Source organism: Chelmon rostratus, chromosome 11, assembly GCF_017976325.1.
Source record: "Chelmon rostratus isolate fCheRos1 chromosome 11, fCheRos1.pri, whole genome shotgun sequence".
Lineage (NCBI taxonomy): Eukaryota > Metazoa > Chordata > Actinopteri > Chaetodontiformes > Chaetodontidae > Chelmon > Chelmon rostratus.
Window position 1 is genome coordinate 17,353,303 of NC_055668.1, and position 1,082,004 is coordinate 18,435,306.

A 1,082,004-nucleotide genomic window follows, 5' to 3' on the forward strand; every position below is an offset into this window, starting at 1 on the left:
AATTACTTTTGTGCCAATAATACAAATAACTGATGAACTGGTTATTATAGTTTACAGTGGAGAATCCAAGGAGACATTTTCAAGTAACTTATTTTGTCTAATGAACTGTCCAAAATCCAAAAAAATCTAAGATGGAGCTGCAAAGTATTTTACAGTTTTGACAGATAAGCGGAGTGTCCAAATGGATTATTTTTCTGTCCATCGCATGTTTGATTCGGTACTGTCTTCAAAGCAAAGAAGAGAAAATTCAGCACCACCATCGTCATCATTTTGCTGCTCTACATGAACACACTGCGTGTTTTCTGGAATAATCTTATTTGTTTCTTGAGCACACACAATGTCATGCTGTGATTTTATTGTGCCTCACACACTGGACAAAATGAAAAGGAACTAACAGCAACATTTCAGTGGAAGACAAATGCATTAGAGGGACAAATGGGTGAAAATGAATGCATCTCTAGTGATTGTTTACCTGGGGTGAATGTCCACAAGCAGCACCAACGTCTGCATAGTGATCACGTCGATGCGTTTACAGTGAAACCTCGCAACTTTTAGCACTTTCAGATACGTTACACACAACACGATCAGCGTGAGGAGGAAAGTGAGAGCGTGCAGTGCCACGGTGAAAATGACAAACTGCGTCCCGGCTCCCTTCGCCCTGACACTGCAGAGAGTGCACGATGCGTAAAGGTGGTGGTAGCCGACCCAGGAGCGGCAGGTGGCCACTGTGGAGAAGCAAAGTGAGTGTATCCACGTGTATCCTAGCGCTATCACTGCGTCCCGGTGCCGTATTCTTGAGTGGTAGCTCAGCGGGAACACCACCGCCACCCATCTATCGATGCTGAGAGCTGCCATGCTGAGCATTGAGTTTGTGGTGAGAAAAGTATCGAGGAAGCCCACAATCTGACAGAAGCCGCTGCCCCCGGGGTGGCCCGTGGTGATGAGCCCGACCAGAGTTAGGGGCATGTTGGACACGCTTAGCAACAGGTTGCAAAACGTCAAGTTGAGAATGAAAAGACCAGGTACCTGTTTGCGGATCTCCGGGTTGTACAGAAAGCAGATCAGCACCACAACGTTGGACAGCAGCGACACGATTATAATCCCCAAAACCAACACGGAAGCAACTACATCCGCTGCGTCCATGGTGCTTCTCTCAGATATCCAGACTTTTGATGAGCGCATCCACAGTCCTGATGCAGACTGTCATCGTGAGTTGCAGTCACATCATATCCAATACACTGCCATGCTTACCCTCCCCTAGCGCCAAATGCCTTCAGTAAAGGAAGCGGTCCCTCCACCAGCGTCCATACAGAAAAAGCTCACCTGATTATTGCGAGGGATTCTGAAATTCCGTGTCATGGGAATGGGGTCACAGCAGGAGGCTGGTTCTGGTGAGGCGCTGCGGTAGTTCTCAAGCACCCTTGTCATGCCACTGGTCTCACCGCTCAGGGTTTCCTGGCTGCGCAATTGCGCATTGAAGCGATGGCAGCTTTGAAAATGACAGAGGAGTACTCGAGGCTGTTGCTGTCTCCAGCTCCTTATATTGGCTCCTCTGGCAGAGTCTAAAGCAGGTTGGTGCACCCTTGTTCAAAAATAGCCTTTTAGTGTATAAATAGAAGCACGACGCACAATTGCGTGGCTGGTGGTAAGGCTGATGTCATGAGCATCACGTTGCACATCAGTTTTGGTAATGAGCTGTATTACAAAATAAAAGCCTAGGCTGCGTACGTAGATCTATCAAGTTCGTGAATATGAACATTGTACTGTGCAATTTGTTGCTGATTTTTTTTCCTGCTCTCATTGTCAGACTAGACTGAATCACATTCCCATCGTGACTTAATTAAAATTTCTGAGGAGCAAACACAGATTAACCCACAGCTCAGATAGAGGGGGACCCAGATGAGCCTCAGTGCGGCGTTCAGAGCCTTATATGGAGCTTTAGATGAAGGCAGTGGGGCTGAACTGCTCCATTCTGCATCCAGATTGTTAGTCTACAGTACAGCAGAACCACTTCCTCTAGCATACAGCTTTGCAAGAGGTCATACTGTGTTTTCACACTTCTACCCCGAGATTTGTCTCTGCTTCATTCACGTAAATATTACGTAAACATATTGATTGCATTTCTTCACATCGCGTCTGTATCGCACTAAAGCATGCTGCTGCTCATTTCACTAGATGAGCTGAGTTATTTTCTGTGATTCACATTTTTTCCCCGTCATTGAATGAATCGGGGCTAGTTTGACCACTGACTGATAAGGAGACTCTCTATTTTCTCCCCTTTTCTTTGCTTTTTCATATTGTGAAATTCAGCAAGTCCAGGTTAAATTGTCAAATAATTACAGTTTTGATTAAATTGGGTTTGAGTAGCTCTGTGAGTAACGTAGTAATGCTTCCACTCAGATTGTGCCAACAAATATTGTTTCAGTGCTTTCCTCTCTCACACACTCCGTCAGGACATGATGACAGGGACGCCTTCAAAGACTTTCCTGTTGGAGACCTTCAGTCTTCAGGAGGATGAGGCCCCTATCCTGCCTCTCTTCACCTGCACCGATCAGAAGCTGGGACCTTCTTGGAGGACAGTGTCGTCATGGTTGAACTGGAGAGCCCACCACAGGCCATTGGCCTCATGCCCAATTTATGAACTCCGCTTCATTAAACTGAACTGGATTTTAACTTTATTCATCAGGTGTTGCTGAACCTGCAGGTGAGCTGACACTCAAAATTCAAAATCTAAAAAAATCAGCTTCCAAGTGTAGGGCTGGGCTAAATATACAGAACATTTTTTCTTTACTAATAGAAATGGCACATCCAATAATTTGTAAGTATATGTCAACAACAAACAATGTATGTTTTATTGTTATGTTAATTTAAATACAATTTTTGTTAAACACACTGCTGTACACTCCACTGTAAACCTGGAGGAGATCTGTACTCGAGTGCACATTTCTAGGTATGGTTGCATTAATATCTGAGCAGCATTTTAATGCTCTAGCTGATGGAGGCAGAGCTAACTTTAATTACTTTATATACTGCTGGGTAATGTTTCGTATTTTATAAACTGGTCATATATTTTGTATGTACAATCTTAAATCTGCAAAATAACTAGTGATTAAAGCCGTATGAAGGAGTGGAGTAAAAATTACAATATTTCTCTCCGTAAAGTAGCATAAAATGTAAATACTCAAGCAAAGTCTAAGTACCTCAAAACTGCTCTTAAGTACATTACTTGGCTAAATGTATTTAGGCTCTGTGGCTGTCATTTCAGATCAATACCCACACACCCTTCACAGCAACCTTGCTTGTAACTAAATAACTTGTTCTGGTTCTAGCATGGTGCTACAAGCATAGTTCTTCATACAACTCTGCTTCAAAACATGAAACCCCCATTTGAATGACATGCTCTGTGTGCAAAAGCACATACAGCAGGAGAATTACATATTGAAATTGTGTTTCAGTTCAGTTAACAACCAACTGAAATAACATTTCAAATGAAAAACAGATTAGACTGCAATAGTCTGTGTATGAAGTTGGTGGCTCTGCAGATCTTGCAGTTCAAGTTCTATTTTCCACGTCTACTGTCAGGCAGCAGATGTTATGACTGCACTGTACTTGTTTTTCTGGAAGACATGATGCATACAAATGAGTTAGAGCATTGCAAGATCTACACTTTTTGCTTTAAGGTTCATACACTGTCAAACAATCAGTGGCTAGTGTAATATATTTTTCCTAATTTCCCCCAGTCTAGATCATCTCTATGCAGTAAACTCCACGGATCTGGTGCTCCATATTAGAACAAATTGTTTCAGTGATTTCATGTCAGAGACAGAGTCTCTGCAAGTCTGCTGATCGCGCTGCTGATGGGAGAAGACGTCAGTGATTCTGTCATCGTGTAGTCACTGTAATGTGTTGTGGTAGTGGGTGGTGTGAGCTACAGTGTAAACAAAACAGAACCTACAGAATTAACTTACAGAGTGAGCCTTTTCATGTGAAGACTGTGATACGCATGCGATCATATTAGTCATATCTACTTTCACCTGTTCTTTGAATGCAGAATCGACTCATTTACCACTGTCACACACCACCATACATCTGAGCTCGTTGAAAATTTAAATTAACATGTTCACTGAGACCCCCCACTAAGGATGAAAGTTTAAATTACTCATTCGCAAAAAAAAAAGAAAAGAAAAAAGAAAAAGATTTTCCTCACATTAGTTCCAGGAGCAGAATTAAAAAGTGTGGATGTGATCTATAGTGTTTAATTGAAAGAGATTTCTCCACTGTTCGGTCACGAGGATACGAGAAAGCAGTGGTCACATGTGTGGCTGTCTAGCCAACCTATAAATTATCTGTAATGACAAATTGACAGTAGTGGCTGGACAGATTTTTTAATTAATTCCACTGAGAGATAAGTTTTTCACTTCTGCCCTTTCCACATAATGAAGGAACAGGTGGTGACACTACATTAGATTTTTTTTTCACACAGCATTGAGTCTCTGCAGTGCTTCCCTAAATAGGGTAAAGCTCAACTTCATTTGCTTGCAGACTTTGAGTTAATAAGGTGAAAGGTTACAGCTACGCATGGTCATTTATAAAATCCTTCATAAGTCTCTGCAGACACCTTTAAGTTTTTCATCTTTCACATTTCAAGCAGGTTTATTTTTTTACCTCAGTAAACCCAGACGTGATTGCAAATGCACTCCAAACCCACTCTTGTTCTTTACACTTCAGTGAAAAACTTTCACTGTTTTTTATGGCAGATCAAACATTTAACTAGCGACCATCTGAAGCTCTAAAGCAAGAGATGGTTGAATTAAATGTTCTACTTTTTTAAAACAACAAACAAAAAAAGCCTCTGTGAAAATGTTTCTTCAGCACAATCCAGCGATAGGATGAAAAAGACACATGGCACTGGCAACACTGGACGTAAGATGAACGTTCCTAAAGCAACACAGAGGTTGCATCAGTTTTCCTGTTCACACCCACAGCATGGAGAGAACTCTGTTGTGTGTGGACGACACCACCATCAGCAGCAGGATTTCAAACAATGGTGAGAATTCATCATCATAATCTTGCAGAGTGGTGCACAGGGAACAACCTACTGCTGAGCGACAACAAAACCAAGGACATGATTGTTGATCTCAGACAAAAGAACGCAAAGACACACTCACACAGACACACACACACACACGCACACATCTGTCTGTAGAGGACCTGAGGTGAGCCGTTTTAGGTTCCTGGGAATCAGCAGCTCAGAGAACCTGTCATGCACATCACACATCTCCACCCTGGTTCAGAAAGCTCAGAAACAACTAGATTTCTTAAGGAAACTGAAGAAGGCAAAAAATTCCTGTATGAAGTTATCGTTAACTTTTACAGAGGAGCATCAAAAACACACACACACACACACATATACATATATATATATATACGTGTATATATATAGTGAGCAGCATAAGGGTTGTAGAACGATAAATAGCCTTCTACCTTTTCCCCTCTTTATTCTGCTTATTACAATTATGTTAAACTTGGACTTTTTGGACGACTTTAAGAAAAAGCAATTCATCAGCTGCTCGCTGTTCACGGTGGACAGCTGGCTGGCAAACAGCTGTCGAGTCAGAGGCCAGGATGCTATCTCTTTTTTTGTCCTAGGATGGCGAAGGCAGGCGAAGGCGCTGCTCCTGCTTTGCTTTCCGCGGTAACCAGTCTCACGCCTCACACCTAAACCTAACCAACCCAATCAACCAGGGCAACAATACGAGCCAATCAGAGGAAGAGTTGGGCGGGTCATGACTTCCCCATCCTAGGAAGGAAACGAGTGCTGCCATGACGGAAGCTAAGTTGCTCGTGTTTGCAGACTGTGACCACTTCGTCAGGGGCCCATTCACCGGATTTCAACTCAGGTTCACGTTTCTCTTCTGCTTGCACTGTCACTCACAGATATTGACATGGTGTATTTTGGTCAGTTCAGGTTGTGCTTGCGTGGCATTGCCAGCAAGCAAGCAGTGGCTGCACTGTTGTTTGCGATTTCTTCATTCAACTTTGCTGCTGGTGGTCAGGTTCAGTTTGCGTGCTTGAAGTTTTGGCACTTTAGGCGTCCGGATGGCTGCAGGCGATACACGGCTGGCCGTGCAGTTTGCTGTGCTGCTGACACTCCGTGCCTCATTGGAAATCTCTGTGCACTCATGTGGAATGTGTGTATATTCATTTGCATTGGTATTTATCAAAAAGTTTAGTTCATGCATGTTCCCTTACGTATCAAGATCCAACTAGTATGAATCTTGCCGTAGGTGCGAGAGGTTGAGAGTAATCAATATTATTGAGTTACATCTCAGACTAGAAAGGCTTGCTTGCATTCGAGTGAAATCGCAGCAGCTGTTGCTGGACACAGGTCAAGTACATCCCACTTACAATGCATAGATTTAAGATGGCAGATCACAGTGGCTCTGTTGTTTTCGGTATATAGTGCACCATACTAATATTTATTAAGCAGTGAGCAATACTTTGTTTTGGCGGATCAGATCTCTCAGCAGAATCCTTGTTGCTGCTCAGATTCCCTCTAAAAGTAGTAGTGTTGGCAAAAAAGTTGCCTATTTACCCATCCAGCAGAGAGGAAGCAACACTCTCATTCATTCATGTGTCTCAGGCCGCCTGATGAATGTAAATCCAATACTCACTCTCCTTTCAGCTCTAGCTCTAGTTCTAGCTTTGTCAGTGTGGCTGCATGAATTAGCGAATCAAAAATGGCCATGATATTGCTTTGTCTGCTCAGGTGGAAACTTCCTGCGTCATCAACCTTCACTTTCTCCGCCATGCCTTGATTTGAAAGGGAGTTACATGCATGTCAGGGCTGGAGCAAAGCTTGTGGCTTCAGGTCTGGTTATTCAGTCATAGGATGATGACGATTCCTGTTTGGCTCTGACAAATGAATAATAAAGTTTGTATCTTTATCTGCATTTTTCTTCCTCTAGCAGCATCACTCTTGTATAAAGAGAGCTCACTGGATTCACTCCATCACTTTCATCTTGATTGTGCTGTAGGTCCAAAGGCTGTGGTTTTTTTTAAATGACTGGCTTCATCTTGGCTGTACATAAATTCTCGCAGCCATTCCAGACTCAGTTAATCGTGCTCGCCCGTCTGCTTTGATGTCCTTTCTCTGGTAATGAGTGTGACATCGCTGTGCGCGAGCATGACAGTAAGCAGCTCCCAGTAGTTTTTTTTTTTTTTTTAACGAAGCGGGGAGTATGAGTCTTAATGAGGAATCGTGATCGTACACGTCAGGACCTCCATACACTGTGTCTTCGGATGTGTGTCTATGTGATGCATGTTCCTGTTATCTGGCTTCTGCTTCTGCTGGTATACACAAATATCTCTCTCTCTCTCTCTCTCTCTCTCTCTGTCTCTGTCTCTGTCTCTGTCTCGCTCTCTCTCTCTCTCTCTCTCTCTCTCTCTCTCTCTCTGTGTGTGTGTGTGTGTGTGTGTGTGTGTGTGTGTGTGTGTGTGTGTGTGTGTGTGTGTGTGTGTGTGTGTATGCCTAACCTGCAGTTCTCATGAGAATTAGAGGTTTCTACAATGACGGAAATCATATGAATTTGCTTCATCGAAGATATCTGTCAGATCTTGATTTAAGAAATTAACAAAAACAAACATGAGCATATAGCAGATGCTATACACTACGTATGATGCAGAGCAGTGCTTTGGCTTGAGCCTGTGGCTGAATAAACACACGCCTGGCTGCAGCCCCAACTGGCTCGTGCACAATTTCAGAGGCTGTCTTTTCATATTATTCTTTCTTTCTTTGTGCATGGACAGCCGTCTCCATTCTGTAGACTGAGATTCACATCCACATACATGGCCAGTGTGCTTGTCCATGTCATGACTCATATTTTCATAAGTTGGTTCGGTGACTCAGAGAAGCAATGGCTAAATCTTAAGCATGTTGATATGTTGCTGCATTTTAATCTTTTGAGGGCATATCTGGTCATAACTGCAGTCAGTGAAGGTCAAATACTAATACTAGCACACAAAGCACTTGCAATAACCAGTTAAATTAATTATATTTGACTTTAAATGACTTTGAGTACTTTGAAAAAAATATCAAGGGCTCTCTGCAGGTACCTCTTTTGTAGTAGCATAACTATCGATAAATGACAAAGACATGATGCTTCCCTAATGTGCAGAGAAATAGTTCTCAAAATATGGTTTTATTCTAAGTAACAATTAAGCTTGTCCAAGCCTGATTTGATTATTTCATCGTTTCTTTCTTTTATGCTCCTCAGCTGTTATAATGTTAAGGTAGTATCATGAATTTCACACTTGTTATATAAAATAAAACACCTCTGAAGTGCAGGACTGGCAGGCTTGCTAGCCTTAAATTAAAACAACCTTTCTTTCCCTGGCTGTGGTAGCTGCCCTCCCCGCAGGAGGTGAGATATCTGATTACAAGGTGTTGTCGTTGATATGCTAAACTCATTTTTAGCTATCAGAAAAATGACTGACTCCTGACTTGTAGCAACTGCCTGTCATTTGTCGTGACCGTACTTCTGGAGCCCTGAAAGGATCTTTTCCCTTCCTCTCGGCAGGAACATGCAGTCTTATGAGAGGAGAATAGTCTGTGTTACAGCTTTGTTTTGGCTTGGTTCTGCAGTTTTCTACAATTGTCTACACTCTCCAATTAGGATGTGGGGCGATGGTTTCAAGTGTACACAGCATTAGAAGTAATGGGTTGGAAATAGGAGTCGTTTTTTCCAGAAACCTAATGCAATATGTCCATTCAGAGATGTACAGCTTGTACAGACGGAATGAAAACTTGCATGCTGTCGAGACAGTCCGTACAGTACATTGTAACTCAGTGTCTTCGCTGACCATTAAAGCTTTACCGTAGAGCAGCGAAGGAAGTGAGAGACTACACGTTATTGAATGGTTGAATGCTGCTGCTTCACTGACTCGGCTCAGTGAAAAGCTCTGTCAAAGGCCCCAGAGTGATGTGTGGAGGAAGTCACTGCATCCCCTCGTCGGGAATGAGGAAAGTGGGATCTGTCCTGTTTCTTTGTCTACTCGCTGTGATAAGAAGCCTCTCTTGTCACGCAGCAGTGGCACCAATCATTACACCCACCCTGTCTGGGTGTGGGTGGATGGATGTGCTGATCTGTCTGTCCCCAGCTCCTCCCTGACAGTTGGGACTGCTGCTGCTACAATTCATTACACTCACAGCTGTTTGAGCACACACTGATGGCAGGGAGAAAGAACTTTAAATGATTTTGACATCTTTCCAATATTTCTCCAAGCAATGGTTCACAGAATTCATGATTCTGTGGAGACAAAAATACAGACAACCCTATCACAGGTATATTATTTTGTTAATTAAGCATTTGCACTTGTTATGTCTTTTTCACCTTCATGAATTATTGTTTGGCATATCATTGTGCAGCAACACTTTTGATACAGTGCTTCCCTCTAGTGGACAGGAAATGACATGAAAGTAATGGTTTCTTTTAAATAGTAAAAATATGACATAATATAAGAGAATATAGATATATGATTATGAAAAATAATTTCATTTCTAGATTGTTAATAATTAGGTAAATAACGTGTTCAATACTATTGTATCCCACCTATTAAGGCTATTGCCATGCTTAGCTGTTGCTATAGTTCTGAAAATGATTTCCATATGTGATCATACACATGCAATGTTACTTTATTTTTAAATCCTCATATTATCAGGTAATAGAGACAGGAAATGACGGGGGGAATCTATTTGCTGCAGCAGCTCTGGGCCTGGTGGTGGTCATTTCCTGTTTTGACCAAAGGAGGGCACTCTCTGCTCTCTGTACGCTCCACCTGCTGAACCTGGCAGAGGTGAGCTGATGCAGTGGTGTGCAGTTCGAGCTGTCAGCACTCATTAGTGCCATCTCATTAAAGTGATGTCATTGGCGCCCCATTAGCAGCAAAATGAGCAGCTGCCCTGCCTCGGGGCCAAGTCAACGACTGAACTTTGCTGGTGAGAGAGGGCTGCAGGTTAACCTGCTGTAAGCAGTAACACAGAGCAAACTCTTGTCTGGACTTGTTTTTCTCAAATGGTCTGCAAAGATGTTCTAGGTGGCATTATACAGTATGGTCTTGGATTAAGATAATCTATAATCCAGATTTAAGTAAATTTACTATTAAATTAAAGCAAGATTTGACAGGATATACTGACAAACTCAGTAACATTTAAGATGCCATGTTTTTTTTCCTGCTTTAAACTTTACATCCAATCAGCATAGCGTTTTTCCTCACAGGATGACATAATATACAGGGGGTTATATGACACAGCATGTAAAGTTCCAAGCAACAACATCCCCTGTGAAGTAAATACATATTATCAGCTTAAAGGCTGTAACAGAGAAGATCATCCCATCCCTCTTAATATCATTATGTATTTTCAATATCCTTGCTAAGATGTATTAAGTGTAGAAATATTGTAAGATAGGATGTTGACATTGTGTGAGAATGTAAGATAAATTCTTCTGAGCAGCAACCTAAGAATTTCAGTCTAGAGAGAGATGCATTCACCAATATTTGATGTTATTCTTTCCTTTTTATTTGTAGAAATAAACCACAGATGAACCATAGGTGTCATTTGCAGCTTACTCACATTAGTTCTCATGAATTCTGGATGTTGATGTTAAAATTGTTCAGTTTCCACTCTCTGCCATGTGGGGGCACAAGTGTGTAAAGTCGGCCCATTTGGCTTTGACATGTAGGATGTTAGTGTAAGTAAAAATGTACTGCAATGATTTCCTCAGTTTGAAACCTGGCATTATATGTGCTTTTAACAAACCCCACACAATTGACAGAGGAAACATTTGATCTTTCGAAATGTCTCAAACTCTGAAGGCCAACCACACTTTAGCTCTTGTACCGCCACCCTCTTCCTCTCCCTCAGCTCTTTGCAACCCAACACACCTCAGACAGCCACTCAGATAGACCAGGATCTGAGTGGTATTTGGGGTCAAAACCACGATATCCCCCATTTGCCTTCCTCCATTAATGGCCTATTTAGCGTACTGCCGATGGCAGTAAAGAGATAGCTGGGCTTTTATACCTTCTGACTGGATATATTAGCAGGTAATGTCCTTAAAGAGGATTAGCGGATGGAGAGAGAGGAAAGGAGAAAGAGAAAGAGAGTGGCTGAAAGCGCCGTAGGGATGGCATGGCAGTAAATAGGCAGGTGATAGCAGGGAGGACAGGAGAGCTTATGCTGCCTTGTGCTGCCTCTGGCTATGGACGGGGGATTAGCAGCCATTGTGGATTCTGTGGTATCCTGAAGCATGTTGAGTCACAGCTGTCTGATCTTTGCATATCAGAATATATGTCGAAAATAAACCTGCCTTCTGCATATGAGCAATGGAGAAGTTGTTGCGTCATATAATAAAAATCCTCTCTTTTAAACGCTCACAATTAGGAAAATCAGTTGTTAAGGCCAATAAGTGGTTTACAAAACACAGGTCTGCCTGTGGTTAACTCCTGGGTCAGTCAGTCAAGAATGTGCCAGTGCGGTTGAGGTCAAGAGTCCCAACACACTAAGCAAATCATCTTGTTTACTGTTTTCAGCAATTAACCTGCTTTCTACTCAAATCCATACTTAAACAGGCATTGTGACCTTTAAGAGTGACCTTTAAGGAAGTTAAGGAAGTGTGTGCATGTGATGTAGGATGACGAGATGAAGTAAGCGTCACTCAGAGCATAACATAACACATTCTCTCACAAGGCCGTAGGGGTATTGGAGTATAGGAGATACTAATTTATCTATTGTATTTATCTGATGTTATTTCTAAACAAACACATATTTTTAATTCGTATGAACACAGTTTTTTTTCTGGTATCTGACCAGTGGAATTTTCCATCCCAGTATCACTAGGAATTAGGTCTATATTGGACAATTTCTCACCTTATTATGCCCTATTAATGAAAATGTTGAGAGCCAACGCAAGAAGTCGCCCTTTATGTAGCGAGGTGGAAAGTCAGGACATGGAGGGAGGGGTAGATGGACGTGTAGTGTCCAGCATGTTTAACTTTCAAACCTTAACCATGTGTTTTTGTTGACCAGCCCTATTCTGTATTTGCCATGACCACTATCTGTCTCTCACCTTAACCAGACCATAGTTTCTATGCAAAGGTATTGTAGAAAGAGTGAAGTTCCCAAACAGTGGCATTGCACATAAAAAACATCAGCACTAAACATGTGAAAAGACAATATATGTTAGTATTTTAACAAGATGGTTTGATTTAGGCACTACTGGAGTTTGTGTCCTGGCATTTTGAAGGCTGGTCGTAGACCATGGTGTTCTCGAGCACATGGTAATTTCAGCGTGCACCAAGCCGTACTGTGTGATTTCACTTGGTTACTAGAGAAATGTACAGGGTTTGCATTATTGTTTTGGCTCTGTTTTAAGGTAATTAACCGTGTGTGGAGTAGTGCAATCTCCGGGAAGTCCCACGTGCGTTAGTGAAGCTTGTTGGAATGTAAGTGTCCTTTACAAAATATGTTGTACATTTCTTGGCTGTTTTGTACAGATACAGTTGTGGTTAATGGTGTAAAATATGTATTTAACAAATGTTATTTCATATGTTCTGTAATTAGCCAGTCCACTGCCGTATTTTATTTTTTTTATTTTTTATTATCTCATTCTTTCTCTTCATTTTATTTTCAGTCAGCCACAAAAGAGCTGTTTGCTTCCCTGGACTGAGAAATTGAAACACTCTGTTAAAAAATAACCTGTTGTGGTCGAAATAAATGTGGCGCTCAAAGAACCCTTGAAGTAAATGTGTCCTGTGTGGCATCTAATTCCACGGGCTACAATACATTTTATTTAGAAGCGCCTTTCAGAACACTCAAGGACACTTTACAGAGCGGGTACTCAGTGGACAAGAACATCAAATTCACTCGAGAGGATGTCAAGGACATGAGTTTGCCTTTTTTGGACTGTGATGTCCACATTGGAGAGAACAGGCGCCTCCATATTGGGGTTTACAGAAAACCTACTCACACAGACCAGTACCTCCTTTTTGACTCACATCACCCACTGGAACACAAACTAGGTGTTATCAGAACTCTACAACATAGAGTTGATAATGTTCCAACCAGCCAACAGGCAAGGGACAAGGAACACAAACACCTGAGGGGGGCCCTCAAAACCTGTGGTTATCCCAGCTGGTCTTTTGTGAAAAGTTCAGCTGCTTCCAGAAAGAACAGGGTGACAGAGGAAGAAAAGAGGGACAGACGACATAACATCGTCATTCCATATGTGTCTGGTGTATCAGAGAAGCTCAGGCGTATCTTTAACAAACACAACATCCCGGTACATTTCAAACCTGGGAACACTCTCAGACAAAGGCTGGTGCACCCCAAAGACCGGACACCTCACACTCAGAAAAACAATCTGGTGTATGCAGTCCAGTGCAGTGAGGAATGCACAGACTTGTATATTGGGGAAACCAAACAGCCACTGAGCAGACGCATGGCACAACACAGAAGGGCTAACTCTTCAGGTCTAGACTCGGCTGTCCACCTGCATCTCAAGGAGAAAGCACACTCCTTTGAGGATAAAAATGTGCATATTCTGGACAGAGAAGACAGATGGTTTGAAAGAGGGGTAAGAGAAGCCATCTATGTCAAGGTTGAAAAACCATCTCTGAACAGAGAGGGAGGTCTGAGACACCACCTATCTCCCACATACAATGCTGTCCTTTCATCTCTCCCGAAGAGATTCAAAGATTTAGCCTCTGAAAACAAACAACAAAGCCATTCACACATGGCTCCAGGAGCCTCCCAATGACAACAATGGGACACTAATGAGGCTAACGACTGTCGTTGACACCAAAGGGTTGCACCCCACCCTGCCTTAATGGGGGGATCGTTTGCCTCACAATAGAGTGATACCATTCTTGTTTTTGTGGGTTGGTCTCACTCAGGGGATAAATACTTGAACCTAACACCATTGCCTTGGACTAGAGCTGTCCTGTCTAGTCTGGTTGCGTACGAACTGATGAAGCCTGCTCGGATGAGAGGCGAAACGTCTTCTAAGACAAACTGACGAGGATTGTCCAATGCTGACGTTCTTTGCAGTCAGTTAGACTTTTCCCAGATGAAAATATAAGGTGCTGAATCTTAGCTGATGAAGGTTTAGTGAACCAAGTGTTATATTGAGATAAATTGAGTTCAAGCGACCATTTCAGACCTTACGGTTGAAAAACACTTTTGAATGAGCCTCCCAGTCTAATCTGCCACTCCCCTCCTTCCACCATCCTAACTGCCATATGACTAATGCACTAGACCCGAGGCCTCGGCTAAGCTGTTTTCGGGGGATTTGATCATGCATAGATGACATTGAGTTAGAATGGGTCACTGCAGAATCTGCTTTAGCCACAGTCTGCTGGAAAGGAGTCAAGTGGAGGGCAAGCACCTGGGCTAGCTGACCTTTACCTGGGGAGAGGAAACAGAGAGGGATCGGGGGGGGGGGGGGGGGGGGGGGGGGGAGGCTGCAGAGTCCCAGTTTGTCAAGAGTCAGTTTCTAAATTTCAGGGATGAGTAAGTGAAGCATTTAGCATCGCGTGAAACCCTGTCATCAAAACCATAATGGTGTCATCCCTAATCACTCTGTCCATTTCCTTTTCCACTTTTACTTCTCTGGGTGTGTGCGGGTGTCACACATCAATACTTCCTCGTGCTCACTCAAGTTTCCAAATCTTGAAAAAGTGTGAGACTGTACTCCCTCCCGGGAGAGGTATGTACGAAATCATGTGTGTGCCAAGACATCCCTTTGACCATCTCTGCTCTCAGCAGCACCAAGGATATGAAAGGAGCATTGTGTGCAGCTTCACGCTCCATGGCCAATTGACTTCTTTTCCCATTAATCAAATGCGCTGTTTACCTAATCTTTCATAGCATTTCAAAACCATTAAAACCAAGAGGATTATCCTAGTATTTCTGACGGTGTTTCTTTACCTCAGGAACAGGTGCCCCGATAACACTCTCCCTCTCTTGCTCCCTCTCTCTCTCCTTCTTTCTCCTTTCCTCTCCTCAGTCTTTCCTCCTTCATCACTGTCTGTTTCCTATTTTGACTTTCCTTCCCTATCTCAGCTTTCCTTTCTATCCAAGGATTACTTTGAGCATTATCTAACTTCTTAAAAGTGCAATGTCTCCATCTCACCGCTGGACAACTCGACCCCTGCTCTAAATAAATAAAGTATTATTGTCCGATTAAAGCAGATTAAGCCGATGGAAAGTGAGTCAATCTGAAATTGAGTTTAATTCTGCACTTATCTGAATTCTTGACTGCTTTCATAGTGTACACTTTTGTGTCTTTGAGCAGGAAGCTGGTGTGGGTTAGAAGGGCTACATTTCGGAGAGTGTATCTTACTGTAGAGCTAAAAGAGGAAATTGTGAATTGAATTGCACTTAAAACCCCTCTTTGTAAAACTAGACGAAGCGCAAAGCAAACCCGCATGCCAGAACAGTTGGCCAGGATATGTGGGTAGGTGTATAGGTTATAGCCAAGCTGCACTGCAGTGCGTTATGCCCTGAAGCTGTGGGAGCATGCTTTTCCTTGATCCAAGCAGCAGACGACCAACTGGGGTCAGAACTTTGGAGGTCAAAAACAACAAATTCTGGTTATGAGATTCAATTAAAATAGTGGAAATCTAAAATTTTGCATAAAAGAGATATTAAGGGAAAGGTGTTGTATGTGGGGGAGACTTTGCTGGTATATAGTAATTTTATTGCACAAGGAATTACATCTAAATTGGGCAGATTTGCACCTCAGGAATGACATCAAATGTCACTATGGGGTTGGGTGATGTGCATGTCACACGTCTAAATTTGATGTAGGAGGTCAGAGTTTGAGTACCATTACAGTCCTGCAAATGAACTTTCTTGTTTTCATTAAGTGATCTTTCCCTATTCCTACACCTGTGTACAGCAACTACAGTCGTAGTTGCACGGATGTAGGAAGCATGGTCCTTGAATGTAAAGCAGGGTTTCACAGAATTGTCCAACGTTGGTCTTCCTGTCAGGTGATTTATTGGAGTGTTGGAGTTCTTCGGCATCTCATATATTATCTGATTGTATCTATCCATTACTGTAAGTAAAATATAAATGTAGCTTGATAATTAACTCTAAAAATGTAGCTGCGAATTATTATGTAAATCAGAAACTCTTCTTTAGATAACTTCCAGCAGACTGTTGAGTTCTTAAACTAAAACATCCTGCAAACACGTTGAAAAAATAAGACCATATGATTTATTTCACTGAAACACATAGGAAATCTCTTTAAAATATCAGTATTTACCACAGCTTAATATAGTCTTATGAAGTGCAAGTTGTGTGGAAGTACTTGCATACACACACACACACACACACACACACACGCATGAGTGAATCAGTCATGTTGATTGAGTGGCTACTGATGATGCAGAGGGTTAATCTGTATTTAGTTGGTCCATCCGGATGCCTTAGAGGCCATCTTATTAAAGGAAATGAGACGTTGTGAGGCCTTTTTCAACAGACAGTTACTGAGCTCTGCGTGCATTCCTTCATGTCTCCTGCATAGTGGATAGTAACAGCCCTGTCCGCAGTGGGACCCGACAGAACAAAGCTAGACAAAAAGGCCCTTGTGCTGGTACACATGTTTGAGAGGACATGCCGGTGTGTCAATCTGATGCAATTTTGAAAGTTTATCTCGAAACAGAACGTGACCACCGCAGACGGCAGAAGTTCTGAGCTATTTGCATCGAGACAGCTGAAGAATCTAGAACCGTAATGCTTTAAAAGATTGCCCAACCCCTCCAGTTACGGGGCGGAGGTTGAAAAAATGGAGACCTGTTGAAATCGACTAATAACGTCTTATTTGGGTCATTTTTTGGCTTGCCAAGGAGTTGACTGTACGTTTAGATGAAAGGGTTTAATTGGAAATGATAACCTGCTGACAGAGGGGATCTATCAGCCCACAAGCCCTGGCTGTCTGTCTGCCAGTACTGCAACAATATCCACAGGGAGATTGGCAGATAGAAGCTGCTGTCAACGCCCTCAAGCTCAGGTTTGTTCCAGCATAAGCCCTGCACTTGTGTTTGCTTTAGTTAGGGTACGCGGCACTATAACTTGCCGTGCACAAGTGGCTAAACCTGCACACACAACAAACAAGACGCACATGTACACACACAAACAATTTCCGATCATTTACATGCTCAGGATGAAAGGATAAAGACACAAGGGAGATGGGCATCGAGGAAAGCAGGACTCAAATGCTTTCAGACCATCAGAGCAGTTCAACAAGATCCAGGACATCAAAGCCACTTAAATATTTTTCATTCTTGGGGCCACAAAATGCAGGAGGATATGACAGACACACAATAGGCCCACAGTTTCCTCTTGGCCCCTGCAGTAGTGTTGACATGAGTAGAAATTAAGTTATCACCCCTTTTTAAAGTCCAGACGGCTGTCAGACAAGGCCCAGTGGCACGGGGGAAGACTTGATGGTTCCAGCAGCGGGCTACTTTACATGGAAAGCTCTGTCTCATGTCTCATTTTCCACTGGTGCTGTGCTGCATCTCATGCCTGCTTCCTACACGTGTAGCAGGAATGTTTTTATAGCTGATTTCAGTGAACCTTGTGGTGAAATTTTTTGGAAGAATATTTAGTTGCTGCATGAATTCACAATACTGTATATATGGCCACCATTTATTAATTGTTTTCCAATACATTTACATAAAAAATATTTGTATCTGATATGTATTATGCCGAAGCCAACATCTTCCCTCTTCCTCTTACTTCTCCTGCAGTCTGAGTGTGCTTTGGAGTTTTCCAGCTGTGTGTCTGCATTTGAGTCATGCTTCTTGTTGCTGGTTACCAGTGTGGTTATAGTATAATTGGCCTGAAAATAGACTCAGCAGAGCCTTTAGTTTGCATTGATATGGTAACTGAGTTGAATCCAAGTAGCCTTCTCAAACCTCACTCCATGTCTGTAAGTGCTAACATCTGATTCCCTCATTTCTTGCTGCCATGTTGCTACTGGAGCTTTCTCCGAGTGTCCCATCACTTTCCCAGAGCAGCTGGGGGGGTTCACCCGCCCGCCAGTGTCCTTGTATCCCAATTCTACTCAGCTTCTTCTGATGCCTGAGCTCAGCCTTCAGACCCACCGTGCTTATCACTAAGCCACCTTGTTTTAATTCAAGTCCATGTTGTCCCTGAACCCCCAGATCTAAGCGTGTCATATTGCAGGGACCAGGTCTGACCAGTTTTCTGAGCCCTGGATATGCATATTTCAGTTTTCACTGCCCAGTGAACCAGCCTTCACAGTCACTCTCAGTGTTTTCTGCCTGTCTCCAGCACCCAAGTGATCCATCTGACCAGATCCACCACTCTCCCTCGCCACCTAGTCTCCTTCTCAAGTGGTTCCCCCAGGTGCTCCAGTCCCAGGACAGCCTGCTGAAGCTGGTTTTTCTGTGTCTCCTGACTACATTCACCTTACCTCCTTGGGTAATGGGTTGGGTTGTCAACCAGTAATTGGCTTCTTCAGAAGCAATCTGTTTGTGGGCCTCCTCACCATTGCTAATACCAGCGACCCGGATACTGTGCACCTGTGTTTATCCAGACATATTGGTCGGATCCAGGAGGATTTCTGGTACTGTCTGTACTGTCCACAGGCTTCTACCCTGTGGTTCCTTTAAAAAGCACTGACACAAAACTGACCAACTTTAAACTTTTGAAAGGGCTATACTCTGCCAACAAGGCAGAGTGCTTTTTCAAAAGCAGCCACCAATCATATTATGTATTAGTGACACAACCCTAATAAAAAATCCTGTATCCTGCATACCTCATGAGAAGGTTCATGAGGATATATAAGTATAGAAATTGACCGCATTTATATAGCGCTTTTGCAGTCTACCGACCATTCAAAGCACTTTACAACACATACCGCACACGCCGAGTAATTTGGGGTTCAATATCTTGCCTGAGGACATACACATTACATGCAGATTGGAATAGCTGGGGATCGAACCAACAAACGCCTGATCTGTGAATGACCTGCTCTACCTCCTGAGGCACAGCCTGCACTAAAGGTAGTGGCTGTAGCTAGCAAACCAGTGCATCATGACCATGATTGCCGTGCCTTTTTCTAAACAATCTGGCCTTTAAATTAAATTTGGTAAATTGGTGCAACTGGCATTTAAATATTGTGCAAGAGTTTTTGCTGAAATCCACACAGCTGCTAACACAAAGTCCTGATAGTGCGAGAACTCTCAAGTGCTTTAATATTACTGTGTGTGGAATTCCTGGAGAAACTTAATATGAGCAGATGTTACTATTGCAGTACCACCCCACCCATTAATGATGAGTCAGTTTCTTTATCCGGAGAACTACCGGCAAAGAGTCAATCATATGAGATTGATTGAGAAAATTTAAAATAAGCCAAGAGTAATAGAATAATATTACTATTATACTGATACCAACCAACCTAAACAAGTAACAAAGGCACAGAAATTAGCAATGACCTAGCTCTGTTTAAGGTTTTTGGTCACATGTATAAAACTTTCATCACGTTGACCCCATCAAAGGTTTGCCCCACCCTGAATCATCCCCAGAGAAGCAAAAGTTAAGCGGTTGCTGCTTTAAAAGGGGAGTCGCTCGCCATCAGAGAGCCACCATTTAATTACGACACACAGGAAATTATCCCCTAGAATGGGCCCAGCGCTGATAAGAAGTCCAAGCCCACTGGATGACAGCTCTAGAAACCTGAGAGAACTTATCACCAAAGTGGGGGTGGGGGCCCTCGACTGGGCGCCTGACAATCTGATTGGACTGTCATCCCCAGGTCATAATTAATATATTTATCAAATTAATAACTGAAAAGAAAATCTCAGCGTCATCAGCGCTATTGTAAAAAGAGGCTTGCCCTGGCCCCAGAGGTGAACAGTGGCCAAATTCATGTGGCGGCCGGTTTCCCTTGTGGCTAATAAGGCTGCTGTCAGTATAATGGGACAGAGGGGGGCAAAGTGAGCTGCCTCTTTTGGAAGCCATGACAGATAAATTGCCTCCCCTCTGCACAGAATGAAACTGAATTTAGAGGAAGAAAAGAAATATGTTCCTGTCTGCTGACAACCACAACCACAGCCTTTGCATATGAATACTTGTTATTGTATAGATAGCAACACAAAACATGTACTAGACAGCACAACATGCTGATTTATTCTGTAGAACATTCCTAACAGACATCAGCACACATTGTTTTATTAATTTATTTCAAAATTCTACGATTTAGTTTGAAAGCACACTTCATTGGCATAAGCATGCTGTGATGGCTGCAACTGCTGCCACACAGCTTGCATGAATGTTGGTATCCCTCCTACACTCACCTCAGTTTCCTTTACATTTAATTATTCATTTAGTTGACCTTTTGACCTCATGACATCCACAATGCACATGCAGACAGCAAACACATAAAGGATGTCACATTTTTGACATGCTTTTGTTTTTATACAACATGTTCATACAGTATTTATTATAGATAGTAATTTAGGCCGAGAATCCAATATCATCCAATATCAGCACAGACCATTTCCACACATTCACAACAGTTCATATATACTGTAACTGTTTTGTAGAAATATTTGTTTCTGTTTATGCCAGTAACATTTCACACAAATCCTGCTTCATAAAACACCTGAAATAGTTAGAAGCAGTCAAGTGGCTTCATTTTCAAGAGTTAGTTGCACTTCCATAATTAAGACTACAGATCTGTTGATCATCATAAAGCTCTGGCAGCTCTGAGTAACTAATGCTACTTCTACCTGACAGAAAACAGTATATAGATCTTTCTTTTCAGTTTGATTCTTTTCATGCATACATATCCCCTGCTTTTCTACATGATTAAGTGTTATTGCCATTTATCAGTGTTCTAAAACATAGAATCAACTTGGGAAGGGTCGTTGTGATAATGTGACAGAGGGTGCTTTGCTGTCATTCTTTTTAACACCAGCCTCATAAACATATGTGTACTTTTGCAGCATTGAGCTGCACTTTCCTCCAGTGCCTTTCTCCTCATAATTCGCTGCCTCTCTCCCCACCTACACTGTCCAGTTTTTTCTCCACATTGCTGCACACTGCACGCATTCATTGAACAGTGTGTTGATCCATATGTTCGTGCGATTATCACATTTTTGGCTTAACTGGTGAACATGTTAGCAAACAGTTGCCTATTTACAAATCTGGCGAATGTTGCGCAACTTAAGCATTTATTTAGAGTCATTTAGTTTAACATTGCCGCCACTTTTAGGTCTGTTTTTTGTCTTCCCCACTATGTTCACCAGGTAGTCACTAATTTTGTGAGTCGCTCTTTAAAGCTTTGCCTGTTGCATCTGAACATGATGCAATGAGAGTGGTGAGAATGAACCAAAACAGTAAATTCACTTGCTGGAAAACAAGTTCTGTCGACCTGAAGGGAACTCTTGCTAACCCTAACCCCCTCACTACCAGCAATCCCTTGCACATACAAGTACTCATGTGAAGTATTGCTAATATGAAATGTTGATTATAGCCTATTTTGGAAGTGATTAACCACTAACGATATTAAATAATTTAAGTCATTTTTTTAAATTTCATTATTATTACCTCCTAACCTTTGTTAGAGGCTAATATTGTTGTAGATTCCCAATGGGGCTGCATATTAATTCTGACCCCAGACCACGCCATATCCTCTCCTGTGCAGGTGGAAAGCCACAGTGGGGATACTTTTATCGGGCATTCCAAGGGTACAAAACAGGAAGGAGGGGAAGCCGAATTGTAAAGGTAACACAATCAGCCGCTAAAGTAGTCACAGGAGTATCAGTTTCTTTAAGCTGCGCTGAGCGCGGCACAAGATTAAGATGTGGATTACTGAACATTTACTTCATGTCACACAGACGGAGGCATGTGGTTTGTTCTATAAAGTGATACGGCACCCTGACCTTCTTGCAATCCTATCACGTGATATAATTTTTTGAGGGGATGTAAGTGTGCATTTGATTGTTACTGGAGATTGTATTGAATAGATGTGGGTTTTCCTGTTATCTACTAAATAGATCAAAACCAAAAAAGATAGAAAACATATTTTGATTATGAATGTCAATGTATGATTCATTAACTCAACAGCTCAATAAGAGATAGCATATAGCTTGGGATTTAGCAGTATTCAGCTAAAAGTCACTTCTGGGATCGTTAAAAGACTACTCCTGCCCACACACATTCAGTATATTTTTCCTCAGTGTTTCCCCACACACTGGAATCTAATCCGGAGGGGCAGAGTTCACCTTTGACTCTTGTACTTGACCCCATACCTTGGGAATGAGTTTGTGGAAGTCAGACATGCTCAGACTCTGTTATGCATCTCCGCTTGACCAATCTCAGGTTGATCTGGGAGACCCGTCTGGAGAGAGACATGTAACAAAAGTGTGTGTGTGTGTGTGTGTGTGTGTGTGTGTGTGTGTGTGTGAGAGAGAGAGAGAGAGAGACAGAGAGATTTTAATAACTGACTGGTGACACACCTTTACAGTACACATGATATGACACACTGAATAACTGACTGCTGACACACCTTTACAGCACACATGATATGACACACTCAAACCTGAGCAGTGCGTTTGATTCTGCCCTTGAAAGTGAAACATTTACCTCCAGTGGGCCGTCTCTGATCACAGCATCGGAATTTAAAGGAATCACAGAACTCGCACACGACTACCATCAAAAATCAGTGTGTAACTTAAACCTGCTATGTGTCAGATGTCAATCACCTTTTGTTCTGTGTCCTCAGGGGCTCAACCCACTCTTCTCTGGACCCTGCATCCACTGCTGCTCGGTGCAGTGTGTGGCACAGGTGCGCAGTGGCGCACAGTTACATAGACCCCTCCCTCATGTCCTGTGTGTATTGTGTCCATTTAGGTCCATGTTCCATAGGGGCAACAGAACTGTATGTGTGTTTCCTGCTTTCAAAAAGGCCTTTGAGATCCTACCCAGTACCCACCTGCCCTAGTCCTTGTTGCGAACAAATGCACAGCTTTCTGCTAACCTGGGGAAAATTTGGGTGAAGACAGAGAGTGAGGGTGAGTAGGGGTTGGGCTACCCCCCTCTCCTCACCAACCCACCCTACAGACTTTCTTTCAGGTTCTTGGTGTAGAGAGAGCTGGCCGACTGTCCCAAAGCGTTTCGCCTCTGTGAGCATGCACAAAATGTCTATTCATGCCCCATGGTCCTACAACTTCACCACTCTTTCCCCGCCTCCCCCCGCCTCTCCCTTCAACTCCAGCTGAGGCAATTCAGCTCCGACCAGAAGCAGGGACCTTTAATCTAACAGAATGTAGCAGGCACCTGAACTACTTAACCGCTGTGCTTGTTCAAGGGGGTGGGCACGGAGGCTAGGGTAACTGGTGTGTAACAAAAAGCCCCGAACTTTATCCCCGGCCAGGATGAGTACATTTCCTTTCTGTTGTTCCCAACAAAGGCCAGCAGGCACAAATGGTCTACTATCTGTGTCACCGGGAAGTGGAGAGCAATTTGTTTCTATTAAACAGGACTGTCCTCATCTTCCCCAACCGACCCCCCTCCCTCCCCATCCATATTGATTCGGATGGCCTTTGTGCTGCAGGTAAAACCCTGCCAGTCAGTGGGTTTCATTTGAGCTCACCTTGACCAGGTGGAGACTTTGTTGTCTTTACTAGGGGCCCCATGGAAGAGCAAAAGAGTACCTCCTCATTTCATATGCAGGTTAATGTGAGTACTTATTGGGGGACGCATGAAGCTTCTGGTACCATGAAGGCTGAAGGTTGGAGGGGAACGAAAACTTGGCCGCAGCTTTCAGGGAAATGTTGTACTGCTGTTGATCTGTCCTTTCCAGTTCATGGCTGCAGGTCTCAGTGACGAGAGGCAATTCGGCCCTTGTGCACACACACACACACACACATACACTCCGCAGCATGACCCATCCCTACTACATCATATCAGTGGCAGCTTGACCTCTTTGATTTATCCGGATTCCTGTAGAGGGCAGAAATACAACTGTGAGCCACTGTATTTCACCTGCATTGGTTCCAATACCGCGCAGACCCATTCCCCGACTCTGACAGTGGCAAGATGGCTGCTTTCATAAGAGGGTGTTTCTCTTTTTTATTTAAACCCCAGTCTCAGCCCATTCGTTTACTCCCTGCTACAGATATGAAACCCTTTGAGTACGATTGTAGATCAGTCATGATACCACAAATCAAGCCACAGGAAACCTTGCTATTATTTTTGTGCAGTGTAAATGTGTATACTGCTTCTGAAACAAAGCAACATGGTTATAGGTGGATGCCTACAAGAAATCACATTGAACAGTGGTGTTCCCTCCATTATTGTTGCTGAGTTTTCTCTTTGACTGTGCTTCTTGTGTATTTCTACGGTTTGCACAATTACTGCTTAATGAAATAAACATGACGAGTGCTCTGAAAGAGATCCAAATTTCAAAATTACCAAGAAATGCAGCCAAGAAATATTGATTGATCAGATTGAGACTGATATGTCTAACAATCATAGAAATATAAAGTGTGCTCAATTTGTTCCTTTCCTTTCCTTTCCTTTCCTTTCCTTTCCTTTCCTTTCCTTTCCTTTCCTTTCCTTTCCTTTCCTTTCCAGTTCCTTTCCTTTCCAGTTCCTTTCTTTTCCTTTCATCCAGTTAATTAGGAATTGGACACATATGGTTCAATTCATTTACCTAATGAGCACCTCTAAATGGTTAAGGCGAGACACCATCCCTCCTCAGTTTTTCTTCATCTGTCTTTCTATTTCTTCACATTACCCTCCCTCGTCCCTTGTTTTTTCCTGCACCCCTCCCTTCCTTCGTATTGACGCCCTGGGACCCCATCTGGGCCCTTTGGAGGCGTGAAATGCACAGTAATTATTAGTAATCATCACACACCATCAGAAACGGATCCTAGTGCTGTAATTACATGATAAATGTCTGCCTAACACATGCCCTCTATTTAGCAGCCCCCTGGAGACCGCGGATAATAGACAGCTAACAGGGATCCGCAGAATGGGCCTTTCAGCGCTGGCCGGGGCTCATTGTCTACGCGCCAATACACCCTCACCCCCCGTTTGGCAACAATGCAGACCCCGATCAATCCCCTGCACTGCCCCCCCACCAGCCCACTGACCCCTCCCCATACACACACACATCCCTTGTCACTGCTAAGTGGACAGCAGCGTCAATCATTGGCATTACACTGCATTGCTAATGGCTGCCAAACAATTTCACACTACAGAAAAGAGTTTTGTTCAGCCATTTATCAGGTAATGGTGACTTAGTTTAATGCTGCTGCCTCTGACCCCTGAGCAAAATGTGATAATTGGCATTATTATCATCAGCGTGTCTTTTGTTGCTTTTCCATGTATCGTTCTGATCAGAATGCAGCCGACGTCTAGCAGTTTTTGATTGTGTTTGCGTGTGATTGTGTAGGTTTTGTCACCTACCTGAGTGTTTCTACACTTCAGGCTGAGGCCCAAGGAGTGCAACATGCTTTGTCTGCATGGTTTGTCAGCATGCCAAGGATCGCATAGCTATCTATCTATAATCTTCAAACATCTGTCTTTTACGGGCAGATTTACTTTGCATTGCAACCAAAACATGATGGGACTTGATTTAACCTCACACACTCACTCCTGTACCTGCATCACTTACTGCAAAGGCAAGTAAAAGTGTCAAATGTCACTTTTGCAGTCATAGGTGTGTATTGCAGATTTTTATAATTGAGTAAATAATGAATTTATATACAGCAGCATCATCATAACACGAGTAACAACCACCACAATGCAGAAGAAGAAGCACTTGATACTACATGCAACACATAAACCATAGTCCCAATTTAAGGCCATTGTTTTGTGTACTTTCTCATGAGTCTTAATCGCTCAGCAAATCTTACACAAGGTCTCACAGCCTGAGTTCAAAACATGCAAAGTCTCCAACAAGTTGGATGTGACACTGAAAGCAGCAGTCAGAGCTGACAGTGGCATGTACTGTAGAAGAATGAAAGGGTGTCAACTCAGGCCACCGAGCCCAAATGACTCTCTATCTCTATGCAGTTTTTAATGCAAATAAGGCCTCGGTGGGTAAATAGACATGTGCACAGCTACTTTCATTCAGCGCTTTTATATTATTTTTTCATCGAGTACCTGCGTCCTTGTGTTGCAACAGAGACGGAGGTCATCGCAGTTCGAATCTACATACAAAATAATCAGATATGCATGCAAAGAAGCATGCTCTTGAATTTAATACAGAGTGAAATGAGGAATCATGCTTGTGAACAACAAGGGGAATTTGCCTGAGATTTGCCTAGCTGGCTCTAAACAACGGTTGCCTATTTGAGGGTGTCTTATACATTAGCCAGGCGAGGCCACAAGGATGGTGGCTGTTAAACAAATTTTATATATACTGTATTACACATTGTCAGAATTTTAACAGTAATTGCTTTATATTTTGGCATACTTGCTGTTTATTTCTTGTTCCTGTTAAATCATGAATACATCGTATAACTGCTTTACTGGCAGAGGGATGTCAGTTGGAACCATGGAAAGCCCAATTTACCTGTTTAACTCAAATGACAGTTGACACAGGCGCTTACAGGGAAATTGTATTTTTAAAAGGCAGTTTGACTTTAAAACAGCTGCAGCCATAGCTTGTCTGCATCAGCAGAGGCCCAGGGTTTGCTATGATGCCCAAGGCTTTTATCAACACAGATTCTGACAATACTTCATTTTACCTCCAGATGGCAACAATTTCCCCTTTCCCTGTGTTTGAGAGGATGATTTCAGAAACCAAAACAAATAAGATAAACACAGTTTCATTGCTTTTCTTTTCATTTATTTAGATTTTATCCATGCTGCAATGATCTTAATTTGTTGTAATCTGCTAATCAATATTTATCCTTTCATCGGTCAACTCTTTATCACCATTGCCCACCATTGTCATGTGAAGACCACACACACACACACACACACACACACACACACACACACACACACACACACACACACACACACACAAACTACAAATGTAACAGCTCTGCTTCAGCACAAAGCCAAAGGCAGACAATGAATGAAAAGCAGTGCAATCTCAAACAGAGTCTGACAATAACAGACATATCAACTATCCCCTAATTGATACAGCTAGGCGGTCAGTCAGTCACTTAATGAATTGCTAATAGCCCTCAGCAATGCTATGAGTGACAGGGGCCAAGCATTCCACCTGGTGGAGGCTGCCTGGGGACTGCGGTGGATGGGGATGCTTCTCATTAATGGAGGCGGGATGCCTGGCGACTGTTCAGTCTTGTGTGGAGAGGCCTCTTGTGCACGGAGGCCACGCTTCTCCCTCAGCTAGCCCCCTTCGCCTCAGACAGCCAAGCGTCCCAGAGTCACCGATAATGAAGACTTGATCAAAGAGACGTAGCATTCCACCAGGCCTGGCTGAGCAACCAAACAGCATGAGGGAGCAGGCCGGAGAGGAGGACTGAAAGAAAAACGAAGAGAGAAAGGAATAGACGGAATGATGAGGAGAAAGGGGTTATTCTCCACTCTGCATAGTAATGCTGCAATTAGAGAGTTTGCAAAGCATACTTTTGCTGGCAAACAAAAATGCATTGATCTGGAAGTCTGGCCATCAAGATTCGGGAAGTGCTGGACAAAATGGGTTGGTGTGTGATGGTCAATAGATTAGTTTTAATTAACTGGCAAAGAGTGAATGCAGAATACATCTCTCTCTCTCTCTCTCTCTCTCTACATATATATATATATATATATATATGCCTTCATTCATTCTATATATTTATATATATAGATACTGTTTTGAAATAAATGGCTGCAGTGAGTACGTCTTCAGGTTTTTTTCAGCTAATTGCAACCAGTCAACCAGTCATGCATTTAAACTGGAGAATAAAAGTCATTATATGTATTATGGGTAGAAGTAGAGGTACATATGCTACTCATTCATTTGCTGTACTTGCCACAAGCAGCAGTGTTATTTATCTTAATGCATATAACTGCTAGCCCTTCAACTGACCCATAATTTGCTACTAATAACTGCTGTGGGTGGAGTGATTATAGCTTTTCATTAGTGCCGGCAGCTTTTACTAGTGCTATCCCAGCTAAAGGGCCCTTGCTATAATTGTTAGCCATTATAAATATAGTGCGTTGAAAGTATGGTGGTGGGGGTGGGGGGGTAGTGACGCCTCTTTGTTAACTGCTGATCATTGAGCAATTAAACTTTGGCAACTTAATTACCTCTCCATAACAACATGGCCATGAGGCATTAAGACTGGCATTATGGTAAACATTGTATTCAGCGACGGCCTTGAACTGGATGATGTATGAGTCTTTGTTTATCACCAGCTGCTAGCAGAAGTAAACAATATTGTCAGGTGAAAACAAACAAAGTAATGTTGTTTTTTTAAGTAGATAAAAAATATTTAAAAAAATGGTCTTATTATTGTTACATTTATGATAGTAATTATAAGTTACAGTAGTAAAATGGGAGGAGTGGCGTTTGTATTTGTATTAGCACTGCAATCACCATATTTTTTCACATCTGACCACCAGCCTATCAATTAATTGCCTTCTTAATGTGACTTATTGTCGAATACACTGAGAGAAAAATCAGGACCTACAAGCACTGCTTCAGCTAGCTCTTTACATGGAAAGGCTGACAGATGTTGTATGGAGCCAAACAAAAAACACCAGAATAAAAACCAACATCCATCCGTCAGCCCAAGCAGGAATCACACTATGCAAGCTCCTCATTAAGTGGCATTAAAACTGTGAAGGTCTATAATTATCGAATAAATCCTTTCCCACATGAATGAATTCATCTGCGTGCCATAATTCTTCCCCACACAGAGCAGCTCTGGTGGTGAATGAGTCTTTTGTGCACCACTGTGGGAAGGCTTTTGTGAAATTACACTACTGCATAATGATGCTAATCATAAATTAGCATTTCAAGATGGAGCAGCATGCTTTGTGTGCGTGAGCATATGAGTGTGTGTACGTATATACATCTGACAAAGAAAATTTAAGCAATCTAATTTCAATTTTCATCACCAGTTCATTCAATTTCAGAGTATCAGAAGACAAATATTCATATTAGTTTTGTTTTTTCTCCATTTTTTTCTGATTGGGCCAGGCTCTCACAGTTATATACTACAATCTAGCATACAAAGTAAGAATGTGTCTGATATACAATCTAAAATTAAACTGGTATAGCTTGTTTCAAGTCTTGGTTAATGTTGTCTTTTCTCAGGCAGCTGCAGGCCAGAGGGGATGCACTGCAGACTGTGAGTGATCTCTCTGCCTGAATGTAAGTTTGCTCCCTTCATCTCTCTCTTTCCCCTTTCTCCCTCCTCTCTCTCACTATCTCTCGCTCTCTTTTTTCTCTTAAAGCTGCAACACATATACAAGCACAAGCGTGCACAGTGCAACACAGACAAATGCAGAATCAACAGAAAAAAACCACAGGCATTATAAACACTAATGGGAGCCACATGACTGTGATATTCGATTCAGGTTTCTATTCAGTGCCTGAGAGTAGCAGGTGTGTGTTTCATTACCCACCAAAGAAAACACGACTCCGGTGTGGGCTTCTTAATGTAGGGGCTTGACCAACTCATGAAAGCAGACAAAAAGACCGATTTAGAGGCAGCGCCCACTCCTTGTCCACTTAGCACCAAGCTGGAACCTTTGCCAATTAGGACCTGTTTGTTTGATCTGACAATTAACAACGAGGTGTTTGGTCATTTATTCCAATATGGTTTCACTCCACACACTATTAAGATGTCCATCTTTGTAACAATCACCCAGGGTGGGGTATGTTTAGCAAGGAGGCAAAAATGAACGCACATATCCATTATTAAACTCCAGATTTCCAGGCCTTGTGGTAGAATTTGTGTTTATGACTATTTCGATTATGTATTTGGATTTGTTTACTGCCTCAAAATGTAAAAATAAGTCTATTGAATATTGGTCCTACATAGATATGTAAATAGACCTGTTAGCCTTGTATAGATGCACACTCATCAGCTCAAGGTGGACATAACTTTGTGATATTTACTCACAGACTCAGAAGCATTGTTTTCAATTACTCGAACAATGACTGCAGATATGTGTCAGTGTTATACAGAACTCATTTGCATGAAAAATATATTTGTGGCCTCAGAATGAGGAGAGCATGTAAATGATAACTGATGCCGCGTGTGACATAACAAAAGGATAGTGACAGACATTTAAATTTCACTAACATTTACCTAATCTTTTTCTGAGGAAGGGAGCCATTTCAAAACACATTGTTGTACATTTACAGTAAGTCATTGGGTGGCCTTTGTTGTTTTCCAGTGGCCTTATTCCGGGTCAGCGTGACTGCGGTGCTTTGCATCTTTCTTAGCTTTGCCAAACAAATGGAGTTTGTATATGCAAAGCATGTGGCTTTTCAAAGACAGAGCTTCATTCACACAAAGACACCAGACATGTTCCTTAACATTACCGCTACTACTACAGCGTTTTCACTTCTGATTCTTCAACAGAGTTTGAAATCCCTGCCATGTTTTTGCCAAGATGGTGTTCGTGAAAGCATTTTCACCACTCTTGGATGAGAGGGGGAGATGGAGAAGTAGCTCAATTTGGAGGGTTTGCTGCTTAATGCAGATGTTCAACACCCACTCCATCGTCTATACCACAGCCACGGCAGACCAGGGCATGCTTCAGCTTTCATCAGCAGTGAGGCAAAGGCAAGGGGCTTCAAAAAGGACACTTTACTGCAGGTGTGAGAAGTGACCGCTGACGTTGTTGCAGGTATCTACATGTATGTTGAATGTACCGCGTGTTAAAAGTTAATCACTGATAAAGGTTTCAGAGGAAGGAGGGACATGTCAACGCTGTGGCAGTGACTGTGCACTAGGTGGTGCCCCATCTCTTCACCAAGACAAAATCACACAGTGGTGTTTTTCTGCTAAACCCCACACTAAACCTGTAATGACCGCGCTGTGCACGCGAGCAGGGCGATGAAGCTTTACTCACGAGTGGCAGGATATCAGGTGACCAACAGTGATAGATGATGTCTGTCAATTGTTTTTTTTTTTTGTATTTTCAGACTTTACAATTACTTAAGTTCTAGTATAAGAAAACAGCGTGTGCTATATCTGCTGGTGCATGAGCACATATGCACACGTTCGTACACAGACACACACGCTTTTATAACTCTTTTATACGTGCACACGCTTTCACATTAACGCACATACAGCTGTGAACACTCTCCCCGCCACCACACCCGACGCCCCCTCTCTCTCTCAATAACTCATAATAATGTGATCTAAAGAGAGAAAACTAATGCTGGTTGATTAAAAGGGATTCAGGTGATGAAGGCTCCAGTCTCGGTGCTGAGGGCCTATAGTTTCAGCCCGGCCCAAGGCAGCAGCTGGAAGCGTAATTACACAGGCTGATTTATACATCATTAAGGCCTCCATATAAGTCACCCCTTTTGAAAAGAGCAGTTAAGCTACTTATACTTTTCACAAAACAGCGGCAATTCTGTATAAAATGAATGTATGTCGTTCCTCTGAAAGCATATGGTATATTTCTCACCTATTAATAATTCAAGTTGAATGAGCAAAAATTAGTTGGCTCGGTTACCGCCGCGTTTGTCCCACATTAATTTCACCGACATTTTGTAAATGGGGCTATTACGCTAAAAACAAAGCAGAGTGAATGACCACGGTTTGCCGTACTTAGGAAAAGAGAGGGCCTCATTCGTACACCTGTCATTTTCAAACAAGGCACCATTATGGTTTGCAGAGAGGGGATATCACACCTTTCGCTGTGGCTGTGTCCCTTCCGTGGAAAAGCAGCAGCCTTGAAATTGTTACCTGCGAGAGAAAGCCGTTTGTAATCTGAAAATCCAGACATTTGCTTTTCACTTCAGCGCCTGTAAAATGACTGCGTTTCGGTCGGCATTTCAAAATGAAAGAGGCAAATAATTAGCATTTCCACTGAGGCAATTACGAAGCCCGTGTGTGCTTTACTCTTCACGTTCTTTCATTCTACACAATGAACACAGTGAGTTTCTCCTAAACTCTTAAACTCATAACTGAGGTTTGATTGAAATCAAATGAGGCCCTCATTATTTGGTTAGCTGTAGAATACACGAGCGAACAGGTGTTCTTTTGGATATATCAGAGCATATACATTTTAACAACCCTTGACACCGTATATACACACTGATTTGAGATATGCACACACACACACATGCACATTCACCATCAACACAGAAGGAGCAGCTCAATGGGGCTGAGCACATTGTTGCTTTAACCTTCTGCGCCAGTTATCCCTCTCAGAGTTCCAAGCCTTGGCAGCTAACTCTATTGGCTTTTTGTCATGGAGCCTTGGCTTGTACAGTGGCTGGGGGTGGATAGCAGAGGGGGAGAGATCGGGGGAGAACAAAATGGCAAGAAAAAAAAAAGATTCTTTCTTTCACATTATTCCTGAAGTGAAGTGCGTGCGAGCAGGGGCTAGAGGAGGCCGAGACTAGGCTTGTGGGGGCCCCGTCGTCTTGGCGTCATTATGCTCAGCAGATCATTAGGCTCTGAAGAGGAGGCACACGACACAGCACCCACAACCTCTCAGCTGTGCTGCCACACCCCCTCCTGACCTCTCCACTCCTCACCAAGGCCGAACAGTGAGTAAATGACCTGACCTCTACCAGCCCCTCTGCTAAATACTTGTATTACTGCATCTGTGGCTGCTGCATGCTGAGATGGATGAATGGGTGCGGCAGACTTCCTCTCCAGCCCCCAGGACGGCGTGGGGATTTTGCACCACGGAGCAGAGAAGTGGGTGCCACATTTCCCTGTGCCCTTTGTCATCGCCACCTGATGACCTTCCACACCTTGTGCTTGGAGTGAGTTGTGTGTTGCGGGTCAGTGTTCCCTAGCCAGGTCAAGTGAGTTAACATGGAAATAGCTAAATCTGTAATTCAGTGCTCACATGCGCACACTGAAATGTGTTTGCGTCATTATGATGTTTTGCATGATGAATTCTGTCCTTAATGGACCCATTAGCGTGCAGGAAGAAACCAGTCATGCAGAGGTCATGTCTCAAATGGTTCGGCGTCATAAATAAAGGGCCAGTGACAAGTGAGGAACTGTTAGATTCGTATTGGCTGATACCTTTATAAACTTGGCCCTCTCTCTCTCTCTCTCTCTCTCTCTCTCTCTGTCGCTCTCCTCCTTCCTTCCTCGCTATCTCTTCCTCCTTCGCTTGAATGTCACCACTCTGTGGGAGGATTTAACGTTGCTTTTAACCCTCACTGTCTCATAATTACCTTGACATTTACCCTGCATTCAATCAAGTTTTTAACAGCAGATTTATTGCACTGACTTTTTTGTATTGCAGAAGGCAGCAGTAATTATGCAGGTTATTAAGAGTCGTCACGTTAATGCAGTTTTACATCGATAATATTCGCCGTACTCTGTTTTCCTGTATGGAAGAGCGCAGTGTCAGCTGCCTTAAGACAGAGTGACACAGGAAAGGACAGAAATACTATTAGATGAAGTATCAGATGACTTGGGGTATGAGAAGTGGAACAGGGTAGCACTGCCTCTCCCTCCTTTATTGCTCAGGTTATTATCACAACTGCTGGGGAATTGTCGAGACGGGGAGATAGGAGTGGCAACGATCCATCCGGGACTCGTTCATCACCACGCGCCTCAGCCCCCCGAATAGAAATTACATCTGCATCTGAATTAGTAACATTATTCGCCAATTTGGCTCAGAGTGAACATTGTTCCATTGAAGGTGGAATTAAATTAGAAAATGAGTGAGTCTTTAATTTTCAGATTATAAATCAGGGAATATAATTCACCTCCTTGTACCTTAAGGGCAATCACATTATCCTAAGCGACATTTTATCCTCAGCCCCGCCAAGTGATCTCGTCACGACGCGCAGTCACACACCAATCATGCTTCCTGGGGAAGCAGGAAATACATCTTCTCCTCCAGAATTAGACATAAAATATGACTGTCTTCTCCAGCATGAGAGCTTATTTTACATGAAATTTGATGGTCCTTCTGAACTCATAAACACAATAGAGAATTACTCGGTTCAAGTGATATAGCTTCCCTTTTCAGCACTGGAAAGGCATAATTTTGTTGGTTGAATATCAGGTGAATATATAGAATATATATAATTCATAGCAGCATAGAGGATATGACACTTGGAGAGTTTTACGAATGGGAAACACACACAGCAACCACTAGGGTTCTTCAAAAGTGTTGACCTCCACATTATGGATTTGAAACCACTCAAAAACACCATTGTGCTTTTTGTTGTAGTATTCCATCTTTTTAACGTGGTGCAACCTATTGAAAGTTCCTACCAGGAGAAAAAAAAATTCTGCAAGAGCAACTGAGCTTTACGCCTTTTCTAAACAGTTCTGCAACATTATAGTGAAAATGCTGCTTGCCTGTAATAAACAACTTAGCAACTTATAGTCGCACATAACCTGGTCAAATTAGAAAGAATGGATCGACCTTTTACTGCCAGTCGTTGCTGTACTGTGGCCCAAAACTCTCTGCCTGTTCATTTCATTCTGGCCAATGCCCAGACCTCATTAAAAATGAATGCACTCCTTAAACCCCAACACTAGGCCTTTTCCATTAGGGAGAGAGATATGAGGGTGATAAACATTATTTGTGATCGGATATGAATCGTGCGAGGATTGGCTGCAATATTGGAAGCCACATTGAAAAGTGATTGTGCTTGAATTCCCCCATGCAGTTTCATGCCATATCACAGCTCTCGTAATTTGATTCCTATTCATTTTGGCCTTTGTTGTGTATTACATTGAAAGCCCTATCAAGCTGATCTAGACCAACCAATTTGGATTTTTGTTATTCTGTCGCACTTGGTTGATTTTAAGCTGATCAGGATATTTGCCTGGCACAGTCTTGGGCATTCTGAATGGCCTTATCTTACATTTAATTACCATACTGCTTTTGTTGAAGCAAAATTCATCTATTTTGGTGTGCAGCGGTGGGGTGTGTTTCTGTCTGCGTGCATGAAAGAGAGGGTGGAAGGAGAAAGAGATGGAGAGTGTTTGGTTGTCTTCACTTTCTGTCTGTAGCTCTGATGTCACAGCCTCTTTGATATACTGTACAGGTGTATTTTCATGGAAACAGTGCATTGGTGGATCCCCCATAAAAGGCAATAAACCTTGACAGGCTATTGGAGATTCACCCCTGAGCGCTCCACTGGCAACCTGCCAGACATATACATTTAATATTCCATTGATTGATTGATTTTATGGGACATGGTTAACATTATCATCAATACTGCCCTCTGGACCACGACACCAACTTAGTTTGGACAGAATAGTACTTGGCATAGATTATACATGTTAAGGTGCCTGATAAACATCAGTATAAAGGTATTTTCTTTTACAGTACACCTTCTTATGTTAGTGTGTGTATATGAGGGAAAGTATGCATATTTATAAGCAAGTGTATGTTTGTGAATGTGTGTATCACGTGTCTATAAGGGGGTGCATTTCATATGGAAATGCAGTACAAGTAGATGCACGTCATCCAAGCACACTTTACAGTATCATCCACACTGCTGGTGGTTTGCGTTGTATTAGCCTGACTGTTTGACCCCGGCGCAGTAGTCAAGGTGCCTATCTTACTTTCCTCCAGGTTCACTGACAGTCGGAACAGGATGATAATGGCCGCCCTTGGACACTCTGCACCAAGGGGCAGGGATGTGATGGGCTGCAGCTCAGGCACATATTAATATTAATACGTATAAAAGCCGTCCGGCTGGCACAGAGTCGTCAGCCGCAGACGCACGCAGACACACACAGGAATGCATAAGTGTGCACATGCAGATACACACACTCTCTCAAACGCACATCTGCATGCTTGCGGACACTCACACACGAAAACAAGTAAAAGGCCCATTATGGATGTAACTGCGTAGCGTTTGCAGATGGACCGTTTCCCAAGGTCAGTTTGAAACATTTGCCAGCAGGAAACCTACACAGAGTGCCGGTTGTTCACACCGTTTGGGGAAAACACACATTATGTAAATGATTCTTCTTTTGGAATGGAACGCACACAACTAGAGACAGTGTGCTAATGGCTATCGTGTCAGCCAAAGCTAATGGTTGTTGTGTGTGTTTGCTTATGTGTGCGCTGTACTGCATGTGGAGGCTATGTGTTTTATACTGCATTGTACATGTCCGTGCATGCAAGATTTGTTTCAGTCGGAACCACCTTCTCCATGAATGCATGGAGGAATTCAAATGCAAAAAGGATTGAAAAGCAGATAACAAGGAAGAGGTTTGCCTCGCTTTACAGATTTTAGTTAATTCACAAAAGTGGTTTGTTAAGCGTTGCAATAATGTGGATGAAACATGCTGAGAGAGCTGGCGCTTCTCCAGGGGCAGTAACACAGCTTTATTCAGGGACTAGGAAGGCTAATGCAGGTACAAAATGTCACCCCTGTCTCTGAACCAAGAGAAGGCAGTGTTTCTAATCAAATTCTATTTGCATATTTTTATATCGGTTGATAGTTTGCTATCAGCAGCATCTACAAACAGTCTAAAGTAATGTATAATTCATTCATTTGGCATGAATTCATGGAAATGTCTGAATTTAAAGAGCGGGGATTATACCTTTTCTGTGTTTGGGTAGAGGCCATGACGTTCAAACACAAGGGCGGCAAGGAAATAAAACTGATATCATTTGGAAATGAAGTTACTGAGGGGTGTCTGAGTAGCTGACATGTACAGTGAACTGAAAAGCAGATTTCAATGTCAATAAGCAAATCGACGAGCCAGGTTCTTGTTTTCCTCTACATTTCAGACATAGGAGATGTAGTCGCTGAGAAGGAAAATTAAATAGCAAATGAAATAGCATTCTGCATGGCATCTGTCAGGGATAAGTGTGCAGGGGCATAATGTTCATCATATGTCGCTGAACAGCATGCTTGAACTTAAATCACTTACTTCTTAAATGGTAATCCATAGGCTGCTCAAACGAAAATGAATGCTTTGGAAATCTTTAGCAAGGTGTTGTTAAATCACATAATGCTGCAAAAGGATTAGCAACAAATGGATGCCCTCGAGATTAGAAACAGAAATAGAAGTGCATCCTCAAGAGCAGAGGGGCCTTTGAATTTGACCCCCCCTCCCTGGATGTTCTAGCATGCAGCTGGCCATTTGTGACTTCTTAGGATCAATATGAGGTGTTAAGAAAGGGCGAACACTGTTATTATCTTAATACCTAGCCTATACAGAAGCACAATAAGCTCATATTCGAGTAAAGCCGACCTAAATAGCACTTTTTATTGGAGGACATTAAAACATGGCTCCCTGCGGCTTCCTTCATGAGAATACTTGACACTGTCACCCACTTTAAGACCTGCAATGGCTCCCCATGACAGTACACGTGAAAACCATACAACAATGGTGAAGATAAAGAAGAGGAAACTCTGAAAACAAGATAAAAACTCCCTGTCGTGCAAATACGTAAAACCTAATTTTCATTTGCCTTGAATCTGATATAATGAGACAAAGAAGTGGAACAACAGATCTATACAGTTGTTTTTGGTTTTACCTCTAGACTAAAGAAAAACTCTGGTCTTCTCCAGAGCGGGGGTTGGGCTGGGACGGCTCATATTTCACCGTCAGCCTGACTTGCCCCAACAATGTGACAGCAGGTGACAAATAACCTGGCTCATGATTGAAATCTGACAAAATAACACTGTGTTTTATAATAGCGTCCCCAAGCAGAAATATGGCAGCCGCAAACTAAACAGTGCTTCATCACCTCCATGCCAGTCCCAGCGGTTCTCCATTAAGGGCCAGATCATTGTGTTTTGCCTCCCCCCGTCCCAGCTGACCGCCGAAGTGACAGCCCCGGCTTGCTGCTGTGACATTGAAAAATATTTGTACTGACAAGGCCACAAATCACACGCCGACAAGTTTTAAAACTCAATATTCACTCAATGTGCATCTGCTATATTCTTGTTAAAAGTGTAATATGGTAGTCTCTCCCCTGCGCGTTCTTTTATTATTATGGTATTGACAGCGACTATAATAAAGTTGTGCTGTTTTGATGCCAGGGAGGGAAGCGCGGGAGACGGCGGGATTGAAAGAAAGGGCGTGCGGGGGTGAGAGACAGAGAGAATAGCTGGGATGGTTGAACGCTCGCACAGCGCTGTAACAAAAGTGCTCCATTTTCATGACAGAACTTCATCTGACATGTTTAGTTTGATGGTCTACCTGCGGGTTTCTCAGTAAATCCAAGCCTACACCTTACTCTACACCCAAACATAACTTTTGAAGCAACAAATGTTATACCTTGCCTAATATTCACATCTAAAACTCTGTTTAACCCAACACTGCTGTCTTTCATTCTACGTACTAAGGCTCATTGGAGTATAATCAATACACCCTTTGCCTGCTCTAGACCCCTATGCTCTACTATACTAGTGGCATCGAGCCAATGGTTACTCTAATATCCCCTTAGTTTGAAGCCTTGTCGACCATGTAGGCCCTAATGTGTGCCCAGTGCGCACGAGTAAGTGTGCTTTAGGCTCATTGTTAACATAAGGCCAAATCTGTAATATAGCACAGACAATTAAGTGCACAATTTTTGTATAAATGCAAAATCCCTCACTGTGAATTATTTAATTCCCTCTCTACAGTTCATTTAATAGAGCCCTTTTGGCGGGCGGTTTGAGTCACAGAAAACTAATTTGATTCTGCTCCTTGATTTAATTAGATTTTATGATGTATGGTATTGCTAATTCGGTGGCTCACCATGCGTTGTCGGCGCCTGTCCCTTGCACTGGCGGTGAGCTGTCAGAGCCCCATTTTTAACAGTATTGAAAAATTCAAGCTTTATTATTGCCCCCTCACTCATTTTCTCCCATCAGGGGGAAAGTAATGAGCTTTTAGTCTCTCCTCTTTTACTCGTCTCCCTGTCCTCTCTCGTATACCAGCTCTTTTTTCTTTCCTCTATCTTCATCTCTCTTGAGCTCTTTCTTTTTCCTACACACTTTTTTCCCCCCTCCTTTCTTTTTCACCCTCTTTGAAAACAATAAGAGAGGATAAAGAGTTAGGGAGAGCTCAGGGAAAGAACTGTAGGAGCAGGGAGGCAGAAAATAGAAATGATGGCACCGATGAGTGCAATTCAATAGGGGATCACAGAATGAAATGAACAAAGAATGAAATGAACAAATAAGATAGCAGGACAGGGGAAGGATGATCGAGTAAAAGAGCGAGAGAAAAGAATAAATGTGTCAGAGAGAAGTGGAATGTGAACGTAGCGGTGATGGTGAATATGAGAGATAAGTAGCAGTTAGAGAGGCAAAAGGAGAGAGTGGGAGAAAAAAAGGGAGTCACTGAGGAAAATGAAGGAGATCAAGGAAGCAGGAGGGAGCGAGAGAGAGTGAAGGGGGGCGATGAAGATTGTGCCATACGCTTACAGCGCTCCAGGCTTGCTGCTCTGGCATTAGCGCACTGATTCATGAGTTAAGTTTCCCCAACTGCCCACGGCTATTAGCTTTCAGTTCCTTCGGCTGTCATTTAGACTCCAAAGAGTCTTTTGGTTAATGCACTGTTTTAATGAGAGTGCACCACTCGCTAATATATTTGACTGTATGAAAGGTCACAACAGGAAGCTAAACAGATTGAGAGAGAGGGAGCACAATGGCGGCGGCGCTGTCAAGATGCGAGACAGGTTCTCGAGCAAAACGGATTGGAGCGGGGGGGCGTCAGGGGTGGGCGGCGGGGTTAGCGTTAACCCACGAGGCAGCCCGCTATGGTGTCAATGTTCCACGGCTCGTACCCCCTTTACCCAGCATCCAACTGTGCATAATAGGCCTCAGAACTGATGGGTTACTGCTCCCTCTAATAGTTACGCCCCATCCATCACGGGCTTTAACCAGAGAGAGAAAGAAAAGTTAGAGAAAAGAGATGGAAAGAGACAGGCAATGGAAGGGGCAGACACCGGGAGGAGGCACATGTTTCATTACCCATATAATCACCAGTCTGATTGCCACACAAGCAATATAAGAGCGTCTTCCAGCAGCCACAGGAAATTTATAGCTGTCGACGATGAGATTCCCACCAACCCGTTAAATATCCCTGGAATGCTGAGCCGATATGAGAGCAATGGAACACGCATGGTTCCAGATATATGGAATAAGACTCTATAAAAGTTTGCAGATTGAAAAATTTAAAGCATATATGTCTTTCTTTTTCTTTTTTTGTCTTTCTATACTGTGTCAACTCTAACGCGATACTTCAGCCCTTTACTTCCACATCCAAGGTATGCCAGAAATTGAAGTTCTAACAAGGGTGAGCAACAGCATTATCAAACATTTTGACAACTCTGCATAAACAAGCATGGCCTCCGCCCTCCTCCCTTCTCGCTCTTCGTCAACACGCAGCCACCGGTCTGTCACGGGACACCCGTAAGGAACTGTCTCAGAGTAGCAGAGCCGTGTCTAGGTTTGGGCCCCAAACCCGATAATCTAACAGTAATCCATTCAAAACTAATCAAACATTTACAAAGGTGCCATGATGGGGAGAGAGCTCTATTCATCAGCGTCCTCCATCACCAACACGCAGGCCGACCTCGTTACGCTTGCGGCGTCTCAATCTACCTATGCAAATGAGACAGCAGCACGCAGGGTGAGCAGGGGACTGACAACCAGACTTGTGTACAGAAATTATAAACAAATATTCATCCATTATGGGCGGAGTAGTGTGCGTCGGGAAGTGCCTGGCAGTGAGGCTGCATACAAACTCTTCTTCTGTTGGACAATTATTCACTGAGCAGGAAGTGACAGTGTTGTCAAGGTGAATTAGCAGCATATGTCAAGCTTTTGTTATAAATCCTGGCCTACTGTAACCCTTATTTCCCCCCTCTGCGATGTGTGTACACGGTTGATGATATATCAACATTGCTCAGTGATTAATAATTCAGCGAGGGTGATTCCACAGGGGAAGTTGTGGTGAGACGTGGGACAGGCCTTGCAGTGAGGGTTGAGGGGGTTTTGGGGGTGAAAAGTGGGCTCCTTTCCCCTGTAATCCTCTCCCAGTGCCTGTAGGCCCTGGACCTTTTTCCCCCCATTACCCAAACCATTTGTTTATTGTGCAGTAATTACAAACCTTCAAGCCTAAAGGCAAACAGGCAGAGAGGCTCTGTAATGATGGAGACATTTATAACAATATATCATAACAGCAGTGGAATCAAACAATGAATTTATGTCACAGGATATCAACGAGCAGCAAAACAACCAGGTGGTTATTACTCCACAGTGAGTCAAGGCTTGTTGGAAACGGGAATATGCACTTGTTAAGGCGGACTATTATTGATTTGCAATGAACTTCATTCCCCCTAAAAAGCTGGAGTGTTAGCAGGGTAATATGTTGCATTTTATTTAGCAATTTCATGCATGTTTGCTTCACAAGGTTAAAAACCACAATCTGTTCTGAGACAAAAAAAGAAATTTTTCTCATTTTCGGCACTCCAGAAGCCATTTAATGCTCCCTGTGTAAGAGTGGCAATCCCTATTACCGCTGGATAAAGTGTACCCTTTTTTATTTGAAATGAAAATGTCAGTAATTTCTTTTGAGATTGATGACTCCTTACACGCGGGCCCAATAAATGAAAAATTGATGAGGCTCAGTCCTCTCTTTTAATATTTAAGGCAATATTAAAGTCTCTCTTACATCTCATGGAAATAGTTTTATTTAAAAGGAATAAGACCATTGGGCATTGTTTACTGAACACCTCATGCATGTTTTATAAACCCGGTGGCTCTTGAAGGAATTCAAAGGCCCTTGAAATCGTTACTGTTTTGCAGTAAGTATAAAACGACTTAAGAGGAAGTCGAATGGCACCAGCATTGTTGTGTAGCTGCTCTCTTGTTGTTGGATGTGGGCTGCTTTGATGAGGGTGCCAGTGGTGGATAGCGGTGCCAAAAAAGGGAGGAGGGAGTTGCACAATAAATGGCTGAGATTTTATTTCTTCTATTGGGTCGTAATGTGTGCTCGGTGAGGAAATTGATGTTTAATGTGGCTGAGCGGACGAATGGGATGAATTGCCATTTAAAACAAAGACCCATGGGTTGAAAGCAAGGGAGGAGGGAGAAGAGGGGAAGTTAGAAGTAGGACATGGATAGGAAGCTACTGGATTGTAGTGATAGATACAAGCCAGAGGCAGGGAGAGTCCCATGCAAAGGCAGAAAATGATACCCAGGTATTATCAGCTAAATTGTCTTGGTTCAAATAGTTCTTCAAATGGGCTGAAACTGGGAGCTCATAGGTTTGAAAGTACACAATGGACCAAATTGAGCAAAAGGAGTTCATACTTCACAACAAAGCCTGACCTGTGATGACTTTCGTGGCTTTTATATACATAGAAAGCTAAATAATGCGGAATAAAGCTTTTGGCCTCCAGTTAAATTACTGACCCCAAAATATTTTAAAGGCAGATGGTGGGAACTGCGAGGAAACAAAGCCCCGCCGGGATCATTTATGGCACATTTATGACGTTGCGCTATTCTTATGGCTATGCATTTGTTGTGCAGCGAAACATTTGACAGAGGGGTTAGTTATCAGTTTTTTTTATCACCAAAATTGTCTGTGGGCACACAGCCACAGACACAGAGGCATGCACGCAGCATGCTCGCACATGTATACACACAGCCAGAAAACAGCATATAGTGGAAAACCTCCTATACCAGCAGGACACAATCAGCAGCTCCAAGTTGAGGAGCCCATTACATTGTAGTGGTGGTTAACAGGGACATTCGAACTGAGAACCAAGATACTCCAGCTCCCATTTAGACAAATTAAATCAAGTCCCATAATGCTTTATGTATCTGTTGCCTGGGTTACACATCCTAGCTCACCAGGCCCCTTGATGGAGGGTGGAATGAAGCCCTTTATATCAGATGCTTCGACAACAGGGGGTGACTACTACCTGCCAACTATTATCAAAGGCACTGGTTTCATAGCCCTGCCATATTTTTTGATTGATCTAAATTACACGTCAGTGAGTGCTGCAGTAACATGATCTATAAAGAGATAGCGACTACTTGTACATTATTAAACTCCCCGAGCGGCTGCTCTGCTTTTGGATTGCTGTAATTATCTGTGCTGGAGGCACAACAAGTGGCCCAAACACAGCTGTTAGCCTGCCTGCGCACCCCAACGCTGGCTGGCATTAATTGTTTCTGAACAGAAGCTGCATTTGGCAGAGGTTAACATTAAGAGGAGCGGCGGAAACATGCCTTTATGTCTGTAGCTGAAAATGAAGAACACATGCAGATTTTCACTTTTTTATGCTTTTATTTAAATGTTGGGAAAAAATGAGAATATTATCAGAGTGCCAACAAAAAATCTTAGCATTATTTGGAGAAAAGCATGGGTTGCAGCACTGTGGTCCCAAGGTGAAATCCAAAACACAATTTGCTAGAGTGAGCACAGGATGTGCAGCTCAACTAATATTCCTCTTTACATCTTCTCTCCAATATACCACGAACAGAGATTAATCAGCCATTGGTGCTTTAAATCTTTTTAAAGCAGAAATTCCAGTAAATCCTCTGGCTTTAACAGTAGCTGCCTGTGGCCTTCTGACATCCCATATATCCCATCCTGTGTGAGAGAGTGAGAGAGAGTCAACCAGAGAGGAGGGCATTCTGGGATACCTGAGGGACCACTGTGGGACTCCAGTATGGGTCATGTGACCCACGGTGTCCGACACCGTGGCACCAGCCAGGGTTTGTGGCCAAGTGCTGGTGTTGTGGTGACAGAGACGGTAAACAGGACGTATCGGTTTTACCGCAGCGCCTTTCCTTACCCCCGAAGAGATCCCACTCTCCGCACATTGCTCTGCAAATACAGCTAAGAAAGAGCATGAAAAAGTGACAACTTATTGGTGGGCTTGGAGGTAATAATAGTTCTATTAAGGACCATGGAAATCACGCAGTCACTTTGGTATAAGGTTGTTCCGTTGCAGTTTTATGTAAAAGCAGAACAACAGATTTTTTACACCAAAGGAAATCCATATACAAGCCGCCATAACGCGTTTGTCTTAGTTTACATCATCGCACACCTCAATGTCTTTTGCTCGCGAGCCTTATTCCATGTTTCACCTTTTACGAGGACTGCTTGGGAGTGGAACAGCAGATGCAGACATTGAATTCGAATTCATACAAGGCAGACATAATATCAGGCAATATAGAGGCAGACAGAGAGGCTATTGAAATGCAAATAGACTGCTGGGGCCGCGGCAGCAGGGAAAAGAAATTGGCCAGGATGACAATGCAAGTAAACCACTCCAGTTTGTCAAGAAGGCCACGCTTTGTCACAAAACTGGGAATGGATTTCAGCACAAGTGCTGCTACAGCACTAAAAAGAATAATATTCAAAAATAGGAGGAAAGGAGAAATAAAATAGTTGCCCACTGCACAACTCTCATGTTAAGATTGAGAAATGCCTGTAAAGTTAGCACTTTTCAGTTTATTGCTGTGTGTTTTCTAAGGGACCCTCTTACGTGTGCTGGTTTATGGTGGACCATGAATGTGAGCGATGTTGAAGGTGAGACCGAAAGGGGCACGGTGTGCATGCATGTGCGAGCCGCTGCTAGGGTACATACACACTTTCTTCATGCTTCATTCTCCCCGTGAGTGGCCTTTCAGTGCACGGCGTGTTTTGTTAGTCAGGTTGGCACGCTCCATCAGGAGGAGGGACACAGAACCGGGAGGCCTCACCGGACCCTCAGCCATAATAAATTACCTACAAGTGCTGCAGAACAATAACACAAAAAAGTGTGAGCCATCCATTTCGCCACCATTTACAAGAAATCAATATCAATACTTAATGCAATGCGGATGAAAAATGAGCAGAGATACGGGGGCATAATACAAGCTCAAATGAAAGACCTTGGAGTGCTGCTTCCCAAGGGTTCGGGGGATGTGGAGGGAGGCAAGATGTGAAAAAAAAAACTGAAGTATAAGAAAGATTGCATTATGCCTTTTGTTTTTGTCCCTCATCTACTTCTGTAGTTTAAGTTTCATAATAATCTCTTTTCTCGGCTCAGTTGTTTAATTGTTAATCAATGCGCAATTTTGGCTCGACAACAACTCAGAGAACATGTACAAACATCTATTTAAAATATTCCAGCATCAGAAAAAAAAAAAAGTTTAATGCCGAATTTCATACTTTTTTTTAAACTTACTGTAGCAGCGATGGCGGCGACCGTCCAACGGCCTCTGGCTAAGCCGATCAGTTGGACATTTCCTTAGCAGTCGGTGGAGATCTCCTTACCATGTCGCAAATGAATTATCTGCTGAAGATAAACATGATCTATATTTGTCCTCGAGGCCTGCTGCATGATGTCATCACAGCCTTAACGTCCCATTTCATTGTGGTGGTCGGTGATGAATTGCAGATCTGTGCATGCTGTGTAGAAAACTCTCGAGCCTTTTTGACCGCAGGACGATAAAGATACTCAAGTAACACTGCAGTAAAAAAAAGCATATAAATAGAGCAAACGCAGAACCACGGTGTCATCAGTCTTTTTATGAAGCCAAATGTGTGCATGTGTGTTTTTTTTTTCTTCCAAATTCATCTGATATTGGCAGATACATGTTGTGTTACGCATGCACAGAGCATGAATTGTGTCTGTGGGGCTGTCACATGACTGAAGGGCTACTTTTTACTGCCAGGTGCATCACCGGCCTCAATTAGACTTGTCATCTGCAGTGAAAAGCCTTTTTAAATGATGCTTTTGTGTTGAAGTTCCCCATGTCTTGTGCTTTGGTGAAGTTTAAACTTCTCTGGTTCCCTGGAGGGTTCGCTAGCAGTTAAGTCAAAGTTTATATCCTTTTGTTGGTCTCTTGCCCTCCACCGCAACCCCTCCCTTCCAGCCCCTGATGGCATATGTAGTGTTTCTGCACATGAAGATATGGCCTTCTCCCACACAAGTCTAAAATAAAATACATGATTTTTGCTTTTGAATTGCATATGCAGGTTGACAAAAATAGACAGATATTGACATTGTAAAATCTAAAAACCTGTTCAGATTACACTAAATATTAACCCTTTTACCCTATTCTACTGTTATTTCCATCCACCTCCTGCCTCCCGAGCGAGGTAGTCTCAGCCCTGGTGTCTGTCACCAGTAGATGGCACTGCAGCCAAGTTGTCAGGCTACACAGCCACCAATTTCACCTGCCAGCTCCAGCTGCCAAAGAAAAAAGTGCAAATGTATTTGTTTCACCCTGGCTCGGAGGGCTTTTTCAGCCGTTGTGTTCGGAGGCCAGATGCAGTGTGTGTGACACAGAGAGAGAATATCAATAACCAATATGCTCACAGGCCAGTGGCCGACGGTTCCAAGTCCTCTAAGCACACAGCGGCGATTCCCCTTTTAAAGTCTGCCCCTATTCAGATTACACTCTTGTTGCCCTGAAAACACAAATGATCATGGCTTTGGTGATAAGCAACCAAAAACTGAGCATTTTTGTTGTCTCTCCCTCTTTGTGCTCCAGTTACTCAGGTTACGGGCCATCAAAAGCAGTGCGTATATTCTTTACTATTACGTCTGCCTACCGCTGACTTATCAAAAGGCGAATAACATCAATTAGTCTTTGGAGGATAGAGTATTTTTGTATTGTTAAAGGTCTGGTGTCGAGTTCTGAAGGGAGCCATTGTCCCTTCTTGAGCTTGAGTCCTTTAGAGTGCATAAGTGTTTATTGAACTCAATAGAAAGCACAGGGACAAAGGGACCTGATATTCTTTACTCGCTGCATAGTTTGTATCATAATTTCACTATAAGCTGCTGCAATCGGCGCGGTGTGGGGAATTCTGGCAGCCATTCAGTGTGGCTCTTTGAACCCTATAGCTGGCCCGCTTGTATTTTGGGTTCCACCTGGGTTCCCTCGAAGACTAATATTAATCCAAACAATGGTCTTGACTTTGAGGGTATTTGGGATTTCACATGTGGAATTAGGAGGTTATGTGGCAGCGTTGTGACGTGGTTGACAGAGTGAGGTGAGCGTTGAAAGGACTGTGGTTTGACATGACATGTGAAGGCTCTTGTCTATTGTTGTGATGTGGAGCTGCGGGCGAAGAACTGGAGAGAGAGTGCTTGGATGTCTGGGCCAAAAATGCTCTTCTGTATATAGATTTTATGCCTGAAATATTGGAGACATTAATGCATTTCTCCTGTTGGAGTATTGTTATACAATTTAAGCATTCAAACAAGTAAAATTATTCTAGACCAGGGCAATAGAATACAATAGACCAGGCTACTCATTTCCATTCTAGTACAAATCTTCAGGTGTGTATGTTGTACCTGAATCATCAGGGTTTTGACTAGGAATACACCTGAATTCTCTCCCAGTCAGTTAAGTAAGTGATATCGCAGACTAGAGTGTGACAAAGTTCACTCCCTTGTCCCCCCTGTTGCCCCAGGCCAGATGAGCTCATGGCTGTGCCGGCTCGAATCAAAGAAAAATGTTTGGCTTAAATGATCACATCAGTAAAACACACACACACACACACACACACACACACACACACACACACACACACACACACAAAATGCAGTATTGCAGATATCTCTGTCACTTAGATTCTTAGAGGAATAGTTTAATATTTTAGACAAACATGCATATCATTTTTTTGCTGAGAGTTAGATGGGAGCATTGATGCAACTCTTATATATTATTCTCTTAAATATAAAGCTGGGGTCAGAAAACGGTTAGTTTAGCTCAGCATAAAGACTGAAATCAGGGGGAACAGCTAGCCTGGAACGGTCCAAAGGTTAAAAAACATTTACCTCCTCTACCACCTCTAAAGCTCACTAATGAACTTATTATATCATGTTTTTTTAATCTGTATAAAAAAACAAAAATGTTTAAACCACAAGCTGGAGTTCTTAGAACAACCCTGTCTCCTAGCATCAGATATGTTTTGAAGGAAACATAATGCTGGGTGGATTACCCTTTCTATTAACATAATGAGGAAAAGTTAATTTACATATCTGGCAAGTAGCAAAAATGTTGATGCTGAACATATGACTTAGTTAAGGTTATGGAAGGTTAGGTCTGGTTTAATATGGGAAAGGTCCACAGTGATTTGAAACACGTCTGTTAACATTAAACTGAAACTACAATCTTTTCCTTAACCAAAGTGCTTTTGTTGCCTGAACCTGATCAAACATGCAAGTCTGCATGCGGTTGCCTCTGTACAACAATCCAGGCACTGATTACGTGTTTATTGTCACCGCAACATAATTGGGAAACACAACTTAGGAATATATAAATGTAATTTCTAGGAACAAAGTTGCACCACATGAAAGCAAATGGGAGTGTTCCCCAAAATGTTGAGCTATTCTTCTGAGGAGCAGACTAAAGCAGGTCAAGTCTTCCTCTCAGATCATTACTTCTTTTATTTTCAGCACTTTGTACTCATACAGCGAGATCACCACTGCACACACAAAAGTGTGTTTGTTTGTGCAGCAGTTTGAGATGAAGTGTTCAGGTTCAGGCTCGTTCTGAAGTAGTTGGTGCAGCGTGTTACAACTTAATTGCAAAAATGTAGCTTCACGTGGAGTGATGGTAATTTCAGTGGTGTTGAAATTTGGGGTCATCAAACCAAAAAATTCAACCTCTTAACTATTTCATAATCCCCCTTTCCATTAATATCCTAAATTCTGAAGCTTCCTTTCTGCCTCACTTTTCCTGATCTGTCCCTCCTTTCCTTTCCTCCCTCCTTCCCTCCCTCCTGCTCTCTCTGGTGATGATTTCACTTCCATTAACACCGGCATGCTGAGCTCTAATTACTCACTCACCGCATTCTGGGCTGCCCGCCGCTCGTTTTGGTAAGCAATGTGGACCGTTAGCAAGATGCTCGTTAACTGAATGCACTTAATTATATAAGAAGATAATTACACGTAAACGTTGCATCTAAAAGCAGCCATCCAGCCCCGCTTGCTGATTTAATAGGCGCATGTTTAGGATCCCTGTTTTGTTTATTTTAGAGTGAGGTGATTAATTGCCTGCTCTGATGAATCTGCTGGATATTGTCTCCCTGGCGACGTGGACCCAATTGCACAAGGTTTATGAATAAATGTTTATTTGCCTTTGTGGACTTGTGCATGGAAATGTCATTAATGTAATGAACATAGCCCACAATTTCAACTGATATTGAAGTCTTTTGAGATGGTGACGTCTAATGCAAATACTACAGTACAACCAAGAATGCTGAAAAAAACAGAATAATAAATGTTAAATAATTGCATGATCTGCCCAGAACAACCTGCATCTCCCGCCTTCTATCTGGAAAAAAAGGGGGGGGAAAATCCAGCATGACAATGATTCATTTATCAATATTCTATGGTCCAGGGCAAATGATGCGGCTCTAAGCCGAATTTCATTCAAGCCCCTGTCAAATCAAAGATTATTTAGTATGTTTTAAGAAGGTGGAGTGCAGGGTGGAGATAGAGGTCAGAGTTGGAGGGCTCCCCAGGGAGGTCCTGAGGGTCTTGGGGACATCAGTCGTCCATTATGAGCTAATCAGGAGGGGGAGTGTGTGGCTGTGTGTGTGGGACCATGTGTGTCCATGTATGTGTTGAGAAGAGGGAGGAAAAGGATGGAAAGAAAGAGAGCCGTCACGTGGTGTGTGTGTAATGGTTGGGTATGCTTGAGCCCATGTAGTGGCAGGTGTGTGTGTGTTTGTGCATGTGTGTGTGTGAGAGAGAGAGTGTGTTGGGGGGAGAAAAGGCATCCCTTAATCTCTTAAAGCAGCAGAAGGCAGGATCCCCCAGGACGTTATCCATGGAGGCTCCCTGCCCTCATGAACATGGGACAGACACCTCCAGCTTCCAGATGCTTGCAGTTCAATACAGGCCCCGAGACTGACATCCACCCATACTCTCACAGGGCTCTTTGCACAGCCCAGGGGACCCGCTGTGTTAAGAACATGATATGTTATTTACAAAAAAATATTTGTAAATGGAGGCCGTTTGGCTGTCCGTAATGGGCCTGTCCATGCTGCTGCTTCCCACTCTGCCATCTTTGGGAGGAGGGCTGAAAATGCAAACCAGGGGGGGGATAAATGACAGGAGATGTATGCCCCAGACGCCTGGCCTGGACTGCTACTGTCTCATCCAGTCAGCCAACACGTCCACCGCGCGCCTTTAAATTACTCAACTATAGACAAGCTAACAGCTCCTTCACTTACCGCCACAGAAATGAAATCCCCGAGAACTTTGATGACTGAAAGTGCATCGAAAACATTAAGTCATATTTCATTTCAGGCAGCTTGTTGGAGCAACGCCGCAGCGGATGTGAGGCTGTGAAATTTCCAGTAAAAAATGTAACCTTTTTTTTTTTTTTTTTTTCCCAACGAGCACTTTCAGATAATAAATTGATGTTTCGATTAGATGGGCTTTATTCGTGACCACTCAGGAAACAAATACACCACAAGAAACAAAATATTGAAAGGGGAAACTCAACAGAAAACCTCCATTGATTTTCTTTTTTTTTTTCTCTCATAGAATGAGGGGAAAAAGCCCATAGCTATGATGCACTAAAAGGACTAGTAGAGCTGCATATGATAAACTGATATGCCCTGTTTGTGTTACTGCTGCAGCGGAAAGTTAAAAATGTCATAGCTGGTAAACCCGGAAATGTTCCAGGTTCAGTCGATTATTATTTTGCAATATTCAGGCTTCAGTTAAGATTTTAATAAGACAGGAATGCAACTTCTTCCAACACACAGACTATCTAGTTATGATGACAGGGAAGCCATTTTTAAGATAACTTGAAAAGATAACAGGCTTTATTCCTGAGGACACTTAATTATACTGCTTGTTTGCAGTGTTCATTTGGAGGATACATGGATTGGTAGCCTGTAAGTAGAGGCTGCTCAGGGAGGATTGGATGTATCAGAGACACCTGATCCATCCCCAGGCGCACTTTTACAGCCTCTGAAATGAGACGCATCTTTGATTTGCTTGCCCTGTAAACAGACAGAGACATGAAGGAGCTTTGGTCTCAGACTCGCTCCAAGCTGCCAGAGATTCACCGGTGGAAAAAAGGACGCAGTCACCCTCTGGACTCTGACACATTTTTGTTGTTTTACGCTACGCCACCATATTACACAGATAACAGATATATTGACAGATAACGAAACGGTGGTTTTGCCAGTGTCGTTGACACTTGTTATTATGGAGGGAATCTATTCATAACCGACAACTGGGATCAGGACTAACAACTTCTCAACGATGTTCAGATGCTCTTAACTAGTTTCTCTGTCACGATGACAAGCCTGTTTTTGTCCTCATACATTTAAACACACACACACACACACACACACACACACACACACACTGAGACACCATAGATTCTTGTTGTTTGGGTTCCCTCATCCCCTGGGGCCTCCTCTTGGCCTGTCAACATGAGGGCCACGAAAGGTCCACAAGCAGGCTGACGGTCTATTGCTGGGTGGCCGCCCGGCCACTGGTGGAGGTCTGATTAGACTGTGCAGCATATTCAGAGGAAAGATAAAACCACTATGGGAAAATAGTTAGCTTTAGATGTGGCGATAGGGAAGTGTAGAGGTTATGTTGTAATCTAAAGGTCACAGATTTGTTGTCTGATTGCAGAGATCTAATAACTTCTGTTACAGTCGGTGCCTTGAGCAGAGTAAACAGGTTCTGCAGTGTGCATGAGATGTCATGTACAATACAGCTTTGTCAGGACGACTTACTATTGTTATTGTGTGTTAACAACTTTCAAAAATGTAAGAAAATACTTGAAACTCCCATCTGCTTTTGCATTGATTACTCCAAGTGTATAGGAGTTACGTTATATTGTGTATTAATTTACTGACCACTAATGTAATGTTACCCCACTGATAATACATAGCAATGTATAAGTAGAGTTTAAAGAGATTAATATTGCAGTTGATTAATAAGAAAGAAGTAGGCTAGCTGCAGTTAATTAATATTAATTAACATAATTAATATTAATTAAAGAATTAACTATATTTAAGGATACCTCTTTCAGCCACACTTAGAACAAGTACTGTTCAAAAATGTACTGTAATATGTGAATATTAATTCACTGTAGCTACTGATAAAAGACATTACACTGTTTACTTCTTGATTTCAAAAACACTTGTACAGTGTAACTCATGCATAATTATAGTACTGAGGTTTGAAACAAAATGTCTAAAGGTGATAATAAAAAGAGTTTCACAGGTAAAATGGCGATAGCTGGCATTGGTACTCATAAGCATGAGTTACATAGACGTTTTGCAGAGGCTGTAAAAGATATCAACCCAACAGAGCAGACATATGAATGAAGCAGTTAATGATTTTGACAATTTGCTTAAAAGTGCCAACATGACAATCCTTTATGCATTGTGTTCATGTAGCTGCCTGTTTTACATAATGTGTGTGTCTGTTCCTGTGTGCATGTGTGCTAACACGTGTGCAGTCTAAACAGACTGCTTATCGCATTAATGCCATGCCACCGCTTGTTTATCTAGACGGATGAATCATGACTTAATTGGCTCTAATGAGCTCAGTTGTTTTTAATAAACTACCCCTGGCAACGTGAACGAGTGGAGTGGAGGGAGGTGCAGGACGGAGTGGTCCGAGTTGAAAAATCCTGTTGATGTTTTAATTGAAACGCTGCGTGATCTTTCACCGCGCAGAAGGTCGGCTGTGCATCTCCCTCCTTAAATCTGTACAGTAAGATTTTACGCCTTTATACATGAATTTGACAATCTGCCATATAAACCGGGAGTGAAATGTCAATTCGGCCCCATGATTTTGGTCTGCTTTGACCTTTCCTGTTGTCCCTGCTGCTGCTGTGGGCTGAGAGTCAGAGGAGCAGTGATGAGTCAGGAAGGAGGATGGAGGGACGGTGAGTGTTGCTCCTCCTCCAGACAGTCTGCCTCCACTCCGTGAACATGAAGCGGTGCGGTTGGCTAATGTGGCCGGGGAGAGAGCAGCGGAGCTAAGATGTCATGTCTGTCTGTTGGCTAACAATTAAATGTGGCACCTCAAGCAGATCAATTTGACTTTGAGGCTTCAGGTTTTAACTCCTCACTCATCTCCATCTTACTTTTTTTCTCTCTCGCTCACCGGCTCTTCCTCTCCCCTGCAGTTTTTTTTTCCTTCTCCCTTTTGCCACATTAACACCTCTAATTTCTTCTAATGCAATGCATGCTTAACCACCTTTTCCCCTTTGTTCTTTCCTCCTCGTCTTCTCCCTTTAGTATCTCTCTGCTTTTTAAAAATGAGATGAAGACTCAGAACTTAACAGCAAAATATAGTAACAGATTCTTAGAAAAGCTGAAAACGGCACACGCGCCAGACAGACTCCTACTCCAGGACGGAGACGAGCGACGCTGCGGAGAAACACAACACCAGCACAAACCAGCACTTGAAATATCAACGCTCCAGCCTTCTAATTAAAGCCAAGACTAATGGGCCCTAATTGCACCGCTAAAATGTACCAGTTCTCTTCTCTCTAGTGTAACTTGACTACACTTCTCCCCATATGGATTAATGGGGACCGGAGCTGCAAACTAAAAAGCAGTTAATTTATCGGAAGATCTGTTAGGGAGGATGAAAAGGGGGGAAGGAGGAGAAAAACAGCAGGGGAGGAGGGGGGGAGTTGGCAGAGAAAGAGAAGTACATTATCAGCCTCTTGTTATTGAAAATGCATTTCATATCTGTCTCCAGAGGTTTGCATTTGGATTCAGCTTGTTAATTTTACCAGCCAGTGACATGCTTCAGATTGGCCAGTGCCCAAACCAGTTTATGCTGCTGTAAAGGAAGACGGTCTTACAGGACAACAGCGGCATTAACTACTTGTGCTTTTAATTATATAACAAGGGTGGTTACTTAGTGCAGAGAAAGGGGAGACAAAAGGCTGGGGAAATGGAGGGGAGAAAGAGGGGCATCATTTTGAGCTTGTTGATGGTGTCTTTGGTAGATATGATGCCAGGCTTTAAAATGTTTCTGTTCCTTTGTGCGGCGTCTTTTGTTCATCAAGGTAAAAAAAGAAGGCATGAGCCATTTTCTGTGGTGAGCGAGACAAAATGTACTCAATAAGAGTACAATATACGTGTTTAAATTACTCTTCCCCCCAGGTGGAAAACCATTAAGCTTGGTGCACCAATCTGTTTTTTTTCTCTCCGTCTCTCCACCATCCTGATCTTTCTTTGTTGTTGGTTTACGCTTCATAATAGCTTTTTATCAAATCTTGCTATTAATCCATTAGAGGGTGATATTCGTTTGGGGTAATTTCTATGCACATTTCAGGCATAGGAGGCATGAGCAAGAAGCTTCTGCACTGCATTTAAACTAATGCGCCTTCAATTCTGATGTGATACCCATTACAATGCTATGCACAGCCTGGCGTATTGAGAAATGTGTTTTTAATATTGACCTCGTTAACATGCCAGTTGACTGAATAAAAAAAAAAGAGAGAAAAAGGATGGTGAAAGCACTCTTTGCATGTATCTTCCACATTCGCACTTCATTACTTTTGTCCAAGCAGAGAAAAATAAGTCCAAATTGAGAGTGGGCTTTGGATTGGAAAGTAATTTGCTTGCAGTTGTACAAGATCCGTACTTTAGGAGTCCTTCTGCTTGTGTGGAGTATTATCTGGTCACTTATTTTGGATTACACATTTCGGTGTTTCCAATAAGTCCTCCATGTTGAATGACAATATACATTGTAACTGCCTCTGGAATGACACGTTTTCTGACCTGATGACCCTATCAGCAGGACTACATAATATGTCAGCGCCTTAAAAAGACCTGGTTAAGGATAAGAAAACACTTTGGTAACTGAGTTAAAGTTAGTTTGTTAGTATTGCTAAGAAAAAAAACAACTTTTCGTAGGAAACATGCAGTGAAAATCACAGCCTCTGCAGGCCTTGTGGCTCTATAACAACGTGCTACTACCACGTCCTCTCGAAACTTCTAAAAATAAAGACGTGTCAAATGTAATGTGCACTGTTACAGAAACCTGTCCATCAAGCAGAAACAGAAAGTTGCTACATTTATGCTCTTTTGCATATAAGCATGAGTGGTTTGCATATCCAAATGTGTGCTGAGGGAAGAATTTGTGAGGAGATGCCAATGAAAGTTAGCCTTTCTAAATATAGTCAAACCATTTACAACATTTACAATGAAGTTTAAATGGTCTCAAGTTAGATAAGATACTGTCGATGAAACCAAAGGAGTTTCTGCTTGTGATTGGCAGGCAGGAATGCTGGCCTGCACATGCGTAGTTCATCCACGTGTTGGTGTGGCTGCTGCGCCGTGCTGTACGTGCCCTCGCTCACTGAAATATCAGCCACAGCGAGCAGGAAGAGCTGCAGATTTACAGAGCAACAGTGGAGACTGTCTTCAAGGGAAACCAGTTAATGTAACTGAATCTGCAGTCAGTAAAGGTCTTAGGAGTCCCCAAATTGAGTAACAAAGCCGCATTTTTGGCAAGGCTGCAAATAAAAATATTGTTAACAACTGGTTTAATGGTTTTGGAAAGCATTCTGTTTATTGGGGTTTTCAAGCATTTTCCCAAACTAGTAGACAAAAAGCCATTACATCAGTTGGGTAGCAGGTCGCTGTTTAACCTATTTAATCCATTTATTTAAAGTGTACCTCCTAGGTTGTGACAAAGTCCCTAACAAGCACTTGAATGCTCCTTCAGGCTTGAGCAAGTTCTTCAAATCAATCCACACATTCAATTACATTACCATGCAAAGCGTATCTTGTTGACAAGAAGTAAAATTAAGCTCAAAGTTCACTGTGACACCTGTCTCACACATCTCTCAAGTCAAGTTGACACAAGTGCAGCAAGTGCTGCGACAAAAGGCTGTCCAATAAGACTGTCATGTGGAAGAAAGCAGGAGGTAGAAAGAGATGTTCTGTCGGCAGAAATTAAATAAGGAAAAATTACTGTAGACTCAATATTCTGCAGAAATTGTATTGTATTTATGTATTTGTATTTTTAAATGTATTTAAAAATATGTCTTGAACCAAAAAAATGGTAATATTTCTTTTAAAAGTTTAATTCTCTTATAGCGCCCCCACTCAACATCTACATTCAGAAAATGGAAATGATATCTAAAGATGTACTTTATAACTTTATGCACATTTAGACTGCAGCAAAGATTGCAGAGCATGTGGTATCATACTGGTGAATTCCAGCTTAAAGCTATAGTTTTGCTGCTGGTACTGCACTATAGCATTAGCATCAGTAGCAACAAAGCATTTAATTTTCACTGTCTTCTGAGCTGTAACCTCCTCTTCTTTTAATTCAGATTGAAATTCTTTAATGAAATGCATACTTTAGTTTCACAATGGCTCAGTCCTAGTATCTCCAGCTGTGATTCTAGTCAATTGACAGTTTGACTCTGCCCTTCTGCCTGATCAAACCTTTTATCTTTAATTGTGCTCACATTGGACTTCCAATCAGAACCGTTTTGCCTTTAGCAATAGCTCAATCTGGCTAATTGGTTTCAGCATTTTTTTAATTGTGAGGTATTGATTACACAAGGTCATCTCTGTTTCACAAATAGGAGCGCCTGCCTTTCTTTTGTTTGGAAACTTGTACAGCTTTCACCCCTTCAGACTGAAGAGACAGAAACGGTAGTTCTACTCATTAGCCCACAAACCAGCTGGGTTGTGATTTGCAGCCGCACACATGCACGCAAACAAGAGCGTGACCGACACAAACTTGCAAACACACACGATGTGTTCTGCTGCATGTGCTCAGAGCTATCGTCTCTTGGTTTTTTAATTAAACAGTCCAGCACAATGTACAACCTGGATGGGAAGAGCTGCACTTTTAACTTCCATTTATTTCAGGCCTGTGGATGTTATACGGAGACCAATAGCAAATAAAGGGAGAATCAATGGGGCTTCATTAAAAGCAGCAGGCAGTCTTTTGCCTGGACACGGCTTAATTACAGTTTCACTGGCGTTTGCTTTAATTGAGGGAAATAAAGGAAGTGAAGTGGAGTGAGTGGAGGATATTAGCATATCTATCACTGGGAGAGGCCACAAGGTCCTGTCCAACCTGCGGCTGTGCACCTCACCTCTAACCCGTCAGATCCACACACACACAAGCACGCACAGTATTTTGTCAGTTTGTGCCTTTTTCTGTCTCTTTCTCTGTTTTTTTTTTTTTTTTTTTATACAGTAAATACACACAGCTGTGAATGCACTTTTTACTGGTGTCTGGTACAAGCTTATTGGAATAAGGTAGCATTAAAGAAAGCAGAGAGAGACACATTAATTTAAAAGGCATTTCCAGGCAACTGGTACATCATGAAAATAGATTTTTTTTTTCATCTTTTTTGATGCATCTTTGATTTGTACAGTTTTTTGCATCATGGAGACATTTAGGAGTTAGGAGTAAGGTGCCAAAATATCAACAAAACTGATTTCTTGTTTAGTATTTTAAGGAAACAGTTGGTTTTGATTCACTCTTTCACAGTAAAATCTCATCTCCGGCGGTGAAAACCTTCAAACGACACAGCTGCATGGTGTTTAATGGCCTAAAGTCATCCAGTAGATCACAGTGTAGCTCCCTAAAGTTTGTCCATGAAGGCAAGATTGCTAAAGTCATAGCTAACCGTGTCAGATTAGCATGAAGTACATACAGCACAGCATACAGCATGACACTACAGCCACAGGCCATGCAACGCGTGAACAAGCAGTTACACAACAGGAAAATCTTGTTTCCCTCGCTACTACTCGGGCACAGCCTTAGGGATCACAGGTAATGTTAATAAGCAGTAGAAGCCAAGTAAATGCTGACAAGACATCTAAGATTTATTTGACAGTTAGTCTGTTAGAGTCCCAGCAAGGACATAGTCCCGGATATAACTCCCATAAGTAACGTGAGTTATTGTGAGCTGCAGAGGTGCTGGTAGGTGGATCTTGTTACTGTCAGACAGAGCCAGGCTAGCTCTTAGCCCCTGTTCCAATCTTTGTGCTAAGCTAAGCTAACCGGCTACATATTTAGAGTACAGATGTGAGAGTGGTGTTGATCTTCTCATCTAATTCTTTCTAATCTAATTCGCTCCCCATATTTCTTCCTTTATTTCCTGTAATCTCAGTCAAATTATCTAATAAAGGCATAAAATTAAAAAAAAAATGCTCCAAAAATAATTTAAAAAAATCATCTGAGCTTTTCTTTTTGGACTTTTGGATATAAATATCTATGAAATGTTCACTTATGAATCTGAGACATTGAGGGTGGCAGTCTTTTGCACAGTTTCCAACAGTCTAACATAAATATAGAACAGAAGCAGGATGGTAGTATTAATTTTATACAAATTTCAATTCAAAACAAATTAAAGACTTTATTCTGCCCAGCAACAAGCGTTTCTTTCCTTTTGCTGGTGAACCAAATTGGCAAGCAAGAATCCATGTTTCCTATTGCATAGATTTATTTCACCTACACCATTTGTAAAATGCCAAGCATCCATTTTTGGAGTCTAGTTGAGCACAGAAGGGAGATTGATGGATCTATATCATACTGTAGCATTAAGAGTACTGCCAGAGTTCAGAGGACAAGAGTAAGTCAATATAGCACTTGATGGGAATCATATCAACTGGAGCATTTTGATGTGGCAAAATATGAGACACTTTTGGTTTCACCAAAACAAACAGTTAAAAGGATTCATCAGGGTCCCGTCTGTGTATGGATGTGATCCTTCTCCATCCTGCTCTGTGTTTGACAGTGACTGATAGCCAGCCAGGATCAAACCATCCTCAGCGGGGCTTTGGTGACAGGTGAGCGGAGACAGTTTGAGTCCCATTCTCTCCCTCAGCAGTTAATAACAATTTGAAAAAGGGTTCAGGGTTAATAACACAATCATTACCTGGATGAGGATGGGAGACAGCTGTAAGCATGTATGCAGATGGACGGCCGTCATTAGTCCTTGTCAAACAAGCTGAATAGGCATGGTCTAAGAGAGCACTTGAGGTTTTAGTCACGAATGAATAACAGCTGAGAGAGGTCCAGCATTTAGCTTGTGTTGAGATCAGCTTGATCACAGGATAGAGGCTGCTGTTGTTGTTCGTATCTGCACAAAGTCAAACCAGGATCTGTTTTTATGACGTGTTTCATCCATCAGTGAGAGTTCAGGTAAAAATGGTTTAGTACAAACTGTACATGTTGTGTCGCTTCATGTGACAATAGATGTGACCGAGCGAGCACACTGTGAGGTCCTTCATTATTGAAAAGATTGATTTGTAATTTGCAGTGTTCCCATCTGTCCTGGTTACGCAAAATTATGGCTAAACCAGTTAGTAAACACTTTGCCCCATTGTCTGTTGTTTTGATAATCACCCATAATAGCATCCAGCATCAGTATGGTCTTTAAACCTGATTTAGGAGTTAATGGAATAAGAGGGAGAGGCAGTCAGTATATGCACTGGGCCTAATGTCATTAGAAATGTTTGCGGAGGCTAAATTAAATCAGTCGTAAATTGTGCTCTCAAGTAAGCCAGAAAAACCCTGCCTCGTTGAGGAGAGGAGGGGGCGGCGGGGATTCATATTTTAACCTTGCGTAGAAAATGCACTTAAACAGATTAAAATAAAATAGGGACCGTGTGGATGGATGGGAATGGTAATTGCTGGTGCTTTAATGGTTTCCTGTTAGCCAAGTCGGACTGAAGGCAGAGCTATTTTAAAGTTGGAAACGGTGATTGAGGTCATAACTTTGCAAATCTGGTGATTAAGCCAAAGGGTGCATGTCACCAAACAGCACGTAAGCCATCTAATGGGGCTTTTGCTGAAAACAGATGTTTGTAGAGAGACTTTAGTGCTCTGCATGCTAAATCGTGTTGCATGGCAGGTGCGCGTTGGACAGGATGACTTTTGACCAAACAGTGCATTCGAATGTGGACTGTGAGTTATACAGCCTGCCAAAATGTAGAAATCTGCGTGTGTGTGTGTGTGTGTGTGTGTGTGTGTGTGCCTCATTCAGTTTCTTTAATGCTGTCAGTGCAGGCATACTGTTTGTCAGGTTGCATCAGGTAGCTCATCACACAACGCAGCCCAGACGGTAATGATAGCCATAAATACTCTGGGAATTCCCAAACCCGGATTAAATTAAGACGGTGTCTTTCCCAAAATCTGACGAAAGACTGGGAAAAACACAGTGTCCGTATCACGCAGTCTAATATGGTTATATATCATACATGATTATACTGATAAAGCACTGTGGGTAAATGATGCACATTTCTGGGCACTGCTGTGTGACGTGTCTCCCTTTTCTGTAACATCATCTGCACATTTCTATCCTGATGCACTGATTATTGCACTTTAATGTGACACCACATACCTTAGATACTATAAAACACTGACTTCACACACGGGAACATATTTCCTTCCTTGAACTCTCTGCTTCTAAGACCTTGCTGTTGTGGCTTTACCTTTCTATCCTGGGTTCACTTGTAACTCAGCACTGTTGGCTCCAGGTAAAACTGCGGCCCCATGCGTGCTCATGTTCAGCCATTGTGTAAATTAACAAGGAAAAGGCTGTGCGGATTGAATGGCAAACATGCAGGTGATGACACATCCCCCTGCACACACAAAGTATGTGTCATTACTCAATGCCAGTTAAATTGTCAGTCGAACAACCGCCTGTGATATTGCACTCCAATCTGTGCATAGCTTTCTTTCTTTCCTCCTCATTCATTCACAGTTTGACTGCGACGCTCTCATTACATGCATAGCTTTTAACAGGCAATCAAAGCAGGAAAAGAGCTGCAAAGAACCGTTTTAGGCATTAAGTCAACAATCAGAGAAATTAATTTATTTAGGTGTGTAGGATGAAAATAATGTGAAGATTACTAACACCTGAAACTCTATGCTCATGGGTCCAGTTTCAGGTCCTGACCTCTTATCGCCACATCTCCGGAGACCATTGTATTGTCCATTGGTACAATTGAAACTAAATTCAGAGAAGAAGAAAGTAACACCGCCGTCCAAAAATTCCCCTTGAATCGAGAAGCATCCTTCTTTCAGCTAAATGTCTTCTTCACTGATTGGGACAGAGCTGTTCAGAACACTTTCTGTTTCCTATAACAAACACTATGATGAATCTTGCTAATCAAAACTTGTGAAAGACGGACTCTTTACAGAGAGTTAAAAAGACCTCTTGGATGTTCACTGTCGCTCTGTAAATTGAAACCAGGCCTCGGTTGTCAGTGTGCCAAAGGTTGATGTCACTAAGTAGCATGGGGTGACAGAGACAGAGAGTACAAGTGTTGAAAAAGCAGGACGGGAGCATGTGTAGAATCACCTGTGTTGTTCCCTTTGTGTTTCACGCTGCAGGGCTCATGGCTCACTGGGTCACAAGTGTGAGCTAAAACTCTTTTGTCCGCTGTCTGTGCCCCGAGGGCCCTGATCTCCTGGCAGGGAAAGATATCTGAATGTGCTTTTTTTTCTTTTAACACTTTGCTCTGCCTCCTCATTGCCTGTGGCCGGGGTGCAACACACTGGAGCGATCTTTGTAATCCTTTATACTTAGAGGATGATTCCGACGATAGTGTATGCTTTTCTTACTGCTGACCAGTCCCATAAAAAGACCAAAGCCAACAATCAAGTGATCCCGCTGACAGACTTTTAAAATGCATCAGTGAGCCACACTGAGTGACTGGTGCCTTTGTCTCTATAAAAAAGTTTATTTCGTTTAGTAAATAGTCCCCATTAAATACTCTATTTAGAGTAATGTTTTCCAAAAACTACAATGGCCAGCTGTTTTGTTTTTTGTTTTTTTTTAACAGTGGAAATATATATTCATGATCAACTGTTAAAGATTTACATCTTAGGGCTGACAGTGACAGACAGGCTGGAGATTTTGGAAAGATTAAATAAAAACATGATTGGTTGTGGTCTTTACATGTAATTCGTTGACAATAACAAAAGTATAGAATAGCACCCATCCGATCCTTTAATTTAGTCTTTTTTGATGATACTGGGATTTAGTCTGTGGTGAACAAAGCATGATGTAAGTTAGCAGTAGTTATTAAATCAGTGACTACGAAGCATTTGTTTGCAAGATTTGCAACTGATCAGCAAATAAGAAAAAAGAAACTGTAACAAAAAAATCTAATATAAAGACATCACTGTGCTGCTTATTTGGAAATTCATCTGCAAGTAATGCATTGCAATAAAAATTAGAAGTGTTAATTCATGAAAACTACAAAAACCTAAAATGTGGAAAACTCAAGAAAGTTTACATGAGGAACACAAAAAGTCTTGTCCTGGAGAAAAGTTTTTAAACAGAGCAGAACAGGGGAAATTTGACTCCACAGTCTGCATACATCTGTCTGCATCTAGACTCCTGGCGATGAAGAAGCAGATGTTACTTTCTAAAGAATGCCTACGCCATTAGTTGACCGGCGCTACTGAGTGGCATTCTGCTTTCACCTTTTACACAGTGCTGTACTTGGTGTTTATGAGTCAAAAATCTCTCTCAGGTGACTCTCGCTTCACAAACACCTTATTCAATAACAACAGCCCGGGCTGTGATTGAAGGCATGGGGAAATCCACAGGTAAGAGTAGTCAGCCATCTAGTTCATGTCCCTTGGAACCGACCCAGACAATGTTTAGGCACACAGTCAACAACTCCTGTCCTTGCTTATCTTAAGAATGTAAACCTCTATAAGCAAGTGCTTCATCTGTAATTCTATTGTGAGTTGGCCGGTTGTCTCAAAGTGTCTGATTAATCTAATGTAATGCAAAACCAGCTTTGTCTGCGACACTGAATACTTGCGTTAACGCAGGCGTCTCGACTGTTGGCCTGCACTGCGCGGAATTTGCTTGGCAGACAGGATGGCGAGACCACACCAAAACCTGCCAGTTGCATTCTTTGCGTGATTCAGACGTATCTCTTTCCACCATTGGGACCGACTTGAGAGGTCTGATCAAAAGGCCCGTCATCCTGGGGAGCTGAGATTTGGATGTGAGGTTGGAGAAAGGAGGGACAGCGAACTGTTGGTTGTTGTGTTGTTGTGTGTTATTATTTCCATTTGTTGGGGAAAAGAGAGATGAATGGAGGGATAAATGGATGATGTGGAGGAGGAAATTCCCTTGTCTGGGTGGAATTGGATGGTGAGCTTGTAAGGAGGGATGGGGGCACCTGATGTAGAGGGTGCTGTCAGGCCCAAGACAGCGAGGTCTTTGTCTTCTCAATAATCACTTGCTGTACCTCTTTTTTTTTCATTCCTTCTCTCCCCACTAACAGTACCATTCTGCCTTTACTTTTCCAATTCTCTCTGCAACTTTGGCTCATAGGTCAATTGTCTTCAGGCTACAAAAATAGAAAAAAAAAGTAAGAGTAAAGCTTAAAATGTCGTCTTAACTCAACATGCAATGAAGGCCCTTTTGCACATGCACCCTTTTACATTATTCTGGTGGCAATTTAACACTCAGGTCTCGTGACTGAATAAGCGCCCTGCTCACTTTCATGTAAAGCACAGCAAAAGTCTGAACTGAATCCATCAGATTAATGTAAAGGCTTCATAAAGTGAGAGAGATGTGATGTGCATCACCATTTCAGGCATTATCTCAGTCTTCATCTCTTAGAAAGTGAAATCAGTTGGATTAACTATGAAACAAACTGAAAGAGATGATCTTTAAGTTGAGGAGGAGTTTCTTCTAATCTGAACAGTTGACTTTCCCAATATTTTCAGTTCTCATTCATGCCACCTGGAAAAATGTATATCTACCACAACTCTTTACAAACACCAAATAACTAAACAGGAGACAAGAGTCCCAACTTAACATCGTGTCACATAATGTTGTCCACAGTCAGATATCACAAGACAGGCAGCAGAATTCCCTCTCTAATAAGTATTAATGACAATGTCGTTGTGGAATTGCCATTAGAAGTGGGGGTGATCTTCGCTAAAGCTCACGACGGTCATTAATTACAGCTTCAACGGCAAAGAAAGCAAGTTGCTCTTTAGTAACTGTCTTTTTCTGTAGCTGTGCTGTCATGAGGAATATTAACATAAGACACCTATGTCTGAGTAAAAAGCCATCCCTTTAACACATGAAGGCAGCAGTGTTGCTATTATAAAGTAATAATAACACTCACAGGGACAGTTAGAGCTCTCCTGGTTGTAAAATAACCTAAACATGCCAGCATGATGTTTGTTACAGAGAAGGTGAAAGACACAAATCAAAAAGATGACAGTTAAAATGTTGCTACACTGAAAGTCTGAGTACTATTTTAGACATGATTTTGTATCAATATTAAAAATAATGTTACTTTGGCCTTTGAAGGCAAAGATGATACATCCTGTATCAGGTCACTTTATCCTGGTGAGTTCATAGCTGGAAGACTTGGTTACTTTATACTGTACTTTCCATTGCAGACATGCCCTGTACCCCCAGACACAACATAACTATACCTGTTCATTCACACTTGCCAAGGATGTGACCAAAAGATCAAAGTCTTTTGTTAAATAGAGCAGAAATGTGAGCGTTTGCATATGAATGCACGTGTGTGGTTGCTTTATACAATTTTAGCTTCACGTACTCACTCTGGACGAGGGATAAATAGGCTCTAAAGGCATGAATGTTCTGTCATGTACCGTCACCGTACCGACGGTACATTTACAAGCTATTCAGAGAAGCTGTGGCACATCTACTGCACAGATATTTCTGGAATGTGAGTTTATCCTCCTCAGGTGAGGCGATCGGTGGACAGCAGTAGTTAAGATAATCAGGCTCCCATTATCGCGCAACCCACAGGAGCCGAGACATAATTCATAGCTCACACGAGCCGGGGAGATGACAGGTGCCTCTCCGTCGTGAATGAGAGGACTTGTGTTTGATTGAGAAATTCTTTGGGGTTTTGTTTGCCAAATTACAAGAACTTCATTTCTGAGACGGCTTTTTTCTCTGTGGCTGATGGCTGTGGTTAGTAGATGTTCTTGTTAAAGGATTCAGAGTAGGGCAAGCAGGTAGGTGCAATACCTGGGATGTTAGCATGCATTATTTTTCCCTTTTGTTTATTGTATCCTCGTGCTGCCAGCTTTTGACAAATTTTCACATTTTGTCACGTAATATGATGAAAGGTTCATCTCCTGTTCTTTCGTACATTCCAGCTCTTTCTAAAAGCAGCTCCTGAGCCTCTTTCTTAAATTCACCTGACCCAATCAATTCACCTCAAGCCTCTCAGAGCCAATCGTAAATCATGAAAAAAATGGGCGAAAAAGTGACAACAGCGACAGTAAATAAATGTTTGTTGTTTCTTTCCCTTCCTTGTTTCCCACCCTCTTTCTTTCTCTGCTCTTTGTAATGGATGGGGTATTGTTGGTGCTGCCCTCTGGGCAGGGAGAGTTGTTTACTTGGGTGTAAAGTCCCCCATTCACCAAGGGTCTCTGTAGGGGATGTTCCTGTAGCAGGCTCACTCCTAACCTCCCTATAGCTCCAAAAGTTAATAGCATGGAGGAGATGTGATTTATATCAGCCTTGGCACCACCACCAACAGACTGACTTCTTTGTGCTCATGGCCTGCTCAACCAGCCCCTTTCATCAATAAAGATCACATTTAGAATTCACTCCAAACTCAGTAGATGGTGATTTGATTTTTCTAAATAAATAGTCACCCATGTTTCGGGAGTAACCTCAGGCGACACGACTGAATTTTCACGGTTCCTGGTGTAAAAGTTTCACAAGAGGGGATGCAACACGGTGGTGTAAAATCTCAATATGGTGGATGTGTTGAGATAAAACTCAGTTCTGTCACTTCTGGCTTTAGAATTTGAAAATTCATGCATAAAGAGAAAGAGAACATTGAGAGGAATTATGCACAGTCGCCATTTGTTGTAGGCCCTGTGACCAACAATACAATAAGGTAGTTCAACTGCCCATTCGCACAAAAGGTCATTTTCATGTTGACTTCAGCTGAGGTATTCCTCGATTTGTTCATCTTTAGAAAGATTTTTTAAAAGCTTTTTTCTTTTAATTCCCTTCAGACTTTGAACACATATGACATGTTTTGCTTAAAATTGCCCTTTTATCACAAAACTAAGATTAATTTCTGTAAAAATCCACAAAAAAAACATACTCATACATCCACATGGCATATTCTGTAGTTTAAAGGTAACACTTTTTGTAAGTCATACTCTCACACTCTGTAATTATTGAGTACATGTATGAACAATGAGACATTTTTCACTTTGTAATCTGTCATGTAAACATAACCCCTGACTAAGATAAACAAATTAGCACATCACAAGCAGCTTGCGTAAAGGTGTTATTTGGTTATTTATTATGACTGTATCGCACTTGTTCCAACAGGCCTTTAAACTGGATATCTGGCGTTGAGATTACAAGGTGTCTTGTTTAGGAATGAAAAATGAGGAGTTCGTACATCTTGGCACTAGCAGTTTTCATATTAGGTTTTTTTGAAAGAGAAATCTCGGCACTGACACTAATCCCTGTTGTGTCAGCCTGTGGTTGCCAAATGATAGTATATCATCTCCCTGTACGTGTGTGTGTCTGTGTGCGAGTATGTGAGCGCATTCTTCTCATTTTGGAGCACATTTTGTCACTGTAACATAAGCTTTACCATAGAGAAGCATGGCACGGCTGCAAGATTCAATTTAACCACAACTGTTTACAGCTGTCAATATAGGGACCAACACCACAATAAATGCATTAAATTGCATCTGGCCTCATGTCACGGAAAATAAGGTGAGTGGACGGGCTGTGTAGGTGATGCTGGCTCTCACTATTATTACATGGCTGTGTCTTAAGGGTTGTCTGGGCTGCTGTCCATTGGATTTAATCAGCCTCTATTACCTGCTACCCTTTTCACAGTTAAAATAATCACCCACAATTACTGACATAAAGGGGAGAGCTGACATGAGAGTCAGAGGCAGAGAAATCACACACAAGTAATTTCTCTCCACCTTGGTTGCTTACGTGGCTTTTGATGTTTTGTGGTGTGTAATAAAAGGATTGAGGGGTGTCTGGCATGACCCCCCTCTGCTGCAGTGTGAACAGTAGATATGGAAATGCCCTTTAAAACACACACACACAAGTAAATGGACAAGATGCAGACACAAAACACACGGTGTGAACACAAACATATAGTACACAGGCGCATAAGAAAACACATATTTACACCATATGTAGTACATAAAGATGCACAAAATGCACAAATGCAGACACACAAGTATGCACGTTAGCACACATGCATGCAGTGCACATAGGTGTGCACACACACACACATGGACTCCCACTGCCACCGCCATTACTAACTAAAGAGGTCGGTACACTTTATTGTACGTTGCAGATGAAAGAAAAAGTGAAAATAATTTAATAATTGACCACCTCTAAAATTAAGAAAATAGAACCATAAGAAAAGGGGCATTGTGATCTATTTTAATCCTCAGCATGCTGCTGAAAAATAAGAGACACCATTAACTGTACCTTTGAAATAAATGGGCCCAATTACCAAGATGGCTGGGAGTCTCTGATGAAGCTTTTGTCAAGGCAGACAAACACGGTGGAGGGACACTCAAAAAGGGGGTGAACAGCGGGAGGAAGATACGGGCGAAATCATTCAAAAGCTATCTCTTGCATGAAAGGTAAATTCACATAAATGTTAGTGGGAGCGGAGTTGTGATGCAGGGTCCAGAGAAAACACTGGAGCTGAAATTTGTCTATTTGGAGAGATAAAGAGCGAATGATAGCAGTCATAGCCACATAAGAGCGGTGACTAAAAAATGACCCACACAATTAAAAAAAAAACATGCTAAATGTAGACAATATGAACATTAGTAGCAATCATTACCAAGAGGGTTGCTCAGTTACATTAGCTGTTATGTGTTCAGGAAATAAGTCATGTTGAATGGGTTTAGGAGAGTTGTTTTGATAATGGCGTTTTGTTGAATCTCTCCTTTTTAATTATCGGGTCAGAGGGTAGCAGCTCAAACTCCCTCTCTTTCATCCCTCTTCACAACAGTGAGTGCTGCCGACCCTTCCCACAGCAATACAGAACGCTCTGTACCGCCGGTGTAAAACATAGCCTCAATTACTTTTGTTGAAGCTCTTTTCTGAGAGCAGTTTGAACAAAGAAATGCAGTGATAGCATGAAAGGCATATAAATCAGGTGTTACTTGCTGTGAGTGTCTGTTTCTCATCCAACAACTTGCCTTTTTTAGAATTCAAAAACAAGCATTTTTTTGAAGGGTGAGCAAATCTCCAAATAAGAAACTGAGACCCTCGACCCGACCTTGTCGCCTGACGACCTCTATATGCCGATGACCTTGTTCTTTCCTTGCAAAAGTTCATTCCTTGTGTTTGATCGATCCAGGAAAGGACCAGACCTCAGACAGGGATGGTTTTGGACACAACAGCTTGGGAAAGGGTAAAGGTTAAGGCCACGAGTGTCTGTCGAGGCCCAGACACAGGTCAGAAGGTCTCAGTCAGGGTCAGGACCCCGGGTGACCCTGAGTCTGCGCTCACAGTTGCTTGCTGCATTCATGTTTCTGTGGCCCACGCGTAACTGTCACTGAGGCTTCCTGGCTTTGTTGAAGGGCAGGGCTAATTTTATGATACTGCTTATAAACACGATTTTTGATTGATGCGTTACTTCTGTGGTGAGATCCCATCTGTAAACATACAATGGATGTTCATATGGTATTAATCTATGTTTGGTTTTGACTGCAATTTTTACACACCTACATTTCTTATAAGTCTGTTTGGATTTCTGAAATCAGAGTTTGTTGATTAATACTTCTAACAGGGAGTTAGGCCTCTCTGGTAACAACAAGTAACATTACTTTCCATTTTCTCTTCTTTTGTAAGGTTGTGAATGACTTTTGACAACAAAAGTAATATTTGTTCATATACAGCCCTTAGATTTAAGAAAACATAAATTATCTCCTCATCTGATGTAATGACAAAGTTTTATATAAGCCCAATTGGGGCATAGGGAAAGGTTGTAGCATCAATACTTTCAGATTTGAATAAGAAGAAAAGAAAAAATACTTTGACGAAGATGAGGATGATGACATACTGAGACAACAGTGATGAAGTCAAGCCAATGTCTAAAACATAATGGGTAAGATAATTTAATAAAATCAATACATTAGCTTTGCAGATCACTTAAAGAGCATCCAACAGGTTAACAATGAAATGTAAGCTGAACGCATCATCTGCAAAGCAGCCATTTCAGTCTCAGCTGGTGCGTTAAACATAACAGAGCATAATGTGTACTGCCACCCTACTGTACTATTCATTCCTTCATTACTATTTTATATATGCGTATGATTAACACTCATTGCGTGGCTCGGCTCCCAGTCTCTCTGTCGGGGGGCCTCCACTAAAGACAGCTCAAGCTTGAGAGTTTTTTTTTTTTTTTTCAGTCATTTAAATTTTTGCACTTCCATTTACCCGCCTTTTAATTTAGCGTATAATGATGCCATTAGAACAAAATCCATCTGGAAGTTCTGTTGGGAGCGGTTAATGTTCCATGGCTTTTTGCTGCTAATGCCATTGCGCCTGCATTGGCAACAGATGCTCTGAAAGCAACGGATACATTCTCTCCCAACATCATTACAATCATGCCCATGTCCAGGATAAATGTTGCTGCTTGTTCAGGACTATCATACCTGCGATGGGACTGTAAAACACAAAGACTATACAGCAGACTGTATCACTGCCAATGAATTCCAATTTTTCAAGCCATTTATTCATGAACCAGGGGTGTAAAAAAAAACGTGTCTCTTACCACGCACAAAGGTGACAGGCAGTAACTCTTCAGGAAGTGAAGATGAGGGAAATGAATGAGGAAAGTAAGCCCAGTGTTAAGCATGAACAATGTGAAAATCTGAACTCAGATCCTTTTTGCTCCCATTGCAGTCATTTAAGTGACCCCTCTCCCACCACCAACGAACAATGTTGGACAGTTCATCGCCTGTGATATGAAAGCCAGAGAAAAAGGCAAAAAATTTAAAAAAAATGTTTTCAGTTGCAATTTAGGTGATTAAGTACAGTGGATAATTAATTGGAATAACAAACAATTTCCTCCATGGAGGATTACTGATTAGTTGTGCTCCCCAGCACTGCCATGGCCTTTTTATCCTCTCTGCTTCAATTATGTTAATGCTAACTTTCTCTCCCAGAAATTATTGTGATTAATTTTCTCTTGTTTTGAATTACAATTGCACTGGCTGCTAGCACTTTAAAGCATTCATTAATTCCCAATTAGATTGGTGGGCTCATTTGCTCCAGTATTGCTCGGTTCTGTAGCACTTTGTTTAATGTGCTAATTGGGCGAGATTAAAAACAGCTAACCTCTTATGAGAGGAGAAAAGTTATTCAACGGCTACATTAGCATAATTTATCCCAGGATGCTTAATTAGACATTGCCACAATATCCATGATAACTGACTAATGTTGTCAACAGTTGGATACTAGAGCTAAAGTTAGTTCAGGGTTCAGTCATTATAGATGTAGTGCATGTTGGCTTTCTTCAGTTCTGAGCATCTTGCAAATGTGTTGTCTGTGCTTATCTCCTATCATCCAACATGTCTAAGACAGTATGGTGTTTTTTTCGATTTCTGCATTTTATGTCTCTTCAGTGCTTTGTTACAACCACTCGAGCAGCATTAACAGCTCGCTACTCCATTAACCCAAGACTTGGATTGTCTCTAACTCATTTACCACCATCAGAGGATCGACGCTTCAGGCAAACATGAGTGGGGTTGGATATAAGGAGAAAAAAAAAGAATGCTTTCATGTCCCGATGTGATCTGTTCAAATGGGACCTGGAACCTGGGAGCGAAATATTGTTTAGCCGTGTGTACCGCACAAGCTTTTTCATCACAAGATGAGAGATGCTGGTGTGTGTAAGCTCGGAAACTAGTCTTGAGAGGTTTGGTAAAGAACTGGGATTGTCCAGATCAAAGGAATATAAACCTTGATCATTGCATCTATCACAGCTCCCCTATAGGTCTCCAAGGACTGAATTTTTCTGATTAAATAGGCCTCTGAATTCTGTCCTCTGGATTTAGTATAGTCATCATCAAAATTTACACCAAGATGTTTATTTAAGTGCTTATTTGGTTAAAGTGTCGCCTTCTTGCATATTTCCAGCTTTCCCCCCTACTCAGACTTCATACAACCCTGGTCATACTGAACAACCCTAATGTTCACCACTTTGAGAAAAACTGCGTGGGCAAATAGTCCAACAATTTAAAAAATGCTCCTCAACACACAGTTTGAAGGAATTTAAGGATTTCACCATCTACAATCCATAATTTCATCAAAAGATTCAGAGAATCCAGGAACCAGCCTGAAAACCAACACTGAATGCCCTAAGTTGGCCTCCGATCCTAAGACGACACTGCAATAACAATCAACATGATTGTATAAAGGATGTTACTACATGGTTTCAGGAACATTTCAGAAAACCGCTGTTGGTAAACACAGTTTGTTCCTGCATCTAAAAAATGAAAGTTAAGACTCTATCATGCAAAGGGAACAACCATATAGCAACAACATCCGAGCTCATCTGAGATGGACTGAAGCAAAGTGGAAAAGTGTGCTGTGGTGTGACGAGTCCACATTTAAGTTTGTTTTTGGAAACGAGAGGAAAAGGACATGTCAGATTCACATTTGAAATTGACACCTGAATCTGACATCCAGATTGTTTTCGGAGCAACAAAAGCTGGGATCAAAAGACATCTTTTTCAGGGACGAACCTGCTTATTCCAGTAAGACAATGCCAAGACACATTATGCACGTACCATGGCTTCATGGTAAAACAGTGCAGGTACATTCAGAATGAGGGTATATTTCGTCAGTTCGAATATTAAATATATTGTCTTTGTACTGTATGGGTTGAAAAGTACTTGCAAATCATTGCATTCTGTTTTTAATAATGTTTTACACCACAGCCCAATCAGGGTTGTACTACTGCATAAGGATATCAGGAGATACAGTATGTCTCGACCAACAAGTCCTCAAATTATACACCAAAGTACATTAAATAAAAGCATTTTCCGATCTGGTGCCTCTAGAGGGCTTTGCTACTTGTGCGTAAATGTGCCGTTTTGGGCCATTTCCTTAAATGACTGATGCTGTCAGTTATCTTGGGCGAATAGCCTCATCTCAGCAGAGAATATTGTGCAATTTCCAATATCCCTCAAACTGAACTTTATAGATGCTGCATGTGTGTCAGGTAGGGTGTACAATACAAACTATTAGTTGTTTGTTGAAGTTTCCACCACGATAAAAGGCTACCATCTGTCATACAGACATTATGAATGCTCATTGAGTATAAACAGTCCATTCAGTGTTATAATTTGCTCATCATGGGTTGTACAAGACCCAAAAAGAAGTGGATGTGGTCACAAGTGTGGGTAAGTGAGTATAATGACATCTGGTGTGAATAAGACCAAAGAGGGATACTATCATCTCAGTTCCCATGTTGCTTTAACCTCTTTTATGTCTCAAGTGCTCGGACACTGGCAAAATCTATTAGTACCCTTTTAGAATTACAATGCAGTGAATATCCTCCTATCTAGTGTTTTGTTCAGGTAATTCGTAGAGCACTTCGAACAAAACTGAAGCATCAAGATGAAAACCATTGTGCTTTGTGTACAAATGGACACTTGTTTATTTCATTGCACACTTTTCATCTATATGGAAATGAAATGATGCGCTCTCAAGCCTTGTTTGCTTGTTTGTCTTGTCCAGCAGGGACAATGAAAGGAAAACAAGAATTGGCTGTGTGCGGGGAACTTTTGTAGAGGCGGCGCTCATGGTATTATTTCAGGGCAAGAGGGAAGGAGGGCTGGATGAAAGAGATGTCCAGTGTCACAGCCAGCCTAAATTCTCATTTTGGTGAATAGTACACAGCTTTTCGAGAGTATGATTGCGCTGTTTGTGCTCACAGATACCTTAAAGATAAAATAATAATTGGCTGTACAGCTTCGCTCGGTTGTTAAAATATCTTGCTTTGCTTCTATTCAGGGGAAAATAAACTGAGCAAATCATACATTTCTCTTTAGTGAGGACATTTTAAAAGGGAATTTGTTTTAATTTTGATGTGTCCCAACATGTACCAGACAAGAGACCTGCTGGATACACCAAAATTTTGCTGCAGATATTTTAGTATAGTTATGATTTCAGTGTCAAGTAAACTAGGTCAAAAGCAAAATTCACTTGTGCATGTGTGTGAGTGTGTGTGTGAGTACGTGCGTGCCAGCTTGTGTGTATGGAATGAGGTGGGGCCTTTGCCCAATGACAAGAAGTAATAACTTGTAAAGGCAGAAAATATAGAAAACAGCAAGAGGGGACTATATATTCTTTTAGATTTTAAGTCAGGAGCTCAGACAAACAGGCAGAGTGGATGGACATATGAGGCAAAATATGTAGTTATTATCAATGAAGAGGGCAATGAATAAGCACAGAATTGACATCAGAGTTATGATTAGACAAAGAAAACATGGTATCTAAAGAGACCATCATCTGAAGTATCTGAATAATCGTGCTTTGGCGATTCCTAGCCGTTTGCAGCTTCAGTCAAACACAGATGAAGCAACACTTCACATGCATTTTCAAAATGAACATATACAATGGTATTCCTTTACATGTCACATATTATGTGTTATTTTTAATTCTACAGGTGCATGCTGTTGACAGGGGACGAGAAGCATCTTCAGACCTTCAGATCTCCTCCATTTCCTGCCTCAAACAGGGGACAAAGAGTCCCTTGTCTGCCGGTCGTGCCCAGTGCCATTGGGAAGTTAAGGCGGGGAGAATTAGGAAGGGGCAGGAACAGGGCTCCCAACTACAAGGTAACAAGGGAAAACCAATCCCTCCTGGAATTATCCTGATACTGGAGACACAGAGCTCACCAGACATCGGATCAATGGGTCTCTCTGGGGAGGAGAAGGAAGGAGGAGGGGTGCAGAGCAGGATATTGCACCAAAGAAAGTGTGCCATGCTGTGTCCAAATTACCCCCAAAGTTGTGGGGGATCCTGTTACCTGTTCAGATGTTTTAGTTTGAATGTTCACTTGCTGGTTTTGGCTGAGTGCCCATGCCACACCTACCAAGGATCTGGCTTTGGAACTAGTATTACAGATTACAATGACACAGATTTGTCCAACAAGCTTCCTTCTGTTGAGGTCGACCACATAACCGTGTAAAGCACATGACAAAAAGCTGCACACTGTTCTCAAACAACATAAATAATATTGATGTTGGGACAGTTTAACTGTAGTGAGGTTCAAATATAAGGTTAAAGTGCCAAAAACTCAAAGTCATTGGGAGGCCATCTGCACATTTGGAAAGCAAGCAGGTACATTGTGACAAACAAGCTGAACAGCCAATCAAGCATCTTCAGGTTGGGCCTGAATGGAAGCTATTTTTGGTATGTTTATACATGTACAGAGCCTGGGCTGCAAATAAAGGTCCCTAATTGTGAGAACTCAGAACTCTTTTTATCTGGTCTGCCAACTTGTTAGTTTCCATCGACAGAAACGCCAAAACTTCCTCTTTGCTTGTGTTAAAATCGCTGTTGTGATTTGCTACATTTTGTAAAATCGTCTGAAAAATACAAAGTTAAAAATCAAAGAGATGCCTCAGAATAGTCAGTAACATTCAGAACAATTCAAGAACTGATAGAAAAATACTGATCGCCCTGCTTGGATCGCAGGGTCCTCATTCATTTCAATTTGGTCACACAAAAAAAGCGCACTTATCAAAGAAGTTCAACCTAGCCCAACTTTTGCCTCAATAAAATTCATCTGACAATACACTGTGTTGCCCAATCGAATTCATGCATTGTTGGTGGATTTCATTGTAACTTGAAGCAGCAGCCCCTCTTTTTTTATAGCTGTTTGCATGCAGTTTCCTGTCTGAAGCCTGACAAGAGCCATCTTCCGGGGTCAACTAGTTATATTTTCATGAAGCATTTACGAATACACTGTAGCTGATGAAAAATGGTGATTCTGCTCCTAACCTGAGCTAACAAAGTTTGCTTCACCAGTTTTTCCACCACTTTCCTCTCCAGAGGCTACCTGTTAACCCTCCAGCACAACCAGTTTCAATAAGACCGAGACTCTCTTGTTTTCCTTTATTCACCGCCACACATTGCTCTTCCTCTCGCCTGTTGTCTGTCTTTATGAAAGCATTAGATATCCTCTTTGAGCCGACACGCATTGGAAATGAAAGAGCAGAACACTCCTGGTCCTCGCCCTCCCCGTCCCCCACCACCATCCCACCCCTACAATGCACTCTTGTCTAGTGCCATGTTTCGAGCGAATGTCATCATCCAGCATCTATGAATGAGCGGAGCACGCCACGTCACATATTGATCCACTCCCTTTGTGAGGCCTTCCAAGCTTGCGATAATTAGCATCATCCATTAGCGACTTTGCAGCGCTAACGTGCCCATTAAGAGTCAAAGCTTCTGTTCTTTTCTGTGAACATTCATTTGGCCCGGATTTTCTTCTTTATAAAGCATAATAAGGGAATGGTAAAAATATGTTGTGGACAGATGAAAAGTGGACAACATAAAGTGGGTGTTTAAATGCATTAAAAGGCATCTAGATTTAATTAACACTCTAGATAGCTGGCAGCTTTGTTCATGTGTTGTAAATGATCATCTTAGCAAAGAACAGAGCTATAATTTTGAGTATGTTTTTAAAAGGTGCTTTGCAGAGACATTGCAGAGGCCTTTATCCTTTCACAACCCAAATGCATAACTTCTCTTCACTCACTTTGATGCCAAAAGTAACCTATTAGAGTCCAACGCACCACAGCACGTCTTTATTCATCCTCTTCTTTTTTTTGCAATTTGCCTTCATTTGATGAAGGACGTGTGTGGTCATCGGGGGCTTGTGAGCAACAAGCGCGCAACTTCCTGACTGGAGCTAAAAATATTAATTTCACAAAAGTGCACAGCAACAAATACAACAGGAGATAGCTAAGTTTGCTGATGCCACTGCACTACTTTGGCAAGAATAAGGTGTTTAGAGATCCAACTATGCAGAACATGAAAAACTAGAATCAAACAGAATATGTTGACACTTCATGGAATTGTTCCTTCGGTGGTCCAGACCTGAGTATTGATTGCAGCACAAGAGGTTCACATCTACCTGTTTACTTTCTCTGTTTACTGTTTGCATTCCTCTGGCAGGCAAAGATATTATTTCTCTGTTGAGGACCCTAGAAAAGCGGCCACCCCGCGCTCAGTGTTCGACCCCAGCACCCGCTGTAGCACTACTGATATAATGAGAGACTGTGGAGGGAAACTACTGGTGCCAGTAGAGGCTCTTGGTGAGGCGTCCAAACAGCGGCTTCCACTCTCGCCCCTGTGGATGCCGGTTCGGGATGCATGCATGTCACGTTGACCTTACTGACCATCGGCTGGCTAAGAGGGGAAATGAGTGCAGGGTATGAGAAGGAGGGAGCACCAAAGTAAAGTGCTCACCCTGAGCCATTATGATTAACCATCAGCAGTTTTTGTGTAATCATCGGCAATGTGCACACAACAGAATCCCGTATGGAAAGAGCTGCAGAGGAAAATCAATCACATTATATTACTGTGGACATGCTTTATTGACCTCTGTTGGTGTTCACACATTTCATACTTGATTTGTATCTACTGGCGGGCGTTTAGAACAATGTGGGCAATTTGGGCAATGAGGAAAAACAGGGCAGCATTTTCAAGCCCGAAGCCCATGCTTATGGATTGAGTGCTACTTTGCGAAAAAGAGCAACCTATTTAGATGCACTTCCTGCATACATTTTATGAAATAACCAGAAGCGTTGGATGGAGCTGTGCCCTCGTTCAGGCCCATCAGAGAATATTTGTAGTTCGGACTGACTTGCTGAATATATATATATATATGGATATGGCTGCATAGGAGCCAGACTTGCAGTGCAATGTCTAAAAACCTGTGTAGCGCAGGCACACAACAGTAAATAAGAGTTGGATGTCTCATTATCTGAACACCAAGCCGTGACAGCTGCATTCATCCAAAATGCATTGTATTTAAAGGTTAAGAGTAGTTATGAGAAAAGTAATGTATTATTAAAATACCTTTCGGAGTGAAGTACCTTCAGATATATTTTCCTTGGTAATGAAAGCAGGATTCGGTGGAAATGTAGTAATTTGGAGGCCCATTTCTTCAAGCCTTTATTCCCCCTCTCTCTCTTCAACAATTTATCTGGGGAGAGTGAAGAGCTCACAGCTAGCGAACAGACAGTAAACATTTTGTTATAGTCAGAACCATCTCTTATTACTGGTTTTTCATTAAAAAAAGAAAGCCTTTCGAAGCATTCAAAGCATTTCGGCGGATGAAGATGCTTCACAATTTTCTCCCTCTCACCCTCTTTCTCTCCTCACTATACCTGAATCCTTTCTCTTTTTGATGCTGTTAAGGGAGTAATTGAGTGCAGAAAATGGCTTGGCTTATTTGGACTGAGCCTGATCCAGAAATGATTAAAGCTAAAGGGGTTTGAGGTATTCAAAGAGAGAGAACGGCAGAAAGAATATGGTTAATGCTTTTTTCTTTTTCCATTTTGTGAGGCGAGAAGGAGACGGGAGGGGTGGTCAGGCTGAGCAGCCAGACAGGTTGGTGTTTGAGGGGACTCATGGAGGGCGGGGGGGAGTGTGGGTGCACAGAATAGCCCCTCATACCCCTATTAAAAGCATTGGGATTGTCAGAGACGGTAAAAAGACAGGAAATCACTGTAAGAAATGAAGCTTCTTTTACCAATTACTGAATACCGAGTGCACACCTTGGAGCTCTTTGTCCTCTGTAGCACCAGTTCCCTGTCTCTCTAACCTTTTCTCTCCCTTTCTCTTTCTTTTTTTCTTTTCTTCCCGCCTCTCTCTCTCTTGCTGGCTTACAGCCTTTGAGTCAGATGCATTAGCACCAAGGCCCAGAGAAGAGGCAGCGTTTTCAAAGCCCAGTTGGACTCACTTCTAGCCTGTCGTTGTGGCTCCTTTTCAGGCTTTTATTCGCAGACAGTAGGGGCAGGTCTGAAAGAGACGCCCTCAACCTCTCCACTCAAACATTTATCTCTCCCTTTTTTCACTTGCTACAGCAGAGATGATTAGCGAAGGGAGCCATTTACTGATCCGCGGCGCCTTTCCGCGCGCCGTGTTAAAAAATAAAAAGCACATTCAGCTTGTCTGATTAACACACACCTACACAGTTTGTGCACATGTGCTCTCAAACAAACATGTAGCATGCATGGACACAGGATGGCACTCAAACAGACACAAATCTGTGGCATTCAAATTGTGCTGCAGCTCTATGTGTTGTTATGGGCGAGAGCAGTATTTTTAAAAATAAAGTCTCTTTTATCTTATCTATAATTGATATGAGTGTGAGCCTTTAGTGGAGGATCTGTCAGGTCATTGAGTTTGGATAGATGGGCTCTGTCATGCCCTCTTACCCCAGCCATGACTCTTGGGACCTATAAACACCTCACAGACTAGCTCTCCATCCCACCTATTGACCACGTCAGTTAATTACTTCCCAGTTAAAACAATACCGGATAGCTAATGTAGTCAGTAGAGACAATTCAGTGCCTGTGGTCGTGTGGGTTTGTAGCCTGTTCATGTGTGTAACGCCACAGCAGCACTCCGATATGAGTCCACGGGAGCCATCTTAATGTGGTTTCACATTATGGGTTTTGTGAGGATTGTTGCTGTGGATGCGGTTATGGTGATAGCCACTGGTAATGGTGTCGTTAAAGAAGATATAGCTGCCAAATTAGAGGTTCACAGAGCATATTTGCCAGGGCAATAGCTGCCTTCAGGATCCATAATGTTGTTAGTGGGTTTTCATAGACCGTGCTGACGGATGCTGTCGGCTTGTTCCGGGTTTGCTCTTATCAAGACACATGAGGATATTATTATGTAAGATTACTCATTTTCAAGAGATTTAACTCGGGGTCTGTTCCTCCGCAGCCGCTCCCAACACCCCAACCCCACCTCTGCTCCACACCAATCCTTTTACATCGTCCTCACCTCATCTGTCATCCCCACTGGCAGACAGCAGGGGACACTTTTCAAATCACCCAGTGTTTTGCCACGAGCGCTGTTGTGATGCTAACAAGATTTTCATTTATTTGGAAATATATTACTTCATTTTAGCTCCCTGCGTGAGTACAGGTATTTTTAATGTTTTTAGATTTTTGGCTTGGTGTTAATGTCAACCATCAGGAAGTTGCCAGAGTTGACAGCAAGGGTGTGTGTGTGTGTGTGTGTGTGTGTGTGTGTGTGTGTGTGTGTGTGGCATGAGGCATCGCTGCTCTCAAGCAGCCATTTGCAAGGTTAATGTTGTAGAAAACAACATCCATCTCTCCGTTCCCCCCTCTCAAAACAGTTTCATTAGTCCTAGCGCTCTGACCCCTCTTCTTATAGGGTTGTCAAATGTGACGTGCATCATATTACCTGCGAGTGATGCAATCAATAAAGTTTTAAAGTCTGTGCTGCTACCCGGCTTGGTGTTCACAATGTGCATATTTTGAAATGCAGGGTCAAATTGGCATCATATGTGCCGCCCGGCTGTCTCCCATTCCTTCCCAGTTGGCTAATAAATAAGACCGGCTGAAGGCACTGACTATCAATAATAATAACAGAGTGAGTTTAGTTTGGGACCCTATGATGAATGGATGCATTTGTACAGCTCTGTTTGGTGCTGACACATTGGTGTTTTGAGCAAGTGAGTCTCAGACAAACACTCAGATTCAGGGATTACATTAGTTAAACAAATATCCACCTGAATCAGGGCCGCGGTGCTCCCTCTTACTCCATCTGTAATGTTCAGTCTTTATATTAAAATCTTGTTTAAGTCAAATGATGTACAGCCACATATAGTCGTTTTCACCATCCCTTAAAATATTTATCTGATTTATCCTCTCATTCTAAGTAAAAATCTCCTAATTGTGAGGTAGTAACATGACATCAGATACATCGTGCATAAATTCAAAGCTGTGTCAACACTAAAGCATTCAATCACTGGAAAATGTGGAAAAGAGCAACTGCTTGTTTTCATAACATTCATCATTTGATGCAATGTAATGTGCCTCACATCTGTAAAACCTATCAATAGAAACACAATCAATACCATTGATAGTAAAAGAGATACAGACAATAACATACCAATGAGGTTTTATGTAATTATACAAGAAAAGAAATTCTTGTTAGACAAAATATAAATCATTAAAACACAGATTATCAGAGCAGTTTGTGTTAGTGGTTGCAATAACCTGCCGTAAATTCAAGAAAGTAACTCTTGATAATAAATAAATAAACAAAACAATGAGAAGAAAATGTAAAAATATACACAAAGATGTGCGTACATGCAGTAACCAAGGCCTTCATCATTTAACTGAGCGCTGATGGGCTTCGGTATGCTGCCAGCTGGTCATTTTTATTTCCAGCGGAGATGCTGTCACAATATCGATGCTGCTGTTTTCTGAGTGCGTGCGTACGTGCATGTGTCAAACGTGTTTTTAAAATGGACAAAACAACGTAGCGGAGGTCTCACGTTCGAACAAAGTTAGAGTCTGACACATTTATAAAAATGACCTGTGGGTAATCAGCAGGTAAAATATGCTTAAGCCTGAGCCAACAGAAATGGACAAAAAAGCACTGATAAATTGCTGTGCTCATTGTGAATTCCATACTCAATTGTGGCATTTTCCAAGGGTAAATGGAATTGTACATTAAAGTCTGAATACGTCTGACTTTGGGGGAGTGATACATTTTATTTCCCCTCTTTCTCCCACAGATGTGGCCCATGGAAGCCACAGTATTGCGCTGCTTTCAGGGAAAAGGCCATCTTTAGGACCTCTTGATCAATCTGTGACCTTTAAGTACACAGCCATCTCGTAAATAGGAGGGTGCGCTTACAGAGACTTCAAAAGCAAGGGGACCCGATAATTTCAAAATGGAGCGGTGTGGAGTGGCGCTGGTGGGGAGTCCATAAAAGCCTGCCTTGTTCTCTACACACCTCCTCTTTGCTCCACAACAGCCAGTTAGGGTAATAGCTCAAGGGAGAAAGGGGAAGAGAGAGAGCAGGAGGGAGGGATGGATGGATGGATGGATGGAGAGAAAAACAGGTAATTACTAGTAATCATTGGTCGAGGAAGAGCTGATGATCACTACAGTATAAGAGATTGTACTGTTCCCTGTTGAAAAACACTGAGGAGACCGGATGTGGCGCTGTCGGCAGGTAACGACTGGGAAATTAGTCGGTAACCTTAAACCCCCCTCGCAATCATAGAGAAACTCTCTTTCCCTCTTTCTCTCCTTCTCTCTCATTGAGAGGAGTTATATAAATCTCAATGTCCCACTCAATAAGTACTGCATAAGTAGGGACTGTGGGTCCTTTATTATATTACAATCTTTTTTATTTAGATTGGACATCAAGTAGAGGCAAGTAGCTGCGGTTCAACGAGGAGACGGGGTGATACAAACAGAAATATTAGAGTGAGATACAGAAGCACTTGGAGTTGCACCTCAGTCTTGATTTTTAAGCTGAAATATATTCAGGAAATACTTCCGTCTAATACCTGTCAACAATGTCTGTTTAGTTAAGACAATTCAGTTTGGCTTTGATTTAAACAAAAGCGCCAAGTCAAATTCAAACTGTGTCCACTAGGCAATAAAAGCCCTTTATCCATACGCTGCAATGAGATTTCCCTGCAATTCCCCTGCAAATGGCTTCAGTTTTCTGCGCCTGGCTATCCGGCAACATTATCAATTTTCTGCTAAAACCATGTACGTTAAACACAGACATACAACATTAATTAAATGAGAGTGCCCCTAACCATTTGGTTGAATGTGCCTCAACCTGAAACCAGAAATTACCGTGCATTGATTGCAGCCACTGTTACTTTTTCTTTTGAAACCCGAACAGCAAATTGTAGTCCCTTACAATAATAGATGGGAGAACTGCGATGCAGCGTAGAAAGGCCAAGCAGCAGACGTATTTGTGAAAAAGTCTGACCTTTGTTTGGCCACGAAAAATAAATGTTACATGCAAAAGAGTTAAAAATCAAGTATTATAAAGCCTGTTTTTCAGACTGCGCTCAAACTGTATTTACAGCAGTTAAGTTTCAAATCTCAAACAACTTGTGCAGTTAGAATCATCAGTGCAGCTGAGTATCACTTCTATTTCACTGATTTCTCACACTGCCTCTCACACTCCCATTGATGAGCTATGAGAAGCGTGAACTTCAGCAGAGCCAGTGTCACAGGAAGACTTATTGATTTTGAGCAGCGTCTCGCTTGGGCTCTGTGTGACTAGACAGTGGCCTCATCTCGGTGGGAGTCTTTAGCGGATCAATTGGGAGCACTTGCGCCGCTTGTACCTGTTTGTAACTGATAAGACAACACTTCAGAGAACTGATAGTGATTAACTTAGGATAAACAGCAAATCAACGTACTGAGAAGGATGGAAAGAAGAAAAATATTAAAGCAAATTAGCTTGGAACATTGATCGTCCATTGTTTTTATGAGACAAAAAAAAACTGCAGAACTATTTCACTAACTTATTCACTATCATTAATCCAATTAGACATTTAGTGTTTTTAATTGCAGGCAAAGAATAACAATCACCAACAAGAACCTAAATCCTGGAGACACTTCCGCGGAACTGCATGAGAAGGTCTGCTAGGTGGCCGTGTTGTTGTGTCACTTAAGACTCATGAGATCATTGCAGTTTCATCCACAGCCCATAATGGCGACACGTTGAGCCCACATCCTGATCCTGCCCCAGATGAAAAGGAGCTCATGAGATCATTCAGTCTTGACCTAGATGCTGAAGAACATACCGGAGATGACCCTGCCAGACACAAAAGTTCTATTTAAAATGGATGCAGAGAATGAATGGAGACGATCTTTTATTGGTTGTAATTTAAAAAAAAAAAAGAAATGTTGTAGAAGGAAGAGCCATAAAATATGACTGCAGTCAACGAGGGAGTGACATTTGAAGGGCGGATGCCTTTTGTTTTGACATGTGACAGCGCTAACTGTCGTCATGGGAAGCCTGTCGCTTAAAGCAGGTCAGATCAAAAAGTGCCGCTGGGACTTACGCCTTCCGTCAGTGCCGCCAAACAATGCCACGCCAATGGAGGCGTAATTCTCGCTCTCAGTTTGTTTTCAAAATTACAGTATCACTAGCACATTACCCACACCCATGCGTTATCCTGTTTTTTTTGAAGTCCACCTTAGCCAGTGCATCGTTTTTTGTCGTGGCCATTCAAAAGGAATTACCAATAACACTGCTAATAATAAAAGGCTTGTAATGGATACACACAGGGGTTTGTCATCTCGCTACAGTTTAATCTGGCCTGCAGCTCCTCCGGCAGTGGAGGACAGGTAACGTGAGACTCAAAGATTCGCTGCATTAGTTCTGCTTAGCTAACCGTGAATGCTAATTGCAGGAAGAACAAACTACTACTCTCCCCTCCTTTTCCTCTCTCCTCCCCCTTGGCCGACAGCAGAGCCGCTGAGAGGCACAGACAGTGTCATACAGGCTCGCTTGTAGCGGGAACAAAGAAGGTTGTTCTGCAAGCGAGATTCAATATGTGGAGGGAAAACACAGTTGAACATGCAGCCGCTGATTTCCACAAAGCCATCGCGCTGTCCTCTAATGGGCACTGTGAAAGTGTGCAGGTTGAGGGGTCACTCAGCTGTCTAACTGTGCACCGACTCAGATTCAAATCAATGGAAATCTTCCCTTTTTTGAAGCTAAAGCATCAGGTTTGAAGGAATATGGTTTTAACTTTACCACATACAGGAACAGAATATTTTAGGATTTAAGAATTCAGGTGTAATAAGGCTAAATATCTGCTAAGCATTTGACAGCAGCAATTATGACTGTGCAGATGAAATTGCCAGGAATGACAGCTGTCACCCAGCACTAATACTGTGTGACCAACTCTAATGCAAACACTTTGAAATAACCAAAGTATTTCGGCATGACCAAAGAGATCTGAGGGCAAAATTATACTAGTCACAATGGTTCTTAAAAGAGCGCTATAATCTCAATTAAAAGAGCATGCTCCATTCAGGGGAACCCAGCCCTGACACGCCTTTGTGAGAAAACAAGACAATGAAAGAAAGAGGGCAAAGAATGGAAGAGTTAAATCCAGTACTAATACTGATACTGATACTAATCTGTGGGCAAGGTCAAAGACCCGGTTACACACCAGAGGCTATAAAGGCTCAGAGGTGCTGGTCAGCCTGAGCCGCTGAAGCTGTGATCACTCTCTGAGGTTCTGACCTGGGCAAATGAGAGGCCACTACCCTAGTGGCAACCACTATCTCCTATCAGTCTCCTATCCAGACATCTATAGGCTACCTGCAGGCCCTCAGGCGAGGGCTATCATATAGCCACTGTACCGAGCACTCCTGTCTTTAGCTTGCTGTGGAGATTTATTGTAATTAGAAGATTCCTTTACAAAAGCTTGGGATCAGCGTTTCTTCAAGGATCTCTGTGCAGTCCCATGGGGGACACCCTTTGATCCCGACCTTCAGACCCTAAGGGTTAAGCCTTCCCTTTGCAAATGAGTTTGACATGATGGACCACTTCCTAATTGGCCAATTGCTCAGTGCCTCATTTCTGGGTCCTGCTGGTTTAACAAGCGTATGCTTTCCTTCACACACTCCAGTGTCTTACCACATCAGTGCTGATACATTCATTCATTCATACGATAAAGATGTCTGCCGGGTCATCATGCATGGAACAGGTTCATGTGGCAGAGCTTTTACAAGCTGTACATGTAATCTTAGGTGACAACAGAAAGAAATTCCCTTAAACATGTACAATCTCACCACTCCAGACTTTAAAATCAGTGTTTTTGTTGTATTCCATCTGGATCCCCTCATCTATTCTCTCTTTTCTCTTTTGTCTCTTTCACTCTACCTCCCACTGTGTGTTAGCCTGACAATGCTGAAGGCTATAGTAGCTCTTAAACCATCAGAGACATTGGAAGAGAGTACTGGCGGTGTCGAGTCCCACCCTGCAGCATGTGGTTTGTAAGTTTCTGCCCCTCCCCACCTCCATCTTTTTCCCAATCAGATTAGTTTGTCTAATAGTGAGAGGAAAGGTTGTTGCCAGTGGGCCCTGCAGGCTCGGAGGAACAGGTGGCCAAGTGCTGAAATGGTTTCTCTGCATTGATCTGCAAGAACAATGTGGCGGTCTGCATCCATGCTTGACTCCTACATCACAAAACATGCTAGCGCAGCTATATAAGATCAGAGTACCTAAAATTTCGGAGTAAAACTGTCATTTTTGACAAAACTCTTATTGAGTCAGTCATTACAAATTAATTGAAGCATTGTAATTTATATGGTAACCATGATCCTACAGCAGGATAAATGATCTGTCCTGTTCCCGTATATCACGACTACAGTTGCCTGCACCTGTATTGTGAGATCTTTTAAATCTACCTGCAGACCGTTACTCAGATGGATTACCCAGTCACCTTTCCCGATGACCTCTGTAGGGTTTGTTCACCTGCAGGACCATGGGAATCTCCCCAGCCAAAATACCTCCTCCCCAGTACACCGAGAACGTGCCTCACCAGCCGCCTAGCACCAAGACGGATTGTTTAGGGGTGCAGAATTAGTCAGGTCAGGGAATCCTTGGCCTCGGGCCTCGCTAATTACTTTCTAATGTGACGACGATTCTTTTGAAGAGCTGTTTTCTCGCTGACCAAATCCCTTTAAAAGCATCTTGGGGGTGCAAAGGGGACCGAGCTGTGGCAGGCCACACCAGGGCCAGAGGGGGGGCTCAGGTTACAGGCTGCCTGCCGTGATGCATTGTTGGTGGGACGCCTAGGCTCCAGTGCTCCCCCTCCTCCTCCTAAACCACCACTACCTCCTCCTCCTCCTCTCAGCACTGTCCCTCCAAGAGAGGCTGCGGCAGAGCCTCTCCGAAACTCTGACAGTCCAGAGGATGCACATGAAACCTTACACTCAACTAATGGTTACAAATGTGTTTTCAAAGAAATCCCAGGTCTCCCGTATAAACCATAGACACACTGCTGGATGAGCATTTATGTACACACACACACAGCGCACACACACGGGCACATTGACACCCACTGTTGGGAACAATTGATGTTGCTGAACTGTGAGATTTAAAAAGGACTGCATGGATGTTGAGATATGAGGTTCTTATTTTCAGTGCTCTGCGTGAACGGGCTAAAAGAGCGCATTCATTGAGCGTGCTCATGTTTTTGGTGAACGGCTGAAGGTATCCGTTTGCAACTAATGAATGTCGATGTGGACGACGCTTATGCACTGGCAACTGGCAGCTGCAACTGGCAGTTCACACACAGCTATGAATATTTGAACAAATCAGTACAGATTCCAGTGGAATATGCAAACTGCGGCCGCCGCGTCAGAAAAAGCAAGCACGAATTTCAGCCACATCTGCAATGGCTTCGAAACGACACATCGTGCTGAGGCGTCAGACCAGTCTTGGGAAATAATCTGTGATTGAATGTTGTTGTTGTTGTTGTTGAATGTCAAACAAAGAGTAAGAGCACAAACCAACAGCTGCAAAGTTCCTCCACCCAAGTCAAACTCAAGTCAAATTTTGTAAAGGACCAGTTAAGTTCATCTCCCAACAAGTAGACTAATAACTTACTACACCACCCTGCAGGAGATCTGCAGCTTTTGCAGCTCATTAAAAAAAAAAAAAAAAAAAAAACGTAAGAAATGAACGTGAACTTAGGTCGGAATCAATATTGCAAACTGTGCATGAACTAGTTCATGTTAATCCGTGTGAACTGAACCTTGAGCTAGTTCTTGTGAAGTGTGAACTTGCTCAATACTTACTTTTGTTGTTGTGAAAGAAGAGACAGAAGAGCCGAAGCCCTTCATATTTTAACTGCTGCCAGGTCATTTGATTTTCACCACTATAACAAAACAATATTAACAACTTACTACGATGCTAACCAAACATGTCAGCAAGTCTACTCTTCGGGGAATTGCCTTTGGAAATTGCAGGTGGTTTGTGGCTTTGACTGACGCATCACACGGATTTCAGCGACCTCTTGCTTTCTTTCCCTCATTCCCTCAAAGAGAATGTCTTCCCTTCCAGGGGAGTGATCCCTAATTAGCTGTCAGTTGATAGTGTGCTGCTTTCATTGTGCTCCCTGCTGCTGCGCTGCAGGCTATGTGGTCAGCAGTCAGTCTCACACTGAAGTGACAGATCATCTCTCTTTACACCCGACCACTGCAGCTGAAAGGGGCCACTTGGTCCTTACAAAGAGATCCAAACTCTCCATATTACAACAAACTCAATATCACATCTCATAACAAACAGCTCACTGACCCAGCAAAGACAAGAGAATCACTTGAGAATCTGTCTGTGCTCTCACAAATAAAAACAACAGCCAGTGATATGTTTGTCTCCCACCAATAGATGACTGATGACTGGATTTGGACATGAATTATTTAGTGTCCCTTTGTGTTTGTCAGTTTGTTCAATGTAGGTGATTTTAATGGGGAAAAGATACTTCTTATATCATGTTCCGACATTCAGTGAAACTGACAAAAGCTTTTGGAAAATCACAATCACATTTTGCCATTTAGGTGCGAAAAATAACTACCCTTTCCTGTATTTCCCAATAAAAGCCATATCTTCTAACTTCACAGGATATGGCAGACAGGTAATTCCTGATATAAAAGATATGATTTCTTCCTGTCTGTCTGTTAGTTTCACTGCAGGTCTCCTCCAGACAGTTCTAGTATCCACCCAGGCAGCAGAGGGACCTTGTTTGAAGGTCATGTCAGCACCGGGGCGTAAACGTTAGACCTTTTTGTGGTCAGGGTAAATGTACAAGGCCGCCCTGCGGGAGCACTCCTTCCCTCTCTTTAATCGGCGTATAACAGGCCCTTGTAGAGCCAAACTGTCTGCGACACATCAGCACTTAGAAATAAAAAACCCTCAGCCAACCCTGCGACGGCTGCGGTTGGAGTACGGCAGCTGGATCGTTTCAGAGGGACAACACAGACGGGTCTGCTGGCTGGAAGGAAACGGGAAAGGGAAAATCCATTCTAAGATTGAGTACTTGCATTTATGTTTCAAAATCTTGAGGGTTCAAAATATAAAAAATGTATCTGTTTATTTATAGCCCATAAGGTTTTTTTAAAAGGCAGGTCTCTCTTGACGATATTATCAAGATGGAAATTATGGAACTGCTCCAGTGACTCTGTTGACAGAGGTGCAGGTGTATTTTATGGCCCTATCGTTAGCTCTCCAATAACTGAACCTGAATAACTGAATAACTGTATGTATGATTCCTGTGTTCAGTTATTTGCAAATTAATATTGAGGTTTGGCCCTAAATGGCATTACATTACAGTTTCAGCTTTCTGCTTTTAAGCTTTTGTCTTTATGAGCTCTGTAAAATCATAACAACATATCATTTAAGATAAAAGATGCATTTTATGAATCTTTAAGAGGCAGATTATCAATCTGTATATGTTTTTGCTGCTCTGTGATCTTGAAACCATGTCCCAATAATTTCAAAACAAAAGTGTTCCCTCAACTCGGCGCAGTTAACCCTCGAACATTCAGCTCCCCTAATATTAGCTGTACACTTTGTCTAAATAGGCAGTCTACAACGTAAATAAGACAAAACACAGAATATACAGCCATCTCTCTGTCCGTGAGGCCAATAATTTGAAGGAGCCGAGAAAGCAAACTTAACAGTTCTAATGCTCCAGCCAAGAAACTTAATTTACCAATTTGCAGGAAGACAAGATGGCAGGAAACAAGCCAATTTGCCACGTGTGCAGCGCACAACAAACCCCAGCCTTGCTCCCCGGCCTCATGAGAGGTAATTATCCCTAAAAACGAATGCCATGCTGTATTAAGATGTAGCCGCATCAAAACGAGGGAGGCAGCCTCATTACAAGTAATTATGAGGGAATTAGAAACATCATTTAACTAAACGAGCAAATAATGTCCAGGATATTGAAGAAGCTGCCTGCACTTCTGCCGACCGCTGCAAGTCCCATTACAAAAATTGTGGGTCTTTAATAGAATAATGACATGCTTTATCTTCCCTGCCTCTCTCTGAGAGGGTCTTGGAGCAGAGGGAAGGGCTGAGGGAGCGAGGGGAGGATGTGAAAACAACTGTTGCAGAGCTCTCTGTCCTCAGTGTGGTCTCACTCTTGAGTGTGTAGCATAGGGCCTTCAAGATAATCCCCCTATTATCCTTACAAATACAAAATGGAGAGCAGACAATTCTATCTCACAGCCATTATTGTGTCAAAGGTAATGCTAATAGACTTATCTCTGGAGTAATAGCCGAGTTCTCTGCTGTAGCCTATAATAGTTTGATGCGTACTGGACAGCGAATGGCACTTCAGAACAGGCAGTTCAAGAAATGGTTGGTAATTTAACAATGAAACATAATGCATTTTGCCATTAAAGCCCCAATCCAGATTTTGGGTTAAATATTGTTCTTGGGGAGTTTAACTTGGAGATGGAAAGGCTTTCAATGAAATAACAGACCTGCGCTGTGTTTGACCTTCAGGTATAAACATCTAAAAATGTTTGTCGTAGGATTATGAGCTTAAACAAATTGATTTTAAGGCTGAAACCAATTAAGCCAAACGACAAACGTAAAACCTATTTTAGTTCAAAGCTGTGTTTTTTTCAAAGCTGAGCTGCATCAGGATTTACACCCCAAAAATGTTCCAAAGCTGCAACTTCACCATATTTGACTCAACACAGTAAATCCATATGTTGCATCTCCCATTTCCCTTTGCCTTGTGCAGTAGCATATTCCTCTCCTGTTAAGGAGAACTGGTAGGGGGGGTGGGGAGGAGGAGAGGGGGACAAACACAATTTCCCTTCAGCTCCTTCATTTCCAGTTGATATAAAACAGAATCATGAAAAATCACTTCTGGTCCAAGCTCTCCTTTTTAACCATTAACCCATAAATACAGAAGCTGGTTAAAGCCAGCGGATGACAGGGCCTGCCTCAAAAACCTTGTTACGCTCCCCTCAAATTCATTTAGGGAGCAAACAGGTCTTGAGAGTTGTCTGGCTTAATGCATTGCGATCGCTTTTAAAACTCCTGTCTTGAGGCAGACCCGGGGCTCTGCATCTGCTCGTGGTGTTATACTTCATAACCTTCCACTCTAATATGAAGCCACACATACCCCCTTTAAATCAAATGGCTGTAAATAAGCTGGGAGGTGATTGAAAAGCCTGCATCCAAACGCATGATGAAGGGATGGAATGTGAAAAAAAGAGCTCTTCAGATATTAGAAGAGAACATTATAAATAAAAGGTAATGTTGTCGCAGCCTGTTTAAATTTAATGGGGTCTCTATTAAGTTAGTTTTGATCTACATCATTTTATCTCAAGACGTAAAAGAGGCGATATCCGGAGGTTTTAGTATAATTCATTATGATCCTGTAAATATGCTCTAAAAACTATCCTGAGAATCAATTTGCCCGGTGCTCTCTGTCTTTGCCTCTCCCTCTCCACACTGTGTGTAGCCCACAGTTTCCATTACTCCCATCATAAATTATACCACAGAGTGAATTACACTTGCTTTTCACCTTACCAGGCAGGTTTGATGAATCCTAAGGCACAACACATCATCTCAACAAATCTTCATCACCATGCCAGTCGCTGTCTCTTTGCAGTTTAAACCACTTCAAATCATTTTCATTGCCCTGCTATTAAAATTTGTAATTCACACCTGCCATTGCAGTGATACATAGTTACATTGAACCCCCTCCTCTCTACCCCCACCTATTCCTCTCCTTCACATCCTCTCTGGTCTCTCTTATCCTCTCCTTTGCTCGTCACTGCCGCGCCACACATCTCTCTCCCTCTCCCTGTCTTGTAAATCAAACAACCTCAGGTGACAGGTCATGCAGATTTCCCACAAGTCACTGGGGCGCAAACATCCATCCAAAAGAGCGGCGCATTGCCGTCACACCTGATGACATAATGACCACTTGGAAACTAATAAACAGCTTCATTCAACCAAAGCTATTGCTCCTTTTCATAAGCGTTACGGCCCCCCATCCCTCTCTCTATCTCTCTTTTCTCTCCCTCTCCTATCTGTCACAAATTCATCCTCCTGCACCTCACCTCTTCGCTGGTGCTGGAGTTACCCATAAATCACTGCTGTTGTCTAACGCTATCCATTTTCCCAGAAACACAGGGCGGCTGTTGCAGAAATTGGGTCAGGCATAATCTGCAGGGCAGCAGAGCCTGGCTAGTCATGATTCTGCTAGGTAATGTAACCATTAGCACACAGTGAGAGATTGGTAGGATGGGTAGAAGGGGTTGGGTGTGTGGCGGTGGGGGTCCCTTGTACATGATGTGACACCCAAGAAAAGCTGGCAAATGACACGGTTTTATAGCTCCCCATCAACAACGGGACATTTCTGTGTGTGTGTGTGTGAGTGAGTGACTAAGTGTGTGTGATTCTGTGCAGGCTCATGTTTAGTATTTGCACGCGTTAAATTGTCATGAAGCAAATTCAACTTTGACAACGCGAGCCGACTTGGTGTGCCGGACCTCTTGAAAATCTAAACTAGCTTCTGAATTGACAAGACATGCCGTGTGCCTGCAGAGTCCAGAACTCAAAGTGTAACCGATACAGTGATTCATTAAGCAGATGGAGAAAAGAGAGCAGCTTCGATTAATGAGAGTCTTGAACTTTCACAATATGTCTCTTTATTATGTTTCCCCTTACAAGGCCTGATGCTGGAAGGCAGGCTTTAGATGAGGGGGGGATCGGCCCAGAGGCGTGATTAACTTGTGATAGCATGCATCTCTTTCCCACCCTGCAAATATCTACTTCTTAGTTACCTCTGCATGTATTACCTTTATAAGGCAGCTTGCTCAGAGCATACATCTGCAATTTTTACATCTAAAACATCTGTAGTTTTAGACGCAGTTTGATATTTTTTTCTGCCTGTGAGGCTAATCTATTTAGGAATCAAACAAATATGGCAGCTACAGTGTGAGTCTTGCAGAGGGCTAAATGCATGCATGTATTCCTGCAAACGTTTAGTCTCTCCACATACTGTACAAGCTGCAATTTAAATGCGCCTGTCAAGAAGCTTGTGTTATATAGCTAATATTTGAGTGTGAGCCAACAGCAATGTAAAGTACAGTTTGAACAATAATGTCATATATGTTAATTAGCACTTGTGTCTTCCAGGTTTTGTTCTTTGCTTTAGTCGTGGTTAAAGCACAGGTGCTCTTAGTTTAAATCACCTCTAATAAACTTTACTGCAGCTCAACAACCAAAATTCAATGTTCATTTCTGATGCGTGAGCCTTTAACATGTACAGATCATCACACTGGATTATTAGTATAGAATGTCCTGTCATAAAATGTGTCTGTGTACTCTTTGCTCTTCAGGGGAGAGGAAGTTTTAACACAATAGGTAGAATTTGGCCCTTTTTACAACTGCTTTAAGTGTTTGCCTTCTGTGTCGAAAATTAAACTGTCGGTATTTAAGTTTACAGATGTAAGTACACAAAAACAGTCAAATAAAACCAAACAAGCCAATTTTTCACTGAAATAGAAAATTTATTGAATGAGAAGGTTATTATTGAAGATCTAAATTACAATAGAAACAATGATATTTCTTCCTTAAATGGAATAATTCTGTTTTTTTCCTGCCTGGTGAGATAAAATGACTGATGCTTTGCCGTATATTTGACAAACCAATTATCAATGAAAACAGTGTGAAAGCAGCTCGTGTGGAATCCATTTTTCTTGAATGTGAATGCTCAACTCCGTTATTTTATCAGAAAGGGAAGGGGAGGGGCAATAAAATAAAAGTACAAAAATTATTAGAATTAATTATACACACGGTGTATTTTATACATGGAGGGAAGCTTGATTGCTTTCTTGTAAGACGCACAGTTGCTGCATAATAAGAACTTCCTCAGCAAATTAAGTGGTACAATTAATATACAGCGGTTATGTGGAGACACTTATGAGAATGTTGTTTTGTACTGCGTTTTTTTTTTCTTTTTTTTTTACGTGGACTGCAGGTGAACATACAGCAGAGTCAATCAGTACTCGATCTTGTTATACAGGTTGTATAAAGGTAACGCTGGCAGGTTGCTCCCCGGGTAATACAGGGGCGTCGGAAAGGCGATAGACCGGGGAACCGGGACGCGCAGTAAGGAGTTATCTCTGAAAACCAGCGGCATCCCCACTAGTGTCTGTGCCGAGGCGTGGGCCATGTTGGCCGCCTCCAGTTCAGCTGATAGCTGCCGTTTCCATTTGTTCCTCCTGTTCTGAAACCACGTCTTGACCTGAGTCTCCGTCAGCTGCAGGCTGGAGGCTAAGCAGGCCCGCTCCGAGCTGCTCAGGTACCGCTTCATGTCGAAGGTGGACTCCAGCTGGTACACCTGACTCCGGGAGAAAACCGTGCGCGTCTTCTTCTTGGCTGAGTTGCCCTGCTTGTCCGCGGCACCGTCCGTCTGTCTCTCCTCGGACAGCGGTGACATTTGATGGCACGGTCTCTCCCGCTCCTCCTTATAATCCTGCAGCAGCGGCTGCGGCAGGTGCGGCCGCCGCCCGAGCGCGTCGCTTCCAGACAGAAGTCCTTTAGCGGGACCTAAAACGCGAGCAGGAGGAGAAGGAGGTGGTGAAAATCCAACCGGAAAATGCATCTGTTTTTTGAGCGTGCCTTTTAAACATGCGGCCGAGTTAAAAAAAAAAAAAAAAAAAAAAAAAAAATCCTTTCACGAGTTTTCGACACACTCAGTTTGAGAGTTCGTCAAGTGTGAACTCTGACTCCCTAAATCGACTGCTGCTGAAAGCCGGTGACTTTTTAAATAAACAATTCAGCATGAGTATGCCCGGTGTACAGTAAGCTATTAATTAAATCCCGCTCTATTTAACGCTCAATTGACGACGTGTAGTGCAGCCATTTTAGCAACATGTTTCATCAATTAGCAGGCTCAATTAAATTTGAAATGAGAGGAAAGACAGGGGGCTAATTATTCGACCTTCCGCTATTCCGCCGCTGCTGCGGTGATAGTCTGCACATGACAAACAAATGGAAGTGGGAGAGCTGCGTGTGCGTGTTACAGTCACAAACACAAGCTAGTGAAATGTGAGCTCAAGTGCAAACAAAAACACAAAACTGGAGATCTGCTTATTTAAAAAAATGAAACTAACAGGGACTACTTTCATGTAATCTTATAGAGGAAATTAAAAAAAAAAAACGTCTAAATATGTGCAGAAGATTTTCATTTAATTCTGCTTATGTACAGCTTTGACAATTGGTTCCGTTCCCTTTTCTACAATAATGATGATAATAATAATAATAATAATAGCGGTAATAACAAACAGTCCTCACCTAAACACGAGAAGTTATGGGCTTGGTGCTGGGAGCATGGCTCGCTGTGACCCGTGTCGGAGCAGAAGCAGTCTGCCGAGTCCTCCCCGCCGCTGCACTCCTCCTCGGAGGACACCGACAGTGAGCGCCTCCGCGGCGGCGGTGGCGGCGGCCCCTTGGAGAGCTCTTTGGTCCCGGAGCGCGGCGCATCGGACGGCGTGCCCAAAATAGACTGGATGGTGAAGCTGGAAATCGGGCCCGACGAGCACTTGCTCCCGCTGTCTTCTGCGCTACTCATTCTCGCTTCATAACAGTATTGAAGTATTGACTGAATCTGTCTGTCCCCTTGTATTCCGTTATTGGTTTCTACACGATTGGTGCGTAAAAATTACGAAAGCGGCTTCTGTCTCCCTTTTTGTCCCCCCCTTGCCTGTTTAATTGTGGAGTTTTAACATTGAACGAGTTGAAGGTGTTTTTTCTAGCGCTCGGGGAACATGAGTGTATTCCTGGTCCTCCTCCTCATGCTCTGGATCACCGGCAGCGAGGCTGCGTTGCTTCATTTGCATGTAGGTAAGCTCCTCCTGGACCAATCGCAGCCGCCAACAGAAGCCCGGAAATTTCAAACTCCTGTCAGGGCTTTGAGATGGGATGAGGCGAGCGAGGGAGTCGAACAAGACCAGCAGAGCTCAAATCTGCATCCAGTTTCACTCAGAAAACTTAAAGTAAATGTTTCAACCATGCTTTTTATTACTATTTTACTTTTAAAAGTCATGCAATATTGGTTGTCGTTGACTAATATGGTTTTAAGTAAATTAAAAATGGTTATGAATAAAAAAACACTGAATTCCCATATGTCATATTTTATGAAAATATATACATATATACTATATTTGCAATATCTGTCTTTCAGGGCGTTTTGTGGCCTAAACCCGCCTCATTCATAAACACAAACTAAAGTCAACGTGCTTCTAACCCTCCATGCAACCCACAGAAGCAAGAACGGGCTCAGTCAACTGAGGATGACCTCATACAAGAACTGTCATGTCGCCTTTTCTCCCTTATCCTTTGCATGCTAAATTGGCCGGGGTGACGGGAACACGCATACGGCCTTGGAACCAATGCGGAGGCCCTAACTCATTTTTCCTGAAAATAATAAACTCATTCCGCGTCCATTATCTGCGATTAAGAATTAATTTGATCATTACTGAGCTAATCTGCCTCGTGATGACCGCGCGTGGAGTGGAGGCCGGCTAATTGATTGACTAATTGATTGGAGGTGGTGGGGGCTGAGGGCGTGCACGCGTGTGTGTGTGTTTGTGTGTGTGTGTGTGTGTGTGTGTGTGTGTGTGTGTGTGTGCGGTGTCAGAGGAGGGGGGGCGCTTCCCACCACCGCCCTCCTCCCCACCTTCACCACCCATGCTCTGTGTGTGTGTGTGTGTGTCTGGTTGTGTCTGGCTGCGGGACAGCTGCGGGGCTTGAGCTGGCGGTTCGGGCACATTATCCCTCTTTTACTGCTTTGTGAGGGAGCCCCAGACACATTACAAATGGTCAGCTTTAATCATCATGTCAGTGCCCTTCCCGGTAGCCACACAACCGGCATTCGGTGTTAAGACATGGTGGAAGAGGCAGAAGACGGCGACGGACGCTGCTGCTGCTGGTGATGATGATGATGATGATGGTGACGACAGAAGCCGCTGCCAGCATCATCATCATCATCATAGCAGCCAGACAGAAGCATCTGGATCCACGCGTAAATATCGTCAACCGGCAGCGGGGCCAGCAGCTGCTTAACGATCTTAACAAAACGCTTACGCAGGGGAGGCTTTACCGAAGGGGGGGCAAATATATGAGGGCAGTCAGGGCGGATGCTGGATTTATGGTGGTTACACATAAGGCGTGAAATCTGCAATGACAGTTAAATGGGTTTGTTTTATATGCCGCTCTTTTCAAACAAAGACCTTTGTCAGTGTGGCCGCCTTCATCACTTTCAGACGACTTTTGCAAAGTGAGATTAGTTCATCACGGAGATAGTGGACATAACGGGCCGCGACTGCGCCGCAGCGAATGAATTACGCACGCTGCTTTTTTTTTATGTCAGAGCTGGCGTTTATAGGCCAGTCGTACAGGCCGATAGGTGTAGCTCCCCGTTATTAGTATGGAAATGTCCATCCCTTACCCATGTTTCTGCGTTCCGCCTTCATCTGGCGAGGCCCAAACAGCGAGGAGCGGGCCTAAGTCCGTGCTCTATCACTGTGATGGGTGGCGCGCCGCCGCCCTACCGCAATAACAGAACAAGATCTTTAGCAGGAGAGAAAGGTCTGAGAAAGACAGATGAAGTTATGAGGCGCTTTGATCTGGGAATCAAGCTTCGATAAATATTAAACAAAGACCCTTTACACGTGTGTATTATGATGTATGGCGTGTCCAACTCTAGAATAAGGAAATTACCAGAGAAAATGATATCAATAAATTTTCTAAGTATAAACGTTGATTATGTTTCGATTTTCATTCAAGAAAGCGGGGCCTGCTCTTTTTTCAGGAGGCGTTTGTGTGTGTGTGTGTGTGTGTGTGTGAGAGAGAGAGAGAGAGAGAGAGAGAGAGAGAGAGAGAGAGAGAGAGAGAGTTGTAAACGCAGGCAGAGCGCCCGAGCCCTGGAGGTGTACAATTTATGTAATCTGAGTGTGGAAATGAACTGGGTAATTTATTGGAAAACACAAAGTCAGGAAGATTGGATCAGTACAGCCTATCCACAGGCTCCTATCCATCAAGTTCCAATTAACAACCTAACCATTGAGTTTTAATGGCTTTCCAATCTACTGCCCTGATAGACTCATCAATTCCTCGGGGAGAAATTAAGAAAATCGACCGCCCCTCGGCGTTTCAGTGTCATTCTTCACAGCAACTATATGTCAAATTAAAAACACAATTAAAATTTAAACTGTTCCAATCAGACGGTGCCCCGCAACCTATGTTTCACTTAATAGAACTTTGATGAAAATCTGATGCTCGCGTTCAATCAGCAAAGCAAATGGGATGGGTTTAAAACAAGATTTCCTCTTGGAGAAGTGTCAAAGAGTTGCGGGCTTTGACGCGTCACGGCGGGGACGTGGGGTGCTCGGGTCGCTTGTGTTTGCTCTCTGATGGTGGAAGCCGCGCAGGTCTAATCTGTATCTATAACAGGATGCAGGACCAACGTGAAAGGTGCTTTTCAGGTGAACTTCTCCATGCACACGTTTACTTTTGGCCCATTTTGCCCGAAGGAGCCATCAAGGAGGATGTTTGTTGTTTGATATGCTTTAGAAAGACATGGAAACTTTATAGGCTATCATGCTCTCACTGCTCCATCTAAAATATTCACATGGTTCCTGTCTTAGCGAATCATCTGCTAACCCCTAATTTCATAAAGTCACGTTATAACCAACATGTGAGCAGATGCCAGTGGCTTCAGAGAAGAGGCTAGCGTTGCGCAAGGTGGTCGGGCCACTTGTATGTTTCCAAACTGGCACTAAAGCCTATGATAGGGCTTGAAATTACCCATTCAGCTCTCCATTTTAATGTAATACACTGAGCGCAGTCGCCGGTCACGTCCGTTTGCCCCCGTTCCTGCAAATGTAGGCTACTTTATCTGATTTTGGCCCCCGCTGCCTTTCCTCTTTTACATAAAGATGTCGCGCAAATGGAAATTATCGAGTGGTAATTTTTTCAATTTATGCGCGCAAATCAAGGTCACACGCTGAGCCGAAGCGGCGCGTGAACGTTGCTCTTACTTGACGCAATATGATGCAGACGTTTGCAGATCGATATGTGCCAGAGGAATAATGCCATACCAATCTATTAATTTGCAGTAATGGGGCCGTGTTGAGTGTGCATGGTAGGTACACGTCAATAATTGGGTGATCTGACGATATTTGAATGGACCCTTTGTCTCTTGATGAGGTCATCATATAGAGTTTATTGCTGACGGATTCATTTCCAATAACTGCATTAGCCTAGAGATGAAAACAGAAAATTGCCTTTGAGGCAAAGCCTGATGTGCCTAATAGTTGATTTATCCTCGTAATCTCATTTTTTTTATTTTTGAATTTTCACAATTTTCTTCTGGGTGATATTTCTCTTGTTTGGGCCATCCTAGTGCAATATTGTGTAGTCCGTTTTTATGCGGTAAACTGCAGGCAGACTGAGCGTTCAGATACTCTTCAAACTGTCCTCAAACTGTGAAGCCATAAATAGAGGGTCTGCATGCGCGTCAGACGCACGAGGAGAGAGTCGACTGTTGGTGTTTTAATTAAAGGGACCACGCGGAAGCAGCTCGGAGCCTCTCTGCAGGTGTCTACAAGTGTCCACCTAGTCTCTGTCACCTGACCACAGCCTGGAGGTGGATTCTACTCAGACTCCAGAGCGGAAAATACGTAAAAACCTTTATTTACATAAAACGTTACATCACTGTGATTATTAAACGGTGTTTCTTACTGATCACCGATCATCGCGAGTTATTGTGCTCGGGCCCAGCTCAGCAGAGGATAGAGGAGTGCTCCCTCCCTCCCCTCACAGCCTCCTCCCCTCGGACCTGCATTGCTCCCTTGTAACTTTATACAGGATTTGTTAAAAAATTAAGAAAAATAAAAAGCAAAATAAAATGAAAACAATCATACTATATGCAGCAAAATGACAAGCTCGGGTTCAGCTTGGGCATCTAGCCTGGATCCTGTTAAAATACCTACCTACCTATCGAAATGTGATTCTGAGACTTCTTTTCTCGCCCATAAGATTGAAAAGTAATAGCATCACCACGGGTGGGACGCCTGTATCACATCTTTAGCGCACTTATATTAACTTCCATTGATTTTTCTCAAATTAAGCATCTTGAACCAAACAATTCAAACCTCTCCACATTCGTTTAGAAGTTTTGTTGCCTTGTTCAAGAAAATGGCAAAGTGGGTTAATTTGCATGAAAAGAAGCGATCACCTCATCGCATTTTTAAGCCTTTTTATACCTTTAACAGTATTATTTATTTAAGTTTCATACATGTCGTCTTCGTGATAGTCGCACCGAGTGTCCAGTGACACCTGTAAAGTCGTAAGCTGTGTTACAAAGTACTAGTTTAATAATTTATCTCTATTTTGAAAATGTACACCTTTTTAACTGTTTTTTTTTTTCATAAAAAAGATTATTTTGGCTTCAGGTGCAATATACTGTGGAGACATACAGGGACGTTATTGCAGAGGTTTAAAAAAAAAACCATAAGGATATGATTATCACATAAAGTGTTTTTTATATCCTAAAACAAGTGTCCTACTTCACCACTTAAATATTAAGTGGCATCCCAAGTGATCCTTGTAAAAAGAGACGCTTTCTCATAAAGTAGTCAAAAAAATAAAATTACGTTCAGAAATAAAAAAAAGGTGCATAAAATACTAAAAAAAAAAAAAGAAAAGAAAAATAAAATAAGAATGTCTTACACCAAAATAGTGATGTGGAGATACATGCCATCCTGACATCCCTCCAACTCACAATGACAATACAACACACACACACACACACACACACACACACACACACACACACACACACACACACAAGAAGCTAAAAGACAGCAGCTCATACTCAGGGAGTAATGTCCTCTTCTGAATACATTACCCATAATTTTGGCAAGATGGTGGCAATTACGCATCTAATTGACCGAGCCACTTTTTATGTAAAATAACGTTTTTAAAGTGCATAACACTAAGATGAAACCCACCTGCCCAAGCCACAAGTGTGTGTGTGTGTGTGTGTGTGTGTGTGTGTGTGTGTGTGTGTGTGCTGAAAAGGGGTTCAATGTGTAAAATATCTATTATCAGAATAGAGATTCATTTGGGATATTAAATTCTTCTACGCAAATATTTTATGCACCAAATTGTCTTTGGTGCATAAAATATTTGCGTAAAAATGTTGATGCTGTAGTGACACAAAGTAGAACAATGAATAAAATGAAATAATTACATATATGTTCATTAGAAACTGCCTCCATTTGACCTCCTCTGTGATCATCTAATCCATAACTGGACGCAAGAGTCATAGAAAAAAAAATATCCTAAAAGGAATAAGGAATATTCTCCATTTATTTCACAACATGGTTCAGCAATACAATATCAAAACGTTGTTTTTACTGTACAAAGGAGCAGCCGCAAGTGGCCGCTCCTCTCCCCGTGCCTCATTAAATATATACATTTACTTTTTTCTTGTTTTTTACACCAGTGTAGTCGATATTTTTGCCGCTCCTATTCAAAAACACAAAGTCGAGTAAGAGACATTGGAGCTCTCACTTGTGCTTGAGGGACGCGTCCATGTGGAGGGAACGAGGGTGAGAGTCACTAAAACTAAACAGAAAGCTACGTGGGTATCTTACAATTGAGAGTGTCTTGATTGTCCGCCGTCAAGCGCTTAAAAAAGGGGGGACAAAATGAAAGAAGTACAACAAAATTCTCATTAACATCGAGCCGTGAATGGCTGATAAACATACACGATGTTTCCCGGACTCATTCACTCACAGCACACCGTCAGTGTATTGCACATCATCGTGTAGCTTCGTCAGTTCTGGAAATGAAAGTGAAATCAGATAATTGGTTGTTGGGTGAGAAGCAGGCCCGCGCCTTCACGCCGCCAATGTTTGTAAACAAGGTGAAGTTTTTGTTTGTTTGTTTGTGTTTTTTGCAGGCCTACGTCACACAGAGTCAGCCTGTCCAGCAACAGTCGAGGTGTAAAAGGAGGGAAAAATAAAAGACACTCATCAGGCAGTGTAAGCAGGTGGACTCCTGAGGTGATTAATAATAATAATAATAATAATAATAATAATAATAATAATAATAAACGTTGGATTTGAATTGTCGGATCACGTGTAAACGGCACCCTTATGGAAAATGACACAATATATTTGCCAAAATAGGTCCATGTAGGCCTGACTGTGTCTCTTTTCTTTATTTTTTTTTTTTCTTCATTCAGTCAGTTGTACAAAAATATTAAGTCTTTTTTTATTTTTATTTTTTTCTGGTGAGTTGATTTGTGAAAATAAACACCAACTTGTGCCGCCGGACTGAGCTCTTTTCAAACCGGTCTGAGCAGCGGCACGGATGTGACGATGGGATGGGAGTAGTAGACTCCCGGGTGCGGGAAGGTGAGCAGCGGCTGGCTGGCGGGCACGTTGGCAGCGGCGCCCCCGCTCTCAGAGGCCGAGTTCTCGTGGTAGAGGATGGGCACCCGGACTATCCTCTGCGCCGCGGCGTGGCTCAGGTTGGCGGCCTCCAGCTCCGCGGCCAGCTGCCTTTTCCACTTGTTCCTCCTGTTCTGGAACCAGATCTTCACCTGAGTCTCCGTCAGGTGCAGGGACGCGGCCAGGCCGGCCCGCTCCGAGCTGCTCAGGTACCGCTTCATGTCGAAGGTGGACTCCAACTGGAACACTTGGCTCCGGGAAAAAACCGTGCGCGTCTTCTTCTTGCGGCACGGCTTCTTGTCGTCGTCCCTCTTCTTCCACTCCTCCAGCTCGTCTTTCTTGGCTTCTTCCGTGTCGCTCTCCTCCAGGATAATCTCGTCGCCGCTTTTGTTGTTTTGCTCATCGTCCTCGTCCTCGTCTTTGGCGTCTGGCTCGGATTTGAGTACCAGATCCGGTGAGTCTCTGTCTGTGCCCGAGGTTGGAGAGGAGTCTCTGGCTCCCGGTTTCTCGGTGACTGAAATGGGGGCACAGGGAGACGTGGTCATAAACACTGAGTTCGGGATTTTATTGACAGCCTGTTGATACTGGTCGCCCTTTGCGCTTTGAGGAAACTAAATGGTTACAAATAATGCCAGAAAATGAAATAAGCATTTAGAGCTAGACAACAACGTGTTCAAATATATTCAAATTATTATTCTACCTAAAAAGAACATTTTAATCCACCAAAGAATTAAACAGTCAAAACAGGCCTGCTTTCCTTATTAGTTTTAGCTAACAAATCAGGCACGTTCACTCTAATTGGACAAGCTTTTCAAAAAGTCCTCTTGTTTGCATGAACGCATGATAGTGCCATTCATATCAGCGCGTTTTAAAACCCCGCATGAATAAATCACAGAAGCAGGCAGGCAGGAGCGCTGTCAGTGACCGAGCCTCTGGGGTAAGATGTTCACACCGAGCGCCAGCAGACAAATCAAAAGCACGCTGCGCATCGTCACCCTCATCCGATGATTTGACGATGTCTACTTCATTTTATGCTCAGTGTGTCACTTTATTGATCCATTATCCCGCGTCGTGGCATAACAAAATAGGCCTTGAGAGGACAAGGCGTCAAATCACCGTGTACTCTGTGGCGTGGTAAAAACAAAGCATGTCACACTATTCCCCATCGCCAAAACGCACAAAATCCGCTTTTATTCAGCAGCTTCCTGAGGAGGAAGCGCACTGACTGCTTGCTGTTCAGATATTATTAATGTCGCAAAAGGCACAGAGGACATGGTCCTGAAAGGTCCCGTGAGGAGTTTCTTTTTGAAAAGTCTCTATTTATGGACTAAGAGGAATAAACTCTCAACATCAAAATGGAATTCAAACGCTAAAATTGGACAATTGCTTGCTCATAAATGTAATGATAATATACAATAACTGTTGTTATTTTCTGTCAGCCTTACCTTCGGTTCTGTGTAGGTGGGCGGATGAGCTGAAGGCGTAGGGGTACCACCACGCCGAGGTGCGCTCCAAGTAGTGAGCCGGTAAACTGAACCTCTGCGCGGGCAGGTCAAAGCGTGGAAAGTTGAAGTCCCCGACCTGGGAAAGGGAAAATCCTCCCTCCAAGGCCGCCTTGGTGGAAGTCAGTACGGGCTTGGGTTTGGATGGTTTGCTATCACAGTTCAGCAGGTTCTTAATGAAGAAAGGAGAGTCCTTGGCCGAAGCGCACGTCTCTTGAGTTGTCTCTGGCATCGCTGTGGCTGTGGTCTGAACGCAGAGGACCACGGAAGCGGGGATTCAAAGAGGGGGGGAAAAGCGAGGCTGACTTACAGACTGTCGATATCCTGGCCGCGCAAAGTCGCTGCTTTATTCTTCTCAGTGATTTAACGCGGAGGCTCGATTTCACACCCGGAGAGCGCGTCAAAACGCACGTCCGTCTAGGCTAGAAAAATAATAAAATAAAATGTGCGAGAGGCAAAACAAACATGTGCAGACGCGGAGATGTCTCATCCCGGGCTCTTTCATCAAAACGCAAAACTGGGTCCACCGTGTCAGTCAGTCTGGCGTCTGATGCTAATGATGAAATAAAAATGTCATCCAAGTTAAATGCGGAAAGTATAGGCGATTGGGCATGTACAATGGCAAATGGGATTAAGGGAGAGACGGCGAGAGAGAGAGAGAGAGAGAGAGAGAGAGAGAGAGAGACCATCCTCCCCTCTCCGTGCGCTCTGGCTGCAGGCTGTGTGTGCTCGCCTGTTATTGGTCTCATATAGTCCAATTAGGCAGCAAATGAACACACGGCTGTTAGCGCCAAAAAGGAAGGTTTGGGATAAGCGCCGTCAGAACAAGCGATTCATCACGCAGCTGACATTACAGTCACACTGCACGAGGTTACTCATAATGCACTGTTTTTATAGATACACTGATACGTGTTTGACGCACTTTCACTCACGCTGCAGGTTAAAAATTGGACTATTTGTGAATATTTTTGGGAGGTTTTAGACAACATTGAACAACTGGAAATCATCAGGAAAAGCTATGTATTTCAAAGAATTCGTTCTGAGAAGCCTGTTAAGCCTGAGGCCCGTGCGTAAAGCTTGCACTGATTATCCGAGGCCTAAATGTGATGCTTTCGTATAGTGAGTCCAAAACAGATGACATTACATAAAAATACGTTAATATAGAAATAAATGCATGTGTTTGCATGTGAACAAGCCAGCATCTGACAAGTAACACCCCTAATATCATGTACACACGAAAAATAACAGTAAAAGCAACTTGAATTGTGCCGAATCACGTGATTTATTTTCTTTCTTGTGCAGAATCGTGGAAATTGTCATCCTGACTGGTCAAAGCAAAATGACGACGGCTTTTCTGATCGTCATTTAGTCCCGAGATTTTTGCGTCTCTGCCTCTCAGACAAAACGTAAACCAGGTCTGAGATCAGGCTGCAGCTACTCAGCGTGTCACCGACAGGCGATTAGATTCATATTTCTAATGCATTGATTTTCAGCGAGGGCCACTTCCGCAAAGTCTGCGGGTCGCACAGTCATTTATTCCCCCCCCCTCTAATCGATTTTGTTAATTCATCCCTCAGATTGCACTCTTTGTAAATGTGCTATGTATATTCGCTCATTGATATTAATTGACTTGTTTAAAAAAGCAGCCCACTGGTTGGAGGCTGGTGGAGAAGAACGAGGAGACAGCGCCCTCTGTGGGCCACGAGGAGGAAATGCAAGTGTGTGCACTGTGTGGAGGGAGTGCGTTGGAGCAGGTATTAATGACGTTGTGGGGACAAAAATCTCGTCACATTGTCACATTGTGGGGACTCACCTGCAATTTGGGGGCAAAAAGCGCCAAAAGGCGAACTAAATCTCTGGTTATGGTTTGGTTAAATTTAGCGATTATTAATGTTAAAATAAGTCTCCAGGGATGAATGCAAGTCAATGTGCGAGACCAAGACAGTTCTCTCCTAAGTAAAGCATATTTGTCTAATAAAACAGTTAGTTGTGACCTAGCTGAGATGCAGTCATTTCAGCTAGGTCACAACTAACTAAATCATCATCATCATCATCATCATCATCAACTGTTCCCTGAAGACATTCATTAGCCATGTGATATGCAGCCCTAATAAAGGGTGTCAGTTACAAGGCAAAGCTTGCACTGGGTGCCACAGTGCTTCTTCCCCCTCGTCATCTGCAGAGTTCTAACATGCACCGGCATGTTCGTGTAATTAACACGTGTTATTCATTTAGTGAGCTGCTCATGTGGAGATATCCTGTTACTGTGATGTGATTACCGCCTCTCCTTACGTGGTCTTCATCACAGGTACGCTCATCATCACGCTCTCAGACTGGGGTGCAAAATGTGTGCATCTGGTTGGGAGCAAAATCCAGAAGAAGATCCAGAATAATTCACACACGGAGGCTAAGCTTGACAATCCCAGATATGACTCCATAGTTACTGTCGTGTTTAGGGTATTAAAAGTTAAAAAAATACACACATTTGTTTATCACATGATAGCTGACATGCAAAATGAGAAATTCTTGTACAGAATGATAAACCAGCACAATGCAACAACAAATAAAGTGGCATTTGTGCAGCCTCCTCTGGTTTTTGAGTATTTATTTACAAACAGGCATGATGATTTGTCTGTAAAGCAGCACCATTCTTATATGATCTTACATCATTTTGACAAAATCCATTGTCTAGTTGCCACAATTAGAAAACAAACTTGAACAAGATTATTGTGAATAATCTGAATCATTTAACTCACAGCCTTACGGACTGAAAGATGGAGGAAGGATGGGGGAACTTTAATGATCAAGGTTCATCTGAGCAAAATGGTGAAATAAATAAATAAATCATTTGGGAGCTGTTCAGTGTGCAGATATCCTCCTCTCTGCATTATTATTTTAATCCTCATATAGACGTGTCATATTGGCCTGACTCCCAGCTGAACAGAGGCTGTTAAAAGATCTCAGTAATATTTACACCACTTTGGTATGAAGCTCTACCACTATGGCAATCCAACGTGCTTACTGTACCCGAGGATAGAAAGAACACAACAGATGTGAAACCAGACAATAAACAGTACAAACTAAGATCCTGTACTCTGTACTGTAAAAAATGCAGTTCATATTATGCATTGATTACAAACATGGAGTAGACATTGCCCTGAGGCCATATAGGCCTTCTGAACGCTCCATAAGTCTATTTTTGTTGCTCCTCGGGTAGGTTACTATGACTTTCATATTATTTATTTCAAAGCGCCCAGATATTGATTATTTCACAAGGAAAAATGACAAATGGCAGGAGGGAATGACACGGTCAGCAGGTTCTATTAGAGAAATGATAGTGTTGCTCGTGGTTTGTTAAAAGGTCCAGTTTAGATACTTTATAGGTTTACATCCATCATCGTCTAATGACCTATTTGATGAAAAACACGCGCTCTGGTGACAACGGCCCTGTGCAGCCAACTTCGCTTTGTAATTGCTCCCATATTAAATATAGATTTTTGTTTTGATATCTTGTGAGAATTCCTTTCTGTGGGTCAAAATTGTGATAAAAGACATGGATGCTACGGCAAAAGCTCTGAGGGAGAAGACTGGAAGGAAAATGGGAAAAATAGGTGGGTATGAGGTGTCGACGGTGGAACTGTGACTTTGGGATTTTGAGTCCCGAGCAAGAAGTATTCAGATCTTCCACTGAAGTAAAAGAGGCAATACTGCAATACGAAAATAACAATTTTTGCAAGTATTATTGCAAGATGTTTAAAGGACTCCTAATGTAAAAAAAAAAGGGCCTGTGAGTTATACCATAACAGTATCATTACATTATTATATGGGATTATTATTTTCGGATGCATTCATGTGAAAGTGGCATTTTACTGTTGTAGACTGTCAAGGTGGAGCTAATTTCAACAGCATTTTTAAACTGTTTTGTAGTTCACAAAAATGCATCATGTTTTATGAATTGATTACATTTTTTTTGTAAAATTTAAAATCTTCAAAGCAGCTTGTTCCTGTAGCTGTGAGACAAATGTAGTCAGAGGTGGAGGAAGTATTCAGATTCTTTACCACACTGTAAAAACACTCCATTACAAGTAAACGTATTAAACGGGATACTTAAAAACATCTATTAGAAAAATGTGCTCAAAATATCAAAACTAAAGGTACTCAATGCATAATAATGGTCCCTGTGAGTAATATATATGATATCAGTAGGAAATTATTGCTCATGCATTGAGTGATTTACTGTTAACAGTAGTTTTACCAATAACAGTGCATAGTATTATATTAAAATTCTTATGTCTTGTATGCAGTGGAGTAAAATGGATTGGAGTAGAAGCGAAGTGGCATGAAATGGAAATGCCTGAAATCGTACATAAGTACTGTACTTGTTCAAGAATCAGTGAAACTAAAGGAAACTCAAGTTAAGCCTATTTGGACAGTAATGTTGATCACATTCTGCTGTATCACGAGCCTCTGTTATGACAGACTTAACACAGTGTCGCACACCGACTGACACCAACACAAACTGACCCTGGCTCAGGCAAACGTGGGCGTCAGATGAGGAAACACTATGCTACGCAGCTTTCATAACGTATTGTTCTCATCTGGTATGAGGAATTAAAACAGAGTTTGCAGAGAATCCCGTCGGACGACATGATCTTGGTGTCAAACGGCATCGACGCAGGCAGCAGCAGCACATATCACTGCAACCTGTCCGCCCTGTGTCCTTCTACCACTTTTAACTGGACACTCTTGTTGGGACGAGCCATTAAACCAATGAAGGCCACACGGAGATTGCTTAGATTTAAGTATTGCTTTTAACTTGAAAGGGAATTGGTGGCCCTCCACTGACCCGGCAAGCTTTAATTGGGATTGTGCAAGTATTGATTGTAAGTGGCCAGGCGAATCTTGAATTACAGCCTGATTAGCTTTTACTCGGCTCCTCGCACCAGCCAGTCGAAGGAGCTCAATGTCATCCAGGTTGGAACACTTCAGAGGCCACTTGACTAGAGGGAGTCTTGTTGCTTCCTCTGTAAACAGGAAACAACATGTATTTAAGGAGGGGAATGACAGTTCTGGCAAATGTACTTTCGTCACAGGAGGCTGTAATCTTCCCATAGATCACTCCCTTCTGGAAATAATTTGAAAATATGTCGCTTAGCATGTGCCTCATGAGTAGATATGGGCACACAGATGGTGTATTCTCCTTTTTATCTCTCCTGCTCCCATTTTATCCACATTTTATGACCCCTTCTCTTCCTTTATTGTTTCTCAGCAGAGATGATGACCTCTGTAAGGTTTGGATGGAAACAGTCATAGGAGCGATGTAGCCCTTTTTCTCTATTATGAGCAGCTTCGTCCGAGCCCTCCAGGCAGCCTGCCTCAATATCCACCCTCTGTACAGCCGAAAACTCTGCCCTCGGATCGGCAGCTTTTACCCAGCCTGCCTGTCTGTGTCATTACAACTCGATAATCTGGAGAGGGCAACAGAAAAGTTCTCATCAGTGTCAGCCTGAGATATAGATATGGGCCGGGTAACAAATGGCCAAATGCACAGGCAGCAGAGCAGACCATCAATAAAGCAATTTCTTGTGTCATAACAGCCGCGCTTTTCCTAAAGCCAACCTTTCAAAACTTTTCCCTCTGCAAATCGCTGCAGCCCCACCATTAGAGTCCTGCCTTGTGAATTTAATGGATTCCGTACAAACAATATTCCACCATAATGGAAAAGGTTGAAGTCACTGAAGACAGATGAAGCCATAAACACGTATAATTGAGAATCAAAGACCGATAAATTTTAAACTGCTATCCATTTTCTCTTTTTAGATGATGATCTATGTCAGCGAGGCTGCAGGAAAATGGAAGAGATTATGGGGGAAAATTATAACAATAAATTTTCTAAACATACACCTTGATTATGCTTCGATTTTTTGGAGGGGTAGAGGGCGAGGGAGGGGGTTAGAAAGAAGGCTGGGATTGCTGAAAGCTTGCTGGCTAAATGGCACCATAAAATAGGTTCCCTGCTCTTTTGCCTGCAGAGCGTAGGCATGCCTCGAGGTGTGATCCCCCCCCCTCTAAATGGGGGAAATGAATTGTGTAATTTATTGCAAACGTGCACACAGTGAGATTAGATCAGCATATCCCATCAAAGGAACAACAATCAATCAGCCTCTAGTTAACAGCTTGAAACACATAAACCAGGGCACCTAATGGCTTTCCAATTTAACAGATTGATAGACTTATCCGGTCCTAAGGGATGAATTAAGAAAACCGGGTACTTTCACACAGGCAGTGGCACTTTTGACAGGACCTTTTCCCCCTCTAGCTTACTTACCATCTTTACTCCTGAATATAGAGATAAGGTTAACCTGAAAATAAAGAGAAAGTCAGTTTCCCCTCTTTTCTCTTCTTTTTTTTTTCTTTCTGTTTGAGAAAGCACTCCAGAGCTGATTTGTTATTCAGATGAGGCGGGAGTGGAAGTGTGTCAGATGTGGAGAATGGGCTCATTTTAATGACCTGATTATCGCGGGTCATTTGGAACTGTGAAATCAAGGGAGCTATTCAAAGCCACTTAACAATATCTAAATGTGACCCGGGCGACCCATTCAACCAAGAATGTAGTCTTAAAAAAGGAACTTGTTTATTTCATATCTTATTACCCACATCATTGACTCATGTAAACTCATCAGTGAAAAAAATATTAAAGAAATAGTTTGATATTTTGGTAAATACACTTCTCTTCTTCTTCTCTCAAGCTTTATCAAGGGTGCTAGCTTTTTCAGGGGTCCGGCTACATTCATCCATGACAAAACCGAGAGAAAACAGAAGTTAAAATCAGAACATGCTATCTTGCGTTTTTCCAAAAGTATCGTTGATCTCCATTTTTTAAATGCTCACACCAGAGACAAAGGAGACGGCATCATTTCCTGTAATTCATCACATGAGCTACACGAGACGCAGCATTGGCTGGCTTACTGCCCCGGCTTAGAAGACGATGCCACAGCGCGAGCCATGTATCATAACATAGACCAGATTAATCGATAATGAAATTAGTTGCCAATTATTTCTATAATCGATTTGAATCAAACTTAACATTTTAAACAGGAAAAACACTAAACGTACTACTGAAGGGTGATCCAATCGCTTTGGTTAAAAAACAATTGAAAGAACGACATAGTGAGTGACGAATCTTTGCACAGAAATGAACAAAATGATTTGAAACACCAAAGTGATCTGAAATTTCTACGAAAGGCACCAAATACCAGCTGCAAAGAAACACCTTCAAATAAGGTTAACTGGCTGTACTGTCCCCTAAAGAGCTTGGCTTCAAACCCAGAGCCTTGACCCACAGAACAGGCGTAATGCACACTCGGTGTCACCGTATTATCTTGTCTACATCCACAGAGACAGCTGATCTCTCTGTGTCACTGCATAATTGAGGAGCTGTTGGTATCAAGGATGTGGCCCCTGAGAGGGATGAGAAAGTGTCACCCTAGACCTCCCGGCAAGCAGACCAGAGGAACCGACTCGAGTGGGACCAGAACCACAGACGGAGTGCATCCACAGGCCAGAGACGGCAGCTTCGATCTCTCAGACAGCCTCTGAAACCAGTGGCCCGTAACATATACACGTGACTGGTGTGTGCTCCACTGTAATGTGACAGAACTACACCTCGTAGAGGAACCAGATCTTCTCGTCAGAATCAGGCATGTGAGGGGCTGGCCTCGATTGTGTCTCGTCTTAGATGCTTCAGGAAATGGATTGAGATTCAGCTGATGTGTTTGGGAATGAGCCAAAATTGATTACTGATGCATCAATAGATTGACTAACGAATAAAAGCCCATTACCAACCAATCAAAACTTATAGTACCTTAGCTGCCTCTTTGTTTCTGCTTTTCCATCGGTTTAGCAGAAAACCTGCAGCTATCTGACACGTGGGGTGATGAATGCTCCAAAACTGAAGAGGACAACAAAGGAAATACACACACAAAACAGGAAAAGGACTATTAAACTCAACAAGAGTCTCACTCTCTGGCTCCGAGAAGAAAAATTGTGTTTCCCTACTTGACACTAATACTTGTATCCTCGCTGTGGACACAACTCCGCTGACCCTCCTGTTCGGTCTGTGAGTGTAGCTGTCGTGACGGACAGTAATTGGTGTTTGTTTACTCTCTTTTCTCCCTCTCTTGTGTCGCGGGGTGGTAAAGAGTGCTATTACTGTCAGCTGACTAGTAATGCTCCTCTGCCTCTTCCAGCAGCTGTCAGGACTGCCTAATGAGAGGAAATTTGAGTAGAGACGAGAGAGGCCTGCACACACACACAAAGACAGACACACACGTGCAGTACATGAATTTAAACTTAGGCGATTGGGAAAGAGACATCCCTGTTTTTTGTACAAAACCAAGTTTGTTGCAGCAATCTTGGGAAAGCCTTTCCTTTTTCAGCATGATAACGCCCTCATGCATAAAGCAAGGTCCATAAATAAATAGTTTGGTGTGGTAGAACTTGACTGGCCTGCACCCCCATTCAGCACCTTTAGGATGGACTGGAACACCAACTGCAAACCAGTCTTTGCTGCCCGGTGGCAGTGCCCAACCTTGCTGATGCTCCTGTCGGTGAATGGGAGCTAATCCCTGCAGCCACTTCCAAATATCTTGTGGAAAGACTTCCCAGAAGAGTGAAGGCTGTTAAAGCTGCAGATTAATGCCCAAGCTTTAGGAATGAGATGTTAAGCAATCACATATGGGTGTAATGTTCAGGGCCCGTATTGATCAAACTCTTATGAATTAGCCAACTTAGCAGTAAAACAGTTCTTTGCCGACTGTGAGGAATGAGACAATTTTCACGCAACGCTCTCCTCCTTACAGGGAAGTCACATGACTATTACGCATAGAGCAGGAATAGACTGAACCTACGTCTGTCCTGCTGTCCGTACTTCAGACGAAATCCTTATATTTTACTGAGTGATATGTTATTTGGCCAAAACATGCCATTTTTTCCACTTTAGGTGAAATAGCTGTTGACACGTGAAATAAACAACAACCTAACAGCCCACATTTAGAAAGTAAAGTAAACGGGCTGAAATTGAGACAAAAGGAAAACTGAAGCAGGAAATAAATTCTGCTGCCGGCAGATGAGTTGCAGCAGACTAAAACTAAACTATTTTGAATGATATTCTGTGCACTCAGTCCAGAACGTGTCTCAGAAGATGCGTGCTTACCTGTTTCTGTGCTGCACTATTTTTACTTTCATCTTTCACTAAAGTCCAAAACGTTTAGGTAGATAAATAAGCCTGAATTTTCATATGCATATAGAGAAAAATATGAATCTACACATACATCCAGATGTGGAACCTACATCAAGTACTTCCAAAATATAAACTTAAATAAAAATTGTCTGAGTCATGTAATAATTTTCCTTCTGTTTAAGTAAAAATGGGAAACATACAAGAAATACATCAAACATTCACACCAGCCCTTGACAACTCTATCTTCCTCACATCTTAATGCACCCCGAAGTCCTCAGGGCACCCAGGAAAATTAACCATTTAATGGCAATAAATAACAGATTCTGACTCAAGGGGACTTCAAATCACACACACACACACACACACACACACACACACACACACAAAGAGTACAGCGTCACATAGCTGGATTAACACCAAAGAGCCAGAGTTTTCCAGGTAAGACAGCAGCACGCCATAAAGCCACAGAGCCATGTTTGTCTAAATACAGGACATCTACTCATGCACTGTACTCAAGCACAAATTTGATGCACTTGTATTTTACCTGAGTATTCCCATTTCATGTCCACCACATTTGTTTTTCAAACTTTACTTCCTTTTTACAGATTAAGCTTTTAGATACCATAAATATGATGAGTTATGGATTAGACTATGCAAACATCATATAAAAAAGACCAACTACAGCAGTAAAATGCTTCTTGCACATTGCTGCATGAGTAATAACGATCAGATGATATAATAGTATGACACAGAGGCTATTTTTATATTGCAGTATTGCAATATCTGACCTGAGTGCTTCCTCCACTGATTACCATTAGGGATTTGTAACACAACTAAGATGATTTTGTGTGTGTGTATTTTTTTTCCAGGCTAAAAACCACATAGCACTGTTACATCTTGCCATTTATCCTTTCTGTCAATAGCATTCCCATTAACGACTCTTACTTTCTGTGTTTCTCTGCTTTTCGCTCTCTGACAGTGTACACTGTTAGAGGCCCTTGTATTAGTCAAAATGGAGCATTGATTATTTGTAAAAACATAAGTGCAAATCAAATCAACATTGTACAGGGACAGATGAGAGCTGCCTACCTGTGCGCACGCAGGAAAAGGGGGCAGTTATTGACCAATTGATTTGATGTGAAGGAGGGGCATTCTTTTTCCCGCAGTGGAAAGACCTTGACTGTAAGGCTAGCAATCACTCCACCACCTTACCTCCAACTACAACTACCTCTAACACCCAACTGTGTCCTCAATCTCCACTCCAACGGGCCCAGGTATGCAACTTTTCCGTCAGCACCGTTGTGTATTTGGCTTTCTATTTCACTTTAATAGGGGAGAAATTGGCAACATATTCTTTTTACAGCCCCCTGGCACCATTAGAAAGCCTGCTGTCATTTGGATTATTTATGAAAAACTATTTCATGCTTACTTACATTTGCCGCTTATTTTCCCCCAGTGTGACCTGCAGCAGATTTAGTTCCATTTCGAAAGCCTTAAAGCCAATTCTTTATGTCGGCAGGTCAGCCTTCTCGATTGAGTCGAGATTGAAATACCAGTGTGTAGTGGGAAAGGTATGGCAAGAGGAAACCAATGATCTTTTATTGTGTAGAGGGCTGTGGTAAAGAGAAAAGGAAGGGGGATGCTGAAAGGGGAGAAACGATACAGGGGTGAAGGCAGGGGAAAGGGGGTGATTTTGAGGTGGATGCAGAAATAAGAGGCAATGCAAAGGCAGCAACAAAAGTTGAGGAATGAATGGGCCACAAACATCCAGCTGCTCGGGAGCAGCAAAGACAACAAAGACCAGCCAAGAGCTGAGTCAGCAAATTGGCATAGAAAGTAAATACAGAAAAGACATAAAAAGAAAGTGGTCTTAAATCTGCAAGATTTTATATTTCATCCAAAAACATGTCATATGCCATTGCTTGCGAGGTGTTTTACAAGGACTACAATGATAAACTTTGCCGAGGGTTTTGTTTTGGATTTTTTTTCCCACTGTGTTTCCAGAATCTATACTCATATTCTTGTCTGTACAAGAAAATTGGCAATCTTTGTCTTTCAACATATCAAATAAATCAAAATAAACTTCCCCACTAAGCAGCTCGACAGGCCAGGACAAAGCAGTCACACTCGTGCATCTATACTCATAATCCCATACTGTATGAGATGGGGACTTTCACTCCCCATTGCACACACACGCATGCACACACACACACACACACTCACACACTTTTGATCTGGGTTTGGCCTGGGCTTTATACAGTGACCCTAATAAACTGCGGCGTGGCCGGGCATGTTTGTCACTGTCACAGGTAAATGATGTAATTAATGACTGTGTAGCCGAGTGGATGGGAGCCGGGGTGCTAGCTTTTAAACACCTCTCCAGCTGACTGGGTTTGGGGAGGCCCAGCTGGACACAGGCAGCGGATCGATACGGGGTCAGGGGTCAGTCAACCCTCCCATTATGGCCTAGGTAGCTCCCATCATCGTCTGGCTAACGATGCCTGCAGGAGGGCCGGAGATGGAGCTGCTGCAGGGAGTGGAAGCAGCTCCTTGAGCGTCAAACTGAGACTGGTGTGGTTTTATGGGGTTGAAGCCTAAAACTATTCATGTAAATGAGTATATGATGGAGCATTCAACCGGCTTTACCGTGGTTGGAGACTCTCCACGTTCTGTTTTTGAGAAATGTTGGTCAGCTACTTGCATCACACCTGGTTGATAATGCCTATAAAGTGACATATTTACATTTTCACATACTGAAATCAGCATAAACTCTGCTTGATTTGAGATTATTTTTTATAAATAAATTTGGATTGGAAACAGGTGAAATAATGTCACCCTAGTGGCAGATTATTTAACCTATATTAAGAAAATATTGTTTGTTTGTTTGTAAAGAGCAAGATAAATGACGATTTCTTGCAGTGTAGATTGCACAGAGCTGTTGGAGGTCCAGATCTCCAGCTCACAGACCAACAGTGCAAATGGTTTCTGTCATTAAACTACAACAACCTAACTGTACTGTAAAATAATCCAACATGACAACTCAACTGCATCTGCAGCGCTTGCCTCTGACTGATCTAGTGACTCACAACAAAAGGAGAAAGAGAACAGCAGGGGAGCATGGGAAACTGGTTTAATTAGTAATTGTGAGTCTATTGATAGAGAGCTTTTCTGCATTCCAGATGTCATTTCTATGAATTAAAACTAAAACAAACTGCATACAAAATGTTCAAAATGCAGTCGGTCACTCTCTCACCAGAGTTCTTCACTTTTTGTTGAACTATATAGCGAAACTACCCTTAAATTGGCTAATTTCACAAACAAAGGCTATTTTTTTTCTGAGATGCGTCACTGAAATGTTATAATTTTGGGCCAATGTATTAGCACTGTAACCCCAAAATAATTTGATAGTGTAATGTATATAATTCCCAAAAATGTTATATGTTATTTGTAATACTGAATCACCCTCTCAATATTTTTTCTTTGCTCGTTCTTTTAAATGGCGCCTCAGTAAGTAAAACATGTTGTTGGTTTTGTTTTAATCAAATCCCACAATATCTTTGGAAGGGTTTGTCTCAGATATTCAATGGAAAAACAGTTTCTGCTGCCATAAAATAGTTATAAGCAAATGTAGAGAGGTTTGTTCAAGCTTCTCTTATTTGCAGAAATTACAAAAAGACACAAAAGTTATTGACTGTTGCTCTGTCTGAGGTTTTTATGCTGCAGTTGTGTGGAAATTGTCTTTATTTATAATGCCGTTTTCTGGTAAGACTTCTCCTGATTTACTTATTGTAAACTGTGTTATTTTCCATGACTGCAGGAATGAGCCGTTCTGATGTCTGGAAATCAAAACAAAAACAATATCACTTTCTGTCGTCTTGGTAAAAGTAAAAACCCCAGCTAAAAACCAGCTTCTCCTATTTGAATTGATTTAAAATGATATTTCTAAGATGTTCAGTAACTCCAAAATAAAACGAGCCGTTTTTGTTCTCCTTTATAAAGACATTTTGTTTCTGTGTTGACAGTGTGACCATATAATTCATGGTTTATTTACACCAAAGGAAATGAAAATTTGAAAGAATTTAGGAGTCTGTCCGTGAAGAGCCGAAACCTCATTAATCTAAAACTTCCCTCACATTAGCGACACTGTCTGTTTCAGACCCCTCCTCACTCAGACTCAATAGCCATTCCAGCAGATCCATACAAAGATCAAAACAACAGCTAATTCTGAGTGTGCCTCTCATTTATTGGAGCTTTGAGGGGTTTTTTAATCCTGTCGGCACCCCGAAGATCACTGTGGCCAGTTTTGTTCTTGATCTTGATACATTATTAATATTACAGCAGAGGATCATGGGAAATCATTCCTGGCCAGATTGGATTTGATCAATAATAACAAAGGACAGAAGCCTAATCTGAAATTTCTTTCACATTAGCAGAACTGTCCAAATCGGAGCCCGTTTTACTCAGACTCAACGGCCACTCGGGCAGATCCATATAGACATCAAAACTCAACAGCTAATTTACAGTGTGCCACAGTTTTTAATGTTGTGAGCTCCCAGAGGAACACTGGGACCAGTTTTGTTCATGATGTTGATACATTATTAATATCATAGCAGGGGAGCAAATCGTTCCTGGCCAGATTGGGTTTGATCAATACCCTCAAAGGGCAGAAGCCTCATTAATCTAAAACTTCCTTCGCATTAGCAGGACTGTCCAATTCAGAGCACTCTTTACTCCAGCGGATCCATACAGGGATCGAACCTCAACAGCTAATTGAGAGTGCACTGGAGGTTTTAACGCTGTGAGCTCCCCTATGAACAAAACCGGTATTCCTCCCTATGATCGTGTTTTACTTAAAAGTACGGTTAAGTCCAGTCAATAGCTTCTGAAAAATTTTCATGAACATGAAAGGGGTGGAAATGTTTTATTACCTTTAGAGGTCTGTTACTCTGCAAGTTCAAATCACACACAAAAAAAAGTTGTTGTCAGCCAGGCGTAAAGGGATCATGCATGTGGTCATGTGTGTGTCTTGTTTCCTGCTGGACCCATCAGCCAAATATTTTTTGTGCATATTTATGACTGTATGCTCAAGGACCTCTTGTGGTTGAGGTGATTCACTTTTCTTATTGACTGCTCTGTTATACTGCAATTTACGGCTGACCCCTCACTCCTCTTAAACAGCCGGCAGGGGCCGCAAGTGATCAACAACTGCTTCACCCACATACTATCCCCAGCCTCACATAGTGGAGATCTGCACTCTACTAAGTGCACAATCTTATATCGCCATGAGACATTAATTAATGTTCGTCCAAGACCGTTACTGCAACTGACTAATCATGTTTTTTTGTGAACTCTTAGCTTTGCAATGTGGGAAAAAAATCAGAAAATACGCACATGGGCGATATTAACCAACAACAACAAGGCGATATGAGATAAAAATAGATAAAAATAAGATCAAATTAAATTAAGCATCACTGATTTACTCACTGATTTACTTTTTACTGATCACACTTTCAGTGATTTCCAGCAAAATTACAAGAGATAAACAATAAGTCAATTAATCCATTAGACGATCAACAGATAATTATTATTATTTAGAATTACATTTTTCTTTTTTGAAGAAAAACATGTCAAACTTTGCTGCTTGTCTTATGACAGTCCGGTTTTGTACATTTTTAACAATTTTCTGGACATTTCATAGACCAAACAAGTTGCCGACTGACCACTAAATCCAGAAACTAAGCAGCACACTAATCGATTCAAATAATTGTCAGTTGTGTGTTTGAGAAAATCTTTATTTTGTTTCAGCCAGAACAACAAAGATGATAATCAGTCCTAAATGTGAGCAGTGTGGGACACATGCTGAGAGTTGATACTCTACCTGTGACCCATTTGGTGTGCCGGTGGACACACTATATTATCTGCCTATGGACAGGCTAATCAATTACCAGCCTTCTCGTGGTGCGAGTGAAATACTCGTATTAGAGCAACTGTGCGTTCAGAGGCATCATTCAGGACAATGAGCTATGGCCAGAGAGTGACAAGCTAGAAAAATGTCCCCACTTTTCAGGCTGTACAAATGACGTTTGGCCACGATAACTCACAACTGGACACTTCATTTCAAGTCGGGAGCTAGCTGGCCAGTCAAAAGCTATTATACCATCTTCTTTATTTGTGGCCCATGGTTTTGGTAGTGGGACCATCAAATAAATACTGCTAAAATGCCACTTCAGTCAAAAATATTGGCCAATTCTTTCTCTGCCGTGACTGGGTCCGGATGGCAACCTGTTTCTGATGGTATAAACCTTTAAGAGTCAGGTGGTCGGGCAGCCGGCATCCATCAGGCCTGACTGGACCATGAGGTAGTGTTGGATACATATGCAAGTGAGGAAGAGTGACCAAAGCCGCTGATCCCCTGGGGCCTTTCTCAAAGCATAATAGTCAAATGAATTGATTACCAATTTATCACTGGGGAATTGCTTGCTTAGAGGAATAATCACTCACGGATAAAGAAGAAATGGCTATGAATACATTTCAAGGATGACAACCTTTGAGGAGTAATAGTATAATTTGTCACTTGTGACAGTCTATTTGATCGTTCTCGATATTTCAGCCTGGTGGGAATATTGGACAGAGTCAGGCCTGGTTGTCGGAGCCGGGCTGAGGTGTGTGCGAATTTGTCGAGTGGTGCTTTAATACGGCAATAAGATAGTCAGAAGAACACTTAGACTTCCTAAGGTGACAGCAGCTTTATCGCGCATCGCCTCATAAAGTCCCATCATATCTGTTTGCCACTATCGTCAAATGGCTGTTTAGCGTGCCGCTGCGTGTCCGTGTGTGGGTGTGTGAAAGAGAGGGCGAGTGATCAGCCCGTGTTTCTGTGATGACACAAGAGCGCAGGACGACAGCGCGAAAAGTGAGCCGATCCTGGCCGAGGGCAGGAGAGTACTGCAAGGGGCCACGAGGATTTGGAGCTTTTTATAAGAAAAATAAGCCCATCCTCCCACGCTGAAGTGAATCATTTCTCTTTCTGCTCCCAGTCCCTCCTGAAGCCCAGGCAGCTGTGGTCAAACTTAGGTCAATAAAATGTCTGTCTGTGCATTGAGTTGCCACATCTATCAAAAGATGAAAGTTTGTCTTTAAAGGAGAGATAGGATTCACTGGGGAGAGAGCGGGCCCGTTCTGTGAGGATGCAGGAAATTAATCAAGGACATGGGGTTTTTGGTGCGCCTATATCACATTTAATCTATCCTTTGTCCACATGTAGCCGGCTCCGAGCCTCACCAATCAAGAGCGACACGCTGGCTTTATGAAAAGCCACTTGTTCCCTGCATAATTGGGGGGTCTCATTGCTGAGTTAAATGGGAGGTGGAGGTGGAGGGAGGGGCAGTCTTGTTTGCCCATGTAAAGTGTGATCCAGATAATAGCATTCTCATCAAAGGCGGCAATTACATTCATTACAACGGCGCAAGGCGCGCCTGCAAGGAAATTAAGTGGTGAGAGGAAAGAAAAGCTTAATATATACCTCCTTTATCCTATCCCCCACCTCTCAGTTCTTTTTCAAATGCTCCTTGTGGAGCGGGAGACCTCAAGAAAGAAACAGTCACAGTAAGAGAAGAATAAATCTTGTCAAAGTCCCCCTTCACCTTTCTGCCTCCAAGAGGCTCCTGTCTACCGTTACTATGGCTGCACTTGTCTAGGATTAAAAAGCTTTTCCAGGAGGGTAATCTTGAATGCAGCTTTTACACAAGCCCAACAAATGACCCCAAGTCTTTAAAAACTGCTAAAGACCTTCTCTAAATTAAATTCCAATTTCTTTCAGGAAAGTAGGTGCAAATCAATTGTCTTGTGTGGCGTTAAACCACGAACAGCCTGTAAATCAAGCGGTTAAGAGGAGAAGGGAACCTTTTCATTCAGGCCTGTTAAATGTGAATCAGAGCAAGTGGATAACACTGCAACCTTCTCAAAGACAGGTGTCCCAGAGCCCATTCTGCATGTGGCAGTGTGTATAATCAAACGCGCTCCTATAATTTTGATTAGTCTTCTAAAGATTTTGAGTTCAAGTCAGACCTTTAGAAAATGTTAAGTATATGAGTAATTATATCGAAACATCACACATTCTGGATTAGTGTGTTTGATTTATATTACATTAGATATTATGTAATTGGATCCATCCAACATCCAACGCAGTTTTTCAACAGCACTCAAGTTACTGTTAGAAGTCATTTCTGTGCAAGTTCCCGTCAGTGTGACCACGACATTATTGGGTGTAAATGCCAGCCCTAGTATGGCCTATCAGAGCATTACCTGCTCGGTCTCATTAATACATGCTCACTGCCCTTTAAAAGAGCAGCTTAATATATCGTGCGGTGGACATATCATTAATGCAAAATTAAGTTTGACCAGACCAATTATTCCCCTTAAGTATTTTTAGACTTAATAAATATGTCCTTCAAACCAAAGGCTGCATGTTGTAGTTGTAGGAAATGCTTAGTTGGATACAGAGCGTGAGATTATTGTTTTAAAGATTTATATCGTAGGAATTAAAAACAAAACTACTGAAACAAATGAGCGCACCAAGAAGCACCCACTTTGTCTTTTTCGTGCCGACAAATCATTGTGGCTGTGTGTAAATTATTCAACAGGATCTGGCCCCAGTGGAAACCTGAGCATAATTAAATTGCAATAAAATAACATTAGTGTGGACAGGCTGTTAGAGGGTGATGTAATTGGCCGCTCCGGCGGTCATGGTTCAACTGATGAGGTCGACTGTCACGTCTTGCCCCTGCCCTGTACATGCTGTTCCTGGGGACTGGCAGCTGACAGGACTCAGGAGCAGGACTGTATACTGAGCTTCCATTGTCTGTACAGTGATAGCCATGATCTGTGTAATCCTGCTGAGTGGAGCCCTTTCTGTAAGGTTAGCACTAATAAACAATACCAGCCTACGTGTGTTAGCTTTGTTTCTTGTGTCATGTGGAGTACTTGTGTCTCAAAAGTGTGGGGTAGAATGGGACGCACCTGTTTCACCACTGAGACATGTGCGCCATCTAGTGTCCAGATGTTGAACTGCACTCACATGTAATCAGGCGACAGCAGGTGTACATGCAGGGCCAAATGCACCTGTCAAAAACAGAATGGTTTGTTAAAAATTACCCTTTTAATTCTCTAAAGTGACACACAAACACATCAGGCAAGTCCAGTCACTGTACAGAATGTACTGCAGACGGGTAGATACATTTTCAACACCAAACGAGTGTTACTCATGTTACAAAGTAAAGAATTCAGTGGTGGCAGGTTTACGTTACTGCTGTAATTCTATTGCTCAGACAGTTGCAGTTGGAATGTGGTAAAAGGATACAGCCGCCTCACTCGACTTGGTCGTTTATCATCTTCTCCTCAGTGGTTTTCCTACAACTTTGACACAAATGGGGCAACGCGATCTTCACCAAGCGCTTACTGGTAAATTATTGATTGTGATAAAACATGAATGAGTCAATATCTTTTGAAAGTAATGCAATTGTTGTGCCTCATTTGCCACTTGTGTATAATTGCAAGCCGTAGATCTGAAAGTGTGTCATGTCAGGGATGTGAGTGGATATGCTATCAGCTAATTTCACCAGGTGGTGGCGAAAAATGAGTGTCTCAAATCCACTTATCTGTGGGGAAAAAAGCCTCTGTGCTTGGATGACAAAGTGCATTTTCTCAGGTGTATATGGTACGTTTCAATCCTGACACCTTTTCTTTTTTTTTACAAATAATGAAACAGTGACAGCATAATTTTTTTTAAATTACTAATAGCAAGATGCTTTCTTAGAAGAGGTTTAGAAAACAAGGTCCTTCAAGCATAAGCCTGTACTTTACCAGTTAAATGCTGATACTAGAAAACAACCCACTGCTAGGGCCTCCAACATTATGAACTAATCAGACTTTAAGAGACCATGTTTGTTGTCTTAATAATCATAATGTAAATAATCAGAAAACATTATATCAAAGAGTCAATAACACATTGTGACATCAGGTTTAAGGCTGTTAAAATCATCTCTGTCCAAAGTGCGTTTTACCTAGTTGGACAGTTTGTTTGTAGATGTTTGGAAAGCTGTTTCACGCATTTATTTTAAAAACGTGCATTTTAAATGAGTAATTTACCGCGCCTAACTATACATCAGAAACTGGAGTAGATCTATTTATTTGTATATAACACATTATTTAAGATAAACTGTATCTTACCCAATCCTTTGCAGCACGTTTTTAGGCCTTGTCAAAATGGATATCTTCGGTCCTCAGGCCCAGAAAGATGGTTGTGCTTTACAAACGTTGAGTAATAATGTCGATGAAATAAAATGTGGACAAAAGTGTCACAGTTTTAGTTGTAGGAACCTTTCTCCACGGGTACACGGAGCTTGTGGCGGGACGATTTTCAGTGGTGCACGCACAGTGAACTTTCACCCCTCAAACTGCCTTATTGTTTTGATTTAGCAGATTGTGATTTCGTGTGAATTGTAGCAAGTGGATTGACCGAAAGAATTTTTGAACTTGTAGTTTTGCTGAGGATTTACTAAAACACGTACAGACGATGTAAATAATTGCAGTGTCGATCAGATACGCGGCGTTTCTGTTGACTAAGATGCTTTCTCCACGATAAGGTAACGTTAGCTTTGTGGCTAACGTAGCGTACGTAGCTTTGGTAACAACATGACGACGATGAGGAGCGGTGTGTAGGAGCGACCGACCAGACATCGGATCGCGCCGATTCTCTGCTCGTCGATCGCATATTCCTAGGGTTATCCTGTCTTTGTGTCTGAATAGCTACAAAACGGCTTTTCCAACCCAAAAAACTATATTGGTCATATTTAACTAACAAGTTATATTCGCAGAGGTATGTGTGCATCTCTGAAAATAAGCTAGCTAACAGTGATGATGGTGCTCCTTTGAGTTTTTCAAATCTGGTTGTGTGTATTTAGAGTATTTTGGTAAACGCAGTACATTGCCTGACCTCGTACCGATTCATCTGTGCTCTTTAGTATTTGTAGGTTGGACCTTTGCATCACTTTCTTTCAATGGGTGAGGAAAAGCCGGACACGCTTGACTTTGTGAAGGATTTCCAGGAGTATCTGAGCCAGCAGACTCAGCATGTCAACATGATATCAGGCTCTGTCAGCGGCGTCAAGGAGGCAGACGAGCTGCCACCAGGTAAGTACGACGTGTCATTTACTCGCTACAAGCTTTCTATGTATATTCAGCAGTGTTTAGGCGTTTGGGTTTGACCTTTTTAGGCAAATAGCTGACAGATTCACCTGTATGCCTTAACTGATATCTGACTTCAAATATTTAACACAATTTGCAATTGTTATCACAGAGATGAACTGCTTAAGTAATCATGCATGGTCAGCTATATCCATGTGATCCTTCCTAAATGTAATTGTATGCAGTTCAACACAAATAACCAAAGTGTTGGGCTACACACAGCTACAGTGTTCATGAAAAGAATCATTTGTTTTCCTAGAAAAAGTATAATCACAGTTTGTATGGTTGTGTTAATGTCCCTGTGTGCAGACTGCAGTCAGAATGGACTGGATCACCCCTCAGTGGACATGTCCCTGGAGGACAGCTCAGGGATCCTGGTGGATGGTTTTGAGAGGACATATGACGGGAAGCTCAAGTGCCGCTACTGCAACTATGCCACTAGAGGCACAGCAAGACTCATTGAACACATTCGAATTCACACAGGTAAGTGTTAATAGTTCATTGTCAGGGAATAACATCAACAAGGTTTTGGTACTTAGCCTGTTGTTCTAATTTAACAGGAGAGAAACCTCACCGCTGCCACCTGTGCCCATTTGCTTCGGCCTACGAGCGCCACCTGGAGGCCCACATGCGATCACACACAGGTGAGAAGCCTTACAAGTGTGAGCTGTGCTCCTTCCGCTGCAGTGATCGTAGCAACTTGTCGCACCATCGCCGTCGACGCCACAAACTCCTGCCAATGAAAGGTGCTCGCTCCCTTTCCCATAAGAAGATGCTTAGCGTTTTACAGAAGAAGGCCAGCTCACTGGGCTATGGCCGCCGACTCCTCATCAACTTCAGCCCCCCTTCTATGGTGGTGCACAAGGCTGACAATGTGAACGACTTCTCCCATGAGCTGCCCCACTTGCGTCAGGAGACCTATGATAATCAGAATCGAGCAATCGAGGACGGGCACTCCACGAGTCAAAATCACCATCACCATGATATGGTTATGGATAACCCCCTGAACCAGCTGTCCACCCTGGCAGGCCAGTTGGCCAGCCTCCCTTCAGAGTCTCAGCCCCAGACTCAACCTCCCATGTCTCCAGGAGCAGAGTCTATCGTCGATGAGAAGCCGTTCCTCATCCAACAGCCCCACCCTGCCACAGCTCCTGTGGCAGTGACAGCCAGCATGGCCCATGCCTCCTCCTCTTCCCCAATCACCCCGGAGCCTCGGGCTCCTCCCCACAGCAATTGCAGCCCTGTAGGTGGACCCTGCAGCGAGCACAGTGGGCGCACCAGTACCCCTAGTATCTCAAACAGCCAACCTAGTACGCCGGCCCCAGGCCTGTCCGCCCCCCTCCAGGACCCCCACATGCTGCATCACTGCCAGCACTGTGACATCTACTTCCCAGACAACATCCTTTACACCATCCACATGGGCTGCCATGGCTACGAGAACCCATTCCAGTGCAACATCTGCGGCCACAAGTGCAAGAGCAAGTATGACTTTGCCTGCCACTTTGCCCGTGGGCAGCACAAGTGATGGATGAACGAGGAAATGTTTGACAAAACTTTTAACGGACAGCTTTGTTTTATTAATTCCATAGTAATTTTATTTATTGGTCTTTTACTTGGCCTTGATGTAGCCTAGCCTTTGAAGGTTGTACTTATAGAGGAAAATGTCAACATTGAGATGGTTTCATTTTGTATGGTGCCCATTCAAGTGTATTACAAAGGGATGATCAGTGTTTTCAACAGGTTGAGAATTTATTTATGGTGGTGGAGTTACGCTCGCATGCCGCCAAGTTCCCTGCTCACTCACACAAAATGTAATGCTGTTGTTGTGTTGGCGCTTCCCTTAAGTACATGAACTTAACTGATTGGCAAAACTTTCAGAGCTATCTTTCAGTGCAATATCACACTACACTAAGGTAACTGTGACAACAATGGCTTTTTTTTTGCTTTTGTTTAAATGGCTTCACATCAGACTGAGGTGAATGAAAAGGAATGGAAGGAATTTATTCAGCAATCTAAAACCATCTTATGAATATATTAAATGATAACGGCCATACTAGAATACTGAATGTCGCTCACCTGAGCCTTACAAGGGAGTTATGTGTGGGGCAAAAAGCGGAGGAAACTTGTTTTTTTGCAGGGCAATTCTGAATGGGCCACCCAAATAAATTCTCAACACTCCTGGAACTATATCTGAAGATTGCTCTTAAGATACTAACACAGGAGTGCAACTGTTAGCCGAGAGAGATCTTACTTAAGCCTTGTTGAAATTATTTCAGTGCTTGGTGCATTAGTGCTATTTATTTGCAGTGCCTGACATAGTCACTTTCTTGTGTGTCCAAGATAGAGAGGACTGTTATTTTGAAGATTAGTGGATATTTTCACAATATCCTCCTCTTACTGTAATGAATAGGCACAGAACCTTAAAAAAATCAAGTTTAGTCATTCTAGTTTTCTATAGTAGCAATGATTTTTTTTTATTTATTTGTTTGTTTGTTTGTTTCTGTTTTTGTTTTTGTTTTTTTGCCAAAATTCTGCTCCATGATTGCTGCTAAGAAACGTTGGGATCAAAACTATGTGGATGGCATCCACAGTTCAACCTGGCCAGACCTTCTGTCACTGGTTTTTGGTCAGCCAGCCAAGTTGTTAAACTAGATTTTGTAGAAGTCGTGTTGTTTTGAAGTCCCTCCGCACAGTGCCCTTCTTTGACCAGCATCATGGTAACTTCACTCCTTTTGTTAAAAGGGTTTTGCATAATCTTTTCAATGCATCATGTCTCATTCTGATCTTTTGATATTATATGAAGTCACTTTGATATCCAGTGTCTCCATGTTTAGGACAGAATCTCCAAGTCTTGTGTCTCATGTGAACACTTTCAGAATTGCCACGTAGCACTGGGGATGCCACGTTTTAGCCTCTGTGACAACAAACGCTGAGATTCCCCATTTATCATATGGATCCCAGTGCTTTTCTGAATATTAACTGAGTATTGTATTGAGTGGTTGGATAGATGTTCAGTGTCAAAAAAGCAAAATCATGTTGCAGTAAGACTGCTACTTTAGCAAGATTGTTCTTTGTCTTGGGTACTGTTGTCTGTTGCTTAGCAACATGCGTGGAGAACATAGTTACTGTTTTTAGGACCACTTCTTTGTCACCATGCTTACCAGTAATAGGGGCATCCAGTAATGACTGCCTTACGTTCTGTCATTGTGTCGTAGGTTCAGGTAATGGTGAATGTTGAAGCCTTTTGGAGATCACTCTCTCCCTCTGGGGTGGCAAATCATTTTATTGTGACATGGATTCATCTGACTAATTTATAAGTAAAGTGTTTTCTAACTGAGCTGCACTTTGTCTTTTGTTTTTCTTTTGTCCATCTTCTTTTTATTCAATGACGACATTAATATTATAGGAGGTTGATATTTAATGTTCATTTAAGAGTATAACATAATGAAATGCACAAACGTAGATTGTCTTTTGATAATGCTTTTAATCAGGTAGTGTGATAAAGAGAAAAGAAATGGAGAGTATAATTCAGTGTCACAGTGAACAGAATTATGAGGAACTTAATGATTGGTAAAGATGACTGAAGCAGTATCAAGTCAAGCCTTGTCCTGCTCATGGGTCCCTTCTTCCTTTTTCTCAGGGTCGGCTGAAGAGAAAAAGTGAAATGTCTTTAATTATAATGTTTTCTTGAGATCATGAGAACACAATGACTTTTCTTACTAGTAACCTAATTTAATTCTTGAATTCATCCACTGTTGGTCCCAGAACCAGGCAGAAATGGTTACAGACCTTTGAGTTTGATGGGACCCAGAACCAGAGTTTGGCTCTCGTGTTTTGACCCCGTGTCTCTGGCTGTACGTGTTCTGCAGCCTTGGTGACAGCGGGAGTTGTAGTTAGAGGATGGGCATATCAGGACCTTGCACTGGATGTACACCGACTCTGTGGCTCGCAGGAACTGGAAGGCCTTAAATGTGAAACGGGCAAAGGGATGGGTGCCACTGTTGTAAACCTGGTAGGTGTTGTCCATAGCACATCTACAGGTGAAACATTAACAGCGTTAGTGGACAGTCCAACAGAACAGAAGAGAGAAGAGGTCCTATATCCAGGCTCACATTCAAAATCCTGCTTAACTAAAAGTACAAAAGTATCATCATCAAGGTCTTCTTCAGTAGCAAAATTTAAATTACTGGTTCTGCAGAAAAATGGCCCTCGACTGACATATTTTCAAATAGCACAATATCAGATTGTTAATACTGATGCTGGTGCATCTAGTTTTAACTGCTTTTACAGTTGGGTCGTTTAGTCCAGTGCAATGTGAGGAGCCAGCCTCCTCCGAAGAGTCACCAGATAAATCTGAGAGGTTGTGAGGTGGTTATTGGGCTTGGGGGGAAAAAAAAGTTCTGTGACACAAATTTCTTTCTCAAATATTTCCTTTTTTGATGAAATAATTGATAATTCTGTATCTAAATGAAACCAACAGAGACATTTACTGGGGAAATGTCCCCTTGATTGAACTGCTAACAGCTCATAGACATCTTGACAAGAGGCCCCAAGCTGCTCTTTTTGTTTGGCATCACAAACCAAAAGGTGCTCCTGTATCTTTCACAATACGATTCATAAGTAATCAACTGTATTTTAATGTAAAATCTGAATCTGTAAAGTAACTTGTAAATGTTCTGGAGTAAAACATACAATATATCTGTCTGTAATGTGGTGGAGTGGGAGTAGCAGAAAACGGAGATATTCAAGTACCTCAAAACTGTATTTGAGTACAGTACTTTAGTAAATGTATTTTTCCACCACTGATGCTTGACGGCAGTCACCAGATGTTTCAGCATTAACTGCCTGTTCATACTTCGAAAACAGGCACGGGAACCCAGTCAGGTTCCTGACTTAATCTGCGCTGTTTGTGGGGAGCAATGAAGCAAGGCGCACTCTCATCTTACCCGTTACGGACCAGGTAGTGAACTCTGTTGTGGAAATTATAGGGTGATGGTGAGGCCACACAGGTGTCAAGAAACACGACCAGGCTGTTGTCACGCATCCACTGGTCCACTTGGACGTACAAGTTCTGATTGAGTGTCACCTCGTATGGAAATTGATTCACCTGAGAGTGTAAAAGCAAAATGTCAGCATGGTGTGGAAGGATTTACAAAAGGAATTTTCTGTACAGTGGTCCCTTTACTACCCAAGCACACCGTATAGTAGAAGCTGCTGGATGTGTAGAACTTCATGGTGGTGTTGATTTTGCCTGTGCCTATAATGCTGCTGTTCCCGCGATGATAGGCAAGGAACATAATCTGGGACACAGAGTCTTGATCCATTCGACAGCTCACGTTCAGTTTAAAGGGAGACTGGCGTGTGATCTCTCCGTAACTGGAGGCGTAGCCACGTATACTGTTGGTGTACACAATTCTGTCGTTCTCATACTGTTCAAGGTAGAAGATAGTAAAAAATAGTCACACTCAAGAGTCCACTGACATGTAATTCTCTGTTGATTTGTGGGAGAATTATTTGGAAGCACTGTATACAGTTTTCCAGAGGGTGATGATTTGCCTACCTTTTGAATGCTGCCACAAGCACCAAGGGCAAAATGGAAGACCACCTGATATGAGGAAACCTGGGGTCTGCAGTACGGGTTGTTCAGGTACAGACTGTGGCCATCATAGCCGAGAGAGTTCAGGTAGGACCTCTTAATCACAATTTTCATGTTTTCTGAGGAACATTCCACTCGACCTGACAAAAGAACGTGTTCACAAGATTTTCTCAATAGCTTGAATTACTTTCAGGATAAAGGAGTAAGATTACACAGTGTTTCAGTTTTTTGCCATGCTCGGTCACTTGGTTGGTTGGGCTGTCCATCACACTGGTCCAGAAATCTTATCAACTATTGAAAGAAATGGCATGAAATTCTATCCGGTCGTTCATGGTCCCCAGAGGATGAAACCTAATAATTGAGATGACGAACGCGGTAAACATTACGTGCTTAAACATCGCGAGCATGTTAGCGTCACAAAGCTGCTAATGTGGCTCTAAGTAATGCTGAGTTTTGCTCTGTTTGACTGACCACCTCACAGAAGAGGACATAGACATGCTAATTCATAGTATTCTGGCTGATTTTAGGATGTACAATTAGAAAGGAGGTCAAAGTGGAAGTGATTGTTTTGCACCTGAGTAAAGTTGGAGGAATCAAAAAAAGATTCAAATAGAGCATTACCAAAAGTGAAGCAGTAGAGGTAACAATATCCTGACTTTTAGTCCCGAGTTTGTAAGTCAAGCTGAATCCTACATTACCCACAATGCAACAAATGGCTTTTTTTTTTAGACCCTCCCTTTACAAGCCACAGCAGACATTATGCATTGTTTCAACAGTAGAGTCCACAATGAACATCTAGCACATATTTAAGAACAAAATCTAAACTAGACATGTTACCCACATCATTAATTTACCTGAGCTTGGTTTCAGGGAGCTTGCAAACATAGCCTTGAACCCTCGACCAACCACAGACACATCAGTCCGGAAGACAACATACATGTAGTTGGAGGTGGAATAGAACGAACTCAGACTGTCGTTGTAGCACAATTTGCCCAGAAATGGGTATCTATCAGATGGCCCATCGTAGACTGAAATGTAGTCACAGGAGCAGCAGTTCTCCAATCTGTTTAGCAAAAAGGATGATAAAACCACAAATTATTCATTTACTGAAGCAAAATTCCCCAAAGTACTTCCCTTGTGTCTATGATGATTATCAGTTGAGAGCCTAATTCTATTGGTAGGTATTCACATACTAATGCTGCTCATTTACTGTGTGATACTGATCTCCAAAAAGCAGTCTGTTCCTCACTTACTGTAGGAATGTGAAATCCAGGAAGATTCTTTGGCCAGACGCAGCTCTGAGCTGCCACCCACAGTTCATGTTGTCGAGGTAGTAGTTGGGGTGGTTTGGGCTAGAGAAGGTGCCAGAACCAAACAGAAAGTCTCCACAGTGGATTTCTAAAGGTGGACAAGATAACAGGAGTGTCACTGCGGTGAATCAGATTTGCAGGAGGCTCATTTTGCACACTGAGGATCTTTCCAAACCTCGAATGAATGATTAGCTAAAAGACAAGGGAGAGTAATAAGACATTTCAGACATATTTCCTGCAAGCAGAATAACAGTTTATTCCAATATACTGTAGGTTGTTGAGAGGTTTTCATACCTGGGGTTGGAGTTGTAAAGTAGCAGTAACCTACACAACAAAGAGAGGAGAATGGAATGGTTACAACCTTTGACGTCTCTTCTTACTGTGTAAACACATTCTGATGCATTCAACAGCATTTTATCGTCAGCATCAGCACATTAAGCTTTCTGGCCTGTTTGTTTCACAACGACTCACTTTTCACAGTGAGCGCAACAATCTGAATGTCTTCCGAGACTTCCATTTTCCACGTTTTTAAATGCTGATGGCTGGACTTCATTCCGCCTTTAGGTGAGGTCATTGAGAACAGCTGTGAACACTTTTGCCTCTCTACATGGCCAAACAACACGTCGTATGAACGAGTTTGTTTCTGGACAGCCGTAACAGAACTGGCTCTGAGAAATTCTGCCCGTCTTTCCTTCATATCAAACCGAACACTTTTCTCTTCCTTAACTAATATCCTTTTTTATTTAGCATTTAGAATGAGTTCTGGCCAGCCCGGGCATCCTGTTGCTACAGTAAACATGTCAGATTAAGAGAAAAAGATGCCAGTTCAAATCACTGAACTCCTGATTTCTGTGGAAACTTTACAAAGTAATCCAGTCAATTCCTTCATGAGGAATAAAGTTGGACTCATGCATTTAAGTGTGATGTGAGATGCTAGTTGGTTAACATTGTGATCACAGTGTGCAGCTGCTTCTCTGCCCAGCTTTGATGAAGCTGACACTTACTGTAGTAATCATGACAACAGTTCCCATAGTATTCGCAAGAGCTTGAGCAGGAGCAGTGGCCCAGGTGACTCCCGCAGTTGTACCGACATGATGCAGCTGAGAGACACAGGAGAGTATTAAAACATTTCAGTAATTCTATATTTCAATCTTTCATTCTTTTAAATATGGTCATTTGAGAGGTTTTCATACCTGGGGTTGGAGTGGCTGACTGGCAGTAATCTGCATGACAAAGAGAGGAGAATGAAATGATTACAACCTTTGACATCTCTCTTTACAGTGTAAAACACATTCTGATGCACCTGCTGTTTATTCTACAACATATTATATTATCATCAGCATCAGCAAATACAGCTTTCTGGCCTGTGTGGTACTTTCTGCAGACAGTTGCAGGACCATATTGGCACAGAGGTAAAGGTACCAGTATGCCTCAACAGAACTGCTTTAGAGATGGTTGAAAAGCTGCAAAAACCCGCTCCAACCACACCTTTCCAACATCAGAATGGGGAAGGACTCTTTCAGACTATTACTATATGTAATGCATTTCAGCATGATGTGGGATGCTAGTTGGTTAACATTGTGATCACAGTGTGCAGCTGCTTCTCTGCCCAGCTTTGATGAATATGGTACTTACAGTAGTAATCATGACAACAGTTTCCATAGTATCTGCAAGAGCTTGAGCAGGAACAGTTGCCCAGGTAACTGCCGCAGTTGTATCGACAGGAGGTTGGAGCTGAGAGACACAGGAGAGTATTAAAACATTTCAGTAATTCTATACTTCAATGTTTCATTCTTTCAAATATCGACAGTTGAGAGGTTTTCATACCTGGGGTTGAAGTGGCTGACTGGCAGTAGTCTGCATGACAAAGAGAGGAGAATGAAACGATTACAACCTTTGACATCTCTCTTTACAGTGTAAAACACATTCTGATGCACCTGCTGTTTATTCTACAGCATATTATCATCAGCATCAGCAAATACAGCTTTCTGGCCTGTGTGGTATTTTCTGCAGACAGTTGCAGGACCATATTGGCACAGATGTAAAGGTACCAGTATGCTTGATCAGAACTGCTTTAGGGATGGTTAAAATGCTAGTCTGTTAACATTATGATCACAGTGTGCAGCTGCTTCTCTGCCCAGCTTTGATAGATATGATACTCACAGGAGTAATCATGACAACAGTTTCCATAGTATCTGCAAGAGCTTGAGCAGGAGCAGTGGCCCAGGTGACTCCCGCAGTTGTATCGACATGATGCAGCTGAGAGACATAGGAGAGTATTAAAACATTTCAGTAATTTTATACTTCAATGTTTCATTCTTTCAAATATGGACATTTGAGAGGTTTTCATACCTGGGGTTGGAGTGGCTGACTGGCAGTAATCTGCATGACAAAGAGAGGAGAATGAAATGATTACAACCTTTGACATCTCTCTTTACAGTGTAAAACACATTCTGATGCACCTGCTGTTTATTCTACAACATATTATATTATCATCAGCATCAGCAAATACAGCTTTCTGGCCTGTGTGGTACTTTCTGCAGACAGTTGCAGGACCATATTGGCACAGAGGTAAAGGTACCAGTATGCCTCAACAGAACTGCTTTAGAGATGGTTGAAAAGCTGCAAAAACCCGCTCCAACCACACCTTTCCAACATCAGAATGGGGAAGGACTCTTTCAGACTATTACTATATGTAATGCATTTCAGCATGATGTGGGATCCTAGTTGGTTAACATTATGATCACAGTGTGCAGCTGCTTCTCTGCCCAGCTTTGATGGATATGATACTTACAGGAGTAATCATGACAACAGTTTCCATAGTATCTGCAAGAGCTTGAGCAGGAGCAGTGGCCCAGGTGACTCCCGCAGTTGTATCGACATGATGCAGCTGAGAGACATAGGAGAGTATTAAAACATTTCAGTAATTTTATACTTCAATGTTTCATTCTTTCAAATATGGACATTTGAGAGGTTTTCATACCTGGGGTTGGAGTGGTTGACTGGCAGTAATCTGCATGACAAAGAGAGGAGAATGAAATGATTACAACCTTTGACATCTCTCTTTACAGTGTAAAACACATTCTGATGCACCTGCTGTTTATTCTACAACATATTATATTATCATCAGCATCAGCAAATACAGCTTTCTGGCCTGTGTGGTACTTTCTGCAGACAGTTGCAGGACCATATTGGCACAGAGGTAAAGGTACCAGTATGCCTCAACAGAACTGCTTTAGAGATGGTTGAAAAGCTGCAAAAACCCGCTCCAACCACACCTTTCCAACATCAGAATGGGGAAGGACTCTTTCAGACTATTACTATATGTAATGCATTTCAGCATGATGTGGGATCCTAGTTGGTTAACATTATGATCACAGTGTGCAGCTGCTTCTCTGCCCAGCTTTGATGGATATGATACTTACAGGAGTAATCATGACAACAGTTTCCATAGTATCTGCAAGAGCTTGAGCAGGAGCAGTTGCCCAGGTGACTGCCGCAGTTGTATCGACATGATGCAGCTGAGAGACACAGGAGAGTATTAAAACATTTCAGTAATTCTATATTTCAATGTTTCATTCTTTCAAATATCGACAGTTGAGAGGTCTTCATACCTGGGGTTGGAGTGGTTGACTGACAGTAATCTGCATGAAAGAGAGGAGAATGAAACAATGACAACCTTTGACATCTCTCTTTACAGTGTAAAACACATTCTGATGCACCTGTTGTTTATTCTACAACATATTACCATCAGCATCAGCAAATACAGCTTTCTGGCCTGTGTGGTATTTTCTGCAGACAGTTGCAGGACCATATTGGCACAGAGGTAAAGGTACCAGTATGCCTCATCAGAACTGCTTTAGAGATGGTTGAAAAGCTGCAGAAACCCGCTCCACCCACACCTTTCCAACATCAGAATGGGGAAGGACTCTTTCAGACTATTACTATATGTAATGCATTTCAGCATGATGTGGGATGCTAGTTGGTTAACATTGTGATCACAGTGTGCAGCTGCTTCTCTGCCCAGCTTTGATGAATATGATACTTACAGTAGTAATCATGACAACAGTTTCCATAGTATCTGCAAGAGCTTGAGCAGGAACAGTTGCCCAGGTAACTGCCGCAGTTGTATCGACAGGAGGTTGGAGCTGAGAGACACAGGAGAGTATTAAAACATTTCAGTAATTCTATATTTCAATGTTTCATTCTTTCAAATATCGACAGTTGAGAGGTTTTCATACCTGGGGTTGAAGTGGCTGACTGGCAGTAGTCTGCATGACAAAGAGAGGAGAATGAAACGATTACAACCTTTGACATCTCTCTTTACAGTGTAAAACACATTCTGATGCACCTGCTGTTTATTCTACAGCATATTATCATCAGCATCAGCAAATACAGCTTTCTGGCCTGTGTGGTACTTTCTGCAGACAGTTGCAGGACCATATTGGCACAGATGTAAAGGTACCAGTATGCTTGATCAGAACTGCTTTAGGGATGGTTAAAATGCTAGTCTGTTAACATTATGATCACAGTGTGCAGCTGCTTCTCTGCCCAGCTTTGATGGATATGATACTTACAGGAGTAATCATGACAACAGTTTCCATAGTATCTGCAAGAGCTTGAGCAGGAGCAGTGGCCCAGGTGACTCCCGCAGTTGTATCGACATGATGCAGCTGAGAGACACAGGAGAGTATTAAAACATTTCAGTAATTCTATATTTCAATGTTTCATTCTTTCAAATATGGACATTTGAGAGGTTTTCATACCTGGGGTTGGAGTGGCTGACTGGCAGTAATCTGCATGACAAAGAGAGGAGAATGAAATGATTACAACCTTTGACATCTCTCTTTACAGTGTAAAACACATTCTGATGCACCTGCTGTTTATTCTACAACATATTATCATCAGCATGATCAAATACAGCTTTCTGGCCTGTGTGGTATTTTCTGCAGACAGTTGCAGGACCATATTGGCACAGATGTAAAGGTACCAGTATGCCTCAACAGAACTGCTTTAGGGATGGTTGAAAAGCTGCAGAAACCCGCTCCACCCACACCTTTCCAACATCAGAATGGGGAAGGACTCTTTCAGACTATTACTATATGTAATGCATTTCAGCATGATGTGGGATGCTAGTTGGTTAACATTGTGATCACAGTGTGCAGCTGCTTCTCTGCCCAGCTTTGATGGATATGGTACTTACAGTAGTAATCATCACAACAGTTTCCATAGTATCTGCAAGAGCTTGAGCAGGAGCAGTTGCCCAGGTAACTGCCGCAGTTGTATCGACAGGAGGTTGGAGCTGAGAGACACAGGAGAGTATTAAAACATTTCAGTAATTCTATATTTCAGTGTTTCATTCTTTCAAACATCGACAGCTGAGAGGTCTTCATACCTGGAGTGGTTGGCGGGCAATAATCTGCATGACAAAGAGAGGAGAATGAAATGATTACAACCTTTGACGTCTCTCTTTACAGTGTAAAACACATTCTGATGCACCTGTTGTTTATTCTACAACATATTATCGTCAGCATGATCAAATACAGCTTTCTGGCCTGGGTGGCTTCTGCAGACAGTTGCAGGACCATATTGGCACAGAGGTAAAGGTACCAGTATGCTTGATCAGAACTGCTTTAGGGATGGTTGAAAAGCTGCAGAAACCTGCTTCACCCACACCTTTCCAACATCAGAATGGGGAAGGACTCTTTCAGACTATTACTATATGTAATGCATTTCAGCATGATGTGGGATCCTAGTTGGTTAACATTATGATCACAGTGTGCAGCTGCTTCTCTGCCCAGGTTTGATGGATATGGTACTTACAGTAGTAATCATCACAACAGTTTCCATAGTATCTGCAAGAGCTTGAGCAGGAGCAGGTGCCCAGGTGACTGCCGCAGTTGTATCGACAGGAGTTCGGAGCTGAGAGACACAGGAGAGTATTAAAACATTTCAGTAACTATATTTCAGTGCTTTAGTCTTTCAAATAGCAACAGTTGAGAGGTTTCATACCTGAAGTGGTTGACTGGCAGTAATCTGCATGACAAAGAGAGGAAAATAAAATGATTTCTGTCTTTATCACCTCATCTTACCGTGCACAACAAACTTTCTGATGCACCTGTTGTTTACTTGAGTGTGAACAACAAAAGATTTATCCCGTAATGTCTGTAAAAGCACTGAGGAATTTGACAGACTGACTTCCTCAACACGAGAGGGATGCAGAACCTGGTAATACTGTTGATTTGTTAGAGGTGGCACTTACAGTTGTAGTCATAGCAACAGTTGCCGTAGTATCGACATGAGCTATGGCAGGAGCAGCTTCCCATGTGCATGCCGCAGTTGTAACGACATGAGCCCCTATCTGAGAGACACAGGAGAATGAGTCTTAACAAAGCGTTTTCAGTTCTCTGTCAGGCTGTAATTGATTGTTCATGTTGAACGGGGGGGGGGTGCCCTGACTCTAGCCCACCTTTATACTACCCACTAACCTTGTAGCCACTAAACATGTTTTCTTGCAGGGGTGGCTTGGTCTCGGGCTGTATTTACAGCAGCATAGATGCTATTGAATGATCATGGAAATATTATATGAATACTACAGACAGCAGTGTGTCTCTGTGATCCTCTCACTCTTTCTCCGGTCTGGTATGGCATCTCCCCTCAGCCCTCCTAAAATCGCCTGCTACTGTCATGATAACTGAATCTGATGATGTTTCATTCTAAAATGTTTTGTTGCTCAGATTTGGAAATACCTGTGGTGTGTGGTGGTTGCGTCATCATTTGGCAGTAATCTGAAAGAAAGATGAGAACAACTGTGAAGTGAATCCTGCAGCTTTCTCTTGACCTCTTCTAGTTAACAAGAGGGTTCGATAATAGTGAGACAGTGAGGCTGTTGAAGCCTGAGAGCTGCTGGACATGTACAGTGGTAGTCATAGCAGCAGTTGCCGTAGCGCTGACAGGATGATGAGCAGGAACAGTTTCCCATGTGTGCACCATAGTTGTAAAGACAGGAGGGCTGTACATTGCATGTTGTTTAATGTAAAATCTACATCTCAAAAGTAACTAGTAACTCACCTCTCCTCAAAACATACTTAATTAAATGTATTTAATAACGTTCCGCCGCTGCTTACCTGTATAGTCTGAACAACAGTCCCCTCTGTATTGACAGCTTGAAGAGCAAGAGCAGTTTCCAACCTGGTGGCCACAGTTGTATCTGCAGGAACCTCCAGCTGCAGAAAAAACAAACAAAACAGTTCCCATCACTGAAATCAACCAGTTCAGGCTCATCTCTACGTGGCTGTAATGAGACTTTTCTGTGTTTTTAATGTTGCTTAAATCCTGGGTGTCACTGAAATGGGGACACATCTTCATCATAATCATTGTGACTTACCCACAACTCGGTAGTAAGCACGAAATCCTGAGTGGCTAACAACGTTGTCACTCTTGAAGCGCACCGTCAAATAAGAGCCAGTGGAGTGAAAGGTGGAACCGTTCCTGCCACACACCACCCCCAGAAGCCTGCTACTTGTGCTGTACCCATCATGGACGTAAATGGCATCAAAAGCACAATTCAAGTGATTCTCAATGCTGTGAAAAGAGAACAAAGGTTTGAATTAAAAGCTACAGCTAATACAGCAACAGTAGTTAGTGACCACAGCGTTCTCCTGGACATGCAGAGCATTACTCACTCCATAACAGGGAACTCCAGCTGCACGACTCGTCTTCCTGGTGTGATGTACCACGTACAGTTTATGTGAGTCGGGTACGGGTTTGGGTAGTTGGGGCTGTGGAAAGTACCACTGTTGCCAGACAGGAAGCCACCACACGGCCCATTTGAGGTAGGTAGAGATCCTGAAAATTAGAAAAGAAATTACTCATGAAGAACAGAAAAGTAACACATGAAAAGAATGCAAGTGAGAAACATAAACAACATAATGTTAGATAAATCACAGATAAATAGATAATTCAGTTCTTGGGTGACACAGAGAATATGAACAAAGCAAGATGTACCACTACACTGTAGTTTGCATTAAAAACTGATGGGTTTTAGTAAGAAGAGACAGAAAGAACACTCGAAGGCAAGTAGCAACACATTCTGTGACTCAGATCAAAAACAAGTGTTAGTTATCTCGGTAATGAGATCTTTACATTTTTAACACGCTCAGTAAATGGCTGTGGTTTAGCTGAAACTGCTGGTTAAACCAATCTGAAAGCAACAACACATCAGTGAAGCCGTACAGAAAGAGCCAGGACAAGACAAACAATGGCTTGGATCTATGTAGGACAATTAAATTTATTCTTTTTATCCTAGCGTGAGTTTTTGTACCTAAAGTTTCTGTTGTTGGTGGTGATGAATTCATGTAATCAGTTGTGTAGTAGCGTTCATCACCTGGTGGATTAAGAGAAAAGCAAACAAACAAGACAAAGTGTCAGCGTACATAAGCTACTCTAAGACCAGTGACAGCATGGGTAACAACAGCCAACACTCCTGTCATGAAGACTAAATTTAAAAACACACTGTCTCTCCAACCAGTGCTCAGTCTAATGCTGCCCCTTACTACCCTTAAAAATAATAATAATGATCTAAAACCAAAGATGCAAACATTACAATAACAAAGTACCTTGCACTCCATGTGAGGCGATCGCGCTGCAAAGAACCAGAAGAGTCCACATGGTGAATTTCTTCACCTTCCAGCCTGCTTCAGACGCTGGACAGGGCAGCTTATATAGCCAGGAGCCAAGTTAGACACTTTGATCCAGCACCCATAAAATGCGCCACGATGCCGATGGATTAATTGTGCATGAGAAACAGACACTTGTTAACTATCATAAATCTTACGCAAAGATTGTTCACCTTTAGCTTCAGGATGTGTTTTAAGATATTTGCTCAAGACACACAAGGGCAGAACTTCACGAAGGTTCTTGGGCTTGAAAATGAGCAGCTAGTAAATTATCCATGATAATAATCGTACATGCGTCACATCTGCAACAGTAATTGGGACTGACTATTGTCACGACGGGAATCCTGCTGCATCAGTTGCATCCTGTTACAGTGAAATAGCGTGAACGTCAAAAATTTGTACATTTCTATTTCCAAACTAATAGAAAAACTAGAATCAGAAACAGGGTAATTGCCAAGAAGGCTTTAACATGCAAGGAACATTTATTGGTAACTTGTTGCGTAGCTTTCACAATTCATATTGTAAGAGAAAAGAAAAAAGCTTTAATAACTTAGAATAAAATGTCTGTTTTGTAGTTGAAAAGAAGAGTTTAAAAGGTTTAAAAATAAGTTTAAAAAGAAGAGACTGGAACGTGCAACATATTGACTGATATTGCATTTACATTTACTTTAAAGCCTGGAAAATTTCAAATCAAACCTCACCATATAGTAGCTTATAGTTGTCCCATAAACATACACAAATATCATATAGATTAGATGAAATGATCCTTTCAGAGGCTGAAAAAAAACATCTTTTTTTGCATCTGAAGATTCACATATTCTTAAAAATACAGGTGTACCAGGTGTTCACATTTCTTAATAAATAATGTCACAGTTATCAGCAGTCAAATGACAAAATTCTATACATTAAATTCTTTACATTTTAGCCACACTAATCGTGAGCAGTGGCTCTAGAGATGGCCAGATCGCTGACTCGGTCAGTCTGCCTGTTTGGTCCTGATGCTGCTGTTGGATTGGTTACCATGAAATCCTCCTCATGAGCCCAAGAGGACGAATCCTACTGACTTCAGTGATTCTGATCATCTGACTTCTCATCGAGTGCCACCATGAGGTCAACACTTGTGGTGTTAAACTAAATATGTCCATAATCTTTGAATGTGTTGCAATGAGCTTTCATACACCAATCATGTACATACGGGGGGCTGTATGTGATTTACAACAACTTTGGTAGCCCCCTGACTCTTCATCTCGCGCCATCATCATATCAGATGACCAAATTCCTGAAAAGCAAATGAAATTCAGCCTCAGCTGCGCTCTGTGTTTAGTGCTAATAAAAAAAAACTGTTAGCATGCTAACTCAGTAAACTAAGATTTTGAGAAATCATCGAAAACATATTTGTATTTTTGTGTATTTGTATTTTTTGTCTACAAAATTTACCATCCTCTTATATATCACCCTTCAACTAGGATTGTAAATTTTTTGTGCAAATGATGAGTGATGTGTTGCCTGAGCAAATAACATATATAATAATACCAACTCTTTGAAAACAAAAAAAAGTTTGTTAATGTTAAGTTATTCTGTCAAACTATCAGCGTTACATAAAGTCATTTGCACTTTTGCTAAACTTCCCGTTATTGATTATTATCACTATAACAATGTTTATAAAAGATAAAACCAGGGCTGTAAAACACTTGACATGACACCGTGTTTCTCTTTCTGATGAGAAAATTTAGTGCACCCTGCCCTGTTGAATCAGGTGTGCGTAAAGGATTTACATCATTATGTTCAAGGATGTTGCCTTTGACAGGAAATATGAACCACATTGCTTAATCAACCTATTTGCCCTGCCTGCCTTCACAAAAACATGTGATATATATATATATATATTTATATATGTATATACGTATATATGTATTTGTGTGTATGTATGTATATACTGTGTGTGTGTATATATATATATACACACACATATGCATATACATAATTATATATACATATACATACATACATATATACACACACCACACATATATATGTATATGCGTGTATATATATATATATGTGTGTGTGTGTGTATATACATATGTATATATACATATACATACACACACATATTTACACACACACACACACACACACATATATATATATATATATATATATATATATATATATATATAGAGAGAGAGAGAGAGAGAGAGAGGAGACCGCCATTTCTTAAGGTAATGATGGCCACTTGTTTTTCTTTAGTTAGCTGCTTGTTTCTTGCCATAATATGAATTTTAACAGTTGTCCAATAGGGCTGTCAGCTGTGTATTAACCTGATTTCTGCACAACAATACTGATGGTCCCAAACCCATTGATAAAGCAAGAAATTCCACTATTAACCTTGATAAGGCACACCTGTGAAGTGAAAATCATTTTAGGTGACTACCTCTTGAAGCTCATCAAGAGAATGCCAAGAATGTGCAAAGCAGTAATCAGAGCAAAGGGTGGCTATTTTGATGAAACTAGAATATAAAACATGTTTTCAGGTATTTCACCTTTTGTTGTTATAAGTCAAACATTAAATATATTGTCTTTGTACTGCTTTCAGTTTAGTATGTGTCAAAAAGGATTTGAAAATGATTCATTCTGTTTTATTCATGTTTTTTGGTTGCAGTAAATTGTAGATTTGCACGACATGGAATGGATAATGTGAATAATGATTCATATGGCTTCTATCAGAAAGAGTAAGTAAATAAGTTAATACAGATTATGAGAGGATAACAGAACTAACATGAGAACAATAGTAGCAGAATATCACAACATGCAAATCTCATTGCTAGAGTCATATCTTGACTTTTTTCTTGATTTTGCCTTCCCTCCTGTCCGTCTCGCTTCTTATTTTTCTTACGTGGATGGAAGTGATTCAGGTATGAGATTTGTTAACTTAACACTTGTCTGACCCAAGGTTGAGCAAAATTTCAAAGAACATGTGCAATTATTCAAGAGTACTATTCCCTTTTCACAAATAAACATCTCCACAATGTGGTGACATTTCAGTGCGTCACTCTCAAACTCAAACAAGCCTCTGCTTCCCACTCCTCCTTTGTGGAAGTTGAGCTCTCCTTTCACCCCCTCCAGGAAGCGCTTGCACCATCCTCCTAAAGTCAACATGTAGAGGGACATTGGGTGGTCTCTTTCTTCTCTCTGTCAGACCTATTTATCTATAGCAGTAGCACGTCAGTACAAAGCGGGCTGTGAGTCATGGCGGCAGAGCCCCTGACTCAATGCTGCTTTGGTTAATCAGTAACAATAGTGGGAGCACTGCGGCTGGCTGGCTGGGTTAAAGCAGGGGAGCAGAGGAGCCAGGACCTCACTCAGTACCTCACTCAGCAGCAGCACACACACGGTAAGAGCAAACTTTGACTTTATCTCTGCCTTTTGAGTGTCTTGTAACTGATGGGACAAGTCTGTTATATTATTAAAAAACAAAAAAACGATCTTCTAAATGCCTGAAAGTGTGTTCAAGAAAGCACCTCTGTCAAACTGTCTCTTTAACTTTTAGTGTAAAGACAAATCGTGCAACTAATTTCTGTAAAGTTGCTCCTAGCAGACGAGTTTATGATGGATCAGATCATATCAAAAATGTTCGCCAAGTTCCACACCTTGACAGAAAACATCAGTGATAATGAATCGTCCATGTTTTTTTGACCTCTGTCATGGAGTCCTCTGGTACACAGGTGGGTTGGTTGTGTATAAGAACATTTGAGTGCGCCAGATTTATTGATAAGCGGCCAAGGCCGTGTCCTGTGGTACATGTCCAAATAGACTAAAATCTAGTGTTTGCTCATCTCTTCCAAGAGTCCATCAGTCCACTCCATTTCTGCACATTCAACTCAAAGGATAAAGTCCTATTTTTGCATAAGAGCATATTGTTCATGTAGGAGTGAAAGTTGTCAGTTCAGCTTTAAACTGTGTTCACCCTGCATCCATGAAGAGCTCCAGAAACACAAGTAAAATGGGCAGTTGAGCAAATGTGAAATATATCAATGAACTTGACAGTAACCAGGCAAAATATTTATTTTTATTATCTACATCTAGTTTGTTTTGTAACTTATATGGATTCATTATTTCCAGGTTAATCCAGATATTACAACATAAATACAGCCATATTTGTCCAAAGTATCATATGTACCAACCGCAGTGTCCAGACCGATTGTTTTGTCTTAACGTGCGTCAACGATTTGAGCATGTAGATTTGTTTGGTGACTGCCTCGGCTCGGTCTGAAGGCCGCTTCAACAATGTCCAAATGAGACATCCATCTTATTTTAGTCCGTGAGCACGAACAAATTCACGCTCGTAGATGCGTCTTCATTATCTATGCGACCTCTGTTGCAGAGGGTAATGCCTGCTCTCATTCACTGACCAGCAGGAGAGAAGACACACAAAGAGCAATCAATCCATCACTGACATGCCGCTCTATGTCCAATGTTCCTGCCAGCCAATCCTGTCAGAGACGGAAAACCAGATCTAGCCAGATTCTGACGAAAGCCCCGCTATTAGTGATGTATCATTCACAGGCCGCCCAACACTGAGTGCTCAGTAAGACTCGTGAGGCAGTTGAAGGGTTGGTATTCTCAAGGTGTTTCATTGTTAACTAAAAAATATCTGTCTTCCTCCGTAGAAGGAATCGTCTCAAGGTGACCACCGATAAAAGGTAAAAATGCAGATTCTGCAGTTGCCTCTTCTAGCCCTCCTACTCTGCTGCTGCCTCTCAGGAAGCCAAGCCAACCGCGTCTACGTTCACCCCTTTCACCTCTTTGCCGCTGAGAATGTCAGCTGTGAGACCCTGCAGGCCCAAACGTCCAAGCCACTGGAGACGCTTCCTGTGGCCGCCCTTGACATTGAGGTCCTGGCGGCAGACCGCAGGGACCCATCCAAAGTGGACGCGCAGAGGCAGAACATCACAGAGAGGACGGCGGTTCTGGCAGAGCTGTTGAACTCTCTGGGCCTGAGGATGTACCAGGCGCTCAGCAGCGAGCAGCACAGCACCAACACCCTCTTTTCTCCGGTCAACACCTTCGGATCCCTCGTCACCTTCTACCTGGGAGCCTCCAAGAAGACAGCAAGATCGTTCCAGGTCTTTGATTTTGATTTGTTCTCATTGTAGAGAGAAAAAACAGTCCTGAATGAGGGGATGATTGATCCGATCCTGTGTGATTATCAGGGCTTGTACTTTCACTCAAAGAAGTAACTTTGTCCCAATTCGCTCCTTTCCCTCCAGCTTCTACTGGGCCTGAGCAGTGGCACCGACCGAGAGGACTGCGTGTCCTTGATGGACGGACACAAGGTTCTCAAGACCCTGCAGAGCATTAACTCTCTGGTGGACGACGGACCGAAAGATGAAATCACAACACAAGTGTGGACCTTCACTCCCCAGGATGCCCAGCTATCCGAGGACTTCATTCAAGGCACGCAGGACTTCTCAGACGCATCATTCATCCGCGGCGTGGACTTCTCCAAACCGGAGGAGGCTGAGCGGCTGGTGAACAGCTTCGTGGAGAGGACATCTGACGGGAAGGTGCAGAACGTCTTCAAAGATCTGAACTCCAGCAGCGACCTTCTGTTTCTTACTTCCTTCAACTTCCAAGGTCTGTCGCTCCCTCTCTTTTGTTTTCGCCCTCAGTTAAATTGGTTTTACCGAATACGCAGATTGAGACTCATGGTTTAAAAGTGAAGCTTTGTATTTTCGGAGTGTGATGTGAACAGATCACAACGCCAGGATGATAGTAACATTTTGCAGATCTGTATTGCAGTTGTCTAATTTATGATCACAGTCAGCTTTTCAGGGCATTTACCATGCAGTCTGCATGTGCCACACACAATCACACATAGATTTGGTGAACCAGAGGCTGATATACCAAACCGAAAACCACCACCATGGTGCTTGACTGTGTTCTTGGCTTGTGTTTGTTTAGGCAACTGGAGGACAGCCTTCCAACCAGAGAAGACCTCCTTGCAGGAGTTTCATGTGGATGAAACAACCACAGTGATGGCTCCACTGATGACCCACACGGGTCAGTACCACTACCTGAATGATAAGGTAAATCATGGTCCAGGCGATTTGTTTTCTAATGTTGATTTGTTGAATCATTTGTGTATTTCTGTTGCATGCATAACATATTTGCAGCTGTAAGGTATGAAATGTAGTCATCTGTAATATTTTTCTTTTGTTACCACGAAGGTACGGCAGTGCACAGTTGTGAAGCTGTCTCTGAGCAAACGGTCCTACATGCTGCTGGTCCTGCCGCATGAAGGGGCCAACCTCCAGGACATAGAGTCCAAGCTGCGCACTGATGTCATGTCTGACTGGCACCGGAGCCTCCAGGAAGGGTGAGTATTGTGCTGTTTTAAAACCCTAAATCCAAACTTAGTATCGCCTTCGATGAATGATACCGTTCACAAATACTACAAGTTGGGGGACCAGAAATCTGAAGCATCTTTTGTCTTTTATTATCATGGTACAACCCTGATTCCAATGAAGTTGGGACACTGCAAATCATTAATAAAACAGAACGTGATCACTTGCAAACCTTTTTTTTGACTTATACTCAGTTTACTTAATTTTTGTAAATATCTGCTCATTCTGAATTTGATGCTACACATTTCAAACAAGTTGGGACAGGAGCATCAAAACACTTGGAAATTTGTGGAATGCTCCAAAAACACCTGTTTGGATCATTCCACAGGTAAACAGGTTGATTGGTAACAGGTGATAGTATCATGATTGGGTATGAAAGGAGCATCCTGGAATGGCTCAGTCACTAACAAGCAAGGATGGAGCGAGGTTCACAACTATGTGAACACATGATTGTATAAAGGATGTTAGTACATGGGCTCAGGAACACACACACAGTGTCCCAAATGTTCGGAATAAGGGTTGTATGTGCCTGTTGTGCATCCAGTTTTAAAAATGAGTGCAAATCATGTAATTGTTATGACCGCAGTTTGGATTACTAGTAATAATTTAAATCTGAAATACCTTCGCTCGGTTCAGGAAATCAATAATGTGCCATCTTATCAGTGCAGGGTAAATAAGGCTATAGATTTTAAAGGGATAACATTTAAGTTACATTTAAGTTCCACATGTTTTTCATGTTAAAACTTTAAATCCCCTTCTCTCCATCCACCCAGTCTGTTGGAGCTGTCCCTCCCAAAGTTCTCCATGTCTTCTGTGACTGATCTACGTGACCTGCTGACCAACATGGATCCAGAAATTGAAGCCATGCTGTTGGGCTCACAGGCTGAGTTCAGCCAACTCAGCAACACCAAACCCTTCACTATAGATAAGGTGAAGCAGATGAGTGGTCACCCTGTCAAATTCTAAAACCCACTATATGTGTGCATCATTAACAGATTTGTCTCCTCTCAGGCGGTCAACAAGGTGATGTTTGAGATGTCAGAGGAAGGAGCGGAACCTCAGGACAAGATCCAGGAAGCAGGCGTCCCTCTGAAACTGTCCATCAACCGGCCGTTCTTCTTTTCTGTCATAGAGGGAGATTCTAACGCCATCCTCATGCTGGGAAAGATCACCAACCCCACACTCTAAAGTTATATAGGGCTTGAAACCAACAAAAACCTCCGACATGGAAAATTATCCAACATACCAAGGCCCATTTCTTCACCGCGTACTTCACAGCTTACGTTTCTGCAGGTGCTGATATCAATCATTCAACAGACATTTCATTTAGATCTTATCTTTGTTTCTCAGCTGACATAATGGCCACATGCAGGGAGGAACGAAGCTAAACCTCTCCCACATCATTCAACAGTGTTGTAGTTATCATTCACCTACGAGCTGATTTATGAAAACAGTATTTATGAAAACCTGTTACCTTGAGATGTTTTCAAGTAGCCTGTTAAAATTGATTATGGCAGAGTTCTGTACAGTCTGTTTCAGTAGAGTAGGTACAGTAACCGCAATTCTCTACAATGACTGACGTTAATGATAATGACGTTGTACTGTATATTGTAACTAAGAGTTTATTTTTGTTTTGTTACGATTTGTGATTACTGTAATAAAACATTTGTATCCCGACACAGTTAAAATGTCTTTTTTCCCCTCTGCAATCTTAATGACTAATAATAGAATTGATTATCACCAACTAACATATTACAATTTAGTGTATACTGGATTCTAAAAAAAAGTTGGGACACTGTATAAAAATTAAAAACAGGACACAATCATTTGCAAACAAACTGTGTTTACCGACAAAGGTTTTATCAAGTGATCCTGAGCTCATGTACTAACATCCTTTATGCAATCCTGTGTTCACAAAGTGGTGAACTTCACTCCATTCTTAGTTGTGAACGACTGAGCCTTTCCAGGATGCTCCTTTCATACCCAATCATGATATTATCACCTGTTACCAAGCAACCTATTTACCTGTGGAATGATCCAAACAGGTGTTTCTGGAGCGTTCCACAACTTTCCCAGTCTTTGTTGCTCCTGTCCCAACTTATTTGAAACATGCTGCTGCATCAAATTCAGAATAAGCAGATATTTAGAAAACTCAATTAAGGTGATGAGGTCAAATATTACATATGTTGTCTTTGTGTTGTTTTCATGTGAATATATATAACAAATTATGACATTGTTTTGGTTTTCACAGTGTCCCAACTTTATCGGAATCAGGGTTGTAGCATAACGATAAAAGAGAAAAGTTGTTGCAGGAAATGTATTAGGGTTTGGAATTGTGGATATTAAGAGCAATGCACTACCTTACCCCAAATCTATATTATTATTTTTTTATTTATTTTTTTGAAGTAGCTATTTGTAAATCACATATATTACAATAACTGGAAGGAAAAAAAATGGTAACTTTTTTCTTCCAGTTATTGGTAATAATTTTAGAGGCATGATATACTGTATATTACAACTTATTCATACACATTAGAAGATAAATGAATAAAAATACGATGTAACATTGAAATAATTTGTCTGCATATCTGTATTATTGGATGGTAACTGGTATCAGTGGTTTCTTGTTCTTGAAAATCTAAAACCAGTTGCTTGTGGCCAAATTTTAGTTTTGACAGCACCACAGTTTGCTTTAAATGTTGTGTATTTGTGGTTTACTAATCCATAGAATTTCATGATTAATAATGACCTGTTCAAAGCTCGGAGTCGAGCAGCTTTCATGGTAGACTTGAGGGGAAAGATATAAATAATATAATGTACTACCACTTGTAGCGAACTAATGATCTTTATATTAAAACACACAAATTCAATAGTGTATCCAAAGTTCTTTATTTTATTCTCCAGTTATGTTATTATATTATATAACTTTGATTTGAACAAAAATGTACATGTCCCACACTAACCGAGTTCTCTATTTGAGATGAATCCTTCACCAAGTAGCAGAAATTTGACAAATATTGTTTAACTGACGTTCTCTCTTTAGAACTCAGACTTCAGACTCTTACAATCAGTACACTTGTCCACAGAGCAGTCCATAAACATACCTTGAACGCAGTACCAGGTAGCCCCTTTTGTTCAGTTTGCAGAACCAATGACGACCCAGTCTCACTCGCAGACAGCAGTTTCTCTGCTGCTTCCATCAATAATTTAGACCTTGATCAGACGCAACTCCAGCAGGTTGAAAGGTTTGTGCACTGTGGCTATAAAATCTGCATTAAGTAGAGATGTTTTTGTACAAAAGGTTGAAGTGTCAGTCGTGTCAGTTCTTGTCTTACATTCCTTCTGTTCTGATCATTCTAAGCTGTTACCGGACCATGACTGTGACCAGGACAAACGTTTATTTTCCTTCACAAGTCTCCAGAAAATGCAGGGTTGCGTGAAGCATGTTGACAGGTGTCAGTTAAAGATGGAGTCAACATTTTACTGGTTCTGTTCTGGGAGCTCTCGGGCCTCATTCACAAGGTCCATCAGAGTGGAGAACATGGAGATGTCACTTGGCTGAAGACCCATCTTCTGGATCTGAGATACACAACAGTCCAGAGCAGTGTAAGAATAATCTTCAGTATTTCAGATTCAGATAGAAGTGAAGTTTGTAACATGACATAGCAGCTGTTTGACTGCATGTGCTTGTGTCTAAACACCACCTACCTGTTCTCCCAGGTATTCCACATCCAGTGCTAGCTGGAGCCGGATCTTGCTGTCGTCTGTGGGTCCACCGTTTGCTCCTGCCGTTGTTGTGGCGGTCGCACCCTTTCTGGCTTGCTTCAGTCGCTTCAGACTCTCCTCCATCTTTTTCACTGAGCTCAGCACCTCTGAGATGGTTTCATAGTACCTGAACACAAAAAATGAAAATCTCTGTGGGAGACAGCTGAAATTATTTCTTAGAAAATTAAAGAAATGAGGCTTTCAGAGAAGAGACACAGCTTTTCTGGTACATTAAACGGAATAGTTGATTCTGGTAATATCAAAGCACAGGCCATACTTTTTAATTCTTCAGCACTGCTACTGTATTCCAGGTCTAGTTATGTTTACAGGTGTGTGTGTGTGTAAGTGTCAGCTTACCTCTGCGTGCACTCAGACAGTGCAACTCGCAGCCACTCTTGTGCTGTGGAGGGGTTGACCAGCCCCGTTGAGTCGGTCAGCAGCTGATGCAAGGGGCGTAAGGCGTTGTCCATGTAGGCTGATGCACGCACCGGCACATCCTGTTTGGGGAGGAAGAAGAATGTTGTTTGGCCAGCGAGGTACGAGGATATGCATTTCACTATTTGCTTGTGGTCAGGATTAAGATTAGGAGAAAACTGCATCTGAAGTTTAACAACTCTATGATTGTGTTACTTTCTGGAACTGCTTCACATCTCTCAAAAGTGTGCCAAGCCTTATACTGAAACATTCGATTCATTAATATGCAGTGTTAGTGTGAATACTAATGTATTCATGTAGTAACATGCATAATCAAGTTGACCAGTCAATGCATTTCAAAATGTGAAATTCTGACCTTTAATTATAGCATTTCCATCAGAAAAAAAAGTAAATGTCACAACACAGCTCCAAGTGTGTTAGCCCTCCAGGTTTTGTCTATATCAGACAAACAGTGCTCCCAACAAGATATGTTACAGGATTTGATGAACTACAGGAAAGACATTTGCATGTTTGCAGCGTCACTGACCTTATTAGTCCTGCGGTAGAGTCGTGGTACCTCAGAGGCACTCTTCAGGAAGCGGCAACAGCGTTCAGTGAGATGCTGGGTCATCCTGGTGTTCAGAGTGGGAATGCTACTTGACAGGCAAGCCTCGGAGTCTGACAGAGCATCTGACATAGAACGGACACCAGTAAATGCAAAAGTGCGCACACGCGGTCTGAGTTGCCTTTGTGCTAAAGACAGGGACTGTGAGCAAGGATTCAATTTCGTGACTGAGGCATTGTCTTTGAAGATGTCACGCTGAAAAGCCTGCTGGGGATCGAATGGTTACATTTTTAAATGTCAGTGAACGCTAGATTTAGGTTTGCACTGACATGTCTCTTGGTTTGTTTTCCTTAGAAGCAAGACTACAGCAGAAAGACTGCAGTAAACCCTACCAGTTACGAAAAGATCTGCCAGAAAGATCTGACATTCCACTCTTATTAACAGTTTCTATTTAGATGAACATTGTAAATCAGTCTATGCTAGTGTCATAAAATCTCCCTGCACATCTCTTCCTCATTTCCTGACAAAAAAGAGTAAGCCAGCAAACACAATGCAAAGTAAGCAAAAGTTAAAATCACCTCCATATGCACTGTGTACGTAACTTACCTTCCACAATAGCAAAGTTTTTGAATCCAATGGCTTCTAACCGCTGTCTGACCATCTCTGACAACTCTGGTATCTAAGAGAAAGACAAGCAAGTGATCAGTGTGGAAACAATTAAAGAGGAAACCATTAGAAAATTCTCCAAAAGGCACAGTTTGTCACGTTTGTGAAATTTAGAAGCTTAACACTGTAAGTCTAAAACGTAGCCTATGTAAGTAAATTGTAATTACATATGCAGATACATGTAATTAGCTTGCGTGCGAGCACCTGTTCCTGTAGCTTTTGGATATCAGCTGCGATGTAGACCAGCTGCTTGGTGGACAGGGAGGCGGGACTGCCGCTCTCACTGCCGCCCTCATCCATTGATGTTCGGCTGGAGGTGGAGGAGGCTGAGCTCGGCAGAGGCCTGGTTGGCTCTTTAGTCACCTCAGGGGCTGGAGACTTAGTAAGCACCTGTGCGAACATCAATCAAGATGAGGAACAACAGCAGGCAACAGCAACTTTTCATCTGCATAGTGCTTTGCTTGAATTACTGCTCTTAAAACTCTTCTTTAAATCATTTTCGACCTCTTCTGGTTTACCTCGTCAAGAAACTTGGCATATCGTGCGTAGAGCTGCAGCGTGAGCTTCCAAAATCGGTGTGCCAGAGGTGACAAGTAGACTTTGTCTGACCAACATCTAACAAGACAGGACCACAACACCTCAGATACCTGCAGGTGGTATGCACTGCCAGCTGGACATGAACAGACACAGACACACAGTTACTGCAGGTAAAGTACTTTGTACACGCTGGCATTCATAGCAGAGAATAAATTCCTACCCGGTGCTGCCTCTAGTCCATCACTTATGGCGTTCTCCAGACTTCCTGCTATTTCCTTGTACCTGAAGAACAAGGAGAGACACACAGAAAGGGGAATAACAAAACAATCAATATGTAATCAGCTTTCTTCTTGCATCAGCTCTGATATGCACATGCTCATGACGTGCAACAACACTGTGTTTGCTGGACATTATGGACTTTCCAAACACAGCTGAATTGTGCAGGTTTGTGAGGAAATGAGGACACAAGCCCTAATCTCTACTGTGAGTGTGTCTTTGTGGGGGCGGGAGGAGGCTGACTAACAGTAAACAACTCCTCTGCTTTTTCACACTGATCAATGGCCATTCAGTCAAGGACCAGTATCATGTTTATGGGCTATGTTTAGTAATACACGGACACACATCCTTAATTTACATTTTGCTTCTGGTCATCATTCAGCATGAAAGTCACACCCATAAGCAATTTTCCAGATTCTTTGTTCAACTTGTGATCGTGTGCCAACTTGTCTTTTTAGCCTCAAAAAACGCTGACAGGCTATAATTTTAATCAAAGCTTTTCTCTTGAGTCATTAAAGCAAGACCAGACAATTATTCAAAATGCATGCGGCATAGAAATTCCACCTTAACCAGCGTCAGCCCATGTTCATTTAAGATGAGAGGTCAAAAGACTAAAATACACCTATTACCCACTGCGTGCAGGTGAAAATGATGTCGTGATGTTCTTATCAATGTGAACATTAGGCTGCCAATTTGCCTCATGAGAAGTGCTTGTCAGACAGTTCTATAGCTTTGGAAACCCCTTCCCTCCAAGCTTTCTGCAGTCTCATTATGGGGGATTGTGTGCTACCATTTCTATAACTCTCCCAAACTGACAATCTGGCATTCACAATCACTTTGCCTTAGAGTGTGGCCACTGAAAACAGCTATTAACACTTGTATCTGCCCACTTAGCCAGACAACACATCACCAGTATAATGTACATAGTGTAATCTACAGGCTGTCGTATGACGAACATAGATTGTATTGAGGTAATATGCACCGTAGCTGAAAGTAGACGGGCAGGTTCCATTTGTTGTGGAAGCTGGTATACGAGGGGTGCATTCTCAGTCTCTTCACACTGGCCTGCGAGCTGCACTGACGCTCAAACTTCCGCACAAACTCCATACTCGCGCTGTAGCGCTAGAAAAGATGATTAAGAGTCAACAGAAAACACAAACACAGGTGAAACTACTGAATCTAAACACTCAATTATGTGACAGTATACGGTAAACAAACCTTTTACAAAGTGAATGCATACTGTGGCTGTACCTCATAGAATATGTCGGGGTTTCCAGGGTTGAAGAGGTAGGCCAACCTCTCCTCTACCCCTCTGATCATCTCCGGCCACACAGAGTTCACCAAGAAATCATAACCTGGCACCGTGTCAGCTTTGTCACTGAGTGGAGAGGCAGCAGCACATAACAAATATAACATATCACCTACGTTGGTCACTACTTCAGCCACCAATTCATTTTATGCACATAACCTAGGACTACTTTATGAGTCATTGGTCATTATGAGCCACCATGGCAACAACAATGATTGTGCTCGGGTTCAGTTTAGTTCACAGTCAAGTAAGGGAACGTGCTTAATGTCTGATCTGTTTCTGTGGTGTTGATTCTTAATAAACCAGTGGTTATTTTAAGACTGTGACTCACTCACTCACACATAAAGGAACTCATTTCTACAATTTTGATCCTGCAAAAATCCTGCAGTTTATTCTCTGACTGCCCACTACTCCCAGCAGCAAAGTTTAAACCACCCACTACTGCAAATTTTGTGTTGGGTCCCACTTTATGTCAGAACCCAACAAGGAACTCCTTGATCTATGCATACTATAAAGTTATTTGCATCAATACCTGGATATGGCTCCTCCAGTCACCTCTCTAAGCAGTCTACAATGATGAGGAACAAACTCCAACAGTCTTGAGTACATTAACTGAAGACCATTCGAACTGGACTTCACCACCTCTTCTACTATCACCTAAAAGAAGTAGAGAAGAGGGTGTTATGGCAACAGTTCTAAATTCATGTCTCAATTAAAAAGAAATGCCCTTTGATCAAATGTATGTTTACCTGGTCCATGTATGGTTTCACCAGCACCTGTCCTACCAGGGCCTCAGCATCTCGAGTCTTGTCTATGGTGGCATACGTTCTCAGGCAGTGACGCACCATGTCCACATTGGATGTTTGCAGACCCTCGATCAGCAGGCCCTCCAAAGACTGCTGCAGCATGGAGGTGATCCCTGCGATACGCTGTCACATACGCAGTTGAAAAACAAGTATTGAAAACATTTCCAACAGAGTTTACTCTACAAAAAACACATAAAAGAATCATGAATCAATGTAGAACTAGGATCACATATTTTTGAGGGACTTTCCTGTATACTCAGTGCAGATGGTAGTATTGACAATTTCTTTTTCCAGTAAACGGAAAGTACTTACCAGAGGGCCTGCACAGAAACTGATTATCTTGTCAAACAATTACAGGACTGATGGATTGGCAGAAGAGAAGCCAGACAGACAAGCTGATTGACTAACTGTGTGGCTATCGGTTTACGAGCTGTCTCACTGATCGACCCGTTAACACTTACAGGTCTGACTTTGTCCAGTAGGGGCATGCCTTTGCTCTGTACAGCGTGGAACTGCAGCTGGTTGAATTCTGTAGCAATCCTCTCTAGGATCTGACCTGCTAACAAGGGACTGTACATACACAGACAGACATGAAGTAAGACACAAAAGCTTAGTACCACATCCCTGCAGTGATCTCAAGTATTGTTTCCAAAGATTTTTCAATGCTTTGTGTCAGCAATTTGGATATGACAGACATGCACAGTTATAACCAGGACCTTTTTTTAGCTCACTGAAATTGTCCATTGATTGACCTTGATTGATCCTACTCATGACTCCTGGTCAGCCGAATATAAATACTGAAATTGCACTTCCTTGGTAAATAACCTGCCTCATTCAAAAACAGGTTCTGTCAGGTGATGCCAGTGGATTTGTTAGTGTGTCAGTTTCTCACCTGCTGATTTCCAGAGAACTGGACTCCTTGGAATTCTGTGAGTGGAGGATCTTCTCAATCTTCTCCACAGAGCGCACCACCTGAATCAACCTCAATACACACACCTGATGGATGGGATGATAAAAATGAAGATGATAATTAATTGAGATCATCCCAAGAGACAACTGTCTACTATTGCACATGTTATGTTCTAAATTCTAGACAAATTCTAAATTTGGAAAACTAGCATTGCTATAAAAAAATTCACAAATACGTTCATCTGTATGGCACCAAATATAGCATGTTGAAACAACATCAAGTTCACAATTTGTCATGGGCACGAGCATTGTAAGGTGATCATAAAATAGATTTAATTATGACTACAAAATATGATGAAGTGATGAAGTCTGACAGGAGGGTGAGGAGCCAAACCTTTTTTTTCTGCAGATCTTCTTGTTTGGACAGCTGACTGTCTATAGCCTGAATAACCTCACTCACACAGGACCGCAGACTCTGCACGACATAACAGCAAGAAACATCCATGAACACACAGTGGCAGGAATTCACAAAGCTCACGGCAGTATATTCAAACAGAACACATACCATCACCTCCTCTCGTAACTGTCCCAATGGCACAGAAAGCTGATTGAGGGCTTTGTCCATCCCCACCTGAGATGAGGGAGGACAACTGTGACATCAAAAACAGTCTTCACACTATCAGATTTACTTAAAAAAAAAAAAGTATTGTGTGCTGAATTTTCATTTTTCAACAGCATACTGTACTGTGTACCCAACAGTACTAAACTTATTCAGCTGATATTGATATTGATACTTAAATACAAATTAGATAACAATAGACGCATATTCTTCTTTTTTACGCTACCAAAGATTACTGTAAAAGTAAGATAATTGCTCATTTTAAACAATTAACATCATTGACATTTGAACTGTTTCAAACAACGATAAATACAAACATAATACAACACAATATTTTAAATAATTTCTGAGAAAAAAGCAGTTTACATATCTCCCAACATACACACCAATGCCAAAATATCTGTGATAATATCAACTAAAAGCAATGGCTTGACAATGTATAAGTCAGACTTGAGAGCAAATAACAAAATATTTTAGCCAATATTAACATGACAGTTTACAATAAATGTCAAGCTTGCCCTGCAGATAGGTCAAAAAAAAAGGTCAAAAGACCTGGACAGTGATTTCTAGAATCCCTCCCTGTCTCCTGTGGACTATGTTAATGGATGTTAATTTTACACTGTATGAACACAGTGGCTGACTGACAACATTAACAACGACTGACCAGGTTGGTGGAGAGGTTAACAAAGTCGGCGTAGTCCTTGTTGATGAGCTCCACCATGGCCGTTTTCAGCAGCTTATAGTAGAGCTCCAGGTCCTCTCTCATCTCCTCCAGCTGGACCTGCTTCCGACACTCCGCCACAAACTGGTCGACGTCAAAGTCATCCTGCCGACAGAGAGGCAGCACAAATCAAGATCAGACTGACTCAGAACCGATATAGCTAACATAACACACACAGGCAGACCAAAAAGACAAATTCAGGCACTTAAAAGAATGACCACATTTAATTGCTGACGCCGTTTGCTAATAGGAATTATGGTATAGAAGTTTAAAGGCGTATTAACTGGATTTATCTACATTCAATAACAAACAAAAAAAGGTTTAACAAACAGGAGCGTTCAGTGTGAACATGTAATAAATTAACTAGCTAATGCTAGCTAGTTAACAGCATAAGCTATCGTTAGCGAGTTACAAAACGTAGCATTATGTTCACGGATTCTTACCTTCATAAAAACGTCCTTGTCGAAACACAAAGAATCTGGTCCCTTTGGTAGATTCATCTTGAATTCTAAAACACAGCTAAGACATGCACAAAAAAGTCACTAGCCGCCAGCCAGCTGCTGTAACCAAGCTTCCGCAAACATGGCAAGCTTACCAACGAGGAAGAAGAGGTAGCCAGGTTATAATAGTAGTACAGCGCCCCCCAGAGCCGGCAAGAGGTAAATGTGCTGGGTTGAGGTTTCTCAGTTGAGTAATGAACATGTGACTCCATCAAACGGAGTGAGTTCATTGCAGGATTACATGCTGCTGTCGTAGGCTGTTATTTGGGACAGGTCAAAATATTTAGGTTCACCTCAGGCCTTCAGTGCAAAAAAAATGAAACAATCCCCCCCAAAAAAATCAGAGTTTTGAAGTGCAGCCTTTTGAATGAAAGAAAAACATGTCATGGTCTCTGTTTTGACACAGACCAGAGCTCATTATTAAATATGTTTGATAATGTAGATTGTCAGCAGCCAACAATGTCAAATTAATGTGGGCGCACGAATGCCTCACAGCACGGCAACAAGGCTCCATGAAGACTTGACCAACCAGCAAAATTAGAAAATGTATCCTGTACTTGAATAGCTTTTAAACTCAAACTGCTGCTGCATTACATTTAAAATGTGAAAATTAGATTAGAGATTAGATTAAACTCCATTTAGTACAAGTACTGAGACAGCAAGATTGCATCACCCTGAACATACAAATGTTAATTATCCACTAGACTCTCTTTTCAGGTCTATTTTTAGCTGCTTTTTGTTTTTCTTTGATTAAAACCTTGATTGGACTATATCAGCTGCTTTATTTTTTGGGACAGAAGTTTGAGGGGTTGTTTAAAACCTCCAACATGCATGTTAATCCCTGTCCCCAAGATAAAGGTAAACATTAGAAAAAAAATATGCAATATGTAACGTTGTTGTAAGGTTTGTTCTCAACGTTGGATAGTTGACAAAACAACCCCACCAGAAGGCCCATTCAGGTGCTCCTCTGGAGCTCTGTGTCAAATCACACGACTTTCACCTGCACACTGACTTTGCAGTTGTCAGATTTAAACTTTTCTAAGTACTTTAAGGACTTCTTACCTCTGAAGGCTTAAAAGTGAATTCTCGACCTTTGAAAATGTAGTTAATAAAGGCATATCACCTGAGTCTAAAAAATAGTCCTAAAAACTGAACCTTTTGCATTTCCATGACAACTGAAACTCCATCTCAGAATCTTTTGATATCAAACAGCTTCTATCTTTTGCAGTAATTTTGTTGCTTTTCAGGGCGGCTTCCGTGTTGTCAGGGCACCAGTAATTGGATATTCATTACTTCTATCCATGCTGTCCTTTTCTATATCTGTGCATCTTACATTATCATTGATCATCATGATTTTTCCACACTGTAGCTCCAGCAGCTCCTGGCAGCCGCTCCTCTCTGGGTTTGGATGAGAAAACGTTTCTAATTGGATGACAGGGTAGGGCTTTGGCGTCAGGTGATGCAGCGGCAGCCACTACTCTCTCTCTCTCCTCTCTGTGTGCAGAAATCACTGCTCTCTCAACCCGGATGCTGTGCCACAACTATCGATAATTGTGCCCATGCCCAGTGCGCTGCGCTGTAGTCAGAGCAAGGGGGCGGATATACAGTATTTCAGTACCCTTGAGGCGGACAGCTCTCCCCGGATCCACACGCGTCCGACCACCGGGCTCCGCATCCGAGCCTGGAGGGCAGGGGGGGAATCATAATTCACACCGAAGATTGGGGAGGGTGTAGCCGCCTCATTACAGGCGAAAACATCGTGACTACTTGCACGCTGCTGAAGCCGTAGTGGAAGAGGGAGGAAGAAAGAGACAAGGGGGGGAGCAGAGCAGCATCACCACAGAGAGAGATGGCGGAGTGCGGGCGGAAGGCGCTGTCTCTCCTGGAAGCGGCCCGCTCCCGGTACGAGAGCCTGCAGATATCCGACGACGTGTTCGGCGAGTCCGGGGACGACAGCAGCGACAATCCCTTCTACAGCACCTCCGGAGACTCCGACTCCGACAACTACATAGCCGAGGTAGGCGAGGAGGAGCAGCCGAAGCACCACCATCACCAAAAACGGAGCGATAAGGAGAGCGGGCAGAGCTGGGGAGCAGGAGGCGGCAGCGGCGGGAGCAGCGGAGCCGGTCCCCCGGGCTCTCTGTCCCGTAGTCAGGCGGAGGAGGAGGGCTGGACGGAGACTCTGCAGGATGTCACGGTGCCGCCGTACAAAGAGACATATGGTGAGACGTGATGCACGACAAGATGAATAAGGTCATTTGCGCAACGGGGAATGATTGGGTGGGTGCGAGGTGACGGATGGAGTGGATGGAGACAGGCAGGAACAGCGTGGTCCACGTTCGTGTATTTGAGGTCAGGCAGGCCATTTCTGTGGCTCTCTATGTGGTGCCAAAGCAGCACACAAAGGGCTATTGCTCTGGGACAACTGGAGGCTTGTTTCATTTTCGTTTGCGCGCGCGCGCGCGCGTGTGTGCATCCTCCTTGTGCGCGGGTGCGCGTGTGTAGTGAGTGAAGCATGATAGGGCATCGTTAATTGCTGAATTAAGGTAATGGCAAACGCTTAGCCTTTGATACTTCTCCCCTTGGTGCTGTAGTACACATGCTGTCGTGTGTGTGTGTTCATGTTTCAGGGCAGTGCTGGGAGACATGCTGTTTAATTTAGAGATACAGCATGTGGTCTCTCCTGGCTCTACACACATGTCCACACACATATTACATACAGAACGCATGCACACATGCTGGCCAATGTCCTCCTGCACCAGTTGACAGGACTCATAATTGTATTAGCATGAGACAAAAGCCAAATGTTGGTTGCACACTTGCTCCTCTAATGTGTGTGTGCAAACAGGAGACTTGTGTGTGTGCGTGTGTGTGTGAATCGTGACAGTTAAGCAGCACCCTCACTGCTCTGTCTTCCTCTTCGCCTCAGTCTGTCTTTGTGATAAATGCCCGAAAGCAACACCTCACAGGTTGTTCTCACACTGTTTAAAACCAACTGCTTGTTGCAGTATGTAACTACAGTCACTACTGTTTCCACGCTCTGATTGAGTTTGAGTTTTTATCCACATATATCACTGAGTACAGCATGCATCGGAGAGTGGGGTTTGGGTTTATGGTGCAGCTCCTTCTGTCAGGCTTCCTTTATTTATTTATTTTTTTGTCCTCCTCTCCCATCTCTCCTGCCTCCAGCAGAAGCAAAGGCGATTGGTGGAAATGCCATCCTGAATCCGCTGTTACATGTCACACTCAGGCACCCTTGGAGGTGAACCAGCATATGGCTGTAGCAGATATGCACCAAGCCCCAGTCTGCTCATGCATCCAAAACAAGCACGAAGCACACACTAATATCCAAATGTACAAAAGCGCAAAATTGACTATATGCAAGGTGCCAGGAAACCATTGGAAATGAAGCAAACTACTGCGCTGGTTGTATGAAAAGGGGATTTGCTCTGCTTCAGAATTCAAAATTAAAGAGCAGATATGATTCTTCAGTTTTTAATGACTGTGTCTGCTGTCGGAGCTCTGTGGTGCTCAAATTGAAGGTGGTTGCACTGGCCTGCTGTCTCAGACAGCAGGATTACTTAGCAGGACATCAAACAAAACCGCACACAGCTCTGTTTACGTCTGTCCGTGTTCCAGATTTGATTTCCGCTCAGTCCACTTATCCAGCTAACTTCAGTAATCCTGCGTTGCGCGACAGGGCCCAGATATGGGAGTGGAGCCTATTTCACTTATCCAAAATAATCTGAACTGTACTCCACTATAAAATCTTTCTTTTTTGGCGATGCAAAGGTTACAGGATGTTCTGTCGTGCAGATCCTGCTCTGTCCTGCTCTATTTGACTGCTTCGGCTCTGTTGACTTAAGCTCAGAAGGCAGCAGGTGTGTCTGTCTGCTTTTTATAATCTGGAGCGGTTTGCAGTGATACAGTTAGTGATTGTTTGCACAAGCGCAGCCGTTGTGGGTGTAGTCCCGCCATCCTGCATCATGGTTGGGATGATTAACTGACTGGATGGTGCAGGACTCCCAGGGAGCACAATCACACTCCAGACCTCAAGTGGCCGAGAGCGCACTCATGATGTAATCGGCCTAAAGTCAGCATATCTACATAAATGATTCTGTGCTGAGTTTAATGGCATGGGACGGGAAGCTGCTTAAACTAGATGAGGTTTCCACTAAGTCGGCCAATGTGTGGAAATATGAGCGATATTTTTACCATGTCTGGATTTCTCTGTCTATCTGCCTGTCTGTCTTCCCGTCTGTCTGCGGCTCGCTGTCGAGCAGTGGCAGTGCTGGCACAGACGCCGTGTTGACGTGACAGCTCCCCTCCATGGAGACCGTGCACCCCGTACATAAATCATCAGCTACCGTCATGAAGCATCGGCTCAACCCCACACAAGCTCCTTCAAGCTGGTTTGCGTTTCGGGTTTGTTTACATTCACACCAGCGACGTCTCCTCCGTTTCGAACAAGCAGCAGAAGTTTGAAACTACGCTGAGTTTTTAGCTCGCACAAGACTGCGGTTTGCCCATCGTGGTTCATAGGTGGCATGTCATCTCAGCGTGAGAGTATTTCCCCTGCAGTGCAAGAGAGGTGGCAGAGGACCGAGCCAAGGATTATGAAGCATACATCCACATCTCAGATTATGTAACCACCTTGTCATGATGTTGGAGGGAATTAAAGCGCTATTTATTCTTTGACTTTGCTGAGCATGTCTGATAGATTACTGGTACTCTCCATATGTCAGTTTATCTGCCTGACCCATGTTTTTCTGACCTATCTGTCCGGTCTGCATGTTGTTTCTTACCATTACAGAGCCATTAGAAAAAGAACATACACTTCCACAGACACGTTTGATCATATTCTCATTTAAGAATTTATGCATATAGAAGGCTGCTGCTATTAGGTCTGTTTCCTGGCTGACTGACAAGCAGAGATGCACGTCTGCCTTTTATTTAAAACTCAAACTTGTCCATACATTCACAAAACAAAAAAGGAGAAAACAAAAACAAAAGACATGATTTCAGTTCAAATCCAAGGCAGGAGCTGGATGTGGAGAGGATGAAATGAAATGAAACAACAATCCTAACATGGTGACACAGGAAAAAAATCATAATATTCTAACTTATTTTCATATTGGTCTATTGACTTTCACTGGAGATATGTTATGGATGAATGAACCATATAAATCTGATCCAGATCCCTGCATATGCATTTTAAAAATTCTACAAAACATCCAAAAATAAAGGAAACCAATTGTCACCATCTGATTTTCAGGTTTTCATCGTCTGATACAACATTCACATATCACTGACAAAGCCTGTCAACTGGAGGAATCAGAATAAACGCTACTTAAAAAAGCCTTCTTTTCTAGGCCTAGTGTACAATCGCCTGTACACCAGAATACTTCAAGGTTTTGTTGAGCTCTTTCGTGGAAAATGGACCCACTGAAATCATCACAGTCCTGCATACGCAATCCAAAAGAAATCTGGACTGATATAACCACATTGTGTGATTCTTGCAAGCAAGCTATAATTGAAAAACTAACTAAATGTGTTGCGAAAGTCTTTTTTTATGCTTGATGTGATGCGTAGAAGTAGAACACCGATCATTTTATATGTGATTTAGCATCAGAAAATTATTCTCATCGATATTGTGGTATTAATTTAAATATATTGCCCAGCCACAGCTGCACTTTGTCTGAGAAAATAGACGTAAATGGCTCTGAATCTTGTGCTCTTCGTGTAGTGTCTGTGAAAAACTGAGCATGTTTCATCTTCATGAAAGGGTTTATCCTCCCGTAGACACGGTAATCTCTCATTCTTAAATCCATAGCCATAACAGCTCTACCAGGCATGTGTTTGTCCCTCGCCAATAGAAATACTACAACAGCAGATAATCGTGGGGGATTATACATCTGTCTGTATGCGCATTGTAGGTGGTGTTTTGTAATGAGTAATGTGGGAAATTCATATTTCAAAGCTTCCCTTGTAGACAAACCAGCTGATATCAATCACGTGAAAGAATTACTGCATGTAAATGTTTGATCCAGTTTCATCAGAGTGATGTAGGCCGCACTGAAGATCAGCTGGCAGGGATGCAAGAAGAAAAATCTATGGAGGAAGTTCTCAGCGACACAGAAGCAATATCCATTATCCATAAAAATGATGAGCTCTTCCTCAGCTTGTGTCTTTGGCTGACTCCCGAGACGAGCTGAGGTGAGTCATTTTTGCCTCGGCGGGCCTTCCATCCGAATGTCTGATGTTTTTATCGAGGAGTGGCTCGCTCCGGAGAAGTCGGGCTGGATTTTACATTCGGCTTTCAAGCCTAATGGAATGCAAATGAGCGGATTTCGAGCTCCTTCTGCTGTCTTGGCCGCAAGCGTCAGCTTTGTGGGCGCGCTTGTTCTCCACTTGGTCTTTTTTCCTCTCCTCGTCCACCTCCACATGTTGCTTCAGCAGTTTAGGTTAAAGCCTCGTACGTTACGTTGCGTGTAGCTCAACATTAAAAGGCCGAATCAAACGTCCTTCATTGTTTTGCTTGCAGCGAAAAAGGATAGAGAGAGAGTGAAAACCTTGTTCTGCACTGTTCAGAGATAATGAGATCGTGCTGTTCAATCGAGCCTGAAGTTGTTCTGCTCAACGTCCAGATTCCCTCTCACGCATCCAACAATCTTTGAGAAAATCTCCAAATTAGAGCAAACACATTAAGCCATTGTGTATTGACTGTGGGACTTCAGAGCAGCACCACGAAGCTTACAATCAGAGAACTTTTAAATGGGAGGTAAATTTACCCTCAGTAAACTAGCAAATGACTGCAGCGTGTCTCTGCGATCTGTCTCTCACTTGTATCATGAAGGTGACTCCACTCTATAAGGTACACAGGCTACAATATAGTACAGAATTGAGTATGTAGTAGCACAGTATTAGGCTGGTGATATTTCTGGACCACAGAGTCTAACTTGCACAAATCTCAGTCAAACAAAGGATCAATGAGTCAGGCAGACTAGATTAACATATTCAACTTAACAACCCCTCTAAAGCATAGAGGGGGGTGGCAGGTTAACAAGGGGGATGCATTTTGGTCATTTTGCTAACAAGAAGGATTGAATCTCCCCTCAAATCGCCTTCTGCTGACCGTCACTATAATATTATCCTGCTATCGTGTGTCAAAGATATAAACTCAGCCTCAGTAGCTGCAAAAGAATCTGAATCAGAATCTGAATCAGCTTTATTGTCCAAGTATGCAAGACCAGCTCAACAAGGACGAAAGACAGAAACCCCCCCCCAAAAAAAACAGCCGACCGCCCTACCCCTTTAAGATAACTCTTTTAACTGTTAATTATATTAAGATAATTATTTAAACAGTGAATTTCTTTGAGATAGCCATTGGACTGTTAGTTAACCTACTTTAAGGTTACTATAAGATAACTATTTGAACACTTTATTATTTTGATTCAACTTCAAGTATTTTAACTGTAATTAACATTAGTTACTTTTAAGCTATTGTAATTACCTTAAGACAACCAATTACTTTACGATAACTATTTTATTGTTATTCCATTGCATATGTGTAATGTGTTCAGGTCTATTTTTGAAATCAACTTGTAATTTATATATTTATTTTAGTTAAGCTACTCGACAATCTTTCTTTGTACCCCCAAACAACTGAAGTACCCCCTGAGGTACCAGAAGCGCACACAGGATAACAGGTTTGTTATATTACATCTGCATACTATGTGTGTTTGGCGCACAGGTTTAGGCACATCCATTTTTTGGAAGTTCTGCTGTTTAAACACCGCCATCGCTCATCAGCAGATGCCTCACTGAGAGACACCTTTCATTCATGGCTCCCTCCTGTCTTGACTATCAGATCAGAACATGTTTCTCACTCAATGGCTGCCATAACGCTAAATGAACGAGACAGTGAAAACTTCCGCAAGCATAGAAACAGCACGCCGTCACGAGGGTGGCAGTGTGGTGGCTGTCATGTTGCATAAAGTGTCTAACCGCTGCCCTCGGCTTGTGACATTCACACCAAAAGCTGCAGTGGTTGATTCATGGAAAAGCAGCGGTGTGAATGTCCTTAATACAATTTAAGACAATTTTAGTTAATGTGTTCTCTCTGTTACTGTTTCCTCTCTTCTTAATAATAGGGAGAAACAATAGAGTTTATGTAAGCAAGAAACAGTTTGTATGCATCCCACACAGCCGTTACAGTGACAGCTCAACAAAATCCAATTTTATCGTGTCTTGCAGTGTCAAAACAGAAATCTTTGTTTCTGTGAAGTCAATCAAATTGAAGGCCTGCTTCCAGAGTTTAAAAACTGGGATGAAGTGACTGTGAGTTAGCTGTCAATCTGTCCGTCTTCCTCCTCCTGTCATTGTTTTTCACACTTTTTCCTTTCCTTCCAGGCCCTGCTCAGAAGATGCCGGCCACTGCCACAGCCTTGGACTTCTTCCAGCTCTTCGTCCCAGACAACTGCATCCAGAACATGGTGAACCAGACTAACATGTATGCCAAGAAGTTCCAGGAGCGCTTTGGCTCGGACGAAGGCTGGCGTCCCGTCACGGCCCAGGAGATAAAGGCCTTCCTGGGCTTTGTCACCTCCACCAGCGTGCACCGCTGTGAGTCCGTGCTCAGCATCTGGAGCTCGGGCTTCTTCAGCAACCGGAGCATCGCCTTGAAGATGAGCCAGGCGCGCTTCGAGAAGATCCTCAAGTACTTCCACATCGTGGCTTTCCGGCCGTCGCAGGGAAGCAACCAGGGCCTGTACAAGATCCAGCCCTTCCTGGACTCGCTGCAGCAGTCCTTCAGCTGCACCTTCAGACCCTCTCAGACACAGGTGTGTGCACTTTGCTCCAGGTCTCCAGGTCTCCTTAAAGCATCTTATATATTTTTGGATAGCTAGGTGCTACATTCTGCTTCACTTACTTACAAAGGTTGCCAAACTAGCTGCAACGTCAGGGGTGTTTATGTTTTGAGCATGATGCTTTTTTATTAGCTGACACCCAGAGCAACAAGATTTAAAAGCACAGCTGACATCAGTTGGCAAACAGCAGACAAAATTTCAGAAGCTTTTTAGATTTAAATATACGTGATTTGTTGTTGTTATCTGTTATCTGGTCAGCAGTATAGGCACTGTTACTCTATAAGGTGCATTTATATACTGTATACACACTTTTCATGCAGTAGCTAAGCTAGTTATTTGCTCTTGAATTAACCAACTAAATCTATCCCACCAGGAGCCTCTGGTCGAAAACCGTTTACACATCAAGTATTTCGGTGAAGCACTCCTTTTTAACAGACTTACACTGTATGCATTAGATCTACATTTATGCAACTGGGGCAGTGGAGCGCCAGCCTCGCCACTCTATTTTGGGTGGGCTGGAGTTCATTCAACTCCTGCTTCACTCTTTAGATGAACAGCAGCGCAGCAGATTTTAAAGAAGGAATGAATAAACAACACGTCTGAAGCAGAATCCATTAAATCCAATGCTCATCTGAGCTCTCGTCCAACTTGATCACTGTATCGTCTGTATGTGACAGCAAAGAGAACAATGGAAGGAAATTTTGCTCAGCCTTGTTTATCGTTTGCTCCTGATATTCTTCCATGTTTTATTTTTGCTGACTCGTGAAAATGGTTTCCATAAAAGTAGCACAGAAACAGCATTTCAATTCAAACCGTTTGGTTTGTTATCAGAGGACAAAGTGCTGCTTTAACGTCATTTTGGGGCTTTTCACCTTCGGCTATAAAATCATATGCATATTCAGAGTGTGGTTAGGAGGAGGGCACCAGGGGTGGCTAATCATATTCCAACGGGATCTGGTGCCACCCCTGCGGCCATAGTCGAGCTCTTAAAAATTAATGAATTTCTGGGAAGTCGTTGATTAAATTGCTTTTGGTCTTCCTGCAGTAAGAGTGCTGTAACATCACCTTGATTGTGAAGGATGATGTCAGTGCTGCGATGCATTTAGGGAATAAATGCTCTTAACAGCAACCCCTTCCTCACATCACATCCACGTCTCGTTCAGCCATGCAATTCCCCCGTCGAAACAACTTCAATGTGAATGTTGGTGAGTACGTTTCATTGTGCAGTTAGAAAGGGTGTGGTGAATTACGGTTTCACGTTAGTGCTCTCGGATCTAAAAATGACGAAATTCTAACATTGAGGGCAGCCCGGCTTTCAGACACTGTGTGTGTGTGTGTGTCATTCACAGTGACGGGGTTTGTGTGTATCTAGGCCAGTTTGTTTTATCTGTTCGTTTCTGTGCCAGGGGCAGAGAGTGGGCCCAGATAGTGAGAGTGGCTCAGGCTGAAACTGTTGCTCCACAGACAGCGGAAAGTAATCTACCCATTTAATGACTGACGCAGAGGGAAGGAAAGAAGGTGGTGTACTGGTTTGAGTTTAGGCTGCAACTAACGATTGCTTTCATTATCAATAAATCTGTCGCCATCAGGTGAAAAGTGGCCACAAGATTTTCAAAACGTTCACACATTTTGCACCAACAATCCAAAACCTACAATATTAAGTTTGACATCATGGAAGAAATCAAGCAAATATTCACAATTTTGGGCATTTTTGCTTTAAAAAGTGGCCATTTTAGTTATCAAACTAGTGGCTGATTAATTTTCTGCTGGTCAGTTAATCAACAAATCATTTCAGCTGTATCTTTAATTGTGAAGAAATGAACAAAGGGAGGGAACGGGGTCATACAAAATGCTTGTTCAAACACAGGATATTTGTCTACGTGTGAGTCTGTATGACCTGGATTTATCTGCCAACGGTATCATCCAACATGAGGCGTGCGTGCGATTATGAACGCTAACGCGTGAATCAAATCAGAGCGGATTATTAGCATGTTATGTCAGCTCAGCGATTCTGACACATTCTCTGTGTCAGTCTCGCAGCTTTGCAGTCACTACCGTGATTCGTCGACGCTGCTTTGTATTGATTTGCAAGTGTTAAATCGTTGAGAGCATTTGTCGCAGTTGTCACCGAGCATCCACTGCGAGACAGCAGGTGAGCGGACGGATGGATTTTCTTCCTCCCTCTGTTCAGTACAGGATAAGTGAGCCCATGCAAATGATTTACTCGAAGCATCCGTCTGCAAATGTGACCACCTTGTTTTCAGCTGTTCGGAGAGACGCGTGCTGCAGGAGCTGTGCTAATGTGGCAGCTGCAGGATGAAATATGTCTTAAAAAGGCCATTGTGGTTTGGGTGATGTCATCCATCCCAAGGATAGATAGCCTTGTTAATTTTCCACCTGTTTAATCCATAACCCTCATACTTGACTTGGAAATTACTTGTTGCTCTCTGTCCTGGAGCGGGAGGGAGCCGTTGGTCGCCGCTCATTTTAGTTTTAGTCAAATCAGGATGGAGCAGGAGGAGGAGGCGGGGAAGACACCGGAGGAAGCGAGAGCCGAGAGAAATTTGAAATGCAAATATTTGTTTGCGTGGTTGAAAGCATCTCTGGGAAATATTTGGCCAGGTTTTAGGTGCATTGTTCATTGTCCAAGAAAGAAAGGGTTAGAAAATATTTGTGCTCTGTTAATGCCTCTGGTTGTGCGTGTTTGGATATGTGAATATGTGCCAGTTTTTAATACTTTCTTTAATCCCCATTGGGAAATTCATCCGCAGCGTCTGATCTGACCCATTACAACTATTTAGAGACCAGGAAAAAAAAAACATACAAGAGGAAGAAGGCACAGCACAGTAGTGTTGAAATATACTTTATTTCTTGCATGATGGTCATACATTTGATGGTTAGAGTGGCATGTCCACATTAAGCCCTGTTTGATGCCTCCTGACCAGCAAGTGACCTCTAAAGACACTCGGTTTGGCATCATGGGAAACAAATGAAAGCAGTTTTTTTTTTAATTTGAAAAGTACATTTTTGCTTAAAAAAATTGACTTAGAATGACTCAATTCTAAAAATTGTTCACCTAGTTGATTAATCGACAAATCACTTCAGCTTTAATCTGAAGTGCTTGTTTTAAAGGAGGACAATCATGAAAGTGTGAAGATAACCTGAAACTTTTATGTATTTCTTTTCGATCATATTCAAATTTTAATAAACTTGCTCAGCAGACAGCAGGACCACTGTTTTTATGACAACTTCTTTGCCACAAAGCCTTTATGCCCGATGACTTTCCGATCGGGCAGAATTAAACACCACTTTTCTCTGTTTTGGCTTCTCACAGTCACGCCTTGTGTGTTGTTTTAGATGTATTTTTCATTTTGTTTATTTTTCGTGAAGCACAGATCTGTCTTTACTTTGTTCATTTTGTTTTCCAGTGGTTGCAGAGAGAGATGCAGACAGACAGACAGACAGACGGAGGGAAAGAAGGGGATAACCTATACATGCAGCAGTGAAGGACAAAGCAAAAACTGAGACTGTAGAAGAAGTGAAAGTGACGAGGGAGAAGTTATTTTTGCGTAGGGTTTTGCAGACAGCTGCACAGTTGAGAGCGTGCCTCTGCTGAGAACAGTGTTTTTTTTCTCTCTACAGTATCACACTCACAACACATACAACACTTGTGAGGATCTTCGATTGGCTTCCTTCTCTCTCTAACTCTTTGCTCTCATGTTACATAATACGCAGCCTCACTCCTATCCCTCACATGAAGATCCTTTGTTTTCTCCCTTGTTAAGGCCGGCTATTTTTCCAGTAACACATTGTGTACTTGTGACGCGGTTATATAAGAATCCACTAAGACGAGCTGTGCGGTAACATCTCTTGTGTATTTCTAGGTTCTTCATGAGCCCTTAATAGACGAGGATCCAGTGTTCATCACCACCTGTACGGAAAGGGAGCTGAGGAAGAGGAAGAAGAGGAAGTTCAGCCTCTGGGTTCGACAGTGCACCTCCACCGGGTTCATCTGTCAGGTAGCAGCACGCAACACTTAGTGTGTGCGTGTGTATGTGTGTGTGTGTGGGATCATCAATCTGCAGCAATCAGAAATCACAGTAGTTTTAGGTCAGAGAACAACGAGATGAGAGAGAAAGAGCACAAGTTTATTTGTTTGCTTTGAGGGTATTTTAATCTGCTGCTTTCAAACTTCGTGGCAGAAATCTAATATTTTTCATCAAAAATGCAAGAAAAAGCCTTCAGTCCGCCTTAAGTCAGAAAGACTTTTGTGAAAGTTTGATGTTCAACAAACTTCCAAAAATCTCATTCTCAGGTTGTCGATGTTCATTTTGAAATCAGCCAATTACTTGCCAGTGCTGCAGAGAGTACAATCACTTTTCATAAATTCTCTGTGAACATTTTCCGACTTTACATGCAGAAAATGCTGTGATCAGACTCATCTTTAAATGACAGAATACCTGCTGGGCAGAAACATTGATTGTCAGGTTTTTCTTTTGATGTTGTTTCAGAGCGGAGTAGCTGCCGGCTCGGGTTTAGATCTGTGCCGTCACATCTCAGGCAGACCCGCTCTGCTCGCTAACAACCTTGCCCTCGCTGCAACCTTCCACACCTTCGTCATTTGCTTATGTAACACCAGCATTTAACTGGGGCCCGGCACTTCAGGGGAGCTGACGGACCTCTCCGACTCTGACCATTACAGAGGACGGAGGAGAAAACATTAGAAACCGCAACTGCAGGATGCTTTGTTTTGTATTGTTTAATTAGTGAAAAGCGGTCGAGGCAAACTCTGAACCACATCTACCCAGTGTTTGTGGTTCAGGACGCTGAGTCAAACTGGGAGTGAGAGCACACCAGAATGCAGCTTGTCAAAGTCATTTTTTTATATTGTTGCATAAACATTGTGTAGGATTTCCATCCAGTCACCTGCGCACACACACACACACACACACACACACACACACACACACACACAAACGTTTGCACTGCTGTACTGAAGAGGACCTTCATTGACTTAATACATTTACCTCCAGTGGCATCTATCTATGCAGCTACACTGTTTTCCACCTTTACCCCATTTCCCAATACAATGGATGTTTGAGGTGCTCACAGCAATGAAAAAAGTCAGCATTAACATTTCTTTGCAGCTGCCTTCCAGTCCCTGTTGCCCAGAGACGCCACTGTTTCAGAAGGACTATGGGATAGGTTCACAATTTTTTTTTTTTTTTTTAAAACAATATTCTGGTGCCCGTATGAACATGGCAACAGGTTTTTACTCGCTGTAATTGTCCCCTCCGCTCATTCTGGCCATTGAAAGATCACTTCCAGCTATGCTTTTAATGACATTAATTAATGTTTTACAGTAATTGTAGGGGCATTGTATGCCTTTATGAGAGCATCATGAGGGGAGGGAGAGAGAGAGTGCATCAAAGATCCCCGTCTGGACTCAAACTGGGGTCACTGCAGTTCATGGTCGGTGCCTTAAAGGAGAAGTCTGGTCACTGAATGGAGGAAAGGGCTTTTCACTGCACCGAACCCATAAATAGATGGATCTCAGGCATGAGACTCCACTGCAGGCAGAGTGTTTCCTTCTTTAGCCTGGATGCGGTCCAGAATTACATTAGTGGAAAGAGGACCAACCACGATCAGAATTTTAATTTGCTTATTTCGTTTCTTTTCGGTTTACATTAAATAAAATAACTGATAAATCTAACTATTCATCATTTTGCCCGTCATCCCAAATCTCCCTTCTAAAACGAGTTAGAAGCATCACACTCTGTCATTTAAAGCCTTATTCCATTACCCCATCCATTTAACAAATAAGCATTATCGCTCATACTGACTGTGGCCATTTGGCAGTCACTCAGTCTTTACAAGTCCGCTGTAGGCTGATGTGCCTGCACTGAGATCTCGTCTCTCTCTCCAAATTAATTGTGTCGAGGGAGAGAAAAAAAATCTGAGAAATAAAACGAGTTAATGGAGTGAATCAATGAGATTCCATTAGCCAGTGCACCACACAGGGACACACACACACACACACACAGCCATGGACTGACCACTTAGTGTAATAGCTAAAGGCTTGACGTAGATCCTGGCTAATCAGGATGATGCTGTTCAGCTCGTGAACAGCACAGAAATGTAAGTGAAGAACGACGCTGAGCTGTTTGTGAGTGGACATTTCTACATTTGATAACGGCGTTCTTTAGAGGACAAGCTCTTCCTCGTGTTCCTTTTGAGACCTGCATCTTCAAGGGCATCATGTACCCGTGAGATCAGCTAAGAAGCACAGCACAGTCCACCCTGATCCAGAGCAACACGGCCCCCAGTCTGCGCTCATAACATTTCTGTCATCCCCTAAAAATTTGGAGATTATTGATATTTTGGGGAGTTTTGAAAAGTCGGGGCCAAACTTGAAATATCAAAATTTATTTGGCAGATTACCATGAAATTTATAAGCACATTCATGTTCTCCAGAGACTATTTTAGACACTTTATGGGCGTTATTCTTGCACAGGCTTAAGTGTATTTTACAAACGTTTACAAGACCATGACCACAGAGATTACTGGAAATGAGGGGAGAAGTTGGGGGGAATGACACGCATCACAGGTCCCCATCCGGACCTGCAGTTCATGGTCAGTGCCACAAAGGAAATTCTGGTGTATCTCAACCTGCTATATCTGTAAATGTGGCCATTGTGACTCTATAGAAACAACATAGAGTGAATCAGCAGAAGCTTTGTGAGCCTCCTACAGCTTTCCAAGTAAACATAATTTTTATGTGAATCATTTGAAACAGTTCTGTTTGAGAAAGAAGCACAGAAAGTAGACCCCCCTGTGAAATGACCATTTTGGCTTTTACAGGGATTTTACATCCGGGTCTGCTTGCAGGCTGAGTCCTCATTTCCCCAAATCTCTTCCATGGAGGTTGCAAGTGCAAAGTTAGCACGACCCATAGAGTGACATGAATGGGAAGTACACCAGTTTGTTAACACCTTTCCTATTAGCCATCAGATTATGACGCTGGCCAAAGCTCAAGGTTCTGGACTCAAATGCACGACTCAGACACTTCTCTCAAAACAAAAGGCAAACAAAAGGTAGAAACTAAGAATGCTCAAAAATGCAAAGTACAACAAAAACCACTAAGGATATTCTCACAAACAAAAGACTCTACTCACTAGGCAAGGTTCACTGGGACAAACCACTGGACTGATGTGTAACACAGGGTAGGCACAAGACAAGGGAAACACAGACAATATATACACGAGTAACAAGGAACAGGTGGAGACAATCAGGGCGGGGCGGGAAACACCAGGAAGTCAAGGGCATGAAACGAGAGGAGAGTTTTCACAATAAAACAGGAAGTGCGAGACACAGACCAGACAGCAGTGAACAACACCTCAACAGACCCGACGAGACATAACACAGATATTTAGTCTAATCGTCATGTTGCAATGAAATCTCGGCATTCATGAGTCTTTAAGGAAAGCAAAATCATAAACACGTTTGTTCTATCTCCCAATTTTGTTAAATGAACATTGCAGGGTTTAGACTTATACAATAGCTGCAAGATTTTTTTTGCCATAGAAGACAATAAAATGGTACTGAAAACTGAAGTAAAGCTTGTGAGTGCTATATCTGTTTTATGGACATGTCCTTTTCCTCCCACTCTGCAGATCTCAGTCCATCTGAAGGAGGGCCAGGGTACAGACGGTCTGGCCACCTTGAAGAACAAGCCTCAGCTCCACAGCCTCGTGGCCAAGCAGCTCTGCCAGAACATCTCTGGCAAGAACACTATCATCTTCACCGGGCCGTCCATCACGAGCCTCAGCCTCTTCTCTGAATTCAGCAAACAAGGTGCACAGACAAGTGGCAACAGCAGATATTTGTATCCATTGGTCCGTCTCGACAGCGCTGCCCTAATAATACACCTTTTCTCTTTCTGTCTGCCAGCCAGCCTCCTCCTCTGTCATCTCGTGTCCTCGTTTTCTGCTTTGATGTGCAGATTGTAATCTCTCTACTCATCTCTCGTCTCCCTCCATTTTTGCATTTTTCATTTGTTTATTTATTTTTCATCACGGTGTGATGATAGCGTCCCCGGGCTTCGCAGCGCAGAGGAAGCCTGTCTGTCGCATTTCACCTTCGAGTGAGGCTTTGCGGCACGACGGAGTGATTCATTTCCTTATCTTCATTTGTCCTTACACCCCAAGTGAAACATCTTTAGCCACATGGGAATGCGCGAAAGCACAAATGCGCGTCTGTCGGCACAGGCTGATAGACTGCACTTGTATTTGTGTGACATGTAGTAACATCCAGCTTGCCTGTTTTCTCAGCCAGGAGCTCAGGTGTAATATGTATACTAATGCACAAAGCTGCCTGCATTCAGTCAGGTTTCCAAATATTCACGCTCACAACAAAAGAAGCAGAATTGCATCCTTAAAATTCCTTTAATTAAAATGCATCTTGACTACAAAATCTCACACTAGGTGGCTTGTTAAGACAGATGGGTTGTTGTTGCTGTTCAACAAACACGGACCACAAAAGCCCCACGCTTCAGCATTGCACTTCAATAGACTGTTGCACAATAAATCATGGAGGACTCTGCAGGGAGTGCTTAGCCCTGTCACGGCTGAAGAAATCAATAGGTGAAGTGGACACTGTGGTGGACACTTGAGTAAAACACCACTCAACATCTGACAATTTTCTCTCTGAATTCTGCATCCAAACATGTTTGTTTTTTTTGTCTCACTGTTGCAAACACCCCAAATTCTCAGTATTTCATATTTTATCAGAACGTGTTGCAAAAGATTCTTCCACTTAATTTGGAACAAGCTGTGATATTTTATGCTGATAATCCAACAGTTTTCCACGGAGCTCTGATTTCCCTGCTCATTATACCAAAGGCATCTTTTCATTATGAAACCATAATCCTATTTTGGTAGACCGAGTCACATTTGGATTCTCTTCTCTGACCTGTTTTTCGTCTTTCGCGATAATAATTGCAGATGTGGGACAATCTCATGAAGCCCTCAAAGGGCTAAAAATGAGTGAATCAGTGAGAGCAGGGAACAAATTTTCAGCCAAGCAGATCAGACCTCTTTGACGATATCATCAGCACAACTTGAAAAGTTTTTACATTCTCACAAACGCTTTTTCGCTAAACAATGAGAGAGGAGCAAATTTAAACTCAAGCGAGCTGAGCTGCTGTATGCCAAGCAAAGAAAAACAAGTCCAGAGATATAATCAATATTTTGTCGTACTAATTGGACGAAGCTACCACAAGGCATTCAACTAGAAAAACAAATCTGTTTTGAGCTTGTTAAGGCATTGTCCAAAATTTTCTCTCAGATTTATCATGCTGGACTAATTAACAGAGTTAATTACCTTGTGCTACTCTCAGCACTTACTGTGGACACACACACACACACACACACACGAGTGTGTACAATACAGATAGAAATCATTGTTCAAATTGAGAATGATTGTTAAGCTGCTGCTCGTCTGTGTAAGAAATAAAGAAATGAAATGGATGAAAAGACAGAAAAAGCAGAAAGGTGGAGAGGAAGTGATGCAGCAGCCTGCAGCGGTTTGCTCTGTGAGGCCACATCAGAAAGCAGAATGCATGAAAATCACAATAAATGCACGTCACTGCAGGCGCAGCTGAAAGTAGGGCTGCAACTTATTTTTTCCTGAAGCCCAAGGTCATGTCATAGCTGTCCAATCAACAGTCTGAAACTCCCAAAGTCTTAGCAACGAATACTCACATCTGAGAAGCTGGAGCCAGAGAATTTTTGGCATTTTTGCTTAAAAAAATCACCTTGACAATTAAACAAGTGACATAAGTAAATACAGATCAACTAATTGATTAATCAAGTAATAATTTCAGCTCTAGATAAACAAGATAAATGCATATCTTTATTTCCTGTATTTCAGTAAATCTGGTGGTTATTTTCCTCAATGGATAAATGCCCAAATTGACATATGTAAATGTATTTTTTTTTGTCCAGCCAACAGTGCAAAACAGAAAAAATATGTGAAATTGAAGAAAATTGAGAGGCTGCAACCAGAAATTCTTTGCAACTTTTTAATTCAGGAATGCATTGAATGATTAACCAATTATCAAAATACTTTGTACCATCTGGTTTTCTAATTGTCGTAGAGAAGCCCCTCTACAGTATATTCCTCACGCCTGTGTCTATCCTTGCAGAATGTCCCTCGGTTGCAGAGTTATTTCTGAAAATGTTAACGTGTCTTTGTGTTTGTGCTTCCTCAGATATCTACTGCTGTGGTCTGCTGAGCACCAGGAAGAGCGACTGCACGGGTTTACCACAGAACATGCTGGTCTGCGGCTCCACGCCAGCGCAGCGCGGCCAATCACGAGTAATGATGAAAGGCAGCATGTCGCTCATCAGCTGGTACAACAAGGGACACTTCAGGTTCCTCACCAACAGTTATTCACCAACAAAACAAGGTACACGTTGCTCCGGCACACCCAGAACTAAAACTCCACAAGTTTTTGGATTATAAATATTGTAAGATTTTTAGTACAGACGGGAGATTTTTAGTTGTAGGAAACTGCAAGTGGGCCATTTTATTTGACGAGCCATTAACCTGAGAGTTTTTCAGTGAAAATAAGATAAACTGTGCTGTCGTTTCTGGATGCAAGTTACCATCTTTAAGCATTCATGTCAGAGAAAATCAATGAGGGCTTGTAATCCATGATAATCCATTTCCAGGAGGCGACAGGATCGTGATATTCTGCTCCTCTTATAGTGTAATCCACTCGATCAAACCGTTTTGTTTAAGGGCTGCAGTGTGTTTGAGCTCTTTGAATGAGGTGTGTGGAAGCGAAGCCCCAGATCAGTTAAAAAAATACTATCCAGTATTGATTTTGCTTCCCCTGTAGAGTGAGTAGGTGTGTGTGTGCAAGTGTTTTTCACTCTGCATAAAAAACGAGCACGAGCATGAGCATGTTTTTGTTATTAGGACATATTAAACAAAGCATATGGGGATTAGTGATCGTGAAGTGGGCTTCACCCATGGTGCATGATGCATTTCTGGTCTCAAATGTACTCAGTAAGTGGCAGACTGTTATGGAGCAATTTGAGGAGGATTTTTTTTGGTTAAAAATCTGAAGCAAAAACAGTGCAGAAAGTGGAGCATTCAACCCCTCACGTAGGAAATGTTATTACTGACACACGTGGAGCTAATAACTTAACGGCTGCATTCCATCCACATGGACCAGCGTGAGGACCAGGACATTGTGCATGCTGGCTCATTGTCACTGCTCGCCGCGACATAAAGGGAATCTTGCCACTGTTAATGTCATTAGTTACACCTCCTGCTGCGACGAGCGTTAAACACTGCTTTGACCATTAAAGGACCATTAAACGGCGCAGCCCTCTGGGGACCAAAGAACGAAGAGACCAGCTAAAAACAAAAATAGTCACGAGCCGCATCTGGGCAGCCTCCCTCGCGTAAAGGAGCACTCCTTTTCCTCCCCATTGTCTCTTTTGTTGTTGGCCACAGAGCCCGGAGAAAACAAGTCCCGTCATGGGGGGGTGCTTGTCTCTCACTCTCAGTCTGTGGTCTGTGTGTTTGTGGCAGGTATGATCATTAAGAGGAAAAGTGGGGAGATCCCGTGTCCCCTAGCCGTTGAGGCCTTTGCGGCGCACCTGAGCTACATCTGCAAATATGATGACAAGTACAGCAAGTATGTACCAACTTTTTCATGTCTTGTGGTGGAGTCATGGCGACTAGAAACCTGAATTTTACACATCACATGACACATTCTGCCCTTAGACAAAGACTGTGTATTGTTTGAAAAAAGAATTACACCCTCAGGTTTTGCAGATACGTCCTCACTTGGTCTGGAATGAGCACTGGCTAATGGTGACTAATGTTTTTGAACCACAGCTTTTGGGCACAGTTCCCTCCTTTTGTTCATTTCTTCACCATTCAGACTTAAATGATTAGCTGATTAATCAATTAGTTGAGAAAACTGCTCACTTTAGTCTCACTTTAAGGCATATTATTTATAGTGGAGTGGTAACGCCATACATTAATTTAATAGAAAGTCTATGAATAGAAACCCTGGAGTAAGGAGCTGTTTTTCTTCCCACAGGTACTTTATCTTCCACAAGCCCAACAAGACCTGGCAGCAGGTGTTCTGGTTGAGCATCAGCATCGCCATCAACAACGCGTACATCCTCTACAAGATGTCTGACGCCTACACGGTTAAACGCTACAGCCGAGCGCAGTTCGGAGAAAGACTGGTCAAAGAGCTGCTGGATTTAGACGACTGCTCCCCCACGCAGTGAGGAGGAGGAGGAGGACAGCAGGAGCGCACGACTACCACACACACACACACACGCACACACAAACACAATCCCCACACGTACATTCACACTCCTCATTACGGCTGTACAGACTGTGCAGTCTGTGTCTATGTGATGATACTGAAGCAGTGCCAAGCCTGTGTCTCTCTTCCTCTAGTTGTTTTCTGTGCTACTGTAAATAGTCATTCACACACGACTGCACACCACACAGTAGAGAATCATGAGCCATGGGACAGTTCGCATCCCTCCACTGTAACTTTAAACGCAGATTTACTAAGGATGTGCCAGCAGGAGCTATTTCACAAGCAGAGATGCAGGCGGGAACCATGAAACCAGGACGAATTCACCCGTAAATGATGTCAGCTTCAAGTTTTAACTCTCGAGAAAGAGTTAAATCATTGATATGAGCCTGGGTCTCCCGTGTGACTGTTCAAACGTGTGCCCGTCAGGCTGAGAGGCTACATGTAGCTCCATATTTACACTCTGCAAAGACACCTGTGACCCTGCAACAAAAGCTTAGTAAACCAGGACTACGGTGTGTTCACACGCTGCATGCATAAAGAATCTGGATTGTGATGTTCTCTTGTTCAGTGTGAAAATGATTTCTGCTCCAGGTGGGTTTTGAAGCGTTTTTTTTTTGTGTGTGTGTGTGTGTGTATGTAAGTATTTAGCAAGTGGAACTGCCGTTTGTGTGCGCGACGTTGAGCCCGAGGATGTAAATGTACGGCTATTGTGACCCAGATGTGTCGTGTTGCTGAGTGCGTTGCTCGCTAAAGGAAGACTGTCAGGTGACATGAAGATACACCCAGCAGCGTGGCACCAATTCTCAGCCTCCCACTCCAAAACAGCCCAGAAAAAATTTTAAAGGTGTTGTACAGCCCCTGAAAACAGCAGTAATGAGTGAAAAGGCAAAAAGTTCTTAGGTTTGAGCTCGAAAAACTCATTTTATCTGCTTCATCATGGCTATGTGGGTGTGTTTTGATCAGATTTGATCGACAGCATAAAGTAGCAGCCCCACACCTGTCGTCAGATTTGAATTCAAATAATGCTAAATCCTCACCGGTTTGGTGAGAAGAGCACAGACAAAAACACAAGTCCATAAATTTCTCTCGTGGAATGACCCAACTGCTCCGATTTTGCAAGAAAATGTGCTCATGTAGGCTCACGTGGCTCATGGTGTGATCTGCAAACTAGTGTATCTGCAGCCTATTTAACCACACTTTTAATAGCAGAAAAACTCTCATAATTTGACTTTTTTATTACTCATGTAGTTAACTGTACTGTGGCCTTGCAGTGCAAAATGTCCTTCAGTAAGCCAGAGTTGCTAAGCAACAAGTAGAGTCTTGGCTAGTGAGCAGGAGTTTGGATAATATTGCTTGGCAAGACTGAAGTCCAGGAAGTAAAAACCGACTCACTGGTGCCTTATAAGGCGTCCCCGAAGACCAAGTGTTGCAACAAATCTTAATGTAGATGAAAGGCTTTGGAGCCGTGACTTGTTTTCTCAATTTGTGCCCAAATCCCATGAGGAGAAGTAAACTGACACCAGTTAGCTGTGAAATTATTTGCCGAAAAAAAAACAACATGATTTTATAATTAGAAAGTTACCGTTTATGAGAACATTTCCAAGTAATAAGACCTGTGGATATACTGTCTGTCTGTTTTTAGGAAAACCTGTTGACTTCTTCCAGTGGCACATTTCTTGCCAAGCAGCTGATTGAGAGCTACTGTCCTCAGACCACGTACCACACTGCTGTCTGTAGCTTTAATGAGGACTCCACAGTCCGCTTTGCTTCGCTTTGTTACGCAGCCAGCATGTGCATCGCCATGCTGGCTTCATGCTTTGAAGATTGTAAGTGAAAGGTTTTGACGTGTGCTTGCTCAGTCAGCATGGCTTGACGTGTGAATACATATTACAGTGAGATGACGGTCTTCGCGCTGGTAGAGGAGGGCTGTCGAGCTGGCGGGACTCACGCACTTTCCCCCATCACAATCTAGCACTTTGAGGAGCGTTGTAAAGTTAGCGACATGTTTGTTAGATAATCCTTTTAGTTTTGAACCCACTGCTCTCAAAAAAATAAGGAAAATATGAATAGATAAGTTCTGTAAATATACGTAGATGAATGAAATGGACTATATAAAAAAACACCAATGAAATAAGACTGAAAATTAATGACTATAACCAAAACAGAAAAGATTTCCTCTGTAGATTTAGAGTCAAAGGTACAGTACGTATGTGTATATTTTGTTTACAAATAACTGTGAGTGTATGTCCATAATCGCTCTGTCACTGAGACTCAAGATTGTGATTTTTTTAACTTTTTCACTAATCCAAAGCATCGTTGTCGCTCTTGTGTGTGTGTGTGTGTGAACCACTGAATGTTGTCGTCATGTGTTCACCTTGAAGTAACACTGATAATCTTAGCAGGCACCCCTGTCATGTCATGTAGTTGTCAGCTCATGATTTTAATACAATATTTGATATCGACAAATTCCACACACGCTCACTATGAACTGATTGAGTCTGCAGATGTCCTGCGATGGCGATTGAAGGAAAAGTCCACACCACTGAAAAACTCTTCGATCAGCTTAAGGAGAAACTTAATACTCTCTACGGTTGAAGTGTTCAAGTCTGTTGCAACTCTGATGCTCAGTTGCCTGTTTAAACACACCCACCCTGTGATGTCACAGTGTACTGACACACCCCGGAGTACGCCTCTACATCACTGCAGCACGAAGCCACCGCTTCACACAATATTTCAGCACAGTGAGACCAGTTTCTCCAACGCGAGTAACCTCAGATGGCCTCAGTGCATGCGTGTGGCCCTGCGAGGCCATGGACGCAATCATCACAGACTGAAGAAGAAATAGACGAGGCAGGTTGAGGGACGGTGAATACACCAGAACAGGAAAATCCAGCTCTTCAAAGCAAAATAGCCTTCACAGTGTGTCACACGTGTGTAGAAATGGTGGCTGCGTTTGTGAATGGCCGTTTAATCTGCAGCTCATGGTGGACTGAATCAGGTGGCGCTCGCCAAGGATGTGTGTGACATCCGCAGAGGCTTTCTGTACTGCTTATATTGCTCGGCTCAGGCCTCAAATGAGAAGAAATTATGCGCCAGGGACTCTGCAAGGCCGCGGTTACTTGGCAACAAATTATATATGAGAGAGGGAGAGAGGGAAAGGGGTAGTATTTGAAGTTTTTCTGCCCATATGGTAATGCTGTTATCACCACAACTGCAGATTGAGAGGCGAGCGGCTCCGTGTCGTCTCCTTTTTATCATCTATCAGAGGAGAGGGGCCGCGGATCCTTTTGTTCACTTAGTTCAGTAGAGGCTTTAGTCCATCAAAAGCATGGCTTCATTTTAAATTCTCAGGTCGATCTCTGAAGTGATTATAGACAAGAACAACAAATAATTACAATTATTCTGTCCAGGCGGCTCTATTGATCAGCCACGAATCAAGATATTTCTATAGTGCCTTTTCCAGCTCATTTTTTCCTCTCATCAGTGGTTTAGTGTTCTTGTCCTGAAATGGAGTGGATGTGAACGACTAGAACAGATTAGATTTTAGGTTCTAACTAAATACATAATGAAAAATCCTGCATGATGTGAATAATAGACTAGAGAAATAAATCTATCGGCTCTGAAAATGTTTTATGCAGCCCTATGCCCTTGTACCATTGCTGTAATGACTCACCTCAAGTAATTTTTTTAACACTTAGAAACATTCATAGGTCCAAATAAAACTCCGTTCTATGTTGGCTTATTTAATCTGTTGATAAGAAGCGATAAGGACAGCAGATCCCAGTGATGGATGTCAGTCTTGTTTATGTTTACATGGGTAAACTACGATGTATGAGCCTAGTTTGCATGTTGAAGGAAAGGGTGAGGATGGGTGAGCCCCACTCAAGTCAGAAAGTGTCAACATCCCATCGCCAAATATAGCCTTAAAATACACTGTAACCACCAATATGAAAAGCCGAAATGTCACTTTGATGTGTCGGCGTCTGCGTTTTGTTCTCCAGTTTCTACGTTGACAGATATTATTCATTTATGCTCATGCATTTATGTCAGATGTGCAAATGGGAGTAAACAAAGGCAGATGGGAAGGAACAAGAAACTGAAATATTTGTCTTTCATCCAACTTTGTCAGACAAATGATGATCCATAAATTGATTGTTGCAAAAAAACAAACAAAAAAAAGCCATGATATAAATCACCCTCACTGTCGGCTGTTTTGTGGTAATGAAGCGCAGTGGTGTGTCAGATGACGTCCATGTCTGTGGTGTGCTGTATGTGCCGGTGTGCCATCTCTGTGCAGCGCTTCACTGATGTCTATGTTTCCATCCGGTGAGTGCGACAGCTGTCAGAAGAGCGAGTAAAGATATTAAAGTGATTAGCTGTGGATGAGATAGAGAATTAAAATGTCTGACCTCAGGGCTTCATAACTAACTGCTGTACATTATATTCACTTATTGAAATAATATAAATACACTAAATGGACTTCTATAATGTTATCCGGTGCTATCAAACCACTCTACAAATAATAGTAGAATTAGATTTGTTGTTGTTGTTGTTGTTGTTGGGGACTCAGCAACCAAATAGTGAACACCAGAGTCATATACTGCAGTTTTACCACTGAAAACACCAGAAGTTCACATTTTCAAGATAAAGCGTCAGAAATATTAATGTCACCATGCACCAAAAGCAGCTTTAACTTTAACTGTGTGGTCGCTTCATATGATTCTGGCTCGTAATGGCTGCAGGATGTTGACTAACCGACCACTTTGGGCTGAAGTGTTATCGGGCCAGAAGGATGTGTGTATGTGCATGTAATGTGGAATTATATGTGCAAAATAACTGGTGTATGCTGGACCAAAAATGTGTCTAAAATGTGTGTGGTGATGAGTTGTACAAGGTTGTCGTGTAAATGTGTCTTCATTAAAAACTGGCCACATGTGGGTGCCCCGTGGAGGCTTGTGACTCTGCAGCGAGTGATTGGAAACCGGGAGGAAAGGCACGTGATTTGATAGTCACGTCATTTTCTTTGCAAAGCTTTTATGATCAGAGGAAGTTTCTTTGCGATGTTTGATCTTTCCACATTAGCTTTCATTACATTTGGAGAATTTTTCTGAAACATTTAACTATTTATGATGAAGCCTCTCAGAGCAGAGCGGTAACCTTGAATCAACCGCGCTCTCCCGTTCATAGTTAGGGACTGTATGCAAACCTGCTGTGTGGAATGAGTGTTCTGTATTCAGCTGGCATTAAAAAAGCTGCCCAAACAAAACAAATAATCTTCCTCCTTTGTGATCTGCTGGGGGCTCTCTGCACAGTCTCGACTGTGTGTTGTTTAACCAGGAATGCAGTTTATGACAGCTTGGCAAAGAGCCTATCTGATATTTTCCAAGCCTCTGACAGCGCTGAGAAATTGCCTTCAGTGTTCAAAGAGACAAACCTGTAAGTTAACTTAAGATAAGATAAGATCATCCTTATAAGAAATGAGTAAAGAAACTTAAATAAAAGTAAGCTTATCTTATCTTATCCACTCTTCCTGTCCAGGACTGATGTTGTTGTGAACTGTGTAAATACACTCGACCTCCCTCTGAGTACCTTTCTTTTGCTTTTAAAAGCTGTCAAAGCTGCAATTGAGTAAAAATTTATGTGTAAATCTTTTCACCAGCTAACGCTCACTGGGTTCTGTCTGGACTCTCGCCCCTCTCTACTTAAAGCGCTGCAGATTCGCCACCATTTTGCACATTCAGTATCTAATAAATGTTCCTGGTTTATTACACCTGTCCTGTTGAGAGATGTATTTTGATTATGGAAAGTATTTCAAATGTCGGGCCGACTGTCCACGGAGAAACAGCAGGGGAATATTCCATTGTTGCTGCAAACATGGGCAGTACTACGTCACATACATACAGAGAGGCCTCACACACCACACAATGGTTTTATTTCTGCCTCTATTCTATTCTCTTTAATATTATTAGCACAAGTATTTAACTGAAATCCTTCATTTAAATGCTATTTTAACATGTAAGAAAGTTCAGTCATGTAAGAAATCAAATATTTCTGTTTTTCAGTTAGTTCAATTCACTATCAGCGCTCAGGCTTGCAAAAGATCTTTCTTCTCCGCCTCGCTCTGACGTTTACAAAACCTGACTGGAATTCATGCAGAAAATGCTCACAGGAGGTCACAGAGTGCTACATGAAACCCATGAACCCACCAGCTTTTAAAAACGCGAAGAGGCAGGAAGTATGACAAACTGGTCCTGCGCTGGATTCAGTCCCCGCAGCAGCCTCGGGCCTTCTGCAGAGCGTGCAGAAAATGCCAAGAAGAAGAAACCAGCAAACACTGTGTCCTACTGCTCATAATGACGTCAAAAACAACTTTATTTAAACAGCATGTTCTCAGTTGCTCTGTTACATTTCTCCAATCATCTTTAACGTTTACAGACTGGTAAGTGCAGGTCTCAAAATGAGTCATACAAACAGCGCAACACAATGGATTACCTGCAAAAGCCTGTAACTTCATCAAAATCCAGAGTTTGTCTCTCAAACACATTTATATCAATGACCATGATAGTGCCATCAGAATCACAAGACCTTTTGTCATTGATTACAAAAATGTAAAGAAAATATACTTCACAGATTATGACTGTCATGACTGGTTATGTCTTCCAGCAGGTTTTTTACATGAGTTGAGGGGGCCTGACTGCAAAGGCCTCATCCTGGTTTCTAGCCATGACCTGGACATTATGAGAGACCTACCAGAGGTTACAAGGCCACACTAAGCCTGAGATATATTCAGGAGCCACACAAGCGTGAATGTCTAAAGGGACAATTAGTAATTTAGGGCTTTGTGTCCATCAGCAACTTAATGACAAGGTTTGTGACTCAACAAACAGAAAACAGTGACATATTGCTGTGATCCAGATATACTGTATTTCACTCTGCAGTTTCATAAAAGCATCATAAAAAAGGATAAAACATAAAACCGGCAGCATGAATAAAACAGTAACAAATAACCAAATCTAGGCCACAATGCTCATTTGCACTTCTGTTTTTTTGACTGCAGGGAAACCAGTTGCAGGAGCTCTTTAAGACACATTTTACCTTCTCACTGCGGGTTTCTTCACTTGTTTCACATTTTCAAGATAAAGTGTCAGAAATGTTAATGGTCAGACTTGTTTGGGTTTTGACACAAAAATGAGCCATTTTTACCATAATTTTTTAGATTATTATATATACATAAAAAGCTGGCTAACACTGTCGGAAATAACGTGATGAGTTGGGGAAGTTGTTAGGGTATAAAAGCCATTAGTGAGCACATTAATGTTGTAGCTGATGGCTCCATACTGTAACCACAGAGAAGGGCTCCTCTGTACAGACTGCTGTGTGTTACAGATGAGAAATTAAAGTGAAAGATATGTAGATGTAATGTGAGATAAAAGCAGTAGAGGGCAGCAAATCACAATTCTCCCAGACAGTCTCAAGCCAGTCTGACCTTCAACTTATTGATCATCCGCCGAGGGTAAATGGATTATAATTGGTCGGAGCACCAAAGTGAGACTGCGTAATTGAATTATTTTTGCACCTTATTGATGATATGCTCCATAACAGACTGACTGACCGACCTCCTCGAACTTCAACAGCAACCTCCAGGAAGAGGCGGTTTAGCCAAAGTAGCTGCATGTTATCCCATCTGCAGAGCTGAAGAAGCTTTCAGTAAAAATATTATTTCTGCCTCTGACTGTGTGTGCTGGAGCATGTGTGTGTAATGTGTGTGAGAGAAAGTAAGTGATGGAGGATGAAGGAGGCCTGACAACAGCTCCCTTCTCTCCCATGCCTCAAAGTCGAATCCCATAGTGATTTTTTTTTCTGCAGAACAGAGAGACCTGTGGAGACGTTACACAACAGAAAAGATCAGTCGAGCTGAGCGCTGAGCTGCAGCTTGTCTTCAGGGCTCACACAACCACCGACAGCTCCCAGGGGCGGATGAACACATGAGGAGCCCTGAACATGAGGAGCCCTGAACGGTGCAGAGGCAGACGTATCGAGTGTCGAGTGGGCTGCGATACTGGCTGAAAATGTAAATAGTTAATCAGTTCTCATTTGATTGTAATTGTCTGTAGAGAGTGAATTGATTTTGTCACCACCTGCCTTTGCACTGCTGCATCCTGCCAATAGAGCAGCTGCTCAACTCAATGGAGACAGACAAAGAAAACAACTGACTGAAAGATGAAGTGCAAAATACTTGTCGGCTCATTTGGGATATCAGCAAATCCCGGAATTGATGTTTTTTTAACAGTAATACAAGCAAAAACAATCAGAGGTCTTCTCACCCGTTCACAGTACAAATAATCAGTGGAAGGACTCTTAGGTACTTCGCTTAAATGTGTCCAGTGTAAAAATACTCTCTTACAAATAAAAGTCCTCCATTCAAAAATATAAGCATCAAAATATACTCAAAATACATGAAGTAGTTATTATGCAGAATGACCCGCTTCAGTATCGTATATATATTATAGGATAACTATGGCTGCATTAGTGTGTTCGTCACTTTAATGTTGCAGCTGCTAAAGGTGGAGCTAATGCTTCATATATAGCCAGGAGTCTTAATCCACAATATGACATGATAATGTATGAGTTGATTGTATTTGGCATCAATCATTTGGATCTGACAGGCAGCTAAAGCTGTCAGATAAATGATGTGGAGTAAAAGTACAATATCTGCCTCCAGAATAGAGGTTATGAATCTGTAATCTATTTATTTCGTTTTGTTTCGAGGTCCAGACACTCTAAAATTCCCTAAACTAAAGAAACTGCACCAAGAACAACAGAAATATTTCAACCAACCAGCAGATTTTTTTCTTCTTTTGATGTGAGAAAAATATTTTGTTGCCTCATCAGATTGATCCAGGTACTTTAGGGACACAGGTGCCCGGAGAAGGTAACAGATTCGCTGTAAAAGGTCACAACTCCAGCAGCGCTTGTCGGATTAAAAAACAACTTAACCATGTTGTGTGTCCAACGTGTTTCAGCTTGTAGCTGGAAGGTCATGTAAAGGTCATCTATCATCTAAATATGAAGGCAGGGGAACATTTTATGCTGCGGTTTAGTCAGACACTCAACTAAAATATGCAAAAAAAAAAATCTTCTCTGACGATTTCAAACTTTAAAAAAGAAAGTATTTTTGATATTTTACACTGCTACACTCAGTTCGACTGGAATGTGAATCCTATAAATATCACCCAAAAGTGCACCACCACCTCGCACACTCAGCCATGCAAGCAACACTCAGATGTACGTTTTTCACATCTGTATGGTAAAACATTACTCATCTGAAATATACAATAAAAGTGGACTAACAATGGAGCTCCGTCAGAAATGTCTTTGCCAAGTTTATAACCTCTGTCTCCACAATGTCTGCAGTCTCCACCCATCCTACAGTATGTGTGCAAGGTTATGACATTCTCAGCCCACACTCTTTCAATCAAGCTCTTAACCCTGCACTCACACACACACACACACACACACACACACACACACACCTCTGCCGTGTGTCATTATGTTGTAATCAGTGGTCTAAGCGACACCAGGGTAATGATTATATTTATGGTTTTCTTTTGATATCGTGCCTCGGGAGGTCAGTGTCGGGTCATGAGGTGCCACCTGTGGGAACATGCACCTCTGTTGTATCACCTATTTTCTGAACAAGTGAAATCACATTGAATATTCCGTGAGGGTTTGGGTTTTTTTTTTTTTGTTTGTTTTCTTTGGGTGGTTTTGTGTTCATGTATCAAAGAAAGGAGCTGATTCTTGACGATGTGCAATGATTAACCAGTCTGTGCGTTTCTTTTCACTGGCTGCTGCCCTATTGCAACACCGACACATGTGCCTCAAGAGGAACTGTTTGGAAAACGACCCTCATTTTGACATGAAATATTTTTCGCTTTAAGAAACGTGTCTAGATAAGGCTGCGGGTGGACTTCGACACAGGCGTGGATAATGCTCATTAGTCCTCGACAGTAATGAGCTCTTCTTTGCACAAAGGTGTCGAGACGCTCTCTGCAGACCGCATGCAGTCCTTTTCCAGTCAGGTGACATGGTGTGAGGGGATCTAACATCTCTCTGTCATGTTTCCTGGTGGTTGCTCACCCATGACTCACCATCCTTTCTCTGCATTGGGTAGTTTTTACAGACAGATAGATAAATAGACAGATAGCCATCCTCATTCTGGCAAATGGTAGTCCACCTAATGGCACCTATAAAGCTCACCAATTACAGTTTTTCTCAATCGCTTTGGTGCTTTTCTCACATCACTCTTAAAATTTGCACAATAGTTAGTGCATTTCTCAGAAAACCAAGTATTTATATCAATGAAACTCAGTGTCATCAAAATGAGAAGTCTTGACACCATCGTGTATGAACAAGATAGTCAAATTGCTTAGTCATGTTTTCATTATGACAGTTTAATCTCTGTGTTTTCCAAAAAAGGTCAGAACTCGGTGACGCTACCTGAAAATGCTCAAGACAGCACTACTTGTACAACCATTGAAAACAACAGCAAAGTTACACATGGCTGTAGTTAGAGGAGTAAGTGAGAACAAGACACTGAATACGTACATTTCACATTTTTACTGTATATGTGCTTTGCAATTCTACAGCATTGTGCAAAAGAAAAATACAGTGCAGTCACTTATTTAGAACAAACATGAGAAACACCCTTTGGGTAGAGCTGTGCACAAATGTGAACAATCGAACAGTACATATTGTAACTGAGGTAAATCATTCTGGCACATCCTGACGTTCCTGTCTGTCTGGCCACATAATTGTAAATTCAGGAGACATTTCCAGGAAAAATGATAGAGTTATAATTTGCTTGACAAAATTTGATAACTAGTTCATCAATTTTGTATGTAATGACTCAAGCAATAAAATGAAGACTATTAGTTTTATTGGGAATGACTATTCAGCATCCATGAGTATAGTTCATTTTGACTGACATGACATAAGCAAATGATAATGTTTAAAACAGCAGAGAATTGTATGAAAGCAACTGATACATGTCCAAAAACATTTGCAACTGCTTTAGAGGAAGGAGAAATTGCTACTATGATGTGCACAAATGACTAAATGTTGTGGAGGTTGAACTAAGAGTTATGAGAATTTTCATTCTGATCTGAGAAAAGCACCAAAGCGATTGAGAAAAACTGTAATATCTCCAATCTCATTTGCTTAATCTGCACAAAAACGCAAATGCAAAAGCATCAATTTGTGGTTTTACAGGAGATTATGTGTGGGACTATTTCTTGGCCTGGTGCATGAACTTTTGTACAGATTAAGCAAACAAGGGGTTCAACTAACTGACATGAAAGTGTCGAGCGCATTTACCAAAATGTCAATATACTGCTTGAAAGTATGAAAAATAAAAGTAGTGTAAGTAGTGTATACTGGCACTAACGCAATTACATCAGGCAGTATTTTAATACTGTATAATTATTGTTATTATCATTATAACAATGCATCATAAATTGTAAGATTAATACTTACTTTGTAATTACAGGTGAGTAACTGCAGCTACCAAGTAAACACAGTGTAGTGAAAAGTGTGTTTTTTGTGTCTGAAACGCAGGAAAGTAGAATTATAAAGTAAGAGAAAATAAAAATAATAAAGTGAAGTTCAAGGAGAAAGACAGCACAATATCTAGCTGGACAGATAACCAGCTGCTGGTTGGTGGAAAAGTAGAGAAGTATTCTCAGAATAATGTATTTAAAGTTTTGTTTGCATCAAAGCAGCCCCTATCAGTGTTATATTATTCTTTACTATACCAAAAGATAATGCATTAACATGTAAACAGCATTTAAACATGTCGCTGGTTGAGTTGCTGCCTATTTCACCTACTTTACGTGTTGTTCAGTAGTTTAATCCCTAATAATGCATCAGCATTTTTAAAATGAACGTGTTTTTATGTAAAATCTTATTCTAATCTGTTATTAAGGAACTAGTAGCTGTAAAAAGTGGAAAGCGTACAAAATATGAGTTATTTAGCAGGCTACTATTATCAGCAAAATGTTTATATTGATAACTATGCAGCAGAACAGACTCCACCAGCCTTACTGTCTAATTGATGTTATTGATTATGGGCCATGTATAGAAAATATGAAGAGTTCCCACATGTTACAAGAAGTATTTCTGTATCCGCTGCTCTTAAATCTACTTTGAATGAATTCAATTCATTCATACTCTGACACAGCGCGTGGCTCGAGTGCCCACTTCAAATATGATGATGTTAGCTGTCATTCTGTGACAAATGGCAGCGACATAGATAGATAGATAGATAGATAGATAGATAGATAGATAGATAGATAGATAGATAGATAGATAGATAGATAGATAGATAGATAGATAGATGAGTTATGAACGTCTACAAGGACTCAAACTGACCATTGCTTTCTCATGGAGACAATGACTCCCAGCTGTAGTGTGTGTGTGTGTGTGTGTGTGTGTGTGTGTGTGTGCGTGTGTGTGTGTGTTAAGGGAGCCTCTTTTCTCCCACTCAGGTCACATCTAAACAACAGGACCGGGTCAAGACCATGCAGATTAAACTATTACCATTATGATGTTAGTAGGACTCGAGGGTGGAATCATGACCAGCAGTTATGAATACCAGGTTTCATAGAAAACAGTTAAAATGACGCACAGCTGCCAAAGAAGAAAGCAGAGAGAGGAGGAGGGAGGAGGGGGCGGAGAGGTAGGGGATGTGTGAGTCTTTGCCTCCTTGCATATGTGTGTGTGTGTGTGTGTGCACCTAAGCCATGTGTTCAGTGACTGTGTGTAGGTGTTAGGGGATATTTTGGCTGCAGCAGGGGGATTCAGGCATGAGAGAGGCCTTCGTCATATAATAAGGACAATGTTTTATCTCAGGAAGAAAGGAGGAGGAAAAGGGGGAGCAATGAGAAGGGGAAGAGGAAGATTGATTATTTTCATAGAGCAGATCTGGCATTGCTGTCCGCCCACAAAACTGTACAACCTGTTTGACGTGTGGAGGACTCATGAACACACACACAAACACACACATGTTAGTATCTGGTCAGACAGGTTAGGACAAGCAATGCGAACTTCTTTTCATTATATAACGTCTCTTCACGTACAGAATTATGAGCTTATTCTTTAGCTGCAAGAGACTGCATGTCTGCGTGTGTGTGTGTGTGTGTATGTGTGATTGTGTGTGTGTGTGTGTGCCTGCTGTCAGTCAGACACTTCCTATAGATTTATGCTTTTCTTTTACTGATAAAAGTGAAGTAAGACTTTAGCGTACAGTGTCCCGGCCTCGGTAGTAAGACCCTTCAGGTCCTGGATCACCGTCTGTGAATGTGTGCATCTCTCCCTCCCACTTCAAACACTCCTCCGGGCCAGAGCTGAAAATAACAGCCTGTTCTCAGTCAACTCGCCTGGTTAAGTAGGCGTTTTTAAAAGGAATGAGGTTGATGTGATAGGAATGTTATTAATTTAGTGCTTTTCTTCAGTCACTGTGGAAACTTTCTTCCAACATTTTTGGTCCCTTAAAGCGAATGTTTACCTGCGAGCCCTGCAGAGACTGTACTGTATACTGTGCCCGTCTGCGGGTGTTGCATCTAATCTTAATCTTCTCCCCTCAAATAAACACACACAAACACATACAATATTTACATTAAAATTATATAAGATCATAAAAGAGGCCACAAATGAACAAGAGAAGAGGACTTGGTAAACTGGTAATACATATAACACCAGTAACAACTAACATCAACATTTCCATCACATCTGTCATCACCATTACTGGACATTGCTGTTTTTTTATATATAGCTTACGTATTAAGTATCAGTACAAATTAATAAATAAATGATGATGATAATGATAATCATCACAATGAGCTCTTCACAGCTAGTACCCAGCACAGGTAACTCAGCTTTGGGACCATCATCACCACTTTGACTGAAACCTTCACTTCTCTGTTACTGTTAATGCCATTTTTTTCCCGTGTTGCATGTTTACCTTGGCTACACACACCTGCTACTACTTGTCCGGATTCACCAGCACAATGCCTTTATCGTTGCTCATCATGGGGTTTACACACAGACAGACGCACTAACTCCTGCGAGTGGTTTTGATTCTAATCCACGCAACCTGCCTTTGGAATGAAACTGGAGAAAAGTCGACACAAACCTCTTGTGTGTTTCTGTGATTAAATTTCCTTTCGGATGACAATAAAGCGGAAAACGTTCGAGTCCCAGTTACTTTGAGTTAGTGACATGTAGATTTTACATTCAAAGCAAATCCACGGTAAGAGACACCTGTGTAAGTTCCCCCAAGCTTTTCATTTCCTTGTGTTCTTTGTGCATCAAAATGTCATTAGTTTCTACTTCCTGTGAAACAATGGATCACTCCTGCTGAGAATTAAAATCTTCCAGCAACAAAACCATCACATTTTCACAAGTCCTGACCCTCCACCTCTCCCATAACATACAACTACCTCAGCTTTCCCTCTGATGACTCTTTAATACACAATTGTGTCTAAAGTCTGACTTATGTCCTGTCTGAGAGTAATGTTTCACGAGAAATACACCAAATTATGAATGTCAGTTCTCAACAGTGTAGTCTCACTGGGACTTTAAATTTTGGAGTTTGTCTTCCAAAGGATGAGTGATCATTGTTAAAAAAAAACACCTAACAATGACACTGTTGTATTTGGTCTGCACTGAGGGTTTTTGTTATGACAAGAGCTAAAGATTTCCCCATGAAGACTTAAATTGAAACTGCATAAATTGATTCCTCAAACTGAAACAATAACACGTGACAGCCCAATCAGGAACTTAGCTCCCAAGTTTAAGTCATCAGCATCGCACTGAGTGACAAATCATTGACCCTCTACTGGAAATAATTTCCCTCAGTCAACAGAAAGTCATTTTGGCCTTCGCACCTCCCATTTATAAATATCTGATGCTTTACGCGTTGCAATATCTGATGACATGTTCATGATCAATCAGATGAGGAGCTGAAGTGGCTATAATGTTACATCTTGCAGTCGCAACACCCTTCAGCACTAAGCAGAGCCGCAGTGTGAATGAAAAGGTCGAGATGAATTTGATTAACACTTTTAAATCAAGACAACATGTTAAATAAAACAGAAGGTGATCATTTGCAAACCTTTTTTGGACATATACTCAATTCAAAACAATACAAAGACAATATACTTAATGTTTAACTCATCAGCTTCATTGAGTTTTGTGAATATCTGCTTATTCTAAATTTGATGCAGCAGCACGTTTCAAACAAGTTGGGACAGGAGCAACAAAAGACTGGGAACGCTGTGGAACGCTCCAAAAACACCTGTTTGGAACATTCCACAGGTAAACAGGTTGATTGGTAACAGCTGATAGTATCATGATTGGGTATGAAAGGAGCATCCTGGAAAGGCTCAGTCATGCACAAGCAAGGATGGAGCGAGGTTCACCACTTTGTGAACACATAATTGTATAAAGGTCTTGCTTATGTTTCACACAGCGTCCCAACTTTTTATTAAAGCAGGACTGTAGAGATATATATATATATATGATCTGATCTATATATATATATATATATATATATATATATATATATATATATATATATATATATATATTACTGTGATTTTCCATTTGTTGCCTCAGTGCAGTGGTGTACACTTACTTAATAGGACAATACCAAAGATGGAGATGTACTATTATGTAAACTGATCACCCTGCTCAGTGTTTTTTTATCTCCTACTCCTCACTGGTGTCATCCAGGGTGGACTAGGATAGAAGTAAGGAACAGGAGAGAATATCATTCATCACAAAAGCAGCTGCTTACTGAGGTTCAACCTGGAATCTGAAACCACAACATGAATCCTGTGGTTCATAAGATAAACTGAATCATTAAAAGAAACTAGGTACCATGCAGCACGTATATTCTAGTACGAGCTTGTTTTTATTTTCAGAGTGTTCCTCATAAAACACATGATTCATGCTGCAGAGAGTTACAGCCTAGATTCATAACTGGTGAGTTGAGTGACTGAGCGGAGGCCTCACATATTCAGCTGACTGTCATGTTCGGAAGAACCTGCAAGCTTCCAGTTACAAGACAGCATGACTAACCGATCAGCGACCACATGTGCTTCATCGCCTCTAATCTACCAAACCATAAACCACGTCAGAAGACAAGAGGAAACTGTAAGCTGTTTGGTCAGGGAGGCGTTCAGCGCAGTCCGATAGTCGAGGTGTTAATGGTGAGCAAATGTGTATTTATGCGGACGATATGTAGCCTACAGACCCTTTTCTCTTTTCACAGATCGAGATAAGAAGTCACAAAAAGGCCTCCATTTCCACACTTCAGGCACGAAAGCAAAAGGGTTTTGTTGTATCCTCTGGAGGCCCACTCAGGGCGCCACCCTCAGTGTTTAGCAGGTGTAGAGATATTGGCCTGATATGGAGGGAAGCCTAATGGGTTTGTCCTCTGAACTCATTTTCCATGCAGAGGAACCTCCCCGGGGAATAACCACACTGTATCTCAGTGTGACTCAAGGCTATCATAAAAGATTTCTGCAAGAGCTGGACTAAATAGTTCAATTATTACCAGAATGTTTCTCTGATTAGCGTTTTATCAGGAACAGCGTCGATCTGAGACTAGTAGGCCAGCTTATGGATTGTAGGGTTTGTCATCTTTTTCTTATGAGTCATTGCAGAGTGATGTTAAAACTCCTGGACAACTGATACGACGTTGCTATGTTTCACATGCTGAGGCAGCGACAAAAGGATTTGCAACAAAATTACTAGAACAACTTGTGATTGAGGAGAAAACAGGACTTCACCCTTCAGAGCAGCAGCTGAAACTACTTATGAATATTTTGCTGGCCATTTTTTCAAGTATTTCATTTCAAAATGACAGATTATTAAATCACTACAGCTATAAAAAAGAAAACAAAAACAAAAAAACCTCCTCCGCTTTGCAGAGTGCATCTCAGCAGAGGCGCTGCCTGCTGACCCTTCTGATGTACTGAACGATCGGTGAAGCAGTGCCGATTCTGTATTGATTAGCAGCTGTCACCAACAGGTGATGCTGTTGATGTCAGAGGCGGGTCAACCTGTTAAGGGCCTCATTAGATTGTTGGAAAACAACCTGACAGCCACTTAGTTTGTGGCGATTTCAAGGCAAATGTAGGAAATATAAATCTTGTAAGCATGATATGAACTAGAAAAATAAATGCAGTAAGTAGCTTTAATGTATGAAAAGTCCCCTTATTTCACCCTGTGAGACTGTATTACATACAATATATATGATTTTTACACTCAAGTAAAAATACTCAAGCCTGAGACTTAAAATTCATCCTGATATATTTGGTACCTATGAAAGCTTTGGGATCTCCACTAGAATTTTAAATAAAGTTCTGGGGTTTGAATCAGACAAAGCATCAGTTTGTAATGACTGATCCAACAGCTGGACGCTCCTTGTGAAGGAGTTTAAGTAAAACCCGCCTCAAGGCCTTTGTCATTACTGTATATTTGGTTTATTGGAGCCAAACTTCCAAACAAAATTGCAATTAATCAATCGAGAAGCGAAATGATCCTGGGGCCTCTGGGCTGATATCAGTTGCCTGATTTGTCCTGTTAATAATTCATCTTCAGCTTCTGTTGAGTTGAGTGAAATGGTAAAATAGGCTGCACTGATGCATAACTTTTTTATATTTTACTATTTGCCTTTAATTCACCCAATCACACTCACAGATGGGTGCAAGCAGGCAAGAGGAACACAAGAGATCGAACCACTAACTGGCCACAGCCACCCAAAATGTGGTTCAGATGGTGCTCGGGGTGCACCTCCACAGTGAAGAGTAACAACCATGAAGAGAACTTCAGATCTCATCTCACCCCTCCGGGGCTCGTGTTTGTCCACGCAGCTACTCCCCTACAGCAGCTCTGCACAGAGGACCTGAAGGTGCAGTCCCCTGCAGAGATCCGCTACGGATCGTCTCAGCAGACGCGATGAGGCTCTGATATTTGTTTTCAAACCTCTAACGTTTTTAACTTCTGAGCAGATCACCTGAGGCAACATTTTTAAAAATGGACGTAGCGTCTCGGAATAAAGCCCTCCTCGATTTCTGATATTATCTTTAACTTTGTGATAGCATGTCAGCTGTTCTGGTATCGCTTCAATCTCTGATAACAACATGTTCTATTCTGAGAATATTGGGAAGGGTTGACTTTGGAGGGAGTTTCGTGTGTGTGTGTCTGTGTCTATCCGGGCTCCCCGTGGTCGTTCTATTGGTCTTCTGAGTGGGTGGTCTGTTCCAAGAGAGGAGCACTGGAAACATTACACCTACATACACACACACACATGCATAAAGGGAAACTGGGAATCACACCAACGCAGCACAGCAGAGGGTGGAGCAGGCAGGAGCCGTCTTCCAGATGTGTGACATTAATTTAGTTGATCCAAAACATGAACCGGTAGCTCCCACTCACTCATCACTGCAGTATGTGTGTGTGTGTGTGTGTGTGTGAAGCATTCATCCTAGCTTTTTAATACTCACACACTCAGATATACACCTGCAAGCCTACATTCTCATATATTGTGTATACTTTGGAGGAAAGGAATCAAGATAAGAAAAGAAAGTTTTGGGTGGGGGGAAAGATGGAGCGGAGAGGACTACAGGGAGACAAGGTGGATGATTAAAGAAGGGGAAAAGATGAGGAGCGGAGCAGGTTATGAGAACAGTCTCCTCTCTGACCCGTGGAGCAGAGCCCCTGGACTTTCATACAATACTTTCCACCGGGGAGGAGAGGGGGATACGGTGCATGGAAAGACAAAGAGACGGAGAGAGAGAGAAAATGAAATTAAATAAGAGGAGCGGAGGAGGAGAGCGAGAGGAGCTGTAGGAGGACGGAAGTGGTTGATTGGGTCCCCCCAGAGATTCTTTTGTTTAGATTGTTCTGCATTTCACTTCTTTCACTCTCTCCCTTCCACCTCCCTCTTTTCTGACATCTGAGGTAGATTACAGCAGAGACCCTGGGTCACATTTATGACTTAAATCAAGAACATATGGTGTGTGTGCATGTGTGCGCACATGTTTGTACGTCCATTTCCATGCGGTGGGATTCCCCTCCGGTCCCCGAGTGGTGGTCAGATTTATTTTCTTGTCCATTGTCTCTCGCTGGGACATCAAAGGACTATTGTTTGTTGATCAGCAAGGGTGCTGCAGGTTACTTGCAGGTCCCGGACGAGAGCGCTTCGCCTCTCCTCCTCATCTTCCCTTCTTATCTCCTCACGCCGAAGCTGAACTTTTAAGTGTGCAGGAAAATCCACAGGATCAGCACTTCCACGGAAACCATGTTTGGATTTTAAAAGATTAAGTGCGGTTGTGCCTCATTTGTTTCATTTAGGCCTTGACAAGGCTTGTTTTAAGGTCCCACAGACATCACACTCTCTCTATCCGCACAGCCCACTCTTAAAAAAAAAACTGCTTTAATATAAACCTCATGGACGAGAAAAACTAAATGTACCACATACTTCTATTGCTGCCACTCCTGAGCCCTGACATTCAGTCACTGCTAGCAGGTAAAAGAAGAAATCTCCCCATTAATTCCAGCACAAGAGCACATCTGTAAAAGTGTCAGTTGACTTTATTAGGATCGGCTTCACTCAGTTGAAGAAAAACAACTTTTGTCTTTGGAACGTTTACCTAGGAAGAAAACAAATCTACAAAATAAGTTGTTGGAAGGACAATATATAAAACAATGGCATCAAAATATCTTTGACAAGGAAACAAAACCAAAGGAAAAAAAAAAGGCTCAAATATTTTTTGGATGCAGGGCATTTTCCTCTTTTTGCCCTTTTGTTTACAAAATAATAACAAAAGAGGAAAAAAATTAATAGTTATTTACAGTGCATATATTTACATTAAGGCATTTTGCTGGGGAGAAAGACGGTTGATCTGATACAACCCCCACTTCTACACAACCAAATAAATAGTCAGATTTACCATGATACATTACAGTGCTATATTATCTTTATGCTACCTGCAGTGAATGAACAAATACAGTTATAGGCGCAGGCTAAATCACACCATCAACATGGACATTCAACTCTTTTTAAAGGAGAGGTCCACTTGTTTCCAGGTCTGTCTTAAAGCAATGCTCTCACGTCCGTTTGTGCATTAGCAGAGTTTTTGATCAAGTGTTCCTCTTGATGCCGACTGTGATTATTTGGATGCAGGCGACGGGGGACAAAATCTTTGTTCTGTGCAAAAATGACGTCTAAAGTTCAACTAAAGTTGCTATAAGCTAATAATGGAATCAAACGGGTGTATTCCAAAGTCTTCATAGCCCACAGGCCAACAAGGAAACACTGAGAGGGCTGCACTGGTAAGACTAACCTTGAAAGATCCCCAAACCACATTATTTTCAGCTGAACTTCACAATGCATTTTATATTTCATTGTTGATTTTGTCTTATATCACTTGCACTAAAAATGTCAGGGATCTCTTCAGGGCCAGTTTGTAAAAAGGAACACTTGCACCAACCCATAATTTTTGCACATGTGATCACACGCAAACCTCTCCTTTAACAGATCATGCATCCACGTTCGATTGACTGATACAGCTGAGCTGCATGTTAGTTGTGTACAGAGTCCGAGAGTGGGAAAGGACTGACTGTCAGTTTGACGAAAAAGTTCCTCATCGTGTCAGGATGTCCGTGAAGTGGCCTGAGCCGAGCTGTTAAATCACGATGAGCGATGGGTAAACTCGCAATTTAAAAAGAAAAGGACCCCCCCCCAAGCTGAGTCTAGACATCCAGTAGATTAAGAACTAAAAACAGCACCATGTGTATTTAAAAGGACTGTCCACGATGATCACAGCTCTGCTACCACTGAACGAACACACATAAACCAGAGAAGGAGGCACTTAATAAGGTGTCGATGATGATGAAGATGACACTTTGGTTAAAACGTTTGAAAGAAGTAAAACGCTGGATGAGACGGATGGACGCTAACTGTAGTCTGAAGACACTTCATTCAAGCTTGTGCATCAAACACAGTCCATTCTATTTTAACTGAGCGAATAAGGGTTCTGCTTATATTTCTCTGGTTGGAAATCCGTCGAAAGACAACGTGAATAATTCATTGGCTAATTGCTTCTCTTCAGCAACCGTCCACCTCCCTCTGTTCCTCAGCTGTCCTCAGATCTCCTTTCTCTAAAATCAAAAATCTCTCTCTCCAGCTCCACCCCTCCCTCGTTTTTTTCCCTGCACTATCTTCCCTCTCTCCGGAGTACAAATGCCTTCAATTTTTAATATCTGAACAGCAATGATTTGTGTGGCGTTCACAGAGATTCAGTCTAGCAGTGATAATGATCGTTCCAGTGGTGAATTAGACGCCTGGGCCCAAAAAGGCTCAGGCTTAGATTACCAATTCTAGTGCAAACTGAAAGATTTGGTTAAAAAAAAAAAAAATCTAATCTGGATATTCCAGTTATATAAACAAACTAACAAACCAAGAAGTAAACAAAGATTTGGCTTGACTAGTTTTGCAAACATAAACTTCTCCTTTATAAAAAAAAAAATATGAAGTCAGCTCTATATTAGAACAGAGACAAAAGATGTACAAGTTTTGAGTGATAAGTGCTTTCTTTCCAATCACACACAAGAGTCCAAATGGACAGGAGACACATTTTGGAGCTACCATTTTCTTTTTGTTGTCATTTTTCTTCTATGTATTTGTTCACAGAAATCTATACCAAGTATATCTGGAGGTTAAGAGACCAAGAGCTTCATCTGGCCATTATCTTTCTATTATACAACCTCCAAAGTGTCTCACTCTGGGTTAAGAGCAACACATTTTTTAGGCTATCGTACCGTTTTAGCACATGATAGCAGCACCGGGAGGAGCTGTGGCGTCAGTTGGAGTCGCTCTGCTTCAGGCAGCTTGTAGCAGTGTAGTTGTGGGAGACGGAGTGAGTGCTTTACGTGTGCCAAGACAGTGTTTGTGTATCTGCAGCGCGTGTGCAGACGCCGCTAGTTCTGGTGCCTCTTCATGTGCAGGGCGAGGTGGTCGGACCGGGAGAAGGAGCGCGAGCACACGGCGCACTGGAAGGGTTTGGCGCCCGTGTGCTTCCGGTAATGGCGCGTCAGCTCGTCCGAACGGGCGAAACGCCAGTCGCAGCAGTCCCACGTGCACCTGTAGGGCTTCTCACCTGTGGGACGGGAGAAAAGAGGAGAGTCTGAGGGGTGCAGCTCTGAAAAAGTGAGCAAGCAGCAGGAATGGGCTTCATTTCTGGCTCCATCTTGTTACCTCCAGCAGGCTATGACAGAGCAGAGATGTGCCAATATGTGATTATAAGTGCTCATAGTGAGGATGACGCTGATTAGCATTAAAACAGACTCTAATTCCCTGAGTTTCATGATTCATACGGTTGGGTGGAGGAACTGGGAAAACAGGCTTTACTGGAAAGTCCAGCTGTCTAACAACATATACAGCCACAGGCATTCATCAAGCGCTCAGAAACTGAAGTTTCCCACGGACGACTCATCAGCATTGTCTGCCTTCACCTCTGTGCATTTTTCTTTGATGGTTGCAGTTTGCTTCCGTGTCGCCCTGCCATTCCAATGATCTTTCTGCTGCAGCCTCAGGTGCTTCGCAAAAAAAACTGGTGTGACCTGTCTCCTTCAGCCCCAGCTCCATCTTAACCACGCAACCCAACCGCACGGGTTCACCGCTTAAAGGGTTTGTTCACCCCCTAAAAAATAACACTATCCATCCATGCAGATAATTTTAGATTATATTAGTCCAGGTTGATCTGCCTCTGACAGTTCTGCTTCCACCCAAATACAAAGGAGGTGAATGGAATTTGTGGCACATTTAGTTAGTTTTGTCTGGTAACAATGGCTACTTCAGAAATATGGCCAGATGGGAAGGAACTGGATACTAGGTCCTACTAGGTCAGCTAGGTCCCTCTGTTTCTTCTTTCTCTGGTTTGTCTCCTTTTCTCTGGCCACTTTTTTTGATTTGCATTTTAAAAGTTAGGCGAGATAACGGCCTATTTAAGTTTTCTGCCTCTCCGTGTAATTGATTAAAGAGTGCCTCAAGTGTCAGCCACAGTGCTGTAAGAGCAAATTAAAGTGGAATTTAATGGAATCTGTGCTGTCTGGTTGGAAGCCCTAGTTTTAAACATCTATTCACGTATTTATAATGATCAAAAACAGGGCAAGGAATATGCAGACTATCTGTAATCCTCCTGCAAATGTCAAATAATAACTCAACAGCGGCGTGTCTGTCCAGAAACAATGTCCCCATTACTCCGGAGAGTCCACAGACCTCGCTGTGAGCAGTTTCCATTGGAGCTACTTCAATGGAAGAAAAATAGTGAAAACTGTTGACAGTGTGTTCTGTGGCTTGTTCAGACTAATAAGACAACGGTTCCGGAAAAAACAGTTAAACAGCTTAAATGTAATTTTTCAAAGCTCTCTGAACCATAAACATAATTCCATTCACATCCATTAAAACGGGGTGGAGGCAGAAATCTGGACAAAATAAAGACTATGCATGCTGGATACCACAAGAGGTAAGTATGAAAATATGTTTTGTTTTGTTTTTTTGTCATCTGTGTGAACCAACTCTTTTAAACAAGCGAAGCGAGATCTGGTCACTAAACAAACAAGCAAAGTAAACCCGTTTGGAAACTAACCAGAGCGTCACCAACTTGGAAACACACACCTGAAAGTGAACACAATGCGGAGAGACAGTGAAAAAACAGACAAAAAAAGAGTGAACTGGGAGGAGTGTTTTCACAAGACACTCACACATGCACCCTTGCGCACATGCGCGCACACACACACGCAAACAATCAGCGTAATGGATGTTGATGGAGATTAGAGTGGGAACTCCCACGAGGACCCAAACGCATTAGGAATCATCTCATACAGATTACTGACAGGTGTGTGTGTGTGTGTGTGTGTGTGTGTGTGTGCATATGAGTGTGTAAGTGTGCATTCAAGCAGCTGAATAAGAGAAGTAGAATGAGTAACAGACAAAGACAGAAATGAGGGGGGAGGGTTGAAGGTGGGCGGATGGCACAAAGCAGACAAGAGGGCGATTAAATGAATGAAAGCGATAGAGAAAAGGGGGAGAAAATAACTAAGCGTGACTGACACAGGCGGAGAGGATATGGAAGCTGCTGCTACATCCCTCCGTACGTGTCATGTTCTCATCTTGCGGTCTGTAATAACTGCAAAAACCACAATCAGCCTGCAGCATGAATGACGCCAGATCTAATTGTCGTGTCAAGTTCCCAATACTGAAATGCAATGCACGCACACCCACAACCATGTTCTGAGCAAGTAGCACAGATTCATTAGTGGAGCAGATTCTGGATCGCACGCCGCTAAGAGTGACTTCTGATTGTGTGTGTGTGAGTGTGTGTGTGTGTGTGTGTGCCGATGAGCGAGGAACGCGCAGATATCAACAGAAGCTTTGTTTTGTTAGCTGGAGCGAGGTGGAGCCCGACACCTTAGTGCTTGTTTGTTGACTTTGCTCGCGCAGAACTAACAGTTCAAATCTGAATGCGAAAAGAGACAGATTGAAAGAAAGAAGGAAGGGGAGAGGAAAGACAAAGGAAAATGGACGACGACCTAACGCGTTTTAGCGTCTGCACAAACAGATCTTGAATGTATTTATAACGGCAAAGCATTCACGCATCGATGTCTGGACAGAAACCTGGATCCTAAGAGAGATGGCACCGTACTACGTCTCGCGCTGGCCACATAGTCTGAGAGTCATCCCCTGGCAGAAGTGTGTCACTTCCACCTGTTTTGATGGAATAGTATATTGGGCAGAGGATGGGAATGGGGTAGGATACATTTACACACACATGCCAGGAACACAACACTCTGCCTGGCAACACGGTGCCAGTGCAGATACCGAAATAAGAGTCACTCTTTTTGACGGGTCCCGTTTCAAAAAGCTGCATTAATTGGAGGAATGTCTTACCCGTGTGAGTCCTGAGGTGGGCTTTCAGATGGGACGACTTGGTGTAGACCTTCTTGCAGCCTGACGACACACAGGGAGATAAACACAAACAGGAGGCTTAATCCAAAACCCAAATAATTCATGTGTCAGATATGCATTTACCCAATGAACTGAGCTGTGGTATGCCAGAAATGTGAACTAATGAAGAACAGAGGCTGCTTGGAATGAGACATAGTAAAAGGCGGTTTGTTTTTGTTCACAAAGTACATGTGACTGTGTTAAAAAAGTGGTCCACACAGTCTTATTCGGTATTGATCTGCTTAAATTTGGTGTATTTGCAGAGAAATTCAATCAGCTGCATGCCGATAACAACACTGAACACTGCTTTGTTGGAAACATCTGTTCACCCCACCTGTTAGTTTGACATCAAAGTCGAGATATTTTAAGTTCTGGATTACAAAACCTTTTGCACATTGTTACACACACTACGTAGATTACAATGTCAAAAGGTCATTAAGATTTTGAATGATTTACAAAGATATTCTTTAGATTTATTATGACTTTAAATAAAGAAATGATAGCGTTTCGTGTATTGCAAAGACTAAACAGTGAGCAGCTGCAGCAGCGTGACTAACACACACTTGGATAAAGTGTGGATCTGTCCTTGTGTGGATATGATGAATCTGCTTCATCTGACTTTAAAGAAGTTAGACATGTGCAAACATGCTGCAGGAGGCTCCGCTTAAGCCTATTTTGCACGCTGCCATAGGCTAGTTGACACTACATGTCCTACAAGTAGCTGCACATCGTACAGCACACACACAGTGTGTGTGCGTGTGTGTGTGTTTGAATCTGTGCAAGCAAGTGTGACTGTATGTAAATGTGTGTGGGTAAAAAGATCAAATGACTTAAGGAGAACATCTATCTAGTTAAGACACCCACACACAATTATACCAGCGATGACTTCAATCCCACAACAATGTGTGAGGGCTCACGGATGAGAGTGCTAGAGCCGTCTGAGGTGTGATAATAAACGCGGAGCAGTTTTTAAACTAGGCAGTTAATTGAGAGGTAGTGACTGACGATCTCCGTTGCCAAAATATTTTAATTCCAGTGCAGCGTGTCCTCTGCTGTGGCTGTGGTACATATCGTGACTCATAGGCCTGGGAAAGTCATCCGAAACACAACATATAATTTGCAAAAAATGCATGCTGACCTTTGTGAGTGATCAGACGTTCACCTGACCACAGCACAGTAAAAAAAAATAAACACTTACACACAACAGGGACAAGAACCAGCATGCATGCAGAGCTGTGCTATCGTTCTAACCTGGGTAATCACAGTGGTGGATCCGACGTTTCTCCAAGTCCGGGTTGTTCCTCCGGTTGTAGCGGGCAGGCACGGTGGTCTGAGCTGGGGTTGGGGCTGGGGTTGCTGCAGGGGCTTGGGGAAGGCCTGCTGCTTGGCCCGGGACCGGCGTAGGACCTGTAGTTAGGGGCAGGGCCAGGCCGCCCGGTCCCGGCCCGGGGCCGAGTCCAGGGGTGCCACCTGCCAACTTGGAGGCGATGGTGGCTGCATATGAGGGAGGAGGGGACATAGTGTGGAGCAGCTCCTTCTGCCTGTCAGGGCTGCCGGGCTCCGAGCTCGGCGGCGAGGGCGGCAGGTAGGGCACCTGCTGCTGGAGGAAATGGGGGTGCGCCTGAGCATGAGGATGAGTGTATGCCCCGCCACCCAGGCCGCAGTAGACGGGCTTGGCGGTCTCCTCTTGTTGAGATGCAGAAGAAGCTACCGGCAAATCATGGAAAGGTGCGTGGATTGTGGAAGTGGGGGTGTGTTGTATCTGCTGCTGCTGATGATGATGATGATGATGGCGCTGATGCTGAGCCTCCATACCGCTGCCATGGTGATGGTCCAAGCCGGAGTTTAGTAGCTGAAACAGCGAGCCGCCGTTGTCGTGGTGGTGGAGAGCGTGCTGCTCGAACTGTGACGACATTTCCTGTTTGACAAACACTTCCTGCACCGAATCGACACCGCGGGCGCCTCCCGACTGGTTGAAAACACTGGTGAAGTCTGGTAACCCCGTTAGCGTCATGTTTATGGCTGATGTCTCCATGGCAACGCTCCCGGGGCCATGCCCAGCTGTGCCGCAGCTCCCAGCGGGCGCAGTGTTGGGGCAGTGCAGCTGCAGGCTGGGGGAGAAACACGGGGAGGCAGCTTCTGTTTTGATCTGGGTAAGACCTGTGTGGTTCTGGTGCTGAGGGGGCCGCACCTGCTGACACAAGCCCATCCTCACGTAGGCGGCGTCGGGGAGGTAAAGATTCATGTTGAGGGTGTAGGGAGCCCCAGCGTGCTCGTCAGTGAAGAAGTGATCCACCACAGACGCACCGTCTCTCTGCGGCTTCTGCTGGCTGTCTGCGGCAGGTGGAAGGGGAAGAGACTGAGGGGAGAGATATCTGTCCATCTCACACTTTTCCTGTCGCCAAAAAAGACAAAACACACACACAAAAAAATCAGGTTTAGAAACATCTCACCTCATGATTTCAGAGTAAACTTTGCTTAAATGATTGCGTACCGAGCTCTGATTTCAGCAAGTGCTTCTCATGAGCCACTACGAAAGTATTCTGAGGCGCTATTTTGAGAAGACAAAGGTTTGATAGGACAGTCACCGCGAAAACATTTATCATGTAGTCATCAATAGGCGGTTGCCACATTCCCTCTCTGCCTGCAAGGCTGAACTCAAAAACCCACCGGCCGTGGGGGCCAGCAGTTGAGGATCAGGCTACGTTCTGGTGCAAGTAAAGAATCAGATCTAACACCGCTCATCTGAAGCATTAGGAAAATCTGCAGTTATGATAACAGAGCAGAGAAGCAGCAGCTTGTCACTGATCAAACTGGCACTGCAGGTGAACAACTTTACACCAGACTTCAGATGCGTGCATATTCTGCTTTGTGGTCTAATTCCTGCGAATCTGAAGCATCTAGCTGGTGTAAAAGTTAGAGAAGCCCTGCAGCAGAGGATGAAACAGCAACATGAAAGGGAATGGGGAAACACCCATGCCTCCCTGTCCGCTGCAGCAGCAGCAGCAGCAGCAGTCTGGGGATGGGCTGCTATTTCTAGGCTCCTGATCCCACCAGCTGTTACACACAACTCTCCCCACTGCTGCACAAGTTCCCTGCTAACTGCGGGACAGAGTTTCCGGGACCTTTCCGTCCGAAAGCTCGAGTCAGTTGTTGTCAGCGTGGTATGATGGTGCGAGGGGGGCGCCAAGAAGAGCCCAACAACTGGTGACCAACTGGCTGGCGGAGAAAACATGCGGTGAATGCGCTCGCAGGCGGAGCAGCTCGGCGTCGCGTCCAGCTGGCCGCAGCCTGTTCGCTTATCTCCGCAAATAGTGCAAAGCAAAGTGCTCGTTAACATCACGCAGCAAGGCCGGCTGACATTTAGAGGCCAGCGGAGTGAAAAAAAAGCAAACAAACAAACAAACAACCTGGATGTACGCGCGATCTGCCACGCCCATTCAAAGCAATACATCACCAGCGTGTAAAGTCGGTGGGATTTCTGGCCGGTTTACCTGAGTGTAGTCGTTTTGCCCGGGCTTGTCCGTGATCTTGCAATCCAAGCCGAACAACGCCGAGTCCTCCAGAGGGAATCCGGCGGGCAGAGTCGCCTTCTGCAGCGGATAGAAGGGATCCTCCTGCCCGCCGCCGCCGCTCATCGCGAGTGTCGCGGCCATGAAGCTCCGATGCAGCACCGCAAAACGATCGCTCGCCCTGTTATGCAAAAGGGAGGATGCGAGCGCGCACCGGGAGAGAGCGAGTGGAGCCGACGGGGTGTAGTGCGTGTGTCGGGGTTGTTAATGCGCGCCCGTCTGCTACATCTCCTTCCACTTGTTTCATCCCTCCACCGGCCCACAGACAGTTTTCTATCTCCTGTCTTTGGGCGGAGCGGCCCAGTGTAAATACAGCACACGCACCGCCCACCAAACCTTTAAAAAGGCTTTGATCATTCATTCACTGGCCACCGCCCTACGCTCCATCCAAATACATTACCAACGCTGTCGTGAAGCGCACACACATCCACAGAGGTGGTGGAGGCTCATGCACCAGCCTTTTCTTAGAAAAAAAATCTTTTTCCTCCTTTCAGTTTTAAATCTGGAATTGATTCATAGATTTTATACAAGAGATTCCCATCATAAAATTCTGGGGAAAATTTGTTTTTGCCTTACTGATATTTGATCGAATATAACTGCAAATTTACAGTATATTGTACCACATTAAAGTCATATTCCAGAGATTTCTGTCATTTTCAATGAGTTGTGCGTCTCAAAAAGAGGCCCATTAAAACAAGAATGGCCAAAATAGGACCAGAAGCTGAGACTTCCTGACTCTGTAGTCCCTAATTTGGATCAAGATCCAAAAACATCCTGCATTTCCCCTAATACACATCTCTCAAAGCCTCTTAAATGTCCAGTTCTTTCAAACCCCACAGTCCCAGTTTGTAACACAAGCTTTCTGTCAAAATTTCAAGCCCAAACTGAGATCATTTATTTTTTCAAACTTTGGAGAGCTCCTTTAGACGCTATTCAACAATTTTCACAGGTTGAACAGCGCTTCTAGTGACAAGTAATGTGAACTTCATATGCAAAATTGGTGGTCGCCCTTTAATGCGTGATTGTAAGGGATAATGAAATCCTGCCAATATTATTTACATGTACAGTATCGCACATGTATCATAGTTTATTATGGAAAATACCTTCTGCAACTCTGAAATAAAAGGGACATATTGCAGTGAATATGGAAAGTGTATAGTCATACAAGTGATTCTAATGTATTTTATGATCTAGCTGTTTCATAAAACATGGAACGCTTGTGCATTGTGAAGGACTTATAGGCTAACTAAGAAAAGTGTTAGAAAAGCATAAAAACCTGATGAAAAGGACAAATCAGCTTTAAAGCAGTTCTCTGGCTGAGTTTAATATGACACCGATAAGAACACGGTCTGAAATGATAAAGGTATGCCTACTATGTCTATATTTAAAGCCAAAGGAGCCTCAGCTTGTGCAAATCAGAGGCTAAGGTTCCTGCAATGGTGTTTGTCTGTAGCCACCAGTATCTGCAAACCTGGAAAAGATGAGGAAATAATGATAGACAGACCTAATAAAATAGACCACTGCCAAGAAAGAGGAATTTTTGGGCAGTCAGTTAGCTAGGAATGTGTACCCCGTGGAAGGTAATACCTCTGGTTTTGGACCAGTTCGCGGGGAATTTATCCTCTCTGAACAATATGTAACCAAGGATAAAATCAACAAAACACTCGGACACCAGCAACAATTTCTGCTTTTGTATTTCCAAACTTGTTGAAATTAGAAAAGGAGTGTAATTTACACGTTTGAAGTACAAAAGCCTTGATAAAACATGAGGTTGTTAAAGCCCTGAGTGACAATTAAAAGTACCAGCAATAGCACACGATAGTTCATTTGGGTGTCTGCCTCAGCTTTTGGTACCAATCAGGAACTTCTTTATTGGTCTGCAAAAGAAGGAGACAGAGAGGAAGAACGACGGTTAGAAAAGCAGCGAGTGCCTGACAGCAGCAGCTCTTCAGATATTCTCACCTATTTGACTTTCTCATAAATCAAAGATGAACTACAGCATATCTTTGCTCAGCTGACCGCAGTGAAAAGCTCCAATGAAACTAAATGTCATTTCCTGTCAACCTCCTGCCCGTTCGTCCGAACGTGCGTCCGGGCAGGTTAAAGCGGTGTGACTCATTCGAGGGTGTTGCCAAGTCAAGACACTTACAAACACAGTGGGTTTGGGCTTGTTTGGCGACTCTTCTTCTGTGGTCCTGCTAATGCGTTTGGACTGGTGTTTCCCCGCACCAGATGTCCTAATTCCGGCTTTATTTGTTTCCAACAGGTTGAGAGCGTCTCCCTGTCTGGACCGCATGCTGATCAGGACCTGCTTCATCACCGCCAACTCCTGGAGAATCGCATGGTTCATAAAAAAGGGATGTGATAAACAAGGGTAAAACAATAAAGGGGAATCTTTATGAGAAATAAGTGGGAGTGTAGTGTTCAAAAGGTCAGAGATCTCAACTAAATCACCAGGTATGACTGAAATACCACAATGAAAAAATTAATGTTTCAGCAGTTTGCTTTAAAATGTATGTTTTGAAGAATTTTTACTGCTGCTTTCTGCGTTTGTCCTGAACCGCAGGCCGACACGGCTGAACTCTTGAAGTCCAACATTGGGACGACTTGCAATAAGCTCGACAAGCTCAAGGGTCTGCAAGGGTGGCAGCAGGGCAGGAGGGGAGGACTCTGGGCCATTTCACGGTTCTATTTATCACCCCTGAGGACATGAGCCCTGGCATGTCACACACACGCACCAACACACACACATACGCAAAAACACACACGCACACAAACACACGCGCACCCTGGTGGCATCCCAAACAGCCAGCCTGAGGAACAGCTGTCTATGACAGGGCACATACTTCATACAGCAAACGGCTGGCTGGGGGTGACACACTCACACACGCAACACACACACACACATCTTGAAGGAAGCGTCTTGTGTGAGTATCAAAAGATTTAATAGAGGAAGCAGAGCTGCAGCGATTGGTTGATTTATCATTTAGATGACTAACAGAAAGCTGATCAGCAGCTTTTTTAATAAGAATTTAATTGTTTGTCACTCGTCAAGTAAAAAAAAAAGGTTTCAGGTTTTCAAAGTGAGATTAGTTGGATTTTCATTTTCTGAAATTATAATGAACTATCTTAAGGTTTTGGAGTGTTTGGACAAAAGAAGACTGCTGCAGGAAATTGTGATGGACTTTTTTTTTTTTTTTTTGGTACAAATTTTTGATGTTTTATAGACCAAACAATTAACTGTAAGATTAATGAAATAAACTATAGCTGCAGCTGCAATAAAAAAATATTTCATATTTATGTCTGTCTGTGTCAAATGCAGACAATGGCCAGTGTGCTGCAGCACAGCGGTTTTACTAATAAATCTTTAATTTCAATCTTTATTTGCTCCTTTTTCTTACCATTTCGAAAAAGCCTAGTATACTAGAATAGAATGAGAGACATTGAATGCAGACGCCGCAAGAAAAACATCAAATTTCGAACATAACAAACACCTAGCACCCCACAGCGACACACCATCGTTGTGTGTACCTCTCGGTGGTTGAGGAGTCTCTCCAGATCGGCGGCCATGTTGTTTTTCACCTGCTGCAGAGCTGTCCGTTCTTTCCTCAGAGAACTGGGGTCACATCCAAAAACAGGCAGAGAGAGCAGATCTTGAGCTAATAGTAGAAAACACTACTATACTTCCTGTAAGCTATGAATACAATGTCATAGCTACAGGGTCATGTGACACCTCTTGAACAATTTAGTCCTGTGAATCACTGAACAAACGCTTATGTGAATCTTGAAGGCAGGACACTGCAAGATTAGAAATAGTGTAATATACTGTGTACAGTAGATGTCCTTTGGTCGGGCTGGGGTCAACACAGGGTCAGGTGTCAGGTGTGGTGTTTACCTAATTTCCCCTCAGAGATCAATAAAGAATTCTGATCATACATTTGTGATTTGAACACTGCTTAATGTCTGACTGTGCACTCGGTGTGATTAAAGGGAAAAAACAACAAAATAAAGTGCTGGACTATAAATCAGTCTATGTGGCAGGTTTACTAGCGCTGTCAGTGTAGATCACTGGCATCCACCTCCAAACAATAAGTTAAACATGCAAGTCATGAATTTCTAAAATTTACCAAATAATCAATTGCTTTTATTTCATTTTTTTTTTACCACTTTGTTAGGCTTACATCTTGTGAGAAAACTCCGGCTCTCTACAGTACTGTTCCAGTGTTTTTTCCTGGGGCTGTGAAACATACAAGCAGGAGCTTGTAATGGGGGTGCTTTAAAGCAAATCAGCTTGCAAATCTTGAAACAACAGCTTGGTAGCTTCACCACTGAGAGCCCTGGTAAGAAAAGATTTAAACTTGTGGGTCTTACTGCCGGAGTTGTTAGCTGATCTGAGCAGAGTGGATTTGGAACATCACCAAACAAACTGAATACAATTTATGCTTAAGACAGAGAGACTGGTAGCACATCAAGTGAGAATCTCCCGCGAGCTGTCTTTCTGCTGTTAAACAGAGAGCACTGAGTAGCCACAGGAAAACTTCAATATCTCTGTCAGATGGGGAGGTTTGAGAAGCTTGAGAGCATTTTAATGCTTTTTTTTTCCACTCTCCAGCTTGCCCCAGGTGAATGCTCAGCGAGCAGCAAGAGAAAACCTGCAGTCTGTCAATTTGCATGTTTCTCAGGTTAAAATACAGTGGGAGGCCAAGGGGGGTTTAGGTCAGCGGCAGGTTCTGCTGATGTAGAACATCATGCATACTGGGCACAGACAAACCCATGCACACATGCAGGTTTGCGCAAAGACAGAACAAGGTAGGTGTGAGAGGGCCAAAAGAGGACAAAGGCGGATACTTGTAAAGCAGAGACGCCTCAGGGCGGGGAGGCGCTGGATGGTGTACTACCACGATGAGAAAATTACAAGATACAAAATGTAAAGAATTTCACTAACACAGAGACGGTTTGGCAAGCAACACAGAAGACTTGATGGCCTTCAATTAATAAAAAATTTTCGTCTGTGAATGTGTGTTCTGTACCTGACATTGTCCTCAAGTGATGTAATCGACTCCTTCATGGTGCGGATCTGTGCATCCCTTTGTCTCACCGTCTCAATCAGGTAGCTATAGGGCTGCTGCGTCTGCTGTAAGAGCTGATTGGCTGCCGACAACTGAGGAACATAATTATGCATAATTGAGCATTTAAACAAACAATTATTTCACTTATACTAAGTCACGGGCAACTTGGGTCACTCACAATTTACGATGCAACAAGAGTCTAAACATCTGTCAACACGATGTTCATTATGTAGGACATGACTTTAGCATTCACTCGTAATCGCTGATGTTAGCAGTGAAGGAACATTCCCACTTTAAAATTGACATCATGTGTGGCTAATAACATTAAATAATACAATTCTGTCGAAACTTGTGAATGACTCTTGAAGCAACAACCACAACAAAGATTTTATCTTAACTCTGATGTCATCAGGAGTGGCTTACGTGCCTGTAAATGTGAGGTTTTATGAAGGTGGATCCGACTTGTATCCTTTTTATTAATAGGAGTAGCACACTTTAACTAAAGATGAAGCCATAAAGTTGGAACACAATGAAAATTCACAATCTTAACAACCTCTTTCTTGCAATTACTGTCAGAAAAAGCACCTTTGCATGCACTGTACATAATCCAATATTGTCCAGGCAGTATCATGCTTAATCTGCTAAACAATAGATAAAGTTAGGCTGTTACTCATTAAACCACTTTTACAGTCAGCCAGTAGTGAGTAAATCTGGGTGGGAGGGTAAGGACAATAGCTAGTTAGTCAGGGCATCTGTGTGGGTGGTTAAGTGGTTAACACCCTGCTCTGTGTAGTGACTAAAAAGTATAGTATTTCACCCTTTCCTTTCATACTCGAGGAATTATGAGGTATTCCAGATGAGTGCCAGTCAATCACAGCTGACAGTTGAATGGCCAGTTTATTTAGTCTGAAATCTGCCCAGCCTGGCTTGCACAAGCTTTCCTCTTATTGACAACACAATAAGGGGTGGGGGGTGGGGGAGGCAAGCGCACTGGCTACCACAGCTGTCATTCACATAGTTTCAAACCATACTGGATGACTTTTAGCATCAGAGGACGAGCAGCAGACTTGTGAAGTTCACACACCCAAAAATTAAAGTCTCAGCGTTGCACACACACGCACGCACGTGGTGTGCCAAACACAACAAAAGCCTTAATGATTGGTGTGGTGAGCTGTTGGGAGATTGAAGAGCGTGGCCGTCACAGCTTTTGGCACTGTTTCTCACTGTGTCAACAAGTGTGACGGGTACTGAGGCTCGAACTTCTCGCTCGTCTGTGTCCGCTCTTAAACAACCTGTCATTTCCCAGGCACGGCTTGAGAGGACGATCCAGAGTCTTCACGCGACTGTTGTTAAAGTTTCGGGATAAAAATAAGCAGAAGAGGCTCTCGTCAATGAGTCCTGAAGTGTGTTTGATTGCATACTGTATGTGGCGCCTCACAAGCTGTCAGCCGTTTTTTTTCCCCCCGTCAGAGAGAAAAGTTACTCTAAACGTGGTTGATGTCACCGCTGTCTTCAAGAGAGCAATTAGACGTGCTGCCGACACTCACTTTCATAGCAGAGTGTCGTGCAATGTAGCGAGGAGATAGACGGCGGGTGATGAGAGAGGAGCTATCGAGCTTGGCTCTTAGATAATCACTGTTATGTCATCAGAGAGAGGTAAAAGCCAGTTAAAATAAATCAGCATGGCTTTGATAGAAGCTGTGGAATAAGCATAAACTGAGCTGCTGTGGGAGATTTGTGATGATGGGAAAACAAGTGTGCGTTGCAGGTACCGGCTTGCAGAGCTTTGAGTTGTTGCTGTTTTTTCCCCCCCTTTCTTTCTTTTTTAAATTACGCTAAATTAGATGTAATTCCATTAATGACCGTCCCCAGGCAGGCACGCATCTCATTACTGTGCGCGTGCATTTGTGTGTGTGTGGTTACCTCTTCAGATATCCGTCCTGTCTGTGACTTGTGGCTGTCCAGCTCTCTCCTCAGTGATGTGTTCTGCCTCTCGAGCTGCAGCACCCTGCGGGCCAGGTGAACGCTGCAAAACAGCCACACAAACACACTTTTGGAAATCCCAAAACACGACAACGCCAACAAGTTTACACTAGCGTGCACCTCCACGTTGTTTACCCTCCACGATATGTGACCAACGGCTGGGAGAATTTTGAGCTTTTGGCTGTGCATGCATGTTTCAAACCAAAGACAAAGCGTGGAGTCTGAAGTTCAACCAAGTAATTGTTGCAAGCCAGACCCAGACTGCTGGAGATGCCAGAACGGGGAAGGTACCTTAACTCACATGCTGTGGAGCTGTCAAAAAATTCAAAACTTTTGGTTTGAAATTCACAGTAATGTAACAAAGATTATAGGACGTGACATCCCTTTCTCCCAGAGTCTGTAAATTCTGGTGGACCCGTCCCTACTCGATGACCTCCCACCCACACAGCATGGAATACCTCAATCTGAAATGGGAACGACACCTACTGTTGCTGAGCACGTAATCATGGGAGCTGTTGGTATTTCTTGCCCCCCCCCTTTCTTTTTTTTTTTTTCCTCTTTCTCATTGTCCTTGTGCTGTTTTGTCCTGTTTCTTGTTGGGTTGCTTTTGTCTTATTGTTGCTTTTCTTTGTTATATACTAGAGCACAAACACTGTACAGTTTTTGCTTACTTTTTATATCCAATTCTCAACATTGCTGTATTGTCGGCATTTACAACATGTATACATGTATACCTGTTCAGTGTGAAAAACCAATAAATTGTGAATCATAAAAAAAAAAAAAAGTATTTGTTGCCATTTTAAGATGTAAATCTAGACTGAACATGCACATTGAAGCGACTGTGGAAAGGACTTAGAATTGTTTTCCCTTTGGTGGCTTCTAGATGATATATGAAAGGAGAAGAGGCTACTATTGAATATTATAAATTCAATTATAATTCAATCATATAATCAAATTGTCAAAAAAAAAACGGCCCAACACTGTACACAATTCATCCTACTGCAGAGGATGGAAACCGTGGTAACAGTGTGTGGTTTAACACTACAGCAAACAGGAGTAGAGCAGAATACAACAGGAGAGCAACTGGTCTATTTGTCGAGTGTTGTTTTTATAAAGAAGTCAGCCGATAACAACTGCAACTGTGATCATATTTCATGTTGCACACAGTGCATGGAGTTTTCCACACAACACCAGGCAGCGGTAAAGTGGATTACCCCGCTGCAGGTGTGCAGCCTGTCATCTGCAACTCTTCACTGAGCAGCTCGCTGAGGCTGCTCCTTATTGTTCCAGTACTCCCTTGCAAAAACACATACAGGAATGATCCTGGTGGAAAACTGCCAAAAATGACCGTTGTTGTGTTTTGTAGATGCATTTTTGATGAACTATCATGGTCAACCCTAACCTCAGTGACAAACACGTGGCACTTTCTGTGGCTGCTACATAATTAAAGACGATTACTTAATACTTACTCATTTTGATGGCAACAAACAAATATGAAAACAGCATCGTTTCATTTCAAATATTAAAATATTTTTGGTTTACATGAGTGACTGTGTTCACAAAACACAAGATTATGTTGAAAATCAGCATTTTTCCAGGAGTATATTCGAAGTCAAGCATATTCTTGACCTTAAAAACATAATGGTTAAAATTAAGAGAACATGCATTCATAATATTTGTCACACCTTACAGATAGACAGACTGCATTTTGGTGACATAAAATGTATGTTTGCTGTGGTCAGGAAGGGCCATCTGAGATTTTATGAAGTCCTGATATATCAGCATGCTACTATATGAGCATACATACAATATATTTAGAAAAAAGCACACACAGTGGTAATATGAGCAAATTCCAGTTTGTATTCCAGTTTTGTTTCCAGTGTATCGTGTCCTGTACCTCTGTTTCAGTCTTCTTTTGGCCGTTGTGGGGACGTTGGCTCCGTAGCCGTATGAGAACAGAACCCTCTCTGCCTCCTCTTCATCCTCAACTGGCAACAGATAAATAAAATGCAACACATTAATGCTGTCTATACCTCTCCAGGACCCTTATGAAAACAATATGGAAGACTGTGGTTGTTTTTAATTTGTCCTGCTTGCAGTTAAATTCTGTCATCCTTCTATTCTTCTAAACTTCTGTCCCATCTATCATTACAACTGCACAATAGCAATTACATATTTTTCCATTATTGTTCCTCATGTCTTAATCCAATGCGATGTTATCTGCCCATTTAATTATACACATTCTCTGATGCCAGACCAAGACATCTGAAGGAATCAGTGCTTTTCTTTTTCTGACTTCACAGTAATGTGAGTAATGTAATGGGTACTACGGGGCCAATGCTATGTTCTTACTTTCAGCAGCCTGCATGGTGACTTGGTCCAACTCCTGCTCGAGTTTTTCATAGGTCTCCAGCCGAGACGCCTGCTCGGCATTCTGAGCTCGCAGCTCCGCCGACCGCTTCTCTGATGACGTCTGCAGTCTGTAAAACTCTTGGGTCAGGAGCTGAGGCACAGGAGGAGAGGAGGGAGAGAAAGATAGGAGCAGGAGAGGAGCAGGGGGAGGCAGAGAGCAAATAACACAACTTTCAGCACGGTTTTCTGTGGTGGCCTTTTGAAAAATCATTTCTTTTGAATGTTAATGCAAATTTTACATTCTGTCAAGTGTAACAAAAACAACAGCTTCATATCTCCAGACTGGTTGTGTGTGTTTTTCCCTGATTATATATATTAATACATATTATTACACACACACACAACAAACCTTTTTCTGGTGTTGTTCCTATTGTTGTGTTATGTTGTTTAAACAAAAAGGAAAAAAACTGTTGAAGCACTATCAGTCAGTTAAAATGATGTGCCTTCATACTTTTTATTGCAATTTGTATGATTAAAATATTTAATTCAAACTAAATATGAATCTGAAGCTCAACAAAACTCTTGCTGTTAGTCCTTCAGAGTTGCTACCATAGTAAATGCGAAAGTTATGCATGTAGATTTACTACATTGTCCACATCTACTACAAATGTTTACAAAATAAATAAAACATTCACAAAGAGATTTAGAGAGATTTTACAGAGAAGACACAAGTAAAAGAAACAAGGAGAAATTAATGAAAGGGCTTTTATCCCAGACTGGCTTTAAACCTCACTATTATAAAGAACCGGAACAAAACCAAAGCTAAACAACAAAACCTAATGTAGCTCCTCATTCACAGAGAAGAAGAAAAGATCGTCTTCCTTCCGTCTTCCTTGCACGATCACGTGCGATGCATGATTACACCATGCATGCCCCTCTGGCAAGCAGGACAGGGTTAAAGACAGGTGAAGACGTGAACCTCCGCTAAGTGCATTCAGACATCAAGAACAATGTGCACTCAATTAACTTCTTGTATAAATGGGTGTGCTACAGTGGACGGAGATAAGAATGGAGCCACTGGACTGACATACAAAGACTGAAGAGACATTTTCCTGAGAGTAGACCGTTTATCTTTCAGTACTGTGGGTGGACGCTTCCCTAAGTGATCACAGCACTGATTTTAAGCCGTTGTGAATTCTTGGTTGTATTAATTCGTGTGATTTTTGCAGCAAGTGAGTAAGTTTACCGCCGTCTTTCCTGGCTTCCACATTGTTAATGAGTGGTGGCATTTAATGCTGACACTCTGATTTCAGTAAGTCGAAGTGTAATAAATGAATGTTACATCAACAACACGCTGACTGAACGTGACTGAAGACCTACGTTACAAGCAAACGCTGAAAGTGAGTTTCTATGTCTTTTCCAGTTATACTGATGAGGGCTTACTGTTGAGAATGCTGATAATGAGGCAAAGTGGGATTTCTGATTTTCCCCTTTACGTTCAGAGTACCTCCAGTTTCTTCTGCTGCTTCTCACACTCCACCTGGCTCTGGGCCAGGGCCTTAGCCGTCTCTTCCTTGACCATCTGAGCGCGCTCGGCTTCGAAGGCGTGCAGCTTGGCCTGGCCGGACAGTTCTGCCACACGGCTGTCGGTGCCCAGCTGGAGCTGGCGAAACCTGCATGGATGCACACACACACCTCGCTGACGGTGAATGTACAAGTAGGTGCATTAAAAAAAAAGTACAGTTCTTTTTGTGCAAACAGATCACGTGAACACATCTAGATAGTTAAGCAACTGCAACTCACACTGAGGGTAAACTCAGCTCTGAGCTCAGGCATGTTCGGTGGTTTCAAACAAATGTTGCAATGTCTTCCTTCATTTAGATACAATTACATTTGCTGATAATTTGCATGATAACATGTTTGTTTGGAAACTGGCAAGGAAGTGGATTTGGTGTGCCTTGCGCAATGAACACTTCTTATGTTGAGCTTTTATGTTCATAGTGTTCTGCAACACCTAACAGCTTGGCAACTGCAGCGTTACAATAAGTCACCAAGCAGGAAAGCCAAGTCTTAAATCATTTGGTTATAGATGAGCATTTCTCAATGGCGCTCGCAGCAACGTTTGGCTCTTGATCTTGATCTGTCATGAATGTAGTTGGCAGCTGGAGAAAGGTGTTCCGACTTAAGTGTTCAGTAATTAGGAGAGAAGAACATACTCTACGGTTTCTGTTGTCAGGTGACACAGAGAAACATCGCGTCAAAGCCTTGTGGAAGGGCAAGTTTGGGCACACAGCGCGGAAACAGTTAAAAGCGCCTTAGCGTTAAAAAGTACTGACGACACATCCTAACGTGCACAAATTAACAAAACACAACCGAGCACAGGATGAACATAAGCGGTTGATCATTTGATAATATTAATCTATTATATAATTATATATAATGATTACCTTTTTTTATTATCATTCAGGCATTTATCTGCTTTCAAAGTATGATTTTCTGCTTTGCTGTATTTGAAGCTACACTGAACTGAGTATCATCATGATAAAAAAGCAATTTGAAGACTTCACTTGATGCTCTAGAAAATTATGAATGCTATTTTGGATTATTCACCGATATTTTATGGACTAAACAATTACCTGATTAATTGAAACATATCAACAGAAAATGAAAATTATTTTTTGCTGCGCCCCTTAAAGTAAAACACAGACGGGCAGCGAAGTCCAGCTCTTCCTCAGGAAGCTCTCGAGCACACACACACAGACTCTTAAACCGTGGAGGTTGGTTGGATAATATTAATAACTCTCGATTACAGCTGACCTGATAGGATTTCATCATCCATCGAGCGCGGGCCTGTGCTGTGTGCTCACGGTGACAGACATGTACACTTGGTCGACATTTTATGCCTTCTTTTTTTTTTATTGGCGGCTGCAATCCAGACGCAAAGTAGGAAAATGTTCCTAAAAGAAATGTAACTTTCTCTTCCTGAGGATTCTACTCAGCCACGGTCCTTCTCTGTCCTTTCAAAGGCCATTTTTAACAGCATATTTATGGCTACAGTAAGTAAGAGCGCCTGACTCGGGGGTTCCCGGAGGTACTTTCAATATAACAAGTTTAAGTCTGCTGGAGAGGTGAAAATGGATAACCGTTCTCAACATTTTGTCTTTTTTTTTGTCAGATTGCCGTAGCCGGCCCGTTAGCCAGCGCTCTGCTACAGATCGCTGAGATTCAAGCCTCTATGCTACAATCATCCGACGCCATTTCAAGCTTCTCCGCCTCATTCTTTGCCCCAAAAATAGGGGCATGCGTGGGGTTAGGGGTTAAGGGCTTGTGGCTAGCATCTGTCGTTGCTGGCTTGTGATGCGACACAGAGAGGGAATGTGATCACAGCAGAGACAGAGTGCAAGGGAGAGTGAAGTGTGTGTGTGTGCGTGTGCGTGTGTGTATGGAAAGACCAACAGCTGGTGGTTTGGATCTAGAGAAATGACTGGCATGTAGTAGTAACCCAGGACATGGACACTACTGCTGCTGCTGCTGTTTGTGTGTCTGGGTCTCTGTCCGTCTGTTGCAGATACAATAATGTAAAACAAAAAGCTTACAAGTGTTGAAACAATGTAACTAAGACATGTTTTGGAAACATATTTCTCTACATACTTCCTTTCAAAAATGCGTGTGTGACTGCAAAAATCAGGTGCAAAGACACATTGTTTGTTCATGTATGACAGATGTATATTTATGTAGCTGAAGAACAGGATAAGTGGTTCAGGAGGCGGACTGAAAACCTCCTCCAATAAGAAAATGCAGGCTTAAAGTATGTGTGTGCATGTGTGTACGTGCGAAGGAGGGCTCACAATATATCTGTTGCAATTCCCAAGCAAGATGTGAAACTTCCTACAAGGCCACGACCCAGAGGCACCTTTCGAGGCTATACTGAGATGGGCCCCGTTGCCTTGAGCAGAGATAGGGACGAGCAGGTTGGACACAAATCACTATGGGTAAGTTTGGAAAAGGGAAATAAATAAAAAGCGACTAGAATTTAATAGGATAAAACCAGAAACAAAACTGGGACAGTGCACTCAGTGAAGTGCAAGTCTCTGCCAGGCGTGCAAATCTGGACAAGAACAAATCCAAAACACGGTGATGTGCATGCTCATACCTCAGCTGCGTCTTACAGGCACAACTGTGCCCTGAAGCATTTATTTAAGGAGGTTGATGCCCAATAAAAAGGCACTGAATAAATATATTTATCTACATTTTGCAAAACAGGTGTTAGTAATCCAAAAGACCCTCAGCATCAATCGGCCCATTTGATTATTGTCAATAATAGATATAATTTTCACTCATCGTTTTTTGGTTAAAAACAGTAGCCTATTATGTCGGTCCTTTCCTTTCATCTTCTGGCCTGTCTCAAACTTCATCAGAGCTGTTAGGATTGTGAGGGGGAAACATTATTCAGAGTAAAATCATCATCTAGCTGTCAAAAATTTAAGGCCCACTGGTTTGGCCTCAGAAAAAGCTGCATCCCAGCACACACACAAAACTATGAATGACTTAAGAGTCAACTATAGCAGAAACAAGTGCAGCTCCTGTCGAAGGGTAAAAAGGAGTGAGGAGTCAGCCATCAATGACGGTTTACAGTCAAACTATGCAGTAAATAAAAAAAAGTTTTTCAAAAATTGTGAATCACTGTGAGCGTACAGTCATAAATGTGCACAAAAAGTATTAGGCTGAATGGTCCAGTGCTATTTGATATTAGCTGCAGACATAGATATAGGCGCAGATATACGATTGCACACACAACCAAACGCATGATCCCCTCCAGGCTCACGCCTGGCAGCGATAACAAAAAAGGCCAAACATTAGAAACAACACAAAACTCACAGTTAAGCTCACTTTGTCTAATGCTAACAAGAAAAGAGCTGCAGAAAGTAAAGATGCTGTTGAAAACCAGTTCAAGGACATTTCTTCAGCGTTTAAATAGTCTTCAGAACTACCCAGTATCCTCTCTCTTACTTTGCATTCAGCCTGGACTGAAGGTATTTCACTCCCGAGAGACAGGCAGCCAGGCCAGTGTCATCAGCTCGTACGAAACAGACCTTCTGAACTCTGAATTCCCATGTGACCTTCTGACTCTCAGTTACAGTAAAGCGTTCGTGTGATCTTTAGCAAGAGACAGACTGCAGCCACCAAAGTCTTACAGCACCCACAACATGCACGAACGACGGACTGCCAATGGCTCACGCATCTGCATCAGAGCAAGAACACGCTTTCAGGGAAATCCAGAGGATTTCATGCTGCATATATAGCATATGTTAACAAAACACACACACTTAGAAACAAGTTGTTAATAAGCACGGCAATGGCGCCTGCTTTATCGATCACGCCCACATAAACAACATGCTAACACACTGTTGATTGCCCTACAAAGATGAAGAATGAATTCGAAATATGATGTGGTTAACCTTGATGACAAAAAAACTGTACCAACTGGACCGAGTTTCATGACTGTTGAACAATGGCCCTCAGGTAAAGATCCTGATCCCTGATACTTGCTTATTAACAAGGCATCCAGGAAGTACAGCAGTCATAGTTGTGCGTAGTAGAGTTCAACCCATGAACAGCCACCGCAGCTGTCTGACATGCTGATGTCTGCTTACGTTGTGCCACGCACTACCAATGATGCAATCCTTTCTGGAGAAATGGTGAATACTGACAGGTAGAACAAGATCAAGAACATTTTGTGAAGTGAAGAGATTTCATTAAAAAAATAGAATTGTACGGTGGTCAAAAAAGCAGCTTTTACTGTGTGTAATTTACTGGCTCCCACTTTACGCCATGTTGGAGGGTTAGTTTACTGAACTACAGAAAAACATACTCTTGTCCTTTAGTGGTTTCTATTTATGCAGATAGGTTTGGTTTTATTTTTGTTTATGCTTGGTGAGGGATGATAAAACTCACTGTTCCAGCAGCTGGTCATATCTGGACTGAGTGTCTCTCTCAGCAGCCGCTGCTCTGTCCTTCTCCAGCACCGCATTGTCTCTGGCCTCACGCAAGTTCCTGGTGACACACAGACACACAGACACACGGTGAACTGATCCTTTCCAGGATGCCCCTTTCATACCCAGTCATGACACTATCACCTGTCATCAATCAACCTGTTTACCTGTGGAATGATCCAAACAGGTGTTTTTGGAGCATTCCACATCTTTCCCAGTATTTTGTTGCTCCTGTCCCAATTTGTTTGAAACGTGCTGCTGCATCAAATTCAGAATGAGCAAATATTTATAAGAATCAATGAAACTGATGAGTTGAAACGTTAAATAATTGACTTTGTAGTGCTTTCAACTGACTATATGTCAGAAAGGGTTAGCAAGTTATCACATTCTGTTTTATTTATGCTTTGCACAGCGTCCCAACTTTTTGTAATTGGGGTTGTATCTGCAGTGATAGCTCTTCCTCTCTTTACGATTGGCTAGCTAAATAGTAATTGCTATGACGCGTAAACAAAATGTGTGACCTTTGCTGGTTTTAATAGCACCCCTTGATATTTTTCATTGTTTTTACCAACATACTGTTTCTTATGTGTTAAATAAAGAAAGACTGATACCTGTTCTCCCTCTCATACATCTCCCTGGAGGTTCTCTGCAAGTTGTCTATCTCCTGACTGGTTTTCAACCTGATGTTCTCCAACTCCTCTCTCAACTTGGTCTCATACTCTGACTTATAGTGGTCTCTGCAGTGGAAGGAGGAGGAAGACAAACATGAACAGAGTTATGGCAGATGAGACCATCAATGCCAACATTTGGTGGTTTCTACTGGCAACAGTTTGCAGTGAGACTAATATTCTCTGGCACAGAGCCTAACCTGGATGCTACATATTTTTCATAGGCGTCCTCCCTTGCCTTCTTAGTGTCTTCTAATTGTACCTGGACCACAGAAACAAGAAGTGAATGCATGTTAGATGAGGCCTTCCTGTTTTTGAATGCACTTTGTATTTGATGAGCCTCGTGGCGGATCAACCGGACCTGCAGCCTCTCCAGCCGGTCTTCTTCGTGGGCACAGCGGACACTGAGCTCCATGTTCTGCCTGTGTAGGTACTCCTTGTCCTTCTGCAGGAGAGTCACTGACTGCTGCAATGTCGCCACCTGGAGGCCAAGATGGGAAAAACAAAAAATTATTACAGAGCACATTTCACCCAGAAAGACTTTAAAATATTGTGTGTGCATGCAAGTGTTTGTGTGTTTGGTTGTGTGTGAAGCACCTCTTTGCTGAGTGTGTTCCTTTCTCTGGTCAGTGCAGTGTGAGTCAAGTCTAGTGTCTCAAATCTCCTCGTTAACTCCTTCAGTTCTGCTTCGAAGTTGTCACGCTCACTATAACCACAGTGTAAAAGGTTAACACTCATTTGAATTTACATATCTAGAAGTTAAATGTAGGGGAAACTAGAATTAATTATATTACATTTCTTCATAAAAAATGATTTAAGTGAAAATCATTTCTGAAATTATTACAACAACAAAAAAACAAACAAACCTACATGATGGCTATGTAATATAACAGTCATGTAGCTCAATTAAGCTACTCAATGCACCAAGTAGCACATAGTTCTGTGTCTGGTCTTCAAATGAAATAAGGTAGACTCCCTATCTGAAGCTGGTCTCAGGTGTAGGAGAGAGAAACCTGTGGGGTGAGTATGTTTTTTCCATGTATCGTTCTCTCAGTGTCAACTGGGTCCCATTTCAAGAACACAGTCCACAAAACTGTACTGCAGCTTTCAGTGGAGTCAAAGGTGGGCTGACCCCTCCTCGTCACATGAGCGGGTCTACAGAGGAGTCAGGCAAACACTCACCGCTTGATGTTTGGGTAGTTGTCTCTGCGATAGTCTCCTTCTTGGATCTGCTGTTTGGTATCGGCCAGTTCGAGGGTCAGCCTCTGGCTCCTCAGCTCCAGCTCAGTGCGTAGGCGCCGCTCCTCCTCGTAGCTCTGCGGATACACAGAACAGACAACATTTACATTGCATAACGCATTCATATTATTATATACGCAGGGCAGGATTTTACCTCCTGAACACCTTTTTTTCTAAAATGTCCATAAGCATGTTGCTCCATGCTGTCTTAACAGTGTCATGACTGCAAATTGTCTGATAGCAAATTCATGCAGTAATCATCACACGCTTTTCCTGGAAGCATCTTGAGCTGATGAATATTTAACCTGCTGGATGAATCAAAGAAAAAAAGAAAAAAAACAAAACAAAAGCAAACACCTGCTCAGCAACAATGTCTGGACACTCTGTGGTATTCAAATTATGCTCATTTAGTCTCAAATGGTCCCACGTTCACCAAGAAAATATCGCCATTATGCTTCAAGCAGTCCGTGCCTGGATTCTACTATTTTCTGCCAGACTCTGACCCTGCCTTCAGCATGCTGTATCATTATCTCATCAGTGCGTCGTTTATGCCTACAGGGCCTCTGTAGGACTAGATTAACTGGATGGATTATTTTGTGAACTACACCACTCTCATTCTGAACACTGCAGGCTGTGAAAAAGACTATTCTGAGTGAGCTGTAACTGATACATCCAGTGTAAACAGAACACATTTCAGGTGGCTCAGACCACGTGCACATGTCTTCCCCATTTTCACACTTAGCTGTTTAAAGCTAACTGAACCTCTTGACCCTTTCTGCGTTCTTCATGTGTACGCTTTCTAAATACGTGACTCAAAGCCTGGAGGAGTGAGTGTTTGCTTAAAGTGAGTTTAACATCTGCATGCATCTGAACACATTATAGTTGTGCTCACAAACACATAAAGAGCACCTTGTTGATGTGCTGCACTAACAAGTTCAACACTTGTGTTTGTTTGAACTTAGCACTGTTCACAGTATTTGATTCAGTCAGAGAAGAAAAATCATCAAAAAATATAAACATGTAGAATACAATCATGCATAGGTGAGATAAAATGCTAAAGGTATAGCAACATAGAAGTATAGTACAAGCTTGTGTGTGTGGTACCTCCATCAAAGCCTTCATCTGGGTTCTGTGTGTATCCAGGTCTTCAGTCAAACTGCCTCTCTTCACACTGAGCTCAGCCAGCTGAGCCCGCAGAGGAGTCACCACCTCATAGAAACGCATCTAAAAAGGACAGCATGTCAGGAAACTCCCTGACAGCCTCATCATGTGCAGCATCACATCTCGTCTCTCAGCATGGTGGCGCAGAGTTTAGGGAGAGCTCCCCGGTACTCACAGCGACGTATTCCTGTATGGAGATTTTGTCGTCAGGGAGGTCGCGGAGCTCCTGGTACCTGTCCTGGGAGATGTCTAGATCCCTGAGAGACCTCCGCAGCTCTCCAGCCTTCTCACACAGCTGTCGGTTGGTCTCCTCCAGCTGCTGCTGCCTGAGCAGAATGGCCTCCATCTCTTGCTTACGCAGAGCCTGCTGCTTCCTGGTGATGACGATCAGTTTTACGTTAACCAGATAAATGATTCGGTGGAACACGGGTCATGCTGGTTAAGCGGTTTTCATGCAACCAATACATATCCCTTTTCAAGTTTTCGTAATGTCTGGCTCTGCCTTCCTCAGCGTGGGGTTTTAGCTGGATTTTACTTGATATTCAGAGACATGTATTAAATGTGGCTGGGCAAGATGACTTTTATAACTCTAAATGACTGCATGGCTAAATAAAACTGTTGAAAAAAAAGGGAAAATAAATGTAAAAGGGTTATTTAATATTATTTAATAATATTTAATATTTATATACATTTCATAACGATACAAAAACAAGATCAGATACCGGGATATCTGCATGGAAGTACCGGCTTTCTAAAAGACAACACATGTGAGCTTAATCGATTAATCAATTAGTTGTCAATTATTAAATTAATTGGCAATTATTTTGATAACTGATGAATCAGTTTGAGAAATTTTTGTTCGATCTGCTGAAATATGGATGTTTTCTGGTTTCTTTACTCCCCTATGACAATCCATGACATTTGAAGATGTCCTCTTCTCATCTTGGGCTTTTGGAAACACTGATCAATACTTTTTATACTATTTTTTGACATTTCATCGACCAAACAACTAATTGATTAATCAAGAAAATAATCTACACATTAATGGACAACGAAAAAATGCTAGTTGCACCCCTACAATAGAGACATCAACAATTACACTGGCATGACCGTTTTTACTGTCCACTTTCCTCACCTGTTCTCCTCTTGACCTAGTTTTAGCTGGCTGTCCAGTCTCAGGGCAAACACTTGTTTCTGATGTAGAGCGTCATTCAGCCTCTCCTCCAGATCCTCAATCTGACATTTAAGAACAAATGCACGGAAACAATCACAGGTGACTAACTGTACACGAGATGCACAGTGTTTATGTTGCTATGTTACTAACACTGCCCATCTCATCTCTGACTTCGCAGCATTCCTGCACCTCTACCTTGGACATATGGTCGGCCTTCATGTTGTCTATGATCAGGCTTTTCTGAGAAAGCTCGATTTTCAGCAGCTGTACGCTGTGCAGCAGCTCCTTCCTCTCGATCAGCTGGCGGGTCACCCTCTGGGAGCCGTCCCGCTGCTCATCGGACGAGGAGACATCCTCGGTGGTAGGCACGGTGGTCTCCAGGCTGATGTCCTCCGACTCCAGGTCCAAGGAGCTGGAGACGTTGGCTGCTGTCGGCTTCAGCTGTTGCTTCTTAGGGGGCATTTTGTATTGTTTCGGTCCTGAGTTTGTGTTCTCTTTTTTACTAGCGAACGTTGACTACCAAGGCGAGTTAATCTTAGCTAGCTAGCTCGAGGCAGTCACTGTAGCAGAGATTACGTGAGATTAGAAAGTTATCTAGTCAATTCAGAGTTCACGGACATCGCGATATGTGATACTTTAACGTTAGTGTGCAACAACTGAAAATAAATACCGACACAGCATCAGTCTAACTATATAGTTTTAAACAAAAACGCGATGTAGCCATACTCAAGAAAGTATCACGTAGAGCCTAATATAGCGTCAAAGTGGCATCCCGGAGCGGACGAGATCACTGGGAGCTCTTTTTATTTTCAAGGGTCCCGCTCCTAGCCGCCTGCTAACCGCCAACTGTTCGACTGTGGAGTGGCCTTGACCACAGCGCCCTCTATGGTAACGAACGTGTAATACAACCAACGCCCACTCGTTTGCAATTCGTTGCAATGCACCGATCATGCAGTACCTCATCCTAACCACGTTGGCCGCTGTAAAATGAACTACTTCTCATGAAACCAGCCATCAAGTCCGTCTTCTGCCTTCTTCTGCTTTGTTGTCATTGAACAAGCATTAGATGGCCAACCAAAATTAAACATGGACTTTTAAAGTGTTTCACACAAAAACAGTAAAATCTCTTCTTGTCCTTTTGCGCAACTTGCGTTTTTATCTTCAGCCATAGTTTCTAAATTGCGCTTAATATAAATGAAAAACATACGGTTTAAAACGAACTCCTGAAATCCGACTTCACGAGTATATCAGAACTCTGGGAAAGATTTTGTCGGCCAAGAGAGTTAGTTTACACATGGGTAGCTAACCGGTTGTTATCAACTTGGAGGATAAAAACATCGGGATTTAAGCTTTTAGGCTTTTATCTTCATCATGCTGAAATCTAAAACCTTCGTTAAGAAGACCCGGTCGGGTGGGGTGATGAAGATAGTGCGCGAACATTATCTGAGAGATGATATTTGGTGCGGAAGCGAAGGTTGCACTGAATGCAAACAAGAGTCCACGGTGCTGCAGAGAGACGCGTGTATTGAGAGCAATCTGTGCAATTATCCACATTATCTGATTCCTGACACGAATGTGGTGCTGCATCAGGTAAAAAGAGTGTCCCACTTCCACTGGATACGTAACATCATTCGTGTACTTTAACAAGAAGGCCTTTTGGATCACCAAGCAGTCTAATAAATCTAATTTTTACACGTCTTGAGATAATTTTCCATACAATACTCCCTATAACACTAATTTTGTATCTTATGTAACGTTATAACTGGGGCTAACCACCTTTATGATATGTCTTTATGAATGAATAGCGTCTTCTGATTATTGCAACGATAATATATTATTTTCCCCACAGCTATGTTTTTCTTCTTTATATTTCTTTTCATGACTACAATATTAGTATGTTAACCAACTACAGTGGAGGTCTAACCTAGAATTATGTGATGGTGAATCCTTGATTCTAGGCTATTATTATAACCCATTTTTTATTCAACCCATATAACCCTTTCTCCTGATTCAATTTCTGTATCCTGCAGATTGACGTGTTGGAAGATCCTGTGATTCGTAATGTGATTATCCTTCAGACTGTGCTGCAGGAGGTACGCCACCGCAGTGCACCAGTCTACAAACGCCTGAAGGACATCATACATGAGAAAGAGAAGTGCTTCTACACCTTTACCAACGAACACCACAAGTACAAAGACACCACTGCCTTTTTTACTTCATTGCATTGTCTTAATTGCATGATAGTAATAAAAAGTAAAAGCACTTGAAAGAAAATCAGTGCCAAAATACATTGGCCAATTGCGTGTGAAGTTACATTCCCCTTCACGTAAAGATCTCCTTATTAGACCCCCTTTCCCTTCATCTTTGTCAAGCATTCACCCTTAAAATGTGTATTCTTCCAGAGAGACATTCATTGAACGTGAACAGGGGGAGAGCGCCAATGACCGTAACGACCGTGCAATTCGTGTGGCGGCAAAATGGTACAGCCAGCACCTGAAGACATCTGAGTCCGACGCAGATGGGCTCAAGGTGGTCCTCCTCACCAATGACCAAGGGAACAAGCAGAAGGCCGAGGAGAGCGGCCTGCTGGTGTACAAATGTTAGTGCTGCTTTCTTCAGAGAAAGAAAATATCATGGGTCATATAGAAATTTGTCGTGTGTAATCACTATAAAGAACGAGGCCTCCTTACTAAGTGGGATACAAGTAACATGTTATAGGGCATCAGTTGTATTTGTCCCTTTGTCACAACCATCACTCCCTTCCATTCTAGGTGAAGAGTACGTCAAGAGTCTGATCGCGAATCCTGAGCTTGTGGATCGTCTGGCTTTGTCCAATGATGACATGGTAAACACTTGTACAATACTGAACTATTTACATAAAGAGACACAAGGTAATTCTGAGATTGTATGCAGAATTTGTATCTGTATGTCTGGTTCACACCGCTGCCATTACTTTGTGGCCAAACTCTATTGGACATCGTTCTCTTTATTTTCTCTTTCCATTGATTTCTGTTTCCTTTCCTCTCTCAGAATGAAATCACAAGCAGTAAGGTGTTATTCCCAGAGCACCTTCCTTTGTCCAAGATCCAAGCAGGACTTAAGAGTGGCTCCTTCCTCCAGGGCACCTTTAGGGCCAGCAGGGACAACTATCTGGAGGCCACAGTCTTTGTCCAGGGAGAGGAGGAAGACAGCACAGAGGTGTGTGTGTACATTTGTTTGCAAATGTGCAGTGTTTCAACAGTTATCCAAAATCTGGAAATGAAAGAATCTTCCAGACCTCATCTGGGTTTGGGTCATAATTTATCATGTTGTTTGTTGAGTTTTATGTTTCCAGTTAGAGGAATTACTGTAAGTTCAGTGACTGTCAGCAACAGTAAAGTGCCTGCATTCGTTAAAATTTCCCTTTGGCTCGCTATCAGGTTATCATCCAGGGTCTTCAGAACCTCAACAGAGCTGTGCACCAGGACGTGGTTGCCGTGCAGCTTTTGCCACGGAATCAGTGGGTGGCGCCCTCCTCAGTCGTGCTGCACGATGAAGGCTCAGCAAAGGATGATAATGCTGATGAAGAGGACGAGGAGAAAGCGGTGAATTTGGGTTTTGGATTTTGACCAGACTGGCTTTGTCTCTGCTTAGAGATTGAGGAGGTGTTTGTTGTTTCCCCTCTTGAAGTAGGAATGATGAATTCAGGGTGTTTATTGGTCTGGATAGACAGTATCTGACTGCTGTACTACACAGAATGAAGAGGCTGTACTTTTTTTAAAACTTTGCAATCAAATGACAACCCCCCTTCGGCCTTTGTAGTTACAGTATTTTAATGACCTCCGTGTTCCTGTGTGTCTGAGCAGTTGAGGACACTGGCAGCTGAAGCATCCCGGAAGCCCACAGGCAAAATAGTGGGAATCATCAAAAGGAGCTGGAGGCCATTCTGTGGGATGCTCAATGCCTCCCAGATTAAAGAGGTAAATCTAGACTGCTCTGTAATACTGTATGTCATATACAGTTTAATTTAGCTTGGTTTGAAAATTTGAAGCTGTCCTCAAAATTGGGATGCATGTTAACAGAAATGAATAAATCTCTCTATGTACTAAATCTGTACGAACACGTCCGTATCTGACCACCCCTTTTCTTTCCTTTTTCATTCAGTCAACCCGGCATCTTTTCACCCCAGCAGACCGCCGAATCCCTCGCATTCGCATTGAAACACGTCAAGCATCCACACTGGCGGGCCAGAGGATCATCGTGACCATTGATGGATGGCCCAGACACTCCAGATATCCTAATGTGAGTGAACCTCTTCAGAATGTCAGATCTTTGGAACTGCGATGAGTGGACCCATCTCCAGTTGCTAAAATGTGACAGGAAATTGATGATGATTTACATGACATGTAATAAGCAGCCAGTCTGTGCTTGGAGAGAAACCTCTTTTTTTTCCTCTTTGATAGGGTCATTTTGTGCGTAGTCTGGGAGCTGCAGGGGAGAAGGACACAGAGCAGGAGGTGCTGCTACTGGAGCATGACGTCCCCCACCAGGCCTTCTCTCAGGCTGTGCTCAGTTTCCTTCCCAAGATGCCGTGGGCCATCACACCAGAGGTAATAGCAGCGATTCTGGAGACTCACTGCAGTATTTTTGCTCATGGTTTATAAGTCGAGTCTACAACCCCATCATGTGAAAGCACACATGTAAAGGCCTGTGTATATATTAATGTGGTAAAGGACATGGTGAAGAGAGAGGACCTGAGGAATCTGACAGTGTGCAGTGTGGACCCTCCAGGATGTACAGACATAGACGATGCCCTGCACTGTAGAGAGCTGGACAATGGAAACCTTGAGGTACACATATTGTACACACACTGTAAAGTAATAGGAGTAAGTTATTTTTGTCTATATTTTACAGTGTGTTATTTGTTTGCTCTAGGTGGGCGTCCACATCGCTGATGTCAGTCACTTCATCAGACCCGGCAACGCTTTGGACAAAGAGGCTGCGAATCGCGGCACCACGGTCTACCTGTGTGGCAAAGTAAGGAAAAGCACACACACACTGTGCAGTGTTTTCATAACGTCAGTACCAACCTAAAATGCTAGAAATAAACAAAAGACTCCAGAAGCATCATGATTTTACATTTGGAAAAGGCTGTTTACAGCTCAAGTGAACAAAGTAAAGTGAGACCGTGTTTACAATTTCATAGACTGTTTGACACCTTTGCCATGTTTTCAGACATTGATGACAGTACTGAATCTTTAGAAAATCTACTATTGAATTCAGACCAGTTTTTTGGGAGGGACATTTGGATTGTATTGAAATGTTGCATATTTTGACAACTAATATGCTTTGGCTGAGTTTATATTTAGTTGAGTTGAAGTCACATGCTGTGTTTGGTTTTGTCTCCATCAGAGGATAGATATGGTTCCTGAGCTGCTCAGCTCCAATCTTTGTTCTCTGCGCTCCAATGTGGAGAGGTGAGGCCTAGAGATACATACATACATATACAGTACCTGCACTCACACAGTAATCAGTGTCATCAGTGCTTGTAGATGTATGCCATTCCAGCTGATTTTTAGTTATTTATTTTTACCAGGCTGGCTTTCTCGTGTATCTGGGAGATGAACCACAAGGCTGAAATTCTGAAGACCCGATTCACAAAGAGCGTCATTAACTCCAAGGTATAGTGCCAACACACAAAGTATGACACTAGAAAGTGTAGATCTGTTTGTAAGACAGGGTCAAGCATGCTTGTTTATTTATGTTTCCTTGTTTTCCCCTCTCTTGTTTGGTTCAGGCATCTTTGACCTATGCTGAGGCCCAGATGAGGATTGATGACACCACCAAGAATGATGATATCACCAAGAGCCTACGAGGTCTCAACAGACTAGCCAAAATCCTCAAGAGGCAGAGGATAGAGAAAGGGTAAGGACTTGGAGTTTGGAGCAGTAGAGGCAGAAGGATGTATTCACAAAATGCAGGATGGAATGATATTCCAATGCTATGGGCGGAAAATGCAGTTGGCTTGAATTTTTATTGATCTATGGCTCAGTTGCCCTCAAAAACAGGAAACATGCCTTCTAGTTGACAACTTAAAATACGAAGAGAGATGAGGAAAGAATCAGGAACATTAATTGAGTTGATCATAACTCCTGTAACCGCTTGTGTTGCATTTGATGTCCTTCAGGGCATTGACGCTGTCATCCTTAGAGGTCCGTTTCCACATCGACAGTGAAACCCATGACCCCATTGACCTCCAGACCAAAGAACTCATGTAGGTAACCTTTTCTCCACTTCTTTTTTTCAGTGTGTCATTGTGTGTCATGCTGTGTTTCTGATGTGTGTAAATAAACTGATGTCTTGTTTATTAGGGAGACAAACTCCATGGTAGAGGAGTTCATGTTGCTGGCCAATATTTCCGTTGCCCAGAAGATTTATGATGAGTTTTCAGACTGTGCTATGCTGAGGAAACATCCAGCACCGCCTCCATCGAACTACGACATCCTGCTAAAGGCTGCAAAGTCCAAGGTGAGTGGGGGAGGGATGGTCATACAGAAACAGTGCTTTGATTTTCAAGTTATAGCTCGCTGTTTCAACCATTCATCCATTATTTTTAGCTATTTCAACCATTTATCCATACTTTTATCTGACTTTTCCATCACGTGACCTGCGGTGGATACAAGGTATCAATGCTTTGTTTCCTTTTTCTCATCAGGGTGTGGAGATCCACACGGATTCGGCCAAAGCCCTGGCGGACTCCCTCGACGTGGCGAAAGTGGATGGCTTCCAGTATTTTAACACGCTGCTGCGCATCCTGGCCACTCGCTGCATGATGCAGGCTGTGTATTTCTGTTCTGGCATGGACAGCGACTTTCACCACTACGGCCTTGCTTCACCCATTTATACACACTTCACATCACCTATTAGGAGGTATGAAAACACATTTTGACTAAATGTCTTGGGTTTGGCCTTTTTAGCAAAGAAACTGACAACTTATCACAACACAGTTCTTTCTAACCTCCTTGTGTCATCTATTTTCTTCAATTCCCTTTAATGTAAACCCCCCCGGCTTACCTGCTCTTCTACACAGGTATGCTGATATTATAGTACACCGTTTGCTTGCAGTGGCCATAGGAGCAGACACCACCTACCCAGATTTAATGGACAAACATAAGCAGTCAGCCCTCAGCAACAACCTCAACTACAGACACAAAATGTCTCAGTATGCACAGAGGGCATCTGTGGCCTTCCACACACAGGTAAACACATGTGGACACACTGGTTTGAATTTCTGTGAACTTGTTTGGGACTTACACATACAAAAAATACAAAAAAAAAACCTATCCTGAACCATCATGATAAAAACTTTGACTGAGCGAAAGTGAGAATCAGCACTGTGTCCACGTATAAACCCCATGAACCACTGCATTAAGTAAAAATGGAGGGGACTACATCAAAACTGCGTAATTTAATGCAAAATCACGCTTTTAATACAAACGATCTCTTTCCAGTTGTTCTTCAAGAGCCGAGGCATACTGAATGAAGAGGGATTTGTTCTCTTTGTGAGGAAGAACGCAATCACTGTGCTCATCCCCAAGTTCGGCCTGGAGGGAATGGTCTTCTTTGACACAAAAGACAAGGCAGCCCCAAGCCTTGTTTTTGATGAGGAGGTATAAACTATAAAATATTCATTATAATAACTCTATTAAAAAAAGTTATTTTTTTTATAGATTGGCACTGCTAAGCTAAAACATCATGAAATGTGCTTAAAAGATCTTGTGTGTGTGTGTGTGTGTGTAGGGTCCCACTCTGAAGGTAGAGCAGCACACCTTCTCCATATTTGACAGGGTGAAGGTCACCATCAGCCTGGACGCCTCCAATATTCAGCACCAGAAGATCCGCATGGCTCTGATCGACCCTGTGGTAAGGACTGGCTAAATGGAACCTGGGTTTCACTGTCAAACAAAAATACATCATGGCTACCTTATGTCGAAATCCATAAATAAATGTTGTGTAATATTTAATGTTATAGCCCCACATGTGGGCCTTTTTTGCTGTGAAATGAGTAATGTGGCTAAATTAGGGGCTCCAATGTGCAGACGAGCTCGATAGACAGACGGATAGAATACATCACTTAGTTGGGGTTCTTAGCCTGTCCTTTTTGTGGCTGTAAATAGAATTTTCTGCCCCAATCCCATTTTCCTCCTATTAGCAATCCACAGACAGAAGGGAAATGAAGTCAATAAGACACTGTAAGCAGCTGTTTCCTGGCACCTGCTCCTGCTGATTATGAGTGGTTATGAATGCCCTGATTAATAAATGCAAATAAATAATGCTTTGTTTGGGATGAGGTTTGTTTTGTTTTAACAGCACTGAGGTGTTGTCCAGTGTCCTCCAGGTACTGCAGGATTTTTGATGCAAGTTTTCTTTATTTTAGATCCCGGGTGTGAGTGTTCCAGCCCCAGATGTTGAACCACAGGCCAAGAAACCCAAACTGGACTGCTGACACAGAAAGCAGTTTTTTCCTAAACCTTCTGCTCAACTTCCAGTTCGAGAAATTGTAAAAGTCTGTTAAAGAACCAGTTTGGACTGTTTGGTGCATCGACACAACTGACTGTTCAACTTTAAACAAATCTATTTTAAGAAATGTACCACAGCAAGGCTACACTGAACCAGCCTCACATGTACTACGCTTCTTGTATAATCATTTTTTACTACATGAAACACTTGTTGGTACATAGTCAACGATAACTGCAAGGGACTGGAAGTCAGTAATACAGTGAACCTGACAAATAACAGTGCAGTAGTCGACTCAGTCATTAAAGTGTTCTTTTTCTTAACCCATCTGGTTCTGTGTGTTTTTGTAGACCCACTATGAATCTTCATCTGTAAAATTGAAATACCTAAAAGTGTTATATAAAAGTGTTCATAATGCTGATGGAAACACATTGTGACTGTGTACAGCCTTGTTTGCCAATAGGAATATGTATAAAATTAATATCACAGCATTCATTCAGTAAAAGTGTGGAAAATATTTAGCAAAATCCTGCATTAAATGATTTAATCTTACTTGATTTAAAACCCAATCATTTTGAAAAATTCTATACTGTATATTCTTCACTAAAATCTCACAGTGACATGTTTTGGTCAAAGGTAATTTAATCTGTCACAATGCAATTACACAGTGATAATAAATCTTATTGAATTATTTGGAGCTCGACCCTCAATAATCATGTCTTATTTCATTAAGGCAAAATACTCAGTGCTGAAAATAAACATCATAGAAACACCCAACTCAAAAATAACTGTCTTCTCAAGCCAGACAAAGAATTCAAGTTAATTTAATGTGACAATCCAGCCCATGCCTTCAAGTATATTAAAAAATTAATAACAAATGGCTCAATTTCAGTGGCATTATTCAGTGTCTCTTAGCCAGGAATAAATATTCAACCAATCCAAATAAGATCCACAGGTAACCTGAATTCTGGCAATTCTTGCTCATAATAAAAGAAAAAAAATCTCATATAAAAACATCATGATAAACGGTTTTATAAAAACATAAATACAGTACAAATCTGATGTCATCCAAAAGTCAGGATCTATTTTGTTGATCACATCAGCACCGAATAAAATTGAAATAATGGCATTAGCATCAATACAGCATTCAGGCTTACTGTTGTCCATGTTTAATACAGGATTGACTTTTTTTCTCCCCTCTTATCACACCAGTATGCTGGAACCAAAAGAACTGTTAACTTGGATTATAGCTTCTCAGTGTCTTACAGTGGGACTATAGATTAGTCTTCTCCCTTCTTACTGGTGATAAAACACACTATGGTAGAGCATTTGCTTCTAGTCGCACAGTTTGAACTTTGAACCTTAAAAGAACCAATAACCAGTAGAGCTGCAAAAATTAGTCGATTAATCAATTAGCAAATTCAAATAAAATGAATTGCCAACTATTTTGATAATCGTTTCATTTTTCAAACAAAAATGTCAAAACATTTGCTCTTTCCACCTTCAATTAATAATAAAAATAAATGAAAATAAGTTAGTTGCAGCCCTTATAACCACTTGTGAAACCCTTCAGCTCTGTTCCTATTTCATTTAACAGTCAACCACATTCACCCAAACCAAATTCATTCCACGTAAATGCTTCAAACTTAGTGTAAACTTTGTATTTGATTGCGAAATAATCATTTCCAGCTTCCACTGGAAGAGGCGTCCCTTTAAATGCATCAATCAGATGTCTCAGTGGTGAGGATAAAATACCTGCAACACAGGAAACTCACTTTTAACAAGATGAAAAGGAAAAAGCAACTAAGTTGCTAAAATAAACTGATGCAGACTGGCAGCATGCACAATACTGTCATAAAGTCTGCAATATACTGTCAGTTATGTACAGGTATTTAAATAGATGCTGAAGCTGTATTAAATCTTAAGACACAAACTCATATACACAACCCTGTACTTGTGTGTGAAGGGTTAACATTACCTTTACTTTAGTGTGTCGAGCGACCTGGGAGGCTTCTTCTAGTGGGTTTGAACTGAAGGACTCTTTGCTGTGACAGTCTGAGCCGAGGCCATCTATAAGACTGCCGGTGCCTGCTGAGGTAGTGTTGTACCCGCTGTCCACCTGAACACACACAAAAAGCAGTCCATTGCAAATATTCCATTCGACAACTCATTCATACAAGAGTAAGTTAAATATGCAGTGAAATACAAAAATAACAAAGTCGCTCTTAGTTCTCACACAAACCTGCATGCTGGAGTCGTAGCGTATGCTGCTTCCCTCTGCCAGAAGAGATACAAACATCTGAGAGCTTTCTGTTGCTGACACATTGCCCATACGAGAGCTGGTCAGCTGTCCCAAAGGCCTTCCATCTTCCTCCTCTTCATCCTCCTCATCCTCAAGCCTCCGTTCAATCCCCGTCTCCTTGTCATCCTCCATGTTCACAGGTTCCGTAGGATCCAGGCTAACTCGCTCAGTGTCAGCAGGGTGAGCGTCACGGACTATGGGTGAAGATGGATCTAGCTCCATAAGAGGGAGAGAAGAAGAGTAGGAGGAGGAGGAGGAAGAGGTGGAGCAGGGGAGTTGTTCCTCGCCTTCCTGATTGTCTTGGAGTTTTGGGTTGAGGATCGGGGAGATGAGGGGAGGGGAAGCCCAGCAGCGGACTGCAGGCCGGGGCCTGGGTCTGCTGTTGTGCTGGGGCTCATTGAGGCAGCGGAGCTGGTGCGGGGAGCAGCTACGAATGGGAGAACAGCCCTCGACAAATGGGCTCTCATTGGTGGAAGTGACATCTGTGTCACGGGGGACACCATGTGGTGTCAGATTGTTCAGCTGCCTCCTCTCAGCTAAAGAAAGAACACAGATTCAGTGAAGAAAAACTTAGTTAACATCACCGCAGCTTATTAAAGTAAATAAATAAATCTCAAATAGGAAAACCCTGTCATTTTTTTTTTTTTTTTTTTTTTTTTTTTGCTTTCTTCAAAATGAATAGCCTACCTGAGCCCATGGGTGTGCGTGCTGCATTCGCGACAACAGGAGATATTGATGGGGAGACAAGGCCAGCAGGAGACGACCTATCAGGGAACAGAGGACTGGTGATGCTGCCAAGGCTGCAGTCCCGGAAGCAGCCGTGCTGAATGGGACTGGATGAAAACTGACCCTGTAGTTAAGGCAATGCCAGTACATTTTTGGTTAACAGTGTAAGTTAGATTATGGATTTCAGGTAAAAACAACAAAAAGTTGCTGATAATAGATTCACAAATATCTCACAATTACAAATAAATCACTTGCTAAATTAAAAGGTGCATTACGTGAGAAAAAGCTCATGAATGAAAAATTCCACAACATCAAAATTAAAGATACATCCACACAGATATTGTGGTGTGAAACTGACAAACCAAAAGTGTGGCCAAGTAATCATCATTTGCATCACTACACTTCTCTCACCGTAGAAGGAGTCGGAGCCGACACGCCGCAGGACAAAGGGGAGCAAAATATAGACGATATAGCTTCAAGCCCTCCTACAGCTCCCTCTCCTCGGTTTAGGGAAGGTCTCTCCTGCCTGGCGTGGCTTCTGTCTGGGCTTGGTGGGCTGGAGCTGTCAGAGCCACTGTAACTGCCCCGGCCATCGAGGAAGAGCTTTCGTCTTAAGGAGGAAGAGCTGAGGCTCTCCTGCACAGCTTCACACGCCTCCTCGTGCCGGTAATAATCCCCTGAGGACAGGGAAGAAACAGACAAACAAAACAAAACATGGTGACTCGATGGGAGAATACTCTTTCATAACATACGCTGTGATTTAATTGTGCTGGCGTTTTATTTATTAGAGGCTTACCTAGGACTTTCTCCAAATCAAAAGCCAAAGGTAACGAAAGAGTTGTCTGGCAAGCAACTAGAAAACAAGAGATAAAAAACAAATTAGTAGATTGTGATGGAGGAAAGGCGTCATGGGACACCGTTTGTAGAAAGTGCTTTCAAACCCACTGAAGGAACACACCAACCTGAGATTTTCTCTGGCTCCTCTTCAATCATTGCAGACATGCAACCTACAAGCCAAAGACACAATACAGTAACATGAACACATATTACATTTAAAAGGCAAAATACAGGGAAGAACGTGTGACTGTAAAAGACTTTGAGGAGTTCAAAAGTAATATAACTGACTTTTCATATAGATCTGAGGGCCTTTACGGGTGTCTGTTGCTGCCCAGGGGGAAGGCACAATGGTTCCTTTGGTGAAAAACTTTATTGGGGGACAGACAAACAACATAATTACATAATGAATCTAAAAAAATGCATTTCTCCATCATTATACAATATGATTAGATTTAATTTGAATTCCATACCTGCTCAATCGCGCTCTGGCGTTTTTCCTCGATGTCAGAATCCATCCTAGATGTTTTAATAGAATACAGTTTTGTCACTCAAACTTTCTTTTTAATTTGCTCTCTCAATTATTTCCTGCGTCTCCTGTGTTTCAGTACATACCTCGTCTGGCTGAGGTAGAAGGACTGTCTCTGGATTTCCTCCGGGTCAATGTGCACTGGGAGAAGACTGGCCATTTCATCAATAGACCAGTTAAACTTAGGAGGAGTCTGCAGGAAATACAGATGAGGAAATAAATAAAAGACTACACATGCCATTCAGTTAGATATTTGCAATAAGAGATGTGTCACATCAAAGTAGGTTTAAAAGACTGGAGATGATTGGTGTGGGGTGTGTTTTAACTTACAGCTTTACAAGGCTTGGACCTGAAGACAGATGGGCTTGGCACCAGGGCCTCGCGGAGGTGGTGGTAGTCATTGGGACTTTCAAAGGGATTTCTAATGGAAGGCCTGCCTGGGGTCTCTGGAGTGATCTGTACCTCAACTCGGTCCCCCATTTTAACTGACAACAAACAATATCCCAGTCAGCAAAACGGAAAATAAAATTCCAGAAATAAAATTACCAAGGAATAGCCCACACAAACGGCAGCCTCCGCCTATTTATACAGCGAGTCGATGTTTTAGTTGGTACGTTAACTACATTACTTCCCAGTTTCTATAGCATTAACTTAACCGGCCATCGAAGGAACCAATTGGTGTAGAAGGAATTTGGTTACAGCGAAACGTTACACTTCCTCCTGCCGTCTTTCTTAACGCACCACTTTACTTATAAATAAAATGTCCACTTAAATATTAGCTATAAACGTTTTGCCGTTGGTACTTACAACTGTTAATGAGCCAGGACTTTGAACACACAGCTAAAACCAATCTTCATTGAGCAGTCGGCAAAGAAACAACAGTGAGAACGTCCAAACGTTTATTTCAATTTCGGCCCCACGGCCCTCTAGCCAATAGAAATGTTGCAGGAAGTTATTGGGACCAATCAGTGACAAAATTCATGTCGTCACTTCCTCCTCCAGTTTCTCACGGAAAGGTAGTGATAGTTTAGCATGCAAGGTTGCTAGCTGCTAATATTGCCCCTTAAAGATTTTTTGGAGCTCATATCTAAAATGAATACGAAACGTTTAAAGTCTGGACGAACTGTTGCAATAATTTAATCTTGTATCGCGTCAGAGACCTCTTCAAGTCTTGTTTGTTAGCCACCTGCTAGCAAGCGTTGGCTAACTGTATTCAGTCTGTTTTACGACATGGCAAGCGCAGCGAATGCAAACCTAAACGCAGTCCGGGAGACAATGGACGGTAAATATATATATATATATATATATATATATATATATATATATATATATATATATATATATATATATATATATATATATATATATATATATATGTATATAGATATTTGTGAAATGACTTAGATTTTGTCGCAGATAAACTGGCTTTTTTGCTAACCCCCAGCTGGTTTGTAATCATATTGCTAACAAATCGCATAGGACGTGCAGCAGTCAAATGTCTTGTTGTTACCAGAAAATCTAAATCTAACTATCATAACCTGTCATCCTAATCCAACAGTGCTGCTGGAGATCTCCAGGCTGCTGAACACAGGTTTGGACATGGAGTCTCTGTCCATATGTGTGAGACTGTGTGAGCAGGGCATCAACCCAGAAGCTTTGTCTGCAGTCATCAAAGAACTGCGTAAAGCTTCCGAATCCCTCAAGGTACAGGAACAGGCTCTCAAAGAGATAACTTTCTCATATTGTTGTGGAGAATGTTTTTGGAGGTGGACATTGATGTAGTTTAAGTCCCAACCCCATTGCAGACATTCATAACTGATGGTCGATCAGTGTAGTGTTTTAAGAAATCATGTCAAACGGCAATCCAGATTACCAGACCTCTATGTGCAGTCTTAAAATTTCTGACATGCTCTCATCAACAGTCCAGAGAAAAAGATTGTCAATTTGCAATTATTTAACAGGGAGAAAGGCAGAAAAAAAAACTCACATTTTAGAAGCTGTATCCAGTAGCTGTATTCACGTGTCGTTATTCTATCCATTAACAATTTTCTGATTTTCCAGAAAACGTATTATGAGTCATCATAAAATTGCACATTATACATTATAGTAGCCTATCCATATCTCCCTCTCTTAACATCGTATCATATTTCTCAAGTTTCCTCTCTTTGGACTCTTGAATCTGGCCACCTTTTTTATGTCACCATACCTTGAATGGTTTCATTCAGCATATGCACTCGTGAACCATGATATCTGTTTTTGGCATGATCATGTTTGTGATATGTGACTCACATCTTCTAAACGAGCGGATGATGAGGGGGACATTTCAATCACTACGGAGACAATTGTTAATAGAAAAGAATTTGTCCTGTGCATGGTTGTACCCCACCCATGAAGCAGCTGTAATTTGATTCTAATAAATTGGTGCGACCGCATTATAACTCATGATGATGTAACACGGCTGTATATTTATTTTCTTTTTCAGGCCTCTGAAAACTGCACTAACTGATGCTGCAGCCTGATCACCTCACTTTGGGATTTCTGGGATCATGCCCCAGTCCTGGATCTGAACCTGCCCGGGGCTCTCCAGCCAATCAGATTTGTCTGTGTGTTGGCACTCTCTCCTCTGTGTTTCCTTGGTGACTAACTGCTCCTGGTCTGTGCTTTGACTTGTGTCTGAGGTTCTGAGTAGAGGTCCCAACCTCAGTCTTCTTCCTAAACACAAGTCTTCTCCCAACACGAAGACATGCTCAGCCATTCTGCCTCAAATCTCTCACAAATTTGTGAAGGTCAGAGTGGTATTAGCATTGACAGTTTGCCTTAATTTAAGAGCCTGTTCCTAATTTCTGGTAGTCAGTTTATGTTGCACTATCGTCATGGGGAAATGTTTATTAAAATATTTTGGAATGTCTGTAATTTGTTCTAAGTTGTTTTTAATTTTTTGTTAGCATTTTGTTTTTTTCAACTTAATCCTTTTGCAATTTCCGTTGTCCATGTAATAGTCAGTGATGGATCAAAGTCTAAATTAAAATGTTACAGTCGACGGCCACAAGGTGGTGTTGTGTCATTCTTCTTCTAATCTGGGGTACAGTTATTCACTGAGTGGTGGGTTCTAACTATGCGAGTTTCCTGTCATGAGTTTTCCTGATGTTTAAGACCAAGCAGATGCTATGATTTTATCAGGTACTTTTTAAAAATCACACTTTCCCTATTTATTTACCATTGAATTGCTGTCTTTTTCTGTGTTGTCTCGATCCCATTGTAGAACTTAGGAAAGCATTTTTCCCCAGTGATATCATTCTTACAGGCATGAGATTTTACAAAGGAAATGATCTTTCCTGTCACACTAGGTGAAAGGGACAAAGACTGTGTTAGAACATTTCACAATAATACAAACGCATACCATGCAGGGGTGATCACATCCACGTGTACAAAAGAGAAGACATTAACAAGGGTCATTCTGTACAGCAGGATGTCCTGTTGGACAGAAATCTTACCCCCTTTTATATCCGTACTCTACCCACAAAAAGTGTTTGAGATGTATTGCAAACTAGACAAAAAAAAAAAAAAAACATGTCTTTGATCAACCAGAAATGAAGCTCCTACATCATGTGTCCAAGCACACAGAGCATTGTGTTGTTTCTCCACTGTCTGTAAAATGGCTCTATTCATCTTCGAGATGAGGGAAAATGCTGAGAGCACAGAACATTCCTCCACAGGCCAGTCTGCAGCCTGGAAGCGACCTCTCCTCCGCAAGGGCTCGAATCAGTATCTTTCGAATGTACGTGTGTGCCCCTCCAAGTGTGTGTGCGTCGGTTTAGTTCACGCAGCACTGTAGATGTCTACAAATGAGTAGCCCCTAAGCCATCTGACAGTAACGCCTCACCCCTCACAGGCGCAGCACGGAGACAGCCAGCGAGTGAGCAGGAGAGTGTGTGTAAGCATTTCTGTCTTCCCCTGCTTTGTCTCGCCATCTTGACTGACGGGGCTGTGAGTATAAATCTCTGTACTGCTGCTTTGATCTCTTAACACAGTATCTCCTCTGTTCCTCAATACCAGCATCGTGTTAGCCAAGTATGAGAGGCATACAGATACGGTGCAGTGGCTCTCCTTGATGGCCCGTCAGGCCTGGCCTCTGTGGGGGGTGACCTGCATGAGATGTTGATGGAGGGAGACCCACATTGAGAATATTTTTTTTTTTTTTTTTTTTTACAAAGAAAAAGAGTTATGCATGGCTTGATTGGCTACTGTGGGCGTGGGATTCAGGATGCATTGCTCTCTGTTTGATGTGTTTGAAGGGTTTCTCCTGATCTTAGCCAGCTACTTTGATCTCTGTAAAACAAAATATTCACAAATCCCATAGTCCTCACTGAGAGATTAGCGTCCATATATGCATAAACATCTAAGAGGTGTTCAACTAGGGCACTGGTCAGGTCACATGACTGTATAAACTCAAGAGGCTAGCAGGTCCTCACATCAGAACTTCTAAAGGTGTTTATGTTTGTACGTCTGATAATTATCCAGGCTGAGGATTATTTTTCTGATAAATGAGGGCAGTCTCATTTAAAAGTGAAAGATCTATGTGTTGCAATTATGGTCCAGGTGTTTGCACTGGATATTACAAAAATAATTAGACTGGACTGATTAGAAGTTCCTTATGCATAAGGAACGATGGTCTGTTGATGTTTGTAAAAACCTAAATTACAAACATATTGAAAACAACTTGCCTTGTGTGAAGCAGAGTTTAACCGAAAGTCGAAGATCTCTATGTGCTCAGTTATGTCTAGGTTACTAATTACCATTAGCCATAAACAGGTAGCTTTAATGGTCTCCCTGCAGAGACAAGGCTTTGTTTGTGTCCATTTTTTCATTATATGATGATTTCAGGGCAAGAATTTTTAGTCAAAAGACTTTTATTTCTGATGAGTTCTTTTAGGAACTTTTTTGTTGCGACGTTGCAGAGCTCAGGCTGAGAGACCAAGTTCTTTGTAATTCAACCTTCCTTCTAAGAAGTTATATCCTCGTTTGACAAATGTGTCACTACTGCTACTGTATTTTTGTTGTCTTATAAATCCATGTGTGTTGGGTACTGGGAAAGTTACAAATATTTGCTCTTGTGCTCAGTACAGTTCAGCATTTAGTACTCCAGCTATAGTTTTTTTGATGATTAAGACTTTAAAAACCAGTAACATACATATAAAATATGTGTAATAATTCATTACACTAGATTTAACCACCCAGCTGTCGCTATAGGTTGAATTAGCTCCACAGCAGCCAGCTATGACATTAAAATGCTGCTCACATATTGATGCATCAGCAATAATAATCCAATAATATATATACTGTATAATAATGCAACACTGTCAGTGGCCATTTTGACTGCATAACGACTCCCTCTAATGTCTCTGAATCTTAATGCTGACATACTGTAAGACTGTCACTCTTGTTAAACGGTGGCCATCATCAGACGACCTGAGTGAGCGCTAATGGAATGGGACCAGAAGCACAAAACAACATAAATATCCCGTTTATTTATGGTCTGTTTACAGCTTGTTTTAAAATGTTTATCCTTTATATACAACTCTGATTCCAAAAGGTTTGGACTCTGTGTAAAACAGAATGTGATAACTTGCTAATCCTTTTTGACATACACCCAACTGAAAACAGCACAAAGTCAGTATATTTAACGTTTCACCTCATCAACCTCATTGATATTTGTTATTCTGAATCTAATGGCAGTAACATGTTTCAAACAAGTTGGGACAGGAGCATCAAAAGACTGGGAAAGATGTGGAACGCTCCAAAAACACCTGTTTGGAACATACCACAGGTAAACAGGTTCACTGAAAACTGTGATAGTATCATGATTGGGTGTGAAAAGGGGCATCCTGGAAAGGCTCAGTCACTCACAAGCGAGGATGGAGCGAGGTTCACCACTTTGTGAACACGTGATCATATAAAGGATGTTACTACATGAGCTCAGGAACACACTTTTCTAATGGTTGCATTCTGTTACAACCAAGCATCCCAACACTTTAGAATCAGGGCCACCATAAACTACAGGTTATACTAAACCAATTAAGACTGTAGCAGCAAAACCCCTGCAGTCTCTAACAGACCATGCAGCTCTGATTTGTAAGAGGAAGACTGTCTTATTTCTTCTGTCAGAAGTTCCACTGTATTGCTTTAAGTAAATTTTTGAATACATAACCTTTACTTCTACTGGACCATATTTACATGTGTTAGATAAAGAATCTGAATACTTCCTCTACCACTGATGATAAATGACATAACTAAGACAGAGCAGCACATTCTTTTCCCAATTTATTTATAGAGCAGAGCATATCCTAAAGAGATCATACAAGTCTGTATTCTGGCACTAAAATGACTGATTTATTAATGTTTCTGTAACTGATTGAGCCTGTCTGGCCCTCATCTCTCCATCCTTCAGCAGTATGAAGCTTCACTGACTGTATTTGCCCTAAGAGGAGTTCTGTGACCTTGTTAGAGCTGACTCCAATACACCACCCTTGATTAAATACAGGCCACACTTTTACACTGTAAGATTATATTATTTAGATCCCAATTAAATTCATGGCAAGGAAATTGGATCATAAACTCTTTAAAGGATCGTTAACAATCATTAGACAGGATAATGGCATGGCAATCAAAATATGTTAAAAAAAAACAAAAAACTTCCAAAGTCTTTTAGTGACTTTGTTGTTTTTGGACATTTTCCAAGCTGATTAATGTAGAATTGATTGATTTACAGTTGTAATTAGCTGTCTTCTGCATAGATGCATAATAATTGTATATCTCCCTGCTTGTTTTTAAGTATTAATTGGTTTCATTAACAAAAGCAGTTAATTGAATAACAATTAGCAAAGTTGGCGATGGCATCGACGAAGCGCGTGCAAACTCCCTTGTGTTTTCCCTATGATGATAATGAAACCACCTTTTTATCAGATTGGAATTTTGTGTGTTGGACTATGTAATGACTAATATGATATTGGGCTTATTAGTTTATTTGAGTGGCTCACTGAGGCGTTAAGCTGGTATTGAACATGTTGTGTTTAACAGGTAGGCACCATATGCTGCCTTAATCAGACACTGGAATCACATTTGGTTGTCAAATTGTCTTCTAATAAAAGCAGGTAGTAAAACAACTTGAGCTAATTCAATTTCAGGCGAGTTTGGGTGAAGTGAACAGCTGTTCGTATTTGTTGAAATGTTTTCACATTCTCTCCTTTTGTTTTTTCTTCGTTTTTCTTTGTTTTTTAAGGTTTAACTCCAACAGCCTGTTTGTTCTCCAACTTCTCTTGTAGAAAATAGAGATGGAGGGTGGACTAGCTGTCCACTCTCCTTAAAAGAAGACAATACCAGGCATATTGTAGTGACAGCTTGCATTGTGTGTGTGTGTGTGTGTGTGTGTGTGTGTGTGTGTGTGCGTGTGTGTGTGTGCGTGTGTGTGTGTGTGTATGCGCACGTGCATGTGTGTGTGCCAGAGAAAGAGAGAAAGAAGACAGGAGAGTGAGCATGTGTGTGTATGCTAGAAAAACAGAAAAATAGGGAGTGTGTTGTGTGTGTGTGTGCGTGTGTGCGTGTGTGTGTGTGTGTATGTGTGTTACAGTGACAGCTTGTATTCTCCGTGATTAATGATGTGCTGTGTGACTTGATAAGTGCTTCGGAGGACCAACGCTTGTTTCAATTAGACCTTGTGAAGGTCGCGACGCCGCGCCGGCCTCTCATTATCATATCCATAATCAATCCACATTATCATGGGGGAATGTGGAATGGATGTGTGATATCTTGGTCATACACACACACACACAGACACCTAATCACATACCAAAACACAATGACATACTCTCTCACTCACAAGAGCACGCGCGCGCACACACACACACACGCACACACACACACACACACACACACACACACACACACCCTTCACTCCAAGTTGATTTGAATCATAACAGTGGCTGTCGGAACGGATTGTCTGTTCAGATTAAGAGTGTGTTTCTGAGAATTAAGCAGCGCTGATGGTGGTGGCATTTCAGATCCCCTCTGCAGACATAAATGCCAAAACATCATTCTGTCACCCCCCCCCCCCCCCCCCCCCCCCCCCCCTTCTCGCTCACACAACCACGTATAGGCTGCGACCGAATGCACACACACACTCGCGCACTTAACCAGGACCCTGGGGCATTTTTAATAGAGGCGAAGTGATTCGTATGTTTTTACTGCTCTAATGAGAACAGATTGAGTGGTATTTACACTTCATCGGCTGATCTAACCACCTACACATTTCCCTCATGCTTCTGCTGCTCACTGGCCAAAACAGACATGTGGAAAGGACCAGAGCTTGGCTTGCAAGCAGCGACACAACATGAACATTATCTTTGTCCCTGTGGCTCACGATGGCACTATGGCAAGATAAATATGAATTATTAAAACAGGAAAACTGTAGCCAGATTTAGTCTCTTTTATTTGTCTCAGACAGTAAAAACTGTCAGGAAAGGGTGCCTTAAACCAGATTCAGATCTCCGGTAGGCACACTGGTCCTGGAACTGACTGCTGTTGCCCAGCGAATCTTAAGTTTAATCAGTAAGTCTACCTGAGATTGAAACAGGTAAAAATGAGCTCACCTATTTCCTCCAAAAACATTTTAACAACAAACTAACGTGCACTGAACAATGCAACGACATGAGTCAAGGCAAATGCGGGAGGTTAGGACTTAAGACTCACACTGTACTGCAGCAATTATGGGAATTAAAGAAGATATAAAAAATTAATTAACTCAGTAATATTAAATGAAGGGAGAATCTTCTGAGTCGGTCAAGATAGAGGAAGAGAAATTTAAACTAGTTTAACAAGTACTCCACTAATTTAGCATTGAACTACAGTGTCAGACTCTAAAAAAGCATCAAAATCAATGCAGCACAAGCAGTGATGCAGTAGAAAAATAAACTGGCGCCTACATTATCCACAATGCAACACAACCACAGACAGTTAGGAGATTCGGGTGTCTTCCGCGAGTGGCACATAACGTAGCTTCAAGCAGAGATGAGGAGTGGGTTGCAGAGGTCTGCTGAGCTCACTTCTAACTCCACACCCCCCCCCCCCAGATTCTTTTCATTTTTGGACTTGCAGGAGCGCTCCCGAAGACCTGGGACCAGGCTTTGATGTGTAAAATCCACAGAGTTCCCCTTTAATACTGCTCAGCTGAAGTGTGACGTTGTTTCTTTTCTGTTATAGTACACCATATTTTTATACTTCAACAACTGGGAAGATTTTGCAGCAAGTTTCATTGTTTCATTTCATGGCAGTTTAAGCACAATAGCGGCTGTAGGAATTAAACCTGTGACCTTCCTGTTGTGAGACAAAGTCACTTCCCACCAGAGCATCCTGCAACCTACTGGTTACAGGGTTCTCTTAAGCACTGTGGTTGCTTACTAGACCATGGCTGGATGAAAAATGAAACAAAACCTCGCATCTAAGGTTATAATCATTTCATTAGGCTGACATATTACTCATCAGGTCCTTGTTTACACCACTTTCTTGTGGGCAGACTGGCTTCATACTCCCATATGGCCTCATACTCTATTATTAGATGATGCCACAAGCCTAAAAAGTTGCAAAGCACTGGCCTGGGAGGTTAAAACCCAACATTTTAGTACTCATTAAACACTTAAAGGTGGGAATTTACGACATGAATCAGTTCTGCTTAACACTGATGGCTTTATCTGTGTGTTTTCTACAGATGGAGAAAGAGAGTCGTGACATTTCTTTTTGGCAAGGAAAAGGCCAGACTCAGCAGGAGTTATCAAAGGCAAAAAGTAAAAAGTTCGAGTTAGCTATCTCTCTCTCTCTCCCTCTCTCTCTCTCTCTCTTCCCCTGGAGATACTCATGTTAAGCATAATTAAGCAGATTTGATTAGCATCAAGCCTGGCTTCCTCTCTTGACTTTTAATGAATGTAAATCTACCATCTACATCCTAAAGATTAATTTCTGCCAATTAAAAAACACAAGAGGGCTTATTGGAGGGGGGAGGGGGGCTGTGAGGAAAAGAGTGTTAAAGTCCTTTGAGTTGGAGTACAGTCGGAGTTTTATCCTCTTCCCCCTTGTCTTATGGTGAGATGGTCTCTGGAGATCTGTGTCTCTCTCTCCCTCACGACCGAGATCATTATCAGCACAATGTTCCGTGAAAGCCACTTTGAAAGGACTGCGAGCTCCATATGTAAATGATGGGAGTGTGTGTGCGCGAGTGTGTGTGTGTGTGTGTGTGGACTGGATGAGGAAGCAGTACAGGGAACAGGTAAAGGGATCAATTTGTCAAGCCAAGGTTATTGCCCCCCCACCTCCCCCTCATCAGATTTTTTCTCATCGCTCTCCAGTTTGACTCTTTCTGGATCCTTTTGATTGAGAGTCTGTTTCAGATTTTTTGTTGATTCAAGACCATGACGGTATGGAGCACAAACAACATTACAACAATGACAGAACAATGGCACCCAGGAGGAATAAGTGCGAAATAAATGACTTGAACAGAGGTCGAACACCCTTGAAGAGGGCACGTGATTTACTTTTTTTGTGCGGGCTTATCCAGCTATAGTGACAAAATTAAATTAAGCATGGATGCACTAGTAATTTGGCAGGTGCTTTTGCCTCTGTAAGCCGTTACAGTATATCAGTGTTTGTCCCATTTAAACTCCCATATTAAGATCACATGTTGACGCACCTCAGACTTCACTGCAACACCTCTGTTATTTGATATTTGAGAGTCGGAAAAAATTGAAATGTCAAGTATCTACTGTTTTTTTCATTTTATTCCAAAGCACTCTGCTATAATCAGATTTAACGCAGTCTCTGTGATGGTATCCATATTAACTAGTATTTAGACATGCAGAATGTTTGCTCTCAAGACAAATAAGCACAGTAATTAGATCATAATATCTTCAAGGATAACTATTAGTCCCCACACGGTAATGTGGGAAGATTACAGTGGTTCTATCATTTAAAATTGTTCTAAAGAAGACAGATTGAGTGCCACAGACACACTAAGCCCCATCAGAAGCATTAATATCAAAGTGTCTTCGTTAGGCGTTCACAAATAGGCTTATCCAAAGTTTATGTAGGCTAATCTTTGCTCTCTCCCCCCTCTCTCTCCCTCTCTCTCTCCCTCTCTGTGAATGTGTCTCTCACTCTCGAAGAAACATGGCCAGGCTCCTCCTCTTTATGATAATGTGACAGTAGCATCTCCAGCTCGGAGACGAGCCTCCTCTCAGTCTGACTCAACTATGTGATGTGTTTTTCCGCACACGGACCCTGTCTCCTCTCCTCCTCTCTCATCCCCCTCTCCTCTTCCTCGGCACGCTCAATGCGCACGTCCCCCCTCTCGCAGAACAACCGCTTTCGCTCGGCGAAGTTACTTTCTGAGATAGTTGACTCTGAACTTTACTTTTGTTCTTAATTTTTCGGACATGACCACCATGGCAACTCCGGCTGCTCCGGCTCTGCTCCCCGCCGCTCCGCTCGGGCACCACCCGGCGCAGAGTTCCGTCTCTCCGGCCACCAACTCTCCGCCACCTGCGGCCACCTCCGCCGCTTCTTCCCCGGCCACTCCGGTGGCGCACCCGGCGCTGCTGCACCAGTTCAGGGCGGACCTCTTACTATCGAACGGGACCCCGTTAAAGACCGGAGGAGCCCCGGTGTCCAGCAGCGCTAAGCCCGTGTACGCCACCCCGTCGCCCGTGGAGAGCACGCCGCAAAACAACGAGTGCAAACTGGTGGAGGTGAAAGGTGCCAAGCTGGCCTCGTTCACGGTGAAAGACACGGAGCTCATCTGCCTGCCGCAGGCTTTCGACGTGTTTCTCAAGCACCTGGTCGGCGGGCTCCACACCGTCTACACCAAGCTGAAACGGCTGGACATTGCGCCGGTGGTGTGCAACGTGGAGCAGGTCCGGGTGCTGCGAGGGCTGGGGGCCATCCAGCCCGGGGTGAACCGGTGCAAACTCATCTCCAGGCAGGACTTCGAGACGCTCTACAACGACTGTACCAACGCAAGGTGAGTCTGTAGAGGCGGGGAGAGAGGGGTCACCTGGACCTCTACTCACCTTATACTGTGTCACATCAGTCTGCAGGTCACACAACTTCCATGATGCGTCATAAAAATCCAAATAGTAAATTTCATATCAGTTGATATTGATTAGTGTGCAACCTTGTATATAATAGTATCTCTGTAATATTTCAGGCCTTTACTCTGATAGCTGCATGAGATTAAGGCTAATAGTGTTCTACCTGTTAAACAACTTAACTACACTGAAAGTATGATTTGGTTTTGTTTGTATTGGAGGTTTTAAACCATCTGATGCTGACTGAGTGGAGGTCCAGTGCGCCCCTCTTTATTTGGCACATTAGTGCTGCTAGGCCTGTCACTAATTACCATTTTAACGCATGATAAACACTGATGGTGATGATGGTGTTGACGATAATGAATTTTAGTAATCTCAATAAAGAAAAACACTCTTAAAAGTTTGTCATGTTATCATGGGCGATGATCTCTCGCTCTCTCCAACATGCACACACTCACACAGACACACACACTGTCGCCCTGTCTCTCTGACACACACACACACACACGCATTGAATCTGACACTGTCATTCTGAGAAATTGATTCTTCACAGAAATTAATTAATTTTCATTTGGCCCCAAGCGGCAGCTTAAATCAGGACAAGCTCACTCACTCACTCACTGATCCCTTTGCTCTCTCTCCTTCTCTCTGCCTCCCTCTCTCTCCTTCCTTAATAACTCGCTGTCTTATCATATCAACACTCTTTAGCCCTGAGCATCAGAACAGAGGAGATGATTAAATGAATTCTCGGTATTTATGATGCGATTATGTAAATGAGCTGTTTTGCAGAACTCCGATGGTGACCAACTACACGGGTCATCAATCCAATGCACCACAGAGATGTTTGGATAAAAGGGCTAAATTGGCGGGGACTCGTGGTTTCCTGGTGCCTCGGTCTGCTGTGGTGCGGACCACATGCTCATAACAGCATGGGTTTCAATCCAGAGGAGTGTGGATTAGCCTTAGTTTGGGGAATTTATATTGTTTGATAGTTAATCCCTGCTCCTTGGAGCACGAATGATCCCATTTACACCTGTCATTAAATTCAGATAGAGCACGTGTCAAGATGTGTGCAGATAGGCACCAAAAACTGACTTTGCAATGTATAAACTACTTCTTTTCCACTTCTTTATGTTTCCTTGGGGTAGGTCAAATCATTCAGGCGCTCTTTATTTTATCTTTGAGCTGGATTTTGATTTTAATACCAGGTGTTTGCTTTTGATACAAGCTTTGACTTGTTGAGCAAAACCAGAAACAAACTATTGTGAGTATCCGCTCCTAGCTCCACGTGCGTGGATGAACACCTGCGCTGAAGCGTTTGAGGCCCTCCAACCAAGACGAAATCCAGATGCATCTTCTGGCTGCTTTGAGATTTCTCCCATGTCAGGTGTTAATGGGAAGTTGTTCTACAACCGCTGAAAATACACAGCCTCCGCCGTCTCTAATTATCCACACAACACTCAAACAGCCTTTAGTTAATGAGATCTGGAAACATCACTCGTCTGAAATCTTCAAACGGCTTCCGTGATTCTTTGTCTGAAAGCTTCAAATGTGCTGTGGTAGCCATTAGTACGTATCACCGCCCTGCTTAGGAAGTTTCTAAGTAATCCCTCGTGTAGGGATGGAGCAGCATACAGTAGCAGGTAAAAAGCGGGATTTGCGAGGGTTAGAGCAGTAAGGCTGGCCGACTGCACCTAAAAGTTTAAAGAACATCTTCACGAATATGATGTTCGGGTCTCTGACAGCGTCAGGGCTCAGTGAGGTTTTCGTTACTGATTAAGACAGCCATCACTTATTATTTTCCAGTCCAGTACAGTCAGACAGGCTGGAGGAGAAATAACAGCCCTGTCTGATCAGTCAGTTTAACATGACGAACAGAGCGCTTTACATGGATCCCTGCTGTTTATTCTTCCGGCCGTTTGCTCCATCGTTCTTTTTTAAGATTAAAATGAAGCAAAGGTTACACAAATGTCCTCTGTTTATCATCGTCTTTCCTTCTCCTCTTTGTTTCACTCTTTTACTCCTGCTGTGCACAAACACACATGCACACACACACACACACACACCCCCTGACCACTGACTCATCAAACCATGAAGAGGAGCCGACTGCACCCTTAGTCAAAGCCTAGTTATAATTCATGCATAGGTGGCGCACAGATGCACACACACACACGCACACACACACACACACTCTCTGTCATCTCCTAACACACACAAGCTCACATGGTCACGCCTGCGTGTTTGCTGGCTTTGCTGCTAAATGACATTAGTTCCACAGAGAGAACATGGCGTGTAGGAGGCAACCTGATCCTCCGTCCTTTTCTTTCTCCCTCACAAAGGAACAGTTTCATTCTCCGTGAGGAACACACATCAAACAGCTCGCTCAGGTCGAACTGTGCGTGTGTGCGCGTTGTGTGTGAATGTGCGCGTATTCTGCATATGCAGTATGTGTATGCTTTTGTGTGGCGTACACAAACGCCACCCCACACATGTTACATAAAAGAAGCGTAATGTGGCGAGGTATAAGATCTCTGGTTACTTTGTAACAAAGCACGAGTTAATAACAACACATGGTTTCTGCATTTGTGCACATGAACATCTTTTGCACACAAAAACACACCTGAAAAGCAGCACAAGATATGTTTCATAAGCAGTGCTACCTCAAAGGCTTAGATAATCTAAGTGATAAAAAGAGTATTTTATCATAAGATATCTGTCTCTAAGATTCACGCCTACAGCCCAGTAACATGGAGGAAATTTATTTGTGGTGTTAAAAGCGTTGAAAAAAATTACTTTTAAATTAAAGTTCTTTTCCAAAAACTGGGTCCATGTTACTCTGGAGGACTGATAACAAACAGGCAGGTCACAGTTTTCAGAGGGCCTGCTTCTGAAAGAAAGGTCCCCATAAAAGCTGTGTTGTCTATCCACTGTTTCTGGAAGGACATGTTACTTTACAATGGTGCAGCAAAAACAAAATTCCATTCACCTCCATTCTATTTAGGTGGAAGGAGGAAACTCAAAACTTCTGCACCTCAAAGCCGATGGCTACCAGAAGTATGTTTTTTTTTTTTTTTTTGTATTTTGGGTCAACTGACCCTTTAAGGCTTATAATGACCCGAGTTCACATGTGCTTCTTTGCTGTAACGCTGTTTACAAAAGCGGAGTCAAATACGAAGCAGGTGCAGAATAAATATTAAAAAAGAAGTTGGTTAAATCAAACGATGAATGATAAATGAGATGAAGCGGCCTGCGGTGTACAACAAAAACCTGCTCTTTGTGCTTCTCTGTGGCGAACCTCGGCCGTGCAACTTGGCAGCGGTGAGCCGCGTGTGTGTCTGTGTTTCTGTGTGTGTGCGTGTGTGTGTGTGTGTGTGTGTGTGTGGGAAGGTGGACTCCTCAAAGCCGAGCCCCACTGCCATGCCATAACTCACTGTCAAAGTCAGCAGCGTTAAGATGAAGGGAGGAGGACCGTGTGTGTGTGTGTGTGTGTGTGTGTGTGTGTGTGTGTGTGTGTGTGTGTGTGTGTGTTAGCGTGGTGTGATTAGCTCAACTTTAACCTCCGCACTCTTTTGATGTTTTATAGAGAAAAGCACGATGAGATAGAGAGGGCCTCCACGTCTTCCACTATGACAGGTTTTAAGGGAGTACACACAAGCGCACACACGCTTTTCAAAACACACACACACATACACACACACACACACACACACAGTCTTGACATCGTCTTGACCCTGGAATGTGGGAGAGGAATGCAAGGCGGTATCAGTTTAGGAGATCAGATTCTTGCCATGATCAAACGTCCTGTGTGTGTGTGACTGTGTGTGTGTGTGTGTGTGTTGTCCTGCCTGCTTCGTTCATGACATCATCACCCAGGCTTTCCTATTAACAATGGTGCATAAAGCTTTTTCAGCCCTCGATTTGAGAGGAAGATCACAACATCAATCTTTCCCTGCCTTCTCTAACCAGCAGCATAAGTCTTCCTGCGCACGGCGGCGACGATATGATTTATCAAACCGGACCGTGACGGCGAATACAAACCCGTGTGATAAACACAGATTGAAAGGATGGGAGCATGGGAGCTGTAAACCGCCGCTAATATATTCCAAACAAAATCTTGTTTGAGCTAGTTCCCTTTTTTCCCCCTCTCCTACACACACTCGCATAAACACACACAAACACACACACACACACACAGCTGCTACCTATCAGCACCTCAGTCCCTTCAAGCCAGTAGCTGTTCCACTGTTTTGACTGTAACACTTCCTCTTCTTTCATTACTTTTCTCTTTCCCGTGTGTGTGTGTGTGTGTGTGTGTTAGCGAGGAAGAGAGAGATCTGTCATCTTTGTTATGTTTTGTTTCTGTTCCACCTGTGCTAAGCTCCAGCTGCCATGTTTGGCGTTTCATGTTTCAGGTAACACACACGCTAAGCTTGGAGGGCAGAACTCAATGTACAGAGTACCCTTTAAAAAAAAAGTGTGTGTGTGTGTGTGTGTGTGTGTGTGTGTGTGGCCAGAGCGTTGGCATGAGGGAGGACGTCTGGGTGAGATTTTAATTAAAGTTTGAGACAAAGAGGTCATAAGCCATACACCCCCTCCTCTACACATGCACACACACCTTGTACACACACTCGCACACACATACACACACAATGCACTGTTTTCTCTCTTCCCCCTCCTCTCTCTCATTCCATCCCCTCAGCTTGATGACTTTTCCATGAAAGGCTTTTTCATTAATCCTACCTCAGGGAACCGGTGCTCTCCAACCTCACACACACACACACACACACACACACACACACACACACACACACACACACATTCACAGAACACTTGCACAACACACACATAGACCTCCCTCTACGGGTCACTTTGATGTATCAACGCACTTGCAGACTAAACACAAAATTAGGTTCCAGTTCTTTATTCCTCCTAAAATGCAACATATACAAAGACACACACAACACACCCAGCCACGACACATTCACACACACATGCACACACACACATAGAGGCCATTAATTAGTGTGTGCAAATAAACAGTAGTAAGGGAAAGGGAAGTGGCTGCAGTAAAAACCAACCACAGTCTTTGGTCTCTGTGTATTTTATTTCCCCCCACTGGTGTTTGCTCCTGTGTTTGTGTGTATGTGTGTGTGTGTGTGTGCATGCATGTGTTCATTTAAGGTGTTTCAACACACTTGCAGTGGAATTGTGTTGCTTTAACTTCAAACTTGAGACCTAAAAATACATTTCCTGCTTTTGTTAAGCACAGTATGCTGCTCTATATGCACTGCAGAAAAATATTGTGTGTGATGTGAATGCACCCCCGCCTCCAAAAAAACACACACACCCACGCACGTGCACACACACTCACGCATTCACAACTTCATCTGCACATTCCTGCTGTCTGTGCGTGCGAATATATGGAGTATGTCTACCTGAGCGTGTGTCTCTGAATGTCTACATGCCTGTGTGTGTGTGTGTGTGTGTGTGCACGTGCGCGCGTGTGCGTGTGTGTGTGTGATATCTGATGTCAGCTGTCACATCCCAGTCGGTCTGGGCCCATAATAAGAGACAATAATAACAACTCATTAAAACCGAGGGCAGGAACTGTGGAGCTCATCGGCTCATCAAATTAACCTTTGAACACTTCATACATACACACATGCCAGACACACACACACACACACACACACACACATATACCGGTATGCGCTCACATACACGCGCACCAGCTACCTGTTTTTCTCCCACAGTGACTACACAATCTTTCTCTCTGTCTTTTTGTCTCTCTCCATCTTCCCCCCCTTTCTTAGCCAGTGGGTGTGTCAACAGGGGATTGGTCCTTTCTGCTGGGTAATTGATGAATTATATGCAATATGCAAATGAGGCGCCATTAATCTCCTGACTGACAGCTTCGTTTATGGGGCCTTAATGACGGCTGGATTAGATTCTAATTAAAATCTGCTCAAAGACACCCCACGCTAGGAAGCTGCTGCTGCTGCTAGTCTATCTCGCCCTCTTTTTTTTTTTTTTTTACTCTTTCCCACCTTTTTCCCTCTCTTGGTCTCACCCATGTCTCTCTTTACATCTCTTCACCTTTCCCTTCATTTCCCTTTTCATCTTGATTGCTCTCTCTGTTTCTTTTTCCTCTGTCACACCTTCTGCATTTCCTCTTTCCTCTGTTTCACCCCCTCTTTCGCTCACTCTATCTTTTAACATCACACACACACACTTGACAGATACGTGTGCACACTTGCCCACAGACTCATGTTATCCAATGTCAGGCTGGTACGAACGGAGATGAGCTGCGCTGGTTGTCATTAAGCCTGATGTGGCCCGTGTCATTTCCCCTGTCAGGACATTCACACCGTTTAGTCAGAGCCAAAGTGATGTCTGACAGCTTTTCACATACTTCCTCCAGGATTGATTGAGCATGCCTGGCTCAATCAAACCATGTGAATCTGCTTGTAGTCACAGCTTTTATTGAGGGAATTTGCGACATGGCGGGAAAACAGGAATGAATGACCAAATGGGGAATGGGTGGAAGGGGAAGGAGGCGAACAAACACATTTAATAAGCAAACAAATGAATGAGTAAGCTGAACAGTAATGAGGTGCTTTATTGATGCCACAGGGAAACTCCTTTTTTGCTTGCTCGTATCCACAGGGAGGTCAGATTTGCTGTACAACAGCCTTCCTGGAACCGGTCAGATTTCAGTGTTTTGCTTGTTGACACTTCAGCAGGATCAGAGGTTTAAAGACTGAAGGGCAGCCTCTCTAACCAGGCCACCCATCTCTGTCTCAGCATGAAAAACTGACTGACTGAGGGAGTAACGTATTAAACTGCCTAATGACTAATGTTAACTTGTGTTTTCCGCCTGCAGTTCGAGGCCCGGCCGACCGCCCAAGAGGCTGCAGAGTGTGACAGAGGGCGGGACTCACCACATGCTGTCCCACAGCGGTCTGATGCACGCTGGGATCATGCCTCCTGCAGGTGACCACCCAGGCCTCACCACGCACAAACAGTACACATGTACCCATGTGCTGTCGAAACAACATCACACAGGCAGGCACACAGACATACTAAGCTCGCACTGTTGAGAGGAATCATTTCTGACACCATATAATTATGATTGTCCACTGTGCATGTTAAATTGACGAGTCTGCCGTCATGTTCAATGCATATGGAAACAGAAAATAAGTGTACTTACTTGCTACTTACTTTTTTTTTGTTTTAATTCTGTTTTTATTGTAATTTAATTATTGTGTGATGCCTTCATGGGCAAATCTATAACTTTCAATTTCGGCAAATTCTTGTTTGCTTCCTGTATTTTTCTTATTTTCTCCACGTTTTTTTGCTCAACAATAATCACAGGAAACACTCCTCAGTGGGATCTCGTACAGTCCGTTCAGTAGCTTCAGAGGGAGGATCTGTGCACCAGGAGTATAGATGTCAGTGTTCTGAGTCACACAAGTTTATCCGCTGAACTGAAGTTGCAGCAAAACAATTTTTTCCTTTATATCGCCAAGTAAACCAATCAAACAATCTGCCCACTTTTATAGTCAAATCCTCATCAATGATGATGATCAGCCAGCAACACACTAGAGCTTGTGGCTCAACCAGGTAGCATTTTAAGATCATGAAACTGTAATGAGATGAATAAGGAAAATAGAGTTTTAAAAAAATGTAGTTAAGTACATTATTTCTATGCAAATATTAAAAATGTGGACATATTAAAATTAACTGATCAGTATAAATTAAGGAATAAAATCATAAAAAAGTAAAATAAGTACAACAAAAAATATATTTTACACCTTTTAATAAAATGTTTGACTTTATATTTTAAATGATGTGTAATTGATCTGAGAGACTACATTCAGAATTTGATGATGTTGTAAAAGACTTTGGGTTCTGCCAATTTCTGAAGCTTTTTGTCAGTTACTGTCACTAAATTGTCTTTTGACATTAATTACTGTACACATTTATGCTATTAATACCGCTGTGCTACAACTCCTGCCGCTACTACTACTTACTGTAATGCTAAAATAAAAGTGTAGCCCAGTGAAATACACAGTGCTATTTTCACATAGCTCAGTAAAGTACAATTATGATAGAATAATTTTTCAATTAAAAGTTAGAGTTTAATCTCAAAGATAAAGCTTGAACAAAAATCACATGGCCAAATCTGTTCAGTACACCCGCCAGTGTATTCTGTATCAAAGATTCATTAAAAGAAAGCCTCCCTGATTCTCTAAATCCCCCTTTTTCACAAGCTTTTCATAAGGTCAAGGTTTGTAATTCTGCAGAACTGTATAGAAGTCACAGTAGAAATCCCCGTTTTGGCTCTGGGAGTGAATTAGTGTCATATTGTTGCTTCAGTCCTCAAGAGGAGCTGTTCGTAAAGTTCAAATGTTGCTCTCCTCTCAGCTGTCGGAAAGTGAAAGCAATGACCTGGCAACCAGCTGCGTTATCCCATCAGTTTAAAGAAAGAAGAGGTTGCTTAGGCGGAATAGGTACATGGTGGCGCGGCTGTCTACTTTCCCCTGCAGACCCTCACATGATGACACATTTTACCCATCATCGATAGTGTGGGGAGGCGGGGTTCAGGGAGGCGACCTGTGTGCTGATTAATGAAATTACCATACACACTGCTGACATATGGGAAACAACTCATAAGTTGCAAGTTGGTCTTTTTTCTTGAATTATAAGTACACAAAGTCCTCTGATAAGCTGAGTGAGATTCATCTTTAGGCCTTTGATCAGTTTTATGATCCTTAAAAATTTGTTTTAAAGCTCATGCAGGTTTGCAAGTACGTTTGATTTGTTGTGACTGTTAAATTTCTTCTTTTGTAAATGACCCATTAATCGTCTCTTCAGGTATGAAATTCATTTTTATTATAATTGAACTGTGGTTTTTGCTGCAGTAGGTGAAAACATGAGCGTAAATGTTAATATGTCTGAAGGAAAATCTGTTATTTGTAATGTCAGAATCTGTCTTAGTCAACTGCCTGCTAAAGGCCACAGTGCTGCTTGTTCTTGTCACAAACAGTTGTGTGTTTGAGTCCCTATTGTGATGTGTGTGTGTGTGCGTGTGTGCGTGTGTGTGTGTGTGTGCATGCAGAAAAAGGGAGAAAAGTAATTGTTGGCACCTCGCCGCTCTCAAAGTTGCCCTTGGCTTTGTGCTCTTCACTGCAACCTGATCTTTTCATTCCCCGCCTCAAAAGAAGCCATTTTCTGTTAGCGCCGCTTCCTCTCACTGTTCAAAGGTGCTTGAGTGTGTGTGTGTGTGTGTGTGTGTGTGTTGTGTATGCGTTGAGTGTTCAAGAGCATCTTTCTCAGTGGGAAAAGAGTCTTTTTCCACCAAAGGAGAGGGCACGGCGGCAATGTCAGCGCTACTGATTAGAACTGGCCACATGAGAGGGGAGAAAGAGACAGAGAGAGGGAGGACATTTGAGCGTAAAAGGCAGGGGAAATCTTTGATGTGATCCTCCTTAGTCTCTTTTTCTCGCCCTCTTGCACTCGCACACACACACGCGCAACACGGTGGCTTATGTCCCGCTGTGATGCTGACATTTGAAAAGGTAAAGTAAGGAGAGGGGATGGGAGGAGAGCGGGAAAGAGGGCAGGAAAGAGAAGGAGAGAAGATGAGAAGAAAAGGAACAATTTGTTGTGGTTGTCTTGGGCAGACGAAGCGTTCGCCTCAGACAGCCATTGTGCAAGAAAAAAAAACACTCAGCAGCTCAGTTCGTTGCAAATGTTTCGACGTATCCAAGATCAGGAAATTAAGACTTATGGTTTGTTTGCATTTCCTCGGTGTTGTTTGCACAGTTGCGTGGTTTGTCCGACTTTAATAATTCACTGTGTTTGTCTGTATTAGTGCAAGAGATATTTAATTTTCTGTGGCATAAGATAGAGTTTTAAAGGTTGCTCTGTGGGTCAAGCTACCTTCTGAGGTTCAAGACACAAATTAAAACATGCTCAGCCCTCCTGCCACGTTTTGTCACTCTCCATTTCATATCATCCAAAAGTGCACAACCCCTATTAAAAGTATCGCCGCTTTCTCTTTCTATTTCTTCTCATTTATACTGATAAAGAAGCATTTCTGGCTACAAGGTGGAGCTGCTGCCACCGCAGAGTGTCGCCCTGTGTGCTGTGCTGTGGGATGTGATGTCCCTGTGTGGGAGAGATGGATGTCTTGGCTTGTTCCTATCACTGCTGATTCCCTGGCAGACTAAATGGCCAGTGCAGCGGTGCAGTCAGAATGAATGGCTGGCCTCTGTCTTCCCATGACAACCTCCTGCCTACCCACAGCTCTAATCCTCCACCGGGGGCCATTGATCTGGCTCTTATTGATTCTTTCTCTTTCTTTCTCTCCTTCTTTTTCTTCCTCTCTACATCTGTCTGTCTCTCAGATCTGTCTGCCCTGGCCAAGAAGATCAAGCTGGAGACGATGGCCGGTTACCACAGCAACCAGCAACATGGCGGGCCAAACGGAGAGAACGGTGACCACAACCCCGGACTGGGTGAGTCCCGTTCCGCACGCGGCCGCGCGTGCGACGCGCCGCGACGTTGTTGTCTGTGCACATCTGCGACGCCGAGTCGATGCGGCTCGAGCAGCTGTGTTTACGTGCGGCCGCTGAACCGAGCTGATTAAAGCCAGGATGTGACATCACCTCTGCTGCCTGAACGTTTCCTTTGAGAGACGCTGAGCGAAAAACAAACTACAGCAGCAGTGAGTCAGTTCTTCAGATGGAATTACAAATAGACATCTGGGTCAGGTAATCCAAACATGAGGGCCAGATTTTAGTACATATCTTTTGTGAACAATTTTTTTGCCCCTGTTTTTTTTGTGTGTGTGTGTTTTTTTCAGGTTGTGATAAATTCCTTTACGGCTGAATATTTATTGCAGCTTAGATTTGTTTTCAAAGAGATTCAGGAAACGCATCCTGAAAAACACAGTTGGTCATCCGCTCTGTGGCCTCAAAATGTTGCCGTCTAATCATTAGTATATATTAGTCATCACATCAGGAGAGCGTAGACCAAAACCAGCTCTGTTACTCATGCACAACATGGCCTTGGTCTGTCATACTGAGTAACATTACCTCAGGATTTACTGAAGAAGCCTTTTCAGAGCTCAAGTAAGCCGTGTGTGCTCATTTACAGTCACTTTGTCCCTGGAAAGCACAAAATCGCCTCATTTTGGAATTGAGTCCCTTTGGCCGCTCTTTACATGTGCAGGTATAATTTTTAGACATATGTTATTAAAAACTGTTCCCTTTCCTGCGACCGATCCCTGGCAGCGCAGTGGCGGGGAGCCGCCAGCGAAAGTGGAGCACCGGCGGACGAGAGCGAGCGCGTCGGGATGATAGAGAGATGAATAAGATGAGAGGCTGAAGCCAAATCAATAGTCTTCTCTCTAATTCACTATCCTGAATGCAAACGACAAATGCCGGACAATCGATGGCGGAACGGACGCACGCATGCACGCGCACGCACGCAAACAGGAAGACACACACACACACAAACAAATGGGACGCACCGCCCCCACTGTTATCGACAGGTTAAAGTGGCATCAGTGTGTTTAGACAGATGACAGGGCTTATGGAGGCCTGTGTGGAATACACTATCAACCTGGGACACACACACACACACTCATGTGGCGTGCACTGCAAGGCTTTAGGACAGAACTGAAAAAGAAGAATTCGTCCTTGTGTTTTCCCGAAATTTAAAGGAGACAAAGGCAAAATCGCCACATGTTTAATCCCGCTACTTTTGTTTTTAACTCTGACTGTTTGTGTGTCTGCGTGTAGTGAATTTTTTTTCCTGACCCATGTCTGTAAACACTCCCAGTCTTAAGCATTGTTTACCATTGTATACACTGGCTGCCAGCATCTGCGCGCAGTTAGATGGCATGGTTACCACCAGCCATTATAAACCTGTAAAGCTTAATCACTGTTAATGATAGAGTCAAGTGGAAACACACAAACACGCGCGCGCGCACACACAGCGCGGGCATACATACACACATAAGCACGATGTGTTTTTCCATACCGCCACCCACGGCCTTATGGGAAGGATGGGCCCCTACCAGAGCTTTAACCACTACAAAGGCAATCTCAGATTACACACACGCACACACTCACAAATGCTGAGTGTGACACCTTATGGGCCGGGGAAGAGCAGGGAGCAGCCATTTCTGCATTTAACAAGATCTTCTGGGAAATTTACAGTAACTGTTTGTTTACAGTAATGGTTTGTTTGGATAAACATAAGAGAGGCACTTTGACTTTTGATGTTTTTTAATGAAACATAAGAGAGAGTGATGGGAGGGCAGAGAAAGTGAAGAGAGGGGAAAAACAGAGTTAAGGAGAGAATGAGAGTGAAAATGAAATATGGAAAGGGGGTTGGGGTTTGGAGGGGGGTGGGGGGTTGACAGAAAGTGGAGCGCTGGTTTCTCACCAAGGCTTAATATTTGGAGTTGGCTGCTAGTTGATTGTCGGAGCATCTGGTTATTTAGCTCCATTCAGACAGATCTTTTGTTTGGATTGGTTTCTGCTCTGGGCAAGTGAGAGACTAATCTGCCAAATGCACAAAGCACTGCACATATGTCCAGCGAGCCCGACTCATAAAGTCAACGCCTCACTCTTTATTTCTTAGTTGGCCTTTTATTTTTCTTTCTCTCCTCCTTTTTCTCTTTCTTTCTCCCTCCCCCCCCTTTCTTTCCTTTCCCTCCGTTATTTGTTCTGTTTCATCTCTCTTCTTTGGATAGCCCTTTTTTTGTTTCCATGCACTCGTTCTATTATTTGTGACAATTGTGTGGAATAGAGTCCAAGATTTTTTCCTTTGTGTTTATAATTACCCAGCGTGCATTGCTGGCCCAGCACCAGGACTGCCATCAGCTTCTTTTGTTCCACTTCCTCCCTGTGTTTCTTTTGTTTTTGTTTTTCCTTTTATTAAATGATAAATATTTATGTCATTTTCTACCCCCCCAACAGGATTGTTTGTTTCATGAATAGAGAGACTGCAACAACCCACTAGGGTGCTGTTGAGAGGAAGGATTTTCTTTAAAGATAGTGGATGCTTGTCTTAAAGAGAGAAGCGCGAACAACAGATTGGCCGAGATAATAAGACTTTGGTTTGAACGAGTGAAAACGTGTTGGATTATCATCAAGAACACCGGGGCATTGATAGAAAAGTTAGCCAGTTTGTCTTAATTCCAGAGAGGCGGAATTGTGTTTTTGCATGTGATGCTCATGAAAAACATTTAAAGCGTCACAACAACATATTCAGGCCATCACCGTCTCTGTTACGAGCAGTGTCTCTCAGTCACGTCTTCCTCCACGTTTCCTCCCTTGTTCCTCTGCTCTCACTCATGTTTTTCCACGCTCGACACCCCCTAACACGCGCATGCACACGTTTCCGAGTCGTGGTTCAGAAGCAGAGCAGCCATCCAGGTAATATTGACATCAGAGAGGGATGATATTGGTGTCCAGTTTCAGTGCTGTCATCAGAGAACCAGAGACGCTGCGGGTTTGCAGTTCAGTACACACTACAAGACCCAGAGGAAGGCCTTTAAGTTGGGAGGGGTAAATACAACTGAGGCAAAAATGAAAGAAGAAAGAGACGAGACCTGTTTCATGTCGGGTGCAATGTATGGTGAAGCTTTGATGGCCTTTAAACAGAGCTGCTGGTCTGACCTTTGCCATATATGAGCAGCAACAGAATCATACTGTACTCTACTTTGCTCTCTCTCCTTCTATACTACTCTATTTGATTCTATTTTATTCTGTTCTCCCCCACCAGTTCTGGATCAGTTGCCCTTCATGATGATGTCACATCCTCTGATCCCTGCCAGCCTGGCGCCGGCCTCCGTTTCCATGGCGATGGGCCAGATGAACCGACTGAGCACACTGGCCAGCATGGCCAACGTGGCGCATCTCCACGCCAAGCCCCCTGCCAGGGCTCCCACCTCCGTCATTAAGGTGAACTCAGAGGCCCATCAGCCCGGTGGACCTGGCCACCAGCCAGTTTACTTCCAAGTCCATGTGACACTCGGGAGCTCATGACATGAAAAATAGAGTTTTGATTGCATAGAAATATTGTTTAGAAATGGGATATTTAGAAAAATAAAAGACCACTAAATTAAAGAACCCTCCAACTTGCTTTTAACAGCCAAAGGTTTACATTTCAAATTATTTAATATTTTGATCATTTGCGTGCAGAGCTTAGAATCTCTACCCCTCTTCCATTCAATAGTTATGGCTAAAAACCGGTAATTGTCCACTGATGGATATCCAGTTCTGGATCACTACCAGAATGTAATCAGTTGTTCCTTGGCTTAAGGCCACTCCCATATCTATTTATATATATTTTTTTAGATATCCTGCATACAGGCAGAAACCTTCTCAGCCAAGTTTGTCACTTTGCTTTTAACAGGCATTAACAGTCTTTTAACATGTTTCAGCGCTTTCACTCCTAAAGCTGAGTAAAGAATTGGCAAAAATGTTCACATTGTGTCAGTCCTCACAAAGTATTCACCGTGTCCTCATCAGTAGCAGGATGTACCTTCTCCGGTCATAATTTTAACCAAGTTGTTTTCAAGCACTGGGCCGGGTCCCAAAGATAGTTTTCCAGGCTTATTGAAATGAGCACCAGGTTATCCTGTAAACACCAAGTAATACCATGTTATGTGTTAGTCTTCGTGTTCTTTTGACTGTAGATGATTTAAGTCTCTTCTGCCCTACAAAGCCAAAACACATATTTGGTCAAAGTTTAGTTAAATCCAGAAATATTTTGACATTTGTTTTCACATATACTATTGTTAGATAGTAACACTCACACACAAGGAAACAAATGCTTTTTTATTTATATGTTTTCTACTTTGTAACTATAATCTTCACCTGATTTTGTTACGATAATCATTTTTTGTTATTTGGCAGGAACGAGTGCGTGATAGCCCCTCCCCTTCTCCCTCATTGGAGGAAGCTCAGATGTCATCCAATCACAGCAGCAGCGTGTCAAGTTCCCCATCTCACACAGAACGCACTGCGGAAACCACACGTACGTACTAACCTGCTCGATCTGCCCAGGTAGCGGAAGGATGCTTTAGCTATAACAGTACTTGTGAGGAATTTATGAGTTAGGATCTTTGGAACTTTTTATATTTTCCTTCCAGACCCACTCGACAACGGGCTGCCATCAAGTCAAAGTGTGTTGGGACATTCCCCTGGTGTGGTGCAGGGGGCCAGAGAGACGGATGTGACTTCAGTGGAGCACAGCAAGGAGAAGAGGGGCCAGACTGACAGAGGTAAGATACACTGTTATGTTTGTAGAGCATTGCATCTGGTTTAGCAGAGCTTTTTAAAACAGATGATGTACGTAGATGTATTTAGATGTCTTTTGTCTTATTTCAGATGTGATATGACTTGTCTCACATTGCACAAATTTATTGAACAACAATGTCTGCCTCACAGCAAAGGTCAAGTTCTTTGCTGTTCGTACTTGCTGATTATTTCTTGGACAATTCAACTCCCTTTAAACAAAGTCTGTCATTACAGCACGACAACAGTGTGGCAACAGTGTGATGGTTTATTTAACGTTATTTTAAAAGAGAAAGGGTTTCTAACACTTTGACAGGAAAGAAATATCTCAGTAACAGGTCGATATGGATTCGCAGTCTCACCACTTCTCTCCTCCTCTTCTCCTCTGCGCTGTCGGTGGCCCCCCGGCTTCCCGCGGAGAGCAAAGACAAATAATTCTGCAAAACAGGGCTCCATTAGACCAGGAAGCAGTGTTACATTAGCGAGCCATTTGCCGGGCCGCGGCCTAACGAGCCAGGCGGCCTCCCGCGCTCTCAGCTGGACCTCATCTGCATAACGACCGCCTCCCTGTCGTTAGGGTCCGCGTTGCCACGGCGCTGCAACGTCAGTTGTTTGGTTCTCTCTGTCAGGGAGGTTTGCATTAGCTTAATGAGGACTGCTCAAGGACAAACAGTCAGCAGAAATCCACAGCGAGCAAGGGAGAGAGAGCGAGAGAAACTGGGAGTTTGTATGTGTGTGCACGCGCCTGTGTAAATGTATTCTAATACCGAATCACATTATTCAGTAATCGAATCTAAAAATCACAAAGGCCTCCGATGTAAGGGTTCAGATGCTGTCAGGTATCTGTGAACATATTGACAAAGCAGTGATGGCACCAACAACGTGAATGCCATGCATCACACATCGCATTTATGCAATTGATTTCCAATTGGTTTTGCTGCATGCAAATGAAACACTTGTACATTTGCTGGATCGCAGGTTTTTGTATTTGACCTACAACATCACAGGAAAGGTTTATCATGGATTTAACGTAGTTTCAAAGAGCAGTACAGCGCTGTCACTCCATCAATCTATTGTATGATAATCTCTGAGTGTGTGTGTGCTTGTGTGAGTGTGTGTGTGTGTGTGTGAGCCAGTTTTGGCTGTGTGTGCTGTTTCAGTGGTCTTTGAACAACGTATCCATGCAGCAAAGATCAGAGGCCATCCCTGACACCTCACTCCCATTAACCAAACATCAGCAGAATTTTATTCTCTCTCTGTCTCTCTCTTTCTCTTCCTCCCTCCCTCCCTCCCTCCCTCCCGTTCTCTTCCGCTGACTGGCAGTCTTCACGTGGTGAAGTTCATTAGCCCTGGGGACGGCTGGGAGAGGAATAAGAGAGATGAAGTTGGGAGAAAAGAGAAAAACAGACAGTGACCTTGGTTAGGGAGATGGGTAAATGATCAAACGAGCTGGCAGCTGTGTGTGTGTGTGTGTGTGTGTATTTATGCCAAACGTGTGTGTGAGTGTGAGGTAAAGTAGGCGTAAAACAGTAACTCAATAAAGGATCAGTCACATCCAAGGAGCCTGGGGAGCCCACGCTGCTGACTGCGCACTTCAGCGGCTACGAATGTGTGTGTGTGTGTGTGTGTGTGTGTGTGTGTGTCTGTATGTGAGCCACGGGAGTGTAGTTGGATGCCCTCCGCTGAGCTCGCCAGCACCTGCTAATTACCTTTCTCTACAGAGCAATGCTTTTAGCAAGAAAGAGGGAGAAAGAGGAGGGGGGCATTGCTTCTCATCTGTGAAACACCTTGAATGTGACAGTTGCCAAGACATGAGGCCGAGGCGGAGTAGGGGAGGTGGGTGGATTTGGAGCAGAAGATGCTGTGGTCAGCTAAGTGGAGAAAACACTGTCATTTGTCACAGACAGAGAAAAGTGCCAGATATCACATCGCACGTTCGCACTCGTCTCTGCTCCAATAACCGGCGGACTCCCAGGACGTCTTCGTCCTCAGCGGCTCGGATGACAGTCGACGCATGAAGTGAGCAACTGCCTGATGTGTGGGGGGAAAAAAATGCAGAAAATGGCTAATCTTCATCTCTCCCACTGTCACGAATCGGGAACATGCAGTCCTCAGGTTTACAAACAGATGGTCATCCATAATGCAGCTTCTTAGCTGTTTTTATGGGAGATGTCAAGCTGTGATGCATTATCAATAGGCACAGTGCCATCTAATAAAGGGTAACCACATTTTCAAATCCCCCAACCAGGACTTCTGCGTATGTGTACACACACACTGTAATTAGTGTAAACACCTATTTACTGTTGGGCTTGATATCTTTACAAGAAATTAAGTCAATGTATTAGTAAGCTACAAATGATAGAAATTTGCATTCAACCTTGTTTGCATATTGTTGCTGAAACTACGGTCTGTTTGCAGGTGCAAATGTCACCTGAATTCTTGGAAACAAAAAATAAAAACAGGAAAGGCCCAGTATGTTGGTGGTAGCGGTGGAGGAGGCTGCTCACATTAGTCAGTGGCACAAGGACAGACAGGAAGTAAACTTCATTTACATAGCTCTTTTCAAAACAGTGCTTTCAAAGTCCTTTACAGGAGGGAGCACAGAAGAGTAGAAATGTAAGCTGCTTCAGACAAAAGCATCTGCCAGAAGAATGTAATGTAACATAAAGATGTCTTATAAAGACGTAAGAGCAAGGAAAAGACAGGGAAAACAGGTGACTTTTAAGATGCTTTTAAAATGTTCATATTAAAGGTGTCTTCATTTCAGAAAAGAAAGCAAACCACCTACTGTATATCACTGCTTAAAGGATAATGCTGGGGGCTATCATATATTTTTCTGATTGCTAACAAAACCTAACTAAAGGACCAAAACAAACAATACATAAGCCCTGTACCTTCTGATTTCCCTAGCCTGTCTGTGGCACCCATCTGTTCCTACATGCATCTTTAAAAACAGGTCACGAATATAAACTTTCATGTTTTATTTCCCTAAAACAGCTGGGAAGTTTTTATCAGACGTTACTCAAACCAGAGTGTAAGAGCATAATGGTGTATGTGGGGGAAAAACTACAACGCCCATGTTCAGAGTAATGAAGTGCAACAAAGTGGCTCATTGATGTGTTTTTAATAGTAATTTGATATTTTCGGGACAGCCGTGGCTCTGTGGCGCCTTTAGCTTTGGCTAAAGGATCTATTCATTTGTTGGTTTTGAGATTTTCATGAGAAAAATATAGAAAATGTCTGCAAATGTGAACGAAAAGCCTCCTGCGTTCAACTGATTCAACCAGACGAATTCTGACCTTACTGACGAGACATCAAAATGTCTCTCTGCCCTCCAGATAACAGCTCCTTGGCAACTCACACGACCAGGGAGAGCTGTGATAGACAAGTCTACCAGAAACCCCCGTCAGGCAGGGAGAGCTGTGAGAGGGTATCTTACCCTGCAGGACAGAAGCTCCCAGCAGGTCTCCACCACACTCCCTTCATCTTCCCGGAAGGCTTGTCCTCCATAGAGACCCTGCTCACGAACATCCAGGTGAGGCTCTGGCGGGGCTTTATTATTATTATGCTCTGAGATGAATAGGAAGGGAGATGAGCCACTCTTTGGGATTTCCTGAAATGGTAAATGGCAGACGAGGCAGACATTTAGGATATGCTGTAATTGGGGTGGGCGTGTGCTGACCTGCTTCTCAGATTTTACATGTCTTTGTTATAGCAGAATCACAATGGAAGAAAGAAAGCTCTCACCCACTGGGTTTTCACACGGGTAAAAAAAACAAACATGTTTTTAACCACATCTGACCTTGATGTGATGGCAAAAATCACTTTTTTTCTGAGTAAATTATAGGAATTATACACCTGAGTTGTATATTAGACTACCTTGAAAATTTAGAAACACACTTCCTTTGTTAAAATTCCAGACATACAGAAATATTAAGTAAGGATTAGGTGACCAGGTGGAGTAAGGGATCTCTCAGAGACGTCTCTCCTGGCCTTTGTTCAGCGTGTAACCTGTTGATGTGTGACTGTGTGTCTCCAAGCAGGGTCTGCTGAGGGTTGCCATAGAGAACGCCCGGGCGCAGGAGAAGCAGGACCAGCTGGAGAGGACGGAGCTGAAGATGGAGCTGGTCCGAGAGAGGGAGCTCAGGGAGACCTTGGAGAGACAGCTTAGCATGGAGCAGAAAAACAGAGGTGGGCGGGCAGCAGCACATCAAGCGTCACAATGCAATGTCTTGGGGAGAAAAAGTTGCGGTGGCATCTGCAGAAACAGCAGAATAAACCCTCAGTCAGTGATAGCCTTCTTAACCACAGGACATTTTCACTCCTGTCACTATGGGCTTGTTTTCAACTAAAATACATAAGTCCTGCACTTCTTTTGAAACATCACAAGTATGGCAAGAAGTAAGCAGAACTCTTGTCTTTTGTGTAGTATAATGCCATAAATCCTAAAAAAGGAAACACACAAGTTGTATTTCAGTGGCCACAAGTGTCGCCAACATTGGGGAAAAAAAACATCGGGGGCTCCACATGCTACACATACTGAAATATTTTTATAATTACAACCTGTACGAATGTCATCATGTCATCTCCTGGCTGCTGCTCCTCCTCCCTCAGTTCATCCACTTTTTGCTGAATTGTTGTCGCGTGACTGCTGGTCTCCGTGAAGTCGTTCAAGGCTTCACAGTTTGGCTGAAAAGTGCAGAATTTTTATGTTTACAGGATTAGATTTGAATGTTCTTCCCTAACGGAAGTGTTCATAGAACACGATTCATTTATAGACTTTCAGAAATTTGAAAATCTGATGATAATTTCTGTTTTTGCAGGTCTGGCGATCATAAATAGTGTCATTTTGGCATTTTTTGAAAATAAAATATGCCTCTAAAACCTACCAGCGGGTTGTAGAGTTCATTAGGTTAATTTCTGTTTATATTTTTTCCCTGGAAATTATTCTAGTTGGCAAGTGTTGATTATTTAAAACTATCAGAGTGTTAAATTTCCCCTCATGTATCTATAAACACTGGCATGGTGTTGACTTTTACACCTAAACCCTGGTGGTCTGATCCACTTCTAAGCTGACGGGATGTCCAATCCCTTGAAAAGCAGACAAGGAAGCGAGGACACCGACGGTATGTTACCCCTCAAAACATCTACAGAGATGAATTAGACTGATTTTGGCAGTAAACTACCAACTAAATCAAGTCTGGCATGTTCACAAAAGCTGTCGTGTCCATCGCCGTGAGAGCAAATGCCAATCAAGGATGGTTTGTCTGACGAGGTCACAGATAGGAGACGTTTGTAGCTGGGAAGTGACAGTAAAACAGAGCCAGACCAGCCAGTTACATGATGTTGTTAACCTGCTGCAGGTGACTGTGTGTGGGGGAAGTAAAGCAGGATTTTTCATCATGTAGAGCAGCCGTCATGCCTCTAAACCCTGAATTGATATCAACACAACAAACGCTCCAAGCTCACAATACCTTCAAAGTCCCTCAAACGTCTTGATGTAAAGATCCAGGAAGGGTCAGGAAACCGGGAGGATAAACAAATTCCTGCAACAATAGATTCAAACGAAGTTTAAATATATTAGAAGCATCTGAATAATTTGACTGTAGCCTTTCTTCTTCCTCTTCTTCTCTGTCCAGTTCTGATCCAGAAGCGCCTGAAGAAGGAAAAGAGGAATAAGAGGCGACTACAGGAGGCCTTGGAGGAGGAGGTCAAACTCCGCGATCAGGCCGAGCACACCCTGCTGCACACTGCCAGCACACACACAGGTGCACACACACGAACAGAACATATCACGTTCCCGCTTTGGCTCAGAGCGGAGCTTAAAGCTATCACAGCCGGCGCAATTCTCATTTTCATGTTGAATGTCACCGAGCCTTCAGTGCGACGTGTCTTTGGCCGTTCATTTGCCTCTAATTCAGTGTCCTTATTAATTAATGTCCAAACTACAGGCCATCAATCATCAGCAGCCCCTCCTCACACAGAATCCGTGACCCAGGACGTGGACGGGAGCAACCACGATGACAACAGGCTGGACACCAAGGCGACAGTACAAGGTACAGGTGTCCAGACAGCAAATACTGCGTCTTCAGTGTGTAGATATGAAAACGGCCTCATCGTCCCATCAGTGGGAATGTTGTGGCTATTAGACAGAAAAACTGCCGCCACTGCGGAAACGTTCTGTCGTCAAATGACAACTCAAAGGGAATTAAGACAAATAACCTTATTATAGAGCTTTTAAGTACCTTTTTTCTTATTTGTGTGCCATGCTCTGTAATAGAAAACATAAATGTTCACGTTAGGCAAAAACGTGAAACTTTCTAAAGCTGTTCTCCATGAAATGAGCCTGTGATCTTTTAAGTTTGAGTCTAAAAACATTTGTGAGGACACTGCACCAAGTTCGTGGGCACATTTTCCTCATTAGCAGTGGTAAATTCACTGTTATGCTTGCTTTACATTGCCATTTCATTGCAAGGATTGTGAAATAAACAGTGATATATACCTGCTGCTGGGGGTTTATTTAGCTCCTTTAAACTGAGCTAGGACAAAAGATTTCATTAATTCACCTACTCACTGCTTTTGATGCTTAACTGACCAGTCTCCTGGAAGGGTTTTCAAAGATTTCACAGGGAGACCGCTCCTGAGAAATTGAACAAAACTAAATGAAGCGTGAGGCAGTTCACCGGGGCTACCGTTTTAATGGAGACCGGCGTTTAATATATTTATTTTGCCAACATTATTGTCCACACAGGGATAGATTAATGAGAAAAAGCGCACACCTAACATCTTAAACAGACAGAAAAAGAAATGGCCGTGATCTGTAGCCCGGCCTCATCAAATGGGTGCATGGTTCCAGCCCACCTCTGCTCCGCGTCGTGCCAGGCCCGCCGTACCAGACAGCGCTCTTGTTCAAAGGCAATTTTTAATTGAATGTCAGTGAAGCAAGAAGAGAACTGGCCACTAATTAACGGCTGTCTTAATTGTCCTCGTGACGAGTTTGTTTGGACATCATTTGCATAATTAACACCCAGTAATAAATCATTTAAAGGGGAATTGTCTGTCAGACAGTAGGGCAGGATGTGGTCCCTTTGTGCCAGGAAGTTTTATCGCCAAAAACAGGGATCAGGGGCCAAAAAACAGTTTCAACTGAGCCTTACTTAATAATGATCTTTTATTAATGAATGGGTCAAGGTTGTAGGAGAACTTGTTCAATATTTATATGAATACATGAATAGCATGCAGCATTTTTTTCTCCTACTGCTACAGTCACTGTGGTCTGCCACAAAGAATCTGTCTAAATGTATTTAAATAAAGACGTTAGATGTTCAGAATTTTCCTTTTGTTTTATTAATCTGTATTTCTGTGTGGGTTTCAGAGGGCAGAGTGTTTCTGCAGACCACTGGGATGTACTGAGGGCGAGGTGGAAGGACGGATGGATGAATGGATAGATGAGATAGAGCGATGAAGATCCCTCCTTTTATGAGAAACACAATCGACAGGCATGCTCAGTCGCGCTGTGGCATCTGAGATCTCCACCTCGTCGAGAGGACCCCGCCACGTTTCAAGGGTGACATTTGAACTTTCCCATTGTTCTCCTGTTTAATTTATTGCATTTATCACCGAATCCCGCCCGTAGTGGGTACAGTACTTTCTGCTGATGATGTGTTTGACTGTGTTTCTTTCAATCAAGGTTTTTAGATTTCTAGATGAAGATGACCATAGTTGTTTTGTTTTTTTTGTCAGTGCTGTTTATCTGGACACAAGTGATGAATATAACTTGTAACAGAGTTGTGTACATATATATAGTCATCATTTTTGTTATCATTATCAGAAAAACGTAATGGCATGTTGTACAGTCAGTAAATGGCTTGTATTGTGTATGTTATGCAGTAGTGCAGTTTGACAATACAAACAATACAAATCCTTTTTATTAAATTGTGTCTCTTTCTTTATTTCACAACCGAATGCATCATTCATTTAATTGTTTTCCATGCGAAGAGATAGTTTTATTGATTTCTCTCAAATACACTGCACCTTTCTGAAATGTGGATTGATATTATAGTCTTCGTGGGTTTTCTTTTTTGTGAGGAACAAAGCAGTTCTGCGTTCAGTAAACCCTTGAGATTTATTGTGTGAGTGTGGAGGAGAGAAAGGTGCAGGTGCTTGGCTGTGAGGCTGTGGGGTGTGATGCACCATTGATTCTTGCTCCATCTCCAAAAACATACACGTAAGTATTGACAGACAGACAGAAAGGTGGCGAGCGGGGTCACGTGTAAGCTGTCCTTTAGTGAAACATGATGACGATGCACTCTCTTCCTGTGGTTGCACTCATTTTTTACTATTATTACCCCCCCCCCTTCTCAGGATGCACAGTGAGGGACTTTAAAAGCTTAACTTGTGTCGATAAATGGTTCAGAGTGCATTTTGGGTAAATTTGTAGAAAGACAAGAAATAGACAAAGAATGATGTTGAAAAAAAAAAGAACCGTCATTCTTGCTGTGTGAAAATTTGTGGCTATTTTATTATCTTTGCCTGCCAAATGTTAGCATTGCAGGATCTAATTAAACTAATGAATAACATTTTCTGACTCGTTCTGGATTGAAGCCCTGCAAATGTCTGGTGATATAAATCAATTGTGGCTCAACTTGTAATTTGGAATTTGAAAAAGATATTTCTGCACACGTGTAAGAGATATTTGAAAGCATCATAAATTGAAGTCAGGACTGTTCTGGGCCTTTGACAGCAAGGAGTGTGTGGCTGGAGACATGCAAAACCACACCAAGTGTTCCTCGACTGATGCAGAGAGTTACGGGATAAACGTGTTATAAATTATGTAAGGACTCACGGATCACAAATCCTGCTGAACATTGATTGTTTGGAAATGTTTGAAGCTGATAATTTCTTCTAGGACATGCAGTAGATGCTCACGATCCAAGCTGGCAAGCAATAACGAGTCTTCAAGTCCTAAGTAATATATTTCACATTGTTCTGAACCTATTTGCTGTGCCAAAAAAAAAAAACCTTTGCAATGTAGGCCAGATTTTTCTCATGCAACCTTGTCTAAATGTGCAGTGTGCCATTTCCTGGACAGAGGCAGATAAGCTGTGATGCAGGACTAAAACAATACCTCTGTTACAAGCAATTCTTCCTGAATACAGAGTGGCTGACAAGTGAATAGCAATGATTCACAGAAATGAATGTGTGAATGAGTCATCAGCTTTTCAGATGACCACCTCAGAGGCTTGTCTTGACTAAAAAGGTTTGTGACTTCATTCAGCACCGCTCTACTCTTTCACGCTCACTTGTATCTCTCTCTCTCTCTCTCACACACACACACACACACCAATCCCTCACAATTCACCGAGTAGCATTGTCCTGCCGAGAGATGTGTAATGGAAAAGATAAATGGAGGATAAAGCTAAGGTGACAGGATCGAGCATGTGTGTATGTGTATTTGCGCGCGTGTGTGTGTGTGGACCCGCATGTGTGTACTGCACAACAGACCAGCAAACCATCTGCTCATCTCCTCTTAATGAACAAAGCAAACAGCAGGAGTCAAGGCTGTCTCCAAATCTGGAGTCTCTTTATTGGTAAGCACACACAAACACACACGCAGACACATACACACATCTCTGCACTGTTTAATCTGATTATCTTTGATTGAGAACAGGGGCAAAGCAACCTTTTTAGACCTCGCTCCTACATCAGTGACAGAGAAGGTCTGAAACACAATTAGCAAGCTGTTCCTGAGCTCTGCTTTGCAGTCACATCTGACCACAGGCAGCCAAATAGACCTAATGGGTGGGAACTAACCAATGGGAACTAACACGCAACTGCATCTGCGGATGATGGGGAAATGCAACACTATTAGACAGCTGTTCGCCATATCTTTTCAAATGTACTTGGACGTAACATAAGCATTGGATCAATTGGCTCAGGCGCAGTCACAGCCAGGGATGAAGGTATACACACGGTTTGATGTGAATAAAACTGGCAGCCTGTAGTGTAAGACAAAGCAGGGCCCCTGCAAAGGAAGTCTGGACCTTGACAAGATATGACACTGTGTGCATGAGGCCAGAGGACCATAAGAAAAAGTCATTAATCTGGACTTTGTGCAGCCACATCCTGCTCAAGGCCCCAAGCATAATTAACACTGTTACCACTCTGTCAGAAAGCTGACCACATGGCTTTCAAGACATGAAACACTCCCTGTCTACCGCTTCTATGCATATCCAACCCATAAACACATACTGAGCAAATGGTCATATGTGGAAGCAAAGGCTAAGGATCAAACAGCATTAGACCAGTGCTTCAGGGCCTGGGAGTGCCCCATCTGAGGTACATAAGAGAACAGCGGGGTGGCATCGTGGGTAAGGAGACTGACCTTCATCTGGAGGATCATCTGGCTACAGCATCCCTGCTGAAATGTCTGTGAGCAAGACACTAAATCCCAGCTGCAGGGGTAGATCAGTGGTTCGAACCTGGGGGTGCGGACTGCTTAGTGGTCACTCAGCACTCAGAGTCTACAGATGGAGATGCTCCTGCTCATGCACTGTGGTGTGGACCACGGGGCGGCGATCTGTCATTAAACATTTTCACAGGTTTGCTTAAAATAATTTGCTCTCCTCAGCTCTCCCGTGGTTTCATTTTTACCGTAATAACACATTTTTAGTTTTTTTTATGACCACGGTATCTTATATGAATGTTTTATTATTTTACTGTGACTTTACTTTTTCATTTACATTGTGTTTTTGTTTCCTTTCCTTTTTGTTATTATTCATTTTAATATTATTATTATTATTATTAGCAGAAGCAGCAGTAGTAGCATTAATTTTCCTTTTTTGTTTTTATCAATAAAGCACTTTACAAGTATTTTTGTTTGTAAGATAATTTGCTGATCTAAACTCTTAAAAACAAGCAATGATTTTTTTATTATTCAGTCACATGTCGAAGTAATTTATTGATATTCTACATTTTTAGTCTTTTCCTCGGTATTAAAGACCCTCCATGGAAACACGTCGTGCAGGTAAGGTAATCTGTGAAACGTCTGTGAGCCTCATCTCGTCCCCACATGGCGCAATGGCGCCCTCAACAGGCCAGTTTCGGCCTAGTTTCGGCTGACTGAGAAGGAACACCTTTTGGGCTTCTCGGGCTCCTGTAGGAGATTCCCCTTACCCCCGTCTCTTTCTCCGTATCTGCCCAGCATGGATCCTCTCTCCAACTTTATTTCGGTGTTTTAGTGTTACTTTCGCGCTGCCTTGGCGTCGTCGGCCTTCGTCTGGATCCCATAACTCACCGATACACCATGTTTACCACCACCGGCTCTCGGGGCCTTTGTAAGTATCGCGGATGTACCGTTTAACGACAGCCGTGCATTCGCAGCCCTCTCGCCGCCTCCCCCGTTAGCTTCAACGGTAACAGCTAGCTTACAGCTACTAGCATTCGACTGTCATTCATTTACTCGAGCCAGTATCTACCAGTCACAGCTGTGTTTAACTGGAGTAATTAACAACCTAACATTTCATTTTGCCCTTTCGTTTAGACGGTTGATTCGACTTTGGGGTCATCGTTAAAAATAACCCAAGTTTGATGAAAGGGCATCGTCTGAGCAACTAGCTAAACTTGTGTTAACGTTACAACGGAATGACATGTCTCCTCTGCCTCTATATACGTACACATTAGCCGCTTCTCCCAACAACACACCTCTTTCTTAATATACCTGAAAATATGCGAAGCTGCTCATTGGAAAAGGCGATCGTGTCACTTTCTTGTTGTGATCTATATATATATATATATATATATATATGTATGTGTATGTGTGTGTGTGTGTGTGTGTGTGTGTGTGTGTGTGCAGACAAGGCTCCTCTGTCTAAAGGCCTCCTGCTGGTTCTCAATGGGCTGACTGTGATGTTCACCCTGCTGCCACAGTACCAGGAACTGTTCGTGTACAACCTCCAGGCTGTCACACAGCAGCACCAGGTATGCCTCCCATCTGTCTGTTTGTCAGTGAGTGGGACGCAGAGGTGAGGGGCTAAATCCAACGCCCAGTATCCCCAGGCAGTGTGTATATGTGTCTCTGGGTGCCATGTTTTTGTTGTAGACACACATTGTTTCCTTTGGAGAGAATAAGCACATTAATTAATTAACCCATTCAAGTGGGTTTTGTATGAGGTACTTATCAATAGTCAGTGTATTACCTTCAATAGAAGGAGGTTGGCACACCCCTGGTTTGGAGAAGCAGCAGACCAAACCAGACTCCTGTGACAGAAACAGTCGTTTTACCTTCCAGAACATGTGAGTTGCTGTTCTACCGCTGCCTTGACCGGTTAGTTTGTTTGTGTTATTGTGTGCCTTCAGTGAATCCTAACTAAGCCTTTAAAACGCAGAAATCCTACAATAACACAAACAAACTAACCGATCAATGCAGCCGTAGTCCAGCAACTCCCATGTTCTGCAAGGTAAAAATGACTGTTTTTGTCAAAGCACTCGGTTTGGACTGTGGCTTTGGAGAGAGCGATGTTTGAGAGCTTCAGCTTCCGTCAGAAAGGTCTGTCTGACGGAAGCTGAAGCTTCGAAGCAATGAAAATATTCCAAACATACCGTATGCTTAAACTGATGTTGATATTTTAGGAGGGCTCTTTTTAGGTGGGTAAAATACATTTTGTGGCTGCCCCAGTCTACAGCAGTACATTGCTTAGCTTTGTACACCGGTACTCCTGCTGCTCCTCCAAACTGGAGGCATGTCGACGTCTGCTGTAAGTTATATTATGTATTTATAAGTACCTCATACAACCATACTTCAGATTATCCAAACTATCCCTCTAACCATCATAAGGACCAGAGTTTATAAAAACACAGTGATACACTGTGGCTTAGCCCCAGTCCAACAAGAGGCAATGATTTCAGAAAAGTAAGTGTTTAAAGCAGAGGGATAATCTGCTGTGTTTTATGACTGGTATATTGTATTAACAATGAGCCTGAAAGTTCATTCTTGACCATGGGAATAGCTTGACAACATCATTTTGACTCAAAGTCCACTAGCTACCTCTTAGCTGAGCTTTCAGAGTGATTGCCATACTCAGGTCACATGATCAAGTGTGAGCCAGTTCCATTCGCTGATGAAGACCATGAGATGCAGTTTAAAAGATGCTAAGGGGATGTAGACTGATCTGTTTTTGAAAATGATTTGGCATTGCAATTCTGTACATCTTCATGGGTCTGATGTGAGATGGGGCACAACATTTGGGTTGCATATGCTGTTATTTCACAAAGTCATAGAGTCGTCTATCTTCTGCTGTGCATTAAGTGTACGTGTGGTTGTATAACTTTGCTCCCCCCTGTGCTGCAGGTGTGGAGGTTTTTGTGTGGCCGGCTGGTCTGTCTAGACGTGAAGGACGCCTTCTGTAGCAGCCTGCTCATCTACAACTTCCGGATCTTCGAGAGGAGGTTTGGCTCCAGGAAGTTTGCTGTAAGTACCAAAACCAAAAGGAGATGGACACACAGAGTGCAAATTTAAATTTAGAAACTCACTGAAATTCTTAGCTGAGCTAGATTGGCCAAAAACCTAGAATGGAAAGATTCAGCATGATAAATTGCCACTGTGTCACACATCTGACATGTTCTGTAACACCAAGTTTTTCTTTGTTGATTATTTAATCTCCAGTTACTTTTATAAACAAAATGTTACATTCTTTTTGTTAAAGCTTTAAAAGTATGATCATTGATTTTGACTGATGATCAGATCATTGTTTCAGTTGTGCAGCAGATACATCTTTTAGGGAAGAAGAGACACAACTTCCTCATCTGTCACGAAGCAGTACCTCGCTGTGTAATCAACATTTGGCACTGACTTTGTGTTCGTGAAATGTTTGATGTTTGGTTTTCTTGGTGTGTGTAGTTCTAACCATCATATATGGTTCTCTTCTTCATTTCAGTCCTTCCTGTTAGGTACTTGGTATCTGTCTGCGCTGATGGACTTCCTGCTGGCCCAGGCTTTTCAGTTTCTGGTTGAATATGAGGTGGAGGAACTGCCTGCAGGACTGTGAGTAGCTTGGTCATTGTGGCTCACTAATGCATGTGCTGCACCTCTGAAAAGGGAACAGCTGTTTTGACAGCTTTACAGCCACGAGGATGCTGCAATTAAAATATGAATACCCTGGTATTTAGTTAGGTTTATGATGTGTTGAAGCAAAGTTCAAATCAAGCATCACTGAAGTGGAAAATCTCCATTTTTCATCCCACATATCACCATGTAAGCCTTAAACTGTATTAATTTTTTAATTTCTTAATCCCTTCCCTGCATTATACTAGAGTGTATGGTATTTAGATAGTGGTGGACTGTGACAGCAGTGTTCAATCCACCTCCACAAAAGGAAGGAAATAAAAATGGCCTGACAGTTTTGAAATAGTAACTTATCATTGAGAAAGAGTTAGATGGTAAAGTAAGTAGTTCCAAAAGCCCATGTTATTGTCTGGTTGTATTGAGATGCATAGAGCAAAATCTACTAATTACACTGACAAGTTAGCCTCTGTGTCTTTTCCTGTCATCTCATCATCTTCTTCTCCCGCAGGCTCGCTCCAGTCTTCTCTCTGTTTGTGCCTTTCTACCTGTTGATCCCCAGCATGCCAGTCACCCAGGTCCTGGGCCACATCCACATCACCAACAAGTCTCTGGTCTACATAGTAGGCTTGCAGGTAAGCCTGTGTTCTGTTAGTGTGGGTGTGTATGTATGTATAATTTTGCTCTTGCTTTAACTGTTTCTGAATTCTTCAGGATACTTGCTTTCCAACTAGCCTGATCTTCACTGTTTCTGTCTCCCTCTCTCCTCCTTCTGTGCTACAGCTGTTGACTTCCAGCCCCTTCATGTGGCTCCTTGCACTGAGTGGACTGGTGAGTAGCCAAATTCATTCAAGTCTCATTGATCTTTCATTCTTACTCCATTACTAACTGTCTTTTGACAATAAATAAATGATTAGAGATAACTTAAAGTTGAGCAAGGACAAAACTGAAATCCTAGTAGTCAGCCCTAACACAAAAAGAGATATAATGGTTGATAATTTGGGGAAATGGATTAAATCTGAGGTTGCAAGTCTTGTTGTTGTCCTAGACTCAGATCAAAGCTTAAGTCCCACATCAACAAGTTGACTTGAACTTCATTTTTCCAACATAGCTAAAGTATGACCATTTATGAATCAAAAAGATGCTGAAAAACTGATTCATGCCTTTATTTCAATCCAGTTCGATTACTGTACGGCCTCACAAAAAACACAGACTGACTTCAGCTGATTTAAAACTCTGCAGCTCAGCTATTAAGCAGAACCGAGAGGAGAGAGCACACGAGTCCAGTTTCAGCTGCTCTGCACTGGTCTAGTTTAAGGTCCTCCTCTTTGTATACAAAGCCCTAAATTGGCAGGGACCAAGCTACATTGTTAAATTACTTGTTCACTATTTGCCTTCAAGAACACTGTGATGGTGTTCTGCTGGTTTATTGGAGGTTCCCAGCAGCAGCTGAAAGAAAACTTATAGAGATCAGGGAAACTGTCATTTTCCATCTTATTTCACTTGGTGCAAGTAATTTCTGTGCTGTAAAGCACAAGGTGCTATCCAAATACATTTTTATTATTGTTGTTAATACATTGTTTGTGACTTCAAAATATATATTTTTCCCTTTTTTTTGTCTCTGTCAGATCTCAGGCGGACTGTACCACTCCAATGTTCTCTGGTTACAGAAGCTCCTCTTTGTACCCACCTGGGTGTCGCGTATTGGACGTTATATTCTGGAGCCGCTGTTTTCAAGTAAGTCCAACAGTTAGTAACCACTTACACAAGTCTTGTTCAGATCCTTTGCACAGTGAGCAGTGTTGCAGTGCCTGACAGGTAGTTGTTCTCTTTCTGTCTAGTTGAGGAACAATAATATGTGTACATTTTAGGCATTTGAACAGTGCTGTGATGCAGAATGACTTCCAACATTCACATCTACTAAATTCTCCTTCATATTTTTTCACTTTCCTTCATCGGCCTGGAGGAGAAGTAAAACTAAGGTCTGTTACACTTTGCCTATTAATGTGTCATTAACATCTGTGGTCATCAAGGCTCCCAGCCAAGCAGTGAGACCCCACTGGGGATGGGTGCCACTCTGGACATCCAGCGGCAGCAAAGGATGGACCTGCTCGACCAACAGCTGCTGTTGGCCCAATACAACGAGGCCAGGAGGAACGCCAGACACCAGCCACAGGTAGATGGGCGCAGACAAAGACTTATTGCTGCACTACAGCACAGACTGACCCCCATAAACACACACTCACACAAACTCACACACAGTGTCAGAACGGAATTCACTTTGAGCATCAGTAATTGCACTTGTATTAACTGTATGATCTCTAAACATGTACAAAGTACGTGATTCTGCCTCTGTGTGTGTGTGTTTGTGTATAGTCTGGGTTGTTACAGTGGACCAGGTTGTTCCCCTCCCTGAGACAAAGAGGTCAGAACCGACCTCCAATGCAGCCCCGGCCCCAGGCTCAGACACCCCCATCCACACAGCAGCCACTGTTGGACAACTCTCCAGTCGCAGAGGAGCAGGTGGGTATTGGCCTCTGTGTTTCTGAATGTGTATATATATACACACACGTGCCCTTATTCTGTGGTCCTTTGCAGTGTTTTCATGCTGTCTTAGCTGATGTCTCCAACTGATGTTTTTGTTTGTTTGTTTTTTCCCCCACAGGTTGCAAGGTTAGTGGAGATGGGCTTTTCCAGGATTGATGCCCTCGAGGCCCTCAGAGCTTCAAATAACGATATCAACATGGCAACCAACTTCCTCTTGCAACACTGAGAGAGAGAGCTCAGCGAGAGAAAAAGTGAAGGAAGGAGGGCCGAGAGAGGAGCAACCAAAGCAGAGGAGCAAAGAGCAAAACAGAGAGAAAATGTTAGAGGCAACAAAAGACGATGAATGATGGAGACAAACGATATTTGTACAGATAATCTGAAGGCTGCGTCACTGCTCCCTGAAGCGCTGTTGGGCTGACCCAACCTGAACTGAGCCCGATAGCAGGCTGATTAATGGAGAGGTGTGAAGCACAAAGTGGGAGACATTTGCGTCATTGCTTTCCTGATGGCCGTCGTCGTGTGAAACAGGCGTCATCGCTCAAGGCAGATGAGTTAGACCTTTAACTCTGAGGGGGTTCCCTTTGAAAACCAAACAGGTCAGAGCTTTCCTCGCAGTACATCTTAAAAACACCAGAGTCTTCAGTCCAGTGGAGGACAGATAAAGTGGATTATTTCTTTGAAACAGAACCGCACCCTCTCCACATGGATATCATCTTATTGCTGTGTGAAAAAGTTTTATACCCATGTACTGCCACTCTACATCTGAAATGGCTACAGTGTAACCAGCAGCTTAGACTCTAGTAACTGGTGAGAGATGATACGTATGACATGGAAAAACAGATAACAGAGAACATCCACTCCGGTTTTTCACTGGCAACAATAGGAGTAAAAACAGGAATACAGCACCTGCTGGACGGTTGTATTTAACTCCTCAAGGAGGTGCAAAGGTCATGATTACAACTTCAGAATGTATGACTAAAGAATCCATAAACAAGATAACCTTCTTTACCATGATTTTATGACACAGTTGTTATTGCTTAATGTTGGCAGTGTTTAATTGAAGTAGCAGGGCTCAACCCTTTCCTGCCTCAGATGTTTTAACAAAGCAGTTAGCCTGACTGACAGATACTATACAGCCAAATTTCTTGCGAGCTGGTTGGTTTGGCCCGTTTGAGACTCTGCATGTACACTGTTGGTGACAGACGCGGCTGTTTGGCAGGATACGGGTTAGATCTCAGGGTCTGTTAATGGCTTAATCACATTACAGACACGAGTGCACGCACACAGATGCACAGTAGCCCTTCGAGGAGGTCATCTCTTACACCCGTTTGTTTCTTTCATCATTTCATGCGCTCACATGCACATGCACGCACTCTTCCAGGTTTTTCTTATTTGTTTTTAGCTGAGTTTGAGTCTTTTCTCTGGCAGCACATGTGTCCGAATCATAACAAGTCTTAAAAGACCGATTATATTTATTATGCAATATCATGATGGGAAGAATTTATTGAAACTATGCACTGCATAGTAACCACTTTGTGTGTATAAATGTGTAAATCTTTTGTCCAAGAGAAGTAATATTGCAGCCACTATGTATTGATGTCAAAGACAGATGCTAGTTTTATATTTTGTGCATAATAATATTGATAATATATGACCACTGAGATGAGTCTGTCCTTTGTGTGTATGTATTTTCTAGAGTGATATAATAGTATATGGGTGTGATGAGGGAGTTGTTGCATGGACAACTTGCTAATGAAATGTAATGAATCATATTTGGTCTGTTGAATAAATCAACTTGCTGACTGAATTATTTATGTCACAAAGGAGGTATGCATGCAACAGTTTGCATTGTTCTCTATATTACAAATTTTGTCATATAATCCTTATATATTATCTCTAATTACGACTATCACACTCCAATACCATTCATGCTAATAATGAGTTTGCTTTAACCAGCTACAACCACCCCCAACTTCCCATGCAGCCAGTGCCAAATGTGATCATTCATAGAGATGACCCTGTTATGTGAAAACTTTAAACAAATACAAATGTGCAATCTGAGTAATTTCTTGTAATGGCTTTAATGGAATAATAAATCAGATGCTGTCACCTGGCATCATCGTCACACGTTTGCAGGGAATCACCACCCTGTTGTAGTACTACTTTTTCACCACATGATGACACTCTTGTGCTAAGGTTAGCCACATTCGTATTATAGATATTAGGGAAAAACCTTAAAAATCAGCCAAATCTTAGTATGGGTCTGATGGGTGTTTAAAGGTTGCATTATCTCAGTGAGAAGTGTACATTTCTCCACCTATAGAAGATATAGAAGAACTGAAATTAGACAATACAAGAAAAAACTGTGCTTGGGAAATACCTTTTAAAGCAACGTGACCATGACTGCTTCATAATGTGAAAAAAATCTACCTGTTATTGTTAAATTTCCTTTAATCACTAGATGGAGACATTGAGCCAGGTCTGCGGTCTTGTTATTGCCAGTTAGCCCTCTGCCACACCCACCCGCTCCGATTATCCCACTGAGCAGACAGCTCCAGCAGACAGTCTCGCTCCGGGGTGGCTGAATATCAATGTAGGGAAATTATGCACATCTTCAAGTCAAAGGATTTCAAAAGCATATGGTTTGCCAACTATTCCATGAAACACAAAGGACAAATTTATACTTTGAGCAGCCTGGATTTTTCATTCTGCATATGTTGCACTTAAAATCTCATCTGAGCTCCCACAGACACTCAAGAAACTTTTTTTTTTTTTTTTGACTACAAGGTCTCCTGAGTTCACAGTGACACAGTTCCTTCCACCCTCAGCTGACGTCGAACCCAGTCAAGCGGTGCAACTTTTAATGGCTGCTGAATTGAAAAGCAGCTTAAACCAGAGTGATTAATATCTGTGTGTCTCTTTGTGTTTCAGTGTTTAATTAAAGCACTGATTAAAGGAAAAAAAAAAGTCACTGACAACCAACCTCATTAGACAGATTCTTCTCTGGAATGCCCACTTGATGTGCAGCATTATCACGCCTCATTTGTGGGCAATGATTTTGATTTTTGGAGCTTTGGGAGGACGTTTACTTGTTTTTATTTAAAAATTATGGTAAATTCTTTATCTCGATGGGTGTCCATAGGTGATGAAACTTGTCTTGAATGGTACATTTAAACCACTGTGAGAAAATGTAGTTGCAATGTCCCTGTGTTAAACCAGGAGCGTCAGCAGCAGTAACAGAATGATGATGTATGTTCTGGGGGTTTCTCCTTGTCTGGCAGGGAAACCATTATCGTTTACAGTACAGCCGACTGTGGCCTTGAAGCATCAGCAGTTGTGTTGGGCTATTTGTCATTCCAGGTGAGCCGTCTGTGGCTCTATTAGCCAAGGCCTACTGCACTGTATGTAATGACATACCTCCACTGTATAGGAACAGAGTGATGGCTGTGTGTTTCTGCTCCTGCACTACTGTCCTTTGGAGAATGGCCAAATGAAGCCTGGTCACTGGAACCTAGCAGCTAGCTGCCAATCAAAGAGGCTCATGCATAACTTTAAGACTTAATATAATTTAACCCCCTGTAAAATGTGTGCATCCTTGTCTAAATGTAAGGGGTATGTGGACAGTGGTAAGGGTGGTGGAACAGCTCAGGATGGGACAGGTTTGCCCCTGTTTCAACCAACTCTTTATGCTAAGCTTATCAGTTGCTGGCTGTAGCTTCTTATTAGTATGAAACTACAGTATGGGAGTATGGGAGTTGCCTCAATCTTCTCATCTGACTCTCCACCAGAAAGCGATTAAGCTTGTTTCACAAAATGTCAAAAAATGAAATATTATCACGTATGCAGTTATGGTGAACATGTGAGCAAACAGTTTTATCCAGCTAACATCATCATTCATTTTGAATCATGTTTCTGACAGCTGAGCAAATGCTAGTCCAATATTCCCTCTCCTTTTAGATAGATATACTTTATTTATCCCAAGCTGTCCCACCAACTCCTAAGGACATAAATGAGCCTCTTTTGCTGCTAAATGCTCAATTTTGTTTGGTCGTTGCTAATTTTATGTCCCTCTACCATTCGGTGCTGGGCAGGCAGTGTACAGTGAGTTTTTAGAGATTTTTGTTTTGTTTTGCTGGAAACAGCTGTCTCGTGCAGCTGGAAACAAGGTTGATGAGGCTTTGCGAGTGACCCAGAACAGTAAAGAAGAACCAAAACAAAGCTGAAAGATGCTAAAATGCACCATAGAGCTCAGAGGACCTGCAGAGCTGGGTGTTACTTTCTCTACAAGTGACATAGTCATTTGATCCATGGTTAATATGAAAATATTGGTTAACGCAGCTTAAGTTTCAAGGTCCTCGATAGAATAATTTTCCATGTTTTGAAATGCGCACTGTCGATGTCAGTGCCGGTATTTATTCACACAAGTAATATGTTAGTGTTTATGTTTCAGTGTGAGTGAATAACTCGCTGATGCTGTGCTGCTGGCGCGCATGTCTCACTTCAAACAGCCAGAGGCCAGCACCAGCTCCAACGCTGTCTCCGCTATATTCCCTCGCCAGCTCTGTTGCCATGGTGAGTGCATGCCGTTTTGTGTGGTTGCCATGGGGACCCCGTATTACAGCCTTCCTCCTGCTCTCATCATGTTTCTGCATGATCATTTGTATGCCTCCTGTACACTAATGCTTTAAAAAAAAAAAAAAACATTAGCGGCACAGAGGAGTGCCCTCAGGGATTGCCTTCGCTAGAAAAACACAGAGGTATTCCTGACGCTGCTTCACGACGAAAATACCTAAACAGTGTGAATGACTTTCTTACTGTGACTTTGCATGTGTGACAGCGAAAATGTCAGCTGTATGAGAATAACAATGGCGTCTCTTTTTCTTTCTCACTTGTGAGCCCATAGCTACGAAAGGCAAGAATGCCAACTGCCTCCCACTGATATGGTAATAATATTCAAGCTAGTGTGCTTTGAGATAATGACATCATTTGTTTGCTTGATTCCTTCTAACAATTACAGTCTGTCCATGTCTTGCGCACTCACAGGTCTTTTTCCACATGCACTGCAGGCATGTGTGCACGCATGTATGTGTGCACACACGTCCACTTGTATGTGTGACATGTGTGAGCATTTGCATCCCGTTCTCAAGGCGAGGAGAGAGCCGACGGCAAAGCCACTGATGTTTCGCCCTAGTCGTTTGAAGGGGAACTTCATAGTTAATGGGGCACAAAAATGTACCTGCCTTCAGGCCATTCAGAGGTTTGGCATTTCACGTTGCATTGCTCGGCCCTGTATGCCACTTGTGATCTGTTTCGTCTGTGCTTGCTTCGGTTACGTCAAAAGGAGCGCAGTCTCCTTTAATCATTTGGGCTGGGCTGTGTTCACTTTAGGCTTCGCGGCTTTGTTCAACCTGTTTTTCATCTTCCAGTAATGATGACAGCTTGTGGATGGGCAGCTTGTTTTTCTTTTTGTTTGTTGACAGCTCTCACCAGGTCTGCGCCTAGACCTGCCTGAGACCAATTATAAGAAACCCACAATACCTACAAGTCTGGAAAACAGTCATTTGCAGCCCCAGCATCTCCAAAAAAGTGCTCTCTGCTCGAGCTCTCTAATCAGCATGACTGCGAGCTAAGCAGCCATCACTCTCAACCATCAACTGTCACTGACCCCAAGAATGTGCCCAGCTTTGTGCCTGCAAATTCTGAAAGGAGTAGTTGTCCTCCCATCACCGGGACCACATAAACAGCATTTGGATGTTATGACAAAGATGCGATGACCATCTCTGTTTGTGCTGAGGTGACCAGGAGGAGATTTATGTGAGCTTTAAAGACCACAGCAAAACAAAATTATTAGCTGTTGGTTTTGGGGGGAGATGAAAAACTAGTCACCAGTGTCAGTGTCATATGGGAAAATCTGAGCTTACAGTGGCTGTGGTCATTTCCTGCTCACTCACACACACCACTGAAGCTCTGATGCACCACAGACCCTCACAGTTATACTTAAAAGTCCAGAATGTTGACAGGAGTGGAAAACAGCCTCCTTTGGTCTCTCCCTCTATACACTGTGGCCCTGCGTTGCATTCAGCACACTCCCAGGAATCTCTCTGTGTCCTCTGACCTTTAATGAGGTCCACTTCCTCTGTAATTGTACACACACGCGGTATGGCATGAACGCATGCTTCGTGCGCGGGTGCGTTTATTTTTATGCATCTGTGTACTGTATGCATGCTTGTGTGTGTGTGTGTCTATAAATGTGATGAACACAGAGTACCCATTCAGACTTCTAGTTAAGGTGAAGGTGTTAAGCTGATGAAAGCTTTCTCTTCCGTTGCTCCTCTCTGTGAACTTCACAACACACACACACACACACACACACGCACACAAGCGCTCCAGCAGATCCATTGCATCCGGTCTGAAACCAACTTCGCTAAACACTTCCGACATTGTCCTGACTGTGGAAGCGTCCAGCTGTTAGTGCATTTATCATGGAGGCTTAGAGCTGATTCTGGATGTCTTTCTGCAGCCCTGACACACAGCAGGAAGACATTTCCTTGACTCAACAACCGAGAGAGAGGCATTTTTAGCAGACCCATCTTCTTTCTGCACTCTCCTTTGCTCTCTGCCTACTCATGACCTTACCCTACCTGTTTTTCTGCTCCATCTCTCTTTCTAAGTAGTGCTAATTGGGCATCCTGTTTCTAAAATTCACGGACTCGCCATCCTCTTCCATCATTGCAGCCTCTGAGCACATCAGCAATCAGCAGCATCTTCTTGTGGATTTTGCTTTGAGAAATGGAGCTCACAAATGAAGGGGTCATAATGTCTGCTGTCCTTAGAAATGCTCAATGCTTTTGAAGGGGTTGTTGTATTATGTTGTGGGGAGTAAAGGTGTAAGATGTAGTTAAGTGCTACAGGTAAAAGACTAAGAAGAAGAAGAAAGTCTAAAATCAGCAAGGCAAACCAATATCACTCAATGGGTCATTATTTGAATGCAGAATATGTGCAGCATTTGATATTTGGTGTATAGGCTCATTGCTTCCCACGAGGACTAAGCTCAGCATAGGCAGCGATCAGGCAGTGATGATAACAACTACCCCCAAGGGGACCATAGACTCAGACCCTACAGGTGGACGCTGGAGTGGAGGAGAGGCCTGTGAAATGCTATTAGAACAAAGATGACAACATTGTCAGATACATAACAAAAACAAAGCACACATAAAAAATAGAAAGATTCAACTAAACAAGACAGCATTTTCACAAACGGAAATTTGTACCACAATAAAATATTGAAAATGTAGTGAAACAATAGTGAATATATTTCAGAGTGAGGGTGAGATATTTCAGTCTGGACCAAAGCAGCCGACTGACACAAAGACCGATGTTGCCATTCCTGTTGTTTTTAATGGGAAGTCCATGGAAGCCTTTCAAGCCCTTAGTCCCACAGTGAAGAAAAACAGCAGACGCAAGCAAGCTGCTGACTTTGACGTCATGAAAACATGTCAAGGTTATTTGATAGAGTTGTGAAATAGGTAAAATGCAGAAATCCAGTTAATAAAACCATGCAGAATGTTGTGCTGGAGGTCAATCATGTCAACAAAACCAGTAAAACATGATCACCTACTGCATTTTACGGTGTTGTCTCATATGTTTGGGTGAATGAAATAAAGAGGAAACTACTATTTACTGTGCATGAAAATAAACAAAGGGAAAACCCACTAGCAGATCAAAGTCATATTATGTGGCTATCATAATGGTAGCTGAAGAGAAGCTGTGCAAAGACTCTTGATTACACTGACGGCAACACAAATGTCAAATTTACACATCTTTATCAGAATATTCCCGGATCATTTTCACATCTGCATGCAGATGTGAAAATGATCTTGATCACCTCAGTATGGGGACTAAGATAACACGGAGCTCACAGTGTTCTTTTAGTCATGTTTAAACACAAAGAGACCCCCCCCCCCCCCTTCCCTTTTTAGTCTGTGCTGATTCACAACGGTCTGGAACCAGCCAGCTCTGGAAGCTTGTCTCCATGGAGACAAGGGTGGGAAGGAGAGTGATGATGTTGCTGGCAGAACAGCAGTCCCGAATCAGCCATGTGTTTCAGCGTGTGTTTGTGTGGGTATACAGGAGACAAACAGAGAGAGATGATACTTTCCCTCTAAAAAGAAGGGTCATTTCGTTGCCTTTGCACTGGGTAGCTTTTATCCGGTGGGGGGAAATACGTGACCTGTCAGATCCAGGGAGAAAAACAAACAGCTTGTATCGATAAGTCACGCCACGCTGGACAGTGATTGACGGTGCAGGTTGTGACAAGCAGAGAGTGCGACCAATTTCTTGTGACACGCATATTCTCACAGATTATAGATAGCAACACAGAAAAACAAAGCAACATCCAGCAACCGGCTCTCAAGCTGAAATGCCATTAGGAAGGCTTGGCACCATCTTTCACCCTCTTCCAATGTCCAGTTTAAAAGGGATATTGGAAGAGGTGAGGAGTCCGAGGGGTATTACCTCTAAATTAAACAACTAAACCATTCAATCTGGGGAAGTAAGGTTTAACAATTAATAATAGTGTTTGTCTCAGCCACTTAAATACTGTTTCAGAAACACGATTTTTACATGCCTATAGAACTGGAATTTCCACAAGTAGTTAAGATGTGGCATGCTGGATTTGCTTAACAATTTTAGTGCATATTTGTGAGAGTATGACATACGGTCACAGTAATTTATCAGTGAAATTCTAAACCACCAATTACTCTAAATATCAAAATGCCACGAGTTAGCAATTGCAGACAGAGTTGCAGCGCTGGCTGTGATGATGATGATGATGCAGCGGTACTATAATGCTGGTACACAACTCTTGAAACAGCCACTGAAAGCATCTTTGTTTTGTTGACCTGCTATGACCCATTTTGCTAAAATTAAACTCAGAGCTATGGATACCATGGTGATGGAGAGGCGTTAATGGCAATTTTAGAGGCGAGGAGGGGAGGTGGAAAGGAAGGTAAGTCATTATTATGGCTGAAGTGTGTGTGTTCATGAGACATGAGGGAATGACAATCAGTTGGCTATCAAGATGGAGAGACCGATCGCAAGGTGCTGTGGCAAAGTAGCCTGTGCCACAAAGACTTTATCAGTGTAACATTACTGTCGTACATTACACAAAGATTTTCAGAAAGCAAAAGAAGGGTTCTCCCTACTGAGTCCTTGTTTTTGTGTATCTGGTCTAACTTAAGCCATCAGTTATGATATTTAGTGGTTGATTTTGGTGGTTTTGCAGCATTTATATTTGTGAGCCTTCAGGAGCCTCTGTTTGTTAAAAAACAGGAAAAAGAAGCTGGACTAGCTTACACATGAACTCCAGAGGCTGTTTGAAAGAAAACAAGACTGCCTGCTTGACCCAGCTAGTTGTGTTTAACAGAGTCACACAACAAAAAGAGGGTAACCGGCGGGCTGGTTAATATTTACATGCCAGCTAGCTAGGTTAGCTGTTCACTTATTAGCTGTTACAGGGGAATGTTAATTATTAGCTATTACAGGATTAGCTCATTTATTAGCTATAAGTTAGCTTACTAGCAGTTACAGCGTTAGCTCAATTATTAGCTGTCACAGGGTCAGCTAACTTGCTAGCTGTTACAGGGTTATATACCTCAATTATTAGCTGTCATAGGGTTAGCTTTCGTATTAGCTGTTACGGGGTTAGCTCACTAGCTGTTACAGCGTTAGCTCAATTATCTGCTGTCATAGGGTTAGCTCACGTATTAGCTGTTACAGGGTTAGCTCAATTATTAGCTGTTACAGAGTTATCTTATTCATTAGCTGTTAGTGTTTTAGCTAACTTATTAACTGTTACAGCTTTAGCTCAATTATTTGCTGTCATAGGGTTAGCTCACGTATTAGCTGTTCCAGGGTTAGCTCAATTATTAGCTGTTACAGAGTTATCTTATTTATTAACTGTTAGAGGGTTTGCTTACTTATTAACTGTTACAGGGTTAGCTGTTACCTGTTCCCACCATGAGATGGAACAACTAATAATTTTGTTTTGCTAATGTTCATTTGCGGACAAGCTAAATGTTCAGTTAAGCTGTGTCCCAATTGCATACTAGTAGAACTAAGTCTTGACATGTTTCACAATTTGGAGTGAGTGTTCATGCTGCAAAAGTGATTTTGAAAAAGTAGTTAGGTATGAAGAAAGGCATGTGTACATAAAAAGTACATTTTTCACAGCAGACATGTTGCTTTTTCAGACCATGAAAACCCCAGGTGTAGTCAGTCATTAATGCCATTAACCACACCTGTGCTTTTCTTGCTTTGACAAGTCAAAAATGTCTGCTGCAGGTCCAATATTTGAAAAAGCAATACAGAAATGGCAGCGGTAAAACAAAGAAAGGACGGTGGTGAGACAGCTGCAGGATATGAAAAGCACACAAAAAAAGGGAAACGGTTGGAAAAACAGTTCCTTTTTTCTTTTATTTTTTCTGGAAGTACAAATTGTTTAAATGAAGCGTTCACTTCATATCATTTCACCCATAATTATGAGCAGCCAAGTGGGAAAAAATGTTCACGTCAGCTTTCAACTTACTGAGATATTGGGAATTTTGCTGCATTCACACAATGCTGGCAAATTGTAAGAACAGGAAAAACAGTCCTTATTCTGAATTGTGAGTGTTCACACATTTTCCCTCGTTAGTCATAGTGCTCACCTTGCATTACCACTGGATAAATAGCCTAAACTAGCTACATTTGTCAGGTTATGTATTTGTAGCAATTCGTTTCCAAGTGAATTACTTGGTGAACTGTTTTCTTCAAGCGGGAGATATTGCTTGTGTTAGAACCTCCCAATATTTCTGACTTGGATGACAAGTTGGAGGCTGACATGAACCTTTTTCTCCTGTCGGCTGCTTGTAGTTGTGGTGAAACAATTTGACTTAAACATGGCATTTCTGACACACCTTGTGAAAAATGGATCACCAGCTTACTTGGTAATGGATTGCTAGAAATACGTAACAGAAGTAGCTAATTTATGCTATTTTCTGGTGTGATTCCATGGTTAGCACAAGGGAAAACCACCTTGGAGTACTACCAAACAGTATACTAATAATCAACCAGAATAACTGGAAACACCTGTTAAAGTGTGTGCAGGGCCTTCGTCGGCGGTTAACCGTTGTTTTGTTTCCTGCTGGGAAATGACTGTGATTTTCCAAACCGTCAAAAGAGTTGAAAAAAACAGAACAGCAGCTTAATTGGTGTCCATCAAATGGGCAAGTAGTCACGTCACTTTGTCTCCTGGTTGTCCACAGGGACTAAATATTGCTCACATTTGCAATATAAAGAGCATCAATAGACTTTGCACCATGGATTGGATCATTGCTCCTTTTGACTGAAATCAATGCACTTTGGAGGTTTATGGGCATTATTGCGACACAAGGAACCTCGAATTATACTGATGTTTTTCCTCTAAACCATGTTAATCACAATCTTTAAATATTTTTAGCAGATAACTAAAGTGATGTGTTCATACAAAAGCAATGACTTTGATTTGTGTTGTGCCTTCCTGTCCCTATTTGCCAGAGTGAGCATGTATAAAGGGCTTAGCACAGCAAAAGAACTCCTTTGCCGAAGGGCCACTAAAGGAGATAACATAGCAGAGTACATTATGATGATATTAACCAAGACAACAATGACTGACGTTAAGAGCTGGAGGGGTAACAGACTTTCCAGCATAATCACATTTCTCAACATATTTCAACATGCAGACATAGAGATGTAGTAGCAGGGCCTCGGGGGAAAACAGATGACAGTTTAATGATTATTTGAAATTAGGCACGTGTCATATTTACAATATCCAAACAGGAGTTATTCAAAGGGACATGGGTTAATGATTGTTTTTCCCTAAAAACAACCTCTCCAATTCAAAAACGATACATGTTGAATCTTTATTTTGCCATTAGGGTTTAATCTTTTTGTATCAGGCCAATTTCGGTCCCAAATGACAAAGGCTGCCTCACATTTTCCCTCTCATCACCTCACTCAGGAGTGCTGCCTTTGGTCTCGCTCCCTCTGCCCTCTGTGGAACAAAAGAGCTCTCTCGCGCCGGCTCTCAATCTTCTGGGAATGCCATCCTGACATTAATGGCCCATTTAAGCAGGTAAATGTGATTTCATGCTATTTCAAACAAAGTTATGTCAAGCTGTAATGGTAGGTAATGGTGCTGTGTGCTGAGTCACTGGAATACGTTATCATCTGATTCCCAGGATAGAATGGCACGACCCAGAAGCTCTCTGGGTCGTGCCATCTCATTCAGTCATTCCGTGACTCAACAATTATAATTATAGAGAACGAACAGTGTTGATCGTCAACACCAGCACATGAAGTATTCATATAAGTGTAGAGCTGTAAGTTATTGTAATTTTGTTGCAGAAAACTTGCTGAGATTTTTGAATGATTTTTTTTTTCTCCTTCTTTGTGCAAATATTTTCTGCCATCCATGGGTTTCCTGTCTTTGCCCTCTCAGTTTAATTACATGGGAATGCGGGATATTTTATATGAAGCATACTACACACTGCCAATTAATCAAAGATAAAGTAATTCTGGAATAAAACAGATATAAATCCCAAAACAAACTTCATAGTGTCAGCTTAACATTTCTTTTATTTGTAAAGGATCATGTGTAATATGTAAATTAAATTACTCATTCTGATGGTAAATATCAACTTTTGAAATATGTAAACTTTTTGTTGTAAACAATTATGAACTATTTTGAGCCACAGTAAAATAATGTTCATGATTTTGAACTGTTGTGGAGTTTCATAACATTACATGTAATTTTTTGAGCCTCAAAAGTTAAAATTAAATTAGGATTTATAATCATTAAGACTAATTAATCCTGTGATGCCCTATAACTAATTTGTTTTGTTTTGTTTTTTTTTTAGCCCAGTGTAGATACAGGTGTCTAAATGAAGCAAGAACTCAAAGAACAGATTGATCTAAACATGTCAGAGCTGTTTTGCTTTGTCGGATAGGAAACAAAGATGAGCAACTGGGAAACTGGGGCAGAGAAGAGAGGTCATATGGAACAATAGGAATGAACCAAATTCAAACTCACACCATTACTATCATGTAATGGTCTGCACCTAAACCCAGTGGTGAATTGGTTCACAAGCTGAGGAAAAGGAGACGTGACACTTTGAATTTTAGTTGCATTTGTATAAACATGTCAGAATACCTGAAGTGAGCGGTTACATTACTGCACTACACTTTGAGACTGAAGTGAACCTGACTTCCATAACAGAGGCCTCAATGGTTTTTCTTCACTACAACAGTTGACTGAGCCAGATCATCAATCATACGGGAGCACAGACTGATCACAAAGGCACTTGTTTCTTGTCAAAGCCCTCCAGCCGTATTTAACATTTCAATAATCTGTGGCTGTCTGAGGTGAATCCTGACCTGAAGTACAAGTTTCATCAGGTTTCATCATCTGTGCCAGAAATCAAAGCAAAAACAAAAAGTGTATCTTTTCAGGTCGATTCTTTCATTACTTTTTCAGACATGTCTCGTCACATGGCACAGGGAAATCCTTTTCTCTCCATTTAATTTAAAGGCACTAAACCTCACTTACTTTCTGTTTACTGTAAATTTCAGGATGATATGGGTTTTTATGTCCTATCTCATCATCATTGTTATTACCTTGCTTTGGGAGTGGTAATCTTTTCATAAAAGTAGTTATTTCATGAAATAAGAGTTATCAGAAAGGGCTTTTTTGGTGCACCATCATGACTGAGGAAGTCTGCTGTTTGCCTGTTCTGATACTTTAAGTATCTTCCTTCCTCTGCTTCCCTGGCAGCTCAAACACCGCAAGACTGGATTGACTGGAGAGATCAGGCAGCCTCTGGACATTGCAGTGTCAGCAACAGCAAGGCAAGTGCAAGACTCTTCAGCACATCTACCATTTATACTGTGCTCACTAGATACAAGCCAATGTTAAGACTAATCACATGCACACATCTGTCTCTTAAAGCCCATCTTTCACTGACACACAAAACAGATATTTGCATGTTCATGTACTGTACATATGTGCAGAGAAGTCAAAAGGCTCTGCATCACACGCCACAAAACTGCAAGATGCTTCAAGAGGAAAATCAAAATGCAAAAATCAATAGTCGCTCAATAGGCTCTCTGTCATGTTTGCATTGCATGCAGCATTAATTTTCACAATAAGCAGCTAGCTGTGATAGGAGTGCTTTGCACCAGGAACCGAACACTGAATAATACAATACAACAGTATTGATTTTTAAGAACACTGCACCCTGGCAAGCAGAATATGCCTCTGCCAATTATAAGATGACATGTTTATTTTCTCTAGCCTGATGTTTGTAAAGGCTTTACAATATTTGCAGAGTGGATTAACTGACCGCGAGGAAGTGAGTCAGTGTGATACGTTTCCGCAAATGGGGAAACTAGCAAAAAGAATTTTGTGGGAGGATGGAAATGATTTAGGCTGAAGGTGAATATGTGAAGAAAATAATTTTCCTGCGTTTCTGTCTGTGTTACTGCATGTTTGATTTGGAAAAACAGCAGCATCAGTCACTTCAGCAAATCCCCTCAAAACAACATTTGTTTACACTCAGGTGTCAAATACCTCTAACTGCCCAAGGAGGCGGAGGAGGAAGTGGGAGAAGGTCAAGGATAAAAAAAAAAGTCCTGTTGTGGATCGTGCCATATAAGAAAATACTTACATATTTCTGTCTGGAGGGAATGAACAAAGGACATGTTTGTTGTTTCATTTGGAGTTGGGCTTGAAGATTTTCTCTGCATGGATAAAATATTATTATTTCAACAAGCTATGTACAATTAATTGTGCAGCACCATTTAATTCTTATTATTATCTTAATAATTGCACAAGCTTTGCAAATGTAAAGAAGACTGTAAGGCTTTCTGGTTTGCTTGTTTATATAATAAAGTCCTTAAAAGGGAAACAATAAGGAGGACAATAAGGATGCTAGTGTTTGACTAAATTTCCAAAAGTTGACTGGATTCCTCCTCCTCCTCTCCTCTCCTCTCCTCTCCTCTCCTCTCCTCTCCTCTCCTCTCCTCTCCTCTCCTCTCTTCACCGCAAATCTAAATACTATAAATCCCAATTGATTGATTCATTGTGTTACAGCCCCTCTGAAGAGAATCAGGTTACTTGCTATGCTCATTTGTGTGTTAATATTGGCTAGTAATACAAATGACTCCCTAAACGTTAGAATAAAACTGTCAGTAAAAATAGAGCCCTCCATCCTCACAGCTTATCAGTCAGGGAGCACCTGTCCAGACCTGACCTGATTACTGTGAAAAGTAGGTCTGGAACCCTCATTGTTGTCACACTACCTGAAAGCACACAGCAGCAAATGAATCCCTCACTCTTCTCTGTACAGACTGAGCATGTGCATCCCAGTGGTCTTGTGTTTCTGTCTTTTAGAGATTCGGCATGTGGACAGCTTTGCGAATTTGAGTGGATATTTTGATCCGGGCTCAGTTCTTTCCAGGGCCTTTAATGGCTAGGTGCTTGGCTGGAGTTAGTGTACGGTCCTCATAAGGATAGAAGTCCAAGATGCATTTGCATGTAGGTGTGTCTGAACTTTTCCCAAATTGTCTATTGTGGATCTTTGTTTAATTATCTCTCCAACGCTGCTGTTATATGTGGTAGCTGAGTTTTCATGTTTTGACTTTGGACACAGTGGGGACACATGGGTCCACCATCCTAAACCTTAACCACAAATTTACTGCTGCGCCATATCAGAGTCTGCATGCAATTACGGACAACAGCACTTTTTCCCCTCCCCAATTTCTAGATCAGTGTGCATCAAATTTTGTGGTGATGCTCCATTTTAGTCAGAATATGGTTCACCTGTCCTGGCCCAGAGGCCTACTTCTCACCACATCAGCACAGAAAATTACACGGTGTCACCCATTTAATCAGACCATGCAGCCACTACCAACTAAAAAGGCGGCTAAGATAACCAAGCAGAGTGCGGTTGGGATGCTGCTATGACTAAACATATTACTCTTTAATTGAAAATGTAGTTTTACAAACTGATGGGTGTTGACAATACATTTTCATAGTGTACAGCTTGACTTGGCATATTACCTATATGACTTCAATAGCAAGAGCTGCTGCCACAGAGAAGCTGATTGGGGCAATAACAACCTTGCTTGCATTTATTGATTGCAGATAAACATACCAGTCGATCTTAAAATGTGAATTGAAATGAGACAGAAGTTGCATCCGCTGTTACTGTGTGCACTCAGGCTGTCGTGGGATTGATACTTGGTATGATTCATTGGAGGGTTGTTTTCACGGAGGGAGCAGCATTCATCTTATGTAATGATTGATTTCTAGTGAAGGGGGCGCTTGATTTGTATGGCGCCCCTCCCATCATGAGGCAAGGATGGGAACCCCCTGTAGAGCTGTCTGTCAGGCCCTATCTGCCCTCTGCATACAGCACATTGATCAGAGACTTTCGATCCCGAGCATGATGGATGTGAGAAGACACCTCACTGTGGAGGCTTATAGGGTGGCTTTAGTCACAGCCTGCGTGACATGTCTGAGTTACAGTTGTGGCAGATTTCGTCCCAGATTTACATGCACATTAGCAAAGCCTAAGCCATTGCAGTGGAGGCTTTCTGTTAGTGTTGCTTCTTGGATTAATGTGGACAAGTGACATCTGCACCATATTCCTGAAAGGACACATGCAGGCTGCACAATCAGTTTACCTTTCAATATTTTTAATCTTGCTAGTGTCCAAGCTCAGTGGATGGGAGTGTCAATCAGTCCACCATTTTGATCCGGTTTAAATATCTCAACAGCTACTGATAGATTATATAGACAGTAATTGTCCCCAGAGGATTGGAACAATTTTAGCAACTTTAGCTCTAGCTCCATCAGCAGGTTAACAGTTTTGGATTTTAGCTGAAGTGTCTCGACAACTATTGGATGGATTGCCATGAAATTTACATACTTATTCTCCCTTCAAGATTAATTGATGGTCCCTTAAATTTTCCTTTGGCGCCATAATCAGATTTAAATTAAAATTAATTCAAACTTTCTCTTGACCACATACCTGAAAGCTAATGACATTGCCGTTAGCCTCAGCTGTACTTTGCATTTAGCCCTAATTATCAAATGATAGCATGCTAAGATGTTGAACATGTTATATCTGCTTAGCATTAGCATTTTAATGACGACATTTTGCATATGTTAGAATGCTAACATTTAGCTCAAAACACCGCTGTGCCTACTTGGACACTCTCACAGAGCTGCTAGCATGGCTGTAGACTGTTACGATAGAGAAACACTGAATACACCGGACCACTGAGAACTCCGGCTGGAAGGTGACGTCCTGCAAGTTGGTTGGTATTTGGTTTTGGCTCGTCTGTTTTCCAACATGGTTGCTGGATTGCAAACTTTCTCATACTGCACCTAAACAGTACACCAAAATGTGTTTCTGGAAACATTTTAGGTGAGAGATCAGCAAGGCAGTAACAGAATCTTGATTCATGTTTTAGCAGCACTACCTCATTTGACAGTTTGATCTGATTTTCATGCACTGGATGGACACATTTGCATAAAGTTGAGGACAAGTCTTGATTATGGAAATTCAGATACAGGCATCTTGAGAAGAGCTCAACTCTTTGTTGACCACTTCCATCTCGTGTTTTAGAGGGCTGAAAGCAATGTGAGCAAAATTAGATTTCTGTGCATCTCTTCATGTGTCTGACTGTGTTTGGATGATCAAAGTCACACTAATAGCAAATGTAACTGCAGCCAAAAGATCACAGTCTGATCCCATGACATTGTCTGGTCCTTGCCACAAGGACAAGACTGGTATAATGATAGATCTGGAGACTGTTTTTAGTTGCTTAATGTCTGCCTCTGTCCGTTCCTTAGCAAATACTGCTGAACCACAGTCATTAAATGCCCACATTCTATTTCCTATACATCTTAAAATCTATCCACAAACACATAAACTTTGTTTATTCAGACCTGGAACAGTATTATTCCCTTATTATCACTTACGCCATTAAATCAATTTTATAGTCACGATTTTCTATATAACTTACTATCCTAAATTATATTTGTATGATTATCAGTGCTATCTGTACTATTATTGGTGTATTCATCCAATTTTTCTTAAATTCTAGTGAGTGACTGGAACTGTAAGTTACTAAAAATTACAGTCACTGTAAACCTTTTAATATGGATTGGTAATCATGGATGACCACAGTGACTGATAGCCTCACAGATAACCTATTGTACTAGAGTGTCTCCTTACAATGAGATGCAATCTACCCCTGCCCGCCCACCCACCTCACACTGCAGGCAAGAGTATACACAGCACACACTCAGCTACTAAGGATGTCAATGTAACATATTCTGTCAATCTTACATTCAGAATATGGGGCTTGTTTGCTGGCACATGTCATAATTAAAGGGAAAAAGATAGAGAGACATTTTTCATTTGGTGTGTTTTTGCCAGAGAAAATGCAAAACCAGTGTGGGCTAAATATAAAACTGTTTCAGCAGAGGGTTCAGTGATTATCTAAACAAGATGACACCACAGCTGATTGTACATCTTTGGTCTCTTTCTTTCTGTTTATTTTACTGTATCCATTACTCTCTCATACACCTTCTACCTCTCTTTACCTCACTTTACTCTTTACCACACTATCAGGGATGTTGCATACCCCCACCCAGACGGCTGGTTCGGGAACGCTACGCCTGCCTCTTTAGCGGATTACTGCGATGAGAGAAATGCTCCTTTTGATATGGAAATCCCACATCCCCACCAAATATAACTCCCCCTCTCAAAAGTATAGCACAGGAATAAGTGTGCGCACATGTTTGGAAGTTAGGTCAACAGCTATAGCCACTAAATAAGCCAAGTCAAGTGTGTCCAAAGATAAATAAAGCTGAAAGTAGTAGCTCTATTTAGTGGGTAATGCAGCATGCAAACTCTTAAGAATGGACACAACACAGGTATGTAACAGCCAACATTTTGCAAAAACTAAAGTAATTCTAACAGTTTTTAATATTTACATGACAACTGTTTTCCATAATGCTTACATTAATGCAACAGCAAGGTCTTCGTGACAGAACACATCCTGCATGAATAGTATAGTGACAAACAAGATCTTCTTACAACAAGGGTCTGTCTTGACATAACACATTTTTCACATTCCATCTTATGTTATAATTGGCATTTTCATTGTAGCACAATTTCTTTCATCTGAAATGATCTTGAAAGTATCTTCCTATCATGAGAAACTAAGTAGATTTATTACATGGTGACAGTAATAAAGTATATTGCCATAAACGGTAAAATGGTTTTAAATTCTGTATGACTTTGCTGTGTGTGTGAGATGTGAGGCTTATAATTCCCAATAAGTGGCTTGCTGATGGAGCTGCCTCCTGGCACAATCAATAATAACCACTGCTGGCACCGAGTCAGAGGAACCACACCCTGAAACAGACACACACACACACTAGCACACACACTGTGCACAGTGTGCATCAGCTGTAAGCACCCACAGAATCAAACACATGCACGCATCTCCATCAGCCGTACTGTACATCCACACGTACTGTCACACAAAATGGAGTGACGAGAACATTTCCAGCTGCAGATTAATGTGCGAAGCCGTGTGTAATCCTTCTCTTCCCCTCACTCTGAGGACTTGGTGTTGTTGATGTGGGAAGGTGGAGTGAAGAGGAGATGACAGAGAGGAGGATGGTGGTCTCGACTGGAAGACATCATATGTCACTGCAGGTGCTAAAGCTAGTCATCTGTCATGAGCTTTCACTCGGGTAGAGCACAGCATTAAGGTTAGGAAACCTTTATAGAAGGCAAATCCTGCTTCCGAAGTCTGTCCTCTTGTTAAAGAGTCAAGCAGATTGATAGCTTTGACAGCTTTGGTACAATATTTTGATTTAATGTGTGCATATACTGTATAACACTTCATAGTGCAATTTATTCCATATCTGTGGCAGAGCCATACCAATAGTTGGTGTGGTGACGTGTAAATACATGCAATTACATGCACTCTAATAGTTTGATTATCATCAAATTCAGGCAATGCCTCTATATGGTCATTGTCATCTGTCCTGTTTTGTTTTGTCTTAACTGCATTAAGCAGTGAATACTCAGCGCAAATAAAACCCTAATCAAACCGGCTTAACTAGTTTTATTTATGCATTAGTTGGATTTATTTATTATGGAATCAGCCTGATTTCCTTAGGTGGTTTGAAAAGATTTGTGTGTCAGAGCGACTGCAGAGTAACGGAAACAGGACAGTGTTTCAGTACACAAACAGCTGCGAAGCCACTGGTGATGGGAAAGTAAACTAAATTGAAGTAAATTCATCACGCTCCCTGCATTTTCCTTCTCTAATGATACGCTTCCTGTTTGCTACTAGACAAACTTACAAACATTTACCCAGTTACCACGTTATTGTTTCTGGTTGTGTGTCTTGGCCGGGGCTTTGTTGAAAAGGAAATGAATATCTCAGTGGATCTCGCCTATCTATATAAGGAGACGATAGAGTGATAAATATTTCAACATGTAAATCCTTCTTCAGTGGCATTATGGGGGGGTGTGGTAGCATCCTGTAATCTTTATTTGAGCATGTCTCTGATTTCATTTCATTTGGAAACTGCCCTGCCAGGAATGTTTTCCGACTGTGCAGGCTGTCAGTAAAATAACCCAGTTGAGCTGATTTCCAGTGAAACTAGATCCATTCAGATTAATGTCACCAAGCTTGTTGCCAAACAGTACAGTGAGTTCCTTTGCACACTATTCTTTACTTTCACATTATAACATATGTGTAGGTCAGGTTTTGTTGTTAAAGGGACATTTTATAGTTGAAATATAACCTTGTCACTGCTCCCTGCTGGACAAACTGTGTAATGGAGACACAGTTTTAGGATTATCTAAACATATTCCTGGCATTCCTGTACTGCAATTTCTTGGTATTTATGGGCTGATATATTTGCTGATAATATATCTGCAACAAGCTAATATTTGCTGATTTATCAGCCGGCCTGATTGATCAGTCTAGCTCTAGTTGTCATTGCTCAAGTCAGTCAGTGTTAGCTGCAGGACTTTACATGCTTTTAGATTGAAAGTGAAGCAGTCTTTTATTTATTTTTTATAAATAAGTTTTATTGTTCATAGCCAGCAGATTGACGTGATACAGATGCTTGCTCTTGCTAGCTAACAACACATACCAACTCTGTGTGTGTGTGTGTGTGTGTGTGTGTGTGTGTGTGTGTGTGTTTGTGCATGGTGATACAGCTCAGCAATTACTAATTAGTTTCATTTCTCTTCTTCAGTTCGCCCCTTGTTTCATGACGTGGCGTTCCAACATTACAGCTTCAGGATGAGGCCACATATTTAGCTCAAGCTGAAACATGCATCCGTTCCTGTCCATTGGAAAACTGTTTTTTCTAGATACTTCTGGAGAACGCTGATCTTAATCCCTCTGTTGGGACCTAATTGACATCGCACAGCATGGTGGTGATGGCATACAGCTCGTCAGGAGCCGGAGCGAGGGAGAGATGGTTAACCCCTCAGTATAAAGAACCTGTTGTTTGGCGACCAATCACAACAAACCCTGCCTCTCTGTGCGTCTGCCGGCTCCCCGTTTTTCATTTGTTCTTTCATCCTCTCCATGCCTCCTTGGTTTGTCTGTTTCACTGATATCACATTGTTTTTTTTACCCTCCTCATCTCCCACTGTCATTTTCTGTCTCCTGTCTGTTTCTCGCCCTCCACTCACCCCACCCCTCCCTCATATCTCTCCCTCTGTGTCACCCAGGGCTTTTTGTTCCCATCCCCCCCCCCCCCCCCCCCCTCTCTGATTCTCTTGCTGTCCTCCTGCCTCATTAGCTTGATGTTTGATTGGTGGAGAGCTGTAGCTTGTTGAAGCTGGGAAGGCGTGGTCTCTCTGTATGTTCAAATCCTCTCTCTGCCTGTTGAGTCGTCACACAGGCATTTTAATGGTTATTGGTTGGATATTGTTTGGATATTATCAACCTTGTTTACACGTCTCGCTTCCTTCTTTACCCTAAGCCTGTCTCTGTCTCTCTCTCTCACACACACACACACCTTGATCAGCCCAGTCAGTCAGTCAGCCAGCCAGTGCCGGGTGCAGTTCTGTTCTGTTCCAGTTTCCAGTAAGCTGATCCTGCTGGCAGAGGCTAGTGGGGAGACTTCCTTTTCTGGAAGGACCTGATGCATCGTGTTAATGATCCTCCCTCTCTCTCCCTCTCTCTCTGTCTCTCTACTGGCCTGTCAGAGGAGTGAAGAGTCTCATTTCATATCACGTCTGTGCAGGGAGCAACAGCAGAAATCATCCAGCCGGCAGAGTGAAGAGACTGTGTGGATCACGCCCCCCTCTTCTGTCTCAGGCTTGCACTCTTTCTGTCTTTCACTAACACCAGTAACACCATTTCACACTCTTTTCACTCATTTTCTCTTGCTTTCTTTCTTTCTCTCTGACCCACCTGTTTCTCTGTCTTTTCTTACTCCACCTCTCCTTGTTTCAGTCTCCCTCTGTACAATTTTTTTTTTGTGTGTGTGTGTGTGTGTCTTTGTCGCTTTCTCTTTTGGGAGAGTATCTCCAGTCTCCAGCCTCAGGTAGGCAGCAGCCCATCTAGCCAGGAATACACCACTTCAGTCTCTATTTTTTCTTCCTGCCTTCAACATACATACACATCCTCCTCCTCCTCATCTTCCTCCTCCGCCTCTATCTCTCTACTCTCCTCCTGCCTCCACGCCCTGCCTCCGAGTGCGCCGGAGAGTGTCGCCAGTTGCGCACGGCAAATTCACCAAGTGGGAGTGGACCTTCGGCGGGCGTGCTCGCAAGTGTGTGTGAGCGTGTGTGTTTTGTGAAGGTGGAGAGGAAGAGGAGAGGAGGAGGAGGAGGAGGGAGAGAGCATCAGCACAGTCCTCCCAGTCTCTCCTCTCTTCACGCGCACTCCCACTCTGCATGGAACAATCCTTCCTTCACTGCTTCTAAATGGACATTTCTGTGGCAGCGTTTCACCAGTGAAGACAGCAGCTGCTGCCGCTCCACTCCACAAGCTCCTACATGCTGGATTTTAAAAAAAAGTGAGGAGAGGAGTGGAACAGGGGGAGATCTCTGAACATGAGCGAGGAAGCTAAGGAGAAAGCAGGCGGCGGGAAAGCAGCCCATCGCAAGAAGAAAGGCAAAAAGGTATGAGAGAGGAAGAGCTTTCTTTGTCTTGGTGTGTTTCATTTTGCTCAGTTGTTGCTCAGGCTCAGTGAAAGATCTCTGATGTGGTTGCATGGGAAGTAAGAGCTTCTTGGCTGAGATGAAATCAATGGGTGAGGTTGATAACCCCCATTAGAAAGTGACCGAAGGTGTGTTGGATCATGTTTTTATTCGTTTTTAACAAATTTCGATCATTTATTCCGATCAAGTCTCCATTTATCAACACGTTTCAGATGCTTAAGACTGAGTTGGTTTGTGTTATGTAAGAACCAGTTTATTTTAAGTACAGCCTACATACCTGGTTGTTTTTCTGTCAAGCAATTTCAGATTTTTTTCTGTCTTCCCGAGCTCGCATGTGGCTCTGACAAGAAGGATAAATATTTGTTTAACCTCACCTGAAATGCTACCAAAGCCCATTGAAATGCCGCCTGTCAGTCACCAGCTCTTATAATCCTGCTGCTGCGACTGGTCGGTCTGGTTGTTGTGCTCTGGGTGATTGGCTGGGGGAACAGTGGTATGTAAAGTGGAGAGAGAGAGAGAGGGAGAGAGAGAGCATAATGGGAGGCATGGGGATGTCCTCAGGGGTTGGGGTGGGGGCAGCAGAACACACGCACCGCACAGGCATCTGTTGTACTGTCAAACTCTGCTACAGCTCTGTGTGTGTGTGTGTGTGTGCATGTCTGAGACACATGCACTGTATGGAATGGATGCATAGCTGTCCTGTTGTTTTCTTCAGGAGCTGTTATTGTGGCTTTTAATTGAAGGTATTTTGAGCCACAGAAACATGTTTTGACTTATGAAGTGGAATGTAGGTTTGTGAGTTTGTGTGTGTGTGCGTGCCTGTGCTCACATGTGTATACTTAAATGTGATTTTCAGGTTGTGGTCCACACCTTGAGCGTGTCTGTCTGTCTCTGGTATAAGTATTACTAAAACACGTCTGCTGTGCTTCCCATGCTGTTGTGTCAGTGTGGCTAGCCTATGATAAATGTGTTTTGGTACTGAAAGCCACTGATCACACGCAGACAGTGTCACAAAATACACACGCTCACACACACACACAAGAGTATTTTCCAGACCATTCGAAGCGGCCCTTGAGATTAGGGAATTGTAGGACAGGGGAAGACCAAAGCAAAGCAGAAAAGCACAGTTACAGCAGCCACTATAAGTCTTACGAGGCTGAGTGAATCTGTTATTGAGAAGGAAATAAATTCTTTAAATAATTTATAGCTCCAGTGATGTGCCACCCTCAGTGCTAAAGCTGTCAGTCTGGGTCGTCAATAACAGCAAGAGACAAGATGTTCAAACTACTGTCTTCAGTAATGAAATGTTGACACAAAGGAACATCACACATTTTGTGTTGTAAGGGCTGTTCAGAACTGATAAATGTGAGCAAACTGATCCTTGTTTACCTCAAGACCAAACTGGTACAAAATCACCGTTGAACAGAACAGTCAAACACTATGAATAAAAAAACTAGAAGGGCACTCAAAGAGTGCAGACCTCCGTCAAGGCCAACAGTCCACTCTTCTATGATATGCAAATCTGCAAAGCGTAAACACTATGAATTAGTTGCATGATATGTGTGTATATATGATTCCATAGCCACAGCTGAGCTTTAGAATAAAGCGAAATTGTGGCGATAAAATTGAACCAGTTGTGCTCCATAACAACTGCTTCCTGTATGAAGTTCGAGCGACTACATGTGTCCGCTACCCGAGGGGATTACTGGTACCCGTGAGTGTGGACTGTGATACGGAGTCATCGCGTTTCTATTGGCTGTTTTGTCACTGTTGAATTTTGCTACCATCTATTGGATTTTAAGATGTATGGCATTTATTCCGCTCGCAAAAATATAACGAAAGGGAAAAACAATTCATATATCTGCCCCTTGATTCAGATCCAAATTGCCCATGCCAATGGCCCATGCTACAACTTTCCACCAAGTTTTTGCGAGAATCGGGCCAGTGGTTTTCTGTAATCCTGCTGACGAACAGACGAACACTCAGTGGCCCACTCACTACATACAGAAGTCACAGTTTAAGTGATTTTAATCAAAATGTTTATTTATGTCATGTAAGACTATTGACAAATGTAACGTCCTCAGATTGTTTTACTCTTACTGTAAATGTCGATATCAGTATCAGCTGCAGAATTCCTGTATTGGTCAGGCTGCTCGTCATTATATAGAAGCAGAATGTTTAAATATCACTTTGGAACATCCCAAAACTATGAGCATTCAATTTTTCTCCACATCAGCTCCATTTCCCTACAGATTAAGATGAAGGAGGGTTGGGTTAAATTCACCAATAGGATTATCACTGAAGCCCAAAGTTCTCAGTTGATTTTCCCCAACCAGCCTCAGCCGTTATCTCATCCACACAAGCTCCAGACTGCAGCCATGACACAGTGCAGCAAGATGATGCATATTAATGCTTTTTACATATGTATGTTTTTTGTCTTGTGTGCGTGTACGTGTGCAAATGTGTCCATGCATGTCTGTGCTTCACTCCGTGCGCATGTGCGTGCCAGATGACTGTGCCAGATGTGTTAATGATTGTAGCCATGGCAACTAGTTTCTGTTCTGAGCGAAAGGTGTCGAGGGTGAGAGCAGGCGGGGGGAGAGAGTGAGGAGGGGGTGGACCGGTGAACTTAGTGGCCAGAACAGAAATATATTTTTCATGAGGCAGCTGCTGTGACGGGGCGGAAGCTCAAGGATGCAATCACACATCTTTTGACTCAAGGTCCCAGACTTATCCCGATTAAGACGGGGGTCATAAATCAACACCAAACACAGTATTGTGTTTGCCTTTTTGTGGATTTTGCTTATCAGTGTGTGTGTGTGTGCGCGTGCGTGTGTCTGCTGCGTGCCTGCTGTGTGTGCATTTGTGAGTGTCTGAGTTTGTGTAGCACTTTGATGTTTCTCCAAATGCTCTATGATCTCGGAGAGGCTTAATGATAAGAATTTGATTAAGTGATAGAGATAATGAGGTTTACATAACACGCAGACACACAAACACACACCCACAGTATTAACGGGGCTTCAGCTGCATGTAGTCCCACCACACAGAAGCTGCTGTGGGGTCAAGTGAAACCCTTTTATGGAATATTTGTACATGTGTATTTATATGCGTGTGTGTGCGCGTGTGCATGAAGTACACACTTGTCAACGGACATCAGGTTTGCTGTGATAGTGCTTGCTCTGATGGGTGTTGGTGTAGTTAGTTTAGCTGCTGAAACTGGACATAGAACAGCTTTCTTGCGGAAAAGAAGACAGCAATAAGGGAGAAAAATGCGGCTGCAAGATAAAAAGACCCCAGGGGACTTATATAGAAACATCTCACTTCCAGAATCCTGATAACTATAACTAAGCTAAAAAAAAATCAGCTGCTTGACTAAAGGAGGAAATAACGTGCTTGTATTATCAAAACAGCAGAGATACATTTTATTTACTCTGATCTTGAGACTTACATAAGTGTTATGTCCAGTTATGTAAACATATATCATATGTTTATATACAATAGCCTATTCCCAATGAGGAGCAGACACAACGTAAACTAAGAAGAAGGAGGTTGTGGATTACCAAAGGATCTGGTGTGAGCTTGTAAATTAAAGTGAAATTCAAACTTCTATGATGGACAGAAAGGTTTTTTTGCCCACATCAATGGCTTTTCCAAAGAAATATCCCAAGCAAAGTAAACACATTGTTACATAAGAGATGCTTACATAGCTGGAGAAACACCATCGTTTTACCACGTTTATATCCTCCAAAAATAAACTGCCCTTAACTGCAAGATGTGCTGTATGTTTACACTTCAGATGGTTGTGTAAGGATTGTGTGAGGGATGATGGTGATTCTGTCAGAAAAAACCTAAGCAGAGCTGCGTTTTTTTAGTGTTTTTGTCAAACAAGCTGATGGATGGAGACATGTGAGAAATGTGGTATTACTGAAACGCTGAAATTCTGTCATAAACAAGCCACTGCTGCTGGTCATATTTCTCCACAGTCAGTACGTCCTGCTGCCATTCCTCACAGTATATATCACACTCATAAAGTCACGGCTAAAAGCAGCACAAGATTTTGTTTACTTGTTGCTATATTTTTGCACTAAGTCACATGCAAATCAAAAGCACAGATGAAAAACTAAGAATGAAAAAAATCACAGACGACTTTAGCTAATTTTCCTCATCCTTCCACCTTTTACCGGTCTGTATACATCTCTCTTTTGTGTCGCCTCTGTTGTCTTGTTCCTAATGAGACAGCCAGGCAGCAAGGCTCGGGCAGCTCTGTTCTTTGTCTTGGATGGAAAAACCCTGCCAGAGACAGAGAGCCCCGCGTCTGGAGAACTGGTGAAATAAGCCGTTCTGTGACAGTGCTTTCAAAGAGAAATGGCACATCACATCCCCCAGATAACAGCAGGGCACTGGTGAATGTGCTGATGGAAGATGTGAAATGTACGCGTGTGCATGTGTGTGTGGGGAGAGCCTAAGAGGGAGAGAGCAAATGAAGTGCTGCTTTTGTTTTTCAGATTAGGCTAATGGACTTGGCACAGATCAAATCCTTAAGAGGGGTATGCTATGCTTTAAGGGCTGTTTGGGGGAGAATATGCGGAGAAAGTGTGTGTGCTTATACAGTAAATACAGTGTACTGCAACAATTAATCCATTAGTCAACAAAAAAAAAAAAAAATCAGCAAATATTCCCTCATTCCAGCTTCACCACTGTGAGGATTATTAGTGTTTATCTCACTGTTTACTGAATATCTTCAGGGTTTGGACTGTTTGGACTACATTGAATGTAGAATTATATTTAAATCTATAAAACTTTTTTTGGGCAGATGTCAAGCTTGTTCTGCAAACCTTTGCAGCAACACACACACATAAAACACAAGAAAAATCAATTGAACCTGAATACTGATTTTGGTATCAGGCCAAAAACTCCTGTAACCTGTGGTTCCCCATCGCATGACATTCCCTGTTTCTGCAGCATATCTGTGCGCAGCACAGAAATGTGATGACTTATATAAAGCTCTACACACACACATGCACATGTGCTGTGAGTGTGGAGGTGTGAGTAAGTGCACATGTGTGCTCCCTCGGTGGATCTATAAATGTATGCATGCATGTGTGTAGGTAGGTGCATTCTTGCCGTTTCTGTGTGGATGTGTGTATGGGGAGGTAGGCGTCGCAGAGCCCGGGCACAGCTGCACGCCCTGGGGAGAGGGCAGAGGGATCAGCCTGTCAGAGCTCCATCACTCGCAGATGAACTATCCCTGTTCCTCTCTTTCCACTAAGGGAGGGAGACTGGGAGCCAGGGGAGAGAGAGACATGGATGGGAGCGAAGGAGGTGAAACACAGAGGGGTGAAAAGACAGAAGTGCGAGTGAGGTGTGAGCTGGGCAGTGACAGAGGAGTACATGGAAAGGAAGGGAAGAAGGAGGTGTGAAGGAGGAGTGTTTCTTTCTCGGTTTCTCTCCCTTGCTTTAAGGGGCCTGTAGATTGTCGGATTGTTAGCCTCAGAAACCCCCTCCTCACACACTTTTTAAAAAGAAAATTCCAAAATTGTCAACGACATTCCACATTACGGCCGGAATACACAAGACATGACGACCACCCCAGTATGCCTGCAGCAGAGCGCGTCCATTATCGTCAACTGAAGCTACTACACAAACCACGGAGCTGCAGACGTACTGCTCATCTCTGTTTTTACATGGCAGGCCTGTTTTTACTTGTGTCTCTGTGCAGCTGTGTGGCCCTCCAACAGGTAAAAACGACATAGAACTGTGTTAATAAGGTGGACGATGTATTTAAAAATGATTGAAATAAATACCTTGTTGTACCAGAGGCAGTGCAACGCAGCAGAGCAGCTTTGTGAGTGTTTTTGCACTTCACATTCGCTGCACTATCATGTGGCAAAACTCAGCATGCACACAGTGGAGCTGGTGTCCGTGCCTCGTGTATTGCAGTCGTTACACAGCGGTTGACCAGGTGTGTGACGGTTAGCAAGGTCTGAACTTCTCCCTGAAGCTTTCTTTTTTCAGCTGGTGTCACTCTTTGTGCATACAAAAACGAGTGCAACACTATGAATGCCTTTGAGGAGCGGCTGTCTGAAAATGTGCACCATTATCCTCATATCTAATTGATATCGTGTTTCTCACCTGTCTCTGATGGCCAGCTTTTCACTACACCCTCTAGCGTGGCCTTTTGGAACAGCTGTAAACATTTTTGTTCGAACCTCGAACCTCCCTTTTGAGCCCTGCAGGAATATGAAGCTTACTGGTTGACTGGTTTCCTCGCTAACTGACCAGGTAGACTGATTTGCTGATGCCTCAAATGTTTGATCGTAAGCCAGCTTTCTGGATGCAAACCTAACGCAGCTGTTGTTGTCACACAAAGACATGCATTTATACACCTCTCCAGCTTTAGTCTGAATCCAAGTATACAGTACACTCGCAAACAGAAGCACAGAAGCACACAAAGACCACAGATAGAAATAGAGGGGCCTCGGCTGACTAACAAGGCTGTTGAACCAGACCTAATCAACAAAAAGGCCTAACAAGGTCTCACCATTCTTCGTTTTATCCGTCCATTCCTCTTCAAACCTCTCTCTCCCCACTCCATCAACAAAAGCAAGCAATTTGAAGAAATGCCTTGGTGAGTTTTTTTAGCGTTCTGTCGGCGAGAATGAATCAATACCAGTGAGAGCTCAGCGCAATTTAAAATGAGTTTCTCTCCCTGTAAAAAACTGCTAGAGCCAGAGTTGGGCTGTTATCTGGTGTCAGGATGCGTCTGTCTATTAAACACATGTGAAGCCCCGTGTGTAATTAAAAAGAGGCCAGTCTGAAAATTAAACTTCCGGAGCGCTGAATGGTGTTTTGGGCATGTGCTTTTAATCAATTCAGCCATTTCATGTGAATACAATCGCTGAATCATGACCAAATTTGAATGCATAACGACTCCACATTGTCAACCTGGGCTGCTTGGTGGCCCAGACTGGAGCTGCTTTGAGACGTCTACAGTGTAATAATGCGTGCCTTCATATCCACTCCACTGGTATTTTTCTCTGCTGGCAGTCGCTGCTGCCTGAACCCCGCAGCCTCTTCCGTTTCCCGCAGCTCCGTCCGGAAGACTCTTTACATCTCGCCCCGTTGTGCTTTTTCCATTCCTCTTCTTCTCTTTTACTCTCTTCTTCACAGTGCGAGTCAGTAATAGAAAACAAGAGGGGAAGGAGAGAGTCAAATAGAGAGTTCCACTGTCAGATTTAGAAACCTCTTTTTATCGAGTTTGGGATCCTCCTTAAGCCTCTCCTGGTTTGGTGTCGCCATGGCAACTGTTAAGCGCAACAGAGCAGGATAACAAAAGCTTTTGTTCTGTACCAAAAGCAGTAACAGTGGTTTATGCTCACTGTGCTGTCTGCTGACCTTGTTGTGACCGCAGCATTGTCTCACCTTATTTCTCAATTATTTAACATCAGTGGTTTTACTACGGCTTGTAGGAACGTATGAAAACAGACAAAAATGCTTTAAGCAGGCAGATTAAAGTCGCTGGTTTATTTATAGTCCACACTTCAATGAACCGAGTCACAGATGCTCAGGCTGTTAATTGTTCTTCACAAAATATTAGCACCACAGAAATGGATGTATGAGCTGTTAATAAGGCTGAGGTCATGATGCAGGGAAGAGATCGCACCTTTCCCACAGGAAAGCAGCAGAGAAAAGACATCTTGTCACATGATGTAAATTCCAGCTGATCACGTTTGATGTGTAGCCTGATTGTGTTTATTCACAATCAGATGCACAAAGCAAGCTGTGGTGGGTGAAAACGGTCTAGAGTTCATTTTCAGATTACAGAGCAGTGTCCCGACCAGGACCTGGATGGAGCCAGTGAAAGAAAACCCATTTTTTCATCAAAAGGACTTAATTTAACAAGGTGTAATTAAGTGCAATGGAGGAAAATGGGGGTCTGCATCCCTCACAGTCCCTGTGGTTCTCAGGTGTTGTTTATTTGAGTCAGATGATGTATTGCGAGATCAGGATTACATACACTGTGGAGCCAAGCCAGATGGCTCACCCCTCCTCCGTGGGATGAAGAATTAAAGCTTGTTAGTGAATAAAAATAGGTAAATGAAATGAAAGATGAACTGTGTAATCCCAGGCAGAGGATGGCTGCAGTCTCTCTCCAAAAGGCCACGTGTTAAGACCCTTCTGCCGGCTCCCAGCTTGAAGATGCACTTAACAGCAGGATCTGGCTTCCTCTGAAATTCAGATTGTCTGACAGATAGCCACTGAAGTGAGGCTGTGTTTTGAAATGTAGAGCAGATTGCCAGTTTAGCGCTATTCATGCTGAACTGTTACCGGAAAACCAGGTGAGAGAGAAATCCTGCAGACTCTACTAAGCAATATGTTTTCAGTGCAATTCATTGATTCTTGTCATGGTCATGGCCTTGTTTCAGACCAACACTGGATCCTAGAAATTACCTTCATATATCACTAATATGTTTAGCCAGTTACGTTTTGAACATAGACTGTATAAAACATGGATGTGTCTCTGTGACGTCACCCACAGGTTTCTGAAGGCCACTGATGGTCAGTGTCAGTGGATGGAGTTGGTAGAATGAAGCCTGGTTGCTCAAACCTAGCGGCTAGATGTCACTCATAGCAGCCATACTCATAATTATGCATAACTTTAATCCTTAATATACTTTAAACAAGTGAGCTATATAAAAAGTCACCACATGTACAGTTGTCATGGACAGGAAAATTAGATAGAGACCAAAACCGTTTTTTGTACCAGGCTGTAAACATGTTTATTCTGCTGTAAAGGTGAGCATTTACATATGGGGGTCCATGGGGATTGACTTGCTGTTGGAGCCAGCCTCAAGCGACCATTCATGGGACTGCAGTTTTTGGCACTCTGTGACATTGTTGCTTGGTTTTGATGGACACGAAATTGCTGCCTGGATTATGTTCAGTGGGAGAAGTTTGTCCAGAGTAAAATGCTTTGTACTGCATGGAAGTCAAAGTCGGTGAAGCTCAACATAAAGCGAACACCACGACCTCAATCAAGTGCTGCAGGTATCTCATAAGTTTAACTTAAAAAAATGTTATCATGCTTCAGTTGCTGTGATGCAAGAACTCAAATTGTATGAAACTTGGTGTCAATGATACAGTCAGTATTAACATTTTGCAACTTGCAAAACATGCTAATTAACGTTTCCTCATTATGTTGATGAAAATAAATTGTGCATGAATAACAGGATCTCCATCAGCCTTCTGCAGGGGTTCCACAATGTCACGCTTACCTTATTCATGGTTTCATGGCTTTTCCCAGGCTGTCTGGCGGCTTTCTGCAGGGGCAACCGTATCAGTGGGGCTTTTGAAGCAGCACAGAGATGAGGTATGGGGGTGGCGGGAAGTATGCCGACTTGGGGGGGGGGTATGCTAAATGCTCCCCTTTTTAAGAATTCAGTTCAGGGTTGGCAGCAGCGTAATGTGAGCCCCAAGGCAACATCACCTGAGCCAGATGGTGTAGTAGCGTCTGGGAAGAGGATTGGAAGTCAAGAGTAGGTAAGTAGGTGGCACGGCAGAGGATGATGATGGATGAGAGACAGGGGAAGATGGGGGGAATCACGTCTTTAAGAGAGAGTGAAACGTAGAGCCCCATGACAGGTGAAAACACAGGGGATTGTGAGATGTTAAGCAAAAGAGAGAGTGGATGAGAATGTATGCAGGTGAATGCTCACATGTACACCCTAAAATAAATTCCCTACAGGCATGCATTTGATCCGCATTCCCAGGGGCTTTAGTGACAGTGATGGTACCACTCCAGTTTTTGCTCTCAGTATTACATAACTCAGGAAATCGTCTCCTTGCTGCTGTAGTGGAACTGTGACATTTGTCAGGTTTCAGTGTAAGAACAAAAATGTTCAACTCTCTCTGCCGTCCTCTCTCCTCTCTTCTCTCAGCCAAAGAGTGGAGGAGCCAGACAGATGGGATTTGCTTGATACTGATAACTCAATTTCTGTTGCAGAAAGACCAGTGTGGTTTTGATTTGATGATACGCCATGCTCCTTGGGGATGGAGTAAAAGGTGCCTGTATGCTTGCTATTTATCCAGCCATCCATTAGCCCAGAGACGTTTTGGATATTTTTTCCTGAGACTGTTACTTTGCCAAATGCTGCTACAAGCAAACTTAAAGCATTAATGATCAGACAATCTCAGTTGTCGTTACGACATTGAAAACCCTCAGTGTAACTCTCACTACATCCACCCTCTCTTCTCTCCACCATCCGATCCCCCCATCACTGATTTTAATGTGGAGCTGGCTATGCGCTCGATCATTTTCCAAAACACCTGCCTCACTCAGCAGCACACATCCCATGATGCTGTATCTCCATTTATGATGGCCACTATGCAAACAACAGTGATGTAATGGCCCATTAAATGAATATGCTGCATGCCACTGAGACAGCTTTCAGTATCTCTTTTCAGATTCCTGAAGATAGTTAAGGATGTAACTATCTTTTCCCCAAGCCAACACTTATTTTGTGTCTCAGTAAGGGTGAACACAGAATAAAGGTGTTATCATCGGCATATTTTTGTTATTTTTGTCAGACGACAGCATGAGCATGAGGTAGCGATTTGACTGAAGGTGACAAATGCTTCCCGCTAACTGGCAAACAGTAATTCCTGAGCAGCTGTGTTGGAAACCTTGACAGAAAGTTGGCATCAAATCGCTGCTGCTGCGTGGGAGTGCTCAACTATGCCTGCGAAGGTTGACAATCATATCGGCATATCTGAAAAGCGCTGTTTTCTCCGTCGACACTACACAACACTTGCATTCCTTCTTCTTCATAGAACTCTGGACAGTGTTTTGTCAAAGCTCAGTTTTCTGGTGTTAGAAAGCACCAGTTTAGTATGGATGCTCGATTGCAAAAAGAGTGGAAATTATCACATTGATCGCTGATCACAGCCCCAAGTGCTTTCTAGCCATGTTCATAACCACATACACACACACACACACACACACACAAACTGAGTTTGAACTGTGTTTACTGGGCTTGCAATACACTGAGGTGTGAAAGTAGCATTGCCCAAGGCTTAGATGAGGCATGTGGGAGTTGTACGAGGATAGCATGGTGATTTTCTCATTTAATGTATATATTTATATACATAGCGTGTGTGTGTTGCCATTTAGTTTTGCTTGCATGTTGTGTGTATGCATGTGTGTGTATGCGGCAGAAAGCCGGGCTGGTTGGTGTCTGGGTTGGTCACAGGGTTTCTCCTGCCCTCTGGTCAGTGACAGTACACACAATGTGACAACCTCCAGCTGTGAGGGTGTGAGTCTGCTAATGAGATACCCTCTGGACCTGTGTGTGCATGCGTGTGTGTGTGTGCAGCTGTCTGTTAATGAAACAACATGGACATCTTACGAGAGGTGATACAGAGCTTGGTCTGTTTTTACCTGCAGATACATTATTAACATAATAATTCCAGGAAAATGGGCCACGCCACTTATTTTAATGGAATAGCATAAAACAAATTGGCAATTATAGCCAAAGGGCAAATGCAGTGTTTATTTCATATGAGTTGAAGGAATAGAACATTTGGGGAAACATGCTTGTTTGTTTTCATTTAGATGACATGATTGATACCACTTTCATGTCTGTCTGCTGAATATGAAGCTACAGCTGGCAGCCAGTTAGCTTAGCTTTACACAAAGACTGGAAAAGTGTCCATTGGTCCTAGCCAAGAAATAGTTTGGTGCACTATCCTCTGTTAAATGGTTAATTTCTGGTTGGTGGATTCTGTTACCTTTGGACAGAGCCGAGATAGCTGTCTACCCCTGTTCGCAGTATTTATGCTGAAATGATCTAACCAGCTACTGATGGATTTATGCTTTTTTGATCCTACACTATGTGATCATGCAGTTAAAATAGTCCCTTCATACACATTCAGTACTTGTGGAGGGAGTGAAAATGAATTGCTCCTGACTCTGATTTGCTGTGATTAATATGAGTAGGTAGAAAATGAAGGGAGGGAGGGGCCACGTGGGCAGTATGGTGGGATTCAGCAGAGAGGAGTGAGGATGATGTGATGGTGTCTAGGAGGCAGCTGGGGAATGAGGGGAGGTGAAGGAGGAGAGAGAAAGGCTGAGTCTTCACCCACTTGTGTCATGAATAAATCACCGCTGAGATCTCCTTGCTGTCTAGCAATGGACCAGCATTGCTTTCATAGTTATAGCTCATCCCAGATGGCCTAGTTTACCCACCGAGAATAAGCCAAGCCATAATTTACCAGCTGGGAACTCTTTATGACTGCTACATCCATCATCAATTACCCAGCACAACTGAAGTCAAACACCTATAAAGTACGCAGGAGAGGCTAAACAATGTGGACTTCCTTGGTATTAAATATGACCTGTGAGAACAACAGAAAAACAATCTTAAAAAGAAGACAGATGAAACTGATGAATATCAATGTGTAAAACTGATGAACTAATTAACAATGTGGGTATACAAAGCTTTTGGTGACTACAGTATGTGGACCTGAATCCTCCAACATTAAACTCAAATGCTGTCTACAAATCACTGCCCTCTTAAATACAGTCGCAGAGGAGGGTGTTATATAAAAGCGAGTGGGAAGACAAGATCAGCGCCAAAAAAAAAAAAAAAAATTGAGTCAAAATTACTAAATGATGTGGTCTTGTCAGCTCTGTACAGTACAGTACTGCACACCCATACAGACAGTAATGGAGTTGTAAGGGAACAAAGAGAAACCATTTCCTCCCTTAGCGTTATTAAACAATGGAGACATCCTCCTCACTGGCCAGGACAGAGAGGGATTGAGTGGCTCCGGAAAGACCTATGTTTCACTATGGCTGTGATTAATAATGTTATTCGTCATGGCTTGTGTGTGTCTGTGGGTGTGTTTCTTTATTATGGAGGCATGTGAAAGGCACAGAAACAAAGGCAGAGACAGGACAGTACAATAACACAACTGAGAGGCAGAGAGAGAATATCTGCGTTTCTCTTCAGGGGAAAGCATCTGTCACGTGTAATTATCCCCATCACACAGTCAGAATGAAGTGTAAACATGTGAGCCTCAAACCGCCCGAGTCCTCTGGAACACATGATTGTCTATTGATCAGCGACCACAGCTCAACAATCTCCATGAGATTTATTTGTCATTCTGCCATAAAGGTAACATGAGTAGTTTGTCGAGCCAAAGACTGTTTCCTCTGTTCTGGTAGCGATTTCTGGGTCTTTCCCAGCCATTCTTTTCCAAACATACTCCTCTGAGATATATTTTGGTTAACACACAATGTGCTAAAAGATATTAATATTTAATACTTTACACTAATGAGTAAAAGTAAGCAACTTTTGCAACTTTGATCTTGATTAGCAAAACTCCATATCCACAAAAAGAGATACAATTTCAATGGAATTCAATGTTGCCAGTGTAAAGCTCTTACCAGCAAGTGGACTCAGATTGAATTCTGTTTTCTGCTTTTGTTTGTAAGTGCAAATTATTGTTTGCCGATAGTGTTGAGCGTCCCAGTTCTTCAGTATAAAACACCAAATGTGATATTTGGGCAGATAAAGGAAGACCTAATTTGGTGGGATTTCCTGTGGTGTAGTCAGCCAGATACAGTAGCAGGCATGTGCGTGGGCACTTAGATTTGGAGGAAGATCACCTTTTGTTTGCAAGTAAAGCTGCATTAACACCGACTCTAAAATTGCAGAATTAATTATTATTTGGACTTAACTTCAAACCAAAAAGACTCACAAACCATCCCATCAGAATGTGACATGAAAAGATGGCGAACACACAGGAGAGCTAGCATAATGCTACCGCTAAAAACATACTTACCTAAAACTCACTTTGCAGAATTGGCATTTCACGCCCTCTTTTCATTTGTCACGACTAGCTCCACACTCTCCTCTTCCTCCTCATTTTTGGATGCATAGAAGTATCATCATAGTGCAAATATTTCCTAGGCATTAATTGCACCATCTCACATGTCTCAAAACTGATATCGTACAGTCTGACAGAATGTGGCCAAGACTTTATTAGACCCATCCCGCTCAGTGTGACATCCAGTGAACTCAGAACACCTGATGTGCACAGGTGCCTTTGCTCAACAGTGCACAGCCATGAACTTGTCTTTGACTTGACTTACTGTACTCGACTGCATCCCTGCATATGTAAGACATGAAGTTTCACGCATCCTGTTAAGCAACTGACTACTGAAGCGTCTCCAGGGTTCCCCTTGTGCCCTACTTCAGTCATCCAGATGGCAAAAAATGTTAAAAATGTATTCCTTACCCAAAGAAGCATTGCCAGAAAGACATTTCAAGCTGCATATTTTAATTACCCACATATCATCTATCCAGTGATCTCACAGAAGTGCTGTCCTCCGTTGTACTGTCTGCTGCAAGACTACACTTCTGGAATTGAATTTAATCTTAATCTGGTATTTAATTCTTAATCTGGTCTTTAATTTAATAACATGAACACCCAGATAGTTTTCTGATTAGCATCATTGTAATGATGGCGCTGCGCTCGGCCCTCTGTGTGTGCTAAAACTTCCGATACGTTTCAGAGAAAATATCATTTCCTGACTGAAACTGGCAGCTAATTGTCTGCTTCAGCAGCACAGTCACAGTTAGAATTGGATAAAGACAGCATTAGTATTGACCCTACATAGGCTTGTGACCGGGTAATGTGCTGAGATCTGAAGAGATGTGGCTGACAGCGTGGTCGACGGAGGCTAATGAAGTTAACGTGACTCCTGCTCCACTTTTGAAATCAGCACCTAACTTGGTTTGCACTGTTTAACTGTTTGGATCTGATATATCACAGCAAAGAAGGGAAAAAAGATCCAGAGGCATTTGAGGCCAAGACCGAGAGGTGCCCTTTTTTGGTGGCTGTCTTGGATTAAATATCCATGTAACTTTGTAGTTAGATAAGCCTGCTAAAGAGTGTTTCATATGAAACTCTGAAGGGATTTTCTCCAGTGTCACCAGGGATGAGATTGGTGAGGAGGACTGATCTATGCTCCACAGTGGGGCTTTACCTTATTATTCCATGTATAATACCGGCTAATTGGAGCTGTCTGACTGCTGATAATCTGTATTAGACTGCACCATTCAAAAAGACACCGCACAACCTCAACAGAGAGATGATTAGAGAGCGAGTGTGAGTGAGTGCCAGAAGCAGAACAAATAAAAAAAAATCATGCATCTAGTGAGTGAAAAAGGCCAAGCCCAACAGTGGTTTGTCTGACAGAAGAAGTAATGAAATAGATTGGAAATTCAAGAATTCTCCTCTGCTCTTTCTGTCTGGTCTTTGAGCACTTTTGAAGGCTTTGATTTTACTGCGTAATGAAAAAGACAAGACTTAAGATGACAGCCTGTGGCTCTGAGGCCCAAACTCCAGCATATTCCTATGATGTTGTTTATGTCTTTGAGAAGAAGTAGCTTTAAATTATCTATTTGAACAATGAAATCTACAAGTCCCGTGTTATGTTACTTTGAGACACTGCACCAGTCAATTTTTCCATCCATTCATCTGACCATCCGTCATCTGCCTCTCAAACAAGAGCCAAACCCTCCACCTTCAGGCCTTCACACTCTCCGGCTCAGTGCAATCAAACGTTATCCACTTTCTGACCTCCTTTTCTGCCTCCCATTGCACCTCCCTCTCTCTCTTTCCCTCTCACTGCCTCCTTTCTTTCTTCTTCTCCTCTCTTCGGTTTCCTCCCTCACTGTCAGCCTGCTCGTTTTCTCGCAGCTGCCTCAGAGTGATGGGAAGGAGCTGTGAAAACCTGAAGGAGGCTAGAATTTTTGACTAAGAAGCCTAGTAACACACACACACACACACACACACACACAGGCGCACTGTCTCAACATCAAAGCTCCTGTCATCCTCTGCCTGCCGACAAGCCAGATCACTGGGCAGCCTAGGATAGAGAGAGAGTGGAGGAAGACGAGGTGAGAGAGTGAGAGGTTGGAGACAGAATGTAAAACAGATCACTGTTGAAATGTTCTTATCTATGTGTGTCTGTGCTTCACAAAGCTGCGCTAGAAATGTGTGCGTTACGCCGAATCCTATGTCTATTTCCTGTCTTGGCACAGCCAGCAGCCACTCAGCCCAGCATGTGGCATCTGGAACCTGCCTGCAACCACGCTCTAACAAGGCCCCCAGAGTGTGTGTGTGTGTGTGTACGTGTCTGTTACTGTATGTGTATGATGGAGAAAATGTCTCTCCATCTGGGGTGCAAGTGTGCATTTTTTACAATTGGGTTCTAAAGTCGCAGCATTAGCACTGACACAGGTTAGATGAGGAAGATTATGCTTCCTGATGTTGGCGAGGAAAGCCCTCTCTCACCCTTTCACTCTGTCTCTCTCTCTGTCTGTGTCGCTGGCTCAGTCGCTCGAACTCCTCTGTCTGGGTCAGCCAGCGATACTTCATCATCTTTTCCTTTGCAAAACATTCATCAGCATCTGCAACAGCATGCTTAAAACTGAACAAATTAGCTGTTTGCACACAATGTGGTGTGAATACACTTTATCAGTATGGCCAGCTGTTTGCTAAAAAGAAAGACAGCACATTTTAATCGAAGTCTTTGTCGTTTAAGCCGGGGTCAGGGTTGGTTGTTCCAGAGCAGCCACTGTTTGCATGTGCTTGACAGCAAAAGCCATTTCCCACTTTTGTGACTGCAAAGTTTAACAAACACTGTCTTAGTGTGTTTATAACTGTTTACAGATCCTCTTCGTGAAAGCATAACAGCATCTTTATGGGAACTACAACAGTTATAAGCAGAGTCATCGCCAGACTGTGACTGCATCCTGTTTTGGAGCTGACGAAAAATTAAAAAAAATCAATTTTATTTTCCCAGCTGAGGCCAAAACGTGCTTAAACAGGAACTAATATGAAGCATCCTTTCAAGGGGAATCTGCATTGGCTTAAAAATGGATTAAAAATGACTGGCAGCCCAGCCCTAAAGTAGTTAAATATACCAAACGCATTTGTGTCTGACATATTTTTTATCCAGCTGTAGGCTTGTATGGAAGACAAACAGTGAAAGATAGAGGGCATCAGGTGTGCGCGGAGATGGCCTAATCCTGAATTCGTAGCATACAAACAACACTTTGTTTCCATGGGGTTAGAAAACATCTGGCCTGGAGTCTGTGAAATGCCAGTAGCAGGACGCATGTTTTTCTCCCTCCCTTGTGATGGTCTATTCGCGGCTCCCGTGTGCCTCAACGTTCCTGCCCTTGTTTCCATGGAGACCAAAAGAGGTGTGGAGAATCCTGAAGCCCTTCTGTGGTCACGGGCTTTGTCATGCGTGCTGCCAGCCGCCACCACTTACCTTTAACAGCCCCTCACAGCCGGACGCTCTGGAAAGGCACAATTTCTTGACATCGCTAATTAGAAAGAACAGGTGGTTGTACTAATTCTAGACCACATCCAGGGCCTTTACTCGTATTATACGCAAATGAACACAGTCACAATTTGTCACTTTCAGACAACTTCAAATGTCTTGCTCTGAGACATGAAGTCAGCTCAATAATTAGTCCAATACAAATTATTCCTGTAGAAATTCCCACCAGCAGGCACAGCTTAACGCTCCTGCTGTACACTCAACCCTCATTTTGATCTGAATTATGACAGTAATTCTCCTTGTCTATCCCTCCTGTTGTTCTCTTACACAATGGCATTGACCCAGTCCATTGTCTGTGGGGTTGTGTCCTCCTTTTCAGCTCTGAGAGGCTCATTTGTTGATCTCCTAACTAGATTATCGCTTGTCTGATTAAGTGCCTGTGACCCCTGCTGCTACTTGTGGCTGACCTGGGTTGGGCAGGGCTTTATGCACGCTCTCACTGTCCCGTCTTTAGCCGGTTCATGGCCTTCGATACACTTTCCCTTTTTGCACCTGGTGCACTCGCGGAAAATGTCGGATATGAAGAAGATTATCTGAAGATGCGAAGGGCTGAAAGGGTGAGTTGAAAAGCACAGTCGCATGAATGTGTTTGACATGTCAGTGATTTTTAAATACTAAAGACTACTCAAATATTTTAGCATGCTAACATGTTAAAGTATCACAGTGAACATGGTTAGCATTGTACCTGCTAAACATCAGCATGCTTGCATACTCATTGTTACAATTTGTGCATGTTAGGTTAAGCTCAAAACACACAAAGCCATGAGCCAGTAGTCTGTACTTTGTCTGTACACTTAATGAGCACCCTAGGTGGTTAGTCTTTTGAAGCCAATTTTCCAATTTTATATTACATTAACCTTTAAGGCATAGATTGATAGAAGATGCTGGCCCAAGGGACTTCCTGTTTCGCCTTTGACCCATCACCTTTTCATTCTGGCCTGTGGCTAATTCACCATGACAGGTCGAACTCTCAGTACGAGAAGGTGAGGACACGATATAAAGGGTTGAGGGAGGCGAGTCACGGTGGGGTTTTGAGACAGAAAGAGACACGCATGGCCGGGCAAATGTTTGCCTCCAAGTGCTGGAGTTGGGGTGACAGCCATCGTGTGGGGACTCGGGACAATGGGCTGAGGGAGGACTGTGTGTATGTCTGTGTATGGCCTTTGCAGCAGTACTCCCCACGCTATCCAATCACTCAGGCCGTCGACTGGAGTGACATTTCAGGAAATTTCCACTGATGTGGGACTGGGGCCCCAGCTGTCAAGACAGAGCAGCATGGAGGGGGTTGGGTGGGGTGAAATGAGCAGGAGAGATAGAGGGGAGTGTTGGATGTTGCTTATCAGACTTGGCAAGATCTCGCAGCTTTATGGCTTATGGGGGAGAACATTGATAAGTTCTCTCTCGCGCTCTCTCTTCCTTTCTTTCTCTGTCTCTGTGCCTTATTGCTTTCACTGATAGAGTGAGTGATAGCCCCTCTGTGATGTTGGCTGCATATGACTTATCTCACAGAATGACGTTGGGTTTGTTTTCCGAGCTCGGATGAGATGTTTTCAGCTCCACGCTTATGAAACTCCATCAGCACATTGAATACAGATGGGTTTCTGATCAGGAGGGTGTGCTCAAGTTGTTGTACCAGCATTTCAAGATATGGTCATTGTTTGATGCTTTGTTGTTTCACTGGGAAAAAAATCAATTTGTAACTGTCCAGAGTAGGGCGTCGTGTACCAAATTGGCACATGACGATGTCTACAGTGAAACATTACTATGTCGATAACATTGTTACAAGGGGGGCACTACATTTTTCAAATACTACATGTATAATAGATATGAATTACTATTACTGTAGTTTTTGCACATTTTAGCCCATTCACAGCCCATCCGCGCCCACTCACCCAGCCTTTCCTTACTTAAAAGAGTAATTAATAATTTGAAGTCCCTGAAGTCTGGCCAGGTAAGATAGGGCCATGCAATGTGGAAAAAATTGGATTTTAACAGCCAGGATGTGACTAGTGAGTTTCCTCTAGTCATTATAATATTAATAAATAATTGATTATATTTTTGCCAAACATGAAATACTCTCAGTTTAATGTGCAGGGAGAGATGTGTTGAAATCAAAGGTAGCTGTAACATGTTTGGTAGGCGTTGTAGTCCGACTAACTTTTTTAAATATAGCTTTCTAGATGAGAACAAGAGAGTTCACTCTGTAGTTAAGTTTTAATCTTCACTTGCAAATTAAGACCCAATCCTGATTTACTAAGGCTGGTGCTAAATTTAAAGATAATTTTTATGTTTGTGCCTAAACTCAAACATGCTGTCACTGGGCAGTGGATAGTGTGGTTGAATAAGTTTTCCTTTATCAGGCACAAGGGGCTATTATGATAACTAGAATAAACCCATCCTTCATTTTTTGCTTTCTGGCTGACACTCCGTAAAATACATATTTAGCAGTTTCTAGGGCACTAAATGTTTTGATAAATTACTCTCATTGGCTATTTACTCCCAAAGCTTTTATTGCACTTTCAGCCATATGGAAAATCTCGGTCTTTGCTGGGTGTTAATTTGGGACCCTGCCTGTGTGGTAGTGTGTGTGCCAGGGTGTGCCCCGGTGTTGGTGTGGACCAGCTTTTAAATCACAATGTTGTGATGATGGTAGACGATCGATTGACAGTCAGCCGTCGGCCCAAACCTAATGTAGTGTTTTAATAGCTTAGTAACATATAATTATACTTGTAGATATATAAAAGTCTCTCTTTTTTACATATATGAGCGGTAGAAGGCATATGGATAAAAAATGTTGGGGAACTTTGTCCTGTGGTTAGTGAGAGGACTTGACATTTACATCACCTCTATCTTCCCCTACACTGTGCCTGGGATCCAAACCATCCAGTGAGTGTGTGCGTGTGTGTGTCTTTGCAGGCCGATCATTGCTAAGGTGTGAGAAAGATGAGGTTATTGGATGCGTGTGACCCAGACTTAGTTTGCATGTACAGTATGCCTGCTCGCATGTGTGATTTACAGAGTTTGCTGCTCGGCTCTCACTGTGCAAACACAATTAGCTGATTTGCATCTTATTAAAACTTCAATAAACTCTATCTTTCCACGCTCTCCCATTTCCAGATACCATATCAGACAACATTTTGACCTTTTGGCAACACTAATATGACAAATGGGATGAGCTAAGTGTACTAGCGCTTCATTTCCATTACCAAGAGTTGGTCGCACACGCCGGCTGTCTGGATGGCTAGCACCTCTGGCCGACACTCGGCCTCTCCTTACTAGTGATTGAAAATGAAGCCTGCATGTGATCAAACGTCCTAGCTGTTACTGTTACTAGGCCAGAGGTTACTACTGTAAAAGTCAGGCTTCATTCCAGTTGGTAGGCTTTATTCCACTCTGCACCCTACATGTGTATATTTTGATGGGAATCGTGTCCAGGAAGTATTGCTGCTCCCAGAGAGCAGTGGAAATGAAAATGTTTGAAAACACATTTATGGCTGAAAGGAGACGTCTACACTGAACTTGAAGGCAGACTTGTTGAAAAAGCTTTTTACATAAAACTCTGTCTGAGTGTACTGAACCGTATATTCCACCTGTTTGGCATGATTAACAGAGCAATGTAATTGATAGCATTGAGAAACTGATAGGAGTGAGTATTTATATGTCACATTGCTTTGAGGAGACTGCTAAAAATAGAGGAAGTTGCATTGATCCAACAGTGTGTTATTTGGCTTTATTTTATTGAGCATTGCTCCAACATGCATGTATCTCATTGCAAAACCTGATATTCATTGCAACTTAACGACTGTCTTTACATGTTCACTTGTATATTTAGAGGCATATATGTAATAGATGAGAATAGATGCAAGTGTATCTATGCCTCTAAATGTTGTGCTAATACACCTAATCACTATAAACCTATGACGATTATTATGCACACTGTGATAGAGTCAGATAAATATCTCCAGGCTCAAAAAAATACAGACTGTAAATGCTCTGGTGGCAGTTGACCTTTTGTCTGTAAAGAAAAGCAATAGAATGAGTGTGTGAAAGTGTGTGAATGCATTTGTCTGTGCTTCGACTTTAGGGTTCTCTGGATCTGGCTGGGCTGTTCAGGTGGTTGCTTTGTGTGTTTGTGCAAGTGTGTGCGATGATACTTTGATGTGGGGCTGGCGTACTGTGTGACAGTGAGCGAAGCTCCCTAGGCGGAGCGCTTCTTGGCACATCTCTATGATCCCATCATGACGGGGGTAACTCGACACTGGGGAGGATATTCCACTGCCCAGCAGCTAAGGGAGAGTAATAAGGCTGCACAAACACACCACTCCTGCAATTCCAGTAACAGGGTCTGGTGAGGTTATGCTTGCACAAGCACACAGGGCTTCACACGCTCCTGCACTTTGTCGCAAACTAATGCACAGCACAGATTCCTCACATATAGATGTAGCTTTAGAAAAAGATATAGATATATATGTAGATACACACACCCATGCACACATCTCCACCCCAGGACTGCACTAATGAACACTCCGATTGCTGAGCGGACAGTGAGATGATTGGCACAGAGAAAGCATTACACCAGCACATTCAGGCATATGGCATGTGGACCCACTGATGGGCACACACATATGGTGCTGGTGGCTTCTGCTGCTTCGCATGGGAGGAAGGCACTGCGCTCGCCTTTGATCAGACTCCAAATCACAGAGCACAGCACAGAAAGTACAGCCTAAAAATCTCTAACTGTTTGGGTTGCATCATTTTGTCTCATTATTTAAAAAAAAAAAAAAAATTCAAATGCGACACCGCTTGCAGCCCCTTCATTTTTTGTGATTTTGCAATTACAGGATTTATTTTAGAAAATCAACAAAAAAATGTTTTTTCACAACAAAGTAAAATGCACAATTTTATTACATAATTGGGCTTTTTATGAGTCCACTGGTTGAAAACATATGAACACTATGAACATGTTCGCTTGTGTTAAAGTTGAAAATCGTGTTTTAAAGTTTAACACATGCAAAAAAAATCGTTTTTGATTTTTTAAATCTAAATAAATTATAAGCCTGATAAACTGTGGCGGAAAAATTTTATTCCAGGGAGACTTTTTCATTTGTTTTTATCACTTTTGTATTGTTTCTGACTTATTGATATGCTATATACTATATTCCTGGAATCTACACAAATGTATTTCACTCTAATGATGATCAAAACGGTACATGTAACATCTGAAATCCACACACATTCAACAATACTGATGACAAACACTGGGACAAAACAGCATCTCACACCTATAATGCCAGAACCAATGACACATATTATGAAGCACATTTGCATTCACTGAGCACAACATTAAGTGAGTATGTGTTGCATTTGTGGAGAAAACTGTGCAGTTGCGAGTCTTTTCACACCCTCCTAATTCCCATGTCAGCAAATCAGCCTCCAGTTACCATGGGAACTTTTGTTTTCTTGATGTTTCCTGTATGTCAAGAATATCCCACCAGCTCCCAGCCTCCCAGAGACTTCCTGAGGACTCTGTAACTGTTCAGGGACTGCGCTGTCAGAGGAACCAGCCACCATGTTGCAAGTCTTTTCCTAGAGGTTCTTATTCTGGATCTGGTGTCACTGATTGGCTGGAGTGGCAGGGTCACCAGTGAGGCTTTAGTCATATACCTCCTTCTACCTAATTCACATGTCTCTCTTTCTACATGTCATCAAAGACCCACACCACCTTTTCTCTTGTTTTGTGTAGTTTTCTTCATTTTCCTTATTGCCCTCCCACTGGATTCAGGATATCAAACTAAACATGTCAGTTTTTTTCCAATGTTTCCAATTAAAAACCACTCAGGCCGAGTCGTAATGGTTGCCATCAGGAAATTGTGTTTTATTAATGCCCAGATTGAGGCTTCTCCTCAGCCGCAAATATGATCATTCTTTCCATTTCCAGGACAACTTAATGTGATCGGACATACTGTATCAACAACAATGCACTTTGAATTACGAGACGTATTTAATAGACAAGTGCACAACAGAACCATAAAACATTTTTGTGAGCAATAAAATGGAAACTTTGCATCACTTTTGAATAATTTCCCTGCAGGCTTTAGACACTGCCAGCATCAAGATGACCAATTCTGTTCCCCGCTCTTTTGTACGATGTGCTTCCTGCTTTTAAAATCTGCTCGGCTGTACTGTGCCTCTGTGAAATGACTTATTGCAGTGCGGTATGCTAATATAAAGCAGCCTGTGAATAGGAAGAAACTGGGTTTGATTGTGCGAGGTTGTGTATTACTGTTCCCAACAGACCGTGAAATTGTTTATTCTTCTGCTGCCATTTCTGTGTAAGACAGAAAAGGGATCACTTCCCCCCACTGCACAGCCGTCGCAGTCAGAGCGCCACTTGTTTCAGCCAAGAAATTAACTCCCCATTGGTTACCGGAAATTCTTAATCAACAGGCAACTGTGTTTATGTGTTGTTATTTGGATATCCCTCTCAAGTCGTCGCAATAGCCTGGAGATATTGTCGGGGAAAAGCTTCAACCTATTAAAATTATTGATTATATTTTCTCGCTTTTCCTCGTAGCGGCTAAGGTTCGTTCCACAACACTAGCTCCGTGGTGAAATGGCAGTTAATATGGATGTGAGCGGTTGTTCTAGTATTTTCTCATTGTTGTCAGGTTAAATGAACCCTTTCGTGGGTTGTTCAAAATGAAATATATTGCGGTTTTTGCTTGCAAGTGGTTTCTGGGTTGTAAATATGACTGCTTTGTTCCGCCCAACTGGATTGTGGTTTTGAAGTGCTTGAAACTGTGACCAGTGTTGGACAACTGAGGCTCTGCAAAGTCATGTGACACCTGGAGACCTAGCTCATGGGCTTTGACTGCACACCACTTCCACTGGTGTAATAGAAACATAAATCCCTGTAAATCGCTTTTTGTTTCATGTGTAAATCCCGCTTGCCCCCAGCAGGTTATCCTGGGCTAACCTGGAACGCAGAGCAGTGGACAGTTGGCACACTGCCTACTCCACTGTTAGCACTGCATGAATCATAATTTTTTTAAAAGCTTGCTTTGAAGTTGATAGAAATTCTAGTGGGTTTCTCTATGCAGACTGATATGAGGGCTTGTTTTTAATCTTAATGGTCATCTTAAGATCTGTGATCGTCCCTCTTAGCATTGTTTTTTGTTGATTCCTTTTTAATCTGTATTTGTGCCTATCATGACACAAAATATCCATTCACTGCTAACCAAAAAAACATACCTCCCCCACATCATCATTGAAGACCCCACCTCAAAGTGTACACTGCCTGTGTGTTTGCGCTTTTGTGTGTTAGTGTGCCTATCCCCTCCACTGTGAATGTCTGTCTGCCCCTCAGTGGGGAAACCATGGAAGGACATTTTGGTCTGGTTTGAAGGGGACTGCTTGGTCGTGACACACATTTAGGTAGGTTACTGACGGCTAACTGGGTTAAAGCGCACGTCTCATGGTACATTTTGCTTATCCGGAGGGGAGACATTAGAGTAATTTAGGTGGTGGAGAAGAGAAACAAGGCGGATATCGAAGGGGATCAGAAAAAGGTGTGAGACGGTGGAGATTGTGAGTGTGAGTGAGACCCAGTTTGTGCGTTTGGTCGATCCAGAGTGGACTCGCAAATGATGGAGAGAGTAAAAACAAACCTCATCACAGCAGCTATTTTGCCCTCAGCTGTGGCCTGAATGTCCAGGCTGCAAACATCCTTCACACACTGTCTGATTCTGCGTGGCAGGCAGACCTACAGCGGAACTGAATATAAATTGATGCTTGATGATTCATTTGTTTTGATCTCTGTCTGATTTTTAATTGTCTCTGCATTGTTTCGGCCCTGCTCTGCTCTCGTATGCCACCTTTCCTCCTTTCTCTCAGGCGTTTAATCCATCCAGATTTCTCTCCTCTCAAACGTTCTATTTGTATGCTGTCTCTGGTCTTATATGATATTTCAAACCTGATTCCCACTATCCAACCCCCACCTCCCTTTTTCACCACATCCTCCCATGTTGATGCATTAGCCCCGAGGCCAAGCGTAGGTGGTGTTGGGGGGTTCTCTGTGTGGGTGGATTTCCCGTCAGACTAAAGCACTTGCCATTTGGCCTTACACCTTTCATACCTTTCCGTTTCTTCTGCTTCCCGGAGGCGTTTCCAGTCCAGTCAGAACAGACAAAGACTTCTCCACACTTGGGGACCAGCAGAGAGGAGGAGAGGAGGAGATTGAGATGCAGAGATCACGCCCAGGTCTCCTCTGGTGTAGAAGTACTTTAATACAACAGCAGCAAGGCATGAAGGCATGAGCAGACTTTCTTTCCTGTCAAATGGAGCTGGATCCAGTGAGAGAAAGCTTAAGCAGAGATGCAAAATACAAAATATTCAATCTTTAAAACAGAGATCCTTTTATGAGTGAAGGTGTGGATTTGGAGAACAGGTGAAAGCCACTCGTGTTTTACATACAAGACAAACATATATAAATTTTAGCTCATATTGCCTGAATTCAAACCTTGTTTTGATGCTGTTTTATCACAGCTCCATTTAGATTGACTGATTGGACTTACAGTGTTTTTCTAACATAACAAAAACAGCTTTCTTTTTTCGATGCACTAAACCAGGCCAACTGTGCACATTTTGGCTGTTGATGCTGTTGAACACTAGAGGGCAGCAGAGCACAAAGAATGCGTACAGTCCAGTTGGACCACAGAGGGCTCGCTGCTCATTATTTTACCTCTTTCAAAAGCTCAAAACAGATATTTAACACAACAGCACATGCACTGCAGTTTGTGACTTTGTCCATTCACAAACTCACAAACCACAGTCCCTAGTTCCACTACAATTCCTCCTGCAATATACATGAATAATGTAGATGAGGCAGTAAAATGACCACATTGAAGCAATATTCATATCCGTGTCACATAAACTTGAGCATAACATGGCCAGTAGGAAAAGGGTAAGTTAAAGTCAGATTAAATTCAGATGAAAGCTGGTCACTCAGCTTCTACAAACTGTTTCTATAAAAACCTCCTGTAATCCTTTAATTAAAAGCATCAATGTAATTCCCTGTGTGCCGGTTATTCTGTAACCTCGCAGTGACCTGTCCAGCTCCAGCCCTCCAGATGCCGTCCTTGCTCGGCCTGTTTTTGTTTGTGTATGGGGACACACTGTTGTGGCTGCAGAGGTCAAAAAGGCCAATGAGATTGATGCTGTGATTGGTCATGTTGCACCCATGGGAGTTGCAGCAGTGTCCACAGACTCAGGACAAGGCAACTCACCACAGATAAAAGACTGACAAAATGGTCTCAGGGGCATCTGAAGATATATGAGGGTTTAGAAAGTTTGGCTTCTGACTTCCATGCTTGTAAATTCAGTGCGAGATTTATACAACAGTTAAATTTAAACATTTTTAAATGCTTATATTCAATATTGCTACTGCTACACTACTACTACTACAAAAAAATATAATTGACAGATTTATTTGCAACTGACAATTATTTTCATAGCTGATACATTTTCATAATGAATTCTCTATTAATTGTTTGATCTATATAATGTGGAAAAATAGTGAAAAATCTCACAATTTCCATGAATGACCCAGTGTTTAAATTGCTGGTTTCGTCTGACCAAACAGTCCAAAACCCATAATTATTACATTTATTATCAGAGGAGACCAAAAAATCCAGCAAATATTCACATTAGCAACAGTAAAAAACAGCACATTTTAAAGTTTTTGCATAAAAGATGACTTAAACCAATCGGTTATCAACATTGTTGCCAATTAATTTTCTGCCAATCATCAAATGGATTAAGTGTGTAGTTGCTGCAGCTCTAATTATGGCTACGCTTCCACTAAATGAAAATACCCATCCTACTAATATGACATTAGTTTCTCTTTGACACCCAGAACTATTTCATGCTAAATATTCTTCATTGTGTGTGATTTATCATCGTAGTAATGGCTGTTTTATTTTGGCTGTGCGTGGATGGCATGGTGCCTGGAGAACGGTGGAAAACTTCCAATTATCGGCCACTTCTAGAGTTCACCGGCCACCAGCCAACTCTGCTCTATTGTAGTAGTCGTTTTTCTTTTCCTGCAAAATGCTGGTGTTTGAAAAACAGACACCTTGGCAGTGGCTTTTACTACGAGTGTGGCTACGGGTCTTCTCTTGGCTATCAGACAGTGAATGGAGTTTTATCAATGAAAAGGATTTTTGAAAAGGTAGTAGGACTGGCAGCTATGAACTGCTTGTTTTTGCACAGTGACATAGGATTCTGGACCATTTCTCCACAACATTTTTGTTCAGCTGCAGAAAATTCATCTCCATTCAATGATTGTAATTTCCTGTTCATTCATGGTGAGTCGTCTTTGCATATCTCTCTTCAGACAAAGGTTTTTCCTTTCAGAATAGCGGTTTGTTTATCATGAGCACATATGCCCTGTCCCCTCCACGCATCTAAATGCACTTGCGCACATGTACCCACCCCCTGCTCCCTGCCTCCCCAATCCCTCTTCTTACCTCTCCACGCTCCTTATCCATCCATCCTGTTCTCCCTGAAGCCACCCCATTGGCCCTTGCCTAGCAACCGCATGATAATTTGGCATAATGTGACACCCCCTGATGCATGATGGGGGCTGTAAGTCAGCTTCATCCTCCCTTGTGCCGGTGGCTGCGTTTGGGGTGGAAGAGAGAGAAAAATTGCTTCGTGGAGGATGAATATATTTGAGGAAGAGAAAGGGGAATTTCACGCTCATATCGTTACATGACTGGTGTCCACCAGCTAAACCTGCCATCTGTCCCTGGAGGTTTGTTCTCCTCTTTCTTCAGCAGCAGTGACTGATCATCTCCTCTCGTTGTCGGCTTTTCCCCGTATGCTTCCCATTTAGCCCGTATGTGCAACTAGAGCCATGAACAAATACATTAGATTTAGTGAAAAGCAGACAGGCATGTGATGAGGCAGCCTCTCGGTATCAGCAGGACCCCGCCAGGCTCATAGGTGCCTCTGACACGCAGGCAGGCAGGGAAAGAAACACAAAGATGGCCGCTGCGTGCTCCGTCTGTTCCCATGCTGCCATGTCTGACGTGAGCACGGCTGATGGGCAGGACATCCTGAATAAGACGCATCTTTCCTCCTCCTCTGTATCTCTTTTCTCCCCCCCTTCAGCCACAGAAAATCAAACAGGAGCTTTTGTTGTCTCTCCCTCTCTGTGTAGATCTTCCTGTCTCTTCCTCCTCCTCCTCCTCTGTCCCTCTGTTTTCAACAAAGACCCGAGTGATTTGGTGAAACAAAAGCTTCCCTGGTCCTGTTTGACCTCTCCATCATGATGTCAATGATCCCAGATGGTGGGATGACCACACTGCGGTTAGAGAAGCACAGGAGTGAGAGCTCAGAAATCAGGGAAATGAACATTTACTTCCTCAACTTTTTATTAGATTCTTTCATTTGGTTCATGAACTTGACAGGTTTTTGGTTTGGTTTCCATTCATTGTGTCATTGATTCATGCTTTTTCTGATACTTAAGTCAAGCACATTGAAGTCGAAACTGAATATCATCAGTTATAGCCACCTCTTTCTTGTGTTTGTGTGTGTGTCACATTGTGAGGACTCTCCTTCCTTTTAGGGACAAAATGCAAGTCCCCATAATCAAATCATCAAATTCTAGGGTGTAGACTTGGTTTAGGGTTAAGGGTTAAGCTTAGGCAGGTAGTGGCTATGGTCAGAGGTCAGGGGTAGAGCAGGGATTCAAGAGGTGGGATGTGAGCACATTCATTCCCATTCCAGTCTCCACAACATGCCAAAACAAAATATATGTCCTCAACACCATTTGCAAATAATATTCAAAGTGTACGTTGGAGCACCACACTCTTTACGCCAAAGATACTATATTCACAAGCAGTCAGCACATAACAAAGTATTAAGCAGTAATTGTAGACTTTTCAGACATGCTTTTCCCAAAAAATATAAAGAATAAGACTAAGAAGACCAGGAGTAAGATAACCTTCATTCTTATTTCACCGGTGATACACTACAAATGAAAAAATCTCAACCATTTACATGAGCGAGTGAAAATGTTTTAGCCTAAACATTTAGCCGTTAGGACCTGACCTACACACATGCGTAGAACAAACTGTGGTTCTGGTACAGAACAGGGAGTGACACATGCATGTACCATGGCCCAAATGGCTGTGATTGGCTGGATGGCGGTTCGGTCAATCTAATCAATAGGTTTCATGTATGGGCAACGCATTCTCTGAAGCAATGTTTTTGCAGATTTCCGGTTCATTTCATCAATGACATATATCAGGAAAAAGTGTGTCAATATAATGTCCTCTGATGGGATAGGAACACGACTGTGTGCGTGTGCGAGCATATGCGTGTTTGTGTGTGTGTGTGTAAGTGGGAGGGGGGTATGTGTGATATTTATGCACTATTACCATCAAGATCACCCACCCTCTCCTCCCCCCCTCGTTGCCTTCACCCGTGTCCTTTGCATGTTCCCTCCATCCTTTACTCCAGCTGGTAGTGTGTGTCCATGTGTGTACATGTGTCATAGCAGATAGGTGGGGGGTATACAAAAACACGCATGTACACACACACATGCGCACACACACTCCCTGCCACCATTTGCTTTCCTTTCCTTACCGTTGCCTTTGCTTCATTCATGCACTCACAAACCCTCTCTCTCTCTCTCTGTCTCTCTCTCTCACACACACACACCCCCACACACACACACCCACACACACACACACACACACACACACAGTGGAGTACCAGGCGAGGTACAGCAGCCGGGACCAGAGCAGAGAGAAAGAAAGAGAAACATTTAAGAGGACAGACTGAAACAGAGCGTGGTTGCCATAGTAACCATTCCCCTCATTCCCTCCCTCCCTCTACCTTCATTCTCTCTCTCTCTCTCTCTCTCTCTCCTCCCTCCCTCCACCTCTGTGCTGGCGATGCTTGTGTCTCTTTTCTTTCCATCCGGTTTGTCCTCACCTCTCCTGGACGTGCTCCTCTCGCACTGCCAGCGGATGACACACGAGGAGGAGGAGGAGGAAGAGGAGACAAGGAGAAGCCGCTGTCTCCTCTCTCCCATCTTTCCATCACTTTAAAGAAAAAAAGAGAAAAAGAGAGAAAGAGAGAGAGCAGACCAGACCAGAGCAACAACCAAAAGAAAGGACACACAGGATATAAATTCACACATAAAAGAAACCCTACTCTTCTCCATTCTCCTTTTCAAGGAGGGCATTTTTCTTCCCTTTCCCCCCCTTTCCTTTTCTACCCCGATTTTTTCCTCTGAGATCCCGGTTTTGTCAATCACAGCCCCTGAACTTCTCTGGGATTTCAGGTGAGGCACGCGTGTGTAGTGTGTGGTGCCTCTTCATTTTTTTGATTACCTATCATGGCTCACGCGGCCTCCCAATTGAAGAAGAATCGGGGGGAAGTGGATGTGAATGCAATAGAGGACGAGAAGGAGAAGCGGAGGAAGAGCAGGAGAGCAGCGTCCCGGGAACAAAAGAGAAAGGTAACAGACGAGGGCTGGCTTGCTCGCTGGCTGGTGGCTTCATCTGCTCCGCTCCACTAGCATCATTGGAGCGTGACTCTGTGTGTGTGTGTGTGTGTGTGTGTGTGTGTGCGCATCTCTACATCTCCCTCAGCTTGACTACCTAGATCAACTGGGCTTGGAGGTTGCCTCGTTACACATGTGTTCAAACACGTTCATATTGCGCACAAATATAGACACATGTTCAGGGTTCTGCCCATTTTGAAGAGCATCTTTGACCTTGCGTGCCGAGTGTGTGCGTGAGATGTTTCTTTATCTGCGAGTCTGTGTGTTTATTGTCGGTACGCGAGTGTCTTCACACATTTGCGTGTGTGTGGGTCTTCATGCACGTGATGCCTCAAAGTCAAAAATAACTTCACCTGTTTGTGCGTGATGATCTTAGCTGCCCATCTGTAGACGAGCTCTACGGACACATGGGGCGTTTTTGCTTCCCTTCCTCCGACTCTTTCAACATTTCCTAATATTGTGTGTCTTTAGTAAAAACTACGTCACATGGGGCTTCCTTTAAAATCTGCCTTCCTTGTTTTAATGAGAAATGAGGTGGCGGTGTCACAATCATCCTGTGCAGAGCATGAATCAATACTTCCTAGGTGTATTTTAACCTTGTTTTGGGCTTTACACCAAATAAGATGAATTCTGGGATTTGTGAAGAGTGTGAGGTCATGTTTGCATTTTATATAAGAACACATGTCATCAAATGGGGCAAACATAGGTCGAGATGTAGAAAGCTCCTCTCAGGCTCTCTTCTCTTGATCATGGTTTTGGAACTACGTGAGTACTTTAGTGGGTTTTTGCGCGTTCTGGCTCGCGTATGTGTGTGTGCGTGTGTCGGCGTGTGTGCTTGGATGCACAGACAGCCATGTATAATGCATACACGGCTGATTTATTGATGACAAAGCTTTTCGTATGATGGAGGAGGAACTGAAATACACGTGGGTCGCCCTCCTCTTCCTCCTCTCTTACATGTCAGCTCTGTACTTTGGACAGACCAGTGGGAGAGAGTCATGCAAAATAAAGAGGTATCCAATGAGATTACAGCTAATTATAAACTACTGCTGATGGAAACAAAAGCAAAAGTTTACTTCGATCCACAGTTGCTGAAAGAAATTCTCCCCCCTCTGAACTATTCTAGTGTTTAGAGAAAGCATTCATTGCATTCTGCGTATTGAATGTGGGGAGATTTGACCGTGAGAGATCTGTTCAATAACGGTGACATTTACTGCACTTTGTGCCCATGGGTGCCTGGTTTTGAATTATGCTGCTGGCGACGTTATTTGACCTCAGCGTAGACAAGAAGCGAGCTATCACGGCCCAATCTTTTCTAAACCGAAAGAAAAGAAAGAAAAGAAGATTCATAAGGTCAAGTGAATTTATGGATCCACTTGTCTATGCAGGCAGGTCCGTTTTAGGTCTGTACACACGCCGGAGGAAAGGAGACACGTTGTGTTTCACTTTCCGCTGTGTTTGCGTGCATGTGCGCGTGAGAATTATATGTGTCTGAGATGCTGATCTGTATAGGATTAGGTTTTATAGCTCTGATGAAGGGTCATGTTTCATAGAAGAGAACAGGAGACAGAGATGATGAGGAGAGAAGAGGAGAGGGGTGTATTGATTGGATTGTGCACAGTAGCATCCATGAGGATAATAAACTTTCTCTTCTCACCTCGGCCTGCCCTGCGTCCGTCCCTCTGTCCTCACACTCATTACCTTCTCTGTCTTCCTGTCTCCCTTTTGTTTTCTCTACGTCTTTTGGCTTGGTTTCTCTCTGACCACTCATGTATCTCTCTTTGACTTTTTTTTTTATTATTTATTAATGCTGTTTGGCTTGTGCTCCTGCTTTTGAATAATACGCCGTCCCAAAACAAAAGTCAAAGCCGAAAGTTAATTTGTTTGTCAGTAGTTGTTTACTTGAGGGATTTGAACTCTCTGCCACTGCTGCCGGTCACTCTCTCTCAGATACACAGTAGTTGTGTTGCTCACACACCTCTTTTGCTGTGATGTCTGTGAAGAAACGACCCTTCAGAGGTTAAATACCTGGAAGTCCCGACGAGTCAGTGAGACTGAAGAAGCCGTTTGGATGAGAGGAGAAACATTTTTAAGTCCAGCTGCCCTTGATTCAACCCTCCTTGGACTGTTTTGCTGTGTATTTATTCCTATGGCTGCCCTTGCTCATGGCTGCTTAGCCCTGTCGCTGCTCCGACTGTGTCCCACAAACCATGAGACTGACTGACAGGAGTCACCCCAACTGATAAGCTGTGTTTCCATCAACCTATTTTATGCGCTTTTTGAAGTATCACATTAGAAAACATGGCAAAATTCAGGAAAAGTTCCCAAATTTTGTCAAAAAGTGTGGTTTTTACCTTTTTCAAAAAATAGTTGATGCTTAATGACACTTGACACTTTTAATACATGTGATTAGCTGTATGAATAAGTTCTGATGTAGCGAACATTTAACTCACATGACTGCACATTACGTCTCCTCATCACTCCACACAGCTCTGACAGGAGATTTTTTCCTGTTTGAGGCCTGACTGGTGCTCTCTTAGTTACGTCATCTTGTTGCACCCTCCTCTTCTGCAGCTGCATAATAGTTTTCCAACAGGAGAATTGCTAACATTTTGCGATACACTGTTAACATTGTCAGTTTCCCTCCATCATTCAACCTCAAACCCTTTATTTCTGTCTCATTGCTACACTGATATAGCGGTCTTGGTGCAAATTGTGCAACAAACTGCTTTGAGTCACTGCTTTCACAGCTCTACAAACACTATATTTAGGTTGTAGAGCAGGTACAAGACTGTTTGTAGAGAGCGCTTGTAAATGCAGAGTGGTATGTCTTCCCATTCGTACATCTTTTTTTTTTTTTGCATTAGTCACCAAGCAGGTGCATAACTGTATATGTCATGAACTGCTGCAAAAATGCCGCCTGTATTGTTTTTTCTGCTGTTTACCAACATTTTTAAATCAGTTGTCATTAGTGTTGTTTAGTGTTCATTCATTGATCAAAAGATCTGCTAATCAGTCAGTTTGGAAGTGACAGCAGATTCCAGTCCAGCGTTTTGAGTGGAGTGAAGACTTTGTATCCATTTGGATCACAGATTGTATCTATATGATCACTAGAAGTTAGTGTTTATGCTGTAATATTCTATCTTGTTTGTGTTAAAATCTAAACATAGCATCGTCTCTTCCTCCTTTACCCATTCACTTCTCCCTCACTACACTCAGTAGTTTAGTGAGCAGTAATTTTGGACTCCTATTGGTCATCATTTTGCACATGTTGCACCTATAAAATGCAACTCGTTCCATTATGTTTGAGTGCATTGAATACAGTGTACACACAGAGTTCAGACACTCAAATAAGATGGCGGAGGGTTATGACAGTAAGTAGGGAGTGATTTCTGGACACGGCCACTGTAACTGCATCAAAATACAGAAGGAGATCAAGTGCATGTGAGGAAGATGAGGAGTATGTAGACGTGAGGCCTACTGCTTTTATCAGACAGCACTCAGTTCAGTGTCGGCCTAATGGAGTCCAGGGTGTCTGGGGAGGGATCCCTGCCACAGATGCCTAACAACTCGGCGCAGCGCGTGTGCATGCTTGAAGTGTGTATCGTCAGGAAAGAGGGAACAGTGGGAGTTGAAGCTCCCACCATCAGCGACATGGGAATGGTGGGATGTTTAGCCTGAGCGACTGAGAACAAGGAAGTGAGAAGGGAGCACACCCTAGAGAGAGTCAGAGAGTCAAACTCAGTAGCCGCAGTGGTCAGCTGAACGGGAAACCCCCGTTACACTGTTACATAAATTCTCCAAGCTGCTTTACTTCTAATGACATTATCTAGAGCCAGGAGCCCCCAATGGATTCCCTGAGAGAGAAAGAGAGAGAGAGAGCTCAGCAAAGCATAGGTTTCCTACTGCCGAGTCCCAGTTTTACACATCATTCTGGTACACAGAGTGTGCGCCGCTACAGCACCTATTGTTTCTCTCACAGGGCTTATATGGGCCATGTGCTAGCTTTTTTTTCCCACAGGCTTATACTACAGTCTAATCTGATTGCGTTTCATCTACTGAGGAAATTCTGCGCCCCTGTCCCTGCTCTGTACACCTGTGTCTCGACTGTGTTGTTGAAGTCTAATATAGTGCCCTTTTTTATTGTTTAAGTTTTGCTTTCAAGCTGAAATTCGATCCACTCCATTAAAAATTCCAAAGATCACTGGCACGTCCCGCTCGTCAGTGGTGAATGTCATCATCATTTATCTCCATCATTGCTGTTCATTAGAGGTCTGAATCCAGATCACAGCAGTGAATCTAAAGCAAGACTTTGAAATGACTGCTGGAAGGCGAACGGCAGTGTTGAAATTGGATTTCAGCCCTGTGCTGCCTTCAGAGCAAGCCCATGGCAACAGTGGCAAAGTCTGCCTGGCCCTAAGAGGACAAGTGAACCGCAGGGAAAAGAATCATCTGGCTGCAGCAGGCAGGAAGGGAGAAAACATCATATCAGTGCATATTTTAATATACTACTCTCCATTTTTTTCTGTATTCTTCCCTTTCTGACTCATTTCTCTCCATTCACTTTCTGGCTTGGCTGAAACAAAGCCGGCACGCGTGTTGCTTCCCTCCTCCTTTCCCCCCACCTCCTCCTTCACCTCCCCTCCCCACCAGCCCATAAAAGATGGAGGTTAATGAATTCAGCACTCATGCGTGCCTCGGCTAATTGCATTGGCATTGGGAACTCCTCCCAGTATTACAAAATGTTTTCACCATCAAGATGGCCACCGGCTGGACTGCCAGTGAGCGTGACTTTGAGGAGGCTGCCAAGCCTCTGCTCCTGGAAATAATGACAATTGATGTAGCATATATTGCAATTTTATTTACTCAGTGGGAATATGATGTACATGATTGAGTCAGATTAGGCTAATCAGCTGAGAAGCTATTGACCAGTTTGTAGTAACACTTTGCTTGTGTGTGTATTAATCTCAGAGGGACAGTAGTCAGATGAGCTTCATTAGTCAATTTCCACTCACGAAAGTAGACTGAACATCAAGCTGTGAACATCATCCACAGGCAGTGCGCACACACTCAAGCACCTCATACACGCTCATTCAAAGGGTGTAAATGACACACTAAGCACAGACTGGCAACATTGCAGCCCGTCCTGACCAGAAAAACTGCCATTTAGTTCAACTGTGCAGGTTATTATGACCCATATTTATGCTATTGTTAGGTCTAGTGACCATTATACATGAAATTATATTCTACATAATTATGACGGGAGAAAAGGTGGGGTGGATGGATGGGTCAAGCAAACACAATGCTGACTTATTAAGTTATGGCATGTACATGTACTTTTAATCCATGATCTTTGCCAAAACCAAACCAAGTTTCACAAAGTTGATAGCGTGAGGATGAACGTCTGATACGGCAAAGGTCCTGTTTGGAGAGTCACTGGTAATCGGCCCGTTCAGTCGTCGAGGTATGAGGATGTGTTGCATAGTCAGGTGTCCTTAGGAACAGGTTTTGCTTGCTGTGATTATTCCTCCTGCTCATGCTAGCCATTAAGAGATCCCGTCCCAATGCGCTTTCAGTGGAAGTGATGGGGACACTATCGACAGTACTCCTTTTGTGCATAAATGCATTTGATGTTAGAGTAATATGACGCTTCCGCAGTCTGGTTTTGTCAAATCAAGTCATTTTCCAAAGTTACAGCCATTTTAGTACAAAATTCACTCTTTTTGTTACTATCCCTCCTCTGCAGCTCAACGCAAAGATACTGTCTGTGGAAGCACAAAAAGGGAATTTTGCACTAAATAGACTATAAATCTGGAAGATATACACTTGATTTGACTAACTCAGACTGCTGAAAACGCATGTAAGCTTTTAAATACAGTTTTACAAAACAAGGAGTATGGATTTTGTCCCTGGAAGCACGGCAGGAAGGGATCTTTTAACGGCCAGTGTGAACAGGAGGAATGGCTACACCGTGCAAAACCTGTGTGAATGGTCATCTGACAGAATCACACCTTTTTAGACTAACAAGGCCTCCAGTAGAAGTCCCAGTAGTAAGGATTTCTGTGTTTAAATCTCTCTCTGTATGTCCCTTTCAGTGTATGAGTTTGTGTGTGTGTGTGTGTGTGTGTGTGTGTGTGTACTACCTGTATGCACAGCCTGGATCGTGTTCACAGTCTGGTGTTCAGTCTGATTCGATGAGCTGAAGCTCTTCTGACCGATAAGGGTCACTGCTCTTTTTCTGGGTGTTGCCAAATTAATTAGGATTGAAATCGAAAAAATTACAACTTGAAGGCTACAGACAACCCACAAAGCAACGCTCTCTGTAGGAGCCGGTGTTCTCAACATCCGCTTTTTCAAATGTAATTTCCATTTTTTATAAAAAGAAATCATCTTGTGATTTATACTCAAACCCAGAATGTCAGCAGCACTGGCCATACTCTGGTCCACTTAACCAACTGATGTTTTCTGACAGATTGGTCAAACCCACAGGAGATCATCCTTAAGATCAAAGACGAAATAACACCTCCTAAATCTTTACAAGCCCATGCTATGTCATATCATCCATTTACATGTACACTATAGAAGTAAACCAGTCCATTTTAATGCCCACTCTTGTATTAAACCTGGCCTGAAACGTGCAGGATCCTCCGGTGGGCGGCACAGCGTCCTCCCTCTACTGTATGCTTCTGCTATTGTTCTACATTAGCTTCAGTCTCTAAGGGGAAATGAGAGCGTGTAATAAGGATTGTTCTAATTATTGATCCACCACTTCAAGGGTCCTCACTGAGAGCTACTGCAGGGGGATGGTGTGTGTGTGTATGTGTGGTGATGAGGTTTCTTAGGGAGCCTTCGTAACTGGAAACCTGTCTATGTGGGGATTTGTTTGTCCTACCACTGGGGAAAAAAAATCCATGTTGTCTAGTTGTGGTTCCCGGTCTGGTACATTTGACATCTTTTTCCTTTTTTTTTTTTTTTGTGCATCAGGTGATTTAAATGGATTCAACACGTCATTTTTACATCCTTTTTCCAGTCACATGGGCGCTGGCTAAATGCTGACTGTGTGTGTGAGCCAGGCGGGAAAAGCAGTGGAAAGGAGAGATTGAGGTAGAATGAGAGAGGAAGAGATAAGGACTAATAGATGGAGAAAGAGTGTGAAGGAAAGGAGAGAGCGAGAGATAAGAAGAAATGGAGAGAATTAGAGAGACAGGAAGTGAGGAGAGAGCATGATCATAAGCCTAAAGGTCATTTGAAGGTGAGTGGCGTCTTTCTTGCCGCTCTTCAAATCCTCGTTCACCCTCCCTCCTCTTCACCCCTCTCGCTCTCTCTGATGCGTTGTCCCGTGTAGAACTGCTGGATGTGATTTCACATTTCACAAAATAGCATAGAAAAATTCACATTTCATATATTTTCTCATGCTCATTTCTGGCTTAAATGGAAGAATGCCACAAATGAAAAGTTTTTTACTGGCTTACGTACAAAAATGCAGCTAATGCGATGGGTTTGCCAAATGTTATATTAGCCAGAGATGTAGGAAAGGGGCATTTCATCCTTCATTATATCTGAAAATCTCCAAATATGGAGATACATGTTCAACACTGGCCAGGGTTTCACATGTCAATTCTGATGTCTATCATTTTGCATGCGGAAAAATCTCAAACAGTTAGCCTGTGCTTTTGGATCAATAACTTTAAATGTTCAATTTTCATTTAAAAAATAAAACTTGCTTCTCAGTTTTGAGTATTTGCTGCTTTTCTTTGTCTTATGTGACTGTAAAGTAAATAGTTTTGGGTTTTTCGAGTGTTAGTCGGACAAAACAAGCAGTGTGATAGCATCAGTTGGGATTTTATGGACATTCATTAGTCATTAATCAAGGAAATAATCTGCAGATTAATCAGTAATGGAAATAATTGTTAGTTGCAGCTCTAATGTAAGCACAGGAACAATATACTGTCGCTTGAGGCCACAGGCACAGAGAATATAATATGCATGGAAATGTTCACCACCCAGTGCATGTTGTGTAATTGTGCTGTTATGTTGTCATTTTTTTTGGCATCAGAGACACGATTCTCCAATCCTGCTTAGTAACAGAGGGCGAAAAGTCCTCTCAGCAGGGACGGAGTGCATGTTTGGAAATGTGAACTGGTACCATCAAATATCCTGTGAGGATGCAGGATTATAGTTCACGTTTATTGCAGCCAAATGAGAGGACAGTAAGCAGATTTCTGAAAGAAGCGCCTCGTATGCTGCTGTGGTGTAAGCAACACTAAGTTACGCCAAACTGTAGGCCACCTCTCCATCAGTCACCTCATTTAAACAAGACCAACTCACCTCTGCACCTCTGAGACAGAAAAGGAGTTCAGTGCAGTAAGCGCAGTTCACCGTGAGATTATTCACACATAGTTACAGATACAGTGATGCTGCTTAATGATGTGATTATAGAGCTGAATGGTTTGGGGGAAGGCGGGGTGGGCAGAAGAGAAGGAAAGAGGAGGAGATAAGGGAGCAGAGACTTGATGAGGCAAGGACAGAGGGAGGGAACGAGAGGCCAAGGGGGAGCAGGTGTGGAGGAGAAAGGAGAGGGGGGAAAAGGTGACATTCTGAAAACAGGGAGTAAGAGAAAAGAGGGACGAGAATAGAAAACTGGACCGCAGCCGATGCCGGAGTCGTCGGGAGGGGGGGAGACGTCTACTGTGCAATCAAACATGACAGTGAAGGAGCAGCTCTCCCTCTCTCTCTGCTCTTTTACTATAATGCCTAATTGTGCTTTAAAAGCCTACCTACAGCTTTTTTTCCTTCTGTCTTGGCTGTCTTGAGGTCAGTCACCACTCACTGTTCACTGAGGCAGCAGTTGTGTGTGTGAAGGAGAGATGGAGAGAGAGACAGACAACACCCCCACTCTGACAACATCACACTCATTAATCCCCTACTGTGCATCAATGCCAGACCTCTTCCATCAGGCTCTTAAACGCGTCAAATGGTGTGTCACGGCCATATATGCGTGTGTGTGTGTGTGTGTGTGTGTGCATTTATGCATATAAGGCAGGTGCTCCTCATACACTCACAGATAAAGCTTATCCAATTGAAATGGTGCTGTCTTGCTCTCTCTTGCACACACACACACACACACACACACACACACACACACACACACACACATACACACACACCACTCTGTTGACCCTTGGGACTCACGCCGGTACGGCTTGATAATTACTTTCTTTTGCTCGCCCCCACCTCCACCACAATGCTGTCTCCCTGTCCTCCACTTAACCACCTGCCATTCCACCATTGCATGCTGCGATAACCAGAATCAAGCGGTCATCAGTTTTGTCACCTGGCGCGATTAACTCGAAGAGACAACAGCAAAACCCAAATTTGATTAACTGGCAGCGCTCGCCAAGTCGATATTTGTGTAATATCACATCTCATATTTTATGGGTGCTATCTCCGTCAGACGCTCTGGATCCAGTCTTCTCACATTCTCTCCCCCAGAAAAAGCCTCTGTCCCTGGGCAAGGGCAGGAGTGTGTGGTCCTGGCCTTGCATAGCTCAGAGGCTCTGGAGCTGAGGAAACGGGCTGTGTTAGGACAGATCGATGGTAATCACACCTCTTCACAGTTAGCTCTCTCGCATGGGGGGAGGGAGAGGGAAGGACGGAGAGAGGTAGAGCAGAAGGAGAGGGTGGCAGCAGGGGGTGGGGGGGGGGATTGCACGTCTCCCTCGGGAACAGAAAAACGCCCAGATTCATGATTAGAGAGAAAATATTCACCCCACCCCCGGCCTCCTCTACCAACTCCCAAACATGGATGCACCCTTCTGTCTGAACGTGCTCCAACCTGAGTGTGTTGAATTCTTTTAGCTGCATCCATCCTTCCAGCCACACCTCCACCCTTTTGCTGTTTTTTTCTTTATAAAGGATGCAGTTGTTCTGGTTCTGCCGCATTTTTTCTTTCCAGAAATGTGCATTATTACCCTCTGAAGCACAATAACCCTCCTGCAATGTCCAGCTAATAGACTCAGCTACAATGTGGGCTCTTAATACCACTTTGTCACAACACATAGACTGTATTTTGTCCCTCAGGGAAAGACTCCACTGCACCTTAAAGGAGGTAATTTAGTGTGAAAAGGTTGCAGTCTTTATTGCAGTGTAATATTGGCATGGAAATTCAGTATTTTCACTGTGTGTGTTTGTGTGTGCGTTCATGTGTGTGGCCTTGGGTGTACTGTGCAGTATAGTGGGAGGTAAAACAAGCAGTGAAATGATCGCTTTTGTCATCTGCTGGCTAGAAGTGAACATCTTTAAAGCGAGCCTGCAGAGCGCAGTAATCCAGCATAATGCCGGCTGATGGGGAAAGGTTGATTGTAGCTCCAAGGTGGGATTGGTATTCTTTTACTCAGCCTGTTATGTGTCAGATCACTGGAAGAATAGACCTTTAGACAGTAGAACATCATACACAGACACACACACACACACACACACACACACCAGAGTAGTATTTGGCTGCATTTCTTATGTTTTTATTAACAGTCGTGGGGACTGCCAGAATAGAAGCAACGTGTTCTGTCTACTTAACGTTTGATACTGAATTATTCACAGCAGCTTTGCCAAACATGTTTGGACTGTGTTATCAGTGAACAGTCACAGCATATTGTGGGAGGGAAGTGTGTTTTATCATCCCCACGAAGACTGCCCATACTGAGAAAATTCTGAATAATAATAAAACAACTCAGCTTTACTGTAAACTTATTGTGTGGCGCATTTAGAAAGGTCAGGGAGGATTCCTGTTGTGGTTTGACAGAATCGCACTGTCAGATTCGACACTCTGAAATTCAAGGATGAGGCTGGGGATAGAGCAAAGTGGTGATTTATATCGTGCCTAGGTGTATTTGTGCTCCTCCCCAGATGTCCTCAATTTTAAACCCATAGCCTGCTGAGATTTTTATTCTTTTAAATGTTTTTTTTTACTCTGTCTCTCTCTTTTCTACTCTTATCCACATCCTGGTTCATCCTGACAGCAACCAGAGAAGGAAAATAAATCCTTTGTCTGGAGTTGTTAGCAGAGAATTGCAACTCTGTTCTGCCCTCTGATCCAAACCATCATAGTTTTAATTACTGTCATCATGTTGTCATTAATGATTACTTGTAAGTTTTCATTAGGCCGGTAAATTAAGGTAAACAGTCATTTTCGTATTTTTATGTGACCTGTTTCTGTCTACTGTTGATACTATAATTAGAAAGGTTATTATATAGCACAACAAAATAATATTAAGGGCACTAATCACTGTGGGTTCACATCAAAAGTATCATCTTTCTTTGTACTGAAGTTTTTTTTGCATACAGGCCTAAAAAACATTTTATTACAGTAATGGATTGATGCTAAGAGGGGCATTGTCTGTACATGTTGTGTTACGAGTTTACCCCCAGGGCAGAACAGGTATTCAGGATTGATGCTGTGCTCTGGCTCGAGGTGCCCTCCGAGCCCACTGCTCCTGCCAGAAATCCATCACTAGCACTGTATAGTGAGGGCAAAAACACAGGAGGAGAGGAGAGGAGAGGAGAGGAGAGGAGAGGAGAGGAGAGGAGAGGAGAGGAGAGGAGAGGAGTAGGTGAAACCAAAAGCAAGTTTAAGCTCTGGACAAGATGTGTAAAAATGGGGAAGCAGGAAGAAGAAAACTACAGTATAATAAGGGAAATAGAGCTGAAACAAGTGATGGATTAATAGTCAATCAGCAGAAAATGTAACTATTGTGATAATAGATTAGTTTAAGTAATTTTTCAAGCAAAAATACCAATTTTCAGTTGGTCAGTTGTGAGGATTTGCTGCTAAATAACATTATAAACTGAACGTCTTTGGATTTTGAACAGTTGGTTGGATGTTACACTGGTCTTTATAGGAAACTGTGATTTGTATTCTGCACTGCCTATTAAGTAGAAGCTATTAATAAAGCTGAAATGACTAGTCAGTTAATTGTTTAGATGATTACAAGGCAATTAATCGGCTACAATTTTGATAATTGCAAAAATTCCAAAAGATCCACTGGTTCTAGCCACACAAATTTGCTGATTATTTTAATTCTATGTGATAGCTGGCTGAATGTATTTGTTTCTATTGGTCAGACAAAGCAATCAATCTAAATGAGTTCCTTTTGGCTTTGGGACATTTTTGACAGACATTTCATAGACCAAACCACTGATCAATTAATAAACAAAATAACTGGTAAACTTATCGATAATGAAAAACAGTGTTTGGAAATCTGTCCTGTGTCCTGTATTTCCTGTCACTGGAATAAAGAGGGATGTGTCACCACTGAAACGCTGCTAATGTTAAACATAAAGCAGGGATGGTGACTGTTATCATTCTGATGATGATGATGGTGAAACTTAATCTTTGCTGTTTCAGCTTTCACCTCACGCAGTCATTTCATTACTAACACATGAGCCTGCTCTCCCAGACGTAACTGAGTCATGGTTATTTCTCTCATCCTCATGTGATTAATCACTGAACGGGGAGCTCGCATAATATCTTCAGCATCATCCTATCGTCTTCCTCTTCCCCTCTGTTTGGTACACAAACACCCATCATGTTGAAAATAGAAAAGACCTACAGCAGCTTCTGGTCAGCTCTCTGCTGTGCATCGCCATGCTGACAATCTCACACTGGATATTTTGGAGTTTTTCTTTCTGGCTGTTTTGAGAACAGTTTTAAATGAAGAGACACCCCACCTTCTACTGTATCTGTGATCCGTCTCATCTGCCTTTCGCCACAAATCTCTAGCAGTATTATGATCCCACCCAGCTGTTTCCTACCTGAAGGGAAATGAGTAATAATATGAATAGCTGCAAGAACACTGCTGACAGTCTGTTTGTTTCATTTTGTCATTATTTAGAACAAAAATGGACTGGACTCTAGACTACAGCAGATATAAAATCTGTTATTTTGGTGGTGAAGTTGTGATGTGAAACACAACTTGAGCTGAAGCGTTAATTAACTCACTGATTAGTCCTTTGGCTGAAAATTAATCACCAATGATTGTGAAGAGTGATTAATTGTAGAAGTCAGTTATTAAGCAGAAATGCCAAACATTGGCTGGTTCCAGCCTCTCAAAGCTTCTCGGGTCTCACTGATGCACACCGATACTGGTCTTATTATGCAGATCAGGTATCAGCCAGATGTGACTGGTCCACATATGATATAGTCCCCATTTACACCTGTGATGAAAATGCAATCTGTATCCAGACACGTTAACCGGATAAGGAAAAACGCTGACTTTAGGTATTTGTATTTGGAGAGAAAAAGTTGGAGGTGTGTCCCTTGTTGCTTGGAAGAATCAAAGAATCTGAAGATTCATTTATCAGTAATGAAAGTTGTCATTAGTTTTGACGCTGCAGGTTGATGTACCACAGTATTTTAAAGTCGACACTTCATCGTCCTCTCTGTCTGCATGAAGCTCTGTCTGATCGCACACTTTGCTCTCTGTCAGCACGAGGCCTTGATCTGATGCGCCGGGACGCAGCAATATGAGTCAGGTTGTTGCTAGTGTTGCTGCTGACTAGGTTGCTGTCACTGTGTGTGTGAGTGTTTGTGCACGTGTATTTGTGTGTATTCGTGTGTGTGTGTGTTGCTGACTGGTATACTGTCAGCTGTGTGTCAGCCATCTTGACACCCACAGCGCGCTTTTAACTTTTCTGGGACCTTCCCCCCCGACAGCCAAATGGCCGCTCCAGCCGTTCGAGAAAAAACATGGACACACAAGTTGCTGAAGTGACCAATTAGACGAAGCGTTGGAACTAAGCAGAAATGACACAGAGCAGACAGCAACAGAAAAGGCTGTGCTTGTTCTTCCTCCCACAGGGTCACCATGACTTTTGTATCATTTAAGTCTTCACCTTTTAGAATTTATGGATATTCATCATTAAAGTTATCAGTTTATGACGGATTTAAAGCCCTTGATCAGTTTGTTTGGTGACAGTCAACTGAATAAAATGTGGAGTCTCCTATATCATATTATGATGTGTTAGCATAATTGAGATATTTTCAATGTCACCATGATGCCAGTAATGTTATGAGTCAGGCACAGGACATTTTACAAGTGGTGTAGTGAGGGATTATGGTGCAAATGGCTGATTGAATGGGTGGAGGGGATAGATATGTGTGTAAATATCCAGAGTGTGTGTGTGTTTCCTCCATGTATGTATATTTCTACTGTAGCTACACCTTTGTGAGTGTGTTTGTGTGTGTGTGTGTGTAGATTACATGTTAATGTTACAAAGAGGAGACACTTCAAGGTGAGCTCAGTGAAGGGGGCGGAGGCTAAACAAACGTGACTTCATTTGAGTTGTTGACACCGTCATAGCCTCATTGTGTCCTAAAGCACGCACATACCTTAACATGGTCAAGCTGACCTGAATATCTCTGTCATTGCTATTATATGTCTTTCCTTACTGTACTGAGGGACCATACATGCATGTCAAAGGCATTTTCACCACAAAGTAACCAACATGTGAGAAATGTGTTGCAAACGTCTCACGAACTGAAAGTATTTCAATCACTTATGTAAACAGAAAATCCTCAGAATGTTTCTCAGATTCATTAAACATTTACATTCTCTTGACAACTCAGTTGAGAAGTTGAGTTGAGAACAAAAGACAACAAACATTGTTACAAAGAGGAGAGATAAGACAAGACTGCTAAAAAAAACCAACGTAAAATGAAGTAAAGAAGATCAGAGTCTGTCTCAGTGAAGAGAGCAGAACAATGTTTCTGCGTGTGTGTGTCTGTTTATGTGTGTGTGCTGCTCTGTTGGCTGCTATAGCCAAGCTAACTGACTGTACCATCAGTCAAGGTTGTGTCTTATTATAGGTCATTAGTCTCCCTGCTCAGCTGCGACCTTGACGCTACCTGCTGGGGCATGTATATGTACCACAGTAGGCAAAATGAGTGTGTGTGTGTGTGTGTGTGTGTGCGTGCGTGTGTGCACCTAGGCTGCTTTGCACACTTAATGTATTGCACTGCACAAAATACGTGTTCAAGACTGCTTACTGTATGTATACGTGTTGTTTTTTGAGGTGTGTGTGAGAGCACACGTGGCTGCAGCCTTGATGAGCAGTCAGCTCCGGCTGTGTGTGATGGATGGATGGACACGGGGGGTCATAGAGGGTCAACCAACACACCCTCATACAGGGGGGGGGGGGGGAGGCTCATGAGGATGTCAGTCACAGATTTTTAGTGCTAGAGGACTAATGCTGGTCTAAAGTAAAAGTGCTGCCACCCACGATAAAAACTGTCTGCCATGCAGGACAGTCCCAACTGCCAGCAGTCGTTCACTGGTTGTTGCCTTTTACCTTCTCTGACAGTTACGCGGTAATGTGCAAACCGCAGTATATCATCACGTCCTCACCCAGATGGTTGACTTTTGGATACGTGTATCTAATGCAATAAAGGAATAGTTCAATACTGAGTCTTTACTAATTGCCTGCGCCCAGCCAAGAAATACTCTGGCACGTAAGCCCTAGTAAAAACCGTGTGTCATTTTTACACTCACACTGTTACAGATTGAACAAACAAGATAAAATGTACTAATTAATGAGCTTTAGAGGTGCTGGTAAGTGGATTTTTCCACCTCGGGACAGAGTCTGGCTATCCTGTGCCCCTCTGTTTTCAGAGCTAAGCTAAGCTAACCAGCTGCTAGCAGTAGCTTGACATTTACGGACAGACAGAACAGCGGTATCAATCTCGTCATGCAACTCTCAGCATGAAAACACACAAGCATTGTATATATCCCATAATGTTGCAGCATTCATTTATAGACCACACTGAATCACAACACATTTTAGTGCACTGAGAGACCAACGTTTGACCAGTGCACTAGTTTGTCATTATATTGAACCAAAGCTAGATTTTGGATGGTTATTGTGCAGCCGGTATAATGATCTTTAGATCATTTGAACTTCAGTGAAGACTTGTTGTTGGTCATTAACTGCTCTTTGTGATGACTTTTCCTGCAAGTTTCATTAAAATAGTGGCATTTTTATTTATAATTATTGCACTGTGCTGTGAGCTGTTCAGCATCAGAGTAACTGATCCATAGCTTCCACTTTAAACAGTCCTACTAACCATCAGCTGCACCTTTAGTTCTGCTGAACAGCTTGTATGCACTAAATAAACTGCTGTATTTACACCTACGTGCAGCATGCAGGGTAAGGTAGGGGAACCAGCAAATGTTGACTTGCATGATGCTCAAGCTGTTTTGCAAAGTACCCGTCCTTGTGTTGTGTGATCTGCGTGAGCTGCCGTGCATCCTGAGCCCAGCAGTGTAAAACCACGTCTATGTTGCTGTATTACTGTTTACCAGTGGATCAGATTCATGTTGCAGTGTCCCGCAGTAAGAAAACAGCTGATCGAAATTAACCCAGAGAGGAGAAGAGCGAGGGAGACACTCTGGATCGTCCTGTACCCCTCCCTCTATCGATTTCCGTGTCCCATGTCCTGTGCTAAACACAGCACAATTGTTAGAGAGACGCTGCTCGTAAGCATAGCCTGCTTTAGAAAGAGAGATAAGCAACAGAGGGGCTTTTTATTTTTCTGTTTTCCTTTTTTTTTTCCTTTTAGAAAGTCACATGATATGACTCTCATTCCAGCTCATGTGTAGGAACCAGGATTGTTGCACTGACATCTGCTGGTGTTATTAATCTAAACGACTCACTCCAAGCAGACAGAATGAATGGCCATTCCACAGCTCTGTCCCCTTAAATATATTGAAATCCTTCTTCAGGCCACGCTTGACCCAGTTGACCCCTTGAACTCTCGCGACCTCAGGGATTGATGTTGTGGTTTGGTCGTGGCATCCTTATTGCCATAAGGGGCCTAACATGGCAGAGCTTTTGCTGCTTTCCAACAAAATTAAATTCCATTTCACGCCTTAAAAATCTGAGCTACATCTCAAAATGCAGCAAAAATTCTTAGCAACAAAACGCAGATGAATTTCTTTACTCTCAACACCCACAGTGCCTGTCTTGTTGCCATGTTTGGGGAGTGCTGCTATTATGGATTTGGGCCTCCCCATTCAACAGCCTATTACTTTGTCTTGCCTGAGGGGCAGCTGGCTGTTTCAGCATCTAATAACCTTCCGTTTGCCAAGCAGAAACGCCAGGACCTGAAGACCATTACTCCAGCAAAGGAGGCTATAATGTGTAGTAACCTCGGATTTAAGAAGCATAAATGACAGATCAGCAGTTGTATTGGTGAGCATGTTGGACGTCGGATAAATGTAAATCCCCTTTCACTCTCAGACTTCCTCACAATATTTCACTCTTTTCTCCTCTTTCATCTCCCTCTCCTCCTCCCGCAGACATCCTCCATGTCTGGATGGAGCATTTGGTTCGCTTGGCCTCATGTCAGAGGGTGATCATGGAGGATTAGAGTATTGTCCCCTAATTTTAACATGTTTACTGAGCCATGCGTGTGCGTGTGTATGTTCAGTTCGGGTCCTTGTTTGCAGGTTTGCCTGCATGCGTGTGTGTGTGTGTGTGTGTGCGTGCGTGCTGCGTCGGTACGGAGGGGGGTTCAGGGGGGACAGATGGCTCATGGTCTGCTCTCGTCTGGTGCTCTCTGCCTGCCAAAGATCAGGCGAAAACAGTTAGAGCGCTCTGCACTTCACTCAGCCCTGCTCGACAGGCCAAAATAACAGATCTCTCTCTGTTTTATGGAGAGCTTTATGAGCTATCAAAATGCTACGCCGGGAGCCACAGAAATGACATTTACAGCAGATTTTGTTCTGTTTCACTCAGAGGCTGTATTTGAAAATGAATGTCTGGTTTTGTGCTTTTGGCTCTTTGCTGTGGGAAATCTTCAGCTGGAAGATTACAACATAGTTTTTGACTGGCACAAAGGTGTGTGTTTACAGTATATGACGTCTTGACTCAATTTAAAGGCATCTTGAGCAAATGTGGATCTCATTTTCCATTCTGATGTTAAAAAAGCTGATTGTCGGAAGTTTTAGAAAACTAAAGATGTTAAAGGTGAATGCAAACAAGACTAGAGAATGATCTTTTTCTCTCCTTGTCACTGGTGATAGTATAACTTTTTACATACAAATGAATTGGTGGTCACTCCTCACACAGAGGAGGTGTTCTGCTGGAGCACTAAGCTAAATGTATTTCTCCTCCACAGTGGTTCTGCGAGAAGCGATAATGTGGACAAGAAGCTTTTAGACGTGGCTTTTTCCTCTCCATAAAGTCTGGAGGAGAGCCTCTCAGTCTGCTGTAGGAGTCTCAGCACACACACACACACACACACACACACGCACACACACACACACACACACACACTGTACACAGTCACGAACACTCACACACCTACAGTGTATCTTCAGCAGATCCATACACATACAAGCACAAAAATGTAATCTACTTTTCTACCATTTACTGACCAAAGTTATCTAGTTGTGCTTATTAGCCTATTGGTTCTTGAAGAGTCTGGTGAAGACAGAGAGAAAGAGGCACTGAGGTAGGTTCAAAAAAGTCACTGACACAAATTGCTAACAGAGAGGACATTAGAAAGGGAAATGGACAGACAGACTGGCAAAACACCACAAGAGACACCTTCAGACTTGATTGTGGAACCCTAAAATATTTAACCATGTCCTGTAGAATTTAGGAGCCAGGTGGACATTTGGTCTCTCAGCACTTTCTCATATTGCAGCCCAGCTGTGGTGGTAGGCCAGTGGAACAGACAGAACATGTAGAAGGCTGGAATAAGCTCAGTAACTTGTAGATGCGTGTTGTTGGGATTCTAAGCCATCAGGTCCTTTAGAAAAGTACAAGTAGAGGCAGTGGAAAGATGGATGGGAGGAAGAAGAGACAGGGAAATTGGTAAAGATTTGATGGCGAGAGAGGTAGAGGAAGGAGGTGGAAGCGAAAAGGACCGAAAAGAGTGAGGATGGAGAGGAAGGAAGGGGATCATCAAAGCTTTTTTTCACATCTGTCCCTCCATCACTCCCACTTCTTTTCCACCAGAAATTATTCTGAACAAGTTGAGAGGAGGAATGGAGTGACGATCAGTAATGGATGTCTGCAGTTGATGAAGTGGCTTAATCATGAACCTTTGCATACTGTTTTGAAAGAGACTCCGAGAGCCATTTCTCTTGTCTCCTCCATTACTAAAACGGCACATAGTTACAGGAATGTAGCGGAAGAAATGAAGTACTTTCTTGTATCAAGCTGCATGTCCTTGTTCTTCCTCCTCCTCTGGATCATTGGCAGATCTAACATCCTGGTAACAGATACTCTACATCTTAAACTGGCACAGCCCCCCTTACAAACTGATGGATAAGTCCATCTTGTGATTAGATTAATTATGCCATGTCAGTTCAGGCTGCTCAAGTTTTATGACACCACAGGAAACAGAGGAGAGAAAGAAATGACAGGAAAGAATTGATCCATGTTCCTGTCCTCGTGCCTGTGCTATATCTGTGTGTGCAAAGAGAGGTAGTGTGTCCATATCTGTCATTTGCCATTGTATCTGCATTACAGCATCAATCCATGTATGCTGCGCAACCAGAGGAGCATGTGGCTGTAATCTGCTCACACAATGCTTTTTCTTTTTGTCTTTGATCGAACATATACGTATGTATTCCATTTCTTGGTCTATTTTGAGTGTTAGCTCCATAAAAGTGTGAAGAGGGGGAAGAAGGAGGCTTTGCTGAGGTTTGTGATTAAAACTTAGTGATATTAACTTTTTTGTTCTGCAAGCCTTTGTCTTAGTTCTGATGTCTTCTCAATAGACTGACCTCTTTCTTTGTCACATTTTTCCCACACACTCATTGGAATTCATAAATTTATGTGTCACATGGACCTCTTTCTCTCTTCCATATAACCACATACACACTTGCAGTACAACTCATCCCAGCTGCAGCTCCCACAGCTCGCGTATGCTACCCACTGTTCACACAAGATTGACTCTTATTATTGGGAATAGTCATTTCAGTCCATCTACTGCTTAGTCATTTGAATTTTTATGCGTCATTACTGTATCACAAAGATTGGAAAGTCACTCATAAGAAAAGAGAACTGCCTTTTTGACACAAAAGGTGTTTTAAGATGGTTTATGGACTTCTCTTTAGTCATTACTGTGAGATGGCTTCACCTCTGAGCCATGGGAATTCAAATGGATACTGAAATGATACAAAGGCATTTGGAACCTGGAGGTCTGCTTGGTAAAATACATATTTATGGGTAATAACTACTAGACGTTGTGCTTCAGCTCATGTGACTCTTTGTCTGTGTTGTGTACTGATTTGATTGATTGTTGATAACTATGATCCAAAGGACTATATGCAATGTAAAACAGGTCGCTTGTAGTGAAGAACCCACCAAGAAATCTCCACCCACCTGTGCACTCTGAAGAGCTTCCTAGCATCTTTCAGCTCATTGTTTTGGTTTTACGGTCTGCACACAAGATATATCCCTCGCAAGTTGGTGAAGACCAAAACAGAGCTCAAAGGAGACATAGCAAGGTGGACAGAAATGTGACTCCACATAAATGAAAATGTTTTCTGCATCTGCTGGGTATGCAACTGCTGGGTATGGATTGCTTTTGCTAGTTCATCGTAGCAACTTAACATACGTATCAACGTACAACAAGAATATGTATAACTATCTCTTCTGTATTATATAATGGCTGATGTATCTTTTGCATTCATTCATTCAACCTTTATTTACACAGGGTCTTCCATTGAGAACAGTTTACTTTGTTTGTACACATGGCGATAAAAGCTCAGGCAAAAGCATTCAGAGAAACACTAAAATGTGGAAAACTACAAATAAAAGATCAAGATAAAGAAGGTAAAAGGAGAAGGTCATTAAACTAGCATTAAAAGACACAATAAAATATGGGATGGAAGCCAAGTTACCCCAGAAGTTGAACACTTTATTCAGATGTAGCCACTGCAAGTACAGGTATAGTTGATTTAATAAATTTAATGCAATTTTAAAGATCAGCTAAAGAATCAAGGTGATCTAGCCACAAGTCATGTTGCAGTTTATTGACTTTGAGTGTAACAAAACATTTAAAAGCCTTTTTACAAGCTCTGTTTTGAGGTTTTTATCCTAGAAGAGCTTCATAAATACCAAAGCCATCACATAATATAAACCTCAGAGTGCCACGATGCAAGAAAACACCAGTCAGGGACAAATGTCACTGAGAGACCGGTGATATTTTACACGGTTGTCATGCAGGAGACTGTCCACCAGAGTCCAGTGTTTGACTGTTGAAAGAGTCTGCTGCAGGTCAAACTGAGGCTAAAGGAGGAAGAGCAGTGGGGAGAGGAGGAGGAGTTTGATGTCTCTGACTTTGTGCCAGATTTATCTAAACTCTGGCATGTTGTTTAGTTTTCTTTGGTCTCTTGTCAGTGTTTGGCCATTAACGCCCTGTCCCTCTGTTTTCTAACTCAGTCTGTCCTGTTGTCCTCCTCATGTGTCCTCCTCTTTCGTTCTGTTTCTGTCTCTCACTCTCATCTCTCGTATGTAGAGCCTTTCCATTACTTTACTCTCACTCTCTTCCGCCTCTTCACTTTCTGACTTTTTCTCCTCTCAGCCATATATTCCCCTCCACGTTCCTTTTACCTCTCCCCCTCCTCCTGTGTCTATTTCATTGGCTCACCTTTGCTCTTCTGGAGTCTGTATTAGGGTGACTTTCTAGCGGGACAGCTATTGATCCAGAACGGTGCACTAGTGTGTAGATTTCACCTGCACAGCTGACGAGTCAGTTGGATGAAATCCAATGCGACATTTAAGTTCTCCCCACATCAGTGTCAGCATTATTGCCCCTGGTCCTGGACAGTAGAGAGACCAGAGCACTTCATGTGTGCGGCAATAGTAGATCTGTGTGATTACATATGGCGATAAGACTTAAACAGCCTCAACACAAATGAAAGAATAGCATTGTAAGATTTTAAAATGAATTCAATAGATATTTATCTTAGACATTGTAGGACTTTTTAAATAAACTGGCTTGATAATGAATGTGATGAACACATACATTAGCCAAATTGGGCGGTGGTGGTGCATGATGATGTCTGAGGTTGTCTTTTTCACTCGTTGCTCTAGTTCAGCGGGTTCACCTATTTTCCTTTTCATGTTCCCTCCCTCCTCTCCTCCTCTTTCTCTCCTTTCTACCCTTTTCAAGTTCCCTCCCTCACTTCCTCCCCCCTCCACCATAGCGGTTTCATGTCCTAGGTGACAGAGGTGGGCTGTGCCCTTGAGCGAGCTCCGTGCTGCAGGAGCAGTAAATATCCGTCTGGTTGTGTGTTGTATGTTCTCTACAAATATTAAGGATACTCCCCAGCACGAGGATGGTGTGATGTTTTCCCTCTGAGATGGCTGAGCTCGTCCAGTATGTTTGTGAAACCAGGAAAGGAAAGCTAGCAGGAAGACAAGTGGATTATCCTTGAGCCATTTATACTTTACATAAATACATTTAGTCTTTTAAAATGGAAGCATATCTATTTTGCTAGGCTTGGATATCACAAGCATATAGTAGCATACAGAACTGGAGAAAAGAACTACTTTCCCCAGTAATTACTGTATTTATCATTGGTACTCTGCATGTTTGCGCACATTTAGTTAACTAGAAAATGAACTACTATATTATTACTATATGGTGTGATGTTCGTGCACAAAAATGTGGTAGAAGATTTTCTGCATATCGACCGCCTCTCTGTCCTCGATTGTTTTCTTCTTGCTAATGATAAAATTTCAGTGCTCAAATACTCAATTGTGCAAATAAATACATAAATACAACGTAAAATAACTCAAAAATGGCACCACAAGAAAAATATCCATTCAGCATCTAACCGCAATATTATTTTCCCCGATAATACTGAGCCATACTGCGTTCAAGATTGTTGACAGGCACGAACATAGGAATGACTTGACTGAGGTGCTCTGTGCGTGTGTGTGTATGTGTGTGTGTGTGTGTGTGTGTGTAATCACAACTGTGTCAAAAGTGATAATTTTCCATAAGTAGGCTTGACTCTCTTTCTCTTCAGTTGTAACCTCCTCCAGTAGCCATGGTAACGCTGCTGTGTCAGAGGAGGGCTGCTCACTGCAGTGTTAGCGTGAACCGATCTGTGATCCGCCAATCACATGTTCAACTCGCCTCTTCTGGTCCAGAGCATCTGTCACTCCCTCTGTCAGCTCTCATATAGGGCTGTGATGGTATGGATTTTTCTCTTACTGCACTGAAAAAGCAATGTATCCGGTTTGGCAGCTTACTTCATACTAAAATATGACCACATGTACTGAAGGAATCATAAATAAAGGCCTGCCTCTAATAGAGTGCTGCAGAAGTGAGTCCTAAAACACAGAAATTAGTACAAACACATGTCATTCCTGCAGCACTCTATACAAGCCTACTTTAAAAAAAAATGACCCGTTGCACTCTGCAGTTGAAGTAAATATCACTGTTTGAGGAAATAAAAGACACTTGTTTTTTGTTTTTTGGCCCAGAAGGATACCGTTGTGCCGAGCCTGTGTGGGCTCCAGTGCGATAGTTTCCCTTTTGGAAGCTTTGTAATCCAGCCTTGAACTGTCATGTGTTTTTGCAGACTTGGTCAAATGAATTGATAATAATGAGTCCAACACTGAATGCCTTCTGTGATTTTTTATCCATGTTTCCAAGCTGAAAACAGTTATTTTTTTTGTGATTGAGTCTGTAGACCAATCGGAAGCTGTGTACCTGACTGGACACTTGTTCTGATCTCAAATGCATTGTGCAATGGAATAACATGAGATGTACCCCATTCTTCTATCAATAGATCAAAAAAATTGTGGGGTTGACGGTAATGAGCTGAACCCCATGGTCGGCATCACATGAACGCTGTATTGCAGTCATGCGGTTATCATCACAGTCCTGCTCTCACGTACACCACTCTCTGTCTCTCTCACCTTTTCTATTTCTCTGACGCTCACTCTCTTGCTCTCCATAACTCTCTTTATCTCTTGTCTGAAAGTTGATAGCACTGGAAAATACCCATAATGCTGTGGTGCCATTCCTCTGGAATAGTGACAGAATGTGAAAGCAGTGGCTGAGAGATGGGTGGCTGCATGTGTCTGTTCTGTCCGTGTGAATGTGTACGTTTGTGTGTATGATCTTGCAGGCAGCAATGGCAGAACAGCAGCATTCCTGCTATAAATAAACCTTATGGCTTTGATACTGATGGACTGTGTTTATCATTTATTATGAAAATACCGCAGGCAGAAGCAAAGAGTGACCACATAGCAGCGTGCCCCTGGGATTTTCCATATCCTGGAGGTTACTGACCACACAGTTGTTTACACATCTGTTGAGAGCGGCTTTTCCATAAACAATAAATCTGTCTATTTAGCAGAGTATCAAAAGGAATTATGCTTTTATTAACAGTTTTGTACAGCAGGAAAGGTGTAGAAGTCACGTTTGCCATTTTGTGTGCCTGACTTTCATGCCAGAGACCAGAAGTTCACAGACCAACTTAGCTTAGCTTAGCTTAAAGACTGGAAACAGGCAGGCTCTGTCCAAAGGTAACAAAATCCACTTACCAGAAAGCTAAAGCTCACTAACTGAAATGTTATATGTTGTTTCTTTTCAGGAGGTTGGCCAGGTGCAATTATCGCTGGAGTGTCCATCGTTTGCCTGGCAACCTCACAGATGGTACACTCCAGGAAGTGGAGTGGCCAAGACAAAAACCCACATTATTTTTTAACGGAAATCAGTGTTCTATAGTATAAATCTTCTCACCTATCTCTTGGCAATAATGGGACTAAAATAAGGAAAAAATAAGCAGAACTTTGTGCAGTGGAATATGTTTTTTGTTTCTTTGCTACACAATTAATTATGACCACTGGACTAATAGTAGCGCTAGTAATAGAGGTTGATCTATTATGGAAAAATAGCTTTGCTTCCCTAAGGGTAAAAAGGTTTAAGTATACTACCGAGTTGTGTGTGGTCCACCAAGATAAGATGATCAGATCACTTACCACCCACAGGTGTAATAACCCAACATCAGACATCTAACATGGATGCGGTAGTTATGCTGCATGTTACGCTTCACCTCAACTGCCTACTGCCTTCTGCTCACACAGATAGCGATCAGATCCAGGCTTTTTCCAGGAGAGCAGTGATTATTCTTGGCTGCTATCCTGTGCTGGGGTTCAGCTGTGAGCAGGATTTGTGAGGAGGAATCAGTGGGGGCGAGCTTCTCATCCCCAGCTCCCACTCAGCTGACTGCAGAGGGGCGTGTCTGTTGAGGGGTGAGAGGTAGGAGGACAGAGGGTGTCCCTAATACCAAGGAAAAGCCCCTAATCCTCTGTTAATGTGTCCCCATTGATTGCTGGGGGGGGGGGGGGGGGGGCACTGGTCCACTCACCCAAAAATAGGGTCTGGTGTTATTGTTCTTCTTCTTCTTTCCTGTTTTTGGACTCGTAAACCGCCCCCTCCCCTTAAGAAGACACACAGGACCACTACTGCTTGCTGCCGTGTATTGAGACCCCCATGTTTGATTTATGCAACCAGGTAGAGCACCCCCAGCCTGGACACTCACAACACACACACACACATACACACACACCCACGCTGGTCTTTGTTAGGGGAAAAAAGCTGATAAGCAGGATGACAATAAAAAGCATGCTGGCAGGGGAGAGTGAGCCAGAGAGAACGAGTGGGAGGGAAAGAGGGAGAGTGGGTGGGAAAACAAGAGACAGGAGGGGGGGACGGGTTGACAGTTGAGTCATTTTAGCTAAAGTATTTGTTTCAGCTGCTATTTTCAGTTTGGCCCCTCTCCCTGCTTGCTTCCCCAACCTTGGATATCAAGATCACACTGACACGCCCCCCCCCCCACTCCCACCCCCTTCAGAGTAAATGAAAATGAGGAAGAAAAGGAAGGAGGCAGAGAGGGAGGGAGAAGCCTCAGCTATTATGGTAAGTCAGAGTGCTCTTCCTGCGCCCTCCCCGCTCGAAGGTGCTTTCTGGGGCAGGGGCAAGCTTCTGTGAGGCGGGAGGGATTTACCCTTGTTGACACATTTAAAAAAAAAAGAGGAGATAGAGAGGGGACAGGGAGGGCGAGAGGCAGCGGAGGGGATTTGGCCCGCGTCCTTTCTGCAGCGTGAAAGACAGCAAGATGCTCAGCGCTTTGTTTACTCACTCGAGAGTTAGATAGACCCCCTCTCATCTTCTTTCCTCCCACCATCCTTCCATCTGATGCGCAGGGTATCGACCAGACGGCGGAAGGAGCTGCTGCCTCCAGTGCTTGCATTTGTTGGTGTGCTTTGATTCTTTTTCTTTTTTTTTTTTTTTGTACTCTGTTACCTGAGCCAATGGCACCTTGCTCTTTCCTCTGAGTGGGATGGATGCCCGTGAGGTTAAGATAAGGACAGAGCTAGCTGACTGACTGACTGACTGACTGAATAGATGACTGGTTGGCTGTTTGGCTGCTTGGCTGGCTGGCCACTCTGAGCTCAGGTTTCACTCCTCTTCCCTAAGAGGGGAGAAAGAAAGAAAGAAAGAGGGGAAGTGAGTGAACATGGCTGTGGAAGAGGGTGCTGTCTTCCTTACCCAAGTGAGTAGTGCTAACGTTTGGATTTATACTGACATTTTATTTGTTTCGGTTTCATTTACTCTTAAATTTTGATTGGTGCTGTGATTTGGTATCATCCTGAAAAGAAATGTAAGAGAGGTTACTGACTGTCAGAGGTTGATGTAAATTCAGTGGTGCACCTTGTCCTGTACCAATCACTTTGACTGCATGGGTGTTTGGGTGTGTATGAACATGGAAAGCTGATCTGCTGCAATCAGATTTAATGTGCATATTTATCTGCAGGGTAGTGACATGCAGGAGTCTTTAAGCACACATCAGGCAGTTTGGCATATAGAAAGTTAATTGCACCTGTATGTCCTTGCTGTCTATATACAGAAGTGCTGTGTGTAAATAATTTAGCAAGTTGGATGCTTTTTGTTTAAAAGAAATTCTAACCGACCATCAGTTTGGTCCTGCTTCATATTTAGCACACAAGCATGACAGTGGTATCAATCTTGTCATTTAAGTCTTGACAAGACAGCAATCGTGGATTTCCCAAAATGTTGAATTATTCCTTTAAAAAATGGAAACAGGGCATGTGTTGTGGTGTGCCGGGCTTGATCATGGTGCTTTAAAGAATTCACCCACCAGTTTCTTGATGCAGCTATTACATATAATATATATTGATGATTATAATAATAATGGATCAAATGAAAATGTTCCCATACAGGGAATTGTCACCTGAATCTGCAGCTTTCTGTAGCTTTTTCGTGAATTTCAGTTCATTGTCCAGCTCTCCATCCTGCAGCTGTTTCTCTCGCTGCTCCCATATTGTCATTTTAGGCCACAGGAGGCAGCTGTTTTTGTTTTTGTTTGTTTGTTTTTTTTGTAGCAAAAAAGCTCTAAAAACCACACAGTACCCAGTCGCACGCTGATGAGCATAATGAAGCATTTAGCAGCTTAAGTGTCAGATATTTCCTGAGTGGGTAGAGACCAAAAAAAACCAAAAGATGAATGACTGTTGGACTTATATTCATCAGCTGTAAGGAAACACAACAGCAAATGAATGATAATGTTCCTTTACAGCTGCAGGATGTGTAAAAAAGCAACTGTTTGCTAACAGGTTCGCCACACCAACGTTGTGGTGACTGTTTGTTTCTACTGCCCCCAAGTGGCCCAATAAAGAAAACGAGGCAGGAAATGTCGAACTGACTCATGCAAGAGACAAAGCTATTGTAGAATTACAGAAGGTGCTTTACTTTTGTCTCAGTAAAGTTTTCCTTCAATGGAGGAAGCTGTGAGAAGTTATTTACTGTAATTTTTTGAGGCATAAAACATTTAATGAATCCAGGAAGCGATTTACTGCCTTACTCATTCATTCAGTCAGTCATTCATTTACTGACTCTTTCTGTCTCTCACAATCGTTTCTCGAAGTGGCCATTAGGAGGCATGACCCATTGAACTACTTGTCTCCTCTTTGCAGAGCTTCCTGAAATGTGTGGTGCTTTCCATCAGCAACGCTACTACAATAGAGGGATGTTTTAGAGTGATGTCGATGCTGAAGACATCGGCGTACGATATTTGCAGCCATGAGAACGGTGGAGCAGATGTTGATGCACTGTACATAGGACATCTTGTGCGTTTGAAATGTGAGGAGGCTCTTAAATGCAAAGACTCCTGTTATAGATTCATCGTCTTGCCAATAACATGATTTGCATCCATACCTCATGAGGCTTTAATAATGATTTTCTGGTATGAGCCTGTTGACAGTGGAATGGGGCATTAATTCATCAATGGCATTGCTATATTTATCCTTGAGAGAAAGAGTGAAATCAGGATACTATGACAGACCAAGCAGGGTGGGGGATTTGAGAGGTTTGACAGTTTCGAGAGAAATGGACGTGGTGGTTGGTGGTGTTGTGGCCTGCCACTGGATGCCCCTGGCTTTGTGCTGGTGGAGCTCTGTCTGTTTTGTGCTGTCAGTACAGAAGGGGATAAAGTGAAACAATACAGCTGCTGCTGGTCTGGCTCTCCTCCTCTAAGCTCACTCAGTTCATCCAGAGCCCACAGCAATGACCTCAACACATGTGTCTACATTACACATGTGTGCGTATTTTTGCCTGCATGTCTTTTACATGAACACTGTCCCTTTACGACATTTATGCGCTGATATATGCCACCTTATACATGGATGCTGTGCGAAATGCTGCATGAGTTTGTTGTTTGGTTACATGCCCGGCGCAGAGTGCCAAACTGACATCATCGCAGTCTGGCCGCCGGGGGTTATCAGTCTTTATGCATCTAAATATCCTCTATCCATCTAGACTATCTCAGCGTTGATGTCATGAGGAGAAGTGCCAAGTTCAGATTCAGCAGAAATGAAAACAAATGCTCTGCAGCTCGAAACCTTATGAATCTCCACACTGACTGCCCATCCTCTATTTGAGATCATGACAGATACACTTTGTATTACATTGTATTTTGCAGTAAGTTTACAGGAAATCAATATACTTTATCAATTCGCGTTTTTTTGCATGCACTGTTTTTCATCAAACTTTGACTTCGTGTTTCTACTGCCAATTAAACAAAAAATGAAAGACAGAGCAAATTGATTCATACTTTCTCCTTTTTTTGTCTAAAATGTCACAAATTATCTGATAATACGAAACAGAGATGCGATAATCTGATCAAGCCTACATTTTACAGCCCTTTAACTGGCAGAACTGTCTTCACTCTTATGTAGTGTTTCAGGTTTTATTTCTCTCCCTTTTAAACAGCATCTGCAGACACCAGGCAGTGACCAGGGGGCATTTTTAATTGGAACTGAGATGGTTTATTGTCATTTTTACAGCGACTTACCCAGAAATTAGCTATATTTTTGACTTAGTGAGACTGTAATTGGGAATAATATCATTCTCAGCTTTTCCGGTTATCACTTGTGTGTCAGATTTCTCTCTCTCTCTCTCTCCCTCTCTCGCTCTCATCCTCTCCCTTCAATCTAACATTAGATTATTGCTTTCCTTCAGGCTTAACCTAGTCTTTAATGGCCCCATTTTCTTTGAACCTCTGATCTGTGGAGGCTTAATGATATTTCTCTTACTAATCTCTTGCCCCGTCCTGTGTAATGCTTCATTCACAAAGACTTCAAGATCCCTCATGCTGGACATAGATGGGATGTGCATGGAGGGTCGGACATGTTGGTCACTGGGTTTCACTGCGAGCATTAAGGGATAAACTGGCGAGAGCAATGAATAGTGACTTATGGATGAAGACTGCTAAATCTGTTGGCACTTAAGCATGGGCAGATGCAGAAGGAGAAGCAACGAGCGCTGCGTGATATTTAAAAGATTACTGCAAAATGGTAACCGTTAAAAAAACATGCAAACTTTCAAAAAGCTCTTAAACCTCCATATTTTTAGAGATGTACTGCATCTATTTCTAGAGTGAGATCATGTATTTGTGTTAATATTTCATTGTTGTCATATGTGCTACCACATCTGCCAGTTCTATTAAACATTAGCATTGAATCGTTAAAAGAAGACCACAGTATCACATATCATATGTGAGTTACGTAATATTTGACGGTGTAAATCACTCAGTGCTTGTCGTGCGCGCTGCCTGTCCACAGCAGTGCGAGCCACGTATTTCAGTGTCAGAGGTTTTAGAGCGATCAGGCATTTGGTGACACTCAACAAAGCCTGAGAGTCCTGGGTCACACAGGCATTCTACACACATGTCGGTTATGTAAGAAACTGGACAACTGTTGGTTCATGCACCAGAATGCAGACTTACACGCAGACGCACAAACACACACGCTGCAGATATTTTATTTATCTATTCATTTTATTTCTGTGTGGTTTATTTGACAAACTGAAAACAGCTATCTGATGCAAGTATCATAGTGTTTATTGGGGATGCTAATTTGCAACACCTGGGAAATTAAGAGGTGAGTTAAAAAGAAAGTAAACTGAGTACAGGAAGATGCAATAAAACTCACATTTAAAAAACATTGCATTTAAAGGCTAGACATGAGTGCAGAATTGTTGCAGAATTAACCGAGATTTGGTTTCTCACTGTGTGGAGAGAGTTTGACTTGAATCACTGATGATGATGCTGGGACGGACGCTGATATTCTCTTGATCGTCTTGAGGTCGGAGTTTGGAATAAAGTGGCTTTCAGTCAGTTAAAGTGCTGCAGAAAGTCGAGTGAGTTTCTTCATAGTGCGCATTTAAAAATAGCAGAGGTTGGCTCATGTGCTCTACCAGAGAGGTTAAAGACGCAATAAGATGAACACAAAAAAATATACTAAAGAAATGAATTAAGATGAATAATAAAGGTAAATATGAAAATATAAAATGCAGATATAAAAGAAAGAAATCCAGCAACACTGTTAGAGTCTTGTGATTAAAAGTGAAATATGTGAAAATCCATAAATGATAAATAATAAATAATCATATGATTGGACTTTTAGAAAGTTTTTTTTTTTAGTCTGACTTTGCAACTTCTTTTGAAAAACTGCTTTTATGGTCAATATCAAACACCAGAAAAAGTCAATGTAAGGAGAAGAAGAAGAAAAAGATGGAAAGTACAGAACAAACATTAAAGGAAGAGTATGAAGTTTTCTTGCCCAGCTAAGTTTCCCTTCTTCCTCACATGTTTTCCCATCACAAAGACGCTGTTTTCATTCGACTTGTAAATGACAGCCACTATGAATCATGCTGATATCGGTGGAGGTGTAGCTTTAACGTGCAGTTATCGTAGGGGAAGTGCAAGGGGGTTGACTTGGGTGTCGGAGCTGAGGTGTGACACTGTGATGACAGAGAGCTGCCGGCTGGGTTCAGACTGGATGGGAGCCAAAGTGTTGAACAGGTCGTCATGAAGGACGCTGATTCTTGGTGTCCATGACTCACAAGTAGAAGACCTCCGTCTGGGAGTGTCGAGTGTGGTCTTTGTTAGTTCTTGTGTTTTTGAATTGTACCTTTTTTTATTAGTTTTTGGAGTTCTGAAGCTGAGACAGTTAATTTGCATATCCACACTGTCTCTGAAGCATTTTGTAGTTAGGCAACAGGAGATCCAGGCCACTGCATTGGCTGTTTATGAGTTTTTACAGTCAGTGGCCTATTTCACTGTACAGTGCAGCTGTGCCAATATTAATGATTTTTTTTCTTCCAGCGGCTGCTTTCACATGATTGCCTGCAGTCTTAATGAATAATCTTAAGCTTTATGATTTTTACAGTTTCTTAATGTTACTTCTTGCATGCATCTCTTAAAGATGGTGGTTGTATAATTGTTTTTGAACCATGGCTCATGTTTGTGCTGGTTCAGTGACACAGTCTTTTGTATCGTGACTTTTCTCAAGGCCACAGGAGCAGAACTATCATCAGTGGGTCAGTGCTATCAAGCGGTTCTCTGGGGGTTGGGGCTGTGGAAAAAGGAAGAAGACGTTTCTAGATGTTGTGTGCTGTGATCTTTAGCTTAACGGTCTCTTGCAAGCAGGAAATTACTCTGTTTCCAGTAACACTGCTATAACTGCCATTATTGTGTTTATGTCCACACGAGAACACAAACACAAATATTTTCCTCTTACAGTTTTGCGCTGGCTATCAGTGGAACAATCTGGTGCTGGATGTCTTGTTCGCTAACATTTTGGCTTTGGGTCAGATCCCTCTATGTTCGTCAGAGTTATTTCTGGAAAAGCGCGGCGGAGGGGGGAGGCGGAGAGTACAATGTTGGATAACGGCTCGTACCGTTTGGCCCTGCTGAGTTTATCCTAAGTGTCTCTGGACACAAGGCTAAATTTAGCAGGTCTGGGCTTTTGATAATTCAGGGGAATTTGGGTTTTGAGCCTCTGTTGTGAAGCAGCGTATCTCGGCTTCTCTCGCTCCTGCTCTCAGCAGCTCCACTGCTGAGTTTTACAAAATGCTCTTTGCGAGGCTGCTGCGAAGAAGGGACGCAAAATGTGCAGAGTTTGCTGTGTGTCATTTAACGTCAAAGCCGGTGTCCTGGGAGCTAACAGGAACGCGGAAAAGAAACACGACCTCTCTCTCTTCTGTCTTCTTCTTGCTCTTTGTCTGCTCTCATCCTTCTTTCCATGTCTCCCCCTCCCTTTCTCTTCCTCACACACACACACACACACACACACGCACACACGTGCACATCACGTTTATTATGGGGGCAAAAACATGCTTGCCTCATCATTTTATTTTGGTGTGCAAAGCCCTATTTCTGTAGTGAAATAAAGGACAGCCAAGCAGAATAGAGAATGCTCTGCCTCTCGTAGCACAGCGACATATAGGCTCACAACTGCTTTACTGGTGGGTTCAGAAGAGACCTCTGTGGAAGGGAGGTCTCTGTGGCAGCTGGAAGGACCACCCGGTTGCTGAACTTCCTACCTTTGGGAATCAGAGACATTTGGATTTAACAAAGCTGGAATAGCAGTCCGATGTGGGATCTGATGGGTGACGGAGGGTGACGATGATTGTCGGGATGTTGCGTCTCTGTCGGCTTTCTCGTGGATTTACTTTTTGTGATGTTTGCGTTTTAGCATTTTCATGATTTGAGACACCAGTGGACTTCACTATATTGATTTTAATGGAACAATGGACCTTCTCTGTGTGTGGATATTGGCTTTGTTTTTTCCCATTTTAAGATGTTTTTGGATGTCTAAGAAATTATGACCGAGTTCTACCTGGTACAGTAACATTTTGCCATTTGTATGTGCTTTTGTTCTCCCGTGTGCCTAATTCGATGCAGGTAAGCCTGTGGCGAGAGTCTGACATGACATACTCACCTCTTCTCTCTCTCTCTCTCCCTCTCTCTCTCTTGTCTGTCTGTTTTCTCTCTTTCGCTCTTCTCTTCTCTAGTCTGACAGTAATGCCAGTTACCTGCGAGCTGCCCGGGCAGGGAACCTTGAAAAGGTCCTTGACTACCTCAAGTCTGGGGTTGAGATTAACATCTGCAATCAGGTATGTTTTCTGAGACTGAAACTAAAATGTTCTGTTTGGGTTAAAGTAGAATGTCAAGTTATTTTTCTCCATACACATAAACATGCTTACACCGCACTGCTGCAAATTTCAAATTGAGCGCTCAAGGGCTCATGTCTGACTGAACAAGCCGGATCATCCTCCATATGGAATGTTTTACGATCTTAACCCTTCCATTAAGCTCAGTTAAACATTTATCTCATCGTATATCCTAGTGCACGAGGCACAGCAACTCCACTAAATGTGTTTCTTTCTCAGAATGGTCTGAACGCGCTCCATCTAGCCTCCAAGGAGGGGCACGTGGAGGTTGTTGCTGAGCTGCTGAAGCTCGAAGCTGCTGTGGATGCAGCCACGAAGGTAAGGCCCACCCCATCACCTACCAGAGCTCAGCTGATGTTATGGAGGACTATATTTGGATCCAGAACAAAACGTGGCTGCACTGTAGGATTAAACAGCATGCAGTACAGTACGACTACTGCAAGTGTGCAGCCTTCGTTAGCGTTTAATATTGGATCAATATTTAATGATCCCTGTGGGGATAGCTGCTGGAAAATGTGAGAAAATTAGGCAGGAAGAAATGAAATGTATGTCAGAATGAAGCAAAAGGAGTGTACTGTAATAACAGTAGAATGTATTAATTGAAAATATATGTCCTAAAGAACAAGGGAGGTTTTATTTTATGCGCTGTAAAATATGATATCATTGTTTATGAAACATCAAGGGAGGGTCTCTTCCTTTGAAGCATCTTTACTCTGATGCTTAAAGGAGATCCTCTGAAAACATTATCCAGATTCAAGCCCAGAAGGCTTTCACTCCCATTTAGTCGTCTCGTTCAGCCTCTCTGCCACAGGCCACGTGCCAAGCACTGACATAAACACAGGACACAATGAAATATTCAAGATCAAGGAGAAAATCTCCCCAATTAAAACCTCTCTCTTTTGTGACCCCGAGGATGCTGGGGGATTAGTTTGAGGTCTTGGGAATCCACTGCCTGCGCCCCGATGCCTCTGAATTTGTTTTTTTATGCAGCCGATGGCGACAATCAGGGAGGCAGTGCTACCGAGGACACCTACATTTAGTAACACAGAGTGTTTAATTTAGGCTGTGTGGGTGTTAAAAGTTAATTGTGTAGCCGCCCCTAATGTTGTGCTGCTCTTGTTGTGGGAGAATTAAACCTTGTCCTCGGTTCATTAGCCCCTTAGCAGGTCTGCAACCAATGCAACCATTGTGAGGCTTACAGTGTTGAGACTGTCAGATTGCTTTATATTTGTGAAGCTTTCAATTCTCAATTTGAAACAGGCAGAGAGGGGTTCATTCACACACGTGGTGCAATCCCTATCTGCTAGAAACAGTGGTGGAAAATAAAAGACGTGTACTCAGGTGCTGTACTTCAGTACAATTTCTAGGTACACACATGTACTTAACTTGAGTATTTCTGTTTTCTGCTACTTTTTACTTCTACCACACTACATTTCAGTGGCAGATATTGCACTTTTAGCTCCACAACATTGATTTGATAACTTCAGTTCCTTTGCAGATTCTGATTAATAACACTAATTATATGTATATGTGTAACACTGTATTTGTGGGGGGAAAAAAGTGCGTAAAGTGATTTGTGGCTCAAAATCCATGTTGCAAAATTTGATAAATTGCCTCATGTTGCCATGTGACATTGCCATGCCACTTGAGTCAGCATTGGTTGAGACTGACGGTTGTAAGTTTTAAAATGAAAAATATCTGGGGGTGTGAAGTTAGAAAGAAGTGTGGTTGTTAGACCTCTGTAGTCTGCTGCTCTGCTCTGCTTGAGGCTACATTAGCCGCAACTAGCATAACATACGCAAATCTCTCACTGAACTGCCAGCTGTTGGGTTGCCTTGTGAGTAATGTAGGCAGCACGTTTTGAGTGCTCTTTTAATCAACTGCTGTGAAAATAGCCATAAAAATGTTTTACCATGGTTTAGTTGCTACAAGCAGATATTTCTGTCTTGCAAGAACAGATATTGTTGGGGAAACATGTTTTTGTTGTCAGTCAGTACTCCTGTACTCCTGAGAAGTGTCTTCAGCTCCATTATATACCAAACAGTTTTATCTGTCCCTTTATTAATCTGCCTCATGCCTCAGAAGGCATGGCTATCTGATTTCCATGCTACAGTATACAGTACATGTGACAGGTGATCACTATTGTGCAACAGCACTTGTCGTCCAGGGCCCAGTATCACGCGGCCAGCAGACCGGCTGGGGGTCAGCTCTGCCTTCACAAGGACCTGCGCAGGCTCATAAAAAGTCTCCTGTAGTTTTATTTACGGGCCAGGCTCAGTGCAAGATCATTTACGTGTGCGACGTGAGGCATCGGAAGTGACACATTGTTGGCAGCGCAGGCAGGGGGATGCCAGAGCTGGAACACCAGCGGCACAAAAGTGGCGTGAGGGGACCGCCGGGGCGCATGGATACTGACATGGATATATACAGACTATAGCAACAAACAGTCACACACACACACACACACACACACACAAGCAGTGCAGCGGGACAGGTGCGACAGAGCTTAACACACATTCCTCTGGTTGTTCCATGTAATCTAGAAAGGAAACACCGCTCTGCACATAGCCTCGCTGGCTGGCCAAACGGAAGTCGTCAAAGAGTTGGTCACTAATGGAGCCAATGTCAACGCACAATCTCAGGTGGGATATGCTTAACATGCACACACACGCACACACACAGACATGTACACAATGTCCTGGTGGTCTACAGTACATTTAGGATGTGAAACAACTTATACGTGATCACGCTGCTGTGCAGTTTGGATGATACTGTATCATGAAGTCACTGACATTGAGGGAATCACTCAGTGGAAAGATCCTTGCTGACAGAATCTGGCATCGTGCCAACTAGGCCTCTGCTTCTCCCATGATACTGCTGTCCTTGCATTTTACATTTAACTCTGTCAGATCAAGGTGAGAGGAAAGATTTCTTCCTCTCTGGTCTTATCAAACCCCGAAGCAGCCAATACAGATGCAACAGCAACTCAAAGCTCTTTACCTGAACAATTTGTTTTGTCAATGAGATCTTTTTGTCTGGCTGTCCATGACTCCCACTGATATCATTTGATAGTGTAAACGTCGTCATTTAAGGCACACTGGCACATTTTACATTACATTCAGCAAAGTTCAGTCTTAGCCTGCTGTAACATGTTTGTAAGTGTGTTTTTGTGCATGCTGTGTGCAGAATGGCTTCACTCCTCTGTACATGGCTGCCCAGGAGAATCACCTTGAGGTGGTGCGGTTCCTTCTGGAGAACAGCGCCAGCCAGAGTATGGCGACAGAGGTACTGTACGTGTGTGTGTGTGTTCATTATTGTGCGTGTGTGTGTGGGTGTGCTCATATGTGTATGTGTGCCAGTCCTGTGTCCACTCCTCATACCGTTACAGTATGTCTCCATGCATTTTCAGTCATGTATGGTTTTAACATCTGTTGTACTAACCACCTTCGTCTCTTGTTTCTCTGTCCTTTCTTTTCTTTCCCGTCTCTGTCTTTTATCTCGTCCTTTCTGTCTCACATTCTCACTCTGTCTACCCCTTTTGTCTTTCCACCATCCTCCTCCGCCTGCCCCGTTCTCCTTTTCCCCTCCTCCCTCGGTCCCCATCTCTTCATGAGGGACTAGGCAGAGCTTCATTGATTGGTAGTGTATGGTGGTGGAGGCAGAGTGACCTTGAGTGGGTCACAGATGAGGTCTGCTCCGCTCGCTGCCTCTCCTCCACGGCTGCTGCTGCTGTTACTGCTCTGATTTACGTTGCTCAGCCTGTGGAGCCCGCACACACATATACTTACTAGTCACCACACGTATGCACAAGCACATGCACATACAGAGATAAATAGCTGATGGGGTTAATGGAATACCCCAGCCAGTCTCTCAGCCTGCTGGTTTACATCTATGGGCTACGTGCTAAAACACGGGACGCTCTTCAGGACATGCATACACATACACATAGAGTATTTTTGCACGTAGGCACATGTGCACACACATCCAGTACTCGTGTGAACATGATATATGAGTGCAGGGACATCTGCACGCACACACACACATTCATACTTAGAGTATGCAGACATGCACTCCTGTGGCAGGAAGCTTTCAGCTGAATTATGCATCTTAAGGGTGATGTGTATAGGAGATAGCCTTTTCCACCTCATCCCCTCATTATGTAACTTACATTAGTGTCCTATATGGTGAAGAGGCTTAGAACAGCTCGACAGCTGTTTGACACATGGGCTATTAGGTTATGATTTACTATCCAAAATGCTCTAAGCAGGTCAGCCTGTCTAAAGGTTGAACTCCAAAGCTGTAAACCCAAAGTATTCAGATGATTCTTTTTTTTCAGAGCTCCTAAAAGTACCATGGGAAACTGAAACAGGAGGTTTGATAGTGGCAACATAAATAAAAAAATGTCTTAATTTATTGGATCATATTTTAAAACTTCTGTAGGACTCAGTGGTCTTGCATTGCTTTCCTCTAACCCTGCAGCCAAATAATAATAGACAGATATAACATTGCAGCATAATCTCTCCATTACCTACTCCAAACCTGTAGGTGTGACTGGATGGATGATCATATCATCCGTCCAGTCACACCCCACATCACATATCAGGTCCGTCACGCATCACAGCGCCCATCCAGCCCCAGTGACTCCTCTCTCTCCCTCGTACGCAGGACGGCTTCACCCCTCTGGCGGTGGCCCTCCAGCAGGGCCATGACCAGGTGGTCTCCCTGCTGCTGGAGAACGATACAAAGGGCAAGGTACGCCTGCCTGCCCTGCACATCGCTGCCCGCAAGGACGACACCAAGGCCGCGGCCCTGCTCCTGCAGAACGACCACAACGCGGACGTCGAGTCCAAGGTGAGTGACGCCGCCGATGCAGCCAGTCTCTGGTGGTGGATCTTCAGCTGGTTGCTTTGTTTTTTGTTTTTTTAAATCAGTTTGATTATTTGAATGTTTAATTGTTTCTTTGATTATTGATGTCTTAGGTTTTCTTTGTCAGTTTCTCGATGCCTTTTTTCTCCTTCTCTCTCGGTTGAATTTGCTTTTGATGCTTTTTGGCAGAGGGGGCAAAGGAGCAGAAGAACATTTTTGTTTGTTTTTGCATATATAGTGTCTTTCTCAAACTTATAATCTTATCAACCCAAATCTTAATAACACTGATTTTATTATTTTGGACTGAGCTCCTTCTCCCCTCTCTCTGCTCCTCCACTTCATATCAGTGGAGGCCCTTTTCTGTTTTTTTTGCGCACTAACTGCCCATTCTCTCCTCTCTTGGCTGACTCTGTAGATGATGGTGAATAGAACAACAGAGGTACACCTCTACTCTGTACATTACGTAGTCTCTCCATCGCAGCTCATAAAAACTCTGAAAACAACAACAACAAACACTCCAGTGCCCCTGACTTGATGCAGTAGTGTTTCTGCAGCCCTTTGTCACTCCCCCTTTCCCATTTTAACTCAATCTCATCTTCCTCTCCATTGCTTCATTCATGTAGTGTATATCTCTAGTCATAAAGAAAGTCAGAGTAATAGCGCATGTTGCACTAATACTGATTTCAGAAATCCTGAAGCTGGAGGCTTGGGTATCATAGTTGTCCTTGATCCTAATAGTTTCATGGTGTCCAAAGCTGTTACTTTTGGCAAATTCTTTCAGACTGTTGACAAAATGCCATCCTAATGTGTCCTGACACAGTCCTTCCATGAAACTGATTAACGTGATAACCTGTGTTAGCATGAAAAGTGGTTATCACTCATCAAAAAGCAGCAGTTTGTCCGTAACCTGCATGGCAACCAAATCCCCATCAAGCTGTAAAGGAACCCAGCCTCCCAGCAACAGACACTTAGTCTGATTAGTTTACTAGTCTGCCCTGTATTGATTTTAGTACTTCTAATCCTCGACCCTTGCACCTAAAGCATTTTGCATGGGACCAAAGCAACAAGCTACCTCAACTCTGCTTCTATGTTAACAAAGGCCTCTTCGTCACACCAAAGCCAGGTGGCCACCTTCTGTGTGAGCCTGTTTTGGTTGGCATTGTCTCTGGCTTCGGCAGGCTGGCCAGTTATCTGGTGTGATTCATCCAAAAATGGCTTTGTTGATCTGAGGCTCCTGCATTGTGGTAAACAAAGTTGCACAATCAAGATGGAAGAAAGTTGGTGGAGATGTTGTAAACGGCACATTAGCCTGCTCTACGTCCACAGATCAGACTGTAATAAACACGTTTTTTAAAATTTCGATTACTTATCTGTATCTATCTATATCTGCAGAAATATTTCTTCAGTTGGGATTTTTGAGGCACCAGATATCAGCGGAGTTAAAACACATGTCTGAGACACCTGCTCTCCACTGGATTATTGGTTATTTGAAATTGGGATTCCGGCGATTAGATCGCTTAATGTGAGATTCATTCACTCACTGGACAGATTGTTTCCAGTGTCCCTCTGTGGCTCTGACAGCTGTTGCTCACTAAGCCAGGGGTTTTGCCAGGAAATTACCTTCATTCAAAATGTTAACAAACGGACATTAGGTTCATTTGCAGGACAGTTCTTGCACACTAAAAGAATCAGGATGTTGCAACTGAGATCATACAGATTATCAGTAATTATGTCGAAATAACATCCGTCAAACTACATATATTAACTCTCTTGCCTATAGTTTAACTTTACTTTGCGTGTGTGTGATAGTATAATGAGTTATATTTCAGAATCCTGTAAGCACATAGAAGCCCATATGGTATACTAGTTGTCAGCATACCATTGGCCCCATGTCTGATGCTTCAGTAAAAGGACTTTCTCTGCCACTGTGAGGAAAGTCAGGTGTTAGCGTAACAGTGTATAGTAGAGTGTGTCCTTGTCTGATGGAGTGTGACCGTATGTCAACCATAGCCCTGTGTAGACTGCTATAAAGGCCAAGGTCTGTACTGGATTGTACGTGTGGTGTATTTCACAGTGTATAATGTAACGTGTGTGCTTGTCTGTTTGCGCGTGTGTTGTACGGCTCTCTCCAACCCTCAGAGTGGTTTCACCCCCCTCCACATCGCGGCACACTATGGCAATATTAACGTGGCCACGCTCCTGCTGAACAGAGGGGCTGCTGTGGACTTCATGGCTCGGGTGAGTTTATCCTGCCCTCTGCTGTTTGGGAGGGGTATTACCAAAATTCATGGCAAACAAGTGTGAATGTTTATATGGTTAAATGCTGCATATACTGAAACAAAGATCCCACACAGCTGTGAAACAGTGCTTTAGTTTACTTTCCATGACTTATTATTGAGCAATCCCTCAAACCCCAGAGGCCTGTTTCACACCAGACATTTTGACTTGTCATAGTAGAAAAAGCCCAGATGTTAACGTTAACAATGGCTGTGTTCTATTCAAGTGTCCCACTAAGTCATGGCAGTGTGACTGTGAGCCAGCATGCGCAATACCAATACCCTGAAACTGAAGCAGCTCAGTGGAATTCAGCCATCAGTGATTTTACTTATACCTTTTCCTACAGTGACATGGAAAAAGGCATGTTGTATTCATTGCACTCATCATTTTTAAGGTTATTGCAAACAAAAGCCATTCATTAACACTAACAGAGGCCTTCAGGGGTTAGAGCATCAGCTGGAGAAACAAATCTAAAATGTGGAATGTGTGCAGAACTATCATTTTAGTAGACTTGGCGTTCGAGAGGTGGCGGCACCCACTGCAGCTCCTACGAGAGAGGAAAACACTGTGAGGCCAGAAAGACCTCCAAAGTCAACAGTCAACATTAAAATGTTGCACAACTCTTCTCCAGCACACTATACACTGGAAAAAAGAGCATCCAGTTCCAGCACATTTCATAGAACTGAATAATCGAGTCTCTTTCCTTTAGGTATGTCAAATGCAGGCGGACATTGCTCCTTTTTGGGAACATTAGGAAGATGTGTTAAAGTTCAGCAAGTAGCAAGGGGCATTATTATCGTTTGATAGGAGACAAATTCCCTCCTGTTATTTAAATGAAATACACAGCATTATGTTACATTAGCCGACATTTCTCTCAATATTCATATTTGGCTTTGATATAATAAGTATTTATTTATCTATTGTGAGATCTGCATTACAGTGCAAGAGTGGGTTCCATTAAAAATGTGTTTGTTTCCACATTAGACATTAGCTAACCAGAGTCAACTATGGTCTGTAATTATATCAGCCAGTGTGTGAAGGGGTGTTTGTTTGTGCTGCTTTTTGACACTGATTACAGGTTAGGTCCAAAGAGTCTGCTACAGCAGTGGAGATAGATGGAGTTAAACAATGGAGCTGCTTTACAGATGTTTGCTTGATAATGAAACACTATGTAAGCTTAATAAGGAGAGTGCAGGGTTTGTATTAGAGCTCACCAATGAGAAATAAATTACACTCAGTTTACAGTCTACAAGATTACAGGTTTTGTATCTAATGGATTAATTTCATTTAATTATAGGCATTTATGCAGGCATAATGTTTGCCCTTGTGTAATAATAATAATAAATAATAAATCATTACTTCTAATGAGAAAGCTGAATCATAATACAAACTTCCTCTGCTTTCTTTTTTTTTTTTTAGAATGACATCACGCCACTTCATGTGGCATCGAAAAGGGGCAACAGCAACATGGTCAAGTTGTTGCTGGACAGAGGGTCCAAAATTGATGCAAAGACCAAGGTGAGACCGTGGATCCAGTTCTCCTCAGAGAGCTAAAAGACATTCAGAAATGCAGCACATGAGGTGGAATGTTGTGATCTTTTGGAGGTCAATAGATTTAATTTTCAGTTGAAGTTTTCCAGGCTGACTTTTCTGTCTTCCTGTCTTGATCAGTAAAATATAATGTTTGCAGGAAAAAACTCCCTGTTTTTATTTATTTATTGCCTCCTGTGATTTGCCATCGTCTTTGTGGTCTCTCCTCTTTTCCAGGATGGGCTGACACCTCTTCACTGTGGGGCGAGGAGCGGGCACGAGCAGGTGGTAGAAATCCTACTAGATCGAGGAGCTCCTTTCCTGTCCAAGACCAAGGTAGCTACTGGGACAATCAATTTAGGAGACGCTGCTTAGCTCAGAATAGGACAGGAAACATCACAAACACATGTAATCCACTTTTATTTATTTATTTATTTTTTTACACTGGCTGTTAAAACATAGAACAGAACACATTTCACTTAAGAACACTGAAATACATGTTTGTAAAAACTAGCTTTCCCAACCACACAGAGCTATTTGAAATCTGGACAATCAGGACAAGATAGCAGGGCTGTTGTTGTTGCTGTAGTGTTGTCGCATTGTCTCCATAACGTGTGTGCGACCTCTCCAGAACAGCCGGTCTCCGCCGCGTAGCCCTACAGTTTGCCCGCGCAGGACCACCAGTGTAACAAAATAGACATTGTTGTAATGACCTCGTTATAACAATGCTTCTGTAACCTTCTCAGCAACTTCCTTCACAGTCTTTCCGTGCAGCGCATTGGCCACGCCCTAACTGACTGTGTCTGTCTGTCCATCTGTCTACGTGTCCGTCTGCGTGTTTGTCTCTCTCTCTTTGTCTCTCCTCTCTCTATTTCTCTCCCCCCTCCTCTCTCTCTCTCTCTTCCTTTCCCTGTCTCCCCCCACTATAGAATGGCCTGTCGCCGCTCCACATGGCCACTCAGGGGGACCACCTGAACTGCGTCCAGCTCCTGCTCCAGCACGACATGCCGGTGGACGACGTCACCAACGACTACCTGACGGCGCTGCACGTCGCTGCCCACTGTGGTCACTACAAGGTGGCCAAGCTCATCGTGGACAAGAAGGCCAACCCAAACGCCAAGGCTCTGGTATGGATACAGGGCTGGACAGGGTGGGAGGTGCACGTTCTTATTGGACAAAAGCATCCAGTAAACATAAAATGTTATATAAAGCTTTTACTTTTACACTTTTACAGGAGTGTCTTGGCTAAGACATAAAAGATAAAGGTTACAAAACAAATACACCACAAATTAAAGTCAAATATAAAAGCAAATAGATATGATCAGAACTATAATATATACTTGATACTAGACTGATAATGGTATTGCTAGCTAGTAGTTGCTGAAAGACACTATTTTTTCTGTTGGTGTTCTCCTTGTAAAGAAAAATGGATTCATTAATTGAAATAACAGAGGAAATGTGCAAATAATGCACTATTTTATTGCACTGTGTGGTTTTTGGTTAGAGAGGATCATATATAGATGGTGCAACCAAAACTAATATATGAGGTAGAAGAGAAGAAAAAAATACAAGTGAGAGAAACGAGAGAAGAGGTGGTTGAATTCTGAAATTCTTGAAGCTGACACAGAGGGATGAAAAGACACTTTCTAGGAATCGGGATTCGAGAAGGAGGAGAACAATCGAGAGATAAAAGGTTTCCTTCTCACCCTTGTGGTTTGCAGCTGACATTTCCCTGCACCGCTCGTTCATTTCCTGGCAGATCATTTGCTTCTCCTTATCAGCCTAATAAAAGCAGCCGCGCCGTCGCAGATGAGATGTTTAGTGACTGTGGAGGGTTCACTCCTCACAGGATGACGTTTTTTTTAAATTCCTTTCTTTCTATGTGCAGAATGGTTTCACTCCGCTTCACATTGCCTGCAAGAAGAACAGAGTGAAAGTGATGGAGCTGTTGCTTAAACATGGAGCGTCTATCCAGGCTGTCACTGAGGTACCAGACCTGACCACATTTTTTTTTGCTTGACTCCACTTGTTAGCACTTGGCACCAGAAGTGGTTTCTGTTCTGATTTTAACAGTTCTGAGCTGCTGACATACCTTAACAGTGCTTGTATTTGCTTGGACTTAATGTCTCTTCTTGACAGCTTTGCTAAGGTTTGATATTTATTGCAATGTTTCACGTTAATGATCATATCTTTTTCTCTACAGTCTGGCCTGACACCCATCCATGTGGCGGCCTTCATGGGCCATGAGAACATTGTGCATTCACTGACACACCATGGAGCATCACCAAACACGACCAACGTAGTGAGTGGATCATTTCTAACGTAACGTTACATGTTAGAAGTCCATTTTTGTCAAATAAATGCTCCTGTGAGTTCAAATCCAGCATCATTGCACAAAAAAGGCTCACACTGATGACAGTTTCTGTGTGCCCTCCAGCGGGGTGAGACAGCTCTCCACATGGCAGCCAGGGCAGGCCAGGCAGACGTAGTCCGATACCTGCTCAAGAACGGAGCCAAGGTGGAGACCAAGTCCAAGGTTAGAACAGTGAGCCTCATTATCAATCACTGTGATGGGGAGAGAACAACAAACAATGATAAAGCACCAGGCCAGAAGTCACTTTCCCTTCCTTCTCCGCAGGATGACCAGACAGCGCTGCACATCTCCAGTCGGCTGGGGAAAGTCGACATCGTCCAGCAGCTGCTGCAGTGCGGCGCCTCTGCCAACGCCGCCACCACCTCAGGCTACACCCCCCTTCACCTGGCTGCCCGCGAAGGGCACCAAGATGTTGCTGCCATGCTGCTGGAGAACGGAGCCTCACTCTCCTCCTCAACTAAGGTGGGTCTGGTGAAGGATCTCATTCCAATGGATGAGGTAAAGGAGTGTCTCTTTTTCTTTCACATGACATCACATACACTCAAACACAGACACACACCTCTGAAGAACCAAGTGACATAGATCACGCCGTCTTCATTATTTCAGTGCCATGTATCTCCACTAGTGGGCACCAGTCTCCATTTCCAATCGCCTCCATGATGCTTATCAAGTTTATTAGTTGCACTTTGTTGCTGCTTAATATGATACAAAATCATTCATAGCCCCTCCTTACCTTCAGGTCAGTGGCAGTATTAATGTTGGCCCAATAGTTTAAGACAATTCTTCTGACCTTGGGACATTTTTTTTTCTTCATGCTCGCAGTTGATGAATGAATGGATGCATACTGTCAGTTTCTGGTGTTGGTGGCTTCACGTATGACTAATTGCATGGATCAAGGTCAAAAAAAGATGTAAAATAGGCTTTATGGAATTAGTTAGTGCATGTGTGTGTGATATGTTGCTGGGGGGCTTCTTTGAAGGTGACCCCTGTCAGTAGAACAGATTAATGAAGGGTAAGCCCCATGGTGCCGGTGCTCTCTCTGTCACACACACACACACACACACACACACACACACACACATGCAGCATCTTTTGGGACATCACCTGAGTCAGCTGTTCAACAAAATTATGTCACACCAATCTGGGAACAGAGGAATTGGGGCCTGGAAACCATTAAATTGACCGACTTATGACTTTTATGAAACAAATGCATCATTATGGTGGCCACATATTTTAAAACATTCAAAACCAATGTCCATATCCACCAACCGATCTTATCTTAAACGATCCTTTACTGTATAAACTGTATGAATACTGACTGTTGCCAATCGCACAAATGAGGTCGTGTGTTTCAGAGCGTGGAATGGGAATCTGTGGGAGTCCCACATTCCTCTGGAAAATATGACCTAATGTCTTTAAATATCTCCACATACACCCAGGAAGAAAGCCAAAATTAACATTATACAGCAGCCGTTTATAGTCCTGGAATATATGAGGAAATGAGGGCCTTTGGATCAGCCTCTCAGGGTATCACACACCTTAAAACAATCTTAAGTTCATGTGACTCAATTAGTCATACACAGATAATTCATAAATCGTCATCAATTTTAATGTAGTCAATTAAGCATTTAGCTTATGTAATATAAGACTTTATAGCAGGTAAAAATCAGTTTCAATTAAACAGATATTTTAGTTTGATGATGCCTTTGAATGCATACGTCATGTCAAATGTTATCCAAAGAAAAAACCTTTATGTGAAACCATTGCAGCTGATGGAGATTTTAATTTTAAACCATCTGTTTTGAATAAAATAAATGGACTTTGAACAGGGTGATAAGCAGCATAATCTTTAAGTTTGACTAAAAACTATTTCTCAAGTTTATGTTTCAGGTGTGCTGCTACAGACGTGTACAAATCCTTTTTTTTTTTTTACAGCTTTTAAGTTAAAATGGATATTGTCATTCCTGTCATATTTTCCATCCTTTCCACTGTCTTTCATTCGAATGATGTATCTTGTTTTGTGCTCAACAGAAAGGGTTCAGTCCCCTGCATGTGGCAGCAAAGTACGGCAAGATGGAGGTGGCCAGTCTCCTCCTGCAGAAGAGGGCTGCACCCGATGCTGCCGGAAAGGTGAGATGTTGTAAAAGAAAAGAGTTGTTCGACACTCTGTGAAAGGGTCAGTCTTAATCTCGATCATCAATTAAAGGTGTTTTTGTATGTGTTGCTGCTGGAAAATATGAGCTGATTAAACAGGGAGGGGCCTGGCACACATAGGACTCTACATATTGGACAGGAAATGACACTCCTACACAGAGCAGCAGGGGTATGAACTCAAATCATCATAACAAGCAACCAACAACAAGGTGTGTCAAGATCAGAGTTTTCAAATAATCCTTCAAAATTCATGTGAACAGCCAACAGGATTATTAGGGTCTGTATGCAAAAGATAGTCTTATATGACAAAGTACAAAACATCAAGAATAAAATGGATATGCAGCTGCCGAGTTCTCCTGGAGATTTTTAATTATCGATTTTCAACTTTTGTAGTGATATCTGGCCAACAAATGGCCAAAATCAGGAAGTCGTTCAGATACTGTGACCATTTGTGTCGCTAAGAGAGTTAACAGAACCTTTTTGGGGTTGTATTTTCCAAGCTGCAGCTGGGCATGGGGGTGGTTGTGTGGAGGAGTGGCAGGTTTTAGCGCTGATCCCAGACCAACACAGTCAACAGATGCTTGTCCTGTTGCAAAAACCTTCTGGGTAGATTTGCTTTTATTCCCCTAATGCACCCATTCCACCTCCACATGCACACACATTTGTATGCACATGCACACACACACACACACACACACACACACACACACATTGACACACTAAGCACAGGCCTACTGGCACTGATTATGGTGTTTGCTAGTTGTGTGTGTGTGTCTGTGCCACCATCTGAGAGCATTTAACATAATGGCAGTCAGGTATGATAATGAAGCTTCCACAGTGCTTGGTGGTGTCGCGTTAAAACCAGTCCCATTGTAACACTGAGTCTAAACACAAAGTGAAATCAGGCCTTTATTGTAGTTAAATTATGCTGATTTTCTCTCCAGATTAGAAGAAACACAACGACTTATTCGGTTTTCTGTGCAAAAAATGTTTTCTCTGTGAATTAAAAATATATGTTTTCCACCTGTCGAGTTGTAACAACACATTGCAGCAGCTCACAAGATGCTCAGGGTATATTCTGCACACTTTTGTTGAATACACGGGACATTCCAGTGACTCAGTGAGCATCCTCGTGACTCAGGCCTGGTTGCTGAGTCTGGAGGGGATTTTAATCCAAGATAATAGCAACAGCATGCTGCTACTGCTCCTGATAGCACTCTAATACTGTTACTCCTCATACTGCTAAACAAAAATCTAACTGTCACATCATTACTGTCCAATGAAAACCATCTATCTCCAAATGTGGCACTTTTGAATTTTGCCAGATAAACTAAATGACTAAAGGGGAGCTCCACCGATGTTACTCATCAAAGTATGTTCACAGGTCTTGAGGACTACTGTTGCATATGTGAAAAAAAGTTATATAAAGCCTTTTGTGGCTGATTAAATGACACAAGTAATGTCACTTGAGGCAGCGCTGAGTCTGGAGACTGCAAGTTTGAAAACAAGAAAATCTGGGGGTGTGCAGACCTCTGTAGCCCACTCCTCATCTCTGCTCGAGGCTAGCAGCTTGAGGCAACATGAGCTGCTACTAGCATGCCATGTGATCTCAGACTGAACAGTCTGTGGTGGAGTCGCTGTGTGGTGAACGTGGTTGCCAAATTTGGACAATGAAGAAAAATATGTGGAATTAAAAAGATGATGTCTCTGGTTCTGCTGCCTCGATTTGACCTTTTAAAATGTTCCTTTACAGGTTAAAAAAACCCTCCTCCTTCAGATACTTAAGCTTAATGAACCATTTAGATAAAATTAAAGTTGTCACAAAGTTGAGTTAAAGTTGTCATTTTGGAGATGACATGATCTCCTCCGTGTCTTTTGATAGTGTCAGTCTCCCCTAACGTCTTGATTTCAGCCTGAGGTTGTTGCTCTGAACTGTCTCCTGCACTAACTCTCATCTTAGCTTGCTGCTCATCTCCCCTCATGTCTTCAGATTCTGTTGGTTTGGTTCTTTCATTTTACTTATCAGTGTGTGTGTGTGTTCAGCGACCTTCTAACCTGGTGTTGTGTTGCATGCTTGTGTGTGTGTGCGTGTGTGTGTGTGTGGGTGGGTGTTTTAGAGCGGACTAACTCCACTGCATGTAGCTGCTCACTACGATAATCAGAGAGTGGCACTGCTGCTGCTGGATCAGGGAGCTTCCCCACATGCTGCCGCCAAGGTATCCACACAAACACACATAGAGAATCTCCAGGCTTCTGCCCTCTGCGCCATCCCAAACCATTGATAATGTTCTGTGTGTAATCTACATGTGTGTATGAAGACGCTCGCCCATTTTCTCTCGTTCCATCCTGTCTAGTCTTTGAGCGAATGTGCAGCTTTGAAATCGCTGCACCAGAGTTTAGCTCACACTGCCAGCATATTGAGCTCGGTGGTTTACGGGATGCTATATTTTCATATTTCTCATAAACTGGACAGCACATGTGAATGGACTGGTTATGCATTATGCACGTCGTAAATTACTCCAGAGTCAGCCACTACTTCAAATCACCCACTTTTGTGATGTCTGTTCCAGAGCTGTAAATGTTGTGTGTTCCCTATAAAAAGCAAACAACCCCGAAAAGAAAAAAACACTTCAGTTACTGGGCTCGTTGAAATGTCCGACACACACAAACACACACAGCCAGTGACACATGGTCAAGTTGTGGTCGGTCTCCTGCAGGGCTTTGGTAGTCTGTCAGAACCGCAGAACAAGTATGAGCAGAATGGCAGAACAACCAAAATATGGCAGGAAATGTTTTTGGCTGGAGCGTCAGTCAAGACAGACATCCTGCGAGCGGGGGCCAAAGTCTGTGAAGCTAATTTATCTTTGCTTGCTGTCTTCCCTTTTTGTTACTGCCTTGTCTCCTGCTAGCTCTCTCTCTTTCTCTCCCTTAATCTGTATCAGTCTCTATTTATTCCTCGATTTTTCCTGCCTCCCTCCCACACTCTTAGTCATTCCTGCCTCCCTTCCTCTCAGTTTCTCCCTCTATAAATTGTTTTTCATTTGGCTGGGTACTAAACTTGGTGTGCTTTGGACTAATTTAAGTCCTTTTTGGAAAGGGATTAATCTCTGTGTACTAGAGGAGTTGTCTCGAAGTGTTTGCACACACAAATACGAGCACCGTTTGATCACAGAGTAGTGGCATAAAGCACGGTGCATGCGTCGTATCCATCGAAACAATGCTCTTTGACTTATAAGTATCGCCATAAGCTCAAGCACAGTGACAGTGGTGCCACAGACACCTTAAAGAATGTGTGAGTGTTCCCTTCTCCACACTCACCTCTTCCTTCCACTCATTTAACTCACCCCTCCTCCTCTGTGGACCCCAGCACTGCCCAGAGAGTTGAATAGAGCCCACCTGCAGCTCCCTCGACCACCAGTGGGGTTTCTAACAGGCAAATGTATTAAAATGTCTTTAGTCTTTAGTTTAATGCTGTCTTGCACGTCCTCTCCATAGCAACCAATGTAGGAATGTCAGAACGGTTCCTCTTTTCGGCTGCTCTGCTCCTCTGTCCGTTCATTCTGTGTCTTTTACTGGACCTTGCTGTATTAGTGTTGTTGTACGTGTTCAGCCAGCTGAGGGAAACCTTTTGTCTGAGATCTGAGCGATCTGAGATGGTCATTCACAAGCTCTTCAAGAACTGGTCGTTCTCCCTTCAATAATAAACATCAAATTATCATTAGTGGCTGAACTAATGTTTCCAAAATATTTGGCACTCCGGCCTTCATGATTGTCTGTAAATTGAACTCCTGGTCTTATTATTATTATTCTTATTATGATATACAGTATATTCCTCTTCTTCTCATTCACCTTCCTCTTCTTCTTCTTATCATTAGATCATTAGCTTTGGTGTCGTGACTTCGTGGATCATATGTTAAGATGCAAAATGTTGAATTTGGTCAAATCTCAGCATATTGACTTTTGTGAATGCTGCCGCTTTATTACTATTTTTGCTGAACTACTAAAACTTCTCATCCTGATTCAGGATCAGGTCTTTTCAGAAAATATTCTTATTATATGAAATGTATTGTATATAGTGAATAATATAATATAATATATAATGAATAAGCCCAACCTAAAATATATGATAGAAGAAGGCACCTAATGACAGTCTTCCTTGTTTTATGCAACACAACAACCATCAAATCCAGAAGAACTGGAAGAAGACCTCCTAACCCCTGCATCTCTTTTGCTCGCCTCAGAATGGCTACACGCCACTCCACATCGCTGCCAAAAAGAACCAAATGGACATTGGGACCACACTGCTGGAGTACGGCGCCGACACCAACGCGGTGACGCGGCAAGGCATCAGCCCCATTCACCTGGCCGCGCAGGAGGGCAGCGTGGACCTGGTGTCGCTGCTGCTGGCCAAGAACGCTAACGTCAACGTGTGCAATAAGGTACCGGAAACTAATCTCCAGCGTCCTGTTTCCTGTGAGAGACGCCGTGTTTCAGTCTTGTTATGCGCGCCCACTGTGACAAATGTATTGGAGTGTTGACACGTGTTTGTGTGTGTGTCCTTTACGCATATACAGAGCGGACTTACACCACTCCACTTAGCAGCTCAGGAGGACAAGGTCAATGTTGCAGAAGTCCTTCTCAACCACGGGGCTGATGTCAACCCACAAACAAAGGTAAAGCTCTCTCCAGTAGTACACACACACACACACACGCACACACAAACACTGTCACAGAGATATTGGTCTCTAAATCTCTTCTTGAGGTTTGCTGCATAACGTTATATTTACACGCATCATTGACTTTGCTGCATATCTCTATGTCTCCGTGTTTTCACTCCATTTGAACTTTTTCTAAATATTTTCAGTGTAGCCATGGCATCGGAAAAATATGCTCACACACAGTCTTGGGCACGCACACACACACACAAACACACACACACGCACACATGTTCGGCCAGAATCATCTCAGGTGTTACATAAATAAAGGATTGATACCTGAGTGGAAGGTGTTCTTTATAGATGCACCACACACTGCAGCAAACACACACACACACACACACGCATGCACATGCTCTAATATTCGGTCACACTCTGTCAGCTACATTCACTTACACACAGACACACACACGGGCCTCATAACAGGCTGCTCACGTTCATGTAGCTGAAGGTTGGACTAACGCAAGGTCATCTTGTGCGTGTGTGTGTGTTTGTGCTGACATGACGGTTGTTTACTGCGAATAGGTTATTCACTCACTGATCTCATCCATTATCATTATGCACTGTACTCATAATTCAGCGGGGACATGAAATAGAGATAAACAGAGATAACATGCTCAGAAGTGGAGGCAAATCAAGTTTCTTCTTACTCTGTCTTTTCTCACAATAACAGCCGGTTCTTTCAGAAACTGAGACGAAACATGATGAGGCTTCCTGTCAGCATGCACAACTGTATTTTCCTCTTGTTTTTCATCTGCTCGACCTTTCATGTCGGTGTCTCTTCCTCCATCTACTTTCCTTCATGCAGATGGGTTACACTCCGCTGCACGTGGCCTGTCACTATGGCAACGCAAAGATGGCAAACTTCCTGCTGCAGAACCGCGCCAGAGTCAATGGCAAAACCAAGGTAGAAAAACACACACACTCGCTCACATGCACAGTCTTATATTTCTGTTTTTGTGTAAATCTCCTTTTAGATCCTGACATATGCATTGACACATATTTCCTCTCTTTCCCTGCCTCCATCTAGAACGGGTACACTCCTCTACACCAGGCAGCTCAGCAGGGCCACACCCACATCATCAACCTGCTGCTTCAGCACGGGGCCTCAGCCAACGAGCTCACCGTGGTCAGTGCACAAACACACTGGCGCACCCACACACACACACACACACACACACTCCAGCAGAGCTGAGGCTCGATGAAAAACTGAATGCCCTTTGTGTTTTCTGTGAGCCTCCTGTGAATAACTTCCTGTTGGTCTGTCACTGGTCAGAATGGGAACACTGCCCTATCCATCGCCTGTCGCCTTGGTTACATCTCTGTGGTGGACACTCTGAGGCCCATGACGGACGAAAATCTGACCACCATGGTGAGACACTGTTTTCCTGTCAACATTTCATATCACCAATACATTTCAAGCTAATTCAAGTCTAATGAATATTTAAGTAAATTGCAATCGGTTGAATTGGAGAGAGAGAGGAAAATTGGCATGGGTCATGCTGCATCACTGAAAGGTTTTTTCTTTTGGTTTTTTAGTACCCAGACGATATGAGACGGTATAAAAAACATGAAAATTCAGCATTATGAGTTTAAATAATCACGCTAATGGTTTTGCATGTGTCAGCACATTTACAAATCTCATACACTTTGTATCATTTACTCATTTCAAATAGTTAAAACAGTCCATTTATTTCCTGTTTTCCAAGCAGCCATTGTTTTTTTTTAATTATTAATTTCTTAACAGTATAAAAATCAACTTGAAACTAGCTTGAGAAAAGTTTTAATGAAATGTAAGTGAAGTTGTCATTCAACTTTTTGTAATTTTGTCAATATATATTAATACAGTTGCAAGCAAGTTTGCAAGTTTCTCATGTCAAAAGTGGGCAATGTGAAATAAATAGTATCATGTTGTTGTTTGTTGCATTAAGAGTGCTGCTGTTTGCTTTGGAAAATCATCTGTCGTAATGGAAAGTATCTGTCTCTATCAAACTAAAACTCGTAAAATTATTGAGCTGCTGTATTGAACAGCGTCACCGAGTCCTTGCCCGAATTAAAACCTGGCCAGTCAGCCAGCAGCACACTGCGAGTGGAGTCAGTGTGTGAATCCTGCAAATCAGCCTGCAAGTAAGCCAGCAAGTCTCGCTGTGTCACATGTGTGAAGTTATCCTGATTAAGAGAGCGAGAGAGGGCTTAGATCGGAGCTTAAGGTTTCTCCTCAAATAGCCCAGGTCACTAACAGCGATCTGATCCCCACACGTGTGGAGAAAGATGGGCAGGAAGACGGGTGTGAAAGTGTGAAAGAAAGAGAGGCGGGAGGATGATGAAGAGGTGTGAGGGGGACAGAGAGTGAAGAGGCGGAGGTCACTGAGGATCCTGCACAATCAGCAGCAAAGTGTATTAGTCATAACTGAGGTAACTTAAAGATCAAGGTCGTTTCCCCACACCTTTGTGTGATTGATCTATTATTCACTGTGTAGAGGCCTCTGCTGTTGTTTTATGTCTCTATTGAAGCTACATCTGCAGCCTGCAGGACCTCTGCTGGGCAGTTATGTAGGTAAAATGGCCTTCGGACATACAGTATCATTACTTCTTACTATGACAAGGACCATGGCTAAGATTCAGTTTAATGTCCATAATGGAAAATATATATGAAGGTCACACAAATATTTCGTTTCATCTGATATAAGACTTTCAAAAAGATTAATCTTCGAGACATACTCCCTGGTTGTATTATTGCAAATGATAGCACCCATGAAGCCCTGTATTTTACTCTCAGCTCAGTGCTGCTCTTGTAAAGTGCATTGGGTTTCAGAACATTAGGAACTTTGCAGCATCATGCGATACTTTAACAATATCAGTAAGCATAATATTCAGGATTAGGATGTCAAGGTGTGTAAATGTGCAGCAAACAGACAAGAGACTGCTTATGTCATTTGATAGTTGAGTATATCGACAATTAACTCGAATGATCATTTGATATACGTATTAAATGATGATAATACAAACGCCTACTGCAGCTTTGTTACTCATACAACCCTGGTTCTACGAAGGTTGTGCAAACAGGGTTTTTGGAGCGTTCCACAACTTTCCCAGTCTTTTGTTGCTCATGTCCCAACTTTTTGGAAATGTGTTGCTGTGTATATGTAGAAAAAAGACTAAAAAATTATCACATTCAGCTTTTTTATGTTTGACACACATCCCACCTTTTTTGGAATCGGGGTCGTTGTAGTCTCAGGGATTGTTCAGAATGTAAATATGTTTTGTTAATATCAAAGTGTTTTTTTCAAAGCTGGATTGTTCAGTTGTCCGTCTCCTTGTCACATTCACAGAGTGCATCGGAAAAACACAAAATCAACGTCCCAGAGACCATGAATGAGTTCCTCGACATGTCCGACGATGAAGGTACGTGAAGAATGCTGAACTTCTCTCTTCATTCATGTCATTTTCAGCCGTTCAGTACTAAAATTTCATTAATTGATACTTGCAAACTGACTTGATTATAAGTTATATCAATAAACCGCATGATGTTCATACACTTGTGACTGTGTGCTATGTGACGCTGTTTTCCTTAACGTGTGCATGTTTCACACAGTCCGGGCCAATGTGCCAGAAATTCTCAATGAGGAGTCTTTTTCAGATGTTGATGAAGGTATTTGCCATCAGTCTGCCTCCACCGTCTGTCGTTTGCTTGTTTGTTTTCCTTTAACATAGCACGAACTCGCCTGCCTTGTTGAAGAGCTAGCCGTCAAACCTTCGCTGTGTGCTACTGTTCAGCTTTGCTGTTTGTCAGAATACACTCTCTCAATAGCCACAATACAGACACTTTCCACTTACACACAATGCTGTGATTATGCACATTAGTTATTCTGCAGTTTAAAGCGCGATGAATCAGACAGATATACTGCTGATGCAGAATTATTCTAATCCCAAAGATATATCTCTGAGGATTAATTCTTTGGCCGCCATCATCAGACAACGGAAAAGGTCTCAGCTGTTTTCATTTTTCCCGAGAAATCCGTCAGCAAACATTAAATTATTGAACTCTGTTCACCTTGAATCTGGTTTGGTTTCCTGTCAGGTTTATGGTTCCCATTTCTGTTCACCAACTGACACTGCTGATGTTATTTTCAGTGCAACTTTAAAAACACATTTGTTATTTTTAACCACTCGCGCACCGTCAGTCTCATCCTGCATGATTCTCCTCATCAAAGACACTTTGTGATGTTTCATCCTCACTTCAATGCTGCAGTCTCTTTGAAGGAGACACTGTGAGAAAGTGAAAACAAGGTCAATGTGACTCGCTTTATAATTCAGGTGACAAACTCTCATTAGACATGCATACATCCAATGGAATAGTCTTGTTTTACTGTATGCAAATCTCAATAAATTACATAACCTTAATGATATCATAGTGAGCAGCAGAGTAGCTGCTGTAGCTCTGCAGAGCACAGGCAAGTTTATGGTACATCGTGTCAGGCTGCGGACTTCAGTCTTCTGTCCTTTGTTTTGGAACCACAAAGCCAACAGGCCTGTAAAATTGATGAGCTTGTTCACGGGTTGTTGCTTAGGGGACAGTCGGGCTGGTGGGGGCTCTGTGTCATGTGATACAGCCAGACTCAACAAGTTACGTACACACACATATCAGGTGATAGTGGAGGCTTTCAGACTGTCACTGTTGGATGAAGATCCTCATCGACATATCTATGATTGGATGTGTTTTCACTACCAAGCAGGATTTATAAATAAAGGGTATCCATGGTACAAATACAGAGTATCCATGGCCTCATATACTCCACATAAACTGTTTATACTGTGTGCATAATTCATCAGCATTGTACTTATGCAGCGCAACCTTGATATTCACTTTGACCAGTAGTAGCAGCACCAGGCTGTCTTCAGTTAGCTGCGAGCATGATGCGTGTGTGTGTGTGTGCGTGCGTGTGTAAAAGAAGGAGTTAAAGGTAGTAAAGAGTTTCCACATCTCTCTTTAATCCTATATGAGGGAAGCCAATCCTGTTAAACTGTAGGTTGGAGCGTGTGTGACGGGTTACTCCTGGTCTCTGGCTGGGAGTTAGTGTGTGTGTGTGTGTGTGTGTGTGTGTGTGTGTGTGTGTGTGTGCATACGTGCTGTGTGTTCTGTATTTGGACGTGTATTACTCACATTGTGGGGACATAGATCTGTTTGAATTATGGGGACTCATCTTCCTTATGAGGGCAAAATGCAAGTCCCCATAATGTAAATCAATACATTATAGGGTGAAGACTTTAAGGTTAGAGTAAAGTTAGTTTTAGGTTAAGGTTAAGGTTAGGGCGAGGCTTAGGGTTAGGCATGTAGTGGTTATGGTTATGATAAGAGTGAGTGTCCAGGAAATTAATGTAAGTATATGCAATGTCCCCAAAAGTGATGGAAACCTGACCTCTCTCTCTCCCTCTGTGTGTGTGTGTGTGTGTGTGTGTGCAATCACACGCTCACCTCATGCTTTCTATGGACTACTCAAGACTACATTAATCGTACCATCTTTAGAGAACAGCGTGGCTCTTTGTTGCGCTCTGTTGTGTTGGTCTTGGAGAATATCGTGACCACAGTTGGTGTTACAGAGTGTATTCTGAGGGTCTATAACTTTCAAACGCCTCTTGCATAATTGTTCTAAATTCACATAAGCTTGTGCAACTTTGCGTCATTGTTTGCAACGTGTAGAAAGAAGATCTAGGCAGGGGGATGTTGCTCAAGATATTTTTTTTTTTTTTGCGCTTATTTCATCATTATTTTAGCCCCACTCCCAGTTTGGCGCGCAGCCAGACTCCCTCGGTAACTTCCACCATAGAGGAAGAAAAGGCAGGAGTGCTTCAGTGAGAGTTTTGTCCTGCTCTCCGTCACTGTCTCCTCCACTGAGGGTCCCAGGCGGTCGCTCAGACGGCCTGTCAGCTGACTGCGCGCTCCACGGAGCGGTAAACACTCCCGGCTCAGCCCCTCCTCGCCCTCTTCAGCCGGAGTTTGCTGTCGGATGCTGTTGAGCCTGAGACGCACGGGAACTTTTCTCCCCTTAAATCCAATGAGATGAGCCTTTTTTGAGCCGCTTGCAGGAGAATTAACCCCGGTGTGGCCGCTGGCATCAGATGGCTCGGACTTGCGCTGTTTCTGCTCAGCCGGGTGTACTGTTTTGCAGCGAAGAGACGCAAAACTTTGAGTCGGGATTGCGCTTTTTTGCGGAGGGAAGGCGGCGGAGATGTGCGCACCAGCTTAAAAAAACGCGCAGGTCCGAGCGGAGTTAAGTGCGCGGGGTGAAAGGGCAGCGTTTTCCATCAGCTCCACAGGCTCTGAATGGACCGCTGGGTTGGCCTCATCTCTCGCTGGATTTACTCTTCATCCTGGGAACGTTTTGTGCAGCTTTAGGAAAATACAAACAACTCCGGATTTATAAGAATAGTTGTGATCAATATGGCTGCGGTGGACAAAGGTGAGTTGCGAGAGCATCACAGGGAGTTATTTGGAGTTTTGAGAAAAGACAGAAAGTGGTGTTATTTTTCTCTTTTATTGTTTCTAGTGTTGCACCAGTGGATTTAACAGATAGATGACAACCTTTTGGTTTCTGTAGACATGTTTTTGAAGGAGAGAGTATTTGATGCAGTGACGGAGGTGTGTGTGTGTGTGTGTCAGGGGTGGAGTACGTGTGGTGGGGTTATCAGAGCTTGAATGGGACGGCGATACATTATCACAGCAGCGGGGAGCCGATTGTTTTCTAGTTTTGTCAAGCCCGACAGAGACAGCTCGAAAAACACAGGACGTTAGAGGATCAGTGGTGCCATCAGAATAAAAGCACAACTAATGCCTCAGGAAACAAAATCATAGCTGTGGATCTTGAATTATGAAACTGTAATCAGTCGTTTTCTTCTTCCTCCTCAGTGGATAACTATCGTTTTGGAAATTGGGGCAAAGTGGAAGCATTATTCTGTGTCAGTGTTTTGGAACAAAGTTGCCTGGAAAGCTCCAGACTTGACTTTCTGTGGTAGCAACCTCACCACGTGGAAAACACTAAATGTGCAGAGTTTTCTTTCAGATATTAATGCCACAATGTTTATTTGTAACTGGAATAATGCATTTGCCAACACCCATTTAACTTGTGCTGATGAATATAAAACGTTTACAGAGGCCTCTTCAGATTGGTTGAGTTGTTTTGGAACAAGGACATTTAAGAGTAAGCAGAGACTGAGCAGTGTTACTGAAAAATTTACTGTGTACAGAAATGTGGCACATCCGGATACCCAGACACACCAAGTGAAAGCACATGAGCAAAATATGTCCCTAAAGTTAAACTTTTAAGTGAATATTTAGTTGGCCTATGTAAGCATGTTGCTTGGGAGTTGATTTTGTCACGTGGTTCCATGAGTGTTGAGTTTTAGGTAGTTGGGTATTTTCTTTGTCATAGGTGAGCTTTGACGACCAAAACCCTTTCACCGCCGGTTTTATTTTGAAATTTTACACCGGAAACGCTCTCTTTTAATACCATCCAACTTGACAGTGGTGCTGGTGTCTGGTCGGAGTGCGGCAGTATTGAAGGTAGGGGGAGGGGCTGCGGTGAAGGAGCAGAGTGTTGCAGGCAGGACAGAGCCGGACATGAGGGAGAAGGGGAAGCACGGTAGCCGCTCCGCCGGCTTCGTTGACCGGCGTGTCATCGTCCACCGGTCCGCCGATCGAGGTGCGGTGCGGTTGCGCACTTTCTGCTTTTTCTCTGCCTGTGGTGCTGAGGCTTTGCTGGCTGCGAAGCCCTCTGCTGCGCTCTGTGTTTGGGTGTTGTGAAAGCAGCTGCGTTTGGTTTTACAGGGGAGCTCCAGATATACCGCAAAGTGGCTTTGCTGCTGCCTCTGATGGCATTTTCACTGTCTAACCTGTGAAGCAGTCAAGCATCTGCGCTGCTGTGTGTTGTTGTTGTGCCCAGTCAGATGAATAGGCAGAAAGAAAAGTTGCAGGGGGCTATGCAGTTGCAGTGAGGTGTGTTTGCTTTAACGACAGAGTGGTGTTGATAAACGATCCAAGGCCTCCTTTAAGTGCCATAATCAAATAAGTGAGAGACTGATGTCGGCAGCGAGGGCTTGTTTTTCCTCCTGAGGTGCCGCATCGCATCTGTTTGCCGGATTAGCTTTTGAAGTTAACAGGATTTTATTATTTCACCCCCCACACACACACACCAGGTGAGGATGCGATGACCGGGGACACGGACAAATACCTGCGGCCTCAGGACCTCAAAGAGCTGGGGGATGACTCCCTCCCTCAGGAGGGGTACATGGGTTTCAGCATAGGAGCCCGCTCAGCCAGGTAAGCACCTGTCATTTTTATTGGACACCTATGAAACCCACTGATGTACTCTGGTGCAGTGCTGTCAGCTATGTGGGCCAACTTGTCCTCAGGATATAGTGGCTAGATTATGTTTATCTGACTACAGCCATTTAAGTGTCTCGGTGCTATTGATGCTGTGGCTGTTCACCCTATGCACACAGATTTATGATGCCATATCTGATATGATGTGCAGTTTTTTTTCGAGATTGTAAAATGTATGTTGGACTGAAACAGATTATATAATGTACAGCCTCTCCAACACACACACACACACACGCACATGCACAGAAACAGAATAATGGAAATCGCCAGAGAAAGCAGCTGGAAAGTTGCCATCTAATGATTCAACCTGACATAATGATTCAGCATTTTGCGTGGCCTCATTCAAACCCAGGCAAAGATTACAAATGGCCCATGCTATAACACAAGTGATGTAAGCTGTATCTTTGAACTTTCATATCGTCTCAGCGAACAGCTGCACATCAGGATGCGGCGCAGGCCGAACCACAGTTTCAAATAGCGGACAAAGCATGTAGTGGAAAACTGGCAGGCTTCAGTGAAAACACATCAGCGGCTCACAGGACAAGTGCTGTGCAGCTCCAGAGTGTATTGTGGCCACACTAACAGATGGCAGATGCACTGTGATGGTTGCATTGATAAAAACAACACAGCTCACAGTGACAGGAAGCTGCTTACATCAGCGGGCCACAGCAAACAAGGGGAAACACTGAATTAAATGGAGAGATTCCAGGTAAACAAGCTCGTTTGATGAGCCTCACGGGTTGGCATAGGAAAGAGTTAATAAACTGGATTATGTGAATAGTTGTCAGCACTTTAAAATATTAACATGATATGAAAATACAAAAGGTTGGTGCCATATTGGAGAGACTAAATTTGCAGTTATTTTTAGTTATTTTTCAGTTATTTTCCACTTACTGCTGTTTACTACAGTTTATTGGTATTCCTAGAGAAAAAAGGGTACTACAGATAAAGTTATTATCACTGCTGTTTTTGCAAAAAATATTAAAATCACCATCTGCTGCAAAGTAGAGCTACTGTTATATTGCCGTTCCTGTTATATTGCTGCTCTTCTGTTATTGCATATGAAGTTCGTGAGGTTTCTGGGATGTCTCTTTGCAGGGGTGTGAATGTAATGCTGTGAAAAACTGTATTTTATGGATGTATGAATGTACGATGCTGAGCCAGTTCTTTCCTTTTCCTTACCTTTCTGTTTATGACATCGACATTGCATGGTTTGCTTTTTGACTGGGCTGCACAGACGCTCGTGAAAACCGAGGAACACTTGTGCCTAGTCGCGGCGTTACAACCATGCAAAAGCACAGCATCAATGTCATATTGGGAAAAAAAGAAAGCCACATCATGCTTGATTGTCTTCAAAATGCTTTGCTTTTCACTCTTCTATTTTGTTCTTTTCCTTGTTTTCCTGCACCCTGTCCCTCATTCTAGCCCTAGAATCAGGTAAGAAAAGAGCAGTAGTTGTAGTAATAGTATTAGGTAATGTTAGCTGTGAATTGTGTCCCTCACATGTGACCCCTGAACCACCTAACCCTACACCCATAAAACACTAACTCAAACCACGAGTCGCCCATTCCTCATTGGTGCCTTCCAGTGTCACTGTTTATGGTAGCAGATTTGTCACTTTGCTGCTGTCACGTGTTGTATTTTGAGATCCATTTTAGCTGATCACCATTCACCTTATTATCTCACCCGCATAAGAAAATCATCATATCTGCAAAATGAAAATGTATTTATTTTTTTGATGCAGGTGTGGAAAAGAGGCAATCTTACTGGGAATGAGAAAACAAAAGCCGCACCTTTTTCCTTTTTTTTTTTTTGCAGACTTTACTTCAGTTTGAGTTGTGTGGATTAATCCCTTAACTTTTTGATGTGGCTTTTTACCAAGTGGCACTATATTTTAATAGTGCCCCTGAGTGTAACTTCCAGGGATCAGACACATCCGTTTATTCATAATCCGTCCCTTTTATCCGCCCTATTTACATGTTAGCAATTGGAGATGTCCCAGCATTACTCGGGATGATTCTGGATGTTAAATCATGGTTTGCAGAGATGGAAACTTAACTCTGGAATTTAGAAATCCCCCACACACATCAAGGAGAGACACTCGGTCGCACATACACAGATGCGTTCACGCACAAACGCTCACATGGACGCACAAAGACTCAAACAGTTGTCTCTTTGAGTCCACACAGACGCCTCGCCAAAAACGTAGCACCATTGCACTGCAAAAGCTCAGCTCTCAAAAGCAGGAAAAAAAAACTGGGGAAATATTGCTTAAAATCGACAAAATTATCTGACAACAGAGAAGGAAAATTTCACTTACCAAGATTTTTAAAACAGGTAATTATATTTAGCCACGGTTATCTTAAAAGAAGTGTGGCCAGACTGACAATAAGCACATTTGTCTGGATACGAGCAAATTCTGACTTCAACAAAGCAGTTTTTGTACTTGTCTGTGTTGATCAAACAGCTTTACAATTCTGGAAATTCCAGTTTCAAGCATTAAGTTACTTAATAAAATATCAGGAAGAAGCAGTACAGTACAGTATCTATTAAGATAATTAAAGACAACAAAGCTTGAAATAAGCGAATGATCTAACATAAAATATCATGTCAGACAAAGAAAACAAGCATATATTGCCTTGATTTAAGATATTTCTTATATATATAGCTTATATATAGCTTTTTGCAGTGTGGTATATACATGCGAGACAGAAGAAACATGATAAAATATTTAGCAAAGCAGAGTTGATTGGTGAACAGTAAAATGAACAGAGCGGTGTGCAAAGAGGAAGGGAGGTGACGGAGAAGGATGGGGGTAAGAGGAAAGCAGCAAGGTGGAGAAAAAGTCCTCCTTTGAGTGAAATGAAGGGTAAACACAGTCGAGTCCGAGCAGCAGGACTCCGAAACAGAGCTGGTGCAGGCAGCATTGTGAAGCCGAGTGCAGGTAGGGGCCATGACATGCAGAAAAAGAGGAAATGGAAAATCAGGCATGTTTAGGGAGGAGAGGAGGATGGACAGAATGAGAAAGAGGAAGAAGCTGTGAAGAACAAACAGAGTCTGGCTATGAGCGGTGGGGGTGTGGAGGGGGGGGGTCGTAGCACTGCGCTGCCGTGCCAGCGGGTCCATTCAGGCCATACAGAGTTGCTTGGTAACTTCGATGGTGGGGTAGGCAGGCTGCGCTGAATAAAAGGCCTCTCTCTGTGCTGAATAGTGTGCCCACTCAAACACGCTGAGCTCTGCATTTTCTCCCCCTCGCTCTGACCCGCCCCCCCCACCACACACGCACGCACGCACGCACGCACGCACACAGGACACATCGATACACACATACAGTAATACACTCTGACAAATAAGGCACAGAGTTGTCTGCGCTGTCTCTGGGATGTGTCTTTTTTCCAAGCCCCTTATAGTGCACACACACACACACACACAAAAACACATCACATGCGTTATTTACGTGCCTACACACAGATACACACACACACAAGTGGGCAGATTTTAAGTGACTGCGCGTTCACTCAAACGTTTGAGCTCTTCTTCTCTGATCAAATCCCCGTAGCAAAAACAGTACGAGAAAGAAAAATAAACCCTGAAAGGAATCTACAGCACCGCATCGAGTCTGAGTGGCTGCAAAAATAGGCACACGTCACCACACGCACAGCCATAAAGCAGACTGCAGCAGACAGATAGAAAAGACCAGCTTCCCTTTTGTATGCCGCTGCTCCTTGAAACAGACCTTGAAACGGGTCTGGGTCAGCTGCTAATCTTAGACTAAAGCGATGTCGCTCTTCGAGCTCGAGTGGGATTTAGCAGTTTGATACGCTTTGGAGTAAATCTTATTTCTGCCACTGTCAATAAAAGATCTGCACAGAGACTTTTTGGGACTCTCACCTGCCGGTCAGGTGCATGTCCGCACAGTCCACTAATCTGTCATATGTCATCATTTAGATAGACGTAGTTACATCCGTGTTCGTGATGCACGCCAGCCACGCCTTCATATAGAAATGGTCTTTCAGTCTCGTCCTCCTTCCCTCTATCTCTTAATGCAAACAAACTGACCTCACTCTCATTTCCATCTCTGAATAACCTGCAGCAGTATCTGATCCTCTACCTCTACTGCAGGCGCTTCCGCCTCTCTCTATTTTCCACTTGTTACTGTTGGACTCTCTCTGTCCAGTAAGTAAAAAAAACTGGTTCCCTGGAGGTTGCATGTAGTAATGGATTCCTTGCTTTTTGTTTTATGTCGTGTTCCCCTGCCCATCACTTGTTGTTGCCCGCGGCGCTGGCTTGCGTGGTAACATGTAGCCTCCGCTCCTTCAGTTCGGATAGGTCCAACACCCTCAACCGGAGCTCCTTCGCACGGGACAGTATGATGATCGAAGAGATTCTGGCCCCCACAAAGGACACGGTAAGATCCATTTCTTGTCCTCCTCCTCATCTGTTCTCTGCTGTTTCTCGTCAGTTTTCACTGTTTATACCAGACCCGATTCTCTTCCTCTCAGTCTCTGATCCCCTTTTCCTTCTTTGGCATCTTTAGCTGCTGGTTTTTCAAGCTTTAGCTGTCTTTTTGTCAGTGGCCCAGTGAAAACAGGCTGAGTAGAATTAAAGCAGGGAGCAAGGTAGCTTTACTTGTCTTGCACAAAGGTCATAACAGAAGCAGTGCTGATGCCGTGCTTGCTTTTGCCGAAGTGCTGAGGGTGAGTGTATAGCACCTTGACGAAGAGTTTATTCAAACTTAAGGGCTTTGGGAGCCCCCCCTTCTGCTTTCTCATGGAAAAAAAGTCTGTCCAACACTTGTTTTGATGCTCAGGAGCTAAAACAGAACTGTAACCTCTTACATTATAAACAATATGAGTGATACAACCTACAATGACAACATCACTCAAGAGCTCAAATTATACATGGCCAAAATATGCACTTACATCACCTCTTTTCTTTTACAAAATAAGCAAATGTGTTCCAAAGAGCTTCCCATTAAAATGATATCTTACTGAAAATACACGTCCCCTGTGACCTGTTTCAGTTCCATCGTGCTATAATCTGCTCCACATGATCTGTGAAGTTTCAGTTACATTCACACCTGCTACAATCTATAGTGGGATTGAATGAATTTAGATGCCTGAATCATAGCAGGTCTCATCTTCACATAGATAAGATCATGTTTTCTTTGGTGGAAATTGGATCCTTTAGTGAAATAAAGCGCCATGAATTCACTTGTCTGGACCACTCAGTGGCCCCAGCATGACTTCTGAACTTTCTCTCTTCTCCCCTAAGCTTCAGAGCGTCTGTAAAGACATTTCCTACTTGGTTGACCCGCTCAATAAGGTATAAAGTGTTCATGGATGTCAGACTCATTCCTCACTTTTTCCGTCACGGTGGTTCAGCTCACATTTGTGTTGAGTTCTGGTCTTTATGTATGTGTTTGTTTTGGGTCGATGCCACTCTCATCTCATCCATTAAGACTGTGTTTAGTGAATGGTCGTTCTCATGCTACTTTATGAGTTCCCATGATTCACAAATATAGCGATTCATTAAAGCTGATTTTTGGTTCTCGTTGCTGCACATTTCAGTGCCACAGCACAGTTATAGCAGCTCATTTACTGTTGTTGTCTTTTTGTCCTGATTGTGGTGAGACTGTGGATAAAGGTGACAGGTTTTTTTTTAACTATGAGTTGAAAAGCTGTAAATGTTATCATCTCGTTGCTCCATACCATGCATGACCCCGGGGTTGTGAAAAAAAGAAGAGAGGGTCACAGCTGTTAGCTGTTATGTCCGTGCAATGATTAATAATTAGCTCGCTTCTGTCTTCTTGCCGTACCTCTTTCCTTCCATTCACTGTTTCCTTTATTCCATTTTGCTCAATCATTGATATGCTTTCGATCTTTCTCATCTCCTCCGTCTTGACTTTTTCCTCTTAATCCTCGTTCAATCTCTATCTGCCTTCCCGCTGCTCTTAAACCTCCCCTTCCCCTCCTCTCATCTCTTCACCCCTGTCTTCGATCTTCTCCCAGCACCTGGCCGTGACCAGAGACTACAGCTCGGAGTGTATGCGGCGCTACAGCTGGACTCCAGACACCATGGACCACAGCCACAACACTGTGTCCAGCCCCATTCACTCTGGGTAAGAACAGCTGTTCTGTCTCCTCTTATCTGCCGAGATATATTGCACCAGCACACATAAACTACATGCGCAAGCTCAATGCGTGTACACAGACACACAAACTGCTTGTACATCCACATAACTGTTTCAGAAATCACACATTTTATATGCTTGCCGCACACAACTGTTGTATTGTCCTTTGTTCTCCCCCTAAGAGTCAATATTCAGCAAACCCTGCAGCACTGATGCGGACAAGGTGCAGGGCTGTGGGATTTCTGCAGTGCTGCTACTGTACACATGACATTACAGCAGCAAACTACACAGCTCATCCTCTCTTGTCATACCATAAGTCTGAAGACATGTTCCAGAAGTCACCCGCCGTGTTCACCGGCGTGCTTTATTTCTGTCGTCACAGAAACAAAGTGCAGACTCATGGCTCATATGTTCCATTTGGCTAAACTGATAAGATCTTGCTCTCACGTCGCTCACGTACTTTGAATATATGATGCTGTAAAATGTTTAGGCCTGCTCTAAGTGAACAGTGCTGTCTTTGCACAGAACTCAATGCATCCTTTTTATGGTGTTCTCACAAATCCTGGGATCTGTCATGTGCAGTTATGGTTCTTTATATCTATTTTTGTCTCATTATCATGTGTTTGTCTGTCTATTTATATATTATTTTGTCCTCAGTGTGTCTTGTGTTTTCCGTTCCCTTGATTTTCCACCCCTGTATTTTTGAATCTTTTTTTCACCTGCAGTAGTTATTATAGATCCCAACAGTGACTGTGAAACTCTGATACTAAAACTAGGTTCTGGGGGTTTGCCTCCTGCATTGCCTCCATGTGTTTATTTTGCAGCTTCTCCTCCCCGCTCCCTCAGTATGACTCCAGGTGATGACGGCTTTCACCCATGATGCCGCAGTGATGTCACTCACTCCTCCACCTCTGTCTCCCCCTCTCATCCCGTCACTCTCTCTCCTCCTCTTAGCCTTCCTCTCCTCCTCCAGTCTGTGCTCACCTCATCCGTGTGGTCTGGTGTTTCATTTGCACTGCCTAGATATTAGAAGTGTGTAGTCAGCGTGTTTGGAAGTCTGTCATTGATGTGCCATCTCTCTCTCCCTCTTTCTCTCTCTCTCTCTCAGTGCACATAGAATTTTCCTCAAAACTTTACAGGCTATCTGGAACACACAGTATATAAAAAGCAGCCAATAACACAACGCTTGCATTGAAAAGAAGGGCCACATTTGGCTTTCGGCAGAAGGACTGCTCATAAATAGTGCATAAACTCTTATTTTTCTAAGCCCACACCCCACTCCATCCTCACCCTTTACTTGTGTCAATAATTATATTAACGTCATGCCAGTGCTCTTAGTTTGAAGAATGGGACACATCACACACTGTATTAATCACATTAACCCTATCTTGGCGAAACATCTGTGCAGGTGTTTAATATTTGATCACTGAATGCTGCTTTAGAGGAACTGAAACTTTGGCAACAGTCTCGCCTTCAGCCTCAGAGCTGGTCACCAAACTTTGAACTTCATTAGCACCCTGTTTCGTTTCAGACAGGGGTTAATGTTCTAAATCGAGGCAGGTTAAGGTGAGAACTGCCAATATTCAGAACTCAGAGCATCTTTTTTTCTATCGTTCTGCCTCTTTCTCCTCTGTTTTTGTTATTTTCTCCCTTTTCCTTACTTTGTTTGGGTGTACGGTGATCACAGCATGGGAATCGTCCTCCTCACTTGTGTCCGTGGTATGGCTTCTGTCTATCTTTCTCTCTGCCTGTGATTATTGTTCCTCCTCTGACATCGTTCTTCCTCATCTGGCAGGTTCTTGGTCAGCTTCATGGTGGATGCCCGCGGCGGTTCCATGAGAGGCAGCCGCCACAATGGCATGCGCATCATCATCCCTCCCAGGAAGTGCACGGCGCCCACGCGGATCACCTGCCGCCTGGCCAAAAGGCATAAGCTGGCCTACCCCCCACCCATGGTGGAGGGAGAGGGGCTGGTCAGCCGGCTGGTGGAGGTCGGACCAGCTGGGGCTCAGTTCCTTGGGTAGGACATTTGGGACTTTTTGCAGTTTTCAGCAGAGCAGAGGATGAATCAAAGAGCATATTTTCCAATATCTTGAAATATCATGACTCAGAGAATGGTTATGGATGACAGTACAGCTAATTAAGCAGAAATGATCATTAAAGCAGCCCTGAACCTAAACTTTATGGTTTCAGTATTTCCTCCAGCTGTGTTTTATCGTGTTGTATTTTTTACTTTCAGGCCTGTGATTGTGGAGATCCCTCATTTTGGTTCCATGCGGGGGAAAGAGAGGGAGCTGATCGTGTTGAGGAGTGACAATGGTGACACGTGGAAGGAGCACCAGTCTGACGCCAGACCAGAAGACCTCACTGAGCTGCTTACTGGAATGGATGAAGGTAAAGGAGCCGTTATTCAGCGTGGTCCAACAGTTAGCTCAAAGCAAGGTTTTGTTTTTTTCCGTAATATGAGTGAATGGGTGAAGGTGAACTGAACCACTTAGGAAAACCTGTACTACGTGTCCCAGGGCAATATGTCAGATGGTGACCTAGAAAGTCAGATTTTCACTCCAGGAGAATGTTTTTCTGTTTTATTCAATCTGTTTAGCCTGTTTAAGCCTCTTTTGTAGTGATACTGACACGAATATCATACCTCAATAGGACCTAGCATTTAAATGCATTCATCAATACGGAGTTTGACTTCTTAGGAAAGAGACAATAACAATGAAACGTATGTAATAAAGCAATATTTTCTGTCACAGAGCTGGACAGTCCTGCTGAGTTGGAGAAGAAGCGCATTTGCCGCATTGTCACCAGAGATTTTCCTCAGTATTTTGCTGTGGTGTCGCGGATCAAGCAGGAGTCTAACCACATGGGTCCTGACGGAGGCTTGCTGTCCAGCAGCACCGTGCCCATGGTCCAGGCCTCGTTCCCACAGGGGGCGCTCACCAAGAGGATCCGTGTTGGCCTGCAGGTACAGCAGGACTCTGGATCAGCTCAAATTGAAGCTGTTTCATGACTTGGCATTTTTGTTGCAGAAGCTGTACTGACTTATTATTTATTTATACCTGACCTATTTCCGGTTGAATATTTGATTCTGCCTCCATTTTTTCATTTCACAGGTTCAGGAAAAGTTTGACGGAATATTTCTCAAAGTTTAATCGACAAACAAACATCACGGCTCTCTTTCTCCGTCTTCCTGTGTTTGTGTTTAGGCCCAGCCTGTGCCAGATGACATGGTGAGAGCGGTGCTTGGGAACAGAGCCACCTTCAGCCCCATTGTCACCGTGGAGCCCAGGAGGAGGAAGTTCCACAAGCCGATCACGATGACGATCCCTGTTCCTCCTAGATCGGCAGAAGGCCATCCCAGCGGCCACCGAGGCGACTCTGCACCCTGCCTGCGTCTGCTCTGCAGCATCACAGGCAAGTAGACCTGTAAATAACTGCAGCATGCCAACACTGTAGCAATACCTCTGTCCAAAATGCTCCCGCAAGACTAACTTGAATTTATTAAGTTATTTCATACAAGTAGTTTGACAGTCATTATATCCTTCATGCTCATTTGTGACTTCAGACATAGTTGTTTATCCATTTATTACACATGAACCAGAGTTAGCAACTCAGAGTCACCATGAAGTGAATGGCCGTGGGCACGTCAGGCCTACTTTGATGTCAGAAGCTACCGGTCGATAGAGGGAAGATGAAGAACTGAGAAGATAAAAGGACAGGGATTATGAAAGCTAGAACACCGGCCATGCTGGAAAGGCAGTGAGCTCATCTTTTGGCCGCTCTTTCACACAGGAGGGACGTCCCCTGCCCAGTGGGAGGACATCACCGGGACCACACCACTGTCCTTTGTCACTGATTGCGTCTCCTTCACCACAAATGTGTCGGCCAGGTGAGACATACATACACAATGAAGAGACACACAGTTGAAGATAATGAACACAAAGAAAAGAAGAATATTTTAAATGCCATTTAGTGAATTAATCACATTCTTTTTTTGTATGATTGTAAACTGAATATCTTTTAAGACTTTTGAAACAAGACATTTTCCTATAGAATAAACAATAAATTAATTCATTAAGTAAAAAAATAAAAGCGTGAGGGCCATATATTGGAACACTATAGCAGCAATACAGCCGTTTTTCTCCACAGCTGGGCAATAAATACTTACTTGCAGTTGCAGTAAAATATTGAATGCAATTACAAAAACCTAGAGTAAAGAAATGGGCCCAGAATGTTCTGTTGGGGTAAAAACAAACAATTTTTTTCCCAATAAAAAATCAATAATCAATTGATTAATAATTTCTCTTATTCTCTTTGTGGTTTATGCAGAAAAGTCAACCAGAGAATAATTAGGCGATTAAAAGAAAATGATCCAGCCACTACTCTGATGATGAATTAATTCATTTTTTAAGCACAAATACCAAATACTGAATGTCCTCTTGGTTTAAGGGTCACTGTTTTCTGACGTGTTTATGGACCTAATCATTAACCGAGGAAATAATTAACAGATTCATGGATAATTAAAAGAATTGCTAGTTGCAGTCCTACCACATACTCCACCACCGTAAGATATAAAAGTAATTCAAGAAATTTAAAATCTCTCTTGGAAGACATCTCAGTAGGCCTCAAAATGTTGACAGCAGACAACAGAACTGTACAGCAGTGAGAGGTTGGCAGTGAATCTTAAAATCTGTCACAAGAGGAAAACTGAAACAACTGTCAGCTGGCAGTTGAATGACAGAATTCTTCTCTGGACACAAGTTTGCTCTTGCTCCCTCTCGTCTGTCGGTTCACTTTGACTTATTAATTGAATTAATTGAGCGACAAACATTTGTCACTGTGTCCGTGTATACTAACACTTTCTTCCTTACACATTTACACAAATGGTACAAAGTCCTGTCAACCATACATTGTTGAGGCCTGCCTCGTTATCGGGCTGCTAAACTGACCTCAGCACATGAACTCCTTGGTCACAGTACGCAAAGTCATGAACTCTTTTTCTAACCAGATTCAAATCATGCGGTGAGTGTGCAGCCTGATATTAACTGAGCACCCTTTGGTGCTCTGTAATTAGATTACTGCACAGCTGTCATGTGTTCACCCTTCAGAAGAACAACCCAGCTTGTTTGAGTTATCCTTTAAAATGGTCACTTGTGCTGAGAAATGTGTGATACAAAAATGGCTCAAATGTGCAGGGCAGATTTAGGCTGGTGTAAATCATCCTCATGTTAAGCAATTGTTTACCTGGCTGACTTCCGGACCCCCACCCCCCTCTGCCTTCTCCTCTTTCCTCTGATCTCCCTTCCTCAGGTTCTGGCTCGCAGACTGTCACCAGATTCCTGAGACGGTTAGTCTAGCGTCTCAGTTATACCGGGAGCTGATCTGCGTGCCGTACCTGGCCAAGTTTGTGGTGTTCGCCAAGATGAACGACGCCATTGAGGCTCGGCTGCGCTGCTTCTGCATGACGGACGACAAGGTGGACAAGACCCTCGAGCAGCAGGAGAACTTCGAGGAAGTGGCTCGGAGCAAAGATATTGAGGTGGGGTTGTATGTTCATGTGGACTTGCTGGCGCTGCAGTGCAATAAGTGGGCCTAAACCGCTAATTCCACCGGGCACGGCGGCGGGCATTCCACACGATGCTTGTTTTTGAGATGTGTTTCAGAAGTGTCCAATCCGCTCTGCCCTAGTCTATTTTTGATGGAAGCAGTGTCAAGCTGCGTAGATCAAATTGAACCTGGCAGGAAGTCAGACACAGGAACATCATAGAGGATCTAGTCGATTTTCAAAATAAAACATCCTGTGCTGACTCTCGATCAGCAAGAAACAATTAAAACAACAAGACAAATGAACAAGTCAACAACATTTGGTATCAAAAACGCTCCTTTTCTGAAATGCATCAGTGGGGTATGAAGCCATGCGGAGGACAGAACAAAACCACATCTCATAAATGCCCGGTGGAATCTCCATGTAATAAAATGAAAAATTAATAAATCCATTATATTTTATTTATGTTTTTGTATTTTTGGCCAATTGATTCCTGTAGGTTCTCGAGGGCAAGCCTATCCATGTAGACTGCTACGGCAACCTGTCCCCTCTCACCAAAAGTGGGCAGCAGTTGGTTTTTAACTTCTACTCCTTCAAAGAAAACAGACTTCCTTTCAACGTGAAGGTATAAAATGCATTCCTCCGATCACCCTCTCTTTCTGCTAGCATTTACCGTCTGTCTTATTCACTCTGGCCTCCTTTGCAAATGTGCTTTGCTGATTAAATTATGTCCGTAATGATCATCCTTTCCTCATTGACTGCTATTCATAGCAGTAGCTATTTTCTTTATTTCACAGCCCTTGAAAATACCACAGTGTTTTGCTGTAGAATCGAGTGAAAGAGAAGAAATTTCTACTAGAACAAGGAAGAAATGTTTTTTTCCCCCCCTCATTTTTCTTGAAATTCTTTGTTGTGGTCAACTGATGATGCAGCCTGCCTTCACTGTCTTTTGCAGATCAGAGATATGGGCCAGGAGCCATGTGGCCGCCTCTCCTTCCTGAGAGAGCCAAAATCCAGCAAAGGCCTTCCACAGACTGCCATATGCAATTTGAATATCACACTGCCATCCCACAAGAAGGTAGGATCGCCATATCTGAATAGGTCGTCCTTTTAGGCCACATCATATCATCCACATGTAAATGAAATTGAAATGCAGAACGTGTCCTGACAGCGAGAGGCCATTGACGTTCATTTGGTCCAGAAATGACTGCCTGCTGCTTGTGTCTTTTATTAGTGTTAAAGCCTGTGCCAGTCATAAGACCCCACAACGTACACATGCAGCCACACATGCACACCGTGCTTTGTTCTATTGCCTGGCTTAATGTGGGCACACACGAATTATGCAAAAAAAAAGAAAAAACCCAGACACTTGTCATTCGTTTGTTTGTTGTGGTGTTGATTGATCACAAGAAACTGAAATTATTTTGCTTTTGCTTTTCTTATGTTGCTGTTTATTTTGTATTAATCCCAAAGATAATTTCGGATGCCTTTTGTTGTTTTTGCTGCTCCATTTTCATCCCCTGAATTTTGTTTCCACCTCCCCGCTCACTATAACGTCCCTGCTCTCCATTGTGTCATCTTTCTCCTCTCCTGCAATGCATCTTGGAATACCACAGGATATGGAGTCTGATCCTGATGATGAGGTAAAACAGATTCTTCATCATCACATGGAACTGCTTCTTCTTTGTCGTGCTTTCTGTTGGCTTTACTGCAGACGCTGTAGTAAATATTTTGTCTCTGTACGGTACCTCGGTGTGAAAGATGCTTCTGACTGCACGTTCTCTTTAACACAGCTACGTCATTGCTGAAGTGACCCCTCGTAGTGCATGAGTGGAAATGGCGGTTGTTTTAATCAGCCAGGATTTATTTATCGTTGTCTTCATCTCAAATCCACTGGAGCCAATTGCTGTGCCACGCCTCGGCTTGTTTTTCATCTCTCTTCCTTTCCATACATGTTCCACAGGATATCACCATGTCTCCATCCTTACTATTAACTCATAGGAAATTTCATGCAGGACTCTGGTATCTTTTGTCAGCTAAAGATGAAACCCCAACTCTTATCATTTGTCTACTTAGTCATTGTCTTGTTGTATTTGGGGTTTCCCTTCTTCACCATTGTCCTTGGCTTGTGTTTAACAGAATATTAACTCTCTCAGCTGCATGCCAAAGCAAAGTTTAATCAAGGGGAGATGAGGCTGTTTCTGTGTTGGAGTATGTACATCATTTGTAGCGACCATGTGTGTTATGTTCCTTCTACATAAATATATCAACCCACTTGCCAGGCTGAATGTTGATATTGGACAATCCAGCACCCAGATTATGTTCACTGACAGTATTTTTGAACGTTCAGTGCCAACATAAAAAAAAGTATCCCAACAATAACTACACATTTCAACTACAGTAAGGCTACAGTATGTGGTTAAGCAAGCTACTTGGTGGTTGTGGTCATAGTTTCAAAAACCAACACTGATTGTCTGAGTGGGAACTTTGGTCACTGGCATGAAAGATAGACACACTAGACTCACATTCATGACGCCAACCTCCACTCCTTCACTTTCCACTGGGTTACATAAGGGGCACACTATTAACTATATTGGCACTGGATGTTGGCATATACTGTAAATCGTGTAAAAGAATTGTCCAGTATGAACATATTTCCTAGAGACTGGGCTGAATATGTCTCACTGTCCTAATATTAAAATTGACACAGTTACCACTATTAATGTAATTTTAAGGAAGCACCATGTTACCAGATTTGATGATAATCTGAGGAAGGCGTCTTCATGATAAGAGGACATTCACTTAAGATACCTTGCCTATCTGGACGTTGGATTTTGCCATTGCTTACCACTAACTGGAATTGGCCTTCAGACAGAACACATATTGTCTGTAGTTATTTCATTGCATTGACATGAGAGATGCAGTGAGTGAAGAGATGCAGGAGAACAGTCCATTACTCCCCAGAGTAGACACTACAGGACACCAGCTGTTCCTCACTGTGCCAGGACTAACAGCATGCACCGAGTTACTAAAAACAGGGCAGTATTCGTGCACTGCAATAAAGCTAACAAGTTAACATTATCATTTAGACCTAATTCTGATAGGTCAGAATAGCATTTCACAATACTTTTTATGTTAAAGCATCTTTTGTTCTTTTTTGTTTGTTTCAGACTGAAAAGCCAGAGCGACGTCATACCTTTGCCTCCTTAGCTTTGCGTAAGCGCTACAGCTATTTGACCGACCCAGCAGCGAGTGAGTTTGCCATTTTCACTTACATGAAATTTTTAATTGATTTCAGATATTTATGTGATTTCAATCAGCTTTAGTGTCTAAAGGTCCCTTGATACAGTGTACATATTTTTTATATACCCATAGGATAGAAAGAGATCTACCTGACAAAACATGTTCATCAATCATTTATTCTATTCACCTGACACGTACTCTTTGATCATCTGTCACTCATCAAACATTTGCATGGTTTACTGTGTGTTACGCTTTGCTTACCCACCCCATGTTGAAAAATAGTCTCCCTGTTTCAACTGTTAAGTCATTTTACTTTTGTGGAAACACTGGGATTCAATGTCTGTCTGTCCATTTATCATTTGAACAAAAAATGTTTTAATTCATGTTGAATAAAAATATTGTTTTGAATTGTTCTCATTCTTTTAGTGGCCATTTCACTCTTATTGGCTTTACGATTGTGTGCGGCTGTGTATATTAATGTGGAAACAGGTTGCACTTTACATTAACTTGATTTCGCCTTCAGTCAGACCATGTTAGAGCAAGTATTTTTCTACAATATTACATTTTTGCCATTTATAAAATATTGGCGTACATTTCCATGCAGCCATTTTATATTTTAGCACCAGATTTCAGACTGCACTTTGTGTAAAATCAGAATGCAGATGTTTTACAGACGCTGTGGTATTGTCTCTTTTGTTATTCCAATCTTGTCCATCTTTGAGTCTGAAAAAAAATATAGAGGACTTACTGGACAGGCCTGAATGGCTGATTTATTGTTGCTTTTTGTAAAGTGCAACCTCTATTTTCTTTTAAGTTATGAACAAACAAGTAAAGTGATATTTTTTATCAGTGATATGCACTTGTGGGGTCGTCTCTGGCATTGAAAATGAACCAAATGAAGGATAAACACGTCAATCAGACATGTACAGTAAAAGGCACTGTTGCAAGGAGGCAAATACTGTAGATTAAGCACATCAAAAGTCAATGGAATTGTATTTTTCTTTTTGGTTTCATGTCATTTTTCTGTCAACTCTACCATGTCAAGAGTTTTTGTTCCTATACATGCTCTATTCTTTATTGGGTGCATTTTGTCATTAGTCATGATTTTAGACCATCATTTGTCATATCATCCTGGGTTTTTGAACAAGGGCCTTTCTTACATTTCATGTGTAAAATTTGTCTTGCTCCTGTGAATTATGCTGTTTCTGACTGACTCAAATTTCTCTTTCTGGTTTTTATGTTTTATTTCAAATTATTTTCCGTTACATTTTGTTTACTTCCTTATTGCTTTTCGTTTAAATTATTGTTGAAGAAACAACTGATCGAAGCTCGTCGAGAACACAGCCTTCTAGCTACCCTCACAAACCTGTCTTTTCAACGAGATCTTATCAGGCGTGGTCGCCTGTTCCTGTCGCCGTCCCTGGCCAAGCCAAGTCTGGGTTTGGCTCCCTCTCCAGTTCGTCATCCAACACGCCCTCTGCCTCTCCATTAAAGTCTGTCTGGTCCATCAACTCTGCCTCCCCTATCAAGACCAACATCCCTGGATCACCTGCCTCTTCTGTTAAGTCAGTTAGTGACATGGCCTCTCCCATAAGATCTTACAGAACCATCTCCTCTCCTATAAAAACTGTAGTTCAGCAAGCCCAGTACCCAGTCCAGGTCACCCCCAGTCCCCTGGCCTCACCAGGTAAAAGTGCCCCAGATTCTATATCTATGAAAGGACTGGCAGCATTGTCTGCTAGGACTTCTCCTGTAACTGCCTCTGGAGGAGGAAGCCCTCTTCTTGAGAGAACATCCATAGGCTTGACACCACCAACCTCTCCTAAATCTTCTCTGAGTATGTTCGGTTCACCTCTGCCATACAAGACCGTAATGGCGGGCTCGAGTGGCACGGCAAATTCCTCCTCACCTATAAAAACAGTCCCTGGTCTCTCGTCTGTGCGTTCGTTTGCCGCAGATGCTATCGGCCCTGCAAGAAACCTGTTCTCCTCTCTTTCATCACCACTTAAATCTAACACCTCTCCAAGTGCTGCAGCACTGATCAATGGCACTGTGTCACCGACGCAGTACCGCTCTTCATCCCCTACATCTCTTCTCACAAGCAGTCTGCAAGAGAGAATACAAGCAACCACCAATGCTGCAACTACAAGTGTCAATGCAGCTTTTGATGAGGTTGAAAAAACATTAAATTCTTGTTCTGCAGGCTATGGCACATTGAAGTCATTGTCCTCTTCTGCATCCTCCTCATATCAGTCCATTAGATCATCAGCTTCTAATTCCCTTTACGCCTCTCTAAGATCCCCTCCCAGCGCCACCACCGCTGTAACATCGAGCACAATGACTGTTCCAGTGTACTCTGTTATTAATGTGCTGCCAGAGCCCCAGTTTAAAAAGTTACCTGAGGTGTCCAAGTCAGCTGCTGCGCTTCTGTCCCCGCGGAAGACTGTGCACCCTGAGGTGAATGTTCAGTTGCAGTCTTCCTTTGCCAGAACTCTTTCCCCTATCAAAGCCCCTCTTTTCTCTGCTGGCCTGAAATCAAACACCACATCACCAATGTCATCCAGCCAAGAGATTCTGAAGGATGTGGCTGAAATGAAAGAGGACTTGATACGTATGTCAGCCATTTTACAGACAGACCCAAATTCCACAGCCAATAAAGGATTTCAGTCTGATTCTCCCAAAGAGGCTAAGATAGAGGATGAGGAGCCATATAGGATTGTGGAGAAAGTAAAACAAGATTTGGTAAAAGTGAGTGAAATCCTTACTAAAGATGCTGTGAAGGATGGTAGAGTTTCCCTCCCAAGGGGTTCTTTGGATGACATACACTTCTCAAAAGTACAAGTTGAACAGCCACCAAGCAATTGGAGTTATCCACCAAGATATGAGACTGTGGTTCCTCAAGCCAAATCAAAAACAATACCAGATAGAGATTTCAATCTCTCCAAAGTCGTTGACTACCTGGTCAATGATGTTGGTAGCAGCTCTTTCTCCAAAATGCATGACACAAAGCATAAACCAGATGAGGGCAAAAGAGAAGGAGAGGGCAAGGAGAAGCAGAAACGTGTCCTGAAACCCACCATAGCAGTTCAGGAGCATAAACTCAAAATGCCTCCAACAAACATGCGCTCTTCAGCTTCAGACAAAGAGATCAGTAAAGTAGCTGATGCACTTTTTGGAGCAGACACTGTGCTGAAATCCCCTGATGATATCTCACATGAACAGGATAAAAGCCCCCTCTCAGACAGTGGCTTTGAGACAAGGAGTGAAAGGACACCCTCTGCCCCTCAGAGTGCAGAAGGCATGGGCCCCAAGGCCCTTTTTCAGGATATCCCTGTTCCCCCAGTGATCACTGAGACTAGGACTGAGGTTGTCCATGTCATCAGGAGCTATGAGCCCCCAGAGGACAACAAACAACCTGCAATGGAGGATGTACATCCTGTCAGATATACTGATTCAGATGCTAAAGGACCTCTGAATCAAGCTACATTAATTCCAGAACAGAATAAAAGCTATTCAATGAAAGTCAGCCCTGATGACGATCCGATGGGAAAAGGGATGAGGGTTAAGGAGGAGACTCACATCACTACCACCACCAGGATGGTTTACCACAAGCCGCATGGCAAAGAGGCAGCATCGGAGAGATGTGAGGAAACTATGTCTGTGCATGACATAATGAAGGCTTTTCAGTCAGGCAAAGACCCCTCTAGAGAGCTGGTTGGACTGTTTGAACACAAGCCTGGCAATGAGGAATCATCACAAAGAGTCCTTGAGGACATCAATTCCAAACCTAAGGTTGAAAGAATAATTGAGGTTCACATTGAAAAAGGCAATAAAACAGAACCAACAGAGGTCATCATCAGAGAGACGAAAAACCACGGAGAGAAGGAAATGTATTACTACCCAGGGAGTAGATTGGAAGAAGAGGAGCCTGAGGAATCACTTCCAGTGTACCTTGACTCACCCAGAGTAAACACACCCATGTCACAAGAGGAAGACAGTCGTCCTAGTTCAGCCCAGCTCATGGCAGACGACTCTTACAAAACACTAAAGCTGCTTAGTCAGCAATCTGTAGAGTACAACGAGGATGAATCATCAGAGCTTAGGGGAGAGTCTTATAATTTTGCAGAGAAAATGCTACTCTCTGAGAAATTTGACCAGTCTCATTCAGACACAGAGGAATATCTGAGAGATAGGTCTCGCTTCCACTCACCAGACAGAAGCAGTCACAGTGAGGGTAGATCAGTCGGGCCAAGGACAGAGTATGTCTTTAGGTCGTCAAGAAATGTGTTTGACAAATCTGGAAGAATGGCCAATGTTGATGATAACTTTGACAAGCTGACACTTTTGCAGTATTCTTCTGAGCCTGGTAGTCCAAAGCAGTCTGTTTGGATGCGTGTGTCAGATGACACACAGAATAAGGACAGAGAACAGCTTATGTATGAGGACAGAGTGGACAGGACTGTAAAGGAGGCAGAGGAAAAACTCAGTGAGGTATCCCAATTCTTTCGTGATAAAACAGAACAGCTCAACGATGAGCTCTCATCTCCAGAGAAGAAATCTCGTAGACCAGACTTCAGAGAATCACGGTCAGGGCCGAGTTCTACACACAGCAGTCCAGAGAGGTCAGCTTATAGAAATGGGGGTAGTGGGGAAGAGTGGAGCAGAGAAAGGCTCCGAGACAGGTTCAGCTCCAGTGACAGGAAATGTGCCAGCTTACCCAGCAGCCCAGAGAGGAGAGTATTGCTGCAGTACAGTGATTTAGACAGAAGAAAACAAGGAGATAGTAAATCACAGGGAAGCACAGGTGAAAGCCCTAAATCTTTTCAAATGTCCTCTTCCAAAGTAACTGCAGCAAGGTTAAAGTTTGAGCAAGAGGCTCAAAGGCAAGATAGGAGTCCTCAGGGTGGCCAAAATTCCAATCCTCCTATTAGGAAACTCCAGGAAAGTAGGCTACCAGTGTATCAGGTGTTTGCTGGTTCAAACATTCCAAAAACACCAGATAGTCCAGGAAACCAGAGGAGATGTCTTGATAGCGAATCAAGCAACTTCTCAACCAAGCATGAGACCAGTGGAAAAGACCAGGAAGAGAAAAAGTCATTCAAAACATGGGAGAGCCAAGACTATGGCAACTACAAGCCCCAATCTCCCAAACTATCTCATTCTTTAATCCATGATTCTATGAAAGATGGCAATAATAGTGATTCCCAAAGACAAGAAACCACCAAGAAAATAATCTACACAGAATTTGTTGTCAGAGAAAGTCCAAATAGCAATGATAGTCTAAAAAAAAACTCGGAATCACAAATTCCTGTAAGAAAGCCATCTAATTTCCCAGAAAATCACAAATCCACCACTTTAAAATTAGATGCCTCTGTTGAACCATATGAGAGGGCAGGGTCTCATATACCTACATTAGCTAGAAATCGGTTACACAGCAGCTCTGAATCAAACAAGTCTACTCATGGATCATCAGTAGGAAAATCCACAGACTCATCAGACAGTAGCCAGTCAAATGTAGTGTGTAACGGAGTTGATTTTGACCAAGTAGAGTATTTGGATCAAGTAACTCCTGTGGTTGTCACAGAGGGTTTCAAAGATATTAAACCCTTACCTGTGTATGTTAGCATCCAAGTAGGAAAGCAGTATGAGAAAGAAACAGCCTCAGGACAGCTGGGAACATACAAAAAGATAGTAAGCCATGAGAGTAGGACAGTGCATGAGACTAGGGGTGCATTTTACAGTGTCAAACAAAAGCAGTCTCCATCTCCTCAAGGAAGTCCAGAAGATGACACTCTAGAACAAGTGACTTTCATGGACAGCTCTGGGAAAAGTCCTGTTACCCCTGAGACGCCCAGCTCAGAGGAAGTGAGTCTGACCTCAAGAACACCAGACTCTGTGATAGGCTTCATGCCTGGCATGCCAAGCCCTATCCCAGAGGAGTCTGAGGAGGAAGAAGGGAAGACCTTCATCTACAAGGAGCCCTCGAAGGAAAAACCTAAGCCAGCTTCCACAGAGAATTACAGTAAAAAACGGGATGGAGAAAGACAGAAGCCAAAGGAGAAAAGACTGGCCTATATAGAGTTTCCACCTCCTCCTCCTTTAGAAACAGAGCAGTCGGACCCTGAGAAAAGGGGGTCATGTGCTTCTTCTGAGGCAGAGACAGAGATGATGGAGGTGAACCTCCAAGAGGAGCATGATAGGCACCTCTTAGCCGAGCCAATCATCAGGGTCCAACCCCCATCCCCTATTCCCCCTGGAGCTGATAATAGCGACTCTAGTGATGATGAGTCTGTCTTCCATCCCATCCCTGTCAAGAAGTACACCTTCAAAATGAAAGAGGAGGGAGAGAAACACACAAAACAAAAAAAACCTGAGAAAAACGGAAATAAGGAGTCTGGGATAAATGGTGTCGTAAAGGGGGAGGATGCTGACTTTGACCAAAATGGCAATGACCAGTCAATCACGGACTGCTCTATAGCAACCACAGCTGAATTCTCCCATGACACAGATGCAACTGAGATAGACTCTTTAGACGGGTATGACCTTCAGGATGAGGATGACGGACTGAGTGAGGACCCCAAGACATCTAGTCTGTCCAATGATGGTAAAACAACCGACCGCTCATTTAGTCAGACGAAGCTGGAAGTGATAGAGGAAGAGAAATGTGAGGAAGGGGGGGATAATGGAAAAACTAAAACCAGCACATCTTCAGTGAAAAGCAGTGGAGATGAAAAAGATTATACTCTCGAAGGAAGACATCCAGATAGGCAGGGCTTTGCAGACAACTACTTCGGCTACCAACTTGAAGAAGAGCTGAATTCAACCTTCAAAACTGTTGCCACCAAAGGCCTGGACTTTGACCCTTGGTCCACCAAAGGGGGTGATAATGATGGAGTTTTTGAGTCCAAAACAAAAGAGGAGGACCCCAAGCCCTTTGGTTTATCGGTGGAGGACAAATCACAAGCTACAACACCTGACACAACCCCTGCACGAACACCGACTGATGAGAGCACACCGACTAGTGAGCCTAACCCCTTCCCTTTCCACGAAGGGAAGATGTTTGAGATGACCCGCAGTGGTGCTATTGACATGAGCAAGCGGGACTTTGTTGAAGAGAGGCTTCAGTTTTTCCAGATTGGTGAGCATTCCTCTGACCCTAAAACAGGGGAAAAGGGGAGAGGGGGCAAGATCCTGGGGGTAATTTCCTCCCAGTCAAAAACAGGGGAGAGGGCCACAGTAGATGGGATGGTGAAGGTTATAGATACTACCACAGACAGCAGCACTACACCAACAACACCAGCAGCAACAACAGCAAAATGCAGCCCTGCACAGCCTGGCAGTGACACTGGCTATACTGGTACTGATGCCCCCACCTGTGAAGCCATAGCTGAGACCGCCTCCTCATGCACAATCACAGCATCTAAGGTTGACCCCAAATTACGCACTCCTATTAAGATGGGCATAGCTGCCTCTATAACTGTGAAAAAAGACTCAGGGGATCTCACTGAATGTAAAGCTGAGATGTCAGAGGGTCAGATGGTGCCTGAATACATCAGTCTCGAGGGTCAGTGTACAGATAGCCAGTCTAGTAGACACACTGAGCCCAAGTTAGAGAGAAGAGATTACCCTTCTGAAAACTGCAACAACAACAATAACCTCGAGTCCTCCAGCGTTCAGGCCAACTACATTCAGTGTGGTAGTGTGGTGTTTAATTTGCAGTCCTCCTCTGAACCCACTCTTCAGAAAGCTAGCAGGATAGAAACACTGTGCTGTAGGGATTTAGAAGAGAAAGTAGAAGTACACAACAGCAATCAAGAGCAGGAGCCGAAAAATGAAACAGTTAAAGAAAGTGAAGTGAAGCAGCCCAAGTCAAGGCTCCCAGTGAAAGCATCAGGGTGGTCATTTCACACGCAGGGAACAGCCATAGGCAAACAGAAGCCCAAACAAGCAGTGACGGTCGAGGTCAGGAAAAGAGGAGAGCCAGCCATAGCCAAAGTAGAGCCCAGGTCTAGAATACCAATCAAGGGTGTTAAAAAGAGCAGTGCTGCTGCCACAACTAGCTCACTTGTTTCAGTTCGGGCTACCTCACAGCCAACAAGGGCATCGGACACAGACAGGGCAGTCGTACAGTTGCCCGCAAGGCTACCACTGAAGGACAGGCATCAGGTCAGCAGTGTCACAGTTGAGGGAGCATGTAGACAGGACAGACCGGAGAACCCTAGTGAGGTTTGTAAGCGCACCATCGAATACTTTAAAGGCATTAGCGGGGAGACGCTAAAGTTGGTGGACCGCCTGTCAGACGAGGAGAAAAAGACGCAGACAGAGCAGTCGGAGGAAGACAGCACCTCCCGGAGCACCTCTCTGTCGGACGCCTCCCAGCCTTCCCAGCCCTCCCGCTCATCCAGGTCTGGTAGAGGTTCGAGGGCTGAGGCCGGGGCCGCGTCCGTAAGGGCAAAGGTGGCGACGACGGACAGGGCCTCCGGCAGTGAGAGAAGCAGGAGGAGTAGGCGGACTGGTGGGAAGGAGGGCAGTCAGGGACTCACAGGGTCTCGAACGCCTCCCATCGCGGAGATCAAGCCTAGTTTGTAAAACTTTCACACTATGTTTAAAATACATCTATATATTTATATACTTCACTTTTAGTTGCATGACATCGTTGTGATCGTTTAATGGATTGACTGGAATGCCTGTGGCGTGTTTACATATTCTCTTCAGAACAGTAGCTGTCATTTAAATTTCTTTTTTTGTCATTGATGTACTGTGTACTGTATTGTCCTTGTTGCAAGATTCTCTTTCCTCTGTTCCCCTCTTTCAACCCTTTTTAACCTCTGTATAGTAGAGTGAGCATGCCAGTAGTAGTGACTGGTCCACTGGCACAACCAGTCCCTTTTTTGACAACTCCCTGGTCTGTCTGTCTGTCTGTCTGTCTGTCTGTCTGTGCGGGGTGGCTACCAAGCTATTGTAGTTTGTTCTTAGAGAATTTTTCGTGCTATAAATTGTCATTTAAATTAACTAGTGTTGGCAAAGAACACACAAAAGCGTCTACGCATGTTGACATTTTAGATTCTAACACAGACCTTTCCACCCTAGATTTGTAGAACAATGAGTCTGTTGTTGAGAGTCATGTTATGCTTTGTTTTGTGTGGTTCTCATGACAGTTACTGCCTGCCTAGAGGATACATACCACAAACAGTCACAGAGCACCACTTACTCTATGAACATATTTAAGTTGCCCATAATGTCTCTAATGTGAAATATCCTTTTCTTGCCATCCTGGGGAAATAATTGAACATATGATACAGCTATATTGAAGCTATATTACAGTTACCAACGTAATGGTAATATTTTTAACACTACCTTAATTAATGTCATTAATTCTGCTGAATAAGTGGCCAGAAAAGGAAAATTATATACATGTTCATTTTTTTGTAACATTAGTGTATTGGGGCAGGAGAATCTGAAGGTTATTGATGAGTCATTGTCCTCTATCTTCCCAGGTCCCCAAAGTCCTTGTGAGCGAACGGATTTGCGCATGGCTATCGTTGCAGATCACCTGGGACTCAGCTGGACAGGTGAGAAGTATTCTTTGTTGCTCCTTTTCTCTCTCTCAGTCCCTGTCTCCCTAACTGTCTCTGTTTAGCCTTATCCATCTGAAACCCTGTTATTTACTGCCATCTTCAGGCTAACAGAATAACCTACAAAGAATCTATGCTGTTGTAATGTAGCCCTGAAAAAAAGGAGGAACAATCATTTGCTAAGGGCAAAAAAGACGTAAATGTAGTGATGAGACAACTGGAGGTTTAAGCTGTTTTATCACAGGATTTGAATCCTATTAAAATACAAATATATGTATTGTATATTTCCCTCTGCAATCTGTGTGTTTGCACTGTGACTAATGTTGCAGACACTTAAAGACTGTTCATTAAAGTTAGAATATTTTTGTCTAAGTTGCTGTCTGTGTCCCATCACAGAGTTGGCTCGGGAGATGAACTTCACAGTGGATGAGATCAACCACATCAGACTAGAGAATCCAAACTCTCTGACAGCACAGAGCTTCATGCTACTTAAGAAATGGGTCAGTCGGGAAGGGAAAAACGCCACAAGTAAGACTATATTTATGACTGAAAATCTTACTTTTTGGTCTCCATTTCTCCTCCCTTTGTATCTCTTTTTTCCTCTTTCCTACTCATTTCAGTCTTTCTGCTCTTGATTAATGATGCAATGTGTAAGACATGGCTGAATCTTAGTTTGAAACATCGATACAGTCGACTAATAGTGACATCATCAACAGAATGTTAAGAAGTAACAATTCTGACATTATGTATTGTGTTGCAGGGATGTAGTATCTACTGAAGTTAGCATACTAACCAACAAGCTCAGCCTGTGCTCTTTAATAGTACCACTCTGTACCTCAAGAGGCAATAGTCCAGTAGGATAGCTCCCTTTAGTTTCAGCTGGGAGATGCAAGTGGCGAGTTTGCTAAATTTCAAAGGCTGTCTCAGCTTTTTTCGTCAAATGGATCAACAAAATAATCTCAAAAAATGTCTTTTCCTGAGCAAAGACAAGCTAAATAGCCAAGAAAACTGATCTTAAAACACACTTCAATCAAACTCAACAGAAACAAAAGAAAATTCACCGAAACTGTTTTGTCTTTTCGATGCAAAAATCAACAACTTGAAATAAACCCTTTATTCGCTGAGTTAAATGTGAAAATATTCCAGCTCTACAAGCTGCTGAAGACCAGCCTTCCTCTCACTCCTCTCCCATTTCACGGCTTGTCTGTCCTCGCCTCGGTCGTCCAGTCTTGGTCGTCCCTGGAGTCACAGTCCTGGTTCTGTTGCCGACGGTGTTGACACCAACACTCCCCCGGTGCACCGAGCTCTTGGTCAGGCCAGACTCCAGTCAGCTAAAAAGGCCACTAGCAGAACAGCTAACTGACTAATGACAGCTAGTAGCTAAAGCCAAAGACAGTTACAGCAAAGAGTGGAGTGGGCAGCAAATAGCTATTTGTTTGGAGTGACCTTCGACAGGTGGTCATATCTTATATGTTGCATCTTGAGTGAATTTCTCCATTGTGAGATCAATAAAGTCTGATCTAATCTAATCTAATCTTTAAGGCTAAGAAATGTATCGCCTTGAGAAGACGAACTTCTAATGATAGCTCATTCAAGTAAAGTTTACAAATCTTGAAGGACCACTTTAGAATCTGGAACATGTTTAAATTTGAGAACAGCCTTATTGTGATTATTGCCCCTTGCAAGAACAAAATGAAAATCAGTTACATTGTGCTTACTTTTCAAAATATACATAATATTTTAATTCTCTTTTTTCCCTCAGCGGATGCCTTAACTGCAGTGCTGACCAAAGTCAATCGGATGGATATTGTGACTTTGCTGGAGGGCCCAATATTTGACTATGGTAACATTTCAGGCACGAGATGTTTTGCCGATGATAACGCTGTTTTCCGGGATCAGGCTGATGGTAAAGTTTAGCTCTGTCTAGCTGACCTCTTACCTCTCCCTGCTACCTTTTGTTGTGCTAGTGCATGGATCACATACGTATAGTCCTAATGCAAACCTCTAGAGAAGATGATTTACAGTCAGATTTGGATTTTGTTTGGACAACTGGCTCCGACTGTTCCCCAAGTGCATTCCTCATTTCTCTGTTTTACAGTTTATGTGCCATTGAAATAATTGTTATTCTACTTTAAACTTCAATCTTTCTTGTTTTCCAAATTAAATTATAACCAGAGGTGGAAGAAGTACTCAGATCTTGTACTTACGTTAAAAGTAGCAATACCACAGTGTAGAAATACTGTTACAAATAAGAGTCATGCATTTAAATTTTAACTGAAGTAAGACAAGCATCAAAATGTACTTACAATAAGTAAGTAAAAGTAAAATAAGTAAAAGTACTTATTATGCAGAATGGAATATTTCAGAGTAATGTATGATATATCATTGGATTATAATTATTTTTGCATTAATGTGCTCATCACTTTAATGTTGAAGCTGGTAAAGGTGGGTTTACTATTTTATATAGTTTATCTGCTGGATAGCTTGTGAATTCCCCCCCAGTGATCAATACATTTTTAACTTAATCTATAATATTACATGATTCTATTTTGTATTATTGAACTAAATCTGCAAAGTAGCTAGTAATTTAAGTTGTCAAATAAGTGTAGTGATGTAAAAAGCACAATATTTGCCGCTAAATTGAAGTGTAGCAGAAGCATAAAGTAGCAGAAAATGGAAATACTTAAGTAAAGTTCCTCAAATATTACATAAGTAAAGTACTTAGTTACTTCCCACCACTGATTATAGACATGTTTTAATAGCACTTTAACACTTGCACTGATTTGAATTGGCTTCTGTTGAATTAACCACCATTTTAATTTTAAATCAGTTCTTGCTCAATGTGAATGCTCGTCTACAAATCACAATAGTGTATCCAGTTGTCACAAATGAGTAATATCCGCTGTTTAAATCCCATTCTAAGTGCATGCTGCATACTGCATACTGCTTTAAGTGTTTTTTTCATTATGTCCGAGTTGAGTAGAAATGATATAACCCTGTAGAGTCTGCTTTCCTCTGTTGATTTAGTTTAGTTCTCCTAGTTCTCCTCCAGTTCCTCTGAGCCTTCCTAGGATAGATGAGAGAATCTCTTCCTCTGTGAAACCAGACTGCCTCCTCCTCCTCCTCCTCCTCCTCCTGACTCCCATCACCTCCACACAGCAGCATCCCATGCTGATAACAGCACATAACAGCTCTTAACGAACAAATTAAGAGTCATGTGTTGCTGATATCTACGTGTGCCCTCTCCTTATTCATCCCTCAAGTGCCTCCTCCTCCTCAACACACCCCTCAGTCATGTTATTCATTCATTGTCTTGTTGTGCACGCATGTTTCACATTTAACAGTCTTTCATGTATTCTGGGTCCCTCATTCTCCAGTTCACGTTTTGTTTCTCTTCTGCATATATCTTGCCTTATTCCTTTCCCATAGTTTGCATAATTATCCCTTTAACTCCCAGAAGCAATGAAGCTGCCTTTATCCTGCAGACACCCAGCCCCTTCTTTCCAACGCTGACCCCAACACCTCCACCCACTCCCCTCACAACCGCTACAGCACTTCACTGCCGTCCCTTTTCCTCACGCCGCTCTCCAAGTTATGAGTCCTCCATTTCACTCAAAGACTTGGCGCCTCCAGCGCCATTTAAACCGTCACACTTTGAGTTCCTCTCCCCTCCTTCCCCATGCGTCATCGCTCAGTGCCCCCCTGCTGACCCTCGTCAATCCCCTGCCTTCCCATTCTCGCCCCACCCGTCCTCCCCGATCCCCCTCATCACCTCACCTTTACCTTTCTCATCTGCTGCAAACTCTCCGCCACCCATTCCTTCTTCAGCTACATCCGTCCCGACCTCTCCCACCTCTGCCCCTACCTCCCCAACATTCACCTCGCTGACTCCAAACCCTTCACAAGCAGAACCAAACACCTCCCCTCTGACATTATCCGGGTCTACCTCCCCTTCCGTTACTGCAACCACACCCACCAACCTCACCTCTGTTCCGCCCTCTGTTGGCCCTAATCAATCTGAATCCATCACCATACCTGTTTCTCCAATCCCCTCCTCACCCTCAGGCAGGGCCTCACCTTCCATCACGGCCTCTCCAAGCAAAGAGTCCTTAGTGACCCAGCTGGCCTCCTCCTCCCGCCCCGTCTCCCCTCTCTCCTTGTCTGCTCTCCCTCTCGTCTCTCCCTCTGGGTCCCGTTGTCCTAGCCCCAGTCCTTCCTCCCCTCCTCTCCGCTCCCTGTCTCCTTGTCCTGTTTGCCAGTGTTCTTGTGCTCCCTCCATCCCTCCACCTCCTACTCAAACCCGCAATGACCCTTCCACAATGGAAATATTAATTTAGCACGCTCCATCCCTTATCTTGTTCCTCCTCCTCCCCTGTTCCATCTCACATCTCTCATCTGTCAACTTTCTCATGTGAGCATGCAACAGAACACCCTGACGAACATTAATATCTTACACTCATCCCACCCTACATGAATAGTAATGAATATGGCCTTATGTCACTAACGTGTCCCACTTTCCATCTCTTACCTCACCACAACTGTTGAATGAACACACTGAAAATCAGCTTCTGATAAACATGACTATGCTTTTATGATCACTCTCAATTTGAATGTTCATCTTTATATATCTTGAATATTATTTTTGTGTTGAATATGACATTTTCAGACATATACAGTAAAACGTACTGTGTGTATTTATTACATTTTACGGCATATGTTTGACACTGGTTTGTCATTCTGCCATTATAAGTGACATGTCACCATCTCGGCGAGTGGTTGTCTGGGTACATGCTTTACACTTCAGCCTTTTTCATTGTCCACGTCACACGGTGTGTGTTAGGGTGTGTGTGTGTGTGTGTTTGCGGTGTGTTGTGTTCTTTTGTGGCATGCTTCGGTGTGTCTGTCTCTACATTTGTCATCCTGTCACCTACAGATTATCAGAGCATTCTAGCGGAGCTGCAGTCCCCCGCCGCATTGCATTCTAACCCCCACTTCCTGGAGCCCGAACTCCCCGTCACTCCCAACCCTTCCCTTGCCCACCACCAACACCACCATTACCCAGAACCAGACACCCCTTTACTGGCTGACTCCCAGCCTCAACCTCTGCCCTGGAGCCCGGAGACAGAGCCTGGTAGCGGAGAGCCAGAGAGCCCTCCTAGGAGCCCCCCCAGACCCTGTGAGCTTGCCCTGTCCGTCCCTGCCTTTGAACTCCCCGATCCTGTCCCCTCTAAGGTCAGAAAGCCCCACATCGCTCTGAACGACCAGCTGCTTTTAAGCGAGGAGGAGGACAGGTCCTGTCAAGAAATGGAGCTGAGCCACAAGCCCAAGTCACACTCCCTCCCCGCCATGTGCGAGTTAGACATTGACATGGCTTACTCCACATCGTCCCCTTCACTCTCATCAGTATCATCCATTACCCCTTCATCGCCTGACAGAGCACAAATGGGAGATGGAGGGGCGCAGATGGGCGCTCCTAATGGAGCACAGGAAGATGTAGGTTTGAAAGGAGGTGAAAGGGAAGTGACAGAAGAAACAGAGAAGGTTGTTGAGGTGGTTGCAGCAGAGATAGCAGAGGGAAATGCATTAGTGGAAAAGTGGGTAGAGCAGGACTTGATTAAGAATGTAGAGAGAAAATGTGAGATGATAACAAAAGATAGGTCTAAGTTGGCAGAAGAAAATAACATTTTGGAGGAACAGAAGGAGAGATCTGCAGAGGAAGAGAAAGATGTGACAAATGAGCAGCTCGTCCTTATTCAAGATGATAATAAGGAGGCAGCCTGTGAGGTGGAGGAGGTAAGAGATGTGCAGAATCTGTCGGAAGAAGATCATAATCTCATAGAAGTTTGGCATGAAGCAGGAAAAGACAGTAGAACAGAAGCAGATACCATGAAAGAGTGTATTGATGAAACACCTGAGGGTCAAAAAGTTGATGGGAACAGTGAGGGAAGGGTCTACCAGGGTGACAGACTGGGTGACACAGATGGAGATCTGCATCTTAATGACGAGGAAGAGTTGTGTGGCAGGGAAAGAGATATTTGCGGGACATCAGAAGGGGACGAGGCAGCCGAGGACCAGGCTGTAGCTCGACTCTCCCCTCAGGCCTGGGTCGAGGCACTTGAGGAGCGTCAGCCCAGTGATTCTGGATCCAATGAGGAAGAGGAGGAGGGAGGCGGAGACAGAGAAATCACAGAAGAGGCATTAGGATCTCTGTTGGAGGAGGTGAAGAAAGAAGAAGGCTCAGAGGAGGCGGAGGAGGATGAAGAGATGACCAAGGCCAGTGTTGAGGAGATTCTTGATCAGGTTGAACAGGCAGAAAAAGACGTGTGTTCACTTTCAGGTTGGCACAGTGATTCATCCAGCGTCAATGTGGAACCACCAACACCCGGCCGCAGTGTCAGCTCCGACCTCCTAGACAGGCGGGAAAGGTAAAAGTATTAGACAACTGAAGGCTTCCAACAGAATCCCTTAAAAATATATTGGGTCTCCCAGTTTTTTTGAACAACCTGTATTCAAAAATCTGCCACTTTCTTTGTGCATCTTCTCCAGAAAACATTACAGATTATCTGTTTGTCAGCTCTTTACATTGTGCGGCAACTACAGGCCTAATTCTGTGCTTCTTATCCAACAGCCAAGAGAACTCTAGCGACTCCATCACTTCCTCATCTAGGGGAGAATCAGGGAGGTCCCGGCAGAACGGCGACAACTCAAAGCACTCACCTCAGGACGGCTCATCAGAATCATCGAACGGCAGAAAGGAAGAGGGAGCACTAGTGTCGGAGAAAAAAGTACAGGTAATGTTTAGAGCAATAATAATTAATGAAATCAAACACAATGACCCTAAACAGTAAGTTAAACAGTGTAGAATATGAAGCACTGTATTGCATTGTGATTCTGTTATTGCAGGTGAAACACTGAAAGAAACATACATTTTCAGTGTTTTATTCCAGGTTTCTGTGCCAACCATGGAGCTGAAGTAGATAAAGGACATCAACGAAATGTCTCAACTAACACATTTTCTATCCTATACATGTGCTTCTGTCTCCTCCTGACTCCCTGTGTGTGTGTGTGTGATGACTTTCTGATACCCTCCTCAGCAGCGGGTTAGTGTAGATTCTGGTTCAGAGGAAGAACAGACTGTAACCACCCGAATCTTCAGACGACGTCTCATTTTGAAGGTACCCTGAAAGCCTGGAGCAGAAGCTGGGCTGGGCCGTGGTTTGGTTTGGTTTGGTTTGGTTTGGTCTGGTTTGGTTTGGTTTAGACTGGTCAGTCTGGTGTGCATTGTAGTGGTACTGCTTGGTGTCCTGATAGCTCTGCTCTCTTTGTCTGTTCATAGATGTGTTTGTGTTCACGACTGTGACAGTTCATGGTACCTCGTACCATGGTGTTTACATCGCTGGTCGAAGACTAACCTAGTGCTCAGCCTCTTTCTGACATGCAGATTCTCTCTTGGGGTGCAGTTTCTGTGTGGTGATGGTGAAGGATTGTTTTATCATGTTTGAATCAGCCAGCTCTGAGCCTTTATTCATGTGCTAACCGCCAACGTTTGCAGGGAGAACAAGCGAAGAATATCCCAGGCGAGTCTATGACAGAGGAACACTACATGGACCACGATGGTAACCTCATCAGTCGAAAAGTAACGTATAACTTCATTTCCCATCCAGATCTGAAATAAAGCGGAGAGCAGCACAATGTTTTTAAAAAAGCAGACACCATCAGATCTTTTCCTCCTCTGTCGACTCGAGCAGGTAATCAGGAAGGTTATTCGGCGGGTGTCTACTCCCACGCCAGAAAACCAAGGAGGCGACATGTGGCACCGAGACCTTCAGCACAGTCCCATTCTGCAGGAAGACTTGTCAGAGGTTGGCATGAAGATTGGCTTTAATGTTGTTCCTGGAGAACATTGGTGGGAGGTTCATAGCTACTGCAAAAGTTAGGCTTAAAGCTGCACTTGGCAAGACTTAGAAGACACCTGTTTGATCAACCTAAATCACAAAGTGAGGATGTAACAAAAAACAACATTGTGTCTGATCTAAATGAGAAGCCTGCTCAACCCTGTGAGACCCAGCAGCAGGTTCATCGTTAAGAAGTCATAGTGTGTGGTCAAGCATTGTTCAGACTTACAGCATTTTAAGATTAAGGCGGGAAACATGTCATGACCAAGTGCCAGAAAAAATGCTACACACACGCTGCAAACTCTGAAGCTTATTCAGGTGGAAGGTTGAGAGGGAAAAAGAGGGTGAAGGAGGTAAAGAAAGACATGCACAGCTCACTGATAACACACAGACCTCAGAGTTCCAACTGCTGTTTGTGTGCAGCTTTAAGTCAAAAATGTTTTCCTCCAGCCGGCGGTGGAGGGGAATTTTTGATTAACACTGGATGAACTGGTTTGGGATAACTGTCATTATCTCTTATCTTCCCTCAAAAACACAAAAAAAAGCGAAAGCCATTTGAAGTGTGTACTTGTGCATGTTGTGTTTTGACACTCTGTGGTGTCTGTTGTGTTTGCATAACAAAGGGGATGCTGACTGTGCACCTGACTGTGTGGTTTTAGTGTTCTTTTTAAGTGTTTAACTGATTACTCAACAGTATGACTAATGAGCACCATGACTCTGCTGTGAAAATACAGTCTGCCTCTTTTGTTTCTAACTCTTTCATAATAACAGAATTTTTCTTCTTCCAGGTGTCTGGTTGGTGTGTTTTTTTTCCCTTCGGTCCTAATTCTATTCCAAACGATCAAGCTACGACTAACATTTGCTAGTTTCAGATTTCTGTGTGGACTTTTGCTTTCTTCTTTGTCTCAGTTTGCTGTTTCAGGTTTGTGTGTTCGCTTGCAGCTTGTTTTTCTCCTATGAGAAGTTAAGAATGCCACCTCTCACCTGCACTTCTGTGTGTGTCTGTGTTTTCCAGCAGGGCCAGGGGTCAAGGAATAGCAGGCGAAAGGATGATAGAAGATCAGGGGATAAAAAGCTCCACTCATAGGGATGGTCTTGCTCCACCAGGTGCGGTAGCTTCCTGTCTTTCACTGTAACACTGTCTTTGTTGTCTACGTGGGTGCATCTGTGTGCAGTATGTATCTGTGCATTATTGTCCTCTGTATCTCTGAATGCTGCATTCTTTTCCACATGATTACATTCATGCAGTGCTCCACTGCTCCATCCCAGCTGCAGCACCATCGCCCTCTTTACTGCATTCTGTTTAGCTGTGTTTCGCGCTGCTCTGCTCAATTCTACTGCAATCAGCTATTCTCTCATCAACTGTTCTCTTCTTTCTCTGCTTTGCACTTGATTCGCTTTAGTTGTACTTTATTTTGTACTCAACACATCAATGACTCTCTACTCTCTCCTTAAAAGGAAAAAAAAACATTTCGGCAAATATGCTCATTCGCTTTGCTGCTTTCTTGAATCCCTTTAAACAGTGAATATGCTGCACATAAGTGTTGGACAGTTGGATCACCTGTTCATGTGTTCGTTTTTACAGCACAAAACTCCACCTAAAACTACAAAAAAAAACATTGCCATGTTTGTGTTTGTCTATTTTTTTTTAACCAAACAAGATATCTGGTGTTAATTAGTGAGATATAGAGGTGCTGGTAGTTTATTTTTTAACTCTGGTTAGAGCCAAGCTAGCTGCTTCCCTCTGTATGCTAATGGCCTCCTGGCTCCAGCTCTGTACCTAATCCACATGCATGAGAATGGTATTGATCTTCTCGTCTAACTCTTGGCAAAAAAAGCAAACAAGCATTTTCCAAAATGTGAAACAATTCCTTTGATTTCCCCCTCTCCAGAGAGTTGCTCTGTCACACAGACTCAGAAGTGCACACGGCTGACTGGTTATCCTCTGGCAACATTTCTGCCCTGAGTGTGTGTGAATAGGGAACAGGGCCGATGGTGACGATACACACCTCAGCATTATATTGCCCCACTGATACCCTCCATTGCCAGTTTTTGTCCACTAAATCCCCAGCTCACAATAGCATTGTAGCATCCAAAAAGAGGTTGTTATCCCACTGGCCAGACTGTTGATCCCTACTGCTGTTCACCCTTATGTTATGTTTGCAGTGAATCATTCCATCTGTACAAAACTGACTTACAAATAATATGGCTCTACAATGAAGTCTGGCAAAGAGTTTCCATGGTAACAGAGGTCACCATAACAACGCACGGACCATCAGGTCTTGTTAACATGCTGTCATTTTGTCACACAAAGGAATGGGAGCTCGTGACAGTTTTTTGCCCTTTAAAAAGTGTTTTCACACATAGAACAATCGTCTTTTATGAGCAAAAGGTTGCACCCTCTGAAGTTAATTTAGTTTGTAACGTAAGAAAGTATTTCCTTTAAACAGGGTTCCTACAAAGGTTTTGCAAGAAAATGCTTAATTTTAACTTATTTTTTCAAGGTTAGGAATATGCTTGAATTCAAATATAGTCCTTGAAAAGGGCTTGATTTTCAACATAATCTGTGTTTTATCTACACAATCACTCATATGAACCAAAACTCGATTTGAAATGAAACAATCCTGTCTTCTAAGTCTTCTGCTGATCACTCACCTTGGAAATGAGCAATACTTAATCATAACACATGCAGTTATGGTTAATATGAACAGATGGTAAAATAAGCACAGGGATAATATGCATTGATCGCTGTAGGTATAAAGGGATTCAGTGAGCTTATTTTTCGCAAGTGCATTTATAGTAACAATTTAGAGAAAATTGAAAATTTTTGCTTTAGGTATCTTGAAAGTGCTTCATTATTCCAGGCAGATGTAATCTATAATCTTATTTAACAGTCACATTGAATGTGCTACAATATGTGACGTGCTATTCTCTGTCTTCCAGGAACCAAGTTCAATGTTTCCTGGAATGAAGTGTTCAGAAGACTTGAGAGTTCCTGTGTGAGGACTTCAGGCAAGGGTCCGGTCTGCAACTATCCGCTTCAAACAAATGGTCTTCACATGAGAGGAGGCGACCCTTCTGACTAACGCATGAGCATGAAAAACTCACCTCCTGTCAATCAAAGGACTGGGAGGTTTCTCACTTTCTGACTGTGGTGGACCCGTGGACAATGATTCTGCTTCCCGTTTTGTGTGAGACGATACGTGCCATCGGTCCACTGGTGTTTGTGAGAGCTTTTTGAGGAGCGTCGTTTGCTGTGAAAACGAAAGTGACTCCCTTACCGACAACCACACAAGTGCAAACTGTGACCAAAGATGGCACAAGAGCTCAATCCACATGGTGGGTGGAAAGAATGAAGTAGACACAATAACACACAAAAAAATCTAATGGAACACTTCTGATCCAACTTCAACACTCGCCTTATAGTTTTTTTCTTGAACCCATTGTTGTCAGGATGTAAATTGTTTTGGGATTTTTTCTTTCTTCCTTTTTAAAACTTAAACTAACACAAAAGCTTTTTTTCTGTATATAAAATTACAATGTGTAAAAATCTTAAAAAAGGGGAAAGTTACTGGTCGAGAAGGCACTGAGGAGAGTAACCTTTTCAAGTGCTTTCAAAAATTAATTAAACAGTTCCACTTTTAAAGATTTGAGTGTAACTTCACGGGTTCTTGTATAATTAATTATTAGAGCAGGTATAATGTTTGTACATGAAAAAAAGAGCTGGTTTGATTTTAACAGAAGACATTTCCAGAAAAATCAAATTTCAGTAATTCCCAAAGTGGGAATGGATCTAATCCTACAAAAAGCAGCCTTTCAGAGTTCTCATATTTTCATGCATGCTGTTCACATTATTTTAAGTACAATTTTTACAAGTTTGCAAACACTGTATTCAAATGACAAATAAAACCCTTTATCTGTGTACACATATAGCCCTAACATTTGTCACCAATTTTATATTTTAAATTGAAAAGGGATGCCATTAATACATCTATCATGTTGGGGTGAGGATGAAAAAAAGTTCTATAGCTTCTCGAGGGTGTGATGTCTCGTCTGTCTATGTGAAACTGGAGGGCAGCTTCTGCTACAAGGATGAAATAATCTGAATGTAAATGCTAGTAGGCTGGCTCGCTGTAAAATTATAACTGTATTGTGCGTATTGGCTATAAGGTGTAGGAGTCTCTGTGCACTGTTAGACTGTTTGTAATCATTTTAGCAGTGTGTCAATTTGGTTTTCTAACGGCTGCTGTGGTATTTAAGGAAAACTGGGGCATTTCATTTTGGATTTTTTGGTGAAGTATTTCCTTAATTTACAACCTACTCACATTAAGGACACATAAAGACATTATTTGATTGTAGCTCTAAATAGCATATTGTATGACAAAAACACTGGATGGTCAAAAACAATTATTTAAGCATTAAATAAATTGTGTTTAACTCTGAAACTGTGTGATCTTTTTAGGCTTGAGAGTCTGTATATGCAGTGTCGAATAGAATTGTTTTCACTAGCTCATTGGCATTTTTTTTCTTTACATTAGGAATTATCTTTGTATTGGTTTTCATTAGATGCCCATGTAGTTCAAGTGTGGTGTTCTACTGGTGCGATGGCTCAGTATGCTGATGTCTATGCTGTGGACATGAAAACTATGTAACTTTTGGGGGGGGGGGGTTGGGCGGGGTTAAAGGAAGTCAGGTAGGGTGCTGTACCACATCCCCTTATACTACTATGTCAATCAGGGGGTAGAGGATCCTTTGATATGGTTGAACTATCAATTTTGTCAATTTTGTTTGATATGTGTTTTCACCTGAGCAGATTTTTTGATGTACAATTCTTACTAACAGAGTGAAGCCATTGAAATGTAACTATTCTAGCACTTTGGTTATTCAAGGTCTTTTAGAGGCTATAGCAGCAATGATGCCACCACAAATGTTTCAGACGTCTTTAAAAAAAATCTCCCTAAAAATAAAAAAAAATAAAAATGCATTGATTTCGCAATATAATTGTCTCTGTTCTTGTCTTTGTGTCCTTGAACATCTTTTATTATGTAAGCAATGTAATGAAAGCGGGGTAGTTATGTCATAAGAGACACCGCCCTTCAACCAGAATCACGTGCTTCTCACCCGCCAAAGTGTCCTTGAGCAAAATTCTCCAGGGCTGCTTGTTTATGTTCTTGGACCACACTGGGGGGAAAGCCAACAAGAGCTCCCCATGAGGATACAGCTGATTTCTGCTGAATAAGTAATTAATGGAATGCATTCACACAGCACTTTTATCTAAAGCGCTTTGCAATTTGCCTCTTTCACACAAACAGACACTCAGAAATTTGGGGCTCAGTGTGTTTCCTAAGGACACTTTGATATCTGGACAGGAGGAGTTGGGAATTTAACCACCAACCCTGTTTAGTAGACAACCCACGCTACCCTGAGCGAGAGCCGCACCATGATAAATGACACAATGGAAAAAAAAGCAGTCCCACCAAGTCTCGCATCTCATATCTATTATTTATTTCCATTACATCGCCCACTTAAAGTGGATATTTTATGTGGATGATGATGAGACAATTGTGTAGTTACTGTGGTACTAGTTGCTAATTAAATATTAATATGAATATTAATGGTGCTCTCCGTTTGATTGTGTTTTCCAAGAGGTGGAGCACAGTAAAGAAATGATCTGCCACTTAGCAAAACTTCCCACTTTACCCTTAGGAGGCCATGGAGTCGTGGCAGTCATAGCCCCATGACAAAGAGGATCCATGGGCCCTCTATTGACCCCCTATTTGTGGTACTACTTGTGATTAAATGCAAATGTATTTAATCTAACATGCAAATTTTGAGATTTTTGAGAGCTCCTTTAAAAAACGGGTAGACAACACAGATTATGAGACAGTACATACTTAGTCTTATTATTCAGATCAAAATGTGCTTTTTATAAAGGGGTTGCGCAATGTGCTTGGTTGCAAATCCAGTCTTGCGTGGAGCTAATAAAGATGCATCAAAAGTTCCAGTTTCCTGTGTGGAGGCTGTACTGTGCGGTACTGGAGACATCCTGGTGGTGGCGCCATGCCGACAAGCGTGAGCAAGGTCACACGGTGTACCATTCTGCTGTCTGCGCTCCTCAAACGCTGCAGCTGCCGTCGTCTTCTCTGCTCCACACTGTCGCACAACCATGGCGGACAGCGCAAGCGAGAGCGACACCGACGGAGCGGGGAGCAGCTCGGCCACCCCGATGTCGTCCTCCGCTTCAAATTCGGGAAAGCCGAGCATAGTCATTTCACAGTTTCGGTTGGAGGAACTGACGAACCGCCTGGCCTCGTTACAGCAAGAGAATAAAGTTCTTAAAATTGAGCTTGAGACGTTCAAACTCAAGTGCAAAGCCCTGCAGGAGGAGAATCGGGACCTCCGCAAAGCTAGCGTCACCATTGTGAGTAACGTTAGCTAGCTAACTACCTAGCTCGGTGCTATACCCACGCCACTTATTATATTGTATTTGTCAGTAAGTTAGCTATGTGTAGTGTTGTTTGTTTAGTGCTAAATAGTCAATATTAACCTTATTAAGATGTTACATGGGAATGTTACCCTTCTTTAACCACAACACTCTGCTGTTTTGCTGGCTCTACTGACAGAAGCTAGTTGGGTATGTTGTTCATTTAGCCAGCGGGCTAACGTTTGCTAGGTAGCCGAGCAGCGATATCCTCCTACTTTGCTTTGTTTTGCTTTGCGTTGCTAATCTTGGCTAACGTTAGCTCAACGGCTAACGTAACGTTAAAGGGCGTAAAAAATAGGTGGGCACCTCACGATGCAAGTTACCGGACTGCTGTTAGCTGTCTGGTCAGCTGACTACTCACTGCTCGCCACGTTATGTCCAACGAGGGTACGGTAGCTGAGTGAAAATAAATAGCCCAGAAGCAGAACTGGCATGGGCATATGCGTCATATGTCTCCATGCTCGGTTTATCAGCATCAGCTTCATAAAAATGTGTAACCGATCTGTCGGGTAGATGGGAAGTATGTAGGCCAAACTTAGCGAGCTAGCTAAATGCCGGACTCATATGTTGGCAAGTCAGCCACAATGCACCCTGTCCACCCTCTGTAAATGTGTGAAGCTTAACTAGCTGTTTGGTTTCTGTTGCTACTCTCATTGTTCTTTAACAATTGACAAATACTCCCAGCTTGCAAAACAGAATTTAGCGTTGAGGTCAGTGAAGAATGAGGATGGAGAATTTGAGATTGGTGCTAACAAGGACAGACGTATCATCACACTGTAATGCTAGCTGTTGTAGCTGTCCCAACACATTTCCTTAGTGCCCCCATGTTTCACTCTTCCCCTCGCTGCAAGTCACTCGTTACTGCAATATCTCTTGAGTCATTAGGGAGAATTCTGCTTCCTCTTTGGCTGGCAGACTTCACTGCAGCAGATTTTTGTTGATTGATGCTTGTGTCTGCAGTATGCCTGCATGTGCCGTCGGTCATTACAGTTTAGTCAGGATAAATGTGTACACCCAATAGTTTCATGTGCCAGATGTAAGAGTCGCCTTCACTGATGCTTGCCTCTGCCATCGTCTCCTGTTTGATTTTGTCTTGCAGCAAGCGAGAGCAGAACAGGAGGAAGAATTTATCAGCAACACCTTGTTCAAGAAGATACAGGCCCTCCAGAAGGAGAAGGAGACCTTGGCGGTCAACTATGAGAAGGAGGAGGAATTTCTCACCAATGAACTGTCAAGGAAACTCATGCAAGTGAGTGATGGGACCAAGATAGGAAAATGCCTCTTTTAACTCACTAGTTGAAGTTTTTCATACTAGACACAATGGAGCCTGTCATCAGTTTGAACTTTCACCTTTTCTGATGACTTATCATATGGATGACAGAGATGTTTTCTTAATGCTCAATTATGCAAAGATTTTGGCTGCTGTATTGTTGCGCGTATTCAGCTTGAGCTCACTGGGTGTGTGTCAGTACACACACATACACACAAACACAACCCCGTTTATGAGTGCACAGAAGCTAGTGCATTATCATCAACTGTATTGGTACTCGCCTGAAGCCTGGAACGGCTCAAGATGATTTCACTGTGGCTGCTAGCTACTCTAAATGACTCTCAAATTACTCTCATCCCGTCTGTCGGTTACTTGGTTCAGTCTGTTTTCCACATCTTATTTTCCCAACTGCAGAGTGCACAGCACGCGCATGCACGCTCTCACACTTTCAATGGCTAGCTGTAGGCTTACTAATGGTTTGTTGATGTGTAAAGAAGTGGGAAACTGGAAGGCACACATGCAAATGCCTCAGCAGACCCTGCTTAAGGTCATACAGATGGACTTGTTTGGGCTTTTGTTATCTTGCCTTGTCAGTTAACATGAAACAGACCTGCGTCTGTCTCTGCCTGTGGACTTGGTGCTGATAAATGGCCCATGGTGTATGTATGCATGCATGTGTTATACTCTTGTGATGATGGAGGGATAATTGGGGAAATGTGGTCATTTATTTTACAGGGTGTGTAAATGCTCCTGTGCAGAAGCACTTTTGTAAACAACTTTGTCTGACCTACGTTTTCCCCGCCATTACTTTTGATGATGGACTTTTTACGCAAGTCCTCAAAACTCGAGTAGCCAAATGATTCTAGAGTGTCAGCAGTTGTACTATGAATGCCCCTCCTTTCAGCTTATTTTATGACCTGTACGCTGTCAGTTTGGAAATGTAATTTAGAGAGGTAGCCGATAAAACATTTCAAACCTTGACCTAATTGTTATTATAAATACAAGAGACAAGGGAAAAAATTGTCGCATAGTTTCCATTATGCACAGTATGTACACCCATAACAACGTTGCCACTGTTCTGGTGTTGTTACAGTCTCTGCTTGAAGGACAGAAGAACCCAAGTGGGATAAAATGTCTCTGCAAAGTGCCCATAGGCTGAAAATTGACAGATCTATTTTCACACAGACTCAGGCATACTTGCCACTCACCACATAGTACAGTTGGGTGGAGGCTTGTTAAATGCTGGTAATTGTATTGGCTAAAGGGAGGCACATTATCAAAACAATTCCTAAAATTGTTAGTGCGTTAATTAGAAGAAAAATTGCTGCACTGGGTGTGGCAAAACTTGGCTGCCTTTTCTTTCAGGGCACCACAGAGCACTCGACTCTGCATGAATGCAGTCATTGTAAGTTCAAACAAACTGCGTTGTTTTGAGGTGTTCTAGTTATTTCTGTTAGTAGCATAATGGAAATTGTTATTTTTCCATCTTAAGTCTTTTCCTATGAATGAATTTGCATCCCTTCCCTGTAATGAGTAATCACTTATATAATTCATCACACACCATCCCACTTTGGATCAGTGCTGAGCTGCGCCCTTTCTTTGTATTGGTGATCTGCCAAATGTGGTTACTTAGGTTGCCAAATCATTATTTTAAACTGTTAAACTTCTGGGAAGTTTAACCATGAATCCACTAGAATTGTTAACTTCCTGTTTTGCAATACTCTCAGTGTGTAAGCTAAATGATCTGACACCAGTGTGTTTGTTCACTGTGGTCATCAAATAGTTTTTATGTGACTCACTATGAGTCTTGTCTTGTGCTCTCGTCCCTCTCCCTTCTTTCTCATCTCTCTCGCTTCATCTGCCTCCTTTGCTTTTCCCCTGTCCATGCACTACCCCTCCCCTTTTCCATCCTAGCTCCAGCATGAGAAGGCAGAGTTGGAGCAGCACTTGGAGCAGGAGCAGGAGTTCCAGGTTAACAAGCTCATGAAAAAGATCAAGAAGATGGAGAATGAAACCATCTCCAAGCAGCTAACCCTGGAACAGGTATGCTTATTGTGGTAGAGCACGACAATTTCTGCATCCAGGGTTTAACGACATATCCCTGAACTCGTGTGTGCAGTTATTGTAGTAGTGTGACATGCCAACATTTTACCATCCTTATTTCTTCCCACTGAATGTTCGCTGGAAAGAACATTTTGGTCTGTGGCTGGGTTAAACCTGTGTGTGCAGAGCCACTCCATAATTTTTCCATGCTCTGATGACAGGATTTTTCTGTGGATGTGCATCATGCATTCGTCGTTGCTGCTCACTCATGAATGTATGTGTCACGGTGATGCTTGTGTAATGCCACTGTGCATTTTGCCCAGATGGGGTGTAATCAAACGACACGTCTACAGAAAAAGTGACTTGATGTCATTACAATAACTGGGTCATTTTTTTATACATGAGCAATAAATAAATCTCTATAGACTGTTCTGCATCATCGTTCTGTGGCTCTATCACAAACCAGCACAGGGACTGCAGCTTTATGAAAGAGAAGCTTATCTGCACAGAGACCTTGGGCTTGCAGTACAGTGTTTGTGTGCAGTCAACGTCAAGGTTTTTGTATCACTGAACGTCACTCTCTGTTCTTCCTTTTATTCTCCAGTTGAGGCGGGAGAAGATAGACCTTGAGAACACATTAGAGCAGGAACAAGAAGCCCTGGTCAATAGACTGTGGAAACGCATGGACAAACTGGAGGCTGAGAAAAGGTGTGGATGATCTTATTATGTGTTAACCATTTCATAATCTAAATATGATGAACATTTTAGAATCTGCTCCTTGTGAGTCTGGATTCAAGACTTGAATACCATACTTGAACACATGTAAAAGCCGCAAGTCGTATTAACATAAGCTAGAAAGGCTCCTATAGGCTCGTGGCGTCACTGTTGAAATTGCTTTTTGAAAATAAGGAAACATTTCAATCCCAATTTCCTACTGTTCAGGTTGTCATCTTCCAGTTGCTTATTTTGTCTGAGTAACAGTTAAAGTAACAGTAAATTCTTTGAGAGCTTTCAGCCACATCTTGTAGCTTTCATCAGTGACTCATCTGATGATCGGCTGATCTATAAATTGGCTAATAATGTCAGCACTAGTTTTAAGTGACATATTACTAATACTGACATATTATAAACCCTGTTAAATGTGTCATTACTGCACACTGAATGGGGTTTTTTAATACAGATGTCATCTGTTTTGAACATGTAGTTAACGTTTTTTTTTCTTTTTGTTTGGAACGTGGCAAACACACAATAAAACAAATGACAAGCACATTTTGAGGCACCCTTCACCTGTCCTCATAACAGCCACTGGGCTAGAAGTAATATCTTGATAGGGCCCAACAGTAAATCCCCCACATCTGTCTCTGACAGCCACACACAATTACAGGCACACGTAAAATGCCTGCCTGTCATCAAAAACAAGTGACTCAGCCTCACTTATGATGCAGGGTAAAATTGCCAATGATCAACAAACAGTAGCTTTCTGGTTTAGGTTGCACGTTTTCATGGTAATGTTTTTAGAAGAGTGAATAGGCTGAGTAATTACCTCCAGAAGGGCCTGACTACGTATGTAATTTCGCAGTAATTTCCAATCAGAGCCATTTTCAATTTGAAGATGCAGCAAACGAGGAAAGGTTGAAAAGGTTTCTCTTTTTTGAGAATTAAGTACATTGTTTTATATTCAGCCGCCCCAGGCTTGTGATAATTCTGGGGACCTCAAATAGACCCCATCAGACAACAGTTGCTCTTCCAATCGCCAGTCTTTGTTCATGTTGTATAGGCTTTCTTTGCAAGTGGAAAGAGAACAATATGGTATCCATTAACCAATCATAAAATAAGTGTTTTAAATGTTTAGGACTGCTGCGCATTTTTGGTTCAGGCCACAGCTGCCAAGCTTGTCACCATGACCATCATTTCTGTTGATGAGTTCTAGTAACAGTGTGGGTCATTTGTTTTTGCAACTAGAATCCTTCAGGAGAAGTTGGACCAGCCTGTATCAGCTCCTCCCTCCCCAAGAGACGTTTCCATGGAGATAGACTCACCAGAGAACATGATGCGGCATATCCGCTTCCTGAAGAATGAGGTGGAGAGGCTTAAGAAAAGCCTGCGCACCACTGAGCTGCAGCGTAAGTGGCCTCTCAACTTGTCACATGATCCAAGGCAGTGTGGGCTCTGAAGGGGCAGATGCCCTCAATTGTTGATTAAGGATGCGATTGGTAAAACCAATCTTCTGATATGCTATAAGGGGCGAATGCACCCTACACCCAGAGTCGGGTTGTTTTCCACAGACAAGCAAGTAAAGAAAGAAACCAGAAAGAACAAGATACCTTCTTGCCTTGTCTGACACAATTTACATCCTCGTTACCTCCCGCTGGTCACATTACACCTGGTGATACTTCAGGGTATATGAACAAGTGGAGCTGCACAGGGATCAACAACAAGCCTCTGAGAGTCAGTGTTAGTCTTAAACTGCCATTTTCCCTTCTCCCTTTTTTTTTAAAGGGGGGCCCATTACACCTGAGCATTTCAGACAGAGTAAATGTTTTTTTTGTGTGTGTGTGTGTGCATGTTAAAAATCTGTTGAGTTTGTAACATGAGTCGCTAATTTTGCAAGCTGCATCTCGTGTCCATGTGTAGAAAGCTGTGACCTAGAAAAATTAGAGACAGATAATGTGCCACAATTGTGGCACCAAGTACTATAAAATATCATACCCAACCATAAAACATTAAGGGACTGTATCTGTAATTGATTCGTACCTTGAACTGTTGATAATGTCCAATAAAATTCCCAGCCAGTGTGTACTATATATTTCATACATTAACACTTCAGGGAAATGCAGTTGCAGGCAGGTACCATATTTAGAAGTGTCCTTGGTCCATTCATGGACACGTGTGAGGACTGTTCTTGTTGGTGATTTAAAAGAGCACTCCAACATATGATACTCGAAGAGCCACCTTTTAAATGCATAAACCAACCGTATTCGCAATATCTGTTCATAACATCTGCACATACTTACACTTTGTTATTATTTGACAATGTAGCCAGCTTGTAAGATGTTATTCAGGAAGAGACTCTCAATCCTATGATGCTAATTAACCAGCAAATGTTTTCAAAACATTCAGCCCTGTACTTTGTCTTACTATGTGATGATAAGATACTTGGACCATAAATCTGACGAAATGTTCTCTGCGACAGACAGCCAGTTTTATAGAGGCCGTGAGACTTAACATAGAGTTTCATACCTTATTTGAAATAGAGGAAAAAATCTTCCAGAAAGGTGAAACAAATTTATCTAAAAATATAGATGCTATTCAGACTTAAGTTGTTCAGTGAGGTGATGTTGCCTACAGGGGGCGTTATTACTTAGTTTATAATTATAGGAAGCATCGGTGAAAAACAGTTAGACTCACTCAGGGTATGTGAAATGCATCCAGACTCTAGAGCTTGCATCTAACACAATTATCCAGTGACTAAGTAACAGTGAATCAGTATTGCTTATTGGGTTTTATATTGTTGCTTATGACATTGCAATGAAATTATATCATTGACATTTTGTTATTTGTAGATCGCAGGCAGCCATCGCCATTTTTTACAGAGAAGTATGCATATTTTCTTTCTCTTGGATGAACATTTATTTACACAAATTCACAAAAATGAAAGGCAGGGTTATGTTTGATTTGGTCTCTTAAACAACACAATGCAAGCATGTGTGCGATAATGCCAAACCATCCCCCTTCTGCGATCTGTCTTCATGAACATGTCACTGATCCGTCCCACTGGCTTTAGTAAACTCCCAGCTTAACTCTAATTCAGTTTGTCTCTCCAAAACATGATGCCACTCAGTAAGGTGTAAGGATAGAACACAGGCTGGGACTGTGTTTGAAAACAGAGCTTTTCCTGTTTTATGGGTTCTACTGAAGCTCATGGACAAAATAGCAGATGCATCTCATTACACCATCACAACAGTAAATGCAATTTTGTTGAAGTTAATAACAACTATTTGTTGTCCAGACAGTTGTTGATCCAGCTTGATGTGTATTACAGAATGTTATTAATTAGTGATTAGTCTAAATGCATTTCTGGGAGTGTCATTTAACATTATTTTGCCTATGCTTTGCTTTTACCACTAGAGGGAGCTGTCAGTCAAACCTTTTACACACTTTGAGAAGCTGAGTCAATTAGACTTGATGTTGCTTGCTTTCCACTGTGTTTGTAGAGATCAACATTGACCCACTTTAACTGTATTTTTTAAAACTAAATTTTGAAAAGAAAACACTGTACGACACAAACAATCTGTGTTGCACTTGGAGGTCTTTGGAAAGGTTGTTGCTATTATAGTATATTGCGACACAGAGGCCAGGATGTAAGCATGACAGTATCTCAACTGATGTCATTTGTTGTGTGTGTCCTCCTTCCAGACACAGAGAAGCGTGCCCAGTACATAGAGGAGGAGCGACACATGAGGGAGGAGAACATCCGGCTGCAGAGAAAGCTTCAGAGAGAAATGGAGCGCAGGGAGGCCCTGTGCAGACAACTGTCAGAGAGTGAATCCAGTCTGGAGATGGACGATGAGAGGTAGAGGATGGGGACACATGATAGGACAGATTATCAAAAAGGCAACAATCACCTAACAATGCGGTGCATATTTACATATGTCAGCAAATCAAGTCAGATGGATGAGAGAGACTTCATCTCAGGAGTGGTGTGGCTACTGCAGTCTGATGTTGCAGAGTGGCTGGAGAGGTCCTCAGCACACAGAGCTCTTCCTATAGCCAGTTTTTGTATTGGTTTTTTTATTATTATAAGCAAGGTAATGGCATGGTATCCTTGAAGCTTAGACTAAAATAAATGTTTAGTGCTGCCTTGCAGAGATTGCCAAAGAAACCAGTGTCAACTTGGTAAACATCAAAATAATGAACAGTAGCTTAGTTTCATTGATCTGTGATGTCCTTAAGCTACAGAATGCTTCTTTTTCTTTGAATGAAGAGTATATTTGTTCTCTTAAGTGTGATCCTTTTTACTACTACAACTACTACTGGCCGCCATTAGTCTAATAGATCGGTCACCCTATTGGTACTCAGACAACCCCCCAGTCTGTTCTGAAATCAAGACAGGACTTTGAGGTGGTTGTGATGGCTGTGATGTTTATGACATACTGTCATAAAAACACTCCCCCACTATAAGGGTCATCTAGCAAGATTCAGTCTTGTACACGTACACATATAATCATTATCTTTTATATTGACTATTACACAGATGTTACTGATTGTCATCAGTAACAGTATCAGTAGTCTGTATTCTTCATTTTTTTCTGTTAATCCGAGTGTCTTGTGATTTGTAGCATTTAACATGGGTTGAAAACGTTTTTTCCTACCATCCTTTCAATTCTACTAACATCATTATAGGGCCATGCTAAATTATTGAGCACATGTATCACACTAACTTCGACTGCGATGACTGGAACTGCTTCTGTCATCAGATGTCAGCTGGTAGTGATGATGATGCTACTCACAGCTGGTTTTGAGGTTTGGGCAGCTCACTGATTTCATGTTAGCTGTCAGGCAAATCAAGTGGCTCCACATTCAAAGGCGTGGGAACTGGGAAATATTTTGAGTCCCTTTCATTTGCATCTCACGTGTGAAACCAGATACTAATGCCTGAAGGAGTTTTTACACTCAGCAGCATATTCAGATGGCATAGTAAGATTTGTTCTTGCAGAACAGGAAAATGCAGTGTTGTTGTACAGTGGAGAATACAGTGTTACGGTGCACAGTGAATTGTTTTTGCTTTATCCAGTGCTAGCAGCTCCACAGTGGCAGCAAGGCTCTCTTTCACACATTCTCCTTCTGAATGAGGCTTTAGATCCTTAGCTATAAGCTTGCTCACCAGAAAACTTGCCTGCATAACACTGCTCCTTGCTGGGCACCCCAACTCTGCTGAAGAATATTAACTTATCCAACCACATTTATCCCTCATCGAGTTAAGCATGTTTTTGGGCTGTAATGACACATGAGATGACACTTCCCTTTTACGGCAACAAAAACGGCATAATCATTTGTCAGTTTCTCTTGGAAAGTGCGGCCCTCTACTTTTCTAGGTAGTTGCCAAGATGCATGTAATTAATGACACATCATGTAACCACTGTGTGTTGCATGCTGTGTTCAGGGACCACCTGGAAGGATGCAGCATGGTCCTTGAATGAAAAGTTCTGACATTTAAGAAAAGAAACACCTGTATGTAAACACATACCTGCATACACAGGCCCCTGCTTTGGTGACTCTCAGCTGTCAGCTAGATTATCCTTTCCTCAGAGACTTGAAAACTTCACGAGGAGGACAGGATTTAGTGAGGCACTTTTACTTATTTAATGTTTGCCTCACATACAAGTTAGGCTAAATTGAACACTTCTAGACACCAACTTTAAGTAGCCATACAGGAGCTTTTCATGTTGCATCCTAAGGGTTTACAACGAACTTCACTGATGTTGCATATAGCTGTCTTTTTGTTGTTTATCTAGTACATTGAACATATGGATTGGTTGATTGCTATTTTTGGACTACAAACCTACTGAATCTTTATAAAATGCTTTTTTCATGCTCTCAGGTACTTCAATGAGATGTCTGCACAGGGCTTGCGAGCAAGGACTGTGTCCAGCCCCATCCCCTACACCCCCTCCCCCAGCTCCAGCCGACCCATATCACCTGGTATGTACATTTTAGTTGGCTGCTGCCCAGGTAATACAGCAGTCACCCAGGTATACTACGTCAGAGAGAATGGGCCTGCCTGGCAATAAAAGGCACCTTTGATATCAAGCTTGTCTTCTTGATGCCAGAAGACAAGCTTTATCTTTGTGACAAAGCTTGCCATTAAAATCCATTTTATCTTGTGTCAAATCTAGAACAAACAGTCATTGACATTCAAGTCTCTTAAAGGTCAGTGAAGCTATAAATAAAGCTCCAGTTTATATGGCTGTGAAATAGAAAATGATTGCCCTCACTTTCTGTCCAATCAAATCCATTTCATGCTCTCTTCTACGTATAGAAGAGAGCCAGACACATTCTGCAGCCCTTGTTTTTGTTCAGGAGGATCATAAAAAGTCATGGTGCTTGCGTAACAAATGCTTACCCCACAAATTCCTTTTTCTGATTAGAATTTATGGAAGATGGTGATTGTGTAGAACAATTCAGTTTTTTACTGGAGTCAGCTGCTGAATTATTGAACACAAAGCCAAATAAAAACAAAAACATAGTGAAGGTTTTTTTTTATCAGATATGAAAGAAATTCCTTGAAAAAGAAAGGAACAGTGATGTTTATATCACTGCACTTAAGGTGTTTGGCACTGACAGCAGAAGCAGGTTAATTATGAGTGACTGAGCATGTGTCAGAGAGAGAAAGAAAACTAGGATAAATAAACACAATGAGGGAGGATAATGCAGATTAAAAAGTATAGATTTGTGCTGCTGAAAGGCATTTTTAGCATCTAGGCTAAGCATAGAGTCCAAAGTCCAAATACAGTTGAGAAGAATATTGAGCCATTCCACGTCTGCTCAACCTTGCTATGGTATGATTCAGCCAGACATCAGATTACTGCCTTAATGTTTGCACAATAAGTCAGTTAATTAAAATGACTTGGAACGAATGTAAATATAATATGTGCGACCTTCACTCCATGTCTGTCTCCCTGTCTGTGTCACAGGTCTCTCATATGGCAGCCACACAGTTGGCTTCACCCCTCCAGCAACACTGTCCAGAGCTGCCATCTCCCACTACAACACCCCAGCCCTGCACGTCCACGGAAGCTCCTCTCATGCCGTAGCGGTAAGTAGCATCCACACACACACACCACACACCTTAAACAGACAACTGGCAAATTGTAAGGGTTTCAGGATGTCACAGGTTTATTTTCAACTTTTACTTGGATAAGGATTATAGTTGACTGGATTTTGCAACCTAGATCTAATCAGTTTTACTACAGGTATATAATCAACAATAATTTTTATATGATTTTATAATGTTGTAAAATTGTTGGCAAAATTGCTCTCATTTTACCAGCGATGTAAAGCAAAATACTAAAGAGAAATGATAAATAAATTTAATGATACAAAGACAGATTTTAATCATCAGTCAGCCACATTAAGAACAGAGATTTCGGCTCTTTTCCGCCAGTCAGTGTTTTTATTTATTGAGGCCAGCACTAAGTCCTGCACTGTACACCCAATATGGGTGTGAACATTAGCAAACCATAAACCTGCCAAAGAAAACTGGTTTAATCTTGATCTTGACACAGATATTGGTGGTGTTACATCACATATAAAAGCCCACTCTTATATTGATGCTGGGAGAATTTAGAGCACCTCCATAAATGTCCCAAGGTCCACTCTGTAGTTCATTTGTCTCTTCAAGAACACTGTGATAACTGAGTCAACACACCTTATTTGCGTCACATATATTTCTTTATTAACTTTTAAACGCCTCCTCCTAACCAACTCATACTGTTTTAGCTTCACTAACAGTGCTTCGAATTGGGTGTTTTTGATCTCAATCATGTTTTGCCTTGTCTTACCTGTAGATCAGGTAAATGAAAATAGTAGGTTTGGTTTTGGATTTTGAACATTACACGCTTGCGAGCAGTTTGTGTCCCTTTACTCAAATTGCTCAGCGACTCTGTTTTCCACTCCCAGACTCCACCAAAGTGAGGATGAACACCTGTCACCAAGTTAATGAATGGCTGAGCCCCAGCATTGTCATTCCAGTTGTATTGGATAGTTTTGTGCTTGTTTCACACGTGAAGTCCCTCAGGGAATAGGCTGCAGAGCTGTCAGTCAGGTGGCTGTCTGTTGGTTTTAAGTTGCTTTGTTGAATCAATGAATATAAACGAGTGTAGTAGTTGAGTCCACCGCCATTTTGGCACTATCCGAGTCTTCGCTGAAGTCTTACATGCTTACTATCTAGTTTAGGGCAACACCAGTTTTAGCTGACCACTTCAGTCTGGTCAGCATCCTTTTATTCACTTTATAGGAGCTAGTTTTGACACGTTTCACCAAACTCCCCGGCAGTAGCAGTATCCATACAGTTCAGGTTCAAAACATAATGGTATACTTGTGATGGAATTTTCTGTCACTTGACTACACCTAGTGGCGGCCTCAGGGTCATGGTCAGGCAAGGGGTCAAGGGGTCATCTTCAGGCCAGCTCAGGATCCAGGTGAAGGGACAGGTCTGTTTTGCTATGCTGGAGAACAATGCAGCTGTTGGGTTGTTAAGGGAAACTGGTGCCCTTCCAATAGGGAGAGAAGTACTGTTGCTGAGGCAACCAAGGGCATGGGTGATAAACTGTGCTGCCCTCCAGACATGGTGGGACAGACTGTCTCCTGTTATCGGTACGTGTTGATGGCGACCTGAAGACGCTTGCAAAGTGAACTGGGGAACGTGGACGAGCATAGTTCCTTGTTTTAGGTATGGAGAGCCAATCAATTGATCACACATATCCTTATTGCCTGAAGAATGACCATAGCTGGGCAAGAACCAGATGTAGCGCTCTCAGCTAGGATAAAGGACTGATCACAGGAAGCATCCCTCAGAACTGAGGTGGCATCAGGCAGCAGTCACACTGTGCTAATATTCTCTCTGTTCTCCTCGGCCGAGCATTAATAACCTTCCTGCATTGGGGGGGCACAAGTAGACCAAATCCAACATTTTTCTTTCACAATACTTAGATACAGACTGCTGAAATAATTAATTTACTGATCTTTCCTCCTTCTGCTATTGTATACCTATTGCATCCCTCTCTGTTGTTCATTATTAGGATGGTACAGACCACATCTCTCCCACCACCACTCAGCCCACCCAGGAGTTAAAACAGGGAAATGACTCCGTCTGGGAGATCAGAACCTCCGACAGATTAATTTTTCTTTAAAACCCCTTTTTTTCTTTTTCCATTCCTCTGACTGGAATTGCAGCTGTCGTGTCATGACCAACGGGGGAAACATGACTAAGACAAGCAGCCTTGCCGCTCAGTCTTATTTTCCTTCAGTGGTTTGTAACTCTGAACAAGAACACAAATTACTGCCACAATTATCCCTCTTTTACATTCTGTTATTCAAATGTACCTTCTAGCCGTTCTCTGGTTCTCGTCAGCTTTAAGCTGTATCCAGACTCACATTTTAGCGGATGGATATACCAGCATCCACAACATCGACCCTGGATTAACTTGTTGGTGGGTTGACTTTTTAACTGACAGGTCCGTGAAAGTCCGTGGCCTTTTATTTGACGCCCTTTTATCTTCCACTAGTTCCCTTCACGGGTGTGTCCTCTCACCACTTTTCTTTGTGTTGTGCACAAATGAGTGTCATTGTCATTATGAGGGCAGACATATCAAGTTTGCGGATAATTCAGTTATTGTGTCCCTGCTCAGTAATGATGAAACTAACTGTGGTCCAGTGGTGGAAGAATTTAATGACTGGTGTTTTAGACATAAATGTCTAAAACAAAGGAAACGATAATTGACTTTAGGAGGAAGCCTGCTCCCACTCTTCCTGCTTGTATTCATGGGCAAACTGTTTTTCTCAGTACACGTGTCTGGGGACAATAATTACTGAAATGTTAACCTTAAAACCAAAAACTTATCTTTGTGCAAAGGCCCATCATTCCGTGTACTTTTAGCTGGAGCTGAGATGTTTTAATTTCGACACCACCTTTATTAGAATGTTTTACTCTTGTTTCATTGATTCTGTTCTAACCTTTTCTTTTGGGTCACTTACACGTATTTCCAACAAGTTAGAAGGAGTTGTCAGGCTGTGCAGTACAATTTCAGGCACTTACCTCTCCCAGGTGTCCAAGCTCAGAGCCACAAAGAAGGCCCAGCCAGTCCTTGCTGACCCCCGCCACCCTTTGTTCAATGAGTTCAGGTTGCTTCCATCTGGTCACAGATATAATCTGCCCAGATGTAGGACCAATAGATTTAAGACCTCGTTCATCCCTGCTGCTATTGATCTTTTGAATAATATTATGTAATTTTTTTAATTGTTTGTGTGCTGATTGGAGTGATGATTGTAGAATGCTGCCATCCTTTTCCATTATACATGATGAGACACATTTATTTTCTCTCTCTCTCTCTCAAACAGAGGCCCTCCCCAAGAAGAAGCACCAGCCCCGACAAATTCAAACGTCCAACGCCCCCACCCTCCCCCAACACGCACTCAGGGGCCCAGCAGGCTCAGCCTCCACTACCCCCACCAGCTCAGCCCATGGTCCAGTCCATGTCCTCCCCGGCAGCTATGTCGCAGCACGCAGCAGCACAGCAGCCTCCCTCCCAGCCTTAACGCGACACACAGTTTCTGTCTTTGCGCGCGAGCGCACCCACTGAATGCCACGACGCTACCGCAACAGCAGCTTCCATCATTACGAGCGCTGGAAGTCAAGTTTCTTATTCTTTACCAACTCCACAAAAGAAGCAGCTTCAAAAGTTTTCGAGGGGAAAGAAACAAGAAGGCGGCTCACCCTCAACGAAGCTAGCCGCCTGCCAAATCCACACGTGGCGTTACTTAACTACTCTTAAAGGAATGGATGGACTGAAAAATAATCGCTTCTGGGATTTGTAGGCCAATTATCTGTTCCACCTTCTGTCTTGTATATGTTATGTTTTTTTTTTTCTTTGCTTGGGACTTTAGCTGGTTGGAATTGTTGTTGTGGCGCTTCTAAGATAGCACAAACAGCACATACAGTATGTTTCATGGTGGTGTTTTCTGATAGGTTGGATGTTTGGATCAGTGGGTGGATGTATGGCTAGAGAAATTGATGAATTGATAGATGGGTGTGGTCGATTCTTTTCATGCCTATAATGTGACACTCGATTGCAGTAATGTCCTCCACTCCTGCTCCTACCCCCTTTGTCTCTGAAGCAGTGTCAACGATTCACCCCGACCCTGAGCTTTGATTAGGTCAACAGGAGGTGTCATAACAAACTGCTCCGAGTTTCTCCATTATAGGGCATTGATCAAACAGAGCTTGCACCAGTTATTTTTGTTTCTCAACGCAATCAAGGCACTGCTGCTGTTCAGTTAAAATGAAAAGGAAAAAAAGCATCAAGGAGGATGGACACTGGTACATAAACCACAGATAAATGTCGCCTTTTGAGGTGTTTAAAAAATGTAGTCTGAGGTGTAACAACTTAGTCATGTACTCAGTCTCTTCTCTGCTCTTCTCTCTCTCTCTGGTGTATTTCTGAAAGCTTCTATCATCCTTGTGGATATTCCTCATCAGAAAAAGGAAAAAAGATAATGCTCTTTACACTAAATATACATACTGCTAAAACATTCTAAATGAATGGTACTGTTGAACTAAATTTCTATGTATGATTAAAGCTCTTGAGATGACAACTTCTGTTTTTAATTGTCAGTTTCATGCATAGCATATGCTACTCATCTGTAATGTGAGAACTATGAGTTTAACATTGATAGCATTGTAGACTTTCAGAACTGTTGCAAGTAACAATCGGTCTGCTCTTTGTGATCATTTTTTTTTCCTGACAGGAGACTGTGATATGATGCACCCGCTGACTTTGACAGATCCTAGCAGGTGCACTCGTTCAGAATTGCATTGATCTTTTTGTGTATTTAGCTTCACTGGAATGTTTCCTTGTGGAAATCATGACGTCCCACCAAACCGCTACAGTAGTTGATGGAGAATGTTTGTGCCTTAAATAAACGCGCACCATCAAAACTCACACCCTATCTGGGAAAGCAAAAATTTTAATTGTCTTTTGAGAAAGGGATCCCTGCTCAGTACGTTTAGTGATGTGTTGCACTCACACAGACACGACTGATGAGTTGACCCTCCAGCATAATGGGAAGCTCTGCACTTCTCTACATGTCGACACTGGTAATTATTGTTGTCTTGCTTTCATGATTTTAGACCTTGTCTGACTGAAAATAACAGACTGCCATGAAATATGCTAAAGATTTTCAAGCTCCTGTGGGCATGAATTCTGGTTACTTAAGTGATCCACCTGACTCTTCTTCACCAGCAGGTCAAGTTTTCACTACTTCTTCACATTCGTGGTACCCAGACGGTGCATCCTTGTGACTGGTGATCCCCTGACTTTTCCTTTATCGCCAACAGGTTGCCATTTTTTAACAAAGATCTCAACTAATGAATGGATTGCAGAGATATTTGGTACCAACTTTCATGGTCCCCAGAGGATGAATTGTAAATGATCCCCCAGCCTTTCATCTGTAGTACTGTCATCAGGTCAGTTTGCTTTTGTCCAATACTTCTTTTAATACTTAAAAAATAATGACATTTCCATCAGCCTCAACATTGCTTTTTGTTTAGTGCTATTAAGCAAATGTTAGTGTGCTAATTCTCCAAAATAATATGGTAAACAAGGCAAACATAGCCTGCTAAACATCAACATTTTAACATGTTTATGTAACCATTTAGCTGAAGCAACTGCTGTGGCAAGTACAGCACTGATAACCATATTTACCAAGAATTGTGATGCCATCGTTAAAGCTAGATGAGAATGATTCATAACCAAATGATGAAAACTACATAGAGTGCATCTGCACAGCCCCCATGTTTCATGTATTTCTTGTGTATTGATTTTAAGGATGCTGAAGCACAACACGATGACAGCAAATTTCAATTATAAATCATGGGCTAAACAAAATTCTGCTCTTAACCCATGATCATATGTTATGTGGCCTTATAATGACACAACAATTGTTCAAATCAGTGTAGTATTTGTTGGGCTGTTTCAGTCTGTGGAACAATAAACCAGCAGACAGGCGTCGCCATACCTACAGCAGAGGTAAACACTGAAGTATAGGCCTATAATCATTTGTCCTTGGATGTTATCTATTATAACACGTACAGTGTGTGATGAGCCTCTTACACACCACTGCTCCATTGACTCTTGATTCTGTGCCAGTATCTGATCCTCATTCCCTAATCTACATTAGTTTTCAACCGGTTCTAACTGGCTGATGACCCGGGGGAGTGTTCATGTTCCATGAATCAATCATTCCCAGATCATTTCACATTGTAGATGATTGTAAATTGGGTGCAATAACCTGCAGTGGCAGAATAACTGGGCAACGATGACAACCAATGCAACACGTTAGGCTTCCTTTAGGTTTCTACAGGTAACCGTAGCCCATTCACACATACGGCCGGTTCAAACTGACCAGAATCAAAATATACACCCCATCATTAGAGTGACATGAGTATAGCTTTGTCCGAAGACTTGCTGCGAGCTCTGACACTACCAAAGTGTATCCTGTGTTTTTCTACCATGTTGCAGTGCTCTCTCTTGCTGCTGAAGCCAGCAACCTGAACTAATCCAAGCAGGAATCTGGACCGGAGGCTCAGGGTGGTCATGCTGGGTGCTAAAGTGGCCTTTCACCTCTGCAGCTTTATGGAGTGTGATGGCCGAACCAACAGACATTTATCCAGACTGCAGGGTGGCTCTGTGTGTTTACACCTGCCAAGCCTCTTTCGGAAAAGAACAGCGGGCTGTTGCATCTCATGTGTCACAAAGGCGTTCTTAAAAATGTCAAAATATCAGGTCAGCTGACGTAAATCTGCAAAGAAATGTGTTGCATGCGTGTGTTTACTAATGGGCTGTAGATGAGTAGTAGCTCTGCAGCAAGGTCAGAAGTGAGGGATGCCTATGTTTTGTTGGGACTATGATCATAGTAGGATGATTCTTCATATTTGCCTATTGAATTCACATATTGAGGGGTACATTATACATAAACAAAAACCTTGTTCCAGGGCAAAGCAGCCTTACTTGGGTCTCCAGTTTTGATGCAGTTCTTTGGAAGCCATGTTTTGAGGAATATCAAACAGTTTGTTTGTGATCCTCCTGATAATTGAGGAGTACATGCTGATGTTTGTCCAAAGGTTTAAAAACGGTTAATCATTATGTTCCAATTTGATGCTGAAAGCAGACCATCAACATAAAAAGCTTAGCTTCACCAAACAAGTTGTCCTGAGCAAAGAAACAGTGTAATAATTAAGCTTTTGAGCTGGTAACAAGGTTACTTATATGTTGCTTAACCCTAATCGCCACTTTTTAGCATGAGATCTCAGTGTTTATGATTTTTTAAGTCACTAATTGCATACTTTGGAGAAATATGGCCAAAAAACATTATGCTTAGGTATTTTACAAGGGTTACAATTTATGTTTGATGAAGCTTACTATACTTTCAATATATTGTGTCAAATTACACACATATTGCATGCGATCTTCTGTCACATACACAATTAGCGTTAAAGTTATTACGTGTTTATTCATGTTACTGATTTGTGGTAGAGCCAATAAAAGATGGTATCTGCATAAAATTGGTTAATGAAGAAATATTCCATATATTAAGGAATATATGTAAAAATTAGTGTTCCCAAAATGGATCCTTGGGGGACACCATCAACATTTCAATGGCTTCATTTCAAAACATCTGCAACAACAGGTTTCAGTTCTACAAGCCATCTTAAACCAGCCATGCACAACTTATCTAACCAAATGTTTTGATCAGCAGTTTCAAAAACATGAGACGGATCCACAGAGTGGATTCAATGCGTCACTCACAGCAGCAGTTGCAGCCGTTATCATACCTCCAATGAGGTCTTAAACCCTGATAGCTGTGACTGGACATTACTGACCTCGAGGAAGGCATGGGGTTGAGAGTTTATTGGTAAATCTGGGATTGTAGACATCTTAGATATAGGCTAAGAATTATTTGGGTCAAAAGTGTTCCAGCCTCTGTGGAACTGCCTGATGTTGTAATTACATGGTCACCATGACAAAGAAGGCATTGATCCAAAACGTTTACTCAGGCAGACTTTATACTGTGCGTGTCCTCGTGTGCTCTGTGTCTTCTCAGTCTAAAGGTGTTAAATTGTCAGCTTTGATGTTGTTCATACATCAGATATGAATGCACAGTATCACTGATGAATTAGGATGACACAATGAGGCCATGCAAAGCCTAAACCGTATGATTTTTATTAGTAAGTGTGGCAGCAGTGGGGGGATTTTAGTAAATGCCAGACTTTTTACTTTTCTGTACAAAGATTACAGAACCTTAAACATAAAATGTCAGCACCTGTGCTACTTTATAATTAATGGTCCATATACATAAACTGGAAATGTGTCAATAAATATATTGAATAACTTATGCAAGTGAGCGAAATTCCACACCAGCATTGATCCTAGGACCAGTCAATGTTTACAGCGTACCACAGTGGCTCTGTAATCCACCCCAGCCTGCCTTCAGATTCCTACAGGCTGTCCCCCACATGCACTACATCTGGTTGAAACTGGTCTGGAGCAACATGTCAATGCAATGCCAGTGTAGAGTACAATCAACTGTGCCTCCCTTGTTCTTTTCTTTTAATTTTTCAGGCAGAAGGGGATTATGGAGCCTAAATCTTTTCTGTAAGACCCTTCTTGGCAGCAGAGCTCAGCTATGGGAAAAAGTATCAAAGTTTCTGAAGAATTTTAGGTGCATTCAGAGTGAAAACCACGTTTCACCTCCCGCCTGCTCTCTTCACCCCTCCCCCATTCTTGCTCGGCTCCCGGCCTTTCATCTTTCATCTTTCATGTTCACTTTTCTTTGAGTTCCTCTTGCCTGTCTCCTTCTCCTCTCCACTCCTCTGCTTTTTTCCCCTCCTGACTCGGTTCAGCAGTGTCTCTGACCGGAGGTTATGAGAATGGGTGTAATCCACATTGTGAAATAATTTTATGATGATGATGATGCTGCTGTGTGACTGCTCTCTCTGCTCCCACACCTCAGTATGAATGCAAAACTTTTCTAGTCCCCATGTTTTGCTCTGAAGAAAGAGGACTGTTTTAAGTTGGAGCCAAGTTATTCAGGTCTTGTAAAAATAAATCTGTAATGTAGAAACGTAATTAGAAACATATTCCTACATGTGTTTCCTTAGCTACATCTACTTTATGTTACCACTCAATGTTATTGTTGGCCTCCTCTTTAGAGTTACCGACATATGCTTCTAATATTCATGCACGAACTGTCTGTCTTACCAGCTACCCACAGTGATCTAGCTCTCCTGCAAGACTCCCTTCAGTCTATTTTTAACTCATGGTAGCTGCAGCCTGTCTGCAGGCTGCTGCTGCCTCTTCCTGTATCCCTCTTATATTCGTCAAGGATTCATCAAACTCCTGTTATTTTCTGGTGATGATGGGAAGGCCGGTTGAGATTTGATGCGAGAGTTTTGTGCATGTATTGCTTTAATCAGTGCTCACCGGGGAGAGGACTCCATGGCAGTGCACCCTGCTGGTGCAGCATGGTTTTGTTATTACCATCCATCAACCGGTTCAGACTGGACTGATGGCAATAATAAGAGTTCCTGGAGAGGAAGCAGCACATGCACCCAGCACCCCTGCAGAGCACACGAACCCCCAACTTTCAGCATGACAGACGTGTGTTTAGATAAGCAGGGCTCAAACAGTTTTCTTTTTATTTACACGTTTATATAATATTTCTACTTATTTTAATGTCTTCGGTTGTTTAATGAGGCGCTTTGTAAAAAGCACCTGATTTGTGTCGCACCGGCCGGAGACCCACCAGGTAAACAGTTTTGTGTTTGTGCGTGTGCGTGTGTGTGTTTGCACGCTCCCCGTAGAGTTTTCCAATTACTTCTGAATCCAGACGTAGCCCAGAGAAAATTAGAAGTGCACAGTATGTCCACAAAGCCGCAGCCGCCGCATGTGTGAGCTGCTCCTCTGTCCGCGGTGTGCGCTCCAGACGCGCAAGAGGAAGCTGCGCTCTTCCTCCCGTCGCTGCGTTCAAGCCGCTGTTGGACCAGCAAGAACAGCTTTGAACCGGTTTTGTCGCCGGCTACAAAGCGGTGTGAAACGTATGCAGAGTGCGCATTGTTGATGCAGGGTGCTCTCTTTCCACACGGACATCACAGAGCCCAGCAGACAGGCCGGCGTGCGTGTGCGGCGCTTTCTCGTTTATGTCATTTGTGGTGATTCTGCAAGAAGAGATTTTAACCAGGAAAACATCCTACATGGAAAGTTGCCGTGTAACGCGCAGCTCTGCAGGGTCCTGCTGCTGTTTGTGTAGATGCTGAGGTGAGTGCTACATGTGTTTTGAACGAAATAACGCTGGCTGTGTGTTTGTGTTTGAACTGAAATGTTGAGAATAAGATACGATGCGAAAATGCGGTAATTGTTGGTGGTGAAAATAGAGATGTCATGCGAACCCCGAGCCTACGGCCATATAGAGATTTTCTAAGAATATTATTGTCTAAGATTTTAATGAAACACAAGCTGTCAATATGCTGTAAACAAAGAGATCTTAAATCTGAGGAGTTCTGCACCAAACTTTAATGTTATTATCCCCCACCCCCACCCCCCACTAAGAAGCCTTATTGTAAACAAAGTGTGACCAGGGGGGTTAGTGCTGCTGCAGCTATGAATGAAGTTGCTCGGGCCACAAATTATTAATACCAGAGGTCTGAAAAACTTAGTGTCAGCACAGGAGACGAGCTTCTCCTGTCTGCCTGTCTGAGAAAAGCTGATTCACGGAAGAGGCAGGTTAAAGGTGCAGGAGGGAGGGATGGAGGGGGGCGCAAAGTAGTACAGTTAACTTTCTCCTCCTCCTAGGTGTGGTTACATAGGCAGGAACAAAAGGAGCAGTTGCCTTTGGAGAAGTTGCAGTCAGTCAGTGTTCAGGACCTCACACAGGTTACCTGCCTGTTTGCCCAGGCCAAGTGCTGCAGCAGCCTTCACTGCATCAAGGCTTTGCGTAAGTGAATATTATGGAAGCTATTGCAGGTCGGCGTTAAAAATAGGGGGAATAACTTATATGTGCTCCACTTGTCATTTTTGAATTGTTTTGCTGCCGAACCACGACTCTGATGTTTGTTGTGTGGTCCCTCCCAGGAACCCCTCATCTGTCGAAACTGTAGCAGATCCCGGAGGGCAGCAGTATCATCAGCACCATGGCTCCATCTACGAAAGTGCTGGACGGAGGCTGGGGATGGGCGATTGTCGTGGCCTCCTTCATGACCCAGCTCCTGGCCTATGGATCACCCCAGTCAATGGGCGTCCTGTACCCCGAGTGGCTGCATGCCTTCCAGGAGGGCAAGGGCATGACGGCCTGGGTGGGCTCCCTTGTGGCTGGAGTGGGCCTAATAGCCAGTGAGTAGCGCACGCTGTAATAATGTAATAATCCTCCACAGGGGTCCGCATCACGGTTAAAGAGCCAGCCAGCCGCATTAGATCAGCGAGGTGGATCAGAGAGGGTCCTGATACCGCTGTGAAGCTTTGGAGTAATATTCAAGCAGCTTTTTAGAGAGATTGATGCAAATGGGGAGAAATGCCTGTAATCTTTCACCACTTTGCCTTCCAAATTATTGTTTTAGCATCTGCTAATTCTACACTGAGCAGTAAATTAATGTTTTGGCACTACATATAATTATGGGCAATATATTTGCTGATATGTGTGATTTGGGGGGGTGGGGGTACTACACAGTATGTGCCTTTTGCTTGAAGTACAGCAGTACCCTCAACTTAACCCCTATCTCCCTGCCATTTCCACCTTAATCATCATGCCACTGATAACAAAGTGGACATAGTACTTGTTTACTAGTCTGGTATGTAAAGGAGCAATACAGACTTTCACAAGGGAATCTGTTTGTTATAGCTACAGGTGAGGGTTCCCATCACTGTAATGTTTCAACAGCGTGGAGAGAAAAGACAATGCTGTGACAAAGATGGGCACTTTGTGGCTCCCTGAGCGGAGTCGCTCTTATTGATTTTCGAGGAGGGCAAGGCAAGTGCAAGTCATCCATGCTATGAATGTAGGAGGATCACTTAGCCCGTAATCTAACCACAGAGGGAGGAGAACAAAGACTGATGGAGAGACAGACAGGGAGAAACACACAGAGACTTAAACAAATACTGTCTTTGTTGAGCAAGTCTGTGTATATGAACTTACCTGAACCCAAACAGACACGAAAAGGGAAGAGAGGGAAGTGTGGCAGCAAGGTCAAAGCTGGCGTCTGACTGTAAGAATTACTTGTTAAGAGAGAAGAAAATAATGAAACTCCGCAACCTCTCAGTGTTGTCTGGAGATTATTCTAAAGATACGCTCCACGGCTGTGTTGAGCAAACAGGATCAGTGATAGATAGTGGTCTTAGTTGACATTTCCATCTAAGGCAGAGCTCACCCACCAGTCTGGCTTGTTGCTGTCCTCTTTCTCAAAGGGATGAGGAGAAAATCATGACTGGACAGATCTGGCCTCGGGCTTGGCCAAGACCCGGACACGTGTCCCAGCTGTCAGACAGCTGCAGCACTGCAGTTCCTGCTGCACAGCGGCACGGTCTTCCCCCTGCTTAGAGGGGAAGGAAACAGTAAATGTCGCATGATGAATGAGTCAAGCAACCTGAGGACACGGGGGTATTCAGCCGGCGGTGAAAAAAATGTTCTTGTAGCTCTGGTGAAGAGGTGGAACAAGCATAAAAATCAAAATTTTAGTTATGCTGCTCTTGCGGCTTGGAATTTGTTGCAGAATGAGAATGATGATGGTTGAAGGAGTTAGAGGAAGGCACATCGGGCTGTAGATGCTTTGAGCTATTTGCCAATGTGTGATCTAGGACTTAATGACCTGATCTCAATGATATCGATAATATCATACTATGATCTGAAATCTTACTTCCTGTAACTGTTATATGTTGCATGACTGTGACTTTGTCTATTGTGCTGCTGCCTGTCTTGGCCAGAACACTCTTGGAAAGACAATAGGCATTTTCCTGGTTAAGTAAATTGATGTTGATTAAGCTGATTTAAAGGATGTTGACAACCTAACTGGTTCAAAACGTTTGAGTGAAACGTTCACGCTGGACCTCTCATGGCTCTCCTCAGTGATGTGACCTCACCTCTGACAGGTTGCCAGTTTGAACCTAATGTGATGTGGCAGAGTCATGGTCAGACGCAGCGGTGCTTCTGAGATGGGGCTTGATTTTCTCAGAATCCCTGTTTGTTATCCAGAGTTAAACAGCAGAATGTCTGAATATATGCCTGAATATTTTTGTTCCTCTGTCACTCACTTTTTTCTTCTCTGTAACTCTTTCACCCCCTGTCTCTTTTCTCTGCCTCCATCTGTCTTCCTACCTCCTTTCCCTCAGGTCCTGTCTGCAGTGCCTGTGTGGACAACTTCGGGGCTCGTCCTGTGACAATCTTCAGTGGCGTTATGGTGGCGGGCGGCCTGATGCTCAGTGCCTTTGCTCCAAATGTCCAGTTCCTCATCTTTTCCTATGGAATTGTGGTCGGTAAGGAAAGACTTGATGATAACCTTGGTGGGCATCCTCCTGTGTGCCTTCAATAGTACTCAACCAGAGGCAAGCCCGTAAAGTTAATGCAGTAAACCAGCCTGGAGACTTACCTCACCTGACCGTCAAACAGACAGTTTTGACGGTCTTGTAAATGTGAGACAAAAATGTGTTTGATGTTGGCCTGGTCATGGGAGTTAACAAATCTTCTTATCTGTCTAACATAAGGGAATCTCGTAACACATTGTATAATCATTTGAAACAAGCAGGGGCACAATTCAAGTCCAACTATTATGTAACATCAGAGACTGACTATATCCTAAATTACAGGTTAATGAATGCCACTGCCACGTAAAGTGCGTGGAATCACACCGAGATGAGATAAAGGTTTCAGCATTGCGCCATGTGTTTGATATTGCTGTTTGTATGTATTAGGGATGTTGACAGAACAATAGCATTATGGCGTAGCTTGATCCCCATTTGACCCTTTATTGCCTCAGCACCCTCACCAGTGTGCCCCGCGTGGGCCCAACACCACCTGTTAGCGCACATTAACTGACAGCCCAGCCGTGCTTAATCCTGGTAAATCCCTCACAGTCAGCACTGCCTGTGCAAAACCCAGTGCTGACTGGTGGACAGGGGAGGGCGTGCATATTTGAAGAAGACAGTCATGTATTTATAGAGAAGCCTTCAGATGCTGGTTGTGGCTGCAGACACACGTGCAGCTTGTTTACTGCTCATCGCATGCTTCTTTTGTGTTTGGCTAATTGTATTACACAAGAAACTTTATGCACTCACACGTTTATGTACATTGCACACTGACTAATATACATATTTCTATCTTTACATGTTAAACATAACACATTTGGCTGATTCTGGATTCCCATTCTTGTGTATTTTTAGTAGTGAAAAGCTAGCGCCTCTTTCTCCAGAGCTAATGAAAATCCTTCTTCTGTCTGTCCTTGTCCTCTCTCCTACTATAGGCCTGGGTTGCGGTCTGGTCTACGCAGCCACGCTGACAATCACCTGTCAATATTTTGACAAGAGACGTGGCCTTGCCCTCGGCATTGTCACCACAGGTACTGCCGCCCACCCTCTGAGCTCACTGGGTGCACACCAGTTCTCCATGCTCACTTCTTTCATGTTTGAGCTGCTGGGAGCCTTGGGATGCTGAGGTAAACATCTGTAGTGTAGCAAAGGCAGAGTGGTCTCTTACGTAGGGACGTGGAGTGTTGACCACTGACTAGATCTGGTTTGGCTCAGAATCCAAACTTCGATGGTAATGGTTTGGGAAGGTTGACAGTTTACTTTAAAGCTATTTTAGACAGAATTACCTTTAATGAGGGGGTAGTACAATGGGGGAACACAGAGGTGAACAAGGTGAAAGGATCACATGTGTCACATATACACCTTGTGCTGAACACACAGGAACAAACTGACACAATATTTTTTATGCAAAGAAAGGAATAAAAACAAGGGACAAATAATTAAGAATTTGTTGTAGACAGCTTATTACAGTGTTTAAAGAGTCCAATGTCTCAAAAACTCACAGAACTCAGTCATTTTTAAGGGGGTCTAGGGCTGATTTTCCACCACCTGGTTTTGCTCTGGAGGACCGTGATCCAATCTCAATGATCTGATCTCAATGAGGATAGCAATGAAGTATTAAAAATACCAAGTGCAAACACAAAGGCAAAAGTGGATCATTTATTGACTGGATAATGTATCCGGATACAGATCACATTTTATTACCACATGTAAATATGGTGACTGCTGCATTTTTTCATCAGGATTGTCTCATCGAGTACACATGCCATCAAAATAATTTGAAAGGCACCATACTCACATGAAATTCTACACATAATGGCTTTAATTTGTACGGATTGATCTGTCCCTCTCCAGCTCGAACACTGAATTTCTGTCTCGCTCTGCTCACCCAGGCACAAGCGTTGGAGCGTTCATCTATGCCACTGCTCAGAACGAGCTCATTGTGCTGTACGGCCTGGACGGCTGCCTGCTAATCATCGGAGCTGTAGCATTAAACATCATGGCCTGCGCCGGCTTCATGAGACCCCTTAACATGCCAGGGTACTACCTCAAACAGAAGGCCGCCCTGGAACGCAACACAGAGGAGCAGCTCTTCGAGAAGCCCCCGCTGGATGACCTGAGGATCACAACAGGTTCCTCCGCGACTTCTCCAGAGAAAACTCTGATGGTGAAGGAGCTGCTCATCACAATGGATGCCAAGGACTTGGCCATTCAGACAGAGAAGAAGAAAGGCAGCTTTCTGTCTGGGTTGGCCATCATGAAAGTCATTAAGAAAAAGCAGCAGGCTTACTCAAAGTACATGCACTCCATATATGAGATCCTGCAAGACCAAGCCATGGTGGCCTTCTGTATTGCTGTCTTCCTGTTCAGCCTGGGGGCGTTCCCTCCTGTGCTCTTTATAGAGGATGTGGCCCAGAGCCAAGGACTCATAGAGGAAGTTAGTGTCATTCCTCTGGTATCAATAGGGGCTATCGCCACTTGTGTGGGGAAACTAGTGCTGGGTATGCTGGTGGACATCAGGTGGATCAACAGCATCTATCTGTACGCCTTCACCATGTTTGCAGGAGGTGTGTCACTGCTTCTTATTCCTATCACTAAGAGTTATGTGGGACTGCAGATCCTGTCTGTCATCCTGGGTTTCTTCTCTGGAAACTGGTCTCTCACCTCTTACATTACAACTAAGATTGTTGGCTTGGACAGACTGACGCAAGCCCACGGCATCCTCATGTTCTTCGGGGGATTTGGAATCATGCTAGGACCCCCTGTTGTAGGTAAGAGGGCTTGTTTTGATCTAAGTTGTAAGCACTGTAGCACTGGCATATGGGAACACATATTTAGTTGTAAGGTCATGTTTTCAGAGATATTTCAAAAATCAAAATATTGAAGCAAGGGGAATGTCGACCTCATCAAGGAGACAGCTCGTTATTATCCATCGCCGGGAACCCTTCCTGACTGTGCTCACAATGTCTGTTTTTCTCATCACTTATCCAGGGTGGTTCTTTGACTGGACGCAATCATATGACTTGGCGTTCTACTTCAGTGGGGGCTGTGTGGTGCTGGGAGCGGTCATCCTCTCGCTGCTCACCCTTCCCTGCTGGAACAGGAAGCACTCTGAGAACGACAGACCGGACGTCCATTACACCAGCAACTGTGACAAAGTTGCCTCTGTAGCCTGAACACTAGCACCTTTCAGAAGGACTCAGATCTCACCCCTACTGCCCAGCAACTGTCCACTGACAAACCATACCTTAACGACCTCTAGGAGGAATTTTCTTTCTGTAACTATACCGTATAGGGCTTTCCCCCTTATTTCTGCTGCCAGGTTCTAATATACCAAAATACTTGCCAGAGGTTTTGAAATACAGGCCTCTCCTCTGTACTTTGCCTGCATTTCTCAGGTTCAAACCATATGATCTTTTCAAAGGTTTGACTCTGATGCCTGTGTTGATTTTGTTTTTATTATTGCCTCATTTTACGAGGTCAGCTGAACAATACTGTTCAACAATCGTCCAACTTCGTGTTTATGTAAAACACTGGTTTTCACTTCACCGACACTCTGAAAACAGACATGGAGCCGTTCATAATGCTGGGAAGAAAAACATTGGTAAAATTGTTGGGTGTTCATTTAACACAATAACAACATTTGACACCACTCTAAATATGCACAAAAAATCTCCCAGGATTCTTACTGGAACAGAGAGTACAGGGATTGGAAGGAAATAGGAAGCCGTTTTTTTCTTTTGATAATCGTAATTTTAACAACACATTTTTATTTTGTATGGGAGTTTTAATTTATATCTTAATTACACCACTATGTATCTTACCAAAGCATCAATGATAGACAATGCCTGTCAACACATAATGCCTGTTGGAACAATACAAAAGCCTTGCTTTATAGATAATTTTTTGTTTTCAAGTGACTGAATTTATACTTTTTTAAGATGGTTTGAGTTCCACATACCTCCTGTTTATGAATCACTCAGAGACTTTTTGAATAAGTTATGCTGATTCAAAAAACATGTAAAAACACTGAAGAGATCTTACTGTATTTCCAACCATAGCAGCATGTTGATTCTCTTTGTGGCATGATGATCATGACCTTTGCTGGCATTCATTTTGACCAGGCTGTTCCTTTTCCATTGTGTGTATGTTTGTGTGTACAGTATGTTTTGTGTGTGTGTACCTGTCTGCACATGCATGTTTGCATACGTGCACAGGTTCGTCTGTGTGCATTGTTTGATAAACTTTTGTATTAGCACTAGTTTGTAAAGTCCTATGTGCTAGTGACTTTTATATGCACAAAACAGCCACAAAGCTGTAAAAAACTGTTTTTGTTTGAGATGAAAGTTGATTATTGTAATCATAATTGTAATGAATATATTTCAATAGGCTTTTAGAATCAATTGAATGTTGTTAAATATACCACTACAGATGTATTTTTGATAGTTCCAGTTTCAGGCGTAAGGGTAAATCTGGGACATTAGTGTTTTGTGTTTGTAGAGGGTATTTACAAGGTGCAGATGAGGTACAATTTGTACCAACCTAGAAGAGAAAGTGTGTTTGGCTGTCACATTTTAGCCACTCTTATTTTTTATGCCAGTATTATATTTGTTTATATTCCTGTTCTATTATTTTATTTAAAAAGTGCCAATAAAAGATATTTGAATTAATGATATTGAGTGTCCGGGTTTGTAAGGTATTTTGGAACAACATTTGAATCCCAGGTAAAACCTAAATGCAGCCTTGCGGCCACATTTGTTAGCAGAAACAGGGCACACATTTGGCAAAGCTCCCATGAAAGCATGAAAAACATCTCGACCTGACGAGATTCTTTCCCACTTTAGCTCATCTAAAGGGGATATTATCAAACGGCTCCCTGGGGAATCCGGATACGAGCAGTTTCCTTCCTGTTCATATCAAATAAAGCCAGTCGACCTAGCTTTAGCATCCCGAACCAGTCTGCTTCTCCTTCTCCTAGCAACCCTGCCACTGGTCACTATGGTTACACGTGTCACGTGACGAGCAACATAAACAATTTTCCAGGGAGCTAACGGTACGGGAGGAAGTAAGCTAACCCTGTCCCATTTTAACAACAGCATTTTTACTTATTGTAGGCCTAACGTTGAGATATGCGGTCGATAGCAGTAATTACACCTTGTGCGTCGGACCCTTCGATAGTTTTGAGGAGTGGAGCATCATGTCGAGGAGGGAAAAATACGCCTCGTTCCAACTGAAAAATGGAGAGCTGTCCCAGTCCGCTGAGCTGAAAAATGGGAGCAAGCGCGTCAGTATCGCTCTGCGTAAGTAGTTTGGCATTACCGTAATGGATTCTTCTGTGTTTTCGAGCTGATCGATTACACTTTGTGAAAGACAGTTTTACCTGCTAATACTAGGTATGAGGGGCAGAGCACATCTTTCAAAGTTTTATTATCAAGTAACGTTAACTCCACACGAAAAAGACAGCTAACTGTTGTTATAACATGGACGTATCCGGTGTTTGGCGTCTATAACTTACTTACCGTTAGCTACACGTTGTTGGCTTTACTAGTCGACTGTACATTAATTCTTGGACGTGTACAATCTTGTTGCTAAGCATCCAATATCTTGATAACATGGATCATTGCGGTCCAGGTAACAACTCTTCAATGAATGTAATGGCATAGACACCTCTAGATCACATATAATTTCATAACATAATGATTTGAGATGATCACTATGTTTCTAAAGCACCTCTGGTTATCCAGGAGTATGTCCACGTATTTAAGTTAATGATGGAACAATGATGTTAATGATATTTGAGTCAGCTGCTGCATGTCCTCTTCCCATGCAGAATGACCCATCTTCAGTGAGAATCCTGAGATCCGGTGCTAAGGTCAGCCCGGAGCCTGTTGCTCCCAGCCAGGTTTCAGAGCCTGAACTGGCCTCCAGGTGTGTGTTTGGTGTTGCCTTGGGAACACTGAGAGAGGCCGGGCAGATGGTCTGTGGAATACCCCTTGTGCTAAGAGACATGGTGGAGTTCCTGGATAAGAAAGGTAATTTAAGCACATCCTTGTGATGCTTGTTCTGCTATCCTTTCATTCATTCTTATCCTATACGTCTCTCCTTCCTTCTCCCTGACTTCCCTCTTTCCATGGCTCTCTCAATGCAAAACAATACTCAAACATCTCTTCTATGTGTGCTGACTGAATCTACTTGTTTCCTTACCACAGGAATGCAGCACAGAGGTCTATTCCGTCTGTGTGGCTCAGTGGTGCGGACCAGGCAGCTGAGGCAGCGGTGGGACAATGGAGAGAGGGTGGACCTGGAGCAAGAACAAGATGTCCCCACTGTGGCCTCGCTCCTCAAACTCTTCTTTCGGGAGCTTCCCACCCCCATAGTTCCTGAACCCCAGCGCAAACAGCTGGTCCTGAGCCTCACAGGTACTAGGAAATCATGTTAGAATAGCGCTGTATGGATCAAATTGCAGTAATGCTGTTAGTGGTGTTCTTTACATTTGACCAAGGCATAGCTACGCTCAATCAATATGCTACTGTACCTCTGGACCCCATTTAAGACCTACAATACAAAGTAGTAGGGAAACGTTCAGTCTAGGCCTGCTGTTGGCAAATGTCTGCCTTCAACAAAAGGTTGAATCCCCCACATATTCAAATCGATATTCTGAATCATGTATTCCAGCCTGTGTGGAGAAAGACAAGGGAAGCGAGCACGCCCTAAAGAATAACTTATTTATGAGGCTGAGGTAATATAGACAGCATAAGCTAAAAGCAGCAATTTAGGACAACAGTCATTAGGCAGCCAAGAAGCACTTATATAAACAGAACTTTATGATGATGCATATAAATTCATTAGTAATTAAGTGGAAAGTAATTGATATGCAGTCAAAGAAATACATCAGTATTACTTGGTGGTGTAGACACTTAAAGAAAAGTTGAACATGTCTTTCTGGAAACAGAGGTTGTTATCCCCTTCATGGTTGAAGATATTCTTAACTTGGATGATGGAGAATTAAAGTATGAACAACTCTTTGCTTAGACATCAACAGTAGCCACAGATGGGGCTGCAAGTATCTAATAATTGTGCTTTGAGTGACCACTTAATTTTTTACTCAATAAAATACAACGATTACTGACAAATCTCTATCTCAATTTACAAGTCCAAAGGGATGTCTAAAAATGAATCATTCAGAGTGAATTTGTATTCTGTGTTATTTATGTGTGTATGATGGTTGTTTATAAAGAGGTTTAGTACTGTGGTAGCTGCTTATATTCTTTAATTTTATGCTATGTTTAATGCCAGGTAGTTAACATACCAACTGATATGAATCTGAGGCTGATTATAAACTCTGTACATAGCAAAGACTAGTGATTGAAGTGCATGTTTAATACTGTTTTTATGTTTTTGGATTTTTTTAGGATATGCGGATGAAGCAGAGATGAACCATTCTCTGAGAGAAAATCTTTGCCACCTCCCTGATGAAAACCTTGTTATTTTGTCTTACCTCATCCACTTCCTGTCCAGAGTGGCTGCACACAGCCAGTCAAATCACATGCCTGTGGAAAATCTGGCAACCATCTTTGGGCCTTGTATATTCCAGTAAGTTGCTGTTGTGAATGCCACATTCAAATCCTCTCCAGACGTGTACCGGGACACAAGGTTCCTCCAGACAATTTTAGTGACGTGTCACTGTTTAACTTCAAGAAAGATTGCTCTGTTGTATTTACATTGTTGTTTTTCACACTTAGTTTCAAGGGAGATATTCTACAGCTGGAGAGATTCTCTGAAAGTATGATAAACACCACTAGAGTTTAGCAAATGAGAGAGCAAATTGTGCCGTGACAGTTACTGGACGCGAATATATATGGCCTCTCTCTTCAAGCTTGTCTTTGTCAGATCCAGATGTAGAAAAAAAAACACTTTGTCATGAGAGCAGCCTCCTAAGTGTCTGGCCCAATTCATCAACCTAAGTGCTTGTGCATCTGCTCCGTTTTTCCACAGCTGCACCACTAATTTAGGGGTGGAGTCGGGTTTGTCACCAAGGAAATGGGTGTTGATTGTAGTTGATAGCGCAGAGCGTGGCACACAAAAAGACAGACGGGTATAACAGGAGTCATCAGGATTTTGTCTGTTGCTTCTCCCGTCCTGTTTACAGAACTCAGCCATCACTGTAAACAAACACAATCTCTGAGGAGACACACTTACAGTCAGACTTGTGTTCATTTTTTGCCACAGTGGAAATTTGTGATATTCAGTCACCACCCTTTCAACTGTTCCCCCATCCCTTGATCCCCCAGTGTCATCTGTGTCTGCCCTGTTGTCTCCAAAACTTGTCAGTGGAATGTGGAGTTAGTCACGGAGTTAAGTAGTGCATTTGAGGGGAAATGTCAGACGATTACAGCTGGAGAAGAAGAGTTGGCTAGGGGCTGTGGATTTGGCAGCAAAGGCTTGGAAAAAGATGGGGATGGGTTTGGGTTACAGTAGCTGCAGAAAGAGAATGTCCTGTGCTTTTTGCCCTAGTTATGTGTCTGTTGTGTAATCTATGTGACAGGCTGCTCCCGTCCTGTCATTACAATTGACCAAATTATTCAAATTCTCTTTTCTGGGTGAATGCCATGTGAACCGTTGTGCACCTTCTATATGGTGGATAAGACCTAAAAAAACCCCAGAGGGAATGATGTCAACACCGTGCCATATTGAAAACAAATAGCTGCTTCCAGGTAAACATGTGATGACTATTTTGGTCTGAGGTGCATCCATAATCGTGAGTGACCTGAAGCTGCTCATATCGCTGAAAGTTAGAAGTTGACAGTGTCAAAGTGAAACTTAACAAGCTTTCACTGCCTGGCTCTTTATGTTTTTGCCAGTGGGAAATTTATTTTCCAAAGTCTAAGGATTTGATTCACCTTGTAAAATCTGACCAGTTATCTGCTTGTGTATATGCCCTTCCACTAGATGGAGCCCTTTTCCATTATGTTTTTTCCAACACCAATCACAGGACCATTTGAAATAAACACAGGAAGTACACGTAACATTGTTTTGTTGTTTCCTCTCTCTCCTTTATGCAGTGTTCCAGCAGGACCCAGGATGCTGGAGGACCAGAGTGTCTGTAACGCCCTGTTGCTTCACCTTCTCAGGCATCAAAAGGTTCTGCTTCCAGTGACCTCCTCGATCGCCTCCTCCTCACCCCCTCCTCCTACTCTCTCTGCTCTTTCGCACTTTGAGGTGAGCCATGTTTTTTTTCTTCCCTTTCTCAGAAATTGCAATATCATTCATTGCATTACGTGGTCTCTTGTTTTCAGTGGTGGAATGTAACTAAGTGCATTTGCTCAATTGCTGTACTTAGGTCAAATTTGAGGTGCAGAAGTATTTGTTTTCATGCCACTTTATAATTGTACTTCACTACAATTCAGAGGGAAATATTGTACTTTGTGGTTCACTACAATTATTTGATAACTAGTTACTAGTACTAATTATTTATAATAATATAATTATATATATTATTATTTACAAAATATGCATATGTCACTTTGGGCTCTTGGTGATTGTGATGACATTTCTTATAGTTTTCTGTTTTTTTTACAAACCAAAGAAAAATAACAGGAAAATAATCAGGAGAGTAATCCAGTAAAAAGAATCAGTATTTTAATTCCTATACAAAATACTTAAAAGCTAGCTACCACTCAGCCAGCTACAGCAGTAAAGTTCTGCTTATATATTAACACATGAGTAATGATAGTCTAATGATATATAATGATAATGATAATGAGTCACAGCGTCTCTGCGTTGAATACTTTTACTTTTAATAATTTAAGTACATTCTCCTAATTATACTTGCATAGTTTTTTATGTAAGGTTTTAAATGCATGACTTTAACTTGTAATGGATTGGATCTTTTTGCATTCTGCGAAAGAAAACTGGCTCTGAGGCCCTGAAAAAAGACTTTTGCCTACTGCTAGAGAAACTGATCTATTCCAGCCTTGGGGAAAGGCATTGAATCTGTCAGCTGACTCCTTGCCCTGAATACATGGCTGATGTCATGGCTTATTGACAATTTCAACATCTTGTGGAACTGTAAAGACCTCTTTAGGCCTGATGGGGTACATTCAAACATCACTGGTTGCAGACTGCTCAGTGACCATCTGCAATGTGATCTTTGCATGCTGTACCAAACAAGAATGCACAGATCGGCGCCAAGGTCAGCCTGCACAGGCAGAGAGCCTCACCCGACCCTCTGCTTCACATCACCCAAGGCATTCATCCCGTGAATGTGACGGTGATGTGACGCCCCTCTTCATTGCATTCTCAAAGGACTTCTAAGTATTTTACCAAGGCAACTGGACCTGCTTGAGATTCTAAAAGATGTTTAGCCTCTTATCCAAGAGGCTTCTTCAGTTCTAACTGACCTGTGGGGAGTTCCAGGTATTTCTCCTCTTGCAGGATCACATGCGTCATGGTGTCAGTGGATGATAAAGGCAAAACATCTTGTATAACCTTAAGCAAGTCCAGTTGCCCTTGTATAGCACTTAGAAGTACCATGACCTGGATAAATGAGAATCTTCACAAACATCCTCCAGGGACCCAATCTCAACAACATTCACCAATCAAGGAGTCAGTTAAAGCTGCCACAATGAAACCTACTCAAATTGACGAGCTATTAAACAGCAATAACCACAGACATCATCAATCAGAAATGAGACAGACACCATGCCACTTCCTTAAACAAACCGGTGATCCTAAACAGCCGGTGGCATGGCCAAACACATCGTAGCAATCACAGACCATCTGGTACCTGTCTCAGTATTGTTAAATTTGTCAATGTTCAGCTACAGCCACTCTCCTTCCCTGTCACACAATCCCTAAAGCTGAAATCAGTTATTTTTAATGTCTGATAATTGGCTGACAAAGCAGGAAAGGAGGAGGCATTGCAGCCATTTTTTTTTCTAAACAGTTTGCCTGTAATGACATTGACCAAGGTGAATTTACATCATTTGAATATCTTGCTCTTGAGCTCAAAGCAGAATCCAAAATATAATAATGCAAAACAAGAAAGCTTTGAGGTTAGGGATAGTGTTGTGTGTGTGTATTCAGTGTTGTTGTCATTGAATCTTGATAGGTCCGACGCAGCAGCTGTCACTCAGAGCAGAGTAGCGTCGAGTGGTTGGAGGGAGAGACCACCTCAGTCTCAGCGACCTGTGCTTTTAACCGAACGGTATGGATGCGGCCTGAACTGAACAGGTACTGTCATCACCTCATCAGCATTAACTTTGTGACTGCACAAGAGAGATAGATAGATTGATGGATGGTATCAATTACTTATGTGTATGTAACTGTTTCAGATGTTATTTTCCTACAGTGCTGCACTACTACTACAGGTGCTTTGAATATACACAAGCCTCTCCCTTTATATATCTTGCCCTATGGGAATAATTAGGACCTGACCTTTTTCCCTGCAGCAGTTCACTCTGGGTCAGCATTGTTTAGTCAGTTGTCAGGTTGATAGTTGTATCGTTGGTGATAAGGCTGAGACGTCATTCACAGGAAATTAGGGCCAACCTCTGGAAGTCTTTTGCACTCCGTTCATGGAAGTCGCAAAGATGTCAGGGCTGATAGATTTTTATTTGCTGATGATATCATGGCCGGTAGGGACAGGTGACACGTTGCTGAAAAAACAAAATCCTTCTTTAAAAGCAGTTTGCAGCAGACCGACAACACCTCCCAACAGAGACTGTGACACCCAGTGTCTGTAGTCAACAGGAACAAGTGCTGTTGCTTGTACAGATGACTGGCATTTCAGTCTAATGTTGAGTAAAAATAGCATCACAGTTTTGCTGATTGAAGGAGCAGAGAAGTGGAACAGTGGCAAATTGTTCCCCCAGACAGAATCTACGTACTGAGCGCCGTCTGCTTGTGGGGAACTTTTCCCACTCGCTACTTGGAGGCTACTGTGCTGTTTTCTATTTTTACATTGTGAATGTCGGGTGCTGCGAGGCTACAATGCGGACACTTAATTAAGTTCGGATATTTTGTGGTTTTGTCTGCCCCTAGTCAGCATGCGACATTGCATTCATGTGCACTTGCTGATTTGTTTTGTAGCTGTCACCCAAGTATGCGAGTACAGTTATGTGTCTGGCATCTTAATTTGTGTTCGTGTGTGGATGGGAGTTCTGCTTGAAGCTAACAGAGATAAATAATGATAAAAGATAATGAAGATGTTTTTGAAAACAAGCATGAGGTATTTAAAGTAACATCCTTGTGGACTAAAGGCAAAACAAGGCATGAAGGTCACAGAGATATTCATAGACAGCAGACAGCATGGCAGCCAGATGTCAGACTGGCTACACGGCAATCAAACTATGCACACGTGTCAGTTAAAAGAGGAGCCCTCAGCCGATGTAGTTGTACAGGTCTAGCAGGTGGCATGAAACGTGCAGTGCGTGTTTGCGTCTTTCCCAGATGACACGGGGAAGGGTTTGTGGCTGTCTCTTTGCATACCAGCAGACACCACCCCTCTATTTATTTCCACAGCTCACGTTGATGCACAACAGGCAGTCCAGCTGCCCACCTGCCAAATAAATGTTTCACCCCCACCAATAAAACCAGACACTGAGCAAGTAACACCATGTAGCCCACAGCATCAAGAGCTTCATCTGTATAGAATGTGGAGTTCTTATCCAGGCTTTAGGCTCCCTCTGTGGGCACGTTGTCTCAGGTCATTTCCTACAACATGGACACTCCTACACACGCAGCTACATATATTTCATTCTAAGCTGTAAAAACTGAGTGCCAAGCTTCAAACCATGCTTCTCACTGCTTCTAAGTGTTTGTTTTTTCATCATTCATAAAGCAAACAAATATCAACAATTTGTCATCCAACAGCTTCCCACGGTCATCTGTTTAGAACGGAAAAGATGCTGCATCATCCCAACTGTCTGTCCTTCTAGAGCTAATATATTTTCTGAAATCCAAGGCGCACAGCCTTTTCTCTTTCCTTATTAGTCCAAAGCCCTATTTCCTCAACTTAATGCGGGGCTGGCCATATCTGGACTTCTATTCTTCCCACTAACGTCACACTTCCTATTGATTCTAGTCTAATATAAAAGGGTTTGATTTCAAAACAAGTGTCTATTTTCTGTCTCTCACCAAAGGACATACTATTTTAAAAGCACAGATTCAATTTTAAAGAAGAAGGAAGAAGGACAGAGGCTTCCCATCTGCTGTTTACTTCGATGATATTTGACAATAAATGTCCCTTTCATGTCAGTCATTTTATGTATTTTTAAATCTTCATTCTGGTTGCGCATAGGAGCATTTTAACTGATGTGTTTGAGTGCAAATGAATGCAGCTGTGTGCAATTTGTGTGGGCTTTCTTGTCCCAGCCTCTCTGGCCTACATATCTGTGTCTGCATGTATGTGCACTTATGCAAGTGTGTTCACATGTGTATGTGTTTGTGGACGTGTCTTCCTTATCGGGACAAAATGCAAGTGCTCATAACGTGAATTAGTGAATTTTAGGGTGTAAGGCTAGGGTAAGGGTTAGGAATAGGCAAGTAGTGGTTATGATTGAGAAATGAATGTAAGTGTATGTAGTGTCCCCAGAAGTGATGGAAACACCACTGTGTGTGTGTGTGTGTGTGTGTGTGTGTGTGTGTGTGTGTGTGTGTGTGTGTGAGGGAGAGAGCAAGGGTAATTGAAGGGGTTGGGTCAGCTCTCTGCCTCCGGGTGTCACTCGTGTTGCTGACCATCAAGTACTCAGCATCTGTGCTCTCTTTTCTTTTTCTCTTTGGCTTTCTCCATCCCTCCAAAGCTGCCAGCTCCTTACTGTCAAATGTAATTCTATGCTGCTGTGAGTTTAGACGCTTTGTCAAAGGATGTTCTCTTGTCTCATCTGCTTCAGCTTCAGTGACAGCCATGGGTCTACAGTCCTCCACAAGTGAGTGAGATAATGCAAGGTGGTCTTCAGCCTGGAAGAGAAATGTAGTTGCTTTACAGCAGGGGTCACTAATGCTTAAAGCTGTATTGATAACATGCTGTTTTTTACCAACAAGGAAATCTGTGGTTTGAAAAGCATGGGTCAATTTGTGCATCTTGCATATGAAGCTACTGCTGTCCTCAGTTTTTGTCAATGCAAAGTTTGGTTTGGTTATGCTACATACGAGCAAGCCTTGTCAATATGAGGGATGTTTGAGATAGGGAAGCTTGAAGCGGAAAAGTAATTTGTGTTCATTACGCTGGCTGCTAGCCTAAGCTGCTATCATTAGTTTCTCACTGCTGCTGCACTGACCCATCTGCTGTTGGTTACTGCTCTGGAGTCATACACCGCTTTAAGCAAGTACATGACCAATGGGCCGTTTTTGGTTCATGTCACCGCAAATCAGCTGTGCTTGTTTTTGCTGGGAGCAGCTCATTAGAGCTTCATGAGACGTGTCGTAGCGTGGCATTAGATTAAGCACTGCTGATTCATGACCCGCTGTGTGTTTGTTCTCCAAGCTACCTGGTGCAGAGGACAGCAGTTTTCTCAGGGAGTCGTTGTTGGACATTTCAGGCTTAACTCATGTCAGCCTTGTGATACACAGATAGATACACTTGGAATTTGTTGCATTAGATTTTACGTGTATTGTAATCCTGCTAACATAACAAGGATCCATCAAATTTTTATTCTAGTGCCTATTTTAAAACATTTGTGAAATATTCTGCCCATTTGGTTGGAATTTGTATTCTTTCTTTGCTGTCTTCAACTTTATCTATCAGTATCTTTTTTCCTAGCTATCCTTGATGTCTCCCCTTCTCTTTCTAACTCTTTTCATTTCTATCTCTTCCTTTTGTTGCCATTGTCACATGTTTGGTACCATTTTCTCGTGAGGCACCCTTTAAAAAAGGTTTACACATTGTAAACATGTTGTACTTTAAATTCCATTAATGATTAATACATTTTTCAATACTGTCTTTATAGATCGAAAATAAGCCACAAATAAAAATGTAATTTGGGGTTGCCCGATTGTGAGAAATCCCTCTGCCTGGTGTTCATCCTTCTTCAGTGTGACATTTGCTTGAAACTCTGGGCTTTTTAGCTAGCCCTTTTGTTCTTCAGGAACACCTATACAATGGACTGTTCAACCACTTCCCTTCTGCATAAAAGGAACACCTGGTTCAAAGTCCATTTATTAAGAATTTATCAGCTCATAAAAATGTGATGGCTTCTTGTAAGGACCTGACGAAGGACATAATCTCCTCCTGTAAGTGCACCCTTTCTGTTTCGCTCACTCTCTCTCTATCTGTGTCTCTCCGTAGTCCTGACACACTGGCGCAGGGTTGTGAAACCGGCTCTGACGTCAGCGCTGACATTCAGAGGCTGATTCCAGACCAGGAGGCTCTGGATGAGAGCTGTGGAAGTGCAGAGGCAGGCTGTGTGCTCTCCTGCACTGCTGACCCAGGGTCAGAACAACACCCACACCAGTGCAGACCATCCCAAAGCATCCAGGGAGAGGCACCAGAGTTGGAGCGTACCACCCAGGGGTGAGCGTTGCTTCTGTTCGTCTCTCCTGTTGTCACGCACAGATGATGTTTTCACCTTAAATGGTTTGACAAGGCGACAGCAGTGTCGTACCTGCTCACATCATTCGGAGATGATAAGAAACACTGGACCCTTTACTTCCTCCTATGTGCCTTTCTCAAAACTCAAATGTAGATTTACGAACATACAAACATTTAGGAATTCTGTGCAGTTTAATGACTGTTTCTTTATCAACAGGAGCTTTTCACAATACAAGATGCCACCATTCGCCTTCATATCAAAGGAGAAAGCGGGGGAAGAAGCAGATGAGGTGGAGAATCGAATGACATGTTCCTCATCCATCACAGACATCTGTTCAGCGGTGTGCATTGTTGATTTCCTATTATTTTGCTTGTCTCCAGCTGTTAATACTCAACACATCAGCTATGAATATCATTCAGCGACAACTGTTTTTCAGATCTTTCTGATCTTTCTTTTTTCTCGATCTGTAAAAATACAGTAAATTAAAAAAAAAAGTACAGCTGCTGCCTCCTGAATCTGCTGCAAAATGCATTCTGTAGAGTGGTGTTAAATGAAGTAACAAAGCTCAATTATGCTTCTAATGTATTGTGGGACTGGAGGGAACAATTACATATACTGAATTGTTTTTCAGGCTTCTGCAGATGCTGGGCAGACTTCGTCTATTTCAGACTGCTGCATAGCGAGCGAATCACAGAGCAAAACCAGAGCACAGACTCAGCTCACAGAGAGGTGAGAGGAAGATTTCAGCATGAAGACTACACATGATGACATTTTGTTGCAGATGTGTTTTCCTCCCTTGCTTCTGCTTTGTTTTCATAGCATTAATCATTTGTTTGTTGATCTTGACAGACGACATCCAAGTGGAATAAAACTCCCCACACCTTCATCAATCAATCAGCTATTTGAAATCGAACTGAGTTGAACTGAACTCAAACCCAATCTCAAGACAAAGACAAGAAATTCATTCATTAGTGTTTTAGGAGCTTATCAGATTTTTGTCTGATTCCTGCTGCTACAGTTGTTTCAGTCCCCCTCACTCTTTCTCAGTTCAGCCCTGCGGTCATTTGAGAAGTGGGTTATCGGAGCAGCGCGCTGCTCACAGTTATGGTTTTGATATGATTCCAGTCCAAATAACACTGACTTGCCACAGGGGCACACTAGCTATATAAGGCCAACCTTGCGTGGTGGCACGCTGACTTTTGTGCTTGCGCTGCTTCCACGGAGCCACAGGACAGGTCAACTCAGTTATGCCTCATTAGTGTCAGACATGAATAAGCCTTAACCTTAATGGCAGTGCCAGATGACTGTCTGGCCTCAAAACTGCTCACAGCGCTGGGAAGTTCTGCCTGTGAGCAGATTTGATGCAGTATTGATTATCAATACAGACAGAGCACAATGTGTATCAAAGTCACATAGACTGTGAGCCAGAGGGAGAAATAGTGTCACAGATGCTCTACAGATTTTGTTCTTCTCACTAATAGCATAATATGATTTTATTGTTTTTGCCTTGTCTTGACCGAATTTTGTTTTTCAGCATGCTGTGCTGCATGGAGTACCAGACAGAGGTCACAACAGCGTCTGAGTGGAAGGTAAACAGGCCTTTGTGAAATGTGTGGCTGCCGTCTTCAAATCATTTCTGCAGGCTCCCATTTAAATTCTAGCCAGTCTGTGGACTGGCCAGGACTGGGAGTTGTAGCCTTGGGCTTGTGAGCGAGCAAAATGTGATGCACTAATACACATAAAAAAAAAAAAAAAAGAAAAAGAAAAAAACACCACTGAAAGTCTGTTCAGTGATATGGATGCTTGGTTACATTCCCAGCACAAGCAGAGAATGAAGGGAACATAGTTTAGTTTTGAGGGTCACACAGGTGGACGATAATAAAAATGAAGGTAATTGCTATCAAACCTGGACCAGTGACTTAATTTAAAAATGAGTTAAACTTGAAAATATGTTGACTTTTGTTAAAGAAAGTCTTTTTAGCCATACCTGAAAAACTAACTGGGTCTGTTGAAGAAGAAAAAAAAAAATCATTGTCTCTCTATATGTGTCATTGTGACCTACATCTTTGCGTGTGCCCACGCTGGTGTTTGTCAGTAAATTGGCTCGGGGAATGAGGCTTCATCACTGCATATGTCGCCTGTTCCTGCAGGGGAAAGGAGCAGGGGGGTGTCGTGGTTCTCCTGACAGACACAGTGATTGCAGAGGCAGGAACAGCAGCCATGACGTAAGTTCTCCTTCCCCACGGCCTTTTTAAATACACAAATTAGCACTTTCTTTAGGATGAGGGTATCTATGACAACAGGACGGCACATACCTCCAGTGATTGTGTGGGTTTTATGCGCGTGTGGTTAAGTGCATACCTGTATGTGTGTGGCTACGTGTGAGCTTGCTTGCCTGTGGGTGTTTTGCTTTAGTAATAGCAGCCTCACTCCTTCCCCTCCCTTCCATCCTTCCACCTCCTCTGTGTGACGCACAAAGCAGTGTCTTTTTTTTTTTTTTTTTATGAATGAACAGCCGAGGAGGGTGAGAAAGGAGAGGCCGAGCCCTTATCTGCTGGTGATGATGATGATGTTGATGATGCTGAGAATGATGTCAGAGCACCAAAAAGAACAAAAAGAAAATGTTCCAAACCAAACCTGCATTATATCATCTCCTTCCCACTGAGTGTTTTTGGTGCAGCTCAGTCACAAATCTTTTCTTTAACACCACCAGAATTTGCTGCATACACCCCTACATGCACGCACTGATACCGAAGCAAACGGTTACGTGACTCCCCGCAGCTCCATCAGATAGACTCCTTAGCTCGGTCTGACAACATTGCCGTGGAAACGCCTGCTCACACACAGTACCTCTCTCCTCCCTTGCACACACACCCACACCACACGCACCGATATGAGCGGTATTCCTGCCGCCCCCTTCTTCCGTGCATGATGAATAATCCATGTGGAGGCAGTTCAGCAGCAGAAGTGCCGGGAATGCCGCTCAGAGGGACAACCATGTGGATTTAGGGATTCTCTTTGGTGGCAAGCTACGCTCTCACACACTCACACACCCACAAACACGCGGATCAGGAGATCGTGGAACCATGTCGATACTGCTAATGGAATTAGAGCGTATTGCTCATCAGGGATCCCGTGCTGGATGCTGATGCATGTTAGGAATTTGACTCACTGACTGATAAAAGGCAGCAGGATTGTTATGTAGCTGAGTTTCTAGTGGCACAGAGAGCTGAGGAGAGCCACAGCGGAGGAAAGTCTGTTTTTGCGTGGCTGAAAATACGTACCACCTCACATGTGCTGCTTTTGTAACTGACTGGGAGTCTTCGAAGATCCAAGATCTGCTTTTGTTTTCTGAGAAGTTCCTTGTGCTTCAGCCACCCCCGAAATCAGCCTGCTCATAGAGCTATATTCTACCTTTTGACTCATTCCTTTCTCAGGAGGACGAGACTATCACTCACCTCACTTCATCCTGCAACTCCCTGCACAACCACGCTTCAGTGCTGGAATATTTCCTTTTATAGGAGAGACTAAAATTGTTTTACAGGTCTTCTCAGGATCTCCAAGTAGCATGTGAAACGCTGAAGATTTCCTCCACGCAAACTACGACTTACCTTTCAGTCCTCTCCTGTCCCTGCCCGTGTGCATCCCTGAAGCCATGTTCTGCTTCTGTTTCCAGAGCCCATCCCTCAAGCTTCAAGCCCTGGAGGCTGACTTGGGACCCCTGGCACCACCGTTAGACCCCCAAGCTCAGGATAACCTGCCTGCCCAGCAACAACCTCTTTCTACCGAAGATCAGAGCCTGTATTTGACCAACAAGCTGCTCCTGCACCCGGCATCATCCCCACCAGCTCAGGCTCAGCAGACGGTCGACTCATCACAGCCTGGTAAGACACTGGCAATGAAGTGCTGATATACTGATCATATTAAAGTTTCTGAACTTCCAATGTTAAATATTTATTTGGGGCAAAGAAGAAAATAACCTTTACACTTGTAAAGGTTGTAGCCCATCACCAATGATTACTAGTTTTGTAATTAATGTATTTAGGGAATTCTGTCATATGTTCAGCTTGGAGGGTCTCATTGGGAATCAAACCCATAACCCTGTCAGCGCAACAGCCATAATTCTGTCATACCGTATCAGTGCCTTCATCTGGTTCAGAGTAGCTGCTTTAAATCCTCTGGTGCATGTGACATAACGGTTAATAAATCTTGACAGCGAGCTATGAGCTTCATCATTTCCCAGAGCTGGGTGTGTCTTTTCTTGATTCAGCTAAGATACAATGCTGTTGCATCACTGCACATGATATAATGAATTGGTACATTTATTCGATAATATGTAGTATTTTTGATATCCAGACACTTATTTGGATGTTTTTTTCTTGCTTCCTTTTATTTCTATGTCTATGTCTGTGTTCTGGCTAAACATGGGAAGAAGACAGTAGAGATTAGAACTGCTAAAAATGGAAACCATTCACATGTTTGTCACAGACAGATCAAATTTAATCTTTCCCAGCAAAGACATTATGTATGTGAGCTTGAATAGAAAAGAACAATTTATCCTTTTTTCTTTCTCCTTTTTGTCTCCCTCTCTTTCTCTCCCGTCCTCACTCTCATTTTGTCCCATCTACCCTCCTTTATTAAGTTAAATAAAAAGAACAATTATGCTCTAACAGACTGAAATGAAAATGTCATACTTATTATAGATTTTAGTGAATATTTTGTCCTTCCTCTCTCTCTTACAGCACACACCCCGTCCCCTCACTCATCAGCGTCCAGTCCTGTCCTCTCCACTGCCATTCCCTCTGAGGGGATTTCAGGTAATGACACCCTGCCGAGCCCACCAGGTCCTCACACTAGCCCACTCCTCTCCCGTTTTACAACCAGCGACTGCCCTGTACCGTCTCCGCGCTGCCCCAGCCTCAGTCACAGCCTGCGCTACAACCTCGACCCTGATGTAGCCCCTTCTCCACCGTGCTCACAGCACATACGCATGTAAGACAACTGTTTTCCTCACTAACTTTATTTAGGAATAGTGGCTTAAGGATGGGACAGTCTCAGATTTGATCTTCTCCCTGTCTTTCTGGGGCTCAAATGACAAGTAGTTTGAAAATATCACAGTGCTAATGTAGTGCTAATACAGATGCATCTACCACGTCAGGTGATAGCTAAATACATCTTATGAGTATGAGTCCTTATATCATTGAGCCATACGCAAAATGTCATAAGTGTGGATAGACACGGAGATTTCTGCTTCCAGGGCTCGTGGCAGTGTCCATACAGAGCTGGACGAGGGCTCTGTGTCCATCTCAATGCTCAACAGACACATTCACACCCTGAGGAAGAGGATCAGGCGCTTTGAGGAGCGCTTTGAGCAGGAGAAGCACTATAAGGTGAGAGGGGAAACCTGAGCTGCTTGTTTAGCTCTGTGTTTATGTTTTGAAATAATGTTGTGGACACTAACCACAAAATCATGCTGGAGAATTACTCCCTCTACTGGTGCTTTAAAAAAATATCATTTTGTTACATAATGGACCTTTGGTCAGCTTGTTGATGGGGCTGTTGGAGAACAAGAAAGTATTGGTAAAAATTTGAATCCACCCGGACCAAGGGACTAAGTCACTTAATGCAAGAGACGAGCCGCCGCTCTGTCAGTGATGTGAGTCTGTTGGGTTTTTTTTTTTTCAGCCGGCCTACAACGACAAGACGGCACATCCAGAGGTGGCCAGGCTGATGAAGGAGCTCATCAAGAGTCGCAAGCAGCTCAAAGGTCAGTTACATAAACATGAACAAACACTCAAACACAGGAATTAATGAGTGCTGTGGTGCAAGAAATATTCAGATCTATGTTTGAGTAAAAGTACAAATAGAGCAATGTAAATGTACTCCATTACAAGTAAAAGACCTGCATTTAAAATCCTACCTAAATGTACTTAAATTATCAAAAGTAGAAGAGGGGAAGTCACTCTTTGGTGGAAGTGCCAATAACTCAGGCATCTGAGATGTGACAAGGGTCCCTGTTCCCATATCACCATATATTTCTGAACTGCTGTCCTCTTTTAGAGCTGAAGCTCAGACAGTCAGAAGAGGGGGGGCCAAGAGGGCAGGGAGGCCCCAACTCATCAGCTGAAACATGCAGGACCAACATAGACCAGAGGGAGGCAGCGCTAACAGGGACTGAGCTGCAGCAGCTTAACAACAACAGCAACACCAAGCCAAATGTGGAGGAGACGGTCAACGCAATAAGCAACAGACTGATGGAGAGACGGCGAGAGCTGGGCCTGCCTGACAGCGTTAAGGTTGATATTGCAGAAACGCTTCTCACCACATACACAAATATTAAGTGTCCACCAGAACCCTTGATAAACGGATTGATTACCTGTTAACAGTTTTAGCTGTGCATGTGTGTGCAGGAGATGTCCCATTTCCAAAGGACTATGGAGAAGGCCAGCCTGCAGAAGTGTTTGCTCTACTTTGAGAGTCTGCACGGACGACCGGTGAGACCAGCCCGGATATGTTTATCTCTTGTGTTTTAAGTAATATTGTTATCTTCTGCCTCTCCTTAGATCCTTGGTTTCTATGTCTTTCTCTTCATATATTATCAACAATAACAAAGTGGTTTTCGTGCATGTCTCTTTCTTTGTGTCTTCAGAGTACCAGGCAGGAGCGAACTTTGATGAAGCCTTTCTATGATCGGTACCGCCTTCTCAAACAGCTGCTGCTTTCTTCTGCTGCCGCAACTGTCATTACGACCATTGTGAGTGAACATCTAATGCTGAATGCTGAATTTTAAATAAGACACGGTTGCCTTGTAGAGAGGGATGAGATCTCTAGAAGTACACAAACCCCCTGTATTTCTGTCATGTGGGTAACTAACCATGGCTTCAGAGGCCAGTACAGAACAGTGTCCCTCTACTGCTCTCTAGTGGCCAGATATAAGACCTACATCAAACTACCAAGAAATATTTCATATAATTCAAGCAAACTGAATAATAACTCTGTCTGTGTGTGTCTTTGTGTGTGTGTGTGTGTGTGTGTGTGTACGTCAACATAGGAGGAAGAGGAAGGCTCTGATGAAGAGTATCCCAAACAGAGAAGTCCAAAGCAACAGCCTCCCCGGCTGAAGTCCCCCAGTTATGTGTCTTCAGATGAGTCGGCGGATCTGCCGTCCATAGAAATGTGTGAAACACCTCTTGTGTCCCCGCTGGAGGAGGTGAAGAGCCTCCAGCCACAGATCATGACCATGGCAACGTTACATGAAGCTTCCAGGTACGGCTTGTGTGTGTGTTTGTGTCATCAACAGCTCTAGAGTGTGCTTTCCAATTTATTTTAGCACTCAGAATTAGTGGTTAGGAATGACAGGAAAAGGATTTTTATGCAACAGCCGAGCCCAGAGGCATTATGTGTCCCATTCTCATTAACACAGTATCTCAGGAACGCTGTGAAGGAACTTCTTCAAATTTGGCATAAATGTCCTCTTGTCTGCATGAATGCTTATAGGATGAAATGATAAAGTGATGACATTTTATATCCAAAAGGTTAAAGGTCAACTTCACTGTGACATCTTAATGTTCTACAAGAACAATTTTCTGGCCATTATTCAGCACCATAACTCAGGAACAGAAGTGGAGATTGTGATCATACTTCACATTTGTTCAGATACTGAATTGGTGACACTGATATTGAGCATCCACCTTGAAACTGTAATGATTTTAAAGATCTTCTGTGCTGCCGGGTTGAATATGTGTGTGTGTGAAACATCCACATTTTCCATTTATAGCTTCTTTACAGCAACATCTATATTTGAAGCATTGTATTTCACCACAACCTCATTGGTTCTGCTGATATCCAGATTCAGGCGATTGTTGTTGATGAAGCTCACTATCAGTCCTCTGGAGAAATATTGTCTAAGTGAAGACAGCATGTTTCTCACTGAAAATTATTCACTGAATCATACATGTCAATACAGTGATAACTTCCATTTTGCCTATGTATAGATACAGTTAATGCCTTTTTTTGTTCCTTTAAAGTCTTCACTATATGTATTATAAGAGTTTAGACATCGATGTAAACTGTGATAATTCTAGTTTTCAGAGCTGGTAGTTAACATTTCTTTTTCTTTAAACTACTTGTTGTACTAAACTTCATTCACACCCTTCCAGACAATGTCAATAGCTAAACAATTCTTTGATCCTTTCGTCACAGGCCAGAATTACTGGATCATCTCAGGCTGGCTCGATCAGAGAAGCGGAGGCTTCACCAAGCGCTCCGTGAGTTCGAGGACCAGTTCTACATGCAGACCGGCAGGTAAAGGTTACACACACAAACGACTCCCACTGCACACATCCAAGCTACTTTGCTTTTGAGTTTTATTTTGTCTTTTAATAAACTTGGAACATTTTGGTTTTCAACAATGCCTTGTGAAAAACAAAGAAAAAACACCCACAAAAGAAATTCCATCGTAATGGTACGACAGTGTAATGCACACTCACTTAACGTTAATACAGCACAGAGAGCTCAGGAAAGAGACGAAGAGATAGACGTTTGCTCTGAACTGTACACATCCTTTGTACTGTACATGTTAGTCCTCCAAAGTAAATACAGTAAGTTTTTGATTACAATACACACTGTACAAAGCTATCTGAGTAAGGCAACATAGGGACTATCAACCAGTTATGGAAGCTGCTGCAGTGTTGTTTGAAACTACTTAAGTTTTGCCTTTTCTTTGCATCTTTTTTCCTCCATGTGTTGTTAACAGGGCTTGTCAGAAGGAGGACCGTGGACCAATGGCAGAGGAGTACTGCCAGTATAAGAACCTCAAAGCGAAGCTCCGTCTACTGGAGGCCCTGCTCAGTAAACAACAGGACTCAACCAAGACCAGTTGAGTGAACTCACAGTGGGACTTTATCAAACTTAACAGGACTCGACCATTTCTAAAAAATAAAGGTGTGAAGTCGGTGGGTCTGGTCTTGTTTCATGCCATGCTCATTATGTTGATGCACTTTACAAGAAGAAAACTGATGGAAATTGGTGACAATCTGAATTAAATGCTGGGCGACTGCCAAGTTTTTCCAGTCCCAGAAACACATCCCCTGTCATTCATGAAACATCTTATAATAAACCTGATGTAGCAAGTGTATTTTATGTAGCACTAATTTATGTCAAAGATGAAGAGCTGTAACAACTCAATGTTAGTTACATATTAGTCATTTTAAAGATTAACGTATGTATATTATGGCACTTTGTTACTTGCTTTTTTCCATGCCAAAATACTATTTTTGGACATGTTTGTCCATAGTTAAGGTGGAAATTGCATTTCTAAAAAGTGCTATCTTGGCAAAAAAAAACAAAAAAACAAAAGTGTAAGCTTAAATGCAATCAATGAGACAATCCTGTCGTGTTTGTGCATGTCAGTTTTTTAGTCCTACATTGTGCTATGATATGCATTAAGAATTTCATAGTTGATCTAAATTGTTCAATTTGTACATGTTCACCTTGGTAAAAATGTGAACTTGAACTGGTGAATGTTGGTGTAGTGCAAGTTATATCTGCTCTCAAATTTGTGTTTATCCCCTCATTTTGCCCATATGAAGTTAATTTCCCCTAAATGCAGTTGTTGACAATGATCAGAGCTTTTGACATTGTGCACTTCCGGTTTATATAATTTTCTATATATATATATAGATATATATATGAATGTATCAATAAAAATAAATATTTTTTCACATTTATTCTGCTAAACACAGTTTATGGTTCTACTTTCTTTCCACTGACTACATCAAAATAAGAGCGACTGTTGCAGAAAAGGTTGCTATGGTAGAGGTACTGACAGCTTTCATACTCATGCTGCACAGAACTGCATCATGCTTTTTTTAAAGGTTAACAAGTCAACAAATAGTTCACACGTGGTCATCAAAGACTTTGTGAATACACATTGTAGAGGCTTTTGCATTAGCGCCGTTCAGATTCCACAGCGGTTTCATGTCTGGTTTTTAACACCTTTGGTATAAAGAAAGATGACTCTTGATGCTGCAGCCCTAGAAAATTGTAGTACCAGTCTGTGCCACTAGTGGGAGGTAAAAAGAAGTCTGAATTTTTCTACTGTGGAATGAGAACAAAGCATTTCTAAAATGTCAAACAATCAAAGTAATTGGAAACAACAAAATGCTTATTGTCCACACAGACAGTGGACACTCGATTAACAGCATATCAATAATAACAAGGCAAAGGTCATTGATAAAATATGGGACAACTTATTAAAATAAACAACAGGAAATTGAGTAGAAGCAGCCCATGTTTGTTAGTACAGTTAAAGGGTTTGGTCAGTATGCCAGTGTTGACTTGCAGGATGGATGGATGGATCTTTGTTTTTAGTGTCCCAGGTTTCGATTGCTCAGTTTCAGGGTGCCCCTTTCAGATGAGGAGACAGCGGTGCAGGTGTCAGAGCGTGTACCTTCCTCTTCTTTTCTCACCACTCTTCTTTGGGAATGATGGTCTCTTGAGAGTACAGAACGGTGTCAGAGATATGTTGGTGTGCATGTCTGGGAGCCTACTAAATCTGCTGCTTCATGCATGTGTTGGTCTGCTTCATCAGTACATGTGGACTTCCTGTGTGTGTGTAGCGGTCAGTCACCTCTAGTCCTTCCCTCCTTCTCCTACATTCTGCCTCTCCTTAGCGTCCCACACTGATGTTGCAGGTCTTGCAGCTGGGGTCCTTCTTGGCATTTACCGTGGACAGACTCATCAGCTGGTGCCCGCTGATCTCGGCCACCGTGCCCAACGCCAGGTCTAAAGGCTCCGTGTAGATCACCTCCAGGATGACATCCTGGGCGTGGTGAAACACCAGACTGCCGTCACCCTCTTCATCCTGCTTGCAGGTGAGGAAGCGGTTGTTGGTGATGTCGAGCGCAGGAAGCCTCTGCTTACAGAAGTCGTCACCCCTGGAGCCCTTTGGCGCCAGGACCAGGATAACATAGTGGTAGGCTGTGTACATGCAGTAGAAGTCTCCAAAGTACAGATTGGTGTCGGGGTTGAAGAGCACGTCAGCCCGAGCCTCAAAGCGTTGGCGGCCATAAGGAGAGTCCTGCGGAGGCTTGCCAGTGTTGAACTCTGTGTTGCAGCTGAAGAAAATGCCCTCCAGTTTGCCACTGATGGGTGAGCCGTGGCTGCCGCTGTTGTCTTTCACTGACGGCAGCATTCGGTTCTCCTGCACCTCCCTGGAGTTTGGAAAAGAGCAGCAAGCATGTTATTAGTTTCACTTTAGGCCTAATGAGTAACAAATCTGTACATTGCTTTGATCAAAACAAGTTTTCTTTTTCTCATCAACAGCGTTCCAGACAGTCGGACACATGGGAGAAAGCTGATTAAATGTGTAAGATGCTGCCCGCGTCTCGTAACACAATAAACAGAGTGAACTCTCAGAATGGAATACATATCCAGTGTCTGTAATGCCATTAGGCTGGTCGAGCTTGTCTCACAGAAACCTAGTGAGAGAAAACAATTAAAAGGAAACAATATTTATTTATTGTTGTGACAAATAGCTAGAAAACAAAAGAAGCTCTCAGAAAACAAATTAACATGGAACATTCAAAGCGACGGATGCTTCTGAGTGCTGCATATCTTCCCCACAGAGTAAATCTGAGCTCCGGAGCTCCAATTATGGACTGTAATTATACTGCTATCACTCCAGAGGTTGTCATTATATCCGTAATTGATGCTTTGTTGTGGGCATTATAGAATTATTCACTACAGCCCAGGTCACGGGAGCAGAGAACTAATAGTAATGTCAGTACATTTACTCCCCACATGATGGCGCAGTTTAACAGAAGCACTCTCTGCACACTGTAACAGATGCAACTCAGCAAAAGGGAGAAGTCTATTTGGATGACGTCATGCTGCCCAGCTCCAACAAAGAGTGCTCACAAGCTGTGGCTTTAGAGCAGAAACTGTGTGCTTTGTTAGGCACTGAGCGTTTCCTCCGAGGGACAGAAGGCATGAGGAGCGGAGACAACACCGTTACAGGAGGACGACGAGACAGCAAGGGGGGGAAAAAGCGCTCACATCAAACCAGAGAAAACTGCACAATGCTTCAGCAAACAACTATAGGAGGCCGCTCCAGAGCTATTCTTTCTCTTCTCCGCCTGTCACACTCTCCTCCAGCATCAAAACAGACTTGCGCAGCTTTTTCCCCGCCGCCACATCCCTTAACAACTGTCTGCTATTGTCTGGCAGAGCTACACCAGGATCCAATCCTTCGCAAAGAAGAAGAAGAAGACAGAAGAAAAAATGGCTATATTTTTTGTTGCACTCATCTGTACGTGTGCAGAGGACATTACTTCAAAAAACAGAGCATGACTCTAATCAGCAGAGCTGGGTGCTTTTTGGAGCTAATTAGCATGCTTTGTGCAGCTGCACCCTTCAGCTGAATCTCCATTTTTGCAGGTTTCTATAGAGGGGGAATACATTAGCCCAAAATAAGGTGATCATCATGCTGTTTTCAGGTGAAATGGTGCTGCTGTTGTACACAAAAATATAGCACTGAGTGGGGGTGACGGAGAGTTTGTTGTTAGAAATGTGTGTTAGGGTTAGCAGGCTAACCTCTGTGGCAGACATGTGAAAAGATTCATACATTCAATAGCCCAGACTCTCACTTTATCGAGTATTTTTGAACTCAAAATGAAAGAGAAAGAAGAGCAACGGGCAAAGAACAAGCAAAGTTTTTCACCACAAAATGAGAATCAGATCTTCCTTTTTAATTGACAAATGAAAGAAATAGTTTCCCTCTGAAACCTGGACATGTGTGGTGCGCTTATTGGCTCCAGTTCTATGTAATTTCAACGTCAAATGCAATAATATTCCTGTCATACCGTAAGTAGAAAATGACAGTTCTGAAAACTCAGAGTTAGATATAGATTAGACTGATGGATGTTCAGAACTGAATGAACACACTGTGATAAGAGTGGCTTCCAGTGTGACCAACGTTCTGCATCAGCAAAGCACAGTCCAGCCAGTGACATTTAAAAAAAATCAAAGAAATTAGAGAGAAAGAGTGGAGTAAAGCAACCTGACACACTGCGATCATATAAAAGTGGTCACATTAATTCAAAATTAAAGACAAGATCAAAATGAAACTGTAGATGACACACACTCCTCAGTAATAACTGGGCCGGGTTACCTACCTGGCGTGGTCAAAGTACTCTTTATTCTGGTTCCTGTAGAAGACAGAGAAACGCAGCATCCGGCCAGCGATGACCTCTGCCTTTTCCAGCAGCTGGTTTAGATGAACTGTGGAATAATCTGGAAAACAGACACAACATTTGTTATTGAAGAAACTAATATTGGAAACCAATGTACAAATGTCGTTAAAACTCAGGAGACCATGTGCACTGGATAGGCTGGAATATGTGCTGCGTATGTGCTCTCATCCTTAACGTCTTCATCTTCATAGCTTGCAATGACTCAGCATTTCAGCAAAACACATTTTCAGTAAGTCCTGTGCTGCAGTCTGCTTTCACTCACCGCCGCGCGAGCAAGTCTGCCAAATGGGTGTCGATTTTACCCAAAGCAAATAATGAGATGATCATAACGATCAAGGCTCTTTCCTCCATTCCAGTTTTCCGACAAGCGCTTACACTCACAGACAAGGATGATTTGCAGAAAATTCCCTGCGCTTTCATGCAAAGATAAAGAACCTTGAAGAAAAACGAACGAAGACATTGCGGCTGTTTTGATAGATTATTAATGTTGAGCAAATTTCAAGCAAAGGCTGCCCGTAAGGTGTGAAAAATGCATTCAGCAATGCAGCTGTCAAAACATATGATTTTTTTTTAGAATTTAAGCATATAATTCATAAGACGGCTTGTGCTGTTGACAGTGAGACACAATGGAATAAATAGCAGTTAAACATTTCATCTGAGAGGTGAGGACTTTGCAGGCGTAGAGGGTCTTGGCAGCGGCATCTTTTGCCCACTTGGGCTGTAGGGGATCAATGATATTAAGCTTTCTCCTACATCAGTCTCTCTTACTATGCTGTCATCACACACACTCCACCCCTGCCTGTTCTCCCTCGTCCCATCTCCATCTCACAGCTGCCCCACCCTCTCTGACTTCAGATTTTTTAGACCAGCTAGCAGGATGGGAGGATCCCACGAGGCTCACATCTGGGGTTTTGAGTGAAATGTCTCAACAACTATTGGAAAGATTGCCCTGAAATTTGGCACACTGATTCAGGTTAGATTTATTGATCCGTCATCTGGCGCCATCACCTGGTCAATATTTAAATTTGTCCAATACTTAAACTATATCTATCATGAATATTGTAAAAAAAACCCCAAAACATTGCCATTAGCTTCAGCTGCATTTGTGTGTGTTTCGTGCTAATTTACAAATGCTAGCATGCTAACATGACAAACTAAGATGATGAGCATGGGAAACGTAATACCTGCATAACATTAGCATGTTAGCATTGTCATTGTGAGCCAGTTATTATGCTGACATTAGCATGTAGCCTGTACAGCCTCACAGAGCTGCTAGCGCGGCTGTAGATGAGGACCGTGCAATAGCGGAGGGTGACACCAACCATCACATTTAAGCACTCGTCTTCATCAGTTTCTCCCCGCCTTCACCCCACAGACTCCTTCCCTGCCTGTTCTCAACTGCTGCTCCTCATCCCTCTCTCAACTACCCCTCCTGATATATTCTGCCCTCCAGTCTCCACCCCATCATCTCCTCCCCTCCCCCACTCTAAGCCTCTAGCCGGCGATGTTGAACTTGTTGACCTCTGCATCGGAAGATATGCAGCCAGCTCCCCTGCTTCCTCTAATCCTTCTTTTCCCCTCCATCCCCTCCTCCATCCATCTTTCCCTGCACTCAGTGTAAATTAGCCTCCCTCTACTGTTCCCCCTCATGTTGTGCTCCATCCTTGACTTCACCGTATTCTTCTCTCTTAACGGCCTACGCTATTGTCCAGCAGCTCAGCTGGTCAAGCAGAGGCGAAGATCAAAGGCAGCGCTGACGTCACGCACTATGAAAATGTACGAAGTCATGGCACCGTTGAGCTGCCTATTACTCACCAGCGGTGCAGAACTCGATGATCTCGCTCCACTCGGAGATGGCGTAGTCCCCGTCGGTCTGTTTTGATGCGGTCTGGACGGCCACGGTGTACTCTGTGCGTGGGCTCAGGAACCAGTGGCCCCGAACCGTCATGGGCAGGGGCACTGCCTTGGCCACCAGCTTGGTAGGAACATCCTGGACGGAGGGAGGGAGTGCAGGAGGGACGGAAAAAAAGGAGGTGAATGATGACAGGAAGGAATGAGTCAGAAAGAGACACTCCAGTTATGGCTTTCTTTGAGCCACATTGTAGCCTCACACATGCACGCATTTCTCATGAGCCGCCAACTGCAGTTTATACTTGTGGCCGCCCTTTTGTTTATGTATGTACACTATTTGTACACCATTCACTCACCCCCCCTCACGTCTCAGTGGGCCTTAGCAGCTCATTGATTGGACCAGGAGCCCCTGCCTAGCAACAGAGTCTGCCCATTAATCCACTAACACTGTTGCTGCACACCAAAATCTAAATAGGAGTATGAAAGAGGAGAACCACTCAGCTACACAGCACCCAGGAAGTGACCGCAGGAGGAAAGGAAGGAGGCTGATGAAACAAGTCTGTAAGATAACTAAAGCAGATCCCTGATTGATCCGCTGGAGGAGCTGCTGGTGCAATTACTTTGAGGCAGAGAGCCGCATGAGAGATGTTAGTCTATTAGAGCTCGGAGCAACGGCTGGCTGTGGAGTCTTTGAACAAAACCACCTCGAAACGGGTCTTTTTGCCTCAGGCACGACATGAAGGTTATCTTGAGGTAAAACGTGGCGTTCCTCTGTTACATGCTTCAGCCTCAAATCAGTCGCTTTAGCTTTCAAACATAAACTATAAACATCCCTCCAGATTTTTATAGCATCCCAAAATGTATCACTAATATGATGTTAATGGCCATGACTCTAACCTCCTCACCCCTAACCCTAACCTCCAGTCACAGTCAGTCCACTCAGCAGCACACAACAACATGATGCTGTCTTAGTAAAGCACAGGTACCAGAGATGGAGAACTATAGATTGAACACTGAGGAGACCTTATGCGCTTAAAATTTCCTAAAAAGTGCATTACTTAACACTTTGTTTACTGTAGCTCGGCTGGGCACGCTGTCTCTTCCTCTGGGAACAATGGGCAGAGGGACTTCAAAGTTGTCTGATTACTTTTGATATTAGATTCCGTGCTGACTTTATTTTCAGAGTTTTGGAAACTCTTTGCCTGATGGTGTTGTTTGTATTTATTTTGTAATGACTTGTTGGCCTCTTGGTTTGGTACAAGCTGAAAAATAGATTTTAATCTCGAGCAGACTTTTTGCTGGTTAAATAAAGGAACGGATTTATCTTCATTAACACTGGCACGTTGCCTCGTTTGTGCTTTCAAGGCTCATTTTGATTTTTTTCAATTTTCTCACACAATGGAAAACAACAAACACTTGGAATAAATATTAAGCACATGTGAAACTTCGTGGCTGGTGGGAAGAAACTTTTTTTTAAATCAGTTCCATGTCCTGACATCCTTCATGCTTTGAGGTCAGAGGTCACTGAATCTGTGCTCCCAGACTTCATTCTCCTACACATTTCTTTCTTATTTATGAAATGCAGCAAATTTCATTCAGCGCGCCTGCGCTGATTCAAGCGTTACCTTGTGTTTGAACTTGTTGGAGTTTTTGTTCTCCTTCTTGTTCAGGTCGATGAAGTAGTGTGTGATGCGCTCCTTGCTGCGAGCCTCCATGTCCCAGCAGATCTTGAAGGAGTCGCAGGTGATGTTGCTGATCTTGATGTTCTGAGGAACGGGGAGCTCCTCCATCTCGGAGATGCTGCCGTCCTGGGATTTACTTCCTGGGTGGGTGAAAAACAGCGAGAAATGATGAAATGAGACAATGAAAGACAATTAAAATAACCATAGCAATATACCACAACAATATACCAATTCACAGTGGGAGTTCTGTGGGGACACATACATCATGTTCTGGCCAATAAAGCTTATTTAAATTCAATACGATATCAGACGTCTTTGCTCATATTAATTTGAGCATTGTGAGACATTGATCAGTGATTGACAGGGGCACATTTTTGTTATCTGAGAAACCATGTTAAACCTGTGTCAGTACACCTTTAAATCCTGCCCAGCTTTAATTCAGACCAAAGAATTATATTTTTCTTTTCTTTTTCTTACTGACAAAAACCTTCCATACTGCTGCAGAGTCTCAGTAATTACTCCACAGGCAGCACTAACAGCAGTATATCCACCATGTCACACACACACACACACACACACACACACACACACACAGTAAGAAATACCTGTGTTGCCGACCATATATGTTGCCATGGAAACACATCAGCCCCTCAGTACACACACACACACACACACAAATCTGCTTTCCAGAACATACGTGGCATTAAATATTTCAAACGCTGCCGACTGAATCTCCGCTCTCCTCAGCAGAGATGGATCCATTTATGATACGGCCTCACACTTCAGGAAACACACGTGACCCCTCAACGATAAGATTGAAAATGCTTCAGCCAGTCGTTTCAGCTTCTGTTGTCATTCCTTGTGTATTTGGCTGTTGCAATGTCGTCTTCCATCGAATAGGTTGGTGAATTTTACAATTCATGCACTAGTCAGGTCCCTGTTAGTAGCACAATGTGCAGCAGAGGCGTACGACCCAAAGTGCACACTGAGGCCAGTGCAAATGCATCTGAACACGGGTGAATGAGAGCTTTGTAGAATTAGGATGAATATAGACTTTGCGTCACGCTCGGAGACGCCCACTTGGCATGGCAACAATGTGTTTTCTGTGCGCGCTCCGGGGCCCAAACACGAGAGTGAGTAAAACACAAGAATGCAGAATTTGGGAGTAATGCACAACACGACCGGACTCTATAGAGAGTAAACAATGGCGGAAGCAGCGGAGCATGGAACATCCATCTCCGCTCATCAGCTGAGAGAGGGCGACATGAAAGAGCAATCCCATAATTGAGTTGTGTGGACTCTCCTGTCTCGCCTCCAGACAACTCTCTGACAGTGGAGCATCTGTAGATTTAGGAAATAGCCAAACAGAAGGTAATTCCTGCACTCACTGTGTATCTTCCCTTAAAAGCATCTGAGCGACTGGCCCGTTTATAAAAGCATGACTCACTGGAACAGAATTACCAAAAATAATCATCTTTAACCTAAAAAGAAAGACTGTTGTTACATGTTTGGACCACACTGCTGTTCATATTGAATGACACTAAGTATGTCTTGTGCACTTGTGAATTAAGTGAGAAAAGATGACTTTGCAGTGATGGACAGTCAAATCTTGTCCTGTCACACACCAAAAACAAGGCAAAAATGCGTAAAATTGTACACAGCAGTGTACAGTCACCATCAGGCTAACAGCACTACGCCTTGCTCTCTTCTTTGACTTGTGAAAACATCTCGTCCACATTTAAAGCCCATCTCATTACACTTGAACCCCATTGAGCTGATAAGTTTGGCTCAGACTGGGAGAGTCAACATGACGGAGCATTCTGTCAGAAAATGCTCCATCAAGTCAGCACGGACCAGACAGTGAAGTCAGCACTGTAACGTCCCACCTGGGACTTACTGTTGTTGACCTTTGACAAAAACAAGAAAAAGACCAGGCCTGTTGACATTCACTGACATCTGTGTGCAGGGAAAGATGAAATATGCCCAAAGGAAGTGAAACACCGCCAAAGGTTTCCTTCACAAGTTTCCAAAATGCAAAAAAGTGAAGAGTTTTTATAAAAATCCTTAGTAACACAGGCTTTAAAGAGCAAATGTCGACATTATTTCATATTTTTTTTGGATTGCCGTAACTACCATGCGTCCTTTGAATCTATTCATGTTCGGGAATCAGACAGCTATTTCGAGCCAAGTCCTAAAAATAATGATGGTAATAATAAAACATAAGCTTTCAGGTTTTTCTTTCTATCCCAGATCCTCACTACCGCAGGTCACCATCAGCATACGACTGTAAACACTAGCGTTGAAAAACCTGCTAACTCAGTTGCTGTGTTGTGCCTCGAAGCAGAACAAACTCCTTGTTCTCTCCTCCTTAAAATGTTAATGTCAACACTGATGTTTTCCTTAAAAACTTGGAAAGGAGCCCCCATCCTTACAGCTCCCTTTGACTCCAAAACGCCTCCTGTTTACTCTAATGCTTTCCTAATTAACCTGCAAATGAGGACACTACACAGACAAAGTAAAGCTTTTCAGATATCGCCTACGTTACACTCTTGAGGCTACGCAGCCGAGCTGAAAGTGATGCTTACGGGGGAAAACCAGCTCTGAAGGCTGCAGTTTGCTGGGCGAAAATCACAGAAAATGCTCCTGAGACAGACAGAAATGTTTTGCGAAACATGCAGAACAGTCATGAACAAACTTCAGATCGGTTAAAGAATTAAATGAAGCTATCAGTATGCAAATTAATGAGTTAAATTAATAAATAGAATTGACTACATGTTTCTGGCTCTACTGTGTACTCGGTAGCCTTGCCTGCAGGTAAATATGCTGGCTCTGTTGAGAGACAGGGCTAAGCTGTGCTCTGACTCCTCCGGGACTCTGGGAGCACAGGAAGAACGATGGAGGAGTGAAAGCCAAGCAGGATGAAGGTCAGGCGGTAAGGGAGCGAGTAAAACACTTTTACAATCTCACGCGGGAGGCCTACAAACTCTGTTCTGACTGAGATTTATGTGCTTGCATTGAGCCTTGCCCCTACTTCATGCTTGCACCTGGGTTGCTACTGTAGCTAATATTCATTTTGTTGAGTCATATTTGCTTGTCATCAGATTTACTGCACTGTGCGTAATGCTCTGCAGGGGGCGGAGGGTGGGGGATCTTTGCCTCATCATAATCAAGCAGAATGAGAGTTGCTTTTTTGAGCCCTTGCTCAGGAGCACACATTACTCATGCTGTGCACACGTGTACAGTACAGGGGGTCAAAACGACATACGCTGAGCACTGCATATGCTTGAGCAAAGCAACACAATGCAGGACACAGAAGATGGAAAGACACTCCAGTGAATCTACTACACCCGATTAAATGGACCTTATTGGGTATTGCCCTTTTACTCTGTGTGCAGTCAAATGCCACAGTGTGGAATAGCAATAGATGCAGAAGGATCAATAAAAATCTTTTTAACATGCCTCCTAAGAGGCATCCTAATGGCTCTCTGTGGCAGGATTTGTTCCAGTCACACCTGGCCTGATAAATCACTTGTTAGCATGCTTTACCAATAAGAGGAAAGTTATTTGATTTCCACTCAGGCCATCTGCATAACAGAGATCTATTCCCTCGGCGGTGGTTGGCGATAAAAGCGTCCACCGTGTGAGACCACGGGGCTCCATTTGAAGGTTCACGCTTCTCGATTTCAAAACTTTCAGTCAAGGTTACTGCTGAGAAATCAATTTCTCAAGTACTGTTGGCAGGTGTGTTAGAGTGAAAAAAAAAAAGATCTGGCAGATGATAGTAGCGCTGATTGTCTCTGACTGCACAAGTGGGCACTCAGTTCAGACAGACGAACCTCCTACTGTTTAAGTTGCTATGCTCAGTCTAAAACTGAACTGTAGACACGAGCTGTGCACCAGACAGACGAGGCGTCTCTGCTCTCAGGTCTTTGAAAATCATGCCTTTTGTTCCTCTCAGTGCACCGAGCATAAACAACGCCCTGTTCATCCGGGATCCACAGTCTCTGCTCCACCTTTTACACATCAGTAAGACCCTGAACAGCAAACAAAGACCAAGTACAGACACTTAGTAGCACAACCTTGAGTGACCTCAAATGAATTAAACATAGAGGACCTTTAGGGAGGACAGATCAGTTTTTTTTAACTTGGCCAAAACCAGAATGAGTCATCGTTTCTCATTTGCATGATTTGACAACAGGCTGCTGTGAACTCCTTCAGCTGGGGTTTTTTTAGTCTGAGTCTTGAATTTCTTTATAGAAAGTTTTTTATTTAGGGTAGAGCTGGTATGAAAGAAACACGGGATGAAAGTAACATGGCGATTTTCTTAGATCCCAAAGAAGTATGACATGTCTAACATACATCATGTGACACCGAGCAGAACCAGGAAAAATCGTGTGGATCTGTCAAACTTTTGCAAGAGTTGGGACGCGGTAAGCAAATTCAATCTGCACGGGCTGCTGTGGTAATGACGTAGGCGTTCCAGTAAGGAAGCGTGAGACATGGAGATTCATCATCTTTCCTCCCAAACAATTGTGCCGTCAAGTTGCGGTGCAGACAATTTATTTCAGCGTCTGTCCACGGATTGTTGTTCTCTGTGTTGTCCGTCATACCGCTCTGCTAGTCGCTTCATGGATTCTGCTCGGCCACTCCGATGCTCTTCCATCACTCTGGAGTTGACGTTGTTGTTGTGTTACATTGTGAATGACAAATAAGAAACTTCGAAACCCAATTTGTGCATCCAGAGTGTCCAGACTGAAACACATCTGTAGAAATATGATTGGAATCACATTTCAAGCCACCTCCAAATGTGACTTGGCTCTGATTTGCAAAGAAGTGCATGTCATGTGTTTTTTTTTTTTAAATCAATCTGGATACAACCTGGATATGCAGCATATTGCACCAGCAGAACAGAGCTTCTCATGTGGCTTCTCGCTTTGAAAATAACTACATGCCAAACTCCATTCAAAAATTGTGATGTTTAATAACTGTCTAGTGTATCTGCAAAGCTGAAGAGTAGGCCTCCCAAAAACAAGAATAAAGGCCTTATTGACTCTTGGTTGTATATAGCTCTGTATTTAACTACACAATCCACTGTACAGCTTGGGTTCAGTTTAGTTCTGGTTCAGTCTCATCTGTTCATGTGGTGGTTATACTTAACAAGAAACTGAAAATTGAAATTGAAAATAAATAATTTAATTTGAATAGGCAAGTTTTTTATGAAAATAAATGATATAGTGTTTGAAATCACATATTATTGAGGGTATTGTCATTTTTGATAAAAACGAGAATGATATGAACAATAACTTTTGATCCACCCGTGTGCTACTTCTGTCGCAACTGACAAGTCAAGTAACAATGCCCAACTACCGATCAAATCAAATCAAATCAAAGTTGTTCCACATTTTAAAAAAATTGTGCCTGATCCTGATGGAACGGACGAGTTGTTGATCACAGTGAAGTCAGTTTCTGTGAGTAATGTTTTATTTCAAAATGAGGTCTATGCGAAAAGTGTTTCGTAGCAGCGACCTGCGGCCAGATGCTGAAAAAACATGCAACAGGATAACAAGCATGAAGGAGATTTTCAGGGTTAGATTGCACTCAGTCTCAATGAATGTCCTGAACTGGAGTCAATAGCAACTGAATATTTTATGCAGCCGATAAGTGCCTGCATAATGTGCACCTGTAACTCTCGCCAGCACAGTCATGGCACGCAACTGCTCACATTGAACATCAGCCAAACTAAAATGCCAGCTTACTCAGACGATGCTGTATGTCGTAAGGGCGGCTTGCTAATGTACCATGTTGAAACATAAACTCTACACAAGCCCACTTATTATCGCAAGAGAGCACAGCCACGCTAGCAGAACTGAGAGACCGTACTTGGCCACAGTGGTGCTTTGAGCTAAATGCTAACATCAGCATGCTAAGATGCTCACAAGACAATATTATGTTTAGCAGATAGTGTTTAGCATGCTCACCGTCTGTGTTTAGCATGTTAGTACACTGACATTTGCTAACTAGCAGTAAACGCAGGACGCCTAAGGCTCAGGGTGATGTCATAACATTTGACCTGATGATAGCGCTAGATGAAAAAGGGGGGGATGGGTGGGATACTTGTGCCAATTTCAACTGTAGTCGAGGCAGTAGACTACATCTTCTGGAAGCCGCCATTATCTACGCCAAATTTCATGGCAGTCCATCCAATAGTTGTTGAGATATTTCAGTCTGGACCAAAGCGGTGGACAGACTGACAGACCATCATTGCCATCCATAGAGCCACAATACTGGAGTGAACACGCAACACATTTTGGACAGTGAGACAAAAAACATTTCTCCCACTGTCTGTTTCATCTTGCAGATCTTCTCAGGGTGTTGCTCCGGCTCCACTGTGGTTTCGAGGGGATTGAGAAGTGAGCCTTTTGTTCAAGTGTTGCAGCACTGCGTTCGAGGAAACAATGCTGTTGTCGACGAGTAATTGGCAGACTCGACACTGAGGGAGCTTTACTTCAACTTGACACAGTTACTGGTGATGTGAAAACACCTTTGGCAGATGATTTCACATCTATCTGCTGGTCTGTCTGCCCGTCTGACTGCCATGGACACACACACACACACACACACACACACACACACACACACACACACTGGCAGACGGAGCGTGTCACAGTTTGAGCAGCAATATTTCAGGCGGGGAGATTTCAGACAGTGCAGATACAGCACTTGGATGCATAAATGGCAGCCATCCATCATGGCAACTTAATTATGTCAGCAGCCATGGAACAAAGGCCTCGCAAGACATGTAGTGTGTATTTCATTACGCCCTGTAAGCATGCATTTATTGTGAATATAGGATCAAAATGGTGCTCTCTGCATCCCCAGACCCCTTCACACCAGTTGCAAAGACTTCTTTATCACAATACAGTTCTGTAATATTCCCACTGCTCATCACCCTCAGCAGGAACATCCCCTACATCCCCCACTCATTCATGTCACAGCCCCATCACTGAACTGAACCATTAAGGCTGCAACACCCTCTAACGCAGGGGACACACAGGAACAACTTGTATCCCACTCCTTCTTTTGTGCATTGAAATGCTCAAACAGTCCTGGGGTTGTGTGTGAGAGCTCTTTCCCACAGACAGCAGGCCTACTGAAGCTGCATGCATTTCCATTTGCTGGGTCAGCATAGGCACATAAGCCTCTCATGCTGGCAATTAAATATTAATGGATTTGGGAGATAAATTTAGAATGCTACGTGGAACTGAAATGAATACAGTCCTTGGAAAAAAAAAAAAAAAGTATGTATTGACCAGAAAATGAAACAGCCAATTTCCAAGAAAGCTAAAAGAGGGCTCTGCAGTCTTCTACATAGGGTGTGGCAGGGAAAGTATAAGCTAGACAGTATTTCTGGAGGTCATTTTAAGTGACAAACTGCTAGATCAAAATCCAGGAGGTGGTCAAAATAACAGGAACACTAATATAATCAAATCAACACTACAAATCATCCTCGAATGGTCGACAAATCTCATCCCCCATCATGAAGCTCCGGCACGTTGTCCGCACTAATGAGTTATTTTCATGCACTGTGCAGTGACAACACTCAAACATGTTTCAAGTAAACCACCGACAGTATATGAATTATCTGAACCAACACTTCTAGGAACTACTCAGCTGTATGAAAGCCCCAATTGTTGTGCACAGAAGGTAGACACTGTAGCTGTGTTGCTCCATAAACAGAGAGTATGTGGGTGTCTCAAGGACACAGAGACACTATTTACACTGGGTAATCTACTTGATAAATAGGAAAGTGGCTCTCTAGCTGGAAAGACCAGGATTATATATTTAAAAAAAAAAGCTTCCCAATAAACCTGCAGCACGGGAAGCACAAAGCTGGCACAGAGTCCATTAGAGAAGCCCAACCCAAGCCTATATACCATTATTAAAATTACAGCTTCAGAATCAGGCCAGCAAAGCACTAAGAGGATATAAACTATGTCCTGCTGTATTACATTATGAGGAGAAGCCCTGGCAGATAACAAAATGAGGCAGTGTGCTACAATGGCTGCACTGTGATCAGATGCTGGGGGTCGTTTGGAGGCTCAATAAAGACACACCATTGACTCCAATAGTGCACATAACTGGCCAATCCACATAGAGATCAGGAAATTTGGTATAGCTGAAAAAAAAAACCCAATTAAATCCATTCACCTATGAAAATGTGTGAACTAATTTCACTGCCATGGATGTGAATTAATGGACGGCCCTGATTAAAAAGGGGTCTCTGTGACCTGGACTCAGATGTGGAATCGATTGTGTGTAATTGCACTGATGGGTGTGTAGGGCTGCACCGCCTGTGCACACACGTGGGTGCAGCCATGTTTGAGCCTCTCATTCTCTCCTGATGATGACTTGCTTTTTTTTCTCCCCACCATTAAATTCGCATCAGGATGAAGCCTGTCGGTGTGCAAACTGCTTGTCCGCGTTGACATAAATCTATTTTACGGATGATTTCTAATCTGTGATCAGATGTAGGTCTGAGTTTCTTTGTTTGATGGCAAATAATCAGAAAACTTTTGAAGTCAGCTGCATGACTTGATGATTTTAAACGCGGGGGAGAGGTTTTCTTCAATTGAGGATGGGATGTAAGCTTAAAAACAGAGTTATTTGTAATTCTAATTCTGCTCTTGTGCAAATAAACTGATGAAGGCAGCCCCCAGGGAAATACAGAAGAGGCGGCGGTTATAGGCGGGGTGGCTCCGGGCTCTGTCCATGTCTGTGGTGCTGAAATAAAGCCACTCATCACTTTACATTGTTTCCTCGCCTGTGCATGTGCTCGGTTTGCAGGAATGTGCATTTCTTTTGAGCAGAGACCCCTCTCTTATGAATGAACAAACCCGCCACCGTAGACACTCAGCCATTCCACACACGCACAAGCGCACCATCCATCCAACCTAGGAACCGGCGGAGCGAGCGGCCCCTACTCCCTTCATACACACAATACGGGTACAACATGCAGCTAAAACCAGAGACAAAACAGCCTGCACGCGCTGCAGCGGCTTTGAAATTGACAATAGCGCAAAATGCGCCGATATTATGCGCAAATCTCAACTGTCTCAACATCCCAGTGAAAACCAGACAAACCTCTCCTTACCATCTCGTTCGCACAATTGTATGGCGTCCAAGCTCAGGTCCTTTATCATCCCCTCGCAGGGACTTAATGGGCTGGTGATGTTGTGCGCCAAGCCTGGGACCTCCATCTCCGCAGAAGAGTGTGGATGATGCTTCTGGTGAATTGCCGTCGCTCGTTCAAGATCGTCCGCCGGACTCGCGCGACTACAGGCTTCCGTCCACGGTCGTCAAGGAGGGAGAGAAGAAAGAGAAAGAGAAAGAGAGACCGTTTTCCAGGCAGCCAGTCAGTCCCCTGCTCGTTCCGCCGCTCTCCGCTCTCCTCTCCGTCTCCTGGGTGGTGCGGCTAGTGGCGCGTCAGCGGAATCGTCACGGGCGCGACCAGCACAAGCCGCCAGTTCGGGTTTGCAACGTGAGGCATAGCAGCTTCTGCAGGGACGCGTTTCAATGTGCGAAGCTCGCAGATATCAGAGCGCGCCTTTATCTTATTTCACGCGCTCCTCGTGCGCTGCTGTGCCTTCGGAGCCACAAGTGTGTGCGCGCGCGTGTCCCGCGCGTTATTGCGCCGCGGGACGGCCGAACATGAATAGTTCAGAGGATTAGCGCAGAGACGTTCAGCAAATTCAATGGCTTCTTATGTAACCAGATTAGGCCGGTGTTCCCCCTCCGGTTTAGGGCACCATCTAAACCGTCCACACACTCCCGTTCTTTTGCTATTTCACGTCCAGCGTCATCCCAACAAGGGTCCCTCACATGTCCTTATTTGGTGAGGTGTAGCCCTCTCTCACAGGCAGCGCAGGTGCAGGTAATGAGCCGGGGGACGACTTTGACATATTGCGCGACATAATGAATGAACAGCCTCTTCTCTTCCATCTTGCAGACGATCCTTCTTTCCCCTATAATGGCACATAATAAAATGCAGAACCCTGCGGGTGCCAGAAAACCGTCATGCTTGGCTGTGGGGTGTGTGTTTGCAATTATCTCCCCCCACACTACTACACCCTCTTTATCAGTGGCTCCCAGGAGCAGGACTGCCGAGGCAATAAAGGTCAAGCGTACGCGTAAATTGTGGCTCAACACACACACACACACACAAACACTGAAGGCTGCAGGCGCCCCTTATAACACCACCACGGAGTCATTTTCATTCTTACATCTCCTAAAGCCGTGTTGTCTCCTCTCCATCCTCCATAGGGGAGCATCAGGGAGAGGCGACGTCACTTTCTATTTGTTTTTGTCTCTCGCGGTGTTACGCAAGGCGCCCCGAGGAGAGGCGACAGAGCGTTTATCCATTCAGCGGACGACCAATTCTGCAGCTGAGTCACGCTGTTCAAGCCGGCTGAGGGGGGGAACTGCCGCACTACAGGCTGCACTGTTGAATTATGGGACGGGAGCCATCCTGACATCTGAGTGAGGCTTGCTGACAGCATCACCTGTGCAGCTGGAGGTGTTCCTCCTCTTCCTCCTTCGCGCAGAGGCAGTAAACTAGCCGGCGAGCATTTTCATGCACATTCTGAGGATTAGGTAGTGGGGTTACGGCGGCCAGGCGAATTAAAAAATCCCAGTAAGCTCATAATCACGGTGGCATTTAGATTCAGAGGGGAACATATCACAGGCACCAGGCCTCAATTTATTCCACGCACAGGTTTTTTACAGGGCCTCGCTGCATCCGGCTCAAATTTCCTGCCTCGGAAACACAACCCATTAAAAATGAAGGTCAGCTTGCTGATCACTCCCTGCAAACACAGAAGCATCTGTGAGAAGATGCTGCTCCTTTCAGTATGAAGTGATCTATCAGCTGCATCTGTGCAGCAATGTTAAATGCAGAATTATGCTTTTGTGTGTTTACTATATGAGACCGACTTACCAGCTGCCCCCCTCTGCTGTCTTAGATGGCTTGATTACTAAAGAGCTTTGCACTGATATCCACAGATTAACACAGCATCTGTTTAAATGACTCTGTTTCCACTGTAATTCTATAAACCAGTGAGTGAGCTCATCAAAAAGCTATGGGCGGTGATCCAAAACCCAAACGAAAAGAACTACAGCTCAGCGAGTGGCCCTTGGTACACCAAATAATTAAAAAAAAGATCATTGTTATGTATGCCATGATGTATTTCTCTTTGCTGCCCTGCCTCCCTCCCCCTTTTTTCCCGCTCCGCCTGCTGCGCTTATCTGGTCTGGCTTAGGAGGAGGAGGAGGAGGCGGAGGACGAGGCTGACTGATTCTGGAGGGTTCCTTCTCATCCCACCTCCATCCGTCCTCCTCACCATCCCTCTCTCCGTCCACCCGTATCCCCTCCAGCGAGAGTCATCACGCGTTAGTGTCAGTGCTTCCAGAGCTGCAGGAGGATGAAGAAGAGCGACACTGTGTCACATGAAACACACACCCGGCCAAGTTCATCCCCTCCCCCCTTCTCCCCCTTCACCTTCATCCTTCCTCTTTTCCTCTTCACCTCTTTTACATTTTTCCCTCTTCACGTCTTGTCTCATTTCTTGCTTTCACTCTGCCCCATTTCCTACATTCTCTCTGCTGTTACTTAGATCCCATAAAGTGCATATTACTTTGCAGTGCAGTGTGTGCACTACGTGTCACAGCGTGCCCGTAGTGGCAGTCCACTCCGATTTGCTCACTCTGCTGCGCTCAGAGGTTGCATGAGCACACAGTGACAGATGGAGGAATAGCAGGGAGAGAGGTGTAGTAAGGGTGGGAGAAAACAGGCCAAATAGGTTGGGTGATCCAAAATCCAAATATCTCTTCTCTTTTCTCTTCTCCGCCTTCTTCTGTCTCTCACACTCCCACATACACACACCCTGCGGTCACTGCACATCACTTCTCATCCAAGAGGTCAGTTATGAGCCAGTATGTGGAGCACGCAGGCCACAACATTGTACATTAGCAGAAAATAATAGCAAGTCTCCAGGGTTGAATGTGTGTGTGTGTGTGTGTCACTGCGTACCACAAACACATTTGTCTGGGGGAAGCCAGTGAAGCGTGTCATTGATTTGCAGCGTGAGCTCCGGCCTTAGCTTTGCTGCAGCTTGATTGATAACGGCCGTGTGTGTCTCTGGGTCTCCAGATGAAATCCCAGTTTGTCTGAGATTTTCTGCCACATTACCAGTAAAATCTAGCGAGTAATGAAATTCACTGTTAACCAACAAGCCCACGCATCCGAATCAGGAGCGACTAATTAAAAAGCAAGGCTGAAAGAGTTATTCATAAAATGATTTTAATTGATAGAGGGTGCACAATAAGCTAGCAAAAAGCTAGCAAAAACCTTCAAGGAACAGTTTGACATTTTGGGAAATATACTTATTGGCTTTTTTTGTTGCAGAGTTAGGCGAGAGGATCAATATCGCTCTCCAGTGTGTATGATAAATATGTGGCTGAAAGCAACAAATCATTGTTGGACAGGGGTTATGTGCTGGACTACTCCTTTGCTGGGAACATAGTATAAGTGGAGGTAGCTTCCTGGTCTGAAAAGTGAAGCCAATGCATTAGTACCTTAAACCTGTATTCTTTCTAATGGCCTGCAGGGGGCGACTCCATTGGTTGCACGAAAGATGTGATTGCATTCAAGCTTATGAGAAAACGACCCTACTTCTTACTTGATTTATTAAAGCAGTAAACATTTTCCTAATGAGTTTATGATCTCAATCGCTAGTTTCAAGTCTTTCTCAAAACAGCGTGATGATCATTTGTAAGTTATGGTCCATTTAGAGTAAAACAGACAATAAAGTGGGGTATGCTTCAGGGTATGGCTACCTTGGGGTTGACAAAACGTGTGCTCGGGTTCTCTGTCAGATCCAACCAGGATCGACGCGTAGCAGTACCTCTCCTCCACAGCTCTGCCCTCTTGTCCACATATGGTCAGCTCTGGCTTGAACTCGAGGCTTCAAAACAGTAGCCCACAAATCATTATAGAGGCTATGGCTGGGAACAATAACATCCTGGAGTCTGTGTGTGAAATAATGCAGGCATAACAATCAGTAAAAACTTGTTTTTGCACGTAGTTTTTGCACAAATTAAACAAACAAGACGTGGCGTGTTAATTAGTTTTAAAAATTCTGGTTGGTGGGTTTTACTACCTATGGACAGAGCAAGGCTAGCTATGTCCCTTTGTTTCCAGTCTTTATGCTAAGCTACGCTAGCTGACTTCTGGCTCTAGCTTCATAGTTAACATAGAGTGGTACTGAGCTTCTCATCTATTTCTTGCCAACAAAGTAAATGTCAAACTGCCTTTGAGAGATCTCATGTACATGAAAAGTATTTTCGAATTATACCTTTGCATTTTTGCAATTATTATTTTTGCCATGAGCTGCAGAGGACGATCCCCTGATGGAGCCGAGACAGATGTGGATGGAGGAGAACTGCAGGGGGATGTCTGGAGATCTCATGGATGGACTCAGAAGCTGTGACACTGGCTCTAATAAAACCTGTGGGTGGAGGTTGATCGGTCAGACACTGAATGGACAGCTGACAGCAGCCCCGAGAGGTTACGTTTTACATTTTGACAGCAACAAGACGACTGGATCGAATAGCTTGAGGTGAACTGGTTAAATGCTTCCAGCCAGCTTATTGAGCTGGAGGTGGGAAAAGAAAATGCAGAGAGGCTGAGAAAAGGATTCCTGAAGCTTCACTTGGGGCCGGACCAACATTCCCCCTCTGTTAGAAAACATGCCTTTAAGGCTGAAATCAAAATAACTTGTTTTTAACAGTGTGTCCTTAAAAAGAAAATGTTCACTACATCCATATTTATAAACTATAAACTATTTAGAGATGCAAATTAATGAAAGTAACAGAAAGGCACAGTTTTGGATCTGAAAGGGCTTTGGGCTTGAGAACAGTCGTTTTTCAGCATCAGTTGCATTATTGCTGCAGTCTCTTACTGAAATCATGCTGCTGAATGCACCAAGAGCTGCAGTTATTCAAACAATAAAAACATTCTCCGTCCTAGTGAGATTTGTGTCATTTTGCATAAGAAAGACTGAACAGGCGGAAAAAAAAACCCCACAATGAGCCAGACTTACCAGACACTGCGAGCATATGGTCCGTTGGATAAGAGCCAGGTATGGTGAGGTAGCGACCAAGTCGCAGCTCTTCTCATTTACACCTTTCCTGCAGAGGCAAGCTGCCCGTGAGAACAATATGTGATACTGTGGACACAAGCTGGTCTTCAAGCGGGGAGGCCGCCAGGATGCAGAATAAATGCATGGCTGGTTAGTGATAAAGATCCCATTGCTCCATCTCTCTGCAATTTAGCCATCTCTAACTCTCTGTCTCTCATAATAGAACGTAAAATTGAAATTAGTCATACTGGGCACTGAGAATGAATGCCAGCTGTGCCACACATGTAATTGCCTTAAGTGAGGCAAAGAGAAGCTTTCATAATGGTGGTTTAATAGCTTTCCTCCGGAACTTCTATGATGCATGCATGTTTCACAGGGTAAAAATATAGGTCTATGTGCTCCTGTGGAATATAAATCTACTTAAAGATGAAACCACTTATAAGGTAAAACTGACTGACTCGCTATAGCCCTGATCTGTTTATCATTAGGAACTGCCGGCAGACACTATAATGAATGTTGTTGTTCACATCCTTCCTACACATTACCCCGAGCTCCTCGGGACGACATACCAGTGTTTACATCCTAGTCCAGTGTTGTGGCGTTACCGTGAAGGCGTTCTGTGATCTATACCTCGCAAAGCTCCTGTGGAAAATAATAACAGAGGAGGAGAAAGCAAGTGAGTCACCGGCTGCCACAGAACATAGTTCAGTGGCACCACCTGTTTCTGTTAAAGGCTCATTTGCGTTGGATGAGAGGCTCTCTCTCTCTCTCTGTTTGCCATCTGAACATTAATTTGTTGCCATAAACAAAGAGGCCTGTGGATGAGGTTTGGAGGAGCCTAATATGATCATGAGTAAAATGGAAAATCACCTTCCTTTCCTCGGCCAGGGTGAAAAAGTGGCTGATTTTTAAACACGCACGCGCACGCACGCACACACACACACTCTCTCTCTCTCTATCACACACACACACACACACACACCCCTTGACTTTCAGTTTCTACTCACTCACCATCTGATGACCTGGGAAAACCAAAGTCAGTTTCCTTTTTAGAATCAGCGTTGTCCTGTATGTGACAGTGTCTCCAGTCTCACAAGTAAATCTTCTTTTTTAAGCATGTCTGTTAAAGCGTGTTGCTGTCTGTGTTGCTGAGTAACCATCGCCCATGGTTTACTGGAGAGGAGAGTCATTCTAAGTGACAACACTGCCCCCTTGAGGTTTCTAATAACACTGTCTGAGTTTTTGTAATAGATTCTAGCAGGAAAACAATGCATTAAACAGAGTGGTTGTTGGTTCTTTACTGTCAGTGGTCTAATTCTCTCACTATTTTGCTGAGCTGCTCATTAAGTAAGAAACATTTTCATGGCTTGATGTAATTAAATGTGCCACAGCCAGGCCACACAATGCTGAGTTTGTGACTGTGACCTCACTCAAACATGATTTTCAAATCTGAACTCTTCATCCCACAGTTCATCATGGAGAAACTGGATTATATGACCTGGATAATGCCTGTGAAAAAAAGAAAAAACAACAGAGAGGAAGAGGAAAGAAACCAAGTACAAAAAATGTGCAAAATTAAAAAAGGAATATCACAAAATAATTTTGACTTCCTTTATGGTCCAGTTGCCAGGAGGATAGGACAGATGGGCAGTAATTTAAGAGCTTCAGACTTGAGACTGAGCTTTAAATAAATTGGTTCTCATGCATGACAGTATATTTATTGTCTCTGCCAGAGTCTCCATCGGTTGCAGCAGATTCATTCTGTTGGATTAAGCAGATCCTGGCTATGCGGATTAGGCCTCATGCAGACATGCATGGCACTGTAACCACATGGCATTCGGACTGGGTTGTTTCTCCACTTGCAGGCTATGGATGTTTTTGATTATGGTTAGCTGTGAGGCTTTCAAACAGAGAAACCAAGATAAAGTGAATGTAATGTGTGCCTGAAGAATCAGCTCATATTCATAAATCTCATTGTTCATGGGTACTAACTTTGTTAGTGGTATCATTTCTGCAGATATATTGAAAATGTACTGATTCCAATCCTGATTAGTAAAGTTGGGATGCTGAATCTGATGCAGCAACATGGTTCAAATAAGTTGGGAGGGGGCAACAAAAAGACTGGGAAAGTTGTGGAACGCTCCAAAAACACCTGTTTGAAACATTCCACAGGTAAACAGGTTCACTGGTACACCTATTGTTCTAATATACAATTGCTGTTGAGATCTGAGATCGCCAACCCAGACTCTTAATGAGTTCCATCTTGGAGGAAATGGGCCAATATTAGTTTTCCACCACACTAACACAACTCTCCTCGTTAATTGTATAATTCTGTTCTTTCTATCAGTGTAGCAACGTCACACGTAACATCACCAATCCATAATGACATCAAAAGGTTTAGAAAATCCAGAGAAATCTCTGCATGACTCTCAGGTCGGCTGCACTGTGCATTTTTGTCTTTGTTCACATTTTACACAGCATCCCAACTCTTTTTGGAATCAAGGTCGTAACAACAGCATCAACAGATGCCACAGTGAGCAGAGCTTTGGCAACATGGAAATGTTTATTCATCTTTTCTCTGGAACTTTGTGCAGAATCGTATCTGTCTCACACAAAAACACTGGTTGCATAAGATGAAAAAGTTGTACAAAAGTTATGTATTACACCGTTTTCTTAGTGGTTTACATTTATTATAAATGTACCATTTGATTGCAGTACAAAGACTCCTTCAAACAAATCCCTTTGGGAACAACAATATGACTAATACAACAACAAATCAAAGACATAACTGTGAAACTATTCTATCAAGGGCAAAGACTAGCCATGCTGGCAGTAAACGTTTTGACTTGATGAGTCCCTTCACTGATCCGTAATCAATCTGCATGCATCAAAATGTTTTTTTTTAAACAACATTCACTTGACAAGAACCTATATTGCCCTCCGAACAAACACATCCGAACAAGGTGAAGCATGAAAACAAATGTCTGCTAGGCAGGAACACGAGTCACAGCACTGGGAGAATCAGTGCTCAACAGTTTCAATGTAGTACCATGATGAGTGGGGGCGAACCGGCCCCGGGTTCCTCTCAGGATAAAGAATCCCTTTCTATATTAGCTTTCTCCCTCCTCAGCTCTTTTCCTAAGACTTCGAAGGAAAAATAAACAATTACCTGGTTGGCGTCGGCAACCGTGTCAGAATAATATTTAGCATAGTGTTATTTAACTTGACAACCACATTGAGAATGGCTCAAATCAGATGCGAGGGAGAGAGGAAAGTGGTTAAAAGAAAACATGATCGAGTCACCTTAAGGGGGAATCGTCGCGAATCGAACAGGTGACAAACGGTCGACTTCTTTGAGATTGTGTGAGGACTGCTGTTACTTCCTTTCATAGTAAAATTTGTCGATTAATGTTCAGGCAGTGCACAGTGATAATTTCGTCCTCCACGTAACTAATAGATTTTACACTGTACTCTCATTTTAACCAAGACGAAAAACTCTTCAGTCGTAGCTTTTATACTTATTGAACGTCAAATATAAACACATTTTCCCAGGAAAAAAAAAAAAAAAAACTTTACAAAGAGGCACTTAATTGCACTTGATACAAAATGCTCAGGACCTAGAAAGATGGATTGGCTTGTGGACTAAATCCTCAGATAAATCTCAAGAACATCACACACACACACACAAAAACACTTGAGTGATCCAAAGTTAATGAACTGTTGAAAAAGGATGTTTTCCTTTCCGAAACACATGACCGAACGCAATGCAGGAGCCCAGAAAAGACACAAGCTTTGAGGATAAACACTGCTGCTGCACGCAGAATTCTGCTACTTCATTAAACGCTGCTTAACCAGGTGTTCTGGATATTAGATCACAAGACCGATACTAGAAAATTCCAAATTCTATTTAGTATTTGTTTTCTTCCTAAATCTCACAGTCCTTCTGATGACTTTGGTTCCTTCGTTGTGTGTCTTGCAGAAATGCTCATGGGAAACCAACTTGGCTGTAAGCATACTGGTTCTTTGTGTGATGCACCTCCTATCTGGAGAATACAATCAGACCAAAATATTGGTGTTCTTAACGAAATATTTCCCTGCTGAAGAACTAGTTATGTACATTGGCACTTTTCGCTACAGAGGCATGGCCTTCTTTCCTTGCTCTGAGTGGAACAGCCAGTGAAAAGGAAGACAAACACACACACTCACCAAAAAAAAACAAAAAACAAAAAAAAACAGTTCTAGCATAGCAACTCATGGTCCGGATACATGGAGGAGTGCTTTGTGAGATTTTAGGCACACAGAAGGGGCCACGGGGAGGCCAACGCTGACAAATAACAGATGAGACAAAAGGCCGTGTGCTATAAACAAACACAGAAGGAAAACCACAGAAAGATGCCTGTTGACACAATCAGAGAGAGGCCTCTAAAGCTGAGCCTAACTGCCTCACGTCTCTGCTGCTGTCTAATGGCACAGCCATATTACGGCTCCACAGATTAAAGGGCAGGGGAAAAAAAAAAGGTAAAAGATACTAATAATCGAATTACAAAATCATAGAAACTCATTCATGAATGTATAAAAAATACATATGTAAACTGATTACCGTTAAACATCCCACCCGTTCCCCTAAAATGGTAATAAAAACTAAAAATAAAATCATAATGCATAATGAGTACAAAATACTTGAATTTTTTTTGTTTTGTTTAGAAATACACACACAAACAGACTGCGGTTGGACACTAACACTGACCTCAGAGGAATGTCCACCAATCAAAACACTTAAGGCAGCCAAAGGTCAAAGGCCACAATGATACTTTCCTTTGGTATATATGTTAAAGTTGATGACGTCACCACTTTGGCGTGCTGACATATTTTGCACTACATCTGCTGGCGCCCCTAATCTCACTGGTTAAGTGCTTACATTTGGTTTGGTACAAAATGCATCTGTGCTTTTAGTCAATACAAAAAAATGCATAGTTAGCATTATTTCAATCTAAGGAATTAGGCTCTCACAGGCAAAAGTCTAGTATTATTAAAGTGCATGTCACTGATACAACAGCATAACACAAATGCAGGTAGTATCAATGTGTAAAATGATTGTACTAATCATTCTGCCTGTTCCCGTGAACAAGACGTGGACAGAAATACTGGACAGTACCCTTCTTCAGAACACAACGACAAACTTCATATATAAATACTCCAGATAGACTCAATGGCTCTATCAGGAGTGAACACTGAACCTCATGTTTTTGAGACATCCCTTTTTTTCTTGTTGGCACTTCAGGTAAAACTATGGCTTTTTTTTAATATACTATGTATTTATACTATATGGCAACAGGAACATTGTGAACAGTCTTAATTCAGCTGAAGCTGAGAAGAGGGTAAACGGCCACTGAAACCTGGGCGGCTGAGGCACAGAGAAATACTGGAGTCAGGTCTCCATCATGGACGGTTTTGGGACGGCGTGGAGGTCTGGAGGTGTCTACCATCGCCCGCTGATGCTGGCCATGTCTGCGTGAAACTGACGGGAGAGGCGGCCGCTCGCTCCCCCTTCCAGGAAAGAGGATCTGATGGGTGGCTCAAATAACTTCCTCCTGTTCTTGTTTAGTTCTGTTAAAAAAAAGAAAGAGCACCACTTAAACACTGGTGGTTGCAAAGGTGATACAAACATGGTTTTTAATGTTACTGTTCTCCCTGTGTTGTTTTGGGAGCTGAAGTAAATCAAAGGAAAGAAATAAACACAACCCAAGAAGAATGTTAACATTTCTTTTTGTCCTCCATTTATCTTGAGCGACAGGAAAATTGGATTCAAATCACTACAGGATTTCTCAGATCAACAAAAGTTCTCATTGTGTGCATCTGGTTTTACATAGCAGTTTGGACAAAATGCCTTCATAAAAATGTCAGAAGCACGCTCTGGAATCTCTGAGTTATTCATATGATAGCTGCCGTCTGTCCCTGCCAGCATAAACCTTCAGTTTGATTACTGGAGACAGGCCGCTCGCTCTTGCAGCTCTTTTTACTGGCAGACTTGCAGGAAGCTAAAACCTGGATTACCTTGACTGGTGTTCTATCTCCTTATAATGAGCGGCAAATATACAGAAAGACAAAGAGACAGACTGAGGTGTGCACGTTCCTCTTTTGGAGCTCGAGAGTCCGTCAGCAGAGATGGAAGTTGACCTGTACTTGGCTGAGGCGTCAGGCAGCAGAACTAATTCTGGCCTTGGATCCTTTTGCTTCCTTAATAATCAGAGCACCGGCCTCGCCATTTCCCCTCGTCACTCCCACCGTCAACCCTGGCTCTGGTCTGACATTTCTGTCATAAAATCCATGGCAGGAAGCTCGCGATCCCAACACGAGCATGAATAACTTGCGCGGCCTTACAACTCCGGCTATTAACGTGTCCAGAATATGACATCAGTAATGAAGCGTGACACCCACAACATTCACATTAGATCCGGTGCAACAACAGGACAGAGTCTCCACCAGCATCAGGGAGGCAGCTGGAGCGACTGGAGAAACACCAACACACTCATCTGAGAGGAATGCGTCATAGTCTCATTTACTCCTGCTGGTGCAAATTACTGGAACACGTTATTTTTTTTTGTATCTATAAATTACAACAGTATTGCCTTGAACTTCTCGACTAGTCTGCCAATAATAAGGGCCACCTATAGCTTTCAGGTCCAGTGGCTGGCAGTGGGGATGACCTCTGTCAGCTGGAGCACACTCGTTGCCTTCTGCACAGCTGGGCTCCACTTGAGCTTGTTGCAGCGACAGACAAAATAGGAAACAGTAATGAAACACATAAGCCAATTTGTGTGAGCCGGCACAGCAGGGGTGAGCATGGCAGGACGAGGCTCCAGGACAGAGGCGCTCGTGTGTGGGCACTCAGGGACGAGGTGCAATATGAAAAATACAACGTAATAAAGGCATGCTCTTCTTCATTTGTACCTGAGATGGCGAGCAGCATTTTCCTGCGGGCTCCAAAGGTGGTGATGCCCAGTTCCTTCAGGTCCTGGTCTGTGAGAGTCAGGAATGTCTGGAGGTCAATCTGAAAGCAGCAATAAGTCCATTTAACACCACCATCCTCACAATTCAGCAACTTCTACTAAAAGGAGAACTCAAACCATAAATGTCATGACTAAAATGAGTTGCATCCTGGATGCAAGGGCTGGATTAAAATTGCCAAGCATGACAAAAAGTACAATAAATGCAACAAATTTTAGTTGAGGAGTCCTTATATGATCAGTTTTTACAACAAATGTACTGTACGTGCCATCCTCCAACACGTGTTTCATCAGCAGGGGAGCAACAAAAGTTGGCAAACCCGTTCCCTCACATTTCCCTTAGTTTCCCCACTTCGAGTTCTTGCTGCATATAAAACGTGGAAATTTAATTTAAAAATACGCTGTAATGCAACTTACAGCACTGAGGAAATGTAACTTAATTTAATTTCAACATACTTCAGGGGCCAGAGGAGGAGCAAATATGCCCATAACATGAGAAAATATTGTCGGGTCAAAGCGTTTTCCAGACATTTTTTCATATGCAGCTCATAGCTTTAGTCTCAGCCATAGTTTGAGCTAATCAGCAGGCTAACATGCTGATGTTTAACAGGTAAAACCCACCAGGTTAATTATCTTAGTTTAGCCTGTTAGCATGCTAACATTTGCTAAAAGCCAAAGTACAGATGAGGTTGATGGCACTGTTTTGCAGGAATAAAACTTAGTGATGATAATCATGGGGACAGGGGAAAAGTTAAGGCATCAAAGTCATTAGAATTTATCCTCTAGGGTCCTTTAATATCTGTAGCAAGGTTCATGGCATTCCTTAACTAGCTGAATCACTACTCGACTATTCAACCAGTACTTGTTCCAGTCTGGACCAAAGTGGTGGACAGACCGACAGACACATAGAGTCTCACTGCTGCGTGGATGTCAGTGCATGTCCTCAGGCGGACACTCCCACAGCTAGAATCATAACCCTACCTCTTGTTGCTGGAAGACGTCTGTGTACTTCCCCAGGCCCAGCTTGCTGAACAGCTCAGGCAGGTCTGAGCCTTTCAGAGACGAGTTCAGGCTGCAGCCGTTGCTGCCGGTTACCGAAGAGATGCAGTCCATGTAGTTGCTGCTGCTGAGGTAATGCTCTGCAGCTGTCCATTAAGGGATTACAGCAAAAAAGAAAAAGGAAAAACACACAATGATGATCATTTTGAAGTAAGCATAACAAGTCATTTGCCAGCAATCACAGATGTTGCAACAAATGCAGACGTGGCTCAAAGTCAGAGGACTTAATGTGCTCCAAATTCAGATTGATGACTCCTGTTTCACACTAGCTAGGATGGTATTAGAGGCAGATTAAATGGAAGTTAGCTGAAGTTCCATCTCTGAACTTGAGAACAAGAGTCTGTGAGACAGACACAAACTCCAGACTGGAGCCTGGAGATTCTGTCTCAAGTGTGTACTTAACATGTCCTCTGATGTCAGCATTAACAGTGTGGCACGCTTTTTAATGCTTCGTAAACACAAAATTAAATGACAGATGTGACCTTCTCTCTCTGGAGTCCTTCTGTGAAATGATTTCACCATCAATGCTGAGACTGTAATAACAAATTCTGTTCTTCTTTTCTGAGGAACATCTCTCTAACAAGTGACATACAGGTAAACTGCTGTTGTCCTTGTTGCTTGAATAGTTTTCAGCACTCGAGTGTCCCTGTAGCATTGATGTTACTAAAGTATGCTTAACTGACCTGATTTGTTCTGCTTCCTCTTCGGGCTGCTGACAGCGGAGGGGAACTCGGCGTGACTCGGCAGTCCGTTGCCGGTGCCGTTCCTCTCTCGCCAGTTGTCTGAGTCGCTGCCGTTCCCGACGCCTTCCCGGCTGCTGGATCGAGACAAGGACAGCGGGGAGCCCTGAGAGGTAAAAACAAATATTTAACAAGGAGGTCTGAACGCCCGCTGAGTTCCGAGAGACTACGCTGCCTCTCAACACACAGTAGAAAAACACATATCTACCAACTGTTGTATATAATAAGACAAATAAAACCTGCCACAGCGTACACAAAGTGACAACGAATGCCAAAGAGGCAGAACTCATTTAACAAAGACGACGAGAACAACAAACACTGACGCCCTCTGTGTCTGACCTCGTAGGTGGTGCTCATGCTGGGCTTGTACGGAACGTGATTGGCTCTCCGCAGCTCCTTGATGGTCTCAGCTGGCATAGACTTAGAGAAGCCTAGACCACTCCATGTGTTCGTCGGGGTCCGCACCTCAGTCACCACAGGCTTCTTTAACATAGCTGTGAGAATACGGACATACAGTGAAGCACACATACACCTGGACAGTGATAATGCAAAGTAACATTTCTTGTTACAACAAATTATCTGTATACAGTTTCTTTTTTATTCACATGATTGCAGTCCATGTTCCTCTTAAACTAAAGTTAGACTAAACTAGTTTTACACACTAATTGCATGTTACATGATGTTATATATCTACTTGTTTTAGCACTTTCTATGGCAGCAGCATGAAATCAAATGTCATGTACAGTGTTTTATACACATCTTCTGAAACCTGAAATTGAACTACATATTTCTAAGTAAAGTTTTGGGTGTTGAATTTGCCTTGAATTTCAAATTACGGCTCTACCGCAGACACAGCTGCAGTTTAAGCGTGGTGAGTTCGGTACCTTGGCCATTACTAAAACATCTTTCTGCAGGGATGAATGCTTGAAAAATGGTAATTGGGTCCTCTTTTAAAGATAGTTTTTCAACAAATAACTGTTGATGAACTTACTGGCAGATGTGACCTATAGATTAAGTGGTCAAAAAGGCTAAATTGAGGGCTCCACACTATTTATTTTTCTTACCTTTGGTTGCCAACAGCTTTTTCTGTTCGTAGTCAAATGCCTGAAAGGACAGCAGAGAGTTTTATTCCTTTACTACTTGATACCCTCAAACTGTGTGTTCTGTGTGTGTGTGCTGGACGTGTGTGTACCTGCATGTTGGCGAAGGAGGTCTGCGGTGCCAGCCTGATTCTCTCCCTCTCGTTCTGCTGTGCCGCCCTCTCAGCCGCCCTCTCGCTACCGGGTGCCCTCTTATCCGCCACAGGACTGTCTGATGAGCTGGACTCAGCGTCCGAGAGAAGGCAGTCAGAGCTGTTGGGATTATGCAGAAATACAGTGCTGTGAGTGAAGGAAACTTATCTAAAAAAAAGCACAAGCCACAGGGCATCGCATAACCTTGACCTCCACGTTATCACTGAGGCTGTTAATGTTCGGGCTCGCCAGGTTTGACTGCATATGCACAGCAAGTTTTTATTACAGAAGAAGCAGTTGGTTACTCTTTTAAGAATGCTGTCCAGTGTGAGCATGTGTAACCCAGCCCATATGGCAGCCAATACGTACACGTACATGTATACGTTTGTGTGTCATTATCCAGTCCAGTTATTAAGAACTAAATCTGCATATCTGGGTTTGATTCCACTGAATGCAGCTTCATCCCAGTATTTCTGTGGCTGTCACTTTGTCCATGTGTGAAGTATTCTCTAGATGACTGCCAAACTGTAACAGCGTAAGCTGTAAATGATCTCAGAAGGGATGCTAAACAGCAACAAGGCGAGCTGTAAATGAGGACTTGATTCACGCTCACTGTAGATGGGAGTTCTTGGTGCCCTGCAGGAGCTCCACAGCCTGTCGCTTCCCTGACGACGTCTTACACGAAGCCAGCATCTGTTTTAGCTCGCTCCCATTGGCTGAGTGAGAGGGGCTTCTGGGCATGCCCACTTCCACAAATGTGTCAGAGCCTGCAGGAAACAAACATGTACACATTCTGATTATCCCATTTCTTTCTAGTTAATCGGAAAATAGACAATATTCTCCGAAGCACAACTGAAACACTTCATATTTCAGCTCTTTTTTTTAATCTGTGCCATGCAGCGTCTGTCTGACTGGGTCACTCAGTGTGAAGGAGTGTGTGTAGGCTGGTGGGTGTATGTGCAGTATGTGTGCATGCGTTTGAGTGTGACAAGCCTCAGCCGAATCCTGGATTAATTAAAATCACAGCAGCTGTAATTACAGAGTGGTTTTCCCCTGCTACGTTTCTTTCAGCCTGACAGGAACCTGATCTGTGTAAAAGGATGTGCACGTGTGTGAGCATATCGATGCATGTGTACAATCAAGACTATCTGGATGTGCATGGTGTTCTGTAAAGTGTAAAATAATATGATGTCAGTCAATCTAATAAAGCTCTAAAGGGTTTAATGTTTTGAATAATCTCCCTGCTCTCCCACCTTCGAGTCGAGTCAGACTGGGCGAGCCAGTCCAAACACATTCTGGGACACAGGAGGAGGTAAGGGAGGAAGAGGAAACTTTACTGGGATGCACCACATTGGGGGAGGACCGGCTCAGAAAACAGTGGGGAAAACCGAGACGCGTGAGAGTGAAAGTTTGAGGGGAAAAACCGCGAGTGTAAGACACAGAGGAAATAAGGGCCTTTCTGGCCCGCGAGGAGACCAGCAGTTAATCTGTCTCCGTTCCAACACAATAAACGCAGTCAGAGGGAGTATGAGGTTAGGAGGACAGTATAGAGAAATCGAAATAAGTTCATTCAAGGCATTTTTTCCACAAAGTGTGTTTAAGGGTTACATAAATCTCAAGTGGAAAAGCTTAAATTGGACATTTATGTTATGTCTGCAAGGCCGAGCGGCCAGCAGCGTCGAAAATGTTAACAACTCAAACATTTTGTCTATCCAAGGTTACAATCACACATAAATCATAAGATTTTAAGTGTGTCTTTAACATAACATAACCCACACGGGGACGAGACTCCTGCTATAAGCAGACTTTTACGAAGCAAATTGAAAGTCAGATTTTAAATAAACACTGATTATGATTTCCTTAAAATAATCCAAGGCCAAAGAAAATGCTTGAGAAAAAAAGACATAATCTTAGATTAGACATTATTTTAGTGTCATGGGTCTGCCAAAGTGCCGGGAACACTGAGCTAAATACATTAGTGGTCACAAGGTTAGATAGACATTACAGGTGACAGGCATGTGGGTGCTCCAGCGGCTTAATAACTTGTAAATGTGAACAGGACAGGCTTGATATTTTCAATGGGATGTGATCAGCAGATAAGATGTGAAATGTAGGTGCCTTCACTGATCTTTGCATTCTTTAGAGCTGAATGTACTCTGAATAAACTCAAAACAGATGCACACAAGGTTGCCTCCAAACTTTATTGGATGTCTGCATACACTGACATGTTTAACACGTTTTTCAGGCTTTACATCCTGCAGACATAAATTTCGGGCCTTCACAACATGGGCAGGTGATGCGATTTACATCATGCTAACCCACTAGATGGCCAGATAAAGATCAATTTGCCCTTTAAACACAGACAATATCACAACCCTTTTATCTTTCTGATCTGGTACAGAATAAGTTACGTTTTACTGTAAAATAAGTGCAATGATGCAAGATTCTGCAGCAAATACTGTAACTCAGCCACTGAGAAATGCAACAAGCACATTAAGTGTTGACAAGGACATTTTGCACAATGTGTGCGAGTTTCTTTGGGAGGTTTTTAAGAGGAATACCTTCATCTGGGCTGGACTTGCTGGACAGCGGTTCTGATGGATTGTGTCCACTGGCCTCCTGGACCGAGTCACACGGGGCTGGACTCAAAACAGTCTCTGCAAGTGCTGCAGTTGCTATCCTCCCATAGACTGAGCTGGGGTGCTATACATGCACGCACACATGGACATACACGTGCAGAGCAGAATACATAGAAGACAAGTGAAGTTTACTGAACAAGAAACTCAAAGTGAACTAAAAGGAAAGAAGCATACAACTTAGAAGTGGGCCAACCTTGACATGTCCATTAAGAGTGCAGGGGCCCTTGGCGCAGTCAGGGACCCCGTTGGGCTGCTTGTCTATGGGGGCGAGGCCAGGCGGAGGGGACGGTGTACTCTGTGTGTAGCCCTGCACACCTGACAGCAGGATGCTGCTCAGGGTGGCCTGGGTGGCAGGGTGCAGCATCAGCTGAGATGAGAAGCCTGGAAACATAAGCGACGTGAAAAAGAGCATCAACAATTCTGAACTTTTTAGTAGTTTAGAGAGGATGTGTGTATAATCATCCTCGAGACCTGTAGGTTTCTGTCTGTTTGTCTATCCCCATCACTGTAAATAACTGAAATGAGTACTTTAACCTTAAGGTAGGATGTAATAAAATTAAAAGAGCACTGCAGATAAAAAAAAACAGATATATTAAGAGAGACCTTGGAGAACAGACACTGGTTAATATACCAACCTTGGGTGCTGGTGAGTGAACTGGGCCAGAGGGAGGGGGAGGGCGTGGGGGTGCTGGGGCTTGGGGTCTGCAGGGGGCTCATGGAGGAGTTTAGGCTGTTGAGGACGGCGTTTGGGGCAGCAGAGTTGGTGAGGGAGTGGGGAGCCGTCGCACCCAGGAAACCTGAGTGGAGCGGAAAGGAAGGGGGGAGGCAGGAGATGAACAGATCAGTGGTGGTCCTGTCAAAGCGCACGGCCATTTTTCCAGCTAATCACATGTTACACTGAGGCCCTCAGAAAATAATCTTGGTCTTCCAGCTATTTGACTGGAATTCCATCAGACTGTCATCAACCAGGAAGCAAATGAGAGGAAGAATTTCTGAAATTTCTACAAGGTCACGGATGCGAAAGTACATATCTAGTGTGTCCTCATACCCAATAAAACCATGTTATTGAGAGCACCAACAATGTCTTAACCCAAAGACAGTGTATGAAAACAGAAAGAAGCAGGTCTGTGGCTTTAACAAGGGGCTAGTTTGGCTCCAGGAATAAGGCCAGGGATTCTTCTGGCAGACTGGCCTGTAATCTGAGGAAGACAAGCATGTAGCAATTACTAAAGGCCAGGATGTGGCCGTCCACAGCTTCACCCCCGGGCCCCTGGGTTTAAAAGAGACGGCAAGAAAACATTTCTACTGTACTGGGACTTCAAGGCACATTGTTTGTGTTTTGTGACTGGTATTTTAAATTTCATTTTCTAATCTCATTTGGCGGAGGCTCAAGGACATAAAATAAAGGTTATTTGAAAAAAACATATCTGCAAATTAAACACCCACACATGTTCTCATCAAAAACAGACAAAAATGTGCTGAAATTTCTGTACTCCAAAATCAAAAATCTATCAATTCTAACAACATCAACACAGATACAGATCAATATCAGTGCTCACCTACCCCAAGTGTCCTATATAACTCCATGGCAGCAGGAAATGAATAAAAATAAACAAACATATTATGGATATTGTTAAACTGTAGTCGCATTCCTCCTCTTTCAAACATGCAAAGGAAATGTCTGAGGAATATAATGTAGATTTAGTGTGGTTAGCATTTGATGATATCAATACACAAAACTAACTGCATTCCTATCTAACCCTATAATACAGATAAACTGTGATGGATCTACTGCCAGCATGCGTTTAAAGCCCTGAGCCACTTCCTGTCAGCTTATTCCACTATCTGCTTTTCCTACCGCCACTGATACATTACTCATGTCCCCGTTTCCACGTTTTTAAAGTCTGAAAAAAAAAAAAAGATAAGCAAAGGCAGATAACTGGGGCTAAATATTTATCCCATAATACTACTCTCACTAGAACCAATTAGGAGTCACTCTCGGAAACAAAAAAAAAAATCCCGACATCTGTTCCAAGCCGAATCCTGTGCCTCCATGTTGAGGTCAGCGCTGCAGAAAAACAAACTCCTACATGATTCTAACCATTCATCATCCTATGATTCATAAGCTCACGATCCATTCAAAGCGGTGCGACTAAATTCGTATTGAGGTTATTTTCTGATGGTTCGCTGCTCAAAGATTTGTGCATGCGGGACTCATTTCTTGGCATGAAATTCAGTAGCGCAGACAACAAACAACTCCTACTGTACAGTGCATATAGAGATGACGGCGCTGTGACTCACTGGCTCTCATTTATGTGGATGTTTAGAGGATATTTGTATCCGATTTTAAAGACACTTGCACTCAGTGATTCAGTTAACCAGGTAATAACAGGCTTTCAGGAGAGCTGGGTCAGATGTATCTTCATTGTGTGTGACTGGTACAGATGTACACGACATTGATGTATGAGAACATTAATTCCCCGACAAAGGCATTCAATCTCTAATGCATTTTTTGTGTCAGGCAAAAGGGGCTCGCTTCTTATCTTTCCTTACAGATGCATTGTTCCCCTCTTGTCCTGGAAAAGAAAAAACTTTCTTAACAAGTCAGACAGTGTCATTACCCAGATTGCTCAGCCCCAGGCCAGCTGAGGCCAGGATGTCCAGGCCGACGGGGCAGATGAGGGACGGGGACGGGCCGTTGGTTGCGGGATTTAACCCCACAGAGGGCGAGGAGGACGACACACCGTTGCTCTCCAGACCCAAGAGGAACTTTCGGGCTTCGTACATGTTCACTGCATTCCTCTCCACGCTCTTCACTATGACAGACTGGGAGGTTGAGGGAGAAGGATGAGGAGCCAAAAGGCAGAGAAGAGGTGGGGGAAAAGGCAGGGGAGGAGGGAGGGATAGATAGGGCAGGGAATGTTGGCACCAGAGACAGGGAGAGAAAGGGAGGATGAGGGGGAGACAAACATAAAAAAGGGAGGAAGGAAGAGAGAATTAAGTAAAGATTAGAAGGATAAATATTGAGGCAGTGTGGGAGAGACAGGGAGACATGAGAAAAAAGTTTGAGAGAAAGCGTTTCTAATCAATCGCGTAACACACCATATCTCGCTCATTGATACCAGCGAAAGAACATATGAGGCGATATTACTCAGTGTCTGTTATACAGCACCACGAGGCACAGAAGCATCACGACTTATAAACAGGAAAGATTTTAAATTAGCAACTTCTGCATTTTCCACATCACCAGGAAGCCTGCCTGTCACAACCAACAAAAGAAAAGACAATCAGCACAAATCACGTTCTGGCTCTTTGTCTTGTTACCAGTGCTGAGGTTTTGAAAAATGGATTCTGATCACGATCAGTCTCTCCAGCACACAAACACACACACACACACACACTCTCCTTCATGGGTCTGCCAAAGTGCCGGGAACACAGAGGCACAGCATTTGGACGGGCCTTTTGGATTACTGCTGTCACCTCGTTAAAATGTTTAAGTGAAGGGTTCTTAAGAGGATCTGGGCTGGGTCAGTGTTTACACTGGCACCTCTGCACCGGTCCCCACAAGCCTGTCTGGTTTGGGCACCGAGCCCTGGCTTAGGGTGGGACGTGGGCACCTCAAAGAGACAGTCAGGACCGGGCCAAGTGGTGAAATATGATTAGGAATATTATATGTTGTAGAACAGTAGACCATGAGTAACATTAGAGGTTGGCTTTGGATATGACACAGGTGTGCACCACAGTTACTGTAAGAGGTTGCAAATCGCAATATAATATGAAATAAACAACATAATTCACTAATTTAATTAGAATGTGTGTGAATCAAGTCAGTTACTTCTTTAGCTGGAATATCTGAAGCATATTAAAAAGGCAGAGTGTTCCCGTCCATCAGGTGAAACATGCATGGCGGGCTGTGTGCGGAGCGATTCCCCGCTGTGGCAGTCGTCGCTTTGCCAAAACCCTTCTCAGTGTTGGTGTGGCGCGATTCCCTTCGCGAGAAGGTTCCAGTTTTACTCTTTTTACTTCATGGAATAGTGATGAAATGTGACATGGCAATCTATAATTTATTTCAATATCACGCAGTGACGTTTGACGGCGTGTAATTCTCCAGTGGAACAGGGGCTCATTTGTTTCTTGGTAGTCTTTTTTCCCGTCTGTCTGACACAGCATTTGAACAAGTGAGACAGCAGCCGTTTTTCTCAGGGTGAAAACTTACGATATGTTTCCTTTTAAACTTCACGGTTTCAGAGGAGGTTTAGTTACATTGGCAGGGCTGATATACTCTATGCTGCAGCACTGCCCCTTAAAACAGACATAAACTCTTGCAGATAAAGGTGTCAGCACCTATTGAAGGTCACTGCATAGAATCAGTTGTTTTCTATACACTTCATTTTCAATGCTTAATGCTTAGCAAGTATGATCCAGTCAATCTGATTACAAAAACCACCTTTAATTAGAGGCCCATTTGGTGCCTTGAGCTAAATGCTAACTTGCAAGTATACTGGGTTGTCATGCTAACATTTGCTAATTGGCAGTAAATGCAAAGCACAGTTGACGGGGATGGGAGTGTCGTTTGTTTTGCAGGTAAACCAAAGCATTGTAACATTGCTAGTGTTTTGTGCTGCTTTTTGTGTTGAGTTTTGTATATGTCAGAAGCCCATCTAGAAACAGGCAAACTAGCTCAGGCTATAAATGCTACAGTATGTAGCACTGGAGCTACAGTATATTCATGTCTCTACAGAAACAAACATGAAATCAATAAAATGAAATAGCAGGACAATGCTAGATGAAAAGTCAGGAGATCACCAATGTGATCCAATGCATCCTCAGGGGAACATGAACGTCTGTACCAAAGTTTATGGCAGATATTTCAGTCTGGAGCAAAGTGACTGCCCGACCAGCTGACGTTACCGTCTACTAGCACGGTTAAAAAATCCCCTAAACTTTTTTCCATGCTGTGAGAGTGTAAGCCTGGTGTCATACCTTGCTGGGCTGTTTTGGCTTTGGTTTGATGCTGATGAAGACGTCCAGCTGCTCCATGAGTGCTGTGATACACTGGGGCTCCACCTCAATGTCCTCTTTAATGTCAAACATTAATACCAGAGGCAAGCAGCCCTGTGGAGCAAACACAAAATAAAAGTTTTCTCATGCAGCTGCAGATTAACATCTTTCAGAACCAACTGTGTCCCTATATTATAGGCTGTTTCTCAAAACAGTAGTAAATTTCCCTTTATGCTATACCATTTGTAGACCTACATGTTAGCCATACCAATAAATAGAAGAATCACGGCTGGATTCATCCCACACAGCGCTTGGGAAATTCCGCCAAGAGCAATCTATTTTGCATGATCACCACCACAAGCGCCACAGACATCTATATTTTGGGCCGAGTGCTGGACAGCACTCCTATTGTGAGTGGGTGTAATTAGCAGCAGAGCATAGAGCCAGGCTGGCTCTGACAGGGCCTGAGATTGGAGCTGTAATCTACAGTCTGGCTGGAAGGGGCCAAATCACACAGCACGCTGCGGAGAGCAGGGCCGCTCTACTCACTCCTGTATGTCCACTCTCGCCCTCCACTTTCAGAGAGACTCCCCGACTCCTCTTTGTCCTCATCCCCTCTTCCTCAACTCCCTCTCTCCTCCCCTGCTCTCTACACATCTCCTCTCCTGCTCTGACTCTTCTCTCACAAGTCGTATTTCACTCTCTCACTCAGACAGACGCTGACAGGCTCCTTCTTGTGTGTCCACACCAAGAGAAAGTCATGTTTAGTCACTGCAACAACTCTGGCATTTGCTAAATGTCTTTGGGGCCAAATGGGAGACCGCAGACAAAGAGAAGGCAGCTCTGGCAGAATTATTGCCCCACATTATGGATCCTCACACAGAGAGCCAAAGCTGTTTACGCCCGAGATGTCTTATACGCACCAGCTCAGCAGAAGCTTTTAGCCAACGGTAATTAAAGAGCCATCACTTTTACACATTTTTGAAACAGACATCTGATTATATTCCTAAGTAATTCAGATAAGGGTAGCCTCAGTGGTCACAGGCAACACAACAAGAATGACCACAGAGCATTTTTAACCAGCAGAAATTTAAATGTGAGGCGCTTCCTCCTGCTCCAAAAGCTAATGGTAATGTGCAGACCTCTGAATTACAGACGGGGCTGAAATTTAAATCCACCAGAATCTACTGTGCATGCAAGCCAAACCAGCACCATTAACACCAATAAGGATAATCTGTATACAGACAGGACATTAAGGCCAAGCTGATGCATATGTGTGTCCATCTCACATGCAGGTATGTGGTTATAAATCACGCAGGCAGGCCGACCTTGAGTCGGCTACAATTGTTGTATAACTGGACATTTCAGCAGCGTGAGCAGAGCCAAGCAAACCTCTCCCAAGGCTATTCAAAACCCCCAAAGGCAATCATGGTTTGGTTCTTAAACCCCATCTCAAAACCCACGCATCATTCACACATACCATGACGATGTTAGTGAAACAATGACATCCATTATTGCTACCGCACAGCATGTGAAATCTGTCTATGTAAGGAATATGCTGCCAATGCCATCCCTCCACCACAAAAACAGCATTTTAAAGCCAACCTTTTCAACCAGCGGATGCCAATAAGCTAAACACACACAAGGTACACACCATGAGGTACTGCCGTGCCAGGCAGACCGATTCAATGGTGCCCTGAATGTAGACTGTGGATTTCTTCTGGGGGCTGTTGGGGTCAGGGAAGTGGATCTGGGCTCCCGTCCTCTGGGTGATGTGCTTGATGTTGCTGCCATTGCGGCCTTTCATGAAGAGGTGGTGCTGGGGTGCGATGTCCAAGTGGGTGGTGACTGAGATGGTGCTAGCCAGGCTGCCAGCCAGGTGCTCCAACAGCAGAGCCGTGCCCCTCTGGAGAAACAAGGATGACGAGGAAAAAATACATGATTTTAATGATTTGAAGAGTCTCTTGTCATTCTAGCGACTCTGCGAAACTATTGTCAATATGCTAACATGCTAAAGAAGGTATCGTTTACCATGTTCACATCTCAGATTAGTGTGCTAACAGAAGCCAATTAGCTGAGGCTGAGGAGAATGTTATTAGTGTGCATGTATTTGGTCATGAAACAAAATAAAATAACATAAAAGAATTTTGGCCTGATGGGGGCGCTAGATGAAAAGTCGGGATCACTAAAGTTATAACATTTCATCACGAGAGGAACATTTCATGGCAATCATCAATAGTTGTTGAGACATTCAAGTCATTTTACATGACAACTAAAGCATTCATGCTAGCAGATGAGCATTTGCATAATTAATTTATCTGTTGATCATTTTGTGATTGCTTAGTTTACAACAATGTACTGTCTTCAAATGCTTGTTTTGTTCCACCAACAGTCCAAAACCAAAAAATATTCAATACAGATACAGATGTAGATACCATGATGGATTCCAATATGAAAAAAGCAGCCAGTCCTTAGATTCGAGAGGCTGGAACAGCAACTGTTTGGGATTTGTACTAATTATCATCTATTATCTAATTAACCACTGTAGATAAATCATCTGCCAATTCATTGATAAATCGACTTATCTTTTCAGCAGTACTGCCAATATTCATTGTGTATGAGCAGTGTGCAGTTTGAGTGTAACAGATGCTAATTGTAGAGGTGGCCTAACAAGATTTAACACTAAAATAAAGAATATAATGGACAGTTTACTGACTTCTCACAAGAATATCAAACATGAGACGGATGAGACAAAGAGTTAATGAGCAAAGAACACATCTGACACAATATTTCATTATGAGCAACAGCCAGACCACATTACAAACTAATTGGTTAACGAGGAGAGAAGCAGAGCCATGTTGCCTAGAGAAAACACCATTTTTTTTCTATATAACCAGTGGAAACGATGGTATTTTCCGCTGCATCTGCTGGCCACTCTCATTCCTCGATGTCTCTGCAAGCCATCACTTGGCCTAGTAAAGTAAGTAATTTCCAGTGTGCAATGGGAATTCACACACTGCGGCCAGCATAACACAACAATCTGCAGCGGTTTTGGCAATCCTTGAAGGTGTTCCAAGGGTCTCACACCACCACATAACATAGCACACACATTCCTCTAATCCTCGAGCCTTAATCTGGCATGCTTCCCGATCCGGCCTGACCCCTCAGACCTACCACACGCTCAGAGGGGGCCGTGCTTCTGCATACGTACATACGCACATATTAACTGTACAGAGAGCACAGGAAGGTGAAGAAATACACTCTGGCGTGCAAATTTAAACTGAAGTGCATAAGCATGCGTGAATAAATAAGTGCATATATGCCAGATGCAGTCACTTCCAAACTGAACTGCGCTCCACATTGGCAACAGAGGCTCGGTACTGGAGGAAAGTGAGTCGGTGGGAAGATGATGAGAAGACCCCTTGGCAGAATTCGCCACATGTCAGATGCCAGTTGATGAAGTGCATCTGCGTGTATCTACATAAAATGTTCAGTATGTTTATGCATAAACGAGCTGCAGAGCGGTAACACAGTAAGAAGCTCAATCCAAAATAAAAGTGGAACTCAATCAAGCATTCTGGTACAGTCGTGGGACAGCGTCTCTCTCTTAGGGGGGGATCTGACCCAGCAGCCGCCCAGTTCAAGCGACTGAACATCTCTCAGCACTCTCTTGCCCTTGTGGTGCTTAAAGCAATGAGGCAGTTATACGAGAAAAGTGAGGAACGCTGACAGTGTCGGTGGGTTCTGACACAGTAGCTCTGGAAACGTTCTCCTGGTCTGTGGCCTGCTGTGTAAACGGGTGGAGAAGAGTGAGGGTATTAACGCAAATATTTTTACACTGGCATGAGTGACGAGGAGCGCTCGGGTCAGGGTTCAGTTAGTCGTTCAAGCGTCTTTTGCTGGACGCACTGGCTGCAAGTAGGGTTGAACCTTTATGACTTTGTCTCTTCAGAATTTCTCTCCGATTTAAAGAATAAACCTAAACTAATACACCACCATTCACTCAACTGTCCAATATTCACTTCTAAATTATGAGACCCCCCCCCCTCACCTTGACGGCGTTGGCGTTGTTCTGTGAGCCACGAACCACGCCGGTGGCCCTGTAGAGGCGAGTCGGGGGCTTGAAGGAGACTGTGAGGTTGTACGTCTGCGAGATGTGCTGCACGGTGGGGGAGCTGGGGTCAGACTGCATGATGGCGGGAAGCTCGAAAGACAACACGAGAGGGAGCAGCTCCTGCAATGTGGCGGGACAGAAGGAGAACAGAGGAGTGAAGTGATAGCGGAGAATCATCATGTTTCTACGAGCATCACTGACACATCATGACGGCTGCTGAAATGCTGCAGTTATGTAAAGTTAGATTGGTCATCATTATGCTCCCACTGCTGTGAGAAAATAGGGAAATAAAACACAACCGTGCCAGACTTCTTAACAAAATCATAACAGGCACAGTATAGCGGCTTACATCACATTGTGCTGTCGCTCACGCTGATTAAGACCATTTGGACACCAAGTAAAACCACAGAAGTAAAAGGGTGATTTATTTACACAGCGCAGACTTATGTTAACTGACGCACAGACATAACAATCCTTCCTTTAGCAGAAGGTGGCAAAAATGGAGTCTGTCAGCTAAAATAAATCCAGAGATGTTAATCAAAATGAGGTCAGCAGTACCAGCAATAAGAGAGGCACCCTTTGTTACAGCAAGTATGCTACAGTGTAGTGGTGGTAGCACATCATGGGAGGGCTGATTTAAACATTATGGCAGCACAGTCGTGCAAGCTACGGTTTAAAAGTTCTGCAGGCTACGGTTCATTCTCATGCATTATACATTAATTTCAAGTCACTGATTCAAACCACAGGAGCTGCAAAGGACATCAGCTCTTGTCATTTGTGTCACAGCAGTCATTCAAACAAAATAAAATGCAGAGTGGAAGGCCTCGCTTCATGCATACACATATTTATGCATGCATGGGAGGCACACACCCATACAGGGACAAACTGCAGGGAATGTACAAACACACACTCACAAAGAGGAGAATGAATGCACGCTCTCTCTCACACACACAGTGTTATCCAAACAGTGACTCTTGGGCAGAGGGCCACTATGGTTTTGGCTGCCAGTGAAGGGCAAGCAGCATGAATTGCTCTGACCAAAGAAATGCAACCCTGATCAGTCCCATATGCGCTTGGCCTTACATTTATATCACGTTTCAGCACTCGCTCTCAGAGGTCTCGAGAAATTTAGGTCAGCACTGAGGGAAATGCAAGAGAGGACAAGCAGAGCAGCAGGAGTCGGGCGCTGAATGAAGAATGGACTGATTTTTATGGTGGAGCTGACCTCAGCTTTTTTCGAGACGTCTACCTGGCAGATATGAGTTTCACATGTATTCAGTCTGAAAGCGCTGTTAGAGAGCCTCAGTTCTCCTGACACCAGGGTGAGAGATGAAGAAAAATGAAAATAACTTGGAGGTAAAGCAACTGGCCAGACCTTTCATCACCTGCCCGTCAGCTCCACCTCTGAAAGCTCAAAGAAACCCCCAGGGAATCCATCACCTCAACAACCGACTTGCTACAGACTCAAACAGCTCTCCACCCAAGACGGCCTCAAGAATACAGTAGACCTGAAAGGGACATTACGTTCATCGCCGATGCAGCCCAGGGAGAAGACACAACCCGGCCACTTCTGGTTTCAGGAGAGATGGGGGGAGGATGTGGTCTACGGGCCACCCAGGACCAAACACACATCATGCTGTATACTGTTGTGCAGTGGCAACCTCAACAGTGGAACATTGGGGAGGAAGGGGGTCAAGAGAGACTCTTTTTTCATATCAGCACAATGCAGCTTTCCAAAAATCCCTCTAATTCCTCTTATAAAAATAGGAGCAGTTTGATATTTCGGGATATTATTCTTATTTTTTGGAGAGCGTTAGATGAGAAGATAAATGATATATGCTTCCTGAGCAATTTAATCAAACAAGATGCAAATTTGCAAGCTTTAGAGGTGTTAGTAGGTAGGGTTTTTTCACCTTTGGATGAGTGCTAGCTGCCCATTCTTTATGCTAAGCTATGCTAACTGTCTCCTGCATCATGGGTTCATTCTGAGCAGACAAAAATGAGAGTGGTCTCATCTGTCGGCAAGACAGCAAGTAAATGCATTTTCAAAAATGTGCGAAAACGTTTAAAGCAAAACTGGTGCAAACACAAAAAATGTTAAACTTGATGTTTATTAGTTAAACATGCAGATTTGCTCTAAAATTAGATACCTTCCATTTACAATGTAACCCTGCTGTCACACTCACTCTGGACAAGGCGGTATGTATTTACTGACAAATTACTGTGCATATATTCCATTCATGCAGAAATACGCTGTATATTATGACTGAATGAGAAATGGGATGGTTTATCGAGGACCCTTCTCTAGCATATGTGCTGCTTTTCCTCGCTGCATTTGAGGAAATTGCTTCTAGGTTAAGTGATGCAGCTCATACATAAATTAAAGCTGTCTTGTTGTGAGTATTGAGAGTTTTCTAGCATACGAGGTATTTAGGTGTAATGGAATGAGGTGAGCATGAAGGTCAGGCTCCATCGAAAGAAGCCAAAGCGGCTTAAAGGGAAACCTGTCTTTTGATCCGCCCTCTTCATCCTCTGACTGTGTATTCTCAGGAAGCCGAGCGATCTTTGTGGTTCTCTACAGTTTATATTAGAACCACCTTTGTACAACACTGCTACGGTCAGGTTTGGTTATTCATTATTTTTTTTTAAGTAGATGAACTGGGCTGTGGCTCGCTGCTATGAAAACAACCATTAAGCATGAAGAGGTATGGGTACGCATACATGCCGACAAAAGCCAATGCACACTGCCCAAGTATCCAGCGTGACCTTCCCCTTCCTCTCTCACTCACTCAGTCATCCTCACATGCACACACGCATTCTTAGCGTCGGTCAGTCCACAGCGGAGGAACGTGTTCGCTGCAGACAACTGCTGCGGTGTTGAAATAAAGCAAAAGTTCAGGGATGTAACACTTCACGCCATCACAGAGGTCCTCCGCCCACAGAGCTGAGGCTGGAGGTCGGGCTTCCAGTTAGGCTGAAACTGAAGATGGAGTGGAGGCTACGAAATGGGCTGGAGATTCCAAAGGGGCTGAGGCTCATGCTTGTATTTTACAATTGCTCTAGGGAAGTGGTTAAGGAGTAGGTTAGGAATGGTGCTTGCGGCTGAGAGGAAGTGCTGAAACTGTGCCTGGAGTGCACAATTACCTACTGTAATCCTGGAGCTCTTCCACTGGTGGGATTAGGTAGCGAACTTGGCCAACTGTGGTCTGATGATTAGTTTATTGACAAAGTGACCGCTTGGAGTGATGCATGTGGGTACCAATAAGTAAACTACATCAGGATTTCTGCCTAACACATTAGCTGGAGGCCTTAGCCAGGCTTAGTATAAATGTCATTAACGAACCCTATTACTAAATGTGCTCCTCAGCGACCCTTGTTTCCACGAGAAAGACGGCACTGACATCATTAAATGTTAACTGTGACTATATCAACCATGCAGTATTGTTGTTGAAACTAAAACGTAATTTAAAAAAGAAAAATGACTCAAAACAAAAAAATGAGGTAGATTAATGAAATTTAAACTTGTTTTTTAAGCTTGATTAAACTGTTTAATAAAATCTGATGACTAAAAAGACTAAAAGTCATCATTGGCCTAAACTACAATAAACCAGATACGGTTTTCTTTAACTAAGATGAGACCGAAATGCCCAGACTCTCAGTCAACTTAAAAAAAACACAAACGACTAACAAGGACATTTGACACAGGACTAAATCAAGAATTATCTGACAAAATTAACACGAGCTAATGAGCGAGCGTGGATGGAGTCGGGCTGAAAGTCAGCAGGCGAAATGTACTCATGCGGTGGAGGAAACAGGAAATAGCATGAGCAGGGTTGTAAATAAACACTGCAAGGGCTGGTGAGGCTCGCAGGCTAACAGCACAAGTCCGCAAATGTGTTATTTATGCACGGTTTCCTGGATTTAATCTGTGTCACTGTCCTTGTGCTCGCCACAGCCAAGCTGCTGCTCAAGGTATTTTGCCCTGCAGTTATAAAACGAAAGTATAAATATGTCCTGAACGAGAGCTCGATCCCACCTCCTCTCTCAAAGCGGCAGTGGGCACAATTTCATGTCATCGATCCGACTGAACTCTGCACAAAGCGAAAGAGGCGCTCACTCACACAGGTGTCTCACCTTCTTCCACATAGAAATGAATGGCTGCACCGTAATCCGTAAAAACATATACACACGCCTGCGCATGATCTTAGCGGGGTCATCAGGGTAATGTGTGCGAAAACTGAGGCAGCCATATACTTGGCAAAAATACGATGATGCTTTTTCCGCTGTAAAAATTGGTCAGCAGCGCAGTCAACTGCACACTGTCAGAGATTCAAGCCGACCACAATCGTTGGGCTGCTTGTAGGTCAAAACTGCAAATTCACATGCCTGCAGGGAACGAGCGTTTGGGCGGAGTATTCCTTTAAAACGAACGTGGCCGAGTTCCAACTTACCCTTATTTTTACTCGAGCTGCCTCCACCCCTCCTGGCTGCCCCGCAATGGACACCTGTTCACAATAAAACGTTACATGTAAATCAGCTGGCCAGTTCTACGGCAGTCCAAGACAAACAATGGCTCAGATCGTTGCATACAGTTAATTTCAATGTTGAAAGCAAAATCTAGAACAATCATAATGCAAACCGCAAAAGTTTAAAGGCCTCCTCTAAACTGAAACCTAATCCCTTTTTGTGACATATTTCCAGTTAATGTTTTATGTTCTTGAACCACATCATTACAGTTACCATGAATGCAACATTGTGATTAGAAATGGCCTCAACAATTAAAGTAATTGACCTTTTAAGACAACCACAAACATGAGAGGCCAGATTAAGTTCATTTCCATAGAAATGGAAAAGGTGATAAACAGTCTCATTACATTCATCCTCTTTCATGGTCAACTGCTCGCCACTGTGGCGCAAACCAAGATCTGATCTGCAGTGTTGCTGCTCCAGAACAAATAAAAACCTGATTTTGGGAGCAAAATCCTTAAAAGAAGAAATGAGTAAGCAAATATGAAGCAGGTCAGTCTGGTTCATCTCTGGCTCCCATTACTTCCACACAAACAAAACGCATGTGCGCGCACACACATGCGCGGACATGGCAGGATGTGAGCAGCAATAATCTCTTTCAACATGAAAACCGTTGTGAAGCCTTATGTTAGCTGAAGCGTGTTCGATCCATATCCTGAATCCTACCTGCTCCGGTGAGAGTGACAGGTGAGCAGCCAATTCACTGATGTCACAGTTATCTACATTTGCTTATCAACACTTGTCCACGTGTCAAAGGCTCGGCTGCAGTCAGCACGCTTTCGGCAACAGAAAAAAAAGAGATAGCTTAAGGGGCCTCAGGCCTGAGGGGAATTGCTTGCCACTTATCAGCCTATACTTGCATCATCAGAGTGAGGCGGCAGAGGGCTGAGCAGCCTGAGATACAGAGCGCTGGCGAGTTTAATGGTCTACAAAGAGATATGGTTGAAATCAGTGAAGCAGCCCTTTAAAAAATAACTTTGATACGCAGGTGCACTGTAGAGCACCTGGCTGAGATAACCATCTAATGCCGGCAGCGCGCTTTCCAGAAGTCCTCACTTCACTATAATGGTAATTACAGCGGGATGCCATGCTCTTCCAGGGAGTCCAAACAAAACACACTGGCTTCCTCGACTTTGGCCAATCAAAACAGCCGACTGGATCGACTCTCTGCAACCTGTTTGGAACCTTAAACCCAACAACCTAAGCTACTACTAGAGAAAATAACTCGCGGAGGGAGCGCCGACAGTAAACACTCGAGGAAGCTGAACGCAGCACACTTACGCTCAAAACATAATCATGGTGCAATGTTGTGGTTCGAGAGATTAAAGCGAGCGAGGGAAACTCTTTGATCAGCAGTAAACAGCTCGCTCCACCCACTCTATGCCTGTGTAAATCTATGCTGCAGCAACACAAACCTGGTTGCTCTTCTCTGCCTGGTTGTTCCTGTTGGAGTCTGGGAAATGGATGTGGCACCCCGTCTCCTCCATCACCCTCTTGATGTTGTTGCCACCTTTGCCGATAACGTGCGAGTGCTCCGTGTGGGAAACGTCCATCTTCAGGGTTACCCTGTTACTCTAATGAGCCGGAAAGAGAGGGTCGGGAGGAAAATGATGATTGATAGCACTTGTGATCGCTCAGTAAGTGGAGCACAGTACTAAGAAAAAAGTGTTATTATATATGTATTTCAAAGGCATTTAATAATTCAGATAGAAATGACAAAAAAATGACCAAATATTAAACTTTATACATTTTCACTGCATTCATTACAAGTCAAAAATAGCTTTAACTGTCTTCCCCTAGTGACTGCTGGGTAATGAAGCCATCTATGCAGTGCAGTCGATAGTGTGCCCAAGGCACGACAGCGTATCCAATATCACCACCGACAGCTTATTGAAATCACTACATAACCATCATCTCCGGTCATTTGTCTGTTTTTACAGCTATGTGACGTTTTACAGTGTATAAACGCTCCCTGCTCCTCTGATTAGAACTGCTGCTTCACTGAAAGCCCAGAGCAGCATCTGTCCCCATTTACTCCATCTTAACAGTCACAAGACCAAAAACTTAACATTTCTCCCTCTTTTAAACACTTTCACATGCTGCAATTATTTAGAAAAGCGGCAAATGAGCAACAAAACATGCAGCATTTAAAAAAAAAAGAAGAATCAAATTATCAAATACCTCTGCTGTGTCTCTGCCAGACTAAAATGGCCTTCTCGTGACAAAACCATATGAAATGCTACAAACTAAGCCAATCATGTGTTGCTCTTTTGTGCCTGGATGTTTAAAGTGCATGGATGATTGCTTGCCCCCAGGGGGTGCTGCAGCGCAGTCGCCCAGGTACGTGATTTTCTTGTGTTGCCATGGCAATGAAGCCTGCAATGCACACACCGCAATCCCCGGCAAAGCTCGGGATGTGAGTATCTGGTGACATTAGTGCCAAGTTGTACCACGCTGCGGAGCGCAATCTGTCACTCGGACAGTGGGAGAGCAGATGCAAAGTACATTTGGTCCAACCGAACGACAGGAGAGGGTGAGACACAAAGAACAAAAAGAGGAGAGGGCACACACATGAAGCCCATCTTCACTGGGATGAAGACGTTTACTGTACCTTTGTGTCAAGGACGGACATAATTCTGTCTTTGGCTTCCCTCACATTCTCCCTCTTCCCGCACACCTTGATGTGTGGATCTGCAGGAAAAAAAAAGAGAAGCATTAAAAGTGGGAGAGGAAGAGTGTGTTTAATGTGCTGATAAAAGGCAGAAGCAGAATGTGAGAGCGGGACACGAGTTAAACCCGTTTAATGAAACATGACACAACAGTCTGCATTTGTCAACAAATTACAGCGCGTCAGAACAGCTCTGCAACAGTAATTGCCGCTTTGATATCTGCCGAGACTCATTTAAGTCGGCAAGCGACCACACCGAGCGGGGAGGGGGAGGGGTGGTGCAGCTCTGTGGAATCATATTCAGCCAGTCCATCAGTCAGGAGAGGCCACAGAAACACGAGAGCTGAAGTGAGCTGTTCTGCTGCAATTTAGCCTCGACGGAAGACAGAGACAGTCATGTGATGCTTATCGCCTCATTTTCCTGGACCTCATTCTGCCAGTCAGTCACTGCAGATCACACAAGAACTCATTTTCCAGCGTCTTTCTAAGAGACTTTGTCGCACATGACGCAGTGTGTCTATGTGTGCTCTATATCAGCCGTTTCTTCAAGAAAGGACGATTTACCACCCTGCAAGAAAAACTGAGACATCCTGATTTTTGTGTAAATACACTCAGTGGGCACACAGAAGATTGTGCACGTAAAGGTCTTCAGAGGCCTCCTCAGCCTTGAAATACTCCAGTTAAAATAACCAAACACTGCATACCTAACCATTCAAAGCTAATGCTTGCGTCTGTGTAGTGTTGGGTAAGCCTACATCTGGCTCTGCCGCATGCTGGACCCCTGGAGAACGCAAATGTGAAAACACACGAGCGCACGCACACAGATTCAAATGTGCACACACATGTACTACACACCCATGGTCCATCGGCCCTGTGTTAACTGTACTGAGAAGCAGGAAGTCGGCTGAGCCCCCTTCCAGGAATACCCCTCCCCATATGCAAACTTACAGCGTCTCAGATTTACAGTATAGGCTTCAGACAGGGCTCGCTGGATCAGATTTACTGTCACAAGTCGTTGGGGCCTTGGAGAACCCTGCACATGCATGTTTACACTTTAAAGGATCTTGGGAGTGAAAAATGCTAAACGGTGCAGAAATGAGAACACCTAGAGAAAAGATGGCCGGAACATTTTTTGTGGTGGGAACGGGGAAGGTTCCCGATTTACAGAATGTTTTAGATGATGTATTACTACGTCAAAACTCACTAAAGCCAAACCAAGATGCTCTCTGTGGAGCTGCAAAATGGGAGAGCACATGATCTCAGTCTTCTTTAGAGAGCGGCAGAACATGGGCTGCCTAGAATGAAGAATTCAGTTTTTTTATAAGTATCTGACAGAGGTTCAGCTCTCTGTTTAATGGGATAACTGGGATCTAGGGGGACCACACAGTGCTAACAAACAAGCACAGAGTGTCACAGTGGTCCGGAGAGCTCAACACACACTGCTATAGATGCTAGATCAAATAAGAGAGTGCACAACAGCTCTCAGAAGGCTTGAGGGGTAGGAACTAAACAAAAACCAAGCTGAGACAGGAAAACAAAACCAAGAAAACAAAAGGAAAAAGAGCCGAGAGAGCGGTCAGAGACCTATCACAGCCTCAGTGCTGGTTCCAGGAAATTTTCCCATCATACAGCTGTTGCTGTGAACAAAAGAAATCCCTCCACTTCCTCCTGTGGTACCCACTATGACCATTGGAGGGAGTAGGGTTCTTCCAGTGTCTAACCTGCTCAGCACATCTGGCAAACATTAGCCAGCCTAAACGAGTGTTGCAGTCGTGATGTAGAACACCCCCGCATTTTTGAAATGGACTGTGCTGTATGCTCTTTTTTGATGATTGATTGTGGAATAAAACAAAAAAAAACACTTTAAGTCTTAATTTGGCACACACAACACCTAGAAAAGCAAACAGAAAACAAGAGAAGCCTTGCAGCTGCAAAAAGAGTTTCAGTCGCACCGATTTTACATAGTTCCACTTGACAGAGAAGAAACCTTTTGACCCGGAGCTCTATACTGGCAAAGCTGGAGCATTTTTCCAGCTGAGAACTACATTCAAAAATACCACACAAATGAAGGGAATTAAGTCCTTTTGGCTCTGTGTTTCTCATTCAAAACATCTGCAGAAATGTTGAAACAGACAACTGGCAAGAGGGAGCAGTATTAAGATATTTATCACATCAAAAACAAAAAACTCTTAATCAGCTTTTGAAATAAAAACACGTGTAAAACATAAAGTATGTCACAGTATCGACCATTCTGACGCACAGTTCTGAGTCTGTGTGTGAGTGATATGGCTCCTCACTGTATTTAATCACGAACAGGGTGCTGATGATGGCTAACAACTGGCCTTATCACTCATACGCAGGTGGCAGGGATGGCTGGCTGCAGGTGATGAATGAAATGGAGGAGCTGGCATTTTGATGGAGTGCGGCCCTGTACGGGGAGAGGTTACAACATACAAATCTCCTCCCGTATGCCGCTATCGTGCCGAGTGTAACTGATACCAGACTGCGCATGAAAATTGATGCATAAGTCCAGGAAAACAGGGCGAACTAAAACCTATAGAGAGCCATTTTACATTAAAACAATTGGCGCCAACAAAACAACCACGTCATCGGCTATTTTAGGGGCAGAGCAAGTGAGCTTTGCGTTGCTCACATCCAATGAGCGAGTGATGAGGGGTGAAAGGAATGCGGAGGATTGTTTCAAGTAACTTTCCTGATGGCTTCTGTGAGGTTTTAGCTACCAGGTGTTGCATCTTAACTCATCCACAGCACAATCTAAGCCTGAGTAGAATATTCTTTATTTAGCAATTGTGCCCATTCGCTCCCTCCCATGAGCTCAGGCTGTTAAAACGCATTCGCTCATAGGATAACAAAGTGAGAATCCAACATTCTTCCCCTCTGCTCCTCTCGGTTTACGCAACACAGGGCGAAGAATCTGACAGGCCACAAATCATAGGTCAGAGTCTTAAATAGCCTCGCTTCGTATGCAGAACATCTGCCCCAGGTGGTGATGGGTGCAGGTTTTATGAATGAACTAATACTTGGGAGAAACGGATGGTTGTAGGTGAATGGACTGCCAGGACTTACAGTTGATTAAGCATCCAGAGAGAAGACTCTGATGTAACCCCATCCACTGTTTTCTGTGAGGAAGTTACATAATGTCGTTGGATTCCACATCTGGCTTGAAGACGCACACCAGCAATTCCCCAAGGGACAACAAAGTGGGCACGGCTACATCTACTCCTCACCCCCGTCTCACCTCCTCCCGGAAGAGCTTTAAATAACCGTGATAATGTTTTATTGGTACCAGAGCGCTGGAGCAACTTAGCCAATAATATGCACGAGCTTCGATACAGGCGACCCCCAGCACTCCGCCTCCTCCAGCACAATCACAAATTCCTCAGCGAAGATGAAGGTGCTAGCTCGAGAGGAACGGAAAACACGCACGCTTCCGTCTTTTCAAACTCCTCAATTAACTTTTTAATAATTCATGCCTGTGCAACCTTGAAATTCTTCCCTCTGGTCAGTCCAATGACTTTCCTGGGAACATTTTTCTGGTTTAAACAACACCAACTCATAATCATTAACCTCTCTCAGGTGGAAAGTTATCACAACTATGCTGTTACGCAAGAAGTTTAGCCTTTAGTGTTATTGCTACACATCTTCAGAAATTACCTGCAAGCATAGCAGAGTGTCTGTTAGCTGTAGTGAACGGCGTTTAAGTTATACATTTAATGACAGGCATGAAAACGGAGTTCATGGACTTTGATGCATGGAGAGTTAAGTGTTTATTTGAAATATCATCAAAGTTGCATAAGGCAAAAGCAATGGAAGCAGTGCAATGCAATGGCTCCAATATAAGAATGATCTGAATATGGGATAAAAAGGAAAAAAATAGTCACCTTTTTTGGACTTGGCTCCGATTTTCAGCTTGGAGGGCCAGGCTATCTGCGTCTGGGTCTCATCCATGATCTGGAAGAAAGTGAAGGAGGGCTGAGATGAGCTGATCGCAGAATTGGCAAGTATAAACAAACAAACACACACAATATAAACTTGGCTCCTCAATCTTGACATCACGGTTCTAGAGTTTTGCAGCAGCACCCTCTGAGCTTCACCGCTCACATCAGTTTGCAACACGTGAGCTAGCAGGAGGACAACAGATTACCAGCCTGCATGTATGCTGATCATAACTATTTCATACTTCAATACCAGTGAATCTTTGTGGGGGTTGGGCTGCAGTCAGCATCATAAAGGACGTTTGTAGAATTCAGTGTCTTAATGTGGCTTTGGCTTGGCTTGAAATGTGCACAACTCCTTGCTGCTTCTCCTGTAATAACAAACATTCACCTTCCTGATGTTAAAGAACATATGAAACAGGGTATTAGCAGCCAGCAGTTACAAAAAAAAAAAAGCTTTACATGAAATAAAATGGCTAAAAAAATCTTTACGGGTATCGGAACCCGAGTAGTCAAAATAGCTGTGAGTCCAGTTCAAACATGTCTGGTGATATTCGCTTATATGATGTTTCCAGACATCGCTTCGTTTCTGCTCAACGCCCGAGTTCTCCCCACCCAGCGCCACCGAAAAGAAGAAGAAGAAAAAACTCTACAAACTACACTTGGCTTTGGTACACGTGAAAAATGCCAACAACAATCTATGCGAGAGCCCATTGACACGTCTAGTCGCTGCAAACCAGGAGCATGTGTATCGATGTGAAGAAAGTAAGCTGCTGGCAGCACAAAAAAAGAGTACAGCGCCGGTCAGGACGCTGTCAGCGTTCCAGTCAGGGAAAATCTATTATCCAACCGCCTGCTCCTCTTTTCAGCCATGAGGAAGCTCTCACCTTGCTTGGCTTTCTGGCTACAAACCCACAAACAAAGCCCTTGAGAACTGCCAGCCATGCCTGATGTTAGAGGGGGAAAAAAAAGCAAGTGGAAAAACTGTCAAACTTTCCCAAAAAATGAGAAGCTGACATTCTCTCTCCTAAGAGCCCTGTCCTCCATGTGCACTATCCTTGTTTTCACAAAGGTCCTGCGGTCTTTTCTTTGTTTTATTACTTTCCAGGGGTTTGTGTTTTCGGGGTGGAGAAGATATGAATGTCTCAAAGTTTTAAGCCACGTGACCGAGCACCGCTTCACGCCATTACATGAGCAGCACTTAATGCTCCTTGGTGGCCCGGTGCATTAAGCAATGAGCCACGTATTGTAACTGAAATGGGACAGAGGGCGCATTAAGAGCCATCAGCGCTGCCAGTGAAGATTAGATGTTCGGCTTATGCGTGTGATGGCGTTTCACAGCCTTCATTATTTTACAAACACTTTCAAATTAAATCAGCTGGTTTTTTTGCAGAATAATAAGAGCTGCGGCCTGTATTCATGGGAGGACCGGTGCACAAAACGAAAAGGGAAGTGCTTAAATCCCTCCATATGTTCTTCTGGAAGTAGCAGAGTCTGTCTGGCATCCTTTACAACAAACTCTGACAGCTTATCCTCTTCCAGTCTCACACACCTGTAAAACAGAGAGACGGCTTTGAAAGGGCTGAGGTGCGCCTTTCTTTACTTTGCAGAGATATACTGCAGAGTCCATGATGGTTGACTGGAAGCCTTTTCAAGCCTCACTGATTTTCTACAACATCATATAATCACATATAAGCACGGAGAGGTGCAGCACCATTATTCTGCCACAAGCAGGCCAAGGTAAAACTTCAAACCTGAAGCAACCTTTATTAAGTGGTGTTTGATTTATCAAAGCAAGCTGTGAGCTATTCCTTTAGGCCCCTGCATTATAAATTCACAGCAGAAAATGAACTCTTCCTTCAGAGGCAAGTTTGTTCTTTAGCAAAAACAGGATTAGGGGCATTCCTCAGAAAAACACATAAAACTGATCGTTGGAAGCCAATAAAATCATTGCAAAACACATTTGCACAACAAAAGTCTATTTACTGATGTTTTGTTGCATTCTTCTTTCTGCCTCTTAAGCTCTTGGTCCAAGCTGCATATCTTTGGGCATCCTCATTATTCATCTTATGGCAGGGAAAGACTCTTCGAGTCATTCTCCATGATTAATCCTGCTTGTGCCTCTATGTTTACGTCTAGTGTCTATTGAATGAATCACAGAGCCGAAAAGGAAATTTTAGAAACATCTCGTGCAACGAAAAAAAAAGCAGAATTCCTTTCAGATGATCTCACCCAACTGCTTTTCTAAGTAATTCGTCTGTGGCATCATCAAAGTGGCGAAGACGAAAACAGTTCCAGCTTTAGCATCCAGCATGCTAATGATCCCCCACTAATGTCCTCCAACTGGAAACCTTCCCAACCCTGTTCGCTGCAATATTATCACAAGCGCTGCAATAACATTATCAGTCCATTCACTCAGAATAGTTTTACACGCAATAAAAATCAGCCTGAAAACAGAATTTGAGCAGCTCTGCTTTCCTGGGTTTCATACTAACCCGAGGCGCGGGCGACTCTAATCTACAGCATGACACCCTCCTGCCGTCCCTTGGTATCTGTGAGAAAGGGTAATAAATCACAAACTCCCGGTAGCTAAATGCAAACCTTTTCTCTATCAACTGGAGGCGCGTGCGCCACACAACAACAGCTGGATGCATCACAACAGCATTACAGGGGCAAAGAGAAATTCCTTTAACTTTTGCCTCCAGCTTTCTCATCTTTTTTAGGCTTTTGCACTGAAAAACAGCCGTACGATGACAGATGTGTCTGGATTTGGCCAGAGAGCCTTTCAATTTAAAACCACAAATTAAAGAAATACAACACTGTCACCACCTCTGAGGAGTTGTTGAAGTCGTACAGTCACAATGTGGGAGCAAATGAGTGAGTATGACTTCCATGTAAAATGTCATTAAAACGTGCTAATTTACAATGGAAGTGTCTATTCAGTCTTTTTTGAGCAACTACTGTATGCCGACCCAGTAAAGCAAAAGCTTGTTTTTCCTTCTGAATCATATCAGAGACAACTCCAATTATTCTTTCCTGAAATTATCAAACTATATGACCTATGCCTCATCAACTCTTTCTCTAAAAGAGCATTGTTGAGAGAGTCCTGTTTCCTGTCCGGCGTTGCTGCTCTTGGCAGCGTCCTGCAGATGGGACTGATTTCTGACAGACCACACACCATTTTAAAGGGTGGATGGCGTTTATTTTTATGAAGGGGCTAGCAAATACCTCCCAAATGGGTCAAGATATTTGCACAAATTGCGTTACCTACACATTTAGCGTTCCGCCCTTTCTTCTCTGCCACTCCACCCTTTTCTGGGATGAATAAATACATAAACGACCAGGGTTCTGATCAGTTTCACGGTGCAACCTTGACACGATGATTGGCTCTAAGAGGTTTGCAGCTGGTGTATGCAGACATGTGCAGAGCCGTACGTGAAATCAAACAGGATATCATTAAGGCGATGTGCTGAGAAGGACCACATGTGTTCAACACACGTGACTGTGTCTGTGTGTGTGTGTGTGTGCGTCCTTATGTGTATATGCATAAAAACAGCAGCAATCAACATGGCAGAGGCATGTTTCCTGGCCCGTACTGCAATGGTGCAGCTGTTGATACAGCTGGAATGTGTGTGTGTGTGTGTGTGTTTGGGAGGGGGACACAGAGGGCTGTTGGGGTGTAAAGAGGTTGTGAGCCGAGTTAAGAGACTGACTGAGGGAACAGCGTGGACTGCACCTTCCCCAGGAGACTCAACAATCATAACTGAGTTCATGTTCACAATCCAAGCGCTAACTTGCAGCTAAAGGCTCATTACACCTCAGGGCTAATATAGACACATGCATCGTTATGAAAGAGCAACGCACATGACAAGGAGGGCACTTCTGCAAAAGCATTTGAAATTAGGGCTGCAGCAGTACACTGGTTTCACAGGACACCGTGATATGAAAACTGATGGTTATCGTATCATGAACATTTACTTATCTTTAGTATTGAGTTCTACAGTTTTTGTATGTTCTTAAAATTACTTTTTCAAGTTGATTAAATCAAGTTTCAGGTATGTCTGAATGTGAAATTCTAATAAAAGTTTGTCCATTCCTTTAAAAGTCACCGGAACTGCACTAACAACAGAGTAATAGCGTGTATCCTGATATTTTTTGAAACTGTTATCATACAATGAATCTCATACTAGTACAACACAAAAATGCATCAAGACTCAATGTTATTCTAAATTAATTTAAGCTGCTTGATAATCACAAACATTTGTTCACATATGTTTTGTTTCAATGGCAGTCATACTGACCCAGTTATGTCAACATCTCATAATTCTGTGCCAACCAAACATTTCATCCTGACAGTCTTAAACCTGCACTGTGGAAATTCTGTCGCCCCCTTCTGGCAGTCAGAGTAACTACACAAACACTGTTGACGTGCTTATGAAGCCACGGGCTCCGCCGTGCTCCTAGCTGCTGTAGGCTACTCTGTCGCTACAGTTTGTCAACCTTCAGCTCTGGCAAACCGATCACTGCTGGCTGAAGTTAAACGTATTGCTACCGGTGTGCCAGCGCAGGAAGGTCACAACAGATGCCAAAGTTTAATAACTCTGGTGTACTGTGAAATACATATCTGGTGATAGGTTTAATCAGATTGTGTGAACTCATTTGGCGAGAGCTTGAATGTAACGGATGTTCATTTATATGTAAAAGTCCTGCACTGCAGGTTTAAGTTTTCCTATTTGCCCCGTGTCAGCTCAGTGAAATACAAGATGCCTCAGTGCTATATAAACCGAATGAAATGAATTAGGCCTGGCCTGAGATCTGAGCGCACTGGCACTTAGACATCACGCCTGGCATTATTTACAGAGCTACAACTCCTGGGATGGAGAGATGGAAGGGGGATCAGAGATGAACTCGCCAGGGGTTCAAAGGCATCTCTCAACCCAAATCCACTCCAAGCTCTTCTGTGGCGCTCAGTTATCGGCTCAACCAGGCGAGCTTCTCGGCTCTCTGCTGTCCCAGGGCTCAACTTCTGCACAGCTCTCCAAACAGCTTTGTGGTCTGTGCCAATGGTTTGACACTCCAGCAGTTTACAGTCCAAAACTTTCACTGCTCAAGAGCGTGCAGAACTGCTCACCGACACCCGTTTTCCGCTAAACTATCGAGCCCTGCATTTGCAGGAAAAATTTCCTTGTTGCACGAGCCCGTTGACAATGGCACGGCAGTGGTTTCATAAAAAGCAAAGATGAAATAGCGTTAAAACAGCAGGAGGGAAGAGAAGGAACGGGGGACGAGCAGGAGGGAAACACGAGGCAGAGACCAAAACAAAGACAGAGAGGAAAGAGGGACATGTAGCTGTTGAGATTCCCCCATGTGAGCAGCAGGGACTTGCACACAGCTAATTTCCCAGCTGTGGCACCCTCCTGCGGTCTGCCATCCTCTTTTACTTTTTCATTGACTGCACAAAGAGGGTGGACTGTTTGCTCTCTGTCACAAAATGTTGCTCTGGACTCAAAGGAAGTCCAGCAGACAGTGAGTAAGAGGGTTTGATCAACCACAGCAACCGGGCCTGGGGAGAAAGTGCGGGGGTGGACCATTTTATGCTGCTCTCGTCAGCCACTCGACTCTTAAGTCTCACTGCTGAGGCAACTCCGAAATCTCCCTCCCAAAGCCTAGTAAGTAAAAGTGTAAGCGTCAGAAATGACCATATGCTGCCTTACGCTAGGGAGAGAGCTGCTACGCATGTACTTTATTAGTCTCACTCAGTGTGTGTGTGTGTGTGTGGTAGATGGGTGTGTTGGACAGGCAGGAAACGGTCCAACTAAGAGTTTCCATTTTCATCAACTTCAAGGTATTTCACACACCTCATCCATTTTCTTTCAACAACAGTGTTCCACAGTCGCACTCAGTGTTTATTTTCCTGACTTTAATTGGGCATGTATGGTGATCACGCTATCAGAGGGAAACTATACAGAGTTATCCAAATGGAAATCCTACAATAAAAACATGACTTTAGCTCTCCTCCTCTACTGCTCGTCGCCAGCCTGCCAACCCAAACAGCCGCACGCTAATTTCTAATCGACAATGTAACCTCTAGTAACCACCGTCTCTTTGAACGAGCTGCGACAACATTCAAGCCAGAGACTTTAAAAACCATGACTGGCAAAGTCAATACACCAGCAGCCGTACGGCGAGGCAGACACCTCCACTGCGTGTCTTAAACATTACAGTTATATCCAAACCAAAAGAGGCGGAGGCAGAACTACAGCATATCTAGAGTCCTTGTTAAAATTCCAAGAAGGGGAATCTTAAAGGCGCCTGGTTTGCATTACTTGGTTTTTTGAAAACTGCTTCAGGGACAGTTAAATTGCCTCCTTCTTTGACATTTAACTCAGCTTCCGAACCTCCAAAACCAAATACGGAAAATAGACAAAAGAGGAATGCTAAAGCAAACCGCTGTCTATCATTTATTTCATTACAGCCCATTAACATACTATAGAGGGAGTTCAACATATTCAGGAAACTGGATTTTAAACAAGAACGAGTTCACTCGAGATACTTAGAGAGAACCACATAATTAAAGAGATACCTTCATAATAACTGCTGTCAAGATTCAATTAGTGTCAACAGTTGACTCTGATTGTTGAAGATGTGATTGCTTTCGTTTTTTAGTGCCATGTGATCAGTCTCGTCTACATTCATTCTTGGGTTTAAATTAAACAAATGGAGCAGATCGAGGTCTTTTTTTTTTTTTTGGCCAGTTCATGAACATGTTCACTGTCTCAACAAACACTAATGGTTACTTTCCCTCATAATGATGCTTCACATACAGAAATGTACTGTGTCAGGATTGGGGTTACACATTATGGCAAAACCTTCAACCAAATCGTCAACCACAGCCTCTGTAGAGCTTAATTCCACAGTAGTACATTGATCCAGAATCTTACAAAATGACCAATAATTGTTAAATAGATTCATTTTGTAAAAATAAACAAAAGCCTTCAATCCTGTCTGTATGTGTCCTTGCGGAGTGAAATGTTTACAATTAAATGCAATATAACTGTTTAGAAATAGCTTTGGTTCTGTGATGTGATTGGCTGTTAGTATATCAAACTGTCTTACTGGGCAACATTTCTATGGTGATCAGTGTTTTAACTAACCTTGATCCATGCCTTCCCATAAGTATAGGCCTACATCAAAGCAGCCTTTTCTCTAGGGCTGCAACTAATAATCATTTTCATTGTTGATTATTTTCCCAATTAATCAATTAGTTGTGTGGTCTATAAAATGTCAGAAAATGGTGAAAAAAGTTGAACAGTGAGTGTCAAAGCCCAAGATCATGTCCTCAAATATCCTGTTTTGCCCACAACCCAAAGATATTCAGTTCATGGTCATAGAGGAGTGAAGAAACCAGAAAATATTCACTTTTAAGAGGCTGGAATCAGAATATTTTTAATTTTCTTTCTCGAAACAATTACCCAAACTGATATATATATATAGCTGGCAACAAGTTTAATAGTTGACAACTAATCAACTAATCATTGCAGCTCCAGTTCTATGTCAAAAATATTTGATAAAGTTGTTGCCAAACAGCTCACTGCTGTCTTGACTGCACGCAACATTGAAGATAAATTCCAATCTGGTTCTCGTCAGAAGCGTTCCACTGACACAGCTCTTCTCAGAGTCTCCAATGACATAATGATGCCTTCTGATGTGGGTGAATGCTCTGTCTTGGTGCTGCTGGTTGGCACAGCTTTTGATACTACAGATCATAGCGTCCTGACTGGTTCTCCTCCTATCTGTCAGATAAAAGTTCTTCTGTGTTGCTTGGTCCTGACAAGTCTGAAACCACTGTTCTTTCCAGTGGTGCGCCTCAGGGCTCCGTCTTGGGTCCTATATTATTTGCCTTGTATTTGCTTCCCTTAGGCCATATCATTAGCAAATTTAAAAGGTATCACATTTCACTGACAGGATCCAAGTGTAATCTCTTTTATGCCTGATGAGACCAACAAACTGAAATTGTCTGATTGCCTTTAAGGACTAGATAACCAACATCTTTTCATGGTTAAATGCAAATAAGACTGAGGCTCTTTCATTGCTTCAGATAACAGTTGCTCAATGTCAAGGGCCCTTTCTTCAACTGTGCAGTCAAATAGTACAAATCTTGGTGTTACATTTGATCAGGGTATGTACTTCAATATGTAAACTCTTGACCTGTACACATTTTTTCCATTTAAGAATGCCAAATTCAGGTCTGTTGTATCACAACCTGAGCTAGAGATGATCATGCTTTTCTATCATCCTGGCTAGACTACTGTCGTCTCTAGACTGTCTAGAAATGGTCCAAAAGGTTCTTGCTCTCTCATGTAGAGACCGGCATGCACACACATCAGTTAGGTCAACTGCAGACAAAAGGTGATTGTGATTTTGAAGTGGTGAAGTACGCTCTTCTTATACACTTCTGTTGACCTCTTTAAAAAGCAGCTAAAGACTCATTTATTCAAACTAACCTCATGCTGTCTGGTGTTTTAATTCTGTTGTTGCTTATTTTTATTATTTGTTTCTTTTTACTGTTTTTTTGGCTTTTCTTCGTGAAGCTCTTTGTGACCTTACTCTGTGAAAAGTTTTATACTAAATAAACTTTACTTACTTTATATCGTTTACATCGCTCAGCCCTACTTGTAGACTTAAAACCTGAGGAAAGTCACTGCAGCATCATTTATTAGGCTTTAGCAGAACAAAAACTAATCCTTGCAGTTAAAATTTGTTGGACAATCATTAATTAACAAAGAACTACTTAAAAATGACAATTAAAGCAGACAGGGTCACACACTTGACTGATTACTGTGCACTAGTGTGACAACTTGTGATAATAAAAACATTCAAGACTATTTAAGATCACTGAGGCAAATCTTTGTGTTATTGCATGTAATGAAGCTTCAGAGCATTAATTAATTATATCAGCAATAAAAAAAAATCAATGAGGCAGAGCTGGCTGGAGCAGGTCTGTGTTCAGCCTCTCTCTCATGTTTAACTGCAGAGATGATCTGATATATTATGATATATTATGTAAGTGAGAAAGGCCCACAGTGTTGTGTCAGCTGTGTTATAGGATCAGAGCCCTGGAGTGACTCCACGTCAATGTTGTTCCCTTGTTTTTGTTTGTTTTGATGTGTAATTACAAGTGACTGGAGGAGCACCTGACATCTGCTCCCTTACCAAGAGAGAATCGCTGGCGCAGTGGGCTTGAACACAACCCAAAGACAAGGCAAACACAGTCCAAGTTCCAAGACTACACACTCACCTTCTGAAAGAAGTCCTCCCCGCCGTTGACTCTCCCCTCAGAGGCAGCTAGGGTGAGACAGAGAGAGAAAAATAAATTCATAAAACCACACAGAGTCACTCGGTTTTACGTACACAATGTAACCTTAACACGCAGATTATCCAGTCTCCTTGAAATGTTCCGGTATCTTCACTCGCAGCAGTGTTTACGGTGGATTTCCATTTCTTTGGATGTTGTGTTTGGCACGGCTACTGATGCTGCTCATTTGCAGGAACGGACTAAAACCTTCCAAGTCATTTTCCCATAATCCTGGAGATTGGACACAGCTTCCGTGTAACAAATTGATGGATACTTTGAAAATATTTGGGCATTTTACAGTAGCCGTTAATGGAGTGTTTCATACCACACTTGGTGTCCCTTTCGCACTTCTTAAAGAGGCTTTCACACTTTTTAAATTTATCTGTCAGCATACTGTACACTTGCAGCCTCGAATGAAAGAGCTGCAAAAATTAACAGCCAAAATCACCTGTAAACAAAATAAGAACTTAGGAAAGCCCTGGTGATTTAAAGTACTTTTCCATGCAGGTAAAAATGCCAAGAAACTCCCGGGGCTGATACAGTAAAGCTGGACAAAAACGGAGAGCCAACCACCAAAGCAAGTCAGGCCTGCGGTCGCTCCAACACATCTGCAAGTCCTTCAAACTGTGGCAGCCCTGTTGATGCAAAATACATATCTGCTCTCCAAGGAGAATTCTCATGTTCCTCTGTCATTTGGGAATACAGGGAATGTTTAATGATGCATTTCAGCCAGCGTTCTCGAGATGGATCTGTCGCTGTCTGTGCAAATCTGGGTCACGAGCAGCAGCACAGTCAATGTGGGTTATACAGTTCAGTCATAAATGCCGACCTTCGGTGCACCAACAAGAATCATGTCGTAATTAAAAGAAAACCAAAGTTCTGCTGTTTCATCTGCAGATGATAAAGCTTGGATTTGAGAATAAGTAGTTGAATTACCTCACATATCAAAGTGATTAGGGAGTTTCAATTTCTCAATCCTAGTTCCAGCTTCGCAGCTGTAAGGCTGTGCTGATTTTCTTCGTCTTACATGACAGGAAAGGACAATACACATCAAAAAATACAAATGCGATTCAAAAAAAAGTCTGGACTCTGTGTGAACATAAATAATAACAGAACGCAATCATCTGCAAAAGAGCTGTGTTCAACATCCTTTATACAGTAATGTATTCACAAAGTGGTGAACCTCGCTCCATCCTTGCTTGTGAACGACTGAGCCTTTCCAGGATGCTCCTTTCATACCCAATCATGATACTATCACCTGTTACCAAGCAACCTGTTTACCTGTGGAATGATCCAAACAGGTGTTTTTGGAGCTTTCCACAACTTTCCCAGTCTTTTGTTGCTCCTGTCCCGACTTGTTTGAAATGTGTTGTACATCAAATTCAGAATCATCATATATTTATAAAAATCAATGAAACTGTTGAAGTAAATCATTAAATATAATGACTATGTGCTGTTTTCAATTGAGTATAAGTCAAAAAGGATTAGTAAGTTATCACGTTCTGTTTTGTTTAAGTTTCACTCAGCGTCCAAACTTTTTTGGAATCAGGGTTGTATTTTTTGCAACCACATGTTGAATTAGAAAACCAGAAAGTTGATTACTTTTTGTGTTGTGAACATTTATCAAAAAGGGGAGAGAAGAAAAAGACAGGAATCTCCTTATGAGTACTTCTGTTTTACTAAATGATAAAATCCTCCAGAATATTTCATGACTGTAAGCCCGACACACGCTGCGTCATTTCAGTTGCAATGAAACTGTCAAGAACACAAGTCACAATGGGAAAACCTGTTCCCCTGGAAAAGTGCTAAATAGAGATGACCATGTGAAACCTGGGTGTGAAAGGCATTGTTATGACTGCCTATCAGCACCACATTTCAAGGCACAAACACAGAAAATGAAAACCCTCACAAAACACACGTTCATTTTCAACTAGGCCCGCCATTATGGCCCCTTGGCGATGCAGTAATGCCAACATCATGAGCATTTAACAAGTGTTTGTACTTACACGGGCTGCCCAGTAAACAAGTCTCGGCCACAGTTTATGAAGACATGGAGACTGGTGTGCCTTGGCTCAACGGCCAAGTCAATTTCACAGAAAACCTGTGTACACCAAGCACTCACCACCCCATTACAGTGATTGAACCGATGAATGCTGGCTACTCGTTGGCTCAACATTCAGAACAAAGGAAAACAAAAGGAAATCTAAGAAGGATGTAGATTAGAAACTGATTGTCAATGTAGGGTAACAATAGTTCAACAGCATTTCAGAGTCAATATTCATAAAACCATCACAGAAATGAAGAAAACATTCCCACCATCACCCTTCCATCATTCTTATCCTCCTCAATCGGCTGCATAGCCTCAATGTAAACAAGACAACGTCCAGCTCAATACTTCACCCACAAAATCAAGTAAATAAACAGACGGCCAATCCATTGAGTCACGACACATTCAATTACGCCAACGTTTTAATCACATGACCTACTTTGGAAGCACCGTCTACTGGAGGAGTAACATTAGCAGATGGAAAGTGTCACAGATGGGGAAATAACAAGGTTGCTAAATCACTGTGGGACGCCTCTTTAGCTGCTTCAAGAGCAGCTCAAGTTACAGTAATGTTACTGAGCGGCTGACGCTCACGGCGATGCACTCACCCGACGGCTGTGCAAAAACAGTGAAAACAACGGAAACGGCACGCAGCTAGCCATAAACACTGACGTGGACGGACTCTAACACACGTCACATTTTAATACAAGAGCTGAAGCTATGACAAATCAATTTGAGAGAAAAGTGATTCATGTTGAAAGCGGATTGTGTAAAGAGTTTATTATGTAAAAATTTGGCTCTTGGACAAGTTTTTAAATTCGGGAATTTGAGTTGTTGAAGGGAGGGCGCTTGTCATTATCTATTTACAGAACAAATGGAAGGAAAAAGAAATATCAGCAGATTAACTGACACTGAAAATTAATGTTACTGGTATTTTCATTATAGCTGTGGCTGATGACAAAATTATCTGTGCAGCAGCTAAATTTGGATCATCTTGACGATCATAAGTAGGAGTGTTCACTTCCAATATTTAGTTTAGATAACATCCAGCTTCGGGGAAGGATGACAGAAAGCGGCTCTGACTGAAGAGCTCAGTTCTTAGGTGGCCTGAAGTTATCCAAGATTATGAAAGACCCCGTTACTGGTGACTGCAAGCGTTTCCTGTAAGAACTAAGACAAACAAACATCCAGCAACATCAACATTCAACAGACTGGTTTTTTCCTACTTGTCTACTGAAAACTGTAATAGAACAAACAGCCAGTCGCTCTCTCTCTGTGGTCTCAGTATCTTTTTTTAATCATCTAAACAAAAGCGAATCCAAAAAAGGTGAATTAATGAGACGAATGTAAAACAGGGCACATGGTAAACCAATTAAAATGCCACTTACAAATATCTGCATGCGGACTGTAATGATATAATGATGCTGGACTGGATTCTTTTGATCTTGTTATAGGTTTCACGTGAACTGTCACTGATGTGTAAACTCACTGGATGCGGAACAGAGGTCTCTTATCATTCACAGAAAAAACATTTACTGAGAATGAAATGGAAAAATAACCTTGTCTGCCTGAGTTTTGTGGATGCTGTCATGCAAAGTGACAGATGTAACCTACTGCTGAGCTACAAAGTACGACAATTAGGCCCAGTAATCACATGACAAACACCACCAACTGGGCAGGGGTGCGCAGGTAGCATCAGCACGAAAACTGCATTTTAATACCAGTGAATTCAAATTCTGCCTAATCCTGCCTAAAGGAATTTGATTTGAAATTTACCAGCACTAAATTGCATACATCTCCTCTCTTCCTATGCACATGTACACATCCAGCACTGACCTTTGCACATCTCCATTAAGCATTTAACATCAGCCTCTAATGTTTAGAATATATCGTGCACCTAAAGCAGTACATTGCTTAGCTTCTGTGCCAGTACTCCTCTCTGCTTCTCCAAACTGGGGGCGTGCTGACTGCCATCTACTGTCTGTAACACACTCACTATAAAACCTCATACAACCTGACTTCAAAAACCACTAACTATCCCTTTGACCTGAGATAAACGTTAGTTTACCTTATCTAATGATGAAGAGCAGAGAGTTGACCGTTCTGTCTGATATCAGTCAAGCCTCTAGTGGTGAGTCATACATGTGCACAAATGGCGGCTATTTTCTTTTTATCAGCCTATGCAGCCAGCTGATAAATTAAAACAACACACAAACTATTGAGCCTTGTCTGCAGTGGTACTATATCATCAGTAGTAGTGAAAACTCTGATGTCAGAGTCAAACAATACAGTCAAATGATAATAACGCCCAATGACACGATTCTGGCAGGCAAGAAAAAATAAATTCAAAACAAAAGCTTGATTTTTAACCTCGTAACAACTAAAGACAAACACAAACAGTGCAACAGCAGCTTTGGCATTTGAGCGCAGGGAGCTGAAAGAAATCCGATATGGAAACATGAGTGAAAACGTGAGCCATGTGTGGAGGGGAAAACATCCTGGTGGCACATGTGTGGCGTGTAACCCGGCCGTGGGAGAACCCAGAGCAGACACAGCAGGGCCACAGCGGGGTGTCCTATGAGCTCTGGAACATGTTAGGACATGGAGGCTGATCCAATGTTTCATCCTATGCACCACTTATTCTAAATCTGCACTGTGTTAGAGGTTTAAAATATAAGTGGTGGTTCAGAAAAACACATGCATGACAGTTTTCGGCCTGAATTCGACTTTGGGGAATTTGCTGTAAGTCAGCAGCGAATTGAGACATTTGTAGCTATTTGTGGAGGAGACATCCCATCTCCTCATTACTCAATAAGCACATGCCTGAATGCAGGGTTAAGTGTTCATCGATGGCCGTTTCCCTGGTTGGAAAAACGACTGCGCCAATGAGAGCTTTGTAGTTGGGATTAAGAATAGGAAGGTCTCATCCTGCACTAGAGCCAGAACAAAGGTGACAAGCATTAATGAGATCACATCAGCTACACGGCTCGTTGCAAGAGCGGATACAGAAATAAATCAACGCACTTCTGTGATTGGCATGACAAACATATCAAAGTCTGTTTACATGTTTTGGGGAGTTCGGCTGTATTTGTGGTATAAAGCTTTTTGTGGATCCAGAGGAAGCTCGATCAAGTCTGATCAATTGCCTCAAGTGATGTCACTTGAGTCTGTGACGGTTGGGGCTGAAGTCTAAAAGTACAAAAAGAGAAGAAACCTGACGACTGTAGACCTCTACTCATCTGTTCGAGGCTAGCAGCTGGAGGACATATTAGACGCTACTAGCATAACGCACCCCAATCCCCTACTGAACTGCTGGGGGCTGAGTTGCATTATGGGTAATGCAGGCGCCAGGTTTTCACAAGAAATACGAACGCATGGAATAAAGCGGATGATATCTCTGGTTCTGCTGTTTTGTGCTTTGCGTGACTGACAATGTGCAAAATTGGTGGAGTACTCTTTAAGTTAGCTGCTCCGAACAAGCACTACTGATTACTGCAAACTCTGCGTGAGCTGAAAATGATGCAGACAGAACAAAGAAGTCAAGTCACTGAAGGCAAAACGACAGAAAACTGCTAGCAGAAACACGATGTGATGGAATAATTTAGCCAAAGGGCCATGATGGTTCTGCATGCTTTTGACTACAAGTTGCATATTTCTGCTCACCGTTTTGTTGAAGTTAGAGTTGGATTCAAGGGTGCACCAACCTCTGAGATGTGAGAGTCAGCTGCTGACTGGCAACCTTTTCAATGCAAATTCAAATATGGCGGTTCACAAATTCACATTCTTCACAACAATCGTGTTTGCCATCTTTCATATTTGATTTGCCAACAACAGAAGACTAGAAGGGAAGAAGCAAAGATCTTTTTTTCGTCTTTGCCCATTTTCCCAAAGAACCGACAGGGATTTTACCACAAAAATGCATAGCTTATGCCTCATTACTTAGATAACCAAGAAACCTATTATTTTGTCTGCCATCTGAAAAACCCAATTTAAATTATAGGCCTTCCTTAAATCAAAAATCAACTGAATGGTTGGGCAAGAGCTTAAGAGCACATCCCTAAGTTTAACATATATTTTTCAGCATTTAGTAGCTCTGATTTATATCAAAGACGTTTTGTTTCATTCGTTTCTCAAGTGCTCGAATGGTCTAGTGGTGTTTGCTGTTGGCCCAGGTTATGTGAGGACAATGCAGTGCCCCTCCCTTCCAGCACAGCAGACTGGAAAAGCATCGCAGCTGAAAAACGACACAAGACCCCAGAGCACAGATCACATGTTGCAATCAATTCTGGCCTCTGGTGTTTTTTTGAAAATGTGGAGCTAATAATGTGGCACTAATTTAAAGCAGTCATCTCTGTTGTCCATTAATTTGACAAAGTAAACATGGTGGTTACAGTTCAGATGCCCACCCTGTAATTCTCTCCATATAATTATTTAATGTATCTAATCACTGTCACCGCATGTAAAGAAGTGAGAGGAGTTGCAGTGAATGGCAGAAAGGACTCGACGCTGGCAGATGGAACGAGGTCTGCTATCCATTATTTTGTGGAGAGGCTAACTTTCTGGGAGATTCCGCTGTTTTGACACTGAAGGAATGTAAACAGTGTTGATTTCTACAGTTATGGCTTCAATCCACACACAACAATCAAGAAAACAATAGCGACATAAGCCCTAATAAACCAGATCAAGACATTTTGACGTGAATATTTTCACCGTGAGATAGTTCCGATCCTACACTGCTCAGGCTTGGTGGAAAAGGTTGAGCACTAGTTCAACGAAAGCCAAATTAGAGCGGACAAATCTGCAAGGACTCCCAGTAACAAAAGGGCAAATACCTCATCGTGCAGATGTAAGCTAGTATCCATTTATTTTGAACATGTTATCAGTCACTCAATAGCCATCAAATAATAAAGGAGAGTTTATACACCTGGTTAGCCCAATATTTGTGCAGTGCCAGAATTATCAAGCAAAATCCCTCATGTCAAAGGATTTCTATGAAGACAGGAGCTTTTTAGATTACAAAAAGCAAAAGGAGCCCCTAAAGGCACCGGCTAAATCTCTAAACTGCAGAGCTGCTTAGACAAAATCCTCTGCACTGGCAATAATCACAAGAGGGCTTAAGGTGAAACTTGGGACATTCACAGAAACGTCTGCACAAGCATTAAAACGAGAAAAGGTTATACAACGTCTACTTCCTGTGGATGGGATTTCATAAGAAATGGCAAGTTTGATTTGGGAAAAGTTTGAGATCTCAGTCCACCGTCTGCTCGCACGCCTCTGCTGAAGTGAGCCAGGTTAATATTAAAGCCAGACTTATGAGCCCCCCTGACCGAGAGGACGACGACTCTGAACTACACTTCCCATGTTTCATGGAACGAGTGGGACAGCGTGATGTTTTCACACCAGCTCTCTGGTGTCCCTCCCTCCAGCGTGCAGCAGCTCTCAGCTGATTCAACATGGAGCTAATGAGAGGGCCTCGGGGAGCTGGAGCCAAACACGAGCACACACGCAATGTGACTAGCTGACCGGGTGAGCACATTAAAACATGCATTTTAACGGCATTGTACATACAGCAGACTAAATTATTTGCTCCTTCTATGTTTAGTTTCAAGAGTTAATTTCTATGTAAAAGCCATTATTAGAGGTGAAAATGTGTCTAAATTAATTTGGGATCTGATTTTGTTCACCAGATGTCACAGTCAAAACCTAACCTAAAACTTCATGTAGTGATGACGTCTAATGTAAAAGTTCAACTCACAGTGTGCATACATAGTAATTTCACTCATTCAGGGTGGGTGAAATGGATAAACAATTTTATATTGTAATACTGATATATTATCATGATTTACGACTGCGACTCTAAATGAGTTGTAATTTGCTAATCCTTTCTGGCATATACTCAATTGAAAAGAGCGCAAAGTCAATACATTCAATGCTTTAAGTCATTAATGCAGTATCTAAGTCTTCCATGTTGTTTTATTAGGCAATTAACATTCTGCCCAAGGACTACAGCTGAAAATTAGCTAATCAGCTATAAACTGGCACATTTACAGCAATGTTCATCAATGTGCACTGTCCTAAATAATAAATAAATAATAATAGTAATAATAATAAACTAATGTAATTGATTTTTGTAAATATATACTTCTTATATATTCTGGATTTGATGTCAGCAACATGTTTCAAACAAGTTGGGACAGGAGCAACAAAAGTCAGTGTCTGGTAGAGAATGTCCAATTCTGCCATCAGGTGATGACAAATCAAGCTACTTAATCGCGTTGCAACAATTGTGCAAATCCAGTATTGCCATACAGCAGATTGGCTCACTGATTCGCCCACAACATTACTGGTCAAAGCCTGATACAACCAGAGATATTAAAAGGAACAGCTCCAACCATATAAATGCTGCAATAAAATCTTTGACGGTTGACAAATTCATGATGGCACGCACGCACACACACTTAAATACAAAAAGCCAGTTTAAAAGGTAAATAAGTTTAGACTAAAAAGGAAACATTCTGCACAATCAATAGCATTCAGTGAGCTGTTGTTCAGTGTCGGGTGCTGGTCTCATCAATCAACTTTAAATACAGGGTGTTTCTACGAGTGTATCACCTTGCAGCTGACAGGGAGTTGGCGGTAATCAGGCTGACGTCTAAATGAATTTAGACCAATGCCAGCACTTCTGCTTCCCTGTGAACTGCCTTGGCATACTTCGCACAAGTTGGCGCCTAAACAAAAGAAGCCTGAGAAACACTTTAACTGCTTCTCCAAGACAACAGCGGTATCTAATCACCAAGTAAGGATTGGGGAAGTATACACATAAAGCAGAGCTGGTTGTCTGCTTTATGTGATCTCCCTACCAACAGTGCCAGAGAAGCATCCTCAGCTTTCAGCACTGACTTCTTTATCTTTGTTAAAAGAAAACTGGGAGGTTATTAATAATTTGTGACAGACTAATGCACCTCTTATTACTAATCCTTTGGTTATATTTCCAACAATGCAGCAGCTTGATGAGTGTTTGCTGTTGCATTAGTAGAAGCCCCGGGCATCACCAACTCAACCAGAAGTGAAATCTTATGAACTAGTGCAGTGGTGATTCTGACCTGTTGTTATATAGTGGTGGTCATTGAGGTGTTCCCAAAGCATAAACCGCACCAAACTTATTAATAGTAATTGTTATTACTGCTTCTTTGTTAAATGACATTTAATTGACTGAATGTCGGCCAAAGACACACTGCACACATGAAAAGCAAAATGTACAGTTAATGTGTTGAAAATCTCAAACGACTGACGTTATCTGCAAAGCAGGAGATGCTGAAAGAAAAGTCCTGCTGTTGAAATCTAACTGTAAGACGTTTTTCATGCAGATGCAACAGTGAATGAATGAAATCTTCACTGCTGTATCATTACTATCGATAAAACTCACGCTGAAGCTAGCCAGCTGCCCCAGGTTACAGCTGGTTTCCAGGGCGGCACAAAGGATAGGCTGACATTATTCACGGACAGCAGCCAGCAAACATTAGCTTAACAACATTAAGTCAAACTCCGTGCAGGGTTATCAAAATGTTAACATTACACCTCAAATTAGCAGAGAAAGGTTAATCCTAACGCTCTCTCTACATGGCTCTGAGTATAACGTAGTCACTGGCGTGTGCTTGTGTCTGAAACTGCTGCATATAGAGCAGGGGCTCTGCAGGCCAATGTGTCTCAGCTTTCTCAAGAACCTCTAATCCAAACTACTTCACACTCGACGCTGCACTTATTTGGGTCCGCAGCAATAAGCCCGCCAAGTGTGAAGTCGATCAGATGAATGGCTGTCAAAAAAACCCAAAAGACAGACGTAGATTCCTTCCATTTCAGTTAGTTAGAAACCACTATCACTTCTCCAGCTTCAGCAAATAATGTTAATACCCACAAAATTGAACACCTGTCATCGCATTTCTGTGCCGAGCAGAATTCCCCCTCTGCACTCAAAAACGGCTCCTTTTTTTCCTCTCGGCTCCTGCGTGGTTGCCAAGCAACTGTGCTATCAAACACATGCAGTAAGTGCCACATGTTGCTTTGCGGCAGAGAAAGATGAGAGCCTGACGGAGAATCTAGACTCACTGACCCCGAGGTCACACGGATGAGAAGGTCCACAAATAATTACAAATACTGAATAACTATTTATGCCATTGAATGTCACTGCAACTTAAAACAGTGTGTCCATGCACACCACGTCCATTCTGACCTCACACTAACAGATATGTTTACACACAGGCATCTCTGCTGTGGGATCATACAGTCCAGGAAACAGGACATGTAGCATCCAGCTGTTGTTGGTAACATGTTTGGGTTATCGTCTCCTCTTTTATCTCTCCTTGCGTGAACGCTGCCAAGTGATTACGCAACGCTGTACATTCCTGGTGCCTGGTATCTACTGAGTTAAGATCCCCCACGGAGCATAGGGAGTCAGTCTCACTCGGGCTGAACACATTACATGGTGCCATTGGGAAATCACTGACATTCACCAGCATTTCAACCAATCAACCAATAGTTGCAGGATTTTAGTGATGGGAATTCTTTCCTCGATTACTGTACTTGATTACTGAACCTCTGAGTTACCTCCACTGATATCAGAAATCATAAAAGTTGATTCACGACAGAAGAGCTCTAAGGAAATGAATATGATCCAGAAATTCCTGCCCTTGGACTAACTTAAACAAAATGAGTTTTCCTTTTCTCCCCCCACTTCTCCTTTGTTCAAGTGGAGAATATTCTGGAAACAGCCAGCACGAGATGAAAAAGGCACACTTATAAAAATGCTTTCTCTCCAATCAAGACAAGTGGAGAAAAGGCAGATTGTACTGGATGTTGAATGTGGAGAGAGAACAACAAACCAAAACCCGAGGTTCTCCAAAGATAAACACTGAAACTCTTGGAGGGGGGGGGGTGGGTGGTTAAGGGCTGGGTGGTGTGCATGTGTGTTTCTGCATTTATGTGTGTGCGGTGAGAGCACACGCATGCGGGATAAGTCAGGAACCCCCCCTCCCCCCTTCCCCAGAAACATTTCTAAAATAGCAACCGCAAACCAGACAGAATGTAAATCTGCACTTTGAAAAGGGTTGAAGAAAAAGAGCTTTGAGGGACATAGAAAAACAGGTATTCATTTCAGCCCATTTACAGTTCCAGGAGCATAGAAATGGGTCACAGCACTCCAGCTCCACTTGGACTGTTGAAATAGGACTCCTGGTTTTATTTTCTTGAGTAATGAATTACAGGTTTTTCCACCGGCTGAAGCTCAATTATATTACAGCTCCTGAAAGCTTCATCATGCCCAGGATGAAGGAATTCAACGCGTAAGCAGAGTCGAATAGAATTGTTTAATTGTATCAGCATGTTTTAGTAAAGATCTGCAAGAAAGAGGGAGCGAGGAGAAGAGAGGGAAGGTGGCAAGAGGCAAATGAGCAAAATTGACTAAACTGAACTGCTGCAGTTGCAAACTGAATGTTCGGACGTGTGTTTGCATAGCTAGGATTAATTTAGCGCTACAGGTAAGGATCTTATCAATGTAGGTGTTCAAGATTTGTCTTGTCAACACTTTGGGTTTCACGGTGCAGGTAAAAATAATTATGCTTAACATATAGCAGAAAATAATCATTTTATTTCCTATAACATTTATTCGTATAGAAACATGCTTTTTGCTTCCACCAGGCTGTTTTTCCTCTTTCGTGCAAAGTTGATATTTTGGAGATAAATGGTTTTTATTGGGCAGGAAGCAGCAATATGTAAGAAATTCTATTCAATCGTTACTGTCTTGTCCTAGTTAGATGTAGAGGATTGGAAATGATACGACTTGGGTTGCTAAGCATGGGTTGCAGGAGCTAGCGTGGCTAGCGTGCTAACTTTAGAGCTCCTCAAGTTGAAAAGGACACCCCCCTTTAATCCAACACTTATTTTCCCGACATGCCTGTCCCTGCACTTAATGTGCAGCACGGCAGCACCTCTCCTTCTCTCCTGCCTGTATTCATTCATCATGACAGTAGATAAACGTGAATATATAGAATCAATAGTTGCTGAACAACAGGTCAAGCCCACCCTTCAACTTAAAACTGCCAATTGACAAGTGGAGAGTCTGAATACTTCACAGGTCAAAGTTATTCCTGACACAAGCAAATGCATCTCTTCTCTATTTTTATTTTTTTTTTGTTCTGACAGTGGCAGCTGCTCGTTTGTGGCCAAAAGCTTCAAAATAAGAACAGTTGCCGCTCTGGCACATTCACAGTCCTCACACACATTGTGCACAGAATCCAGGTCAGAATCTGGTTTCAACATCACAATATCTTCAAATGACAGATGACAATCTCATCTGAGGGAATAAACAATCTTCACATCTAGACACGAGAGAAGGATTTTCTTCTCTGGTGCTGGCTCTAGCTGCCGGTTTCCACACTTCGCAGCATTTTTTCCCAAAGGGTGGTGGTCTGTGTTAGCTTTGTCTCCAAGTTCCCAGCTCCTCCATCTTTACTTTCACTTTAGACTACTTAATTATACTGTCACAGGACATCCCTGAAAGTCAAAACAACTTGATGATCTATGATTGTGTACATTTAACCGTGCAGCCCAGCTATCAACTATTCAGCCACAAACTGCTTGAGATCGGGGTGTTTTTTGTGTTAGAAGGTTAGAGTGAGGATGGTGTTGTACTGCGAGGATAAAGACCAGGGAAAGTCCGACAACTCCACAGTGGATCTGATGCAAGCTGGAACAACAGAACAGTGTCTGAATGCTCAAAAGGGAGCGATAGAGGGGGAGAACGAGAGCGAGAGGAGCGAAAGCCTGCAGCGCATTCCCCACAAGACACTCACTTCCTGTCTGGGAGTCTTACTCAGCACCCAGGAGGAAGAGGAGGATGAGGCCCTCACACACACTTCCCTCATTATGTGGGAATAAAAGACAGCGAAATCACTCTCTAAACAATAAAGGGGAAAATATTATAAAACATAATGATCACATTCTCACTCGAGGGCCGCTGGCTTCCAAAATAATTTATTCCTGTCTTGCAGCCTACCAATGAAATTGCGTGAGAAACATTTCAACACACGCTAACAGAACAACTGCTAGCATTAGCATCCTCTGCACGGAGGACGTAAAGCGAAATACATACCGACATTATCACCACTCACTGAACAGACCTGTGAAAACCTCGTACGCTCTTGTTTCCATATGCAGCAGTTTTTCCGTTCAGACACAAAGCAACCCGATAACAGTCTGTGGTTTAGGAGCAGGAAAACAAATTAGTTCAATGAAGAAAATGATTCACTTAGCCTAATTGTAGGTTGTTGTTGCAGCTACTCAGCAAACATGTTGTTACGATGTGTGCACACACTGGCCCACCAGGAGGTTACGCTCAGTCACAGGCACCACGAAACTCTCATCATGACTAGTCTGAGCAGGGAAACTCGCAGCTCTTCGACCTGAGAACGCCGCTGATGCGCCCTTCACAACGCTCATGGAAAACCTTGTAAGCACGCAGACACTTAATTTGGATAATCTGGGTTGGAGAAAATGCTACCTCTTTCCCACACTTGCCCCGGGTCTCTTAACCTCATAATGAATGCAAAAAAAAAAGTCTCTTACACTGTTCCCTGTGCACATAAAACTATCTTTCAAGCTTTCATGCCTGTGTCAAGGTCTCCAAGCCATTAACTCGGTCGTTCTATTCCAGGGTGCCAACAGCACAACAGTTAAACCCAGATGGCTGTCAGGGTGAGATTTTGTTGTCACTTTACACTCTATTTACTGATCTGAGCTCAGGAGAGCTCAGTCCCTGCCAATGCGAGAGACAGTAAATTTGTAATTGCTGAGCAGTTTACAATTTCCATTTTCTCCTGATGCAAACTGTGCCAGAACAGGGGAGTCAAATGCAGCTGATCTAAATAAAGGGCAGTTTAAGTGTGTGCGCTGGGACTTCGCTTCACTGTGGAGACATGCTGGTGACTCACTAGCACATTTTTAATGGGCACTGAGTGCTTCTGGGTCATTTTTATTCTCCAGAATTTATGCAACCCCTGACTTTGTGGCTCTTCTCCAGTCTGATGTCCCACTCTGACCCCTTCCCTGAACCCTCTGAGTACAGCAAGCTTTATTATCAGGAAAACATTGTCAAATATCTGTTTAAAAGCTAATAATTATTAGCATTAAGGTCAAGGGTTGGGCGATTGGACTTGAATGTATCTGCTAATGGCAGAGCCCATCTACCTTATTGTTTTTTAGGGTGACTTTTGTCATTTTATTTTGCTAAGTTAATGGTCTGCCTTTGAAGAAAAGCTGCTGCTCAGTGACAGACTCTGGTTCAGGGAGCTAACCCAGTAGCACAAAGAGGCCAGAGAGAGGCAGCAGGGAAACACACAGCGAGCAGAGCCAGAATATTTTCACATCTAACTCTGCGAATTAAGGGTTTATTCCAACCGAACCAGAGTTGACGATTGTTGTAGCAGTGGAAAAATCGACCAAGACTGTTCTGGTGAATTTTGTTTTGTTCCTGTCAACTTTGAATGAAGAGTGTTTTACGAGTCTTACAACTCCCATTTCAAAAAAGCTGAGACTCTGTGTGAAACATAAATAAAAACAGAATGAAATCATTTCCAAAAGTGATCCTGAGCCCATGAAGTAACATCCTTTATCCAATCATGTGTTTGTTGCTCCCGTCCCATCTTGTTTGAAACGTGTTGCTGACATCAAATTCAGAATAAGCAGATATTTACAAAAATCAATGAAGTTGATGAGGACAATCATTAAATGTATTGACTTTGTCCTGTTTTCAATTCAGTACATGTCAAAAATGATCAGCAAATGATCTTGTTCTGTTTTATTTATGTTTTACACAGCGTTTTTTGAATGGTTGTAGCAGGGTGAGAGAGGGAAACTTGATGAACTGATGTATCGTTGTGTTTTTCTGTATAATGGAAACGCACCAACCTGCGTGAATATCAGCAATCACTGGTTGTTGGAGAAGTCGTTACTGCCGAATCTTATTATAGCCATAGATTTCAGCCACATTGAGAAGGTGAAATTCCTCTGAGCATAAAACCTTAAAAACTATGGCAGTCTGTCTTCTGCATGAGTCAATCAAATAAATGGATAAAAACAAATAGAATAGTAAAATCTTTCAGAAAATGAAATGAAATGAACAGTGATGTACATATATATAATAAGTTTTCTACCATCCTAACTATTTCAAACAGGAAAATATTTAAAAAAACATGTGCATATAACATTTATGTGTACATTAAAATGTATCCATAAATTACATTTTCATTTCTGTATTTTGTTATCTGTCATCTGCTATACGGTTGTGATGCTGGTTGTGATGTTTTCAATTCTTTTGGTGAAGATGTGTCAGCCACGACGTCCATGACAAAAGCATGTGATCTGGCAAAGTGTCAGATACTGTTAACCTGCATCATACCATAATACTAATGAATAGGTAGCAAAGCTAAAGTAATTGATCCAAGTATTCAGGCACTGATCAATGAATCATGAGTCGGGTACAGTGTACATCACATTAAGGGATTGGATCAATACAGCCTGATTATTATTTATTGGATGCAAATGAAACTGAACTGCAGCAATTACATTTAATCCCTGCATCAAAAACAAAATATATTTAACATCTTCATGCTGTAAGGACTTTTTTTTCCTATCATCTGTTTTAAATGAGAGCTGCAATGATTAGCTCATTGATCGATTAGTTGATTGAGGGAAAATTAATAAGCAATTATTTTGATCATAAATTTCCTAAATAATTCCTTAAGCAAAAATTGCAGTTCAGTTTCTCTGATTTGTTTTATATTATAAATCTTTGGGAGTTTAACCGCATGTTGGACAAAACACGACATTTACACACGTCATCTTGTGCTCTGGAAAGTTTAGATTTTTCACTATTTTGTGACCTTTTATACATTAAACAGTTAATCAATTAGTCAAAAAAATAACTGGCAGACTAAAAGAATTTTGAAAATAATTGTCAGTTGCATCCCAATTTTAAATTTAACCCATTTGAAATAGTATAATATACACAGTATAATATACTATAATGTATAATACTACAGTACATCCCTTGTATGTGAAACATATCACTTTATAAATCCATCACTTCAGATTTTTTCCACCATTTGAAATAAACAAAACAATGTCACCGTCTTTCACTCTAAACTCCTCTCGCATGTAAGGAGCAAATGCATGACGGTGAATTAATGTTTGGCCACACTGTACACAGGCAGGTGTACATGACAGCAGCTTAATTAAAAATTAGCCAGTGACAGAATGATTCCTAAAAGAGGTGGTTGTGAATGCTGTTTCCAAAGCAGTGATTTACATTCGTCTCTGAAATATAATCTGAAGTCACAGCACTTCCGATATTTAGCAATTCTGAACCAGGTCGTCACCGAATGCAAACGAGCTCAGACGCATCACCTGGATCTGCCGAAAAAGCTGATGATGATGAGCTACTGGTGTTTGGGAAGAGATCACAGCATGATTGGACCCGCGGCTCTTTGCCGAACGGCCAGCACACTTAATTTTCCAGGAAAGAGAAGCCAGAGATACCGTCACAGACAATAAAACGCTGAGTAAAAATACACTGGAGTTCCCATAAAATTATTTCATTATAGTCCAAACTCTGGCCCTCGGAACATGATGTACCACCTCAAAGTCTACAGCTTATCCAATCAAAACACAGCCAGATGTTTCGAAGCTCTGACCCAACTGGATGAGACTAACAGAGCGATTTATTAGGACTTGAATTTACACCTACGGATACATGAGGGAAAAGGTGATGACAACCTCTGATCCAGTGAGTTGCAAACAAATCCAAACCATTGCTGGAGCTTTTTGAACTAATTAGTGCATCGTGTGCAAAGCTCAACACATGCCAGGACTGCGTAATATCCACCAAGCGATAACCCAGCTACATATGATGCAAGCAGACATCCTGGATTCTTCCTGAAGGCTAGAGGTCAAAGGTGAAAGCAGTTTCACAGTTGAGATAGTGTGACATTTAATCCTGCACCTACAACTCACCAGACAGTCGAGCACAGCAGCCGTTTCTATTCTACAGCCCAGCTGCAATGTCAACATGAGCAATGTCAGCCATGATGTCATGATGCAGCAGTTGGGAAACAAGATGTTGGCAGAGATTCGAGACCAAACTAACAAACTGTACAGTCCCAGTAGACTGGATAGATTATACGTAAGACATACAGACGCGCACGCACACAGACACATTGGGGCACGGCGGGAGACGTGGCGCATGGTATGTCCGGGACGCTCGGATTTCGGGCCGGCCTCTGGTTAAGTTGTTTTCCTGGAAGAAGTTAGGGATGACATGGAGCTTTGAGGAATGTACTGAACAGCGAGGCAGCAACCAGGACATTCTCAGGGGGAACTACGTGTGTGCGTGCATACGTCTGTGTGTGTGTGTGTAGGATGAACTCCCATCAAGACGAGCTGCTCGCTGAGGGTCGCTCCAAATTTAAAGCACGAATATCGCCGGCGACGCTCAGCAGCAATGTGGACACACTTAAAATCGTGCTTGTTTTAATTATGGTCTGATTATGAGTGATAATGTTCCTCCTCCTGAGGTCCCGTTTGGCTGCTTCTCAGCTCTGACTGTCTCTCTGGAAGTACTGATAGAGAATCCAGCCCTCTTACCTAAGGCACTAGTGTTGCACACTCCTGTGTTTTGAAATGTGTGATAAATAACCTCAGCCTCTGCGTTTCCAGGGACCTCTCAACAGAGACTGGCCGGCCCGGTCTTTATGAGCCTGTCATCGCTTGTTTAACTGTTCACTGTCACTTGCACGTCATTAGAGGGATCACGCAGGGAATAAATTTAATCACCACAACAGACCACGCTGTAATACGCCGCTGCAACTAACGATTATTTTCACTGTTGATTATTTTCTGGAATCATCGACTACTCGTTTGATCTATAAAATGTCAGAAAATGGAGAAAAACGTCACTTAGTGGTTCCCAAAGCCCAGGATGACGTCCTCAAATGTTTTGTTTTGTCCGCAACCCAAAGATTTTAAGCTCACTGTCACAGAGGAGTGAGGAAAGCAGAAAATATCCACATTTAAGGAGCTGGAATCAGTTTTTTTCTTAAAAAAAAAAATACTCAAACTCAAATTGATAATTAAAATACTTGCTGATTAATTTAACCATTTTTCTTAAAGGAGTCTGGTATCACAGTGGCAGCCATCTAAATATTAGTAATGTCATTTTGTTGCTAGTATACTTTAACACAACCTCTTCCTACAATCACAACTTTCAGTCCCTTTTTTTTGTTAATGTCAGCCAAAGCTTTTGTATCAGCTGCCTCTTTGTGCAGACTTTCACTTTGAGAAGAAAACTGCATGTTCGGGTCAGTTTCAGCCGAGTGTAAAAACAAATGCACAGCATGGGAGCTTGTGTAGCGACAGCTTGTGGTCGGGGCGCGTTACTGCCTCCTCCAGCACAGCACGACATCACTCACGGTCACTCTCACGTCCTCTGATCCGTCTAAACTTTAGTTTGAGGCAACATCCGTGCTGACATGACTGTGAACCTATCAGCTTGTATTAGTGTCCAAAATGTCATTATCTGCTGTTCGTGACGTGGTGGCGCTAATTGAGAACCCAAAAGCTTATTGACTCGACTTAATTGCCCTAATTGATTCGTTCCGGATCTCGCGCGTGATATCAGAAGTTTCCTAACAATGCTAACAAGGAGCGCTAAAATTTTTGAGTTACCGGAAGTAGTAATTATGTACGCAAAGTTTCATTTTATGCGCCTAAAATAAACAAAGGGCAGTTCTCGGAATCGACGACAGGCTACAATTAACGTTACATGAGATGAAACGTGGACAGGATATAAGTTAACAACGTGAAAACACTTCAAAGTCGCACTAACTTTCATCTTAGTGACTGGATTTTTTCTTTTTTTTTTCTTTCTTTTTTTTTTTTTTTTTTACCTAATAACATGATTTCCAACTTCTTGCGGTCCACCCGAAACCTCTCCTCAGTCCACTCCGGATCTGGCAGCGGATGGGGTCCGCTCAAATCCTCCTCGGATCCCGGGAGGGGAGAGTCGGTGCTGCGCTCGCTGTTGGAGCCATGGTCCGACTGCTGCAAGTATCCGCTTAAAGTGTCGCACTGGGCAGCCATTGCGCTGCGCAGAAACTTCTCCAGTGGCCAGGTTGTCTGTCGAGTTAACGGAGCGCCGCACAGCACGCAGCAAACGTACCAACCAACTCCTCGGGAAAGTTTCACGTGTCATCCTGAGGAGGAAAAAAAAAAAAGAGAGAGGGGGAGAAGCGGAACTCCTCCCACAAACACTCCCCCCCGGGCTCCTGCGAGGGCTTCCACAAGTCACTATTTGTGAGAAATTCACTTGATTCAATTTGTGCTTTTGTGGGACCTGGACTTTTATTATGGGAAACTGCAGAGGGATTACAGCCAATTCTAGCAAACAAAATCATAGTCATTATGAGCTGAAAATCATATTTCATAGTCAATTTAGCACAACTAGATATGGAAATAAAGTCACTATAAACGCTTAAACACAAAGGCAGGCTTGACTCGAGTGTTTCATCGCCACTTTTCAGTCAGGCTGGCGGTTTATAATAACACCGCATGCAACCAATTTATTGGTTTATAGAGGAAACATCATACATCCTGAGAGTGGGTAAAGGGAAGTAATACAGGAAGGGGAAGGCAAAACAAATGTGGAGCGAGCTAACATTAAGTCAAAATGATTTGAAAAGGGGCCACGATCCAGAGAACAAAGATGCTGTGTATGTGCTGATGTTGAATAAAGTAAAACAGCACCAGCAGGTTTGATAAAGGTCATTACACCCGGTGCACAGTAGAAAGTTTGAAATTTGCTATAAAAATGTGATTGTTTTTTTTTTTTTTTTAATGCTGAGACCAGGAAATGATTCGTTTCCAGTGATGTACAGCTTTGTTAAATGCAGTTTTCCATATGTTAAATCTACATTTTTATGGTTTCAGCTCATTTCGATTAAAATTCTCTATATTTTGTATTAGGATTTGTCCTTAGCGACAGGAACCTTCCAGGCCAGTGATGTTCAACTGTCATTGTTATTCTTCTTATTTAAATTAACTCAGGTGAGAGTCTCACTTGCCAGCCATGTCAGACTTCAGATAACCCCATGTCGACAACCTTAATCTGACAGCTGGAGCTTTTATCACAAAGCCAATTACCCGTAGTGCTGCAGTACCACGGCTCGCTCTCAGTCCATGTCTTGCTTATGTGGAGTGAAAACGTCCATCATTTGAGATTAAAGGTGGATATTACCATGTACCTGACAATTTGATGTTAATCTTGAGAAAAAAACATCATCTGCATTCAGTTGCTCAATTATTTTTCAATGTTTGATTTCAGTTCTTGTTTTTCTTCTGGCAGGTCAAAAGAGTTGAAAATCTGAGGGCCAACACTTTGTGTACGACTAGTCCTCACTGAACCCAGTAGCCTGACTAAATCACACAGCATTGCAGAGATGAAATATGAGTGAACTGCTCAATAAAATGTGTGTATGCTAGCTTTAACAGCAACTGTGCAGCAAGCAGCAGAGGTGAGGATCATGGACAGAACATCTCTTCTCATTTTCATTTCACTGCTAAAGCAAGACACTATAATAGCCACTATCCACACAAATAACCATTTACTAAATGGACCTGAATTAAATGTAACACAAACATGAAAAAGTTGTCCCAGAGAGAAACTGCCTGATGTAAAGGGGCTGGGCGGTAAAAAGTAAAGGCTACCACCTAGTGGCCATGTCAATGATAGAATAAGGGGCAAACTGATTTCCTGGTTACACGAATATACACAAGGAAGTATTTTATGCCACAGCAAGGTAGGTCAGAACTTCAGTTTACTCATGTGTATTGCCAAGAAACAGTTTACAATTCACTTTTTGATTAATGTTTTTAATGCAAAATGATGAAAAATAAATCCAGTATAGTCTTGTACAATCTATTAAAAGAAAAATAGACCATCAGGCCATCTCACCACAACTAATAATTATAATAATAATAATAATAATGCCAATTTAAGAGAAAAATAAAATAAACAGTAAAAACAGTTAAGTCAAGTAAAGTCCGAGTAGAGAAAGTGCCTCAAGCGAATAAAACACCTCAACTAGAACCAGTGTGGATGAGCAGTTGAAACAGTACTGTCACTTTTTTGAGGTGTTCAGGGAAGCCTCACATTGCATACTTCTGAGTCCATTCTCTGGCTACTTTGTTGTACCTAAAGAGAAAAGAGAATCAAAAGAAGTTTCTACAGAACAGTTGACTGAAGTTTTTCCAAATGCCGGATTCTTTGGCTTTGTACTCACTTTTGTCTGTCTGATTTGTAGATGTGTGCAATGTCTGGCACTAGTGGATCGTCTGGATTTGGGTCACATAGCAAAGAGCATATGGATAATAAAACTGAAAAAAAAAACAGGGAACAAAAATCAGTATGCACACAGATTTCAATTAAATCAGAAATGGCTTTTTCAACTTCTGAGCTCATTCTCCATATACCAATTTGAATAAAAATGGACAAGCTTTGATTTTATGCACCTCCAAATCAAAATTCCATTAGTTTAGGTCACTGAAAAAAGTGTATTTTTAGCCACTACTTTCATCACAGATATTTGAACATCCCCCCCATTTGCTCTTCCAATTATGCAGTGCAAACCCTGAAATTTCACAATTTTCAAAGTGACAAAAGTACACAGGGTACAGAGGTTCATTTCTGGATAATCAGTGCTGAAAATCCTGTTACCAGTGTTCACGGAGGCTGGAAATCATTCATTTGGAAGAATCCAGATTTGATGAAAGCACACTGGATTATTTCACCCAAGGGGCTCCACTGTTTTGCTATGTTTAATATGATGTAACAAACCCATCTCTGGCTTTCCCTCCCTATGTTATGTTTTGCCTCAACATCCTAATTTAATCTCAAGTATGTCAAATCACATAAACGGACCAGTGTGTAGGATTTAGAGGCGTCTAACTGTGAGGTTGTGAATTTCAACCAACTCAATACCCTCACTCCTCCCTTTCCAAGTGTGTACAAGAACCCATGGTAGCTACAAAAGTGACAAAAAACACTCTCTAGACCCAGTATTTGGTTTGCCCATTCAAGGCTACTGTATAAAAACGGAGACTCCGTGGAAGAGGACCCACTCTCTCTGTAGATATAAAGAGCTCACTCTAAGGTAATGAAAACACAATTCTTATTTTCAGGTGATTATACACTAGAGAAAACATAATTCTGAGAACTATATTCAATTTCTTCCATTTTCTGCCAATACATCCTCCTAAAACATACATACTGGTCCTTCAAACAAATCTGTATTTCCATTTGACTTCAAAGTAAATCTTAGGTACAAACCAGATCCTATGCAGTGCTGCTATATGTACTATGCTGCAATGTACGGCAACATGTAGATGCTAGTTACCTTTTGATACTGTAAGTGCAGGTGACCACTGTGACCTCAAGATGTCCAGGCAGATGCTACCATTGCTGTTTATGTTTGGGTGATAGATTCTTGTCGTAAAGGCAATCTATGAAAATGACAAACAAAGCAGTAATAAATCAAGTAACCTGTTTTTCAATTGGATTCTGAAGGTAGATAGGGTCTCTGTCAGAGAACACACTCATAAATATATAATATATATAATATATATAATATATATATATATATATATATATATATATAATATATATATATATATATATCATTCATTCTCTGAGCAGGGCTGCAACCAACAATTCATTGTCGGTTAATTTACTCTAAAAATGTAGGAAAAAATAGTGATACATGCCTGTTATAACATGGTGATGTGCTTTTGAGCTAACTCATTTGTAAGATAAATCTTACCTTTGGTGGTTTAAAAGGATAGTCAGTGGGGAAATGGACAGAAAGGAAGAACACTCCTCCATGATACGGGCTGTCATTCTGAAATACAGGGGTGAATGGTTGTTAAGCTATGCCTAGTACTTATCCTTATCGAATAAAATACGATTTGCGGTAAGAGAGCAACCGCACATTTATATTATTATTTGCCCTTCTGTTGTTGAAGATTTTCTTTGTCTAAATTGAGAAATTATGGTATCCCCCCTTCTCCTATTGTCTAAATTAGGCCATGGGCTTCAGTGAGGAACATTGGTTTAGAGTGTGCCAGTCAGTGCTCTCCATACATAATAGAAAGGGCTGTAAAGTCAACATAAAACACTATTGTCAAGAGATCCAGAAGCAGCTTGATTTTTTTTAAAATACAGGAAACTAATCCAGAAAAAGCTCACCGGTCCCATGATGCTTGCTTGCCAGTGAAATACTAAAGAAAACAAAGATGAGGACATAATTTGTGAGAACAGTATTTAGCATCAAGGATATATATTCACAATCAGACACATAGCATCACAGACCCAAATGCACAACAATATTGCTAGCAGGAATGACAGTGTCAGATTACACGATTAAAAGTAAGAATGTGACAGGTTTATAAACATGTCAGGTGTTGTCTCACTTACAGTCCTCTCCAACAGGTCCGGCTGAACATGAAGCTGGAGGGTCCCTCCGTAAGTCATTTAACTCCTGTACAAATCAACAACAAGCACTTAACCACTTCCGCCCCAATGTGCGTTACTATACTTTACTATGCTAACTAAATGAACAGTTTGATAATCTGTAAACGAACATCAGCGAACGACTAACTAAAATTTCAGGAAATGAAAATATATTGACATGAAGCCAGGAACACACCTTGAAGTGTTTTCACATTAATCGCATGCTAGGCCAACTTTAGCTGGAAGCCAAGTTAGCGCATGTAAGTTTAACTGCTTAGCTAAGCTAACTGAGTAGTGTCATCGCCACTGGCATGAATAACTGAGTTGCTGGCAGTAAAAGCTGTTTTGCGAATTAATTCCATAGCGTTAACAGACGTACAAAACGCCTGTACAGTAATCTACCACGTTAGGCTAGCAAATAAATGCTATTAGATGACTGACGAGCTAACGTTAGAGCGACGCTTCCGTATCGCTCCAACCTCTTATGTACATTAAATAAATTACGGAAGGACGACTACTCTTACCTTCTGTATTCTTTTCAAAGCCATGGCAGATCTTTCAGGCGGGGTTAGAGAAGCTACTGTGTTAACTTTTACAGCTGTCAGCTACAACTGCGCTCACTTTCTGCCGACTCGGTGTTATTTGTTTTGACAAACTGATTATTTCTTTTGTTTCCGCGATTTTGTTCGACGACGAAGAATAGAACCGGTGCATTGTGGGAATTCGAGTTTTCAGCCAAGCCACTTAAAGGGACCGTTCCCCGAAATACGTGTGGCTCCCAGCCACGATTCAAACAATGCACGCGTTTTGCACTCGTAACAGTGAATTTCTCCATTGTGAGATTAATAAAGTCTTATCTATCTATCTTAACATATTCAAAATCTTTTATATATACTCATATGAGTTTTATTTAACAATTCAATTCCATTCTTACTTTTTTGAAAATATTCCACTTTGAAGTTTAGTTACAGTGGAAAAAACTTATAATATTCTCTGAAATTAATTGGAAAAAAAAACTCCCTTGGTTGTTGTGACTGTTCCAGCGCTTTGCATTGTGGGACACAGAAGGTGGGATAGACTGTTCTACCTTCACACTGGAGATTTTTGCTGAATCGATACAACATCCTGGTATTTTTGGCATGCTGAAGACTTTGCTTCCGTTTGCATACTTTATAGCACATGTTACATTTTGGCCAAATCAGTATGCACTGCTCGTATAATAGGCAGTTTCAAATACAGTTCACAGCAAATGCACTTCTATGAAAAAATGTTTTAGCAGTAAAGTCTGAAGCATTTAGACCTTTAATTCATCTATTCATTCATACTTTCAGCCATTCAGAATTGGGACTTACTCACATTAATTCAAAATTTTCATATTATTTATGCTTTTATTTTAGCCCTTATCAAATTTTTCCTTTAGTGTGCATGAGGTGAAATGTTCAGAGAGTGTGACATCATCTTTAGAGTGGAGACGAGATGTAAAATCCTCTAAAAATCTCTTGCCACAAATTTTACTCTTCATATGTTATTTTTACGCAAAACACAATGGAATCTGTGCTGGTTCTCCTCCACACGTAGCTATGAAATCAAACACACTTGCACATTTGGCACTGTCAGCCCTCAAGTGACAGGAGAGCCAAGCAATTTCCGACAACACAAAATAGCAATAAAAAAAAAAAATTGTACAATATTAGTGCAGAACAGTAATACATTTAAGAAGGGAAATAAAGGCACAGCAGATAATATAAAGACTCAAAGGTGCAGGATAATGAGTACTATTTAGGTTTAGATTTGAAAAGGGCTGAAGTTTTGGTGCATTTAGGATCATCAGGAAGCTGATTCATTCTGTGTGCAGCATAATAGCCTAATCCAACACAGTGTTCGGTTTTGACTCAAGGCACTTCTAGCTCACGGCTTCCTGAAGATCTAAGGGGCCTACTGGGTTTATATTCTTCAAGCATATCAGAGATGTATTTTGGCCTTAAGCCATTAAGTGATTTATAAACTAACAGCAGTACTTTAATGTCTGTTCTATAACTAACTGGAAGCAGGTCGAAAGAGGTAAGAACGGGTCATGCAGCAGCATCCTGAAAGGGTCCATGGGGATCGGTTGGTCTGTTGGGAAAAGCAAACGAGGGAAAAATGTGGATGAAGGCATAAACAAGTCTCCCTGAATCTTGTATGGACATGGAACTTCTAACATATGCTGTTTGTAGATGATAAACGGCTCATTATTATTACTAATTTTAACATGGCTGCTGAAACTCAAATCTGATTCCAACACCAACATTTCTAACTCTATTAGAGTGTAATCGATATACTATCGAGTGGAATAACAGAGATCCAAGAACTTAACTGTGGGTGAATCTGTATATATATATATATATATATATATATATATATATATATATATATATATATATATATATATATATATATATGACATCGCTGTTGACCTGAATAAAAGGAGCTTTCTCCAAAATTTCCCAATAAACTGAAGAGCTGGGTGTATTTAGTACAGAAGAATCTAGGCTGCATGTTTTTAAGGAGGTATTAAGCGACTTGGAAACCTGCCGGAACCATTAGCAGCACATCCACTTTTAAAAGAAGCACACAAACAGATGATCATCATAACAGATGGTAAGGAAACAAGGAGAATAATGCAAAGACTGGATTTAATATGGACGGTAGTCGACACAGTTTTCCCCAAGGGTCTAACATCTACTGCTGTCCGGGTACGTAACCGATCTGTCTTTGCAAAGTGGTTATAAGCACATGATGGTCAAACATTGTTGGCACAGAGCTTCAATCCTGCACAAAGAGAGAGGAAAGGAAGACAGAAAATAGAACATACAAACACATACAGTACATAGGGAAAGGGGGCACATCTGTCATCTTTCACGCCTGGACTGCTGCATACCTCAAAGCCACAGATTGCAGCAAATTAAGAGATTTTCTATTTATTTATTCACTTATTTCATGCAGCACTGGATGCATTGAATCACAGAAATGCATAGCTAATTTATGAACTAACATTTTCTTACATTTGCAATCAGTGTCTGACACAGTTTCATGGACATTAGTTTAAAACACGTGCTGAATTTGAGTGAAATACCTTATCATATGCAGGTAAAAAATACATTTTCAGCTCTTCTACATACCCCTGGCTATTCCTTATAATGAAATAAATGCTAATCTGGTGTGTGTGTGTGTGTGTGTATACACACAAAGGTATCTCTTTTGAAAATGAACAAACGATTGCAGACCCAAATGGCAGGTTTGTCATCGTGACTGGTCAACTATTCAGCAAGCCTGTAATTTTTGCCAGTGTATATACCCAGTTGGAACGATAGTGGTTTTATTAACTCATTCTTCTCAATTATCCCTGAAATTGGGCCGGATCTTAACTGCGTGCTATGCCCTAAACTTGACAGATCCTCGCCCTTGTTTAAAACAACCATAGCCGTTTCCATCTTCATGACCAATATCAGATGGCCGAGCCCTGACGTTTTCATTTCCCAGAAGATAAGTTCTTTTCCTTCTTTTCGCCAGTTCACTGCTACTTTTCATGGATTAATTATTTTATTTTAGATGCAAGGTTTAAACCCTCTTCCAGTCTGATATCAGATCATGCCCCTCTGTCTTTTGAGTTGGTTTTCACTGACCAGCTGGCTTCATTCAAACTGTGGTGCTTGGATTCTCTTCTACTGTTGGATAGTAGTCTAGACCTACATCTGATCCCAAATTAAGTTTTTTATATTGAGACTAATGTTTTGATAGAAACATCCCACAGCATATGTTTAATGAGTTCAGTGAAAGAGCAGGTAGGCTTCTTGCCCAAACTGCAACCAAGGAGGAGCACCCCAGGCTGGAATCAATTAATCAGCTGATCTCTTCAGCTGATAACTAAGTGATCCCTTAATGTTGATTGGTTGGCCTGGTGTGCTCCTCCTTGGTTGGAATGAAAACCTGCAGCCACACGGCCCTTTATGGAATCAGTTTGACATGCCTGAATTAGAGCTTTCTGAGGAATCTCAGAAAAAACAACTTTTGTCAGTTGAGGAAGTTTTGGGCAGCCATCAAAAACATCCAGTCTGCTAAATCACCTGGTCCGGATGGGTTCCTGGTTGAATTCTTTAAAACATTTGCATGTCCCATCCTGATGACTTTTCATTTAAACGATTGTTTTTCACAGGCCACCTTCCCAAAAGTCTGAACTGATTATACGGCACAATATTACACACAAACTTTCCTTGTACGCTGATGACCTCCTTCTATATGTTGGTAGGCCACTGAGCCGCTCTCAGTATTCCATTGTACTTCCAATTAAAAAGAGTGACTTAACAGTTGAATTATTTGGGTGTGGTGGTTTCCCGCTTTTCCAATGCTGTACAAGCTGAACTTCATGCCACTAACTGACCAGTGTAAGCAGGATATAAACCATTGGAGTCTGTTGCCCCTATCACTAGCTGGTTGATTTAATCAAATAAAGTTGAACGTTCCTCCTAGATTTATTTATTGATTTCAAAATATACCTCTGTTCATTTTTAAAAAACACTTTGACATTCGACCAAATTCTGTCCACCTTCATATGGGATGGTAAAACCCCACTTGTCAAAGAAACTGGGAGTAATGGGAATGTCAAACATCCTTCACTATTATTGGACGCGTAATATTCAGAAGGTGATCATGTGGGCAAATAGTGGTATAGATGCAAATGCTTCTCTTTGGGTTGAAATGGAATTTTCAAACTGCCCCCTCACCTTCTGGTATTAGCTTCCTCGCCTCTTAGCACTAGAAGCTGAAAGCTGAAAACCCTGGGGTCACCCACACTTGCAAGGTCTGGATACAATTTAGGAACCACTTTGGATGGCAGAGAGCTTTGTTAAAGTCCCTTGTCCTTTCAAACCACCTTTTTATCCCCTCTTAATCAGACTTGGCCTTTCGAGCCAGGCACAGAAATGGATTAAAGTCATCAAGGATTTATTCACGAATGGGGTGTCATTTCAGCAACTGTCACAGAAATTTGCACTGCCCCCATTCCAGTTTTGATACCGACAGATCAGGCACTTTGTACAAAAAGGTTATCATTTTTATCCTGAACAACCCCTGAGGATGCCTTTAGACAAATTGTTAGGGTATAATGCCAGGAACAAAGGCACCATCTCCTGGATTTATCTGATAATTGATTGTAAATCCCCAGTCTACAAATAATATTGAAATACTTAAGGAGCAAGACCTAGACGTGTCCCAGCGGTATACTATTCTGAACCAAGTTTACTTGTTCACACAATTCAAGACAACTCAGTGTTTTCACTTTACCAAGGGGAAGTTAGCGGAGATATTTTCCAGGTGCTGTGACACACATGTGATCAGTGTTAGCTTACAGAGGCAACTTGGTGGCACATTGCCTGGTCATGTACAACAATGGGAAAAGGTCTCTCAGTTCCTTAGCGACATGTATGACACCAACATTGAACTTGAGCCTACTACCGCCCTCTTAGTTAGACCAGAAGGCCCAGTGTGCTCCACAGAGATCTATGATGTTGCCACTTTTACCTTGATGGCTTGATGGCCTTACTCTTCTCAACTGGAGGAGGTGGACTCCTCTGTCCTATGGCTTATCTTTAAGCCATTTTGTAGGCTATTATGTTTTACTTAAAAACTTGAGGTCAGAGTTTACATTAAGGGGGATTAAGCATGCCTAAAGCAAATTACAGGCTGGTTAAGCATCTGTCCTGTCACATGGGTCTCACAGAACAGAGTTGACTACTTGAACCTGTAGGAATGAGTACATAATCTTTTTCTTTTTTTTCTTTTTCATTATTTTCTTCCCCCTTTTTTGTATATTGGCATTACTTAATTTTGTTTGTCTGATATGTTTATTATTCTCAAAAACTAGTATTTTATAAAGTTACAGTTTTGCAGCTTTTGGTTTAGTGAATTATTATAATCATTTTGTATAATCTCAATGAACAGGTTAATATATATATATATATATATATATATATATATATATATATATATATATATATATATATATATATATATCGCCATGCAGGAGAAATGAGCTCTGTCAGTGCTACATTATTATATAATTGGATAATAGCCCATGCGGTGGAGCTAACTCCACCTATTTCATGTGTTGTTGGCAGGTTTTTATTGTATAACTGCATTGTATATTATATTTTCACTCTGTGTAGGCCACAAATGAAGGAGCATCAAATCTAAATACTTTAATTCCTCACAATGTTGCTTAAAAACTTGAGTAAATAACGTTCCACTTTTGATTCAGGGAAAGCTGTCAAGCCTCTGAATCCCATCCCTGTTTGGCACAGGCTACACATGAAAAGACACTCTCTCCTCCTGGTTCAGAAAAAACTGATAATGAATATTTTGTCCCGTCTTGACCCCTGATAGAAGATTCCGATTGTTGAAATATTCATACACCCAAAGTCTATTCTATCTCGACTTTCTGAACCCGCCTTTCACCGTGGTGCATATGTGAATGCATTTTGAGCCGGGGGAAAAAACAAAACAAAACAAAAAAAACCACATAGCCGTACTATGTCTCCAAAACGGGTTGTAATTTATTCTTCACACGCTATTGGTCATGGATCGATGCGCGTTCTCGGCGCTCCGGGGTGGCGCGCCCGTGCTTCTGAGCATCGTTTGGGAGAAGAGGAGAGGAGAGACAGAGGCAGAAAGCTTTACCACACCAAGTGTCCACCGAATGTCTGCCTCCTCGCGCTGCCGATGAATAATCCTCGCATTCCTATGTCCGCCAGTTGACATACTGAACGCGAAGGACCAGGCTTCCACCTCTGCAAGGATTCGGGAGTCCTACAGCGGACTGCGCGTTTTTTCAGGTAAGCCCCCCTCCCTCCCACTCCCTCTCCCTCCTTCTCCTCCGGTGACCGATGTCGCCGTGGATGTCTGTGTATTTACGCGCTATTCATGATTAAGGAGAGGGACGATAGCGGGTGGTTTTTTTTTTTTTTTTTTTTTTTTTTTTTTTTTTTGCGGCAGCTGTCCAAGGTGCTGAAACGGACTGAGGCTCGCGGTGAGACAAACACACACAGCATCCTCACGTTAAGACCAGGTTACATGACTTCGCTGTTTCCATGCTATAGGCTATTTAGTGTTGCAGACTAAACCTCCCAAAGACGTCGTGCGGGTGTCGTAAGGGGGGAGAAAGAATGATGAAGCTGGAACGTGCACACGGTATCCGTTGCATTTGCACAGACCTAGCACGCTCCGACTATGGCTGCTCCAGCCGAATGCACGTATCTAAGCTGCATTGTAGAGTAGCCTACCTCCTCCAGGGACGGCGTGTTGTTTTACTGCATTCGCCGTTGTCAGGGTCCGGGTCTTCACCTCACCCGATCTTGCCATTTGCAGTCTCAGGATGCATAGTGGGCGCCGTGTATAGGGCGCGAGGCTATCGGCTGAATCCTCTGATGTCAACAAACAGTAAAAGGTTGTCACTGTTTCAGACATTGATTTTTTATCTGAGAATAGAGTGATCGGTCCTGAGCGGTGTCAATCATTGCTTTTCAAGTCGAACTTTTGCCCCTTTCACTGGGAATTCACATACACCAGCAGCCATACCTCCTTCAAAATCAGCCCCCTTTCTTACAAAAAAAATGTCCTTGTCAAGACCTTGTGAAATGTGAACACATGTGGCAGAGTAAGAAGCTCTGCACATCTGTTCCATGTGGAAATGTCAAACATGTTGAAACGTGATCCCCGGCCACAAGTCATGTAAATTGCTCTCTTCTTGGCAAGGTAAGGGCAAGTCATGTTCAGGCTCCATTGTTCTTCTGATGGACCAAAATATCCATTCTGTCCACACTAGGAGCACCTGACATTTCCTGTGGCAGATTTACTCACTGGATCATGGCACAGACCAACAGCGGTGGGCAGGGGACCAACGGGGTAGCGGATGAGTCCCCCAACATGATAGTGTACAGAAAGGTAAGGCAACTGCTATTTTTAGTCTGCACGTGTGTGTGTGTGTGTTTGGGAGTGTGTGTTACTCTCTTGAAACAATTTCCTTGACGATGAGCCGTGTATTGGAAATTGCTGCTACAATGACAAGTGTTCATGCGCCATGGTTGATTTAGGGTTGCAGTGCTACATCAGCTCGATGAGTGCGTGGAGAGAACATGTCATTTTTCGACATGCACGACATGCAAGCCTTCTGAGCATGCTTGCACACATGCACAAACACACACGCATCATGAGACACTGTAACAGGCTTGCACACATTATCGCAATTAAACCATCATCTTTTATTCCGACATGTTGGGGGATGGATTTTCAACTGACTGATATTAATGGAACCGAAAGGAAACCAAGGCCTTTTAACCATTGTTCATTCCACTGCTAGTGGGGTGTTTCTTCATGGTTAAATCTGTTACTACATTAGAGAGCCGAGAGAGTGAGAGACTGGAGTGAAATGGCCCACTGCTGAGGCACCTTAATCCAGTACCGCTCCAAACATCAAACAGATTAATGAAATAATAATCTGCAGGGAAGGTAGCATTTGTTTACTGTGAGGCTTGAGGTCCAATTATAGTTTGCAGAAATTCTAAAATCTCTCGTGTGAAACATAGAGATGCGAAGGTATGTGCACTGCCCTTTTTTGCCTCCTCCCTGCACAAAACCAGCCAAATTTAAGATGAACCTACAAATAAGCCGTTCTGAAAATTGCTTTGTTACCGTCAGGAGAGGCTTCTGTTCCCCGGTGGAGCTGTTATTGTCTCATCCTTAAATAATGTTTTAGCATAATCCGTGCTGCATATGTTACATTTCTTGCACATAAAACCCATTGCCTATAATTCTCTTATCCCAGGTATCATTATCCTATAATTAAGTGGAGCTGCGATCTAGCTTATGGCGCCCCACAAATGCATTAAATGTCTGCAGTATCACACCAGAGCAACAACAGCTGTGTGTTTGTGAACTCACCATTGCCTGATGGCCAATGTAATGTTTTACTTCTCTCTCGGATGCACCAATGAAGTGATCATTTTCTCGTCTTGCTTGTGGATGAGTCAAGCGTTGAGTGAATTTCTTCATTTCATTCTCTTCACCCTTCAGCGAATGCTCCCATTCCATCTGCGACGGCTTCTGCACACCAGAATGAGGATACACTTAGCATGATATCATGGATTGACGGTATTTTATAGCACTCACAGTGTGTTAAGCAATATTACTGCCAGTGTGGGACGAGATTTGCTGGAAGTGTCGCTATGCTTGAAGCAGGAAGGAGTGCTTTCTATTTTATAAGTCACAGGATCTTCCCAAAGCAAGACGACAGGCTCGTAAACTAGATTGTTCATAAAACAGGACAAATATTGAGGATAGTGGAGATAGATGCTTTTGTCATTCCTTGTAAGTTTTATTTGTGGAGGCAGTGGAGGAAATCATGCCTCTTATTGAATTACCAAACATGCTAAGGCATGAAAACTAGTTGCATCCTGTATAAAAGCATCAAATATTGACTCCCAGCTATTCAGTTACATGTGATGTCCCTTGCTTTCTCCTGCTATTGATCCGTAAGTCCAGCTTTTTCGATCAAGCCATGAAGGATCGGTAGAACCAAATATGCAGAGAAGCAGTCTGGCCTGTTGTTCATTTTGCAGCTTTCACCTTCAGCAACAAGATTGAACATTGTTGTTTTTTTCCATTCCTTAAAAAATTGGGGTGCAGGATAGATTTTAGACTGAAGGAGCTGTTTGGTCAGATTAATATCTTGTCACCCAGCTTTCATACATCATCAAATGCTTTACTTCTCCCCACTTGACCACACATGGCCGCAGCTTGGCTCTGTACACTGACTGACCTAGATACAGCGCAGAATGAAAGAACATGGTGAAGGCAGCGAGGATGAAATCGTGTTTCTGGAGTGGGTTTACTGCAATTGGAAGAGCGCTGTCTGTAGACATGCGGATACCGCCAGGATGAACAGGTGCCCCGAATGCCTTTCAGATGGAGATGACTTGGCAGAGGTGTTGCAACCCACATTGACTGAGCCACACTAAGACGAGGTGAATTCTCAAGTGGGAAACATGCTTTTATGTGCAGTTTTGCTGCTCTCAACTCTTGTACATCAATATTGCAAACGCACAGTGGAAACGCTAATGTTGATATTAAGCAACTGGCCACATCTACTCGATAGCTGACAATGTGCTAGTAGTGTATAGTAGTGGAAGGATTATGTAACGTGAGCAGAGGGAGTTTTATGGTCGAGGACGGCAGAAAGTGGTTTGATAGACTTTCCACTGGGACCATAACTATATCCTTTCACTCTCTCAATCTTTCTTTCTCTGTGGCCTGTCCACCCCTCCACTCCTGTCATTAACGTCTAATGAAAATGGATGGGTGAGCTGAGGTGTTGACCTACTGCGTGGAGAAGCAAGCAGGGATGTCTGTTTTCCTCAAGGACTCACGCATGCAATCAACTTGCTTGATTGCTACATATCTATATATTTATATATATATGTATATATGGGCTGCATATGTGTATATATATATATATATATATATATATATATATATATATATACACATGTACACAAAAATGTAAATGCAGAAATACACACACAGCATTTAAATAGTTACATGTGCAGAAACACACACACAGCTGGCTTTGTGAACTGATTTATTGACAACAGTCACTGCTGACCCTGAAAATTTAATCAGTCACTGAATATGAATAGAAAGAGGATGCTTATAAGTAATATGTCAGAACTCATCTGGTTTATCAAGAAATGCCAATAAAATGTGCAATGGAATAATTCATTTGATATGCATTGCATGTCTGGATCATTGTTTACCATATAAAAAGCATTTGTTCTATTGTGCTGCTCTAAGGTTAACCATGCCGGGCTTATATCATCAAGTGTACCAGATTGTACTGTATGTGTGTGCATTTTTTTTTTCATTCCTGCTCACATGTGTGCACCATGAATAATGCTGTGATGCATATGCGAGCATGTGTGTGTGCTGTATGTAGGGCGAATGTTGCTAAGATGGAGTCCTGAATTTTTTATGCGAGCCTAAAACAGCTCTGGCGAAGTTCATAGCCACTCAGCGTGAGGAGGGAACATCTTCCCTCACCAGCCAGCACTTTGTGCGTGCGTCCGCGTCCTTGTATTTGTGTGTCTGCGTGCGTGAGCATGCGTGTGCTGTTTGTAATTACGCTGGTGGTGAGAAAGAGGAAAGAGAACACACTGTGAAATGATTGGCTTTGACATATAGATAAATATTGAATTATTAACATTTTCTCTACATTTATCACATTCATCCTCAAGAAGTGAGAATCCACAGTCTCCCAACTGAAATTCTGTCATATTCCAGACACACCGCCTTTACGACCTCACCTATTATCATATCTTTGACACATTTTCCCTCAGAAACGGTACAGCTTCTGGCTTTTCTCCATCGCAACTTCTCTGCTCCGCCAGAGAAGCTGTGAGATATTTCCTTTATTGAAAATGTCTTGACAGACCTCTTCAAACTGTGCAGCGAAAAGAGTTGTTTGGCTTGAACGTGATAATAACGCCCCACAAGTTACTAAATTCCACTTGCAGATTTACCTCTCCGAGGATTTTTGCAAAGAAAACAGTTAATGTCACATGATTACAGAACATTTTCCCAGTAAATGTTATGATTTACGCTACAACAATGGCAGATTTTCCAGTAGTTTTCTAGAAAAATATGATTTTACAAGTCCATACAGATATATATATATATTTTTTAATTACAATTGTACATGCATACTTTACAGTATTGTAACTACTGGAGTCTGATCTTCCTTTGTAGCGAGGTATCTGACAGCTGAGGAACCAGCCCACTCTTATTTACATCTGAATTGCCGATGGGCATCCAGTAATTGTTCTTCCAGCAGCCAGTGTGGCTTCTGTCTCTGTTTAGAGCCATTAATCCTATACTGTATGTTTATTTTCTGTTCTGGTTCCCATTGAGCACATGCTACATTATATCACACTGTTATATTCAGTCGATACGAGGAGAGCACTGTTCTACATTCTGGTGCTCACATAAATGTCAAAACTGTGCATCTTTGAAGTAATTGGTCCCTGGTTGAAACTTAGTCTTTTCTGTAGATGACAATGATGCAAAAAGAGCATGTGAGTCGTATTGCTCTTGCACATTTCTCCACTGTACAGTGTGTAAGCAAGCTAACTGTGGCTACTATGGCCAAACAATGTCAGATAATGGAATATACAACCTCTAATACAGTCTGATTATTGTCACTTTCATGTCATGTTCAGGTTTTCTTCCAGGGGTTAATTTACCAGCACCAGCATCAAAACAACATATGCTTCAAATCATGAAACTGGTTTGATGGCATATGTCCAAACACTACATTACGTCATATTTATAGCACTGCAATTTTGTTTGCTATGTGGAAACATTTTCCTTTGTTTATGAAGCAACTACCAAAGGATCCCAAAATGGGTTTTGCATACAACATGTAACAGAAATAATCCTCTGAGAATATGTCAAAAGTAGTATAACAGTAATATTAATACAAATAGGTAATGTAAATAGTAAATGTAAGTCAAAAATATTGTCAACATTTCTTTATCAGCTTTCCTTCTTATAATATTAGCATCTCTCTCTGTGTTTTCAGCTTCAGGGAACCCTGTCCTTCACACTTTTGAAAAGGGTGTTGATGAAGCACTGTGAGATTTGAACCATTTCCCCTTAGCGCGACTTCGTAATGAACAAACGAACAAACAGAAATAACACACAGGGCAAAGGTATTAGTGCGTGCTATTGATTTGTCAATTGATTAAGTGGTTGTATACAAGAGATCATTTTGCAGGAACAAGACTGTCCCTCTCCTGTGCATCATTGCAACGCCGCAGTAATACAGTATTGTTTGGCGATGCAGAACTGCAGCCATTATTAATGCACTGTTTCTCGGTTTGGACTACTACAAATTCAGCAGAGAGCTCCTCATTGGAAGCATTTTTCAGTCCAGGCCTAATCTGCATCTGTTAAATCTGCCCTGTATCAGCCTGCCCTGTTATCAATATGATTTCCCGACCATCCTACATTGTTCATGAGTCATAAAGCGGAGGGAACTGAATACATTTTCAGCTTTTGCTCGGTTAAGAGCCAGATTGAAGGGTTCTTGTGCTGCCTGTCTCCCTCAATCTGCAATCAGAAGATCAGGAAGACCGGGAGAAAGAGGGAGAGGGGGGGAGGGGGTGAGGTGGGATGATCTATAATTGCCAGATCAGAGAGAAATCTTTGTGTGTGAAGTAGGGCTCTTTGTATGTCAGCTTGCCAGCCAGGCGATTTCTCTTCCTGTGTATGAAAACACGCATGTTCTTTTTTGCACACACTGTTGAGGGAAAGTGTGGGTGTTTGGCAGACACTGTTGGATGTAAAATTGGCATTTATGGCTTTGTGCATTTCAAACTAATCCATTTTGCTTGTATTTGTTGACATCAATACCTAAACGCCAATTAGAGGGGGCTGGTATTAATGACACACACACCGCAGGCAATGGTACAGTAGTTTTGGTATATCTCACCACGCTACTGTGGGCTAAAATAATCCACCCGGCCATGCTGTGTCTTGTCAGAATGCAATATATAACTGACTTAGCAAATAGGCGCTTTCTTGTTAAAGCCAACATGAGATGTGTACAGTACATTTCATTCATGTGAGTAGTTCATTCTCCTCACTCTTACTGTTGGTCTTTAAAGAGACTAAATAAGCAGAAAGAGAGGCACACAGAGAAGATACACACAGTAGGTGGCATTATCACAGGCAAGTTACGACTGCTGCTCTGTCACTTACCACATCTGAATACTCATAAGTACTCTTTCTTTGATAGCTCATCGATTAATCAACATTAGTGGCTATGAAACATTTAAATCCTGTAGCTTGTTTTGATCAGAGCAATAAACTATCTTGTGCTGGAGGCCGGAGCCATTAAAGAGGCGCTCTGCAACCAGATAACAGAATTATTTTCATACAGTATGCAACTATTTTGCAATATCAAAATATTTTTCCCCCCCTGTAATGGTACTTTGATTATGTTTAATCAGACAAACCCAGTAAATTTCCAACTGTGGCGCCCCCATGTGGTCATGGGGTCACAACATTGTGGCACACAGCTGAGCTGAACATATGTGACACTAAAGCTCGCTAATTAACATGTTTTTAAGTGTTTCAACAGATGAAATAAATTGGATATGCTGTGTTAATTAGTAAGATTTGGAGATGCTGGTAGTTAGTGTTTACCTCTTTTTCCAATCTTTATGCTAAAGCTAAGCTAGCCAGCTGCTGGCTGCCGCTATATACTGAGCAGACAGTTAATTTAAACACAAGATACTTGTGCTCAAAAAGAGGATTCATTCTCAGTGAAGAGCCTTGGACCCATAATCTGTCTCTATACATGCCAAAGAGCAGTGATTCCTAACACGTCTCTGGGGGTCATCAGGTGAATACCTCCCTTCAACGGTGTTTCGCCTACTTGGTCCCACTACACCTCCAGGAGGCTAATAAGCATAAATCAGGAGCATTAGTTGCATATGAACTGGACAGTGGGAGACAAAGTTGCATGGCAAAAACTAGTGTGGTACATCAAATGAAAAATGTTGACATGGTTTTGTTCTGCAGGGTTAGTCAGTGAGGTGAAGGATAAAAGGTTTAATAGTGGACTTGTTTTGGGCTGCTCCAGGAAGACAGTGAAAAGATACTTAGGCCTGCCTCGCTCTAAGCTCTCCTCTCTGTATATGTCTGCCACAGCTGGAGTCTTTAGTCCTGTCTGTTAGGGTTATATAAGGGTCTAAGGAAGCCTGGGCATTAAGATAGAGGCTGACTCAGGCATCGCTTCTGTCTGGTCATTTAATTCCTGCTCAACATTTAGCCAAAGATTACAGGAGAACCCCTGCCAGAATTGTGAATGAGTCTTCTGCCATCTCTAATGTGATGGTCTTAATGAGGACAGAGATGCTCAGTTAGGACTAAAGTGAAAAAGAGAAATGAGAGGACGTAGAGGGAAACAGACAGGATGACTGTTTCATCTGAATGTCTTTGCTCTATCCCTCCGTATTCAGACAAGCCGGGTCCATGTCTGTGCGTCCGTCCAAAACATCTCCGTGTCCTTGTTCGCCCGTTGTTTGTATCTCTGCCCCCCCATCTCTACATACACCATCTGCACCGCAACTGTGTCCATGCAGTCTGTACTTCTAATGCACTCCCCTGTTGTTTCTGGTGACAGCTCGTTCCTTCCCACACTCCGTCTACAAAGTATAAATTCCCGCTTGCCTGCTTGTCTCTATGTCTTGATGGGTTAGACGTGTCTCTGTTTATCGTAGACACTCTGCATCCTGTTTGCGTCTCATTTTGCAATTGCATCCCCTCTAAATATCCTCATTTGCATTCAGCCTATGCGAGATGATTCCTTGTCACATACTTTAAGGCAGGTCTGCAGCATTTTCCTCCTGCCGTCAGATAACATCTGCAAGGTATTTATGATCTGGATACACTGTGAAAACTATCATCTAATGATCATTACTGCATTGTTTGTAAATTTAGATACATTTTCTGGTGCTGAAGAGTCATTTTTGATACACAGACACCAGATCCATTATGCAATAATGAACAACGATCCCATCGCCTAATCTTTCCTGGTTGCAAAATAAACTTTTTTTTCAGTGCTTTTCAAATCTGTGATTACAACCACCGAAGCATTCGGCCAAAGATATAAATAAATTACTTGAGGAACGCCGTTCTCCAAAACAAGCGCAGGATATTTCTTAGCGGCCTCACATCATTGCCAAAGCTAAAATCATATTTGCACGTCAGGAACCTTCAAATCTTATCTTCTCCGCGGAGCATTTCACGCGTTACCTCCCTTCTCTGCAGTGTATTTTGGCAGCTTGAAGCAAGAACCTAGTTTCTCTGCGAAACATCCTTTAACTTTTCTCCCTCTCTGTCTCTGTCTAGACTTATGAAAACATTTCTGTCAGTCCCAAGACTTCTTTTCATCCCAGTTTCCCCTCTCGCTGTGGTGTTCACACTTTGCCCTCTCCTATTCCTGTTCCCCTCTCCCCCCTCGCTCTCCCCTCCCTCTCTCATGCCCTCTTTTGTTCAGTTTCAGGCCTTTGATGTTTCGCATATACTCGCAATATCGCACTAACTTTCTCTCTTTGTATCTCTCACCCTGACACACATGTGCACTTCTCCCTCTTTCTACCCATCCCTCCTTCCCAGCGAAGCATCCATCCACCTCTGTGTCTCTGTCCCCTCCTCTCACATCCCTCGCCTCTCTTTGAAGTCATCAGAGCCCTAGTCAGAGCTCATGCCACTCCAGTCAGCTTTTATCCTCACGCAGAGAAAAAGAGAGGAGAGGAATGTATTTAGACCCTGCCGGAGCTCAGTCATCTCTCCTCCTGTGTGAAATGATTCACTTGTGACTCATAGCTTTATTGGGAACTCTCTCTAAACAAACAACCAGTGGATGTGGCATTTTCCATCCAAATTGACTGGAACTGTAACTGAGAGTGCTGGCCTGATTGTCCCCCTGCAGCTCGGTGCCTCTCTCAACAATGAGGAGTCGGTCTCCCAGAAGCAATCGTGTCTCAGTGATTAGGCTGCCATGACATGCCGTTGCACAAATCCAATTCCAGAGAAATAATAAAAGTCAAACAGCAATTGTTCCAAAGGGTACATTTTCATATGTTTCAGACATACAGTTTCATTTGCCAAACAGACGGGAGATACACCTTTGTCTTGAATTGTGTGCTTCTCAACTCATCATTGTGGCAGACAGACACACACACACACACACACACACAGCTTGCAGGTTGCACTGTGCTGAGCAGCTTCCACCTGCAGCCTACTGAGGCTCACAGCTTCACACCATTAGTTCAGCTTAGCAAGCACAGCCATCCACAGCGCAGCCGAGTCTATAAACCTCGGGCGCCATCTTGACTCAACCTGCTGCGGCTTCTTTCGCTGCTAAAATGCAGAAAATAGTGATTTCCAGCCACAAACAAAATGTATGCAGCTGTTGCGTAAGTGCCCTTATATAAAACACCAGCATTTCAGCAAACTACCTGAATAATGTTCAAGCCTGGCAAACTTTAAATTATACCCAGAACTTCTACTGTTAAACAGTTAAGGTGAGAGTTTTATGTTATATTTAAATGCAGGGAGGTACGGGAATGAATGTTAGATTTGGAATGTGGGGTTTAATTAGCTTCCTGGTTATGTAATGCTAAGCAGCCTATATTATTTCCATATATCTAAATATTTGGAGGTGCACTTAAAAGCATTATGGCAGCTGTAAAATATGAGGAGGTAAAATAGGATCTGGGTGGAGGAGAGTCGGCCTCATTAAATGAATTCAAAGTCTGTCTTTCATGTCCATCAGCTATGTAAACAAGATGATTAATTGCAGCTATTCAGACTTCTTCATATAAATATATAGTTTTCTTAAAAACAGATGTGGTTATAATAAGAGCTGTTTTAGCCATACTAGCTGTGTGGCTCTTAATGGATGGCACTGTCCGGCACCGTCAGTTCACTTTGATCCAGAATGGAATATCTCAAGAACTGTTGGATGGATTTTGTACAGATATTCATGTTCCCATGGGGATGAATTTGAAATAAATATGACAATTTTTCATTTCCCCGACACCTTGGTTTATGACTAGATATCTGCAAAACTGTTCTCATCAACCTCAAGTGTACTTTGTGTCCAATGCTAATTAGTAAATGATAGCGTGCTAACTCACTAAATTAAGATGGGGAACGTTATACCTGCAAGCACGCTGGATGTAGCATTTGGCTTACAGCACAGCTGTGCCGAGCCGCCTCAAAGAGCCGCCAGCATTTCAGGCTAAAATTCTGCTTCGGTAGCCGGTGGCTGCTCTGTTGGCATCCCCATGACAACCACACCAGCAGTCTGTCAAAGGCTATTACCTCAAACACTTCAACAATGTGTCCAGCACACCCTTAGCTTGCAGAGTGACAGAACGCGAGTGTGTTTATGTGTGTGTATGTGTTTCTGTGCTTGTCCATGCATATGAGTGAGCAAACAGTGGCACACTTTAAAGACCACTGCTCAGTCCATGGAAGCCTGCAGTGCATCAGCACCTTTCACTTATAAATACAATAATGAAAGGGTGAGAAACTGGGCGCATTTACTCAACTACTGCACTAAAGTGTCGTTTATTCTTACTGGAAGTCCTCCTGTTTTTTTTTATACTGTAACTCTACAACATTTCAGTACCCTTCCTTTTACTGAGCTATAATTAGTAGAGTAAAATTCTAAATCTAAAACCTATAATCAATTTATCTGCATTTATACAGCAGTGTGTTGTTACAGATTTATCAACAGCACCCAGAGTAGTTACAGTTAGCTGATTCTCTGCCAGCCACAACATTAAAGTGCTGCCTGCATCAGCAATAATAATACAATAATGACTTTGCCCAACCAATTTACAACCAGACTAAATGACAGAAACATCTCCTATATCATGTAAATTCAATGGCACACAAACTACAGCCTCCAAAATCAGCACCTCTCTAAAACAGCATAACCTTCATTAAGGTAGAATTTATTGCAGGAGTGTTGCAGACAGAATTTGTTTTAGCTAGGTGCACCTAATCAATATAACACTCTGGACCAACTTTAGTTTTAGTACTTTTAAAACTTTTAAATTGAATATTTTAACACAAAAGTTCAAAAATGTGTTTTGCTGCCCTGCCACTGCCACCATTACTGATGGGTGTTTCCAGAGGTGTGGACTGCTGCACCTGTAACCACACCCAACAGTGATACCACGGCGTATTGACCCACCCTTGGGTCACTTCACATCACTTCAGCAAAGTGACATACAAACCACAGAAGGTCAGCAGAAATAGGAGTTATTAAGTACATTTTTCGGCTAATGCTAATGTACCTTTCCACGAGTCGTGATTTCTCCTTTTTACACCGTTCATTGCTACCTCTCAAAGGATCAGATTACTGTGTCCTCATGGTTAGAACATACTGCATATCAGATTCTCCATCTCATCTCTGCCCGGCCTGTAAGTCAGTGACTCGACAGTGTTAACAGTTTCTCGTCTCCCAATAAAGCTCCACCGCAGATCTGGTGGACATGTATATTAGCAGCATCGCCTCCTCCTTTTCTTGCTGCCTGTGCTGGACAAAAGATATAATATGTAATCTAAGCCAGAGCAGAGCAAGGTCCGGTTTAACAATGCATTAGGACATGGTGGGGAAGGTCCCATATTCCTCACAACGGACTGATTTGATTTGTCAATATTAGCTTCCCTTGCCTGTAATGTCAGCAGAGCCCTGTTTGTAAATGGACGAGCAGGTATTAGAGCAAGTGAGAGAGGATATGTCAGAGTGAGGATGGATGTACTGATTTGAATCACCCGAGTCTGACAAGATCTGCCATTAATGAAGCTGTCCTGCATGAATGTATGAATTGAGGCGAGTTATTTTTCCCAGTGGCCTCATTTGCAACATCCCTATCCTCTAAATTCTTCATATACAGTATATGTTCACAATCTTGTGAACATATATATGACATGTAGCCTAGTCTACCTGTTTTTAATTAGGCGAGGTACTGTAGCTTTCCATCTACAAACCTGTATCATGTTAACGATCTCTACCTGATGACGGTCTGAGACACTCCACAAGTGGCTGTCATTTTGGAAGGTTCCATCATCTTCATTGCTCCGTGGTTCAAGTGTCACTCGCGTTAAACAGTCTGCCCTTATCGGTTTATTGTCTATCCTGACTGCTGTGTCCTCTGAAGTGTGCATGTGTGCGTGTCCTGTCAGATACCCAGTCCTTGTCTTGTCTCTGTTCTGCAGACAGGAGAAGGCAGAAGAATGTCAGCCTGCCAGTACCCAGCTGCTTCACTCTTATTGGTATTCGGGGCACACAGAGCCGTCCTGAGTGTCTGTTGCACGTGCCAAGGAGGAATGTGGGAAATGAGGGGATGGAGAGAGGAGGAGGAGAGGAGTGAGGGCCCCCTCCTTCTCATGTTATGTGGACCTAAAAATAGACAGCATCCTCCCTTCTTCTCTATTCCCAGTGCATCTCTGTTTCCATAGCCAGCGTCCCTCCCTGGTTCTCTCCCTCTCTGTTTTCCTCTCATCCTTGTCCTCTTCCTCCTTGTCTCTCTGCTTAGTCTAAGTAAACATGCTCTCTGGTGCCCGATGGTAAGACTCCTCAAGTGTAATGCCAGACAGTTTGGACACTTCTAACAGTCTCACCTTGATTAAGGATTAACTATAGGGGTGATTTCATTTAACACTACAGTATTCCCAGAGCCAGACGGTGCTGTTTAACCTCCAAAAATAAAAGCATGACTATTAAATGCTCCTAAATGCAGATCCCATTAGTGTCAACAACTGCTGATCATGAACAACTGCAGAAATCACAGTCTTTTGTTATGGTTTTATTGAATTATAAATGAGTAATGTAATTGTCTGTGCATGGCTGATCAATACATAACAGCACACTTTTTATTAGGTGTGTGCATATACAACCATTAGCAATTAGATAAACTGCTGTTTTCATTTTGTAAAACTTTTGCACAATGCATCTGAAAGCATTCCTCTTCCTTTATCTACTAATTTATGATAGCATGCTGTTTGAGTGATGAAATCATGGTAGGTGGGCAGGAGGGATATTGGCTTTCAGTGGATTATGTTCTAGCACATGGCCAACCTTGGCTTAGTCATCGCGCCCACTGCCCGCCCACCAAGAAGATGAGAGTGAGAGAGATAGAGAGCGAGAGCGAGAGAGAGGCCTTGCCCTAGGAACACTATCCCACGACCAGCCGGGAACACCAGATCATAGTAGATTTAGAAATAGACAGATATCAGTGCCTTGGAAACAGAGTCAGATAAAGCTAGAGACAGAAGAGAGAAGGTCTAGGCCCCAGGTGTGCTGTTCTGACATGAACCAGAAACTGATATGCAATAGCAATGAGCTTAATACAAACAATAAAGATAACACTAAAAACAGATATGTAATACAGGGCAAATGAAGTGTGTGTGAGTGTGTGATACTGCGCCTTGGGTCACCTGTGTCAGACAACGCACAGTATTACATTTGTTAATCATCAGCCAAAAAAGCACGAACAGTTTTATAGCAGATCTTTTCCCGAACTTAATCAGAGTGTCACCACTTACTGCTGCCTACTAAAAACATGACCACCATCAATACCAGCGCTACCGCTTGTGCTGCTACGACTGTTTACCATCGCTGCAAATTCTGGTACTGCAACAGCTAATGCAAGAGTCGTACGAGACTTTTCAAGAGTTTTTAAAACAACTGCAGTGCTACGTACATGAAATTCGAAAAAAAAAAACAAACTACAAAAACAGGATACAGATTGAGTGACAATATAAAGGAGAACGACCTTTGGGTAAAAGCAATAAAATTGTACATGTGTTTAATTATTTTAAAGCAGTATTCATTGATCTTTCTTGAGCACCTTGGGGGCAGCGCAACAAATGTAACTGTAAACATGTTATCAGAGCAGTTGCCTTCTTCCATATTCATCAGATACAGAGCAATATTAGCATTTAATAGTCTCTAGCTCGAGTCAGAAATTGCAACTGCAGTCTGTTTCACTTCAGTTGTTAGACATTAACAACAAAGCCTGGTGCCCGCAGATCATAGCTGATTGAGAAACAGCACCAACGTTGTTTTTCCCATTTCTTTTAAGTATAAAAAAGAAAGATGAGGAAGCTTCCTGTTCAGAGCTGGGTAAGAGTATACCATTCATGTTTCCATAGATTAGAATATGAAATTCTGAAGTGCTCGATGTTAAGCTAAAAGGTTTGTTAAATCCTTTATGACTACAACTACAACTACATAATGGTAAGAATTAGAAGTTTTTGTTTTGCTAAGAAACAGCCAGTACATGTAGCTTTAATTTGCACTGGAGCATAGGACAATATCAGAGACCTTGGAGAATCATATGATACTTTAAAATGTGCTGTGGATGCATAAAGCATGAGATGGCAGAAACCCACCGGCTGGCAAATTTGGAACAAGAACCGCATTAGCCGCAGCAGTGTCAAACGAGGATAAATGCCAGTGTTTTTTCTTTCAAGGAGCAGGCATTGTTGGCTGACTACCGCTCATCCATGATTCAATGCTTGTCTCTTTCTCTCTAGTAGAGGGTTGTCCCTCGGGGAGGGCGATGTTGGGGAGTCGGGGGAAATATTGAACATCCTTCTGCAGCCGTTCGCCAGGGACGATGATTCTCTGGGGACGTGAGGGGGAAGGAGGCCGCGTGCTCTAAAAAGCTGTGGAAGTTGATGAAAATACTGTGAAGGAGGGCACTGTGGATGCTGATCTGTTGGCAACCATCTGGAAAGCATTCTAAATGAAATAGTGATAATGCCATCTGCTTATCAAAGCAGATGACAATGCTGCAACTGCTGCTACTGCTGTTGTGCATGGGGACGCTTTACCACTGTGTTTTGATTATTACACTTCCAGCAAGGAAATGATGGAGAAGACGATGCACTACCATCCAAATGGTATATTATAAAAAGGCATGTTGGAGGGTTAAAGGGATAATTAAACAGAGAAATACCTCAGTTTCCTGGAAAGATAACTTTGGGAAATGAAAAGAATCCAGCAAAGACTTATCAGCCTGCCAAAATCATGCAGATGTTCACTTTGCTCCATGTGGTCTGGCAAGGCCACGGCTGAGTTAGCTTTAGACAGACATCAAAAAGGCTGTACAACAGATGATCGACAGTTCTCTCTTGCACACAGATGTAAATGTGAACCTTTCCTATACCTGATTAGACAAAGGCACCATTCACCGGCCTGTGATTGGTATTTCCTTCTGATTTTCAACCTGGAAATATTCCAACTACCCATTGAATAAATTAGAGGCAAGAAGAACATCATGCAGCTGCAGCATTGAGCTCACTTCGTGTCTTCAGCACCATATTTAAATATTTGTTCGTGCGGTTCCGGAGTTTCACACGACAGTAGGACTTATCATAAATAATGGCTGTTACTTCTGAAATCCTGCAGGAAAACGCAGCTTAATAGACGTAGTCTGTTTAAAAAAACCTGCGTTACTGCTGCAGGATAACAGTGTCAGTGATGAGTTATGGGTTTGAGATTAAAGGTGTCAGTATGCTCAAAATGAACTACGTCTAAAAACAAGTGGAGCTTTCTTGAGCGGTCGAATGGAAGAGCAAGATGCAATGAAACGTACAACTTGGGGCACCGTGCACACTTTCAACCTGTCATTCCTTGAAGGCATTTATGGTGTTGTGCTCGTTTGCACTCACGAAAAGTGACAGATGTAATTGTGTGAGAAAACGGAAGAAGAGAGCTCGAAAGAGATGTTCAAACACTGCCTACATTCTCACCTCTAGACAACAGAAAATCTTCCTGTGTGAAGTGGGCGTGCTTTTGGGATCGTCGGTTTTGGAAGGTTACAGAAATTGTTGGATACAAACCAATCAGCTCTGACATCGGGAAGGTGTCAGGGGAGAAGAACAAGGCATACAGACACCTTTATGAGTCTGATGTTCATTTCTGGCACTTAATTATCTGCCTGGTCTTACGCTACTTCTTGTGACACTTTCAACTTATTGCATATTACATGTTACTGATTTATAATATGTGTTCACATTTCACTTGACACAGAGGCTTGGTGTTATTTTCTACTCCAGACCTGATCAGGCTAAGTTTGTGCATTTAAATTCATTTTAGTTGCATTCAATCACCGGACGCTCTATTTTTTTTACCCCATTCTTCACATTTGGCTTGATTCAGTAACTGAAACATAGAGGAAGCAGACAACACAAAAGCAACAAGTCTATGAGCCTATTATGGTGCTACATTCAAGGTTCCCAGTGGAGTTTTGACCTCTAGTGGGGCTGTGGAGCTGTTGCTTTATGAGTGGGATTTGTTTGTCTCGTGTATGCGCACACAGTTCTGCCAATGGTTTCACACTTTTCCACTGATCTGCAGGTGGCGGTAACACGCCAAGATATGCTGCAGTGCACCAACAAAGACAGGGAAATCAAGACTGCTTGCAACTGAAGATAGATGAAAGCAATTCTGGATTCAAAATGCTTTACAAAATGGCTTTGCAAATGTTTTATGAGCAAAGAAATGCATGCACACACTTGTTAGAATACACGCAATCCCTTTTGTTGAGCAATGCTGACTGTCAACAACTTTTGTTTTGTTCACAGGTCCACCTTTAACAGCATGGAACAAGCCGCAATTCACTCTGATTCAAGTAGATTTGATTCAGTTCAGTTATTTAATGCATTAGCCGCATTATCATCCTTTCAGACAAACTGACAAGTAGTGCTTGGAAGAAAAAAGACGCTATATTTAAACACACGGGAAACAACACAACGACATGCCACTCAGGTGACCGTAAGTAAATGACGGCACACAGGGAATCAAAGATCTTCTTGTTTGCCAGCAAACATCAGCCTCGCTTACATCCATTAGCAGATCAGACCAAATCAGATCAAGCCATTATAAGGCGCTCGGTCACACCTCAAGGAGCCTTTCAAAGCTGAGGGGGCATTAATATTGACTACATCTTTTTGCAATCATCTAAAAAACAGCAGAAAACAAAGTCTATGGTAAGAAAGCCATCTATTTTTACTGTCCATCAGAGCTTGCTTATTTTAATACTGCTGCCGCTGCAAGCAAGCATGTTTAGTAGTGGCATTGGATTTATCTTATCGCAGTCTTCTGTGGAAATAATGGACAAAGCAGTACCAACTGGTAAATTATGAAACACATTAATGATATTAGGTGTGAGTAGAGAGAGGAGGCATCGAGGAGGAATAATTATCATCTAAAAAATTCATAGATCTTGGCGGTTTGCTGGAAAGATAAAGACATGGGCTGCAAATGGCAGAGGCACATTCAGATTCCTCAGGTTTCTTTATACTGTAGGCTCTAGGACGGGATGTTATCACAAGTGACATATAATGGAGAATAAAGACGACAGAGGGAACAAATGAGCAGAGTGAGAGAACATCCTGAAGTGTGAAACAGTGAAGTGACATCCCAAGAAACAGATGCTTCATTTGACTGATGGCTCAATGTAGCTTGATTGTGTACACAGAGACAGAAGTGTATTGATGAACGCCACTGAAAGCAAAGCTTATTAAGCACCAAACTACCGATGTTGTTAAATGGCTAATCACTGGTTAGCAGAATCTGCCTCGTAGCATATAGGAATAAACCTCCAGTTTGGATGGAGCAATTGTCCACACATCAGGCAGTGTTGTCACCTGGGCATCTGTTCCTCATGTTCTATGATCCTCGCCTACTGTGAAACAGACTGTTGTCCACTCTCCATCTGAGAGCCTCCGCGTATGAGAAATGAAGGGTTGGATGGATACGTGTAAGCGAGAACGAGACAATGAAAATGCAAAAGAGGCAGCCGTGAGTATAAAGGAAGAAGCTCAGGATGGGGGCAGAGAAATTCATTTAAGATGGGATGGATTATAAATCAGGGTAAATCATGTAAGATTAAAGGTGAGCAAAGCAAGCAGAGCGTGACCATCTGTTGCCAGGACTAAGAGAAGCCTCCTAGGCTTTTCTCTCATCACGTATTAGAGTCTTTTCCACTATGTAACCCTGAGCGCATTATGTTTAACATACTCTGCTCCCTCTGGGTTTTGGCTGAAACAATTAGCGGATTGTTTGATCAACAGGAAATTTATTGCCCACTCGATTGATGGTTCAAGTTCATTTTCAAGCAAAGATAATTAATACTTGTGGGGATTTGCTGCGTTCTGTGCTTTTTTCAGAGAAAAATCTGATTGATCAATTAATGGAGAAAGTAAATGGCATATTAATCAGCATTGAAAATAATTATTAGTTACAGCCGTAGTGAAAAGTGGGCAACAGCTTTTCTTAAAAATACTACATTTGTAGAGTAATATATAATACTGTGATAGTTGTGATGTGATAATGAAATGCAAATATTGGATTATTAATGGTTAGGATTAACTCTGCTACACCCCAAAATAATATTGTGGAATTATCCCAACTACAATATTACTGTAATGTACAGCTTAGTTGTATAACACAAGCGAAGTTAAGAAAGTAAACCATGTGTGATGGGAACAAAAGCAAAGGAACAGGAATTTAAAAAATGTTTCCTCTTTTTCTTATCTCCACCTTTCTCTCTATCTGTTACACCCTCTGCACCCGCCCCCATGCTAACCCCACGACCATGTTCTTTCACTCTTATGAATGAGCGATGGCGAGCTGCCAAAGATGTCCTTGTGATAGTGGTCACAGACTGTGTTGCTGTGGTAACTCGGAGACTTAAGATTCATGGCATCTATTCAACAACCTTGTCAGCATGAGCTCAATAACTTCCCCCACCTAACTGCAGGGTCATTTTTATTTGAATGCCTAAGTGGTGCAGTGCCGCACAGGTGCAGGCTGGAGTGTCTGGCTAACTTTGCCTGTATTTAGCTGGTAATGTGACAATGTTTTGTTCATGTTTGTGAACAGTAGCCAGTGAGTCGAGCTAATATGTTTATTGTTTGATCTGACTCTCCCCAGCTATGCACAAAATTGCAGTTGTTTGTCGTACTGTACAGTCCAGGTGCAGTAATAAGTAGTAAGTAATTTATTAATCAGTAGGTGTATTTTGACCTGAATATCATATACATCCTAATATCCTATAGATTAAATTGTGCAGCCTTTTAGTGATCCCAGTTGTATTTATGTAAAATTATGGAGAATTATTAAAATATTGTAGTTCAGCAATATCATTGCTATCATTATTAATATCATTATTAACCTGCAATGATATATGAGTATGCGTGGTATACCAACCTCACTGTAATGATACTAATTAATCTTTTTCTTTCTCTGAATATATTTAGAATGATTTTACTTTAATAATTAAGGTTGATGTGAGGGGTTTCACTCGTGTTATTGTTGCTGATGTGCTGTTATGTGATTGATTTTAAAAAAAAAGTTCTAGGTGAATATAAAAGCTCCATCATGCCTGTGCAAAGTGCTCTTGTCTCACAAAGGCCATTACAGTACAAATGCCTCTGGTCAGCAGATCTCCTGTGTGTTTCGCTTGTTTTTGCATGTTTAACATCTCTCCGTGAGTAGAGAAAGAAAGTCCTCCAGTTGGAGATAAACACTAGCCTGTCCTCAGAGATTTAGAGCTTATATAAGAAGTGATAATCTAATTTAAGGCTTTTTGAAAAAGGTGTTTGAGTTCATCAAGTGCTGAGACTTCTCCTCATCACTTGAATTTAGGTCACCACTGGAGAGGAACAGCATCATTTGAATATAACACCACTGTATTTAGGTATAGAAGGTAAGGGCTAGACGGGCAGGGAAGCTTGTCTGTTGAAGAGAATCATTCCAAGCAAAGATATATGGGCAGTGGTGGACTCCACTGGAAGGGACCTAGAGGGCCCTGCATCAGGTTTTCTCCACTGGAAGGGTACCTTAGAGGACCCTGCCCTGCAGTTTCTCCACTGGAAGGACACTGTTGAGGGCACTGCATCACATTTTCTGCCTGTATTGTGTCCTACCATTATCCTCCAAAGTATGGCATGGAGAACATTGTGTTTTTGGATTTGCTCCATATGCAAATGAACCAGCCTGTCTAGAAAAGATGTGAGTCATTTGTTGTAACATATCACTTCACTATGCTTTAATGCAGCTGTAGTGTAGACCTTTGAGTGGTTTTGTTGTCATAATATTGATCCTATTAAAAGTGATTGACCTCGAATCTGGTGTGTATGTTGGATGTACCGCTGGTTTTTGAGGGCAAACAAAATGTGAAACACTATCTCTAAGGCTCTGCCACAGGTTCTGCCTCATTCGTGCAGCCAAGGACTGCAGTTCAGAAGGAAATGAGATCAAGCAACAGCAAAGACTGTTTTATCTAGTCGAGCTGTCATGCCATATAGCCGCAGGTTCTATTCAGGCTGCTCTCGCGCTGCCTTAGGCAGCCAGACTTGAGCTCGGAGTCACCTATTTTGATGTTGTGCTTTTTAAAATATAATAATCCCCCACCTTCTGGGTTCATAAGCTTTCATAATATGTATCTGTGTGTGTGTGTGTGTGTGTGTGCATCTCTGAATTCTGCCAGGGTGCATATGCTCTGCTTGCAATGTGACTGATAATCACTGTGTGTGTTCTGCGTGTCATGTAGTGGCGGGAATATCTGTGCGGTCCGTGTGTGTCTGTGTCTGTGTGTGTGTGTGTGTCTCTGTGTATGTGTGTGTATGTGTGTGTGTGTGGGTGCATATGTTCCTCTGTGATGTGCATATTTGTTGGGAGGAATATCTCTTCGCCTCATGTAGACACACTTGTCCTCAGATAACACTGTCAAGGTAATGCCATTCTCCCCGTGCATCTTGATGCAGTAACATTCATTCGAGACCAAGGGAGGGGGGAAGAAGAATAGGAAAGCTTTTAATTTCCTCAGCAGCGCAGTCAGTAAGGTTTTCACTTCTGCACAGACAGACAGAAACTGGCATGAATTCTAGATGAGTTCCCAAGTGAATGACAGGAAAAGCTGCATTTGATAGAGTGTGCTAAGAAAGACCAAATGAGCTCACCTTTACATTTTGCAAACAATCGCATGGTTTCGAGTTACATTTTGTTAGTGGGCTTCGTGTCAAGTCTTTTCTTCATTAAAATGTATCTCGATGAATCATTTGGTCTCTAATACACACTCATCTGTCTTAAGGGATTTAAAGCATACGCAGGTAATGATGATCTAATTATCACTGTTTAAAAATACGTGCTGTGTTTCTTTCCATCGCTTAAATCTAGGTCAACACTTGACACGAATAGCACCATTTGTTGAGGCAGGAAACTATTTTATGCAACCTGTAGATTGTGCCGCACAATCATCAGGATCAACAAAAGAGTGCTCAATGGCTTCCATGTAGTAGCTTACTTCAAATGTCACGGTCATAGACAGCTCCCTGCAGGGCTGTCATAGCTATATAGAATATAGCAATGCTTTGTTCATCTGTGACTGACACAAGCCAGTTTTCATGTATATTTAACTGTCTGGACAGGAATCAAATCCAAGTTAATTTCTCACCTGTATTTTCCTTTTTTTAAAAACACACAAGAGTCAAGCTGTCGTCCTGTTCTTTTAGATGCTGTTCTGTCCACAGAATCACAAGGCTGCTTGCGTTCCTATGTGCAGGGGTATTCAAATACACTTCGAAGAGGTCTGGTTGACTGGGTATGTTTAAGACATACTGGTTTGATCTGCCCGTGGGAAGAATGGACACGTAAGAGTCCGTCTATTCTTGATTAAAAGCTCTGTTTTTGCTGTCCACTTTTCTCGTTTTAGAGCACACCATGTGAAATCTCTTTTCTCTGACTCACGTATTTCTCTGACTGTTGTCTGTCTCGTCTCGTCTGTCCCATGTGTAGCATCACGTGAGATGATGTGCGACCCATGCAAATGGTCTGTGAGTCTCCTGGGCTGCCAAACCAGTGAAATGCTGCAGTTAAAACAGAAATGCTCCGTCAAAATTTTACAGTTCTCAGATAAAACAGCATCTGGATACAGATAAGATACAGATAAAACAGCATCTGGATACAGATAAGATACAGATAAAACAGCATCTGGGTCCGGACTTAGCCTGCCTATCTGTGACCTTGGGGGTGATAGAGGGATGGCAGGTTAACAAGGGGGATGCATTTTGATCATTTTGCTAGCAGGGGGGATGGCGTCCCACCTTGAACCCCCCCCCCCCCCAAATCACCTATTGGTTATAGAAATGTGCAGAAATTTTGAGCCATGTTTCTGTTTATCCATAGTTTTTTTACACCTGCCTCAGTTAGACCACAATAGCTGACATAGTTTAAAGTTGTGAGAAACAAGACTGATCCAAGCAGACACAAACAAGCTCTTTTCCAGCCTCCTTTCTTTGTCCTTTCTTTGCCCTTTATCCTTTCTTTTCTTGCTGGGAAAACTAATGACGGTAACACCAGAGGAGCTATCTTAGGACACACAAAACAACTGCTTTTCCTCCGATATTTCTTCTAAAAACATCTCACCTTCCTGATGTGCTCAAGATAGAACCTTTGTAATAAACCATCCTTTTATCACCTCGTCTGTCAAATAAAGGGCTTATGGTGCACTTAACAAAGGCTAAAAAGAAATCTAAGAGTCCAGCATTGATTTACAAACCCAGTTTGAAAATGTTTTTTTGCTCCAAATGGTGCTTCAGCACATTCTGATTGCACCCTGAGTGCCCTCAGCGATAGTCTTTGAAGTGCTCGGAGCCGTGTGCTGGAGCTCAGTGTGCGCTTATATCCGGAGCTGTTGTTAGTCACTTCATATGTACTGAGTCCTGTGCCATCATTATTCAATGATTCACACTGTGCAGCCAAAACACTCACTCTTATCTGTTAAGAGGCTGCACAGACGCAGTCAGACGGCTCTGGGTGGGTGGATGGGTGGGGGGTGGAGAGAGAGAGAGAGAGAGAGACTCTTGCTCTCTTGTGGGAAACGACTTTCCTCTCTTCCTCACAACATGAAGCCGGAGAGCATCCGACTTCAAGAGCTTTAGATCCTGAATATTCACGCTGGTGGCATTTTACCATGTGTAGGCGGTGAGGGTTTGCAGAGATAGGAGAGGGTGTGTGAAGTATTGATCACTGTTGCTGTTGTCCTTGTTTGCTCTGTGTCCCACAGTGCCAGCTAACTCTCAGAGAAAGACAGTGAGACATAGGTACAGAGAGAAGGTTGGCGTTACAAGGCACGCTTATTCAACGGGGATGAGCTGAACACACCAAGGATTCATTTAGAGAGATGTGGTTAAGAACAACAAAAGGACGGATGCATGCGGCGCATAAAAAGAAGCCACATGAGTGCTGGATGTTTTTTGTTTTTCTGTGTCAGTTTCAGATGACTTGCTTGAGTTATAGAATAATATTTTAATACAGGTTTGGTTTGATCTTAGAACAGTTGAGTTTCTCACTGAAATCTGATCTTTTAACTCTAACATCTCGCCTAACTTTAACTCGTGTTGGTTGAGGAACACCAAAGAAGAATCTCACCCTCTGATGCCTAAGCTGTTGGATGTCTACATTCTCTGAAGCTCAGCAGCCTCCATTATGATGTGATCAAAGTCTCTCTTTGAGATGCACTCTTTTTCCTTCAACCTGCCTTGTCTCTGCTCAGTTCAGTCAGTGACTTCCTACACGTCCTAGAATGATTATTAAACCATACAGTGAAGGTCAATGATTGCAGCAGTGCCTCTTATTAATCATGAAACGAACCTTGTGGCTGAAGTGCATTGCTGTCCATTGAGATTCATTCTGGTTTCAGGTGGGGCCTCTACAGAACAATCCAGACATCAGTTATGTGTGGGAATAAGAAAAATCCACCAATAAATGACAAAATGGAAGCATAAAGATAGCAATAATGGATAGCCAGAAGTCCTCTAAGTTTTCATATTTGTGTGAAATTTATGTTGTTTTCAGAATTTTATAGTGGGTGAACATGGTTGAACTACCAAATTGCATATTATAAAGGCAGATCTACTGACCTGCATCATGCAGCACATCTGTGGGAGTGAGAGGTTAACAGAACGCACTGAAATGAACTGAAAATTAGTATTTTTGTCATGAATTTAAGTTTTCTTTCTTTTCATTTCTCCATCTCTCACTCTTGCTGCACCTTCAACTCTCCTCCAGCAGCTCCTTAGTTACAGCACCTGCCTGTGCTCCATCACTGTCAATTAGGCTCTGATCACTAACTGGGAGGATTTTAGCTCCAGGGTATTTGACTAGCTACAAGCTTTTGTTATAACATTATGCTACAGTGCTCGCGCATGAACTGCTTAATCCTAGTCGTCACAGATTTCCAAATCAACCTCAGCTTTTTCTCACCAATATGGCCACAGAAATTCATTTTCACCCACACTGAGCTTTTGTTTGTATCTATGTTTGAATTGTGTTAGCTGTACCCAGATGAGCTTCACGGATAAGTCGTGTATGTGTCATACGAAGATGGCGAGGAAAGAAAAGTGAGGGGGATGATCCATGAAGTCAAACCTGTGAGAGCTACATAACACTTCAGCGCAGTGCACAGTCACAGCATACAGACACCACACAAGTTAGGAGTTATGTGTTAGGTGTAGATAAAAAAGGACACGAATGCACAACACAGCACATTACGCAACATAGCTGTCCATCTAGCGATAGATAGATAGATAGATAGATAGATAGATAGATAGACAGATAGATGCTCATTGTAATGTTGGATGGTAGGCAACAAGCTTAATTTTGGCCCTTTCCTCTTCAACAGTCGTCATGTGGAGTTCCCCAGGGATCTGTCTTGGGTTTACTGCTGTTTTCACTTTACATGCTGTCTTTGGGGCATATTTTTTTTTGGAAAAAGATAACATTGATTTAATGCTAAAGATATTCAGCTAAATGTTCTACTTAAATCTGCTGGAAATGGCTACTTTGTTTAATATCATGGGTATTAGATGTTTAGTGACGGATGACGTAATGCATCTGAATAAAATCGAATATCCTTTTATTACCATCAGCATATTCAAAATAAACAGCTTGGCAGCTTGTCCCTATTGTAAATGTGTAATTTGGGCATATTTTATTTTATTTTATTTATTTTCTTTTTAATAGGGCTTGTCTAGTTGAGAAACAAACAAAAATACATGTTTTTTTAAGACCTCAACAAACTAATCAATGCTCTTTTCTAACGGGGTGCTCTTAGTACACAACACGACCGAAAACCCATTTCCACATAACATTGCTTCTCTTCACTGTGAGGTTTAGAATTGGTTTCAAGATTTCATTGAAGAAAATGTTTGACTTAATCAAAGATTTACAGGGTCGAGCACCCCGTGCATTGCGGTCTGCCACAGTATTACTGTAATGAGACGCACAAACTCTGCATATAGTAGCTGTAATGAGGATAATGAGACTGCTGCTCAACCAATTCATTTTGAAGTTCAGACACTGTAACCAAAAATCACACTTTGATTAATTAAACCTGAGATTTTACATTCACGACCGCCTCTTTTCAGAATAATCTCCCAGTAATAGTGCTTTCATTAACTGGCTGCGTTAAAAAAAGGATAAACCTTGACAGAACCACTGCAGCTGACAAAACAGGAAAATGACCATTCCCAGTGAATACCTCTCAGTACAGAGAATCCTTCACAGGTGGAGGGATATAAAGCAACACATTTTGTGTGTTTGTTAATGTGTGCCTGTTAGCGTGTTGCCAGGCCGTTGAACTCTGTGTACACATTTTCCATGTGTGTATTTTTACACAGAGGGAGGAGTTTGGGGAGATCTCCTGGCATCTGATCCAGCTGACATATCAGGGCCATGCTTTACTCTCTGCTTTGCTCCCTTCTGTGTGTTCTTGGAAACATGGCTGCTGTGTGTCGCCCTGCCAGGCCCTTGAGACAACTCCCAGTACATTTCTGTCTCAGTGACGTGTGTGTGAGTGTGTGCGTGCGTGTGTGTGTGTTTGGATGTGTGTCTGTCTGTGTCTGTTCGCCCTCAGTTCAGCTTTTGGTTCAAATATGTAACTCTTGCAACGCTGAACACAAAACATTTGTGTCCGAAATGTCTTTGCCGTGACGCTATAAATTTTCCCTCTCTGCTCTACAAAGTTTGGATGTGTGGCTGTTTTGGGACAAAAATATCCTGTGATGGATAATGACAAGAAACCTCATTTCTAGAATTCAAAATTCAATAGCTGTTGCAGAATTCAATAAGTGCAGCTTACTGGCCGTTTTATGTGACAAACGACACAAATTAGAGAGATTTGTCAGAGGAGAGGCAGAAATCTGACAGGGGTGATTGTTAGTCACTAACTGCCTAGCCTCAGACTCTGTCCCCTGGAGACATGGCTAAGCCACACAGGAACCTGTTTGTATGTGTTTACCTCGTTCTGTCTGGCTCACATACAACCTCCACTTATTAGGCAAGTTCACTGAAAAAAAAAAACCTCATGCTCTCTCTCTTTCCTCCTCTTGTCCCTCTCTGCCTCTGTGTTGTCCAGATGGAGGAAGTAATAGCACGCATGCAGGATGAGAAAAATGGCATCCCCATCCGAACGGTGAAAAGTTTTCTAACCAAGATCCCCAGTGTTTTTTCAGGTAAGGCTTTTATATCTCTGCTCTATTCTGCTGCGCTCCTCCCTTCTCTTCTCTCCTCCACTTGGCTCCCACCCACTAAGTGCCTGAATACTACTCTCTTCTTGCCAAGCAAAACACAGAAAGTATTTAGAGTTTTGTCCATTTTACATTTCACACCAGCAGTGCCAGAATGTCAAGAGGATCATATTGGATTTTTAAGCCGTGCCGCCTGATAGATAAGAATCCACTCTGGAGTGATACTCCATAAGAGATTTGTTATGTCAAACACTACACACAAAATCATATAAAAAATATATACAAACAAGAGGAATGACGCCATCGTCACTGCCATTTCTACTGTAAACTAAGTTAAATAATCAGCAATGCACTGAAAACTGTAATATATATATATGTATTAAATTTACAATATTACCAGGTAGGCCTCACCAGGAGTACAGCCGTGTGCAAACAGGTTGTTACGACCCATATCGACGTTTATTGTAATGCAGCGACCTCTAGTGGCCAAATTAATTATGATGTAGCATAAAGAGCAAGAAAGGACATGGAGGAAGGCTGGGTGGGTGGATGGGCCAAACAACATGGGACTTTCACCCAGGAGGCCACTGTTAACCAAAACGCAAAATCAATGTTGGCTTATTTTAATTTATGTAACGTAATAACCGTAACAGCAACATTTATAAACACCAGTTCTAGTGCGTATATATGTTCATATATGTCATTTTGGGAGTCAGAGGAAGACCTATTCAGTTGTTTTGGTATGAGGAAGTGTTGGTATTAAGGCATCGAATTAAAGGCCTACATCAGCTAATAAAAGTTAGATTAATACAGCATCAAAACCCTGATGAAATATTAAGCTTTCTTAACATATGTTGATGAGTTAATAATCCAAACCCTTACTGTAATGCTGTCACTGTAAGTGTTTGCTACGGCAAATCGTGCACAAGCCTCCTAATTTTGCATGATCAACAACCAGCCTAAGCCGTCACTGGTCACCATCACCGCTCACTAAGGACCATGTTTGGCTTGTCACAACCGGTGACAAGTCCAGGCTCTTTTGACATGGGCACAGATTCCCAAAAGGTTGGCACCAACCTGAGCACCAGACGCAGATAAATTTAGACAGTGAAATTTAGCTTTAGTGACGCTAGTGAAACAATGACGAATGCTTTGGGCATATAAAGGGCAGCTAATGCACAATGTCTTTCTTTGTTTAACAGCGGGAAGGTATATGGATGAATTATTTTACATCTGGCCAGTAACAACAGATCAGATGCATCTCTTTTTGACAGATATTATACAATCCGTACAGCAAGCAAACACTGTGTACGTCTGAAGGAACATGACGGAATTGCAACAGATGGCATGTAGTTCCACTATGGACAGTACATTTCTATACTGAACTGCAGTGCTATACCTATACTTCACCCACATGTCTGAAAGCCACATCATAATAAAGAATAATAATTTTATTTTTTGTCAAAATGCATGCACCTTCTATCAAGATAGCATCATTGTGGTGCAACAGTGGTGTCAATGTACAAAGGACTTTTTCTCCAAGAGACTAATGCTCAGGCCTCTTGCTAGCATCCCCTCCAAATCACAACTCCCCTGGCAGTCTCTGTGGCTTCAACAAGGACACAGTCCCTCTGCAGCTTCCCCTCTGTGAACACTGCCACTTGTGTTCATCGGAGCACTTGGCCGAGCTGTAAGCACAACAATCAGGGATGCAGCCCAGGTTGCTGCAGTGTGTTTTTCCTCTGCACCACTCAGACCCTTAATTTTTCATAAAATACAATGATTTCTTCACTTGCCAATGTATTCGCTCATTACAGCAACAGCACTAGTTCTCAAATGACTGGATATAACTAGATCCCATACTGAGTGCTTTTCATATCAACTGTTGAAATGGTTATTTTTTCCTTTTCTTTATACTGGTGAGCTGAGATATACAAGCATATTTTTTTTCACCTTAAAAGTTATAAAGTTTGCAATCACACGGATGCTCAAACTGTACGATCTTGTGCTTGTATTTCTTATATTTTGTGCGTGTCGGTGTGTTGTTGCGGTGTGTTTTTGTGGTATTTTGTGTTAGGTGTCCTTGTGCGTTCCTTCCTTAAAGTGAACAGCAGAGCTACAGCTCAGAAACAACTCTGCTGCTCACTCTCACTGTTTTCTATTCATGCTCCTACAAACGTAACACAAAGCACCATTTACACCTGTGCTGTGCATTCTAACATTTCACATATTTTCCTCCTAATCTTAGTTTTGCCTTCGACTCTAATAGTTCTGCAATAATGACTTTTACAATCTCTCAATATCAGCAACTTGCATTCATTTTTTCATACATCATTTTTACTAAATATGTTCACATACTGTGCATGATGTCCTTTGCTGCATCCTGTTACTATTTGCTGCAGCAGTTATCTAATATTTACCATCACTGGGATAATTTATTATGGAAGTTACTGCTTATCGCTCCATTTCGTCACATTCTGATGCACACATACCCACAACCACGCATGTGCAGCCCAGTCTATGGGCATGATATTAATCAATTCAGAGAGCAGCCTTGTTAGAGGATTACCTTACACGTCTCATTTAAGCTCTCTCTTAGAAAGTGGGTCAACTTTGATAGTGTGAAAATGGGACTGTATTAATGATGTTAATCCATGGAAAATCTCATCTGGCTGTGGGGGCGCCGAAAAGCAAGGGGGTGCGATGAAAAAGAGGTGGAGAGACAAAACACAGACAGACAGAAAGATAGCTTGATGGACAGAGAGACAGCCACAGGGACTGACTTTCTCACTGCATGAATTCCCTCATGTCTCCATTTCACACCTTTTTTTCTGCCTTCTGTGACTCTCATCTCCTCAACACACCTTCACCTGTCAGCATGACGGGCAGTAATAATAGCTTGGAAAATATATATTTAGCCAAAGTGCCAAAGTCACATGTTGTGGCGGGGTGTGAAACTGCCCAGGGGGCAGAGGATGCTGCTATGTGTGCATGTATGCTGTATTTTCTGAGATGTGAAAATGATTCAGATTCTCAGATGGAGATGATGAATTGCAAAATGGAATCCGCCATAAAAATTGGCAAAAACGACATACAAGTCACCTCTAGACCTTCACTCAAAATAAGTTTTGATGATTGCATCTTCTGGTTTTAAAGAAATGCTAAATGTTTAGCATTGTTGTGGAAAAATTTCCCAGTCTGCCTATAGAGAGCCAAACAAACCACTCTGGAAAGCAAGTAACGTGCACGAAGTGTTTAATCTCTATAGAGAGGAGACACAGCCACAGAACCACACGGCAGTAAGCAGTTCAGAGTTGTGCTCCCTGATCAGATGTTTTCACCCCATTCTTATAGTCTGACATGCCTTTGGTCTTAACAGAACTGGTTTAACAGATGGCAACAGAAAAACAGTTGTCTGCAATAAGACTTGATGATGTCCTGTTCTCAGGACTTTACAGTTAGGTGTGATAACATCAGGTCATTTACTTTGGCACCCCTGGGAGTTAATTGCAGTAGGTTACAACAACAAATCCACCAGGACATCCTCTAGTCAATATAACAGTAAAACAGCTAAGACTACAGATCAACTATATAAACTAGGAAAACAAAATAGAAAAGTCTAGAAACATGTAAAAATTCCATCACAAGCATCTTGCCTTGTTTTCTGCTCAGTTTCTACATTTCCTGTCCTCTCTGAGACCTGAACTGTCCACATCTTAGTTTTTGTTTGTGACAGCGGGAAATGTTCTTTGTGATGCATTGACTTATTAAATCAAACAATTGCAACTGCAAGGACCGTGCTGTGACTGAGTCAGACAAATTTAGTTGTTACTGTACACAATGGATGCTTCATTATGCCATTGTACCTCTCTGGTCATTTATATTAATGGACTACAGCTTGGAGAGGGTGTCAGAAAAGAAAATTTGGTAATGGATGGCCTATTACCCACCCACATGGTGCAAGGCGAGAGGAATTGGTATGCGCTGTGATGATGAGGGGAGGTGGGTAGGGTTAAGAGTGTCATTGTTTTCCCTTTTATTTGCATCTATATGCAAAAAGGGGTTTCAGCACGCTGTGAATATACTGGATATGTCAGCCATTCGTATTTTATGTGCTTTCTCTCATTTCAGGTTCTGATATTGTACAGTGGATGATCAAGAATCTGGACATTGAAGATCAAGGTAAAACAGCTGATTGATATTAATCTAGGAGGTTTTCAACTGGGATAGACGTGGGGCAAAGATAATGTGTGAGGTGTAAGAGACAGGTGCATACTGATGTTATGGCAACAACCTAATTATTGTAGCTTGGTCGATGAAAAGTCATATTTCTTCTTGGTGTCATAGCTCAGTCAAATCTTAACAGACAGACCTGATAAGGATCAAGTTGGTGTTACTAACATTTTCTGAGGATATTATCATCTTCAATTACCATCACAAACAAGTGTACATAAATCATAGAAAACAGACTCTCCCCACTTCTTCAGAATTTGCCTAAGAATCATGAGGTTTTTAAGTTTTCTTCAGTATCAAGGTAATCCAGTGATACTTGTCTGTACATCCATGGATGCCTTTCAAACAGGAACTACTAATAGCTAATTCGGCTTTCCTTTAATGGTGTTGACTTGCCAAAATCTAAACAATTATAGTCTGAAAGCTGTAGCTGACGCCATGACACCATTGTATTTCCTGTTCCAACATCCTCCAGTGTCACACTTTGAATACGTCAAATCTACGACAATAATGTGAAGTGTAGAGTCTCCTCTTCATCAATGTTGACTGAAAGACTACATATCGTTCTCACAGTTGTTTATACTATTTAATTGCTAGTTTGCTCGTGGCTCTCAGGGCAGGATGAGGGGAGAAGTGCTCATCGGCATCAGATAATGCACAACTTTATGAGCATTACTCTGCACCAAGAAACAGGGACACCTATGTGCCTTTGTGGAACTTATGTGTACTGTATTTAAAAGTCTGCAGTTGTGCATTTTTCTTTGATCTGTCTTTTCATGTCCTTGAGCGACAGCAGAAACTGCAATTCTTGTCGTTATTCATCCCTTTTTTCTTTCTCATTATTCTTATTTTATTCCAGTAGATAAAGCAGAGCTAGACTGTCTTGAGGGAGTTGCCAGATCATTAGCTGAGCCCCTCACTGCACATAAAATGACTCAAAAGTGCGCTGGTTCAACCGTGATAAATATGAAAAGTTCAAACCGGTTCCTCGCTTGCATTAAAGACGGTGATAAAGAAGTATAGCTAACAATGTGAGGAGCGATCTTTTCTGAGGTTTAGGTGTATGTGTGTCACGTAGGTGTGTGTTTATGTGGGCGCCGGAGTGTTTATGTGTGTGTGGGTGCGCATTCCAGTGTTTGTCTGCTCTGGTGTGCGCCTCAGTGTTGTGCAGCCAGCTGTGATACTTAGCTGACTCATCAACTCACAATTCCTTTGTGTGCCGTTTCATTTGCATGCAGGGATCTGCGTGTCCTTTTCTGTGTTTGTCAGTCATGCATGTTTATATCATTAAAGCTTTTTCTGAGGCGTGCGTGAGGGGGCTGTGTTGACTTTGTGCAGAGCGTATGTGTGTGATTTTTGAGAGCATCAGGAAGCAGTTAGATCGTGGTAAAACACCTGGCATAGAAATAGATCAGATGAACTTGCTTTTGTTTTCTTTCTGCTTTTTTGCTTTCAGTTAAAAGTTTCAGTTTCAGACCTTTAAATTTGAACAAGAGATTATGCCTCAGACAGCAACTCTGTCATTAATAATGTATCTGTAACATGGCATCTCTAGTATGCCAAAAAATAAAGAAACACAAACAATGAACAACAAAAAGCAGGTCAAATCACTTCTGCTTAACATGCGGAACTGGGCCTACAAATCTTATTCTTGTTGCTCTGTTTCTAAAGTCCGGCACTTCCACGCCATTCCCTCAAGCACATTTACATTTATAGTGTCACATTTTGCGTCACCTGCAGTATTGAAAGTGCTCTTCCATGACACTGCTTTAGATCAAAACTGTCAAAATCTGTAAAGAGTCTGAAAAAATGTGTCCACCGACAGATGTTCCTTGTCCTTTAAGACTAACTCTTTTTTTATGTGTGCACTTTTTTTTTTGCAAACAGACACAAAACATGCTGTCAGTTGCCCTGCGGCGGTGAACAGAGTGCGACTTCAGCACAGAACAACTCCTGGCGGGGCTGACAAACACAGCAAAGTGAAATGCAATTAATTTGGCTCACAGCACGATAGCAGCATGTTTATTCTGTAAAGGCAGATGAGCTTATATCAAAGTTGACTGGGGATTTTTTATTTTTTGCCAAATGAATGCGACCGATAATATACAGACACACTCCAGATGAACTCATTATCATCCTATTTCGCAATCTTTGTAGTCCTCGATCCTATTTTCATTCAATACTGAATTTGATTAGCCGACGCAAATTCCTGCTTCCAAAGTTCTTCTCAAAAGTTTTAGATGTTTTAGCAGCAGGTTTTGCATGTTGGTCATAATACTGTCACTGCAATTTAGACCATTACAGATCATCTAAAGCCTGTCGGTCTGTCTGGCATGGGAACTGTTGGAACTGCTTACCACATTTAAGGGGGCCCAGACTTGATTCATTAGCATGCACTAATGTGCAGTCCAGGCCAGACAGCTCACAAATGGACTGGAAACACTGAGAAGATGAATGTGAATCAGGAGCCACAGGTTGACGTGATCTACGACTTTAAGGTGAACTGTCTGTTGCGGACGCTGCACGCAATCCTTCAATTATATTACATTTCAGTTATACATCGGGAATCTAAAAACTGACCAAAAATCTGCCCTCTGAAGGTTTTTAACACTTTGAACCACTTGGAATTGAAACCAGCTTTACTTACTCTTAGTGATATGAGTATCTCTGATCCATCACGGATAAACGCCCATAAATCCACTTAGAAGTCACTTTAACTCCAGATCTCTCCTTTTCTGCAGTTTCAAAAGTAATCCAGTTGATTGTTGTCGGTAGATCTGTGGTCACAGAACAAGAAGGAACTGCGAGCAGTTAATATAAGGCTTAGATTGAGGTTTAAGACTAAACTGGGATATGTGTGTAGCCCAGTGCTAACTGACTGATCCATGCCAGCATTTATACTTCCTGTTTACATCACCCAAAGCATGATGGGAACCCTGGAGGGAAGGTCTCCAAATATATTCATCCCCTACGAGAAAGAAAAACAACAGAAGTGACAAAATGCATGAAATATATATTAATCAGAATTACATATACAGGAGTAAGGCCATGTTGCAATAAGCCTATAAATGAAGAAAGTGAAAACTGAGCCTGAGGTTCAAGCAGGTTCATGGACAACAGATCGCTTCACTCACAGTCGCTTACAGTATGAATTAGCTTTACTGTATTATCATTTTGATTAGACGGCTGTAACAACCCAATCAGCTTCAGCGTGAGTCTGCAACTCCTCTGACCTCTGACCTGCCTGAAATAAATCCCCACAGGGATATTAATAACATCCTGTTATCACTGAAATAAATTCTATGGCACTGTAAATCTCTTCAGGACTGTCTATAAAATGTAGAACAAATATTCAAAATGGATACTAATATAACAATAATGTGGATGAAAGAATAATAGCAATTCATCTTTAACATTGTTTATAGTGGATTTCATTACCAAAATTCAAAAGCTAATCCTCTTTTTCACAAGTGAAACTTCAACATAACAACGACATCAGGTTGCACTTTTGCTGCACAATGTTGACAGCTCTTACGTAGCCAGATCGTTATCAGCCACATATAGCGGTTAGCTGGGTCAGTTAACGAATAGATGAAATGCTTGTGAAACAGGGAGGTGGGAAACGGAGTATGTTCTGTGTGCATGTGTGAACATCTGTGCATGTGTGTGTGTGTGGGTGTGTGTGTGTAAAAGTGAATAAACTGAGCTGAACTGCGCTGAGATAAGAAGAGGACAGTCTTTACAGAGTCTAAAGCATTCCCACAACACCAAGTAAAATTTCTGAGGTTGATATAATCTCTCACTCTGAGGAGGACGTTTTGTTTGACTGACTTTTCTTTGTGTGTGTGTGTGTGTGTGTGTTCTGTACCTGTGCGAGAGAGCAGAAATGACAGATGAATTAAATCATTTAAACATCATCACAGTTGTGCAAAAAAAAAAAAAATGTATGCAATGGCCAGAATACATATGTTAATATATACACAATAGTACTTTATTGTATAATAATTTAGATCCCTGTGGGGGGAATTGAGTTGTTGGACAGCAATAATCAAAACATTTAATATGAGTAAATGATAGGGCCCAACCAAATAGTTCGAAGCTTCATTCATAACGATGATATTTGAATTCTGAATCAACAGCGAAGTCCAAAAGCCAGAATTTCTTGAAAGAAAAAGCCCAAAATTGACAAGTTATGTTGATTAAAGAAATTAATTTAATTAAAAAAAACTAATTTATTTAATCCAATGAATCACTTTGAATGCATGACACTTGGTACAGCCCTAGTAGGTAACACAAGATAAATAAAATAATAAAATTCACCACACAACAGTGCATCAGCAAAAACTGTCATCCAGTCAGACTGCCTGTGAATGTGTGAAATGCATATGAAAGAGCCCTAATCTGATCACTGGAACACCAGGGAACGGTAAAATGATCTCTGAGGGAGGACACGTGGCTCATCAGAACAGCATGGAGTGGGTGCACGCTGTTCTGTATAATGGTCCTGGTTTTCTCCTCCAACCTTCTTTAATCCTCCTCCTCATCAGACTCGAGAGTCACTCTTGTGGTGCAGCATTTTATATGATCTCTTTCAGTCTCCTGACATCACCCCTCTGCACACCGCTACCCTGGCATACGCATCTATAAAACCTTGTAACTTCCTTAGGAGAGAAAAGCAAAGATTTATGAAATAGTGTCAGTATTCTTGCACCAGTCTCACTAACAGCTCAGTTACATGTTATTTGTATGAATCCACTATCTTGGCTGATTGGAAGCAGTTGTTGAAGAACTACTAGCATCCTTTACTTCAGTCAAAGTGCCAATACAGCAATTTAAAAATACTCCATTACAGTCCTGCATTCAAACGTGTCCTTCAAAAAAAGAAGTAATGTAGAAGTATTAACAGCACAATTTACATAAAGTAGGAGTAAAAGTACTCATTCTGCAGAAAAATGGCCGATTGTCAATTCATGCAAATAACATTTTACTGGCAGGTTCAGTCCAGTGGTTTCCAGCCAGGGTTGGGCTGCGGGCCGCTGGATAAATCTGAGGGGTTGTGAGATGATTAATGTGGTAGAAAGCAATACAAAAACAGAGGCCTGATCCACAAACTTGCTGAATCCATGATTTTATGTGAAATGTTCGATAATATTACCTCCCAACAGCCAATAAACATCTTCAACATGGCAAGGACCTCCAAGCAGACTCTGTTTTGTAAGTGGCCACAAGCCAAAAAGATGTATTAAGATGCCTTAATAGCAATGTACTTACTTACTTCCCACTGATTAAAACAAAGATTCTTCATCCCCAATCAGCACTTACTGCATAGTGCAAACAATAATAATCAAAATATAACTATGGTACAGAATCTCTTCCCTTATCTTTAGCTGAAGCTCAGCTGGAAGAACACTTCCACACGCCTCTTGGCAGGACTCCAATCTGCTGGGTTTTTGGCACAGAGCTGGAAATATGATGAAATCAGAGGGTGTTTTCCCCTCGGACTCTGAGGCTGGCCTTTCTTGACAACTTGACTAATTCCAGTCCAAGGTTTAGTCAGCTATAAAGCTTATAGAAAGGCCTGCAATATGTTAAATGGAAGCCAGAAGCTCCCTTGCCACCAGGGGTTGATCTTTATAGACTCTTACTAGAAAAGCAACAACAAAACCATCTTTGTTCATCTTTTTTTTTCATCTCATGGAAAAACCCTCCATCGCATTAGTCTGATTTTACATTTTCGCATTTATTCTTTTGTGGTCATTGTCTACTTTCTATCCACTTAGAGAAATTAAATCTTTGCATTGGACACTAAATGAGTTCTCAGCTGCTCAGCTTTATCAAATTTTATGCATCTGCCTTTTAACTAAAGCAAATCAACAGACTATGCAGGCAGCGCAGTGCCAGGCAGAGGAACTGTTGTATCAGATGCTGTGTGCGGGGATGACATTCAACATCCATCCTTAAAACGACATCAGAAAAGCCCTCAGCTTCACTTCAACAAAAGGAGAGAGAGTGAGAAAACCATCAGACACTCAGCGGCATCTTTGAAGAACGGGTGACAGCGAGCTCTAACTGCACTGTCCTAGATGTCATTTTTCAGACTTTGCCGGCTTTACTTTCGTCACATCCGTCCCGTCTGAGATAACGATCCAGAAAATGACATTTTTGAATGCATAATAAGTGAAAAAGTATATGGATGAGTGGATTCCTGCTTGTGAATGTCTGTCTTCTTGAATTCCTCTGTATTTCATGCACCGATGATGCACACGAGCTCACTCCGTCCCCTGTAGCTCTCCCACAAACACGACTCTTTCTCCCTCTGACTTAACAACACGCCAAAATATAACACACAGTCAATTATATATATGCACGTGGGACAATCCTGCTGTAAGAAATAATACAGTAAGAAAGGAGGAAGGGGTGTGTTTGTAAGTAAACAGGTCTAAATAACTTATGAGTCATAATTTATTAATAAATGGAGCCCGGTCGCACATACGCGAGCACACACACACACACACGCATGCATAAACACAAGCATCCTGACCTCTCAAAGCTGTGACAGTCACCTCAGTGCTAAAGGAAAAACCAATCTATATTTATCTCATACACACACACACGCACACGCACCCAGTGCATGCAGATGTGTCTGTGTGTGTGTGTGTCAGAGAGCAGATTTGTGCATATTTTATGCATGCATTCAGTAATCTCCTGCGTTCTCTGCTCATTTAGATCACGTCAAGCACTGCAACCTTTGTATCTGCCAGTTTTTTAGTGTTACAGGATCACAGGTTACTGCTAGCCTCTCCTGAGCTTTACACAATACACTTAATAAATAATCAGATTGCACGGCAGACATTAGACAAGGGCACAGGCGTATGAAACAGCATGCAAATGAACTGTTTCCTATACTGTTCACAATGACAGTAAAGTGGCAGCATTAACCGAGAATTATCGAAACGTTATACAACACATGAATAATAGACGTCGACACCATGAAGGGGTTACAGGTTGAGAGCAGCAGGGAAAAACTGGCGGCAGACAAGTCACGCAGTTGATGATGATTACATGTTTTCATTATCTGATGGTTTTAAATCAGGGACAGTCAACTGTGTGCTGTGGAGCACCAGAGGGAAGCAGGTTTCCCCTCCAACCAAGCACAACACCAGGTGATTTGACTGATGAGTTCCGCCTCTCCGGCTGAAGGTGGGCTAATCAGCGAGACGTCCTGCTGCGCTGTTTGGTTGGAACGGAGACCTGCCGATCCCTCCGTGTGAGCGGGGTCTATTAAAGCAGCAGCTCCTAATTCAGGCGCTGGTGCTCAGTCTGGCCATTTTGTCAAGGGCGAATTTATACCAGGGGATGAAAAGTGAATAAAGTTAATAAGCCGGTGGGACGAAAAAACAGCATGCTAGCTCAGGATGTGTGATGAGGAACTATTGATTGCAGGGTAATCAGAGGATCTTCTTTTAATGAAAAAGTGAGATTCCAGAGCTGATTTATCTTTTAATACCTCAGTATAAAGTGAATAAAGAATGTTTATAAAGAGGATGAATTAGAATTTCAATTAAGGACGGGCCTTATCGCTTTCATCCTTAAAGTTTGACATTTTTTGAGATACGCTCATTCGTCTTCTGGTGAGAGTTAGATGATGACATTGATGCCACTCTCATATCTGTTAAATATAAGGCTACAGCCAGCAGGCAGTTAGCTTAGCTTAGCACAAAGACTAGAAGCAGCCACACAGGCTCTGCCAAAAGATAACAAAATCCAACACCAGCACCTGTCAAGCTCAAGAATGAACACATAGGCGGATTTTGTTACCATTTGTCTAGATTTTGTGCTAAACTAAGCTAACTGGCTGCTGGCTGTAGCCTTATATTCAGGCTAATTGTTTCCCTCTGTTCCCTTTGTGCAAGGCTAAGCTAGCTGGCTGCTGGTAATATTGAGGCTAATCGTTTTCCCCTGTTCTCTTTGTGCTAAGCTAAGCTAACTGCCTGCTGGCTGTAGCCTTTCATTCAGGCACATTGTTTTCCCCTGTTCTCTTTTAGAGAACTTAGCTGAGCACAAAGCTAAGCTAGCTGGATGTCTTATATATAGGCGACAGATAGCAAATAACTGCATTTTTTTCAAAACATTCTTCTAAACCTGAAAATGTCCAGTTATTTTATGAAATGTCTTTCTTAATTTTGTTTCAAAAATGTCTTTTTTAAAGATTATAAAAGCATATTAGATTATAATTTAGTGGTTGTAAAAATATTAGCAATCTTTGTACTTTCTAGTGAACAAAGCCATATACACATATATCAAAATACTGATTAGAAAGCTGTATTTCTTCAGTTCCCACCACATTTCACTCTGTTTGATAATCGTTTAACACATTTCTGAGAGCACAGACTAGCCATATAGTGCAATATGTGCAGAACAATTGACAATGTTATTGAATTAAACTTGTGAAACGTTCTCAGCTGCTCCCTGTATGAGAACAAAACCTTCCTGCCCACAGCCCATTTCATTTCACACACTCTCAAAAGATGCTGATGCATGTGTGAATGTTTTATATGCATGAAAGTAAAGGTGAATGTGCCGGCGTACATTATAGCTGGGAAGGAGCTGACAGAACGAGCAGTACAGCACGCTGTAATTTGTAAATTGACTTCTGTGTTTTCTCCCAGTGGAGGCTCTTCACCTAGGAACTCTGATGGCTGCACATGGTTACTTCTTCCCCATCTCAGACCACGTCCTCACTCTCAAAGATGATGGCACTTTCTATAGGTTTCAGGTAAGAGCAGCAGTAATGCTCTGATTCTAGTTTGTATCATGATACCTTTATCAGATACGCTAATATAAGATGAGGAAATGCCTAAAAGACCTTATTTACAGCGCTGGACTCAAGGACTTCAGTTAAGTGAGTCCAATAAAACACAACATTGTAAACTTTTATTTGTTTTTATTAGGGGCATATTATATCAAATATTTTTATTGTCAAATAACTCTGTTTAAGCCATATTAAGGCTGTTCATGTGGGATTTTGCTTAGAAATATACTTCACTGTCATTTCCATATAAAACATTTGAAGCTCCTTTTGTACTGTTGAAAACAAAGAACAAAAATCGCTTTGCACATGACAAATTTCCAGCTCAATACTTAATAACTCAATAGCTCCAGTCATGAGAATTTTTGAATCTATAAATGGGAGAACAGGCCAGAGAAATAGTCAAACCAATGATTAGGAGATGCTGTGGTCCATAATTATGACAGGTTTAATGAAAAAAGAAAGAAAAATGCATCCCTTTGAATGTCAATACTGGGATTGACAGTTTTAGTGATTTTTTAGAAAGCTCCCCCAAGTGTGCTGCACAGAACTAACCAAAATGAATCAATGCCCAAAGCTGTTTGTGTTCATAGCAGGCTTCACTTTGCTCTTTACGTGTAATCGGTTTTCATGTGAGGCCAGTCCATACAGCGCTTCCCCGAGGAGGGTCAAGATTCATGCTGGTGTCTGCTCTCAGCGCTCACCAAAAGGAGCTTATGTGCTTTGGACGTTATGCAGAGCCTATTATACAACAAAATGTTTTATTGTGACAGATGCGGGGCCCTGACAGCGTGCCCACCTCGCATGACAGTGCACGCTTTGATTTAAAACGCCATGTGGTTAGCTGTACGCTCAGACAGTGTCTTTTAGTTTTGTTTCTTAATGACCTGTTTTCCCCTTCAGACTCCATACTTTTGGCCATCAAACTGCTGGGAACCTGAAAACACAGACTATGGTGAGAGACCTGTACTCCTCCTTTGTGCATTGTGCAGCATGCACTGAAGAATAATGATTCACGCTGTTTATGTGGTGCATAGAATATTTCTGTCCAGTCATTGTGTTATTACTGCTGATGCTCAAAAGATGAAACACAAATGTTGCAACTGCAGAATCTGGATGGTCGATTGAAACATAAAATCCCATTTTGTTTTAGATGCTTGGCCCACATTTAGAATTGGTTACAGTGCAGTGGGCGTGCAATAACTCTGTGTGCTTCCTATTTTATTCACCGTGTTTTCAATGCATTCATATCTCAGTCAGTTTTGTCTGCCTCAGTCATACTCTCTGACTGATGCAGACTGATTACAGTGAGGGAGACGAGGGATGTGCCTGTGTGCGGGCACCTGTTGTGCACATTTGGCTGAAGGTTTTAATGGTGATGCAGGGATGGGCTTTTCATTGTGTACAGTGGAGCAGAGTGGAGATAAACATTTCATAATGCCAAAAATGGTTTGGATGAATAGCCGCAGCCCTGCAGGTCTTTCATTTGTTGTTTGAATTGTAGGAGAGGAAAAGGGCTAATGCTCCCTGTGGGAATAATCCCGCGAGTGTTGGGGGGAAGTTAGAGCATCTCAGATGTAGCAACTGATTCACGTGAATGATGCCCCGTAATGAAAACAGTCTAATGGCATAATGAAGCTTCCACATAATGGTCAGTTTACAAAGGGATGAAGGGATGGTGATAGTGCAGGAAGACATCAAAAGTCAGGCGCGCTCACGCACAGGCACACGCTGTAACAGACGCTCAGACACCATGCGCAGTCAATGACCTTTGTGATTTGCAGGCCAGTTTAAATGTGCAGTTGAGAGGATTAAATGAGTAAACGCAGGGCCACTTAAGGCTGTTAAAACCAAGCTGAGATCCCGTTCTGCCTCTATTACATCTCCCTCTCTCTCTCCCTCAGCTGTTTACCTCTGCAAAAGAACAATGCAAAATAAAGCGCGTCTGGAGCTTGCAGACTATGAAGCGGTAAGTAAAAGAGGTCTAATAGTGTCAGCACTCCCCTCTTCATATATCTGCTCTCAAGCTTTGTCTCCTGTCTTTTTGCTCATGCTGAAACTGAGAACATTTGTTTTTCTGTGTGTCACCGCAACTTTCCTTTCACCAAAGCTATTAAATGAATCACGGGGTTAGTTATACTCTGGGTTTTTTTTTTTCTTCTTTCATATGGGAGCAGGGATCATTAAAGATGGTATCCAGCCGTGCACTGTACACATCATGTGCAGTAAACATAATCAGCCCAGATCCCTCAAAAGCTTTTCTCCCCCCTCCTTTTTTTTTGTTCTTTGTTGTACTTGCAGGAGAGCTTAGCAAGGCTACAGAGAGCTTTCGCCAGGAAATGGGAGTTCATTTTTATGCAAGCAGAAGCACAAGCGAAGTAGGTTTCTATAAGAACCACACACGCATTGAGCTTTTTATGAGTGAGTCCTCTTACACCCTCCTTGATGATTAAACATAACTTATCAAACTTGCCAGCACACAACATCACACATGAGCTGCAAACTAAACCTGTGACGGAGCAAAAGGTTCATACGTGTGTTGGAATGAGCTACGTGTAAAAGCAGTTCTGAACTACTTTATTCTCTCTCAGGGTGGACAAGAAAAGAGACAAAATTGAGAGGAAAATTCTTGACAGTCAGGAAAGAGCATTCTGGGACGTGCACAGACCAGTGGTGAGTGAAATTACTGATGTTGTCTTCGTCGTCACCTTCGCTGTTAACCGATATCATTGCTGCCATTATCAACCTGCATCTTAATTGTCCCTGCAAAAGTGAGAAAAACTGAAAAAAACAAATCATTTCAAGCTGACCACACGCCGCTCCACCACATACACAGAAGCAAAAGAATAATTGCATAGTGTAGATATGGGAAATCATTTACGCCCTCTGTGCTGTCTGAATCTATTCCACACATTTCAGGGAAGCTTTGAGTCAAAGAAACACAGATTTGAAAGTGTTGCAGTTGCAAACTCCTCATGGATCATGTAACTGATACATATGAGCATGTTGATTCCTCTGACACATGCATGACGTAAGGAGGTGAACACACTGTAACTCCCCCGTGTTGTATTCCTCTGCCACACACATGAAATGCCACATCGATAACTGTCACAACACTTCAGCTTCACTGCTGCTCTTTACCTTGCCCGTACGCACTTGCTTAGCATTAGCATTTAGTTTCCCCCTGAGGTTAAAGGGCCTCCTCGGCTGCATTTCTCTGAAAGCCACTGCTCCATGCTTAATTGGAAAATAAGTTCAATTTATGCGTCCTTGGAGCAACATAATCAATATTAATTCAAATTTCACAGTGACGCCGTCAAGCTACTTAGCTTTGTTCTTGTGGAAGAGACCTAGATTAGACCACTTGTTCAATCAGCCAGAATTTGCACACTGAGACTGATTTCCCGCTGGTTTACTTGTTTTGCTGGAATTGGCACATTCCATGTTTCATTAACCAGCATCTGACACATTGTCCTGAAGACACCCCAGCCAAGCATATTGTATTAGACCAACTGAAACTCATATGATGGTGGAGAAACTGCACCTTCATCCTACAGGGCGAAGCATAAACAGCTAAAGTCTTTAGAAATTAATTTAAGTTTAAATTTTCTGATTTTCTCCTCGCTCTTCTCGCAGCCTGGATGTGTGAATACAACAGAAGTCGACATAAAGAAGTCCTCCAGAATGAAAAATCCCCACAAAACCAGAAAGGTACAGTACAGCTTCCCACTGATACACCGTTCTTTTAAGGTCAGGGCCGATAACGCTGTAACGCAGACATGAACCGACAGGCTTATTGTTCCTCGCTGTGCTTGTCAGCTGCTGTAAGACTATTAATATTGATGGTTCCATTTAGTTTTTATGGGTTTTTTTGGTTTGTCTGTGTCAGTCTGTGTATGGGCTGCAGAACGATATCCGTACCCACAGCCCAACTCACACCCCTGCCCCAGAGGCCAAGCAGCCCACAGAAGAAGAACTGCAGGAACAGGTTAGACCTGCAACTGAATTTCTACTATTAAACATACCAGCACTCAAACTTCATTGTCTTTCTATTTGTAATTTTTTGATAAAATATTAACATCATTACAAAGAAGTACAGAGTGCACACCTGAAGTCACATAATAAAAATATCATGCAGTTGGCATGCACACATGCTTGCAACCATCACTTTCTTGTGAATCCATGGAGACTGATGTATGCTGATTGTTCCCTGCTATGGTTTCAGATCACCTTTTGGCAATTGCAATTAGACAGGCATCGACTGAAAATGTCCAAAGTGGCAGAGAGGTGAGCGATATTGTTTGTGTCTTTATGCAGTTTAGCCATCGATCTGTTTATTGAGCCTTTAAACGGCCTAACACGGTGTGGAATTAAGAGCTCCGATGACCTTGCGGAGCTATTGGGCCTGGACAATGCCTTCAGTGAGCGTCAGCGCTGACGACACCAGATACTGGATGGCTACACAGAGCGTCGATTTGTCATTTCCTCCGCTCAAAAGAGAGGTGCATTCAGCAAAGAGATCTCTATCCTTGTGTCCAAACACAGGGTCAGTCCCTCTTGTCAGGCTCTACCTCTGTTTCAGTTTGAAGGATTTCACATCTATTCAAGCTTACAAATGAGACAACTCATTCATAATGACTCACAGAGAGGTTATGGAGCAGGACTTCACCAGATGTGACAGATAATTATAATGTGCGTCACATTTCCATCAGTGATGGAGATTGATGTCATTCATATTCTCTCTGTTGCTCGTCCTCCAAAAACAGTTTGCTGGGCTACACAGAGCAGTACGTTGAATACGACCCCTTCCTCATGCCTCCAGATCCATCCAACCCCTGGATCTCAGATGACACCACACTCTGGGAGCTCGAAGCCAGGTGGGTGCATGAGACAGGAAATATGGGTATTTAGATGGACACGTTAGATCAGCTGTTGTATTTTTGTGGTTTATACTGTAGAGTCATGTGTTCCACACATAAGTCATCTTTGAAATATGCGTTGCATTTTTGTGTGTCCTCCACCAGTAAGGAGCCAAGTCAGCAGAGGGTAAAGAGGTGGGCTTTTGGCATCGACGAGGTCTTCAAAGACCCTGTGGGGAGAGAGCAGTTCCTCAAGTTCCTGGAGTCTGAGTTCAGCTCGGAGAATCTCAGGTACACAATAAAATACGCAAAAGAACATTGTACTGCCTGAAATTCATTCCTCTGAGGCGTGACCTGACCTTCAAGCCTAAATCTATATTTTTGACTGCATAGATATGAAGAACATTCACATGCATGAGTTTGATCTACACCCAAAATAAAATGTTTCTCAGCTGATTATAATTGGAAGTATGCTGTTTTACAGCCACAAACACTCCACAGTGATGTAAATAAGCCTTTTACATCATCATAAATCTATAACGTAGATACAGTTGTCATGTGATGTTAATCAGTGTATCTAAAGACCTGTGAACAATGGTGGAAGAAGGTAAAAATACCCCAGCACAAGTAAAAGTCCTGTTTTTAAAATATACTAAAGGTAAATTACAAAAGAATTATGAGCAAAATGTATATGAGAAATAAAAGTACTGACTGCACTCTGTAGAATGGCCCCTCTCAGAGTGTTAGAATATGATAATTAGTATTTTATTTGATTATTATCATTAGTCCGTTAACATGTAAGCAGCACTAATGTTGGAGTTGGTCACAACAGACCTTTTTTTATCAGCTTTATGAATATGTATAACGCAGAGGTGGGAGGAAGTCACGCGCATGATCTAATATCACTGTGATATTTTATGCCGCTCATTGCAACTGACCAGTCACACAAACATACGCACATGGGAGACGTTAGCCGTTCTAACACATGCTCAGCGTTGTGAAAAGGTCTATTTCAACCCAAATTATGATAGATTTGTTGCCTAAACACGAGCAAACTACATCAGAAACTAGTAACAATGAAAAGAAACAGAAAATGATAAGTGAACTAAGTCTAAAAATAAGAAGTCAACAATATAAGAAGTGTACTGAGAGTTTGCATCCCTCACATGGGATGCAAACCAAGCCGCAAATGTGCAAGTCAGAAGCAAGTGTCAAGTCTAAACTTTCAAACCTGAAGCAAGTCTCAACTTACTGCAGCTGCGGAGGATCGAGCGAGTCAGGTCGAGTCCCTGCGACTGTACAAGTCAAGCAGTCCTCAGATCAAGCAAGTCACAAGTCAAGTCATACACAGTTCTGACGATCTCCCCCAGAGTCCACGTTTAAATCAGTTAATAGACAGCGTTCATAAAAAGCTGAGCTTTATTTTAAGCATTAATGAAAATCGCTGCAGCCTGCTTACACCTTATAAATCTTACTCATGATACTCATGTACTTACTGAACCAATGTGTGTTCCCACACTACGCAGTGATATAATGACCCTTCAATTATAGTTTTATTGCTGCTAACGGGAAGCCATTTCACATTTCTAATACGTCAGTGACCATTATGCATTGTAAGCATACGCTAGTCTCGAGTGGATGGGTTTTTTGCATAGCTGTTACAACACTGGCAGCCAAGTGATTGTAACAGAGTGGGCACACAGTTCAAATTAAGAGGCGCTTAAAGCAGCAGAGAAAGGGGAACAGTGGCGTGACATGATAGCTGCCACATGTGCCGCATCTGCATCCTAATTGGTTGCCAGGTTTGCACTAGAAATCAACAAATCATGCATCAAACAAGTCTCAAGGTCTGAATTTTGGTGGTTTAACCCATAACAAGTCATCATATTTTATAAGATGATCATATGTTTTTACTTTGCAATGTAAGATAGCAACTACAACTGTAAAATAAACATAGTAAAAGGTACATTTGCCTCTGGAATGTAGTGAAGTGAGAGTATACAGCAGCGTAAAATGGGAATGGGAAGCTCAAAAATGAGTATTTCCGCCACTGCCTGCAATCAGCGTAGCAGGTAAGATAGCCGGATCCAGTCACATGTTTCGATTTGGATTATGTCCTGTGCCTTTAACTGCAGCTGCTACATGTCTAATCTCAACCCTCACAGGTGTCTAAACCTTTGTAACCTCAACCACAAGCCGAGTCTTAAGCTGAAAATAAATGGTTAACGTTTGCGGGAGCAGCTTTTTGTTCCCACATGGGTCCCCACAATGTGACTGTGTGAACAGATATTTGTCACCTCAGTGTGATTAATGCAAGCACACACACACACGCACACACACATACACAAATGCACACTCGAGAGACGGTGGAGGATTTAGCTCACACTTTACTCAGACACTCAGATGAAACATGCATTTTGTTCCTTTCAGTTCACTCCTACTGTACATACTCATATGATTATACTGGAGTAACTGAGCCTTAGTTTTCTGCCATTCTCTCACGATCAATAATACCTCACTGGAATAATTTTTCACTGCACAAATGCTCACATAATGGTTGGTACATTTGCATGTCGTGCTTTTAAAAGATGCAACACTGTAGCTGTGGCTAGAATAACACAGGTGAGCAGGACTGTTATGTTAATTGGTTTATTCGTGGAAACAGAGCAGAGTATCAAAGGTGCATGCTAACAGCTAGATATGAATAGAGTAACCGCTGTGCAGGATCGCTCCTCTGCTGCCTCTGATGGTGCACTCCTGCGTTGTTTCTGCCCAGAGCTGAGATTTAATATCTCAGCCAGTTTAGCATCGTTTTAACTCTCCTGTAATTGAGTAGATTTATCACTAACAAAAACGCACACTGCTGTTTACGGCCTGTTTAAAGCTGTTTTTAATGTCCACGTTGTTCTACAAAAACATGTCAATGCTGTACTAGTTTGACTTGTGTCTTTGAAAACAATGAATGACCCGTGGTGGAATGTAACTAAGTACATTTACTCGAATATGCATTTAAGCTTAAATCTGAGGTACTTGTACTTTACTGTACTATTGCCATTTTATGCAACTTTATAGTCTACTCCACTACATCTCAGTGCGAAATATTGTACTTTTTAATCCACTACATTTGTCTGACATCTTTAGTTATTGATAGCTTTTCAGATTACAAATTTTCATGCCTTCCATGTCGTGTGAAAACCATGTATCTCCAAATTTGGTGATGATGCTGAATTTGAGTTATTCTGATAAACTGAGGATTTAAGTGTGCAGAATCAGGACTTTTAGTTTTGATGCTTTAACTACTTACTTAGAGTATTTTCACATGGATTATCTTTGTTAACTATTAGGCCATTGTCTCACTCGTTGCTGTGCCTCTTCAGACTTGTGGTCCAGAGCTACTGTATTAGCCAGCAGGTGTCTTACTGTTTCCTGCGGTCTGTAGGTTCTGGCTAGCGGTCCAAGAACTAAAGAAGCGCCCCATCAGAGAAGTTCCAACTCGGGTTCAAGAGATCTGGCAGGAGTTTCTGGCCCCCGGAGCGCCCAGTGCCATCAACGTGGACTCCAAGAGCTACGACAAAACCACCCAGAATGTCAAAGATCCTGGACGCTACGCCTTTGAGGATGCACAGGTGCAAATGATACAAACACATTAAATCACATCCATGGCTAATTCCTGAAGTGGTTTATGCACAGCTTTACACTGCAGAGTGCAGCTGATACAACAGCAACACCTTCATTCCTTATGAATTTATGAATCGCAGCTCTGTTTTGGTGGAAAATGAAAGAATACATTTTATAATTTCTTTATTTTCACGTCATGTGCTTCTACAACAGGAACACATCTACAAGTTGATGAAGAGTGATTCATACAGCCGTTTCATCCGTTCCAGTGCCTACCAGGAGTTATTACAGGCCAAGAAGAAGGTAAAAAACACATAGCCTGACTCAAAACGTTGGATAAATGTTTTAGTTTGAACATCAGATGAGATGCAGGGAGGACACGTAGAGGACAGCACATACTTACATCTTTGTTGCACCGACTCTTCAGTCTCGGTGATGCTGAAACCTGCCCTCCACCACAGTCACGCCTTGTCAAAGTCTGTCAAATCACACTGTAAGACCGTTCCCAGCAATCTGTTTACATGCAAAACAAGCATGGAAATTTAGTTGCTGTTGCACACACCTGCAGTGACATAAATTCTGCTGCAAGGGCAGGCTTGATTTAATTCTGCTCACTGAGATATTATTGACCACTAAGAGGCAGAAAATCATAGTAGATTTAAGGTAACACGGGCATGCCAGTGGAGATGTGTTTCTGTTCCACTAACTCCTAAACAAAAGCTAATCTGTCTTGACCTGCAGAGTTAGTGCAGTGTTTTCCCCCCTAGTGGATTTGGTACATTAAGCAACTCTTTGAAATTACGCGAGGTCATTTATATTAATAAAGAGATAATAATGTGTAACGCAGGTTCAAACATATGTTTCCAACAAAAATATGCTGGATCTCAAACAGATAAAAAATTCCTGAATACAGTGTGTTAGTAGAGTTGCTTACAAGTGTCAAACAAAACGGCACCCACACGCTAGTGAGGGGCAGAGAGAGCGAGAACAGCGGTTCAGTCGACTCTGCTTCAGGTGTGGACGATGGAGGAGCTGATCAGGACTCCTGTCGGGCTTGGAGAAACCATTATGAACAGCAGAGACCAGAGGCTGTCATAACACGATGAATAACTCAGAATTATACAGGTGTATTTATGTGCTTAAAACCCGCTTTGTCTCACATCGCCTATACTCTTTCTCTACCCGTCATCCTGGCAAAGAAGATTTCAGCATGACAGCGAGGGTTTTTTGATCAAATATCACATGAATGCAGGACGTTGGAAGTGACTATGGAAGCGATAATGATGGCAGAGACCTTATTCCTTATTTTAAAGCATTGATTTGTCCGTCTGGCTTGCAAACCATTATTCTCTACGTATTATTTATGTAATACACAGTGACAGTACTTCTCTTAACGTGTCATTTTTTTGTCCCTACAGAAAAGTAAGAATTTGTTCTGAAGGCTCTTGCTTCCAGGTAATATCCAGATACAAACTGTACCATGTCATTTAGTTGTTGTATTGACAGTGCACTGCCATTTACTGTGGGTATATAAATATATATTGTGAAAACCACACTGTTTAGCATCTCCATGGGTTTTAAACAGTATTGTACTATAAGTAATGTTACATTTACATTCAGCTCAACCCTTAAAATTTGCAGAGGTGCATACAGTGCAAAATTTGCAATTCCAGCGCCATGGCCATGGCAGCTCATATTGTTATTAAACCAGACAATAGATGTATTTATTCTCTCTCATTCCCACTTACTTAATTGCCTCATTCTCTTTTCCACCTGTTCCACCTTCCCTTCTCTTCTCCAGTGGAAACCACTAGCATCCAAGAGGCTGACCAGTCGTGTGCCATCATGCTAAAATCAATGCCATCCCTCTCTCTTGGACATGGAGAGGAAGACCATCTCATCTCTTCGTCATCATTGTCTGTCCATCCGCTCCTGGCTCAGCCGGGCGATGAGCCGGACCGTCTGTTCGTCTGTTGTCCACCGGATGTTGCATGTCCATGGAGAGGATGTTCCTTCGTCTCTCTCCTCTTACAGTACCTGATATATTTCCAGTATTCTCAGAAGGGAGGCGCTGCTGGGCTTGTGAGGACACTGACAGACTGGCGAGCTGAAAAACATCAAATCCGGTGCTCCGGTTCTTTCCATCATAACTGCTGGATTGGAGCCCCCTCTCTCACTTCCAGCTGAAACAAATGATGTCAGAGAGAAAAAAAAGGAAAAAAAAAAACATGGAAAAAAACATATAAAATGACAACTTAAACTGATAAATCTAACCAGTGTCATCGCTTTACATGATCTGAGGTCACAGATACTTTGTCACGCTATGGGAAGTGTTGTGCAGAATGAATATACAATATATATATATATAAATATATATACATATATATTATGATTATGATTATTATGATTATTTATTGTGCATTTATTTTGCTTTGCATTATTTTATTTCACTACAATAATTAGCACATATGGTTTTCATTGCACTTGTAAAGTCACATTCAAAATGACAAAAATGCTGTCTCCTGTCTTATGTAGAACATAATTCTATGTTATTCTCTCCTGCATTTATTTTTATACCATATTTAAAGACACTTTTACTTACTTGTATTATTAAAGTTGGCCCTCTATCTGTTACTATGGCCTGGGCTTGGATTTTTCTTGACTTTTCAAACCCGCAATCAGCACATTTTAGCAGTGAAGACGTTCGTTCTGCAGATTTCAAAGAATCCGAGAACAGTGCTTGAGCAATGCACTTTTCCTTTCTACCACTAGATGGTGTTAAATTATTTCCTACAGCAGGGATCTGCCTCCTTTCAGCAACCAGCTCCCCCTCAACACAGATCAGCAAAATGCACCACGGTCCCCTGCAGACAAATGAAGTTTTGTCATGCAAAAGTGTCATCATTCTCTGGGGTGCTGAAGGGGTTATTGTTCAGACTGTACCCGTCTGAGGTTTTGCAGGGTCTGTTGATGTTTCAGCCCTTTGATGGCAGAAGTCACAGTCAGTGTTTTCAGTCTCTGTGCCCAGTGGTCAGCTTAGCAAGAGCCACAAAACAGACAAACATTATTGTCTCAGTTGCATCAAGGAATGTGAATTGTGGCATTTTTCAAAGCGTCCTTTTAGCGTGTCTGGGTACACACATACAATGATTTATGGATTGGACATTAAGGGGCTGTAATGTGATGTGGTCACAGTACCAATCAGAGAGGATAATTTAGGGGTTTTGTAGGAGATCATTGTTTCTTCGCAATTTTGTCCTGTATTGTCCATGGTGGCAAAATGTCATCCAATTCCTAAAACTGTAAATGCAAATGTCAAACACAGGGGAAGAGGGAGAGAAATTTACAGTGGAAAAAAGGGAGACAAAGGAAAAGCTGTCATTTTGAAAGGTTTGATATGGCTGAGTGGGCATTACAAAAAAAAGATATCAAAGAAAAATATCAATAGGCAGAGAGAGAGACAGACACAAGGAGAGACAGACTTAAAAATGAAAGAAGCAGAGCTTGGTTTGATTCACACAATGACCAGGGCCAATAGGATAAACCCTCCCAGTCTTGAGGAGGGAAGGGGGTGGTGGGGATTCAAACTAAGGCAGGCTTTACAGTGAGTCAAACACTCTCAAAGACAGACTACAGACAGTCTCGGCAGCACTAAGATACAGGCTTACTGTGACTGAAACCTGGAGCTTCTCTCTTAAACCTAAAAAACAAGACTAAAAAGAGAAACTTAGACTGGGAGAGCAAACAAGAAAGAGACACGACTTGTCCGGGAAGATGGGAAACTGACCTCATCCAAGATTTTGAATCTTCAGTGGGGGGAAGAAAGAGGAGCAAGGACAAGCCTGAGGATACTACAGATTATGTTGCCATGGAAACCAAAACCTGGAAGCGGACGCAAGGACCACTAAAGGTGGACAACCTCCCTTGACTGCATCCTCAACGCGTTACTGTCCCGCTGCGCACTGTGGTGAGAGGTACATAAACCATGCTTTACGCTTCACTGCGATAACACCTACTTAACACTTTAACGCCTTATTTAAGAGACCTTTCAACAGACTTACCAGCTTTACTTACTGAGGATGTTTTAAAATGTCAACTACCTCAACGAAAAGCATGCACTTGTTCAAAATTAATGCCGTTCCATTCAAGAGAGCTCTCGGTGCAAGATGACACACGTGGACACATAAAGTACCCCACCTGACTGGCTGAATTTAAATTCTAGATAACATGAGAATAAAGTGATAAATGCTCTGACGATGGACGCTCTTTGCAGCGTATGTGAGGAAACAGCAATTGTACATGTGAAAGTACCACGTACCAGTTGGATTTACTGAGAAAAAGTAAAGATAAGTGAGTGCTGGCTCTATGGATCCCACGTGAACGAAAAAGTGGGCAGTAGGAGACTGAGATAGTGAGAGTCAGTGACTCAGTGAGTCTCAGAATGACTAAGCTCAGAACCATGTAATTCGACCAGCAGTTGTTCTGCTATTCAGTACTTCTGCCAGCGGTGAGGGTCTGATTCCCACTGGGGCCACCCATAGCAAAAATATACACCTTCAAGGTACTGTAAGGTGCTCTGGATAAAAGTGTCGACTAAATGACTATAATTAGCGGCTGGAGGTTCCAGGGAATTAGTGTTGTGAGTGAGAGAATTAGTGAGTGATGACAGTATGTTGTACAGCGCATCTCAGTGAGATTAAGAGGACGTTTAGTTTTTCCAGTGAATATGAAAAAGACAGAATGACAGCTAATGGTGTTAATGTACCAGATGAACCTGTGTTTTGTGTGTACAAAACAATTCTATTCTTTTCTTTTTATTCATGTGTACAGGTGTACGTCCCTGTCTGCGTGTCTGCTCACTTTTCTATCCTGAAAGTATTTGTGTGTAGTCATGCATGTGCGGAGGTGTATCCAAGCTGGTGTGTGAACATATGTGTGTGTGTGTGGGTGGGTGTTCCTGCAGTATGCGTGCAGTGAATGGAAGGGAGTTTGCCTTCTGATCCTTCTTACAGCTCTGGTGACTGCACCACCTTGTACAGTCCGCTCTGATGTCAAATAGGATTTAGCAGCACACAGACAAATTACAGTTTCTTTAGCAATAGTTTACACTTCATTGTAAGCCTCTAAAGATAGTAAAACTGGTATTTGATAGAAGCCTTCACAACATTCTTAACACGTGAAGATTACGTATTAACAGGTAGGAAGAAAACAGCGCATTAAAACTGCAGAGTAATGCTGCATTTTGGCCATTTGTGGCCATTTTTTCTGCTAGAATCAACCTTCTTTTTAACCCACAGAACATTGGCCTCGCTTGTGAGCAAAAATATGCCTTAAAAGAACTACTTTTAAACCCCTTTACACGCAGTGGCCTGTCTGTGCGCCAGTCATTGCAAACTCATGCTGTGCAGCCAAACATTGTTGAAACCCGCAAAGCTTTAATTCAAATTTTAGTGGACATCCTGAAGTTTCCAGCAAATATATCTAAAATGATGCTGAAGACATGAAGATTATTCCTATTTAATGGAATGGTGAAGGCTCAAAACACATCCTGGGCTCAGGTCTGGAACAAGCTGATACCAGAATACAAATGTGATACTATCAGACAGTGTGAAATAAGGCCATTTCAGCAACTGTGAAGCTACTGAAGGGGAAAACTGTATGTTAAGGGATTAAACAAACAAATTCCATTGGAAGTGCAAATGGAAGGTGGTGTTAATCACTGCAGCTAAGTAGTGCCATCCTGATCTGAAACGAGAATTGCTGCACTATCATAGCATCTCTAATTGCCCCTCATCCGCCACCAAAGCACTTAATGTCGCTGAGGAGTTGCCTTACATTCTTGCCAGCACTTAGCTTGGAAAGCATTATATATGGGCTGCTAGTCATTATCAAGATGGATTGCGGTGACAAATGGCTGCCCAAACTGCCTAAAGCAGCCTCCTGGCAATGTTGGCATTAGACACATTTACACAGAAAAGCCCCCAAAAGGACAACCCCCCCTGCCCCTCCCTCCACCCCAACTGTTAATGAGCCAACAGCCCAGCGCAGTTTGGGAAAATAGAATCCGCAAATGCAGATAATGACATGGTTCCTCTTTGTGTAATTGGCTCCAAGTGAAAACATTTCATTTACCTCTCTTTCCCTCTCTCTTTATATCCTGTGTATGTGTGCTTGGGTCTGTGTATGTGTGTGTGGTCACGTATGAGTGTGTGCGTGTGCGTGAATGATTGAGGTTTGAGCTGCACGGTGAATTAAATGCAGTTCTACTGTAATTAACTGCACTTACCAGTCTGTGTGTGAGACTTTCTGACGCACCAATAATTGAGGCATCAGGTTTTGTTTGTTTTAACCTGCCTTTGAAGACATGCTGGGAAGATGTTTCACATGGTTTAGTGGAAGTACATCTGTGTGTACAAATTTGAGAGCCTTGAAAAGGTTCTTAGTTCTTTTTTTCCCCAATTATTTAACAAAGGAATATCGGAAATATTAAAACATTTAGCAGCGGGGCTGGATTTTCATGGCTAATTATGTTTTTCATTTCACTTTGAGATTTGAAAAAAAAAAAGACCCATTGTTATCCAGACAGGAAACATTACCATGGTATTATAATGCCATTCTGAAAAACAAAACATAACAAGTTCCCACTGATGATAATAGCTGTTTTCAAAAAGGCTTGTGTGTAGCTCAGCAGTCTCTCTGGTATTTGTTTCTGGTATTTGTAATTTCATTAGAGGTCTGAATTTTGGAACCGAGGTCTGTCACAGTTCAGCGAAGCATGTCCCCCAAGTATTTGCGGTCCTTGTAAAACATAAAGCTGTGTTTGTGGACAATATTAGCGTCGAGCAGACAGAGAGGTCCGGTTCAGTTCTGTCTCAGCATTAACACACGAAACCACAGTCTCCTTCCGTCTCCAGGACTCTGTGATGATTAGAGCTGTGCGTCAAGGAGAGACAGACAGATGGAGTGACGGAGAGATACAGATGGGGAGAGACAGAAGTAGAGACAAGGAGATGTGGGGAGGTATACAGTGGTGGGAGGAGGGCATGTACTGTGCATGAAGCCAGAGTTGTGTTGGTTTTGGTTCCCAGTAGGTCATCAGTCCAAAACCCCATTCCTTCTATCTCCCAACCCCAACCACTAACCGCCCACCCATCCACCTCAGCGCTCCCCCCAAAGCCCCTGAATCCCTGCCCCAAAACCGCAATTTGTCCCGCAGCGGAGATTGATGAGGAAAGCTTAGCACTATCATACTCAGGCCGAGTTTTGGAGCGGAGAGCGTGCACGGCTGCTGACTGCCATCCGTCATGCCCTGTGTACACAGTCGGTCAGGTCATCCCTCAAAAGTCCCCGGGGCTTTGCAGACTGTAGCTCACCTTTAAGCGAAGGATAGCGGGAGAACAGGGATGCAGAGAACAAGAGGTTGCACACAGGAGCAGAACCCGTTCCTCCAACCAGGGGTTCATGCACTTAAATACACAGTCAGCAGGAATGAGACAGAGCAGCCAAAGACAAATGAGATGGTGTTGAACATGGAAGGTAGATCAGTGGAAGATGGAGTGAGGTCATGACTGCCTGATGCCGTAGGTGGTGGAAGGGCCCAGCGGGAGTCTTAGTTAAGTTATTCTAACCTTTCGATGGGTGTGTGGGGGCGTGTGTGCTGGCTTGTGTGTGTATGCAAAAACGAGTGCCTGCAGAAGAAGCACAGATCTGAGATGCAGTTTCTGCCCTGAAGAAGATATTTCAGTAGTTTTGTTTGGCAAAAAGAATTAAGACGCTCTCATGGAAAATTGACTCGAACATGCATTTGTCCTCCAGGTATCCACAGATGAAAAATACTATTTATCAAACATGGGCTTGATTGTGGTCGCAGAACATTTACATCTGCTTTTCTTGCCAGAGTGTACACAAAATCGAAAATACCTTTCTCCGCAGGTTTGCTCTCTCAATGAAGAAAACAAAAAACAAAAACCAGAATGAAGTGATCAAATTTGCACAAGAAAGCTCTTTCTGTTCCAACTCCAACATCTATTGATGTCACATAGAAAAAGCCGGGTTAGCATTCATATTACACCTCTGCTGGGGGGACAAACAGCTGCTGCGTAGCTTACGGCAAGCGCCGCCGGCACAGTGATATACAGACTCCAGTCATCGTGCAGCTCGGACACAGCTGCCATGACCTCGGGGTCAAGGCCAGAAAAAAGGAGGCAAAAAACAGTTCGGATTATGATAAAGTAATTTGTTCCATGTCAGAGTGAGTTGCTGGTCCAGGAAAGGAAGAAAGGGAACACACAAATTTGCACAGCAAAGAAGAGTCTGTGAATAGGAGCAGCCAATGGCCTTGAGGCAGTTTGGTTCTCTGTCAGAATTTCGGACTTGATGTCATGCAACGCTTGTCAAGAGCAACATCTGCTGAAAAGATGCTTGAGTGACGGTCAAAAATGTGCTGGCGCAAACACTGACAGCATGCACACGGACAGAAACTCCATCCTGAGTAGCGGAGAAATAATTTCTCGAGATCATGCTTTCTTTCCAGTGCTTGAACGATGGAGGGGACACTATGGTTATTATGGACACTATGGGTCATTCTCAGTTCAGTTTGCTCCATAGTATATCACCAAAGAGTAGAAGAGTGGACTCCCAAAGGGTACTGCAGAGTTCCCCAACTCTTCCCCTAATAACATGCAGATGGGCCTCTCTAATGCCTGTTTACATATCTGCGGCATAGTTCATGACTAAAGTAAGCAAAGCCCTAATTATTTTACCCGGCGACGGGACCAATAAAATCAACTTCCCCTTCTCGTTATGGGTGTTTAAGTGTATCCTTTGATGGCAGGGCTTTGTTTATTTTTGGAAGAGTTGCGTAGCCGAGAGGAAAGCAAATAGAAGTAATGACACAGGGATGCTGACAAATGGGGGCCCTGGTGATGGATTCATTTCCTCAATGATGCCTGGAAGGCCAGGCTGCGAAGGTGGTTCAACATGAATGCACATTCACACAAATGCAAACATGATTGGCAATATTGATATCATGTTAGCAATAGTATGACTGTCATGTATCATCACGTACTGCCTGAAGTAGCGTTACACCAGCTTCAGAGTTAATAAATCTACGATGCTGCTCATGCGACAACATGTGTTACTCCTCAGAAACCATCTTTCCTGTGCAGAAATATAATGCATAGTAACGCTTTTCTCTCTTTTTGCAGAATGCTGTGGAGAATAACTATCCCAGTCATACTGGCTGGGGTGCTCTGCATCACCGCAGAGACCAAAAAGCCACGCCCCCAAGGATCCATCCCATCCCCACACAAGACCAAAGGGAACCTGTCCTCGGAACGTCACCACCGGCTATTGCAGCAGAAACCAGAGGTGCTGTCCTCCAGCCGGGAGGCCTTGGTGGTAACAGAGCGCCGCTACCTCCGCAGAGACTGGTGCAAGACCCAACCCCTCCGTCAGACAATCAGTGAGGAGGGTTGCCGCAGCCGCACTGTGGTCAACCGTTTTTGCTACGGCCAGTGTAACTCCTTCTACATCCCCCGCCATATGGGCCCCAGCTCGGGTCAGGGTCAGAACCGAGGCCAAGCCTCAGGCTCTGGAAGGAAAAGTCACAACAAGGCCCAGGAGCCATTCCAGTCCTGCTCCTTCTGCAGGCCACACCGCATCACACAGCTCACAGTGCAGCTGGACTGCCCAGACCTGCAGCCCCCTTTCAGGCACCGTAAGGTGCAGAGGGTCAAACAGTGTCGCTGCATGTCTGTGGAGGTGGGCGGCCACGGGAAACTGTGAAGGACTGAAAAGGTCTCTGAACTGACATCACATGAGCATTGTCAAAGGCATAAACTGACAAACTCTGCCAAACAAAGACTGGCACCAAGGTGAACTATTCTGCGTCATGTTGTACAAATAATGGCTCTTCCCACAATAAAATGACATGAAGCATGGAACTGGTATTATTCAGAGGCTCAACATCGATATAATGAGACTAGCAGCCATGTTGGCAAGCTGATGCTGTTGAAAGAGACTGATTCAAGAGGCTGTGCAAGAGACACTGATGATGAAGCAACCAATGCTCAACATTAAACACGTTTTTCCTCCCTCGTATATACTGGCTATTTGTCATTAGCTCCCTTTGTGATTAAGGAGTTAAGAAAGTGCCTCTGAGTTTTAAAAATCACAAAACATCATGGACGCTGCTGAGAATTCTGTAGAAGTTTGACCTCTTTTAAAAGTTTCTTGAATTACAGTTTTCCAGCTATGTTTTTACCTGTAGATGTTGACAGTGTTTTACAAGTATTGGCTCTCTTGTCCTGTATCTTCTCCTGAACGTCTGTGATGTCCCAAATGATACATAAGTTGATTTCAAGGAAAAGATTTCAAGGAACATGAAGCCACACAGCAATGACCAGTGGCATCCACCTGTTCGGACACAAGCCTGGCTGTATGCTGTACATGCCACAAATATACTAGCCAGTAGGAAAAACATATTGAAGCATGTGTAATGGAGGTGCAATTCAATATATACAGTATATATATTTTATGTATGTGTGTATGTATGTATGGGAAAAGTATATTAAATCTATTTCATATAAAACAGCAGTGGTGTTTGGAGTGCACGCAGTTCTGTATCACCTCATATCACAGTTCGACACAATGATTAACAGAAAACAACAACAAGCAACAGCAGAACTTCTATTAAAAATTTATGTAATTTCTTTTATTCAATAAATATATTTTTTCATGGTCGAGGGTCAATCAAAACACACTGTTGGTTTTGCACGTGAACGTCACATCAAACGATCCTATTGCTCCGTTAACACATGGGAGTTCGCACACTCACACATATTAGGACAAGGCAAAGCTATCTGCATAGGATTCTGCTGAAAACATAAAGCAGGCTGACGATACGGTTAAATAAAACAAGAGCAGGTCTGGATCAGAGCACACCACTTAGGTATGCGCGGCTTTTTGGGATGAAAAAAAACATTTCAAACCACAGTAGAGACGTGCTGTATGTAAAACACATGTATAATTATAACTCGGCTCTGAGCCACACTTGATGAAACTATTAAAGGAAGTTAATGTGTCACGTTTCAGCTTATGTAAAACTTGTTCTTTACATGTAACATTTAACTACATATGATATGTCTCAGAAATAAGCTCAGTCTGACAGCACTGATTCGACCTCCCCACTGTGCAATAAGGCACTTTCTGTCTGGCAGGTGATCCAAACCTGCCATATAGAAACGCTATAAAATTCTGTGCTTTTCACCATTAAGGAAGATATAAAGAGGGAGTGTTCACCCCTACCTGGTAAACTAGGCTTGGGAATTGCATTAAAAAACAGAAATAGGCTACACATGGTTTATAAAATACCAAGAAAGCTTGGATATAGTGTTGCAACACATTTCAGACTCCAGTGAGCATTTTCTGGCAAATGACTCAACTTCATTTAATCATCTCGGCTTAAGGACATCGTTTAGTAGCCATAGTTCATTTAATTAGGCAAATGCTATCAAAGGGCGGCTAAGAATGTAATTTTTCATGCCACTTTTAAACAATATAATATCCACATACTGTAATATCCACTTTGAACCAACTCACAATAAACAACAGGTCTAAATCAATTGAAAACAAGTACTGGAAGCAAATAAATGTTGTAAAAATGACTGATGAGTCATTGTCAGATTGTACAAACAGTGCTTGTGCAATTGGCTTGGTGATGATAATTTTCCATTCTCTGCTTCAGATCTTCTGACCCAGCTTTGCTTTCTGTGGGATAAAAAAAATGGTGAGTTATTTCCAGCTGGCAGCTCCGGCACTCATCTCGATGGGTTACTGTGGGAGCCAGGAGTGTTGTTTCTTCAACACCCTGACAAGCATTTGTAAGGAACAGAGTCTTGACTAATAAAAGCACAGACCAGACCATACAGTAACTGTGGTAAGAAGCGTAAAGACGTACGATTCCAGTTGCATGTTTGGGTTTCACATTGTAGGAAGCCTTCTCCCTGGCCTGTTTGAAGCACTCTTCAGCCATTTTGACCCTGAAAAAAGACCGGTCACCATCAGTCATCCTATGGAGATACACTCATTCACACTGTTGAAATTCACCATAAAAAAAGAAAGACACAGTCCATAAATTCCACCTTGGACCATCCAGACTATGGTCATGTGGTATGTGGACACAGTGATCTCGGTTTGTCAGTGTGCCAGTCCTCCTACTTCGAAATGACTCACTCCAGTTTACTACTGCATGGAGAGAGCCAGCGGTGTCGCTACTCATTTGTGCTTTAAAAAGACAAATGATCAGCATGTTGCCGTTGAGTGGGTTACACAGTTTATACCAACAGACATGCATCCTGCCTCTACTCATTACATGGGCACTGTGTGCGCGAGCGCTGCATGTACACATGTCCGTACAGCACAAGTGAGGATCAATATCTATAGTTCCACTGCAGTCTGAAAGGAAAACCGGCAGAGAGAGAACTGGGATGTCTGCCGATGCCAAAGGGCAAAGAGTAAATGCTTTCAAATTTGTTTTTATTCTTTCCTACTGAACAAGCAGAGCTTGTGACATTTCGCTTCTCTTGCAAATACATATCACCATTCAATCTTCATTTGACATAATGGACCAATTTGCTTTTTGTTGACATATGCAACAGTATCTTTGTATTCATCAAACCACTGGAAGCTAACTGGATGCTGCATGTGTTCCTTTCATTACTGGGGTGAGGACAAAGATTTGGGTCATTTAACCTCTTTTTCCTTCATGAATTTGAATGAATCTGATAGGATCTTCAGTGAACACGAGATGTACTGCAAGTTATTAATGGCTCGGGAACTTACGCTTGGGGAAAAATCTAAATGTAAGAACATTGGTGTATCTGTAATGACATTTTGAAGGTCAGAGAGTAGTGCACCCTTCCCGAAGACACAGAAAGAAATGAATGAAAAGAGCCTGGTATCTCAGCAGGATTTGATTTTAGGACAATAGGTTCAATCATTCTGTCAGAGGTAGGTATCTGTTGAAAGTGTAATGTCACAGTCTGAAACATCCCATCATATTCTCACCGTTCCTGTAACATCAGCTTATTCTGCTTCTTCCACTGGTCTTTAAAATCGGAGGAAAACTCGTGCCAAATGGAGAACAAAGTGTTGGGAGAGACCTCCTTCTCGCCCGCCTTGGGTTTAACTGAGAAGGACACGCTCAGCTCCGAGAAGCTGAGGACAGAGAACAAAAACATCACTTTGAGACCGAACTATTACAACATGAGATTACAGAAACCTACACCGAGTGTTGTGAAACCTGGCCGTGCTGAGCAAATATGCAAAATATGAAAGTTAATCTTACAATAATATGCTTTTTCAGAGATTTAATCGCAGAGTAACATAAAAAACACAAACCAACGATGACTGTGCAGTTCAGAGAAGAACGGTGAACACAAAATGGATTTACTGCCACTAAAGCAGCACAGTCATTCTGTTTTTCTGACGGCTTAACTTCCAGGACTAAATTAAACCCTTTGACATCTCATACACTGTGTTTAGCTTTGTCACTCCTCTCCCTGGTGTGTATAAGCCTTTGTAAAGTTTGTGTACATATACACGCGCATACTGCTCAGTATGTGTAAGCATGGGTGAGGAAAGAGGGGAAGGAAAAAAGATGTCCAACACGGAGACAAAGACAGATCTAGCCAAAGGAGAGCGGCCTGGCATGGGGATGACACATGTTTAAGTGTTAAATGTGGAGGCAATTTGCAGTGGATCAATACAGCGGACAGGTTGGGGTCTCTTTGTTTGGAGTGTGCTATAGGAACACATTCCTAGCCAGCAGTAACAGAAGCCTGGAGCCAAGGCTGTCTACTCTCGCTCCGCTTAGATAAACAACACAGACACCGCACAGGGGGCCTCCCGTCTGCTGAAGGCCTGGCATGATGGCCTGCACCTTCCATGAAACTGAAGGAACCGGGAGTCCTAAATATTGACAAAGCAGCAAGATTATGTTTCCCCACCGCGCCGAGAATATGCCGCTTCAAACTGTGTTGGATTGCGACGCCTTCGCTTTCAGCTTCACATGTGTGATCACCGTTTCGACGCTTGAGAAAAGAGCAAATGAAACGGAACAGAAGCGTTTGTTTTTCGGGCGAGGAGGCCGGAGGAAAATGTTTAATGATAAGGGAGGCTCTTACATCTTCTGAGTGTCTGCCAGCTGCTTCTCTTGAGTTTCCAGTTCGGTTTTGGCTGTAAAGGAAAGCATAAATAAATACAGGATTAGATTAGGATTAGGACAGACACAGGATTTCCTGTGCCATCAGAAAATACCTCGTTCACCTACAATGCACGTTGTATATTAGGAGGATTCCGCATGTCACCATTACTTAGATCTACAGTCCTCTTCAAGGTCAGTGCTGTGCCACCAGGTTATTAAGTGCTGGTTCGTCCGCTGTTGCACAACTGACAAATGAGCAGTGCAGATCGCAGGACAAGTGCTTCTTTGTGCAGCGTTACTTCGAATGGAGACAGATGACTTTGTGTGTGTGTGTGAGAGAGAGAGAGAGAGGTGTGACGGGCTAAAAGGGAGACAGCACGAGGGTAAGAAAACTGAGAGACTTGGAAACCATGGTACACATTAGGAGATATTTCGAGCAGACCACAACATTTATCAATCTGAGCCATCAGGATCGTTCTGACTGAGTTATAGATTGTGATATAAAAGAACAGCAGTGAAATGTGACAGCCTCAGTCAGGAAAATGCTGCAGGTTACTACTTATCGAATTTCAGATCTGATTTATCAGCCCATTCTCAAATATAGCGGAGTAGAAGTAGAGTCAATCCAGCTGCTGGTCTAAATCTGCACTGTGCTGCCGTGTGACAAAAGGTTCGACATTGAATTCTCCCCCCAGACTGCTTCTCTGCTCCCTCACGCTGCTGCCTTAAAGTGTCAAATGGTCGAAAATGACCTACGACCTCCTCTCGGCTCACCAAGACAGACACGGCAGTAGATGGGACAGGGGATCTTTCCTGGAGCAAATCTGTGTTCCTCTCTTATCCCGGGAACATCTGGTTGCTAACGTGTAATTGAAGCCAGAGCAGCGTCTAAAGATCGCAGGGAAACCTGTCGGGAACGGCGCTGTGCTTTATCATTCCGCAGTGCTACATAACCCTGGAGCCCACAGTCGCTTCTCTCCCTGCTGATGGCTCATCAATACACGATGACAAACTGATAAATCACATGAACTGGGCCTGCGATGAGCATCTTAATATCTGGACTGCGCTCCGCTGTTTGAGCGATGATGGTACTTTATGGAAGATCATGATGAGTGATAGAAAATTTATTTCTACAAACAATGAACATCAATTAAAATAGATAAACTGAGGCATTTCTGTGAGGCTGAATGATTCAATATGTGTTCGTACACAAGCCAAACGAGCTGGGACAATGTGCAAAACATAAATAAAACAAAGCTAATCCTTTCTGACATGCAAGCAAGTGAAAACAGCACAAAGACAATATATTTAATGTTTAACTCATCAGCTTCATTAATTATTGTAAATATCTGCTTATTCTGAATTTGATGCAGCAGCACGTTTTAATCAAGTTGGGACAGGAGCAACTAAAGACTGGGAAAGCTGTGGAACGCTCCAAAAAACACCTGTTTGGATCATTCCACAGGCAAACAGGTTGATTGGTAACAGGTGATAGTATCATGATTGGGTATGAAAGGAGCGTCCTCCGACTTAAGGCTCAGTCGATCACAAGCGAGGATGGAGCGAGGTTCGGCACTTTGTGGACACATGATTATATAAAGGATGTTACTACATGGGCTCAGGAACACTTGGAAAACCATTGTTTGCCGTTTGTTTGCTAATGATTGTATTCAGTTTTTATTTACGTTTCACACAGCGTCCCAGCTTTGTTATGAGTATACTACTGTGGTGATATGACAATGTTGTGTTGCGGGCGCGCCTACTAAACCAATTATTGTATTTACAACAAAATAAAGGGAGGAAAACACTTCAAAGAATATTATTTAAAGATGCCACTTGTGTTATCACATGAGATTTTACCATAATATGGCAAACATTAAGATGAAAACTCGCAGTTTGATGTTGGTTTTGACCCGATCAGAACACATGGCGTCACATCCCAAGCAGCAGAGCTGTAGCTGGTAGAAAAGGGAAGTAGAGTTTGACATGAGTCTTACTAATCTTAATATCCATCAGAAACAGATTATCACATGGCCGGTGCTCTCTCGCTAGTCACAGAGACTCCATCAAAGGCCTGCATGCATGAGAATTTGTGAAGCGAGCGGGGAAAATCGAGCTAGACCAAACAGCCGAGCTCCAACAAGTCCGCTCCCACTGTTATTCTGTGGTTAGTTTCATGGTCAGAAAATAAACAAAAGCGGTTTAAACTGTGGAGCCAGAAACAGTTTAACCCCAGGCTTTTTAGAAATTACAGAAATAACAAAAATAAGACATTTGGCTGTTGTTCTTTTTTTTTTTTTTTTTTTAACCACCGCAGTGGAGGAACCCCAAGAATCCCGTCTGGAGCCTTCTGAGTCACATGTCCATGTTACGGTGCTTACATTCTGCTCTCAGAGGAAAAACCTCGTCATTTGCATCAAAGAGAGAGCTCCCATATTTCTCTCAAACACAGAGAGAGAAAGGAAAAGCGAGGGGGAGAGGTGGAAATGGGAGCGACGCTTTCATCTGCAGACTTCCTTTAAAATGGACAGTGAGCATTACCGCGGAAGAACATATGCTATATATTATACTCTCATCTGAATACAAAAGCAGTTGTAAGAGAGGCCTGTGAGCCGGGTCCTTCAGAAAGATTGGTCACAGTCAACTGAATGCAGCCGAGGTCAAAGTCAATGCTACATAAAGAGTGACATTTGGCTTGTTATGTTAAAACAAGCATCACAAACCAGAGTCTTACACCTTTGAAGTGGACCACAACATCCCAATATTGTTTAGCTGTAGATGTCAGATTATGAGAAAAAAGCATGGCTGCATGACATCTGGCGAACATGACGGACAAACACGACTAACTTTCCACTCGATTTTGCCGGAACAATATCTAGAGCAAAAATGTAGCAGGAGCTGTTGGCCTCCTCGAGAACTAGAGCATTTTTTTTCTGTCTTTAGCTTCCTCTCACAGTGTTTACAGGAGATTTTTAGCTATGCTAGCAGTATGACAATAGGGATGGCAGTGTTGGTCTGCTATTCCACCACTTTGGTGCAGATTGAAATATCTTTGCTATTGAATGGACTGACATGACATTTGGTCCAGATATGCATGGTGCACAGAGGATGAATCCTAACGACTTTGGTGATCCCTTGATTTTTTTTATCCAGTGTCTCCAGCAGGTCAAACTTTTCATGTATCCAGTAAAATATCTCAACCGTGATGGATTGGCAGAGAGATTTTTGTTTAGCGCTCCCATGAGGTTGACATTCGTGGTTTCGAGTGAAATATTTCGACAACTGTTGGATGGATTGCCATGAAATTTGCGGTAAACATTCCCACTCCCCTCAGAAAGAATTTCGATTTTCTGACTTTTCATCCATCATTATGTCAAATTTCTAATTTGTCCAATACTTTGATTTATGACCGAATCAAAAACAAAAACATTCCCATCAAAATTTGTGTTTGGTACGAATTAGAAAGTGTTAGCATGCTAACCCGTTAAACTAAAGATGATCAACATGGTAACTATTATGCAACCCTGATTCCAAAAAAGTTTGGACGCTGTGTAAAACATAAATAAAACAGAACGTGATAATTCACTGATCCTTTTTGACATATGCACAATCGAAAACAGCACAAATATTTTATGTTTTGCCACATCAGCTTCATTGATTTTTGGAAATATCTGCTTTTTCTGAATTTGATGCAGCAGCACATGTCAAACAAGTCGGGACAGGAGCAACAAAAGACTGGGAAAGTTGTTGCACCTGTTTAGATCATTCCACAGGTAAACAGGTTGATTGGTAACAGGTGACAGTATCATGATTGGGTATGTGAGGAGCATCCTGGAAAGTTATTCACAAGCGAGGTTCACCTCTTTGTGAACACATGATTGTATGAAGGATGTTACTTCATGAGCTCAGGAACACACCGTTGTTTGCAGTTTGTTTGCTAATGATTGCAATCTGTTGTTCTTTATGTTTTACACAGAGTCTCAACTTTGTTGGAATCAGACTTGTATCTGCTAAATATAATCACGTTAGCATTGTCATTGTGAGCATGTTAGCATGCTGACATTGGCATTCAGCTCAAAGCACAGCTGTGCATACAGCCTCACAGAGATGCTAGCATGGCTGTAGACTCTTACTCTTGTTAGAATAGAAGGGGAATGCAAGAGGAAGAGCTCATCATTTACAATCAATTCATCATCGTTTGAACAGCCCTCTTAGTAAACACCTCACTGTGAAAGAGCGATGGAAAGAGAGATGAGGTCAAGGAGGCAAAGGGGTGCTTCTAATCTCTCTGTCATTCCTCTGACAGAAAAAAGAAAGAAACCTTGTTACCAGAACAGGACAGCAGACAGAGTGGAAAAATAAAGGAAGGCAGGAACTGAGGAAAAATCTTTACCGGGGGGAGAACAGGATAAATATATGACAAAAGCATGCCATGACGTCAGAAGCACTCAGTGAAAGGGATCAGGTGCTGAACAAGTCCGTTTTATTCCAGCCTCTCAGGCATCCACTTCTGTTCTCCACAGTATATTTAACAGGCTGCATGACAGGTTCACCTTAGGCCATCCTGAATCTTCCTTCCACACAGAGCGAGACATACTCTGTTTTATAAAAGGTAGAGATCAAGATAAAAGACCCAGCTACCATGCGCAGTCATAATCTGTCAAAGCAGATAGGCATACTTGAAACAATAGCTGTGAGTTATTCAATACTGCCTGGAATAAACAGGCGTCCCTATGGAAACGACACTGAGTGAACCCTTGTGTGTGTACTGTATATCAACCAGAAAACAGCACGGAACACATTTGGAAATGTGTCTGCAGACGTCGAGGACTTAAATCATTTTGACTGATGAGCTGTTTCACATACTCTCGCACCACAGATGCATTTGCCAAGGCTATACCAGCACAAAATACTTTTTTGACTCAGGAGGGATAAATTATTTGCCTCCATTGCTTTAACTCCCTGTGTGATGGTAACACAGATTGGCAAACCGTATGTTCAAACAGACTGACCATCACCTGTTTCAAGGCTGGTGATATTCTATTCTTATTGTCTACAAAGCTCATGAAAAGACCAAACTAACATGCAACAGCCTGTTTATCAATATCACTACTTTCATTTTTTAAAAAGGCTCAATGGTGAAATTTGCAATATTTATAAAGGAGCAGTTTATATAGGATTCAAGCCACGTTTCAGTGTAATGAGGGACCATGTCACCCAGTGCGACAGAGTGGCTGTAGGTCAGTTGAATAATCCCCAGACTTATGTTTTAATGAGACCAGCCAAAGTCTTATCAATGATCAGTTTCAACTGATTTGGAAAACAGTCTCACCTTGGCTAAGAAATTCGTCCATCTTGTCCTTAAAGGGCTGCAGGTTCTCTTCACACGACAACTTGCAAACTTTCTCCGTCTCAGCTGAGCATGCTGAAACAACAAGAGACGACCATGATGAGAGGGGGGGGAAGTCTTCCAGAGCAGTAATATCTTATCCAGCATTTGTGCTGCAATTACAAACTCTACAGCGCACTTCACCCGGGTAAGGCTTGCTTTGATAAATCTCTGCTGAATTTCTGCTGAATCAGTGTCAGCAAAGACATAATGACCCATAATGACTAATAAGACGCCCCTGGGAACCAGGAAGGCCTGCACTCTGATCCCGGGGGAACCTTATCGTCACGCTCTATTGGCAACCATAACGGATACACAAACTCAGCTCAAGGCCTTGGAGGTGCAGAGGCCATGAGACGCTTAAGGGAACGGGGAGGTCGGGACTGGGCAAGTGGTAATTCATAGACCATATGGTCCCTCAGCCAAAAAGGCACACAGTGAGCTCTCTCCACTGTGTTCGTTGCTGATGTCCTTCAGGCCAGCCAAGGCTGTTTCAGCACCGCCTACCTATCGGAACCCCCCTCTGGGAACTGTCATCAAAGCCCACGTCTGTTAGAGCGCTCAGCTGCCTCGGCTAGGTAATGAAGAGGTCTGCAGGTACGGCATGTGATGATGTATTTATGAACGGTCAGCATGTGCCACTGCCACCGGGGTCGACGCAGACGCAAGTCCGTTTCCCTTGCGAGCAACTCCATCTTTATGAAATGCAAATAATGAACAGCCTAAAGAATCATTATAGCAGAGGAAAAACAATATTTGGCAACACTGATCAGGCACCTGATTGGTTTAGCAGCAAAGATACATAAAGCATGATAGAGGACAGACTGGGGTTTGGGAATTGTCGATCAAGCTGCAAAGCGCACAAACTCACACGTACGGTGCATACCCACACGTGTGCACACATATGTTTGCACAAAAATACACAGTCTTTTTTTTTTTTTTTTAACCACCTGTAGGCACTTGAGTCCTTGGAAAGTGTTCTGAGTGCTGAGTGACTTGAGACAGAGTAATGAAAGGGAGCATTTCCCAACGGCCTCATTCATTAGGACTCTTTGCATTCAACCAATCAGTTTGGCATGTCAAGCATAATCCAATTTCCACAGTGTTTTCTGAGGTCTTGTACACAGCAACATAACACATTCATTCTTACAGGGGTTTTTTTTATAAGCCTCTTTTATATGTTTACTTTTTTATGATGTATGTGTTTTCTGTATGCTTAACGAAATGCAACATATGAAGTCCTTTCGTGGAATAATACTTTCATCATGTGTTTTATTGCGTTACGTAATTGTAACCAAAGTTCAATGGAAATTTGAATCCCAATCCCTTGGCTTGTGAAAACCACAAAAAATATTTTTTGTTTTCCCTGAAATTGATAGTTAGTGGTGACAAAGTTTTTTTTTAACCTAATAATAATTATGTGTTCACTACATAAAAAGCATGTTTGTAGAAAGTGTACAGTATATTCACAGAAAGGTTATGTAATGGATTCACCATGTGTATCTGTTCAGGAACAGGATGATTGCAGAACTGAGTAATGAATGAATGAATGAAAAAATGAATGAATTATAGAGTCAAAGAGTCCAGCCATTAGCCAAATTTGTCCATGCATTAATCATATTTAGGACCCTCCTGGTCAAAGTGATCATGCACATGAACACAGAAATGCAGGAATATTCTCTTCAAATCAGTCTCACTGTTGCATGTCGGAGGTTTGCATCTTGCAGGGCGAGCTGATTCAGAGCTCGAGGAGAGCCGCGTCCAGTTCAGTGACGAGCTGATGAACCTTTGATAGTGCATGCAGGTAGTGGAAGTTCCTCGACCTTGCCCCCTCTATATTTTGATCTCTATTTCATGAGGACAGCAAAGGCGCACCGGGTCCAACAGGAGTCTACATCTGACAAGTCACATCTGCTTCTGGTTAGTTCGTCTGTATGACAAACAGATGCTATCTCTCTGTTGACCCGCCTCGACGGTTCCACACATGACCATAGCTGGTCAGGTTTGGAAGATTACTTTCCATTGCGCTAGGAGATATGTGCATGGATTAATTCTGAATTTATTGCGACACACATTTGCCATGTCATGGTGTTTTAAACATGTTATGACACCTGGCATCACTTGCTGGATATGCATGGCCAAGTTTACTACCTAATGAGCTTGTTGCAAACATGCAGTTCTAAGGTTTTGGAATGTAGGATGACAATCGTACCACTGAGGTCTTTCCTCAGCTTGCGCAGATCTCTTTGAAAGTCCTCAAACTTCATCTGGGAGGCCTGGAAAAGGTCCTGGGGCTCAGGCAGAGGGTAGATACACGTCTCTCTGCCAGCATCCTGGTAAAGCACAGCACACATTCATGCACAAAACACACACACACACACCAATGTCAAAGTCAATCTTCCTCAGATGGGAGAGGGCCTCTCTAGTACACAGAACACGCCCGGCAAGATTGAAATAAATGTCTTCAGAGACATACATGTACTTATCAGCAGTCCAAACATCCTAGAGAAGATATGGCTGAAACTACAGCGGATAATGACCATTAAAGCTTTGTGCAGAAACTACACTGCAATTCTCTCCGTCAGAGCTACTACGAGGCTATTATGAGTGCGAGAGTCATGTCATGCAGGTTGATTTTGGCAAGCAGCACTCTACTGAGTTCATCTCATCTGGAGAACCTAATTATTTACACTAGCGCTCCTTTGGATGCTGTGCCAGTGAACAGACTGCAGGTTTGAATGAACCCAGACCAAAGCACAGCAAGAGCAGGAGATGAAGAGTGAAAGACAGAGAGAGAATTATACGCGAGAGCCAGAGGAGGAGAGAGATTTGTTTCTGCCGTAAATGAGGAAAGAGAAAATAAATAATTTGATAAAGGATAAGCCATGGTATCCTCTGGCAAGAGGGAGATGAAAAGAGAGCTCTGGAAGGATTTCTAAGCAAATCAGACTAAAACAGAAAAGTGATTCAAATAAACAGGAACCAAAACATACCTCATCAAAGTGCCTTAGATAGTAAGCAACAATGTAGGACAAAAGACTCTGGGAATTATCCTGAAAGAAAGAAAAATAAGATCCAAATAAATAAACCAAATTCCCTTTATTTATTAATTTAATCATTTTGGAGCACGACGTTCTAATTTGTGCAAGGCAAACAAGAGTAGAGACAGCGGTCATAGGAGCTGGGGATAAATCATGACATTGAAAGAGCAATACAACAAAACACAACTGTGCTGGGCTGGCTGTCATAACTCAGAGTTGGTGGAAAGTTTGATGTTCTTTATGGATACCTTACTCGGCCCACCACCACAAAAACACAAACCACTGTGTCCTTATATGGCAGTGCCAAGGGCACACTGAGCCCTTTATGATATTGAATAAGAACAGTAAACAGAATGGCCTCTCCTCTAAATCTGCACAGCTACGGTCCTCATGCTTGGCAGCAGTGAAGGTCCCTTTCAGCTCCTACACACTCATAGATGAGACAACTGTAAAATTTAATCAACATTTACTCCCTCACCACCCATTTTCTAGTACAGCGCGAATGAAGCTGCGTTTCTGTGGGTGCACATCTACATAGGTGTGTCTCATTTACTTATGTTACACAACTTACACATACATTTCTGGTCCGTTCGCTTGTGAATAACACCTAATTGAGTGTCTGCTCTTGTGCACCAAGCGATGTTTGCTCACATACACACACAGACTCACGCTGCTTTTAACGTCCTTCAGTTTTGGCAGAATGTCCAAGGTGAAGCCGTCGGCCTGCCCTCGAGACCGATTACCTCCGTTCATGAAGTTGCCAAAAGCCAGCACCAGGCCAAGTACCTTCAATACACACTCACCACTCTGGAGAGACTGTTGCATACACACACACCCACACACACACACAAATGAGACAAAGCTATGAAGGTTGAATTGAGTGACAGAAAGGGAAATGAAATGAGAAGAAGCCCAGCAGCTCACCTTGCATACTCTCTGAAGGATTTCTACTTTGCGAAGGACTGAGGTGATACATTCATGGAAAGTTGACTGAAACAGGATGCAGAACACTCGTTCAGTGAAGTTGGGGATTTGGGACAACTGGAATAGAAACCTAATGAAGGCACAAAATCAGTCACCATGACACATCTGCTTTATGACACAGGTCTCATGTACTAAATTTGGCTCAGGAGGCAGGATCGGTTCTTACTGTTCAGGCTTGTCCAGCGGCTTGGCATCCTCCTTGTCTTTGGATGACTTAATATGCTTCTTAATGCCATCCATCTCATCGTTTTGAGCTCTCTGTCAAATGAAAATGCAGATTGAGTTAAGATGGAAATTTATTGCATATGGGCAGGTGGAATCTGAAGTCACCGAAAAAATGCATAAATATTTTAATGTAAGCATAATGCCACGAATAACAAAGTCTCACAGTGGAAAAGGGATTTTTTTTTTTATTTACCTCAAATCAAAACCTAAACTAAATGTAAGACTAGCCGACCAAAATACAGTTTGCAGTTTGGCATTAGGGGCTCAATTTGATCATTTCCTGATGCTTCCCTGATCAAACACATTGGCATTAAACCGGGATTCTGCTTCTCCAGCAAACATACGCAGGTGACATTCAGACACATTCACATGTGTGTTCCTTGTATATATTGGTATGGACTGAGGGTATAACATACGGGTCCACTACATAGCATTGTCAAGTTTAGCAAACCAAAACGCAAAGAAAACGTAGAAGACGAAAATCAGTTTAATCCCAGTGACAGGACCACCGCTTCCGTGAAACAGACCTGAAAGACTTTGGATTTCTCAATGCAAATGGACAAGATGGGAAACAATATGAAGTTCACCTCACATCAAAAGCAAAAAAAAACGAGAAAGCTTCCCACTAGGATGTTGGCTCAACCAATCAGCTTGCTCGATGTGCAGACGTGCACTATGCATGGTTGAGATTTGGGATGCTCTGTGATGGTTACCCACAACACCCTTCTCTGCGTAGGTTCACGAAGACGTTTACCTCTGCAGAAGCAGAGCATTTATAAACTGAGTGTACTGGATGTTACTTGCATCATTAAAACCTTGCTTGTCATCACTGGCCAACCAAACAGACAAATATAGAGGTACCATACACACACCTTAGTTTTCTGCTGATGACAATCATGTAATATGATCAACAGCACCAGAACTCTCATCATCATCACTTAAGGAGATGTTTTGTCAGTTTCTGTTTTCCAGGTCAAGAATAAAGCGTGAACCTCAACTTTGGAGCCGACATGGACGAGAACTGTACCAAAGTGCTCCAACAAAGTGGAAATGTGAACAGCCACAGTTTCATAACAACTGGCGAACTCCCTCTGCTGATGAAGATACGCGAGTTGATCAAAAGCTCCAGAGCAGCTACTAAATGGTACTTGAGGTGGGTTTGTTTTGTCAGCTTAGTTCTTTATTTCATTCTGCAGCCAAACTGTAGCTGAAGCATAAAAGAGCTCTGAAATTGTGCCGTTTTGTACCTAAACTCAACCGTATGCCAGTTTATACAGTGTAAGTTTTATAAATGCTAAAGAGCTGCCTTCAGCCAGACTCGCATTCCTGACTATTATCCTGCTGTCAGGCTCTGGACCACAGTTTTATACAAGGTGGTATAAAAAAAAGCAGGCCAGAAATGCCCCTGCGTTTCACAAGAGGCAAAGACAATAGATGTTAATGTGTCTGACGCAGTTGGGCAAAACAATAAAACCATCCCCAGGAAGAGAATGTAAACTCTCTCTCCGTCCCTCCAGAGCCGATAGACCCCCAAAGAGTCTCGGCAGTCTGGTCTCTCCCTCTGATTCGCTCCATCTTTCTCTCTGGGGTTTGGCCTCGGCATGGATCCTTGGGAAAACATCAAACACCAGCATCAAACGCACTGAGGGCCCGATTAGTATTCTACACACCGCTGCCTTCTGTCGACGAGGGCAAGCTCTCCTTCGCCTTCTCTCGAGATGTTTTCAAGTGTAAATATATTTAATACAAAGCAGATCCTTTTCAAAGGGCAGCAGCGGAGCCCAGCAGTGTTTGGTGTAATTGGGGACAAGTAGGCATTAGCGTGTGATCTTTGAATTGCTAGGGCATGTAGCAGTGGTTGTTAGCATGAGAAATAGAGTCCCATGTGGAATATCAAATGCAAAGGAGAGTAGGATGATATTTGCGATGCCAGAATTCTAGCGGTAGCCAAGTGGTATTCATTAGCAAGGTTTCTCGAACAGAGCTAAACAGAGCCAGGCAGGGCTTAATCACTATTTATGTCACTCAATTTTCAATGGAACAACATTTAAGAGATTATTTGTACATGCGAGCTGCCAAAGAATGGTGTCTAAATGACAAATTGCATCATGTAATAAACACGTCAAACATACTCAGACATCACAAGGCCTTGTCGTAAAAATAAAAAGTGGTACGAGGTGATTATTTGTGGTGTAAAAGTTCGTAGGAGGGACTGTGGCTGGAGCTGACCTCTATGACATTTAGCTACTGTCAGCTGAAAGGAGTCTGAACTTCAGACATCCAGTCTGGGTCCAGATTATGGCTTGTGATATTAGAGGGGAGGGAGCGGTGTCCCACTATCACTGTGACCCCTTTAATGGCGGTGGCTTATTGTTCAAAGAGCAGGAGTGGCTGTAATCCGCAGCTCATAGACTGAGCGACTCTGTCCTTGCCTGTGTGTGTGTGTGTGTGAGTGTGTGTGTGTGTGTGTGTGTGTGTGTGTGTTTCGGTCTGCATACAGTACAGCATGTGCACATTTGCGCGGGTCAACATGTTTGTTTGCAAGCATGTTTGTGCGTGTGAGCGAGAAAAGGGAGCGAGGGAGGGCGGTGTGTGATCTCGCTCCTAGCACAGTGAGTGAGGGTGTAACCATTAGAAGCCCCTCGCATTCCTCAAGACAGGCTGACTGCGCTGCCAACTGTGGTTTAGGGGGCTGGAGACCCACAGACAGGATGGAGTCTCGCAATACAAAAGAGAAACAATTTGGCTCCTCGACTCAATAACATAGCCCTAGGCCATAAGGGGGAGAAGGAGAGAGGGAGAGGGCTTGAAGTCTCGGGGTGAGTGGAGAGGTTAGGAGACTTTTGATCCTCAGTTATGACACATTGGTTCATAACTACAGCTTGTCTCAAGCCTCAGTCTCATTCCCATGATCAACATTATTAATATGCCTCTGGCAGCCAAAGGTCCAGGCCTCTCCTGTGTAGTTGTGCCAAAAAGCAACTCACAGGAATTTCACAGCATCTTAAAACCGTATTCCAGTTGAAATGTGGAAAACATGCCCGTTTTCATGTCCCATTATTTACTGACCTGCCTTCGAACGGGTCCTGAACCGTTCCTATCAGTGACGGGTGATGAATATGTATTTACTGTATACAAGGAGCCCCTTAAAGCCAAAATGGAGACGTATTGGAAAGCAGCGATGACAGCTCCGTAGCTCTCTTTATGCTAATATTATACAATGCAATGTGGTCATTTCACTTGGCAAAGCTCAGTGCAGGCTCCCTCTCTCTTTCTATCTTTTTTTTTTAAACCACACCAGCGCTTTCGAGAGCAGCCGTGTGACACAAACGCCGGAGTTCCTCAGCTCTCATCTGCTTTGCACAGGCGCACTGCGAAAGTCAATCAGATCCAGCGCGAAGAAAACATGTTTACTATGTAAAAAGCGCTGGTCCCCTTCCAGGCCAGCAGACAGACCTACACAAGACTGACTGTGTCGCCAAGCAGCACACATACCAGTACGGTTTGTGGCTCGCCTGTTTGTTTTGGTATCTAATGCACACTTCCTTTAGTTCACCCTGTGAAGACGGACCTCCACGCAGAGCATAAAGCAAAGCGTTGCTTTATGTAACAGACAAACCAGTTTTATAAAAAGTGGCTTCTTCCCACCTACATTGTATATAGAAGTTCAGCTTTTGCTAATCTTCGAAAGGTATCTTTTGATGGATAGCAGTTGGTGTTTTGTGGTTTACCTTCCGGGAAGTGGCAAAAAAAAAAACAATGCTCACAGCTGATGAATGATTTTTTCCCATTTTGTTGATATCTGGGCTTGTTGTGTCGTCTTAGGTTTCGTTCTATAATAAAATCATTGCCTGTTATTCATATATGGCATGAAATGAGTAACCATAAATCATTCTATTTGTCACAAGCAAACTGTTCCAAAATAATACTTTTACTGCAAACCGCAGAGGAAAAGGAAGGAAAAAAAAAAAAGGCTGTAAGGTTTTCCCAGAGCGAGCGCTGCAGTCAAGATCAGCCTGAGCTGTCAGTGGTGTTACTTTGTATAATTATACTGGGTTTGTTGCTCAACACTGTATATTTATGTGATTCTGCATTGGCAGGAAAGTGCAGAAATGTATTTCAGTTTGGGATATTGTCTTTTCACTGGTCTATTGACTTTACTGAAACCACTGTCCACATGAGCCTTGATAATCCTCCCTTCAAAGTCAGAAATTGGCAAAGTTAAAAAATGTTTGTTACTGTCACGACCACAAAGACATACCTCTAATTCCAAGTAGCACTACAGCACGTTCTTATACTCACATTTTCATAAAGGGCATGCAGAGTCTCCAGATCGACGACTGTGTTGTCCATATTCAGGACGGCTGCGGATGGAAGGAGAGGATGACATGAGTTAATGTGAGTGTCACGACGCCACCTTCGACACCTTTAACAAGTCAGACATCAAACAGGCCTCCTCCTTCATGATCTCTAGACTTTTAGAGTTTTTCTTTGGCTGAAACAATGAGCACAAACTTCACCTTTTTTAAAATCTGGGAGGGTTTTTTTTTTTTTTGCTTTGCCGCCGGAGCTGAAGGTGGCGTGAAACAATGGAAAAACTCTCCCCGCGCGGCCCACATGAAGTGTCATGTGCCGTATGCTGTGAGTTACGTAGATATCAGCTCTCATCACGCTAGCAAAGCAGGGGCCACAAACTAAAACATAAATATGGAGGTCTTAGAAATCTGTCAGAGGTACAAAGATCTGTGTTTGAACTCCTGTGTTTGAATTCCTGGTGTCGCCTTTTTGTCTCGGCGCGAGGACCTGGCGCCCGTGAGCATTAATCCTTTGAAAGTAAATGTTTAAAGACAAACAGAGCCCGGGGGTCTGCGGTGTTGAGGCTGAGGTGTTGCTGTATGCACAATCACCCAGCGCAGCACTCGACACCTATATATGTATTTCGCCGTGCTGTGGGTGTCCAAATTACTCACATTGTTTTGATCTGCTGATTTGCTGTCGAGGTGCAGCGGGGGAAACGGGTGTCAGAAGGGATAAAGGAACTTGGAGTAATGGACTCAATGCACAATGTTCACTTTGCATTACATATTATGCTTGGACACTGAATAGGACTGGACTTCTTAAGCTCTCCACCAATGCAAATTTAAGAAAAAAGAGTAAAGAAGATTATGAGATAAACTAAATTAGAGGAAGGACATGCATTCGGAAAAAAAGCCTCAAGTGACTGTTGTGTTGGTCCAGTCAGTCCAGTCTCGTGTTTTTAGCTTTGATATACTTTATCTCTCTTTATGCAATCCTGCAGCCTTTTTAATCTCCTCACTGTTGTTCCACAAGGGCAAATCCACCCCTTCTTTCCGAGCTCTTTGCTGTCACTCTCCAGCCTCTTCGCACTCTCTCTTCTTCCAGAGCCACCACAGAAATAACTTCCTCCTCTCTGACTCTCCCCTTTTTCTGTTTCTCGCACTCTTCTCTTGTAACCATTTGGTTTTCATTACTATCTGAACCAGAGTCTGGCTGGCTGGTTTGATTGGAGACGGGTTTTAAAAGACATGGGAGAAAACCGTATCATCGCTCTGACACAGACCTCTTATGACCAAAAGCCAGACCCATCTGCCTGCGTCTACCCCGGCTACCGCATTCAACCCCAGCGTGGCGCCGGCAACCACCATCTAATACTGCGACTGGCGCTCCAAAGCCTCGCAGGAAGCAGACACCGCACGGAAGTGTCCTATGAAACACGCAGAGTGCCGGCCAACTCTGACAACAAACAACAACAGCTGTGAGGAAAAGAAAAACGTGTTGACTCCTCGCTGAGCAATGGGCCGTCATTAAACCAACACGATCTAAATCAGTGATTCAGAAACTGTTTTTCTTCCAGTCAGAGATATCCAAGTGACGAAGGCTTGGCTAGTCACTGTCTTCATCCTGGAATCAAGAGGAAATGAAACAGTGATTCACTACACTGAGAGGGGCAATTACAAAGTTTTGACGAATGAATCTTTTTCTTTCGCAAACAAATTGCCCTTTGATTCTTTAAACATCTTAAACCTCTAGTGGCACAGGGGAACATGAGATCATTTCAGGAATGGGAAAACAATAGCATTGCTAATATATAGTCTTTTGGGTTTTGTTGTTTATGTGAAATAATAAGTAGTTTTTGGCCTATAATTATTCACGCCTAATAATCATCCAGTTAAAATGCAGGAAGTCAATAAACACTTTCTTGGGTTTATTTGTTTATGCAAGGAAGCAGGTATCTCACTGTTTGGGCGAAATTACAACAACTTCACCAAACCATTGAGGTATCTCTTCGCTGATCTTTCGCTCCATGATATACTGAAGTTTCCAATCAGCGGTAATTATGTACGATGGAAAAACTGTCCTAACACAGGAGATGAATGACAGTGCTGATGAGTGTGGCCCTCGCTTGCCCTCCCACTCCGTCCTGAGATGGATGCACCAAAGACGGACATGAAGGCCAGAAACATAGAGGAGTGAAAACTGTGACTACAACGTGTACCGGCCATGGTTTCTGTGGTGCACATTTATTTTAATGGAACACACCCAGCTGCCATGCGCGTTGAGATAAAGCCCTCTACTGTAGGAGGGCTGGATAGGACGGGGAGACGAGGAAGAGTGTTTAGACACATGGATGAGCGAAGACTGGAGAGCAATCAGAGAGTAACTAAAACAGGAAAACAGTCTGTTCCCATCAAAGTCTCCCGAATGACTTCACTTTAACAAAGCCGTTTAGACAAGCTGGTGACAACTCATCAGAGGAAGAGAGAGAGAGCCGCGGAGAAACGCCATGTGGACGTTAGATGGGGAGAGATTATGCAAAATGAGAGCAAAGAAAAACAGACGGGAGGAGAGCTACAAAGGAAAAACATTTCAGATGCCGTCCAAAGTTATGACTTGTGATAAAGCTGACTTCTACAGGGAGGTTAAGCTTCGACAATGACCTCAGCCAGCATTTCATCTTCCTCTTTTCGCCAGTAGACTGAGAACAAGGTTACTTTTTTTGAACAGAGAAAGCAGCGCTCCAAACACAAACAACACAATCGCAATATGGGCAATTTTTTTAATTGTAGAGAGAAACCGCTCTAAAAGATGTTGTTTAAGGTCGGGGCTTGATGTCAGCTTTCAGTGTATGTGTATGTAAAATGTGCTGGATGCCTTTGATGAAAAGGGTCTATTGTTTATTGTGAGTTAGTGACTCCCCTGTACACCTGGGGATGGCTGCTTATCCTCCATGAAATGAGAATTTGTGGAGCTCTGAAGATGGCCTGTTCACCAAAACACATTAGCATATGAATACATTTGTAAACTAGTAGCTTATATAAACATTTATTTTGTATTTTTGGAGTACCTCTCCCCCACTTCATAAGTCAAAGTCACTTCAACCAAGCACCCAGTTCACTCAGAGGAGGTGCATTTATCTTGCATTTGTCCCAGATGATGCACAAAACAGTAAGAGTCTACAGTCATGCTAGCAGGCTGTATTTACACACTGCTGTGTTTTGAGCTAAATGCAAACATGCTAGCATGCTAACCTACTCACACAATCACAATACAAATAATTAGTATGTTAAGAAGATATAATATTCACAATATTCTCCATCTTAGCATAGCATGTTAGCATGTTAACATTTGCTAATTATTCCTTAGCACAGCTGCGGCTGATGTGAACGCTAGCTACGCAGAATTTGGGTCAAAAACCAAAGTTTCGGATGTATCAAAAATTTGACTGATGATGGGATCATCTAACATCTAACAATTCATATTGCGGGGGAACATGAACGTCTGTACCAGATTTCAGGGCAATTCATCCAACAGTTGTTGAGATATCTCGCTCAGAACCACAGAAGTCAACCACTAGGTGGCGCTAGAGGATAAATTTGGGGTATCACCAGTGAACTGACTGACTAAACGACACTGACATACCTAGAGTCGGCCCATGCTGCTCGTCCGCCTCATAAAAACCACTGATAAAATGTACTGAATTTAACATAATGCTCTTTAGTTAAGACGTGTGCCTTCATTGTATAAAATACAGGCAGACTCAGAGTCAGAACAATATTATACTGCTTATGTTTTGGAAAATGTTGGAAAATAAGACATCCATCATGAACGACTCTTCTATACTTAGAGATCTATTTACTATTGTCCCACACCGACCATCAGAGTAGTGCTTTCAGTACTGCCTGCATACTGTGGTAACATGCAGGCCATAACGACTACACTTACTGTGCAGACACATGTTGCTGTTTCCACAATGGTGTTATTTTACTGTAACCTGTGTCACAAAAGCTATAGGAAGATGAGGTCAGATGTGTGACCGCATGGTAACACTTACCATTCTGGATGTCCTTCATATCGAGATGAATGCTGGACATCAGAATACCAACAGCCTGCGAGCGCTTGTTGCTCAAGAGCTTCACCACCTGAGAGTCGATCAGACAAAGAGACGTGAGCAGTAGGGCTGCGCAGAGCCAAAGAAAACAGGTATGTTACTACTCCAAATAGTGTACCATGACATGCACACACACATGCAGACAAGACGTCTAATAACTGATTGGAGACAAAAGACAGGAACATCAGTCTCCTTCGTCTGTTTATTTCTGTGGGAGGAAACTTAAGAATATTCACCCACAAACATTAGCAAAATTATAATGCTGTCGAGCTGAATTATAATGATTAACAATTTATCCTTTTCCTCCAATTTTCCACATCCATCATCTTTCAGTCGTGCAAATAAAACCAGCAAAGCAGAGGCATATTTGCTGGGCGGCGTATGAGCACATGAGTTCAAGTCCTGCGACTAATTAAACATACAGAAAATCTCTGGTTTTGTTTACATTCGATTTTATGGAATTGCACAATGCAGGGATATGACTGCAATACCTTGTAATCAAAACTATATTATCCCAAGATCAAAACCGCTCCAAAAGCTGCAATAGTAACAAATGTCAACTGAATAATAATAGCTTCCACTTGTCAAACAGCCAGGAGTTGAATATCAAGCCAGTGTTGTTATTATGCATGAAAAACTGCATCCAAGGGGTCCATCATGAACCACAGCTCGCCTGAGTAAGCAGAAGTGTGCGCCGGGTAGCAAAGCAGTGAAGGGACAGGACAGGAAACCCGTAGCCTACTGTGATCCAGACAGAACGCTTCCATCTAAACCAGATCACAAAGACCACAGACCTCTCAAACACACAGGAAGTTATATCACCAGGCCCCAACTGTCTCTGTTTTCCCAGCTCCACCACGGCTTCGGGGGACAGGCCCTTTGAGACATGATGCCGAATGGCTTCCACCATGAGCCTGTGACAGCTAGTGCAGGGTAGCTGCTTAATGGCAGCCAAAGAATAAGTCATCAGTCATGTTTTATCAGCTGACCAGACTCTCCCACATGTGCTAACAGCTTTAACTTGCATAAAACAGAGTTCAGTGGTTTACTACCTAGCTGAGTTGCCTGATTTCACTGCGGATCACTGCACAACAGTTCCCTTGCATCAGTAGTATTATTTCGTAATGAAACACAGCTGGATCCGTGAACCACTAGTTATTAAAATTACTTTCGTGACGAACATTTCAGGACAACAAAACAACCCTGAAAATTTCATCTAATACAATGTCATTTGAAGGCCTTATGAAATCCATGTGTCTAAGTTTTTGGTTTAAAGAAATCCATTAAGTCACATGAATTATATCTTGATCTTTCATCCAGTTATCATTTCAGCATCGGCCAATGTGGGCTTTCATCAATCCAATACAGCTCTGAATCACTTGTGAGGTACAACTTGTTCTCTCAAAAGAGGCTGAAAAAGAGAGGTGGAAAATAAAGTGGTATGTAAGTTTTGAGTTGTACATAACAGTAATTATTGCTTAGAATCTGATCTCTTTGTCATTTAACATTGGGATCAAGCAGTGAGTTCGACTAAAACTGCTAATAAGAGTTGCCTGGCCTTCAGTTCACTCTCACTTTGGGAGTCTGAACTGAGCTGTTTAGGTGGAGGGAGTTTCTGCAGAATCCAAATATTGATTGATTACACAAGAGCCAGATTTTATAACCAGCCGACACTGCATTAGGTGAACGAGTCAGGTATGCGCCGCTCTGAAAACAAAGGGAACTCAGTTACTGTCTGGCCGCTGATTTGGCTGCCTTAAAGACACTGTCAGCAGTTGCAGCACTTAGTGCCCGATTGCTGCAATTTGCATCAGAAACAGCACCCCTTCTTCTCCAAGTCATAAATCTAAACACTCAGATATTATACACTAATTATTAGATTTAGTGGAGGACATCAGTACCGCCAATACCCGTCACAAACAAACTTCCATAAATTAGACCTTGTAACTTGAGCCTGAGAATCATGACATTTTTTATATTTTCTTCAGTATCACAGTAATCCATTCTGTACGTCCATGGGTATAATTATAGGCAAAAACAGCTACTCACTGACTCCATGGCAACATTATACCTCCTGTTTACATCGCACCTCACCGCAAGTTCCAAAACTTACAGAATGATTCTCCCCAAAAATAGACCCCAATGATTAAGACACAGAATAATAATAGGAGTGGTGGGATGCAGTTGTCTTGATTTTGTATGTTATTGGAAGGCCCACAGCGTAAAACTTTGAAGGTCCCTGGATTAGTGGAATGACAGAAAATTAATTTGCAACTACTTTTATAATCCCTTAACTATTAATGCAATTTTTCAAGCACAAATGCCAAACATCCCCAACTTACAGCCTCTTAACTGAGAGGACTTGCAGTTTTTGTGACTGCAAATTGTACGTAGATCTAGCTCTGACAAAACAAGGTCATTTTTCACTATTTTCTAACAATTTATAAACCAAACAATTAACTTGATTAAATGAGAACGTAATCATCAGATGAATCAATGCAATTAAACAATCATGGCTGTACAGTCATTCACATCCTCCCTTTAAGGCCTATAAGAAAATCTCCATTCATGTGGGATGGAAAACTTAAAGCTTTGAGGAGCTTAGGACCAAAGCTGCATATTAGCATTCATTTGATCACAAGTGAAAACACACTCTGCATCTCAAAAACCAAGCACTAGTAATACACAAAATACTGCCGGATTGACGGCAGGCGCCAAGAAACAAAATCCCAAAATCTTCAGCGTTGAACTGATGCATATCACATCATTTAGGGGCATATTCTGCAGCTCCACTCCACCTCCGTATGAAAAGGACAGCAGCATATACCGTGAGACAGCTCCTCCTTTCAACCTCTCTGCAGACAGACAGCAGGGTCAGCATGTGACACTGTCAGCACACTATTTCTTCACATCTGATACTGATGTCAGCAGAGGCCTTTAAACTGGCTGAGTACTGACGTCAAAGCTGCTCTCTAGTGGTAGCTCTTGAGAAGATGCTTGTCGCCTCTCATCAGCAGAACTCAAAACACACAGTAAGTGGATCAAAATAGCCGCAAATAGCACGAGGTGGGACTGATCGTCTTGAGGCCTGGGGCCAGTCCTCATGAGCTGGAAATGTCAAAGGTGTGGTTCTAAATTGGGGTCAATCACTGTTCTGCATACTGTGTGTTTTTCTCTTCCTGTTATTGACTTCAGTATCTTCAGCACCGTTGTTGTGCCGGAGAAAACGCGCAGCGATATCATGCAGTGATGACCAAGGGAAATCAATCCACACCCACCTCAATTAGCCTCTCGTCTCTCACAATTCAGCAATACAACCACAACGACTTATTCAGAGCTCCATCAATCAGAACATGTCAAGGAAAGTCTGTCTTAATAGAGATGAGGACACTCATTCTGCTCGTTCCCCGTCTCCCTGCCCTGTGTCACCTCCTATATCTAGACTCGCCCTGCTCTGTGGGGAAGTGAATTCGCTCTATTATGTCTCTAAGGTGTCAACATGCTTGATGAAGGCTATTTCTGAAGTGCATTTGAGAAGGAATCCCTGTATGAAAGTGTGTTTTCGCGTGAAGGGCAAACTCACTTAGCTTATCTACGGTTTCCAATTGCTGTTGACTTTTGTGTTCTGTTGGATCAAAGCTGCAAGGTGAGTGTTTTTTGTCTCCTGTCCTATACAAAGGGCCTTCAACTTAGCTACCACAGTAACCAAGTCACTTCCCTGTGAGTGCATATTCCTCATAAAAACAGAAACATAATGTAGCTCATGCTGATGTGCAAGCACAAGCTGCGTATTGCCTTATACAGGCCTCTCAGGGCTCCTGACAGCTTGAGGATCCAAAGCACTGAGCACTGCCATAAGTGTCACGCTCAAGTGAACCCGTGAACAGATTAAAATAATAAACACATACTGTAGAGGTTGGGGATGATCAAGTCTCAGATGTTTAATTTTTGATTAATTTCTCTGGGAAATACTCAGTGGTGAAAAGTAATAAGTACTAAGAGCTCTACTTAAGTATACTTTTGAGGTACTTGTACATGTTTATATGCATGTCTGCTACTTTAAAAAGCATAACAACCTTAGACAATACAACAGGTTAATGAAATTAGTCAAGATTGTGCCCACTTACTAAAAAAAAGCCTCCTTTAAGCAGTAAATATATAGGCTAAAATGCCACCACGTAACAAGGGCAAACACAGCATTGAAAAAGAAGCTGCGTAACGTGGGTTATTATGATCATCATTATTATTACCTTAATGTTAAGGGTAGAGAGGAGCTCAACCGTTGTTCCCAAGTCAAACTTTCTTTCAACTTTAACCCTCTTTGGAGAAGGTTTTATATTTTGGTATTAAGGTTCATTTCATCACATCCCATAAACTAAGAGGATTTCCCACCAAAGTCTGTGCCTGAGACCAACATTTCACCTCAGCAGAAACTGTCGGGTGATTCTACAGGGTCTCAATTAGAGGGGCGTACTGTTCTTCCCTGGTGAAACATTATTTGTGATTTAGAATAAGCAAATAGAACATTAACGTGAAAATCTTGACTACAGCAGCTTTAAATTGTAGATCAAATGTTTGACTTTCAGATTGATGGAGTGACATTAAGGGCGCTGGGGAGGAAAACAGTCTGACTATTAAACTAAAAGTCATACAGAAAGCACAATGGGAGGAACCACACCACGAAATACAGCTCCCAGGCTTCTCCCTCCCTTTTTTTCCTCTCCCTCAACAGTCATCACCGTCGTGAGGTTTCCTCACCGCACGCGAGACATTGGCTCGGTGCCACTGGATGGTCACGGGGGAGTCGGGTGGGAGCCAGAGCTCACACCACATAATAACTGTCTGGCTGTAGCAGTTCCTCCTGTCACTCAAAGCAACTTGGAGAGCGGAGAAATGGAAAGGACCAGGGCATCAGAGGAGTGAGAGTGGAGCTGGGAAAAGCCCTGAAGAGCGCCATATTTGGTGACCCAGGAGGATATGCACACAGATTTGCATACTTAAAGAAATGAGCAAAGACGTAGTTACTGTATGTATACTGTATATATAACAGAGACAAAGAGAAAGGGAGACAGTCATAAAACATACTGTACCTGCTTTGCCTTTGACTTGCTGATTGTGTCTGAAATGGGTTTTTTCTTCTCCTTAACAGCACTTTTGGAGAATAGTTCCACAAATTCTTCAAAGTCTACATTTGGTTCCTCGATTTTCTCCCACACCAGTGAAACAATAGGTCTAAAGATAGCCGGAAAGAGGAATTATTTACAGTATAAGTAGGCGAGCTTTAATCTGCCATGCATTGTTTGAAATAATACCCCAAAGTCCACTTTTATAGGATAATTCATGTTGTTGTTCAACCACAAAATGCATTTTTGACATTTCTAGAGTGTATTCCACTGTTTTATGAGTACTCATTTGTCATCTTTTGCAGCGTAAAAAGTTATGCACTTGTCAAATCGGTCAGCCAAGAAATTACATTTAGGATTCATTATCAAGTTCCTCAACTGCATGTAAATCAAGTAGTCTATTTCTAGACTTGTATTCAAATGCAATTTTCCAAGCCTTATTAAGGAAAGGAAGCCTGGTTCAAGTCAATTCACTGCTGACCACAATGCCTGGACTGCATCACATTCATTTTCCACAAGGTTAGCATCTCTATTGCCGTCACAGCACGTGGTCGATCTTTATCTTAAGTGGACAAGCTTCCTCTCAATTCTCTACTGTTCACAGAATGCCTTTGTGCAAATGACCCACGTCTATCTTCACTTCATGCGGCAGATCTTACGTTTTATTATGCAGCTGTATGCGTGTCCAGTAGAGTGGCTTCATTGGCTTCGGGGGCTCTATCACAGCTTTGGCAGGGGCAGCTTCCTGGGCCATCATGGAGGGCATAGGGCCTGGTGGTGGTGGAGGCCCAAAGCCTGGGGGTGGGGGTGGCGGAGGGGGGCCCATTCCTGGTGGAGGGGGTGGTGGAGGAGGGCCCATGCCCGGTGGTGGAGGAGGCGGGGGTGGAGGTCCGAAACCGGGCGGGGGAGGAGGTGGTGGAGGTCCAAAACCTGGTGGCGGAGGAGGAGGGGGAGGCGGTGGTGGACATGGTCCAAGCCCGGGTAAGGGCGGGGGAGGTGGTGGTGGAGGAGGAGCAATACCCCCTGGTAAAGATGGTGGTGGTGGAGGTGGGGGCACACCTCCAGAGATTGGGGGTGGAGGTGGAGGTGGAGGTGGGGGCGGGGGTGGAGGGGCTGGATGGCCGCTGCTCTGTTGCCTCTGCTGGCAGGTGCAGACAAAGCTCTCTGTAGATTTGGGGATGGAGGATGAAACAGAGGTCGACACGCTGCCTGATCCTCCGCTGAAAGGCACGTCAAACTTAAAACCCTCGTCCACAGGCGACGTCTGGACAGACACCTCCTGGCTCAGCTTTCCCAATCTTCCTCCTCGCATCTGTGAGGCCTTGTGGTGGGCAGCGCCCGGAGCCCCCATATTATCCCCGCTGCCCTTTGCCAAGGAGGCCTGCTGGCCCTGCAACACAGCAATCTTAATCCGGAGGTCATCGATGGTCCTCTCCAGCTGAGGGATGAGACAGCTTTCATCCTCTGAGGATGACTGACCTGACTTCAACCTGCTGGATTCTGTCTGTCAGAGAACCAAAAACAAAGATTTTAATTTCACATGCAACTTCATTCAGGTTCACAAATGGAAACTGTAGAAATAACACTGTGAGTTTGTGCGTTGTGCCTTCTTTAAAAGCAGGTTGTCACGCCTGCGTTGTACTCCCAGTGTGTTGAAAACCAGACATAAAATTTGCTGGTAAATCTTGGAAACATCATCATTCAACGAATTGCGCTTTATAAACAACAAAACAACCACAACTGAGGAAGCTTAGTGACAGAGCTATGAGCTAAAGAGGGGTCAAAAAAGTCCATTATGTCTAGACTCCATCAGACCTCTGGCTCCAGACTGGTTAGAGAGCAGGGATGAGGGGATACCAAGAGATTTGACCCCAGAGACAGTGAGTCTCGTTGGGCCTCACATGGGGAGGGTCTGTGTCTGCTAAAACACATTCCCCAGTTGTGGTCACATCGTTGAATCTTAAGGAGAATGTTCAGCCAGTATGGCCTTCCTAATTTATTAACTCCTCTAGGAACCAGGGAGGTTCACTGTGGTAATCTAATAAGTCTTTCTGGACAAGCCTGACCTCTGGTGGCCAAAGAGCGACTTACACAGCATTTATCTGATTCAGTTCATCCAGAGCAACTCATGAGTGATGGAGTGACTTTACTCTTTACTAGGTCACACAGGTCATGTTGTTTCCAATTTAAAATCATGATTAAATATGCATCAAATGAAAGCCTTAACAACTGCACCCTTCAGTGTCTGATTACCCTGTGCGGACACAATGGATTGTATTACACTCAAAATATGCATTTTTGAATGTCCCCTTTTTCTGCTCTTTATTTAAACTGCAATTCTAAATCACATTTTTTTCATACAACTTCACACAATTTACTTAATTTGGCAGAAACTTTGTAAACAAAATTAATGTCATCATGTCACATACATCTATGCAATTTATATTGTACAATATATATCTATACTTTTCCTGTGCAATAACCCAAAGATACTGTATTTTATTTATATTTTGCTCATGTGCAATTCAAAATCTACTGTGAAATTGAGCCATTATTCACAAGGCAATATTTGTGTATATAAAATATATATGGCTTCTGTAGATGATCTTTCTATTGTCTATTCATTATACTTCTTCCTTTGTCACCTGTCCTTTTTGTTCTTGCTTGATCAACAAAGTCTTATCTTAAAATTCTATTAAAGTGCCAGTTTTCTGATACAGAAAAGATTCATAGTAGCACCACATGCAATAGATGTACAGTACCAGTCAGTGAGTGGGTCTTGCAGAAACATGTATTTTTGCAATGGCACTGAATGCATCACTTCAACACATCATTTGGTTTATAAAGATAACGGCGAAACCTGTGAAGTTTTGCACTTTGCATTTGCGTGTTTTCATTTGCGAAGAATTTCAAATGAAAATATGAGGTACACACAAACAGCCTCAAAAATAAAAACAGAACAAAAACCAAAAACAATAGCTGCTTATCTATTATACTGTATGTATGTAATAGGTTGCTTGAGTGAAGATGCTCTGTGATGTTAGTAGTGAAACAAAAGGCCACAAATCAATGTAAGCATCATGCACTAAGTGTAGGCAGGGCGGGCATTATGTAAAATATTCATAGATGAAGAGACGATTTAACCAACCTGAGAGTGTAGAGCTCCTGGTGCCTTGGCTGATGATTGACGCAAAGCGGATCTCGGGCTCTGTTCCCTGCCTGTGGTTCGGCCCCCATAGAGTTCCCACAGGTGAGCCGACACCGGCAGGCCTACAGACGCCCAGGTGTAAAGCTGCTCCTCCTGCACACAGTTTAGAAAAGGAGCACGTGCATATGAAAACGAGATCAGATGTTTGCGCGTAGAACTACTTGCTCCCTGTGTTTGGGCTGCTGTGTTTGACATACAATGTGAACACGTGGCGGGATGCACCGTGATTAAAGACTGAAAACATCCACCGGGGATATGAGTTAAGTGGTAGCTCTTTCTGCAAGCTTCAAGCATGGAAACACTTGAGGATAATAAGCAACAGTGGAACCATATTTTTCCGCCTTTGCACAGTCATGTGGCACTCACAGCCACAGAAACTGAGACTGTGAAAGCTTCTCCTCAACCTCTAATTTATTATTTATTGTGTCAAAGCATCATAAACAGGTAAAAGGTACAGTGTGTGGCTTAAGCTGCATTTCCTGCTTAACCGTCTTGTCTGTATTTATTTTCCAGCAAAAACGCCCCAATTCCATCATGAAACATGATGTCGGCACTTCTCATTAGTAATGTGAACTAATTTTCTGGGGGTGCTGCTGGACCTCATTTATCAAGGGCTGAGCTTTAGTGGTAATCGATTACTGAACCTAAGACCAAATTGAAATAATTATTCCTGGGTTCCTTCGCCCTCTTTCTTCAAATGGTCCTGTTCAACACTCAGACAGTTGTCGGCAATACTGCCTTGAAGATGCCTCAATATGCAACCGCAGAGCTTCTTTGGCAGCAGGATTCATAATGTGCCTGTTATGTGTCAAAAAGGTGCCAATCTGGATTCTCACCTGCAGGTAGTTTGTGCATGTATGTCTGTCAGTCTCAACAGAAAATAAAGAACACTGAGCTAGAATTGCTTGCTAGTGTTATTCCAATATGGTCCCTGGTCAAGCTGAAAATGCGTATTCCTTTTAATGTATAGTATCTGCTTAATCATTTCAAAGAAGCAGCTAATCATAATGTGAATATTAGTGGGGTTTTTTTTATTAATATTAACTTACAGCACTTATTTTTAAGACTCTAAAGACAATATTATATATTTATATTTAATTCCCAGGAAACCGGTATGTAGGGCTTCGGGCCATACAGTGATGAGCTACATGCTAATACACAACAAGGTAAAGTAAATCATTATGTAGTTAGATCACATAAATCTGCTTAATTTGAGTAATTTGTGTAAGACTTCATATAAGCATGAATCATGTGCGAGCATAAATTTATCATCTTCTTGTCCTGAGAGAGTGTTTCTCTCAGGACAAAACCCATTAGCTGGATTATGGTAGCCAGAAACATACACACACGGTACACAGCATGCCAGAGCGATATAAGCCCATGCCACTCATTAATGTTTATCCATTCAGCAATGTTTTGCCAAATGTAAAAAGGGATGATGATTGATTTATACAGAGTTCTTACTGCAGATACTCATCTTCTCCAAACCCCATTTTTGGACTGAATGAAGCTGCTGGAGTATTTAATTTCAGACGGTTTGCAGAACAAGAAACAAACTGCTCATACATTTGCTCACTGCAGCAAAATAAAGCAACGAAATTGGATACGATGCCATATTTAGGTAGCAAAGTGGGGGACAAATAGGAGATGAGAGATAAGGATGGAAATAAAAGGATGGGGAGATGGAGAAAGAGAAGACAGAGGCGATGCAGCAAGTGATTAAATTCAAGATGAATTTTAACTGTAAAAGGAAAAAGAATATAAACGAGATATTAAATGGGTTTAAGTGAAAAGGCTGCAGAGACAGACTGTGATGATTTATTTTAAAAGGGAGATTAGCCGTAACGTAGAAACCAATAACAAAGAAATCTGGCAACAGTAAAGGTTGTTTTTGGTCAAGCTGAATAATGCAGGGCTCCAGGCTAAGCCCCTGACCCAAGCAGGCAGTGAGTGGGGACAAAATAGAAAAAACAGGGGGGCAGGAGTCCAATCCTGTCCAATCCTGACATGGGGAGCTTTTTTGCTGGGGAAGAGCAGCCTGAGCCCAAGGCACGTGCAGCTGTTACATAACGCGGTCAGCAGATTGTCTACGCAAGCACAGATGTGTGTGTCCATTTGTGTGTTTGACTGAGAGAGTGTCAGAGGGACTGCTATTAATCCAGCCATGCGAGGAAATGTCTGAACATGTATGGGTGTCCCGGGCAGTCCTTTTGTATATATATGAGTGCACATGCTGCAGAGTTGTGCATAAAAAGAAAGGCACTCTGCATTTGTGGCCTAGTGTGACTGCACCCAACACAAGCAGAATAAGATGTGATTGTATTTGAGAGATCTGCATTCATGTGAGCAAAACAGTCAGAGCATGCAAGTTTCTGGTGAGTGTCCTTGTTTTTGTCTGTGTGCGTGTGTGTAGCTGTTTGTGTTTAGGTATGCATACTATACATGTGCATATGAGCATGTACAGTGAGCATATACAGTGTGTCCATGCATGAACATCTGTGGGGGAGGTGCATTGTGCAGTTAGAGACCAACACTAATCCTGTTCACATTCTTTGGTATTCAACAGACAACACAACAAGACTAAGAGTAGACAGCAATGGTAGCAGCCCAGTGAGCCACAGTGACGATGCTAACCTGTTTATGCTAATGTTTACTATGATCACCATCTTAGTTTAGCATGTGAACGCACGGCTGGGGCTGGTGGGAATGTCATTAGTTTTGCAGGTATTTGATCATCCTGAAATATTCAACAAATTGAATTTTGAGACTTCAGTTCAGGGGAACGTGAATGTCTGTGCAGAGTTTCATGGCAATCCATCCGGCGGGTTGTTGAGACGTGTCACAAAAAATTAGGCAAAATTACAAAAGTCAGTCGGATAAATTGTCTGGGGACCATGGGTGTTTGATCACACTTGGTTGTGGCGCTAGAGGAAACGTCAAGGGAAATCACTAAAGTCATGAAGAGTCATCCTGTAGGCAGAATGAATGTCTGCAGGAAATGTCATTGCAATTAAACTAATAGTTGAGATATTTCACCTGTGATGGATCATCTGTACACATCCACACATCATGTAAGGCTGGGTTAAACATATACACACTGAAGGCAGAGTACTTAATACATATATGGAAATATGATTTGGCTGTACATAATCTTTCCAAAGTCAAATGTCCTTAACTCAAACCTGTGGCAACATGAAGGTCAGCCGGATGGACGCAGCTATACTTGATAGAAATGGCTTGGACAGTGGCTGTGGTGAACTGTGCAGCGCAATGTGATGCACATGAGATTAGGCCTGAGCAAAGCTTTACCGGAAAGGAGAATTAAAGATTCATGAAATCAACTTTCACATGGTGACCCTGTCCACATGCTCCACTGCTTTTCAGATAATGAAACGTCTCCGGGATGAATCACAGAAATACAGCAGCAAATATAGAAGCACCGCCTGGAAAAGCTTTGCATGACTCTATATGTTGTACATAAGCTGCTGACTGCAAATAACTTTGTGCTACATCCTTCGAGTATTTCATTTGATAAACACATGCTCTCTATTGCGTACCAGCCCATGTTATAAGATCCAGGAGTGGTGGGAAATGGAAATACAAATCACTTTCTCCTGCAGCCCTTTGGACAGTCACTTACATAAACCGCAGCTTGGTAAGTTTAATAAAAATTGGAGCAATGGCGCTGTAGTTACTGCCTCTCAAAGTGTGAAATTTTTGACCTTTACACTTTGTTTTAACAGCAAAATATATCCCCTCGAGTTAAAAATCAACTCTGTCTGAGAATGCCACCCACACACTCCTATAATCTGACTATAAGGTGAACAAAAAACCCTGCAAAGCCATTTCAGCTGATGTGAGGGAGCTCATGTCATCATTTTTTATAGAACAAGCGTGACTGTGAAGACAAAGGTCTTACATTAAAGACTGCTGAGACAGTGCTGTCACCATGGACCCCCGCGGTGCTGTCGCTGAAGGGGTGCAACAGACCCTGGACCAGCATTCGGTGACCCAGTTCCTTCGCTTCCTCTTCTGTAGACCCATCTCCAGTATGCGTACACAGCCGGTCCAGCAGAGAGCGACCTGAGAAAAGAAGAATGATCCTGAGTCTGGACTATTTCTTACTCATTTCCGTGAGCCAAAGTGTTCAAGAAGACACCCTGTGTTATTCTGACCAGAGAGTTGAAAATAGACGTTTCAGATTTAGACGTGATAATTAAACACCTACACATGCAAACTCCATTCACACCATTTTACATGTGGGTGACAAGAGAGATGGTGTTAATTGTGCAGTGCAAAAATATTAACAAATGCTAAACAACATTCAAGATAAAAGTTACCAATACATCTAATAATAACTGCATTTTGGGTGTCAGAAAGACATAAAAACACATAGCTTAACCTCCTGGTCTGGATGTAAGGCTTATTAATACTACATTTGAATACAATAAATAGAAAAACACAGTAGATTGTCTCCGATTTTTCTTTCTTTTTTTCATGGATCCTCTGAGTTTGAGCTGTGAGGAATATTAAAGAAATTAGTCAAAATCTTTAAATTCGTAAGCGTGTCTGAGTCCCAGGTAAGGAAGAATCCTGCTTCTTGATGAAGGCAGGAGCAGAAGTAATCAATATGGGTTGGAAAAAATATTGACTATGTGACATGAGCGGTTAGAAACTTAGAAGAAACCACAGCTCTATTGCTTCAGAAAGCCCAACCACGACACACCCTGCAGTCAGTTGTTCGTGTTGTTTGACTCGCTCGATATTTCTTTAAACCATGTGATTCAGAGGACAGCAAATGCATTAACAAAGTCCTGTGACTCATGGACCTGTGGACATTGATTTGAGCACTCTGGGTTAAAGTTTGAAAAACACCATGTTGGCTAATGCGGGAAATTCATTGTGTTTCATAACTTGTGCGACATAACTCACAAGAACAGGTACAATCCTCAAGACACGAATCATCTTAGCTTTGACTTGATTCAAATTCACGTGGAGTGCTGAATTAGTAAGTCTTTGTGATAGCATATGTTCTACATTTATTAAATGCCAGATGTTGATGTTAATGTGGATTTGAGATACGATGTACCTCCACTGTTTGGCTGCTGTAAGTTCACCTGATGAAATACGAAAAGATCTCATATCATGACTTATTTTTGTCATGCAGAAAAACTGTCACTTGGCTTTAGCGTCCATTAGTGTGCACTGTGCATGAGTGGGTTTTTTTTCTTTTTGGTCTGGAATCAGAGGATGGCATCGCCTCGGGTCTGTGGTAATGTTGTCATTCTGTCCTCTGATTTACAAGCACAGGCGCAGACAGTGGAGAGCAGCTGAGCTCTTGAAAGGCACCACAACAGAAAGGAGGACAGAGTGGCATTGTTTTATGAGAAAGAGGCATTTGTTTCTAAAGACACTTCAATAAAGAACCCCTACCGTTTCATCATGGTTTTCATGAGCTATTGCACCCCTAAATCATAACTTTAGTATTCCCACTGCGATAATTTCTATAATGTGATCATTTGTAACTCATTAGAATTTAAATCACTTGGCAATTACCATAACCGTTTCACAATAACTTTGCATAATAATTTAATCTCGAATGAGGACGGGGCTCGGAGCCAAACAAATAGGAGTCACGTCCGGCCCACTGGGGATTCCCAGAAACAATAGCAACATGTGATGAACAAGTCAAAGTATTTTAATGGAAAGATTCCTTGTTTTCCTCTGATACGCAGTGTGTTTCTACTATATTAAAAATGTCACATTTGGTGATATTCTACATTTTCTCGCTGTCAAATCCCATAAAAAGCATGAAAGCCTGATAAAGGTCATTCCTCTGTGCCATAGACCTCCACTGTTGTCAAAAAACAAAGAAACATCATGTTAATGAATCACACAGTTGCAATGGGCATCGCGTTCATTCATTGCTATGAATGTGGGAACTGTTATTTTTATTTACGGTCCTACTAACACGATATGTTGCTGTAAACAGTCGGCGACAAATGCACTATTTACTCCTGTTTGAGTAACCCAGCTGTTAAGAAACTTAGTATTTTTATTTTTTAAATGAAATTATAAATTTGTGACTTTTTTTTTATTTTGAAAGATTTTAAAAATGGGCTTGGAGCTGAGTTTCCCAGACAGGTTCAGGAAGTTGGAAAGTTTAAACAGAGGCGCTGACAATCCTGGTTTTGTTCTTCTTATGGAATTTTTTGACATTAAGAAAGTTAAATAATATCACCAGCCTTATTCTTTATGCCTGACCTACATGTAAAATCATGCAGACACTGCAGACACAGTCTATAAATGCAGGTTTTGTTCCATATTGCAGCGCTATGACGTAAACCTGCCAGATGTCTTCAGTAAATTAATCCTGTCTTCATTCATTACTTCCTCTCAGACAGACCTGGTTTCTATCCATTCATACTTTCTGTGTATCATCCAGCTGGTTCAAAATTTCATAGTTCATGAAGCTGAGATCAAGACTAGGTTCTACTACTGGAACCTCAACACCATCCAGAATCAGTGCAATGATGGCAGAGATGTGGTGTAATGTTGCGACTGGATTATGGAATTATTTTCCATAATCAGACATTAATCAGAGAGGGGTTGTACACTGAAAGTCTAATTTACTGTTTGTTTTATTAACAGCACTTCATATCTCTCTGATTGAGCCTCAGGTGTGGCAGTGGTTCAGTGTTACATGTGACTCACCAGAGAAGACATCCAGGTAGGGTACTGCGGTGGAGGAGGTCTTCCGTGCATAATGTGCTCTCCTGGAGCCCAGTGTCCAGTAAGTCCCACTTGTGTAACTCTTCTCCGGTGCATCCTGCTCTGGGAATTTGGCCCCACCACCTTGCCCTCTTGTCAGCTCATCCAGCTCTTTGGACCAGTCTGCAGACACGCTGATGGGCCCAGCGATGGAGCAGGACCTCTGCTTGTGCCTCTTAATCCCCTTGGCCTCACTGGGTTCCACTGAAGCAACAGTGACATCCGTTTTCCTGGGCACATGAGGGCTGGTGATGGGGGAGCCAACTGGAGAGGTGAGCTGCCGGGTGGTGGTCTTAACGTAGGAGGGGTGGACTGGAGGGTAGAGTTTGACAGTGGAGGGGGAGGTGGAGGATGGCCGTCTTGGCTGAGAAACATGGAGGTCTGGTGTTAGCTGACTAATAGATAAGCTACTCTTCCTCCTTTTTAGGGACAGGAAGTCCCGCCGCCCAGTTTCCTCTACGCCCTCCCTCTCAATAGACAGGTCCATGCTGCTCACACTCTTATGAGACCCCATGGGTCCTGCCCCTGCCACCACAGGATCCAAGCGGACACATGTCCCGTATGTGCTTTTGCTCTGCTGCGGGCTCTCCAGGTCATCCTGAGGCTCCTCAGCGCTCTCATACGAGGTGGTGGTAGTTGCAGTGTCGGGGAAACTATACGTGCTGTTAGTCTTTGGGAAAAGACTGCCGCTGCTTCTCTCTGTGTCTGCGGCTGACGATGGCGGACCACTATCACTCAGGGACCCTGGACCAGATGAATTTCGTGATATGGTTATGACACGGCTTTCGTTCTCTAATTTCTCCTCGCTTGCTTCTTGAGGGGCACATTCACTTCCAACAGGGGGAGGGAACACTTCCTCATCCAGATTAAATACCTTCTCAGGGGCTTTGCTCCCATCAGAGGTCGACCCTTCAGGTACGTGGCCAGCCACCATTTCCAGCACCCTGTCACTGGCCACACATTGGTTTCTTATGGCCTGCTGGATGTCAGACAGCAGGTCTTCATTTTCAGCTGCTGCTGAGTGAAAACTGTAGAGATCAGCATCCGACCCAGAGCTTGTCTTCCTGCCAATCTCATCCACTATAGATTGGTGACTGTCTGCGGTCAAGCGGCTTAGATCCCCCTCGACATCTGATAGCATGCCCATCTCATCGGCTGACAGGCTCGCCTCTGCAGCGGGCTTGAGCCCTGCTTTGTCAAAGTGTGCTGACCTCCCATCTTCCAACATGTCTTCCTTAGACAACCCTTTCACCTTCGATAAACTCTTCCTGATCTTCATGCCGGAAAACACAGAACCCTTCGACTCTGACTTAGATTTTTTCTTACCGTTATGTTCCCCTCCTCCTCCTTTACTTATCTTGTTGTGGGACTTCTTAGATTTTTTGTCCACTTCCCTCTCATCAGCATCAGCATCAGCATCGCAGGAGACATCCCCTGCTGCTCTCCCACTTCCTCCTCCTTTCTTCTGCTTTGTTTCCTGGTTCCCCATGTTCCTGAGCAGGCGGACTCCCTTGGCTAACAGGCCAGGTTGCTGGGGTCGAGGCTGGGCATGCTGGGCTCCCTCCTGGTCTGCTACTGATGCTGGTCCTCTGCTGGTCAGAGCCCTTTCAGAGCTGCCTAATCCCTGCTGTCTGCCCACCACAGTTAACGGCAGCTGTGAGGATGATGCTGCCTCCCCCAGCGCCGCTGATGCTGATGATGAAAGGAGGAGGAGACTGGCACTGACAGCCGCGGGCTTGCTACCGCTCACTCCTCGCTCTCCCCCCCTCCCCTGCACAGCCTCTCCGACTCTCTGATCCTTCCTCTCTTTTTGCCCCTCCTCTCCATCCCCATCTGCTCCTGCACGCTCAGCTGTCTTGCATAACGGGCTGCTGGTCGAGCGAGCAAGGCGCCGATGCTCCGGAGTGAACTGCCCTTGTCCATTCTCAACTGACTGGGGAAGAAATTGCTTCGGACGCTGCTGCTGATGCTCTAAAATGCACTGTTGCTGTTGGTGCTGTTGATTGAGGAGTGAGTGCTGTTGTTTACGGAGGATGTTGGTAACGCTGCTCTTCCTCCTGCCTTTGAAAGTGGTAGTGAAGAAACTCTCTTTCAAAAAGGGCACTTGGGTCTCCACTGTCTTAAAAGTCTGCATCCTGGCCACTGAGGCTGCATCCAGAGGAGATCTAGACAGGCTGGAGTAAAGAGGAAAGAGCAAGTTAAAGTCACACTGACTCATTGTTAGCTTAGCTTCAAAGTAGCAGAGGAGAGGCAGGCGGTTCTCAGTGGAGTCATGAGGTAAAAGTTGAAAGTGAGGGCGAGCTGACTTTAAAAAAACACATCCATTTCAGACTTCTTTACTATTATTTTGATTGTATGTTTTTGTGTGTAAAATCTATCATGTTTTGATTGTCCAGACACAGATATCTGGACTGATTCATGTGACTCTACTGGTGACAGCACGAGAAACAAACTGAAATTGTCATTATTCCCTACAATGCAGGCATATGTAATGTAAATGTAGAGCTGAAATTATTAACCAATTACCTGATCAATCAATCTACAGAAAATTACATTACAGGTATAATACAGACACAGAAATAATTTAATAGTTTGTCATTTGACAAGCTATTAAATTAAAAAGTGAAACACCACAATTCTAACAGTTTTAGCTTTCTTAAATGGCAATATTTGGATTTCTTCAGCTTCTATGATAGTAAACTGAATGTCCTTGAATTTTGGACAGCTGCACATTTTTCACTATCTTCTGACATTCTTTTAAACTAAATCAACAATCAGTTAATCAAGAAAATAACCTGCAGACTAACCCATAGCGAACATAGTGGAAGAGTTTCAGTCCTTATATAACTTTAGAGCAAATATCTGTGTGTGCCAAATCAGTCTCATGTCAAAATGGAAATTTCAGTTTTACAAATTAGTTGTTCAAACTGCCGTTTACTCCATTCAAATACTGCATCTAGTTAAAGACAGCGCAGTATTGTGATTATACTTTCCATTCCATACATACCATTAACAGATATGTGTTTGAGCTAATAGTGGACAGTTCTTAGGGCCTGCATCAAGGCCTGAGGACTGATTAATGCCTGTGGGTGTGGTACAGACAAAACTGAGCCGTCTAACACCAACGGTAAAGCTTGCCTCTCTTACTGAAACACTCAAAAGTAAGTGGTTTAAAGAAATAATTCAAACTGAGTGAAACAATTACACACAAATAAATAAATGACAGACATTCTCAAAATGAGGGTCCTGATTAAAAGCAAAAATAGTCACCAGAAATTAGCAGCTCATACATTCATTTAAGTTTGTGTTTAAGCAGCTGAGAGAAGTTTCTTCTTTGAGCGCTTCAGGTCATGTTGGACACACATTACGTCATCACTCTGCAACATGAGTCAAATCTGAGAAGTTTGTAGTCAAATTGAACAATACATGAAATGGTGGGGAAACAAAACTGTGGAAAAGCCTCTTAATTACATATTTTGGTACTTCGAAATGACAGCGTACTTGCCTGACTGGTGGATTCCCCTCCGTGGATGAGCGCTGACTGAAGAACACAACACAAATGGGTGTTTGTCTTTGACTACGAGCCGCTCCTTAGCCATGGGTCACATGAAGTTGGTATTTTCCTCATCACATGTCTGGTCTCCCTGGCCTTCTCCCATTAGCACTGTCTGAGCCTTCCCCCTCTAACTTGATCAGGCCTCATCATGGGAACATACACAACTGTGCCACAGTCAAAGATCACGTTTGTTGTTTATTCAGTTTCTGGTTAACATCAGACACTGGGTGCTAACACTGTGGTAGTGTGAGACAGTGATGCAGGAATCATATTTAACAGAAAATTAGACTCTGCCTCCATCCATCAGTACTTCCCACTTTTGGTTTGATGCTCCCTGGTGCCACTTTTAAGTCCGTCCCTCCAATCAAGACATGAGTTTCAGCTGTGTTCTCCTAACATTTGGAGCGACCAGAATTTATATTTAAAACAACTACAGGTTTCTGAAGAGAATGAATATGAGATAATCCAATTACATAGACAACATTAAAGTCATCGGGGGGAAAAAACCTCACTTCTACGAATTATAGCAACATTTTCAAAAATAAATTGGAAGTCCTGATGCATGTAACTGGGAAAGAGCAGGTAGATCACTGAAACTATCACCATCACACAGACAGCATTTGAGATTTTAATATTTTACAGAAAAAAAGTGTAAATGCCTATCTGTTCTGAGATCATCCAATACTCTCCAAACGATGTTTTACTGGCAGGAAATCAATTCTACATTCTGCTGTATAATAAACCAGCAGTCTGCTAACATAATGGTACTTATCAAAAAGGATGCTGCTGGTGTGTTTGAGGTTATTTGGATTGAAAAAGAAAAAGAAATCCAAATTTGGTAGTTCTTACAAGTAGCATGTAAAAACATTACAGCAGATTTCTTCAAAACAAGTCTCCCAAAAACAATGGAGGCCATAACAACAGCAAAGAGTGAAAGTATCCGACTACATATTTACAGACTTGTGTTGGTGTAGAGCAGGCATGTCCAAACTATTCCATAAAGGGCCGTGTGGCTGCAGGTTTTCGTTCCAACCAAGGAGGAGCACACCAGGCCAACCAATCAACATCAAGGGATCCCTTAGTTATCAGCTGAAAAGTGAGATCAGCTGATTAAATCAGTCCAGCCTGGTGCCCTCCTCCTTGGTTGGAACGAAAACCTGCAGCCACACGGCCCTTTATGGAATAGTTTGGACATGGCTGGTGTAGAGGTTTGTGGTGTCATTTTCTTGCTATAAAATTCAAATAATTGCACTTAATGGGAACGGGAAAGCCTGCATGCAAACCGTGACAGTGAAAAAAAGCATTAATACCCCCCTTACATTTCTACAGCTGATATTTTCAGCATTAATGGAAAAATGTTGACATTAGATAACAATTTTAATTAAAAGGTAAAAGTAAATATTCAAATCTAATGAAAAATAACACAATCATGACTTGCGACACACACACACACACACACACACACACACACAAAAAAAAAACACTGTTTCTGTCAAAAAGTTTTTTGTTTGTTTATTGACTTAAAATATGAGTATGATCAGCATACTTAAAATGTAACAAAATGTTTGTGTTTACCATTTTGGTAGTTTACATTCCCAATACTTAAGTACAAAAGTCTCATATTTCGATGACGAATGTATTATGACAGTAGAGCACATTGTGTTGAAAGCAGACAAAATATCCACTGATAACAGGCATGAGATATTTTGTAACATCTCTTTTGCATACAGCATGTGTCATATCATTACGTATGACCACTGCATCCAACACTGTATCTAATAATCTAATCTGCTCATTCTTCAGTATGCCAGTGATACAGTTTATCCTTTACTTTCAATTCCTTTTGCACAATATTCAAGATTTGGGTGCAGCAACAATGTAAAAACCAACTCCTTAAGATAAGAATAATATAATGTGCATTACAAATTAAAATTAAAATAAATTCTCGCCGTGGTTGTCATCCTTATGCTAACTTATGTTGGTATGTGGTTTTCGCCCACTTTCTGGATAGAAAAACCTGATGCACTGTTTGTTGACCAAGACAGCGACTGATTCTATGTACAACCCCGATTCCAGAAAAGGTGAGACACTCTGTGAAACTTAAACAAAAACAGAATGTAATCATTAGTAAATGAAAAGTGTTCCTAAACCCATGTACTAACATCCTTTATCATTCATGTGGTCACAAAGTGCCGAACCTCGCTCCATCCTCGCTTGTGAGCGACTGAGCCTTTCCAGGATGCTCCTTTCATACCCAATCATGATACTATCACCTGTTACCAATCAACCTGTTTACCTGTGGAATGACCCAAACAGGTGTTTTTGGAGCGTTCCACAACTTTCCCAGTCTTTTGTTGCTCCTGTCCCAACTTGTTTGAAACATGTTGCTGCAAAAAATTTAGAATAAGCAGATATTTACAAAAATCAATGAAGCTGATGAGGCAAAACATTAAATATATTGTTTTTCTACCATTTTCAACTGAGTATATGTCAGCAAGGTTTAGCAAATGATCACATTCTGTTTTATTTATGTTTTACAGAGCAACTTATTTGGAATCAGGGTTGTACAAATTAACTGCTGTCAGTCTATTTAATTAATATCTTTAAAGAAGAAACTCATCCATAAATAACATAAAATTAAACTAAAAAAATGTGGTTATGCCAGAAAGTTAAAATGTTGTACCTTCAATGATCGTGGCCATTTCTGTCTTCATATTGGCAGAATGAGATTTTGATGCTGCACTGTAAAAGTTGGACTGACAGTGATTCGGCCTGGACAACATGTCTTTCTCAAGCCACTAGAGGCTGCCATTTCTCTACTATATCAAAGATGAGAGGCCTTATACAAAGAGTTCTTCAGCTGTATCATTTTGTAGAAATTTAAAAGATAGTGTAAAATCAAAATGCACATCTTTATAAATGGACATCTTTGTGTTTGCAATCGATCATTGTGTATCAAGTCAGAAATATCCAAATGTACACAAACAGAATATCATAACTGTATAATCATTACTCTTGACAGAGAACTGCAAGTACATAAAACACAACCAATGTACTTATTGTCTCCACCATAAAAAAACCACAACAATCACATTGAACACAACAGCAGTTCACTGACTGTGGTGCCACACAGAATATTCACAACTCAGTTCATCAGAAGAATCATTTTCAGACTGGCTCAAAATCTCAGGAATATCTAGAAAACCAAAGATGAATATCACAAAAATAACAGATCTCTGTTGACAGAAAGTAAGGACACAATTTAAGAACCTTTTTATATTCCATCAGACACAGGAGAGCTATATCCATGTAGAAAGGCAATGTACAGATGTTCTGATAAGAATACACGCCAGTCAAGACAGGCAGGACAAATCAGTACAATGTAGAAGCCTGCAAGGGAAAAAAGAGTTTTTGTCCTGGCTTTCAGTGATGTATTACAGATACATAGTTTTGTTTGAAATGCAAAACCACTCTGCACGTTACAGATCTAGCTACCCACAGAGAAGAAATGATAAGAAATGTTAATCCCCAACCCTGTGACAAAGATATCCTGTCCCCTTGTGTCAATTGCACTTCAATTATTCACCTGCAATGCATTTTAAAGCCCTTTTTCTATTATTTTCCACTCAGTTCATTTTCTCTCAGTTGTACTAGCGTGAAATGGTAAACTATTCTTCAAGGACACAGGGAAAGCTTTCATCTCTGGACCTCACCTTATTCAACCCTTCACGCATACACGCAGCTTTGCTAAATGGATGCACCAACACAAACATATACCTCAAGACCTCGACACAGGATTGCTGTGCTTGACATCTCAGCAGAGAAACACATTAAGGATCTCGAAGCAAAGAAACTCCACAGAAACAACAACATGGATGCTTCTTCCTTTTCCTTATGTCAAATTTTTCAATTTGCTGTTTCAACCATCCAAACTTCCCATCCTTTACGTGGACTCCCTGGGAATCCTCCTGTGGAAGACCACTGACTGCCTCTGCTGGAACTGCTGCTTCCTCCTTTTTCTCTGGTCCCAGCGGCACAGCAGTATCATCTTAAAGGTCGTCCGGAAAGTCTTGTTGCACAGGGCGTAGCACATGGGGTTGACCGTGCTGTTGACGTAGCACAGCCAGTAACCTACTGCCCACAGGGTCTCCGGGATGCAAACATTACAGAAGGCATTGATCAGCACCATGATGTTATAAGGTGTCCATGTGATGATGAACGCTAACAGGATGGCGCTGAGCGTTTGAGCTGCCTTCTTCTCCTTCACTAACGACATGCGCTTCCTCTTGGTGATCTGAGTCCGAGCTCGGGCTGCAAAACGCTTCGCCAGAGCTGCCTCTTTGAAAGACATCGGTACAGAGGGGGATTTAGTGGTGGTGCTGGTGGTAGTGCTGTCGGTGGCAGTCGTATTAGCTGTTGGGGGATCATCCGAAGAGCCTTGGTTAGAGGCAGCCTGGATGGTAGGCATTGACTGAATCTTGCGTGAGCAGAAGTGTTGGTGGTAGCTATTTTCTGAACTGTTTGCCCCATCAGGAGTAGTGGTGGCAGTGGTGTTAGTGGTTAGTGTTGAGAGGCTGTCTCGGTTATACTCTGCTCCCCTGAGGGGATCCTCCTCTGTGGCTGCATCCAGATCCTCACATGAGGTGAGTTGTGAGTTGACAGCGGCCTTTATTCCAGGCAGGCTGAGAACAATGGAGAAAATAGCGTGACTCTGGGAAATCATCTCTTGGCCCCCACAGTCTTCATCCTCTGAAGATCCAGAGTGGTCCAATGAGGCGGCAGCATCATTGTTGTTCCAGCTGTCACTGCTGCTCTGGTCTGGATCACCCTCCCCGTGCCGGGTACTACCAGGTCTCCACGAACGAACCCCAGGCCAGCAGTGGAAGCGGCCAACCAGCTCCCGACATGTGCTCTTTCTCTGGGACAACCTGGTCAACTCATAGCTACTACAACTTCTAGAACTTCCTGTCTGATGGACAAAACGAGCTCTCTCTCCTCCACCATTCCCACTTTTTCCTCCTCTTCCACCACGACCCCCTGAACCCTGCAAGCCAGCTAACTCTTTTGAACGGTTCTGGGTCTCCTTGTAAATGCGCCAGTAGAGAACACTCATTATAGTCACAGGCAGGTAGAAAGCTGCCATGGCTGTGCAGAAGGTTATAGTGGGCTGTGACAGGAACTGAATGTAGCATTCATCTGAGGGGACTGTCCTTTTACCCTCAAAATACTGCCATAGCAGGATGGCTGGGGCCCACAGAACAAGAGAAACAAACCAGGCTAGGCCGATCATGATACCAGCTCGCTTTGTGGTCCGCTTGGCCCGGTAGGTCAAAGGCCTGGTGACGGAAAAGTAGCGGTCAAAGCTGATGACCAATAGGTTCATAACTGATGCATTGCTGGCAACATAGTCTATAGCCAGCCACAGGTCACAGGCCCAGTTGCCCATGGCCCAGTAGCCCATCACAAGATAAGCTGTGTAGAGGTTCATGGAGATGACCCCTATGATGAGATCAGCCACAGCCAAGCTCAGCAGGAAGTAGTTATTGACTGTCTTTAGCTGGCGATTAACCTTGAAGGATACCACTACCAGGATGTTGCCAATGATGGTGACCAGTGACAGCATACCTGTCAGCAAGACAATGAGGACAACCTGCCACACAGGGTGTCCACCCAAGGGATCAAGGACTGTGGTGCTGTTGTCATTTTGGGATTCGGAAGTTAGGTTTAAGAGTTTGCTGGTGGAAGAGGAATTATCATCCAGGGTGTTCACGTGAAAGGCCAACCACGGTGCTCCTCCAGTTCCTCCTTGGTGGAGAGCATTGGATTGTGGGTAGGCTCCAGCTGCTGGGGTTGAGGTGTTGGCAGTCAGGAAAAGGCCAGGGTCTGTGCTGTTTGAGCTCATTGTTATGTCCTGGCATATTCTAAACAGAGAGACAGAAAGACAGAAAAGGGAGATCAGAGGGGGCAGAGAGAGGGGGAGGGGGACTTGGCACAGAAGGAGAAGTAGAAAGGGGCAAGATAGAGTGGAGGAAGGAAGAGGAGAAAAGGACACATGAGTGGCTGACATTCCCATTCATATCCAGTAGGTGAGGCTAGAAACCTACGACTGAGCTGGGTGTCTGAAAGGCAAAAATGTTTGGGTCTAATCTGTCCGTGCTGTTAAACAATCACTCACAACTTCATTTGTAGATGATCTGTATGCACAGTCAATGCATTGCAAGCCATATATTAAATTACAACTTGACATCTCTATGAACAAGACTAGACAGCACACACTTTAAGTGAGGGGGAATGACTGCAATCAACACCTGTTTCTTATGACACCTAGCAAATTGCAAAGATATTTCACTCACACACACAAGTGTTAGGACAGCACCTTGTGTAACATTAGGACAGGGGTGGTTTTCTCCTACCAGATCAGGCGTGGAGGTAGCACACTGGTGATCTCTATTCAAAATCTAGCTATGGTGTCACTCTGGTGTCAGTCTGTCTGTCAGTGTCAGTCTATTATATGCATACATCTTTTTCCAGTGATGTTTTGTAGTTAAGTCGCTCAAACTCTGTTAATTGATTTTTCTAAAATAAGAACATGACAGAAAACTGCAGGTGCCTGTCTGTAGAAAATCTAGAACAGACAGGAGCAACTGAGGACGTTGCTGGCTCCAGTTTGGCAATAACATTATCCATCATCATCCAAAGTATGGGCTTGAAAGCAGAAAGCACAAAGAATGGAGGGCAAAGAGGAGCTTCATTACTTGAGGAAGCACTCTTGGGAGGTATTCTGGCATTTCTTCCTGGCTGAATACAGACATTTTTGGTGGCAATTTGATGCAAATTCCTGGCGGTGGTTAATTTGTCACCAGATTCGAGCCATCTAAGAAAATTAAGGCTGAAGACAGATTTTGGGCAGAGAAAGCAACACAGAGACAAAATCTAATGATGAAACGTACAGAAAATAGCACTGCAAGAACCGATCCTGGAGCGTATGAAACGCTGCCTGTTGTTTGATCGGGGATCACTTCACGATGGAAACGTAAACACTAAACAGAAGATCCTGCTGTTTTTGTCAAAGCAGTTCTTCATAATTTAATAATAAGACGAGGAACTGCCATTTTGTGAAGCAGCATGCCCTATCCAATCCACGTTTTGCTGTGCAATCATTTGTAATTACCGTGGTGTTTTGCATTCGGAGGTGCGTATGTATGTGTGTTTGTGTTTAAACCAAAGGAGAGATGCTTGACAAGAAATGCAGGAAAGTGAGGAATGAGGGAAGTTTCTGTGGAAAAAAGTGTGCTATAAGTGACTGTTTTGTAAATATCTCTACAGTTCCACCATTCAGTCATGTAGAAAGCAAACTGTTTAAAACTGACAAACTGTATTTTCTGAAGAATATTTCAAATATTGTCCAAATCATGTGGACATTGTGTCTTTGTTAGGGTGCTCTTCTTTATTAAGATCTGTTTAGGATGAACATGATGTACTTACTAAAGCTTTGCATCTCTGCTTTCTGTAGCAGTCAATTAACACATTTGCATTCATTTAAAATCAGCTATGGATGAAAAGAGTAGAACTTTGTGTTTTCTTCTATTATGAAAGTCACAAACGTAACGTTCTTCCTCTGCTGTTTATGACAGTTCATTTGAAATCTAAAGTCAGCCTGTGTGAAGGGAACAAACAACGACCTGTTACCACAAGCAAGGACACCTAACATCTAACCTATCCAAACACAAACAGCATTTAAACAAATATACTGACAAATTCACGTGCTGGAAAACACACTCATCCCACAGGCAGAGGTATCTGAAGCTGAGTGTCACACCTGTGCCTTGACAGAATCTCCCCGAATCTTCCCGCAGAGCTGTTAAAGAACCCCAGTAGCCACCAGCGACTGACGGCCGCTTGTGACACTGAGCGCACACTGCTACTACTATTATCAGGAGGCTCTCTGCCTTCCCCACTGCGACACATATTACTGTATCCATGCACTTGCAGAGAGTATGCTCTCATATTTCACGCATGTACTGTTTATGTTGCATGAGCATGCACACTCACGCACATGCATCCTCTACTGTACATCGTACCTGCATATCTGTGTGTGAACAACAAAACCAGATGCAGGTGAATACAAAAGACAAATCAAATAACTCTAAATTGAGTAAAAACCAATGCCTGAGAGAACAAATGTAAAGAACTGCAACATTTATGACAGACAGCTTGACAACTTAAAAGCCCCTTAAGAAAACAAATTCTACTTTTAACTTTTCACAAAACAAATTCTACCGAGCGTGTGAGACAGCAGTGTGTTGCTAATGAGTGTTAAACTTCTTTTAATTGGCTTATGCGGGCAAAATGGGCCCGAGTGAAGATAAGGACTTTAACAGAAGGGAAATCAGTTTTAATCTGTTACCTTGATTTGCTGTAAACACGGCGGATGGAAAAACGAAATCACAAAAACAAACAATGAATTATTAAAAAATGAAAATCAGACAAACAACAGCACAGTGGAGTGCTTAGAGTCTTTTGTGGGGAACTGAGGTACTTAAGGCTTGCAGAGCAGGGGAGGAAAGACTGGATCCTACGGGGAAAGTCCAAATGTCGGACTCCCTGCCTCTTTGAGAGTCACAGATAATTCAGCGTAGTCACGGGTGAGTTGAGAAGCCCCTCAGATGAAAGGATTTAGAGTGCAAAGCACACTGACAACAAAATCACAAAATGTCAGCTACAGTGATTGGAGAAAATAATGCCGTCAAATACGCAGCATATACAGTGTATGTGTCCAGATGTGTACACTATATATTCAGGTTTTCTCAATTGTCGTGCTCAAAATTAAGCCTTCGCTGTTGATTGCTATGGTTAACTATCTGAAATTTACATCTGTGTCCCCTGGGAGCCGAAACTGGCTACACAACAGTGGGATAGTGGTTTTTGTATTGTTTGTTTTCTCCTAAAATTGAGCTAATCAAGCCTGTGTGCTGCAACTGACAACATCCTTTTCCAACATGGGTGGGCTAGCTAGACTTCTGACAACCCGCTGCAATTACAATGAAGCCATTACAGTGTCCATCTCTCTCCAAGCCCACGTTAAGCCCTATATCTTAAGTCCGACTCCCAGGCACGTAGGTGGGGTGATTTCAGGTACACAGAAAGATCGATACTCGTTTACTGTGTTACAACACGACGTCTTCCGTGACATTTTGAGGCATGTGTCCCAGCAGGGTTGGACAGCGCAATCCAAGTTGGTTCCAAGAATCCATCTAAATGATTGGGTGACTAATATGGGGCCATTTCAGGTTTCTATTTTCAGCAACTAATCTGGCAGAGCAGTGATACAGGCAGATGTCCAGCAAGGATGAGTCATTTTGTTGAGCACTTTTTAGAAAAGGTTAAAGCTGCTGTAATTTGAATCTTGCTCACTTTGGCTTCCACTTGAACATATGTTCAGTTTAAGGGATCTCCATTTTCTATTTACTGTGGTTTATAGTTCGGTCTCCCATTGCTCATGTTGCTTCTTATATAATGTGAACGTTTGTGCTGGAGCCAAGTGCAAAAATACATCTGGAGGCAGACAGGGGTTTTAGCATATTACTATAATAAGGCACTGTTGTAAAAACAACTCAGGCATAAGCAGCTTGAACACAAAAACTGCTGCGAAACAGGGCAGAACCATAAACTCAAAACAAAAAACACTCTGGAGAGCTGGATTGGACGGACAAAACTAGAGCTGTCAGGCATGGGCAATTCCAAGAGAGCAGCCGCAGAGTGAATGCATACTGTACGTATTTAGTCGACCCAGGAGATGCAAACACTGGCTTTGTGATTATCATGACAGGCTGCATTGTCAAATAGAGTGTTTGTTGCTGCCTTGTGGCAAGAGGAGAGACAAGTGTAGGAGAGAGTCAGGACTTCAAGCAGTGATCACTGACCATGTGCTAAAAGCAACGATGCCTTTGACTTAATCCAATTTAGACGCATTATTCAGAAAACAATCTACTGTATGAAACCATCTCTGCAAAGCCTCTGCTTCCCCTCAAAGCAGGATGATGTGGTGTTGCATGATAAGGGACAACACTCAAAGATGTACCATGCCTAATGTCGGTCATACTGAGTGATTAAAAGTGGTGAGGGTGCTTGTTTCAGGGTGGAATGTGATCTGGAAAATGGTGCCACAACCCCGACCGCACTGTGGAGTTATTGATTTCCGGTAGTCTTGCTGATGAGCAAAACCCGCAACAGACCAACTCCGACCCAGAAGTTTTATCTTACATTTGCAAATACAACACCAGCATCTGGTGTAAGATACAACTGCAGCAGCACTGGCTAAGAATAGACAAACATCTCTACAATAATACACTGTATGGTCTGCCCCGTTGGCTATAGCTACACAATTATATAGAATCGTTAATCTACTTCATACTGACCATCCTTAAAGGAGGTGATCGCACAACAGCTGACAACTCTGGACGCATAAAACTAATATTTTGCAGAATTTTGGCCTAATTAGAGACCAAATCTCCCTTAATCCAGACACATACACAGAGTGACTGCCAGAGCAAAATAATAATAATAATGACACCCATACCCGTTACGAATGAGCGCTTCAAGTGGTCCAGCGAAACATCGGAGAAACTGTGACAGATGTCTTCAAGCGTTCAATTCTTCCCACGACCATACAAGGGAAGCGTTTGCTCTGGACCAGCAGTATATATGGCAAGAATCTACAATATTCGGGCTAAGGAGGTAGAGATGTCATCAGCAGGTCGGCGGTTCGATCCCTGGCCCCTGCATGTCAAGATACTGAACCCCAAATTTCTCCTGATGCTATGCCATCAGTGTGTGAGTGTTTATGAATGGTTATTGCTCCTGATGAGCTCCTTGCATGGTAGCATCTTACACCAGTGTGTGAATGGGTTGTTGACTAGTGTTGTTGTTCAAATTGTTACCTTAATTTACAGACAGTGGCAACAGATATTGAGAAACCAACGTAAAAATCTAAAAGATGTATATAATAGATAGATAAAATCTTAATATTAAATGATATTGATCCAATTCATTATATTTTCTAATGAGAGCAGGTGTAGTATGTACGGAAATCGTGGCAGCCTTGTCCTTCATAAAACAAACGGGGACTCTGTAGTTGCACAGGATGAGCTAAATCTATCACAAGCTGGTGATGATGGGGATGCTGCCAAAAGATGGTGGCAAGGGTTGTGAGACAGCGCAAGGCCATCTGTCAGGTGCTCACTGCTGACAAGAACAAGCATTTAGTGCCTACTTGGCAGGAGATGGGCTTGCTGGACTCCATGAGCGATGCTCTTAGTCGACTCTTAAACTTCACAGTCAGGCAAATCTTAAGTGAGTGTGTTGTTATGTGAAGCCTTTACAGCACCTCCTCCAAACAAAGGCTGTGAAACCTGCAGATGATGACACCGCTCACAAAGCATGTCCACCACCATGGTCTGTCTCAGTGAAAAATATGACAAAGCAAAAGATGACTTGCTGGACAAGTCAGTGCTGGTGGAGCCGTGCTTCAAGACACAAAAGGGGTAACAGAAATGATGCCATCAGAATGAGGGTGGTATCTGATGGCGGAGGGCGCCCACGATCCGTAAACTTCAAAAGCAGTTTGAGGAGAAGCTGTGGAGGAGGAGGTCGAGCCAGCTGCTGCGGCTTCACCTGCCAAGAGGTACATATACTTTGAGGCTATTCAACTAACTTTACTACTGTAAGTGCTTTCAATCGGCACATCTCTGCCACCAGTTCAACCTCTGACAGGATTTCAGTGAAGGAAGAAACACTGTGAACTGTCAGAGGGTAGCTCTGAAACGGCCACCCTGTGAGCCATTACAGTGTATATCTTGAGTGAAGCTGCTTTAAGTTATAGTTCAAATCAAACCATTTTTGATACTATTTATTTATGCATATATAAAATGCATGTAATGATACGTAGCTAAAATCAGCCCCACTGTTGTTCACTCTCCTGCAGCCATATTAGAGCTCTGTTAAATTACGGCTGCAGCAAACCATTCCTAATGTTGCTGTTAACATTAAAGGTCCCACATTATGCTAATTTTCATTTTTATTTTGGTGTCCACTAGAAAATGTTGACATGCTTTAATGTGTTAAAAACACCTTTTTCCTCATATTGTCCATTGCTGCAGCACCTCTATTCACCCTCAGTGTGAAACACGTGTTTTAGCGGCTGTATCTTTAAGGGCCCCCTCCAGAAAAGCCCAGTCCACTCTGATTGGCCAGCTCTCACAGGCCTGAGCAGGTACCTGAGTGGATTGAGCCTTTTAATACTTTCACAGTATCTATTTATTACCAGGAACTGCTTTGTAATAAAAACATATGGAAATCTCACTTTCTACAATATGAAACCTTTAATAGTGTTCAATAGTTAAATAAACGGTGAGTTTTATTGTGAAGGAACTGCTCTGTACTTGTCACTCAGGTTAGCACTGATAGCTTGTCAAAAACAAGTCATAGTCATTTCCAGCATATTTTGCGAGCGGTTCATCTCTGACTTTTGCAGAAGACGAGATGCACCCCTCCAACTCCTCAGCAAAGTAACCAACGCCTCCCCGCTCTCTGCTGCTGGGTTCAACACTACTCTGCTGTGTGCATGAAATCAGACTGCAGTTGCTCATGGCATGATGGAAATAGGCTGACTGTTTGGCAACTTCTTCATCAAAACAATTCTAGTTTGTTTGGCTGCACTGTAAACAGACAGGCCAGTTGAGTTGCTCCTCTGTTGTGTTTCTGACAGAGTAGCTGCTAAAGAAGCGTTCGCTGCCACAACAATTCTGGGAATGATTAAACCTTGCTTTTAACTAAACTTGCTGTTCCCATGGTAATGACTATACGGATGTCGCCAAATTAACTAGGACTGAAATCTTAAGGATTCCAACTTTTCAATCTCTTTCCACTTTTTTGTGCTTTTTTATAAATGTAAATTCCTGCCAATACTAACGTACAGTCACCCAAATATTGGACATCCATAGACTGATTTTCATTTATTACCTGGAACAAAGTGGCCTTTTATTTCTAAATTATAATAACTTATTAGTAAGTTAATATCACGAATTGACTATTTAAATAGAATCTCACCATAAAACTAATCAAACTCTTTCAGACCAAAAGAAAAAGCATAGATGGGCAATCATGTCTTTTTCTCTTTGTTTTGTCACTTTTTCCCTCTTTTTATTGGTGTGAGTGACAGACCCGAACTTCTCCTTACATAACAAAAGCCTGTGAAGCATCACCCTGTCTCCTTGATAACTTGCATCATATGCTCAATAATACGGAAAAATTATAGAGCGAAAGTGTTTGTCTCAACATATTTGCTTTGTTCCTGAAACTAACATGGCATTTAGACAGGAGAACATCCCCATCTGCTAATATCGTGCTTGAATTTCAGACATGCTGATCCTTACAGCTGTCTCTAAAGCATACCCCTTAAAATTTGGGTTTTGGTGTAAATACATACCATGTGGTATTAATATTAAGTATTTGCATGATTTACCAAGGATGTGTCAGGCACATTGCAATTACTGTGTGCCTTTTCCCAGGAGCCAAGAGTCAGATAAGGACACATTCTACTTTACATATGTCTCTGTAATTCAAGTCCAACCGACAAGAAATGTCTCTCTCAAAAAGCAGCCAACCATTCATCCCTTATCACAAACAGCGCGTGAGAGGCTCTCTGCAAGTAGCAAACATTAGAGGATGTGCTGAGGAGATAAGTTAAATTAAAAAGCCAGAAAAATAATGGTGAGTTCATTGCACTGGATGACAAAACCTTCTCCATGATGAACAATATTTAGGGTGGATGTGCCAGATTTGTCTGGGAGGCAAACAAGGACATCCTTACTTGAAATAAAGGACGAGAAGCGTATAAAGCATGGTCTGTCAGCTAATGTATGGAACCAAGTCAGTGAAAAGCTGCCTCTTCTGGCTAGTGTGCCTGATGCCACATGTGAGAGTTATTTTGCATAGTGTGAGGAATAGTTTATTATTAAATTGCTGACAATGTGTTGATACAGAAAATATAGTCATTCTATAATTATAATTGAGGTTATAGCCTTTTAAAATTTTGCCTCCATATTTCATTATTTTTACTGCTGTCCTGTAAACAGATGAAGTCTGGTCTGTTTTACCATCCACACCATTCAGCCGTCCCACTCTACTGCCTGAATGCTCCCTGCAGATCCTCATAAACACTGGAGCTCATATGCGTCCCATCTCTAGTCCAAGTGATAGAATTCCGACAACATTCCCAAAATCCATCTTTCCTGTCTTGGGTCCCAGCTTGCCCTCTAGTTTCAACCACTCTCTCATATCCGGGTCCATCCCTGACTATTCTGAAATTGACAGTGTTGGGCCGAGCCCAGCCAGAGAATTACAAACAAATCTCAAAGGAACCCTTTTTGTCCAAAATTCTTGAATTGTCACAACCAATTATTTTTTTTGCTGATGATGTGAGCACATGGTGAGACTCATTTCAGATTTCTATCCTGTCAGAAAGTCCTAGACAATCACAGGTGTCTATTGTTAGATGGTCTCAAATGTGTTAAAGGTCACTAAGGTCAAAGTTAGGTTGATACATCCAATTTAAGCACCTTGTCAAACAATGTAGTGATCACAAAATAATGGCTTCATCTGCAGTACAATAGCATGACCGCTGGTGGAGGTAGTATCTATGGGCTTAGGTCTATAAACGCTCGTTTTGTTGTATGTGTGTTAAAACAACGTCACGAACACATGAAATGCATCATAAAAAATGTTTTTTGTTATTTATTTTAATTACAGGCATTTATATACATCTATTTTTAAGAACGTGAATATCTGAACTAAATTTCATGGCAATAGTTGCAAAAAACCACATCTGAGGCGAACAAAGCACTGTGGAGTCTGGTTATTTATTTATTTGTTATATGTGTTCACACTTTAGTTTCGAAGCCAGCCCCGAGAAAAATGAGATTTACGTAAATGTTGTGTAAGACATAATTATCTAATTTAGCCAACACTACATTTTCACACTTTTGGATATTGTAGTCAAGATGCATGTTTGTTCACATTTATCGGCTGTAAAGGAGAGAAGGAATCATCCGGAGAGAAGCCATACTTGTTGCCATTCAGTAAATTTATATTTGCTTTAGGCGCATATGTACGCTGGCAGGAATATCAATACTTTATTCATCAGGCGTGAATCTTGCTCTTCAGGTGGAAAATATAAATGTGACCAGTGTAAACTCTCCTGCTTGGAGAGCCAGAAAAACAGGACTGTCTGTACTATGGAAGAAGTCCCGTAAGTCCCTTAATACCAGGAAGCAGCTCAGCATAATTATTCTGCCTAACCTTGTTTATTCTCCTTTATGACCGTGGGCAGCCAGGAGATCTGCTTTTATTGAGGTGTCTTTTTTGCTGCAATCCAGATTACTGCAGCACAGTGTCTGAGTCCTGCTTACACTGGCACCACCAGCCATAAACAGACGGCAGTTTGACGGTAGCTTAGTCTGATAAAATAACAATGTGAGGAAGTTAAATAATAATCACTGTGAGAGGTTATGCAGGGTGCCAAGGATGGCTGCGCATGGGATCCAGCCATAAGCAGACACTTGTAAAGATCTCTGTTGTATCAAGAGAGGGACACTACCACTATTTACAGGGAGTTAAATGTCAGCTATGGCTCTTCAAAAGGTTTGTCTCTTTTGTTTTATTATCTGAACACTTACATTTTGTCCCTCTGATGATTTACATTCACTGGAACATTTAGTTCCAATGCAGGATGTAGTTTAACACTCTCGCAGTGCTGCAAAGGCTCAGAAAGGAGGTCGAGGTGGGCAGCTGTACAAAGAGCTTTACAGCAACACAGGAGTCCAGGGTTCACGTTCTGTCTCAAGCTTCAGGTCAGGCTTGAGTTTACACTGTTCAGCACTCTGTTGGGACATGATCTGTCCCAATCAAGTGCTTCTTAATCGCCTGAAGACAACGCTAAGTACCTGAAACATGATTTAGCTGCCATGGGAGACAAGCTGGTTGGAAAAGCAAATCAAAAGTACTGACATATGTTGGGTATGAAAATATCTTTAAAACAGACTGTCCTTCCAAGAAAAAAACAGCATCACCTGTTTCAGCAAATGCTCAATAAAACGACAAATGCTTATGTTCACGTGACAAAGCCCTCTAGTGGCCATAGGAGTTATGACTCCTGTCAGTATGGATCAGAGGTGGAAATAGTGTGATGTTGTTACAGAGCCACAAAGTAAGCAGAGGGAGGAGGTTGGTGTGGTCGAATGGGTGAACAAAACATCAGACTTCGATAGAGGAAACCGCTGTTTGTTTCCCATTTTCTTCAGAAAGTCAACATTGGTTTCTCTCCATGACCACAGTGCTTCCCTAAACCTTAACGACGTAGTAATTTTAACCCAAACTATGATCCATCCTGGTTCGGCCGAGTCATTTTTGTGCATAAACCTAACCAAACCTCAACCGAACTGCATCAGAACAGTAAAAGTGTTTATTTTTCCAACAGAGCCTCAAAAGGCGGCAGCCAATAGAGGCATCAGATTAAAAACAGATCATATGTGTCATTTTCTCGTCCTAATCTGGGTCGTCCATACAGTTGAACACGGTATGAATGTAACTCTTGTTGTTGTTCCAGGCTTCAGCTGTTATATGATAGTAGCTAGGTGTGAGGAGAAAAATCTACACGTGGAAAGAGAAGAAGGATGTTGTTATGCTTCAGGCCAGTGCTAGAGGCTCATGGGATTTCACACACATCCCCACCTCTGCGGTGGGTCTTCGTGCTTTTTGACAGCCTCAGTAACAAGCTGCTGGAACTCTTTAGACATGGCACTCCTAGACACTTGGACATGCCTGGGTAGTATGTGTGTACGGGAAAGCAAGAGACGGGAAGAAAAACAGAAAACAGTGGAAGAGCGACTCGGGAATACGTCAAACTAAAAAGCTGCAGCCACTTGAGGGTGACTGCACGGAGAACGCTGGAAGTCTTTCTTTCATTCTCACAGTAAATCTAAACCTGGATGAGGTCCAATGCATACCTTGTCTGTGTTTTAAAACGAAGCCAAATTACTGTCACTGCAATGACATTTTGTGGTGGATGTCAGAGTGGAACAAAAAAAAAAAAGCTTGTGCATTAAATTTATCACCGTGACAGCTCATTCCTAACAATCCCCACAATCCAAGCTATAAAATACCGCGCTTTCAGAAACGGCGTTGTTTCGTGTGAGGCTAATTCCAGGCCTGACCCTTTGCCTTGCTCCTCATGCCTGCACTTTAGCGCAACCCTACACAGATGCTATACACGTGTAAGTGATAGGCTGTTGCGATCAACCCTTAAAAGGAAGTACAACCATCTGTCTATTGAACAGGCACTCGAAGGAGACGGAGAGGGAGAAAAAACACTCGCTCCTGTGTAAACATGCCTCGGCAGGAGGAGAGGGGTCTTTAAATGCTGCAGGCGGAGATGCCAGGTTGTGCAGGGGGCTCGGGAGAGCGAGGGCGGGAGGGAGGTGAAGCGATAATGTAGTGAGGGGGGGCGAAGAAGGCGCGAGGAGACACGAGTTGTGACACCTCCCGCTGGGGGAGTGTAACTTATCCAGCAGTGGGATATTGTGTGTTTATGTGAGAAGAGGAGGAACAAAACAGACATCTCACCTCAGGAAAAGAGCTCTGTCAGGTGACGGAGACCATGCCTACCCCTGCACCACAGAACATACAAGCGCGTGCGCCCCTCCTCGCAGATGCGCTTACATAAGGCCGCGCGTGCACGAGCGTCGACGATCACGCACTCTGTTTCTCTCGCACGAACACGCTCACAGGCACGCAAACAGACGCGCCGTCAGCTGCCAAAGCTCAAACACTTGAGAGGGCAGTGAGTCAACAAGGTGATTACAAGGAAGTCTTGAAAATGATCCAAGTGCCGTATCGCCACAAAGAGAGGTAGCGCTGACAGAACTGGTTATAATACAGTCCAAACACTTCTCCTGGCGGATGTAGACAGGCTTATATAGACAGTTAACAAAGCGCTAACTGTATTACAAGCATGAACACTCGCAGGGACATGGAAACATACACACACACACTTACACACACAAAATCTCACATCTCTGGCTGCCCCTCTGTCTCATTCACTCAAACATTGCCACTCCATCCCACCCTTTACTGCTCTCTGTAGCTGCTTCTTTCCCTGCACACACTCACACACACACACACACACACACACACACACACACACACACACACACACACACACCACTTGGCAGAGGGAGTATCCTATTTCATCCAATAATGCAGCCCAGGTGACGTGACTGTACCTGGCACTGGAGCCTAAAATAGCTTTTAAATTTGATTCCCTAAATTCTCTGGGGAAGTCATAGCGGTCTCATCTGTCGTTCTCCGTATCAAAAGCCCAGTGTCTGTCAACCAGCTCCAGCTGAACCAGACCCAGACATGTCGACCTGGACAGACAGGTCTGATTACAAAAAAAAAAAAGAAAAAAAAAAAATCTCCTGCTCAAACACAATTGCACACAAGCGTCAGTGGGCGGGCTTGTACATATGTTTTTCTTACACATGCATGCACATTCATAACTGAACCTGGGCTGAACATGCAGATAAGCATTTCCAAACTCACTCGCGTCTGTTTTTTCTCATGTACAATCTCTGTTACGCCCATGTCATAGAACACAGTCTGAGCTGTGCCAACAGTGTAGATCTCACCGGAGAAAGGTGTGCACATGCAGATCTGGACTGAGATTACCTGACAATTGCATTTCACTTTCTTTTTGATTAATATTTAACACCTTTGCCAACGCAGTAACTTATACGAACTATTTGTCCGTAGGAACAATTTATTTGTGTTTACCCCCCCTTGTATTATTAATTAGAGCTGCTGTATTATATATAATTAATTAAGTTCAAAACAAAGTTGGATTGGGTAGCAATTATACAGAATGATGACACACTCCATGCATAAGTTATGATTGGCTGAGGTTTAGAAGCCGGTTACTCAAACAAACAGCAAAGATGAGGATGGTGATGATGAAGACAGAGACAGCTGTTTTGAATTAAAATATAAGATGTGAAGCACATTTTTATAGTCAGTCTTACGATGTTAGAGGACACGAAACGGATGAAAATTCACTCTAAGTGGTGGGAACTGAGTTACAGATGCATCCACGTGAATTGAAAACGTTTGAAGTTGAGTCAAAAATCTGCACTTATCCTGAGGCTGTGAGACGGCAGTTAACGAACACACAGGGAAAAAGAAATTTAAGGGTCTGGAGGACAATAACAGACAGACTTGGTAAGTTTTGACAGCAGTCAGAGCTTCAGCTGGCACACAAGCACAAAGACAATACAGTAGATACAAACATAGATATAAACACAGAGACAGTCCACCCGGGCATAGAACAAACCACAGTAACGTCTGAATGAAGGAAAAATGCTTCTCTCTCTAGACTCTTTACTTATTTTATATTATCTATCCATCAGGCAAAGCACAAATTAATTAACATAACAAAATGTGCCAGATTCTGCCAAAAGGCTTATTTCATCTGCAGTTCCTTGGCTTGGGTTGATGCTACACACTACATGAAACAAAACAAGAGAGATCCTGGTGAGTCCATATAGTGAGTATAGAGGGACCCTAAGATCCTCATTCTGAAACATGTTCAATGGGTGCCAGTGGCCGGGTGCCACAAAAGAAATTATAGCCTACAATTATATTTTGTATTGGGTGATTACTGGTTAATGAACCTTGAATGTTAATGGCCACAGATGAGCGATGAATCAGCCACACTGATGATTGGCTTTTGCCGCCGAGGCTTGCTGTTATTGGTCTGTCAGGAAGCATCCGACACAAGAGGGAGACATGAAACGGAGTCCATTCATAGCGAAGGACTCGACATGAGCTGGATTACAATGGAGCTGATCTAAGAAGAAGCCAAAGAACGAGTGACATATTGTAAAATAAATCTGAATAGTGGAGTGGAATCCTTCTGACAGGGGCGTCTTGTCTTCTGCCGTCCCTACAGCTAACTACAAAGTGCACGAGACACCCTCTGAAATTAGCATAACGAGGCAAACCACTGAGCTAATACACAAATGGACTAATATCTTGTATAATAAAACTGCCAACATTTATGGGGGGGCCCCTGCATCGAGTGAATGATGATCTGTGGCATGTAATAGTTCCCATCCGGCACACTGACAGGAACATTATGAGGATGGAGAGTGATGAGCTCTTCGTAAGCCTCTGATACTGTATGGAGCCATGCTGAGTGGAAAAAGACTCGCTTTGACTCCTATTGCACTTACAACACGGCTAATATGAGTGGGAGCACTCACAGCAAGAGACAACACAGACCAGAACAGGCTCCGATAATACGATGTGGGTGGCTCAGCCATAAAAATCATTCTCAGGCTGTAAAGGAATCACGCAACCAAATTACATCTTGGCTTTTACGACGATGAATATTCACTGGCTCTTGATTTTCTTCTTCAGGTGTCATCAGTTGAAGTTTTTCAGTACTGCTTTCATATCCTTCTCCACTCAGGGCTCAGAGAACACACCCCGTGCAATGCCACTGCAAAGGGTGACACAGATACGGCATGAGGTAACATAACAAATCACTCACCTGCCTATCAGTAATCCCCCTGCTATTTGCCGAAAATTAGCAACAACTTGAGAACTGTCATTTGTCATAATCACATCACACGTGCTGTTCCGAACGCTGCGTGCCAGAGCGCTTGCTGCGTAAATCACAGTGTTTATTGATACTTCACTGCTGGACTCTCGTCATAATATGTGCTAAAAGCAGCAAAACATCAGTAACCATGTTGATTTTGTGCGAGAAGAAGCACAGAGCAGTCTTAAAGGTCTTAAATTTCTATTAAATTAGTGTATTATTCCTGCGGACAAAAATTCAAATTTTTTCTTTCCTCTTCAACCACTTGTATGTGTTGCCAGAAAATATCCCTTCCTCCCTCCTACGATACCAGGAATGAAGTTTTCTGGGGTTTCTGCTTTGAACTACCCTCTCTCTTAATCAACTGGACCATTTTTCTCACCCTACAGGCTCTCGTGTCTCTCTCTTCAGATGTCAGCGCCCGATCGAGGAGGCTCTGAGGCCCTTAGACTTATTTAAACAGTGCTGAGAGTGAGTATATTACTCAATGCTGAAGTTAGTGGATGAAGATAAACACCATAACCATTCAAGGGTCTCAGTCATTCCTGAGGACTGCGATCCGGAGGTTGCAGCCGTTTCGTAGCCTTAAATATAATATGTAAGGATAGCGATCAGAAAAAAAGCCCGACTGGAATACAGTTCTCCCTCCTTATCTCTCCCCCTGCGCAGAATTTCTGTCTATGGGCTAATGGCTTTATCTCATGCATTAAAATGAACTTTCGAGGGGAGAGAAACAGACAGGAGAACATAAAGAGAAGCAGTTAGACAAAGGAGAGCAGAGGCTAAGAAAGACACAGCAGGTAGGACGATCCCCCAGTGGCCTGAATGTGACTGATATTATTCCATTATCCCTCTTTCTGTTTGTCTCCCTGGGTGACCTTAACCTAAACCATGTTGAAATTACAGTGCACTGGGTTGTCATGCATGAACATGGCATGAAGCTGCTACTTATATACAGCTGCTCCTCCTTTACCCTGATTCCATAATCCTCTCAGACATGTCTCAGGCATCTATTTCCAACCTAATCTCTAGAATAAATGTTGGCATTGTACCTTTCTGCAGACCATGGTTATGCTGAAACGTAACATTTATGCACGTTCAACCTTTATGTTACAATTTTAAGTTATAACGCTGTGGTTAAGGTCTGGTTAGATTTAGACACAAAAAACACTTGGTTAGGATCAGGAAAAGGTCATGTTTTGGCTTAAAATACCAGAGTTTAGTCACCACAAACAAGGCTCGAACAGTGGTCTGCTGCCCGGCAGTCACATGAAGCACCATGAACACAACAAACACATTTTTTACCTGTTGTCACACCTGCAGTATATTATCAATCAATATGAAAGCGCGCAACCGTGATGGCAAAGGCTTACCATATTGAAAAATGCAGGTCATTGAGCTCTGTAAATATTGAACAAACGCTGCGTTAAAGATCAACTTGATGACGCACAGAAAGCGAAATGAGTCCACCGCACACAGTGCTGTCATTAGCCTGATATCAAAATCAAAAGGTTGGAGTCGGCCCTTTGAATAAGTGATGTCAGATCATTTTGTGCCATTTGGAAACTCATCAAAAATCGGCAGGTAACACCTGAACACAGTGTTTTAGATGCATTTCTAATCTGTGTGGAGGAAAAATCAATATTCTCCAAGCATTTTGGTGTAATTATTAAGTAAAGTGTGTTTTCCATTACCTATAAGAGCTGACATGCATGAACTGGAGGGATGAATGAGGAGCCGACAGCTCCAGCAGACAATCGCCTTGCTTGAATCACTGAACGTGATTGATGCTTGTTGGATCAGCTGATGATCAGCTGCCGGGTGCACATGACTTACGGTGCATGTCCTGCCTGAACTAACGCAATGCTTCATTAACTTATTTTATCTATTCTTCTTCCAAGTCCCAGAACGGCCAGGAGAACATTCACTTTACAACTCACGCTGGAGTGCTGTACTCCCCTCATGTGCAAACCGTCATGTGCAAACACAAATCCCAAATAAGCCCTGCTGTCAAATACCTTCATCTGTTCCACACAAAATGCTGCAGGAGAAAGTGCCATTTTTGGAGACACGGTCATCAAGCCGAGAGCAGAAAAATCAGGTCAGAGGAGGCAAAAAAGGATTTGTGTGAAAGTGCAACTGACACTTTTCAAGTTCCTGAAGAAAGTTGAAACTCAGTTTCCAAACAACTCAATAAGCGTTAGATTGCTTGCTCCACTCTGTTGTTGGGTGACTGAATTACTGTACACCTGGATCAATAAAACATTAAGGTGTTAGCAAACACTGGACTCTTCATTGCTGGGTTTTCAAGGTGTTTGAGTTTGAATTTCAGGGCAAATCCACATCCGGGATCTGTCATTTTAATTGATGCGTATTTGCTCGATCACTTGTTTATTCAAGTGAAACAGTGCGGCTCTGCCTTTCATGCCCCATGTGTGGAGGGCAACCCTCTCTGTAAACATGGCTAAAATCAATCATACAATACAATGAGAATCACATATCCCAATCATTTATTATTACAATTGTTGCATAATAAACAGCCTTTTTTTCTTCTGCTAAAAAAAAAAAACAACTCCAACTCTCCTCTCTTGATCTGGAAAAAGCAATCCATGCCTTTACTTCATCACGCTTGGATTACTGCAGCTCTCCATTCTCCTGCCTGAGCACGAGCTCCGTCAGCCCCTGAGGCAACACGGCACAGAACAACACTTGCTTCCCTGCAGCAGCCTCCCCCTAATTTAAGACTTGAATTTGAGATCTTACAGTCAGTTCTGTAAAGCTCAATGACGTCAAGTCTCAAATTATTGACCTTATGACCCTCTACATAATTGAGCATGAAATTTGTCCCTTTGACCTAAGCCTGACATTTTCACACTGTCACTGTCAGAGCCTTTTTTTGCAGACAGAAAAAACGGAAGGATCTTTAAATCTCTGCCCTTAAAAATATCTGTTCAAGAGTGCAGGTGATCTCACCCCGACGTACCCTTTATTCTGTGTTGCACTGTCTCTGCTTTTATCGTCTAGCACTCCTCGAGAGACTTTTCTCTTTGGTTGTAAACGGAGCCAAACAGACACTTTGGTTGCAAGGATTTTCTGTTGTCAGAGAACGACAGCTGTCTTTAAGATACAATGAAAGTGCAAGTAAGCTGCGTGGATCGCTGTTGTTATATCGGTATGAATGATTCTGTGTATGTATGCATGCCTTTCTACTAATGAGAATCTATGTTTCGGGAGTTAAAATGAAATTTGATGGCCACAGAGCGAGTTACGCCTCCGATGCAGTGAAATGAACATTTTCCAGTGTCATGGTGATGCTCAGTTCAGAGCCTGTTAATGTAGACTTACCAAAAATACCATATTAGGCTCCCTATGTCTGTCAGAGCTGTGGATATTTAATGAACACTTTCTAAGAAGCTCTCCCTCTGGGGGTGGACAGAATGAGGATATTTTGGAAATGCAGTTTACTTGTTGGTGTTGCTGATGCACACCAGATCCACATTCAAATCAGTGCTCTGATTTGCAGTCTGTGTGTATACTGTAGCTGCTTGCTGGACGGCATCATTACTGCATGTGCGCGTACCATGGGCTGTATGCAAACATGGATGAAATGAAAGCCAAAGCATCGCCTCCTAAAAAAGAAAAATCAAAGCACACATCAAATAAATATCTCCCAAAGATGATTCTGTCATTTTACATTTTAGTTCTTATCCTGCAGATTTATGTTCAGGTGTTGATTTTTTGGATGAGCGATTTAGTTATTATCTGCTATAAAGAAAGGCATCATGATTGACAGCTCAGGTGTGCTCTTGATTGAGTCAGGTGGGTGTATGGGAGGGACCTCCCCCCTGTTTTGGCCTTGTGTTTGTACAGTGGGAGGAAGTGGAGACACATGATCCGTCTTTATATACAGTCTGTGGTGTGTACAGTTAAAAGGTGCTGCAGAACAGTGAAGATGAAGATTATGGCATTAATAGGGACAACTGTCAATGCTGAAACATTCTTATTTAAAGCAAACTATGATAAGTGCAGGTGAGGTTATACGCCTCAGTGCAGGAGCCCTGTTTGACAAACAACCCAGTTATTCTCCACTAGATTTCATGTTGCTTTTTGAGATCATACATCAAACAGGGGAATGTTTTATCAGGGGTGAGTTTCGGGCTGTATTGACAGAGTGATCACGTTTTGCTGTTGAGTGCACAGTCAATTTTTGGCTTTTTAGAGTCATCAGTGTGAGAGGAGACGTGTCCACGGGGGCCTGACACCGGGATTTAACGTGAGGAAGAGAGCAAAGCTGCAGGATTCTCCTTCAGTTGGAGTGTTTGTACAACAAGATCTGCGTCGTGCAGCCTTGAGATCTGAGATAGCTCCACCATATTCTTAATTCAGTCGTCTGACGTTAAGGCGGCCGAGCAGGTTGTACTGACTGCGTGGAATGAAGAGGGGAACAGTGACTGGCTGCCTTGGTGGACAACAAGAGAAACGTAGGCTGGTGTGAAATGACAATAATGCTGTTATTTGCACTTTCCCACTTCTCTCCTTCTCTTGAACATGCATATTATTATTAGACTAAATATAAGCGTTGTGTCCTTTCTATTTGTCAGGAGTTTTGAGCGGTTTATTTCTGCAAACATGGACTGACTTTACTTTAACTGGTGTTAAGCATGCTGACAGAGCAACACGACCCAGCTTAGTACGTTTTGGTTAAGAAAGTCCTGGCATTTCCCTACAGTTTTAAAATGCAATGCTCAGACGCTGCCCTCCAAGAGGCAAACACTTACTAGGTATGATGAAGCGCTCTGACACTCTGCAGGCGGCGTTTCTCTTTTTAATGTGGGAGGCTGTCACCTCTGCATGCAGCCTCCTCTGATTGTCAAGGACACGACTCACAAACTATTGCAGCTAACAGTTTATGTTCCTCTCAACCATTTAGAAAACTCACTCCTCAGTTTGTAAAAAAACGTTGGCTGATACCTGCCTTTCATGTTAACGACTGCAGTCAACTGAATAACGAGAGCCGCCATCTTTACGCTCAAATCGTTTTTAGATGAATTCCCTTTGCTAACTGCAGTCAGAGGAATAGCACAGACTGTCGGGTATATGCTCAGATAGTTTTATGTGAATCATGAAACAGTGGTTATACAGTATTTATAACATATCAGAGGAAAAGAGGTGCAATGCTTTGGAAAGTTAGGGTTCAGCAGAACAGACTTTGAAGCTCTGCTGATGTTAAATTGTCAGTTTTTGGCATGAGTTGACGTTTTCACCACATTTTCTCCTCAGGGAAGAAGCATCGCCGCTCAGTCGATGCATCGAACATAAACTCATTACACTAAATCTTTTAATGCTGCGTTTATGATGCCGCTTTTCAATTTACAGACTGTATTTCTTCTGAAGCGTGAGGACTGTAACGCAGTCAGCAGCCATTATTCTAGCTTAGCTTTTAGTGGATTGTTCCCAGAATAATGTGAAATGCAATAAAAGAATCTTTGGTCTCCGGAGGATGACGACTCGTCCATCAAACAGACATTACCTTGGCCCGCGGGCAGCGTACATTACAGCTGATGTGGAAGCTACCACTGAAATATGAGCACAGCGTGAAGACTCACAGGATGTGATGTAATTAGAGGTCAACCAACACAACCGCCGAAGCCTTTAGGTGAACTCCCGCCATGTCAGACATCCGTGCCTGTAGGCCTCAAGGGCTCGCTGGAGAGATAAAAAACAAGCAAAATTCATGAGTAAACTCTAATTTATCTTTTGTGTTTAACTGAACTTGATGCCAGTTAACTTCAATTAAGATTAGGTGCTTCTGTTCTGTTTACTAAGGATGAGTCTGTTTCCCTGCCAGTGAAAGCTGACGGAGCGTTTTCATCTGGTTAGTTGTTTTCCTCCTGAGGGAGAGGAAATTAGGAAAGATTTTCAAGCAACATTTTTTAATCTTATTTTCTCGTTTGGTGGATGCAAACTTTGCTCAGTGCTTTTGGCACCAACTTGTTTGGCACGTTTAGGAGAAGGGGAAAATTAGGAATTACAGCACTAAATAAAAAGGCAAACAAAAAACTATACCTTCAATTACAAGACATGAAGCATTTCAGCTACCTAATAACCCAACAGTATCATTATGATATATTAAACATAATAATTACATGATTCAGATCAAATGAATAGTTAATATTGCAAACACACTTTTTCCAAATACTGAACTGTGTTAATATTTATCAGATTTAATTTATTTGCTTAGCTTTACAGAGTTATATCAATATCAACAAAATCAGTTTTTCCTCATTAGTATGCAAATTTAAGCAGCAGCGTCTCCCAAATGTAACGAGAACGTGTATTTAATCAGAGGAGTCAGCATGGATGGATTACAGAGACTCTGTTAGAGGGGACTTTATGTTTTCAGAGTCAAAGAGCTCATCGCCTAAAAAATAGTCCTCTGAAGAAGGGTTGAAGGAAAAGCCTTCACATGAATCTTGGAGATATCACAACAAAGAGGCCATCATGACAGCTTCACAGGGAGTGTCTGTCCCTCAAGGTTTTCTGTAGGACTTTAAGGCTTTAAGACCGACACTGTGCAACATCGGCCCTCTGACTCTGGGGAAGGGGGCTGTATAAATTTCTGTCATATTATCCTGTTAAACCAGACAATTCAGGTGACTGTTCATCTGTTAATAATCTACTATCCATTAGTTCAATGAAGTATGAAGTGAGAACTCACTCTAAAAACTGTGGGAAATTGATTAGTTTGAAAAATGCTAAATAAAATATGAATTTCATTACATTGATGATTCCACCATCAATAAAGACCGTGCACAAGCCTCAACTTATGACATTTATCTGTGTAATTAGCACCTAAAATACTGCACTGTGGGTATTCCTTTGCTAAATTCACCCTTGCTGCACAGAATGCATCAACAGTGCTTAGAGAAACCTGACACTGTGGTGAAGTTGTTAGACTAGTGTGTACTCACGAAATGACCAGTTTGTTTACTTTCATGCCAACACATGGCATTTACACGGCAAATGAAGTCAAACATTTCAATTAAAACATTTACATTTACTAAGTAAGCTGCGGCTAGAGTGTAAAAGGAAGCGTTGTATCTGTTCCCACCATGTTTGTTATCAGTTTCAAAGCAAACGATAGAAATTAGACAAAATCTGCCGCAAGCGCAGACTTATAACTTTAAAAAAATGACTCATGTCTGAAATCAGAGCAGCTACATGAATTCAAAAGGGAAGATATTTGTTGATATCTGAGCTTAAACCTTCAGCCCACAGTGAAACACTTCGGTTCCTGAAGATAAATGTGAAAAGTATGTCAAAAATAATCCAGCAGTCTCTTTTTTTTATTTAATTCTATATCTCATCATCATCTTACACTTCTCCTACCTCTTCCTCATTTTTGCTCATCCTCTTAGCTCCTTTTTTTGCATCTTATGAAAATCTGGTAAAGGAAGTTGGCTTTAATATATTAATATGTCACTTTAATTACAAATAGTAACATTGGCGTTCATTAAAAAGGTCAAACTTCTGTCAAACAAGCGTTATGAACTGCTGTTTAATCCCTCTGAGGCTTTTCTTCCTCCCGTCCCTCAATCCGCCTCTTCCTGCCCCTCTGTGCTCCTCTGACTCGGACACTCTGCCGCCTTCAGTCGAGGGATTTGTGCTGCGATATCCCTGCTCTAACAGGAGGGTTAGCTGGAGGAGGGACGATGAGATTTCATTGATCAGACGCGACAGACTACAGTGGATTGCTTTGATCGTGTCTGTGCTTCAGCTGCGTGCAGGATCAGCCTTTCTCGTTTTTGAAGCATGTCCCCTGCAGCTCTCCCTCGCTTCCTCCACCATCACAGGCCGTCTGCACAGAGTTTGTTTTGAGTCACAAGTTGGGACGCAGTCGGCAAAGAGCGATCTCAAACGCTGTTTATGCACACAGTAAACAGCTCAACATAGGCGGAATTCATCATTTTCTGGGACATTATGGAGTATTTATTTGGTGTTTTTTTTACAGTCCAAAGGACAACCTCAGTGTCCCGCTGTCAGTCTTCCTGTTTGTTTGGTCAGTATAAATAATACTTCCTGTCTTAGGGATGAATGATGGGATTTTATGCTAGTGAATATAAAGCACACAGAAGGTCACTTTAGTCTCACTCGCAATACATTTTCCTCGAGCAAAGACAGTCCTTGCTGTAGAAAAGTTTAAATTCAAGTCAAATATATTTTGGAATACCTCCTGGCCGTAAAGGGTACACTCGTTCACCAGAGGGTATTTCTATGGTGATGCTGCTTTAGTATGCATTGCATTGCTGTTTAGATAACTTCTACTGGAAGCTATTTCAAGTTTAAAAAGTACTATCTGCAAAACCTGACCCTAAAGGTACCTGTGTGGCAGCGATAAAATCGTGTGAAGGGAAATTAATTAACTTCCACTGACCCGACCACAAAATTAAATGAGAAAAGTGAAGTAAGACAAATGCTCGGTGGTGCAGAGTTCCAATGTTTGCTCAACGTTCAGTCACACTCATCATCATCATCTGGTCTATCTGGCCCATCAATCCGTGTTGCCAGGGTTTTCCTGCACAGGGTTTGGTCACGGATGATAGAGTCCCTGCTGATTGACCTACTCATCATCCACAAATGGGTGAGGTGAAGTCAATGGACTCCAGCAGCTTTCTCCTGGATACACCTGCTAAAGATTTTTTCCCCGAATCCAATCTCTGACATCTTTTGTCCACTTTTATCCATGGTGGAAAAACCTGAATGACACGTCTTACATGTTGCTCTCTCAGTTCTTCCAAAGAAAAGAAGGTGAATGACAGCTTTCATTTTCTTCTTGGGAAGTTAATAATCCTTTTTTTTATTTATTAAAATGACAAATTTACATGAGAAAAAGTTTAACATCTTAGCTATTTGCCAGTGAAATTTAAAGGACACACATAATTGATTTATATTTTCTAATATTTTGCTGTGGATTTCTTACACAATAAATGCATTTTTACACCTTTGCATAGTTAATTCAATCTAGTACAGTATATCATAACTAAAGGACAGACTTCATATGCAGCATCATCAGTTTCTGCAGTAACTTTTGTAAACTTGGTGCTGAAGTCAAGTGCTTTTTGAAAATGTCACTTTTGTAATATTTGAAACAGCTGAATGCTACATGCTAAATTGAATAACCTGCCAATAGCCTGCCAGAGTTTGTCAAACACACTCTCTGTTTGTGTGTTTGTCTCCTTCCTGCATTTGTCACACTCCAACACACAGACTGGTCCCAGCTTGCCACAATCGGATAAAACATCAAACGTTAAATGCCAGAATCAGTTCAACGGTCAGCTTGGATTTTTAAAACAATTCACCTCTGGGTGTGTAACCTTATACAAATCACTGATGTCAGGACTCTAAAGTGAGACTTTGCAGAGGCTGTACAGAGGTTCTTTAAGCTAAACGCTAACGTATGTCCAGCAGGCATAACATTTTCTATGTTCACCGTCGGGCATTGGTTGATGGGAATATCATTAGTTTTGCAGGCATTTGCTCAGATACCTGACAATGGTGCTAGATGAGAAGTCATTTCATTGCAATCCTGAAAACTGAAAACTGTTTTCAAGACATTTAACTCAAAGCTACAAATGTCAAACACTTGGTGGTGCTAGAGGAAAGTCAGGGGGTCATTAAAGTCAACTGGCTTCATCTTTCGAGGACCACGACTGTCTGTACCATATCTCACGGTAACGCATCAAATAGTTGTTGACATATTTTAGCCAGGACCAAAGCAATAGACTGATACCCTCCTAACCCTCAGCCATCACCACATTAATTCCACAAGCTCTCACTAACTTTATACTGTCCACCAAACCAAACAGCAATGTGTAGCAATTCAGTTGAAGGAGATCTGGTTGAAAAACAGGTGACCTCAGTGTGTATCAGTAACTGTATCTTTTAAAGAAGAAACTGTTGAAGCTGTTTGAGTCCGAGCACAGCTGTCCGCTGTATTTTTCCAGGAATTTGGTCAACTGAAGCGCAGGATACGATCGACAGAGAGGTGAACAGAGAGGCAACGAAGTGGAAACAAACTCAATCGCTTTTTAAAGGTGACACGTGTTACACATTTACAGTATGACTGTAATTGCTTTGTCATTAAATGTGTGCATATATCATTAACTTCCCCTGGTGGCGAAGAGTCTATCAATACAAGAAGACATCACAGTCAACTCCATATTGACTTTTTCTCCTCTCTGAAAATACAATAATGTGATGGCTGTGAGCCTCCTCTGGCGAGTTACAGTGTTTGTTCTCCTGGTGCCAGGAACTGATAACAACATTTGATTGTCACTTCACCTGTAATTTGTACCTTTATTTCTCCTGTTAGTGCAGTTTTATTGCTGGGCTGCCGAGGGCCGTCAGCAACATTTAAAACTCGTGGAAAACTTTGGATATCTCTTAATTGAGGTGGATGCATGGCGAGCAAAAAGCAGCGAGGCCTGTCTTTTTCAATATTCACCCACAAATAAATGTTAATGCTAATACAGAAAGTGGAAAAAGAAGTAAAAGATACTTTGGTAAAAAAACTAATTTGATGATGCAATTTCAAGATGATGCAATTTGGATGCAATTCATAAGAAGGTTTTAGCAAACTACAAAGGAGTAATTGGAGAGTAAGATTAAGACAGAGAGGAAAATCACCAAATTGTCTTTGGAGAGTGTTTGTCATTCGTTCAAAAAAGCAGAGCTCACTTAAAGTAAGCCTTATCAAATAACAGCCTTAATTTGCACAGACAATCAAGAGGAAAAAACACAGCTTGGTTTCTATTTCTCTTCCCAGAAATTCAGAGTTAGGGTGTTTTTCTTTTTAACCAAACGGCAGCATCAGCACAGTAATTTCCAGTGGGATAATAAATCACCTCCACCCTGGAGACAGACAAACACGGCATGTGTGATGGATAGCCAAGCTGTTAAAATGTGATGGAGACAATACAGCGCTACAGCCTATGCCAAGAGGCATTTTGCCAATATGAAACTACCCATTATCATGAAAAATAATCTTTAGGGAAAAAGGTGATTTAAAACTATGTTGCTCAGGGTGACGACCATGATAGCACCATCGGGGAGGGGGGGGACGCTGAAAATATGTTGGAGTGTGTCGCTTGTGACATAAACACATAGAAGGCAAACCATGAGTAAACACAATCTATTTAACTGACTGCCAAGAGGAAAGACAAATGAGAGAGAAGGAAAAAGCTTGAAAGTGCAAACAGGTTGCAGCAGCTGAAGACAGAAGTGTTATGAAAGAGAGACGCCAGGGAAAACACAAGCAGGTACCGATGCATGACAAAGGCAGGCCGAGGTAAGAGGAATAATATAAGCACATAAAAACTAGTTATGACCTTTAATGGAGCGAGGTGGTTGTGTGGTTGTAACATCCGACCGGGCTGGTGCAGTTGTGTGAGGCTGCAGTGGAGGATGCGTGGGTGGAGCAGGGAATGTATCTTCTCTTCTGGGGTAAATTGTCTGTGACTGCTTCGCGTGTCCATCATTTCCCTCCACAGTCTAATTACAGCCGGTTCCACCTGGCTACACCGCTCTGTCCTCCTCAGTGCACAATGATGGTAACGTACGACGCGCTGAGATTCTGGGACCAGGAGTTAAAGCTGGGACAAACTGCCGCGCTTTACGTCGCAGGCTCACACTCAGCTGCATCCAACAAAATTCGAGAGAGTCGAGTCGGCAGCTTTGCTTTTCAGTTTCTACAAAATTTCCAACACGCATGTTTTTATATTAAATTCAGTGGCATGAATCATTACGCTGCAACAAAAAAGCCAACTTCCTTGAACAGTGATTGGCCAATCACAGCTTAGCAGATCTGTTTGGCAGCTTCTACACATGATGAAGTGGTGAGCATGGGGCTGTAGTGAGTGAGATAGTTTCCAGGGAGGTTTCTTACTGCTTTTTGCTTGCTCTAACGTAAGCTGCAAACATCAGCTTGTCCAGCTAACTGGCTCGCTACCTACAGTAGAAATCTACACTTCCCAGTCCAAGTACATATCATCAACAAACTACTTTGTAAGGCCCATGCATGGTAGCATTTTACCTCTGTGGGGTAGAGTCAGCAGCTCTGTCCTATTTATTCAATATGGAGAAGTTCACACTCTAGCAACTCCTGCTAAAGTTGTTATTGAAGATTGTGCTATGTTTGCCAAAACATGCAGCTCACTTCTCATCCTAAAACCCTTTTCCAGGATACGTCTAACCTCCTTCTTGCTTATGCAAGTATGCAAGCAAAGGAGCCACACTGGATTGCGTTAGAATGTAATAACAGTCTGATTTTACATTTTCCTTATGCAAGTGCACCCATTAGAACCCTTTTTACAGGATATTTGCTTGAAAACAAGTCATCCAGAGACGTTGTCGTGGTTTTAAGAAACCTATGGAACTAAACTGCTAGCTAGCTGTAGCTGGTAAATAAAGAATTTCAAGTGCCACTGTTATCATTTTAAACTGCATATGTGCTATGCAGCAGGGCTTAACAAGCGGCGTCCAGCAGCTATCGCTTTATCTGGTCATTTCTTTTCATTGAGTAGCCCGTCATTATCTCCGAGCCGGCGTGCAGCACAGGCATCTGAACGCAGACCTTTCCTCAAACATCAGCAGCTCCCTTTAACATTTCCTAAGATCTAAGAGAGCTGCTCCTAAGATGCATCACAATGAAAAGTCCCTGCCTTCACTGTTTAATGAGAGGAATGCTCTTTTCTTCTTCTTTCCAAATAATGATGGATACTGGATGGATAACCTGAATAATGGAGCAGGGAGACTCACTTCATCAAGCAACAGATTCTTGCCTTCAACTCCCTGCTTTCTGTTATCATTATTCCCGAAACTCATTTGAAAGCCACCATTCAGGCTAATTCAAAATGACTTTTAAAAGAAAAATTGTCATTAGAAAAGAAAAAAAAAAGTTGTTTGGCGTAAATTAAGATTGGTATATGAAGGTGACGCCTTTGAAGAGACAGGAGCAACACAAACAAAAATCCACCGGTGCTGCCTTCAGGTGTCAACGCTCAGTATGTTAACATATTCAAACAGCATCATTCAGACAGCACGCGAGAACTGCTGGCACACATTTACACCTACAAACACCGTGGAAAATAATTAGTCATTACAATATCTTATTATTTTCAACCTTTAAGCCTAATTGCGCAACAGGGGGATGATACTCAGAATTACCCTGTCTTTTGTGGTCTCATTAGCAAGTGAAGGGATTCATTTTAGGCTATGAAACCCCAGCCACCTCAGTTGAATAACAAGTGGTCCACATCGGAATGCACGGTGAGCATTTGCTTGACATCACCGAGGCTTTGGCAATCACCCCTTAAATAAATAAATAATCAACTTATTACAAATCCTGACAATTATCATCGAGTGTACCGATTAAAGTGGTGACAGCTGACAGCGTTTCAAAATTAAGCCATAGCTCTAATTAAACAAGACAGAGTATGCTGTACGACTTTTATGCAGTGTGACTTAATAATGCGTCCAAATCGCTTTGTCAGATATGATTTGCTGCATAAAATAGACGCATAAAGCAAACTGGACTTTGTAGTGCTCTGAAAATAAAGCACAACAGATGGAGGGTATGAATGAGGGATGACAAGCATGGAGCCTTCCAGCTGTACAGAAGCTACCATGTCTATCAGAGGAGGCACATGCCAATACATTTAACAGCATCCTCTGCAAGGGACAGGCAGCAGCTCAATAAGGAGGCAGAATTACTCGCAGCTGAGAGTCAGCACCCATCTACCTCCAGACACTTTGGTGATGGGGCACTTTTCAGCCGTCTTCGACAGCCGGACAAACGGGCGACGGCCCAGCACCGAACGCCGCGACTCCGTGCGCCACGTTTCAGCGATCCCGGTCGCTCAAGGAGAACGAGGGAGGACTTCCCCAAAAGTGAGAGAGTCTTCACAACATGGAGTCACTTCAAACTCAGATTGAGAGCGTTCCAAGGCACTAGGCTGAAAGACACTTCCATAAAAGAAATCCATTAAGGGAGCTTGGCTCTTCCTCCGAGGACACATCAGTCACTCCCAGCCAGAGCTGCAGGGAATCAGCAGACTACGTGCACTGTATTGAGAAGAAACGCCTCTTAATACTACCACACATTTTATATTATGTCTTTTATGCTTTGCTCACAATGCTGACAATCAGTCAGCTCCTCAGCTGGTGGCTGCAGTGCAGAGCTTCTTTTTTTTTTTTTTTTTTGCTGATTCATTATAAAACCTTTCTGAGGTGAACATGCATTTAGGGTGTCGCGGACAGGCAGAGCTAATGCTTCATGTGAGGGATGAAATAGCGTTCTAACTGTAGGAGGTGAGACAACAGAATCGAGTGAGCGTTTTATAACCTGAGCGCCTCCTAAGTAATGAAATACTGCCATGTGAGACATTTACTGCCGCGAACCTTAAATTATCCACGCAGCCATTTGGAAGTCAGATTTCCGGCCTGTGTGGCTGAGGACATATTTTATGGCCTTCTCCTGCACTTCCCCGCTTGGGAATTGAATTTGATGATATTACACTGCACATGTGACCTGTATTAAGTCTGCGAACAAACAAATGACGCGCTATTTTTGGCTACTGGGTCAGGTGTCAGTTACACCGCCGTCCCGGTGATTGTGTTAGCGCACGGGGTGACTTTACCATGCGACTGCAGAGCCGCTTACACATCGAAGCAAACCTCAGTTTGTTATGAAACGCGTCTTGGCTTAGTCATGTCTGAGTAATGCCAAGTATTGGCCACCCAAACAGAGGACAAGATTGTGGCTTGTGTTGAAATGTTGTGAGATCGAGAAAAAAAATAAACAATAACAAACTGAATTAATATCTGCCATCGCTGTGGAAAACTTGAATTTTAGAAGATGTAGTTTGCAAGCATACAGGAACGTGCACACGGCTGTGTGCAGTGTGTAAACAATCAGAGATACAAGCTAAACATACAGCCTGAATAACAAGCTAATAGGTCAGGTTTCTGGTCATTTGAATCTCATTTCAATTCTAGCAGCAAGCAACGGCGAGAATATGACCTCCAAGTCTCGGGAGGGGGGCAAAGCACAAACAAACCAATACACATCACCATGTCAGCTGCAGAACAGACCTGTCTGGCATGTCATGCTGCAGTAATTTCAAGCTGCAACTAATGTCACTATTCAATCTTCTATCCGGTCAAGTCCAATTAACTCCAGTGGATGTGCAGTCGCTTAACGGGATCCCATCTTCTGTCATGTGTCCTCTAACCCACCATGTGCATGAGCTTTTGCCACAGAGAGGCGATAACTCTAAGACACATGGCTATAGATTTTATAAACCATGCACACTTATCATTAGTCTGACTGTGCGACAGCCCCTTGGACAAAGGACAGCTGCATCTCCTCCAGCAGCACTGCATGCTCGCTCTCCAGCTCCAGTCTCTGTTCTGATGAACCCACACCGCCCTGCTCTCTATCCTCCCTTCTTCACTTTCAAGGTTCTCTTTCTTTAACCATCATCAATCTCTATCCCCCAACTTCGCTTTTCTCTTGATCTGCCCCTGCTTTTCCACATCCCCATCCTGTCCTCGCCTTTAGTTTTCTCCCTTCCTTCCAGAAGCTAGTGAAACAGCCACAGCCTTTGACCACTTCTGTTGTTCACATCCACAGATGCCCATGTCAGCTTCAGTACGGTACTGTCATCCTCAGCCAGATACCTATGAAGATGATGAGATAGGAGCATTTGATTTCAGACATGCTGAAATTATGAATTAAAAACACAGACGGATTTTGGCTGTGGGGGATCACTTTGAAGTGACTCTGATCTCTGCAACTTCATGCCGCGGCTTTGATTAGAGCAGCTGGGTACAAATCTGCATTTCCATACATCGTCACGGGCCGAGCGTTAAATACTGAGAAACAAGGACAAATTCATGGTTCAGGCAGCACCCGAAGGCATTGGCTTTTGCATTATGTTGTCCTGCTGAAGCCATTAACACCATGTCACTGGGGTGTTTCTCCGTCAATGACTACAGACAGACGAGGGTATCGGGATCCTCATCGGATCAAAGCTCATCGTCTAAGCTTTTGTCTCCATCAGTGGCAGGTGCAGCTGCAGCAGCTGCTGGGCAGTATTTATTGCATTCATAGCTGCAGAAATTTTGACTCTTACTGGGTCCACATGTGTGGAGAGACACGGTGCAGTGGAAGTGAGGCGAATACACACACAAACCAATACAACACGGAAACTGGGTGAGACAGGAAATCAAGACAGAAATCCATTAGTCGAGTTAGTCGTAGGAGCTGTTTCATTGACGTTAAGGTGGATTGACTGCATTGTGCAAGTGAAAGTGTTTTCCTGTTGTGTGCTTATAAAGGTGAACATGACTTTATCTTTATCTTTATTTAACTCTAACTAACTCTTCTCGCTCATGAGCTAGAGCCAATTTTGTTTAAAAGAGCGAGAAGGAAAGACATTTCACTTCCATTTATACCTGAAAAAAGACGCTTTTTATCATTACGCATTAAGTGCACAAGAGGATCAGCAAATTATGCTTCAGGAAACTCTGAACTTCTGTTCACACAGAGCGCAACGTGATCAACGAGGCATTCATTTCCTAAAGAACTGAGAAACCAGCAGACGAACGGATGCCCAGCAAGTCTGTCAGCTGTGAAAAGTGAGTCATCGGTCATCTCAACTGCAGATTTTCATCTTTCATTCAAAGCTCAGAAATTCTCCAAAACGTTTATTAGGAAGATTCAGGACGACTTATCTGAACAAAATAATACAACTTTTGTACTAAAGTACAGAAAGCACTCCCTATGCAGCAGAATGGCCCCCATCAGAGTTACATTAGCGTATATTTTATGATGATTATTATTAATGCATTAACATCTTCACTGCATTTGTTGCAGCTGGTTGAGAGGGAGCTTATTTTTAACTACAATGATCAATGTTCTATCAACTGGTCCTATGTTTTGTATGTAAAATAAGATAAATGTAGTAAAGTAAAAAATGATGATATTCCTCTCTGAAATGTGAAGTAGAAGAATAAAGTGGTGTCGAATTCTGTGTAAATGTAATAAATGTGAGTCTGTGTCGTCAGTTATGATCTATCACTGTTAAGATAATACTGTGAAATGATTTGAAAGGCGAAGCAACTCCGCTGCATTAAAATACAGCATCTTTACGGTCACGCCGTGTTTTTCTTTACATTAAATAAACGGCACGAGACCTTTGCAGTCAGAGCCTGCGACAGCGTGCACTGATCGACCAGTTGTCAAGATCATGAGGTGAAGAAAATCCATTAAGAGTTCATTCAAAGTAAATCTTTTCTGCTCCATGCCATGAGTTTGGAAAGTTAGCAGTTTCATAGCTGAACTGCATGCTAGTCAAAACTCTCTCCAGCCTGTCTTCCCCTCTGAGTACATACCAGAGCTCCTATTTCCTTCTCAATAGGCTTCTCCTCTGCCTCATACTGCAGGGGTTTGTGTCCCTCAGTATTGGATCCCGACCAATAACACAGTACCTTGCCATATAATGCTGATGGAGGGCTTTCTATGCCATCTGCCAAACAGTGCTGTAAGGTTATTTCTGACTAAATCCAGTATGCAGTGTAAAGGCAGGAAGGAGAAAGGAGGCAGAGGAGGAAACAGAAGGCAAGAACTGGAGGAGGATAATGATCTTTTTTTTCCTCTAACCGCTGCCATTCCTCAAAGCAACAATGGGATGGAATATGATGAGATGTCAGAGCGCAGTTTGAGCCTTCCTGCTGAAATCCACTGGGATGAACAATAATCCACCCAACTATTTAAATCTTGGCTTTCAAATCTAATCAGACTACTTCTAAATGAGCTGAATTCAGTCTGCAAAAAAATTTATTTTTTTTTTACCCAATCTGAACAGCACTTTGAACTGATCATGAATATTCAGACCTCAGCCGACTTGAACTGACCTCAGTCACTGGGTGAAGTGTCATGTTGAAAAGCCGGCATGTTTGACTGGGCATAAAAATCCATTTTAACACAATGTTAGCTCTCTTTTTTTTTGCAAAGAAAGCAGGCAGCACTCGCTTGCAAATCAAATTCTCTTGATTTAGGGTCTGTTGAGGTTAATATTTTGGTGAAACTGGCCGGTTATGTCCCCAGAGGAAGATTTAAACTAAGTGCATTAAGCCAAGGAAATCTGTGACTAACACAAGCATCCCCAGGGAAGAACAACCCTCCGGAGAGCTTTTTTTCCCCTGCCAAAAGGGAATAGACTGAATCAATGGAGTGTCATTAATTGCGGGACAGGGTGGTATTCTTGGCTCCAGTAATTCACAGAGGAAATGGCTGTGAGCATTATTCCACCGCACAAATCACACTGGCAGTTAGCTTAGCTGATGGACAAGGGGCAGCCGGGCCTGAATGTTCCTGAAAAATGAACAAGAAATTATACATTAGAGCTGAAGCTCCATTAAAGTCACATTATCTGAATCTGGCCAAAAATCTGAGGAGTACTTTCCTCTCCACATCCATCCTTCTGTCTTTCTCATAGGTTCTGGCTTTAAGTAAGGCTAAGGCAGGGTGACAGCATGGGCAGTGACAGTATTAGATCTAAATATTAGGCAATTTCATACTGCAATATCAATATATATCATAATCTGGTGAAGTTTCATTAAAGTCTGTTGTTTAGGACTATAAATAACAATTAGAGCTTTCACAATTTCTCAGTTACTTGATTAGTCAATCGACAGGAATTGTCAAGAGTCATTTTTCAAGCAAAATGCCAAACATTTTCTAGTTTTAGCTTCACAGCTGAGAGGATTTCCTGCTTTTCTTTTGTCATATAGGATATTACACTAAATATCTTTGGAAAATAATCATTAGTTGCAGCCCGACTAATAATTACTTTCATTACTGATTAATCATTTGGCCTATAAAATGTTGAATGAAAAATGGCCGTTGTAATTTCCTGAAGCACAAAAGGTCGTCTTCAAATTGCTTTGTCTGACCGACCGAGTTTATCAATCAAATCAGCAAATTCCCACATCTGGCAAACCTGCTTTTTGCTTGAAAAGTCACCAAAGTTATTAATCAAAATAACTTCAAATAATTTTCTGTCAACTGACTAATTAGTGAATCGTTTCAGCTCTACTGTTGATAAATGGCCGGTGAATTGCTATTCGTACATCACCACACTGATTCAACAAGCAAACACAAACCCAACACCGCCATAAAGGCGTTCTGCTCACTGATTTGCATCATTGCCCACAATAACACTTGCAGATATCAAAGAGATAGACGCCACAGTGCAAATCTCTAACACTACATGTCGTCGTTCACACGACAACAATTCATCCAAATCTGTCACTGGCAGAATCAGCACGCCAGATTCTTTGCAAATTCAGCTTTTACAAATCATAATATAAATACATGTGCATGAACAACGAGTTGGCAAACACAGCAGAGGGTAAAACACGCTGCATACCATCCTCAATAACTCAAGATTATGTTTCCTCAGTACGCTCGGAAATTACTGGGATTCCAATTACTTTTCATATGTTCTCATCTTGATTTACTGCAAATGACAAGTGAGAACTGAACTTGTGTTTTAGCTTATTTTTAGAGAGAAATTCTCCCTCCGAGTGCTGTATCAATGTTTGGAGACAGAGGGAGAGGTGCTCAGCATGTGCGATCGCTCGTGCACCCACACACATGGTGGGTACCTCATAAAGAAAGCCAGCTTAAGAGCCTATGGCTGCTCAGGCATAACACTTTCCATGCATACAGTTCGGAGAGGAGGGAGGTAATGAGTTGAATTACTTTGCTAAATGGCGGGGCCTGGTGCTCTGGAGTATAACAGAGTGCAGGGGTGACCTCAGGAGGCCCTGCACTTCATCGGCTCTCTTTCTCTCTGCTGATGGGCAGGATTCAGCTGGGATGATATCAGCAAGGTTAAACAGGATCACTGACCGGTGGAGAACACGGAAGGGGCTGAGGAGGAAAGCGTTAGTCCAAAATGTCATTACTCTCATAAATTTGCAAGTTATTAAAATATTATAGAGGGATATCTACAATTTCTGGATATCCACAGTTTTTCTTGATATTAAGACATATGTGAGGAGTGGGGAAAAAAGCTATACCAATTACTTCCAAAGTACATTAACATAATTACCCAGAAAAATTAAAATATTATTTCCATTGATGAGATGATTGAGGAGAGAAAAGACAGTGAGAGAAGCCAGACTGGGGAATAGATAATTGAGAGCATTAACTTCATTGGGCTTTAGTTGAAGTAAGGGGGTGGGAGCAGGGTAATGCAATCATTGGCTTTCTGTAAAGTCAAACGCTCTCTGGGTCTGATTTAAACGGCCACATTAGGGATTTAAAAACAGCTAGACAAGATGGATGGAATCTTAAACATGCAAGTTAATTGCTGTTAGCCATAAAGACAGAGGATTCGTCAACATAGATGTAGATAACGTGACATGGTGGGCAGAAGCTAATACACCAAATACCAAAATCAATCACCCCGTGTCTGAAGCATGTTGCAAATTTTAAAGCAAACTGTGTGTGTGAGAGAGAGAGATGAGAGAACTTAATCATGAAAGCTTAATAATGATTAATGGCAAATTACTTAAAGCATTAAGCTTTAAAGGTCGTACATGGGAAAAACTCTATGGGTGATTATGTTAATGAGAGCACATTTCCTCTCGCGGCTGTTTCAAAGCGGAGCCTACACAGGTGGGTTGATGTTCCCGCTCGGAGCCAGACGAAGTGAGGAGGGCTTCGGGGTTAGTGCGAGGCCAGTCGCACTCACCGCATGTGTGCATGCTTGTGGGTGTGTGTTCGCATGCGTTTATCCGTCCATCTCTGTGTCTGTGCGTGTCTGCATTTTTTATCAGGGTCTGATCCAAGTGCCTCCAGATGCTGGTGCCATTTGCTCCCCTGCCAATCAAAGGCCACAGCAGAATGCCAGTCCCTCAGAGCCCTGCTTTACAGGCGGCTTACCTGTATGTCAGCATTACTCGGATACACACTGTGCTCTACCCCTGTAGCAGCAAAGTCACACAAAGGGAAGATTTTCTCACAGTTCAAGCTCCATTTATAAATTGTGAGCAATAGGCATGAAACATTGTTCTTAAGTGAATTCTGCTCAGTAATAAATACGCATAATCTGATTACTATGAAGCAAAACTGCCAGGATTAAAAATCTTTGTTTTAATCCTTCAGATTTCCGTTCTGTGATTACTGGCAGTAAAGCTAAAGCTGCTTTCAGATGATAAGAAATTTGCTCTTCGCTCGCTGCCAGGTAGGGCACAGAGCTAAGCTAGCTTTAGCATTGGCACTTTATGCCTGTGGTACACATCTGTCTGCTGACATGACTTTTCCTCACAAGATCTTAGCATGCTTTTAATGTTGTGTTATAGAGTTGTGGGAGTAGGAGTTTTTCCTCTATCGCTCTCTACACCTGCTTGCATGTGTTGCTTCTGGCTACGTCACTGCAGCGGCCAATGAGGTCAAAGTTGAAATAATCTGATGTTTGACGGCACTCAGTGGCAACTTCTTGCATGCATTGCTTCCTGTGAATCTCTTGTGTATGTGCACACCATCTGAATCCAGCACGGGAATGACAGACTCTGCCTCTGACAATGCAGACCGCTATATAAAGAAATAAAAATGAGTGTGAATAGATTTGCTGGCTACAGCGTAATAAACACCAGCTGTAAACAAAATCAAGAACTGGCTTTGATGATGAAAATCTTCGAGTTTACAACTTTAAACAGGCTGTTCCAAATACAAAAATGATAAAATCAACCCTTATCAAGCTTTTCCCACTGGGATCACACAAAGTAAGAACAAACACAGCATCCTCACCTATCACTGCTGAAGTCAAACGAGCTTCTGCAGAGATAATGGCTCTCAAGGACTGGCACGCAATGAAATTAAGTGTCTGCAGGTTAGACACCTCTGACGCAGCAGGTTAATGGAAAACACACCAACAGAACATGGCAGCAGCTACTGGAGCCTGTGTTGTCCACATACTTCTTCACACCCATCATTCACCTTATCCAACATCAAAAGGTGAGATGAGAAAGCAAGGGAGGATGAGATACTCACATCATCTCTGACATTTACACACATCAAGTTGTTGCCCTGTGGATGTTTCACAAAAGGCCACTTGATTGCAACACATAAGACGCAGGTACTGACCGACCGCTCAGGTTTTATTCTGGTAATTCCAAATTCTATCTTCTCTGCAGACCTGCACCTTGACCAAAGGCCTTTATCAACTTCCATCCATCTTTGATGAACTATTTTTTTGTAGCTCTGTTATATTTCAAAGCTTTGACCGAAAACCAGCAACAAATAAAAGGAGAAATTCAGGGAATGACAACAGTGCAATAAACAGCCTTAACGTACGTCATGGAGAAACGCATCCGTCCCAATTGCATTGCTGATTCTGGCACAGATTAGCATAGCCTGTAAAGAATTGCTGACATCACTAAAACAGGCTATACTAATTAAAGCCAGAATCATCAATTCAGATCTTCGGACACCTTGACCCCTAAAAATGAAAGAGAAGCTACAGTTGGAAACAAATCAAAGGTTAGCATCAGAAGGTGAGTAGATGAGAGGAGGACAAAAGAAACATGAGAAACTGGATGCTTCCTTTGCAAGCACATTTAAGAATAACAAAACTCCAAATTCTGGGTTAAATACGACAAAATTTGCTCATTACGTACAGCACACGTTAATTTCCCACCCTGTTAATGGGAAAAGGGAATCAAACCGTTTTTGTTTTCACACCACTTAAACCTGTTGTGTTAGACTTCTTCCCTTTTCCCACCGTGAGTGTTCAACACATGGTTCATTTTAGTTCAGAGCAGCAAAGGTCCGCATGACAGATGTCCCCTTGTTCTATAAGCAAGTCTTTATCGCACATAAGCCATATTTGTGAATTATACCTCACACAATGCATTACACCAGGAGCAGCTTCCTCAACGACACCTCGCCTATAATGGATGGGCTGGTGAAAGAGAAATGAGGGGAGCATTAGAAAGTAAAGGAGAAGAGTGGGGTGTGACAGAAGACAAATGAACAGAGAACTGGGTCTTGGATAAGGGAAACATACATCGTGTGTCAGACCTCGGCTCTGTGTAGACTAAGCAAAAATATTCCAGGATTTCCCACACAGAGGGAAACAGCAATGTCTAGGAAAGATGAGTCAAAAGCTCCAGTAATGAAGATGTTTTACTGGCTTTGACTCTCAGACTTATATGTCAACGAGATGACGTTCCCTGTGTTTGGTTTGGTTTGCTCTTTAAAACCTCCGCGGATAAAACTCCTCCGACTGCGCCAGTGTGTCAGAATTGTCCGACGGAACAAATCGGCGCTCAAGATGCTCTGCTCAGACGTCTCAGTCCTTTACCATCTATCTGTGGCTTAGCGCGGGTGAAGGCTGTAATCATTCGTCATGATAATGATACTGACCCAAGACGCAATGTTCGGCAGATACAGGTTACCGATTCATCACCACGCCATTATGACGCATGCCTAGATCTCTATCGCTAACGTTGAATAGGAAAAATTCCTCAGGGGTTGTGTAAACCAAATAACTAAAGCGCTTTGACAGAAGGTCAAAAGACAAAAGGAAGAAAGTGTGTTAGGTCCTTTTCAAGATTGTGTCTGATTGGTGGCTTGTTAAGTAATCTGAGACACTGGAAAGAAAGTCATACTTGACATGCTTAAAAGACGTTTATTTTCCATATGAGGCTCTTCTTATTTGCCACTTTGCCACTTCTTCTGCCACTGAATTGATGAACTACAAAGTCAAATACATCAAATATAAGTTGGAGGCACTTCTTCACTTGTGTATCTGCGGCATACACAGTTTGGTTTTGCACTGGACAATGCAGATAAGGACTCCTGTAGACTGTATACTGCCTCAGGATAATATTGTGACATTTTCATTAACAAGACTCTACGGCCGTGTTAGCAGCTCTGTGAGACTGCACTCGACCTGCACTGATTAAGGCTACATGCTGAAGTCATGCTAGCACGCTCAAAATGACGATGCTAATGTGCTGATATTTAGCAAGTAATGTTTACCGTGCTCACCATCTTAGTTTGTCGTGACGACATTTGTTGATTAGCGCTAAACAGACAGTGCTGCTGAGGTTAATGGGGATGTCATTTGTTTTGCAGCATTGGACAAATTCAGATTTTGGCCTGATGATGGCGCTAGACAGAAAACTTAAGGGATCACCCAAGTTAGCATGAGTCATCCTGAAGGGGGGCCTGAAACAAATATCTGAACCAAATGTTGATGAGATGTAAATGCAAACGTCAAGGTGCCACAAGAGGAAAAGTCAGGTCATCATCAAAGTCATTAAGATTCATCCGCTGGAGACAATGAATGTTTGTCGATAATGTCATGGCTGTCCTCTACAGCTGTTGAGATATTTCAACCTGTGTGAAAGTGGTGGACCACCCAACCGACCGACCGGCCATTTCTGAACCACACTGCAGCTGTGGCTTTTTTCCCTCAGTGTTATCGATTAGCAGCATTAACGTCCTTTTTGATCAAACATGCAAAGGCAGGACAAACAGTGAATACAGCATTGAGGAGACAGGAGCTCAAATGGCTATCACACTAATGTTACAGCAGAGACAATACTTAATGCATAACACACACTCACACACACACTGAACAACAGAGGAGGAGAGTTTAAACCCAAGTCTGGGCTACAGAAATTTCTGAATTCATTTAGAGAAGAAACATTAAAGCGCAAAAATCATTGACTAAAAGGCAAAAAAAATTTCTGCCCTCAAATAAAAAAAAATGCCTCGTTCCAGTCAATAACTTTAAGTGCTAAACAACACTTTTAGTGTGATGGAGTCATTCTGAGCTAATAAAATTTTATGAAGTGTTCTGGCTATACGATGCTCTTGCCTTTAAATGGACTGTTTTAAAACATTTTTTGTGTGTATTTGAGTGCTGTGACCTGAAGTATTTCATCATTTGTCCTGCTTGTACATTACAAAAATTGCGTGAGGTCCAGTGAGACTATGACGCTTATGAAATGGGTAATTTACACAGCAATTAAATCTTGTTGCTTTGTAAAGAAGATAATAGGTAATATAGATAGTTTTGTTCAGATTCTAACGGGGGTGTTTGGTTTGGATGCTTTTAGTTTCCAAGTTCCAAGAAATATTTCACATTGTGCAAATATATCCTGTAAAAACAACATTTCCGAGTTACAGCCATCCAACAGCAGGCAATGTGTAGCAAGTGTCCATTAAAATTCCTGGAGTGTCTAGTGAGAAGCGATAGTGCAAAGGATGCATTAAATATTGCAAACATGTACAGAGGTTAGACTACAGCGCTGTTTCCACCCGTGAATTCCACATGTGCAGAACAACGTCTGGTGGTTGACTGAGGATCGAAAAGCCACCACATAAAAATATATTTATGCCACAGGAGAAAAGTTGGAGAGATACATCTGGACACTGTCTCCAGCAGGTATGGGACTGTGTTTTCTGGCAGCAGAAGTAGGAGGGATAATAAAACAAGGGAATCTAGTGGACAGTGGGAAAGGGGAAAAAAAAGAGGGGAGGTGAAGGGAAAAATTTTGTCAGTTGTTGTTTCATGTTTCAAAGAAGTTTGGACAGGAGCAACAAAAGGCTGGGAAAGTTGTGGAACGCTCTAGAAACACCTGTTTGGATCATTCCACAGGTAAACAGGTTCATTGGTAACAGGTGATCCTCGAAAGAATGAAAGACTACATGGGCTCAGTAACACTTTGTAAGTCTGTTGTCTTTATTTACGTTTTGCACAGCATCCCAACTTTTTGAAATCAGGGTTGTAATAATCAGAACATAAAGGTGGGCTGTTAGGACAGCTGTGTCTCACTTCATGTACTAAAATGTAAACTCACACTTAATCCCTGTCAAGCGGAAACTGCAAAAGACAAAAAAGGCCAACATCATGAGGTCTTAGGAAAAAGCTAACAAAGGTATTAGGATGCAGTAAATGACAAAGATCAAATTCAGGAGATAAAGCAGAAGACAATTAAAGGGGTGCCGAGGACACACAGTTTACACACTTAAGCTCACAATTCCTTAGATAAAGCTGTGGACAAGGATTGGGTTTGTTTCCTTGGCTAATGCAGTCATAGGCAGTACAGGAAGGAGAAAAAATTCAGCTAAAGATGTTGAAAAGGTCAAGAAATAAGTCTTTGTGGTAAGGCTTTGCACAGGAAACTCTCTGCCTATATAAAGTCTACAGGGTGCACAGGCACAAGGGTGTGAGTATAGAGCTTACGGTACCAACAGGGTGATAATGAAATCTGAGAGAAGCCCCTGAAAGGCATAATCAGTGCCCTGCATTATTGGACAAGCATACCAAAGGTATAGAAGATTAGTGCTGGGCATAGGGCAAGCTTTTTGCAGCAAAAAAACTCAATCACAGAAAAGACTAATTGCTGTGGAGCAAACATATTGACAGAAAGAGGCAGCAATTTGAGACAGAGCTGCCTTTGGACAAAGCAGTCAGCGGATGAGAGCTGGTAAAGTGCAGGAAAGGGACTTGGCTACAGGGCTGTGCAATATGGCGGGAAACCAAATTAGACTCATTACATGCAACATAATATGTGCCATCGCCCCCCCAAACTCCAGTGGGCGAGAAAAGACGAGAGAATACTGGAGGATAGCAATGCAAAAAACAAGCAATCAATCATTACAAAACATCGAAAACAACAGCTGCATCAAAATTGTGTGATTGTTATAATTCCTATTATAGCAATCACACACCGTCTTGACTTTGAATCACATGGTATTAAAAATGTTCACCGTATAGAGCATCTATACTTCAGTGGGAAAGACGCAGCACTCAGCACCTCTATGCTCTGACTCCAGGAGAAAAAAACCAAACAGTGTCACAGCTGCAGCTTCTCCACTCCGTCCTCAGAGGCTTCACCTCACACCCACGGGGCCGCTCCATCTCAACACCCCTATGCCTGTGAAGTTCACCACTGTCCCCTAAAGCAACTAATGCACATGACACGGGCATGAACAGCTCTACACAGTAAAGAATGGACTGGAAAAGACAGGCGGTTGCTGGCTATGAATGATACACATACATAACAAGGTGTACATATGTTTTATGGTTAGATTTCATACACTGTAAGCTGTGTCCCAAAAACACAGAAGTTAACCTGACATCAAACAAATTAAGGTTTAGAAAGAACATCTGAGTGATCACAGATCTAATTTTTACCTGTTGGCACTCATCGGTCAATCCAAATCTGCATGTGGAGTAAAACTACCAGATTTTCCATATATTTTCCTCTGGAAAAATAATTATTCTTGCAATAATCCTCACAATAAATTGATCAATTATACGCCTGCTGCACCTCTACATGATGATCAACCTGTATAAACAGTATGCAATTTACACTATGCAACACTTCTCATTCACAAGAATGAAATGTCTGATCAGCAGGATCATTAAATAATTCAAGAAGGCATTTTTTAAAATAATCACTCTCAGCTGTTTAAAGGCTGATCCAAATCACGTCCTTTCTTCACTGTAATCCATTCTGCCGCAGCACCAGCTGTCAAAAATGTCCCATTGTGCTCCACTCAAACTACTGCAAAAATACGGTTTGATTTGAGCCGCACAAAAAATGCACAGCAGCCAACTGTTTGGATGAAGACGTATATACACACTGGCAGCAGAGAGAGCCGAGGTTTAAGAAAGAGTCGCTCTGCATCTTTTTCAGCAACATTTTGCACAAGCACCAGCTTCTCAAGAGCTGCAGTTGGTTAAAAACCGTATTTGAACCTCGCTGCTGAGGACAGCGGCTGTCCAAACGCTGTCCCGACAGATCCAAACAAAACACACGCTCCGCATTTAAAAACATTATGCAGAGAAAAGCAATACAGAAACTTTAGGCACCATACAAACTATCTGTTAGGCAAATTATTACTCAAGTGCTTTGCACAAGGAACAAGTATTGAGTAAGTTTAGAACTATGTGGGGGAAAGCAAGGAAATAAAGTGTGGAATAAAATGGCTCTATCGAACATGTCTAAACTACTAATTTTAACAAACACCACAGTTAGTATTCAGTGTGCCGCTGTTTTATGTAAATCTAAAACTATCAGCTTGAAACTCTGGAACCAACAGACACTTGGATCAGGATTTGGGCCAAAAAACATAATTAGTGCATTCCTAGAAAACACACATCATTGACAACTGTTTCCACACTTTAAGATGAAATTGAAAAAGTCTTAATGAGGATTGAGATTCCCATTTGGCACATCTGAAGAGTTTTTAAGGAGACATAAAAAAAACAAACATTGCATTCCTTATCTTTTTAAAAACACTGTGTGAGGAGTCGAGACTGAAGCAGTAAGTTTAGATTAAGTGTGCGCACGTGTGTGTTTGTGTGCGTGCAGCCATGTGTGTATTAACGGACTTGTTAGATCAGAGATTTCCAAACTTAGTCAAGGATTATTCTGTAATTGCAAGTATGAGCTCCTGAGAACTGCAGCTGAATACCAATTTTTTTTTGACAATGTTTGAAGCATTAAATTGCAGAACACCACTGCCTAATGAAGTCCCACTGGACAGGTTTTCCTCTCTGTAACTCACCTTTTGTTCTCAGAAACGCTCGATTTTGACACACGTTAGGATATCCAGCCAGTAATAGCCAGACAGAGACTGAGAGAAAAAAACAGCGGAACAGGGTAAAAGTGATGCAACTAGGGTGAATTTGCAACTTTTGAAATGTCTAAATCTTTCCTACAGTGCTAGTAAAGTGCAAGACAAACTGCTGTCACAGTTAGATTACGTTATTCTTTCATTTCTGCATGAGATAAGAGAGTTATCTCGACTGTATGATGAATGTCGCATCCATACATGAATCAACAGCAGCTTCCATACATCTGCAGCCTGTTGCACCAGCTGTGCGTGGGCAAACTCAAACTTTGCCGAGTTCTAACATAAATTACCACTAAATTGAGATTTATGCATTACTGAAAAAAAGCGGATGCACCACAGAGATACAGTGAGTTACAACATTAACTCTAAGTAAAAAATAAATAGTTACACATGCCCCTAACGTGGGTGTGAAGCATGAAATGTCAGAATTATTTTTACTAATGGTAAAACAGCCGTTTCATTAATTGAAAGCCATTTTTGCAACACAGAAATCCAGCAGAGACCAAAATTAGTGATATGATATTTCAATGTCAATCTGTCTTACTACGATGTGCTACGATGCCACTTGGCTCATACCTGCTAGAAAGTTAATGTGCACGGTAACCATGACGATGGATCTTTGAGCAGTGATTGGCCAATTCTACGTTATGGCCCAGGTGAAACCAATTTTAGTGGTTTACAACAACACTTAGCAGCACTGAAGAACATGTCCTAATGTTTCTGGAATATCACTGTACTCGAAAAGGTTTCTCCAGTGACCTCTTCACTCGTGGGATTCAGATAAGCAAAATTCCACAAAGCTTATCAAGCCATAAATCAATGATTACCATCTGCCACTAAACATCCTGAATGGCCAATAAAATAAGAGAGAACAAACACATCACTTTAGACAGGTAATCATATTCTAAGCAATGAGGTGACACACATGGTTTATCTGTGCCTTCCTGCTCTCACACGCCCAAATGTGTTCGTCCATATCTCTTGTATAACCACGTACAATCTTGTACAACCTCCGCCTCCTGTTACTGCAAACCCGAAATGACATGCATGCTGACTGAGTTCAATCCAATGCTCGAGTGCTTTTAACCATTCCTGCTGTTGTACACACACTCCCCAATATGCTGGGCGTGCAAGCCTACTGAACTCTGCATGGAGCAACAGCATCCACCATTTCTGGCATGAAAAATGAGCCGTACTGTTGGCTAGTTAATGATTACTTTTTTATGTTTGCTTGATTTTAATGTTTATTTGTGTTAGTTTCACTTACAGAAGCTTTATTGACTATAGCCTGAGGTTCTCTACACCGCTATCCATCATCACTTCAGTGCAAAACCTGATTTCCATAAAGAGGTACACTTGCCAAAGGCTACTGCATAAAAAACGAACTTTTCAGAGGAGTTGAAGGTATTATTTTAGCACAGAACATGCTTTGCAGCATGATGCACCATGTAGACAGTACTTTTGCACAAAACTAGCCCTATGTCTGTTTGGCTCAGGGGATGATTTTTATTATAAACAAGGCTGCAGTTTTCTTTTTTTCTTTTTTTTGGCATTTCTTGTCCTCCCTTTAATTCAGAAAACAAAAACTAATGTGAATGCATAAGCTTTATATTTTTGGTCAGAGCCACATGTTTTATAGATGACAACTTTCAGGCCTTGACTTGAATGAAACATAACCTACACGAGGGGTTCTCGAAGTTGTCACTCAAAGGTCCACATCTGATTTTTATTCAAGGGCAGAGGTCCAGAACAATTGGAGATAACAAAATAATATTTAATCATTTAACCAACCTCACATCTCTTGTGATTGGGTCAGCATGGAATTGACAGTCAGTCTATATTTATGTCTGACAGCTACATTCATACTAGTTATAGAAACTGTATACAAGAGTATACGAGACATCCCAACGTTCCGTATCTGCGATTTCGGAGCTGATAGCAAGTTCTGTGGTGTAACGTCAAAGTGTGAACGACACACAACACTCTTTCCAGCAGTTGCATCGCTATGACAACGATGTCAATGATAGGGAAATAAGCCATTTAAAATCGTATTCATGGGGACGGGATCTCTGTGAATCATCTCCACTGTCACTAAATACTTACTGATCCAGAGTAAATTTATTTCAAAATAGAAAACGTTGCGTTCATGACTAATTGTAGCATATTCATAACACGAGGTGTGAAAGGGGTCCTCAACCATAGTTGTCCAAGGGCCAGAATTTTTTTGTGAGGGGCCAGACAAAAAAATACATTTATTCAGGCCTAATTAGCCTATTATTAATTCATATTTTCCTCTTCTTAGAAAATGTTTATGTTTATCAGCCTACATCAGTGTGAACAGATTTATCATCATGTAAAATCCATAATGATAACTACATATTGAACTACAACATGCTCTCAAACCTCCACCAAGGGTGCAGTCAGTGCTCAGTATAAAACCCACAGTGAATGAGTCCTTATCTCAACAACAACTTCCCAGGAAGCCAATGAAAATACTCAATTTGAGATTCAATACAACAGTTGGCCAACAAAAATAAACCCAAGTGACATCTAATAGACAACCTTTGTGATTCTCTGTGACTAACTGTCGAGCTGAACTGAGGTGAACTATAAATTATGGACTTTTTGGCTCATTGCCAGGGGTTGGCAAGCTAATCAACCATCGCTCTCAGGATGGACTGGGCCTCTTCCACTGGTGAGGAACATTAGATGCGTACGTTTTCTGAAGTCAGTAATATTCTGCAGGCCAGATGTGGCGGATTTGATGTGGCAGGTGGGCCACCAGTTGTTGTTGGCTAGCCTTCGGTCCTGATGCAGACCCTGAGCTGTACTGTGAAAATATAAAACTTTCTACCACATTTACTATTTTCATTTTTGTCACTATATCTTCTCTCCAGTTGAAGTGAGCCCTTCACAAGGCCACCATTAGAGAGTGAATCACAGAAATACTGTACCTGGATGCCTGCGTGTCTGCTGCTAAATCACAAGTGGTAATTCAGGTACAGCTAAAATCAGCCTCTCTAAATCTGGATCTAACGCACGTATCCATTCCAGTTGCTGTGGAACGGCCTGTTCCCCTCCTGTCACACTAATACTTGGCCTTCAATGACATTTCTAGAGTTCATATATGCTGTGTTAACATTACACCATGTTCTTAATCTCACTGTGCATCTGATCACATTGCACATTACTACACATCACATTTATCAGTAATATTAGTAGTAGCAGGGGAAGTGGTGGTAGTAGTATTGTGGTTGTTGTTGTCAGGCTATCATCATTATGTTTGTTTATTTTTTCCGGCCTTGTGCGTGCTGATATGTACTTTCCACAGGTAATAACTCACAGATGGTTTGGACCTGCCACTGAGGGCTGCTGCCCTATATGGGCCTTTGCTTATGCTGATAAACTGCCTGGAATGTGCATCCAAATTAAGATCAAACTTAATTCACCAACATTTTCACATGGGTACTTAAAATTTAGTCGCTGGGTTCATGGATGAGACGCAGGCTTTTATTTCCCTCTTGTTCAGATTTAACATAGTCTGATGAACAAGTCTGATGAGATTCTAGATTTTTCTTATCGTCAACAACACCCATGAAAACACCAAAACCAACAACGCTGGTGCACAGGGTAACATGTTCTTGAATAACGACTAATGTGGGCATTGTTGTTTATTTTAAGTACCACGTTAACTGTCCTGCTGCCAGAAATACTCACCAGAATGAAAAGTGTGTATTAATCCACGGCTGAAAATAGTTCCCAAGAAAGACACCATTTAGTCTGACTAATGAAAGTTTACTTCAGTGCTTCAGTTTCTACTACAGTGCTCAGCTAATTCAGGAGATTACTGTGATGACTCCTTCATTCTGGACACCTGAGTTAAAAGAGTCATTATGAAACACAAACATGCAAGGAGATAATGCAGGTGTTGCATTATGTGTGACTGATTCTTACCCATCACCATATCTTTAACACACACATGCTGGTCTGAACTGATGCAGGTGCATTTTGTGCAAAGGCATATTGATCCGTTTGAAGGCCATTAATGATAAAATACCATTATATACCTTGGTCATTAAAAAAAAGACATAGCCTTAATTAAGTTTTTTTTTCCCACTTGAAAGGACACGGCCACTTAGGCCAAAGGGGAAAATGGCAATTCTTTAGCATGGATGAGTCAATCAGATCCTCAGGGAGGAAAAAAGTCGACACTGAACTTTTTTTTTCTCAAAGGCAGCGGTGATAAAAGCTGAGAAAAAGACATTAGATAATGTGTTCTGCTTTAGAGGACTTCATTTATGAACATGAACATTAGCAAATGGCTTGGAGCCGCACGCCCTGCCAAACGCTGACAGGGGGTGGTGGCGGGGGGTCGCTTGTGAATACAAGGAATCCTCTGACTCACCAAACGTTTTGGGGAGGTGAAGTGTCTGGAGGTCACCTTTCAGCCGAGAGCTTTTCGGTGTCCATGCTGTCTACTGGGGTTGCGCGATTATCCTCCTCAGGCCGGATCATGGCGTCTGGGAGGCAGACAAGGGAGCAAGGGGGCAGAGGGAGAAGGACAAAGAGAGGAGTTAGGATAATTTGACCAAATTAGGCAGTGGAACACCTATAGCACACTGGCTTTTTGTAGCATTTCAAATAGGGGGGAAGCTTTAACAGGTGGGAAACACCATAGCTCTAAAAGGCTTTCTCTGCAGGAAATATTCATTTTGTCTCTCAGAGTAGAACCAAAAGTCTTTCGGCAGCTTTCCATGTATGTCACTGCTAAATAAGTCATAATGCTCTCAGTAAAATCTGTCTTTATGTTTCATTTCTGCAGTATGTTTTAATCAAGGATGTACTCCAGTAGTGGAGCTCCCATTCCCCAGTGGATAATATCTGTCAAAGGGAAGAATGGCATGTCTTCATGTCTAGGGAAGTGTTCATGCCTTATATAGTCTTGGTCGAGTTGCCTGCTGCACATTGCTGGATCTAGCCAGGGGCTAAGGAAGCAGACCTTATGAGAGCTCATTAAAACAGTCTTCAAATCTTAAGAGACAAATATGAATGCACTACAACATAAATGAGTTTGCCACTGCAAATAATCAAAAGTAATGGAGAAGTTCCCAGACTGAAAAAGCATCTATTAAACACGGAAGTCGTAGCTGGCTTGGATGGGTATATGAATAAGGGTGACAGAGTGGAGGACAGTCAATGCAGGGGCTCGATACTAATATTCAAACGCCTCCAGTGTTGTGAAACAAATGAGCCTGCTTCCTTCCTTTTTTGTGTTACAGGTACAAATTACACCTCAAAGGTCAAACACTTCTCCTCTAATGGGAAGTTGTATGACATTTCCAGGCAAGGAATATTCCCTTTGCATTGGTTTTTTTCTTTTTATAACACATTTTGACATTTTCACTGAACACACCAATTTAAGTCAAAATCCACAACTGTTTTCAAGCAAGATGGAGTATTTCATCCTAATGCTGACGACCTCACTTGGCCTATCTGCTCAGCGTTTTCGCTGAGTCTGCAGGGGCGTTCTCAAGTGAGCCATCAAGAGGACTGAATGAGACAATCACCATTTTCAGGTTTCCACTTTAAATCTCTAACAAGACTTGATCTGGTTCCCAATTTGCCCGAAATAACCACAATAATAGGAAATGGTAATTATCCTGATAGAGCGTGAATGTGAATGTACAATAGCTCATTACCATTCTGAAACAGCAATGTGTCATACAGTACATGTGAAGGCCACTCCTCTAAGTAACAGATAAAAGGTCAAGTAATTATGTAAGCTTTGGTTCTCAGTCGTACACCGATTTGACCCGGAGACAAAGAAACTGTTGAAGTGCTCATTTCCAAAATGCAGCCATGAGGAAGGTGAAAAGAAACTTCATGTTCAATCAGAAAACTTTTGGAAAACATGGGAGAATATCCTTCCACACACCAAACATCTGGAGGGCACAGGAGCAAATCACAAAACACTGCAACAATTCCCTGCGCTGAAGATAAAATCGGCTCCTGCAACAGGATGTATGTTCAAATTTGTAACAACGTGGGGATTTCAATTGTTTTACAGCAGCCATTTGTAAATCCATTACATAAGCTCATCTGCAGCAGCGTCCAATCAAACACAACCAATTATGTAAGCAAGAAGTCAGTGTAGCATCACATGCTGTAACAAAACTTCTCAATTCTTACATGTAGGTGTTACTTTGTTTCTTTAATTCATGCATACATGGAGAAATATTTCATTTTAGTGTTCGTGCATTTTAGAACCTGGGAAATAGGAAATATCTGATTATTCTAACAGAGTTAATGGTTTGAAAACATTCATGTAAAAAAATCTTCCCAGTTCAAACAGCACTTTATAAAGCGTCAGGTCAGATGTGTTGACCATATTTAATTTCATCTATTTTACTCTTCAGATAATAAATTAGCAAGCTAATGTTCACTTGTCAGCTAGTTATGTAAGAGCAACACCTGACAGTGACTGGGTGTAAATATTTAGAGCAACTGAGCTCAACATAACAATCAGCCTGCAACCCATTTTAATATAGCGATGCATAAATCTCCACTTCCTGTGCACTTCTGTTATAACTAGGCTAAGTAAACCTCTGCATGCATTATGCAACAGTAAAACCTGTTGGTGAAAAGAACCACCTGGTGACTTCATGTGTATTAAAGGAGGCACACAGGAGTCTTCAGGCTCTTCAAGCCAATAGAGGGGATTGACTGTTGCAGCACACGGTCACTGTGGTACACAGAAACCACAGAGGCAAGAACTGAAACACGGGTTGGATTGTGCAGGTTAAACCCTGCAAGATCTCATGACACTGTCACTCACAGTCCCACTTCGCTCTTCATCCTAAATGCAGCCCCTTATCTCACGTAGCTCTGGTCCAGTATAAATCTACTAGCAAAGCTCTTCAAATTCATGGACCGAAAATACATTGATATCACCTTTCACTGGCTGTTTATCGTTCCCTGTGGGTGCAGCAAAGCTAGAACAGCTACAGAGACCCTAAAAAACTGCCCCTGATTAATGTCCTTTGGGATTTATATTACATGAGTCAAATACCCAGTGTCGACTTGATTTAAGAGCTGCGAGTTCTGTTGGGGTATGATAAAACTCGAGCTAAGACTTCATTGAATGCTTCTGCAAGACAAGGGAAGGGTGTTGACTGAACCTGCTTCTGATATTAACTATCAAGCAACATCTTAACCTTGAAGCAAATACTTCACACCGCCGCGGTAAATGCTACAAATGACTCAGTGCCTAATCGCCGGCTTGTAAGGGCATTGCAAGCGCTTCTGTGCCTCAGTGAGTGTCTTACAAATGACTTTTTTTTGATGAAGTGATACTGTGGAGGAGTGCATATTGTCTCCAGCTGTAACACTGCATACAGGAATGTGTAGGAGCAAGGCAGTTTGCGTGTGTGAGAGGCAAAAAAGACAGAGACAGACAGACAGAAAAGGACAGAAAGTGTGTGTTTCTTATGGTTGAACCGCCGTTGAGATTGAGCCAAGGTCATCCTCTTACTTATGACATACATGGAGCCAGACTGAGCCTCTCACTTGGACGCTCTCCATCTGCTCCCACTGATAAGACCGGCTACTTCATGTGCAGCAGGCAGACACCATGGCTATGCATTGTGTGGATATAGTGTGATAAAAAACACATTAAGGTTTTCTTGGATCACAATAAAGCAGGCTAACAAAAGATCTGAATGAGGGCTTTAACATTTAGTTTAGATGGCATGTTATAGTACACCTACCAGGACTGAAATGAGGACTTCTCTAGTGCACATTTAGAATATTTGTAGGTGCATTTGTTTAAATATGAAATGATGCACAGGGGGTAAAAACAGTCTCTGTTTTTAGCAGATTGTATTGACACCTACTGCTCAGTGGAGAATGATTTCTCTGAAGGACCTTTCCAACCACAAAGGTGGACAGGGATATTCTGTTAATTGGTTTATGCATGTCAGCCGGGAAACTCAATTGCAGGATATCAAAGGGGCCTGAAACAGCTTAACCCAAATAAGACCTTAACCGGACTGCCAGAAATCCACATATTTCTCCTCAGTGTCTTCTGAAGCTCATGTAAAATGGGAGAGGTTAACAGGTGAAAGTGCACCCCGTTGACCGGCAGCACTGCTCTGCTCGCTCCTGATCACCGCTCAGTCACCACCCGGCGAGCTGAAGCTTCCTTTAAAACTGATGAGAGACAAGAAAAGAAATCATTCCAGCACATTGGTGAGGACGCGTTTCAGTTTGGATTTTTCTGTAAGCCGTCTGGTTTGTTGCACTCAGAGAACCGCAGGAATTCAAAACTAGGTCTCGGTTAGGGTCGGCAGCTCTAACAGAAAGAGGATGATGGGGAATAATAAATACTGTATGGGTGAGACTGGGTGAGGATTACTGTTTATGGCAACATGCTGGTGCCAGTCCTAAACAAATGCATGACGACGGGAAGAGATTACAGTGTTTAAGAAAGTGGCAATAAAGGAATGAAGAGTCATGTTTGCTCTGCTGGGAGGATGGTTTGTTTTTTGCAAACACACACAATCATATTTGCAGATTCCAGTCAGTCGTCTGTACATGACTTTCAGCTCGCATGTCAAACAAATTGTGCAGAAACATGTCAATTAACAAAACTGCAGAATCTTTGACAGCAATCTGACCACAGGCACATTTTCTACATTACATTTTCACTTTAGTAAATTGAGTAAATCAGTGAGCCATCTGCTGAAACGCCGCCGTTTCCACAGACACACACACACACACACACACACGCACGCATCCTCCTCCCCCTGTGGTCTTCGAAAAGGCTACATACGAAACTTCAAATGAGCAGCCAAACTCCAGGCAAGCTTCTGTGACGCCGAGAGGTTCGCGGGCTGATCACCATAACTGCAGCTGATGAGCTCAACATGCAATGCTTCCTTAAATGAGCCTTAGCCCATGGAGGTGGACCAATTGGCAGGAAATGAGGCCAAATTGATTGGGAAACAGATGGAAGAGAGGCAGCCACTATAAAAACCCATGAGGCTGTAAAGGAAGGAAAGAGATGAGGGGTGAAGATGAAAGTGAGACAGAGAGAGCGAGGGCAGATAGCTTGAAATGAACGCCAGATAGAAGGAACTGTGGGGCATGGCTTTTACAAGCTCATAACAGAGTAAAGCAATTTCCTTAAAATCAATGCAAAATCCTAAAATGTATTAAGCTAAAACTGAAATCTATATTTATCGAGTTACCCTACAAAAAGTTCAACTTCGAGCTTCGTGTTCAGAACTGTTCATTACATTTAACCAAAACTCACCTGCTTCATGCAGTTAAAAACAGTCAGAGTGATGTGTAACATTGTCGTGCATTCTTACGTAATCTTTCTCAGAAACAAGAAGCAAAAGAAAAACAGAGAGGCCTTGAAAATTTGCCAGAAAGCAAAGCATTCTCGCCCTCTCACATTTCTTAAAAGTCATCTTTCTAAAGGGCTCCAAACAGAGACAATATCTCCACCGTCACAGCCAATTCTGAGACACATTCAAGATTCATCCAGTCTTTGTTTTCAGACATATCGGCGCTGACGGCAGGACAGGTCTTTGTGACCTCGCGGTTGCCACGCTCTTCAAAGGCGCAATCCAGGATCCAAATACAAACACATGGATTCAGAAGGAACCTGGGACACGATCTCAAAATGACACGTCTTTCAACAGCAACTAAATCAAAGTTATCCATTAATCAGAAGCTCAGTGACACCACAGACAAACAAGTCCAATTTGTGCTGGCCAGTTTTGACTTATGTAAAGACTATGTACAGGAAATTAGTGGGATTTTTGATCACTAGCACCACTATGAAGCAATGTAGCTATGCATTATGTAAGCGTATGAAGACACACATGCTCACAAGTTTCATCCTATTCCGCTGATTGACAGTTGGTGGCAGTAACAGGTAGGGAAGGCAATATGCCAACAGAAGCACAGAAGAAGAGGACTGAAAGGTGGATGTAAACAAGGCATGATTTCAAATACTCAAAAAAAAAAATCATTTTACAAGGACACAGACAAGGCCTCAAGGATTTTAAGTGTTGGTGAGTGTCATTGAATGTATACATAAGGTTACCTTGAATTTGCTCTGGCCTGGAGCCTGCACTACGAAGCAAGTTCAGCATACCCAGGATGTATTCTCATTATCTGGAAACAACCACAAATCACACTAAGCATTCATGTGGTTATGAACATGGTAAGTCGACCCAGGTTGTCCGACAAAGAGGCTGTGTTCACAGCATGTAACCAATCGCAAACATGGACAAGTCTACTGGAGGAAGAGCGGCATGTTTTACAAGCAAAGAGCAAACTCTAATATTAGACAAATCTGATGAACTTAAACACATACGGCAGGCTTAAAGCAACAGTTGCAGTTTCAGGAAGGGAAATCGCGACTGTGTGAACGAATAAATGAATAGGCTTATAATTCCACTGCCCCATCATGAGGGCACAAATAGATCTGACTGTAATTAAATTTATGTATTCCATTAAATTAATGTGTTGTTTGGATGTATTCTTATAGTGTGTTTGGCAATCCAACAGAACTGGTGTGTCAGTGGGCAGCGCTTTAATACACACTGAGCTCATATGATCCAACGCAGATTAAGTGTGCAGCGCCAGTTGACATGGCGAAGCGGCGGGTAACAAGCGAAGCACAGTCGTAACCCTGAATACCCAGGATTAAACCTGAAGTTTCCTTGCTAACCCCAAATCCTGCTTGGTAATAGGGACCTCAGGTCTTTCGGCAGAGTCACATATGGTTAAGGCTTGGACAACAATGACCCTGTGGTTCGAGAGATACCAACATTGAAACGACAGCTGATTGTGTCCACAATAACTGGCTCTTGAAATGCCCTGGAATACCTGCTGGGTTGATACAATATCTACTCTGAATGGCCACTCAGACAAAAACCTGTTGTTATCAGAGCAAATGACTCATGGCCATATTAATGAATCTCCTGTGTTGAATTGGGGCATGCAAACACACACGCATACACACACAGACTTCCCTGTGTTTATCTAGCCGACTTCACTCACTCGAGGTCAGTGGATTACAATCTATCTTGTAGGGCCGGATATGAAAGCTTCATATAAATCTCTATATATCGTATGAGCTGTAGCAGCATACTCAAAATACAAGCTCTCCACTTCCACAGCAGAGGAGAAGAAATGTCGAGGATGGCAGGGTGAGATATAGTTGCACCGTTTGCTCTGTCCGAGTCATAGCATAGCCGTTTTTAAATACACTTACAGAAACAGGGAATTACATTAAGAGAGCTGGAGCACAAATGCTAAAAAAAACAAAGAAATCAGAATCTAAACCTTGGCGAAAAGATCTCAGGAAGGTGCCACTTCACTGTGAATTACCTTCATCTTCAAGCAAGCCTCTGTGCTACAGGATACTTCACGCCATTGCTGAATATAGGTGCGCCGTCTACCTTGTGCCTGCCGCCATTAAGAGGCTACTGATGCTGATGAAGTAGACACTGTCAGATAATGACAGATCCGAGCCGAGCCAAGTCAAATTACACTCAAGTGTATTCATATAAAGTGCTTTAAATAAACAGGTTGTTCGCAAAGTGCAAAGTGCCTGAGTCATCATCGGAGGGATGAGACTTGAATGGGTCGAGGGTAGCTATCTGCCCGGGGTGTGAATTAAAAATCTGAGCGCGGCCTCCACATCATTAACCCTTCGGAGCTACACTGACCTTCGATGTTCATTTGATCTCATCGTGTTTTGGTGAGTGTGGAAGTGGAATAGGGTGAGGGTGCGGGGGCGCCCCTTTGATGTCGTAATGCAAAATTTCTTTTATCTCTCGTGGAGCGTTCGAGAGCGGGCCGGCTGTCCAAAAACTCAATTAGAGCCACTTTGAATGCGAGCCGACAGCATAAGAGGAGGAGGTGTGAACGGCTCAGGGGAGGAGGGGGGGGTAATGTAACTATTGCGACAAAGAGGACCACAAACTGAGCAAAACAAATAAAAAGAGCACATTTTAAAGATGAAATCTGCTCTCTGTAACTGCAGGGGACGAATCATGAGACAGAAAAATCCACAGCGATTGCGCCAGTTCTGCGTCTGGTAGCAAGATGACCAGAGAACAGCCAAAGTCCCGTTTATGAGTCGCTCTGGCTGTGTGATATCCAGCTGGTCTACAAATAAGCTTTTCATTGAAGTTCATGTTAATGGTTAGTATTGTGTTAAATGGATAATTGAAGGCAGCTTGCTTGACAAATGATGTGTAACCTTGCTGCACAGAGTGAAATTCCTCAGCCCATTTAGCCAGCCGTCATCCGGGGCTTCATCACCGCAAATACCACAAAGTAGCATAAAAGAATTCAGAATCCCAAAAGCTCAAAGCTCTTAGCGTGTTCATTCAGCCAAAACTGTGTGGGTTGTTTTCCGCCCCCGTGAAGTATATTGTACCTTAGAGACAAGGTGGAGGATGGGAAAAAGTAGGTGGTTGTAAGGGATGACAGGAAGAAGAGGTGGAATATGTGTCTTTGCATCTGTGTGCGGAGTATATGCACAAGACTGGCACGACCCCCCCCCCCCACCACCACCACCACCACCACCACCACCACCACCACCATCCCTGCAATCTTTCATGACTGTGAAAAGATGCACTGTAGCTTAGGTGAGGAGGGAGGAAAGGGGAGAGGAGGGGAGGGGGGAGGAAAAGAAGCAGAGGCATGGCTTTTTGCATTAGGCCTTTCATCTCTCTCCTGCCATCGGTCATCAGAAATGGGAGAACGCCGACTCCCAAACACTTCGTTCCAATTCCATTTAGCTCAGGACCGGCTGAGACACGGAAGAATGAGAAAATAAAGAAGGCTATATTACAATGTCCAGAAAGGAGCAAAAGAATTATTCATGCACAAAGGAATTTAACTGCATTGTCCCAGCGCCAGCACCAACAAAAGGATATTCTTGGTTTTCAAATAAAGATGGCTTTCCATCAGGCGAAGGCTATTTCTAACCTTCATCTTGCAACACCACTAATAGTCATGAAATACTTCCTGTGGACGCTGGAGAAAAAAAGCGAAGCGAAAAATCCAGGCGAAAGGTCAACGTTAACGACATCGGGACAATGAAATCTAGCTCCCTTGCCTTCTTTAATCGGAGCACACTGTGCGTCTCACACACACACAAATAAACACACAGACGAACACAAAGTCTTTTCTCACACATCAGTGACACTCGCTGGGTGATTTTTAATATGGCCATAATTCGACATGCATAACGCTGAGAAGTGTTTGTGTTTTCAAGGAATCGCTTCAGAGGGAATCCTACGTTTAGCAGTGTTGTGAAAAGCTGCCTTTAGAAATCATAGGAACAACATCTTTGGGCCGCTTGTTTGCCTTTTCACGAGTTATTTGTCCAGTTTGAACTTTTAATGCTGCACAAACAGCAGGTCATAAACAGCGTGGGGGCAGGCCGAGGCTCCTCGCTGACATGTCGAGAAATGAGGATCTGAGCTGCATCCGTGCAGCACTTTAAAAGAGAAAGTGTTAGAGTTTATAATTGTGCTCTATTCTCCTCTTAGAGGAATGCAGCAGTTAGTCTGAAAACTGAAGAAGAAAAGTCAAGAAGCTGCTTGTCTCTGCAGACAAGCAGCAGCAGTCGCAGAGTCTTATTGGAAAAATTGTCTCCTCAGGACCACAGAGGGTAAAAACGGAAACGAGAGGGGAAAAAGGTTTAGAAGCTGAGCCCTGCAGCTGGTGAAAAATCAAACCAGGCAATGAGCTTGTAGAATACCAGGCTACCTGCTGACTCGTGTTAAATGGAGCAGTCAGCTTTTCTGTTGCAAGCAGAAGCAGCTGGCAACAACACAAGCTACGTTTACTTTAAAGGTAAAACGTGGAAGAATTGGCCACCTGTCGAAGGCCGCTCCAAACAAATGGCAGCAGCTGACTGCTGCTGACTGTACTCTAAGCTGCAGCTATATTTGGCTGCAGCTACTAGCTGCTTTTTGCTAGTTAGCTCAGTTAGCCGTGCAGCTAGAGGCTCCTAGCTGACTTCAGTGTGGGGGGATGTCGGGGCTGTAGCGGGCAGCAGAACCCGGCTCAGCAGCCTCCCAGTGAACACGTCTGGTCGAGTGTTGGAAAAAAGACAAGATGCTTATAGTGAGTTTGATTTTTGCGAGGTTTGAAGTGTGTTTTACGATGAGTTAATTCAGCAATTAAGCTCGTCTTAGTTCAGTAAACGAGAGAAACTTGATTCCAGAAGCTGTACCGTCGTATTTGTATAAGAAAAACAGGTGCAAGTAAATTTCCTTTCTTGACATTTTGTGAGTTCATTCAGTTTATTAGACTAACGAAGCAAACTCGCCGCTCGTAGACATCTCCAAGCTAAAACTACGCTGTGTTGTGGGGGCGGCCGTTCCATCGGACTATGGCCTCTTGAGGTAGAAAGTGGTATTAAGGCTGCAGCTCCGTGGTTAACATGCTAACTTTATATCGATATATCTCTGCAACACAAGACATAAATATCTTTGACATAAAGTCAGAACTGTTACTTCTTCATGTGCTGTTGATATTTTGTTCACATCTTCCTCATTTAAAGATCCATGGAGCATGGAGTTGAGACGAGTTTCAAAACATCAGCAGGGGGCTGGAAGGAAATGTGAGTCATTTGAGGGCATCTTTTGGTGCTTGAATGAAATAACAAAGTGTATCATTCATGCTCATTTTGCAGCTGTCTCATTGTCCAGTTGGACGCCAGCAACATTATCTGTGACGCACAATTTATTGTATGAGCTGAGGTACATGCTAGTGTCTCCCCAATTACCACACTCTGGTTTCAACTGGCCGTTAATGAAAGATTTTTGAATAGCCATCCAGAGTAATTTAAACACACTCGACATCATCAGACACTCTGACCACGTACCTGCACAGCCAGGTCAGATGAACTATCAATACCACCCCTCATGTTCAAAATGTGCTCATTTGTACTAATTTTAAACTAGATGTTATTCAACACTTGTTTATATAAAGGTGGGTGTTTTCATTCATTTTTCATGCAGTTGAACTGTCAACTGCAAACCTGGTTGGGAGCTGTTACTCTATAACATATGGCCTATTTAGGGTTTGACAGGGTAATATATTAAAATAGAAAAAAAAAAAAAGCAGCTACAGCGATGCTCTACCACCCACTGTAGAATAGAAAATCATCCATTCAAAGCCCGAAAATACCTGCAGCACAGACGAACAGGAGGTCGGGGAATAATGAGAGACAATAAAATTATAAAAATGCAAAACACAATCAAAACAACATGCATCAGAGAGCGCGGCGTACCGGCCTGATTAGAAAACACCCGTCCTGTCAACACATAAACGGATCCACAGTTTGCCGTTTGGAGTGAAACAAATACAGAGAGGCTCATGCTCCTGCACTCCTTTGTTCCTTCTCTGCTCTGCTGGATCAAGAGTTAATTCTGCTCAGTGTGACTGTGGGCTGCAAGTGACAGCAGTGAATTAATGATTCATTATGCCCAGTGTAAGCAAATAGTGAGCCGGTGATGGAGGGAAATGGATTTACGCACATGCAACGCCAACCATGACATCTCTTCAGCTTTTAAAACAACACTCAGATACCCATGCAGAAGAATTTAAAAGCAGCACCGGTTTGTAAAACCACAGGATGAAAAAAAAAAAAAAAACCCACACACGCGACGTGCAGAATGTGCTGTTCAGATCCACAGACATTTTTTGAAAACTACTTCTTAAGAAATCTGAAACCTAAAAACTGCAATGTTCATAATCATTTATTATAAATGTGCTATATTGCTTGCTCTGCCCGGGGCTTTCTTCTAAATGAATTTTCCATTTTCCTTTCATTCAGACCAGTCACTTGAGTCTCTACATCCTTGCTTTACCATATGTTCAGAGGTACAAGAAGAACTGGAAAAAAAACAGTCAGGACTCTGTTGAGTGCAGGGTGTTTGATGCTGTAGAGGACATCATAAAAATTTGATAGTCCATGTCAAAAACATTTCTCCAGTTTGGGATTATTAATGCAGAGAAAGCTGCACAATTGCAGAACGTGTAGTACATGCATATTCCATCAAGGGACACATGGCTGGTTTTACTGATGTTGTGCTTTGGGACAGCTTGTGTCGAACACATCAGACTTTTTTTTTTTTGGTTCAGAACTCGTGGCGCAGCTATAATACGAAAGCTCTTTTAAGGTTCACACATGCGAGTCTACAAACCTCTTAATCTCCTGTGTCCACGGATCACCTCAAGGCTGCAAATTCAGCCGAGCATCACAGATTAGAGCCTTGCTTCTCTACTTTCTATTTTGGGGAGAGTGTTGTTCAAGTTCACAAACGTTATTTCCTCCTACCTTGTCCCATTACGCCTTTCTTCTCTTTCTCTGTCACGACCCAAAGGAATAGCAGGTGTGAATTATTAAATTCGATTCATGTTTAAGTCGAGCAAAGGCAACATAAGATGCTGGGAGCTTGTAAATCTCAAAAGTGCCACACCACCAATACTTTTTTGCGCTTCTGTTATTGTACTAAAAAGCTTCATATCAGTGGTGACGGGTAGAAAAAATTAAATAACACATCAGCAGGTGATACAATCTTTCAAACTCCAGAGTCTTGAAGTTTAAAATGGATGGCCTTATTCAGTCAGGTCTTATGAGCAGGCTAAATATGGAGCCAGTGACGTCTAGAGGTCTCCTGGATGTACAGCGAACCATCTGCATATGTCACTGTGACGGATGAGGCCGGACCAAGGATCGAATGGCCTCGCTGTTTAGACAAGCCCCGCGTTAGGTTGGGCCCCGTCCTGTCACTTCCACTGACTGATGGTTCCACTGAACGCGAACACGCCCGAACAACCACGACGACAAGGCTCCGATAATGACGCCGAGGGGGGATTTTGTCTGTTCTGGGGGGGTAAAAGCTAATCAATGTGAAGTGTGCATGCATTTTTGTAGTATATCTATCAAAGAGAAAGAAGCAGAGTAAAAGTAGCAGTAGGAGCGTAAAATGCTGTGAGACTGTACTAGACTACATCTAAAAACTCCACAGCAGCACGACGCAAGTAAATAAATTCAGTGCATAAGAGATGAGGGATTTCTCATTTCATTCCCCTGCAGTCCTCAAAATTATGTTACTATGAAGGAATTGATTTTCTTTCAGACATCCAGACCTCCAAAGACTGCAGAAGTCACCACAGCAGTAAATCATATAAGGGAGTGAGGAGTTTATTAAAAACAGCCCAAAAAATCTTGTAATAGAGACACACTTTCAAAGTTGATTCAATAACAATATGACGGAATTAAAACTTTTCCTCATACTTGCTGGACACTTTACAGCATAATTTTACTACCAAGACTGAAAACTCAAGCAAAACCCTTAGAGTGACAGAGATATAGTGATTATTCTCTTTCAGGCATTAAATTGTTGCTGCTCAAGTGGTGGTGATGCAATTAGAACAAACTTACACACCTAAAGTGAAAATGTTTGCTTTGATTTAATAGTGATGTTTTCGAATTTGCTCTGTAAAATGGAGAAAAGTCAGCGCAGCTCCAATCGAAAGATGTCTGCTGAGGCTGCCGAGACGTCTCGGATGCAGCCATCTGCAACGCCAATTGTCATTTCATTTTTTCATGGCCCTTTGAACAAGAGACAAATGAATTCTTATTCAGGCTCCCAGGCTCTTACACACCCAGAAGAAATGGGATTCAGTGAATGTGTGTCCGTGTATTCGACTACATTTAAAAACTCTGGAAAAAACAATGCATTTTAGGAAGCAGGTACCTGTATTATTATCCAGCACACATGCAGGAAAACCGTTTAGCAGTGGTTCTTGTACCTGTAAGTATTTCCACAGTCCGATCCAGTTTTGCAGGAATGTTGAGGTGATGGTCAGACATGCTGCAAACCGACAAACCAGGATGCTGCAGAGCCTGTTTGACGGCTTTCTACATGAAGCATTAACGGATAATACCGCTTAAATCAGCATATCCTGTCAAAGCTGCAGGGATGCACGTCGTACTGAACTTAAAGAATTACTCAGCAAATGGCTGCACTTTAAACTTTTGTCCAGTTTTTTCAGATTAAATAACCTGATTAGAACACGACTAGATGTCTAAGTTGATCAGACTTTTGCTGTGGATCTGCCTGCCTGAGATCTCCAGTTTATATCATAACTTCTAAATCTTATTTACTTTTATTAGATTTATTGTAAAGCATTCTGTAACTTTTATCTTGAAAGATGCTTTACAAAAACATTTTTTAATATTATTATCATTACCATGTTTCTGACAGATTTCTCATTTCAAACTCTGAGACATATCCAGAGTCTCCAGCTTTCACCAGTATTCTCGCCTTGTTAATGTTACTGTTCGGTGACAAAGCATTTCATGGCGGGGGCCCAGCAGCCTCAACCCCAACCCCACCAAGCCACGAGCAATTAAAAGACATACAGTAGAGTTGGCAAGAATATGGTGAACTTTCTCCACATTAGCAAAAGATAGCGCTTGGAAACGAACCATGGAATTAAGAGGAAACCCAAACGCTGGATTGTGAACAATGTAAATAACCTCTGTCACATCCTGATTATGATATATGGACAGCAAAGTGCTGTACTCAAACTTGCTGCCAAAGCTGAGATACAATAAAAGGGGTCATTACCAAACCAGGGATATGACTCAGACTCTGTTTCACTTGCTCTCCAAAGAACCAACTGTCATTGTTAACTTATTACATCAGCTCAGATCCTGGTATGGAACGAACAAATAATAAACAGAGAGGCAACAAAGAGGTCACAAGGTTATCCCGCTCCCCTGGTGGATCGTAGCCGTAAAGGATTAAGCAGGATGTGATGGATGTAATGATAGGAGCTTAAGGAAAATGAGGCAAATGACTACAAACTCTAACTGCCCCTCCACGTCTCCGCTGAAAAAGAGATTTAACGAGATTAATTTAAAGAGCTTTAGGGAGACTAATCTGGGTGAAAGGAAAAAAAAGCGAGTGGTTAAATAAACATGAACAGCAAAGAGGAGGTAACAAAGACGTGGCACAGTCTGGGAGCAAACTTCAGCGCTTTACTCGGGGTCATCCACAACATGTAGCCTTTTTAACGAAATACCACTGTGGAAGCGAGTGTGTGAGCGGAGAAGAGCTGCAGCAATTTATACCTCCAGCTCAAAGCCTTCTGTAATCACACCCCTACTACTTACAGTATTTATTACATTTGCTTGTTTGCACTGCCATGTTGGAAGTTTTAACTGTTTAAAGCCACTATGTGCAGAATCATTATGTGCAGAGTCATTGTCCCTAAAAGATTAATCCTGCTGACTTTGATGATCCTATGACTTTTCCTCAAACACCACTGTGACGTTTTGTGGTTTTAAGTGAAATGTCTCAACAACGTTTACATGGGCTGCCTTTAAATTTTGGACAAATTTTGGATATGACGTCCATGTCAGGATGATTTGTAATCGACTTTCATGTGGTCGGCCCATTGATTATGATCAAATACCTGCAGAATTAGTGACTTTTAAGTTTAGTTTAGCCCTGAATAGCAAATATTAGCATGCTCACACGCTAAACAAAGATGTCTGAAGATAATAATGCATTGTTGTTATGAGTACGTTAGCATGCTGGCGTTAGCATTTAGCTCCATGTACCACTGTGTGTGTGTGGAGCCTCACAGGGCTGCTAGCATGGCTTGGGCTTGTCATATGTGCATGCTGTAATTGTTAGCATTCCTGCCAGTATTCAGATCAGTTCTTACTTCTTACAAGCAGATGTAGATTACATTTTGGTAAGAATCACTTATATAGTAAAACCTGACACATTCTTAATTCATAATTTGATTAAAAATGTCATTTGGTGTGAATTCAAATGTGCTCTAGATTAAACACTCATATCAACGCACAAAAAAAAACACAAACATGACCGTGGACAGAATTGTAGACACAATTTCATGCCAAAATGGCTCGCAGATCTGCACTGCACCTCCTAATCTATATAAACACAACATCAGCTGTGCTAATTCATCCTCCTCAGTGCAAGCAGGTTTGTTCCCCAAACTAAAACTAGAATGGCATCTGGCTTTGTGCCTCCGCCAGCTTTGCTGCTGCTCGAGAATGAGAGCCCGCAGTGTCCTTTGTCTTCCTTGTTTGCCACTTTCATTTGAAGAGATTTAAACTGACCTCTATGCCAGGAATCCAGACTTTATAAATCAAGATGATCTTACCATTGTATTTTCATGTTTATGCCATATATTTGGCCGACTAAATATTGATAAACAATAAGCTCCCACATCTCCAGTACGTTGGCTGTATATGCAATAAATATGCCCAGCTTGGGTTATGATTACATTTCAAAGAAACACAGAGGGTACCTAAGCCAATAAACAGTTTTCTTTTTTTCTACCCTGCCAAAAACTTTTGTATGGAGACGTGCCAGGCAATTCCATCCATCCTCTCTTGCTTCTGGCCTGCTTTTCCTCCCAAAGACACCACTAAAGTTAATGTACTCCCCTGCACCAAATCTCCCCAGTCCTGTAAGGCCACAAAAACAACTTTTCTTTCTCAAAGCTGTTCAATAAGGCTTGTGCCCCATGTTCTTCATTGCCGGAGGGTTTGCACAACTGATAATGATGAACAAAACAGATGAGCAATCCCAACACCTACTCCACTGATTCAAGTCATTGCGCTTCTCCCACAAAGCTTTCATGTCATGCCAAGTTACACACATCCCTGCGATGAGCTCCAGATTATTATCACTTTGCTAAATGGAAGTAATCCCTGGGGAGGTGTTAAACATTTTCACTGCTTCATCCACAGAACATGGAGAAGTGGAAATACCAGCAGGGGAAAGCTGGCATTCTCTGATCGTGGCAGGGAGTGTTGACTCTAGACTACATCAAAATTGTTGTTTTGCATTACCTCCATTGTTTGCTGCATGTGTGATGGAAAATTACTATTGCACTCAATGTACTGTTTTGCTTAGACAGTTAATCATAATGTGCCTCTCTGTGTTTCCTGTATATCATGCACTTTCATCGAGCGCAGCATACTTTTACCATGCACCTCTGACGCTACAAACAACTCCTCATATAACTCTGCAGACACATAGTTTCTATCATAGTCGCACACATACAACTGGACCCCCAAACACCGTAGTTGCAATTAACTGGCCGATTGGATGTATGTATGGCATGTGGAAAAGAAAGGAAGAACAAACACAATACACTAATCAATTGCATCTTCTTATTTCTGAGTCCTGGGAGAGTGCATCCTGACCTGGGCTCTGCCCCACCGCCGCCCGACAGCCCAGAGGCAAACTTGCCACAAGCTGAACACTTTTGCAGAGACTACAGAGGAACCATGAGAGAAGTGCTGCAAAAGATATTTGAACGGATGAGACTGTTGGTGCATTTCCAGCCTGACTCACTGCAGCCTTCGAGTGCCACAGCGGTACGGAACGCCCAAACCAAATGGGAACCGCTCCACTCTCAGCCTCAGCCACGCTCAGAGTCAAATCTGAAAAGTCTCTTACCAAGTAAAGTGCATCCGTACTAGTTGAGACCTGCCGCCGCCCCTGCTTTACCTGGAAATCCTGCAGCCTCGCTGAGATTCTGAGACATGCTGAACATGTAGAAGACATCCAGAAACGTTAGAATGAGCAGAAAAGAAAGAAAAGACATGAGAAGTTGGAAGGTGCTCAGCTGACCACGTATCATGACATAGCGAGCAGCGGCAGAGGTCACGGCAGAGGCAAAGGAAGAGGATATGTCCACATGGATATGGTGTGACCATTGGGACCCGGAGACATCCAGGTGGTAAAAAAGGACAATGGGTGGATGAGTGCCCCCACCCCAAGGCCAAAGGCGGGGCTGAGAAGGGCTCTGGGAGAAGAGCAGAGCAACAAGTTTGGACTTTGCAGGACAGCTGAGGATCCGTGAGAAACCGTGTGCAGAGCATATGGTCATGACAACCAAGAATATGCCATCTGAATTAACACAGGTGCCAAATTGCCTCTGGGCAAAACATAAGACGCGACACCTCTGATAATTAAAATCAGAATACAGGCTGTGTTTGAGACAAAATCCTCTAAAACAGGAAGCCATCGATGGCATCACCCCGGTGTTCAACTCATTACTTAAAGTGGGCAAATTGTTCCGTGTAATGACTCAGCAGTGCGCAGGCCAATATTTCCTGTATAGAAAATCAGAGATGAGGGCCAACCAACAGAAGCCGCTGCTTTCAATAAAATAACTATTTACTGGGATAATCATCGAATATCTCACAGAAAAAAAAATCCAAATATTGTATGGCAGAACTGTTAATCATGTCACAGCCCCTCAGATTTATCTGGTGAGGTGTATTTTTTCAGTGTAACAATACTGTGATGAATACGATATAGTTTGTTAATATACAGGCCTGCAAAGCTAAATGTAGAGGGTTAAGCTGTTTGATGGACTTAGAGGGTTTCACTTTCTCTACCTTGTATCCAGGCTGTTGTCTGCTTGTTACTATTATGCAACACTTCAAATCCCCACAGGAACGTTGTACATCTGCGTCCCTCTTGCTTAATTCTGTCTCAGCTTTCAACCTGTCCAATAGGAGTTCCCCACTGTGCAGTAAAACAGTGACAATGAAGTATTGAACCAAACCCTCCTTCAGACACACTGACAACACAGCAAATTGGAGTCAAATTATTTTCATATCCTTTTTGTTGCTTTAGACCCGTGTAAATGTCAGCTGAGGATTTGATTCGCTGGCCTGGGGGATGTGGGTCTTGTTGCCTTGGATTAATTTTCCTCTACAGAGTTTAGCCAGAGGGCTCGCTCTACATCTTGCCCTAGCCTGGTACAAGTTCTACAACTCCCCGTCTCTTTCTGAACTGTCAATCAAACTGAGTGGGGAGGAAAACTCAAAGACAGGTGCTGGATTGAACTCCCTTAAAGAATGGGGCAAATTGTCACTCTTACACCTGCTTCAGGGTAAAACGAGGAAATGGAAACTTCAAGCAGAGTTGTTCCCTTTCACTTTACTTTGAGCATGTCTTTCTAACTTTGGCATTTGTTGGGAACTCGGGCTGGTGATAAAACTGAAACAGGCAAAAAGCTCCACAAGAGACAACCTTCAAGCATCATTTAGACTGCAAGCAGAACAAAAACACAATGGTAGCACAGATTAATCCAGTGAATTCTTACAATGAAAACCCGCTGTGTAAACAATTAACCAGCTCTGTAACTGGAACATTACAGTAAAGATCAATATTTGATCCCCAAAGCAAGACTGCAGCATCTGCTCAACATCATACTCATACAAATGAGGGGAAAGGACGGACAGATGTTTTCAAAATGGCTTCATAATATGTTCAAAATGTGGTTTGAGTGAAATGTTGAGTGGGCCTCCACCTCAAGAGATATGTACATGGTGCAAACACACGCTGCTTTTTAGCAGCTCTGCCCAAATCTTCTCTAAAACACAGTTGGCAGCGACTCAGCATATATCGTAGCTCTAACAGGCTGGCACAGCAGTCAATCACTTCAAATCCCTTCGGAAAAGCGCTCGCTCACCTTTTTAAAACCGCGCCCCATGAGCTCGGCAAGAGCGTCCTTTATCTGCATCCAGAGCTATGATCCTCTGCGCAGACATAACGGCATCATAATGGCCGGCACATTCAGTCTCTGTTGTGCCATATGCTGCTTCACGAGTAGTTCTTTATTAGTTCTGATGTGGAAAAAGATCACTCGCGCTGTTGTAATTGTGTGACAGGTGTTAAATAAAAGAGTGACAGAGAAAGGCGTATACTTCACGCTGAATTACAGTGGCCCATCAACATGCAGTGCAGACATGCGGCTGAACATAGCTGAAACTGAGGGATGATCCATGTCCTTAATATGTCCAAGGGCCAATTTTATGGGGTGAGTTACACACTGGATACTTTTCCATCACTTGTCTAGACTCAAGAGCTTTGGGCTGATCTGACATGGTTCACCTCCTCATGACATGGTTTTTGGTTTTCTCCGTAGGAAAACAACAAACAGAAATCATGTGAAATGAAGGAGGCAGAAAGCACCGAAGGTAAATCACTGATGTTAGAAAGTTCTTCACCTCACTCCAAGCATGATTTGGAGATGGAACAATACAAAGCCAAAAAAAAAAACGTCATTTATTAAAGGTGCGTGTTAGAGCTGACTGCTTGACACACGATTTGACTCGCTTGATATGTGCTTGATGAGCTGTAATACAAAAGCGAGACGGAGTCAGGCCCAAACAAACAACTGGAGAAAACGAAAGCAAAAAAAGGCACAGCAGGTGTATCTTTCAGTCGTAATGTGCCGAACGTGTAACGGCAGAATCCCAAGAAGAACTTACTTGCTGATAAAGTCTGATAAATTAATTTTGACAGGAAGCTAATCACACAGCGGCATCTCGTCTAACTTTACACTGGAGTGATTAGACTTCAAACACTTTCATTTAGTTTTAAATCAGGTGGTTCTTGATGTGACATTAGCAAAATATGATTCATCAGCCGCCATCTCACACTGATAATGAAAAGATATCCTCACTAATCAGAAATACATGTGCGCGAGCACGTTAAGTGACGTGTAATCACGCTGCACGCTCACTGGAACTCACAGGAGCGCTGAACTAACAACAGATGTGTGTTTGTCTGCACCAACATCTGTCACAAGAATGCATCATCATCAACCATTAGTTATCTTAAATAAATAAATCCTGATTTTATCGCCTAGCAGGTGTGGCGGGGATCTATCCACTCCTCTCTGTGTGTAATAGCATCTGTTTTAACCCCACCATGCTATTATTCAATGCACTGAACATGTCACAGCATGGGGTAAACTCTGGATTCCCTCAGTCTGAAAAATTCAATAAAATGTCCCGCTGACAGACATCTTCGCTTCGCAATCACAACCCATAATGGCAAATTGCGTGGCCTACAGTGCTGCCTTGATGTTGAGAAAAAGCTTCCTTGTGCGTGTCAGACAATACATTTGATGAGTGAAAACATTGCAGCTGATTGTGAGAATTCATCCCATTGTACCTAAATGTCTCTGCTCGAGACAACATATCTTTTTGTCGAAATGAAAAAGGACAATGAGGACTGCATTGTTCTGGGAGCGCGGAGAGGAGACGTGCTCCCTGCGGAAAGCAGCAATATGGAAAACGAGGATCAATAACATTCAAAGAAAAGTTAAGGAAAAAAAGTGCATTGCTCTGCATCATTGTGTTTTAAATGGATTTTTACACACTTAAAAGTGTGTAGATTTAATGTCATCTAGCGGTCAAAATAACATCCCTCCTCACGGTGGCATTCATTTCAACGTAAAAACACAGAAGGTCCTCTCCGGAGCCGGCGTTTGGCTTGTCCAAAATATGGCGGTGCAACATGGCGGGCTCGGCTCTTATGACACAACCCTGATTCCAAATACGTTGGGACGCTGTGTTAAACATAAATAACACAGAATGTGCTCATCCTTTCTGACATCCTGAAAACAGGACAAAGACAATATATTTAACGTTTTATCAGCTTCATTGATTTTTATAAATATCTGCTTATTCTGAATTTGATGCCAGAAACACGTTTCAAACAAGTTGGGACAGGAGCAACAAAAGACTGGGAAAGATGTGGAACGCTCCAAAAACACCTGTTTGGATCATTCCACAGGTAAACAGGTTGCTTGGTAACAGGTGATAGTGTCATGACTGGGTATGAAAGGGGAATCCTAGAAAGGCTCAGTCGCTCACAAGCGAGGATGGAGCGAGGTTCACCACTTTGTGAACACATGATTGTATAAAGGATGTTACTACATGGCTCAGGAACACTTTGTAAAACCGCTGTCTGTAAACACAGATTATTTAAAACATGACTTGTCTTTGAATTTGGTTTTGTCGCTCTTTCGCCTTCTGGCTGAAGTATCTTACATTTGTTCCTTTCTTTCTCCTTGCCTCATTTAAGTTTCCTTTCATCCACAGTAGCAGTTCACTCATACTTACAGGTGTCACTGCTCTCGAAACATGATCTTGTGCTCGCTATTTTCAGGATTATTAGCTGTGGAGCATCACGCAAGTGAAGCCAATACAAATGTGTCAACAGAGGGTAATTGCCATTAGTAACACTTTAAACTTGCAATGAACAGACCCTGTGAAAAATGAATGCGGTGGGCCAGACACGGAGTTCATTAAGAGGAAATTCATCTCACGTTATGTAAAAATGTTTAGGAAGAGCACATTCATTTCAGAAATATGTTAGTTTTACATAAACTTCAATGTTCCAGAGCCACTTTTTCATAGATCAGAGTGCCTGAGTGAGTAAATTAACTGCGCTGTATGTTAGAGTTCAATTTACAAAGCAATCTTTTTTTGCAATCAATACTGTGTGAAACCACATTAACTCAGAATATTAAACAAGCCGTCAATGACAGCAACATTAATCGGAACAAAGGAACATATGGGTGAATATTGAGAGTCTGAGGCTGTTCCAGGCTCAGCCAGACATCCATCATCATCATAATTTCTCCCTTTCTGTGTTACACTAGTTACTTCTGTCCAATACTTGAGCTGTTTTTTTTTGTATTTACAATATACATATTTCACTAGAGCTCTATCATTCTCTGTTGTCTTGTTCTCTTTTTCTCACTCTACCTTGAATCGATCCCTCTGGACCTCCCTGGAAATGATGTGGAGCAAGTTGTTATTGATTTACTTGCTACGAACAAAGAGCAGGCATAAAAGAGCAGTCATATATAAGACATGAAACTGAATTCCCTCAAGCGAGCTTTACTTTGTCAAGAGGGCCGAGGTAAGACTAAGAGAGTTAGACCGCTTGAGAGCGAGAGGCGGCAACACATGACAGAGGGGAGTGGGCGAAAGAGGAAGAACGACGCAGAATTTGGAAAGAAAAGGGACGTTAAAAGAGGTAAAAATAAGTCAGAGCAAAGATTGCAAGTACAGTGGAGGGCTGACTGGACCTTCCCAAACTGTATAGAAATACTGGTATGCATGGCAGCACTGCGGGCTGTTTCTTCGTGCAACACTTACAGTCACGGCTGACAGATTTAAATGTGCACCCCAAGCAGAGTTTACATATCCCTTAAAGACCGACAGGAACCTCTGTCCATAACATCACCGACCTCAACTCTGCCTCTATAAATCACCCGTCCCTTCCTGCCCAACACATGACCTCTGAATTATAACTCACTTACCTTATCTTGATTTGCGTGTGTGTGGACTGCTGTGTGCTGAACATGCACAATATCCTAAGGTAAACACGGAGCCGCGCTGTTCGCAGGCCTGAAGTGAGCGCCTTATTGCCGCCAATAAGGGGCAGCTCCAGCTAGGCTTATGACAACTAGTAAAGGTCAGGGAGTGATGAGTGTTGGTTTAACACACCTTGTGTCGGCTATAAAAGACTCAATTGCATCCGCAGGGCACCATTATTGCAAGTAATATAACGGTGGCACAACAAAAAACCTGCAAAGTCAATAACATGCTATTTGCATGAGGCGCCAATATAATCATGATCAAACCCTTTCTCAGGTATTGTATCTAAATGACAGCCCATATTAAATATCTGCTTCAAACATCCGAATGTCAAGCCTCGAGTCCGACAGCGTCTTCCCAGCACTGTGTGTCTGACGCTAAGCAGGTGCTGGGACATGGGACAATGACAGTAGCCCAGAGAGTGGAGACAAAGAGGCCAAGCACTCAGCCCACGAGGCTTTACTGTAATCGCACCCTCGAGCAGCATATCGCCTTACCGGGGAAATAAGAGAGGACGGGAAAAGGAGCGCAGGACGGCATAAACACCGCTGTTTATGGACAAGTGAAATGAGCAGACACCTACTGACAGCATTCCACCTGATGCTGAAATCACCTCTCCCAAAACTCGTCGAATGAGACATTTAAAGGCCAGCCACAGCGAATCTGTGCTGTTGTTTTAATGATGGAACTGAGGAGGGAAAGTTTCTGCCCATGCACTGTCTAAAGATAGACGCTCTGCTTTGCTCTGTTGTGGTCTGCGTGGCTGTGAAAGTGGATTAAACAGGCTTCAACATCAAGACGAGCTCTAATGAAACCCAATGGGGGAGTTAGCCCGTCTGTTTGGCCAGCTGACTCCTGTAAAATACCCATCACTGTCTCCTGTTGCCTGCTCTAAAAGTAGCCTGGTGGTGCCAGTCAGCGCGCGCTGCAGCCTGAGGGTTATACTGTTTGATGCTTTTGTGCGGATCAAACAGCAGCCGAAACTCTCTATTTCAATGAATCATGGATGCTTATTCCATATACTTGCCATTTTAGTTGTTTGTTAAATGAATGAACACACCAGTATCTGCGTCAGTGTCTTTGCCTAAGACGTGATATTTACCACATTCATATTCTTTAGAGGAATAGTTCAACATTTTGGGCTTTTTGCCGAAAAAAATTGTGTAGATGAGAACATCACGCCTCACTGGCAAATATGAAGCCAATGCCAACTCGCTACAGGTGAACAGCTAGACTGGCTCTGTCCCAAGGGGGAAAAATCCACCTAAAAGCACCTCTAAAGCACACTAATCAATTTGTATCTCATTTGTTTTTCCTTTGCAAACACCTCAGTTGGATTGTTGTGGATTTCTGTGGGGATTTACACGGACTCATTGCAGGAATCAGTGAGGTGGAGCATTTCGTGGAGTCTTGTTTTCAATGCAAGATGTACATTTTTTTCTTCCATTTTCGGATGGATTAAAGCAACATATTACAATGTTTAGAGGACCTTCGGACAGAGCAAGGCTAGCTAAGCTTGATGCTAAGCTAATCAGCTGCCGGCTTCATGTTTACCGTACAGACATGGGAGCGTTGTTGACCTTTTCATGTAACTCTCAGAAGTTCCAGTACAGCAGAATAATAACCCCACCTTTCATCCCGCAGCAGTGAGCCTGACCTTACACTCCTCAGCAGTGTATTTTTTTCAGCAGCATCGGTACATATTCACTATCTCAGGACTAATAAGCCAAAAGCGCCGGCATCTGTGCTGATGCCAGCGCCCACGCAGAACTACAGGTAGTGCACAAGGCAAAAAGCAAAAAGACATTCGGAGCCATCTACACCTCTGTCACCACGGCCGGTGCTATCAGTGTCCTGTCCTCCACCCACAGCCCATTTGGGAAAGTCATAACAATGATCAATATGGCAGTGGCCAATGCACAACAATGCCATCTATCAAGACAGGAGAGCCCGAAAAAATATTACTCAACCAATATTGACCGTGGCTCAAACAATACATCAAGCCTTGAAAGCTCTATTGCTGTTCACCTTTGTCTCTCATCATCTCCTTCATGTCTCTTTTTTCTGAATGTCCTCCGCTGCGTCTCTCCACACAGCAGGCAATGGAAAGTCATAATCATCTAAACACATTCCTGCTCCACCTTTAACGGACTAGTAACAGACCGTGCATTCACCACGCCACAGAACTCGACTGCAGTGTTCCCTAACAATGGCTCTGTTGATATATTGATATGAAAACATGCTGGTTGTGTTGATATATGCAACATATTAAAATGTTAAACTATCGAGGTTTGCAGCCGTGGTGGAATAGTTTGTGATGCGTATACGGCTACTGTATTGTCAAACTCACACTCTGGCGTCTGTGATGAATAACTGCAGCCAAAAGGAAAATATTTGCACCATGGCACAGATGCCATTCCCTCTGCTCTTACTCATTATCCAGCACAATGTCAAAGTACCCCCAGGTCACTGAGAGGGAACATTCCTTCACATTGCCATCTATGGACATCATAAATAAACAGTCACCCCAATTCATGAAAGCCTTCCACTTGCCATGTAAGGACACAATTAATTTCCTCTTCTGTCCACAGCACTGCAGCAACAAATATGTCATATCTGATCACCAAAATTAAAACAGACGTGCCACAAAAGAGAGAATACGCATTAAAGACTACCCATTTTGGAGACGACGCTTTTCTGCTTTCTGATTAACTTTCACTTTGGCAAAATCAGGATATGAAAACAAATATTTTCTCGTTTTTTTAATGAACTTTACGAGAGCGAACTGGCTTGAGGAGCCCCGTCGCCTTTTGGGAAGAGAGGCATCTGTAGAGTGCAGAGCGCAGAGGGTTGGGCAGAGATGCTGCGCCGGGCAGCGGGGGACAGCAGCAGCAGCAGCAGCAGCAGCAGCACTTGTTCGCCAAACTTGCATTGCAACAAAAGCACATTTACCACGAGCTTGCAATACATCCTGAATGTAGTAAATCCGCGTTGGAGACAAGCACAAGTCAGCAATAACATTCTGTTGTCTGTGTCTGCAACTTCTAAGTGCAGCGTTGCGCGGCGAAAATGTGGCAAGAAGCTGGGAATCGCTTCTGAGAGCAGGTCAAACACTTTGCTGTGACGAAATATTACCAAAACTTTACGGGTTTTTTTGTCCCATTTTCACCTACCTCATTGCATGTAACAGTGCGCGGGTCAGAAGCAGTACAAGTGGATGTGAAAATGGCAATCCAGTCAAACTTGACACGGGTCCATGTTTGGCACGGCAGCAGAGCGGCAGTCCGGTCTAAGTCACATCTGAAGCGCTAACGGTGCACAGCCCGAGAGGCTCGCCACCTTCCAGCGTCACCGTGCCGTAGATTGGACGGCGATGCGAGGAGAGCCGCGGGATCTCCAAGGGCGCAAGTGCGTCGGGATTGGTCAGAGCAGCCGTGACGCACCGGCAGGTGGCACACCCGGCGAATAAAGAAAAAAAAAAGTCCAGATTCATTCATTGATAATAGCTCTGGGAAACTATAGGAGCTCAACACCCACACTGGCAGATAAAAGCGACACAAAAACCCGCTGTGGGAGTCGTAAGATCAGAAATGTCAGGATCCACTTTAATTCATCTTTGTCTCTCCACATGCTGAGTCTGTGCCGTTTTTCCCGTTTTAATAATGGGACAGTGACACCAACCAAAAGCTTCAAGCTGTTTGATTTGGCACAAAACACTGAGCTGCATTTGGCACCAGGAATGTTCTGTTTTCTAACTGCAGTCTGTTTCCAGACAGGACTGCTGCAATTCTCAAAGAGTGCTTCTGTTTTGCTGCAAGGAAATAAATAATTTCACACAACAACAACAACGAAGACATTATATGCGTTTTGTAAAAAGGATTTTTAGCAGCTCTTACCTACTGATGGGGCTGAGGGGCTCTCAAAAAATGCCAACAAAGAAGGAGGAGGAGAAAGAGAGCGAGAACAAGAAAAGCAGCAGCAGCAGCATGCAAGCAAAGCTGTGGTCTGACTCTGGGGACCACTGCAGACACCTGCACATAAATAAAAATAAGAGAAAACTTATGATGGTGTTTAATCAGAGCTATGGGGGGAAAAAATCATTTCACTTGTTTGTTTCACCCAAAGTGGGAAAAACAAGGCGAGTGGAAAGTGAGTGTGTTTTGACACTTGTTTGAGCGCAATTCAGGCAGCCAAAGCAAATGTTTTAATAATTTTTTTTTATAAACACAAATAAGGAGCGAGTGGTAATCCTTGGAGGAATGCGTAAGCCAATTACGGCTGGCTGCAGGGACTTGTGGAATGGAGCCTCGGAGCTTCCTGCTCAGTCTCACTGCAGACCCTCGGACCACATTTCCTGTTCCCAGTGCAATATTTCTATGAAAATACAGACCGGTTGGTGACATGGATAGGATACCGTGCCGACTTCCTCCAACATACAGTGCTCTCATCAGCCTGATGGCCTGTAGGCCACTCGGCGCTGCGTCTGTGTGTACATTCCCAACAGCGGCTTGTTTGCATCCTGTGAGTGTGGAACCAGCTCTTTCCATCTGGATGCTGGTGTATACATGTGTGTAGGCTTACATAAGCTTCTGTCTGTTGTAAGCAGATGAGAAAGATGGCTTGGACACTCACTGATCTGGTTCGTTAATGTTCTGGCGTTGATGTTGGGTGTGCTGTGTACTCTCCCATATCCTCATGAATATTTGCTAACCTGAGAGGTATTAAAAGAATCTTTGCAGAGATGCAAAGTAGAGACACAAGAGACAAATAAATCAAGGTAAAACGAGGGCAAATATTGACGTTAAAAGCCAGTTTATTTTATTTCAATGTAGATTACGCCCAGGCGGATAGCGCAAACACTGCAAATGACTGCTGCAAATGACATCTGGGACACTGGGTATATCCTACAGCAATGATCACTGCATTACACACACAGTGCCAGAAGTGTAAACAGCCATGCTAATAGAAAATTTAATAAAGTGTCAGACATCTCCAAGTGAGACACGCAGGATTTATTTTTCAAGTCATAAATAATAAACTGGTAAAGAGAACCCAGTCAGTGGTTCTAGTCCAGCACACCTGCTATGTGGGCTTCAATAAACACACACTCTAAGCTGAGCCTCAACAGTCACCTTCCTGCAATTTCACACTGTCTGATTCCTCAAGAACTGCATGAACACACTGATAACCAAGTCACTGCTGCCAACTGGTCTACAGAGACAGTTTTCACTTCATAATGGCCTCTTCTATCCACCTCTCACTCTCGAGTGTCAACAAAATACACAGTCACAAAGAAATATCATGGAGACATTGACGTAACTTTCTACCAAATCTTTGCTTTCTGCTGGAAACTTCGAGGTTTTATAAATAATCCGAGCTGGAGTTAAGACTTTAACAAAAAGTTTTTTGCGCTTCTTCTATTCTGATTTCATCCACGGGAAATACATTTCAGCGAAACAGAGAAAAAAAAAAGCTTTGCCCACGAGGGGTACCGCAGGGCGAGAGGTGCTGTAAAACTGGCAGATGAACATGTAGTCAGGAAAAAATGAACCACAGTCAGCCCATGAAAAATATATGATCAGCAATCTCAAAGGCCACCAGAAAGACTGTGGTTTATTCTTTCTTTAGTATAACTTAAGTATAATTGGAATAGAGCTGCAGAGATTGGACAAATAATCAATTAGTGAAGTGACAGAAATCGTTCAGCTATTATTTTGACAGTTTAATAATTGTTTTAGGATTTTAATGGTTCCAGCTTCTTAAATGTGAGGATTTGATGCTATTTTTTGTCATACATGACAGTAAACGGTAAACTGAAAATCTGGTTTTGGGCTATTGGTCAGACAAAACAAGACATTGATTAACTAAGGAAGCAACTTGCAGATTTATCAATAATGAAAATAATCAGTAGTTGCTGCCTGATATTGGAAGATGAATGACATGGAAAATGACATGAAATAAGGGGGTTTGATATAATATATGAAGTTAATACGCTGCCGACAGCATAACAGTAAGCCTAATTTCTACTTTTCTGAATCTTCAGTTAGAAAATGCTCACAGCTTCTTGCACATGAAGGATACAAAAAGGCTGATCAATAAAAGTATGACAATTGCACGGAAAATCAACACGAATGTCGACAGAAAAGTCTCAGCAATGTAATATTCTGCCAACACAAAGAGTAAGTCAGTCTGCCCAGACAAAAACCCAAAGCCTTAAAAATGCACTGGATAGGCTCGATTTCATTTTAAAAATTTGTCTTAGATGTGGTAATTACAGGAAAAAAAGCAAAGTCGCAGCATGAAATCCTCATGCATCTGCTTGAATCCGGGAAATTTTATAAGAACCACAGTTGGGGTCACTCAGGGTTACTCTTGCCTGTCTGATCCTGCATTTCTGATTTCACAGCATGAGTAATTTCCACCAATGATTACAGCTCAGACATTCTGCCATAAAGCTTTAAAACATCACGTTGGCAAATATTCCTGGAAAAACACATCTGTGCTGATTAATAAATTACTACCACTAAGAACTAATTAGCACATTTTTTTTACATCACCTTTTTTTTTAATATGCACACCAGCAGCATTTACAGGAAGACAAATGAATACGATGTATTCTCATATATTGGCGCTGGTTGGGCGCTGGTGCAGATGACATGTTGAATACCACCAGTCTTTGAATTTCTGGAGGGCTTTTCAATTAAGGATGCATGTTTTTTTTTTTTCAGGAAAAATAATTAGAAGCTAACACCCTGAGGGTGATTTCTGTGTGTGTGTGTGTGTCTGTGTGTGTGAGGGGGGGGGGTTTCTGTGTGCACGTGACTGTGTCCATGTCCTTCGTTGACATGTGCAGTGAGATATTAGCATCTGAATGCCAATGAAGTGTTGAATTATCAAGCATTCCCAGCTTCTTCACTGCTTTGTCATCTACTTTGATTGAAAAAAAATCTTTTTTACCTCAAGCACACACATTCAGTCCGGTCTTTTCCCTTTTATAGGCATCTCTCCATCCCTCTCTCCACATGAATAAAAAACCTAATCCTCTCACAATGTCCAAAGAATTCTGCATCTTCATACACATTTTAGCACTGACCTTGATCACAGCCTGACTTGTCATCTCCACTGTCATCCCTGTCATTTAGCAAGTTGCTAGTAGAATATACAAGTAGGCCCACTCTCTCGCTGTCTCCCTGCAGAGCTTATTTGCCATTCGGCCTGTCGACATGAACCTCAGTCCTTCACTATGAAAGCTCTTCAGAGTGAAGATTGCGCCACAAAATATCTGGCTGCTTTATTCCTCATTACTGCTCTGTGCATGCTTTGAAACCCCTCATGCAAGCTCAGACAAGCAGAAATCACTGTAAATGCAAAAAGCGATTGCACTGTATCAACAGAGTCCAAGTCTGGTTGTTTCATCGGAGGGGAAACCATGTGGCGGGCAATCAGACAGTGAGTGCTCAGAGAGGTCAACAGCCTGTCGTTAGAGATTGTTGTTGTGACAAAAGACTAATCACAATCAAACAGAGTTGAGTGTAAAGAAGGCGCTTCTCTCTGACAGGAGAGGTGACACATGCTGACTAATGACTGACGTCAAAAACCATTAATTTTAGACAAAAGTAGCTTATTTCTAGCTGCCAACTGTTGAATTTGCTGGCTGAAATAACAACTATTGCTAGCAGCAAGCTAGCAACTTAAGCAAACATTAGCTCAATGAGTTGGTTCCTGCCAGCTGACTTCTTTCAAACAAGAATCCTTTGTCCTTGAAAGCCACATACATGATATCAAGCTAAAAGAGTGGTGCAGGCAAAACGTTGTAGAGGACATGCATCACAGTGTGGAGCTAGAAATAAACAATAAAATAATGCTTAATAAATTTGATAAGGGAAAATGTAGGTCAGACTGCTATGCTATGCTATGCTATTCTAACATAACCCAGTCGGCTGCTGAGCTTACAGTTGGAGTAGCATGTTTTCAATATCTCACACACATCCTGCACTGATATACACAGCCCTTTTTATTGAAGGTGTGCTACACCTCCAGGCCTATGGTCTCAGGTGCTCCTTTAGTGTCGCTCATAACCGAACAATAGACCACCTTCATCCACAGCCACGAGATCATTCTTTCTCTTGTTAATAACCGCATGCTTCCACCGTCAGACTCAAGGTGAAGAAGCCGGTCACCGGCGGTTAGTTGTGATGCAAATTACAGAGTGCCCTTCTCAAGAAATCTCACAAATTCTTCTCTGTGCAATCAGATCGAATTAAAACGGCTGCTAAAGTGAACTGAGCGACACACAGAACAGACACACGAGTTGACAAACACAATCAGTCACCCCAGACTTTCCTGTTTCGCCCTGTTTCTCCATGTCCCATCTGTCACTAGTCAGCAGCTATTCAGTCAGAACAAAAGTCAGATTATCAAGCCTTTTAATTACGCTGAAGGCATAAGCTAATTAATTATCACTATCAGTGGTATGGAACATCCCCTTAGATAAAGAAACCGAATCTAATTATCTTTTGACCTCTCTCTCTCCCCTCAGTAAGCTCCTCAGCGAGTGTACAGTCAACACACGACACACTTGAAAGTCAAACATAAATATTCTGCTAAATTTCACTGCAGAATCCGGCAATAAGTCGCGTTCGCTGGCATTCATTGTCTCGCGAACACACGGGGGATATACTGAAGCTTTTCCATGCTTGAGATAACTTACCAGCACGGCTCAGAGCTTTGACAAACCCAGTTGCACTAATTCCTCCTCGAGCCACAAAAACAGGGCTTTCCCCACATCCGACAACACAATGCCAAAGTGCATAAATCACTTATTTGTATCAGGATGCCACGGACCGACCACTTGCTCACCATATGCTGCTTTGTCTCTCCTCCCTGAGTGCCAGCACCGCTCCTTTCCTAATGATGTACCAACCCCGCACCTGGTTACTCAAATACTGATCTCCCAGTATTTATAAAAGAAAGACACCCAAAGGGGGTTTTACGGGGTACAGTTTGAAACGCCAGCACTCACGGGGCATGTGTGTGCGCCAGTGATAAGGTAGGAGAATGTGACGGAGAGAAAACACGCGATCGAAAAACAAGAAGTGGAAGGATGGATACTAACAGTGTTTTGAGCCTTCGTGTCCTGGAGAATAGCCGAACCTCCAAATGGTCCAAATGAAGGTGCTCATCATCCTTTTAGCCTTCTTGGCTTGGTTCCTTATTCTTGAATTGAACATCCAAATGGCCAGATGTTAAAAATCCCGAAGAGATCTGAGGCATGGGAGAAATCACCAAGATAAATAAAGGCAAATAAAGGGATGCAATGTAATAACGAATTTGTGTGTGTGCGTGTGTGCTGCCTGCCCACACATACAGCGCAAGTCTGTCTGCATGTCCACCTTTAAGCCCCCAAATTTACTCCCTTATCTCTTTGCACTTATATAATCAGGTTAAGTGCTGATAAACTCCTCTTCCCCAGGCCTCCGAAGAAAGACCACATCTGGTCTTGGTTGTTAGACTCATATTAGCTCTTCATGCAGGACTAATCAGAGCCACCCCAGCCAGACTTATGGCATAATTCTGGATCACACTGTTTTGATGGACTGGAAGACGGAGCTAACACCTCATTACTGCATGAGGCGAAATCCACAGATACTGTGATGTCTGCACTGTGCTGATGTAATGCAAAATTAACAAGAGGTTAGACATGACACAAATGCACTAGTGTACATGGCGCTACTGCAGCATCCTGCAGGGCAGCAACAACAGGCTGAACAGTCTGACAAACTGGCTACAGAGATTTACCAGACAAAAATAATTTTCAAGTAGGTTTCATTAGGAATTATACAGGAAGTATAGGCATTGTCATCATTTCCTTATCGATTGATTGATTTCATTTTCCTGCCAACAGTAGCAAGCGTGGGAAATTTGTCCAAAGTGAAAAGCTCACAGAACATCGATGAATCATTTCAGACACTGTTAAAAAGTGCTGAACATACAAACAGTGGGAGATTTGTGTGATTTAAAGAGCTGTCTGTGAAGGTTTCACTTCACTGAGAACGCCAAATGAAAAAGGGTCACAGTAGATGATTGATTTGATAAAAGGGAAGCATAACTGTTCTGTGAGATGAGCGGGAGGCAGGCGTGAAAAAACACACTGTATTTGCGGATTAAGGCTGGACTGCCATGCTAGCTGCTGTGAGGCTAAAGAACAAGCTAACATGCCCACTATGGCACTGGTGACATGTTAATGTTTAGCAAGTGAGGTTAATAATGTTCACCTTCCGAGTTAAACATGTTATTATTAAGGAGCACTGATCATAAACTACAGCTGAGGTTTATGAGAATGACACTGGTTTATGACCAGGCAGCCACCTCTGTGGCTGAAAAATGAGGCCGACACAGAAGCGTCAAAAACTGCAGTTCCACAAACGGCCACTCGAGGCTGGCTCCAAAAGTGAGTGGATCCCCATAGACCCCCCATACCTTACAGCAAAATCAACATGTTTACAGCCTGGTACAAAAACAAACAAACAAAAACAGTTTTGGTCTCCAGAGCTAATTTCAGCTGTGCAGTTGTCATGAATGGGGGGTGAATTTTTATATAAGTCACTCATTTAAGTCACATCAAGTTATACATAATCACGGCCACAGCTCAGCAACCAGGCTTCATTCAGCCACCTCAGCTCTACCCTCGCTCCACCTCTTTGCTGATATTTGGATTAGATGGGAGTTTGGTGGAGTCCGGCACTGTCAAGATGACGCAGAGCATTACAAAGGCTCTTCAGAAAACTATGAGTAACGGCACAGAGACTACGTCCATGTTTTGTGTTTATGACTAAATGCCTGCAAAGCTAAAGTGAAGCTTTGCAAATTTACATTTGGACCCGATCATGGTGCAAGAGGACAGATGAAGAAAGGTTTGTAAGTTTAACAAAGTTATTGCAATTCATCCTGCGGGGAACATATGGGTACCAAATGTGGCATGGCAAATCATCCAATAGTTTGAGGCAATGTCATTAGGAGTCATCCTCTGGGCACTAATAACTGTACCAAAGTCCATCGCAATCCATCCAAAAGTTGTGGAGATATTTCATTTTGGACCAAACGAGTGCACCGACATTGCCATCTCTCGCTGAGCCAGTAGCTTGGTGAAAAATAGACAAATTCATATGATTTCTGCAAAGGTCCTCATTTTTCAGGGATAAATCCACTGTGCATACAATGCACCAAGCAATGTAGAACCTTTTGTAGTCGACCTAGTGACGTCTAGCTGTGTCCCAGCTGACAGTTCATTTATAAATGATTCAAAACTGCACACTCACATTTCAGAATGCAAAATGTCTCTCCTGTATTTACAGTATCATTGCAAAAATGACAGAAAGGCGTCTCACAGCTGAGCCGAGCCGAGCCGAGCCGAGCGGTCTATTCCCATACCCATGACAGGCAACATAACACAATAAACATACACATGATTTCAGGTTATTAAAAGTGACAGACTATTTATCATATCCCTCCGGATGATAAACAGAGACCGGGGTGAGTGGAAAAGATAGAGAGGAAGAGGAAAACAACGGAAAATATACCACAAGTTATTCTCACTCAAAATATATTCAGCCCGTCTTTCCCTACAAGAGATGTTATATGAAGAAGTTATTTTCTTGAATCCAGTGTAGATGACACAGGTGACACTTCACTTTCTACCAATGTGGAGAATAAACTAAACTAGCTAAAGCCCCTTTCACACTGGACGAAAAATCCACTAATGCCCACTAACATCTGGCTTTTTTCTTCAGCGGGAAAAGAAGCAATCAGCATTCATTCCCGGGTCATATGGTTCTGCAGTAGTCACAGGTATTTATCAGGCTCAGATTGGCAGCAATGGAAACATGAAGTTGGACACACTCATTTTCAGCCCTTTTCCACCACCATGATGATGAAGTTTCGGCCGTTTCCACATAAATGTTGCCTGATATCAGACAGAATTGTCAATCTCATTATCATCATCATCTCATGAAAGATATATATATATATATATATATATATATATATATATATATATATATATATATAAACCCCATCATGATACTGTCAATGGCCTCCATGCTGCTTTCTGCTGTTCCCTGCGCTGCAGAGCATCATGACGTCGAACGTGACACACTGGGGAAAAAAAACAGAGAGGCGAACTCATCTACCAGCACTGAGAAGGAGTCAGACGTCTATTTTTAGCAGGTTTACCCATATTTAAAAGACTCCCATGTGCCTGCTAATTTTGAGGTAAAATAAACTCGACTTCAGTGTTTACACATTTTACCACCGGAAAGGAGGTGTCTCTTTCCTTCAGTATCTCGAAATAAGTTTCTACAGTGGACAATGAGACTGTGTGGTTCCTTCTCATATGATTCCACCAACTTCCCCCCCTTCTTTAGACCCAGATTTAGACAATGGACTAAAAAAAAAAATCTAAAAAATCCCTAACCTCAGTTAATTAAGAAAGTAGATTAGATAAAAATATCCCAGATATATCTGCTGCCCAATTGCTTCTGACTCTTAAATATGGAATTAAAATACAAGCAGATTTTCATTTGATTTTTTTTATTTAAATCAAGCCCATGTATGTTCAGTGAAGAGAGCCAGAAATGACTGGAAGAGAAAGACGGGTCTAAAAGTTCCAAGCCAGACCCAAACCCAGGAACAAAAGGCATGTAGCATTCCCTGCAGCCATGCAGGCTGCATCAGAACCAGCTACACTTCACATCCATCAATCGATATTAGACGCAGCCTCGAACTCGCTCTAATTTGGAGGCTGGTTCCTTCATAAAGGTTGTTCTGGTTATTTTGCCATTTTCAGCTAGGACTTCATTTGCCAGATTTTGCCATCATGACTGTTGTTTTATGCTGTCAGCAGCTCCACTTGCCTGAGAGCTGCTCTCCAATAGATCCACAAACATGCTTCTTTCAACCCACTTTGCAGCTGGACCTCCATCCTGCTGCAAAGTCCGAATGATCCACTTAGCTCCCACCTGGCACTGCTTCCACCAATGCAGGCAGTTTGAGATGTATTTTAAAAAACTCCAAATGACTAATTCATGTTTGCACTGAAGCCTTAAGCTGAAGGACAAGCCTGAAGCATATTAAAGATGAGCAATATCCACTGCTGAATATACATTTGATTTTTAAATTCAGAAATAAAAATGAAACACACACACACACACAGCGAGAAAGAAACAGCTTTCAGGCGATACAACAAAATCCCATCCTCTGCATCCTCCTGGAAAATAAATGGCAGTCAACAAAGTAAGCAGAAAGGAACGTGGAAGTTCCCTGTGACAACAAAGCAAAGCTCTTTGCTCTTCTTGTTATAGCAGTAATAAGCAAATAAAGACAAACAATATGTGAGCAAAAAATTGACTATAATAACTGAAGAATTGTTTCATCTCAAATATTTAAACAAATGCAACTTGAATAAATAGATGCATGAACGAATAGCATCTGAGCAGAGTCGCATCTCTCTGGTAGTTCTACAACAAAGCTAGCCGCCACTTTGCCGCTCTGTGTTACTGGTCCTCCATCAAAGACTTCCAAGATACAGCGACCACTGAGAGGAGAGACACAGCATGTAGCGCAGGTGCAAATAACATCTGCGAGGGAGAGGACAAAGAAAAGGCAGAGACAAAAAGAGACAGCAGGAAAGACAGAAATAGACTCAGACACCCACGTACGGATGCACAGATGTCTCATCTTCCTGATGGAAGTTCAAAATCTACATACAATCTTAGGACAATAATGTAAGAACTGCTTCAAATAATTCAAAGGCATCACACGCCCATCAGCAAAAAGACAACGATTATTAAGTGTCTGGAGTCTCAGCTCTCACTGCTCACTATTGAGAAAAGGACTGTGTATTATACAGGGACTGGAGACAGGGACTGAGGGACTGATTTCAGATGCAGCTGATGTTTCCAAAACTTTCAACGGCATGTTGTGGCATTTTTCAGCTGATGGAGCTGCTCAGTTGTCATGAAGATGGTTGAGCTCGAGTCCCCAGAATCAGCAGCAGCAGACATGGCCAGCCGAGCCTGACACGCTGTTACTCTTCTGACTGGTAATGTCTCATTGGCTCAGAATGACAAGTCCCGCTCTGTGTACGTACGTAGAGACGATGGTGTCTGTCTGTCTCTATACACACAGATATATATGTAGACGATGTAGAGCTAGGAATTTTATTAATCTAATATTTATTCATTTATTGCTTGAAACACAATCTTAATTATTTCATTAAATGTTTAATATTTAAAAATTCAATAAACAAACTTATTTCAGTGACTAATCTTTATGCAGTGGCCGTTTTTACTAAGCTCGTGATCGCGCAAAACCTAGCAGCCAGCTGTCACTCAAAGCGGCCAAGCCCATAATTGTGCACAACTTTAAGCATGAATACAACTTAAAGGAGCGAGTTCCTTCACTGCTGCTGTCTACAACAGCCATCGGGCCACATTTCAAAGAAGCCACCTACACTTTGCAAATGGCCCACATCCATCTCCCCACCCGCCTGCTGGATGCAGGATTTTTTTTTTTTTCTGGACTTTGGACGTTAAAACCCTTTTGGAGCCTTTTTCAGCCAGATGCTCCCAGTTGATCATCATTGCATGTTTGGTTTTTCCCGGTCTGTCTGTCAGCGTTCTCCACCAACTCACTACCAGGTGGTGATGACTTGACAGCTGTGCCCCTCTCTTCATCTAAGCTAAGGTGTTTCTGGTACAAGGTGTATTCATGAACTAAATGTTAAAACAAATTATTAGGACAGCATTTTATCTTTTTATTTTCATCAACTTTACGATATAATGCCATCCAAAACCACACGATTACAGCTGGCTCAGCTGTTGTTACTTTAATGCTTGAATATTATTGCGTCCGCCAGGTTCAGAAACACATTTGTACAATTATTGCTTTGAGGCACATCGCTTAGTAGTTTAGCTGGGGTTTAACGTTGAACTCCGTGATTAAATATAAACATTTCTCTCCCCCTCCTACTTAAACAGCACATGCATGAGAATAAAATATAACCCCACCACTGTAAACAACACTGAGCCAAGTTTCAAAACCACCAAATTATAAAGCTGCTAAAATGAACAACTCTCAAGACTGCTCTGTGTGTGTGTGTGTGTGTGTGTGTGTGTGTGTGTGTGTGTGTGTGTGTGTGCCTTAAATAAACAAAATGCCATGAACAGGCAGGGTGAAATGTTTGTGCTCCTTATTAAAAAGACGAGGGGTCGTGACGTGCTGGCTGCTCACTGTAAATTGGGCTGAGTGAGGAACCAATTAGTGCTGCGCAGAACAGTTAAAATTATCATCCCCTCTTGTGCCAATCATCATAATGCAGTTTCAGCTGACAAATTAAGTCCAATTTACTGAGACAATTAAAGTAACTAAAATCCGAAACTAGGTTTGGGCCCCCTGATTTTCACCCTCGGGGCTTCAGTAACAATAAATGTGTAGTTTTGAGAGGAGATATCAAATGAACAGGCCTCTACCTCGGTCACACTGTGATAGGAGTCCATCCGCTTACACACACAGAGGAGCGAGAGGAGTAATCGAGAGGCAGACACAGTTGAAGGAATCACTATTGGATCCAGAACGGCTTCTTGGGAGATGAGCAGCCACTGGTCAAGGTAACTCAGCAATTCCAGTAACAAAGTAACTGTCCGTCTGCCCACTGTGGAGCTCATTTTCACCACACAAAGGCCCGAGATAAGACACATAGTGAAGTGTGTGTGTGTGTAACAGTGATAAAGGTAATCCTATTAGGACGGACAGTTGAAATGAAAGACAAGTGTTCAGGACTGATAATAACGATCAATAAAAGTGTAAATGCTGGTCTGTATCAGATCACAGTAAGAAAAGCGTAATCTGAAAGGACGGGACAGCTAACCACACCAAGCCACCGTGACTCTTCAGCCACTTCTTCAACGTTTGAAGAAGCAACTCCTGTCAGTCTGTTGGTCCACCATGAAACTCTGTACAGACAAGATGCCAAGAAAATGAGTAATAAACGACTCAGGTGATCTCGCCTTTTCTGATTGCACCATGAGCAGGTAAAAGTTTTCACGAGTTCAGTTAAATATCTCAACATATAATTAACAGCTGTGTGTATCTTAGTAAACCCACTTCAGATCTCCCGTGAACACGTTGCTAAAACAGAGACGGGTCTTGAACTAAATTAATTTTCTCCTGATTTACTTGTCTGAAAAATGTCATTTTAGTGTCAGAATGTACAGAAGATACGAGGCTTGTTAAAAATTGTTTCCCAATATTTGCTTGTTCCTAATCTGTGCTCATGTTCACGTCCCCCACTGGAAGGAACAGACTCTAGTCTTCTAAAGGGGTGGGACAGCGGTGAAACCCACGTGACACAGATACAGGAAATGACTCCTAAGCGGGCTGTCTCGGTTCTGAACCCTCTCTGGTTCAGCCTCACAGACCCGCCAGCACGGCTCAGGACTCTCCTTGCTCTACTTTTTAGTGCAGCTCCCATGAAAGCATATCTTCCACTCTAATCATCATCATCATCACTGTCCTAAACATTGTGCCTTTGAGACCTCCTCCTTCTCCTGGCAACTATTTCCTGTTTTCTTATGCTGACATTGATAAATGAATAAGTCACACCACACTGGCTTTTGGTAAAGAAAACAAGCTGAATACAACTCTTCCTGCTGCTGTATTTCCAGAGGTCAAAAGTACTGCAAATTGAGGACAAGGCTCCAGTGTTTGATAATGCAAACTAAGTATTTTTGGCTTGATTTTCCTTTGACACCAAAGGGGAAAATCTGCATATTTCCTCCTGGAGTAGATATGGCCAAAAGTCACCTCTTGGAGAAAGAAAGGGATACGAACAGAATACAAATTTGGCAGTTGGCACTACACCATGTCTGTCCTAATCTATGGAGCCAAAGGGATTACAGGGGAGCAATGTCCCAGCATTTTAACCTGACATATTCACTGACTGCTACGCTCAGTCTATCTGTCTGACACACTCTCTCTGCCCCCGTCTGACTGTAGGCAAGGCCTCATTCCTCATCAGTGGTGGATAGAGGCAGACAGATGGAGAGAGAGACAGACAGAAAGAGGGATGGATGGACTGACAGACTAAGCTAGCAGCTACAGTTGTCTGGGAACAGCGAGTCCAATGGTGACAACACATTCTTATCATAGCCACAGAATGTTCTCGGAGTTCTACATCACATAGCGTCCCTGAAAAGAACCCATGGGCAAAAAATATTGAAACTTTTCTCTGCCTCTTTCCAAAACGTATTAGTACTGTAGAGCTGCAGAGTCTTACTCTTCATAACCACAAATCCCTCCAGAAGTACAAATATTGAAAAAGGAACAGCTTTGGGCGATTGGGTTAAAAACTGAAATGTCTCAGTGGCTGCTTGGTAGAAACACTAAGCTACAGGTTTTGTCACAATATCTCATGGCAGTCCTTTTTGCAATTGTTGGTGCAGCAAGTAAAACAGGCCATTTTGATCTCTGATTAATTGCAGTTCCAGGTGCTCAACTTTATTTACTTACATGAATAAATAGAGCTTTTTGCATCTTATTCCAGATCCTCTCATCCAAAGACATGCTGATTATTCATCAAACAGAGGCAGTCGCTTGGAAGCATTTTGCACGTTTTGCATGCAATCAGTGAAGTGCACCAGTCATTCTTATTGCATATGCATTTCGGAGGATTGTGGGAAAAAAAGAGAGAGAAATGTATAAGTGTGGTTGATGGAACATTCTGCTGGATTTATTGAGGTTCATGCAATTTGCAAGGGTCAGTTTTGTATGGGAAATTACCTGCGTTGAAAGCAGGTGCTGATATGCCCACATACTTAATGGAAGGTTGTGATGAGGAAAAAAAGAGAATTTAATTTAACTTTGTTCCAGGGAAATTCCAATGTGTCGGACAGGCGGACAGGCGGTATTGAATTAGATCTCGAACAAATTCTAACATTTTTCATAGGCCAGGGTGCAGGAACAATTAAAGGAACACATTATCTGACTACAATATTAACACAAACCAGAAGCAAACTGAGAGTTGTGGATGTATTAAACTAATAAGAATATGGTAATTACATTCTTTTGATAAAACACACAAGTTGTGGTGCCTTATTTTATATGGTGTGTTTCGCGAGGCCATTCAGTCTTTCTATTATTTCTTTTGTTTGTTCAGTAATTTCTACTGCATGTGTTCAGTTGTTTTTAGACTTTAGCTTCAGTGAATTCTTTGGAAAGTTATTTACTGTATTTTATTGCTGTTCTTAAAGGTCCAGTGTGCAGGATTTAGTGACATCTAGCGGTGAGGCCGCAGACTGCAACCACCTGAATATCCCACCCTTCTACAGGGGCCACTACAAATGCAGAAGTCTTGCTCTAGAGCCAGTGTTTGATTTGTCCGTTCTGGGCTACTGTAGAATCATGGCAGTGCAACATGGCGGAGTCTGTGGAGGAGGACCTGCTCCCTCTTAGATAAAAAGAGTTCGTTCAAAGATAACGAAACACAAGAATCGTTTTTACGTAATTCCTACACACTGCTAGTAGATTGCTTTTGTTTGAACGTGCAGCTAATAGAGACTATCCACCACTGCACCTTTTAAAATGATAGTCATACCTCACAAGCACTCTGCTCCAGAGCTCTCGCAGCTAGTTTGTTGCTTGCCACACCTTGCAGCACTGCTGAGCAGCATTACAGTCGATTGGCATCATCTTTGATTGAACATGGATTGTACTGACTTCAATCATCTCCTCACCATCTGCCTGGCGGTGATCATTTGTTCTTGACGTCACTCGGCAGCTTGCTTTCCCCCCCAGTCATTTTGTACTTTCAGCGTTCTTCCTCTAACAGCTTTTATGAATGCCTGAGTGAAATGTTCAGGTTGCCTGCGATAATAAGTCTGACACATAGTGTAACTGGATTATCACTAGGCGAAGGCAAATGGATGGAAATCTGGCATAATTCCAATTGGCAAATCATCTCATTCATTAAGCATTAGCCAGTGAGTGAGAGGCAAACTAAGCTAAACTCAAAGGAACTAAATTAAAATACCTTTGAAGACGACCGCCACCTCATCAAAGCACCTATGCAAAGCTGTCCGTGATCACTGATATCAATCAGTTTGACACTGTCTAAGAGGAAGGTAGCTTAATGATCTGAAAATAATGACAAAGATAAGCAAGAGGGCCAGACAGCAGCAGTCATCCATCCAAATCACGAGGCAAAACAATGAGCCCGTATTTATATTCAGAAACCTCCGTAGGCCAGACGCACACACTCACTCACACGCTCGCTCACTCACAGAGCTTAATCAAGAGGCAGATTTTGATTGCAGGACTACTGAGAGAGGGACGTCTGCACAGGCGCGTGGAGTTCAGAGCGAGCGTGACGATGACTTGCACTCAGCGTGTTGAAGTGATGTGATGAGACTTTTGTTCGGTAGTCGCACAAGTGGACACAAATGTTCGGACCGACTGATGAAGCATCAGTCTCTTTTTCCCTTTGAGGTCATTCTGATGCATTCCACTTAATCCGTGATCGCTGAGCACAAAAGATAGATAGATATTGATCACACAGATTAGAAGCAGCCAAAAGACAACCAAGAAAAGAGCCGCTGGATTTGAGGCTTTAAATGGCAACTACTAATCAAACATGCTTCAACATCTCAAGGCAACCAGCCTGAACTCTGACCCCTGAGGAAATCACTGGAGATTAGCGTCAGTCAGTAACTGATGTCAAGTCTGTCTGTGGCGTGTGATAATATCTCCATGATAACCCCTAGTCAGGCTTTCTACTGGTAGGGAAAAAGGTCTCTCCGTGACCTTGACAGAGGAGCAGATATATTTTATTCCTCCGTTCCTCTCTGTGACTGCATGCGAGATTGTTGCCTTTCTGATTTAGAGCAATCAGCCGTGGCCGTATTCAGAGCCAACGGCTACACGATGAAAGAAACCCAAATTGAGAAACTATGCTGGCTTGTATGAGTCAATAGTACTTGGTATTTTCATACGTGAATTTTGAGGATTTACTGGGAATTACACCAGGTTATGTGAGGTTTGTCATTGCCTTGAGCCATAATTAATGCAAACAGACTCTAAAAAGCTGTTTGTATTTTTTGTTTTACCTATTAGACGACATTAATGCAGTCAAAATGACATGTTTCTAGTGGGCAATCTACGCTTCACAGGGTTTAATTGGTCCACTCAGGAAAGAAAATTGTTGGTGTGTGCGTGTAGCTCATTGCAACGCTAAGCTTAATTATGACTGTGTGCACATGTGGGTTCCCCTTGGCAATATCTGGGTCATTTTAGGACACAAGAAACAAGCCCATTTGCCAAAAAGTCAGGCCATTCACACCACATTTGCCCTCATTCAACTGTGTTGCCATCAAAGCCAGCCAAAGCCATCTGCCACCCTGCACCGTGCAGCGGCCAGGTAGCGCAGAATTGGTGCAGGCTTATCATTTATTCCCAGACCATGAGGGAGCTTCTGTTTTAAATTTTCCATTTCTGCAACCTTTTTGTGCAGTGTGTCAAATTTTTTATGTTTTTTTTTTTTTTACATTTTATTTTCAATGACAGTCTGGCAAAGCCGCCATGTTTCGTGAAGGAGTGGTACAGGGATGGTTTTGGATGTGAGCAGCATTTCTCACATTTCTATGCAAAACTGAACCTCGGGACATAATGAACAGGATGATTTCTGCATCCATGTCTCTTATCAGACACGAGCCTCTGTCTTGCATTTAAAACACTTCTAACACAGTATTCCCTACTGAATGTAACAGAGCCACGATGTCTGTCTCTCTCCCCCTCCCTGAAAAAAAAACTGATAATCTCAGATTATCCAAATCAAATTATGTCCTGCTATCACACCTGAGCAATCTTGAGACTTTAAGATCTGTATCATTTTAATTTATCTCAACGAAAGAGGTTTTCTGTGTGAAGTCTTTCTTCATGGGCCAGATTATTGCAGTATGTGCTGTCAGACTATGGCTCGGGAGAAAGCAAGATGCTCGACAGCAACTGGGAAAAATTATTGCATGCATTTCTAACTATTTTCTGACATCTTAAAGGCCAATTAAAACAATTCATCAAGCAATCGCGAAAATAAACAGGTTAACTGAAAATGAAGCTGCAGTTGATTGCATTAATGAACATCATAATACCCCGGTACCAAAAGCAAAAGCTGAAACACTGTATTTCAACCAGTATCCCAAATATTTTGTTTTATTCCAAATAGTGAAAATCCAACAACACAGTATGAGATTAGCTTTGGTGGGAAGTTAGGCCTGGATGAGTTCGTGCTCAGAAATAAATTAAAACCAGCAGAGAAGAACAAATGGACATACAGTAGAGAATGAACAGTAGCTGCTCAAGGAGGAAAAAAATCTCACACACACACACACACACACCATTTTTGGAGACATTACATAGACTTGCTTTAATTTCCTGGAGACTTACCCCAATCATAACCATAACCACTATTTTCCTCACGCCAACTCTAAACTAAACCAAACCATAACCAAGTCTTCATCCTAAATTGCTGTGAAACAAAATGTGTGAATCTAATCTCTCATGTTTTTCTTGGCAGATATGACATGAAAAATGGTTTATTAATAATTATTTTTTTCCAGCTGCCCTTAATGTGGTCTGTTAACGAGTCTCACTGGCTGCATGCCAATTTAAATGCGCAATGCAATGCAATATTCAATACATTATATCCACATTGGCTGAATGAAAAGGTTAGAAGGAAACGTGCCTGATGTGGAAATACACACGACAGAATGACGGCATCTGCCACAGTTTTATTATGCAGTTGTCAGATCAGTGATGAAATATACAAAGACTTCTTGCACTTCATTTTCAATAAAAGTTTGTTTTTTGAGCAGCTAAATTGTTAAAAGTAAAAAAAATATATATATATATATTAACACACACACACACACACACACACACACACACACACAGAGGATAACAGCTGAGTAGGCAGCTGTCCAGGCAGCTGTGGATACAAAAACAGTTTTGACGACTCTTTCTTTTAAAGGAAGCCAGGCTTGAGAGTCCCGATTTAAGTCTTTGGAAATTGAATACAATGCTGATTAAGAATAATATTGATATTCATCTCTCCGTGCTTCAGGTTAGTCTCCCTATTTCTGTGCAACAATAAAAACCAAATTGATGTGTAATTACTAATAATTCCTGCCAATAAACAAGTGCTCCTCAGACTTGATTCTTTGAAATGCTCATAATTCCCCTTGGCAGGAAAATGGGTCATTTCCCCGACTGCTGGAGCTTACCTTCGAGTGAGCCAATTTGCCAGTTTCAATTATTAAAGGCAGCACCTGTCTCCTTTCAAATTTCAGTGGCTCAGATCGCTGTGCGAACAGCCCTACAGAGACAAAATCCACTCTGTGTGCAGATTTTAAAGTAACAGCCGTCGAAATGAAAAGAAGATACTGGTGCGATGCAGGATTGAAAGTGGAATGATGCAAACGCACCTCATCTGCTGGCATATCTTCTCACTCTCCAGCCTTCCTCCATCCCTTTTCCTTACTACCCTACCCTCTACTATCCTCGCTGAGTAATTGGCTTTCTCTTGGCATGAGTTGTCCAATCTAAATGGTAATTTGGAAGGCCCCCCCTCCCGTCACTGGTGGTAATGCTTGTTTACTGGAAGACAGTTACTCTATACAAAAATTAGAGTTGTAATGAGAAGGCAGGGGTCCGCCTGCCCGTCACGAGACAATACATGCCAAAACGGAGACTCTGGTCTCGAGCACTTCATGTAATCAACATGTTGAATGAGGCAAGGCAGTCGTGATCCCAGAAAAATCAAGTCAAGCCCAAATTAAAATATCTGCTTTTTGTGTTCAATTTAAATTTATTATTGAAGAGCTTTCTAAGTGTGTGTGCTCTTCTCCTTGTTTACCTGTTTCCCCCCCCAAGAGCTCTAGTTTCATCCCACATTCAAGACACACATGCAAGGTAGGTGTAAAGTAAGGCGAGTCTCTTAAGTGTCCATAGGTATACATTTGTATTCTCGCTGTATTAGCTCTGATGGATGCGATCTGTCCGAGGGGCTTCCATGCCTCCTCCCAAAGAGATCTATGGATAAGAGCCAGAAACTTAAATAGAACTAATGGAGTGAAGAATGACAATAAATCAATGTGTTGAACAAATAACGAGAGCAAGACGATCTCTCTGCAGACTTTGGGTTCTGTTTGGAACATCATTGTCATTCGTTGAAAATGCAGTACAAACACCTTCCTTCCTCCCTGAAGCCTGTCAGATGTTCTCTCTGTTTAGAAAATAAATAGCGGGACTAAAATTCTATCTGTCATTTTGATATTAAAGCACTGAAGCCAAAGGGGCATCTGGGAAAATAATCTTCTGTCGTGTCCTCTGATTTATTACTCGTCGTTTTCTGACCGTGAAAGGTCTGAGCATTTTCACACCTCCTTTAAATCTGAACTTTTGGACGGCATGTCAGCATAGGCAGGATGTAAACTGCAAATAAATAAATAAGAAATAAAAGGTGCAAAAAGGGAGCAACATGCTTTCAGGGTAAATGCCAGTCTGGCGATGCTATGCGAACATTACAGGGAGTCATTTTCAACACATGCAAAATGGTTGTTGCAGGTACCCAATCTGCCACAGTCACAACAGGATTCATTACCTGTCATTGTGAAAAAGACTATAAGCTAATTTCTTTTAGATGTTTTTTATGTCTCAGCACAGGTGACCGCAGTGGGCAGAGCCATTATGTTTTCAGGTTGTTCATGAAGGTGGTGTACTGATACCTTCAGTGCATTTCTTCAGATTTGGCACAAATGCTCACTGGACTCAATGATGAACCAATTAGAATTTGGTGTTCTTTTTTTTTTTAACTTTGGTTTTTATTAGATTTTTTGCATCCAAATACAATGTCATCCATGCATAAAAACAGAAACCAACAACATGGAAGTATAGTTATAGTAATAATAAAATAAAAATAATAATAATAATGAGAATAAAAATAAAACAGCTTATGGGTCCTTTCATTCATTCTTTCATAAATGCAAACAATCAAGTCTGTCAAATTATCCTTCAGTCAATGGTATCATCTTCCTTCTTGTACCAAAACCATTTCTCCCATTTCTTTTCTAATTGTTCCTCTCGCATTTTGAAAATGTGTGATAACTTTTCCATGCCATAAATCTCTTCCACGATACTAAGCCACTGCTCTGAAGTTGGGGGGTCTACCTTATACCATGCTCTTGTAATTGCTTTTCGGCTGGCTGCAAGTAGTACTTTAAGCAGATATGTATCTTCTCCTTGAACCTCATCCTGTGGTACATATCCCAAATACAGCACCAAAGGTGTTTTTTGTATATCATATCTCAATATTTTTTTTAATGCACTCCACACTCCCTCCCAATACTCCTCTATTTTTTGGCATTTCCAGAACACATGTGCATGGTCTGCCTCTGCCTGACCGCATAGCCTCCAACATAAGTTTTTATCTGGTGTATATCTCCCAGTCATCTTTGGTGTTATGAAAAACCTTATAATGTTCTTCCACCCAAATTCTCGCCATATTCTTGAACCTGTAGCTGATTGTTGAGCTTTGCACACATTCTCCCAGTTCTCTTCCGTTATTTCTATGCCCAGCTCTTTTTCCCATTTTTCTTTTATATATATAGTTGAATTACCCCCAGAATTTGGTGTTCAAAGGTCACCATGACCTCAAAAACACTGCAAATGCTTTTGGCCATAACTCAAGAATTAATATGCTAATTATGACAACGTTTCAGGCAAATATCTCATATGATAAAATGACAAAGTGATAACATTTTATATCAAAAGTCAACTTCACTGTTACTTCAGAGAGTGATGATTGGTTAGGGTCAAGGTGAGACTATCAGGGTGAACCAACTACAGGCACAGTAGGGTGGGTCATCACTTTGCTATGGTAGGATTCGTAAATTTGCCTCAGGAACAGAAGGGGGGGTTGTGACCATATTTCACATTTGGCCAGATGCTGAATTGGTGACACTAATCTTGGGTGCCCATCTTGAAACTGTGGTGATTGTATAGATCTTCTGTGTTAGATGAATATCTAGATGGTAGACAGATGAGCTTTATTTGCAAAGATACTCGCCCATATTCAGGTAACTAAAACATACAATTGTTTGTATTTACTGTCAAGAGTAGTGGCTAAGTTTGCTGGAACAGAAAATAAATATTTTGTCTTGTTACGGTTTAGCAGTCTGCTGTTGGTTGCCCATTATTTAATCAGTGTAATTAGAGTGGATCAACATGTGTCATGGTGCAGCACTTTTCGGTTTAGAAACTGTACTGATGACTTCAAATGTCTGGAAGGATTTAATCAACTGAGGGGGAAGTATTTCTGACAGACTCAAGATGTCGTGAATGATAGATGTAGGGAACAATAACTCAACAAAGTCAGTACAGGCTGTTTACTGACATGAGGGAGAAGTGAAGAAGAAAAATATTTTTTTTTTCAGCAGATGGCGTGTGCGATGTGTGCTTCTGTAAAGAGGAGCAGCAAAATAATTTTCTTCCATCATTTTATGAGTGCCTATTCCTTAAAACAGCTCTCTAACTTGAAGGGCTTCTTGTCAAAGCACAACCAAGACTCAACCTGTGTCCCTAAGAAGCCCTCATGTGCTACACAGCAGCCAGCAGGCTTCAAGTGATTTCCTGACAGGTCAGTGAAACCGAGAAGAAAGAGACCGAACAAAGAAAATTAGTTTGCAAAGAGTGTCCGGGGATGAGAGCATGGATAAAAAATAGACTATTTCTGAAGTTTAATCTCAGAAGGACAATTGCCCATAAACACACAGTACAGTACTCACACAATGTACTGACAGGATGAAACTGATAATATGTTCATATGACCGAATATGTCCTTTTACAGTGAAACAGCAGCAGCATGTTTGGTCCCAGCACTCCAAATAGACACAACTATTTAAATTTTCATGAGAATGCAGAAACGAGCAGGCGAGAAAGGGCTGCCCAGCTGTATTAAAATGAAATCAAATGACAATTACAGAATCCTTCCTGCAAAACAGTCACAGTTTCAGGCAGACAAGAGCTCCCAAACTGAAACCAGAGCCAGTAACAAAAAGATGTCATATTTAATTCAGGACACTTGGCCTCAGGTAAGAGTAAATCCACAGCTGCACTACTCTCCCCTGCTTTCTTCCCTCCTGTCATCTTTTATTGATTTACAGCTCAGATTACATTGCCATGATATATTTGGGTGCAGGGGCGATATCTCCCAAACAACCACAAGCATGTGAGGCAATCCTCAGAATGATCCAGCCACATGGCCCCTTATCCATAATCCACAATTACAATGCCCTCTATGCATACCCAGCTGCTGTATGGCAACCTACAGCCATCTGCCCATGCATAATTCCTCATTGTTGGCTACACATACTTTACATTATCAGAATGTCTTTAAAATATGCAGAAACTGAAGGCTGTGCATGAGGGATCCATAATAATTCATTGATTTCGCATTGAAGACTATGAGAAAATGGCTGGATCCATTAGTCACTGCTTACATTTTGCTTGTGTGTCACCAGGTCAGATCAGTTTCTATTTGTCATTGACAGGCCCACTGGCTTTTTGTCATGGGTTAAATGAACTCTGCAGTCAGACATAGATGAGATCTGCATTTACAAAAGAGCCTCAGTGACTTGACACTCAAGTCTGTACAACTCTGCATATCTTTATAGATAAAAGGCTAAAAGCTACTATAGAGGCTGATGCTAATGTTGACCACACTAGAAGCAGTGACCTTCAGAAGAAATATTCCTACACATGTTGTCAGACAGAGCACATCTCCTCTGTGGGTATAATGGTGCTCTTATTCTATTCTTACAGTACAAAACTTGCAACTGAAATACTATCATTACTTGCTTAGCCCAGATATTTTTCGTCTTTCTTGGTTTGCACTTTCAAGTCAGCTCCGACCATCGTGAAAATAAAATGACTTTCCCTTGTGCATGTGAAATAAATCTCTGAAAAGTATGTGCAAGTGTTTAATATCAGTATGTCTGGCTGGGAGTTTGTAATGTGAGCAGGTTTGACTGAGGGAAGCTGCAGTTTGTTTAATGAATAGCCACAGTGATGAGACGGCTGCGTTGTCCAGCCTGACACACACATCAGCTTCAAAATCCTTCTAAATCAGTTTCATCCCTTGCTTTATAGCGGAAACCCACTTTTCATGTGCAATATTTTCTTCTTAGAAATCATGGATCTGATCTGTCGTGTGGTGCTACCGTGCTGTTATACTCCTGTTCATATTCTGAGCAGTGTGTAAAAGCCTAAACTACATCCAGACCTTGTGGCCTCGGCATTACTCAACCACAGGATGGAAAGATCATTAAGACTAGAGAGGGAAGCTTGGCGGCTGCAAGGGAACATCCATCTTATCCACAGGATCTTTTGATCAAGCAGATGTCACAATTATCCACACAGTCAGTATGTTTAATTTGGGTTGTTTTAGGGGAAGTTAGGTGCCCTGCCTCAAATACATGGCGTTCTAGTAAATCAACTGGTGAAGGGCTTCTTCTGAAATTGTACTTTATCTCTTGCAGATCTGTGGCGTGAGAGAACTGCAAAGTGCGGTTGGATGTCTGTGGGCTTGATGTTATGACGGTGTGATTGATTTTTGTACACACTGGAATGGGATAAAATTCCAAATGAAATGGGCTTTTGATGAGAGGTTTTTCTTTGACCTTGGGACTAAGGCTAACATAACAACTGATCAACCAGTTTTCAGTCTCTGGTAGCTCCAGAGCTGACAGCTACAATCCTTATGAATCTTCAACAAGGACATGGGCTTCAAGGTGGTCTCGCTTATAGATAGTAACAGTGTGAAACAGAGTGCTGCAAAAAAGATGTTTTTTTGGGGGGTTTTTTTGGTGCTGTATGTATAGTCATCCTTCCACATACTTGTTTTAGTGATATCTTGTTTCGCCGCTCTCTAATAGGCACAACACTCAACCAAGGAAAATAAGACGATATGGTCAAAATAATATGAAAGTATTCTGATATTTAAACTTAGACATAACTAAACTAACTGTAAAGTGGTTCCAACAGGTTGGGAACCACAGGAACACAAACATAGATTGTGAAACTAGGAGGCCATATGAGATCATTTAGAACAACGGTGTGTGACATACACATTACAAAAGAAAAGCTTAAATAGTCCAAATTAAAATTAAAAAAATTACACGCATGATAAGATAAATCAAATGTTTCGATTTGCACCGCATAACGATACAATGTCTCAGAAAATGTGTCAAATTATGTGGAGCAAAGACTAACACAATCCAGTCACACTCCTCTCAGAATTCAGTAGAGGACAGTGAAAACAGGCCGTCATCAGAATTTATGTTGAACAAATAATCACACACCTAAAATAAAATTAAAAGTCATATAAGATGATTCCTCTTGACTCCATTCAACCCAAAGGCTTGGTTTTACAATTCGGTGCACAGCCGGATGAAATTTATTTTTCTAAATCAACACACCACCTACAGGAACCAGCCGCAACCCCAAAAATCAAAAAACTCAAAATCTGGCAGACAATTGTGCATTCATACAGAGCCCCATCAGTCATAACAAGAAGCTAATAGAGAAAGTCCCAGGGCCTTTAAATCATCTCTCACATCAGTGATGTCTGTCACATATTGCAGATTAATGATTTAATTAAAACAATGTTAAACCCTAATCCATACCATCATTGCTCTTTAAAGGGCAGTAACTGAGCACCTTGATTATTAATTCAGACAGAAGCACTTCTACATAACTATGAAGCCTCATTTTAAATATCCCCTTCCCCACTCAGCACAGATTTGTCTTCACAAAAAATCATCAAAAACGTTTCCCTCGTCAGAAAAAAAGAGCTCATCTTTCACCTAAAAACCTTTTTTTTCTGGTCCTTTGATGAGTTATAGCCGTATGCTTACAAGTCATAACTGAAAAGCAACATGAATGCACATCGACTGCACACTTTGCCAGTGTTTTAAGTTCTTTGCATAAAGACAACTATATCAGTAGGTGGTCCTCCCTCGCCTGTAATCCTGCTGTTAAACTCTGTGCACACATGCACACTTAGGGGTGACTTTTTAACACTTTAACAAATTTAGGCCCTCATTTAGCCCCTGAGTTATACCCGAGGATTCCCCGAGGACTGTCTTGTCCATGGGTGACAGAGGTCAATCGCATCGTTAAGCTTGGTGATCCACTTCCGTGGCAATATTTTGATACGAGCACTGAGACACCTGCTGGCATGCCACACAGTGGCCGGCAATTAAAAGGGAAAACAGCCGAAGACGAGGGACAAGGGGAGAGCAGACAGAAGGGGAAAAAAGAAAATAAGACGCAAGGACAGGAGTAGGAGAAGGATCCTGGAGAGATGAGCACGACAGACAAGAGGGAGCCTTGAGAAGCAGGGACGAGGGTAAAAAGAACAATCGCCAGAGGGAGAGTGTTTATCTGGATGTCACGCAGGGGAAAGGGATGGGAGGCTGTGATTAGAAAGACAAATCACTTCATTCACAAAACATGAGCTCTACAGAGACGCATCCAGCCAGCAAAGTGCCGTGGAACTCAATTTGGATTGCAAGCTCGGACTGCTTGAGATAATGATGCACAAAACAGGAAACTTTTGCTGCAGATCACTTTTTACAGCATATTAATTTTGTATCCCAACATAAACGGTCTTCATTCTTTAGTTCTAAAACAATTTAATCAATGCAATTAATTAAAATACTACTAAAATACAATTAAAATACTAATGTACATTAAGTATGTATATTTTGAGGGAAAACCACTCCAAAGTCAATATAGTGCACACACAAAATTCAAGGTCCAAGGGCATCAATCAAGATGGCTTCTGTGTGATGACATTATCTAGGGAGGCTTTAGATCTCTCCGATTTCCCTTCATCCCAGTTGATCCTCATATTGCTTACGGAAACAGTCTCCCACAGGAAAGAATTCCCAGGAACGTTCCTGGTACATTTTCCACACATAGGATTCCTGGCAAAGACAACAGAGCGGTAATATGTCTTTATGAACTGTGATAAACCTCAGCTCAGATTTAGATCAGCAAAATCTAACCACAGAGAATACAATTTAGATTTTAAGCTTTTCTGAGGTTTGTGTGGCTTGATGGAGAAATATTTGCCACATTTCACGTCACGGCTCCCCCTTTAATCTACACCTGAGAAAAATAACTCGCTGAAAGCATATACACAGCATATCTCCAGTCCCAGAACCCAACTCAGTTTGGAAACTGCACCCAATAGTCCAAAATAATTCATCTGATAAAAAATGTAATATTTGTTTTTCTGTCTATCAATTCTGCAGCATCACATCCAAAATGAATTCTGTGCCACAAAAATATATCCAAATTATTACAAATAAGACTGGATTTATTATTTTTCTATTACACTGTGCAGCATTAAGATTTAAATATGTCCTCATCTGTACTGATGCATGTCCCTTCCATAGATTTGTGTACACTAAGCGTGAGACATGAGAGAAAGAGACAGAGAGAGTGAAAGTGAAAATGTTTTCACTGATTGAAAGCACTCCTCTTTGCTCCTCTATGAAAAACATTATTCAAAACATGTTGTAGTAAAAAGATTAGAGGACAAGTGAATTAAAATACGTGTCTGCTTCAACTGAAGCCCCCCACTGGTAATAGTTTATAAGTAAAAAGAGAAAAATGTAATCAAGGGATATGCCTGTCATGTACATGTATATTATCATAAAGTGTGTGTGTGTTGGGACTGATAAGGGTTTTGAAAGACAGTGTGAATACAGATTCTGTCTTAGTTGAAAAGGTTACACTACAGCTTTGTCACTGCCGTGGCAAATCCTGGAATAAAAAGGTCGCTGAGACATGGAGACACATTGTAGAAGGATACATGAAGGCATGTAAGATCTGGCAATGACAGCAGGATTGTTTAAGGGTTTCAGGGTGCCCCAGTAGCTCGCCCATGTACTAAGGCTGTGTCCTTAGCACAGCAACCCAGGTTCAATTCCAACCCGGGTCCCTTTGCTGCATGTCATCCCCTCTCTCTCCAGCTTTAAAAGTGCCCACTTTGTTCTTACTTTTAGATCATGCAATAAAACAGAGGAGATAACTATTATACCTGCCCAGTGTGTTCGGTTTCGTCCTTGTTAATAAGGTACATCAGAAAAAATCTGTAAGGACACAAAAGCCAGATTCATGTCACATAGCTCCCATAGTCTGTGCACAAGTTCTAGGACTGATTATGGAAACAGTTGTTAGGTATTACAAGTGGGAATACACCTAAACACAGCAGCTGTATTTTGACAATCAGGTCAAATATTTAATGCTAGCAAATGATGATTGACCAGAAGCAAGGAACATTAAAAACTACTGATCCTTTATTAAATTATGAGGTCTGAGTCTGTAGATCTTTACCAGGTTACCTTAAAATGTCACATAAAGGACCACCATAAATACATATACATGGGCAGGGAAGAGTCCATCTGTCACACGATGACTGACTCGGGGAAACCGAATTCGGCTCAAGAAGCTCTTGACAGTGGCAATTATTGACATGGCGACAGTGCATAATTCAACACCACTTTCAAAATAACAATTCTGAAGCATCCACAGTGGAAAAAGTTTTCATTAACTGTGATCAACTGTGCATCCACACAGGTGATGAATGCAGTTTGCTGGACTTGTGTTATATGTGCAAAACAGCAAAAAATTGACAAATTAAAAAAAAAACTGTGTTGTAATCAATTGATGAGTGACGTGGTAATTATTTTCTTCAGTGATTGAAGTTCTACACAAACCTGGTTCACTTTTATTGGCAATGGATCCTTCTGTGTTGACTTTTATGTGAGCCTTTTCACGTATTTCTATATGTATTGTCACATTTTTGCGAGTGTCATACGTGTTGCAAGTGCCCTGTGATTGGTGGATTCTTGCCTGCCCATGTCTATATTGGTGTGGTGGTGGAGCCCCTTGACATTTTAAGCCCACGGACCAACGCAGGGTTTTTTGCTTCCTTTCAGTTTAGAGAGTTTGGTCCTAAGCACCTGTCACTAAGACTGTGAGGTGTGCAGCATTCAATCTGATTGTCACTGCATACATCAAAATGGCAGTATGTTAACCAATGGCGATTAGTAAAATATTGATAAATATAAAACAAGACAGTGGTTTGAATCTGAATTCTAAACGCCAGTGTTGAGGTGGCTATTGGGGAAGGGAAACAACACAGTTAATATTTTACACCACGAGCAGGCCTTAAACAAAACAGAATAACACATTCTCTATGAAAGTTTTGCAATAATGGTTTATCTGGATATACTGACGTAAGTATCAATCAGTTAGAACACTGGTGGAGGTGTATTTGTGGTTTTTAATGTTCTTTTTTTTGTTTCTTATAAAGGTTTAGTGTTGGTGGAGCATGCAGAATATTTACGCTTCACTTTATCTGTGAAAGGCAACGTGACAAATGTCTGCCTTGTTAGTGATAACATATCAGGTTGTGAGTTTTAGTAATAGGTTGACAACCCGAGGCATGAAGGCGGTGAGTCAACTCACAGATAGTTGGCCAAGTTGTGCTCCTGTAGAGTGTGAGTCTCAAAGCCATGTGGGACTTTATCAAAGTATTCACTTCCTATTCCACATATAAAACACTTGGTCTGCAGGAGGAGAGATTTAAGACATGTAAGGATTCACAAAACAGGAATGTTCTCTAGAGTATATGAGAAAATAAGACCAGAGACCTTTTGTTTTAGAGCTCTGTGACTCAAACTTGACATGCTAGCACAACAATAAGACACCTTTTAAGTTGTTTTTGCAAAGAGACTCAAAGAAAGCCTGCAAAAAACAAAAGACTGCAGATAACAGCAACTTGATGCTTCCAGGATTACCCGCTGCCAGGCTTCGACGAGACGCTGAGGGGCATGTTTGCTGGGATCATTGTGGGAGTACTAAACAATCAAATTACCCTTACCCATATATACTATGTAGCCATACAAAGGTTTTGTGCTTATAAAATGAAAATCAAATTTGTGTTTTTAGGTTAATGCAATATGTACTTTAGGGCATTCATATTTAGGGCTTCAAATTATGGGAGGATAGAAGTGGCAGCTGAAACTGATTTATCATTGCTGACTGCAGCAGAGCGTCATCTGAAAAGCAATTTGGAAAAATGCAACAGCAAAATCTGTTTTAGACACAAACAGTGGGGCAGAGGCTATATAGAGACTAAATGAAAGAACACATTAATAACTGATGGCAGAAAATGACAATACTATACTATATGCTAATACATAATACTACTCATAATCGTTTCACAGCCACTGCCTGCCTTTGTTCTCATAAGCCTTCAACAATCTGTGAAACATTTTGTTTGAATTCTTTTTGAATCTGTTTTTTTTACTTGACTGCACAACAGCTCACCATTTTTCAAGTGATTTTTCCACATGAAGGTACAGTGGCAGATTATTGTGCATTTGCCACCATAACAACTTTGTGTTCAGCGACATCAGCTGTGTACCTGTTATATTTCGAGGGTGACTCACTGCTGTTCTCACTGACTCACATCCTCTGTGCTGCCTTGTTGCCTCAGCAGTCCAGTCTTTGATTGCCCACCTGCCTCTCCTGCACCTTTGAACTTGTTGCCACCTCTGACTACATGCTGTACCTGTTGCTGATTGTCAGCCTACATGGCCACATAATAAAATCTGTTTTAACCTTGCTTGTCCTGCCTGCAGCGTGTCCTTTGGTCGGGTTCTGTTCACACCTGTTGTAGAGGCATGCCACAGAAGGAGGCACGCACCGTTGCTACCCTGACAATTAAGCTACTCCACGGGCTCCAACTAAACAAGCGTCACACGTAACCCTGGCTCAGCAACTCAGCAATGCAATTTGTGGAATCATAATGAAGACGAAATACATCTTCATTTCCATCCTACTGCATCTAGCCTTCACTTATTATGCTCCAAATATAGTTACATTCTCTAACCACACTAATGCAAGCATGAGTGAAACTAGACTCTGAGGCTGAAACAGTTAAATAGCAGGGATTCGCTTTTCTCAGATAGAACTTTCTGTAATTAATCCCACTAATTATTCAGGAGAAAGAGATAATGGTGTCCTCTCATTAAGGCCAATGGTACGAGTGTTTCTGGTGACATGAGCTCACAACAACTGAATCCACTTAATCTTGAGCAAACAGTCATCTCCTCTGACACACACTTAAAAAAACAATGACTATGCTGTTTATCCTTCAAGAGTCTTTGTATTTAAATGACACAGAATTGCATACCGTACAGCCTTAATATCCACACCAAATGTATTGCACTTGCTCGGACGGTACATCTCAGTAGTGCAAGAGAGAGAAAGTGTCAAATCTCACCTCCATATCCTCTTTCACCTGCTCCTGCTGGTCACGCAGCTCTCCAAAGGCATCAATTATCAAACCTGAAAAAAGATCATGATAGTATGCATCTGTGGGTACACCGGTATACATGTGCATGGAGGTGCTCGTATCTGAATGACAGGTATCACTCATACTTAAGGACTCAGAGGAATATATTTTGTATGTATCTAGGTAATAACATGTGGTATACATGTTAATGTACATCAGCCTGTGAGACTCACCCTGGATGATGGCCAAGAGGATGACAATAACAAAGAAGAAAAATGTGATGTCGAAGACGATGCGCTCCACTTCAAACTCATCTCCAGCAGGGTCCTCGATCTCATCACCAATGCCCCCTCCCGCACGCACTCCCACATACATGTGGAACATGTAGCACTGAAAGAACAGACATTATCATGTATTGTAAAGTGTGTATTCCAACTGAGGATGCTACTCAACTACTCATGCCAGACAGGCATTTCCTTCAGCTGTCACTTCAACAAGGGTATGAGGTAGGGGGAGAAAATGTTAAGTATCTAAGGGGGACTAGAGTATTATTTCTCCAAACTCTGAGGTTAACACAGTATTTCAAATTGGAAAACAACATGAGAATATATTTACTGCATTTTCATGCCGTTTCCACGCTGGTTGCTTTTGGCAGGGGGGGAGGGCATTTAAGGGTTTCTAGCAGGCAGCATTTGAAACAATTTCACAGAATAGTAGAAGGTTTTTTAATCAATGTTCTTTGCCTCAGACAGTTTTTCCCCACATGGAAATCATGTAAGAGTATGAGGCAAGAAGAATTAACATTGAAGTTGTCAAGCAAGGACAGTAGTGTGCTTTTAGGTAACATGGATGATATTTTCTACAAAAAACCTGAAATGTTTTGCTAACTTTCAAGCAGCATTAAAAATTTCAAATTGGCTTTTTTTTCATATAAGTTCATGAGACTAAACAGCAGTGAGATGTCTTTTGCTTATCTTTGGATTTCTGCCATTTTGCATTGTACTTGTGTTGTTGTGATGTTGGTAAAGGGACAGCAAATCACTGTTGCTGAGGGGCTGCTAAAAGTCAAGCATAAACAATAACACAGTGACTGTGACTGAGGAGTTAATGTAATATCCCCTGCTTCCTATAATAGAAGGGTTTTATTCAAATGCTATCGCTGCCCATCCGCCTGCTTGTGTGAGTGACAGTGGAGTCCACATTACAATAAAGCAGGCGGTGGGGTGTTAATGTTGTGAATGGCCAAACAAAGAGCTATGCTGAGGCTTGAGGAGCTGTTTTGTATCCATGTGTCCATCATTTTATGGAAAAGTAGAGGAGGGACTAAGACAAGAGGCTGTTCTCACTCCAACAATGGGGATCACTGTCAGAATCCTCCTGAAGCCCTCTCAATCTGAAGAGGTAGAAAATGAGGTGAGTGGCTGAATTTGTTCTGGAAAGATCAACATTGAGAGATAGAGAGAACAGATAGAGGTAGGTAGATATATGTGGAGAGACGGACTACTGTGTGTGTGTGTGTGTGTTAGAATATGCAAATTTAACTCACAGTAAGCATGTCATTGCACTTCATGTCTTGGGTATCCTTGTCGTCATTCTTGTTGTAAAACTTCCTGAAGAAGTTGAAAGCCACAACAGTGTAGAGATACACAACAACCGCCAACAGGCCCACAGTCAGGGCCAACTGACAGACAAACACACACATAATTACAAAAAGACAGACAGAGACAGATGGGCTTTAATACGCTTCTTCATCTTAGAAGAACCCCCAATATAACCCTACAGCGTGAAAGCAAACATCACATGCATGCAAACTGCAGCTATGACCACACATTAAGATCAATGGATAGAGAGGACTGACATATACACACACCTGTTTCCCATTGTGGGTGACAGAGGAAAGGATAGTACGAAGTGTCTTAAAGCCCATGGCGATGTCCAAAAGATGGGCAGCAAAGAAGAAGTTGTTGTAATGACCCAGAATCGACATGGCCATGTACCAGGCCAAGTACAAGAAGGACTGTGAGCACACACACACACACACACACACACACACACACGCACACACGCACACATAAAACAGGCAAAATAGATTACTAGGACAGATAAAGAGACAAATGTGTGTTTTAGATAAGGCAGAATGACAGGATATTACCACCGTCACTTCTGCAGCATGTGCAATTATATCAAACAAAATCATAGCACTGTAGAACAAGAGATTAAACAAATTAGGAATAAGTTATAAAATATCTGATATCTTTTACACGCTGCTTGGACATATTAAATTATCTGTTAACATTTATTGCAGGAAGTGACACCTTTGTAGGAACAAGAGGCCATGTACAAACAAATCAAGTAGAAACCAATAAATATTAGACACAACCAAACTTACATTATCAGTGAACACAACTCCTAGTTTCCAGACCTGGTACTTCATGTCAATGGAATTAAATCTGAAATAAATAGCATTATCACACAGACACACAAAGGTAAGAACCCTTTAAACAAGCTAGAAGTGTCCATGTCTAAAATCAGACCCTATTGCTACAGTGTCTCATAAAAGAGCACGTCTGTTATGTGGCTTTATCTCAGACAGTCCTGTTCTTCCTCAAGTACAACATAATGTTCGAGGACATTCTTTTGTCTGGCCACCTGTTACCTACCTGTTAGGTAACAAGCACAAAAAAACAACCTCACAAACAGTTAATAGCAGAGTACTCATTATCAATGAAATGGCTATAAATAATGGCAAAGGCAATTAACAATAAACGTTCTGAAATGTTATTTCAAGGTGTTACTAAGAAGGATCAGACATAAGACTAAATAAGCCCACAATGTTAATGTTCATCAGTAGGGTTCATTTAGTATTTTCATTCCATTTATTTCCACTCTACAGTAAAATGTATTAGAGAAAAGGCTATATTACTTTCCTAATTTTTCTTTTTATATCAATGACAGGTTGCCTGCAAACACACATGCAGCTATCCAACAGAGAAGGATGCCACATTGCTATCATCAATGTAAGCTGCTGTTTGTGCAGCCAACTGCTCAACTGCATACTTTATTACCTATCAAAGGCTAGGATTATTTATTATTTATAGCAATGATGTATACGCTATACTAAAATGAAAATGCAATTGATGATTATTTGAAGATCTTGCCCTTTGATGTCTTAGTGTACGACAAACATAAACCATTTAAAATGCTCTCCTTTTTATTCATCCCCTATTTTTTTGTCTGAAACTGCATACAAGGCAAAATAAATGGCAGACTGGATAGCTGCAGTTTCCCATGGATCTCTCCCAGACTTTTTTTTTTCTACTTACAGAGCACTCCAGGCAGTATCTCTCTTGAGCCTCTTCCTTTCTTTTCTCTCAGAGCTGAAGTCTAAAGCAGCTTGGTCCAGACCTAGGAGTTCACTGATCTTCTCACAGCCATAAAAGTCACCATACTTATCCATCACCTGACGGGGGAAGAAGACAGGTTTACACAGTGTCTCTTCAGTGTCTTTTCATATGAATAAAGAATGAAAAGTGATTGCAAGAGGTAACTGGCTGAATTCCCCTGCACAGTCTGTGCCATAATGAGATGACAGTGACTGAACGAAAAAGGAAGGATGGTCTGATACCTGTGCTGACAATACAGTATCATTTTAGCTGGCATGGTGGTTGTGCAAACGACTGATTAATTTAATCACATGACAGATGCAGAGTTTGTCCTTATTGTGCTGCTGTAGCTCTAAGCAACTTTATGTCTCTAATTTATTAATTTGAACCAAAGGCCAACCAAAGTCTAGTTTTAATACAGAGCCATTATGTTATTACTAAAGTAAGCACTTCAACATATGGTAAGAAATATCTACAACCTGGAAACTTAAAAGTGAATTACCAGAAGCACTTGAGGGCATGATACCATCTATTTTACTGCAGGCTCTTAAACTGATGCAATACAGAGTATTAAATGTAATGTGTCAGTGCTATGCGCACTCCATACAGGCCACGTGGCCACCCAGTGGCAAAAAGTTGAGGCCCACATCAAAGTGCCTGAGGAATCACTGCCACCAACAGCCACTAGATGCTGGCGCCAAGAAAAAAAATGGAGATCCATTCAAATTTCAATAAAATTCAAGCTCAAAACATTCCTTTAACTAGACATTATGGGCTAAATAATTACTGAACTTTCACTTCTAATATGGGTGTTTGTGAAAATAATTAGTATTCTTAAAATACATTATGGCTTACAGAGAGGTGTATTTCAGAGAATGTTCACTTCACATGAAGGATTCTCAGCCCTTCACAATCAGCTGTGGTCGTTCCACTTTCCTGTTCTGCTTGTGACCCCCTAAGGCCGCCTGCCTTTTGTCCAAATTTGTAATGTTCAGAAACATTGCTTGCCTGACTGAATGCATCTGTGGACTACTGAAACCAGTTACAGTACTCTCGTTTGATTTATCGTCCCTATAGTTTTCATTACAGTTAATTATATAACTAAAATGTTATTTCAAGAAAAGACAAATACAGTGTTCCTTCATTCAAATAATAATTTAATCTCCCTCATGCCATGAGAGGCAATCAGAATGAGGACACTAAGCATTGCACGGCCTCTGGAGACAATAAAATCCACTGTGGTGCCAGATAGGGGAATAATTACACCTGCCGTTAAATGGCTCATTACATTTCAGTTAGTTTCTTAATGCAGAGTCACTGAGTGAGATATACAAGTGCATACATGGATAAGAACAGAATGTAGAATATTTTTACTGTTGCAAAATCATAACTGCAGTCCTCTGAAGATCTTACCTTCCTCTTCACAAATTTATCCCAATAATTACTTGGAAAAGATCTGAAAAGACAAACAAATTGTATGAAAATATTTAGAATGAAAAAAATTCTAATTAAAAATGTAGCGTAAACTGAAACATAAGTGTGAGTGAAATACTTCTGTAGTGTACAGCTTGTCACATAACTATAAACAGATGTCAACAGCAAGCACCTCATACTTTAAGTGTAAAACATGTTTTTATTTCATGTTAATATGACATCAGCCCATCTGATTCTGTGGCTATGAACATACGGTGTGTTAATGACCAGTCGGTCCCAATGCCCTTTGATGTCCTCCTCAGGGGGCTGCTCTGTCACATACAGCCCGTCAAACTCAAGCCTTCGTGCTACTTCCTTCTCACGTTTGAAGATAACCAACGGTACCTGCCAATCAAATGCAATACAGTACCACTTGACTTTCTCAATTATCAGTGTGTTTTAAAATCAGCAAAATGAATTAAACACATCTTTGTTAGCAATGTGCTTCATTGTCAATTCAGCTTTGGTTATAAAACATGCTCTAGGTCTATGTGATGGAGAGAAACTGATATGAGTTCATTATAAATCTGCAAACATTGGAGCTCAAGATGGTATACCTTGAGGCAGTAGTAACCAATAATACAAAAGAAGGAGATCACTGTGTGTGCTACAGCTAGGAAATGCAGCGACGGTTCCATGTATCCACTGCTCTCCTCCAAAACAAAATAAACTGAGCCATCGTCATCGTCTTCAGCAGCATCTCCAGAGTCCAGGTCTTCACTGTAAACAGATGTGATCCCTCCTTCCTCTTCTTGTGATGCAGGCAAGGATGCAACCTGGGAAGACAGGAAGAGAGCAAAATATAGATGGACCTCATCAAAGATGAAGCAAACTTTTTTAACAAAATATTACAAACACACAATATAATGCAATACAATTCCACAGCACAACCTACAGCATCCAAAAGGACCAAACAGTTAGATCAGGTCCTCTCTTTATACATGATCTGGTGAATCTAAGTCTGCATATGCACTCCAATGAAAATCAGGTTTTTAACCCTATTCACATATCCATGGAATGTTTATTCTATTTATTCTATGATTCTAAGACATATCAGTAGGAAAATAAGAAGTCAATGCCTTGGCTGAGTATTTCAGCTTTGAAACTGCAGTTTACCAATTAATTTCTAAAACAATTATCCCAACAGCGAGGATTTCACACTTGACATACCTAAGGGACCAACTTGCGGTGTGGGGCTTTCCATATCATGATAATGTAGTCAAGGCAAATGGTTATGTTATCTATTATTGTTACATTCCTAGGATTGTAGAGTGAGACACATACAGCAGCTAGCATAGTATAAAACAAGCAGAAGTCTGTGTGTTTGATGAACAGAGGTCAAAGGTGAGCAGGTACGCTCAAGCTGCAGGCGAGCAGCGGAGGGGTGGGTGGATATACGGGCATGGGCTATTCGCATATTCATAGGCTATGCATACTAAATGAAAGCAAAGGTGTGGAGTTATATTTTAGCCATTTTCAAGGATTTTTTTTTTCACAAAAAACGTCTAAATATTTTATTTAGATGAACAGAGATGACTTTAGAGGTTTAATCAATGCAAGGAGAGGGGACTTTACTTAAAAGAGTTTAAATGCCTTTATTAATTGAAATAGATTTCCCTTGGCTCTTTAATTCTGAGTGGACAGGGTCAGATCAGCAGATTATGTAGACATGCTCAAGCCTGTAAATAATTGAAATAGTACAAATTTACAGGAATGGAAGAAGTACTTCCATCATCCTTTACATAAGTAAAAGTAGTAATGCCACCCTGCAAAAATACTCTGTTACAGGTAAAAAAGTGTTAGTAGAAAAGTTCACTTCCGGTATTAACAGTCGGGTATCGGTTATCCATAAAATTCTTGCATTATTGGATGATTAGTACTGATGCATTCTTGTGTATGCAGCATTTTACAGTTTGACAGTTGACCACTGTTGTGTAGGCTAAAGGTGTTTTCTATGTGATATTGTAAACTCAAGAGTACTAGTAACTACAGTTGCCAGATAAATGTGATGAAGTGCAAGATCTACTTCAGAAAAGTATAGAGTACCTCAAAATTGAATGAAAGTACAGTACTTGAGTAAATGGACCTAATTACTTTTCCAAATGCACCACTGCACATTTGATGCAATTTAGAATTTCTCTCACAAGCACACTCACCTTGTAGAAGAGGAGGATGAAGTTGATTGCAAAGGCAACAAACAGAGCCAGCAAGCGAATATTATAAAAGTTCCTTGCAAAATAATTCTGGGGAAAAAAAGGAAAAAGATTCAGGTGTTTTCTGCCTGCGTATGCAAACTGAAGTGCTTGTTAGAGTTCATCTTTATCAGTAGGTACAGTATAAGTATCCACAAGTGCACAATATATCATAGTGTACTTGTCTATTACCAGCAGACTCTTGTTATGAGTGCTTATCGTCTCCCAGAGGGCTGACTGCTGGCTCTGTGGTTCCTCTGACTTATTAGAGCATCTGTTGTCTCTCCATTCTGCCTCTGCTCTCTCCTTTCCAGTTTTCTTCTCAGATTCCTTCTGTCTGCAAACAGTCCAACCACAAACATAGGGAAGGTCAAAAGTAGTAATGTCTGAGATGATGAAATCAAACTTCTGCTTATTTTTTACTTCAAGATGCGTTTTGACCAAGTGTGACATTAAAATAACAGTGTTCAATTTGACAAAATGATAATGTAGTTTTTATTAGCTTTAAAACCCACTGTACACTATCACCTCAACCAAATCCACTCTTTATTTTTTATACCTTAACTGACTCAGCATCTAATGCTTAGGATGTTCTGAGGAAATAATCCCTTTCAGGATTTAATGGTGAAGCTACACTCACTTTGCATAAGGCGTTTTCTCTTCTCTCCCTTTTCTCTTTCTCTCTTCCATTTTTTCCTCAGTGGCCGTGTGGGCCTTCAGCTGCTGTTGGTAGAATTCATGAGGAAATCAAAAGTTAATATGAACCAGTACAGTATCAAAGCAGTACAAAATTAACAAAAATACGCTCAGCAACACACTGAGCGTCCAAGACTTAAAAAATGGTGAAGGGCATCTCAGAGCTAATTGAATCCATACCGTCCCCTGATCGTTCTCAGCAAAATCAGTGGTGGTAATTGTTCTGGAGGTCGTGTTGAACAGGTCAGTCAGACTGGCAGTGAGGTCTTGCGTTATAAGTCTGTAGTGACTTCCCTCCTTCTTCACTTTGAGGCCAAATATATCCGACAGTACATCCACCTCTCTAGGGGAGGTCACAGCTGCCGCCATCCCAATCTCCCGCAATTCCCTCTGGGAAGACAAACTGGCAGAGCACTTCCTCAGTCGATCCACACCACTTGGCAACCCCATGACCTCATCAAGAGTTGGCTCAAGGATGCCACCCAGCAAGTCTGATATACTCATCCTTTTGGCTCCCTCTATGAGTCCACTGTTCACAAAGGCTATGTAGAGGACATATGTGATGCTGCGAATTGCAAAAGAAATACACCGGACCTGAGCCAAAAAAATCCATCTGAAAAAGGCAACGACTGACATAATGACATCTTTCAGGGTCATCTTCATCAGTGCCTTCAGATGTTGAACAGAAAGCACAGATATCAGCAATAACACCCAATGATACATGAAAAACATTCCTTTGTCGTCCAGCCCTTCTTCTTCACTCTTACTCTTTTCCTCCTCTCCTTTGTCAGCATTCCTCTCTCCAGCGTCAGAGCCAGATATCTGGGCTGCAAGCTGCATCTCAAAGATGGTGTCCTCGCAGAAATTGACAAACATCTCCATTTTCTCCTTCTCTCCACCCTCATTAACCACATCAAAAATGAACTGCCTTTTGGATTCTTTGACCTGAGGCTTCTCCCACTGTGTGCGGCTGGATTCACTGATCTCAAAGTAGACACGTTCAATGCGCTTCCCACTGCCAAGGATCTCAATACGCCCTAAATAGGGCTGGAAGTAAGTCAAAACACACTCTGCCAGCTCCAAGAATGTCTTGAGTCTTGAATCATTGGGCATGTGTTCAGACAAATTGGTCAGGAGAACAGCAATGCTGAAGCCGATGTCTTTGGCTGGCTCGTGGAAGCGATCCACAAAGGCCTCATAATCCACAGTTTCACTATCGTCAGTCTCCATGCAGGAGAGGAGGAAGTGGATCTCAGCTTGGGAAAAACGCTTGCAATTCTCCATGGCTTTCTGAAAGTCCTTCCTGGAGATGCAGCCCTTAAATTCAGGGTCGTACTCTCTGAAGGCATCTGAGGAGGTGAGGTCTTTGAGTTTGAGGAACATGTCAAAAAACTTGAGGATCATCTCCACGTTGCTTGACGATTCCACTAACATATCCACCATCTGCTTTCCAATAGTTCCATTCACGACATTACCTGCAGGGGAGACAGCCAAACAGAGAAATCCGGTTTATTTATTAATGATAACCTGTAATGTATTTATGATTATAAATTGTGTAAAAAACAGAGGGTTAACTAGAAATCTTGCCTTCTAACATGGACAGCAAAAAAACAACCATGTCCTTTTGTAAATCCATGAGCTCTTTCAGAAGGTCAATTTGCCTTGAATCCTAAAAATAAGAAAACAGTTGCACAGTTAAATTAGTAGAAAATTGTATTTTTTATTTCATATTTTTCATTTTACATATTACCAGAGGCGGTTTACAATGAGTGCAACAACACATTAACAATAAATGTTTTGTATTAAAACTGCTGGCAAACTAAAATGGGGCTTGTAAGGGGAGAAACCCTACAGTACACTATCATTATTTTTCAACACAAATGTAGAGGGAAATAAGATAATTACATGTCAGTGAATCAATGTGGTATACCTGAGAGAGCTTCATCTGCATGTGGGCAAAGACGTGGAGGAATCCCACAACAGCATCCCACAGACGACTGTGAGCTAGACTCTGCTGGTTCCCAGTACATGGGCCCTGGATGAATACATTGACAATGTGAGAGGCATTATTTTAAGAATCATCCCAACTGGTATAAAGGTATAAAGTCAACTTTCAGACAAGTATACAGTTCAGTATATCCAAAGAACCAGAAGGCCGATGTCTATGAGCTCACAGGAGGAAACCCACTATGTCACTATATCATGTAATGGAAACTGACTGACCTGTATGTACTCAGTGAGTGTGTTGAAGACCTGTTTGGCCACTTCAATTGCCTTGGAGAAGTTGTGTTGGCCATGTACATCAATCACATCCTTCCCTGAGTAGTACCAATAGAAGTCACTGATTGACTCCTACAGTGTGGCACAGACAAATATTTGCAGTTCATGAGCTTCAATAAGCCATTCTTTTAAAGAGTAAATTTACAGTTATGATTACATACATCATGACAAATTTACTATTAGAGGATCTTCAACCTGATGACAAACTAGTCTATATTCACACAGTAGCTAAATCCTACAGTACAAATATTGCTGAAGTTAGTCCAGCATCACAAAGAAAAACCTGTCACTGTGGGCTTACCTGTACTCTCAGTAAGTAGTCCACAGTGGATATTATGATGTTGACAGTGGTGTTGTTGCCTGTTTGTGTTCTCAAGTAATTCTGGAAATCTAACAGTAAGAAAAGAAAAGCATGCCGAATAGAACGTGAAAAGAGCAGTGCCATGAATTTCATCCCGTGTAGACAATGTAATTAGACAGTGTGTTAACTAGAGCAAAGCAAAAGTTTTGTGTAGCATCTCTTCTTACCATCATTTTAAAGTGACATCAAGGTGAACAAAGCTCCCTTTCCCTTTCTTTCTTTTAAGTATGTGTCACAGAATATGGTCCTTTATTTTTCAGACATCAACATAATCTAATGTTAACTTTGTGACAGTGTTTAAGTGGTAACAGGATAGGACAGGGCTTGTCAAAGTCGGCATCCAGGCCAAATGGCAAGTCAATCCGGACCCAGCCCATATTGTCAATCCCTGGCAACTAGCCAAGTCTGGTGTATGTTACACCAGAGAATTTGCTATCAGCTCCTAAATCACAGATGCAGAATGTGTCTCCTTTTCTCTAGGATATAGTTTCTACAACTAGCGTAAATGTCTGAGTCTGAGACAGAGTCGTTCCAGACCCCTGAACATGAATTAAAATCAGATGCGGACCTTTGAGCGGTAAGTTTGAGAATCCCTGGTATAGGGCAAATAACCTGAGTTGTGTCCTTCACAGAGCAGCTGTAGAAAACGGAACAGGTCACAGGTTATGTCTTTGTCAGGCATCACCTTCTCTCCTGAGAAAAAAGAAAAAAAAGGGCAAAAAATAGGGAGTGAATGGCGAAGACTGGAGTACTACTGCAGGAAAGGTATGACAGAATGAATGAGAGAACATACACAGAATTTAGAGAGGTAAAAGAACACAAAAATCAGGCCACAATGGAGTGAAGGGTGACAGCTGTTGATAATATTCAAGACTGAGAAAAATGGGATTTTTGGAGTGTGAATTTGGAGTATGTTCAAGGCCAGGGATCTCACAGCTGGCTGCATGCTGTGACATGGCTTCCCAGAAATTGATTTTTCTTTTTTTTATTTCCATATGAATACAGTACCTGAGCTCTCGTCCATGGCCATGCCTAATCCTTCTGCTTTGTTCTGCCTCTCAAATGCATTCAGATCCAGAACACTGAAAGCAGAAACACACAAAGGAATAAAAAAAGATTTTGCACTCTTGCCATTTTTATCAATCTGTACATGAAGCCTTTGTGACATATGGCAGGTCGTGTCAGAGAATTTTCCTATAGTCACTCACCTACATGACAGCATGAGTCCAGCCATGCTCTGAAAGAAGCCAACATCTCGCTTCTCTCTCAGGTAATCCAGCATTTTCTATCAGACAAAGCATCAAAGACAAGGTCCGATAAAAGCAGCAGGATCTCATTTGAAGCAGATATGAGCTTAAAATTATTTTTTCATTAAAGGAAGCTGCAGTGTCTCTGTGTCAAGGCATGGTGTTTGGTAATGAAAGTGATACATTGTGAATAGGTAAAAACTCCTCATGCTGAAGAAAGAGACCTTAATTTAAACTAAAATATTATGGTAGAAATAGTCCAGGTCCTCTATGTGAGTGATGGGCTGTGTCACTAAGACATCTCTGTACATTCAATGTAGAGAGGTTTGTTGTGCGGCTGCTACAACAGTAGCCCACACCTTCCAACTGTTTACTGTAGATCATGTTTTACAGCTTTACTTTTCTAGTTTTAATATTTCTGCTGTATTTTTCATCATTAGTTTATTTTAATATACAGAATTATGAATGCAATTAATCCAGCAATCATCTAGCTGCTACAATAACCCTACTTCTTAGTGTCACCTAATCGAATCTTACCTCCTATATATCTTGTCTGTGTTAATTATGATAATCTTTTGTTTCATAATATCAAAATCTACTGCCTGAAACTGAGAAATGGCCATTGTCAGTGATTTGTGAAAATGCAGACCTACATATTTTTGGGACCCAAGAAAAACAAGTTGTATAATTTAAGGCAGAGAAACCAATGCAGTATTGTACCTGTTGAACAGTGGCATTCCCTCCACTGAGAACAGCAATACCCAGCTTCAATGTGGGGGCAATCATGGAGCCCATGACCCCTGATGGGATGTGAAATTTATCACATAATCAGAGGATATACGGTGCTGATTCAAAAGAGTAGAAACTGCATGACTGCTACAAGTCACAATGCACATTTTCAAAAAGGGGAGAAGCACAAAGAAAAGCTTCACTTTATTCTCGGCTCTCTCAGTCCAGGACTTGTAACTCAATTATAGCTCAACTTGATACAAGCTATGTAGTTCAGTATTTAGCCTTTCCCCACCTTTGCTGGCACTGATGGTTTGCAGGACCATCTCAGAAGCTCCACGATGATGCAGCCTAGCCTGCTGGTAAAGCAGCCTCTGTTTCTCCATCTGCTTCTCCTGAGCCACAGAAGAAAATGATGTTGTGAAATTTTCGAATAATTTGTTAATACACTGAATATAACTTGATAACTTAATTTGACAATTTATTTTCATCATTGCAAAAGCAAAATGAAGGTGAAAAACGTCAGTCAATTACAATCAAATACTGCTAAGCAAGAAACACTTAAACCCTATTTTATGTAGAAGTAGTAAAGCCCGTTCACTCACTTCAAAGCTTTCCGCTTCCTGTTCTTCATCATTGTCCTCTCTGTGGCAGCTCTGAGAGAGCAAACACACAACACAGTGTGATGATAAAACAGGGGCAAAAAATAAATCACAGATACTAAATGCCCAAACTCACTGTCCCTCGCTTTTTGTTACACATACATAACATGCATTAAGACATGAAAAGACATGAAAGTAGAAAAAAGAAAGAAAGAAAGAAATCCCATTAAACTGTACAGTCTGGTTATTGCTGTTAATCCAACATAAACAACCTTTGTAGCAGCATGTGCAAAATGTCAGTCCTTTGTTAAGTATTTTGTCATATTATTTGAATACAGTAACAAACATGTGGATCTAAAATCTAAAGCATTCTTCATGTTCTATTACCTTGGCCATAATAGCAGCGTAGGACTGATAGAGACTGTCATTGTCAAGCTTACTGTGGACAGGGAAGACAGATGAGATGAAATTAGTGTACATCAAGGAATGAAGAGATGCAGCATTCTTAAAATGGCTGGTCAATGACAGGGTCCAGCCAATCTGTGGCTGATCCTCACTGGATCTGTTCACAGCACTTAAATGTGGCCCCCCTTGTTATCGTACTTGGAAGCAGGACCACCACAACACACCCCAAAGCACTGTGTGTATCCAGAGCCCAGAGGCATTGAACATTTCTATTGACAACACCACTACACCTGGAATCTAGCTGCTTTATAACATCTCTGCAGTGATTGTTGCACAAGTATGAGTGCTCCCAATTCCTTAAGTCTTTACACAGTGAAATGGTTAATATAATACGCTTTCAGTCTCTGCAGGAATATCATGGGAATATCACAGTGATGTCTCAATGGGATTGGTGGACCAAATCATGCATATATATATATATATATATATATATATATATATAAATATATACACACACACACACACACCACCTCCTTTCTGTCAGGGCGCTTCGACTGAAGAGTGTAATGAGTTGTAGGAGGGGATCGATTGGTTTGGCATTGTCTTCAACGTCCTTTTCTTCCTCTCTGCCACCTCCACACAGCTTCATCACTCCTTCCCTCTGCAGTCCAGAGAGAGAGAGAGAGAGAGAGAGAGAGAGAGAGAGAGAGAGAGAGAGAGAGAGAGAGAGAGAGAGAGAGAGAGAGAGAGAGAAGAAAGCCACTAATGTGTACTCTTAAATAATGTCACATTCTGACCATTCACAGCCTCTGGTGGCTGACTACAATGCAGGTTTGCTCACACACACTAGACAGTATATACCAAATATAAAGACCTGGACCATGTTTATGTGCACAGTGAAGACAAAGCTATTTTTATTTGGAACTTGTGCTACATATACACATAATGAAAAGGCCATATATAGTTTTAACTAACCCTAACCCTAACCCTAACCCTAAAAAGTTAAATAACATTCTGAAACCAGGGTTTCAGAGGTGGAAACTTTACAAAGGTGTAACAAACAGTTAATGAAATGTTAGGATGCATTTTTTTCCCCCTTACCTTATCATAATTCAAAACCTAGGCCTGTTTAATTCATGTTACAGAATTCATTTAAAACACTGATGTCAATATGCCTTGCTTTTCCACTCACAGCTAAATCCTCCACAAGCTTCTCCTCAAAGCTGTGGCCGTCTGCTGATATCCAGGATTTAGTGTAGCCTTGGAGGAACAGGTTGACAGCCCTGTGCCTGGGAAGAAAGAGGAAAGAGTGAAGAGACAACACATTTTTCCGTGTCTTATTTGTAATGGACAAATGCCAATCAGAGATTAATAAAACAGGCAGTTTAGAAAGAAACTATTAAACTATAAAAGAGCTGCGATTACCCATTATTACTCATCAATCAAGGCCTCTGATTCCAGTCCAAGGTGATGATTGCTACATCCACCAGTACGTGGATCATTCTTATATCACCTACACACCACACACAGCCACAGGGATTTCATATGCTAATGGTTTGCTCCTTTTGGCCCTGAAAAGGCCGCGCCTAATTAGGTTTTACATTACCTCTTCATCACAGAAGTGTGTCCTGCACAATGCAGAACTGCCATTTACACACTTGAAAAGGCTCATAGACCTTTGACACAACTGTTTAAGTTCACACAGCATATTCACCTTTTCTTGGTCTGAACAGTAAAAAAAAAGTTTTTTTTCCAGAGGAAAGAAAGAAATTTGATGAAACTATGGTTTGTATGGTCTATGGTCTGGGTTTCGTAGCCCCAGTAGTGTTGACCAATCACGTTTGAGTAGGCTTTGGTTGTATGCAGAGAAACAGTTTGTGTGGAGAGCAAAGGAGGGAGAACGCATTTGCCAAAACACAATCTCAGAACCATCATCTTACTTGTAATAACAATTTTACTTTTCATTTGCTTTTTTTAAATTAATCTGCATTCATATGCAGATAACTGTTTGTTGTAATCTCTTTGTGTCTCAAGTTGCTAATCGGACTGTAACCAATGTCTGGCACACAGAAAAGGAAGTGTTGGCCAAGATATCCGTTAACCAGATATCCACTGACGTCACCAGAAGCCATAAAACTCTGGCCATTGCCCCCAGAGGCTCTAAATCCTGGTCAGATGACAGCCGATGGGTTCAGAGATTGCTGTGATTTAAAAACAGTATCACACCGAGGCCGAGGTTACCATTTTCATGTTTGAAAACACTACATGGCATATCATTAGATGATTATCACCCACTGACAAGGGTCATTCAGTGCAAAGTGTTCACTAATACTGCATTTAATAAGCAATTCAACAATAACAGCACTTTCGTGGGAGCAAAGCATCCAAAATGTATATATATATATATATATGTTTTTACCTGGGTAAGTTGTAGAGGGGAGCCATCCTTAGACAGGCCACCACTGCTCGTTTTCTCTGTTTGGATAAGACCTTGTGCCACGCAGGCTTTTTACTTCTCTGTGGGTGTTCCACCTGAACCCAAAAATAATGAGAGAAAATCTCCAATGACCAAAGAGGTTTCAATGGTAGCTGTTCTAGAGGTTCACTTTCATGCATGTGCCTTTATTATGCATTAGCACTGCAGGCATTACTTTCTACTGCTAAAATGGTAATAAATGTAATAAAGTCAATATCAAAAAGATGTTAAATAACTACAAAGATCGGTAAAATGTTGGGCAACAAAAATGTCCTCATGTCACTTTAGAGCCAACAGTTGACTTGTGAAGTATTGCCAGTACACATTTTCAGAAGATTTGATAAATTATTGGTTATCTGAATGTATTACTGACAATGTTTTTATATTGCTGTAAAAGCTCACCTGGTCAAGGTAATACAGGACATGAGCTATTTCCAAAATCCGGTCTACAGTCCTTTGGGTGTCAGCACTGGCCTCTAGCTGGCTCGGGTGTTCTGCATTAAGGGTCCCCTGCCTCAAGCAGTTTGATGCCTGTGAAGAGAAAAAAAATGGCACATTCATTCATTTATTTTTCTTCTGGTATTTCAACCATTCAATTAAAGATAATTTTAGAAAGGCTGCGGGAGAGGTCCTCAATCCAGGGAAATGAGGATCATGGCAATGAGAAAAGAGAATTAGCAGCAGAGCAAGCACCTTCCATAGGCAAAACACGTGGAAGAATGAATGAAGGCGCTTGGTTGAAATGGGTAGGGCTCATAATCATTATTAAGAAATCAAGTTTTCCTGAATCTTGCTCTCACTATTGCCTTTAACTTCCTTGCTTGAATTCTCATGTGATCAACTGAGACTCACTTCTGACAATTTCACTGCAAAAAATAAACTTTCATACAACCGAAAATATGGTCAAATCTCTTTTGTTTGTGCTAATGACACGGCAGCCACTTTTTCATCAATGACTTATGAATGAACATATTTTTCACTGACTAATAAACAAACAATAATGCATGAATACTCTGTGTTTGGTGAACAATGAGTCACTGATGAGATTATAAAAAAAGCAGCTTTGGATTTTACAGGCTGCACGAGCCTCTTCAGTTTAATTTACCACACACTTCTTTGGCATGTCAACAAAGATGCAGAATGTCTGCAGAATGTACAAACGATACAAGGTTTGTTCACGCTCAGTAGGGAATTCATACAATTGATATATACTGTATATGTTGTTTCTTGTCATTTGCACTTAAATTCAGCTCTAAGCATAGATTTTCAACTGAGCCAAGATTTTTATGCAAACCAGAAGAAATAAAACCTCCAAAATGTGTTACAACACATCACAACAATACAAAACAAAAATGTAAAAAATGTTTAGAACACAAGAATGAAAATGCAGCAGCAGCCGTTACCTGACTCTGAAGATGTATAATGTAACTGAATACATGTTCTCGAATCTCATCTTCAGTGTTCTTCTGTGGAAAGCAAATAATGTCCAACTTTAAATAACCAAACATACCACAGAGATATCTGAAGACACTCACCTTCACTATCGTCACCCCACACTGCGGATATACAATAAACTGAATACACTCATGACACATTGATTTAGGACGACATTAATGCTGATGTTGTTCACATTTCCAACCCACCTCAGTGAAGCCCTTCTTAGCCAACATGATCAGTCTCTGGTCGCTTGGATAACAAACCCTGAGTCCCACAGGGAGCAGTCTCTTCACGGAAGCCACAATGAGAGAGGTGTGTGTGGAATAACGATCCCCTTTCGTCTTCATCCTCCTTTTCTCATGGTCGAACTGAGCATTGAAAGCCATGGACACAAATGAACTTCTTTGAGATTTAACTCACACTTGCCATCATTTCTGTGATCACCATAGAACTACCAGATGAATAAGCAGTGTCTATGATGTAAAGAGATGCAGTTCTTGCAATTCAAGCATAATGTAAATAAGGTCAAGTTAGAAATATGGCTGACCTTGGACATTTTGTCGTTGTTGACCAGGAAAGCCAAGCTATTGATTTCATTTTGGACCACATAGTTCTGTTCCTCCCATTTGAAATTCTGTCATAACAAGCAATGAAAAATGGCATGCTTTATAGGGTACAATTTTCACTTCCTGACACGAGGGGGGAAAAAAATATTACTATGTGTCATCCTCACATGAGATTTGCCCCAGAAAATAAAGACCTCTGCCACCATGCTGAAGAGCTGCTGGGCATCAGGGTTTGACTCCTTCAGCCAGTTGGCTCTGAGACAAGACAAATTAAAATCATCAAATTATCACGGCAGAATGTATTCCTGGAAAGTTAAACATATACTGTACGCCTTGAATAATAAGCAAAATCAATACTATGCATCTTACCCCTTTTGTATCTTCAAAAATGAATGTTTTCTTCTGTATTCATAAAAACTAGTTGCTAGTTTTTACCAACAACCAACAGTTTTTTACCTCAATTATCAGTGTTTTACCATTTCAACAAACATTCATGGAAAATGTGGTATTTTAAGGGTTTCTGAAGAACCTCAAAGGCTAGATCATAATTACTGGTTGTGTAATGTCAATATAAATATAGTTAAATAGGTTTCACTCTTCACTGAGTCTATTCTTGGTCTCAGAAAATAAGCTTTCTCTCCACATCTAAGCGCCTTGATTACATGACTTACCGATTAGAATCCACAAAAGGGATGAGGAGGGGATAGAAGGCATAGAGGTCTCGCACCAGCATACTGAACTTCTCCTGTATCTGCAACTCCATTTCGGAGGTATCACACCCTTCTGCTTTCATCTGCTCCTCCTCTAGCAGCACACATTCGGCCCTCTTTCTCAACTTCTCCATCAGTGGCAGGAAGTGGCTCCTTAATAGCGCAGCGCGGGCTTTGCCTATGATTGACTGAGAAAAAACTGAAAAACATGACAACCGTTAATAGTGAAAAAGTGGAGAATGAAAGGCATAACTGATTTGGCATAAAGAAATCCACAGCAGTGTTGGACATGACCACAATACCTGCCATCTGTTTCATCCAGTCACCCTGGCTAGCGCCCACATGGTTGTGGATGATACGGACGATGTGGCCAAGTAGGTCACTGGCATGCTGAGGAATGACAGAGGTGCAGATTGGGCTATCTGGCTGGCCCTCAGGGCCCCAGCACCACCAAAGGGATATGTAGCTGCACAACATGGGCAAGGTGACCTCAGTGACATGGATGTAGTGAGCCTGGCGAGCTCCAGCACCAGCGCCTGCCAACTCCTCCACTTCCCCTAGAGCCTGTTCCAGAGAAGGCAGGAGGGGACACATGTCCAACACCTGACTGGGCAGCCCCAGGTCTAAAAACAAAAAAAACAGATATGAAAAAAAAAAAAGACTGAGAAAACAGAAGGGTTAAGATGTTGGCGTGAGGGGTCACTCCAGACGCCGGAGATTAGGCAAATGTAATAAATATCAGTGTATATGCAGTGTGTTTGTTTACTACCTTCTCTCTCAGTAGCAGTCATGGTGTTGTAGATGGAGTACGGGTTGTTTTGGTTTAGGGCTGGCTCCAGGAAGCATACAGGAAAAGTCCCAGCCAAGGCTGCCAGGCAAGCGCCTGCTGCTGGTCTTTGCCTGTTTGAATATGCTGTGTTAGGAAATACTACATACTGTTTGGAATAGGATTTCTAACAAGTTTACGTACCAGCTGTTTTCTTTTGTATTTTAGGTTCAAAAACCTTGGCCTTAATACATTTATTAATAGCTTTAATACGTACTTGGACGCCCCAAGAATAATGCACAATCAACATGTGTGGACAATATAAGTATTTTATCATTTTTATGATGTCAATTATTTATGTAGACAATGCATAAATATGGTTCAGTTAACATTTAAATAAAAAGTAAATTCATTAACAAAAAGCTAATGCAAAAAACAATAAAAGTATAAGAATAAAAAACATGACTAAAAGAGGACATTATTGTCATATTGCCAAACTCTGAAATCATATAGCAATATAGACATTACCCCTCCATGTAGATGCTGCTACTGGTGCCAAGAGAGTAGAGGCTGTTGAGGATCCTGTAACAGGACACCTGGACACTCCCCACTGGAAAGACAAAGTGATGCCTAACACTCAGATCCTTGTAAGGTTTCTTTCAGAAACAGCCATGGACACTGAGCATGAAAGCTGATAGCATGCAATCACAGAGAGATGGACTATCTGGATGGCTGCTGGTTCAGGTAATGAATGATTACTCGAAGGTCAGGATATTAGTGAGGGAGACAATATGCTCCTGCTGCTCTGTGGCTATGACTGAGACACTTAATGAGACCTGGTTTCAAAGATGTGGAAGGTGAAGTGGAGGGGAGGGTGTCCCCGAGTGATTTCAGGGGTGTGATGACCAGCTGTTCATTTTGCTCCAGAGCATACAGAGGGAAAGAAATTAGACTACTGAAAACATGTAGTGGTGATAATCTTAATCTTATTATTAATCGTCTCACAGTAGTAATACTGTGAGACGATATGTTAACAGGCAACATTTGTAAATGCTTATTTTAGGGTGCACTAAATGGCAGCCCTTACCCAGGAGGTCCACTCCATAGTTTCGGATGCCAAGATGCTGGAAAAGGGAAGTGAGGGTGGGGAGAAGAATGGTGGTTGTGTAGCCGACAACTTTGGCCACTCCCCTAGCCTGCTGACTCCTACTCGGAGGCAAACAGACCATAGTCACAGAGAGGTTTTCCACTGTCATCTCCAGATCAGCTGCAGCTGCTTCGAAGAATGAATGCAGAGATGCTTGGATAGACTCTGGGGCTGACTTCATCAGGGTCCTAAGACCAATGGGTGAAAAAAAAAAAAAAAGATTAGATAAACTGTATATTTAATTAAAAAAATAGTAATTGATTTGTTTTCTTCAAAAATAGGAAGTGCAAAAGGAACAATATTAAATAAAAATCGAAAGTTGTCATGCAGTGCTTATTGGGCAAGCTATAAAAAAAAGCAGTTAAGTGAACTAAATCAGTTGCTAATCCATCCACCAGACAAGCCCAAATGACATCAATCTCTGTCGAGCCAAGATTCTACTTCTAGCATCATGCATCAGAGGCATTGTCCTCAGGGAGTAAAAGTGATATCAACCACAATTAGATAGCATCAGTGTATCAGTGGCTCAATTACGCCAGTCATCTCATCCTCAGACAAGGTGGTGTGACAATGATGTGACCGCAGACAGAGCGAGGAGATCGATTTTCGGCAGAATGTGACAGTAGTGCCATCTAGCTACCTGGCATCCAGAGCCTGAGCCAAAACATGGAGGCAGTTTGAAACTGAGGATGCTTCATTTCCTGGAAAAACCCAAACACACACATGTATTAAAACCAAAATGTCAGCACACAGACAAAAACATATCCAACTAAAGAATATGCATAACCACACAAGGAATTAGATAACTCTCAGACAATCGAATCATTCCAAAAATAAACACTGTACATTACACAGACACAACCATGGCAAACCTAAGAGCAAACCAAGGAAGCAACAAATAAGAGAACAAGTGGAGCAAATTAATGTTTGAATAAGGTTTCCACACTGTCCTTACCAAAGAGTGAGATCCTGTGTCTTATTAGAGCAGCAAGCTTACAAAAGAGGCTGGATGCAAGGAGAAAAGACAAGTGAAGAAATGAGGTGAGGGGAGTGGAAAAAGTAATTACACGACATGAAATCAGAAGAATGGCAGCACAGAAGAATGAGCCGCCTTCTATTAAACACCTTAATTTAAAAAAACTTGTTATGCAAAACATGTTTGAGGAATTGTCCCATAACAATACGGAAGACATTTTAAAAAACTGCTGGTGTAAACAACATACTGTACGTTTTGTAGGGGGTGGCACATACCTTGCAATCATCTCCTTTTCCTTTTTTGAGGCATGGCTTTTATTACCACTTGAGCAGATAGAATTGGACAGGAAATATAGATGGTGGCTCTTCACATATTGTTCCAAAAGAGGAAGGATAACCTGTTGGAGTAATAAAAAAAATGGTCACGTCATAAACCAACATTTATTACCACATTTCCTCTGACTGGTGTCAAAGTTTGATTTAAAAAAATCAAAGTAAAAAACTTCCTTCAATTTGACAACATGAAATACACTCTGCCCGCCTTGTTTAGCATTTTTTAGTCCCCACACATTTTCTCATAATTCAGCAGATTCGAATAGCTTGTGATCAACACTAGAATTTCAAAGAATTTGTCGGTGTCTGAGCAGTGCCTGCCTGTTTAACATGAGTTCATAATGATGGACCCAACAGTGAGCTGAGGCAATTAGAGGTTAAACATTTTGCACCCGATTAGCTCTTCTTACGAAGTATTGGCAATTCACAGACGGATGGACAGCCGGACAGCCAGCCAGACACAGACATGCATGGTTGTTTGAATGTGCGGCTGAGTGGGAGGTGAGGGCTGTAGAGATCTCAGGCATGACTGTTCATGGTCTTGGCTGACTGAGTCTGACTCGGGGGTCCCATCGATAAAAAATACAGCCTTTTCATTCGCTGCCTCCTTAGAGGCAGAACTATGTGGGAAGCTTTAATCAATCCTGATGGCAATCGACACACCCACATGGATTTCCAAAATGGTTAAATAAATTACACAGCCACCAAGGGTTTTACTTAGAGGGGTTGCCCATGGCAACCATCTAACAAAACTAATTAGATGACGTAAATGAAATAAGAAAAAAAAAGATAAGGAGAGGAAAGAATATGACATTGGAAAAATTATGATGGAAAGGGGCTAAATCAATGTTAGATATTCCATATCAGACAGTAGAGTTTGACTGTGTTTAGATATGCATTGATCTGAGGCAAACCTTGTGAAGAAAATGTATTGGTTGCTGGTGTGAAGCCCTCTCTCCTTTAGACATTTGTCCTCTGGCTTGCATCACCTCTGGAAAGAAAAAAAGCAATGAAATACTGAATCCTTCATAAAGACTGAAAGTACCATGGTGCCACACACAAAACAGAAAAACATAAATAATGAAAGTGTTTGTTCATAATTTTTACTTGGGAAAAGAACTATTTTGTGATGGTGCAGATCAAAATTAACCTGAGGTAGACTTGCTGAGTGTACACTCAAGGAACTGTTGTTCATAATTCATAAAATGAAGAATCAAGGCCCAGTGATATTCAAAACCTTACAATATCAGGTACATACTGCACTCCTACCTTTGGCATGAATAATGTCTTGCTATACATTCTTAACTAATTTTATGTGCTGTATCTATGATTTATTTTTTTTAGTCTTCACATTCATGAACACTATAATGTTACCCAGCTCCAACATGTGTTCTTGGGCATCCTCAGTGTGAGAGAGAAGCCGCTGAAGGATAGTGTAGCCAAAGCAATTGTCTACAGCTGGAAAGTCCATCTCCACTGTCTTCCGATCCCTGTAGCAGGAGTGAAATCAAATAGAGCTAAACACTGACTTCAAATGACATTGAGCACTAACCTTTAATACCATATAGTCTGGATTATGTATTTTATTCTGAGTTTAACTGCAAGAGTTATTGGGAAGTGGGAAGATAAAGAAGCAATTATCTTATTCACTGGTTGCTCTGCATAGAATGGGGTCTGATTGCTGTGATGCCTGCTAAACGGCGTTAAGAGAGCAATATCACTGTGACATGAAATTGGAACTCATTTGCTTCCAGCCTCATAAGTACTGTATCACATTGCCCTTTTGCAATCACAAGATCATTTTGTACTCACCTCCACACAGTGTAGCCATTGAGCTGAAGGAACTTGAGGACATCCTGGGCCCTTTCTCTGAATTTGGTCTTCTCCTTGGCAGTCAGGGTATCATAGGGTACAAGCATTGAGTGGCCACCCCCTCCTGAGTACAGAAATTGGTCAAATACATTGCAATATTGTTAGTGGCCTGTGCTCACTAAGTGAAGAGGAGAGGAAAGATGAGGAGAGGAGAAGGCTTTGAGAAAAGTAATAGAACAGTTGCTGACACCATGGTATTGTACCTTTACTCTCAAGTTCTAATTTCTTCCTCTTAGCCCAGGCATTGTGGTAGTTTTCTGCCAGCTGTTCAGCCATGGCCTAGAGACAAAAAAGAAAAGAGCAACAACTGTACAGTACAACTGTCTAGCACAAGTTTGCCAGACTTGTTTTTACTAATTTTGTGTCCACAGGAATGCAGATGCAGGGCACATCAGCTCAGACAGTATCTAAATGGACCAGGAGGAGAGTCCAGGCCCACAAGGAAACTACCTTTGTCAAGGAAATGCATCAAGGAAAATGAGTCCTGCACTCTAAATATAGTAGCAGTGGCAGATGATTTATCTCTTTCAGGCAACTTCACTTTTCAGACATTGAAATTTGTGTCACCAATTGCTTATGTAAGTCAATTATGTCTTTGCATTTAGACTGCAACTGCATTAATTTAAGCCACTTGCATGATTGCATAAAAAGGCGCCCAATAATAATCCTGTTTACATGCAAGGAAATACCACTACGATTATTTAGATGTGCAACAAAGTGAAAAGCCCTTTACCGTATACACAAAATAGTGGTAATAGGCCAGCATTATCACCACTGCAGATCATATGATGGGATTAAAGTAGAAGCAAAGTTGTACTTACTTTAATGGTGTATAAAGCAGACAGAAAATGAATTACTTACACACTGGTCCCATGATAAAGTGATGCTGCTCATGTCCATTGGTTTGGGGCTGAACATTGATGCTCCTTCAAAAGACAGCTGGGACAGACAAAAAATCGCTGATTGTTGTGATTATAAAATTTAAAAACATGTAAAATCCATGAGTGGAGAAGTTTAATTGTGAATGAGATTACTTTTGCTGGAGAGACATGTTTAGTAACGAGAGGATAACTGAATGTGGCCCATGAGGTACACATACAATACCTGTCCAGACTGAGAGACTCTGGGTGCACACGTATGGGTGCCAAATGCGTCTCCTTCTTTGGTCCTCTCTATGGTCCATCCAAAGGCCAGCATACTCTTTATTGTCTCTTTAATTGCCCAGCGGTATGCTTCCTTCTCCTACAAAAAAACAGAATTTAGATAAACTTTCATATAAACCTGAAATTAGCAGGATATCAGGAGAGCAAAACATGTTTGAACTATTTAGATTTTTCAAAAGCTTGAAAACTTGTATTGTCCACTCCATTCACCAAAGACCATGAGCCAAGGCATTTTAATCTTTTATACTACATACACCACATTTGGTGTGCAAGTGCTTCTGGGATTTGTCAGCTCACTGCATTCTTTATTAAAGTACATTCTCTCACACACAACACCATAAAAACTGACTTCTACCTTTTCAGCCAGAGCCCTGTATGGCTTGAGGAGAGGGTGGACCTTGGTGTTCTCACATAGCTGCTCCCCATGAACCCAGCCATTGGCAAACTATCAACGAGAACACATAGATTCAGCAAAATCATACATTAGAGAATATGCAGACAAAATCAACATATTTTAGGTCAAACACACAACAGTCAGATATTCTGACACTGTCGAGCAGAAAAATGACCTCAGGAGTATAGTCATTAGTGATACAGTCATCAACATTGCATCATACATCAGCATTAATTTTTGAGGAACAACCATTGTGATATTACCTTGTCCAGTGACCACTTCTCATGAGTATGCTCTGCATACTTGTTCACTACAAACTCCAGTCTCTCTGGCACTGACAAGCTAGTGCAGGGAAAGAAATAATACATCACTTAGCTCGACTGCCCATTACACATTTAGACACAACTACACTTTATTAATGTAAAGATTTATCAAGAGCATTAAAATACATGTTCATATCGTTCTCTTTGTATATGCAACTTTGTCCTAAAGTTAATTCTGTCAACCAAATACATCTTACACTTGTCATGGAGCAGAGCAACTCATCTTCAGGAGATCCAGTATCAACATGTGCTATTTTTTGTTCATAATCATTTACTATCCCTGGTCAGTATCTTACTTGGCGGTATCTACAGGCTGGGGGTCAAAGTGTCCTTCTGTGTCCATGGAGGTGTTTCTGTCTGTATGGGATATGCAGCTTGAGTCTATGTGGTCAGGAGGCAGGGCCTTGGCCACTGCAGCCAGACATTGGACACACAGTCTAAATAACTGAGGCTCATAGGGCTAGAGGGAAGGGCGGTATTAGATAGTTGGAGGAAGAGAAGAAGAAATAAAGAGACAGCAAAGGACATAAAACAGGGTCAGGGCAAGATGGGCAATACAATCAGCCAAATAATACTGACATACAACATAGAGAGAACAAAGTTTGAGATTTTTTATTTCAAAGATCTGGTTTGGGGTGTTTTAATGACAGTAACATGTGTCCTACTATCCATATGTGTCTGAATTTTACAAACAGAACACTGCTCAGCTGAGGAAACCATGTTATTTAATTCAAACTTAATCACACATTCAATCAATTATTCAAGACGTACCCCTGTTGTACAAATACTTTCCCTGAATGAAGTCTATCTCATGTGGCCAAAAAACCTTGCTGAAACTGACTTAAGAGGCCAAGAAATTACAAAATAAAGGAGAGGTTTGTTGTTTACATGATGTTTAAGAAATCCGATTACAGCAAAAAGCCAACACAAACCCATTAAATATGTCTCCAACTTAAGATTTTTTTTTTTTTTTTTTTAGTTTCTCATTTCTCATCTCATTTTAATGTGATCTTAAGACTGACACAGGTATTCAATATGGTTTACCTTCTTTGACAAGGCCTTAAATACGCCCCAGAACAACTTTCTAGACAGGTGGAGCTCCTCTTCAGAGACCACACCATGGTTACCCTGCCCTCCAGTTAGCGAGTAGTACTTCCACCTCTGCTCGTAGTGACTGGTCAAGAGCTTTTAGATGAAAGTGTCATTCACAGGCAAAAAAATTAAGAATTTTAACTTGGTGTATTCTCACATATACTGTAGTAAACTGCAATTTGTGTATCCACCTTTAGTGGCATCTTGTTGTTGTCTGTGAGATGTGGAACATCAAAGACCAGACGTCGAAGAAGAGGCTGCATCACAGAAGGCTGGAGTTTACTGAGGACACCAATGAGTGCAGAATTAGTCACGAGAGCAGATACACACATCCACCAACACACATACACACACAATAAGTGGTGTTATGACTGATTATCACGTCTCACAAGAATGACAAAATGTAATTGAAAAGATGCCATGGGCAAGATGTTAATTAATTTAACATTTTGATTGAATTTGGTAAATTCTATCTCAATTGGGCAAAACAGGCAGTGATTCATTAAATATAATGAGTGGGAATGAGACTGCACTGATGTGTTAACAATAATATTTTGCCATTCCTCATGTCTCTGCTCAACATATGATTTGGTCAAACAGTGGAAAGACAGCAAGGTCATTGGATAATAACGGAAAATAATGGTCCTAAATTAAAAATAGCAGAGGACAGAAGATCCTGCCATACATAACATTGTACTATACAATACATAATCTATCAGCGACCTGCTCTGTCCAGTAATAATCAAGTGTAGATAGAACTGTAACTCTGTTGATCACTCCATCACACTAACTGAAAAAAAACCCTACCTGCACACTGCCAACAAACAATCTTCAATAGTGTCTCTCTGAGCCTTGGTCAAGCTAAGAGCCCTGGAGAGGCTGTAAATTGCCTGGATGAGAGAATCCACCAGAAAGGCATGATCCTCCAAGACACAGAAGAGATCTGAACATTTGGTGAGCAGGGGAAGCACAGTTGTACACAAGTATCTGTTGAGGGCAAGAGCCATATCAGTGGATCCTAAGTCAGCCTGCAATGAAAAAGAGAAGTTACAATTACCTATGAGGGACTAAACAGACAAGCTGGAATGAAGAGCCTTTTATAAATATACTGACAGGTATAGCGTGCAAATTTTAAGCAAATTAAGATGACCAAGTATTATGTGAGTCAACGTAGTTCATCACTCAACTCATGTTCAACAATCACAGTAAAGATACAGTATTGTACAGTCAATGCCAAGGACGAGGAGGAAAGAGGTGGATATTTTTCATTGTGGAAGGGGTATAGGTTGGACCAATACAAAGTCATAGGTCACTCCTACATTGTTAGACTGGGTCTCTGAAGTAGGTGAACAGGGCAACTGAATTAAATTTTCTCTGCTCACAGTGTCAAGAGAGACAGCTGCCTGAAGGTCAGGCAGAAAGCCAACTTGTAGTAGGTGGAGAAGAAAACTCTGGTTCTCAATGCCATAAACCCTGTCCAGGAACAGAACCATAGCTGCCTTGTGGTCGGGGCAGAACACAGTGGATAGGTCAGGCTCAACCACCAGTCCATCTGGACAAACAAATGAAACATAAAGATTAGATATTAAGACCAAAGGCGTTGTTGACATAATGTGTATAGTGAATTTATCTATGCTATCCCTGCTGCTATACCTGTCATCCAGACTCAATCACTGTCACAATCATGTCCAGAATGGTGATAAGACAAAAAAACTCAAATAGTCATTTTAACTACAAAAATCTCAGATCTTAAAGGAAGGAAGGAAAACCTAATTTCATAGGTAACCATAGCAGCCAAGCCAGGTCAGACAGCAGCAATGTCTAAATACAAGTCATATAGTGATTTATCATTTCACCTTTAGATATCGAAGGGATTTGAAAGGAGATGCTGATAACTCCCTCAAGATCCTCAATGGGGATGAGTGACCTCAGAATGGCTCTGATGCGGATAGCTTCTCCTTTGCCTCCTTGAATCAACTGGATGACAATTCAGAACAAACCATTGTTTTTGGTTGGTCATTAAAAAACAGGATTACTGATGGACATAAGACATAATGATGCAGCAATGAATACAATTGGCAAAGAAATAATGTTATATACACATATTATATTACATTGTATCTTCAGTGTAAGGATGTACACTGACTCTGTTAAATATTAGGGACATTTTCCAAATGTTGAGCTGCAGCCCATATGGCAGTCCAAATGTAATTTGTGTTGAGAAACTGAGTTTATTTTCTGGAACATTGTTGTATGTCAACTCTTGCTGATTTATTTCCTGCAAGTGTTGCAGTTCTGTCTTTTAAGAATCTCCTTTTTCATTTTACAATTGTATTAGCTTTTCCCTAATCATTTAAAGGTTTTAATGCATTTTTTTTGGCTTCTGTAAAGAATTTTGGACTGTGTTTGTGTTTGACAACACAAATAATGACCTTGTCGTGTTTTGCCTTTGTACTGCCATGTCACTGCCATACGGTAAAAATGCATCCTTTCAAAAGGCAATTTGCGCTTGTGCTTATGCTGATAGAAGTACATATGCTCACTCCCCAGTTTTAATGGACATGACAGATCACCACTTTAAGTGGAATGACAAAATGTAAAGTAAATGAATATAGTTGTTGAAATATTTTTTTATGAACAGTCAGAGCTTAAGGTTTCAGTTTCCAGTTTTATGTCTAAACATGCAGTATGTGGACCAGGCCATTCTGTGAAAAGGTAAAGCAATGCACTTTTTATTTTTTGTCTCATTCTGACTCATTCATTAAAAAGCAGTTTGCAGGCTTTCTCCATTAGGCTTTATTGTTAGAGGCATCAGTGGATATTGATGCGGAAGGGCTGTTGAAGGCTGGGAAAACACTCACATGCATCTCTGGAGCACAGCGGCCCAGCAAGTCGATAAGGGCTGAGTAGAAGGTCATGATGGCGTGCCCCATGTGAATGAGGTCATCATCATTGTCCTGGACAACATCTCTGTTACAGAAAAGGATCACAATGGTCAAAAATTTGGCAAGAACTAAAACAAATAATTAAGGCTGATGTGTTCCAGCCAATAAATGCTCCAAAAAGCCTGAGAGAAAATTACTACAGGCCTACATCTAATTCAGTGTTTTACTACATTACGTGACTTTCCATGATCAACTTTTAATAGTTTGATTGTATGTTTGATGTTTACTGAAAAACATACAGACATGTGATGCATAAAAACTAGTGAACTGTTGGTAATCTTGCAATGTGCAGTCTTAACCACTAAACTGCTCAAAACCCGTCCAAATCTTTTAGACAGCTTTTCATGCATATGCCTTTGAGTGTGTGTTAAATATTTACCCAGTTCCCTTTCCATTGATTCCCTCTGTAAAACACATAGTATGGGATATCACACCTGCATAGCTAGACTAAAGACGCCCCTATTCACGCCAGATGATCTATGGTGATGCATCAAGATGGTCATCCCTCAGTTCAGTTCTCACTCTTCACCTTGTCTCGTGAAGAACATCACTGCTGATTTGAGCTAGCTAGCTAAAGCTAGTTAGCTCTGTTTCTTCATTAGGCTAGTAATGCATGTTCCATACTATATGTGTTGTACCAAGTGAAATCAACTGAAAGGAAGCAAAATTTTATTATTATAACTTTTGTGTTTCTGGAGAGGAACAAGGCACAACACTCGGTTATCATCTACCTTAAAGGCGTGAATAGGGGCGTCTTTAGTCTGGCCATGTGGGGGTAATATCCCATATGTGCTGTACCTTGTTGCTCTCCTTCAAGGAACAGAAGCAATTGTCACAACATTTCGGTTTTAAACTAAAGAGTTAAAGTTGTTTTGCATGCAGCATCAAATTGGTAAAACATGATTTAGTTCTTAGATGACAAACTGCACATACATGCACACACACAAAAAAAACAACAACATCTAATACTGACAGTGTCCTGTTGGACTGGTACGTGGTGCAAGGTCCATCCATAGAAGGGTCATCTGAGATCCTAATGGCTTCCTCCATGGCTGCTAGAAGACCATTCCCCCCATCACCTCGTAAGGCAGGGCCAAAACACTCAGGTCGACGAATTAGCAACCTCAACACCACATAAGCATTCTCCTCTACACTCTCACCTGTGGTCAGGCAACGCACAGAATATAAGATTAACCATCTGTGGGCTGGATGAAATTGTGGATTGTGTGGGAGGGCATTTGTTTGTTTCTGTCAGATATTCTTATTGAATTCATGGGACAGGGAATGAATAACTGAAGTATATATCAAGAAGATCAATAGAATTATACCCAGGTATATGTATGTACAGCTCATGGACTGCATAGAAAAGAGGTACAGCTGAAATCACAGAGAGGCATATGGTATGGAAAACCAATGCTGTTTGGCCGAATTGTCAGCACCCTCAAGGACAATTTGAACCGATGCCTTCTGGGCACTGCTACAGAGTAAAAAAAAAATCAATATCTAAAGAACAGAGAGGTAATTATGTCTATTGCAAATAGCTTACTTAATTGGGGCATGAAATGATGAAGCCACTTCTGCCTGTTTAACTTTGTATTTTGCTCTTACCGTTCTAGCACTGTAGCAAATATCTGAGAAGTAATAAATGTGCTGCATAGGTTCAAAGTGAAAAGTCTATACATAATTAAATAAATAAAGCAATGAGTCACATAATTTCAATTGATTTTAAAACATTAATTACTGCTAAAAAAGACAAAAAACATAATTAAGCCAATCAAATTTCTGTAGTGGGACAGTAAGGTAAATAGCAAAGTACATTCTGAATGATATAAACTGACTAGAATGATCAGGATAACACATCTTTTGCAAACAACTTTTAAACAGAAGTGTTTCAGTATTTTGCCATTTAAGTTATCACAGGACATCTTGTGAATGGGGTACTTTTATGGGAAGAAATAAAACATTACCATTACAGAAGACAGCAAAACGTAGAAAATCTAAGTAACGCTCGCCCTCCACAGGGTTCCATCCAATATCAGGGTAGCCTTTAGCCACTAGCATCAGACAGCTCTGGAGACCACAGCCGGCAAGGTACTGAACCACCTTGACAGCAGATTAGACTAGTTTTACAGATGGGTTATTGCAGTTACTGTACAAATAATGTGGCACAATAATTAGAAAGGTTGAATTGCTCTTGTCTTAAAATTCAGACATATGATTTTGTTTTTGCCTTCATTTGATTTCAGTTCACTTATTGTAGGCATGCAATTCAAAGCTATTCAAATGTGCACAAACTACTTTCTCCAAAATATATAGTCAGTAAAGTAAATTTACTGCACAAATGCATTTCGAGGAGGGTGGTGGGAGTGAAAGAGATGAGTGAAAAAACAGTGGCACTGTTTTTTCACTCATCTCTTAATAATAATTTGGAGTGGCAGATCATGTTTACTACAGAGCATCATTTAGCTCACATTACATATTGTACACAATTAACAGCAGTACTGTAGAGGAAGGCACAGAATATGAACTCACCTTCTCCAGGTCAGGTTCCCTCAGTGCTAAGGCCAGTTCGTTATTATCCATAACAGAGGCTGCTGCTACATCCAGAGGAGTGGCCCCACGCATGGACGGTGAAGCTACGGGACAAAGGCATAAAACAATCTGAACACCAACTCATGTACTATACGTAATTTAAGGAGCAAGAGAATAAGATTTACCAAGCCCAACACTGCTGTTTTCCAGCAGGTAGCTTAGATGGTCAAACAGGGCTCCTTGATTGTGACGGCTGATACGGCAAAAATAACACAGGAATCGACAGCAGCTGGCCACCATCTTGGGAAAAGCAATCTCCTAACCAAAGAAAATGAATGCAAGGATATAGGAAAATGTGAGGAGGAAGATGGTGCAAAAAAAAAAAAAAGACTGTCTCACAGGGAGTATTGCCCTATTAATGATGCACATCATCTCACACGTAACTTTACCTTCAGCATTTTTAACCATTACCCTTCAGAATGTGGCCTGTGGAATACCAATACTGTTCAAGCAACAAACTACTGAAACGCCCTGCTTCATTAATAACACACATTTTTTTTATCACAATAAAGGTTCATTTATCTCTCACCTTTGATTCCCCCTCTCCTAGAACATTGACCATCACCTCCATCACAGTTTCATGCATCCCCAATGCCCTCATTAGGTTAGGGTGCTGGTAGAAAACTTTATTATTCATGATGTCTCTGTACATAAAACAGTGCATATCAATAAATGACAAAAAATAAATATACATACATACATCAAAAAAATTAATCAGTACAAGTAATTACATAAGGTAACAATAATCGCGAGGTGTCAAAAGAAGCAAACATCGCATTGCAAATGTCATCCTACCCTAGTTTTCTGATCATCAACCTCTCCTCTTCCTTTCCCATGCGGACACTAAGGAGTGAGCGGATTTGCATCAGGGAGGACAGGAGAGCCATGGTGTCCTCGACCGAAACCTGGCTGATCGTATAGGCTCTGCAGAGGGGTCCTGCCATTTGGCCACCAAGGCCCTGATACTGGCGGTGCAGCAATGAAAAGACAGCCCTAACCAGTTCCGGGTTCTCCATCTCAGTCTCTTGAGCCCAATGCACCATTGTCTCAGAGATCAGCTTATTTAGGGACTCTGAAGAAGAACAAGCAGGTGAAAAGTGGTGATAAAAGTAGAAGAGCAGAACCCTCCCAACCATTGTGTCACATGTCCATTTCCAAACTCCTCTCTTACTAATAACCAGTCATTTTTTCATGTTTCCAAAACGTACAAAGTGAGACAAAGGAAGGGCACTGACAACACAGATGCACTTACTAGCGCTCTGAGGCCTACTCTCCTCCACTTCTATGGGTTTCCTCTTCAGTCCAATGACTCTCACCACTAGACTGAGAAGCCGATCTTTTACAGACATCTCTGCATCCTCATCATCCTCGGTGTCATTGTCCAATTCAATGCCTGTACAACAACACCGAATAAGATGAGATTTCTACAGTGGCAATCATGGTAAGTGCCTTCTCAAAGGATTTTTATAGTTCCCTGGCACATTGAAAGGTAATAATGAATCAGTCAGAGATAAAGTGTTCCAACCACAGTGTGTGCTGAGGAGATGATGGAAGTCTTGCAGGAGTTGTTGGATTTCCATTGGACATGGACAGTTCAGCTCATCCTCTCTGAAGCTCAGCAACATGTTGATCTAAAGATAAGTCATAGATGACACAAACAGTATAGACAATATTCTATAAAGCCACAGTTATAGTGTGAAACGTGGTGAATGCAGCATTTCTTTATGTACAGTTTTTTCTTGTTTTTTTAGAGTGCACAGCTCCTTGAAGACAGCAGAAACCACAACTCAGTATTTTATATCGTAATATTCTAAGATAATATTAGCAACTGCTTTTAGGAATATAACAACATAGTTTAATTTCAGCTGGTTCAACCTGCTCCTGTGGAGGTGAGCGGAACTCCTTGGTTTTGCGGGCAGTGAGAGCGGCAGACATGTTGAGTGCTTGCATGACTTGGTTGTAGCGAAATCGTTGGTTCTCCTGCAGCTGATGCACAAAGTTGTCAGAGAAGGCAGCCACAGCTTCAACCCTGTGGCGCATCTGGCAGTCACACAGGTAGGACAGCAGGTGGCAGAGCTGAAGAAAGAAATGTATTAATTCTTTCTCTGTGATTCTTTGTAAACTGCTTATCAGAATATAACAAACATCAAAAAACCTGCTGGTTCGTTCACCTCAAGTTTGACAGCTTCTGGAAGCTTCATTTGAAGAAGTCCTTGTTTAGTGGTGTCATCTTCTTTTTTGTTGTCCCTTTTCGATTCTTTTTCCCCATCAGTAGTTTCTTCTTCCTCTTCCTCCTCGGGGGTTTTGGAATCCATAGAGAAGACTCCCGGTTCTATCAGTCTCAGAACATTTCCTAGGTCCTCGTCCCTAAATACCCCCATAACCAGCAGGGTATAGAACAGTCTAATTAGGGGAACCAGCAGAAGCTCAATGCTGCCTCCTACAGGATCCCTCACACCCTGACCCACAGTCCATACTCCAGCTGTCAACATCTCCACAGTCAGGTTCTTCAATATGTCCAGAGGGATTTCTGGGCTGTCTGAGCAGGCTATTTCAGCAGCACAATTGCCTTCCATCCCACCAATCCTGACAAAACAAGGTGTTGAGAAATGCATCTGTGGTTTCAGTGATGTGCTAAGACCAGTGCTGGGAATACCATTCCCCCTATTTACACCATTAGGAAGGCTGGGATACAGGGAGATTTCTCTGGTCTGGTCAGTCATTGGCACAATGTATTCGTGGTTCATCATGAGACATGCTGCGGCGTGGCTGCTGAGGTGAACCTAAAGAACAATAATACTCATTTATTTACTTGTCAAAGGCCGACGTCTCCTCTTTCTGTTGATGAAAGTAACATAAACAAAAATAAGAAATTGAACAAGCTATCACCTGAATAAGCAGCTGGTAGAACGCAGAGCGGAGTCGGCCAGGGAGGTGGGGATTCTGAATGGCATGAAGGACCTGGGACTGGTCAACGTAACTGCAGAGGGCATGGCAAACTCTAGTGTTTCCATGTGTGCATAAAGAGCAGTAGAGGAGGAGTGTGTGGTGGTGGAAGGTCAAGAGGTCATCAAATTCTGACAGCTCCGAAATGTCCACACACCTAGATGCATGTCATCAAAAAGACATTTCAGTGTTGCTGCTGGCTCAAGATCACATTAAAGCTCTTGTTGAAAACAATGTTGGCACCTAGAAAGGAGGTCAGAGTGATGTTGTACAATGTGTGTTGCCTTGTGCTTGCAGATCACAGTGGAACAAGAGACATGTGTGATGAAAGCAACATTATAAAAAAATCTTGAGCCACTTATGTGAATTTAAATCTGCCTAATTCCAAAAAGACATATGTATTCCAGCTCTTTTACCTGTTTTCATCAGGGATCTGAAGGGTCATGACTTGCAGGGGCTCGGAACATTGGACTCTCCATCCACGGCACTCATCTGGCCGATCCACCATCACCTTTGATGCACAGTCTGGTGCTCTGGTCCATGAAACTGGGTTGAGATGCTGGACTTGAAACCTTGGAGGACACTGAGGAGTGGCATTCCTTCTTTGACTGCGAAGCAAACCTGCAGACAGTGGCATCACATTCTGGGTCGAGAGGGAAAAAGAGGGAATAGCCGAAGAGACAGTCAAACATTTAGAAAGAATAAAACAGTCTTAACAGTACTTCACTCTCCTAACTTCACAAGCTGCAACCTAATTAGTTACTGATCCAATCTGTCAACAACAATTCGCAAAAAATGTCCTTAATATGTTTGGGTTTTTTTCTGGCAAGCTGACACAGCACAACATTCTTCTGATGTCCTTGACAGGATTAGTAATTAAAAGTTCCTCTACCTTAATGCTTCCCACTTCAAACTGAAACATGTTGCTGGTGGTTGGCTTGACAAAAACAGCAGGAAACAGCTTTGTACTGGCTTCCACCTGATTAGTGGTGAAACAATATAACTTCAGTTTAATAATGCAGTGCGCCCTGTTAAACAGTCTCTATAATTACTTTAATAAGTTATTCTCCCAAGCGTAACATTCACAGCCGAAGGTTTAATGTATATTGAATTTAGATTAATATAAATGTATTACATTCAACAAAAAAATACTGAATAGAGAAGAAAAACACTCCTTAGAAAGTACAAATCAAATAAATTCCTGTGTGACCTACTTGGTAGAAGGTGCCCATCTCCACCCCACTGGAGGTAAAAGTAAGTAGCCCAGTGGTTGTGTCTATTAAACAGCCAATTTCCAACCCTGAACTTCTCCGGCTCTGAGAAAGGCCTGTCGCCTCTCCAGCGCACACCATGTAACAGTTACATCGCTTCACACTTTAAAAAATACAAAAGACAGAGAGGGATATGTTTAACTGGCAGTTTTCTGAAAATTTGTAATGAGAACTCAAAAGAAGCACACATGAATTAAAGGTACAATGGAATCCATTTTCACAAGAGTTAATATCATTAAATAGTGCAGTAAATAGAATTCAATAACATAGTAACTATGGTGTAAGAAAGAAAATCTAACTTTGTCTTAAGTCTTGCATGCCAAAAATATAACTGCCTCAGTGTAAACTAACCTTTCCTGAACTTTGCCACTGTCATCTCCTAGGGTGACGGTCACAGTGCGGACATTGTCTATGTCAAAAGTGAGGTCACGTTGGTGAAAGTCAGAGGTCACCCAGCCGACCCACACATTGAACGGCTCCTGGCCTGGAAGAACCCTCACTGAGTAATAATACTGAAACAGAGAGTTTGGCATCATTGTCAGGTACTTGCATTTTGCATTTTTTTTTTATTATGGCTGATAATTCTACCAGCAAAGAGCTGAGGCACAAGACATATGCATAAGACCCACGGTGCAATTTGTTTCATTTTATTGCACTCTGAGGCAGCTGAGTGTCCGAATACATTTTGTCTTTTCTGCTCTGATTTATGGCCCTTATTAGAACATTTAGACATAACAGTACAAAGTATTTGGCTTTCTTATTAGTATTGATTTCTTGCATGTTCTGTGTTTATCTGGCTGAGATGAGGAGAAAATGAGAGCCTTACTCTGGAGCTCTGGATAAGGTGATCGTAGTTTCCTTTGTCAACTACGACATCTTCTAAAAGCCGTGCAGATGAGTTGCTGCTGATTAGGCCTGGTTTAGTCCTCTTCAGCATGAATCTTACAGTACAGAAACACAAGAATTGGCCCACAGCACAAGAAACTTGCAGATTAATTGTGACTATGGTGAGACAGAGAGGCTGTTTGCTATTTCTTTTAACAACCTTGATTATGTGTTATGTGACTATGTGACAAAAGCGTGATAATAAAATATTACTTAATTTATAATCACGCTTTTGTCATTTTAATGTCCTGGCAGACAAGCATGGACAAACATACAGTGCATAGCATTTCAAGTAACACGTACATTATTATGCAGAATTAACTAATATCAATGACCTAAATGTCCAAGCTTTTCATTTCTACAACCTACCGTTGTTTCAATCTTGATGTTTTGTCTTGACTATGATCCTTGTGGTTGAGCTCATCTCTTGAGCCAGCAAAGCTGTGGGCTGACTTCCTCAGCACTTCAAAGTCAGAGTCTACCTCCTCCTCCTCTTTTCTTCCTAAAGGACAATGGGAATTAATTACAGCAGGGCCCTAGGGAGCTTAAGCAAAAAAACTCATCAAGGTCATAATGGTAGAATATCAGTAATCTGAATGGTGGATAATCTGGATAACTGCAAAGAACAGCTATCCAGATCTCACACGCTAATTATTTCACTCAGTTTTCATCTTGTAATAGCTCTGTAATTTTTCATTTGTTGCTTGAGCTTATGGTGAACCAATCAAGTCCCTACTGTGGCCCTTTGTGAAGTCATTTCTAGTTTTCTGTGGCTAACTTGAACAAACTGTATATGATTTGACGCAACATCACCTGAACCTGGAGAGAGAGTGTTAGAGGCCACTGGAAGCACCCCCCCCACAGGGCTAGTGAGGACGGCAGCACACTCGATGGGCATGCTGAGCCGGTAAAAGCCCATCTCGCTGCCTCCACTGTGGTGAGCGTACACCCGCTGAGACACCCTCAAGCTGGATAAGGAATCTGTTGAGCTACTGACTCTGGTGACCTTGAATAAGATTTGAACAAGATTTTCAGGATTAGTGCTGTCAATTAACCAGTGCTACAAGAAACCCTAGGTCCTCTAGAGGCCTGTATCGAAATACTGCACAAAATATTGCACCAACCAAGCTACTAGAGACTACTACAGACTTATAAACTAACCAGTAAATTGCAATCATCAGGCATTATGGAGGTGAACTGAGGCTGTTTCCAACTCATCCATAGGGCTGGGTCTCTGGCCATGTTGACAGCAAATGGTTGATAGCCCTCCTGCAGGCCACATACAGTGAAGTACTGCAGAGAGCACACTTGGCGGCCCAGGTTCAGTCTCCCGACCTGGTTCATCCCAACACTGACCACAGGCAAAAGGCCTGGGAAATATGGGAAAAGCAAGACAAAAAAATTTGAGTCTGATTGGTATATAGGTTGGTTTTCATCAAGAAATGAATAATACTGCAACATTAAAAATCGGTCTTGATTTTATTATCTTTCAGTTTATTAGACAGTATCAACTCAAAAACTCCTCCAGACCGTCTCTGATATCAAAGTCCTTGGCAGCCAGGTCTGATCCTCTGTCATTAAACAGCACCTCTCCATTGAGCGTGACCATCATGGTGCGTTCAGCCACGTCCACCAAGCAACCCACCACATCTCCTCTCTGCCACGGACGTCCCAGGGGCTCGACGCCCTGATGGCACCACTGAGCCTGAACACAACAGGAAGACGAGGATTTAGAAAGAGAGACAAGCTTAAAACCTCACATAGGAACAGGAAAAGAGGTAAAAGAACCAACACGGCTCAGGATGAGATGAGATGCTAACATCACACTCAGCTCAGAAGATTATAGTAGCTCCACTATGTCTATGTCCTGATGTTACAGAGTGGGAAGTATAACATTGTTTTTTGTGTGCGGATTTTAAATAACATGGAAATAGTCCAGCAGAAACTGGCACTGTTTGATCACACCCATTGTTTAATCAGAGTCACACATCTCAATTACAGCTTTGCTGGAATGTTGAACAGCTGTGTTGTTGGTCAGGCAACAAATTGGATTCAGATGATACTGCCTGGATGTGCAACTCAAGTGTTTAAAGTTAGCTATTCTGCTGAACTTTAACACATAATTTCAATTTCTCTCATTAAATGGTAATTTCACAGACAAGTATAAGGCCACAGTTCTGTCTCTGTCTGCTCTCCAAAATATCCTTCAGTATCACTGATCACACAGCCAGAACACATTAACTTTATATTAGATCTGGCCATGTTTTAATTTTGCATACTGTGAAAGTAAATCAAGGAATTTCTAAGATCTGTGGGAACATAAAGCTTTTTTTCTAACACCCTTGAGTTTTACTATGACAAAAATAGAAAAAAATCCACATTGGGGCTTTAACAAATTGCACATTTGGCCTTATTTTGACAACATTACATTAACACCAAATTAAGAAGCCTCAAATTTTTAATATCTCACCTCAAATCCATCAAAGACAAACGCCTGGTCATCTGAGCCGAGCTCTTTATCAGGAGTACAGCCTGGTCGGGCCCAGCCCACTCTCATATTCCCCGCTGTCATTATTTCAAATTCAAAGTACCACTTCCCCCAGGTTACAGCATATGACTTATCTGGTCTGAACACTCTGCCCTTCTCAGCAGAGAAGAGACAAGGATTTGATAATGTGACTGTAAACCCAAGAAACAGAAAAAATAGCATGATTTCCTCAAATATACTTTGCATCCAACATGCATTAAATAGCATGTATCTTTGCAATACAACACTGATACATTTTGGTTTGTAAATATTCTGCAAAATGGTGAAACAAATAGTTAGTTGATAACAAACCGAGCTTTACCTTAATTAAACTTTTATTATTTTATGCTGGTCACAATAAATAAAAGTGAATATAACTGATACGAATATTATTTGAGACATACTCCGTTCCTGGCTGAGGGGCTCCAGGCTGTAACCGTAGGCCAGCAGGGTACAGACAGCCTCTCTGACACTCTCCCTGCCCACTCTCCTACTCCTTTCATCAAGAAGACTGTAGGGCACGAGGTATGGGCTCCGCTTCGCTTTCACATCCTAAAAATAGAGATGCAAAGAGCAAAAATGGGCAACTGTATTTGTCAGAGAACAACATCAACGTTTGTGATGCCAGAGCATGTTGTTGCTATGTGCATGTCTATGTTGTGACTGTGAGACACTGTACAGGTCATATATACTCACTGAAAAGAATTGAAGATTAAGTTTGAGTAAGGCCACAAACAAAATTATGACTGACAGGGTTAGGGTTAGCAATTCAAATGCACTTCCTCCTCAGCAGTGCCTGACCAATGCAATTACACTGCACAGAACACAAACCTGTTGGGCTCCATAGGTCCATCCCTGCTTGATTCGTTCTCTGGCCCAAACATTGTGATCATTCTCTGCGAGCAAGTTAACCACTTCCTCGAGGGCTGGGCTCAGAAAAACTTGGCTCAAGTCTACTGGGGCAGGCCCATAGCCACTAGGCTGCTCATACCTGAGAAAGGGAATTAAAATAATGGCATAAGTATGTCAAGATTGGAAATCATATTCAAAGCTTATCGTAAAACGAATAGTTATGATGTTGTTGTACTTTTACCATATTGATCATGATTTTTTTACCGTATTGATCATAACGTATGTATGATCATGAATAAGATCATACATTTAGATTCCCCAGGCAAACTCAGGAAAAGTTAAGACAATTGCTCCATCCTGACAAACTGAACCCTCTCATATTCTTCCTTTGAGCAAGGGCTCCAACCAGGATGCAATTAAACATAATATTAAACATGTACATACTTGGCTTGTCTCATGTATTTGACTCTCTCCTCAGCGTGGTCATCCGTCAAACCAATGTGGAAACCAAGGGCAAGGAGGGTCCTCCGGTGGAAAAACAAAGAGAAACATTCACTAATCATGAAAACATGATGACAGACACTGATTACAAATTACTTTTAAGAGCAAATTTCTGTTGACATATATATATGTATTTCTTTCAAATAAAACTGTTCAACAAACTAAATTAAAATAATGAAGTAAAATAAAGTTTTGTCGACTGTGTGAAGTAGATAGTAGAGCTCACCTGAGGGCATCCTGAGCCATCTGAAGGTTCTGGTTCTTCTCCTGCTCTGGCAGCTTGGAGAACTCCACCAGACAGGGATCATGTCTCTTCACTTCATCTCTCACCTGTTTGACAGAATTATGTTTTAAGCTGCAAGTAGAACTGAAGTGAGCAGGACCAGTCAAGTTTCAAGACAAGCTTTAGAGGGTAGTATTCTCCTATGTGCTATCTAACATGTCGGCACAATAATTATTTGTTATTTCATTTATTCAGTGTTATCAAACTATTGATGTTGTTTCTCTGTTCTTACAGGCCCATGTGTCCATCCAAGATCAATCTTGTCCATTGCCCAGATGTCATGTATATTCTCTGCCATTTTTTCTCCAATATCCTCAAGTTGTGGGGGCAATTCCACCTATGAGAGTAAAGTAAAAACTACATCAATATATTTCAACACAAATGATCTATGTAATACATTTTTCTAAATCTAAAATCTTCACCTGTAAAAAAAGAATCATAATAAATAAAATCTGTTTGACTATGCTCATACTTACCTTGCTGATGTCTAATGGTGTGGGAGTAAAGGTCACTGGAGTGGCAGGTATTATGGGGCCAAAGAGCTCTTGTTTCCCTTCCCCATTATCCAAGATGTATATCTGACATGGTTCTACCTTCAGCTTGACTCTCGGGAGCAAAGCATCAGAGCATGGTGCAAAACCTGGTGGGGGCAAGAAGCGAAACTCTCCATGCCTTCCCCCAAACAGAAAACGAACCCTGATTTCCAGAAATGGGACAAGAAAGGCATTTACAATGTGTAGGCCCTTACAGAGACAAAAGCATGAAATGAGCAAAAAATGCATAAGAATGATGTTCCAATAAACTTTTGACCCATCTTTAACGTTTCTTATTCCTCCTTACTATATAAAAAGGGACAGCTTACTAAAAACAAATTATAAGTAGTAGTCAAGATAGCATGTTAAGTCAAAATTAACTTTTACAGTAAGTGAAACAAAAACATATCTCCATTACTGACTTGACTCCAGCAGAGAAGCTGACCACAGGATACAGAAGTCCATCAGCATTGAAGTTCTCCAACATGCCCTGCACAGGAAGACCATTGACTCTGAAGGAGATGCAGGGAGCACTGAGATCGAGACAGCAGCTGACGACATCATCAGCTTTCAGCAGGTGAGGGAAGGGAGAGCTCACTCGGCGTCCCACACAGCCTGAGATTCAGGAGACATGTCCTTTAAATTCATCTGCGTTTATTTAAGTAAGTGCGGCAACACATTGTTTTGAATTCAACATGTTTTGTATCATTGTCATAAGATACTGTAAAGGTTGACTTACATCAAGGTGACATACATTTTGGAACATGCTGCATTAAATTTAATGTCCCAAGATAAGTTTTTTTTTTTTATCTGACTTTACCATTTAGTAACATCTCAAGATAGTGATGTTTTCCTTAAAAAGTCCCTTGCAGTACAAAAAGCATTATAGCCTAGTGTATAAGCTTTCTCTCTCTCTTTTACCTTAGTCTGGGAAAGATTATAGAACACAGCTCAAAACTATACACGGGTTATTTATCACTTCTTGTTTTTTTCCTATAAATCTCACACCCTTTATCCTATCATAGAAAACATGTCTCTTCTATGTGTGTATATTTACAGCATGTTTACATTGTTTTGCTGACAATTTCTGTTGGCCTATATCTGTATTTTTAGGATACATTTTAACTCATTTTAACACTACTCATGATTGTGTGCCCCACCAAAACTTAAAACACTAAAATATGGTTATAAAGGCAAACATATTTCAGTGAGCAAGGTCCCCAGTCTATTTTCTTTACTATTAACTGAATTTCTTGTTTGATGTCAACCTCACCTGACCACAGGTGAAGCCCATCAAAGCCGTAGGAAAAGAGGTCATCTCCCACTCCATTGCCTCCCCAGCCTTCACCTCCTGTGGGCCTGGGCTGGTAGCCCTCAGTGCAAGCCCAGCCAACACGCAGGTGTGTGGGCTCAGATGTGAGGAAGAAGTCGACGTGATCCACAACTAGCTCATAGTACCACCTCCGATGCTGGGCTGAATCCTCCCCTATAGTCAAGAAGATGTTTGGTCTCATGCTGTGGTGGAATAATGCACACAGAGTGTCAAAGTCAAACCGAAGGGTAATATAGTGGTGCCTTTTTTGGTAAGATGTAGTTTTTTTTCATACATATATATAATGATTTTGGTATAATATAAATTTCAAAGACATGAAAGAACAATTAAGAAGAGCAGGAAATCTTGAGGAAAGAGTGAGTTGCACGTACTTTTTTGTTATACCAAAGAGAATCATTGAACTGAGTATCTAATTAATAAATTAACAGTCTCTGGTAGATGCTTGTTTGATTTTTACCATGCTGCCCGTGTAGGTCCACATGAAGCATTTGATACTCTCTGCAGGCCACATACACATCATAACTCTCACGGGCACAGCACAGTCCACTGTTATAAATATATAAATGAATAAACAAATACAGAACCAGGCTCTCGTAGATGTTCTCATTCTGACCTCACAAAATCAATGCTGAAACCAAATTACCAGAGATAATTTGGAAGCAGTGTATGAGAAACAATAAGCTGGAGAGTTATGTGGAGGAGATGATCACCAATGTGTTGCTGAAATATAGCCTGGGCAACACGGTGTCTGGAGAATAAATGCCAGTTCGTATAGTGACACTAACCTTGTCCTTGACAAAGCTCTCATGACAGTGAAAACATGAGGAAGGAACCGAGTGAATGGAAAAAGGAACAGAGAGAAAAGCACAATTTGGATTAGATGATACAAGGGACTGGATAAAAATGGAAAATAGGAATACGAGCATCTGTAAGAATTGGCAAGATGTGGTGGGCACAAAGGAGAAGACAGGAAAAAGAGAAAGACAATTGATGAGATAATGGAAATGAGAATGAAAGCTGATGTACTAATGGGGCGTTCAGATGAACAAAAAGTATAAGATGGACTGAAGAATGGCTTGAGGAGGAAGAGTGAGCTGGGGAATGGAATGAGCAGGTGTGAAGAATATGAAACAAAATAAGATATATGGCCTGCAGAAAAAAATCAGATGCTGATAGACAAAAACACAATAATAGAAAGCAGGTGTAGTTAAAAAAGAAAGAAACTCAAAGGAAAAGGGAACTGCCTGACATCAGATCAGACTGACACAGTGGGTCAGTGCATTGACAGAGGGAGAACAGGGAATATGATGAAACTGTCTAAAAAGTTTCAAGAGATTAAGTTTGTTGAGCAACTTTTCCAAAGTCTCATTATAAGAGGCTGAGACCAAGACATCTGTTCATCTCAATAGATCAGACCAAAAACATTGCAGAAGAGAGGACACTGAAGGAGACAAGTAATTCTTCAGTTAACTCAAGTCCAGCAGAGAAAAAGATGAGTGACGTGAAATCTGAAATATTTCTTGTATCAAGGACGTTGACATCATTACAGATGGAAAATGAAAGGATACCAAGGCCTGCATCAGTGAGATTTCCACAGCTGACAAACAGCACTCAGCTAAAGAAATGCACAGGCAACAATGAGAAGGTCTCATTCAGTGGTAGAGCAAAGAGTAAATAAAAGCAAGGACTGAAAAATGCCCTTTTGTTATCGCAAATCATATTTTGATATGTTTTGTGCACCTTTGTATATGTCTCATTTTTGTGAATAGTGAATGGCACAAACAGAAAAAGATAGAAAAACATTTAACATTGAAAAGTATTGGGTAGAATGGAAGACAACCAGAATGACTCAGAGACAAAACTAAGTACAAAATACTCTAAATTGTACCTGTTGACACGATTACCCAGACGTGTTTGGAGCAGCAAGTCTCTGTCGGGCAGCAGGTTGTCACAGATGAGGTTCTGATTGGACCGCACCGCCACACCATGGCACACACAAAGAGAGCACAGCACCTCAAGCACCTGGAACACAACCAGTCAGCACTTCATCCAGCAATAGCTCCATAAACACAGGGAAATTATCCCACATTAAGGAACAGGTCAAAAACCGCCATTATAGCCAAACCGTGTTGCAAATGCATAAATAACCGGCAAACGCTGACATTTAGAGTTAGATAATAATGGATGTGTTTTTCCCCTAAAAATGTAAAAGTTGATGAGCTTTGAGATGTCATTTCTGCCAGAAATAGAGACATAACATGATAATAACAACAACAACTGGATATTTTGCTTCCATTTTTGATAAAGCACACACAAATAAATCTCATGATTTTTATTTCAAACATACACACACACAAAAGCCTTGCAAATGTTACCTTGTGGTTGCATCCATGCTTGTCTAGAAAAGAGATGATAGAATGAACGTGTCCTTCTTTGAGGACATTGAGTACTTCAGGACTTTCCACTAGGACACACTGCAGAACCTCCAGCACTCCTGTACAGGACAGTTTGCAATGGCTCGTCATTGTATTCACTGTCTGAATTTTGCTATGCTGAGACAACTAAATATTAGAAATAATGTATATCAGATGTGTACCTTGGGACATTGCAAGACATTATCACTGAGGTAAAATAACAGGAAAACCAAAAACATCATAAAATCAACATTTTTAATGTACTGAATGTTTTGCAAATTAAACAAACCACAAGAGGCCTCCAGTCGGTCCAGCCTGCCAATCAGCCAGTCTAAAGAACCTGAGAAATGCGCACAGTTTACACGGTTTCCCCGGAGCAGAGCAGCTGAAGGGGTGAAAAGATGGAAACATAAGAAGAGTGCTTGTGTATCATTTTAAAGATAGGTATTTTTAAATGGGTTATGAGCAGCTTCGTAGATATCAAAGGTGATAAATGTGTATCTGTCGGGTAGTTGAATCAGTAGATAATCAGTACCGAAAGATAGTGGTATTGAACCATCTATACTAAAAGACGTGTTAATTCTCACCCAATAGTTCATAGAAACGGTTGAGGATGGTCTCCCACTCTTCTCCTGTGTCACTTTGAGCAGCCTCAGCAAAATGAGATGCACTACTGTATTGGTGGAGACGATCAATGCAATCCAGGACCAGATCTATCACACCCTGAGAAGAAAATGAGGTGTACTAATGGAATAGTGACAAACACATCAGTTGTAGCACCGATTTATTCATTCACACATGAAGATTTACCTCTTCTTGAAACATGTTCTGCCGATTCTTTAGTGCCGACATGTTGTTCTGTTTAGCTTCATGGTCTAGCTCCTCCGGTGGAGGTTGGAAATAGTTTATCAGATCCTGCAGACTACATGTCACTATCTCCATTGGAAGGCTGACAGACATGAGGTTTCCATGTTGGCTAAAGCCATCCAGTTTCCTAAAGACAGGGGGGTTAAGTATAATGAAACAATACATCATAGAGGTGATTACTACCAGACTTGCAAATCTTTCTGCTATCGTTAAAATAAGCCCAATTTTAAAACTGAGCAATATGACTGGCCCTAGAAATTTTCTATGATGCTATGTTACCCTTATCTGAATCAAGGGTCTAAGGATATCAACTGCCACATGTACATGATTGACTGTTATTTTTGTTTACAAGGAGAAAAGCAGAAAGTGAGACAGAGAATGTGAGCCACAAGTTATTCCATCCTTCAGAGGTTTCTCTCAGTGCAGTCGTAGGAGACAACTCCAACTCCAACTTCTTAAAAGCATGGTGGCATTCCCATGGTATTTTGAAATTATGCAGGTTGTGTGTGTGCAACATATGAAGTACAATACCATGGCACATTTCATTCAAAGCCATAGAATTTGTATGTTCTGCAATACCTAAGATCAGTTGTATGTGACAAGGACTGAAGCGCAGCAAATAATTCATTTTTGAGGCCTTTGAAACCTGCTCAATAGTTTGGACACTGTGTAAAAAATAAATAAATCAAAAGGTGATAGTACCATGGGTACAAAAGGGGGCATCCTTGAAAGGCTCAGTTGTTCACAACCAAGGAAGGAGCGAGGTTCATCATTTTGTGAAACACATGATTTTTATAGTACAGTACTACATAGGCTCAGGAACACTTAGTAAAACCATTGTCAGTAAACGCAGTTCATTTGCTAATGATTGTATTCTGTTATTGTTCAGGTTTTACACGCAAGTCATCACGTTTTTTGATATCATCACGCTAAATAAAAAATAATCAAAAAAATCCTCAGTTTGAATAAAGTGATTCTTCCTTTGCTAATGAATATAACTTGTCAGTTGTCAACATAAATACATTAAACTATATCTATATACTGTATTTAGAGTTCTGAAACAGCAGCCTCTCTCTGGCTGTAGTCACCACTCTGTAGCCTCGCTCAATGTCTCGCCCACAACGCTGATTGGTTGCACCTCATGAGTAATTGCCTATCAACACTGAAGGGTACTGTGCCACAGAACATATGCACAGACTGCACTCGGTGAGCACGCAGAGCTTTGAATCGAAGGTAACCCCTAAATTCCACCAGGCGTGTTCCCTCCGCAACAGAGCTCATCGCTGCCATTCTACACCAGGAGCATGTTATGTGGAGCAATTACACACCCTGTGTAGACTCTGGATCGCGCACCAACAATAAACAAGACGTTTTGTTTTGTTTTTGTATTTTTTAACTTCGACCAAGATGCTGTACATACTGAGAGGTACATTTTAGAGCTGAAAAATCAACCTGTCAGAGGTCTCTATGCAATGGACACACTAAATTACTTTAAAACTTGTTTGGCATTTCTGTACTGCAATTTCTTGTTACATATCTGCCAATATACACAAATACAAAGCAGCCTCAATCTTTATTGAGGTAGAGAACACTGTAGCTGAAAACAACCTTAATTATATCACCGTAACATCTCTATATTGGCATGGTATTGATGAATGAGAGTCTAGATATGGTTCCCCTACCTGATAAAGTGAGTAAAGAGGAGAGTAGCACTCCGGATGAGTCTGGCAGTGTGAGACTCTTCCCTCTGAGCACGAGACAGCGTCAGTCCATCGTCCATATGACCCTCGCTGTGCAAAATGGCCTAGAAACATATCATTTGCAATTCTTTTCTAAGTTAAAGTGCGATTCTGCATATTTTCACATTCACATTCTTACATAGTCGATACATAAAGAGCTTTACACTTCTGCTTCATCAATGATTCTCTTGTAATAACAATTTTGAATCTCAAGGTTTACCTTTCGCTGAGCCCCTCCCATGCGTGTAGATTTGGGATCAATAGTTTGGTAGGTGAGCCAGAGCCCAGAGTCTACATGCTGAACATAACAAATGGAGTCGCCATACTTGATCTCTGGGATCCCCATGCCATCAGCATTACTCTTTGTGCCAGGGTCAAGCTTCTCCTATAGACAAAAATGTATTGTTACATGTATCACACATTTCTCTGAAAATACAGTGATCTGATCATTACTTAGGAAACTGTGGTACAATGATGAACTAAAAGTCTCAGGTCTGTAGAAACGGTTGGATTATGAATTGATCACAGCAGCCTAAAAAAAATTCATCTTATTTCTTATGCAACTCCTGACCTTTGAGGACCGAAAGCAGAAGGAGGATGTGTTGATGTCAGCCTTGTCCCGGTCAACCAGATGCAGGCCTTTCTCCTCTGTAAGACCCAGGTACCTCCCAGTGGTCATATGGCAAAGTCGGAAAGGCTGCCCCCAGCATGTATGCCGACCACTCCAGCTGAGGGATATCAAGAGCATTGTTTTTTGTTAGTTTTTGTTTTCCCATGAAGGAAACAGAACAGTCCACGACATTGATTTTTTTATCCTTTTTATTGTCGAAATGGCAGGGGAGCAGGCAGAGGACTCTAATTCCATTCTGCACCAGTGATACTAAATATGGTTCCAACAACTCTGTACAGCCTTCGTGGGCAGAAACAGAAATTCTGGGCCCTGCTCTACCAGAGACCAGCAGCAGTGTGTGCAACATTCTACTGACTCCCTCTACGGTCCTAACAACAATAAACCACTGAGTGTATGTTTGAATTATTTTCATTTTTAAATTTCTCCAATCATGAGTTTAAAACTGTAGAGTTTAAAATACCATTATTTCATATAAGGCAAAATATTAATTAAAATTGTAAGTGAGGGGATCATGGCATCCCACATTTACTTACACGACACGCAGAATCTCCAGTCTCCAGAGAGAGCGGGCATGGCTGGAGACTGATCCCATCTCATAATGCATTATCCTAGATTAAGGAGGAAAAAAAGACATGGCCACAGAAGTAAAGGACGTTTTGTCTACATAGCATGGGGAGACTGGTCTTTTCAACTGACCTTTGTAGCTCCTCTCCCTGCTCTGCAGACGGAATAGTCAGACATCCATCACTATGGCTGTGGAGTAGTCTCAATGTGTCGCCCCCCTTCAGGTATCCTAGAATTAGCACAACAGACTCCTGACATAATCTCCACTGAAAGAGACATTTTACTGCATCTTTCAAACAGGCCATTTGTTGGCTATAACTGGTATCAAAACAAGGGTAACATTTTAAAGCAAAATAGCACATAGGGTATGCTTCATAGAAATTGCTCTTACACTAATGCTAATTAGTGTAAGATTAGTGTAAGATAGTTAGATTTGTAGCCTGATTTTGACTCCAACATCAGTTTCGAGAGAGAGGGGGAAAAAGGAACATCACATATAGCTGGAATACCTCTTTGACCAATCACATTACTTGGAAACAACAATCAGTTGTCAAACTTGCCTTGAGCAACTCCACCTCCAGAGCAGATGGGAGCAACACTCCAGAGAGTCTGCTGGAAGGCTGCATTAACAATCAGGCTGTCACTCAAGCTTTTGTTGTCAAATACAGTGCCAAAGGACAGGTGCTGGGAAGAAACACAATGGTAATAACAAAAATGGGCTCATCAACAATGAATACAATTTCTGATTTTTCTACTACAGAAGCTGTTATCATAAACAATTATGCTAAACAGAGAGAACACAGATTACCGATGATTGAATGAAGTCAAAGAAAATTAAACCAGACATATAAATGGTAGTTACTGATTTTGTAAAGCTTAGAGGAAAGATGGGGAAGAAAGCAAGGGGGAAAGACACATTCAATGTACCAATTTCAAACATTTTATTAATAGTCTTTTGTTCTTTCTTTAAAAGGTATACTATAAAGGATTTTATTCAAAAAAAACAACAACAACAAAGTGTTGACTCATACGAAAGTAATCCCTCTCAACCTACACTTCTATCCCACAAAAATTGTGCAGTGGTGTGATTCTGCCCTCTGCCTACATCGTCTTATTTTCTTTGTATTTTGCTGTGGTTGGGACGTTTCTGGCCATCAGCCTTTGGGCAGTTGTCTGTTACCCCCAGCCAATAACAGCACAAGGTCAGGACTCTATAAAAAGGTAGTGACCAAGTTACACTGTCTCTATCTCGCTCTCCTTTTCTTGGTCTGTGTCGTGGTTGTAAAAAGAGCTGCAGGTCTGTGTGTGTGTTTGACCAAGGGCAGGACTGACACACAGACACACAGGAGAGAGGCCAAACAGTGGACAGGATGAAGTGTGCGCTTTAGTTGAATTCATATAAAATCCGCCAATACAGCACCTTCCTGCAGGGTTGTGCAGAGGTGAGGGTGTGTTTTTTTGTGCTTCAGAGCATAACTGCCATTAAAAAAATGAGAAAATAATGTTTTCTCTGATTCACTGCTCTACACTGCTCTCTCTCTTCATTCTTTAGCTTGCTTGACTGCTACTCTCATTGAGTCGGAAAGGCAAATCTGAATGATTTGTTTTCAAACAGCATTCAACAAATCCTGCATAGTCTGCCTTTAAATGGATAACACAGTACGGGTGTATGACATTTGAAATAGATTATTTGTCATCTAAGCCTTAAAAAGTCAACTTCTTTACTGACTCACCAGATATCTCTCTGAGGACACATTGACCAGTATGAGGTCATCTCCAACACGCGCTTTCTCACCCTCTGACCTCTGTCTGGATGCTGGGTGGACAATCCACCAACATGCCTCACCTGAGCAACAAACAGAATAGATACAATGTCAAGTTTTTGCTGTTCCACATGCTTGACAAATGCTTATTCACAGTTAAAACTACATATAAACCAAATTATACTGATTACAAAAAGAGAACAAAATGTAGTATATTATCCATACCATGAGCAATCCATGTGTATAGTCTGTGAAATTCTACATACTTATCTTATAATGCATATATCTTCGTAGACACTGTTAAGAGCATTACAATAAAAAATAAACTGATATTACAGTTATTAACTGTTTCAAAAGGTCCAATACCAAATACCTGCTTTATCCTCTTGCAGGCCAACATCAAAAGCCAGTTTGTCATTCGAAGAATGAGATGAAGACAAGCAGCTGAGATACTGGGAGTGAAAGTGACAGTGGATATACATTTCAATGAAGATATAAACAAATACTTTTTTTTTAAGTTGAAGACTGTTTGGTATATGCAAGTGGGAGAAGTAAGACTGAAACCTACTTTATTTCTGAATTATATCAAGAAGACTCACCATGCCACTGTATGAGTGGAGGAACAAAACAGCCTGGCCATAAAGAAGGGTGCGATGGGTGGCTCCAGCTCCCACCTGAAAATCCCAACCATATTGCATTATAGGACTCACTGTCGTGTAAACACAGTAACAGTAGTGTGAAAAGAGAATAAACCCATAAAGTGATAAATATAAACAAAGACTAAATTAAAAAAAAAAACAGTTTAAACAAACACCAGTAATAATTAAGTAGAATAGAGGACATAAAAGGAACAAACAATCATTGTAAAATGTGTGCTTAATTTTGTTCGTGTGTTAGTTTATATCAACGCCAGCTGTCCAAATTTTACAATAGCTTGTTTGCAGGCATTATAAGATCGTGTTAACCTTATTGCTTCAGGTGAATAAATACAGACCAAACCCCTCTAAAATAAGATAAGATAAAACTTTATTTATCTCCAGCTGGGGAAATTTGGGCATTACAGCAGCATGTGATAGCAGTGGGAAGAAAAATAGCAGCAGAGGTAGAGAACATTCGGAAAAAAAACAAAAACTACAAAATAAAAAGTAGGCTATATATGTACAAATTATACAAGTAAAGTCTCAGATAAAATCATGGTCTCTATCAATGGTTCTCAAACAATTTCTGTAGGGCCCCCCTTTCGTAGATAAAAATATTATCAAGGTAGGGCAGAGATATGACTTTTCATACATGGGATCACTGTGTTCTGCAGCCTGTTGACCTTGATGAATGATTGCAGGCTCTCAAATTAGTCTATATTGCCCTCTGCGCTGCTCCCACATCTCTAGTTTTTCTGTCAGTGATGTGATGCCAGCTATCAAAGGTGTGTAATGGTGTCCTGCATCTGCAGATCACTGAGTTTTGAAAAATGTCACTGAGGTATGCAAGTTTCATGAGGAAGTTGTTATTGTTAAAATTGCTGGCAACTTAATTAACCTCTTCCTCAAGGAAGATTCTGATCTGCCATTGGGACTCACTGTGAGATAAAACAGCTGTGTGATCAGACCCCATTTCATGGCACAGTGTGGAAAATGCAGCCTTTGACAACTCTTGTTTTGATGTAGTTTACTATGGCAATGATGTCTTTGGATGCTAGTGCCTCGGTGTATCAACCACTGTGTCAACTGCACAATGGGGGAAACATGCTTGCCCAGCACTTGCAGCCCTCCTCTTTTCCCTGCTATTGCCTGAGCCCCATGTGTGCTCATCCCCACACAGTTCGCCCGTGTCAGATCAGGCTCTTTCAAGTTGGTGTAAATTTGAAGAATTCATGTTCAGTGGCTCTGTTAGTTACATATTTATAAAAAAGCAGCCTTCCTCAATCATTAGCATCAGTGAATCTGACATATGTTATCAATAAACAGTATTTGTCACTTTGTCATCCATTTGCGGAGAAAAACTGTTGTCTTATACCTTGTCATGAAGATGTTCCTCTATATCTTTTGATATGTCATAAATGTGCCTTGCAATTGTATTGTTTGAGAGACAAATAACCTTTACTTTGTTAGCTGGTGCTTCATCAGTCATAGCTGAAACAGGATTAACAGCACAACAAAGTGTAATTCCTCAGCTGTAGTATGCAGCTTTTTAGACTGAACACATCTGTAAGATACCTTGTAGGCGGGGAGTTGAGCATTTGAAGGCACAGTTGATAAAGCAACTCTGTTGCAAATGACAGTTGAGTATTTTATTTCCTGGGATGTAATGTATCCAAGTGGTATCTTAACTTGCTCGGCCTCATGCTGTCAGAAGCTAGTATTTTGTGCAGAACCATCCATCATTTATATTTAGCCTCACCACACCCCCCTTTTATAACTCAGTCCCCCACCCCCCATGCCAGTTTGGGAATCACAGGTCTATATTGTAGTCAGCAGTTTACAGAATAGCAAAATGATATAGAATAACAAATGAATAAATAATAATTCTGATAACATGTATTTTCAATCACACAAAGGTTGATATGAGGTCAGTTTAACCTGGCAACTTGTTGTGGCTGTAATCTTGAAATCTTCATAAAATTCATGAATGTCAGAATGACACTGATAAATAGCAAATAATATCTGCTTCAGGAGTGCTGAGATACACTGGGAAATGAGAAGAGAAGAGAAGAGAAGAGAAGAGAAGAGAAGAGAAGAGAAGAGAAGAGAAGAGAAGAGAAGAGAAGAGAAGAGAAGAGAAGACTCTCACCTCTACAGACAGGTGCTTACTGTTTGTCAGCATCTCCTGCAGGGCTCTTACAGAGAGACACTGGGCCAGGACAAAGCCGCATACAGACAGGTCTGGTGGAACATTCTGTGAGAAATGAAAAGACAATAAAGCTTCATATTTGTCTATTACCTCCACAAGCTACCAGTGCAATGAGCAGTGACAAGGACCACAGCAATTGGACAGTCCAAACTGGGGAGAAAACAGGTAAAATTAGCACGCAAAAATCAGACAAACAATAATAATAATGATAATAATAATAATTAAAAAAGACACTGGATAAATAAGAAACATATCAAACATTAAAGAAATATTGTAAAATATTAAATGTGATAAGTTATTAATTTAGAGGTTAGTTAGTAGTAGGAAGCTATAAGAAAATAAACTTTTAGATACTGCAAAATAACATACTGTTCAGACACAAATATTACAGTATGAATGTTTGATAACTATATAACTTGGTGTTAAATAGAAGGGACAGCACTTCTGTGCTTGTCAAACATTCAGACACTTTTTGGTGATGTATTTGCTCTTTTTACACATCTCTCATTTTAAATTTCAAGAGTGGTGAAGTGTGACGATACTTGACAAATGGACTGCTCCGGCAATTAGGAAAAATTGTACAATCATTGGGGTGCAGCCCTTTACCTTGCAGTTTGAGGTGGCCTCAAGCCTGCAGAGTCTACTTCCAAATCCCTCAGCAGCAAGACAGAGCTTCAGATGTTCCTCCTGGGAGGTGAAGACACTCTGCAAAACCACGTCATCTCCCTGAGAAAAACCCACAAAGATGAGAATAGAAAGCACAAACTCTAATGTGCATAAGAGTTAGATTCCTGTGTATGACAGCACATTCACAGTGCAAATTACGATTCAGCTGATTTGATCTCTTGCCCCTCTACCTTGCACATACTATATGTTAAATGTTAGAAGAGATGGATTAATATTTTTCAAAAAAAATTACAGTGCTCCTAATGTTTTCAGTTACACACAAAGTTAGTCACAATAAAAGTAGGCATTGATCCCTGTTCATTTATCAGGAAAACCTGATCCAGCCCTACTGTATATGCATTTACAGTACAACTCTGACACTTAAATTGTATCTTATCTTAATTTAAATGCCAACTGGACCACGTCAAAAAAATTAGGCACTTCACATCTATTTACGGAACTGTGGAGACACTGGTCTCCAAAGTCCAGCCAGGACTACCAACACCTCTCCATACACAGGCTGTATACCTCCATATTGGGAAGATGCTGCACGGACTGACCCCTGATTCACCCTTCTTTCCACTCCTCATATCAGCAGTACTCTGCAATCAGTCAAACACACTGCCCAATGGCGAGGCACTGTGTGGCATTCAGATATGCTAGAGGACTCAGCTCTTCTTCAAGGTACATTTGGCAAGTGAAAATTCACTAAGCCACAATATTTAACTAAATGTCGAAAACTCTGGCAATTGGAAATGCATGGCCATTTGGCTTCAATAGCCTTTTTAAAAAGCCTTGGTCTATACATTGCAATCTGTACATTTCAGGGTTTCTTGTGGTGTTTTATAGGGAAGGTGGATCACTGTGCCTCAAACAATGACCACCTACAGTAATATCATAAAGAATGAGTACACTTTTATGATAAAAAACATTGACCTTGAGGACAAAAGTCTGATGTGCTATTTCACAAATGCCATACATTTAACCAATGTGGATATTATGTTTCTACTGTCATCTACTAACTAAACTGATCAAGACAAGATTTGTCAAGAGTTGGGTGGTGTCTCGCCTTGGCTGAACAATGTCCTGGGGGAAGCCCTGCATTTAATGTAATAATGTACAACAGATTTATCTACAGTAAATGAAATAAATGACAGAAAATGACTTTGCAGCAAATCTGGAAATTTGGTTCAGTAACCATCTGCATCACTGTCAGTATGTGTATTTGTCTCATATCCATACCAGACACTCTCACTATGACATGCCCTTATCAGAGGGCAAAGATAACAAGCTGTGAGACGATGTACAACTAGGGAACAATGATAGCATCCTGCAGTGAGGATGAAAAAAGCCATTAGGGGTCTTTACTATCAGAGACTAAACAAAATAAAGTGATGAAGATAATGGAAATGCTGGTGGGAGCTGTGCACTAAAAGTAAAGCAGATTCATAAATAAACTGTTATCGTTGTTACGTTATACATTTTACGTTACTTATTCATAAAACATTATGATTTCAATAAAAGGAAGAAAATAATATTAACAACTTGAAAGGGACAGCCATGGGCAATGCATTAAAAGGTCACACTTGATTTTGATAGACCATGCTTTACTAAAAAGCAACGTCAGAAGATATTCTTGAACTACTCTTCACTAAAGTTTTAAAAAGTAGTCAAATTAAGACTTTGGTCTGTAAAGATAAACCCTGATTCTCTGTATTAAGTGTTATACTTCAAATATAAAGCTGTTTTAAAACGAAATAAATAAGATATTGACTCACTGGCGTCACTCCGAGGAGCTAACGTTAGTTTATTTAGCATTAACCGTTCAGAAGCTAGCTTGGTTCGCTTAAGTTTAGCTAGCAAACATATCTTGTCTGGCTTAACCAAACATTGGCCCTTACTTTTACCACTCGTTTGAAAAGTGCCTAACTCACCGTTCGTAGAAACTGGAATTCATCTTCGCCCTCTCCGGTGTCAGTCATTGTTTGAACCAAACAAACCACATTAGACGAACTACAACAGGAGTTCTGACGGCAGAGGTAGGAAGGTGTACAGCCATTATCGTGTGGGCGGAGTCAACTGACGAGATCTCGTGACACCATTTTTTTAACGACAGTTATTTCGGCGGGAGTACGTTCTGTCAAGTGGAGAAATAATTATGGTACTAGCATCCACCTCAACCCACATTAGCTCACAGTTCACTTCAGCTCACAGAATATTCACCTGTCAATATCACTGACTCTTACAATGCTATTTAATCCTAAACTCCTGCAGAATCTAAACTATTAGATAAGACTTTATTAATCTCACAATGGAGAAATTCACGTGATAAAGTGTCACTCCATGTTAGCTAAAATGAACATTTCACCATGTAATAGGGATGCTAACTAGCAAGTTATTTCTCTTTTCTAAAGCTAAATGACAGTGCTAGTGTGAGAGGTATTGTAATGCTTCAAATAGCACCAATTCCCAGTGCTTTAGATAATACTTTAATAGCCTGGTAATTGGATATCATTTCAGAAGAACTTTTGTGCTCAAGATAATTACATAAAAAATTCTTAATTTAATTAAGGCTAATTTTCTTCAGAGTTTATTAGGAAGTTTCCTATTAAGCACAATGTTTTCTTTGTAATATGCATGTAATTTATAGAACTGCTTCATTCAAACCCAAGTAAATAATCTTTCTCTCATTTATAACTTGAAACCTGAGTCTTCTGTATTGATCTACGTTTGCCAGTAAGTAGGCAGAGCTCACTTTTTTTTTGTAATCATCTATGACTGAATTCAACAACAAAAGTTCCACTTGTTCACAAAATCTAAAAATCTAATAAGGAAAATACAATAAAATTCACTGACGGCTTCATTATCCCAAGAAGATGCCTGTCCATTTTGGTTTCATGACCTGTGCCACCGTTGTACCAAAATTCCATGACAACAAAAGATACTGTATTAGATAGTGTATTGCAGTGACATTTGCTGACCACATTCAAGCTCCTCAAAGAGAAAGAGGCCTATTGAATTTTTTGATTCACTGACCCGTTCGGTAATGCCATCCAGAGGTCCTTTTTTAAATTTTCGATCCTGAGAGGCGTTGCTCAATCAAAAAGCTAAATCATTAACACACTGATCTTTCCATCAAACAATTTCATATTATGGGCTAAAGGAATAATTGCAGCCTCTGAAGATGGCATTGCAGATGTCACTTTTCTACAAAGTCTGAAGTATTTTACCAAGTTATGTAGTTTTGATGAGGTTAGCTCTGGTCTTAAGACAAGCATATTGACGTAATTCTTAGCTTGTTAAACTATACTTACAATGCAGCTCTCCAAGCACTGCGAATACATCCATCTCACCAGTATCTTCTCCCAGTCATATTGTACAGTATCTAATGTAATGTATGTCATCACATAATTGTTAATTGTAATCTAATACAGATATAAAGAATTTGGCACATTGAAACTTGATGACAAATGAAAATAAAGGCTTGTTGTGTTGCTATTTCTATAACCAGTACTGATGGGGCTTTAAACATTTTCCAAAATAGTGACAAACTGCAAATTAAAGACATAATACAAGCAATAATTTATCAGGTTGAAATACATGTTTGAATTAGTCACAAACAATTTAATTAACCCATTGCCCTCAAATATCAAATACAAAGTTTAACTCACTGAATTCTTTGATAACAGAGCCAGCAAATGTACTGTACTGCCTGAGTATCTTTATTTTTTCTTACCACAATACAACAAATCAAAGCTTTCACCACAAGACAGCACCTCTTGGATCTATAGAGATCAGTGGTATCCAAAGCAACTTTTCTTTTACTGGGGATAGCTTGCATCTAAATAGGAGTATTAAGTTAATAATGTGCTGCAGTGCCTTGTGTTCAGTTTGTGTGAAGTGGCCCACGATCCTCTTCACAGAAAATTCCATTATAAATTCGATCGTATTCAAGCACTCTGGCATGTTTCATAAATTGCTTGTGTGAAATCAAGAACACAAACCATTTGATTTATCATTCTATTTCATTAAGAGCATTGCATAAAGATTGTTTTAGCAGAAAATAATGTGTGTTAGCATCATGTGTTATGAGCACGTAGGGAACCAGCACATTTTGGCTAAATCATTATGACTGCTGTATATTTAAACAATCCATTTGTGACAGTGTGGAAATTCTTTGTCAATACTGGGATAAAACATGAATATACAAAACGGCCAAAAATATACAGAACCAAGAAAGGACAAATGGAAACAAACTTGACCACAAAAGTAAACATATTTAGTGAGCACACATTAAACATGTGTTACACAAAGATGGCTATTTATGGCGTTTCATAAGTGATGCCTTTTAAGCCAAAACCACCTCTGGCAGGTGCAAGCAAAAGAGTGCATACACATCTGAGACAATAATTGGGAAAAGACAGAAGAATGCCCACATGATGACTTTGATGGCCAAAAGACAAAACAGAAAAGTATCTATAAAAAGATTCTGGACAAAACATGTATCATAAAGCACAAATGCAGACAGGAGAGGTTTTTGATGTATACTACCACCATGGACATCTATATTTCATTCTGGTCATATTTTTCCTACGTGGGATCAATGAGGACTTGACATATTGTGCTTTATTTAATCTTTATTTTCTTCTTAGCATATTTATTTTGGCTTATTGTGCTTACTTCTAGGCACACGTAAACACTAGCATGTACTGTATGTTGCTGCCTAAGAAAATGTTTTATCTTGAAAAGTATTACTTGTGAATACTGCACATTCACTCTTCCATGTTCTCTGCCTTTTTACTGCTGAATGATTGTAAACATTTACTTTTGCATTCATGTGGTTTCTCCACTTGTCCTTTGTTGATATTGTATATTTTTGGCCTTTTGGAAACCCATTTTCTACACTGTTTATTATTGAATGGCAGCAGGTCTAAAATTGCTTTTGCCGACCGCAATTCATTTTAAACATCTCAGAATGCTTTATCGGAAGACTCCCAAAACAAAGGCACTGCGAGGAAATATGAAAACAATACATGGCATTGCTAGACGAAACAGGACTCTCATGTCTAATTTTTTCAACTGATAAACTAAGGAAACACCATGATCCTGTTGTCGTATTAAGTGATCTGTATTTTTCACGGGAGTATTTTTCACAGAACCCCTCTTTCTGCACAAATACCAAAACACACAAGATAAAATGTGCAATGCATTGTTTCAATATCATTTGAGCACGGCATTTTCTGTTTAGGGGGCATCTTTTAACCAAGAGGACACAAAAGGACCAAGACACGTGATGATGCCCAGCATGATTGTAGACCGTCTAATGCTTCACAAAACTAATCAACAAAAACCTGGTCACAAACACATTTCATTCAACATATTTGATCCAACTTTCTTGTAGATTTCTTAAATTCATCTAAATATGGGGGGGTTAGGTAAACGGTCAGTAAATAAAAGGTTTTCTCGTCAGTTAAAGGTCGCTCTCTCCATAGAGGGCAGTGGAGAAGGCAGTGTAGTCCAGTGCTCCTGGTGGTGCTCCATGGCCACTGTAAGGCGGCATCCTCATGATGCAATACTCTGCTTGTTCAGGGGGGAGTTCTCTCCTCAGCTCCTCCACTAGTATGTAGGGCTGCAGTGGCGAAAAGAAAATGTACTTCACACATGCTCTCCTTTTCCAATTTAAGCTTGTGAAAAACACTGTAGATCATAAATCAACATGCCGGTGCAAATACTTGGAAATAATGACTGGAATAGAGCAGATTAGTGTTGGCTAAGAATAGCTGCCCATATGCCAGTAAATCACACTACCCTAAAACACACCTTGTCAGTTGCCAGGATCCGGAAGGATGCCACAACCTGCTCGGCAGTGTCTGTGTCAGCTGTCTCTCTGGTCATAAAGTCAATGAAAGACTGGAAAGAGACGATTCCAGTCGCATTGGGGTCCACCAGCATCATTATACGGGCAAATTCCACCTCTCCCTGAGAAAGACATGAATGGACGAAAAGATTTTTGTACAGTAAATAGAGCAGCTGATAACATAGCCCCATCCACCCACCCACATTTTGAAATGCCATACCAAGTCATAACCCATAGAGATGAGGCAGGCTCTGAAGTCATCAGTGTCCATTGCTCCGTTCTTCTTCTACAGTCGGGAGCCAAATTTCAGGTGTCCCATACAGGAAATACGGAGGAAAGGGAAAAGATTTAAAGCTGAACAGAGGCACAAGTTCATAACATACAGCACAACATGCCTGTGAATAAAATATTAAATATGACAGCAATATTGTAGGGCATATGCAGTGTGCACGTTTTCTAAATCTGACACTGACAATTAGACATTTTGCACTATAAAATAAATAACTCTGAGGAAGAATGCTGCCTAATGTTTTAGCTTTTCTGATAAGAAAATAAAGATGCCAAAGACTTCATGATAAAAGCAGACTGAGAGCTTAAGAAGAAAGAAAGAAGTGATTGTAATGTTTTACATGCTGCATACTTGCACGCACAGACTGCAACTGTGCATGCAAGTCATTTATACACTGACACAAAATGGTCTTATCTGGACAGAAGCACAGAGAAATATTTTGCCACTTTGAAGTTTGTATTTGTCAGGTGTATTATCCATGCTGTTACTCCTGCATGGTGAGGCAGAGGCAGTCTGTGGAATACAGACAGAGCTTGAATAAAATGAGGGAGCATGCTTGAATAAGTCATCCATGTTGCACTTTCATCAAAGATTAAAATATAGCTAAACATGACTCAATATTCCACAGTACAATAGCAGCTCTTGTTTATAACGCGTTATTTGTGGTAATTTGGCAAAGGAGGATTTTCATCCACCAGGATTCGCTTCAGGTCAAATGCAGGGTCTCTGCTGAACTCCTGGGTCTGGTAAGAATTCAGCATCTTCACACAAACACCTCTCTAGAGAGGACAGTTTGGTCAAGGCGCTCACAATCACAGGACCACCACCCCCGCTCTGATTCGCTCAGATTGCTTTCGATCAGTCACTCACATGGAGGAAAAAAAGGACGGGAAATTGGTAGAGAGCTGTACCCTGTCAAAGTGGTTGAAAGAGGATCTGAACTCATTCATCTGCTGCTGGCTGATGCCTTTGGCATCCCGGGTCAAGATCTGGGTCTCAATCTCGTTGATGGTTCGGGCGATGGTTGTGAGGAGCAGCTCCCACCCGACACGGATATGCTGTTGATGTGATGACAGAGCAGATGTGTTAACACAGAAGCTTGAACCTTGAGCAGTTTGATTTAAAACCTGGATGTCTAAAAGTATGTTGATATATAAATTTACACAATTGTGAATCTTAGTATCCATTCAGAGCCTCAATGAGTATCTTATGTAGGAGCATGTGTGTATGTTTGCACATACACCGCTCCGTGCATATGCACAGTTGTGTAACGCTGTCTGCCACTGTCCTGTACCTCCATAGTGTAGTTGGTGTGTTTGTTATCAAACACCAGTGACTCCTGGATCAGCTGGTGGTCTCCCTCCAACTTGTCGATGTTGGGCTTGTAAGCAACAATGACGTGCTCAAATTGCTTCAGCTGGGTCATCTGGTCCTCCAGGGTGCCTCCTACCTCCAGGGAGCAGCGCCCAATTTCCTGTCACGCAACAAGGTCAACTTAATTTTTAGACCAGTGTAAATGATACAAAGCTCATTTACCTGTGGCTAAGAGTCAATTCTGTCAGGACATATAGCATTTGATGAAGAAAGATTTGTGTATAATAATAATACTTGCCATTATTAAATTATCATAATTATCAGGAAAGCCACCATCATTGTACCTCCACTGCATTTGAATACAATTATCTTCCCTTTTAGGTCTTTATTTGATTAGATGGAGATGAATGTCAAATTGCTTATGAAGCCTGTATGTCTAACCTCCATCCTGGCCTGTATCCAGGGTCCAATGAGATTAGCCTGGGCAGCAAACTGTCGTCTCAGCCTTTCATGGGCATGCTGGCGTGCCATCTCCTCCTGGAGGGCGCCATCTCTCTGAGGAACCAGCTTCTTCACCTAGAAAACATAGACATGCACGCACAGAGAGCTTATGTGTAATTGTAAGAAAACGGCTCCTCCTGAAAAGAGCTGAACATTAAACATAATGGTGCAAGTATATTTGGAGTATATGCTTTAATACTTACAGGGACTGAGTCTTTCAACTAAGTGATAAAACATTAGAGCAGCACTTCTTTACTTTGTCACTACAATACAGATCCTGCACTTCTTCTTCATATTCCATAATTAATGCTTTTATATAGCCAGGCAGTCACTATCTGAATAATGACTTTATTCCTCAATATATGAGTCTATAAATGAGTTTTAAGGCTGTAGCTACCTTTTCCCACTTGTTGAGAAGCTCCTCGATTGTGATGGTGCTGTAGGGGTTGATAAGGTTGGCCTTGATCCCATAGCTCTGGGAAATTTTCTGCACCTCACTGTGGATTCCCAAGATGGCCTGTCTCTCTGCATCCGCCTCGGGTAGAGTAGCTTTGAACTGCTCATGAGCAGCGATTAGACTCTGGAATGGAAAAAGGGAAGTTTTTATCACAATTTTAATTACAATTTCAATTTTTTGTGATATCATTATGTGGTTTTCTTTTGGGTGTGACAGATCTACCGACATTACTCCCTATATAACATAAAACATGCAGATATTAATCATAATCTTGGGAGAATAGTGAGCAGATTAATCTTAACTGGACTTTTTAACTGCAGCAACACTGAATTGAAACTATTATCTCACATATTTCAGTAAGAGTGAGTCTGCAGTGCTTTGAGTACGTCTACCTGGACCTCTTCAGTAGTATGCACTATGAACATGTCCTGCAGATCCTCCATGGCTCCTTCCATCCAGTTGTTGAAAGGAGCAGACCTCTTGGCAAACTCCAAGAACAGCTGATCAATAGTCTCCAGCAGCTTATCTGTCCGCTGAGAGGATTACAAGATAACACATATCTGTTGTATATTTTTAAAATCCTGAAAAACACATTACGTGTATAGCTCAGCTCTACCCTGAACTGAAGAGTCATCATCTTCATATCTCACATACAAAACCCAAAACAAAGATCGCCTCACCTGTTTTGATGACTAATCCCAGGGTGCATAACATTGGTATGGCCTTGTTAACCCCTAACTGTGGCTAGATTTTTCCTGACCGAGTCCCTCCTCTCAGCAGAGGATGGAGGCGAGTGGAGGACAGAGGAAAACAGACCCCTGTCCCTGTCATTCAGACTTAATCCTTGGCCCTTTTCCCAGGCCCTCACACATTTGCAGGTCTGGAATTGCCAGCATGGATCAGAGGAAGTGGCTAGTGGGCTTTCAGCCAGTCACTTCATGGACAGGACTCTTACATCTATTTCTCCTTTTACCCCCCCTCCCATTTTAACATCCTATCTGGGTCAGGATTTTAGAGGGGATCCAATTATCTCTCCTCATCAATCAGCTTTGCCTTCACTGTTCAAATGTCAATGACAGGCAGCTAAATATGCTTACTCTGCCATTTTGATTGAGTTGGACTTTGATGCAAGTTCATTCTGTAACTATTGTAGTTCATGTGGAACATTAGCACACTCTTGTGGGAGGACTTACCACCTCATCCCAACATGAGAAAAGAAATTAATCCTTCAAGTTTTAGGAGATCCTGTGTGAAAAACTGGACATGGATATGTTTTATCCACTTTCAGTTTAATTCAGAGTCATTTTAATTGTCTTTATTATTGGCCATGATTGTTGCCCTCACCTCCAGTGCCTCTCTCCTCTTCTGAGTCAGGGTTCCCAGCTTGTCCCACAAGTCACAGATGCTCTGGCAGCGTTGGTTCACAGCAGCTACATCGTGGTAATCCAGCTCACTGGAAAAACAAAGCACGTACTGGGGTTTGTTTCAGTTGTGGGAAAGAGCTTTATAGTGTTCCCCAGGCATTTAGGTGTCAAACAAAAACTGGATAGCTAAGAGTGTAAAAAGCAGCAATTGAGCACAAAGTTAGACTGCCATTATGGAAAATTTTAAACTTCCAACTACAAACGATTTAGGATTAAAAGAGACTGCTAAAGTTTCAGTGTAAAATTATATTGTGCACTGCCATCCTAGCAGTTGAGAAATGAAACCACATGTGCAAGTTTGATACTTAGTTTCAAAAATAGGCCTGAAAATTACTTTCACAATAGGCTCTTCTCATTTTTTGGTGCCAGAAAGGTAAAGTCACAGCAACAGGCAGTCAAGTCTTAAGTTGAAACCATTTTAAGACTTAAATTAGTGTCATCTTAGAGTTGTAGGCGCTAAGATAAAATTTTAAGCTCAGGGTATGAGCAGAACATCTCAGGTTGAGCCTGAAGGCATCATTGTCTTGACCTGAGCCCTTGTCATGACTCTTGACTATGTTGGATTTAACACTGTTGAGGATCTGCTCCCATCATGTTTACTGGGTTTAAAAAGTTTAAATCCAGAACCTGAAATTTGAATCCTGGTTTAACAAAGCTTTAAAAAAAAAAAAAAAAAAAAAAAAGTGTCAAGAGGGCAGAGGCCAGCCAACCCACAGAAAACACAAAACTCCAAGTGTTCATTTTGCATTTTATTTAACTTTCAGGATGAAAAACTGACAGGTTACATTTGAATAAAATGCAGGGTTTCCCTGAGAGCTGCCTTTACACTGATCTGTCAAGTCGATCTAAGACTTCCAGTCCTAGTTAAGCTTTGACGGAGTACTGGGGCTGCTGCCAGACTCCATCTCTGGGAACCTCCTGAGTCTGTGTGGGAATGGTTGAATCTTGAGACACAGGATAGTATTTCTCATAATGGACTTCACTCCAGTGGTCTATGCCAGACTCATAGTCTGACGCGAAGTGAGAGACTGTGCCAGGAGGAAGCTGGCCGGTCAAGAAGAGGTAGTACTCGTTTGGTCCCATTTCTTGTGACACTGGCTGCATGGGGCCTTCAGATTTGGAAGCAGCCGACAAACCCTCAGCCCCCCGTGGAGCTGAGGAATGGAAAGGCATGAAACCTTGTTCTTCCGTTTCCCTCGCTTCATTTCCATGCTCCAAGACAGATGAGTATTCATTCAGCTCACCAGCCTGAAAGCCAGGTCCCTGATGTGGAACAGGTGGTGGTGGCATAAAGCTTAACTCTTCAGTTTCCATTTCTGAGCTACCATGCTCCAAGTTCTCGTTATAGGTCTCAAGCTCACCTGCCTGGAACAAAGGTGGAGGGGGAGGAAGGCCAATGTTAGGTAAGGGCTGAGATGTTCTTGACACGGTGTAGCGAGTCACAGATTCTTCCGCAGGATCCTGACCAAAACCAGGGGTCCATGTTGTCACACCAGACACGCCTGAAGAAGGGTTTGCAGGATAGGTTCCAGGACTAGAATACACCCTGTTCCTCGCTGGTATATACAAGAATGAGACAGCAGGGTGATTTACACCGGAAGGCTGAGCAGGAGCACCTTGGGATGAGCTATAGAGGCCAGGAGACACCTCCATGTTAGTGAGACTGCCCTCATTTGGACCATGCTGGCTCCAAACTGGGGGGGGGGGGAGAAAAGGTTAAATTTAATAAGGTAAGGAAGCATGTGATAAAATAGAGTTTAACACTCAGTATTTTTATAGTCTATATGCAGTGATGGTCTTACTGCTTTTAGCAGGAAGGCACAGGACATTCCAGCTTGACAGTGCAACAAGGAGCAACTGACTGAAAGAGAAAACAGTACAGTCAAACACTGGAGTAAAACAAACCATTAATCAAAAATAACACACAAACACAGGCAACTGTCACATACCTTGCAGGAAACCACATGGCCATTTTGCTTGTCAGCTGAAATGATATCTTCCTCTCTCGCAGCACCGCTTAAATTTGAAACAGGAAATACTCTGTGGCCAATCCCAGAACGAGAAGGTATTCCTGAACAGGTGTTCTTCATTGACTGCTGATTGAAAATGTCAGCATGCCTGTAAACCACACCCTCCACCCATCTACTGAGATACACTGCAGTGATGAGTGCTGAGAAGAAGAGGGTTTAAGTAATTTACATGAAGACTTTTCTTTTGTTCGCATTCATCACTTTAGAGACAGTGGGTTCACATTGTTCCAAATTATTTTCTGCACTGCTTGTCTCCTACTTTCTTCTTCATCAGCTGTCTCAAATGTGAACAAAGGCAGCAGATGTTTCTGGAACCACTGAACTACTGCACAGTCTGTGTGAGTGCAGCATTGTGTTGTGCACATGTCTTTTGTTGCTTGTCATCCATAATCTATCCAGGCAGTCATCCCTGTAGGTTATATAGTGTTGAAAGCCAAAATGCTGTTAAAATAATATTTTGCAATGATTTACAAGACAGAAACAGAAAACAAGATTGCATTAGTTGATTTTGCTATTAGCCCCCACTGTGATGTTGTGTTTGGCAGGAGGGACAACACACTCCCGTGCCCCCGTGACACATAACTGCAAACGTCTGTTAAAAGGAGTACGTACTTAAGTTCCTGTGCAATGGCGGCAATCTGCTCCACTCTGTCCTGGTGGGCTGCCAAGTCACTCTCAAAGGCCTCATGTTTTCGAAGCAATGCTCTGATTTCTGTCAGGGTGGCTGTTTCATAGTCCTTCTGGGAGAGGATCAGTTCTTTACCTGAACATCGCACGTATGCAGAGAGAGAGAGGAACAACAACATGATTAGCAGGTTAGATCTAAATACAGGCCTTATATGGAGAAAATGGCCTGTTTCAGTCCTCTTCAGGCTGATTGCACTGGACACTCTCAAACGCTTAATTAAATCTCATTAGTAACAAACTGCTAGGTTAAAGGACAGACACTGAAAGGCAGGGAGAAAAGCAGGAATACAGATGCTTGTAGATAAGCTGGGAGCTAAAAAATCAAGATGAAGAGATAAGCATGCAGACCTAGAAACATACTGTAGCAGTGAGAGACAGAGAGCAAAGCAACTACAACTGACCGCTGGCCCAGTTCTCATGACTGGTGGCTTTCTGGCGAAACTTTTCAGCCAGGTGGTCCAGCCTCTCCAGCCGACGGATCTCTGTAAGGAGCCACTCCTCGAAGCCTTTCTCTGCCTGCTCCAGGCCCTGCCATGCACTGGCTATGTCCTGAATGAAAAAAAATCACAGTTTAAACTGACTCACTTAAGATGTTTGGAGTTGATTCTTCCCTGGCAAATAAGAAAATCTGATAAACTAAATATTATTTGAAGGTGCAAAAAAAAGTGAAACAAACCACCCTCTACTGGTAGACTGTCACAACTTGCTAACCACTAAAGCATTTGCCATGAGACTTGACATAAACAGTGGTGCATGCAACCATTATCGCTTCTTTCACGGTTGAATTACAAGCAGAGAAAGAATCTGGAGTCATGACTTACAGATACCATCTTCCCCTCAGAGGGCATGAAGGCAGGGCGGTTGCTGATGCGCAACTTGGTCTGCAGGGTGTTGAAGTTAATTTCCAGCTGGCACTTCTCCTGCACCTTAGGGGGCTTGTGCTGGCGTCTGTAGTCCCTGAAGTCCTCCAGCTTCCGCTGCATCTCTGCCATGGTCTTCTCTGGGGTCCGGTTCTCCAGCCAGGGAGTGGTGCGGCGGATCCACTCCAGCAGCTGGGAAACACAACATGGGAACGAGTGGAGAGGCAAGAGAGCTCCATGTTAAGATAGCAGCGTGTGAAGGGAGACTGCTGATTTTTCTTCTTCAGGGTTTGCGCTAATTGCAGCAATGAGTGAAAGTCAGACTGAATTCTATTACTTTGAACTGCTTTCATCTAATAAACAGAGGACTAAGTTTTGTGTAACATGGACCGTATACATCCCTTATCCACAAAGGCTCTAATGTTTCAGTAAATTTTGCTTTGAAAAATCCAAGGTTTCATTTCACAAAGAGTCATCGTAATACAAGAGGATATAAATAGTTGTTTTTTTTTAATGAAATTTTTAACCATGCTTTACCTCACTAGCCAGTCTCTCATACTCCTCCATCATTTTCTCATTCTCCTGGTTTACCCCGAGGACCTTGCAGATCCTGTTGGCAGCCGTCTCTGCCTGAGAGCACAGGGCACGACAATATTGTAATTACAAAAGGAAAGTAGCACAGCGGGCCACGCTCCCATTGATCCTTTCAATATCTCTAATAACATTACCCTCATAATCGATGTGTTGCTCAGAATGATCAAACAGTCAATAGATTCATGCACCTAACTCTGTTCTCAAAATACATACGCACACGAAGGATAGCTCATTTATTTAAAAATAGAATGGTAAGGAGACAGATTCAACCACTTTACCTGCTCAGCTCCAGCAAAAGCATGGTAAAAGCAGGACACGTAGGTCATGATAGCTCTTTCATCGGGCTTGGGGGTGTTGATGATATCTGTGACATTGAGAGGGAGGAAAATTCAAGGTGATAGAAAGGAAGAAAAAGATGAAAAATCAAAAAAGTGGAAAATTACTTTGGAGAATGGAAGGAGACAGAAGCAGCACAGTGAGCTTTATACTGCACACACACATTTCAAACAACAATATGTGAGAAAGTTGAACATTATAGTCTGTAAACTCAAAGTGGGTCCATCTAATCCACAAAACATTACCTTCTGCGTCCAGCATTTTGGGAATGTCCAGGTGTTTCTCAGCTATGTCAAAAGCCAGGTTCAGGTTCCCCAGAGGATCATCCTAAATAAAGACACACAATTCTACATCAGTGAACAGCAATGCTGGTCTTAAAATGCCACCGCGCTGACCTCCCTGCTATGGTGGACACATCGTACTCCCTGTTCACCGACTGTACATGCACTCGTTTTAAATTTATATTTGAGAGGGCTGCTGCACAAAAACCTACGACTGGCATTAAAGGGTTTTTATCACAGGTCTTTGAGATGAGAGAAGACAGCAAAGGCGAGCAAACCTTCAAATTTCTGAATCCACAACCAGCAGTTACCCATTATTTTTACATCAGCACTTACTCGAATGACTATACTATTATAATAACCTGGCATAATAAATCAGGTAGTAAAAGAATAGACTGATAGATTACACCAGAAAACAATTTACCTCTACAATATACAGTATATATGCCTTGAAATGACAGATTTAACCAAAGAAATGAGCTTTTTCACACGAGTGAAGGAGAAATCAAGTGTTTTAACAGAGCGGGAGAGGTGCATTAGACCAACAGCTGACTGTGAACCCTTCACTGCTGATGGGACAGTCAGTGAGGTGAGTGAGTACAGTGGGGTAAAGGGATCATGCTCGCATGCTGCCATTGTCCCCATCTCTGTACCACTGTTCCATAATGGTAGGGGGCTGGGGGCTGGCACACTACATGACAGGGCCAGCTGCAGGGCAGATAGATGGATAGGGTGGTAAATTGATGATGGGACGGAGGGATGAATGGACGGGCTCCGTGAGAGCGCGCCTCTGACCAGAGCTGTCTCAGCCGGCTGTAAAACTGCGAGCTTAACCAACGCGCTCACCTGGAGCCAGACTAACAGCTGCCCGCCCCACAATGCAACTGTCTGCTGGCAGCATGAGCAGAAGTGAAAAGTCGAGGTGTGACTGAATGTGACAATATATGAGTCAAAGAGACCGAAAGAGTGAGAAAAAGCAGTAGTGAGGAATAGATATGGTAGATGTGATTGTGTGCCTGATCCCTCATGTTCTCCTTCAGTGCCCTTTCCTAATTATGAAAATCAACACCAGCCTTGCAGTGATACTTCAGAATTGACTGCTTAAATATGCCAGTAATCACTTCATAGACATCTTCCTGGCTTCGATGAGGTCCGGCAGCCTCTAACTGGGGAACACTACGTGACCGCGTGGACAATAGCTGAGGTAAAGCTAAGCCTGAGCTCTGCAGGGACTAGGCTCATGTTTCTGAGACTATTCAGGGTCAACTCCAAGTCAGGCCAGTGAGATGAGTGGTGAAAAGTGAGCTTGTCTGTTTCCAAAACAAATGAAAATGTCACTCTTCCTAACCAGCCATGGTGTTTCCCCACAAGCCGTACACAGTATGCTGGCCAAATTTGGCTTGATGTAGGTATATCTTTCTGTTTGAGCTCATCAATGTGGTTTTTCATGAATGTGAACTAATGTGCGTCAGGCATTCATGGCATAAAATCACGATAAAAACCTCACAGCCAAAATCTCGATTGTCGTTTTTTTTTATCCTAAAAAGAAAACCTGCAGTTTTATATCAAAACAGACTTGTCAGTGGAAGAGAGAAGCCTCAAGTATTCCCCCAGCAGCCACCGCCTTCACATCCAGCTCAGACAGCACCTTCTTCCAGGAGGGAAAAGCTGCCTTTCTTGTGCATTACTGTTATTTGACAAACACAGGAGGGCTGTCAGCTGTGCTCTCTCGCTCTCCGAATACACAGCGCAGCTCACTGAGGCCCTCACCTGTCTATACACAAACACTGAGGCCATCCATTAAACCTGGAACACTTACACGAGCTGTGGCTTTGTTTGCCCTGAAAAACGTTTCACAGCAGACCTGCTTTTATGCGCATATTTAGCACAATTTAGGTTTGTGTCATCGAGCAGAGGCCACATATCAGCATCATTATATCCAATGTTGCATTCGGCACAGTGGGGCGCACAAAAAGCAGGCTTGAAGAGTGAGAACAGTCTTTTTCTTTCTAATTAACTGCTGAAATAGTGTAGCAAGAAACCTGCTTTAGCTGAGAATAATGAAGCATGAGGTGAGACTAAATGAATGCACTTAGGATGAAAACATTCATGCGGGGAAGAATAAACACACCCATAGATTAAAGTAACGTTAGATCCATTAGCCAAATAACACACAGTTTATCTACAGCAAACATTACGGCATTCACCTTCATTCATCTGAAATAATTCACACTGTCAATAAAACGGGACATATTTCAGCTGTAAGTGTATCCGAAAGCACCATAAATATTCCCAGGAGTCCCAACGACCTGCTAGATCTTGTAATCAGGTCTGAATCAAACACTTCCATGTTCCCAGACAACAAAAAAGGCAACAAGGTGAGCACTGCAAGTCATTAGCAGAGGAAATGGCTCAAAAAGATGGCATACAACTGCAGTCCTAGAAATAATCGGGAACATAAGTACGGCATAAAAAGTAGCCCAAAGTGCCATGAGTTCAGTGTGTATTTGTTTTCATCCATTCACACTGTGACAGGAGTGTTAATGTGGTGGAAATCAGTCTGTTAGTGTTCGGGGGCTGAAACACAGCATCCTGGTTACAAATGAAACCACCTTGTTGAGCTTAGAGTAGTCGAGGAGGTCGGGTCTGTGTCTATGAATCAGGGCGCAGAAGGCCAGGCCATCCTTCCAGCTTCACCGGCCCATGAGCAGAGAGAACCAACATGTCAGTTTAAAACATGCAAACTGGACTCAGAGGTGTAGCTGCTGGAGTCCAGCTCCAGTATAACCCATCAGAGGAAGAGCAGCACTTGAATACAAGTTTGGATATTTTGTTTTGTTCACAGTCAGGTTTACACTCAGGAAGAACTTAGCACTGAGATAATGCAGGTGAACTGTTTTACTGTGCAAACTCAATCATACTGTGATATTTCCTTTTATAATAAATTGTCCTGTATGCATAAAAGAAATAAAAACAATATTTTGGAATCGGTGCAAGCATTTCTCATCTCTGACTGCACAGAATGAGAGGACAGATGGCTATAGCCAAACAGCATTGAAGACTAAACGAAAAGTAGTTGGTGTTGAACACCTACCTGACGTGGAAGTTTTGGACATTGACATTCCTGTAGGGGGCAGTCTTTCTCTGACACCACAGGAGGAGACCCTCCTTGGCAGATGTTTCTAAGTAGAGAGTGAATTCACAGGTAGAGGTTACTTCATACACTGCAATTCTGCACAGGCTTCTAAAACTCACAAATTTACATGTCATTAGACGTTGCCCTTTACCTTTTCTATGTCTCCATGTTTACATTCAGTGGACACAATGTCGTTAGAAAATGAACTAGATTTTTTTTAGATTTCACCATCTCACCTTCCACAGAAATGTCCTGAATGGCGAAGCGGAGGATGATAGTCCAGATCATTCCAAGAGTCATCTTTACGTTCCCGTCCACAATCTCTGAAAGGCAAACGAGCTGTTACAATCAGCTCGCACTACAGCGAATAATAAAATCTGACTGTGGGCTCATATTGGCCATCTGATGGCCTGTAGAATAATCATATATACAGGGAGAATTACCTTCAGCTCCAATGGAGACCAGTTTCACTCCTTTGCTTGTGATGAAGTCCAACGCTTTGTTGACATTAGCAATCTTATGAAACCGCATCTTCCCTCTGTCTGGCTTGGGTAACCTCTCTCCTGCAAACCCAACATCATGCGACAGAGTCACCTTATGCGCTCTCTACCAAAAAAACTGAATAAAATGTGACATTTTTTCCTAGTGGCCAAGTATCACAAAGAATAAATCACTGAAAGGAACATCGAGGTGTAGATCTCACCTGAGATAACTTCCAGAAGCAGCATGAGCTTCAGTCCATTCCTGAAGTCCTCCTCAATATTCTCGATTTGAGTACCAGCTTTCCTCAGGTGGGAGTTACACCAGGCTGTGAAGGTCTAACAGAAAAGGGAAACTCAGGTCAAATAAAATGGGATTTGATAAAATGTCACCCAACAAATGAATACTATTATGTGCATGAAAATCACTGTTATTTCTGCACTTCCTGTGAAGCTCTGCTGATAATTGGAAGCAGAAAAAAGGAGAAATATCACTAATTGGGTTACACTATAAACATGAAATTCCCCTCTGCAGCAGGCCTAAACAAACTCAGGCTGCTAACAGCTTAACAACTCTCACTATAAGACGATATCCCGAATTGATGTTAACCTCTTTGACCAGTGCTACATTTTCAGATTAACCCCCAGTGACCCATTAGTGTCCAATTTCAACTTTTTCCTCCTGTAGTTCCACAGTTAACAACCATCAGATCAACCATGTGGACTGAAATACTGCAAATCAAGTGAAGGCAGGATCATTGTCTTTCTCCTCCTATTTTTATAAAGTGCTCGGCACTGTACGGATGAAAGCTGGACGCCGACCACAGAGCACATTCCGACCGATATAAGGTGTTAAATTTAGACCGCTCTGCTGTGCCTCACGATAAGAGACCGGGAGGAAAAACGCCAAAACGTCTCGCCGTGTCAACATGAGCGAAAATGTCACGTGGACACAGAGCGAGTTTTCCCCTCACGTCACTTTCTGTCACTATTTTGCCACTTCGAATGTGGTCGGTTACGGCTGCAGGGTGATAGCTTTATCGCAGTACATGTGTGCTGCTCTTCCAGGTCACACTCTTTACTATGCTGAGGTATGAAGACAGACAGGAATGGGTAAGGGATGGAAGCACAGTCAGGAAGCTATCAGCAACTATCAATTATTTTTTTCATTTTTTATAGGTGCCTAAATCAATGAGCTGATCAATAGGTACTGCAGCCTATATAATGTAAGCTTTTTTTGCTCTTTAACTCTCCACCTTCACAAAAACAAATGGGTCTGAATGACTGCTTGTACCTTTTTAAAGTACCTATAAAGTCAGTTTTGGAAGCACGGTGCTTCAAGTCCATTCTAAAACATTGATTAAAGAGTCATCAGCAGCTAATAATCACTCAGGAAAGAATAGGAGCAAAAGCTCACTTTACGTTAGCATTTCTCACATTAGGATTCATTTCATTTAGCATTTCTTGGCACTTTATTCGTCTGTTTTTGAGAAAATAAAGTGACGCATTTGTGTTCTCATCTTCAGAATAAGAGATAACATGTATCCTGTTTTATTTTTCTATGAAGTAACTCAGGATCTTTTTTAACTTATTTCTCTGTGAAAATGTTATATGAGCTACTTTTAACTTTTACATGAGTGCATTTTTACACAAGAAGTTTTATGAGAACATTACTTGAGAAAGATATTTTAGCACATTTTCCAATGTGACTCTTACAGAACCTTGTACCCAGGATTGCATACTGGTGCCCAGCCGGCCACTCGGACTTCCCCTGTGGGTGCTGGTGCAAAAACAGAATATTACAGGCTTTAGAGTAAAGGCCATCACATTCCACACTGAGCGAGTCCACAGGGTGTATGTGACATTGAACTGCTGCCCTCCTTGTTAAAAATGTGGCCTGCACTGGTCCTCCAAATTTGACTCAGGCCCAGACGTAGAACCCTGCTGCCCACTTTCCAAGCCCCCCCGCCACCCTCTCACCCTCCCTCTCAGCACTACTGACCGGTGACGATTAAAGCTAAATATATTTATGAATCACATCCAGCGAGGACCAACTCTTGTCACTGAGCTGGCCGATGCCTTTGGTTCTTCTCTAGGTCAGAGACGGCAGGATGTGTGCGGGAGGATGGAAAATAAATGTTGAACATCTAAAAATGACAGACTTACGAATGGATTGTTTGGTTTTCTCATACTTCTTTCACCCTGACTTGGCATAGTCATTACATGTCCATAACACTTCTGCACTTTCACTCATTGTAACACAGCACCTTGGCAGTGCAGGTTCGGCTTAAGTCTGAGTATCAGTCTCTGTAACATGAATGGGCACTGAAGGCTTTATCAATCTCCTTGATAAACCTGCCAGAGTAAGGTGATGGATGAAAAAAGGTCCACATAAGAGTGTGTGCACTGAAGGAAAGCTACCAGGATAGCAGGATAGAAAATAAGTGGCACCATGGCTTGATCTTGGTAAGATATTTAAGAAATTCTTTGGGAAAAGCGACTAAAAGCAGTCCCTAATGCAGCAAACAAAAGCGTGTCAACACTGGGAATGCCAAGCAGGAGTATACGGTATATGACAAGCAGGCTGGGCAAAGAACAGCTTCATCCCAGTGGAAAAAAGAAACACTATACTGTCACTGTATGAGACCATTATTCATCACTTCGGATCATTTTGAACAGCTGCACCCGGAACCAAGGTCCATCTGTGAACTCCAAATTATAATGAGTAAAAAGATAAACACTGGAAACATAGCTGTGCATATGGACCAGGGCCCTGGCTGCTGTGTTGCTGCCTTGTGTTACCAAAAATACAATTTTGTCATCTCTGTGGGGGCCACAGAGGGTTACAGACATGGCACTGATGGCTTCCAGTTGTGCAAAGACCTGCAGTTTAAGGCCCAGGCCAACTCTTTAAAACCCTAAAACCAACTGACAGTGTGGGAGGCCGAGGCTATATTGAGTTGAGCTGGTGTGCTGGTACAATATCACTGCATGGTTTCTATAAACAAAAGAATTCCGCACCAAGGACACTGGATTAACCCTACTATAATGCCTTTTGGCCCCGAGGTTAAAATTAGATGCAGCGTCCATTCTAATCCCAAGAGCGTCATCATGTGTTAGAAGCATCTGTTGACAGCTCGCATTCCGCGCGTATCAGTGGAGAGGCAACAGTCTGGAGAGCCGCTGGAAGGCAGAGCTATTGTTAGCTGGTACCCACCGCATCCGTCCGTCAAGCCTCCCACCCTGGCTTCAAGAGACCAACATATAACCAGAACCAAGCCGGAAGCTGAGTAACGCTGTCCTTCAAAATAAACCTATAGGTAAACTGTTGATGAGGGGCAATTAATCCAGTCGTACGTTTAACTTTTTTTTCGCATTATAGATTATGTAGTTTTGCCTACTTAGATTTCAGAGAGCCACGGAGCAAACAGCAAATTTGCTCGTATTTGTACCCCACCTATCGGTACCTGCTAGAAGATAACTTCGGTTTAATGTCAGCACCGAGAGGACTGACTAAAGTTGATGTCATTCGTTCACTGTTTTATTATTTTTTACTTTTAGAATTCATGTGATTTGGTGTCTGAATTGGCTGACTTAGCTTACCTCGAAAGTAACATCAGAACAATTTCTAACGGTTTTGTAATGAACAATTGCTAACGGCTAAGTGTCCTGTATCCACCAAAACAGTAATTACAGAAGACAAATGCTTATTAAATTTGCGTCTTTGGTAAAAGAAACACCAGTTTTACTTTAATTTGTCACATTTAATTCACTTGACACTGAAAACCTTTGGTTCACCAGCGGGTATTTTATTTTGAAACGCTTTACCGGATGTTCAGCTCCTTAGTGTGGGCTAATGACGGTGGTCCTTACAAAGTTGTCTGAAACTATCTTGTCTGATTACTGGCAGAGGATAAACTCTTATTTCTACATTTACTTTGATTGTATAACCTTTGAAAGCAAACTTTTAATGTAATTATGAGCAACACAGTAACGTAGTTTTCTCCTTTGCATCCATCACACAGTGCGTAACATAGTTCAATCTTTTCTTTATTTTGAAACAGGCGTTTTCTTCTTTGACTTACTTTCCTTTGCTGTTGTTCCCAGGCAGGGTCCAGTAGCATGTCCCTGTCCCACTCTTCCTCCTGTAACATGTACTCCTCCTCGTAGCCATTATCATAGCGCACCGTTGTCTCCACCTGGGTCATCATCATTGTGCCGTTAATTTCTGTTCCCCCGAAACTTCACGACGGACAGCTGGATTAACAAATGCTGAAAAGTTCCCTGACTTCTTCTTCTTCTCCGAGCTTCTTCTTTCTCACTCTCTCACGCTTGCCCTTGTCCTCCCGACCTGACAGACGTCTGGCCCTGGTTGCCACAGATGAACAAGCGACGGTATCATTAGTACTAGAGCGTCACGTGACAATTGCATTACCCCCACCTAAAAAAAAAAAAAAATCCCCATCAGACACACACTCACACACACACGCCCACACAAACTGCAACAGGACAGTTTATTCACTTGAGATCAATAAAAGTCTTTATTGTAAAAAAAAGTGTTCAGACTTTCATTCAAGACAAAAAAAACTCACACAAAACTGGCTGGGGACATATAAATAAAATGTTTCTTCCTTGGAAAACCCATATATTCTTACACTGACAAGCACTGACACAGCAGTCATCTCTATTAAAAGAAATTTCAACGAGTGTGTCCAGTTCACTCTTCCTTTTCCTGACGTCCATGTTCTCTTGTTCCTTTGTTAGCCCTTACACAACACTGAGACGCTCAGGATGAACAAGCTAAACATGTGAAAACTAAATTCTATGCAGCATTGGGATCGGTGCAAGTGTGTCTGAGTTCAGGTGTCAGTCCAGTCAAATCAGACATAGTGTGACCATTCAAATTAATTAAAGAATCCACTTTGATGCAGACCAACGGAGTGTGTGATATGTGAAAAAGTACTGCATTCGCCAAGCATGAGTTCTGATTAGCTGCATGACCTACAGGGAATAAAGTGTGTTTTTCTCACCCAAAACACTACCCTGGACTGTAGTCTGATTTTCCTATTGATTGACTGATTTTTTGTTTTCTTATGTGCTGTGCAGTCCTTTCATTACTTCCACAGAGCGCTTGCTTTGGTTTTTGGTTCTGAGGAGCTGGAAGCAGAGATTGCTACCACATGTGAATAAACAAAAGAGAGATATTCAGTGAACCTGCTGTGCATCTGCTGCAAAGTGATAAAGGAAACGTCACTATCAGTAAGAGTCAGTTTGAGAAAATATTGAACTGCAATTATACAAGGAAATAGTTGCAGCCCCTGTTGTTTAAAATGTTTATAAAATCCTTTCATTTTCCAAAAAACCACGGGCCAATGTGCTCTGTTAATGAAACGAAAGGAATTCAATGGATCAGGTGGGCCTTGTGAAAAGGTGAACTGTACCTTTAAGGTTCACATTGAGAAGGAGGAAGCTGTCCATACCGCTGAAGGATAACTTCACCACAGAGCTAGAGTTCATACAGAGTGCAAAGGAGGAAACGCTGGAGTGAAAAGGACACGAGTGTTTCTCAAAACCATCAAACAACCTGAGGAATGTGTTACTTGTCATGGCGATGCTAATACTGTTCTAGGTGCTCGGCATTAACCCAAACAATCTCTGTGCTCAGAATGTAACAGCTGGGAGGAAAAAAAAGGGAGTGTTTATAGTGAGGGAATGAGTTATTTGGACCCCATGTATCCCTATATATCATCTGTGTCCTGCAGCAGTTTTCTTTGGTCCTGGGTGGTTCACAAGGAAGGGGAGAGAGGAGTGGGGAGGTTTTCTTTTTCCATCATTCACTTTCACTTAGGCCACAAGGTCGCCTCCACTCCTGGCCTCGTTCATGGATCCATTTGTTTGATACTAAGCACAGAAGGAAAAAAACAGATAATAATAGATTTATATATCTGAGATATTTACTGAGGTGTTTATAGATGGTTTATCTGGAACCAGACAAAGAGGAACTCACCCCACTTGTTGCCCACCAACACTGGACAAGCTGCATGCCGGGTGCTGTAGTCTCCCTCCCCGCTGGCAAACAGATTGTACCAGAACACTGCAGAGCCCTGGAATACACACAAACAACAGACGACAGATGTTAGCAGCGCTGTAAATCCTCCAAGAATAGCCAGGAATCTCAGACAGTCAGCTTTAGTCTCCTAAATTAATTCTCAAAGAAAGATTCTAAGAAGTGTAAAAACAACATCCTTTCTATGACAGGAATGAGCAAATAGGCAGTTGTTTATAGCACATGACCTTATTTTGCGCATGTTACCCAATTAGAAGATGGTGTTGTGTGGTAACAAATTGTGCTGTTCCTCACTGAGTGGCAAAAACAACAGGCACAGCAAATTGCACAATTTTATTTTGTTGTTAATTACTAGTTTCAGTGTATACTAAACTTCAGAACCAACAAAAACACCAGATAATCAGTTATAGCTGTACAATACGTCTGATTCAGACACAGCAGCTCGGTCAGTAATAATGTATGATAATAAGCGGTGGATCATCAAGCGGTTACCTTTTTGGGCCAAACTGCTGCACCAACGTCGGGGAACACTGTTGCTCCTCCGGCTGATACGTCACTCATCTACAACAGAGACAGAGGAGCAAAAAGCTCAGTCTTTGTGGAAGCTCAGGAACGATATGACTGCAGCTGTTACAATAAGACTGATTCCAGGTTGCAAAACACACATTTGATGCATTTGCACAGTTGTGATTTCTTTAATAATTCATGTCTATAATGTGGCGCTGCTTACAGAAAGCACCACTGGCTGTATTTTTGTCTTTGCGCTTTCCAGCAAATGTAGCATCCTCATTGTGACAGCAAAGATTTTGCACACCGACAAAGCCCATAATCAGGGATGACAGATAATCATTGATATGTAATATCAGGGTGTCACCCTGAGCAAAATCAAAGGGGAAAAGTTATGGTGAGCTACATTGTCCAATTTTAGTTTTTTTCAGGCTCAGTTTGTACGCAGCTTTTATAACAACAGAGACAAAATTTCACTCCACACTTGGTTAACAACATTAAGGTGTCTTTAGGAAGAGCTTACTCACATAGAAGAGCCATGTTGCTATGCGGTTCCCAGTGCCCAGCTCTTTAAAGGCATCTGGCTCATCTTTCTGTGGAGAGATCGTCAACATCAGGTTGTTCTGTCATATTAGCACTACTGTGCATTCATAAACTTTAACCACAAAGAGTCTTACCCTTCCGAAGTCAAAGTGAGGTTCGTATTGACCTCCAACGCCATAATTTGCAACCTACAGAGGTGAATGAAATGTAATGTAAGTCTTACAACTACTACACAAATCAGGTTTTCAACAGACTAACACACCCACAAAGTGAGGCTTCCTGAGGAGCAGGGGGATATTGAGAATTCATTTCTACATGTATATAAGGAATATGTTAATTTAGTAAGGTTTTACAAACACAAAATTAAAATCAAAGAAGGAGAAAAAAGCTCTTTACCTGCAGCTCTTCTGCAGTGTCCATTTCCAGCCCTGTGAGGTCTTCAATCCTCTGGTTGATTTGGTCAATCATTGGATCATCATAGCCAGTGAGCCAAGCACTGGAATACAGGAGGGACAGGACAATAACTGAGCCAGTAGTGGAGCATGCTACACAGTGTATCAGCGAGGCGCATATTTGTCCACTAGATGGTAGTAAAGATTTCTTCTGAAATAGGCAAACGTCATGCTGAAAACTTGCCGTGAAAAGCTCGGAACAAAAGTGATGTTAGGCATTTCAAGACGATAGAAACGGAAAGTGGAGGCATGAAAATAGGAAACCGGCCCAAGATTCAGAATCTCCAATCAGCTGAGGGTACAGAGTTGCACTGATTTCAAACAAGAGTCTAGTTGAGGACTAAGGCAAAATAATTACTTGGATTTAACCTTCCTCACACTACCAGCCTTGCACACACACTCTCACACCCCAGTCTAAGTATAGGCCCCTGATAAAATAAGCTCTTGACTGAACATGGCACTGAACTCTTTCTTGTGAATTATTAAAACATGACACAACTGTAGCTCTGAAGACCATCTTAAAATTCAAATTAGCATTTTGTCTGGTTAATGCATTAAAAGGCCACAGAATCCATATAAAAAACAGCAAAACCACAAATACTGTCATGACAGAATTGAAGCTACAATTTATATGAAGTTACCAAGACAGAATCAACTGATCTTAACACTGTTGAATTTAGGGGATTTTTTAAAGACATCACACAGCCTATGAGATGACTCCCACCTCCCACTGTCTCATAGAAGTGTTTGAGAATGTGTGTGTGTATGAAAGAGACAGTGTGATGAGTCATCTTTCTTTATTGACAGTGTGTTGATAATAAGCAACATTTTTGAAGGGATGCGGGAGCAAATGTGAGCCAACAGATGTTTTCCTGACGTGTTTGCAGCCGGTTCAGAGAGCGGTCAAACTCTTCGGAGGGCATCCGTATGTCTGTCTGTGCTCTCTATCACTTGGTGTTCACTGAACTTGGAGATAAATGCGGACTAACACGCACACATACAAAAACATCAAAGGGACACCACACCCTTGCACCCACACGCACCCAAACATCAATTACCAAGAACAGTAAAACCAAAGAAACTTGGGGGTTTTGGTGGCCTGTTAAACCTGGTATTTTTAGGGCGGGATGAAAATTTAACTTCCAATAGACAATGAACATATCCAAATGGAGCAGCAATTTTAACTACAAGGTGACTGTATAATCTCTCTTTCCACACATTTGCAGCATCCTGCCAGCTGTGCATTTTTCTCAGTTTCTCAATCTCTCATGCTGATATGGAAGTTGAAGCAGCATAGTAAAACCGCAGCAGCTGTAATGAGCTCATTCGAGAATGTGACACAGAATAATTCATAGAAAGTGCACTGGGGAGTAGAGATTCAGTGCTGTGGATTTCAAATAACCTGGGAAGGATGGCGAAGGGAAAGAAAACAGGTTGTTACTGTAACTGTGCAGTTCCATGACAATCCCTAAATCCCTGAGTAAACTGAAAGAACAAAGAATATTTCAGCTGCACCAAAAAAAACTACAACAGAGGATTGTTTAGCTTGGTTTAAACTATATTTTAGCTCAATTTAGTGGCAGAAATCTCTTTAACCTTTCATTTAAACCAAATTAAAACCTCCTCTAGTGTTAGTTTTCCAGGTGTAGCTCGACATTCTCTTTTTTTTCCATGATGCTTATTGGCTGCAGGGCTGAATAAGCATTTCACTGAGATAAAGATGAAGAGATGGATGGAGGAGGAGGGGAAGGCATTGCAGTGACCTGTGACCCCTTACCTCTTGGAGACTCTGTACTGGGCCGTGGTAAGTTTCCCAGTTTGAGGGTCATGCACCGTGGCTCGCCTTAACTACAGTAGTTTCCCCAGCAGAAGGACACGGAGGTCGAGGAACAGAAGGTACAAAAAGGATGGAAAAAAGGACGAAGGAATGTGATACACAGGAGAGGACGAGTGGAAAGTAAGAGGAGGAAAGAGGGAGAGAAAAGACAGGCAGAACTGGTCACTAGTTGTTCAACGTTATTCTTAAGAAAATCCAAGAGGGTGTTTCATGAGGCAATGATAAAAACCAGAAGTCCGCTTTACAACAGGGTTGCCACTCTTCTGCAATAATACATATCAAGGGCTTTTCAAGGGCAAATTATTTCAAATAGGGGCCAATAATTCACAAAGATGTTCAAATATACCAGTCCAGCACAGTGCTAGACGAAGATGGTTCACCTTAGTTGGATGGAAGTAGAAAGGCCAGGCACCACCCGGGAAGAACTTCTCTTGCTGGTAATGGTCAGAGCCTTTTTTGGTCAAACCACTTTTATGTTGGAAAACACGTCATATGTGCTGAGCAGCATTTTTGACCACTTTTTCTCATAAAATGCATCACAAAATGGAAATTCAAAAAAGATATAAAAACCCTCTGACCATTAACAGATAGATCTTAAGGAATCTGCATGTAAAATTTGGTCAAGAGATTTTTAGTTTTGAGTGTAAGCAAAATGTTAGTTTGAGAAAATGGCCACAGCTGTTGCTATGGAATATTTGTGTCTGGCCTAAGTGCACTTTTTCTTTTTACATCAAGTCACCAGTACAAAACAAATCAACACGTTCACTCCAAAGAAAATGGGCTTTCCAACTATACTTAGTACTTCATAGTTATGCCAAATAGTGTGGAACTTACACATCACTCAGAAAGGTTTGTCATATAGTATTATATATAATAAAAATTACAGATTTCTGTGCCCTGATTTCTGTGACATTTTCATGATATCAGCATTAAAAAAAGACATGATTTAGAAGCGAGGAAACCAGAAATCTCACAATTCATGAGAGGGTCCAAATACAGGTTTTTCCCGGGTGGTAGCTCCCCTTAGCAGACATTGTGTTGATATTTGAAACCTGTCATTTATTTGATGAATTCTGGACTTACCACCAAAAAGCATTAAAATCCAGTTTAAGACTATTTAGTAGAACTTGGCCTTCAAACTCATCTATCCATCCATATCATGCTGTTAGCCTTTCGAGGACGCCCCCTTCACACCCAATCATGCTACTATCACCTGTTACCAATGAACCCGTTCACCTGTGGAATGATCCAAACAGCTTTTTTGGAATTAGAGTTACGGAGAGCTTGACTTGGCCACGTCCAGTTATCATAGGTGAATTTTGATATGACAGAGGCTCAACGTCAGATCCTTTGGAGGCACTTTTAAGGGCGTCTTTATTGCTCTCTAAATCACTTTTAAGGTCTTTCCAGATCTGTGGCAACCCTGTACAATAAGCAAATCTATCACTGGGCAATAAATGAGTGCCTCTGATACACCTCTTGGCTCACAAAAAGCAACTATGTTAATATTAACTAGTAGAAAAAGCAACACATTTTCTCCTGCTCTATCTTCTTGTGTTACTTTTCCGTAGCAGACTCCTGAGCAGAAACATATCCACAACAGATCCTCAAAAACCAACAGCAATCTCTAGGAAAGCATTTAGTTTTTTCTTCTGTATCACTGGTGAAAGCACCATGAGATATTTGTCAGAAACAGGCCTTATAAACCGGTAACAGTCTACAAATGTTTATATAAGCTGTGTAAAGCTTCGATCACTCTCAGCTGGATCCTGTGCTTCAGCTCAAGAGCCTTTAAGCTTTGGAAGAGCAAAGAAATTGAGTTGTACAAACGGACGGAACGACAGAGTAGAAATGGGATGAGTTATTGAGGGAAAAAGGAGGAGAAATCTCCCTCTAAGCTCTCTCCTAGGCGGCTCCTGGCTATGCCTTACCTTTTGCTGATCCGGTATGGAGCTGTCTCCAGCACTCCTGTGATGGGGTTGGAGATTGTGGCCCTGCGCAGCTGTGAAGCCAGGGACACAATTTACCCACACACAGACATACATGCAAAGATGTGTATGCCTGTGTGCTTGCCTAACTAATGGCATCACATCAACCAGCCTCACAGCTTTGACCCCCTACTACTCAACACACTAACGCACATAAAAGACAGTAACGAATGTTCCAAAGTGACCAATACAGCTTTATACACTCCCTGCCACAATATTAGGTAAACCCATTCAACTGCTCGTTGACACAGTATACTTGTGTACTTTCTTGGCACACTTGGGGCCCCTTAGTACTACTGAGCATTGTTTAAACACCACAGCCTACCTGAGCAACTTTGCTGACCATGTCCATACCTTAATGACCACCGTGTGCCCATCTTCTGATGGCTATTTGTAGCAGGATAACGCACCATGTCACTAAACTCAAATCATCTCAAACTGGTTTATTAAACATGGTAATGAGTTTGAGCACCTTGTTGAATCTATACCACTAAGAATTGAGGCAGTTCTGAAGGCAAAAGTGGGTCCAACCCAGTACGAGCAAGGTGTACCTAATAAAGTGGCCAGTGAGTGTGCATGCATCATGTGACATCATAGGAGCACTGAAAGACTGAGAATCCCTTACTCGAGGCTTTGCCAATGTCTTGACCTTCTCGATTTCTGCGTCGGAGATGATGTCAAGGTAGCGGACAATGTAGGGGCGGTCCCACTCGTCCTGCTGTTTGATGGGTGCCAGCACATACTTGGGGTTGTGATTGTTGTCATAGTAACGACAGAACAGCCGGCTCTGCCTGCGGGGCGTCTGGTCGAGAGGAACGCAGAGAACAAAGCAGATGAAACACAGCTGTATTTTTGAAGTTAGAAATGGTGTTTTTGTGTATCTCTTTGTCTGCCTCACCATTTTGATGCCCTCGCCACGACAAAGCATCTCATACTTCTTCCTCTCTGGGATCGGCTGACTAGAAACCTTTTTGGACTTCTTCTTCTTGTCAGTTGTGTCTCTTTTCTCTCGCTCCGTCTCTTTTTGAGTTTCATTCTCCTCCGCAGCCTTTTTCTGCTTCTCCAACTGGAACTCAAAGTACTTCAGGTTGCCCTTGGCACGCTGGTGCTCCGGGTCTGGAAAATGAGAGACAGAAATAATAGTGATGATTACAAATAGTGAAGACTGTAGCAATGTCACCAAAGAATATTACACCCATCGTGATGGAAATAACTGAGCTTCCAACATGACATGATTATATGCTATTTATTCAGTCTGACCTTATCTAGTTTTCAGAAACAAGATGTACAAACAGGGCAAATTAATTCAGGGGCTCATTTGGAGGAAAATGTGGGATAACAAGGTCACCACCAAGGCCTCATCAGAACAAATTCACATTTCAAGACAATGATGGGAAATGTATTGCAGCATCCATTATAATGAGTATTACTCACGAGCAAAGTCAATTCACTTAAATAAAAGTTGGTTAGAAAGTGGCAAGCTCGACTTGACACTTTCTGTTGGTGTTTAGCACCGTCCGCCACTGAAAAAGATATCCTTCTTACTGTCATTACACAAAATTGAACTCCATGACACCAATCACCAACTCGTCAAACTGTTCCACCAATTCTGTTTTACAACCTTTCCTAACCCAAAAGTTCCTCATACAGTCCAGAACTGATACCATACAAGTCAATGTATGAAAAAAGACCCCCATTCCAAATCACACAACTCTGAGAAAGAGACAATTCTGTGTAATCCAGATTACAAATGTTGTGATCCAATCTAACTGGATGCAGGTTAGAGCTGAGAGTACTGAGTACTGAGTACTGAGACTTGACCAAAAGGCTGTTTTTGTTATTGCCAAATCTACTAAGACACACTTCAGTACGATTTTAGGTGGTAAAAACGGCAAATTGTTTCTGGACAAAACTTCACAGACTTGTAATGGCATGGATGTTTTGGTCTAGACTGTTTCTGTTTGTGTGGCTTGGAAATGCAGGCCTCTATTTAGTATGTCATTCAGTTCAAACCAAAGTGAATGTCTCATTTGCTGCTTATTTATCCAACTGATTTACTGCCTTAATTCTAACTATTTAGATAATCAATCCCGGTCTTTTTTTCTTTCTTAGAAATGTTTTTGCATGTCTGGTAATATTAAGGCTATTCCCACATTTTTACGGTATTATCTAATTAAACCAAATTAAGTCAAGTGTCAGTGCAAGTCTGGGCAAAACTGGTAAGAAAAGCACACCTGTTCCTAATGTATTTGATTTTTATGTGACATTAATTACCATGGCAAGATATTTTACAACCTACAGAGACAATATCAAAAATTGTAAAACAGGCCTCTCGGTACACATTTTAATAGAGTTTAAATAGACTCACCCAGTTCAAGCAGCTGCTTGGTGTACTCCAGAGCTCGCTCTATCTCCCCCTGCTGGTAGATGGAGTAGCTGAGGTAGTCGAGCACTGTCACCTTATCTAAACTGGACTCTTCACCCTCGTCAAGCTGTTTCAAGGCCTGGGCCATCCACACTTCTGTGTGGTAGTAGTCAACATCAGAGTAGGCGATTTTCGCCAGCTCGTAACAGTCCTCCACTGTCATTTGGCTCTTGTGTTTCACTCCTAGTATGCAGAGGATGCAGGAGAGGAACATCGGCATAGAAAAAAACTGAACCATCTCCTTTATAACACAGAAACCAAGGGAAAAACTACAATCCCCACACGGTCTACACACTATTTACTGTCTATGTCTGTTAATTTTAATGCTTCCTTGAAAAAAATAGATCTTTGGAGATACAAACTTTGTGCCAAGTAGATGTGGTATGCACTTATTTAAGGCCTTTACCAGGTAGGTTTCCAGTAGAGATGGTGTTGGCATCCAGTCTGTAAGTGTCTTGTAACCGGAGGAGAGCTTTAGCAGCCCCGGTCTGGTCCTCATCTGTGGGGAAGTACTGTCTCTGGATGGTCAGGTTGGAAATAAAACCTGACAGAAATGGACAGGAAAGGACAGAGAAAGATATAGTCGGATGATTTTGTATACATAACAGACAAGTGGACAATAAATGCTCCTCCTAATGGTCAGTGAGACTGCTAGGAAATCAATGAGTAAAGCTCTCTTCTACCTCAATAAGTCATGCCATGGTGACGAAGCGAGGCACTTGATTGCTACTAAAATATATCAAGTATGAATGGACAGCATAGTATTGCTGTAAATAAGCAAACAAATACAACTTTTCCTGAATTAATAAGTGTTTTTTAAAATCTCTTTTGCTTTGTTTTTTTGAAAAACAAATAAACAACATCCCTTCACCCTGGAGACACTCCACTCCACCACCGTTGCCTTAATTAGGCAGTTCCACGTTAAGTCAAGGGAAATTTATAGAAAGCACTGGACCGGACCAACATTAGTCAGTATTGTAAAATCCTTCTTCTTCCATACCATCAGTGGTGTCACTGAGAACAAGGCTCTCCAGGTCCCCCCACTCTGTGTTCAACCTCTTCATTAGTTTAAAGGCATTGACAGGATGCCCCAAGAAGCCCTCGGGGTCCTGAGTGGCTGTAGCTGACAATGAATCCAACTTATCAGCCCACCTGTCAATACAGAGGTGGGTAAAGTGCTTACATTTCACAAGCAATAATAAATCATTAATCATAAATATTAAGAATTGTGTGCAGTACAGGTACCTGCGCAAAAGTCCATCTGCGTGTATGTTTGTGTACATGTATGCATGCTGTGTGTCACTGAATGAGTGTAAGTTTATATCCACAAACTCACTGTTTGACACGCTCAAGCTTGTTCTCCTCTGCTCTGATGTAGTCCTTCAGAGAGGTGACAAGGTCTTTTTCTGTGTATAACAGATCCGTCATCTGGCCTGAGGAATACAAATCAGACATGGCGAACATCAGTGCTGCAATAATAAATCACACAAGGCATCACTTATCAGATCATTATAGGATCCAAAAATGTCATGCCATTTTGTTTCCATAAGTGTGGTGCAAAAATAAATGAGAAATTGAAGAGTCAGTGAAGTCAGAAGAGGTACCAGTTATTTGCAACATGAGTGCAACAAGTTTCCTGATGCTTTTACCTGTGGAGGTGAAGAAGTCATTGTGGGCTGAGAGGGACTGCAGGCAGCTCAGCAGCAATAAACACCAACACGGTAACTCCATTCTGAAGAAAGAGTGAGAGAATGATTCTTTCAACACGTTACTTGAAAATTGAATCATACATATGATTGACACGGATAAATATTTCCCTTCTATCTGTTAATGTCACCACTGCAGCTGGATGTCAGGTAAGCACATAGGACTTACTGCTATCAAAGCTGAGATGCTTGTTTTCATTATATCCCTGCCCTCCAAATGACCTCTCCATCACGACTGACACACCATGGTGACTCCTGTCAAGGCTCTCTGTGACACTAGACCACTGACTGTCATGTCAGACCCATTTCACAGCCACAACTTTAACATCCCTAATATCAGACACATGTTGTTAGAAGCTCCTTCTTCAAGCTTTATTCATTTACCGCCTGGCTTTCTTAAGCTAACTCCCAGTGAGCCACATCAAACATTCCAGTTGGGCTGTTAATTGAATTTTATTTTAAATTTGGAATTACAATTTTGGCTTCAAACAATTATGAAAACAAGATATTCAAGATGAAATGACTATTGTGACGCATTACGTTTTGCAACAAAGCTCTTGTTTTGTCTGATTTCCTTTCCAGCAGCGCCCTTTTCGCCTCTCCCTAAAAGCCCAAACTCACCCTCAGCCAGGCTGTGGCATGTTTCGTTCAGCTCGAGAGCCTCCAGTCAACTTAAAAATGTACCACCAATTCAGTTGTTTAGACAGGAAGATATTACTTGGCGCACAGATGTGCACAACAAGCACACGTACACACCCACACTCATACACTGTGAACTTATGTTTGGTAGAGCAGACAGGGACGTTTGTGTCACACTCTGGCAATCCAAAAACCTTGTACAAATAAAAGAGAGCCTAAACTAGCGTATGACAGCTTGCAGCACATGTATCAGCTCTCTACAGTGATGACTGAGTGCGTGCAACATTCCTAGAGGTGACACTGTGTCGCTGGTTGCCATTAATGAGTAAGAGAAAACTCAGACGTATCGTGTAGATAGAACAGGATAAAAGGATACAGTGATTATTTAAAGTTCAATAAATGCATGTTTCCAAAATCAATGAGTAATCATGTTTGTTTAGTAATCCTGATTTCAACGTTGACCAAAATAATCATGACTATGATTTTTGCCATAATCAGGCAGCCCTATATTCCAGGACTCACAACTCATCCAGATTAATGCTGCCCCCGCTGTCATAAACCTCCCTTTACTCCCTCCAGTGCTGCTACAACTCATTCAAAACCTGGATGTTCACATCAGATATAATCCATGGATAATCCACAGACCTACTGGGCACAGTTTAACTTTTTTTCTGGAGGGGCATGTTGCTGTTGAGTGAGCAAAACTATCTGCATGGTTAAATATCATAAATACTAGGGGTTAGTGGGAAATAGGGTTTCTTGTGATTTGAGTGAACTGACCATTTACAAAAGGCAAAGCAATAAGAGTAAATCAAGTGTGAGCCTTGAACTCAAAAACTTGAAAATCTCCTTAATCCTTTCAGACGAGCAGCCTGGCAACCACCACACAAAGTCAAATATAAGTCTGTGGTTGCTGTCGCTGTGTCCGGTTTAGCTTTGGAGCAGTCATAACCACTACAGGACTTCTGGCCTGGCACAGTGATCTGTCTGCCCATACAGACAGACTTCAGAGGAGAACACAGACAGACTGGCAGGAAGAAATGCTCAGGCACATAGGAAGATGTGAATGTCTGTGTACGCACTGGATCTAAAGAGTGTTTACGCACATTTATATATTGTAGTTAAAATTGAGCAGCAGAAGACGATGTGCTAGGCCAATGACACCTCTGTCATTGTGCTATACGAAAATGTGTCATTAAAAACTAGACCTGCATCTGGAGTCAGATCTACATCACAACCACATAACAATAGACATCATGGGATACATGTGTGACAATTTAGGGAGGTTTGTTGGCACACTCTTGAGCTATGGAGGCTAACCAAAAGGGACTGAAACTATAGCCAAAACTGAACCTTGCTGAACTTCTGTGCAGCAGATTGTGATAAAAAAGGCTTCCAATGCAACCGACAAAGAAGTGGAGGAAAGACATTATTCAAACACAAGTCTGAAATCAGGACTGTAGTATTTATTCTCTCTCTTGGATGGATGTTAACAAAAGGGGAATACCTGGTTTGTTACCAGTACAGCAGAGATTAGCAAACTATGTCTGGGTGTCTTAATGGATTATGTAGTTATAGATGGCACAAGTAAGAAAACAAACTCAGCTCCTCTTGATACTTAAAGCCTTTCTAGAGACAGTATTTGTTTAGTTGAACAAGACTCTATGTCAGGCATAACAAAGAAAAAATGCACGCACAATAACATCACTAACATACAAATCATCGCACTACTCTGATGCCTTTGACTTGGAGACTTAATTTGAAGTCAGGGCAACTGTACAGAGAGTAATACATCTGAATTTCTATGTTTGTAACTCTAAGGAATGCAGTGACGTGAAGCTACACTGGCTGTAAATGGTCAAACAAAAAATATACAGAGAATCCATAACGCCAGTCTCTACCGTATTTTACTGACAAAGACACGTTTGTTTAAAGCTGCAACAATTAGTCAATTAATCAGTTTTTTTATCTGCACCTGTTTTGGTCATTAATTCATCATTTAAGTCATTTTTCAAGCAAAAATACTGAACATTTGATGGTTCCAAGTTCCGAACGAGAGACTTTGTTGCCATTATACAGCTACTTGCACACACAAGAACCACTCACATCCACCTTTTGGCAAAGTAAAGGTCAAAAATGAAATGTAATGCGTCTCACTGGAAGCAGACAACAGGCTCAGGCAGGTTCTGACTTTGCCACATGGACAATCCTTGAGTGAGAGAGAAAGAATGACTTCATATGACCTTTTAATTTAGGTCAACAGCACGCAGCAGATAGGACAGAAAATTAATCTGCTCTATGTATTTGATTCAAGCTAAATTAAATTGCATTAAATTTAAATCTAGGTGTATTCAAGTAGCAACTGTCAGGCAAAATGCAAATTACCATTATCCCTGACTGTTACAACTGTATTTCCAGAAACTGTGGTGCCACACAGTCCAAAACACCATAAATATTCCCCTTCCACTTAGATTTTCAGGATAAAACCTCAGCAGAATGTAATTACTGTAATGACAGGGTGACAGCTACTGTGCCACCCTTGTTATAATGGTGCAGAAGTCTAATGTCAAAATTAAAGCTGCAAGTATAACAGTTATAATTTAGATTTATGGGTCATACCACACATCAAGTGAGAGTGTTTGTGTTCGCACATACGTGTACGTGACATGTGAGGACTCCAAAACATTCCTGACCGCCCATTTTACATTTAACCTGCCAGCCACTTGTGAGGCAGTTTGTCAGAAAGCTATTCTGCATCAAATCTGCCTGAAAGCATTTTGTTCCTCACCTCTCAAACTATGTTTCAATTGGGATGTGTTCTGTTCAGACATGTTCATTAGGAGACTTTTCTTTACCTCACAGCCTTGTGTTAATTGTGGAGAAAGTGGATATATCACAGTGCTCCTATTAGCAAGGAGGGACCCACCCTTAGAAATTCCTACACAACTACATAATGAGTTGTGATGTTCTCTGTATTCCGGGAGTTATTAATTTACTGATGTACTGTTTTCTTGTCATTTCTACTAATTCCTCCTTTGCTTAGAATGACTTTCAACAAACCCGAGATCAGGACTGAACAAGTTACTTGTTAAATCTAAATGTAGTACAGAGAAGCAGCACAAGTCATAAAAATACTGGCAAGCCGCATTTTCAAAATATGTTATTTCAAAATGATGAATGCTTGAAGAAGCTTCACTCTTTTATTTTGAAGTGATGACACAGGAACCAAAGAAGCTATTAAAATAACCCAATTACTGCTATATTATAAACATGTATCCACATAATCTGCAGGGAAAATGTAGCTTCCAGTGGGTAAAGAATAATAAATAAAACAATGAATATTATTTATACAAAATTATTAATGTACGAGTTATCATGACCTTACAATATTTCAAATCAGTACTGTGTGCTATTATCTATATAAAATGATCCTATGATATCTCAAAAAAGAGTAAATCCCTACTAAACATACAATCTGTGCACAATTCACACATTTAAGACCTGTTGAAGGCTAAAGAGTATATGAGGGTGTTATCATGCAATCTCAGTTATTCATTACACTACACAGTCACTTCAGTTTTGGACAGATGTCAGACGGCTCCTCTCAGTCTGCACTGTATTCTAGCAGCTTCTTCACTGTGAAACTGGCCTCATCACAGCCATCCTCTCCCAGTTTTACTTGGAGTGAGGCTCAGAGTCAGATAACACAGGATGTGGATGGAAGAGGACTGCCACGTCTTCGCCCCTCCCCGCCGGGAAGACTCATGTGAGAGCTGAGCACAGCCCAATGGAGTCTGACTCAGTTTACCTGCAATAACCCGTCAGTAACCCCTGCAAACTGACTGACAGCCTTTTCAATTCAAGAGAGCATCTGGTGCTGTTTGTTTACTACAAAACTACTTTAGCTTATTAGCTAACCAACGAGAATATGACGTAAAAAATAAAGTTTCCAGTGTATATTAGCTTTTATCCCCAAATAGCCGATACCACTGGGTCACTGCGGTGTTTACTAATGCAGACTTTGTGAATATAAAGTCTGTAAATATACAAAAGGAGAAATAAGGTCCGTGTAGGTGTGCACTGTGCAGTTATTGAGAACGGAATACAGAGCGTTGTGAAGGCAGCAGCATCCCACGCTGGACTGCACTGGAATGCCCTAACGTAGACGCTAGTTTCAGAGGCAAAACTCACATTGGGTTTCCGTTTCTCGCTATTTTCCCCTTCGACTGACTGAATTCTGCTAGTTGTACTCCCTATTAATCGGCTCAGTCTTATTATATTATTTGCCGCTACCGAGAGCCATCACATATATCAAAGTTTCGTACCGGTTAGCTAGTTTTCAGCTAGCTATGCTAGCTAAAGCAGACCCAACTGTAAATGGACAAACATAGAGAAGTTTGCACCGGTTAACGGTCGCTACTCAAAACAGGAAATGCGGTTAGAAACTGCATAACTGCAAACTGACATGAGAACTATCTGAAAAGGCTTTAAAGTTTAAAGTTTGGATAGCTTCTGGCATCTTATCTGATTCAGGAGGCGATATTTACCTTAACGACACACAGGATGCCTGTGGCAGAAATGCGTCCTCGGTATTTGGGTCCTGTGAAGTCCCGGACTCGAGCGGACTGGGTGCAGTTAACGGTGAGTCTGTCTGGTGCTTCGCCCTATCTGTGATGTTTCGGTGCACTCTCGGCCATCTGGTGGTTAAGGCTGGATTTTGTGGAGCCTGGGTCTGAATGCTACGTGCAGATTCTCACATGCATACAGCCCCCCCTGCTACTAGAGACTTTAGGGGTTGTCGTTTGTAAGTTGCGAGGGGAGGTGTCTAGTTGTCTTGACCCGTGGAGAGACAGACAGTATTTAAATTGTGTGTATCAGCTAACGTCACCCCGCTGCCACGTGTTGAATTGTGCTGCAAACCATACTGGAATTCCCACCATTTAAAAAATCAACCTTTTTAATATATGTTTTCATGTAGTGAATAACAAGTTCAGTTCAACGTCTCCATTCAGACTGATGATTTGTGTAGTTTTTGCAGTGTTTTATTTGGCCAAACACACACATTTTTACCATTTTCACCTGCAGACTCCTTTTCCTATTTCTCCCACATTCCAGAAAATTCCTCCCTCCCAACCAAAAAGTGTGACTGGAGGGAGGGAATTCCTGCTGCATGCTACTGAGTTCAACAGGGTGGAGCTAAGTGTGTGTGTGTGTGCGTGTGTGTGTCTGTGTGTGTTTGAGAGAGAAAGTGAGAGAGATGTCAACAAGCTAAATCTTAGTGGCATGCCCTATGTAAACACTACAGATTGTTAATGTCTGTGATAAACACAGCCTATTTGACTGCATGACACAGAGTATCAGACACTGAATAAAAGAAACCTTTTCCAATGCTAAATGTTATAAATGCATTTTAATAATCTATATCTTCTATCAAAGTGTCCGAACAGGGATTATATTATACTGAGTCACACAGAGGTCACAAAATTAAACATCTGTATGATTATTTCTGTTATTTAGGCATAGCACAAAAAAACACTGTGTGGGGGTTTAAGATTAATGTCAAAGTCGTGGGGGAATATTCCTATCCAGTTTTTCTTCCAGTATGAAATCCACCTGTCTTTGTTGAGTCTCATCGTATTTGACACTTTTCTCAATGTGAACTGTAGAAAAAAGAACTGTAGAAACTGTAGAAAAGGAAAATCCTATATATCCTTTCCATTCCCATTCTTCTTACTCCAGTCATCGGCGGATGTCGTCCAGGGAGGTGAGTCTGCTCCCAAACAGCTGCTCTTCATAGGCAAGCAGCTGGCGCAGGAAGTTCACATTGGGTGCCGTGCACGCCCTCCTCTCCTTCAGCCAGCGCAGGGCATTAAGCAGTGACCAGCATCGATGCTCCATGAGGAAGGCCAGCGTTACTGCTGAGCTGCGACTCTTGCCCATACTACAGTGGACCAGAATGCAGCCGGAGGGCTCAGCCTTCAGCGCCGTGTTGATGAACCTGGAAGCCAGCGGCAGTGCCTCCACCAGGTCCTGCTGAGCATCATCGCTCAGGTGCAGCCTCAGGTAGCAGAGCGTGTTGGGGAAAGCATCAGGGGAGTTGGCAGTGGCGTTGACCACATGTGTGATGTGTAAATTCTTGATGATGCGGTAGTCAGAGGCCTGGGAGGCAGAGCCCTGGTAGAGAGCCCCTTCCAGGATCTCTGAGGGGTAGATGGTGAGGGTGTGCCGCTCAGGTTCCAGCAGGACCATACGTGGTGTGCAGAGGAAAGGGTAGAGGGCATTGAAGGCTGAGAATCCCCCCAGCAGGATGACAGGGTCCATTCCCAGTGCACTGAGCTGGAAGAAACAACGCTGGAGGTCGGGAGAGTCTGCCCTGGCCTTCGCACTGCCCACTGAAATAAGCACAGACACAGAGAAACAATCACAGTGACAGAACACAGACAGAGAGCACATTAACGCAGTCAGGCAACCAAGAAGATTTCAACAAAGCAAAATGCTAACGTCAACATGCTCACAATGTCAGTGCTAACATGTGGATGCTAAGCAGATATAATGTTTATCATGTCCACCAATTTTGTTCATCGCTAATGAGCATCAAAGTACAGGCTGATGAGAATATCATTAGTTTTACGTTGACAGATAAAAGAAGAAAAGTTAAGGCATCACCAGAGGTATTACTACTCATCCTGAGGGGACAATTCAGTAAAAGCCATAAAATGTCAACCAGCAGGTGGTGCAAGAGGAAAAGTCAGGGGATCATCATAATCAATCCTCTGGGGACCATAAATGATTGTAAAAACATTCATGGTCATCCATAGAGATGTGCAGCTAACACAGCGAAAAATATGGTGCATTATTCTTTGTGTATTTGTAAGGAACAAAGTGTATTTGTTTGTATCATTGAGGCTGAATGTGGATTGCTGACCTGGGCTGCATCCCTCCTCTGCATACAGCAGTATTATAGAATACTTCTGCAGCTCTATACAGCTGATTAGACAGCCCAGCTCAGGGTGGATCACCGTCACAGCGGCCCGCGCTGTCACCACGTGGCTCACCTTGTACCTAACACACACATTCATTCATGATATGCACAAAGATCAGTTATCATAACTGCAACAGCCACCTTACATGTGTTCTTCTAGAGTAAATATATAGTTGAGGCAGGCGATAGTCCTTTTTTTGTATTGTCAACAAATTCCATGAAAAAGCTTGAAACCATCAATGTGATCATTTCTCAATACAGCGGATTAATACACTCTAGCAAGTATCTCCTGCAACAGGAGTGTATACGTGGGACTGCAGTGTCCGTCTTTATTTTAACAAACATGTCAGCCAGTGCAACAGTGTGGCTCACTGATTTGCATATTAGGCTTTGGCTACACAGAAAATACTTATCAATAGGATCAATTTTCATCTCTTCATTTGCTTACAATAAGAAAATATAGACGATCACCAAACCTATCTTTTAAATAGGTAAACTGTCCCAAAAGTGGTCCCCCAGGTATGTATATCCTTCATCATGTTTTAGGTCCCCCTTACATCTAAAAAAAGAAAATAAACTTTCCAGTATCGATATATGTTTGCCTGAGCAAAAAAAAAGCAACACCATTACAACCTGATGCAATCTCATACAGACTCCTGCAATGAATGCTATGTTTGTTAAGTTTGGAATTATCAGTTTTTGCTGAAATAGATCGTTTCACTTTTGAGCCAGATGGTGCTGCTGATGGATATCATTTCACTGTGCATGTGTTGCCTTTAATGTGTCTATGCATAGCATACAAATGGCAGAGCTTCTGCATCTGAGCACTGGTGCAACCGTGCAGCACCCACCTCTCTGCGCTGCGACAGTCCAGTATGAGAATGTAGTACTGATCATACAATGCGGGCTGGCCTTCCTCTGCGTTCAGCAGGTTATACACTTGCTGTGGGGTGATGTAGCCTCGCTCCACACAGGCTGTTTCTGGACAAGCGGGAACCAGCACCTCCTCTGGCTCACACACTGTTTGCAGTTAGAAACACAAAGAGTGAAGTGTGTCCGCATGTGTGTATTTGTGTGTGCATACATTCTTTGTAGGTGAGATGTAAAAATACTGCTTTTACCTTTGTTCCCAACAGGCATGATGGAGGAATGATCACTGTCTGTACTATTGACCTCCCTGTCACAGATGCTGCTCACTGTTTGGGATGTGTTGACAGGCTCTCTGGAGGCTGCTCTACAACTGTTATTCACTCTGACACACACACACACACACACACACACAGAAGTGCAAACTAAAGACTAGCACAGCAACATTATAGGAGACTAAACACAAAAACAATTTATGATGACTTGCCAATGCGCTGACTTAGATTCTTACAAGTAAAAAGCAGAACTCTTTACCTGGACAGTACTACGCCCATGTTGTTTAAGTAATTTGACAGATGCATCAGCTGTTCCCACCAGCCCTTCATTAGAAGAACATGCTACACCAAGAAACAAAGAGATAATGTTGAAGACTTTGAAAAATATTCTCTCAAAAAGCCCAACAGGAAGTAACAAAGTGAAAAGATTTGGAAAAACCCACAGTGCACAATTTGTTGTAGCTGTGATTCTTACTCAGCCAGCCCCACTGCAGCCTCTCCCTTAATTTAGCTGGTGGTCTTGGAAACACAATAATGGTTAAGTGCTCTAAAGGACCACATGGTAGCTGGCTGTGACAGGTGACTGTGGAGAGACCTGGACCCCACTTCACCCAAATGAACTCCCAGTAGTTGAAGTGTACATGGAAACTTGGTCAGGTTTCAAGTTTCTTTTAAAACCATACAAAGATTGGGGCAGCAGCTACATAACAAAAAGAAAAACATAATAAAAACAAATAAGAATAAAAGTGCACATAGCAGGACCGTATTTATTGTAACACAAAACTATGTTCAGTGTCTGTATTAATACATTTTGGAGCAAGTGTCCTTTTTGGGTCCCATGAAAGCTTTGAACTGACAAATGATAGCTTGTTTTTAAATAGAAAGGATCAGAACAAAAGTGATGAAACAGCAAAAAAGACAAAACAAGCTTATGTCAGCAGCGAGTATGCAGTAACTGAAGGGATCATGTGGGTTCACACACACAACAACAAACTACTGCCTCAGAAACATAATAAACAATGCATTTACAGTAACCGAGCTTGTACTACCATTCATTCATTCATTAAATGTGTGAAGGTGCGTTGGTGCTGAAGGGGATGAACTGGAAGGACGCTTCTGGATCGTATTTGGTATACATTAAAGGATCTTTCAGTCATTCTGTCTTGTATTAACTGACAAAAACAAAAGAAGAAATCGGCCAATAGGGCCAACTCGTTAGATGTCACTTGTTGAAGAGAAGTTGTCTCATCTCCTCAGTCCTAATTCTTTCAAACATACTCTCAGGGTTTCAGGGGACGTTTTAATGTCATGATATATTGAAAGCATATTGACAATTACGTCATATGAATGGTGAAAACATTTCCCTTGATTTCAATCTCCTCTTCCATCGTTTAAGTTTAAAACTCTTGCAAAGGACACTGCTGAATACAAACAGGAAATGACATTGATCTGTCACTAGGGACTTCTGTCCAATCACAAACAAGAACTGTTATCCTGTTTCCATAGTCTGAAATGTTGGCAGGGCAGGGCCCCCTCGAGGGTGTATTTAAAAGTCAGGAGCTGGAAATATCCACCTGATTTTACTGACTCAACTGCTAAAGCCTCATTTTAGCCTTAGGTGAACTTAGTATATTTTTGAAATTAGAAGAAGAGTGTGGATTTTGCCCCCATCGCTGACACTGGAATCACATCAGGAAGGAATATTTTGATGGTCATCTGGACAGGAGGAACAACTACAGCAACCAAAATCTCTTTAATGTGATCCTTTAATGTGCATGAAATAAATGTAATGGAGTTAAAATTACTATATTATGCTGTGGAGTGCCAGTAGTAAAATTATTCTTAAATAAAGTAAATATACTCCTTTCTGTGAATGGTATTGACAGAGACTGAGGAAAAACATATCAAACTAACTCATTTTATGTTTTCTAAAATTCACCTTGTCTTTTATTTCTTTGATACTTGTCACCCATACAATCATGTCCTGAGGGAAGTATGTGTCCACCGACCTCAAAAACAGAGCATGACCGCCCCCTGTTGTCCTCCTGCATGAGTTGTAACCTTCATGAAAGGTTAGTGACACACATCAGTGCACACACAGGTATTTGCACGTATTTCTACATATCATTGCACACACATCATACATATGTGTGCTTACATGTTATATGTACACAGTCACCAGTGTTGCTGCCGTTTTTTAATATTCAGCCTAAATGACACCCAGAGCCAAGGCCGAAAGCGCTGTAATATTCTGGATCAATCAGAGGCCCAAGTGCACAATGCTACTGTGTTTGTCTGAGCTCCAGAGCGCACAGATCACCATCCGCTCGGTTGGATGAGTCTGTTTACTTAAGCAAACCCTCCCTCATGCACCGTCACGGACTCCATAAAGCCCTCATGGCAGATGCAGCTTTGTGGATGCAGACAGAGGTGGGTGAGGGAACATAAAGCTGGGGAAGAAGAGCCAGGAATGTCACAAACAGGTGTCAAAGCTGGAAAGAAACAGAGCTAAGGTTTTACTCTCACACCAGCAGGAGGCGGCAGAAAAAATAAAAATCTGCAATCAGTTTTAGACAGAGTGTATGGACGACTAATGGTAGGTGAAATTCCTCTCATGAGAGGGCTGTTTGTCACTACCTGACACAGTGTGTAATAAAATGTGTCAGCAAACAGACAGGCCGATGTTAATGGACCCCATAGATGTCGTGTGTTAAATTCATTGTCAGAGAAACAGACTTATATTACTGTCTAGCTACATTTCTTCTTTAATTAACATGAGACAAACAGTCAGGACCAAAGTCCACCTGGTGAATCAAATGAGGTGAATGACCACAGCAGTGAGCAGGAGAACAGAGCGGCTCACTCAACAGAATGGTAGCAGAGACATGTTTGTTAAGACAACGGCTAATATTATTACAACCAAATTATTATTCGCTGTAGTAGTGGGAGTAAATGGCATTTCCAGCTACGCAGAAGGGAATGACTGGTTTGAACATTAAATATGACGTTATGAGGAATTTCAGAGGGTGAGTAAAGTTTCTCACAGTTTTTTCACACTTTCCTTTATCCATATATATTTCGTTTTGCGTTGTTGTTTTCCCAGCAAACAGCTGCATTTCTTTTTGCCTTTTCCAGTGCTATTTTTAGGAGGATCTGTGCAAGCATGGCATGCAATAAATGAGTCTGTGCAACTTTAACATATCTAAAAACGTTTTTGTCAATAAAACGAATGAGATTAATTCAGCTTTATCGAACCATTATCAATAAGATTATGGATAGAATTAAAAAGTAATAACCTACATACATTCTAAATGAATGCAGAGAGTGGAGAGAACGTGACGCAGTGCACTACAAAACAACATTTCAGGAAACGACGTCTTAAAAAGCAAAATTTCACAAAACACAACATTTATACATTAATTCTAAATTCAGAGTGTAATTTTCTGTAATAACGGTGTAGCAGTGCAGCACATACTGAGGGAATACGAGGATAATAATATTGGAGAATTTATATTGTAGCTATTTTTTAACAAACAGCTACTTCTTCTGTTATTACAGGGAACAGTCTGTCACACTAAGCAACAAAGCTTTAAGTTTGGGAGAAGATGGGGCATTGAGTCCTGCATGGCTTTTTATAAATCTGCTGTGATCTATTACAGAATCACCATAAACTATTTACCTACACTGAAGGCTTACAGATGATAAGAAAATAAGAACGGGCAAACACAGTTCCTGAATATGTACACGATGCATTGTGTTTTTACTTTGGAGAAAGCAAGCAAAAGAGTATTGTTAGGAACTTGCTGCACCGTGATGAGGAGCAGAGGACACAAACACTATCCTCGAGTGTATACCGTCATGGAAAAACTGTCCTGAGAACCATTGCACAATTTTCTAACGATCAACAAAGGGGGAGGACAGACTCTGAGGGTGAATGAATAAGAAAAGGTTTATTGGCGGGTTTCAGGGGGGCGGGGAAGGTGTATGAAGGGAAAATCAGGTGAAGGCAGAGGGGAAGGGGGAGGCTGGTGGCTGGTGAAGCGTGGCTGAGCAATGAATAAGCAAGCTGGCAGACAGGCCGTGATCCCGTGGTGCAGAGAGACAGAGTTAAAGGCAAACAAACACGTGAGAGATAACGTGAATGCACATATAATAACGTATTCTCCCCCTTAGACTGAGACAATGACGTGGCGATGAGCAGCAGAAGAACCAGGGTTGATATACTGCAGAGTTGGTGAGTTGAAGGATTGCAGGTGTGCAGTTTGGAGCAGGTGTGCAGGCTGAACAGCAATCCGGGGGCCAGGAGCCACCGGGTCCACATCACAGACAAACACACCGACAGAGGGGGGACCACAGGAGTCACGAGCAATAACTGGAGACATGGCCATGGCCGAAAAAAGATGATCCTGTAAACAAATATAATGAGAAACCTTCTCAAAATAATGATTTAGTATTGAAAAATAAGGGGAAGTTCTTTCAAAATAATTACTTATTTATCTCAAAAATTATGACTTAGTATCTCCAAGATCATTGTTTGGAAATACTAAGTACATTTTTTGTAATACAAATCTATTATTCTGAGAAAGTTTCTCATTATAATGACTTACATTATCACACTGGCAGAATTGGGCGTCCATACCTAGCTGCTATAACGGTTCGAGTCACCTAAGGCCAGGTGTAAACGACAGTTGTTAATCACCTGGGAGGGGATGAAAGGTCAGCGTTGTAAGGAGGTGATAGGTTGTGTGGTGATTCTCAGTCATCCAGGAGATGATTATACCTTGAGGGTTGAAACTAAGACAGCTGAAAACATTTTGCTTCTTCAGCGCTGAGTTTCAACATTTAAAACACACACAACCAAATAAGAACAAGAAAGCAATAAGACGAGGACTGTTTTGCTTGTAACAACGGTAATAATTAAGTCCTGAATATAAAACGCGTTTAGGTTCGATAGTTTTAGAGATCACCTGTAAATAGCGTTTAGCACCGCAAGAGCAAATGAGGATGTTTGACAGCTAATGGTTAAACCGAGTACTCCTGTCCATTGTTCTTTAGATGACATATTGATTTCCTCATTGGTTTGTAATGTTATAGTTATGTGCATTTCTCTTCTCCTCCCACTGACACCAGACATCAGATGCCTGCACTCAGTAGTCTCCTCACATAATGACAGCATGTCTCTCAGGTAAGAGGTAATCTAAACCTCGCTTTTGCAAATTTGACATTATGTCTGCTCCTCTGAGAACTTTAAGGACTTTATTTGCATCATACACAGTATGAGCCGTTAGATTAAACATTGCTGGATGCCAGAGGCCCACTAAACGAAGCATCTCCAGCTGGTGAGCATTATAAAACATTAAGCTCGGCAAAAACGGGTCAAACATTAGTTAAAGGTCGAGCCGGTTTTGAAATTGACTTTGGAAGAAACTCAGCTCTCAAATTGGTTTCCTGGTCGACTAAAACTGGCTTTTGTTATTTAAACTTAAAACGGAAGTCTCACTGAACTGCATTCACAGCTGTGTAAAAAAGTTGTGCAAACACATAAATGTCACTGTTATTGCGTGATTCATTTTTGTTCCTGTGTGCAGCTCAAGGAGGTGGAGGAGGGGATGGTGTGCCTCAGTGACAAAGAGTCTTTCATCTAGTCATGTACTGAAGCAGATGGTTCCCACCTTCTGCCTGCTGGTTGTGGTGATATACGGCCTGGGTGACAAACTCCGAAACTTTGTGGTCAGCATCTTCATCCCTCAGTACCACTACCCGTATGCAGTGGCGCTCTGCTTTGCCCAGGTGGGTGCCTGTTGCCTGGCTTGTTTCTAAAGACAAATACACACTTAAATCAGAATATATCACCAACACAAAGTCATACAACTACTAGTATGTCGTACTAAGGCTGTTTTAAATTTAAAACAGTTATGCTAATACTACTAATAGTACGAGTACTATTACACAAAATAGTGATGGGTTGAGATGGTCTCTGTGTGGCCAAACTGCTGTCTGTGAAGCAGCTGCTCAGTCAGCAAAAATTATATATTAAATCGAAACATACATCAGAAAATCTTTAAATACTGTTTACAGAGAGGAGAGGGGAGTAAAACAAAGAATGATAAGGAAACACAACGTAATTTTTTTTCTTTTAAGTGATGTTTTCTTTGTTAAATCAGTATTGTCTTGAAAAGCTGCAAGGATTTTGGTGAGGAACAATGTTCCTGTTTATTTTGCTTATTTCACTCCATTCGTTTCACAAGATGGATGTTAAAATATTATATTTTACCTTTTTTTCCTGCAATATAATCAAGTCATGAATGCGTTGATTAATTCCTTTTGGTTCCTATTTTTTATCCTTTAAAAAAAGATCATTCTTTTATTGGATTGTTCATCATCGGTGCACGTATTTCATGCAATGGAGTGCTGACTAGTGTGACTCTGTCAATGTGTGTGTGTGTGTGTGTGTGTGATGGAAAGTACTCACTGCTGATAAACACTTCATAAATGTTTAACCAAATGGCTGACCCAAAAAGACCCCATCCTTGGGTGTTCACAACATAAACTGAAATGTAGGCGTTCATATTCTGAAGTGGAGACACGGGACAGGCTGTGAAGACTGAATGACATTATTACCCGCCTTTAGCCCAGAGGTTAAAGTTACATTTATCTATGTAACATATTGCTTTATGTTAATGAATCACAGGAGCTGGGTGATTGTACTCTCCTTCACAGCCACACGTCCTGTATCTTTGTGCTGCATTTAGGTTTTTATTATGGCCAGAGGCATTATGGCCTCATTCAGACTGCTGGATAATCAGATTTGTCTCTCAGATTGGATTTGTGTGTCTGGACACCACCCACCAATCTGCATGGGTTGCTGCAGAAATAACGTGGGCGTCAGTAACTACGTACCCCGGCGACACGAGGGTAGAAGCGTGAGAAATGGAGGTCCATCATCTCAATAGACTGTTGTTCTCTGAGTTGTCCACTCTGCTCGTAGCAGCATTGATTCTGCTCAGCTGCTCTGACTCAAATTTTGTCACTTCTGATGGAGTCTGATGGGTTCACCACTTTGTGAGCGTTTGTGAATGATTGCATTGTGTTTTTAATTTACGTTTTACACAGCGTCCCAACTGAGTCTTTAGTGGTTTGTCGTACAAAGGTTTACTGTGTATACTGTAACTTTTTATACTGGCGTTGTCTTTCCCAGGTTCTGGTCTCTCTCTTATTCTTAAATCTCCTCCATGTCCTGGATCTGGTGCCTCTGAAGCACTACTCCAGGCCCCTGGGTGAGAGGGTGCTAGTGCCTGCTATCTGTAAAAGCGCCCATGATGTGCTGGCCATGCGGGCGAAGGCAAGCAGCTTGTATGCCGGCCTCTACGTCCTCACACTGCCTCTGCTGCCCGTAGTAACCATGGGCTTAAGTTTCTACCTGAGGCTGCCCACCCCACCATCTATCCACATCTGTATCCTGATTTCCATGCTGAGTGGGACATCGTTTGTCTTGACAGGTAAAAGGTTAGATGTTATTTAGAGGTGAAACTGATGGTTCTTCACATCAGAACAAACTGACCTATAATCACCTCTCTCTCGCTGCAGCCGCCCAGGGTCTGGCAGGTACTGAGCCTCTGGAGTACATGTATGCGCCTCTGGCTCTCGGCCTCCACAGTCTGTCTCTGACTTGGTTGGCGAAAGTGTCTGAGGCTGAGCGCCGCCACCCCCCTGATGCCCAAGCCTCCATTTTTGACATCTACTACACCCAGCTGGTCAACCAGGCCTGGGTGCTGGGCCTCATGTGGCTGCTGCACCCGGACAATCCCTGGCAGGTGTTGAGTCACAGCAGCTGGCACAGCCTGCTCTTCCATGGATACCTGCTCGCTATTCTCCTGCTGGGGATGGTGCTGAACTTCCTGGTCGGTGTATTGGCCCTGTGCGTCTCACCGCTTGCTGCTGCAGTGTTACACTCAGCGAGGCAGGCGGCACAGCCGTTCTACCACCTTTTGTAGTGTCGAGCAAAATGACTTAGAAGACAGACTGTTTTGTACCGTGTCAGTGCAACATTAATCCACATCAACAATCCACTGACCACGGCGTCATTTAATCCAGTGGAAAATAACAACCTCACCTTCTTCCTTTCGTTCACAATAACATGATCTGTGTTACTGAGGCACTTTCTCTTATATAATAGTCAGCTGAGATTAAATATAGCATGTCAGCACAAAAGCAATGCACACTAACTAACTGTGAACATGACAGTTTTATCTTTATGAAGTTCTACACAGGTCAATTTATTCAAGAGCACATCTTTTGGAAATGATATAAGACTTTTAGATTCAGCACGTACTGCATACGCCCTCACGTCTCTTTACATGTCTCTTTCTGCAATTATATCACTTCTGCTGGTGCAAGGGCTTTGAGGACTTGCGGAATATCTGCCAGGATGTGACTATCAGAGGAGTGGAGCAATTGAGCAACAGTTTCTGTGCAGGACAGGGATATAATCAAAACATCTGCAGACCAAACCAGCCAGACAGAGATCGCCCTGTTCCTGCTGGGTAAAGAGCATCAGCTACGGTTTTTACAATAATGATGGACAGACTGTGTCTTCAATGGGAGAGCAGCCCTTTCAAAGCCAGCTCTTCAACAATGAAACAAGTATAAATCAGCAACATGGGTCAAACAACACCAGTTTTCTTTTAGAAATGAAGGTGATCGTTGATCATCATCATTCAACAAGCATTTTTTAAAAATAAACTGAGAGTTCCTGATAGTGAAAACAGACTTTGGACGCTGCGGTTTATATGAGGTAATTCACGAAACAGTATTTAAGAGGTTTTAACTGTGGACTTCTGTGGAAGTTGTCCTTGAATGATTCTGTCAGGTTTTTCAGATGAGAAGGGATAACGATGACACAGACTCACACAAACATTGATACTATATACTATACTTTAATATGCTATACTATTTTCTTGACTGGATGCAGAGGTTTGTGGAAGTTGCCCTTGAATGAATCTGACTGCTGAGGTTTGTCAGATGAGAAGGAATCACGATGAGAAGAGCTAAATGCCAATATCTTTGAGTCTACTTCAAGTTATTATCACAAGCCCAACACTGCCTTTATCATTCACAGTATTAGCCTCCTCAAAGTATGTATGTGTCTTAGATTTAAAAATAGAATATTTTAGGTTTCAATATATGTGATAAGGATGCTGAACTATGATGGTGCACCAAAGAAAATCTGTGTATATATAATAAACTGACACTGAAAGAAAGCTTTCTTTCCAAAAATATTTATTCTAAATGTTAAGTGCTGTGAAAAACCAACAACAGGAAACACATTCCAACGGTACACCAGGCAGTGTGTATTAAAAATCCTCTGTAAACCCGATCAAGATGCTGAGTCATAACTTCCTGTTGAGTCTTCCGTTGTGATTTCAAACAAACGCGTTTTGACTTCAATGAGAGAGACCACATCTTCGGTTATGTCCTGCTTTAAAGCTCAAATGTGCTTTCTCCAGATTACTTGTTAACTAAATATTGGATCACGAGACCAGACGGTCAGACCTGGCTTCTACGATTAATGAATATGGCTTCTGACTTGCTTTCCTGCAGCACTCTGCGATGGCTTTCTGCTATTTTCTTTAAGGGAAGCCTCCTCGACAATCAGTGCTGGTCCCTGCTGTGTTTGAACCTGCCAAAAGTCATAAACTGAGTGTACTTCATGTCTTTTATGAGGGATCAGAGTTGGGTGGTAGGTGTATACCCAGGCTCTGCAGCAGGTTAGAGGCCGGCCCGGCCAGTCCCGCTTGGCAGCTGAGGGACTCCAGCAGGTTTGTGACCAGATTGAGGTCGACGTCAAGAGGCTGGATCTCCTCCTCCGTCTCTTCCAGCCCTCCATGTGTTGGGAGGTTGTCGTTGGAAGAGGGATGAGGGGAGCCGGTGTCCACATCTGTCTTGTTGTAAGTCTGCAGAGAGAACACATATAGTAAAACAAACTGTTTCGTAACTAGATTTAGGATGAAAAATGTGCCTTATTTCCCCTAGAGGGCGTAACCGCAATCATAATTTACCGTTAGATTGAAGCTTTGTCCTATATTAGTGCTCATCAGCTCCTGATCCATTTGATCCATGTATCGTTTGAGCCCATCCAAAGTTTCTGGCCCGTTCATCTCTGCACGACCAGAAGACCCCTCCTCTTTCTCTTCCTCCTCATCTTCCTGTTCTTCATAATCATCATCATCATCATCTAAATCATCTGAATCTAGCTCTTCTTCTTCTTTGCTTCCTGTAAAAATCAAAAGACAGATTCAGTATAGAGAGGAAGATGTTGCATGTTCTGGTTAGTTTTGAACTAGTTTTACTTCACTTCAGAATGTCTACATACCTAGCAGCTTGTCCAGTGCATTGGCCACGGAGTCAGGGTCAAAACTGAAAGACTGAGTTGAACTGCTCCTGGAATACAAATAAAAACAATGTGAAACCTGAACAGGAGGACTGTTGCTGGGACAATACACATCTAAGGACATTAGACAGATGGACTAGAGTGTGAACACAGCAGCACAGGCAGACCATGAAGAGATAATGATGCGTGTTACATCCAACTGCACATTAAAAATCATCATTTACACCATGGTTAGATCTACTGGACTCCAGCGTGTGTGGGGTGTTTTTCTCTTCATTAACTTTTAGTATCACATGGAAAACAATCCTAAATTATTTTATCAATTGACCCAAATGTTCCTTTGATGATCCTAGCTCAATATTGTCAAAATCAATCACTACTGGCCAGATAATCAGTGAAACTCACCAGGGCAGTTCAGCGCCCTCATGCGACGACATGGCGTTGAGGAAGTTCTTCATCCCCTGACTGACTGCCACCAGGCTGTAACCGCCCTCCTCTTCCTCCTTGCTGCCCTTAGTCTCCTTCCTCCTCTCCTCTGTGCCCTCGACATGCTGTGTCTGTTTGGTGGAACTGGAGTTTTGGCTGCCAACATCAGCTCTCCCCCCACTCCTCTCCTGCAACATACGCTCCAAATCCTGAGCTGTGATATCCAGCCAGCTGTCACCTGGAAATAGAGACAAAGAAAAACTAATTATGGGAAATGGTTGAAAGAGAGACAGGGTAGAGAATGGAGGAGGCATACTGAAAATACAGAAACTGAAAGGAACTGGCACAATGCAGAAAATCCCAGGTGGCAGAGACAGACGCAGGAAATGTTTACTTTCTAGCAACGTCATATAAGGCTTACTTTAAGGTAAGCAAGTAAAATAGTAAAAAGCAAGATCCCAACAGGCAGACTTTACCGACCATTACAATATCTGTAAAGGTCAAGCATGTTGAACTAAGTAAATTACATTTAAGAGAGGGGTAATATCTCGACAAATACTAAGAAAACGTAAACACATTTTAAATGATGCTGCAAGAATGGTGTCAAAGTTTCTATGTTCGGACCCTCTGGTATTTTATTTCGATCAACTTTGGTCACCAACTAATCCAAAAATAGATTTTCACTCACTGTCCTCTTGGGGGAGCTGTGACTCTTGTTTCTTCAGCTCCTCCAAGTTGAATGGACTGCAGCTGTGCAGCAGCTGGAGAACCTCCTCACCTGGAGACGAGGCACTGAGACAATGTACACAACAGGTACATTCAGACAGATGCACTTAGATGTCAAAGGCAGACATATTCACACAGTGTTAAGTCACGTAAACACATGCTCTCAGTCACAGTCCTAACCTTGATTTTGAGGCGACAGACTGTTTGAAGAAGTTTTCTGCAGACCGTGTCAGTTCTCTGTAACGAGCCGAACCTTCCAGTTCTCCCTGCAACAATAAAATCAAAAGCTTCAATTTTCTGCAGGAGAGAAATGCATCTTTAAGAAAATCTGCTTTTACATGCAGCCTAATACTCCAGGTGTGGTTAATTAGCTACCCTTGCTCTTGAACTCCCCACTCAAAAAGTGTGACTAACCCGGAAGTAGCCATTCCTTTTCAGACTGTCCATGAAGCCTTTCCACTGAGGGTTGCAACTGACGGGAGCGTCAGGCTCTGACGACGGCGGCCTGCTCTTAGAGCACAGGATCTCAAAGCCATGGGCCTGACAGAGACAGACAAAACGCCCTCATTACAGGCCATCCTACCAAAAGCATAACAAAAGACAGATCAGAATGAAAAGGAAACACACCAGTTTCATGCCAAGCTCATGTGCTTTGTACTGGGGATGAGAGCGAGCAGGCAGGGTGAAGCCGCTCCTCCGGTCTGGGGTGAACTGTTGCTGCTGCAGCTGGGCATACAGGCAACGCGTGAATGTGACCTACAAACACATATCCAAGTACGAGGTTATAGTTTGCAAGAAAACATTTCACAAAAGCTGAAACATACTACTGAAAAACTAAAACACAGTGATTACAGTGTGCATGAATTAAACGTGGTCACAACACAACAAAGAAGCAATATTTTGAAATATTTCCTTGAAAAGAGGTCAACCTCTTCTTTTCAATGGGACCGCTACAATCATGAATCTTGAAGTGTGTTTACCAAGGTGAGGACTTGCGTGTCAGGAGGAAAGATCTTGAAGCTCCGACACGCCTGCAGATCTACTGGATCTCGCAGGTAGAAGGCTGACACTGCAGGGGCGACGAGGTCTGGTCGTTGTGCTAAGATCATGGCAATACCTGCTGGTATGAAGCAGTGGGCACGATGGAGGCCAGATTTAATCTTCTCTGGGAACCTGAGTGGAAAGTAGAGATTGATTTGCTTTCATTTCTGATACATTTACTTGTCTGCTAATGCCAGTCAGATACTCTTTTTATCCACTTACAAACAATATATTTTCTTATGCTACTGCAAATGTTTTAGGACGTTTGTAGCAAAGAAGAATGACACTGAATTATCAGATGAAAACGTCCTCTCACCCCTCTAGTCGCTTCCTCAGGGCTGAACAAATCTTGGGGCTTGCCTGACAGGCCTCTGGGTGGGTGGAGAGCAGTGCTAGAGCTTGTGCCACACTTGGTACCACATCTTTTGAGATCCCCACTGGACTGGATTTGGAGGGACAGGGCAGAATATGTAGCTCTCCCCTATAGAGGAAGATCTGCAAAAGAGAATGAGCAGAGGAATGAAGGCTTAAAGTAAATACAATGACAAGACAAATATGACACGCAGAACAAAGATCATGAACTATGAACAAAAACAGCACTGAGTCTGCCACCTTATCTGGTCAATTTACCCTGTTTTCACTGGAGTCTGGATTCAGCCATTTGGGAAGATAATCTGCTGCTTCAATCAGGAGAAACTCCCCATCATTGTCCTCAACGCTTCACACACAGACATGAAATGGAAGTTAGAAGCAGAGAAGCAAATGGCAACCACCTGAAACTGGCCCATGTTTAAACACTGTAACATGGCAATTAAATCACTTGTTTTTCATTTTAAAAATATAAACACTTTGTCTCACCTGGCTGCAAGCTCAGGGAAGGCCTCTGTGATTTGCTGCAGGAGGTAAACAATAAACCACTCATCCTCCACATTGTCCCCAAACTGAGTGCTACCGCCAATGTGAGCAGGGACACCTCCTGTCAGTAACAAGGACAGACATCAGGCTTTAGTGTGGTTTACAATACCAGGAAAGGTCAAACTGTACCAATATTGAAATCAATTAATCTCTGACGATACCTTTCTCAGGAAAATACTTGAGGTTGAATGACTGATGCTGCCAGACGTATTGTATCAGGAGTGGGGCAACCTTTGCCAAAATCTCCTCGACTAAATGTGTGAGATGATCCTTAGTCTGCTGTGAATTTGAACCATCAGCCTGGATCAAGAAGAGCTTGTACTGAACCATGTCCTCCAGAAACACCCTCCTCTGCAGGACGTCCATTTTAGTAGTGTTTTTTTAAAGGACCTAATAAAAGACAGCAGGCTAAAGAGATACAGACACATATCCGTAGGGTGGACATAAAGCCTTTGTATTTTCTCAGGATTCAACTAGACAGTAAGAGCGAAATATTAGAATTCGTGAAAGGCTCAGTCAACTATGTAACAGCGAACCGCAACAATGTATTACTGTTGATTTTTAAGATAATCTTGAAAGATTCAGTCAAACTTACCTGGTCTTGTTTTAAATGTGGGACGTTACGTCAACGTAGTCCGGGAAAATTAAATGCGAGAAAAAAATTAAAGTTTTCTCATCTCATTTCGTACGTTTCTATCACGCCTGGCTGTCACTGTTTAGGTCCTACTGCGAATTCTACTCGACTACCCCAATCGTGTAACAAATAATAGTTCCTATGGTATCTATTAACACATTTTCGCTGTTCTACCATAGAAAATAACGCGTATTATATAAAATGTACAATAATAATAAAACATACTTCTACTACATTTAATAAAAGTCAAATAACTAATTCTATTAGGTGCATTTTGAGTTTAATACACATCATAATCACCACCGACAACCATAGACAAGCGGATACATTTCAGAAACGTAACACGTCGTCGCAGTGGATGATGGGAGTTGTAGGGCAATAACCATTACTGTAACGGCTCTTGTATGGTAGTCCGAAATCTATTTCCCGTGAGACCACGGGCATACGAAGCTGCGTATCCATGACAGCCGTATTATTGTTGTTAGTGGTGCTAACATTAGCAAAGAAAATCCTCTGAGGTGGTTATAGCTAGCTTCAGTAACGTTGCACACTCATGTATTTTAAGATGTAAACCTAATTCCTAGGAAGCCTCTGGATCACACACGATGCTAATTTAGTGTAGCAATGTTAATCTAACAGGGAATGTCTTTTGAGGAATCATACAATGCTGTTCGTGCCTTGTTGATGTTTTATTTGTCCGTCCATGTAACGTTAGCCAGCTTATTCTTAGACGTAATGCTAGCCTCCTCCTAACATTAACTGCAACAGTTAGAAACAGCGTTAGCATCTGTAGCCAAAGCACTGTCCTGCTTCCTTGCACTAAGGGTGTTTATCTGCGGACTAGAGGAAATGTCAGACCTCCCTATAAACTGTTCTCACCGAGTCCCGGACGTGGAGGCAAGAATGAGCGACGAGGGCTTGAGCCTATAAAACGGAGACGAAGGAGAATGATTTCACGATACAACAGAAGACCTGTATCGCACAAACTTGAGATGTGAGTATTGAGCATAAAGGGTCAGAGCTGAATTTACTTCTGTAGCAGCTGAGCAGTGTAAACAAGGTTTGCCCAGTTGTGAGCCTGAATGCTGTTACATCAAGGTCTGCTGCCTGGTTTAGACAGACATACTGTAAATAATGATGTCCAGCAATTCAACTGTAAAACGCATTTATTTATTTTAAATTACCAAGCCACCCTATCATTAGAAGGAACAAAATTTCCTTGTTTTCATGGTATCACGCTTTGGCTCGTGGCCGGTAGTGAAGTATATTTGTATTTAAAGGGCTAAGACATTCAAAACCACCAGTATGGTCCAGCAATTAGAAGCAGCAGGTTATCCTCTTTAAAATGTGATGAAAAACTCAGTTTTTTAATTAGACCTTTTTGATTCATGCTCTCAACCTTTCTTGTATGCAGACGTGGGTTGTCCCGAAGCAGCCTTGACCACCACCCTCTGCCAGAGGAAGCAGACGATAACCAAACCCCTCAGCGCTACCTCCATGACCTCCGGGAAGCTGTCTCCACTCACAACAGGTAACTGAGTCCTGGCTGTTCTACACACAAGCAGCCTTGGTTTGTTCCGCAGAGAGAAAAAAAACATTGGCAATGCCAGAACAAGGCAGAGATCAAACTACATCCAACTAGTACACACACATACCCTTGCCTGTGTGTTTTGTAATATTATACCATCTTGAGTGGACAGCTGATTCTCAGGGCTCTCTATGTGAAACAAAACACCCAGAAGCAGTGGATTAATTGATATCACATTGCCTCCTTCAGTTGTGCGGTGAAAAGAATAAATAATGAGGCAGGCTGTTGGAATATTCAATTACTTTGACATTTGCCTTGTATTTTCCACTTTGAGACCTGGTTCATATTGTGGCAAAGAGAGTCGAAATGTTTGAGCATACTTATTAAATTCACTGAGTATGTTTGCTGTGGGATGGGGGGTGTTAAATGTCCCCTACGCACAATCTGATATCGCTATGTTGGTGATGTTCCTCCAACATAATTATGTTGCTCCTGGACCATCACTGCAACGACCACTCACCTTGTTTTATGATCTGCTCCCTGTTCAGACTTTGTCACTTTTTGGTCAGTCTCAATGATCATCCTGTGGCAACATTAATTATGATGTTGTAAGAACAACACCAACAGGAAATGCAGAGCTATAAACATCGTAAAAATCAGTTGATCATTTGCAATGATGGTCATAGAGAAACAATGTGGAGATATCAGATAAAAGGGTGAGATAAGATAAGCAAAAACTATATTAATTTAAATGGAAAACAATAAAAGAAAAACATAAAAGATCACAAGAGTCAAAAAAGGATACAGAATAAAAAATCAACTCTATGTATGTACATTATATACAAGAGTATGAGAATATGTTGCCACAAGTGTATAAAAATACAGTTGCCTTCAGTGTACAGGTACAGGAAACATGGTGAAACAAACTGTACTTCAACCTCACAACTCTCTTGTCCTTTTTTTGTAGCTCACAGACGTCAGCTGCCTCAGGCCACTCTGACTGTCCCACCGTCATCTCAGTAGACTCCAACCAGTCCTGGTCAGGTATCCACAGCTCCACAGGCACTGGCATCTCCACAGAGAGGAGCTCTGTTTTCTCCTGGGGATACGATGTAAGTCTTTTCCTGCACAAACGATCGTAATGTGAAGCGATGATGCCAGCCTTGCTCTGTCTGCATCGCAAGAGGCACCACAACACAACACAACATTGTTTTTCCTCTAGCATTTTTCCATCCTCTCTGTTATTCTGTTGCAAAGATGAAAAACTTACATTTTTGCTTTCACGTTTTAATGTCAGATTTTGATTTACTTGTGAACATTCCCCTACAGTCACCTTTGGGAAAACCTGGAGAAAACCATTGAACAACATACAACCAGTCACTGTGTCGTATGGTGTTTGTCTGTCTTTGTATATTCAAGGCCTGATCCCACTGGGCTTTGGTTTGTTAATATGCAGTGCATTCTAGCCTCAGCTGGTCCTACAAAACTTTTTCAGAACTCAATGATTTATTTAGTTTGTTATCCTCAAGCTGCTCCTAAGAGGAAAAAAACTCAGATACATCAACTAACTCACTCCTAACTCACCTCTTTCTCTCCGTCCCACTCTTGTGTTTTTGTTGCAGCATATGAACAATCCATCTTGACCATAAACACATACACACATACCAAGGGGCTGTAAAAGCTGATTATTATGCACATTAAACCTTGCCATGAAAGAAAAAAAAGACTGTCGCGATGTGTTGCCAATAACTGATGAACAGAGTGAGAAGCAGAAGCTTTCAATAACAGAGCCAGTGTATGGGAACAGAGGAATGACTGGGTCTCCTGCCTGTGTTTCTGTCTCTTCTTGTTTTTTTGTCCCACAGGAGTTCGACAAGGCAGCGTCACGGCAGGTGCAGCAAATGTTTGAGGAGATCGACAAAGAGCTGTATGAGGGGAGAGGCAGCGGAGGAGGGATACTCCAGGGGCTGCAGGATGAATGTCAGCAGTGGGCCACACGTTTCCCACATCTTCGGTATGTTACCCTCAGTTTCCCACCAACCTCCTCACCTTTTACTTCTGAGTGAAGCTGGGTAGTAGTGGTTTTAAAGATTTAAAAAAAAACATTCAATTCTAGCTTTAAAACATAATTGTTTTACTTATTTTTTCATTGTGCATTTGTGTGTGTGTCACTCAGGATCCTGGGGACTCAGCTGGTGTGTCCCAGTGATGAGGGCTTCCAGTGGTATGCTACTTCAGGGAAAGGCAGCTCTGCCAGCAGTCCATCGGCAGGCAAAGAGAGCAGCGTGAAGTACCAGGAGAAAGATAAGGGCGGCACAGAGTGAGTCCTAACTGCAATGTACATAAAGTCAGAGTTTGCCCATTAGATATATTTCCCTGATGTAAGGTACATTTCCCTAAAACATATAGCACTTTCTCATTACGGCTAGGTCTAAAAATATAATCGTTTATGGGTTGAAACCTGAGATTAAGGTGACAAAGACAGATTGGATTGTATGATAGTCACATCGTTTTGTATACTGATTTGAAATATATATACATCATCATTGGAATTGCATTGCTCCAAGGCACAGGTTTATTTGGGCATTGATAGTAGCAAACTGGTTTGTATATTGCCTTATTATTTAAAGAAAGATGTCAGAAATATTATTCCTCTGCATCTCACATGGCTGTTGGCTGGCTGTCCAGATGACTGGTGTGAGTGCATCAATTATAAAGAGTCGTGCCTGACTCTGAGGTTTTGTGACCTAGATGTTCTGGCTTATTAGTCAAGTTTGTAGGCCAGAGTCATGTTGGTTAGCTGTGATTAATAGTTGCTCGGTCTGCCTCTTTTAATGTTTGTAAAATGACAGTGCCAATGTCTGACAACTCAAAACTGAACTGAACATAATGGCGTGTTTGTGTGAGTTTTTGCATGCATGCTGCAGGGATTTTCCTACTGCTTTTCAGCCTGGAGTTGTCAGCTGGATTTGAGCATATTTATCATTGAACATCAAACATATAGCAAATGTGTCTTGTGACTGTAAGCATACCATTTGATGTGTATGTTAAAGTTTTTAACAATGTGTGCCCTTGTCTGGGTGGAAAGGTTGAATGTGCAGGGCAGGAGAGCAGCGCTGATAAAGTCCTCCTCAGCAGAGTTGGATGGCCCGCCTGGCATCTCAAGCGGCTCCACTAGTCCTGACAAGCTGAGAGTGATTGAAGTGGAGGGTCTGATGGAAGAATACCTGGCTTTTGATAGCAGGGACTTGTGAGTTGCTATTACCTCATGCTACACAGTAATGTTTTTATTCCAGAAACTAAATCTGAAGCTCAGCTGCCGTCAGTGTGTTCAAACTTGTTCAACTGATTTACGATATCTGTCTTCAACAGGGAGGACGAGTGGGAGCAGGATTGTTCAGAGTCAGGTCGGAGGTATCACCGTCTGCCCCCTGTCTCTCCATACCGGTGTCGCCGTCAGGCTGTTCTGGACCTGCTGTTTGATGACGTGTGGCGGCAGCTGGTTGGTTGGACGAAAGAGCTGGTTCAACGCCACTGGGAATGCTGCACTGCAAGTAGGGCTGATTTTAACTTTTGTGCGTGCATTAGACCTAAAATATATGAACAGATGTCCATTCCTATGCACGGTATTTGGATTGTATGTGTGATTGGCAGATGATGAAAAGATTTCTGGGAACTTGAGCCCCGTGCAGCAAGACTCCCAGAATCCCTTCATGCTGCTGTCCATGCTGCCCACGATGCTGCCCAAACTTGGCCAGAGCAGGGTGCCCCCACTCACAGCTGGCCTGCAGTTCCAGGTCAGTGGTCTGTGGGGGGCTGAGAGGCAGCAGTGTCTGTCTGGGGGAGTAAACTGGAGCCTCATTTCACTTTCATCAATGTCATCACTAAAACTTCATTTATTTGCAATGAAACATATTCAATAATGATAATTATTGTAATCTATGTATGAAATGCAGCTCAAATCACTGTGTTCAAAAAACAGACAACAGCAACAGCTCATATCAGGATATGTTTATGTTCTACTTTACTAATGACTGCAATACATAACGTGAAAAGGAAATTATGAAAATGATTAAGTAGAGTGTTAATAAATACAGTACCAGTGGGCATCGATACAAAAGTGTCGTCTGGTTTAATCCATCCTGATTTTAAACATGTTAGTAGTAGAAAGCATGTCTTGACTTGACTTGACCCTCACGCTGAATCACTTCAGCCCTGAGAAGAGTCGATAAGATTTGTTCATCATCCCTAACTGTGAGGTCTTTGCTGACTTTAGAGCCACACACAGTCCACAGTCGATTGTCACCTTTTTTCACTCCTGCTTGTTGCTCTTTCAGTCTTTCAATGCTTCCAGTTCATTAACTTGTATCACCGTTTTTCTTTCCTTCCCCCTTTACTCTCTGCTCCTCTCCTTGCCAATGTGTCTTGTGTACCCTCTTTTCCTGTTTTTCCCCTTGATTTTTTTCTTTCTGTCTTTATTTCCCTCTACGTTCTTTACCCTTCTGCCCTCCTTTCCTTGTCCACCATCTTCCTTTGGTCATGCCTTTTTCCCCTTAAAGAACACAAAGTCAAGGGGCTCAAAGCACAAGTCCAGACGGAAATCCAAAAAGCAGAAAAGGCCTTCCACTGTATGTAACTCCCTCACTTTGAGCCAAAATGGTGGCGTGCTGTGTGCGTGCCATCCGTGGCGGCTCATTATCTTTACCTCTAGAATAAATGTGCTTGCGCCTGTTGATTAACACGAAACCATCATTGCTGTTTATCTTTTTCATTAACTGCAACTTATTTTCAACATGAACTACTTTGATTTTTTCAAGAGAATGATGGAATGCTTTGTTGTGCTAGTTATTTCTCTTGTTGCATTTTAAGTGTTGTGAATGTTATTTTTGGTTGGTGGCCTAGCTGATATGGGGGCTTCTTGACATCACTGCATGATGAATAACCGTTTCTTTGACAATATGCTGTGTTGTATATGGAATTAACTAACCATGTGGCCCTGGCCTACATAAAATACATAATTTATATCAAACCTGCCTTTCTTCCTGTAATATGTTTCTTGTCCCCTCTTACCTCTCTCTGTCCCTGACCTCCCCCACCTTCCCTCTGTCTCATTACTTTCTCCCCTTCATCTCACACCTTTGCCCAGGCTGGAAGGGTCCCAGTAGGAGCAGCAGGGACCCAGCACAACCTGAACGACCTCATCGTGATCCACAGCATCCCCCTGCAGCAGAGGAACCTTGGTGTGCTGGATAGAAACCAGTAGGGACAAGTTTTACTCTTCTAACCAATCAGAATTAGTGCCAAAATGGGAAAATAAAAAGCAAAAACAAAGACACATCCACCACACATTTTTGTTTGTAATCTTGGAAAGGGAATGAATAGATGTCTTGTAATTCTTGTTTTCCATTTACAAGTAAACACGTTTAGCAAAAAAAGAGGGACATTGTCTTACTCATGCCATGTTTTTGTCCCTGGTCTTAACACCTTGTTTGGCTGAGTGCACAGCCAGTTGGCAGCAGGTGGAAATGCACCATTCATCGATTGTGCTCCACTGTCTCCTTCCCATGCAGGGAGCCAGAAGAGCGGCCGTGTCACAGACCAGGCTCCAGCGTGGTCCCCTCCAGCAAACCTCGGCCTCGCCGAACCCTGGAGCAGAGCTCTTCCTCGCTGTCCCGCCCGGCACAGTCCGCCCGACGCAGAAACCCTCCTCCCCGAACCCTGCTGCCACTGGTTCCCAGCCTGAGTCAGTCCAGCGCAGCGGGATCGATGGATGAGGTCATCCGCGGGACACGTCTGTGAGTTTTGGCATCATGGGAACCCTGCCAGCCCCAGCCGTACTCCTATCTAACTTTTAACTCTCTCATTCTCCCATATGGTCTCTGAGGTTGTGCAGAGGCAGAGAGAGATTACTCTGAAAACAGACTCCCTTTCAACTTGTGCCTTATGGCTCTGTGCAGCAGAATAATGGGGAGGGGTGATAGAAGTTTCATTTGTGAAACCAACTTCGCAGATGAACTTGTCATGAACCGTAGCTGACAGAGTAATAGTGTGAAGTGTGCCTCTTTTCCTGTGGAATACCAATTCTTCTGCTAAATTCAGCAAGTACTGTATCTTTAAATCTAATGGTAAACTCGCTGAACACATTCTTTTAAAGGAATGGTTCAATATTTTAGGAAATATGCATATTTGCTGTCTTGCCATGAGTTAGACAAAAAGATCGACTGAGGTGTAAAAGCTTTTGTGGATTTTTGTGGACTTAAGAACAAACATCTACAAGTCTTTATTTTAAAAAGCGTCTCTGCTATCACAAGAAGTAAAATTCTATCTTTGACTCTCTTCCTGACACATAAGCTGTGAAGTTTCACAACTCCCACAGTCTTTTCAGACACGAGTATAGTCTAATATTGAAGTGTGTGACTTCTTCCACAGACCCACGGCCAGCGACCGCCTGACATCTCCACTGCTGCCTCTGAGCAGGAACACACTCCTTCCTCCCATCAGCACTGGAGACCCAGAGTCATCTCACTCAGGGCAGCAGTCCAAACCCGCACAGGTACAGTATAACACCACTGAAACACAATGAAAACCTTGTTGCAGTACCTGAGCAGAAACACTGGTTAAATGACAATAGTCCCATACCATTTATTTAATGAGCTGGTCAGTTTTTCAAATGCAGTAAACCTTCTGTGATCAACTGTTGAAAAGACTGTATTTGTCCATTTATTCCATCCGACCAGCGTCAGAAAGGTCCGTCCAGCCGCGCCCACAGTGCTATAAATGACGAAGCTGGCAGTTCAATACCAAGAGATCGCCACCACCTACTGGACGTCTTCTCTCGCCCCAACACCACTCACACATACAGGGTAAGATGCTCTTTGCCGCCACAGAATCCTGCACGCGTTCAGCGTCAAGAGACTGTATGTCTGACCCCTGGTTTTGTTTCCAGTCGGACACTCCGTACCGACGTTCCTTCACAGTGCTGGACAACATCGGGCAGGGACGGCCAGGCAGAGCCTCAGTGGGCACAGGTCAGAAATTCAACTTGACAAAAATAAAAAAAAAGGGAAGGTGGAACAGGGGTGTGATGTACTGCAGTGTCCTCTAGCTTTTTGTTTCTGCTGTCTCAACTTCTGACTGCTGGCCAACTAGTTTTCACACTCTCGGCATGTTGTGTGTGGCTCAATATGTGGACATATTTTTTAATCAGATATTTAATTTGAATTTAATTTTTATGACTATCTATTTGGTCGAATTAGTTGAGCTACTTTACAACCTTTCACTGTACCCTGGTTTGAGAATCACTGAAGCCTTGCATTTCATCTGCCTGTTTTTGTTTTTTGTTTTTGTCTGTGCTTGTTCTGTACATACCCGGTGCCTGTGGTGGTGGATCTTGTAGGACATCAGTTAATCACTTATGCATCACTTTATTCGTTCATTCCACCAGACTCTCTTGGAATCGGTGTGACTGGCATCAGTCTTGGCATCAGCAGCTCATCTTTCTTCGACTCATTTTCCCATCACCCCTTGGGGCACTCGCCCATCAAAGACGAAGAGGAGCCCGACCCTCAGGCCCCCGTCCCAGGTCAGCAGATTAAAGCGACTGATGAAACTCTTCCAGACTCAGATAAACTATGAATGAAGACTGCTGGTAAGATGATTTAAGTCTACGGTTCATCAGCTTGTTTTTTATTTTTTTCCCCCCATAGCTCCACTGGTGCCTGTGTCGGTCCCACCTCGCTCTTACACCCGGGGAGGCATCTCATCCAGAGCCAGCAGACCTGGCTTGTAGTTTGCCTCCAATCTCCAAACCCTTCAGCCATTCAACTTCACACAGCACAACGAAGTGCAACATCTGCAGCATCTGTGCCCACTAAACTTTTTTTTTTTTTTTAAACAGAAGTAACATATTTTTTTTTCATATTATGCTGCTCTGGTGAAGTTTTTGTTAGAAGCCTATTTTTGTATTTCAGAAATCAGCTTATGTGGCTGCCAAACACAATAACTGTCACAGTAACCATCTTCATGTACAGTATGAGCTGTATGTGTGGACATTTCTACTCTGTATGTATGGTCTGAATGTGTTTAAATATATTTACTGTATATGTGAATGTACTGTATATTATCCTCTGCGGTGTGTTGTTGTACTGGTAAAGGACTATGCAGGGAATAACACATCCACCCAGACAGGGATAAAGAGGATTAAAAAGCACTTTTTCCCCCTCTCTGATGCTACATCAGAGAGTTTGGTACTGTATCTTTTATATGGACACAATTTTCAACCACCCTGTCCTCTCATTGCACACTGGAACGAGAACAAAAGATGCCACCTTGCAAGTTTCAGGTTGCCCTTCTCTCCATTAAAACTCAGTTAACATCGTATAAATCAGAAGAGAGAATGTGGTGGCTGTATAAGCACTGTCAGAACACCTCTGCAGCCCTCATGCTTTTAGTGCACCTCAAGATAACGTAAATGTACAAGAGGCAGTTGTAGGAAACTATGTAAATAACTAAATGTCTGTACAAAATACTGTATTCGTGGTAATTCTTTTCCTTAATATCTGAGCAAAGCCATGTGGGGACACTTTGACAGGTAACATCAGGGTTACTGCACAAAGTGTAGTTTTCCTTCAATTCTTTTTTAAAATATATCGGACAGCCATGCTACAAAGGTGACAAAGCTGGAAAATCAAAGCTTTTCTTCAATGCATTTTCTTTGACTGTTTTATACAAAAGAATAAAAAGCTGTGTACAAATTATGTATATAAATATGAATTTATTTTGTAAAGATGCATTTACATTTTAATAAGTGTCACATGAAAAGCTACGTAGTCCGGATGAAAGGGAGCAGTCAGGCAGCTGCTCATACATGTCCTTAAACGCTCTTTTTAATCTAAAAAGGTCTGTGTGTGTGTGTGTGTGTGTGTGTGTGTGTGTGTGTGGGGGGGGGGGGGGTTGAACAAAGGACGATATCTGCTGCAGTTTATGAACACTTTATCTGCTATAACCAGAGCCTGTATGCTTTTTACTTTTTTCCTCTTTTGGATTTCCCACTTTTTTTGGAGTATTTGGCTTCCAGGTCAGAAAGGAAACTGTTAAAATTCGACTCTCTGGACTTCTGTCTTTGCTGGAACATAAGAAAGAAAGGACTGTTACTGAGGGAAAAACAAACTAACAAACCTTCATACGTGTGCGTATGCAATTGTTACCTGAAGCATCATCACAAGACTGTCATCCTGATCACCGAGCCCCATCTCTTTCTGCATTTCTTCTGCTTCTTGTCGCTCTCTATCAGCCTGGAAGGTCAATTGCAATCATAATACTGAAACTGGATGTAGTTGTGAGATACTGCTTGTGTGTAGATACATAAAATAAATATAACATGAGCTGGGAGGATTTTGTGGCATTAACACCAAAACATTTCTCACCCTCTTCCTACGAGCCCTCTTCTTCTTTTCACTCTCCCGAGTAAACGCTGGGAATGCTGTGGCGTCTCCGCTCTCGATGGCAGCCTGGATGATGCTGCAGAGCCTGGGCTCATCTTCCTGGGAGCAGCACAGAGCTGAGGCCGTGATGGCGTCCATATCCCCCTGGTGCTGCACATACAGCTGGATCACATCCTGCCGCTCCTCATCAGAGCCCTTATATTTCTTCTCGAATTCAAGGATGTCCTGCACTGTTATCTAGGAGACGGATGGAGAGACAGAGCAGGTTGTCAACACAAACAAAACGTGTGACAGTTGTGGGTCAAGACTAGAAAATTATGATGCTGCCTTATCTGAGTGCATTTGCATTGTGGGCTTTAATTTGCTGTACCCTGGCAGATGTAGTGACACAATAACCTCAATTCCCATCTACTGTATATCATCTACAATAAAATTCCTGGAATACAAGTGACTCACTCAACAGATCACATCATCACATGTGTAACAAAGCAATGTGTATGACTCATTGAGTCTGAAAACACCTGCTCCAATACCTTAGGGAAGAGCAGTCTCCAGTAGTCTTCCCAGCAGCGGTCTTGACTCAGGACGTCAGACTCTTCATCCACCAGCCCCTGCTCATCATAAACAGCTCTCTGCTCCTTATCGCTCAGCACCGCATACAGCTTTCCTAACACCTGGAGAGGGTGGGGAAAAAAGTCACATGAGACTCATATTTACACGCATCTGAAGCCCTTACTGAGAAGTGCGGTATGTACTTTCATTATTACACTTAATAGAGGTAATTAAAAAACAGGACATAAGGATGCATTGATCACTTGGTAATCTGTTGGCATTAGTTATTATCAGCTTTAAAAAACCTCATCAATACTAGGTTTAGGTGGTACAAAGATGGGCATTTGTAATCACCTGATGTCACATTTGCCATTCTTATCATATCACAGCAGCCATTCCTTTGATATCTCTGGTTGTACTAGTACATTATGAACAATGTTGCAAGCAATATACAATACAATGTATCAATTTTGTGATATAAAATCACATATAACATAACATAATGAAGACTGTATCACCCTTAATAACCTGTATTTTTTTACTGCTGATATTTGGTTGGACAGATTTAGGATTTTAGTGGTCTTTTTTCCTAAGCTTATATAACCGAATTGGAGAATCAGCAACAGAATCAATAAAGCAAAAGGTCCTTCTAAACATGAAGGCATCCCTGACAAGTCTAATTTGCACCTGCCTACAATTATACCAAAGCTCTTATGGGCTTTGGTCACAGTAGCAGTAAGAAAACAAAGAACATCTCTGCTTCTACTGCAAACAGCACAAATGCTCGACAAAGTCTCCATGATAATATCATCGGAATTAAGTTCCTTCAGTGATTACACAAGGGGAAGAAGGAGACTGCTCACTGCAACGACTGGAGTTAGCTGTGTTTGCTAACGTTAGCTAGCTAGTAAACTTAGCTTGTGTTCATTGTACGTGTGCCCACCGACGGACAACAACGAGGACACTTAACCTGAAATTTCTCTGTGGCCAGCGGGTCTTCAGGAGCCCGATCTGGGTGGACTTTCAACGACACTTTGTAGTAGCTCCTCCGGATCTCTGCCTCGGTTGCCTCTTTGTTGATACCCAGCACCTCGTACAGGTTCGCGGTCTTGAAGAGCTCCTGGCAGCGCTCGAGCAAACCCATCCTGGCCGCGTCCGTCAATCCGAGTTTTGGTCGGTAAATATTTACTTTCAAGCGTCTAAACGACTTCAACAGGTACGTTTTCTGATTAATTATTCAGAAGTTAAATAAACGCTGTTTACTGCCTTCCTTTTGTTGGCAATATCTATTTGGCGCGCTGGCCTGTCAGACACATCCGTACGTATAGCGACGTGCTTACGTAACAAACACACGCGCCCTCTTATTGGCTCCTCTTATCAAATTTGTCAGGCTACGTAATGAGGATTTATTAGTACAGATTTTCTTTTCAAATCTTTAAAAACATCATTATAAAACATGAACAAATTGTTTTATAATTTACTTATTGACTTCTTCTGACTTCTGACTACTTCTTTTAGATATCACGTATTATACATACGTGATGTATTTATACATATACGAGTAATATGTTGTGCAATATATTGTGTGTTGTTGCTGATTGCATGGAGTTATACTAAATTTAATTAGTCCGTTGATACTCACCTATAAGATGTCAAAAAAAAAGTTCAACTGATCCCTGCATAAATATAAGACTTTGGTAGCCTCACTTCAGATTATTTATTGATACTTATTAATTAATTAGACTTTAAACCTGACTCAGTTAAACATTTCGATCGACAGTGTTTATCAATCATATCAATCCTAAACCTATGATTCAGTGAACCTGAATATATTTTAATAGTACATTACAGTATATTATCAGACTTATACATCCAAAATAGTATCATGAGTATTTGAGGTAATATTTGATCTGATTTATGAACCTTTTTGGTAAATATAAATAATATTAATAATAATTCGTTGTCAGCTAAAGGAGGGATTTATCTTAAGGAGAGATAATAACCTGACTCACCACTTCAAAACACAGTCACTCTGAAACTCTATTTAAGTGTCCTTGTTATATTTCAACCTGACTCTTTCCTGTGCAGCTCCATCAAGTTACCAAAATGAACACTTTAATCTCCATACAATTTTTAAAAAATCTAATTTGACAGTCCAGTTTACATACATGCGCCAGACAGTCAAGAACGAACAGATACCCTAGTATTTATTGGTGCGTTTGAAGCAGCACAAGAATACATCAAAGACAATGAGGCAAGTCACTAAGTATTTTTCACTGCTTCATGCGAAAGCAGAACACAAAGATACACACTGACTTTGAACTAAGCATCTGTAGATTGCACCCATCTGTGTTTGTAAGCCTGTACAATATGCAGCACTGGAGATATACACTGCAAACCTGCCTCAGATGTTATCCAATTATTGCCCCATCTGTTTCTGTTGCATATTTGGCACAGTCTCTGTTGTTGTTTTTGTACTGACTTTCTGTTATCACAAACCTCATCTGTCCTTTGTACTCACACACAAAATAAGCGCTTGGACAACTGGCACATCATTATCATGATCCACAATGAAAAAATGAAATGACAAAAGCACTAGAGTTGTATTGTAAATGTTATGAACTTTTGCTGGTGTGCAGATCCTTCTCATATGCTTTCCATCCACTTGCATGGATAGTGCAAGTGGAGTTTGAATACAGCCACTGCTCCTCCAGAGGGAATATTTCTTTGTTATGGTAACAGTCTCTCCACAACAGTCAAATGGCTTCGTTCTCATGGTCAGTCTTTACAGCATGTCCATGGTCGATGCATTTTCCCCTAAACCGGGGCAGTCTGAAAACCTCCTGTAGGGGGCGGCAGCTCAGCACTCCTTTCTGGTCTTCACCATCTTGCTGGCGTACTTGATCGGGATCCCCCAGCGTCTCATTAGATAGACATCAAACACATAGGACATCCCTGGCTCCAGGCCCCCGATCACAGCTGTAGTGACGGCCCGCCGAGGATTCAGCTCCTGGAAATACTTGCAGAGAACCCTCTCGGTGTCAGAGCGGGACTCTGGCCCCAGACAGGGCGCAGTAAGAACTGTTGCTCCCCCAGCCTCTGCTTCAAGGTTTCCCAGCTTTCTGCGGTACACGCAGTACAGGCTTCTTTCCTCTGTGCCCATCCATGCCAGGGTGACACTGTTGCAACCACGCAACCGGTTGAAGGATTTTATCTGCAAGGTGGAGGGCAGAGATGGAACCCCTCTGCGGTGGTAGGCTGAGGAGGTTTGCATTTTGACTGAAGCCGTCAGACCTCCTGGTAGAGCTGGGTCTGTAGCAGCGGAGATGTGGCCAGCTGTACTTCCTTCTCTCTCCAAGTGAATGAGATAAGAAGGACTTCCCTGGAGCCAAATGTGCGCTAAGTCTCCCCCGACAGCCTGGGAGGTCAAAACCTGACCTTTACTGGACACAGTGACCTTGACCTTTTCAGCTACACCGCAGCTCTGCAAAGTGAGGAGGCCACTCTGCTGCAAGCCCCGAGGACGGAAACTAAAGAACTGCTCTGAGTTGGAGCCTCTGTCGTTGAAGGTCACCCACCTCAGCTCCCCTTCTCTGAGCGTTGTGATCGTCGCCCGAGCCTCCTCATGCGTTCGAGCAAACGTCCCCTTGTACGCCATGCTGGTCCCGTTCAGCCTGTCGATCACGAAGACGTCAAAGTAATACTGGGTGTCAGGCAGGAGCTCAGAGATGGTGCAAACACTCTCTGTCCCCTCACACACACACTGGAGGTCAGCATACTCATCAGTGAGCGTAGAAGGTGGACTCTGGGGCTCAGGGTACGAGTCCCACTGCTGCCACCACCACTCTTTCAGAATCGGCCACACCGTCACCCTCCTCCTCCTCTCCTTCTTTTCTTGGTTCAGATCTTTCTCTTTCCTCATGCTCTCTCGTGCTGCACAGAGGCTGGGGTAGTTTTTCTGAGAGTTGACGAGGACACAGTAATCATAACTTTTCTGTGTGTGTGGGAGGCTGGTTATGGTGGCGCTGGGCGCCCAGCTGAGGGTGACGCTGGTCATGCCGACGCCTAATGTGTGAACTCGAGGGTCAGCTGGGAGCAGGGGGAAGACGCCCGAGGGCCCCAGGCCTTCATGGAGGTACACCGTAGCTCGAGTGTTCTGCTGTTTGGAGCGAAGCCTCACGATGTAAATGGAAGCATGGGGGTAGGAAGGACCCCGGTAGGTGTCCACTGCGTTGCCTGTGAAGCTGTGCATTTTCTCCTCAGTCCCAGGACCTCGCCACCACACCTCGGGCATACTCTTTTTGGTGCTCCCTGTGAGGAAGAACAAGAAACACAGTTACAAACATAGAACTGTTCGAAGAAAAATGTGCTTTGCTTATTGTTGCATCTCTTGATTGTTTGACCTTCACAGGATGATGTGCAGAGTTTGACACTGGAAGGTTGTTTTCACATTCATGTGATGAAGGGGGAGAGTTTCTCCGTTCTGTTGGCATTAGCATTAGCAGAAATCTTTTGCTCATCATGACTGACTCCAGAAAGTTGTTGCTTCTGTCATAGTTGTCATTTTTACAAATCTTTTTGTGCACAGATGAACATGAACGTGCAAACAAGACAGAACACAGGCTTCTTCATTTTAGCTATTTCTTAATTTTGCTTTGAGCCAGGCTAGCTGTTTCCCATTGTTTCCAGTCTTCATGCTAAGCTAAGCTAATCACCTCCTGGCTCCAGCTCCATGGTTGGCATTCAGATATGAGAGTGGAGTCGATCTCCTTGTCTGGCTTTCGGCAAAGAAAGCCAGGAAGCATATTTAGGTGCGGAGGTGATGTTTATGTTTCTAGCAAAAATGATTTGCAATTTAGCGGGCAGCAATAAGAAGTGGAATTGAACAGAAAAATACCAGAACTACAGAATTTCAAATTAAAAACATTTTGGGCGTTGCAATTAAAAAACATTTTGGGTATTGCAAATAAAAAAAAACATTTTAGGCGTTGCAGGACAGTCACCACAAATTGCATCCAACAATGAACAACTGAGAAAATCCTCAGCACCTAAAAGAAGAACAAATAAATAAATAAAACCTGAATTGCAACTTCAAAACCGGTCAGCAGTATTTTCATTCATACCTAAAGTGTTGTCATTTTGAAGTACACACTCTTCACTAGAATGACGCAACTGGCAATTAAACACGAAAAGTCCCGCCAACGCTCGTCTTCGCTGTTCAGCTCTCCTCGAGATGAGAAATCACTCCTCAAATGAGACCAAATGTTTCAGAATCAAAGTGAATAATTCAGGCAGGCGATGGGGACCCATGAGCTCAGGGTCTGAATGATTCATGTGTCATTTTATAACTTCATAATGTTATTTTACCATGTAGGAGCTTGTTTAGTTAACCTGGAAAAGTACTGATGGAGCACTCCAAGGCATATTCTATTACCAGAGATCTGCGCCCTTTCTAGGTTGGAAATTTGGTTTGGTTTACTTTCAGCACTCATGGCCCTGACTTTCAAGCCATTTTTGTAAGTTTGCTGCTCAACAGCTATTTTTTTACTCTTCCAAGTTTATTTGGTTTCTTTGGTTTGCGTAGCACAAAATATTGCAGACTAAGAGCACAGTTTTATTTGATTGTTTTTTCGATGTTTGAATCGAGAGCTGGCAGCCCTTTCCGGTCGGTGTGTGTGTGTGTTTTATGAGATTCTAAAATCCAAATCCAAAGCCTCATGTAAGATTTATGACAATGTGACAGCCCAATATGATCACACTCACCCTCTCTGTCCTTGTCAGAGGTAGTGGGTGGCATTTAGAACAAATATAAAGCATTTTTCTGTGCTTTGAACTTAAAGAAACAGGTACAATGTGCTGATAAGAAGACGTAGGATAAAAATAATCTGCCTCGCTTTTGTCTTAGTTTATCGGTCTGTAAATGTGATGGTGGTGGTAAATGAATGCTATGACCTCCAGGCTGCAAACATCAAAAAACAATAATATGACTTCTAGTAGTTTGAGCGTCCTTACGACTGCACTACAAATTCTGCTCATAAAGCTGTACAAAGTTAAGATTAGAGTCTTTGCCCTCTGCTAAATCCCTATCTGCTATGTAGTGATGATAATATCTAATTGATGGTCTTGGCTGAGCCAGATGTAGTGATGGCCTGTGGGGTGATGCGGGTATCTGAAGGTGCAGGCTGTGGTCTTGCTGCTCACTCACACTGCAGGCTCTTGAGGGGTTTGTCCTTCAGGGTGCGGGCAGCCAAGCTCCATTCGATGGGGAAGTCGCAGGGGCTGACGGTCACCGACATCGCCGGGGCCTTCTTCTTCAGCGTGAAGTACAGCCTGTGGAAGGAAGCGTCGGAGATAACCACAAGAAGTTGATTCATCGCGGCGAATGTCAAGAAGATAACGTCCTGTTTCAATTCAGCTGCAAGGTGATGGATGAGCAGACAAGATATCTCACGGTGCATACTGTGCAACATTCTTTCTTTTTGTCGTGTGATTTTCAGATACGCTGGCGTATGCTTCTCGTTTTCTTTCCTGAAGCTTGTAAATTTCAGCATTGTGGCTGGTTTAAGCATCTGCCGGTGGCTGTCTTTCCATTTGCCTACATGCTGATCAGACATTTGATAGCAGATCAGGAGAGGTGACCCGGGAATCGCACGATAAGGCTGCATTGATGGATATCTGCCTGTTTGCTGGAACTATCTGGGATCGTGCTTCGCATAAAGCTTATTGTGATCCAACGCTTTACAGATCTGCATACTAGCTGGCTGTTCAGTGGTAGTTAAAGGATATTTAACATTCACACTGGTGGTCTGATCTTATTTTAATTCAAATGATCACTGTTGTTGACTCTTGAGTCACTGTTCACCTCCACAAATACAGAAGAATTCTGTCTCCTTTAAACCCAAACTGTTCTGTTAGGTGTCATGTCTTCACAGACAGTTACCCTTCATGAAAATTAAGCAACTGCGTGGTTGTTTGTTAATAAATATTTGTTCTCCTTCCTCACAAACGTCATTATTCATGATTCTGTGCAGATGGTGGTTGTTTCCAAACAGATGTGCGACACTGTCATTCTCAAGGGCGCTTTGCGGCTAATTTAATAGAGTGATTAATTTCTGAATCAGTGTTTTCTCTCCGTTATTTGTTGTGCGGATCTGCATGACTGCACCGGTGGACAGACTGCAGCACACAGGGAGATACATTTCGCAATTTTCGGCTCCCAGTTTCAGAAAGCGAGCACTGGCACTGTTGTGTAAGGTTCAGGCCAAATGGGCTCCACTTCCTCTCGCTCTCTCTACAGTGGTGCTGGAATCAGCCACTGTCTAGAAAGGTGGTTGGGGGATGGCTGGTGACATGTTATTGAAGTGGAAACAAGGGCAAATCTGATGAGCAGGCCACAAGATTTTTTTATGGGTCTTCGGTGAACTGCACTTTTTCACTGTTCTGGGGTCGGATGAGGTGTTGAGTTTTAAAAACGTATTGACTTTCGCACAAGAATTCAACTTCTTTCAGCTGCTAAACAAACTGTTTCAGGAATATTCTGTTGGGATTATACACTTTAATGCAGACTTTTTCATCTTCTTGTTTTAACTTAATTTCAGATCTCTTTTCCACATAAAATCATCGTTAAGATGTACATTTATCTTCAAAGATTAACTTTCATTTGGAAATTGTTTTATTTTAGACAACAAGATGGCAAACTTGCTTGGTCCAGCTCCTCTAATGTGAACATTTCCTGATTCTGTCTCTTTCACATGATCCAACAGAACAAACTTTGAGGACCTTGGGCTCGGGTAAATTGTAATTGGCATTCTTCATTATTTTCCGACTTTATATACATGGAGTGGTTCCCAACCTATTTTACCCCATTGTCGTACTCCCACGTGCTCATCAGATGAGCTCAAGTACTCCTTCATCGACACCAGCCGCCATGTTCCCAATGTGTTCGTTGGAGTGGATTTGAATCGCCATGTTATTTAACACTGTTAATTATATACAATACATAATGTTAGAATGTTGTTTTCATACAAGATACAGTCACATTGTGCATGTTTGGTTTGCTCTCTTTCCTTTTTTGATTTTAGTGTGTTTGGTTAAATATTTGCACCACTGGCAGAAACTGGACATTTCACTGCTTTTCATGCACTGTCAGTCACAACCAGTGGTGGAAAGTAACTAAGTACATTTACTCAGGTGCTAATAAAGTACAATTTTGAGCTACTTGTACTTGAGTATTTCAGTATTCTTATACTTCTACTCCACTACATTTCAGAGGTACATTTCAGAATATTAGTCTTTACTCCTCTACATTTGTTGTGGATATGTTTAGTTACTTTTCAAATATTCAGATTAATTTCTTTTATGGACAAATAATTAATGATGTCTTATCATAGGTTGAGAAGATCATTCACAAGCTACCCAGCAGTTTATAAAGAAACTAAAATTAGACCCACCTTATCCAGCTGAAACATTTAAGTATAATCAGTACTTTTACTTTCAGTACTTGGAGTATATTTTGATTCTAATACTTTTACTTAGAAGTAAAAGTAAAAATTTGAATGTATGACTTTTACTTGCTGACTCAGGCCAGTGGGAGGTGTGTTCTTTACAGGCGGCTTGTCACAGATGGAAGTTTATTGGATAGTGGGACAATAAAGATCTGCATCAAACCAGTTTGTAATCCTCTTTTTGAGTTAATTTCCTCCTAAACACACCTGGAGATATGCACATCACACAACTGCATATTGCTTCATACCTTTCCCCACCCCATCTGTTACTCTACCTGCGAGTCCGTCCTTTAGGGAGCGTTATGGAGGTAATCTTTCCTTCCGGTAACCACGTAGTCGGCCGAAGCGGCACCTCGTTCTCAGGTGCCAGAGCCGAGTGCGCTTGGGACCACGAAGAGCCGCAAGACAGCGCCAAAGCCGCACCGAGACACCAGGACAGGGACATGAGTGCCATCGCTGGCTCCTGCTCTCTGTCTCTTTCACTCCTTCGCTTCCTCAGTCAACACGTCTTGGATCTCTCCCAGGCTCTGAAAATGCACGGTGGAAAGGTCAATGCCATCAATCAGAGCCCATCAGCAACACACACACACCCACAGTAACGCACTCAAACACACTTAGTTAAATTTCTACTGTACCATTCACACAGACTAAAGAGCTGTAGCGGCTGATGATTCATTGATATGAAGAAACATCCCATCCTATTCAGACAGAATTATTCATGCAGCGGGAAAGAAATTGCCATGCTATATTACTCTGGGATGTGTGTGTGTGTGTGTGTGTGTGTGTGTGTGTAGCACAGCTTGACACTCACTGTATAATATCACCCATCACACTACTTTTCAAAGTGTGAAGTGGGTTGCTAATATCACTCTGAAGTCGATGCCTTTACATCTACATTTCTATTTTTAGTCGGGGTGGTTCAAATGAGCCTGTTCTCCAAATATCTTTCATCATGGGTATTAGCGGCCATTTTATCAGGAGAAAGTGACGCCATGCTGATGTGCAGAGAGGTACACAAACAACACCTGGAGGTGCTCTGATGCAGTCAGACCCAATCAGCATACATAAATGCAAAGCCTAACAAGAGGAACTTGCATCAGACTGTTCTGTATCTCGCTGTCGTTTATTGCATTTCTTTCACACTCTGTTGGAGTTTTCTCTCCCCTGCCGTTTTTTTATGTGTATATTTACATACGGGTGTGTGATTGTGTGTGTGGTTGCGATTTAGTGATAGTAGATAGGATGATTACAGGTCTCAGTGTTCTTCTTTCTCCCCAGAGGAAACACATTTGTTCAAAGTCACACAGTCTTCACAAACGCACTCCCCGCCTTCCTCTAACAAGGTGTATTATGTCAGTGCTGTGCCCTATAGATCGGATGACAATCACAGTGGAACCATGAAGGCGGCTACAGAAGGTACATCTGAGCCTTTCGGGCCCCGGGACGCTCCGAGATCCAAACTCACAAACCGTCGCACAGCTACAAAGTCGCACAGAGGCGCCTGCTCATTATCCTTGCAAAGAAAGAGGGGAGTGAACGACCCATAAAGCTTTAACTGAGAGACATGCAGTGGGAGAGAGGCAGATTGAAATGGGAGGGAGGGAAAGGAAGGGGAGGCTGAGGAAGGGAGGGCTGTGGAAATGGAGAGCAAGAAGAGGAGGATGTTGGATCCTGGAGTAATTAGAGGCAAGGAGACGGAGAGAGGGGAAGAGGAGAAAGTGCAACTGGAAAAAAAGAGGTTTGGAATCAGAGGAAGAAAAAACATTATTGCCACGCAACAAGGTTGCAATGAATTTGTTTCGGTGTTTTTAGCCAGACACACGAAGCTGATCGGTGCTTACTTTAGCCCCCATGTCGAATGGGTTCTAATGTGTCACATATTACCAGACGGCCGCACAACCTCGCGGGCCTTCTCACACTCCCCCTCATTCAATCCTGATAAAGATGAAGACACAAAAAAGCTTGGCGGGCTTGTTTCTTCAAAACGCGCCCGCTAATAAAATATGCATACGGCTCCTCAGCAAATTATGGCCAATTGAATTTTCATAAGGCAAAAAGGCTGGGTCTTACAGAGAGAGGGAGCCTAGTGAACTTAACTACCGCCCTCTATAAATAAATACACACTCCCCTTTAAACACAGGAGCTCATGACTTTGATGGTCCCGCTCACTCTCTGCTCAGCCCTTTTTTTCCTTTCAGATGAGTTTCCTCTTTCCATTATGTTTATCCCAGACTGTCGAGTGACTGCATTTATTCTGGATACTGTTTGGGTTTTAATTAAAGATACTTCATCCCTGCTCTGTTTGTCTCTCTCGTTCTCTCTCTCTCTGCTCTCTTCTCTTTCTGTCTGCTTTTCACCTCCTTTGGCCCCCTTATTTAGAAGTTGATGCAGGCTCAGTTTCAGAGGGACAGGTTGAGTGCTGTGTGCTATCTGTCCACACATTGTATAAGCTATCTTCTATCTCCCTGTGCTCTGGCAGGACCATCTGCCTTCTGTTATCTGTGGGCAGAGACAGATTAAATGGCATGGGGTGGTCCCTGCAGGATCTCTTGTCCCCCCAAAACTACTGTGGTCAAAGAACTGGCCTGTGGTTCATGCCGGGGGTTGACGAGATGATGGCGGGGTAACGTGCAATGACCATGGAACTTGATGGGATTTTCTGGTTGATTTTCTACCTCGCTGCATGCACATTTGAATATATTAACCCCTCTCCTACCTTCTTTACCATCACTGTCCCTTTGTGCCTGCACTTCTATTCTCCTTGTCTTGTATATTTCTCCCTCACACACTTTGGTACAGTATCGCATCCTTCCCTGATACATACTTTATGTCGGCTCTTTTCATCTGATCTCTGCCCCACTCCACAGTCACACTTTTCTTTTCACATGACAGGAGCATTATTGGTACTCAGAGAGACAAGACGGGCACAGAGAGCAATGAAATACACAGGTAACAGACAAGCACAGCGTTCAAACATGCAAAAATGTGGTGCTGTCAAGATGAAAACGATCCTGCAACAAATGAAAAGTGCCTTGCATCTGTCTCAGCTTTTTAAAAAACCCTCCAGAGACCACACACGCACACACACACACACACACACACAAACCCGCACACACACACACACACACAAAGACCTGATCCAAAGAAACAAGTTGCTGACTTACACATGCAGTTGAAATATGAGACGCTGACGCACACACACACACACACACACACACACACACACACATGCTCTGCAAGGACAACAACATGCATGCATGCATCTCCCTTACCTTCTCTCAGTGCACGCTCTCCCTCTCCTGCGCAGGGAGTGAGGGATGGGATCAAATGAGAGAGGGAGCGAGGATGGAGGAGGAGGAGGAGGAGGAGGAGGAGAAGGGGATGAGAGCCGGTCGAGAGGAGAGGAGGAGCGACAGCAGGTTGTTGTCGGGTGTTCCTCAGACTCGGTCTCCCATGGGGTGCTGCTCACTCCCTGCCTCAGGAGGTGTCTCTTCAGGGCTCAGGTGTCCCTTCAGGGCTGCCCCACCTCCTGTGCGCCCTGGTGTGGTGCAAGACTCCCCAGGCGCACTCCTCACTCTTCCTCTCTGTCTCTCAGTCCTTCACACGTGGAGGCTTGTCCTGCTAAACACTGTGTGAATGTCATCCGGTCAGTGAAGCCTGTGTGCCCTCTTCTTCTCTTCTTGTTTTCTCTCTCTTTTTTTGCCCCCCTCCTCCTGTTCTTTTCACTTGTTCCCTCTGTTCACCTCCTCCGGTAGTGAACAGAGCTCACTTGCAATTCAAATGGGCTCATGTGCGATTGTGTGTGTTTGTGTATCTTTATGTGCAATCTGAGAGTGAGGGAGCGAGTGGGTGAGTGTGAGGGGGCTGGCGGTGAGGTCGCTGAATGGGGGTGGTGATGAGGAGAGAGAGAGAGAGACACAGAGAGAGAGAGAGACAGAGAGAGAGAGAGAGAGAGAGAGAATGTGTTGTCAAGAGCAGCGTTAGGGAAAGGGGAGATGGTGTAAAAGTTAAATACATTAACCATTCTCTGGCTGGTGTGATAACATCTGTATGAGGGGAGCGCTGCAGGCTGCATGTTAGAGGTTACGCTGTCTTTGTGCCCTTATCGCTCGCTGAATCAGGTGCACAGACTGAGTCTATATGAACATGTGTGAATGGATGAATGGCCTGACAGACACTTACTGGATTTATGCAAATGTTGTTTCCGCTCGCTGCCTTTAAGACAAATTAAACATTTTACTATGTAAAATTAAAGAGGAAAACTGGACTTTTGACCTGTTTCTAACACTGCTGAGGAAACGTTTGTTCAATTAAATTGCTAGAATAAGAAATAGAAATTTTATATAGATTTTTTCTAAAGATATATAATTTAAAAAATAAAAAGAGTTGACACAAAAGGTTGTCCCACTGACTAAAATTAGATTTCTATATATTATATATTTTTGTACTGTAGGACACTACCCAGAGCTCTGATATAAGTTTAGCTACAGGTTTTTAATATTATTTACAGTTTAACAATGTAGCATGTCTCACATTTCTGCCATCAAATGTGGATAACAGATCTCCTTGGGATTTGAGTGTATTTTAGGATGTTTAAATTCAGAAAATATGAATGAAGTTTTGAATGTGAGCTTTACTTGTGGATGCTTTTGGGGTAAAGAATTTGACAGGAAACTAGAACATACATTTTTCACTTTTTAATTCATACCTACCCTCTTGCACACAATGTTAACAAGGTGCATCCTAGTAAAAGGATTGGTTAAATGAGTTATTTAATATTAGACTCACTGAGCAGTTGTTTGCATTTTTTTAAGGAATTGTGTGACATTTTGAGAAATATGAGATTCACCTTCTTGCCAAGATGTAGATGAGAAGAGCGATACTCCTGTCACATCTGGAAATGTGAAGCTGAAGCCAGGAAACGGTTAGCTTAGCATAGAACAAAGACTGCAGACAGGTGTAAAATCCACCTGGCATCACCCACAAAGTTCACCAATAAACTAACCATCTCTCGTTTGTTTATTATGCACAAAAGCTGAAAAAATATCAGTTTGTGGTTTTATGTGTGTGACAGCTTCTTGGCAGGAAGTGACAGAGCCAGGCTACTTGTTTCCTTGTCTTTGTGCTAAGCTAAGCTAACCAGCTGTAGCTTCATAATTACTGTGCAGATTACTATCCTCTTTTTTCCCTCTTACTTCTCTCTGTGTACTTTTCTCACATGAGCCTTTTCTGACTTCAGTCTTGCTGAAGTTTGGTCGAGTACGCTCAGTAGCTTGTATTTGCTGCCTGGAGCTTGGGGCTGGGTTTCAGAGTGAATCCCCCTCTCCGTGGAGTTGAAATTAAAAACCTGCGCTCCTGCGTGTTAGAGTGAGGGCATAATATAATGAACTGGAGACCTACCAGACGGAGACTATCTATAAGTCTGCATACAGGACGGCCATATTGAAAGCTTTATGTCTTCCACCTATAGGTCAAGTGTAGATCTCGAGCGGGGGGGGGGGGGCATTCATATCAGTGGCTCTCCAACCCCACCCAGCCCTCTCATCTCCACACAATGGCGGGCCTCATGTACTGTGCTCTCTCCTGAGCTCTTTAATCAATATCATCAGGAGAATAGAAAGAAGCCCGCCACATTGTGCGCTAACTCCCCCTTGTCTATTCAGTGATGGGGCCTTTTCTCGCTCATTCACCAGGTACTTCAGTGTAGGGCTATTGAGGTCGCTCTGAATGGGACCCACTCCACCCTGAGGGAATATTGTCTGACCGCAGGCTAAGTCTGGGAGACCCCCACTCTCTCCCTCCCTCTCTGTCTGCCTGCAAAATCACTTCAAAGAAGAATAAAAAATGTGGCACATGAGCGCTATTAATAAATGTATCACAACTGGTCTTTTTTTTTTTTTTTTTTGGAGTGAGGACCCTTTACTGCGGCTGGACCCCCTTTCAAAGCCACCCGTCCTCCTCTCTGTATCCCTCTCCATTCGCTGGCCCACTTTACAGTCCCTAAGAAGTTCTGAAAGTCGGCAATCTGGCAGAGCACGATACGCTGGCTGCTTTTGAAGATTGGGTGGTGATTAACCTTAGAGAGATTACTGCACACGTACAACTTTCTATACGAGCCGCAATCTTACAACTTTTCTGCATGTTTTCTGAGGGGAGACTCTGATTTGAGAATCACGTCGTGGTCTGTTTTTCCTAAGACTTTGGACATCTGTCGGACATCTGTCAGACGTGGAATTGATGCACAGGCCTGGGTGACACACGCTCACAAGCTCTCGCACACATCCTCTCTCCATTTCGCCGCCATCGTGACTGGCCTGAATATTTCTTTTGATCCCACAGCTCCTCTCCTCTTGTGTTGCCGTTTAATAATTTATCAACACACAGTCACCGGACAAACTCCATCCGCACAGAAAGCGACAGAAAGTGAGAGTAAAAATTTCATTTGGCATAATTGCATGAAAAGAGACTGCAAAACTGGCCTTTTCATCTATTATTAATGTCTGCTTACGAGCCATGCATAATTGAGGGGGCCGTCTTTGTGACAAGCATGTATTAAATATCATGTTCGGGGGGTCGGGGGGTCTCATACTGCATGCTTTCACTGCCACAGTTAGCTGGCTCTGGCACTAAGTAATAGCCTATATGGACAGTGTTGTAAAAGCAAAGAGAGAAAGAGGGATTGACAGTGAGAGAAAGCGATGGAGAGAGATTGACAGAGACGAGATGAAATGGGGGTACATGAGGGAGGGAGGGCGTGCTAGCTGACAATGGGTTAACAGGAATCTTTATTTTTAACAACATGTCATCACCAGCCGTCCATCTGCTCCTGTGCTGTCAGAGTCCCTTGGGAGTGTGTGTGTGTGTGTGTGTGTAGATGTGTGTGAGGGAGAAGGAGAGAGATGCAACCAAGCCATCACAGATCAGATCACTGATCAGCCCCCAAAGGAGGAGGAGGGGGAGAACAAGGTTAAAGAGGTGGGTGGCACATAGATATCTCCCTCCTCCAATATCCAAATGGGGTGTGACAGGGAGGACAGTAGGAGTGGAGGTGCTGTGTGTGTGTGTGTGTGTGTTTGTGTGTGTGTGGGGGTGTGTGTGTGTGTGTGTGTGTGTGACAGGAAGGTAGGATTAGGCGGATCAATCTACAACCGCCCTCTCTGTGTTTGGACGGGGGGATGGACGGTCGTGGAAACGGTGGTCCAGAGGTAATGAGAGGGAATCTATTAGCACAGAGGACGTGGGGGTATGAAGACACACAAAGAGGGAGCAGCGGTGAGGAGGAGGAGGAGGAGGTGTGGAGGCTATGTGGACCTCCAGGGGTGGCCCCAAACAGCTCATTTTATTTATTTTCTTTTTCGGATACACGGACTAGTCCCTGGGGAAGAAGGGAGCCATTGAGGAGAGATGCTTGTTGTGGAGGAAGTGGGGGTATGGACTTTGCATTCAGAGCTTCTTCTTTTTTTACAGAGACAGGACCAACAGCGAGCCGTTCCGCAGGTCACTCATCATTAGCAAATACAGTTCAGTACAGTTAATCTCTCCGCTTTTATTCTTTCCTCATGCCTGTTTTCCTTTCCTCCCCCCCAGTTTAGACTTGTTTTTCACTCTGCTAAGATCAACTGCAGTCCTCCAGTGGTCCACTCCACTTTATCAAAAGTTTTCAGTGAAAATCTGGTGGAATGAAAACATCTTGTTTTCATATTTATGGTGATGCACTTTCTTGTTGCACGACATGTAAAGCAAGCAGTCCTCGGTCCTTGTTTTGCCAGGCGTCTGCACTGAATGTGCATCTCATATCGAGCACTGAAATCTCTCCCCCGTTCTTCATCTTCTTTCCAATGACTTTCTTCCCCCCCTTGCTCATCCTTCAGGCATGGTAAATTTGAAGGCTAATTAGTCCAGAAAAACCAGTCATACCAAAGAACCCACCCCGGGCCACACTCACATCCTCCAATTGATCTTGTAGCGCCAACACAAGCAAAACCACACACAAAACAGAGGCAAACAAACAAGATGCAACAAGAGTTTTTAGAGCAGCATGTATTATAGATGGTGCATACATACAAGAAGTCAGCAAGCGTGCATTATGCAAGTTTCTTGACCTTGACAGAGGTCAAGTGTTTCAAATATTCTGCATCATGCTCGGAGATGCTTTTTACAGAGTCGGCTGTGAAGGGAATGTTTTGCAGCATCAAAACCTTTTTTCTTGCATTTCCTCCTCTCCTCAGTTCCTCCCGCTTTCTCAGCCTTCCCCTTCCCCCCTCACTCTCCGTTCTCAGTCTTTCCCTCATTTCTGATCCATTTTTTATGCATTACTCCATTACTCTCAACTCCCATTTACAGTGCATTACCTCCTCCCATCTTTCACAAACACACTTTGTACTGCCCTCTCCTTCCTTCAGTCACTTTGCTCCCCTCCTTCCCTCGCTCACTCTCCTCCAGTGCATTATGACACTTTCCTCTACTTCTCCCCTTCAGCCCCTTTATTATCTCTTTGTCTCTTCTCCGATCACGTCATCTCATGCTAAGCGTTTCTTTTCCCCTTATCTTTGCTTCCCATCTAGTTTGTCATTCTGTATACATTGCGCCGTCTGTCTGCAGTGCTGTCATCCTCCCTTTTAATTGGTTATTCAAAGCACGCCATGTAATTTGGTAGTTAATGTTGCCTCTGCTCTTTTACAACACAAATGTACAAATGTCAGCTAATGTAATGAACAATACTGGCGGTCAGTCCGTCCACACATCTATTTGTCCCTTTTGAGCATGCACATGAATGCACAGACAGCCAGCAGACTTGATCTGAAGACGTGATAAATCACTGAATTACAAGCTGCAATACAAAGTCAAATGGATGAGTGAGCAGTGTGTGGAGATGCCACCCTGTAGCTTTTAAATCAGATAGCTGCTGCGATATTGTCTTCAGCCAGTTCTTTACAGGACAAAAGACATGCAGAGCTTCATGGCTGTTTTTCATGTCAAAGGATGTTCTCTTTGATGGTAGGACACAGCTTGCGGGAACCCATTCTCATTGCTGTGGATAAAACAAAAAAACAAATAATTTTGGTTTGAAATCTCCTGTGAAACAAGTGAGAAAATTAAGCTTTACTGACTTGGGAAAGCAAATTAAAGAAAATTTTAAAAATCAACAAAATACTAAAACAAATAGTATCGCTGAAATGTTTCTTGTTGGTAATTGTAGTCTTTTATTAGCAGGAAATTTAGTAATATTAAGCAAAACTCTATAGAAGCAAATAATAGGCATAAACATCCTAAATTTTATGGACTTTGGGGAATTCCATCCTGATGACATCATTAGGGTAATTTTCCCAGACCTAAGAAAGCTCCCCCTGGGAGGCTGAGTAGTACTCATCATGATGAGTAAATTTTCAGGCTCCATTGTTTATCCTTTGTGTCTGAATTTGATCAATCAGACACTAACATTCAAAATAAGAACTTCAGAACATCCAGATGTGAATATAAGCAACTTTTGAATACTGAGAACTTGAAATTTCAATCTGAATGCATGAACTCTAAAAACAACTTTGCTGGAAATGTAGTTTTTGAAATTGCTATAACTGCATAAAATCCAGAAGGCAACTTTTAATCTGGAGTTACAGTAAAAGTTGTTCTAAGTCGTCTATAACCTTCATCTATTAACATCTGTGTCCATGAGGAATTACAGCAACACTGGGCGAAAGTTGTGACTAACACATGAAACGGTAGAACCAGGTCTCGGAGCGATCCACCAGACAAGCCGTCCACTCTCGCAGGGTCACCTTCCTGTTCCTGTTACGGTCACATGACCTGCAAACACAGCACAGTGTAGCGCATGGTGAACTCGTCACATGGCACCGGCAGACAACACATGCATTCACTCACACTCTAATGAGCCTGTGCACAAAATGACAGACCGGTATATACACACAGAGGTGATATAAACATATCCATAGCTAGGGAAACAACTACATTCAGGCTCTTCAACAGCCATTGTCTTTCAGTTCACCCTGCAGCGTTATCTCTGAAGGGTACTCCTTCAATTTGTGTTAATCCATGGGCAGCGGGAGACACAGCGGGTAATAAACATTATCATTGCTGGGAATGGCTTGACATTGACACAGCCGGCCCAACTCCCACAAAACCTGTCACTGCAGACTGGCAGAGAAAAGGGGGGTTGCGTGGGAGATAGAGAAAGGGAAAGAGATGGAAGGATGAAAGAATGAGACAAAAGTGGAAAGGTTGACGGCGAGGGAGGCTGCGGATAAGTCTATTTGTAGGAGAGATGAAAAGAAAGTAGGAAGCACAGAAGGGGAAAGGAAGCGCTTCAACACTGAGGAGGAGCAAGATGATGGAGAGGTGGTGTGGTCATGAGCTCGGAGGGGAGGAGGACACAGGAAGAGGGTACTGGCATGGAGGATGAATGGATAGACGGCGTGCAGAGAGAACAGCATGGTGGGAGGTGCAACTTGGTCACAGAGCGGGGGCGAAATGCACCGCGGTGTGACATTTTTAACCCTTGGTGTTTCAGTAATTAGCTGAAAAATAACATATTGCAAGAGACAGAAGGTTCACATTAGGAAGCTTTGTGTGACATAAGGTAATAGCGATATGAACATGGTGAGCAACACTGTCCTGCCTTATTGGCCACGAAGTCACCTTATGGTAAGTCAGATTTTACCTTCTTATCAAATAGGCCATGTAATCATAGCTTGTTTCCTCCCATGCTATTGGCTTCCTGAAAATACATGCCACTCTAAAAATGAATCAGGGGACATTAGTTAATGACACGCTATGATGGGATGATACTGAATTCAAGCAGAGTGATTTGAATCAGCTAAGTTAATAATCATATAGGCCCTAATTTGCTCCTGTCATCAATAACATTAGCTGCTGCAGGTGGGACTGACTGAAAGAATGGTGTAGCACAGTGCTCCAGTGGCATCCTCTTGTAACGCAGCTTCCTCAGGTCCCTGCGGCTCAACTTGCCATCTTTGTTCTTGTCCAGTATGATAAATCTTTGCTAAAGAGAGAGAGGAAGAGAGACAAAAGTAACGGTGGGAAAAAAGCAGGCTGATCAAGTCGATTGAAGACTTTGGTCCAGAATTTCTCAAAAGCTATTGGATGGTTTGCCTTGAAATTTGGAATAGACATTCAAGATCTTCAGAGGATGAATCCCAATAAATTTGGTGATCCTCTGAATTTTCATCTAGCACCACCATCGAGTCAAAATTTCCATTTGTTTATGGCCAAATACCGTCACAACTCATGACACTCCATCATCCTCAGATGTGCTTTGTGTTTAGTGCTTATTAGCATATGTTAGCATGCTTACATGCTTTACTAACGTACTGAACGTGGTAAACGTTCAATCAACTAAACATCAACATGCTAGCTTTGTCTATTGCAGCATAGGTGCACACAGCATAGCTGTAGTGTCTTGTAGACACAACAAATGGTTTTATTTTATTTTTATTTTTATTTTTATCCATGCGAGAGTTGAAGTTCATGAAAGACAAAATAATTCATCAAGGAAGAATACGTAAAGTGTAAAGTGTCCAAAACACTGTAGATTATTTTTCATGTCAAAATAATGCATCTTCTTTTAATTCATTGGAGTCCAGGAGGTCAAGGTGGCTGGTGGGAGGATATTAAGTTATCCCTCCATTCACCATCTTTTTGAATAATTTAGTGGTTATTGACCAAATCCTATTTATACATGGTGTTCTTGAGAGCCCCGTCTCACTCTGTGGATGACCACACCACAAGCAACACAACCTACTTTCCACTTTAAGTAGGTTGTTAACATCGATTTCTCACCAGACAGTCCATGAAGTGCAATTTGTATAGTCGCACAATGGTGGTGTCTGGTGTCAAAAACAACTTTATGTTGAGTGTTAGGTTACAGTGGGAGTGAAAGTGATCCCTGGGCATATTTTTTTGTACTGTACTTTCTTCAGTGTTACATTCTGTTGTGGATATTGATTTAATTTGCGTCATCAGTAGGTGAGGTCATCATGTTTACATCATCTTGCCTTGGATGCAGACTATTGGTGTCTGGCAGTCTGGCGCTCGGGCTCACTTCCAGCCTGAAGTTTCAGCTACCTGTGCTAGTTGTGTCCTCTCTCCATGGCTGAGGCAGCTCTGGGGTGGGGCAGCAGGTGCGTAGGACTCCCCCATACGACTCAGGAGCAGGAACCAGTCCAGGAGACGATATGGAAACTGGCTTAACTCCTCCTCGGTGCATTTAGCCTTGGGGACTGATCAAGACGGATAGCAGAGCTGATTAGGCGCGCTGCAGTGCACAATGGAAATTGTGTGTAATATCTAATGTGTGTTTACCCAGGCAGGGTCCTGTGTGAGCCAGGCCGGTGCGGCGTCTCTTTCTGCAGGCTTCCTTATGCAGCAAACATTCATTCCCATAGGTCCTTCCCAGAACACTGCACACTGGTGCCCTCTGCCTGATTGCATGAGCCAGTGCCCACATGCAAAACTACATGTGAGGACGGATCATACAGCGTGCACAGCTGGATTAAGTAAACTGCTGGACTTTTTGATTTCATTCCAAAATCTTTTCTTTTTTTAGTTTTATATTGGTGTTAATAACAAATCCAAAGACAGTGAATTATCAACTTTACAGAAAGATAAAGGATACATTTGAGTGCTTTTACTGGTCAAAAAAAGAAAATTCAATCAATCAAAATCCCACATAAGTGATTACTTGGTTTGAATGCCATGAGGTGTTTACCGTGGACAGGACTGAGGACAAACACACTTGGGGACAAGGACTCCATTTTCCTGAACTACCTGACACCAAGATCCCACTGGACTATGGCATTTCAGCAGCTCACAAAGCTTTTCTGAAACATGAAAAAACAATTTTCTTACTGCTTCCTTTTTCACTTTCATAGTTTGACATGTGTGTTTTCTTTGCCAGATTACAGGTCTGCTCGGATGACCACTTACTCAGTTTTCAGTACTGATTAAAGATGTTTTGGATGACAGCATCACATAAAATGTCTCATACGGGTGTGTTTAAGGTAATGAAAAAGCATAAAGTGGTGTATAGAATAAAAGCAAGCAAATGATGTGACGACCACCTTTCAATCACTGTTACACATTCAATTCTTGGGCCAAAATGTCATTTCATACACATATGTGGCCCAAAATGGGCCTGTCCCTGCCAGTTTCAGATGGTGACTTCATTGTTTACCAGCTATGTCAACATTTTAAACACATCTTTCATCATTTTATGCTTTTTTTTGCACCTCAGGCTTTGGAAAGAGACCAAATACCCTTAAACTGAACTTACTCTGCAGTCAGAAAATGGCATTCCTCTACTGTACTGCAGAACATTGAAGTCTTACCTGGCTGGACTCTGCCAAGATACGGTCTCAGGCTCTCCTCAGCTTGTCTCTGTTTGCGCTGGCCTCTGCCTTCCTGACACACACACACACACACACAACACAGACACACAGATACAGTTTTCTGAAAGTTCCCCCATCATGTTCTCAACAGAGCTGAAAGGATGAAAGGATCATTTTCCTTTTAATGTCATTGCAGAGGCATGCAACAAACTCTCGTATAAACTTCCCTGTCATTGCAAACAGTCTTAAACTTTGGATCATGATGATGCATAACAGGTGAAGATGCCTATTATGAATCTCTTATCTAAAAAATCAAAAAATGTCAAGGTCTTGAAGTCAGTATAAAACAATTGCATATACCACGGTGAAAATGGTATCTAAATCGCATCCATCTCCCCTCATATGTCCCAATTCCAAACTTATATTTCCAGAAACTTTGTAGTCGATGCCAGGTCCACATCTGTCCCCCAAACTCTCCCAGATTAGATGGGAAACAGGTGCAATGCTGACCCAAAATACTGGAGCTTCACTTCCATAAATCAGGAACTGCTGTTTAACACCTATCATGAAAGAATTCTGATGCCTGGAGAAGCAAACAGGTGAGGGAAGACTACGTGCAGTAAGTATCTTACAGGACATCCTTTTGTTTTTTGTTTACAGGTGCAACCCTGGTCATTAAAATTCTCAGGTCATTCATCAATAAGATTATCATTTTCTTCAGATTTGCACCCAAATAATTTGTAGTTTTGAACACATATTCCAGCTATTATAAGTTAAACTCACCATGGCTGTACAGGTGTGCAGACTCAGCAGCAGCAACAGGGCAAAGGTCAAGCTCAGGTTCATGGTTGAAGCAGCCGCTGGACCACAAGAGGAAGTTGACAAATCTTCCTGCAGGAGTAAAATATTGGACTAATTCACTCTGATCTTGCAAACATGGCTGTGGTTGCTGTCTCTGTAGTGCATTTACATGACTGAGAAAGAAAAAACGTTCATATTTGGATCTGTTTCCAGCAGCTTCATCACCCTCCCTTTACATTTCTAGATATCAGTTACATTTTAGTTAAAATCTAGAAAACAAATATCACTGAAGAACTATCAGTTTACCCACATCAGGCTTCGTTCATAGATGCATTTATTTCTTCTTTCTTCTGTGGTGTCATTTACTGACTATTACTCTGTTTCTAGTCATTCTGGAAATGTAGCGGGAAACAATGTATTTCATTGAGCCTCAAGAAAACATCATTTTCTATCCCAGAGGAAACAGAGGGTTGAATTACACTGAGAGGACGTTCAGCTTTCAATTGAGGAAATTATTACAGTCTAACAAGTCATTTCTATCCCCTGGCTGCTTGAAAAAAAGATCTTACCTCTGTCACTCTTTTCTTCAGTTGTTATTCCCTTGTTAGTGTTCTCCTTCTTTTCCTCGTTGCCAGATACCTTTTTCTCTTCGTCTCACCGGCTCCTCTGAGGATGTATTGTTTTTACAGCCCCCTTCAACAGTCTTTACTTTCTCTTTTTCATTTCATCCATTTTTTTTACATTATTGCCTAATCTAACCCCTCCTCTCTGCTCTTCCCTGTCTGTCTGACTTTCTTTCCTTCTCTTGATTGCAGATGAGTGCGCAGGTATCTGAACTACTTCAAGGCATTGTGCAATGTCGCTGAGATGGAGTATATGGGGAAAAGTACAGGAGAGCTGTATTTACTGAGAGAGTGAGAGCAAGCGAAAGTGAGAGAGGATGAGTGGTTTTCATTGAAGTTGGCACTGGTCCACGGGAAGATTTACAAGCCAGACAGAACATGTGGTCACACTTCTTCCTGCTCTTACACTCATCTCTCTCTCTCTCTGTCTTTCTCACGTTCAGACTTTGTATTTTAGACACACGCATCAGCATGCAAACACACACCCAAAGGTAGAGTGGAATGAATTTGAGGAGGCACACCTATGATAATAATAATATGGAAAATGCTGCCCTCTGGTGGTTGTGGTGGTCAGTAACAGTTTCACTGCACAGCTGGCACAAAGTATTTGAGCAGACAGGTAAAATTACACTGTGTATTTTAACTCACTCTGTTTATCTGTAAGTCTGTTGTTGTGTTTTTCTCCTTCAAGAGAGACCATGATTTTGTGAACACATTTGTTTTTAAAGTTGACTTTTTGGCTAAATATTTAATGAAACCATGTTTTAAACATTTTCCCTGAGTAAGCTCCCCTCATTGTACTGGAGAAGCATTGAATATTAAATTGAGGAGAAAACACAACAAAGAAAGAAAAAACAGGTAAAACATAAAGACTAATGAAATAAACATATCACAGGAAAAAACTGTGTGTGTAGCCTGTTGGCAAGTATAAGGAGTTAGTGTTTTATTTTTGGGTTTTAACTTAGGCAAGACTGAATTGACAACTGTGCATAGCAAGCAACTAAACCTGAGCTCTAGTTCCACAGGGGCCCTGAAGGCCTTTGAAATACACAGCACCAAATCACAATATCACCAAGAATAACAGTAACCTTAAGGCTGGTCTTGTTTTATTGCCTGCCTTGACCTGCTGTCTTGTGGAGGTCCCTGAGTCAGACTTTACAAAATAGAAATGACCACAAACTGGGGGCTCCAGGATGTTCCATCTCTAAATTTAGGGACATAGTAGGTAAATTATATGGCAAACTATATATCTCATGTTAGATTATTATTATTAGATTATTAAAGGGCACAGAGTAAATAATAGCCCAATAAATATTTAAAATGGAGCTTGTATAACAACTGAAGGCGTGACCCTAACTAACTATTTTTATAAAGGCTTTCTTTAAAATGCATGACTCTGTAATTACTGACACGGCAGCTTTGGTGGAGCTTTGAATCTTAAAATCTCATATTTTTTGTTTACTTCGTGCCCTCACAACACTTATCATGCTGCTAAAACTTTTGGCACCACTTTTTAGGAAGGCACCCTTTTGAAGGGTTTATTAGTTGCAAGTAATGGCTCTAATATATTGATAAAAAAGACGTAAAGGTTGTGAAAAACACCTTTAACAGTTTAGTTAATCATGTAGACAGTCTAAATAACCAGAGAGGGAGGGATCACAACGTGGCAATCCAAATATTTTTCTTATTGAAAGCATATAACTGACGCACTCAGCATTATTGAACTGTGTTTTTGACCGTAAAGCCATTATATGAGTTTTGAACCAACTATAAATGGCTACAACCAACAGTCAACTTTCTGTTAGCGCTGTCACTGGTTAATACTAAACGTGAGGTAATAACGCACGTGCTCCGTGGCTACAACTTTCGCGTGCACACTGGATCACAACCGCACTCTCATTACAGCCTGACGTCACATCAACGGCTAGCTGACGGCTGTAGCGATTAGTTTACAAGCTAGTTTGCTATAAAACGGAGCAACGACTTGAAAAAAAACGCAGCTAATACACTCCTAAAAAGTAAGCGAGTTACTGCTAAACATACAGACAACATTTAAAAATAGTACACACATGTAGTGGGAAGCAGGCGCTCTGAGGTTAGCACGCAATGTCACCCTTTGAGACCCAGGTGACATGTAGACGCTCCGCCCAGCTGGAAGCGGGAGGACGATGTTGGAATGATAAACGGCTTTGGGAAGTCGGCCTTCGCCGTGTGTTTGCCTGCTGTGGCTGCTTCATTCAGAAGGCTGTGTGCTGTCTTGTATGAGGACTTGTTTACATGGCAGTATTTGGTTTACGTTCGTCCGTCGCTTTACGGACTGTATTCTTCAGCGGGTAACGCTCGGTATCATCAGTTGGTCGGTGCTGACACCGTGACACTCGCAACTCCCGACTCACTGGTACAGTAGCTCCGGGCTATTTTTAACGGTAAAGTGGAAGCGCTTCAGGGAAATGTGTTGTGTGAGTTTATGTTACAGTGAGCTCGTCTCAATTGTAACATTACAGCACTCAACATAGTTTATTTGCTTTGTACGGAACAGGCTTGATATTACGGCAGCGTTATCAAGCGCAGGGCTTTTCACTGAACTTGTGTAACGGTAGGACTTATCGGTTATGGGCTAACGCTAGCTATCCCTCCATGAATGACTCTTAACGTACAAAGACTGTTTTTGGACGTAAAGTAAAGGAGTACTCTACCTGGTCGCTCGCTTTAAAACATGTTATTTACATGACAAGGAGCAAGTGGACTGTTGGCTGACACACCGTTGAGGATGGAAAAATGCGTTTAACGGCTTAATTCAGGTAAGTGAAATCATATTGTGCATGTATCAGAGTACACAAGTCCTGTCATGACTGTGGAGTAAGTGTAAAACAATGGAAGTTACTGTGTTGGTAATACTGGATACCTTCATATAGTAATGAAGTTCCTTCTATTGTCTCTTATTGGGCATTTGTGGGTATAAAACATGGTGGCTAGCTACATTATTTAAATCACACCGATGAAGACAACCCAAAAGAGCTCTTTCTCTATCCTGACCAGTGAGGCAGAAGAAGTCACATCACCCCCCACAGTCATAACATGCCCTGGAAAGAGTCACTGTACCATGACTGAGGATGGCCAGGCCTTTATGTAAGAAAAACATATAAAAAGTTAAGTTAAAACTTGTTATGTAACATATTTGGGAGTATTGCTGCCTGACAAGTGTCTCACATGGCACACAGTCTCTCTGTATGGCTCAGTAGTTAAAGCTTTAAAGGGAACTCAATTTGTTTGAGACGCACCACTCAGTTGTATGTTCCTCATGCACATGTCAGGATTAAAGGGTAACTAAAGATGACTCACGCGTCTCTGAACAGACAGGAGTTCAAATTTAACCAAGGTTTTTATACCATGCGGTCTCACATATTCATATTTTTATACCATGACTGAAGTTGCTGTCAGTCAAGTCTCATAACTCTGTGTGTGTGTGTGTGTGTGCGCACAATCTTAGGCTGTGATCTATTACAACCCAGACAGTGCAAAGCGCCATGGCATCAACATGCCAGTACACATTAGGATAAGACATGACTAATTGCCCTTAGTGTAAGTGAGATGGACACTCCTCTGGCGCTCCAGTGTTTGGGTGGGGTTGCCCTCACACACACACACACACACACACACACACACACACACACACACACGTGCAAATCCATGTGTGTGTTCTTCAGGCACCTGTTGGCATAGGTCCTGGAGCGCCACCTTGGCTGAGGGTGTGTTTACAATCTGCCTCCCCACAACAGCAGCTGAATGTCCCTGCTGTGCGCCGGCCTGCCTGTTGAAGACCCCCCCCCCTCCTTTTGCAGTTCAATATGTGAGGGTTTTTCCAGACTGTGTCCGTTTTCTGCCTGTCTTCATGTGTGACCTAACCGTCAATGTTGTTTGTCGTCTAGCTTAGTGTAAAAATTACACATTATACACACTACTCTACATATACTAGTCATTCCAAGGCACTGTAACTTTAGGGCCAACAGAAGATTATATGGTGCTAAAACAGCACAAAGAAGTGTTGAGTCATTTGTGTGGCTATGCCAGAAATCAGAGTGAGGGGGGCCATGTAGAGCAAGGTGAGTATTAAACACCTTTTCAGATAGACAGATATAAGCTGTATCCAGCCCTCCTTTCCACTGTATGTGTTGTATTTACTGTATGTTGTGGTTTCTTCCTGATCTCATTTATTGGAACATAACTGACATGAACATGGAATTCTCTCATTCCTCTATTTTCTCTGACTCTGTTTGTGCAGGCTCCACCCTACTGACTTTAGTTCAAATCGATGAGGGATCTAAATAGCTGAGTACTTAATATGCCCAGAGGTGAAGTCATTCAGGATAATTCATTGTGGTCTTAGTAGTGTGCAGGTTTTCATGTGTGTGTTGTGGTGTCGTGCTCAGAGCCTAGCGACTTGATTTGACTTTGACTTTTCTCTGATCCTCTTGCCCTCTTCTCTGTCTGTATATGTGCCTATCATTAGAGCTATACTTAGCCACGCTTATCAGTTCTGTCATTCCCTTGGTAAGACCACAGATGTTTTAAGGGCTTGGAATAGCTCAGAGTGTAGCTGTGTGTAGGCACAGGATCTCAGATGCACTGACACAGGATCAGAAATTGACATGCACTTGGGGCAGCATTGCTCTTCAAAGATCAGGAGATGCCCTTGGAATTAAAAAAACAAACAAGCAAAACTACCGTCACCACTTGTTTGAAATTACGATTGACATATTTGTAGGATGACTGGATGATATGAAAACAACTGAAGATGTACCCTGAAGTAGTAGAAATTTAATAGGAAACACTAAAATAAATATTGACTTACGACATCAATAGGACATAAACAACTAATATGTTGACAAAAGAAAGATGAAAGCTAGTGAAAGATGGCATGAATGTTGGGGTTCCATTTGCGCTGTGGTATATGTGGTACAACATGCGCTATTATATCAGATTCTAGTTTTTATACAACTTATGTTGACTGCTCTGTACTTTTAAAAGCAGTATTATATGGAGTGGGTTGTGAGTGCCATTTTTGTTAGCCAGTCCCGCTATTCTTTTCCTTCAAATGGCGTGTTTGCACAGGTGTCATTATATACACAATGCAGGGTGGTAGAAGCAGATGTGTGTCATTATTGCCTTGATGATGGCATTTATTGTTGAGATAGAATGAGCAGTTGTTGAAATGTCAGAAATATTTGTCTTAGCATGGAACAGGCCTGTTTAACAGCAGACAGACAGTGTGACAGTGAGCCAGCATGCACAATGCTGAGACATGGAGGGCTTGGACATACATATATGGATACTTTGCAAATTGAACTTTTGGGCCTCTTGTTCACTTGCAAGTGGCGTTTTAGGTCACTAAAATTAAGACTTTTAAGAACAAGTGCAGGTTTTAGAAAACTCTGTGTACACGCCCACACAGTCGAGGTCTTGTCAGGCAACAATGGCATGCATGAATTGGGGTGATGACACCATCTTTTCCCAAACGCTTTGATTTACACAGAAACTGCCCTGTGGAGGGATAGGAAGGATAATTGTTATACACATTAAACTGATAAATACCAGCACTAACATCACAAATTAATTTGTTGTCACTGCTGTCATTAAATTTCTATTGACAGTCCTGCATATGATGTTTGAACTGCTGCTCCTATATTTACAGCAGAAGCACAGCATATTTATTATGCCTCACCAGGTGTTTGTATTTGTCAGCATGTCAGCTGTCATTGTGGCTCATATCAGTTGAAGTGGGAGATATACATATGGGCTCCTGCTTCACCCTGGGCCTCTGTGCCTTATTAGCTGAAGCTAATGTAACTGCATTGAGCTTGCACTGTACCGGGTAGCGGGTCACCTTCCTAAAACCTATACATCTCATTCAGTAATCCCTCAAGACTTTGAGTCATGTGATAGTATAGAGTCTTTAAGTCCTTGGGATCAGGCACAGGACAATGAATGTGCTGGAGACTGTGAGCTGTGTTTTGAGAGTGAAAGGTTGCTTTCAACACCTCTGCACAAACACTGCAAGTCACTCTCAACCATCAACCTGCTGAAATCTGCTTGCATCTGTTCAAAATAGGTTTATTTCTTAGACATGATGGCTTGTTTCCAGAGCACTGCCCACTCACTAAAACATGTCTGTTTGTTCTTGTGTGACTGTACCAGTCTCTTTTGGCAAATTGCCTCTTTGTGGTCACTCAGTACTGTCATATCATTGTCACTCCTGAAGCTCCGTTTCACCCAGGATAACGTTGTTTCTAATAGCACACCTGTAAAGTTTATGCTCTCTATCTGCTGGCTGAAGTGTGAAGTGAGACTGTAGTGACATTAGACACGTGACACATGTCCTACTCAAAGGCAAAAACACATGCAACCTGAAATGTCAGTCTGTGTGGTCATGGTTGATATTCAAATACTGTGTTTGCATGGCAGGCTCAACTGCGGTTGTGTCATGGTACCTTTCTGTGTTCAAAGCAGTTTAAACAGCAGGGGTATATCTAGCCCCAACCAACACTAATGAGTATTCAGTCAGTTTATCACAGAAGGCTCCTGAGGTAAATAGCTCTATTGTACCAGACACTCTTTTGGATAGGTTTCCCTCTAGTTGCATCAGTTGACCTAATAACTGTAAACCCTGTGAAAATTTAGACACAAAGACATGGCATTTGATGGATATTAACCACCAACTGTGGCCTTATTTGATCTGAGGAGGCCTTGTTCTCTCCGCCCTCATAGGGCTGTTTGTCAGTTACTGTACAAAAACATACTACCTTTAGAAATAGTGGAGATTGGCGAAAGCATTTGTTAAGAGAGACAACTTGATAGAGTGAATGGAGAGGAAGGAGGCACAGGAAAAGATGGAAGTTGGGCAGAGGGGAAGTTGACCTAATAGCAGTGTATTGTCCATTCACAGAGGATAATTCCAAAAGGAACATGATCTATTAAAAGCTTCTTATTTAGTTTTATATTCAGGGCCTTAACTGAGAGTTTGTGTCATGTAATGATCTATGTTCGTTCTCTTAAAGCCAGATCTCTCACTGCACTGTAACATGTGGTGATAAGGAATGAGGCAACATAGGCTACATCAAAGCAAGTACCCAGTAAACAGCACAGTGGGTAGATGAGTTGGAGATGTGTCGAATGAGCTCACACACAAACTCTGTGTGAAGAAAAGCTGTGGTACAGCAGAGAAAGTGGTAACATGTTTCTGGTCTTTGCAATCTGAACAACAGATCATGAAATATTCTCTCAGCATAAGTAATTTTCTGTGTGCTGTTGATATTACATATAACAGTCTGTGAACTATAAACTAACTTTTTTTGGTTGGTGGACCAATCATCCCGTACTGGCTTACATAAGAACTCATAAGCCCAGCTCATGAGCTCACACAAACCATCCCGTCCAGACAAAATAGCTGAAAGCTGAAGCAAGGAATGGTTGGCAAAGAAAGCCAAACGTGTTAAAAGCCAGATACTCGTATATAAATATCTCACGAGCTGGCAGATCATACCACGACTTAAATACTGGTGAATATTTGATTTGACATGATGATTTGATTTTTGAAGTCAGTAAGAGGACATCAGTCCATGGTGCTGTCTTTTTGGTCTGGACTGTTCATTAACATGTAGCCATGAGTGAAAGGCTTGTTTGGTTCATCTTTCTGCCCCCTAAAAACACTGAGCAGTGGATCCAATCTTTGCTGATTTAGCTCCAAAGTAAACCATTGCTAGGTAGCTGATTGCTGTACAAACTGAGTAAAACACAAATAATGTATTTTATTCCAAAAATGTCAACCCCTTTTATTTTGGATAATGTGTCTTACATTATTTTTTATATATATGTATGTACACTTATATATTATCAGTTCAGGTGAGCCACATTTTTGCTCCAAACTCTAGTTTTATCTTCTGAATAAATTGGCTCATGGTTGACAGCAATTGTGTGATCAGTCACTGATATGATGTTCTGTGCTCTCAGTGAAGTTTGATTAGACTTCAAAAAGAAAAGTAAGCCTCGGGCTGCTGTCCGCCCTGCCTTCTGCTACCATCTACATAAATGAATCTAATGACCTTACTGACAGTGATTGACACCCGCGCTGTTGCCTGGCGACACTTCATCAGCCTTTCTTAGCCCTTGTGGCCAATCAGAAGGTGAGAATTAAATCGTTCTGTCAAATGCACTGCAGTCTTCTCACAGTGTGGTTCAAGTGAAGGTCATATATGGGAGAGGGAACACATACTCACATGTCTGTGTGTGCATGCCATACACATACACTAAAAACTGTGAAAGATGAAGTAGAGAGAGGGGTGGTGTGACAAGAAATGTGATTATGACGAAGGATGTGTGGACAGCTGGGCTGCTATAACAGTGAAGATAATTAGCTTTTTAAGTCCTACCAGCACCCTTATGGATGAGTCAGGGTGGATGATGAGGATTTTTGAGGGTGTTTCTGTGTCGTGTGTCAAGTCAGTAGTGTGACTCAATTTGGTTCAGACTTTCTTTGTCGCTGTCTCGGTTCTTAGAAACCCTGGGTTTTAGCCTTTGCTTTTTTGTGTCTGGTGTGGGTTGCATCAGTGTGCTGTGCTTTATCAAGGCATATGACACTTAAAAACAGAAGATATTGAGGAACTGGCACTGGTTGTATGATTTTACTGCTGCCACTTAACAGAAAACGGTTGACTGAGTGGAACCAGTATGCTGTCAACCATGAAATGAGCAGAGGAAATTGAATTCACACTGAATCTTAAAGAGAACCACCACAGATTCCTCTTTACTGGAGTCACCTTTCATGTGCAGCTGAGTGCATGGCGGGATCTGCTTTGCTTTATTATCCCCTCTGGTGATCTCATGACATTATAGGGCAGCAGCGTATGCACTGTAAATTGCTACTTTAGCTTGTAGATACATTTTCTTGTATCAGGAGGATTACATGGCTTTAGTCTTCAGACTTTGTACCATATTGTGGTACTGCTACAAATAATGTATTTTGCACTGGAGATAAATCTTTGTAATGTTTTTCTTTTCTTGTCTTGGTGTATTTTCCCAAAAGCATAAATCTCTTCTCCTCTCATGCCCTCTCCTCTTGCAGAACACAGAGTGGGGCTCCTAAAAGATGCCCTATCAAATATTAAACACACCCATGAAGGCTCTGTTGTCTCCGCCCACACACCCATCGCCACACACGTCGTGTATCACACACAAACACACGCACACACGCACACACGCACACACTTTCACATGCACACAGGCGCACAGACACACATGCAAGGGGAGAGCCAGGCAGCAGGCAGATCAACCTCTGAAGAGTGTCTTCCTGTTCCTGTGCTCTACTCTCTGTTGGGCGCTGCCTTACTTTCAGTTTAGATGATGGAGGAAACAAAGTGCAGAGTCACTTGGCGGGGTGTAGCTCTTATCTAAATGATTGACTCTGGGATGAAGATGATGGGACTAGGCAACATAAGTTCACTGAGTTAAGGTAATATTTTCTTATCTACTTTTCTTTGGTACATTATGAGCAAAATCCTGCTACATGATGCATTTATGTGATGTGATGTTGTGTCTGTGTGCGTCTGTGCTTGTGTTGGTCCAGTACAGTACAATGTATGCAAAACATGCAATGTGTTCACATTGTAGTTCTTAACGTAGCAGGTTGCCACACCCTAACTTTCTCCACCTGCCTCGACTCACTGTTTTCCTCTGTTGGTCTCTGTCATTTGATCTGCCAGAGTTAGTATACAGCATTACCAAACTCTCGATGCTGTCTCATTGGATTAGCATCTCTTAGCATCAGTGCAGCTCATCCCAGTATTGCTTTCACTCAATACACATTAGCCTAGCGTCAGTGTTGCTTTCATCCCTGTCTCATTCTATTAGCCTGCTCTAATGGCACTCTGTTAATCTCTTAAGGGAGAGAGCTGTGGCCCACTGCTGCCCTGTCCAGATGACTGGCCTAGTTATTGCTCCACTGAGGCACTGGACTCCGCCAATATATGCAAATGAAGCTGCACTTTTGCTTAGATGCAGAGGGAGAGGAGGTTAACATGAGCCCTTGGATTTGTTTAGAGTCTTCACTGAGTGAGACAAGAGCGAAGCTGCTCTGACATTGTGGTTATGTGTGTGTCAGGGGTTGTCCATTGCCTTGAAAACAAATATCTTGCCTCAGAGTACAGCCAGCTGGATGATATACTAGGCTCTTCAGACAGGTGCTATATAATTATTGATCCATAAAATTGATTAGTTCAGCACCATGAAAGACAGATTTACCAAATGGACACACATAGTGAGGTACAGATGAGTTGCAACTTGCAGTTGCCTTCCGCATTGTGCCAAGAATGAGCCAGTACCAGAAGAGAGGTTTCATCTTTTTTCGAGCTCACTTCATCCATCCATCCTCCCTGTGCTCCCTCTGTGTGTTACCCACTGTACCTTCCTTTCTTCTTGTTTCTGTTTGTTATGTACCTTAGGCTCAGTCCATGTGGACTGCTCAGATAGCCCAATTTCTTTTTCTCAGAAAGTGTTAAATTGTCAAGTCTTGCTGAAGCTACTTTTTGTTTGCATTTTAACCTCTCGCAGTTACTGCTGCTGTGTTTAGGAACCTTTTCTAAAGATGTAAGAATAAGATGCTAATTACTCTACACAGGAAATAGTTAGCTTTAAATAAAGCCACTTCATAAAGTACATAACAACACTGACACTATCTCAGGGAACAGAAAGATATAAAAACATGGCAAAGGGGCTTTAAATTTGTCTGAAACAAATGTGCTATTGCAGAGAAAGCAATGTAGAGTAAGGTCTGGGATTGTCAAGCTTTGCAACCCAGTGGTGTATTTATATCTCTTTAAATAAGTCTAAAACATTTCTTTGCCTTCCTGATTTTCCCCAGGAAATTCTGTTTGGCATTCCAAACAAATAGCCAAATTCATTAAAGGTATTGCATTTGCTGTGTAAAATAGCACTGCTCTGTTTTACTAAAGCTTCATGTTTTACATCATATCCACTTTTTGTGATGTTATCAGAGGTGGCCCATTTCTGCTATTTGTTTTTTGAACTACATTATTCATACATCATCATCTAAAAAGATGATGATATGCTTTGGAAAACAGTTGGCAATAATGTATACTGCAACAATATTACACTAGCTAATAAAAGTCATCAACAGCTTTACATTCTACCAATACAATACTACCAGTAAGGGGCTCATGGTGTAATCCATCATGTCATACATCATTGTAAGCTGTTTTCTCTCTAAAATACCATAGAAATGAGGATTGCTTTTTTGTAATGCACCCCTTAACCTGCATTCTTACTCTCTATCCTTCTCTGGATGCTCCACAGTCTGAATAAAGTCAAATAAAATTCTTCCCTTTATCAATCTCTCTGAATTGAGTGAAGGAAAGGTTAGAGAGGAAAGATGGATGTAGCCTGACATGCAGCTCTGCTGAGAGATGGTGCTGAGGCTTTGTAAGGATAGGGAACTATGAGCTTTGGGAGATGGGGACAGACCGGCTGTGAGGATAAACAGCAGGGTAGGGGATTTACTGTGTGTAGTAGAGCACCTCCATTCATGCGTAGCTCCAATGACCCAATAGATCATAGCCCCCGAGCTGTCGCATCCTATCTGCATCCATCCAGTTACTCCTGAAGAATGCATCTTTGTAGTGTGCGTGCATGTGCAGTTCCAAACCGAAAGCTTTGCCAGAAGAGCAATGAACAACCTTAGTCTCGCGAATTTGATTTTTCAGCCTTCCTGTATCTCTGCCAGGTACTTTCTGTTTAACTGTCCTCTGAGTCAGAAAACAAGTAAAGCCAAACAGCCTGCTGGCAGACAGACAGAAAGCTCCCATTTGCTGTACGACACAGAGGAAGAAACGATGTCATCTCACTTTCCTGCTCATGTAACACTCAGGGATCCCTACTGTTGCAGGTCTAGTGGAAGACCTCTCTGTGGGAAAAGTCTGTCTGTCCCATTCTAACTCTATTCAACGCTATCTGTCTCTCTCTTTGTCTAATTCCCCCCTCCTTGTAATCATTTTCACTCTTCCACCTCGTCTCCCTCTTGGTGGGGAGTGAATCCATGCTGCTAATCTTTTCCATAACACAGACAAAATCTGTAAAATAGTGAGGATTTGGGACAATGAGATAAAACTTTGCTGTTGACCAGTCTTTAGTGCAGTGAAAACTTCAGACCAAAAAACAAAAATAAACTTAATTATTTAACTAAAATTAATAATTATGAGTTCTTATGTAATTTTTAAACTAATTATCTAAAATGAGATCAGCGGATCCAAGGCTTGGTACAGGGTTGTTCCTGTACACGATTTGCTTTTCCTTTAACATTATGTTGTCATTACACAGAGGTATGACTAAAACCCTGTCTTCGACTGTGTCTTCCTGGACTGTTTTTTTTTTTTTTTTACATTATTTATCCTGTTACACTATGAAGTTTATTGTTTCTTAGGTACTGCAGAACCACAGAAGGCAGATTGTTGACCTTGGGTAACATGGGGTTTAGTGCAGGCCTTGTGCTTGATCTTAGTGAAGCTCTGAGATATTTATTTACAGTGCTATACTCTGGGGGGAGGGGGCACACTTTCATATATGAGCGTTTGACAGATGGTGTTCATGGTTTACTGCCCTACCTCTGAATGTGTGTCAGTCAGATAGGATCTTGTTGTTTATTTGTGGCCCTGTTGTGCTGATCTCTGTCTGTTTACTAGTATTGGGAATTGGACTGGGTGTCAGCCAGCAGCGTTGTTTTTTGCATTGATACCAAGACTTGTATATTGATTGTGCACCAGTGTTGAAAAATCGATATAGGCCATACCTAGCTTCAGAACTGGAAAAGAGCACTGTTTATGGTGGAATACAGTAGTTCTCAACCAGTTTACCAAGGCACCATAGTTCGCTGTAGACTACACTGATGATGTTGGCTCTCTTGTCTAGCAATCACTTCTTTGAATTCAATGTTTGAGTCCATAATAATAACAAAAACTTTAATATGAAAAGAATAGAAGCTGTGGATGTTGGATTTCTTTAAGAAAAACAAACTGAATTAAAGAAAACCACCAGCACTGCAGACAGATATCTTCCGGTGCCTTTGCGATGAGTGAGATGACCCAGATGAATGAACATTTGTGACATCAGTGCATGGATTCGCTGCTGTGTAACAGTGATCTGCCACACTGGATATGAATGGAACTTTAGAGGTTATGGGGCCGTTTACAATAGTGAAAAACCCTAATCTAATTGCTTCCCATTAAACACACACAGAAACACACAGTCACCACCCCCTCCCCGAGGCAAAGAGGCTTTGGTTGCCCTGCCTGCACATGCTGACCTGATTTTGTGTGAGCAACTGTGTGTTATTGTGTCTGTGCCAATGTGTGTTTATGAAGCAGATTAGGATGGTGGCATTGCCAGACTCTTCAGTGGCAGTGGTGAGTGTGTCTCTTTGATTGTAGACACGTGTGTCTGTGCATGGGAATGTGGGGCAGTGTGGTAGGAGTTTTTCCAGAGACCCACATTGTAACACAACACCCCTCCCCCACCCCTTTAAAAGTTGAGTGGATTATTGCCCCAGTATATGCCTTTGTGTCTTTGTGCCATTTTGTCATGGGATCCACTCACATGGGAGAAACTGCTTGATCTACTGTGGAGCAGCTATACAGCAGACATTTCTGAAGTTAATCAGTTTTTGTGAATATTAATATGATTGGCGAATAAGTTGTTTTTCAGTGGGATCAAGTCTGCAGACAGGTTTTAGAAACTGCTTTGCTTTTCATGCAGATGGGTCACTTTCTGCTAACTGCACCTGCCATCTGGATCTTAGTAACTTTTTTATTCATATTCTTCCAGCACTGTCCAGATGGATGTAACATGCAGGTGCACCACCAACACATGTGCGCTTGTCACATGCCTGATTGGAATTGAATTAATCTAACAATGAGTGAAAGGAAACAGCCCTGTGTTCCCCCTCTGCTGGTTTTACATGCTGTATAATCTCCATTCACTATTCACAGTATGCTGGCCACCTTCCCAGCATTGGTTTTCCCCCATCCCCCAGGCGTTGTATATCAGTTTGCCCATTCTTTTTTTGGCCAGGCGTGTTGGTGCCATATCCTCCAAAACCAGTGCCAGCTATAAGTCATGTCACGTGTGAAACTCTTTGAAGACTTTAAAGTTCTTCATTCTCTTAACTTCTCATTAAGAATATTCTGTTTGTTGTAACAATTACCTGGTATAAAATACAATCACAACAAAAAAAGCACACAATCCTGTTTGGTGGACTGAATTTGGTTTTGTACATTTTTGCTGTCTGCTTTGAATTGAGTAAAATGCATTTACAATTAGATTTAAGGAAGACACATCAAATTTACTACATGTGATTGAACATTGTGTCTATTAAGCTGTGCACAACTTAGTTAAGCATGAAGACAGACACATTTAACCTTTATGTCTCTCACATTACCTTGTGAAAGCATCAAGGCATCCTTGCCGTGACAAAGTTTCAAGTCACCCTGTAAGCTTGCTGTATTAATCCCTAATGCTCATCACGGTCAGCTGTCTTTGAAAAGGTGACAGACATGCAACCACTGCAGCAGGTAGACAGGACTACCCTTTGTGTTATTACTATTTACAGATAATTATAATGCCATTACAGAAAGGGGCATATATTCACATGTGTGTTGCCTGTTTTCTCAACTACATTCTTCTTTCACTCAATCTGTCGTGGAACTTTTTAATATTAGTGTTTTTTGTCAACACAGAAAAAGAACAGTACAGCCCAGTTTGAACCAAACAGCATGAGATGATCCATACAAGATGAAAATACGGAGTGAATCAGAAATCTTGCCGTGTATAACTTTGTATTTAAGCATAAAGTAAAGCCTCAATCTAGACTGTGTGACAGAGTGTGACAATGGAAGAGCACAATGTTGGCTTGATTGATTTTATTTGATATCTCTAGATTTAGATAGTATTAGAAAAGCTGCACAATGTAGCAGCTGTTTGCATCAATAAAGAATTTAAGTACTGAGTTGTTCTATAAAGCTGCTTATCAGAATCACAGGTCAAGTTACACCTAAGTATAATCCTCTCTTATGTTGTCTTTCTGTTTATTCTTTCCCCAGCTGTGTGTGATTCCATGCTCCTCCATGCCTTTGTTGGCATCTAATGGAAGAAAAAGCACCAATCAGGTCTGCCATGGTATCCAGACTGCCTAAGTTCGGTGGGCGCTCCTCTACTGGTGGTGCTAGCCCCTTGTCCAATGGTTCCACACAGTCAACCACACCTACCCAGGATGGTAAGACTACTCCTCAAGGGACACGCCCGAATGGCATGATCTGTGCCTCTTCTTTTTCCCTGAAATGGAAGAGGGATGATGGGACATCCCTCACCAGCCCGACCACCCCCACCAGCCCTGGGGACGTAGGTGAAGACAAGGCTCAGACACAGCTTCCCTCTGTAGCAAAGGAGGTAAAGAATGGCTCTCCAGCGACGCCCAAGATGCGGAGGTCAGGTTCTTTGATGGTGGCTGTCTCCAGTCCCAAAGCCATCCCCAAACAATCATTGAAGATGAGTCCCAAAGTAGGGACTAAGCTAGGCCAAAGTCCACTGAATGGAGGTCCAAAAATGGGCCATAATGGTTCCAGCATTCCTGCTCGAACAGGGTCAGACTCTCGACTTGTGCGGCCAAGGTTAGGCTCCAGCTCTCCCAGAAGCAGCTCTCAAGACAGCCTGTCCCAGTCCAGTGATAGCCTGAAGACTTTGGCACTGGACAACATGGTGCGTTCGAACAGCTTCACTCACTTCAAGCAGATTCCCTCACCCACTAGCCAGCCTATGACACGGTCCTTCTCCTTTAACCGGGCTGTGGAGCTAGCCAAGCCTCTAGCGAACACTCAGCTCCGACCACCGCGGAGCAGTTTCCTCAGACCCCCTCAGCTGAGCAATGGAAGAGTGGGTTTAGGACTTGGAGGCCTGAATGGCTGCCTTGGAGGTTCAGGAGGTCTAGGCGGAGGACTTGGAGGACAGTACAGTAGAACTCCTCCAGCTGCCTCCTCTCTGCCCACCCTCTCGGTCCTGCCAGCACCCAGTACCCCCAGTGCTCTGCGGAAGCCTCTGCTCCCCAGTTGTGTGCTGACCAAGTCATTGGGCAGCAGTGGGGGGTCTTTGGGTTACAGACTGCCTCGATCCGGGCAGTCCAAGCAGCAGAAGCCTCTTTTTCCAGGTAGGGTCAAGGGGGATATAAGACCTTCAGCTGCCCCTGAATGTGGAGGGCTGTTGGGGATAGCAGTAGACATTGAGCCAACTGGTGAGACTGACAAAGCAGACTCACACAGTGACAGTGATGGAAGCTCTGGAGATGGAGGAGGAAAAGGAGGAGGAAGTGGTCTGCTTAGACAGAGCTCTGGCCAGGCAGCAGGCGAGACTCTGGAGGACATGTCCTTATCTTCTGCCTCATCTCTAGACAGAGGCGAGACCAGTGAAGAGTTTCTAGATGACTTTTACAGTGTGGGAGATTTGCTCAGCGATGGGGACCTGCCTGACAACCGGAAAACTGGCAACACTACTCAAACCCGCCTACACAGTTTTCTCAATGAGACCCTTGACTGGGACAATATGGATCTAGAAGGTAAAAAAACTGACTTGAAGGAAATGTTACAACATTTTTGTGTTATATGTGTGTCAGCTGTTCAGCCCTGTGTTTGTATATCTCCTACAGGGCATAAAGAAGAAAGCCCTATGCAGGACTCCCAGGGACCACTGGTGTTGTCTCCAGACCGGAGTGATGTCCTTCAGGCCTCATCTGTGGAGATGTCACCCTCCAACAGCTCAGGCGGAACCTACATGTGGGATGAGGATGGTCTTGAGCCCCTTGAGGGGCCTGGGACACATCCATGTGACAGCTATGATGATTCAGAGCTCAACAGCATGGTGAGTCACATTTTCTGACTTTGATTAATTTTGAACAAAATGTGCACAATGCAAAAAATATTGTTAACGTGTGAGTCCTAAAATCTGGTCAGTCTTAAAGCAATTTTGCCAGTGGTTTCACTTCTTACCACTGCTGTTTGGGTTTCAGGAAAAAAAATCCCAAAGAAAATGGGAAAATGACAAAATTCAGAAATTCTGAACTAATTAACTAAATGTGTGATACTACCTGCCAGATTACTATTCTATAAGTGAACAGTGATAATGATGCTGATTCTGTTGACTGACTAATTCATAGTACATCAACTAATATTTTTAGTTCTAATATGTTTATAATATATGGTAGTATAGTAGTGCTTTCTTAAACTAATAGGAAAGTAAACGCTCCTGTTGTAGCGTCTGCCAAGAAGAGCTCATACTCTCCTCTCCATCGCACTTAATGCCAACTGGCAGATTGCTCTGTAGCATATTTCAGAAAGGAAAAAGGGTGAAGAGCAGCCAAACCCATTTAGTGATGATATGGTTATTAAGGCTAAAAACTTCAGAGAGCACTTAAAGCTGTTGCAGTTTTAACTGATTGATAGTTGGCAAAGAATGGACTTGTGTAACTGAGAAGTGGGTTTATATCAAAGTACAGAAGTGTTTTAAGAGGGGAGGGTTGACAGCAATGTTAAGGTTGTGACGCTTGAAAATAGTCTGATACAGTCTGATACACATTACACAAATTGACTTCTTCTAGCATTTCCGTGGTCACTACAGAGAAGAGTTCAAGCATCAAACAACCAGTGCAGAAGACATCTGCATTTCTCTGCCTACAAAATACATTAAAAAAAAAAACTTCTTCAGGAACCAAACCTAAAAAAAATACATTGTATCTACTGTCTATAGTTTCCATGGGTGTGATTCCGTGGGTTTGATAGCCCTTGTTTCTGCACACCCTGTAGTATCACTATTATCCTATTAAACATGAAGGTGTGGTGGAAAGATTGTTGATAGATTATTACCTTGCTGTCCACTGGCTATCCGTTCTGTGGGTTCCGTTCTGGTGGTGTTCATACTCATCCACAGGACACGGGGAAGGGGAAGGGAGATGGGGCGAGCAACGGTAAATCTGACATGATAATGTGTATCAGCATGAATAAGGAGAGATGACATTATCAGCAATCTTTGTCCAGAATGTCTCACCCCACCTTTAACAGCTTTCTCTTGATCAAAAAAGTTATTGTTTTTCTTGGTTAAAACTTCAGACATTTTTAGCAACTGTACAACTGTATACACCCTAGTCCATTGATCAGTTAAATAATTCCCACTTCTTTTCATAGGTAGGACTTAAAAAAGCAGAACAAAGGCTGAAAAAGAAAGCAAAACTGTCTATCTTTCTGCCAGCTCTCACTGCCAATTTCATGCCAAGGCTTCTCTTCCTGAGAGGAATGCTGACCTGGCCACCAACTGTGTGTTAATTGCATTGCTGGCCTTGCTTTGGTTCTCTGTATTCCTGCACCAAGGCACCTGATCTCAGGAATGCATAAAGAGCTTAAAATGAGCTGGATTAGAAATTATATAATACGCTTTGTGTGTTTACTGCTTTTATCATGTGATTTTGACACATACATCAAGTCACTGTAAGCAACTACCAAATCAATAAAAAAAGAGGGAGTCGCGCGCTTGTGTGTGTTGTGTGTATGCTTTCTCACTCTGTTCATTGCTCCTGTGACTACAAGCACACGTGCCTTAGCCATGTGTATCTGATTAAGAGTCATTCAGCATGTCTTAAGGTTTGTGTGTGTGTATGTGTAGTGTATGTGTGTGTGTGTGTGTGTGTGTGTGTGTGTGTGTGTGTGTGTGTGTGTGTGTACGTACTTGCACATGCCCATGTTGTCAGTCCATAATAGCAGAATTGAGACAACACTTCAGACCATAGCTTGTGTATTGTGCCATCTTATGATCCATATCAATCAGTTTACTTTGCTGTATATGTTTACAGCATTCTAGCTAACAATGCTTACATTATTGGAGAATAATCAAATATGTATGTGATCATTTTAATCAGTCCTACAAGAAGCATATTCCACTGATGGTGCCACACAGGATCACATAGTGAGTGAGTTTAGAGGAACAAGATGCTCTTCACATGAACCGACTGCACTTCTACAGTAGATAAGGCTATTAATATTTTATGGGATAACATACCATTTTGTAGCTCAAATAATATTTAAAAACGAGAGATGCAAAGTCAAAATCCAATGCTCTTCTATTAAAAAATAAAAGAAATAAATAGAAATAAAACATCGTCAGGGCTACTGCTTTGTGTGAGAGGATGAGAGGATGTGTGTCCCTTGTGAGCGTAACTGGAGGTTGGTGTTGCCTCAGTTGCAGCCATCATTCCTGCCATCAGCCAGTGCCCTGAAACCACACTACAAGAAATCTGTGGAGAAAGTAATGAATGCATATTTGCCACTTGGGTGCAACCTTCCCATGAAACATGTGAAAAGAACGTCTTCCCACTTTTACTTTATGTGAGATGGCTACCAAAGAAATCTTAAATATGCTCTTGCAACACCTCTTAGTTATAGCTCTAGTCTCTCTGAACATATGCAGTGTGGGCAGTAACACCTCTTAGTGAGCTGCAAATCTCTGGTCAGAGAAGAAGGGAATAGTGATTGTGTGAGTTGCAGTAAGTGAGGGGAAGGTTAGGTGATGGCTGAATGAGTGGGAGCTACTGAGGAAAAAAGGGATAAAGAGGAAAAGGAATCAGAAAGAGAGAGTCTTAAGTGATGCTCATGTGTGAGGATCAGCTCTATGGGGAATCTGCCTTTGAGATATTTAACTGAGCTATTTGATTAGAGGAAATGAGCCCACTTACTGTAATTGGATGCACTGAGCTCTCTCTATCCCACCCATTTTTCTGCTGTTTCCTCTCCATCTGTTTGCATCTCTCTTACTCATTTGTCCCTTGTTCACTGAGTAAATTGTTCCTCATAATGAGCAGAAGAAAACCGCAAATATAATCCTGTCACAAAGCAGTGTCCCTGTCCAAAATGATTAGTAATTCATTGGATTTATCCTGCATAATCTGTGAAGCATCAAACAATGTGTATCACAGTTTTGTTAGTTAAAGCTTCTTTCTTGGCCCTATCTCAGAAAGTAAAGCATGTGAAAAGCCTGCAGCTCTGAATTAAATGCTGAACAAAAAGAAATGTAGGGTAATTAGGCCCATATCTTAATGATATATTGAAAGGCAAGGCATGCAATCATGGCTCTAAGCAAAAAGAATGAATGCAACTGATGTGTATAGTGTTGAAGTAACCAAAACTCTCTCCCTGTTTTTGTTTGTTTGAGAGAAAAGATGTGCTATTCAGCTTCTAGCAGGTTTTATTTTGCCATACTGCAGTGGCATTCTCAGACCACTTGGAGGCACTGTGCATCCTTTGACAACACAATGTGTGTGTGTTCTTGCTAGTGTTCCTGGATTGTGTGTCCCAGTATTTTTCTGGCTATATATGTCTCTATCTGCATTCTTATGCCTCTGTGCAAAATCACAGAGTGGGCTACCTGAGCTGATAATAACATTCCCATGATGCACCATGCAACTCGGTATAGTTCCAGGTTTAAAAAAAATTGGCATTGTGAAATGGAGGGCCACTTCTCACTGCGACTGCCTCTTTGCAATTTGTCATGCAATGCAACAGGGCATAATTTATATTTAAATGGTTTTAGTACTTTGGCGTGGTTGAGATCACTTATTTTATTTTGTCAGGCAACTCGCAAGCAATCACAACTGCATGAATAGAGGGAAGAACCTGAAACAGTCAGAATTCACATGCTGTTAAATGCTTTCTGTTACGTGTTGATGGACACAATAATAGATACATCTGTGCAGTGTACTATAATTTGGTGCAACACCTCTGCAAAACATATAACTGCTGGGAAGCTTAGGATGTTCAACTTTTGTTGAAACTACCAGAAGAATGGTAAAATCAACACACGTCTGCCAGATTCTTCTTTTTATTCTTAACACATGAACTGTTTAAAATAAAGTGTGCAATGCAGGGTTATTATATTGCAATGTGTTGCATTATCGTCACTATTGATCGTCAGGTGTCAAGTTTCACCTTTACATGAATTCAAAATTTATGGTTACATTAAAATGATGAGTAAATTAAAGAATTAGCTGAGTCGAGATTCATGGTCAAGTTTAATTTCAAGTTTTGGATTGGACCAGTTTCCTGTTCTATTGATTTCATTATCCATGTGTCTCATTACGAAAAATACATTTCCCTTGTCTTTTCTAATTATAATCAGTTCTTTTCCCTTCTCTAGGATAGCTGGCAGTTTGTTTTTTATTGCCATTTTCTTAATTTATCTGTTTTTTTTGTTCCTCCCTTCAGTGTTTTATCCAATTTGGCTTCTTTCCTCCCGCCCTTCTTTTCGCTTTCTGTTTTTCAACCAAACTCCTGGGGGGCCTGTAATCCTTTGGTTTCTTCCTTTGCTTCCTCAGAGCTGCAGAGTTACTGCTGCCTCTTATCCCTGATTTATTTATTTTCCTCTAATTTTAGGCTTTTGTGGAGCCAGGTTGAGACAGGTCAATTCATTAGTGTTTAAATGAGTGAGGTGCTTAAGCCTTTTGTCTGCAGAGTGCTTAGCCATTTATGGAACATGCTGCCAGTGAACCGGCTACACTGTTGCATTAATGAGGCTTATAGCTCGCCTGCTTTTGTTTGTCTTGATTTTAAATTGACAGCAGCAGCCCTTTAAGGTTAACAGTGTTTTGTGTCTACCTTAGTTTTTGCTTGTGACGCCTGGGAGTCATTCCTAAAATTACAGCCTATGCTTCCCATCATCATCGATCATGACTCCCTTATTTTCCGACCACAGTCGTGTCCTGTTATTTTACTGCAGACCATTACCATGGTGCCTTTTTAACCACTTTGTCTCTCAACTGGCCTTCACATATTGTAAATCTTTTAATGGTTGCTTATTGGGCTCTTCCTGTGAAAGATAAAGGCAATAACGTATTAGCTGATTGGCAAGATAAAAGCAAAACTACTTTTACTGACAAGACTGGGTTGATGAAGTATAATAGTAGTATTTAATAATAGTAATATTTTACTTGCAGTATCATGGTTGGCCATGATACTCACAATCCACACAGTGCGTCTGTCTAACAAATTTTGTTGTTGCTTAAATGATTTAGAGGAAAAATATGTTCCTGCATTGTAACTTGATTTATGAGCGTCATCTCAAACTAGAGTTTCATTTTAGAGTGGATTTACAGAAAATGGACAGTAAATAATATGTCACTGTCCAAATACTTGTGTACTGAAGAGTAAATTGCATTTCTAAGAAAACATTAGTATTTCATTATATTACATTTCATCATTGACCTATAAATGTTACAGAAAGTGAATTTTCACAAGACTACTTTATTTGGTAGATAGATGTATTGCTCACTGTAGCCAGTACTGACATTTGAAGTGCTTTTAGATTTCATTTGTTGAGTCTTCCTCCCTTTCATGTCCAGTTCAACTTGCAGTATTCTCATTTACATTTCATGCTCCTTATGATATTTTAAATTCTGCTGATGGAATTCAGTATCTAGTCTTCCATGGATAGTTGGTCTTTTCTTACTGATGATGCCAGCTGTCCATTTTGCAAAGGCTTGTGTGAAAAGAAAGTCATCTCACCTTTCTAGAGATAATGTTTAGTTCAGTGTCCAACCAAATGCGTCCAGATGGATTTAAAAAGAAGGTTTGCCAAGAGAGAGGAGATCTATGCAACTATTGTGTTGTGTGAATTTTTTTTATCAGGTTTAAACAAAATATTCTTTTGACTTCTTTTGGCAAAAATTTATTTAATGAGTTCCTTTGCCACTATGGCATTTTTTGTATTGCATGCCTGTATGTTATAATTATACACTACTACCTTATAGTGAAGTGTGTAAGCAGCATAGAAACCTGTTTCTGCTTTTTTGGCATTTAGTGCAACAAGAATGATGTATTGATACAGTCAGATTTTATCTAATGAGGTCAGTTTCTTTATGAGTAAGATTTTATTTATATTATCATGCATGTGGCTGTGTAAATTGGAGGTGTACAATATATACGTTAAGGCACAGACAGCACATTGTTGTTTTTTTTTCTCAACAATACGTCTTAAGCACAAAGTGAGACAGGAAAAAGTAGAAGCTGCAAAAAACATTCTGCTGATTTGGAGGTTCTCTAACTCCATTTTGCTCTGCTCTGCAGCCGCCATCACTCATTGAACAATTCCACTCTGCGTGCCACCTCTGCACTTCCTCTGTTTCTTTCTCTGAATGTTTTTCTGTACATAGCATAATCTATTGTGAAATAACGGTTAGTAGAAAGGATCCTTGCTTCCTTGTCAAATGTGGGGGAGGAAGTAATCAAACTTTCAGCATTACAGTAATAAAATCTAAAATATTAGTACCAGCAGCAACAAGTGTCATGGGCTCACTCATGGGGTTGAATGCAGAAGTAGTGAAATTATGACCCTTTCCTAGAACTATAAAATTTACAGCAGGGGCTTTCCGCAAGAGACGGGTTATTATTAGTTGAGACAGAATATAATTAGAGATTAGCTCTTATTGTTAATTTCCCCTGCTTTGTAAGTATACTTTATCATATTTTAATAACTAAACTCAATACTTCCCACATGTATTTCAGAGTAAAAGCTGCCTGGCAGTTCAGGGAGGCATACAGTAATACTTCCCCATTCCTGGGAGGCTTTAGGAAGTGATGACCTTGATTATCTGTAACTTGCCGAAAAATATGAAGTAGAATTCAGAGAGACACTTACAACAACAGAGTGATGAATATGGAAGCAAAGAAGGGAATTACTGTTGTCAAAGTACACAATGTGATGAGTTTGCCATGTGAGTTGTTCAACAGGAGTCTTTGAAAGTGGTCAGTGTTTGTTCAATATTCAAGACCTTGTCAATAACACTTTTGGTTGACAGCCTGCAGTATACTATTTCACTGTTATTTAAACTGAAGCTTACCTTCCTTTAAGCCCTCCCACTGTTTGCCCTCAGGATGCCTATTTGAGACAAAGTTGAAAGGGAAGAGAATGAAAAAACAAGCAATATAGAAAGATAATTCTTCTCTTTAAGATTTTTCAGTGTTTTTCTTTATGAGCCCATAATTTGGTGTCATTCTTGGGCTGTTTGGACTTCCACAACTGCTCACGGCTCACAGTAGATGCCGAATTATCCCTATAAAAGACAATGCAGTAAGACCAATACGGCTTTTGCAGTGGGTGTACTGGATTATAATTATCCTACATTTCACACATTGTACTGTGTTTATATTTAGTAAGATAGAAACGGAAAATGGACTTTTTATTGAAAACCTGTCTTAGTTCAAGAGCTGCAAATGAGTCAGGGAGTCAGTGGATTACAATGATGTCAGTTAATAATTGGTGTAGAGGACATATCGTCCATCAAAACCAGAAGTGAGTCCCAAGACATATACACAGATATATACAGTATAAAGAATTATACTGTTAAGTAGGGGTGCTAATGTGACACAAGAGATACATAGTCTATACACAGACACTCACACAGCAACAGTAGCTGAGCACTTCACCCCCAAACCCAGTCCATTTCTATGTAAATACACCGCATTTGCTGTCATGTAGTATTTCAGCATTTCTCAGGACATTATTTTGGAAAAGAGTTGACCTTCAAAAACTAATGATCCTGGGAAAAGATATGCTTTATGTTGATTTCTAGCCCTCCTCTCTGATGGAGTAACTCAACTGAGATTTCATTAGAAACTAATAGAAATGTACTGGGTTGAAAAGAGCGGCTTACATCATGTGAGACAAAAGAGAAGAGAAAAACAGAGATGCCTGAGAAGAACAAGTACAGTCAGTCTAAAAACTTCTCCCTGGCACATTATTCTCTTACATAATGCTAAAGTTTGTGGAGGCTTTTTTTTGTTGTTGTTTGATTGAGCCAAGAATGAGATGGCTACTTTGCCATTTTGGCTGATTGTGTGCTATGATGCTGATTTACATTCAACCCATGAAAGCTCAGTTTCTACCAGAGATTTCAGAAAGACACTCTTGAAGAAAGCAATGAGTAGAATTAAGGTTTCTGTAATGAGCTTTTATTTTGCATTGTAAGTTGTGAGGAAAGTTCAACCTCCAAGCTTTACCAGTGATTTTGAAGGTTTTGATCAGGGTTTGATCCAGCTGTGTTTGTTGTCAGATTCAGCTGATGGGTGGCAGCAGAGTATGTTGGAAGACCTTCCCTTGGCTGTTACGATTGTGAATGCTGCTCACGCCTTAGGGTTTGTATTGATGTAGCACCTCTGGGTGTCTAAGATGGATCGAAAATGTGCATGTCATATGTCAAATTCATGTACTGCTTAAAGCAAATGATTATTCCTTTGGTCAGAGCAAGTACAACAGCTACACTTTAATTGGCTCAAACCTGCTGTTCAGACTGTATTAACAGATACTGATGAAGGTTATACATAGTATATTATATGTGATATGATTTTTGCTGACTCTGTACCAAACAAGCATGTTCCCTTTTGTCTGGAGGGTGGGCATCTGTGCAGCACCACAGTGCTTCATTGGTATTGGTATTTTGTAACACATTTTACTTTGATCAAAAAATTGCAGCTCCTGCAGTATTGCTCTTCGCCGTATTGCAATTGTGATAATATTTCGATTAACTACTCAGCCCTAATAACTTCAGTGATTAATCTAAGCCCAAATCCTTTCTGGAGTGTGGTTTCCCCTCATAAATGACTGTGTTAACACTTGTGGATCAAAGTGGACTTCATCCGATCCACCACTAACATGCATGCGCGCGTACCTACACACACACAAAAACTCACTCACTCTCACTCCTCTACTGAGAGATGTTGTGTGCTGCCAGTGTGAAATGTAATTTCCTCTGAAGCTACACACTGTAACAGATACAGTCAATGAAAAGGCAGAGACGGAGAGTGAGTTGTGATGTTACTGGAATGAAGAAAGACAAAAGAAAGATGTATTATTGAGTGGTTTGGTGCTTTTTTCATATAACTGAGACAGAACAGCACTGCAGAGATGCTGGGTGGCTGTAGTTCAGGTGGTGGAGTGGGTTTGCCACTAAAATTGTAAGGTTGGTGGTTCAATCTCTGGCTCCTCTTGTCCACATGTTGAAGCATCCTCGACCCCCGAGTGTTCACTCCTGATGTGTGCCCAGTATGTGAGGGAAAACGTATGTTTCTTCGGATATACGCAAGAAGAATAACAAAAGCTGGAATTCATTCTTAAATGTAGCTCACAATACCATCACAAAACATTTCCCATGATTAAAAAAAAATCAATTTTCAAACTCAGTGTTTCATAACAGCACATTTAGTTACTGCCTTTATTTTAATCCATCCATTTATTATCTATGACCACTTATCCTTTGGAGGGTGACATTGCTAACCACTGCGCAACACTGGATGGGGATAGCATCATCCTTCTGATCAAGCTGATACAATTTCTTTTTAACCATCACATCTCTCTGTGGCAGCCATGTGGCCAACACATTGTGTACCTCAGTACTGCATCGCAATTTTTTTTTACTTTATTTTTACACAATCAATTGTTTTACAATATGTATAGAAAAGAAAAACATAAAACCAAAACGCACAGACGAGAAAAGAGGGGAGAGTCTAATCACGGTGACAACATGTATACATATACATAGTAAGAGGTAGGGCCAAGGTCCAGGGCCAGGTGGGGATAAATGAATATGATAATCAGTTCTTCCAGGTCCCTCAACTATATCGCAGTTTTGATACCAGTATATCACCCAAACTGTGTGAGTGAGGAACACACTGTTCTCAAAAAAGATAACATCCCTCACAGTGAAACTACTCTTGTCGAAGAAATGCTTTAAGAGATACAGTATATTGTGATGTAATGCTTAGCACATATCAATCAGACCTGGTATATTAAATTTAGAAGGTGGGGGTTATAAGGTTAGAGAGAGGAGAGAAACAGGGTGGAGGAGAAAGGAGAGGCAGAAATCTGAGGACAGAGGAAGTGACAGATAATAAAACAGATGAGACAGGTTGATTTGTACATGGACTCTTCAAACAACAAAGATTCCACCCACATCTTGGTCGATTGTATTTGGAGGGCTGCAGAAGTATTTGTTTATTCTATTTCCTTCAATATTCCCTCTTCATTAAGCCAGAAACACTGAGCACCAGTCACTTATCCTGCAACACATGAGATTTCCTATAATGAGTAATTTTATGCTTGTGTCTCCTAGTCAAAGCCTGTCAATTTAGTTTCGTGAAGCACAAAATTGCCTTGAAAAATAAAGCTTTGAACTGTTGATTCATTCCTTTGCTTTTGGGTATGCTTTGAATTATTCGGTAGACAGTGGGGAAACAGTCAGACTAACTGCATATTCAGAGGCTTTTATGAGAGCTGTTTTTGTTGGGTTTTCAGACTGTTCTGAATTATCATTCATAATTGAATGATCTTTTTCCAGAAGCCTGCTCTGTTATCTGTGTGTGATGTATGCAATAAGCTGTTGATGGAGCTGTCGGAGTGAGAGAATCGTGAAACACTGTCAAAGAAAATTGTCATTGATAGTGTTTCAGAAATAGATATTGTTCATGACAAAATAAATCAATAAAATAATCAATTGTGAGGAATTAAATACTAATTAATTAATATTAATATACAAAGGTCACAATGCAATTAAAAAGAGTGTGTGCAGCATGACATCCTGCTCTCTTTAATGACTCATGAGTGTCATGAGCTTTTGAGTTTCACAAAGGTAGAATTTATGCTGCGATTATATTACATTGTAGAGGCGTTCCAATTCCGGTATTTGTGTTTCTGTCCATTTATGTAGCCACCCAAATTAAACAGTAAATTGCTGAATAACAATGCTATATATCACAGCATAAATGATGCCTTTGTGTGCTAAAATGTAAAGGTTTTTTAAATCTCATGACATATTCTGGTGTGTAGCAAGAAAAAAAGCTGACTTGATGCTGTTTGGAAGACAATGCTAATGCCAGACCAAGAACAGAAGGATCCTAATATGGTTCAAATAAGATTTCACAGGGGTACGTGAGCATCCATTTCTGACTAACTGTAGGGGTGGGAATTATGCTTATGGACATTATCCACGCAGTTTCAAAATGATGTTTCACACAAAAGTCTGCTTTAGCAGGCAAACACTGCAGCTGTGTACTTGTGCTTTTGTCCATTGTGTTTGTTTTTTTTTGTTTCTGAATCTGTGTAGAGTTACATCTATCTGGCGCCCGATATTTCTCTCCCAACAGTTGGTTTTACAGAGCAAAAGCACTTTTGCCCAGGGGCAAAATGATATAATGACTCTAATGCACTCATTATATGCCTATAATGTCATCTAATGCCTTACAATGAAGTGAACGTTACCTGTGATTTTCATGTTCTCAGGATATCCTGAACAACCTGGACCCTCCGGGAACTGGAGAGTTGGACGATGATGACCTCATGCTGGATGTGGACCTCCCAGAGGATGGCTTGCATGGTTAGGACACACAAGCGCACACACAGACACACAACACTGTAATTGCAGTAATCCTACTCAGATTTAGATTTGTGAGGTTATTCTATGGCCATGACAAATGCTACAGTTTCATTGGCTAGAGGTTGCCCGTTATTTTTGTATAAGCAGGCACCTCCAGGAAAACAGTTCTGATCATAATTGTAAATTAATGCATTACCAAGGTCTGAGCATTCTATTTCTGGCAATATCCTTTTATGGCATATAATGGCTTGAATAATTTGAATCCTGCCTTGCCTTGGGTGAATATTTGCCTCTGCAACATCCATTAAAATCTTTTAATGGACATCTTGTTGTCTATTATGCACTGTTACTCTTTTAATATTTGGTTGCTGAAGAGTTATTAAATTACATGCCTTGAATGACAGCTAGGCAGCTGACTTGGAGAAATATTCTGCCAGCTGTCTGGCTCTGTTTATACGAACAGATGCACACACGTATGGACCAACACAACCACAGTGCATATACAGGCTTAGTAGGGACAGAGCTCACATTTGATTGCCTTGACAACAACAACAGTATGGTGTTAGCGTGATTAGGTTAATAGCTTACTATTCCAAATTACCACCCACTTTCATCTTGATGTCTTATCTGCTGAAGTCTTAGGAGTTTTCTCTGTAACCCATTTTCACTTTGTAAATGTAATCAATTACCAATCAGTAAAATAGCTTCTTTGTAGGTGTTAAAGGTAATCAGGTCACATTATTACCACATAATAACAGTGTTGACAACGTTATAATGGATTCATCAGATAGTGTTTGTCACATATATGAGACGAGGAGCTGAGAGGAAAAAAAGGGTTTAGCAATATTGACCTCAACTGTCATGAGATGTAATAAACTCTAGGAAGTGAATTTCCCTTTGTCAGTCATGAAGCCAGGCCTGTCAGAGTACCATTTATGGCTAATGTGTTTGAATGATTCTGACAGGCTTGAATGCAAGCACCGCAAAATACAGAGGGCACGTATGATTACATGTGAACATACAATCATATGTATGATTGTAGAAATGATGTATGACACACAGTTGCTAGTATGTTGGCTACACTTTGTAAAGCCGTGTCATGCAACGGCCTCCAGTAAGTCATACCTTCACAAATATGCGTCTACAACCGCTTAAACAAAAACTGAACTTTGCAACCTTCATGAAGTTACAATTTGTTGCAGGCGTTTGTGTACCAAGTAAACCTCTAACTGGGTTTCCATTGCTGAGACAACTTTACAGCCCTGATATCATTATTTAGTGTGTAAACAGTGATCTTCTTGTTTTTGAGAGACAAGGGAGAGAGAGAGAGAGAGCGGGGGAGAGGAATGTTCACTCCAGAGGAATGTGAATTGGACTGTCGTACCTTCCTACTCCTTTTCAGGAAGCGGCCATATTTATAGAGCGCTATGTCATGGCTAGAGCTAGTGTCACGAGAGGCAGGGTGGAAGCGAGACAGGCTGGTGTCCAGTTAGACCCAGCCCACAGGGCAGGCCCTGAGACGTGGGATAGGGAAGGGTGTTTCCTCCCTCCCAAAGACACCCTCACACTGCCACACAACAGGAAGAGGGGGAGCAGAGAAGAGGAGTATAAAAAAGGAAGGGAGGAAAGGGCCTCATGTAAGATTTTCATCCAGTTGTCGTGTCCCGTGACAGTAGAGAGGCCCCAGCTTTTCTCCCACGCCGGCTTCAACTGATGACTTCCTAGCTTGGACACAAACCAGTCACCCCAGTCTCTCTCACCACCACCACCACAGTCATCTCTCCCCAGCTCCAGTTCCTAGGGAGTTCCCAGAAAAACAAGACTGTCAACAAAGACAGAACCAGGCAGGGAGGGAGCTGCTTTGACTTTCTTTCTCTGGCCCTTTAACTGCTCACCAGCTGACTGGGGAAGGAGTCATTTCTCTCCACTCTCCGTCTGAGTTCCTCTGCCTTTATGGATTTTTTTTTTCAAGTTGGAATATATTACTTTTTGAGGACTTTTTCTGAGCTGAAAAGGAAAAGTTATTGAGAGTTCTCAAGTTTCCAGTTCAGAATGAAACAGGCTGTCTGCTTCTGTGCTATGTGGTGACACCCAGGGTAAAGTATTTTAACCGCCACTGCTACATTCCTTGGATTGGGTCTTTAAATCTGCCAATATATCTTTATCTCTCTTTCTCCCTTTTCAGAGACATGGCATATAGAAAAGCCAAGGGTCCTTTTGATTTCCTGGGGGTCGCGCTCTGTTAGCTGTCAATTTTGTTGCAGTCATGGTTCATTTCACAACTATATGCTATTGAGTGTTGCCAAATACTGTGTCCTTTTACCTCGTTGAAAATGAAATGGCCTGTCGCTGTGTGTGCGAGTGTGTGTTTGCATTTGATGGGTTGAGAGGGAAAAAGAGAACACGATGGATCAGATCAAGATTTATATGCAGATATTCTAGAATAGAGTATTTGAAATATACACAGGAGTATTCATTACCACAAGATATGAAAAATCGACTCATAGTCTTGCATTTTGCATATGTGTGTACACCTTAGAGTGGTAGGAGAATCAGACATAGAAAAAAATAGAAAAAACAAATTCCAACCGTTGAAAAATACAGCTCATCTGGAGCCACAAGCATGTTCTAGTTTCAACAAATAACAAGTCAGTTTCTTTCTATCTTTATTGCAACTACAGTATATCTCAAACACTGGCTTTATAAATTACAGGTCAGATAGCACTGTGTATATTCCCTTTTATCTTTCACTTGCATTCTCTCTGTCTCAGACATGCATTTAAGTTTCTTTACTCCAGCTCACTGTGCCATGAACTCTGCCGGTATAGACGCTGACAAGATGTCCCACATTGAGCACTCAGAGAGGGCCGGTCGACAGGGGCAGCGGCGTAAACACCACCGCTGGAGTGGACCAGATCATTTCCACAATGATAGCAGGTTGATTAGGCTTGAAAGATTCAAAAATGCTGCCAGAAAATAAGTCAAAAGTAGAAATGTGAAAACACAATAAAGCCAACATCATTTGGTTTTTCTGCCCATTTGTCCCTGTCTCAGGGCCCATGTCTTCCAGCGCTATGATGGTCTCAAGGCTTCAAGGATTTCTTCACGGCCTGTCTCCTCTGAAGGCAGGCAGCATGGCTACATGGCGATGCTGGATGAGCTCACACTCGAACACATGACTCAGGATTGCAGCTCGCTCAAGAACCAGCTGCTCAGGCTCAAAACGCTACTACAGGTCCGACCCACGTTTGCAAAAAGATACATACACGAACATGTATGCTTGCTTGTAGTTTACACACACTGAACATACAGTATTACAGACCAGCAACACATACATATGTTGGTTAGGTACGTGCACAAACACACAAACCAATTGTTTATTCTGGATTGTCCAGTGACAGAAACTTCTGTGTCCCATATATGTTTGGCATGGTTCTAATGCTTTTGCATCACCTTTTGAAGATGTCACACACAAATAACATGCAGACCATGTCACCACTCCCAGGCTTGGTCTTATAATGAGGCCAGATACTGTGAAGTTTCAGGATTCAGGGTATGAGTTCAGCTACCTTTATGTGTATTTATTGCAGCTTTGTATTAATTTGCTAGAACATTGCTTTGAATACTCTTTATAAGATTCCCAGCAGTACTCTACATCAACAGTGTCCTCAGGTATTCAGCATGAGCAACATGAAAAGTATCTTCTGACAAAACTGAACTAAGCTTTTTTTAATTGTTAATGTTGTTCCCCTCTAAGTATTTAAAAGTTTTTAAATGTTTTATTACATCAGTTTAACAAACCTAAACCTGTCTTCACACAGAGCTGCATATATGCTGTATATAAACAAAGAGAGATATTACAACAGATGTTTATAGGTAAAGGGAATAGGGAAGTCTTTGAAAATGGGATTAATGTGTTATACTAGTTGTTGTTAGATTTTTTTAGCCACTTCTCTTAAAATGCACAGTATGAGCTTTGTTGTGCATTTGTGCTTTCGTTTATATATCTTGTACACCATATCTGTGCTTGCATGGATCTTATCACTCAGCAGATCTCTCTCTTTCAGCTTGTCAGTCTGCGATATCCATTTAATGTGAAGAAGAGAGGGTGACAGGGGAGGAGAAGAGAGTAATAAAAGATGTCAGCTATACAAATGTGCCCTTAAAAATGAGATGAACACACAAAACCCATACACATACAATCCCCGCACAATCTCATCTGGGAAATCGCTGAAATGCACAGAGGCACAAGCACTTCACACCGCATGCTACGTGAAATGAAATTATCTTGAATGCCTTGACTCAAATTCTCCTCTACAGCATCTTTCAGATATGTTCATTGTGCTCACTGCAATTAGCCAAATGCTTCAGCTGTATTGCCTCAACAGGGAAAATATTTGTGTTGCCCCATTAGTAACTCTGTTCTTAATTGTGTTTTTTTTTTTTTTAACATGCTGTTAAGCTTAGGGCAGTGGCTATAAAATGTGTCTCCAGCCTTGCTGAATCCTCATTGATCTTTGCTTCATTGTGCTAACAGTCAGCCATCCACTGCCGCTCTGTTTACATGTGCTGGTTCTAACTGAATCAGTCTAACGGACCTGAATGAGGAATGAAGTGTTGAAATTAAACTTCTATTTCATGTAGTATTCATATTTCAACAACAATTTGATCATTTTCCATAAAATAAAGAAATGAACTTAATAATTAGGCGAAATTCCAAGCACTTGCTGGTTACAACTTTTCAAATGTGAGGCTTCACAATTTTTTTTTCTATTTCAGCTCACTGTAAATTGAATACCTTTTCGTGACACCGAAATATGCAATTTCAAGACACACTTAATCAAATACTAATTGGAAAAATAAAAGAATGTACTTAGAGTATTGCACTGAATATTCTGTATTTTAAAGATGAATTTTGGACCTTCTTTTGGAAAAAAAAACCTACCAGTGTTGCCCCAATTTAAGCAGCCTCTAAAGTCAGGGAATTTGTTATACTGTATGAAATGAATGCATTGAATGTTCAAAAACATACTCTGCAACTCTGCCTCAGGTATCTAGCATCTGTGGCTGACAGTTCAGGGTCAGCAGAGTATATGTGCTTAAGAGTAAACTTATTCCACCGTAGTGAAATTTTGCTCTTGAGGCATGCCTCGGGCAAATGTCATTGATCCAGCTCACTGTGTACTCTGCTTGTGTGTATGTGCTCTCTCTTGTGCATGTGTGTATGTTTGTTTGTTTCCAGCTTGAGGATACGGACTCTCCAGCAGATGTTCCTGAGGAGGTCGAAGATAATACCACTGCATCCCAGGTAGGAAACTTCACCTGAGGTTTACAGCTGTGATTGATTGAAAATGCTGTATATATGCTGTAAATTTTTTATTTTTCTCCGTTTTCCAACGGAGGCTTTCCGCTACAACCTACAGTTTACTGTATGTGTCTGCGTCTTCAGTTGGAGGATCTGATTAAGGAAGTGCAGGTGCTCAGAGAGGAGCTGAGGAGTCGAGACAAGACCATTGCTCAGCTCACATTGCAGTGTCAACAGCTACAACATCAGCGGGAACAGATGGTGAGTTGGTGTGAACAGGATTGATACAAGTGAAAAAGCTGAAAGGGGGACTGTATACTCAAAGTAGGGGGGTACACATACTCACAGTGTAAAAATTAAATCTGGGAGTTAATTGAATAGTACATTGTCTCCCTCCTCCACATTTGGAAATCTCTGGCAGTCATTAAGTGTAGGGCATGCACATCCAAAACACCTCTAAAGGGACTGGATCAAAAAACCAAACTGAATAAAATAGTCCGACTACAGATTCACACACTGTAATGATAGCTCACAGCAAAACTGACAATTGTCAGATAGGTTGTACATTACCTAGTGAAGATCTCTGTTAGATCGAAACATTGCTTTGTTAGATTAAATTTGCTGGGAGCTATAAGTACAGTGTGTGGATGTTTTGTCTGACTTTGAAGTTACACTAGACAGCTAATCTTTTTATTTAGGTTGAGCGTGTGAGTTATCTCTGCTGCTGATGTCTCCTGTTTGATGTTTTAAAGGTACTCAGTTTTGTATTTTAATAATAGCTGGGCTCCCAGAAAATGCGACTGAATCCTTGTTTCCATCAAGTACTACTATGTAATTACTTGGAGTTGGTTCATCAAGATAACCAGTATGTGGTACCAAATCTCCAGTCAGAAAACCATTAAACAATTGTAGAAGAAGAGAATGCAACACAATGACCTAATCAAAAGAGCACACTTCGAACCTCCAATATGATATTTCTGTTTTTTTATGTGTTAATGTGAGGAAGGTTGCATCAAATCTATGCAGAGGCGTTTTAATCCGCAAAAACAGCTTTTTCTTCTTCTTCTCCTTATTTTTCTTCTAGTTGAAACATATGATCAGTCATGTGAGTTAGCTCAGAACTTGAGGATAAAGGTGATTCCAACTTTTTTTGAGAAAAGCAAAAACCACCTCATAAAAACTTTTTGTGAAATTGAGTTTTTCTGGAATTTTGCTATTTCCATCTGTCTTTTCTAATAATAATAATTCAAAATGCAAGTAAAAATAAAAACAGTTAGTGAGTCATTAGTGAAATTAGACAGGCAAGATCATCGCTGCGGACTAGCAGCTTCTTCAAGTTATCTCATAGGGCAACGAATGACACCCTCCATCCTTACATGACTGACTTGGATAAGGAAACAAAAACAGGCAAAGATGGAGCAAAAGAGGGGGAACCCCTCTTTCAGGATGACAGTTACAATATGGAGAAACAGAATAAGAATATTAGATTGCAAACATATATGAAGTATGTGGATCAGACAAGATCTGGAAATGCATGGTTCGGATTTCATGTTGCCTTGAATTTGTATTAGCAGTTGTGAAGTGCTATGAAGGTCTTTTATCAAGGAGCGCAAATGTAGGTAAAATAACAGCATCCTCCTTATGGTAAGATGCAGGCTGGAAATATAGTCCAAACTATTGAGCTGCTCAGCACTGGCAGAAACAATCACGGCTTATGCACTGTAAATGTCAGAACAACATGTAGAATATATTAGAGAACAAGCTCATATTCACAGTATTGCAAGACGTAGGCTTGTTTTCCTCGTGCGCTATAACGGCTGCAGTGCTCATGTTTGCTCATTGCTTTCATGTGGCTTTCATCTGCTTCAAGCATGTAGGTGATGCTCTGGTAGTTCACCTCTTATCAGATCTGAGATAGATAAGCGTGTGCACAACTACTGCCTTTATCATTATCTTTTGTTTACACCAGTTCCATATTTATCAGATCAAACAGAAAGTAAGCATTAAACAGAGAAATAGAGTGAACAAAGAGGGATGAAATGGTTTTCTATGAATGTAGTCACCCTGTGCTTTGTAGCATATTGAAGACAGACAGCGATGTATAAATGCACACCATGCAGTGGGCAAGTGATGTATGTTCAGATCCACTGTGGTCAGTGAAGACATACTGGAGTGCCCCTTCATCAGAGGTGGGAGTTCAGTTACTGCTTTGTATGTTGCTGGACTCCTACATGCACTGCCTACCAATAACCTCTGTTCTGTTCGCTTTTAGCTGGCTCCATCCATTCTCTAACATTCATTAGTGTCTTGACCAGGCTCCCTTGTTAGTCATACAACCGTATGCCTGGCTGACATTATTCAAATCCCTATGTATCGAGAAATACCAAAATGTCAAAGCGGGGCCTGTGCACCAGCCTCCATGCCACATGCTATCTCTCCAATTAGAATAGTGCCCACCCACAGCAGGTTCTCTAGCCCAGCACGATATTGTTGCACCCTCACCCTCAACGAGCATAGAGAGGAAGAAAAAACTAGGACATGTTTTCAGATGTGTGCCTGACATGAATGAGTGTCGAGGCTGAAGGAGTGAAGATGTTGGGGGAAGAAGAAAGAGGAAAACGAGGGAAACAGACATGTTTACTCTGCTAATACTGCGTTGAAGCATTTGGAGGGCACCTGAAGTTAGGTTCGAGAAATGCTGGAGAGGGTTTGTGTTGTCATGGCCTCTAATGTCCCTGTGGTACAGCACTGAACAGTGATGAAGCCAAAAAAACAAACACAGTTTAATTTGCTGACAAAACCTGAATTTTTGGTTGTGAGAAAATAACAGATTGAACAACATTGGTACAGAGCTTTTGAGGACTGCCAGTTCATATGAAATCCAGAATTTAGAAAGTCAAAAGCAACTGGACCTGCTGTTTGCCGTTGAAATTGATAAAGAGATGATATTGCAGTTGGTAAAGAGTCAGGTAAACAGAGGGAGGTGAAGTGTTACAGAGAAACTGCTGAGAGACAGAAGGGGGGAACACTTGACTGAATTGAACATAATGGAGTAATGAGAAAACAATAGAGGAGCTGTGTGCACCAGGCATCAAGTCTATTGCAGTATACAGTGTGTCTGTGTGTGTCTGTGTGTGTGTGTGTGCGCGCATGTGTGTGTTGAGGGAATGGCAGAGAAAATGAAGTAATGGGAGAGAGAAAAGTGGAGCTATCAAAGATAGAAAACTGATTTCTCAGTCTTACTTGACAGAATGCAGTTTTGGATGCTGCTTCCACCGCTGCTGAGGCAGACTGCTCATGATTATGCACTCTTGTTTGAACCGCATTGAAGTTTTTCACCAAGGCTGGGCAAAAATGAACATTTTCTGTCAGAGTCTACCATAGCCTTTACAGCCAGAAAGAGTTGAACTGCTGTTATGTATCAAACTAATTGAATGCACAATGCTCATCAGGTTTTCAGTCAAAGTGGTTTGTCAATAAATGTTTTAACAGATAAAACAAGGTAAAATAGGGTGAGCGTGTGCCAGTCAATGTGAGTTTGAATTACTGCAGGATCTTTGAATTACCATCTTAGGGTAGTTCAAGCCATTTGCAACCTAGGCTTGATTTTCCCTGATTTGCTCATCATGCCTATCAGTTCTAATCAAAACTATGTAATCTGCTGACTCCCAGTCTTCTTCAAACATGTTGTAATTCTGAATTTAAAGCCAGCCTGGTATTGGATTTTTTCAGCTCATTCATGTGAATATTGCTGCTATTTTAAATTTACAGTATGTTTGTTTTTCTGCTGCTATGTTAACTATTTAGATTGTGCACTTACACAATGGGTGATACCAAACGCTGGATATTAAACCAACAAAAACATTCAACCAATTTGAGGCTTTTACACATTACTTTTTGTGTCTAAGTGAATATCTGTTGAAGTATTTAGTAGTGGTAATGTTTCAAGCCATTTCATTTAAATATGGAATTGACGTGGGTACAGTTTCACTGTGTGTGTTGTGTCGACGGGGGCTGCTTTGCTCTAAATCAGGCATCTCAGACCGGTTCCATAAAGGGCCGCGTGGCTGCAGGTTTTCATTCCAACCCAGGAGGAGCACATCAGGCCAACCAATCAACATCAAGGGATCACTTAGTTGTCAGCTGAAGACTGAGATCAGCTGATTAATTGATTCCAGCCTGGTGTGTTCCTCCTTGGTTGGAATGAAAACTTGCAGCCACGCGGCCCTTTATGGAACTGGTTTGAGATGCCTGCTCTAAATAATTTGCCTGCTCTAAGAGTTGCAAGCTTTTAACCAGCATGAATGTAGAAGTAGGAAAATGTGGCCTAGGTTAGCAGCACGATAAATAATAGAACATTCACTTATTGAGTAATGAGCTGTCTTTCATCGATTTGTGTCCTCTTGCCTTCGCAGCCTGCCCAAGGCCGGCAGTTCAGGTGTCAGTGCAACCACCAGAGGGCTCCATCTACACTACGACAGAGTGACAGACAGATGGACAAACGGATGCAGCATCACTATGACAAGGCCACCCAGACATACTGGAGGCCACCCAACCACGCTGTGAGTCCAAACATTCACAGCACCCACAACAGCACTCCTGGAATGTGCAGTCTGTCAACCTTTGTGTTACAAAACAGGATATCTAAAAACTGGTTAAACAGTTTAAGATCTAATTTCAACATTTATGAGGACATTTTTAAACATCGGCACTCTCCTGTTGCAGTAGTGCACAGTACATTCACTGTACAATATGTTCCTAAGTCAGTCCACTTAATTCAGTCAGCCGGTTTCCCACTTACCTTCAGCCTCTCTCTAGCCAGCCGTGTCTGAATTGTTAGATGTCCCCTCTATGGAATACAGTTTATTAGGTTGTCAGTGGGTTTGTCACTCTGTCTCACACTCTTAATGCCCACATCTCACACTGAACTGTACTGGTGTTAATGCTGAGTGACGGAGAAAGAGAAGATGTGCTGTAGGAGGGTGGGAGGAGAAGGGAAACTCATGGGAGGGTGGGAGTAGACAGGGGGACACAGAGAGAGAAAGGCGTAAGATGGATAGATGCGTGCTCAATGTGTTCAGTGTCATGCTATAATAGCATGCTGTGTGGCAGCCAAGTATTGATTCAATAGCAGGAGTGCCACAGGCAGGGTGCCTAGTAAACACTCCACTAATTGACCTGCTCTCAGCTAAAAAGGTGACAGTCAGACACACACAAAGAGGCAGCCATCAGCAGTATAAGGAGATTACATAGAGAAAAGATATACCACTGTTTAAATTATAGCTGCAATAATAATAGAAATGAGCCAATAGGGTTATCAACAGCAGTGAAAAAGAAATTGGTCAAACGTATATTTTAATGTAGTGCAGCTAGGCCACAGATAAAAATAAAGGACAAAACAAGCAAGCTCACTAATAGTAGGTCCCTGCTTACCACAAGAGTACATGGGTTAATAGTTGCTATGGCAACAGTCAAAGCAAGGCTAGCTGTGTTCTGTGGGAATCATGTCCATGGTGGGAACATCTGCCTGTGACCTGTAGCATAGTAACCTGGTGTATAATACGCACACCACAGTTAGATTGAGTTTGTGCTTTTCTGTCGATTCTGTTCTCAGTCCTCCCATTTCTCTTCCTTTAATCTACATTACTGTGTCATCACCAGGGTGGAGACTATTTCGTGCCCTGTGTTTTGCAGCGTTGTAGGCACAAACACATTATGTTAGTGGAATTTATACTTTTCAGACCAAGCAATTGCTCTAAAAGGTAAGCTGAAATTTTTTTGGCAATGTAACAAGAAAAGAGAGCACAGAGTAAACAAATAGCAGAGAGAAAGGCATTTTCTCTGTTTTTCTTACTTCTAGATGGTATCAAAGCTCTTGTTGACAGGTTTCGCATCTTCAGCAAGCTCAGGTTCACAGTGTTCCTCATACAATACTTCTCTTTTACCTCTTGTGTTTTTTCACACCACCTTCCAATGTTGTTTTTTTTGAGTCTGTCTAGGATGACGTTTTTTGCATACATGATATTTTCTTTTTTGCCACTCGCACCTACATCCAGTCTGATTCTCTCTCTCTGTTCACTTTTCAGTACTTCTCCTCCAACATACGCATACACATAGACCTGCACAAATTCCTAATCTGGTCATCTTTATGTTTATTTTCCCCTCTTGCCCTCTGAAAGGCCTTTTTCAGTTGATTTTTTGTGCCTCTGACATTTGAAGTGCCGCTGTATCAGAGCTCTGGAGTAGCTCTTGCCCTCTGATAGTATTTTTGAGTGCTAAGCCGAATGGATCAGCCAAGAATAATTCTGATGTCAAAGGCCACTAACTATAATCTTTTTATATCTTTAATGTTGATATCTAGCTGCCTTATCGGTAGCCCAAAGGGTAAAATTTCCTCTATGATACTGAGAAGTCTAGTATTGAGTCTCTGGCTTTCTCCCTGGAGTTCTGCCAACAACTTGAACATGGACTTCAGGGAACTCTCACTGTGCTCTAAACTCAGATTAAGAGTAAAAACAAAAGAGTAAGATTGTGATTTATGACCCTTGGACCTAGCTATTTAAGGACATTTTCTTTTCAGTGTGCATCTTATTATTCATGCAGTTGATATATTCTCCTCAAGCGAATTTTTTTAGCAGGAATCAAAGTATTTTGGACTATTGCTCTGTAGGCTGCTTTAATCAGTTCCTCTGTTCATGGAGATCAGGGATGTACTCATCTACTAACTTCACAGTCCGTAGGAAGGCTTTGGCAACATATCCTAACCAACTGCTTTGGGCACCAGCTCCTGCAGCTTCACATTTTAATCTGCTTACAATCCAGTTTGGAGTCCAAAAGCATGCTCAGGAAAAAAAAAAAGTCTCACGTTATGGTATATGCCCATCAAATTACAGGATGCAGCAAATATTACATACTTGTTGCAGCAGACGCACATGAAGTGTGACAACCACTTAAATGTCACTTGCAGAAAGGGAATCTTCTTGAATAGCTCCCCAGAGCAATCACAGCAGCAGATATGTTTTCTGTGCCTCCTCTGCCTTTCACAACAAATAGAACATGAGCAGCATGATTTTAGTAATTTCAAATTTAGCACAATAGAAGACTACACAGTGTGTTTTTGTTCTTTCTGTGTGTCTGTGAGTGTTTGAGAGAGAGAGACCCTGATTGTCTGCATATGTTTGCGTGTGTCCATGTTTGTGTGTGTGTGGGATGTGCCACACGTATCTCTTGTACTCAAGTGCAGGGCACACTCAGCATGACTGCACAATGAGTTCAGCAGACTGAGGACTGGGGAGCCAACCTTGTTAATAACCCAGATAAACAAACACGCAGATGAACAGCAGCGGTGAAACAATGGCAACACAATAGGCAGTGTTTCATCAGTGGCAGACAGAGAAGATAATTACAGCTACCCTCCTACTCCGCCTTTTAAACATCCTCTTCTTCTCTCCTCACATCTCCCTTCGTGTCTTTTTATCATTCTGCTCTCTCACGCTGTTATTTTTTTTTTCTTTCTTGCCTCAGTGATTTCTTTCTTTTGCTGCATTTTTGTCTTTGCCAGTCTTTCTTTGACAGTACCTCTGCTTCTTTTTCTCAGATGTAATTAGATCAATTTGTTGTCACGGAGAGAGAACGAGAGAGGCCAGGGAAGAAAGAGAGAGGAGGATTGAACACTGTTAGTGATCAGTGTTAAGCTGCAGGTTGAAAGAAGAAGTTTTCCCTTCTCAGATCTTGACATTATCTCTCCACCCACATCCCCTCTGTCTGCCTTCTTGCATCACAGGCGCACCATTGCAAATGCACACAAACACACACACACACACACACACACACACACACTTACACACGCACGCTCATGAATACACAATGCACAACACATCATTTTGGACAGGTGAGGATTTAATTGCCAAACTCAGTGAAATGAGACATTGTGGCTCGACCTGAGGTGTAAGCTGTAGCCAAATACGAGAAACTGTGTAGTGGATTAGAGGATTCAAGCAGAGAGAGGCCACAGCATTGTGGTTTCTTCTAAATACTCTTGTTATTTGATAAAAAAGGTTGTAGGATCACAAACAAAAACCTTTACTCAACCTTTAAATTCTCGTCCTACTACGTTTTACCTTCTGCTTCTGGGGCCGTGCACAGCCAGAGTCGCTTAACAAATGAACTACTACAATTACTGATGTTCTGTTGAGGAATATTATATTTTAAACACAACTAATGTTTTATTTATTAATGTTCTGTCCCTTTATTTCTTTTTATATTACAAGCTAAATGCCAGTCAGACTTTTTTGCCATAGCGTAAAGTAATAGTTTTTAAGCCTATAACAAGCACCTACTTTTTTATGCACAAACTGAAAAATGACATACCCAAAGAACAACGTGTGCTATTCTTGCTGAATTCCACATGCACTGCAGTTCTTGTCACTGCTAACACTACTGTTGTCCCCGAGAGTACAGCAGACAGACTTCCTCCACTACCTCATGAGTTTTACCAGGAGAGTGTAATGTGGTTACGACTGTCTCCCAGCACCAGGGACCTAGTTCACGGCAACTGTGCAGGCATGGCCAACCAGAAGGAGTCACAAGCGCAGTAACCCTCACTTGCTTTCCACTTGTGAACAGTTGTGTGTTTTGGAAAGAACCAAGCTGCAATACCACTACCAGGAATCAAACCCAGGGTCTCTGTGCCGGTGGGTCTGAAATGAAAGAACTTTTGATGAAATTTATGGAATATGAAAAACTTTTATATTTTCCCAATTTCTGTCTCCCTGCCCTCGTGAAGCTCTGTCAGCCCCTCATTGGAGAGCCTTTGCAGTGATGGAAAGCTGTGAAAAACTGACAGGCTAAGCTGCTGTGGAGGTCTAATAAAGCTGTGAGACACTTGCAGAATCATTCGAGAACCCTCCAACATACCCTCCTGTTCTCATTGCCGAAGGTTTTACTCTCTGCAAATGAAGCCTCGACGGGAGTCTTCTGCCGCGCCCTCCCGCTGAAACAGTTGTTGGTGTTCAAGGAAGGACATGGATGAGAGCAGATCAGGGAAACTCATTCCGCTCCCCTCCAGCAGTCGCACTAGGAGGGCACTGAAATAGCCTGGACTGGACCTGCTGGGAAGTTTCCCACCCCTTTTTGTCTTCTATTTCTCTCTCTCTGTGTTTCTTCTTGCCCCTGACAGATTTGGCACTTCTCTCTTCTATATTAGAGTCCTATTTGAGCAGCGGCCCTCTCTACAGCTGAGGAAAGGAGTAGCATTTGATCAGATTTTAGTCTGTCTCTGTGCTTAACGTGATGGTCCTGCTGCCTCTTCACTTTGCCTCTCCGATGGGGGTCAGGGATCTTTGAATTGCTTAACCTGAAGGTTGGTTTGGTATCAAGAAAAGGCTTTTATTCTTTCAGGTGTATGTTTGTGCACAGACAGATGATGGTCAAAGAAAATGTTCAGACGACAGACAGCATAGTGTGATAAAATGAGACAGTAGATCAGATGTGGTAAGAAAGTGGGCTGAAATATAGAGCTGGCACAATGAGGCACAATGAGCCACACTGACAATGATTCTAGCTGTCACGTTGTGCTTCCATTAGATGCTGTGTTTTAACACCTATGGATTTGCCACTTTCTGGAACTAATTATACTCTAAGTGTTAATTTGTCATTCTAGCAAATCGTAGTGCTGTGTAACACAAGACTGATGTGCTCAAGAAACTCACAAAAATATCCTCAGAATATTCAGTGGATGTCACAATCAGTGATGACGTCACAGCTTTATGAAAAATCCTCCCATTTTCCTTCCCAGCTTGTAAAACTCAACCTTCAATGTGACGCATAGAAAGGTTTTATGGTTTGTTTGCTTCACCTGTAGAAAGTGTTTACCTTCACTTTGTTGTTTGCATTGCCTTCAATAGATCTTTTACAGTGGATTGTAGGCTAGGCACTAGGGACGGTTGTATGATGTATTTGACTCTGTATGAAAATTATTAACAATTATAAAGTAGGAGCAAAAGATGGTTGTGTCCCAGGGAAAAACAGCATTGGAAGTCTCCAGGTAGTGGGTGTTTTATCGGATAATGAGTACAATATTGTGTCAAACAATGTGAGAAATTCATCTCCTGGGTTATAGAAACTCTAAATGAGCAAATATTAACATTGTAGTGGCTGTTTGGATACCAATGTTTTGCTTCATGTTTGAGTTTGGATACTTAACAACTTCCTGTTAACAATATCTTAAGATAGTGATGTGGTGGAGAACTTAAGTGTAAACAGTCTTCTTTTATGTATGTTCAGATTGTTAAGAGGAGCTGTCATATGCACATCACATGCACTGTGGGTGCAAGGTCATTGGAAATCAGCAATGATGAACAGAGTAATGCCTGCATACTAATTTCAAACCACACATTTATTTACACAGGCCACTTATCAGGCCACAGGCCTGGGTGTCGTGATCATTATTGAACATTTTGACCTAAACTTGGATGGAAATGCGGTCTCTTTAACATAAACATTTGTGGTTTTAAGTCAGTGTGCAGGCAAACATCGTTCAAATCATTGAAGTTTATTTTGTATTCTAGTAGAGATCCCAAAGTATGTTTTGATATTAAATAGAATTATACACCATTAGACATAAGACATCAGGAATATTTCAATTAATGGAATAGTACTGCTAATAAAAACATGGATCTTGGGCTCAATATTTCACTGAATCAAATATGTGTATGTAGCTTCATTTAATATTTGCAACAAGCTAATATATATATGATACTATATAATACTACCAGACCATACTACCAGTATTTTTCCAAATAAAAAGGCGCTAAAGGGGAGATAAAAGAGGGAAACTTGAGCTTAAGAGCTTAATTTCATCTCATTGACATGGAGTAATATGGATGGATGGTGGATGGATTGTGTCTCAGTCTGTGCATGTCAGTGTATGTGTGCATGTCTGCCGTGTGTGTTTTTGTTTGCTGTGTTAATTGGGCTATCCATACTCATTAACAAAGTGTTTGTGCCTGTGAGTGTGTTTTCTGTGTTGGCATGCTTCTGTGTGTGTGTGTGTGTGTGTGTTCCGGTACGTCATGCCTTTTGTCCTTTGTGTTTTTCTCTGCGTAGGGTGTGCTGCCCACCCCGCTGCTGTCCCCGTGGCAGGCACAGCACCAGGGCTTGACCCGTACCAGCATGCCCCAGCGCAGACAGAGTGAGTCACTAACATCCTTTGCAACCTCTTCTCCATCGTTTCATAACACAACATATCCAGGGGTCTGTAAATAGCCTGAAAAAGTTGAACTTTATCTCCAATTAAAACCATGAAAACCACTGAAATTTTTTTCTTTCTCAGTTTTTTTTCGCAAGTAGACATCTAGATGTCTACTTTTAGATTAATTTGTAACAAGATTAGTGACATGCAAAAGACTTCTTGTCCCTTTACAATTAATTATCTGGTGGCTTTTTCCTATGCTGCATTGACAGTTTAGTTCCCCTCTATTAGCCGTGTTCAGTCAGATCTGGCTAATTAGTTGACTTTGTAAAACCTGCAGATACCTGTATTTCTAATCATGACTCCACTCAACTGTTTGTAGACATTAATTCAAAAATAACACATTTACCATAATTTGCAGTAGGAATAGTGTCAGTGTGATATGATAATAGTTTTTTAAATAGAGGATGTAACTTCTGTTCTTGAACAGATAGTTCACGTGACCGTAGCCTGATCTTTGCTTTGGATATAAAAGTGAAATTTCCAACGTTTTCCTGTGGACTTAAACAGTTTGACTTCATTGAGAAAGACAGCACGGCAGAAACAATGACAGCACAGTAGCAGCAACCTTACCTATTATGCTGTGCTGATGTGGTAACAAATAAGGGAGACAGATAAAGAGAATGATGACAGGCAAATTGACTCGTGCATGTGCGTAAGAGAAAGAGTGAAGAGCAAAAAAAAAAAGAAGGAAGCAAAGAAAATAACCTACGCTTTGTTCCTTTGATCTACCCCACTTGGGGCTCAGCGTTGTACCGAGAAGGTGAAAAAAATGTGACACAGGTGTATTTTTGTAGTTTATATCAGGTTATTTCAATATCATGTGCACTCTCTGTTTAGAGACTTATTTTGACAAAAACAGTATGTGAGCACAACCCAGCATTCAGTCAAAGTGCATTTTTTCCTACCAGTATACTGCATGGTCTAAATAAGGAAAGCACAGTATATCAATAATAATATAGATGCAGTGGGAGAAAACAGTAGGAGAAAAGAGGTAATGACACTGAAACATACTAATGTATAGCCGGTATGCAGTCATATTTAGATATAAGATGAGAAACAACGGCTGGGGCCACTAATGATCTGACCCCCCACTGGGAGTTCTGGCTGTAAACTGAGCAGCAAAGAGTTCTTGTAAGAAAGCTCTTTAGAATATAAAATTTAAATCTTCACACAGGTTTCTCTGAAAGGAGGACGCACTAATTATATTTTGGAGTAAATTGGTTTGTTTGGTGAGCTAATGCGTGACCTTTTCTTGCAAGCATGAGCCAGGTGTTAATTCTGCATTTAAAATTTCTTAACCCCAAGAACTGTCTGTCTCACATGTCTGTACCCCCTCCTTGCATCTCCCTCTCTCCCTGTCTTTTAACTCTTTCTTCTCCTAATCTCTGTACTCAAAAACCTGAAACTGAATCTCTCATGTTCTCTTCTACCTCTGCCTCCCCACACATAATGCATATGACAAGGAGTGGAGCACCTAGTGCAGTACTTCTATGACACAGCGTGGTACAGTAATCCTTTCTTGCAGTCAACATGCTGCCCCCATGACCCCACCCCCTGCACGATGGCTGGGGTTTGGCGTCATGTTGCAGAAGCATGCCTTTTTACATCTGTTTCTGCATGCTTTTTTATTTTGGATTTTTTTTTGAGTTTTTGATCTTGTGTATTTTTACTTGGAACTTTGGTCTGATACTGCTTTAGTTTTTATATTTTTCATCTTTCACTTCCATGTTCTTTGTTGAATTTTTTAAAGATCATTTTGCCTGTTTTTGTGCTTTAGTTATTCTCAGTTTTACATTGGTATGTCTTTAATTTCTTCCATCCTGTCGAATTAAGTATACGAGAACTGTTATGCATGCATTGGTAAATCTCTCTGTGTGGATTTTCTCAATGTTTTATTCATCGAACAGGTGCTTCATTATTCTAGGTGTTCACCTTGAAGTGTGTAGTGTTTTGAAAGGAGCACTTAACATTTAAAAATACCCCTGTAATATTGAACGTGAACAGGTATTATTGCTGTCCTGAGCAATTGGCTCTATTCTAACTCTCCTATCAAAAGCAATTAAATCAGATACAATCCAAATCACCATTTTCACAGCCGCCTATATTAAATGATTCTACAAAACCTAAAATAGCTTTGAAATGGAGTGCCACCATATTGCCACTCTCATCTGCTTATGTGCTGCAATCACATTCATTCATCCTCTCACAGACATAGTGGGGATTATTTACATCCATATTCAGATTCTTGCATGTTGCTTTTCCAATCACACAGCTATTTTTTGTTGTGAGAGAGGCTGGAGATAGGATTGGTTGTGGTGGGTCCTGATATTTTCCAGGTGCCGCAAATTGGCACGTTTCACGGTCAGACCTGTATTTTTCTGTTGAAGTGATAGCTATCATCAGGAAGCTGAGATATTTACTTCTTGGCAGTGCAGTGAAGAGCGCAAAATGATTGCTGCTTATTAATACCACTGTAGCAGACAGCTGTAGGTGCAAATAATTATTGACTGCGACCCCATATTGTAGATAATGCATGCTGCTATCCCTGTCAGAGACCTCTTCCAGCTGGGCCAGCTATATAAATATAGGCACTCATTGCAAACATCGCAATCAGAGGTATTCTTATGACATGGACATTTCAGTTAGTGTCTTCGCCATGAACCTGATTGTCCAAACTGAAACCTACCACTTGGTCCTGTATGTACAATGTTTCATTGTGTTTTGCTTTATCATTTAGAAAATGAGGTTATATTAATAATGTGTCAACAATTTGAGGGTTTATTTAGTTAATTTACTTTGGTGACACCTGACACTATGACACCATAATTGTGGCTTTGAACAAAGTCCTTAGTGTATCTTTGAGCTATGGGAGTTAGTAGGGAGTGCTCTGACTGAGCAGCATGTCAAAGCTAAAAAAAGACCCAGTAACATGCTCATGATTTGAATGGCAGTCCAATTAGAGGTAAAGTAAGAAACAAAAGAAACAGTCTTTATTGAAGAGTTTTTAAAGTGCAAACTTTGAAATCTACAGCGTTGTGTTGCTTGACATGAACAAAACATGCACCATCAAACTGAGAGGTGGACCAGGGTTTTGTAACAGGCTAGTGGACGCATTGTGGCAGAGGACCAGGAGATGGAGCTGTGGCCTCGGACATTTACTCCCACTCACAATACTAATAACTGATGGTGGAAACAGACGGAGCAGCTTGGCCTGCACAGATATATATTCATATCCTCTGAGATCATTTTACTTTGAACTCACAGTGGGTATAATTCTGCTAAGACTGAGTTTGTGCTTTTTTTTGCAGTTCTAGATGGTTCCAAGTGGGTTTAGGTTCTTGAGGTTCTGCATTACAGGATCACTCTCAAACTAAGCAGAGTATCATAAGAAATAATATCAAGGATTTTATATAGATCTTGAGGTCATAAGCTATTCAGAAAATGTACTCATATGCTGTATAAGATATTCATATATAGCTCAATATTGATTTTTCTTCTGATCCGAATAACTCTTCTCTGCTGGTAGGTGTATGGACTACCACTACTGTTGGCCTTGTATTCTGCTGCTTATTTGGAAATGTGGTCCAAAATAGTTGTTTGTAAAAAGTTTTTTTTTATGAAACTACACATCATTTGGGCACATTGTGGTAACTCTTTTAAAAGCAAAATTATCTAGATTCCTTTTTTAAAGTGGAGCTGGGATGCAGAAAGTATCTGAGAATTCTCCAGTCTAAAACAAATAAAGCATGTGGAGAAAGTGGACAGCGGTGTTGACACAAATGCTAACTCTGTTAAGTCATAATGAGTTTCTGTTGACTCTGTGCCAAAGAGGTGTTCATTCAGCTCTTTTGAAGAAGTGGTTTGTTGATTTGTCGTACTGTAACATAAAGAGCTTCACTAAAACAGTAATTGTTGCAGGTCTGTTGTAGAGTTGCATTAGATTGTACAGGTGTTCGTGATTTTGCGTTCACACCATGTATGTCCCCTGGTGGAGGACAACACCATTGTTGGTCTAAATTTCATGTGGCGAGCGGCTCAGCATGTTCTTACACTGGCAGGAGGCACCGTAGCTCTCAGTTTGAATGTTTTGAAGCTCCTCTGCAGCAGCGCTCACAAAATGACTCAAAAGACTTCAGTGGATTCCAGGCACTCACATGGCAAGGTTATTCTCCTCTGCTGTTTTAAGTGCTGAATCAGGGCTTCCTCTGTGACTTTGCCTCTGCCATTGCAGGAATAATTTAGTGACTGGCGGTGGAAAGAGGCTGTGATATTAAAGAGTAGATAAACAAGTCAAAGAACGGCAAATATTTCAGTTGTTTTTTTCATTCAGGATTTCCTGTGCAGCCGCAAAATATTCATAATGCCCGGATTCCACAGGGATTAAAGATAACCAAAAAAGAGGGGGGAATTTTTAAAACTAGCCATTTCAGGAACATAAAAACAAGTCCTACCTCATTATACACTCACTGTCCCATTATTATTTTATACCCATTTTTCAAAAAACTTACTGATGAACTTACTTTTTCTTCTCTGCAGCCTCAAATACTACAGCCTTTCAACCCCTGCCTCAGAGAGCACCTCCACCAGGGAAGACGAGTAAAAACTCCCCCCACCGAGGGCCGCAGTGACCTCACGAGGAATACACCAAAGGAAGGAAAACATATAGATGCTGCCTGTCTGCTTCAAGACCCTATGGAATATGTGTCTAGACCAGCAGGCCCAGATGAGCTGAGTCATCTCCTCAGCACCCACCTGCACCTCCCAGGCTCTGGGGCTCCACGGGGGGTAAATGCCAGAGACAGTCCAGCATCAGCAGCTCAGCCTACAACTCAGCATGAGTGGAGGGCCCCCGCTGGGATAGTGCAGAACTCTGTCACTCCCGCATCTGCTAGTTCTGCTTCCCCTCGCATGCTGCAGCCTCCACGCCTTCACAAGCGCGTGTCTCTCCCTGCACTCAAGCCAGGGGGCACCGGAGGCTTGGTCTCTCTGAAGCCGGGGTGTTCCTTAGGCCCTGTGGCTAGCCGGACCAAGCAGCTGCCCCCTCCGTCCAGAGGCCTTCCCTGCTATAACGGGGGACCCCAGGTGCAGCCTCGAAGTCTATGTCGCACTTCGCTGGTTCAGCCTGGCAGATCAGAGCCTTGCAGTGATCCGCGGGGCGCCAACACCAGCTTGGAGGAGCCCTACCAGCGGACGCTCAAAGACCCTGGGTCAGCCAAAATCCTGATCCCTATGAATCGCTCATGCCTCCCCAAGCCAAAGATACCCTGAGGAGCTTAAACCCACTCATCAAAACTCAAAAATAGAATCGCTCTGACATTGATATTCATCCCCTTCTCTCTCCCAGCCATAAAAACAGAGTGATTGTTTTACCGTTTGTGTCAAAGGAACATTACTCTGCGCTCATTAGACCACATGGACCATTCAGGAACTGTCTGTGTCGTTGACATTGGTATTGTGACTACTGTATTGTTTCTAAATTAGCCTCTATAACTACAGCCTGACTGATTGATCTTCTGACAGAGGATTTTATCTTCACAACAATCCATAGTGGTATATAACAGTTTTCAGATTGAGAGCAATTTGTGGAAGAAGAAGTTTACTAGACTTGCACATGCAAATGTGCAGGAAAAAGAGTGTTACCATTCAGAGAAGTCAGCTTGTTTTGTTCTTTTGTAATACCCGCTGGCTATTATCACAGTTTAAAGTCCAAGTTCACTCGTCCTCACAAAGCTGTGCCCTCTGACACGCAGGTACATTCGGTTTTAAACGTGGAGGTGACATGAATGTGACCTTTGCAGTGTAATAGAAAGCCCAGGGGAAGATGGAGACAAAACAAGGAGTGAGAAAAAAATAAAAAAATAAATATAATAACAGTAGAAGGGGAATGGGGACTAGAGACTGGAAAGCAAATTTGTCAAAGTGCTCTGGAGCTGTCACGTCCAGAATGAAAATATGTGTTTGTGTAAGTGTGAATGTGAGAGATGAGAGACATAGAGGTGAGGGACAAAGGGGGAAAGCAGCTCCATGCTGAAGGTGCATACATGTTTCTACTTCACTTTGCTACACTGCTAAACAATACACAAGTGAGGAATTACCTTTCATAATGTAGCGGAAAACTTAAGCACTTAAGTGTGCTCAGGTGCAATGTAGGCCCACTCATCCATGTGCAAATACACAAAGTACTCTGGTTACTTTGTGCATTTTTAGATAGAAAACTAGTGTGGAGTAGCAGGACATATGATGAAAGAGAGGAGACAGCATGTAGCAAATCTAATTATTGTCTTACAGTCTTATATTAATCCTTACTGTAAGACAAAGACATATAGTACAAAACAGCCAGTAATGTGAGGAAAGGTCACTTCCAGTGCAAATACATTTGTTGCAAAAATGTTGAGAACTTTTTCAGGTGAAAAAAAGAACTAAAAATGAGCCACCTGCCTCATTTGATGACATCATAAGGTGATGTAAGAAAATGTAACAAGGCAAAATCAGGTTGAGAAGAGTGACGCTTGATTTGAGAGTTAATTAACTTGTCAAGAGGGACATTTGATCTGTCTTCCTCAATGACCCACACATGTAAGCATCAGCCAACGGATTCATTAAACACTGCTGCCTGGTGTGTCTGTGTGTGTGTGTGTGTGTGTGTGTGTGTGTGTGTGTGAGCTGTTGTCGCACCCCCCTCCAACGCCCCCCTTCCCCCGCCTTTCGCTCCCTTGCACATTTCTTTGGGAACATCAAAGGTATTAGCGTGGTATTTTCAGGTAGGGAGCCTTCAGGGCTTTAGTGGTGCTTCTGTGGGAGTTTTGGAGAATCGTGTTTATCTCTCCTTTGCTGAGCTCTTTTGCAGTCAAACGCTCCCGAAATGTCCCCGAATGGGGAGCAGTAGTGTGTTAAAAAGGCCTTCTGACAGCAACTCTGCTCTCTTCTCTGTCACGCCGCGTGACCGCTTGGTGTACGCCTCTGGCACTGTCCGGTCTACTGCGTCCAATAATGCACCCTACACAGAGTGAGACAGAGAGAGAGAGAGAGAGAGAGAGAGAGAGAGAGAGAGAGAGAGAGAGCCACGCACACACACATCACACACATATACATCCGGACACACAAGCTGCATGGACGCACATGCACGGGAACTCTGACAAAACTCAAAGAGACACGGACCTCAGAGGGAGCACACACACCAGTTATCACTTCCCAGTAGCCAAACAAACACACTTTGAATTCTATAACAGTGCACAAAGGTGTGTTTTTATTGTTTTGGTAGCCCACACAAAATGAGGTCTCCGAGTACACATTGATCCATCTCTCCTCCGTAGCCAAAAGAAGATGGCCGTCTCTTGATTAACCTGGAAATGGGCAGAGGCTTGCGTGTCTGTGAGTGTGGATCCATGTGGCTGATAAAACATGTTTACCTGTTGGACGGTACAACATTGTGCTGGACCAGCCAAGCAGTCGTCAGTGCCGTGTGAAGCCAAGAGAAAACCATTTCTTTTAATGAAACACAGAGACAGAAAAAGAGGATGAGGGAGATGCAGAGAGAGAGAGAGAGAGAATGAGACAGAGCAGGAAGAGAGAGCGAAGAATACGAGATGTAGAGATGAAATAGCGAAGGCGCTACGATCAGGATGAGCTGTTTCTGGCAGACTTTTCTGCTCATGAATGTTTGTCTATAAAATGTTGTTACGGTGTGTGGAAGAGAGGGGAGGGAGACAGAATACATAGCATGTTTGTTTGTTTGTGTGCACTGTGGTCCAGAGAATAGCCCAATCCCCTCAGCTGTGTCACTCACTGCTTAGTAATGCCAAACGGGAAATCAATGTTGCCCACTGTGTGTGTTTGTGTGTCTGTGTGTGTGTACGTCTCCAGACAATCCTGGCTGCCCATGTTTCTCTCTTGGAAGTGTGTGTGTGTGTGTGTGTGCGCGCGTGTGAGAGAGAGAGAGAGAAAGAGATGTGTCTGCCCACAGGCCAAAGGCAAACCCATGCCAGGGAAAGCAGGGCAGTGCCAACCTTCCCTCCCTGTGCTGTATTCCCTATCTCCAAATCAATGTCCCTGCTCAGTTTAGCAGTCAAGCCGATCAGTCTTGCTAGCCATGCTATAACAAAACCACAACTGGGCTGAAAACTCCCTGCAGCAGCTCGGATCAATTCTGATGCAGGATTTTGATTCAGTTTATTTTTGCGGGAACACAAATTATTAAGCTGCATTGCACAACAGGAAAAAAAGTTACCAAAAGGGCCGGGTTGCTCCATATTTCTACTCTGAATGGCACAGGACTGCGTTTCAGCATGTTGCACACAGTATCTATCTCTTAAGATCGTAATACACTAAAGATGCACATCAACTCAGACACATTACTTGACTTGTAACCAGGTAATCCACTGATATACAGAACGTAAACAGAGTTACTGCAAAAAAAGAGATATGTTTGCAGTTTCAAGCTTTCAGTTTTACTTTAAAGACGCTGTAATCTGTGTAGTAATTGTGACCTTGGATATAGCTGTGCGTATATTAAGGAATCGTTTGTAGTCATAAACCTCTTTGGAGCATTTATGAGCCTTTAAGATCATTGTTTTGGTTTTACAGCCCACAACTTTACTGTTTTGAATCTCTCACACCATTCGTGTCAACATTGTTTCTAGATGCAGAAAAAAAAGCTAAACCCAGCAGACCGGCCACATGAGTGGCAAGCTGTTAAACACAGTGGAGCATTTAGCAAGTGAAGAGCCCGAGAGTTCCCTCGAGGGCTGGTGGAGAACAAAAACAGAGCTGAGAAGAAATATTGGACTTAAATGTCTCAGGGGAACACAAACATGACTCAATGAATGCTGGTGCTGTTATGCATCTGCTAAATGAGTGAATGCTTTTTACTTTACAAGTTGATAATGCATATGTTGGTGTGTGCAGCTTGTTTCCACTGCTCCTGAGTGGCCTGAAAATTACTTTAAAACCATCATGAGGGGCAGCTGTTTTCTAGCCACTTCTACCTGCTCCCGATGATGGTTTTAAAGTGAAACCCAAAGCTTGAAACCTCAAATAAGCATTTGTCAGTTTTTGAGTAACTCTGCTCTTATACTTGACTTGTGTTTGAGTATCTTTGTGGTCAACAGCAACAGACACGGTACAGTCCATTGATGTACTTTTATAGCAGTTTCAAATCCACCTCTCAGATGTTGCAGTTGTCACTTTCATTATTGCTGAATTTCCACTTTGTCGTTGAAAGTGTTAGCAGATAAAGCTCTGTATTGTAGCTGCTCATATTTTCCTCCAGTAATAGTCAAGGTCACCCTATTTATCGCTCCATAATCTCCAATATCAGCTGCTTGCAGTTGTTCAGCACTGTCCCAAGTACACTGTGCAATATTGTTTGAAGCAAAAAGACGAGGGAACGCTACACTATATTTTAAGCGACCTTTTATGCAGATGAAAAAAAGCAAATAAAGCTTTTAAAAATTCTTCTCTGAAGCACTTTAAATGATGTTAGTTGTCGATGCTGAATTAACATTAAACTGGATTTAGACGCTGCATGGAATCCATTTGGTTTTACAGTATCAGTTTTTATCCCTTCTTCTTTCCCAGTGTGTCTCTGTTTGCAAAGTCACTTTTTTGTAGGAAGCCATGTGAGACAGCAATAAAAGTCAAACCTACATCTTGATGATGGTGTTTTGGCTAATCTTCTGTTGGAGCTTTGTCACTATGTTGTCTAAAATATGTTCTTCCCCTTGAAGTGCTTGCATGTTAGACCAGTAACCTCCACCTTAAATGCTTAACTGTAGGTCAAAGGCAAAATGTTGAACATCAGAGCAGAAGATGGCGCTGCGCCATCAGTGAGAGGCCACAGGTGAAAACGCCGGTCCTATCTTTGGAGGTACCACTTTGACAGTCAGTGTTATTGATTGATCTGGATCTGCATTGCACAGCCTCGCCAGCGCTTACACACACCAACAAAGCTGCTGAATTGAAGATGAAGGAGAAAACATGTTCTCAGTTTGTTCTTATTGTTTTCACTGTCTACTGGTTGTATTTCTGTGGAAATAAAGTATGATTGTGAAACCAATGGGGTTTTGTCTGACGTTTTTTTTCACTTGTAGAATAGTATTTTTTCTTGGAGAACACTCTTCATTCTTCTTAATTTCAACTAACTTCAGAAGGTCACTTCTACCTAAATTGGGTAGTGCTCAGCCCCCTATGAGGCTGCTTCGAGGACTTCAAGTTGCCAAGCTGTACAGGATGAGGATAGTAGGTGTTCACAATTCATTTTGACAAAACATGAAATATGAGGTAGATAGACTTCGACTTCAATGTGACTCTATTGTGTTACCTTGACAGGAAATGTCTCGAAGCGGAGGCATTTCCCTTCCTGTTGAATAAATTAAACTATGCAGCATTACTCATCTCTGTTCATTACAAACCATGCTGCCTCTGTACACCTTGTGCATAGTGCGCTTACTAATGAGGTTACGCGCTTCGGAGACGCTGGGTGGATAACAGCCTGCCAAGCAGAAGCGTGACACTGTCATTAACTTGGAAACGTGGGAGATGGAGTGCAAAAGGTTTTCTCTTGAAAGGAATGTGAGCTCTTTTATCATAAACTCAAAAGATTTTCACTGTTGTCATGCTAGAGTGCTGCGGGTTGCTGCTCAGAGAACAGAGGTGTAGTAGAGTAATTTTATGGATAATACTGAGGAAAGTGCTCATTCTTGTGTGACAAAAAATGCAAAATTGCACAATAGGTTCTCTTCAATTATGCAGATTTTTACTATGAACTCATCTAGCAGCAGTGTGGTAAAACCCTTAACATTCACTTTTTCCTTTTTATTTCCTCTTAAGTGGCCTTAAGGTTGGAAAAATCACATTTTTCACTCTGACAGCATGACGTTTATATTCAGTATTATAGTACTGAAGCTTGGTTTACACTCAGTCAAATGTTTTAAAAACCTTTATTTATGATTGATTTATATGTGACTGTGCCATTCAGTGAAATAGAAATATTGAACATTTTTGGGGGGCATAAATTTATACAAATTTCTTCTAAATCCAGTGTGACATATTTAGTATCTTTGGAATTTTTAAGCCTCCGCTGGAAATTAAATTCCCTCTGGAGCCACAAAAGGCTTTAAACTACTTTTCTTTAACACCAGCAGTAACCCTTACTGCTCCTCAAGACCTGAACTGACTTTGATATGTCAACTCTGTGAAAGTCCCCATAAGAGGTTAACTAACACACATTATCTAACAAGGTTAAATGGATTAAAATCGTTTCATGTTATTGATTAGTTACTCAAACCAAGGTAACACACAGACCGGAAGAGGAAAAAAAGATGTAGAACAATTCGTGAACTCATTAAAAACACACCATTTCCTGGTCCAGAGAGTCACATCACGGACGCGGGAAACAACCAATTAATTGATCGAACAACCAATCAGATGGGAGCAGCTCCGCCACATGACCAACCCCGCCGGCTGGACTTTATATCAAGTCAACAGAGGTTTATTTAAGTTGTGTTTTTTTTCTTTGACGCGGTTTGTTTGTGAACCTCCCGCTTAGCTACACTTCCTACACATGTACAGAAACAAACTCGCCTGCCGACACGTGGTTTTTAGGAGACTTTGTGGAGAAGTGATGGATTATTTCAGCTGTGGCCTCCAGCTTGATGCACACTTTGGACCAGGCCGAGTCCGGGATCCGTGCCTCGCTCTGCCCTGTAAGTCCACTTTCTGCTGTTTGTGCCGACCTGCGTGTTGTGAGCTCGTGCCCTTCTGCTTGTTGATGCACGTGCGGTGTTTGGCTGAATGTCTCCTCAGGCTTGTTGTTTGGCACGTGCGTTTTTTTTTTTTTCATGCTTTCATGTTGTTAGCTGACTTGAGATATGAGCGCTCATTATTTGAGCATCATAAAACGCTGGAGTGAATTGGTTTTGAGGCATATTTACCCCCCTCCTGATTGGATTGTTGTTGTTTGGAGGGTTTTTCCCATTGGCTCACTGCGAACTTGGCTGAAGATAATTATGGAAATTGGCTTCGGAAATGTAAACATTGTTGTCATCTTGCACATGGCTCAATGACACGGGTAATTCCCTGTAATATTGGCCTCATGGCATACTCAGCATGGCTTTTGTCATGCATGAGATATGCGGTCAAATGCACGTTTTATCCAGACACTTAATAATATTCAGCTAAGCATTAGAAGGGAAAATATTCCGACTCAAGTCAAAAGTTAACGTCACAGCCTTATTTGCTATTCTTCATATCATAATTATATTTCTTCTGCTTGCTGTTTACTGCCGCTGCACTCATTGCCAACCTTAAGCCTGAAAATGTCATGGCATTGTCTGCTCAAAGCCTTGATTATGTATTTGTGAGTTTATTACTCTTGCCTTAGTATCATCTGCTGCATAGTTTGTAGTATATTCACATTTCTTCATCGTTTGAGGTGGCCCACGTGGGACTGAGGACATCTTGGTTTGATTCACACATTAAATCCTTTCAGTGTGAGTTATCTGACTGAACTGTATGTTGCAACACCTCAGGTGAACCTTTAAGGGTTAAGGAGGGACTAAGCAGTGACTACATTGGCAAAATAAAAAAGAGAGAGTGTGTTTTAATGATTACGATTGCTTCATAATGCCTCAGGGTTTGCTTTTGTAGAAGAATATTTCTCCTTTGGGGGCAGAGATCAAGCTGAACATGAAACTCGCTCACTGACAACAAAGTAAAACGTGAAGGCGATGTTTAGTGTGTGTGTTTTTAGTTTTTGCGAGATCAGATGTGCACTCTTATTTCCTTTCTGCTATCAGGTTGCGTCATATGAGCTATATTAACGTTGCCATGCTCACATATTCTCACAATAACCTTTAATGGGCCAGTGTGCAGGATTTGGGGACAGCTGTTGGCAAAAATGGATTATACTATTAATAGTCTTCATTAGTGTGGAATCACTGTTTTTCACAGTTGCTGTAGCTTTTCTTATATGCTTGGAGAGAAAGGGGTGGGGCGAGGGGCATTCAGTTGGTTGTGATCTGCAGCCTCACTGCTGCATGCAGCTAAACCCTGAACCCTGACCCTTTGTCCAGTGTACATGTCTTTTAAGCGGAAAACAAAACTTTAAGAATATTTTCCTTCTTAAACTGTAGTTTTGCTAGTTTCACGGACGTGTTTTAAATATAGCTATAGATGCAAGTTTCTCCCAGTGGAGATTTTACATGGGGGACATAATCCCATATCTCAGTCTGACAGGTATGTCAGGCCCTGTCCTGCAGGTGATCTCATGGTGCAGTGTTGTATATCAGAACGTACTCAAACCAGACAGCAATCTTTTCCAAATGTTGTAATTTAAATTCATTTAATTGGCAATGTGTTTGCAAGAAACTGATGTACTTAACAGCAGTTTGTAAGTTGGTGGCAGTTGCACAGAGGTCGTCTTCTTGAAAGTTTACATGTCTGTGATGTAGCCCCAGGAAACAGCGAAGGTGGCAAACACCCACAACCTGCACTTTTGTGTCATGATCAGTTTAGTCCGATGATGGCCTGAACGATAGCCGCGCTCATTAAGTATACGGCACTGGCAGTGTGAAATAGCACCTCTGCATTTTCTCTCTAAAGGTCAATGCTTTATTTCATTTCTTTCTGATGTTTTGCTCTGATCTTTGTTTCAGATTAGGTGACTCACCCCTGCTATAATAAAACTCATGAAAACTTCTGTTGAGTGGCTGACAAACATAGTTGTTGCTGCACTAAACCTTTAATAAGTTTGGGCCGTTGTTGCTGTGTGTTCAGACACAGTGTGCCCAGTGGCGAGTGGTGCGTAAAAGGTAAACAGGACACTGTTAATGGTTATTGTACAGTATGTGATTTTAATCCCTTGGGTGTTGTAGCAGGGTTAATGTACGGACTAGGGCCTGGTTAAATGAGTAGTTTCATAGTGTACTTGATTAAGTTGCAGAACGCCTTTGCTGAGGGCAAAGCTGACAGTTACTATTTTGCATCTCAGTCATTTTTAACAGAGTTTGTGTATCAATACAGCACACTGTACAATCCTGGATACAAAAACATTAGGAGTCTGTGTAAAACATGCATTAAAACAGAATGCAATCATTTACAAACCATCTGTGTTTACCGACAAGAGTTTTACAAAGTGTTCCTGAGCCCATGTAGTAACATCCTTTACACAATCATGTGTTGAACCTCGCTTGTGAACCGCCGAGCCTTCCTGGGATGCTCCTTTCATACGGAGTCATGATACTATCAGCTGTTACCAATCAATCTGTTTACCTGTGGAATGATCCAAACAGGTGTTTTTGGAGCATTCCACATCTTTCCCAGTCTTTTGTTGCTCCTGTCTCAATTTGTTTGAAACGTGCTGCTGCATCAAATTCAGAATAAGCAGATATTTACAAAAATCAATGAAGCTGATGAGGTAAATCGACTTTGTGCTGTTCTCAGTTAAGTATATGTCAAAAAGGATTAGCAAGTTATCATATACTGTTTTATTTATGTTCTTGCGTATCGTTATTGGAATCGGGCTTGTGGATATCACAGCTCCTGTGTTCCTCATTAAGTCTCCTCGTTGGTTGCAGGCTCCTCTCTCTGCCGTCTGACGTGTGTGGGATGTCGCTTTAGTGTGCAATTAAATCTCACTGCATTCTCAGATGTGGTTCTGTGAGATTTTTAGGCCTGTTTCTAACAAACTTCGTCAAATTCATCATGAAAAATTGTCACATTAAAGTCTTTACATCTAGCCCACTCCACTGAGTTGTCACTGTTGATTCATGTGCTCTGTCCCAGAGAGATGATTAAAGAAAGATACCAGATGTTTGTGCCAGCTGATCTTTTAATTAAGCATTTGTTTGTATTTTGGGCTCATCCTGTTCATCCACCTCACTGACACTGTTCCTTAAAATCTTGAACCTGCTGCGACAGAGTGCACAAGAGTTTCTTGAACAGTTAATCAGTGAGGACGCCACAGAGGGCCTTTGTGTACTTGGCTTGTGTTTTGTTTTCAGGCAGAGACTTTCTGCCACCAGGGTACCCGGCCATTTCTCTTGAAGGAGAAATGCCAGCCTCGTTCTCTTCCTCCGGCAATACTTTCAAATATTCACAAACGCTGCAGGCGAGACGGCTTGACTTGAGTGTTGACGGAAGGTGTGCGGGGAAAACACAACACTGGAGTGTGCACTGTGGGATGGCACAGGAATATGACCATAATTGGATCCCCTGACAGCTGTTTGACTTCCACCTCCTCGAGGACAGGACCCACGCGCTCTGATGCTTTAATTCACACACACATGCTCATTGCTATGCATAGCTGTCCTGATCAGTTTGAACTACACAGCGGTGATCACCTTTAATGACCTACAGATCACCAGTCTACCATTTCAGAGTGCCTGCTGTCAAGGCTTTAGTTCTCTTTCCAAGATGGCAAATAAAACAAAAATGGAAAAAAAAATGATGTGTAGGTTGGTTTAGGTCTGTGTGGGTCCTGTTTCTAACATCTTAGTTTGTGTACCCATGTCTGAAGTTGAAATCTGTTTAAAGAAAAGTTTTTTAAGACCTCTTTCATTTTCAAATTTTGGCCAGTTTTGCATTTATTTGACAGAAAACAGAGAGAGGAAGATCAGGAGATACATATCGATGTGCAGTACACTGTAGTGTTGAAATGCCTCAGCACCTTACCTAATGAAGCAAATACCAAAATTACGCTTTAAGCGAAAGCACAAGTTGTGAAGTTAATATGTCAATCACATTAATTGACATCTTTAGAGAGCTATTTTTCAGCCTGCAGCATCCGGTTTGGAGACATTGCGTCCTTGTTCATATGATTGATCTTCTGTTTTTTTTTTTGCAGGTTGCTTGTGTTTGGCTTCTTGTCATTATTTTGATTTTATTTATTGATTTTGGCCGGATGCACCTGTAGTTGAGCACAGATGATTTGGCTGTGTTTTGAGCTCTGTTAATTATCTCATGTGTTTGTGAAAACTTGCATATCAAAGAGTTGAGTGCCAGACCTCTTTTATACAGGTCTGGCACTCCGTCAACAAAGCCACTAATTGGCATTCGAAGAGTCGAAGTAACATTATTCAACAATTGTCGCTTTGACAAAGTGTCTGTGATTACACTAATTGAACGCAAAATACTAACTCTTTGGACACTTTGGAAAAAAAGTTATGAACACAACACTGACTTGTCGCCTTGTTTAGCAAACTGTTGCCTACGTACATTTCCAGAATTCAGTCGCAGTCAGGATCACAGAAACACCTGGACAGAAACAGGCAAGTTCAAGATTCACTCTCCTTTTAGCTCCATTTTGGTCTCCACCAACCCTTGAGAGAAATATCTGGCTCTTTAGCTGCTGATGCTGTCTTTACGCTGTCTGTCTGCCATTTTTTTTTGTTTTTAGCTTTTCGGCTGAAAAAACTACCCGGCGGGGCTGAAAACAATGCTGATGACAGCGACTGGAGCATGTTCACATTATTTTGTCCACCCATTGTATTTTGCGTTTTCTTGACAGAAGTCAAGATCGTGGCAGCTGAAAAAGGAAATGGCTCACCGAGTTTTTCCTCTTTACATACAACATATAAGAGAACATGTATGAGCAGTGTTGATGAAACACATGAGGAAGCGCTCTGGAGTGCCACAGTCTGCCCTCTTGTTTGAAGTATGGAGTCTTATTTTTTAACTGGATTGTTTCTTTTTATGTCCGACTGCGTGCATTGATAAATCATTACTACGTCTGTGTAAAGCATTTGGCTGAATGAAGAGGGAGCTGGTACTCAGTGTTCTGATAAAGGGCACATGAAAATAAGCCTGTTCTACTTGTATATTCTTCTATTACTATAATAGACTTTTCCTCCCAGGAAGGATGAGAGAAAAACAGATGGCTGGAGGTCTGTCTGCACAAAATGAAGCCAGACAAAGCAGTCAGGGACCTGTCTGTAACACCGATCCTTTGGAAACAAAGTTTTAAAGGGCACAGAGTTGTTCTGCTCCACAAAATGCAAGACACACAATTTTCTATCATAGCGCAGCAGTTCAAGGTGAGCGAAGCCAGTATCCGCTTAACTCTGTTTCACAAGTCAACACGTTTAGACAGCATCCTCAAAGCAGCTGGCCGCAGTGTTTAAACCTCAGGTTGAGCTTGATTGTGTGTCACATTTTTGATATTGTCAAGTGCAGTAAAGAGCTTTGTCTTGTCTTTTTTAAAAGTCCATTCGAGACAAAATCCTCCAAAAACTCGCCCATTAGACCACATATAAATTGGCAGGTGCAAAGAAAAACAAGAGGAGAAAGAGAGCAAGCTGAGCGAGAAAACCTTGAGTGCTGAATCATAACACAGACGCTGCTCTGTTGGCCTTCGGTTGCAAAGAACGTGTCAGGAAGCCAGGAAGATTAAACAAACCTGTTGTGGGTTTGAGAGCGTCTGAGATGAGTGTTGACATCCAGGGTTAAATCAGCACCTGCCAAAGAGGCCGCAGTCTCCACGCGTTTCCAGGGATCGACGCTGCGTCCGCTTCACAGTTAAGTCTTCTCTTATGCAGGTGGTGCTGGTTTAAATGGTCATCCCAATCGTCTCTACGCGTGTGTTATCACCAACCAACACCAGCCTCCAGTGGGGGATATGAAGGGACGGGGTTCAGTCCCCCTCGTTAACCTGCCAGGCCCCTTCTCTATCACCTAGTAGCAGGGCGAGTGCAGGGGCAGAGGGTTGTTTATCTGAATATGTTAGCCCAGACTGCCCAACTCATTGATCCTGTATCTGACTGAGGTTTGTGCAAGTTAGCCGGCCCCGACCACGGCTCTGAAATATCAGTAGTCTAACCGTGCTGTGTAGTGATGGATCCATGGTGCTGTCTGTGGGGCTGGAGTAGCAGACAGATCTGTAATTACGCGTCTTTCTCTCAGCCTCACCCTTCTGTCAGTTTCGTCTTAGATCTATAATATTATCTACACTATATACTATAAATACTCAAGCCTATACTATATTGTAGCAGATGTACCTTATAGAGTGGTGTCAGCTTCATGATTCAAGTAGCAACATGTAATCACGGAAGAACAGGAGACACATCGCTGCCTGCTGTTTTCTTATAATAATAATAATATTAATGAATTTTATTTTAGAGCGCTGTTGAGAGTACTCAAAGACACATTTAAAAATACTATTAATCACATTTAAAGAGCTTTAATTTGTGATTTTAAACATGGACAGATCGGTGTAGTCTCGGATGTGATTGAGTGGGGAGTTTCAGTGGGAGGGGGCAGCTACGGAGAAGGCTCGGTCACCCCAGGTCCGGTGCCCGGTCCTGAGAGGTGGAGACAGGGGGTTTGGGTTCAGAGGAGCAGAGGCTGTGGGAAGGAGTGTGATGGTGGAGCAGGTCGGTTGTGAAAGGCTCTGTAAGTGAGGAGGACTTTGACTTGGATCAGGGAGTCGGTGCTAATTGCAAAGAAAGCAGGAAGCTGGAGACAGAAATTTGAATAGTTGTAATAGTTCTGCACAACTTTGACTTTATTATGGAGAAAGCTCTCTGACAGATCAGCCTTGTTATGTCTACTCAGACAAGTTTATGTATTTGAATATAAAGAAAATATATTCTTATTTGTGCTTGTTCCAATGAAAAGGCTCCCTTGTTCTGTTTAATGGACCATCAGGGAGTTATACATATATTTTACTCCCTGAAAGTACATGTATGTATACAGCTGGATAGCTCAGTGGTTGACACTAACCCTGGGTTCAATTCCTGGTCAAGGTACAAGAGTGTCTCTTGAGAAATTAAGAGAAATTAACTTCAAAAAGAGCTTCTGGGGGACAGGGCTGATCATTTAGGATGATGTGATAATATAATACTATAATATTCCTGTAATACTTCTATGGCCATTCAGCAGCATCTGTGCTGCTATAAATGCACCCCCAGACCTAGGTTAGGGGAGACACGACTACAGATGTAGTTTTTTCTGTAGGCTTATGGGTAAGGGTTAGAGCCACCCCCGATTAAAAATGAACAAATCACAGATCTCCGATCAATATTCATTACTGTGGATTTACTGCCTGCGTCTGGGCAGTAAATCCACAGCATGCACACAGGAATTACTGCCCAGACGTGTTCACCGAGCAAACAACAAAAATGAAGTACAAACTAAATGCAAAGTTGCTGGGAGGGGATATCTCCCTCTCACTGTCCAAAATGTTTCGTCCCCCTCGTGGTGCTGGTTTCAATGTCCTGGACAAACGGGAGGCAGTCAAATATCATCTCATTATGAACTCTATTTCCCCATGTTTCTGTGTTCAAGTGACTAATAGAGGCAACAATTTTGAAGTATTTTCAGTGTTGAATGAGAGCGCTGCAGCCAGCAGCGGCGATGTAATCCCTCCGGGCGTCTGCGCACCGTCGATGTACATCCACTAGAGGTGTGTGTTTTTTTGCCACTGACAGGCTCAGATTGTTAGAATAAGTGTCTGACAACATTATGAAACCGATCTAAATAGAGAAAGACCTTTTGGTTAAAGAGAAAGCTCCATTTTGTTTAACAAGAAACAGCCGTTGCGTCGCTCTCGCCAAAGCCGCAACAGAAGCATTTTATCATCATGAAACACGCTTCATTTAAATGCAGCAGACACAACATGAAGCTCACCAAAACCTTCTTGGTTCATCTTTTCGCTGGATGAAATAAACCCTTAATTCACCGAGTCAGGAGAGGAGCGAGAGAGCGGGCGGACATCGGAGAAGCAGCAGGGAAAACATTGTGTAGAGCTGGAATATTTTCACTTCATGCATTATTTTCACCTGACATTTTGACAGGAGAGATTTAAGTATGTTGGACTTCAGCAGATTTTCATGGTAAAAATGTAATTATTGGATGACGGGATAACTGTGCGTTGCAGCAGGCCGGACCCATCGAGAACAGATGGTAAATGGACTGTTTGTATAGGGCCTTTCTTGTCTTTTCGAGTCTGACGACCACTCAAGGCGTCTACATTCACACACATTCATAGGATGGCACAGCATCGTATGGTTGCATCTGGAGTCCAGTATCTTGCTCAAGGACTCTTGGACATGTAGGCAAGGCCAGGGATTGAACCACCGACCCTCTGATAAGTGGACAACCACTCTACCTCCAGACAACAGCCACCACAGTAGTGCTGTTTTTTTTTCTCCACGATTAAATATTAATTTTGACAATGAAGAACTCCCTTTTTTTTTAAAATCAAGTATATATTCGAATTTAGAATATTTGTTGTCAGCCCTAGTAGAAGATGACCACTAATCTTACCTTTCAAATCTCACTATTCAGTATCACATCGACCATGTCTCCAATTCTCTGTGTCTCTGAAATCTGCAAAGCTGTGAAAAAGGATCACAGTGGTAGGTGAGGTCTTATGCCAGTAATTGCATTGCATGGAGCTGTAAATTGCTGGCCTGTAGTGTCTCGCATGTCTCAAGCTTCAAACCCGCATTTATGAACCTGAACTCGTCTCCTCTATTTTGAGGATGATATAACTAACTCACCCACACAGCCGCCCACAGACGATGAAGCGCGCACAAGCTCAGATTACAGACATGCAGACGCTAACAACACCGAGAGGAGAACACAAAAAGACATGGAGTATGAGCACATCTGAACAGCACAGTTCGTATAATCATGCCAAAAAACTGGCTGATATGAATACACAACTTCTCACAGTCTTGAGCAAATGCAGTGAAAAAAGTAATTAAATGAGTCATCAATCCATTGCATACTTTAATACAGCATAACATTGTTTGCCTGAATGGCATGAATTCATTTTGGGGAGATTCAAAACCCTCCTAATTTCATATATTTTCAGTTCATCTTGAATGCAGAGCACAGCCGGCCGGCTTTCTAATGTTAAGCGCCTGAAGCCTTGAATAATTAGTTTAAGAAGAGATGAGTGGCTTTGCTCTTTTAAGAATGGCTTCACAGTCTGTCTTTTTGTAGGGTGTTTTTTTTTTGTGTGGGGGGTGGGGGGGGTCTACCTCAGTGTTCTGTCAGAGATTTTGACATTTGGTTGGTTGGTGACATGGAAATAAGTATTATCAAGCTGCTGTCTCTCTGTGTCAAACAGTCTGAGACTCTACAGAGCACAAGTCCTCTGGACTACTTTATGTCTAGTTTAGTTTGTTACCCATCTTCAGGTGAGGAAATATGACTGAGCAGAATAAAGACATGGTCTTCACTTTAGCCTCAGATACGAGAGGTGGTGAAAGGAAATCTGTTGTGTTGTGGGAGGACTGTGGCATTAGTGTCCTTTGTGCTACAGAGCTAATGTCTCTGCACACATCAGGAAGGACACTAATGCCTGTGCTGGCAAAAGTGGCTCAATTTGCATTTCCCTTGTGCCAGATCCTGAACTTCACCTTTGTACTCTTGTACCGTTCCGTGCATTTTTAGCTAAATTAGCGGCGTGGCTCTACGGATGGCGGTGTTAGGCTGGTCAGTCCAGCACTTTGGTTGGATTGCCATGAATGTTTGTACAGGCATTCGTGGTTTCCCTCACTTTTCCCTGTAATACACCATTTTCACATTTCTGTTTTTGAGTGAAATTCTTTATTTTATTTTATTATCTTTCTTATTATCTACACGGGGGTTGCAATGCAAATTTCGTTGACATGCTCAATGACAATAAAGGGAATCTTGAATCTTGATCAAGCTATTGGATATGTAATTTGGTGCAAAGACTCACGTCCCCCTCAGGATGTATTGTAGCGACGCTTGGCTTTTCCTTACAAGACGTCATCAGGTCAGAATTGCGATTTGTCTTAAAACTTGGTGAGGATGGTAAACCTTATAACTACTGAACATCAGCATGTTAGCATTGTCGTTGTGTGCTTGCTAGCATGTTGACATTAGCATGTAGCTCAAAGCTGCTAGCATTGCTGTAGACTCTAGCATCAGCACTTTCAGCAAATGTTGTTTGGATTCAAGTGACAAAAAGCTGGGAGGGTAACACACATTAATTAACATTTCTGTAAATGCGCAAGTGTTAGCCAGCTGTCTAATTTTCAACTGCAGTCCTTTGGCATTTTGAATGAAGTGATGGTTAAAGTTTACAGACCAATGACAACCGGACGTCATCAAAATCAACAGCAACAGAACAAGCACTCTCAAAACAGTGTACAAGCCATGCAGAGCAACATGTGGAAACAGTAAAACACTAGTACAGCACAAATATCCACTATTCGGTACATGTAGACATGCAAGAAACTTGAAGCAGCAAAACACAGCCAAGCATACTGGTTCTGACCATTTATTGACACATTCAGACCTGCAGTGCTGCAAATAGACATAAATGAAACATTGAAATTGTGATCTTGATGACATGTTAAAAGCTACAGTTACAAGTTAGTGAAATGTTACTTTCGTACACCAAAGATACTGTAAGTCACCACAGAAAGTACTGTCAGATATTTGGCTTTGGACTACCACTTGACTCTTCTCAAAGCCCCATAACCTTTGAACTCTAATCCTATTATTTATTTGATTCATTTTTTTCAACAGTGATTTGTAACAGTTGTGGAAGTCACAGACACGATGTCGCGCTGCAACTCGAGGCACCAGATCAGAAAACACTTCTATATGTTGTTCTGAAACATCATCATTTGTTGTTTACTTCGGAGGACTTGCTGAATCTTGTTTATGTTGATTTTATTGTCAGCATTTAATTGTCGTGTCCCCACTTTCAACAACTGCTACTTATCTGACCATCCTAGAAGAATCCTGTCTGTGAGCCCTTTTAATGAGGTGTTTTATTCAGTGATGAAGAAGATTTTATTCGGAGGCGTTCGTTAGGATAGTCTACAAAATGTGACTGCTGAAAAACCAAAAAGCATGTCAGTTAGGGCTGCAGCTAATGAGAATTTCATTAACAATTAATCGGACAGCTATTTCTTTTTTCAATTATTTGATTCATTGTTCAGTCTATGAAATGTCAGGAAGTTGTGATAAATTTCCCCTCACAGGTTCCCAGAACCAATCTTTCCAATTGTCAGCCCAAAACCCAAAGGCAATTCAACTCACTGTGTTAGGAAACAGTGAAAAGCAGCAAATCCTCACATTTGAGCAGCTGGGACCCATGAATGTTAGGACTTCTTCCCTGATAAGTGACTGTCTTTCTTGACTGTCAATCACCTGTTTGATTAAATGACTAATTGTTCTTGCACAAATGTGAGAGGGATACGTTGTTAAAGGCACAGTGTATAATTTCTGCCACTAGGGGTCTCTCAATCAAAACACAAACAAAAGACATAGTCTGTTGACGTTGTGAAGTAGCGTGGGATCATGGGAGTTGTTGCTTTGATTGTTAAACGACCACCATTGCAGATGCAAATCTATCTGACTTGATGTTTTATCCACCTTACTTTTATGTTTGCAGACTTCCTGCCTCACTCTGACATTATCATCTGATGTTTCCCGGAAGCTAGAGGGGGCAAAGCATTGATAGCCAACCAATTGAAGCGCATGGTCTGATTTAAGTGCACAACTCAACAAATAAATAACGTGTCTAGTTGTGTTTAGCATTTTAAATTAGAAATTTAACATATTAAACCTTTTTAAGTGATTTGATGAGTCAAGTAGAAGTGATTTTTTTTTTTGTTCTCGTTAAAAATGAAGGCAAATTGAATCATTTGTCATCATTTTCTATCATTAACATTGGCCTCAAACATATTTCCGCTGGCCTGCAGGCATTACATGAAATGACCAATATTGAAGTCTGTAATATTAATACATTTCAGCAAAAACTTATTATGAATGTATTACAATGATCATTACCAGCAGTAATGTGAGAGAAAACAGCTGTTAATGTTCCATTCATTGATTTTTTTTTCAGGCCTCAGTCAGTCTTGACAGGGGGCTGTCAGCTGCCTGCTTTACTGACTGCATCGCTGACACAGATTAGGTGTTGCTGTCAGTGGTATAGAGAGTGTGTTTTTGTCGTGTCTGTTGGCCTCCTTAAAGAAGTACATCAACTTGACTCCTTACTGAGAAGTTGCTTTAAAACTGTGTAGATCCATCAGCTTCAGCACAAAGAAACATTCCCGTTCCGCAAGAGCCCTTTTGTTCTAATTTGAGATATCCCTGCCCAGTCTGTTCAGTCACAGGATACGCATTCGGTCATTGGCAGAGCAGATGGTCAAATACTGGCTGATGACAGGCTGGAAAAACAAAACGACTGCAGGGCAATGGTTCAGTTATCCCCACAGCATCACTGAGCACTGACTAAGGCCCTTTTACGGCTACCACGCTCGGTCCAAACTTTCAGACTTTCCAGTTTGATCTGAACGTAAGTAATAGGTGTGAAACCGTGGTCCAGACCAAATGGCCGGATTTGGTCTGATGAAAAGATGTGCTCTCAGTCCATGTCAAATTGCAGTTAAAACAAGGTTTGCTTCATTTCTAGCGTGAAAACATTGTTTTTGGGACTTTCAGACCAATAACAGTAGGTTCTTGCAGGCTATCATCAGAGCTTGGGGGAAAAAAAAGCAAAACAAATTGGGTCATGGCAGCACATGGGGAGAGGAGGAGACCAAATGTTTAATTAGGGACACGGGGCAACGTCCCGAGTCACTTATTACTATCCCGCGCGTTTCTTCTTCTTCTTATTATTAGGGACACGGGGCACGCTCCGAGGCACTGGCTCCTGCAGCTCTGCTGCAGGAGCCAGTGACTCGGGGCGTAGCCCCGAGTCACTTATTACTATCCCGCGCGTTTCTTCTTATTAGGGACACGGGGCACGCTCCGAGGCACTGGCTCCTGCAGCTCTGCTGCAGGAGCCAGTGACTCGGGGCATAGCCCCGAGTCACTTATTACTATCCCGCGTGTTTCTTCTTATTATTATTATTTTCATCATCCTCCAAATTTTTGTCCCTGAACTCGCCCCGCAGCTTTGAGAAAACCCTTGCAAATTATATATCAAACGTGCGGTTTGATCAGGATCGGTGTGCTATTACTTTTCTCAAATTTATCGCAGTTTTTCGCGTCGTAAGACGCGAAAAACTGCGATAAATTTCCCATAAGAATGAATGGGACGGGCGAAAAAAAAAAGATGGAAATTGGAGTTTTTAAAACGTCTGTAGCTCAGGCATACATTCACCGAGAGACTTCATTTGAACTTTAAAACGTAGATAATTTTGTCGGCTCCAAATGACCCTCGGCACATTTTGATATCTCTTACGGTTTTCGAACTATGACCATCGAAGGCCGACGTAAGACGCGAACAACTGCGAAGACTTTCCCATAAGAAATGAATGGGGAAATTTCCTCAAATTTCAGCCTTTTTCAATTGTCCGCAGCTCGGCCATACTTTGTCCTAGAGACTTCATTCAAAGTTTAAAACGTAGATAAATTTGTCAGCTCAAAATTAATACCGGCACATTTTTGATATCTCTTACGGTTTTCGAGCTATGACCATCTGAAGACCATCAAGTTTCTCACAAAAATGCTCAGAATCTCTCCCTCTACAGTGGGTGATGTCATAAGTTAGAGTGAGACAGCCGGTGAAAAATCGCCTGAAATGTGTTTCTAAAATTGCCGTAAAATACAAACGGTGAATAGGAGACACATAATTTTGGGATCTTTTGTAGACAAACTTGTCCTCTTTCATGTGATGTCCTCGAAAAAGCCGAGAGACTTACTGAATTTAAATAGTGAGGCTTTTTGTGTAGCCACCTCCCTCTAGCTCTCCCATTGACTCCAATGTAAAAATTCAGAGCTGTTTTGTGAGAAAAGCATAAATGCCTCCTGTCTTTACATCGCCATAAAACGAAAAGTTGTTGTCTCAGGAATAAAACGAGATGATATTCGGACTCAGGAAGTTCTCGGGAGTCCGATGATCTATAGTACACTCTGATACGAGGTACGGTTCTCTCACCAGAGGATTTAGTTCAGGAGGTTCGCCGAACCCAAATCTCACTGCATACAATACAAACTCCTGTTCTCTGAGTCGCAGAGTCTTTTTAAGTCGACCATTTTGTCATTTTTCTAAAGAATATCTGGACATAAAACACACGTACATCTGGCCCAGACTTGTCCGCATCTCACAGTGTAATCGGTTTTTTGATAGCAGCTACGGTTTTGACACAATCGCAAGTTGTTCGGAAGAAACCGACAGCGAAAAAGCCGCTTTTCAGTTAACAGGTGTGTCATTAACTGTCATTTACACACACACCGGTCAATAACCCACGCACACACATCTGCAGGACAACAAGCCTGAGAATGATTATCTTAACGAGCTCAGTCAAAACAAGGGCATGTTTGAAAACAATCTCCATCCAACAAACAGTTAAACTCAGCTTCACCAAGCGCTTTGCCAAAAGGTTGAGACAGTAGTCACACAAACACACACACAAGCAGGGCTAACCAACAGCTAAAAAGTGATTAAAAACAAGCACGTCAAAACTGAACAGGAACAGGTAAAAAGTGGGAGAGGTAGAGAGGTAATTATCAGCAGGTGGGGCAGAAGTTACACACGCACACAAACAAACACACACACACACACACACACACATTCAGACACACATATACTATACACATCTCCATGTAGGAGCTGGTTGGGCTGCTTGTGTAGTTCAAGCAGACACACACACACAAACAGACGAAGACACACACATACGCAGTCACACACAACGACAGATACATAAACACACACACAGACAAATGCATAATGAAAACCCCATCCCCCCGCCCCCTTGTTAACGCCGTTAGCTCTGTTAGCTCTGTTAGCACAGTTAGCTCTGTTAGCGCTAGCGCCGTTAGCTATATTCGCACCTTTAGCTGTTAGCTCAGTTAGTGTTAGCTCTGTTAGCATTAGCTCCATTCATGTTTATTGATTCAGTTCATTAATTCATGTTAACAGAGACATGAAGCAGAGGAGAAAGCCACAGAAACACAGCTGGGACCAGTTCATTAATCAGGGACTGACTGCCTCTGATATCTGCTGTTTTCTCAAATTGCAGCCTTTTTCAATTGTCCGCTGCTTCGCCATAGTTTCTCCTAGAGACTTCATTCAAACTTTAAAACGTAGATAATTTTGTCGGCTCCAAATGACCCTCGGCACATTTTGATATCTCTTACGGTTTTCGAACTATGACCATCGAAGGCCGACGTAAGACGCGAACAACTGCGAAGACTTTCCCATAAGAAATGAATGGGGAAATTTCCTCAAATTTCAGCCTTTTCAATTGTCCGCAGCTCGGCCATACTTTGTCCTAGAGACTTCATTCAAAGTTTAAAACGTAGATAAATTTGTCAGCTCAAAATTAATACCGGCACATTTTTTGATATCTCTTACGGTTTTCGAGCTATGACCATCTGAAGACCATCAAGTTTCTCACAAAAATGCTCAGAATCTCTCCCTCTACAGTGGGTGATGTCATAAGTTAGAGTGAGACAGCCGGTGAAAAATCGCCTGAAATGTGTTTCTAAAATTGCCGTAAAATACAAACGGTGAATAGGAGACACATAATTTTGGGATCTTTGTAGACAAACTTGTCCTCTTTCATGTGATGTCCTCGAAAAAGCCGAGAGACTTACTGAATTTAAATAGTGAGGCTTTTTGTGTAGCCACCTCCCTCTAGCTCTCCCATTGACTCCAATGTAAAAATTCAGAGCTGTTTTGTGAGAAAAGCATAAATGCCTCCTGTCTTTACATCGCCATAAAACGAAAAGTTGTTGTCTCAGGAATAAAACGAGATGATATTCGGACTCAGGAAGTTCTCGGGAGTCCGATGATCTATAGTACACTCTGATACGAGGTACGGTTCTCTCACCAGAGGATTTAGTTCAGGAGGTTCGCCGAACCCAAATCTCACTGCATACAATACAAACTCCTGTTCTCTGAGTCGCAGAGTCTTTTTAAGTCGACCATTTTGTCATTTTTCTAAAGAATATCTGGACATAAAACACACGTACATCTGGCCCAGACTTGTCCGCATCTCACAGTGTAATCGGTTTTTTGATAGCAGCTACGGTTTTGACACAATCGCAAGTTGTTCGGAAGAAACCGACAGCGAAAAAGCCGCTTTTCAGTTAACAGGTGTGTCATTAACTGTCATTTACACACACCCGGTCAATAACCCACGCACACACATCTGCAGGACAACAAGCCTGAGAATGATTATCTTAACGAGCTCAGTCAAAACAAGGGCATTGTTTGAAAACAATCTCCATCCAACAAACAGTTAAACTCAGCTTCACCAAGCGCTTTGCCAAAAAGGTTGAGACAGTAGTCACACAAACACACACACAAGCAGGGCTAACCAACAGCTAAAAAGTGATTAAAAACAAGCACGTCAAAACTGAACAGGAACAGGTAAAAAGTGGGAGAGGTAGAGAGGTAATTATCAGCAGGTGGGGCAGAAGTTACACACGCACACAAACAAACACACAACACACACACACACACATTCAGACACACATATACTATACACATCTCCATGTAGGAGCTGGTTGGGCTGCTTGTGTAGTTCAAGCAGACACACACACACAAACAGACGAAGACACACACATACGCAGTCACACACAACGACAGATACATAAACACACACACAGACAAATGCATAATGAAAACCCCATCCCCCCGCCCCTTGTTAACGCCGTTAGCTCTGTTAGCTCTGTTAGCACAGTTAGCTCTGTTAGCGCTAGCGCCGTTAGCTATATTCGCACCTTTAGCTGTTAGCTCAGTTAGTGTTAGCTCTGTTAGCATTAGCTCCATTCATGTTTATTGATTCAGTTCATTAATTCATGTTAACAGAGACATGAAGCAGAGGAGAAAGCCACAGAAACACAGCTGGGACCAGTTCATTAATCAGGGACTGACTGCCTCTGATATCTGCTGTTTTCTCAAATTGCAGCCTTTTTCAATTGTCCGCTGCTTCGCCATAGTTTCTCCTAGAGACTTCATTCAAACTTAAAACGTAGATAATTTTGTCGGCTCCAAATGACCCTCGGCACATTTTGATATCTCTTACGGTTTTCGAACTATGACCATCGAAGGCCGACGTAAGACGCGAACAACTGCGAAGACTTTCCCATAAGAAATGAATGGGGAAATTTCCTCAAATTTCAGCCTTTTTCAATTGTCCGCAGCTCGGCCATACTTTGTCCTAGAGACTTCATTCAAAGTTTAAAACGTAGATAAATTTGTCAGCTCAAATTAATACCGGCACATTTTTTGATATCTTACGGTTTTCGAGCTATGACCATCTGAAGACCATCAAGTTTCTCACAAAAATGCTCAGAATCTCTCCCTCTACAGTGGGTGATGTCATAAGTTAGAGTGAGACAGCCGGTGAAAAATCGCCTGAAATGTGTTTCTAAAATTGCCGTAAAATACAAACGGTGAATAGGAGACACATAATTTTGGGATCTTTGTAGACAAACTTGTCCTCTTTCATGTGATGTCCTCGAAAAAGCCGAGAGACTTACTGAATTTAAATAGTGAGGCTTTTGTGTAGCCACCTCCCTCTAGCTCTCCCATTGACTCCAATGTAAAATTCAGAGCTGTTTTGTGAGAAAAGCATAAATGCCTCCTGTCTTTACATCGCCATAAAACGAAAAGTTGTTGTCTCAGGAATAAAACGAGATGATATTCGGACTCAGGAAGTTCTCGGGAGTCCGATGATCTATAGTACACTCTGATACGAGGTACGGTTCTCTCACCAGAGGATTTAGTTCAGGAGGTTCGCCGAACCCAAATCTCACTGCATACAATACAAACTCCTGTTCTCTGAGTCGCAGAGTCTTTTTAAGTCGACCATTTTGTCATTTTTCTAAAGAATATCTGGACATAAAACACACGTACATCTGGCCCAGACTTGTCCGCATCTCACAATGTAATCGGTTTTTTGATAGCAGCTACGGTTTTGACACAATCGCAAGTTGTTCGGAAGAAACCGACAGCGAAAAAGACGCTTTTCAAGGGAAGAGTTTAACAGTTGCAACTGTCATTTACACACACACCGGTCAATAACCCACGCACACACATCTGCAGGACAACAAGCCTGAGAGGGATTATCTTAACGAGCTCAGTCAAAACAAGGGCATTGTTTGAAAATAATCTCTGTCCAACAAGCAGTTAAACTCAGCTTCACAAAGCTCTTTGCCAAAGAGGTTGAGACAGTAGTCACACAAATGCAGAAGTTACACAGGCACCCACACACACACACACACACACACACACATTCAGACACATATATACTATACACATCTCCATGTTGGAGCTGGTTTGGCTGCTTGTGTAGTTCAAGCAGACACACACACACAAACAGACGAAGACACACACATACGCAGTCACACACAACGACAGATACATAAACACACACACACAGACAAATGCATAATGAAAACCCCATCCCCCGCCCCTTGTTAACGCCGTTAGCTCTGTTAGCTCTGTTAGCACAGTTAGCTCTGTTAGCGTTAGCGCCGTTAGCTCTATTCGCGCCGTTAGCTGTTAGCTCCGTTAGTGTTAGCTCTGTTAGCTCCGTTAGCATTAGCTCCATTCATGTTTATTGATTCAGTTCATTAATTCATGTTAACAGAGACATGAAGCAGAGGAGAGAAGCAGACACAGACAGCTGAGGTGATCAACAGAGACAGACAAGGAGAAAGCCACAGAAACACAGCTGAGAGCAATTCATTAATCAGGGACTGACTACCTCTGATATCTGCAGTTTTCTCACATTGCAGCCTTTTTCAATTGTCCGCTGCTTCGCCATAGTTTCTCCTAGAGACTTCATTCAAACTTTAAAACGTAGATAATTTTGTCGGCTCAAAATGACCCTCGGCACATTTTGATATCTCTTACGGTTTTCGAGCTATGACCATCGAAGGCCGACGTAAGACGCAAACAACTGCGATAAATTTCCCATAAGAAATGAATGGGGAAATTTCCTCAAATTGCAGCCTTTTTCAATTGTCCGCTGCTTCGCCATAGTTTCTCCTAGAGACTTCATTCAAACTTTAAAACGTAGATAATTTTGTCGGCTCGAACGCACCCCGTGTCCCTTTCAAAATTTCCCAGGGGGAATTTTCTAGTTATTATTTTTCATCATCCTCCAAATTTTCGTCCCTAAACTCACCCCGCAGCTTTGAGAAAACCCTTGCAAATTATATATCAAAACGTGCGGTTTGATCGGGATCGGTGTGCTATTACTTTTCTCAAATTTATCGCAGTTTTTCGCGTCGTAAGACGCGAAAAACTGCGATAAATTTCCCATAAGAAATGAATGGGACGGCCGAAAAAAACAAGATTGAAATTGGAGTTTTTCAAACATCTGTAGCTCAGGCATACATTCACCGAGAGACTTCATTTCAACTTTAAAATGTAGACCCAAGTCTGGTCTATTGGTGTGTTCATCCACATTTTGATTGGTCCTATAGTTTTTGATCAGTCACTGTTCAATGACAGTGATCGTTTGGCGGGAAATTTTGAGATTATAATGGGTGTGTATTGCGCGGAATGTTCGTGCTAGAGTGCGTGCTAGAGTGGCACAGAGTCTAAAAACGATCTGAAAATCTTCTCGTTTTCTCGTCGCTACGGCCACAAATTACACTCTACACGCATAATTTTGGGCTCATTTTGTAGACAAACTTGTCCTCTTTCGTGTGATGTCCTCGAAAAAGCCGAGAGACTTACTGAATTTAAATAGTGAGACGTTTTGTGCAGCCAGCGCCCTCCTGTTCTCCCATTAAGTCCCATGTTAAAATTCAGAGCTGTTTTGTGAGCAAAGCAGAAATGCCTCCTGTCTTTAGATCGCCATAAAACGAAAAGTTGTTGTGTCAGGAATAAAACGAGGAGATGGCCGGACTCAGGAAGTTCTCGGGAGTCCGATGATCTATAGTACACTCTGATACGAGGTACGGTTCTCTCACCAGAGGATTTAGTTCAGGAGGTTCGCCGAACCCAAATCTCACTGCATACAATACAAACTCCTGTTCTCTGAGTCGCAGAGTCTTTTTAAGTCGACCATTTTGTCATTTTTCTAAAGAATATCTGGACATAAAACACACGTACATCTGGCCCAGACTTGTCCGCATCTCACAGTGTAATCGGTTTTTTGATAGCAGCTACGGTTTTGACACAATCGCAAGTTGTTCGGAAGAAACCGACAGCGAAAAAGCCGCTTTTCAAGGGAGGAGTTTAACAGGTGCAACTGTCATTTACACACACACCGGTCAATAACCCACGCACACACATCTGCAGGACAACAAGCCTGAGAATGATTATCTTAATGAGCTCAGTCAAAACAAGGGCATTGTTTGAAAACAATCTCCATCCAACAAACAGTTAAACTCAGCTTCACCAAGCGCTTTGCCAAAAAGGTTGAGAAAGTAGTCACACAAACACACACACAAGCAGGGCTAACCAACAGCTAAAAAGTGATTAAAAACAAGCACGTCAAAACTGAACAGGAACAGGTAAAAAGTGGGAGAGGTAGAGAGGTAATTATCAGCAGGTGGGGCAGAAGTTACACACGCACACAAACAAACACACACACACACACACATTCAGACACACATATACCAGACACATCTCCATGTAGGAGCAGGTTGGGCTGCTTGTGTAGTTCAAGCAGACACACACACACAAACAGACGAAGACACACACATACGCAGTCACACACAATGACAGATACATAAACACACACACACAGACAAATGCATAATGAAAACCCCATCCCCCCGCCCCCTTGTAAACGCCGTTATTAGCTCTGTTAGCACAGTTAGCTCTGCTAGCGTTAGCGCCGTTAGCTCTATTCGCACCGCTAGCTGTTAGCTCCGTTAGTGTTAGCTCTGTTAGCTCCGTCAGCATTAGCTCCATTCATGTTTATTGATTCAGTTCATTAATTCATGTTAACAGAGACATGAAGCAGAGGAGAGAAGCAGACACAGACAGCTGAGGTGATCAACAGAGACAGACAAGGAGAAAGCCACAGAAACAGACGAAGACACACACATACGCAGTCACACACAACGACAGATACATAAACACACACACACAGACAAATGCATAATGAAAACCCCATCCCCCTGCCCCCTTGTTAACGCTGTTAGCTCTATTAGCTCTGCTAGCACAGTTAGCTCTGTTAGCGCTACCGCCGTTAGCGATATTCGCACCGTTAGCTGTTAGCTCAGTTAGTGTTAGCTCTGTTAGCTCTGTTAGCATTAGCTCCATTCATGTTTATTGATTCAGTTCATTAATTCATGTTGACAGAGACATGAAGCAGAGGAGAGAAGCAGACACAGACAGCTGAGGTGATCAACAGAGACAGACAAGGAGAAAGCCACAGCTGAGAGCAATTCATTAATCAGGGACTGACTACCTCTGATATCTGCCGTTTTCTCACATTGCAGCCTTTTTCAATTGTCCGCTGCTTCGCCATAGTTTCTCCTAGAGACTTCATTCAAACTTTAAAACGTAGATAATTTTGTTGGCTCGAACGCACCCCGTGTCCCTTTCAAAATTTCCCAGGGGGAATTTTCTAGTTAGGGACACGGGGCAACGTCCCGAGTCACTGGCTCCTACAGCTATGAAATAGCTGCAGGAGCCAGTGACTCGGGGCGTAGCCCCGAGTCACTTATTACTATCCCGCGCGTTTCTTCTTCTTCTTCTTATTATTTTTCATCTTCCTCCAATTTTTCGTCCTCAAACTCGTCCACAGCTTTGAGAAAACCCTCGCAAATTATATATCAAAACGTGCGTATTGTTCGGGATCGGTGTGCTATTACTTTTCTCAAATTTATCGCAGTTTTTCGCGTCGTAAGACGCGAAAAACTGCGATAAATTTCCCATAAGAAATGAATGGGACGGGCGAAAAAACAAGATTGAAATTGGAGTTTTTCAACATCTGTAGCTCAGGCATACATTCACCGAGAGACTTCATTTCAACTTTAAAATGTAGACCCAAGTCTGGTCTATTGGTGTGTTCATCCACATTTGATTGGTCCTATAGTTTTTTGATCAGTCACTGTTCAATGACAGTGATCGTTTGGCGGGAAATTTTGAGATTATAATGGGTGTGTATTGCGCGGAATGTTCGTGCTAGAGTGCGTGCTAGAGTGGCACGAGTCTAAAAACGATCTGAAAATCTTCTCTTTTCTCGTCGCTACGGCCACAAATTACACTCTACACGCATAATTTTGGGCTCATTTTGTAGACAAACTTGTCCTCTTTCGTGTGATGTCCTCGAAAAAGCCGAGAGACTTACTGAATTTAAATAGTGAGACGTTTTGTGCAGCCAGCGCCCTCCTGTTCTCCATTAAGTCCCATGTTAAAATTCAGAGCTGTTTTGTGAGCAAAGCAGAAATGCCTCCTGTCTTTAGATCGCCATAAAACGAAAAGTTGTTGTGTCAGGAATAAAACGAGGAGATGGCCGACTCAGGAAGTTCTCGGGAGTCCGATGATCTATAGTACACTCTGATACGAGGTACGGTTCTCTCACCAGAGGATTTAGTTCGGGAGGTTCGCCGAACCCAAATCTCACTGCATACAATACAAACTCCTGTTCTCTGAGTCGCAGAGTCTTTTAAATCGACCATTTTGTCATTTTTCTAAAGAATATCTGGACATAAAACACACGTACATCTGGCCCAGACTTGTCCGCATCTCACAGTGTAGTCGGTTTTTGATAGCAGCTACGGTTTTGACACAATCGCAAGTTGTTCGGAAGAAACCGACAGCGAAAAGCCGCTTTTCAAGGGAGGAGTTTAACAGGTGCAACTGTCATTTACACACACACCGGTCAATAACCCACGCACACACATCTGCAGGACAACCAGCCTGAGAGTGATTATCTTAACGAGCTCAGTCAAAACAAGGGCATTGTTTGAAAACAATCTCTGTCCAACAAGCAGTTAAACTCAGCTTCAGAAAGCTCTTTGCCAAAGAGGTTGAGACAGTAGTCACACAAATGCACACACAAAAGGGCTAACCAACAGCTAAAAAGTGATTAAAAACAGCACGTCAAAACTGAACAGGAACAGGTAAACAGTGGGAGAGGTGCAGAGGTAATTATCAGCAGGTGGGGCAGAAGTTACACAGGCACACACGCACACACACACATCAGACACATATATACTATACACATCTCCATGTTGGAGCTGGTTGGGCTGCTTGTGTAGTTCAAGCAGACACACACACACAAACAGACGAAGACACACACATACGCAGTCACACACAATGACAGATACATAAACACACACACACAGACAAATGCATAATGAAACCCCATCCCCCGCCCCCTTGTTAACGCCGTTAGCTCTGTTAGCTCTGTTAGCACAGTTAGCTCTGTTAGCGTTAGCGCCGTTAGCTCTATTCGCACCGTTAGCTGTTAGCTCCGTTAGTGTTAGCTCTGTTAGTGTTAGCTCTGTTAGCTCTGTTAGCATTAACTCCATTCATGCTTATTGATTCAGTTCATTAATTCATGTTAACAGAGACATGAAGCAGAGGAGAGAAGCAGACACAGACAGCTGAGGTGATCAACAGAGACAGACAAGGAGAAAGCCACAGAAACAGACGAAGACACACACATACGCAGTCACACACAACGACAGATACATAAACACACACACAGACAAATGCATAATGAAAACCCCATCCCCCCGCCCCCTTGTTAACGCCGTTAGCTCTATTAGCTCTGTTAGCACAGTTAGCTCTGTTAGCGTTAGAGCTGTTAGCTCTATTCGCACCGCTAGCTGTTCGCTCCGTTAGTGTTAGCTCTGTTAGCTCCGTTAGCATTAGCTCCATTCATGTTTATTGATTCAGTTCATTAATTCATGTTAACAGAGACATGAAGCAGAGGAGAGAAGCAGACACAGACAGCTGAGGTGATCAACAGAGACAGACAAGGAGAAAGCCACAGAAACACAGCTGAGAGCAATTCATTAATCAGGGACTGACTACCTCTGATATCTGCTGTTTTCTCAAATTGCAGCCTTTTTCAATTGTCCGCTGCTTCGCCATAGTTTCTCCTAGAGACTTCATTCAAACTTTAAAACGTAGATAATTTGTCGGCTCAAAATGACCCTCGGCACATTTTGATATCTCTTACGGTTTTCGAGCTATGACCATCGAAGGCCGACGTAAGACGCAAACAACTGCGATAAATTTCCCATAAGAAATGAATGGGGAAATTTCCTCAAATTTCAGCCTTTTTCAATTGTCCGCAGCTCGGCCATACTTTGTCCTAGAGACTTCATTCAAACTTTAAAACGTAGATAATTTTGTCGGCTCGAACACACCCCGTGTCCCTTTCAAAATTTCCCAGGGGGAATTTTCTAGTTATTATTTTTCATCTTCCTCCAAGTTTTCGTCCTCAAACTCGCCCCGCAGCTTTGAGAAAACCCTCGCAAATTATATATCAAAACGTGCGTATTGTTCGGGATCGGTGTGCTATTACTTTTCTCAAATTTATCGCAGTTTTTCGCGTCGTAAGACGCGAAAACTGCGATAAATTTCCCATAAGAAATGAATGGGACCGGTGAAAAAACAAGATTGAAATTGGAGTTTTTCAAACATCTGTAGCTCAGGCATACATTCACCGAGAGACTTCATTTCAACTTTAAAATGTAGACCAAGTCTGGTCTATTGGTGTGTTCATCCACATTTTGATTGGTCCTATAGTTTTTGATCAGTCACTGTTCAATGACAGTGATCGTTTGGCGGGAAATTTTGAGATTATAATGGGTGTGTATTGCGCGGAATGTTCGCGCTAGAGTGCGTGCTAGAGTGGCACAGAGTCTAAAAACGATCTGAAAATCTTCTCTTTTTCTCGTCGCTACGGCCACAAATTACACTCTACACGCATAATTTTGGGCTCATTTTGTAGACAAACTTGTCCTCTTTCGTGTGATGTCCTCGAAAAAGCCGAGAGACTTACTGAATTTAAATAGTGAGACGTTTTGTGCAGCCAGCGCCCTCCTGTTCTCCCATTAAGTCCCATGTTAAAATTCAGAGCTGTTTTGTGAGCAAAGCAGAAATGCCTCCTGTCTTTAGATCGCCATAAAACGAAAAGTTGTTGTGTCAGGAATAAAACGAGGAGATGGCCGGACTCAGGAAGTTCTCGGGAGTCCGATGATCTATAGTACACTCTGATACGAGGTACGGTTCTCTCACCAGAGGATTTAGTTCAGGAGGTTCGCCGAACCCAAATCTCACTGCATACAATACAAACTCCTGTTCTCTGAGTGGCAGAGTCTTTTTAAGTCGACCATTTTGTCATTTTTCTAAAGAATATCTGGACATAAACACACGTACATCTGCCCAGACTTGTCCGCATCTCACAGTGTAATCGTTTTTTTGATAGCAGCTACGGTTTTGACACAATCGCAAGTTGTTCGGAAGAAACCGACAGCGAAAAAGCCGCTTTTCAAGGGAAGAGTTTAACAGGTGCAACTGTCATTTACACACACACCGGTCAATAACCCACGCACACACATCTGCAGGACAACAAGCCTGAGAATGATTATCTTAACGAGCTCAGTCAAAACAAGGGCATTGTTTGAAAACAATCTCCATCCAACAAACAGTTAAACTCAGCTTCACCAAGCGCTTTGCCAAAAAGGTTGAGACAGTAGTCACACAAACACACACACAAGCAGGGCTAACCAACAGCTAAAAAGTGATTAAAAACAAGCACGTCAAAACTGAACAGGAACAGGTAAAAAGTGGGAGAGGTAGAGAGGTAATTATCAGCAGGTGGGGCAGAAGTTACACACGCACACAAACAAACACACACACACACACACATTCAGACACACATATACCAGACACATCTCCATGTAGGAGCTGGTTGGGCTGCTTGTGTAGTTCAAGCAGACACACACACACAAACAGACGAAGACACACACATACGCAGTCACACACAACGACAGATACATACACACACACACACAGACAAATGCATAATGAAAACCCCATCCCCCCCCCCTTGTTAACGCCGTTATTAGCTCTGTTAGCGTTAGCGCCGTTAGCTCTATTCGCACCGCTAGCTGTTAGCTCCGTTAGTGTTAGCTCTGTTCGCTCCGTCAGCATTAGCTCCATTCATGTTTATTGATTCAGTTCATTAATTCATGTTAACAGAGACATGAAGCAGAGGAGAGAAGCAGACACAGACAGCTGAGGTGATCAACAGAGACAGACAAGGAGAAAGCCACAGAAACACAGCTGAGAGCAATTCATTAATCAGGGACTGACTACCTCTGATATCTGCAGTTTTCTCACATTGCAGCCTTTTTCAATTGTCCGCTGCTTCGCCATAGTTTCTCCTAGAGACTTCATTCAAACTTTAAAACGTAGAAAATTTTGTCGGCTCGAACACACCCCGTGTCCCTTTCAAAATTTCCCAGGGGGAATTTTCTAGTTAGGGACACGGGGCAACGTCCCGAGTCACTGGCTCCTACAGCTATGAAATAGCTGCAGGAGCCAGTGACTCGGGGCGTAGCCCCGAGTCACTTATTACTATCCCGCGCGTTTCTTCTTCTTCTTCTTCTTATTATTATTATTTTTCATCTTCCTCCAAGTTTTCGTCCTCAAACTCGTCCCACAGCTTTGAGAAAACCCTCGCAAATTATATATCAAAACGTGCGTATTGTTCGGGATCGGTGTGCTATTACTTTTCTCAAATTTATCGCAGTTTTTCGCGTCGTAAGACGCGAAAAACTGCGATAAATTTCCCATAAGAAATGAATGGGACGGGCGAAAAAACAAGATTGAAATTGGAGTTTTTCAAACATCTGTAGCTCAGGCATACATTCACCGAGAGACTTCATTTCAACTTTAAAATGTAGACCCAAGTCTGGTCTATTGGTGTGTTCATCCACATTTTGATTGGTCCTATAGTTTTTGATCAGTCACTGTTCAATGACAGTGATCGTTTGGAGGGAAATTTTGAGATTATAATGGGTGTGTATTGCGCGGAATGTTCGTGCTAGAGTGCGTGCTAGAGTGGCACAGAGTCTAAAAACGATCTGAAAATCTTCTCTTTTTCTCGTCGCTACGGCCACAAATTACACTCTACACGCATAATTTTGGGCTCATTTTGTAGACAAACTTGTCCTCTTTCGTGTGATGTCCTCGAAAAAGCTGAGAGACTTACTGAATTTAAATAGTGAGACGTTTTGTGCAGCCAGCGCCCTCCTGTTATCCATTAAGTCCCATGTTAAAATTCAGAGCTGTTTTGTGAGCAAAGCAGAAATGCCTCCTGTCTTTAGATCGCCATAAAACGAAAAGTTGTTGTGTCAGGAATAAAACGAGGAGATGGCCGGACTCAGGAAGTTCTCGGGAGTCCGATGATCTATAGTACACTCTGATACGAGGTACGGTTCTCTCACCAGAGGATTTAGTTCAGGAGGTTCGCCGAACCCAAATCTCACTGCATACAATACAAACTCCTGTTCTCTGAGTCGCAGAGTCTTTTTAAGTCGACCATTTTGTCATTTTTCTAAAGAATATCTGGACATAAAACACACGTACATCTGGCCCAGACTTGTCCGCATCTCACAGTGTAATCGGTTTTTGATAGCAGCTACGGTTTTGACACAATCGCAAGTTGTTCGGAAGAAACCGACAGCGAAAAAGCCGCTTTTCAAGGGAGGAGTTTAACAGGTGCAACTGTCATTTACACACACACCGGTCAATAACCCACGCACACACATCTGCAGGACAACAAGCCTGAGAATGATTATCTTAACGAGCTCAGTCAAAACAAGGGCATTGTTTGAAAACAATCTCCATCCAACAAACAGTTAAACTCAGCTTCACCAAGCGCTTTGCCAAAAAGGTTGAGACAGTAGTCACACAAACACACACACAAGCAGGGCTAACCAACAGCTAAAAAGTGATTAAAAACAGCACGTCAAAACTGAACAGGAACAGGTAAAAAGTGGGAGAGGTAGAGAGGTAATTATCAGCAGGTGGGGCAGAAGTTACACAGGCACACACGCACACACACACACACACACACATTCAGACACATATATACTATACACATCTCCATGTAGGAGCTGGTTGGGCTGCTTGTGTAGTTCAAGCAGACACACACACAAACAGACGAAGACACACACATACGCAGTCACACACAATGACAGATACATAAACACATATACACAGACAAATGCATAATGAAAACCCCATCCCCCCGCCCCCTTGTTAACACCGTTAGCTCTATTAGCTCTGTTAGCACAGTTAGCTCTGTTAGCGTTAGCGCCGTTAGCTCTATTCGCGCCGTTAGCTGTTAGCTCCGTTAGTGTTAGCTCTGTTAGCTCCGTTAGCATTAGCTCCATTCATGTTTATTGATTCAGTTCATTAATTCATGTTAACAGAGACATGAAGCAGAGGAGAAAGCCACAGAAACACAGCTGGGACCAGTTCATAATCAGGGACTGACTGCCTCTGATATCTGCTGTTTTCTCAAATTGCAGCCTTTTTCAATTGTCCGCTGCTTCGCCATAGTTTCTCCTAGAGACTTCATTCAAACTTTAAAACGTAGATAATTTTGTCGGCTCAAAATGACCCTCGGCACATTTTGATATCTCTTACGGTTTTCGAGCTATGACCATCGAAGGCCGACATAAGACGCAAACAACTGCGATAAATTTCCCAAAAGAAATGAATGGGGAAATTTCCTCAAATTTCAGCCTTTTTCAATTGTCCGCTGCTCGGCCATACTTTGTCCTAGAGACTTCATTCAAACTTTAAAACGTAGATAATTTTGTCGGCTCGAACACACCCCGTGTCCCTTTCAAAATTTCCCAGAGGGAATTTTCTAGTTATTATTTTTCATCATCCTCCAAATTTTTGTCCCTGAACTCGCCCCGCAGCTTTGAGAAAACCCTTGCAAATTATATATCAAAACGTGCGGTTTGATCAGGATCGGTGTGCTATTACTTTTCTCAAATTTATCGCAGTTTTTCGCGTCGTAAGACGCGAAAAACTGCGATAAATTTCCCATAAGAATGAATGGGACGGGCGAAAAAAAAAAGATGGAAATTGGAGTTTTTCAAACGTCTGTAGCTCAGGCATACATTCACCGAGAGACTTCATTCGAACTTTAAAACGTAGATAATTTTGTCGGCTCCAAATGACCCTCGCACATTTTGATATCTCTTACGGTTTTCGAACTATGACCATCGAAGGCCGACGTAAGACGCGAACAACTGCGAAGACTTTCCCATAAGAAATGAATGGGGAAATTTCCTCAAATTTCAGCCTTTTTCAATTGTCCGCAGCTCGGCCATACTTTGTCCTAGAGACTTCATTCAAAGTTTAAAACGTAGATAAATTTGTCAGCTCAAATTAATACCGGCACATTTTTTGATATCTTACGGTTTTCGAGCTATGACCATCTGAAGACCATCAAGTTTCTCACAAAAATGCTCAGAATCTCTCCCTCTACAGTGGGTGATGTCATAAGTTAGAGTGAGACAGCCGGTGAAAAATCGCCTGAAATGTGTTTCTAAAATTGCCGTAAAATACAAACGGTGAATAGGAGACACATAATTTTGGGATCTTTTGTAGACAAACTTGTCCTCTTTCATGTGATGTCCTCGAAAAAGCCGAGAGACTTACTGAATTTAAATAGTGAGGCTTTTTGTGTAGCCACCTCCCTCTAGCTCTCCCATTGACTCCAATGTAAAATTCAGAGCTGTTTTGTGAGAAAAGCATAAATGCCTCCTGTCTTTACATCGCCATAAAACGAAAAGTTGTTGTCTCAGGAATAAAACGAGATGATATTCGGACTCAGGAAGTTCTCGGGAGTCCGATGATCTATAGTACACTCTGATACGAGGTACGGTTCTCTCACCAGAGGATTTAGTTCAGGAGGTTCGCCGAACCCAAATCTCACTGCATACAATACAAACTCCTGTTCTCTGAGTCGCAGAGTCTTTTTAAGTCGACCATTTTGTCATTTTTCTAAAGAATATCTGGACATAAAACACACGTACATCTGGCCCAGACTTGTCCGCATCTCACAGTGTAATCGGTTTTTTGATAGCAGCTACGGTTTTGACACAATCGCAAGTTGTTCGAAGAAACCGACAGCGAAAAAGCCGCTTTTCAAGGGAAGAGTTTAACAGGTGCAACTGTCATTTACACACACACCGGTCAAAAACCCACGCACACACATCTGCAGGACAACCAGCCTGAGAATGATTATCTTAACGAGCTCAGTCAAAACAAGGGCATTGTTTGAAAACAATCTCTGTCCAACAAGCAGTTAAACTCAGCTTCAGAAAGCTCTTTGCCAAAGAGGTTGAGACAGTAGTCACACAAATGCACACACAAAAAGGGCTAACCAACAGCTAAAAAGTGATTAAAAACAGCACGTCAAAACTGAACAGGAACAGGTAAACAGTGGGAGAGGTGCAGAGGTAATTATCAGCAGGTGGGGCAGAAGTTACACAGGCACACACGCACACACACACATTCAGACACATATATACTATACACATCTCCATGTTGGAGCTGGTTGGGCTGCTTGTGTAGTTCAAGCAGACACACACACACAAACAGACGAAGACACACACATACGCAGTCACACACAACGACAGATACATAAACACACACACACTGACAAATGCATAATGAAAACCCCATCCCCCCGCCCCCTTGTTAACGCCGTTAGCTCTGTTAGCTCTGTTAGCACAGTTAGCTCTGTTAGCGCTAGCGCCGTTAGCTATATTCGCACCTTTAGCTGTTAGCTCAGTTAGTGTTAGCTCCGTTCGTGTTAGCTCTGTTAGCTCTGTTAGCATTAACTCCATTCATGCTTATTGATTCAGTTCATTAATTCATGTTAACAGAGACATGAAGCAGAGGAGAGAGCAGACACAGACAGCTGAGGTGATCAACAGAGACAGACAAGGAGAAAGCCACAGAAACAGACGAAGACACACACATACGCAGTCACACACAACAACAGATACATAAACACACACACACAGACAAATGCATAATGAAAACCCCATCCCCCCGCCCCCTTGTTAACGCCGCTAGCTCTATTAGCTCTGTTAGCACAGTTAGCTCTGGTTGCGTTAGCGCCGTTAGCTCTATTCGCACCGCTAGCTGTTCGCTCCATTAGTGTTAGCTCTGTTAGCTCCGTTAGCATTAGCTCCATTCATGTTTATTGATTCAGTTCATTAATTCATGTTAACAGAGACATGAAGCAGAGGAGAGAAGCAGACACAGACAGCTGAGGTGATCACAGAGACAGACAAGGAGAAAGCCACAGAAACACAGCTGAGAGCAATTCATTAATCAGGGACTGACTGCCTCTGATATCTGCCGTTTTCTCACATTGCAGCCTTTTTCAATTGTCCGCTGCTTCGCCATAGTTTCTCCTAGAGACTTCATTCAAACTTTAAAACGTAGATAATTTTGTCGGCTCCAAATGACCCTCGGCACATTTTGATATCTCTTACGGTTTTCGAGCTATGACCATCGAAGGCCGACGTAAGACGCGAACAACTGCGATAAATTTCCCATAAGAAATGAATGGGGAAATTTCCTCAAATTTCAGCCTTTTTCAATTGTCCGCTGCTCGGCCATACTTTGTCCTAGAGACTTCATTCAAACTTTAAAACGTAGATAATTTTGTCGGCTCGAACACACCCCGTGTCCCTTTCAAAATTTCCCAGGGGGAATTTTCTAGTTATTATTTTTCATCATCCTCCAAATTTTCGTCCCTAAACTCGCCCCGCAGCTTTGAGAAAACCCTCGCAAATTATATATCAAAACGTGCGTATTGTTCGGGATCGGTGTGCTATTACTTTTCTCAAATTTATCGCAGTTTTTCGCGTCGTAAGACGCGAAAAACTGCGATAAATTTCCCATAAGAAATGAATGGGACGGGCGAAAAAAACAAGATTGAAATTGGAGTTTTTCAAACATCTGTAGCTCAGGCATACATTCACCGAGAGACTTCATTTCAACTTTAAAATGTAGACCCAAGTCTGGTCTATTGGTGTGTTCATCCACATTTTGATTGGTCCTATAGTTTTTGATCAGTCACTGTTCAATGACAGTGATCGTTTGGCGGGAAATTTTGAGATTATAATGGGTGTGTATTGCGCGGAATGTTCGTGCTAGAGTGCGTGCTAGAGTGGCACAGAGTCTAAAAACGATCTGAAAATCTTCTCTTTTTCTCGTCGCTACGGCCACAAATTACACTCTACACGCATAATTTTGGGCTCATTTTGTAGACAAACTTGTCCTCTTTCGTGTGATGTCCTCGAAAAAGCCGAGAGACTTACTGAATTTAAATAGTGAGACGTTTTGTGCAGCCAGCGCCCTCCTGTTCTCCCATTAAGTCCCATGTTAAAATTCAGAGCTGTTTTGTGAGCAAAGCAGAAATGCCTCCTGTCTTTAGATCGCCATAAAACGAAAAGTTGTTGTGTCAGGATAAAACGAGGAGATGGCCGGACTCAGGAAGTTCTCGGGAGTCCGATGATCTATAGTACACTCTGATACGAGGTACGGTTCTCTCACCAGAGGATTTAGTTCAGGAGGTTCGCCGAACCCAAATCTCACTGCATACAATACAAACTCCTGTTCTCTGAGTCGCAGAGTCTTTTTAAGTCGACCATTTTGTCATTTTTCTAAAGAATATCTGGACATAAAACACACGTACATCTGGCCCAGACTTGTCCGCATCTCACAGTGTAATCGGTTTTTGATAGCAGCTACGGTTTGACACAATCGCAAGTTGTTCGGAAGAAACCGACAGCGAAAAAGCCGCTTTTCAAGGGAAGAGTTTAACAGGTGCAACTGTCATTTACACACACACCGGTCAATAACCCACGCACACACATCTGCAGGACAACCAGCCTGAGAGTGATTATCTTAACGAGCTCAGTCAAAACAAGGGCATTGTTTGAAAACAATCTCCGTCCAACAAACAGTTAAACTCAGCTTCAGAAAGCAGTTTCGCAAAAAGGTTGAGACAGTAGTCACACAAACACACACACAAAAAGGGCTAACCAACAGCTAAAAAGTGATTAAAAACAGCACGTCAAAACTGAACAGGAACAGGTAAACAGTGGGAGAGGTAGAGAGGTAATTATCAGCAGGTGGGGCAGAAGTTACACACGCACACAAACACACACACACACACACACACACACACACACACACACACACATTCAGACACACATATACCAGACACATCTCCATGTAGGAGCTGGTTGGGCTGCTTGTGTAGTTCAAGCAGACACACACACACAAACAGACGAAGACACACACATACGCAGTCACACACAATGACAGATACATAAACACACATACACAGACAAATGCATAATGAAAACCCCATCCCCCCGCCCCCTTGTTAACACCGTTAGCTCTATTAGCTCTGTTAGCACAGTTAGCTCTGTTAGCGTTAGCGCCGTTAGCTCCGTTAGTGTTAGCTCCGTTAGTGTTAGCTCTGTTAGCTCTGTTAGCATTAACTCCATTCATGCTTATTGATTCAGTTCATTAATTCATGTTAACAGAGACATGAAGCAGAGGAGAGAAGCAGACACAGACAGCTGAGGTGATCAACAGAGACAGACAAGGAGAAAGCCACAGAAACAGACGAAGACACACACATACGCAGTCACATACAACGACAGATACATAAACACACACACACAGACAAATGCATAATGAAAACCCCATCCCCCCGCCCCCTTGTTAACGCCGTTAGCTCTATTAGCTCTGTTAGCACAGGTAGCTCTGTTAGCGTTAGAGCTGTTAGCTGTATTCGCGCTGTTAGCTCCGTTAGTGTTAGCTCTGTTAGCTCCGTTAGCATTAGCTCCATTCATGTTTATTGATTCAGTTCATTAATTCATGTTAACAGAGACATGAAGCAGAGGAGAGAAGCAGACACAGACAGCTGAGGTGATCAACAGAGACAGACAAGGAGAAAGCCACAGAAACACAGCTGGGACCAGTTCATTAATCAGGGACTGACTACCTCTGATATCTGCTGTTTTCTCAAATTGCAGCCTTTTTCAATTGTCCGCTGCTTCGCCATAGTTTCTCCTAGAGACTTCATTCAAACTTTAAAACGTAGATAATTTTGTCGGCTCAAAATGACCCTCGGCACATTTTGATATCTCTTACGGTTTTCGAGCTATGACCATCGAAGGCCGACGTAAGACGCAAACAACTGCGATAAATTTCCCATAAGAAATGAATGGGGAAATTTCCTCAAATTTCAGCGCCCTCCTGTTCTCCCATTAAGTCCTGTTCTCCCATTAAGTCCCATGTTAAAATTCAGAGCTGTTTTGTGAGCAAAGCAGAAATGCCTCCTGTCTTTAGATCGCCATAAAACGAAAAGTTGTTGTGTCAGGAATAAAACGAGGAGATGGTCGGACTCAGGAAGTTCTCGGGAGTCCGATGATCTATAGTACACTCTGATACGAGGTACGGTACAAGGGAAGAGTTTAACAGGTGCAACTGTCATTTACACACACACCGGTCAATAACCCACGCACACACATCTGCAGGACAACAAGCCTGAGAATGATTATCTTAACGAGCTCAGTCAAAACAAGGGCATTGTTTGAAAACAATCTCCATCCAACAAACAGTTAAACTCAGCTTCACCAAGCGCTTTGCCAAAAAGGTTGAGACAGTAGTCACACAAACACACACACAAGCAGGGCTAACCAACAGCTAAAAAGTGATTAAAAACAAGCACGTCAAAACTGAACAGGAACAGGTAAAAAGTGGGAGAGGTAGAGAGGTAATTATCAGCAGGTGGGGCAGAAGTTACACACGCACACAAACAAACACACACACACATTCAGACACACATATACCAGACACATCTCCATGTAGGAGCTGGTTGGGCTGCTTGTGTAGTTCAAGCAGACACACACACAAACAGACGAAGACACACACATACGCAGTCACACACAACGACAGATACATAAACACACACACACAGACAAATGCATAATGAAAACCCCATCCCCCCGCCCCCTTGTTAACGCCGTTAGCTCTGTTAGCACAGTTAGCTCTGTTAGCGCTAGCGCCGTTAGCTATATTCGCACCGTTAGCTGTTAGCTCCGTTAGTGTTAGCTCTGTTAGCTCCGTTAGCATTAGCTCCATTCATGTTTATTGATTCAGTTCATTAATTCATGTTAACAGAGACATGAAGCAGAGGAGAGAAGCAGACACAGACAGCTGAGGTGATCAACAGAGACAGACAAGGAGAAAGCCACAGAAACACAGCTGAGAGCAATTCATTAATCAGGGACTGACTACCTCTGATATCTGCCGTTTTCTCAATTTGCAGCCTTTTTCAATTGTCCGCTGCTTCGCCATAGTTTCTCCTAGAGACTTCATTCAAACTTTAGAACGTAGATAATTTTGTCGGCTCGAACACACCCCGTGTCCCTTTCAAAATTTCCCAGGGGGAATTTTCTAGTTATTATTTTTCATCTTCCTCCAAGTTTTCGTCCTCAAACTCGTCCCACAGCTTTGAGAAAACCCTCGCAAATTATATATCAAAACGTGCGTATTGTTCGGGATCGGTGTGCTATTACTTTTCTCAAATTTATCGCAGTTTTTCGCGTCGTAAGACGCGAAAAACTGCGATAAATTTCCCATAAGAAATGAATGGGACGGGCGAAAAAAACAAGATTGAAATTGGAGATTTTCAAACATCTGTAGCTCAGGCATACATTCACCGAGAGACTTCATTTCAACTTTAAAATGTAGACCCAAGTCTGGTCTATTGGTGTGTTCATCCACATTTTGATTGGTCCTATAGTTTTTGATCAGTCACTGTTCAATGACAGTGATCGTTTGGCGGGAAATTTTGAGATTATAATGGGTGTGTATTGCGCGGAATGTTCGTGCTAGAGTGCGTGCTAGAGTGGCACAGAGTCTAAAAACGATCTGAAAATCTTCTCTTTTTCTCGTCGCTACGGCCACAAATTACACTCTACACGCATAATTTTGGGCTCATTTTGTAGACAAACTTGTCCTCTTTTGTGTGATGTCCTCGAAAAAGCCGAGAGACTTACTGAATTTAAATAGTGAGACGTTTTGTGCAGCCAGCGCCCTCCTGTTCTCCCATTAAGTCCCATGTTAAAATTCAGAGCTGTTTTGTGAGCAAAGCAGAAATGCCTCCTGTCTTTAGATCGCCATAAAACGAAAAGTTGTTGTGTCAGGAATAAAACGAGGAGATGGCCGGACTCAGGAAGTTCTCGGGAGTCCGATGATCTATAGTACACTCTGATACGAGGTACGGTTCTCTCACCAGAGGATTTAGTTCAGGAGGTTCGCCGAACCCAAATCTCACTGCATACAATACAAACTCCTGTTCTCTGAGTCGCAGAGTCTTTTTAAGTCGACCATTTTGTCATTTTTCTAAAGAATATCTGGACATAAAACACACGTACATCTGGCCCAGACTTGTCCGCATCTCACAGTGTAATCGTTTTTTTGATAGCAGCTACGGTTTTGACACAATCGCAAGTTGTTCGGAAGAAACCGACAGCGAAAAAGCCGCTTTTCAAGGGAGGAGTTTAACAGGTGCAACTGTCATTTACACACACACCGGTCAATAACCCACGCACACACATCTGCAGGACAACAAGCCTGAGAATGATTATCTTAACGAGCTCAGTCAAAACAAGGGCATTGTTTGAAAACAATCTCCATCCAACAAACAGTTAAACTCAGCTTCACCAAGCGCTTTGCCAAAAAGGTTGAGAAAGTAGTCACACAAACACACACACAAGCAGGGCTAACCAACAGCTAAAAAGTGATTAAAAACAAGCACGTCAAAACTGAACAGGAACAGGTAAAAAGTGGAGAGGTAGAGAGGTAATTATCAGCAGGTGGGGCAGAAGTTACACACGCACACAAACAAACACACACACACACACACACACATTCAGACACACATATACCAGACACATCTCCATGTAGGAGCAGGTTGGGCTGCTTGTGTAGTTCAAGCAGACACACACACACAAACAGACGAAGACACACACATACGCAGTCACACACAATGACAGATACAGAAACACACACACACAGACAAATGCATAATGAAAACCCCATCCCCCCGCCCCCTTGTTAACGCCGTTATTAGCTCTGTTAGCACAGTTAGCTCTGTTAGCGTTAGCGCCGTTAGCTCTATTCGCACCGCTAGCTGTTAGCTCCGTTAGTGTTAGCTCTGTTAGCTCCGTCAGCATTAGCTCCATTCATGTTTATTGATTCAGTTCATTAATTCATGTTAACAGAGACATGAAGCAGAGGAGAGAAGCAGACACAGACAGCTGAGGTGATCAACAGAGACAGACAAGTAGAAAGCCACAGAAACAGACGAAGACACACACATACGCAGTCACACACAACGACAGATACATAAACACACACACACAGACAAATGCATAATGAAAACCCCATCCCCCCGCCCCTTGTTAACGCTGTTAGCTCTATTAGCTCTGCTAGCACAGTTAGCTCTGTTAGCGCTACCGCCGTTAGCGATATTCGCACCGTTAGCTGTTAGCTCAGTTAGTGTTAGCTCTGTTAGCTCTGTTAGCATTAGCTCCATTCATGTTTATTGATTCAGTTCATTAATTCATGTTAACAGAGACATGAAGCAGAGGAGAGAAGCAGACACAGACAGCTGAGGTGATCAACAGAGACAGACAAGGAGAAAGCCACAGAAACACAGCTGGGAGCAATTCATTAATCAGGGACTGACTGCCTCTGATATCTGCAGTTTTCTCAAATTGCAGCCTTTTTCAATTGTCCGCTGCTTCGCCATAGTTTCTCCTAGAGACTTCATTCAAACTTTAAAACGTAGATAATTTTGTCGGCTCGAACGCACCCCGTGTCCCTTTCAAAATTTCCCAGGGGGAATTTTCTAGTTGTCATATAGTCATATCATGATTTGTACAAAAAGGTGGAAGCAGATCCAGCCCCACAGTGTTTAACTTAAAAACTGACTCTCTACCAGTATTTGACACATTCTGTCCTTAGTTTCCCTTTGATTTCACAGCAGAAATATTTGACAGGCACTCATGTGGATGCAACATGATGATCATCAGTAAACAGGAAAAGAAAAGACGGTAATAAAGATGAGACTATTTCCGATCCACTTGAAAAGAGAGCCAGCCGGATGCAAACAAAAACATCAAATCTAACTGCAACATCACAAGCAAAGACAGAATTTGATTGTATTGCTGCTGTATTTCAGACGTCCTTGAATGCAGCGTGCGATCTGTAATAGTTGAAATGCAGGGGCAAACCACAAGGAGCTCACACACTTTGTTATATCTGTAGGGAAATTGGATCATGGCTGCTCATTCCTGTTGAGTTTCATGAGTTTTGCCCATGTTCCTCCCCTGCAATGAGAAAAGCGGTTTATTAGAGATTAGCTGGCCCTGGATTCTTTTTGTTCATATTACACTGAAGATAATTCCGACCTTGAAACTTTGGATAAAGCAGGACATGTCTTCAAACACTTTACTTTTTCTGCATGTTATGTCCTTTTTGTATGTCCCCCCTCTGTCTTTCTCAATTCGCCTGCCCCAGCTCGGTTGGAGGGATCGGGAGGAGATTCATGTCCCAGGGAGAGTATTTGTCAGTAACAGATCAGCCAGTGCTGCTGCGGTGGCAGGTATCTCCATCACCTCCGTGGTGCCTTTCCTCCCCTGCATGGATCAATTCCCTGTGTCTGGCTAAGTGGGGTCTGGAAATGCATCTGTTGCCTAAGAGACCCTCTAACAACTGGGGCCTCGGTGGTGATCCATACTTAAAGCTCCGTGGAGGCTTTGGCTCATATCTCAGATTGAGTGCAGGTGCTTCGTCTCCAGCTTCATGGCTCACGGAGAAGCATCTGCCCAAAAAGGGGGCACAGTTAAGAAAAAAAAAAAGCCAATTGGCGACCTTCATACATTGTCTACTGAGCGCTCGATGTCTTTGCACAACCCTCTTCTGTCTCAGATCACATAATAGACTTGTCCAATATTCAGAGTCATGTCAGCACCGGCACACACTAACACACTCTGACACCGACTCCGCAGCTCTCCCATATTCTCCTGAGTGAGGCCAGGAAACAAGGTGTTGTGTGATGGACAGACACAATCACAGTGTTTTCTTGCCGGTACACATCTGTCAAGCGCCTTTCCATTTTTCAGATGCATCAGTATAGTGTTTGACGGCACATGTGATACAGATTCTCAGGGTATTGGTTGAGGAATAGCTTTACTGGGAAAGTATTACCTTCTGGTCTTATTGGCAAAGTGTTGATGCCTTGGATGCACGTGTCCTGCAGGTACTTTTTATTTTTAGGTCATGAAAATAGACTACTTTTCATTTCCTGGGTTGCACTACTTTTACTTATTTATTACTTATAAATCAACGCCTGCATATAAAGCTTCTATATCTAATGAGTTGCAGACATGGAGGACACAATGAAAAAAGAGATACAAAAACAGATGGGTGGAAAATCAAAAGATTCTCTAGATCAAAAGATTTTCACACAGAGGGCTCCTGAAAAGGGACGGAGTTAATCAAAGCTACCCTCATTTCCTGGCAGGTGCAAACATTTAGCTCCGAACCCCAACCGTCTAACACGAAGGAGCGGACAGTGAACTACCAGGGCCAAATAGATCGATGTGAGCCATCCCAAACATGCTAAACTGGGCTTTGGCTGTAATGAAACACCGCCTCCCTGGAGGCCACCGCACAATGCATCGAGATGGAGTGGGAGCTGCATGAGCCAGCAAAGGATGTAACTCTCACTTCAATGGCCAGAATAAGTGGTGGGGAGAAATTCTAAGAGTTCATACATCCTTGAACAAAGACTTTATGAATATATTTCTTCAGGCATGAAGAAAGTGAAACCGTCTTTGAAAAGGAGAGAGACCTTGCCGGCCCTTGTGCACTTAGCACTAAGACTCTCCTGCTGCTCATCTATATTCCTAATAATTGGACGATATTGTGGCAATGAACGTAGCATTAGTGCTTTTGCTAATGCTTTTCATGCTTTTACAACGCGTAGAAAATGATGGCAGAGAAATACACTAATTAAGTTTAATATCCTGTTACAAAATCTGTGAATTTAGCTGTTTTTGAGGGCTGTGAGAATCGCATCTTTTAAATCCGTTCAAGCCAGACCGACAGGGACATAGTATTAAAGGTTTTCTGAGGCTAAATTCGAATTGAAGGCAGCACCAACAACAAAAAGAGAAAACCTTTTCACAGAGTTACGAGATATGAATGACAAAAACGCCCTGGCTACCATGCTCCAAGGCAACGATCGGTGGTGTATATTTCCTGTTTTGCACTCCGGTGGTTGAATTATTTCTCATGCATCAGTTTTAGAGACGGCATGGGTCACATTCATATATCAATTATTCTGAATTCAGAAAGGCCCGTGGCTGGAGGGCTAAGCTTCAGGTGACAGCAGGACATCCTCTGCTGTGTCAGACAGGCGTCACCAACACTATGGTAAATGTAGTCACTTGTCAGCTGAATGCATATATCAGAGTATTGGCATATTCCTGGCTGCTCAATGAATGCCACATTTAGAATTCAACTCAGGACACAAAAAGCTGAAATTGGTTTCAGGGCAAATGGCTGTAATTTCTAATATTCAGTTGATTTCGCTTGCTGTTTCGCCCCAGACAGCCTATTTAGGGTTTGAGGCAGACTTTGTCAGTTGTCACATTGGCCTTAGCCTACCACATTTTTGTCAATTATCCAGCAATGGTCTAGGACACATTGGAAAGGTTGAGGTGGGGCCTTTTTGGCGAAAGCGGGATCCGCTGATGTAGACTGACGCTTGGCATAAAGTGCCCTCACAGAAATGGCACAGAGGTAGAACAGTGTCAACTCCATCAGGCAGCGGAGGAAATCCCTATCAAGTCTGTTTAAGAGATCTCAACATCTTCCTCGTCTGCGTGTCAAGTGACAGAGGAGTCAACTCAGCCATGGTGACTCGTTGATACGACCTCCGCCTTATGGGTCAAAATGACTCAGCACCTGTGTCTCTCCATTTCAGTCTCTTTCTTCCTCTTCTCTGTCTTTTTGTCTGTCATTCCATCTTTTGCATGATAGCGTCGCAATTATGAGTGAGTTTTGCGGCAGCAGAGGAGTTTGTCATGTCCTGAGTTGAAACGATTAGTTGATAAATCAGGTAATAGACAGATTGTATTGTGTAATCAATTGATGGCGTAACTCATTTTTCAAGCATAATGTTCAACATTCTTTGTCTCCCTCTTTATTTAATGTGGTGGTTGATGGTGATCGCAGCTTTTTTCGTTTTTATATAATTGTAAATTGAATGTTAGCTACAGTTTTGCACTGTTGATCAGACAAAAAAAAAGTGTTTGTTTGTTTGAAGGCCTCACCTTGATCACAGTCTTGTAATATTATTCAACAATGAAAATAAGTAATTAGTTGTTAGTCACAGCCCTAATTCTCTTTGCATGGGTCTGTGTGTTTGTGGCTCTGTGTCTGTCAGTACACCATCTTGGTCCAGACTGAAATATCTAAACAACTACTGAATGGATTGCCATGAAATTTGGTACACTCATTCATGTTTCCCAGAGGGTGACCCTATCTCACTTTAATGACCCTCTGACTTTTCCCTTTAGTGCCACCATGAACTTGACATCTTTCTCTTGACTGTTTGTGATCTCTCAATGTTTCATCTATTTATTCTTTTGAACAATCTGTTTTATTGATTTTCTCCAAAATAAACATGTACAATCACAAATTGAAATTTAAACAGAAACAGCAATAAAAAGAGAAAAAGAAGAAAAAAAACAAAACAAAAAGAAACACCCCCCTCCCACCCACCCCCCACCGGCTGGCACCCATTACTCGAAGATAGCTGGACACATATCTTGTAAACAGGTTAGTTTGTAAAAAAAATAATAAAGCGAAAGCAAAACATATTAAAACATATTAAGCAAAGACAGTAATAAAAGAATACAGAATACAGAAGACAAAAGTGACAATCATGTGTACATTCAGCTCATCTATTTATTCTATATTAAAGCCTGTGCATGCAGACTATTTAGCTCAGTGAATTGTTTCCTGATAAATTTTGACAGCATAGCAGAAAAATTAAACGGCTGCAGTGCAAAATGTTGCGTTGCTCTCACATGTATTATGAGTAGGATTGACTTGCTGCACTAAGGTAGTGCTTTAACTCATATAGAAAGATAATTTCCTCTGAGGCCTTTTTCACACATACACAGGTACTTTTCTTCCTTTGTTCTAAAAAAAACCCCTTCCACTCAAGCACTGTCAAAAATCTCTGCCCAAATGAGAACACAACAAATCAAATGAAGCGTTGTCAAGAGCATGCCGAACCGACAGGTGGCGATATCACCCTAACCCTAACCCCAAAGCCATGATGGCTGATCAGAAGCCTGGAAATGGATTTACTATTGGCAGGCTACCTGCAACTAGTGGTGCAGCGCCGGCAGTGTGCTCTGTGTTTAACTGTACATATATGTGTTAAAAAGGTTAGAACAAGGCCTTTCAAAATTGGCCAAAGATTATTTTTCAATGTCCCGAAAAAATGGGAGAAATTCCGGTCGCATATTACCTGATTATGGAGCCTATTTCCCCATGTTTCTGTGTCCAAGTGACTAATGGAGACAACAATTTCTGAAATTGGCCCAGTATTGAGCGAGAGCGCTGCAGCCGGCAGCCTCGAAACGGGCTGCAATGTAATCCCTCCGTGTGTTTGCGCACTGTCAGTGTACGTCCACTAAAAGGCAAATTTGATGTGGCTGTACTCCGTTCCAAAAAATCATTCCTATTTATTGGAACACTTCGTGATTTGTAATTAAGTTGAAACTGAAATCTGAGAATTTGTTGCATTTCTCTGTTTTGATGTCATTTTATTTTCTTGACATTTTGAAAACAAGCATTCTTCATCGTTTTCTGCCATTTTATAGACTTTGTTTGATGTAACTGACAAATGAATCAAATCAAACTTTTTCAGCATTAAGTGGTCACTTTCCATTTTTATACTTTTACACTGAGAAAAGTTCCTCTTTCTCTTAAATTTCTTACTCGTATGTTGTCTCTTCAGTACACATTGGATGAATTCACTGGTTTTCCACTGTCCCCTCACTCTGCCTGACTTCTTCCCTCTGGCTGTGTCTCAGGAGTGGCTGTGTGAAGTCGCTACAGCCGGTGTAACAGCAGTGGGCAGCAGAGAAAGGTTACCTGTCGACTGCAGCTCTTTAATACAGCTTGTCCTCTAGAGTGTGTTTGCCTGTTTGTGTCTGTACTGTAAGTGCGAGTGTGTGAGAGGAACAGCGGCACTGTGAACTGATGCAGAGAGACGAGGCGAAGTTTTCTCCCTGAAATATTTATCAGCACAGGCCCGGGAACGACATCTCCCTAACTTTCACACTCATCCTCTCCCACAAAGGGCAAAGGGGCAATGTAGCGGCCGCATGTGCATTAAATGATGTCTTCCGATCCAGCAAGTCTTTGCTCTGTCATCTTGAAGTTTTTTTTTTTTTTTTGTAATTTGTCTCGACAGAGAAAGTGCAACTAAGAAAAGGAAGGGCCGCTCAAATCTACAGTGAAGAGCGTATCAGCTCAACTGAACTTCTGTAGCTTCACAGCTCAGCAGTAATGTGAGCAAATAATGTGCCTCATTTGAAGTAAAAGGTTCTGATTGGTCTAACTCTGCTTTAAGCCTTTTCTCTCACCTCTGCAGAGTGTCTCCAAAACTTGAGATAAGGCGTTCCCCTGAGAGGCAATTCACAGAGTGGCATTTATTTCCTTATACCAGCATTCAACACACAACAATATGCTGCATAAACTACATACACTGTGTATATGGTTCAGATTTAGAGCTGCATCTAACAGTTATTTTTATTATTGCTTAATCTGCCAGTTATTGCAAGTCTTGCCTGTAGAACTTCAGAAAACTGCTCATCTCAACTTCCTAGAGCTCAATTTTAGGTAATCCAATGTCATTCAAACCCCAAAAACATTCAATTGACTATAATGGAAGTCATGGAAAAGCAGAAAAGTCACATTTGAGAAGCTGAAAACAGAGAATTTTTGGTATTTTAGCTTGTTAAATGATTAATTGATCATGAAGATAGTTGCAGAGTCATTTCATGTTAATCTGCTAGGGCTGCAAATAACTGTTATCCATTATTGTGGCGATTATTTTCTCGTGGGTCATCGAGAAAATGTCTGAAAATAATGAATTGATTGATGTCTTCAGATGTCGTATTTTGTCTGATTAACAGTTTACAATCGTAGAAGAGTAAGATGACCAGCAAATAATCACACTGGAGAAGCTGCAATCAATATGTTTTTGAGTGACTATTGAATTAAAGGACTGCTCGATTTACTGCAGAATGTTTCTTTATTTCCATGCCTAAGGGGACATCTGCTTGTTTTGTCGAACACACAAATCCCAAAGATATTCAGTTTATTATCACACGTGAGGAACCCAAAGGGTGCCGCTGCACTGGAGAATCTATGAAGTGATTAATTAAATTGCCATTTAAAATTGTAAAGGTAAAGTAGTTGACATATTGTTGACTACATGTTTAAGATTTTTATTACCCTTACAAAAAAAAATCCAATAATCAAATGTTGGGGGTTCGATCCCCTGTTCCTCCAGTCTGCATGTCGAAGCGTTCTTGGGCAGGATACTGGGGGTCTTTGTCCTCGGCCCCATCTGATGGGACTGCACACGACCAGACCTTAAGCGCAGGGACAGATGTGGAGCAGAGCACCAGTGAGCAATAATTCTAACATAATGACCTGTGAAGAGAGAGGACGAGAAACAAAGAGACAATAAGAGGTTTTTGTCAGTATTGTCAGGGGAGGCAGAAAGCAACAGCTTCACAATGCGCTTCAAAGGAATAATTTGGGAGTCACTGTAACACAGAACACAGCTCCCTGACAAATTATTGATACCCAGAACAGACAATTTTGCTGCAGACCTTGGCAATAATGTGCTGTTGTTGCAACATCGCTCAACCGAGGCAGTTTAACTTGGGGCCAGGCATCTAATACTGGCTCAGATAATGTGCCTTGCAACATAACTGGGTAATTATAACCAAACTATTGCTTTTAAATTACAAGTGAGGTAATGAGATGGTTGTAGGGAACAGTGTCAAAGTGATTGTCAGAATGCCAAGTGAGGTGTGTGGGATATGCACATTTCTGGCCTCATCAGCAGAGAGCTTTGCACATTACAATCTCCAAATGTTTGTAAGCGATAACTTAAAAAGAGTCGGCTTTTGTGTACTTACTGTGTACTATTCTGCAGTCTGTAGGAAGACTGTGTTGTATTTCAGTTACAAATTCAGTTCATCACCCGTGTGCAGAACAGAGTTGTTGCCCGGTGCCCAATTTAATTTCGGCAAATATGGTTAATATGCAGTTTCCTAATTGACTGTTTGCTAAACCTTTCCCCTTGACAGTGATTTTCCAATAATAGCTTAGCAACCATCACAACCAGTTTACAGTGAAGTCTTTGGAGAGTGGTGTGGGCAATGGATTAAGCAGTCTGTTTATCTGCTGTAACCTAAGCTTCAATTAGCATGTCTAGCTAACTATGCTAGCAGCGGATTGTTACTGCCAAAGGCCAAGAAACACGCTGCAAGCTAATGGTCTTACATTGCTTTGTGAGCTTACAGCTTAAAGCTTTGTTCACAACTAGCACTTGTACTATGTAGTATTTCAGCATTGTATGGAGCCTGTCCTGGATGCTATCAGAGTTAAGGCTAAAGTTAGTGGCGCTGCATTGTTCTTTGTTGGATTTTCCTAAAAGTCCTAAAAGTGTTTTCTCTTGTAATTTTGTCTCTAACACAGGGTTAGGACAGCACCTAGCACTATTCTACAGAAGAAGAATGAAGCTGTTTCTTTATTTGTGCGTCTTCTGGAGTGATACCCAACTTGTGAGGATGCTAACTTTTAGCCTGGGACATCCAGGTTTAGCCACAGTCTTATTGCACTGAATCATGTATGTAGCTATTCAGGTCTACATGTGGGACAATTTTTAACAAGATATGTTTTAAAGAAGACTGCTGGTAAGTTAAAAAGTCAGCAGGAGACGGTGATTTCAACCAACTCATGGAGCTTCAGTTAGCGGAAGTAGCTAGCTAGAAAGTCTGTTTTCGTCTACTTCTGTAGAGTTCGAGCACATTGTTTCAAAATTAAACAATAATTTTGAGTGATAAATCTGTCATGATTAGCATTGTTAACTACATAATGTGCTTTGTGAGATTAGGGGTTTGATAGCAATGCTAATTAAGGGGTTGGATCTTAGTGATTGGTCAATTCTAACCCCTTTTGACTGGACTTACTATCCCAGCTACCCAGCAAATACCGAAAAATGCTTCTTTACTATCCCACAGCCTAAGGTGATATTAGGCATTCAAGTTACTTGCTTTATTTGACTAAAAATTTTGAATTTTTTAGCCCTTTTTCACTGTCCCAAAAGCTTGTAGTAAAGTTTCAGTCCTGACTGTCAAACCCAAGTCGTGGCACTGCAATGCATGTGCAGCCTTTATTTACTCACCTGCAGGCAAGTACAGGTTGTCACAAATAATTCTGTGCACTTTGGATGTTAATTTCTGTTAACGTTGACAGCCTTGTATCTGACTGACTGGTCTAGATTTTCTTGTGGAGAACTTACTGAACATCTTCATATCAGCAAATATTTTCACCGCCTCTGTAGGATCAAAGAAGTTTGCGAGTGGGCAGAAACTGGCAGAGTCTCTGTATCTAGTCCTCCAACAAAAATGAGACAGGTGGCTGTTAAGGTGGACCAAAGCAGGACTCGAGGAGGACAGGGACATACTGCGTCTCTGCTGCTTGTTGTACGCTCTGTGAAAGGCGTCTGTTTTAAAGTTTTTTTTGCCATTTGCTGGCAAGAAGATGGCGTTATTCCTGTCGGTTAGCCAACTCACAGAGTGTTACTTTAACTCGAAGGAAGCGGGCATCCATGTTGACGGTGATAGACCATCTGGTTGGGCAGTTGCTGAGGAAAAAAACATACTTCCTGCAGCTTCTCTGTGAATTTGAAGGAGTTTCTAAACATCCTTACACCAGCTTCAGCTTTGTCCAGCAGTCTCTTTGCATTAACCTCATTCTGGGCGATGCTCACATCTGGCTTTGGCTCATGTTCATCCTATAGCCCATTTTGTTTCTTAATGTTTGTGAAATTAAAGCCAAATGTCAGACAGCTTTTGGCCACAGAGCCCTGGCATTGCTTCATTACAAACTGTAGGATTCATTATGTGCACTGATTGAGTTTTTGGCAGCCACTGCAGCAGTCACCCATTCTTTGGTACTTGCTGTCATTTCCCTTTCCCCAATTCCTCGGGAACTGAATGGCGAATTTCCTCTAAGTTGATTGGAGGGTTATTCAGATCACCTGTTGCGGAGGGTGTGGAGACTGGCTCCAAAATAATAACTGAGAGCAACTTAGTGCCTCTTGGCTAATGATGCCCTTTCTTTGTGGCTGAAGAGAGGAGGGAATTGAACGCCCATGTCACCTGATCCTTTGACTTACTGCAGACCTCATTTTACAGATATTGTCAGCCTGAAACTCTGGTGTCTTTAGGCCCTTTTGAGACGTCTTTGCTGTCTTTTGCTCTTCTCATTGAGGGTGATTTCGAGCATCCTGGAGCCAAGTTCGAGTGAATGTTCAATCAACTTTCGACCAGGATGTCCGCATTAGAGATGTTCATGCAAGATTTTGCTTGCCTCATTATGACCGAATGGCTTTATTGGTTATTTTGTTTATTTTCCTCGAAACTTGCTTCTTTGAGGGAATGTGTATTAAACATTTATTATTGAGTAGATATTTAATTATAATAGAAGAGGTATTTGTTTATCATTATTAAGGGGGTGTTGTGAATACTCCCAGTAAATATTATTGTACTTGTGCTGGTGACTTCTTTCCAGTCGGCTGAAGTCTGGGGAATCAGTCCCGCCACGCAATGATGATACAGTTAATCCATCATACTGTGCAAATATCTGTCAATCACTGGAAGAAGAAAATTTGGCTACTGGAACTGCTACTGAATAAATATGATTGCATTGTGGTGATATTGAGGGTGGCATGATTAATCACATTGTCACCAGCCGTTATTGAATAGGACGAGACTGAGTCATGTGACACTGAAGTCAATTGAGAGTGACATTCTTCAGGAACTACACTTGAAGGAGTTAATGAGGAATTTTGCTGCCAACAAATTTGATTGTGCACAATTCTGATTGTAAGTCAGTCTTTAATTATAATACTTGTTGTTATGGAATTAACATGCCAGGCTGTTTATACAGCTTGCAGTGCGTCTGGCGTGGCCAGTTGTATTGGTGGTAGTGTTTACAGCAGTGCAGGCAGTCTGTAGTGTGATGTGTCATACTGTTCTAGAGAGAGAAGTTTGTGCCATTTGAAAGATGGAATGAAGTTTAAATGAAGTCAGTTTATGCAAATTACATTAGTTGTGGGGACACTTGACTGAATCGGTTTGTTGTGTCGGTGGGGAGCAAAAGGGCAAACAGGCCGAGCCAAGCCCGGCGGCATATGACCGGATTAAATCACCCCTACCACCAGCACTGTTAGGACCTGGACCACAAATGCACAAATGTTGCACAAAGACCTAGAGAGAGGACAGACTGCACGTACACACCGGAGGCAAGAATAAGGGTACGATGCTCCGAGAGCGAGAGAGCAGACAAGAGATGCTAAGTGAGGATGAAGCAGATAATTGCAGACAACACATGAGGTGAGAACAGGGGCAATCACTGTCTAATCTTCCAAAGGGGCAGGGACTGAATGAACACTGGTGTGTGTACAGTCAAGTACAAAGCCACTGTAATTTTCAACAAAAGGTCAGGTCAGCTGAACTGGAAAGGACTCCAGTCAGGAGGAAGCCGTGACACCACTGACCTCAAGTAAACCAACTTGAGTTATTTGCGGTAGTTTTGCAGGATGGCTTTTAGTCAAATGATGTTTGTGAAAATGCCTCGAATTACGGTGAGGAAATTGCTTGTTTTGAAAGCAGTTCGCTGAAGAATCTCAGTTGCCATAGCGCCAAAAGCGTTGCAGTCATCCACCCGACATCAACCTCTTAACAACAGCTGCTCGTTCAGTATTAACAGACTCTTGCCTGGCCTTGTCCAAAGGTAATGGAATCCAGCTACCAGCACCTCTAAACCTCACAAGTTAACATTTGTTTATGTAATCCACGCAAAAACTGAAATGTAAAATTGCCAATTTGACCTTTTTTTTTTTTACCAGAGGTCAGGTGCCTGACTATTTCTTGAAACTACTTTAAGTGACTGAGACATCACATTTTTGATATGACACAAGCTCAATAAAGGCCAAAAATTATACAAAGAGGATTTTCTGTATGTATAAAAAAGTACTCGAAGGACATCTGCAGCGACCTCGACTGTATGTACTTTATTCTGCCCTTGTTTACAGTTATTCTGTCTTTATCTTGATGAGTGACAGGGGGTTTCGTTGTCAAAGTGTCTCACGGGCTGCTTGTTTCATATTGAAATGCGCATGTAGGGAAATAAGAGTTGTATTAATGGTGGTGGATGGATTTTCCCCTGTGGCTGAGACGGTGCTTTAGATATGCAGCATGTTGGCCTTGTTTTGTATTTTCATTCGACAAGTCCCACTGAACTGCACAGAAACACACTGTCAGCATTCACTCTAAGCAGCAACTGGAAACACAGACATACTAGTTGATGGCTTTGAACGATGCCATGCGACAGAAGATGTATCGTAAGAAAACAGAATCATTGTAATAAGCTAGAAATACATTACAAGCTTTAAACAGAAGTTATTCTGCAGTGCAAATTGCTGAATTGTGCCCTCTTCACTCAAGGCTTTACTTTGCAACAAAGAAGACAACATTACAGTTTTAATTTGCAGAAACTTGATTTTCTTGACGTTCTGCACCATTTTTTTGGTTGTTTTTAATCAATGCAGACGGCGCTCGCATACTGATTATTTGGATGCTATAAATACCACATTCGAGGGTACAAACATTGAGAGCGAGACCTCAGTTAGAAACTGCAACAGTTGTTCGCTGTTTTCTGCCGTTTCTCCTAAGAGCCTTTTATACAAAAATTATTTATTTTGCCAAAGTTTGAAAAGCTTTTAGTTATTTAACTGTTGAGATTTGCTTTTCTTCTCACTGGTTTGAATAGAGCAGAGCTTATTGGAAGAAGGTGATTTCATGTACTTTTATGAGTCGTTTGAGTCAAATATTAGACGAACAACACCTACACAGTGCTGATGAAGGAGATAAGGTGAGTTTTAAATGCTAAACTCTTATTGAATAATGAATAAAATGTTGTTTTCATGTTGGTTCTTTGTTATTCATGAATCAAGTCTTCAGGCGCTTAAGTTAATAATAGAGAAGATGGAGCACCGTGCTGTGATTAATTGACACTAACATCACAGCATTTGTGTTTGGGACCTCTGGTTGCTTCATACAATAATAGACAGAGCACTCATGACATGCAGACTGCAGTCACTAATGCAGAGGTCAGTAAAGTTTGCTCCTCATAGGCTAAACAAACATTATGTGCAGCAGGAGTGAACGCCATCAATTTAAACAGATAGGACATAATGCAAAGTCAATGCCACTCACAAGCTTAAATGGGTTAAACCTCAGGCTCAGCACAAGACTTTAAGATATAAAGAGGTCATCAGCTGACCTCTAATGATTTCTGGCTCAGTCAGTATGCAGATATATTGTGTACCTTTCAGCGTTGTGTCACACAAAATCTGTCGGATTTACAGCATTTCTGTCAGCACAAACAGACAGTAACAGATGTTATCTTCAGAGAAAGTAGGTTTTTTTCCTGCTCTGGAGATGGCATCTGCCTTGTCTGCCCGTGTCCAAACGTTTCTGCTATTCTCTTGCAACCTTGCGCAACAAGGCATCAGTCACAGCACCTGGTCAGCGTAACGCCCTGCTAATCAAATGCCAACCACATCAAAACGGAAATCCACAGGTAGGTGTGATTTAACAGATGATCACGTAGGCAAAAACAGTAAATGCTGTCGTTCCACACGACATGGCGGCAGACATTTTTTTTCTTGGATCCTGCAATGTTTTAATATCTGATAGCCATGCAAATAATGTCTCCAAGGAAGAGTCTTTATTGCTTTTTTAGTTAAGATCACAGTCGCTTAAACTCATTCTCTCCTCCTCTGAGGATAAAACACACTGAAAGAAGAAATGCGAATATTATGTGAAATGATAACGACCTTCACATGAATAATTTTTACCTCTTTAGCTGGAATACTTTTCACTCCCGCAGCCTAGTGTTTGATTGATTTTAGCCGTCATCATTTAAGGCAATCTGAAAGCACTGTGACAAAATGTTTCTCATAATACTGAATCCCATTTCAAAAGGATGTCAGAAATTTGACCTTTCTCTCCCAGTGCTGATATCAAACATTTGAATAATACGCCAGGCCGACATATGCAGCTCAGCTCAGTTCAATCAGTTAACTTTTTTCCTGAAAATCGTTGCTCTACGTCTGAAAACAAAAGCACTGTCAGTAATTCCTGACACTCTTACGTCATCAAAGCCTTTGAATAACTACTGTCACACTCTGGAAACTGGTGTATGCAATATTCTTGCCAGCAGCCTTTGATAGATGCTCATCTGTAAAGCCCATAATTTCCTTTCTTTCATCTGCCATCACTTAACACCTCTATTCCCGCTGCATGTTAGACAGTAAACATTTATTGCCTGCGAGCACAGAGCAAGGGTCCTTTTGGTTTTTGCAACAGGAGAGAGTATATGAATTCCCATTGGACGATCTGTGATGGTCAGAAATCCTTAACATGTAAGAAACAATCCTTCATCTTGCTGACAGCGCTCAGTCAGTGTAAAGAGAATACAGCATGTGCTGATCTAATTGAATCTGTTGCAAATAGAAGGCATCCCCTCTAGACATTCCCTGCCTGACACTTCTCTTAATGCGAATTGCTGCACGACTGCACAGGTATTGCATATAAAACATTGGTTTAACACCACAGGTACTGCATATATTCTCGGGTGATTGGGAATTGAGAGGCACATCTGAGGTGGAGAGTGTAAGCTGTCAGCCTTGTCAGACTCTTTAGTAATCTTCTGCCATTTCGGTGGCCAGTGCGGCTGAGTTTCCACTAAACCGAAGGCTGAGAAGCCTGTGCATGTTTGCCAAGGGAAATTACTCTGTACCTGCTGACTCTTGACAGTGGCACTGGCATCCAACCTACCAGATCTTTCATCAGCCATCAGAGGCCATCAAAAGCTTTTAGATGGGCAATTTTCAAAAGCAATTTCTAACTGGCGTTTAATAAGAGTCCAAAACATGTCAGTCATCAGGTATTACAGATTGGTGTCTACCACTAATTCTCCAAATTCACCACGGTTGTGGAGAGAGAACAAGGACCTTTTCTGTTGTCTGTTGTGATGTTAGAGATGGCTCTTTATTCCTGATTTCCCCTGTTTAAGTATATTGTATGAAATTCTAGTAAGAAGTCTGCTACTAATTTTAATTTGATGTTGTTGCAAACTCAAAATCTTAACTTGTTGCTTTGATGAATTCAGTATAATCTACATGTCCACAGATCTAATTCTATCAGCCCAACAGCTAAAGCTGCCCTCATTATTCAGTTAGTGGATCGACAGAAAATTAATCTACAACTATTTTAATACTTCTAATAATCAATTTGAGTCGTTTTTTAAGCAAAACATCCATACATTCACTTAATCTATCAGTCAACTATTAATAGAGGACTTCATTTTGTTGGGTTATAAGTTATGTTTTTTAAAAAAGGTCCCGTTCACCATATCCCATCGTCTGTAGTATTTCCTCACTGTGGGGAGGTCCTTGATCCTCTACGGTTCGGCTTACTCTTCATTGAATCTGGGAACGTCGACACTCCAGCAAGCGCTGCCAGCCCTCGTTATCTGTGATCATGTCTCATTTGGCAAACATGTTGGACCTCATTCTCTGGTAACCTTAAGAATAAAACAGACACTTTGTAAAAAACAAACACAAAGCATAAATTTAACCTCTGTTTTTCTTGTCCAAGTGAGAAAGCTAAGCATCCAGATAGAATTAGAAGTACACAGTAGAATAAAATAAGAATCTGATTTAAAATTTTGTCACACTTATAAGACTAGAACTACCTGGTCTCCGTCCAGTCCCTAACGAACTCTGCAGTGGTTTGTTCGTGGTTGGACTGTGAACTGACCTCGATCTGAACCACCTACCAGGTGTACACGGCAGGTTTGAGCTAAATGGCTCCTGTAGGAGCGCATTGCATTCAGCTGTAGCGGCCAGCCTCGTTCTGCTCAGCTGTCTGAAGGCAGCACGTCTTCTTTGCAAAGTGTGAAGTAGTGTTTTCAAATCATCTCCCCCAGGTGCATTCAGCATTGTGCTGGTATGTTTTTTTTTTTTTTGGTGTATTGCCCAGATAATTACCACACTAACAGGGAAATGCCAACTGTGCCGTGGCTCCATGTTGAATAGCATAGCAATGTTTCTCTCACACAAACATGCGCTGCATTAACTGTCTTGCTCACGTCGCAGCCACCTGACCAGCGAGGCGAAATCTGCATTTGTGCAGAATGAGGGAAAAAACTACTAATGTTTGAGACACACAGCAACAGTAACCGAGGGGGGGGGGCGGCGTTCGCGAACAGTTCAAATCCTCCCTCAGTGATTTTTACTTGGCCTTTATTAGCAACCAACCTTCATTTGTTTGTGCTGGACACCATGTACTGGCTTTTAGAGAGCTGTGTGTAAACACATGCTGCAGCACCTGCACAGACCCCTGAGATGCTGGGGAGTAAAGATGAGGGGTAAGGGCTTCAATCAGCAAAATGCCCTGTGAAAACTTAACGGCTGAGAAATTTTCCAGGTATTTAATGCTGTAACAAATGCAGGGTATTTGGTTTGCTGTTGACAACCTCTGTAGTGCTTATCAACAGAATGTATGTGTTTGTTCAGCAGTGCTGCCACTGGTTCATTATTCAGACAAATGAAGCTCAATTCTTGAGTAAACGCTACCTATTTAGTGATAATGAGAAACTGGGGGGATGCATTACACCAGGATATCACTAACCAGTGCTGTCTTTTTCTTTCTGTGTCAGTTAACTGGGCTTTTCTTTGTTACTGCCTAATCGCAGAAGACTGCTTTGTCTCATTTGTTTTACAACTGACTTGCTGCACACATCACTTCACCCTATAAAAAATGTTACCAACACCAACGTTTTAATGATCAAAACCTGCAAGATCTCTTGCTTTACTGCTTAGCCAAGCCTGAATATTCCTTCTGAAAATCTGCTATTCTTTTATCTTTGCCCCCACTTCTTTTTCATAATTGCATTTTATCTTTATCAGTGAGAATAAAAAAACACACATTTATTTTGAAGCATTTCTGTTCGCTTTTCTATTTGCCTGCATCTGCTAAAGTATTTTACAGCATCCATTTCGATTGTGTAAGTAAGGATACTGAGGAGCACTGCTGCATCACACGCTTTATGAAAATAAATGTAGCTCGTACGTTGCAGGGATAAACATCAGACTTTCTGTGTGTTTTTCTTATCTTAAAATTTTAACAAGGCGCGTTGTATCACTGTACTGCACTCAGCGCTGCTAGCAGCCGGTAGAGATGCTGTGGGTTTATTGTGAAGGAACAAAAAAAGACAAAAACAAATCAAAGCACTGAGCAACAAATCAAACGGTTGAAGCTGCAATTAAAATGGTCTGCGCTGAAAACAGACAATAATTACAAAAGCATGTTAATGAAAGTGTTCACTAAAAAGATTTGTAGCAGGACAGATAAAGAAGAGGGGAAAATGGGAAAGAAGACTGAGTGTTGCCATGGTGATGCTTGGCAGTCAATAGAGAGCTTGTGTACGCTTCTTTTTCCTCCTTTTGAAAGCTGATTGAGTTGACCGGTGGGTAGCAGAGCAGAATGCTCCGGACAGCCTATCCATTCCCCTGATTAGCCCTCCCATCTGGCCCATTTTTCATTCATTTTAATCATTAATGCTACAGTCCCCATGCTCGTGTGTGGAGAGCGCTGTCAAGTGAGGGAGAATTCTTTACAGGCCTTTTCACTGTGTGGAAAACATCCAAATAAAATCACATATTTCCATACGGGCCTAAATCAGCTCTGCTTTATTGCGGCGACGAGGCTGACGGGTGTGAGAGGAATTGTGGAAAAAGTCTTCAGCTGCAGTCATGTGAAGAATGTCATTTTTCAGATACAGCATAATAGAGACCCAGAGGTGCTGAAACAACTGGTTGATAAATTGATCCACAGAAATAGAGCTGGAAGGGTTAGTTGATTAATTAATTAGGTAATCGTCATCTATTTTTCTGATCAGTTCAGTCATTTTTAAAGCAAAAACTGTCTGTGGTTCCAGCTTCTCGAATACTGCTTTTCTTTACCGTGTGTGATTGTTTGTTGAATATCTTTAGGTTTGTCAGACAGAACAAGCAATTATCATCTTGTTTGAAATGTTGTCGCTGGATTAATCGATACTGAAAATAATTGTTACTTGCGGCCCTACACAGAAAATGAATCGACAACACAAACCCTACAGTTAGAGCGGAATGATTAACAGACTGATGGATTTGATTCATGGATTAGCTGATCCGGAAATTAATTGGTGACAATTTCATTCATCAAGCGTGACATATGTGGGCCTTTGCACATTTTCTCTGTCATAATATAACTCTAAGGTAAATATTTTTTGGGTTTGTTAGACAAAACGAGTAATTCAGAGACATCAACTTCGCTGCTGGTAAATTCTGATGGCCATTTTCTGATATTTTCTGATGTGTTCTAATCAAATAATGATCAATATATGAATCAGTAGAAAAAATTATCGTTGACTACAGTATAAATCAATTACCTTAATAAAAATGAACTGAAATTTTTGGCAGGAGGAAGCAGTACTTGTACTACATATACATTATCTGATTAACATCTGAGATGATTCAAGGCAGGAGATAATCCCATCATTAAGTCATCACAGCCTATGCAAATGGAAAACTAATGATATGCCATGACACACTGAAAGGAATTTGGTAAACGTACTGTAGTCAACCTAAATACGCCCAGAGGCAGTTATTTGTATTTGTGCTGGCCCTTCACGACCATTTAACATCTACACACAGAAAATGCCTCTTGGCAACTGGGAGACTGAGATTTAGCTCAAGCTATACTTGCCGGGCTCCAGTATGAAAGAGACAAGAACAAAGAGTCATGTTTTATGGCTCCATATAACTTCAGACAACTACTTCCCCATTGTAGAAAGCTGTTCTTATAAATTGAGATTGGTGTTGTACTAAGTAAATGTCAGTGGGCTGCTAGAATAATGTGAGCCCAGAGAGGAACTCTGACTCCTGACTTCTTATCTAGATGCTTTGTGTCCTCTGGAAATCCTTCTGAGGTTTACTCCCAGTGCCGTAACATACCACCACATATCCAACCTGCTGCCTCAGGTTGGATATGTGGTTGTATTATTTGAACCATAGTCTGTTAATATTGCAGCCAGAGGCATTTTTGAGACAAGATTCTTTAGTATAAACTCCAATCAATATATTCGACAATTGTGGGTCTTATTGCAAGCGGTATGGCCGTAGGGATGGCAAGGGCGGTCTGTTTGTGTGTTGGTTTGTTGAGTCACCGCTCACGTTCAGTCTGTACTGCATGATTGCTATGGTATTTAATAGACATTCATGTTCCACACATGATGAATTCTGATGACTTTGGTGATGATCTGACTTTTCCTCCAGCACCTCCATGATGTTTCTATTTGTTTTTTTGAGTGAAATGTCTCAACAACTAGTGGGTGGAGGTGCCATCAGATTTGCTACAGACATTCACATAACCCTCAGGATTAATTAAAACAACTTCACCGATCCCCTTCCCTTTGTGCCACTGTCGGGTCAAGTGCTGAATTTGTGCAACGCTTTGGTTTATGACCAAATACCTGCATAAAAAACTCTGGATTGACCATCTCATGACTCTATACTGCACAGGTTGATCGTCAACTGATGCTTTGTACACATTACCCAAAACCTGTGGGCACTGAAATCCTCACCATGCCCCAAAATTTGTCATTTGTACCACTGTTCCACCTCTGTGTATTGGATGGAGCAGCATTTACTGAATGCACAGTGTGAGGACAGTGCAATCAGTAGATCACAATGCCAGATAAGATCAAGACAAGATTATTTTACACTACTTGATGGATAATAAAGTATGTCGCTGCTGTAAGAGCCTTGGCTATTCAGGCAAAGCTTTCTACAAGATTGTTTTTAACCTGGCTGTAGGGATTAGCTTCCATTCAGCCACAAGAGCAGTGAGGTCAGGTACTGATGCTGGGCAGTAAGGCCTGGCTCGCAGTCAGTGTTCCAGTTCATCCTAAAGGTGTTTGATGGAGGTAAAGTCAGGCCAGTCCTCACAACCTTTTTGAGGTGATGAGGGAGTTGGTATCACATGAAACATTAAAAAGTAACACTGATGCATAACCTCTATAATGTAGGGCAGGCAACGCCAACTGAGGCAAACCAAATAGCTCATGACTCATGTGCAGCAAAAGCAACAAAGAAAAGCAGCACACAAAAAACGGTGTTGTCGGGAGAAGGCACATTGGTAAATGTTTAACCCGCGCTGATGTGACCACATGTCACTGAGCCTTCCTGCCGTTGCTGCTTTGTGATCAGAGACGGCTTCTCCATCACATTACCTCCCTGTTCTCCCGAGGCGATGATATTTGGTAATCAGGATCGTCAGCTGGGACATATGCCTTCTCAGCTTTGTGGCACCAATACCGATGCTGAAAAAGTGTCCTTCTGAAGTTTTGATCTTTCATTGTATGCAGCTGAGTCGAGGCTTGATTTTCTGTGTATCCTGTCAAGGTGATCCCTCAGATGTAGAAATGCCCAATCTTTGCCAGGTCTCCTTGACTCAGAGCTTCACTGATGCCAATGCTGGAGGCCTCCATCTGACAAGAAACAGTTAAAACCCTGAATCTGATATAGGAGAGGAGCACATGGCCCTCGAAAGCAACAAGGACTTTCACATTCATCTGTCAGCCGATCCCGTGTGGTGGGCAGCTCAGACTCCGGGCACTCTCAAGGATTATTGGGCTGATTAACACAATATGTTAACCCTGACAATTACAATATATTAAGACCCTGACAGTTACTGATATACATGGATTATCTGTTCCTGTGAGAGTTTTGCATATTTTGTAATTACCACATCAGTCAATAGTGTCACAAAGCCAGCCTAAATCTTGCAAATTTAGCTTTTTTACTAGTCTGGGAAATTGAATTGAGCACCGACTCGAGTTTGAGAAGAGGGGAACAACATGCAACAGGTCCCCGCCTAAACTGACCTGGGGATGTTGAGATCACAGTATATAGCAGTGGTTGTCTGCTGGCACCGCCAGCCCACCAAAACCTCTCTTTCAGCCTGCAGAATGTACTGGATCCAGAAAATCAATGAACGTTACTCACCAGTGGAAGAGGTCCGGTCCATCCTGAGAGCGGATTAGCTCTCCATCCCCTGGCAACGAGCCAAAAAGTTTGATTCATTCATAATTCATAGTCCACCCATTCCCCAGGATTGAATTATTCTCCAGCTCCATCCTTTCTACTCGGCGGACCCACGATCAAACCGCCCCGCTTCCAGGCTGGCTGTACCCTGGAGCCAGCAGCAGCAAGCTGGACGGACTCGGGAGGATGTCTGAGAATCGCTAAGCTTGTCTATTAGACACACGAGGTATCACTTGGGTTTATTTTCGTTAGCCAACGGTTATTTTTGTTTGTGTCCTGGGTTCCTGAAGAGGAGTTTTTGCGTAGATGAGGACTCATTCATTGGTAGTTGAACTGTGGGTTTTGTGTTGAGCACTGACTGCCTCCTTGGTGGAGGTCTGAGAGCACTTTCTAGTTCAGTGTCTAGTTATCATGAAAATATTAAACAATAACAGGCTAATTAGGCCAAAATAAATGTAATTATTAATTTTTATTTTTTTGAAAGTCCAGCCCCCAGGATCTCTGCCCCGCCCTCGGACAAATAGTCGATGCGTGTTAACCAGAAGCCACTAAAGCGCTCAACATCCTGGTCTGACAGTAACTCACCTTCCCCTGCCTTCTCATAACTTCTGTATGAGTCAGCTACAGTCTGTTTTAAAAAAACTCACTCTGCGCTGGGTGAATTACTGTGAGATGGAGAGAGAACCAACAATGGGAGTAGTAGGAATAGTTTTCCTAAAAACTGCAAAGTTTTCCAACCACTTTAAAGTTTTGAGGGTAAAAATCAGCAGAGTCGATGGAGAGTTTATAGTTGATACGTGATCCTGAAGTAAAGCACAAACTATCGTATGGTGTACTTGAACACATCTACAATGTGCATGTGTGGTCACCTGTGTGGAGGTGGGTGGATGTAGTTGCAATCATCATCACCTCATCTGTGGAACTATTTAAAGTGATGCCGATCTGCAACACATTTCACGCTTGCATTAACTTTCCTGTCGTCTGTTCCACACACCACACACAGCATACGGTTTACACTCAAGCTGGTTTGCAGAGATGGAAGTTTAACAATCGTGCCTTGATGTCATTAATCACATTCCTTGAGCTACAACACAGCGCTGACCTACAGCACAGCTCTGGATAGCAGTCACAATGTTGGTATTAAAGTTCCTGACATAATTGGCATTTCAGGAATGAGCAGAGTAATGTTGGTTATACTGAGAAGACACATAATAACTCGTCCTGTCATTGTGTGTCCGCGCCCTCTCTGCTCATTTTATTAATTCCATTTGGAATATTGTCTTCCGCATTTAAACTGGCTCAATCTTTCTTTCAAAGCAGCAAGCAGCCGGCAACAAATGGGTATGGAGCCAGATAGGTCACCGTATTAATGAATGTGCACAGAGGGCTTCACGAATGTGTCTCATGATTTCTATATAAATGACTACACGCACAAATGCAGGGACGTTCACACATGACTGTCAGATCAGTACAGGCTCCACAGTCTGCTTATGAATGGAACAACATCCAATTACTTGTGATGAAAACTTCAAATACTTTTAAATGCATATATTTACGGATGTCTTTTGCATTTTTTGGAAACAAAAAATATTTCTTTATGCATTTGTCAGCCTTTTCTTTTAATATATGGGTTTTACATTTATATTTAAAGGTAAATAATTTTGTGTGAGTTTAAACATGTTTCTGTGGAGAGAGACATTTATCTATAAATCACAAAATACATTTGCGTATCCGTTGAGATGCATCTGATTCTTTGAATGAGCTGCCAGGTTGGTCTTTTTCGGATGCTTGTTGAACAGTAAATGATGCATTCAGGGCTCCGTCAGATCATTCTGGTACTGTTGGCAGACGCCCACCTAAGACCTTGTTGTCGTATTTAACTTTTTCATTCTACTGCCAGCACATTACCTGAGCTTAGGCACCGATGCCAAAATGAATGTACACGTTTTTCAGTTTCACCACAATGTTTAAACACGAGCGGTTGTGCAAGAACTTTGCTCTAAAATTGGCGAATTTTGATTGAAATCTGATCAGAGAAAAAGTCCTGTTCTGACTGTACTCTTTAATTTTAGGATGAGGTCAAATCAGGGGAGGTTATGTCATGGGGCAACAGGTTTGTGATCAGATGCACCTTTTTTTTTTTTAAAAGATGTTTCATCACTCAGAGACTTGGTCCATCTATTGTATTCAGTGCATCCAGTGAATACAGTATATCTCTTATCTTTAATTAAACAAATGAAGCCACAAGTTCAAAATGTTGGCCTGTGTGCAAATGTGCACTCAGTTTGCTTCTGGAACTGCCAGAAACCATTTCCTTCAAAGTTTGTAACACCCACCACCGTTCAGAGGAAACATTCACTCACTAACAAACAAATCTCACAGCAGCAATCTTATAAAACTATAAAACGGCCAAAAATATAAATCATAATATTCTGCTGTATTTTTTTCACAGCATCTTCTTTGCAAAGGTATCATTCAAGTGATCCCATCTACCTTAAAGGCTGACAAAATATTACAGCACTTTAAAGTCAAAAAGTCTGAGGCACTTGAACACATCCCACACGTTTTGTGTTTGCGGTCAAAGGTGAACATGAAGAGCACAGTTTCTCTCTGCATCGCACTGTGAGATCACGCTGAGCCGTCGTCTCCGCTTCAGTCAAATTCAACTGGAGTTTTCTGGGCTCAGTGTGACTGTATCTTTGTAGACAGCTTGTTTCTTATCAAGTCATCGACCACAGAAAGAGAAAAATAAGATGATTGGACCAACAGGGGACCAAGTAATGCACGAAGGCTGGGGTACAAAAGTGTAGGAAGAACATAACATCACAAACACCAACAAAGACATGACGTGACAGAACGTGTTAATAAGGTTCAGGCAGCACTTAGCATTCACTTTATCGTATGCCAACATTGTAGCATGTACACTAAGGCTCAATGATTTATTGTTTTTGAACTTAAAAAGCTATTTTAATCAGTAACTTTCATGAACTCCGCCATTTCTGAAAACAGCGCCGAGTAGTAACATGTTACAGGTAACATGAAGTAGTTTTTTTCATGGATTGGGTACTTTTATTGTCCGTTTTTTAATCTGTACTTCCACTCTTTACTTGCTCAGGGGCTGAGTGTGGGCAGGGAGAGTGCACCTCGACTCCAGCCAGCTGGATGAAAAAGAAGAGGCAGCTTCATGAAATAATGCACATCTGGCCATATGTTTAATACCAAAATCTAAAAAAGGCAAACCTAAATGAAGAAAAACACTGAAATCAGGTATATATTGATTTATATGGATTTTTATGGAGAATGGTAGTGTTACTGCAGAGAAACAGTCCTGTCTTGGCTTTGATTGGTCTCTAATTCGCGTATTTTGTCCCGTAGTGTGAATTTATTTCTGTTTGATAGATGATTCTCCTGCTGCTGTCTGATTGCTACCACACTCAAATTAGCCACTGTTCAAACGTATTAACTCCATGAAGGAAGTGTGAAGCCGGAGGGAAGCTTCTGGAAGACTGATCACTGGCTGCAGGAGGACATTCCTACAGAGACGAGTATTGTCCCTTGGCACGTTGGTGGCAGTGACCTAGTATAGACCTCGTTAATAAGCAATTCAGCTGGACGTGATCTCGGGACTCCATATTTTATCAGCTACCTGAATCTATTCAGTGGAGAATACAGTAACGTGGGCTGCTTAGTATTCCAGTGAAATGAAATGTCAGTGTCTCAACTGAGCATATCTTTAGAGACAAAGTCGCAGTGAAACAGCCAAGTTTGTCTCAAGTGGTGCACATGCTGAGAAAGAGAAGTTCCCCCCAAGTTAATGGATTTGGCAATTTATATTTAAAAAAACAACAAAAAAACCCAGATATTGTTTGAGTTTTATCCTGAGGGGTAAAATATCATCTAAGATGCCATTAAAGAGAGATATATGAACAAGAATATATTTTAACAAAGACTGCCAGTTTGGCATAAGAGGCCTGTTTGGACTAAAACTACATGATGGTGACTTCTAACGCTGGCACATCGCACAACTCGGCTAATATTTCTGATTGTGTGTGGGCCTCTGCATACTCGTGCATACCATAATTAACCTAAATGCTGCTCATTCAAAAAAGAAACCACAAATGCAGTAAGTGCACAAAGCGGAGCCCTCACAGATGTGCTCTCTCTGAGCTCCTTTTAATGAACTAATGATAGTGTTTCCAACCTGTGCTGGTGCACCTAAAAGCACGGCTAATTTGCCCATTACAGCTTAAATGTGACATATAAAGCAGACATAGAAGAAATTCTAATTTGCAAGGTTTGCCTGCTCCATAATTATCAGCTCTAAAGAATCATGGGGCTGTGCTGCTACACGTCCTGCAACACTGTGAAATTCAGTCCAGGAAGCTTGAATCATAGATCCATGACTTTGAAGGCTTATCGGGCACCGAAATGCTGCATAGTGGTTCACAATGCTGCGAGACAGGATTTTAAAACTCTGAAAAGTTCTTACAGAGAAGATCATTTTATCCTTCGTCTAGACGATTCATGTTACAAAAACAAGGAATGTGCAGATTAATTTATGTTGCCGCATGTTTTGATCCGGCCCTCTGTGCTACGTTTGTCTCATTGAAATGAAGGAGGAGGCTTTGTTTTGTCAGCCAGCACGGCCTCGTTCTGCCCGTTAATCCACACAAATGTTTGTGCATGCACATCACAGCATCGTGTGTTTTGTTATAATTTCGTAGTTGGTGTACAAGGAAAAGGTTGTATGACGATAATCAGCTGTCACTTTCTGGTATCAGGAAATCGTCAGTGTATTGCTGCTGGACTCTAAACAAAGTAAAACTCCTCTAGCCAATAACAGTATGTTATCAGAGGCCTATAAACAGACCAGTAAGCCTGTGTGATGGAGACGCTTTGGACTGACAACAGGACGGACACATGTTTCGGCCTGAACAACCATTTCCTGTACAGAATTATGTCTTTCTTCTGAGCAGTGACAAATACATATTTCTCCCCTCAGCAGCTGCTGGGAGATCAGCTGTATAGGAAAACGCAGAAATTCACCGACCTTTTCACCACTCAGAATATTCCTTGAGCAAGCTGCTCAGTGCCGTTACCCATGACTACGAGTTATTGCTCAAAATCCAGTGAGAACAAAAAGGTATGAGCCAGCTCTCGCTAACAATAAAGACGCTTATGTGGGGAAAATTAATGGTTCAGGGGATACTTTTAAGAGCACAATGTGCTTACAATCGCATAGGTTTTTAAAAAAATTTCCATTTTTTTTTTTTTATTCGTCATTGATTGTGCCCTTTGAGTGCTCAGCTAATGCATGGTCATTTTAAAGATGGTGTGTTTCTCAGTGGCTAAATATGGCTTTCCAGACAAATGTGAGACCACTTATGTCACATTAAATGAAAGCTCAGCAACACCCGATCGACGCAGCTGGATTCAACTGCTTTCAGCTAATTAAAGAAATTTGTCATAACTGATGGAAACCTTGAACCGACAGTTCTTTCAGATAAAAGCGAATGAAATCTTTATGAAAATGTCCAATCGTGAAGTAATTACAGTTGCTTCAATGTGGCTCAGTTTTAATCTGATTTTTTTTTTTTTTTTATTCTACTGTATGCCTTTGGGCAGCACCAGTTAGAGTAAACTGTACTTCAACAGAACAAAAGAGCTCATATGTTGTAACATAAGTGTGAGAAATGAGCAGGATGGAGGATGAAGGGCCATTTCTAGGCAGCCCTGAGGGGGCTGGTCTTTTCACTGGCTAATCATTTGACATTTTAGTTTAATTCAACTAATTTCAGCCTCTGGTTTTGTCACCAGCAACACAGAATCTGTATGTTTGTACCTCAACATGCACGCCAGCGTCGCTGTTGTGGCTTGTTTTTAGTCATTTCAGAGCTCCTCATTTTATCCTTTAAATTTTTGTTTATCTATATCTGGATGTTGGTGTGACAGTATTTAGACAGACTCTTTTCAACCTCAGCATAAATAAAGTACTTACAGGCTGAACTCCACCAATTTTACACATTAAAGTGTGTTTACAGGTCTTGGGGAGCAGTACTGCATATGTGTGGCTCTGGAGCGAGCTGTGCAGAATCGGCCCTCATCACCTGACGTTTTGAAAATGAAAGCGAGCTATAAAGAAGAGTCCTCACCAGACCTGTGGACCCTGATGCTCTGCTTGAGGCCAGCAGTTTGAGGCTCCATCTGCCACAACTAGCATAACACACCTGAACCTCTGATCCAGCTGTTGGCAGTCGAGTTGCATTCTGGGTAATAATAATTGCATTATTATTTTAGCCATTCAAGAGCCGAGCTGCAGCATTTTGCATGTGTCGGAGGCGATGCAGGCACCAGGCTCTGACACAGAAGAGGAATAAAAAAAGCCCATCAATTTGAATCTGTCGTCGTGAGTCAGACAGTGTTACAGGTGTACAATGCTAAATCGTCTGAGTGCTCTCGAGTTCACAAACATCAGCAGCACTTGACAGGTGTTTTACCTGAGAAATGTCACTGAAGTAGCTGCAAAAAAAAGTGGTTTCGCAGCAACTCTCACACTTTGAAGGGTCTTATTTGGCGCTTGGATTTCTCATTTTTCACCTGCGTGGTGGCGCCCGGCTCCTTGTGCTTGAAAACAGCCGCGGATAAATGTACAAAGTGACATAACAATCTCCTTTAGAGAACACCCCCTCGTAGAAGCCTCTTTGGGCCGTATTGCAGAATGATAAAGAGAAAAGCTGCCACAGATCCACGTCTCAGTCACTGACATTCTTTGACGAGATGAGACAAGTTCGGTGTTCCTGACAGATTGGTTAAAGGAAAGGACGATAGGAGCTGCCAGAGCTTCATTGATGGGGGAAGGAATCGATGTGCAGCTTTGATTGGACACTGAAGATAAACATCTCACATGGATCAGAGTCACTCTGGAATCTGCAGGAAGGGAATGTCTGTTTTCTTTGCTCACAAAGCCTCACGCCTGTATTAAAAAGAGGAACTGGAGTTTGATTTGAGAGTTACGAAACAGTAAAACATGCTCCAGTCGCTCTTTTAGAGTAAAGGGTTGGAGGTGTACACAAACAAGAAAGTGACATCCCAGTTATTGAGAGGTCTGGCGTGAAGCTTTTTTCAAGCCTGGGTGAACCCTGTATGTCTCAGCAGCAGCAGCCTCACACCCCAACACAACCCTCGCTTATTCAGATTTCCTCCTTTTCATTTTGTCAGCAGCTAAACATTCACAGTGGTTGGTGGATTGACTGTGTGACACTGAAAAATGACATGTTGAGAGCAGTTTCTATGGGAACTACTTCCATGGCTCTGGGGTGCCTCTCCAGTTGCTGAAAGATGAGTCGAAAGATAATCTGTGGAAGCTGAATGAAAATGGAAATCCTCAAAAGGAGTTAATCAAATTTTGAATGTTACTGTGCGAACCTGTTATTGCCTCATGTGCATGTTAACTAGCAGACCTGATAAATTGTGAACCAACAGGTTTTGATTTGCATCCTTGATGAGTAGTTTGCATGTTATTATGAGCTCCAGTAAATCACTGACAGAGAATTTCACGCTACGGAGATTTAAGTGGCTGCTGACGTGTATAGAGAGCTGCTAATTACCTTGTAAATTGGCTGACGGTTTACACTTAAATATGCAAATATTACACGGTGAGTGTGCAAGTGCATCATGTGAGCTCATGCACAAAGTTTGACCGTTGTTACTGTCAAAGGTGACGTCTCAGGTGTGCTGCAGAAAACTGTGCAGGATGAGTCGATCAGGTTCGTGTCTCCCGGTTTGGGTTCGGAATTTCTCGGTTCTGCATGTGTCCGGGTCCCAGCTTTCAAATAATAGACTGCTCTGGTTTCTTTGTGCGGCCATGACACAGACAGAGTGAGCGAGGAGCGAGGAGTCGGCGATGTGACATGGTCGCTACTGCTTCGTAGACTTCCGCCCACTGTGCGCTGTTATTGGCCGGAGGCTACACACCCAGTGCCCAAAGGTCGATGCCCAGAAACGTGCCAAACACATCAAAATAATCACAAAACTAGCTTAACCTCATGAAGTATAAAGTTCAAACTGTGATATCTCACGAATGTAATTAGTTGCATGATGTGTGTGTATCTACTACGGCTGCGACTGACCATTATTTTCATTGATGATTAATCGATTAGTTGTTTGGTCTATGAAATATCAGAAAATGGTGAAAAACACTGATCAGCGCTTCCCAAAGCGTCAGAACTTCCTCAAATCTCTTGTTTTAACATCAAGCCAGAGATAATCAGTTCAGTGTCGTAGAGGAAAACATTTAAGACATTTAAGCAGCTGGAATCAGAAAACCTCTCCTTAAAAAGTTATTTAGGTATTTAAACCGATTAAATGATAACAAAAATAGTTGACCATGAAATTAATAGTTGACAACTAATCAATGGATCGTTGCAGCTCCAGTATTTATGTTTCCATAGCGACACCTCAATTTTAGAACAAAGCATTGCTACCATTGTGGCGATGTTACAGTTGTGCTGGTTCCTTCATGAAACCAGTGTCCCTGAGCGCTCTATTACTACATGTGTGGGCTAACCAGGGGATTACTGGTACCCCAGAGGATTACTGGTACCCCAGAGGATTACTGGTACCCCAGACGACTACTGGTAGCTGTGAATGAGGATTGTGACATGGAGTCATCGTATTTCTACAATTGTGTATCCGCCCCGTGATCCAGATCCTCTACAAAATGTAATATGTTCTTCCTTGACCGAAGCTTCGCCCTTCCACCCTTCATGGAAAGCGGTCGAGTACAAACAAAACTACAAACTGGACTGAAAACATAACCTGCCCGGCAGAGGCAATAAGAAAATACAGGCAGAGGGCAGACACGCACACACACACACACACACACACACGCGCGGTGGGTCATAAGTGAAGACTGAGAGGGATTACTTTTGTATAATATCCTGCGCAGTGTGCCTTTAATGTGTTGACTTGAGTCTTCATCACAGGCCCACTTTGTTTGGCATTTCTAAGCTTGTTTTCCTGTTTTTTGACAGCGAGTTCCTTCGTGCTAAGCTTACAGAATTTTGTCTTTTTTTTTGTGCTTTTTTCTGCTCATGACTGAGATAATGTGGTAAAAAAAGGGGCTGCTGAAAGCAATTTCAAGTGAAATGTCAGTCTAAATGTCAGAAATGCAACACTGTTTCCTTAATCCATTAATGGCAAAATAAGTGTTTTGGTCTACTATGAACAATTTAAATTTAGATATGGAAGATGGCTCACTGAGCGTGTGCAATGTTTTAATTTTTGTTTTAATTGTATTCATTTTTCACCCTAATGAACGAGTCATGTTATATACTAGAAGCGAGCGTGTTGTGCGAGTCCACATGCATGTCGAAGGCACGGTAACGTTAATCACTCTGAGCGTATGCGCTACAGGTTGTTGCATTAAGATCAAGAATAAACAGGCAAGATGTAAAGTGTCTGTTTGGCATTTGTAAGGTGCGAAGCGAAGCGCTGTGCCGAGCCGCTTTTACAGAAATGCAAAGAGAAGGAGCAAACGAAGTAAAGACACCTGTCATAACAAGAGAGCAACTTTTCAGCATGCAGGCTGAAAGGTCCTGTCACTTGGATTCAGTCTTGTGTTTTTTTTTTTTTTTTTTTAAGAAGCATTAGGACAAAGGCTCCTGAACGAGGATGAAAGCTGTTGATGGGGAGTGGGAGGAAGAGCCCGAGGCTGCTCCGTGGTGTGGATGCTGATGAACCGATGTAGTAATTTGCTAATGAGATCTAAGCTGTCTCCTCTCTGTGGCTTTGTCCATATGAAGGGACATCTGCCCTGCCGTGGGCACTGCGACAGCAGCCTTGCAGTGAACAAACCGGTCAGTAGGTGTGTGTATGTGTATGTGTGTGTGTGTGTGTGATGACACAGACCTACACTGTTCTCACCTGACATCTTGCGCCTCCCTGCTTGAGCTGGAGGAGACAGAAGTTGAGAAGGGGGCCCAAAGATGCTGAGGCGTTCAAAACTGTTTCAACACATTTATAAATAGCACAGGGGGGCCGGAGCGCAGACGTTTGGCAGGTCACCCTCGTCAGTGTGCTGTGACAGAACTCTCTGCAGGCTTTTTATGAACTGTGTGCAATTACTTAATTAGTGAATTCACTCACTGTAGCACAACTCCATGCCAATCACGTTTTTTGGGCCAAGTAGGAGACCATTTAATTCCTGCTTGTCTAGAATTTCAACTGGACAAGTGTGACTCTAATATAAGCAGATATATAAGATACTCAGTGTCATTGCTTTAAAGCATCGTAATAGATGAGACAACATCTGGTCTAAAATCTGATTGACACATAATCATCAGGGCTGCAACTAATGATTATTTATTTGCAATTATTTGATTTGTTTCGTCTATAAAATGTTTCCCAGTTTGCTCATTTTGTTTTTACAGAAGGCTTTCATAGCTGCGTTTATGTGGTTGAACAATATAAGCACAGGTGAATCACAGCCCTCGGTACAGTTAATGGGAGACGTATTCTCAGGTGCTTAACTAACTCCAGCCTGTACATCATGTCCTAATTCATACATATTTTAATAAAGGTTCCCTGTGGGGTTCCTGACCAGCAGCGGTGCTGCAGAGCTATTTTTGAAGTCGAGCTCTACGTGCAGGTGCACATGGACATGAGTGATACTGGGGCCGCAACTCCTGATCGTAATCAATTCATCTGCTAGTTTTTTCATGTTTTTATTCCAGTTTTCTGTCTTAAAATAGCTTGTTTTGTCAAACCAGCAATCCAAACCAAAGAAATGTAATTCATTGTCTAAGTAGTTTACTCAGGTGGAAAAATATGAACGAAATTAAAAGAATGAAATTAAAGTACACTTTAATTAAGCATGCTGATGTAATACAAAGGACTTTATTGCTGTTAAAGTGTTTGCAATTTAGTACACTTTCAGTACACTTACAATAAAATACGCTTTTTATTTCTACTACTTAGTACTTTGAGCAACAGGTCAAATAAAAGGTCAAAAGGTGTCCTCCCAGCTGTAAACAGGCCCCCAATTAACCCTGCTTCCAATTATCAAAAAAATGTTTTGTGCATAGGAAAATCACAGTCAGCGCGTCGGATCCAATTTCACTGTGCGTTTCGCTGAGAAACGCTGAATGTTAACACGACAATGTTTTTTTGCATGAACAATGTTTTTTTTTGCCACAGAATGAAGCTTCAGGCGTCAAATCGTTTCACAAATGTTTTTTTTTTTTTTTTTTTTCCAGACAAGGACGCCTGAAACATGTTTATATATCAAATACACAAAAGTGTGTTCAAGCCAGTTTTTCCAGGAGAAATATCTGTGAACGGACCGCAGGAATCCTTCCTGTTGAGTTCTTGAGCTTCACGCAAATATTAGGCAGAATTCTTAATGTCATTAGATAATAACACGTATCAATAAACATTTCTTTTATCTTTGACATGTTACTGTGTCTATCGCCGTTAGTAGAAGAAGCCTAATTGCCTACAGCTTCCTTTGTCCGACTTGTTAAAAGCAGACCTCAGTTTTAATTATTGAGCGGCCATTTAAATAAGCAAAGCGACTCTGTGATGATAATCCCAGTTTGACACTCGCGATTCACCTTAAATCCACTTTGAATTCAATTGGCAGAGCAGCTACTGAAGCTTGCAGCAGTTTAGTTCTGCCTTGCTGACACAACTTGCGTGCCGCTACGGAACTGAGGGCACTTGGAATTGAGGCACGACACCCTCCACCCCCACCCCCTCCTCCACCAGCTACAACACACACACACGCGTTTGCACTTCTATCCTTGTGAGGACACCCATTGACATAATGCCTTCCCGAGCACTTTGAGGGTCTGTCTGACAGTGAGGATCGGCCAAAAATGTCCTCAGTCTCAAGGGCTGAAACACACAATGGGTCTCACAAAGATGTACACACACACACACACTCAGCTCTCGTCTGCTCTGTAGAGGACAGGCTGACTCACCCAAAGTGTCCGCATGAACTTCAAGTGCGTAAAACTTGAACTTGAGACATTAACAAAGGCGGGCTTCATGTGAAAGCTGTGGTGTGTATTTCTTCTGTGTGTGTGTGTGATTACACGTGTGTGTCCGTTTCTCTCTGCTTTGTCATTTTACTCACTCCAGAAATTAATTTCTGTTCCGTCCTTCTACCAGAGTGACCACATCTGCCACACTTTTGAGATTAATATTCGGGCTTTGCGGTCGTCTGCCTCACACCATTATTCATCTGCCGTCCGCGTGCCGTAGTTTTCACCACACAGCCTAACATGGACCAATTATTTCTAGAACTTCTGTGTCCCAAACACAATTTATCAGATGAGATGCAGCCTCCATCAGACAAACACTGCCTCTGACTCCAAGCCCCCAAATGGGAGATGGGCTCGTTTGATGCCGATCGTCAAATCGTCCGCAGACAAAGCTGCAAGTTGAGTAGATAATCTGAAAGATTGGCACTGGGAAGGGCAGCAGCTGTTTTTGTGATGATACAGTCTCCTTGATGGGCAAACATTTGTGTACAAGCACAGTAGAAACCAGGTTAGTGGGGGAAATCTGGGTCTTTGGTGCTGCAGTGACATGCATGCAGTGGCCACTATATTAGGTACACCTGTAAACATGAATTCTCCCCCCACAGAGCGTATAATCTTTATGTTTTGTTCACACTGCATAGAGGTGTTAATTCAAGGTAGTGTTGTACTGGACACTTATCTAGACTTACCCCAAATTTGTACTTAAATATATCCATTTTATGCAACTGCATACTTTTACTTCGCTGTATCTCAGAGGCGTACTTTGTTGTACTTTTAATTTACAGATTACAGTTTTTTGTCCCTTTCTGTCCAGAAAACCATGCATCTCCAAATGTAGTGACTTTGAATTGGATCATAGATTCGTCACCATAGATTTCCTGACAAACTGAAGGATGAAGTTTTCCTGTATGGGTTGAAGAAATTCTCCTCCTTCTTAAACTAAATGAACGATTTAAAAAGCCTCTCAGATCAGCTGGAAAATGCACCGTCACGAGGCTGAAACAGGCTGTTTTTCTGAGCCCACGGTTTAGAGACGTGTGGTTCTCACAGGACAGCGGCAGTACAAACAAAGTGATTAAACTAGCCAACAGTATATAATGCAGTTCAAAGGAGCTCAACCTTAAACATACAGCAGTGAAATGCAGCATACACATTAATGCTCAGTAATACCTATCCAAAAACATCAGATATGATAAAGAAACCATTATTATTTTCACAGTGTGGTATTAGTACTAGTAGTAGTCTGAAAACTTGGAGATAATGGTGAGACCATGAAATACGATCCAGAAAGGCCAGTTTTAGGAATAGATCTGCCTGTTTGAAAGCTTGGAGACCAAAGCAGTGGACAGCACTTTGTCGTGACAGCAGTTATTTGTATCTCGGTGGTAAAGACGTATCATTTCCAGTTTGCAGGATGACGTTTCATTGCGTTGCTGCAAAAGTTGAGCCAGGTTTAACTAATTTCTCTGGACGACATGCGTTTTGTTTCCCCGAGCTCTTGTTGAAATGAATGAGGAGGCTGATTTTTCCTCACACGGGGCTGTTGTCTGTTTGAACCCAGCCTGAACTTTGGATTAAATTATTTCAGATGCAAGGATACACCACTGTTGTGTACTAATACTCCTCTCATCCCTTTGCTTCCACAGCAATCATCTCCCGGTGTCTTTCACACACAAGACATCTGGTTTCTGCAGGTGAAAACTAACCAGGGTTTCTCTAATTCCTCACCCTGATTCCAGTCCTTGTTTACGTGACATTTAGGAAATCATTTTCCTGCAGACAATAACCTGATTACCGACATGCTTGCTGTGGTGAATATTCATAACTCAGTTGTTGCTGTTGTGCAAAAGCTGTGCGAGCGCTCTGGATTCACACGCAGTGAGTATCAGACATCTTTGGCAGAAACATTCGTTAGTATTAGATGACTCATAGTTTGACAAATGTGCTCTCATACTTTCAGTTTCGCCTCTGGACAGACAGGGACATCATCCATCACTGCACTCTTTGTGTGAATTACTCAGCAAAAAAAAAAAAAAATTTAAACAAGCCATTTATTCTGATGTGGAGTCCGGTCTTATCCTCTTAAGACAAGCAAAAACTGAGCCGGTCAGGACACAGAGCATCATTTTTCTAACACAGATATAAGCATACGGAGATATGTTTGAATCCGCGGTCATTATTTTGATGCCAGCCCGTTTTTTGTTTATTCCTCACCAAACAGCCTGACAAGTATGTTTTACCATTAGAGGAACACGTAGGGGGGGGAAAAAAAAAAAGCCAGACTGCAAATGACTTTGACAAGTGCAACACGGTCACTGGTGCTCTGAAGTGTAGTCGGCGGATGCATCTCTTCCTCCTTTGAGCCGTGGATCTCTGAGGCTGTTTGCTCTGTGCCCAGCGTGTTGGCTGCTTCTCCGTGAGCAGCAGCTGGTTCATAAACCTACAAGCGGACGTGGGATCGCCGTCCAGGCTCAGAGGTTCTGTCAGAGATGGCGAGCTGATGCGAAACAGAAACAAAAATGTACGCTATTTGACAGCCAAGTGAAAAAAAGATGCAGTTAGAAACTAAAACGATCTTACGTCTCTGTTCTCCGGTTTGCCTGAGGTTGTGTAAAATTTATAGCTTTGTGTAAAACATCCTTAATAATCCTCCAAGATTTATGTAACCTTTGGCATTCGGTGCGTGGCATGGATAATGCCAGTCAGAGTCTTTGCACAGCTTTTCAGAGAGAAATGAAACAAGTTTGATAACAAGCAAACTCAGTTTCACTTTGTTTCAACAGGTTTATAAGTGGAAACGCCAACTCTGTTCTGCAGAAAAATAATTGCTCCTCAAAAAGTCACAGAAGTTGGCAGATGATATCTCAGCAATTTGCATAGGAATATATTTTCTGCCGCAGAGCAAGAGTCTAAACTTTACATGGGAAGCACTGTGATCATCAGATCTTTTTTTGGATTAAACAAGCAAGTGGAACAAATTGGTATCAGCAGTCCCACCTGCACTCAAATAGTTTGGTCAGAAACAACCACACTTATTACACAGCCCAGTAAATAAAGTGATGATGAGGAACGTTTTGTTTTTAGCATAAATGACAGATTTCTCTCTTGTTTGAGTAAATTATGCCTGTAAATTGGTTTCAGAGCAGCAGAATGTTTGTAGATTACAGCAAATCACAGACAGCATTTGACCTCATATCACAATTACATATCATTGGGAATAATTAATTCTGAACAAATTCCCATTGTGGTTTAAGGGATTTTATGGTACGTGGATTTGAACATTTCTGACTCTCCACGCCTGGCAAAGAATGACTGCGCCGACAGCCACGCAGTTATTAATTGTCACCGCGCTCGTCTCATTTTTCTACAAACAAAAACTTGTGCCATCAGAATAATGTGAGAGACGCTATAATCACATAAAACTCCTCATTTATTGCCTTTAATTTCCGTTCACTTAGTATAATGCAAATTATAATGGTTAAGGTCATGGTTAAGGCTGGTGGGTAATTTGGTAAATGTTTCAGTCAAATTAACACGCAAATATTTCTCCCCATAATTAACACTTGGGCTCACTCGTCTTGAGTTCAGCTCCTGAAAAGGCTCATTGTTGAGTCGGGCTCATAGGTGTTACAAACAGAATAACCTTAAATTAACCTTTCATCTTTATAGCCAATTGTTTCATCAAAATGTAAAAAAACCCTGAACAGTAGCAGCTATATAAAAAGAAAAAAGGTGCAGTTTATTCTTAAATTGCAGCATTTATTGCTTCATTGCACATTTTGACTGAACTGAATGAGTTTCCTATGATCCAGTGTATCTAAAGTAGACTTTGTAGCATGTTAGCAGCTCTGTGAGGCTGTACTCTGAGCTAGCTGCTAACTTGCATGCTAATGCACTAGAAATAACAATGCTAGCATGCTAATGTCTAGCAGGTGTAAGGTCTACCATGTTCATCATGGTAGTCTAGCGAGTTAGCATGCTAACATTTGCCAATTAGCACTAAACAGGAAGCACCGCCCCTCATTAGTTTGGTCAGAAAGCAAAATACTGGCAAATAAAAATTTTGAGTTTAGAGATCATGAACACATTTCTCAGCAGTCCATCCAGTAGTTATTAAGAGATTTCACTCCATGGTGAAAATGTGATGAAAAATCAGTGGATCATCAAAGTCAGCAGGGCACCATGAGTGTTTGTACAGGCCGTTCAAGTTGTTGGAGTATCTGAGTCTGGATCAAAGAGGTGGACTGACGGGCGAACGCAGCGCAGAGTCGTCTCCATTCATAGAGTCCCGCCGCTGCTGTGGCTAAAAAGTTAAAGCCGCTAAGAAGTCCTCTCTCTCCAGAGGTCCTGCTGTCTCGAGCAAAGGTGGCGTTCATTTTGTTCTGCGGATCACATTTCATGTTCTCTTCGAGTTGTTGGCAGCTCTCCACAGCACATTTCAGCTGCTCTCACAAACCTTTGAAGGTGTTTAAAGCAGACAGTCAAACCAGATCAAACGTGCACGAAAGCATTTTCTCACTCTCTCTCCGGATTCACGTCGCCCATCAATGAAAATGTCAACATATTAAAATAAATTCAAATCTTCCGACTGCAGGTGTTCTTATTGTACAGCCTGATCTGACGAGGTAGAGACATTAAAAACTGATCATCCAAAATGGTGCGTCCAAGTTCACACTTGTTTTTTTTTTTTTTTGACTGGCTCCTTCCCTCAAACGTTTTATATTTAAATAACCAGACAATGTGTGAAAAGACTTTTAACACAACAATCTGCAGCTCTTGTTAATAACAGTCAAACTAGCAAGATATCTGCATTTTAATTGGAAAATGGCTTCAGTGTTTTCTTTTCTAACCGCCTCATTCCCCGGTGAAATAATTTAGTCATTAAATTCATATGCATTAATTCAATTTATAAATTCAGTAAAGATAGTCATTACAGAGAGAATGAGGAGAGGAGATAATGGAGTGTGGAGAGAAAGAGAGTGAGACAATGAGAGAGAGAAAGAGGGCAGAGGGAGTGAAACTGATTCTTTGGTCTCCCACAATCCCATTCTGTCCGGCCGAGCGGTGTAAAAATAGACCTGAAGAGTAAATACAGACTGTTTTTGCAATTTCTCTCCACCAGCGTGATTTTGCTACAATAAAAACTTTTTATTACATTTTTCTCAAACTTTAATATCTTCACCACTTCGTGTCGCAACCCCGATTCCAAAAGTTTGGGTGCTGTGTAGAACAAATAAAACAGAATGTGATCATTTGCTAATTCTTTCTGACACACACTCAACTGAAAACAGAGCAAAGACAATATATTTAATGTTTGACAGCTTCATTGATTCTTGTAAATATCTGATTATTCTGAATTTGATGCAACAACACATTTCAAACAAGTTGGCACAGGAGCATCAAAAGACTGGGAACGCTCCAAAAACACCTGTTTGGATCATTCCACAGGTAAACAGGTTGATTGGTAACAGGTGATAGTATCATGATTGGGTATGAAAGGAGCATCTTGGAAAGACTCAGTTGTTCACAAGCGAGGAGGGAGCGAGGTTCACCACTTTGTGAACACATGATTGGATAAAGGATGTTACTACATGGTCTCAGGAACAGGAATGTTTTACATTTAATCTTCATATCTCAGTTATTTAATGATGAAAAAGCTAGTTAATCATAGATTATGTAAAAGTAATTCCAGTTTAAATGGTTTTTTTAGCATGTTTAATTATAACAAGGCAGCTGCAGTAAATTGTTTCATTGTTATACTGACGGTCGCAACTTTAAAAAGATGCAAATGAAGAAAACATCTTTAAGAACACTTAAATGACATTTAAAGCAATTAAGTGGATAAGGACCACCTCCACCAATCAACACATACGCAGCAAGAAATTTGATGCAAAATGTATGTTACAGAAAATAGAAAATACAAGCCAGTGAAGGAAATGCTGCAAGTTCAGAACAAAACAAAACTGAGTTAAAGTTTCCACTGCTAAACACCGATGAATCATGCAGCCGCAGCGTTACAACTGAAAACAGTTTAGCTTGCGAGCATGTGGGAGGATTCAGAAAGTGAAGCTGTGGTCCAGCTGTTGTGCCGAGCAGGACGCTAACGTCAGCATGCCAGCAGTGACAATGCTAACATGCTAATGTTAAGCATGTATTGTATTTACTCTGTTCACCATTGATGCTTAGCGTGTTAGCTTGCTAGCTTGCTCATTAGCACTAATCACAAAGAACAGCTAAGGCTGATGTGAATGTCCATTTAGCCCGTATCTGGTCATTTTTTAAATTCATTTGTTTTACTTATAAGGAATCATGTACAACATTAAAGGTAAATGTTACCATTTAATGTGATGTTCCAGAGTTAGCTTAAAGCTCGTTTTCATGTGCACACCCCCGGCAGGTCACAGTTTAAACACATGCATAGTTACAGCACTAAACAAACAGGACGCATAATACACAGCTACACACAGTAAAACATCAGCAAGTGTGTGTTAGACAAATTAAGAGCGAGGACACCTCTATGCAAAGCATTTGGTCATAAAGCAAAGTATTGGACATATTTGAATTGATGATGGTGCTGGATGAAAAGTTAAATGATCACCAAAGTTGTCACAGTTCATCCTGAGGGAGACTCTAACGCGTATATTAAATTTCATTTCAATCCATCCAAACGTCTCGCACAAAGCGGTGGACCAGCCCGCCACAGACCGGCATTCACGTCCCGAGTGGCTAAAAATGATCCGTCAGTAGTGCAGTGATTAAATCTCACTCCCTCACAAAGTCCCAAATCAAAGGGGGCATGATTGTGCATCCTGACGGCGATCAATACACAGTAAAATGCACCAAACAGTGCATTGATAACTGCAGATGCTGTGAAATGGATCGTCTCCATCCAGAGAGGCTGGCTGCTTATTTTCAGCACTGATCATCTGAAGTATAAAATATGGTTTCATCAAGCAAACTGGCTGAAATACTTTAACAACTGCTTCATCGTGACACCGGCAGCAGAACACCGCTTGTAGATTGTTGCAGGAAGTTTAATGGAGAATTTGTCTGATGAATGGTGTTAAAACAGCAAAGTGATGAATCTCTGAGGTCTGTTTATTTTAGTTTGACCAGATGGTCACGCAAGCTGCAGCTCTAAAAAACAGGAAAAAAAAACAAAACAGTCTGTATCACACGAGATTCTCCAAAGCAGTGTGTGTTTTTCCTGTTTGGACAGCTAACTCGGCTGCTTCCTCTGCACTCGAGACACATGCTGCAGAAATAGCGTCTTCATTAACTGGCCGGCTTCAGGGGAAGAAGAGCATCAAGGCTCGTACAGTGTGGGTGCACAGCAACCTGTTGGCTAGCGCAGAACAAAAAAATATCTCCGAATACAAACAGTCACAAAACCAGCCAGTGAGAAAGAGGCATTTTAGGCATGTTTGAAGAGACAGAAATAGTGAGGAAAAAAATAGATGGAAAGAAACAGAAATATTGGGATTCTGCCGGCTCCCAGACTTATGTCTGGTATTGGGCGAGAGAAAGAGCCTCCGCGGCACGGAGCATAAAACTTTCATAGCTCTGTCGGGGTGCTGTGTTTCTCTTGGATTATTTATCAAATAGTGAGAAGTTGTTTATCACACAGCTAATACTGCTCTGCTCAGGTAGGAGCTCAGCAACTACTAATATATCGGGCCACATAATAAATATTAATCTGGTCTCCGGCAACATGAAGGAAGAAAGATGGATGTGGCCCATTCATTTGACCCAAGTGGGGAACAAGGTGGATGTGTAGTGGCTCGACTAGTGAACTCCTCCTTTGATGTTGTCTGGAAAAAAAACACATGTGGCATAAATGATTTAACGAGGATATTATCAGGGATGGATGCTGCGATTCGCCCGGGCTGGAAGACAACAGAGTCGGTACAAAAAGAACCAAAATACCAAGAAAAACAGAGCACGTGCCCAAAACAACAGCCGGTCCCATAGAAACAAGAGACCTATCAAACGCAGCCTCTGTTGAGGTAATCAGAGGTCATTCCTAATTGACCCCATTGAGCTCTGAGGGCATTGTTTTGGCTTCACAACAAAGTCATTATCTCATCCTAATTAATCCCATCAGAAGCCATGCACAGGTCACTGTCGGCTGTATGATGTAGAGAGCGTGAGGTATCGGAGGCCCCTGCAGTGCTGACCTGCCAGGGTCGCTTTGTTGTGCAGCACGCCACAAGAATAACAATACCATATATCTGTGATGTTGTTGCTACAGTTGGCTACAAATATAATTGATGGCATTTTGAACAAGCTGTTGGCTTCTTCCTGTAGTTCCTAGTCCCAGTAATAAATGAAGTGAAGGTAAAGGCTGCCGTACCTCATATTGAGGTCCTGCAGTTCAAGTCACAGCCTTTTACAGTCACTACACTAACAGGCAGAAAACACGCGAGTCTTGGTCCCGCCAGCATGTAAATGCATTAACAGTGACTGCTGAGGTAGCTGGTTTCTCCTGAAGGTGCCCCGTGGAGTTTCCTCATTACATTTAGTTGAGGTCTAACAAATGCAGTTAATGCGCCTCCTTCCTCCATAAAACATTTATATATATCCTTTTTTTTTTGCATGTTTACTTGCGTCTTCTTCTTCTGTGATGTGTTTACCGCCGCCTGTGGATCAGCCGTGTGTGCATCGTGTCACCTGTGTGGTTGTGCACATGCAAGCACCACGGGGACCCACTCATAAAAGGCTGCTCCATAGTGTTACTGACAGGGTACCTTTTAAAGACCAAAGGAAATACATACATGCGCCATACACATGTTGTGTTTGCTCAATGACGTGAGCTCACGCAACACAAGAATCCAGCTTGCAAGGCTTCGAGTTCGACGCTCTTGGCTGAACAGCAGCTTTTTGGATCAATTGGCGTCCTATGAGGAGCTACTGGCAGCTACAGGCGTGGTTTAGGTGTGGCAACAGCATGACTGACAACAGTGGCAGCTCTTAAAGAGGCTAGCCTCGTGTTGCTATAGTAGTGATGCACGATAACTGTTTTTTAAAACCGATACCGATAACTTTCAGCTCCTAAAGGCCGATACCGATAACCGATAACACACACATACACTTAACATCATGAAATCAATACCACAAACAAAACCAAAAACAGCGGCGCACAGTGAGAGGCGGTTGCTACGCAACGTACGTATTTACTTTCAGAGCCGCTTCGCAGTGAGAGATGCGACAGATGAGTAGGCTCTTTTTAAATCAATAAAATGTGTTTTAATCACTATTTTATGTCACATTATTGAATGCTTTAGTAGTAAGCCGTGTTCTAAGTGGGATAACGTATAGTGAGCAGGTTCCTATGGAGAAATAAACCCCACCGCTTTGCGTCGGGCTTCTATGCCATTCTGAAGAAAGATACGTTATCCCTTACTTCGACTTATCTATGTAAACAAACTGAAAAAAGGGCAGTCCATAGTAAGGCAAGCGCCATCATGTCCATGATTAAATCTTCAATAACCATAGCCCGTGGGTCATCTTTGGCAAATTTCTTGGACTTTTCGAAAGCCTCACCGACGTGTGCCAGTCCCGGTGGCTTCTCTGCGGCTGCCTTGCTAACGTTAGCGACTTTAGCAGGCCAGCCGTCCTCATACGCTTTCCAAACTCCGTCAAAGCGGTGGTTATGTTTCAGGTGGCTGACCAGGTTTGAAGTATTAAAGCTCGTGCAGTTTCTCCCTCCTCGTGGAACTCGCTTGGAACATTTGTTAAATAAACAGCGAACAGTCTTCTTTGGAAACTTTGAAGAAGTCTGAACTCTGTTTTCATAAGCATGCTGTGCCGCATGCTGCATTCAAGGTGTATTGTACATTCCCCGTTCTCTCGTTTGGTAGTCATTCTTTCGGACGGCCTTTCTAAGTTCATGTTTCTATTCCTTATGTGTAACATGTGTAAAAATGCTGCGAATGTTAATTAAGTCAGCAACTACCAAAATTATGACAGAGTTATCGAGTTGTTTTCTGGCATGAGGAGGTATTCTTGATTTTTCCCAGTGACAAAGAGTTTTTCTGATTATGCCAACGTCACATGAACGCAGCATTCACTGCAGGCCATTCGGGTCTCATAGTGGGAGCGAGGCACTGCCTTGCTGACAAAAACACATATGTTATCGGGGCTGTTCGTCATGATATCGGACTTATCAGAATGACGTCATAATTTCCTGTTATTGGCCCGATAACTATCGTGCACCCCTATGCTATAGCAACAGTTATATCAGAGGGCAAGGTTGGCTCTCCTACAACGTCATGTGGTTCATTGAGCTGATTGGTTGAAGTTAACCTCTAAGAGGTGCCTGCCCTTTTCCAAACACTTTCCATGGACCACTTCCCACATGCTGCTTCATTTTTTCATACCATTACTATTGACTGTTTCTTAGATTGTTGTGGTTAAACTGAGAGTTCACAAGGCTTTGTTATGAATGACAACCATGTCTAAAAACAACTAGATCTGTTGTATAGTTGTTGAGTTGTGTACTTACATTATCCCAAATGTTTCCAACTATGTTCAAACCCAGAGAAATCTGTCTCTTTTATTCAAGGTCACAGTGCCTATCAATGCTTTACTCCCTCTAGTTGCTATAACTTCCTGGGAAACGTCAGATGATCCGTCTCAGAGGAACAAAGCTGGTGAATGTGGCTTAAACATGAATAAAATGTTAATATGTGACCTTGTCAATGAACGTGACTTCTGTCTGAGTCAGATTTCCACCTGCCGTGGTGGTTCAGTGTTTTGTATTGCACTGCGCTGCGTGTTGTGCTGGTGTCTTAGTCATTGAACCCATATGAAGGCTGCAGCAGCCGGCGGCGTTTGCTGTAATGTAGAAAGCATTAACGTTGGCTAATTAAGACACAGACGAGGCTTGTTGCGTGAGATGAACCTGAACTCATGTTATTATGAAAAAGAGATGCACACATCAGTAGTCGTTATATTTCTGAACTCGTTTTCCTCATCTTGACCTGCATGTGCACGCACGCTACTATTTTTAGGCGTGTAAACACGTGAGCGGGGACAGTATGGCATCACATATGTTTGCTTTGCTGTTACCAGTCTGTCTCTCTTAAGAGCCATGCAGTAGCAAGAGTGGTGGTCTGAGTGGAAACCAGCCAAAAAAACAATTAATGATACCCAGTGTAAACTTGATTCAGGCAACAAATTGCGAGCGGCCACATCCTGGCCGATCAATCGATCCGTACAACGTGAGGATAAAAATCGCAGGTTCTGGCTGTGCAGAACGGCTGATTAAAACTTGTGGTGTGAGTTAACACAACAGACGAGATCAATAAAAACACACAGTGTCCGCCCAGCTTTAATTGACCCAGAAATGTGCTTCTGACTGTGAACAGTCAGATTCTACACCAACACCACAGTTTATTTTGTTTATGTCTGTATTTGGGTTTTTATCTGTACTTCCCTCACTGGCTTGAAGTAGGCAGGACTCAGCTGAGAAAGGTGGTGTCATGCATTTCCATGCACCGATCACCGATCCTGATGAACTTTAACTTTGATTGTTGTATTTACAGTCTGAATATAAAACATTCTCGTGAAATATTTAGGATTTTAGGGGCTTTAACTGTGATAAGACGACAGTGGAGGTCTATGACAGTAAGCTATACCAGGCTTCAGCTACTCAGACAGTACTTGTTAGCAGGATAAATTCCTTGTTCGTTTAGGTCTCTTCAGGGATTTCTTAATAATAAAAAGCTAATTATAATTCCAGCAATATCTTTAAACCCCCCCCCTGCTGCTAAGTGCTGCTTTCTGGCCAGTGGCAGCTGCACTCCAATCTGAACCATGCAAACACCAGCAGTGCGCTGTCTAAGTTGATGCATGGACACAACCTTATCAGCTATATTTATTCTGCACGGGGAATCTGAAGCTACTGTGTCGTCCGGTACAGGGATTCTCAAACACATCACTAAAAGGTCAAAGCTAAGAAGAAACCGAAGTAGACGAGGCTCAGACAGTTAGTCCATAACTCATTACAACAGTTGGCCAATGAAAATAAACCTAAGTTGCGCCTCTTTGCATCTAAGTGAACTATAATGTACAAACTTTTTGACTCGTTCCTGGGGTTGGCAAGTTAATCGCCACTCTCTCCCTCAGGACAGACTGGACTTCTGTGTTGGATGCATACATTTTGATTCATATTCTGCGGGCTGGATGTGACCCGTGGGCCGCCATTGGTCGATCTGATGTGTACAGGTAACCGCAGTTGTGTTTACTCTGCTCCCACTTAGGGAGTGTTTTGCTTTCGTTGCGTCTGGCCCGGAAGCTGTTTTTAAATGCAGACATAATGCTGAAGCCAAATGCCTCCATAGAAAATGGCAGTCCCCCATGTTTAGGTACCACTATTTGTCACATTCGTTCTACAACACAGATGCAAAGAAATAATTTTTAAAGTTTGGATATTTTTATGCAGGTGGTCAGATTTAAGATCTACTGTAGGTGGACCACAAACTAGTCTAATAAGGAGTGAAGAATACATAATTTAACAGTGAGGCACTTATGCAGCTTTACCAATATGAAGGGACATTGTGTAACACCTGTACTCTCACAGCAGAGGCCCTTTTGCTTCATGAAAAATTCAACATTTTTAAAGCCACAGTGTCTCTCATTATAATGCCAGGAACGAGGTGCAGTCTGCTCTTCAGCGTTGGTAAAGGCACTAGCTTACCCACCAAATTAATGACAATCCCATCAGCCTCTGTTCTACTTCATGTTTAGCGCTAATGAGTAAACGTTAATATGTTAGCATGAACATTGCATCTGCTAATCCTCGGCATGTTATGCTATTGTGAGCATGTTAGCATTTGCACAAATTGAGATTGTGCCTCAGAGCAACCTGACAGAGTTGCTAGCTTGGCTGTATTTAGCTTCTATTTGTATTTAGCTCTGCTAGCGGTACAGCTCAAGGGATCAGTCCACCATTTTGGTCTCTCAACAACTATTAGATGAACAGTTAATCATTTTGATCAGCGTACTTTTCATCTAGCATTTTCAGCTCTATGATGTGCCCAGTACTTTCTGTTTAGCACTCATTAGTAGACATTAGCATGATAACAGGCTAAAGTAAGATGCACCATATTTCACATCGTCGTTGTGAGCATGTTTGCATGCTAACATTAGCTTAAATGTGCTTCAGCACAACCTCACAGAGACGACAGCACACTGTTTTTGTTTATACGCCGCTACTTTCTTGATTATCTTCATTCTACCTTAAACTGTTTGTCCTGCCACATAAGAGTTGTTAAAAGTGGAACATGAACAAATATTGGCAATATGTGTTTAGTGCTAATTAGCAGACGTTAGCATGCTAACAGGCTAAAGTAAGATGGTGAGAACAGTCACCATATTTGCTAAACATCGTCTTGTTAGCATTGTCGTTGTGAGCATGTTTGCATGCTAACGTTAGCTTAAATGTCCTTCAGCACAGCCTCACAGAGACGACAGCACACTGCTCTTGTTTTTTACGCCGCTACTTTCTTTATCTTCATTCCACTTTAAACTGTTCGTCTCGCCACCGTTTTCATAAGAGTTGTTGAAAGTGGAACATAAACAGATACTGGCAATATGTGTTTAGTGCTAATTAGCAGACACTAGCATGCTAACAGACTAAAGTAAGAACAGTTACCATATTTGCTAAACATCGTCTTGTTAACATTGTCAGTGTGAGCATGTTTGCATGCTAATGTTAGCTTGAAAGTCCTTCAGCACAGGTTCACAGAGTCGACAGCACACTGCTCTTGTTTTTACGCTGCTACTTTCTTTATTATCCACCTTAAACAGTTCGTCTCGCCACCGTTTTCATAAGAGTTGTTGAAAGTGGAACATAAACAGATATTGGCAATAACGTATCGAGGCAGCATAAAAACAGTTTTTATGAAAATGGCACAGATGGAGAGTGTATTTACCAAGTGTGTTTCCTCTCGCACCCACTGTAACAGCTAGTGTGTTTATTAAAGTAATCCATGTTAAATTATTGCAGTCTGAACAGCCTGAACAACCTGAAGTCTGGATCTCTGGACCTCACTACTTGAGCTGCCAACACATCAACAGAAGTTGATGGTTATACACTAAATTTCACTGGCTGACAAACGCTAGAAGTAGATCAAGAATACAAGAGCAGGAAGTTTTATTTACTGCACCGCCGAACCAAAGACAGTTTAACAATGTACAGCCTTGAAGGTTTGGGAGTTGGGAGGTTTTTCCACACTGATAACTGGCCAGATTTAAGACAAATGTAATGTAAATGTTCATATCATCTCCGTTTCAGTCAGATTCTGATGACTTCCACGGTTTTCTCTTAGTGGAGCTGTTTTAAATATCATTTGAAGAAGAGTGGAAGAAAAGGATGCAAGGTTTTTCTGTGCTTTACATGCTTACTGGATCATCGATGGTTGGCGGAAAACGTGTATGAAAGATCGCTGTGTCCACCTGTTTTCAGTCTTTATGCTAAGCTAAGTGAGCCAGCTGCTGTCGCTTCATATTTACCATACAGACATGAGGTGTTTACTTCTCGTCTAACCGACGAAAGCAATTAAGCTTATTTCCCAAATGTCAACTTGTTTCTTTTAAGACATAGTTATTTACTAATTAAAACTCCCCGTCTGCTATAATGTGCTTGAAGGAGTGAAATATCACTCTGTGGGTAACAGATTGACCTTAAAAAAAAACAACTAATCAGCGTAAAAGATGGTCTGCGTTGAAGAAAGGGTGAGACATCACATTTAAAATGATTCAAACAGTATAAAATGAAAACCTGTGTTTATAATCGGTAGCCTTTAAACCACGTTGCGTAGCTCAGGCTTGCATGCTATGCATTCTGACAAGTGAAACTGAGAGGCTTTTCTTATGCCAGGCACTACATGTGGAAGCAATTCGAGACAATGTCATCAAAATTGAAAGTTTTGGGAGCAAAAAAGGCAAAGAGCTTCCCTCAGGACAAGAAAGTGAAAGCCCTGCATGCAGTTTTAAGGTATGATGGCCCAGTGAATGGATAATAAGGCTGCAGAGGCAGCCTGGACAGACGGTCAGCGATCTCCCCGGAGGGAGAATAGAAGTTATTTTACAGCAGATTGCCTCACACTGCCCACACGAGCTAATTATACAGACTATTCATGCGAGTCTTGTATGGCAGAATTGTATAATTACAGAGACCCTGTTCCTGTGATAATGTGCTATGTGAAAAACTGATGGAGATTTTGTTTTACAAGTGCTACGAGTCCATTAGGTGATTTTCTCCCATGTGCAATAAATGATCTAGATTTCTACATTAAGATATTTTAATTACACGTGTTCATTTTATTCTGCGTTATGCAATGTTTAAAGATGGGCTTGTCTTTTAAGATGACCTCCTCAGTAATCTTCACCGAGAGTAATCTTAGTGGCTCCTCTGGGGAATTGGATTTTATTTTTAAAGCGTGCAAAGTGAGGCAGAGTCTGTGTGTGCAGTATCTGATGTGGAGGTGAAAAAGGCCATGTCATGAGATGAGTCTTGACATAAAGTGGTGGCAGTGGACTGTTTGTGTTAGGCGAAAACAGGAAGTACGTCCCTGACAGGACTCAGCTCAGCTCTCAGAACAAGGTCAGTGGTTCCTTTGAGCACAGCCACGGAGACTTTACAGCGTCGCTCAGCGCCACGTCTCAGACTGGCAGGCAGGACCGCCGGACAGGAAAGGTGACGGGGGGGCAAATCAACAATCTCACCACATATATGAGCACAGACAGATCTGACGCTGAAGTGCATGCACACTCTCAAACTCGAGGGAAGCAATTTGAAAAGTTCTCACTTCCTTTTTGAAGTTTTTAACTTTCGGGGCACTTGACAGCGGTCAAGTGGAGCCACCTTAATTATGATTTCGGACCGACACTTTCCCACCATCGCATGGACCGGGCCAGGAGCCGTACCAGCGAACACAGATGGCAGCGTTTGCAGAGAGGGATCACGTCCTTGTTGCCGCGGCAGTGACTCCTCCAGGAATTTTCATTGTTTTCTCCCGGTGAAACTCTTTGCCTTCAGGTGAAAACAAGCAGATGGTGACTCCATGTGTGTCAGCGGAGGCAGATGTTGGTCTGCATCCTAGCCAGGCCAGCAGTGTGGGTCAGTGGCTGCAGTGACCGCGGCACACAGGGGGAATAGCTGCCGATATATTTAACACATAAAAGTGATGGTGAAGAACAACCTCCTGCTGACGATGAAGGTGACGATGGCGACACCTGTTTTCCTTGCATCGTTTGTCATGGTGACAAGGTGTATTTTGAACGCCTGCATGTATGCCATGCATGAAAATGTATAGTTGACAAGTTAATGGCTCACAAACTGGTCTGTCCCTGAGACCTGGCTGTATTTCCTCCATAATGAGCTGTTGTTAACAAGAGGTCCCTCAGGGGTCTGCAGCCAGTGACTGTTTTAATCTTGCTTTATTTGATATCGCTGTGTTGGTGCTGCTTCAACGTCTTAATTAATGTTGCTACAGGACCAGGATTGCAACTGACCAATAAGCGATAAAGTCTGCAGAAGGAGCAGGTCAAGGACTTTGACCTGGGACACTGGACCACATGAAACTTATTGTTATAGCGTTGACTTATATTTAGGGAAAGATCATGGTTTGGATTAAAATTCCTTTCGCAACCTTCACCTTGAGTTAGAACGGCTAAATTCTCACATGCGCATACTTTTCAGGTCGTTTTCCCGAAGTCGCAAAGCTCTGACATCCTAAAAAGAGCGATCAGTCAGTTTTAATGATGGTCCTGGAGGATTATTAAT

General features: G+C 42.3%; 35 protein-coding genes across 47 annotated transcripts in view; 15 read left to right on the forward strand and 20 right to left on the reverse strand.

Annotated features, from left to right (window-relative positions):
* Positions 1–1,143, reverse strand: part of LOC121614258 (G-protein coupled receptor 26-like) — a 2,979-nt gene extending 1,836 nt beyond the window's left edge. The window contains exon 1 of the mRNA XM_041948073.1: positions 473–1,143. Within this exon, the coding sequence (XP_041804007.1) occupies positions 473–1,143 (671 nt within the window). The remainder of the gene's footprint in view (positions 1–472) is intronic.
* Positions 1,144–93,146: 92,003 nt separating this feature from the next.
* On the reverse strand, positions 93,147–94,951 carry hmx2 (H6 family homeobox 2). The gene is made up of 2 exons (XM_041947957.1): positions 94,543–94,951; positions 93,147–93,795 (listed from the first exon to the last, which is right to left on the reverse strand). The coding sequence occupies exons 1-2, from the start codon at positions 94,817–94,819 to the stop codon at positions 93,245–93,247; spliced, it is 828 nt and encodes a 275-aa protein (XP_041803891.1). The 5' UTR covers positions 94,820–94,951; the 3' UTR covers positions 93,147–93,244.
* Positions 94,952–100,659: 5,708 nt separating this feature from the next.
* Positions 100,660–103,748, reverse strand: hmx3a (H6 family homeobox 3a). The gene is made up of 2 exons (XM_041947848.1): positions 103,157–103,748; positions 100,660–102,225 (listed from the first exon to the last, which is right to left on the reverse strand). Exons 1-2 carry the CDS (start codon positions 103,443–103,445, stop codon positions 101,606–101,608), a joined length of 909 nt encoding a protein of 302 aa, XP_041803782.1. The 5' UTR covers positions 103,446–103,748; the 3' UTR covers positions 100,660–101,605.
* Positions 103,749–122,908: 19,160 nt separating this feature from the next.
* ikzf5 (IKAROS family zinc finger 5) lies at positions 122,909–127,023 on the forward strand. Of its 2 annotated transcripts, none has more exons than XM_041947640.1 (4): positions 122,909–123,330; positions 123,476–123,644; positions 124,008–124,181; positions 124,259–127,023. In XM_041947640.1, the coding sequence occupies exons 2-4, from the start codon at positions 123,512–123,514 to the stop codon at positions 125,221–125,223; spliced, it is 1,272 nt and encodes a 423-aa protein (XP_041803574.1). In that variant the 5' UTR covers positions 122,909–123,330; positions 123,476–123,511; the 3' UTR covers positions 125,224–127,023. The 2 variants fall into 2 exon arrangements, with proteins under 2 accessions (XP_041803574.1, XP_041803575.1); XM_041947641.1 differs by having other exon boundaries at positions 122,909–123,097.
* Positions 127,024–142,640: 15,617 nt separating this feature from the next.
* Positions 142,641–147,251, forward strand: agt (angiotensinogen). Its single transcript, XM_041947985.1, has 7 exons — positions 142,641–142,676; positions 143,953–144,408; positions 144,553–144,919; positions 145,247–145,371; positions 145,513–145,661; positions 146,463–146,619; positions 146,701–147,251. Exons 2-7 carry the CDS (start codon positions 143,992–143,994, stop codon positions 146,875–146,877), a joined length of 1,392 nt encoding a protein of 463 aa, XP_041803919.1. The 5' UTR covers positions 142,641–142,676; positions 143,953–143,991; the 3' UTR covers positions 146,878–147,251.
* Positions 147,252–148,567: 1,316 nt separating this feature from the next.
* On the reverse strand, positions 148,568–156,858 carry cog2 (component of oligomeric golgi complex 2). Its single transcript, XM_041947565.1, has 18 exons — positions 156,720–156,858; positions 156,220–156,381; positions 155,502–155,567; positions 155,331–155,411; positions 154,920–155,023; positions 154,489–154,597; positions 153,971–154,150; positions 153,754–153,878; positions 153,164–153,290; positions 152,895–153,034; positions 151,857–151,918; positions 151,618–151,769; positions 151,304–151,489; positions 151,040–151,112; positions 150,416–150,558; positions 149,812–149,951; positions 149,398–149,581; positions 148,568–149,268 (listed from the first exon to the last, which is right to left on the reverse strand). Exons 1-18 carry the CDS (start codon positions 156,774–156,776, stop codon positions 149,170–149,172), a joined length of 2,190 nt encoding a protein of 729 aa, XP_041803499.1. The 5' UTR covers positions 156,777–156,858; the 3' UTR covers positions 148,568–149,169.
* Positions 156,859–158,457: 1,599 nt separating this feature from the next.
* On the forward strand, positions 158,458–178,019 carry pgbd5 (piggyBac transposable element derived 5). The gene is made up of 7 exons (XM_041948047.1): positions 158,458–158,998; positions 165,189–165,619; positions 169,531–169,665; positions 173,320–173,500; positions 175,917–176,114; positions 177,251–177,356; positions 177,768–178,019. The coding sequence occupies exons 1-7, from the start codon at positions 158,626–158,628 to the stop codon at positions 177,961–177,963; spliced, it is 1,620 nt and encodes a 539-aa protein (XP_041803981.1). The 5' UTR covers positions 158,458–158,625; the 3' UTR covers positions 177,964–178,019.
* Positions 178,020–197,648: 19,629 nt separating this feature from the next.
* klf5a (Kruppel-like factor 5a) lies at positions 197,649–206,898 on the reverse strand. Its single transcript, XM_041948123.1, has 4 exons — positions 206,577–206,898; positions 204,334–205,477; positions 203,026–203,085; positions 197,649–200,233 (listed from the first exon to the last, which is right to left on the reverse strand). Exons 1-4 carry the CDS (start codon positions 206,736–206,738, stop codon positions 200,055–200,057), a joined length of 1,545 nt encoding a protein of 514 aa, XP_041804057.1. The 5' UTR covers positions 206,739–206,898; the 3' UTR covers positions 197,649–200,054.
* Positions 206,899–208,335: 1,437 nt separating this feature from the next.
* On the reverse strand, positions 208,336–227,131 carry pibf1 (progesterone immunomodulatory binding factor 1). The gene is made up of 18 exons (XM_041947638.1): positions 226,489–227,131; positions 226,255–226,355; positions 225,295–225,493; positions 225,063–225,182; positions 223,902–224,035; positions 223,317–223,425; positions 223,081–223,200; positions 222,920–222,981; positions 222,663–222,788; positions 222,014–222,112; positions 217,566–217,731; positions 216,059–216,209; positions 215,604–215,694; positions 213,647–213,749; positions 211,685–211,815; positions 210,186–210,270; positions 208,804–208,983; positions 208,336–208,531 (listed from the first exon to the last, which is right to left on the reverse strand). Exons 1-18 carry the CDS (start codon positions 226,753–226,755, stop codon positions 208,478–208,480), a joined length of 2,298 nt encoding a protein of 765 aa, XP_041803572.1. The 5' UTR covers positions 226,756–227,131; the 3' UTR covers positions 208,336–208,477.
* A 455-nt stretch (positions 227,132–227,586) lies between these two features.
* Positions 227,587–235,367, forward strand: dis3 (DIS3 exosome endoribonuclease and 3'-5' exoribonuclease). The gene is made up of 21 exons (XM_041947560.1): positions 227,587–227,883; positions 228,324–228,481; positions 228,696–228,892; positions 229,065–229,138; positions 229,324–229,491; positions 229,713–229,877; positions 230,139–230,252; positions 230,437–230,574; positions 230,736–230,882; positions 231,006–231,122; positions 231,208–231,309; positions 231,685–231,749; positions 231,869–231,953; positions 232,070–232,197; positions 232,460–232,546; positions 232,644–232,800; positions 232,988–233,202; positions 233,363–233,531; positions 233,784–233,942; positions 234,073–234,195; positions 234,710–235,367. The coding sequence occupies exons 1-21, from the start codon at positions 227,665–227,667 to the stop codon at positions 234,776–234,778; spliced, it is 2,856 nt and encodes a 951-aa protein (XP_041803494.1). The 5' UTR covers positions 227,587–227,664; the 3' UTR covers positions 234,779–235,367.
* A 438-nt stretch (positions 235,368–235,805) lies between these two features.
* On the reverse strand, positions 235,806–240,080 carry bora (bora aurora kinase A activator). The gene is made up of 12 exons (XM_041947893.1): positions 239,988–240,080; positions 239,511–239,665; positions 239,267–239,373; positions 239,125–239,170; positions 238,943–239,021; positions 238,780–238,824; positions 238,614–238,670; positions 238,229–238,494; positions 237,779–237,941; positions 237,032–237,627; positions 236,768–236,908; positions 235,806–236,544 (listed from the first exon to the last, which is right to left on the reverse strand). The coding sequence occupies exons 2-12, from the start codon at positions 239,658–239,660 to the stop codon at positions 236,524–236,526; spliced, it is 1,671 nt and encodes a 556-aa protein (XP_041803827.1). The 5' UTR covers positions 239,661–239,665; positions 239,988–240,080; the 3' UTR covers positions 235,806–236,523.
* Positions 240,081–240,188: 108 nt separating this feature from the next.
* On the forward strand, positions 240,189–242,226 carry mzt1 (mitotic spindle organizing protein 1). The gene is made up of 3 exons (XM_041947951.1): positions 240,189–240,462; positions 240,739–240,884; positions 241,663–242,226. Exons 1-3 carry the CDS (start codon positions 240,411–240,413, stop codon positions 241,684–241,686), a joined length of 222 nt encoding a protein of 73 aa, XP_041803885.1. The 5' UTR covers positions 240,189–240,410; the 3' UTR covers positions 241,687–242,226.
* Positions 242,227–250,479: 8,253 nt separating this feature from the next.
* dachc (dachshund c) lies at positions 250,480–274,476 on the forward strand. 3 transcript variants are annotated; one of them, XM_041947657.1, is made up of 11 exons: positions 250,480–251,241; positions 258,192–258,301; positions 261,721–261,831; positions 265,112–265,290; positions 266,248–266,368; positions 266,484–266,615; positions 269,967–270,163; positions 270,669–270,819; positions 272,268–272,396; positions 272,580–272,684; positions 274,004–274,476. In XM_041947657.1, exons 1-11 carry the CDS (start codon positions 250,658–250,660, stop codon positions 274,039–274,041), a joined length of 1,857 nt encoding a protein of 618 aa, XP_041803591.1. In that variant the 5' UTR covers positions 250,480–250,657; the 3' UTR covers positions 274,042–274,476. The 3 variants fall into 3 exon arrangements, with proteins under 3 accessions (XP_041803591.1, XP_041803593.1, XP_041803592.1); XM_041947659.1 differs by having other exon boundaries at positions 272,613–272,684; XM_041947658.1 differs by having other exon boundaries at positions 270,672–270,819.
* A 3,332-nt stretch (positions 274,477–277,808) lies between these two features.
* On the forward strand, positions 277,809–285,041 carry ubac2 (UBA domain containing 2). The gene is made up of 10 exons (XM_041947692.1): positions 277,809–277,964; positions 278,483–278,607; positions 279,977–280,096; positions 280,563–280,669; positions 281,199–281,322; positions 281,471–281,518; positions 282,316–282,424; positions 282,721–282,863; positions 283,064–283,210; positions 283,353–285,041. Exons 1-10 carry the CDS (start codon positions 277,934–277,936, stop codon positions 283,458–283,460), a joined length of 1,062 nt encoding a protein of 353 aa, XP_041803626.1. The 5' UTR covers positions 277,809–277,933; the 3' UTR covers positions 283,461–285,041.
* Positions 285,042–306,372: 21,331 nt separating this feature from the next.
* LOC121613550 (ankyrin-3-like) lies at positions 306,373–434,444 on the forward strand. 4 transcript variants are annotated; one of them, XM_041946995.1, is made up of 45 exons: positions 306,373–306,495; positions 370,942–371,043; positions 371,320–371,418; positions 373,644–373,742; positions 374,287–374,385; positions 375,766–375,951; positions 378,106–378,204; positions 379,663–379,761; positions 380,011–380,109; positions 380,703–380,900; positions 381,662–381,760; positions 381,977–382,075; positions 382,211–382,309; positions 382,412–382,609; positions 384,179–384,277; positions 386,419–386,517; positions 388,543–388,740; positions 388,876–388,974; positions 389,825–389,923; positions 390,047–390,145; positions 390,293–390,388; positions 392,349–392,421; positions 392,612–392,668; positions 397,210–397,333; positions 401,702–401,804; positions 403,408–403,517; positions 405,325–405,549; positions 405,769–405,923; positions 406,286–406,497; positions 406,739–406,946; positions 407,325–407,421; positions 408,843–409,071; positions 409,577–409,702; positions 410,033–410,155; positions 412,248–412,329; positions 421,818–421,892; positions 422,292–422,423; positions 423,658–423,801; positions 426,829–428,320; positions 428,524–428,686; positions 428,990–429,070; positions 429,448–429,531; positions 429,644–429,757; positions 430,806–430,897; positions 432,734–434,444. In XM_041946995.1, exons 1-44 carry the CDS (start codon positions 306,427–306,429, stop codon positions 430,875–430,877), a joined length of 6,714 nt encoding a protein of 2,237 aa, XP_041802929.1. In that variant the 5' UTR covers positions 306,373–306,426; the 3' UTR covers positions 430,878–430,897; positions 432,734–434,444. The 4 variants fall into 4 exon arrangements, with proteins under 4 accessions (XP_041802929.1, XP_041802931.1, XP_041802930.1 ...); XM_041946997.1 differs by lacking the exon at positions 392,612–392,668 and adding an exon at positions 398,822–398,833 and having other exon boundaries at positions 401,717–401,804; XM_041946996.1 differs by lacking the exon at positions 392,612–392,668.
* Positions 434,445–435,895: 1,451 nt separating this feature from the next.
* LOC121613776 (coiled-coil domain-containing protein 6-like) lies at positions 435,896–452,305 on the forward strand. The gene is made up of 9 exons (XM_041947401.1): positions 435,896–436,211; positions 437,374–437,523; positions 439,459–439,587; positions 440,192–440,295; positions 441,550–441,710; positions 444,004–444,160; positions 446,189–446,289; positions 447,282–447,403; positions 450,706–452,305. Exons 1-9 carry the CDS (start codon positions 435,957–435,959, stop codon positions 450,901–450,903), a joined length of 1,377 nt encoding a protein of 458 aa, XP_041803335.1. The 5' UTR covers positions 435,896–435,956; the 3' UTR covers positions 450,904–452,305.
* A 5,109-nt stretch (positions 452,306–457,414) lies between these two features.
* On the forward strand, positions 457,415–465,573 carry LOC121614021 (monocarboxylate transporter 9-like). The gene is made up of 6 exons (XM_041947785.1): positions 457,415–457,679; positions 458,493–458,750; positions 460,740–460,883; positions 461,867–461,962; positions 462,824–463,702; positions 463,923–465,573. Exons 2-6 carry the CDS (start codon positions 458,552–458,554, stop codon positions 464,105–464,107), a joined length of 1,503 nt encoding a protein of 500 aa, XP_041803719.1. The 5' UTR covers positions 457,415–457,679; positions 458,493–458,551; the 3' UTR covers positions 464,108–465,573.
* A 409-nt stretch (positions 465,574–465,982) lies between these two features.
* On the forward strand, positions 465,983–486,190 carry LOC121613937 (protein FAM13A-like). The gene is made up of 21 exons (XM_041947662.1): positions 465,983–466,231; positions 466,762–466,963; positions 467,141–467,350; positions 468,344–468,524; positions 469,994–470,150; positions 472,042–472,163; positions 476,218–476,442; positions 476,678–476,801; positions 477,093–477,190; positions 477,996–478,050; positions 478,612–478,686; positions 480,138–480,345; positions 481,204–481,453; positions 481,719–481,851; positions 482,147–482,228; positions 482,522–482,757; positions 482,872–482,955; positions 483,111–483,215; positions 483,513–483,727; positions 484,664–484,765; positions 485,217–486,190. Exons 1-21 carry the CDS (start codon positions 466,202–466,204, stop codon positions 485,341–485,343), a joined length of 3,021 nt encoding a protein of 1,006 aa, XP_041803596.1. The 5' UTR covers positions 465,983–466,201; the 3' UTR covers positions 485,344–486,190.
* LOC121613938 (phytanoyl-CoA hydroxylase-interacting protein-like) lies at positions 484,824–503,333 on the reverse strand. The gene is made up of 5 exons (XM_041947663.1): positions 502,399–503,333; positions 493,191–493,387; positions 491,530–491,704; positions 489,637–489,754; positions 484,824–487,674 (listed from the first exon to the last, which is right to left on the reverse strand). Exons 1-5 carry the CDS (start codon positions 502,502–502,504, stop codon positions 487,131–487,133), a joined length of 1,140 nt encoding a protein of 379 aa, XP_041803597.1. The 5' UTR covers positions 502,505–503,333; the 3' UTR covers positions 484,824–487,130.
* A 6,662-nt stretch (positions 503,334–509,995) lies between these two features.
* LOC121613668 (protein bicaudal C homolog 1-like) lies at positions 509,996–569,010 on the reverse strand. The gene is made up of 21 exons (XM_041947222.1): positions 568,782–569,010; positions 549,684–549,730; positions 540,332–540,401; positions 536,373–536,452; positions 535,177–535,335; positions 533,686–533,739; positions 529,172–529,354; positions 526,775–527,026; positions 525,103–525,234; positions 522,741–522,945; positions 520,755–520,916; positions 520,313–520,500; positions 520,042–520,183; positions 518,094–518,247; positions 517,441–517,600; positions 517,313–517,352; positions 516,588–516,742; positions 516,192–516,354; positions 515,431–515,594; positions 514,394–514,493; positions 509,996–513,049 (listed from the first exon to the last, which is right to left on the reverse strand). The coding sequence occupies exons 1-21, from the start codon at positions 568,972–568,974 to the stop codon at positions 512,922–512,924; spliced, it is 2,931 nt and encodes a 976-aa protein (XP_041803156.1). The 5' UTR covers positions 568,975–569,010; the 3' UTR covers positions 509,996–512,921.
* A 1,658-nt stretch (positions 569,011–570,668) lies between these two features.
* LOC121614182 (ubiquitin-conjugating enzyme E2 D4-like) lies at positions 570,669–574,094 on the reverse strand. The gene is made up of 7 exons (XM_041947986.1): positions 573,922–574,094; positions 573,362–573,425; positions 573,134–573,165; positions 572,709–572,786; positions 572,286–572,391; positions 571,173–571,266; positions 570,669–571,084 (listed from the first exon to the last, which is right to left on the reverse strand). Exons 1-7 carry the CDS (start codon positions 573,943–573,945, stop codon positions 571,039–571,041), a joined length of 444 nt encoding a protein of 147 aa, XP_041803920.1. The 5' UTR covers positions 573,946–574,094; the 3' UTR covers positions 570,669–571,038.
* A 7,202-nt stretch (positions 574,095–581,296) lies between these two features.
* rgs7a (regulator of G protein signaling 7a) lies at positions 581,297–631,035 on the forward strand. Its single transcript, XM_041947012.1, has 17 exons — positions 581,297–581,374; positions 607,504–607,600; positions 611,747–611,797; positions 620,518–620,624; positions 621,561–621,612; positions 622,562–622,626; positions 622,959–623,035; positions 623,249–623,330; positions 624,294–624,368; positions 624,547–624,645; positions 624,883–624,944; positions 625,424–625,534; positions 625,682–625,807; positions 628,956–629,142; positions 629,348–629,437; positions 630,553–630,589; positions 630,936–631,035. Exons 1-16 carry the CDS (start codon positions 581,297–581,299, stop codon positions 630,571–630,573), a joined length of 1,380 nt encoding a protein of 459 aa, XP_041802946.1. The 3' UTR covers positions 630,574–630,589; positions 630,936–631,035.
* A 1,739-nt stretch (positions 631,036–632,774) lies between these two features.
* On the forward strand, positions 632,775–639,690 carry LOC121614075 (gremlin-2-like). The gene is made up of 2 exons (XM_041947847.1): positions 632,775–633,108; positions 638,341–639,690. Exon 2 carries the CDS (start codon positions 638,342–638,344, stop codon positions 638,918–638,920), a length of 579 nt encoding a protein of 192 aa, XP_041803781.1. The 5' UTR covers positions 632,775–633,108; position 638,341; the 3' UTR covers positions 638,921–639,690.
* A 1,075-nt stretch (positions 639,691–640,765) lies between these two features.
* On the reverse strand, positions 640,766–678,625 carry LOC121614178 (formin-2). Its single transcript, XM_041947982.1, has 17 exons — positions 676,435–678,625; positions 673,640–673,803; positions 669,661–669,813; positions 667,172–668,016; positions 666,480–666,621; positions 661,333–661,420; positions 657,282–657,343; positions 652,921–653,012; positions 652,695–652,824; positions 652,440–652,586; positions 651,723–651,782; positions 650,942–651,062; positions 648,673–648,765; positions 643,321–643,372; positions 642,203–642,352; positions 641,094–641,175; positions 640,766–640,903 (listed from the first exon to the last, which is right to left on the reverse strand). The coding sequence occupies exons 1-17, from the start codon at positions 678,623–678,625 to the stop codon at positions 640,877–640,879; spliced, it is 4,599 nt and encodes a 1,532-aa protein (XP_041803916.1). The 3' UTR covers positions 640,766–640,876.
* A 3,896-nt stretch (positions 678,626–682,521) lies between these two features.
* Positions 682,522–760,075, reverse strand: chrm3a (cholinergic receptor, muscarinic 3a). Of its 2 annotated transcripts, XM_041947416.1 has the most exons (4): positions 759,970–760,075; positions 733,901–734,015; positions 706,367–706,466; positions 682,522–685,968 (listed from the first exon to the last, which is right to left on the reverse strand). In XM_041947416.1, the coding sequence occupies exon 4, from the start codon at positions 685,947–685,949 to the stop codon at positions 683,991–683,993; it is 1,959 nt and encodes a 652-aa protein (XP_041803350.1). In that variant the 5' UTR covers positions 685,950–685,968; positions 706,367–706,466; positions 733,901–734,015; positions 759,970–760,075; the 3' UTR covers positions 682,522–683,990. The 2 variants fall into 2 exon arrangements, with proteins under 2 accessions (XP_041803350.1, XP_041803351.1); XM_041947417.1 differs by lacking the exon at positions 706,367–706,466.
* Positions 760,076–786,792: 26,717 nt separating this feature from the next.
* On the reverse strand, positions 786,793–848,039 carry LOC121613498 (ryanodine receptor 2-like). Its single transcript, XM_041946890.1, has 104 exons — positions 847,992–848,039; positions 845,998–846,117; positions 845,332–845,436; positions 843,144–843,218; positions 842,918–842,996; positions 842,515–842,627; positions 841,342–841,465; positions 840,914–841,010; positions 840,751–840,825; positions 840,158–840,314; positions 839,807–839,971; positions 839,530–839,651; positions 837,791–837,974; positions 837,568–837,703; positions 837,270–837,365; positions 836,942–837,060; positions 836,455–836,588; positions 834,507–834,748; positions 833,656–833,848; positions 833,177–833,396; positions 832,933–833,037; positions 832,644–832,747; positions 832,361–832,441; positions 831,896–832,055; positions 831,469–831,616; positions 831,008–831,216; positions 830,068–830,242; positions 829,699–829,907; positions 829,357–829,543; positions 828,907–829,039; positions 828,479–828,593; positions 828,004–828,164; positions 827,596–827,755; positions 827,274–827,360; positions 826,798–827,024; positions 826,325–826,538; positions 825,607–826,218; positions 825,311–825,511; positions 824,961–825,066; positions 824,688–824,828; positions 824,231–824,507; positions 823,965–824,079; positions 823,561–823,693; positions 823,376–823,479; positions 822,811–822,946; positions 821,817–822,003; positions 820,760–820,868; positions 819,755–819,875; positions 819,281–819,450; positions 818,706–818,926; positions 818,090–818,180; positions 817,851–817,991; positions 817,103–817,266; positions 816,747–816,825; positions 816,445–816,534; positions 816,031–816,168; positions 815,788–815,865; positions 815,130–815,205; positions 814,867–814,990; positions 814,429–814,544; positions 813,969–814,045; positions 812,998–813,119; positions 812,702–812,751; positions 812,387–812,447; positions 811,687–811,934; positions 811,128–811,209; positions 810,603–810,733; positions 810,136–810,456; positions 809,795–810,032; positions 809,291–809,378; positions 809,105–809,191; positions 808,764–808,925; positions 808,524–808,586; positions 807,523–807,651; positions 807,064–807,176; positions 805,825–805,933; positions 805,175–805,305; positions 804,627–804,678; positions 804,243–804,293; positions 803,933–804,032; positions 803,629–803,708; positions 802,870–802,946; positions 802,670–802,743; positions 802,274–802,354; positions 801,602–801,690; positions 801,244–801,372; positions 800,951–801,055; positions 800,608–800,689; positions 799,201–800,495; positions 798,965–799,047; positions 798,517–798,661; positions 798,289–798,375; positions 796,690–796,908; positions 796,347–796,477; positions 796,073–796,115; positions 794,600–794,736; positions 793,666–793,726; positions 793,147–793,293; positions 792,823–792,957; positions 791,510–791,666; positions 791,265–791,329; positions 789,443–789,543; positions 788,010–788,061; positions 786,793–786,888 (listed from the first exon to the last, which is right to left on the reverse strand). The coding sequence occupies exons 1-104, from the start codon at positions 848,037–848,039 to the stop codon at positions 786,793–786,795; spliced, it is 14,895 nt and encodes a 4,964-aa protein (XP_041802824.1).
* A 1,614-nt stretch (positions 848,040–849,653) lies between these two features.
* actn2b (actinin, alpha 2b) lies at positions 849,654–868,700 on the reverse strand. Its single transcript, XM_041948229.1, has 21 exons — positions 868,388–868,700; positions 864,527–864,641; positions 864,267–864,386; positions 864,060–864,146; positions 863,782–863,869; positions 863,300–863,378; positions 860,652–860,733; positions 860,349–860,434; positions 860,014–860,106; positions 859,438–859,668; positions 859,018–859,165; positions 858,542–858,692; positions 855,820–855,928; positions 854,868–855,008; positions 854,416–854,598; positions 853,959–854,093; positions 853,498–853,677; positions 853,115–853,261; positions 852,135–852,200; positions 851,878–852,036; positions 849,654–851,686 (listed from the first exon to the last, which is right to left on the reverse strand). Exons 1-21 carry the CDS (start codon positions 868,514–868,516, stop codon positions 851,528–851,530), a joined length of 2,688 nt encoding a protein of 895 aa, XP_041804163.1. The 5' UTR covers positions 868,517–868,700; the 3' UTR covers positions 849,654–851,527.
* A 121-nt stretch (positions 868,701–868,821) lies between these two features.
* On the reverse strand, positions 868,822–885,232 carry p4ha1b (prolyl 4-hydroxylase, alpha polypeptide I b). Of its 3 annotated transcripts, XM_041947670.1 has the most exons (16): positions 885,014–885,232; positions 879,771–879,853; positions 879,458–879,554; positions 879,122–879,273; positions 878,528–878,665; positions 878,065–878,304; positions 876,595–876,812; positions 876,322–876,498; positions 875,640–875,710; positions 873,649–873,714; positions 871,816–871,915; positions 871,554–871,607; positions 871,404–871,469; positions 870,862–870,930; positions 870,310–870,406; positions 868,822–870,203 (listed from the first exon to the last, which is right to left on the reverse strand). In XM_041947670.1, exons 2-16 carry the CDS (start codon positions 879,850–879,852, stop codon positions 870,133–870,135), a joined length of 1,698 nt encoding a protein of 565 aa, XP_041803604.1. In that variant the 5' UTR covers position 879,853; positions 885,014–885,232; the 3' UTR covers positions 868,822–870,132. The 3 variants fall into 3 exon arrangements, with proteins under 3 accessions (XP_041803604.1, XP_041803603.1, XP_041803602.1); XM_041947669.1 differs by lacking the exon at positions 875,640–875,710 and having other exon boundaries at positions 873,649–873,719; XM_041947668.1 differs by lacking the exon at positions 873,649–873,714.
* Positions 885,233–886,205: 973 nt separating this feature from the next.
* Positions 886,206–888,588, reverse strand: LOC121614292 (probable rhodanese domain-containing dual specificity protein phosphatase). Its single transcript, XM_041948107.1, has 4 exons — positions 888,570–888,588; positions 888,300–888,468; positions 887,392–887,528; positions 886,206–886,858 (listed from the first exon to the last, which is right to left on the reverse strand). Exons 1-4 carry the CDS (start codon positions 888,586–888,588, stop codon positions 886,206–886,208), a joined length of 978 nt encoding a protein of 325 aa, XP_041804041.1.
* A 9,229-nt stretch (positions 888,589–897,817) lies between these two features.
* ecd (ecdysoneless homolog (Drosophila)) lies at positions 897,818–902,809 on the reverse strand. Its single transcript, XM_041947845.1, has 14 exons — positions 902,684–902,809; positions 902,250–902,496; positions 902,032–902,149; positions 901,804–901,891; positions 901,490–901,668; positions 901,113–901,305; positions 900,760–900,888; positions 900,547–900,672; positions 900,313–900,398; positions 900,095–900,198; positions 899,386–899,644; positions 898,963–899,030; positions 898,649–898,863; positions 897,818–898,543 (listed from the first exon to the last, which is right to left on the reverse strand). The coding sequence occupies exons 2-14, from the start codon at positions 902,452–902,454 to the stop codon at positions 898,307–898,309; spliced, it is 2,007 nt and encodes a 668-aa protein (XP_041803779.1). The 5' UTR covers positions 902,455–902,496; positions 902,684–902,809; the 3' UTR covers positions 897,818–898,306.
* A 423-nt stretch (positions 902,810–903,232) lies between these two features.
* fam149b1 (family with sequence similarity 149 member B1) lies at positions 903,233–913,122 on the forward strand. 2 transcript variants are annotated; one of them, XM_041947382.1, is made up of 16 exons: positions 903,233–903,716; positions 904,137–904,253; positions 905,218–905,362; positions 906,116–906,264; positions 906,427–906,570; positions 907,339–907,500; positions 907,623–907,804; positions 907,905–908,047; positions 908,810–908,878; positions 909,397–909,509; positions 909,821–910,045; positions 910,680–910,803; positions 910,988–911,113; positions 911,197–911,278; positions 911,695–911,832; positions 911,957–913,122. In XM_041947382.1, exons 1-16 carry the CDS (start codon positions 903,670–903,672, stop codon positions 912,037–912,039), a joined length of 2,049 nt encoding a protein of 682 aa, XP_041803316.1. In that variant the 5' UTR covers positions 903,233–903,669; the 3' UTR covers positions 912,040–913,122. The 2 variants fall into 2 exon arrangements, with proteins under 2 accessions (XP_041803316.1, XP_041803317.1); XM_041947383.1 differs by lacking the exon at positions 908,810–908,878.
* On the reverse strand, positions 912,737–915,551 carry dnajc9 (DnaJ (Hsp40) homolog, subfamily C, member 9). Its single transcript, XM_041947384.1, has 5 exons — positions 915,216–915,551; positions 914,227–914,367; positions 913,676–913,930; positions 913,457–913,543; positions 912,737–913,374 (listed from the first exon to the last, which is right to left on the reverse strand). The coding sequence occupies exons 1-5, from the start codon at positions 915,387–915,389 to the stop codon at positions 913,273–913,275; spliced, it is 759 nt and encodes a 252-aa protein (XP_041803318.1). The 5' UTR covers positions 915,390–915,551; the 3' UTR covers positions 912,737–913,272.
* A 1,554-nt stretch (positions 915,552–917,105) lies between these two features.
* On the reverse strand, positions 917,106–926,045 carry ndnfl (neuron-derived neurotrophic factor, like). Its single transcript, XM_041948199.1, has 4 exons — positions 926,022–926,045; positions 923,025–923,276; positions 920,451–920,575; positions 917,106–918,556 (listed from the first exon to the last, which is right to left on the reverse strand). The coding sequence occupies exons 2-4, from the start codon at positions 923,201–923,203 to the stop codon at positions 917,106–917,108; spliced, it is 1,755 nt and encodes a 584-aa protein (XP_041804133.1). The 5' UTR covers positions 923,204–923,276; positions 926,022–926,045.
* A 4,765-nt stretch (positions 926,046–930,810) lies between these two features.
* LOC121614126 (SPARC) lies at positions 930,811–937,660 on the reverse strand. 2 transcript variants are annotated; one of them, XM_041947914.1, is made up of 10 exons: positions 937,481–937,660; positions 936,894–937,001; positions 936,111–936,183; positions 935,492–935,603; positions 935,086–935,204; positions 934,849–935,003; positions 933,654–933,766; positions 933,425–933,499; positions 932,459–932,553; positions 930,811–931,780 (listed from the first exon to the last, which is right to left on the reverse strand). In XM_041947914.1, the coding sequence occupies exons 2-10, from the start codon at positions 936,954–936,956 to the stop codon at positions 931,725–931,727; spliced, it is 861 nt and encodes a 286-aa protein (XP_041803848.1). In that variant the 5' UTR covers positions 936,957–937,001; positions 937,481–937,660; the 3' UTR covers positions 930,811–931,724. The 2 variants fall into 2 exon arrangements, with proteins under 2 accessions (XP_041803848.1, XP_041803849.1); XM_041947915.1 differs by lacking the exon at positions 933,425–933,499.
* Positions 937,661–946,914: 9,254 nt separating this feature from the next.
* ccser2a (coiled-coil serine-rich protein 2a) lies at positions 946,915–992,643 on the forward strand. Of its 2 annotated transcripts, XM_041948029.1 has the most exons (11): positions 946,915–947,039; positions 952,693–954,197; positions 954,288–954,499; positions 965,948–966,041; positions 968,870–968,978; positions 969,096–969,276; positions 971,284–971,349; positions 971,491–971,607; positions 975,762–975,908; positions 982,453–982,537; positions 987,137–987,340. In XM_041948029.1, exons 2-11 carry the CDS (start codon positions 952,736–952,738, stop codon positions 987,226–987,228), a joined length of 2,565 nt encoding a protein of 854 aa, XP_041803963.1. In that variant the 5' UTR covers positions 946,915–947,039; positions 952,693–952,735; the 3' UTR covers positions 987,229–987,340. The 2 variants fall into 2 exon arrangements, with proteins under 2 accessions (XP_041803963.1, XP_041803962.1); XM_041948028.1 differs by lacking the exon at positions 982,453–982,537 and having other exon boundaries at positions 987,137–992,643.
* Positions 992,644–1,082,004: the final 89,361 nt, after the last annotated feature.

Excerpts from the sequence above, each read along its gene's own strand:
- hmx2 (XM_041947957.1), bottom strand. The coding sequence starts at position 94,819 with ATGAGTAGCGCAGAAGACAGCGGGAGCAAGTGCTCGTCGGGCCCGATT. Across the intron at positions 93,796-94,542 it reads CCATAACTTCTCGTGTTTAG|GTCCCGCTAAAGGACTTCTG; the intron begins GTGAGGACTGTT and ends CTCGCGTTTTAG.
- hmx3a (XM_041947848.1), bottom strand. The coding sequence starts at position 103,445 with ATGCCAGAGACAACTCAAGAGACGTGCGCTTCGGCCAAGGACTCTCCT. Across the intron at positions 102,226-103,156 it reads CCACCTACACAGAACCGAAG|TCACCGAGAAACCGGGAGCC; the intron begins GTAAGGCTGACA and ends CCCCCATTTCAG.
- ikzf5 (XM_041947640.1), top strand. The coding sequence starts at position 123,512 with ATGGGTGAGGAAAAGCCGGACACGCTTGACTTTGTGAAGGATTTCCAG. Across the intron at positions 123,645-124,007 it reads GGCAGACGAGCTGCCACCAG|ACTGCAGTCAGAATGGACTG; the intron begins GTAAGTACGACG and ends CCCTGTGTGCAG. Across the intron at positions 124,182-124,258 it reads ACACATTCGAATTCACACAG|GAGAGAAACCTCACCGCTGC; the intron begins GTAAGTGTTAAT and ends CTAATTTAACAG.
- agt (XM_041947985.1), top strand. The coding sequence starts at position 143,992 with ATGCAGATTCTGCAGTTGCCTCTTCTAGCCCTCCTACTCTGCTGCTGC. Across the intron at positions 144,920-145,246 it reads TACTTCCTTCAACTTCCAAG|GCAACTGGAGGACAGCCTTC; the intron begins GTCTGTCGCTCC and ends GTGTTTGTTTAG. Across the intron at positions 146,620-146,700 it reads AACCCTTCACTATAGATAAG|GCGGTCAACAAGGTGATGTT; the intron begins GTGAAGCAGATG and ends GTCTCCTCTCAG.
- cog2 (XM_041947565.1), bottom strand. The coding sequence starts at position 156,776 with ATGAATCTACCAAAGGGACCAGATTCTTTGTGTTTCGACAAGGACGTT. Across the intron at positions 155,024-155,330 it reads AAGATCTGCAGAAAAAAAAG|GTGTGTGTATTGAGGTTGAT; the intron begins GTTTGGCTCCTC and ends CCCATCCATCAG. Across the intron at positions 151,919-152,894 it reads CCCGTCTACTTTCAGCTACG|GTACAAGGAAATAGCAGGAA; the intron begins GTGCATATTACC and ends CTTGTTCTTCAG.
- pgbd5 (XM_041948047.1), top strand. The coding sequence starts at position 158,626 with ATGGCGGAGTGCGGGCGGAAGGCGCTGTCTCTCCTGGAAGCGGCCCGC. Across the intron at positions 176,115-177,250 it reads TTATTCACCAACAAAACAAG|GTATGATCATTAAGAGGAAA; the intron begins GTACACGTTGCT and ends TGTTTGTGGCAG. Across the intron at positions 177,357-177,767 it reads TATGATGACAAGTACAGCAA|GTACTTTATCTTCCACAAGC; the intron begins GTATGTACCAAC and ends TTCTTCCCACAG.
- klf5a (XM_041948123.1), bottom strand. The coding sequence starts at position 206,738 with ATGGCCGCGACACTCGCGATGAGCGGCGGCGGCGGGCAGGAGGATCCC. Across the intron at positions 203,086-204,333 it reads CCACCACTGTGATTACCCAG|GCTGCAAGAAGGTCTACACC; the intron begins GTTAGAACGATA and ends GTGTGTCGTCAG. Across the intron at positions 200,234-203,025 it reads CCACCTCAGGACTCACACGG|GTGAGAAGCCCTACAGGTGC; the intron begins GTAAGACATTCC and ends CCCGTCCCACAG.
- pibf1 (XM_041947638.1), bottom strand. The coding sequence starts at position 226,755 with ATGCCCCCTAAGAAGCAACAGCTGAAGCCGACAGCAGCCAACGTCTCC. Across the intron at positions 225,494-226,254 it reads CTAGGTCAAGAGGAGAACAG|GAAGCAGCAGGCTCTGCGTA; the intron begins GTGAGGAAAGTG and ends CGTCATCACCAG. Across the intron at positions 210,271-211,684 it reads TCACTTGAGGACAATGTCAG|TTCTCTGAGGAAAGAACGGA; the intron begins GTACAGAACACA and ends ATGTGACCCCAG.
- dis3 (XM_041947560.1), top strand. The coding sequence starts at position 227,665 with ATGCTGAAATCTAAAACCTTCGTTAAGAAGACCCGGTCGGGTGGGGTG. Across the intron at positions 231,750-231,868 it reads CTGCGCTCCAATGTGGAGAG|GCTGGCTTTCTCGTGTATCT; the intron begins GTGAGGCCTAGA and ends TATTTTTACCAG. Across the intron at positions 233,943-234,072 it reads GCCTTGTTTTTGATGAGGAG|GGTCCCACTCTGAAGGTAGA; the intron begins GTATAAACTATA and ends GTGTGTGTGTAG.
- bora (XM_041947893.1), bottom strand. The coding sequence starts at position 239,660 with ATGGGGGACCGAGTTGAGGTACAGATCACTCCAGAGACCCCAGGCAGG. Across the intron at positions 239,171-239,266 it reads TTCTACCTCAGCCAGACGAG|GATGGATTCTGACATCGAGG; the intron begins GTATGTACTGAA and ends TAAAACATCTAG. Across the intron at positions 237,628-237,778 it reads ACGCACACCCATGGGCTCAG|CTGAGAGGAGGCAGCTGAAC; the intron begins GTAGGCTATTCA and ends TTCTTTCTTTAG.
- mzt1 (XM_041947951.1), top strand. The coding sequence starts at position 240,411 with ATGGCAAGCGCAGCGAATGCAAACCTAAACGCAGTCCGGGAGACAATG. Across the intron at positions 240,463-240,738 it reads AGTCCGGGAGACAATGGACG|TGCTGCTGGAGATCTCCAGG; the intron begins GTAAATATATAT and ends CTAATCCAACAG. Across the intron at positions 240,885-241,662 it reads AAGCTTCCGAATCCCTCAAG|GCCTCTGAAAACTGCACTAA; the intron begins GTACAGGAACAG and ends TTTCTTTTTCAG.
- dachc (XM_041947657.1), top strand. The coding sequence starts at position 250,658 with ATGACCACCATGGCAACTCCGGCTGCTCCGGCTCTGCTCCCCGCCGCT. Across the intron at positions 251,242-258,191 it reads AACGACTGTACCAACGCAAG|TTCGAGGCCCGGCCGACCGC; the intron begins GTGAGTCTGTAG and ends TTCCGCCTGCAG. Across the intron at positions 266,616-269,966 it reads GAGGGGCCAGACTGACAGAG|ATAACAGCTCCTTGGCAACT; the intron begins GTAAGATACACT and ends TCTGCCCTCCAG.
- ubac2 (XM_041947692.1), top strand. The coding sequence starts at position 277,934 with ATGTTTACCACCACCGGCTCTCGGGGCCTTT. Across the intron at positions 282,425-282,720 it reads TCTGGAGCCGCTGTTTTCAA|GCTCCCAGCCAAGCAGTGAG; the intron begins GTAAGTCCAACA and ends GTGGTCATCAAG. Across the intron at positions 283,211-283,352 it reads CTCCAGTCGCAGAGGAGCAG|GTTGCAAGGTTAGTGGAGAT; the intron begins GTGGGTATTGGC and ends TTTCCCCCACAG.
- LOC121613550 (XM_041946995.1), top strand. The coding sequence starts at position 306,427 with ATGAGCGAGGAAGCTAAGGAGAAAGCAGGCGGCGGGAAAGCAGCCCAT. Across the intron at positions 389,924-390,046 it reads GAGTCAATGGCAAAACCAAG|AACGGGTACACTCCTCTACA; the intron begins GTAGAAAAACAC and ends GCCTCCATCTAG. Across the intron at positions 397,334-401,701 it reads ATAGGAGCCCGCTCAGCCAG|CCTCCGCTCCTTCAGTTCGG; the intron begins GTAAGCACCTGT and ends GGTAACATGTAG.
- LOC121613776 (XM_041947401.1), top strand. The coding sequence starts at position 435,957 with ATGGCGGACAGCGCAAGCGAGAGCGACACCGACGGAGCGGGGAGCAGC. Across the intron at positions 441,711-444,003 it reads GCGCACCACTGAGCTGCAGC|ACACAGAGAAGCGTGCCCAG; the intron begins GTAAGTGGCCTC and ends TCCTCCTTCCAG. Across the intron at positions 446,290-447,281 it reads CAGCCGACCCATATCACCTG|GTCTCTCATATGGCAGCCAC; the intron begins GTATGTACATTT and ends TCTGTGTCACAG.
- LOC121614021 (XM_041947785.1), top strand. The coding sequence starts at position 458,552 with ATGGCTCCATCTACGAAAGTGCTGGACGGAGGCTGGGGATGGGCGATT. Across the intron at positions 461,963-462,823 it reads CCTCGGCATTGTCACCACAG|GCACAAGCGTTGGAGCGTTC; the intron begins GTACTGCCGCCC and ends CTGCTCACCCAG. Across the intron at positions 463,703-463,922 it reads GCTAGGACCCCCTGTTGTAG|GGTGGTTCTTTGACTGGACG; the intron begins GTAAGAGGGCTT and ends TCACTTATCCAG.
- LOC121613937 (XM_041947662.1), top strand. The coding sequence starts at position 466,202 with ATGGGAGCAAGCGCGTCAGTATCGCTCTGC. Across the intron at positions 468,525-469,993 it reads TTTGGGCCTTGTATATTCCA|TGTTCCAGCAGGACCCAGGA; the intron begins GTAAGTTGCTGT and ends TCCTTTATGCAG. Across the intron at positions 482,956-483,110 it reads AGAGTCTGCACGGACGACCG|AGTACCAGGCAGGAGCGAAC; the intron begins GTGAGACCAGCC and ends TTGTGTCTTCAG.
- LOC121613938 (XM_041947663.1), bottom strand. The coding sequence starts at position 502,504 with ATGGAGGTCCCAGGCTTGGCGCACAACATCACCAGCCCATTAAGTCCC. Across the intron at positions 493,388-502,398 it reads ACAATTGTGCGAACGAGATG|GAAGTAAATCCCAGGACGGC; the intron begins GTAAGGAGAGGT and ends TCACCCACCCAG. Across the intron at positions 487,675-489,636 it reads GAGTACTTTGACCACGCCAG|GGAGGTGCAGGAGAACCGAA; the intron begins GTAGGTAACCCG and ends TCCAAACTCCAG.
- LOC121613668 (XM_041947222.1), bottom strand. The coding sequence starts at position 568,974 with ATGGCTGCCCAGTGCGACACTTTAAGCGGATACTTGCAGCAGTCGGAC. Across the intron at positions 529,355-533,685 it reads CAGCTCGAGTAAAAATAAGG|GAGCTGCTCCCTCTCGTGTT; the intron begins GTAAGTTGGAAC and ends GCCACATTGCAG. Across the intron at positions 520,501-520,754 it reads TTCACTCACCAGCACCCAAG|GCTTCTCATCTCAGCTGATG; the intron begins GTTGGTATATTA and ends TTATGTTTCCAG.
- LOC121614182 (XM_041947986.1), bottom strand. The coding sequence starts at position 573,945 with ATGGCTTTGAAAAGAATACAGAAG. Across the intron at positions 573,166-573,361 it reads CGGACCTGTTGGAGAGGACT|TATTTCACTGGCAAGCAAGC; the intron begins GTAAGTGAGACA and ends TGTTTTCTTTAG. Across the intron at positions 571,085-571,172 it reads TACAAATCAGACAGACAAAA|GTACAACAAAGTAGCCAGAG; the intron begins GTGAGTACAAAG and ends TTTTCTCTTTAG.
- rgs7a (XM_041947012.1), top strand. The coding sequence starts at position 581,297 with ATGGCACAGACCAACAGCGGTGGGCAGGGGACCAACGGGGTAGCGGAT. Across the intron at positions 581,375-607,503 it reads ACATGATAGTGTACAGAAAG|ATGGAGGAAGTAATAGCACG; the intron begins GTAAGGCAACTG and ends TGTGTTGTCCAG. Across the intron at positions 624,369-624,546 it reads ATCCCCACAAAACCAGAAAG|TCTGTGTATGGGCTGCAGAA; the intron begins GTACAGTACAGC and ends TGTCTGTGTCAG.
- LOC121614075 (XM_041947847.1), top strand. The coding sequence starts at position 638,342 with ATGCTGTGGAGAATAACTATCCCAGTCATACTGGCTGGGGTGCTCTGC.
- LOC121614178 (XM_041947982.1), bottom strand. The coding sequence starts at position 678,625 with ATGCAGACTTTTAAGACAGTGGAGACCCAAGTGCCCTTTTTGAAAGAG. Across the intron at positions 653,013-657,281 it reads TGCATGCCCTTTATGAAAAT|AGAGCTCAAAACGATGAGAT; the intron begins GTGAGTATAAGA and ends TTCATTTGACAG. Across the intron at positions 642,353-643,320 it reads CTGGCAGACACTCAGAAGAT|CTTCTCGGAGCTGAGCGTGT; the intron begins GTAAGAGCCTCC and ends CTCTGTCCTCAG.
- chrm3a (XM_041947417.1), bottom strand. The coding sequence starts at position 685,949 with ATGAGCTCAAACAGCACAGACCCTGGCCTTTTCCTGACTGCCAACACC.
- LOC121613498 (XM_041946890.1), bottom strand. The coding sequence starts at position 848,039 with ATGACTGACACCGGAGAGGGCGAAGATGAATTCCAGTTTCTACGAACG. Across the intron at positions 827,025-827,273 it reads TTGAAGTGGGAAGCATTAAG|AATGTGATGCCACTGTCTGC; the intron begins GTAGAGGAACTT and ends CTCTCGACCCAG. Across the intron at positions 816,826-817,102 it reads CAGCCTGTAGATACCGCCAA|CTTGTCAGTGCCAGAGAGAC; the intron begins GTAAGATACTGA and ends TCCCTGCACTAG.
- actn2b (XM_041948229.1), bottom strand. The coding sequence starts at position 868,516 with ATGATGATGACCCAGGTGGAGACAACGGTGCGCTATGATAATGGCTAC. Across the intron at positions 864,642-868,387 it reads GGGAACAACAGCAAAGGAAA|ACCTTCACAGCCTGGTGTAA; the intron begins GTAAGTCAAAGA and ends CTTTTCTGTTAG. Across the intron at positions 858,693-859,017 it reads TCATGAGAACTGGGCCAGCG|GTAAAGAACTGATCCTCTCC; the intron begins GTCAGTTGTAGT and ends TGCGATGTTCAG.
- p4ha1b (XM_041947670.1), bottom strand. The coding sequence starts at position 879,852 with ATGGAGTTACCGTGTTGGTGTTTATTGCTGCTGAGCTGCCTGCAGTCC. Across the intron at positions 879,274-879,457 it reads AAGCTTGAGCGTGTCAAACA|GTGGGCTGATAAGTTGGATT; the intron begins GTGAGTTTGTGG and ends CTGTATTGACAG. Across the intron at positions 878,305-878,527 it reads CTCTACTGGAAACCTACCTG|GAGTGAAACACAAGAGCCAA; the intron begins GTAAAGGCCTTA and ends TCTGCATACTAG.
- LOC121614292 (XM_041948107.1), bottom strand. Across the intron at positions 887,529-888,299 it reads GACTGTCGCAGCGCAGAGAG|GTACAAGGTGAGCCACGTGG; the intron begins GTGGGTGCTGCA and ends TGTGTGTGTTAG. Across the intron at positions 886,859-887,391 it reads AGAGGAGGGATGCAGCCCAG|TGGGCAGTGCGAAGGCCAGG; the intron begins GTCAGCAATCCA and ends TGCTTATTTCAG.
- ecd (XM_041947845.1), bottom strand. The coding sequence starts at position 902,454 with ATGGACGTCCTGCAGAGGAGGGTGTTTCTGGAGGACATGGTTCAGTAC. Across the intron at positions 901,306-901,489 it reads CTGAGGAAGCGACTAGAGGG|GTTCCCAGAGAAGATTAAAT; the intron begins GTGAGAGGACGT and ends CTTTCCACTCAG. Across the intron at positions 900,673-900,759 it reads ATGAGCTTGGCATGAAACTG|GCCCATGGCTTTGAGATCCT; the intron begins GTGTGTTTCCTT and ends TGTCTCTGTCAG.
- fam149b1 (XM_041947382.1), top strand. The coding sequence starts at position 903,670 with ATGATTTCACGATACAACAGAAGACCTGTATCGCACAAACTTGAGAT. Across the intron at positions 909,510-909,820 it reads GGTGTGCTGGATAGAAACCA|GGAGCCAGAAGAGCGGCCGT; the intron begins GTAGGGACAAGT and ends CTTCCCATGCAG. Across the intron at positions 911,114-911,196 it reads ACACCACTCACACATACAGG|TCGGACACTCCGTACCGACG; the intron begins GTAAGATGCTCT and ends TTTTGTTTCCAG.
- dnajc9 (XM_041947384.1), bottom strand. The coding sequence starts at position 915,389 with ATGGGTTTGCTCGAGCGCTGCCAGGAGCTCTTCAAGACCGCGAACCTG. Across the intron at positions 914,368-915,215 it reads TGGCCACAGAGAAATTTCAG|GTGTTAGGAAAGCTGTATGC; the intron begins GTTAAGTGTCCT and ends CACCCTCTCCAG. Across the intron at positions 913,375-913,456 it reads GTCTTGTGATGATGCTTCAG|CAAAGACAGAAGTCCAGAGA; the intron begins GTAACAATTGCA and ends CTTATGTTCCAG.
- ndnfl (XM_041948199.1), bottom strand. The coding sequence starts at position 923,203 with ATGGCACTCATGTCCCTGTCCTGGTGTCTCGGTGCGGCTTTGGCGCTG. Across the intron at positions 920,576-923,024 it reads CCTAAAGGACGGACTCGCAG|GCTGTACTTCACGCTGAAGA; the intron begins GTAGAGTAACAG and ends TTCCTTCCACAG. Across the intron at positions 918,557-920,450 it reads ACCCCTCAAGAGCCTGCAGT|GGAGCACCAAAAAGAGTATG; the intron begins GTGAGTGAGCAG and ends TCTTCCTCACAG.
- LOC121614126 (XM_041947914.1), bottom strand. The coding sequence starts at position 936,956 with ATGAACCTGAGCTTGACCTTTGCCCTGTTGCTGCTGCTGAGTCTGCAC. Across the intron at positions 935,604-936,110 it reads TCTTGGCAGAGTCCAGCCAG|AAAAGCTTTGTGAGCTGCTG; the intron begins GTAAGACTTCAA and ends TTCATGTTTCAG. Across the intron at positions 933,767-934,848 it reads AGAGGACACAACTAGCACAG|CAAAGATTTATCATACTGGA; the intron begins GTAGCTGAAACT and ends CTCTCTCTTTAG.
- ccser2a (XM_041948028.1), top strand. The coding sequence starts at position 952,736 with ATGGAAGAAAAAGCACCAATCAGGTCTGCCATGGTATCCAGACTGCCT. Across the intron at positions 954,500-965,947 it reads ATTCAGAGCTCAACAGCATG|GATATCCTGAACAACCTGGA; the intron begins GTGAGTCACATT and ends TCATGTTCTCAG. Across the intron at positions 969,277-971,283 it reads GGCTCAAAACGCTACTACAG|CTTGAGGATACGGACTCTCC; the intron begins GTCCGACCCACG and ends GTTTGTTTCCAG.